The sequence below is a fragment of the Chiloscyllium punctatum genome, chromosome 20 (assembly GCF_047496795.1).
Source record: "Chiloscyllium punctatum isolate Juve2018m chromosome 20, sChiPun1.3, whole genome shotgun sequence".
Taxonomy (NCBI): Eukaryota; Metazoa; Chordata; class Chondrichthyes; order Orectolobiformes; family Hemiscylliidae; genus Chiloscyllium; species Chiloscyllium punctatum.
The window spans coordinates 31,173,056-32,199,147 of record NC_092758.1 but is presented as its reverse complement, the minus strand read 5'-3'; the positions used below and the strand labels follow the sequence as shown (position 1 = coordinate 32,199,147).

Sequence of the window (1,026,092 nt, the reverse complement as noted above, 5' to 3'; positions counted from 1 at the left end):
ATAGTGAAGTAGAGTTGAATCAAGTAAAATTCTAAAGAGAAATAAATCCATGAGGTTTTTAATAAGTACTAAACAATAGTGTATGCTTTGTCCTCATGTGGCTTTCGATGTACAGCACTAATGAATGTAATGGGTTTATAGTTTCAGTACCTTGTTTAAATGTCAATAGATGTAACTGGTTTCATCTAGCTAGCTTCAGGTTTAATTACCTCAGTTTTTGCAATTGATCCCTGTGCATCTACTGGGAGATGAAAGATGCAAGTTTCAAAATAAGCTTTTGCCTCCATTGAATACAGATTCACACTGACTGAAATAGTTTCTTCAGCAAAGCACTGATCTCAGGGCTTGAAACAAGATTTGAGAACAAGCAAGCTCATCAAGTGAAAACATGATGGTGTTAGGAGAACAGAACAATGATTCCATCATTACATCCTTTCATGACACTGAGCATTCTCTAGACACGCATTGCACAGGCTGTAGCAGCACAAAATTCACTGAATTTATGGAACTGATAGCGTATGCTTTTATAACTTCACTTATCAGTTTACCTCCGATCAATGGAGTGTATAAGAGCACATTTTATGGTACAGGATTTCTTGGGGGGGTCCATAATTCCAACATGCTGTAACATGTTATGCTTAACTGCCTGGTGGTCAGCTTTGATCTCTTTTCCAAGACCCATAACAGGCTCCTTTGCATAAAGGTATTTGGGGACAAGACCATTTGTACAGAAGCAGGAATTTCTAACTGGTAACTTGACATCCAATTGAGAGAGACAGATAGATTGGTCTGGCTAAAAATAGTACAAAAAAAAAGAAAAGAATTGAGGAATTTTGAACCTGCCATTAGGAAACTGACTAGTAAGGTGCCACAGGGGTCAGTGGTGGAACCTCAACTATTTATAATCTATATTTACTGACTTAGATGAAGGGACTAAGTCTATTGTAGCCAGATTTGAGGACAACACGAAGATAAGAGGGAAATGAGTTGTGAGGAGAAATACAAAGTGCTGGGTTTTACAGTGTATTGCCTACCTTATCAGCTAAGAGATCAATAGGGAGGCCACAGGACAGCTACACTACTGTCAGTTAATATCAATTGGCCATTAATTAGTTGTAGGTGGGATAGCTATTTCTCAGGGGCAGAAAGCTCCGCCTCTGAAAACTACTGACCAATCAGATACTCAGCAGTTAGGTAGCCCCAACTGCACCAGGTGGGAGCAGTGGCAACTGCTTTAACTGCAAGCAATCCAAGCAAGCACACCAAGCTGCAGTGGGGAAGACTTTACTTGGATGTGGTACCAGGGTTGAGATGCCAAGGGTGGATAATGGGAAATATTGGTTATGGTGACATGCCTCTGATGAGCACAAGAAATCCACAAGAGAGGTTCCCCATATTTTCCCTACACCACCCCATGCAGCAAAAACTGCCAGGCTATCATTTATTGTGACCTTCCCTTATCATGGGTAAACTAATGACAGGGTGAGATTATGTCCTTAAATAATTAGCCACTTAAAGACATCAGTAGGCCACCTGATGCTTCCACCATCCCATAAAGTTTCATACTGGCCAGGTGAGCTGGGAGAAAAGTCACACAGCAAACACAGGAGCTTTAGAGATTACCACACCAACCTCCTCCATCCCAACCCTTATCTAAAAACCAACTGGTAATACACAGAAAATGAGGCCTAACGAGTCTGCAAAATACACATATGAGTGAAGTTTGGGGGAGATTGCCAAATAAGGCATAATCACAATCAAAATAATATTTTCAAGGGCTATTCTTGAAATTTTCTCAGGAGTTACTTATTTCAGGGATGGCTTTTACATTATTACAACCAACTTTATTAGATGACGGAGATACGTTGTATTTAGGTTGTTGTTTTTTTAGAATGTCCTTCTTGTACTAAGGTAAGTTAGCACAAGTAATTTTTATAAACATGATGTGGAGGTGCTGGTTCTGGACTGGTCAGTGGGGTCGCGTCACAAGTCACAAACAGCAGGTTACAGTTCAAAAGGTTTATTTAATATCACAAGGATTCAGAGAACTGCGCCTTCATCAGGCGAAGTGAAGTGCACAGGCACAGAGAAGGAGAGATAATGGCAAGATAAGGGAGAACTAGCCATTTGGATACAGAACTGGCTTGAATGTAGAAGACAGAGGGTGGTGGTGAAGGGTTGCTTCTCAGACTGGAGGCCGATGACCAGCGGTGTGCCACAGGGATCAGTGCTGGGTCCACTACTTCTTGTCATTTATATAAATTATTTGAAAGTGAACAAAGGAGGTATGGTTAGCACGTTTGCAGATGACACCAAAATTGGAGATGTAGTGGACAATGAAAAAAGTTACCTCTGAGTAAACAGTACCTTGATCAGTTGGTCCAATGAGCTTACAAGTGGTAGATGGAGTTTAATTTAGATAAATGTGAGGTGCTCCATTTTAGAAAGGGCAGGACTTGTACACTTCATGGAAAGGGCCTGTGGAATGTTGCTGAACAAAGAGACCTTAGAGTGTAGGTTCATAGTTCCTTGAAAGTGGAGTTTCAGGTAGATAGGACAGTTAAGAAGGCATTTGGGGAATCCAAGATGGCGGCATCCTGTTAGGATAGCGTTTGTTGAGCTCCACACCACAACACTGACCCGACAGAGTTTGAATACATCCCATTCATTTTACCTGTGAGTAAAAACACAGTAAAGAAGCAAGAAACCTGAAAAAACAGCTTATGTTTATTCTTGCAGCTGGAGAATGCCAAAAAAAAGATGAAGCTCACCCAGGGCCGGGTCTATGGTCCAACACACTGAAGTAGTGGGCTTGCTTACTCACCAGACCTTGGTTGAGGAGTTGGCCAAATCTCGTGAAGTTCTGGAAAAGCAGATTGAAGAAAAAGTCAAAAAAAAGCTGGCTCCTTTATCTGCTATGCTGCAGGACCTGGGAAGAAGGACCAATGAGCCTGAGCGCCGGGATGCAGGGTTAGAGGCAGCAACTGACTCTCCCAAGAGCCCTGGAAACACAGGTCGTCTGTTGGATCTGGTAGATGATCTTGAAAACAATGGAAGAAGAAAGAACCTGCACATTGTTAGTTTACCAGAGGGGACAGAGGTGAGTGGCCGGTGGAGTTTTTCGACAAGTGGTTCCTAGAATTCCTTGGTTTGAAGGCTGAGAAGTGAAGGATAACAATTGAGAGAGCCCACCAGATCGTGGCACAAAGGCCAGGTGCAGATCAGCATCCATGCCCTGTCCTGGTTAGACTCCATCATTATAATGTCAATCAGAGGGTCATGGAATCCTCTAGAGCCCAGGGAGGGATCCCAGGGCATTAGTATGTGGTGACTCCAGGGTCATGTTCTTTCAAGACTTCTCGGCGACAGTGGTCAGGAAAAGGAAGTCCTACAATGGTGACAGGAGGAGATTGAGAGAGTTTGAGATCCAATATTCTCTTGGTGTTTGTTTTTCTCTGCCAGCTTGTCGATGTATGTGATGTGACCCTAGCTGGTAGGAGTTGAGAGGGCATTGGGATGGTTAGTACATTGTGTAGGTACCCCCTTCATATTGGTGGTAAATTTCTCCAATCAGTGCCTTTAGCAATTTTTCTTTTCTCTGTTTTTGCTGTGTATAGTTTTTGTAAATTTTGTAGATTCGTTGGCCTGTAGTTATTTTAGTCTATGTAGTTTTTGGGTTTTTTGGATTCTTTTGCATTTAAGCTCAGCAATCTGTAATTCGGGTTCTTCCTCTCTGGAATCTAAGTGCTACTATGGAAGGTTACAGCTAAGGATATGTTGAAGTGGTGCACCTGGAATATTAAGGGGAGTCATTCGCTAGTCAATAGGAAGAAGGTAAAAGGGAGAGGGTGGATGTTGCCTTATTACAAGAAACACACATGGACGATGCAGAGCATTTGAAACTGTAACAAAATGAGCCTGACCAGGTTTATTTTTCATCTTTCAATATGAGGAGTAGAGGGGTGGCCATTATAATTAGAAAGAATCTCCCATTTAAGTTATCAGTGTGTATTAAAGATGCACATGGGAGATTTGTAATCCTTTAAGCTTTTTAAGAATTTGGACCTTCCAGGAGTGACCCCTGAACAAGAGTCTCTCCTTGATGACCCATTGTCAGAGCAAAAGGTGCAGGAGGCTATCAAGCAGCTCCAGAATGGAAAGGAGCCAGGTCCTGATGGAATCACCAGTGAGTTCTATAGGTTTCTTATCAGGGCCGATGCTTAGTACATTTCATGACTCACATAGTCATGGCCTCCTCCACCATCTTTAAGAGAGGCGAACATCTCTCTCATTCTTAAAAAAGGGAAGGCCCCAGAGGACTGTGCTTCCTATAGGCCCATTTCACTCCTGAATTTCAACTTCAATTTCCTATCTAAGACTCTGGCATTAAGCTAGAACCTGTACTGCCCTCCATCATTAAGGAGGACTAGACGGGGTTCATAAAAGGTCGCAGATCGACAGATAATGTCAGGAAGTTACTTAACCTGATCCAAGTATTTCAACAGCAATCGGTACAGGCCATTGGCGATCTCCTTAGATGCAAAAAAGGCATTTGACCAGGTCGAGTGGTCATATCTTTTTCATACTTTCAAGCAGTTTGGCTTGAATGAGACATTCATCAGGTGGTGGAGGTTTTGCACAATGAGCTTCACAGTCCTCACCAATTTTAAGCAATTTTTTAAGCAATTTTAATATTTGTAGGATCAGTCAACAGAGCTGTCCCTTAACACATTGCTTTTCACATTGGTGATCGAACCGCTGGAGGAGGCAATACGTAGGGATCCCAATATAACTGCTCCAGAAGTGGGGACGAAGTCACTTAAGATCGCACTGTATGCGGGTGACATCCTTGTCTTCTTCTCAAACCCAACAGTCTCAGTGCCACACCTGATACAATGCATCAATCTATTTGGTGGCTTCTCAGGTTATAAGTTCAATTTTGCAAAATCAGAGGCCATGCCCATGGGTGGTCTTCCTGATCCTGAAGGCACCTGTTATATCCTATGCGAATGCTTCCTCTGCTTTTCACTAAGCAAATATTTAGAAGAGTGAACGACTGGTTCAGTTCTTTTACCCTTATCTCAAGTGACCCCTAATTAAATTGACTAAATTAAAGTTACCTTACGGACTGGAAGGAGTGAGCCTCCCAGGACGGTATGGTGGCTCAATGGTTAGCACTGCTGCCTCACAGCACTAGAGACCCAGATTCAATTCCCACCTTTGCGGACTGTGTGGAGTTTGCACATTCTCCCCGTGTCTATGTGGGTCCCCTCTTGGTGCTCCGGCCTCTTCCCACAATCCAAAAGATGTACAGGTCAAGTGAATTGGCAATGCTAAATTGCCTGTAGTGTTAGGTGCAATAGCCGGGGGTAAATATAGGAATAGGGGAATGGGTCTGGGTGGGTTACTCCTCAGAACGTCAGTTTGGACTTGTTGGGTCAAAGGGCCTGTTTCCATATTGTAGGGAATCTAATCAAATATCAAAAACTATCAACTAAGTTCATTGCTATCTTACATGAATGATTGGGCCCGGAGGTCTCTCATTCACTTTGGTTGGACATCGAAGCATCTCAGTTAAGATGCCCCATTACTAGCCTGCTGTTCTTGGACAAAATGAGAACAGTTAAGGAATATTGCCATAGCCCAATAGTCATCAATACTGTCAAGGCGTGGAGGGCAATGCATCAAGGTCAGGGCAATATTGCCAAAACATTATTTTTGACACCCATAGTTGGTATCTGGGTTTTCAGCCAGGGATGATGGACGCGGGGTTTAAACTATGGGCAGTTCGTTGCATGTCTTGCCCGGGTGATTTATTCGAAGGAGACATATTGATGTTCTTTATCTAGTTGGCTCAGAAATATGAATTCCCCAGTAGGGACTTCTTTTGTTTTTTTCAAATTAGGAATTTCATAGAAAAAGAGACCACACTTCCGATTCTTATAGATCCGAGATGGAGAAGAGGGTGTTGAGTGCTGATGGTACATTATCTGTCAGCAATGCTTATCATCTATTAGGGGGAGGGTCCCTCGAGTGAGACCAAATGGCTCTGTAAGGTATGGGAGAAGGAGCTGGATGTTGAAATCTCTTCTGAAATATAGGAGGATGCCTGGGAAAATGCAAGAAGGATCTCAATTTACAACAGGACCCACACCTTGCAATTGAAGAGTCTCCACAGGGTCTATTTGGCCCCATACCGCCTCACAAAATTTAAAGTGGGAGCATCTCCAATATGTCCTAAATGTAAAGTGAGTATGGGCATGCTTACTCATTGTCTTTGGTTCTGCCACAGACTGTGGGCATACTGGAACACTGTGATAGATGATATAGAGAAGGCCTTGGGGACAGAGGTGGAGATGGACCTGGTATCTCTTCTTCTTGGCTTTGTTCATTTTCTTTCATTAGATACACACAAGAAAAGGCTTTTCAGTATCCTCACTTTTTGTGCAAGAAAGAACATTCTATTAGGGTGGGTATCGGTAAATCCCCCACAGCTGTTGGGCTGGTGTCAGGCTGGTGTAAGCTAGTTATGGAACACACCCCCTTGGAATTACTTAACAAGTTTGGTGCATGATGAAACTGAAGATTTCTATAAGATGTGGCAGCCCTTTTTGGACTACCTGGGTACAGATTTGTCCGCCATGCTAATAAGAGCCTTTATATAACCGTGGCAATTCTTTTTAATGAACCTGGTATCCAGACAGGAGGAACTACAACCAAATGAATATGTATAAATTTAAGTGCTCAATGATTGAGGGTTTTTGCTTTGTTATTTTGAGCTGTGTTATTTGTTATTATTATTACTACTGTTAAGATTTTCGTTTTTTAAACTTAGTTATTAGTTATTATTTATTTATGTAATTAGTGGGTTTGTTTGAAACAGTGGTTTCAACTGGTTGATGTTGTGTTTGTTGTAATAATTAAAAAATAATTTTTTTCTCAATAAAAGTATTTAAAAAAGAAGACATTTGGCATGCTTGCATTTATTGGTCAGCACATTTATAATGGGTGTTGGGAGGTCGTATTGCAGCTATACAGGACATTGGTTCGGCCACTTTTGGAATAGTGCATGTTATTCTGGTCTCCCTGCTATTGGAAGGATGTTGTGAAACTTGAAAGGGCTCAGAAAAGATGTCCAAGGATGTTACCAGGTTTGGAGGGTTTGAGCTATATGGAGGGTCTGAACAGGCTAGGGCCTGTTGCAGTGTTGGAGGTTGAGGGATGCCCTTATGAGGGGCATGGATAGGGGGAATACCCAAGTCTTTTCCCGAGGGTGGGGGAGTCCAGAACTAGAAGGCATAGATTTAAAGTGAGGGGGGAAAGATTTGAAAGAGACCTAAGGGGCATTTTTTCACATAAAGGGTAGTGCGTGTATAGAATGAGCTGCCAGAGGAAATGGTGGAGACAGGTACAATTGTAAAATTTGCAACACATCTGGATGGGTATATGAATAGGAAGGGTTTAGAGGGATATGGGCCAAGTGCTGGTACATGAAATTAGATTAATTTAGGATACCAGGCCGGCATGGACGAGTTGGACCAAAGGGTCTGCTTCCGTGCTGTACAGCTCTATGACTCTATGACTCTATAATTCAAAGTAATTAAGAATGTCAATAGATAAGTACAAATACTGTGAGTGAAGTGTCGACAGGCTGAATAACAAGTGAATGGATGAGCTATGAACCGATTATTTAAGGCAGAGAGATAATTACAAAACATCAAAAATAAGATGGTGCTGGAGACAAACCAAATGGCTGGAATTATATGAAAGGTATCAGACTCATAAGACGAAGGTGTAACCAAAATAACAAGTAATCCAAAACAGTACAAACTAATTAAGGTAGAGAGATAATAATAAGTCATCAAGATAATGGTGTCAAAACACAACAGTAAGGAGTTTTTACAAACACAGAACAGTATGATAGGGTGAAATGAACCCAAGATCACAATTGAGGCCATCTTCATGAATAGAGAACATGGCTATCGGTTTCTGCTCAGTGATTCTACATGGTCATGTATCTCAATGGCCTCCTTAGAGGATGCTTTCCCAAAGTTTGGAAGCTGAATGTCCTTGTCTGCTGAGGTATTCCCCAACTGCCTGGTGATTGTTGCACGGTGTCTGTTCATCCGTTGTCGTAGGGTCTGTATGGTGTCACTGATATAACATGCACCAGGGTCTCCCTGCCTGCAGCATATGAGGTAGACAATATTGACTGAGTCACATGAGTATCTGCGGTGTACATGGTGAGTAGTGTTCCCGTGTATGATGGTAGTAGCCATGTCGATGATCCGACATGTCTTGTAGCGGTTGCTGTGGCAGGGCTGTGTAATGTTGTGGTCGCTGTTCTCCTGAAGGCTGGATAGTTTGCTGTGAACAATGGTCTGTTTGAGGTCAGATGGCTGGTTATCCATGGGCTTGTATTAGAGTAAATTACTGAGGTGTCCATCAAGGAGAAGCATGGGTCCAAGAATGAAACAGATACTAAAGAGTAGTCCATGGTAAGTCAGATGATGGGATGAAACTTTTGATATCATTGTGTAATTGTTTCAGTGATTCTTCGCATTAGTCCAAAGGTAGAAAATGTTGCTGATGTATCTGATATACAGTGTTGGTTGGAGGTCCCATATAACAAAGAAGTCTTGTTGAAACTTGCTCATGAGAATGTGGGTGCATTGAGTGAAAATTTAATGCCCATGGCTGTTCTGTGTATCTGGATGAAGAGCTAGTTGTCGAATATGAAGATGTTTTGGTCAAGGATGAAGTGGATGAGTTGTAGGGTGGCATCTGGGAATTGGCAGCTATTGGTGTTGAGTACTGAGGCTGTTGTAGTGATGTCATCATCATGGGGGATGCTGGGGTAGAGTGCTGAAACATCCATTGTGACGAGGAATGTTCTTTGTTCAACTGGTCCTTGGGTGCTGAATTTCTGTAAGAAGTCTATAGTGTCGCAACAGACCTGTGGGGTTCTTTATACAATGGGTTTCAAGATGCCCTCAACATAGCCAGAGAGAGTTTCTGACACAGGGTACCATTGCCTGATTTCTTGAGAAGTCCGGGTGTGTCGGCTTTGTGTATATCTTCTGAAGGCAGTCGGAGCCTCCTATGGGAGAAGTATGCGGGATGAGAGCACATAGGATATTCTGAACGTATGGATCAAAGGTCTTGATCAGTCTGTTCCATTGATGGGTGTTTTCTTTGGTCAGATCAGGAGGTAGTTGTCAGTAGTGTTCCTAGTAGTGCAGTTGTCAGGTTGCTTCTTTGCAGTATCCATTCTATTCTGGATAACAATGGCTCCTCTCTTGTCTGCTGGTTTGATGATAATGTTGCGATTGGTCTTGAGAGCATGGACAGCACTGTGTTGTGCTTGAGTGATGTTCTGTGCTGTCTTGTGAGCACAGCTGATGAATTTAACATTGACGCATTTCCTGAGAGATTGAGCATACATATCAAGCCAAGGGTAGCGGCCCTGTGCAGGTGTTCAATTTGACTTTTTCTTCTTTGGTTGCTGCACCATGGATCTCTCTGTCTACTGTTCTGGTTTGTTGGTTGTCTCATTGGACTCGCTGCTGACATCTTGGGGTTTGTGGAAAAGCTACCTGAATTCCTCTGTGAATACTGCAAGACGATAGGGGTCCATTTGGTAGTGGAACAGAAATTGAGCTCTCAGCTGAGAACTTCATTTTTGTCCGGTTGAAGAGTGTGGTCAGACAAGTTGATAATGGACTTCTCTTGGTTGGACTTGTTTCAACCGTGGTACCAAAGGAGGCTTAATTACTGCGGGTGGGGATGCCAAGTTTCTTGCTTTTGATGCACGTGTAGGTGGCATACTTCTGTTGCCTCATCTGTTTGGGAGTGTCTCATAGCTGGTCTACTGTGTCCTGAGTGCAAGGTGAAAATATGGATTCTATTGTGATTTCAACGTTGCAACATCTGTTATAGTGCTGGTCTACAAGATGGTTGAGGAGTGTGTGAGAGGTGCAATGGCAGAGTCTCTCAGCGTAGTCTATATTGTAGGTCGACTTGAGTGGGTTCATGATCTTAAGTCCCTCCAGGATCTTGTCTGCATCTCTGCAAAAACTTGATGTCTATGTCGATATGCACAACCTTCTTAGACATCCTCTCCACTTTGAGCCAAAGGTTTGACGTGGCGATGGCAGCCGTGATGTGCAGGTATCAGCGTTGGACCTGGGTGGACAAAGTCAGAAGTCACACAATGCCAGATGTGAATGAAGTGTTGGCAGGCTGAATAACGAGTGAAGGGATAATTTATGAACCAATTAATTAAGGCAGAGAGCTAATTACAGAAAAATCAAAAATAAGATGGTGCTGGAGACAAAATAAATGGCTAGATTGGTATAATAGGAATCTGAGTCGCATGACAAGGGTCTAAGCCAAAGTAACAAGTAATCCAAAACTGTACAAACTAATTAAGGTAGAGAGATAATACTCACCTTATTTATACTTACATGTTGACACTCTTAATTACCTGGAATTATCTTGCCATTATCCACCTATATATTCTGTACCTGTGCACTTCCCTTGACTTCACCTGATGAAAGAGCAGTGTTTCAAACACTTATGATTTCAAATAAACCTGTTGAACTATAACCTAGTGTCATGTGACTTCTGACATTATATATGCAATTTTAAACATTTTAATTTTGAATTAAGAAGTTTTTTGTAATTTATACTAAATAAATCTTTCCTATGCCCAAAAGAAAATTCCTAACTACATTTCCAAAGTAACAGAGTGGAAATCTGTCTCATATCTGCAGCACCTTTTGAAAAATGAGTTGCAAGAAATCAGCATACTCCAACATTCTTTGTTTTTTCTTCTGTCAATTTGTCATTTCTTTACACACAATACTTTATTTAAAATGGTTGCTGACAAATCTCCAAAGGAAAAACATGATTTAAGAATGTCACAAATTAAAGGTGCAGCACCAAGCTAACCATCAGGTAACAATGTTTTAATTCCTACGTACTTCACATTTCAGTGATTTTTTTAAAAAAATATTTAATGAGATATTCTTTGGAACTCCTTAGCAGAGAAATATTGTAGTTACATTAAAGACACAGCTTTTTATAAAGGTAGGTAACTCAGGAATAAAATGCCTGAACACCATACTTTTTGCAATGAACATTGTAAGTTTGTACACAAGTTTAGAAACACACAGAAGTAAGCTGGATGTCTGAAGCCATAGGAATCATAGAACTTTAAGGCACAGAAAGTGACAATTTGATCCATTGTGTTGTGCCTTTTCTTTGAGAGAGAGCTGTCAAATTGGTCCCCAATTTTACCTGTTCATTCCTTTTATCTCTGCACGTTTTGTGTGCAGAATTGTGTGCAAGTTTGGTCTCCTGATCTAAAGAATGATATTCTGGCCATGCAGGGAGTGTAACATAGGTTTACTGGTCTCATTCCTGGGATGGCAGTAATGAAAAGAGACTGGATCAGTTATGACCATATTCACCAGAGTTTACAATAATGATGGGGCATCTCACAGAAACCTGTACAACTCTAACAGGACTAGACAGGGTAAGTGCAGCTAGGATATTCCTGATGACCAGGATATCCTGTATCAGTCTAAAGACAAGAAGTAGGTCATTTAGGACTGAGATGAAAAAAACTTTCTTCAACCAGCAAGTGATGAGCCCGTGGAATTCTCTGCCACAGAAAACAATTGAAGCCAAAACATTGAATGTTTTCAAAAAGTAGTGAGGTACATTTCTTGGAGCTAAAGGGATCAAAGGAAGAAAGCAGAAACAGGGTACTAATGATCAGCATAGTCATATTAAATAATGAAGTAATATCAAAGGCCAGAATGGTTGACCCCTGCTCTTATTTTTTATGTTTCTAAGTTTTACAATCAATTTATGTGAGACATAACCAAAATGGGAAGGAAATAAAATTTTCAGTTGAAAGTTCACTAGCACCAAACAGGGCCAATAGAGATTCTTTGAGATTATCTGTCATTGAACCACTCATCACTGCAGTCTTTGATGCAAAAACCTTCCAAACACCTGCATTTATGAAGGAGGTTGTGGTCCTGCTACACACTGCACTGAAAGTCAAAACCAACAGTTTTCTTGAGAGTGTCTCTGCAGATTAATGTGTCAGTGTCTGTCAAGAATTTAAGAATCAAACAGTTGAACCCATTTAGGTGAAGGCCCCACAGTTTCTCCATCTACTCAGAATGTATCTGCCCCTCCTGTTGCTGTTTCGCTCCCCCAATAACATCCTTGATCCTGGTCCATTCATCCCCCCAACCTGACCCAGGTCCCTACTCCAACCTGGGTACACAACCTCTTGGAGGACAGTTACTGAGTAACACCTGCCATTGCTTGTTACTGTACTGCTCTCACTCACCTGGGTTCAGACTCAGTCATGGTAGCAGAAGGACTAATCAGGTGCACCAATCACAGCTGCCCTCTTTCCTCCCCATTCTGTTCCTCCGATCATAGAACCTGTCCCCTGAGGCAGGAGAGAGGAACTGTAATTGAAAGAGTTGGGGCAGTGAGCACGGAAGAGGCAAACTCTTTGAATAGTGGAACTATTCTTTAGAGATTCTGTCTCACCCACATGTAGTCATTGACATTTCACAGACTTTTGGGGCATTTTGAGGCCATGTATTTTGAACCAGGTAGCCACATCAGCCAATTACTTTATCAGTCGACAAAACCCACTTGCCACTTTGGTCCCAGGTCTAGCTTTGCCTGTTTGTATTGACCTTTTCTTTTTCCTGTATCCTTCAGTATTGTATTTATCACTCCATTCTCACTCAATTGCATTGCATCTTTCAGTTCTTTACCGTAGAAGCATGGATGAGGAGTAAGAAATTGAGTCCATTGTGCCTACCCCACCATTCAATACTATTAATGTTAATCATCCGTTTCAATGTCTTTTCCCAATACCATCCTATAATCTCAAATATTACTGATATTTAGAAATTTGGCAATATCTCTTTTAAATGTACTGAAAGACTGAATTCCCCACACCTTTGAACCATAAAATCCCAAAGGTCTGCAACATTCTGAGTAAAAACAAACTCCTCAGCTCGGTCTTAAATGGCTTTCCCTTTATTTTGAAGTTGTGCCCCTTGGTTTGAGGTGCACACACAGGGGAAATGTCTCACCTATCCTGTCTATCCCTTAAAGTATTTGTAGATTTTAATGAGAGCACTTGTCTTTCTGGTGTTAATCTAAAAAAAAACCAGCATTTCCACACTTCTTAGAACAGTCCTGCCAACCCAGGAACAAGACGATGAATATTCATTGCACTCCCTCTAAGCCATTAATATCTTTACAAAAGTTAGGGGATCAATTGCACACAGTACTCAAGGTGCAGTCTAATTAAGCTCCCATACAACCAAAGCTAGACTTCACTACTCCTGTACTTAACTCCTCTTGTAATAAAGACTAATATTCCATTAGCCTTCCTACTGCACTGACACATTAACCTTCAGTGACTTATTGATGAGGGCATTCGGGTCCCTTTGTATATCTACACTCTAACTTTTGCCAATGAAGAAATACGCGGCACTTCGGTTTCTCCTACCACAATGAACAAGCTGACATTTTTCTACTTTATATTCCACCTACCCTGTCCTAGCCCATTCACTGCATCTGTCTCAATTGTCTGGAACCTTCTTTGCATCTTTCTCACAGCACATATTCCCACCAAGCCTTGTGCCATCCAAAAATTGAAAATATTACATTTGACCCTCCATCTGAATCATTGATATTTATTGAAAACAGTAGGGTCCCAATTATTGATCCTTACGCTACCCCATTAGTCACAAACTGCCTACATGAGAATGACTTACTTATTCCCACTAAGTTTTTTTTAACCTGTGCTTTAATTTTGCTAGGAGAAAGTGAGGACTGCAGATGCTGGAGAGTCAGAGATAAAAAGAGTAGCACTGGAAAAGCACAGCAGGTCAGGAGCATCTGAGGAGCAGGAGAGTCGATGTTTCAGGCATAAACCTTCATTCTTTAATTTTGCAAACCAACCTTCACGGGGGAGCTTTCTTTTCTGAAAAGATAGGGCAACTCAGTGGCTTAGTGGTTAGCACTTCTGCCTCACAGCACCAGAGAGCTGTGTTTGATTCTGTCCTCAGGCAACTGTGCGGAGTTTGATCATTCCCTTTCTTTTAGCGTGGATTTACTCTGGCTGTTCTGCTCCCCTCCCACAGTCCAACGAATGTGCAGCCGTGGTGGATTGGCCATGCTAAATTGCCCATAGTGTCCAGGGATGTGCAGGTTAAGTGGATTAGCCATGGGAAATGTGGGGACACAGGGATAGGGTGGGGTATGGGTAGAATGGTCTTTGGTGGGTTGATGTAGACTTGATGGTCCAAATGATCTGTTTCCACACTGTAAGGATTCTATTAACTTCCGATTGTCAATTCTGTGAATAACATCCTTAACAATCTCCAACAGATTAAGCAACATGATTTCCCATTCACAAATCCAAACTGACTATGTCCAATCAGATTATTATCCAAATATCTAATTATCACATTTTCTATAATACATTCAAACATTTTCACCACTATTAATGTAAGGCTAACAAACCTGTAGTCCTTTGTTTTCTATCTTCCTCTCTCTGAAAAAGTGAGGTGACATTGCAATCTTAATATCTCCAGTACCTATTCCTGGAACAAAGTATTTTAGGAGATGATTACCAATGCATTATCTCCATAGCTATCTCTTTAATCATGCTAACATGAAAAATTTCAGATCACAAAGATTATCAACCTTCAGTCCATTAGTTTCTCCGATACAAACTTCTTGCTAATTTCCTTTAATTCATCATTATCCCTCATCCCTCAGACCTCTTATTATGGGAAAATGTATTGTAAATTCTGAAGTGAAAACAGACACAATGTAATCAAGAAAGAAATTCTATCAGCATCCAGGAGAAAGCAGTCCATTTGATTGGCACTCCATCCACAATCACTTCTTCAACCACTGCTTACAGTTGCAGCAGTGTCACCATCTACAAGATGCACTGCAGAAATTCACTAGGGTTCCTGAGAGAGTACCTTCCAAACCAACAACTATTACCATTGAGAAGAACAAGGACACCCAAATACATGGGAAAACCTTCAGCTACAAGTTCTCCTTGAAGCCACTCAACATCCTGAGTTGTAAATAAACTGCACCAGATTAGAGTCCAACAGGTTGTAATCACCTGGCAAAGGAGCAGTGCTCAGAAAGCTTGTGATTTCAAACCTGTTGTGCTATAACCTGGTGTCGTATGACTTCCGACTTTGTCCACCCCAGTCCAACACCAGGATGTCCACATTACATAAATATACTGCCATTCCTTCAATGTCACTGGGCAAAATCCTGGAACTCCTGCCCTATTGCATTGTGGTGTACCAACAAGTGGACTGCACAGTCTGAGAAAACAGCTCACCACACCTCCTGAAAGGTAATTAGGGATGGATAATAAATGCTGATCCAGTCAGTGACCTCACATGAGCAAATTTTTTAAAAATAGCTTCTCCGTTATTCCTCTGTTCCCCATGATAAATTCTCCTGACCCTACCTGTGATGGACTTTCGCCAAAAATTTAATTTTTACATCCATGTAGACATTTCCACAATCCATATGTTATGGTTTTGCTACTTTAAATTCATATTCTTTTTTCCATTATTTTATAAGTTTCTTTGAATTCAATAGGGCTTCAACATTCTCACATTCTCTCCAATTCCCACACCACATTTGATCATTTCACTTAAATTATTAGCTTTTAGTCGTTACCTTTAATTGTTTCTGCCAAAACAGTGAAACAGTTATTAATGTCTCTGTAACAGTTGTGCTACTTACATATTTCTGGTATATTGTGAAACTCATCTCCCAGCAGATGGACTTCATCAGCTTTTCCATGCAAATTGAGCATTTATTCAGCTACATCTTTCGGAATGTAAATGATTTCATACAATAAATGTATTACTGCGCTATTGCCAGCTCCATTAAAGGGTTCTCCAAGAGAAGACTAGTCATCCTGCATTTGCTGATAATCACTAGTAAGAACTAAGCAGTAAAGAGTGTCTTTAATAGAGATATTATGAATACATTTGACAACTGAGGGCATCCAATGTGACACTTCATCCATTTCAAAAACTCCAGATGTATAACAACACTTTGCTACCCCAGGCAAGAAATTTAAAGTAATTACCAGCTATGTAATCTTAATTGTGTGCCAGAGCTGATGGAAAATAATACAAATTTAGGAAGTACAGAACACTGATTCAATCAGTAAAGGCATGCCAATCCACAACCTGCTTCCAAATTTTTACACATATTTAATACATTGGCATCTCCCGCACATTAAATACCCATCTTGGAATATTTTGTGAAAGCACTGCACTCCTCCAGCCCCAAATGAGTGGAGGTGTCAGCTGTCACAACTTCTGTTATAAATGTACTGAAGTTACCCTTTCCTGCTATCTATTAATAATGACTTCAATCTTCTATCATTGAAAATCCAAATTCATTTCAGAAATAAGCAGCTTATGTTCCTCTGTGTCATCTCTTCTCGAGTATTTGTTTCTCTACCTCTTTCCTAGCTCTGACATTCTCTAAACACCATGTCATCAACTAAAATGAGAGACTGACTGCTCCCTGGTAGACATCAATATTGCTATTTGATTAAAGTTGAGAGGTACAAATAGAGAAGCTTAGCTGTCTCAAAGGCTCTTTCTCACCTTGCCTAGTTTCTGCTCTATGTGATTGCTCCAAACATAGTTGTGTTGTTTTTGTTTTGTATGTGCTCTGACTGACTGCTCCCATTGTTTCATTGTTACAAACCATCCTTCAATAAAAGAAAACATATTGAAAAGCTTTACATTTCCAGTCTCAAACTGTAGGAAGCCGACTGAGATGATGGTTTTATTATTGAAAGAAAACGAAAGATATAGAATACATAAATACGTATTTTTTTTTACAGGTAATGCAGTTGATTAGTGTTCACTGGTTCACACCTCAGCCACTGCTGACACCCATCCTCAGTCTTGCCACAGATGAATTAGCAATTAGTTATAATCACAAATGACTTTACCATTTCAGCCATTTTTAACTGTTTTGACAATACATCTGTCAAAAGTATATAGTATTCAATTCCAAAGGACAATGGGCAAAAGATAGCTAAGGAAAGAGTTCTATGATTTCTAACTAGAATTCTGATTATACACAACAACGTGCAAATATGTACCAGCATCTTTTATTCATACAAGCATTTGCTTCCAAACAACATTTGGAATAGATCTTGCTGAAGCAATTTGTGATTTCTGAGTATGACACCTACTTTCCTGCCTAGTTGTTAAATAGCTTCTTAAAATTAAAAAAAAGATATTTATATGATGCTGTATATGTGCCTCTGCATTTTCGCTTTGTAACAAAAGTGAAATGGGTTTCAAACTCATAAAAAGCTCCCCTCACAACCACTTTCCCGAGAAACATTCAGACTTCTATACCTCAAAAACCCACCATTTTTTAATTAGGTGAAAACTTACGTTAAATAAGGTGAGAGACAATCATACTGGGAAATGAAACACTTCTGTATTTTAGACACATAGTAAAGAATTTTATTGTGGGTGGGTTTGGTGGAGTGGAAGTGGGGAAGAAAGTCACAATATCTCAATCAAACATGGACCTCATGTGGGCTGTGTGCCCGCATTGGCAATTTTTCCAGAGGCAGCCTCCTAATTAGCCAGCACTAGGCCCACTGTCCAATTAAAGGCTACAAGTGAGCTCTCCATGTTGCCAACCAAATGACAGGATCAACTACAAGCTCTGAATCCTCAGCAGCGCTTCCAGGCAAGTTAGAACTGGTTGAGGAATAGAGGGGAACTCAGCTCTACAACAAGAAGAAATTTTATCAAAAAATAAGGGATAAGTCTTTGGGGAAATCATTGAGATTGCATGGAATGCATTCCCTTCTCACAGTTCATCTTTGCCAAGCCCTCAGAAACCATCATGCTCACAAGGTGAAAACTGGATTCCCACTATTTGCAAAATGCCATTGGCACAGGAAAATGACCCTAAATTTTAAAAAGTTAATCTTGCTGCCTGTCCCTACTTGGCTGGCTGCTGTTCAGGACTTGGCCAGTGTGATTTTGTCAGACTAGATTAAAGTGGTGCTGGAAAAGCACAGCAGATCAGGCAGCATCCGAGGAGCAGGAAAATTGGTGTTTCGGGAAAATGCCCTTCAGCCTCTGGGTTGGAGAGATAAATAGGAGGGGGTGGGACTGGGGAGAAGGTAGCCAAGCGTACAATAGGTGGATGGAGGTGGGGATGAAGGTGATAGGTCAGAGAGGAGGGTGGAGCAGATTGGTGGGAAGGAAGATTGGCAGGTAGGACAGGTCATGACGATGGTGCTGAGCTGGAAGGTTGGAACTGGGGTAAGGTGGGGGGAGGGGAAATGAGGAAACTGATGAAGTCCACATTGATGCCCTGGGGTTGAAGTGTTCCGAGGCGAAAGATGAGGTGTTCTTCCTCCATGCATCGGGTGGTGAGGGAATGGCGATGGAGGAGGCCCAGGAACTGCTTATCCTCGACAGATTGGAAGGGGGAGTTGAAATATTGGACCATGGGGCAGTGGGGTTGATTGGTGTGGGTGTCTTGGAGATGTTCCCTAAAGCGCTCTGCGAGAAGGCATCCAAACTGACATGGCCTGTCAGTATTCTGGATTTCTCAACCAGAAAATAACTTTTGATTTGAATAGGTATTCTCTTCTTTGCAGTATTCTGGATGTTTAGACAAGGTGTTTTTTTTTCTTTTTTATGGCCAGGTCCTGAGTCTGAGCAATGATCTGGCTTTCCTGGGGCTGTAAGCAGCTCGTTTCCATTTTGTTTCCTTTCAATCTACTGACACTTCTGAGTTAAAATGTATAAGTTCATTAATTCAGCTTATTGATTAAGTTGGACATCTTTATTTGTCCTCTGTGGGTGGACTTTTGGTGAACTAGGTATTTTCACATCCTCGGTTGTGTTACTAAAGGTTTGCTGCTTATTCAGCAACATCTTTGGCACTGGCCCTGACGATTCTGCTGTCAGAGGTAACAGGTTGAAATGTTTTTTCAGTGGGGACAGAAATGGAAATCATTTCTACCAGTCCTGCAAAACCCCTAACTTTCTTCTGCTGACCCCACAATACAATTCTCTATGTCAATCTAAATAAAATCGTTTTTCTGTTGGGTTCTGCCATGAGAATAGGAAGCTCAAAGAAATCTTTTATGAGTTGCCCCTTTGGTTTATTGACTAACAACAGCTTGCTTCTGAACCAGTTGTTTTTGGGGAGCAAATCAGAAACAGCTTCTGCAATCTTCAAGATGTCAAGGTCAAGATGTGTGTAGGCTCAAACGTATTGATTATGAATTATGAAAACATTTTACTTTTTTCATCTCTCTTACACTCTTTGTGCTGCAGTTTTACTTTGAGCATACCACTGCTCTTGAAACTGCTCCACCTTGTAGTCTCATCTGTGTAAGCTTTAACTTCTTTGGGCTGATACAATATAAGCTTAACGTTAACAAAATGTCACTAAATGGCTACAGGGCATTTTGAAGGGGGAGTGTGAATAGTCAGAGATCGTGGCGCACATTGGGACCAGAAACATAGGTAGAAACAGCATTTAGGAAGCCAGGTAGTAGGTTAAAAGCCGGAGCTCAACGATTGTGAGCTTTGGGTTACTCCTGGTGCCACATGCTCGTGAATATAGGAATGGGTGGATAAAACAAATGAATATGTGGCTGAAGAGCTGAATCAGGAGGGAGGAGCATCGATTACTGGATCACTGGGTTCATTTTTGGGGAATCTGGGATCTGCAAAAGTCCAATGGGTTGAACCGATATAAGACCAATGTCACTACAGAGGGTTTGCTAGTGTGGCTGGTGTGGGTTTAAACTAATTTAGCAGGGGGTTGGAATACAGAGCACAGACACAATAGGGAGTGAGGTATAGGAGAAGAACCAAGTTGCTCTGGAAGATAGCGCTTACATAGTCAGGTTAAGGCACAAGGGGGCACAGCATTCTGCATGGTATTTATTTCAATACAAGGAGACCTGCAAGTAAGACAAATGATCTGAGGGGTTGATCAACACTTGAGGATGTGATATCATTACTATCATGGATATACGGTTTGGGGGGAGCAGGACTCGCAGCTCAATATTCCAGCTAGACCTTGGTGGGATGAGAGAGACATGTAAAACAGGAGGTGGTGTTCTAACGTTGATCAGGGAGTTATTTACTGCAGCGGGGAGGGTTAATATGTCTGAAGGTTCCTCAAGTGTGGCCATAATGGTAGAAACTAAAAAAAAACAAAATGACAATCACTTTGCAAGAGGTGTACTATAAATTCCCAGACAGGCAGAGAGAGATAGAAACGCAGATGGAAAGACAAATCTCAGAGGAGTATAAAAATATAGAGGAATATCGTAGGGGATTTTAAACATCCCCCATATTAAATGGATAGACAGAGTGTGAACGGTCTTGATGGGGAAGACCTCTTAATATGTTTCTTTTTATAAGCCAGCATGGAGTAAGTCCTACAAGAAAGGGGGTAATGCTGCACCTAATTTTAAGGAACAAAACCAAGCAAATGGTAGATGTGCCAGTTGGGGAGTAGTTCAGTGATTGCAACCACAATTCAGTAAGATTTAAGCCATTAATGGACAGGACAAGAGGGACCAAGGTTCAAAACAGCACATACCATGGAGGAGCTCTATAAAACTTTGGTTAGACCACACTTGGAATACTGTGTCCAGTTCTGGTTGCCCTATTATAGGAAAGATGTGGATGCTTTGGAGAGGGTTCAGAGGAGGCTTACCAGGATGCTGCCTAGAATGGAGGGCTTATCTTACGAAGAGGGGTTGACTGAGCTTGGACATTTTTCATTGGAAAAAAGAAGGAAGAGAGGGGACCTAATTGAGGTGTACAAGATAATGAGAGGCATAGATAGAGTTGATAGCCAGAAACTTTTTCCCAGAGCAGAAATTGTTGACATGAGGGGTCATAGTTTTAAGCTGTTTGGCGGAAAGTATAGAGGGGATGTCAGAGATGGGTTCTTTACACAGAGAGTTGTGAGAGCATGGAATGCGTTGCCAGCAGCAGTTGTGGAAGCGAGGTCATTGGGGATATTTAAGAGACTGCTGGACATGCATATGGTCACAGAAATTTGAGGGTTCATACATTAGGTTTACCTCACATGAGGATCAATGGTCAGCACAACATCGTGGGCTGAAGGGCCTGTTCTGAGCTATACTGTTCTATGTTCTATGAGTATAGAAACTGCAGGGCCTTGCTTAAAAAAAAATCTTGAGAGCAAAGAGGGGAGTTGGGAAAATACTGATGAGTAACATTGAGGAAAATCCAAAGGCAGTCTATAAGGGTTAGGGATAGAGAATACCAGAGAAAGAGCAGGACCCATTAGGGACCAATGTAGCAATCTGCATTGGAGCTGAAGATATAGCTAAGGATTTAAATTAGTGCTTTGCATCTGTATTCACTGTAGAGATGGATGAAAAAAGTGTGGAAATCTGAAAGAAGACTGTGAAATACTTGAATAAATTAGCATTGAGAGTTGGGAGGTATTTGAGGTTTTAGCTGGCTTGATTGTGTATAAATCCCCAGATCCAATGTTTCAGGCTGCTATGGGAGGAAGGGGGGAGATTGCAGAGGCTCTGGCCTCAGAAGGTGTGCCAGAGGATTAGAGGACAGCTAATGTGGAACCATTATTCAAGAATGATAGTGGGGATAAATCAGGAAACTACAGACCAGTGAATCTAACATCTCATGTATAGAATTAATCTCAAATTGGAGAGACAAGGATTAATCTCAATTACTCAGCATGATTTTTCAAGGTCATGTCTCACAAATTCAATTTCATTTTTCAAGGAGGTGACGAGGTGTGTAGATGAGAGTAGTGTCGTTGATAGTAGTCTATGTGGACTTCAGTTAGGCTTTTGACAAAGTCTCTTATGGCAAACTCTATAAAATATTACGATCCCATAGGATCCAGGGTATTTTAGCAAACTGTATCCAAAACTGGTTTAGTGACAAAGCAGAGGGTAATAGTTCAGGACTTTTTTTTTGTGACTAGAAAGAACAAAGAACAAAGAACATTACAGCTCAGGAACAGACCCTTTGGCCCAACAAGCCTGCACCAATCCACATTCTCTACCTTAATCTGCTGTCTATTTTCTTTGGATCTGTATCCCTTTGATCCCTTCCCATTCATGGATCTGTCTAGATAAATCTTAAATGATGCTATCATTCCTGCCCCACTGGCAATGCATTCCAGCCAACTACCACCCTCTGCATAAAGACCTTTCTACATACATCTCCCCTAAACATTTCCCCCCTCTCTCTTTGAATTTGTGACCCCCAGTAATTGAGTCCTCCATTCTGCAAAAAGGTTTCTTGCTATTCACCCTCATGATTCTGTGGCCTCAATCAGATCCCCTCAACCACCTTCTTTCCAATAAAAATAATCCTAATCTACTCAACCTTTCCTCACAGCTTGCTCACACTGTATCCGACAATATTCTGGTGACCCTCCTCTGCATCCTCTCCAAAGCATCCACATCCTTTTGGTAATGTGGTGACACTGTATGCAGTATTTGAAATGTGGCCTCACTAAAGTCTTATACAATTGCAACATAACCTGCCAATTCTTGTACCCCATCCAACGAAGGAAAGCATGACGGTATGCCTTCTTGATCACTCTATTGACCTGCGTTGCCATCTTCAGGGAACAATGCAAATAAACATTCAGATTTCTCTGTACATCAATTTTCCTCAGGACTTTTCCATTTACTGTATAGTTTGCTTTGGAATTGCACCTTCCAAAATGCATTACCTCGCATTTGTCCGGATTGAGCTCCATCTGCCATTTCTCCACCTAACTCTCCAATCTATCTATATTCTGCTGTATTCTCTGACATTCTCCTTCACTATCTGCTACACTACTAATCTTAGTGTCAACTGCAAACTTGCTAATCAGACCACCGACACCTTCTTTCAAATCATTTATGTATATCACAAACAAAGTGGTTCCATCACAAATCCCTGTGGGACACCCACTGGTCACAGATCTCCATTGTGGGAAACTCCCATCCACTACTACTCTCTGTCTCCTGTTGCCCACCAGTTCTCTATCCACCTAGCTAGAACACCCAGGACCCCATGCGACTTCACTTTCTTATCAAATGTCTTACTAAAGTCCATGCATATGACATCTACATCCCTTCCCTCATCAATCAACATAACCTCCCCTTCACAAAACCATGCCTATCACTGATAAGTCCATTTTCTTCCAAATGGGTATATTTCCTATCCCTTCGTATCTTCTCCAATAGTTTCCCTACCTTTGACGTCAGGCACACAGGTCTGTAATTACCTGGATTATCCCTGCTACCCTTTTTAAACAAGGGGACAAGATTAGCAATTCTCCAGTCGTCCAGGACCTCACCTCGGTTCCAGGATACTGCAAAGGTATCTGTTAAGGCCCCAGTTATTTCCTCTCTAGCTTCCCTCAGTAACCTGGGATAGATCCATCCAGTCCTGGGGACTTGTCCACCTCAATGCCTTTTAGAATACACAACACTTCTTCCCTCCTTATACCAACTTGACCTAGAGTATCCAAAGACCTATCCCTAATTTCAATATTTGCCATGACCCTCTCCTCGGTGAATACCGATGCAAAGTCCTCATTAAGAATCTCACTCATTTTCTCTGACTCTACGCATATCTTTCCTCTTTTGTCCTTGAGTGGGCCAACCCTTTCCCTCATTACCCTCTTGATCCTTATATACGAATAAAAGGCTTTGGGGTTTTCCTTAACCTTGCTCACTAAGGATATATCATGACCTCTTTTAGCCCTCTTAATTCCTCATTTCAGATTGGTCCTACATTCCTGATATTCTTCCAAAGCTTCACCTGACTTCAGTCGTTGAAACCTTATGTATGCGTCCTTTTTCCTCTTAGCTAGTCTCACAATTTCACTTATCATCCATGGTTCCCTAATCTTGTCATTTCTATCTCTCATTTTCACAGGAACATATCTCTCCTGAACTCTAATCGAACTCTCTTTAAAAGCCTCCCACATATCAAGTGCGGATTTCCCTTCAAACAGCTGCTCCAAATCTATATCATCCAGCTCCTGCTGAATTTTGGAATAGTTGGCCTTCCTCCAAGTTAGCACTCTTCCTTACGACCACTCTCATCTTTGTCCACGAGTATCCTAAAACTTATGGAATTGTGATCACTATTCTCAAAGTAATCCCACACTGAAACTTCAACAACCTGGCTGGACTCCTTTCCTAACACCATCTCCAGTATGGCCCCTTCACGTTCGCTATTGGAGGCCTGTAGTACAGCCCCAACATTGTTACTGTATCCTTCCTATTTCTGAGTTCTGCCCATATTACCTCACTGCTCAAGTCGTCCATAGTGCTCTCCTTCAGCACAATTGTGATATCCTTTCTGACCAAAATTGAAACTCCTTCACCCCTTTTACCTCCCTGTCTATCCTGCCTGAAGCATCGCAGTCCTGGGACATTTCGTTGCCAATCATGTCCTTCCCTAAACCGAGTCTCTGTAACAGCAATAACATCATAGTCCCAGGTACTAATCCTGTAGCAGTTTCAGGACTGAAAGAAAATGGCCTTTTGTGAAAAATTAGTCAACCTGGCATCTATGCAGGCAGGATTTCCCAGCAGGCCTGCCAGAATAAGGACAAACCTTCTTCTAGGGACAGAGATCCTCAGAGGTATGAGACTGTACCCATCAGACATCATAGCAAGGGCCAGGCATAGAAGTGGCAATGGGTAAAAACAAGGACTGCAGTTGCTGAAAACCAGTGTCTAGATTAAAGTGGTGCTGGAAAAGCACAGCAGGTCAGGCAGCATCCGAAGAGCAGGAAAATCGATGTTTTGGGCAAAAGCCCTTCATCAGGAATATGCTAATCTTGACCATAGAAATGGCCCCAAAACTGTGAACAATGGAGCCTATCTAGTTAATGGGATAACGATTTACTCTAACCTGAAAACAGTTTGGGACACTCCGTGAAGTCATCAAAATTTCAGTTAAGTACATTTGGGACAGTATCGACCCTTTTGTTTCTAAGAATGATGAGATTTAACTGGCCCCAGCAATCTCTGGAGATGCTTTGTGAAATAGCATGACCTGAGGGGGGCGGAGCCAGTCGGCCCTTTGGAATCGCCAGGATAAAGGGGGCAGCAGGGCCAGCTGTCAGGACTCTTTTCCTTTTCACTGTCCCCACTCTGAACTCACTGCGTCTCTGGACACCAATCCTTTTGGGCTGAAAACATCATCCCTTCCGTGACCTCGGTCTTCAGAAATCTGCATCAGCACCTGAGGCAGAGAGGAAGCCCCACCGGACAAGCAACAAGTCCCTCTGAGACCGTAAAAACCTTTTAAAGGCCTGGGACACTCATACTCTAGAGTAATTGGTGAGGCATGGGGGAAGGGTGGTTGTGTAATTCTTAAAGTATAAGTACCTTGTAAATTGGGAAAGGTTAAATATTTACACTGTGTCTGCTCCAGTTTTCTTATATTTTATGCCATAGTATGGAGGATAAGTTTCATCAAAGTATCGTACAGATTGGGCAAGTTGAATTTTTTCTGTAATAAAGTTCACTGGTAATTTTGAACTCATATTTGAATCTGTCTGTGCTCCTTTTGGGTACCCCATTTTCTGGCTGAGTTCATCCGGACTTTAATTCCAGTGTCAAGGACCGAAGGGTGATCCGGGTGATTCAAACCAGTGGTTGATGGTATTTGAGGATTTTCTTTCATCTAGAGGTTTGTTCATATTTGCAGCTCACTGGTTGAAAGGCGGTAGAGGCAGGAACCATCAAAAAATTTTAAAACTAGTTAGATGAACACTTAAAACATACAGCATATAAGGCTACAGACTGGAAAATATAATTATTATAGATTGATATTTGATGACCGTGCAGACATAATAGGAAAAGGAGCCTGTCTTCTTGCTGGAAAAAGTCTATGACTTTAAAATCCAGTGACATAAACAATTCTTTCAAACTTAGTTGGATCTCCAACTTCCCTCAGAATGCCTCAGCTATATTTTCTGAAGGAGAAAGTCCAACTGCCTCAATCTCGTTCTACGAGTAAGCATTTGACTTTTGGCTTATCTGAAACTGTGTCCTACTTCCACACATTCTCTGGAAGTGATCTACAATTTTACAGCTGTGGCATTCTTTTGTCATAACTGGGTATTTCCTGTGCCTGTTAGACTTTATTGTGTCACATGACTGATACTGACTTTCAGTGTCTGCTGTCTGGCGAGCTGAATAAAGTAGGGTATGAACTTGTTCAGCATCACACTTAGTGTTTAGGTTTGATGTAATTCTGTATTTCAAGATTTATTTTCTCCAAGATATCTAATCCTGTGTTATCTTTGACCCATTTCTGGCATTAACTCCTTTTGGGAGTATTGTTTTCCTTCTATTTTCTTTTAATGTGTCCATTTATTCTTATTCCTTTAAAATTGTTTTAAACCATTAGCCTCTCAATGCTGCTTATATATTAATCTGTTATATTCAAGCTTGTATAATTGCACTAAATCAATGCTGTTTTAAATTCTCTTGTTAAAGTAGGAGTACTTTTGTAATGTAACAATGTTGCAGTATTTTCTTTGGGTGCAAGCTTTTAAATTCCATACTGTGGCAATATTGTATGGAATTCTTTCAACTTCAATTAACTAGAATAAACTGCACGTTCGTACTACTTTCAAACTTTAAATTATGCTATATAGCATTACTGTATCCCTGTACAGCTTACTGCTGTTTTTTCACATATGTACTCAAGTGAAAGTAAATCTGATGTAAAAGTCAACCCCCTATTTTTAGCCAGAAAATCTGGAATTTTCCATGTATCTCGTGTAAATGTCAACCCTAGTTCTTCACAGATAGCAGATCAATATTTGTGAGGCAAGGTATTATCCTGTTCATAAATGTTACAATGAGGAAATGATTTATTTTCATGCTATTATGTGATTTGAAGTATTGGGACCAATTTAGATCACATCTAGTGAAGAATGTTGATAACACCCAAATACATAAGTCTGACGTAGCTGTAATTCCCAGCCAATGTACAAGTGCTTTGCCACCAATAGATGCCCGCACCAATCAGCCATTTAGGGCTATGATGAGAATGAAATTAAATAACTGGATGCGTGATGGAGAAAAAACATACACAAAAAGAGGCAGTATGCAGGCTGTCTCGCTATCACTGATCTGTGAATGGATTGTTGATTCATGGAAGGAAATAAAAACTGACACCATTTTTAAATCATTCAAGAAATGGGGAGTTTTGAACACATTAGGCAGTATAGAGGACGATTATCTAAGGGATGACACAGATGAAGAAGTGGATGATATGCTACCTCTAACTACAGACAGCGAAGGTGAAGAGGATCCATACGATAATATAATTTATCCTGATGTTTATGAAGTTTTATTTGGCGCTGAAGATGTTAAACAATGTGATTTTGCAGGATTTTAATGAACTTTTGTATTTGAAATGTCTGATTTAAGATGTGCCATGTAATCATGATTTAATGCCATATTATAGTTCTATTTCACTTTTTGTATGTATAAATAAAAGCTTCCTAATTCATTTTTGCTTCTATTGTTCGTTAACTACCAGTTCCTTTTCTTTTTCTTTATTCGTTTAGAGATCTGCTAATGATATGGTATTTTGAACTGTGCCATGAATTTCTGCCCCTCAAAAGTAGTATCCATGTAGTAGTCAACCCCATAAATTTAACTTAAAAAAGTAGGGGCAGCACAGTGGCTCAGTGGTTAGCACTGCTGCCTCACAGCACCAGGGACCTGGGTTTGATTCCCGCCTGTCCGTGTGGAGTTTGCACAATCTCCCCGTGTCTGCGTGGGTTTCCTCCTGGTGCTCCGGTTTCCTCCCACAGTCCAAAGATGTGCAGGCCAGGTGAATTGGCCATGCTAAATTGCCCACAGTGTTAGGTGCATTAGTCAGGGGTAAAAGGAGGGTAGGGGAATGGGTCTGGGTGGGTTTCTCTTCAGAGGGGTGGTGTGGACTTGTTGGGTTGAAGGGCCTCTTTCCACACTGTACAGAATCTAACCTAATAATTCAACTTTTACATAAATACATACTGTTCTTTCTGGAGGTGTCTTCTTCACCCCAGGTAAAGTTGTTCCTCTTCACTGGGAGCAAAACTTACGTGGCTATAATCTTAAGAAACCTTACCTTTAAAATTACAGGTGATTACATGTCACAATCTTCTAAAACTGATAAGCCTCTTTGAACTTTCTTATTCCACTAGACAACATCCATAAATCTTTCAAATTTTCCCTCCTTAAAGAAACCCAATGTCTACTGATACTGAGGCTTTAATATAAATTAATATTCTGGCCTTAGCTCCCTCTGCAATAGCCATACCTCAGGGAGCCTACTTATGTTGGCAGCAATACTAATTTTGAATGGAAAGCACTCCCTTTCCCTTCTATCCATGTTTTTTGCAACATTATTACGACATTTTTCTCTTCCTCAGGGATCTCAAAATTTACTCCCAAATAGCCTTCTTCCAGAAATGCTTACTTCTTCCCAGTGTCTCAAACTTTAGTTCACTCCCTAATCCACATTGCTTTTTCTGTGTTTCTTATCAGGGCTGACGTGAAGATTACCTTCTGAAACATTGCTTTCACCATGTTGCTGCACCCATATATACATTTTTTTAAAGCAAACTAGATGTAGAATGATGCACCTCTGAAATAGGTGGGACTTGAACCCAGGCCTTCTAGTTCAGAGGCAGGGACACTACCACTGTGGCACAAGTGCTGCTGACTGCTTTTTGTTTATGAAATTCAGCTGCTAAGGTGGTAATGTTCTTAAAGTGAGTTTTTTCTTCAAAAAAGCATTTCACCTCTTGCTAGGCTACGGGAGTTTTCACTCAAAGACTTTGTGACATCAGATTGAGTGAAGCTTAGTACAACTTAGCAATAATTCTGTCAAAATCATTATTTTACATAATACCCACCTCCCAGCTTGTTATTCTGAGGTTGCTGAAGTCCTAGCCAGAGAAGAAGCATTAGATCTTGGAAAGTATCATTAGATGCAATGTGTAATTACTTCTATTTTCCTAACAACAGAAGACTAATATCTAGCTTACAAGTGTGATGGTTTTAAAGGCCTAAACAAATCTTATTCATTGGTTTTAAAAGTGAGAACATTAAATAAAATCCAGACATGACACGTTGATGGAGTAAAGAATTGCCAATTTTACAATGTTAAATGTTGAACTTCACCTCATTTCACTAATTTTAACCAAAATGTCACCCCAGCAGGGAAGATCCCTCAAACATAATTCTGCTTGTATATTTCTGACATGAATGTTGAACAAGTATTATATAAAGCAGCAACAATTTTGCAAATTGGAGTAAGGTTGCGCACTTCAAACTTTCAACAAGGAGCAACATACTCTAGCAAGCTGAACAATCACCAATTTATTTTTATTTAAGGAAATGTCATTACCATGATGCATTGCTAAGCTTATTTGTAGTCTGTGTCTTGCAGTCTCATAAGAAGCAATGGAATCAGCTTTTTTTGTGGTGAGAACAGAGATGTACACACAAAAGTTGTACAAGAATAATTACTGATGTTGAGTCTCTAATTATAGAGTGCAGCATTTGGAATTTAATTACAGTATATTTTGTGCAATGTTTTTCATAATAACAGTTTCATACCGAACATTTCTTCTCCTAGACAGTTTTGTCATGAAATTTCAATACCCCCATTGTCCTTTCCTTAGTAAGTTTCTTTAGTGGATAACGATAGAGAATCCATAGCAGAGGTGGTGGGGGAGGGAGGCTGCTGGATCCTCTTCTTTGCTTTGACAAACCACCCAGCCAAAAGGCAACAAAACAATATTTTATTAGTGAAGTTAGTGAATCCATTCATATACCTAATATGAATAAATGCACTGAATGGTAAATATGACATGTACTTTTAAAAGAGTATTGATGGCTCTTTACTGAAAAAGGCACAACATTAAATAACTAAACTGTGTAAGAGATAGATATCTTCAATATTGGGAACAACCTAGCAAGCTAGAATAAATAAATTGCATTATTATATGGTTTTAATATAAGTAAAGGCAAAAATTGCTGCTGAATGAGAAGATTGTACTAGGAGAGTTGTCTAAAATCTTAAAAGAACACTATATTATGGAGCAGGCCAGAACATTTCAAAAAAGTAGCCCGGGCCCTAATGTTGTTAATTATTTTAAGCAGGTATACAGTGGATATTCCAGGAATTATGCAGCTGGCCCAACCACTTAGTTTCAAACAAAGCAAAATATATTTGCAATATTATTGAATTAAACACAAACCAAAGAAAACAGAATATAGAATAACTTAAACTATCTGAAAACCTGAGAACAGACTATCCCAACTCAATGACACTATTCCAAATTCCTGCAACAATCCCCATAAACACCCCTTCACAAAAAAGGTAAATCAAACATTGGGTCTTACAGGAGGGAATGAGATGGCAGAGAGATTCAGCATGGAACACCTTCTTTCATGTAGCTGCTTCTTGGATCAGCAGTCTCAAAACTGATTGCCTACTCTCAGTGAACAACTAGACTGCTAAAAACCAAACCAAACCAAAGAAATGCTGAGCTGGGAGAACTGGCAACTTCCCTTTCATTGTACATTTTTTTTAAAATTTGGAAGTCTTTTTCCTGAGGCAGTATCTGTTAGTTATAATCAAATTGGCCCTAAAACCTTTCAAACCTAGACTTTTTGGAATTGTTGCTTTTACATGCTCTCTGAGAAAAAGAAGCCAAGGACAGCACAACTTTGTTAAAGGAGCAGCATCATCACAATAGGAACAGGAGAAGGTCATTTAGCCTCTCAAGTCAAAACTTTTATTTAATGAGGTCATGGTTAATATGTAACCTCAAGATCTTTACATTTTCCCAAAATCCCTATTTATCTTTGATTAACAAAGATCTATCATTTGAAGTATTAAAATGACCAAATACCTTTGCATCAAAATCTGCTTACAAAAGAAAGTTCCAAACTTCTACCATCCTTTGTATGGAGATGTTTCCTAACGTTTGAAAGTTCTGGCTCTAAGTTTTATCTTATGTAGCCTATTCCTGGACTTCATTACCGGTGATGCCAGATTCTTAACATCTATCCTATCAGTTCACCTTAATGTAATGTATACATTAAATCAACCCTTAATATTGTAAATTTCAAGGAACGCTGTACTAGTCTGCTCAGTCTGTTCCTTTAATCAATCCTTGGAGTCAAGTATCATTCTGATAAATCTACAGTACACATTCTCTGAGGTCAATTCACCTTCTGAAACTATGTTGCTGACAAATGAACAAAAAACCCCTGGAGTCATTTAAGTAGGACTCTGAATGATTGCAGCACAGCTTGTATTCTAGTCTTCTAGTAGTAAAGCTCTGCAATCATGAACATCCTTTATTTAACCAGTTCATAACATTCCATGAATATTAACAACCAAATCTCTTTGGTCCTCCATTGTTTCTTGCCAGTCACTATATGGAAATAATTCTGATCTATCTCTTTTTAGATCCAAAGTAGATAACCTCACATTGCCACTATTAGCGCATTAAATTTATTAATATTTAGCTAACAATCTTGTACAAGAAACTTTATGAATGTCTTCTGAGGGTTTATATAACTAATATCTGGAGACATTCCCCTGTCCACCATTTGAGCCACCTCTTCAAACATTTCAAAAACATTCTATCCTTTCTGGTATTTACTAGCCAGACAAAAAGTTTCAAAACAATTACTTTCTCAATCTTTAATTATAGTCCAGTAAATTCCATCATCGGATGCAAGTTATTGGATATCTTTCTTTTTTCATAAATAGCGAAATAACTGCTATTTTCCAATCAAAAGAAATTTGGAAGATTATAATTAGACTAATGTTATCAACAATTTCCTTTAAAACCTTAGCATAGAGATAATCTGGTCCTGGTGGTTAGTCACCTGTTCACGACTGTCATTAGCACTTAAAGTTGACAAGGTAGCTGAACTGAATGAGAGAAGTGAAAATAGAAATTGCAGAGATACTTGCATTAATTTTAATCTTTCTTAGACCCAGGTGCCAGAGGACTGGAGAATTGCTAACATTACATCGATCAAACACAAGATGTATGATAAGTCAAATAACCACGGATGAGTCAGTTTAACTTCAGTGGTTGAGATACTTCTAGAATTAGTAACACAGAGCTAATTAATAGTCAAATGGACAAATACAGATTAATTGAGGAGAACCAGCCAGCATGAATCTTTTAAGAGAAGATCATTTTTAATTACACTAGGTGATTTTGATGTGATAACAAGAAAGGTTGATCAGGGCAATGCAGAGATGTGATGTGCATATAAACTCAAAAGAAATTTGGACCATCGCCATAAAATCGTTTTGTGAACAAAATTCGAACTCATGGAATAAGATGGACATTAGTAACGTGGGTAGAAAATTGGTTGAGTGGCAGGAAACAGACAGTAATAATTAATGGATGATTTTTGGAATGGAGGAAAGCTTGAAGGGGAGCTCTGTGGCAGCCAGCGTTATAATATTTGCTTTTTCTAATGTATATTAGAACTTGATGTACATAGGGCACAGAGTCAAGAATGTAATGCTGGAAAAGCACAGCAGGTCAGGCAGCATCCGAGGAGCAGGCGAGTCGATGTTTCGGGCATAAGCACTTCATCAGGAATGAGGCTTGTGGGTCAGCATTGGGCGGGGGGGGGGGGGGGGGGGGGGGTGGGGTGGGGGGAGGGGTTCGGGGAAGGTAGCTGGGAAAGTGATAGGTGGATGAAGGTGAGCGAGAAAGAGATAGGTTGAGGGGGAGTGATGGACGGGTCTGAAGGGCGGTGCCGAGTTGGAGGCTTGGGATTGGGATAATGTGGGGGGAGGGGAAATGAGGAAGCTGTTGAAATCCACATTGATCCAGTGTGGTTGCAGGGTCCCAAGGTGGAATATGAGGCATTCCTCCTCAGGCATTGGGTGGTAATGGTTTGCCAGTGGAGGAAGCCCAAGACCTGCGTGCCCTTGATGGAGTTGGTGGGGGGGAGTTGAAGTGTTCAGCCACGGGGCGGTGGGGGAGTCCCAGAGGTGTCCTGTCTCCCTGAGGTAGAGGATCTCTGGGATTCTTGAGGATTGTTTCAGACAACATCTCTGGATTCTTGCAGATCATTTCAGAGAAAATCTCTGGAACACTTGCACCCACCACCCCATGGCTGAACACGTCAACTCCTCCTCCCACTCTGTCAAGGACATGCAGGTCTTGGGCCTCCTCCAATGCCAAACCACTATCACCCAATGCCTGGAGGTGGAATGCCTCATATTCTGCCTTGGGACCCTGCGACCACATGGGAGAAAAGTGGATTTCAACAGCTTCCTCATTTCCCCTCCCTCCACATTATCCCAGCCTCCCAACTCGGCACCACCCTCCGGACCCATTCACCACTCCCCCCTCTGATCTATCTCCTTCTCCTTCATCTTCACAACCTATCACTTTCTGAGCTACCTCCCTCCAATCCAACCCCATCCCATTTATCTCTTAGCCCTGACCCACAAGCCTCATTCCTGATGAAGGGCGTATGCCCAAAACGTTGACTCGCCTGCTCCTCGGATGCTGCCTGGCCAGCTGTGCTTTTCCAGCACCACACTCTTGACTCTGATCTCTAGCATCTGCAGTCCTCACTTTCTCCTAGTATACAGGGCATGCTTTCAAAATTTGCATACTTGTCTCTATTATAGGGTTCTTATGTCATGGTGGTAGTGTCTCCATCTCTGACCCAGGAAGCCTTGGTTCAAGTCCCATCTGCACCTGAGGTATGTATTTACATCTCTGAATAGTTTGATTATAAAATATCTACAAACCTTGTAAGCACGGTAAACTGTGATTTAGATAATGCAGAACTCCAAACTGATATAGAAAAAATGACAGAGGGGATGGTATATGACAGAAAAGATTCAATGTGGAGAAGTGTGAAGTTTCATATTTTGTTGGGAAGAATATGGAGAGACAATATAAAACACAGGACAGTGCAAAAACAGAGAGACCTGGGCTTATGGGCACATAAATCAATAAAAATGGCAGTTCAAGTTGAGAGAATAGTCATTAAACTATACATTATCCAAGGCTTTATTAATAGTTTTATAAAATCATGAGGGGCATGGACAGGATAAATAGATAAGGTCTTTTCCCTAGGGTGGGGGAGTCCAGAACTCAAGGGCATAGGTTTAGGGTGAGAGGGGAAAGATTTAAAAGGGATCTAATGGGAACCTTTTTCACGCAGAAGGTGGTGGTGTTTGGAATGAGCTGCCAGAGGAAGTGGTGGATGCTGGTACAAGTACAACATTTTAAAGGCATCCGGATGGATACATGAATAGGAAGAGTTCAGAGCGATATGGGCCAAGTGCTGGCAAATGGGACTAAACTAGGTTAGGATATCTGGACGCGTTGGACCGATGGGTCTGTTTCCGTGCTATACATCTCTATGACTCTATGACTCTAATAGGGGTGGAGAGTACAAAAAAAGGGAGGCCATGTTTAACTTGTGTAAAAATGTAGTTGAGCATTAACTGGAGTATTGTATCCCAATTTCAAGAATCACACTTTAGGAAGGATACAAAAGTGTTAGAGAGATGCAGAAGCGATTCATGAGAATTTCAGTCATGAAGATGGAACCAAGAAGGTGGGACTATTCCTCTGGGTAAAGTGAAGGCTGAGAGGAAATGTATTTAAAGTGACCAAACACATGAGAAATCTGTACGGAATAAATAAGGAGACAATGTTCCTGCACAAGAAAAGATCAAGAATGAGATGGCACAGATTTGAAATAATTAGTAAAATAATCAAAAGAGATATGAGGACAAACTTTGTCATGCTGCAATTGGCTAGGGTCTGGAATGCACTGTATGAATATTTAGAGAAAGATTCAGTTGAGGCATTCAAGATGAGAAATTAATCTGATTGCAATTGAAAATATTAGAATCAAAAGGTCAGGTGAGATGGCAAGGTCATGAGGTAATGTGCATAATATAGTTGCATATTATGCCAATTGAGTGATGACAAAATGATGTAATAACCATGTCCTTAAGCTGGCTAGGCTTTCCTCTGGCTTTTCCTCGTACCACCTGTTCGATTAAAGAAAATCGTGATGAAGGAGAGATTAAATTCTGTGTATATGACAGCGTATATATGATGTTGGAGACTGCAGTGAACAAGATGGGTCAGTTCCTGGTGAACTATCTGATCAGACATTGAAGGTTTGAGCTGGGTTTTTCGAAGCCTGACCATCAAACTGGCTCCTCAATGCAATGCCACAAGATTCTGGTGAGCATCAGTTCAAAAGTGGTCACCTGGATAAGTGTATATTTTCAATAAATGACCAAACTAGTTTTAGGTTACACTATGACAGATAGCCATAATAAAGTGTTTAATGAGTCATGGTGAATTGGAAAATGAGACAACGTGGTTGCAATATATATCAGATACACAGGATTATGTGGGCCATTGCCATTTCTGCTTTTTCTGTCAGTCATTGTCATTTCTAGGTTCATGTCATGTGGTCCATTCAGGTTGAGTCCAATATAAAATGTTGTCATGTTTAGATACAGCTGAGAGGCTTGCTGGGCTATTTCAGGGGGTATTTCAAATTCATGACTGGATCTGAAGTCAGACCAGGCAATGATGGCACATTTTGTTTCCCTAAAGGCAGGATGTTAATGAACCATTTGGGCTTTTAGAATTATCACCAATGACTTCATGGTCACCATTACTATAGCTTTTTGTTCTAGATTTATTCATTGTTTCAAATTTCATCAGACACCTTAGTGAGATTTAAACTCATGTCTCCAGACATTAGCCTGTGTCTCTGCATTATTTGTCTATTGACAATACCACTAAATTGCTGACTACCCCTGCCAGTGATACAGAATATTTGCAGGAATGGTGGGAGATCTACATTCAGTGTTGAACCCCTAAACAAGAGCACAGCTCTGTTGAAAGCTACTGTGGTGAACCATAAAGAACAAAGAATAGTACAGTGCAGGAACAGGCCCTTCAGACCTTTCTAAATGAAAAATCTTTCACCTCTATGCAGTCTGAATCCCTCTACTCCCTGCCTATTCATTTATCTGTCAAGATGCCTCTTAAACATTACTATTGTATCTGCCTCCTCTGACAGCACATTCCAGGCACTTACTACCCTCTGTGAAATAAGTTGCCTCTTGTATCTCCTTTAAACTTACCTCCTTTTACCTTAAATCCATGTTCCCTAGTAATTGCCATTTTTACCCTGGGAAAAAGACTCTGACTATCCATTCTATCCATGCCTCTCATAATTTTGTAAACTTCTATTGGGTTTCAACATTCAAGTGAAAACAAATTGAGTTTGTCCAATCTCTTCTCATAACCAATAGCCTCCAATCCAGACAACATCCTGGTAAATCATCTCTGTGTCCTCTCCAAAGTGTCCACATCCTTCTGGTAGCAGGATGATCAGATATCTTAGCAACATTTGGAAAAATAGAATGCAATGTTAAAGACAAGGTATGTCCCTCAAGTCATCCATAATGGCAGCAAGTTGTTAACAACCAGTCACATGGACTGCAGCAGTTTAAGAAGGCAGTTTACCACCACCTTCTCAAAGGCAATGAAGACAGACACAAATATTGGCCTAAACAGTGTAGCCCACACCCCACAAGTGAATAAAAAATTCACATCAGAGGACAAACACTGACTTAGTAAGCTGAAGTGATAATCGACCAAACAGGAAATGATTACCATAAACCACTAACTACCTCCCAAGTTAGTGGGAGTTATTAAAAGGACACAATAATCAAAATGTGAGTTGAAAAAGAGCACGTATGGCTTTGTGCATTTAGGCTGGTGTACTTTGCTTTGAACATTAATGAAAAGAGGCTAGAGCCAGTGAAAAGATATAGCTACAGGCAATGCCCAAAAACCAAAGGATATGACTGAGCTTAGTTCATTTCTCAGCACGGCCTAATACTATGGTTGGCCTGAAATTGCAATGATGTCAGTTCCAGTACATGAGCTGTTGAAGAAAAATATGGAATGGAAATATTTTAAAGCGTGATTGGAAATTTGTGAAGTAGGAGGGACAATCTTGACCAGTGCCACACTCCTTGTTCAGTATGACACAAATCATGACCTGAAGCTAACATGCAATGCTTCAAACTATGGAGCTGGAGCAGTGATCAGTGATGTCATGGATGAGTCAAGAGAAATCATTAGAATTTGCGGCGCACACATTATCAAGAGCAAACACAACTATCTACACTTAGAAAAGCAAGCTCTAAAAATTATCTCCTAAATCATTAATTTTAATGCAGTTTTTGTAGAGTAGGAACAGATCATAAACCTCTCATTGCTATTCTGGGACCAACATCTGCAATACTGGAAATAGCAGCATCAAGGAAGCAGTTTTTTTTTCTCTTTCAGTATGACTACAATATTGAAAATTGCACTTCAAAAGAGATCACTATCACTGACACACCATTATGGCAGTCACAAGGGGACTTGGGTGTTTGGCAGTGAAGGTGCAATCTTCACAATCACAATAGCAGGGAAGGGTTTTTTAATAACTGCAACTGGAATTGCAGTGAAACTGTGTAAAAGAGTCTGTGAACAGTGACTGGTAAATAGAGCTTAACCAATGTTACGAATGAGGAGATGAAACCATGCCATAGGCATCACATTAGTTGTCATGAGAACACAGCTGCATCAAGGCAGTCAGAAGTTGTTAGTACCTAGCTTTCTGCGAGATAGGATTCTGGCAGGAGTCTTTACTGAACTCTCAAAATAATCAGTATGCAATCCATAACCAGAGAGTTAATCTATTGTCCTGGTCTAGACAATGGCTTAGGACTGTATTTTACACATCGATGGAGGCAGAATGGTCCACAGGAAGTTGTATAAAATTGCATAGATGCAAGATTGTTGCCTGGCCATCCCCGAATGCCAGTCCTTTTTTGAACTAATGCCCTCCATGTGATTTTTTAACATTTTGTTACAACAATGGATAAATTGAGGGACTTTCCTTGTATTGAACATTGCACTCTACTTTTCTACATGTTTCATCTATGGTTGGGGAGGCATTGGGTGACTTATCTGCCAAAGGGCCAACTGCCCAATGCCAAATATCCAGACCTACAAGTAAAGCCTTGCAGTGCCATGGCTGCGATAGGAAGATGACTGTTGGTTAGGCACCCTTTATCCACCTGATGCTCCTCCTAAGGATTCCACCTCATGTTTCCCTTTCCATCTCACCATGTCAATCTCAGAACTCCCATCTCCACCCCTTACTCCCTCAAGGGGCTTACTATCAAAGTCTTGGACTTAACCAAAACTGTGAGTACATCATGTCTCCGCTTTGAAACTAATTGCAGTTCCAGCATTGACCACCGCCCCAGGTGGCACTACTGGAGCAAGAGAGCCATCAGTTCTCAGATTATCTAGCAGGTCTTAGAGATGGAATTATCTCTCAGATGGGAATAGATGGACTGCCTCAAGCTAAATAACCACTGTAAATGGCTGCAGAATGAGCTGACAAAGTCTAAACTATAGACGGGCGGCATGGTGGCACAGTGGTTAGCACTGCTGCCTTACAGCGCCAGAGACCCGGGTTCAATTCCCGCCTCGGGCAACTGACTACGTGGAGTTTGTATGTTCTCCCTGTGTCTGCGTGGGTTTCCTCCGGGTGCTCCGGTTTCCTCCCATAGTCCAAAGATGTGCAGGTCAGGTGAATTGGCCATGCTAAATTGCCCATAGTGTTAGGTAAGGGGTAAATGTAGGGGTTTGGGTGGGTTACGCTTCGGCGGGTCAGTGTGGACTTGTTGGGCTGAAGGGCCTGTTTCCACACTGTAATGTAATCTAATCTATACCCCTGGAGACAGAATATCACCTCACCCTCGTGTAGCATTCAATGCATTTGCTAGGTTGTGATTCTAAAGTCTATCTTGTAGCAGCAAGGCACCTAAAACTTCTTTGTAATCGATATGGCCTACTCAATCATTTCAAAGATTTCATGTAAGATTTTGCGAAAAGGAAAATGACAATTCCTTGTGGTCTAAATGGATCGAAGTAAAGCAGATGGGTCAGAACACCAATATTGAACAAACAGTGGATGAATTATGGTCTATTTTTGTCATTTTATTGATAACCTGAGGAGCTTGCCTCAGTGAACAGCCCTCAATTTCATTCTGAACTATTCCAAACTTTCATCCTGCACCAGAGGATAGCTGAAAGTTCCAATAGGATAATTAAAGGAGCACTCAAGAAACTAGTGTTACAAGTTGGTTCAAATTTCAGTACAAAAAAAGTTGCCAGTAAATTCTCTGCTGAAGTACAGAGCAACTCCAAACTCCACCATATATACTATTGTTTATTTGATGAATAAATAGTTAATGAATTGTTTAAGTCTGGTCCTACCGAATTTAGTTGTTAAACACCAACAGCTCAGTCAAAAACATCAGTACATCTCAAGTAAAAGAGACAAAAAGAACTGTAGATGCTATAAATCAGAAACAAAAATATCAGCACGTCTGGCAACATCTGTGAAAAGAAATCAAAGTTTGGGTCCAGTGACCCTTCCTCAGAGGAACATTAACTCTGATTTCTCTTCACAGATGCTGCCAGACCTGCTGAGCTTTTCCAGCAACTGCTGTTTTTGTTTCAAGTGAAAAAGAACAGTTTCCGGCGATATAAATTAATTCGTGTTTTAAGCCACAGTCACAATTGGGTCATGGGAAATCTTGAAATCAGTGCAGCAAAAGAGATATTTGGTTGAAGTTAATACAGAAGTGAGGATGTTCACTTAGATTGTGTTATCCCAACAAAGATACCAACCAAAATATAAGCAGAGTCTATTTGATCACAAGTTCAAATCTAAAGTTGAACCAGTTCAGATTTCTGCATCTGAAATGGCAGAAGAGTAGAGGGTAGAGAAGCAGGATTCAGATAGGGATTTATGGTGGCAAGATTGGGAGAAATGAAAGGTGACATGAATGAATGACTGGAAAGGAAAGAGACAGGATAGAAGATCCAAGAGGGGTTAAGTGTAAGAACCAGAAGTAACAGACTTAAGTACGAAGCAGGAACCAAGATGTACATTGATTAGATGAACAGAACCTTCAGGTGACATTGAAATATTATAGAATCATAGATTCCCTACAGTGCAGAAAGAGGCCATTCAGCCCACTGAATCTGCACTGACCCTCCAAAGAGCATTCCACTCAGACACCCACTCTATCCCAATAATACCCTTATTTAGCACGACTAATCTACCTGGCCTGCACATCCTTGGACACTACAGGGCAATTTAACATGGGCAATCCACCTAGCCTGCACATCTGAGGACTGTGGGAGGAAACCGGAGCACCTGGCAAAATCCCACTCAGACATGAGGAGACACAGTCACCCAAGCCTGGAATCGAACCAAAGTCCCTGGCATTGTAAAGGCATAGTGCTAACCACCGAGCCACTGTGCTGCTCCTGGATGCACTGATTAATTAGAGGTTAAGAAATATGGCTTGTTTCAAAACCTAGTTATGTAAATTTGCAACAGAGCACATGAGATGTATTTAGGTATATAATGATTGCCATATATGGTTAAGGATAGTTAACAAGCTAAAGAAAAGCTTTGGAAAGGAGTTTATTACACAGCAAAGTCCTATTATTACTGTTTTCTTTCTTAATGGTTGTTTCTATTTTATTTTCAAAATGTAATTTCAATTAAATCTCCACCTCGGTCCATCTGTTTCTTCAATCAAAGTCAGTCACATAATCCAGTCCACATGAAAGCTTATTGATTGGATTAGAAGGGAAAGCAACAAGACAAAGCTGCAGCTGTGGTTAAGTCAGTACTGAAGAAGGGGTTAAGATTCACATCAGTGGAGGAGGAATTGGTCAGATAGAAAGGAAATATCTCTGCTTCATTGAACCAAAGCACAACACAATACCATCTAACTTGAAGCATGTCCTGAGTGACACAGTGCTCACCATTACAACAAATCTCATCATTTGATGCCACCTCAATTTTGTATAGAGAATAGCAACTTTCATGTTAGATCTGTAAAATTATTTGCATTATATCAGGCTAATTTGGATTCAAAGACAGGTTCCAAAAATAAAACCGTTCATATCATTTGGAATTAACTGGGAGTTGCTTGAAGCAAAAATATTCTTCCAATGACTTATATTTATATAGCACCCTTAGATTAGTAAGCATTCCGAGGTACAGCACATGAAAATCATGACATAAAATTTGACTCTGACTCACATAAAATGATATTAGGACAGATGATCAAAAAAAAATCACCAAAGTAAGCATTAAGGAACAGCTCGTCAGAGGAAAGGGAAGAAATAGAAAGGATAAGCGATAAAATTCCAAATCCTAGGGCCGAGGCAGCTGAAAGCACAGTCCCCAGTAATTGTGTGATAAAGACAGGAACACATGAGAAAGATGGAGGTGAGGAGGAGGCAGGTCTTGGAAGGATTGGAAAACAAGGGCGAGATTTTAAAAATTGAACCACTGCTGGAATAGGAGAGAGATTGTAACCATGAGATATTAGGTGCTTGGAACCTGGTGCAAGGTAAAATATGGACAGCAGACGATGGGTCAGTTCAAATTTACAAGGATTGACAATGGGAGACCTTACAATAGAGCAATGGAGTAGTCAATTGGAGTCATAGAGTGTATCCAGCACTCTCAAAGTAATACTACCATGGGTGAGGTTTCTTCAACAAATGAGCTGAAGCAGGGTGAGTTCAGGTAATGCTGTAACAACTGGAAGAAAGTGGATTTTGTAACGTGTAGATGTGAGGGCTAATGATTATCTTAAGGTTATTGTTATGTTAAGTGACACTAGGGTTTAAAATAGTTTGGTTCATCCTCACCAGTTGCCAGGGAGACAAACATTGTTAGTATTTGGACCCGAAGATCAGGCTTCACAATATTCATTTGGAGAACATTTCTGCTGATACTGTCTGGATGTTAGGCAGGCAGTTGGATAAGCAGTCTGATAATTCATAGAACATCTCGATGTCAAGAGAGATGGCTTTGATAACCACCTCTCTAATTTTCATTTAAATTCCTCTATTTATCAATAAACAAAAGAAATCAACTCATTATGTGACTCAATCCCTTAACACACAGCCCCTCCTGACAATATTAGTGATTCTTTTCCCCAATTTATTTGCTGTTTAGTTTACCACTTGAACATTAAAAAACAAGAGTCATTCTTCTTCAACCAAAATTATAACAAACATCATTCTCCCATAGAGGTGTCTGGACATTTTTTTCCTGATGATATACATCAGTGCAACACAAAATAAATCATGTATATCTTAGTTCCATCTTTCTATTGAAAAAAATGTTTGGTTGATGACTTGTTGAGTATTGTTAAGTCTTGTATTTTTTAACAGCAAAACAATTGAAAGGTAAAAATAAGTATTGTGAATTAACTTGGAGTTAATGGTGTTTTTAAACAAGTGAGTTGCTCTCTGTGCAGTTATACAAATTAATTTAAATGTTACAAATCCATTATGCCAGATGTCATAGATGGACATGCATCTTTATTACAATAGCTCCAAATAGTGCATATATTTTAGATTAAAATAACACTACAGGCTTTAAATTGTTTCTTTTAGACCCCATGGAATAGATACAAATGCATAATATGGAGCTGCAAGGCCATGTCACAAACATCTGTTTAAGGTAGACATAATGTAATAGTTTAAATCGGATGGAATTAACTTAAAGACTATATTATGATTTCATGAGTGGATTTCCTATCTATCATGGGCCATCATAAACCAGAAGTGCTTCCTTAAATTAAAATTGCAATTCCTTCCAGATGATTTCACTTCTGAAGTGGTGAAAGAGCAAGATGAAGAATGGACTCTTTCCAGCTAACACCACGGGGTACAGATCCATTGAAAGATTGTTGAGATTTTCAGTTCCAGGAGCCAGAATTCAGTCAGGAAAAGCTTCAATCACTGTTCAAGAGCCAGGTAGGTGAATACAGTTCCTAATTTCTCCACTGGTCTCAACCATCACATGGTGAAAGTATCTCCTCTCAACAATTTCCATTCCCTCTATCACATTCCTCACTAACCAGCAGAGGAACACAGTATATTATTTCACAGTATACTCTCTTTACAAAAATCATCTTTTCCTAGTTCCCTTCACAAGAATCATTAGTACAAATCCTTTCAAGATTAGTAGCCATTGCACTATCCCCATTTTGCTCAAGAATCCTTCTGCAGTACATGCTTGCTATTAACTCAGCATCTCCTCATCTTCTTGTTTCTTGCTCTCTGTATTTGAACATCAAGAAGTCCCAATCTTCGTTCTCGGAGATATACTGCAGAAAAATTTTACTTGACAAATTCCCAGAGTGTACAAAAAGGCACAAAGAACCCACAATTTGTGATGAACTGTGGAGGGGAGCATTAATCAGGGTATGGAATGTTGATTGGTTCATGTGAAAGGAGGGAGTAGGTAGTTGTTTGGGATGGAAGGGCATTTATTCACGAGAGGGAGGTGAGGTGATGAGTGGATTGCTGGTGGTGGGATAGTGGGGCCTTTGTGTAGGGTAGGGATAATGGCATGGAGGATGATTGGAGATCACAATGAGGTGGTGAGGTTTGCAGGCCTGAGAGTGAGTCTCAGGCTGAGGAGGTATGTGGGAGATTACCAGAGGCAGGGGCGGGGGTGGTGTAATAGAGGCTTGAAAGAGTATCAGAAGCTGGCAGGGTTACAAATCACAGATCCAAGATCTACATGGATGATATCTTCTTCCTGGGCCTAGTTCTTAATCTGAGAAACAGCAAAAGATTCCATGACTCTTGACTTTGTTTACCAGTATTGAACTTCAGTGCAGAATAAGCTAAAGGTGTATTGGTATATCTATGAAGCCTTAAGGCTCTTCATCTATTATAGTTAGGTTGGAGAGAGATAAGCAGTTGCAGCTTAAGCTCAGCACCTTTGTCTGCTGAATATCTCCTTTGAGATTAGCAGACAGGTGGTAATGAATTCATTCATTTCATAGGGAGTTGTGTTGCTTACCATGGTATTTAGAATGAAATTTCTTTGTGCTTATTATCTGTTTTTTGCAGGTTAAAACTTATGTTCATCATTTATCTGACTTCCAAGCTCTGAGTTACACAGCTGGAGTGAAGGCAAGGGAAGCTGGTCTCTCCGGGCTTAAGGTGACTCCTGGTGATCAAGATTTTGTGCCAGTGCAACTCTGTGGTTGACTCAATGATTCATTAAATACTTAACATTGTGCAGCACATAATTTATATGAGAACACTATTAATGTGTGACGCTCATGTTTGGCTCAATTGTAGAATGAGAATTCTAAGTCTCTCACTGGTCTCTGATTTCTCCCACTTGGTTCCTGCAAACCAAACTTTGATCAGTAGGATGAGTCTGGCCAGAAAAGTGACAGGTTGTTTGTAGGAATGCTGCTGTAAGTTGGCCAAGTTCTAGCAAGACCCCAATGTGCTCTTCTGGGCCCCTAAACCTTTTCTTCTACTAATTTACAGATTAATGTTCTGATATCGATGAGAAGGAATGAGTTTTACGGGGAGTATGTGTACCACATGAGACAAACAGAAACCAGCACTGTGTAGGTGGCACAGTAATTTAAAGATGGGCATATGATGAGTTTTCTTATATGTCAGGTATATGTCCGAACACAAACAAAATGGTAGAGCACAGAACAGCCAGGCTGCGATATATTGAGTGATGGAGAGCTACTTGCCTTCATTTAGAACTCCCATGTGTTAAAAATAGTCTCCCATTGCATTTTATTTTCAATGTTTCCATGATGCAGCAGTTACATTCACCCACCACCCAGCAGAGAGTGACTTCAGCCTTCCCTGTAGGAAGGAAGCAACATTGACTCCTAATCAAAATGGCTGGAGCATAAAAGTGAGAACAATGTTTAAGAGAGTGAATCAGTCAGCTTGACTAAGGAGACAATCCTAGCTACCATCAGTTCTGAGGAAGGGTCATCAAACCCGAAACGTTAACGCTGATTTCTCTCCACAGATGCCGCCAGACCTGCTGAGCTTTTCAGGCAATTTCTGTTTTCACTTCTGATTCACGGGAACCTTAAGGTTTGGGTCATGACTTTAGCGCAAAGCTGACACTTCAATGCGGGACCACTACTTTATTTGGAGTTGTTGCCTTTCAATTAAACATTATGTTAAGATATGTCTGCCTATAGACGATCCTGATGTAGTTTCTCAACAAGTTGTGGAGAGTTTTTCGTGCTTCTGGAAATGCTCACTCTTCATTCGGAAGAAAATTAACCAGTCTTCCCACTTTGCAAAATTTACATGTGAAAATTGACAGCTGCACTTGCCTACACTTGAAGATAAATGACGGTAAGTCACTGTGGGAGATCCCAAGGACAGGCAAGGTTCTATATAAATATTACTTTTTATTTATTTTAATCATAAAAATTAAAACACTTATCAAAAATATTTGACATCTGCAGAAAAAGAAATGAGTAGTATTTCAGAAACTATAACACAAAGAAACAAAAGGACAATTTCATATGTCACATTGAATGGTTAATATACTAAAGAACTGCATTAGTGTTTCATCAAACTGCCTTCCTGCAGCGTACATGTCATTCTTGTTGAAAATAATTGGAGACTTAATCACATTCAAAAATGCTTCTTCTAAAAGTAATCATCATTACTCACATTGATTCCACTCTTCTTCCTGTCACCCCCTCTTCTATTTCTCTATCTGTCTCTGTCCTTTTATCATTAAACACTCCTTTGCATTAACATTCAGGTATTTGTCACAAAAATGTAATCAGGTTAAACCATCTTCAGACAGCTGAGGACCAATCCAGCAATTTTTTGTGCTCTTTGTCAGCAAAATAAGAAAACAGAAATTGAAAAAGCTATTTGTTATGGATTTACTCCTGTACTGCAGGTTCTGAATTGACTGGATTAATGGACCTTATTTGATACAAGCCTGCAACTGAATTGTAAATATCTTGTGTAATGGCACCCTCTGTTGGCATCAAAGATTGATAAATCAGTAATTCACAATGGGCTTGATAGGCATTGTGATAATTGGTATATTGGCGATTTTAAAAATAGGCATATTGCAAGTTGATTAGAAATCTGTATGCATTGGTCCCATTTTGAGTATCAAATGTCATGAAGCTTACCAATTTGTTACTGCAATGGCCTCAACTTCTAAATTCATGAAGCACATTTTTTACAGTGCCCATGCAGAAGCTTGAAACAGACATTCAGATCCTCGAACACGTAACTTGGCAATCTAACATTTGACGAAGGGTCATTTGAAAATTTGGGTCTACTCGACTAAGAATTCTTAACCAACTCCTGACAGGTAAATTAAATAATGAACAGGATTTTTTCAATATTTGGAACTGATGTTTTATATTATGTGGAATTATATTTAACATGATGTATTGTTTTGTGTAAAAAGAATGTACCCCACTGTGCTGGACCAAAAACTCCGCATGTATTAACAAAATAAAATGCAGCTCTCCCTTGATTCTTGTACCTGCCAAAGTGACTGTGTTGAATATCTCATTATGATTTCTAATATTAGGAGGATGTTCCTCAGCTTTAATGCCACGTGTTGTTTTATAATGCTCCTTTGAAATGCCTTGGGATGTTTATTCTATTAACTATGCCATATAAATATGATTTTGTTTTAATTTGTGTTAATTCAAGTGTTAAAGTAGATTAATATAGCAGAGATTAGACTGTCATGTGATCACATTATGGATTGCTTTGGTAATATCGTAACTAGTTAGGCACAGGGTCAACATGAGTCAGTCTAGTTAAAAAAAAACACATTGCTGTAGAACCTCAGCACATTTTATGTCAATATAATTTGTGTTTGCGTGATTGCCAGCATGTGCTTTTGTAGCCTTATGTTGCAAAAACAAAGTATTATACAGTAGGTACTCATTTACATAATACCATGACACTTCTTGCAAAAGCTAAGAAAGTTTAGTCAATATACAGACCGAAGAATGTTGGCAAATTAAAACTAAAAGGATGCTTACAGTCGGTATAACTCAAAGCGTCCTCGAAGACATCCCATTTACAGGAATGGAGTGAAAGACAAAGTGTCCCAGTTCAAGTAGGCAGCTTCTAGAAGGCAGGTTGTGATGTCATGTTTCTTTATGTCTCATTTCGGTTGAAGTTTCCAAGATGCCTCTTCCCATTGGTACCTTGTGGCATGGGCTACCATTACTAGTATTTGTTACTAGTAAGGGTTATTTGAGGTAGTTCACTGCCTAATCTGCCATTATTTTTATTTTATCTTTGATCTGTTCAGCTATTGTCAATAGAGGATATCCCATTTTGGAGTATCTCCACAAGAGATACTGATCCTAGATAAAAAGATTTATCGCATGATGGATGGTGTCAAGGTTCTTAAGTGTTGTTGGTGCTGCATTCATCCAAGCTAGTAGAGAGTATTACATCACACTCCTGACTCATACCTTGTAGATAGTGGACAGACTTTGGGAAGTTAAGCAGTGAGTAACTCACTGCAGGATTCTTAGTCTTGGACCAGCTCTTGTGGCCACTGTATTTACATGACTAGTCCAGTTCAGTTTCTGTTTAATGGCAACCCACAGATTGTTGTTGATGGGGTATTCAGTGATGGTAATGCTATTGAATATCATGGGGCCGTGGTTATGTTGCCTCTTAGTGGAGATGGTCATAGCCTGGCAATTTGTAAGGCCCGAGTGTTATATGCCACTTTTCAGCTCAAATTTGAATGACACCCAGATGTGGTTATATTTGGACATAGACTGCTTCAGTTCTGAGGAGTCATTAATGGTTCTAAACATTGTGCAATTGCAAATATCTGTTCTTCTCACCTTATGATGGAGGGAACATCATTGATGAAGCAGGTGAGGATGGTTGAGCTGAGGACAAAACCCTGAGGAACTCTTACTGAGATGATTGATGTCCAACAACTACAGTCAATTTCTTACATGCCATGGATTACTCCAACCAGTGGAGAGTTTCCCCCTTGATTCCCATTGATTTCAGTTTAGCCTAAGCTCTTTGATGCCACACTGTGTCAAATGCAGCCTTGATGTTAAGGGCTGTCGCTCTCACCTCATTTCCGAAACTCAGCTCTTTTTTCCAATTTTGAACCAAGGATGTAACGAAGTCGGGAGAGGAGTTGCCCAGGCAAAAACCAAAGTGGGTGTCAGTTAACAGATTAGTGCAAAACAAGTGCTGCTTGATGGTACTGTTGTTGACACCTTCCATCACTTGACTGATGATTGAGAGTAAAGTGTTAAGGTGACCAGGTTAGCATTTATTGCCCATCCCCAGTTGCCCAGAGAGCAGTTACGAGTCAACCATTTGCTGTAGGTCTGGAATAATGTGAAGGCCAGACCAGATAAGAATGGCAGATTTCTTTTCCTGAAGAGCTTTAGTGAAGCAAATGAAAATTTTAGGCCACTTTTGGAATGCCAAGTACAATTCTGGTCACCCTTCTTTAGTAAGGGTGTTCTTAAACTTGAGAGGGTGCAGAAAATATATACAGAGATATTGGCAGGTCTGGAGGGTTTGAGCTATAGGGAGAGGCCAAATAGGCTGGGGCTATTCTCGCAGAGCATCGAGACTGTGGGGTCAAAACAGTGCTATTTATAGAAAGATACAAAACACAGTACAGTTGGCTGTCACCTGCAAGACCAAAAAGTGTGTTCAATAGGTTTTGTTTGTCTTAGATTAGATTACTTACAGTAGTGGAAACAGGCCCTTCGGCCCAACAAGTCCACACCGCCCCGCCGAAGCGCAACCCACCCATACCCCTACATCTACCCCTTACCTACACTACGGGCAATTTAGCATGGCCAATTCACCTGACCTGCACATCTTTGGACTGTGGGAGGAAACCGGAGCACCCGGAGGAAACCCACGCAGACACGGGGAGAACGTGCAAACTCCACACAGTCAGTCGCCTGAGGCAGGAATTGAACCCGGGTCTCTGGTGCTGTGAGGCAGCAGTGCTAATCACTGTGCCACCGTGCCACCCCTTTATAAAAAAGTTCTTCTTTCCTCCTACATCTACAGGTAGCCCCTGGGTGCAGGCAAATTTATAAAATCGTGAGCAGCATGGATAGGGTGAATAGCCAAGGTCATTTTGCTAGGGTGGGGGGCATAGGTTTATGATGAGAGGGAAAAGATTTAAAAAGGATCTGAGGGGTAACATTTTCACACAGAGGATGGTGTGTGAATGGAATGAGAGTAAGTGGTGGAGGCAGGTACCATTATAACATTAAAAAGGCATCCAGATGGATATATGAATAAGAAGGGTTCCAAGGAAATGGACCAAATGCTCTCAAATGGGACTAGGTCAGATTGGGATGTCAGGGCCATGTGGACAAATTGGACTGGTGAGTCTGTTTCCATGCAGAATGATTCTATGACCAACAGTTGTTACATTGTCACTACTGAACTAGCTTATTATTGAATTTAAATTTCACCATCTACTGTGGTAGGGTTTGAATCTTTGTCCCAAGAACATTAACCTCTGGTTCTGAGATTACAACTCTGCTCCTGTCTTCCACAGCCCTTGTTGCTCTTTCTTCCACATACTTCAACACAGACACAAATCTATAATGCATCCTGTGTGACCATGAAGTTACGTATCATGTTAGTACAGTTATATTCAGAATAAGAGTAGGCTATTCAGCCCTTTGAGCCTGTTCCAGCATTCAATATGATCAAGGTTGACCATCCGACTGATACCCTTTTCCTGTTTCCTCTCCATATCCTTTCCAAGAACAATATCTAACTCCTTCGAAAACCTTCAATGTTTAGCCTTTACCCACTTTCTGTGGCTGAGATTTCCACATGCTTACCATTCTCTAGGTAAAGAAATTTCTCTTCATCTCAGTCCTAGGTAGACTCTGCCATATCCTTCAACTGTGACTTGTGGTTCTGGACTCCTTGGTCATTGAGAGCATCCTTCCTACATTTACCCCGTCTTGTCCTATTGTGATTTATCGGTTTCCATGAGATACTCCCTCATTCATCTAAACTCCACTGCATATAGCCCTAACCAGTCAATCTGGCTTCATACATCAGTACTACCATCCCAGGGATCAGTCTGGTAACCTCCATAGCCAGATTAGGAAATGAAAACTGCACACATATACTCCAGATATAGTCTCAACAATGTCCAGTACAGTTGCAGCAAGAAACTGCTGTTTGTGTATTCAAATCCTCCTGCTATAAAGGCCAATATACTAATTGTTTTCTTCACCAATTCATGTTTACTTTCAGATAACACAATATAGAGTCAAAACAGTACAAAATACTAGACAGGGACTGCCACCTGTGAGACCAAAGTATGTTCAATAAGTTTTGTTTTTCTTCTTTCTCCTACATCTACGTGTAGGCCCTGGGTGCAGGGAATCTGCTCAGCAGTGGACTCCCTTGATTTTGGAAATTTGGTCGGTTGACCTCCAGAACAGGGACTTATATATCAATTATTTTCTGAGGGATAGAGAATCTCTGATTAAAACGTTTATTTTTCAAGGACAGGTTTTTTTTTGTTCATACTTATCAATTGCTATGAAAAGTCTATTTTTAAAAAAATCATGAAGGTTAGGACCTTAAAATTTAATGCGACTTGTATAGAGACCAAATGTGTGGTGAACCCCAATATCACACCATTATATAGCACTTCGTACTGAAACTATTAGTGAAGATTGTTACACTGCAGCCTTTGTCGGAATAGGTATCCTTGACAGCAACTTCAAAATTTTTGAGATAAAAACTTTCAATCAATTTATTCTGCTTCAATAATGTCACCTATATTACTGATGCAAAATACAGGCTGTTTGAAAATAATAAGACTTTCGAGAAAAATGATTAACTGAAAGCATAGATATCTGTAAATCAAGAGAGCCCAGTTGCTCTGCCATGCACATTTTGTTTTTGTATGATTAGACAGAAAGCAATGTCAGAGACAGATTCGTACCTAATCCTGACTTTGATGTTTACTGTAAAACCATAACAGCTACAACAGCTGAACCTTCATATATATCCAAGTGATCTGCACATACTATCATTGGTGGCATTTCACAGGAGTCTTCTGTTGGCCTAGAACACTTTCAAACAAAGCCTTTTCCGTTATTTCTGTCCCTTGCCCTGCATTTGAAGTTCTATGTGCTGGCAATTACTTGCTGAACCAGGATTATATCAATATGCAATAGACTGTTGAAAATCTTTTTTTGGTATCTCAAGTCATTCTACACTCCTAGCAACCACCAAGTCAGATACAGGAGTCTTGCCTGCTTGCTCCAGTTACCTCTGCGTGCTTATATCTCTGTAAACAAATTTTAAAAAGGAAGCCTCTGAGTGGTCCTGCTCTCTAGTACTGGCATGTCCTGTGTATTGTTCTGTTAAAAACGTTTACCTAATATGTTCCCTTCAGACTCTCCAGTTGTATACTTTCAATTCACCAGAGTTTTACCGTTTAATGATGCCCTCCATTTGAACACAAGTAAGAGTGCATCATAACAACAGTTTCTGATGTGAAGCTGTGAAATGCAGAGAGCTTAATGTATATGGTAGATATTGTGTAATGATTGTGGCCCACATAGTAAACATTATATGGATGATCGAATGCACAATGTATGGAGCCTACTACATATACAGGGAAAAGAGTACATGGTACAGAACATACAGTAAAAAATTAAAGAATAACTGCATGATTTTATCACAGTTATATGCATTGTACAATGTGTCCAAGAGTGCATTGTAAATGCTCCTCTGTCTCTCCTACCTGTAATGAATGCTAATAGCCACAATTTATCTAAGCACTGTGTTATAAAGAAAGGTGTGAGTCAGAGCATATTGCAGCATCAAATAAAACCACTGTTACCTGATTGTGGCAATCTGTCTTCCTAACTTATATTTTATTTTTTATAATTTGACATTACAGATGCTAAATCTGCTAGTCCCTGCAAATGGACACAAGCATCGTGATGTGGGATTAAGCCAAGCACACTGAATGAGGTGTCGGGGCAACACACCAGCCTTATGCTCCTTATAAGTAACTCTCTGATTATAGCATGAAGCTGGTACCAATAAGGCCATGTATACACTTGGTGAAATCAGAAAGGTTTTGTTTTCTTTCCAACCCTGCACATCCTAACCGGCACAATTATTGCACTTTGTTCCTTTCAGATATCCCAGAACTGCAATTTGATCAGATAGTAATGAAACAGCAACAAGTGGAAGGTGTAAAAATACATTGTTATGTATTGGAAGTCACCATCTCAGATACTGACATTTATTTAGAAGATAGCTTATACCTGGGATATGACTTCATTTAGGGGCAGAGAAATTAGAAACGTAGGAATACAGGAACAGGAGTAAAGATTTGATTTTGAGCATATTCTCCCATTAGCATCCATGATGAATGGTGTATGCATAAAACATCGACTCTCCTGCTCCTCAGATGCTGCCTGACCTGCTGTGCTTTTCCAGAGCCACACTTTTCAATTCTGACTCTCCAGCATCTGCAGTCCTCACTTTCTCTCACTCTTGTAGATCTAGCCAGGATACAACATCTACTGACTGATGCTTTGTCTTCCAATTCTCACACCCACTGAAGGACTCCCTTTCTCAACCTTTCCACTCACCCGAGGTAAGGTGACCTTCAGGTTAAACCGCCACCAGTTCTCTCTCTGTAATGAGTGAGCAGTGCTGTGGTCAGGTAGGACTAGGATAGCTTTTTCTGTATTCCATTGGAGCATAAGGATATGCCATCCAATATTTGGGCGTTCCATTGAAAGTCAAGACTTGTCATACAAAAGAAACTTAGGCTGAGATTTCCCACTTTTCCTCAAATGTTTGGGTAGTAGGCATCACTAAGGGCAAACTACCCCATCACCATTACACCAGTAAGAAAGATGAGCAGATTAAATACCAACGTGCTGACCTGGTGGATCCTTCACACAATTGGGTGCTGCCATGACAAAGCTGGTTTTGCTTGAAGCTGTTGGCCTGTTTGTGACCAGCAGCCATTAGATGCTGCAGAAACTTGGCAATAAATAGATTAAGGCTAAATGAGAAGTAATGGAATATTTTTGTCACTGGTTAGAGAACCTAGCCCTTCTATAATGTTTTTGCAACAATCCAGTGACAAATAATCCGTGTATCTTGCATATAATACATGCTGCTTTCACAGTGGACTGGTGAGGGGAGGCTGATAGGGTGCCAATCAAGCAAGTTATTTAGACTTCTGTTGTTTCAAAAAGTAATTGTGTTGTTACCAATAGAATTTCCACTCTCTGACCACAGTATTTGTGTAACTGGTCTAATGCAGTTTCTTTTGGCAATGACAACTGAGGACCGATAGGTTTGATAGACTGGGTATATATTTGTATTAACCAGTGCTCAGCAGATTGCAGGGTGATCTATCCGGCTTTTTTTTGTGTAGTTTAATACACCAGGTAGGAGAAAGTGAGGACTGCAGATGCTGGAAATCAGAGTCAAAAGGTGTAGTGCTGGAAAAGCACAGCCAGTCAGGCAGCATCCGAGGAGCAGGAGAATCGACGTTTTGAGCATAAGCTCTTCATCAGCGCCACATTCCCGATAAAGAGCTGATGCTCAAAAGATCAACTCTTCTCCTCCTTGGATGCTTCCTGACCGGCTGTGCTTTTCCAGAGCCACACTTTTTGACTCTAATACACCAACTGGCTTGCTAGCCCATTTGAGAGGGTGGTTAAGAATTAGACATTGGCCAAACCCAATAGATTACCTTTTACTAAAATGGGCAGCATGGTGGCTCAGTGGTTAGCACCGCTGCCTCACAGCACCAGGGACCCAGGTTCAATTCCCACCTTGGCAACTGTCTGTGTGGAGTTTGCATATTCTGCCTGGGTTTCCTCCAGGTGCTCCGGTTTCCTCCCACAATCCAAAGGTGTGCAGGTCAGGTGAATTGACCATATTGTTAGGTGCATTAGTCAGTGGTAAATGTAGGGGAATAGGTCTGGGTGGGTTGCTCTTCAGAGGGTTGGTGTGGACTTCTTGGACCATACTATAGGAAACCTAATCTAAAGATTGCTAGTGAAGCCAATACAAGTTTATGATAATTATGGTCACATTTTTTCATACTAGTGAATAGGACTCTCTTCTCCCTAGAAATGGTGAAGATGGTAATGGCAAGGCCTAATATCGAGGCAGGTTGTTACCAGGGAGATACCCATCCCTTCATGTCCCCTCAGCAATTAGCTCTGAGTGAGAAAGTCCATTGTTGATCTTGACAACACACAATTCAGGCGTATGGCAGTCTCGTGAATCAATGCTAAAGAATGACACTGCGGTTTGGATTTTGATTGTATATGAGTGTAAATTGGGTAACAGTGAGAATATTCAATGGAATTTTTTGGCAATCTATAGAGAGTAAAGATTGAAGATAATTACCATAGGAAGCAATGGAAACATGAGCAAAATGACTTTCCCGTGCGACAAGTGGTTAGGATCTAAAATACACTGTCTGGGAGTAAAATGGGGAGGAGGTTTCAATCAAAGCATTGCAGAGGAATTAGGTTATTATCTGAGAAGGAGGAACTGCAGGGGAGAAGGCAGGACCATGACTCATCATGAATTGCTCATTTGGAGAGTTAACATAGATACAATGGGCCAAATGGACTCTTTCTGTGCTATAACCATTATATTATTCAGTGATTCATTTCTTGCCAATTCCAGTCAGGAAGCCTCATCTGCAAATGACCCTAAAACTGAGCAGTGTTTCTGAATAAAATTAATCCATTAATGGTTACTTAGATTAGATTAGATTAGATTACTTAGATTAGATTACTTACAGTGTGGAAACAGTCCCTTCGGACCAACAAGTCCACACCGCCCCGCCGAAGCGCAACCCACCCATACCCCTACATTTACCCCTTACCTAACACTACGGGCAATTTATCATGGCCAATTCACCTGACCTGCACATCTTTGGACTGTGGGAGGAAACCGGAGCACCCGGAGGAAACCCACGCAGACACGGGGAGAATGTGCAAACTCCACACAGTTAGTCGCCTGAGGCGGGAATTGAACCCGGGTCTCTGGCGCTGTGAGGCGCTTCTTGGCCAATTAAGAAAATTGAGAACACCTACTTTAACAAACACACTTCCTTGGCACTCTCCTGGCTCTGATCTTACTTCTCACTCTGATTTTCCTTCTCTCAAATATCACATGACAAAACAGGCACAAGAAATCTATCCTTCCGGCTGGTATTTAAAATCCCGATCAGAGCTTGCTGATACCATTTAAGACTGAACTGCTCACATAAAGAAAGACATTCCAAGTTTCCACAAAATGCAATTCCCATCCCCACAAAAGAGCAGGCTAAAACGCAGAAGGGAGCAGGACCTCAGCTGATAAATCGTTTTAATAATTTCGACTGCATTCCCAGTATCAAGTAGGTGGGCAAGTTTCTTCTTGGCTTTCATATTATATCACTTTATATGACTGTTACTTAAAATCTATAACTTCATGTAAATTTATTTGTTTTCTTTTACAAACACTATTGCAAATTCTGAACATTATAAGATGGCTATGTTTAAAACTGTCATCTTTAATTCAAGGTAAAATTAAAGAATTGCGAGAGGGAGATGTGACCTTATTCTAAATCTGTCCAGAAACAAATCTCTGTGGCTTGGTTGTTCTAGAGAATGAAATTTAAACTGAATCTTATTGGAAGTGAGATGTAAGTTTAAAGACCTTAACTCACAGGAAGATGCAGCTGGTCAGCTTTCCTGTGTACAGAGTTACAGACAATCAGAACCAGTCAGGCAGAGAGATTTAGAGAAGACCCATAGCAGTCCCAAGGGAAAAAATAGTTAAAAGAAAACCACTTATTTTCTGAATATAAATTGTAACAATATCATAGTGCCTGATATAAATGAGACCAAAGTGATGCACATGGAAATATAGGAGTTAGGAGCAAAGTACGCTGTTCAGAGCTACAAAGATGTTCCATCATTCAGCGAGATCATGACTGACCTGGTTGTGGTCTCAACCCCATTTACCTGTCTCAGCTTTGAATAAACTTAATGATTCAACTTCCACTGTTTTCTGGGGAAGAGAATTTCACATACTAACAATCCACTGACAGAAAATGCCTCCTCCACACTGATGCAAAAACCTCTTATTTTTCACTATATCCATCAGCTCTAGACTCCCTACAGCAGGAAACATCCTTTTTTTTTTAAATTCACTCATGGGATGTTAGTGTCACTGGCTGACTAACATTTATTGCCTGTACTGATTGTCCTTGAGACGGTTGTGATGAGATGCCTCTTTGAACCATTGCAGTCCATGCGCTGTGGGTTGACCCACAATGCCCTTAGGGAGGGAATTCCAGAATTTTGAGCCAGCAACAGTAAAGGAATGGCAATATTTCCAACTCAAATGGTGAATGTCTTGAAGGGGAACTTGCATATTGTGGTGGTCCCATATATCTGCTGCCTTTGTCCTTCGAGATGGAAGTGGTTGTGTTTTGAAAGGTGCTGACTAAAGACCATGATGAATTTCTGTAGTGTATCTTGTCAATAGCTCACCTAGGAGCTACTGAGCATCAGTGATGGAGGGAATGGATGCTTGTGGATGTGGTGCCAATCAAGTGGCTGCTTTGTCCTGGATAGTGTCAAGCTTTCTGAGTGTTGTTGGAGCTGCACCCATCCAGGCAAGTGGGGAGCATTCCATCACATTCCTGACTTGGGCCTTGAAGATGATGGACAGGCTTTGAGGAGTCAGGAGGTGAGATACTCACATCAATATTCCTAGCCTCTGACCTATGTTTATGTAGTGAGTCCAGTTAAGCTTCTGGTAAATGGTAACCCCCAGGATGTTGACACTGGGGATTCTGCAATTGTAACACCATTATATGTCAAGGGCGATGGTTAGATTGTTTCTTATTGCTGATGGACATAGCCTCACATGGGTGTGGCGTGAATGTTACTTGCCACTCGTCAGCCCAAGCCTGGATATTGTCCAGATCTTGTTGCATTTGAACATGGCCTGCTTCAGTATCTGTGGAGTCACAAATGGTGCTGAACATTGTGCAATAATTGGTGAACATCTGCACTCCTGACCTTATTGTGGAGGGAAGATCATTGATGAAGCAGCTGAAGATAATTGGGTCTAGGACACTATCATGAAGAACTTCTGCAGAGGTGTTCAGGAACTGAGATAATCAACCTCCAACAACCATAACCAATTTCCCATGTGCTCATTATTACTCTAACCTGCAGAGAGTTTTGCTAGCTCCAGTTTTGCTAGGGTTCCTTGATTCTACACTCATTCAAATGCAGCCTTGATGTCAAGGGCTCTCCGTCTCACCTCACCTCCAGAATTCAGCTGTTTTGTCCATGTTTGAACCAAGGCTTATAATGAGGTCAAGAGCTGAGTGGCGCTGGTGGAACCCAAACTGGGCATCACTGAGCAGGCTACTGCAGAGCAGGTGCTGTTTGATAGCACCTTTCATGGCATCTTCTATCATGTCACTGATAATCAAGAGTAGACTGATGGAACATGAATTGGCAGGGTCATATCTGTCTTACTTTTTGTATAAAGTACATATTTAGGCAATTTTCCACATTGTTGGGTAGATACAAGTTTTGCAGCTGAACTGGAGGAGCTTGGCTATGGCAGTGGCAAGTTCTGGAGCACAAGTCTTCAGGATGATTGCCAGAATGTTGTCAGAGTCCATAGTCATTGGCTGTCCAGAGTTTCCAACCATTTCTTGATATAATGGAGAGTGAATCAAACTGGTTGAGGATGAGCAGTTGTGATACTGAGGACTACCGGAGGAGCTTGAGATGGCTGAGCACTTCTGGCTGAAGATTGCTGAGAATGCTTGAACATTATCTTTTGCACTGAGTGCTGGGTTCTTCCATCATTCAGGATGCGGTTAGCTGTGAAGCCTCCTCCTCCAATGAGTTGTTTAATTGTTCTTCATCATTCACAACTGAATGTGGCAGAACTGCTGAGCTTAGATCTGAGTCACTGGCTGGGCTTAGCACAGACTACCACCTGCTTTTTATGCTCTTTAGCATGCAAGCAATCCTGTTTTGTAGCTTCACCAGGTTGACACCTCAATTCCATTATGCCTGGTGCTGCTCCTGGCATGCCCTCCTGCACTCTCCATTGAACCAGGCTTGATCCCCTGGCTTAAAGGCAATGGTTGAGTGAAGGATATGCCAGACCTTTAGGTTACAGATTGTGCTGGAGTATTATTCTGCTGTTGATGGCCCATAGCAGCTCATGGGTGCCTAGTCTCAAGTTGCTAGATCAGTTTGAAGTCTTTAGCACCATTTAGCATGGCAAATAGTGCCATGCAACATGATGGAGGCTATTCTTAATGTGAAGGCAGGAGTTCATCTCCACAGGTTTACAGTGTTCAGCTTACCCATACTGTCATGGACAGATGCATTCACAACCAGCTAATTGGTAAGGATGAGACCACTTGTGTTTTTCCCCCTTGTTTGTGCCCTCACTACTTGCCGCAGACCCAGCCCAGCAGCTATGTCCAGCTCAACCAGTAGTGTTATTGCTGAGCCACTTTGGTGGTGGACATTCACATCCCCTCCCAGAGTACATTTTACGTCTCCTGATATCCATCCTATGAACGTATCCTTTAACTTTTTCAGGAAGAATGATAAAAACCATTTTATCTAAATGGTAACAGCTCGCAGAGCTTTGAGATGTAGAGAGATCAAGGTTTCATTGTTGAATGAATCACAAGAGGTTAATATGCAGGTACTGTAAGTAATCAGGAATACATATAGAATGTATTTTATTGCGAAGGGAATTGAATATAAAAGTAAGGAGATGTTATTTCAGTTATACAGGCCATTGGTGAGATCACATCTGGAGTACCGTGTATAGTATTGTTTGTCTAAAGAAGGATATAAACACATCAGAGGCAATTTGAAGGTTTAATATACTAATACTTAGAATGTGGGGAGTTTGTCTAATGGGGAAAGGTTGAAAAGACTGAGCTTATATGTGCTAGAGTTTAGAAGAATAAGGCCTGACCTGATTAAAACTAAAAGAATCCTGAGGGGCCTTGACAAGATAGATGTGGAAAGGATGCTTCCTACCAAGGGAGAATCTGGAACTAGAGGTCAAATGTTTAAAAATCAGGGATTTAGGACTAAAATGAAACAATTATTTTTGTCTCCGATGTTTGAGTGTCTTTGGAGCTCTCTTCTGAAAAAGGTGATGAAAGCAGACTCACTGAACATTTTTAATGCAGAAATAATTAGATTTTTGTTCAGCAAGAGGGTGACAAGTTCTCTGGAAATAGGCAGGGACGTGGTTTTGAGGTTATAATTTGTTCAAAGTCAGAGTAAGCTCAACTTGAAGGCTTGAATGGTCTAGTCCTGTACCACATTAGTATGTTCTTCCAAACCCCATTGGAATGGGAAAAAATGTTCAATTTTGCTTCCTAAGATAAGCCCTTCATCCCAGGTATAAGTCATGTGAACCTTCTCTGACTTGCTTCTAACACGATGATACTCTTTATCAAATGAAGAGACCAAAATTGTGCACAAAACTTCAGACGTGGTTTCAACAAGACATGGTACAGCTGCAGCAAAACTTTCTTATTCACATTCCATTCCCCATGCAATAAACATGAACATGACATAAGTTTTCCTAATTATTTAATGTACCTTTACACTAACCTTTTGTGGTTCATGTATAAGGACACCCAGGTCCCTCTGTACTTCCAGATTATGCAATGTCTCTCTATTTAAATAGCATGGTGTACTTTTTTTTAATCTTCCTGGCAAATTGGACAAGTTCATATTTTCCCACGTAATAGCCCATGTGCCAATTGCTCGATGCCTCACTTAACCGATTTGTAACCTATCTAAATTCCTTTGTAGACTTTGGACATCCTTTAGGCAAATTGCATTCTCACCTATCAAATATGCCAATGACACAATCATATATTCAGACTTTACATCAAAGACATTGATATAAATTGCAAAAGGTTGAAGCTTTTGCACAGACCCCAATGGACTCCATTAGTTTCAGCTTGCCAACCCACACAGAAAAGATTTTCCTACTTGCGTAAACTTGTCCTTTATCCATCCTCAAATGTTAACCTTTCCACCAGTTAATCACTCAAGAAATCACTATGGGCGGCACGGTGGCACAGTGGTTAGCACTGCTGCCTCACTGCGCCGGAGACCCAGGTTCAATTCCCGCCTCAGGCGACTGACTGTGTGGAGTTTGCACGTTCTCCCCATGTCTGCGTGGGTTTCCTCCGGGTGCTCCGGTTTCCTCCCACACTCCAAAGATGTGCAGGTCAGGTGAATCGGCCATGCTAAATTGCCCATAGTGTTAGGTAAGGGGTAAATGTAGATGTAGGGGTATGGGTGGGTTACGCTTCGGCGGGGCGGTGTGGACTTGTTGGGCCGAAGGGCCTGTTTCCACACTGTAAGTAATCTAATCTAATCTAATCTATAAGCACTTTGAGTAGTAACCTTGGATATGGCACAATCATTAAGTTTTGTCAGAAATGTTTTCATCGGGGAATGTAAATTTACAAGGGACCTACCTCTAACACATTGCCACATGACTAATGCTCATCATAAGAAAAAGCTCACAGCGTGAACAAGAAAATATCAAAGACAATGGAAATGGAATTAATGCAATTTCTCCTTGTGTTATAAGGCAAACGGCATTAAAGTTGAACTTTATTTCTTAATAACAATAATCATTCTTGAAATTAATTGTTTACTTTAATAATGAACTTTGAGAGTTCTGGTCTGATGCTACCATATAATATTTAAGTATTATGTACGGCCTACACCCATTTTAAAATAACATTATCTTAGAATAACCTACTAAATAATATGAAATTTCTCCTGATTAAGCCAGAGTTATTCTGCTTATATAAAAATAACAATAAGCATGTAAATTACTGTATATTTATCAAAGTTGCATAAAGTTAATGATAAATAAGCTTCAGATTTTATATGATTTGTGAATGGTTTACATGACTTCATGCAAGTAATGGCCATGAAGATTAATATGCTCTTTGTCTTAAAATCTACATTCAGTAATAGAAAATGTACGACTTATTAATCTTTGATATTCATCACTAGATTGAATAGATTGTGATTGCTTGAGCGATTAACTGCTGGAAAGGTTAAAGGCGTATGGAGTTAAAATTGTGAAAGATGGATAATGCAGTTTGTATCTAGGTATTTAAAATGAGACAGTTGATTATACCGCATTATGAGCTGATGGGTCTAGATACAGTGAAATTCTGTGATAAATGGAGACAGAGAATATCATGCATCTGCATTTACATGGCGCACTGATATTTAACAGCAACAGGCAAATTAATTAGCAAAAGATATGCAAGAAAAATAATTTGTTTGCTTTTGTATTTGCATTGTGATGCAGTCCAGGTATCATTTTAAAGAATTCTCTCTTCTCCTATTAACCTAAAACTAGCACATTGACCATAGCATGGGAGGGTGCTGATGCCTGTCCGTGCTTATCTTTCCCTGAGTTTCCAATCTCAGCCAAGTCAAACTGCAACTCCAGTAAGGCATGAGCTGAGCCATTCACACACAGTTAGCAGCAAAGAAAATACAAGCTCAATCAAATAACAATAATAAATTCTGGAAAATTTTGTTAACACAAACATAAAGTCGAGAAAAAACAAATCAACATTTAATATTCAGTTCTGAAGAAGAGTCATATCGAATTTAAAACATTAACTCTGCTTCTTTCTCCACAGATGCTGCCCAACCTGATGGATTTCTCACATAAAAATGGAAATTGCTGGAGAAAATCAGCAGGCCTGGCAGCTTCTGTGTGAAGAATGCAGAGTTAACATTTCAAAATCCAACGGCTCTTCATCAGAAAACAGAATGAAAGGGAAATGCTGAGAAAATGTTTCCCCTCATGGGAGGGTCTAGGGCAGAGTCTCAGAATAAAGGGACAGCAATTGAAGACTGAGATGCGGAGGAACTTCTTTTCTCACAGAATTGTTAGCCTTCAGAATTCCTTGCCACAGAGGACTGTGGAGGCAGAATCTTCATGCATATTTAAGGCTGAGATAGATTGTTGAACGGTTGAGTTATAGGGAAAGGGTAAGAAAGTGGACGTGAGGAATGTTGGATGAGCCATAATCCTATTGAATGGTGGACTAGGCTTGAGGAGCCAAATGACATATTCCTATTCCTATTTCTTATGATCTTATTGATCAATTTAAACCCATCTCCTACGAGGAATTGTTGAAAGAATCTTCGTCGGTGAAAACAATTCCGCATTAAAAGTCAAAGGGGCATCAGACTGAATTTCAATCTCAATGAAGGTGAGGTTTAGCGAGTGGGCGGCTGGGTGATTAAAACTGACTGCACACTGGGGAATTACTGCCAACCCAAAACTAGAATTCACTCAAATGCATTGGTCCAATTCGCTGAAGAAAGGCATGTCATCAATTAATGCCTTAATTGGAGCAACATTACAACACAAACTTTAATAATGAAAATATGAAGCATGGAGAATTTGCTTTGAAATAACTGAATTTCAGAGGTCAGGTGACCAAAATATTTGGAGATACACGAAGATGGATATAAACATATTTGTCTGGTCAGGACTTTAAAACATAAACAACCTTTTTGGAGATTGTATTGAAAGGCATTCAAGTGGTTAAATCCTTGTGGATTTAATAGCTGCCATTGTCTAAAGTAATGCTGAAGCCTGGTTCACAATGGCAGATTTCTCAGCTTCGGAATGAAATTCCACAGAATTAGTGTGAGGAAAAATTCCTTCTATCACAAGGAGATATAAATGGATTAATCGCATTGTGTGTCTATGCTCAAATAGTCAGGGACCATTTCCACAGACAGTGGAGAAACAGATACAGGTACTATGTCACCAAACTGGGGTAAAATTTACTTATTAACATACATTTGAAGATCGGCCTCAATGGGATAGTCTGGGCAGAAAAAACTAGCAAAAGAAGGACCGCTGCCCAAACTCGAATAGAAAACTGGGGCTAACTTTCATTAACTAATTTGAAGAATGCTTCAATTGCTCCAACTGCTAGAAGTAATGGGGGGAGGGCTGGACTTGTGTGTCTGACATAGAATGCAGGAAATGCAGAAAAATTATGTTTGTCAGTAACTCTTTAACTGTCACCTTTATATTATGGGTCCAATCAGTGGCAATAGAAATGATGTGGAAACATATAAGATCAAACGATATAGGAGCATACAGAGGTAGCTCCAACACTCAATGAGATCATGGCTGATCTGATAATCCTCAATTTCACATTCTTGTTTTATCCCATAACTTGTGATTCCCTTATTAGATTAGAAATCTGTTTACCTCAGTCTTGAACATGCCAGAATCCCAGCCTTGACAGCAGTTTGCAGTAAGAACTTCTATAGATTCACCACCCTTTCTGAGAGATAGATTTGGAGAGCAATAACGTCTTTAATGCGTGAGCCCAACTGTGAGATTATGTCCTCTGGTCCTAGATGATCCCACAAAGGGAAACCATCTCTCGCATCTACCCAAAGAATTTTATGTTTTAATAAGATCTCCATTTATTCTTAACATGGTCTCAACCCCGGTGTTTAAAGCGATGCTCCATGCATTTCAACGTGTTTTAGCAAGAAAAAGCAACTAAGTGTCAGAATGGAGTCCGGATTGGCCAATAGTGTGTCCTATTTCACGGACACCTCCCTGAATTTGTCACTGGAGTCAATGAGGAAGATAATCTTCCCTACAAAGACAATGGTGAAGTCTGCATTAACACCAAGACAACATGGTGTCACATTACATTTGTGGGAAATAGTTTTTAATGATCTAACCAGATTGGGAAAGCGGAGTGCAGTGAGACCTTTAACTACATTCTGTTAGTTGCATAATTCCACCTTTGACTCTTCCTTTTCAAATCTATGTCATAATTTGTCACACATTGGATGGCTCATTTACAATGCAGAGTGATGTCAACCACATGGGTTCAATTCCCACACCGTCTGAGATTATCATGAACAATTCTCCTTCCCAACCTCAGCCCTCTATAGATTCAGGATCAGTTCCTGCAGATTGGAGGATGGCTAATGTTGTCCCACTTTTTAAGAAACGAGGGAAAGAGAAAACAGAGAATTATAGACCAGTTAGTCTGACCTCAGTGGTGGGAAAAATGCTGGAGTCAATTATAAAGGACAAAATTACGACACATCTGGATAGCAGTAACAGGATAGATCCGAGTCAGCATGGATTTATGAAGGGGAATCATGCTTGACTCATCTTCTGGAATTTTTTGAGGATGTCACTCTGAAGATGGACAAGGGAGATCCAGTAGATGTAGTGTACCTGGACTTTCAGAAAGCCTTTGATAAAGTCCCACATAGGAGGTTAGTGAGCAAGATTAGGGCACATGGTATAAGGGGCAAAATACTGACATGGATTGAAAATTGGTTGGCTGACAGGAAACAAAGAGTAGTGATAAACAGCTCCCTTTCGGAATGGCAGGTGGTGACCAGTGGTGTGCCGCAGGGATCAGTGCTGGGACCTCAGCTTTTTACAATGTACATTAATGATATAGATGAAGTTATTAAAAGTAATATTAGCAAATTTGCTGATGACACAAAGCAGGGTGAAATGTGAGGAGGATGTTAGGAGAATACAGGGTGACCTGGACAGGCTCGGTGAGTGGACGGATGCATGGCAGATGCAGTTTAATGTAGATAAATGTGTGGTTATCCACTTTGGTGGCAAGAACAGGAAGGCAGATTACTACCTAAATGGAGTCAAGTTAGGTAAAGGGGCACTACAATGAGATCTAGGTGTTCTTGTACATCAGTCAATGAAAGCAAGCATGCAGGTACAGCAGGTCGTGAAGAAGGCTAATAGCATGCTGGCCTTCATAACAAGAGGAATTGAGTATAGAAGCAAAGAGGTCCTTCTGCAACTGTGCAGGGCCCTGGTGAGACCACACCTGGAATATTGTGCACAGTTTTGGTCTCCAAATTTGAGGAAAGACATTTTGGTTATTGAGGGAGTGCAGCATAGGTTCATGAGGTCAACTCCCGGAATGGCAGGACTATCTTACACTGAAAGATTGGAGCGACTGGGCTTGGATACGCTTGAGTTTAGATGGCTGAGAGGGGATCTAATTGAGACGTATAAGATTATTAAAGGCATGGTTAGGAACATGGGACTGGGATATCATAGCGGTTACAGAAACATGGCTCAGGGATGGGCAGGACTGGCAGCTTAATGTTTCAGGATACAAATGCTACAGGAAGGATAGAAAGGGAGGCAAGAGAGAAGGGGGAGTGGCATTTTTGATAAGGGATAGCATTCCAGCTGTGCTGAGGGAGGATATTCCCAGAAATACATCCAGGGAAGTTATTTGGGTGGAACTGAGAAATAAGAAAGGGATGATAACCTTTTTGGGATTGTATTATAGACCCCCCCCAATAGTCAGAGGGAAATTGAGAAACAAACTTGTAAGGCGATCTCAGCTATCTGTAAGAATAATAGGGTAGTTATGGTTGGGGATTTTAATTTTCTAAACATCGACTGGGACTGCCATAGTGTTAAAGGTTTAGATGGAGAGGAATTTCTTAAGTGTGTACAAGACAATTTTCTGATTCAGTATGTGGATGTACCTACTAGAGAAGGTGCAAAACTTGACCTACTCTTGGGAAATAAGGCAGGGCAGGTGACTGAGGTGTCAGTGGGGGAGCACTTTGGGGCCAGTGACCATAATTCTATTTGTTTTAAAATAGTGATGGAAAAGGATAGACCAGATCTAAAAGTTGAAGTTCTAAATTGGAGAAAGGTCAATTTTGATGGTATTAGGCAAGAATTTTCAAAAGCTGATTGGAGGCAGATATTCACGGGTAAAGGGACGGCTGGAAAATGGGAAGCCTTCAGAAATGAGATAATGAGAATCCAGAGAAAGTATATTCCTGTCAGGGTGAAAGGGAAGGCTGGTAGGTATAGGGAATGCTGGATGACGAAAGAAATCGAGGGTTTGGTTAAGAAAAAGAAGGAAGCATATGTCAGGTATAGACAGGATAGATCGAGTGAATCCTTAGAAGAGGATAAAGAAAGTAGGAGTATATTTAAGAGGGAAATCAGGAGGGCAAAACGGGGACATGAGATAGTGTTGGCAAATAGAATTAAGGAGAATCCAAAGGGGTTTTACAAATATATTAAGGACAAAAGGGTAACTAGGGAGAGAATAGGGCCCCTCAAAGATCAGCAAGGCGGCCTTTGTGTGGAGCCACAGAAAATGGGGGAGATACTAAATGAATATTTTGCATCAGTATTTACTGTGGAAAAAGATATGGAAGATATAGACTGTAGGGAAATAGATGGTGACATCTTGCAAAATGTCCCAAATTACAGAGGAGGAAGTGTTGGATGTCTTGAAATGGTTAAAAGTGGATAAATCCCCAGGACCTGATCAGGTTTTTTTTAGATTACTTACAGTGTGGAAACAGGCCCTTTGGTCCAACAAGTCCTCACCGACCCTTCGAAGAGCAACCCACCCAGACCCATTCCCCTACACCTAACACTACGGACAATGTTAGCATGGCCAATTCACCTAACCTGCATATCTTTGGACTGTGGGAAGAAAACGGAGCACCCAAAGGAAACCCACGCAGACACGGGGAGAATGTGCAATTCCACACAGACAGTTGCCCGAGGTGGGAATCGAACCTGGGTCTCTGGCGCTGTGAGGCAGCACTGCTAACCCACCCGAGAACTCTGTGGGAAGCTAGAGAAGTGATTGCTGGGCCTCTTGCTGAGATATTTGTATCATTGATAGTCACAGGTGAGGTGCCAGAAGACTGGAGGTTGGAAAATGTGGTGCCACTGTTTAAGAACGGCAGTAAAGACAAGCCAGGGAACTATAGATCGGTGAGCCTGACCTCGGTGGTGGGCAAGTTGTTGGAGGGAATCCTGAGGGACAGAATGTGCATATATTTGGAAAGGCAAGGACTGATTTGGGATAGTCAACATGGCTTTGTGTGTGGGAAATCATGTCTCACAAACTTGATTAAGTTTTTTGAAAAAGTAACAAAGAGGATTGATGAGGGCAGAGCAGTAGATGTGATCTATATGGACTTCAGTAAGGCGTTTGACAAGGTTCCCCATGGGAGACTGGTTAGCAAGGTTAGATCTCATGGAATACAGGGAGAACTAGCCATTTGGATACAGGACTGGCTCAAAGATAGAAGACAGAGGGTGGTGGTGGAGGGTTGTTTTTCAGACTGGAGGCCTGTGACCAGTGAAGTGCTACAAGGATCAGTGCTGGGCCCTCTACTTTTTTGTCATTTACACAAATGATTTGGATGCGAGCATAAGAGGTACAGTTAGTAAGTTTGCAGATGACACCAAAATTGGAGGTGCAGTAGACAGCGAAGAGGGTTACTTCAGAATACAACAGGATCTGGACCAGATGGGCCAATGTGCTGAGAAGTGGCAGATGGAGTTGAATTCAGAAAAATGCGAGGTGCTGCATTTTGGGAAAGCAAAACTTAGCAGGACTTATACACTTAATGGTAAGGTTCTAGGGAGCGTTGCTGAACAAAGAGACCTTGGAGTGTAGGTTCATAGCTCCTTGAAAGTGGAGTCGCAGGTAGATAGGATAGTGAAGAAGGCGTTTGGTATGCTTTCTTTTATTGATCAGAGTATTGAGTACAGGAGCTGGGAGGTCATGTTGCGGCTGTACAGGACATTGGTTAGGCCACTGTTGGAATATTGTGTGCAATTCCTGACTCCTTCCTATCGGAAAGATGTTGTGAAACTTGAAAGGGTTCAGAAAAGATTACAAGGATGTTGCCAGGGTTGGAGGATTTGAGCTATAGGGAGAGGCTGACCAGGCTGGGGCTGTTTTCCCTGGAGCGTCGGAGGTTGAGGGGTAACCTTATAGAGGTTTACAAAATCATGAGGGGCATGGATAGGATAAATAGACAAAGTCTTTTCCCTGGGGTCGGAGAGCCCAGAACTAGAGGGCATAGGTTTAGGGTGAGAGGGGAAAAGATATAAAAACAGACCTAAGGGGCAACATTTTCACACAGAGGCTGGTAGTGTATGGAATGAGCTGCCAGAGGATGTGGTGGAGGCTGGTATAATTGCAACATTTAAGAGGACTTTGGATGGGTATATGAATAGGAAGGGTTTGGAGGGATATGGGCCGGATGCTGGCAGGTGGGACTAGATTGGGTTGGGATATCTGGTTGGCATCGACGGGTTGGAACGGAGGGTCTGTTTCCATGCTGTACATCTCTATAACCCTATGATTAGACACTCTGGAGGCAGGAAGCATGTTTCCACTGGTGGCTGAATCCCGAACCAGAGGACACGGTTTAAAAATAAGGGGTAGGCCACTTAGAACAGAGTTGAGGAGAAACTTCTTCACCCAGAGAGTGGTGGGTGTGTGGAATGCTCTGCCCCAGAAGGCTGTGGAGGCCAAGTCTCTGGATACTTTCAAGAAAGAGTTGGATAGAGCTCTTCAGGATAGAGGAATCAAGGGTTACGGGGATAAGGCAGGAACAGGATACTGATTGAGGATGTTCAGCCATGATGATAATGAATGGTGGTGCTGCCTCGAAGGGCAGAATGGCCTACTCCTGCACCTATTGTCTATTGTCTCATCTGTTGACCCTCAGGTTAAACCACCATGAGAGCACAGCCCTATGTTCCACTAGAATTATGAGGACTTTACCTCTACCCTTAGATATCTTGGATGTGTATCCACCTTTCTTTTTCCACTGCCCTTCTGTGCACGAATTCATCCTCGAAACCATTCCAATCTATTCTCTCTATACCTTCTCAAAGGTCTTGACATCCGTCCTGAAGTGTGGATTGTCTACAATTCCCCAGCTGAGAATGAATCAGTGTTTTAAAAACACTTCACATTACAACTATATTGAATGCTTCTGTTTATAAAACCAAGTTCTTGGAGAAAAGGTTCAGTAAAACATAAATAACTTGATCAATGGGGCATCAGTTTATTCCTGTTGTACTAATCCAAGAAATCTCCAGCCTTCTGAATGCTGAGGTGCCTCAAGCTGATTTCTACTCACCTTCTCCAATGTGCTCTACATCAGCCTCTGGAAATTTTTAGTAACCTGTTGTTTCTGTGGAATAATCTTTCATGAAAATCAATGGCGTTCACTGCTGGAGTAAAACACTATGAATGCCAATTGTGTAATAAAATCTTCAAATAGGTTTTCGCCACTCAACAAAATACTCATACTTCTCAAAATCTCTTAATTCCTATTATCCTTTCCTGTAATTAACCCCAACCCCATGTTTTTCTTCAATGTTACATTGTCTATCATTGTCACTGTGTCCCCACTTTATGCTTGTGATGAAATGTATTGCTCTACCTATATAGTGATGTTCAGCACAATGCTACAACTCTGATCTAATAAGATCTTTGCGTAAATACAGAAATTAATACTTTACTCTTGGACTTTGTTAACAACATCTTGAGTTACCATTTTTATGTGGCTTAGAACTAAAGTATTTTTGAGGGGTATTCTTGAGGCTCCCTTTCTTCATTAGTTATGTTGAACTCACAGAGTAGGTCACTGGAAATCATGTCCTACCATTCTTGCAATTGTCACACAAGTTAAAGATTTTAATATGCGGAATCCTCAAATTACTTCTCTTTTATACCCAGGTTATGAGAAAGCATGGGTTAGGTTCCTGTACTTAGTAAGAATGACTATTTATTACACCAGATGGACAATTATGAATCATCAACGTGGAACTCTACTGGTTAAAGCTCTTAACCACTTAATAAACCTCTTCCAACAGACACAGAAGAAACAAACGTCAATGTGATTGGTGGAGGGGAAGACTGGTAAGACAGTCAATGGTCCCTGTTCACAGGGTTCACTGAGGTGGCCCTTTTGGCTTGTCAGGATACCCTACTCCTTAATTCTTCTTCTCAAGGTATTTTCAATTGCTTGCAGCAAAGTACATGGTGACTGGTTTTGAATAGATTAGATTAGGTTCCCTACAGTGTGGAAACTGGCCCTTTGGCCCAACAAGTTCACAATGACTCTCTGAAGAGTGACCCACCCAGAGCCATTTCCCTCTAACTAATGCACCTAACACTATGGGCATTAGCATTAGCATTTAGCGTGGCCAATTCACCTGACCAATTCATCTTTAGACTGTGGGAAGAAACCAGAGCATCCAGAGGAAACCCACGCAGACACGGGGAGAACGTGCAAACTCCACACAGATAGTCGCCCAAAGCAGGATTTGAATTCTTATAAAGTCTGTGGCTCACTGGTGAACAGCCATTGCTTACCACAACTGTTGAGGGAAATGACTTTCTTCAGACTTAAGGCTGTCATCACAGAGCTCCTGTTCTTGTGGTGGTCACATGGATTCTCCCAAACATTCACACCACCGAGATGTTCAGATACCTGAGGTCTAATCACACAGAAAAGGCTTTGTTGTAAATAACTGGTCACTAGTTCACAGACCGATCAGTTACATACTGCCGGCTAAATCTCCATTCCTACACAGCTCTTTGACCTCTGCTTATCTGTAACCAGATTTCCACTATTTCTTGAACAATTAGCTCCATAAACAACACTTACAATCAAAGTCGAGTTACTTGAGTTTAAAGTGCAATAATTCCTTCAAATATCCTTGTTTTTCTCCCCCTATTTTTGTCCAAAATCAAAAATACAGAAAAATAAAAAGCTATGGATTTTTTATATTTAGTTACAATACATTCAAGTCACAACACACAAGAAAAACATAATTTCCCAGATACTAACGTATTTAAACTGGTATGAGCCAATAAGTTAACAACAAAAGTATTTTTGTCAAAATATCTGACACACACTTTTAAATACAAAAAGCCATTGCACTGAACACCACTTCCACAAACTGGCTTCCGTCCTACATGCAGCAATCTTGAAAAGTTTAACCAAGCAGATACTATACTTTTCATTGCATTTCCGATCTCAGTCTTAGATTAAAATGAAAAGTTGACAAAGTGCTCGTTACAACAGTATTCACTACATTTCCCCCCAGATTGTAGTTATTAAACTGGTGTAGCTTAACCTAAGGTTTCTACATTAATTACTGCAGTAATTGGAAGTTTCATTGGTTACCAGACAGCTTATAAGGTTAAAACCAATTGGTCTCTTTTGTAACTTCCTTAGCACCAACAGCTGCAACCACTTTTTCCCCTGGCCTCAGGAGATGTAATTTCTGACTAACAGCACCCTGGTCCTGATAAATGAGCTTTTCATCCTGAAATAACTGCACAGAGGCTGATATTCCATCACATCATCACCCTTAAGCTGCCAGACGAAGTAGTGGTAGCTGGTACAATTGCAACATTTAAAAAGTCTAGATGGGTTGGGATATCTGGTCAGCATGGACAAGTTGGACCGAAGGGTTGGTTTCCGTGCTGTACATCTCTACGACTCTATGACTATTTATTTACATGTGCGCATTACATGGGCTCTGACCATCCAGCTCAGAGCCAGTCCCTGAATGAGGAGACTCTCTGGATGCACTGACAGGAAACTGCTCAGATTTCAGAAGCTGGAATAAAATCAGACACTGGAAAGCTAAATGTTGATGAGCCGAATGACCTTTTTCTCATTTTTGACTTTTCTTATGCTTTTACCCTGAATGTGTGTATTTTGGATACAACTGAAAGCGGTGTACACTGTACCCAAAACAATTCAGAAAAGACTTTGAGAAAAATCCAAATATTCAAAATACAGAAGGATGAGTGAATGGTGTAATGAAAAGAAAGCCTTCAATTTGGCAAAAAATTAATTTCTTCTGACCTTTGCATAATATGCATTGCTGCTAAATTATTTCATTTGCATGACATTTCCATTTTCATATTTTATATTAATATCACAATTTTCTATCTGCTCATTCCAATTAGTTCCGGCTCATCTCAGCTTCTGTCTTTTGACCAACAGGGTATTTTTCATCTTTTTGTGTAATTATCATCATTCAGTTCAAGACAAACTGCAAGTATTTTGGCTTAGGGCTAGAGTAAATAATACAACTTGGAAAAATCAAAGGAACCGAGAGAACAGCAAACAGTGCAAAATAGAAATACATCCTAATACTGAAAACAGGTGGAAATTGAGGTCATACTTACCAACTGCATCAGAGCCAAATATTTCCATGCAGGTCAGCTGGTGCGAATGAGGTCACAGAGATTACTTACTACGAACATACAATCAAGGAACATGAGTCAGTCTCTCAGCCCTTCAAACCTGCTTCACCGTTCAATAAGGTCACGGCTGACCTAATTTAAACCAACTCTACATTATTATTGCATACCACCTGCATAATCTTTCATCCACTTAGCAATCAAAAATCCATTTACCTCTGTCTTAAACTGCCTCATGTTTTATCCCTCACCCTAGCACTAATGTCCTTATTGATAATGTTCAGATCAGGATTAGTGGTGCTGGAAGAGCACAGCAGTTCAGGCAGCATCCAAATAGCTTCGAAATTGACGTTTCAGGCAAAAGCCCTTCATCAGGAATAAAGGCAGTGAGCCTGAAGCGTGGAGAGATAAGCTAGAGGAGGGTGGGGGTGGGGAGAAAGCAGCATAGAGTACAATGGGTGAGTGGGGGAGGAGATGAAGGTGATAGGTCAAGGAGGAGAGGGTGGAGTGGATAGGTGGAAAAGGAGATAGGCAGGTCGGACAAGTCTGGACAAGTCAAGGGGACAGTTACTGAGCTGGAAGTTTAGAACTAGGGTGAGGTGGGGGAAGGGGAAATGAGGAAACTGTTGAAGTCCACATTGATGCCCTGGGGTTGAAGTGTTCCGAGGCGGAAGATGAGGCGTTCTTCCTCCAGGCGTCTGGTGGTGAGAGAGCGGCGGTGAAGGAGGCCCAGGACCTCCATGTCCTCGGCAGAGTGGGAGGGGGAGTTGAAATGTTGGGCCACGGGGCGGTTTGGTTGATTGGTGCGGGTGTCCCGGAGATGTTCCCTGAAGCGCTCTGCTAGGAGGCGCCCAGTCTCCCCAATGTAGAGGAGATCGCATCGGGAGCAACGGATACAATAAATGATATTAGTGGCCCCGTGGCCCAACATTTCGGCTCCCCCTCCCACTCCGCCGAGGACATGGAGGTCGTGGGCCTCCTTCACCGCCGCTCCCTCACCACCAGACGCCTGGAGGAAGAACACCTCATCTTCCGCCTCGGAACACTTCAACCCCAGGGCATCAATGTGGATTTCAACAGTTTCCTCATTTCCCCTTCCCCCACCTCACCCTAGTTCTAAACTTCCAGCTCAGTTACTGTCCCCTTGACTTGTCCGGACTTGTCCTACCTGCCTATCTCCTTTTCCACCTATCCACGCCACCCTCTCCTCCTTGACCTATCACCTTCATCCCCTCCCCCACTCACCCATTGTACTCTATGCTGCTTTCTCCCCACCCCCACCCTCCTCTAGCTTATCGCTCCATGCTTCAGGCTCACTGCCTTTATTCCTGATGAAGGGCTTTTGCCTGAAACGTCGATTTCGAAGCTATTTGGATGCTGCCTGAACTGCTGTGCTCTTCCAGCACCACTAATCCAGAATCTGGTTTCCAGCATCTGCAGTCATTGTTTTTACCCCAATGTTCAGATCAGGCCTAGTCTGAGAAAGTTGCAAATTACAAGTCTCTCATTTTATTAGGAAACTTTGTAGCTCCTTTGCTTGCCACATGAGGGTGCCACAAGCAAGCAAATCATTGTGCAACGACACAAAACCTGCAGCAATGGAAGAAATGGTCAGGAATGGGAGCATTATTGCTAATTATCTACATTTATTGGATTGCAAGAAACTGTATTAATGGAAAATCACACAGTATGAGTAAATTTTAATTTTGTATGTATCAAGATTGTTATAACCAGACTCCAGCCATGGTTTCCCCCCCTTGTTTCATTTCCAGTTGGAATTCCCCAAACTGTTAAACTTCAGTGTGAAGAGGGGTGAACTGGCCCGTCTTTTTTTATTCAAGGTTGGTCGCAGAAAGATTAATTTTACAATGTTGCTTCCCTTATGGATACTTTTCTTCAGATTTTCAAATTAAAAAAAAATCATTTTCTGAATTATTCCTGAAGAGACAATAGTTGAACATTGCAACCATTGTAGTGGAGATTACCAGTAGTGTTAATGTTGGTAAGGTAAACAGCCCATTTTACAATGCTTAGTTTTGCAATTAGTTGGATTTTGTAGTTCTGGTTCCTTTTGATTATGGTTGAATTTCAGGATGAAGGAGAGTCCTTTCATTGATCAGTTACCTTTCGTCTAGCTGCGAGCTTAGCTGACTTTTCTGACTCAGAGAGACAAATTGTTACCTGCAACACAGGAGTGACTAAGGGATAGTTGTTTGATTGAGATCTGCACAACGTGCTAACACTTGAACCCACAATGGTGAATATGAAACCATTCAGGCCCGTTAGCACATTCCAGGAGAACTGAAACTAGCTTTTTAACGTTTGTCCTCATGTATTCTTCAAAGGTGAAAACAAAAATTGTTTCCTGAAATTTTTTTTAAAATTCTCTCTCAGGTTTGGAATATAATCTGAAGGAGTTGAGATGCTGTTGAGTAGGGGGTCATCAGTCCCTCGTTATCTTTGTAGTCACAACATATCACTTTCCAATCTGTTTAAAGTTTCTTTGACACTTTTCGGCATTACATTTCATTGGTCAGAGAGTGAAGCTTTGCCAGCAATTTACACCTGTAGTTATTTTTTCTCAATAGCAGTTCTCTTAAAAAGAAAAATGGTTTTTGGAATCAAGGACTAAAAGCAGCTATAGTAATTTAAGGTTCATGCACATTATTGTAACGATATATATATTATCGTTGCTGGACTGTTAATTCAGAGACTCAGATAATGTTCTGGGGACCCAGTTCAAATTCTGTCATGGCAGATAGTGGAATTTGTAATGAATAAAAATCTGTACTTAAGAGTCTAATGATGACCATAAATCCAGTGTTGATTGTCAGAAAAACCCATTTGGTTCACTAATAACTTAACTTTGTAGGGAAGGAAACTGCCATCCTTACCTGGGCTGGCCTACATGGGGCTTCAGATCCACAGCAATATGTCATACAGTCACACAGCATGGACCCTTCAGTCCAGCCAAGCAGAATCCCAAACTAAACTAGTCCCAGCTGGCTACACTTTGCCCATACCCTTCCAAACATTTCTTATTCATGTACCTATCCAAATGTCTTTTAAACATTGTAACTGTACCCACATCCAACACTTCTTCAAGTCATTCCACACACAAACCAACCGTGTAAAAAAATGCTCAAGTCTTTTTCTAAATATTTTTCCTTTCACCTTAAAAATATACCCCTAGTCTTGAAATTCCCCCACCCAGGGAAAAGACATCAGCCATTCACCTTATCTACCCCCTCATGATTTTATAAATCTCTATAAGGTCACCTCTCAACCTGCCATGATCCAGTGAAAAAGTCCCAGCCTATGCAACTGCTCCTTATATCTCAAATCCCGGCCACATCCTGGTAAATCTTTTTTGAACCTTCTCCAGCTGAATAATATCCTTCCTATAACAGGGCAACCAGAACGAGTACTCCAGTTGAAGTCTGACCAAAGTCCTGTACAACCTCAACAATGATATCCCAAGTCCTATACTCAAAGGTCTGAGCAATGAAGACAAGTGTGCTAAATGCCTTTTAACCACTGCTGTTTGGGCAATTAGGGATTAGCAATAAATTCTGTGAATGAATAAATAAATAAAAAGGAGTCAGGACCCATGATCAGAATTATACATAGACACTAAGGGCTGCATTTATCAGGCTTCTGAGAATGGACTGAGAGACAAAATAGTGACAGAAGGTAGTATGATGGCAGACTCATCACCTTCCCAATGCCATACAGTATTATCAGTGGCAAGGAAGGTAGAGACAGCCTTCTCTCCCAGAAGATAATTGAGACTCTCAAGTGCCCAATTAAAGGAAATTTAAGGGCCTCTCCTCTGCTGGCATTTTATGGCAGTTAATGGGTCCCTTGCCACTTGCCGAAACTGGCCAGGAAAATCTGGCAGATACTTCGTAGACTACAAGTGGGTGGAGGAGCTCTCCTGAAGATGATGGAGGGTGATATATTAAATCCAAAAGGTGATAGGTTGGAAGGCAAGGAAAGGGGACCCCTATTATGGTTGTGGAAGGGAAGGAATAAGGTTAACAGCAGAAGTTCAAGAAGTGGGACAGACATTGTCAGGGCCCTGTCAAAGGCTTTTGTGGGGATTAACCTGGGATGGGATTTTTTAATTAAGAAAGAAAGAAGACGCATTGAAAACACTGACATGGAAGGTTGCATCATCAGCAAAGATGTGAGGGAGCTGGAGAAACCAAAATCAAGTTCTAATAGAAAGTTGGATGTGAGGAAATGTAGCCAAGGGAGTAATTGTTTACTGCCTACATGTAAAATTGTCAGAAAGTAATCAAGGAAGGAAAGGGAAAAACTACAGATGAACAACATGAAGGTGAAGTTTGGGTAGAAGTTGAGAACAAAATTAATGAAATTTTCCAGCTTCCAACTATCATAATCATCAATGCACTGAAAAAGGGGAGAAGTTAACAGTTTGATTATAGCTGGAACAAGACATGTTCCACTGTATTATTAGGTGGCAAGACCATATAAAATCCTTCTAATAGCTGAGAGTCTGAAAGTCATAAATCAACCTCACCTTTAGTAGCAGATTAAGGCTCTTAGTGCAGTCATCTTAAATCAATAAATTGTCTGTCAGAGCAGAATGCTTGTTTAAATTCACTTTATGGAGTGAGCTTTTCTCCTTACAGTACCATGAAACATAGTAGTAGTAGGAAAAGCAGGCAGCAAACCATTGCAAAATGGAATAATTAGGAAGGTCCTAGTTCCAACCCCTTTCAATGTTTTTCTACACAACAATGGAATCAGAATGAATAAATGGAAACATTTTCTTTACTAGAATAGATTACCTCTTCCCCCCCCCCCCCCACCCCACCCCGCACCCCCCCCCCCCTTCCCTCATCCCCACCCCCCAACCTCCAAGTCCCTCATCTTTTAAATTACAAGATGAAATCCAGTTTCTCAATGTCATGGAAAAGTTTCTCTCTAGCCATGAGCACAGCAAGTTTTGTTTAAAGGGCCGATTATTTTAATTCCTTGTAAAAAAGCATTTATTTCAGTTGAACCACATTTTTGAGCTTCAACTGAAGGGTATTTGAAAGAAAACATTTCTTCCAAGAGAGAACTTTTATAATTATTGAAATAGGTGTTGGAAATGAAAGTTCTTTCCCTGAAGCATCACCAGTTTGGGAAGACCAAATATTCAGTTAAATAAAGGGATTTAGGCCAAGAATAATGTTGACACATGACAGTTTAGCACTAACTTCAGAACACACACTACTGCACCAGTACAAAATTTTTTTCCCTAAGTTTTCACACCAATTGACCTTTGGCCTGAGTGTGATGACCACTTTACTAAGGACCTTCAGAACCTTTAATGAACATCAATTTCCAGTTCACCTAAAGTAGGTGGAAAACATTCATACCAATTGAACTATACAAAATAATCTTGGATATAGCTGGTACAAAAGATGATTGTTATGGTTACTGGAAATCAGTCATCTCAGTTCCAAAACCTGATCTATAGGAATTCCTTACAATAGATATTTTCTAATCAACCTGTTCAGGGATGTTCCAATACAGATGGGACTTGAACTTGGCCCTTCCGACTAGGAGAATGGGACATTACCACTATGTCACAAAAGCACTTCAGTTGCTCAGGGTAGGGGTCTTGGCTTAACCAGTTTCAGCTGCTTCATTAATGACCTTGCCTCCATTATAAAATCAGACGTGGGGATATTTCATGACGATTGCAAAATGTTCAGTACCTTTTGCAACTCCTCAGATACTGAAGAGGTCATGTCCATTTGCAGGGTTGAAAAGTGGCAAGTTACATTCCTACCACACAAATACCAGGCAACTAAAGAGAATGAAACCACCATCCATTGACATTCAATGGTGTTACCATTATAGAATTCCTCCACTATCAATACCCTGGAGTTCATCATTGACCAGAAATTGAACTGGACTAGGTATATAAATACAGTGTGTACTATCAACAAAATGCATTGCAGAAATTCATCCAGGCACCTTAGACAGCACCTTCCAAACCCATGACCACTTCCATCTTGAAAGGTAAGGGCTGCAGGTGCACAAGAACACCCCTACCATCAACAAAATCTCCCCCAAGCCACTCACATCCTGACATGGAAATATATCTTCAGTGTTAATGGATCAAAATTCAGGAATTCCTTCCCTAACAGCATTATGGGTTACCCATACACATGGACTACAGCAGTTCAAGAAAGCAGCTCACCACCACCTTCTCAATGGTAAATAGGGTGGGCAGTAAATGCTGACTCAGCCAGCAACTTCCACATCCCATGAGTGAATGACAAAACTTCACATTTGTCATGAAAGTTAAATCAGCTTCACTTAAACTTGTGCTGTTACCACCAAAACAGTCAATTCCATACAGTCAAGTTTTCTAATGTAGGGAAATATGTAACTTGACATATAATTATGCAGTTCAGCAGAAAATCCACATAACACAACTTTTCTTCAGCATGGTTAGCAAAGAGTGGCTAATTGGAATAATCATAAGGAAAATTGCTAACTATGTGTTGAGTAAACAACTGGTCTATTCAATTAAAAAACTGCTGAATACATTGAATAAGTCAGTGAATTAACTCACTGACAACATCAACAGAATGTTTGTTAATTGTGAAATACTGTTCACATTAAATATCTCATTAAAACTATATATTTTTAATGCCAGTTAATGGGTGTCATGGTGGCTCAGTGGTTAGCACTGCCACCTCTCAGCACCAGGGATCTAGATTCGATCCCAGCTTTGGGCGACTGTGCAAAGTTTGCACATTCTCCCTGCAGTTGCGTGGATTTACGCTGGATGCTCTGGTTTCCTCCCACGATCAAAAGATGTGCAGGTTAGGTGGATTGGCCATGGTAAATTGCCCATAGCTTGCAGGCTGTGTAGATTGTCAGGATAGAGTGAGGGACTGAGTCAAGGTAGAATGCCCTTTGAAGGGTTGGTGTAGACTAGATGAGTCAAATGTCCCCTTTCCACACTATAGGGATTCTATGATTCATTTTTGCAGCACAGAAGTATAATCAAATGCATGCTTATTATTCCAGGCCATTTTGTATGAATACTATTGATAGTAACATGTTTTCAGCCTCTTGGTCTGAGCTAACGGAGACAGAAGAATCTTTGCAGGGTTGAAGATTAGGCCAAGGTCCTGTTTCCTGAATTCCCATTAGCTCTCCTGGGTTTCCCATTTCCACCAAGGCCTTTTAAGAGTGGAGTCTGGTTGGATATGAACGCACAGCCTGCACTCTCAACCACTGCAAGGATAGCCATGTCCTCACTCTCTTAGTTTTCATGGAGATGGGCCAGTTTGTCATAGTATGGATGAGGTACCTTTTGATAGTTAAGTTGAAAAGGTAATTGCTTATACCCACTACGCTAAATTATACCCCCCTACCCATGCCAAGACAGTGGCAAGTCCAGACCCATTCATTTGCCTGTGACCAATGTGGCCTATGGTGATAATATGACAATTTTAATAATATTGATAACATTCTTTCTTAAAAAAAACACCTTTTTAATCAAGACCAGTAGAAATGACAAATCATCAAACTCCAAAGTTTCCACAGCAGAAATTATAAGCACTCAAAATGTCTATTGTGTATAAATAAATTGTGCGACTTTCAGAAGAGTGGCTCAGTTGTTTTGATTGTCTCATGGTTATCTAAGCTCTCAGCCATGCATCATTACATATTCTTGGCTGATACGGTTTCCTTTTCATCCATTCTTCTCACATTATCAAAAAAAATTTATCAAACCACATTTACTTTGCCCAATTGAATTATGTATTTCTAAATTTCCTAAATACTACCTACTTAAAATAAATCCTGTCATTTCCAAAATTATACACGTCGAGCTAACTAGCCTATAGTGTACAAGCTAGGTGGGTTATGTGTGGATCACTTTCTGTCTCCTTTCATGCTTGAATGAGGACCTGGTCTTTGAGATTTTTGAGTCGGTTGGAATCTTTCCATAATGTAGAGAATTTTAAAAGATTAAAACAAATGCAGCCACTATTTCTGTTGAGGCATTAGAAGAGGTCTGGAAGCAAAAGGCTCAACAAAATCTTTTGATTCAAACTAGTGTGTGATCTTAATGAAGAATCATTGTGAAAAATGTATAATAAAAGTATTTAAATAATCTTTGTACACTGAGTTGCTTAATCATGCTCTCAAAAGCAGTATTTCAGAGAAAAATTATATTGTTTATGCAAAAGAATTGTCAATATCAACTCAAGAAAATTCATTTAATAGGATTATTTAAAAAGTAGCTTTGGAGAAAAGAGTAAACGAGTAACTATGCCAAGCACTTAAGAGCCAACAACAAAGTAGTTAAATATCTAGCCATACAGGCAGCTGGCTATTCCCAGAATGTTTACTTTCTTTAGGAACGCAAAGTTGATAATATAGGAGCTTGATGTAACATAGATACATATCAGATATATCATCATTTCTCAAAGTATTCTTTAAAAGTCATCAGGTTTGATGCTGAGTCTTACGTATGACAGGGAGAGCATGTAACAATTTTTAAAATGCTTATTGAAAGTCAGATTTTGTTGTGCTGACACTTCTCACTGATCAGAAATTGAACAATGTTTTCAGTGAGGGTGAGTGTGCATGTGATCTGGAGCCCTCTACCTGAAAGGATAGTAGAGATGGAGTCCCTCTGAACATTTAATAAAAATACTTTATGCATTTAAAGTGCCACAACTACAAATCAAATGCTGTAAAATGTGATTAGGTGGGACAGCTTTTTCCAAATGGCACAGGCAATATGATGAGATCGCCTCCCTCACCGTAAATTGTGTTTCAAATACCAACAATAAATATCCTATATAGCTTTTATTTGTTGTCAATTAAATAGATAATTAATACTGTGTATATTTTTGGTTCCGTCTTCACTTTGGGTCTTTTGAGTAGCATTACAACTGGACCTCATTATTTCTCCAATTGTCTTAAAATGAATTGTGGGTTATGTGATTAGATTTAAAACAGGGAATGAAAAAAAACACAAAGGATCAGCACGGAGAGGAACATTGATCTTCTGGCATATTTTCAGGAGTCGAATATGGATTTGGAACATTTTAACCTAATCCCAATTGAGAACAAGGCCATCATTCAAGACTGTCATAATTTTGCAATCTCATTTATAGACAAAGTTTCATTTACTGAGCCTTTCATAACCTAAGGATGTCCCAAATGTTTCACAGTCAAATATCCTGCATTATAGCCTTTCAAAAGCAAGACTGAGAGAGGCCATTGGAATAGGATATGGATGTGTCACGGACTGTAGAAAGCTGTTCTAAAAATGGAGTGAAGGCAAATTGATGTGCTAAAGTAGAAAGGTATTTCCTGTTAGCTGTGACTTGGGAGTACTTGATGGTTATGATCAGCAATTGAAATAGGAAATTGTTCCACTTGCTTTTAGCATTAACCTGATTTTCATATTTGCATTAAGTGAAGATTTTATAAAATTTTCTTTCACAATATTGCTAATGGAGTGAAACATGGGGAATCATGAAACTGAGGTTCCAACATACACTCATTGACTTTTTTTAAAAAAAGTGCTATTAAAAAAGACAATGGTCATACATGACTGTCATTTATTGGTTTACAACTTCATTTCAATGGAATCTGAAGAAATAAGCATTACATTTTATAACATTTGTTCAACAAAAATATAACAAATATGTACAATCACTGATAAAAGTACGAAAAAAGCATACAGACAACCAACTGTCTTTCTAAAAGACATAAGTTACAAGTAGTATCAAAAGTATGAGAAAAAAAATTTGTTGATTACATACTTTACAATGTCTCATTTTGTGAATGGGCATGTGCAGAATATTTCTCTAATACCTGTATGCTTATAATGATTGTGCAGCTTATTCAATACGCCTAACGCCTGATTGGATAATACATAGTCCATGAAGTGCACTCCAGTTTTTTTTTAATATTTATATATATATATATATATGTATATCAAAAATAAAGCCCAAAATACCATTAACAAATGACTTTTTGAAAAAAGCAAACAATCACCTAAGCTTGAAGAGTTTTAAATTAGACTTAAATAAAGTACAGCAAAGATTTGCTACTATGAATACTACACAATCTTGTTGAACAAACTGATCAATATGATCAGCTAAATTTCCAAACAGTCACAGATTAGGACAAGCAGACGTTGGCCACACTGTAATCTGAATATAAAGAAAACTAATCAGGATATAGTTTTATCTTTTTATATCTCCATCTATTTACAATTCAGAGGCAGGAACTCTATTAGTCCTTTAAGGAGGAAGTTTCTGGCAATCATAATACTGTACTTGCTTTAATTTACTACTTGGTTTCAAAAACCTTGCTGCCCCTACTTTTAAATAAAGGCACAAGGTACTGTTCCCAAAAATCCTGACCATAACTGATGGCCAAACACAGTCTGGGAGACAAATTAATTCTGGCAAAAATAATTAAGTATAATAACTTGAACTTGCTCACCTTGTAAACTTTTCTCACCAAATAAGGTGTGAAGTCAATGCCACAGTGAAATGATTTTGTTTAGAAACAGCAAATGATCTCATTACACTACTAGTCATGAGCCAATGTAAGAGATTTCTTGTGATGAAAATAAACTTTTTCCAGTTACATATATGATCATATACAAATAACTAGACCATTTAACAAGTAATTAAAGCTAGTTTTTGTATGCCTGATAGCTGTGATGCTAGGACAATTTTTTCTCTATTCACTTAGTGCAAAGAATGAATTTGCGGGGTTAAAAATTAATGAGTTAAATGTACACTCAGCAATTGAAAGAATTTCCTGAAAGACTAAGCAAATACTGATATATTTTAAAGAGCTTGTTAAGCAAATGTACAACACAAACATTTTCAACAATTGGCAAATCTAAAGCATAACTCGTGATAGTGAACTGAGGTACCACTGATTTGATGCATTTCCTCACAAGCCACTTCTGTAGTATAAGTTGGCCATCTTCATCTGTCCTTGGTTTAATGAAAAACATGTGCTTGATCCAGAAAGACCCCTGTCATGTGAGTATGCACAGCATCTGAGAAGCATATGCATGAATTTATGCCACTTGATGTTGTTTTCTGCTCCTCTACTGCACAGGCACTTGGAGCAATAAGAATAATTAACAAATGGGGCTGGTTTATACATTGAGGGTGGACTCCTTGCATCTTGCCAAAAAAATGTTGTATGTGACTCCATCTCTAGCTGGCCAAGCCATCTCACTTTAAATTTTCTACCAGGTGCTGTGGCCACTGCCAGTACTGCATCTTAACGCAGGGAAAGGCGTTCAGTGTTCATTGATGGACTTGGACTTTCAGGTAAGTCGTAACTTCATGTTGGCTGGCCTCGGAGCAGTACAGCAGGAAGTACTGGAAGCATGTTGGATAGGATAGGGTGGGGCAATGGTAGATAAAATGATGAAAAATTTGTGGGGGCCTCCAATTTGCCATTGGTGACCTTGAAAGAGAGGCACAGCCTCCTTTCACTGGCCAGCAGCCCACAGAGACAAAGGTACACATTTGGGCAGGCCTCTCTTGTCAGCCATCAAATCAGAGGAGAATTGTTCATAAAATCATTGAAAGGTGAAATGATTGGTCTACATCACACGCTTGCATGTGCCCCTTAAAATCCAGGCCAATACAGTATTAAAACAGAGGGGTCAATGAAGCTTTCATTTAAATTGAATAGGGACTAACAATCTGAATCACATTCAGGAGAAATGTTATATACTATTTGTGGTGCAATTCATAATTCAAAACAATATATGATCTGCAGCTGTCAACCCAAAACAGTCTAGTCATTTGTATAGTATGTTTACATTCCAATTATGCATAAGCAATAAAGTACAATACAATTCATTAATTAAAACAATCTTGCAGCCTAACATCTAATACTTCCAAGATTAAAAACAATTTGGCAAGTTTAAATTGACCAAGTATTATTCTTCAGATAGAGTGCTGCTTTACAAGCCTGGAAAACTGAAGAACATTTGGTTTAAAAACTACTCAAAGACAAAATGGTCAGATTCTCCTGGTCTTGCCACATGCAGCACATCACACATTGAAGATGTACTTTAAGGCAGAAAGAATGAAAAATAAGCAGCTGCCTGCATTCTGAAAAAGAAAAAGTATACAGTCTTTAGCAGTCCTGTGTTCCATGTCATGGTTCCAAGAGTCAAACTGCAGAAACTTGCTCATCTCCTGTAAAATGAAAGAAATGTTATTAGTTCACATTCATGATAAAATTGTATTATTAATTTCAATCTCTTTTACCAAGACTAAATAAAAAATGTGAATGATTTCTAGTTAAAGAAACAGGATAATAAGCACAAAATAATTTTAAAGGGACAATTTTACACATACAGATAAACATTACCACATTCAGTAATAAAACAGCCATTTGAATTGTTTTGAATGATGAAAATCAAATCAGTAAAGTCTCTAAGCTTAATTTTTTTTGATCAATTTAAGTTCGAGACAACTGCAAGAGAGGAGGTGGAGGATAAATTAAGGCAAACAGTGACATCACAGCAAAGTCAAAGGTTCATTGGTTTGTGAGTAACTGCCATTAGGAACTGTGCGCATGGATATTAAAAAAAAAGCCATCATGGACTTGTGATGCAGTGGTAGTGTCCCTACTTCTGAGCTGGAAGATCCAAGCTCAAGTTCCATCTGTTCCAGAGGTGTGTCATTATATTACTGAATGGAGATATTTGTTTGTTAAGCTCTTAACTACCTACAATTATTATTAATTGTATTTCCTTAATTAATATTTGTAAAAATTGCTGGCAGTACTAAACTGACTGGGAGTTCTATTAATTAAAATTTTTAATGAATAATAAAGACGGGGAGCAAGAATAGCAGGGAAAGAATAGTCAATACTGTGAGCTCTCTAACAGTAACTCCAATGTAGCACAAAGTAAACAAGAATAAATATTGGGAACTTGTGACAAAAGGACAGCAATAATCATAGGTGATCTTAATCTACATATAAACTGGAAAAATCAGATTGGCAATAGGATAAGCAGCATGTTTTGAAGCCACCTAGAAAGCAGGTTATATCAGACTTGTTATAGTGCAATGTGGCAGGACCTAGTTAAATGACTGTACTGGAAGGCACTTAAGTATCTAAAGTAATAAAGTAAAGCAATCAAACTTAAGGGAAAAGCATATCATTGCACATGATATCATGGCAGGTCCGATGATTGGACTGAATATCAAGTATGGCAGAAAATGCCAAAAAAAGTTCCTTGAAAAAATAATTCAGATTATGAGGAAAAATAAAATAGTGTTGCCACATATCTTAAAAGGAAAGGAGTACATAAAGTGAGCAGTGGTCATCCAGAGTGTGAGGATACAGAGTTACTAGTAGACAAAAAGGAAATGGCAGATGAAATGAACAAACATTTTACTTCTGTATTCACAATAGAGCATACAAAATAACAAAATAAAACTCAATATTAACTGCAAATCAAAGGTTCAAAGAAGGGAAGCACTTGGTAAAACACTGTGCAAACTGATGGAGGTACTGTAAGAAAGATCCTTATGGATTTCATTCTAGCATCTTAAGGAGGTAGAAAAGGAAGCGTAGATGTATTGATGTTAATTTTCCAAAATTCTCTAAATTCTGGTAAAAAGTTTAATCAAACTGGAAAATAGCTAATACAACCTCTCTGTTCAAGAGCAGCTAAAGGCAGAAAAGCAGGAACTACAGAATATTTAGCTTGACATCTATTTTGGAAAAGGCGTAACAATCAGTCATTATGAAGGTTGCAGCTGGATACTTTTGGAAAATGAAATCATGTTTAACCAAGTTATGTGAGCTCTTTGATGAGAAGGATTCCATTGACGTACTGAACGTGGATTTCTATCAGACATTTGACCAACTTCCACAAAGGTTATTGTGCAATTTGGAAAAATGTAAACCAGATAGATTTTAGATTATTAGACTTTTGTTCCAGACTTGTGCTGCATTGAAATATCATCAATCTGTAACAGTGGAATTCTCCACTGCTTCTCCATATAAAGGGATCAAAGGGTTTAAAAGACCAAATGATAATTGTGATATAATTCTTGTAGAATAAATAAAGTGAATAATTTGTAGTTGATTAGCAGAAAACTGTTGATCCAATTTATAAAAATGAATAATTATTCCTTGGATTGCAAAATAAGGGTAGAGAACTTTGCACTTCAGGCCACTGAATTACTACATATTACTGAAAATTACAGAAAAACAAATCACCACAGAGTATGAACATTGTAACAATGAAAGAGTAATTAGGTTTTGAATGTGAAAGAGATGTTTAAAGAAGTTAAAATGGAAAATGTGCATTAGATAGAAAACTGAAAAATATTACTGATAGGCCTAAAACTACTTCAATTTAGTTTGGGCTGGGCTTCCATTGTGAGGAGTTACATAATCTATGAAATGAGATAGGTCCTCTAGGTAATTATGCTCATAGCTCTCACATCCAACATTAACAGAAGATCAGCTATTTTGTAAATTATTAGTGACTGAAAGGCCATAAATTGTGCTGGTAGCAGGATTAATAGAAGTTTCAACAACATAATTGATAATATACTCTATATTCACAATTTTAAAAAAGTGATTAGTTATATTTGTTTTTTGATAAAACCATAGACATAAATAAAATACTGTATAGAACAATATATTGAGGATCAATGCCTCAGAGTGACAAGGCACAGGCATGATCTGACAGTGCGCTGATTCCTTGATCTTAGTTGCTTTGTTACAGGAAGAAGTCGAGCCTAGCTAGACATTTCTACACAAAGTAAAAAAAAATTCCACAGGAGCTCGGTCGTTTGGGATCTTGCTGAAATCCTTCAGGCAACTTGATTATGTTGGATTTGATAGAACGCTTTAAATAGATCAGTCAAAAACAATCACTGCATTCATACTCAATAGATGTGACATTGAGTAGACAAAAGAAAAAAAGAAAAAAGTTGGCATTTATCCCAAAAGTACAGACAAGCATCTACTACAAAGCCAGTTTAAAGGATTTTGCTCATTATAGCTAAATTTCATATGCTTATTCTACATTGTAACACATGGTGTTCTACAAAAGTGATTCCAGCTATGACACAGAATAACTGATGAATACCAATTACAAATTTAACTAATTGCTCGAGGTTACTTATTTTGCTCCTAAGGATTCTAAAGATGGACAACCTACCATCATCTTCGTTATCTTGAAGATCCTGATGGTTAAGCTGTACTAGTCGGTTGGGGTCAGAGATTTTGTGCCAGTGAGGTAGGCCCAGAGCTTTCGACTGGTTGCTTGATGTTGGTTGGTTAGCAATGGGAACCGAGAGCAGTCTAGTTGGATCACATGTCTGTGTTATCATTCGTGACCTCTGCAATGCCACATTATAGTCCGGAGGTTTTAAGCGTGGATAATGATGTCCTCCTTCCTTAACATCTGCTATTGGAATTCCCACGTATCCCGGAGGAGTGGGTGGTGGCTCTCTATACCTACCATCCCTTTGTGCTGCAGTAACACAATACACTAGCATAAGAGATAATCATTGTTACATTAATGAGATTCACGAAAGAAAAAATGTCAATGAGTTTAAAAATTTTGAAGATATGAAATGTTAGGATGTCAAAATATACAAAATAATTTCTCAACTGAAACAAAGTAACATCAGCAGCAGTGAAATCTATTCGAAAGTGCTGGCATTATCAGAGTCACAAAATGTGATAAAACTATCATATCCTTATGCAAAAATACTACAGCTACTGGACATCTGAATTAAAAACAATAAAATCGAAAATACTAAGCAGGTGTGACACCATCTGTGGAGAGAGAAAAAGACAATATTTCAGATGGACAATCTTTCTGATGAAAAGTCAACTGTTTCTCTCTCCAAGATGCTGCCAGACCCACTAATGGTTTCCAGTTTATTCTGCTTTTATACAGCATATCTCGATATTTTGTTTACAATACTTCCAATTTTACAGCTTAGGAGGCTGTCATTTGGTTCACTATATATGTATTAACTTTTTGAAGAAACTTTACAATCTAAATTTCTCCAAACTTTTCCTTTCCAAAGATCCAAATTTCTTTTCAAAGTTGTTACTGAATCTGTTATTGTAACCATTCAGGTAATGCACGTATCACAACTTGCTGCAAAAACATTTCATCTCATTTATCTTCTTTCAATTTTGCCAATTAATTTTAATCCCTATCCTCTGGTTATTGATCCATATTCAGTGAAAATAATTTACCTTCATCTACTCAATCAAAATCCCTCAATTTTTGTACCTGTGTTAATTCTCCCCTTTGTGTACTCGGCTCTGAATAGAGCAACCCTACTTCATTAATCTCTCTACATAATTGAGGAACTCCATCTTTGATATAATTCTGGAATGTCACCTCTGCACCCTTGCCTTGACCTTGATGACCTTCAAAAAGGTGTGGTGCTTTGTACCAGATAAATTGCATTAGGTGAGGCCTAACCAGTGACTTGCATAAGGTTAGCATAATTTCCTTGTTGCATTCTGTGCCTTTGCTTATAAAACTAAGATCCCATATAATTATCTGACTATTTTATTAATTAGTCCTCCATCTTCAACAGATATTCATAAAGCCTCAGAAAAACAAGCTTTAGTTTGTAATGCCTCTCCATGATAATAATGTAATCAGTAATACCTCAGCATAGTTATAAATGAGATCAAAGTGAAACCAAGACTGTTGCTACATTGAATACACAACGCCATCAATGTCCAGTCTTACAAACACCTTCAGTGTTTATCTCTAATACAAAACCTCCACTGTATTCCAGACATTCTTTAGGTTCCTTTGCCCTAATGGACTTTATACAGCACTTCAATGGTTGGGTTGACAAAAAATGTCTTCACAGAGTATCTTGAATACATTTTAGCTCATTACTACCACATACCACTGACCCGTGCACCCCAAAACTTCAATATTTTATTAGATTTTTTCAGTAATTTAATAATTTCAAGTCAAATAAAACCTTTAGTATAGTAATCACCTAATAACTGGGCTGCACGGCGGCTCAGTGGTTAGCACTGTTGCCTCACAGTGCCAGGGATCCGGGTTTGATTCCCTGCCTTGGGCGACTATCTGTGTGCAGTTTATACATTCTCCCATGTCTGCATGGGTTTCTTTCGGGTACTCCGGTTTCCTCCCACAATCCAAATATGTGCAGGTTATAGTTATGCAGGAATTGGTCATGCTAAATTGGTCATCCTATAATGTTGAGGAATGTGTAGGTTAGGCCCATTAATCTGGGGTAAATGTAGAGCAGTAGGGAAATGGGTCTTGGTGGGTTATTCTTTTGGGTGGGGGGGGGGGGGGGGGGGGGCGGGGGGAAGTGGTCAGTGTGGACTTTTTGGGCTAGTGGGCCCATTTCCACACAGTTGGGATTGTGTGATTCTATGAATTAAGAATATACAAAATATCTCACAATCTATCTCACTAGGATAACATTAAATTCTGTACCTGTTAGAGTAATTTCTTAAATGAATTATGTTAAAATACATTATAAACATGAAATAATTGCATGCAGTTTCTCTTACCAATAAGACCCTTTTCTGTGCTTGAAGTAACAGCTTTGTAAGAGGGGTCAGTGTTTGACTTAGAGTTTGAAACATTTGCATTGCGCCCAGATGCTTCAACTGTAGTCTCGTGCAAGTCTATTCGTTTTGCAGTCCCACAATCCATTTCAAACTTGTCCAAATGAGAATTTGTTGAAGGTGTCCAGCTTTCCCTGGAATGAACACATTCAATGGTGTCTTTAGACTGAATCGGACAAGTATTTTTAGTCAGGTCTCCAGAGTTTAAGTGACAGCCTGTGGTCCAAGATTGTGTCAATTCAATTTCTGCAATTGGTCCATCTAAAGTATGAGTATATTTAGATGCATTTAGTAGGTCCCAACTTTTCTGATTTTGGATTGTCTGGAAGCTGTCATGGGAGATGCTGGAGCAGGAAGTCCAGCTTCCACGGCCACTGTCCGCTGCATCAATTGAGATGTGATCATTGTGTTCGCGGGCCAACTCTTCATTACTTGAAGATGTAACTGCTGAATCCATAACCAGGCACCCTCGCTTTTCAGTACTTAAAATTACAGAAGAACTGAAGGGGAAAACAAATGTGTCACTATTATTTAGCCTATGGTTAACCATCCGTTAGCTGTGTTGGTGATTAACTTGCTATAGTTAAAACCCAAGTGTTCTCTGAAACCTTTCAGAATAAGTAGCTTTTCTCTTGTTTAATCAATATTTTAAGGTGGGGGGGGGGGGAAGAGGGGAACAGAAATTAGCTTTGATGTCAGTGAAATGGTTTACGATAAGTATTTTGCAAATGATCATTGATGAACGCATTGATGTAAAATTACACTGATGGATTCATCAAGATTATTTTATGTGCTTGATACATTAAATGCTGGTCAGATATTGCAGACAATGCTGGATATGTGAATTTATTTACACGTATAAATGAATGATAATGCAAGAGTATCAAGTAGATCCATCTTTTACTTGACTTGATTCAGAAGGGACTGTGCCGAATCCATTATCTGGTCTCTTCCTTACACTAAAGATACTCATTCTAAGCCTAATCTCAACGCCACTTTTATAGCATTGTAACATTTTGTTACTTGGAAGTCTGTTATATTTTAAATCCATTTTGAACTTTAATAAGTACCGAAGAGCGAGTTCTAAGAGGTGCACTCTAAAATCAGTGTAATTTATACATGTGTTAAAGAGTAAGGATGAAATAATCACAATTTGATCTTCCAGAAAATCCGCATAGATGTCAATTGTGATCTTGAATGTCCATGACTTAAGATTATTACATAAGACCTTTTCCAAAAGTGTATTCAAATATGGGTGAATGAGACTAATGATTCGATATCCAAACCATTTTTAACACTAATGTAGACAATGCAAATGATAAGCAAAATAAACTTCATGATACCAACCCAAAATATAAGTTGTTTATCATGTGCACAGCTATAGTGTAATATAATTCCGTAACAGCTTTATATCTATGCAAAATCCAGTTTTTTCTTAAAGTTTTTTTTTAAAAAAATGAACAACTGTGGAGTGAGAGAATGGTAATTTCATGTGTTTTGAAATAAGCAATTATGAAAACAAAACAACATTTTAAAAAGTTCTTATTCTGAATGTAGGATACAGATTGGGAATGGATGAATTTGAAAAAAAACTCTTGAGCCAACTCTTTAAATACAGCTCAACGGAGACACCAAAACCACAATTAAAGTATTCTGTATACAAAATATCAATAGGACAGAAATGCATTACACAAGCAGAAAACTGAAGATTCTGATTACGTCGTAAAACACAAAAATGAAATATGGGCAGCTACCATTTTCTCCAGGCTCTAAACCCTAAACTGGTCTAGCCACATTTGTTGGCATTTGGCACCTATCCCTCTAAACCTTTCCTATTTATGTACCCATCAGATGCTTTTTAAGTAACTTAACCCAACTCCACCGCTCCTCTGTGTGAGAAAAAGTTGACCCTCAGGTCCTTTTTAAAAGGGCTCTCCTCTCACCTTAAACACAAGCAGAAAACTGAAGATTCTGATTACGTCGTAAAACACAAAAATGAAATATGGGCAGCTACCATTTTCTCCAGGCTCAAAGAAACAATTATGGATAGCAAGTCTCAGCTATTTTGTGTAATGCCTTTTACACTTGGATCACTCACTGCACATGAATTAGCTACAGGAATAAGCCATTTGACTCCTCTGAAGTGTCATTCTGGACTCAAAAATGTTAACAGTTTCTCTGTCCATAGATGCTGCCAGACCGCTGAGTGTCTCCAGCATTCTCGGTCTACCTCCTCAAGCCTGCTCTATCATTAGGTAACATCCTTTTAAGCTTCTATACCCTTTGATTCCCTGGTCACAATCATAGAGCTGTACAGCATGGAAACAAACCCTTCAGTCCAACTCGCCAATGCCGACCATATACCCTAAACTGGTCTAGCCACATTTGTTGGCATTTGGCACCTATCCCTCTAAACCTTTCCTATTTATGTACCCATCAGATGCTTTTTAAGTAACTTAACCCAACTCCACCGCTCCTCTGTGTGAGAAAAAGTTGACCCTCAGGTCCTTTTTAAAAGGGCTCTCCTCTCACCTTAAACACAAGCAGAAAACTGAAGATTCTGATTACGTCGTAAAACACAAAAATGAAATATGGGCAGCTACCATTTTCTCCAGGCTCAAAGAAACAATTATGGATAGCAAGTCTCAGCTATTTTGTGTAATGCCTTTTACACTTGGATCACTCACTGCACATGAATTAGCTACAGGAATAAGCCATTTGACTCCTCTGAAGTGTCATTCTGGACTCAAAAATGTTAACAGTTTCTCTGTCCATAGATGCTGCCAGACCGCTGAGTGTCTCCAGCATTCTCGGTCTACCTCCTCAAGCCTGCTCTATCATTAGGTAACATCCTTTTAAGCTTCTATACCCTTTGATTCCCTGGTCACAATCATAGAGCTGTACAGCATGGAAACAAACCCTTCAGTCCAACTCGCCAATGCCGACCATATACCCTAAACTGGTCTAGCCACATTTGTTGGCATTTGGCACCTATCCCTCTAAACCTTTCCTATTTATGTACCCATCAGATGCTTTTTAAGTAACTTAACCCAACTCCACCGCTCCTCTGTGTGAGAAAAAGTTGACCCTCAGGTCCTTTTTAAAGGGTTCTCCTCTCACCTTAAACCTATGCCCTCTAGTTTTGAACTCCTCTACTTTGGGAAAAAGAACTTGATTATTTATCCCATCTGTGGCCTTCATGAGTTTATCAACCTCCATATGTTCATTCCTCAGTCTCTGACGCTCACAGGAAAAAAGCCTCACCCTAATCAGCATCTCCCTATAGTTCAAACCTTCCAATCCTGGCAACATCCTTCTAAATCTTTTCTGAACCTTTCAAGTTTAACAACAAGTTCTGATATTAGGGAGACCAGAAATGAATGCAGTAATCCAGAAGTGGCCTCACCAATATCCTGGACAGCCACAACATGACATCTCAACTCTTAGACTCAATGTACTGACCAATGATGCCAAGCGTTCCAACCATCTTCTTCATTACCCTGTCTACCGGTGACTCCACTTTCAAGGAACTATTCACCTGTATCTCTAGGTGCTTTTGTTCCGCAACACTCCTCAGGGCTCAGCCATTAACTGTATAAGTCCTGCCCTGATTTGCCTTAACAAAATGCAATGCCTCACATTTACCTAAATCTGCTATTCCTCAGCCCATTGTCCCATCTGATCAAGGTCCCGTTGTACTCTGAAATAACCTTCTTTGCCCACAACACCTCCAATTTTGGTGTCATCTGCAAACTTACTAGTCATCCCTCCTACATTCACATCCAAATCATTGATATAAATGACGAAAAGCAGTGGACCCAGGACCCCTCCTTGTGGCAGACCTGGTCACAGGTCTGCGACCCGAAAAATGATCCTTCACCACCATCCTCTGTCTTCTACCTTCCAGCCAATTTTGTATTGAACTGGCTAGTTCCCTCTGGATTCCACATGATCTAACTTTGCCAACCAGCGAACCATGCAGAACCTTGTTGAACGCCTTGCTGATGTTACATACACGTCTAGCACTCTGCCTTCATCAATCTTCTTTGTCACTCCTTCAAAAAAAACTTGATCAAGCTAGTGGGACACTAGTTCACATACACAAAGCCACATTGACTATCCCTCATCAGTCCTGACCTTTCCAAATGCATGAAATCCTGTCCCTCAGCATCACCTCCAACAACTTATCCAACACTAATGTAAGGCTCACTGGTCTATAGTTCCCTGGCTTTTCTTTACCACCTTTCTTAAATAACAATCAAGAATCTATCCAACTTGGTCTTTAAAAAAATTCAATGACCTACTCTCTACTACTTTCTGGACAAGAGAATTCCCATATACACAAAACCTTCACAGAGAGAAAAAAAAAAGATTCTTCTAATCTCTTTCTTTAAATTGTACCACCTAGGTCTAGTCTCTCCCTCATGGGGAAATATCCTTTTGCCATCTAACCTGGTTAAATCCCCTCAGAATCTTATGTACTTCAATACATCTCATCATTCAAGATGCCAAGGAATACAGGCCCAACCTGTCCATCCTTTCCTCAAAACAACTCAGGAATCAATCGAGTGAACTGTCTCCAAATTGTTTTTAAATGTAGTTTTTTTTCCCCAAGGCAGTAGACAATTCATTACAGTAGGAATGACCTCTACCTGAATTTCCTACATTGTCGTAACTTTCAACTTATAGCATTTATTGTCACAGTGCATTGTGTAATGGCACAAAGTAAGATGGAATTTTGCAAAATGCTAGCAATCCTATCTGGGATATTACCAAGTAGATAATGTAAATAAATTCCCATAAGTTTCAAAAAATATAACATGTTATAAAAATACAAGTAGGAGAACAGGAGGTAGAAATTACAAAACAAACCAGATTAAAACCCAACATAAAATGTTTTGAAAGGATCTACATTATTACAAATAATCCAGTTATAGTTTCTTACAATAGCGGCAAAAACGGAAAAAGTGAAAACAAGCAATTGCAAACCAAGTTTAAGATTTAAGTATTTAGTTTAGTATTATGGTTGCAAGATGGAATGGCTATTAACTTTTGCTAACACAAGTAGTAGAAACTACTTTCTCAAGTAACAAGAGTTACTGAGGCATTTTTCTTCTTAAATATTTGAACAAATAGCGCAGTCCTACATTATGAAAGCTTGTTTTCTGTCCACATCTGGTCCACTGAAAGCTTTGGTTTACTATTTGGCACTATTTCCATTAAAATTGAATAAGTAATGTGCAGAATATTAAGTAAATCTCTCACTTCACAAAGCATATAGTAAATTGGGTCTTTCTGTTCAATGAGCACCATCTTACCTTGTATTAGGTTGTACAGATCTGGCCGCTGGATGCACATTTCTCCCCCCAGTTGCTTCCACGGTATCTGGGACACTGAGAGATGGTGGCAAACATCTCTCATCCTGTATAGCTGCACACATGGAGTCACCAGAACAATTGCTGACAATGCTGGATCGCGATGAAATTTCACTGTGACTCGAGTCCGAGAAATTGTCAATTCTTGTAATAGGAGCCAGAGCAAAAGCTGAACATAAAATACAAGTTTAGTCTCATGCAGTAGCACTGCAGGTTTGTTTTGAAATTATGACAATTTTTGAAGAGTGCAAATGTATATTGTAGCATTTACACTCAGGAAAGACGAGGCTATTATAGATATATGTGAAATTATTCGCACAGTTCTCATCACCTGCCTGCAATAACTGGTGAAATTCAGACAAACTTTCATATTGATAGGGCAGGCTTTCCAAGATAATGGGTAGATTGTTGGAATTTTAGGCAGGAAACCTAGAAAGTCCACCATTCCCTGCATGCTATGGAATTTTGAATCCAAATAGTGCACCTATACAATAGAATCCCTACCTAAAAATTGGTTATTTTGATGTGTTTGGTTTTCAGTTAGGTGAGAATGCTGTGAAGAGGCTATGGGTGGAGGTAGTGTTATTGCTAGTTAGTGAATGTGGGTGGGAGAAAGTGATTTGATTGATCCTTGACTGGGTTGGGAAAATGGGTGGGGAGGGTCCATGGATATTTAGATTAGATTAGATTCCCTACAGTGTGGAAACAAGCCCTTCAGCCCAATATGTCCACACCGAACCTCCGAAGAGTAATCCACCCAGACCCATTTCCCTCTGACTAATGCACCTAACATTATGGGCAATTTAGCATGGCCAATTCACCTGACCTGCATATCTTTGGACTGTGGGAGGAAACCGGAGCACCCGGAGAAAACCCACGTAGACACAGGGAGAATGTGCAAACTCCACACAAACAGACAGTCACCCGAGGCTGGAACTGAACCTGGGAGGCTGGTACTGTGAGGCAGCAGTACTGCCCCCAATTTGCATTTGGCCAATGCAAAAAGACAGCAAACTCTGTGGGACAGGGGAGACATTTCTGCTCCTCCTGCCTTGGAGTCAATGCCACTGACATTTCCCCAAAGTAATATTCATCTCCTTGAGATGTTGGGTATTGAGAAGACTAGGGAGCTTTGCCAGTCAAGGCTAGGCCCATGGTGAGGCGGGGGGGGGGGGGGGGGGGGGGGGGGAGGAGAAGAGAGCGAGCAGAGGTGCGCCTCATACGAAAGACAATACTATGGAAACTGCAAATCTGAAAAAACAAACAGAAAATGTTGGAAATATTCAAGTCAGGCAACATCTGTAGGGACAGAAATGAAGTAAACATTTCAGGTCAATGAGTTTTCATTATTTCCATATTTTTTTCTGAAGAAAGATTATTGACCCAAAACATTAACTCCATTTCACTCTGAACAGTTATAGACTGATTTGTTGAGTATTTCCAAAATTTCCCATTTTTATTTCAGATATTCAGCCCTCTGTGGTTTACTGTCTTTGAATGTATAAAAGCTGAACTAAATTTCAGTCAGCATCTCTTATCATTTAAGTATAAACAGATGTTGTCTAATGTCAGTTAACGACATTAACATGTGAATTATAGATGAGAAAGTGGCAGCAAAAATAAAACTAGTATCACCAGAATAGAACAAACATGTAATATCTCATTTTGCATAACTTTCACTGGGAAAACAGTTAAAATCCACTCTTAAATGAGCTGAAGCTAACACACAAAACTAACTGGAGAACTGGTCAGTTTTAAGTACAAAATATAGCACTTGTGATATTTCTTTTACAACGAAAATATGCATTTAGTCACTTGTTCCCAGCAAATATGTTTTAGAAATGTGAAAGTATCACATATGTACTGCAAACCAACATGGATTTAACATTCAAGAATGGAACTTTGGTATTTAGTCTACTTAGTATACATTCTGAACCGGAAATGTAGATTTTAATTTGCATTTTAAATGTGTACAAGAGGAAAAATGTTTTTCGAAATTAAATATGGTTTGGAAAAATGATTTACATTTTTACTGTACATTGCATTAATAACCAGTAACAAAATAAATCTTTACAAAAAGTCTGTCAGTTGGAAAACATTTCTCTAGTTTAACGTATCTTTCATTAGAATTTGTCAGGAAAAAAGTGCATCAGCTATTGTATTCTCCCAAATATGTGGAACAACAATTTATTAAGAATCATTGTTTTATGCATCTTTGATACTTGCAATGGAAACTATTATCAGTACAAGTTTTTAACCAATCTAACTGCTACATCCATATTATCAACTTCGGCAATTGACAATTGGCAACTGGCAACAAATAAATATTCTTAATTGTGAACAGTATCTTAACAGGGATGGTGGAATATTCAATAGCTAGCACAGTGCCTTTGCGTTTCCAACTGGAATAATATTAGCTTCTAAAAGTCTATTATCCATTCTAATTACTTGGTACCAGCACTGGCCACCACAACTCCTCACAAGCTGCTCACTTATAATTATCTCGAAATAACCTTTTTGGACATGTTGTGCCACACTGTGTTGGCACTTGAACTAGGTTCCTCCAGTCTGGAGATAGGCACATTCCTACTGTGCCACAAGACCCCTTCCAATTTCAACCTCTTCCTATTTGCGTTCTTGATCATGGACAAGACAATCCAAAAGACAGGGCAATACGGATCACAGCTGATAAGACTGTTGCAATCTCTGTACTTCCTTGTTAAGGAAAGGAATCTTGAAATTAAGTATGTCCAAGTCAGAAAGATAATCCATTTAAAACATTATAAAGTTGGACCTGTCCATCTCTTTCAATTCAGCATCAATGATATGTGTGTTCTTCACACATCCATTAACTGATATTTTCTGTGAACCTACACTCTACAAGAACTTGCACAAGGTTCTTCTAAAATCATTCAGGGGACAGTGGGGTCAGGGCTGGGGGCTGGTCTTTCAACTAGCAAAGATAACATTCCTTACATTTGTCCTGCCTGAGTTACTAACATCCAAAATTAAAGGTGAAAAAAATGGTAACTTAGAAATTTCAGCTGGTGACTATTTTTAGTATAGATATTTTTCTTCTGTTTGAAAATGTCAGATTCAAGAAGGAGTATTAAGCAGCACATTCAGGTTTATACATTCCTTTCATATCACTGTATAATACTAAATATTAAAATTTACAATAGAACAATTTTAATAGATATTGTAATTAAGACAGACCTATTGGCTGATGTCTAAAAAGAATATTCAGTAACCAATGACTGAGATATTGAATTAGTCCCAATTTATGCCCTAGGCTAGAGTACAACAGAACAGTAGTGGTCATGTGAAGAACATAGCAATCAGATGTCATCCCGAATGTAGACAATACGTTTCTGAGAGTCTAGAATTCTCTTAAAATGAAACCTTCAGGTTTTTCAGTTAGACAACATATTTGAATGTGTTGGGCAAATGCTTGTCAATGAAACATTAGCTTAAAAACATAACCAAACTCAACTATCAGGGAGAGTAATAAATTAAAACACAATAATTCTATTATTATTAAACTAAACACCGCTACATGTGGGCAACTAACAAATAAATGTGGCTGACACAAAATATCGATGTGTTGGTGTGAAACAGGAATAAAAGAACAAGAAGAATTTCAATTTCTGGTTGTTAACCAGTGATTTTGCTGAAAAGTCCAAAAGGAACCGTGTAAGAACACCAGGCATTAAAAGGGATGTGCAGTGTTGGAACACTACAAATTATTCCACTAATGCTTATTGTTTATGCTTAAACACAGAAATGACGATTGAATGAAGCACCTAAAGGTTGCTGGCAATGCATTTTAAAAGTGAGAAGAAAGGAAAGAAAGGTAAGTGGAAGAAGGAAAAATTGCTGTTTTCTGGATAGTCCTGAATTCCATGAAATGACTCCTGTTGAATTTTCACTATCCTCCAAGCAGCTGTCTGTTTTTATTAGGATGCAGTTTCACTGGCACTTATTTCATCTAAGTAAGCTTCTAATGAACTAATAGCTACGTAACTCAACAGACAAGTTTAGGAAAACAAGTTACCAAATCAAAAGCTCACACAAAGACAATGTACATGTGAAAATCTATTTCCTGAACCATCAGAGTTCTAAAGTTGCTGTATAGCAAAATCTCACTGGTTTATAAGTTTAGTAAACAAAACACCAATTTATGTTTGGAACAGTTAAAATCTGTTGTATTAGAGTAGCATTGATAACTGCAAAATAATGGCAAAATATGGGTTTGCACCCATGATCCCTTAAAGCAGTGCAGTTTCAATTTCAACCACTGCCATCTTAAAGTGTCAAATTGAAAAAAGGACCTTTTCCACAGGGATGGAAAATATGGAGAAATAATTACCCCAGGTCCTTTCAGGCATGCTTCCAAGCCTCCAGCTTAAGATCAGTGGAGACCTGGAAATAGGTCACTTGCTCTTCCTGTAGGCTGGAATGATGCATGAAAACAGGATAGCAGTGACTTCTCAGTACAGCTAACACAATGAGTTGTATTTCACTGTCTTCATATTCTAAATCTTGCTCCAGCTTTGAATCAGTTTTATGGAAGTCAATTTCATCTGATGCTATGCGTAAAGTATCTCGCTTAGGCAATCACTTTCTTTTAGATTTATTATCTGACAAACTATTGTAATAAAGAAGTTTGAGAAACAATCATATAGTTTTTCTTCTCTTGTTTCTCATCATTTTAGGGTATAACCATTCAAAAGGTCGGTTGCTGGAGGTGACGCTTGTGTTGGTGCTGCCACGTTGATCTGTTCCTACAGCTGGCACACCACTTCCACCTGAAACACCTGCCATATTTCCTGCAGTTCCTTCTGTCTCCTTTCTGTCCGCTGAAACCTGTCTGTCTCTGGAAGAACTTCTTTCTCGGAACCTTCTGAAGGGTGACCTCATTCGCTTTCTACTTTTTGGCTCCTTTTCTCTTTCATCTCTAGGGCCTATGACCTCGTCCATGCCTGCGCGGCCTGTCAAGCCTGTGATTTGGCGTATTTTCTTTTGCAAATAGACACCACCTATGCCATATGTCTGTGCTGCATTGCTCTTGTGCCTGACCTCACTAGTAAGGGAAGAAGAGCAGCTGGATACATTTGATGGACTTGAATCCTGTGACCACAACGGCCCACTGCCTGATAGAAACAACGAGGAAAGAACAGAATTAATCCAGCAAGAAAATTACCTGACATTTTGGGATCATTTTCCTTTCTTTTGGCACACACTGACAAACTGAAAGTGAGGTGTCCCTTGATCAAGAATAAACTTCTTGTCCACACTTGGACATCCAAATGTAACTATGTAAAGCTTGTTAATGTTGCTTTGCTATCCTTTGTCAACTCTATTGAATCGGAGTTCAAATGAGGTAGATTTAGGCATCAAGTAAAAGGTCCTTATTTTTGGTCTCACCGATTTTCTACTACTCTTTTAGAAGTATTACCATGTTGCTAGTTTATAGCTTCTTAGCCATCAGCACAATTGGTACAATAAACTTTAGCTTTTATTCATAAATGAACCTTGGTATTGAGTATTAAAAGGTCAACTGCAGCAAGGAATATCATACGTAAACAAAATAGCCCTGTACATTAATTTCCAATTGGAATAATAGAATTCTCAGACCAAATGGAGTAACCCTGCTATACTTCTAGTTGGTATCAGCTAATTTTGGAAAGACGTGGAGCATTATTGAGAAAAGATATTTTGTCGAGGCCTTTTGTCGTGCACCCATCAGGCCAATTTTCAAGAATATGAATTCAAGGGGGAAAAGCAACATTTATATTGCATGAGAGAAGAGTGCTCATTGGTTGGCAAGTGCACTCTGAAGCACCAATTGTCAGGGCATTGTTCTCAAATGAACCAGCAAATGGCTGACTCCAATTTTGTTTAATTGAAACAGGTGTAGTGCACGTACATGTTCTTTCTTTTTGCAAGGGATAGGGACCTACATATTTACATATGTAGCTTTCCGTATGTACTGGAATGCCACACTGCAGGCCCGAATGTCAGTCACAGATCGTTGTCAACGGAATACACTGCATGCCCAGAATTATCCTGGATAATCCTGAGTGTGAAAAGAATTATGGTGATGACCAATTTAAGATCAGCAGTCAGGGTCCAAGTGTTGTGTATTTGCATGTACTGCTACATATTAACACAAAGGGCAGACAGAAAGAACATGTATACATATTGCACCTGTTTCAATATAAGAAAATAGGAGATAACCACTCATTGGTCCATTTCTCAGGGCACTGCCCTGACAGTCAACCTGCCTGGTTTAAATTTTAAGCAAGGTGTGGCAGTTATTTGTCAATCATCATTAGCTGATTCATTTTCACAATGCTTCTGCCAATCTGAGTTAGCTTTCCAACTGTCACTACTTCCGCTCATGTCGTATAAATGTGGGTTTCCTCTTAAATCGATGTTCTTGCATTTTGACCTTACAAATTCAAGTTGATAACCTTGACAAAATGATTTTTTTTTAAACCAAATGATGATGCCTAAAGATCAAACTTTGAGTCTAAAGACATGCTGACCTGTACAGTTCCACTACACTCTAGATAAATCTGCTGAGTAAGCTAGGTTAAAACTCTTGGGTTTTTCAAAACACAAACTTGGGGTTCAGACTTTGATGATTACTGCACAATTTTTTTCATTCACTGAAGCCACAAAAAGGAAAATGGGATCCCAGTTTTCACAGAATAAAACTAGCTATTCAAAAATTAGCTTTAGTTACTCAGAAATCCCTTGAACAAATCCTTTTTTTGAATTAAAATCATTAACCTATCAAAGTAATTTTATTGCACATTATATAGAGGAAACCATCAACTTATTGTTGTGCAAGCTAAACTTGCTCAAAAAGTCACCTATATCCTCATTCTTCTATTTTAAGTAGAAAATGTTATTATTACTGTTACTGAATAAAAGAATAGCCATCAGATTTGAAATTAAACTTCATATAGAGTATGTATGAAGGAACATTGCCCATCATACGTTTAGTAAGCCAGGTCTTACTGTAAAAGTAACATGCTCATTGAAGTCCAATTTGCAAATTGGCAGAAATGTTTGGTTAACTTAAGCTACCCTGTCATTCACTTTGCATATGTGGTATCGCCTTGTTAGCAAACCATCCTTCTAAAAAAACTTACAGGTCAAATGTACAGTTAAAGTGCAAATCCTAACTTTATGAATTTGAGAAAATAACAGTCCCAAATTTTTAACTATATGATAATTGTTAATACAATGCCAATTAAATTTTTGGCCAGAAGTGAGTTGTTAAAACTCCTTCCTTCTGGTGATTCAGCGTTTTAGGTGATTTTAAAGTTGACATTTTGTTTCTCTTCTGAGCTAATATTTATTTTCCTTTTGCAACTATTTGCACCTGATTTGACTTTAATTCATCCTGCCTTTTAGTCATTCCTGTATGTTTCCCAATCCTTGAATCTAATTTGGGTTTGAAATACAGAGAGCTTGTCCCACTTGATAGTGACACTGCAGAAGCCCCATCATGTTGTCAGCTCCCACTTCAAGCTTGAGATGACTTGAGATGCCTTTCCCCAGTAAACTTCTCCTGAATAGGATGTTTAAACTAATGCCTTGGCAGATCTCTCTGGCACTGTCATGCATTAAAACACTTATGGTATTAGCAATGGAACTGAAATATTTATTGTAGAATAAATACGGGACTTGTCTTTCTAATGTCTGCATCGTTGTAAGAAAGAAAGAAAGAATCATTAATAAAAATTTGCCATATACTTTTACCTTAAGATTTGTTTCTGCAGGAATTAAGCACAATGTTTCAATATTAATACTGTGTTTTGATTATTTTCTTTAAGAATAGGATTGAGAGTAAGTGTTCATTTGTAAAATTTGCAGTTCAAATGATGTTTCATGGTTAAAGATTACCTTTGCGGGGAGAGCTCTGAGGAGATACAGGAGGAGAAGAAAGTTGAGATGATGTTGTTGATACTGTATCTTCAGTGTTCTTCTTGCTTCTGTCTGCTTGCACTTCCTCAGACACAACTAGAGACTTCTTTGAGGACTGAGGAGAATTAGTGCCTGTGGAAACATAAATTAGCTTGCTTTTCTAATTTCAGATATCAAAATTCCCTTTCCTGCTGATAGTAATTCATCCAGGGATACAAGCTTAATGATAATGGAATCTAATAACTCATCTAAATATTATCAGACCCTAAGACACAGGGGCAGAAGTAGTCCATTTGGCCTTTCGAGTCTGCTAATCCTCAACACCACTTTACTATTGTATTCCCTTACCTTTGGATTGAAATTAAAAATCACTTCTATCTCATCCTTGGATATACTCATTAATCCAGACACAATAGTCTTCCTGGTTAAGGATGCAACACATTCGGTATATTCGGAGAGAAAAAATTTCCTCATCTCTGCCTTAAATGGGCAACCCATTCCTCTGAGATTATACTCTGTAACCTAAAGTCTCCCACAAGGGGAAACAATCTCACCACATTTATCCTGTAAATTCTCCTATGAATCTTGAATGTTTTCAATAAGATCACCTCTCATTCTTCTAAATTCCAACAAGCAAAGGCCCAATTTACTCAATCTCTCCTTATAAGACAACCCCTTCATACCTGGGATCAACTTACTGAACCTTTTCTGAACTGCCTCCAATGCCAGTATATTTTTCCTATGAGAAGAGGATCAAAACTGTTCACAGTACTTTACATATGGTTTAACTCAAAACTTTCTCAGTCTTAGCAAGACTTTCCACCATTATAGAACAAAGAACAAAGAAAATTTACAGCCCAGGAACAGGCCCTTTGGCCCTCCAATCCTGAGCCGATCCTGTCGGTCAATTGCTAAGCATTTGTATCCTTCTGCTCCCCTCCTGCATCTTAAATGAATCTACTGTGTCTGCCCCTACCACCTGTTGGCAGCGCGTTCCAAATGTCCACCACCCCCTGTGTGAAGTACTTGTCATGTGTATCCTCCTTAAAACTTTCCACCTCTCACCTTGAGAGCATGACCTCTCGTTATTGAATCCTTCACCCTGGGAAAAAGCTTGTCTCTATCCGCCCTGTCTATACCCTTCATAATTTTATAAACCTCAATCAGGTCCCCCCTCAATCTCCTTTTTCCTAGTGAAAATAAACCTAACCTACTCAACCTCTCTTCATAGCTAGCACCTTCCATACCAGGCAACATCCTTGTAAACCTTCTTTGCACCCTCTCCAAAGCGTCCACGTCCTTTTGGTAATGTGGCGACCAGAACTGTACACAGTATTCTAAATGCGGCCGAACCAATGACTTGTACAATTTTAACATGACTTGCCAGCTCTTATACTCAATACTCCGTCCAATGAAGGCAAGCATACTATATGCCTTCTTGACCACTCTATCCACCTGTGCAGCAACCTTAGGGTACAATGGACCTGCACTCCCAGATCTCACTGCCCTTCAACTTTTCCCGAAGCTCTTCCATTCATTGTATAATTCGCTCTAGAATTAGCCTTGCCTAAATGCATCACCTCACATTTGTCTGGATTGAAAGCCATCTGCCACTTTTCCGCCCAACTCTCCAGTCTATCTATATCCTCCAGTATTCTCTGACAGTCCCTTATGCTTTCTGCTACTCCACCAATCTTTGTGACATCTGCAAACTTGCTGATCATACCAACGGTGCCCTCATTCTAGATATTACAAACAACAGTAGCCCCAATACTGATCCCTGTGGAACACCACTGGTCACCTTTCTCCATTTCCAGAAACTCCCTTCAACTCTGTCTCCTGTTGCTCAACCAGATCTTTATCCACCTAGCTAGAACACCCTGCACAACATTTGACTTCACTTTCTCCATTAGTCTACAATGGGGAACCTTATCAAACGCCTTACTAAAGTCCATGTATATGACATCAACAGCCCTTCCTTCATCTAACAACATGGTCACTTCCTCGATGAACTCTAAGTTGTTAAGGCACAATTTCCCCCGCACAAAACCATGTTGCCTATCACTGATAATCTCATTCTTTGCTAAATATAAATAGACTCTATCTCTACCCTCTCCAGCAACTTCCCCACCACCAATATCAGGCTCACTGGTCTGTAGTTACGCGGAATATCCCTACTACCCTTCTTGTACAGGGGGACAACAAGAGCAACCTTCCAGTCCTCCGGCACCTCACCTGTATTTAAGGATGCCACAAGGATATCTGTCAGGACCCCAGCTATTTCCTCTCTCGCCTCCCTCAGCAACCTGGGATAGATCCCATCTGGTCCTGGGGATTTGTCCACCTTAATAACCTCTAGCATACCCAACACATCTTCCCTACTTATGCCAACGTGATCCAGACTAATCAAACTTCTACCTCTAATCTCAAGATTCATCATGTTCCTCTCCTCAATGAACACTGATGCAAAGTAATCATTCAGAATCTCACCCATTCTCTCAGATTCGGCACACAGGCTTCCTTTATCATCTTTTAGTGGACCAATCCTTTCTCTAGTTACCCCCTTGCATCTTATATAAGAATAAAAATGCTTTAGGACTTTCCTTAATTCTGCTTGTTAAAGCTATTTCATGACCCCTTTTAGCCCGCTTGATTCCTTGTTTAAGACTTGTCCTACTCTTCCAATATTCCTCCAGGGCCTATTCTGTTCTTAGCTGCTTAGACCTTATATACCCTTCCCTTTTCCTCTTGGCTAGTCGTATAATTTCTCCTGTTCACGAATCTTGCCCTTCCTATCCTTTGCCTTCAACGGGACATGCCTATCCTGCACTATCTTTGAAAGCCTCCCACATCTCAAAATGTGGACTTCCCTTCAAATAGCTGTGTCCAACCCACATTTCCCAACTCCTGCCTAATTTTGATATAATTGGCCTTGGCCCAGTTTAGTACTCTTCCCTTCAGACCACTCTCTTTATCTACGAGTATTCTAAAACTTACAGAATTGTGATCACTGTTCCCAAAGACATCCTCCACCGCAACTTCTACCACCTGTCCTGGCTCGTTCCCCGGTACCAGGTCCAATATGGCCCCTTCCCTCATCAGACTACTGACATGATCCCTGGTACAGACGATTTGGCTTATGAGCAAAGGGTAAACAGGGTTTGACTCTACTCATTGGAGTTTAGAATAATGACAAGTGATCTCATTGAGACATACAAGATTCTTAAGAAGCTTGACAGGGTAAATGCTGAGAGGAAGTTTCCCGTCTTGGGAGAATCTAGGACTGGAGGGCATAGCTTCAAACTAAAGGGGCACCAGTTTGAGACTGAGGTGAGAAGGAATTTCTTTTCTCAGAGAAGTGGGTCTGAGGGATTCTTTGTGACAGAAGGCTGGGGGAGCAGAGTACTTAAGTCTGAGATTGGTGACGGAATCAAGGCTTATGGGGAAAGGGCAGTTAAAGGGAACGTGAAGAATGTCAGATCAGCCATGACTCAGTACAATGCCGGAGCAGGCTCAAGGGGTGGAACAGCCTACACCTGTTTTTATTTCTTATGGTCTTAAGACAACATAATGTTTAGAGTGCTGGATTTGGTCCGAGAGGCTGCTTAACTAAGTAGAGAAAATATCAGCTGGAGATCCCACTGCTATAATGTAGCATGACTCACTGGCATGGACATATGAACTGTTGTTAAAATTAAACTAGGATTCCGTGTGTCATTTGCCCATCTATTCAAATTATTGACTGGAATTTTCTGTCCAGTGTGATACACAACATCTAAGAAGAAAATTGAAACGATACAAGGAGATTACTACAAGACATCAGTTGGCAGTATTGAAAGGAAGCAACAAGTTAAAAGGAAAGTATTGAGAAAATATTAAATTTAATTTTAACAGCCTTGGATAAACTTTGCACTCAGTTGGGAAGTCAACTTCATGAATCTTAAAACTATGTACTATAATAAACAAGTAAAGAAATACTGCATATTTAAAATTACAAGCAAAATTTAATTCTTGTTTTAAAAACTTCAAAATTGACAGGATGAGTTGAAAGATTAATAAACAATGCTGTTTGAACCTCTTCATTGTGGCATCTAATTTGCTTGATTTATTTCACTGCCTCTCATTTATAAAGCTGAACTCAAGTTCTATCACAATGATATTGGAGATATTACAAACAACTGCAGAAAGTAACTTAATAATTTAAAACTGCAAATGTGCAGAAGTTTCTTTCTGTTAGATAATTAGCACAACTTTAATTATTTTAGGAGAATGGTAATGTGTAAATTTTTTTCTTTATAATTAAGGGATATTCAAAAACATACATTCAGCTACAAATCAGTAACTACATTTAACAGTAACATGTAATATTGATTAACACAGGAATATGCAAAGTATGTACCAAATGATGCAGCTGATACTTTCTTCCGCGATGGATACAAAGATGGTACTTGCAAGGCTTGGCTCATTCGCTGTTGTGATTGGTGTTTTCCTGGTTGACCACATGACCTCATTGTCATTGGTGACATATCTGAGCTTTTATATGACCGCCTTTCACCAAAAGTCTTGCTTACTGTTATAAAAAAATCAAATATCAGCAATCTTGACTGTGGAATGACTCATTTTTAGCTGAAGGCAAATAAAAACATGAGACTGAACTATGTTGCATAAGGAGTTGAGGCAACATAAAATTTCATTTGAATTCTCAAGTTCATTATTTCATTGAGATAGAGTACAGTATGTTATTATTGTGAAGAAAGATTGATAACACAGGGTATAAATATCACAAATTAAATAGAAAATAGGCAAATTTGGCATATTGGGTTTAGTAAATGGATAGTCATTTAAAAGAGAAGGTTTTTTAAGCTAAAAGTCCTATCTCTGATACCTCTGAAATTTATGACATCTCTGGAATGCAGAGATTATAAAGGGCACAGAATTTAATTCTAGGTAACAGGCAAAGAAAAGCATTGCACATATATGCTATTTACTAAATTGATTAAAGTATGTGGGGGACAGGTTAGCATCTATAGTCTTTAGAAGGATCTTATGCAGCGAAAAAAGCTGGTAGCATATAAAACATGATAGAACACATTATAGATATACATAGTACTACAGAATCATTATTAATTCAGGAATGAACAATAAATCATAAAATGGAACATCAACTGTGAGAAGCAGATGTTACTTTACCTTCAGAATGCAATAGACAAAAATGATCATTACAATGAGGGGGTCCTTTGAGGAATAAAAACATAAAAGACATTCCAAATAATTTGAACAGATAAAAGCTCACAACGTTTTAAAAAGATTTTTAGCAATTAACTGATTAGGAATAATATGAAGATGATGTAACCTTTATGGAAAGAGGATAATCCTATAGAGAGGAAACAGCCATATTTGCAAAGCAGGAGATAATTTGATTTAAAGAAGCATATATTTGGGATACTAGAAGCTTAAGCTTTGGACGTATTTTTCTTTCTGAAGCAACACATCTCGTAAGGTGTCTCCCAACTGAGAAAAGATTTGTTACTCACTATTTAAGGAATTTAAGCTAATGTTTAATTTTGAAGTATGATGGATATTCTGAGATAATTAGTTGTAACAGTAACGTTTTGGATTCTGAATTAGAGGACAGATTCTGGTTTCCATCCTCTAATAGTTTTTGGTATAGTAGATCAACATACATCACATACATGTGATCACATACTTCAAATGTACAGCGTGTTGATTTCTGTTAATAACACTTTAAAACTTTAGTTGTGTTATCTAGTCTTCCATATACAACTAAATGAATCTTCTTTCTAAACATTCCTCAAACAGGCATTATATTCTGAAGAGAGTTTCCCAGACCCTTATAATATCTGGGATACTTATGGCTGAGCTGATACTTATTAAAGAAAATCAAATTATCTGGAAGATGATACTAGCAATCAAGCAGCATTGCTTAGCAATAACCTGCTCACTGATGTCCAGTTTGAGTTCTACTACGATCACTCAGGCTCATGACTTCCTTATAGCCTTGGTTCAAATGTGGACAAAAGAGCTGAATTCAAAATGTGAGGTGAGAATGACTGCCAGTGATATCAAGATACATCGGGTAGCAAGGTGCATTTGATGCAGTGTGGTATCAAAGAGTCCTAGCAAAACTGGAATCAATGGGAACGGGGTGGGGGGGGGGGGGGGGGGGGGGGGAAGGAATTTGTTAAGGTCATTCATGACACAAAGGAAGAGGTTGTAGCTGTTGCAAGCTAGTCATCTCAGCTACAGGACATTTCTTGTGAAGTTCCTCAGGGGAGCATCCTTCGCCCAAGAATCCTCAAGACTTTAATCGCCTTCCCTCTATCATAAGATTAGACGTGATGTTCATTAATGATTGCACAATGTTTAACACCATCTGCAACTTTTCAGATACTGAAGCAGTTCATGTCCAAATATAGCAAGATCTGAGCAATATCCAGGTTTGAGCTGACAAGTGACAAGCAACATTTGTGCCACACATATGCCAGGCAATGACAATCTCCAACAGCAGAGAATCTAACCATCATCCCATGACATTTAATGGCATAACCAGCTTGAAAGTTACCATTGACCAGAAACTGAACTGTAGTAGACATATAAATACAGTCACTACAGAGCAGGTAAGGCATCCTGCAATAAGTAACTCACTTTCTGACTCCTCAAACTCTGTCTGCCATCTACAAGGCACAAGTTAGGATTGTCGAAGAGCGTGGTGCTGGAAAAGCACAGCTGGTCAGGCATCATCCAAGCAGCAGGATAATCAACGTTTTGGGCATAAGCCCTTCATCAGGAATCAGTGTGATGGAATATTCTCCATTTGCCTGAATGAATGCAGCACCAACAATACTCAAAAAGTTTGATACCATAAAGTATAAAGTGGACCACTTTATTGGCAGCACATCCACAAGCAATCTCATTCTTCACTATTGATACTCAGTGGCAGCAAAGTGTACAAATTACAAGATACATTGCAGCATTTCACTAAGGCTTCTTAGGCAGCACATTCCAAGCCCTTAACCAGTACCATCTAGAAGGATAAGAATATTAAATATATGGGAACACCACCAAGTTTCCCACCTTGTCACTCGTCATACCGACTTGGAAATATTCCTACAATATGTCAGAGTCAAAATCCTAGGACACTTTCCCGAAATGTCAATGCACGTGAGGTATATCAAATGGATTGCAGCAGATCAAGATGCGCAATCAATGCTGACTCAGCAAGCGTTGCCCATTCCCATGAATGAATTAAAAAAAAACTTCATGTGCAACATATGGAAGGAATGGTTTCTCTTTGTCTACTACCAAATCTGTCTGAAAAAAAGGGGTAATATAAACGAAATACATCATTGACTAACCAGTAAAACTGCAATTCACAATTTGGTGAGATTATAGAAATGTGGGAATAGGGAAGTCATTCAACCAACACTGCTTTCTCAACTCCTCAGTTGACTCAAGATCCAAAATGGCCAATATTATTCTTGCTCATAATTCAAAATGTAATTATAATATTTGATTAAAAATTGTTCTAATTTTATTCATATGCTTTTGGTTATATTCTTTGTCTCTCCTATCCTGGTTTAACATAAAATACAGATCAGTAAACACACAAGACAACAGTGTCACTTCCCTTTGATAAAAGCATTATGCTTGATTTCCCAATGAGAATGGATTTAACACTCTCATAGATCTTCATTTGCTCAATGTCTTAAGGCTTAGGCTCCTCTCTCGCGCCTTTCTTTGAATTCCTTCTAATATCTCCATGCTTTTTCTCATCACAATGTTATCAGAATTTATTTTGCTTATTTGCTGCAAAGGAATGCTAACCAGTCTATGAATTGCAACTTAAAAACCAGGCAATAAAACAAATGCCAAGAAGTTTGTCTTTTGTTATACCGGTTTAATCACCTAATGCAATACGTTCTTATTGCCATTGAATTACTTATGGTTAGTTTATTAGCTCAGCTAGAGAATTGGCTCACCAACAGAAAGCAGACAGTCGGGATAGATGGGTCTTTTTCTCACTGGCAAGTCATAACCAGTTGCGTGTGTAGGGTTTGGTCTTTGGACCCCAACCATTTACAATTTATATTAATATCTTTAATGCAGGGAAAATAAGTATTATAGCCAAATTTCCAGATTTGGGAAAGTAAGCAGCAATGAAGAAATAAGAAATTTACAAATGGGCCAAAATTTGGCAAATGAAGTATAATGTGGCTCAGTGAGAGATTATCCATTTTGATGACAGGAACAGGAAGACAACTGATTATCTAAATGGAGAGAAACTTCAGAATGTGAGTATCCTCATGCATATGTTGCAGAAAACTATCATGCAGATACTGCAGATAATAGGAAGGCAACTTGAATGTTGACTTTTATTGCAAAAGGAATAGAGTATAAAAGTGTTACTGCAACTGTACGAAACATTAGTGAGACTGTACCTGAAGTACTGTGTACAATTTTGACACCCTTATTTGAGGAGGAATGTAGTTGCATTGGAGGCCATTCAGAGAAGGTTCAGTAAATTTATTCCAGAAATGAGGGGTTTATCTTTTGACGAAAGATTGAACAGCTTAAACCTATAGAGTTAGAGGAATGAGAGGAGATCGACTTGAGGTATATAAGATGCTGAAGGGGATTAACAAAGTACATGTAAAAAAGATATTTCTTCATGTGGGGCAATCTCAAACAAGAGGTCAGTTTTTTAGGATAAGGGGGATCAGATTTAAAACAGAGATGAGGAGAAATTATTTTTCTCAGAGTTGTGGGAGACAGACAGATTTTTAACTTGTAATGGGTTATGGAAAGTGGGCAGGAAAGTATAGTTGAGGCCAAGATAAGATCAACTATGATCATATCACATGGCAAATCAGGCTTATGGGGCAGAGTTGCCTACTGCTGCTCCTAGTCCTTATGAATTGTAATTTTAACTGTGCTGTTTAAGACAAGTGTTTTTTTTACCTTTTCTTCTTCCTCTATCCACTATGAAAGAGCAAATCACTAAGTGAGAGGTTAGCTGCTCTAATAGCCATGTTCTAATATATGATCCGGGATGTAAAACTGATTTTAGTAATTATTCTGATGTTTTCTGCTAACTTTTCTTTCCAAAACCATCAATCCACTATAGGTGGAACAGCTGTCCCACAGATTAGTCAAGCAACAGCCTTAGTAAGTCAAATTCACAGCCAAAGTCCCAGACACCAGTGTCACCTTCACTGGGTATTCCTATCCCACCATGAGGTATACAGTTTGGAGGAAGTTGCCTTGAAGTACTCACATTGTCTCTAGACCCCATGAAATCTCATGACATCACGTCCAACGCAGACAAGGAAATCTCCTATACATCACCATCTACTGTCCTTCTGCTTCTTCACCATCTACCTGCCCCATCTGACCTCCCAACTATGACTGATGTTTTGAGAAGCTTTGTCGTTCAGGTTGAGGTTCTGGATGTAGGTTGCTCGCTGAGCTGGAAGGTTTGTTTTCAGACATTTTATCACCATACTAAGTAACATCATCAGTGAGCCTCAGGGTGAAGCACTGGTGGCATGGCCCCTTTCTATTTATGTGTTTACGTTTCCTTGGGTTGGTGATGTAATTTCCTGCAATGACACCATTTCCTGCCGGAAACCTCTTGACATCATGGTAGCCCACAAACCCAGCAACACGCTAAAACAGTAGCTAATGAACTTGAAAGGCCACATATAGACAATAAGCAAAACTAATGTCATTTACATATTACCTTGCAAGAACGGGAACAAACACTACATTGAACAAACAGGCAGAAAACTAGCCACCAGGATCCATGAACATCAACTAGCCACAAAAAGACACTCTCCCTAGTATCCTTACATTTGGATGAGGAAGTGAGAAAGTCTATAGCCTTAAAACCGGTCTCTAAACATTTAGACTCAAATATAATGATGAATTATAGAACACATTTGCTGCACTAGAAAATAGATAGGCAGGAAGGCTCAGAAAAAGGGGGGAACTCAAGGAATGCAGAGGATAGGGACATCTGTGCTCACCAAGTGATAACAGGATGCTCCAAGGCAATTAAGAACATTTGACTTAGCGTTGGTGAATCTGTGTGAACAGGATACCACGTGATAACATTCATGGCCACTTGCTTGTGAAATTAATGACAGTGTTTAATTCTGACCCTGAAACAAAACTCTGTACGATCAAAAGCCCTAAATTGACGGTCAGATCCTGTCAATTATAATGGATTCTTATTACCCTTTGCAAGCGGGGCACACAGAGAGAGAAAAACATCTTTGCTGTTATTAGACCCTGACTTGAGAGTTCAAAAGGACACTAGAGAGAGAAACCATTTTAGTGCTGAGGCTGCTGAAGCCAGTAGAAAATGAACTCTTAATGCTTACCTGCTATGGATTGAATTTAATTGCATTTTGGGACTTTATGATGATATTGAGTAGCCATTACCAATTATTAAATACAAACTCTGTAAAAGGTAATATTGATGAAGCTTTAACTTGCTGTTCTTGCAGACCACTCTACAGGTTTTACAGACTGCCCCATTGTCAATTCTAACTAATCAGATCTTATTTGAGTTTGAATCACAACCCTGAAAAGAGAGCATGTTTAATTCAAAGACTAATGAATCAGTTTAAATGCAATCTTACAGTAACATCGCAGCCTCAGGTACAGAATGATTCAGTGCTTAAAAAAACAGGACTCTGCTCCTAGCTAAGAAATTATTCTAGGTCTAACATTGAAGAGATTCTGGCACAATGTGTCAGGATGCCATTTTGTGGGCAAAAGTTTGCCCTCCTTGCTAAGAAGTCCTTTTTAAAATAACTGTATGTGACATTTGAGCTGTGCAAGGTTGCCTTATGAACTCTCCGATTAGCTCAGACTGGTACCTCTTTATGATAGGAGTTTATCTTGCTAGCAGGCATCCAACTCAGCTGGGTATGTTTTTCCCACCTGATCAATGGCTTAGGGCCTGTAGGAGTGATTAGTCAAGCGTACAAAGACCTGTCAATTAACGTTTCTTCCTTACGAATTATTGTCTTTCACTGTTATCTGTCTAATTAAGAACACGTAATGTTCTTGTAAACTTTTGTATAAAGGAAGCCACTTTGTATCAGAACAGCCGAGTAGCCTGCTGAGCACCTGAAGAGCTGGTTCGCTACTCTCTTAGGTTATTAGAACCTATTTAGTTTAACTTATAGATATCAGTGTTATGTTGTAACAGTGATGCTACTGGTAAATAAAAGAGATGACTAAAATTAAACTAATCTGTCTCTCAGAGATTTTTTTATTCCAGACTTGCAAAGAGTACAATCTCCAGGACGAACCAAGAGAGAGGTTTATAGGTCTGAGACCATAAGGGATTCCCTGGGCTGTCTCAAATCTGCAGTTTAACAAAAGGAGATCACTTTGACTGGGACAACACATCCATCCTAGGACAAAGCAAACACAGAAGTGCACGAGAATTCCTAGAAGCATGGCATTCCAACTGGAACTTTATCAACAAAAACTTTGACTTGAATCTCGTTTACCATCCCGAGGAAAAAAAAACAGGAAATGACATCACCAACCTAAGGAAACTTGGAACAAATAAATAGTGAGCAGACCGTACGACCAGTGCTTCATCTGGAGGCTCACTGATGATGTTACCCAATATGGTGACGAAACGTCTGAAAATGAACGTTCTAGTCAGCGAGCAAACCTATATCCTGATGACCTAATGCTCCTCAAGGTGAAGTACAACTTAGAGAGGTTGCACTTAGGATAGAAAGGGCACAGAATGTTCTCTAGATAGGGGATTGCAATGTCTATCAACAAACAGAAGTAGCATGCATTAGACAGTGCCGTCTTTCCCACAACCAAAGGATCATATCTCTGCTTTATAGTCCTGTCACATTCAATTGTAACACTTTTGGACAAATAAATAACTAACAGAAGGAAAAAGCTTCACAAATATCTCCGTCCTCAATGATGGGTGAGCCTAAAAAAATCAGAGCAAGAAACAAGATTGATGCACTTATATTACAGTCTCTCCCAGATATCCCCAACATCACAGATTCCAGTCTTCAGTCAATTCAATTCACTCTATGTGATATCAAAAAAACAGATGAACGCACTAGATCTTGCAAAGACTATGGGACTTGAAAATGTTCTGGGAATAGTATTGAAGACATCCTCCAGTACTAGCCATGGCACTGACCAAGGAGTCCCAGCAAAACTGAAATCAATGGGAATCAAGAGGGACATGTCAGCTGGTTCATCTCTGCACTACTAATTCTGTGATCCTGATAACACTACTGCAGTCTCTCAGGGTAGTGTCCTAATCACAAACATCTTCAACTGCTTCATCAATAATCTTCATTCTGTCCTAAGTTCAGAATGTGGATGTTTGCTGATGACTGCACAACATTCAATGTCATTTGCAACTTCTCTACCACAGCAGTCCATGTCCAAATGCAGCAAGACCTGGAAAACATCCAGACAAGTGCCAGGCACCTCCAACATGAAAGAATCTAACCATTGCTTCCTTGCATTTCAATGACATCACCATTGTTGATTCTATCACGAACAACATGTCGGGATTTCCATTGCCCAGAAAATTAAATGTAACAGACAATACACAAGAACCTCAATGCCATTCTGGGCAAAGCTTGGTTAGCTTGGAAGTGAATACGCTGATTACATTGGGCATCACAATTTTGTTAGATCTTAGAGTCAATGTTGGCCTGGCTGGAATATCTTCCACTCTTCATTGGTCAATAATCTTTCTGTATGTACTACTGGATAAAACTGCAATATGTTGAAGTGAAATAAATAAGACTTCCGTATTTTCCAACAAATTCATTTTCACTTTACAGCTTTAAGCAAGTTCCACCAGTTCCACATTGTGCCAACCATAAAAGCAGTCAACATGTCTACCTTGTGGAAAGTACCAAATGTTATGACAGTTCAACATCATTGACTCTGGAAATATCCACTTCTCTCAAGTGGGTTTCAGCAGCCAGATTAGGAGAAATCAAGGCAGATTCCTCCAACCCAACCAGCAGGCAGCCCTCTATAGCCATCAGAAAGGCTTTCTTACCTGCTTGAAATAAAGTTGATTGGGTAGCTGGCAGCGCCATCTTAAGGGCTTTAATTTGAAGCAGGTAGAGAAGATCAAGTATGGACCTTCTGACTGAGGCTTAATTTCTACGGTGGTGGGAATTAGGGATCTCTCCCTTATGCTAATTTGCCTGATTATTTGCTCTTCTTAGGGTTGGTAAATGTCCAGCATAAGGCTTAGCTTTTTTACAGCAAGATAAACAGAACAAGCAATTATGTGTCTTCTCAGCCAATCATGTCGAAGGACTATGAAACTAACAGCCCACAAATACTGAAAAGGGAGTTAATTTTGAATTGGTGAATTCAATGCCTCATTGGGTATATAGGGAGAAATGTTAAGGGGAAAGAAAGATTAGATTAAGGTATAGCAAAAGCTTTTTTCCAAAAACATTTTAAAATCTCTAAGTATTGAAGTTGGTCAGAACAACATTCTACACTGATAACAATTCATTTTCAGTGCCAGAGATTGGTGAAATAATTACACCTCTACTTTGTTAAAAGGCACTTAAAGCTGGAATGACAAGACTGAAAATTTGCGGCCAGTTTTCACACCTGCCACATAAACACAGCAACTTCACTGTGCTTAATCATTTCAGTGGTAAGGCAAACAGCAAGATATGAATTTTATAGAGTTTACAGCAGAGCGGAGGAACATGGGCAGAAAATGTCTTGTTTCCTTGATTTAACTTTCCAGCTGTGGTTACTTGATGTTGCTGTGTCATTTGTGCATAAACAACAGCAAGCATCATTAGTTCACAATTATTTTCAGTTAAAATCTGACTCATTCATTCTTTAAATAAAAGTCTGCAAGGGAAATAAATTCTTAGATGCTTCTTAAAATGCACCAGAATAAAATCTCTGTAGTTCACTCACATGTGCTGTAGGCAGGCTCACACTGAAGTGACATGATTTGGATTTTCTCTTCATCAATCTCAACATGTAAGTTTGAGAGATACTGCTTCACCTTCCGAGCCATCTGGGCATCCTCGTACAGCTTCTTGGCATTGAGCAGAGAGCTCCGGCGCACTCGCTTCTTGTGGCCCCCACCTTGCACTGAGTCTAGCATGTTGGAATTTGTGCTGCCTTGACTTAATGACCTGCCCCCAGGGGAGAAAGACAAATCAAAGTACAGCCAAATGCAGGCACGGATTTAAAGAAATAGTACATGCAGTGAATGAGTGGAGAAAGGGTGTTAGTTAATGGCAGCTGTTGTCACTTTATCAATATTTCATGCCCTCATTAATAATGGAGAAAGGAAAAATACAATAGGAATGTTGAGAATGAGATCAAAATCTTGATGGTCTTAAGACTTCAACTAGAGCAAAATTCTGCCTAGTCGCAAGAAACAAGATTTACAAAGCTAGAACACTGAATGCTAATTAACAGGAGGCAAGCTTTCGTTTAGTTGCTAAACCAATTAGTACACAAACTGTGGTTAAATCAAGAATAATAATACATCCCCAAGGAAACTGACTGCCCTATCATGCATATTGGTTCACACTAAGCTATAGATTTGAGCACGTAATCTAAATTGATACTTGAGAAGTTTTAACAATGTCATATTGTGAGCTCCCAGATTTTGTATTAGAAACGACAGAAGTTATATTAAAAACTTTTTTTTTTAAAAGGATGAATTCAACTTTCCTCCGCTTACACAATAAAAACAGAAATTATTCATTCATTAATTTGCTGAAGTAGCCAAATTACAGATTCATTTGCTAAAGACCGAGTTCTAAATGTATTTAGCATGGAAGGAGATCATTCTGTTCATCATGCCTATGTCAACAAAGAATTAGCCATTCAGCCAAATTTCACTTTCCAGCTCTTGGTTCATAAGCTTAGATGTTACAACACAGCAAAGTACTTTGCTGAACGTCTGCTACTCATATCTTAACTTCCTCCAATTTTTACTGATCCATCACCTCTGTTCTTGCTGAACTCGACTGGTTCCAAATTCCAAGGTTCAATATTAGAATTCTCATTTGTGTTCTCAACTTTTTCAGCAACCTCAGTCCTTTCCATCTCTGTACCTCCACCAACTTGCCAATTCACCATTTTCTGTGTCCATCCAAATGTGTCCTCCTGCATATTCATTTTAATTGTTCCACCATTGGGAGGTGATACTTTAGCTATTTATGCTCAAAGTTCCAGCATTCCCTCCCTCAACTGTCTTTGTGTTACTTTAAAGAGGTTTCTGAAAAATATCTCAGATCAAGCTTTAGATTACCTGTGCTCTTTTCCTACTTTATAGTTTAGCTTTTAAATATGTGATGTTTGGAATTGGTAGGGCAGTGATGAGCTAACATAGGTCATTATTTATTGATATCATTTTGTTAAGCATCTTACTTACACTATATAAAGGTAAGGTAGTATTTTGGACCTTGTTATGTGTGAATTCTGTGTTAGGTTTAGATGCACACTAATTGAAATTCAACTTCAAGAGTAAACCATTGTTCGTATTGCACTTTAGAATATCCTGGAAAAATCATAAATAAGCGTCCTTTTTTCTAGTACCAGTATTTAATCACAATCAAACTGACTCTTCTCTCAGAGAAGAAAATAAAGCATATATTGTAACCAAAGTGTGGAAGTATTCTTTTGTATCCCTTCCCCAATTTTAGTTAAAAAAAATTTAAGTTAAATGCCTCTCTTCAATGTAAATTTGAAGGGTACAACACTTCAAATGCACATTCATACACCTTTTAAATACAGAGGGATTCTTCCTCCTCTACTCTTTCAGGCATTGAGGTTCACATCCCCAGCATTATGAGCAGAAAACAAACCTTTCAAAACTCCTCTAAAACTCCTAACTCTACCCCTAAATTGAGTCCCTCTGGTTATAGACTCATCAGGCAAGGTAAAAAGTGTCTTTGGGTTCACTTTATTGACAACTGTCTCCTCAGTTTCCAAGAGACCAACAATATAGTTTATCCAACCTTTCCTCAAAACTAAAGTTCTCCAGTGCAGGCAACATCATTACATATTTGTGTATTCTCGAGTGTAACCTTTCCTATAGCAGGTTGACCAGAACCCCGCATATTACTTCAACTGTGGCTGAACTAGTGTTTTATACAATTCCAGCATAACTTATCTGTGGTACATGTTTTCACATTTAGTTCTCCTTCTGAGTTCTGGCTCAGTGTCCAGTTCCTCCCAATGACTGTCTACTGCCCCTGCAGCATCACACAGCTCTGTCCCTTGTCTGAGAGTCTCATTAAAGCCTTGTCACCTTTAGATATAATAACTCAATGCACTCAAATGGCCCTTCAACACCACCCTCATAAACATCAGCCAATCCACAAATCCTCTATTTTTATTTGAAATTACATCATGTTTCATCACTTTAACTTCTCACCTGCTGTTCCTCCTGCATACCTTCTATTTAAATGCTTAGCTTGCATGGTTAAATCTCTCTATGCCCTAGTCATACCCCAATCTCCTACAACCAATCATTCCAAATACAGTGCAAAATCATCCCCTCTCATTTCATCTGTAAACTCAAAGCCATATATAAATGCAAGCTCTCATTTATGTTGTTCAACTGTTTATAAACATTTTCAGCATATGACCTTGTCAATATGCTCCTTTAATTTAACATTAACTGGCTTTAAATAGCAATTTCAGATTGAAATCCAAGGCAGGGTAGCTAAGGTAAGAGGTGATATTAAAATAATTGGCTGGTGGTATGTAGCAAAAGTTTTACTTTTACTTAATTGTGCTGGACCTAATCTGAAAATGCCAGATGCAAAGAGTGCCTGGAACTTGTAGGGCTCTAATTGTTCATCATGAATATTATTGAGAATAAAACACTTCCAAGACATCTACAACAAAACTCAGAGCAGCTTTAGAATTTTACAAATTTACTGTAAATAGCTTGTAAAGAAATGCATGCAATTTTCTGATGTATAACAACTTAACTTTTGCAAGGTTGAGAAATACATTCTGCAAACAGCAATACTGGACTAAGGGGACAGTGGATATTAGGTTACGTGAAGCATGCTGTTTTTAAGGTGCAGGCAGTTGTGAGGAGATACAGAGCTGTTATGTGCCAAGACCTCAGCACCTGTGCACAAATTACTTACCCCAAACTCCTCCATCTCTTCTTCCTGTAAGTGAGAGCCATGAACATTGAAGCATGTATTCAGAAAGAAAGGTGGAAAAGACAATGCAGTTCAGAAGATCATGAGGATAAGGGGGTAGAATGTCATATAAAGTAACAGGGAGGGATATGAAAGTAGCATCACAAGTCACATTATCAAACCAAAAGGATCTGAAATTTGCATTAATTGTGTGGTCTTGTTTTTAAATAAAAAACACCAAAAACTTACTGTCGATATGACGTGGCATGTATTTGTGAGAAGTCATAACCCTGTTTTGTTCAAGATAAAAAGCTGTGTTTTACGATTGTTTATTGGGAGATGATTAAAAAGAAAATCCCATATTGAGCCCTGAATGTTAAGCATAGCTTCACAAAAATCTTATGAACCGTCTATTTTCATAGCTTCTGAAAGAACACTGAAAGAAATAACACAGGATTAAGAAGGGATTGTAGACCACTTCAGATTCTGCTAATGCATTTTCTAGCCCCAAAATTGACTTTTATTTTTAGAATAATTTTCTAGCCCTCACGTTTAAAGCTACTTCATTAAAGTGGAAGTACATTTCATTCATAAACACAAAATCTAAATATAATCAAAGAAGGGAGTAAATGTCCCATTTATGGTGCCTCTCATTTAGGTGCTTGCATAGTTTATAGGATTCCCGACTCACTACACAGGGAGAAAAACATTCAGAAAGACTAGCCGATGCCTGTAGATAGTGCAGGAGTCCTCTGTGGCCATCCCCATCTCAAATAGATGGATCATGTTGGATAATGCTGGAGTGGTGTGATGACCTCTTGGAGAAAGCATCAAGAACCAAGTTTGTGACACCATGGTTGGGTCTGTTGCACACCAGTGGAGGAAAAAGACTGGGAGAGCTTTAGTGATAGGGGACTAGATTGTAAGGGGAACTAATGGGCGATTCTTTGGCAGCAAACAAGACTATCATTGCCTCCTTGATGCCAGGGTCAGGGTGTCTGAAGGGAGAGAGTAAACAGCCAGCAGTCATGGTATATTTCAGTACCAGTGACATGGCAAAGAAATGAGGTTCTTCAACAGCAATTTAGATAGTAGACACCAAAATTGTTGGTGTAGTGGACAGTGAAGGAGGTTAGAGCTGAAAATGTGTTGCTGGAAAAGCGCAGCAGGTCAGTCAGCATCCAAGGAACAGGAGAATCGACGTTTCGGGCATAAACCCTTCTTCAGGAATTGTAGAGGGGGGAAGAGAGCTTCTTAAAGGAAGGCAACCTTCTCAGAGGATTCGCAGTAGGTTAAAATCTTCAAGGAGAAAGTGAGGACTGCAGTTGCTGGAGATCAGAGCTGAAAATGTGTTGCTGGAAAAGCGCAGCAGGTCAGGCAGCATCCAAGGAACAGGAGAATCGACGTTTCGGGCATAAGCCCGAAGAAGGGCTTATGCCCGAAACGTCGATTCTCCTGTTCCTTGGATGCTGCCTGACCTGCTGCGCTTTTCCAGCAACACATCTTCAGCTCTGATCTCCAGCAACTGCAGTCCTCACTTTCTCCAGTGAAGGAGGTTACCTCAGAATACAATGGGACCTTGATCAGATGGGCCAATGAGCCAAGGAGTTGCACATGGACCTTAACCTAGATAAATGTGAGGTGCTACATTTTGGTACAGTAAATCAGGGCAGGACTTATACATTTAATGGAAAGTTCCTGGGGAGTGTTGCTGAACAAAGAGACCTTGGAGTGCAGGTTTATAGTTCCTTGAAAGTGGAGTCTCAGATTGACAGGATAGTGAAGGCGGCGTTTGGTGCATTGAATATAGGAGGTGGGAGGTCATGTAGCGGCTGTACAGGACAATGGTTAGGCCACTTTTGGAATACTGTGTCCAATTTGGTCTCCCTGCTATCGGAGAGACATTGTTGAACTTGAAAGGGTTCAGAAAAGATTTACAAGGATGTTGCTAGGGTTGGAGGTCTTAAGCTATTGGGAGAGGCTGGGGGTATTTTCCCTGGAGTGTTGAAGGCTGAAGGGGTAACCTAATAAAAGTTTATAAAATCACGAAGAGCATGGATAGAGTGAATAGTTAAGGTCTTTTCCCCAGGATAGGGAAGTCCAAAACTAGAGGGCATAGGTTTAAAGTGAGAGGGAAAGACTTAAAAGGGGCCTTACAGGCAACTTTTTCATGCAAGGGGTGGTGCACATATGGAATGAGCTGCCAGAGGAAGTGGTGGAGGCTGGTACAATTACAACATTTAAAAGGCATCTGGATGGGTGTATGAATAGGAAGCTTTTAGAGGGCTATGTTCCAAATGTTGGCAAATGGGACGAGATTAGATTAGGATCTCTGGTCAATAAGGATGAGTTGGGCTGAAGGGTCTTTTTCTGTGCTGTACACCTCCATGACTCTATTAAAGAGGAAGATTATGGTTGCAATATCCAAATTACTTCCAATGCCATGTACTACTGAGTACAGGAATAGAAAGATTGGCCAGATGAACGCGTGACTAAAGGGATAGTGTAGGATGGAGTGCTTTAGATGTTTGGATCAGTGTGACAGCTTCTGGGGTAGGTAGGATTTGTAGAAGCTGGACGCGTTGCCCAGAACCAGAATAGGTCCAGTAACCTTGTGGGAGGTTTGTTGTGTTGTTTGAGAGGATTTAGTATTAATAATTTGGCAGGAGAATGAGGCACAGAAGAGATGCAAAGTCAGGAGCAAACTCCCATCAGATGTAGATGAAATGTTAGGACAGTCCAGTAGGCAGAGAAGACATGGGCAGGACAAGACATATGAAGGTCCATAAAACTAAACTGTATCTATTCCAATGCAAATAATTTGATTGGTAAGGCAGAAGTAGTTACAGCATTGATCAGCACATGGAAATATGATATTGATCTAATCACTAAGATATGGTCAAAGGAAGGACAGGACTGACAGCTTAACATTCTAAAGTATAATAGTTTCAGCTGTAATAGTGAAAGTGGGGCACGGGGTGGGATTAAGGAAGGTTGGGGGCATTGCATTTTTGATAAAGAAAACCATCACTGTAGTAATTAGGGAGGATGTCATAGGAGTGTCTTCAAATGAAGCCATGAGGATAGAGCTTAGAAATAAAAAAAGGGACAGTTACTTTGCTGTGATTAAACTACAGGCCTACCAACAGTCATACAGAGATAGAGCAGCACATATGTAGGCAAATCACAAGAAGGTGCAAGAGAAACAGGGTTACAGTTGTAGGGATTTCAACTTTGCTAACATTAACTGGGATTGCCCTAGTGTGAATGGATCAGACAGATGGAATGTTAAAGTATATCCAGGAGAGCTTGTTGCGCAAGTACACAGTCTTACTGGAGATGGGGCAGTGGGGGACCTAATCTGAAGGACCATAGCCAGAACAGTGGCTGAAGTTTCAGTGGAGGAGCATTTTAGGAATAGTGACAAAAAACACTGGAAAATTCAAAGCCATTATGGAAAGGGATAAGGATATGCATGAGCTAAGTGTCTAACTTAGGGGAAGACCAATTTCAAGAATTGGAAGTGGGATTTTATATTTTAAATAAGTAGCATTGCGAGAAGAGTTAGTGTGTTTCTATAAGAATGAAGGGTAAGGGCAGCAAGTTCAGGGAATTCTGGATGACAAGGGATGCCAAGGGTTTGATAAAAAGAGAAGCATATACCAGGTACACATCATTAAAAACAAGGGAGCCCCTTCAAAGTATAGAGAATGTATAGGTTAACTTAAAAAAAGAAATAAGGAGGGCGAAGAGGGGCTGCAAATGTCTTTGGCAGACAGGATCAAGGAAAACCCAAAAGTCTTTTATAAGTATATTAAGACTAAGGGGATTACTAAGGAAAGAGGGAGACCTATTAGAGACCTAAAGGGTATTCTGTGCATGGAGCAAGTCTTAAAAATGAATGCTTCTCATCTGTATTAACAGAGGAGACTGTAGCCAGGAATTTCAGTTGTGATACTAAGATTAAGGAAGAAGTATTCGATGTTTTAGCAGGCACAAAGGTCCCCAGCACCTGATGAAACGTATTCCAAACTGCTATGCGAGGAGATTACTGGAGCTCGGCCAGAGAAATTTAATAGTTTACTGACCATACATGAAGTGCCAGATACCTGGAAGATAGCTAATGTGGTTCCTTTGTTCAAAAAAGGACAGCAGGAAAATTACAGATGGACAGGATTAATCAACACTTCGAAAGATAGGGATGGATCAGGGATAATCAGCACAGTTTTGTTAAAGAGAGATCCTGTATGACTAATTTGAGTTTTTGAAAAGGTGATTAAATATATTGACGAGGGGAGTGCAAACTGAGGGTAAGGTCTTTGACAAGGTTCCACATAGAAGGCTGGTCCAAATGATAGCAGCCCATGGGATCCAAGGCAAGTTGGTAAACATGATCCAAAACGAGCTTACAAATAGGAAGCAAAGGGTATTGCTGGAGGGACTTTTTTTATTGGAAGCAGCAAACAACAGGAAATGGTGCTAGGACTCTTGCTTACTCTTGCGTACATTAATGATTTGGATGTGAATGTAGGAAGTATAATTACTAAGTTTGCAGATGAAAATAGATCTGCAAGGAAAACGTTGATAGCAAGGAAAATAGTCCCGGACTGAAGTCTGATATTGATCTGCTGGTAAATAGGGCACAGCAATGGCAGATGGAATTTAATCCTGATAAATGCTAGGTGATGCATTTTGAAAGCTCTAATAAGGAAAGGAGAGACAAAATGAATGGTAGATCACTAGGGAGAACTGAGGAACAAAGGGCCCTTGGTTTGTCAGCTCACAGATCCCTGAAGGTGTCAGGGCAGGCAGATAGGATGCTGGTCTTCATTAGCGGGGGCGTAGAATATAGGAGCAAGGAAGTTGCTGCAGCTTTATAAAACAATGGTTGGGCCATAAATAGAAGACTTTGTGAAGTTCTGGGCATCACACTTTTGGAAGGATGCGATTGCACTAGAGAGTGTGCAGAGGGAATACACCAGAATTTTGCCTGGGATAGGAACTCTCAATTACGAGGAGAGATCGAATAGGCTCGGGTTGTTTTCCTTCAAGCAGAGGAGGCTGAGGGGCAACCTGAGCGAGGCATACAAATTATGACAGGCATAGATAGAATAGATCATGGCAATCTTTTCCTCTGTGGCACACATGTCGAAAAGTCAAGAGTGTGGTGCTGGAAAAGCACAGCAGGTCAGGCAGCATCTGGGGAGCAGGAAAATCGACATCTCGGGCAGGAGCCCTTCATCAGGAAGGGCTTATGCCAGAAATGCCGATTTTCCTGCTCCTCAGATGCTGCCTGACCTGCTGTGCTTTTCCAGCACCATGCTCTCCATTCTGATCTCCAGCATCTGCAGTCCTCACTTTCTGTACACATATCTAAGACCAGAGGGCATAAATTTAAGGTGAGGAGTAAGTGGTTAGGAGGAGATCTGAGAAACTTTTTTTTTCTATCCAGAAGGTCGTAGAAATATGGAAATATGGTACGGCTTGAGAGGGTGATGAAGACAGGTACTCTGGTAACATTTAAGAACCATCTGGATGAGCACTTATGGACCAAGTGCAGGTAAATGGGATTAGTGTATAGAGGAGCTTCGATTATCCAAAATTCGATTTTCCAAATTTTGGATTATCCAGTAAGATTGCAAAGTCTCGATGCTTAGCTAAACTATGTCATCTGGTATTCGATTAACCTAACGAAATACTTCCCGCCTGTGTCCTTTGGATAATCTAGGTTCCTCTGTACTTTACGTATGTTGGTCAGCATAGACGTGGTGGACTGAAGAGCCTGTTTCTATGATGTATGATTCTATGACCCTTCTCTTCTTATATTATAAATTGGGATAACAGATTTTGAATACTGAATGGCCACCTATAGTACGAAATGAGAAAGAACCTTGAAATGTCACCTGGGTGGGATGATAGTAGCCCCAAATATCGAGAGTTCTCCCAGATTCTTGCTGAAACTCTAAAGGCAGACCAACAGAACCCTGCCAATAACTGAGGAACACTGGTTCCTCAGACAGCATCCCAAGGCTTTTAAAGCAAAATATATACTTTCAAATGCTTTTAATCAGTACTTTTGAAATATAAATTTTTTAAAAACTCAAAAATAGAAGCACATCCCCTTTCAAATTGTAAATGAGAAATGTGGTACGTTAAATGTTTTTGAAGTTGAACCATTTTTCAAACAGTTGGTTCAGGAAAAAAATCCATCTTTGCTCGATGAGATTGCAAAGGAAGGGAGAGTCAGCTTTCAGTTGTGACAAGAAAGTAAGATTACAAGAGTGCCAAATCTTCTGCTTATTAGATTATGTGCAGATGTTGTGCTAAATAAGCTTGCCTACTTCAACTTGAGTCAGGAAGGACAGGTGTTGAAGATCATATAAAGTTTGCATCATCTCTCTGACAGTTCACACATTTCACATGCTAATTTTCAATGTATGTGTTTTAAGAAAGTGGGTACTTTGCATGCAGTGGGCAGGGGGAAGCACTTTTACACAAAATTAAGAGAATCTGATGGATGTCCCATACCCAGTTTGTTCCCCATGTTGATGCTGCCTGACCTACTTAAAATGTTTCTAGCATTTCCTGCTCTTGTCTCAGAACTTCATGGCCTCTGTTTTGTATTATTAGTGGAATGGGACAACGTTTAATTGATTTTAGGATTTTTCCCAGATTCATTTTGGGATATAGCAATTTTTTTTTCTTTCACAGCATGTGATGACATTATAATGAGGCATCAGTGGAGACCACTGACTTAATTACTCTCTACACTGATTAAATCTCTATTGCAGTCAAACCAATTCTCCTCACCAGCATCCTGTATTAACAAGAACTCTACTAGCACTCGACTAATTCATCATTTACTCAAAATGTCAGAGAGGAAATAGAGTTTGGAAAGATTCTATACCTTCAGTCAAGGAAGGAAGGAATATTGATAAGAAAACAAACACAAGTACACACAAAGAATGAAAATGGCAATGTTCATCTTGTTCCATACTTCAGTCATGGTTGGGGATATAGGAGAAGCCCCTTTATAAGTGGATTTGGAAACAGCATCTCAAACTGATAAAAATACCTTGCCTCCACTGCCAGAGTAATTCCATCAACAGGATGGGGAAAAAAATAGCAAAATCAATAAAAGAGCAAGGAGGTCACAACCAACCACATTGTCTTTCTCTAAAGACTTCATACTTGCATAAGTGTTCTAGCTTCACTAAAAATTATTGTCAGAAACGGATATGTAAAATTGCATTGTTCTACTTAAATTGGATAAACCATAATGCAAAAATGGAGGATACAGTTGTTCTGAATTGAGAAAATTTGTTTTGCTACTTTTCTGTAAAGCACCAGAACAGAGGTTCTCCTACTGTGACTTGCTTCATAATGCACAGTATTACTAGATTGTTTTACCTATTTTTTTCATAGATTTCTATTATTTAATTGACCTAAAATTGCTTAGTTCAGAGTACTTGATCAGTAAATATGAAACAAAGCATAGCAGGATAGAAAGACGTTACTGCTCATTTTCTTTTTTTCTGTCAGGCTTTGCTGATTAGCAAGCTCTTTAGAGCACCACTCACTGCAGCGAATATTGTTAGACCGGATTCCTGTTTATTTTCTCTGATCTTATGTGATGCCTTGCCCTTGAACAAATTTGCCATTAATTAAAAGTAATTTTTTAAAATTCTCATTAATTGCTAAGACCACCTGACATTTAAAATCTGAATGAATCAGCCCAAATACTTGAGTTATCAAATTCAAAGTAGTAACAGCAGGTTGCCTCTGTGGGATTAAACAACATAATTCATGCTCTGTGAATTTACTGTCTAACCAAGTAAACAATCCACAAACTTTTCCATTGTTAACAATGGAATTTCACCTAATTTACATACTGGGAGGTTCTACCAGTTTCTATTCGAATCTCCTTAAATCAAGGCTCTTGCTGGGTTCTGGCTCGGAAAATTAGCTAAACTGCCATAGTTTAGGGAGGATGCCATTTTTCTGGGTTGCGTTCAGATAATTAGTGTATGCCACATGGGCTATCAGTCAAGCCCAATCCTGTTCTGAATTGCATCCAGAAGCTTCCATGAGCAGTGCGCAGTTCATTGTAACTAGAGCTGGATACTGCACACTCAGTAACACATACTCTTCTTACCAGCAGTTTGATTTCAAATGTAAGCATGTTGTAAACATGGAATTAATAATTTGTTGGCATTATTTGAGCAAAAAAGGGGAAAATCTGTGCATCAAACTGACATTGAAATGACAAATAAAAAGTCTACTGGCAAAGCATATTGTAACCAGCACAAAAATAAATAATTCTTAAATACAAAAGCTAACTTTTATAGGTCCTAACACTGTTTTTACTTGGTCTGGTCTATAAGTGTCTCCAGACCCAAGGAAATGTGGTTGACTTTTAACTCCCCTCTGAAATAGTCTCAAAAACCACTCAATTCAAGGGCAATTAGGATGGGTAACAAATGGGTACTAAACAGAAACAGATCGCTTCAATGCATTTAAAAGATTTTGCACCAGCTAGAGGAATATGCAAATAAAACATGATATTAACATAAAAATGCAACAGGAATCATCTTCCACATTTCAGCAGAATACAATTCTCATGACAAAGACAGTTATGCATTAATGATGCCACATTTCTTGACGATTACTAACCTATTTCTGAACATTACAGCAGGATCCATGTTTACAGAAGTCATACGGACAACATGTCGAATCTCCTTGGCAATCATCCGTAGTTTTTCAAAGTTTGCTAAACCTTCAACTTTGGAATCATTTCCTTATAATGTAACAGAGTGAAAAATTATGTTGTATTCAAAGGTAGAGTTTTTAATTTTACTCAGAATACATAAAATACAGCAGTTGTCAAAAGTAAGTGCTGTCATTGTTGAATGTGACAATAATTCAAATACATTACATTGCACTACTGTATTAAGGAGACATAACATGTCAGCTTTGGTCGCTGCTGCTATATTTCCATGGTGACATTTTCTATCAGGTTTCAGGTAAAAATGTAGCCAATAAATCAAACAGCAGTTTCTAAAAACCATGGAAATGTGGTCAGCATCTGTCACCAGAACAAGGCAATCAAAAAATTTATATCATTGGCTGCAACTAACAGTCAGAAAAACATACATTTGCCATTAACTCCAGTTTTAATGCACAAGTATATTTTTTACGGTACAGGGTCAACACTATTAAAAGAGTTGGTAATTCTCATGGTTACATATGTGAATGTCTTAAGAGATGATATTGTTGGAATCCAGTATCATGAATATTAAGGAACAGTTTTATGAATGTTAAAGAAAGCAGTAATTCTCATAGCCAGTGCTATGAATGTGCAATTGCTAAAATTTGCAGATTAATCACATTAGCTACATTGGAAAGAGATTCACACTAAGAGGTGGTGTTAACTGGCTCTATTGTCACGCTCCTCATTTTGTTAAATTGTGGGTACACAAAATTATGTACAAAATTTTAATCAATTATCTTAAAATTATGAGCAATAAGGTGGGCCATCAGCCAAAGCACACCCTGCTCTTGAATAAAAGCAAAGTACTGTGGATGCTGAAAATCTGAAACAAAGAGAATGCTGGAAAAACTCAGCAGGTCGGGCAATACCTTTGATAAAAGAAACAGAATTAAACGTTTCAAACCTGGTGAAACGCTTCTTCAGAAGTGATTTTGAAGGACAAAACCTATTCTGATGAACAAAATCTATTTTGAATCCAAAGTTCCAAAGGTTTTTGAGTCAACCATAGTCTGTTTGGGTCTGTCAGACCCCAAGGAAAACAAATTCACAGACGCAAATATGAAGTTTCTTTTCAACGGAATAGACTTGTGGACACCAAGTTTGGCCCTTTGGGGAAAACAAACTTCACATTTAGGTCTAGGCAGGTCTGTTCGCATCAAACAAAGTATTTTTCTAAAGGACCTGTATACAGTGTCACAATAGATCTGTTTGGGTTCGCTGCTGACAAGACCTAAATTTGTTTTTACGTCTTTTCGGTTTTCAGAGTTAACGGATAGACAATATTGTGATTAGTTTAAACTTTACCCTATTTTTAAAGTCAAAGTCTGTACAGCTAACACAAATAAAAGCTTGCCAAGGGTCACTTACTAAGACAAACAACTGCTCAGTTTGCTTAAAAATGGAATCTATTTTGATGCATTTAACTATCAAAAGGCTGTTCAACACATTTAAATATGCCTGCCCACTCTGTTATTTTTGCCAACTGTTCTGTCAATTGTAATTGAACTTATGTCTTGTAATCTAGTGTTTTCTTCACCATACAAAGCAATACAGCGGCAAGATAAGTACTTGTTACCTGAAGAATAATGGGAACTCCAAACAATGATCACCAAGATACAACTGCAAGAGTTGAACACTTAAACAGTGACTGTGCTCTCTGAATTATCTGCATGAGCAGCTTCTACTTTAATAATTGAATACCTTCGTGCAGGAAAGTGAGATCTTTTTTGACCACTGGGAACAGTGGAATGATGGGTGGCTGCAGACTCTGGCTACTGAGAACGTTTCTATATTTTGCCATGTTCCTTGAAGGGTCAAAGAGATCTTGAAGGTCCCGAAGTAACTTCTCATATTTGCTTGGCAGTTTTTCCCAAGTGCTTCTCAGACGTGCAACTGGTGCAAGATTTAGCCCACTGAAACACAGAAAGCTTTCAATGTAATATTTGAATTGCTTATATCGAACAATAATCACATTTTGTGAATACTGTAAATTTCAATAAGGGTACATTTAATGTTAATTATATTGCTGAAAGGTTTTGACTTACTTTTATTACACAGCATTTGCAACATAGATAAGAGACCTTTAGCTCACAATGTTTCCTTGCACATAAGCCCGTCTTCATCTAATTCCATCAATTTAGTCTTCTGCACCATTCTTCCTCATGTAGTTGTCTAGCTTTCTTATAAATGCATCCTGCTAATCACTTCAACTATGCCTAGTGATAGAGGATTCCACATTCTAATCAATCTCTGAAAAAAAGACACTTCTCCTGAAATCCAATGGATCTTTTAGTAATGGTCATACATGTTTATCTTCTAGTCTCTCAGAGTCAGAGAGTTGTACAGCATGGAAACAGACCTTTTGGTCCAATCCGTGCATGCTGACCAGATATCCCAACCCAATCTAGTCCCACCTGCCAGCACCTGACCCATATCCCTCCAAACCCTTCCTATTCATATACCCATCCAAATGCCTTTTAAATGTTGCAATTGTACCAGCCTCCACCATTTCCTCTGGTAGTTAATTCCATACACGTACCACTCTCTGCTTGAAAACATTGCCCCTTAAGTCTCTTTTATATATTTCCCCTCTCACCCTAAACCTATGCCCTCTAGTTCTGGACTCCCCCAACCCCAGGGAAAAGACATTGTCTGTCTATTTAACATATCCATGTCCCTCACAATTTTGTAAACCTATATAAGGTCACTCCTCAGCCTCCAACGCTCCAGGGTAAACAGTCCCAGCCTGTTCAGCCTCTCCCGGTAGCTCAAATCCTCCAACCCTGGCAACATCCTTGTAAACCTTTTCTGAACCCTTTCAAGTTTCCAATAGGAAGGAGACCAGAATTGCGCACAATGTTCCAACAGTGGCCTAACCAATGTCTTGTACAGCTGCAACATGACCTCCCAACTCAATACTCTGACCAATAAAGGAAAGCATACCAAACGCCTTCTTCACTATCCTATCTACCTGCAACTCCACTTTCAAGGAGCTATGAACCTGTACTCCAAGGTCTCTTTGTTCAGCAAACTCCCTCGGACCTTACCATTAAGTATATAAGTCCTGCTAAGATTTGCTTTCCCAAAATGCAGCACAGCGCATTTATCGGAATTAAACTCTATTTGCCACTTCTCAGCCCATTGGCCCATCTGATCAAGATCCTGATGTAATCTGAGGTAACCTTCTTCGCTGTCCACTACATCTCCAATTTTGGTGTCATCTGCAAACTTACTAACTGTACCTCTAATGCTCGCATCCAAATCATTTATGTAAATGACAAAAAGTAGAGGACCCAGCACCAATCCTTGTGGCACTCCACTGGTCACAGGTCTCCAGTCTGAAAAGCAACCCACCACCACCACCGTCTGTGTTCTGCATCCAAATGGCTAGTTCCCCCTGTATTCTGTGATATCTAACCTTGCTAACTAGTCTCCCATGGGGAACCTTGTCGAACGCCTTACTGAAGTAAATATAGATCACATCTACCGTTCTGCCCTCATCAATCCTCTTTGTTACTTTTTCAAAAAACTCAATCAAATGTGTGAGACACGATTTCCCATGCACAAAGACATGTTGACTATCCCTAATCAGTCCTTGCCTTTCCAAATACACATACATCCTGTCCATCAGGATTCCCTCCAACAACTTGCCAACCACCGACGTCAGGCTCACTGGTCTATAGTTCCCTGGCTTGTCCTTACCACCCTTCTTAAACAGTGGTACCACGTTAGCCAACCTCCAGTCTTCCGGCACCTCACCTGTGACTATCGATGGTACAAATATCTCAGCAAGAGGCCCTGCAATCACTTCTCTAGCTTCCCACAGAGTTCTAGTGTATACCCGATCAGGCCCTGAGGATTTATCCACTTTTATGCGTTTCAAGACATCCAGCACTTCCTCCTCTGTAATATGAACAGTTTGCAAGATGTCACCATCTATTTCCCTACATTCTATATCTTCCATATCCTTTTCCATAGTAAATATTGATGCGAAATACTCATTTAGTATCTCACCCATTTTCTGCAGCTCCACACAAAGGCCACCTTGCTGATCTTTGAGGGGCCTATTCTCTCCCTAGTTACCATTTTGTCCTTAATGTATTTGTAAAAACCATTTGGATTCTCCTTAATTCTATTTGCCAAAGCTGTCTCATGTCCCCTTTTTGCCCTCCTCATTTCCCTCTTCAGTAGACTCCTACTGCCTTTATACTCTAAGGATTTACTCGATCTATCTTGTCTACCTGACATACGCTTCCTTCTTTTTCTTAACCAAACCCTCAATCTCTTTAGTCATCCAGCATTCCCTGTATCTACCAGCCTTTCTTTTCACCCTAACAGGAATATACTTTCTCTGGATTCTCGTTATTTCATTTCTGAAGGCTTCCCATTTTCTAGCTGTCCCTTTACCTGCGAACATCTGCCCCCAATCAGCTTTTGACAGTTCTTGCCTAATACCATCAAAATTGACCTTTCTCCAATTTAGAACTTTTAGATCTGGTCTATTCTTTTCCATCACTATTTTAAATCTAATAGAATTATGGTCGCTGGCCCCAAAGTGCTCCCCCACTGACACCTCAGTCACCTACCCTGCCTTATTTCCCAAGAGTAGGTCAGGTTTTGCACCTTCTCTAGTAGGTACACCCACATTCTGAATCAGAAAATCTTCTTGCACACATTTAACAAATTCCTCTCCATCTAAACCCTTAACACTATGGCAGTCCCAGTCTATGTTTGGAAAGTTAAAACCCCCGACCATAACTACCCCATTATCCTTACAGATAGCTGAGATCTCCTTACAAGTTTGTTTCTTAATTTCCCTTTGACTACATTCCCAATAACTCTTGTAGGACCTTCAGGGCTCACCAGCAAACAAAAACATCTACACTGTTTATACTAATAAATCCTTCCATAGTTTTAAAAGTCTCAATAAGACATCCCAAATTATTTTTCTCTTGTGCCTCTATACTATGCTATGGAGCCCAATATTTAGGTATAAAAAAGTTTGGTTAGACTACAAGCTTAAGTTAACCTCTTAGCTTTTCAATTTATTCCAATCGAAATAAACCACAGTACCTTGTTATATTTTATTGGCCTTATTAACATAATCTTAATGACTTGTGAATATGTACCCCACATCCTTCTGCTCCCCCACCATAATGAGACATTTATTTTCAAAGCAGTAACTTTCCTACCAAGGTGCCCATCTCATACTTAGGTATTCTAAATTTTACTTGCCCCTTTTGCAAGTTTAGTATCATTCTTAATTTTATTGCAATTTTTCTTCATATTAGTTGCACCCCTCCAATCTAGGAGTGTCCACATTTATTAAATCTATACCTCAAATTCCAGAGTTCAAATTGAAATCATTTACATAAATAAAAAACAGTGGCCCTAACACCAAACTTTGTGGAACAGAACTTCCTACCTTTTGTCAGTATGCCTAACAATAAATATTATGTTACTCTTAACTAGCCTCAACCTAGATATTTGTCAATCAACGACTGTTGAATTTGAGCACCTATTACTGACCACTAGTTGTCCTGATTTGTCTGATTTGCTGGGCCTTGACAAAAGGAAGAAAGGAGTTATGGGAGGCAATGGCTTAGTAGAATTATCACTGGACTGTTAATCCAGAGACCCAGATAGTGTTCGGGTGACCTGGGTTCGAATCCCACCACGGCAGATGGTGGAATTTGATCTTTAAAAAAAAGAAACGTGGAAGAGTCTAATGATGACCATGAATCCATATTCTCCTTTAGGGAAGGAAATATTCCATCCTTCCCGGGCCTGGTCCACATGTGACTTTAGACCCACAGCAATGTGGTTGACCCTTAACTGCCCTCTGGGAAATTAGGGATGGGCAATGATGCCTTCATCCCGTGACTGAATTTTACAAAATTAACAGGTGTTATTAGAATGCCCTGGCCATTAGATAGGGTAAGAAGGTAGGTATCCTTCCCTAAAGGCAAAGTGGTTACTAAAGAATATTGGTGAACCAGTTGAGTTTTTACTTCTATCTCCAGGCCTTCGCTATTTCTGGACTCAACAAAACTTTCTGCATCCTTCATAAACTTGAGCTCTTAGGAATCTCTGCTGCCTGTGTCCTCACTCACAAAACGACACGTTCACCAATTGCATTAGCCTACAGTGACTCAATTTTAAAATTCTCATAATTATTGTTGAATCACTCCACAGTTGCCAGAAGTGCCTTCAGCTGCCTAGACACTTAACTCTAAAAATTTGTTCCTGAACGTCCACACCTCAGTTTCTCTCTTTTCTCTTTTAAAATGCTCCTCAAAATCTGCACAAGGTCAAACCTCATGTTTTAATATCCACTTATGTAAGCCAGTGTTAATTTCTATTTAATGACTCGGCTTAAAGATAAGTTAAAGATAACTCGTTAAAGATAAAAACCGAAAGAACTGCAGATACTGTAAAACAGGGACAAAAAGAGCAGTTGCTGGAAAAACTCTACTGGTCTGACAGACTTGTGCAAAATTATCAGAGTTAACAGTTCAGGTCTGGTAACCAAACCTGAAACTTTATAACTGATTTTTCTCCATCGATACTGCCAGGCCTGTTGAGCTTTTCTAGCAACTTCTCTTTTTGAATGTTAAAGATAAGATGCAAATTCAATAAAAGCAAAATACTGTGAAGCTGGAAATCTGAAACAAATGCAAAGAATGCTGGAGAAGCTGAGTAGTTCTGGCAAGATCTGTGGAGCGGGAATCATAGTTAACTTTTTGAGACTGGTATGATTCTTCTTCCAAACTTCTCTCTCCAAGATAGTGCCAGATGCAAGTTCAAATTGTTTGGTAGCAATTAAATATCATGGTCACTTATCGTCAAACAAAGAGTGGATTTTTCTTGAGATTTCAGTTCAAGCTATTGAGTTCAAGCTTTCATTAGGGGATTTAAACTCATGTTCTTTGGACAATTAGCTCAGTGGCATAAATACAGCACTACAGTACTGAACCAATGATCCGTTCTAAAGCTTTGCTTCAACAACAAAGTTAAACAGAATCGGAAACAAATACTTCTTAAAATGACTGCCAATCTCGGTATGCGTAACAAAAAGACAACCTATTTTTAAATGCAAGTAAGAGTTTACTATTGGTATAGCAGAAGAGGAACAGACACCACTCATAAGTATGTATAAACCTCAATCCTAATAAAGTAACAAAAAATTACCGTTAAGAGTTCATTATTTATTAATTGTACCAAGCCTAACAGAGAGCATCAATGTTGCTTACACATTTTATTTCTCCATTAAAACGGACATAATTGGCAGCTGGTAAGCCAGTTATAAACATCAATACCTTTATTTTTTGCAACAAAATCTTTTTAAAGCCAGCTCAGAAATTGAAATTTATAAAAAATACTTTTTAAAAATGATGACATCACCGTTAAGTTCAGTCATGCTTTTACTCGTACTTTCACATTAGTCCAGATAATGCAGTTGTTAAACTGCACACAGTACTCCAAATGTGGTCTGAACAGAGTCTTATAGAGCCTCAGAAGTACAGCCCTGTTTTTATATTCAAGTCCTCTCAAAATAAATGCCAACATTGCATTTACCTTCTTAACTACTGACTCAACCTGCAAATTTACCTTGAGAGAATCCTGGACGAGAACTCCCAAATCTCTTTGCACTTCAGACTTCTGAATTTTGTCCCAGTTTAGAAATTAGTCCTTGTTTATACTCTTCTTACCAAAGTGCATAATCTCACTTTGCCACTCCATCTGCCACTTCTTTACCGCTCTCTTAACCTTTCCATATTCTTCTTTAGCCTCCCTGCCTCCTCAATACTACCTGTCCTTCTACCTATCTTTGCATCGTCTGCAAACCTATCCAGAATGTCTTCAGTTTCTTCATCTAGATCATTAATGTTTAAAGTGAAGAGTTGTGGTCCCAACACTGACCCTTGCAGAACATCACTTGTCACCGGTGTCATCTTGAGAAAGACCCTTTTATCCCGACTCTCTGCCAGACAGCCAATCTTCTATACATGCTAGCTCCTTGCCTCTTAACACCATGGACCCTTATCTTATTCAGTAGCCTCTTGTGCAGCACCTTGCCAAAGACCTCCTGAAATCCAGGTACATAACATTCATTGGCTCTCCTTGGTCCAGCCTACTCATTACTTCCTCAAAGGACTCCAGCAGATTTGTCAGGCATGACCTCTCCTTGATGAGACCATACTGACTTTGCTCAATTTTACCCTACACTTCCAAGTATTCAGACATTTCATTCTTCACAGCAGACTCCAAAATCTTACCCACAATCAAGGTTAGGCTAATTGCCTGTAATTTTCTGGTTTTTTTGCCTTACTCCCTTTTTAGGAGAAACTGAGGACTGCAGATGCTGGAGATCAGAGCTGAAAATGTGTTGCTGGAAAAGCGCAGCAGGTCAGCATCCAAGGAACAGGAGAATCGATATTTCAGGCATATGCCCTTCTTCAGGAATGAGGAAAGTGTGTCCAGCAGGCTAAGATAAAAGGTAGGGAGGACGGACTTTGGGGAGGGGAGTTGGAAATGTGATAGGTGGAAGAAGGTCAAGGTGAGGGTGATAGGCCGGAGAGGGGTGGGGGCGGAGAGGTCAGGAAGAAGATTGCAGGTTAGGAAGGTGGTGCTGAGTTCAAGGGATTTGACTGAGACAAGGTGGGGGGAGGGGAAATGAGGAAACTGGAGAAATCGGAGTTCATCCCTTGTGGTTGGAGGGTTCCTAGGCGGAAGATGAGGCGCTCTTCCTCCAACCGTCGTGTTGCTATGGTCTGGCGATGGAGTCATCCAAGGACCTGTCTGTCCTTGGTGGAGTGGGAGGGGGAGTTGAAATGTTGAGCCACGGGGTGGTTGGGTTGGTTGCTCAGGGTGTCCCAGAGGTGTTCTCTGAAACGTTCCACAAGTAGGCGGCCTGTCTCCCCAATACAGAGGAGGCCACATCGGGTGCAGCAGATGCAATAGATGATGTGTGTGGAGGTGCAGGTGAATTTGTGGTGGATATGGAAGTGTCCCTTGGGGCCTTGGAGGGAAGTAAGCGGGGAGGTGTGGGCGCAAGTTTTGCATTTCTTGCGGTTGCAGGGGAAGGTGCCGGGAGTGGAGGTTGGGTTGGTGGGGGGTGTGGACCTGACGAGGGAGTCACGGAGGGAGTGGTCTTTTCGGAACACTGATAGGGGAGGGAAAGGAAATATATCCCTGGTGGTGGGGTCCGTTTGGAGGTGGTGGAAATGACGGCGGATGATACGCAGTACATGGAGGTTGGTGGGGTGGTGGGTGAGGACCAGTGGGGTTCTGTTCTGGTGGCGGTTGGAGGGACGGGGCTCAAGGGCGGAGGAGCAGGAAGTGGAAGAGATGCAGTGGAGGGCATCATCGACCACGTCTGGGGGGGAAGTTGCAGTCCTTGAAGAAGGAGGCCATCTGGGTTGTACGGTTTTGGAACTGGTCCTCCTGGGACCAGATGCGGTGGAGACGAAGGAATTGGGAATATGGGATGGCGTTTTAACAGGGGGCAGGGTGGGAGGACGTGTAGTCGAGGTAGCTGTGGGAGTCGGTCGGTTTGTAGTAAATGTCCGTGTTGAATCGGTCGCCCAAGATAGAAATAGAAAGTTCTAGGAAGGGGAGAGAGGAGTCTGAGATGGTCCAGGTGAATTTGAGGTCGGGGTGGAAAGTGTTGGTAAAGTGGATGAACTGTTCGACCTCCTTGTGGGAGCGCGAGGCAGCGCCGATACAGTCATCGATGTAGCGGAGGTGGTGCCAGTGTAGCTGCGGAAGATGGACTGTTCCACATATCCTACGAAGAGGCAGGCATAGCTGGGGCCCATGCGGGTGCCCATGGCTACTCCTTTGGTTTGGAGGAAGTGGGAGGATTGGAAAGAGAAGTTGTTCAGGGTGAGGATCAGTTAAATCAGTCGAAGGAGGGAGTCAGTGCATACCTCGACACGGTCCTGTCCCCCTTAGTCCAAGAACTCCCCACCTACGTTCGGGACACCACCCACGCCCTCCACGATTTTCGCTTCCCCGATCCCCAACGCCTTATCTTCACCATGGACATCCAGTCCCTGTACACCTCCATCCCCCATCACGAAGGACTCAAAGCCCTCCGCTTCTTCCTTTCCCGCCGTACCAACCAGTACCCTTCCACTGACACCGCCACAAATTCACCTGCACCTCCACACACATCATCTATTGCATCTGCTGCACCCAATGTGGCCTCCTCTATATTGGGGAGAAAGGCCGCCTACTTGTGGAACGTTTCAGAGAACACCACTGGGACACCCGGACCAACCAACCCAACCACCCCGTAGCTCAACACTTCAACTCCCCCTCCCACTCCAAGGACATGCAGACCATAGCAACACGACGGTTGGAGGAAGAGCCTCGGAACCCTCCAACCACAAGGGATGAACTCAGATTTCTCCAGTTTCCTCATTTCCCTTCCCCCACCTTGTCTCAGTCAAATCCCTCGAACTCAGCACCGCCTTCCTAACCTGCAATCTTCTTCCTGACCTCTCCACCCCCACCCCACTCTGGCCTATCACCCTCACCTTGACCTCCTTCCACCTATCGCATTACCAACTCCCCTCCCCTAAGTCCGTCCTCCCTACCTTTTATCTTAGCCTGCTGGACACACTTTCCTCATTCTTGAAGGGCATATGACCGAAACATCGATTGTCCTGTTCCTTGGATGCTGCCTGACCTGCTGCGCTTTTCCAGCAACACATTTTCAGCTCTTACTCCCTTTTTAAACAGGGGTGTCACGTTAGCAATTTTCCAATCCTCTGGAACCCTCCCTGACTCCAGCAATTCTTGAAAGATCACCACTAACGCAGCTGTTCACCGCCATTCATAATTAGCTGCAGTAGGACTGCAGAACTTAGATCTGATCCAATGGTTGCTGAATTGCTTAGCTCTGCTTGTCGGTAGCTTTAACCAGGATGACACCGTATGTTTGATGCTGCTCCTGCATGCCCTCTTGCAATCTTAACTAAATCAAGATTGATTCCCCTTGATGGCAAAGGTAGAATGGAAGATATGACAGGTTGAGAGGTTGCAGGCTATGTTGGAGTACAATTCAGCCACTGCTAATGGCCCACAGCACCTTAAAGATGTCCAGCCTTGAACTGCTGTCTCTCTATTCAAACACTGTCTCATTCAGTCAGGGTGGGCGGGGGGTAGGGGAAGGGGTGTCTGTGTCTGTGCCTGTGTGTGTTTTTGAGATGGCAGTGGTGGTAGCGGTGATGCACATTGTAATCAGGTGGTTCCTTGCCCACAATATGTCACTGTGTCCGGGTTGATGTATCGGACTCTCACAACAACGTCTTCCCACGTTATACTATTGTGGGGCCATCTCTATTGGTTCTGGCCTGCTGGTGTAACAGGACATAACCAGGGATGGTGACAGTGATGCCTAGAACATTGCCTGTCAGGTATCATTCCATGTCATTCTGTTTCAAGCATTTTCTTAGAACAATATTTTTGACCTGGCAGTATTCAAAGAGATATGGTCATTTAAAAATATCATAGTAAAAGTTCCTCTTGCTAAGAATGGTCATAACATGGTAGAATTTCAAATATAGTTTGGGGATGAGGAATGGAAGGCTGTAACTGGAGTCTTACCCTTCTAATTATTGTGATTTAAGGTGATTAAAACAGACTTGGGTGAAGTAGATGAGAAAATCAGACTTAAAAACTAAGACTGTGGAGAAGTAATGGACTTTTAAAAGAGGTATTTCATTACTCTCAACAAAGAACACTGAGAAAGAAAGTCTATCCATGGCTAACTGAGGAAGTCAATGGTTAAAAGAAAAGCTGTGGTAGACTGGAAGAATCAAAAACTCCTGGAAACTAAAGGAGAAATTGGTGACATATGAAGGGAAAAACAACCAGCAAGTATAAAGACATTAAAACCTTCTACAAGTTTACAAAAAGAAAATAAAAGCTAAAATGAGCATTAATTTCAAAGGCGATCAGACTGGGGAGTTAATAATGGGAAGTGGCAGGTACCTTGACAAAAGTATTCTGCATCTACCTTCACAGCAGAAAACACAAAAAGCACTCCAAGAATAGTAAAAGAAAATTGTGGGACAAGGCTGGGGGTTGAGAAACTGACAGAATCAGTAGAGAAGAAATAAAAGGGAAACAAATGAAACAATTGGCTGACAAGACCACTGGTCCTGAATCCTAGGGTTTTAAAAACAAATGTCTGCAGAAATAGTGGATGCATTGTTCAAAATCTCCCAAAATTTCCTAGATTTAAGGAAAGTCCCAGTGGATTGCAAAACTGTAAATGTGCCACCTGTTCAAGAAAGGAGCAAGACCAAAAACAGGAAACCATAGGCCAGTTAGCCTATCAGCACGTCGTTTTTTTCTTAATAAATCAATCATGATTTCTCTTTCATAAAATCATGCTGACTTTGCCCAATTGCATAGGATTTCCATCATCCTCCTTTGTAAAGGATTCTAGCAATTTTATATGATAGATGTTAGGGTAACTGGCCTGTGTTTTCCGGTCTCTTTCCTTTCTTGAATAAAAGTGTTATTAAAAAAAAAACACTAAGAAAAGGTATTATTAAATCATTAGCTATTTTTCAATCTGCTGTGACATTTAGAATCTAATGAATTTTGGAAGAATATATCCAATCCAGCTCAGACCTTTTTCTAGGATTCAATGATAAGTCCATGTGCACTTGGAAACTTGCCAGCATTTGGGTCTAATACTTTTTCTTGCATCTTTTCCCTGGTTATTGATAATTTCATTTAAGTTCCTTCCTTTGATTTCACCTCTTGATTTACAAGGATCTTTGTAAAGTTTTCTAAGTTCTCTACAGTGAAGACAGACATTAAATTTCTGTTCAGTACATTTGCCATTTCCTTTCGAATTTCACCCCCAAGTAACAACTTAATTAAACCCTTCCAGTATCAATTTCCCAGATTCACTCTCTAACCGACCAACAATAGTTTTAATTACTCTTTTCCTGTTAAATACTTGTTGAATGTTTTATTAGCTCCTTTCATATTACTAGCCAGCTGTCTCACTTTTTTATGAGTCATTCTTTGCTGCTTATCAAAAACTGATCCATTTTCTGACCTACCCTGTAATCCTTGGATATGTACATCTTTTCTTTCAGTTTGATATTATTGTCAATTTCTTTAGCCATGGATGAAGCATCCTTCTTAAACAGCCTTTCTTTCTTTCCTGTTGCTGCAGTTTAAAGAGCCCAAATGTCTTTACCCTGAAGTGCAACCCGACTAAAGGTATGGATGAAGCCCCTGCTGCTGGTCGTCCCTGCCCCGAAGCAAAATAAAAGTATAATCCCACTTGGTAGTTGCTATGAATGCATGTCACAACATCAAACTACTCACAATTCAACAAAATAATTGTACTAAATTGACAACTGAAAAGGTTGCAGGTGGGCAGTGTGGTGATCAAGTGTTACAGCATTTAAGGAGGTGGTGGTTTAAGAAGACTACTGTTAAGATTTGTTGCTAAGGGGAAGTTGAGAGCTTTAGTCAATCAAAAGCACAGAGATTTGGAATCTAATGTTTCTTGCTGACTAATAACATCGTCATATTAAAATATAAAATAGGCAACAAAGTTATTCCTTTGTGAACCATGTAATTTAAAATGGAAATGTTCTTTTCAGATTAATCACATTAGTTCCAATGAAAGCTAAATAGGAAAAAAGAAAGTAAAAAAAAACCTTTTGCTTTACTGAATTTACTAAAAGGCTACATTGAGACACAAAATGGCTCATCCTGTGCAACACCTCATTTTGGCTAATACAGTTAACATTTCACATAATAGGTTATTTTAGGTTGACACGTGATAGTGCCAAATAAAATCAGATTAGTCATCAAACCAACATGCGCACTCAGTTCATACCTGATAATTGCAAACATAGAATTGAAGTTCTTGCATTCTCTGCAGTGTAGGGCAATTTTGATGAAATGTTTAATTATCTTTACCCTTTTCCACTGAACAGTTTCCTTCAAAATCTCAGTTGCGACCCAGAATGTCTCCTGATTGATAATATCCTCAAACTGCTTAAGATGTATATTTCCTGTTTTCGACTCTCTTTTGAACAGGTCATCTATATATTCAGTGGGTTCAATGTTACGGAATAATTCAAAGTCACGCATTGAAAGCTGAGTTGCTACTTCAATGGTGCTGAGTTGCAGCAGAGATATTTGGCTTTCCCTTAATAATTCCTGGGCATCTTCATCTGAGCAAAGAGTTTCTGTTTCCATATTATTCTTCAGATAGTACCTGACCAATGAGATAAATATAAGTTATATTGCATTGAAACACCGTCATTTTATAGCACTTGTTCAACATAATCCATAACTGCTCTCATTTAGCTTTCAAATCAGAATCTGTTTCCAAATGTGCATATCACCTTCTTTCCTCCATCTCCATCATCCCTTAAATTCTAGGTGTTCTTTGCTGACTGAATTTTGAAACTTTCCACAGGCAATAGTCAACTACCTGGAAATGTTGATTCTTAATTATACTTTTAGTGATGTAATTTTTTAAATTGAAAAAAATGGGACTGTTCCACAAATGTAACATAGTGCTTGAAGCATAGTAAAGTGGACTATAACATCCCAGAAGTGATCAAAACACTTGGAAAATTATAGTCTAAGTTCTAAACATCATAAAATAAAACTTGCAAAAATACAAAATAATGCTGGGATTCGAGTACATTCCACAGTAGAGATCAAAACACTTGGAAAATTATCAGTCTTGGACAAGATGTACAAATCTTGCAACATGTTATGGAAATAATTAGATTTAAAAACTCTCTGCATGTAACAGTCTATGGTTTTCTCACCTGCCGTTCAGCTGGATTCGGTCAGCAAGTTTGGATAATTGATCAGGTAATCTCCTTTGCTTGATGACACCTTCAGGGCTTATAGAAACCTCACAGAGTGAATAAGTTTCAGGTGGCGCAGTCAGTCCAAATTCATGAACAGAGTGGGCAACAACTTCTTTTGCAGTTGTATCTTTGCTGATGATGATGTAACAACTTTGTTGGTCTGCTTTAAAGACTCGAATGACTTGATCTGGTATGTCTGTTTATGAAAAAGTCAATTATAAATATATATCCACAATCTGCATTGCCTTGCCAATATCTTAAGTCAAACATTTGCCTTATACTGAATACATCCTCCCCAAACACACAAATACATCCGAGATCTCACTTATTGAATGACAAAACAATGGGAGAGATCTGGCTTTTCCAGCAAAATATTCACTCTGTTGTTCTGCATAGTTACTTAAACAGAACAGTTAACAACACTACTTTTTGGAACACAGGTGACAGAAGTAACATGGATTAATTTGTTGGTGGGTCAGCATTTGAAACTCACTCAGGGAACAATCAAGTCTGTTTCAAAATGTCTCCAGAGTCAAAATAAGAGAAACCATGTATTAGAAAGCTATCACAAGCCGCATAACAGTTTTACATAATAAAGAGAAAATGCTGGAGAAACTCGGCATGTCTGGCAGCATCTCTGAAGACAGCAATAGTTGATGTTTTGAGTCTCATACGACTGCTTCAGAACTCCAACGTTCAAAAGAAAAATTGAACTTGAAATGTTGATTCTGTTTCTCTCTCCACAAAGAATGCTACGCCTGCTGAGTTTCCCTCACATTTTCTCTTTTCTTTATTTCAGGTTTCTAGCATCTGTATTTTTTGCTTTCATTTAACAATTTTACACTGTTTTTGACATTTAAAATATACATTTCAAGAATTATCAATACAAAGAACAGCCAATGATGATTTTGTAGAAGGTCCAGTGAATCAAACTAATCTGTAGTATATGGCGAGTCATCTCATTTTAGCTGGCAATCAGGGTCGGGGTGGATGAGTGGGAAAAGCTGGAAGGAAGCTAGGGAAGAAAAACTGTCCAGAATTTCTATTGGCAACGATAACTAGCGAACCCTGCTAGAACCACAATGGATGAGGAGAGAGTTTGGCTTCATAATCAGATACCTGTTGGTGTCCATCAATCACGTGAATACATGAAACAAGTTAATTTGAATGAGATAGTACACAGCTATCACCAACCATAAAATCATTCACTAGCTTTACTTGCTACATACAGGAGTGCAACAGTATTAAAAAAGGCAAAATTAGAAGAAAGCACAAATCAGAACTTTGTTCAGAATGCTGATGTTTTTACCTATCTGCTCGCTGTAATATATGTATTAAATGATCTATGATGGTGCTGATACTTGTCCACTCTGAACGGTATAAGATGGTTTAATACAAGAGGAATCTATCCAATGACTTACATGAGTAAATGATAACGACTTACATGGTAAATGGTACCAATCTAAGCTACTGTCAGACTTCACTGGGGTAGTGCAGGGAGTCAAGTCCCATTAGTCCCAGAGTCGTGAAATAGAAAGATTTTATAAAAGTATGCAAAGTTGCCTAATTTACCTATTTTTTTTACATCTGGTTGACAAAGCAGGGACCAGGTTCAGTACTTCACAAGAATTACTATTTATTACAAATAATACATTTTAACTACAGGTAAACACTTAAGAACCCTTAAACATATAACTTTACTAGTCCCCTCAAACAACAGCAAAGAGGTTAAAAACAGCAAGGTAAAGCTAATATTGTTAGTGACATATAGACTCCCAAATAGTAGCCACACTGTAGGAAAGGGGTATAAATCAACAAATAATAGCTTGTAAAATTAATACAGTAACAATTATGGGTGACTTTAATCTTTAAATTGATTGGATTAGACAAATTGGAAAAGACAGCTATGATGCCAAATTCAGAGAGTGAATGAGAAATAATTTCCAAGAACAATATGTTATGAAGCCAATTGGGCGGCACAGTGGCACAGTGGTTAGCACTGCTGCCTCACAGCGCCAGAGACCCGGGTTCAATTCCCGCCTCAGGCGACTCTCTGTGTGGAGTTTGCACATTCTCCCCGTGTCTGCGTGGGTTTCCTCCGGGTGCTCCGGTTTCCTCCCACAGTCCAAAGATGTGCAGGTCAGGTGAATTGGCTATCCTAAATTGCCCGTAGTGTAGGTAAGGGGTAGATGTAGGGGTATGGGTGGGTTGCGCTTCGGCGGGGCGGTGTGGACTTGTTGGGCCGAAGGGCCTGTTTCCACACTGTAAGTAATCTAATCTAATCTAAACCACAGAACAGGCTGTATTGGATGGGAACGGGAAATATGTGCACTGGTTTCCTCCCAAAGATGTGCAGGTTAGGTGAATTGGCCATGGCTAAATTGCCAATAGTGTTCAGGGATGTGTGGGTTAGGCGCATTAGTCAAGGGTAAGTGTTGAGGGCAGGAGTAGGGGAATGGGTCTGAGTTACTCTTCAGAAGGTTGGTGTGGACTTGTTGGACCAAATGGCCCGTTTCCACACTGTAGAGATTCCATGATACTAGAGGATTGAAAAACTGCAAATGTGACGACGCTATTCAAAAAGGGAAGGAGACGATAAGCTGGTAACTATAGACCAATTAACCTACTGTTGGAATCAATGGTAAAGAAGTAAAAGCAGCACATTTGGAAAATCATAAACTAATAAACAGAGTCAGCATGTTTTTATCAAAGGGAAATAGTGTCTGATTAATTTGAGTGTTTTTCAAGGAAGCCACAATCAAAGTGGACAAAGTTCACAAAGTCCCTCATAAAAGGTTAAGCCACAAGATAAGAGCCCACAGTGTTGGAGGCAGTATATTAACAGAGTCACAGATGTACAACACAGAAACAGACCCTTCGGTCCAACTTGTCCATACCAATCAGATATCCCAACCCAATCTAGTCCTACCTGCCAGTACTCGGTCCATATCCCTCCAAACCCTTCCTATTCATATACCAATCCAGATGCCTTTTAAATGTTGGATAGGAAAACGAGATAATAGGCAGTAAACAACAAGTAGGGATAAGTGGTTCTTTTTCAAGTTGGAGACCTACAACCAGTGGGGTTCCACAATGACCAGTGCTAGGACCGCAACAATTTATTAATATCTTGGAGGAAGCAAGTGAATCATAGAATCCCTACAGTGTGGAAACACACCATTTGGCCCAACAAGTCCATACCTACTCTCCAAAGGCTAACCGTCCCAGACTCATTCCCCTACCCTATTACTCTACATTTACCCCTGACTAATACATCTAACCAACACATCCCTGAATACTATGAGCAATTCAGCATTCCCAATTCACCTAACCTGCGCGTCTTTGGATTGTGAAAGGAAACAAAGCATCTGGAGTAAACCCAAGCAGACACAGGGAGAATGTGCAAACTTCAGATCAACAGTTGCCAGAGGCTGGAATTGAACTTGGGTTCCTGGCACTGTGAGGCAGCAGTGCTAACCACTGAGCCACCTAGCATCTGACACAAACACAGGTGGAAAGGCAAATTGCAAGAGGGATACAAACAGTTTACAGAGAGATACTGATAGGTTCAGTAAGTGGGCAAGAAGTTGATAAACAGAGCGGAATGGGAGTAAATGTGAAGTTGTTCATTCTGGAAAGGGGAGTAAAAGAATAGTATTATTTAAATGGAGTATGTTTAAAGCTGAGATAGATAGATTCTTGATCAGTAGCAGAAATCAACAGATATGGGGAAAGGGCAGGTGGGTAGATGGGAAGAATGTTAGATTAGCTGTGATCCTATTGAAAGGCAGAGCAGACTCAAGGACCTGAACAGCCTTTTCCTATTTCTTATGGGCTTAAAGTCCCCCTACACGCATTTAGACAGACAAAACAAAATGGTGTTACGGGTAGAGGGAGAAAACTGAGAAGGCAGTTCAATGATCCCTGCTGTACTAACATTTCAAAGAGACTGATGAAGATGGTAAAGGAACATGGGAATCACTGTAACATGGCAGTTGGATCAAAAATTGGCTCAGAGATTGACAGAGAGAAGTAGCAGAAGACAGTTTGTGCAACTGGAGACCAGTGTTCAGTGATTTACAACAGGAATCAGTACTGGGCCTGTTATTGTTCATCATATTATATATAAACAATTAACAAGAGAATGTGAGTGTGGATGATAAGCAAGTTCGCAAATGACACCAAGGTTGGCCAGGTGGTTGACAGTGAGGAAGGTGGTCTTAGGTTACTGGAGAATATAGACAGTTTGTGCAGATTAGCGGCAGATGGAACTTGATTTTGATAAGTGTGAGGTGATGTACTTCAGGAAAAGAACCAAAAAAAAAGCGAGTACAACATGAATGGCAGCTAACAAGGAAATTCAGAGGTACACAGGTGCTGGTCCTGAGGTACAGGACAGGTTAATTGGGTAGTTCAGACAGCATACAGGATACTTGCCTTTATCAGTTGTGGCATAGTTTGTAAGAACAGGAGGTAATGTTGGCGTTCCACAGTTAGGCTACAACTGGAACACTGCATGGACTTACTGCACTAAAGGAAGAATGTGATTGCACCAGAAGGTGTGTAGAGGGATTCACCGGGATGTTATCTAGGATGGAGTAGATTAGCTACGAAGAAAGGCTAGATAGGCTCAGGTTGTTTTCTCTGGAGCACAGAATGCAGAGATGGGACTCAATTGATCTGTATAAGATAAAGAGGTACATGGATATGGTGGATAGAAAGCAGCTGTTCCCCCTAGTTCAATGATCAATAATGAATGAGCATTATTTTAGAGTGAAGAGCAGGTAGTTTAGAGGACCTTTGAGAAAACATTTTTTCATCCACAGGACTGCAAGGGTCACTGAAGTAGGCAATTGAAATGTCATAACGTTCAAGCTATTCAAAGTGGGACTAATGTAAATTTAGGATTTTTTTTTGTCAGTGCAGACTTGATTGGTTGAAGGGCCCTTATGTACTGTATGATTCTGAGAGATGATTTTTTTGGCTTCTCATGACTTGCATTTTGGTTAACTGTCTCTTCCCTAATCCTTCAGTTTGTAACTTAAGCTCTCTGACTTCTTGGTTAAAAGTAACAACCTACAGCAACAGCCTGCAGTAAGAGAAAATAAACTGACTTTCTGCAGACTGTAATATAGAGAAAAGGGCACTACCTCCCCTTTCAGAGGTCCAAAGGCTCTATCGTTCACACATCATCATTACATCTTAGACACACCTCCTACTGGTTGAACAATGTTTGATGTAACAATGTAAACAGCACTTATAATAAGTACTAATAGCTTTTTTCAAAACATGCCATGATGTGGAGGCACAGGTGTTGGACTGGAATGGACAAGCTCAGAAGTCCCATGACATCAGGTTATAGTCCAACAGGGGCTTATTTGAAATCACAAGCTTTCAGAGCACTGTTCCTTTGTCAGGTGAAGTCATGAAGAAGCAGCACGCTGACAGCTTGTGATTTCAAATAAACCTGTTGGACTATAACCCGGTGTCTCATGACTCCTGACCTTTAAAACGCGTAGAGATCCCTTCTCAGTCCTTGGTTTGTCAAAGCAGACTTTTCCCATTTCAGTCAGTGATGGAAGGTACAGAAGAATAACAAACAGATATAGTCTTTACACTATACATAAGGAGATTGGAGGCAGATTACAGGTTGAGTGAGTGAACAAAATTCTTATTGATGGGAGTATAATGTGGGGAAAAAACAATGCTTGTTCAATTTGGCAGAAAGAATGAAAAGCAGAATATTAAATGGAAAATGATTGTGGAATTTCAAGGTGCGAGGATTTAGGTGTTCTAGTGCATAAATCACAAGAAATTAGTATATAGATACAACATGTAACCAAAACGTTAATGGTACGTTATTCTTTGTTACAAGAAGAATGGAGAAGAATTTCCATTATACAGGGTAGTGATAAGACATGAGGTAATGATATCAAATGCGGTGTGCAGTTTGATCTCCTTATTTAAGGATGGATGTAAGTGCATTGAAAGTGGTTCAGAGGTGGCTTATTAGACTAATATCTGGATTGCATGTGCTTTTTTTAAAAAAAAGAGAATAGGTTGGACAGGCTGTTTTCAATGGAGTTTAGATGCCTGAAGGGTGACTCAATTGAAGTAGGTAAGATCCTGTACATTTTTGACAAGATGTACATGTAAAAGATGTTTCTTCTTCTGGAGAAGTCCAGGAGAAGGGGGCATAGTTTTAAAATTAGGAGTGACCAATTTAGCACAGAGATGAGGAGAACTTTTTTTCCCCCGGAGAGTTCTGCAACTTTGGAATTCTTCCTCAGAAGACAGTGGGAAGTGGAATCATAAACATTTTTAAGGCAGAGCAGTTTAGATTTTCGTTAGCCAAGAGAGTCGAAGGTTATTGGGTTAAAGGGGAATGTAGAATACAAAACATAAAGTGATCAGTCAAGATTTTATTGAATGTGGGAGCAGATGTAAGGAGTTAGGTGGTCTACTTTTGCTCCTATTTCACATAATCCGTATGTTCGTCCAACAGTTAATCTGTGGTTTGATTCTCATCCAGCTGATCTCACGCAGGCACCAGTTCAGGGCGCAATGAACATTGTGATATTTAAGACTAGAGATGAATAAAAGGAAATGAAACAGGCAGCTAAGAAATGTGTAAATTGAGAGGATACTGGTTGAGGAAAGATTTGGATTCAGCTGTACTATTCTCCATGGTTGAACGGTTTGTAGATATTCATGCTGGAGTTGGGGGGGAGGTGGGGTGAACAGGGGATTTCCAAACCTAAACGAGTCTTTGAGAGGCAGGAAAGAAACATTAATAATGTATATCACAATGAATCAACTACTTTGTTGTTCCATAAGCATAACTTACGATGATACCCACAATAAGCTATATTAAACTGAACTCTAGTAAAATAATAATCGCTAAGTGGCCTATGGTCTTCACAGCACAGAGCAAGCTTTAGAAAATTTAAGGCTGATTGACTTGTAACCTCAAGGCAACAGTAAATTCCAATCTTCAAATAATTTATTTCTTGTCTTTGACAGGGATGAAAATACTACGAAGCACCAGTTTTGTATGAATGCCAATTATTTTGATGGAGAAGCAGTATAGTTCTGCCTGAATGCTGAAGATAGCTGGTTGACTACTGAAATTGTGATGTTCTGATTACTGATACCAACCGTATGTAATTCAGAATGCAGAATTGTTGTCTTGCATTGCAATACTGTTATATTCAAGCAGTCACTCGACTAAAATATGATTTTGATATCTGAATACATTCATCTATTTTATATCAAATGCCAACTATTCACAAAGTAGTACATAATTACATGGGCTGCACTACTCAATCCCCAAGAAAATACTTCAAGGATACAAGTGACTAATTTTCAAGTTAGAATTTCTTATTTCATATTTTTAATATTGTCATCCTTAATCCTCACAGAGAACAGTAACAGTTTTAATCATGTGCATATTTTATGTTTTTTTTGACAAAATAATCAAGGATTGAATATTGTAAATAAAACAAATAAGTGCAAATGTTGGAAATCTGAAACAAGTATAGAAATTGCTGGAGAAGCTCAACAGGTCTGGCAGTATCTATGGGAAGAAAACAAAGCTAATTTTTCAAGCCCTCTGACCCTGCTTAAGAACTTGAATCAGCCAGGAAAATGTGGCATGGGGATGGGAATAAGCGAGCAGATGAGAGGGGAAGGAGCCCAGTAAAGGAGGGAGGGGAGAACGTGAGAGAGAGTGACTGTGAGAGAGCAAGAACGAGAGAGAGAAAGGATAGACAGACAAAGGGATTGCTGATAGCAAGCCAGTTCTGAGAAGCTACATAGGTGAAAATGGAAACTATGAACAGCTGAAAACGGGTTGGCTGTCGGGAAAGCAACCCATTTTGTAACAGGTCCTGGTGTTGGAGGTACATAATAGACAAGGAACAGCGTGTTCACGATCTGAAATTGTTATATTTGATGTTGTGTCCTGAAGGCTGTAAGGCGCCGAAGTGGAAGCCTTGGTGCAGGGAGTGACATTAAGTCTCTGGGCTAGGCTGCTGCAACACAATGGATGAGTGAGCAGAGCTGGGACAGAAACTGTTGGCAGGGCTGAGGTGGTGAATGGAGGTAGAAGTTAGAGCAGGTTTTGGGGAAAATGAGCCTCCTTCATCAACAAGGACCACATTCTGTAACACTTAATTCAAGATGGTGAAGCAGATTTCCAGACTGAGCATGTGAGACAGGACGCAAGTGCGAGCGAATGAGAGAGAGAGAGAGAGAGAGAGAGAGAGAGAACGAAGGTAAACTGGCCAATAATATAAAGGAGGATAGTAAAAGATTTTTTTAGGTATGTGAAAGGCAAAAAAATGGTTAAGACTAAAATTGGGCCCTTGAAGACAGAAACAGGGGAATATATTACGGGGAACAAAGAAATGGCAGAGGAATTGAATTGGTACTTCAGATCTGTGTTCACTGGGGAAGACACAAGCAACCTCCCTGCGGTAACAGTGGCTAAAGGACCTGAACTGAAGGGAATTTATATTTGCCAGGAATTGGTGTTGGAGAGACTGTTAGGTCTGAAGGTTGATAAGTCCCTGGGGCCTGATGGTCTACATCCCAGGGTACTGAAGGAGGTGGCTCGAGAAATCGTGGATGTGTTGGTGATTATTTTCCAGAATTCGATAGATTCGGGATCAGTTCCTGCGGATTGGAGGGTGACTAATGTTGTACCACTTTTTATGAAAGGTGGGAGAGAGAAAGCAGGAAATTATAGACCAGTTAGTCTGACCTCAGGGATTGAAACGATGCTGGAGTCTATTATAAAGAATGAAATTATGACACATCTAGATAGTAGTGACAGGATAGGTCAGAGACAGCTTGGATTTATGAAGGGGAAATCATGCTTGACTCATCTTCTGGAATTTTTTGAGGATGTAACTCTGAAGATGGACAAGGGAGATCCAGTAGATGTAGTGTACCTGGACTTTCAGAAAGCTTTTGATAAAGTCCCACATAGGAAGTTAGTCAGCAAAATTAGGGCGCATGGTACTGGGGGCAAAGTACTAACTTGAATTGAAAGTTGGTTGGCTGATAGGAAACAAAGAGTAGTGATAAACGGCTCAATTTCGGAATGGCAGGCAGTGACCAGTGGGGTACCGCAGGGATCAGTGCTGGGACCGCAGCTTTTTACAATATATGTTAATGATATAGAAGATGGTATTAGTAATAACATTAGCAAATTTGCTGATGATGCTAAGCTGGGTGGCAGGGTGAAATGTGAGGAGGATGTTAGGAGATTACAGGGTGACCTGGACAAGTTAGGTGAGTGGTCAGATGCATGGCAGATGCAGTTAAATGTGGATAAATGTATGGTTATCCACTTTGGTGGCAAGAAGAGGAAGGCAGATTACTACCTAAATGGAATCAATTTAGGTAAAGGGGCAGTACACAGAGATCTGAGTGTTCTTGTACACCAGTCAATGAAATAAGCATGCAGGTACAGCAGGTAGTGAAGAAGGTAAAAACAATGACTGCAGATGCTGGAAACTAGATTCTGGATTAGTGGTGCTGGAAGAGCACAGCAGTGCAGGCAGCAACCGAGGAGCAGTAAAATTGACATTTCGGGCAAAAGCCCTTCATTAGGAATAAAGGCAGAGAGCCTGAAGCGTGGAGAGATCAGCGAGAGGAGGTGGGGGTGGGGAGAAAGTAGCATAGAGTACAATAGGTGAGTGGGGGAGAGGATGAAGGTGATAGGTCGAGGGTGGGGGGAGGGTGGAGTGGATAGGTGGAAAAGAAGATAGGCAGGTAGGACAAGTCATGGGGACAGTGCTGAGCTGGAAGTTTGGAACTGGGGTGAGGTGGGGGAAGGGGAAATGAGGAAACTGTTGAAGTCCACATTGATGCCCTGGGGTTGAAGTGTTCCGAGGCGGAAGAGGAGGTGTTCTTCCTCCATGCATCTGGTGGTGAGGGAGTGACGGTGAAGGAGACCCAGGACCTCCATGTCCTCGGCAAAGGGGGAGGGGGAGTTGAAATATCAGGCCACAGGGTGGTGTGGTTGATTGGTGCGGGTGTCCCGGAGATGTTCCCTAAAGCGCTCTGCTAGGAGGCGTCCCACATGGTTAAAGATGCCCTCCAACGCATCTTTTCCACATCCCGCACCTCTGCCCTCAGACCCCACCCCTCCAACCATAACTAGGACACAATGCCCCTGGTGCTCACCTTCCACCCTACCAACCTTCGCATAAACCAAATCATCCGCTGACATTTCTGCCATCTCCAAAAAGACCCCACCACCAGGGATATATTTCCCTCCCCACCCCTTTCCACCTTCCGCAAAGACCGTTCCCTCTGTGACTACCTGGTCAGGTCCACGCCCCCCTACAACCCACCCTCCCATCCTGGCACCTTCCCCTGCCTCCGCAGGAACTGCAAAACCTGCACACACCCCTCCTCCCTCACCTCCATCCAAGGCCCTAAAGGAGCCTCCCACATCCATCAAAGTTTTACCTGCACATCCACTAATATCATTTATTGTATCCGTTGCTCCCAATGCGGTCTCCTCTACATTGGGGAGACTGGACGTCTCCTAGCAGAATGCTTTAGGGAACATCTCCAGGACACTTGCACCAATCAACCTCACCGTCCCATGGCCCAACATTTCAACTCCCCCTTCCCCTCCCCTTCCCCTTCTGCCGAGGACATGAAGGTCCTGGGCCTCCTTCACCGCCACTCCCTCACCACCAGACGCCTAAAAGAAGAACGCCTCCACCCTCGCCCCGCCCCTGACCTATCACCTTCATCCCCTCCCCCACTCACCTATTGTACTCTATGCTACTTTCTCCCCACCCCCACCCTCCTATAGCTTATCTCTCCACACTTCAGGCTCTCTGCCTTTATTCCTGATGAAGGGCTTTTGCCCGAAACGTCAATTTTACTGCTCCTTGGATGCTGCCAGCACCACTAATCCAGGTAGTGAAGAAGGCTAATAGCATGCTGGCCTTCATAACAAGAGAGATTGAGTATAGAAGCAAAAAGGTTCTTCTGCAGCTGTACAGGGCCCTGGTGAGACCACACCTGGGGTACTATGTGCAGTTCTGGTCTCCAAATTTGAGGAATGACATTCTGGCTATTGAGGGAGTGTAGCGTAGGTTCACGAGGTCAATTCCTGGAATGGTGGGATTACCTTACACTGAAAGACTGAAGTGACCGGGCTTGTATACCCTTGAGTTTAGAAGACTGAGAGGGTATCTGATTGAGACATAGAAGATCATTAAAGGATTGGACACCCCAGAGGCAGGAAACAAGTTTCCGCTGATGGGTGAGTGCCGAACCAGAGGACACAGCTTAAAAATACCGGGTAGACCATTTGGGGCAGAGATGAGGAGAAACTTCTTCACCCAGAGAGTGGTGGCTGTGTGGAATGCTCTGCCCCAGAGGGCAGTGGAGGCCCAGTCTCTGGATTCATTTAAGAAAAAAAAGAGTTGGATAGAGCTCTCAAGGATTGTGGAATCAAGGGTTATGGAGAAAAGGCAGGAACAGGATACTGATAAAGGATGATCAACCGTGATCATATTGAATGGTGGTGCAGGCTTGAAAGGCAGAATGGCCTACTCCTGCACCTATTGTCTATTGAGACAAACAGAGTCAGTGACAGAGTGAGAGACAGACTAACAAAGACAGAGTGTGAGACTGACAGAAAGCGAGACAGAGAGAGACGGACACACAGGGACAGAAAGCGCAACAGGGAGGGGGGCACGACAGGAGACAGGGAGTCAGAGAGCGACAGAGACGGGGGGGGGGGGGGGGGGGGAGGAGAGAGAGAGAGAGAGAGAGAGAGAGAGAGAGAGAGAGAGAGAGAGAGACAGACACAGACAGACAAACAGTCAGAGACAGAGACAGAAAAACACCTTGCCCCATGAATGCAAAGACTTGGGGTTGAGCAGTCTGTTTAGTTTCATGATGACGCACTGCAGAAACCAATGACCCTGAGGAGGCATTATCCTTGAACTGAGCCACAGCAAACTTTGTAAGCCAGGACTTCAAAATGTGCCACTACAAAAGCTTTGTCAGATTTTAAGGATGTCTGAGAGGAGAGTGTAGTTTGTGCAGCTGAAGAAATGATCATGAAAAATGCAGCAAAGAAAATTTTGGAAAACAAGAAGAGAACTGCCAATTCTCAAAATCAAACAAAAATAGAAATTGTTGGAAAATGTTAGCAGGTTTGGCAGCATTTGTGAAAATAAATCAGGGTTAATGTTTCATGTCCGGTGACCCTTCTTCAGAACTGGAAAAAGAAACATGCAAGAGGCCTGAAAAAGAGGAAAAGGTTGATATCCCAGAGTGTAATGGGCACTGCTCCCTCTAATTTAAAAGGTTAGAGGAACAGACCAGAGATTCTGTGGTCGTGAACGAGACTCCCAAATGGTATGTTGCCTCCCCGGTGCCAGAGTCAGGGATGTCTCATATCAAGGATTCTTAAGGGTAAGCAGCCAGAAGTTGTGGTACGCATCAGTACCAATGACATAGCTACGAAAAGAGAGGAGGACCTGAAAAGTGAATATAGGGAACTAGGTTGAAAGTTAAAAGGCAGGACAAGCAGTGTAGTAATCTCAGGATTGCTACCAGCGCGACGCTCTCCTATAACACATTCCTTAAAATCTGACAAAGCTTTTGTAGTGGCACATTTTGAAGTCCTGGTTTACAAAGTCTGCTCTGGCTCAATTCAAGGATGATGCCTCCTCAGGGTCAAGGGTTTCTACAATGGGTCATCACGTAACTCAACAGACTGATCAATCCACAAGTCTTTGCATTCATGTGGCAGGGTGTAAGGGGATACAGGCTATGAACAGAGTGAGTGCAGCTGAATGTGTGGCTGCAGAGCTGGTGTAGGAGGGTGATGGCTTCAGATATGTGGATCATTAGGATACCTTCTGGGGAAAGTGGGACCTGTACAAGGAAGATGGGTTGCACCTGAACTGGAGGGGCACCAATATCCTGGGCAGGAGATTTACTAAAGCTCTTCAGGAGGGTTTAAACTAGTTTGGCAGGGGGATAGGAAATGGAGCTATGGATCAGAGGATGGGGTAGCTGGTGAACAGGCAGATAGTGTGCAGAGTCTGCAGGGAAGGAAAGACAGTTGATAGGGCAAAGTTACAGTTTGTGATGGGTGGAAGTATGTCTAGTTTAACAAAGGAATGTATGTCAGGAATAAGGGGGATGAACTTAGAGCATGGATCCGGTACTTGGAGCTACGTTGTGGTGGCCATTACAGAGACTTGAATATCACAGAGACAGGAATGGTCGTTGTATGTTCCTGGATTTAAATGTTTCAAAAGGAATAGGGAGGGAGGTAAAAGAGGTGGGGGAGTGGCATTGCTAATCAGGGATAATATCACAGCTGCAGAAAGAGAGGTTGTCAAGGAAGGTTCTGACCAGTGAGTTAGGATGGGTGGAGGTCAGAAACAGAAAAGGAGCAGTCACTTTATTGGGAGTTTTCTAGAGACACCACCCCCCTCCCAATAGCAGCAGAGGCATGGAGGAGCAGATTAGCAGGCAGATGTTGGAAAGGTGCAGAAGTAACAGGGTTGTTTTCATGGGCGACTTCAACTTCCCTAATACTGATTGGAACCTCCTTAGTGCAAAAAGTTTGGATGGAGCAGATTTTGTCAGGTGTGTCCAGGAAGTATTCCTGACTTAATATGTAGATAAGCCAACCAGAGGAGAGGCCATATTGGATTTGGTGCTTGGCAACAAACCAGGTCAAGTGTCAGATCTCTCAGTGGGAGAGCATTTCAGTGATAATAACTCCTTTACAATAGTTTTGGAGAAGGATAGGAACAGACAGAATGGGAAAGTATTTAATTGGGAGAGGGGGAATTACAGTGCTATTAAGGCAGGAATTGTGGACCACAAATTGGGAACAGATATTCTCAGGGAAATGCAAAACAGAAATGTGGAGGTTGTTTCGGGAGCACATGCTGCAAGTCCTAGATGGGTTTGTCCATTAAGGCAAGGAAGGGATGGTAGGATGAAAGCACCTTGGATGACAAGAGATGGGGATCAACTCGTCAAGAGGAAGAAGAAAGCTTACTTAAGATTGAAGAAGCAAGGATCAGACAAGGTTCATGAGGATTACAAAGTAACCAGGAAGGAAAAAGCCTTGGTGGGTGGGATTAAGAAAAACTGAAGACGTTCTACACTTATTTGAGGAACACTAGGATGGCCAGAGTGAAGGTAGGGTCGAACAGGGATAGTGAAGGGAACTTGTGCCTGGAGTCTGAGGATGTAGGGGAGGTTCTTAATGAATACTTTGCTTCAACATTACTAGTGAGAGGGACTTGTCATTTCTGGAGGACAGCGTGAAACAGATGGATATGCTTGAATGCGTTGATGTTATGATGATGTGGTGCTGGAAACTTTGAAAAACATGATAAGTCCCTTGGGCCTGATGGGATATACCCAAGGTTACTACAGGGAGCGAGGGAAGATTGCTGCGCCTTTGGCGATGATCTTTGTGTTCTCACTGCACACTGGAGTAGTACCCGATGATTGAAGGGTGGCAAATGTTATTCCCTTGTTCAAGGAAAGAAATCGGGACAACCCTGGGAATTACAGACCAGTCAGTCTTACCTTGGTGATGGGCAAATTATTTGAGAGGATTCTGACAAACAGGATTTATGATTATTTGGAAGAGCAAAGTTTGATTAGAGGCAGTCAGCATGGCTTTGTGAAGGGCAGGTCATACCTTACAAACCTTACTGAATTCTTTGAGGATGTGACAAAACACGTTGATGAAGGTAGAGCAGTAGATGTCGTATATATGGATTTTAGCATGGCAATTGATAAAGGTTCCCTTCGTAGGCTCATTCAGAAAGTGAGGAAGCATGGGATACAGGGAAATGTGGCTGTCTGGATACAGAATTGGCTGGCCCACAGAAGACAGGTAGTAGTAGATGTAAAGTATTCAGCCTGAAGCTTGCTAACCAGTAGTGTTCCACAGGGATTCTGGGACTTCTGGTCTTTATGATTTTTATAAATGATTTGGACAAGGAAGTAGAAGGGTAGATTAGTAAGTTTGCTGATGACACGAATATTGAAGGAGTTGTGGATAGTGTGGAGGGCTGTTGTAGGTTGCAACAGGACATTGACAGGATGCAGAACTAGACTGAGAAGTGGCAGATGGAGTTCAAACCAAAAAGTGTGAAAGTTATTTTGGAAGGTCAATTTGAATGTAGAATATAGTGTTAAAGGCAGGATTCTTGACAGTGTGGAAGAACAGAGGGGTCCACGTCCATAGATCCCTCAAAGTTGCCACCCAAGTTGATAAGCTTATTAAGTAGGCATACAGTGTGTTGGCTTTCATTAGCAGGGGGGTTGAGTTTAAGTGCTGCAAGCTTATGCTGCTCGAGAAACCCCTGATTAGACCACACTTGGAATATTGTGTTCAGTTCTGGTCACCTTATTATGGGAAGGATGTGGCAGCTTTAGAGAGGGTGCAGAGAAGATTTACCAGGATGCTGCCTGGATTGGAGAGCATATCTTATGAAGAAAGGCTGAGGGAGCTAGGACATTTCTCACTGCAGCAAAGAAGGATGAGAGGTGACTTGATAGAGGTGTACAAGATAATGTGAGGCATAGATAGAGCGGATAAGCCAGAGACTTTTTCCCCAGGGCAGAAATAGCTATCACGAAGGGCATAAGTTTAAGGTGATTGGAGGAAGGTTGAGGGGAGATGGAAGAGTGTGGTGAGTGTGTGGAATGCACTGCCAGCAGTGGTAGTAGAGTCAGGTACATTTGAGAGACTTAAGTGACTCTTGGATAGGTATATGGATGATAGTAAAATGAAGGATATGTAGGTTAATTTGTTCTTAGAGTAAGATAAAAGGTCGGCACAACGTTGAGGGACAAAGGGCCTGTACTGTTCTATGTTCTTAATTTTTCTTACCACTATGTGGACCTCAGAAGTCTGCACATGGTAACAACTTCTGCAAGCACAAGCTATGTGCCTGAATGCCAAGTGGTACATATGGAGCTTCCCAGATGCTACATGGCCTCACAACTTAGACAATATGTTGTTATAGGGCTAAAGGTTACAAAGATAGGGAGAGGTAAAACCGTGGAAGGAAGTGAAAATAGGATTCGACTTTTTTTTAAAAAAAGTACCAAACTGTGGGACAGGGGTGAAGGATGAACAGAACTTGATGTGAATTTTGATATGCATCAGAGTTTTGCAACGGGTTACATAGGATTTCAACCTCAGTTACAGAGACCACAATGTTGACTATCACAGCTACCTCAGCTAGCTGGACAATAATTATCTAGGCTTGTTCTGGGTCTTTTTTTAAAAGTGGATATGTCATTGGCCACAGAATTCAGGCATACATTCACACAAGAGTCTCTGGAAAAGAAAATCAGCTTTCCTGTAACAGGCAGCTGATTCACATTTAGAGAGATGGACACGGACCAATTTCACCCTGGGGGTCTTTTTGGCTGCTAACCTCTGTGAATATCAGGAATAGATTTTAATGTTATCAAGAGTTCAGCCAGCAACACTAGACCAGTATAAAAGGGTCTTATCCTCTCCTTAACCTATATTCCAATTAGGATGTGCTGGATCAGAATGTATTAACACAGTGTGACATGAGAGAAACTATTCTATTCCCATATTTAACACCTTGAGGCAAATAAAGTGAAAATTTGCAATTTAGGACAAAAATGTGTCTCTGCAATATCTCAAGTTTTTACATGGGTTAAAATGTTATTTGTAAAGTTAAATCTTGAAAAAAAAAACGGGAAAGCGCCATGCCTACTCATGATGAAAATATCAGTTGTTACAGCACAAATATAATGAGAGATTTGAATAACAGCTGCAACGAGGATATGTTATTGAAAACAAATCTCAATGGAAACAAAAGTGGACCATTTTGAAATGAATTTATAAAATTCCTCTATCTTCTTTTTGGAGTTCCTTGCATTGCCATACCACATACTTCCAATGGCAGGGATGCAAGGTTGATAACTTGCTTCAAGGCTCTATATTTCAGCTAGTTCCCAAGGAACGCATGGAACAGATTGAGAACAATCCTCAATTTGATTTTCATTTTCCCTTTTGGGAAATTACCAGCCACAAAAGCAATTACTTTAACTCTTGATACGGTTAACTGACTGAGGTCAGCAACTTGATACATGGTGAGGAAGTGAAATATGGTAAGCAAGACAGACAAATTCCTGTTCAAGGTGTTGCACATAGATTGTATGAAGTGTCATGCCATCAAATGGATGTTGAGGTAATGGGCAATTGCATCCAGTTTCATGAAGAGCTTGAGTGTTCTAGCAAGTTCTCTCACGTAATGCTCTGCCCTTTACCTCATTATATATGCACCACGCCTCACGGCATGCTCTGACTTGACCTAGCACTTGTCAGCAGCAGCGTACTCACTGCTATAGGATTTGCTGGGATTTCCACTGTTGGTGCCATACTTAAGGCCCAGCTATGCACCAGGTTAATCGCTGTCAGCCACTAACAGCACTTCACAGTACACATCAGAGATGGCGAATGAGGAAGAAAATCTTCTGAGCATATGTGGGTGGCACAGAAGACACTTCATTACAAATAGAAAGCCAGATTTCTAAATGTATTGCCACTTGGCATCACCATCTGTCTGACTGACTGTCGGAGTAAGTGCAGTGACAACAATCAAACTACACATGCATCACACCATGTTTGAATCCTCTCTAAGAGAGTAATGTTCTTTCCCCATGGCCAGCATAGCAAAACATAACATCGAGTCACTAGTCAGGACTGACTGTGGTCCACCCCATCCCCCCTAGAAGACACCCTTGACTGATGAGTGACCAGGCCCGTGATTGATTTTTATGGAGCTCCTGACTAATTTAGCACGAATTCCCTGTTTGATTGCAGTGGACTTGCAGGTGATTGTAGCACACTCTCTGGATGCAGTGTTAAAGAACCCTTGACACTGACCACCCAAAGCATCTGACTGATTTGTGTCCAAGCTATTGGACTGATAGCAGATGATGTCCTCATCTTATTGTGCAAATTCTCCCTAGAATGACTGAAGTCCCCCTTCACATGACTGAGGATTCCTTCCCCCACTTAGACTTTCAAACATAATCAATTATTTGAAGCACAGTCAGTGTTTTCCTTTTAAACAGCTCACACATGCTGCAGGTATGACACAGATGTAGCACAATACTGTAAAGCAACATGTATGCACTCTTAACTGTTCAATGCTTGCAAACATGATAAGCTACCTTATGTCAGTGTTAAGCGGCAAGACAAAAGTATAGTGATCATCTAAGTTCTGAATGACATGATAATGGTTAAAAGGCAAGGCAGGGATAATCTGAGCATCCAGGTGGGCATGAAGTCAGCATGCCCGAACAGTGCAAGCTAATATCTGGATTAGTGGTGCTGGAAGAGGACAGCAGTTCAGGCAGCATCCAACAAGCAGCGAAATCGACGTTTCGGTCAAAAGCCCTAATAGCCAAGATGCACCCTGTTCCAATCCACAAGTTGTGCTCCTATCCCTGCAAAGCAGCAGCATTTCAATGCAAGATGTCAATGTGCTCCAAAGGAGAGATTACAGCTATCAATTTCAATAATATGAGAGTTGAAGATCTGTCATGATGATCTGGTGATGTTGGTACATGACTAATACTAACCTCTTGAGACAGGGAGGTTGGAGGGTGCAGGTGGTCAGTGCCCATGCAGTGTGCCCTGGTGAGTTGGGAACTGCTGGTTGAAAGAGATCAGGAACAACAAGTGGTAAGATGGAGCTGCCAGGTACCCATTTTGAATTTCATGTTGGGTAAATTGTCACATGCTACATGAGAGAGTAGGTAACAATGAGGACTAAGTGCACACAAAAATAGCTCTTTCCATTAAGTGACATTCTCATCTTGCTGCTCAAACCGGAGGTGCAAAATTGGATTTTATTTTCTCAATGCCATGTATCTGATTTTTCTGATCTTGTCATATTTTTCCAAACTGACTCTCTGTTGCTCATGTCATTCAGAGGCTGACAAAAATTCAGCCCATAGGGATTTTTAAACAATCAGTCTCCACAAAGCCAAATGAAAGCAATAACACAAAGTAAACATTTGTTACCTGTAATTAGGTTTATGAAGGAGCTACATAAAGTGAGCTTACAGTACAAGGAAATAAGCATGCAATACAAGAACACAGACACCGAAGAACAGATGAATACTCACTATAAAAACCTGCAACTGTGATGCCGAATGTTTAGGAACAGAACAGACAAAAGGAAATTCAGTATCAATTATTGAAAATACATTCAAAATATTTACAGTAACCCAACTGTACGAATTTCAATCATGTGAAACCATAACACCCTAAGAAATATATAATCATACATTTTAAGCTTAAAATTCATGGATCTTAAATAATCAACAAGATGAGTTATTTAGCTTTTGTTGAGAAATTCATTTCAAAATCTCAAAAATAAAAACAATTCTATTAGAACTATTGTTTAAACTCCCTTGCTCTATTGGGAACTTCTGTTTTTAGAAAATGACATCCATAAAAAAGAACAAGGCAAACCGAATGTTACATGTAATGGCTGATTTTTTGGGGGATGAATAAGAGGATAGAATGTTAAGTTGTTATATTTACCAAAGTTGAAGTATCAAATTTCTTGAATCAGTATTTTAAGTTTCACAAATGTAAAGACTCATATTTGCATGCTGGTTTATCACAAGCATTGGACATTTCAATTTAACTTACATCCAATGAGTACTTACAAGTATAATCACGACTGTAATATAGGAAACAAAGCAGCCAATTTGTGCAAAGCTACTTAGCACAATCAGCTAAGACCAGAGAATGATAATGACCAGAGAATCTGTTTTTGCTATACCAACATTTAGGTCTATCTATCTCTTGGAACTAACATATGCTGCAACTGCTCCAAGGGTCCTTGCACAGTGATTAGCAATTTGGCAGCACTGACGTTGGGTATCAGAATTCATATAAAGTAGGTGCAGGAGTAGGCCATTTGGCCCTTTTTGAGTTTGCACCAATGTGGTCATGGCTGATCATACAATTTCTGTATCCCACTCCAGCTTTCCCTCCATACCCCTTGATCCTTTTAGCCACAAGGGCCATATCCAGCTCCCTCTTGAAAATATCTAATGAACTGGCTTAAACAGCTTTCTGTGGTAGACAATTCCACAGGTTCACAACTCTGAGTGAAGAAATTCTTCCTCATCTGAGTCCTGAACAGCTTACTCCTTATTCTTAGACTGTGACCCCTAGTTCTGGACGTCCCCAACATCGGGCAAATGTTTCCTGGATCTAACCTGTCTAGTCCCATCAGGATTTTATACATTTTAATGAGATTTCCCCCCTGTTGGAAGTCACTGGCAAGCATGGTTCTGAGAGATCTGGAACGAATTGAAATAAAAAAAAAGTGAATATTATTTTTTATAGTCTTATTGAAAATATTAATACAAGTTGTGAATGTTCCCTTTCCAAAATAGCCCCTAGCATTCAAAAATTAATTCTATGTCGAAAAGTAAAAAGCGCATAAAACTAATACTTCCAGTATCCATCTGTATAACTTCGCAGATCATCTCTTTAAAAGAATATCAATAATGCCTTAAGTTCAGGACTTTTTAAGAAGTGAGAAAAGATTTCCGATTCTCCAAATGTATGAATTTAATCAAAAATTCATTTCTGAATGTCAGAGTCATAAAGCATGGAATAAGACCCTTTGGTCCAACTCAAATGTGTCAACCAGACATCCCAACCTGACCTAGTGCCGTTTGCCAGCATTTGTGCCATATCCCTCTAAACCCTTCCTATTCATATATCCATCCAGGTGCCTTGTAAATGTTGTAATTTTACCTACCTCCACCACTTCCTCTGGCAACTCATTCCATACATGCACCAGCCTCTGCATGGAAAAGTTACCCCTCAGGTCCTTTTTAAATCTTTCCTTGGTCCTCTTAAATCTATGCCCTCTAGTTCTGGAATCCCATGATTTTATAAACTTCCAAAAGGTTGTCCATCAACTTCCGATACCCCAGTCAAGCCAGCCTCTTGCTGTAAGTCCAGTCCTTGTAAATCTTTTCTGCACCCTCTCAGGTTTAATGACATCCTTCCTATAGAAGGACGACTAGACTTGCAAGTAGTGCCCTCACTAAAAGTGCCCTCACCAGTGTACTGTACATCTGCAACATGATATCCTAACTCCTTTACTCAATGTTCTGACCAATGAAGGAATGCATGCTAAATGCCTTCTTCACTACCCATCAACCTGAGACCATGTGAAATATTCTTTTTGTAAGCTTTGGGTCAGTTTTTAAAACATTTAATGGGAACATCTTCAAGTTTGATAGTAATAAAAAGTGATATAATCTTGACCTAGAAGCAACACAATGAGGAACACTAATACTTTCTTTAACATGCCTGCAGAATTTCTAACTGTTTTTAAGAATGTTTGAGACGAACATTAAGGCTTTGCATGAGTTGTAAAAGTATGATAATTTTCTTGGTAATAAGTAGCACTGGTGTATGAAATCTAGCAACCTTGGCCTGGAAGCAGTACAAATAGGAAGGAGGCAGTGATACAGGTCATGTGATCAGACCCTTAAAAGTTGCAAAAATGAACTGAAGGTAGAATATGAATAGCATACAGATTTAGACACAAACAGAAAGGAGAGAGAGTCAGAAAGAGGATTACACAGCATTCTTGTGAGAAGTAATAGTAAATCTCCCTCAGGAAGAGGTCTTTTTTTTCCTATTTGCATGAAAGGAAAAACAGGATCTTTGAGGCAAGCTGGATTAAAACAAAAACTCCGAATTCTTGAAAACTGTGTAAATATCTTGGAGTCATTAAACAGCTGTGCATTTAACTGGAAGCTGTCAAACCAACTGGTGATTTGTTGAAAGGGAATTCTAGAAAACTACTCCATCAAGGCTACCATGTTGTGAGGAAGACAGGATTCATAGAAGAGTGCCTTGTTGATAGGAATTGTATTGGTGTACTCCTGAGGATAAAAAGTATTGTCATAGAGGACTCCTGAACAACCATTGAGAATAGGAACAGCATAATATAGAACTATGGAACTATGAAGTTGCACAGGTTGTGGGTGCGAGTGATGTTTCTGGCTATGCAAGATAATTCTTTGTTGCATTCTATATTTTAAGTGAAATTTAACATTTTATTCCAAGTATCATCTGCCTATCAATTCATGTTTGATTTGTGTTGACTTTAATTTGTGTTAAAATAAAAGTTACAAAAATTTTAATTTTTCTCAGAAAATCCTACTTTGGGATCATTCAGTAAGTATTACATTTTTGTTTAAAGAAAGGTATCTCCATTGGAATTCTAAAAAAGTATTCTATAAATATAGTACATTATCACATGCAGAGTTAGCCCTACAAAAACCCTTGGATGTTTAGTACTTTGTTTTCCATGACCACATAGCAATAGCACATACACTTAATTTTTACTGAAGTGCTGTGGTCTGTTCTGACCTTTTATTTTCCTTCTTTCCATATGAAAATTGTTGAAGGAAGTCTCAAGGTCAACTACTATTTTCATTATACTGAGCTCTGAAGGACATGCAAATCTAAAAAATTATTTTGAATTTCATCTGTAGCTAAAGAAATATTTCCAGGCTTTGTTTTTACCTGTAGGATTCGTGAAATCAAGCAAACTAGTAGCAGGTTGCAACAGGTCAGGACTACTCGAGGAAAGCGTTCCAGTGAAAGGCATTACAGCAACACTGTGCCTAAACTGCCTTGTTCCAACGATGCTGTCATCCTGCGACTGGCTCACACCAGCATCACTATGGATAATTAAAGTAAAAAATAAAGCAATTCAGCAATTAAGGTAAATAACTTGAAGTTGTACTCAAGCAATAACAATGTTAGCATACTCAGTTGGGGTAAGGCACAAGGGTTCACGATCCTAACTTCAAACTATGAAAAAATATCTATAAAATTTGTCTCACGATTCAACAATTCATTATGTTTTGAATTCATAGTTTGCAATAAAGAATACTTGATAGCCACAGCCTCTGCTATACCCAAGACGTTGTGAGAAAATAACCGAGTTACTTTGAATTGTTCTTGGGTAAATTCTAGTTACTGGTTACAGACTGACACTATCAGAGGCCCAGAGAACAGATAAACCTGCCTGCCTCTCTTTTGGCTCCTGGAGAATGAAGAATGTTATCGGAAGTCTTGTTAAAGATGGTAAAATAAATCTCAAAAGGTTAAAAGCATAAATGTAGAATGTGTTTTTAAGCAGCATATAATATCAACAGTGTATTTAAAACTGTAACTAAGTTGTATAAGTCATTAGTTGAACATAGTGTTAAAGATGTATAAATTTGCATCATGTATGGCTAATGTAGAAGAACATCTCAAAGCAGGGTCCAAAATTATATGAAGTCAGTTGAATGGGGCTACTAAATTCTACACATCAAAATTGCATTTGGTTATCTATTTTTAACAGAGTTCCATATGGTGAATGAATGCCAGATAGCAGTTATTAAATGGGTTCTAAATTATACCATGGCACAGGCTGCAAAAGCTCTGCTACTGGGATACTCAAAATAGAAAATCCAACCAAAACTTTAGAAAAAAAAAATTCTAACCCTGCATGGAAATGGGAAAAAATGCAATTAGAAGCAATTAGTCCATTTAGTGATTTGTATGTAAAGCTTTAAATAAATTAAATATCTTACCAAAATAGTCCCCTGTATGGGTTATGCAATCACAGAAAGAAGACAACATTTAACATGAGATGGATTATATTAGAATATACAACAGGCAAGGATAAACAGCTATTTGCACAATTGATTACATAAGCCAACAAACTTGACAGCACTGCAAAATTCTTGATATAATAGAATCAATAACTGGAGGAGCAACATAAATGGGTTGAGATCAAAGGAATAGGGTTAAAAATTAAATATTCAGTTAGCAGTACAGAACTTAATTATGGCTGAAAAAGACAATTTGTCAAAGCTTTTTGTCTATCACTCAAAGGATAATTCATAAGAACACAAGTTTGAGGAGAAAACCAACATACATGCAAATGAGAGGAGTGCGCTGCTTAGTTGACAAGTGTATTCTGATTAGTAGAGGCATTACCATGAAGCATGTGCTAGTTAATGATGATTGATAGTTAATTTCCAGGTTTTGTTTAAGGCTGTTTGGTTAAGACAATATTCAGAGAAGTGAACTGGCTGTCGCCTTTTTTAGTGCATTATGCCTATTTTCAATTCAATATGTATTCGTTCTGTCTGAAAGAACAAGCAAGGTACTGACTGTATCAAACCAGAACTATTTACAAATGTCACAACTATATCCAACATTAGATGAGATTCCACAACTGGATGACATTTAGTGAATATTTGAGTGTGAGAATTACACTGATAAATGATTTAAATGAGGTGGGCTGACAGCGTGATGCATCTGCCTGTACTGGAAGCTACAGATATTAATAACACAAAATCCTTTCTTTGTTTTTACTTGCTTGGAAAGGGATCTATAAAATGCTAATTGCGATAGGCTTAATGCTTAGGACATCAGACCCATCATGAAACATGTCAAAGTAATTTTAGTGTTTTAGGATAATAACTATGCAAACTGACAGTTACTAGATGAAAACACATTTGTGATGTTGGTAATACAGGATAATATAATTGAAGTACTCGGAGAAATTTATTAGGTAAGGTGATTGGTCACAGTCCACAAAACATGTCTCTCCATTACTTAATGATAATTGGCTTGATGGGAACCAATTCTCAAGCATGAGGCAAGGTGAAGAGGAAAACCTCTATGACCTACCATAGCCAGTACATTAATTAAACCCATAACACTGGCATAACCATGCATCACATTCTAGCCCATTCAGCCAACTAAGCTAATCCCAAAAGTTATTAAATAGCAAGTAATGAGTGAAAGAAATAATCACAATGAACAACTGGATTATAGGTTCAAGCTCTTAATATGGATGCTTGCAGCCTCCCTTATATTGAATTGGTTGGAGAAAGAAGTCATCCCAGGTCCATTCGGATAGATAGCAGCATCAACTGCTATCACCTCATTCACCTGCCTTCTAAAGAACAGGTGGCCTGGGAAGTTTAAGAACAAAATACGTAGCAGGATTTAACACAAAAAAAAAGCAGTTTTTTTTCTGCCATAATGGAGTGGTAACAGAAGTTAAACTACAGGATTAACTGAACTGACGCAGGGAAAATTAAGAGAAATCCCAGGGAATCCTAATGCAAAATGATACAAATGAAACAAACAGTTTAGTGGCTTATATAAATGAGCACCTGTGCAAGTCTTCTACTCCCAGGTTTGTAGATTTAAAGTATTTTAATATTGTTTTTGCCATCTCATACACTTGAATGATGTGCCTTGCATTCATATAATGTGCTCATTCTAAGTACTTGAAGTACATTGGTCACATTTCAAGAACTTGTCTTTGTTACATCAGCAACACTATAATTGAAACAGCATAGCCATTTTGCTTCCTGAGAATTTAAAATATTTTCTAATGAAGTTAATTTCCATAAAGTTATTAGTTTCCCTCAAAATCAACAATTCTATCATGAAGGTGGACATATGCCAGAACTTGAAGAGAACCCAGAACATCTAAATGAACCCCCCACCCATTTTAATTTTGTCAAATGTTCGAACTAGGATTATAAATTTATGATGCAAGGACATCTCATTTACTTAGACAGCACAGAAGTACAGTATGAAATTAGTGCACCAATATGTTGGTTCATAAGACGACATTTGTTTATTTAGAAAGCAAAGCGACAATGACACAATGATTAGCTAGTTTTAAGGTTTCTTTTTTATTAGTTCATGGGGTATAGGCTTTGCTGGTGAGGATTGCATTCGCTGCCTATTCTTAATTCCTCAAGGAGATGATAATGAGCTGCCCGCCTGAACTGAAGTCCTTGGGGTTTGGGTACACCCACAGTGCTGTTAGCAGGGGAGATTTATGATTTTGACCAGTGCAGAAACAGCAATATAGTTTCAAGCTGCGGGTTGTGATATTTCTATGCATCTGATGTCCTTGTCTTTCTGAATGACAGATGTTGCAGGTATGGAAGGAGCTGTTGAAAGAGCCTTGTTGATGCGGTACATCTTGTAGATGGTACATACTGCTACCACTATTTGTTTATTGATCAAATATCTCTTCAAGCAAACAAACCTAAAAGTACCACGGACCTCTCTTATAAAGAGCAGGCCAAATATCAAAATAAGCACAACCAACCAACAAAGCAAGAAAAATGTTATTCCTGCCAACAAAACGAAACAAATCCAACTAATCTTATTAGTTAAGATTGTTAAAACTCCCTGAAGCAACACTCCCTTCCTGGGGCTATAATATTTTGCACACTGAAAAGTTGACCTGTGAATCATGCAGGCATAATAATGAAGGGAGCAAACTTGGCAAGGATGGGGCATCCATTAGGAAATGGTTCAATTTTGGCAATGAATATGGAGGAAAACAGAGACCTTAGTAGATCTAAAAGTATGTTTGAGTGCAGTATCCTACCGGGAGAAAGTGAGGACTGCAGATGCTGGAGATCAGAGCTGAAAAATGTGTTGCTGGAAAAGTGCAGCAGGTCAGGCAGCATCCAAGGAACAGGAGAATCGATGTTTCGGGCATAAGCCCTTCTTCAGGAATGAGGAGGGTGTGCCAAGCAGGCTAAAATAAAAGGTAGGAGGAGGGACTTAGGTGGAAGGAGGTTAAAGTGAGGGTGATAGGCCGGAGAGGGGGTGGGGGCGGGGGCGGAGGCGGAGAGGTCGGGAAGATGATTGCAGGTCAAGAAGGCGGGGCTAAGTCCGAGGGTTGGGATTGAGATAAAGTGAGGGGAGGGGAAATGAGGAAGCTGGAGAAATCTGTATTCATCCCTTGTGGTTGGAGGGTTCCTAGGCGGAAGATGAGGCGCTCTTCCTCCAGGCGTCGTGTTGCCATGGTCTGGCGATGGCGACGCATGTCCTTGGCAGTGTGGGAGGGGGAGTTAAAGTGTTCAGCCACGGGGTGGTTGGGTTGGTTGGTGCCGGTGTCCCAGAGGTGCTCTCTGAAACATTCCGCAAGTAGGCGACCTGTCTCCCCAGTGTAGAGGAGGCCACATCGGGTGCAGCGAATGCAGTAAATGATGTGTGTGGAGGTGCAGGTGAATTTGTGACGGATATGGAAGGATCCCTTGGGGCCTTGGAGGGAAGTGAGGCGGGAGGTGGGGGCGCAAATTTTGCATTTGCAAATGGTATCCTACCATTTGGTAACCTGCAGAGCACGTAGGTACAGGATAGTCCAAATAATTTTTCAACCGTGTATCTCGTCTCCAAGACACAAAAAGACCTTTCTGACAGGCATTATTTCAATGGTAGCCATTCTTGCACTGAACAAATCTCTTCTTGCCTTGACTGTTTTCCCCTTTCGTTTATCAGACAGATTTGAGATTTCAGATTCTTTGCTATCAAATATTTTCTTTTTTTGGTGGTGGAAGTCTGGAACTCGCTACCTGAGTCAGAAATTCTTGAAACATTTCTTTGCATTGCCATTGCCTCTGGGCTGTGGGCCAAGAGCTGGAAAATTAGATTAGTGCAGTCAGATCTTTGTTGACTGGCATAGACACAATGGGACGAATGGTCTGTTTACATAAAGTTCTTTTCATGTAAGAGTAAAGTCAAATTGGTGAAACTGCCGTGAAACCTTTAAAGGGGATGTTTAATAAATTATCTGCAATTTAACATCTCAAAAGACAACACATTAAGTGCGATACAAATTCCAATATTTAAATTATGAATTGTGGAGCTCCAATGAAAAATGCAGCTTCTCCATGCTGCATTCAAGAAAAAAAAGCTAAACATACAATATTATCAATGATCATGCCATTTTGAAGCTGTTCCACAGCTCTCCCACCAACAATACCATACACAACCATTCTTTCAGTTTCCCTTTTCTGTATATACTTGGTAAAACATTTTCTCACTTTAGACAGAAATCCATCAGGAAGTTATTAAACGCTTGTATATCAAGAAACTAGCAGACTGGGCTGTGCTCAAAAATTTCCACTATGATTAATACAAGGTTAAAATTATGTGAACATAAAAATACAATCATTGGAATGAGCAGGGGTTTATTTTTATCACAGTGGAACCAGGGTTTTTTGGCAAAATAGTTGGTACCACTCAAGATGCAAAAGGTTAAGAACCGCTAATCTTTTGAACATGGTTATTCTTTCCATGTAAATGGACAGAAAGTGAAGTCAAAAACTTAATCACTGTCTGTTTCCTATAATTGGTCATGTTTTGCCAGCCATTTTGCACATGATGCTTTATACTGTATCATACAGAAACTTGTATCTATTTCTAGAGAGACAGGTTTTGCCTAAAACCAATTTCTACAACATCATCATTAGATATAAAGGTTTCCATCAATTCCCAAAGGGTCGTTTCTCTAAAATTTGAGAACAGCTGAGTTTGCTTCTTGAAAACCATCCAACATGTTTTCCTACCTTTGGACACCAGTAACATTACGAGAATTAGGCTGTAAATTTTATACCCAAATAAAAAGCAGTAGGCCACCCAGCATCTCCACCTTGCTTTAAAATTTAGCTGATCTGCTTGCTCTATGTTCATGCGTGCTGCTGACAACCTTTAATTTTCTTACTTATCAAGAATTTAACTCTGCATTGAAAATATTCAAGGGGAGGGGTTGGACCGAAGGGTCGGTTTCCATGCTGTACATCTCTATGACTCTCATTCCTCCACCTTTTCAGAAAGCAAGTTCCAAAACTCATGACCCTCAAAGAAGATATTCTCTCACCTGTGTCTTAAATGGGTGACCCCATTTTTGAAACAGTGGTGCCTAGTTTTACAGTCTCCCACAACCCAAAACATCCTTTCCATATCTAGCCTGTCAAGACCATCTGGATCTTGCATATTTCACTCAAGTCGCCTCTTGTTGTTCTAAACATTAGCCTATCCTGTCCAACCTTTCCTCATCAGTAATCTACCAATTCCAGCCAATAGCTGAGAAAATCTTCTCTGAATTACTTCCAATACATTCATGCTCTTCCTTTAAGACCACCAATAATGTACAGTAGTCCTAATGTCAATTCATCAATACCCTGTATAACTGAAGCTAACTGACCTATTTTTCTAATCAATTCCCCTTGCAATTAATATTAACATTTAATTAGCTTTTCTAATTATTTGCTGTACCTACATACTGAATTTTTGCAGTTTAAACATTAGAACACCCTTGTATCTCTGCACCTCAGAACTCAGTAATTTCTCATCATTTAAATATGACTCTTTTTATTCTTCCTGTGCAAAATGGACAATTTCATGTTTGACCATAAAATACACCATTTTTCAGATCTTTGCCCACTCCTTTAACCAATTTATATCCCTTTGTTCTCCTCACAACTTACATTCTTACCTATTGCAAATTTAGCAACAATACATGCAGTATTTTCATCCAAGTAATTTATATAAAAAGGTGAGGTCAGAGCACAGATCGATGATGGCACACCATTGTTACATGTTGCCAAACAGAAAAAGGCTCATTTTTGGCAACTTTATGTCTCCTGGTAGCTGACCAACCTTCTATTCATACCAACAGGTTATCCTCTACATAATAGGTTTTGATTTTCTGTAATAACATTTTATGTGACACTTTATCAAATGTTGACTGAAAATCTAAGTACAGTATATCCAACAGTTCTCCTTTAAATAAGTTGGTTAAAAATAATTGCCCTTTCACAAAACTACTTTGACTTTGCTCAATTACCTTGAACATTAAATGTCTTGCTTGAATGTCATTCATAATATCTTTTTACAAGTTCTTAAGACATATATTCAACTAATTAGCCAGTAGTTTCCTGTTTTTTGTATCTCTATCTTTTTGAGAAATGTAGCTACAATTGCTATTTTGCAATCTAATGGGATCGATCCTGAAACTGGGGAGTTTTAGAAAATTAAAACTAATGCATAAACTTTCTCACTAGCCATTTATTTTAAGACCATAATATGAAGTCGATTCAGGACCCAAGGACATGCTGGCTTAGTGTCAACAATTTGCACAGTACCTTACCTCTTTCCCACTGATTTACTTTGTTAAATTAATTCATTCATGGGATGTGGGTGTCAGTGGTTTGTCAGCATTTATGGCGTAACCCTACTTGCCCTTCAGAAGGTGATGGTGAGCTGCCTTCTTGAACAGCTGCAGTCCATTTACCGTAGGTTGATTCACAATGCCATTAGGGAGGTAGTTATAGGATTTTGACCAGCGACACAGAAGGAACAGCAACATATTTCAAAGTCAGCATGGTGAGTTGCTCGAAGTAGAACTTGCAGCTGGTGGTATTCCCATGTAACTGCTGCCCTTGTCCTTCTAGATGGAAGTTTTATGGGCTTGGAAAGCTGTCTAAGGAGCCTTGATGAATTTCTGCAGTGTATCTTGTAGATTGAGTGAATGGCAGTGGTGGAGGAAGTGAATGTTTGTCAAAGGGGAGCGAATGGAGAGAATTCCATCACATCCTCGACTTGTGATTGTAGATGACAGATAGACTTTGAAGAGGCAGGTGGTGAGTTACTCACTAACCTAGCCTTTGTAGCCATGGTACTGAAATGGCTAACTCAGTTCAGTTTCTGGTCAATGATAAAATTAAACGTCTAGATGTGAAAAAAATATATATTTTGAACTTAATGTCTCAAGTAATAACATGTATAAAAAAATCTCCTGGAAGCAAAGTTTAAACTTAACAAAAATCTTAAATGGCTGCTTGGGTAATGCTCTGGCACATTTATTTAAATGTGACATTTGCTGAATAATATATTAATCATAAATTGTTTCATGCAATCATCTCACAGGTACCCCAAATATCAGGCAACGAAGACATCAGCTCCAAGTTATACCCTTCAACTTTGAACACTAGGATAAGCCCTGGGGGGTAGGAGGGGGTGTGTGTGTGTATTAAAGAAACATGAAAAGAATAAAAGAATGTTGTTATATCTACATAACTTAGTGCAAAGCACAATTTATTCTAAAGGGGCTTTGTTCATCATTCTTGGCCTCTTCACGTTATATACCAGAAGGTGGGAAAAGAATTGAGATAACAACCTGATCCCACTGTACTTACATTATGAAGCTAATACACAAGTATTAGTATTCAGCTTGACTTTTGTGCTGTATTGCATCTCCCTCTTTTACAAGGAAATCCCTTGGTATATACTTGGCACCTTCCCTTCAAATATTTACTGAGCATCATGAAAATAAGAAAAGACAATGCTTTTACAGATAACTTTCATGATATTCTTTCAACCAAAAAGCCAAGTTTGGAATTTCCAGAAGGCATTGAATCAGATTCCACATCGAGTCATAGAGATGTACAGCATGGAAACAGGTCCTTCGGTCCAACCTGTCCATGCCAACCAGATATCACAACCTAATCTAGTCCCACCTGCCAGCATACGGCCCATATCAGGAGCGCATATTGTATGGAGTAATATAGCAGCCTAGATAGGAGGTTGTTTTTTGCCAGCCAACCAACGTACACCTAAAATCGGTCTTTTTTTTCAGATTAGCAGAGTGATGCCAAAGGGTCTGTGCTAGGTTCTCAATATTTTAATTTTTTTACCAATGACTTGGATGGGATTTAATGCATGGTGGCTAAATCTGGAGACAATATTAGGATTGATAGAAACTTGTATTACGAAGGTGACATAACAAGGATAACAGATCAATATAGACAGGTTAAGTGAGTGGGTAAGCTCAGCCAACCTCTCTTCGTAAGTTAAGCCCTCCATTGCAGGCAACATCCTGGTAAATCTCCTCTGAACCCTCTCCAAAACATTTGCATCTTTCCTATAATAGGGCGATCAGAACTGAACAGAGCATTCCAAGTGCGGTCTAATCAAAGTTTTATAGAGCTGCAACAAGATCTCACGGCTCTTAAACTCAATCCCCCTGTTAATGAAAGCCAAAACACCATATGGTTTCTTAACAACCTTGTCTACCTGGGTGGCAATTTTAAGGGATCTATGTACCTGCACACCAAGATCCCGCTGTTCCTCCACAATGCCAAGAATCCTGTCTTTAATCCTGTACTCAACTTTCAAGTTCGACCTTCCAAAATGCATCACCTTGCATTTATCCAGGTTGAACTCCATCTGCCACCTCTGCATCCTGTCAATGTCACGCTGCAGCCTACAACAGTCCTCTATACTATCAATGACACCTCCAACCTTTGCGTCATCTGCAATCTTGCTAATCCATCTTTCAATCTCCTCATCCAAGTCATTAATAAAAATTACAAAGAGTAGAGGCCAAAGAACAGAGCCCTGTGGAACACCACTAACCACTGACTTCCAGGCAGAATATTTTCCTTCTACTACCACTCGCTGTCTTCTTTCAACCAGACAGCTAAATTTTCCTGTATCCCATTCCTCCTGGCCTTCTGAACGAGCCTACCATGGGGAACCTTATTTTTTTTTTAGATTAGATTACTTTACAGTGTGGAAACAGGCCCTTCAGCCCAACAAGTCCACATCGCACCCGCCAAAGCGCAACCCCTACATCTACCCCTTACCTAACACTACGGGCAATTTAGCATGACCAATTCACCTGACCTGCACATTTTTGGAGTGTGGGAGGAAACCGGAGCACCCAGAGGAAACCCGCGCAGACATGGGGAGAATGTGCAAACTCCACACAGAGAGTCGCCTGAGGCGGGAATTGAACCCGGATCTCTGGCGCTGTGAGGCAGCAGTGCTAACCACTGTACCACTGCGCCACCGTGCCGCCCACAAATGCCTTACTGAAGTCCATATACACAACCACCACTTGACCCTCATCAACTTATCTAGTAACATCCTCAAAGAATTCAATAAGATTTGTGAGGCATGACCTGCCCCTCAAAGCCATGCTGACTGCATTTAATCAAGCCATGCTCTTCCAGATGGTCATAAATCCTATCCCTCAGAATCCTTTCTAACACCTTCCAGACGATAGACGGGAGACCGACTGGTCTGTAATTGCCGGGGATTTCCCTATTTCCTTTCTTGAAGGGAGGAATTACATTTGCCTCCCTCCAGTCCTCTGACACGACTCCGGTGGAGAGCGAGGATGCAAAGATCTTCGCAAGCGGTGAAGCAATCACATTTCTCGCTTCCCAAAGCAGCCGAGGACAAATCTGGTCTGGCCCTGGCGACTCGTCAATGTTTGTCAAAATTTTCAACACATCAGCTTCCTCAATCTCTATTTGTTCCAGCATGCTTACCTGCTCCTCAATGGTTTCATTCACTACAAGGTCCTTTTCTTTCGTAAAGACAGAAGCAAAAAACCCAGTTAGAGCTTCCCCTCCCTCCTCAGACCCTATACACAAGTTCCCTATGCTATCCCTGATCGGCCCTATTCTTTCTTTGATCATTCTCTTATTCCTCACATATGTGTAAAATGCTTTTGGATTCTCCCTAATCCTTCCTGCCAACCCTTTTTTGTGTCCCCTCCTGGCTCTCCTCAGACCATTTTTGAGCTCCTTCCTCGGCTACCTGTAATCCTCTACAGCTGAGCAAGACCCTTGCTTCCTCCACCTTACGTAAGCTGCCTTCTTTCTTTTGACGAGAAGCTCCTCCACTCTCGTCATCCACGGTTCCTTTATCTTACCCCTTCTTGCCTGTCTCAGAGGAAAAACATTTGTGCATCACTCGCAACAACTGTTCCTTAAACAGTCTTCATACGTCTATAGTGCCCTTTCCATGGAACAATTGCTCCCAGTCCATGCTTCCCAACGCACTTCTGATAGTATTATAGTTTCCTTTTCCCCAATTAAATATCCTCCCATTGTGCCTGCTTCTCTCCTTCTCCATAGCTATATAGAATGTGAGGCAGTTGTGGTCACTATCCCCAAAATGCTCTCCCACCGCAAGATCTGACACCTGCCCCGGCTCATTGCCGAGCACCAAATCCAAAATGGCCTCTCCCCTCGTCAGCCTGTCAAAGTACTGAGTTAGGAAACCCTCCTGAACACACCTTACAAAAACAGCTCCTTCCAAACCATCTGCTCGAAGGAGGTTCCAATCAATATTGGGAAAGTTAAAGTCACCCATTACAACTACCCTACCACATTCACACTTTCCCAAAATCTGCCAACCTATGCTTTCTTCAATCTCTCTGCTGCTACTGGGGGGCCTGTAGTAAACCCCTAATGAGGTGACTACTCCCTTACTGTTCCTAATTTCCACCCATACTGACTCAATAGGCAGACCCTCCTCAACAATGGTAACTTCTGTAGCTGTGATTCACTCTCTGATTAGCAGTCCTACACCCTCTCCTTTTTTTCCTCCCTCACTATTCTTTTTAAATGTTCTAAACCCTGGAACATCCACCAACCATTCCTGCCCCTGAGAAACCCACGTTTCTGTTATGGCCACAACATCATAGCACCAGGTACTGATCCAAGTTCTAAGCTCATCACTTTCATTCCTGATACTCCCTGCATTAAAGCAAACACACTTTAACCGATCCCTTGGTTCTTTCCCAGGAAGTTCCTTCCCACTGGCTGCGCTACCTCTTGCTATTGCCTCATCTCCATCAACACTCACCTCCAGTATATAGCTCAGGTTCCCATCCCCCTGCCATACTAGTTTAAACCCTCTTGAATAACTCGAGCAAACTTTCCACCCAGGTCATTGCAATGATTTTCTAGTTTGATACCCGGAATGAATGGCTTGGCCAATAAGGAAAGATTATGCTAGGCTTAGAAGCTTTAGAAAGGCTAAGCTTATTGTCACAGGAGTTTAAAAGAGCAAGGGAGGATTTGACTGAAATGTAAAAAAATCCTGATTGGTCTTGATAAGGTAAATGTGAAAAAACATTTCCTCTTGTGGTTCAGTCCACAACCAGATGCAACTGTTTTCGAAATTGAGGGCAGCCTTTTTTTTTAAACAGAGATGAAAGGAATTTTGTTTTTAATCTGGTGGGTAGTATGATTTTGGAATTACTGGCCTCAGAAGGTGGTGGAGGCATAGTCATTGAATATTTTTAAGAATGTAGGAAAAGAGATTCATGTTAGACAAGGAAATCAAAGGTTAACTGGGAATCTAGGTAGGTTGGAATATGGAATGTGGCACACAAACACATCAGCCAGGATCTTATTGAATGATGAAGCAGATTTGAAGAGCTCAATGGTCATAATTCAGATCTTCATATATTTGTATGATTAGCATTCAAAGTATTCAATAATCATCAAACACTTAATTTTTTTGGTTGGACATTGTCTTTCAATGATTCTCATGCTGATACTTGCTCAGCATCAGCTTCATAATATAAGTACAGTGGGATCAATTAGATAGTCTTGATTCCATTATTTGTCCTGTATGTATTTCAAATCATGGAGATTAACAATTAGAATTGGTTGTAACTGGGTATTTTCAGAAAGATAGTCAGCCATTAATGAAAAATTCATTACAAATTCATCTGACTCAAACATTCGACCTACCTGAATGGTTTTGGTGGCAAGATGCTGAAACGTGTCTTGTCAAGTATTTTCCGAATTTTGTTGCGACCACCTGATACTGTGTTGGCTTTCATCTTCTTGTTACTTTTCTCAGAAGGAAATATTTGCTCCACATCTCTGTGCAAATCTGGATGCGAGTAACGATTCCCCTTTTTTTCTGCAATTTTAGGAATGTGAGGAGCCCCGTTTTTTTTCTCCTGAATTAGTCTATTTAGCAACTCCTTAAAAACTGCAGAGAGGAGAACAATCAATAATTGCTAACAGCAGAAATAAATTTCCACAGTCAAATAATTCGACTTGAAATTGCCCAGTTCAAAACCCTTCTTCCTAAATATCAATTTTTGGTGACTCCTATCTTCAGTTACTACCTGTTTGTTGATCCTCACCCACCATACACCCATTTTTGGCATAATATAACTCAAGTGTAGATGAAAGATTAAACAAGCTACAATATTCACTGTTCCTGATCAAGTCACAATTTTCATTAAACTTTTGAGTCTATATGAAGTCATCCCTTTGTCAAGAGTTCAACTGCTTCTCCTCAGCGGATCAGAGATTAGGAAAAAGAACACCGTCAACAAGCACTCAATGCTATGTGACATGACACATTTGTACATAAAGTTGCTCCCTCATAAAATTAAGATGAATGTTTGAAATGCTATCGCTGAGTCCAAAAGCTTTTTGTTCAAACAAATTTCTTAAAGAAGGAGGTAAATTCCCAAATTTCCATTGAATGTAATAATTTGGCAGTATTTGATTCTAACATAATCAATCCAGATTGTAAAGGACCTCATTATTTTTTCCTTCTGGCCTATAAATTGGAAAATGGAAGTTGGACAGTGCTATATAGCAAGTAGGAACCTACTTTGGAGTATAATGGGATTGGGTGGTGTATATTTAGCTGCACAAGGGGTTATGTTACTTTTCAAGGTAGTGGGTGGATACTTAAGGAAATAGAGTGGTACCAGGAGTCTTTGAGTTAAGTGAAAATTGCTTAATGACACCCCTAGGACCAGTTCAGTTTCAGTTTCTTACAGACCTGTCAGGGTATGACACTTTCAGAGGGCAGTCAATCTGTGGAATTCTTTACCACAGTGGCCTGTCGAGGCTGGGTCATTAAGTATAGTCAGAGCTGAAATGGACAGATTTTTAATCAGTAACTGATCCAAGAGTTATTGGGAAAGTGCAAAAACAGAAATCGAAGATTATCGGATCAGCTATAATCTCACTGAATGGCAGAGATGATTCAATTGGCAGAATAACTTCTGCTCTTAAATTTTATGGCCTTATATAACTCCTTAGAACTGTAAAGCTGACAAAGAACTCCCAGCAAGTGCTGATCCTGTCAATCAGCATCAACACACTAATACAGAACTTTAAGTGCTAGAAGTTGATGTTTTCTCCTGTGCACTTAATTTCTAGTAGATATTAGATGGCATGAATGAGTAGGATAGAGTGGGGGAAGAGGAGTGGAACTAAATAGGCATTGGGGTATTGAAAGGATATGGGGATGGATGGTGAATATTTGATAGCCTGCATGGGGCATGATGAGTGAAAGGGTTTGGGGCTGGAAGCATTTTAAAAATTTTAATTGTTAGATAAGTCACTACCGTTCAAAGCAAGCTTTTCACTCAGCATGCCTCTGCTCTTCTTGAGTCACTTGGCCCACCTTCCAATTCGGCTCCTCACCCCACTAACTCTGAAAATAGTGAGCACGGGAGGACAACTTTAAAGTGAGGTTTGCAGAGCCATAGATTTTCCCACCTTTGTACATCTGACATGGGAACAAAGATCAACATTCAAACACTTTGTGGGGAGGTATCAAGGTCTTTGAAGTTACTAAGTAGAATGGCTTCTAACAAATTACATAGGCTTTAGATCCATTCTTAATGCAGTTCAGGAGTGCAACATACGGCTGAGCACTCAGCAGATGATTTTTCTCATCAAAAATTTACCTGTAATTTGAAAACAAAGGAAGGGACTAATAGGAATTAACGAATTGGAAACAGGAAAGATAGAGATAATTTGTTCGGTAGTAGTTTGATCAGGTTCTGGTCGTTAATTTCCCTTATCCTTACTGAGGTAATGGTGATGAAAACTTTGCTTAAACATTGGTCTTATTGTCACTACAAAATCTCTGAACATGACACAATTTTCTAGAATAAACGAAGAAGAAAAAAACTTTGCTTCATCTTACATGTTTCAGATCCTTCGGTCATTCCAACACCCTTCACAGCAAAAAGTACCTGTGAAGTGTTTTTTACTGTTGGGTCAGTAAATAGAATGCCCCATTAGCACAAAGTTCCTCAAAAAGAAATTAAATAAACAATTTGCATGTTTGTTGGAGAAAAGGAAAATATTGACCATAGCATCAAAGAAACTTTGAATAGTACCTACCTACCCATTTTTTTTTCTATTCACCTTGATTGTGTAGACTGGGTCTCAGTTTATCATTCAAAAGACACTAACATTCACTCATTACTAAACTCAAGCACCTTTTGGGATTTCACACTCAAGTCTTTATCATGTAGCTTGAGAACTCAACCTTCTGAATTGAAGGTGTTAATAGTGCTCAGAACAAAACCTTGCAAAGTGAGCATACTGCCAAAGTAGTACATGTGAAATGTAACCCTTTGGGACATCCTCAGGACATAATAAGATACCATATTCAATAAGATTTGTAGTCATATGCATGAAGAAAAACACTAACTCAATAACTCTCAAGTTACATATCATATCACTAATGGTATTAATTAATTTGATTATATTTAAAGTTCATATGCACTCACCAAAAATGTTGGTCTTCACAGTGATAGACAAATGTGTATTATTTCTCAAAATATCTTGAGCTTTTGTGAACTGGATATTCTCAAAATTCTGTCCATTTACTTCCATAATCTGAAATAGATTTGTCACTTGTTTTAAAACTTTTATTGATATTAAGAAAGACAGAATCAACACATACTTCCCCCTTTGCTTGCATTTTGTTAGCTGCATCATCAATAGGCAATCATGCCAATGACCAATTACCTATCATAGGAGTTAAGTATTTCTTCTTTTGTGTATTAAGCAAACAGCTGAATATTTAACATTGCCTTAATGTAGCAGAACCTCAATCTCTCTCACCACAGGCATCCCCTCATTACTCCCTCCTCCAAACTGTATTTTCAACAGAATTTTCCACATAGAAACCTGAAGAATGCTGCAGATTTTATATCTTGCTAGACCTAGTTAATTGGGGTTAATTATAGAATTAATACAACTCATCTTGTCCAAGATCAGCTCGTTCTGCATGGGTGATTCATCTTTTGATCCTTGTGGTTTCCAGTTCATATGACTCAGCTAAAATCTAGATAGATTTGCTCCAAGTAGAGGTGAAGTGTCTTATCTAAGGTAGGACTTAGGTATTGTCATAATAATGTATAGTAAGGTGCCATGTCTAAACTGACTATTCAAACAGAATACAAAAGGTTGTTAGGGTGTAAATTCAAGGTTACAGTTAAATTTTCTGTATTACCTTCCCTTGTTTCATACTTATTGTCACATTGTCCACAGAAGTATTTGCAGTTAAATTTTAAGGGAATATGAAATACACATAATTCTCATTCTTGAAACTGAACAAAGGGAAGATTTAAACACAAGTGACCATGCCCAGTATAAATAAAGTTGCATATGTATGGTTAGATAGTCTAGTTAAAAAACAATTTGGATTTACATAGTGTTTTCTGGATGTCTCCAAGTGCTTTGCGACTAAAGAACTTGTTAGAATTAAAAAATTTTTTAAAAAAATTAAAAAAATAAATCTATTTTGCCCATAGCAAATTTCCACGACAGAAATGCAATAATGACCAGAAAATGTGCTTTTGATGTGGTGTTGACTGAAGGACCAATGTCTAGATTAGAGTGTTGCTGGAAAAGCACAGCAGGTCAGGCAGCATCCGGGGAGCAGGAAAATCCAAAAGCCCTTGATCAGGAAGAAAGGATCCCTAGGACACCAGGGATAATCTCCTGGTTCTTCCTCCAAATGGTACCCTGAGACCTTTTACATCTACCTGAGAAGACAGATGGGACTCTGCTTTAATGTCTCATTCAAAAGAGAACATCTCCTACAGACCTCCCTGAATCTCATTTTAAGACTTGAGCGGGACTTGAATCCGGAACCTTGTTACTCAGAGGTGAGAGCAATGTCAACTTCATAACTGCTTACACACTCAAAATTTCATACAATATCTGTTCATTCTTAATACAATTGACAAAAATACACATTTAATTTTAATGAATTTACAAAAATTAAAACAAATAAATTTTTAAAAGCCCAAGCTTCAAAGATTTCAATTGTTTCAAATGATTGTACTTTCAAATTCAGTAGTTTTTACCTGGTCGCCTCGCTTAATACCAGCCTCAGCAGCTTTACTGCCTGCCTCCACACTTTCCACAAAAATACCAAATCCTCTCTCACTGCCACCAAGCAAAGTGAAGTACAATGGGGACTCTCTTGAAGGCTTTAGCAAAGTTATCTGCCTCCATTTGGCTTTAGCAGCACATGCAATATTCAACAACCTGAGATGTCCTTTCATTTTCTGTAGATTAAAAAGAATATGTATTGAATAGTAACTTTACATACAGTTTACAGTAAAGGTAGAAAACAATGAGTAATTGACAGTTATTGTAGGCTGCTACTCTAATCGAAGTATTCAAATGGAATACTTATGACAGAACAAATTATTTATAATCCATCCAAAACTCAAAATTGAAGTATTTAAAAATCAACCAGTTATGTAACTAGCTTTAATTTATTTCATTATATTTCACTTTTAACTGTTGTTAATCCTGTTAGCGACTATTACAAAGGCATTACTTGTTCAAAACTAGCTGCACAAGTCTATTAAAACAAGAATAATCTTTATTCAGGCAATAATATATGATTAAGCAATATATGAGGCACTTGATGCATCAGTGTAGTATATGTTCTGGCATGAGGCAGCGATAGGCACAAAAGCATTGATTAATCTAACTTTGCAATCTATTGTTGCTATTAGATCTCATTCATTTAAACAAAAAAGTCAACAAGTGTACTCAAGTGTACTTGATATTTAATACTATTAACCAGACCAATAGAACAAAAGAATAGACTTTGGTGAAAATTAACAAAGTAAATAGAATGGTGTTTGGGGAAACAGTTAGTGGGCAGGGATGGGATTGGTAATGAAGTCTTACATTATGTCATTGATTTGATCAGAACTATATTAACAGCATTCTATGACAAGTACTTAGAAAAAACAATTGTCTTCTAAGAACAATTACTACTGAGGTTCAATGACATGATAAATTACAAAAGTGATGCTTGAGCCATTTATTTCTCACTGATGTCACATGAATAGCATAATTAAAGTACCAACAAGATAGGGAATGACGACAATTGGGAAAAAAAAATCTTATTGTTTGTAGGCAATGAATGTGTTTGTTTGGAACTTTGAATTGGTTCTATAACCACAGGTTTTTTCAAAATGATGCAAGTTTATATGTTTTACTATAAACTCTAATATGTTACTATAATCCCTCCCCAATACTATATTCAGGTGTGTTCATGTTCTACCAATGAATGCATTTTCTATTTTCCTCTTCCTCATACTAGTGATGCATTTAACTTGCTGTGCTTAACTTGATGTGATATTTGCTATTTTTAATCATCCTAGAACTTACTTCTGTACTTTGTTTTCATCATGCCAAAATGTTTACTGATGTGCCAGTAGTACTCTTGTATTAGTTCAATTTATATACTTACTGCAGTTTCCAACTTATTTTCAAATTCCTCTAGAAAATTGGTCATAGCAGGATCCCCTTCAAAATCATTGAAGTGATTGTTCACCCACAACAGCACAACTCGCGTGACCTTAAACATAATTATTTGGAATTCAGAAGACATATACACACACACACACATAAAATAAACAAGTCATAAAGCATGCTCAGGAGTTTGAAATAAAGTTAATTACATATTTTCATTACTACAGATAGCTGCTGTATGTTATTGTTACGACATACGGTCACACGAAATGGCAGTTCATCCAAATACACAAAAAAGTCTTCAAAATCCATTTTTATACTTTCACTTTATTCACTAGAAACTAATTTAATCTTGGCACTAACCTTGTCCCGAAGGCTATCAATCTTAAACCACTCCAGTAATTTCTCTCCAACCTCCATGGGGCTTGACAGAAATGTTCTACATGTTAATAAGAAATCCTCTATGTATGTGGGATCCACAATGGAATGTTCTTCAACTAGATGTCTAATGAGTCTGTCTGGTGTTCCCTGGAAAAGTAAAGGAATGTTATTGAAGTCAGGTCAGTTATCTTGCTTTTGGATTAGTGGTGCTAGAAGAGCACAGCAGTTCAGGCAGCATCTGAGGAGCAGCAAAATCGACATTTCGGGCAAAAGCCCTTCATCAGGAATAAAGGCAGAGAGCCTGAAGTGTGGAGAGATAAGCTAGAGGAGGGTGGGGGTGGGGAGAAAGTAGCATGGAGTACAATAGGTGAGTGGGGGAGGGGATGAAGGTGTTAGGTCAGGGAGGAGGGTGGAGTGGATAGGTGGAAAAGAAGATAGGCAGGTAGGACAAGTCATGGGGACAGTGCTGAGCTGGAAGTTTGGAACTGGGGTGAGGTGGGGGAAGGGGAAATGAAGAAACTGTTGAAGTCCACATTGATGCCTTGGGGCTGAAGTGTTCCGAGGCGGAAGATGAGGCGTTCTTCCTCCAGACGTCTGGTGGTGAGGGAGTGGCAGTGAAGGAGGCCCAGGACCTCCATGTCCTTGGCAGAGTGGGAGGGGAAGTTGAAATGTTGGGCCACAGGATGGTATGGTTGATTGGTGCGGGTGTCCCGGAGATGTTCCCTAAAGCTCTCTGCTAGGAGGCGTCCAGTCTCCCCAATGTAGAGGAGACCACATCGGGTGCAACGGATGCAATAAATGATATTAGTGGATGTGCAGGTAAAACTTTGGATGTGGAAGGCTCCTTTAGGGCCTTGGATGGAAATGAGGGAGGAGGTGTGGGTGCAGGTTTTGCAGTTCCTGCGGTGGCAGGGGAAGGTGCCAGGATGGGAGGGTGGGTTATAGGGGGACGTGGACCTGACCAGGTAGTCACGGAGGGAATGGTCTTTGCGGAAGGTGGAAAGGGGTGGGGAGGGAAATATATCCCTGGTGGTGCGGTCTTTTTGGAGGTGGCGGAAATGTTGGCGGATGATTTGGTTTATGCGAAGGTTTGTAGGGTGGAAGGTGAGCACCAGGGGTGTTCTGTCCTTGTTATGGTTGGAGGGGTGGGGTCTGAGAGCAGAGGTGCGGGGTGTGGACGAGATGCGTCGGAGGGTATCTTTAACCACGTGGGAAGGAACCTCCGCGAGGAGGTTGAGCAATTCATCAACTTCACCAACACATTCCACCCAGACCTTAAATTTACCTGGACCATTTCTGACACCTCCCTCCCCTCCCTGGACCTCTCCATCTCCATTAATGATGACCGACTTGACACTGACATTTTTTACACACCCGACTCCCACAGCTACCTGGATTACACCTCTTCCCACCCTACCTCCTGCAAAAATGCCATCCCGTATTCCCAATTCCTCCGCCTCTGCCGTATTTGTTCCCAGGAGGACCAGTTCCACCACAGAACACACCAGATGGCTTCCTCCTTTAGAGACCACAAATTCCCTTCCCACGTGGTTAAAGATACCTTCCAACGCATCTCGTCTACACCCCACACCTCCGCCCTCAGACCCCATCCCTCCAACAGTAACAAGGACAGAATGCCCCTGGCGCTCACCTTCAACCCTACCAACCTTCGCATAAACCAAATCATCCGCCGACATTTCCGCCACCTCCAAAAAGACCGCACCACCAGGGATATATTTCCCTCCCCACCCCTTTCTGCAAAGACCATTCCCCTCTGTGACTACTTGGTCAGGTTCATGCCCCCCTACAACCCACCCTCCCATCCTGGCACCTTCCCCTGCCACCGCAGGAACTGCAAAACCTGCACCCACACCGCATCCCTCACTTCCATCCAAGGCCCTAAAGGAGCCTTCCACATTCAAAGTTTTACCTGCACATCCACTAATATCTTTTATTGCATCCGTTGCTTCCGATGCAGTCTCCTCTACATTGGGGAGACTGGACGCCTCCTAGCAGAGCGCTTTAGGGAACATCTCCGGGACACCCGCACCAATCAACCACACCGTCCTGTGGCCCAACATTTCAACTCCCTCTCCCACTCTGCCGAGGACATGGAGGTCCTGGGCCTCCTTCACCGCCGCTCCCTCACCACCAGATGCCTGGAGGAAGAATGCCTCATCTTCCGCCTCGGAAGACTTCAACCCCAGGGCATCAATGTGGACTTCAACAGTTTCCTCATTTCCCCTTCCCCCACCTCACTCTAGTTCCAAACTTCCAGCTCAGCACTGTCCCCATGACTTGTCCTACCTGCCTATCTTCTTTTCCACCTATCCACTCCACCCTCCTCCCTGACCTATCACCTTCATCCCCTCCCCCACTCACCTATTGTACTCCATGCTACTTTCTCCCCATGCCCACCCTCCTCTAGCTTATCTCTCCACGCTTCAGGCTCTCTGCCTTTATTCCTGATGAAGGGTTTTTGCCCGAAACGTCGATTTTGCTGCTCCTCGGATGCTGCCTGAACTGCTGTGCTCATCCAGCACCACTAATCCAAAATCTGGTTTCCAGCATCTGCAGTCATTGTTTTTACCTCAGTTATCTTGCTGACCTTTCTGATTTTCTCCTTCTCTGCAATTCTCAGGGAAGTGGGGATGGCACTTCGCTCAACAAAGAAAATAGATCAATCAATACATTCTACCTACAGACTGTTACAATTAAATATGTGGCCCAAAGTGTGGATGCATCACATCAAGTATGTAAGGAAGATGTCAAGTTTTAGGATTACAAACGAACATGACTGTTGCTTAATTTTTAAACTAATGAAGCACTGGACAAGCATCAGCATGTTGTTTTATGTAAATGCTGAAAACCAAATTTTTTCACAAAATTGTACATTTGTATGCATCTCAGTGTATGTTAAGAAGCTGATAGGTTTCAGTATTATGAATTAGCATGACTAAATATCAACTTCTAACTAATGGAGCACTGTATAGGTATCATGCAAATTAAATCTTTTTTACATAAAACCAAGTCTACTAATGTTTTGTCTTTCTCTCAGTGAGTGCATTCTTATCAAAGGTGAAAGGTCAGATTCAAACCCAAGTCCAGATGTCTCAACAGACAATACAAGATGATACTTCAGTATAGTACAGAGGGACTGCTTTATTGTTACAGGTGTCATCTTTTAGCAGAGGCAATAAAGTAACTACTCAAGATGCACAGAAAAGATCCTTGGTACAATATGAATTTGTAGAGCTGATAGGTTCCCTTGGTGTTCTCAGCCATCTGTACTATTCACTGCATCTAGCTACATGCTGATAAGCTGACACGTTGTCTATTGCAATCATGATTATATTTCAAATGCACTTAATTGACCGTGGAGTTCCTTATAAGAACTTGAGTGTTGAAAGGGCACTTTACTAGCTCAAGATCTCCCTTCTTTGAGAAGAGAACAAACAGCTGAGCTGGAAGGTAATGCAATGCAAGGTGCATACCAACGTTTGATTAGATTAAATTAGATTAGATTACTTACAGTGTGGAAACAGGCCCTTCGGCCCAACAAGTCCACACCGCCCCGCCGAAGCGTAACCCACCCATACCCCTTACCTAACACTACGGGCAATTTAGCATGGCCAATTCACCTGACCTGCACATCTTTGGACTGTGGGAGGAAACCGGAGCACCCGGAGGAAATCCACGCAGACACGGGGAGAATGTGCAAACTCCACACAGTCAGTCGCCTGAGGCGGGAATTGAACCCGGGTCTCCGGCGCTGTGAGGCAGCAGTGCTAACCACTGTGCCACCATTGAATACGCACTAAAAGCAAAGTAAGTATTGCAGGACAGCACACTGATGCAGCTTTTTACAATCACAATCTGTTGATAATCTGTTACATGATTCGCAAAAATAAATATGTTGTGAAATGAAAAGCAAGAAAAGAAGTGACAGAAGAAAAATATCTGAGGGAGTTTAAGTCATTCTTAGGCCAGTTTTAAGTTAATTCGCCTAACTTGCATGAAATTATGTTAATTTAGGTAGAAACAACATTTTAGATTCAGTCCATGACCAGAGGACATCTTGGAATGAATCTTTGTATTTCTGTGGATCAGCATAATCTTCATATTTTAGCTAGTTCTAGAAACAATACAGAGATGTATGTGCCTGTAACCAGATTATCTACCTTTTATTTCAGTAAATTAAGTTGCCATACTCTTACCAGAAAGAGGGAGTGCTCTCTTATGAGAGAGAGATAGCTTAAGCAGAGGGCTACCATACCTCAGGTGAGGTGAGAGACTGAGAAGGACAATCCTTCATGGTAACCATAGCCAGTGTGGGAATTGAACCCGCACTGTTGGCATCATTATGCATCACAAATGAGCCATCCAGCCAACTCAGCTAAGCTGACCCTCTATAGAGTATGCTGATGAAAACAGATACATTGAAAGCAATATACCTATGTGGTAAGCTGAAGAATTAACACTACTGCTGACACTGAAACTTCAAGACTTCAGCATTAAAGGCAGCTGAATTAATACATTTTAAAAATAACAATTATTGCAGTGAAAGGCAAATAGCTTATTTGTGATACATGGCCATAGTAACAAGAAATAGGGACTACTGAGAGAGACTTGGATCCATCAGCTTATATAAACAATTGGATGCCCACCAGAATGTCTGACATATGTAAACATAATACAATATATATGAAGGATTAACAATAATAAGAACACAAGCAAACAACAAGCAAATTTTTGCAGATACTAGAATCTGTACTGAAAACATAAAATGCTGGAAGTCACAGAGAGTCAGATAACATCCATGACGAAAGAGCAAGTTAACATTTGCCTTTCAACGAGATCATGGCTGATCTGTCCCACTCCTCATGTCCTCTTTTGTGTTGGCTTGAGTCAGAGTCATACAGCACAGGGCTGAAAATGTGTTGCTGGAAAAGCGCAGTTCAGGCAGCATCCAAGGAACAGGAGAATCGACGTTTCGGGCATATGCCCTTCTTCATTCCTGAAGAAGGCTTATGCCCGAAACGTCGATTCTCCTGTTCCTTGGATGCTGCCTGAACTGCTGCGCTTTTCCAGCAACACATTTTCAGCTCTGATCTCCAATATTTGCAGTCCTCACTTTCTCCTCATACAGCACAGGAACAGACCCTTCAGTCCAACTAGTCCATGCTGACCATGTTCCCAAACTAAACTAGTCCCACATGCCTGGATTTGGCCTATATGCCTCCAAATTCTTCCTGTTCATGTACTTATCCAAATGTCTTCTAAATGTTTAATTATATCTGCATCCATCGGTACTTCATTCCACACATGGGCCACTGTCTGTGTGAAAAAGATTGCTCATCATGTCCTTTTTAAAATTTTCTCCTCCCACCTTAAAAATATATCCCAATCTTTTGAATTGTCCCACCTAATGGAAAAGACCCTTGCTATTCACCTATGCCTCTCATGATTTTAGAAACCTCTATAAGATCACCCCTCACCTACTACGCCCCAATGAAAAATGTCCCAGTCTGTTTCTATAACTTAAACCCTCGATTCCCAGCAACATCCTGATAAATCTTTTCTGAACCCTATTTTATCAACCTTCTCTTTAAATGTCTGGAGCAAACTATGCTCCACAACTCTCTGGGGACAGAGTTCCACACTGTTAACTGTGAAGTCTGTTATCCTGTGGAGACTGTTTTGTCAAAACATATATGCACATGGGTATTAGTCAGATTATAACATTAATGAGGGTTACCTTAGTTCAGAGTACTAGTTGCCGACTAGGCAATGTTTAATGGATATTGTTTTTAGTTTGCTTGTTGCAGTAAATGTGTCAAAACTTAAAGGAATCAAATGAGAAGATATCAAGTTGGTCACTGGGAATCAGTATCTACAGGAATCGTAATAGTTTATTTTCATGGTATATCAAGATTGTAGTTCTAAGTAATTTACTTCACATCCGGCAGAGTCAATTCTAGTAAAGTCACTGGGACAAAAAAGCATAGTTCTATCTGAAAACATTTTACCCAAATTTACCTTTATAACAATGTGTCCTTTCCTTGTTCCACTACGGTCCAGCTCTCTGTGTTCTTTCACCATTACTATCTCCCCTTCCTCCTCAACTTTGTGAGTGTTCCTCTCTACTTGATTCAGAATGCGGCAGTAGTCCTGCTGAGCTATGCTTACGAACTATCGTAAGGTAGACAAAGAGAAAAAATGATCACGTTAAACACCTTTTAGAAATAAAAGTCAGATATGCAAGACTTAGGGACACAGCATATCTAAGTTTTGCATAGATATAATGACTAATACTAATTAGTTTACAAGATAATCCTGCACCAGATAATCATATTTAACTAAATTTGCTACTTAAAGACCATAAAACAGCATGCATTTTCTTAATTGGTGGCACATTAAAGTATAAAGGAAAGCAACCATAACAAGACAAGCCATCCCTAAATTTAAATCTGATTATTGTCAGAGCATGTAAAAGATAGTATAAATGGACAAGGTTACCAGTAGCTAAGTCAGTTTTCCTGCAACCTATTGTATGGTCATTACCACACAATATCACCAGGAAATTCCACCAATCACTAGGCTATGATGATGATGATCAATAAACATGAAGATCTAAAAAGATCGAGAAGTCACACTTCTATCATGCTTGGTGCGCGAAACTACAAAGACATCAGTATATTTACTGCTAAGCAAGGCTTACAGAATATAAAATGAGTACAATAAACCTAACTGTATGAACAGAATTCTGCCCTGCAGATACTCATAATTGCGACTAGCTACAAAGCATTACATTGATCATATCAAAATAAAATGCCGTGTTAGTATACTGTTACTCCAGAGTTTAAGAACGACAGCATCTTGCAACTACAAAAATTAAATTAGGTACAAAATTTAAAAGACATAATGCTGATCATTAAAGATAGTGATCTCAGTGTGCTCAATGACATAAATATACATAGAACGTAACACTCTTCCCCGGTCTGGTTAAAATGCATCTGAATCAAAACCTACCAAGAAACTGACTTAACCTGCAATAAAGGAATTATGAGCTGTCATTCAGATCATAGCTTATAGCACTGGAATGTAGCAAGTTCAGATTTGTCATTTCAGATTTACTACTTATTGAGAATAGTTACAGTAATAAACCTGCAAACAAATCTTAGAAACTGTAGGATGAGAAGGACTGTTTAGATTTATTTTCTCAACATCAATTATCCTAAAATTTTATGCAGTACACTGTGATTGTAACATTTGAATACACCTAAGCTACCCCATTAAACAGCAACAATTCGAGAAGGATCAGTGATAAATGTTGATCTTGCATGACGTGCCCACATCCCTAATCCAAAAATGGATAAACAATTATTCTTCACTCTCAACAGGTTAGTTTGTCTACCTTTCAGAAAACTCCATTCAAACTGCTGAAATTTTCTTACTTTGAGGGAGGGAGTTGGGGAAAGAAGGTATCAGACAGAAACACCAGTCTTGACTAGCATTCGAATTCTCAGCTTAGTCATGTACCTGGCACCAACTATAGCTATTCACTGCCAACATGCTCACATTACCAGTGTCAAGAGCCCAGCTGCTTTCAAAGAGATGATCTAATTATTTCATTTTGTTTCACAGTTGCCCAGGAAATAGTCATCATTGCATACTCTCAATGTGGCCAAATTAGAAACTGTCTTGTTAAACTGAAATAGCCAAAAGTGCTCTTGAAGCACATCCTTACCTGACAATCATCTGCTTTCGTCCTAACAGTTCCTTTCATATATTGTTTCTCCAAAGAGGGAGAGATACCGAAACTATTTCCCATACAAAGTATTTCACTTCTTCCATGAAAATCGGTGATTTCCACTGAGCCATTTAGAATAACATACCACGACTCTAGCTACAAGTTAAATAAAATAAAATGGGGAAAAATTGATTGAAATTGTACAAATCAGTTAAAATAATCAGAATCAAATTGAAAAGTCTGAAATATTCCAGGGCATTTTTTTTCTCAGCCACAATGTCATGACAAACAAGGGAGATTTCTGCTCTCTGCTATTAATAGCAATGCCGTAAACAAACATTTTGGTTTTCTGCATATCTATGAATCGGCTAGAGTTCCTTCCCAGAACAATTTGAGAAGAATGTGTGAAAAATAGTGTGTCATAAATTGGTGGCTTTTAACTGTATTGACTGCCCTACCAAATAAACAAAGTCAGAAGTCACATGAAATCAGGTTATAGTCCAACAAATTTATTTGAAGTCACAAGCTTTCAGACTCCACCTGACGAAGGAACAGAGCTCCGAAAGCTTTGATTTCAAATAAACCTGTTGGATTATAACTGGTGTTGTGCGACTTTTGACCTTGTCCACCCGAGTCTAAACCCAGCACCTCCACATCATGCCTACCAAATTAGCATACAGCTTAAAACAATTACTGTTACTAGACTAAAATATGGTCCAGTCAAGCATGGATAAAGCTTGACAATGAAAACATTATTCTCATTTGCCAAAAGAGGGAGTCTCAATATCAACATCTTTGTTAAAAATAAGATAGTCAAGGAATTTATAATAGACAGTATTTATAAGGTATTTATGAATTGCTGCCATATGCTTCTCAGTGGTCAATTTAAAAATAATCCTGTTGCACTATCTGGAGTTGGCTGCATGCCTGGTACTCAGTGGCTAAGAAAATTGATAAAGATAAATAAGAAAGGTTTGCCTGTCTAGGTCAAAAGAACAATAGAAACATGAGAAAGGAGCTTTCAGTTGCATCATTGACTTATCTGTGACAAAGCGGAGTTAACATGCATTGAAATAAAATCCATGAAACATTATTGACTAGGAACCTCTTCAGCTGCCTCAGAATGTGATCCTGTCATTACTCAGTAATTTTTCCTCAGGCAGTTCAATATCTGATTTATAAATAAAATTTTCATACAAAACAAAATCAAGTGCAAATAAAACAATAAATAACAGTTATGCTCAAGTTATTTAGATAGGGTTCTGAAAGAAAATCTGAAGCACCTACAACAGTGAAAACATAGGAGAATTTTGCAATTTTTCAAATTAATTCACAAGATATGAGTGTCATTAGCTAGCCCAGACTTTATTGCTCATCCATAACTGCCCAGAGAACAGTTAAGAGTCAACCGCATTACTGAGAGTCTGGAGTCACATGTAAATTAGACCAGGCAGGAACAGCAGCTCCTTTCCATTTAGTGAACCAGATAGGTTTTTCTGACAATTGACATTAGATTCTTAATTCCAGATTTCTATTGAATTCAAATACCACTGTGGGATTCAAAACCAGGTCCCCAGAACATGACCTGGGTACCTGGATTAATAGTCTAGGGATAATACAAATAGCTGAAAATGTGTTGCTGGAAAAGCACAGCAGGTTAGGCAGCATCCAAGGAGCAGGAGAATCGACGTTTCGGGCATGAGCCCTTCTTCAGGCTCATGCCCGAAACGTCGATTCTCCTGCTCCTTGGATGCTGCCTGTCCTGCTGCACTTTACCAGCAACACATTTTCAGCTCTGATCTCCAGCATCTGCAGTCCTCACTTTCTCCCTGGATAATACAAATAGTCTATTACATCCCCCTAATAATTTAAGCCTCAGGTTTTGTCTGACACCAGGGTCAGCCTTTAATGGTCACTTGATTCAAGGGCTGAATTTATTCCACTGTCAACATGGCTAAAAATGTGAGACAGGGTTTCTAAAGGTCAGAGGATGAGCAGTAGAAGTGTACAGCATTATCCAGAGGGAGCCCCAGGTCCAACTCAAATGAAAGCATAAATCTATCTAACTTATCATTGAACATATTCAATTATACAGCCTCCACTACTGACTAGAAAAAAAGATTTCCTAAGACTGGAGATGCTCAAAAAGAAATTTCTCTTCATCTTTATTTTAAATGGCAGGCTCCTTATTTTGGAGCAGTGGATTTCTGAAAGTGGAGACATCCTTGCAGCAATAACCTTGTCATAGAGTCATAGAGATGTACAGCACGGAAACAGACCATTTGGTCCACCTTGTCCATGCCGACCATATATCCCAACCCAATCTAGTCCCACCAGCCAGCACCTGGCCCATATCCCTCCAAATCCTTCCTATACATATACCCATCCAGATGCCTTTTAAATGTTGCAATTATACTAGCCTCTACCACTTCTCTGGCAGCTCATTCCATACACGTACCACCCTCTGCGTGAAATAGTTGCCCCTTAGGTCTCTTTTATATCTTTCCCCTCTCACCCTGAACCTATGCCCTCTAGTTCTGGACTCCCCCCACCCCAGGGAAAAGACCTTGTCTATTTACCCTATCCATGCCCCTCACGATTTTATAAACATCTATAAGGTCACCCCTCACCCTCCGACACTCCAGGGAAAACAGTCCCAGCCTGTTCAACCTATGCCAATAGCTCAAATTTTCCAACCTTCGTAACATCCTTTTAAATCTTTTCCAAACCCTTTCAAGTTTCACAACATCTTTCCGATAGAAAGGAGACATGAATTGCACGCAATATTCCAAAAAGTGGCCTAACCAATGTCCTATACAGCCGCAACATGATCTCCCAACTCCAGCACTCAATACTCTGACCAATAAAGGAAAGCATACCAAACGCTGTGTTCACTATCCTATCTACCTGCAACTCCACTTTCAAGGAGCTATGAACCTGCACTACAAGGTATCTTTGTTCAGCAACACTCCCTAGGACCTTACCATTAAGTGTATAAGTCCTGCTAAGATTTGCTTTTCCAAAATGCAGCACCTCGCATTTATCTGAATTAAATTCCATCTGCCACTTCTCAGCCCATTGGCCCATCTGGTCCAGATCCTGTTGTAATTTGAGGTAACCTTCTTCACTGTCCACTACACCTCCAATTTTCGTGTCATCTGCTAATTTACTAACTGTGCCTTTTATGCTCACATCCAAATCATTTATATAAATGAATGAAAAGTACCGGACCCAGCACCAATCCTTGTGGCACTCCACTAGTCACAGGCTCCAGTCTGAAAAACAACCCTCCACCACTATGCTCTGTCTTCTATCTTTGAGCCAGTTCTGTATCCAACTGGCTAGTTCTCCCTGTAATCCATAAGAGCTAACCTTGCTAACCAGTCTCCCATGGGGAACCTGGTCGAACGCCTTACTGAAGTCCGTATAGATCACGTCTACTGCTCTGCCCTCATCAATCCTCTTTGTTACTTCTTCAAAAAACTCAGTTACATTTGTGAGATGATTTCGCGCACACAAAGCCATGTTGACTATCCCTAATCAGTCCTTGCCTTTCCAAATACATGTACATCCTGACCCTCAGGATTCCCTCCAACAACTTGCCCACCATTGACGTCAGGCTCACCAGTCCATAGTTCCCTGGCTTGTACTTACCACCTTTCTCAAACAGTGGCACCACATTAGCCAACCTCCAGTCTTCCGGCATCTCACCTGTGACTATCGATGATACAAATCTCTCAGTAAGAGGCCCAGCAGTCACTTTCCTAGCTTCCCACAGAGTTCTAGGATACACCTGATCAGATCCAGCCAGCTCAGAACCTTATATGTGACAGTAAACTCATTTTTCATTTTTCTAAGCTGAGTAAAGAACCCAATCTGTTCGACCTTTCATCATATCACAACCCCATCATCCCAAGGACAAAACATGTCCATTATTTATTCAAGATTAGAGAGTGAAATACTCATGTACACATGATCACTAGTTTATAAACAACAAAGTGCTTAAATAACATTCATTTTAGTAGTTTGATAATTATTTTCAACAGTTTTTCCATCAATAAACAACAGTGTAGATCACAGGGCCCAAGTCTGATATTTTCATTTCACAAAGCTCCTAATCCAACCTCCACTGCTGAGAAGAATTATTGACCAATTATATCTGAGAGAGTTAGGGAGAAAATTGATAAAAGAATCATAAGTCAACTAATCTCAGGCAGCTAGGAGAAAGTGAGGACTACAGATGCTGGAGATCAGAGTTGAGAGTGGGGTGCTGCAAAAGCACAGCAGGTCAGGCAGCATCCGAGGAGAAGGAGAATCGATGTTTGACCTGCTGTGCTTTTCCAGCACCCCACTCTCAACTCTGATCTCAGGCAGCATCCATTTGGTTCAGCTGTATTATCAGTAGCTTGAGAAATGATCACCTTGGTTGCTGTCAGTCTATGGCCACAGAAGCAAATAAGCAGAGATATGCTAACTGAAAAGGGAAACAATGCAGGAGTAGGGCAAAGTAGCAATTTTGGCAATAATAACCAGATTGTGGAAGGAAGAGACACAGTACGTACGTGACTGTGCACCAGCAGATAACAACAATGTTTGTAAAAATGATTTGAAGGTAGAGTTAAAGATTCTATACCTGAACACATTCAGCATTCGTAACACCATGGATGACTTGTCAAATCAGATACAAACAAGTGTTACCTTATAACCATTACAGAGACATGATCTCATAATGGTGAATGGACTATAGTAGCTCTGTTAATTAAGGACATCATTGATATGGTAGTGAGATGACTTTAGTTCGAAGAAACAAGATGTAGAATCAAATTAAACAAAAAACTGTGAATGCTGCAGATGTGAAACAAAAACATAAATGGACTTGCTGGGTCAAATGGCCTGCTTCAACACTGTAGGGATTCTATGATGATTTCAGATATTCCCCTCTCAAAGGGTTGCTGGTTATGTGTAAATCTCTTCTCCAAAAATCATTGGAAGTTGGGTCATTGTATTTATTCAAGGCAGAGTTAGATAGACAACATAGCCATAGAATCCCTACAGTGAAGACAGAACATTCAGCCCATTGAGTCAACATCCAGCCTCTGAACAGCATCCCACCACACCCACGCTAACCCCATAACCCCACATTTACCAAGGCTAATCTACCTAGCTTTCACAATTCTGGACACTTTTATCAAAAAGACTGAAGATGCTGTAAATAAGAGATAAAAACAGAAATTGCTGGAAAAGCTCAGCAGATCTGGCAGCATCTGTAAAGATAAATCAGAGTTAACATTTTGGGTCAGTTCTGAGGAAGGGTCACTCGACCTGAAACGTTCACTCTAATTTCTCTCCACAGATGCTGCCAGATCTGCTGAGCTTTTCTAGCAATTTCTATTTTTGCCATGGAACAATTTACCATTGCCAAACCACCTAAACAGCACATATTTGAACTGAGAGAGGAAAGCAGAACACCTGGCAGAAACCCAAGGAGACACAGGGAGCGTGTGCAAACTCCCCACAGACTGTCACTCAAGGCTGGGATCAAATTCAGGTCCCTGGTGCTATGGAGCAGCAATGCAAACCACCATGCCCCCCTGCTGATTTTCCAATCAGGGGAGCAATGGAGAAATAGGAAAGCTTAGTTGAGATCACAACTACATCAATGTTATCAATGAATGGTGAAGCAGCAAGTTCAAAATCAATTGACTTGCACTTGCTCCTAAGTCCTATGTTCCCAGAAGTAGTCAAGGACAAGGGAGAAAACACAGAGATCATAAACTTTCTAACTAAAGTAAATCAATTATTTCAATTCTAATGAAAAGAGTTTAGTTTAGTGAAGCTCTAAAAATTGCAAATACAAGAAAAAAAAACACAGCTGATTGTAGTGGTTACCTCTTTTCCATCATCAGTTATTATTGCTCCTGCATGTTCTACTACTTCAAAGATCATGACTGAGCACAGTTCACGTCTGACAAACATAGTCATGTTCGCAAAGGCAGGGAGCTGATGCATAAACTCCAGCAATTGTTCTGCAAAAGAACATACACACATTTAGCCTAAGCTACAATGACATACATTTCCAAGGAAACACTTCTAGGTGCAATATATATAGTCAACTCATGAATTCTCTGAGTGGAATCTACTACATTTACAGTCAGTATTGAAAAAACTCAGGTACATTTACACTGCAGTTTTCCTTGCTGGAGAAGCACAATGGGCCACTCTTCACTCTATTTTTCAACTCCGAAATATAGAATATAGGTTATACAGTTAGAGATGAAAATGTGTTGCTGGAAAAGCACAGCAGGTCAGGCAGTATCCAAGGAACAGGAGAATCGACATTTTGGGCATCAGCCCTTCCTATAGAGTTAGGGAGTCATACAGCATGGAAATAGACCCTTTGGTCCAACTCATCCGTGCCGACCAGAATTTGTTTTAATTTCATAAATATACTTCATTCACAAAATACTTCTTGTTCACATACATTGTCACGAATGCAGTTCAGTTCTGTACAGTTGCATATCACATAAATAAACAAAATCATTGGACTTTGACTCTACTCAAAATACCAAAGACTTTTCTTACACATACAAAACTAATATTTACAGTATGGTCGAGACACGAGGAGGATCTGATAACTGAGCCGACCCCAGTTTACCTTCAACAGGAAGGCATCAGACCTCTTTCCCCGGCAACTTTGCAGCAGCTGCCTGAAGCTTTGGTGCAGCCCACAGCATATAGCCCAGGACAATAGACAATAGGTGCAGGAGTAGGCCATTCTGCCCTTCGAGCCAGCACCACCATTCATTATGATCATGGCTGATCATCCTCAATCAGTATCTTGTTCCTGCCTTACCCCCATAACCCTTGATTCCTCTATCCTTAAGAGCTCTATCCAACTCTTTCTTAAAAGTATCCAGAGACTTGGCCTCCACAGCCTCTGGGGCAGAGCATTCCATATACCCACCACTTTCTGGGTGAAGAAGTTTCTCCTCAACTCTGTTCTAAGTGGCCTACCCCTTATTTTTAAACTGTGTCCTCTGGTTCGGGACTCACCCATCAGCAGAAACATGCTTCCTGCCTCCAGAGTGTCCAATCCTTTAATAATCTTATACGTCTCAATTAGATCCCCTCTCAGCCATCTAAACTCAAGCGTATCCAAGCCCAGTCACTCCAATCTTTCAGCGTAAGATAGTCCTGCCATTCCGGGAGTTGACCTCGTGAACCTACGATGCACTCCCTCAATAGCCAAAATGTCTTTCCACAAAATTTGGAGACCAAAACTGTGCACAATATTCCAGGTGTGGTCTCACCAGGGCCCTGTACAGCTGCAGAAGGACCTCTTTGCTTCTATACTCAATTCCTCTTGTTATGAAGGCCAGCATGCTATTAGCTTTCTTCACTGCCAGCTGTACCTGCATGCTTGCTTTCATTGACTGATGTACAAGAACACCTAGATCTCGTTGTAGTGCCCCTTTACCTAACTTGACTCCATTTAGGTAGTAATCTACCTTCCTGTTCTTGCCACCAAAGTGGATAACCATACATTTATCCACATTAAACTGCATCTGCCATGCATCTGTCCCCTCACCTAACCTGTCCAGGTCACCCTGTAATCTCCTAACATCTTCCTCACATTTCACCCTTCCACCCAGCTTTGTATCATCAGCAAATTTGCTGAAGTTACTATTAATACCATCTTCTATATCATTAATATATATTGTAAAAAGCTGTAGTCCCAGCATTGATCCCTGCAGTACCCCACTGGTCAACGCCTGCCATTCTGAAAGGGAGCCGTTTATCACTACTCTTTGTTTCCTGTCAGCCAATGAATTTTCAGTCCAAGTCAGTACTTTGCCCCCAATACCATGCACCCTAATTTTGCTCACTAACTTCCTATGTGGGACTTTGTTAAAGGCTTTCTGAAAGTCCAGGTATACTACATCCACTGGATCTCCCTTGTCCATCTTGAGTTACATCCTCAAAAAGTTCCAGAAGATTAGTCAAGCATGATTTCCCCTTCATAAATCCATGCTGACTCTGATCTATCCTGTAACTGCTATCCAGATGTGTTGTAATTCCACCCTTTATAACTGACTCCAGCATTTTTCCCACCACTGAGGTCAGACTAACTGGTCTATAATTCTCTGTTTTCTCTTTCCCTCCTTTCTTAAAAAGTGGGACAACATTAGCCACCCTCCAATCCGCAGGAACTGATCCTGAATCTATAGAACATTGGAAAATGATCACCAATGCATCCACGATTTCTCGAGCCACCTCCTTCAGTACCCTGGGATGTAGACCATCAGGCCCCAGGGACTTATCAACCTTCAGACCTAACAGTCTCTCCAACACCAATTCCTGGCAAATATAAATTCCCTTCAGTCACGTCCTTCAGCCACTATTACATCTGGGAGATTGCTCGTGTCTTCCCCAGTGAAGACAGATCTGAAGTACCAATTCAACTCTTCTGCCATTTCTTTGTTCCCTGTAATAAATTCACCCGTTTCTGTCTTCAAGGGCCCAATTTTAGTCTTAAGCATTTTTTTTTTCTTTTCACATACCTAAAAAAGCCTTTACTATCCTCCTTTATATTTTTGGCCAGTTTACCTTTGTACCTTATTTTTTCCTTTGTGTATTTCCTTTTTAGTTATCCTCTGTTGTTCTTTAAAAGCTTCCCAATCCTTCAATTTCCCACTCACCTTTACTATGTTATACTTTTTCCCTTTTGTCTTTATATGGTCCTTAACTTCCCTCGTCAGCCACGGCCACCCCTGCCTCCCCTTAGGATCTTTCTTCCTTTTTGGAATGAACTGATCCTGCATCTTCTGCATTATACCCAGAAATACCTGCCTTTTTTTAGGACCTTGGAATGTGCCAGTCTGCAACACTCAGTCGGGGTCAACTCCTTGCTTTGAAAGCCAACAAATTTCGGCAAGACCAAAGAGCATCTTCCATTAAGTTGATGGCTCTCCAGACGCAGTTGATGTTTGTCTCAGTCTGCCTCACTGGGAACAGGCCATACAGCACATAGTCCTGCATCTTGGAGCTGCTCAGGACAAACCTCAACACAAACCACTGCATCTTCCTCCAGACTTTCTTTGCAAAGGCACAGTCCAGATGGAGATGAGCAACAGTCTCAACCTCCTCAGCAACCATTTCATGGGGAATGGGTGGTGGCGCAGTCCAACCAAGCATACATAAAGGATCTTATAGGAAGCGTCCTTCTCACCAGCCAAGAGGCGTCTTCGTGCTTGTTAGAAAGTTCTGGTGAGAAGGTATTCTGCCAAATGACTTTGATAGTTTGCTCACGGAACCACACAACAGAACCACACTCTCCTTTTCCCTCAGGGTCTGAGGATGCTGTGTGCTGACTGGTGGTCAAAGATATTTTTCTTTGGAAATTTCTTGAAAGACAGTGACATGGAATGGTCCAACTACTTCCACGGCAGCAAGGCTCGTCCCATTCTTAGCAAAACAGGGGACAGGTAGAACCTCAGTACATAGTGACGCCGACCAGACATCCCAATCGGACACAGTCCTGTTTGCAAGCATTTGGACCCCTTTCCCTCTAAACCTTCTATAAGTGTACCCGTCCACATTTAAATGTTGTAACTGTACCCATCTTCACCACTTCCTCTGGCAGATGGTTCCAAATACCATCTTCTGCATGAAAAATTTAGCCCTCAGATCCTTTTTAAATCTACCATGTAACTAGCTCAATTAACTAGCAATATTTTAATAGGTAAATTTCTTAGGGTCACAATATCGTTAATTTGATGAACCTTGAAATTACTGTGCTTTTGTAGTACAGTCAACAGATGGAAATTTGCTCACAGGTGGTTGCAATGCTGGATACAAATATTTTCAAATTTTAATTCAATCCACTAATGATTTAGAAAGTTTCCAACAACTTGCAACTTAAATATGCCAAACCATTTCATTTCAGTATAAAAACTATAAATACCTAATAGAAGGATTCTTGAACTACTTTTCCATAAACATGTCATATGAATGAAGGCAATTGACTTCAAACAGGCAATATAAGATGGAAAGTGTGAATGTTACCTTGAAGTTTAACTCAGTTTAATGGAAAGGGAGAAAGGAAGAATTTTAGCAGTTGATTAATATTATACATTTTCTGGATATTATAAACAATCCTTGGTATGAGGGACCTAGACCAGCAAAATAGCCAGCTCTTTGTTTACCTATTTCCTTTTGAAAGAGCAATTTAAAAAGTAAAGGTAAATGAAAGCTGTATTACTGTAGCTATTATATTAATAATGACTTGCACAGGAGCAATGCAATCTGAATTCTAACACTAAACATCACGCTCTTGAACACTGCTGTTTCATAGACAATGGATGTGCAGTGACTGCTTTTTTGAAAATGATGTCTTCTGGATTAGGCAACACTGGCAAGATATTACGGAGTTGTGCTAAGGTGGTAGTTACGGGCCTCCTCCGTGAGCTCATGGTAATAATACTCTGAAAACAATGAGGCACAGCCCAATGACAGAATGATGTAGAGCTTGAGTGATGTTACAGTGTTGGCGAATATTCCAACTTACTTTTGGCTTCAGTCTTGTAGACAGCAAGGGGCCAACAAGAGTTGGGGGATTAGTCTTTACAGTTGACTATAATAGAAGCCTGATTTTCCCTATTATATACAAGGTTACACATTTGATTTCATCAGCATGAAAGTGATACATGGAATGGGCATTATTTGTCTCAGGCAACATGCAGTTTATTCAACAGTAAACGAAGCTCTGACTTTGAAAATATGAAATATAGCTAATATTTACTTTTCGTATTTGCAGGTGCTGGAACATCCATACCTTAATTCACAATCATATTTTCTGAATTCCAAACTAACTATTTCTTGTAAAGGAAAATTAACAAACTGGCTGGAAAAGGAAATGAACACGTATTATTTCAAAATCTTACTTATCAAATTCAGCCAAGTTGCTGGGATGAATATTTACACTGCATTAGCTGTATAGAATGAGCATGCCTCAGATTTAACCTCGAGCTGAATGTTTTATGCACCTTGAAGAATATGATGCTAACATTGGGCATCAGTGATAACTCCAATAACCTTCTTGTTAAACATTGAAATTGATCTCAAAAACGGAAAATTATAGGTATTTGTGAACGGGTAGAAAATTCTCACTGCAACCAAAAGCAGCAGCATCCCCAGTAGTTTAAACTGTCAAATTTGAAGACAATTAAAATGAAAGAATCATACTCCAGAGTATCAACAAAAGGTAGAAACTTGTTCACTTCCATGCACAGTGCAAGCTGTCGGAAATGAAAACTGTCTGCAGCACTCAGAATTTAAGTCAGTCCTTCAACATTTACAGCAGTGTATTGTCTTGTGCAGACAAGACCAAATCCCTAAAAGCTATATTTTCTCCTTTAGTAAACATTGTGCATTAGTTATGTGTGAAAAATTAATTCCACTATGCAGCAAATTGTAGGAGGACATTAACATAATAACCTTGTAAAATGAGAAAACAATTGGCAAGTCAAGTTCAACGAAAAGTAAATGTGAAGCAGTATCTTCTGGCATAAGAACAGGCAGTTCACCTTTGCAATACAAGTCTAAGTACGGTCGAGAATCAAGGCATTTCAGAGCACAAATACACAAATTACTAAAATTGTCACCGGATTAGCAAAGCCATTAAAAAGTGAAAACATAGCACTAACTAAGCTTTAATTATCAAGGAGAAAAATTCAAAAGTTGGTAGATTTGGCTAAACCTGCACTGAACCATTTTTAGGTCACACCGACTACTGCACATAGTTCTGATCGCTCTATTACACAGATAACTGATTTCTGTGCTACAAATCCTCTGCAATAGGAATTTCAGTAGGTCTTCTTGCTAATAATTCAGCCTTAGAGTCCAATTCTATCCATTGACCAGGCAAGAACCAACTGGCACAGTAGAAAGCAATAATCCATTAGACGACATGCACGTTGTGGCAATGATTTTGAATAACAAGTGTGGCGTAAGATCTACTCACTTCTTAAACCAAGGGGTGCTGATGTCAGCTATACTGTCCCACATGGCATGAGGTAGAGGTGTCAGTATTAGAAAAGTGTGGACAGAAGTCACATGACACCAAGTTATAGTCCAACCGGCTTGTTTGAAATCACAAGCTTTCGGACAACTGCTCCTTCGTTAAGCGGTGCTTCACTGATGAACTGCCTGTTCTTATGCCAGAAGATACTGCTTCACATTTATCTTCGTTGAACTTGACTTGCCAATTATTTTATTGTCTGTGTCTATTATTCAAAGTTAGTGAATGGAACACATCCTGTTTTTATAATGTCATTTACTACTTGAGGAAAAAATTGAGGAATTTTTGTGCACCAAAGGCATCAATTTGTTTTTAAGAATTGTAAATTTCCACTTTTTGTTTGAAAAGATGAAACGTTGAGTAATTTTGGATTAAAATGCTTTTTACAGAATTTAAGCTCAAGTTAAAAGTAGAGGGATTGAAAGTAGTGTTGGAGTTGTTCAATATTTCAAATTGGACCTTTTCTGGTCAGTTTTACTTAGAAATGTACCCACACTACAGCCAGCTTATAAATCATTTTGGAAATTATAATCGAATGAAATATTCCAGGTACTGTAGAGTATATCTATTGATCAGTTTCAGCTTTATACATTCACAAATAATCATCAAAAGGTTTGGGGAGTGTCGAATGAGAGATAGGAGAGCACAAGATGAGGATACAGGGGAAGGAGAATGCAGCCAAAAAATTATCACCTAAAATGCCACTGATCACTCAGTGAGAGAAAAACTGCATTCTAGATAAGAAAATAACAGCTAAAAACAAAATTGTGATCCTCAGTAGGATCTGACACTATGCTTATAAAAAGTTACTTGTGGGTAAAAGTGCAAACATAGTACTACACTTGATGAATATTTTAGATTAGGATTCCAAGATGTGGCAAAAATGGCGACAGAATCCATATCTTTGCCTCTTTGGCTGAGTTTTAACATATTTTGAAAGCCACAGATAAGTGGGCAGTCAGCAAAGATTTTCTCTTTCTACTTCAATTTGCATTTAATTAGTGATTCCAGCAAGTCCGAAAGTACTTTAGTCAATTAAGTACTTTGAAGTGTAATCATTGCGATAAAGTAAGTAAACAAAACAGCCAATTTACTCAACAGTCCCAGAAAACCCACAAAGAGAAATAAGATAAATGGCGAAATATTTTGTTTCAGTCGTATTGGCTGTGAACAAAATTTGGTCATGTTATCATATATTGACGTAAACAACACCTTATAACACAATTAAATGTCCTCCTGAGCCACTTCTCAGGAGTATTATAAGTATGCATGACACTAGACACAAAAATTGGGTCAGATGAGTTAAAAGCAAGTCCAAGAACCAGATTTTTAAAAAGTATATTCAACAAAAACGTAGGGAAGCACAGAGGTATAGGGAAGGAATTCAAGAAAAATCTCACAACCGCAAAACCAATGGTGGAGCAATTGAAAAACTGGAATTGTATAACAGACCAGAATTCGAGTGCAAGTATCATGGGAATGCAGGAAAGGAGTTGGTCATTTTAATAAAAAGGAGAACTGTGGATGCTGGAAATCAGAAACAAAAAACAGAAATTGGTGAAGGGACACTCCACCTTAAATGTTAACTTTGTTTTCACCCCAGAGATGCTGCCAGACCTGCTGAGGTTTTCGACCAATTTCTGTTTTAGTCGGTCATTTTATTGCCTTTTACCCAGCCCAGCTCATAATTTTGAGTGTCGCTGATAATCTGAAACCGATCAATCCCTAACTTAAATATACTCAAACACTAAGTTCCCATAAACTTTAGGGAAGAGAAATCCAAAGATTCATAACACTATGAGTGAAAAACACCGAGTCTCAGACCCAAGCAGCATCATCGTTATCTTTGTTCCCTGGCTTCTATGCTTCCGAACTGGAGGCAACATCTTATCGGCATCTAGCTCGTTTATCCCATTCAGTATTTTGATCATTTTTCATTCTTGTAAACTCTAAACTAGTTTGCCTAATCTCACTTCATAGATGTCCTGAACCTTCATTGCACTCTCTCTATGGCAAAAACGTCTTCCCAAAATCAGACTAAAATTACAGTGTGCAGTATAACAAAGCTCCTGTACTCAATTCCTCTTGCAATAAAGGCCAACATTCCATTAGCTCTCTTGATAGCTTACTACACCTGCACAAGAGCTTTATGTGACTCAAGGAAACTTGGGTCCCTGAAGATTAGACTTAAAGATCTGGACTTTTCCATTTTCTTTTGGCAGTTTCTTTCATTTCTTTGTTTTTAAAAAGAACTTCTGGGTTTATATTTTAAGATGGCACTATAGAATAGCGACTTCGTACACTTTTCACTGTACTCCTGAATTCCTGTACTTGAGTCTATGTGACAAATAAAATTTAATTCTAATGAAAATCTAATTCTAATAAAAAATAACTTTCTATTCTCATAACATTTAAGAAATACATTGCACACATGTTTGTCCTATCAAAGTGGATAACGTCACATTCTTCCCATATTATATTCCATCTGCCACATTCTTGCCAAGTAACCAAGCCAGTCTAAATTCTCTTGAAACCACTTTACATCTTCTCCATGCACACATTCCCATTTAGTTTCATATCATCTGCAAATCTTGTTCCAACTTCAAAACTGCTGATTTATATTGTGAACAACTGGGACCTCAAGTCCTGTTCCTTCCGGTACCCCACTAGTCGCAGTCTGCTGATGCAAGATTGGCCCATTTATTCTTACATTCTGTTTTCTGTCTATTAGCCAATCACTAATCTATACAAGTGTATTACCTCCTAGCCCATGTAATTTAATTTTGTTAACAGCATCTTGTGGAGAACATCATTAAAAGATTTCTGAAATCTAGATATATATTGTAACTCTGGTCTCCTCTAGCAATTTTGTTAACAACATCTTCAAAAGGCCTGCATAGATAATTATGATCTATTATCTGTTTATCATGTCTTTTATAAAAGATTCTAGCATTTCCCCTAAGATTACTGATGTAAGGCGAACCAGTTCTGTTTGTTCCTACTTTCCTCTCCCATTCCATTCTTTGATAATGGGGTGATATGTTGCCTTCTAATCTGCAGGAATCAGAACACAATCAAATGTATTGACGACTTCTATAGCTACCTCCTCCAACATTCTGGGGTGTAGATTATTAGGTCCTGGGGATTTATCAACTCCGTTAATTTCTCCAGTACAATCTTCTGTTTAATACTAATTTCCTTCAACTTCTCATTTTCCCTAGCCACTTGGCTCTCCAGTATTGGGAGATTTCTGGTATCTTCCTCAGTGAAAACAGACACAAAAGTAATTGTTTAGCTTTGTTCCATTTTCCTCTATTCCCCATTATAAAATCTTCCCCCCTCCCCATTCTGCCTGTAACAGACTCATATTGGTTTTAATCAAATGTTTGTTTTTTTAATGCATCTATAGAAGTTTTAAAGTCTGTTTTATTCTTTTGTTAGATTAACTTATAAATTCTATCCTCTTTCCAGATCAGTTTCTTTACCCTCCATTGCTATATTCTAAAACCGTCCCAGTTCCCAGTCTATTCTTCAGCAATTCTATAGGGCTTTACTTTTAATCTGACACAATCCTGAGCTTCTTTTGTCAGTCATAGTTAACTGACCTTATTTCGAGATTTTGCATTTTGATAAAATGTCTAGTAGCTGTAATTAATAGTTCTTTAAAAATTAATCATTGCCTATGTACAGTCATGTCTTTTATTCTATTTTCCTAATCCACCTCATCCAAGTTGTGCCTTGTGCCTTCATAATTTCCCTTATTCAGATTGAACTACTCAATGCAAGATAATGTAAAAGTCGACAAAGTGTATAATAAGGTTGTGGGGCTGCAGGAAGTGACAGAGATAGGGAGGGCAGGATTGTGGAAACATCTGGTAAAAAGATAAAATATTTCAGTCAAAACATTGCTTGACAGGGAGCCACTGTAGGTCAGCAAATGCAGGAATGATAGGGAAATAGGACTTCCTGTGGATTAAGATAGGAAAAAAAGAGTTTTGGATAACCTCAAGTTTACAAATGATAAAACATAAGAGATCAGCTACTGAGCACTGGAACAGTCAAATATGAAATTAAGAGTAGTATGAAGAATGGGAACAAAATTCAAGTGAATGTAAAATGTCCAGCATTGCTATTCGTAGATGAGTAAACTCATGTAGAAAGACATAATCTCTGAACAAAGAACTCCCTCAGTGGTACACTGACATATTAGCCTACGTTGTGCTTACATCTCTGGTGTGGGAATTGAATTGAAGGCATTTAAGTCAGAGACAAGAATGCAACAAACTGAGTCAAATACAGAACGATCTCAATTATCCAAATTTCAGATTATCCAAACAAGATCTCAAGATCCCGTTAAAAACGCTATCCGTTATCCAAACTCTCAGTTATCCAAACAAAATACAGGAAGAAGATCCTTTAATCGGAACATCCAAAAACTGGAAAAATCCAAAATCTGAAGGTTTTTTTTGTCAAGTTCTTTTCCTCATTTTTCTTCTTTTCCTCATCAAAGGTTGTTTGGCGAGTGAACAATCAACACAAGTCGACACCCACTTGATGTCTGTTATTCAGATGCAACATGGGGGTGTGTGGTCAAGCACCAACAGGCCCGGGGTTTCTCTATGAATGCCCCCAAGGCAACACATTCTTAGTTAGAAGTCTGCTTCTCTGGTAAGATGTTTAAGAATTTCACCATTAAACTGTCACATGCTGAAAACCAAAAAATTTCAAATTCCGAAAACAGCTGGTCCGAGCATTTCGGATAAAGGATCTTCTACCTGTATTCCGTGCCTATCTCGTTTGGATAATCGAGGTTGTTCTGTATATGGTTTGTTGATGTTTCACATTAAGGGCCATTAAGCACTACAAGAATGGAATACTGCAGATAAAATCTTTTTAAGTATAGATAAAAATAAAATTTGAAATACACAAGTCAGACAATATTCATAAATAGTTGATGATAGATGTATGTTTCTGGTGTGCATCTTCAATCTGAAGTGATAACTTAAGCACATTTGTAAAATGGGAGAATGTGGAGAACATAGTTAATGGGCTGATTAACTTATTTAATATATGAAAGCTAAGTGATAAAAACAAATTTTGCTGATATGGAAATATTGAAAGAACAACAAAATATCTAATTTGGAAGAGAGCACAAAAGGACCAGAAATGGTAAAAGAGCAAAGAGAACAAAACAAAAATGGGAGGAGGGTACAAAATAACTTCACAAAATCCGGTATCTCATCATCAAGTCACCCTTTATTTGCGTTTGCATAGCACATGACACTAATGGAGCCAGCTCTGAGCCGGCTCCAAGAGTGAGCAGAACCCTTGACACTTCTGTTAATTTTTTCTTTTTTTACCCCCACACTACCACCTCACTGTGATAGTGCTTATTTCTTCCCCAGCACCCGTCATGTGTGCGCAGGTGTGAGACACAGTGAAAGACACAAAGTGTACAAAACATTTGTGTTTATATCTGTCAACCAGGACTCACTGACTGGACCAGGTTAACAGCCCAAATTAGGAAACTGATATCCACCAGGCTGACCTCATTCCAATCACTAAAGAGTGAACATCTGAAATGAGTCTGAACAAAACTGTTGGAATGATTTTCACTTGGGAAGAAAAATCAGTTGGGGCAGTAAGGGTCTAAAAATAGGACCTCGAGCTCACCTCCTAGCCCCCAGAGTCAAGACATTCATCTTGCTGTAAAGTTTGCAGGGATCTACTGTTGTTGGTTGTCTTAATATATGCCTGCAAAACATCTGAAGGTGTACTGATATTACCATAACCCCACTGCAACTGTTCGGAAGTCGGGTGCAGCTTGTGACAGAAACATTGCAAATAATGTTTTTAAATATTCCAATCAGGAAACAGCAGAAAATGTAACACTGTTGTGCTTTATTTGAGTTATAAAGGTGCAGATTGCATTCCTCCTTGTTACATGGAAATATTTTGTGTTGTTGCTTTCCTGGACTCAGTATCACCTTCCCCTACCCCACCGAACAATTGGAGCTAACTGCAGGTCTCTGCTGGCATCACAGTGGCCAATATTCTTTCAGCCCAAGTGCAGTGAGTTGCACCATAACCTCAATTTGGTCATCTGATCGAACAAACAACCAGCCAACATGTTGCACTACCTCAAATGCCAAAAATGGATCATAGAGCATCCACTGTCCTCAGTAAGGGAAGAAATAAGGGTGTAGGGGCCTATGTACCCTTACCAGCACTAGGCCTGATAATGGATCAAGATCTAAAATAATTCCCTTTCTCGGACATCTTTGGATACTGATCTATCCATCTACATGACCAGCAACATTACGAAACATAAAATGAGACATGAAGCTGAAACCTCAGGTTACTAAAATCAACATTCAGATATAGCAGACAAGTGTCCAAAAAAAAACCTAGCTCTTATTGTTTGTATTGACTTGGATAAGATAGGATGTCAATGATAATAAGGTCATCCTGAAATGTTCAAAGCACAAAGTTTAATGCTGGCTACAATACATGAATAAACAGCAACTAGAAAATGACAAAAGCAATACTACTTGGGTGGGGTCAGTAAAAGTTATATGTATTCAAGGATTTTTATCAACAGGTTAGCCAACTGTAAATTAAAGTTCAGCACATTCCTAATGTAACGAAAGAATCAGACTGACAAATTGCATAAAAATGGAGATGAGAATGAGGTTGGTAGAAGGGGATGATAAAAAAAGATAATTTCTGAAATCATACCAATATCGTCGTCAGTTCTGTCTGCTGGATCCTTTTCCAGACACTCCCTAACAACATCCCTACCCATCAGTGGATCAGATGCTCGATCAATATCTTCTTCATCTTCTTCCTCTTCTTCAGAATCTACAGCTGTTTCAGGAAGACCCGAAAGATCTACATCCCCCATTTCGCTCTCCGTAGCCTGCAGCAAGAAATAATTTGTGAATGATTTCTGCCATGAAATATAGCATTCCTCTGAAAAACTGAGCTATTCACTGTTGCTTTGATTTTAGCTACTTTTAATCATTCAAATCAAAATATTAACTTTATAAATTACTGCTGCTAGCATTTGTTATAAAAATAATCTTTTACTCAAAGCAAATGTCTCTCAGAAATATTCTTATGCTCAGAGAACAAGAAATGAAAACTGAATTGCAAAGATGTCACAAATAAGCAGTATGGCTGGACTTGTGAATTACAGTTTTCAACTTCGTGAACATTATAGTTGTATTTATCCAAAAATGAAATTTTTTAGATCTGAGTTTATAATTTTAAATATTTATTCACTATTATATTTTCAAAACAAGTTTCTTTCCAGTAGACTGCAATAATTAATATTCTAAAAATGTTAATAGCAGAACTAATTTAATAATTGAAATTACCACATTGACTGTTGAGCAAAGTAAACTTAAATTGTGGGATGGAATGCCTTACCATAAAGTTTCTATAGAATTCTTCAGTTTCCAGACTGTACAACAATTTCAATTGGTGCAATTATTGGTTCTAATTGCAACAGATTCCTTTTCAATCCCAGTATCACTGAACATTAATTTGTAGAATAGTGTTGTTTTCATTTCTCTTATCCATTTTAAGACATTCGATTTACTGCATTTTCACAATTCCGAACAAAAATACTTCCAATATGCTTATAAACAATGAAGAACAAAGTCATCTGTCAGGGCTCACCATTAGTGAACAAAATTGGGATATTACATAATGTTGGGAAAGGTTTATAATAAAAATATCCTAATACCGTTGCAGGAGATAAAATTCAATATTTCCTCAGTATCAATACAAAAATCAGTATTAATTATATTCTTTGAAGCTAATATTTAGCACAATTTGCATCAATTACATTCTTTGCACTAATATCAAATGCTACTTAGGGCTGGCTACATGTTTTAAACATTTTTTTTAAACATTCAGCATGGCAATGGAAGTTTTATCCGGTTATCAAATTAAAAATTAACAATTTAATTGAAATCAGAATCCACTTCTATTTTAATAGTTTTTCTTACTGGTCTTAATTAATTTCATCACTTCTGAAGCTGAAGGGAAGGTTTGTGATGCTTAATTCAAATTTGTTAAATTGCAGCTTTAAAAAGACAATGTTAAAAGTTGCACAATCCAAATCACTCTTCTTTAAAATTACCCTACCTATCCACCTGCCTTGCTCAATTATGGAGTTTATCTGAAGGCCTAAAACATACAGGCTTCAGTGAAAAAAGGAAAAAAAATTCTGATGGTAGGATATCATTCACAGTATAATTCAGGGATTTGCAACTCTTGCCATTTATTATTTTCTAATATAGTATTAGATAGCTAAAATTAACACGTTTGTTTATCACTACTACACACTTGCTCTTTCACTGTTTATTAATTTTGTTGGCAGTTGAAGATCAAGATCCAACATATTCTGCTCTTGTGCTTTCTATGCAGGCAAATTGGACGACAACATGTGTTAAAGTCAATAGCTGTTCAATTGCTGAGTATGCTGCAAATGTTTCTAGATATTAAGCATTAAATTCTTTATGCCAGACGTAAGCTTGAAAATTAAGGTGAAACAAAGAAGCTGAACAACATAATAATATTCAATACCAGCTAATATCATTATTTTTAAACAATTCACCTGCAAAGCTCTTCTCAATCTCCACTTTAATCAATGATAGCTTTTACTATCTGACAATACAGAACCTGATTTGCCAATTTCTTTGTGGAAATTATTCCCTTGCACGCAGATTCAGCCCTCTGCTCTTTTTGTATTTATTAACTTGGTCTTGTTAAATTTTTAATGATCACATAAAGGAATTTAAAAGGATCAAATCAGCTGTTGGACATGAGATTTATTTTGATATTAATCTGCAGCTGATAAAACTGTTTTTCAAGCTGCTTGGAAAGCTGTGAGAGGCACAATGTCAAATGCAAAATCACTAAACAAATCACAGAAAAAAACACGATGGCAGAGTACATCAAAATCCTGCATCAGACCATGCAGTACAAGGATTGATTATATACGGTGGTTCACTGGTTAGCAAAGCTGCCTCACTGTGCCAGGAATCAGAGTTCGATTCCAATCTTGTGCGATTGACTGTATGTAGTTTGCACATTCTTCCCCCTTGGCTGTGTGGGTTTCCATTGGGTGCTCTGGTTTTTTCCGATATTCAAAGATTAGGTGGATTGCCATGCTAAATTTCCCAGTAGTAACCAGGGTTGTTCAGGCTAGGTGGATTAACCATGGGAAATGTAGGGCTCGGCGACAGGATAGTGGGCTGGAACGCTCTTTGGAGGGTCAGTGTAGATTTGATGGGTCAAGTGGTCACTTTCTGCACTGCAGGGATTCTATTAAAAAATGCCTTAACAAATAATCTCTCCTATCCATAATCTGGGTATACCCCTTCCACTTTTACCATTTTCCATGGTGTCTTTGCATACATTGTCTTCATCACAGACAAAACCACATCTCCAATCATTTTACTGCACTCCTCATTGTTCACAGCTCCCAGACTACTTCCATTGCTATGTCTTCATATAGACAATAGGTGCAGGAGTAGGCCATTCAGCCCTTCTAGCCTGCACCACCATTCAATATGATCATGGCTGATCATTCCTAATCAGTATCCTCTTCTCTAACTCGATAAAAGTCTTCCACTCAAGCCTCATTCACAAGCGTACTTTAAAAGGTACAAACTACCAGTCCTTAGGCCTCACATTCTCAATTACTTTCCTGCAATTAATTTGCTTAAACCCTTGATAACCTCTACCTTTTGATGTTTTTGTTCATGGTACAAGTCCTAGCCTGCTATGGTTCCATGGTCACTCCTTCAATTCGAAGGGGCACAAAACTGACCATCCCTGACATACAATTGATGGAAATATAAATTGCCCAATGTGTGGAACTACATTGAAAATAATTAGGCCTGTTCACATTCACCAAAACAAGTATCCCAGGTTCATACTAGAAGCCAACGTATACCCAAGTTCCTCTTTTCCACCAACACACTTCATTTTAGATCCTGTCCCTCCATCTGCAATTCCAATAAGTGGAACGATATTTTAAGTCACTATGTATCACAAGACCAAACCAAATGTTGAACTGTTTTTACCATTACAATCCAGCCAACCATCCAGTCCCTTGGTTATTAAATTTTACTCAGTGCTCCCTCAATTATAATGCTGAACTTGTCCTGGTTTCTAATTTCTCACCCAGCTACCTCAACTCTTGGGTGCATATGGACATAAGTCAATAGATGTGGCAGGACTGGAAGAGAAATGGGTAATATAGTATAATGTATTCTAAGCTTTATTAACAGGGACATACAGTACAACAGCAGGAAAGTTATGATTAGCTTGTATAAGGCACCAGTTAGACTGGAGGTGGAGTGTTATGTACAGTTCTCTGTGCCATATTTGAGGAATGATGTGAATACATTGAAGAGAGTGCAGAAGAGGTTGATGAAAATGGTTTTTTTAAGATGATGCTCTTCAGTCAGACGGAAATATCTAAGTTGGCACTGCTTTCCTTGGATAGGAAAAGGCTAAATTTGATAGAAGTTTCAAAGACATGATGGGTCTAGACAGAGTAGGTAGGTAGATAGAAACTGTTTCCACTTTTAATTAATCGAGAACCAGAAGGCAAAGTCTTACAGAGCTTTGCAAAAGATGCAAATGGAGGGGAAAATGATGTTTTCCTAAAAGCAATTAGGACATAGGATGCACTGTCTGAAAGTGTGGTGAAGGCAGATTCAATTGAGGCACTGAAGAGTATTTTGTTTGCACTTAAATAATCATCCAATGTTCAGGGTTACAGAGAAAAAGGCAGGAGATTAGCACCAAATTAGAACAGTGGGCCATTGCTGACAGTCATAGATGAGTCATAGTCATAGAGATAAACATCCCGGAAACAGACCTTTTTGGTTCAACTCATCCATGCCGACCAGATATCATAATCCAATCTAGTCCCCCTGCCACCACCTGGCCCATATCCCTCCAAACCCTTCCTACTCATATTCCCATCCAGATGCCTTTTAAATGTTGCAATTGTACCAGCCTCCACCACTTCCTCTGGCAGCTCATTCCATACACGTATCACCCTCTGCGAAAAAAAGTTGCTGCTTAGGTCTCTTTTATATCTTTATCCTCTCATCCTAAACCTATGTCCTCTAGTTCTGGATCCCTCACCCCAGGGAAAAGACTTTGTCTATTTATCCTATCCAAGCCCCTCATGATTTTATAAACCTCTATAAGGTCATACCTCAGCTTCCGACACTCCAGGAAAAACATCCCCAGCCTAATCAACCACTCCCTATAGTTCAAATCCGCCAACTCTGGCAACATCCTTGTAAATCTTTTCTGAACCCTTTCAAGTTTCACAACATCTTTCCGATAGGAAGGAGACCAGAATTGCATGAAATATTCCAACAGTTGCCTAACCAATGTCCTGTACAGTTGCAACATGGCCTTTCAACTCCTGTACGCAATACTCTGACCTATAAAGGAAAGCATACCGAATGTTGTCTTCACTATCCTGTCTACCTGCAACTCCACTTTAAAGGCACTATGAAGCTGCACTCCAAGGTCTCTTAGCTCAGCAACACTCCCTAGGACCTTACCATTAAGTGTATAAGTCCTGCTAAGATTTGCTTTCCCAAAATGCAGCACCTCACATTCTAAATTAAACTCCATCTGCCATTTCTCAGCCCATTGGCCCATCTGATCAAGATCCTGTTGTAATCTGAGATAACCTTCTTAGCTGTCTACACCTCCAATTTTAGTGTCATCTGCAAACTTACTAACTGTACCTCTTATGCTCCCATCCAAATCATTTATATAAATGACGAAAAGTAGTGGACAAGCACCGATCCTTGTGGCACTCCACTGGTCACAGGCCTCCAATCTCAAAAAAAACCCTCCACCTCCATCTTCTAGCTTTGAGACAATTCTGTATCCAAATGGCTAGTTCTCCCTGTATTCCGTGAAATCTAACCTTGCTAACCAGTCTCCCATGGGCAACCTTGTTGAACGCCTTGTTGAAGCCCATATAGATCACACCGACCATGCTACCCTCATCAGTCCTCTTTGTTCCTTCTTCAAAAAACTCAAATCAAGTTTGTGAGACATGATTTCCCACGCACAAAGCCATGCTGACTATCCCTAATCAGTCCTTGTCCCTCCAAATGCACGTACATCCTATCCCTCAGGAATTCCTCCAACAACTTGCCCACCACTGACGTTTGGTTCACTAGTCTATAGTTCCCTGCTTGTCCTTACCACTGTTCTTAAACAGCTGCACCACGTTAGCCAGTCTTCCGGCACCTAACCTGTGACTATCAATGATACAAATATCTCAGCAAGAGGCCCAGCAATCACTTCTTTAGCTTCCCATAGAGTTCTAGGGTACATCTGCTCAGGTCATTTATCCTGATTTATCCACTTTTACACATTTCCCGAATGGGAGAAAATGAGGACTGCTGATGCTGGAAAAGCACAGCAGGTCAGGCCGCATCCTAGGAGTAGGAGAATGGACATTTCGGGCATAAGCCCTTCATCAGGAATGAGGCTTGTGGGCTGTGGGGTGGGGGGAGCTCAGAGATAAATTGGGGTGGGGGGGGGGGGGGGGGGGAAAGGGTGAGGGAAAGGTAGCTGAGAATGCAATAGGTAGATGAAGATGGGGGAGAAGGTGATAGGTTGGAGAGGAGTGTGGAGTGGAGTGGATAGATGGGAAAGGTGATGGACAGGTCAGGAGGACAATGCTGAGTTGCAGGCTTGGGACTGGGATTATGTGGTGGGCAGAGAAATGAGGAAACTGGTGTAATTCCTTTCCAAGCTTATATTGTTCAGTACACTTGTCATCTGCTGTCTAGACCCTACTCAGACTAAATGCTGATCTTTGAATGTGCCTTTCTAGCCCTCATGCTAGCCGACAAGCTAACATAGCTCTTTATTGAAGACAATCAGCTCTACTTCAGCATCACCAGTGTCAAATGTTTGGCTGCTTAAATAAAAGTGAAAACTTTGGATGCTGAAGTTATGAAGCAAAAATAGAAATTAGATTAAATTCCTTAGAGTGTGGAAACAGGCCCTTCAGCCCAACAAGTCAACACTGACCCTCCGAAGAGTAACCCACCCAGACCCATTTCCCTCTGACTAATGCACCTAACACTATGGGCAATTTAGCATGACCAATTCACCTGACCTGCACATCTTTGGACTGTGGGAGGAAACCAGAGCACCCGGAGGAAACCCATGCAGACACAGGGAGAATGCGCAAACTCCACACACAGAGTCACCCAAGGCTGGAATCGAACCTAGGACCCTGGTTTCAAATTTCTCCATGGTCTTTCTCTTCCCAATCTCTCTAATGTTCACCAGTGACACAATTCTCCAAGATCTCTATACTCTTCCAAACTCTGACTCCTTCAAAACCCAACTTTTAAGGCTTCTGCAATGCTTGCAGTACTTTCAGTTGCCAGCGTTGCCAATGTTGTGAAATTTCAACCCAAGCTTCTCTGCCTTTTTACCTCTCTCCTCCTTTAAGGCACTCCTTAAAAACTCCTGTGTCCAAGCTTTATGCATTTGTTCCAAAAATTGCCTTATGTAGTTTAATGTCAAACCGTGTTTGATAATGCTTCTCTGAAGTGCCATGAAATGTTTTGTTACTTTAACAGCAATATATAAATTTAAATTGTTGTTATTTGATGTGTTGAATTACTTCTAAATATGCTTAGTGCAACACCATGAGATGTTTTCCTAACCTGAAGAGGCTATTTAAATGCATGTTACTGATGCTGAACATAACTAAGGTTCCCTAAGCTGTAACTCTTATGCTGCATCTGAAATCTCTGGACAAGAAATTGCTTACAGTGTGGATATCATACTGAGCAATGAGAATCTAACTGCAAATTTTTGAATTGCTTGATTAGGAGTCCTTAAAGTACGAACTTGATTTTCTTGTATGTTAGACATGCGATTGGACAAAATAATCTAATCTGTGGATATCTAGAAACTGTAATAAATCATTTTATAGGTATAGGTTCAAATAAAGTAACAAATGAAAAATAAGCATTCATTCTGTACATAAATGCCAGCTGAATGCTTTGCAGACATAACCAAATCAACCCTCTCTAATCCTGTCATATGTGAATGGGCCTGTTGATAATTAAGAGTCGATCAATACTAAAAGCAGTCTCAAATCCAGGCTTTGTTACATACACAACTTTAAGAGGGAGTTGGATAACCCTTTACAATTACAGGAAGTTACACTGTACTGGAGGACAATTACTGACATTCTTAAGCAAAGAAACAACACTATACACTGGATATGCAGGCTGGCAGTGTGAGCTATATTGACCCTGCTAGAATTTTCTATGTCTATTGCAAACCTTATTAACTAAGAAATTATTTCCACTGTTCTGCATGAACACATTTCATTCATTTTTATTTACTTTTTAAAATCTTGCATCTATCTATGCATCCTACAATTGGTTTCTGCTTATCCCTTTCTCAATAGGCAAGAGAATGTTCTTTTCCTGCTTAACCTTCACGAAAAGGTATACAACTGGGATAAGAAGAAGCTGATCTCATTGCTCCCATCCAAAGCAACAGGAAGTCATTCCCAAGTTATCCATAATTAGAATCCTCAGGAAGAGCAGTGCTGACCTTAACATCAACAACACTGGAATTTTTTTCACAATTAAATATGTAACATCTACGAAAGGTGCAATGAGTTTTGGAGAAAACAGAAGGAATTGGTTAGCTTTCATTAAAAAACAGAATTAATTTGTAATCATGACACATCATCAAAATTACACTTACGAAAAAACTGGCTGGTGAAATTTGCATTTTTGCCATCATTTTTCAGGTGGGTGGGAAGAGGGAGAAGAAAGACAGAAAAAGAAAGGGGGGGGGGTAGAATTAGCCTTTGAAAAGTGTTAATCCTACTAATTTTGAAGAACACAAGTGTGATGGATTTAGGACTACGTGGTGACCCAATGTTAGTCAGTAAATTTTTAAAAAAACAGGACTAATACAAATTGACAGCTTTGACTTTTTTTGGCAATGGCCATTGCTTTTTTTGAAGTGAATACAGATGTTATTGCTTAAAGTTGCTGACACTAATGATATACAAAACTGAATTAATGGTATTTGATGTTCTTTTTAGTTAATTATGGTGTCAATTAAGGGTCACTCAGCTCTTCAAAAACTGTCCAAATCAACGGCCCCTCTAAGCCAATACAATCCAAAGATCACACCCAGCATCACTGACTCAAAGATAATATGCACAATTCCAAAAGAAACAGCAAGAAAAATCACAGTCAGATCGTGATACAAACAGATGGAACATGGAAAACAACTGCAGTGCCATGTACGTAACTATTGTTGCAAGACAGTCAGAGGTTTTACAGCACAGAAAGGGGTTCTTTGGTATCTTTGGTCATCAAGCATCCATCTATTCTAGTCTTTGCTTTTAATTTATCACCATCAGTGACAACATTTTTATCAAATAAGAACATGCTGATATATGTTGGCATGATATTTACATTATTGAAGTCTCTAATTAGGGCCAACATTCCAGTTTACCTGTTTGTGAATCACAAATTCTTCTATCCTTGCCATACAGCTAGATGTTATAAAACTATCATTATTCACCCACGTCTCATCCAACAAGTACATCTATGGAAAACATATGATTTTCAAACACAGGGAAAGGGAGGGTACAAAGCTGACCACAGGAAAATATTAACAATTCAATCCCAAAATCTGATCCAAATATGTTGTGAATTTTAACAAAATGAACAGCAGAAAAAAAAAAGGGTTTTCTACAAGCCACTGACAATACCAACTCCCCCCACCCCTCGAAAAACATCACTTAGTGAAGAGGCAATGGACACAAGAACAACTAAAATAAATAATCTATATATAGTTATTCTAAACAGAAATAACTGTCAGTCAGAGGTTGGTATCTCTTATAAAATCCTAAATCCTAATTATGTACCTGACCTTCATCTTACACTACTCTAGGAAATCCAGCATATCATTGCAGACTTCTGTATTTTCACAATTGGCTCACTCAGTTCATCACAAAACAAAAATGTGGTTGTTAAATATATTTTTACATATTTGCTCCGAGAGGTTGAGAAATCTCATCAATGTGTTGCAAATTTCCCTTCACTGAAAAATATTAAACACTTTTTTTGAAATGTTAAGTGCTACCTTAATGGAGAGACTCTCATCTTTTTTTTCTTCCTAAGGAAATTGATGTAGTTTTGTGGGCAGTGATCCTTTGATACTTTGTCCAAATGCCATCCTCAGCAGTCCAGTTGACAACAGTGGGCACCAAACATCCAAACTCAAACTTGTCACCAGTCCCAAGTACTTTCCAACAGAGTCTAACGCAGAAATCTGACTGATGCTGCTTTGTCATAGATTAGGGAAGCTACAGACAACTGTAGTTCTTCACTGTCACACAGCGGAGATCAACTAATTCAGCACAGACCAAGAAATAAAAGTAATAAATCTCAATAGGTTCAGTAGCTCATCATACTGCACTTCAGCAATTCTGCTGTCTAGGGAGACCTTCAAACAATTAGTTTGAAGTAAATTAGCCTAATTTTAGGATGGATTTCCCCTGAAGCAACTAGATTTTCTCATTACATTGGCCACTGCTAATTAAAAACATGATTTGCATCTCGTGTTTGTGTTTAAACAAACTTTTATAACAAGATGGTTCAACAGTTTAGAACATAATGGGTAATATGCCACACTGGCACATCTACTGCATACTTTCTCTGTTCTGAACTTTTAGTAAGTAAAATATTACATACTGTGGATGCAACATATCACCAACATGAATCAAGATCATATGGGTAGAAAATATACTCCACAGTCCTTTCACGACTGTGATTTAATTTTGGATACAGCACCAGAGAGATGATGTAATGTGCCTATTCCAACAGGAATGTCTTGTGTAATGTGGGTTTAAGTCATGCAAGAATTTAGCAATAAAAATGTCCACACTTGCATCAACAACTGACATCTCATTTAGAGAAGTGATAAATCGAACATCTGCGAAAATAAAATGTCACAGTAGCAAAATAGGTGGAAATTGATGTTTGGTACAATAAAAAGAACACTAACTTACATAAATTCTATCTCGTTAATGAACTTAGTTATTTAATCCATACAAATTGACAGACATTGGGTCAACAACTAAAATCCACTCAGAAAAAATGTCATGCAAACATTAGCATGACAGTTCCTGGCTTTAACCCAGTGCAATTCTTTTTCTGAACTCTATTGCATCTTTTCACTGACTCAACATTACAAAATGGAATTTTCACAATTATTTTTCAATCAATTCAATTTAACCAGATGCTTAATAATCATCCAATGAAGAGGTCAAAACAAAGCCATGAGTTTACATATCCTTTCGTATCATGCAATTAAACATGATTAGAAGAGTTCATTGGTTTGGATTAGAAGGGATTATCATTCAGGGCTAAACCTTCTAAAATGGAAATTTACACAACTAAAAATGAGTCATCATCCACGTAGAAGTTGATGATCGATATTGCCGGAACATTCTTAGGATGGAACTGAAAAGTGAGAGGGGTTGGAATAAAGTGGAGTACTGGAAGCAGAAGGTGTTGAAGAAACAGTGGGAGAGACCAGGGTGTGAATTCATGAGTCACACCGCCACAGATTTGAGAAAGCAGGTGCTAAAAAAACCAGCAAGGTTTTTTTTCGGGGGGGGGGGGGGGGGGGGGGGGGGTGGGGTGGGAGGGGAGGCGGGGGTGCACAGTCTGGAACATTGGTTTTAATCAAAGTTTCTTTCAGGGAATGCAAAACAGAGTGATAATGCAACTGTTCACAATAGGGTGTAGCCTGACATAGCATTAGCTCACGAGTGAATGTTTTGGAGCACAACCATTACTAGTAACAGGCAGAGTTCTTGATAACTGGCAGTGTTACTGAGAGTGGGACAAGGAATAATCAGTACGACAGTATACATGCTGGAAAGGAAAGCTGGGGTCAGAGAAAGATGGTACAGTTAAGGGTGCTGTTCACAAGAAGCTCCTCTAAGTGAGGTACTGTGGATCTATACAGATGCGATTCAAGCCTGAAATGGCAACAGGAAAATAGGAAGGTAGAGTAGTACTGATGTGCTGCATTAAATCTGGTCGAATGTTCGGATAGGGAATGTTTATGATTGGAAATGAAAGATGGCAGGTGTTATGTGAACAGAAGAAGCAGACAAGGAGGACAGGCAAGGTCCAAGACAGAAAAACTGGAGACAAATTACAGCTGCAGCCAAACTGAATAGATACAAGGCAGAGAAGAAATTTAAATGACACAAAGATTAGAAGGAATAAATCCCAGATATTAGCAGAGGATGGGATTACATAACATAAGAGAATTGAGAGTTGAAGATTAGATTACATTATCTTTGGCCCAACCAGTCCACACTGACCCTCCGAAGAGTAACCCATCCACACACATTTCCCTCTGACTAATGCTCCTAACACTATGGGCACTTTAGCATCGTCAATTCACCTGACCTGCAGATCTTTGGACTGTGGGAGGAAACTAGAGCACCCGGAGGAAACCCATGCAGACACAGGGAGAATGCGCAAACTCCACACACAGAGTCACCCAAGGCTGGAATCGAACCTAGGACCCTGGTGTAATGAGGCAGCAGTGCTAACCACTGAGCCACCGTGCCACCCCATGGCACAGAGTTGGAGATGCACTGATCTAATGAAGCTGAATAGCAGACAGGGTAAGATCAGGTGAAGAATCAATAAACCAATGTTGGAGGCTACCATCAAAATGAACATGAATCCAGGAACTGTCTGGGAAGTGTAGTAACAGTAGGTGCACTGCAGTATATTGAAAATGAAGTAGAGTGTGGAATCAACCATGAATCAACAGATGTCAATTCAAGGATCTAGTGTAGGGCTTCAGGTAATGGCAACAACCATCAGCAAAACTGGTAGACAAACTAAAGAGCAACAGCAATTTGAGCAAAACTCAAGGATTAAAAATCAGTAAATATCAAGGGAGCCAGCCAGGTTTAAAAACCAAAGCATTTGCAGATGAAGGAGTTGGACTGATGAACTGCTGCAAAGATGTAAGGAGTGCTGAAAACAAAATTATATGTTGAAGCTAATGAGACTGATCCAAATTAGATCAGCTAACGTGGTGTTGGAGCAATTCTGCATCATGAGATGATTGAGCAACTCGAGCCATTTACGTCATAAGCAGTGATAAGTAGTCCCAATACCACTGAGACTCAGGGCTCTGGAAAATCAAAAGTGCACAAAGATCTAGCCAGTGAAAATAACACAGTACAAATACAGAGTATGTTGCATCCGGGAATGGGCAAGAAGTCATCACCAGCACTTACAAATCTATGACCTAGAAGGCAGCAGACTTATGGGAACACACCTGCCAGTTCTCTTCCAAGTCACATTCCACCCTGACTTACTACTCCTTATAAAGTCCAGCCCTTGCACTTATCATGGATGAGAACTTATTTATTCAAAAGAAAGCTGGGAACTACCAAGATTACCAAGATATGGCATTTAAATTGAGTCACAAAATATTCAATTGAAAGAAGTCCTATTGTAGGTTCTTATTGATACAGAGTGTAGTTTCACCCAACATGGATTAGGACCCAGGATACCACAAACTATTATGACAACGCATATGACTCCTCAATAGATATAATTTCTCTCAATCAGTACCATGTATACAGTTCTATCCATAGTACAAAATTACTTGGTTCCCTAGAATTATTCACAGGAACATTAGACTGAAATATAAATTTGTGCAAAGAAAGAAAAGTAAGTTGCAGGTGACAATACTCAGAGTAAAGCTACTAATATCTAATATATGTAAAGAATATCATATTATTTGAATAGTTACAAGCTCAGAGTCAATTAGTTAACTCGGTTCATCAAAGATCATAAAAACTGCCTAAATCTGATACTACAGCTAATGTCAGGGCATAATTCTAAAAGGTTACAATGGCATTTTAGATTATTTAAGGCAGCAACATATTATTTCAACAAATATTGATTCGACATTTTAAGTAAAATAGATTTAAACATTGAACAGAACGTCATTACTTCAGATGGAATGTCAAAAAAAAACTTTCTTCAGCAGTGAAAGACTTTCCCTTCCCAAAATAACTCATTACTTTAACCCAATACTCCATCAAACATTCTCAGTCATCCATTGCATACTGATATCCTACCTTCCAAACTTCTATTTTAAATCCTAACTCTCTATTTTCCAAATCTGTCTTTCCTTTACAAACTTTCTCTCTATAACTTACACAAGACCTATATCAATCCAGTATTCTATATCTAGAGGTCTTGTGAATCAATCTTCATACGCTCATGCCTCAATGTAACAGAGGTCTTCAGCCTGTTTCCTGTTCCTGAACTGTTGTGCCTATCCATGCCTCTCCCTCTTTTCCTTAAAAAAAAGTATCTCCTTGATCAAAATATTAGTCAACCATCAATCTCAGTCTGCCTCAACCTCCATATTTTACTTTGGGACTTTATGTTAAAGGTGTTCTAAAAGTGCAACTTTTACTTTGTAGGGTGCATCTGTGCAAATAATTACTAAAAGTTTAATACTATAATTACAATGTTTCTCCTCATTGTGACTTTACCTGATAGATATCCGACAGGCTGCTGCTCCCAGAGTCACTGGCAATACTGCACCCGGACTGGCTGGAAGGGACATGCGTCACCTGTGGATGTGGATTGTCTGTGAGGTGCATCTTGGAAAGATCTGCAGGAAGCTGTAAAAATTATGAGGAGGAAGGGGAGAAAAGAAATTCATTAATTTTATAAATGAACCAAAAACATAAATTAAAGACTTTTAGACATGCTTGCTAAACTCTTTAATAGTATTTTAAATGAACTAGGGCATTGCAAAGAGGGCACTGAATTTTGGAAGAATTAAGTTATACTTTGGCATCAGTGTGTGAATTTCTTTGGTATGATTGTAATGGATAGTATGATAAAGACCTCAGAGTATAAGGTTTCACTGATTCAAAGTCAGATTTGCATTCCAGAATATTTTGGTTCATAGAACAAGGAAGAACTTAATTTGGAAGCATGCAGTTTCCAATTTATTCATCATTGAAAAAGCATGTTGCTTCACTTAAGCTCAAAGACAAGAACACTAGCCTAGCTATAAAGAAATGGCCCAATCTGAGTTGTCCAAACAAGAGCCATGATTACATCCAGCTTGGAAATTCATAACTTTTGTTGACTTAATTCTGTTGTTTTGCTACTGGTTTCAGCCTTAGTTCTGGCAAAGTAGAAAAGGCAGTTCTTTCATTCATGGATTTAGAATCCAAATCATTAATGAAGAATAAGCCTCTTTCCATGAATGAAGGAGAGGAGGTATCTAATCTTCCAAGACTGGAAAATTTGAAACACAAAGATAACGGAGCCAGAAACATCAAAGAAAATAATGTGGAGTGGGCAACAGGAGGTGGACAAGAGATAGCAGATGATACAGAGCTGTAAATGAAGCTGTGAAACTAAGCTGGGAATATAAACATGAGTGGGGCGCAAACAACCAAGGAATTTCTGTGTGCCTAAAAATCTTCATACAGCATACTGATGGGAACCAATGAATACAGATTTTCATCACTAATGATTTACTTAATCACTGAGCTTCACTACTTGGCTGACACAAAACTTGAGTCCTTAAATTTCCATGAATCATATGCATTTAAAAAAAGGCCCACAATCACAGGAACTTTCTATTCATACTGTTCAGCTGGAATGGTTAAATTAAAAAAGCCACATCTAAGTATTGTCTTATTCAAATGGCTCACTAACTTTATACTTCTACAATAACGAATTTGCATAGTTCCATAAACATCGCTGGCTGTGATACATAGAACTGTGACCCTGCACCAAAAGTCAGCTATCAGCTTTCCTTTGACAACAGATCTCTAAATAAGACAGCCTTAAACTGTTTAACTGGAAATATATATGAACATTTAGATACCTAATTGAATGAAACATTTCCATAACCAAAGATAAAATAATTTACAATTCTGAACAGATATATTGAACCCATAAAGGATCTATTGTGACACATTTAACAGCACCACAAAAAAAGTACAACCACCTTCAAAGTATAATCAAGCCAGTGCTTCAATCTACCCATAGATCTCCAATTTTGATGAGTACACATGTAAACAGAAAAACTTGGCATTGTGATTTATTTATTTTTGTGTTCTTTTTACATATTCTTGCTGAATTGTGACTTACTGCATAACGTGAATAAAACAGACACATAGAAGAAAATATACAGAGAAAATGAAGAGATGTGAAGGGGACTGAAGTAGATGATTTGCATCTATCAGAGGGTGAGAAAATAACTCTGGGCTTGGGGAAGGGGAAATGAAGGGAATGGATGGAATGGAGGAAGGAGAGAGGCATGAAGAGGAGGAGAAGGTTGGAGGGAGGATAACTATAACCACTGCGGGTTTTAGGGTTTACATTAAGATGAAAGCCCAAAAAATTAAAATAAACAAGTTATTCTAAAGAAATGGAGGGACAGAGAGATCCAAAGAGTAAGGTTCACGGAAGTGATGTAATTTTGTCAGCAGCAACATAATGGCCCAGATTTTGCTGCTGCACTGATAGGGAAAACATCAGCACCTGCCTTCAATATAACTCAATTCTGTAGCCAGGAAAGCTGACAACAACTTACGGAATTTGCATATGCGCAGTTCAGTGTCAGTAATTCATTATTCTCCACAGGGTTGACTGTTGAAATTCCTGCAGATGGGAATTTTCTGAAACCTACGTTTAAGAACTTGCATTTTGATGCTATAAGTTACAATATGTTGAATGAGAGGCAACTGAACTTTTAGTAAGGTACGAATCATATAATTTCTGCCAAAATCTCGGCCTCAAACTTAATTTTATATTTATAGCATGGCAATTTCTCACAGTGAGAAAACAAACTCTACAGTTTTGGTTTTTTAAAGAACTTACAATACTGTGTTTTACCTTAACTACATGTTATCACCCCAATCTTTAAATTATTGCCTGCGAAATTATTAAAAAGTGAAGGGTAATCAGGGCTTTTTGCTTCTTAATTTATTATGGGAATTCCTCAATATGATTGGTTGCTTAGCCTTTCTGAATAATCATTGTTTATGGATTGAAGCCAGCATGACTATCTGGATTGGGGGTTCCCTTGAACTGGCCACAAAATGAAAGCAAATCAGAAAAGGTGAGATCCACGACAAAGGAAATGTTCATTTTGTTTTGCAGGAAATTTGCTTCAAGGTCAGTGCCTAATACCATCCTTTCGTTGCTGACTGAGAATACCTTACAATATCAGAATGCAGTGCTCTGCTGTAAAGTGAATGTTTTGTGCTTTAGATACTCCACAGTAGCTCAGCACAAGTGTCCAGATGACGTGTGGAGGCCATAGGAATCCAAAACTACATTTATTGAATTCAGCTAGCAGTGAAGATGCTCAACCTCAAGGACAATGAAAGGATAATCAACTACTCCTATTCAACTACAGGTCTACTTCCGATCTAAGTATCTACGTTTAAAACCATAAATTAACAGTGCGGAAATCAACCAAGAACTGAATTTAGTGCAACCGGGATATGTATGACTTCTTTATGGGATGAAGGTGGTCTGATTGTTTTTCAAATTACAGCAGTCTGTGTTCATTTTAACAAAGAACCTTATATTTACAGACTCTTACACTTGTGCTGTCCACTAAGTCCCCATCTGCCACCAAAGTCTTAGTTCTCACTCTTTATTGTTACCCCTTTTCTTTTCAAAATTAAACTTTACAGGGCTTCCCTCTTAGAAGTTTTATAATTCATTGTCACCTCAGACTCGCTTCTTGAAGCTTGTGACCTGCGACACTCCCTCTTCTCTCAACTTGAGCATGCATTTATTGCACATTTGTAGAGCTTTTGGTGTGTCTCTGCTGTTCTTCAAAGTAAGATAGTATGCCCATGTTTGCATTGACATTCTTTTCAAGCAAGGCTTTCAGATTTCTCTATATATCATGTAATCTTTCAACCAAGCTTGTCTTGGATGTTCTGCTTTCTAAACAACAATTCCTTCCTGTTGTTGGCCTTGGCTGTATACTCCATTCCCCCAGGTGAAGAATTGGCATCTTCCTTCCTTAGCAGTGACTGAAGTTGCTTGATTTTCTTTGGACCACTTAGTGTTTTCCCACTCCCTCATTGTCTTCTTTGGTAATGTTATGTTTTACTTTCTAGTCAATCATGAAAGCTACATCATAGTCTTCACCTATCTACAAATCTGGAGATAATTAATTTTCACTGATGATGACATTTACTCAATAAGACAAAATCTTTAGAAGCCCTTTAAAATCCTGCTGGTCTTTTACTTCAAATGATTGCAATTTTAGAACAAGGAAGATTACAAGGGGGTCATAAAATTTCAATGATAGGTCACTTGGATATTAGAAAAACAAAAGGATAGAATATTATAACGTTTTTATTGGCCAGGATTACATGAAGATGTAGTCAGATTTTGCCAGACATGTGTTACAAGTGGGAAAACGTCAAAGACTTAATTAAACTTGTGCCTTTTCAATTCTAGCTTTTGAAAGACTGTTTACAGGATCTTAATAGAACATGTAGGTCCTACCTCAAACCAGGAAGGGAACCAGTACCTTTTAATGATTATGGATGCTTCCACAAGATTTCAGAAAAACTTACTCCAGAAGCAGTCGCAGAGAAGTCCATTCAATTTATTTTTAAACAAGGCATATATTATCCAAAGAAACTACAATGATTAATCATTCCCAGTGAATTGAAGATCATGCTTTTTAACTCCTTCCATGAATTCACCAGTTCTATAACTCGAGTGAGATGTCTACAGTCACACCATCTTGTCCTCTAAAGCAGAATTAAATCATAGAGCTCAGTCCATCAGTCCTTGTTTACTCAACCTCATTCTGCAGCTAATGGTTACTGTCACTGGATATGCCAGTTCTATTCGACAAAATACATTAACAGTACATGGCACACATCTATGTTTACATCTCTCTCTCTGGTCAACTAAACTCTGGGAAAATAGGTTCATAGTCACTAAAAGGACATGTAGTTCTCCCTGGATATATTGTCAGTGGCATGTCAATGAGTTTTCTTTTATTCACTCTTGAGAGGCAAGTGTACTGACTGGCCAGCATTTATTGCCCATCCCCAGCTCCCCTTGAGATGGCGGTGATGAACTTCCTTCTTGAACTGCTGCAATCCATATGCTGCAGTTAGACCCACAATGCCCTTCGAGAGAATTTTAGGATTATGCTAGTTTCTTAAAAAATGCTTAAAAGATACTTTAAGTTGTAAAATTTAAAACAAAGCCAGCCTTCACCACACAAATGCAAAATACTGTAGAGATTTTAGTTATATTACGTCTTATGATTTTTAAAATGAAAATTATAGGTCCAAAAGATTAAATTAATACCAATTGGAGAACCTGACACTTAAGGCCACTTCATTGGATTTTGCTAAATATATAGCAAAGAAAGGGGTCATTCAATCAAACCATTTCTTCCAGTTTAAATACTCCACTTGAACTTTCTCCCGCTTTCATTTGTTTAAATTTACCACAGTAACCATCTGGTCACTCCCCTCTCAAATGCACAATTGGCTTCCCTTTAAATGCATCTATGCTATTTGCTTGAAACATCCCTACTCCATTGGAAGTCAATTACAAGGCACCTGTTGAAAAATCTAGAAAAAATAAACAGACTGCATTATCAATGTTACCTCAAAAATTGAATACCTTTGGTCAAGTAAGACTTGTCCTTTTGAAATTCATGTTATTATACCTTATGCTATTTCCCACTTCTCAATACCAACTTTATAGCAACACTGCAGCAGAACTCTACCTTTAAATTAGCTACATGATATATTGGAAGTATTGGAAGCAAAGTGGAAAAAAATAAAACAACCACCTGATGAAGAAGCAGCACTCCGAAAGCTAATGCTGCCAAATACACTTGTTGGACTATAACCTGGTGTTGTGTGATTTTTGACTTTGTACACCCCAGTCCATCACTAGCATCTCCGAAACTAAAAATTCTAAACTATTCAGTATAAATGTTTCATTGCTGGATATAATCAGACCATTTCTAAATACAAACATCTATTGCATAACTGAGTCATTGAATGAGTCAAAAGATCTCAGACTAGATGGTGACTTTCCTATTCCTAGCTTAAGTTCTCCAAATGAGTTTACTCAATAGTGCTAGAGATGTATTAGAGATGCATGTACATATATAGTCTGCTGCAAGATGAATTAAGAATGACATCCAAACCTCTAAGAGACAGAGAAAAGACAGAAATTTGAAGATATGCTTTAATATTTTACTTCGATGACAAATGTCAGTTTATTGTCATTTAAATAAGGAAAGAAAAAGCAATTTTGAAGACTGTTGAACTTGATGCATTACATGCCAAATAATACTGTCTGCCCAAATTGCTGTGCCACAAATATGACAGAATGCAGATTTAAACCCATATTTCTTCCTTTTTTTTCCTCTCACCATGTCAGGTATTCACTTTCAGCCATTAATGCTGCTTTGAAATTTAATAAGTGATGATCCACGAAGGAACACTTGCAATTCTCTCCAGTGATTTTACGAAAGCACTTATCGTCCCTTCACGGTCGCAATGGTTAAGACGGGAAACTTGGCATTGATAAGTGTGAATGTACATTCATTGGTAAATCATTAACTGGTAGTGCATAGAGTTCAACACAACACATTTTTGCTCCTTTTCAGAGGGTCAATTTAGATACAAAACTCCATTGGAAATGGAACCTATTCAAAAATCATACTCCTTTCTGTGTTTATTTCATTAGATATAGGATGCAAGCAAAACAGAATGCACAGTCAAAAAGCAGGAAATTGCAAATGATGGAAATCTTGAATAAAAATAGAAAATATTAGAAATACTCAGCTAGGTCAGGAAGCAGCTATGGAGAGAGCAATAAGATACAACGTTTCAAGTCAATACCCTTTCATCAATCATCCTACTTATGGAAATACTGTGTAACAGCAGGAAAATAACAATATACATAACAAAGATCCTTTGACTGGAATAAACTGGAGTTTGTTTTTAGAACTGGATTGGTAATTTTAAATTTATAAAGATATTAGGCAATACAGTTATTTAGGATTACAAGCCTAAATACTGTTGAATAGCGCTGTATTATGTCTACAAGTTTAACATGCTGGGCTACTTGTGAATAATGTCATGGCATAATATTTACTTAATTCATTGTCCAGAGCTGATTTGCATCAAAGAATGGTTACAGCACAACAGGTCATTCAACCCATCCTGTCAACTTTGGTCTTCTGGAAGAGGTACTCATCTCGTCAAGCCCCACAGCCTGCAAAGATTTGCATTTCAAAGAGAATTGAATGTTTATCTGAAGCTCTTAATTGTATCTGCATTCATCAGACTATCAGATACAGCATTTCAGATTCTAGCCATGCACTGCAAAAAAGGCTTTTCATGTTCCTGAATGGAATTGAATTTATTGTCACGTGTACCAAGACACAGTGAAAAGCTTTGTCTTGTGAGCAATACAGTCAGGTCACAGAATTAAGTAGCATAGATAAGTAAATAATGGGTAAACAGCAGTAAAAACAAAAATACAGGTACAGGCGAATGTTAAGAGTTTGTGAGTCAATTCAGTATTCTAATAACAGTAGGGTAGAACTGTTTCAAAACTGGCTGGTGTGTATGTTCAGGCTTCTGTACCTTCTCCCCGAAGGTGGAGGTTGTAGAAAAAACATTGCCGGGTGGGATGAATCTTTGAGAATGCTGGCACATTCCCTTGACAGAGGGCCTGCTAGATGGATTCTAAAGATCCTTTGTGATCGTCCAAGCAGAGTTCCCCACCTCCGATCTTGAATTCTACAGTAGCCGTATCAGGTAGTGATATATCCAGACAGAATGCCCTCGATGGAGTACCTACAAAAGTTGGCAAGGGTATTCACCATCCTGCCAAATGTCCACAGCTGCCTGAGGAAGAAGAGACGTTGTTGGGCCTTTCTAACGAGTGCATCCACATGAAGAGTTGAAGAAAGTTCGTTGTGGGTGACCACTTCCAGGAGCTTGACTCTCTCTATTCATTCCATCTCTGTGCTGTTAATGTGTAGGGGGCTATGAGTAACACCCTGCCGAAAAAGTCAATAATGGGTCCCTTGGCCTATCTACATCTTTTGCTGAACATCTTAAATTGGTGTCCTCTAGTTCTCAACCCTTCCAGTAAAAGGGACTATTTCTCTTTATCTACTGTGTTCAGACCCTTCATTATTTTCAACAGCTCTATCAAATCTCCCACTTAATCTTCCATTCCCTAGCAGCCCAGCTCTGATCTCCCACAGAATGCCCACCCAAAACATTTTGTGTAGTACCATGTACACCATATTAAATGCATGACCCTAATCAAATCTCACTGCTACCTGAACAAAAAAAACTCAAAGTTAAGTCAGCCAAACACGATCTGTCCTCAACACATTTGTGCTGGTTTTTCTTAACTAACCTGTGTTTGGCCAAGAGACTACGAATCTTGTCCTGCAATTTTCAAAACCATTTTCACCATGAGGTTTAACTGACCTGACTTCTTGTTAATGAACTTATTCATGCAACCTTTTGTGAGTGGCATGATATTTGAAATACTCCAGTCCTCTACCACCACCCTAGATCAATGGAGGATTGACACATTATTGCAAGTTCCTCCACAATTTCTACCCTTACTTCTCTCAGCACCCCAGTTGCATCTCTCATGGCCCTGCTGACTTATTAACCTTGAGCACAGCCAGCCTATCTAGTACACCCAGCACTTAATAAATTTTTAACACATTAAAAAATTCAATTACCTCCTCTTTCACTCACTTGGGCACTCTTCCTCAGCAAAGACTGGTGGAAAAGATTAATCAGTATCTCAGCCTTGCCTCCACGCAAAAATCCTGGGCTATGATTTTTCATTAGTTACACCTCCCTTTTTACTGTGTAGAAGACTTTTGACTTCCCTTTTATGTTAGCTTCTAGTTTTTCTCTCAGATTCTCGTTGCTGCTTTTATTTCTTTTCACACATCCCTCATGAGCTTCATAGCTTGGATGCTGGATAGACAATGCAACTGTCATCTATACATCTTTTGTTTTGAAAAGACACTAACTGGAAGTTTCTTGTTTTAACTTCACCTCTTGGATATATTTACTGAGGTCACAGGCAAATTTATGGCTGTCAGAAGTTACGGCTTCGTGATACTTTATGGCCTGCAACTAATGTGCAGTCTGCTGAATGAAGTCATCAAACTTATTTTATTCGTTTTGAAAATCTTCTGAAAACCCAGTCTGAGGGCTAAAAAAATCTGAAGCTGCCATTCTCCTGGGAAGCTACTCGAAGACTTCATCCCAACATCTATTGAATGAACAGTTACCAACATTCCCAGCGATAACCAAATGCGTCTCGTGACATCTGTCTACATGTGCAAGGATGCCAAACAGAACATTTCATACTTTATCCTTTTTTAGCTTCACAAATTAATAATTGATTGGTGAAAGTATTTTGTTTCGAAACAGTTGATCTCTGTAGAGACAGTATTTTTAACTGGTCTGTATTAGGTTATTTGGAATAGTATATATTAATACTGTTATAATTCAAACTGTACGCTAATAAGCTTTGCATTTTTGAGTACATCTTGTTTCATAATTAAACAACACTATTTTTGTTTAGTAAAACAATTTGATTGGCAGATCTGTATTCTGAAATTGATAAACTAGCACACCATTAATAACTGGGTAAAACATTAGTTTAAAACAAATGTGGTGATTGGTGCAAAGGATCATGCACTCTTTACACTTCAATCATAACACCATTCTCCACTCCCAAGATTTCTACAATTTTCATATAGTGGATCAAATGAGCATTCAAAGGTTGCTCTGGCAATTATAATGAGGAAACGTTTGGCCAGACAATCAGGCAGGTTTCCCAAGTCTTCAGAGAATCCCTGCTCTATTCCTGATGAAGGGCTTTTGCCCGAAACGTCGATTTTCCTGCTTCTCGGATGCTGCATTAACTGCTGCGCTTTTCCAGCACCACTCTAATCTAGAATCTGGTTTCCAGGATTTGCAGTCCTTGTTTTTATCGAGAGAATCCCTGCAGTAATTTCACTAAGTTTGGGTAGGGGGTTATGGATGCCGTTATACTAACAAATTTCAATTTGGGCTCTTATGACGATTATCAATGTATGTCTGTGTGCACAATGCTTGAAAATACTTTTGACACTGAAAATTTTAATTGCCACAAAAAACTAGAATACAGAAGTGCTTCGAAGGAAAAACAAACAAGTAACCATGATAGATTGTTTGGATACAGCTTTTATGTTCTGTATCCAGTATAAAGATTCACCACCAATTAAGAACCTGCAATATTTGGCAAGTCTAGAAGATGGAGGAGCAGAAGTATGCCATTCAGCCCATCAATGAGATAATCATCAACTCCAACTTCCTGCCTTTCAACCGCAGAGCCCTTGACTCCCTTAATGATTTAACCAATCCTTAATGCATAAATGTGCTGTTTTACAATGTGTTAAGCCTTAATTTGCTTTCCGCTGGTAGTACAAGACATGCCTTGGCACTTACTATTAGGAACTTCACTGCGACTGTGATTATTTTGGTAAAGCTACGTGCAGTAAATTAATAGTAACATGGCTTGTCCCTAATTACCACAATCAAATCATGTGATTGCATAACTAAGAAAATATTCCAAGAGACCATATTACAGGGGAGGAAGTGCTAAATGTCATGAAACACATAAAAGGTGGACAAATCCCCAGGACCTGATAAGGTGTACCTGAGAATTATGGGGGAAGCTAGGTAAGTGATTGCTGGGCCTCTTGCTGAAATATTTTTGTCATCAATAATCACAGGTGAGGTGCCAGAAGACTGGAGGTTGGCTAACGTGGTGCCACTTTTTAAGAAAGGTGGTAAGGACAAGCCAGGGAACTCTAGAACAGTGAGCCTGACCTCGGGGGTGGGCAAGTTGTTGGAGGGAATCCTGAAGGACAGGATGTACATGAATTTGGAAAGGCAAGGACTGATTAGGGATAGTCAACATGGCTTTGTGCGTGGGAAATCACGCCTCTCAAACTTGATTGAGTTTTGTGAAGAGGTAATAGAGAGGATTGGTGAGGGCAGAATGGGAGATGTGATCTATATGGACTTCAGTAAGGCATTCGATAAGGTTCCCATTGGGAGACAGATTAGCAAGGTGAGATCTCATGGAATACAGGGAGAACTAGCTATTTGGATGCAGAACTGGCTCAAACGGTAGAAGACGGAGGGTGTGGTGGAGGGTTGTTTTTCAGACTGGAGGCCTGTGACCAGTGAAGTGCCACAAGGATCGGTGCTGGGTCCTCTACTTTTCATAGTTTATATAAATGATATGGATGCGAGCATAAGAGGTATAAGTTAGTGAGTTTGCAGATGACACCAAAATTGGTGGTGTAGTGGACAGTGAAGAAGTTTACCTCAGACTACAACAGGATCTTGATCAGATGGGCCAATGGGCAGAGAAGTGGCAGATGGAGTTTAATTCAGATAAATGCACGGTGCTGCTTTCTGGGAAAGCAAATCTTAGCAGGACTTACACATTTAATGGTAAGGTCCTAGAGAGTGTTGCTGAACAAAGAGACCTTGGAGTGCAGGTTCATAGCTCCTTGAAAGTGGAATTGCAGGTAGATAGGATAGTGAAGAAGGCATTGGTATGCTTTCCTTTATTGGTCAGAGTATTGAGTACAGGAGTTGGGAGATCATGTTGCGGATGTACAGGACATTGGTTAGGCCAACTTTTGGAATATTGCGTGCAATTCAAGTCTCTTTCCTATCAGAAAGATGTTGTGAAACTTGAAAGGGTTCAGAAAAGATTTACAAGAATGTTGTCAGGGTTGGAGGATTTGAACTATAGGAAGGGGTTGAATAGGCTGGGGCTGTTTTCCCTGGACCATGGGAGGCTGAGGGGTGACCAAACAGATGTTTATAAAATCATGAGGGGCATGGATAGGATAAATAGACAAAGTCTTTCCTCTGGGATGGGGGAGTCCGGCTAGAGGGCATAGGCTTAAGGTGAGAGGGGAAAGATGTAAAAGAGACCTAGGGGGCATATGTGTATGTGTTTGGAATGAGCAGCCAGAGGATGTACTGGAGGCTAGTACAATTGCCACATCTTAAAGGCATCTGGGTGGGCATATGAATAGCAAGGGTTTGGACAGATATGGGCCGGCAGCTGGCAGTTGGGACTAGAGTGGGTTGGGATATCTGGTCGGCATGGATGAGTTGGACCGAAGGGTCTGTTTGTGCTGTACGTCTCTCTGATTCTGACTCTAATTGAAAGTGCACGAACAGCTGCAAAGTAAGTTCCTTGAAGGGAACAGTTGCACTTTACAACAAACCTTCAAAATTTCTAAGTCAAGTAGAAGAGATAAAGAAGTGTACAGTCTCATTTTAACCAATTATCAAATTCCCTTAAACTAGAAAAATCATCTGGTCTTCCTGCACTGTAAGAAGAAACTGTTCAGACATGCCATCATTTAAAGTCTAGCAACACACGTATTATACTGGGTAAGCAAAACACCAATTACACTCCTGTTTCCTCAATTCTTCAAATTTATTTCATGCTGCTCTTCAAAATAATAACCAAGACAACAAGTTGCATTGATCATTAAAGATGACAGGAGCTGGTGATAAGTATGAAAATAGGAAGGTAATTCAATTGATGAAATCTGAATATTAATACCAAACGTGGCAGTTAATGAATTATTAACATTTACACTGTGCAAATAAAAACCATAAAACCAGTATGTTACACATATCTGGTTTTTTAAAAAATTACTGGATTATGTAGTAACACCTTCGTCAGTGCTATGTTAGCAATCAATATCTTTCTCAACCCACCCACTTCAGTACACAGAATCTGGAAAAACAAGTGTGGCTACGTGCATCTTTCAGCAAATGCAGTGACATCAGTTCGCATATTGGCAGGAGAACTACAAAGCAGTGAAATTGATCAAAACTGCTAAAAAAAAAGTTAGCAATGCCTTGTGCCATTTCAACACAATGTAAAATTGTTTACTGTAATAATGAATCGCAGTAAAATTCCCTGCTGTAACACACAGCTTTATAGTAACGTGCTGGTTCCTTGAGAAAACAAATAAAGCTTTTCAAATTATCTAATTTAATATTTAGTACTTTATAGATTCTCTCAGGAAATTCTCTTAATAGTTTTGAGTTGTATTTTAAAAATGGTGAATTTTACTGACACACATACCCATGTTCTCATTTGAAGGTGTCATCAAGTGGGCGGCACGGTGGCACAGTGGTTAGCACTGCTGCCTCGCAGCGCCGGAGACCCGGGTTCAATTCCCGCCTCAGGCGACTGACTGTGTGGAGTTTGCACATTCTCCCTGTGTCTGCGTGGGTTTCCTCCGGGTGCTCCGGTTTCCTCCCACAGTCCAAAGATGTGCAGGTCAGGTGAATTGGCCATGCTAAATTGCCCGTAGTGTTAGGTAAGGGGTAGATGTAGATGTAGGGGTATGGTTGGGTTACGCTTCGGCGGGGCGGTGTGGACTTGTTGGGCCGAAGGGCCTGTTTCCACGCTGTAAGTAATCTAATCTAATCTAAGGTCCTTGGAGTTCTAGCTTCCTTCAAAAGAGGAGTGGAAAAAGAAAAAAAACACACCTACAGGCCATTAGCTACAGAGCCCATCGCATTTGAGTTAAGAATTGCTACACGTTACATAAGCATAATTTATTAATGACTGTATCATCATAACATTTTTAAATGTCTCTTGTGACTGCTTAATGGGAAATTTTTGTTGTCTGCATGAAGGACAAAAGACACAAATTGCCTGAGTTGGGCACTCAAGTAAGAAAGGGAGATGGATTTTAGTGGGATGGGGGAGTAGTTGTAGGTCAATTTGCTTTTGTATATTTTTATTTTTAAATAGCCTCTCATCATGTTCCAATTATTGCTCAGGTTTGTGATGTTAACAAACAAAGATATGCCATTGCTATCTTTAATTTAAAGTCTAGCAACACACATATTATATTGGGTAAGCAAAACACCAATTCCACTCCTGTTTCCTCAATTCTTCAAATTTATTTCATTAAATTAAATTAAAAGCACAGATAAGCTTTCAAACAGATGGGCTTTTGCCATTGCATTAACACAGGAAGTCAGTCTGCTGTGTTATTGAGATGTGCCTGAAACAGGAAGTCAAAATCATGAGTCGTCTGGACAGAGTAGGTTAGAGAGAAGTTATTCTTACTCATAAAGGATCAAGAACAAGAGCGCTCATTTATAAATGACTTGTAACGTAGAAAATGTTTGGTGGGAAATTATCTTTTCACACAATGAGTTGTTAGTGCCTGGAACACACTACATAGAAGTCTGATGGAAACAGAGTAATTGATGTATTCAAAAGGGAATTGGATGATTATTTAAATAGAAACAATGTGCAGGATTACAAAGGAAAAGACAGGAGACTGGCATGAAGTTAAAATGCTGAGTCAGTCCAGTCACAATGGGCTGACTGGCCATCTTCACTCAAACAATTGGATGGTTCTTGCCCTATTTACTTTCACATTGCATTGCTAGAGAGATCTTTGAAGCATCAATGATTGTGTATTTCTCAGGCACAGTTTCAAGAATTCTCATAAAAGCACTCTGAACACCTTGATACAATTGGTTATATTTATCTCAGAAAATCTATGGCAAGAATACTTTGTTATCTAATTAACAGAATAAACTTCTATATGAACCCACTTTATAAAATATGAAGCTGCAGTTATTAAGATTAGCTACAAAGTCTGGAAACGATGTATTTCATCAGTTTGAATAGATTATTATTTTGGCATAGTTTCATAGAGATGTACAGCGTGGAAACAGACCCTTTGGTTCACTCATCCATGACCAAATATTGTAAAATAGTCTAGACCCATTTGCCAGCATTTGGCCTATATCCCTCTAAACCCTTCTTCTTCAGATAGGTCAGTTATACTAACCAGATGCCTTTTAATTCCTATAATAGCACCAGCTTGCACCACTTCCTCCTGCAGCTCATTCCATACATGTACCAGTGTCCACGTGAAAAAGTTCTCCCTTTTATATCTTTCCTCTCTCACTGTAAACCTATGCAGTCTAGTTTTGGACTCCCCTACGCTGGGGAAGAGGCCTTAGCTATTCATCCTATTCATGCCCTAAGATTGTCTAAAATTCAAAAAAGGGTCACCCCTCAGCACCCTGTGCTCCAGGGAAAATAGCCACAGTCTTTCAGCCTTTTCCTGTAGCTCAAACCCTCCAACCTGGCAAGACCCTTACAAATCTTTTCTGAACCCTTTTTAAGTTTCACAACATCTTACCTATCGCAGGGAGAACAGAATTGAATGCAGTTGCTCCAAAAGTGGCCTCACCCATGTCCTGTACAACCGCAAAATGTCCTCCTAACTCATATTGGTCTTATAATTTCTAATAAAGAGTGCTGTACCAGAAATATTCCGTGATTACCCAGCTTCTTTACAACTAATTTTGCAGAAGTATTGGAAAGAAGCTAGGATTTTCCCATTTGGGTAACTGTAATGAAATGTTAAATCTACCCTCACCAGTTAGAATTCACTTGGGTATCACATTATCCAAATTTGGATTTTAAAAAAAGCAAAGCTACGATAAACAAAGCAAAAGCAAATTAAACCAAAGTACAGATAATTCAAATTATATTTCTTGAATGTAAATAAGTAATGAGAGGTTCACAATGCTAGTGACTTCAACTTCATAGTCGAAGTTTGTTTTTAAATTTTATGTATGCATTACTACAAATTAATCATTATCCCTTTACAATTCATATCGATGTACTCATTATCATATGTGTAAGTAAGGTTTCATATAATTATTGGTCATATTGAACAGTAGAACAGTTAAATATGTCTATCCCCCCTCTTCAACATTCCCAACTGAAGCACACCTGCTGGACTTGTCCTTTATCAAGTCATTTAGTAATGGCCCAGAAAGGGTTCAGAAATATTTTCCAAACAACATGGGAAATTCTAGGAGAAAAATTTCTGATAGCTCTGTCGAGGTTTCCCTAAAGAAAAAAAAATCCTACTCAAAGAGGAAAAAAAAATTAAGTATGGGTTACAGCATGCAGTTTCAACGAGGGACTCCCAGAAATTACCAAGACGTATTTACATCATACCATTAAAATATCCCCATTATTACTTGATTTCCTTTAATCTTCCCAGTTATACAGCAAATGGATGCACTGATTTTCTCAAAAATAACACTGCATATTTCTAAAGCAAGAATAAAACTTGTTAATTCACTTCAGCCAAAATACACACCATTACACTACACTTTAAAAAAAATCTGACACTTTGAAACTGATTCATAGATAGAAATTATTTAATCCATATACTTCCAGGATAAAGACACTTCTGGCGAACAAGAAAATATATAAGCAAATGAGGATTTCAATCTTTTCAGATGTAGGTTGAAATATATTAATTGGCTTCCATGGATTATGTATTGAACCTTGGCAATACCCATGCTGACCATGTAAATCTAAGTACATAATTTAAACAAAAAAGGATTTCCTCCCCTCAAAAGCATTAATTACTTCTTTCTAGTCAAAATATTTGTTTTCTCTAACTTTCTCTGCTGCGGGTAGAGTATAGTGTATCGAGAGAGCAGAGGTCACAATGTTTATCTGAAAGACTATTTTCCAATTTTGAATCCAAGTAGCAATTAATGGCATGGTGTTTGATTTAGGAGGCAAGATCCAAGCCGGATTCTGTCCTTAAATTCCACAGAGGCACATTTTCAATAATTAGAAAATAAGAATAAGCTAAATCTGATTGATCTTTCTCCCCTAACTAAGAAAACACTAAGCAACAAATTTTCCATTTGCAATCCCAAGGGCAAAACTGGCACTGAGGATCTGCCATCTGTTTTTTATTCCTATGGATTCAACTGAAAATTTCAATTGTTTCAATAAAGGCCAGTTCACAACATTGGGGTGACAAATTCACGAGTTCCAAGAGACAAACTACTGGTCTACTTTATAGTTTGCTTGTTAATAATGACAAGATCATCTACAGCACCAAAGACTAAAGACTAAATCTGCTGAACACTTTAGCATCACTCCACGACAAACATCCGAACAGATATTGTGAAAGCTTGTTTTTGTTTTGGAGGCAAACTATACTTCGTTCTTGACTGGATTCAGTTGAGTGTTTCATTTCTCTAATCAACTCTTGAACAGATGGTAAATGTCACAGAGAAAGTGGTTTTTAAATGACATGCACTACAGCTAAAATGCTCGAGGGTTTGGTAGAAAAAAAACATGATTAATATTGACACTAAATTATCCCCCAACTTAATTTTTGTTAAAACAGCAGTCAAGGTAATATCAGATATAAATTTAGAGTTATGGTCAGCAATTTCAAGGAAGAGGGCACTTATAAAAATGGTGCCCAAAACAAATGCACAATGAATCTTAGAAACTAAGATATAATTTACAATTCATGAAACAAATATTGCTTCAGTCACTCAATCTACTAGCATTGAGGAAAATATGGATCAGCATTCTGAAATAAACCACTGCAGTGGAAGTTGGACAGTAATTCATGATAACCAATTATCAGTACTTCAAAATCAGGATGGTGGTTTCTAAAACATGAATACTGGCCTGTGAATATTAGCAGATTTCTATGATGAATCAATCATGCACATCAGAATTCTAAAAGGTGAAGGTCACTTCCATCCAAACTATTCCCGTTTTCATGATAAATATATGTAATCATTTCATTTTATTAGAACTGTTTTGAAAAGAAAGTGTATTCTCTAAATCTTTAATGAGACATGAACAAACAATTGAACTATACAATATCCCATTTTAAAAAATGCTAGGTTGGAGGTAGGCTTTAGTGTTGACTTGGTGCAGATTTCATAAGCTTTGGCGCAATGCAAATTAGTTAATTTTCATAAATGCCTCAAGATCACAAGCCTGTTTAATGCATGAATATATGACTAAAGACGAGATGTACGATTTTCGTGTTCATTTTAATAACATGACTTGCAACCATAAGTGAACTCATAAGCAGCTTTTCCTATAGGTGGATAAAGATTCTATGGCTTAAACTCATTCAAAGGTCTCTGAAAACCTGAAGTGTAGGACTTTGACAAAGACATTTATACATCAAGATAAGTTACATATAGCCCTACACATAGAGTCATAAGTCCCTGGATTCAAGCATCACACAAGGGATTGAGCAAATAAATTATACCAAAAGCAGAGTGGTACTCAGGAACTGCTGTAGCTTCGGAAGTGCTACTACCTTCTGGATAAGATGTTAAATTAAGTTCCACCTACCATCAATCAGATGTAAAAGCTCCCACTACACTCCTTGCGGTCCGGTATTTCCCTCTACTTCTAACATACAAAATATAAAAGGAAAAGTCTGATTTGTCCAACTATCAGCCTGATTAGTGATTCAGGTATTGAAAGTTTTGGCAGGCTTTAGAGTGAACAGGTCCCCAGCTCAGGATTAGTTGTATCCCAGGTGCTGAGTGAGTTGAGGGAAGAAATTGCAGGGGCTTTGATCCAAACATTTATTTCCTGTCTGGGTGCAAGAGAGGTACAGAGGAGTGAGGATAGTTAATTTATTTCTATTTCCAAGTGTAGTAGGAATAAAGTAGAAAATTACAGACCAGTGAATCTCACATCAGTGGCAGGGAAACTATTGTGGAGGAGAGAATTAATCTGCAGCTGGAAAGGTAAGGATAATCAGCATGGTATTCTCAGAGGTAGTTCACGCTGAACATATTTAATTCAATTTTCTGAGGTAGGGACCAGGTGCGTAGATGAGGGTAGTGCAGCTGATGTTGTTTATACGGATTTTAGCAAAGCGTTTGACAAGGGCCCACATGGGAGACTAATAAAAATACATTGGATCCAGGGCAACATGAATCCAAAACTGGCTTAGTGACTGGAATTAAAAGTTAGAGAAGATTGTCGCGTGACTGGAGGCTGGCATCCAATGGCATACGACAGAGAACAGTGCCGGGTTGCTTATTGTCCATGATATGTATAAAGTATCGAGAAGAGGGTGGCTGAGGGAAAGACAGCACATGCGAGGGGGGTGATGGGGTTGGGGTGTGTGTGTGTGTATAAAGAAGGCAAGGGGGGGTGGGGACAGAGAGTGTGGGGGGAGAGCACAAAGGCTTGGGGAGAAGAGCATGCAAGGGGGGATGGGGAGAGAGCGCACAAAGCGGCGGGGGGGGAGGGGGAGGGGAGACAGGGAGAGCGCATGCAGAGTGTGCGGGGGAGGAAGAGTGGGGGAGGGGGAAGAGAGTGCGCGGGGGAGGGGGAGAGTGCGCGGGGGAGGGGGAGAGTGCGCGGGGGAGGGGGAGAGTGCGCGGGGGAGGGGTGGAGAAGAGAGTGTAGGGTGGGGGAGGGGGGGAGAGAGTGCGGGGGAAGAGTGCAGAGGGAGGGGGGCAAAGCGAGAGTGCGGGGTGAGGGGGGCAAAGCGAGAGCGGGGTGAGGGGGGCAAAGCGAGAGCGGGGTGAGGGGGGCAAAGCGAGTGCGGGGTGAGGGGGGCAAAGCGAGTGCGGGGTGAGGGGGGCAAAGCGAGTGCGGGGTGAGGGGGGCAAAGCGAGTGCGGGGTGAGGGGGGCAAAGCGAGTGCGGGGTGAGGGGGGCAAAGCGAGTGCGGGGTGAGGGGGGCAAAGCGAGTGCGGGGTGAGGGGGGCAAAGCGAGTGCGGGGTGAGGGGGGCAAAGCGAGTGCGGGGTGAGGGGGGGAAAGAGAGTGCGGGGTGAGGGGGGGAAAGAGAGTGCGGGGGAGGAGGGAAAGAGAGTGCGGGGGAGGAGGGAAAGAGAGTGCGGGGGAGGAGGGAAAGAGTGTGCGGGGGAGGAGGGAAAGAGAGTGCGGGGGGGGAGGGAAAGAGAGTGCGGGGGGGGAGGGAAAGAGAGTGCGGGGGGGGAGGGAAAGAGAGTGCGGGGGGGGAGGGAAAGAGAGTGCGGGGGGGGAGGGAAAGAGAGTGCGGGGGGGGAGGGAAAGAGAGTGCGGGGGGGGAGGGAAAGAGAGTGCGGGGGGGGAGGGAAAGAGAGTGCGGGGGGGGAGGGAAAGAGAGTGCGGGGGGGGAGGGAAAGAGAGTGGGGGGGGGAGGGAAAGAGAGTGCGGGGGGGGGAGGGAAAGAGAGTGCGGGGGGGGGAGGGAAAGAGAGTGCGGGGGGGGAGGGAAAGAGAGTGCGGGGGGGGAGGGAAAGAGAGTGCGGGGGGGGAGGGAAAGAGAGTGCGGGGGGGGGGAGGGAAAGAGAGTGCGGGGGGGGAGGGAAAGAGAGTGCGGGGGGGGAGGGAAAGAGAGTGCGGGGGGGGAGGGAAAGAGAGTGCGGGGGGGGAGGGAAAGAGTGTGCGGGGGGGGGGGAAAGAGAGTGCGGGGGGGGGAAAGAGAGTGCGGGGGGGGGGGGGAGGGAAAGAAAGAGAGTGCGGGTGAGGAGGGAAAGAAAGAGAGTGCGGGGAGGGGGGGGGAGGGAAAGAGAGTGCGGGGAGGGGGGAGGGAAAGAGAGTGCGGGGAGGGGGGAGGGAAAGAGAGTGCGGGGAGGGGGGAGGGAAAGAGAGTGCGGGGAGGGGGGAGGGAAAGAGAGTGCGGGGAGGGGGGAGGGAAAGAGAGTGCGGGGAGGGGGGAGGGAAAGAGAGTGCGGGGAGGAGGGAGGGAAAGAAAGAGAGTGCGGGGAGGGGGGAGGGAAAGAGAGTGCGGGGAGGGGGGTGGGGGGAGGGAAAGAGAGTGCGGGGAGGGGGGAGGGAAAGAGAGTGCGGGGAGGGGGGAGGGAAAGAGTGTGCGGGGGAAGGGGGAAAGAGTGCGGAGGGAGGGGGGGAGATAGAGTGGGGGAAAGAGCGCATGAGGTGGGGAAAAAGTGCAAGGCGGGTAGAGAACCCAGATTGATAAGTGATTGTGGGGGATACAAAAACAGGTCAGGTGCCCAACAGTGAGGAAGTATGTCTTAGGTTACAGAAGATAGGCTATAAATGGATTTTTCAGCTGGACAGACCAGTGGCAGATGTAACTTTACCCTGAAAAGTGAGAGGTGATGCACTTTGGAAAAAGCAAAAAGACAACAGGAATGATCAGATACGAAAAAGCTTGGAAGAACAGAGGGATTTTGATCCATAAAAGGTTGCAGGACCACACCTTTCCACCACCAGGAATATGTTTCCCTCCCCACCCCTTTCTACCACCAGGGATATATTTCCCTCCCCACCCCTTTCTACCACCAGGGATATATTTCCCTCCCCACCCCTTTCCGCCTTCCGCAAAGACCGTTCTCTCCGTGACTACCTGGTCAGGTCCACGCCCCCCTACAACCCACCCTCCCATCCTGGCACTTTCCCCTTCCACCGCAGGAACTGTAAAACCTGCGCCCACACCTCCTCCCTCACCTCTATCCAAGGCCCGAAAGGAGCCTTCCACATCCAAAGTTTTACTTGCACATCCACTAATATCATTTATTGTATCCGTTGCTCCCAATGTGGTCACCTCTTTATTATATGATTCAATGTCCTGAATAACTGTTAAGGCTTGTGCACCGTTATACATACATCTACCAATCTACGTGGAACACGTACTAGAAAAATCAACAACCTTCAAACAGTAGCATACATTTTCAAATAATTATCTGATTTTCCCTTCAAACTGTCTTCCTCATCTATCCCTGTTATGAAATAATCTCTGTTCCTATAACTGCCTGTACTAAAAATGTATCTGAACTTTTCTGTACCTCTTGGAGACAATGTTAAATTCATTACCACAAGTGTCTGACCTGCTATTTCCTCTAGCAACATTCATTGTAATTTGTCAAACCTCCAATAAAACTCCTCCTGGACTTCTTTGAAAGAGTGGAAAGTGTCCCAGTAATTCAATTCTCTCTTCATAACAACAGCCTCCCATCACTTTCATCAACCTGGTGAAATTTACATTATATGTTATAACATTAGTGTCCTTTCTGTGACAAAATTGCACACCATACACTAATTAATGCCGAAGCAATGGCATAAAATTGTGATGGTTACAAATTTACCATCAAGTCTTCACTCCTGTACTCGATGCTTACTTTAAAGAAGTCTGCAAAAGTGTATTGTCATTTTGTATTATTGTGGGTAAAAACAATGACTGCAGATGATGGAAACCAGATTGCTGGAAACCAGACTGCAGATGCTGTCCCCATGACTTGTCCTACCTGCCAATCTCCTTTTCCACCTATCCACTCCACCCTCCCCCCGCCCCTGACCTATCACCTTCATCTCCTCCCCCACTCACCTATTGTACTCCAAGCTACTTTCTCCCCACCCTCACCCTCCTCTAGCTTATCTCTCCACGCTTCAGGCTCTCTGCCTTTATTCCTGATGAAGGGCTTTTGCCTGAAACGTTGATTTTGCTGCTCCTTGGATGCTGCCTGAACTGCTGTGCTCTTCCAGCACCACTAATTCAAAATTTTGTATTATTGTATCTACCCCTATTTACATGGAATTATCTAGTTAAGTGCTTAGGTCTCTTTGCTGATCCATATCATTCAGTATTTTTCCACTGATTGTTTGTCACAACATTTTTAACTTTTACTTATCTGCCCTCACTCATGTTTTCATGTTAAGTACACATTTTATAATTTCAAATGCTGAAAACAGTGGTTTAGTTCTAACCCCAGTCTTGGGTTTTGGGAAGATGATAAGAGACACAATTAGAAGTTATGCTCCAAGTCATGTCGCAGCAGTTTCAAAAAGACACTGGCTGAAGCCCAGAAACAAATGAGAAATAACAAATTGCAGGGGAAAAAAAAGAGATAAGCTTGCTCTTTTAAATAACAAAGATCTGATTATTTTTACAACAAATAGTTTTTTTTTGCAAGTGATTATTATATTTGGTTTCCAATTACAATCTGCCTATATTCATTTCTTGGTCAGATTAGAATCAATCTAAACATCATGGCATAGACAGAGAACACAGCGGGCCTTCAACATATTGTCTAGCTATCACCATTACATAGAACATAGAAAAATACAGCGCAGTACAGGCCCTTTGGCCCTCAATGTTGCGCCGATCCAAGCCCACCTAACCTACACTAGCCCACTATCCTCCATATGCCTATCCAAGGCCCATTTAAATGCCCATAAAGAGGGAGACTCCATCACTGCGACTGGCAGGGCATTCCATGAACTCACGACTCGCTGAGTAAAGAATCTATCCCTAACATCTGTCCTATACCTACCACCCCTTAATTTAAAGCTATAAAGCTATTATTAACAGCTAACCCGAGAAAGCAACTTTAAAAAAAAGTTTTGTGATTTACACATGAAAGAAGTGAAACTATCACTGTATTCTAACAGATGAAAGGCTTAACAGACAATCAATTTTTCAATGTATAATTTCAGTTACACCACAGTGTAAATCTTTGCTATAAATTCTGTGTTACGATCAATCCCTCCACTATCACCTGATGAAGGAGCGTCGCTCCAAAAGCTAGTGTGCTTCCCAATTAAACCTGTTGGACTATAACCTGGTGTTGTGTGATTTTTAACTATATTCATTTCAATTGTGACTGTTTTTATTATGACCGCATTTTGTTTCGACTGCGTCACTTTCAATACAGTACACAATTTGTCTGTTCAGCATGTCCATGGCTTCATGATCATAGCTTGCAGATGCTGAGTGGAAGCAGAAGGCTCACTGTGGAGACAATTTTAAATGACCTTTTGTTGATTTCTAATGATTACTTTTGATTTTCCTTCTTTGCTTTTCATGTTTTGTAAGTCTAATTCCAAGTTAAAGATGTATACTTGCTTAAAGGCATCTGCTGAGTGGGTACACCTCAAAAAACAAATCATACTGTATGTCATGAGACTCGCAGGTGAGCACTTCCTCCATCATCAACATCAAAATTGATCATAATTTTACATCTTTCCAATGACAAAAGCATGCTTTCCATGCATGTGTAACACACTGCAAAGAAAAAAAATCAGAAATTTCAGAAGAAGTGACAATATCAGTGGAAAGACATTCAGAGGAAAAGTCATCAACCCGAAGGAGACTGAAGAAGCAAAGTGTGAATATTTTTATTAGGAGCTGGGAAGAGATTACCAAATTATGAAGTCAGGATGGAAGACAGGAAGCATCACAAAACTGCAGATGTCAGGAGGGGAGGCAGACACATTTTTACCACGATGGGAAGTTATCAACTGCAGTAACAGTAGCAGTGCAGTTGTCCATCAACCAGGGGCAGGCTGCCAATTAAAAATATTAATTGGTCAATTCATGACTCTCTCGAACCAGGACTTCATCTTGGGTTGAGTCTACCAAGTAAAGTGCGAGGGTCCCCCAGCGGTTTCCAGCTCAAGGAGGTACCTTGCTTAATGACTGGCTCATAGCCCAAGGAGAATCTGTCACAATGACAAAGGCCACTATGATGGCTCTGACACCACTAATGAGGGGCTCACAGAAAATAATAAAGCTTATCTAGCATTTTAAGGCTGCTTGGACCTGGGAGCAGCGTCTTGTGTTCTTGTTGTCTTCGCAGCACCACTTACTAGGCCAGCAGCTTTGGAAAGTAAACCACCATTCTCAGTTAGATTGTAACCTTGTCATGGCCACTGCTGATTATACTGCATCGGAGGTCCAACACAAGGATAACTTAAGATTTGAGAAAATTCAGCCCTTACACTCCAGTTCTTGCGTAATGTCAGAATTTATCTTGATATCATGGCATTCAAGCAGTGTGTGGGCATTTGTTGAAGCCACGAAATCATACATTCAGTAAGTTAACTAGAGTACCTGCCATCCTGTGGTCTACCATAAATCTGCTTCAGAGAAGTTGCAGTGCAAAGAAAAGCAACATATCAGAAAAAAAATGCAAGTCAGTCAATACGTTTTTGAGCCAATCCAGAGATTAACGTTTCTATTTAAAATTAATGTTTGCATTATTTTATTCTCCTTGCTCCACCTACTGTTAAATTCTAATTTCTTTGCCCTTTATTTCCTGCCCAAATTCCTTAATTGCTATTCAGAACAACAATTCATATTTCCAAAACACATTTAACATAAAAAAAATCCAAGGTGCTTGACAGGAGCATTATAAAAAACCCAGAGTGACAAAAGCTTGGTCAAAGAGATAGCTTTTAAGATCACAATAAACAGGAACAGGAGTAGGCCATTCAACCCCTTGAGACTGTTCCGCCATTCAAGGGGATCATGGCTGATTCAGCATTCATGTTTACTTTCCTGTCTTTTCCCTGATTCTTCTATTATCTTGAATCAACCTATTTCAGCCTAAAATATACACAAGGATTCTGCCTCACAACTCTCTATAGCAGGGAATTCCAAAGGCACTCAACCCTCAGAGAGGAAGTTCCTCCTCATCTCAGTATTAAATTGATGCCCTAATTCTAAGACTATGCCCTCTGGTCCCAGACTCTCTCATTAGGAAAACATCCTCTCAGCATTTACCCTGTAAAGCTCCTAAAAAGATTCTGTATGTCTCAAAGAAATCTAAACTTCAGTGAGAAGCATTCAGCATGTTTAGCCTCTGCTCATAAAACAATGCCAAACTAGGGATCGTCATAGTGAACTTTCTCCAATAAAATGCCATCTTCCCTTAAATAAGACAACCAAAACTGCTCACATTACTCTATGTGGCCTCACCAGCACTTTGTACTCTCATACTCCAACCCCTTCAAATAAGAGATAATAACTCATTCGTCTTCCTGATTACTTGCTTCACATGTGTGCTAGCTTTTTGTATTTCATACTCAAGTAACCCCAAGTGCTCTTGTGTTGCAGCTTTCTGCAATTACACTCCAGTTAAACAATATTCTGCTCTTTTGTTCTCTCTTCCAAAGTAAACCAACTTGGTATTTTCCCACATTATATCCCATTGGCCAACTTTTTTCACCACGGACTTAATCTATCAATATCTCTTTGTAAATTGTTTCAAAGGAAGAAAGTAATGTGAAAGGAGGGTATGCAGAGATTTGTGCATGGGGAACTTAAGATTTGCTCATCAATAGTGCAGTGATTAAAATTGGGGATGGTCAAGTTGTCAGAATTAGTGTGCAGATATCTCAAAGGTTGTAGAACTGCAAGGGATTGCAGAATTAGGGAGTAGCAAAGCTATGGTGGGATTTATAAACAAGAATGATAATTTAAAATTAATACATTGCTAGATTAGGAGCCATTGTAGGGCAGCAAGCAAAGGTGTATAAGCTAATAAGATTTTGTGCCAGTTAAGGCATAGACTGCAGTTTTGAACAATCAGTGTACAGATGGGCAAATTTGGGAAGCTATCCAAGATTATGTTGGAATATTCATTTCTAGAGGAAACAAGCACACTGATTGGTGTTTAAGCACATTAGCTGAGTTGGCAAAGACAGGTGATGTTAAACAATCAAATTTATGAAATCAGAAGCTCACCTTGGATAAGAATGTGACACCAAAAACATGAAGAGTGAGAGTTAATCTCAATCTGTTGCCAAGGAGTGGGATGGAGTCAATAGCAAGTAAAGGCATCATTTGCTGGGGAAGGAAATTTAAAAAAACATGGACTTGAAAAGGCACAGCAGCTCAGGTAACACCCGAGCAAGTGTGTCAACATTTCAGGCAGGACCATTCTTCAGGATTGGTGGTGGTGGGGGGGGGGGGGTCTCTTGCTCCTCAGATGCTGCCTGACCTGCTGTGTCTTTTTACAGCATCATGCTTTATCAACTCTGATTTCTCCAGAATCTGCAATCACCATTGACTCCGAGGAAGTTTAAAAGATAAGTTTTAATCAGAAACAATGGCTTCAGCCTTCCCAATATTTAAATGCACGCAATTTCTGCTCATCCATTGCCAATTACAAGATAAGAGTTTAGCAACACTGGATGAATAAGGTGAAGGGATAGTGAGGCACAACTAAGTTTCAAGGGAATGAGAAGGAGGAGTTCAGAGGAGGACTTTGTGGGGACAGGCTCCAAGTGAGATTGGTGTGGTGGGGGAAGGGAGCTGGGGAGGACGGAGGTGAGAAAGGCATTGAACAGTGGATGTGATAGGAGAAAGAGAGAGCAGAGTGGAAGGGGAGGACAGGTAGACTGAAATGGCAAGAGGTCTGGAATAAGAAACAAAAAGGGAGACTGCAAATCAGAAATGTTGGAGGGGATGCATGAAACATCGGTGGCAAAAGAGACAGAACAGTTTTAAACCTATCAAATAATACTCAGCTAATGAGGAGCCAGGAAAACTCAAATCACTGAAGTAATAAATCTCTCACAAATCAATGTGGAATCTCTCATTAAGGCTAACATTAGTTAAACTTTCTTTATTTAAGATAGATTATTATAGCTCAGTTTCTATTAGTCCAAACACTTTTGCAATGTGACATATAGAGTCAAAGTCATACAGCACAGAAGCAGGCCATTTGGTCCAACTTCTCCATATAGACCAAGTTTCCCAAACTAGTCTCACTTTGCCTATGTTTAGCCCACATCCCTCTAAACCTTTCCTATTAATGTATCTGTCCAAATGTCTTTTAAATGTTGTAACGGTACCTGCATCTACCACTTCCTCTGGCAGTTCATTCCACATACCAACCACCTGCTGCATGAAAAAGTTACCCCTCAGGTCCCTTATAAATCTTTCTCCTCTCATCTTAAAAATATGTCCTCTAGTTTTGAACTCACCCATCCTAGGTATACACCTTTGCTATTCACCTTATCTATGCTCCTCAAGATTTTATAAACCTTAATGGTCACCCTCTCAACTTCCTACCTTCCAGTAAAAAGAGTCCCAGTCTATTTAGCCTCTTTTTATAACTCAAATCCTTCAGTCCTGGCAACATCCTGGTAAATCCTTTCTGAGCCCTCTCCAATTTAATAATCTTCTTCCTGTAGCAGGGTAGCCAGAACTGTACACAATACTCCGAAAGTGACCTAACCAATACTCCCTAAGTTAACTCTTGTACTCAATTGTCTCAGCAATGAAGTCAAATATTCTTAACCATCCTGTTTACCAGTGTCACAACTTTCAAAGAAATCTACATTAGAAAAGGCACTCTGCAAGTAGAAATGGTCATTGGAGATTCGAACATTTTGTTTTGGTCCTGATCATAAGTCAGATTAGTTTACTCAACAGATATATTTGTATTCCATGGCTATATATTGTATAGCTTCACTATACTTGTCAACAGAAAGTTTTTGAAATGCTGACTGTAGTTCTAGGACATAACTACAATAATCAAGAAGTGCTCCTGCCTGTTTAGAAACAAAATAGCAATAAATACACTAATAGAAGCTTAATTTCCAGTAAACCCAGTGATTTTCACTTCCATTACATAGTTAACATTTACAATACTGTGACCTTTAAAGATTTAAGTATAAAGGGCAACTGGGTTTACATGCTTTATCTCTGCCCTAAAATGAATGGCAACAAACACTTCCTTGAAGATTCCTGAGAAGAGGCAAATCTTGCTGAAGCTTTTCTTTCCCTGTCAGGATAAATAGAAGAACACCAAATGTCAAACAATCAGAATAATTTATATTGTGAGAGAAAAGGTCATTGATTTGTTGGGCGAATTGACTTGGATTATTCAAAGCTTTATCATGGGTAAACAACAAGGAACCACAGGCTTCCTTGTAATTCAAAGAAGTGCACGGCTGAACAGATTACTCATTCACTGCAAATAAAAGTATGTTACTTCTTGCAAGCATATTAAACCATTTTACGACCTAAACTATCTTTAAATAGTTGTGAGTGCCGCTCTATATCGAATTTAGGATTTTCCAATTGCAGTATCACGTCTGACAGAGATATTTTCTTTTAGATTTTGCAAATGCAGACTGATCGAATCTATTATAATTAACTAGAGAGGTACTCATACATGTATACATAAGCAAAAGTTGTATTTTTATTATGCTAAACAAGCATTTTGAACAAAATGAATACCAGTGCTTTCAGTTTTTTGAGGGATTTTCAACTTTAGGTCTCTCACATAACACCAACACATAGCTTACCAGATGCCACGAGCCAGAACCCCATGTAAGTGGCAAGTAATAATGCCTCACAGCACACTCGTTCTTCTGATCTAACTGCTAGTAGTTTACTGTGCCATAACAAAGTCTTAACCATTATACATTAATTGTGTATGACACAAAGACTAAGGAACAAAGTTTGGGAGAAGATTTGTAGCTCAGGTGCTCGTTGTTGTGGTTCTGTTCACCGAGCTGGGAATTTGTCTTGCAAACGTTTTGTCCCCTGTCTAGGTGACATCCTCAGTGTTTGGGAGCCTCCTGTGAAGCGCTTCTGTGCTGTTTCCTCCGGCATTTATAGTGGCCTGTCTCTGCCGCTTCTGGTTGTCAGTTCCAGCTGTCCGCTGTAGTGGCCGGTATATTGGGTCCAGGTCGATGTGTTTGTTGTTAGAGTCTGTGGATGAGTGCCATGCCTCTAGGAATTCCCTGGCTGTCCTCTGTTTGGCTTGCCCTATAATGGTAGTGTTGTCCCAGTCAAATTCATGTTGCTTGTCATCTGTGTGTGTGGCTACTAAGGATAGCTGGTCGTGTCGTTTCGTGGCTAGTTGGTGTTCATGGATACGGATCATTAGCTGTCTTCCTGTTTGTCCTATGTAGTGTTTTGTGCAGTCCTTGCATGGGATTTTGTACACTATATTGGTTTTGCTCATGTTGGGTATCGGGTCCTTCGTTCTGGTGAGTTGTTGTCTGAGAGCGGCTGTTGGTTTGTGTGCTCTTATGAGTCCTAATGGTCGGAGTAGTCTGGCTGTCAGTTCGGAAATGCTCTTGTTGTATGGTAGTGTGGCAAGTCCTTTGGGTTGTGGCATGTCCTCGTTCCGTTGTCTTTCCCTTAGGCATCTGTTGATGAAATTGTGAGGGTATCCATTTTTGGCGAATACCTTGTATAGGTGTTCCTCTTACTCTTTTTGCAGTTCTGGTGTGCTGCAGTGTGCTGTGGCCCTTTTGAATAAACCACAAAGGTTTACAGGAAAGCCACACACACAGACCAAGTCCTAAACTATGAAAGCAACAACCCCAACACACACAAACGAAGTTGCATCAAGACACTATTCAAAAGGGCCACAACACACTGCAGCACACCAGAACTGCAAAAAGAGGAAGAGGAACACGTATACAAGGTATTCGCCAAAAATGGATACCCTCGCAATTTCATCAACAGATGCCTAAGGGAAAGACAACGGAACAAGGACATGCCGCAACCCAAAGGACTAGCCACACTACCATACAACAAGAGCATTTCCGAATTGACAGCCAGACTACTGCGACCACTAGGACTCATAAGAGCACACAAACCAACAGCCACTCTCAGACAACAACTCACCAGAACGAAGGACCCGATACCCAACATGAGCAAAACCAATATAGTGTACAAAATCCCATGCAAGGACTGCACAAAACACTACATAGGACAAACAGGAAGACAGCTAATGATCCGTATCCATGAACACCAACTAGCCACGAAACGACACGACCAGCTATCCTTAGTAGCCACACACACAGATGACAAGCAACATGAATTTGACTGGGACAACACTACCATTATAGGGCAAGCCAAACAGAGAACAGCCAGGGAATTCCTAGAGGCATGGCACTCATCCACAGACTCTATCAACAAACACATCGACCTGGACCCAATATACCGGCCACTACAGCGGACAGCTGGAACTGACAACCGGAAGCGGCAGAGACAGGCCACTATAAATGCCGGAGGTAACAGCACAGAAGCGCTTCACAGGAGGCTCCCAAGCACTGAGGATGTCACCTAGACAGGGGACGAAACGCTTGCAAGACAAATTCCCAGCTCAGCGAACAGAACCACAACAACTAAGGAACAAATCAGGGAGTGAAGGAGTACACAGTATGGGAAGTACATGCAAGAATGAAAAGGAAATTAGCAAATCAAATATTTTTGTATCATAGCTCTGAGGTTATGAAAATACTGTCATATTTGTAGAAGTCAGGTTTTAAATTGAGAAGGGAAACCCTGTTGTTAATTATAATTGCGGAAGCATTTCTTTTAAAAGTCAGGAACTCAGACCACAGAATATACTAAATCAAAGTTTATGCCATAAGTTTTAAAAACAAAAAAAAATGGTATTAATGTTTTTATTAAACCAAAGAGATAATTGATCCCAACAAGTTCAAGGCTGCATTCAAATCTCTGGACTGAGTGATGATGAACCACTTAAACTGCACTTAGCAGTCTCTGATGTCACATGAGCCCCTATTAGATTACAGCACTGTAATTGATTCCAAGGCTCCTATCTTTTTCTGCTTCAATGAAGAGAAGTTATTTATTGGTTTTGATTTCTATGTGCTGCAATTATAGCATTTGATCTGATGTGAATTTCTAGTTTTTGGAATTAAACACTGTTTCAAGTTAAGTATATTTTGCTTACTATTTAGTTATGATGACATATAATAAACACTACACATGTAAAACCCTAGAGTATTAATACCATTGTGCTAGTTGCTGAGGTATGACCTTAAAGCAGGTGACAAGTCTCTTAATTGTTAAACTGGCACATGTTGTGAGCTATCCTTTCTGTAATGGAAAAGAATATTCACAACACAAACCACTAAGGATTCAGCAGGTCACTTTGTCTTCTGCACAAATTTCATGATATGCCAATCTGAAATACAATTTGCATGCTTTGGTAGGAAACGATTTCAGTAGATACAAATGAATATAAGATTTGCTCCTTAGGTAACGAATAAAGGTATGATGATCCTCTTACATATTAAGAATTACAAGTTAACACATGCTCAGCTTGATCTGCTGACACAATAAGTGGTATACACATAAACAGTTACTACATATTTCCAAAAGAATTTTAACTGATATTCAAACTTCCACGCAAATGCAAAATATGTGTAAACAAAGGGATCACCATGTACTCTGGGGGTGAAAACAAATGTCCAGACAAGGTAGAGATTTTGTTTGATGTCAGAGATTAACAATGTTGTTACTTTACATTAACCAAAACCTGATTTTTTTAAAAAGAAATGAGAAGTAGGCACCAATTCCTTTCTCTTGTAAACGTTTTGAGTGGATATCTCAAATGTTTGCATGACATACATATATCTCACAGTATAATGCACTTCATCCTGGCCAACATGCATGGGTACAGATTATGCTCTCACATAATCAGATAAAAATAAAAAGGGTGAATCAAAACGCCCTGATTTAAAAGTAAAACCTATCTAGTAAAATATTGTTACATACACCATCAGATTCAAGGTTCAAGACCTGGTGTGTGCTGAATCAGCTCATCTCAGCCAAGTATAATTGTTATCAGCGTGCGGAACGAGCCAGGAATTCTGTTCACAATCATTTTTAAATAATTCGCTGCTCAAAAGTGAGCATGTGGGTTTGACCATGATCTATTCCCTGCTGGAACACAGATTGCCAGCACTTAGTGACTAGGCTCATATATGAATAAACAGCCTATAAAATAAATCCCTGTAATAATCAGCACCTCTGGAGACTACAGAAAGAAAGCAATTCTGACCACATGCATTGCAGGAGATGGCAGGTGTTTACTGTTAAGAGTGCTCATCCAGGTTTGAACAGAATAGACAACATAATTCAGAACTTATTAATCAATGGAATGTGGGTGCCATTGGCTCTCCCAGTACTTTTTGCCCATCACTAAACACCTTAGAAATAGCAATGAGCTGTCTTCTTGATATGCTGCTGTCCTTGGTGTGCAGGTACAAGTGTAGAGGGTGCTCCACTATTTTGATTAGGCAACAGTGAAGAAAGGTGGTATACTTCCAAGTGTAGGTGGGGCATGGCTTGAAGTGGAAACTTCAGGCAGAGATTTTCCCACATATCTGCTGCCCAATGTGGCAGAGGTAGACAGTTTGAAGACTAATGGAACCCGAAAAGTTGATTCTATTTTATGCAAGTTGCTTCAGTGCATCTGGTCAATTGTGCACATTGCTGCCATTGTTCTTGGATGGTGTAGACACTGGATTGATACCAATCAAGTGTCTGCCTTGTCCTGGTGGTGTTCAGTTTCAAGTGCTGTTGGAGTTGCTGTTATGGAGAATATTCCATCACATTTCATTTTTGTGCTTTACAGGTGGGCAGGCTTTGGCGAAACGGGAGAGTAACTCATCACAAATTCCTACCCTCTGACCTGCTTTTGGTAGCTACAGTATTTATATAGCTGGTCCACTTCAGTTTCTGGTCAATAGTAATCCTATGATGTTGATAGTGGAGGATTCAGCAATGGCAAAGCCAGTGAACATTAAAGGAAGATGGTTAGATTCTCTTGTTATAGCGAGTCATTGCCTTGCAGTTATCTGACATGCATGTGACCTGCCATTTACCAGTCCAAACCTGGAAGCTGTCCAGATCTTGCTGCAAATGGAAACAAGCTGCTTAAATATCAAAGGTGTTGAATGGTAGCAAATGGTGTTGATCATTGCTTAATCATCAATTAAACCATCACTTCTGATCTCATGATGGATAGAAGGTTACCAATGAAGCAGATGAAGAGGGTTGTGGTTATTGGTGTGCAATTATTTCAGTTTCAGAACATCACTGTAGGACTTCCTCAGGGTAATGTCCTAGATCAAACATCTCCCCTTGCATTAGGTATAACTCCAACTCCTGGAGAGTTTTCAGATTCCCATTGAAGGTCCTGAACGCAATACGCAGTCAAATATTTTTTAATGTCAAAATCAGTCTCTCTCACTGTTGGAATTCAGTTCTTTGTCAACATTTAGATCAAGGTTATAATGAGCTTAGTTGTCCAGCAGTCCTGGCAGAATCCAAATTTAGCATTATTCATACAGTTTAGTGAACAATTCACTGCTGAGAAAGTATCATTTGATCGCACTGTTGATGACATCTTCCATCATGGTACCACTGATTAAAAAGTTGACTAATACAGCAATAGTAGTAAGGTTGGACACGTTCTGCTTTTTGTGGACATGACATCACTGGGTAATGTGTAACAAAATAACCTCAGTTGTGTTACAGAAGGTAGATATTTAAGGAATTAAAGGCTGGAGTGATCACCTAGACTAATTTTATTAGCCAATGGTAGTCTGAGAGGAATTTTCAAGATTATTTTCCTCCAAATTGGGATTTTTTTTTAACCGCACTTCTCTTCAAGAGATCACGTTGTTTTCGGTAAGGTGAAAAGTGTATACATTATGATACACGAAGCATCACAAACTAATAGGACCAGCTGGATGGACCAGAAGTCTTTTCAGTGGTTTTTATTCAATATTTGTTAGCTGCTGTATGTGCCACTGCTCAAACCAATTCCAACAAACTTTTACTTATTACACTACATTCATTGGTTAATTATTTCAGTTCTGAAAGCACACAAATGAACATGATCATAGTGCAGGTGAACAATTTCTATGGAGCATTCTGCTAGTGATCATTCAGGACTCCTTCAAACTAGCTGGAAAAGACACGAATTTAGGATGCTGGACATCCATATCCTAATTCTAAAGAGTGAACGCTTGTTTTACTGGTTGCAAGCTTTCAAGCTTGGGTTGAGATTCAGCAAGATGTTCGTGGTTTCAGTATGCCCTATTTTCTATCTCCACAGTTTAGGTGCTGTCATGGCCCATAAAACATGCATGTCTTAAATAATTTGCAAATTGATCGGCTGGTATAAAAATGATTGCAAACAGTAAGACTGTTAATCAGCCCATATTTCCTCCTACTAGTTTACACTATTCTCCAAGGGAAGAGTGTAAAAGGTACAAAAACAAAAACATTTCACAGTTAGTGAATGCAATCATTCCCTTCCAAATGGAAATTTTTACGTTACAGAAACACAAATTGAGAATGATTGGGCATATATCGAACAATGATAATAATTACAGCATTGAAATGATAAAGCAATGCACTTCAATGATGCACACATTTTTATCCTTCAAAAGTGGCACAAGGTTATTTCCAGCTAAGAGTGAAAAGTGCACGTGTGAGCTGCTTTATGATGGTGCATTACTAAAATACAAAAGGATGGTCCAGTACCAAATCACTCACTGCATGGCATGGCTAAATGTTGCCCCCCTCCGAGCAACTCATTAGCTTTTCTTTACCTCAGACAATTATTTGTATTGGGTCTAACTGATGGACATCAGGAAGACAGACCATTGAGTAACTAGCAAAATTGCGTCACTGCCATTTTAAAAGGGATACAGAATGCTTAAACATTTGCCTGCTGTTAGGAGCTGCAAAACCAAGATTTTTCAAATTTGGTGTTTTCACCGAACACTTCCCAACCTGAAGATACTTACTAACAGCACACTGGCTGAAGTGCATGCACTCATTGATTAGTTTCCATGGAAATGGTCATAGGATTTACTGCTTGATTCTAACAGTTTTCTTTAAATGAACAAGTGAAAGCCATTTCCCTCTACATTCTGCAACTCAAAAATAAACTATTTTGAAATGGAATTTGCCATTTTCTATCAAATTGCTGACTGAAAAGCACAAGATGGCTTTTTGTATCAAAAACAGCTGTTCCAGGGTCTTGCATTGCACATTCTTGATCCAAGCATGAAGGAAGGTTAGAAAATACACTTAATATGCAGCAAAACAAAAACACAATGCAATGACAAAGCTATTCAAATGGAGACAAATCAGAGCTAATTTGAGGAAACACTAATAAACATATTGAAGGAGTTTGCCATAAGGAGCTAATTGCAGTTAGAGGATTGATAAGGTCCTTATTATGGGCTTCATTAACCTTGGCTTGGAAGAAATGAGACCACAAGAGGTAGGAGTAAATGTCAGCCACTCTGCTGATGGAGTCTGCTCTGCCATTCAATAATGTCATGGCTCATCTGACCATCCTCAACTCCAGTATCCTGCCTTTTCCCATGATCTTTGATTCATCTATCAATCAAGAATCTACCTATTTCAACCCACAGGGATGGGAGGGGAAAAAGAGAGGTGATGTTGGTGAATGGCCTGCTTCCACACTGACAAAATTCTGTGAAAATGCTTAGCCACTCCTACAGCCTTTTGCAGGAAAGAATTTCAGAGTTCCCTGCATTCAAAGAAGAAATTCCTCATCATCTGTGTCATAAATAGGTGATCCCCTTGAAGCAAGATTATACCTGCTGGTCCTAGACTCTCCCACAGGGGTAACAACCTTTTCAATCAACTTTGTCAAACATAGGAAAGGCAAACCATTTCCTGTGATCTTTTTGCTGGAAGCATCATTTGGAGATGTTTAGGGTGGGAAAATTGAATTAAGCATTTACCCTGTATTCAACTAGCCTGTTAACGCTTCCTGGCAAAGCTCAGATGAAAAGAATCCCCACAAGTCAACACTGGTACTGTGCATGCATTGAATAAGACATTGACAGAATGAGTGAGGGAACATCGCAAACTTTAATAGGAATATCAGATCCAAGTAGCTACTATCATGCTAAACTAACTGGTATCAATAGAGTGATCAGTGCAGAATAATTACAGAAATAAAATGCATTGGCAGAGCATTTCTTTCCCCGATGGATTGGTAGATAAGGTCATGTTTCTCTGTAGAATTCTTTTTCTTTGGCTGTTGAAAGACTAAGATCAGAAACTACTTCAAATTTTCCTTAAATTGTTTTTAAAAAGTGTTTTGCATAAAGTTATTTGAGTTAAACAAGTCAATGAAGGAAAAATATCCAATGCGCATTAATTTACAACATAACCAATAAATTATCCTTGTTAAGGATACTAATTGAGAAACTAGAGTGAAAGTGCACAGTTTGCAAATGCACAAAACAATATCTGTTTGAAAAGAGTAAGATATGTGAGAAAAAGCAGAAAAAAAACTGATGCGTCACATCATAAAGGACTTTGAAATTTGAAAATTGTAGGAACAAGTGTCACTTCATTTCAAAAAGAGCAATTTGCACTTTTATAGCGCCACACATCCTAACCTAGGAAATCATCTCAAGGCACTTTCTCACACAACAGCCATAGTTTACAGTGCCCCCGCAAATAGAGGTTAGGCAACTAACTTTGTTAAGCTGTTGACAAGTATTCATCAGTGGTCTCCAAAAACTAAATGGCCAAAGACTGAACAATTTCCTGAGAGGGGAATGCAATATCATTCCACACCATTTCACTCATGAATTTAATTCCATAATATTAACATAACAGTAGTAGTAAAGGAAAGGAAATGAATTTTGTTCACCTCTTTGGATAGGAGACTACTTGTAAAATAGTTAAGAGCTTGAGAGAGGAAGAAAACAATTTTTAAAAGCACGGGAGTTCTTTGAATCACAAGTTGAAAAAAAGGAGTTGTGGCTTGACAACTTCAAAGAAAAGAGGTGCCTCTGATGAACCTAAAACCTAAAACAACGCAGCCTGAAAAGGGGACACAACTTTAGGATCATTAGGAAAACAGTTTGGACAGACAAGAGGAAGTATTTCTTTATGTAAAAACAGTTTACATGGACAATGACCAACAAATTGAGCAGATTATTAAGGAACACATTTGTACAGAATATAAGAGTTATTTAAGCAAAACCAGTTGCTGTCTCAGAAGTGGCAGCAGTATTATTATTTTGGAAGATTAAAATCAAACAGATTGAAAAACCTTATTTTCAACTCTCTCTGATGGGGTTTTTATACACAAACATGTAAAACCGTTCTGCATTTCCACCATATGTTTTCAAACTGATTAGAGTTACTGTTTATCAGATCTCCATGAAATTCCTTGCATGATTTCTTAAAATGATAACTCAATATTTTAAACACATGAAGTTAATAACTGCATTCATTATAACAATGAATACATTCTAATGGCAAATATATTAACCCCAGTTCTCTAACAGAAAAACAAAATCAAAATGGTTCAGAGTTCTACATGGAACACATGCTAAAATGTAAAAGTGCCTTCTGAGGGAAGGAGAATCACTGCTTGCAAACTATACCTCAAATTACCAATTTTTCAAGGCTCAATGTTACTTAATTCAATAAACATAAGAATACAAAAGCACTGTCAAAGACTAAACAGTCATTGCAATTAAAACTGTTCAAAGAACATATGTGCTGACTTATTTCAAGAGGTTAATGCACAATGTAACCACAAAAATATGCCATTTTGTGAGATGCTATGAAATAAATAAATATGCCATACTCTTGTACACGTCAAATTCCCAATCTCAATACTTTACTAGGAAGTTTCAACAAGCAGAGTCCAGGTGTTTCCTGGGAAAAGAAAACAAAAATGGGTGCAACATCTTAGAATGCATGCAGCTTAGGGACTAGTCATGATCAACAAAAATACAGATTCATCTTTCTTCTGGTTTATTTTAGATTTGGGATGAATGTAGTGATGAAGAGTATTAAATAGTGGAAAATAATTAATTAAAGGCAAACAAAAATCCGTGGATCTATAGTTAGCCTTAGTACCCACATTAGGGGATTGAAAGAAACTGACCATGTTTAATAAGAACAATAATCCAGTTCAGTGATAATGGATTCATATGGTCAAACAAAAGATGAATATGCAGAGTCAAGTCTCACACAAAGACTGGACATTGGAGTAAAATACCAAAAGTTTACTAATGTATCTGGATGCCAGTAACGTGCACCGTTTAGAGGAGGAAACTGAGAAAGAGCAGATAGTGGAAGTAATGGAAAATAATTCTGAACAGTTGTCCTGCATTTGACACTTTCATCTCAGATAGTATAATTTAATCACCTAAAGACATAATCTCCCTGTGCTTTACCTAGATTCATGCACTGTTTAAAAAATGTTTTCAGTATTCATTCCTGTTATCAGGAACATTGATGCAATTTTGTTTTTCTACAGACATGTGGAAATTAATAAAAACACTTCTTAAAGAATTAATCACGTTGAATGGGCAATATACTATTCCTCCATGCGCACTTGAATTGAACATTGCTGTCTTCCTAGTGATGCTCACATTCTACGAACACATTATAAAACTTATATGTTTAGGGCACAATCTTATAGGGATCTGAACAACATGGGCTTTGGCAAGATGTATGGAAGAATTGGCTAACAACCGTAGCGATGCCCATTTGACATCTGGTACAACTCTCACCACCATTTGTGATTTTCACATGCAGTATGGTAAGATTCAGATACTAATTAATGGGGATTAACACTTGCTAAATGCCTTGGAAAGGGTACAAAGTGTTTCATTAATATTCAATTCCCATCTCACCAAACTTGCCAAAAAAGCTAGACACTGGGAAACATCACAATAAAACTAGAGCAAGGACTTGGCAGATTCAATCATTATTCGTTCAAAATGATTTCAACATTGAACATCGGGCACTACTCTACTGGCTACACTTCCAAGTCCACAGACATACATATATGAGATATATCAGCCTCCAAGAACCCTCATGTCACATTTCTAATCCACTACAGGATGCTTTTTGAACTACACTGCTGTGTCTGGTCAGCACTGACAATTATTAATGTAATGCCTCCGCAAGAACACACCCAGTTCATGGTTTGGGCCAGGCTTCATGTCTGACTCTTCTCTTGCTGTCATAGCACCTGAGTGTCTACCTGGATACTTACAAGATTGCTATCTCGCACAGCGTCATATTACAACTATCTTCCTGGTCACTTTAGAGCTTAGACACAAAGCCAATAAGCTTGACCTAGCTGCCAGTAAGCATCAGTCAAGTCACAACGGAATAGCCTTCATTCAGAGGATCCCGACATAGTAAGTTAAGGGCAGTCTGATACCAGTCCAGTCCTTCCTCACAAGGGGGAATTGGTCAAATGACAGGCCTCACTCCACCAGTTGTGATGCTTTCTGCCCAATTGTGGGCTCCTCTCCTTCTTGAATATAAGAGGGGTGGGTATTGTGGAGGACAAAAATGGGTCTCACAGCTTTTACTAATGGTGCAGGTGGTTAAGTATCTTCAGAGAGTTAAGCAGTACAGAAGGTATGCAGGGTTAGTGGCATTGCAGGTGGGGGTCAATGAGGGAGAGTGGGAATGATGTTGTAGGCAATCGTAAGAGTGGGAGACCATGGCCCTTGATGAGAGGTGGGTGCAGTAGCAAAGGGGTGCCACTTACACTGAAAGAATAGAGGACATGGACCTTCTTCCTATACTGAAGGATGTCCTCCAGACGACTGAAACTGATTTAACTGGGATTGCAGCCTTGAAGCTGGCTGGAATGATCTGACGTCGGGGTCTCCAATACCGGATCTGGGGAAAGGGGAAGTCTGACCTGTGCACCACCCCGTCCAGCAGGATCTTTAGGACACTTAACAAAACAGGGTGCTGATCTTCTCCTGCCTGCAATGTCAGGAGAAAATTCCAGCAATGTTGGAGGGTAGCTCCAAACACTTCGTGCTTATCAGTGTGTACAATGAACTTTTAAAGATGGCACGTGTCAAAGGATTACCAGTGAATTCTGGGATATCTGCTCAGTGGCATGTTCCTCCTGGAATAGCACATGGTAAATGGGGCTGAAATTGAATGTGAAGAATGCTATAGGGTTGGGGTAGGTAATGAATGAGAGAAGTTCGGTAAGAAACATTGTCGAAACCTGTAAGGCCTCAGAGTGAGAAACCTCCACAAGCTTTCCACTACTCAGACGTAGGCAAAACAAAATTCAAAGCTTTATTATACTTCAGTAACAAATCATTGTGCAAAACACTTTTAAGATATTTCAACATGATAAAGCCCTACATCAAGGTAAGCGTTACTTCAAAACAAAATTCATGGGTCCATCAAAAGCATTCAATGAAGTAAAACATCTTTTTGCTGACCAAATTTGAGAACTGAGAAATATTTCAAAGCATTTAACAGAATTTTTTTTTTAACATTTGATGCAAAAATTACTTAGTGAGTAACACATTCTATGGTCATCTACATGTTGTGAAGGAAAGTGTTTATAACTTTGCAAATGTCCTCACAACATTTGACTTCCAAGTTTTTTTTAAAAAATCCTTCCTTTTAAAAAAAAATTCAGTTATTAAGCAACAGCAAAATAATGCAGATTTAGGCTTTTGGGGAAAGGACATCAACCTGAAATAATCTGTTTTTCACTTCACAGATGCTGAGTATTTTCCATTTTTGTTGATTTCCTTAAGTGTTTACTCTTACAGGTTGACTCAATGTACAGTTTTATGTTTTGGCTTTTCCCCTTTATTTAGATGGTAACTTGCAAAAAGTTAAAGAGAGACAGAGATTCTAACAAAGGTTATCATTTTTGTATTCAAGTAAAATACTCAATTCTACCGAGGGCAACTTTACAAAATCAGGCAAATGTATGGCTAACAGAATGTATGATAATTGCTGTTTAAAAAGACTTAATTGTAAATGATCATGATGAATTTTGGGGGAAAAGGACTGTGACAAATTCCATGATATTGACTTTACACAAGTTGGGTGTGGCATAATAAGCTTTGTACATAAATGTTTATATAAATCTGTCTAGTGTGTAAATTGGAAGGAAAGGAGCAACATGACTATCAGATTCAGCAAGTCTACCTTTGCAAAGGTTGTTTTCTTTTATTTTATTGTAGTTTTTAGTTAAAATGCCAGGGAGACATCTTTTGGACAGTGTGAATTACACCCTTTTGTGAATCACAGAACATGGCAAACAACCGACTAAAAGAAATATGAATGCTTTCACTTCTTGCATTACCCAGATAACTCCAGGTTTCCCATCCTGTTCAAAGATAAATGGGTGTTTGAGCCTCATGTTAAATAAATGGTCAGAAAAAGAAAAACAAACTGAACCAAGGAAGGTTGGTCAGAGGTGACAGGTGGAAGGAGTTTGCTGGACCATGTTACAGATTATATTTTCATGACATGTACTGCTGTCAAAAAATTAGTGTTGTATTTTGTCTGAAGATCAGATTTTCACTGCCACCTTGCACAATAGCTTGTGTTGCGTCCTTTGTGGCTGACTTGATAAACTTCCAAGAATAAATCTAGCTGTTTCAATCAGATCCACAATTGAGTTTAAGAATTCTGCAAATGATAATGCTATTAATCTTTTGAATAGTTTGAAGAGAAATGAAATGCAAAAGGGTGACAATGACAGGATTGAGGGATTTGAATCCTGAGTTCTATATAGGTGCAGAAAACCAGAGGACTACAGTTTAGAATTCAAAAGGGATACGGAGGGGTGAGTTAATTTACAGAATATACAGTGAGAACACTGCTTAAAAAGAAGTAGATTAAGGTTCCATAAATGATCTCATTGATGGCGGCACAGGCACCTGTCCCATCAACAATTCAGTGATCATTTATCATAAACAAATCAGACAGAATGCGCAAGCATTCAGGTGCAACTAACTGCCTGCCCGGGCCAGCAAGAAAGTTCACTACGTCAAACACTAATCCCCAGATCAAAAACTGATCAGTTACCTTTATGCCACCAGCAAGCTCACTGCTAAAGTCTAAGCCATCCAAGAGTGCTGACCGATCAGAAATTGGTAGTTTCAAGGAGAACATCGCTGGAGGTTCAGTTTGCATAACCATGATGCCTTGCACTGGTGAGCAGTAAGCCTTTTTTGTGGGTAAATCACAGGTGAGGTCAGAGACAAGGTCAGAGAATCATACAGCACAGAAACAGACCCTTCAGTACAACTCATCCACACCAACCAGACTTTCCAACCTGACCTGTCCCATTTATTAAAATTTGGCCCATATCTCTCTAAACCCTTCCTATTCATTCACCCATTCAGGTGCCTTTTAAATGCTGTCATTGTACCCACCTCCACTTCTTCTGGGAACTCCTTCCATACATGCACCATCTTCTGTGTGAAAAAGTTACCCCTTGGATCCCTTTTAAATTTTTCCCCTCTCACCTAAAATGTATCCCTTTTATGTTTGGACTCCTCCACTCTAGAAAAAAAAAGAGCTGATTACTCACCCTGTTCAGGTCCCTCATGATTTCATAAACCTCTATAAGGTCACCCCTCAGCCTCTGACGTTCCAGCGAAAATAAAAGCCCCAGCCTATTCAGCTTTTCCCTATAACTCAAACCCTCCAATCCTGCAACATTCTTCTGAATATTTTCTGCACTCTTACACGTTTCGCACTATCCTTCCTACAAAAGGGCAACCAGAATCATACGCAGTATTCTAAAAGTGGCCTAACCAATGTCCTGTACAGTCACAACACGACACCTCCTTTACTTAATATTCTGACCAAACTCTCCCTGTCTACCTGTGATTCCACTTTCAAGGAACTATGCACATGCACTCCGAGAACTCTCTGCCTGGCACCACTTCTCAGGGTCAAACCATTAACTGCCCTGCCCTCGTTTGGCTTACCAAAATGCAACATCCCATATTTTTCTAATTTAAACCCCATCTGAATGGCTTTCAGCAGTTATCCCATCATCCAATGGTGTTCAATCAAAAAATGTCCATATTAATTTGTGTTTGTGCAGGTGTCCATGGACATTGTGGAGGAATTTTAATTTGTTTAAAATGGGTTACTATTAAACTAAAACCATTTAAAGTCTTCATTTCCAACTCAGAGCTGTTTTTTTTTATTCTAATGATGGGGTAATTGCCCATCAGAAGTTTCAACTCCCCAGGCTATAGTCATAGAGTCCCCTGCATTGGGACTTCAGTATGTTTCTGTTCACCTTTCTCCAACAACCATTTTCCTCTCAGCAGATCTGGGACTATAGCTTATTTTCCAAACAATCATCCTAATTCTGCCTAAGTTTCCATTTCTAAGAATGGGTATCCTGAGCATGACAGTTTTCTGAGTGTTAGAAGGAGAATTATTATTTCACAATTTTTTTTTTTAAAATGCCAAAAATAGCTCTGCCAAAGCATTCTGCAACATGCAGAAGTCTACAGCGTAATCCCCTTAGTTGTTGAACCTAAGAACCTCTCGTTAGCATATGGCATGTTGATGAGATGCCTTTGTACATATCAACTGCCAGTTATACTATGCAGCTGATTGTTTTTACCGTACTGACAAAAACAATGACTGCAGATGCGGGAAACCAGATTCTGGATTAGTGGTGCTGGAAGAGCACAGCAGTTCAGGCAGCATCCAAGGAGCTTTGAAATCGACGTTTCGGGCAAAAGCCCTTCATCAGGAATAAAGGCAGTGAGCCTGAAGCGTGGAGAGATAAGCTAGAGGAGGGTGGGGGTGGGGAGAAAGTAGCATAAATTACAATGGGTGAGTGGGGGAGGGGATGAAGGTGATAGGTCAAGGAGGAGAGAGTGGAGTGGCGCAATTTCCCTTCCCACGTGGTTAAAGATGCCCTCCAACGCATCTCGTCTACATCCTGCACCGCCGCCCTCAGACCCCACCCCTCCAATCGTAACAAGGACAGAACGCCCCTGGTGCTCACCACCCACCCTACAAACCTTCGCATAAACCAAATCATCCGCTGACATTTCCGCCACCTCCAAACAGACCCCACTACCAGGGATATATTTCCCTCCCCACCCCTTTCCGCAAAGACCGTTCCCTCCGCGACTACCTGGTCAGGTCCACGTCCCCAAACAACCCACCCTCCAATCCTGGCACTTTCCCCTGCCACCGCAGGAACTGTAAAACCTGCGCCCACACCTCCTCCCTCACCTCTATCCAAGGCCCTAAAGGATCCTTCCACATTCATCAAAGTTTTACTTGCACATTCACTAATATCATTTATTGTATCCGTTACTCCCGATGCGGTCTCCTCTACATTGGGGAGACTGGGCGCCTCCTAGCAGAGAGCTTTAGGGAACATCTCCGGGACACCTGCACCAATCAATCACAGTGCCCTGTGGCCCAACATTTCAACTCTCCCTCCCACTCAGCCGAGGACATGGAGGTCCTGGGCCTCCTTCACCGCCACTCCCTCACCACCAGACGCCTGGAGGAAGAACGCCTCATCTTCCGCCTCGGAACACTTCAACCCCAAGGCATTAATGTTGACTTCAACAGTTTCCTCATTTCCCCTTCCCCCACCTCACCCTAGTTCTAAACTTCCAACTCAGTAACTGTCCCCATGACTTGTCCGGACTTGTCCTACCTGCCTATCTCCTTTTCCACCTATCCACTCCACCCTCTCCTCCCTGACCTATCACCTTCATCCCCTCCCCAACTCACCCATTGTACTCTATGCTACTTTCTCCCCACCCCCACCCTCCTCTAGCTTATCGCTCCACGCTTCAGGCTCACTGCCTTTATTCCTGATGAAGGGCTTTTGCCTGAAATGTCAATTTCGAAGCTACTTGGATGCTGCCTGAACTGCTGTGCTCTTCCAGCACCACTAATCCAGGTTCTTGTCAGTAGTCAACATTCAGAAATCAATGTGGACATAAGCATATTCTTTTTCTTGAATAGCTATTTGTTATCTGTTTTTAGTTGTTCAATTTCCCCTTAATGGATCATTTCAGAGGTTTGATGTTTTTCTTCAAGTGTTTTCTATTTCTATGTTTCGAGAAGATTTTAGGAGATTGAGGGATGATCTTTTCGAGCTTTACAAAATCATGTGGGGCATAGATAAGGTGAATAGCAAAGGTCTTTTCTCAAGGGTTGGGAACTTCAAAGCTAGTGGGAATCATTTTAGATGGGACCTGAGGGGCAACTTTTGCACAGAGAGGATAGTTCATATGTGGAATTAATTGCCAGAAGAAGTAGTGACAGATGCAGGCACAGTAACACCACTTAAAAGATATTTGGGCAGGTACAGAAATAGGAATGTTTAGAGGGATATGGACCAAACGCAGGAAAATAGGAGACAAGAATAGAAGTTGCTGGAAAAGCTCAGCAGTTCTGGCAGCATCTGTGCAGACAAACCAGAGTTAATGTTTGGGTCGAGTGACCCTTTCTCAGAACGAATGGGACCAAGTTTAGCTTCGGAAATTTGTTTGGCATGGAGAGCTGGACTGAAGGATCTGTTTCAGTGCTGCATGACTCTACGTTAAGCTGAAGTGACGCTTTCTCTGCACGAGTGTAAAGATGTGTGACATATGTATGGCTGCTGTCAATGCAAGTGGGGCATCATCTATCTCTCCTGAAGCTGCAATGTCATAGAGTCAGAGATGTACAGCATGGAAACAGACCCTTCGGTCCAACTCGTCCATACCGACCAGATATCCCAACCCAATCTGGTCCCATGTCCATGAATTTGAAATGGAGCTCAGATACATCTTTTCTGAATGATTGAAAATCCCTTTTTAACTCGTTAATTTGAAGCATCTAGATGCAGTAGAAACTTTGCATGCCGCAGAAATGTTTGAAGCTGCATTTATTTTCATTAGTGTCTTTTTTAGGATGAGGTCCTGCCTTTTACACAGGGAACAATTTATTTATCTCTCAGTAGTTGCAGTGTCCTGCACTTCCTTGCCGATTGCTGAAACATGTAGCCAACCTGACCACCACCTCTTTTCTTCTTTATGAAGTTTCTTTAAAAAAAGATCAAAATCACAGATCTTGAATTTTCAGAGCCATGTTTCTTCGCCATTCCTGCAGGTTTTGCCAATTAACATTAATGTTTTAGTCACAGCGGTCAATAATATTATTGTGTTACTTACTATATATTCTGCTTTGTGCTTACCACAACTTCTTTTTTCAGTTGTGCTGCTTTTCCTCTTCACAGATTGGTGTACAGGTGGGCCTTCATGTCTTTGTTCAGTGTTTACAATCACCTCTGAGCTTGTTTTTAAGATTTCCCCACTTCTGCAGTCAGATTGCTGGCCTTGTATGGGTTTCACCCATGATACCATTTCTATTACTGGGCCCCTCTCCGGGCAATTTATGCCATTTCCCTCCGGTTGTGGGGGTCTGGCACTATTGCTACCATGTAGCAATTCAACATTTACAGTCTTATTAGGGAACATCAACAGGTATTATTAAACAGAACTATTCACAAGTCACCGTAAGAGTGGACATTCTGTTGGAACTTTACTGACCTTGCTTCCAGTACTATTATGATCTAACATCCTTTCGCATAGACTTATGAGCTATTCCGAGCTTAAAAGGGTGAATTAACTTATTTCACTACAGAGATGAAAGAATTTCTTCACTCAGAGGCTCATTATTGTTCGAAATTTTCTTCCATAAGGAGGAATGGAGACTGATTATTGAATAGATTCAAGGCCGAGTTAGGCAAATTTTTGTTTGACAAGGGAGATGAGAGTTATTTGGATAGGTAGGAAAGTGAAGTTAAGGCCAAAATCAGATCTGCCTCAACCTTACTCAATGGTGGAGCAGGTCCAAGGAGCCAAATGGCTCCTATTTCTTATGTTAAGTGACCAATAGTTCTTATTACTAGGTTTTAACTGCACCTTGGAAGCATCACCTGAATAAAAGCAGGAGAGGAAAAATGGTGACAGTAACATACATGGGAAAAGGATTTCCCAATTCTTTGAATTTTCTTAAAAAACACTGCTACATATATACTGCCAATGGCATGTTGGACAAATATCATGAGAAGGTGAGGGCTGCAGATGCTGGAGATCAGAGCTGAAAATGTGTTGCTGGAAAAGCGCAGCAGGTCAGGCAGCATCCAAGGAACAGGAGAATCGACGTTTCGGGCATAAGCCCTTCTTCCTGAAGAAGGGCTTATGCTTGAAACGTCGATTCTCCTGTTCCTTGGATGCTGCCTGACCTGCTGTGGTTTTCCAGCAACACATTTTCAGCAAATATCATGAGAAGCTTGATTCTTACAACTGGCTGCACACCAGCATGCGGAACACATGCAATGGAATCCAATATTCCAACTAATTTAATCACTGGGTTTCCCAGTCAATTAAAGCAGCAATCATAAAGTCAATGGGTACTGTCCAACATATGAACAAATGTTGCGATCATTTAATGCTATGGGTTTCACTTAAATCAGTAACTAAGTCAAAGCCAGGTGAATCTGGTTAACTATTTAATTAAATAATCGTCAACAGAAGGGCTCTTTTGGCCCAGTGGTAACTGCCCTCTTCTTGGACCAAGGGACCTGGATTCAAGTCCCACCTGATGTAATAACATCTCCGACCAGGTTCATTAAAAAAAAAACAGATTAATGTTTAAAATAAAACCCTCATCAGAGGGGGCCCTCTTGTGGGGCAGTTGCAGTACCTGTACCCCAGGGCTGAGGGACCCTGCTTCAAGTTCCACATGCTCCAGAAGTGTTAACGTCTCTGAACAGGTCGATTAGGCAAAAAAGAAAACTCAGCAAATGCGGTCATTTGAAAAAGCAACAGAAATTGGCTCAATCATTTGGTGTAATGGAATATCTAATTTTTAAAAAGGCCTGGGTACTAGCTGGCCACTGAAATCAATGGCTGTTAGCAACTAACATTTAACTTATGTCAAATTGCTTCCTTAAGAAATGCAGACAAACTTTCTTCAACCCTCAATAACATAAAAGTACAAAATATCATCAGAATGGTTTGTGAATGGCTTTCACAAGTAGTTTGCAGTTTCTGTTTTGACATTGTAAATTGAGAACTTTTTAAATGCAGAAACTCTCAGCAATAACACAGCACTAAATCCATACAACCGGTAAACACATCCCGCTAATTTCTATCTCCACTATAATGTAATACAAGAGTAATTTGGCACTATTAAAGTAAAAAAGGGATTAATCATTTGTCTGACAGCAGTAAACCAAAGCTGAATCAGAATCAGATAATCTCATTACTGTAATGACTGCCTATTTTGGCCCTTAATTATCACCATTTCTTCAGTCAGCCAAGACAAATGATTGAATAATACTTGGCTTCCCTTGCATCTCTTACAATTAATGGACCAACCCAGAGAGATTTTGGACAGTATTATCAGAGTGCTACAAAGCTAAAGCTTTTCACTGTGCCTCGGTACACATGACAATAAATTCAATTCAATAGTTAATAAATAGTTTTGCCAAGTTCTCAGTGAGGCAAGATTATTGACATGGATAATTATCTATCAATTTGAAAATGGCAAATATGATTACAATTTACATTTTATAATATTTCCTGCAAAAAAATCCAATCCCCAATCAAGAGAGGAAAATAGTTTCAAAGGCTATGTTTGTAATTAAGATGTTCAAATCCAAAACAGAAAGCTAGGCCCCTTGTGGTGTAGTGGTAGTGTCCCAAACCCTGAACTGGGAAGCCCAGGTTCAAATCTCACCTGCTCCAGTGGTGTGTAATAATATCTCTGATCAGACGGATTATAAAAATAGATTACATTTTCAAAAATAACAGAAAGCTTCATAATGACCCAGGACAACATCCTGGATGAGCATAATTCAAATTACTGCAGCCATTTCTATTCAGAGATGTAGACAAGAAAATATTCTGAGAAGAATCACTGGATGATTATCTTATTTAAATACCCTTTGTGACATGGTAGGTTCAAGCTTCATCTATTATTTTTAGACTGTCATACAGACTTCAGGGAAACTCAATTAAAATACTTTCACTGATGAAAAGATTAAATCTTATTTGAATGAAGGATTCTTTGAATAAAAAATACTTCACATCACAATTAAACAATTAAACTAAGACCTGACTAATTTCGTGGGTAGGCAAAATGGTCACAGAACAAGAAACTCAGGTGAACAGCATTTGGTGCACAACTTTAGATGTAAGTGTAAAAAAGACACAAAAAAAGGCAATCAACACTTCAGAATGAAAATTCAGAATTAAGAATATCTCAGGAGAATCCAAGCCAAGATATGAATTAATACACATTTACACAGACAAATCCCATATTAATTTATGGGCAAAGTAAATAATAGAGGAAACGATTACAAACATGTGCTGATCAAAGATTTCTGTTGTAATATATGTCAACATGGCAAAGCATGGTTCAAATATATTATATCTTTCAATAAACAAGATTTTATTTTTGATGTATCAATCCAATCCCTCAATCTACTGGAGATTTAAAATATGCCACACCCTAAGTTTCATCCTCCATGTCACACAAGACTACATCTCTTCAATACGTGAAAAACCCAAAATGCAGACAAACATGATTACACAGACCCCTCAATAAAAGTGACATAACAGTCTGGACATGATTATGTATACAGTATCCTCCGGTGCAATTCTCTAGTGTTGACAACAAAAAATACCATTAAAAAATGTAACTGACTTCCAATTTAAGACAATAAATTTAAATGAAAGAGCATCCATCCTTTCCGTAAAACAAGGCATCATGAGCCTTTAATATATAAAATATTTTCATGTTTTCTGAATTTATTACCAGGTGAACACATTCTGACAATTAACGAAGATAAATGTCTGATTTTCCACAGCAGATTGTTCAATGTTCAAACTGAATACCATATTTCAGATCAAAGTGGAAAACAAGTCTAACTTTTTTTTATGAATTAATATAAATTGTTAAACATAAGCACAACTAAAATGAATTTAACCAAACATCACATGCAAAGTTGTCTTTTTTTGGAAATTTCCTCCTGAACTTGCCCAATCTCCACAAGAACATTGACTGTTTATGTTCCATCAAGGAATTGAATAAAGCAACAAAGACAGGAAGGGGAAAAAAAATCAATATGAAATGCATTAGATATCAAATTATTCACATTTAAACAATTTTTTGCACATTACAGCTGACTACAGGAGCCCACTGACAGGAAGATCGAATATTCTTCTACATCATCTATCGCAGTCAGCATTTATTCAGCCCAAATAATATTAATTCTCTGATAATATCACTTTTGTAAATTTCACAGGGAAACATAGCACATCAAAATAATTTTTACCCCCCAATCCTTAAATGCTTTGTTCAGTCCCTTGATGAAACATAATTAAAGGAAAATGTCCCTAATACTGTGATGAGAGATTCATCCAGCAATTCATATTCCCAGTGCTCCCCTCACCAAAAGAAAAACCCAGAAGGTCATATACATTGGTTATTAATTAGACAATGGGATTTCAGTTATCCATTTATGTCAATTAACAATAAGGCAGCAGTTAATCAAAAATGTTATTCTATTTTACATTGCAGATCTCCTCAGTACAGCAGAATGTAATAGTTGATGACAGTGAGTACACAAATAACCTGCTCTCAAAGCCATTATTCAACTAGCATGTGTGTGCGAGATTAGAGAGAGCAAGAGAGCAAGCAGAGAGAGAGAGCGCAGAGAAAGAGAGAGAGCGGAGTGAATGGATAGAGTAGACAGAGCCGAGGGCACGCGAGAGCGCAGAGGGCACGCCAGAGATGGCGCAGAGGTGGAGACAGCAAAGAGAGAGAGAGCGCGCGAGAGCAGAGAGAGAGGGTTAAAGCAGAGAGAAAGGGATAGAGCAGAGAGAGAGCAGAGAGAGAGAGACAGCAGAGAGTGGGCGCGTGAGAGCAGAGGGCATGCAAGAGAGAGAGCGCGGGAGAGGAGCGCAGAGGAGCGCGGGAGAGGAGCGCAGAGGAGCGCGGGAGAGGAGCGCGGGAGAGGAGCGCAGAGGAGCGCGGGAGAGGAGCGCAGAGGAGCGCGGGAGAGGAGCGCGGGAGAGGAGCGCAGAGGAGCGCGGGAGAGGAGCGCAGAGGAGCGCGGGAGAGGAGCGCAGAGGAGCGCGGGAGAGGAGCGCAGAGGAGCGCGGGAGAGGAGCGCAGAGGAGCGCGGGAGAGGAGCGCAGAGGAGCGCGGGAGAGGAGCGCAGAGGAGCGCGGGAGAGGAGCGCAGAGGAGCGCGGGAGAGGAGCGCAGAGGAGCGCGGGAGAGGAGCGCAGAGGAGCGCGGGAGAGGAGCGCAGAGGAGCGCGGGAGAGGAGCGCAGAGGAGCGCGGGAGAGGAGCGCAGAGGAGCGCGGGAGAGGAGCGCAGAGGAGCGCGGGAGAGGAGCGCAGAGGAGCGCGGGAGAGGAGCGCAGAGGAGCGCGGGAGAGGAGCGCAGAGGAGCGCGGGAGAGGAGCGCAGAGAGCGCGGGAGAGGAGCGCAGAGAGCGCGGGAGAGGAGCGCAGAGAGGGCGGGAGCGGGCAGAGAGAGTGCAGAGAGTTAGCAGAGAACAGAGGGACAGCGTGCACGAGCGAGAGAGAGCGCGCAGAGAGTTAGCAGAGAGAGAGGGAGCGCGCAGAGAGAAGAGAGCGCAGAGAGCGAGCAGAGAATAGAGAGAGAGAGCGCGCGCACAGAGAGAGAGAGCGCGTCGAGAGAGAGCACGCCGGGAGAGAGAGCGCCGAGAGAGAGAGAGCCGAGAGAGAGAGAGAGAGAGAGAGAGAGAGCGCGCCGAGAGAGAGAGAGAGAGAGAGAGAGGAAGAGAGAGAGAGCGTGCGCGCTGAGAGAGAGAGAGCACGCAGAGAGAGAGAGAGCGACCGCAGAGAGCACGGGAGGAGAGGGAAGAATTTTTCCAATCTGCCATGTTTATATGTACTTCCAACTGAGATCACATGCCATCCCACTTCTTATTATAATATGAAAGGCCGATGGTTTGAGTTTTAATTTAAAAACGAAAAACCATGCAATGTGATGTGATTGGCAAAACACTAACCAAAAAAACCTTAAAATCTCTTAATTAAAAATAAAATTTGCTGTTGTATCACCAAATGATTTCGTGGCTGTTGTTACAAAGAGTGTTGCTAGGCTGTGGTTCCAAAAATACATGAAAGTGTGGTTTATTGCCTCTAATAAAAACTGATTCTGTCCCATGTAGTCACTGCAAATCAATAGCCTGATCAATGTGCAGCATCAGCAGTTAGACTTGTACTGAACTTTTGTTCAGTAGTCACACCATTAATGCTATAATTGTAATGTTTTGAAAGCTCAGTCCCTTACCAAGAATAAAAAGCACTGCTTTTTAACCGGACGAGGGATGGGGAAATTCAGAAGTTGTCAGCAGAATGCACAGTTCCGTATATTTACAGGACGAGGTTAAAGAGATATGGGAGAGAAGGCCATGCAGGGATTTAAACACAAAAATAACAAGGTGGAGACAATGGATTTTTAAGAGCCACGCAGTTTGTACACTTGGGGTCTATGGCAAAGCAAAGAAGTTCAAAATAGCATAGAGGTACCAGAGTTTTGAAAGAGCTAAAAATTAGAGCACAGAATGAGAATTCAGCCAGGATATCATTGGAATACGAGAATTTAAACTGATAAATACACAAATTATAGATTTAACCGGAGGCTTGAGTGAAGGTAAACAAAAAAGCGCCAAAAGGGCAGAAGACAGTCCTTGCAAAAGATAACAATAGCAGTGAGAAGCTCAATTCATAGTAGTGCTGTCTGGTTTATCCTGAGACAGGACTGGCGAAGGTGGAATGAAATCAATAGCAACAACACATAACAAGAACTGAAGACATTAGCTTTGAATTCTCCAACAGCTAACCAGAGGGAAGTGTAGCTCACCCAGAATGGATAGTATACGAGTAGAAGTTAACAGTAATGGCACATGAAGAGAAGCCATGTTTTAGTAATGCTTCAACAATAGTTGGATTGTTTGGAGCAGCATAACAAACATTTATACAAGTGCGCAAGTTACAAAGCTGGAGGACAATAAACAGTAAAGATGCACAATACGTAGCTGAGTATAATTTTGATGCTCTTTAGTCTATTTAAGAGGTAAAAATACTGTTTGGAGAGCTTAAAAGGTGTTGGGCACAAGATGGGCATGAATTTGGATGGCAAATTGGCTGAATCTCCCAAACTCCAGAATGATGTGGACAATCAAGTCAATTAAGAAAATATGAGGAGATTGGGAACATTAGGGAGATTTTGCCACCTAAGGTTTGAACAAGGAGAGAGAATCTTGTTGGTAATTGGTAAGAAGTCTATTTGCATCTCACTATTAATCAAATGTCGTCTCTTTTATTTGTAATGTCTTATTGTCCCACATAGCGGAGAGAAATTGGACGATGACAATTCCTGACATGAAAGTCAGAGTGGGTACCTGACAACCCTCAAAATTTCAGAGGGTGCTCCATGAACAATGACTGTACCTTCCCTCCACAGGGGTTGGCAGTGGACGCACAACAGTCAAACCACACCAACATAGCACAATTTGGATTTACCTGGAAAACATTCAACACTTCAATGCCATGTTTGGCATTCACAAGCACCTTACATTGCAATGCTAATGTCAAACCTTTTGCATGCAGGGATAGCCAGCTGTCTCATACAATGGACTGGGTGCAACTCAGGGCTATTTGCTTGTCATCTTAATGCTTACTCGCTCTACAACCACTTAGATGCTTTGGATGTGGGTTTGTTTGCTGAGCTGGAAGGTTCATTTTCTTGCAGGAAACCCTCAAGACCATCAATAATACCCTTCCTGGCATAAAATTCACTGATGAGGAGGAAAACGACAACAAAATGCCATACCTAGATGTCACAGTAGAGCAAACAGCCAATGGGGAACTTCAAACCAGCGTCTACAGGAAAACAACACATACTGATCAAATACTGAACTACAAAAGCAATCATCCCAACATCCACAAATTTTAGTGAAGCTGCATTAGAACATGATTTCAACGAGCCACCACACACTGCAGCACAGAGGAACTATGCAAAGCAGAGGAAAATCACCTGTACAGTGTATTCAAAAAGAACAGGTACCCAATGAGCACAGTCTGCTGATTTCTCAGTGACAAACCCAAACAAGCAGACAAAATGTGTCCAGAAACCCTAGCCACTCTCCCCTACATCAAAGACATCGCAGAAATGAGTGCCAGATTACTCAGACCTCTTGGCATCTTGGTAGCTCACAAACCCACCAACATACTAAAACAGCAGCTAATGAACTTGAAAGACCCTATAAATTAATGTCATTTACAAAATACCTTGCAAGATGTTGTGGTTCTGTTCGCCGAGCTGGGAATTTGTCTTGCAAACGTTTCGTCCCCTGTCTAGGTGACATCGTCAGTGCTTGGGAGCCTCCTGTGAAGCGCTTCTGTGCTGTTATCTCCGGTATTTATAGTGGCCTGTCTCTGCCGCTTCCGGTTGTCAGTTCGAGCTGTCCACTGCAGTGGCCGGTATATTGGGTCCAGGTCGATGTGTTTGTTGATAGAGTCTGTGGATGAGTGCCATGGCAACCGACAACCGGAGAAAAAAAGCACAGAAGCGCTTCACAGGAGGCTCCCAAGCACGGACGATGTCACCTAGACAGGGGACGAAACGTTTGCAAGACAAATTCCCAGCTCGGCGAACAGAACCACAACAACGAGCACTCGAGCTACAAATCTTCTACCAAACTTTGAATACCTTGCAAGAACTGTAACAAACACTATATTGGACAAACAGTCAGAAAACTAGCCACAAGGATACATGAACATAAACTAGCCACAAAAAGATATGACCCACTCTCACTAGTATCTTTACATATAGATGAGGAAGGACACCACTTTGACTGGGACAACACATCCATTCCAGGACAAGCCAAACAGAGACATGTGCCACAATTCCTAGAAGCATGGCATTCCAACTGGAATTCTGATCAACAAACACTTTGACTTGGATCCCATTTACCACACCCTGAGAAAAAGAACAGGAAATGACCTCACTGACCCAAGGAAACCTAAACACAACTCCACATTTCAATTGTTCCCATCCCCTACAATTTACTTCCCCATCGAATGCATTCTAAATCCTGCTTAGTTGCCTTTCCTCCAGCTATAATTCCTGACCTGCGGTATATCTCTATCCCTTTCCATCACTAAAGTAAACATAACCGAATTGTTGTCATTATCACCAAAGTGTCCTCCAAAACTAACACCTGGCCAGGTTCATTACAGTACCAAATCTAGTGTGGCCTCACCCCTTGTTGGCCTGTCTACATACCTCCTGCACATACTGGACAAAAACTGACCCATCTAAAGCATTTGAACTATAGTATTCCCAGTCAATATTTGGAAAATTAAAGTGCCCATAACAACTACCCTGTCATTCTCGCTCCTATCGAGGAACATCTTTGCTATCCTATCCGCTACATCTTGGAACTATTTAGAGGCCGATAGAAAACCCCCAACAAGGTAACCTCTCCTTTCCGGTTTCTAATCTCAGCCCATACAACCTCAGTAGATGAATCCTCAAACATCCTTTCTGCAACTGTAATACTGACCTTGACGAACAAAGTCACACTCCCACAGTGTTGTGTGATTTTTAACTTGATCCTTGTTATGAAATGGTTGGTGTGGTCCAAAGATAATACTTGTGAATGATGTTTGCACACCTAGCTAGAACCCTGAAAATACAACGTGTGGCGGCTCGGTGGTTAGTACTGCTGCCTTGCAGAGCCAAGGGCCCAGGTTTGATTTCAGCCTCAGGCTGTGTGGAGTTTGCATATTAGAATCCCTACAGCGTAGAACCCCTGCAGCGTAACCCACCCAGACCCAGTATCCAAAGTTGAGATGCTATGAGACAGCAGTGCTAACCACTGAGCCACCGTGCCACCCCGTGTAGTCCAGGGGTGTGGGGGTCGGGGTGGATTGGCCATGCTGGATTGCCCAGTGATGTCCAGGTTAGGGTGCGATTGGCCATTGGAAATGCAGGGTTACAGGGATAGAGTACTTGGTTGGGCTGATTTTCACAAGGTCGGTGTAGATTCAATGGGCTGAGTGACCTGCTTCCACACTGTAGGGACTGTGTGTGTTTAGGAGTTTGGAAGGCAGTATTGGTGTTAGAGAGACAGTAAGAGGTTTTCTGCTAGCAGTCATGCCTCGAAGGGGGTCAGGAGAGCCCTTTCTTCATTCCTCTTAGCTGCCTCAGAAGATTCGATTTGATCAGTTTAAATTTAAGATTGAGGTTTTTTTCTTTATTTTATTAGGCAAGGGCATTCAGAGTCAGGATACAGACCAGTCACCACTTCATTGATAAACAGTAGGAGTCTAATACCCTTCTCCTGTTCTGATTGCTAATGTGGTGCTGAGGGGTGAGCTTACAGAAGTTTATAAAATCATGAGGGGCATGGATAGGATAAATAGACAAAGTCATTTTCCTGGGATGGGGGAGCCCAGAACTAGAGGGTATAAGTTTTAGGGTGAGAGGGGAAAGATATAAAAATGACCTAAAGGGCAACACTTTCACACAGAGGGTGATACATCAGTGGAATGAGCTGCCAGAGGAAGTGTTGAAGGCTAGTACAATTGTAACATTTAAAAGGCACCTGGATGGGTATATGGAGAGGAAGGGTTTGGAGAGATATGGGCAGGGTGCTGGCATGTGGGACTAGATTAGGTTGGGATATCTGGTTGGCATGGACGAGTTGGACCAAAGGGTCTGTTTCCATGCTGTACACCCTTATGACTCTAAATAAAAAGCAGGCCATACCACTGGTGCTTCATCCTGAGACTCACTGATAGTACCAAGTATGGTGACGAAACATCTGAAAACAAACCTTCTATCTCAGCAAGCAAACCTACATCCAGAACCTCAACCTGCACTAGAAATCTTCTCAAAACTTGCTACTACTTTGATGCTTTTTAATACATTGCTGCATTATACAGATATCATGCTCAGACACAAAGCTTTTCATGTTACCAGCAGTCAGTCAAGTCAAGGAGACAGTATTTTCAGGCACCAAGCTACATCAATCTCACACCTGCAGCAGTTGCCAGCAGCTTACATAACAAAGACTCTGAATATGCTTCAAACAAACAGCTGCCTCAACATCTGAAGGAGTGGCTCTGAGTCAAGCCAAGGGGAACTGTTGTCAATCAGGTGCAATGGCACAATTAATCAAGGGCATTGTCCAAAATTAGTCTAGAGACATATTTGGATGCTAAAGGCAGTCAATGTTGAAGGGTGCTTTATCATTACAATTCAGGCGGGAGGCCACGATCGGTCCTTCAGGTTCAGTACAGCCAAACAGGGGATTGTCTGTCAGTCTGGTCAGTCAGTCTGGTCAGTCAGTCTGGTCAGTCAGTCTGGTCAGTCAGTCTGGTCAGTCAGTCTGGTCAGTCAGTCTGGTCAGTCAGTCTGGTCAGTCAGTCTGGTCAGTCAGTCTGGTCAGTCAGTCTGGTCAGTCAGTCTGGTCAGTCAGTCAGTCAAGAGCTGAACAAGATGGTCATTCATCAGTCATGAACAATAAGATGATGCTATGTTATGCTGGAAATTAGAGAAAGATGTCGGTCTCTTAAACAGGGTTCAAACATGGTAGGGACTAAAAACGATGGCCTGTGTAGCTTGATTCTTGAAACTGTAGTTACAATGTCAATCAATAGGACAGTTGATGTGAAGGGGGAATACATTAACGCCTTTTATTTCTTAACAACTTAATAAATTGTGCAGGTTAATTTAAAACCTTTGTATTTTACCATTTTAACTTTTGCTCATATAAAGGAAAATACAAAAATAAAAATCTGAGTTACTTTTATTATGGTGAAAAGCAATTGAAGTAGGCAACGGACAGGTGAGGATGCGAAGAAGTAATACATTTACAAATGTGAGCTTTATTTATAACAATGTTATCACCTATGCATCTTCAGAAGTTTCTTTTCTCATTTTATCCTGTGAAAGGGTTATGTACCCTTTCCATTTCTCAACTTCACTGTCTATCTGTCACTAAGTTGCAAGTTGTAGTTTCCTAGTCCACTCTAATTTTGAGTAAATGGAAGCTTGAAACCAAAAGTTTGAAAAGCTACAGCAAATTTTGCCATAGCAACATGATGCTCTAGTTTGATTTTTGTATGAGATTTTCAGTGTGGTGAAACAAATACATAAATCTTAAATTATAAAGGCTTAGATGGCTTCCTTTTGTTTATTCCTGTAAATATAAATAATTTAAGCATGACCAATTGTGCTTTGATCTTACTTTGACAAGAAAAAAATGGTACATTTCCAAATAAAGCTCATTTCTCCAGTGAAAACAGGGTCTTTCCACAGAATGCATTAACAGATGAGAATTACCATTGAGTGTTATGGGTGCTTCATATACAAAGGAAAGAATGATATTGAGTTTTAGACTTGTACCTGGGAGTATTTAAACTATTTACAGCTATATACACTCATTTCATACTGTGAAGCAAACTTGAGTTGGGGCCCAACATAACAAGGTGGTCGTGAACTGGAAAAGTAGCCTTTCCCTGCTTCATTCTAGAATTTGGGTTCCAAATTTGGATTTAGAATATATATTACATAATAATTGTTTAATGTATGCCACATTATTGAGTGTGAAAGGTTTCTTGTTTAGAAAGTACTTTCACTTCAAATTTTGATCAAACATACTCCACATCTGAAAACATTAATTATGTTATTTCTATTTGCCTTTGTAACTTGATTATTGAATTCCATATTCCAAGTAGAATTGTTGTTGTTGGATTAACTTCTGAAATATTACATTTTTTTTAAAGTTTAAAATCTGTGGTTGGGAAATATGTAGAGTTTTTGAAGATTTCAGAAAGAAAGATCAGACTCAACTAACCTGCAACATGTTATTTTTATGGAGGTGACAGTTATGCATGAAATTCAGGTGATGTATACAAACTTGCAGAAAACCTTTGAACCATTAACCCTACTTTCCTCGCTCCTCAGTTGTTGTTTGATCTGTTGAGTGCTTACAATATTTTCTAGCCAGATGGCAAGACATAAAGTAGTAATTAAGGATAGTTGTCAGTACAGATTAGAACAGAGTAGCAATTCAGTTTCACTCTGTTCTCAAACTGTTGCTGTTCATTGAGGACAACAATTTGAGTGAAAGCTTAGAGGCAGCACAACACAACTACTTAAGTGATACTAAAATATAAAACATTGTAAAGAAATAATTCTGAGGACAAATGTCTAATGAGGCTAATGAGAAGATAGATGAACAAGCAAAACGGCAGGTGGAATGGAATACAATTATGACAGATCCATTGTGAAAGCAAAATAACAATCATACTTAAATCATAGAATTTGGGATACAGGTTTCCAAGACATTAAAATAAGTACGTAAAATGGATAACCTATAACCGTAGAAGTCGAGGATAAATAAAAGACATCAGACAGGTAACAACAGTAAACACTGGGAACATCTAGACAATAGTGATCATAATACAGCAAGCTTTATGATGATAAAGAAAAAGCTAAGTACAATGACAGCCAAGCTAATACACTGGTGAAAACAAAAGCCGATTGTGGATCTAAAAATGGAACATGGGAGAATAAATGGTGCAACAGATTGCCAAACAACAATGCAGAATAATGATTGGAAACATTTAAAAGAGTGTTCAACAGAGCATGGGAAACACATTCCATTAAAAGAAGTTAATCAATTAAACACAAGTGAAATTCTATGGATGAATTAAGACAATCAGGAACAACTGAGGATTTGGAAAAAGGTATTCATGAAGTACATAGCAGAAGTTTGCATGATTAGGCACCATGACAGAAATTAAAGAAAACAATTATGAAGGCATAGAAAAATTATAAAATTAACTCACCATGGAACATAAAAGAAAATAGCAAGATTTTAAAGGCAATTCAAGGAAAAAAGGTGATAGGAATAGGAAATAACAATTGAGAAATGGCAGGAACATTCAACATTTATTCTGCTTCAGTGTTTACCAGGAAGACATGTAATGATAAGCAGGGGAAACAGAATATTGGCATTAATATATAAAGGGATACATGGAATAAACTAAATTAAACGCAGAGGTTCAAATGGAGTGCATTTGCAGCATTTAAATGATAGGAAAAGCATCTCTCCACCACCGGCATTCAGTAGCAGAAGTGTGCACCATCTACAAGATGCGCTGCAGAAATTCACCAAACCTCTTTAGACAGCACCTCCCAAACCCATGATAACTTCCATTTAGAAGGACAAGGTCAACAGATATATGGGAACCCCACCTGCAAGTTCCCCTCCCAGCCACTCACCATCCTGACTTGGAAATATATCATCATTTCTTCACTGTCGCTGGGTCAAAATCCTGGAATTCCCTCCTGAAGAGTATTGTGGGTCAATCTATAGCATGTGGATGACAACAGTTCAAGAACGCAGCTCACCATCACCTTCTCAAGGCCCAACAGGTATGAGCAATAAATACTGTCCCATGAATGAATACAAAAGAAGGTATTTAATAATATGCATCAAACAATTGCATTTTGGAATCAAAATCCCTGAATTTGCAGGTAACATCAAATTGGAGGTGATTGTCACTATTGAGGAGTGCAACAAATTACAGAAGGGAATTTGGAAACTCTTCAAGAAATTCAGCAAGCTCCCTCAGACAGCACCTTCCATTTCCATGATTGCTTTTATCTCGAAGGACGAGGGCAGTAAATACTTGGGAAAATCAACTACAACTTCCACTTCAAGCATTTCACTATCCTGACTTGGAAATATATTTTTGCTCCTTCAGTTTTATTGGATCAAAATCCCAGAATTCCTTCCTTTATGTACAGATTATGGGCTGTTGCAGTTGAAGATGGTAAATCACCATCTTGTTCTCAAGGGGAGCTTGGGTTGGGCAATAAACATCTGCATCCCATGAATGAATAGGCAAGTAATTGGCAAAGTGTGTTTAAAAAAATTAGATTAGATTAGATTACTTACAGTGTGGAAACAGGTCCACACCGCCCCGCCGAAGCGTACCCACCCATACCCCTACATCTACATCTACATCTACCCCTTACCTAACACTACGGGCAATTTAACATGGCCAATTCACCTGACCTGCACATCTTTTGGACTGTGGGAGGAAACCGGAGCACCCGGAGGAAACCCACGCAGACACGGGGAGAACGTGCAAACTCCACACAGTCAGTCGCCTGAGGCGGGAATTGAACCCGGGTCTCCGGCGCTGTGAGGCAGCAGTGCTAACCACTGTGCCACCGTGCCGCCCATTAGATAGTACATCTAAAAAAAAAGACCACTTATTACTTACAAAGTGCAAGTCTAGATAAAGTAAAGGGACAAAGGGCTGTATCACAGGTTATTAAAACAAAAGAGAAGAAAATATTAGATTTTATTTCTAGAGGAATAGAATTGAAAAGAAAATATACAATGCTAAACCGGTGTCAAATCTTGGTTAGATTGCACTTGGGAGTACTGCGTGTGATTCTAGTCACCATCTTGTAAAGAGGAAAGGCGATGGTCTAGTGGTATTATCTTTGCACCTTTAATCCAAAGACCAAGTTTTGGTAACGTCAGTTCGAATTCTGCCACGGCAGAAAGTGAAATTTGAAATCAATAAAAATCTGATATTAAGTGTCTAAAATGACCACAAATATACAGTCAATTGTTGTTAAAAACCCATCTGGTTCACTAATGTCCTTGAGGGAAAATGACTCCAGAGTCAGTTGATTATTAACTGTCCTCTGGGCAACTAGGGATGGCCAATACGTGTTGACAGAGCCAGCAGTGCCCTCATTCTGTGAATGAATTTATTTTACAAAAGTAAGGCACTGAAGAGGGCTTGGAAGAGGATACCAGAAATGTGCAAGTATATATGTATGAATATTAGGAAAAGAACAGCATACTAGTCTAGATGGTTTTGATATGGTAGATATCAGAGAATAATTTCTTTCGTGGGGAAGAGCATAATGAGTGACCATAAAGAAAATATAATCAGTACTAGAGAATTTAGAAGAATCTTTTGCATTGAAGAGTATGAAGAAGTTAACAGGTAAACAGTATCAGATTAAAGGGGAGCGGGACAATTACTTGAAGGGAACTCTGCAGGTCTGACAAAATCTGCCATCAGAGAAACAGAGTTGGTTTCAAGTCTGGCATAACTTCTTCAGAACTGAAAGGCTTGGAGCTTTTTTTGTGTATACTTTTGACAAAGGCAGAGGAGCAAGACAGCAGAGGCCAGTGCAAAAGATTTAGGGGTTATTAATCATGGTGTAACAGAAGTGGAGATGTAAAACGTGTGTAAATTAAGGTGTGAAAGGGGGAGAATGGGTCCTCTCTACTAAGAGTGAAGTAAACAAGACAAGGCTAGAAGGAGTGACAGTAAACTGGGGAGGGCAGAGAATCTAAAAAATGGAGAATAGGTATAATGCTGTCAGTTTTTGAAGTTAGATAATTCACCATTGTCAGACATTGACGTCAAAGCAGTCACTCAATCCATCGGGACGCCAACAATTTTTGACTGTGGTTCTGTGAAAAGGAGCAAAGCTTTTTGGTTCTTGTTTGAGTACGTTTTAAGCATCAGTGGTACTGGATGAGTGACCCTACCGTTGCAATGCACTGAGTGTGGAGCCTGAAACAGTTATACGGCCTGGAAAGAGGAACCCACGGCAGAGAGGGGCTGGACACGTGTTTGTGTGCAGCTGAAGGTTCGGCCATGGAGAGACCCAAGGAATCCTGCCCTGTTGCGAAACCGTGGAAGTGTGGCGACTGCGGGAAGGGCTTCTGTGCCCCATCTGTCCTGGAGACACATCGGCGCAGTCACACCAGGGAGCGGCCATTCCACTGCCCAGAGTGTGGGAAGGGCTTTTACCAGGCCTCTGCCCTGCTGACCCACCGGCAGATCCACACAGGAGAAAGGCCCTTCAGAAGCCCCGGATGCGGGAAGGGATTTACCCAGGCCTCCAACCGACTGACCCACCAGCGGGTCCAACAGGGGAGAGGCCGTTCACCTGCGCCGAGTGTGGGAAGGGCTTTACCCAGGCCTCCAACCTGCTGACCTACCAGCACAGGGGTGAGGCCCTTCAGCTGCCCAGCGTGTAGGAAGGCCTTTAGTGTTTCCTCCTCCCCGCTGATGCATCAGCGGGTCCATACAGAGTAGAGGCCGTTCACCTGCTCAGAATGTAGGGAGGGGTTCAGTCAAGTGAGCCACCTGCGAAGACACAAGCAGCTCCACTCTGGCGAGGGGCAGGGGGCCTTCAGGTGTCCCGAGTGCGGGAAGGGGTTCATTTGCTCGGTTAAGCAGCTGAGCCACCAGTGGGTCCACACGCAGGAGTGGTCATTCACCAGCTTTCAGTTTGAGAAAGGCTTCACATGCTGCTTCCACTTGTAGAGGCTCCAGTTCACATAGGGTCAAGTGTTGTGCAGGTTAGGGTGGATTGGCCATGCTAAATTACCCATAGTGCATAGGAATATGCAGGTTAGGTGTATTAGTCAGGGGTAAATGTAGAAATGTAGAGGGGTAGGGGAATGGGTGTGGGTGGGTTACCCTTCGGAAGGTCAGTGTGGACTTGTTAGGCCGAATGGCATTGCTTCACACTGTGGGGATTCTTTGAAGGTAAAGAATTTTTGGAAACTGTACAGGGCAGTGCGGGCCAGTGGCCGCTGGCCACACGGAGAGAGCGCAGTCCAGCAGCATATTTTGGGTCTTGCTCCACTGATAGCGTCACAATGCGGAAGTGTCCCTGTCAAGTTTAAGTGAAACTGCCTCCCTCTGGGCAACTCCATCCTGGGAGGGAGAGGGATGAGGGGAGGAAGCAAATTCAATTTTTATTTAAGGTGGGTGGGTGGGTGGGGTGACTCCAAAACTAGACGGCATATGTTTTGGGTGAGGGGAAAAAGATATACCAAGACCCTCAGGGACAACCTTTTCACACAATGAAGGAAAAGCTCTGCATTTAAATTACATTCTTGAGATTTGATATTTAAAAGGAGTTCTGGGATTAACATACCAAAGAACAGAAACCCATTCTAAAAGATGAAAGATTTAATCTAAAATTGTTCAAGGTATGACATCTCCGAGTCCCTGGAAACCCCGTGACACTCTTTTACAACACAACCAGGGCCCTATCATTAACTGTACAAGTCCTGCCCTTCCTTGCTTTAGCAAAATGCAATCCTTCAATTTTATCCATACCTCTCTCATACACATGCGCTCTCTCTCAGGCACACACACTTACGCACACTCTCTCATGCACGCGCGCACACACAGGTCTATGGGGTGAATTTGTATTGGCAGAATATTTGCAGATACATTCGATTTTGTTCAAAAAAACTCACAATCTGCTGGCAGTCAATCCATGTAATACTTTATAAATTCCTACATTGGAAATAGAATCAGTTTGATTCATTATGGGTGACTGTAACTTCCCCAACATTGACTAAAAATGCTCTAACTCTAGTACGTTGTATGGATCGGTTTTTGTCCAATATGTGCAGTAGGGTTTTCTGACACTATGTCGAAGAGCCGACAAGAGCGGAGGCCACACTGGATCTGGTGCTTGGTAATGAACCAGGCCAGGTGTTTGATTTAGTGGTAGGGGAGCATTTTGGAGAGTGACCATAATTCAGTTACGTTTAGTTTATCGATGGAAAGGGATAGGAACATGCCACAGGACAAGAATTGTCGATGGGGCAAGGGCAATTATAATGTGATTAGGCAAGACTTAGAATGTATAGAATGGGGTAGCAAAATGCAGGGGATGGGGACAATTGCAATGTGGAGCTGGTCTAAGGAACAGATATTGCATGTCCTTGATTGAATGTCATGGTCAGGCAGGGAGGAAGTGATAAGATAAGGGAATTGTGGTTTACTACAGAAATTGCATCTCTTGTTAAGCAGGAGGAGAAGACTTATATGACAATGAGACGAGATGGTTCGGATAAGGTGATGGAGAGTTACAGATTAGCTAGGAAGGATTTAAAGAGAGAGTTAAGAGGAGCAAAGAGAGGACATGAACAGTCTTTAGAAGATAGAATAAAGGAGAATACGAAAGCTTTCTATAGGTATGTGAGGAATAAAAGGATGACTAAGGTAGGAATAGGGCCAAAGACAGAATTGGGAAATTGTGTGTGGACCCTGTGGAGATCAGAGAGGTGTTAACGAATATTTCTCATCGGTCTTCACTCAGGAAAAGGACAATATTGCACAGGAGAAGAATGAGATACGAAATATTAGACTAGAAATGATCGGGTTAGTAAGGAGGAGGTGCTATCGATTCTAGAAGGAGTGAAAGTAGACAAGTCCCATGGGCTGGATAGGATTTATTTGAGGATTCTCTGGGAAGCAAGGGAGGAGATTACAGCGGCTTTGGTCTTGAGTCATCACTGTCTACAGGTTTAGTACCAGAGGAGTGGAGGCGTGCAGATGTTATACCCTTGTTCAAGAAGGGCAGTAGAGATGACTCAGGTAATTATAGACCAGTGAGCCTTATGTCTGTTGTAGGGAAACTTTTGGAAAGGATTATAAGAAATAGGATTTATAATCAGCTAGCAAGCAACAATTTGATTTCAGATAGTCAAAATGGTTTTGTCAAAGGCAGGTCATGTCTCACCAACCTTACTGAGTTTTTTGAGAAGGTGACCAAGCTTGTGGATGAGGTTATGGCAGTTAACGTGGTGTACACGTACATCAGTAAAGCCTTTGATAAGGTTCCATGTCGTAGCCTGTTGGAGAAAATGCAGAGGCATGGGATTGGGGGTGATTTAGCTGTTTGGATTAGAAACTGGCTTTCTGAAAGAAGGCAGTGAGTGGTGCTTGATAGAAAATATTCAGCCTGGAGTCTGGTTACTAGTGGTGTGCCACAGAGATCTGTTTTGTGACCAACGCTGATTGTCATTTTTATAAATGACTTAGACGTGGACATAGGTGGATGGGTTAGTAAGTTTGCAGTTGACACTAAAGTTGGTGGAGTAGTGAACAGTGTGGAAGAATGTTACAGGTTGCAGGGGGACTTGGATAAACTGCAGAATTGGGCTGAGAAGTGGCAAATGGAGTTGAATGTAGCTAAATGTGAGGTGATTCACTTTGGGAAGAATAACAGGAAGACAGAATACTGGGTCAACGGAAAGATTCTTGATAGTGTGAATCTTGGAGTCCATGTACATAGATCCCTGAAGGTTGCCACCCAGGTGGATAGTGCTGTTAAGACGACATATGGTGTGCTAGGTTTTATTGGTAGAGGGATTGAGCTTCAGAGCCGTAATATCATGCTGCAACTATACGAAACGCTAGTATGGCCGCACTTGGAATATTGTGTACAGTTCTGGGCATCCCATTACAAGATACAGAAGCATTGGAAAAGGTGCAGAGGAGATTTATCAGGATGTTGACTGGACTGGAGCGAAGGTCTTAAGACTGAGAGACTTGGATCTGTTCTCTGGAAAGAAGGCAGCTAAGAGGGGATTTGATAGAGACAAACAAGATAATCAGATGATTAGATAGCGTGGACAAGTGAAAGTCTTTTTCCTAGGATGATGACGTCAGCTTCTACGAGGGGCATAACTACAAATTGAGGGGTGATAGATGTAAGACAGATGTCAGAGGCAATTTCTTTACGAAGAGTGGTAAGGGCATGGAATGCCTTGCCTGCCAAATTACTTAATTCAGCCACATTATGGAGATTTACACAATCCTTGGATAAGCACATGGATGATGGAATAATGTAGGGGGATGAGTTTAGATTAGTTCAAGGTCAGCGCAACATCGAGAGGTGAAGGCCTGTTCTACGCTGTATTGTTCTATGTGCTATGCTGAGATATTTGTATCATCAATAGTCACAGGTGAGGTGCCAGAAGACTGGAGGTTGGAAAACGTGGTGCCACTGTTTAAGGAGGGCAGTAAAGACATGCCAGAGAACTATAGACCGGTGAGCCTGACCTCAGTGGTGGGCAAGTTGTTGGAGGGAATCCTGAGGGACAGGATGCACATGTATTTGGAAAGGCAAGGACTGATTAGGGATAGTCAACATGGCTTTGAGCGTGGGAAATCATGTCTCACAAACTTGATTGAGTTTTTTTGAAGAGGTAGCAAAGAAGATTGATGAGGGCAGAGCAGTAGATGTGATCTATATTAAGGCATTTACAAGGCATTTAACAAGGCTCCCCATGGGAGACTGATTAGCAAGGTTAGATCTCACGGAATATAGGGAGAACTAGCCATTTGGGTACAGAACTGGCTCAAAGGTAGAAGACAGAGTGGTGGTGGAAGGTTGTTTTTCAGACTGGAAATCTGTGACCAGTGGAGTGCCAAAAGGATCGGTGCTGGGTCCTCTACTTGTTAAATTTACATAAATGATTTGGATGTGAGCATAAGAGGTACAGTTAGTAAGTTTGAAGATGACACCAAAATTGGAGGTGTTGTGGACAGCGAAAAGGGTTACCTCAGATTACAACAAGATCTTGACCAGATGGGCCAATGGGCTGAGAAGTGGCAGATGGAGTTTAATTCAGATAAATGTGAGGTGCTGCATTTTGGGAAAGCAAATCTTAGCAGGACTTATACATTTAATGGTAGGGTCCTAGGGAGTGTTGATGAACAAAAGAGACCTTGGAGTGCAGGTTCATAGCTCCTTGAAAGTGGAGTTGCAGGTAGATAGGATAGTGAAGGTATTTGGTACGCTTTCCTTTCTGGTCAGAGTATTGAGTACAGAAGTTGGGAGGTCATGTTGCGGCTGTACAGGACATTGGTTAGGCCACTGTTGGAATACTGCGTGCAATTCTGGTCTCCTTCCTATTGGAAAGATGTTGTGAAACTTGAAAGGGGTCAGAAAAGATTTACAAGGATGTTGCCAGGGTTGGAGGATTTGAGCTACAGGGAGAGGGGCTGTTTTCCCTGGAGCATCAGAGGCTGAAGGGTGACCTTATAGAGGTTTACAAAATTATGAGGGGCATGGATAGAATAAATAGACAAAGTCTTTTCCCTGGGGTCGGGGAGTCCAGAACTAGAGGGCATAGGTTTGGGGTGAGAGGGAAAAGATATAAAAGAGACCTAAGGGGCAACTTTTTCATGCAGAGGGTGGTACGTGTATGGAATGAGCTGCCAGAGGAAGTGGTGGAGGCTGGTACAATTGCAACATTTAAGAGGCATTTGGATGGGTATATGAATAGGAAGGATTTGGAGGGACAAGGACCAGCTGCTGGCAGGTGGGACTAGGTTGGGTTGGGATATCTGGTCGGCATGGACAGATTGGACCAAAGGGTCTATTTCCATGCTGTACATCTCTATGACTCTATGAGACCTTGAAGATGTAAAGAGTCTAAGCAGAAAATGAAGTGTTGCTTGAGCTTGCATTGTGCTTTAATGGAACATTGTAGAAAGCAGAGTACAGAAACATTAGATTAGATTAGATTAGATTACTTACAGTGTGGAAACAGGCCCTTCAGCCCAACAAGTCCACACCGACTCTCCGAAGAGCAATCCACCCAGACCCATTCCCCTACATTTACCCCTTCACCTAACACTACGGGCAATTTAGCATGGCAAATTCACCTAATCTGCACACATCATTGGACTGTGGGAGGAAACCAGAGACCTGGAGGAAACCACGCAGACACGGGGAGAATGTGCAAACTCCACACAGACAGTTGCCCGTGGCGGGAATTGAACCCGGGTCTCTGGCATTGAGAGGCAGCAGTGTTAGCCACTGGGCCACTGTACAAGAGTAAGTTAGGGTTTTGACAAGGCAAGCAACTACGTCAAGGTCATTCCTACAGATTGGAGGTGTTCTGCAAAGTGATCATTCAGTCTGCATTTCGGTGCGCCAATGAACAGGAGACTTCATCATGTGCACCAAATAGAACAAACTAGCACAAGTGAAATGCTACTTAATCCAGAAGGTGTGGTTAGAGATAGCAAGGAGGGAAATATTGAATGGGCAAGTATTACACTTTCTGTGATTGCACAGGAAGGTGCAATAGACATTAAGAAAGTGTTAGGAGTGATAGAGGATTAGACTGGGACGTCACACAGGAAACAGTCCATCTAGAATTCTGACAGCGGAAGGAAGCAGATGTTGTGTTTAGTGGATACATTCTAGTGGAGATAGCAGAAATGATCGAGTGCAAAAATTCGTGGGATGGCAAGTAAGGACATGGAAAATTCTATGGTTGTTTTGAAAAGGAGGACAGAAGTACAGGAGATAGCCAGAAGACCTAGTCAACCATACTGGGGCAAGTAGGAGATCTTCAGTTGAGGAAAAAGTAGGTCATGTCGAAGACAGCTCGGTGCAAGGTGGTATCATCAGAACAGATGCAAGGGAAACTGAGAAACTAGGAGAACAATTGCCAAGAAATGGTGTGTGAGGCCGTGTATTCAAGGTAACCAAGGCTTATAATGGACGATGGTGGACAGTAACTCCTCAGAAATAGAAATGAAGAAGTCAAGGAAGAGAAGGGAAGAGTCAGAAATGGGCCAGCTGGAAGTGAGAGAAGGATAGAAATTGGATGTGAAACTTATTAATTTTTCTAATTCCACACAAGAAACACATTAGGAAACAGCACTGAAGCCATTGTTGATGATTCAGAAAAAGGGTTGTTGGTGGGGACTTGGGTAGGACTGGAAAAAGGCAAATTCCACATATCCAACAAAGGCATAGAATGGACCTATGTGGATACCCATGGTCACACCTTTGACTTAGAGAAAATGAGAAGAGTTAATGGAGAAGTTGTTCAAAATGAGAAAATCCCCAGTGAAGCAAAGGAGGTTGGAAGTGGATTTGGACTGCGTAGGCCTCTTTTCAAGGAAAAATGCATAAACTCTTCAGGCCATCCTGATGGAGGAACAGACGTAGAGAATGATTGCACATTCACAGAGGCAGCGGCAGCTAGGTCCAGAAAACTGGAAATTGTGGAACTTGAGGTATTGGAGTGAAATAGTTACAAAGATAGATTTGGATAAGGAAAGATGGAAAGGTTCAGGAAAAGTAGAAATACTGGTACAGACTGGTTAGGTAGAATGATCCACAGTTGGTTCTGACATAACAAAATAGTTCCGGTTTCATCCGATCTTGTTATAACAAAACTGTGCAATAGCCGCACCATTTAAACTAATGGAGCCAGAATTGCGTTATAGACAATATAGGTAAGGAAAGTTCATGTTTGACAAATAACTGTCTAAATTCTTCAATCGTGTTAAAGCCAATTCGCTTTGAAGAAACACATGTTATTGCAGAATTGACTATCTCTGTGCTCTGTACCCTATGATATGTTACCACTGCCTCAGATTCACGCACCATCTGACTTGCAAATTCCAATTTATTGACATTGAGAGAATGCCTTCACCAGGCAAACCATTTCTATTAGGGCAAACAACAAATACAATTAGCATCAATATAGTTGACGGCATAGGCAGGCTTGTGCTCCATGGTACAGATGAGGCAAAATAATGCAATGTAGATTTTCCAGGCTGTAGCTTGAGACGAGAGAACATAAATGTGAGTTGAGATTTGAAAATTTGAGATGCTTTTGTTGTAGCAGAGGAAATAATGTGAGCTATTTGATTGACCTGTTTAACTTCATGATCAAAGACATGGATACAATACAGAATCAAGGAGATAATGACAGAGTGATAATATCACTCAACTACTGATTCAGAACCCCAGGCAAATTCTCGATCAACCTGTGTTCAAATCTCACCACAATAGCTGGTGTAATTTAAGTTTAATTTATGAAATCTGGAGTTCAAAATTAATCGCAGTAATCATGACAACGAACCTGTCAGTTTGTAAAAACAAAACCCATTCGGTTCACTCATATCATTTTGGAAAAATAATCTGCTATTCTTAATTGGTCAAATCTACATGTTATTCAAAACCCAAAGTAATGTGGTTGATTCATACTACACTCCATGGAAGAAAATAAAGTATTCTGAGTGCACTATGTATAAAAGCCTAAATTTTAAAGACATTTAAAACAGAACAGGGCAAGTTGTATACAAACAGTTGAGGCTCTAAATTGAGCTAACAGAGCTAGTGATTTTAGCATAGACAAGGTCAATAGTTAGGACAATATCAACTGGTGGTTACAGAAAAGGGAGATAGAGGGATACGCAAACAAGATGGATGCACAGATATAAAACTGCTGCTTACGTACAAAATAGATGAATCTTACAATTTAATTTGGGATTGTAATTTCTGTTGTGCACCCAAATTCCAATGGAATTTTTTATCACATCACATCACATCACATGTTTCAAAACATGTAAGCTACTTTTACACATCAGCAGTGCTTCTTCGATCTTTTTTCAAGCTACAAATCTCAAAAGTAATGCAGCTTTGCATCACTTGTAGACAGCCCCTGAGTCACTAGCACTAAAGGTAATATCAATCATTAAATATAAAACTTAGTGTATTGGCAATGGCAATAAGTTAAACTAGTAAATAAGAATAAAGTATCTACAATCCCACACAAGCAACAACAAAAATTATGTGGGGTAGATAGAAGGAAACAAAGTACATGAGTGCAACCCAAGAAAATAATTTTCTCATCTTCTATATCTTAACAACTGTGTATAACAATTTTCACTACTGGTGCACTCTTAACACATTTGGAATTATAGCATACCTAACCAAAAGAATACACAAACTTTAACTACTGGGAATACATTCACACTACTGGCCACCTTTACAGATTCACTCGATTCAGCTTTTTGAAATACTTAATGAGTTTGCCCAGTAGATATTAAACAAGTTATAAGAGGATTAACTGAAGTAGACACGAGCAATCTCTTCCTCATCTAATGTCTTCCTTAATGAGGGCTGGATGTCTTAACAAATCTCTAAATACACTTTGACACTAATTTTCAATGAGTACACTCAGGGAGTTTGTCTTTCATTTGCAGTCCTTGTTGTATTGTACATAGCCTGGCATGCCTTAGGAAGAATGATTTCTAACTCTGCATGTTCTCTAGATACAGTGCAAAAGAAAAAGCACAAAAGTGCATAGAAGCATTGTCAGCAAACCACAAAAGCAATTCAGCCACTTGTGGATAGCACAGACATATCATTAACTTCAAAACATGGCATTCCCAATCAATAATTAAAATTTAAAAACGCATGTTATTTAGGTTTCTAATGTGCTGAGCCAATAGATAGAACAGCAAAACACGCATGGCCCAATATAGGTAACAAACTGATTTGGTGGGAAAGAAGGGAATGTTAAAGGAATAAGGATTAAGGAGCTCCCAAAAGACGAAGTAGTACAGAATGCACTTTAATACCATAAATGTAATGACAAATTAACAAAAGAATTTCATTTCTCCATGGTATTTACTATATTCTTGATGTATTACAATCATATTAAACAAATCCTAATGTTTTCTTAACAAAATAAAATCAATAGCTAAGTTTAGCACACTCCACTTCAATTTTGTGTTATGAGACAAATCAAGATGCAAAGCAAAGATCCACATAAGTGATCAGTAACTAACTGACTTGAAACCATCAAGGGCAAAGTCTGATCCAAAATCAAGGCAATCAACAATGAAACTCAGGAACTTGTATGAAGTTAAACTATAGTAATTCTCTCTGCAGCATTTGAAATTAACTAAATATCTAATTTACTGAGGCAACAGAGGTGGAGGTTCAGGAAATAAGAAGGCGAACAAAAAATGGTAATCACAGTTACAAGGGTCTGTACAGCAACTTCTTCAGCAGGATTCTCATTCTTCTTATGGAATTAGCTTTAAAAAAATGAAAAACCAAAAAGGATATATACAGACATGGACATATGTCTGGCCTAAGGCTATTCGCAACTGGTAGGATCACCACGACTGGCCTCCTTTCAGCTTTGTTAACTGCATTTCAGTAATTACTCTAATTCTAATCCAACTGTAACATTCAAATCGGATTACAGCTCTCGCAGATAATCGGACATTTCACAGGCATAGTATAAGACATTAAATTCAAAAAGTAACTTGTCTGCAAATGCAGCATTCAGAATGGTAAACAAACAATTGTGCTTACTTTAGAGGACCAAGGCTGCAAACAGTTGGCATAGCAACGCACAAGGAAAGCCATTTCCTGGTTTAAGAAAGAAAGTTTCCTTCTGTGAACGGAAGGGAGAGAGGACAGAACAGAAACAGCTTTTGAAACCGGGTAGGCTCGAAGTCACTTCAGGAAATGTATGCCCATTGCAGTTGAGGTAGCTGAAAACCCCACGCTGACTTAATAAACCTGCCAGTCCAGGGATACTGCAGAACACCACTGGAGGATGCGCAAGCTACTACGGTGTTTCTCAGTATCCTAGTGCAGCAGCAAAATGTCACAATTAATCCAACCCCAGTTTTCCAACGAGAACTTCTATATTCCGTATTGCAAACTGAATGCTGAGAAGCTGCAGCTAGGATTAAATGACATGATACAGAACCATTTCCTACTGACTGTCTTTGCTTGTTTCCTCAGCTGGTCCCTCAGGAAAAGTAGCTATTGATTGGATGCTCCACAGCGAGATGAAATATCTAATAACAGAAGAGAAAGAAAAGGGTGGGAGGAGAATCCAGCTACAGCAATGACATCATTTCCAAGAGACCTCATTGGAAACTGCAGCAGATCAATCAGCTCAGCTATCTGAAGCTGCAGAAACAATGGTTATCGAATCAATTCTGAGGATATAAGCTACAAAAAACATATACAGTGCATTAGCCTCCAAAAAAAAAGCCACCACCAAAAATATCCCCATACCTCAAATGAAATTAGCAGCCTGCAAATAAATGAACAGGAAATAAATTGTTTTAATATAAAAAATTTGGAAGAATGTATTGAAAACAGTACTGAAGACAGAGGAGGGTTTACAGCAGCCATTAAATACTGCCATGCAAAATTATCCTTCCATTTAAAGTTTTGATTATTACTTAACACTAGAGAAGCAGTTAACAAACATTTAGTATTGTGCTACGTAAAAATAAACCTAAAATCTGGATCCTAGATTGCAAAGCTTGTAGCTGTTATGCACATAAATGCATGTGTTTAGACTTAAAAGTTATTTGTAAAAAATACAAAAAAAATCAAGCTTAATTAGTATCATGCAAACTATTAATACACTAGCCAGATAGTACAGCACTGCTCGTAGAGAGAACCAGTCACATTCTTCCTTTAAATTCAAGCATCTAAACACAGTATTGTATAATTAATTAGGTTAACATTTTTACAGAATATGAACATTTCCCTGGAATCGTTTTCTGGTAAATTTGCCAAGTAGCTTGTCCTTCCTTTATCCTGGTTTCGCACTGTGTTAATAACTAGATAAAAATGCTGCAACCAAATGTTTGCCAATATATAATTCTTTGTGGTGAGACCCATTCAGCTTTACAATTAGCTAATTATACTTTACATATATATCAGGGAGGAAAATATCTATCAGAAGACTGGCTCCATCTCTGGAAATGGCATCGAAATTCTGTCATACTAGCCTAAGTAAACAAATTAAAAACATGATATACATCATTGTGAATTTTATGTAAATCTGTCCATCAATTTTTTTTTGTGCGATTGGTTTCAGATCTCATTATTAAGCCTGTGTAAATATGGTAACTAAATTTTATTTCCTGTCAGTTGCCCTCAAGTGGAATGACATCATCCCTTTCCTTTATTCACCAATCAAACTTCAGCAAATGCAGCCCTCTGGAGTATTTACCTATGAGATTATGTATGCTGTACTGCTTCCAAAGTCTACTACGGTATCATCAAAAAGGAGAGCTGAACATTGGACTAATATTTCACATCTTTTCAACTCTGACCTTTATTCTTAAACAGATGCATTTTTATTCAAGTAAAATATAAATACACGTAGAATTGAGATTGATTCCATTTTCAGTTTAAAATCCCCACACCAAAAGTTCTATCTAACTTTCATACAGTACCATTCATACAAGAGACAATATGCTTCTACTTAATATAGATTGGAGAATTTATCAGCAAAGAAAAGAATGCCTGGGTGAACGCTAACCAATGGGCAGAAAAAGGTGGTTTCCTAGTCACAAGCACAATTATAGAAAATTCTGAAAATATCAATAATTATAGCAATGATCCCTCACTATATCTATTCTGAATCCATGGATTACAAAGTAGCTTTCAAATTCCTCATTACAAAGAAACAGAATTTTCTTAGTTAAGTATTACAGATCACAGCAAATGCTCAGAGTAATTCAGTAATTATATTTCATATGCTATGACACAAGGAAAGGCAATTGTTTTGTATAATAACACACATTAGCTGTGGCTCAATTAGAATGTTGGAGGGGTTTGAATTAAATTCCAAAGATTCACAAAAATCGAGACTAATTCGTCAAAGAAATACTGAGTGAATGTTGTGGTGCAAGGGTTGCTGTCTTTCAAATGAAACGTTAAGCTGAGGGTCTGTGTGCCCTTTGAACATAAAAGATCTCATGGTGTGATTGTGAAAAAACAGCAGGAGAATTTTCTCAGTATGCTAGCCGATATTTATCAATTAGCCAACAGCACTATCACAATGATAGGACCTTGCTATGTACAATTAGCTCCCACATTTCGAAGTGTGGCCACAATTCAAGTGCCTTCAAAATATTCAGCAACATCCAAACATGATGAAAATTCACTACAAGAGCAAGGTTCAGATTTTTATCACAGCAAAGGATCTCCATCATAGCAAAATCCCTGAGGAATGACGTTCTGCCTCAAAATGTGTCATTTTCAATTTTCTGGGGTAAGTTTGGGGACTGCCTGATCTTCACACATGTCGAAACATACATTTGTCTTCATCAGCGATCAGCTGATGGAATTTCAATGTATTGCTTTCTTTTAAAATCAATGGATTTTAAAAAAATTGTAGCATCATCAATAGATACATTTCTTTATGTCAATGGGTGGCTAAAATTTCCCCACAGAGATGGTAGGCAGGTTGGCATGATGAGAAGCACAGAGAATGGTAGGTGGGGAGACATTGGTTTGCATGAATTGACACAGGGACAATGAAGGGTCAGAGTATCAGGTGCTAGGGCACAGATTAGTACCGAGGTGAAGAAGAGCCAGAGTGGTAGTTAGAGATAAATAGTACTGGAGTATGAGGTAGCATGGGGATTGGTAGAGGCACAAAGGGCATATAAGAACATGAGAACTGGAGCAGCCCATTCAGCTCCTTCAGCCTATTTCACCATCTATGGATGGTCTGTGGCCTTAGGACCATATTCCGTAAGACCTTTGTTTTTTAAGCAATCTCAGATTTAAAACTAAAAGCCGATCCAGCATGCTTTCCTGTTGACAGAAGAGATGTGCCATTAAGCATTGGTAGCAGGTTCTAGGACAGAATGCATGTATGGTGTCATATGGGAAGTGAGACAGAGCTGGGATGAGGTGCGGCAGAGGTTTTTTTTGGTTTCCGTTTCCTTGCATCTGTACTATTTGCTCTTGCTCCAGAGTTACTGGGTTTGCTTTCCCTCAATATTTGTTAACTGGCCCTGGATTAAGATTTTTGAAATTTATAAGTGAAATTTATGTAAAGCTTTCCAAGCACCTGGCTCATCTTGCTGATCCAAAGCAAACTATAATTAATGATAATGGTACCAATGTACTTAAAGCTATCACATTCTTCAGCTTTATATCATCAGTGCAGACTTCTGGTGAAAGTGCTAAAATTTGGTGACGGCTGGTATAGAACCTCATTCTTTCTGAGAATGAAGATCAAACTAAACAGCTTTGAAGCCTCTGAAAATCTGTCAACCGTGAACTGAAAATCTGACTTTGAGCACCTTAGGACACAACGATTGGCAAAACACGCTTCCTGGACGTAATGTGCAGACGTCATTGGTCGTAGCGCAAGACATCAAGATGATATCAGAGATATGCTCCCTCTTCAAAACCCTGACAGCATGGCTAAGGACACAGGTTAAAGACTAGTGCCTGAATGCAAACCTTCTCACTCTGCTCAAGATCTCAAAGACAGCTGATGATTTGCCATTTAAAAGAGCTGGCTTGCCATTCCATCCTAGATCAGCTGTATGACCTTGACAGATTTGTTTTGGAAGTCACATCATTCCAGGACTATCCAGATGGCCAACCCACTACTGTGTCAAAGGCAGTTGCAAGGTCAAAGAATTGAAGTGACATGTTCTCAAGGAAGTTTTCCTGAACTTGTCTCACTGAGAATATCAATTCTAAATTGCTGTGCCTTGGACACAAATAGACTTAGAGCAAATTTCTAGGGTTTGAAATGCATAACAGACACTGTATATTCACTGTCACTACAAACTATTTTGTGTTGAAAGTTTCTCAAATTTGTTTCAGAACATGCACCCCCTCCAGTCTTTGTAGTCTCTCTCCAATGTTGTCTCTTTAATAAAGCATGTGGCCTACATTTGGTACCTCTGGTACAGAGCATTGGTGATGTACCTCATATGATGCACTGCAGCAATGTCCTTTGTCATTGCTGCACTACACTAGTAATCCAATACTCTACACACCAAGTCGCTTTAACTCATGTTACTGCTAACCAATTTTGGTGGTTTAAATGACAATCGATCACACATTCCCTGAACCCATCATCTTTCTTGCCTTGTCAAAACAGCAAATAGTCTGCCATATGTACAGAAAATATAATTTCCTTATTAACACCGTCTGAATATTTCAAAAAACTTCTAATATGGAATTATTTAAACAGTAAACACAATATTATTAGCTTGTGAACACTTCTGATAGCTGATCTTAACAAAAAAGTTAAAACCAAGGACAGTAGCAATTGCTTTTAAGAATCAACCCAGTTGTCAACAAAACAGGAAATAAATGTGTTCAAATATGCTGTAATATTGCTTCCCATTTTAGATTAGATTAGATTACTTACAGTGTGGAAACAGGCCCTTCGGCCCAACAAGTCCACACCAACCCACCGAAGCACAACCCACCGAGATCCATTCCCCTACATTTACCCTTTCACCTAACACTACGGGCAATTTAGCCAGGCCAATTCATCTAATCTGCACAGTTTTAGATTGTGGGAGGAAACCGGAGCACCCGGAGGAAACCCACACAGACACGGGGAGAACATGCAAACTCCACACAGAGTCGCCTGAGGTAGGAATTGAATTAGGGTCTCTGGCGCTGTGAGGCAGCAGTGCTAACCACTGTCACCGTACCACCCTGAAATTACCACATTTAACCGATTTCTTCAAAAGATCAGTATTGAGGTGCAAGAACAAGACATTTGTGAGATATTTTGTAATTTTGGGCAAAGTAAAAAAAAACATTTTTAAAATGGTTTCTCTTTAACAAATTTTGAAAGTAGGGGTCATTAAATCTGAAGCATGTAAATGATCATAAAATCACATCTTCTATCCACAAGGCCAAAAAGATATAAGCCTCTCTTGTCAGGAAGAGTAAGGATCAAGCATATGAAAGTTAAATCATACAAGCTATGTAGAAGGATGCAGATATCAAATTACAGGGGGGTTTCATCTGCTCACAGGGAATGCCTTTTTACATAGAAAGCAATGAACTCCAAGATATTCAAAAGAACAGATTCTATAGGATGGTTTAAGTGGAATCAAAGAGATGCCAGATAATCTTTTGAAATCAAAAACTAAATTGCAGATTTAAAACTCTCTGTTCCAATACTCAAGTATCTATCGTTTTACCATTATTACTTGGTGACGTAAACCAGCACTACCTCGGTTTCTAAAGCACCATCAATACATTTCAGGGTGCACAACTGAGTATTCACCCTCCTATTCCTTCCAGAAAATGTACTCAACTAATAACAAATTATTTGTTCTTTCCATCTCCAAACTATCAATAAACCTAACAAAATAATTCCACAGTGACTGAGGTAGGTGTAATTCTGGATAGTGTCAATATTGTGCACTTGGAATAAGGATTAATTGATTGCATGAATTGATACTTTTATATTATAATATGAAACAAAAGAAGACCTACAAGTTGTTAAGACATGGATTTTGTTTCTTTTGGCTGAATCATATTGACAAAACAAATTAACACAAAATGAACACCAATACAGGGGCAGAAATCTTATCCTCATCCACTTTCTACTGCTGCAAGTGGATGTCCCTGCTTGTTAGTCTATTTGCCTGTAAATAATACATCTCAAAAAGTTTTCAACAAAGTTTGGTGCACAGATAAGATATGGCCAACGAATATCTGATTTAGTTTTGTCGTCAGTCAGCATTAACGGATGTATTCTACATGACAATACGTTTATTGATTAGAGTTCATTTGCCGCAATCAATCAAAAGTGGTCTTAATGTCAAGGGCTGTCATTCTCACCTCACCTTTGGAATTCAGTCTTTTGTCCATGTTGAATCAAGGCTTTAAAGAAGTCAGGAGCTGAGTGGCCTTGGCAGAACCTAAAATGGACATCACTGAGCAGGTTATTGCTGAGTAAGTGCTGCTTGATAACACTGTTGCTAACACTTTCCATCACCTGAATGAGTAGACTGATGGAGCAGTAATTGGCTGGGTTGGGTCTGTCCTGCTTTTTCTGCACAGAACATACCTGGGCAACTTTCCACATTATCTGGTAGATGCCAGTGCTGTAGCTGTAGTGGAACAGCTTGGTTGAGTGTGTGACAAGTCCTGCAGCACAAGTCTTTAGCTGTCAGGGCCTATAGCCTTCGCAGTATCCAATGCCTCCAACTGTTTGTTGATGTTGAACTGGCTGAAGATTGGCATCGGAGATACTAGGAACTTCTGAAGGAGATAGAGATGGATCATCCACTTGGCACTTCTGGTTGAAGATTATTGCAAATGTTTCAGCCTTATCTTGAACTATTAAAAATGAACAAAATGTAAATCCCGCCATTAGCTGAATTCTTAAACATAGAGCTTAGTGTAGTTTTATGCCATACATTGATGGCCTGAGATAATCATATCAGCTTGATTTCCTTGTCCAATAGCAAATTCACTGACCTCAACTCAACAACAGTTGACAGTTACAATTAAATACAATTCTTCAAAAGCTGGGAGATGGAAAATAAAAATCAGCTGGCATGCCTCCTCCTAAATTAATATCCAGTGTAAGGTGCTGGAAAAATGAATTAGCAGCTTCGCTGGGATACTGACACTTTTCTTTTTAAAAAAAGAAAAGGTCATATTCATCATTTGAACTTGTGCACAAAAAATAGCCACTCAGGTTACTGCAGTGGGAGGCTCTCACAATAAAGGGAAATACTTCTGCTGTTTTTAAGATGGCCCAGAAAGCTGCTATTACAGAAGAAAAGAAAAACAATTTTGATGACCATCTACCCAATTCTCACATACCAGAAAAGCTCTGGGTAAACAAATGAACCAATCCTTTCTGCCTGTAACTTACAAATGGACTCATTAATACAATTCTCACATCTATAACAGTGCAACAAGATTATCACAAGGTCTCCTGTCATTTATAACAGACCCTCCACTGAAATACCATTCTTCCAGCTACATAAAACAAAAGACAATACGTGGGTGCCGTGGTGGCTCAGTGGTTACCACTACTGCCTCACAACACCAGGGACCCAGGCTCGATTCCCATCTTGGGCGACTGTATGTGTGGAGACTGCACGTTCTCGCAGTGTCTGTATGGGTTTCCTCCGGGTGCTCCGGTTTCCTCCCACAATCCAAAGATGTGCAGGTTTGGTGAATTAGCCATACTAAATTGCCCATATTGTTAGGTGCATTTGTCAGGGTTAAAAATAGGGTAGGGGAATGGGTCTGGATGGGTTACTGTGGACTTGTTGGGCCTGGTTCCATATTGTAGGGAATCTAATCTAATCGAAGATGGAATTTACCAGAAACGCTGCACTGTTTAGAGAGGTTTAGAGGTTATACAAAACACTTTGACACAACGGCTGAAGAACAGTGAAATAACAATAAAGAAGATGCAATGATTTTTCACAATATTCCATATTTGTCATTGAAGATGTACAATAAACAGAACTTTACAAATATGCTGAACTTTGCAAACACCTGCTAGGATGGGGTGGAACATTACTCTGCATACCTTAAGGATATAAGGATAAAAAAAGGATGCAAAAATAATTATCACAGAAAACAGAGTCGATGATATTATAATTTCAGTAGATCAGAAATAATACTTTTCTTGGCCTTATTTAAGATGCACTCCAAAATAACTATGATATAAATAATTAACTCCTGTAAAAGGGTGCTTGTAAAAACACGCCGATATCATTCGCTGAAGCAAACTGCTAAAATGGACACTGGAAAAGCAGATGCAATTACATCCCTCAAAACTGACTGAACCGATTTCCAAATTTTTGTTCCCGGGGGTATTCATTGCTGACTGTAATTTTTTGGCAACACATACCACCAATATGTAAAAATTCCTGTTTATCACTTTTTATTATGTAAAATCACAGCAAGCTAGGTTCTCATGTTTGTAAAATTCAGGAAGTCTTGTCTGAAAGTATACTCCACCCATTCCCTGGTTCCTGCTGCAAAGAAGAGTGGGAACTTTCACAGAGCTCCAGCCTCTTTCCCAAATGGCAAAATATTATTTAGCCTTCAGGTCCAGTGGTTGCAGTTTTGAAGTATTCTCCATCACCAAGTGCTCACTAATACATAATGAAGTAGTCCAATAATAAGCTTCAGCAAGATTTACTGCAGCGGGTATAATGAGATATGATATTTCCCAAAAGAGGGAATAGAGTTGTCATCACAACAGAGATGATGCAATCTCCCAAAATAGAATTAGTAAATCAGGAACAACAAAGAGATGACAAAACTGAAAACCATAGCTATTTCCAAAGCAAATCATGCTAGTGATTTCCTTTCAATTTTAAAAGGGAGAAGTTAGATTTCAATGTTTACTGAAGAGAGGGTGACAGTGTTAAAAAAGCAAACACTAAGTTACCTTTAAAACATAGTCTTCAACTTTTACCATAAACTCTATATCCTCACCACTGATTTACCACCTCACCCAAATCAATGACGCAGGTTGAAGTTGACTACTTGCGACCAGAGTGCCCTATTTGACTCTGGCTGAAGTTACCATCTAGTATTAGTCCATTTGTGACTGTGTGTGTGTCTGTGTGTGTGTCTGTGTGTGTGTCTGTGTGTGTGTCTGTGTGTGTGTCTGTGTGTGTGTCTGTGTGTGTGTCTGTGTGTGTGTCTGTGTCTGTGTCTGTGTCTGTGTCTGTGTCTGTGTCTGTGTCTGTGTCTGTGTGTGTGTCTGTGTGTGTGTCTGTGTGTGTGTCTGTGTGTGTGTCTGTGTGTGTGTCTGTGTCTGTGTCTGTGTCTGTGTGTGTAAGGAAAAGTTTTGCTTTGTGAACAGTACAGGCAGATCATAGGGAATTTAGACAGAGTGAGGCGTAAAGGTTACAGCTGCATAGGAGGTTCACAAAGTAAGATCAATATTATTTGAAGTCAGAGAGGTCCATTCATTAATCTAATAATAGCAGGGAAGAAGCTGTTCTTGAATCAGTTAGTGCCTGTGTTCAAACTTCTGTATATTTGAGGAGGTTTAATGCTCAAGTTGGCAGTATTTCTGAAGCCAAGACTTCTTTTCAAGCACATCTGAGAGAAGGAATTCCTTGGATGATAATGGGAATTTGTTTACATTGTAAGAGTTTGACAAGTGGACAGAGTAAACATTGAGCAGCAATAGGTTGCTTTCTGTTTCAGCGAAAAATTTACAGCTTAGAAAACTTTACTTCACATTGCAAGAGTCCTGTTTAAGTTAGATGTAAGAAACAGCTCTTGGTGGAGAAAAGAATTAACTCAAAAGTTAGGAAATAGGTTCTCTTGGAATAAAGGTTTTTGTTGAAACTTTCAAGTCAAAAACATTTGGTTAGAATTCAAAAGGATTTATTCAAAGCTGAGAACAAAGTTCACTTGTCTAGCTAATCAGGAAAAAGGCTAGCAATCTCTCAAACTGGGAATTGAAACAAATAAAGAGGTTAAACTAATAGATGCGATAGAGAAACAAATTCGCTCTGCTGTTTGAGTACTGTAATGTGATGGTGTTAGGATAAATGGGATGGCATTTTACTGTGTGTTTAGAAAACCTTCTGATCATGTTATATGTAAATAGCTAGATTTATTCTATTTCAACTTTTCTTTTGCATAAAAAAAATCCAGACTTGCAGCATTGTGTGTCTGTGTTTCAGTGAAAGACTAATGTTGTGAAACAAAGAAAAATATTATACATCAAGCTAGATTTCAGTCCATAATCTGACTTAGAGTCAGAGATATACAGCATGGAAATAGGCCCAATGGTCTGACCCGCCCATGCCAACCAGCTATCCCAACCCAATCTAGTCCCACCTGCCAGCACCCGGCCCATATCCCTCCAAACCCTTTCTATTCATATACCCATCCAAATGCCTTTTAAATGTTGCAATTGTACCAGCCTCCACCACTTCCTCTGGCAGCTCATTCCATACATGGACTACCCTCTGCATGAAAAGGTTGCCCCTTAGGTCTCTTTTATATCTTTCCCTCCTTACCCTAAACCTATGCCTTCTAGTTCTGGACTCCCCGACCCCAGGGAAAAGACTTTGTCTATTTATCCTATCCATGCCTCTCATAATTTTGTAAACCTCTATAAGGTCACCCCTCAGCCTCCGACGCTCTAGTGAAAATAGCCCCAGCTATTTTCCTCCCTGTAGCTCAAATCCTCCAACCCTGGCAACATCCTTGTAAATCTTTTCTGAACCCTTTCAAGTTTCACAACATCTTTCCGATAGGAAGGAGACCAGAATTGCATGCAATATTCCAACTGGGATCATAACTTTTATGAAGCAGATCAAAGCCCTCAAAATATATTAAGAAAATAGCCTAGACCCTCAAGTTTTCTTATTTTAAAGGCAAGTGCCAGGTGTTGAGATCTGGATGCAATTCAATTGGTCAAACTACCAGTCTTGAAACATTATAGGTAAAATACAACAAAAGAAAGAAATTAGAATAACTTAATTCTACTGGAAAACTTAAAAGAATAACAGATTATTTAACTACTAAACTATAGTAACATCCCATAAACACCCCATTAACAATGACAATTCGGAAAAATAGATTGTCTCACAGGCAATTCTCCAGACCAGGAAAAAGAAACATCAAGAGAAAACTCAGAGTAGCAGGCAGAGATGTACTGCAGCTTCCAGACTCTCGTCTCCATCACTGTCTCAACCAGTTAAAATCCTGAAACAAACTCACTCTTTGAATGATCCATGGCTGGCGCATCCACCTATTGCATTTTCTATTACCTTCTATAACGTGTGCACATTGGTTAATTGGTTAACCTGTCAAAATCTTGCTTTTATTTTATCAGTTTGCCTGCATTTAGAAAACTTTGTTGATTGGACACTGCTGTATTTTTCAGTTTTCCATCTTAGACTCAGGCTTTCTTAAACTCACTTTTTAAGTGTTTTTGTTCATTCTTTCATGCAATGCTGACACGACTGAAAGGTCAGAATTTGTTGCTCATTGATAACTATCCTCTGAAATGACCTATAAAACCCCAAAGTTCAAGGGCAGTTAAGAGTTAATGATATTGCATTGGATCTGGAGGCACAGTTAGGCCAGACAGGGTATGGATATTCCATTTCCTATCCTAAAGGATAGGAATGAACCAGATGGGGTTTTGGCATCAATTAATTGGAATTTCATGACATCAGTACAGACACTGGTTTTTCATTCCAAATTTATTAATTGAATTTAAATTCCACCAACTGCTGTAGTGGAACCTGTGTTCCCACAGCATTAGTGTGCTCTCTAGTCCAGCGCCATTACCATCACATTTGCTTATTTAACTTCACTGGAAAAACTAATGTTATTTTTAAACCATAGTTTTATATCAAAATGATTTTTGGAATATATTGGCTGAACATTCCTGTTTGAAATATTTTAAAAATTGTGGTCACATCCCAACAACTTGAAATCAAAGTCTCAAAAATTCCAAACATTTGCATAACTGTACCTCCTACATTCCAATATCAATCAAAATGAAGGCAATATGCCTGCAAAGCCTCACTAGGAACATTATCCTCAAAGAAGCACTAATGGGAGGGCCATCCTGTACCCCATTAACAAAGCACCCGGACATTCACTTAGATACTCAAATAGGTGGGGACAACCATTGGGTGTAATCATTTGAATCATGGAGCTCTATCTAAGAAAAGAAATCAAAGGTAAATCAAATAATTTAAGCCAAACATCAGAAATCCACCAGCTATGGCCATATTTGGATCATTGGGCAACTAGTAAGGGTCAGTTGACAAACCAACTAATCAATTATGTTGTTCCACAACTGTCTTTTACTTTCTACAGTCCAGAGTGGAAACAAAGAAATGTTAAAAGAAACCAAGACCCTCTCTCTTCATCCAGCTTTCAAGTTTTGAGCTCTGTTTGACTAACCATATGCCACAGACAGAAAGCTTCAAGAACAGAACTCAGCAATTGCTATCTCTAGAAGGGCAAATATACTATCTGTCTATATTTTAAAACTTTCTCAATGAAACAAGAAAGGCATTAGAGTTTATCAAAGATCAACTCTAGACATCAACTTTAAGAAATATAAAACTTAACATTATGAATTTGTATTGCATGTACGTGTGCACATGCGCATATATAGGTAGGATCATTTTTATTTCTACTTAGTGTTAAACACTATAAATGCGGCTTTTTGACTAAAAAGGTCTGTTCCTTTCACATACACAGCACAAACTTAAAACCTCTCAGAACTGGTAAACACACAGTTTTTTTTTTAAATGAACTACTGTGATTCAATGAATAGTGGGGAGAGAGCAGTTTAATCCTAAAAAAATGTACATATACTGCTTTTAATATGAAATATACAATTGTGTTAATTCATAGAGACAAATGTAAAAAGGAAGTGCATCATTTATGGCCGACAACCACAGCCAGAAAGTTAGATTTCAGATATGTTTCATATACGATGATGCAAAATGAGTTTGACTTTAACGTAACACATAAGCACAAACAAAGCAATTAAAACTCCAGTCAAAATAAACTAGGATCCCGGTGTCCAGTAATATTACTTAAAAAGTAGCTTTTAATGTACTAGTATTGCAACAACTCTTTTTTGAAAGCAAAGTTTGATCATCAGACAGTACTGGAAACTTCACACCTCAGACACGTCACCGTCATAAGCTATACAGCAGAACACCACAAATACAAAAAAAAATCCAATGGTGACATGTGTCTGAGAAAGATAAAGACATGTGCAAGACCTATTTTTGTTTCCGGTATCTTCATTGCTCTAGTTACACGATTACCCACAAAAATAAAAGGAAACTGAACAAGCTAAGACTGGAGACCTAGCAATCATTTTAAATACAGTAAATGTTGTTCACAAAGTAATAAAGAAGTTATTCCTTTCTTTCTTGATTGGGGATATGACAGGAAAGAGAGTCCTTTGGCTTCAAATGAAAATCAATTTTATAATTATTAATTCCTACTTTTACCGAGAGCATACATTTAGCACTAAAAACTTAAGCCTATATTGTGTGGTTACCATTAGAATGAATTACTTAAAACTGAAATTATGGAAATGCCTCAATCACCTTTGTGCTAAACCAATGGACTAAAAAGTATTTTTGTTTGTATTTCTGCCAAGAACACTGACATCATTGGAAACGCTAACATTTATGACTAATCTCTTACCATTTAGATAGTTGTGGTGAGTTGGTAGATACTAACCCCAGGCTGTTCAGCGTGGAGGTTTTATAAGGCCAGAAGACACGAGAGCAGAAGTAGGCCATTCAGCCCATCAGGCCTGTTTCATCATTTAATGAAATCATGGCTGACCTAATAACCCTTAATTGCATTTGCCCACCTTTTCTCCATAACTGCTAATTCCCTAACTGATTGAACAACTGTCTTTCACAGGCTTGAATACACTTAGTGACCCAGCCTCAACAGCCTGCTATGGTAAAGTATTTCACTGGATCACAACCCTGTGAGCGAAGAAATTCCTTCTCATTTGTCTGAAATACCTTATTCTGAAACTATGCTCTCTGGTCCCAGATGCTCCCACAAGTGGAAACAACCTTTCCATATCTACCTTTTTGAGCCTTCTAAGAATCTTGTATAGTTCCATAAAGTTGCCTGTAATTCTTCTAAATTTCAAGGAATACATGCCCAATCTAATCAACTTCTCCTCATAAGGCTATCTTCCATATTTGATAAGAGACGAGTGAACCTTGTCTGGACCGCTTCCAAGCCCAGTGGATCTTTCCTTAGATAAGGGACCAAAAACTGTTCACCGTATTCCAACTTAGTCTGACCAGAGCCTTGTATAAATTTAGCAAAGCTTCCCTACTTTTATACACCATTCTCTTTGAAATAAAAGGCCAATATTTCATATGTCTTTCCTATCACCAACTAAACTTGGATGCCAGTGGAGGTTTTTGGACGTGGACATCCATATCTCTCTATTTTATTGCTTTCTGCAATCTTTCTCCATTTAAATAATACTCAGCTCCTCCAATCATCCTGCCAAAGTGTAAAGCCTCATATTTCCCTGCTAACATTTCATCAGCCAAGTTTTTGACCACTCACTCAACCTCTCTAAGTCATTCTGCAGACTCATCACTTAGCTTTCCAACTGTTTTTGTGACATTTTTAAATTTGGCTGAAGTACATTCATTTTCCTCTATGAAGTAATTAATGTTTTTGGCAATAATAAAGTTATATATTGAGATGATTCAGCCTTTTATTGCAACTTATGATACAAATGTTATTTATCAGCACAGACTACTATAGTATAACTACTGATCCAGAAATGGATGGAAAACTAATGCAGAACTACCAATGTTCAGCATTACCAGAACAGAATGCAGGAATTTGTGCTGAAGTAGAAATACATTGGGATATATGATTCCCCAAATATTATTGAACAATTTAAGCTATTATCTTCAACTAAACACATCTACACCTTTGAGTGAAAGAGGTGGTTGAAGTAGTAATGGAGGCATTGGTAATCATCTTTTAATCTTCGATAGATTCTGCAGTTGGGATTGAAAATTGGAAGGTTGAAAATGAAAATGCAACATTTCTATTTAATAGAGTAGAGAGATAGAAAGGGAATCTACAGAACTGCAAGCCAAATGTTTGGTGTCGGGAAAGTAATTGAATCTGTTTTAAAGAATATGACAACTGGATATTCAGAAGTTAAATTGTCTGATTGGGCAGAGGCAATATAACATGGATTTAAGATGGAAAAAAATCCTATTTGACAAACAATTTGAAATCTTTTGAAGAGGTTACTCGGCTGTAACCAGTAGGGTACCATAAGGATCAGTGCTTAGGCTCCAGCAGTTGACGATATATCAATTATGCAGTCCAAATAGATATTTCCAAGCTGGTAAATGACAAAGCTAGATGGAAATATGTGTTGTGAGCAAAATGCAGAGAGACTTCAAGAGGGCTTGGACTGGCTAATTAAGTGGACAAGAACATGGCAAATAAAATATAAATATGGATAAGTGGGAGGTGATCATTTTTTGTAGGAGGAATGGAGTAGAAAGGTACTTCTTAAATGGTTCAAGACTGAGAAACATTGATATTCAACAAAAGGACCAGAATACTCTTATACATAAGTCCTGGAAATCTAACAAGGTAAAAACAATGACTGCAGATGCTGGAAACCAGATTCTGGATTAATGGTGCTGGAAGAGCACAGCAGTTCAGGCAGCATCCAACGAGCAGCGAAATCGACGTTTCGGGCAAAAGCCCTTCATCAGGAATAAAGGCAGTGAGCCTGAAGCGTGGAGAGATAAGCTAGAGGAGGGTGGGGGTGGGGAGAAAGTAGCATAGGGTACAATGGGTGAGTGGGGGAGGAGATGAAGGTGATAGGTCAAGGAGGAGAGGATGGAGTGGATAGGTGGAAAAGGAGATAGGCAGGTAGGACAAATCCGGAAATCTAACAGGCAGGTGCAGTTAGTAATCAGGAACACAAATGATGTTGGTCATTAAACCAAGAGGATTTAAGTGCAGGATTAAAGGAGTATTGTTTTAACTGCACAGAATCTAAGTGAGAGCGTGAATGGCGTATCATGCTTTTTTTTAATAGTCTCCTTAACTAAGGAATTATATACAGCCCACAGAGGAAGTGCAGTGGAGATCCAACAGTCTAATTTGAGAGTTTGAAGAGACTGCCTGTATTTTATGGAGTTCAAAGAATGATAGGTGATTTAATCAAAAGTTACACCATTATTTCAGGGCTAGAATGGTGGATGCAAAAACAATGTTCTCTCGGCTGGGGGTAGAGGGATTTGAGAATTATGAGACAATTTCAAGATTACGATGCAAGTGATTTAGGACTGAGATGACGACAAACTTCTTGACTCAGATGGTGGTAAACCTTTGGAACTCTTTGCCTCAAAACAGCTATGGAAGCTCAGTGACTACATACGTTGAAGTCAGATAGATCGATTTCTAAATGCAATATCAAGGGATTTAGGTTAATATGGGAAAAAGACATTGAGGTAGGTGACGAGCTGTCATAGAATGACGGAGCAGGTTTGAGGGGCTGAATGTCTTATTTATGCAGATAATGCAGATTAACTGTTCCTGTAGTCAGTTAGGACTGGCAATTCATACTATTAAGGCCGTGGTAATGGCATGATTTATCATCCTGACATGATATCCAATCTTGGAAGCATAAGGGGGAAACAATGAAGCTTTAGGATCTCACTTCAGCACAATGAATAGCTCCTACAGTTTTTAAACCTTTTCATCTCTATGATAATGCTTTCTGCCAATCTTACCATTAGCACTACTATTCAAATCTGACATTGTTGTCACTAAACCACGCAGTTCACATTTGGCTATATTTTCAATGAAAGGAAGCAAAATTAACAACAATTCACATTGCTCAAGATTTGCAATTTCAGTTGGCCTAATGCCTAATAGCAATCATGTCCTGGGGATAAGACGATCACTTCAACTAATCAGTGATTGGTTAATCCTAGTTTTGACTGAATCTGATGTCAAGTATTGTTTGTGCTAAAACAGTGGAACTGATCGATGATTAATTCACAATGATAGTACTTTTATTCAATACTAAACTGATCTCAAAAGGACAGGTGTGTGACAAGGATGGGGTGATATACCACATCCTATAGCATTATCTTCAGAAGCAGAAGATTTAATTGTCTTGTTCCACACTCCTGTATGAAAACCCACACTGAAATTATCAATAGAATTTGTCTACAACTTGGTTATTATTTTAAAAGGCACAGAAAAAAAATGCAGCCACTCATTTGTCATTTCTTCACAGATACAATATGAACTGCATCAAAATATGTCATCAATAATATTAGTTAATAGATCTTCTTGCTTTTCTCCCCATCTTAAAAACTAAGCCTAAGAAATGTTTACTGTAGATGCTGCTGTTTTAAGTCCACTTTTAGAAGTTTCGGGAAATGCATCCAAAAACAGAGGTTCACTTCCACACTCAGTATAAATTTACACAGTAAATGACCAAACTGAAATGCTGGCATTGGTGGTTGTTATTTTGAAACGTCACATTTTTCCAATGCAAAAAAAAAAGGCATGCCTTAATCTTCCATACCTTCAATAAACAGCTATGTCATTTGGTTAATCCTTTACACCCAGTTTTACTAGTAAGTAAAACACATATTTGTAGTGAGAAAAATTAAGGCTGACTGCTGATACATGTCATCATGATCCCAGCTGGAGTTAATACTGAACAAAGTCAGACTACAGTAAACCTATTTTGAAGGACCCAAACTTTGTCTTTTTTAAAAATGTGTGGAAGTCAATTCTTCATCACTTTCTCAGGAGTCTGCCAGTGCACATTTAACACAAAAAAATGCTTATTAAATAAGAATAACAAACTATTTTAAACAATGCAAAAAGGTTGAAAAGATTCATATATTCATTAGAAAAGGATTCAAACGCACACGATTCCTTTTACCTCAGCAATATCATTATAAACACCAAAACTCCTGTTCAGGAGTTACCACTACTTCCACACTGACATTTCAGACTCAGGCTGGCACAACCACAACTGCTTCCTTATTGGCAAATTCCTACACATGCACAAGGTGGTTTTTCCTTGAGCTGGTATCAATCCTTGTCACACACAAAGAAAACTACCAACTAAAAATCACTATTGAATTTCTCTAACAATAGTGTAAGTCCCTTAAACTGAGGTTCCAGCAGTGTCTGCCAGGTACACCCACACATACTTACTGACCAGTGTCTAGATTTTTCTGATTTGGTGTATCCCTGTCACAAGGCAACAACTCAATTTATTTTAATCATAAGTTCTTTAATGCACTGAACTTGTAACCATTTCTTTACTGCAATAGTTTTAAAAACACATGTAAATAAACAAACCTCAGACTCCCTGATACCAAGCCCACAAAATCAACTCTTAAAATGACAAGAGAAACATTTCACACAAAATATACATTAAAATTACAGTTATACAGGAAAGGGAAATGTTTAATGCCATCATATCAATCCAAATTCCTGTTTTTTTGTTGAAGTACACAGACACAATTTAGATATGCCTCACTGGCAATCTAACTGAACAAATACCAAAGTCACAAATAGAGATGTTTGTACGATAGGAATAATGGATTCTGAGGATCACAATGAAGCGGAAAGAGAAAGATTATCCGAAATTACCAATCTCAAAGGAAAGGTAGTCAATAAAATGTTTACAGTCAAAAAACGTGTACGTATTTTCATATAAAAGCAACACTTTATATCACACAAATTATTCTGGAGTAAATCCATTTCAAACCCAAAATAAAGTCATGATGAAAAAAAGAAAAGAGGGAGCCTAATTTTGAGGTTACTTGGCTTCAATATGGTGACTAAAAGTGATAGGGCAGTAACTGCTGAATAACTAGCTATACTGCTGTTTGATAACCTAATAAATGCATCAGTCTGAATTAGTTTAATCACACTCGGGTAGCAGAAGAAGCATATGCAATATATCAGAATATAAAAGCTACTAGTTTTTGTATAGCTCAAAATTTGCCCAAAATTATGACTAAAAGAAAGGATCATGTTAATGGTTGGTTAATTGTGTTGTTATAGAAAAAAGGACATCGAAAATTATTTTTAATCAAGCTGTTCAGACAAGTCATGCCACACACCTGGGCTTAGAGGGACTTTCCAGCCCACAGGCAAGGACACAACCACTTTTTCACAGTCTTTGTTAAAATTATTTTTAATCAACCTGTTTTGATATATTGACACACACCTCCAGAACAGACTTTCTAGCTGAGAACAAGGCACATGATCATTGGGTCGCAAAATAGCCTGAAAATACAAGGTATTGTAGGCTTTTCAAAACAGCATAAAGATAGAGAAGTGAAATATACTGTTGGTCATTTCTGAGGGGCAGAGATATGCCATTAAGCATCCCATTAAGCAACTAAACTACTACATTTTGCTTCAGATTTCATGTTTTGGCTTGGATCAGTTAACAGCATAAAATGAGAGGCTGTCAGTTAGCTAAAACTGACCAAAAACACTGGGAATTAATTTAATACTAAAATTAGATGTAAATGTCTCCAGGAACACCTTGACAACATGGCCAGTTAATACTGTCAATTAAGAGATCTATATTAAAACTGTTTGATCATTCTTCTTTGCATCTGCAAAATATACTTCAGTTTCCTGCTGTGTTCACAATAATTGCAGGATCAAATGTAATCTAGAAGCTTAATGCATGAGTGCACTGATTCATTCTGTTTGCAAAAGCAGAAATTATCGATGCAGAGCTGTCAGCAGTTCAAATTCGGCACACTACTAATCTGGATGGCACAACGTCACACTTCAAGGTACATTTGAGACTGTGCTTGGAGGACCAGAAAGGAAGAAATCTAGAAATAGATTTTTGTAAAAATGCTGATTTTCACAGCATGACCGGTTTTAATTTTGAGCTTTCTATAAACTGCTGTAACCTGTGCACACAGGTTACTCTTACACAATACATGTTTGATTTATCCCACCAACAGAACTGCTGTAGCACTAGCAGTTTTAGACCATATGACATAGGAACAGACATTAGGCCATTGAGCTCATCAAGACTGCTCCACCATTCAATAATGGCTAATATGTTTCTTATCCCCATTCTAGAACATAGAACATAGAACATAGAACAATACAGCACAGAACAGGCCCTTCGGCCCACGATGTTGTGCCGAACTTCTATCCTAGATTAAGCACCCATCCATGTACCTATCCAAATGCCGCTTAAAGGTCGCCAATGAATCTGACTCTACCACTCCCACGGGCAGCGCATTCCATGCCCCCACCACTCTCTGGGTGAAGAACCCACCCCTGACATCTCCCCTATACCATCCACCCTTCACCTTAAATTTATGTCCCCTTGTAACACTCTGTTGTACCCGGGGAAAAAGTTTCTGACTGTCTACTCTATCTATTCCTCTGATCATCTTATAAACCTCTATCAAGTCACCCCTCATCCTTCGCCGTTCCAACGAGAAAAGGCCGAGAACTCTCAACCTATCCTCGTATGACCTACTCTCCATTCCAGGCAACATCCTGGTAAATCTTCTCTGCACCCTCTCCAAAGCTTCCACATCTTTCCTAAAGTGAGGCGACCAGAACTGCACACAGTACTCCAAATGTGGCCTAACCAAAGTCCTGTACAGCTGCAACATCACCTCACGACTCTTGAATTCAATCCCTCTGCTAATGAACGATAATACTCCATAGGCCTTCTTACAAACTCTATCCACCTGAGTGGCAACCTTCAAAGATCTATGTACATAGACCCCAAGATCCCTCTGTTCCTCCACCTGACCAAGAACCCTACCATTAACCCTGTATTCCGCATTCTTATTTGTTCTTCCAAAATGGACAACTTCACACTTGGCAGGGTTGAACTCCATCTGCCACTCCTCAGCCCAGCTCTGCATCATATCTAAGTCCTTCTGCAGCCGACAACAGCCCTCCTCACTGTCCACAACTCCACCTATCTTTGTATCATCTGCAAATTTACTGACCCACCCTTCGACTCCCTCATCTAAGTCATTAATAAAAATTACAAACAGCAGAGGACCCAGAACTGATCCCTGCGGAACTCCACTTGTAACTGGACTCCATGCTGAATATTTACCATCTACCACCACTCTCTGACTTCGACCGGTTAGCCAGTCTAGCTTTCTCTAGCTTTCTCTCCATAAGCCTTGATACTCAAGAACCTACCTATCTCAGTCTTAAATATACTCAATGACCTGGCCTCCACAATATTCTGTGGCAATTAATTCCATGGATTCACCACACTGTCTGAAAAGGTTTCTCCTGGTCTACGTTCCCTTTACTCTTAGGCTATGCCCTCAAGTCCTCGTCTCTCCTACCAATGGAAGCATCTTTCCAACATCTACACTGTCCAGGCCATTCTGTACGTTTCAATGAGATCCCCCTCATCCTTCTAAACTCCACTGAGTACGAACCCACAGTCCTCAAACATCCCTCATTTGTTAAGCTTTTCATTCCTGGAACCATTCTAGTGGGACCTCCTCTGAACATGCACCAGGGGCACTACATCCTTCCCGAGATTATGGGGCACAAAACTGTGCACAATACTCCAAAATGTTTTGTTTATGTAAGTAGCTGCTTGTTCTATTTAAAATACCTCGCTTGGAATTTTGAAATTTTTGAAATAAAGGTTTAGATAGGACCAATGGTTTCCTAAGAAAAAAATCCTGTAGCAGGCATTTTTTTTCTTGAATATTTGTTTATTTTTAGGAGTAGCTTGTTAATTCAGTGGTTGATTTCTTCCAGAGTTTTCAATCTAGGACATGGATGAAAAACTGCTTGATAAAATCCACTCAACTTGACCCTCATTCTTTTCTCGCTAACTGGGCATTTTATTGTTCATTATGACATGCAAGACAAAAATAGCAATATGAAGTTCAATTATTCAGCAAGACTGAAGTTTAAATTCTTAATTCACAGCACACATCATCTGGTGTTTTGATACCACTCCCTTAACCAGAATCTGTTACAGTTTATAATCAAATTTATGTTTGGGCATCACCTTGGTTTAGTTATACTGCTTGCACCTTAGAATTAAGAGGTCATAGGTAAAGTGTCATACCAATGAAGCTAACGAATAAGTCTGTCAGATCATTTACTATACTGGGGTACTACAGAGTCAAAAGTTGTCATTTATCAGATAAAATGTTAATCAAGATCCAATCTGCATTCTTGGGTGATGTACAAGATAGTATAGCATTGTTTAAAGACCACTAAAACAGTCCTCCCAGTTGTTGAAGGAAGGACGAATGTCCAAGATAAACACCAAATCAACTGATGTATTGAATTATTTATTGCTTGTTCTATTGACCTGCAATTGATTGTTGGGTCACATACATGACAGTTCCAAACTAGTTCACTCACTGTAAAGTCACCATATAGTCAAGGGAAAAGATATGTAAATACAAATTTCTTCTAATATAGTTAAACATAACAGCTAATTTACACTAATGAAAACATCTAATGAAAACATTTTTAAAATTCCTTTGCATTTTACAAAGAATAAGTGACTGCTCCAGGTGTCCTGACTATTATTTGTCATTTGTGGGAACATGCAGAGTGTAAATTGGCTGTTATGTTTAACTACATAAATGAACAAATGTACTTCAAAAGAACATCTTCAGCTGTGAATACTTTTACATTGATACAGTATCTTCGAAACATTTTTTGAATGAAAGGGGTTTAAAAGTCTCTCAGGTATATTATCCTGTAATAAACTGCATATAATGCTTGATTTAAAAATTCCAGATCTCTGCCATTTATGCTAGTGCTTTCAAGATCCAATGTTGCCCAGGAAATCATTCCTCTCTGGAGGCAGTGAATGAAGCGGAGACATATCCTGATTGTAAAAACTAAGAACTCAGCAGACCAGAGAAATTCAATGTGCATCCTCTCAGTCTCCAGTGCTGTGCATCAACTCACTTCTTGCCTCCTCCCTCTCACCTAACAACACTGCTAGTTTTCCACAAAGAACCTATCATCCATTTTACCAAATCTTTTAACATACTCAATATGTTTTTCTAACTTGGAGAAAGATCAGAATAACTGAAAGATAGACATACATTTATGTGCATGCATTAAGGAAATGTTTATTAAAGGTGGAAAAACCCATCAAAACTATCAAGTGATATGCAAAAGGCACCACTATACAGTCGGTTCTGCTATAACACATGTTTCTTCAACGCCCATTGGCTATAAAGCGACTGAAGAATTTAGACCATTATTTGTCAAACACAAACTTTCTTCACCTACATTGGCTATAACACAATTTTGGTCCCATTAGTTTAAATGGTGCTACTCAATTTAAACTCAATTTTTCTATAACGGGGGATTGCATGGGAAAGGAACTATTGTGTTATATCAGAACAGACTGTACACTTTTCACTGTATTTGTAACAAATACATGCAACAATAAAATCATTCAATCAATCAAAACTTAGGCCTACTGCTGAACCATCATCTTGACTGACTAAATGTTAATCAAAATATGCAGAGCACCAGCTACCAATGATAACATTTTTGAAGTGTTTGGCAGTAGTTACCGTTGGAAGTTTAGCTGCAGTTCCAGTGTAAACATACTTTGTTTGAACCGGAAGATAATTTCCCCAATTTATTTCAACTCAGTTGCAAAATTCAGTTTAAAGTTGTAAAATGATAATAATCTTAATTTTTAAACTTATCCGAGGGTTAATAAACAGTCAGTAGCAAGAAATGACTTTACCATGTGATAAGTGTTAGTCTGAGGAGGTCGGTCAGGATGGTAGGAATCCACATTGTCTGTGATTGTTTGCCGCTCTCCTTTCAAGTTGATCTTCCTGAAGCGCCGACGAGACTGCCTGTTGGTGACTTCCCTCTGTAGATTTTTCTCCTCATTCTCACTGACATTTTCAACCTGAAATACATGTTCAGGATCCTGATTGAACATCCAGTTCTTCCATATCACAGAAAGTCTATGTAACCTTAAGAGACTCATGAGAAACACGTAAAAAACATTTGAGAGAGACAAGGGACCACTTATGGAATATAAACCACACACAGGCACAACTGCATGCTAACTGAGAAAAATTATGTTTCAATAAGCAAGAGGCCACAACTTCCTTCCTTCCAGGAAACTCTAAATAACGGTTTACCAGTGCAAAAATCACTTCTTGTTTTGCATGTGAGCAACGTACTGAGTATGTTCTCTTTTTTTCCTCTTGCATATTTTGTCAAATGTGATGCATTCTTATGTTACTTTGTCATACATTATTCCATTTTTTTCATATCTGCACCAGCATAACCTCAGCTTAACACTTATTCAATGAGCATTTATTCAGTAAGCATTTTGTTTCGTGTTTGGACATATGCCAGGTTGTTTTCCTCTGAAAAACCAAATGTCTCAAAGTAGCAGAGACTGCAGTTTTTTGTCATTTTGCCTATTGTTTTCATTTAACCCCCTCCTTACATTCAATAAGGATGTCCAGACCAAACATGATCCTTGTATGAAAGGCAGATAAAAGATCCGCCCTGTTGTTACTGATTACGTCATTCCATAATAAACTACATTGAAGTGTACAAAAGTGAGTTTGATGCAATTCTCACGAAGCTTGCTTCTCTTCCCTTTCATCCGCAGGCAACTGCAATAGTTCAGCTTCTAACTGTAATTGTACATTTGTATTTTCAAAACTCCAATGAATCACATCATCAATGGAAGTGTTATGAACTCTGGCATTCAATTTATTGTATAAATACTTATATGACAGTTTATGTGACATAATTAAGTATACAACAACAACTTGCATCCTATGGTAATAATACATGATATTTGATAACACCAGAAAACATTAATTGCGAAATTTATTTGTGTTGCACAAAACTCACTTTTTTTAAAAAAAGCATAATCTGTAATGTGATATTCAGTTTAAGAAAAAGTCATTTATTCACCTAAAAGGCCAGGAAGCACAATGTATTTTCTTGGAATTATGATCAAATAAAGTCAGGCATGCTCAGATCAGGTCCCATTGTCACTGCTGCTCAAGCACTTTAAACATCAGGAAACTTAAACTATCAGCAACTTATACCTTCTGTTTGTAGGGTATAGTAATCATTAGCAAACACACTTCAATGAAACCTCTCTCCTGAAAATCACCACAGTTGTGATGGTGCAGCTTTCCAGACTCTTTTCAATGAACCAATTGCAGTCTCACTCATTGTTGGCCACTTCTGAGTAAATGCACAGCTTGTAGGTTTTAGAGCTTTCTTTAGCTATTTCACATCACATCTCGCAGACATCCTATATTCTTTTCTACCCGAATGAATGTCTGACCTCTACCCAATAATTACTCCCATCATAAGAATGCATTTTTTCTCTTATTTTTGTGTCTGCATTCTCTTTGCGGCTGTGCCCACACCCTGATCAGGTAAAGAATCACAGAGGCAAAATGACCTATATTTCTCACTAAGAAAATAACAATCAGCTAGTTTACTATTGATGCAAACTCTTAAAAGCACATTTCAAACAGTCTTAGAAACAATTTCAGATTCCACCATACTGCTTAATTATACAGCTTCCAGGTCAAAAGTTGTTACTACACCTTCAGCAATCCCATTGCATTATAGCTTCATTAATTTTTATTTCCTTTCCCTGATAATGAATCATCAAGAACGCAATCAAATATATGCACTTTAGATACCCAAAATGTGTTTGTCCAATGTCGTGTTTGTTACAGTTCTTGCATGGTTTTTTGTAAATGACATTAGTTTTGCTAACACCGTGCAAGAACTGTAACAAACACTACATTGGACAAACAGGCAGTAAACTAGCTACCAGGATACATGAACACCAACTAGGCACAAAACGATATGACGCTCCCTCACTAGTTTCCTTACATACAGATAAGGAAAGACACCACTTCGACTGGGACAACACATCTATCTTAGGACAAGCCAAACAGAGACACGCATGAGAATTCCTAGAAACATGGCATTCCAACTGGAACTCTATCAACAAACATATTGACTTGGAGGCCATTTTCCACCCCCTGAGAAAAAGAACAGGAAATGACATCACCATAGGAAATGAAATTAGCAACCCAAAGAAACCCAAACATATAAATAGAAAGCAGGAATTATCAGCAGTGCTTCATCCAGAGGCTCACTGAAGATGTTACCCAGTATGGTGACGAACCGTCTGAAAATGAACCTTTGATTTCTATTTCATTCAATTTCTTATGAGGAATATCAAACTTTTAACATGGTTTAACTTTACTCAGGGTAACAATGCTTTTACACCATCAATTAACATGCAATTCATCAGGAATTTCAGTATTTTCCCACCAGGGTAGCATGTCACTTTAATTCTTGACTCCACAAGAGTTAGCTGTACATAAAAAGAAAACATTTATTTGATAAAGCTCCAAACTGGTGAACATGATCACACATTTTTATGGTCTGAATTACTTCTAATTCTACTTCTAAAATGCCCTTTCTTTTATAAAAGAATTCTGAAATTCTTTTACAGCAACAGGATGCTCTAAAACAATCAGAATTTGAAAAAATATTAGATTATTTTGCAATACTTATAGCAAAAGATAGGTCTAACTCTCCCAGCTGAGAAAGTTAAAATATCAAATGGGTACAAAATTAGCAAAGGAGTAGTAAAAACAAAAGTGAGGTTGATTAATGACTAAAATGGGGATTTACTCATGGAGACAGATGGCATGGCAAAAATATAAATGTGTTTTTTGAATTTGTCTGTGCAAAGGAAGTCGTTCTAGAGGAAAGAGATAAATGGAGACACTAGATGAATTAAAAATTGACAATAGAAGTTATCAGAAAGGCTGGCTGTACTTAAGCTACGGAGGAAATTATGGAAGCGCTACCTAAAATCTTTCAATACGACATAGATATGGGAGTGGTACCAGAGGACTGTAGAATTGCAAATTTTAGATCCTTGTTCAAAAAATTAGGCAAAGATAACACCAGCAATGAAAGGCCATATTAACCTCAGTGGCAGAAAAGCTTTTGGAAATAATAATCTAAGACAAAATTACCAAGCAATTGGACATGGGTGGATTAATTATGCAAAGACAGCATTGAAATGTTGAAGATAAATCCTGTTTAATATTCAGGGTTGATGAGGGTTATCCAGTTGATATGGTACAGATGGATGTCAAAAGAAGTTGGTATGGTCTTAAAGTGCAACATTATAAGCTTGTTAAAGGAATTACAAGCACAGGGCATGAAAGTGGTAATTGTGATGAAACAGTGAGATTTGTAAAGGTGTTAATACTGTTTACTGCAAATTTGAATTCTTGGGATTCAAACTTAAACATTTTAGCTTGATGGAGCATTTGGAATTTTAACAAGTTTTTTTAAAACTGCAATACCCACAATTCCAAACAATCTAAGCTATCTAGAGGTTCTCTGGAAGGCTTTTGATAAGATTTTTTGTATGTAGTTAGCAGGCAAAGTTAAATCATGTGATTAGGTGGCAATATATTAGCATGGATTTAGAATTGGTTGATAGACAGGAAACAGAGAATGAGAATAAATGACTAGTGGGGTACAGTAAGGTTCAGTGCTTGGGCATCCAAGTATTCAGAAAATATATAAAGACCTGGATGAAGGAACCAAATGTAATATTTCCATGTTTACTGATTACACAAAACTAGGTGAGATTATGGGAGTGAGGAAACAGCAAAGGGGCTTCAAGGTGATTTAGACAAGTTAGTGAGGAGGTAAACACATGGCAGATGCAGTACAACATGGCTAAGTATGATGTACAGTACAACATCGATTATCCGGACATCAATTATCTAAATTTGGATGATCCAAACAAGATCTCAAGGTCCCATAAAAATGGCATTAGGCAATTCAGCACTCAGTTATTAGTTAAACGGCATCATGGCATGCATTACCGGATAACCAGCACTTAAATTACCACTTCTTTACCATCAGATCGATTATCCAAGCGATCAATTATCCGAGCAAAATACTCCCCATCTGTCTCATTTGGATAGTTGAGGTTCTACTGTAATACACTTCAGTGAGAAAAACAAAGGATGTTTTAGGACATGTGAATAGAAAGGAATCTGGGTGTCCTTGTATACCAATGAAAGTACACTGGCAAGTGCAGCAAGCAATTAGGGAGTTAAATAGTATATTGGCCTTCTATGAAGGAAATTTGTAATCAGAAGTAGGATGCCTAACTGCAATTATACAAGGATTTGGCGAAACCATACCTGAAAGACTGTGCATTTTAAGTACCCTACCAGTGAAAGGCACTTTCTAAACCAACCCGTTGGAAGCTGTTATTACACCCCTCTATAGCAGATCAGACTTGAACCTGGCTCAGAGGGGACTATGACTTGCCACAGTATCCTATGAAAAGGATGAATTTACCATGGATGGAGTGTCCAATGCTGCCTTCAGTGTCCTATCTACACTTCTGAGCATTCATTCCACCTATGTTGAAATGGTGGAAGCTGGTATAGGGCATTGATTAGGCCACAATTGGAATACTATGTGCAGTCCTGGATGGGTACATGAATAGGAAGGGTTTAGAAGGGTATGGGTCAAATGCTGGCTAATGGGACTAGATTAATTTAGGATGCTAATTTCACCAGTCTATCATTCCCTAGCTTTGCCTTACCACCTTTCTTCAATAGTGGCACAATGTTAGCCAACTTCCAGTCTTCTGGCGACTTACCTGAGACTATCGATAATACAAATATCTAGCAAGGGGCCCAGTAATCACTTCCCTAGCTTCCCACAGAGTTCTAGGGTACACCTGATTAGGTCCCAGGAATTTATCCACCATAATGCATTTAAGTTGCCCTTCACCATGTCCTCTATAATATGGACATTTTTCAGAATGTTGCTATTTATTTCTCCACATTCTCTATCTTCCAAATCCTTCTTCGCAGTAAAAGTAAACATTGATGCAAAATACTAGTTTATTAACTCCCCCATCTCCTGCGGTTCCACACATAGGCCACCTTGCTGATCTTTAAGGGGCCCTATTCTTTCCCTTGTTACCCTTTTGTCCTTAATGTATTTGTAGAACCCCTCTGGGTTCTGTTTAACCCAACTTGCCAAAGCTATCTCATGTCCCCTTTTTGCCCTTTTGATTTCTCTCTGAAGTATATTTCTACTGCCTTTATACTCTAAGAATTCGCTTCTTCTCTGCTCTCAATACCTGACATAGCTTCTATCTTATTATCGATCAAAGCCTTAATTTCTCTGGTCATCCAGCATTCCCTACACCTACCAGCCTTGCCGTTCACCCTAACGGAAACATAGTTATCTAATTTTTGAAGGCTTCTCATTTTTCAGCTGTTCCTTTTACCCACTTACATCCATCCCCAATTAACTTTTGAACATTCTTGTCGAATACTGTCAAAATCGGCCTTCCTCCAATTTAGAACTTCAACTTTTAGATCGAATCTATCCTTTTGTCACTATTTTAAAATGAATAGAATTATGGTCATTGGCCCCAAAGTGCTCCCTCACTGACACCTCAGTCACCTGCCCTGTCTTATTTCCCAAGAGTAGGTCAAGCTTTGCACCTTCTTGGGTAGCTGAAAATGTGTTGCTGGAAAAGCGCAGCAGGTCAGGCAGCATCCAAGGAGCAGGAGAATTGACGTTTCGGGCATGAGCCTTTCTTCAGGAATGAGAAAAGTGTGTCCAGCAGGCTAAGATAAAAGGTAGGGAGGAGGGGCGTTGGAAATGCGATAGGTGGGAGGAGGTTAAGGTGAGGGTGATAGGCCGGAGAGGGGGTGGGGCGGAGAGGTCAGGAAGAAGATTGCAGGTTAGGAAGGCGGTGCTGAGTTCGAGGGTTGGGACTGAGACAAGGTGGGGGGGGGGAAAATGAGGAAACTGGAGAAATCTGAGTTCATCTCTTGTGGTTCGAGGGTTCCTAAGCAGAAGATGAGGCGCTCTTCCTCCAGCCGTCATGCTGCAATGGTCTGGCGATGGAGGAGTCCAAGGACCTGCATGTCCTTGGTGGAGTGGGAGGGGGAGTTGAAGTGTTGAGCCACAGGGTGGTTGGGTTGGTTGGTCCGGATGTCCCAGAAGTATTCTCTGAAACGCTCCACAAGTAGACGGCCTGTCTCCCCAATATAGAGGAGGCCACATCGGATGCAGCTGATGCAGTAAATGATGTGTGTGGAGGTGCACGTGAATTTGTGGTGGATATGGAAGGATCCCTTGGGGTCTTGAAGGGAAGTAAAGGGGGAGGGGGGTGGGGAAAGAGTGTGGGCGCAAGTTTTGCATTTCTTGCGGTTGCAGGGGAAGGTGCCGGGAGTGGAGGTTGGGTTGGTGGGGGGTGTGGACCTGACGAGGGAGTCACTGAGGGAGTGGTCTTTTCAGAACGCTGATAGGGGAGGGGAGGGAAATATATTCCTGGTGGTGGGGTCCGTTTGGAGGTGGCGGAAATGACGAAGGCGATTGGAGGGGCGGAGATCAAGCCTACAGAACCGACTGACCCCGCACGGACTCCGGACCGCATCTCCTCCACTTCCCACTCCTCCGCCCTTGAGCCCCGCCCCTCCAATCACCACCAGGACAGAACCCCACTGGTCCTCACCTACCACCTCACCAACCTCCATATACATTGTATCATCCGTCATCACTTCCGCCACCTCCAAACGGACCCCACCACCAGGGATATATTTCCCTCCCCTCCCCTCCCCTATCAGGGTTTCGAAAAGACTACTCCCTCCGTGACTCCCACATCAGGTCCACACATGCCACCAACCCAACCTCCACTCCCAGCACCTTCCCCTGCAACCGCAAGAAATGCAAAACTTGCACCCACACCTCCCCCCCATACTTCCCTCCAAGGCCCCAAGGGATCCTGCCATATCCGCTACAAATTCACCTGCACCTCCACACACATCATTTCCTGCACTGATGTGGTCTCCTCTATATTGGGGAGACAGGCCGCCTACTTGCGGAACGTTTCAGAGAACACCTCTGGGACACCCGGACCAACCAACCCCAACCACCCCGTGGCTCAACACTTCAACTCCCCCTTCCACTCCACCAAGGACATGCAGGTCCTTGGACTCCTCCATCGCCAGACCATTGCAACACGACGGTTGGAGGAAGAGCACCTCATCTTCCGCCTAGGAACCCTCCAACCACAAGGGATGAACTCAGATTTCTCCAGTTTCCTCATTTCCCCTCCCACCACCTTGTCTCAGTCCCAATCCTCGAACTCTGCACCACCTTCCTAACCTGCAATCTTCTTCCTGACCTCTCCGCTCCCACCCCCACTCCGGCCTATCACCCTCACCTTAACCTCCTTCCACCTATCACATTTCCAATGCCCCTCCCCCAAGTCCGTCCTCCCTACCTTTTATCTTAGCCTGCTGGATACACTTTCTTCATTCCTGAAGAAGGGTTCATGCTTGAAATGTCGATTCTCCTGCTCCTTGGATGCTGCCTGACCTGCTGCGCTTTTCCAGCAACACATTTTCAGCTCTGATCTCCAGCATCTGCAGTCCTCACTTTCACCTTCTTGGGTAGGCCCATCCACATACTGAAATCAGAAGATTTTCTTGTAGACAAATTGAGAAGATTGAAATGAGATGCAAAAGGGGCGTTGAAATCATTGGAAGCCTAGCAAAATTAAATCAGGAGAAACGGATTTAAATTATGGAGTACTGTGAGCAGTTTGGTTCCCTCATTAAAGGGAAAAACATCATTTCATTTGAGGCAATTCAGAGAAGGCTTATTAGAATAACCCCAGTATGGAGAGATTTCTTATAAACAAAGGCTAAACAGGTTGGGACTCCACAAGAATGAAAGGTGATTTAATTCAAAATAGGATTCTTAAAAGGTTTGACAGGGTAAATGGTGAGAAGATGTTTCTCCTCACATGAGTGTCTCGGACCAGATCGCATAATTGTAGAAGTTAAGATGGAGAGGATGACGAATTTCTTCTCTCCAAGAGAAGAGTATCTTTGGAGCGCCTTGCGACAGCGAGTTGTGGGAGAAGAGTCATTGGCTGTATTTAAGGCTGTGGTAGTTAGATGTGCAATTACCAGGGGAATCAAGGGTTACAGGGCAAGGACTGGGAAGTGGATTGAGCAATGTCAAATCAGCCATCATCCAATTGAACAGGCTCAAAGGGTCGAATAACTTTCTCATGTTCTTATTTCTTGTAACATAACTGGAGAATATCAAGAACGAGAGCCACTAATTTCACACAACTGGCAAAGGAAACAACTGCAACTTGAGGAGAAATGTTATGCAGTGATTAGGTGCCTAGTGGTGGCAGATACAGTTTTCAGAAGGAAATCAGACAATTATCAGAAGAGAAAAAAATTGCAAGTTTGCAGGAAAAAGGCAGGAACTGGGACTAGCTGAGAGCTCACTGGTGTAAAAGGCTAAAGGACTTTCTTCTGTCCTATAACCACTCTTATGTTAAGATTTTTACGCTTTTTACTCACAGGTTTGCTTCTGGAGAAGGTGGGATAAGAAACTATTAAATTCCCTGGATGGCTTTCCCACCCACTCCCACTCATTCCTGACGTGCCCTCAATTTTACATGAGGTGAGTGAAGTGTAGGATGGACATCCTATCTTTGTCCCAGTGAACTGCTATCCGAGGGATGATCCCCATCTGGTCTAAATTTTGAGAGTGCTGGGAGGAATTCAAGGTATGAGAGGGGCCTATCAAGTGGACCTGCTCTGCTGCTAGGCAGGAAAGACAGGGAAAGCACATCCCTCAGGGATCCCTTCTCCATAATCATACCTGTCACTTTTCTATATCATACACAGCCTAACCTGCAAATCTGTCTGTTCCTTTTTCTTCTCTTAACCTCAGCCTCTCCATCAAGACCTCCACAATTCTTATCACACTACTGCACTCCAACAAAACTCTGACAGATGTCTCCCAACTCCAGCTCCATGCCATTATTTCTCCAAACTTATGAAATCTCTTATTACGTATTAGGTCATTAACTCCAAGGACACAGGACTTAGAAACTGATAGATCTATTACTGTCACTGACACTGCCAGGGGTACAGAGCTTCTGCTTTGTTGAGTGGAAGTTCTCTTCTGCCTTAGTGAAGAGACTCACTTACCTATGATCCTGCTTCCATCACCATAGTCTAAGAGATAATGCATAAAATCTGCCTCTTCAACCAACATTTTGCTCATGGGTCACAACAACTCTTTACAAGACTCATTGTTACAATCCTGTGATGTATCTTGTTATGTTTTAATGTATTAAAGGCAAAAAATAAGCAAGTGCTATTGTAATTGCCACCCTATTGAGGTTGTTGGATATATTATGTTAAGCACAACTTTTCTTTGTTCAAGTTACTACCGCAAATTTTAAGCGGGAAGAAAGATACTTATCTTTCAAACATCAAACTATATTAAAAAAAACATGACGACATCTTTGAACAAAATAGCTGGAGCTTTACTCAAAACCTAGCATCAACATGTTTTTATCTTTAGGAGTCCTGATGCAGAGGTAGGGATGGGTGGTTGACTTGAATAAAGTTTTCATTGTGCTAAAGTCAAAACCTGGCAGGGCAGATACATACAAATCCCTTGCAAAATGGGTGCACATAGTATTTAAGTGAGACATAAAACATTTGATGCTCATTATAACTTATTATAAAAAAGTGAAAGACAGAATGTGAGCACATATAATTATTAAAGAATCAAAGGAAGAGATGTGAAGTTTGCAAATGTAGCTGTGCTGAAACAAAGAAATATAGAAGATCTCACTTGAGCTGGTCTGATAAAGGGTCACTACAGCAGTGAGCAACACTAGTTCTACTAAGGACAAAAAAAATAACAGTACAGTTCAATGTTAACAATAGCACTAAAGAAAATATCAAAGCCAAAATTCACGGCCCAAGCATGCTTGCCTCTTCAGTCATTTTTCTCTTCCAAAGACATTTTGTCTATCATTCTCACATCTTTATGATTTTCATCACATTAAAGGATTAATGTGTACACTTGTGGGCAAATGGACAAAGATGTTACAGCACAACATCCATTTTTTCTTCCTCGCTATACATACAAAAACAATTTCTGCAGGGACACAGTCGTCAGGAGGTGAAGGTAAAGTATTTTTTCTTCCCTATCACAGGAACAATATGGTAAATATTGCTACCTGATTGGAGGGGTAGCAATCCTCCTGTACTTCCACTTTCAAAATATGCAGGCTCAGTGAATCTAAAACCTTGTTCTCAGTCAGAAAAAAATCTGATCCAGTTTAAAGAAAGGGATATTCCTTCCTGTCACTTTTGTCTCAATACTCAGCCAGAAGTTAATGTTTTTGAAATTTACAAAAACCAGAACTCAGTGCAATCATTCTCAAGACATGCATGTTAAAAACTGAAAACAAAAAATGTCTGCAGTAATTTGCTCCTACATGTTAAAAACTTAATTGCAACAGATTAAATTTTAAGAAGGCATTAAAGTATAATGATCAACTTTACAAATATAACTAATCAATTTTATATTTTCAAAGGGAAGCAATCACTTTGAAATTATTCAATAGGAAAGGGTTAATTTTAACCATAGGTTTCTACCATAACTACATAAAAACAAAGTCTTAGGTGTGGATAACTACATTAATACATGAAAAGTTTCAGTTTGGATGATTGATTTTTTTTTGTCTCTATAGAATTTCCTCTTCAAAAACGATACTCTATTATACACGTTTTAATTGTAAAACAAGCAAAAGTTGTTGGCTACATAAAAATCATTTATATTTTATCACTTTATGAACTGAACAAGTTGTTTCCATCCGTGATCCCATGAAGAAAAGGCCAATGCATCACACAATGTCTGAACTTACTGGTTAAACATTTGTAAACTAAAGATACTTCTTACCACAATCATTTCTGAAGTCTCTAAAACGATACATTCACAGCCTCGTCTTAAGCTTCCTGCAGTCTGCTTGCCAAAACTGGAACAGGATAAAGAAAAGGAAAATTCTTATATTAAATTAATTAAACCATGATACAAGTTATGCACAGCTACATTTGGCTTGAACAGATTCACAGTCATAGTCAGAGTCAACAAGTAGTAACAGGGATGTCTTGCAAAGGAGCTAGTGAATGTGGTTTATTTGGACTTTCAGAAGGCTTTTGATAAGGTCCCAGGTATGATATTAGCACACAAAATTGAAACTCATGGGAATGGAGATAGTATACTGACATGGTGCTTTCATAGCTTCACGATTCCCCTTATTTATGATGGTTCCTGGTACCTAGGAATGACTTTGTATGAGGTTATTAATTAATTAATTAGGTCTTGATGTAAAATGCCCTGCTCCCTGATCTGTTACAACAGTGTGTTCTGGAGTCAACTGTCCTGAAAACATTCTATATTCACCTTATTTAGGGCTACCTTTGGCCATCTGATTTCATCTAGATTCTGGAAAATTCCCAAGGATTGGCAAACTGCCAATGCAACAGTTTTATTTAAAAAGAGAAAGGATGCAAAAGGGAGAAGGTTATTGGGAAAAGGTTACTCCATTATGAAGGATGTCATAGCAGAGTGTTTAGAAATACATGGTATGATCAAGCAGAGTCAACATGGCTTCATGGAGGAGAAGGTAAGAAGCCAGATAGATAAAAGGGGAAGCAGTGAATGTAATATATGTGGATTTTCAAAAGGCATTTGACTCATTGGGCTACTTCATTTTTGTTGTTGGCAATCACGGTCGTTAGTCACCATGAAGTTGCAGAATTTCTTTAAAAACAGAAGTATGTTACACAAGATTAAAAAAAACAGTAAGTAAAATGTGCACATGCTACAATTAGAAAGAATTTAATACAAAACTCAAAACAAAATATCATTTATCAAATCAGGATTCATACGGAGATCAGATTTGTTTAGTGCTACCTTTAGCTGTGATTAAAGCTTCAGTTTCCAAATACTGTCTCTCCTTTTGGAGATACTCAACTTCAGAGAAAACGTCATTCCCATCTCAGTACTTTACATTTTTACTTGAACAATTCATCTCAGTTTCTTCTTCTTGAAATGTTCCGACAGGTTTATGGTTCCCGTCTCAGTCCACTAGAATGAACCTTTTACAATATTAAGGGCCTTTTTTTTTTTCAGTCCAAGCAGCTTAAATATTTCTATCTAAACTCTCCTGATTTGAAGCTCCACAATCAATACATTTTGGCAAGGGTAACTAGATCCGTAAACACACAGCTTCATTCTCCTCCTAGCACAAACCATTCTCCCTTTTGAATTGAACTCCAGATTTTTCTGAACTGAGCTCAAAAAGTAAACTAATAAAGTAAACTGTAAGCATACCAGAATAAACATCCTATGTTTTAATTCTACAGAGTCCTGCTAGTCACTTGACTGCACTCAAGTTCACTTAGAGTTGATGAACCAGGTCACCATTACAAAACATTCTGACATGTTTAAAAACATCACCCTCACAGAATTGCACCACATCTGACTGTATTTTAAAATCCAAATGATAATTGTATTTATTGTTATATAGTATAATATTTAGATTACACCCCCCATCCCTAACCGTGCTTGAACCCCATTTCAGAGGGTGGCGAAGAGTCAACTATACTGTTGTGGCTCTGTAGTCACATGTAAGCCAGATCAGCTAAGGATGGCAAACTTTCTTCCCTAAAGGACATTAGTGAGCCATATGGGTTTTTAAACAACAATTGATAGTGGATTTGTGGTTGTCATTACACTAGCTTTTTAAATAAAATCCAAAGATTTTATTAATTGACTTTAAAAGCCCATTATAGCACTCATTAAGGGCATTTAAATGGTCATTGGATAAACATATGGATGAAAACGAAATAGTGTACATTAGATGGGCTTCAGATTGGTTTCACAGTTCGGCACAACATTGAAGGGCAAAGTGCCTGTACTGCACTGTAATGTTCTATGCCACTGAAATAAGAGCCTGGGTTTCTGCATTATCAGTCCCTTGACATTACCGCTAGGCCACTGTCTCCCACAAGAAATTTTAACCTACTACATTCACAGACTTTCAAACAAACATGTCCTTTTCTACTACTACACCTCTTTAATAATTAAGTTTAAAGCTGGATGTAGGTTCGCTCGCTGAGCTGAAAAGGTTCATTTTCAAATGTTTCGTCACAATACTAGATAACCTCTTCAGTAAGCCTCTGAAGGAAATACTGCTGGTGTTTCCTGCTTTCTATTTATATGTTTGGGTTTCCTTGGGTTGGTGATGTCGTTTCCCACGGTGATGTCATTTCCTGTTCTTTTTCTCAGGGGGTGGAAGATGGGATCCAAGTCAGTGCGTTTGTTGATAGAGTTCACCAAAAATATCAAGAGAAAGCAGGAAACACCAGCAGTGCTTCGTTCGGAGCCTCACTGAAGATGTTACCTAGTATGTTGACAAAACATCTGAAAATGAACCTTCCAGCTCAGTGAGCAAACCTTCATCCAGAACTTCAGCCTGAGCTACAAATCTTCTCAAAATGCGCTAACTTTCAAAGCTATCTTGAAGGCATCAGGAAGACAAGCTAAGAAAATGGACAATAAAGCATCATAACTGCAGTCACACGACAGATGCTTTAGCGACTTCACGCTTTGAATGGGTGGACATCGGATTACTGATATTCAAGCAGCAAATACTGGGAGAGAAAAGCACAAAGTCAGATGACAGTGATATTACACAAAAAAAAAGTGCAATAGAAGATAAACCTCGATACCAATGAAAACTATTAGCACACAAAAGGTCACTGAAAATAGCTTTGCTAAGCAGGTGGAATCAGAAAGGCAGAATGTCACAAGCATTACAAACTGGAAGAGAGCACCAGCATGTGGAAACTCAAGAAATTACCAACACTTAGACAACGTTAATCATGAGCACTGGGACACTTACAATCCAACAGGGAGTACTGGTACACAAACAACACATGGTAAATCTCTAGGGAAAATAACAACTGAGATTCCACATCTTTATCATTTCAATTTCTAAATGTATATTTCTAGCCTACAGCACGAGGTCAGTCAAAAAACATTCAGGTTTTCATTGTCAAATCTAATTGTGTTGTATATGCACAAAACACCGGAATATATTTCATCATACTACTACTACTACTACTACTACTACTACTACTACTACTACTACAACATGTATTTAATAAATGGCTTGATCCGCAGTCTATTTTGCATATTTGTGTGCAACAGAAAAGTTCAGATGAGAAGAGCTCAAACGGAAGGTTTAAAGAGATACTTTTTTGTTAAGGCAGAAAACAACAGCTTCTATAAATTGTGTTCTTAGCTTCCCACAAGGATTCTACTTCAATATTATATTCAAATTCTTTTCCCATACCAATTACCTTTTATCACCATCAAACCTTTAAATTGTGTGTTAAATATCTGTGACAGAGTTCAAAGTAAGAGACCTTAAATATCAGATAGCCATGAATATGTCTAATAAAGAATTCATGAGAAATGTCTTGCCCCAAAAACTGCTGAGAATGTGGAACTTGCTCCTACATGGAGTTAAAGTGAATAGAATAGCTGCACTTAAAGTAAAGGTAGATTAGTTTTAAGAGAAATTAGAAAAGGAGGATATATTGACAGGTTGGATGGAACAAGTTGGGAAGTGATTCGGATGTATCATAAATATCAGCAAGACAAGTTGATTCAAATAGCGTACTTCTGTGTGCTGTACATTTATGGAATATTCATATGTTTATATGAGTGTTTTCTTTCCTGTAAACTTGTGTATATTTTAAGCTACACCCGACCTCATTACATTGCCCTCAGTTCCAGAATCATCTGTTCTTAATTTACAAAACAATCAGTTCTGCTATAATATGTATTATTCTATTTCACAAAAATTCATACATTAGAAGGAAAATGTTTAGCTCCCAAACATTGCTATATAGGAAGGGTGGTGTTTCTCAAATACAGAAATACAAGGACATCACTTCCAAATTTTATTACCATAGTTTGGATTTAAGACATCAGAGAAGATTAACAAATTATACTTGCCATGATTTTATGCAAGAAACTAATTCAAATACAGCATGCTCCTTCTGTTTGTTAGCAGGAAGAAAATGTTGATGTAGTATAGACACTGACATCCAAGATACTTTAAACAAAATGACAAGTATTCATCGAACACCTCATGACTGTGAGAAGCATTTTACAGCCAATGAAGTATGTTTTGTGAGTTATAGTCAGTGTTGCAGTGTAGGAAAGGTGATAGCTAATTTCCAGACTTGTTGGATGTTAAATTGGGGATAGGTATTAGCCTGGAATGTGGGAAATACCCCTGCTGTTTACTAAAATTGTGCCATGGGACTTTTTCCATCCACTCACATGGGCAGATGGAAACCAGTTTAAACAGTTCATTTGGAATTCAGCACCTCTGACGGTCCATTACAGCTTAATTTTTGTTTTAACTCATTCCCCAGTCTGAAGTTGACCCCTGAGCCTTGTAATGTACTACCAACCGAGCCAACGTTGACTTCAGTAATCACACAACCCAATGTTAATTCAATTTATCATCAGGCTGGGTTTCTCCTGAAGCCACTTTGCCAAGATAAAAAGTTGATGAATTTTTTTTTTTAAAAAATCAACAGAACAGTAGAAGGCAGAAAAACAAAATGATCACATTTCATGGTAAACAACCTCTTCTTTCACAGAATCTGAACTGACTTGCAGCTTTGTCCATCCCTAACCCTATCACAATTTTAAGCTAGGATGCTGACATGTACAATCTTCCAGTGGTGTTGGTGTTCAATCGAGCTTAAGCATCCTAGTATTATAATTAGCAAGGAACAAACACTGGTTTTACAAACAGGCATTGTTAAATGATATTTTCTAACTGCTTAAAACTTGACAATCCTTCACTGCATTACTAGTCCACAGTGGAGTCTTGCTATCATTTATCTCAATTCAATCAAACCTTGTACACAAGCATTATTAGTCAAAACAGTATTTTAAATGCACCCTATTTAAGGTATTATAACTTCCAGTTTAACTTGGTTTCCTTGCTATCATTTCACAGATTGGCAGCAAAGAGTAGAAGCTCACACTTGATACAAAATTGACGACAATGCAGATAAGCTATTTAAACATGACAAGGCATAAGGGGAAAAAAAAAGGATAGATTAGCGAAAATAAGGTTGCTTAGAAAAAGGATATCAGGCTCAAATTGATAATCTGTTTAGTAGGTTTTATAGTATTTCATCTGTCATACTCTACTGCTGCCTTCCACCACTGTTGCAGCTTATCTATGCACTATCACTATAGCAACACAGAGTCTATTCAATAGTGACAGGGGAAAAAGAAATGAGCTGTGGGCTCTTCCCCGACATTAATTTTCTTGACATACTGAAAAATAGGGACCCTGGCTGGTCAAATTATTCCTTTATGGCTCCAACTGGAGAATCAAAGACTTACCTCTGACACTTGTACCATTAAGCAGAACATTACAAAGCACCTTAAAAACTCCCACAATTTCCTAAACATATTCTAAAAAGGTACAAATTCTGGTATGAAAATTCCATAAAGCCAACAGCATGCAACATGACAGTGGATATATTTACTGTAATGGTGAATTTTCAGTTTTATTGTTTGAAATTAGTCGTCCAAGGCATAAATCTTTAGTGAAAATTTAGTATATTATTGGGGATGAATGAACACTCCCAACAGAATTACTCCAACAAAACTGCATATTCCTTTCTTTCCTTTTCTAGAAGTGAAGCTTAAATGATTACGGTGAACTTCTTTTCTAGAAGAATTGTAACTTCAATTCCAAATAATCTAGAACAAAATCATAAAAGTTTGTAACTATGGTATCTTACTATATTTGTTCCATTCCAAAACAATAACACTGCAAGAGAAATACAGGAAGCCCTCAAAGTCACGGTTGCAGTCCTGAAAATTGCACCTTTTGGTGAAATACTGTCAAATGATAACATTGGTTCCTGTGGGAACCAGAGTAAAACTCAAGTTGCATAGGATCTTCCTTAGCAGAAAAAAGTATCAACAAATTGTACTTGTATCTTCCAAAATGAAATTCCTGTGCACAAAATGACTGAATTCCAACAGTAACTGAAATAAGTGAAAATAAATCTAAAAATTTAAAACGTACAACATGCAACATTCTCTATACAGAATCCGTTACAGAATACAGAGACATTCTGAGAGTGCAACCTCAGATGCGACTGCCCTGCGCATGCACCAATGGAGCCTTTGTTCAAACTTTGGTCCATCTTCTGAGAGGCATTACCTGTTTCTAGCTTCCGAGCTACATTGTGGCAGCTGCCTGATGGTGTTGTTTGCTTTTGGCAGCATGTTAGTGGCAATGGGTAGGTCAGTTAGGGAATAGAGTGTGCAGCTGCTGCACTCAATTGTGCTTGGCCCCCTCCCAGACAATTGATTGTGGTGGTGGTGTTGGGGAGGGGAACGGGACAGCATGCACAAAGGGCACTCCTGAAGCAAGAAGAGTGGCTCCGTTAGGTCTACACCGATGCTGAAGGTGGTAGCAACTAGTAGGAATGCTCACAGCCTACGAGGAGGATGCCGCTGTGTGAACACAAGTCCAGGGCCTGGTCAGGGCAATATTGAATGCAGACATCCTGTAAGACTATATGACATCAGAACAAAAGTAAATCATTCAGTCCACAGAGTCTGCTTCACCATTCATGGCTGATGTGACAATCTTCAATTCCACTTTCCTGCCCTTTTCCACATAATCCTTGATCCCCCTGCCAATTAAAAAGGTGTCTAAACTTGAATATACATAACAACCCATCTTTTACAGCTATCTGTGGCAAAATATTGCACAGATTCACTGACCTCAGGAAAAAAAAGTCCTTATTTTGGTCTTAAATGGGCAACACCTTAATCTGAGATTCTGTCCTCTGATTCTATATTATGCTAGAAGGGGAAGCAACCTCTCTGTATTTACTTTGTTAAGCCAGTAAGTATAAGTTCAACCTACTCAACTTCCATTCACTAGAAAATCTCTCTATATCCAAATTAACCTTGTGAATTTTCTCTGTACTGCCACTGATGTCAGTATATCTTTTCTTAGATAAGGGAACCAAAATGGTTCACAATATTCCAGCTGTGGTCTGACTAGTGCTTTGTATAGTGTAAGCAAAACCTTCCAACTTTCTTACTCCATTCCCCTTGAAATAGAAGGGCAACAGTCCATCTGTCTTCCCCATCATTTGTTGAACTTTGTTGCTAACGTTGATTCACACAAGGATCCCCAAAGTCCTGTGTGCTCCAGCTTTCTGCAGTCTTTCCTCATTTAAATAATGAGCTCTTGTATTGTTCCTGCCAAAGAACATAATCTCACATGATATCTCGACAGTGTTAATAGTAGTTGTCTTTTCCCTAGTATTCAAGACTCGGGGCACATGTTTAAGGTGAGAGGAGAAAGATTTTTTTTTAAATTTGAGGGGCAAACGTTTAAAGGATGGTTTGTGTGTAGAATGAACTTCTAGAAGTGGTGGATGTGGGTATAGTTGTAACATTTAAAAATCATTTGGATACGACGTGAATTATAAAGGTTTGGAGGGATATGGCCAAGAGCAGGCAGGTGACTTGTTTAGTATGGGCTTCTGCTCGGCATGGTTGGGTTGGACCCAAGAGTCTGTTTCCATGCTGTATGACTGTATGGCTCTAAGTCCCAGTATTATATTCCATCTGCCATGCAAGACATCCTGTGTAATTCAGTGTCATAAATGACTTGACAAAATTGTTCATGTATTAATGCAGTGTAAGAGTATGTCTGACAGGGCTATGATGGAGCATGTAATCATCTTCTATGCCGTAGCTTTCTAATGACATCTCCACTCGAATGACAGCAACATCTGGTTCAGTAAGTAATTTGTATCATTTCAGAATTATGTAAATCATAACAGAGAATTTTCATTGTGCATAATGCTTCAAAATACCTAAACCATCTTAATGCTAAATCTTTTCAGCAAATGTTTAAAATAGACAAAAAGGTTTGTGTAAGTAACAACACAGGTACAAAAACTGAATTGTACAATTCAGAACTCACCACCCAAACTGATCAAAGCTAGTTGCATGAGATGGGATAACAGGAGCCCACATTACACTATACTTGATTTTGAGTATCGTTGGAAATAAGATATTTTGTTGAAGCTTTCCATCGTGCATTCATCTGGACATTTTGTAAGAAAGCCAATTCAAGAGGACAAACAATATTTATACTGCATAAGAGTACTGATTAGTTTTTAAATTACCCCGATTGGTAAAAGGTGTTATATAAAAGAACGTTCCCATTAATGCTGATAACCTGGCTGTTAACTGTCATTGTTAAAGTTGTGAACCAGGTAGGGTTACCAGCGAACAACTGTGATTTAATTTTGTTGAGTTAAAACAGGTGCTTTGTGTGCACACAATTTCTTTTTCTGTCTACAAAGTACAGTGCCCTATGTATTAATAGGCATGGCAACCGCTAGCCTGACCAATTGTAAATTTGAGAATGCTAAATAACCAGATTAAGTGTCTCAATATTTTTAGGGATATGCACAGACACATATGCATATTTATGTGTATACACATATATGTTGCATCTTTAAGTGAACATAAACATGCACGTGGCATACAGTCAGTTCTGCTGTAATGCGATTGTTCCATCCTCGTGCAATCCTGCGTTATAAGAAACTTGTGTAATAGCAGTACCATTTCAAAGAATAGAATCCCGACAGTGTGGAAACAGGTCCTTCGGCCCAACAAGTCCACATTGACCCTCCGAAGTGTAACCCACCCAGACTTATTCACCTACATTCAACCCCTGACTAATGCTCCTAACCTACACATCCCTGAACACTGCGGACAATTTAGACAGAGGTGGGTACTGCAGATGCTGGAGATTAGAGTCAAGATTGGAGTGTTGCCGGAAAAGCATGGCAGGTCAGACAGCATCTGAGGAGCTGGAAAATCAACATTTTGGGCAGAAGCCCTTCATCAGGAAGGAGCACTATGGACAATTTAGCAGGCCAATTTGCCTAACCTGCATATCTTTGGATTGTGGGAGGTAACCGGAGCACCTGAAGGAATCCTGCGTGGACATGGGGAGAACATACAAACTCTACACAGACAGTCACCAAAGGCTGGAATCGAACCCGGATCCCTGGCGCTGAGGCAGCAGTGCGAACCACTGAACCACAATGCCACCCAGCTGGAGTCATGTTATAACAAACACAAGCTTTAAAATTTTATGCTTTAAAAAGTGTTCCAAGTCATCAATCGTGTTATTGCAAATGCATGTTAACAAAATGCGCATTATAGCAGAACAACCTGTATTTGTAGATTCACATACATGCATGTATAATTGTAGGTAAACATATGTGTTATTTTTTTTAAGAAATAGAAAGTATATACAACACAGTATTGTCATGTCTATAACTCTGATCATTGTTCACTTTCATTCAACTGCAATATCTGCCAATAAACAGAAAACACAGAATTATAAAGCTGTCTTCATTGATATGATGCAATAGTTACCCAGGTAAAAACAAAACAATACTAAAAGACCAGGAGAACACAAGATATAGGAGTAGAATTAGCCCATTCAGTCCATCAAGTCTGTCCCGCCATTCTATCATGGATGGTACATTTCTCAACCCCAATCTCCTACCTTCCTTCTCCCCATAAACTTTGATCCCTTTACTAACCAAGAACCTATCTCCATTTTAAATACACTCAATGATTTGGGCCTCCACAACTTCTGTGGCAATGAGTTCCACAGATTAACCACCCTCTGGCTGAAGAAATTCCTCATCTCTGTTCGAAAGGGTTGTCCCTTCACTGAAAAGGTTGTGCCCCTTAGATCCTAGTCTCTCCTACCAGTGGAAACATCATCTCTACTTCCCGAAGAATGGTCATAGGAAATTTAGCATATTCACTACAGCAATTTTTCTTACTAAAATTTGCTTATTCATGTCATCAACACATAATATGCAAGGATAATACATAATGTATTTTCAAATGTTAAATACATTTCTAGATGTGCCTTGAAGGTTTTGATGTACTGTACTGTTATCATCATCAGATATGAATTGCTAACGAGTATGCTTGGTTACATAGCAAATTCTGTGACACTAGTCACGGGTTCTGTGGGTCTTTATAAGGCTGATGAATGCAACTGCCCAGCCATATCTCTGATCACAATTCTGCAGGTGTTTCTGAGGGGTGGAATTGGGCCTTGGTCTTGAGATCATTACATTCTTTTCTTCAGCTCCTTTTCCATACTTCATCCTGCCAATGGGTGTTCTCAAAGATTTGTGTCCCTTCATGCAAGAGTGTCATCCTCGTCAATTTCTTCTGAATGAGGGTCTCCAAGTGTTGACATCTATGTTGCATTTTTTGAGGGAAGATTTCAGAGAGTCTTTGAAACATTTCCTTTGTCCTCCTCTGAGTGTCTTTCTTGAACTAAGCAAAGATGATGTTCTTTGGCAGTTGGAACTTAAGCATCCTGAGCACGTGGCCAGCTCAGTGGAGTTGGTTTCAGATGATTGGGCCTCGACGCTGGTTCAATTGGCTGTTTCAAAGACACTGACGTTAGTACGCCTGCTGCCAAATATACATTAAGACTTGGGATCAGCCCATTGCTTACTTCTATGCATATTTTAAACCCCTTTCTTACTCTTTGCTGTTTTTAATCCTGGTCATTTATAATTTTAATGCTTTGCAGTAGGGAATTTATACCACCAAATTCTACTTGCCTCTTGACAATCTGATGTGTAGGGGATGGAAAAAAAGGGTTTTTAAAAGAAAGGAAGGTAACAATTAATGAAGACATATACAATGGACAACCTTAGTTTTAGCTGGTCAAGGATTAAAAGAGGCAAATTTTCAAAACAGCAAATGTGCAAGAAGTATTATTCCTAAATAAGCCTAACAAGAGAAAAACTGGTACTATTTATCTTTGATGCGGCATTGGATATTAAATGTGGGAGTTGTTCATTCTAGTCGAAGATTGAACTTCTTTGAATCGCGCAAAAGCTGGCTCAAGGTGGGACAACATATGCAGGATCAAAGGCTAATACATCTGCTCGACAACCACCCCAGATGTTGGGTGATTGGATAAATATATTACCTGACATCTTGAAGAGGTGAGTACGTCACAAGTACTACGTAATAAAAATCAACAGCTGGTAAAAGGTCAGTATGATTGTTAAGAAGGACTAGTCTAGTCAACCACTGATCAACTATACAAGAATGGATTCTACTGTCTGGGAAGACCAAGTACTTATGAATAAATTTCATTTCACCATAGTCCCAGACGATGATAGAGGTGTGATCTCATTAGAGAGATATGACTGATGGTGGTTTATCCAGAGGGTCACCACACAAGATGTGGAGAGACAAGCAGAAGATGGGACTTTCATAGTGACTTCAGCCGGTACGGAATTGGGCCCAAACTGTTGGCACCACTCAGCTGGGTGGACAGGTAGTCTTGAGAATACACCAGTGTATATTCAACAAAGAAGGTTGATCATGTTGTATGATGACCCTCGGTATATAACAGTATGGAACTAGTCTAAAAAGAGAATAGTGTAGCTCAGACTCAGGAACGGGCTCCACAAAACATCTACAGGTATGTGCAAATCCAGAAAGTTTTCATTAAAACTAAGTATCACTGAAGTTATCAAATGCCATACTATCACCAAGAAGCTGCAATGAACTACACAGCACCACCTACTGACCAGATGAAATATCATTCTATAGTGCAGCAGTTGCATGTATTTTCGAAGTGAAAAAAGTTTAACTTTGTCCACTCCATCCAACACAAGCTCCTCCACTTCGTTTTCCAAAGCAGTATTATGACAAAACGTGAGCATAAATTGAGAATAAAGTCCAGCAACACATTACTTAATAAATAGAATTTTTCAAACGCATACCTTTACAACAAATACTGAAGATTTGAATATTTTGGTCAGTGAGGAAAGCTTCGTTAACTTTGCATAGTTAAATAAAGATGTTGCACAAAAATTTTCAAATACATTTCCAGACATGTCAGCATTACTGGCCTATTTTCACCTACATGCTCTCATTATAACATGCATGTACAAGGTCAAGGAACCAATTTCATAGAAATGAAAAAATGCTTTCAGAATTATTATAGATTTTTTTATCATCCCAGAAACATAAATGCTGAAGAGTCGTCATATCGGTCACAAAACATTAAGGGTTTCTCTTGCCACAGATGCTTCCAGACCTACTCATGTTTTTGAGTATTTTGTTTTTATTATAAAACTCCAGAATCTGATACATATTACTTCTGTGGTTCTTTTGTGTTTTATCAACTTCCATTTCACCCACCTCTGGGTCTAATGCTATTTCTTCAATTTATAATGCAAATATGCAAGGTGAAGAATAAATTTAACTCTTTGTCAAGCAATCAGAACAAACAAATGCTATAATACAGATTTATCCTTTACTGAAAATATGTTTGCATTCCTTCAGCTGGTCAAAGACTCAGGTCAAATTCAAGTAATAAAATAGAATTTTACACTTTTCCCATGGAAGACTATCAAGTTATCACAGTCTATTTAACTGTAAGTCAACAGGTGGGGAATTACATCTGCAAAGCTCTTTTTGATTTACATAGTATATCTGTATTGTCTCTAATCCATAACTGAGGGTCATTTACCTCAGTCGGCTAGATGACTGATATGCAAAGTAGACTAATACCAAAAGCATGGATTCAATTCCTGCGCTGGCTAAGGTTACCATGAAGAACTCTCCTTCTCAATCTCTTCCCTTGTCTGTGTTGTAGGTGACCCTCATGTTAAATCACTAGCACTCGCTCTCTCTGTCTCACTCAGAGAGCAGCTTCAACTTGATTTAATCTTTAATTCTAGCCCCCATTCACACAAAAGACAAAGAAACAGACATAGTTAAGGAATAAACAAAAATAGAGATGTAACTGGTCAGTTCACTTAAGCTATTTTCATGTTGCACTGAGTATTGCAGTAGTTAGGTTTCAATGAGATTCTTCTCATCCTTCTACACTTCATACAGTACAGATCTAGAGACCTCAACCACTGCTCATACGACAAGTCCTTCATCGCCAGAATCCTTCTTGTGAATCTCCTCGAGGTCCCTTCCAAAGCCTGCTCACCCTTCCTTAAAAACCAGGCCTAAGACTGCTCACAGTATTTCAAATGACCAGAGCCTTACAAAGCCTCAGCAATTCATCTCTGCTCTTGTATTCTAGCCATCTTAAAATAAATGTTAACATTGCATTTGCCTTCCTAACTGCCAAATGAACCTGTATACGTTCTTAAACTTAAGAGAATCATGAACTAAGGCTCACAAGTCTCTTTATGCTCCAGATTTCCAAAGTCTTTCTCCATTTAGAAAATAGTTTATGCCTCTAGTCTTCCGACCAAAAATGTGTAACCTCACACTTTTCTACATTGTATTCCATCTGCCACTTCTTTGCCCACTCTACTAATCCTAGGGATTTGTTACATTTCAATCCCATTGATTTACTCATTACGGAAGTTTTACTTAATTTTATTCAATCCCTGTTCCCGATCCATTATTAATTTCCCCAAGTCTTCCAGCAAGCCATCTTCCTTTTCGATTGTAAATACTGAGACAACGAAATTATTCAACATGCCTGCCATTTTTGCGTAATCATTGACAAAACCCCCACTTCCAGTCTCCGATCAGTCAACACTGCATCCAACATCTCTTCTTTTGATTTGAATATCTACGGCAAGTTCCTTTCATAATCCCATTTAGTTCCTCTGATAAGCTTCTGTGGTCCTGTGCTGGTCTTTGTCTCTTTCCCATTCAACAGGATCTGTGCAGTTTTTGCATTTTTATAAGCCCTCTCTCAACTTAATACTGTCCCTAATCTTCTTTAGACGTCCATGGCTTTTATTTTCCTGTGAAGTGGTGCTTTTCCCTCTCAGGTATGTAAATTGGTTTTGGTTTTGTTAAGTCAAGTCTTTCTTTAATCATTCTCTAGTATTCTTCACAAACAAAACCAGAAGTTGATGGAAAAGCTCAGCAGGTCTGGCAGCATCTGCGAAGACATCAAACTTACCGTTTTGAGTCCAGTGACCCTCAGTGTTTCTTCACCGGAACTGAAAACTTAACTTTGATTTCTCCTCACAGATGCTGCCAGACCAGTTGAGGTTTTCCAGCAACTTGGAGTCAGATGTACAGCACAGAAATCGACCCTTCAGTCCAACTCATCCATGTCAACCAGACATCCTAACCTAATCTAGTTCCATTTGCCAGCATCTGGTCCATATCCCTCCAAACCCCTCCTTATTCATATACCCATTCAGATGCCTTTTAAATGCTGTAATTGTATCAGCCTCCACCATTTCCTTTGACAGCTCATTCCATACACGCACCACCCTCTGCGTGGAAAAGTTGCCCCTAAGGTCACTTTTATATCTTTCCCCTCTCAACCTAAACCTGTGCCCTCTAGTTCTGGACTCCCCACCCCAGGGAAAAGACCTTGACTATTTATCCTATCCTATCCTATAGAGATTTTATAAGCCTCTAAGGTCACTCTTTAGCCTCTGGTGTTCCAGGGAAAATATCCCCAACCTATTCAGCCTCTCCTTTTAGCTCAAATTCTCCAACCCTGGCAATATCCTTGTAAATCTTTCCTGAACCTTTTCAAGTTTCACAACATCCTTCTGATAGGAAGGAGACCAGAATTGCACGTAATATTCAGCAACACGGCCCAGGACCTTTCCATCAAGTACACACGTCCTGCTCTGATATGCTTTTACACCTGATCAGGTCCTGGGGATTTAGTCACGTTTATGCATTTCAAGACATCCAGCACCTCCAAACTTCTGTTTTTGTTTCTGATTTACAGCATCTGCAGCTCTTTCTGTTTTTATCCACTATTCTTCTGCTGTTTTACCCATTAGTAGATTTTCCCAGTTTACTGGTGGACTGTCTGATTCATCTGGTTAAAGCCAGCCTTACTTCAATCTAAAACTCGAAGTCTATTCATGTTTATCCACTATCGAACGCTCCAGTGTACTCAATCATGTCGTGATTATTAATAAATATTCAGCCACAATTAGGTTACTAATTAAATACTTCTCAATTTTAAATCTAATATTGCTGTCCCCTTCTTGCATCCAAGATGTCATGTTGCAGTAAACAATTCTGGACAAATTTCAGAATTTCACTTTCTTTCTGACAGATATTTGTCTCGGTGAAAGTGAGAACTGCAGATGTGGGAGATTAGAGGCAAGATTAGAGTGGCAATGCACAGCAGGTCAGGCAGCATCCGAGGAGCAGGAAAATCGACGTTTCGGGCAGGACCCCTTCATCAGGAATGAGGCTGGAAGTCTTGAGGGTAGAGAGATAAATAGGAGGGGGTGCGGCTGGGAAGAAGGTAGCTGGGATTGCAATAGGTGGATGGAGGAAGGGGTAAAAAAGTGATAGGTCAGAGAGGAGGGTGGAGCAGATAGGTGGGGAGGAAGATTGACAGGTGAGATAGGTCATGAGGATGGTGCTGAGCAGGAAGGTTGGAACTGGGTTAAGGTGGGGGAGGGGAAAATCAGGAAACTGGTGAAGTCCAAGTTGATGCCCTGGGGTTCAAGTGTTCTGAGGCAGAAGATGAGGCATTTTTCCCCCAGGCATCAGGTGGTGAGGGAGTGACAGTGGAGGAAGCCCAGAACAAGAACCTCAGCTGAGCATGACTCAGATCAGATAAGAACTTAGTTAACAATGCGGTTACTGTTGATACTCGTTGTAAGAGTCACCCAATTAATATGTATATTGCGTTATCTGGATGCCCCGCCCTGTAAAATGACTATACAGTTCATTGAAAAACTGCTGTTCCAGAGAAGACCGTTAACTCATATTTCTGTGTACCTGGGTGATCGTTCTCTCTCCCTCCAGGGCCCAGAATAAAGATGAAGGAGGTAAACTTATACTATGTCACTGAGCGTTTTGCTTTGACTAAGGGGGAAGAGGGGAAACAGGATGACATCTGGATCGTGGAAATCACAGAGCTCCAGCTCACCAACACCTTTCCAGGGCAATTACAGTTGACTAACAAACACTGACCTAGTTCAAAATACCCATATCTTATAAATGAATAAAAGCATATGAAAATTGTAAGAATCAAAATTGTTCTTCACGACCATCGATGGCTGGAATGGGTCAGCATGTTCAACCTTACTGAGAACTAATACAGAATTGCTCTCAACAATGCTCCAAAATTCAACCACATGATGGTGCTCTAAACTGCACTGTATTTTCAAGTCACATTTTTTTGTCCGTTTACTGCACAAAGTGATTATCATTCACTTCCTTTACGCAGTTTAAAACGCTTTCACACAGATACATGAAATATTCTAATGATTCCAGAAACTTATGAGCATTGATTGTCTGGGCAAAGTGGGCAACCCATTTGCATTAACCACCTTGTTTCACAGGGTAAACCTCTGGATAGGAGTTGTAAATTGGGAATCCAACTCCAAGATAATTATTGTGAAAAATGTAAAAGCCACAATGGTGGATCCAAAACTGGCTTAAAGGATATTGTTGGAAAATAATAGTATGTTATGTGACTGAACCATCTTGTTTGCAGTCCAAGAAAATTGCAATTTCATCCTTCACCTTAGAAAAGACCATAAAAATCTTTTTAAAAATACATGCTTTTCAGCGAACATATCGGAAAATGGCCCTCTCATCTTTGTGGTACCAGGGCTTAAAACGATAAAAACATTCTAAGTAACAAGATTATTTACAAAAGAGAACACATGGAATTAGACATAATCTTCTGATATGGATTAGTAATTGGTTAAGTGTTAAATGCAGTCCATGTCCAAATGCACCAAGACCTGGTCAGGTGTCCAGGCTGACAAACGGAAAGTAACATTATCTTGCCATTAACTTGTACTTGCATTGTAGCAATCTCCAATAAGAGAGGATCTAACCATCGTCCCTCGTCATTCAGTGTCATTACAATCTCTGAACTCCACACTAACATCAACCTAACAATTACCATTGATAAGAAACTTAACTACAAGACTAGAGTCATAGAGATGTACAGCACGGACATAGACATGTACAGTCCAACTCATCCATGCCGACCAGATATCACAACTTAATCCAGTCCCATTTGCCAACACTTGGCCCAAATCTCTCTCAACCCCTCCAATTCAGATACCTATCCAGATATCTTTTAAATGTTGTAATTGTACCAGCCTTCACCACTTCATCTGGCAGCTCATTCCATACATGCACCACCCTTTGCGTGAAAAAGTTGCCCCTTAGGTCATTTTTATATCTTTCCCCTCTCACCCTAAACCTATGCTCTCCAGTTCTGGACTCCCCCAGCTCAGGGAAAAGACTTTGCCTATTTACCCTATCCATGCCCTTCATGATTTTATAAACTTCTATAAAGGTCGCTCCTCAGCCTCCAATACTCCAGGGAAAACAGCCCTAACCTTTTCAGCCTCTCCCTACAGTTCAAACCCTCCAACCCTGGCAACAGCTTTGTGAAATTTGAAAGGGTTCAGGAAAGATTTACAACATCCTTCCTATAGGAGGGAGACCAGAATTGCACACAATATTCCAAAAGTGGCCTAATAAATATCCTGTAGGTCAGAGGTTAGGAAGGAACTCATCTCCTGACTCACCAAAGCCTATTCACCATCTCCATGGCACAAGGTAAGAATGTGGTGGACTATATCTCACTTGCCTAGATAGGTGCAGTTCCAACAACACACAAGCAGCTTGACATCGTTCATAATACTTTTTTGACTCCACATCCACTGTGAATGCTCAGTACCAGCAGTGTGTACCATCTATTGATACACAGCAGAAATTCACCAAGGCCCCTTTGACACCTTCCAACACCAAAACCATTATCATCGAGAAGGACAAAGGCAACAAGTGGATGGGAAGACTACCACCTGCAACTTCCCAAGGTATTCACCATCCTGAGTTGGAAAAGTATTGTAGTATTTCATTGTCACTGGATTAAAATCTTGGGATACATTCGCTAATGGCATTATGGGTCTATCTAAACCACATGGACTGCAACAGTTCAAGGAATCAGCTCATCAACCACCTTCTCCAATACACTTAGGAGTGGGAAATCAATGGTGGCCCAACCAGTGAAGCTCAAATTAATTTTTTAAAAGGGCCATTACTGCACCGAATTTAGTGCCATCTGCAAATTTACTAATCCATCCACCTATGCCTGTGCCTAAGTCATTTATAAAAATGACAAACAGAAATGGTCTCAAAACAGATCTTTGTGGCACACCACTAGTAACTGGACTATAGGCTGAACATTTGCCATCAACCACCACTCACTGCCTTCTTACAGAAAGCCACTTTCTAAGCCAAACTCCTAAGTCACCCTCAATCGCATGTCTCTGCATTTTCTCCAACAGCCCATCATGGTGGAACCTTATCAAAGGCTTTACTGAAGTCCATGTATACTACGTCAACGGCCCTACCCTCATCCACATGCCTGGTCATCTTTTTAAAAATCTCAATGAGGTTTGTGAGACATGACTTGCCCTTGACAAAACCATGTTGACTATCTGCAATCAAATTGTTGCTTGCTAGATGATTATAAATCTTATCTATTACAATCCTTACCAAAACTTTTCTTACAACAGAAGGAAGGCTCACTGGTCTATAATTAGCTGGGTCACCTCTACTGCCCTTCTTGAAGAAAGGTACAACGTTTGCAATCCTCCAATCCTATGGTACTAAATCTGTAGACAATGATGACTCAACGATCAAGGCCAAAGGCTCCAATACCACCTCCCTAGCTTCCCAGAGAATCCTCTGATAAATCCCATCCGACCCAGGGGGACTTGTCTATTTTCACTCCTTTTAGAATTGATAACAACTCTTCCTTACTAACCTCCATCCTTTCTAGTCTAACATCTCATATCTCAACCTTCTCCACTACAATGTTCTCCTTTTCCGGAGTGAAAACCGATGACAAATATTTGTTCAGCACCTCCAAGATCTCCACAGGGTCCACATATAACTTCCCACTTCTGTCTTTGGCCCTATTCCTACCCTAGTCATCCTTTTATTTCTCATACACCTAAAGAAAGCTTTAGGGTTCTCCTTTATTCTACCTGCTAAAGATTCCTCATGTCCTCTCCTTGCTCCTTTTAATTCTCTCTTTAAATCCTTCATAGCTAATCTAACTCTCCATCACCTCATCTGAACCATCTTGTCTCATAGTTACATAAGCCTTCTTCGTCCGCTTAACAAGAGAAGCAATTTCTGTAGTAAACCACAGTTCGTTCATCTTGTTACTTCCTCCCTACCTGACAGGGACATACCTATCAAGGACAGGAAATATCTGTTCCTTAAACCAGCTCCACATTTCGATTGTCCCCATTCCCTGCATTTTGCTATCCCATTCTATGCATCGTATTATAATTGCCCTTCCACTATCGATAACTCTTGCTCTGTGACATGTACCAACCCCCTTCCATCGCTTCACAAAACATAACCTAATTATGGTCACTCTCTCCAAAGTGCCACTAAATCAAACACCTGACCTGGCTCATTACCAAGCACCAGATCCAGTGTGGCCTCCCCTCTTATCGGCCCTTCAACATACTGTGTCAGGAAACCCTGTTGCACACATTGCACAAAAACTGATCCATCCGACGTATGAGAGTTACATCATTGCCAGTCAATGTTGGGGAAGTTAAAGTCTCCCATAATGACCACCCTTTTCCTTTCACTCCTACCCAGAATCGTTTTGCCAATGGTCTCCTCCACATCCCTGCAGTGTGACCTCTTCTCTCCTGTTTCTAACCGCAGACCATACTACCTCAGTAGACGAGTCCTCATCAAAAGTTCTTTCAGCCACTGTTATACCATCCTTGACTAGCAAGGCCATAATCCACCACCTCACCACCCCTCCTCCTTTATACTGCTTTCCATGTTATTAATGAAAAATCTAAACCCTGGAACCTGGAACATCCATTCCTAACACTGCTCTATCCATGTCTCGAAATGGCCACAACATCGAAGTCCTAAGTACCTACCCATGCTGCAAGCTCACCTACCTTGTTTTGGATACTTCTGGTGTTGAAGTAGACACACTTCAAACCAGCTTGCTGCCCCTAGTACATTCATTTGACCGTGAAATCCTGTCCATGCCCTCCCTACTCCATTCCTCCTATGCACTGGAACTACACCTCAGGTTCCCATCCCCCTGCTGTGCACATTTAAACCCACCCTAATAGCACCAGCAAATTTCCCACCCAGAATCTTAGTACCCCTCTGGTTCAAAGTAAAGACTGTCCTGTTTGTAGAGATCCCACCTTCCCCAGAATGAGCCCCATTAATTCATGTCTGCAGCCACGTTTTCAGCTGATATCTCTCCCTATTCCTTGCCTCGCTATCACATGACACGGGCAACAAACCAGAGGTAACAGCACTGTTTGTTCTCGCTCTCAGCTTCCACCCTCGCTCCCTTAAATCCTGCCTTATATCCCTATCCCTCCTGCTACCTATGTTGTTGGTACCTATGTGGACCACGACTGGGGCTGGTCACCTGCTCCCTTCAGGACCACAAAGACACTATCTGAGACATCACAGATCCTTGAGAAGGTAGTAACAAGTTGTCCAATTTTTAAATAATCCAACAGCAAAGCTTTACTCTTAAACAGGAGGTTACTTAATTATCTAACTAGCTTGCTGCAGTGTTTTGTAAAGTAGCAAAACTACAAAATACATGCAAGGATTAAATGACATTAAGTCCTTTAAGATATTACTACTGACCTATTGCTTGCAGCTGAAGTGTTGGTTGTCTGAAGTGAAACATACGTGAGGAATAAGTGAATGATCAGGGAGAAGGTAGGGCTGGTCAGGGATAGCATAGGGGACTTGTGAGTGGAGTCGGAGCAGACAGGGGAAGCCCTGAATGAATGAAGTTTTCATTAAGGAAAGGGACCTTGTTGTGAATGAGAACTCTAAGGAGCAGGGAAACAGGTTTGAACAGATAGAGATTGAGGAAGTTGATGTGCTGGAAATTTTGGCAAACATTAAGATTGATAAAGTCCCCAGGGCCAGACCAGATTTACTTTTGCTTCCTCACTCTCCGCAGTGTAGAGGAACAGCAGGATCTTGGTGTTCAAGTGCATAGATCCCTCAAAGTTGCCACCAAGTGGACAGGGTTGTGAAGAAAGCATATGGTGTTTTGGTTTTCATTAACAGGAGGATCCAGTTTAAGAGCCACGAGGTTTTGCTGCAGCTCGACACGACCCTGGTGAGACCACACTTGGAATGGGTCTCCAGTTCTGGTCACCCTATTATAGGAAATTTGCAGAGACTTTGGAGAGGGTGCAAAGAAGGTTTACCAGGATGCTGCCTGGACTGGAGGGCTTGTCTTACGAATAGAGGTTGACTAAGCTTGGACTTTTCTCTCTGGAGAGAAGGAAGAAAGGTGACTTGATCAAGGTGTACAAGGTAATGACAGGCATGGACAGAGTTGATAGCCAGAGACTTTTTCCCAGGGCAGGATTGACTGCCACGAGGGGACATAGTTTTAAGATGTAAGGAGGAAGGTATAGAGGAGACATCAGAGGTAGGTTCTTTATGCAGAGAGTTGTGAATGCATGGAATGTGTTGCCAGCGGTGGTGGTGGAAGCAGAGTCATTAGGGACATTTAAGCGACTGCTGGACAGCAGTGAATTGAGGGGTGCATAGGTTAGGTTATTTTTAGATTAGGATTAATCCTCAGCACAACATCGTGGGCTGAAGGGCCTGTTATGAGATGTACTTTTCTGTGTTCTATGTTCTAATAGATGGATAGTGCAGGAGCACTCAGAGATCCTACACACTAACCAGTTTGCTGTTCTAAATATTGGTGAGGGCGATGGATTGGTGGAGTGCAGCAAGAACCAAGCCTGTGCTTCACAGTTGGGAAGGAAGAGTTGAAGGGCTGAAATGATAGAGGATTCATTAGTTAGGAGGACAGATAGGCATTGCTGCAGCCATCAACATGACTCCAAGATGGTTTATTGCTTCCCTGGATCAGCCAAGATCCTATTGAATGACAAAACAAGCTCAAGGGGCTGAATAGCCTACTCTTGTTCCTATTTCTTATGGTTTAAGGATCAAGAATATCACAGAATGGCTCCAGGACATTCTTTTGGGAGTACTAAATTGCCAGAATTCAAGGTCCATATTAGTACGAACAACACAGATAGGAAATGTGATGTGGTGCTGCAAACTAAATTTAGCAAGCTAGCTGTAAAATTTCCTTGTGAGAAATTTTGCTAGTGTTCTCAGGGTAACTTTAAACTAACTCACAAGGAGTTTGTGAAACAGGAGCACAGATAATGGGGTGCCGTAGATAACTTACTTTTCTCTATTTTAAAGCTAAGAGATGGATTCGGAGCAAGGCAGAAAGCAGTGAAATTAGGTTTTGCTGGTCACAGAAGGTACTCAGAAAAGATAGGAAAAGTAAAAAAAAACAGGAGATTTGGCATTCTTGGTTAAGGACTGGATTGCATTGCCAGAGGAACAAGAAATCTTAGAGGGTTCAAGGACAGAATCAATTTGGGATAAGGAGGATACAATCATCTTTGTGGAACCTACAAACCAAAAATAAGTATATGGAGGAACAAATCTAAGGAAATTACAGGTCAGTTAAACATCAAGCAGTTAAAATGGAGGTGGCAAATTGTTAATCTAGAGACAAGAGAGTGTAGTGCTGGAAAAGCACAGCAGGTCAGGTAGCATCTGAGGAGCAGAAGAAGCTGTGCTTTTCCAGCACCACAATCTCAACTCTCATCTTGAGCATGTGCAGTCCTCACTTTTGCCTGCTCTTCCAGAGACCCAGGTAATGTTCTGGGGTCCCAAGTTCAAATCCTGCCATGGCAGATGGTGGAATTTGAAGTCAATAAAAAACAAAATTTGGAAGGAAGATTTTAATGATGTGTATGAATCTATTGGTGATTGCTGGAGAAATTAATGCCCTTTAGGGAAGGAAACTTCCCTTTAGTGGTGGCATGGTGGCTCAGTGGTTAGCACTACTGCCTTACAGCACCAGAGACCTGGGTTCAATTCCCGCCTTGGCTGACTATCCGTGTGGACTTTGCACATTCTCCCTGCGTCTGCGTGGGGTTCCTCTAAGTGCTCTGGTTTCCTCCCACAATCCAAAGATGTGCAGGTCAGGTGAACTGACCACAGTGTTAGATGCTTTAGTCAGGGGCAAATGTAGGGAGGTGGGTTTGATTTCAGAGGGTCTGTGTAGACTTGTTGGGCTAAATGGCCTGTTTCCACACTGTAGGGAATCTAACCTAAACTGCTATCCTTACCTGGTCTGGCCGACTCCAAACCTATAACAATATGGTTGATTCTTTACTGCCGTCTGGACAATTAGGGATAGGCAATAAATACAGGCCTAGCTACATTCTCATGAATGACTTTTTAAAAACTGGAGTATTTCAATTACCTGTGTTTGGAATGCGATTGTGAGAATGTAAAGGAGCTGCAAGAGAAATCATTCCTGGATTATGTTCAAGAGATTCCTCCTACAGGAGTACAGTGCAACCTTTGTTATCTGAACATCAATTATTTGAATTTCGGATTATCCAAACAAGATTTCAAGGTTCCATAAAAATTTTATTAAAATTTAAATAAAAGCACAGTGAGAGCAGGCAACCTGGGCTGGCAACAGGAACAGGGTCATCATGGGGTTGCCGCCACTATCGGGACCCTGTCCCCGCTATGGCTACTGCCACACTAAACCTGTTCGGGCACACTAGTTGCTCACTGACCAGACCGAATCCGGCGTTGCTAGCCAGCCTGGAGGTCACCCAGGCGGTGTGAAATTCGGGATTTACTGCCTTGCAAAAATTGAGCTCTTCCCACCATGGAAAATCGATCAGTCACAACTCAGCCTGCATCCTGCCTATGATCGAGCACGATCTGCAACCCTCCCAACCTCAAATGGCTTCCCGCTACTTCAAACCCCTGACACTGACCCATTACAGATATGTGGCAGAAAGATTGGGAGAGGAGGTCTGCGAGGAATTGGGTGACAGGGGGCGAACTGGCCTAAGCGTCGACCGCTTGGCCTACCCACGGCTATGGTGGGTTAGGACCTCAGGAACAGTTTGTCCCTCCTGCTCTTCCTCGCAACGCAGCTTGCCCGCAGCCACCGACCAAGGCCAGGCGCCTCGACCAACAGCCTGATCCCTCGTTAACCCTCTGGACAGTTTCTTCAGACACCTCCTGCATAGAAGTCGAGAACTGACAGGCAGCAATACATGAGTCCTTAAACCGCTGCTGACAGCCTGCAAACGTACAGAGGTCGTGGCGGGAATGTGACAGTGATGTGCTGAAGGGAGTAGGTACCCTATAGTGGAGGCCAAAGGGAGTGTGATCAGTTATCCAAACAATCAATTAATTATCCGAATAAAATACTCCCCACCCGTAACATTCAGATAATCAAGGTTGTTCTGTATATGCCCATTCAAAAAGAAAGGAGGCACTGCTCGATCTCGTTCTTGGTAATGAGGTGGACCAATTGAATCTTTTGACAATAGGGAGGTAGTTATGGGACAGCGATTATTGTATTAAAAGGTTTAGGATAGCAGAGGAAAATTAGTTGGCCAGTGCAGAATACAAGTAATCGGAGAGCTAACATCAATTGGGCAAGAACAGAGTTATGATTTGGAGATGCTGGTATTGGACTGGGGTGTAGAAAGTTAAAAATCACACTACATCAGGTTATAGATCAACAGGTTTAATTTGAAAATACTAGCTTTCGGAGCGTTGCTCTTTCATCAGGTGGTTGTGGAGTATAAGATTGTACGATATAGAATGTATAATAAAAGGTCTACGGTGTGATGTAACTGAAATTATATATTGAAAAAGACCTGAATTGTTTGTTAAGTCTCTCGTCTTTTAGAATGAACATATTGGTTTCAGTTCATTCATATGTAAATTGCTGAACATTTAAAAGTTACATTGTCAAGTGAACTTTATTAATTGGTGTCATGTCGGCCCAGATAATGCATTTAAGGTGTGAGCGCCCTGTGTGAGACTGTCTGTCCCACAATGGTCAGACTGATTCTAATCTAAAAAAATCAATTTATAGAATCTTACATGGATGCATGCAGCTTTTGAGCAAAGTAAAATCTAATTCTGCAAGTACAAATTCACCCCACAAACTTGTGTATGTGTGCATGCAGGTTGGGGGGGGGGGGGGGGGAGAGAGAAGAGGTGGGGGTGCCTTATGAGTGCCTGTGAGAGAGAGCACACACGAGTGAGTGAGTGAGTGTAAAGGGGTATAAGTCTGTGAGATTGTGCAGGAGAGTGTGGGAGTGTGTGTGAGCGTATGTGCTTCCAAATAAACCTGTTGGACAAGAACAAAGTTGGGCTACAAAGTTAAAAATCACAACACCAGGTTATAGTCCAACAGGTTTAATTGGAAGCACACTAGCTTTCGGAGCACCGCTCCTTCGTCAGGTGGTTGTGGAGGACACAATTGTAAGGTACAGAATTTATAGCAAAATTGCCTTACAATTGTGTCCTCCACAACCACCTGATGAAGGAGCATCACTCCGAAAGCTAGTGTGCTTCCAATTAAATCTGTTGGATGAGAATCTGGTGGTGTGTGATTTTTAACTTTGTACACCCCAGTCCAACACTGGCATCTCCAAAAGTTGGGCTAGATAGATTGGACAAACTACAGCTAAAAACACAGTAGTTCAACACCTTCAAAGAGGAAATGGTTCAGGAGTCAAGGTGTATTACCTCAAAAGCAAGGCAAACCAATTCAGAGCTTTCAGACTGACAAAGAAACCAAGTAAAAAGAAAAAAAAACATACATATGATTCCTAAATAAAACTGAAAATGAACCTGAAAACACAAGATTCAGAAAGAAGGTGAAAAAGCAAATATGAGAGCAAAGACCTAAAATAAAGGAAAATCCCCAAGTTCTCTATTAGCACTGCAATAGGAGAAGGTTGGTAAAAAGAGAAGACTGACTGGGGACCATAAAGGGATTTATGCAGAGAGGCACAACACAGCTGAAGTACGAAGTGAATACTCTGCATTTACCTTTACCTACCAGGCATATTTTGCCCAGGCCCACAATGACAGAGGAAGAAACTCAGTCCACTGGTAGAGTTTAAAATTAATAAGGGAGTGGTATTGAATAAGGTCTCGGGACTCAAAGTTGATAACGGCTTGAATACAAGACCAGAGGACATGGTCTCAGAATTAAGGCACACCATTTTAAGTCTGAGATGAAGAGGAATTTCTTCTCAGTGTCTTTGGAACTCCTTACCACAGAGATCTGTGGAGACAGAGTCCTTATGTATAGTTAAGGCTTAATCTGTAGGGGATTCGAGGGTTATAACGAAAGGGCAGGAAAGTGAACATGAGGAATGTCAGATCAGCCATGATCCTATTGAATAGTGGAGCAAGCTTGAGAGGCTGAATGGCCTACTCTTATTCCTATTCCTATTTTGTATGGTTTTAAGGCAAAATTAATCCACTCATTTCAATTGGCACACAAGATTTACACAATCTGACCACACTGCAGTTAATAATTTTAAAAGTTCTGATCTACTGATATGTCCATTGAAACAATGCTTATGTTGTATGAACTTTTACCAAAATCAGAAAACCACCTTTAAATTCTAACACCAGCAATCACAAGTTTATCCTTTTATTATTTCCTCTGAGCATCCCACACAAACACCACAACATAACATGCTTATCATGCTAATATGCAAATTAAAGCAGCAGTTCTGAGTCAAGTCTAGGCCCTTATTGGTTACTAAAAATGCCACTACTTAGTTTTATTGCAATGTTCAAAATCATGATCTACATGTCCTTTTGAAATAATATTCGTTCCTTTTCTTCATGAATATATATTTCAAACCAGTTCAGGTATGAAGTTAAAGATATTTAGGTGAACTTGATCCATCCCAGTATTAAACGGGCTCAAAGAAAATCCAAAGTGAATCTTTCACTGCCCACTCTTCCTAGTAAAATTCCAATGAAACTCATGGATCAATTTCTTACTGTCTCACTCTCACTTAGTTAAAATTCTTGATGCTACCTCCCAAATCAATGAAAATAATAAATGGATTTGCTACAAACCCATTTCAAGTTGCTGGCAGAGACCAGTTTCACCTCAATTCTCTCACTAGTTCATTAGTTAAATAAAGTTAGTGAAAGAATGCCATGGATAAAATTGAATATCAAGCTTGATAAAGAGACTGATTTACTGAAAGCTGCTCTGTGCGATATTTGAACTTTAATGAATCATGAATCCATAAACAAACTTTAAATAACAGCATTATTTCTTTTAGTGAAATTTCTTTACTACAAACAACTTCCTGCTTCAGGAAGAAATACTACAAAAATGAAGAAGTCAAACCACTTATTAAAATCGCTACACAATGATTTACAATCTCACTACAGTGCAGTTAATAATTCAAAAGAATTCTTAATCTACCAATAAGTCCATTTAAACAATGTGCCTACTATTTGTGTTTTTAGCAAATTCAGAAAACCTTCTTTGAATGCCACCACCAGCAATTACAACAAGCTTTTGTTTACTGAAGAAATCACAAATATAATCTACAAACAAGTCAATTCTTAACAGTAAAAGAAAACACAAAACATACCAGTATCTGCATAACTTAAGCTGTATTTCTAGTTTACATCAACCTTAGTCTGCAAGCTGAACTACCATCTCCTTAAAAACAAGTTCCTGTAATGTAGCATAGACTAAGCACATTAGCAATTCCGTGCCGAGGCTGTGTTGTACTGAAAGCGTCAGTTCAGAGACACTTCTGTTAAACTGCTACTCCATCCAATCCTTTTCATTCTCAGGAGTTTGATAAAAAACCTTCCAAAAAATTCATGTATTATTGAAAGCAAAGCTCCACTTCAAAATCAATGTAAATTGTTTTACATGAAGTAACCAGAAACATGGTTTGTCTTCAACATTTCTTTTAGCAAACTCAAATTTCTTTTTAAATAGGTTTTTCCCTTTCATTCTCCAAAATGTGAAAGGCAGCATTGAAATTGGCTGTCTGCTCACCAGGAGCAAGGCATGTGCGTTTCCTGCTGAAAATGACTTCACAGCCTCAACTGTCTTAAAAAATATATATAATTAAATTTCTCTGAAATTAACAACTCTGTCTGCATATCAGTTTAAGCTTCCAACTTTTATCTAGGAGTTGCAGGTTATCAATATAGTATAAAAGACAAATATACTGTAACTATAATTTAAATGTTCCAGAGCAGGTTGCCAGACGCTCTCACCACGCACCTTTCTCTTCCATTCATGCATAGCAAAAGGTTAAGCGTAATTTTTCAGCCAAAATATTAAAAACTTTAAAAAAACTCCAAGACAGTTGTACATTTTCTCAGTCACAACAGATGTCTTACCCTTTCCTGTTTCAACAAAGGATAATGGCAATTAACACAAATAACAAAAGGTCCAATCTCAGCAGATCACAGACACAGTAGGCAAGAGTAGTTAAATAAATACAGATGTAAATTAAAATTTGAGGCACCACAGGTCAATCAATGACATCTGAGCTAATTCAGTTGCTTAAAAACAGTCTTGAGCACAAACACATCCAGACGAGAGTACAGTTTGAAGACAAGTTTTTAGAATTAGATTACCTACTGTATGGAAACAGGCCCTTCGGCTCAACAAGTCCATACCGACCCTCCGAAGAATAACCCACCCAGATCCATTCCCCTGTCCTATGTTTACCCCTGACTAATGCACCTAACACTACGGACAATTTAGCATGTCCAATTTACCTGACCTGCACATCTTTGGATTGTGGGAGGAAACCGGAGCACCTGGAGGAAACCCACACAGACACAGGGAGAATGTGTAAACTCCACACAGGGTCGCCTGTTGGAATCAAACCTGGGGCCTTGGCGCTGTGAGGCAGCAGTACTAAGCACTGACATATATTTAATTGTTCCGTTTAACTTTGAAAATTAAATCTGTGTATTTAACTAGCAAGATTTCTAATAGGCATACTTTTGTATTCACTACAATTTTGAATCCAGATATTAAAACTTTATTATTTAGTAATGGAGGAAAATAATGCACAATGTCTCTTGGCAAAACTTTTCAACAGGTGTGAGCAGATTTTAATATTAATTTAATTATTGCGAACATTTAGTCATTTTGTGTGTCAAATTATTCCCAAATGTTGTTAATCAAATAAAAATTAATCATTTAGTACATAGCTTTTCATGTTCATTCTTCATGTTACTAATCCACGAATGCATAAAATTAAAAAATATACCATCAAAATAATTGCTCAAGTATGACATTCCAGCCTGTGGAAATAGTTTCGCTGATCTGAAATTGCTGTATTGCTAATAAATGTTAAAAGACATTTTCCAAAATAAATCACCTTTCAAGTCATAACACACTTAGGGGTTGTCAAATCAACAAGTACTAGCTGGAGCCAACTAGTCTCACTTCTGAATGATTTGGTAAATTTGTTTAGCAATGCAGTAGGCAAACAATTCAGAGAAAATTCTGATATGATTACAGTACTGTTGATAATTTCTACAGTTGATTCTTCCAATGTCACATTCCTGAGTAAGACAAACTGTATTATCGTACCATGCGAACATTTTAAATAACACTTTTCAAGTTGTACAGAACAAGACATTTCTACAAAGATGGTTCTCTCCTTCCCAAACAACAAATCATCCACTGCATTAATAATCGAGAAGGATTGTTCAGAACAAGTCCCACCATGGCTACTTAAGAATTTTAAACCAGTTAAAACAAAATTTGGATGCATTGTAAAAGCATACATCGGCAAAAGAGACATTAAATCAATTGAACCGTTGTATAAAACCACTGGTTAGCAAATCTTCTGCATGAAAGTAAACCCGTGGTCCTTGCTCAGTCTAGCCTATACTTCTCTTCAGCAACTGAAGAGGCACATAGAACTTTAAACAAATTCCTTTATTTTAATGAGCAAACAACTGACATTCACTCAAACCACCTGCCTGTATAACAAACAGAGTCAACCAATTCAAAACCATGAAGAGACAAAACCTCTATTTATCCTTTATATTCATAGTGTCAAGTCTCTATGTCTCAATTATGACTAAAATATTCATATATTTACTTAAAAACAAACCTCTCTGGCTGTTTATTTTGAATTTTATTAAACCTAAACCAGACAGAAAAAAGTTAAGAATAAATAAATTGGATTGCAATCCTAAGGAAAAATTGTATTCCTAGTAGATTTTTTCAATGCAATTGGAGGTAAGGTTGAGGTCAAAATGTTGCAGAGACGAGCTGAGTATTGACAGCATACTTGTACAACCTGATCCCACATCTATGGATGATAATCACTGAGGTAGATGAATCCTTGGATAACTCCAGAAATAATGACATGGAAGTAGAAAGGCAAGTACAGTAATTTCTTCGATCATGTGATAGTTCCGTTCCTGTGCTACCCCGCACTACACAAAAATCATGCAATACAAATAACAGTATTGGCGATCTTACTGCATTATAGCCAACACATGTTTTACAAGTTCACATTCTAGAAACAGCGTTGTCAATTCACCAATCACTTTACAACCAATTCGCGTTAACGAAAGATGCTTTATAACAGAGCTGACTGTAGCTTATTAACAGCAGAATCACGGGAAATATAGGTGGATCTAGTGAACATAATGCATTCAGAAGGGAAAGGAGATGAGAGATTTGGTTGAAGATTTGATGAGAGAGAAAGGGGATCACAAATAAAACATTTAATTCTCAGGAGGTTTCAGGTCCAACAAATATCTTAAAAGATAAATCATAGAATCCCCACAGTGTAGAAACAGGTCCTCCAAAAAGCATTCCAACCAACACACTCCCTATCCTATCCCTGCAATTCCAATGGCTAATCCACTCAGCCAGCATACCACTGGACACAATGGACACTTTCGCATGGCCAATCCACCTAACCTGAACATCTTTGGGCTGTGGGATGAAACTGAAGCACCTGAACCCAGAAGAAACCAATTTACATAGAGAGAATGTCTATGTGGAGCTTGCAGAGTCGCCTGAGGAATTGAACCTGGGCCCATGATGCGGTGAGGCAGCAGTGCTAACCACTGAACCACCATGTCACCTGGGTTTTACCAGCAATTTCTGATTTAATCCTTAGCCACTCCAGGTTCTTCAACTTTTAAGTACAGACACCCCAGTCAATACCCCATTTTAGTCACTTCAATCAATCACAGAATCCCTGCAAAGGAGATGGAGGCCATTTGACCCATTGAGTCTGCAGTGACCCTCCGAAGAGCATCCCACCCAGAACAACTCCCACAGCCTACCTCATAACGCTGCTTTTACCACGTTTAATCCACTAGTCTGTACATCCCTGGACACTACGGGACAACTGAGAATGGCCAATCCACCTAACCTGCACATCGTTGGACTATGAGGGGAAATCAGGGCATCCGGAGGAAACCCACGCAGACATGAGTAGAACATGCAAGTTCCACACAGATAGTTACCCAAGTCTTTTTTCAAACTTAAATACTTTGCCACCATTACAATGAATAAGATGCTGCCCAGGACAAGACAGATACAAAGTACTCATTTATATCTCAGCCATCATCCCTGCTTCAGGTCTCTAATCAGCTCCACTCCTCTCTTCACCATTTTACTATTTATATGCCCATGTAAGGCTTCAGGAATCTCATTATTAGCTGCAAGTATCTTTTCATATTGTCTCTTAACTTCTCTTATTTGCTTTTTTAATTCCCCTCTGAACCAACATTTAGCCTGATTCTTGGTTGCATGTTCTGCCTGAGATTTCTCATAAGCACACTTGTTCTGCTTCACACCAATCTATATCTTTATCATATGCCATGGACCTCAGCATTTGTTGATCCTGCCTTTCTCCTTCACGCAACTATATGGTGATTATATTCTTTAAACACAAACAAAATGTTCAGTTACAGTTTTGTCTGATCAATGATTGAGATTTATCGGTCAGATCCATTCTTACCACAATTAAGTTGATTGTTCCCCAATTAATTATCCTTTCCCTGGATTGCTTGTTGTTCTTTTTATTAACCAATCTAATCTTTATGAGATACCAGTTGCTTCTCAGCTCTGAAAACCCGAGCTCAAAGAGCCGCACCTGTTCAAATTTGCTGTGCATACACTCCAAGAAATGTCCTGGAGTTCCCACATGGAACAAGATACGTGCTCCAGGTAGAGAGGTTTGTGGCCATTCCTCTCGGATAATAACATTCTCCAATTTTAAAGAAAGACTTACCAGTGACTTATTTTTCTTCTAGGGAGGTTAACTAAGGTGCTTTATTTAATAATATTCTTGTAAAAAATGAAATACTTAAATTCCCATCTCTGTAAACGTACTTCCAAACTTTGGAGAAAGTGAAACAAATCTACAATACTCACCAGAGTCGATTCTGAGTCTTACCTTGTTACAGTTTGATTATTTACCCCTTCCCACAATTTAAGAATCCCAACCTGTTGGTCTGCTCCCGTGATCCTGACCCAATTCACGTTTCTCTCAGTTTTATACTTATTATACTTTCAAGCCTCACTGTAGGTATTCTAGAACTAATGTCTAATATCTATTTTCTAAATAACAGTATGTTTTTAAAAAATTGCCAATCATTTTTGTTCCACTACCTTCACTGAAGTTCCACCACGAAATTTTATTCTCCCCTTACTTAATATTTTCTGTCCTCTTACAGAAATCCAACATACCATGGGATCACCATCTTTTTGCTTCGATATACACAGATATATAACACTGAAACCATCCCTGGCTGTTCCATAGGAGTTGTAAAAAAGAAAACTGACTCCAAACATAAGAATAAGGATGGCCAAGGTATGTTGCAGCCAGCAGGCTGGAGGTCTGGAGCGATGCAAGGATGGCCAGCGACTTGGGGCCCAAGCAGAGTGGGGACAGCCAGTGGGCTGGAAGCTTAAGCGGAGCAGGGAGATTTGTTGAACTGGGGACTGGTGCAGATGGTTAGCGGCTTGCGAGCCTGGTCAGACCACGTGAAAGTCACCTACACATGTGACTGCAGGCCCTTTATAGAAAGGCTGTATTGCTTACCTTTTTAACATTTCTCATTTTTTCTAACTTATACTATGTACAACTGTTCATAATGTAACATTTTTCCTTTCTCTTTCCCTTAATTTCTCTATTTTGTAACTAAGATCTGTACCTAGTTACTTAAGATGCCACCATGTGGGGTGGCATTGTAAACTTTTCGCTGTAATCCTATACTTCCATACTTGAGTACATGTGACAATAACGGATTTTCTAAAGGAGAAAGAAATTAAAGCAGAACACTTTTATGAAGAAATTTCAGTGTATAGCATCAAGACAGCTGAAGACACAAAAGCCAATGTTGTGGTGAAGTTGCGAGAAATGCACAAGCAGCTGTTATTTTGGTTCCACTGTGTGACTGGCTTGAACTTTGTACTGGAGATTTGGAAAATGGCTTTTAGCTCTCTGACAAGAAGAAGTTAGATGTTTACCAAAGCAACACGAAACAAAACACTCCAAAACAAAAAATTCAAACAGATAAAACAAAAAGTCATCAAGAGCGACATTGCAGAAGTAAAATGGATATTTTGCATCCTGCTTTTCGGAGACTTCCATTTAATGCTAACTTGACAATAGATTAGTTTATAGTAAGAAGCAGACAAGTTTCCACTTTCTCAAAAATCCATTTTAAAATGTGTAAACTTGCAGAAAGAAAATGGAATTTGAAATAGAAAGATCACACATGGAAGACTTTTAATTCAAGTTTCTCATACCAAACATCCTCTTTTGCTTGAGATTTGAAACAAAAACAGAAACTGTTGGAGAAATTCAGCAGATCTAGCAGCTTCTGTGGAAAGAAAGCAGAATTAAAGTTTTGAGTCTGGTGATTATTCATCAGAACAAATTCTAGAACTAATAGCCCAAAACCTCCTTTGCAAATAAATTTATTTTTAAATTTAAAATGCCAATTTCCTTTGTTTTTCTTCCTCCACTAAAGTTCCACCATGAAATTTTATTATCCTCTTACTTAAAATCTTTCATTCTTACATAATGCCATTTTTTTTAAAAAAAACAGGAAACTGACATACCACAGGGTCACCATCTTTTCACCTAATAAATTATACAGACATATAACACAGAAAACATTTCTGGATATTTCATAAGAGTCAAGAGAAAGAAAATGGATCCCAAACATAACAGGATGGAGATGAACAGTCACCAGACTAGAAATGTTAACTCTTCTTTCTTCCCAAAGATGTTGCCAGGCCTACAGAGCAATTTCTGTTTATATCACATTTTTTTGCTTCATTGAATTTCAGAATGCTTCTTCTTTCCTCACTCCATCACATGTGACACTATCCAGACGAAAGGAGGAGGATTAGTAACCTCCTGTTTTTCTCAAATATAAATGGGTGACCAGCTATCTGAAACTATTGGAAAGATGCTCATGTCTTCAATAATTTCACTGTCCTTTTGGGATAGCACACAGTCTCTATTCAGCCTGTTTCGGATTTCAGACAATAGCTTAGTCAATATCAGGCACACATCTGGTACAGCTAACTCGTATTACTTCTAATATTTAAAAGGACATCTTGAAAGAAATGACATTTCCTCTAAACACTCCATTATTTCAAAAGGCATAGCTTCCCACTCACGCATTGCTTTGGCAGGACAGTTTCACAGAGAATATTTCAAGTCATTGTGATACTGTAATTTCCTTCTGTAGCCCAATATAGAGAAGTAGATAGAACACCTTTTTACACACAAGCTTCTGTGGAACAGCTATATTTCTCAGTCAATAACTTATTATTAAAATCCAGTTGGTAAATTTCTGTATGGCCTGGTAATTGCTGTGCAAACCAGAAAAATCTCAACTAATCCTGTTCCGTCCAGACTCTGTTCGCCGAAAGTCAGTCATTAAAACATCAAGAACAAGTGAAGGCAATAATTAAAAAATGAATACAATAACATTTTGTTTTAAATCTAGAATAAGAAATCATATTTCAGTTAACAAAGCATTGATTAGACAATACTCAAAGTACTATGAGCAGTTCTAGGGTTATGAGATAGGAAAGAGGTCTACAGGGAGTATGGTGTTCATTTACCAGAATGAAAGACAGACTCCAAGGTTTAAACTATGAAAACAGTTTACACAAACCAGAGTTGTGTGCGCTGGAATTTAGGAAGTGATTTGATCAAAGTTTTCAAGATATCAGGAGGAACTTACAGTGTGGATAAAAATCATTTCTTCTGGTCAGATGTACAAGTCTAGGGGTCACTGCCTAAAACTTACAGCCACATGTTTCAAAAGCGAGATTAGGAAATACTTAAACATGAAAATAGTAATTAATGCTGGATTAATTGTTCATTTCAAATTTGAGACAAATTGATATTTGGCAACTACAAGGTATTAAGGGATAAGCGGCAAAGGTGGAGATAGCACACAGGCTCTATTCAGCCTGTTTCGGATTTCAGACAATAGCTTAGTCAATATAAAGAACACATCTGGTACAGCTAACTAGTATTATTTCACAGATCAGTCATGATCTTATTGAATGACAGAAGAGGTTGGAGGGTGAATATGGCCAGGCTTATTCCAAGATAAGAATCATGCATAGATACTACAACCAACATAAGCATTCCTGGGTTTGAAAGAGGAAATGAAACGGAGAGGAGAGGAGAAAGTAACAAATCCAAATTTGACAAATAATGCATAAAAGAATGGAATAATACACAGAAACAATTGATCTAATGCTAGACTTGCAGACAGCAAGTTCCTTAATCTATAGGAAACAGAATTAAATGCATAGTGAAATAAAAATATCTGTGTAGCATGCTGCATACTTATCTTCCCCAAAAAAATCCTGATCAATGCTGCATTGGCTACAGCTAAAGTCAGCAAAGTGTTAGATTGTTTACAGATGACAAATCACTAAAATACAGCAGCTTCTCTTTGCACAGGGTTCGAGTCTGGCCTCCTTTAATGTTTGCTGCTAGTTTTGGTACCTTCACAGAGGGACTCCCTGTGACTTTGAAAACGAAGAGGAACACAATTTATACCTGGTTTAAAATTCTTAGCTACCCTGACTGAAGGAGCTGTGCCTGTGTACTTCAAGGAAGTTTAGATACAGGACATACTGACTGAAATTTATAGACTAGATTGTGTTCACTTAGACAAATTACTTCCACTGGATAATACAAGGACAGATGAAGATTGCTTACAGTTTATTGATGACCAAAATTAGACTATATGTTAGGCAGTTCCTCTTTCCCACAGAGATCACAATATTTAGGAATTGATTTCTGGCACCTCTGAGAAAGAACTGAACCAGTTTCCGGGCTGTTCAATTCATACAAATTATTAAATTTGCACACGAATACTTTAAACACTGACTATTTCTATTTTGGGAAAGGTCAATCACAACCTTTTTTATTCATGTGTTTTCTCTTATCTAAAAAGAAAAGTCACAAACTTTCATGGAGAAGAGGAGAACATTTTCAATTAATACATCTTCACTGTTCCAACATCAGAAAACTGTCCTTTCTCAGCCATTCCTTAATCACTTGCCCATAAGATTATACACCAAAGATGATCAGGCTATTTATCATGATTACCCTCCCCCATGAGTGACTGTGTTGTGACTTTCAACCATTTCCCTTTTCCTTTAAGAAAATTGACCACTTCCCTATCTTGGGAACCCTGCATTGAGTAGTTGATTCTATATGATCCGTACATTTTTATGTATTTGTTTAACTTTAACGGATGGAAACTCAAAAGATTCAGACCCATGATTTCCAAAAACTACAAATGAGTCTAACTCCACACTAGGAACATTCAGTATCATTACTGTTCTTGAATTGTCTCCAAGTAACAGTGATGCTTGTGACAATGAGCAAGAATGAAAGCCACGATAATGAAAACATCAATACTCCATAACAACATTGTTATTTTGTAACACAATTCAACTTATTGCAGATATTTTACAGCATTGGGACATTTTCTTAAATCCATGGGCCTCAGAGATTCTTTGTAACTGTAAACTTTTCATTCTGTTAGAAGAAAATATATCCAGAGGTAAGTGACATGCTGAGGAGCATGTTAAATAAGATTAAGTGATAATGGTACATATTCATTTTTGTTGTCCTTTCCTCCAAAACTATATAGGCATTTGTTTTAAAATCCATATTGCAGAACAGCATTCTAAACTGTAAATGGAATTGCACAATGCTGTTTTGATTATTTCTGCTTCTCCTTCTACTTACTTCAAAAATATGGTTCAGATGACCTCCAAATGTAACAGCAAAGCTTAATTCTGCCAACAATGTTATAATATTATCTAAACCTTGAGCGAAAAGAAATGAGTTCCAAATGATTGCAGTTAGGAGTCTAACCACAGTGCCACCATTCGGCTACATCACTGCACAATCATGGATTTTAATATCACTGAATTTTGCAAAGAAATTGCCTTACATTGTAAAACACTCTCTTTTGGCTGACCCATACAGTTTGGTTTCTTAAATGCTTCCTTCTTTCAGTTTAATTTTGCACTCAACATTAGTCAGTAACCCCTGCATTTACTCAATGCCAAGAATTGAATGATAATCTGTTTGCATTATCGGAATCATCAAGGCTAAAATTATGAATTATGAAGCAGATGCTTCAATTAAAAGAGCAAATCATTTGTTGGCTGCATAAAGCACAACGTAACCCTGAGAAAGAACTGAAATATCTGAAAGGGCGCTACAAATTTCTGTTCAGGTATTTGGATAAATGTGACAATTAAGGAATGGTAATATATTTCCAACTCAAGAAGGTGAGAGACTCAGAGGAGCTTGCAGGTTCAGTCACTGGTTAATATTGGTATGCTCAGTGGTAGAGATTGCAGTTTCAGGAACATTATTCAATAAAATTTGTTCAGTTGTACAATGCAGTGTGGAAATGACACATACTGCAGCTACAGTAGTGGTCAAGGACAGAATGAATGTTTATGATGGTAGGTGGGGTTCCAATCAAGTGTTTGTTTTTTTTCATGGATGTGTCTTTCATGAGTTTAATTTGAGGTTAATTCATCCTGTAAATAGAGAATACTCCACCACAATTCTGCCTTATGTCTCGTAGAGGCAGAGAGGCTTTTCTTCGTGTGGAAGTGAGATATTATTGCAAAATTCCCGCACCTTTAAACAACTCTTGAATTCATGTAAATGTTCTCAAAAATTTGATGATGATGGTAAATGATGAATTCCAGGACATGACATCAGGATACATTTTCAAAATTTTGAGAGTTGCAAACTACTTCGAGAAAAGTGAGGGCTAGGAAGAGCATGCATCAACATTGGGTAATCGGAGTTAAGGTCTACGTGTTCTGAAGATATAGGGTATACCTTTAAGAGAGAGTTAAAAGCAACAGAACTACCTGACACAGCACCAAGTGTTCTCAATAAGGCAACAATATAACACTGGGTCGAAAAACTCGTCTAGTTCGCTGCCTGGAGACAAAACAAATTCAAATTCAGCCAATAAGTTTAAATTATACCCTGAAAAAAATACCAATTTTCAATAAGTTTGAATTGAGTATATTCACAATGACACAATCTGATGCTCTGGGGTCTAAGACTGGGAGAAAATTTACCAGTTGAAAGGAGAACTGCCAAGTCCTAGTATGGAACAGATTGCTTGAAAATCATCTCTCTCAAAAATATCTTTTCGATCAGTAACCTGTGACACAGAAATTCCTAACAAGGAGAAAAGATGACAAGAATCTACAGCTGCCTGGTATTGAGATAACAAATGTTGTTTTGGAAATCTTAATTGCGAATTTTATCAGACTAGTATTGTAGAAGAGGAAGGTAAAAGATAGGTTCAAGAAAGAAATTGCAAATTGTTGTTAGTTATTTATTCTCTGTTATACTTTAAAGAAATAAATTTGTTAGTTTTTACTTTACATCGTTCTTGGCTACTCGAAATTTCACAGATTACTGCACGGGATAAATCTTTTCGGTGTTCCTGGTTTTAAATTAAGCAGGAGAGTTTACCCAGTGTCGTAACATTAGGTCAGTCATTTATCTAATTCAATTGTAGAATTAGCTTGACAGGCTAAATCGCCTATATTGTTCAATTAAATATCAAAGCACTGGAAGAGGGAAGAACTTAGTAATAACATGGTTTTTCCAGTAGGACACGCAACTTCAGTCTAACAACTAATTACAATCAGAGGACTCAACTGAATAGATGGAGGGGGAGAGGATTTAAAAACAGCAATGGAAGTTGGACCAAACTCAGGAAGGAGAAATGTAAAATGAAGCACTGTAAAATAGCTGATGGGAATGCAATCCATAACACCTTTACTCTCCAGGAAATTTCTTTTTTATAAATTGCTTTTGTAGAGGTGACTGAGACTTCTAAAATCCTATGTACAGAATTATTCTCCATTTCAGTCAATTCACACAAGATCTTCACAGTACGTACTATTCACATGCAAAAAAATGACATTAATTACCTGCAACGTGGCAGAAACATTGATTCTTTGATAAATACCGATCCTGAAAGTAGGATATACCAGCAAGTTGCAACACTGTCAGGGCTAAAACAAAATGAGAGGGAATTATTTTAAAGTGAATGTACACAATTAAGCAAAGTATTTAAAAACAACACAGAAATCAATAAAATCACAATGTTAATTTACTTAAAGGGCAAAAATGTGGATTTGGAATGCAATCTAAAGGACTCAATTATAACCTGAAATTCCACAGTCACATCAAAGAAGAATTGGGATGCTTCATGACAGTGCTAGACTGTATGTAGAGGAATGCAATCGGAATCTTACTGTCATGTGCAGTCTAAGAAATACCAATTACTCTAAACGCTTAATCAACCAACATTCTCAAACTATAGGCTTTTTGTTAGTTAAAATGTTCCACAATTTGCTCTTGTAGTTAATGCTACATTTTGAAAATGGGTTAGTCTTTGATACATCTAACGCTTTGCACTATGGAATAGCCATCGATAACCATAAAACTCAAATTCTCCACAGGTCTTGAAATACAGGTCATTCTGCTATAACACGCATTTTGTTAAAGCGGATTTGTTGTAACGCTATTGACAAATTGGAGAGACTGCTTCCCTTTTAAAATGTGTGTTGGCTGTAATGCCAATACTTAACTGGTGCTTCTAAAGCATGGTATTTCTATAATGAGGAGTTGCACAACCATCACACTGCAGGAGAACTACCCATAAATGTATTTTTTCGCAACCCTCCAAGACTCAAGTCCTCAAAACTAAATACAAAGCCTTAACACCAACTTGCACATTACAATATTTTTGTTTGGCATTGAAGAGTATTCAGTAGTTCGGTTTTGACTAAAGCAGAACTTACACACACGCTTTAAGAGGTCATGGTAGATATTGGTACTTTTGTAAACAGATATTCCTCCAAAACCACTTTGAGCTTGAACTCACTCCTGGGAAAACCCATGACTGAGATTTATGGCTATCTTGTTTTAATGTTTTGCTTGTAAATTGGTTGGTTTTCAGCTGTCAAAAAAGTCTCCAAACACATCTTTCTTCTGGTACTGAAACATCTGTGTTGCATATTTAGTGTGAAACCCATTGGTCCCCATGAAGAACAGCTGGAAGATTTCCTGAGTAATACCCATCTGCCATGACCTAAGAGATAACTGAGTGTCTAGTGACCAGTAGTGAAAAGATAGCCAACCATCTCAACATTCCAAATCTCAATCACTTTACTCCTCTTCAAGAACAAACCAAATGCAGGTTAAAAATATTTGATTCCACCCATCCACCTTCAATTCCCAAAGTGAATTTCGACAGAGAAAAGTCAATTTAATTTCCTTCGTCTGGTGTGCATGTACCCTTTTGTGTTTGTGGCTTCAGTTATTTAGAGAGCTAAATATTTATATTTTTATGTCACAAACTGTGCACTAATCAGTTTTGCAGCTTCACTTATTAATAAATGCATAATTATTGTTACTAAGAAAACATAACTGATGTATCTTTTTATTCCAAGTCTAATATAGAGAAAGCCAACTACAGAGGAACCTTGATTATCCGAATATCAACTATCCAAATTTCAGATTATCCAAAGAAGATCTCAAGGTCCTGATAGAAACATTACATCAAAGAGGTGTTTCCAACACTGATCACACCTTTTGTTTACAATGATTAAAAACGAACTAGGCTTACTGGAATGCTGCCGAAAACAGTCCTGGACATCGACAGGAGCCCAGGCAACGTCTCCAAATGACTGACCTCCTGCCCTCCCTCCCTCTCCCTACACGTTCCCTGGAGTTCTACCTAGGTGTGTACTCTGAACCCCCCTTCCCCAGATAATCTCTCCAACATTGCCATGTACAGGGCAAAGGTGGAACTTGACAAAAAGTTGCAGTAAAATGTTGTGTGTGTGTGCGTGTGCTATTTGGAGACAGCTCCCCCCTCCCCGCAGCAAAGGCAGCAGCAGTCTTGCTGTTGGTGTCCAGTCCAGCTGCCCCAGAGTGGGGGGGCAGGCAGAATGTGGGTGGAGGCAGATGAGGGGTGGGGTTGAGGGTGCAGAATATGGGTGGGGACAGATGGGGCTGGGGATGGAGTCTGACATTGAGCAGGGTGAACAGAGTTCGGAGGTGGCCCGGGAGGGTGGGATTGGGGGCACATGAGGGTGGAGGTGGTTGGACAGGGTTGGGGAGCAGACGGAGGGGGTGGGGGGTGCGGGAATTCGAGTGTGGTGTGCTGCTGCTCGTCTCCTGAATGGGAAGCGCACTGAACAAGTGACTCATGGGGGTGGGGCACAGCAGCACTTCAGCAATGCTGCAGGTCCCTTACAGGCAAGTGTGCCTCTGCTCAGAAACAAACCTGGACAGAGAGGGAGCAAGGCAGGCAGAGCGAGGAAAAAGGAAACTAGAAAACTCCGAGCCCCAGAGGGGAGGCAGTGAATCAATTAACCGAACAATCAAATTATCTGAACCAAATAGTGCCCGCCCATCTCGTTCAGAAGATCAAAGATCCTCTGTATGAGCCACATTAGAAACTAGGTAAAGGATTTATGCTGTGACCCACAGAGTAATGAAACTAGAGAAAGGCAGCTGAATGCACCTATTTTGGCTGCAACAACAAAATAAACCTAGATAAATCTTTGCCAATCTCCCATTGTAAAAATCTTGTAGGAATATCAGCAAAGGAATCTTGCAGCAATTTCAAAGCTGTTCATAGAATCGAAATTGAAAAATCAAATTATTATATAGAAATATTAAATTTTGAATACTTACTAAAATAAGACCTCATTGGCATCATGCTTTTCATAACGTACCATTGTGCACATCAATCTGAAAGACAGGTATTCACATGGTAAAGCTTTGAAAAAAGATAGCATTATAATTACTTGTTCACTTTTTAACCTCCACGTATTATTTTCAGGAAAACTAAACTTTAACAAGAGAGTGTTCCCTTGTTAACTCAGTTCAAATTGAATTAATCATCAATAAAAAACACTCCAGAAGATTAGTGAATAAGATTCAATTTATTTTCCTTATTGCAACTCACTTTTACACTTTACAATTAGTAACCAGAGGAGAAAGGCAAATAGTGAGAACGAGAATTTTCAGCTTTTAAACAGAAGCAAATAACAAATTACAAAAAATTCATTCAACAATTCTGTGACTTGTTCCTTTGTTCAGAAGAAAATCAATAAATTCCTAGCGCCACAATCTCTTCACATTATGGGCAGCACGGTGGCACAGTGGTTAGCACTGCTGCCTCACAGCGCCGGAGACCCAGGTTCAATTCCCGCCTCAGGTGACTAACTATGTGGAGTTTGCACATCCTCCCAGTGTTTGCGTGGGTTTGCTCCGGTTTCCTCCCACAGTCCAAAGATGTGCAGGTCAGGTGAATTGGCCATGCTAAAATTGCCCGCAGTGTTAGGTAAGGGGTAAATGTAGGGGTATGGGTGGGTTGCGCTTCGGCGGGGCGGTGTGGACTTGTTGGGCCGAAGGGCCTGTTTCCACACTGTAAGCAATCTAATCTAATCTAATTACCCCCTAAAAATAATGATTGGACAGCAATGCTGAAATCCCCTGAATGGGGATTTTTAAATAAATACCCTTTGAGCTGTTACACAATAGGGCTTTACAACTGTAGATCCACTTAAAAAAACTGGATACCAACTATTTCTGTAAAATAAATTACACTCCTCCAGAGTTTCTTGAGTCTTAAGCTTAAAGAGGTGAAATAACAAAATGGAAACAGATAACCCACTAACCCAGGAGACCAGTGCATATTTCAGAGAGACAAGCCTTATTGCTATATTTTTGTAGTCGGTAAATTTTCAGTAGAGCAGGACGAAGGAAAGAAACTAGCTGAAAAAGAAAGGAAATGCTATTCAGTCTCCCAGTGCAGCCACTCGTGAATGCTTGAAGTAGATTCTAGGAACTAGACCCAGACTTCCACAATTTAGAGTGGGAATGGCGAAAAGCAAAACCATCAAATGAGAGCAGTCACAGGTACATTAAATTGGTTAGCATAATACATTGGAATTGGTTAACAAGCAAAGCAACAAACCTCCTGAATTTGATACTTTGATGTTACATTTATAAGTGACTGTAAATAAAAGCCAAGGCAAATGACCAAACAGCTTGTTAGAGGATTCAGGCTGCCAGTCAGTTATAATCTCTAATCCTTTTAGAACGATCAACAAGGCCTGGGCCTTTTCTTCCCTATTTACCAAAGCCCTGGATTAACTCAACTAACAACTGTGCATGGAGCTCAACTGTCAATCAAAAGAGAATGCTGACCATCAAGAAGTGCAAGCACTTTGAGCTGTGAGGAGACAGGAGGAAGGGCCAAGTTATCCAGTTCTAAGCGTTAGTCTGTGTGTTCTTTGGAGTACAAATTCTCAATAAAATTAACTAAGTTTAAAAAGAACAACTGCATAACAATGCACACTTACACCTTTCTTCAAGCCAATGCAATGGTATCTCTTATCCACACCTCTATCATACTCAGAATCAAACCATATTAACACTCTCCTTGCCTCAATGACAATGTTGTTGTAAAATAACAACCTATTCAAATCATTTACCCAAATCAACCTTTTTATTGAAGAAATTCAGCAGGTCTGGCATCTGTGGAGAGAAAGCAGAGATAACCTTCTTCATGATGTGGAGGTACCAGTGTCAGACTGGTGTGGACAAAGTTAAAAATCACATAACACCAGGCTATAGTCCCAACAGGTTTACTTGGAAGTACAAGCTTTCAGAGATCAGCTCCTCCTGATAAAGGAGTTAGGCTCTGAAAGCTTGTACTTCAAAATAAACCCGTTGGACTATAATCTGATGTTGTGATTTTTAACCTTCTTCATGAAGGATAGGCACTGGACTCGAAACATTAACTCAGTTTTCTCTCCACAGATGTTGCCAGACCAACTAAGTTTCATTAGCAATTTCAGTTTTGTTTCAAATGTCCAGAATTATGGTTAGTAAGATTGCAGATGACACCATCATTGGAGGTGTGGTGGACAGCAAAAACGATTACCTCAGATTACAACGGGATCGTGATCAGATGGGCCAGTGAGCTGAGAAGTGACTGATTGAGTTTAATTCAGATAAATGTGAGGTGTTGCATTTTGGAAAGCAAATTTTAGCAGGACTTATACACTTAATGGTAAGGTCCTAGGCAGTGTTGCAGAACAAAGAGACCTTGGAGTGCAGGTTCATAGCTCCTTGAAAGTGGAGTCGCAGGTAGATAGGATAGTGAAGGCGGCGTTTGGTCGGCTTTCCTTTATTGGTCAGAGTATGGAGTACAGGAGTTGGGAGGTCATGTTGCGGCTGTACAAGACATTGGTTAGGCCACTGTTAGAACATTGTGTGCAATTCTGGTCTCTCCCTCTCTAACCTGCAACATCCTTCAACACTATTCTAAACTCGACCAACCTTCGTGTCATCTGCAAATTTACTAACTACGCCCTCATCCAGGTCATATATAAAAATGACCAACACCAGTGAATCCAAAACAGATCCTTGCAGCAGTAACTGAACTGCAGGATGAACATTTCCCATTAACCACCACTGACTTCTTTCAGCTAACTAATTTTTGATTCAAACCACTAAATCACCCTTAATCCCATGCCTAAATATTTTGTGCAACAGCCTACCATAGGAAACCTTATCAAATGCCTTACTGAAATCCATATGCACCACATCGACCACTTTACCCTCATCCACCTGTTTAGACACCTTCTCAAAGAACTCAATAAGGTTTGTGAGGCACGACCTATCCTTCACAAAACTACGTTGACTTTTCATAATCAAATTATTCCTTTCTAGATGATTATAAATCCTACCTCTCATAGCCTTTTCCAACACTTTACCCACAACTGAAGGAAGGCTCGCTGGTCTACAATTACCAGGATTGTTTCTACTCCCCTTGAACAAGGGGATAATATTTGCTTTCCTCCAGTTTTCTGGCACTATTCCTGTAGACAAATGACAACATAGAGATCAAAGCCACAGGCTCTACAATCTCCTCCCTGGCTTCCCAGAGAATCAGAGGATAAGTCCTATCCGGCCCATGGGACTTAGCTATTTTCACAGTTTCAGAATGTTAACACCTCTCCTTGTGAACCTTAATCGTGTTTAGGAGGAAGTGAGGTCTGCAGATGCTGGAGATCAGAGTCGAGAGTGTGATGCTGGTAAAGCATAACAGGTCAGGCAGCATCCGAGGAGCAGAGAATCAATGTTTCGGGCCGGAGCCCTCCATCAGGTATGAGGCGGAGAGCCTCGGGGTGGAGAGATAAATGGGAGAGGGGTGGGGCTGGGGAGAAGGTAGCTAAGAGTGCAATAGGTGGATGGAAGTGGGGGTAAAGGTGATAGGTCAGAGAGGAGGGTGGAGCGGATAGGTGGGAAGGAAGATTGACAGGGATGGACAGGTCATGAGGATGATGCTGAGCTGGAAGGTTGGAACTAGAGTAAGGTTGGGGGAGGGCAAATGAGGAAATTGGTGAAGTGCACATTGTTACCCTGGGTCTGAAGGGTCCAGAGGCGAAAGATAATGCCATTCTTCCTCAAGGCGTCAGGTGATGGAGGCGGCCCGTGACCTGTATGTCCTCGGCAGAGTGGAAGGAGGAAATTGAAATGTTCGACTAAAGGGCAGTCCTGGACCACCTCCGACATCAGTGTCCACACAACCACCTCCGTGACTGCAGAAAAGACTACCGCCACAGGATACACCAGTTCCACTGGATTCACGATCACAGACGTGATACCTACCTTGAACGTCACTTCCACACCCGTAGTTGCTTCCGTGGCAGACACTTCCACCCCATTGGTAGGGCCCATCGGTGACATCACTTCTGCCACCACTGATGTCAGCAGCCAAGTACCTAACAGTAATGTTGCCCTGCCGGCAATTGATGTCACCTCTGCCCCCATTAAAAGGTAAAAACAATGACTGCAGATGCTGAAAACCAAATACTGAATTAGTGGTGCTGGAAGAGCGCAGCTGTGCTCTTCCAGCACCACGAATCCAGTATTTGGTTTTCAGAATCTGCAGTCATTGTTTTTACCTTGTTGATTTTAACCCTACTGCGAATCCTCTTGCAAGGATGCCTGCCTTGAAGAAGTTTTCCTCCTCTCTCTACAAGAATCTCAGGGAGTCCCTCTCCCACTGCAACTCCCAGGTCATTTCCTCTGCTCTGAAGCTCTTCAACCATGTTGTGAAACAAACCCGGTACCACAGCCACATTTGCTTCCTCAGTGCCTGCCTCCGTAACCAACTCATCCCACACGGACTCCAGACCACCTTTAAACCAGCAGAGTTCGGACCGAACAGGACAAACAGTACAGACTACAAATTCAAAAACACCAGCAACAGTTCTCCTTCAAGATCCTCCGCTCCACGCTTGCAGCAATGCGCCGGCACCTAACCTCTCTCCAGTCAGCCCTGCCTCAGCTGAGGGCCACACTCTCTCAGAATTGCAAAGGACCCACTCTGTAATACATCCTCAGGAGAATTCATACTCTCAACAAACAGTATTTCAACTCCATCTCAAACATCAAAAACTGGAAGTACAACAAACTTTTATCCACCCACCTCCATAACCAGCGCTCCTCAAACTTCCAGAGGATTCCCCTGGCCTCGGAAACGCCATTAGCCATGCGGCTGACGCAGCTATCACCCCCACGCTGAGTGATGATGTCACTTCCGCCCCCATCATGGCCACTCCCACAGCCACTTCCAGCCCTCACATCATTGCTGATGCCACACGCTCAGTGACTTCCGCCACCCCTACTGCCATGATCACCACCACTTCCGTCTCCACCAGCGCCACTCACCTGAATTCTGCTGACACGCCCCCCCACACACCCCACTGTCACTATCCCCACCCCCCAAAACCCCGAGGGGAACATCACCCCAGCTCATGCCTCCACCCCCATTCCCCCCACCATCACACCCACTCCAGGTACTGGCTCCGACCCCACTCCCAGCTCCACACCCACACCAGATCCCAGCTCCCGGCCCTGCCGAGTTTTCACCATCCCTCCAGACCTCCCACTCACTGAGGACGAACGATCAGTCCTCAGCAAAGGACTCACCTTCATCCCCCTCCGTCCACGCATCAATGAATTTTATACACGACGTGACATTGAACAATTCTTCCGTCGCATCCGCCTCCGAGCTTACTTTCACAATCAGGACTCCCGCCCACCTTCCGAGGAACCCTTCACCCACCTCCAACACACTGCATCCGCCTGGACACCCCGCGCTGGCCTATTACCTGCCCTCGACCTCTTCATTTCCAACTGCCGCCGGGACATTAACCGCCTCAACCTGTCGACCCCCCTCCCCCACTCCAACCTCTCACCCTCACAACGCGCAGCCCTCTAATCTCTCTGCTCGAATCCCAACCTCACCATTAAGCCAGCGGATAAAGGGGGCGCAGTGGTAGTCTGGCGCACTGACCTCTACACTGCTGAAGCCAAAACGCCAACTCGAGGACACCTCTTCCTACTGCTCCCTCGACCATGACCCCACCCCCCATCACCAAACCATCATCTGCCAGACCATACAGAACTTCATCACCTCAGGAGATCTCCCACCCACAGCTTCCAACCTCATAGTCCGGGAACCCCGCACTGCCCGGTTCTACCTCCTTCCCAAGATCCACAAGCCTGACCACCCTGGCCGACCCATTGTCTCAGCATGCTCCTGCCCCACTGAACTCATCTCTATCTACCTCGACACTGTCCTATCCCCCCAGTCCAGGAACTCCCCACATACGTTCGAGACACCACCCACGCCCTCCACCTCCTCCAAGACTTCAGTTTCCCCGGCCCCCGACGCCTCATCTTCACCATGGATATCCAATCCCTCTACACCTCCATCCGCCATGACCAGGGCCTCCAAGCCCTCCGTTTTCTCCTCTCCAGACATCCCCAACAGTACGCTTCCACTGACACTCTCATTCGTTTGGCCGAACTGGTCCTCACTTTAACAATTTCTCCTTTGAATCCTCCCACTTCCTCCAGACCAAAGGAGTAGCCATGGGCACACGTATGGGCCCCAGCTATGCCTGTCTCTTTGTTGGCTATGTAGAACAGTTGATCTTCCGTAATTACACCGGCACCACTCCCCACCTCTTCCTCCGCTACATTGATGACGGCATTGGCGCCACCTCGTGCTCCCGCGAGGAGGTTGAGCAATTCATCAACTTCACCAACACATTCCACCCTGACCTTAAATTTACCTGGACCATCTCTGACACCTCGCTCCCCTTCCTGGGCCTCTCCATCTCCATTAGTCTGCCCCCATTAACTCTACCATCACCTCTCGCCCTCAACGCGCAACGCTCCACTCCAATCCCAACCTCACCATCAAACCAGTAGATAAAGGGTGCAGTGGTAGTTTGGCACACTGACCTCTACACCGCTGAAGCCAGGCACCAACTCGAAGACACCTCCTCCTACCACCCCCTCAACCATGAACTCACCCGCCACCACCAAACCATCATCTCCCAGACCGTACACAACCTCATTACTTCAGGGAATCTCCCACTCACAGCTTCCAACCTCAAGTTTGGGAACTCCGCACCACCCGGTTCTACCTCCTACCCAAGATCCACAAGCCTGACTATCCTGGCCGACCCACTGTCTCATGCTGCTCCTGCCCCACCGACCTCATCTTCACCTACCTCGATACTGTCCTATGTTCAGGACACCACCCAAACCCTTCAGCTTTCCCGGCCCCCAACACCTCATCTTCACCATGGACATCCAGTCCCTCTACACCTCCATCTGCCATGACCAGGGCCTCCAAGCCCTCAGTTTCTTCCTCTCCCAACGTCCCCACCAGTACCCTTCCACTTACACTCTCTTTCCTTTGGCTGAACTGGTCCCCATCCTCAACAATTTCTCCTTCCAACCCTCCCACTTACTCCAGATGAAAGGGGTAGCCATGGGCACCCACATGGGCCTCAGCTATGCCTACCTCTTTGTCGGTTATGTAGAACAGTCCATCTTCCATGGTTACACCAGCACCACACTCCACCTCTTCCTCCGCTACATTGGTGACTGCATCGGCACCACCTCGTGCTCCCATGAGGAGGTCGAACAGTTTATCAATTTCACAAACACATTTCACCCCATCCTAAAATTCACTTGGACCATCTCTGACACCTTCCTCCTCTTCCTGGACATCTCCATGAGGACCGACTCAACACTGACTTTTTTTTAAACAAACCCACCGACTCCCACAGCTACCTGGATTACACCTCCTCCCACCCTACCTCCTGTAAAAATATGATCTTATATTCCCAATTCCTCTGCCTCTGCCGTATCTGCTCCCAGGGGGACCAGTTCCACCACAGAACACACCAGATGGCCTCGTTCTTTAAAGACCAAAATTTCCCCTCTCACGTGGTGGACGATGGCCTCCAACGCATCTCATCCATGTCCCACAACTCCACCCTCAAACCCCAACCCTCCAACTGCGACAAAGACAGAACCCCACCCCGGTCCTCACCTTCCACCCCACCAACTTCCACATAAATCACATCATCCGTCAACATTTCCGCCATCTACAAATGGAGCCAACCACCAGGGGTTTATTTCCCTCCCCACCCCTATAGCTTTCCGCAAAGATCATTTCCTCCGCGACTACCTGGTCAGGTCCACGCCCCCAACAACCCACTGTCCCCTCCTGGCACCTTCCCCTATCACCGCAGGAATTGCAAAACTTGCGCTCACACCTCCCCTCTCACCACCATCCAAGGCTCCAAAGGAGCCATCCATATCCATCAAAGTTTCATCTGCACTTCCACATATCTCATTTATTGTATCCATTGCTCCAAGTGCACTCTCCTCTACATTGGGGAGACTGGACGCCTTCTCGCAAAGCGCTTTGGAGAACATCTCCAGGACACCCGCACCAATCAACCCCACCACCTTTTGGCCGAATATTTCAATGCCCCTCCCACTCTGCCAAGGACATGAAGGTCTTGGGCCTCCTCCATCGCCATTCCCTCATCACCCAACGCCTGGAGGAAGAACGCCTTATCTTCCATCTCGAGATCCTTCAATCCCAGAGCATCAATGTGGACTTCACCAGTTTCCTCATTTCCCCTTCCCCCACCTTACTCCAGTTCCAACTTTCCAGCTCAGCACTGTTCTCATGACCTGTCGCACCTGTCAATCTTCCTTCCCACCTATCTGCTCCACCCTATCACCTTTATCCCCACCCTCATCCACCTATTGCACTCTTAGCTACCTTCCCATCAGCCCCAACCCCCTCCCATTTTTCTCTCCACCTCTCTTCCCCACCCCTCCCCACCCAAGGCTCCAAGCCTCATTCGTGATTAAAGGCTCCGGCCCAAAACATCAATTCTTCTGCTCCTCAGATGCTGCCTGACCTGCTTTGCTTTTCCAGCAACACACTCTCGACTCTTAATCCCATGTAGTCTAGTAGCTTGTATCTCAGTATTCTCCTCGACAACATCATCTTTTTCCAGGATGAATACCAACAAAAAAAATTCATTTAGCATTTCCCCTATCTCCTTGGACTTCATTCAACTTCCCACTACTGTCCTTGATTGGCTCTGACATATCTATAGAAAGCTTCAGGTGTTTCCTCGATCCTATCTAACAATGACTTCTCATGTCCACTCCTGTCTCTTCGTTCTCTTTAGATCTTTCCTGACCAGCTTGTAACTCTCAAGCGCCCTCACTGAACCTTCATGTCTCATCCTAACATAAGCCTTCTATTTCCTCTCCACGCATCTGAAACCCTCCAGACCACGCAACATCCTGGTTAACCTTCGGCCGTATCCTCTCCAAAGCATCCACATCCTTCTGGTAGTGTCACCCACACTACTTACCTTCCCACATATATATTTTCATCAATCACAAACATGACTGATGTGTGATCACTTGCTTCGAACAAGGCTTTAACACATGTTGCAAGTAATTTTGGCCCCAGCACTGATCACTGTGTTACTCTACTATTTACAGGTTGCCACTTCAAAAAGGCACCCCCACCCCAACATTATTTCAACTCTCTCTTCTGTCTTGAGGAGTTATTACTGATGTGAAACATTACCTCGGTTTCTCTCTCCAAAGATGCCACCAGACTAGCTGAGTGGCTTCGAACCTCTGTTAATCAATCTTTTATCTATACTAATATACTACCTCCACAACATAAGCTCTTAACATAAGATGTGGTACCATATACACTAGCTCTGACCTCAAATATTTCATTCCAAGTGAGAGGTTAATACAAAACCAATACAATAAACCATGGAGTAGAGCAAAAATACAATAGTGCTGTATAAAAGGGCGTTTTTTTATTTCCTTGCATAATGTTCATGCACACATACCTGAGCTGATGTTCCCTCAAATTAGACAGCACATCCATGCCATGGAGGTGAGAATATATAATTTCTAAATCCTGTTCAAGACAGAAAAGGCATTTTCAGTTCCAGTACAAATCATGTAACAACCTTATTACAAAACATTATTGCATCTTTCAGGAGTTCAGTCCCAACTGCAATAAATGTGCAAAAGACATATTCAAGTACAAAACAGAATAGTTGCTTGGTGGTGCAAAACTGCAGTACTGCTGAAAAGGGACATGCTGCCAATTCTTTACACCTTGCACTCATCAGGGCAGATGTGAGAATGCTACAATTTCAAAGGAGGCAAGAAACATTCTTTTAAACTGCAAGGGAAAAGAACACTGACTGAATGCAAAGTCAGCTTGGACTGGTTGAGATTTTGTCTGAGGAATGCACTACGCACTTCTTTATCGGGCATACGCTTAATTCAGAAGACACAATACCTGAACAAATCTTTATCTACTACAGAGCATATGAAAATATCTGGCAAGCATAAGGGAGCCTGAGTGGTAATCTCACTTTGGTCATTGGCACCATTCTAAATATACTTGGGAATGCTTAGTGAGTGCCATCTACTTATAGAATTGCACCAAACACTCAAGATTATGTTCAGAGTTTGCAAGCACAATCTGGTGAAGTCTGGTCAGTACTCTGTCCATTCTGCAGAGCTGAAGAGACATGCAGTTTGATAAATGTCAGTCATTAGGATGTACGGTCTAAGCAAAATGGCCATAGGTGAAGCTATCCATTTCAAATCATCAAGCAGAAGCAACACAAGTAGTATACACTACGTTATGCTCACCAAATTTTTATTATAGCCTGTTATAGCCAAGTCCAGAGGGGCGAATACATTTCTCTTTTCACTCCTGAGATTGGGATAGGAGGGGATTGAATTTTGAAAAATGTGTGTTGTTTTCAAGTTAACATGTACTTAACCACATGTAACGCTAGGAACAAACCAGACAGATCAAAACTTAATTAAAATTAAAATTAAAGAGTTGGATTTATTGTAAACTTACTCAAATATGAAAAATTAAAATAAAAGAACCATCCTAAATTCCATGAGATAGGCAAATTAACATACGAGCAAACAGCAAGTTACAAGGTAGAGAGAAGTGGAATCAGAAAGGCAATGAAGTTTGTAAGTGAAGGAATTTTTCTTCCAATGTTGATCTTGGCATTTCCATGGAGTTTGCAGCCAAGCTGATAGTTCTCCTAAAAAATATATTTTTTTAAACCGTAACAATCTCTTTCTCAGACTGGTTATTCCACAAGACGTTTTGTTCATCTATAAAGTCTCTATCTCCATAGGTATTCTAATTTGTAAACAGAGTCAGTGCCCAAACCAAATCCAGAATTAGCTGATGCCACATTTCATACCTCCTTCTTGATGTTGTTGTGGTAACTACAAGCTCTGTTACAGTCTTAAAAACCTGCCTTTTCTATACTTATCAGAAAATTGGCTGCTGTCATGTGACTAGCTACAAAATTGCAGCCATTGTCCTATGAGGCAGCTGAGTTCTCTCAAATGGAAAGGCAAATCAGGACAGGACTTATCCACTTAATTGTTGCTGAACAGAGATCTTGGGAGTGTAGGTTCATAGTCCCTTGAAAGTGGAGTCACAGGTGGATAGGATAGTGAAGGCATTTAGTATAAGAGCATTGAGTATAAAAGTTGGAAAGTCATGTTCTGACTGTAGAGGACATTGGTTAGGGCACTTTTGGAATATTGTGCGCAATTGTGGTCTCCCTCGTATAGGAAGGATGTTGTGAAACTTGAAAGGGTTCTGAAAAGATTTACAAGGATGTTGCCAGGGTTGGAGGTTTTGTGCTACATGGAGAGGCTGAACAGGCTGGGGCTGTTTTCCCTGGAGCGTCGGAAGCTGAGGGGTGACCTTATAAAAGGTTTTATAAAATTATGAGAGGCATTGATAGGTTAAGTAGACAAGGTCTTTTACTGGGTTGTCCAGGACTGGACAGCATAGGTTTAGGGTGAGGGGGGAAAAGATTTAAAAGGGACCTAAGGGGCAATTTTTTCACGCAAAGGGTGGTGCTTGTATGGAATGAGCTGCCAGAGGAAATGGTGAAGGCTGGTACAATGATAACATTTAAAAGGTATCTGGATGGGTACATGAATAGGAAGAGTTTAAAAGGATATGGGCCAAATGTTAGCAAGTAGGACTAGATTAATTTAGGATATCTGGTCAGCATGGACGAGTTGGACCAAAAGGACTGTTTCCGTGCTGTACATCTCTATAACTCTACATTGTTAGAAGCTTTCTGGATTAATTCTTTATATCTTGTGTCATGTTATCATGATAGTCAAAGGTGACGGAATGCCTTGAGAAATGCAATTGTATGTATTTCCTTTTGCTTTGGACACAATATTACACATTTCCCAGGCTAGTATGGCTTGAATCCAGACTTCTAGTCCAGAAGCCAGAACATTACCATTGTGCGACAAGCATTCTCTTGGTGCATTAATCAGCTTGCCTAAAACACGCAACTGCTACCCCTGTTGTAAAATAGAATGTTAGAACATAGAACAATACAGGATAGGAACGTTGTGCGCAGTCTGTGGCAGCTATTAAATACACATTACTTGGAACTTGGTGCCAGGGTGGAGCAGCTGATTGGCAGAGCTGTAAAAGAGATAGCTGCCAAAAGAAAAACAACAGCCTTATAACTTCGAATTACAGGGGGAAGTCAACATGGCTGTCCATTTTGTCTTATTGCTGCTGTAAAATGGAAAGGAAATATGACACATACTGGATTCCACCCCCAGTGGCAAAACTATGAAACAGTTACAAAACAAAATAAAAAGACTGAACAAATTAGAGTAGCAACTCTGTTATCAATTCGAGGGTAAGTTCATTACAAACTGTACTGCAGTTTAGACCTCAATGAGACAGAGAAAAACTGGCCTGCAGAAATATCAAAATCTTGAAGGTGCACTATGAGCCAAATATTAATGTTACATATGAATGGTATTTGTTCAACAAAACTCAAAGGAAGCAGAAATCTATTGATCAATGTGTGACTGCACCAACACATTTACCTGAATCCTGAGAGTTTAAAACAACAAAAAGAGGAGGTAGAATTATCTTAGACAATAAGAGATTCCACTATGAAAGCTTATCTGTTGAGAGGGGAAAGTAAGAGGACACAGACATTTTACTAAAGCTCCATATACAGTGTATTAACTGGAGACCAGACAGAGGCTTGTATTATGCCAAGACATATTCCAGGACAAATGAGAACAACATACCTTGAAAAGGAAAGATATATTTGCAGAAAAGCATGCAGAACGATCAAAGTCAAAAGGATATCTTGCACATACTGTGGAGTGCATCAAACAAAAGAAACAGAAACAAGTATAGCTTGAGGAAAGGCGCTCTCACTGCAAGAAGCTGGATTACTTTGCTTGCTAATTCTAATCAATCACTTTACACCATGCTACAGGTTGCCAATGGCAAGTCTGAAAAGGTGATAAACTGTTTGTGACTATTAGAATAATAACTGCAGAAAGACAGCATTAACTGAACTTTAAGTATCAGATGGACACAAGTAGTTCACGCGACATCATGAGTTTTGTAGAAAACAGAAAGAACCACGGATGCTGGAAATTAGATACAAAAATATAAATTGCTGGATAAACTCAGCAGGTCTGGCAACATCTGTGAACAGAAGTTTTGCAGATGTGTGCATTGTCGATGAAAACAGTAATCCAAAATTGAAGACCTTGAAGGAGCGCTGAGGTGATATGATCAAACGATACTCATACCAACAGGATAAACAAAGCTGAGAGCCTGATGTCATGGAAAAAATAAAGAAATGGAGTTCCACAGTCGACATTAAATAAAATCCATTCACCTCCGCTGTAACGACTCTGAAGCTTAGGCTAATTCCCGCCTCAGGCAACTGTGTGTGGGGTTTGCACATTCTCCCCGTGTCTGTGTGGGTTTCCTCCGGGTGCTCTGGTTTCCTCCCACAGTCCAAAAATGCGCAGGTTACGTGAATGGACCATGCTAAATTGCCCGTAGTGTTAGGTTAAATGTAGTGTTGGTTAAATGTAGGGGGAATGGGTCTGGGCAGGTTGCGCTTTGGTGGATTGGTGTGGATTTGTTAGGCCGAAGGGCCTGTTTCCACACTGTAATCTAATCTAAAAAAAACTCTGAAGTTGTCAGAGGAGATCTGCAGTGTTTTGCAGGTCTCTAAGCCGTTAATATCTGAACAGATCCTGAAAGTCAACAAAAATGTTTTCATAAGTTTTTGATATCCCCCTGGTGAATATCATCTTGAAGTCGATTAAAGAATCAGACCAGCTCATCATATGCTGAGGAAAGACAAGAGAGAAGAGCTGCAACGGGGAGTAGACCCAGGAAGTTACAAACTCTACAGACTAGTTTACAGCATGATAGCAGTGACACAAAATCTGGAAAACGGAGATATGCATTGATACAAAGTATCTGAATAAAGCTTTGAAGAGATTTCACTACCTCATGCCAACAATTTAAGAAATGTTGCCATAACCTGCCGAGACAAAGGTCTTCGCTGTCCTCAGTACATAGATAGTACCCGGTAAGTGTTGCTAGATGAAAGCAATAGATTTCAAGTCACATTCCGAACTTTATTTGGGAGATTCAATTGGACACAAAGTTGACTCGAAAGTGAAGTCACAGTGAGAGAGGGTGGTGAAGAAGATACTTGTACACTTGCCTTCATTGGTTAGTACATTGAGTACAGGAGTTGAGGGGTCATGTTGCAGTTGAACAGGACTTTGGTTAGGTAACTTTAAGAATACTGCATACAATTCTGTGACACAGTGCAGAAACAATTTACAGGGATGTTGTCAAGATTGGAAGGTTTGAGCTACAGGGAAAGGCTGAATAGGCTAGGACTTTTTTCCCTGGAGCATCAGAGGCTGAGAGGGGTGACCTTCTAAAAAGTTTATAAAATTATGAGGGGCATGAATAGGGTGAATAGCCAAGGTCTTTGTCCTAGGCTGAGAGAGTCCAAAACTGGAGGGCATAGGTTTAAGGTGAGATGGAAAATTTTTAAAATGACCCAAGGGGTAACTTCTTCCACAGAGGATGGTGCGTGTATGAAAAGAGCTGTCAGAGGAAGTGGTGGAGGTGGATACAATTACATTTAAAAGGTATCTGGATGGATAAATGAATAGGAAAGATTTACAGAGATATGATCCACATGCTGGCAAATGGGACTTGATCTGGTCGGTGTGGACGATTTGGACCAAAGGATCTGTTTTCAAACTGTATGACTCTGACTCTAATTTGATAGTTACACAGCCATGTATTTGCAGCAGATGTCAACAGCAGAACAAAAGACCAATCAGACATCACTCAAAGTTCAAATTGCTAACCTTACTGATCATATGTCAAAAGCTAAGTGAAAGCAAAATGTCAAAACAAAAATACTGCATCATCAAAACATTTATTTAAGTGCTTCTGGTAAGAAACCAGTAATTTAGTGAGACTTTGACGACCGAAGAATGATATTCGTGGTGGTCATGGAGCTATGATTATGCTGGCGTTATTCAGTTTGGAGATGTTAATGGGATGACATCATCATATTTACAGCATGCTTTACTCTGTCTCCTAGCAGATTTTCCTGGATGGGTGAAAGACCAAGGAGATGGATAAAATGATGTCATGGCCACTGCAAGCATTATGCAGTGATCACAAAGTAATTTTGTACTGACATAAATGGAAGTCCATCCTAGTCAAGTTAAATTCTTTTCACAACTTCTGATACTCTGATGTCAAAAAAAAAAGACAGTTGTTTATTTTGTCTTGCAACAAGGGAAGTACCAGAACACACACATTCAGGCACTAGAGTATGGGTAATAATTAATAATGCAGTGATTTTTATAGGATAGAAAGCATATTCATGGCTTTCTGTGTTCTAACAACAAGTTGATGTTTCTAAATGGTGACTCCTAGGTCAAGTATACAACAGATCCATCTAAAATAAGCTGCGTTACAGTCTGCCAGCTGAAGTGCAGCATCCTGACAGCACACTATTCAAGATATCCAAGAAATTGGCTGTGTGGGCTGCATCAGCCCTGCTACAACCAACACACTGTACCCAGCAGGATGCTAATCCTGGGGAAGAGTGGAATTTTCTACTGTCCTCAGTGTCACTGGTAAAAAAGTTGAGAAAATATGGCAAGAATTTAAAAAAACCCTATTCCTTGTGTCAAGAAAGAGAAAAAGTTCAGTTTAAGCGAGATTCGAACCTGCTGTTAATGAACTGCAAATCATTATTTTAATGTATTCGCATCTCATTAATCTCAAACTCTGAATTCTCTCCTCTTTTCCAGAAAAAACTAGCCAGTGCAGATTCTCAACACAGTTACCTAATGGCAGCAGCTAGTCACTTGCTTCTACCAGACTTCAAACTCAAACTACCAATCTCTATTCGTTCGATGGACATCCTGCATTCCACCCTTTGCTCACATGAGCAGAATCACCAAACCAGTAGACTTACAACACTTTCATGGCTGATTTCAAACCAACTAATACAACCTTTCAGCCCTTCAGGATTTCACATTGGAGCACAGGGATATTTATGCCTTGCATGCTTACATCAGATCACTTTGGCCATTGGGACATACATGACACTGCAAAGGTTATGCGCTGTGAATATTCCAGCTACAGTACTGAAGACCACGAGATGCATCACTGCAGCTGTTTCCTGATACCAGGTGGACTGAATCCAATTGTCTTAAGACCGGCTACCGTCATTTTGGGGACCTCAGGAGAAGATGGAGATGGTTCATCCACTCAGTACTTCTGGCTAAAGCTGATTGTAAATGTTTCAGTCTTCTCTTCTCCGATTATATGCTGGGCTCCCCATCATATCCTCATCTTTGGCTCACTGCTCATTTTGTGGACAAAATAACTTTGGATATTTTCCTTGAAGTTGCTATATAAGTGTTGTTTGCCTTTCAACATACAAATACTTGGAGGGGAACAGAAATTTATATAACCTGACACAATCAACTTATTCCTTTCTAACTAAAGTTACATGCTGCTAACTCTTGCTCTGGAACTAAATTGAGAGAGAAAAAATATTGGATTCCACTGCCTGCAGTTGCTCTCACCCTGAAAATAGGTTAATACAGGTTAGCACAAAATACAGATTATCACAGTCTCTTTCTAGGCAACTTTTCCAGAAATAAAAAAGTGGTATGTCAAAAAAGGAGTATTTAATGATCCAGCCAATGACATTCATCAAAAGCAAAAAAAGGGATGCTTGCAAATCATTCATTCATAGTGTATTCTGGAACTGGTGTTAAACACTAAGCCTTTGCCACTATTTAGTATTGAATATTCAACCTGCTACTCCACGATCAGTTCCAAACTAAAGTACTATGCAAAAGTTAACATTCAATTAGCTTCTAAGTGTATACTATGGCAAACAAACAACAGGAAACTCTCAAACATTTAACATGCTTACTTAGACACGCATGCCCAAGACACCAAATGATTAGTGACTCTCAAATACTTTTGGACAGCTGTATCCAAACAATATTCTATTCATTCAGAAATATATTTCTAGAAGTAAAATACAGTGTAGCTCAGGAACAAAATGCCAAATGCACTTAGTATGTGATGTATTCACATAACAAGTCGGTTTCCTGGTCATACTGTAACAAATATTGATGCAGTGTCAGATTATTGGACCATGACACTCCAGGTTCCCTTCTTTACAAAACTCAATTCAACTACCTCACTTACTAACATCAGGCAAACCTCAAAAGACACTGTATGACTGATTATGCACAGAGGAAACTGTACATGAGAGATCCTGTCCTGGCACAATAAATATCACCAAACACAAGGCTGACCATCTACCTAATGGAGATTTTAGGTTAATAAGTAGAGATTTTTTAAAAATTTAATCACATCTATTCGGAAGTTGAGACTTCATTTATAAAAGAGCTGTGAATGAATAAAATGTCATTAAAACAACTTCAATAAAATCAGTTGGAAGAACTTTATAATAGATTTCCAGCGAAATGTTGTTTACTTGTTTGCTTCCGTTCGTAATTTCTCACTGAAGTGTTAAGAAAGAAAACTGCAAACCTTACCATCATCAATAACTGAGCTGATAAATTGCATGAATACTTTCACTTCAAACATTTTTGTCAGAAGAACCCTTGATACACTCTGATGTAATAACCAAACAGAACAAAAGTATCCAACTGAAATGACAGCAGATGTAAAATTGACGGAAACAATATTTCTCCAACAACTGGAGTCCTAAGACTGACATCTATTTGCTTCACATTGTATAAACAGTAATGTTGTTGTATAAAGCGCAACAGGGGATGGACGGATAGACAGACAGACGGATAGACAGACAGACAGACAGACGGATAGACAGACAGACAGACGGATAGACAGACAGACAGACGGATAGACAGACAGACGGGAGGTGGTAAGGGGTGGAGGGAGGAAGGGCAGGGAGGGGCTAGAGAGAGGGGGTAGGGAGAGGGGGAAGAAAACAGAAGAGTCATGGAATTATTTCAGTTATTGGATACCACAATGGAAAGATGTATCAGATCATTCTGAATGATGAATAACTCTGGGCAGAGTCTCTTCCTCAGGCACAATTACAGATACATCTTCAAATTTCTTTTAAAAAAAACACAAAATACAAGTATAGTAACATGTTAGGTTCAACAGATTTTGAGATACCAACTCCTTCATCAACTCCACTGCACAATATACCAGATCCTCAACTGCACAGGTTAATGCGAATAGTGTGTAGTTAAAGCCAAATGCTTTTCAGAACTTACAAACCTAGAATTGATAATAATCTGGGAGCACGTTTTGCCCTTTTAGTAGAAAAGACAGAATTATTTGCATGAAACAAAAAAATTCAAAACGTTTAAGCCACATCTTGCATTATTGTGCAAGTCCAGTACAAGGCTGTGTTAAGTATTTATATTAAGCAAAAATGAAGTATAACCAGGAGAAACACTGAAGTTGGATAAATATTTGAAAACTGTTGTACAGTCATACAGCATGGAAACAGATCCTTCGGTCTAACCAATCCATGCTGAACGTAATCCCAAGCTAAACTAGTTCCACTTGCCTGCTCTTGGTCTGTATCCCTCCAAATCTTTCCTATTCATGTATCTATCCAACTGTCTTTTATTCATAATAATTGTACCCATATCCACCACTTCCTCAGAATGTTCATTCCACATACAAATCACCCTGTGTAAAATAATTACCCCTCATGTCTTTAAATCTTTCTCCTCTCATTTTAAAAATGAACCCTCTAGTCTTGAAGTCGATAAAGTGTGACAGTTCCCATGCAATCCTGTGTTATAAGAAACTTGCATAATAGCAGCACCATTTAAACTAATGGGTCTAGGAATAGGACTATAGCCAATTCATGTTGAAGAAACTTGCATTTTAACAGGACAGACTGTACTATTAACACTATCTACACCCCTCATTATTTTATAAACTTCTATCAGGTCACCTCTCAACCTCCTAACTCCTATTCTATCCAGCCTTTTATAACTCAAACCTTCCATTCCCAGCAACATCCTGGTAAATCTCTTCTGAGCCCTTTTCAGTTTAATATCCTTCCTACAACTGGGCAATCAGAGTTGGACACAGCATTCCAGAAGAGGCCTCACTAATGTCCTGCACAACCTCAACATGACTTCCCAACCCCTATATTCAAAGGACTGAACAATGAAGGCAAGCATGCCAAATGTTTATTTAACCACAAACTTTAAAGAATTATGTACCTGCACCCTTAGGTTCCTCTGTTCTACAACACTATCCAAGACTCTCCCATTAATTGTTTAAGCCCTACCCTGGTTTGTTGTACCAAAATGCAATAATTCAGAGTTATCCAGATTGAACTCCATCTACCATTTTTCAGTCCACAGACCCATTTGATCAAGATCCCTTTGTAATCTTAGAAAACCTCTTCACTGTCTACGCTAGCAATGTTGGTGTCGTCCACAAATCATGCCTTTTATATTCTCATCCAAATCTTTTATGTCAATAACAAACAAAAGAGGGGAAGGGAGGACTGCAGATACTGGAGATTAGAGTTGTGAGTGTGGTGCTGGAAAAGCACAGCAGGTGACAGAGTATACAAGGAGCAGACGAATCGACATTTTGGGCATAAACCCTTCATCAGGAATGAGGCTCGTGGGCCAGGAGGCTGAGAAATAGCAACATTTTATTCGTCAATGTCTTAATCAACATTATTTTCTCTTTTAAGTTGACAGGGTTACTGAAGACTTATTTGCCACAAGATTACATATCCTCAAGTACCCTTAACTAATGTACTTCAAGGGAATACAAGCAGGAGCACCTGCAGTCTGTGATACTGCTACTAGTTGTTCTTTTGCACACTTCGATGTTCACCAATGTTTCTCGACACTCTGCACAAAGAGCAAATGGACTCTTAAAACTTAAAATGTAGTGCTATAATATTTTGACCAAGATGCATTTAAGTCATTATGGATTTCAAAATTTATTAATTAAAATGTTTGAGGTCAGTTATTCTTTACTAAATACACCAAATGTTCACCTACATAACATTTACCATAAGATTTACCAACCTCACTGCCTCCCAATAAGGAGGAAACTAGTGGCTAAGTAAAGCTTTAATGACACTACAAAAAGCATATTTCTTGGGAATCTGATGGTGTGGCACTTCGTACATAACATGAAGCAAATGCTGACTAGAATGCTTTGCTCTATTTATTCAAACAACTATTTAGAGTAGGACCTTTAATGTTATTAAATGTTGCAAGGCACTTCACAAGAGCATTATAAAGCAAAATTACATAACACATCACAAATGGTGATATTAGGGTTGATGGACAAATTCTGGTAGGAGCTAGGTTTTAAAGACAGTCATGAAGGAAGAAAGAGAGATGAAGAGGTAGAAAAGTTGAAGGAGGTAATTCCAGAGATTAAAGCCTTGACAGTTGAAGGTCCACCTGTCAATCTTGCAGCAACTAAAATCAAGATTGCCCAAGAGGCCAAAATTACAGCATAACTCACAGAGCATTACGCAGCTGTAGAAGATTATGGAAAAAGGGAGGGGTAAGACCATAAAAGGGATTTGAAAACCTCGATGATAATTTGTAAATCAAAATGTAGTTTAACTGGGAACCAATGCAACACAGCAATGCAGGGTGATAAGTAAATAGAACTTGGTGAGAGTTAGGACACTGACAGTAGAGTTTTGGGTAATTCTAGTTTACAGAGAGACAAGTGTGGGATACCTACCAAGAGTCCATTGAAATAATCTAGGAGGTAACAAAGTCATGAATGACAGTTTCAGCTGCAGATGAGGGGAGGCAAGGGTGGAGTTACCAAAGTGAAAATAAGCAGTCTCAAATGATGGCACATGTGTAGGTGGAACCTCATGACCCCATTTTAATTTCAGAGATGAAAATTAGAACTCTTTAATTTTTAATTTAAGAGAATAGTCAGTAGCTAAACCGAACTATTACAAAGCTATTTTTTTTTAAATCAGATGAATAAGTTAAAATGATAAAACGTTTGAAGACATGACAAATTTGTGAGCGGCACAGTGGCACAGTGGTTAGCACTGCTGCCTTACAGACCCGGGTTCAATTCCCACCTCGGGCGACTGACTGTGCGGAGTTTGCACATTCTCCCAGTGTCTGCGTGGGTTTCCTCCGGGTTCTCCGGTTTCCTCCCATAGTCCAAAAACATGCAGGTTAGGCGAATTGGCCATGCTAAATTGCCCGTAGTGTTAGGGGTAGGGGTAAATGTAGGGGAATGGGTCTGGGTGGGTTGCGCTTCGGCGGGTCAGTGTGGACTTGTTGGGCCAAAGGTCCTGTTTCCACACTAAGTAATCTAATTTTTAAAAATTTGACGCTATTTCTTAAGAAACTGACAAACTGCATAGACTGGGGTAGCAAAATGCAGGGGATGCAGACAATGGAAATATGGAACTGGTTTAAGGAACAGATATTGAGTGTTCTTGATAGGCAAGTCCCTGCCAGGCAGAGAGGAAAGGATAAGGTAAGGGAACCGTGGTTTACTACAGAAATTGCATCTCTTGTTACAAAGAAGGAGGAGGCTTGTGTGTTAATGAGGCAAGATGGTTCAGATGAGGTGATGGAGAGCTACAGATGAGTTAGGAAGGATTTAAAGAGAGAGTTAAGAAGAGCAAAGAAGAGGACACGAGCAGTCTTTAGCAAATAGAATAAAGGAGAACCCTAAATCTTTCTATACGTATGTGAGGAATAAAAGGATGATTAGGGTAGGAATAGAGCCAAAGACAGAAGTGGGAAGTTGAGTGTGGACCCTGTGGAGATCGGAGAGGTCCTAAACGAACATTTCTAATCAGTTTTCACTCAGGAAAAGGAGAATATTGTTGAGGAGAAGAATGATGTACGAGATATTAGACTAGAAAGGATCAAGGTTAGTTACGAACAGGTGGTATCAATTCTAGAAGGACTGAAAGTAGACAAGTCCCCTGGGCCGAATGTGATTTATCAGAGGATTCTCTGGGAAGCTTGGGAGGAGATAGCAGAGCCTTTGGCTTTGATAGGAGTTGTCATTGTCTACAGGTTTGGTACCAAAGGATTGGAGGATTGCAAATGTTGTACCTTTCTTCAAGAAGGGCAGTAGAGATGACCCAGATAATTACAGACCAGTTAGCCTTACTTCTGTTGTAGCAAAGGTGTTGGAAAGGATTGTAAGAGATAAGATTTATAATCATCTAGCAAGCAACAATTTGATATCAGATAGTCAACATGGATTCGGCAAGGGCAGGTCGTGTCTCACAAACCTCATTGAGGTTTTTTGAGAGGGTAACCAAGCATGTAGATGAGGGTAGGGCAGTTGACACGGTAAGCATGGACTTCAGTAAAGCCTTTGATAAGGTTCCGCATGATAGGCTGTTGGAGAAAATGCAGAGGCATGGGATTAAGGGCGATTTAGCTGTTTGAATTAAAAAGTGGCTTTCTGAAAGAAGGCAGGGAGTGGTGGTTGATGGAAAATATTCAGCCTGGAGTCCGGTTACTAGTGGCATGCCACAAGGATCTGTTTTGGGACCACTGCTGTTTGTCATTTTCATAAATGACTTAGATGCAGGCATAGGTGGATGGTTTAATAAACTTGCAGACGACACTAAAGTTGGTGGAGTAGTGAACAGTGTGGAAGAATGTTACAGGTTGCAGGGGGACTTGGGTAAACTGAAGAATTGGGCTGAGAGGCGTCAAATGGAGTTCAATGCAGCTAAATGTGAGGTGATGCACTTTGGGAAAAATAACAGGAAGGCAGAATACTGGGTCAATGGAAAGATTCTTGGCAGTGTGGATGTGCAGAGGGATCTTGGAATCCACATACATAAATCCTTAAAAATTGCCACCCAGGTGGATAGTGCTGTTAAGACAGCATACGGTGTGTTAGGTTTCATTCATAGAGGGATTGAGTCCTGGAGCCGCAATATCATGCTGCAACTATACAAATCGCTGGTGCAGCCACACTTGGAATATTGTGTACAGTTCTGGTCCCCATATTTCGGGAAGGATGTGGAAGCATTGGAAAAGGTGCAGAGGAGATTTACCAGGACGTTGCATGGTCTGGAGGGAAGGTCTTATGAGGAAAGGCTGAGAGACTTGAACATGTTCTCATTGGTAAGAAGGCAGCGAAGAGGGGATTTGATAGAGACATATAAAATGAGCATAGGATTAGATAGGAGAGACAGTGAAAGTCTTTTTCCTAGGATGATGATGTCAGCATGTACGAGGGGGCATAACTACAAATTGAGGGGTGATAGATTTAAGATGTCAGAGGCAAGTTCTTTACAGAGAGAGTGGTAACGGCATGGAATGGCCTACTTGCTAATGTAGTCAACTCAGCTACATTAGGGAGATTTAAAGAATCCTTATATAAGCACATGGATGATTTTGGGATAGTGTAGGGGGAGAGCTGAGAATAGTTCACAGGTCGGCGTAATATCGAGAGCCGAAGGGCCTGTTCTGCGCTGTATTGTTCTATGTTCTAACTGTTTAGGTGACTTTTCTTAACGGAAAGGGTTTCCTTTTGAAAAAGAATTAGAAAACAAACAATGAATTAATGAGATTTCATTAAAATTGAACAATGAGCCACATCATAAAATCATATTAATAACGCCAACCAGCAACAATAACATGAAGGGAGACAGAAAGAAATTACCTAATGGTACATTAGAAAATAAAAAGATCTTTAAAATACTGAAATAACTTAATATCCATAACACTCATAAGAACCGTTCCCTTGAAAACAGGAACTATTGCTTGTCTAAAGAAAATGCATCAACTGTCAGATGTCATCCTGAACTAGAAAAATATTTACCCAAATAAAACAGGTAGCTTTCTTTTTCTGCTCTAGGTTTGCGTTTGTAGAATATCAAATATTGGAATCATTGATGTCAATTTGTTACACTTGAGCCATATAGGAAATAAACCGATTAAACATAAATGGCTTGGATTAATGTTAAACATTAGACATCAACAAAATGTAGTCGACCCAAGCAAAAGCAAATCACTAACCATTGAACAACAGAAAAAGAGAACAGAGAAAACAGGATGAGGTTTAGCATGACTTCTACTTAATGAAAACACATTTTTCAAGATCATGGAATGTGAACTTTAAATCCTTTCTTCTACTTTAGATTTTCACTTCTGCTCTCCCAAAAATCAGGTGCACTTCCATAAATGCAGTTCATCTCAGGTTGTCATATTCAAGTTTGAATGAGTCTACAGGCAATTAAAGCTTGGGGATCAAAAGATCATGCCCAAATGTGTCCTCATCGAATGTCTATAAATTTATTTTGCACCACCGGTCACTACATTTTTATCAGAGTTCTATTTCCTTTCCTCAAGGCCAACATAAACTAGACAGCAGAAGTACTGCTAGTGATGTTTAATTTAACAGATCAGAACTGAACTTGAGACTGTCATGGTGTTTTGTTCTGAGTAGGTAAACATGTAGAACATAGAACATAACAGCACAGTATAGGCCCTTCAGCCCTCAATGTTGCACCGACCTGTGAAACCAATCAAAAGCCAAGCTAACCTACACAATTCTATTTTCATTCATATGAGTATCCAATGATCATTTAAATGACCTTAAAAGTTAGCGAATCTACTACTGCTGTAGGCAGTGCATTTTACACCCCTACTGCTTACTGGGTAAAGAAACTACCTCTGCTATCTGTCCTGTACCTATCACCCTTTGATTTAAACCTATATATCCCCTCATGCTCGCCATCACCATCCGAGAAAAAAGGCTCTCACTGTCCTACCTATCTAACCCACTGATGGTCTTGTATGCCTCTAAGTCACCTCGCAACCTTCTTTTCTCTATTGAAAAACAGCCTCAAGTCCCTCAGCCTTTCCTCACAAGACCTTCCCTCTACACCAGGTAACATCCTAGTAAATCCCCTCTGAACCCTTTCAAAAGCTTCCACATACTTCCTATAGTGCGGTGACCAGAACTGTCTGCAATTTTCCAAACGTGGCCGCACTAGTTTTGTACAGCCGCAGCATGAGCTCATGGTTCCAAAACTCAATCCATCTACCAATAAATGCTAACATACCGTAAGCCTTCTTAACATCCCTATCAAACTGGGTGGCAACTTGTATGGATCTATGTACGTGGACACAGAGATCTCTCTGCTCATCTATACTAACAAGAATCTTACCATTAACCCAGTACTCTGCATTCCTGTTACTCCTTCAAAGTGAATCACCTCACACTTTTCCGCATTAAGCTCCATTTGCCACCTCTCAGCCCAGCTCTGCATTTTATGTCCCTGTGTAACCTACAACATCCTCTCTACACTATCCACAACCCTACTGACCTTCGTATCATCCACAAATTTACTCACCCATCCTTCTATATTTTCATCTAGGGTCATTTATAAAAATTACAAATAGCAGTGGACCCAAAACAGATCCCTGCTATATACCACAAATAACTGAACTCCAGGATGAACATTTCCCATCAACTACCAACCTCTGTCTTCTTTCAGCTAGCCAATTTCTGATCCAAACCGCTAAATCACCCTCAATCCCATGCCAGCACATTTTGTGTAATAGCCTACCGTGGGGAACCTTATCAAACACCTTACTGAAATCTGTATACACCACATCAACCACTTTACCCTCATCCACCTGTTGTTTGGTCAACTTCTCAAAGAACTCAATAAGGCTTGTGAGGTATGACCTACCCTTCACAAAAGTCATTCTCTGTTCCCTATCATGCACTGGACACAGTTTCTATGAATGACCGAGACAATGGGATCCTCTGTGGACATAAGGGCTGGGAAGTGGGTTGGAAAGGATCGGTGAGTGAGTAAGACACAGTCTGTGCAATATCACACACAAAAATGGGAGGCTCTGTTCCTTCATTTTAATCTTGAAATGGTTTCAGAGTTTTAAACATTGATTCTAATCCTGGACCCAAAAACAGCAAGAAGCCTTTCTCTCTTTCTATCCCAGCAGTTTCTATGATTGTCTCAAAAACTTTCATTTTCTCCAATCCTTCTAATACCAAAGGAGGCAACTCTGGGTTTGGATCAGTTCTCTCCCTCCCCAGTGACCCCTTGTTGTCCAGCTATCATTCTGGTGAATCTGTACTGTACTCAGATACACACAGACTGCTTAAATTCCCACTCTTTCTTGCCTCTCCCTATGAAAACGTCAAATGTCAGTGCTGGGCTAACATGAAATTGCGGCCGTGAATATGCCTAAGAAGACGCCTTCAGAATCCTTCATCCTGACTTTGCAGATTAAAAACACCCCCTCACAGTTTGTACATGATCATCTCTCAGCCTCCATTCTAGCTGGTCCCATGACAAGTCAGAGAAAAGACTATTATTCTATGCAGGTTTAAATGATTGGATTTGATGTAATGAAAGGCTTTTTCGTGAATAATGGTATGGGTGTCTCACAGCACTAAGTAAAATCTAAACCATGAAAATTAATCCTCCTCAATTGGGCAAATGCTCAAGAGACCAGCTGACTACTACTTAGTGGAGGAAGGCATGGAGCACATCCAACAGTAGCAACGCAGCTTCAAAGTTTACACAGTCATATGCCATAACATTACACAGGTAGTTCTTCTATAACATGTTGGTTGTGTTCTTGTGCAACCCTGCATTATAGAACAATCGCATTTTAGCAACAGTGCTTAAAGTGTTGACGATGTAATTGGATTACAGCCAACATATATTTTAAAAGTTCATGCTTTAGAAACAGTGTCCGCAATTCACCAATTGCGCTTCAACGAATTCACGTGAACGAAAGACACATTTTAGCAGAACAACCTGTGGTACTTTTCATATTTAAAATATATCCAAAAAACAGGCCTGAAACACCACCTTCATAGACAGTGAAAAGCAGACAATAAACAAGGAAATGCCAAATCTTTAAAACATTGCTTTGACATCAATGAAAATGTTGTGTCTAGTTCTGAGCAGCACACTTTATGAGAGATACCAAGATTAGTGGAAGAGCGCCTCAGGATAAGACAGAGAATAAAATCAGACCTTTGATTTTGGTCCGAAGTTAAATAAAATTGGCTAAGTTTCGTACCTCAAAAGTTCACAGCAAAAACACATGCTGCAATTTGGTATTAAATTGCACATCCCATTCAGGGAATATATGGATATCTTATCTTTTGGCAACATGGTCTCTCAGATGAAAGTCCTTAGAATTCTTCTCATCACTGTTCCAACCTCTCACATTACATGACATGCTGTTTCCTGCCCCGGGTTTGCCCTTTCTCAGACACCGATGGGGGAGTCTTTGGTCAGTACCTCACAGATTTGAAAATCCATTCATTGTCAACTAATAGCATCTTAGCAGGTAGAGGAGGGTTATAATCAGCTGTCTCCCCCCATGTTCAAACCACAAAGGTTATACCATCTATAAACCAAAGGAAGGGGAAGACTAAAAAACTTTTATTAGTTACATAAATGTATGAATATGGGTGTCTGATCAACAGATACATTGGGAAGTTTCTATTCTTTAGTGGAGTTACTGAGACGTAACTTTGCACTGTTTTCCCAGTTAGCCCATTCTTGATTACTACACCTTTGAGTAAGTTCTTTGTTGATGTACAGCAGGATATAAATTATTCAGGGACAAATGGGAAAATCCAAGAGTTATTTGGCTGTCGGTTGGATTGTTTTTGTGTCAGTCATATGATGTATTGGGAGAGGCTATTAATAAAAGACATTTGAGCTCATGCAGCACTGCCCTAATCTGCCTGGTTTCCAGGCCATCACATTACAAGGAAGAAGATGTCACATCATAATATAGAATACATTTTTGGGGATGCTGGCAGGAATGAAAAACTTCATCCATGATAACATTTCAGATAGGCTTGGCTTGCTTTCTTCTCAGGGGAGATGATGGCTGAGTGGGGTTATCGCTAGACTTATAATCAGAGACCAAGGTTCAAATCCCATCGTGGCAGATGATGTTTAAATTCAATGTAATCCAGAAGAATCCAAATCATGAACATGAAACTGTTGCCAATTGCTGGAAGAAACTGGTTCATTAAATGTCCTTGCGGGGCAGAATCTGCCATCCTTACTTGGTCTGGTCTACATGTGATTCCACATCCACAGCAATGCGGATGACTCTTAACAGCCAACTAGACAAAAAATGCTGGCTTAACCAGCAATGCCGACACCACATGAATGAACAAGAAAAAAAGCGTGAGAATAGATTTTAATCAAAGCATAAAAATTAGGCAGAGTCTACAAACATTGATATGAACAGGTCAATGACAAGGGAAAAGGGTTTAAAATATCATAAAATAACCCCCTACAGTGCTGGAAGAGACCATTCTGCCCATCAAGCCTGCAGTGACCCTCTAAAGAGCATCCCACCTAGAGCCACCTCATCCTGGTAACCTATATGGGGTTTTTGCCATAGCTAATCCACCTCACTGTATACCCCTGGATTGTACAGGGCAGTTTCAGCATGGCCATGCTATCTAAACTACACATCTTTGGACTGTGGAAGGAAACCGGAGCACCTGGAGGAAACCCAGACAAACCAGGAGAACGTGCAAACTCTACACAAACAGTCGTCCAAGGCTGGAATTGAACCTGGGTCCCAAGCACTGTGAGGCAGTGCTGTCACCTAAAAGTCCAAGGACTGGAAAGTGTGAAAGCATCAAATTATTATTTTTTCAGTTGGCACAAACATGATGGGCCGAACTGCCTCCTCCTGTCTCTTTCAATGCTTTCTACTCTTATGTGGTCTAAGAGGCATAGCTTGTTACTGGAGGGAACACAGCTGGAAACAAACAGTCAAGGTATTATACTTGATGAAGAAGCAGTAGAGCCATTATCAGGAGAGCTGATGATACTTCTGAGCTAGTAAACCATGCTTGCTACATAGTGTAAGTACAAAGATTTATGACCTGAACAAAACCCATATATGGTGATGATGATGATGGTGGTGACGATGATGATGATGGTGGTGACGATGATAAGTGTTAACATTGCAGGTAGTTAAAGCAATTAACCTCAAACATTAGCTTATTATTTGACTGGGTCAAGGGGGATCTTGTGGCGCAGAGGTAGTATCTTATTCCTGAACCAGAAGGGCCTGGTTCAAGTCCCACCTACTTCAGAAATGTATATTGATATCTCTGAACAAGTCAATTAGAATTTTGGGTTGAGGGTTTTTGTGGCACAATGGGTAGTGTCCCTACTTTTGAGCAAGGATGCCTGGGTTCAAGTCTCATCTGCTCCAGAGGTGTGGAATGACATCTTTGAATGGGTCAATTTAAAATATGCTTAACTATATTGACAAAGAGGGTAACAATTAAAACTGGTGTGTGGAAGATGATGTAATAGTTAATAAGCTATCCACAAAAAAAATGTGCCTTAATTTCTATTGCAGTGACTAACTTAGATCCAATTTGACAAGTGTTCTAATCAGCAAGGAAAACAAGTACAAAATTAACACAGAAAATATAACATTTTATAACACAATTGGGACAATAATATTCAGCAGCATAAATAATGAGAATGTGACTCTGAAAAGAAAGTCAAATGATCATCCGTGCAATTCAATTGTACTGAAAACAGAATTCAGCAAGGTACTAATCACATAATTGAATTCTTTATTTTTGGAGCCAAAACACGATTAAAATAAGTCAGACAACAATGGAATTTCCTCCTCACATCATTTAACATATGGCTGCAAATAGTTATTTGTGTTTACAGGAGGGAAAATATTTCCTTTCAGAGGTCTTTAAGTAGTCCCAAGTTAATGGCTTCCTTTTTAAAACAAACTTTCAGCTGAAAGCAATACATTATACACAAAATACAAAGCACCCATAGCTTTTTCTGCATACTTCTTTTGTGTATTGTTGGTACTTTCAATGCTCACATGGACAAAATTCTAGTATCTCACCCATGTCACTGTTATTCTATTCTAAGTCTAGAAAGCAATTTTACTATAAAAGACTTCAACTGTATGCATTCATTTGAAGGAACTCTTCAATACCAGTTGACCATACAGTTACATCACAGCTGTTCCGCACCTCAACACCAAATACTGGGTCGAAACCTTGACAAAATCACTTCCTGCCATTTTATATATTTCATTAATGGGAAGTGGGCATTACTGGCTGGACCAACATTTCTTCATCATAGAGATGTACAACATGGAAACAGACCCTTTGGTCCATGCTGACTAGATATCCTAAATTATTCTAGTCCCATTAGCCAGCACCCAGCCCATATCCCTCTAAACCCGTCCTATTCATATACTCATCCAAATGCTTTTTAAAATGTTCTAGTTGTACCAGCCTCCACCACTCCCACTGGCAGCTCATTCCATACACACACCACCCTCTGCATGAAAGATTGCCCCTTAGGATCCTTATATATCATTCCCCTCTCACCCTAAACCTTCTAGTTATCAAACTCCCCCAAACCAGGGAAAAGACCTGGGTTGATTTTATCAACATGGAAAGGTCACCACTCAACTTCCGACACTCCAAGGAAAACAGTCTGAATCTACACAGCCTCTCCCTATAGTTCAAAGTCTAACCCTGACAACATACTTATAAATCTTTATTGAACCCTTTCAAGTTTCACAACATACTTCCTATAGAAGGGAGACTGGAATCGCACACAAAATTCCAAAGGTGGCCGAACCAATGTCCAGTACAGCCGCAACACTTCCTAACTCCTGTACTTAATGCACCAATCAATAAAAGGATCCGATCTGGCTCCACGTTTAGGGAACTATGAACCTGCACTCCAGGGTCTCTGTTCAGCAATACTCCCCAGGACCTTTCCAGGAAGTGTATTAAGTCCTGCCCTGATTTCCCTTTCCAAAATGCAGCACCTCACATTTATCTAAATTCAACTCAAGCTGATTCTCCTCAACCCATTGGTCCATCTGATCAAGATCCCATTGTACTGAAGAAACCTTCTTAATTGCCACTACACCTCCAATTTTGGTGTCATCTGCAAACTTACTAACTATACCTCCATGCTCGCACCCAAATCATTTATATAAAACAGCAAAAAGCAGTGGTCCCACCAATGATCCTTGTGGCACACTGCTGGTCACAGGCTTCCAGTCTGAAAAGCAACCCTCCATTACCACCCTTCGTCTTCTACCTTTGCGCCAGTTCTATATCCAAATGACTAGTTCTCCCTGTATTCCATGTGAGCTAGCCAGTCCACCATGAGGAACCTTGTTGAATGCCTTACTGAAATCCATATAGATCATATCCACCACATCACATCACCACATCCTCAATCCTCTTTGTTCCTTCTTCAAAAAACTCAATCAAGTTTGTGAGACTTGATTTCCCATGCACAAAGCAATGTTGACTATCCCTAATCAGTCCTTGTCTTTCCAAATACACACACATCCTGTCCCTCAGGAATCCCTCCACCAACTTGCCCACTAGCGACATCAGACTCACTGGTCTATAGATCCCTGGCTTGTCCTTACCACCTTATTACATAGTGGCACCAGATTAGCCAACCTCCAGTCTTCTGGCACCTGTGATTATCGATAATACTAATAACTCATCAAGGAGCCCAGCAATTACTTCCCTAGCTTCCCAGAGTTCTAGGGTACACCTAATTCACCCACCTCTATGCATTTCATGAAATCCAGCACCTCCTCTGTGATATAGACATTTTTCAAGATGTCACGATCTATTTCCCACATTCTATATCTTTCATGTCCTTCTCCACTGTAAACAGTGATGCAACATACTTATTTAGTATCTCCCCCACTCTCCTGCGGTTCTGCGCTTAGGCTGCCTTGCTGATCTTTGAGGGGCCCTTTTCTCTCCCTAGTTACCCTTTTGTCCTGGATGTATTTGTATAACCCCTTTGGATTCTGTTTAACCCTATTTTGCAAAGCTCTCTCACGTCCCTTTTTTGCCTTCCCGATTTCCCTAAAGGATATTCCTACTGCCTTTACACTCTCTCTCTGCTGTCTATACCTGACATGCTTCCTTCTTTTTCTTAACCAAAAGATCAATTTCTCTAGTCATCCAGCATTCCCTACACTTATCAGCACTGCCTTTCACCCTAACAGGAAAATACAGTCTCTGTACTCTAGTTATCTTATTTTTGAAGACTTCCCATTTTCCAGCCATTACTTTACCTGTGAATGTCTGTCCCCAATTAACTTTTAGTAGTTCTTGCATAATACAGTCAAAATTAGCCTTCCTCATATTCAGAACTTTAACTTTTAGATCCAGTCTATCCTTTTCCATCACTTATTTAAAACTAATTGAATCATGGTCGCTGGCTCCAAAGTGCTCCCCCACTGACACCTAAGTTACTTGACCTACTTTTGGGAAATAAGGCAGGACAAGTTTTGCATCTTCTCTTATGTATCCACATACTGAATCAGAAACTTTTCTTGTACATACTTAAATAACTCTCCATCCAAACCCCTAACTCTATGGCAGTCGCAGTCTATGGTTGGAAGTTCAAAATCCCCGGTCATAACCACGCTATTATTCTCACAGATAACTGAGATCTCCTTACAAATTTGTTTCTCAATTTCCTGATAAGATGATCATCCCTTTTCATTTCTCAGTTCCACCCAAATAACTTCGGTGGATGTTTTCCCAGGAATATCCTAAGTACAATTGTAATGTTATCCCCTATCAAAAATGCCCCTCTCTCTCCTCTCTTGCCTCCTTCCTATAGCATTTGTGTCCTGGAACATTAAGCTGCCAGTCCTGTCTATCCCTGAACCACGTTTGTGTAATTGCTATGATATCCCATGTTCCAAAACATGACTGGAGTTCATCTGCCTTCCCTATTCGGCCTCTTGCACTGAAATAAATGCAGTTTAATTCATTAGTCCTACCTTGCTATCCGGTTTGTTCCTGACTGCCCTGATTGTTTGACATACTCCTTTTCCCAGATGTACCAGTCTCAGGCTGATGTCTTTCCTCCTTAATTGCCCAGAGGTGAGTTAAATGTGTCAGTGCGAAGTCAGATGTAGGCCAGACTAGATAAACATTCCATAAAGACATTAGTGAGGTAGATGGGATTTCTTCTAAAACCATGGGATTAATGATTGAGGTCACCATTAAACTCTTATTTACAGATTATTATTGAATTCAAGTTCTACTATCTGTCATAGCAGAGATTCGGACCCAGGCCCCCCGATATTACCCAGGTCTCTGGATTAATAGTCTTGCAATAATACTACTAGGGCATCGCCGATCCCAATATACTTTCTTTATATGCTTATCATTTATTCAACATTGCATTAAATATGAAATAGGTTGCAAATATAGTTGTTTTTTAAAAATCCTTAAAAGTCAATTCACAACCAATCACCCCTACAGAGGGAACTGACAAATCAGAATCAAAAAAATCCCTGCAAAGGCAGTGGAGAATCTGCTCAAGTACCAGAAATCACTGTATGCTGAACGATCATCTTGGCACTTCCATACTACGTGAAGCTGAAACAGTGTCCTGTCTTTTGTTTTTTTTGGGCAAACACATGCTTTCCCCAGTTACCATCCTCAAATATGAGCGTAACATAGGGTTGACTACCTTTCATGTGTGTGCACGTGTGCGTGCATGTATATATACAGAAATGATAGACACAAGCTTTTCTTATACTTTTATTCATACAATCATACAGCACTCCATTTTCACCTACTTGGTCTTTCTTCTGCTCAAACCTTGCTACCAAATTCAATTCTATATAAACTATTCCTCTCATATGCAATCATAGTGAGACACTGAACAGTGAAAAGGGTTTGTCTTTCCAACCACATGAAAATTTACTGTATTATGTCACCTTTATCTTGCATTAGTAATTGCATGGCAGAGGGGTGGAGAGAGGGAAGTGGTAAAGGGTAAAAGGAGAGAAAGGGAGGGAGGCAGAAAGCAGTAGAAATGGCAAACAGGAGGTTGCACTCAGCCAACTAGTAGACAGAGAATCGTGAAATCACTCGAGGTTAAAAAAAAAACCCACTTCTGTTGCATTTGATCAGGAACTACTTTATGGGGGTTGATTATAGTGCAAGTTATTGTAAGTAACACTTAACTATTAAAATTTAAATATCATGTTGATATCAGGAGATACAGAATGAAGGCCATCAAACACCTACTTAAAGTATTCCGTTAAAAATCACACAATACCAGATTATAGTCCAACAGGTTTAATTGGAAGCACACTAGCTTTACTAGAGATACATTGCACTTTGCTCAAAAACTGCATACATTCATGTAGAACTGAGCTCAAAAACTGCATGAATTTATGTAAAACTCTTATCTCACTTTTTAGATTAGAATCAATCTAAGCATCAGGTCATAGACAGAGAACACAAAGGGCTAACACCTTCAACATATTGTCTAGCTATCACCATTGTTAACAGCTAATCCAAGAATGCAACTTTTAAAAAAAGGGTTTTGTGATTTACACATGAAAGAAGTGAAACTATCACTGTATTCTAACAGATGAAAGGCTTGACAGACAATCAATTTTTCAATGTATAATTTCAGTTACATCAACTGAAAATTTTTGCTATAAATTCTGTGTTACAATCGAGCCCTCCACAATCAGAGTTAGGGAACTGGAACTGGAGTTGGATGAACTGAGGATTATTCGAAAGGCTGAGAGGGTGATTGATAGAAGCTACAGGGACATAGTTACGCCAGAGAACAGAGGTAGCTGGGTAACAGTTAGAGGTGGGAAGGGGAAGAAGCAGGCAGTGCAGGGTTCCCCTGTGGTCGTTCCGCAAGTATTCCCTGTCAGTGCTACCTTCTCCACAGGCTCCCTACAGTCTTGGGGTGGGGGGGACAGCCTTGCAGGTGTAAGCTGCAGTGAAGGGGTCTGTGGCGTGAGGTCTGGCTCTGAGACTCAGAAGGGAAAGGGGGAGAGGAGGAGAGCGCTAGTTATAGGAGACTCTCTAGTTAGAGGGACGGACAGGCGGTTCTATGGACATGGGCAAGACTCTCAGATGGTTTGTTACCTCCCAGGTGCCAGGGTCCGAGACGTCTCGGACCGTGTCTTCAGAATCCTTAAGGGGGAGGGTGTGCAGCCAGAAGTCATGGTACACATTGGCACCAACAACATAGGTAGGAAAAGGGGTGGGGAGGTCATTCAAGAGCTCAAGGAGTTAGGCTGGAAGCTAAAAGCTAGGACAGACAGAGTCGTCATCTCTGGGTTGTTGCCGGTGCCACGTGACAGTGAGGCAAGGAATAGGGAGAGAGTGCAGTTGAACACATGGCTGCAAGGATGGTGTAGGAGGGAGGGCTTCAGGTATTTGGACAATTGGACTGCATTCTGGGGAAGGTGGGACCTGTACAAACAGGACGGGTTGCACCTGAACCAGAAGGGCAGAATATCCTGGGGGGTAGGTTTGCTAGCACTCTTCGGGGGGGTTTAAACTAATTTGGCAGGGGGATGGGATCCGGACTTGTAGTCCAGCAAGTAAACCAGCTGTGTGTCAGCTGGTCCAAGACTGTAGGGAGGCTGTGGAGAAGGTAGCACTGACAGGGAATACTTGCGGACACAGAGATGGGCTCAAGTGCGTATACTTCAACGCAAGGAGTATCAGAAATAAGGTGGGTGAACTTAAGACGTGGATCGGTACCTGGGACTACGATGTTGTGGCCATCACGGAAACGTGGATAGATGAGGGACAGGAATGGCTGTTGGAGGTTCCTGGTTACAGATGTTTCAGTAAGATTAGATTAGATTAGATTACTTACAGTGTGGAAACAGGCCCTTCGGCCCAACAAGTCCACACCGATCCGCCGAAGCGCAACCCACCCATACCCCTACATTTACCCCTTAGCTAACACTACGGGCAATTTAGCATGGCCAATTCACCTGACCTGCACATTTTTGGACTGTGGGAGGAAACCGGAGCACCCGGAGGAAACCCACGCAGACACGGGGAGAATGTGCAAACTCCACACAGTCAGTCACCTGAGGCGGGAATTGAACCCGGGTCTCTGGCGCTGTGAGGCAGCAGTGCTAACCACTGTGCCGGTGGTAAAAAAGGAGGGGGGGGGGGGGGGGTGACATTGCTAATTAGAAATGGTATAACGGCTGCAGAAAGGATGTTCGAGGGGGATCTGCCTTTGGAGGTAGTATGGGCTGAAGTCAGAAATAGGAAAGGTGCAGTCACCTTGTTGGGTGTTTACTATAGGCCCCCCAATAGCAGCAGAGATGTGGAGAAACAGATTGGGAAACAGATTTTGGAAAGGTGCAGAAGCCACAGGGTCATAGTCATGGGCGACTTCAACTTCCCAAATATTGATTGGAAGCTCTTTAGATCAAGTAGATTGGATGGAGCGGTGTTTGTGCAGTGTGTCCAGGAAGCTTTTCTAACTCAGTATGTAGATTGTCCAACCAGAGGGGAGGCCATATTGGATTTGGTACTCGGTAATGAACCGGGACAAGTGATGGGCTTGTTAGTGGGTGAACATTTTGGTGATGGTGACCACAATTCTGTGACTTTCACCTTGGTTATGGAGAGAGATAGGTGCGCACAACAAGGTAGATTTTACAATTGGGGGAAGGGAAATTATGATGCTGTAAGACAGGATTTGAGGAGCATACGTTGGGAGCATTGGCTGTCAGGGAAGGATGTGGTGGAAATGTGGAACTTTTTCAAGGAGCAGATACGACGTGTCCTTGATATGTATGTACCTATCAGGCAGGAAAGAAATGGTCGTGTGAGGGAGCCTTGGTTGACGAGGGAGGTTGAATGTCTAGTAAAGAGGAAGAAGGAGGCTTACATAAGGTTGAGGAAACAGGGTTCTGACAGAGCTGAGGAGGGATACAGGATAGCCAGAAGGGACCTGAAGAAAGGGATGAGGAGAGCTAAGAGAGGGCATGAAAAATCCTTGGCGGATAGGATCAAGGATAACCCCAAGGCATTTTATGCGTATGTGAGAAACCTGAGAATGACAAGAACGAGGGTAGGTCCGATCAAGGACAGTAGTGGGAGATTGTGTATTGAGTCGGAAGAGATAGGAGAAGTCTTGAACAAGTACTTCTCTTCAGTATTTACGAACGAGAGGGACCGTATTGTTGAAGAGGAGAGTGTGAAACGGACTGGTAAGCTAGAAGAGATACTTGTTAGGAAGGAAGATGTGTTGGACATTTTGAACAACTTGAGGATAGACAAGTCCCCCGGGCCTGACGGGATATATCCTAGGATTATGTGGGAAGCAAGAGAGGAAATTGCAGTACCGTTGGCAATGATCTTCTCGTCTTCACTGTCAACGGGGGTCGTACCAGGGGACTGGAGAGTAGCGAATGTTGTGCCCCTGATCAAAAAAGGGAATAGGGATAACCCCGGGAATTACAGGCCAGTTAGTCTTACTTCTGTGGTAGGCAAAGTAATGGAAAGGGTACTGAGGGATAGGATTTATGAGTATCTGGAAAGACACTGCTTGATTAGGGACAGCCAGCACGGATTTGTGAAGGGTAGGTCTTGCCTTACAAGTCTTATTGAATTCTTCGAGGAGGTGACTAAGTATGTGGATGAGGGTAGAGCAGTGGATGTAGTGTACATGGACTTTAGTGAGGCATTTGATAAGGTTCCCCATGGTAGGCTTATGCGGAAAGTCAGGAGGCATGGGATAGAGGGAAATTTGGCCAATTGGATAGAAAACTGGCTAACCGGTCGAAGTCAGAGAGTGGTGGTAGATGGTAAATATTCAGCCTGGAGCCCAGTTACAAGTGGAATTCCGCAGGGATCAGTTCTGGGTCCTCTTCTGTTTGTAATTTTTATTAATGACTTGGATGAGGGAGTCAAAGGGTGGGTCAGTAAATTTGCAGATGATATGAAGATAGGTGGAGTTGTGGACAGTGAGGAGGGCATTTGTCATTTGCAAAGGGACTTAGATAAGATGCAGAGCTGGTCTGAGGAGTGGCAGATGGAGTTCAACCCTGCCAAGTGTGAGGTTGTCCATTTTGGAAGAACAAATAAAAAGGCGGAATACAGGGTTAATGGTAGGGTTCTTAGTCAGGTGGAGGAACAGAGGGATCTTGGGGTCTATGTACATAGATCTTTGAAAGTTGCCACTCAGGTGGATAGAGTTTGTAAGAAGGCCTATGGAGTATTATCGTTCATTAGCAGAGGGTTTGAATTCAAGAGTCGTGAAGTGATGCTGCAGCTGTACAGGACTTTGGTTAGGCCACATTTGGAGTACTGTGTGCAGTTCTGGTCGCCTCACTTTAGGAAAGATGTGGAAGCTTTGGAGAGGGTGCAGAGAAGATTTACCAGGGTGTTGCCTGGAATAGAGAATAGGTCATACGAAGATAGGTTGAGAGTTCTCGGTCTTTTCTCGTTGGAACGGCGAAGGATGAGGGGTGACTTGATAGAGGTTTATAAGACGATCAGAGGAATAGATAGAGTAGACAGTCAGAAACTTTTTCCCCGGGTACAACAGTGTGTTACAAGGGGACATAAATTTAAGGTGAAGGGTGGAAGGTATAGGGGAGATGTCAGGGGTGGGTTCTTTACCCAGAGAGTGGTGGGGGCATGGAATGCGCTGCCCGTGGAGTGGCAGAGTCAGAATCATTGGCGACCTTTAAGCGGCATTTGGATAGGTACATGGATGGGTGCTTAATCTAGGATAGAAGTTCGGCACAACATCGTGGGCCAAAGGGCCTGTTCTGTGCTGTATTGTTCTATGTTCTATAATCACCTGATGAAGGCGCATCGCTCCGAATGCTACTGCGCTTCCACTTAAACCTGTTGGACTATAACCTGGTGTTGAGAGATTTTTAACTTTGTACACCCCAGTCCAACACCGGCATCTCCAAATCATTAAAGTATTCCAGTTGTGTGCTTATGTAATAAAAACATATCAGGTGTCATCTCACCAGACTGCAGGTGGTGCTCAGGGTGATGGTTTTGTGTGCGTAGAAGTGTCTATGTATTATGTTGGAAACAAAACTTGTTGGTAACTTGTGCCTGTCACATCAATTTACAAACTAGATTATCTGGGAAATTAACACTTCAGCGGTGTGACTTGAAATTTAGGTTATGCATAGTTCAAGTGCCACCTCTCGGTGGTGCAAAGAGCACGTATCACAAAAAGGAAGCAAAGTAACTTAGAAGGGACACAAATGTCTTTGTGATGACTGCACAAAGCAAAAGCGTTTCAAATGAACTGGAAACTGAAGTTTTATTGCCCGTTCGATATTGTGCCAAATTATTTGGGATTAATTTCTGAAAACATTACAAGGATCAACAAGCCCAAAGTTTAATACAAATGCAAGAGCAAAGAATATTCACTGAGACTATACAATTACATAACTAATTTAAGTATTCAGCAAGGATGGAAAACAAGCAAAATGGTAACAAAACAGATAGCCCAATGGATGAGCCGGTACTGATGCCTGCACCTACGTCTCTTCCCAGACTGAAATGGTACAGATAGGTCATACAGTCAGAGATGTACAGCACAGAAGCCGACCCTTCGGTCTAACTCGTCCATGCCAACCAGGTATCCCAACCTAATTTGGTGTCGTTTGCCAGCGCTTGGCCCATCTCCCTCCAAATCCTCCATTCATATACCCATCCAGATGCCTTTCAAATGCTTTAATTCTACCAGCCTCCACCACTTCCTCTGGCAGCTCATTCCATACACGTACCACCCTCTGCATGAAGAAGTTGCCCCTTAGGTCCCTTTTATATCTTTCCCCTCTCATCCCAAATCTATGCCCTCTGGTTCTAAACTCTCCCACCCCAGGGAAAGAATCTTGTCTGTTTATCCTATCCATGACCCTCACCATTTTATAAAACTCTATAAAAGGTCACCACTCAGCCTGCAGGGAAAACAGCCCCAGCCTGTTCAACCTCTCCCTATAGCTCAAGTCCTCCAACCCTGGCAACATCCTTGTAAACCTTTTCTGAACCCTTTCAAGTTTCACAATAGGAAGGAGATGAGAATTGCACACAATATTCCAAAAGTGGCCAAACCAATGTCCTGTATAGTTGCAACATGACCTCCCAACTCCTGTACTCAATACTGACCAATAAAGGAAAACATATCAAATGCTTTCTTTACTATCCTGTCTACCTGTGATTCTACTTTCAAAGAATGCTGCATTTTGGGAAAGCAAATCTTAGCAGGACTTATATATTTAATGGTCAGGTCCTAGGGAGTGTTGCTGAACAAAGAGACCTTGGAGTGCAGGTTCATAGCTCCTTGAAAGTGGAGTCGCAGGTAGATAGGATAGTGAAGGCGGCATTTGGTATGCTTTCCTTTATTGGTCAGAGTATTGAGTACAGGAGTTGGGAGGTCATGTTGTGGCTGTACAGGACATTGGTTAGGCCACTGTTGGAATATTGCATGCATTTCTGGTCTCCTTCCTATTGGAAAGATGTTGTGAAACTTGAAAGGGTTCAGAAAAGATTTACAAGAATGTTGCCAGAGTTGGAGGATTTGAGCCAAAGAGAGAGGTTGAACAGACTGGGGCTTTTTTTTCCCTGGAGCATTGGAGGGGTGACCTTATAGATAGGTTTATAAAATTATGAGAGGCATGGATAGGATAAATAGACAAAGTCTTTTCCCTGGGGTCGGGGAGTCCAGAACTAGAGGGCATAGGTTTAGGGTGAGAGGGGAAAGAGATAAGAGAGACCTAAGGGGTAGCTTTTTCACGTAGAGGGTGAATGGAATGAGCTGCCCGAGGAAGTAGTGGAGGCTGATACAATTGCAACATTTAAAAGGCATTTGGATGAGTACATGAATAGGAAGGGGTTGGAGGGATATGGACTGGGTGCCGGTAGTTGGGACTAAATTGAGTTGGGATATCTGGTCGACATGGACGGGTTGGACCAAAGGCCCTGTTTCCATGCTGTACATCTCTAATGATTCTATAACTATGAACCTGCACTCCAAGGTCTCTTTGTTCAGCAACACTCCCCACGACCTACTATTAAGTGTAGAAGTCCTGCTAAGATTTGCTTTCCCAAAACGCAGCACCTCGCATTTATCTAAATTAAACTCCATCTGCCAAGTCTTAGCTCGTTGACCCATCTGATCAAGATTCCCGTTGTAATCTGAGGTATCCTTCTTCCCTGTCCACTACACCTCCAATTTTGGTGTCATCTGCAAACTTACTAACTATACCTCTTATGCTTAACATCCAAATCATTTATGTAAATGATGAAAAGTAGTGGACCCAGCACCGATCCTTCTGGCTTGTCACAGGCCTCCAGTCTGAAAAACAACCCTCCACCGCCACGCTCTATCTTCTACCTATGAGCTAGTTCTGCATCGAAATGGCTAGTTCTCATGCATTCCATGACATTTAAACCTTGCTAACTCGTCTCCCACAGGGAAACTTGTCAAACATCTTACTGAAGTCCATATAGATCACGTCCACCGCTCTGACCTCATCAAGCCTCTTTGTTACTTCTTCAAAAAACTCAATCAAGTCCCCAAGACGTGATTTCCCACACACAAAGCCATATTGATTATCGCTAATCAGACCTTGCCTTTCCAAACACATGCAAATCCTGTGTCTCAGGATTCCCTCCAACAACGTGCCCTCCACCGACATCTGGCTCACCAGTCTGTAGTTCCCTGGCTTGTCCTGACCACCTTTCTTAAATAGTGGCACCATGTTAGCCAACCTCCAGTCTTCCGGCACCTCACTTGTGACTATTGATGATACAAAAATCTCAGCAAGGGCCCCAGCAATCACTTCCCTAGCTTCCTACAGAGTTCTAGGGTACACCTGATCAGGTCCTCGGGATTTACCCACCTTTATGCATTTCAAGACATACAGCACTTCTTCCTCTATAATATGGACATTTTGCAAGATGTCACCATCTATTTCCTTCCAGTCTATATCTTCCATATCCTTCTCCACAGTAAACATTGATGCAAAATACTCATTTCGTATCTCCCCCATCTCCTGCGGCTCCACGCGTAGGCTGCCTTGCTGATTTTTGAGAAGTCCTATTCTCTCCCTCGTTACCCTTAATATATTACCCTTTGGATTCTCCTTTACCCTATCTGCCAAAGCTATCTCATGTCCCCTTTTAGCCCTCTTGATTTCCCTCGGTGGGAGGGAATGGAGGAGGCAATAGCCAAGGTATAACAGGGGATTGGTTGTCACTTTTAAAAACTAATTCAGATGAAATACATGTGGGGCACTCCATATGCACTGGCATGGATATCACTGTATACAGAATGTGGTGGCATTCATAGTGCATGCATCCTAGTCACTCTACTTGCAGACCATGAACAACTTTGCACATGGAAGGCTTGATCTCAAAGAATGGTTTTCCTATAATACTATGAATCTGCACTGCAGTATGATCCAACTGTTTTCCAATTTGTTGTCAGAAAATCCTGCCAATCTTTGTGAGTTGGGATTTTAGCTTATTATGAGCATTATCCTATTGTTATTCTTCTGGCTGACAACTTCAATATAGTTTTGCCAATCAGAATTTTGGGTTTTCTGTATTCAATATTTCTCAACTTCACTGTATACTTCATAAAAAGGTGGTTAAAAATAATCGTGGCACTAAAGCTCAAACAGATGTCTCCCTCAAGAATTACCCCTTCTGCGCCAGAAATGGAAAGGATTGTACAGATATTCATATGGGTTTGAAAATATTCAAATAAAACAGCTACTAACAAAAATACAAAATGAACATATTGTCAGACCATCACCACCTCCATCTCTCAAATCCAGTCAAATGACAACTTGACTTGGGCAAGTATACAGTCCAGAAGGCTTTTAGCAGTTCAAAACAACCCAGCAGCACCATCTAAGAACAACTGAAGATGAACAATAAATTCTGTGTTAGTTGTATAATACTCTTTTAAAAAGAAACCAGAAAACATGAAGCAAAATTCTTTCTCGAGCTCCCACTGGTCATCAAAGCTCACATTCACTTTCAGTCTGTTGGGTCCGGAACAAAATGACAAAAGTGCGTGTAAAGTTGCATACACTACTACAAAAGTGGCTCAAACTGAAGTGGATTTGGTAATGTTTATAGCACTACCTACTGGCAATAACCAGAGTTCCAGCATGTGCAACATATGGGAAAATATAGGTAGACATTTGGCCATTTGAGGATGCTCTACTATTTTATCAAAATCAAAAGAACTGCAGATACTATAAATCAGACAAAAACAGAAACTGCTGGAAAAGCTCAGCAGGTCTGGCAGCATCTGCAGACAGAAACCAGAGCTAACATTTCTGGTCAAGTGACCCCCCTTCTGAACGGAGGAAGACTCACTCGACCCAAAACATCAACTCTGCTTTCTCTCCAGAGATGCTACCAGACTTGTTGAGCTTTTCCATTTTTAATTTTATTTTTGTCACCATTTGATAAAAGCTGTTGCCTCAGCTCCACTTTCCTGTGTGCACCCAATAACCCTAAACTCTCTGGTCTTCCAATAATAAACAACAAGAATTTGAACTAATTTATTCCACCAAGACAAAGGCCACCCAGCCACAGCCTCTCTGATACACAATTAGATATCAACAGATATGTAACTTTAGTTCACTTAATAATCTTGGGAAGTGTACCTTGAAACTATCCCAGCAGGCAGCCTTTTAGGACAGACTTCCAATTTTCCGATACTAAAAGTTCTTCTTGATCTTGATGCTAAAATAATACTGTTCCAGTCAGATTTTCAGCAAGTGGGAGAGGCAAAAGTTCACATTGTTTGAAGGTGGAAGTGGCACATACATATACAAGTGAATAGCTCAGGTTGAGGTTCTGGATACAAGTTTGCTCACCGAGCTGGAAGGTTCATTTTCAGACGTTTTGTCACCCTACTAGGTAACATAATCAGTGAGCCTCCAGCCGAAGCTTTGTAAGGAGACTCATTGAAGATGTTACCTAGTAGGGTGACGAAACATCTGAAAATGAACCTTCCAGCTCAGCGAGCAAACCTACATCCATACATGTGGATATTCAAAGAGGCAGCATGGTGAGAAGAGGGAGGAGTGGAAATAGGCATTAAGTTTGCATACAGCATCGCAGCAAATTTTTTGTACAGCCTGCCGTGGCATTGGCAGCCATTCCAGTACTTCCACGGTCACTTCTCCCCAAATTAGAATCCAGCCTGCACTACAACTGTCACCAAATCCAAATCCCCATCCCATAGAATCCTTGCAGCTTGGCACATCCAATCCAGGAACAAAAAATAAATCAGGACCTATGTCCCATTGGTGAACACCTGAATCATGGGAAATAGCTTCTTCATCCCTCTCCTATTAAACCAGTTTCTGATTTTAAAATATTTTGATTAGATCACCCCTCAACCTTAATAGCCCAAAGTACACAGGTTAAGTTCACACAAAAGCAAATCATCATGGATACTGGAAATCTGAAAAAAAAAATGCAGAAAATGCTGGACATAGTCAGAAAGTCTAGCAGCATATAAGAAAGCTAAAATTAACTTTACAGGTTGTGACCGACAGTCCAACTTCAGGCAAACTGCACTCATAATTGAGAATTTGAAAGTCTGGTATAATTCTAGAGGATCTGAGCTGCATCACACCCCAAAATTAAATTTAATCGAAGATTACATTTTGCAATTATGTACTCACTGTTAGTAATCCATGTATATGGACAGCCAAATGATTTTGCTCCTCCACAACTCAAATATTTCAAGTGTCTTTCTCATGTCCTCTCAAAGAACTCCAACTATCACAGGCATACCCTGGAGCAGACAAAATTATATCACAGATTTCCTACCTCCATCCACACAATTCATTGTTTCTCCTAAATTAGTCTGATTTACAGGCAGTATTTTAATCATTAATCACATGATGAAAAAGTGTTATCAACAGAAAACATGTGGGAATGACTACATATCACAATCAGAATAGATTATCCAAATACTTAAATTCTTCCTTACCTAAAGATTATGACCGACCTATATCCCAAGATTCTCTGATTTCTTGTTGTTTGACTGGAGTTAACAATCTCTCATTAAGAATCTTAAAAAACAAATACCTTTTGGGGTATATACTGACATCATACACTTAACCACCTTAACCACCATGCCAGTGGCTTCAGTAAAACATTCAACAAGATTAGTCAAACATTGCATATCCTTCACAAACACATGCTGACTTTCTCAGATTGGTTCATACGTGTCAAATGCTTAACATTCGTCTCTAATGACTGATTTCAGTAACTATCCTGCAACTGCTGTCAAACTAATCGTCTATAATAATATATTGTCTTGTCCTTCTTGTTCATGGATCCTTCTCTCCTATCAGTCATTTATTTTACTCCTATCAGTCAGGGCTTCAAGCTTTGATCAAATCAGTTGCATTTGGGATTGTTTAACAGTGAAAATAAAGCATTCTTGCTTCTGTTGTTTAGGATTCTTAGAGCTCTGTTTGGTGGCATGTGGCACCTTTTCAAGTACATCAGATTTTACCCCTAGTACATATTATTCATTGTACCAAGAATGATTTGCATGCTTGACATTAACTGTAGAGTAAGTGATATGTTGAACTATGCCACAGCACCTCAGGGCACCAGATTTTGAGCTGCTAGATTTATTCTGAACTTATCCCACATGGCACAATGGTTTTGTGACACAACCTGAAGTTGAGAGTGTGGTTCTGGAAAAGCACAGCAAGTCAGGCAGCATCAGAGGAGCAGAAAAATCAACGTTTCGGGCCAGAGCCCTTCATCAGGAATAAAAGATGATGAAAGCTTTTATCAATATGATTGCAGGACTTCATCCCCGAAAGGAATGTGCATTGGTCATTTCTACCTATACTGTCAAAGATATTTGCGATTTGGAGATGCTGGTGTTGGACTGGGGTATACAAAGTTAAAAATCACACAACACCAGGTTATAGTCCAACAGGTTTAATTGGAAGCACACTAGCTTTCCGAGCGATGCTCCTTCATCAGGTGATATCAGGAGCGTCGCTCCGAAAGCTTGTGTGCTTACAATTAAACCTGTTGGACTATAACCTGGTGTTGTGTGATTTTTAACTAAGGATACTTGCATATGCAACAAGTAGATTAGTGAGATCATGGAAGTAAAGATGAGCAATGGTTACTGCAACTGCAATTTCTTCACCAAGTACTTTTGATACAATAGATCAAAGCATTAAGTCATGGAGATTTTTCACTCAAAATATTTATCTGAATTCTTAAGAGTTAACTTTAACATCCATGTTGTCTTTTTCTATCTCAATACTTAACTTGAATCTCTTGTTGTGCTTTAAACAACTCTTCAATCTATTGGATTTTTATTTTCTTTGCTTTAATGCAAACTTTTCCCTTACCCCAGAAGCTTAATATTGAGCATATTAGTACATTCCTGAGCCCTAACTTTAACTGGGATACATTACTGCCTGTGTGGTATGCCTAAACAATCACTTGAATATATTCCACTATGTGGCTGCAGGTTTACCACTAACAGTTCAAAAACAAAAATAGATTGAGGCACTCCCTTCTCCCATTCACATCCAATACAACACATTCATATTTTGGTGTCTATATTTTTGCCAATGTTACTATAAGCTCAATCTGGTTTGTTCAGATCCTTATATCAGATATGACCACTTCTTTTGTCAGCTTTAAAAAGTTCACAACATTTCATTCAATGAGACAGCACTGTTGATTCAATTACAGAACTTACATATTATCAATAATGTTGATCTGATTAAGCAAGCGAGGAATTAAATTATATTCTGTTTAATTATGGTTAGTTGTTAAACACTGAAGAATAAACACTTGGGCTAGGTCAAAAGTAGGTTATAGGGTCATAGTTTTAAATCAAGACTAATGTGATCTTAAGCTAAAAATGTGAAAAATGTTTTAATGTAAAAGTCTTTCAATCAAAGGCACGGTTTTATTATAACACAATTAAAGAACTGCTAATTGATGCGTAGATGCAACAGCAAAGAAGGCACAACATTGCCTCTTCTTCCTCAGATGGTTCAGGAAATTTCGAAATATCCATAAGAACCCTCACCGACACTTACAAATGTACCATAGAAAGCATATTGTCCAGGCGCATGACAGGCTGGTGCAACACTACTGTGCCCAGAACCATAAGAAACTACAGAAGGTGGTGTGCACAGCCCAGACCATCACGGAAGCCAACTTCCCATCCATGTACACTATTTACATATCTCATAGTTGTGGAAAAGCTGCCAAAATCATTGAAGACCCATCCCACCCTGGTAATGCTCTCTTCCAAATGCTCCCATCAGGCAGAAGATACAGCAACTTGAACACATGCACCAGCAGATTCAAGAACAGCTTCTTCCCTGCTATTTTTAGACTAATGACTTTCATCTCTAACTTTAAATAATGCTGATCTTGTTAATGGTAATTTTGCCTCGCTTATGTCCTGTGCAGCACAACCTGTATGCCTTACTCTGTCCAAGTTTTTCTCACCCCATGATCTGCCTGTACTACTTGCAAACAAAACTTTTCACTGTATTTAGGCACATGCAACAACAAATCAAAATGTCTTCAATTGGCAGAGTTTTGTAACTTAAAGAATGTATCAGGTCTATTTAAATTAATCTCATATGGTTATTCTAAGCTTCCAGGCATCAACTTTTATTGTGGAGTCGTAGTCAGTTGTTGTAGCTCAAGGAGAGCGATAGCCTTTAGAACTTCCACAATACTTAGTTACATGAATTGAGATATTTGGGATGATTGTCAATCAATAGGGGGTGACATTACGTACTCTTATACCAGTGCTACATTATCTCAGTAAAGATCTTATAAAGTTAGTAAGCCAAGGGCAAGTTGTCAGAAAACTGGTGTAATTGATATTTCAAGGAACAAATCAGGAGAGAGTAGGAAGAGATATTACGAAGATGGTCATCACTTTCAAAATCAATCAAGCACTGGTATACACAACTAAGTAAATCAGATTGGTCATGTGCTGATCAGGATGTAGGATACCTCTGTTCATGTACATGCAATGGCTAACAAAGGTTAATAAGTGCTAAAGTGTACTGATGTGCACATAATTGGCTAAAAATAGAAGAACAGCTTCATTCAACAAAGGAGAGCAAGAAATACATGCCCAAGTTAGCCAAAGGTCACGAGCTGGAGTCTCAAAATGAATTAGCTGAAAGCTACTACTTTTAAGTATCATTCCTTTGTATTTGTTTTGATAAGTATAATAAACTGTGAAACTTGTGAAAACACACTTGTACCTGGAATAGTCTATAAATAACAGCTAGTTCTGAAGCATGAGTCATCAGTATTAATGCCTCAATGTTGTCATTGCTCATTACTTTTGAAGTCGTATTAGACAAATTAAAGGGGTTCAAGGCAGATAAGTCCCCTGGCCCTGATGGCTCGCATCCAAGGATCCTAAATGATGTAGCTATAGGGATACTGGATGCATTGGTGTAATCTTGCAAAATTATTGGATTCTGGACAAATACCAAAGATTGGAAAACTGCAAACGTGATATCCATAGCTAAAAATGAAGGGAGAGAGTCAAAAAGCAGGTAACTATAGGCCAATTATCTGAATATTATTGGAAAAGCATCAGAATTCATTATTAAGTAATATTAAAACACATGGAAAATCTAATCAAGTTGATTCATCATGTCTTCATGAGAGGGAAATAGTGTCTGACTAATTTATTAGGGTTTTCAAGGAAGTCTCAACCAGAGTGAATAAAGGGGGGAACCAGTAGATATATTGCATTTAATCTTCTAGCAGTTGTTTGACAATTTACCCTACAAAGGTTAAGTCATAAAATAAGAACCCACAGTGTTGGAATTAGTATATTGGCATGGATAGAGACTTGGGTCATGGGCAGGAAATAGCAAGTAACCTTCTTCTCTATGATGTCTCTTTGACAACAACAAAGATCTTGAAATCAATTGTGTTTAGATCTTTAAATCAAGCCTCTTGTATACATGCAGGATATACTACTTAAAAATTACTTCTGATCTGCAGTTATTAAACCAAAAATATCTCTGGAGTTCAATGGCAAGTCAGCTAAATGGTGAAGTAGTGACTTATATAAACCAGGAAGGTAGCTAACTCAACTCTAATGTATGAATATAGAACATTTTTGATGAAGGGCTTATGCTTGACATTGAATTGCCTGCTCCTTTGGGATGCTGCCTGACCGGCATGCTTTTCCAGCGCCATACATCTACATTCATACAAAGTCAAAAGTTGAATCAGATGTAAGTAGACTCCAGCTTAGTTGAGGTTATCCATGCTGATTGACTTGACTGAGTTATCAGGGGACTGATGCCAAGGAACTCAGTGCAACCCATAACATTTAAAAGAAAGAATTAAAAAGTGGAAGAAAAAGCTGTTTTACCCTGTATAAAAGGAAAAACCTCTGGTCTGTTCTGCAACAACTGCTAGCAATTAGTTCAGCAAGTTGTTGGCAGAATACTCACACAGTAAGATAATAATCTCAATCATTTGTTGGCCTAAGCAGATTGTAACACACTTTTCACAATAATTTCTCTGAATATTTCTGTAATACAGCAACATTTGCTTACTTTGCATAATTCTTCTGTTATGAAAAAGTGAGGTGAAAGTTGCCTGAATCCCAGAGAGCTATAGGCTACTTTTGCATTAGAGACACACACTGGTGAGGAGTTTAACCCGGGAGTTACCATGCCTAAGTGAAGACTGAGGTGAACAAGACAAGGCGTTCGTGCTTACCTCTGCAAGTCTGAGAATTGAACACAAACTTTTGGTGTCACTCTGCATTGCAAACCAGACAGCTAATCACCTGTGCTAACCAACCCAAACTTGAAATGGCATCAAAATATTTAGCATGCAAATTCTACCTTCAATATCTCCCCCTCTTCCTGGGGTGGGGCTATAGTACAGCATGTTTCAACATGGACATTCAGCTCCAGTTATTTGCGATTCTATCCCTTCCTTACAAGCATAAACCTGCAGCCATTCACAGTAAAAAGGTGCTAAAAACTCAGTCTGAAAAAGGCTGTGCTACCATGTTCTATATTTATTTTATGGCTTGTTGTATACTTCAAGCATCCCTTCCTGGAGTGCTTGGTGTAAAGATAACAATTTCTACCTCAACATCAGCAAAATGAAGGCGCTGGTCATTGACTTCAGAAAGCAAGGTGGAGGTTATGCCCCTTCTACATCAATGGTGCTGAGGTGGAGATGGTCAAGAGTGTCAAGTTCCCTAGGGGTGATGATCACCAACAATCTGTCCTGGTCCACTCACGTTGATGCTACAGTCAAGAAAGCACAAAAATGCCTGTACTTCCTCAGGAGGCTAAGGAAATTCAGCATTTCCTTAACGACCCCTACCAATTTATAGACGAACCATAGAAAGCATTCTATCCAGTTGCATCATCGTTTGGTACAGCAACTGCTCTGCCTAGGACTGTAAGAAACTACAGAAAGTTGTGAACACATCCCAGTCCATCAAATAAGCCAAATTTCTATTTGTTGACTCTATCTACACTTCTTGCAGCCGTGGGAAGGCAACCAACATAACCAAGACCCTGCTAACCCAGTTATAATCTCTTCCAATGGGCAGAAGATACAAAAGCTTAAACACATGTACCAATATAGAGTCATAGAGATGTATAGCGTGAAAACAGACCCTTTGATCTAACTCGCCCATGCCGATCAGATATCCTAACCTAATCTAGTGCCATTTGCCAGCATATCTCTCTAAACCTTTCCTATTCATATACCCATCCAGATGCCATTTCTATGCTGTAATTGTACCAGCCCCCACCACTTTCTCTGGCAGATCATTCCATAAATGCATCACTCTGAAAAAAGGTTGCCCTTTGGGTCCTCTTTAATTTTTCCCCTCTAAACCTATGTTCTCTAGTTCTCCCTGGACTCCCCCAACCCAGGCAAGAGACCTTGTCTACTTACCCTTTCCATGCCTCTCATGATTTTACAAACCTCTATAAAAGGTCATCCCTCAGCCTCTGATACTATAGGAAATCAGCCTCAGCCTATTCAGCCTCTCCCGATATCTCAAACCCTCCAACCCTGGCAACATCCTTGGTAAATATTTTCTGAACCCTTTCAAGTTTCACAACATTCTTCCTATAGGAGGAAGACCAGAACTGCACATAATATTCCAAAAGTGGCCTATATTTAACACTCTGACTAATGTCAAGAGTCAAAATAACCTCTTCTCCACTGTTATTAGACTTTCCAACAGACCTGTCAAATTTTAAATTCAATGTCGAACTTCACTTTGTGGACCTTCTGTACAGCCATAACATCATATTCTTCACACTGTTCAATTACCCTAATGCACTTTGAATGGTATGATCTGGCTGTACTGCACACAAAACATTTCACTGTATCTAGGTTCATGTGACAATAATAAAATCAAAATCAAATCAGTATTGGGCTGAATTTCATCCAGGAGTCAGAACTCAGCAACACATCTCCAAGTCAGCGAGATTCCTGAGTGGCAGGAAGGGGCCAGCTAGTCAATTAGGAAAAATGATTTGCGCTTTCTGTTCAGATGGATGCTAAGGATTACTCTTTTGCTAACCTTATTGATAAAGCTCACGTCTGCTACTACTTCTTTCAGCTGCTCCATTCTGAAGTCTGACATCACAATATTAATTTAAAAGTCTATGATTGCCAAATTAATTGGTCATAGATCAGACAGCATGATTCTTGGTCAACATCAGGATGCCATAAATCACTCGCAATAAAATAGAATGCAGACACAGAAACAAACCATTTGGCCCAATTCATACATGCTGATTTTTAGCTCCATGACCTATCCTCCCTTCTTCTCTAACTCCACAATAAATACAACGAGATAAGACAAAATAGTTTATTACTAATCAAGCAAACACCTTTCATCTAGTGCCATAAATAGAGAAGTGAAGATAAATACTACAACATTAGCCAAACACAGTCACAAGAGACATACAAAATGACTAAAATTCAATGACCAAACTAGTTTCCCTTCCCAAATTTTGCGATTATTTTTAGATGTCAGCTGTAACACATTGTCAATTGCTATAAATCCCACTTTCAACCTGACTCTGGTTTTTACAGAACTGAGCATCTCCTAGTTTGCTTTCCCTCAGTATATTCACAATAAATAAAAGTTCTTTAATAAGCTTGACTACTGCCAGCACATATGTAAGCTCATTTGACTTCCTATAATCCATAAGTGAAGTTCACTTGTTCTTACTCAAAACTTCAAGTTTATCCAATTCCCACTGTTGTATTAAAAATACTTTCTCTCTTTCAAACCTCAGGTTAATTCTTTTTCAGTTAAACATTAGAAAGAATGAAGCTATCACCTTTAGCCATCAACAAAACTTCCATATCTTCTTCACTAATTCCATCCTCTGCCTGGACAAAGTCAGATTCTTTAAAATCCTCCACCCATTTTAAGATTTCAGTTCAATCAATTACAACTGTCCATATCATGCACCAAATTAATCACAGATAATCCTAGTCTCTTCCAACTGCGCTTCCAGTATGTCCAATATAACATGTGTCTGCTTTTGTTTAAATCCCTTCATGGTCTTGCATCTAACCCAAAAAGAATGTTTTCTCTCAGGTATCCTGTATTGCCTGCTCCATACTCCTGATTACATATGCTGTTCTTGCTCCACCTGCCAGCAATCGGTTCTTAAAATTCTGTGAATCATTATCTTGCTCTCCACATTTCAGACCTTTAATAAATCCTACCTCTAAATAACTTGATGACTGTACTGATATGCTTTTGATTTATTGTCCATTTTTTGTTTATGTTTCCACATTGCCTAGAGGCAATCTTTCGATGTTTGAATTTTCTTGTTGGAAGAAAAATGTCATCATCCTTCTATTAAGTAGCAGAAAGGAACTAAAAATCTTAAAAAGGATCCAGATACAAAGAACAGGTCTTGTACAACTGTTACAGACAATAAAAAGACGAGCTTTGCAGAGCTAACTCTATATTCCACAGATGAAAAAGCTCAACTACTCTCAAAAGTCTTCAACTCTTTAACAGCCATAAAGAAAAATTACTCAAAAATATAAAGAACTGAAGTAGGCCATCTGCTTTGAGACCTTTCTCCTAGCCAATTTGAATATACGCAATGACTGATCTACAGATTTCCAAAGTTAAATGAAAAAGCCAAAACCTATAACATTAAGCAATGAAACTTGTCATCCTCAGTCCCAAATGGCCAAACTCTGATTCTGATGCAGAGAGCCCAGAATCTAGATTTCCCAGACATCTATGCTGTGAAGTATTTTCTATGTCTTCTGCTTCCAAAGTATGTTTTACATCTTTGCCATTTCTTTTTATAGTTTCTGCTGTCTTTGCCTCAAAGGGACCCATGTTTATTTGTTCTAATTTCTTCCTTTACATACCTATGGATCATTTTCATTTTTTTTTGCATCTAGTCAATTTACTGTCATATTCTCTTTTCTCAGGCATCCTTACCAAACCTTTGAATTTTCACTGTCTCAGGATTAAACCTTCTGGAAACATCATCAGCCTCTTCCTTCCCTACAATCTTAAACTTCTCTTTTCGGTGAAACAGGTGTGCCATATTTTCCCCTTGTGGATTTTTATTCGTTCAGGGAAAGTACATTTGACAAGGATTATTTAAATACTTGTAATTACTTTTCGACCATTTTGTTTTCCAGTTCACTTTTACAATCTTCTTTCATCAACATCTTCACATCTTCATTGTTTTTGTTCGGCCTTGATAATTATTTTTATATTTTTTCATAGAAATACCATCATGATGAAGGACCAATGTCGAAATGTTGATTTTCCTGCTCCTTGGATGCAGCCTGACCTGCTGTGCTTTTCCAGCACCACACTCTCGACTATCACATAATGTTGGAGATCATCAGATAATACAATAATAATATGGTGTTGCATTTCATTCAAGATTACATCATACTATGTGGTCCCAACCAATTCAGGTGAGCTTGGCCAAACTCAACTGCCACATTCACAGCACAACAATTAAAAGCACAAAGCATGGTCATTATCAAGGATATGACACAATAACACAGCAATATTGCAGATGCAGGTTTTGTGCATTTTATCCAACAACTGAAAGAAGCTACTATAATGTCCAATTCTGCCTGTAGGCCATGTAAAATGGAGATTTAGGCACTCACAACCCATGTTACTTCATGATTTGGAGATGCCAGCGTTGGACTGGGGTGTCCAAAGTTAAAAATCGCATACCAAGTTATAGTCCAACAGGTTTAATTAGAAGCACTAGCTTTCGAAGCGCTGGTCCTTCATCAGGTAGTTAGTTGTCAACAACCTGATGAAGGAGCAGCACTTCGAAAGCTAATGCTTCCAATTAAACCTGTTGGACTATAACCTGGTGTTGTGAGATTTTTAACATGTTACTTCAAGTCTACATAATGCATTTACCAACTGATCCACTGTCCAACCAATCGCAAGACCATTAAAATAAGTAACAGTGCACTCTGGCATCTACATTTGCAAAAAACCTTTGCAGCTCCAGTTTAACTTTTTATTTTTAACTCCAACCATTTTTACTTATCTGCCGAATTAATGCTGATTAAGTTACAGCAAGCAACTAAAATATAGATGAAAGCAAGTTAATTTAACCTCCACACAAACTACAGAAAGAGGAAACAGATACAAGCTTAACAATCTAGTTTAAAGAGCATTTTCTTCCTCCCCAGGGAGGTAAATATATGGAACAGAATCCTAGTAATTGTGGATTAGTTAACAAAAAACAATGGACCTGTTGTTTAAAATGCCAACAGGACTCCAAGCATCATTTCAGATGAAATGAATTAAATTTTGTAAAAATACCCATTTTAAACAGGAACATGCTGAGCAGAACATCTGTGGATACAACTGATGAATCAACCATTTCAATTAATGGCCAATACTGAGCAGCATCAAAGTAGAAATCACTGACATTGTGCAAGAGATTGGTGAGGCCAGAGATTGCAAATATTGCTTCTATACAGCAATTTCAGCATGATAAAACATCCCAAGAAGTGGTTCACCAGATTATTGACATCAGGAAATACGTAGCCTCGGGCTCTTGCCAGGATTTGTTGATGCCTCTTAAATTCAGTGTTTCTTCTAAAGATCTTGTTTTGTTTTAAACTCAAAAGAAGCTGCGAAAATAGATGGGCAAGCAATGCTGTTCTGCCACAACCCTGAGCTTAGTTAGTAAATCAATAATTCAGTCAAAACTAAGCAATATAGATCTGGATGATGCCAGGTTCAAGCCTACATCTATATTTAGTAAGCCAAACCTGGCAATACAACAGCATATCACTGAATCACAGTAAGAGGTCAATCAGTCCCTCACCCTGAGGGAGCTCTTTGAAATAGCCATCCAATTAGCCTCACTCTGCTGCTCTTTCCCAATTGTCTTGCAAATTTCTCTTAACTGTCTTATAAATTTTAGTAAGCTGGGTTCAAAGGAAATATTAAAGACAAACTAATCTTCTTTACTGTTACTCAAGAAAATAGTCACTGATCTGCAACCAAACTTTACACATGAATTAAGGCTGAACACAATGGGCAACCACAGCACCCAACATCTATTTTATGTTCAGGTGAAACTTTTTTTAAAAAAGAATAAAGGTCAAAACACAAGTACTAAAAGGCAAGACTTTTACAAGGTAAGGAAAAATCATGAAGGTACAGGAAAATAAACAAAGGCAAAAAGAACACATCAATTCTTTGGTAACTCTTTTAAATTGTATAGAAAGGCCCTCTTGTGGTGCAGTTTTAGTGTCATACCTGTGGATCAGAAGGCCCCAATTCCAGTCCCACCTATTCCAGAGATGTGTAATAACATCTCTGAACAGGTTGATTATAAAATAGGTTAAAAAATGGGCATTAAGGTGGCTTTGGAAGAGACCAATGTTAGTCCATTTGAGAAAAATAAAAAGGAGCATCTACACTATCAAAAAATGTAGGACAAGTCACTTTAGTAACAAGTAATATTTTATCAAATGTTTAGTCAATGAAAAATAAATTGAGATACAAACAATAACGCAAACATTTAATATTCTCAGATGGATTATTTGCCTGCACTTTAGTCAAGAAAATCTGCACTGCCATCCAGAAAGTGCCTACTCCTTCCAAACAAGGCCGTTTCACATCTGCCCAGCATGTTATTATAATTAGCCCAAATGATATTTTTCACACAGGAACCATGCAGTAAGCAGGCTATTCTGTGCAAACTAAGTTATCCTATCCTCGTGCAAAGTTCATGTATGAATGTTCTAAAATGTTCACTGCATAGTGAGTGTGACAATGAATCTGAATTAATCCAAATCCTTCACCCAACGAAGGACATCTTCTGACATCTTTGATTTCTAGTCCAATTGAAATTGCCTCTGTTTGTCACAGGACAACCAAAGTGGCAATGTCACAGACTAGTAGTCCAGAGTTCCAGACTAATGTTCTGGTACATGGATTTAAATTTGCTATATTTTTTAAAGATTAGATTACCTACAGTATGGAAACAGACCCTTCGGCCCAACAAGTCCATATCAATTCTCCGAAGAGTAACCCATCCAGACCCATTCTCCATATGTACCCCTGACTAACATACCAAACACTGGGCAATTTAGCAATGCCAATTCACCTGACCTGCACATCATTGGATTGTGGGAGGAAGCTGGAGCACCCTGAGGAAACCCACGGAGACACGGGGAGAACGTGTAAACTCTACACAGACAGTTGCTGAGGCTGGAATTGAACCCGGGTCCCTGGCGCTGTGAGGCAGCAGGTGCTAACCACTGAGCCATCGTGCCAGATGAAATTTGAATGTGTTAAAAATCTGGTATTGAAAGCTAGTCTAATTGTGACTGTGTAACCATTGTCAATTTCATAAATATCCATCTGCTGCATGAATGTCCTCTAGTGAGGAAAACGTACATTCCTCACCTGGTCTGCCTTACATGTGTCCAAACTTAAATTGTTCTTGGTTATCATCTCAAATGTCCAAGCAAACCATGAGAAATAATAAATGCTAGCACAGCCATCAATACCCACATCTCATAAAATAACTTAAAGAAACTAAGTGATAAACCTTTTGTTTTGAATAATGCAACGACCTTTGCCAACTGAGAAAAGCATCACAAATAAACTCAACGTAATGACTTTTCAAACATAAATACAGCAGCCATGATATTGCAAATAACATTGTCAAGAATTTCAAAACCCTTATCAATTAATAAAGGCAAAGTAGCCAGAACATCTGTATAATATCCACAACTTGCACTTTGTATATGATACAGATTTTTTTTTAAAAACAACTAAAATCAAACCTATTGCACATGCATAAACTGGACTGAAGCCTGAACACAGGGATACCTCGAGGTGTTGACATATCTCTTCCCCCTCTATATGCACAATTGCAGGCTTAGATCAGACTCTCCATCCATCACTTAACACTGAAATTCCCAGATATTTCTGTATGCAATTACCTGTATTGGACTTTATTTGTTCCAGCTTTCAACATGTTCCTCCCTAAAAGGTAGTGCCTTTGATGAGACAGTTATGTTCTTGCTATACTCAAATAAACAATACTTCACAGATTAACTTCTGAACTAACAATCTTTTTTTTTCCTCCCCAACAGGTGTCCATTTCTAACTTTTATTAAATTATGCCAGTTTAGAGGGAAAAAAAAGTTAACAGGAGATTGATCTTATTGAGATCTAAATTAGAGATTTAGATCTTGTTAAACCAGGGCTTACATTTGGGCTTTAATGCTAACTTTGGACACATTAAAAACCTAATGAAAATGTTTTTAAAAATTGAATGGCCTAGGAGAAACATGTAACAGTACTAAATTCTGTGCAAAGATTTGGAAAATCTGTATCTAAAATATGTCAAGAGCTCAACAGATGGAATGGATATCCAGAAAGGCTGCATGTTATTAACAGCATCAGTGAACCCCTGCCGATGCATACAGATTTCTGACAAATCATAGCACTACATGAATGGCTTACCATACAGTTGCGACTTCTACTAATATCCAAAAGCTAAATTTTTATATAGAAAAGATTGGCACTTATTAAGAAGCTTTGGTCAATTTGACTTATAGGCCCTTGCTAAATTTTTAAGTTGAAATGTCATGCATTTAAGGCACATTTTGACCTGTAGTTTTGGAAAGCTCCATGGCTGTTGTGCAGTTGAAATCAGACTGAAATAAGTAATATGTTTTATAAGTTTATGATGCTTTTTAGCAAAGATTTCATTTTCTAAGTTATGTATAGATTTTTCTCAGAGTAGAAAAAGTCTCTTTCAATGCTGTGAAGAGGTGAACAGGAATAGTAGCACTTATGTACTGATAACTACCACCTTTAGAACTGTTTCAAAAGCAGAAATATGGTTTAAGGTTTACTCGTATGAACATTCAGACATTTACAGCTGCCCCTTGTTTATTACTGCTAATGCAGTCGTTAAAACAGTATGTTAAACAAAAATCATGCAGAAAGAATAATTTTCCCATAGAAATGCTTCAAGAGTACATAAAATTCCTAACTGTAATTTTTATATTAAAAACATATTTGCTGTCTAAATCTAAATGGTCCAAAATCCTCTTACTAAATGGATTGTCACTCACCACTTCTCCTTTTAGACCGTCCTGTTCTCTGCTTTTCCTTCCCACTTTGCTTTCATGACCCTTATGTTTGCTCAATACCAACTTCGTAAACCTCTAGCTCGTCACCCCTTTCACTCACTACATTTCTCACCACATTGAGCACGTCTTTGTTCACTTTATTTCTCTCACCATCGCAGGCACTCCCTCAGCTTGGCAGAAAACAAGAAACAGGGGGTGATCAGGAGAGCAAAGTGGGAAGGTCAGGTTAGAAAGTGGTGAGTAGGAGGATCGACAGAGAAAAACAATAGGCATGTGAAAGTGAGGTGGCTGGGAAGGGGAAATAACAACATGCTTAAAAAGAAATGGAGCACACACAGTTAAAACACAGGAACAAAACTGAAGGAGAGAATTTCCTAATCTACAAACTAAGTTAAAATGGCAGTGCACTATTGATGCATTTTAAATTGGAGATACCTGTACTATTTGTGGGATTGAGAGGTGTTTCAATCAGCAATAAATGTTCTAGACTTGAACATTTCCAAATGGGCAAGAAAGATACAGATTTAGATAGGACTTTTTCTGTTGTCTCGATGGACATATGGTATATAAGACAAACAAGTCTACTTTCTCCACCTTGGCATATTTTTAATGGGAACATAGTCCAGAGGGCAACCATCACTATGTTATTACACAATGGAGCAAAGTAGCAATAAATGCTACAAAGCCAGAGCACCACATGATTAAATATGATCTAAATTAGACAAACACTTTCCAGATAAGGAAACAAACAAATCCAAAAATCTTACTATACTGGACAGCCAAGAGTCTCAGGACAAAGAGGGAAGTAACCAAGACAAAGTCAGGGTCACGATTATTTGACACAGGAAAGAAAGATCATCTGGGTGCCATTTTAATCTTAAGAACAACAAGAAAAAAACCTTAAGTATGATAAACAAGCTAATTCTCATCACTGTCAACCTGGGCTTATTTTGCTTTATGTAGTACTACTGAACAAGAAAGCAAACCAGAATTTGGTATCTCTAGTATCCAACCTTTTAAAATTTTAAGTTGTGGCTTCTTCTTACTTCTGGCAACAGATGCGTGCCATTTCCAGTCAAAATCCTGTTCCAGATGTGAAGGAAAGCCATGCTATTCACTTACTACACTGCCTCCAGGCTAAATAAAAAGGCCTGCCTCAGCCTTGAAGCTGATTATTTCCATATGGCCACAAAAACATTACCTCATTTGATCCAAGCCTTAAAATTAGGTAAAGCTTTCTGCCAAAAGAAAAAAACACATTGAAGATTTCCTACAAAGTAAAACGAGTTGGAGTATTCCATTCAACAAGATACTTGTAATGGAAAGGAAAGTAACTTTCTTGCACTGGCAAGACTGAAAAAAAAAACAAAAGCAACTCCGTGGCCTGAAAATAGGCAGAACCCACATTACTGCCACACAAATTCTACATGGGCTCCACAATCTTTTCCCTGTCCATTAAATTAATTTTATTTTGTTTCAAAAACAAACTTTTCAGTTTGGTTACTCACACACCGACAACGCTCCCCCCTCACCCATGCACACCTGCTCCACTATAATCTCTATTCAGCCCACTTGAGGGAAGCTTCTGCAATTTATCAAACTGTCTTCTCCTCCTCCTCGACACCACCAAACTTCCTCTCCATCCGTCTCAACATCAAACAAGTTACGTTCCACATGCTATCTAACCTTACAACATACACATCCCAAGCTTGATCAGCCGCCTTGACCTACTTCTATAGTTACAGCAGCTCAAAATGACACTTTTCACACTGCATTTACATTTCTCCATTGATTGAGTGATCTCAGCATTTCTATCAGGTCTCTTTAATAAATTATTTGAAAGCTTTCACCAATACAGCAAGGTCAGAAGTCACACAATCAGAGGGTATAATCCAATAGTTTTAATTGAAATCACAAGCTTTTGGTGCATAGCTCCTCCATCAGGTTCAACCCAATCCAAAACCAGCACATCACCGATACAGCAGACACTGCATTAATGAGTGCACAGTTTCAGTAGCCTGGGATGGAAAAGGTTCTCTAACTAGTCTTAAGACTTGCAAGTGTTCTCTATTTACACTCTCACTGTCTAAATTAGACTTTATTGGAATAACATTGTCCACACGTCTTTTTTTAATGCATGAAGTTTAAGCAAAGTGTAAACTGTTTGGTGGATACAAAGTTAGATTTAGCAATATTTTAAATTAAACAACATTCACCAGAGTGAGAAACATTTACAACAATTTCTCAGACAAACAGGATATGGACATATACAGTATAAAAATTAAACATTTTATACCAACCACATTTTCTAATAAGTGAAAATTCATTGCCATATCAACACTGAATTGATATGGCGAGATTTCTTATTATTTGAGGTTAACACCCTCCACAGCCTTGTAAGTAGCTTAACAGTAACATAGAAACAGGAAAGTGACAGGACATCAGAAGGTTAATGACTTCAAGCATTCTAGCATTTGGCACTAATGGCAGGCTTGCCAGAAGTCTGAACAGACTAACAAGTTGTACTTTTCCTGGCTGAGAATACATCATATAAACAGATAAAAAAATGATATTAATTTAGATTGAAATGATTTTGCAAACATATTACTGAAAACAGCCACACCATGTTAATACTAGAGGAAGTGTGAAATGATTAAATATGATAGCTCATGTTCCATTCCATTCTTGGATTTATGTAAAATAAATCAAATTTATAAATCTGCATCCACTTTGCATTCCTTCACATACAAGTTATTAAGTATTTTTCATCTCATGTTCATTAAAATCCAAATTATTCCTCTTTACAGCAAGATCATCAAAATCATGGAAGATCAACACGTACAAAGTTTCACACCAACAAATTTGCACTTAAGTTTGGCTTGTGCAAGGATCCCACTGGAGAATAATCTTTGCATAAATTAAAAAGGAAGGAAAATTCAAGGATGTTGTGAAACTTGAAAGGGTTTAGAAAAGATTTACAACGATGTTGCCAGTGTTGGAGGGTTTGAGCTAGAGGGAAAGGCTGAGTAGGCTGGGGCTGTTTTCCTTGGAACATTGGGGGCTGAGGGGAGACCTTATAGAGGTTTATAAGATCATAAAGAGCATGGATAGGGTAAATAGACAAGGTATTTTCCCTGGAGTGGGAAAGTACAAAACTAGAGGGCATAAGTTTAAGGCGAGAGGGTAAAGATTTTAAAAAGGGACCTGAGGGGCAAATTTTTCACGCAAAGGGTGGTGCACATATGGAATGAACTGCCACAGAAAGTGGCGAAGGCTGGTACAATTACAACATTTAAAAGTCACTTGGATGGCTACATGAATTGCAAGAGTTGAGGGGAATATGGGCCAAAAGGCTGAAAAATGGGACGAGATTAATTTAGGATATCTGGTCGGCATGGACAAATTGGACCAAAGGATCTGTTTCTGTGCTATACATCTCTAGGACTCTACAACAAGATTTGACTAAGCATTTCTGCACAATTTCATGTACAGCAACCTGGCAACAGATTTTTCTTAGCTCATCACGCATTTTATCAGCAAGTTCCTGGTAAAGGTCTAGCAACTAAACAAGCACAACAGGAATTCAAAATTTCCTTGTGTGTTTCCCATCTCAGTAGGATTACACAGGATGTAGGAACAAGGATCAACGCAGTTCTTGGAGGAGTTGGAGTAGTGAAAAATAATGTTGTAATTTTGCCTATATCCTAAAAAGGTTTAATAACCAAGTCAAGCATAAAGAATCAAGTTCAGATCGAGTGAACAACAAAAAAAGAGATCTGACTGAATGGAGTACCCATAGTCAAATGTGACCCTGTCCTCCGTGAGAATCAGCGAGCAAATCAATCAGCAATTGCAGCAGGAATCGAGGCAACATTTTCTCCCTCAACTGAAGTAACCAAATCAGAATACGAACAAATTTTCTTCTAAAAATGCTTCCTTTGAGCGCCAGACCTTTTAAATCCACATAGGCACTATTTTAGAGGCAAGTAGAAACTCAAAAGCTGATTAAGTTATTTTTCAGAGTAACCAGTAAAACTGCTACACCTATAATCAGCAGAAAATATTGATTCACAGCTGGCTGTGAATGTGCTATGGGAAAAATAGAAGAAGAAACATTACCACTAGATCAATAACTGTATTCTTCTTTAACTTTCTTCTGGTGTTTTCACCCTAGAAAAGCAAGCTGCAGAGTATGCATGCATCACCTTCTGACAGCTTGTTATCATTTTAAAACCTTACTTGCAACAATTTTACATGATATGCCTGAGGCCCTAACGAAGATTGGGTGTGATTCATAAAGGCTCCAAAACACAACTATCCAATTTGCATAGTGACAACCTGGTTCCCAACTTCCTGTACGAGTGCAAACTTGTCACATGTTTCTTTGTCTTCTGATACAAACAACATTTCCCTAGCAGGTTCGTTTCCTGAGAGGTTGCTTCACTTAAAATGCCAAGAAGCAGCTCTTAAAGAACAAATTGGGGCCTGATGGTCTACATCTCAGGGTACTGAAGGAGGTGGCTCGGGAAATCGTGGATGAGTTGGTGATTATTTTCCAGAGTTCAATAGATTCAGGGTAGGTTCCTGAGGATTGGAGGGTGGCTAATGTTATACCACTTTTTAAGAAAGGTGGAGAGAGAAAGCAGGAAATTATAGACCAGTTAGTCTGACCTCAGTGGTGGGAAAGATGCTGGAGTCTATCATAAAGGATGAAATTACTGCACATCTGGATAGTAGTAACAGGATAGGACAGAGTCAGCATGGATTTATGAAGGGGAAATCATGCTTGACTAATCTTCTGGAATTTTTTGAGGAGGACGTAACTCAAGATGGATGAGGGAGATCCAGTAGATGTAGTGTACCTGGACTTTCAGAAAGCTTTTGATAAAGTCCCACACAGGAAGTTAGTGAGTAAAATTATGGCACATGGTATTGGGGGCAAAGTACTAGATTGGATTGAAAATTGGATGGCTGATAGAAAACAAAGGGTAGTGATAAATGTCTCCATTTCGGAATGGCAGGCAGTGACCAGTGGGGTATCACAGGGATCCGTGCTGGGACTACAGCTTTTTACAATATATGTTGATGATATGGAAGATGGTATCAGCAATAACATTAGCAAATTTGCTGATGATACAAAGCTGGGTGACAGGGTGAAATGTGATGAGGATGTTAGGAGATTGAGGTAAAAACAATAACTGCAGATGCTGGAAACCAAATACTGGATTAGTGGTGCTGGAAGAGCATAGTAGTTCAGGCAGCATCCAACGAGCAGCAAAATCAACGTTTCGGGCAAAAGCCCTTCATTTTACAGGGTGACCTGGACAGGTTAGGTGAGTGGGCAGATGCATGGCAGATGCAGTTTAATGTGGATAAATGTATGGTTATCCACTTTTGGTGGCAAGAAAAGGAAGGCAGATTACTACCTCAATGGAATCAATTTAAGTAAAGGGGCAGTACAGAGAGATCTGGGTGTTCTTGTACACCAGTCAATGAAGGCAAGCATGCAGGTACAGTGAAGAAGGCTAATAGCCTGCTGGCCTTCATAACAAGAGGAATTGAGTATAGAAGGAAAGAGGTGCTTCTGCAGCTAGACAGGGCCCTGGTGAGACCACACCTGGAGTACTCTGTGCAGTTCTGGTCTCCAAATTTGAGGAAAGACATTCTGGCTATTGAGGGAGTGCAGCGTAGGTTCACGAGGTCAATTCCTGGAATGGCGGGATTACCTTACACTGAAAGACTGAAGCGACTGGGCTTGAATACCCTTGAGTTTAGAAGACTGAGAGGGGATCTGATTGAGACATAGAAGATTATGAAAGGATTGGACACTCTGGCAGCAGGAAACGTGTTTCCGCTGATGGGCGAGTGCCGAACCAGAGGACACAGCTTAAAAATACGGGGTAGACCATTTAGGACAGAGATGAGGAGAAACTTCTTCACCCAGAGAGTGGTGGCTGTGTGGAATGCTCTGCCCCAGAGGGCAGTGGAGGCCCAGTCTCTGTATTCATTTAAGAAAGAGTTGGAAAGAGCTCTCAAGGGTTATGGAGATAAGGCAGGAAGAGGATACTGATTAGGAATGATCAACCATGATCATATTGAATGGCGGTGCAGGCTTAAAGGGCTGAATAGCCTACTCCTGCACCTATTGTCTATTAAATCTAAAATGAATAATGTGTTAGAATTGGGATGGAAGAAATGTTCCCCTCTCTCTTTCCTCCCTCCCCATGGGTCAACTATTTCACAGGTCACAACATTAAATTTAAATAGTCACTTGGTCATGCAGAACTTGAGTACTGAATACAAAAAAAGTCCCATTTGTTGGATATTTTGGTCTTGCACTTATCAGGATGATTCACACAAGAACCAACTTGAGGGAAAACTAACATTTATAGTGCATGAAATGAGAGTGCTTATTGGTTGATAAGTAGACTGGTTAAAGAGTTGTTGTGGGGAATGCACCAATTAATGATAATGGAGAGTTAAATGACAGATTTAACTAAATTTTAAACCAAGCACCTTAACTCTGATTAGGGCACTGTGTGTTCTGGGCCTTAAACACTAATGTAAATTGCTTCCTACATGCACAAGCTTCCCACATTGCAAGCCTCATTGATAATCCTAACTTCTATGATAGTATAGTTCTTCGCAAGATAAAGCAACAGTTTGACCTCAACTGAAATACTGTACACAGTTCAGTGGACAATTGTCTAAAAATGATTTGAGAAAATACAAAAGGAAATTTAGGCTCTAGTGATGAGCAACTTTCAATTTAGGAAAAAAAGCTAGGAGTGTTTTCTTTAGACCAGAGAAGGGCAAGGGCTGACCCAATATACAGTGTTTGGATGGAATAATTAAGGAAAAATTGTTTCCATTTACAGCTATTCGTCACCGAAAGACAGAGTGAAGGAAATTGACAAGAAAAGAACCAAGAAATAAATATTTGTTGAGAAAAAAAGTAATTTTTATTGCATCTGTTCGCACTGCCTAAAAAAAGGTGGTCAAAGCAAATTCAACAAATTTCAAATGGAATTGGATAGGAAATGTTTAAAAAGGAAAAATTAAGGAGATGCAACTTTAATAGAACTGGTATACACACAATGGGCTAAAGGTTTACACAACATATCAATGGAATGTCATTAGGAGTAGCCTAATTACTCAATTAATAAATGTATCTAATTGAGCCATGGAGTGAACCACAATTAGAGTCAGTGCTGCAGTCCTTGATTATCTCACCTGTAGTCATTGATGCAAACATTTAGAGTCATAGAGACGTACAGCATGGAAACAGACCCTTTGGTCCAACCCGTCCATGCCGACCAGATATCCCAACCCAATCTAGTCCCACCTGCCAGCACCCAGCCCATATCCCTCCAAACCCTTCCTATTCATATACCCAGCCAAATGCCTCTTAAATGTTGTAATTGTACCAGCCTCCACCACTTCCTCTGGCAGCTCATTCCATACACGGACCACCCTCTGCGTGAAAACGTTGTCCCTTAGGTCTATTTTATATCTTTCCCCGCTCACCCTAAACCTATGCCCGAAACCTGCAATTTCCTTCCTAACTTCCCACAATGTTCTGAGATGCACTAGGTCAGATCCTGGAGATTCATTCACCTTTATTTTCTAAGACATCCAGCAGACCCTTTTCTGTAAAGTGAACTGGTTTCAAAACATCAATATTTATTTCCGAATTCTCCAGACTGAGATTTTACTGTGGAGAAAAAATTGAACGCAAAATATTCATTTACGATTTCTCCCATCTCATTGGGGTTCAACACAAAGATGACCTTTAAGGGGCCCTACTCTCTCTCTCTCATTGCTGTCTTACTCTTGATGTAGTTGTAGAATGTCTTTGGGTTATCCTTAACCTTACCTGCTAAGGCTATCTAATCCCCTGTTTGCCTACCTGATTTCCCTCTTAAGAATGCCCCTGCACTCTTTGTACTGTTCAAGAGATTCAATGAACCCAGTTGACTATATCTATTATAATTTTTTTAATATTCTTGACTAGAACCTCAATATCTTTGTTCATCCATTGTTCCCTAATCCTACTAGCCTTACCTTTCATTCTAACATCAATGTAATGACTCTGAAATCTCGTTATCACACTTTTGATAGCCTCCCACTTGTCAGATGTCCCTTTACCTGCAAATAGTCTATTCCAATCAACTTTTGAAAGCTTTTGGTCTCATACGATTAAAATTTGCCTAACTCCAATAACAAACTTTTAACTTTTACTGAATGTTTATCCTTTTCCATGAATATTTTAAAATTGATAGAATTATGAGCACTAGACCCAAAGTATTTACGATTTAAACTTTTAACACTATGGTAGCCCTAATGTTTGGAAAATTAACAGCCTTATTGTTCTGACATGTATCAGAGAACTCTACATTTTTTTTCCTTAATTTCCCTTTGACTATTAGGGACTATAATACACAAACCCATCAACGTGATCATTCCTTTCTTATTTCTAATTTCAACCCATATAGTTTCACTGGACAATTTTTCAGAAATATCTTCTCTAATATAGCTATGTTTTCCTTTATCAAAAAGGTGACTTCAATCCTCTCTTGCCTCCCATTCTATCCTTCCCATAACACCTGGAACATTGAGCTGCCTGTCCTGTCTATCCCTGAAAATAAAATTAATCAGATATAAATGATGGCACAGTTGTTTTTTTTTGACTTATGCAGCCCTTAAATTGAAGCTAACAACAACTTTAAAGAATGTAGCTTATTTTCAGTGCTGCCAACAAGAAGTTACAGTAATTCAGCACAGATCAATTAGATGTTTTCGACTCAATCTGTTCAGAAGTTGTAGCTGTACAGGACATTGATTAGGCCACTGTTGGAATATTGTGTGCAATTCTGGTCTCCTTCCTATTGGAAAGATGTTGTGAAACTTGAAAGGGTTCAGAAAAGATTTACAAGGATGTTGCCAGGGTTGGAGGATTTGAGCTATAGGGAGAGGTTGAATAGGCTGGGGCTGTTTTCCCTGGAGCATCGGAGACTGAGGGATGACATTATAGATGTTTACAAAATTATGAGGGGAATGGTTAGGATAAACAGATAAAGTCTTTTCCCTGGGGTCGGGGTGTCCAGAACTAGAGGGCATAGGTTTAGGGTGAGAGGGGAAAAAGATAAAAGAGACCTAAGGAGCAACTTTTTCACATGGAAGGTGGTGCATGTATGGAATGAGCTGCCAGAGTACAATTTCAACATTTAAAAGGCATTTGGATGGGGATATGAATCGTAAGGGTTTAGAAGGATATGGGCCAGGTGCTGACAGGTGGGACTAGATTGGGTTAGGACATCTGGTCAGCATGAATTTGAAGGATCGATTTCAGTGCTGTACATCTCTATGACTCTAAATATTTGTTTCAATAACTACGGGTGAGGTAATCGATAACTGCAGCGCAGCTAACGTGCCTTTGTTTAAAAATGGGTGTAAGGAGAAGCCTGGGAACTAGTGACCTGCAAATCTGACTTTGTTCGTGGGCAAGTTGTTGAAGTGATTCTCAAAGATAGAACGTACATGCATTTGGAAAGGTAAGGAATGATTAGGTATAGTCAGCATGGTTTTGTGCGAGGGAAATCATGTCTCACAAACTTAATTGAGTTTTTTGAGAAAGTAATCAAAAATATTCGTGAGGACAGAGCTGTGGATATTGCTTAATTCGACTTTCGTAAAGCCTTTGAAAGGTTCCACATGGTAGACTCATTAGAAAAGTTTGATAACATATGATTTGGGGTAAGCTTGCCAATTGGCTACAAAATTGGCTTAAGGCCAGAAAGTGTGTTGACGGAAGGTTATTTTATGAATTGGAGGCCTATTCCCAGCGATGTTCCACAGAGATCGTTGTTGGTTCCATTTTTGTTTGTCATTTATGGAAATAATGTAGATGAGAATTTAGAAGGCGTGGTTAGCGAGTTTGCAGATAACACCAAAATTGGTGGCATAGTGGATAGTGAAGGTTATCTAAGGTTACAAAGATTTTGATTGATTAAGTCAACGGGCTGAGGAGTGGCAGTTGGAGTTTAATTTGGATAAATACCAGATATTGCACTTTGGGAAAAGAAACAAGGCCAGGACTTATTCGATTAAAAGTAGGACCTTGGATAGTGTTGTAGAACAGAGACACGTTTGGGTTCAGGTTCATAATTCTTTGAAGTTTGCATCATATGGAGACAGAGTCGTTAAAGGCATTTAACACACTTAGCTTCATTACTCACACCTTTGAGTACAGGAGTTAGGAAGTCATGTTGAAGTTTTACAGGACTTTGGTGAGGTGTCTTCTGGAATACTGTATTCAGTTCTGGTCATCCTGTTACAGGAAGGATGTTGTCAAGCCAAAGAGAGTTCAAGAAAAAAATTACCAGAATGTTGCCAGGAATGGAAGGTTTGAGTTGTAGGGAGGGGCTGGATAGGCTGTGGCTTTCTTCAGTGGAGCATAGGAGGTTGATGGGTGACCTTATAGACATTTTTAAAATCATGAGGGGTATAGATTAGATAAATGGCAGGTGTCTTTTTCCCTGTGGTGAGGGATTTCAAGACTATGGGGCATTATTTTAAAGTTGAGAGGAGAAAGATTTAAAAAGGCACAAGGGGAAATTTTTTATCATGTGTGGAATGAACTTCCAGAGGAAGTGGTAATTGCTGGTACAGTTACAACATTTAAAGGATATTTGGAAAAGTACACAAAAAAGAAAGGTTTGGAGGGATATGGGCCAAATGCAAGCAGGTGGGACTAATTAGTTTGGGATTATGGTCAGCACGGGTTGGTTGGACCCAAGAATCTGTTTCCATGCTGTATGACTCTATAACATTGCAGAGAATATAACACACAATGCCAGACCAAACTTTCTAAAGTAAAATAGCAAATGTCACTGACTAATTCTTCTAGTCTGGTCATGCCTGTTAGTATCAAAATATGATGTGATTCCAGAAAACTGAGTTGGGATAAATGAGTCTACTTCTGACTGACAAGATGTTAGCAGTGGTGAGTCACAGGGTTCAGGATATTTAGAAGATGATAGACAGTGTGGGAACAGGCCATTTGGCCCATCAAACCCACACGGACCCATTCCCCATGACTAATGCAACTAATCTACACACCCCTGAACAATTTAGTATGGCCAATTCACCTAACCTGCACATCCTTGGACTTATAGTTAAAATCTGTATTTGTGACTTGGAGGTGGGTTTAGAATATACTGCAGTGAAATTTACAGATGACAAAAATAGATAAGAAAGGAAGTTGCAATGAAAAAATAAGAAATTTACATTTTAATATGGATAGACTAGGTATTTGGGCCATAACCTGGCAGATGAAATTTAACGTGGTTAACACAGTGATAGCTAGATAATATGTTGATAGCTAAACATTTTGTCTAGCTATCACCATTGTTAACAGCTAACCCGAGAATGCAACTCTTTTTAAAAAAAGGTTTTGTGATTTACACATGAAAGAAGTGAAACTATCACGGTATTCTAACAGATGAAAGGCTTAACAGACAATCAATCAATGTATAATTTCAGTTACACCACACTGAAAATTTTTGCTATAAATTCTGTGTTAGGACTGAGCCCTCCATTACCACCTGATGAAGGAGCGACGCTCTGAAAGCTAGTGTGCTTCCATTAAACCTGTTGGACTATAACCTGGTGTTGTGTGATTTTTAACTTAGAGATGAGGAAGTTATCCTATAAAGAGAGATTGACAGTTTAGACCTATACTTTTGGGAGCTTAGAAGAATGAGAGGAGATCTACTTAGGGTACATAACAAACTAAAGGGGATTGACAAAGTTAATGTAGGAAGGTCGTCTCTTCATATGGGGCAATCGAAGACAAGAGGTGTTAATTTTAGGCTAAACGATAGCAGACTCAAAACAAAGATGAAGATAAATTATTCCTTGCAAAGGGTCGTCAATTTGTGGAATTCACTGTCCCAGCATCCAAACTCTAGGGTATTGAGTACATTCGAGAAAGACAATTTTTTTTTAAATGAGTAATGAGTTGAAGGGGTATGGAGAGCATTCCACTCAGGCCAACCCCCACTACACTATCCCTGTAACCCTGCATTTCCCGCAGCTAATCCACCTCGCATGCACATCGCTGGACGTTGTGGACAGTTTAGCATGGGCCAGTCCATATAGTCCACACATCTTTATGACTGCAGAAGGAAACTGGAGCACCTCGAGGAATTCCACGCGGACATGGGGAGAATGTCATTGTGGAGTTTGCACAGTCATCAGAGGCTGGAATCGAACCTGGGGCCCTAGTGCTAGGGGACAGCAGTGCTAACCACTGAGCCACAGTGTTGCCCCAGAAGAACTTAGGTGATAATTCTGCAGGAAGAAATCAAAATCACAAGCCCTGCCCACAAACCCAGCACTTAATGTTTAGGAGGGGTAGCCCGTAGTTCACACATGCAGAGTTTCCCGAGAAAGTTAGCTATTAAAACGATCAACTGCCTCCGACTTTGTCAGATTTTGGAGCCCCCGACATGTGATGTGCAGAGTGTAGCCATTGAGCCAGGTAAAAACAGATCTATTTTCAGTATATTTAATTTGCATAGCTAGGGTGCCCTTTTGGAGAGGTGAGGGCACCCTTTGGATCTGATCTCAGGGCACCTTTCATGGAAGAAATCCTTCCACTAAAAGGCAGATTATGAGAAGTATGGATGCCATATGTAAAAACTTCATTTAAAGATATTAATTCGTTGGGAGTAGATCTCACTAATTGGGCATAAACGGTCTCAAAAAGGTGCTGGTGAACTGCTTTCTTGAATTGTTGCAATCCTTGAGTTGTGGGTACACCCAAATGGCTGTTAGGAAGAGAGTTACAAGATTTTAATTCAGTGACAGGGATGAAATAGCAATTTGCTATGACTTGGAGGGGAACATGTACTTGACAGTTTTCCCCTGCATCTGCTACTGTTGTGCTCAAGGAGGCAAGCTGGCGTCTTAAGAATCTCTTTGAATTTGTCTATCAGCTACAAGATGCACTATGTCACCACTGGGTGTCAATGCTGATGGAAATGAACTCTGAAGGGGTTGGATGCAGTGCCAAATCATCAAATTGACCAAATAACAATTAACAAACAGTAACAAAACTAAAAATGGTGAGGAGCACAAGGAAAGGAAATAAATGAAAATTGTGGAGGGGAAGATAAAGCCTTGAGGATACTGGTGGACACCACACGCTCCTTCTCTAAGGGCACCCAGGTACGAATGTAACAATAGAATGGGGCAGACAAATAGGAGACACAATCATTTCTATGTCAAGAACGAGTTCTTTTTTTAAACTATACCAGTTGTTCAGACATATCATGACATGACTGGGACAGGTGGGATTTGAACCCAGACTGCCTACCCCAAAGGCAGGGACGGTACCACTGTGCCACAAGATCCCATATTACCCAGCTCTTTTTCTGTATCACACACCACCAAATAAAATACCAATTAACAAGCACAACACATGGAAGACCTCAGCTCTTTCTTTTCTTCATTAAACAGCAACCAAAGCAACCCTGTCGCTAATTAAATTAACAATTTACAAGCACTGTCCAGAGGAAATGCAACAAAAAAGGTAGGGGAGAGAGGGAGGGGGAATACAAAGTCCAACTACCCAATTTCACAGCTGTTCTGGTCAATCCTTATAGAGGGCTCTTGTGGCACTGTAGTGACGATCCTATCTCGGAGCCAGGAGACTCAGGGTCAAGTCCCACCTGCACCAGAGGTCTGTAATAACATCTCTGAACAGGTTAATTAGAAAAGATCTTCTGATTGACCCATAAAGGAACCTGCATTTCTAATAATGACATTATATATAGTGGGCAGAAACTGGGGAGACACGAGATGAATTACCACAGGATTCCGAACCTCTGATATATTCTTGTAGCATTTACATATTATAGTTCAATGGTCATGGTCCTGTTTAGTTATGGGCCAGCAATTACAGCACCATGACCATCACCCTCACCCACACCCCTCTCCCTCCTGCTCCCATGGATCCAGTGAACCCGAGGACCCCCCTCTAAGGAAGGGTCACCAGATCTGGTGCATTAATTCTGATTTCTCTCCACAGATACCGCCAGATGTGTTGACCTTTCTCAACAATATCTGTGCGTGCGAAAATTATAGTTTAGGAAATTAAGTGCTGATCAAGTAATCATGCGATAAAATATTCAAATGACTATCGAAATGGTTGTATTGACAAATTAAATGGTTCTTTTATTTTATTTGTATAAAGGATTGGTTGAAGGAGCGTCATTGTGTTGAATGTTCTGTATCAGTGTGGATTTAAAAAAATACATCCTACGAACATGCACAACTTTATTTCCGATCAGTATGCCTCCTGAAGTCTGTCCATGTGGATACTTGATGAATTAACATGGAGAGGGAAAGGTAAAGAGGTGGCGAGTAGCTGGCATTGGGAGTTGGCATTGGGGCTATGAAATGTCAAGAGAATGGTTGGAGCCATAGGAGATACAATGGACCATGGAACAGCTTAAGAAAATAAGGTGGTCTGCATTGATATGGATGATGCATGGAGTGTGAGAGGAATGAAAGGATGAGGTCAGGAGGATGTTTTAAGTTGACAAATCTTTGGTCCCAAAGATAGAGATGCAAGGCAGACTTTCTCCCCAGCCTGCCTCAAAAATCAGCAAACCTGCCACCTCCTCCACTTTTCTGAAGCAACATGTTCACAGAGCTGGGATTTCTCTCCGTTCTGCACACGAAACCCAGGAATAAACGTTTGGGCTACAGTCCCTCATCCAAAAGATACTGAGTGAGAAAATGAGGTTAAATTTCTCCTCAGAAAATTAAGATTAATTTGTTAATTCTCAAGCCTTAGCATAATTACTATAAACAGTTAAAAATTTAAGAGATCTTCTCATCAACTTTAAAATAAATTGGTTTCTATTGTTGAATATAAATTTGTTCATCCAGCACTCAAATGAAATGCTGTAAATTATTGCACATTTTGAAGGAACACAAGGCTTTAGTTCTTATTTTGAAAACCACTACATTTTTCAAATCACATTAAATTTCCTCATAGAAAAATCTCAGTCTTTTTACCAACTGATGTTCACGAATGCCATGTTGAAACTCATGCCTGACTAGTGTATAATTATAACAGTTTTGACAAGCTTTTCAATCCCTTTCTTTGGCATTCTCCATATGAACTTCACATCCTGTCTTCATACAGTCACGTGAAACAATGAGTAAGAAAGCTCACAAAGCTTGATTACAAGCTTCTTGAAGGCTGTTGCATTTTCTTCCCCCTTGTGTAGCCTCCTAAATGAACTTTGTACTCAAAACGTTACTGATTGCATAGACAACTAAAGGTGACATGTTTATACTGTTCTACATTTTATTGTTGAACCTAAATATAGACTGGTAGAAGTGGAACTGCGCAAGTTATTGCCAAACAATAAATCGAAGAGTCTCTACAAGTTCCCCACCCTGCAGATCAGGAAAAGCTCAGCATCTGGAAAATAAATCCAGATATCATGCTGCCATTTATACTCTAGGTCATGGCAAGCAACAAACCCACTACTACCCCACCTGATGGTTAACGTGTTTACCAGCTTTAATAAGTCATTGTAAAACTAATTGACACTAATGATCTTTTCTCATCAACCTGTTATGACACCTCTCTGAAATAGGTGGGAGTGGAGTCTCTCAGTTTCAGTAGAGATATTATCACTGCACCACAAGAGATCCACTTGACACTGATGAATGCAGAGGCCACAATTAACATCGGGTGTGCTTGGTTAGGATATCAGAATCACCTTTAGTGTGCTATGGATTTCTTTGATGGGGGAGTAAATCAGCAAGGTTCCTGTGTTGCTTGCAAAGTGATCCCAACAGATAGCACCGCGTATTTACTGTACAGTCTATCACTTACGACACGCCCTGCTATATATTTAGCCCTTCGTCTGACTTTGGAACTCAAGCAATCAGCAGTTCACAACTTAATATTAAAAACTAATGTTTATTTAAAACGTTTTAAGGTTATTTTGGCCATAAATAAAAAATGCAAAATAACACCCTACTGACATTAACTTCAGGATTAGTCCTGGCAAATCTAGCAACCAGACGAATAGCACAATGAGCTCATATCCCTAGCTCTGAGCAAAGCCTGGGCTCATGCCCCACCTGCTCCAGAGGCATGTAACAACATCTCTATACAGATTGATTAGAAAATATCTTCAAGTAGCACAATAGCACAAGCAGTATATCCACAAGACTGAACATGTTTCAGGGCAGCATGATCCCTGCTTCAGTCAAATACAACCAACTTTATTTTAACCAGCATTTGATGAACCAGCATACTTCATAAACTAGCAAAAAAACATCTGAAATACTAGACGTTTGCTGTAATTATCACAATCTACACAATGTCCAAGTTGAGGGTGCAAGTGAGAGGGCTCTCTGCCACAAAGTTTTATTTAACAGATCTCCTTGCTATAAGAAAGATGTTGTTAAATTTGAAAGGGTTCAGAAAAGATTGGAAGGTTTGAGCTGTAGGGAGGGGCTGAAAAGGCTGGGGCTACTTTTGCCTGGAGCGTCTGAAGCTAAGGGGTCACCTGATAGAGGTTTATGAAATCATGAAAGGCAAGGATAGGGTGAATAGTTAGGGTATTTTCCTCAAGATTGGGAAGTCCAAAACCAGCAGGCATAGGTTTACAGTGAGCGGGGAAAAGATTTAAAAGAGATCTAAGGGGGCAGCGTTTTCACGCAGAGGGTGGTGTGAATGGAATGAACTGCCAGAGGAAGTGGTGGAGGCTGGTACAATTACAACATTTAAAAGGCATCTGGATGGGTATATGAATAGGAAGGATATGGGCCAAATGAAACTAGATTAATTTAGGACATCTGGTCATCATGGACAAGATGGACCAGAGGGTCTATCTCTGTGCTGTACAACTGTATAACTCTAAGTTATTATTTAAGCCATTTGTGTCGTAAATAAAGTATAACAGTGATGTGTCTATTCATATATTACATTTCTATTACTTAGTGTCTGTCTCTACATTGATTACATAGACATCTTGATAAACTGGAATATTTGATTAACCAGTACACTCCTGGTCCCATAGGTGCCAGTTAATACAAAGTTTACTGTACAGTGTCATCTGCTACACTGGTCAAAACTGTAATATTCAACTTTCTCCTCTCACCACCCCCTGGAAGGTTTGCCCAAATCCTCTTTCACTCCTCTATCCAGAACAGGTCTGTCTTTGTTCACTACCTCAACGTATTCAAATCAATTACAGTCTAATCAATGGCACAGTAGTGGTAAAAATGAAACCCTTGGTTGTGACAACCACAACTGGGAGATGTTCATGGATGATAAATCAAAGAAGATATATGAGAATGAAAATAAGGATCAACTAACATGGATAAATATAATTTTGAAATTTTGGTTAGTGTGCAGGCAGGGCTCATTGCATTGGCCACCTGGGCAGAGACATCCAAAGAAGCACCAAATTGAGAATGACCATGATAGCCCAACACGATGATAATTCTTCTTTCTTTAGAAAGGCACAGGGAATAATCCAAGCAACGACCAGGCAGCATTTGATGTGTTCATTTGTAGCCTGAAATATTATAAACTGCATATTATAAGATGGGCTGAATGGCCTTCTGTGCTGTAAATTCTGTGTAGTTCTATACTGTTGGGATAACTGTGCTTTATATTTAAGGATACTAATATTTCTGATTTTGACAGTTGTACTTGTGATTGTCACCTAAATTGATTCAAAAAGTGAAGATATATATTTCAAACTTTATACACTGTTTTATTGATGCAGTTGCTAACTGAGATCACAGAATCCCTAGTGTGGAAGCAGGCTGTTCGGCCCATCAAGTCCACAGTGATCCTCTTAGAAGCATCCCACCCATATTCACACCCCTACCCTGTCTCTATAATCCTGCACTTCCCATGGCTAATCTACCTAGCCTGCCACATCCCTGGATATAACAGGCAATTCAGTTTGGCCAATCCACCTAATCTGCACTTCTTGTGGACATCTTTGAGATCGTGTAAGTTTTGACATCAGTTAGACAAAGATATTTTTTTCAGCATTCTATGCTTAGCACCCATTATGTGAATGTTAAAAACCAGAAACAGATAACAGTGAAGTGTCAGTATAATGTACTGGAGCAATTAAGAGTTGTGAATAAAGGCTAAAATTGGATATTTTGCTTAATGGTATAGAGAAGGTTAAGGGTGAATGTAAAAGATTTTCAAAATTATGAACTGTGTTGAGGAAGTATAAAATGAGTAATTGATTTCATCAGTAACAATGGATTTAAGACTTATACTAAAGAAAGGCCGGAAGTTAAAAATTCTAACTAATTACAGGAAAATGAATGAGCTTAATATCATGTATTGCATGCAATTCTGGTCTCCCTCCTTAGGAAGGATGGTTGTAAACCTTGTAAGGGTTCAGAAAGGATTTACAAGAACGTTGCCAGGGTTGGAATGTTTGAGCTACAGGGAACAGGCTGAATAGACTCGGACTGCTTTTCCTGGAACATCGGGGGCTGAGGGGTGACATTATCGATTTATAAAATCATGAGGGGCATAGATAGGGTAACTAGATAAGGTATTTTCCCCGGGATAGGGGAGTCCACAACCAGAAGTCGTAGGTTTAAGGGGAGAGGAGAAGTTATAAGAGAGACCTATGGGGCAACTTTGTCATGCAGAGAGTCCTGCGTGTGTGGAATGAGCTGCCAGAGGAAGTGGTGAAGGCTGATAAGAGTTACAACATTTAAAAGACGCATGGATTGGTATATGAATAGGAAGGGTTTAGAAGGACATGAGCCAAGTGCTGGAAAATGGGAATGGATTAATTTAGGATATCTAGTTGACATGGACAAGTTGGACCATAGGGTCTGTTTCTGTGCTCTATATCTGCTCCTCAGATGTGCCTGACCTGCTGTGCTTTTCCAGCACCACTCTCATCGAAACTCTGGTTTCCAGCATTTGCAGTCCTTACTTTTGCTTATCTCTATGACTATGTTCATTTTTGTGCACCTCCAACCCCTAAGCTGAATCAAGTATAATCTATCAAACCAAAGATCCTGGTTAGAGATTACCACGTATACCGGAGTAATAATGAATCTCATTTTGAAATTGACTCTTGTTTTTGTCCAAAAAGTCTAAACGCATTCTAACTTTGTCTGCCCTTTTTTGAAGTCGGTGCAAACCTATACATTGTATCTGTGCAGTCATAAAAGTACTTCTATTCCACTCATTTTGGGAGCATGTTTGGCAAGAATATTCTCCATCCTAGCAAGTAAGTTAGGAAGCCGATGAGAAAGGGTGGATGTCAACTCTGTGACAATATTAAAATTGACCCTCTAATTTGTGACTAAACATTTGTTCCCAAAATTGGCTTTTCCACATGCGTATGAAATATGTATGGACAGGAGAAATCTGTTGCAGCAGATAAACTTAAAAATATAAATTTCATTCCTTACAAATTATTAGTCAATTTAAAGCCAATTGGTTAAATTATTGCATCTAGACTCTTCAATCAATTTTATTCAGTACATGGGATTGAATAGTCCAGGATTAACCAGCAGAAAGTATTTTAAAAGCCTTCTTCAACTATGAGGCTTGTACCTTCCTTAAAGGAAGCATTTTAGTAATAAATGTTTTGCTGCTTTCTTTGCCACACACCATCACAACTGAAAAATAGACAAAGGTGTGTTGTTCCCCACTCTTTGCCAAAGCCAAGCTGAAAGACAGCAAGTTTCTATAAGAAAGGACTGAATGGCACAGTAGAGATTCAGGCTAAATGCACTTCAGCTTTATTTAGAGGCAAGCATTGTTTATCAAATTTATATAAAATGAAAAATACATTTAAGGATCTATCCACATTTTCTGCAGCTCGACAGGGTTGAGGGCATCATAACATGTTGCAGTTACCTCAGCTTCCATAAAAAAAACTAACCACAGAATTTTTAAAAAGTGAACCAAGAGCTGAACACTCCAAAACAAACTTCTGCACATATGATTCCAGATCATCTGAACACATTCCATTCAAATACCACTTCTTCATGTGTGACTCTCAGCTGAGTAAGGTATGAAGGGAGGGGCAGATCACTGCCAATCCCAATGCTATCCTGACCCGTATATATCAAACCTCACAGGAGGACTTAAAAGAATAGTCATTAGAAGTAGTGGGAAACTAATTTTTTTTCTTTCTAGAATCTCAGAATGGCAAGACCTCTCTGCATAAATACCTTTTACTTGCAACACTATAAATTAATAATATGTAATTATCTATTGATAGGTTAATAATTTGACCATAATCTCTCCAATTAAGTTGTGGCCCAACACTTATGAAATACCACAGTACAAAAAAAAATAAATCAACGTTAAGTCTGCAATCAAATCTTGTACAGCAGTTATCAGCACAACATTTTTTTTAAAACTGAAAAGCTACAATCTAACTCAGTTCATGACTTTTTAAAACACATGATTAACATTAAAACACAATCCCAACAATATATATTCTTGCTTTGTTAATGTGGGAGACAAAAATCAAACCATGCAGAATAACACATCAAATGTTGGATTAAAAAAAAGCAAATGCTGAAAACACTCAAGTCAGGTAGCATTCGTGATCATAAATCAAGTTAACACTTCAGGTTAGATAATCCTTCATCACAACTGTAAAATAGTTAGAGATGTAACAGATTTTAAGCAAGAGGCTGGGAGAGCAAAGAGGGAATGTCTGAGGGGTTGGAAAACAGGAGAGATTAAATAATGAAAGGGTGATGATGGAGTATTGGACATGGAAGGAAAGTAAACAGGTTTTCAACATTGTACAAAATGTTCAGAATTGAATCATCAACAGCTGTTGTCAGAAAACAAACAGGCGCAGTTGTTACAGCAGAGTCATACAGTACGGAATAAGGCCATTTGGCTCACAGTCCATGCTGGCTTTCTGCACAGCAATCCAATTAGTCCTGGTCCCCTGCTGTATCCTCATATCCCTGCAAATTTGTTTCCCTCAAGTACCTATCAATTTTCTTTTTAAACTGTAACCTCAGCTGCTTCCACAACATTCATGAGCAGAGTTTCAGCCTATACCAATCACTGCATCAAAAATGTTCATCCTCACTTCTCCCCTGCACCTCTAGCCCAAAACTTGTCCCATCAGCAGAGGGAACAGCTTTTTAAAATGTCTACTTTGGGTAACCAAAAAAAAAGTCAGGATAAATGGACCTATTTCTGGTTGATAAGATGTAACTAATGGGATGAGACAAGGTCAATCCTCAAGCCCCAACTATTTACAATCTACACAGATGGAATGTAGGATAGGAAGTACTATAGTCAAATTTGCAGATGACACCAAAATTGCTGTAAGAGCAAACTGCAATTAAGAAATAAGAAATTTGCACATGGAATTTTTGGATAGGTTAGGTAAATGGGCCAAAATTTGGCAGATGACAGTTAATGTGGATAAGTGAAAGAATACCTAAATGTAGAGAAGTTTCAAAAGATTGTTTTGGTGCAGTAAGACCTGGATGTCCTCGTGGATGAATCACAAAAAACTAGCATGAAGTTACAGCTGTTTGTGAGGAAGGCAAATGGAAGTTGGGCATTTATTGCTAAAGGAAGAGCATAAAAAAGGACGTATTGCTGCAATTATACAAGGCATTAATGAGACCACAACGGGAGTACTGCTACAATTTGGTCTCCTTACTTGAGGGATGTAGTTGCATTGGAAACAGTTCATAGAGGTTCGGTAAATTGATTCAGAGATTAGGGTGTTATCTTATTAAGAGAGAATGACAGGAGATCTAATTGACTCATATAAAATGCAAAAGAAGATTGACAAATAGGCCGAGAGAGGATGTTTCCTCCCATGAGGTCATCTAGTATTCTTAAAGGTCATAGTTTTAGGATAAAGGGTATTTGATTTAGAACTGAGTTGAGGAGAAGTTACTTCTCTCAAAGGCACATGAATCTGTGGAATTCACCACCTCAGAGTGTTTTGTGGATGCTGGGACATTGAGTAAAAGTTAAGGAGCAAATAGACAGATTTTTGATTAGTAATGGATTGCAGCATTATGGAGAACAGGCAGGAGAGCTGAGGCCAAGATGAGATCAATCATGATTGTATTAAATGGCACAGCAGACTCAAGGGGCCAAATTGCCTACTCCTGCTCCTTGTTTTAAAAGGCAATCAAATCCTGCCTCAACCTTTGTTCAAGGAGAAATATACCACCTTCTCCAACCTATTATTAAAATCCCTCACTCCTAGAAACTTTTTTATGAATCACTTCTGCATTGTCTCAAGGACTCTCACATCCTTCTAAAAATGTCTTTTATACATAATTATATTACTTATGAAGCCCAATATCCTGTATTCTTTATTAACCATTCTCTCAATTATGTTCTGCTACCACTAAGAATCTGTGTACTTATCACAAATTTTAATTCTTTATTCATCATAGAAATCAAACTTAACAATCACTCCAAAAAGCAAAGTACACATTTATTTGACTCCGTGTTGTTTATGAAACTGTCCTTTGCAGACATCATCAAACACACTTCAGTGACTATGCTTCAGAAGCATTTCATTCACTGTCAGGTATTTATTATTCTGAAGTCTTCAACGACTTTATATAAAAATGCAAAATTGTACTTCTTCACAATGAACAGAAGCTGATTTGATGAGAAAAAGTACAAACATTAGACACCCTGAGTGATACCTGTATACAGTAATGTGTTCCCAAAATCAATGAGCTAAAAAAACCTGCCATTTAAAAGTATGAGAAGGTTGACTCACAAAACCTCTCCTAAAGTTCCATCTACTGCGTACATCTTTGCAAGTGCGCTGGACACAGCGAACACTACCTGAAAGGCATCCAAATTAACAGTATAAACAAAATTGGTAGAAATCGACCTTACAAAAGGTTAAGAACATTCAGGAGTGAACCACAAAAGGATTCAGCCAACAATGGTGGGCAGACATTCTGTATCAGGAGAGCTCGAGTTGGTAAACTCAGCTTACATCTGGCTGCTGCAGGGCTTCCACCAGGACACCAATTTGGACTCAAGCAGCTTCCCCATGTATCTACACCAACTCCCAGTCGCTTCATGCTGTCACTATTAACATCTATTTCAACCACTCAAGCAGTCTATGCCACTCCAAGAGCATGGTTATGTATCAGGGTGAAGTCTTATTGTAGGAAAGTTGCAGATACTTATGTAGCTGAGAGGGGTCAGTGGGAGACCTGTGCCCAGGTGGAGGACCAAATGCATATAAAGGCAAAGGCTGGCTGACTCAGCTACTCGAGGATGGGGATATCATCAATTTGAGAGACCACCTGCTCTTTCACACGATACAATATTTTACAAAGATTTGGGTAGTTATCAAATCTAAAAGCATTGGAAGTAAAAATAAAATTTGGCACACTTCTTCACACAGTTATTGGAGAGATCTAAATTAACCTCTGATGTAAGCTGTGACGAAAGAGTGACCTCAATCACCTGCTGGTACTCTGCTAAGAGGTTGGATCCTGTACAGCACAGAGCATGGTGCTCTTTTAGCCTTATCATTATGCACAGAGTCTATAAATAAACTTTGCTTAGAGGTATCCTAAAAGCATGGCCTAAATTATTGTTATCAAGTTCCAAACAACTCCATTACAACTGCACAAAATCAAAAATGTAGGATGTAACTAGCAGGGCCATTCACAAGAGTTATCAATTTGTAAATTAATCCAAAATTAAAACATTTTGCGAGAACATGTTTTAAAAGGGGAATAAATATATTCAAAATAAACAATGGTATGATTGGGCAGGAAATTCTGCACCATCAAATCACCCTACCTAGTTGGACTCCTACAATTCATCTTTATTGGGATTTAGCATGGGTATAAATACTCATTCTGACAGTCAATTATGTTCAGAAATAAAATAAAAACTGTACAGAGGTCTCTTCTTTCAGTTACTTAATAGAGCAGTAACTAAAAGTGAAACTTAGAGTAAGTAAGCTGAAACAACCCAAAATTGTGGCCAGAACAAAAAGCATACATACAATACTAGTTATCTTCACTATATTTTTTTCCACCTGCATGTAGGTAGTCAACCTACAAAACACCATAAAGCAAGTGCCTGCACAGAAAGAACAATTTTCTACATGTCATTAGTCTGCAGAACATGTTGCTTAGCTAGACATGAATTACAAATATCCATGCAATGTTTGATCCCGGTGGCTTTCAAGCAAAGATGGATCTAAAGGGAATGCGTATAAATTAAAATGCCAATTAAAAATTAATATTTTCTAATGGTAAAAGAATGAAATGCAACTTCAAAGTATTGCCATTTTAAAAGATTCAGCATTCATACTGTAGAATGTATTGATATTCAATATCTTGGTTTCAAAACTTCTAGTTCATTTGGAGTTATTAGTGCTATTCTTAGTTGGATGCACTCCAACGCCTCCATTGTCTCTTTCTATACACAAGCATTCAAAGGGACACATGGGGAGAAGTTACATTAAATTTGTCAGTATTATCACCTCTAACTCCCAAGTTGCTTAAGCTTTAGTTCCACTGCAGGACTGGAGTACATTGTTTAAGCAGACTTCACAAGGCCCTTTCTACCAGAAAAGGACAAATTTCTATGTGAGCATCACCAGCAAGGCTAGCATTTGTTGCCCATCCCCAATTGTCCTTGAGAAGGCAACGGTGAACTGTCTTAATGAATTACAACACCCAGAGTTGGCAGGAATGGAGAGGAGCAGAGGAGGAACAGCAATATATTTCCAAGTCAGAATGGTGTCTGACTTTGATAGAAGCTACAGATCGAAATGTTCCATTTATCTCTGTCCTAGTCTAATTCTAAATCTCTCTCTCTCAGTGGTGGAAGTAGAAACCATGAAAGCCACAAAAGCATAAACCAGCAAAAATTATATTCATGAAATAACACAATCATAATCTCCACAATGTCAAAGTAGTCAGTTGAGTGCGCAAGTGAGAAGGCTCTCTGCTAAGTTTTATTTGAGGCAAAAATCGCTTTATTATTTAAGTGATTTTGCTTTAATAAAGTATAACAGTGATGTGTATACCGCTTGCATTATGTTTCTATAACTTAATGTGTTTTTTTAATATTGATTATGTGGATTTCATCAACTGGAATACTGTTCAAGCAGCACACTCCTGGTCCCATAGGTGCTGGGTAATTAAGCGTTTGCTGTACTTACATCTATCACCTGCTGCTTATGCTGTTCAACATTAAAGCACTCCTATGTTATAGTTTTACCAGGTTGAGCTATTTAATGTAAGCTCCTTTTTAGATGGTGCTCTGACATGCCCTCCTGTATTCTTAAGTAAACCAGGATTGATTCCCTAACTTGATGGTAATGGTAGCAAATTTTGATTGAGTACACTTATGGTACTGCAGTTAGCTTACAGCATCTCATAGGTATCAGTCATGAGTTGCTAGGTCTGTTTGAAATCTACCCCACTAAGCAAGGTGGAAGTGCTGCAGCGCATGATGAAGGATATCCCCAATGTGAAAATGGGACTTTGCCTCACAAGGATTGTGTAGTGGTCACTCCTGCCAATAGTATCAAGGGCAGATACATCTGCACCAGGCAAACCAGTGACAAGCAAATCAAGAATGCTTCCCCCCCCCCACCTTGTTGGTTCACTCATCACCTGCCACAGGCCCAGTCTAGGAATTATGTCCTTTAAGACTTGACTCCACTTATTAGTGGAGTTTCCAAGTCACTCTAGATGGAGAATTTCAATGTATATTGTGCACTTGTACAAAGAATGCTAGAGAAACTCAGCAGGTCTGGCAGCATCTGTGCAGAGACAGAGTTAAATGTTTCACGTCTAGTATGACTCTTCTTCAGAAAAGTACATGTTGTGCTCGTTACCATCAGTTTTCCTCCAACATGCCAAAATGTGTACTTCTAATCTTTTGATTAAATATATAGATAAGATCGTCTCAGTGGACTTCATAAAATCAGCTCATAAGACATACAATAAAGCAGAGCAACAGGGCCTTCAGCCCACCATATCTGTACCAACTATGATGCTATTCTAAACTACTCCCATCTGCCTGCACATGGTCCATATCCCCTTTTATTGCCTGTCTGTTAATCTCTCTCTCTAAATGGCAGTTAAACTTTGCTAACTTAACTGCTTCTTCAACCTCGCCTGGCAATACATTCCAAGCACCTATCATTTGCTGTGTAAACAATTTCCTCATATCTCCTATAAAAAAAATTCCCCTCGCACTTTAAACCAATGACCCTAGCATTTGACATTTCTACCTTGGGAATAAGACTCTGGACTATCCACATCATACATTTTATATACTTCAATCAGAAATTGCAATAATCTGGCATTTTTAATGGGGAGCTAAGGAAGGTTGCCCAAGGAATGAACCATTGATGGTAGTTTCAATAGCCTACAGGAAGGGATGCATTAGAGAAGCACAGTTTAATCCAGGGCTCGTTCAGTACAAACACAAGCAATTGTTGATCTATTCAATAGTCTCTCACATTCCTAAATCACGAGTGTACAATAAAGCTGCTGTAAAAGTGTCAAGGTTGCCCACAGTTTGACACCCCTGCGCATACCTTAAGTGTGATACGCTCCAAACATAGTGGAGTAATTGTGGTGATGGAAACACCCAAATTTCCTACAAACCCACTAAAGTATCCAAGTTTAAGCTCCATGGCATATTTGAAAATAGTTGTGTCATAAATCGCTGTTGATTAGATGCCACTGAAGCAAAAGATTACTTTGTTTTTTTAAAATGCTTCACAATCATTTTGAAAAGATTTTCTCTTCCAGGGAAAAAAGGTCCATGTGTTAGATGCAAATTTGCTCAGAAATACCATGATAGCAGCTCAGATTCAACACTAACTTGCAGAAGGCCACCCTGCTAGCTTAGAAACGGTGGGGATTCAAATTTGATTAGTTTCCTTTGGAATTTCAATTTTCATTATGGTGTCCCTTGGGGGCTTTTTACATTAATTTTGTTTGGTTAGATTGTTTTAAAATAGCAAAATGGGATAGAAAATGTGGAAGTGTTGGACAGACTGGCCTTGCAATTCTATTTCTTTTTTCTCCATATGGATCCTTGGTTATATGTAGGACGTGGTATAGAAGTAAGTAAGTGTAAGATAGTTAAATCCTAAAGTTGAAGCCATGATGATTCAACCGTGCCAAATCCTCCCTCTTTTCAGAGAAATGAAGAGATGGCTGGCAGAGGCGACAAGAATGTTGCCAAAGGTGGGAAAGGGTTTGACTGTGTGTCAGAGTTTGTAGGATCACCTCATACCCAAGCACAAAGAAACAGAATCAAAATCACTTCATGAAACAATTGCAGATTTGGACACCTTGTTAATTTTAAGACAGTATATCCTTACCCTCACTAATCTGTTCAAACATCAACAGCTTTGCTGCAGTACACCAAATGCATCTTTCACTAAAATACAGGAAGCATCATGAATTTTGTTGTTACTGAGCCTCTTCCCAAGAGTTTTCAATAAGATCATTAGCCATGGATTGTAAAGACCCACATATATGTTTGGAAGTTTGAAAATGAAAGTTGAATACTACCATACCAGGACAAGTTTTCTCGTGCAACTTGAAGGTCAAATGCGACTGTGTGATATATAATTCAATGACGCAATATTATGTTAATTTTCAGATCAATGGGATGGATGCTTTAGGAGACAGGTTGGCACCAGGAGTACTAAAGGAAAAAAAGTAGTCTAGCAACAACCTTTTGAAATTTTATTTTTAGCATTTTTGCACTACCAAAGTCTCAGCATTCTCTCAAAATCCTGGCCTCAATCATCCTCTTTGGTCCCATCTTTTCATTAAGACTACATAACTTAATAGTTCAAGTTAGCTGAAAAAAACTTTCCAACTTTCCTGCTGCACGAGTACCATAACTGTAGTTATGCATTACTTAAAATCCTGTGTTTGGAGTTTTTTCTAAATTCTCTGGTGTAATTAAATGAGCAGTATATTTATGTTGCAAAAACATACAATTAAAATACTATTTTGTGAGAAAAAGGATTAAGAAAAAGAGGAACAAAGAGACAGAGCGAAAGACAGACAGAAATAATTGAAGAGTGGGAGACAAGTGATGGATTCAGTTCTGAGGAGAGAGTTTTTCTAAATTTGTCCAAGGAGGAATGCCATATGGGATCAAATAACATTGTGCTATGCTACTGAACAGTAATGACAATATAATAGTTATAATATTTCAGCCTAAACTTTATCATCCATCAGCAGCCTCATGTGTATAAAGCCATGAGTCATTCCACAAAAAATCAAGTTTTTTTAATTTCCAAGTTTCTTCTAGCACTCTCAATAATTTTGGTCAGTACAACATTTGAATATAAAATTCTAAAAAAATTCCTGAAAATGCCAAACAAATTGCCACATTTGAGCAATAAGTACAATCCGTAATTCCCTTTCTTTGACTGTAATGTTTGAGATTAGGCATTCTAATTCCATATTTACCAGATAACATCAATGGACTTACCAGTTAAGTATTTGCTCCTAACATGCATTCCTGTGATTAAGCTTCACCACCTTCTCAAGACAAACTCGGGATGGACAATAAATGTTAATCGAGCCAGTAATGCCCACATCCTATGACTAATTTTCTTTTAAAATGCTTGAAATAATTTAAAACAAAACCTCATTTGTTACGAGATGACTGCAAGACAAGTCACTTGGCAACTGACTAGAACAAAGCCAAAGGCTTTTGCATTCTGAACTAGAAACATACCAGAGAGGAGGAGAATCAGACTATTTGGTCTCAGACTGAGATGTTGGCACACTAGAAGCCATTTAACCCAACAGGTCTACACCAGTTAAAGATCTGACTACACTACTCTTATTTTACAGCACTTGGTTCAAGGCAACTCAAGTGAATATCTAAATACTGCTTAAAATTAGGACAATCTGACAACTACTCTTTCAGGTAGTGAACTTCAGACTCCCATCACCCTCCAGGATTAAACAGCTCTCCTCAACTCTGCTCTTCGCTCTCTACTTTTTCTTTTAAATCTATGCCTCCTGACTACTGCTCCTCTACTAGGAAACATGCCTTCCTATCCACGACCCTCAGACCTATCGGATCCCATCTTAACCTTTGCTGCTCCAAAGAATACAAGTCCAGTCTTTCAAAATCTTTTCTCACAGTTCAGATGTTCCAGCCCAAGGAGATGCTGCTAAATATCCTTTGCGCATCCTTCCTATAACATGGTAACAAGAACTGCACATGTACTCTGTTGTGGCCTAACCAGCATTTTATACAGTTAATAGCATGACCACCTTGTTCTTGTATTCAAGGCCTCAACTAATAAAGGGAACTGACCCATGTGACTTCTTAGTTATTTTATCTACCTGCCCTGCTACCTTCAGATATCTGTGGATAGGCACAACATATAACTGAATTAGGAAATACAGTAACCAGCATGGAGAGGTTTATCATACAATCACAGGTACTCCCAGCAGTTGTCCACTATCAAGTTCAATTAATTCATTAACACCACCAAGCCAGTTTTCTCCCAGATCTGTGGACTTAGTATGAACAAATTGTTTTGCTTTAATAAAAAGGAGTGTCAATAGGAAGACCCTTCTCCAAAACTAAATTACACCATGCTTTCTAATGTGATGAAACATACTTGTAACTATTTCCAAAAGTATTTCTCAAAGCAATTGAATTATGGACACCAGACGAAAACAACAAGTTAACTAATGATATGGATCACAGTGGATTCAAGATCCACATTTGGGAGTGACAGGGCATGCTGAATGTTAGATTATGTCCAAGATACAGCCAATTTCTACCCAAAGAAAAAATGCATTTGTGCATTTTCGCAGAAAATGTATTTTACTGACTTTACTCAGCTGTCCAAACACATCAAAATAGTTGCAAGTTAAATCCACTCTTCAAACAAGAGGAATGCATTAAAATATAGAACAGTATATATAATGTGTGCAGGGATAGAGATGGAAAAAGGATTTTAAAAAGGCAATAAATGTAACAGTGTTTTTAACCTGAATTACCATTATAGCAATTCAATTAACATTTCTAACAAGTCCACAGAAAAGGCTGCTATTTATGGTAGGAAATATGAATTATAAACAGAGTTACACATTGCAGTGTCTTAAGATGTCACATTCAAAATGCGACAATTCAATAGTAAAATAACGAACAACAATTAATGGAATGGGGTTAGCACACGCAGACAACAAATCTGTCCACCTCATATTATTACCTTGACAAATCAGGGAGAGGGCGAGGGCGAGGGCGAGGGGACAAGGCAGGGTGACAAACAGGCTGGCACAGAGCAAGTACGAGAGAATGGAGGAGAGAAAGAGAGAGAGAGAGTGCATGAAAAAAAAAGAGAGACAAGGCAAAAGAGGAAAGGAGAGACAGACAAAGCAAGCAAATGAATGCTAAGCTTCATCAGTAGGATTTGAAAACAAATTCCAATGACACTGGAATCCTACATGGCACAAGTCTGGGTAGGCCCTGAAAACAACATGACTGAAGTTTCACTAAATTTTGAATGACTGCCTTTTTAACAAGGTGCTTAGAAGAAATTCAGTGAGGGAATCCAAATTCCATTCATCTCGGAAATATAATTTAAATGGGAAATAGCCTGTCTTTCATAAACACAATATTATAGTCTTGAAATCACTTCACAGGTGGGCGGCACGGTGGCACAGTGGTTAGCACTGCTGCCTCACAGCGCCTGAGACCCGGGTTCAATTCCCACCTCAGGCGACTGACTGTGTGGAGTTTGCACGTTCTCCCCGTGTCTGCGTGGGTTTCCTCCGGGTGCTCCGGTTTCCTCCCACAGTCCAAAGATGTGCAGGCCAGGTGAATTGGCCATGCTAAATTGCCCATAGTGTTAGGTAAGGGGTAAACGTAGATGGAGGAGTATGGGTGGGTTACGCTTCGGCGGGGCGGTGTGGACTTGTTGGGCCGAAGGGCCTGTTTCCACACTGTAAGTAATCTAATCTAATCTAATCAATATGTTTCTTTACAGTTAACCCTGAGAAACAGATTTTGTTCAGTTATTTGTAACTATGTCAATTGCATCTGACAGAGTAAATCTCTGAATCACAGATTCTTGACATGAAAGACAGTATAAATTAGACAATTGACAGCATAGTGTCAGTTAGATTTGCACCAAATAAGTGCAAACAGTTATCAGAAGCTCATTATAATTTTCAAAAAACAGTAAAAAAAAATGTAGAATGATTCAGCAGTGTAAATACAGTTTAAATTGTCTTTATCTAAGTCCACACATACAAAATAATGAGTGTGAGGTGGTGCACCCACAGAAGTGACTGCCTAGTCTGATTCGTTGGGTGGAAGGAACACAAGAGATAAAAGAGCAGCAGAATACTTTATCTGGGCCTTCAGAAAACAATATTTGATAAATGCTGTAAATGTTACAGAAGAGCTCAGTAACATTTTTTATGTTCTTAACATTATGATCTAAAGTGTTCTATTTTAAAATCTATTTAGATTTGGAGGAAGACAAATATTTGAAGCAAAAGCATTCATAAGGCTGATTCTGCAATCATCATATGATTAAACTATCACTAATTCAAGTTCCAGCCCATCACTTAAGTGCTGGCCTATCACTCATCTAACAAACCAGAGGATCCAACATCAATCCTATGCCAATGTTCTCTATTCTCCAAAAGTATATAAATTATTCTAATATTTTAAAAAAGTCACGTTTAACCACCAGGATACCCAGTAAAAACTTCACAGGGATAAAGGTCTAACTACTTTTAGTCAACAAGGGCACATGTATACATTGTATGAAATAAAGCAAAGAAAAAAAATGTCATTCAAGCAACATGATCATAGGGAAAAAGTAAGTCAGTACATTAATTTACTGCCAGTGAAATAGATTGAAATATTATGAAACAAATATTTTGAAACACATCAGCACCTCTGTTTTACAGTAGCTGAACCTAAAGCAGTCAGATTAAATGCCTGTTTAAAAAAAACATTTACTTAAAATGTTAGCAATGTTGTCATTGCATCAACTGCAAAGTTATGAAAGTGTCAATCATGAAAAGATGTGTGACAAAGAAATGTTCTCCTTCCATCAATATTCAATTTGGACTGCTGTAAAAAGTGCTGCTTTTTAATGACAGCTTTTTAAAAAATCAACTGCAAACCTTGTCCATCAATACTGACAATGTATGAAAGGATGAGTTAAGGATTCAGATTGTTAGTTGTTCTTCCACTCAATAAAGATATTGCAAACCAACACTGAAAACAGATGATTTGACATGTAATTAGTTGTTAAAATAAACACTTGCTTAACCATTGCTGAAAATGTGTTGCTGGAAAAGCTCAGCAGGTCAGGCAGCATCCAAGGAGCAGAATAGACGTTTCGGGCATGAGCCCTTCTTCTGGAATGAGGAAAGTGTGCCAAGCGGGCTAAGATAAAAGGTAAGGAGGAGGGACTTGGGGGGGGGAGGGGTGTTGGAAATGTGATAGGTTGCTTAACCACTTGCTTAACTATGGTTTGACAATGGCAACTGAAAGATATTATAAATTAATACTTTCAGATCAGTAATCAGAATTTCCACAATTGAAATTTTCCAAACCAGCAACACAAGTTTTCAATATTGCATCAATGAGTTCTCATCAGATTAACCAGATTGTCCATATCTCCCTCAGTTTCATCTACAGCTGAAAAGGTAAATGTGATCATTGCAAGAACTGCACTGGTAAAATCACAATCCTTACTGAAGTGAAATCCAAGTGTGATATCAGAGGACAGCAGTTAAATAATCAACTAATGAGTATTTTCTGCATCAATTTCAAATCAGGATAATTATAAAAAGTATGACGTAGCTAAGAAGTAACAAGGAGACTGGTTAGCAAGGTGAGATCTCACGGAATACAGGGAGAACTAGCCATTTGGATACAGAACTGGCTCAAAGGTAGAAGACAGAGATGGTGGTGGAAGGCTGTTTTTCAGACTGGAGGCCTGTGACCAGTGAAATGCCACAATGATCGGTGCTGGGTCCTCTACTTGTTGTCATTTACATAAATGATTTGGATGCGAGCATAAGAGGTACCATTAGTTTGCAGATGACACCAAACTTAGAGGTGTAGTGGACAGCAAAGGAGGTTACCTCAGATTCCAACTGGATCTTGACCAGATGGGCCAATGGGCTGAGAAATGGCAAATGGAGTTTAATTCAGGGAAATGTGAGGTGCTGCATTTTAAGAAAGCAAATCTTAGCAGGACTTATACACTCAATGGTAAGGTCCTAAGGAGTGTTGTTGAACAAAGAGACCTTGGAGTGCAGGTTCATAGCCCCTTGATAGTGGAGTCGCAGGTAGCTAGGATACTGAAGGCGGCGTTTGGTATGCTTTCGTTTATTGGTCAGGGTATTGTGTACAGAAGTTGGGAGGCCATGTTGCAGCTGTACAGGATATTGATTAGGCCACTGTTGGAATATTGTGTGCAATTCTGGTCTCCTTCCTATCGGAAAGATTTTGTGAAACGTGAAAGGGTTCAGAAAAGATTTACAAGGATGTTGCCAGGGTTCGAGGATTTGAGCTATAGGGAGAGGCTGACCAGGCTGGGGCTGTTTTCCCTGGAGCGTCGGAGGTTGAGGGGTAACCTTATAGAGGTTTACAAAATCATGAGGGGCATGGATTGGATAAATAGACAAAGTCTTTTCCCTGGGGTCGGAGAGCCCAGAACTAGAGGGCATAGGTTTAGAGTAAGAGGGGAAAAGATATAAAAAGAGACCTAAGGGGCAACTTTTTCACACAGAGGCTGGTAGTGTATGGAATGAGCTGCCAGAGGAAGTGGTGGAGGCTTGTACAATTGCAACATTTAAAAGGCATTTGGATGGGTATATGAATAGGAAGGGTTTGGAGGGATATGGGCTGGGTGCTGGCAGGTGGGAATAGATTGGGTTGGGATATCTGGCCAGCATGGATGGGTTGGACCGAAGGGTCTGTTTCCATGCTGTACATCTCTATGACTGGAAAGCACTCTCATCGTTTTATTTATAATATCAAGAAAAATCCTACTCGACCAGTAAAATATTTTAAGTATTAGTGCATGGATTGTGTTGAAATTTTACAATGCTTAAATATCTTATCACCTGAGTAGGATGTTGATTCAAGTGTTTCAGGTCAATTCATTTCCTAAGGTTAGGACAAGACTGGAACTGATGATAAGGTAAACATCAAAAAGTGAAAAATCAATAATTGGATAACTTAATTAAGTAGCTAATGAAACACTTTCAAGATGGCAGCGCAGGTAATGTATTACAATTACAGAACATGCGATCTCCCAGGTATCAGTGCAGGTTTCAATTCAAGAGTTTATGAGTTGGAGATTGAGTTACAAACACTAAGACATGAGGAGAATTTCTTACAAACTTCATTTTTGGAAGTCACACCACTTATGATTGAGTATTTTGATTTTCTCAGTGGTCAAGAAATAGAGGGTCTGACTGCAAATGAGATAGGTAAGGGAACCCAAAGGGCAGGAGTAAAGAAACTTCAGCAACAGGTTTGAGGTTCTTTCAGCATGTTTGGATAGGAGTGGGATCTGTAGCAATTCATTATGGCACCATAATAGGGAAAGCAATTGAAGTCAAGTGGTCAAAAGAAATTAGTGGTAGTAGGGAACAGTACTATTAATACTAATTATCCACAGGAATTTGGGCCTAGATCTCCTGCAGATAACATAAAAGCATGGACTGGGCTACATTGGAAACCATATCAACGCCAACTGACCCAGCTGTATCGTCCAGATCAGTGTGTGGGGGGGGGAAAAATTGCAGCTGGAACCAACTCGTGGTTTTGTGAATCAACTTTCATTTTGCAGGAAGAATAAAAATCATCTAAATACGGAGGGATCTAGGTGCCTTTGTGTATGAGTCACACAATTTTAGAGTGCAGCTTCAGCAGTGGTCAGGGCTTTGAGTATACGAGTTGGGATGTCATGTCATGGCTATACAGGACATTGGTTAAGCCACTTTTGGAACACTGCATTCAATTCTGATCTCCCTGCTATAGGAAAAAGATATTGTTAAATTTGAAAGGATGCAGAAAACATTTACAAGGATGGGGTTGGAGGGTTTGAGCTATCGGGAGAGGCTGAACAGGCTGGGGTTATCTTCTTGAAGTATCGGAGGCTGAGGGGTGACTTTATAGAGGTTTATAAATGCATGAGAAGCCTGAATACAGTGAATAGCCAAACTTTTTTTTCCCCAGGATAGGGGAGTCCAAAATTAAGCGGCATAGGTTTAAGATGAGAGGGAAAAGATTTATAAGGCACCTAAAGGTTGTCTCTTGAGGAAAGAACGGATGGGCTTGGCCTGTATTTGCAAGAGTTTCGAAGAGCAAAAGGTGACCTGATTGAAACATACAAGATCTTAAGGTTAAAAATCACAACACCAGGTTATAGTCCAACAGGTTTAATTGGAAGCACTAGCTTTTCAATGCGCCACTCCTTCATCAGGTGGTTGTGGAGTACACAATTGTAAGGCACAGAATTTACAGCATAAGTTTACAGTGTGCTATAAATTCTGTGCCTTACAACTGTGTACTCCACAACCACCTGATGAAGGAGCAGTGCTCCAAAAGCTAGTGCTTCCAATTAAAACTGTTGGACTATAACCTGGTGTTGTGTGATTTTTAACTTTGTACACCCCAGTCCAACACCGGGATCTCCAAATCAAGATCTTAAGGGGTCATGACAGAGAATCTAAACTTTAGCGATAAGCTTCAGAATGACGTTCTTCAAATTCAGACTACACTACCGGTCTCTCTGTGAAAAATGCATTTCAGGTAATGATGAGACCTGCTACACACCCGACAATTGTTACATGCAACCTAAACAAATTGAAGGCAAGGTGCTGCCACACCTACTTTGCTTAATCAGCATCAACTTGTAATTCATAATTACATAAATAAACAAACCTGAAGGAGGCATACATGTCAGAGGAAGCATAGGAACAGATCAGGTCTGGTGTCTATATAATTGACTAGCCTGTACATGTTGAAATACAACCGAGCACAAACTATCACCTTGAGGACTGAAAGAGAAAATGTTGTCTTTTATTTAAAATTGAAATAAAATTAAATTATTTTAGTTAAATAAGAAAAAATGCAGCACATTTTAATCAGCAAGAATTTCTGAACATATGATCTTGGTGTGTACAATTGCACAGTAAATAAATCCTGTTCATATAACATTGTGCATTTTTAGGTTGCACACCATAAAACCATAACATTCTTTTAGCCTGTATAATACACTTCCAAATTGATCTAAGATCAGGAAGCCTCTGCAACAAAAGCACTGCATTTCAGTTGTGTATTTCCAGCTCAAGGATCAGTTTCACATATTTCCCACCTGATTGGGAGGTAACTGGTTACCATCAGCACATCCCAAACTATTATAAGTGTCTTGAAGAACTCAAAGTTAGAGGTTAGAAAGCTTTGGACATCTAAGCAGGGTACTTTTGAATAACTCACCTGTCAAATCAAATATTTAACTTTCCCACAAGAGTTGAGGAATGGTAAGGTTGGACCACGATTTTAACAAGAGCATCAAGTTTACAACAAACAAATAGTCACATTGCAAAGATACTATGTCGACCAGTATTTATTGTAAAAACTGAAAATAGTCAAGAACAGTACCAGAATCATTTAAAATGAATGTCAACTAATTTTATCAGATTGTAGATACTGCACATTTTATTTCAGACTGTCCTCACTAATACCTGCTCAGCAGTTTTCCAGAAATTAACTAGTATAGTATTGTTATTTAATTTGATGTCATCATGTTAGAAATAAAAATGAAAAAATGTAGCTTGTGTATCCTTAATATGTCCACTTAAAATCATTTTTAAAAATTCTAACAGTCACCCTTTTGGAGGAGCAAAGTTTAATTTTATTGCCAGGTGTTGTGTAAATAGACAAATTTGAACATGTCAGTGTAATTTTAGTGACCAGTAGAATGTTCATAATGTACATCACCTTTACTCTCAAACCTTTGTACCTCTGTATCAGCATATTGCGACAGAGTACCATATTTTAGAATGATACCGCACAGAAGGACGCCATTAAGTTTATTTTGCCAGATAGACGTTTACTTAAGACATGAACATCTTTGCAGTTTATAACGAAATGCCGTTTATTTGCACTGCAGACTCTATCTTCGGAAAAAAACACAAGAATCTACTGATGTATTATAACAATGGGTCTTAGTGATTTCATTCCAGATTATCCAAGAATTACAATACTTCTGGGGGAAAAAATTAACTATACCCACCAAACCATCGGTTACAGAAAAAGGAGAGTAAAAACAAATCATCCACCTCCCATCTACATGAGGCAATTTATTTTCTTGCAAGTAATGCTCACGAAGTCATAAAATCAGTAACGTGGGAAGTGTGTAGCACATACATTGATAATAACTTCCACTCGGGAAGAAGAAACTCCTCACACCTAGCCACCCATTTACCCCACAACATTCCCAGTGCTTCCAGTGTCTAAGAAGTTCTTTGTAACCTTCTGGTTTTTAACAGCAAAGCTCCTGAATCCTGCAGGTTTGTAAATTATTGGATCGTGCAAGAAACAGATGACACTTCCTTGAAAATTTCCACTGCCTGGCTAGATTTTTTTTCCCCTGTCTGGATGGTGACTGTACATTATAAAATTCCGTGCAGTTTTTTTTTGATGGGGGATGGGGGATGGGGGGTGGGGGGGTGGGGGGGTGGGGGGATGGGGGGTGGGTGGGTGGGGGGGTGGGGGGGGGAGAACGGGACATTACGTGCAATCGACGTGAGCAGATTTCGGGACTGCATTCGAGAATTTTCATGTTCTGATGACTAAATCTTTTCCCGTCTCAACTCGGGGGGCGGGGGGGATACTGTCGGCACATTTTAAAAAGGCGGAGGCACGCTGACTTTAAAACAGGCGGCGTGTGTTGTCCAAAAGGGGAGCTCCTTCCAGGAGCAAAGAAAAATTGGCTCAGCCAAAAGGAAGAGGGGGGTTACCCTGACAAACACGGAACAACATAAATTACCTGCGGGCTTCTTTCCGAAGGCTTCTTCATCAAGACCTGTTTGAAAAGCTGGTCCACGTAGGAAGTCATTATTCCTCAGGAGTTGAAGAAAGTCTCAGCCGAAGCAACAAATCTCCCAATGGAAATCCGGGAATCCAGCCGCTTCAAGGTAAAACGGTTATTAAATATCCTCGAGGTAGTCGCTCAAACGCTGAGGGAAAGCTGCACACTTCGGCCCCTGGACGTCTCCACACCGACTCCCTCCATCACCCAAGATAAAATAAAAATGCACCTTTTTTAAGTTTTAAAACCCACCCCCCTCTTCAAGTGTCCTGAGAACAAATCCCCGCGTTACGGGGAGGTCCAAGTAATTGTGCAAGATAACTTTTACCCCCTTCCACACAAAAAAAACTTTCCCCTCTCCTCACACGTACAGAAAGGCGCTGAGCCCCATAGTCTGGTAGGAGTCACAGTGTGGGGTTTGGATTCAGGGCTGTTTCAGTTACTCTTCCTCCATGATTTCTCCGTCAAACACCAACTGCCAACTTTGACAAAAAGAGGCGACTGGCCGCGCGCGCGCTCCGGCCTCCAGCGCCGCTGTCAATCAACCTGCAAGAGGCGGTGCCATCGGCAACATTCCTGCAAACTTCACCCAGCTCACTGCACAGAGGCTGCCTCTGCACCCAATGTAGGCTGGGCTACAAATTTCCAGCTGTGCTTCCTTTGTTTTTGTTCACCTCCTCCCCCCCTACCCAAAGCTGACTTCAGCTAGCCAAAAAAAGGGCAACGCCTCTCGCGAGAATCCTTGCAACTGCTTGGGACAACACTAAAGTCAAAACGTGCTTTTTTGCAATTCATTAATTAATATCCTACAACACCAGTGTTTTATTTACACCTCCCTCCCTCCCCCCCCCCAAAAAAAACTTGTGCTCTCACAGCACTCTTTCAGACAGGCCGAATCTTGCGCTTGCAAACTCTCACGAATGGGCTCGTTCTGACATTTAAAACTTTCAGATGCAACACCTTTTTGGCTCATTTCAGAAAGTGGCTACCACATCGATGCGGCGGTGCTGCAAAATTAAACATCAGCGTGTGGTCCAGAAAGTGGTAAGCTATAAATTCATACAAACAGTCCGTGAACTGAAGATCGCATCAATGTGGCATGCATGGTTATTATTTAAACTGAAGCGTGTGCATTTTGGTTTGAAAGCCTGACCTATTTTGATTTGCACCGATGGGGAAAACTGGCAAAGAATTTCTTCCCCCCCCCCCCCCAAAAAAAAACCCGGGGAACATATAGACTTAATGGCTACTCAGTGTGAATAATTACTGCCCAAGAAAACAGATTTGTCATATATCTCACACATAAAACACTGCACACAAAGTATTTTTTTTTTCGTTGGAGCAAATTGAGAATTACAGAAGTGATTTATGAGTGCTGATGGTGTCAGCTTTTCGTATTCATTACATTATTTTTAGGATCTTTGGGATCAAGGATTTCTTCCACTCTGTTGTTATGGGTCCTGAGGTAAATTGAGTCCAATACTAAAATATGGGGCAAGCATTGTTTGCTGAAATGATCAAATGGGATGCTCAGGTTTACACAAGTTCCATTTGGATCTGTCGAACGTGCTCCAAACAGTTGGCACCTGCAAATATTTCTTCTCCATTTTGAGTGACCTTGAGCTAGAGATTCTCAGAAATCTGTGGGAATTCTGTATTGTTCTTCAGGGCAGTTTCCAAGCTGCCCTTGAAGCATTTTCTTTGAACTGGTAACCACTTCCATTACACAGCTCAGAGAGGACAGCTCATTTTGGAAGATTTGTGTCAGGCGTGTGGACAATGTGGTCCCTCAACACAGCTGATTGACTAGTGTCTCTGTACAGTACTGAGAATATTGACCTGAGAGAAGACACTGATATTCTACCAGTGGGTTTGCAGGTTTTTGCAAACACAATGCTGGTGATACTTCTCACTACGTTTAAGGTACCTGCTATACCTTGTCCATGTTTCTGCATGCATGCCAGCTGGTAACTCAGCAGCCTGTAGACATGAACTTGGTGTCACCAAACACTCTGTTCCTCAAATGACTGAACATTGCCTTCAGTGTGCCAGAATAATGTTGTATTTCATCATCAATGTTTGTACTCCAAGAGAAGGTTCCCAAGTGGAAATTGATCCACAAGCCCAGTGCCTTATTGCTGATTTTTGGTAGCTAGGGTTCAATGTAGGAGCAGGTTGGTGTCGGACCTTTGACTTTTGGAAGTTTAGCCTGATGATTCAACAATAGTTTGGAGTTCAACCCCTGAGTGTGCATGCATGTAGGCCTTGTCTACACACTGCACCTTTAAGAATTGAGGTTAGATGGTCATGGATCTGGATTCATGGTGAAACAGACTGAACAGTTTCCCAGTCATCCTGTAGATTAGATCCATGACAGTTGGAAGTTTTGTAGATTAGAGTGATGCAGCAGGGATATATGTTGGTGCAATGACACAGCCTTACTTGACACCAGTTTGCACTCATATTGAGTCTGTAATCAGTCAGTGAGGATTATGATTTTGTCATAGAATGAACAGAGGATAGTGATTCATTTTTGGAGGCAACTGCATTTGGAAAAGAGGCTTTGTAGTCCCTCCTAGTTAACAGTCGAAGGCTTTCGAGAGATCAAAGAACACCAGTATGCTGTTTCCAACACATAAGTGGAGCTGCAGGGCAAAAATCTTAAAAATCAGTGTAATAATCAATGATAAAATGACTTTGCACTAAAAGTCACTGTTTGCTAACTCAACCTGCAATAGCTGCTGCATATTGTGCTTCTTGATGGATCCATAATGTGATTCCAGCAAGAGCTTTTCAGTGACTGTGAGAGGTGATTGAGGAGAATGTTTACAATGACCATCCCTGTGATGGACAGGGAGAAACTTATGTAGTTAACATGATCCGTCTTATCTCCTTCCCTCAAAGGTGGTCACAATTACAGCATCTTGAAGATCGGCTAGCATGCTTCTCCCTTCCCAAATAAGGGAGCTGAGTTCACATATTTCAACCAGGAGTGCTTCTGCACCATATTTAGTTGCAGCATGATATTGCGGCTCCGGAACTCAATCCCTCTACGAATGAAACCTAACACACCGTATGCCTTCTTAGTAGCAATCCACCTGGGTGGCAACTGTCAGGGATTTATGTACATGGACTCCAAGATCCCTCTGCACATCCACACTGCCAAGAATCTTTCCATTGACCTAGTACTCTGCCTTCCTGTTATTCGTCCCTAAGTGCACCACCTCACGTTTAGCTGCATTGAACTCCATTTGCCACCTCTCAGCCCAATTTTGCAGTTTATCCAAGTCCCCCTGCAACCTGTAACATTCTTCCAAACTGTCCACTACTCCACCGACTTTAGTGTCATCTGCAAGTTTACTAATCCATCCACCTATGCCTGCGTCTAAGTCATTTATAAAAATGACACAGCAGTGGACCCAAAACAGATCCTTGTGGCACACCACTCGTAACTGGACTATAGGCTGAATATTTTCGATCACCCTCCACTCACTGCCTTCTTTCTAATCTAAACAGCTAAATCACCGTCAATTCCATGCCTCTGCAATTTCTCCAAAGGCCTACCATGTGGAACCTTATCAAAGGCTTTACCGAAGTCCATGCTTACCACGTCAACTGCCCTACCTCATCTATATGCTTAGTCAACTTCTCAAAAAACTCAGTGAGGTTTGTGAGACATGACCTGCCCTTGACAAAACCATGTTGACTATTTGAAATCAAATTGTTGCTTGCTAGATGATTATAAATCTTCTGTCTTATAATCTTTTCCAACACCTTTCCTACAACAGAAGTATGCTCATTGGTCTATAATTACCTGGGTCATCTCTACTGCCCTTCTTGAACAAGGGCACAACATTTGCAATCCTCCAGTCCTCTAGTACTATTCCTGTAGACAATGACTACTCAGGTTAGATTAGATTACTTACAGTGTGGAAACAGGCCCTTTGGCCCAACAAGTCCACACCAACTCGCCAAAGCGTAACCCACCCAGACCCATTCCCCCGCATTTACCCCTTCACCTAACACTATGGACAATTTAGCATGGCCAATTCATCTAACTTGCACATCTTTGGACTGTGGGAGAAAACCCACGCAGACACTGGGTGAATGTGCAAACTCACGCAGAGAGTTGCCTGAGGTGGGAATTGAACCGGGGTCTCTGGCGCTGTGAGGCAGTAATGCTAACCACTGTGCCACCATGCTGCCCAAAGGCTCTGCTATCTCTTCCCTAGCTTCCCAGAGAATCCTCTGATAAATCGCATCCAGCCCAGGGGACTTGTCTACTTTCACTCTTTCTAGAATTGATAACACGTGATCATAACCAATCTCGATCCTTTCTAGTCTAATATCTCATACGTCATTCTTCTCCTTTACAATATTCTCCTTTTCCTGAGTGAAAACTGATGAGAAATGTTCATTTAGCACCTTTCCGATCTCCACGGGGTCCACATTCAACTGCCCACTTCTGTCTTTGACTGGCCCTATTCCTACCTGAGTCATCCTTTTATTCCTCACATACCTATAGAAAACTTTAGGGTTCTCCTTTATTCTATTTGCTAAAGACTGTTCGTGTCCTTTCTTTACTCTTCTTAACTCTCTCTTTAAATCCTTCCTAGCTGATCTGTAACTCCCCATCGCCTCATCTGAACCATCTTGCCTCATCAACACATAAGCCTCCTTCTTCTTCTTCTTCTTAACAAGAGATGTAATTTCTGTAGTAAACCACGGTTCCCTTATCTTATCACTTTCTCCCTGTCTGACAGGGACAGACCTATCAAGGACACGCAACATCTGTTCTTTTAACCAATAATAAAACTAATAGAAATATGATGACTAGTCCCAAAGTGTTGCCCTACTATCACTTCAGTCGCTTGCTCTGCCTTATTTCCCAAGATAAGGTCAAGTTTTGCTCTTTCTCTAGTAGGAGCATTTACATATTGATAAAGAAGCTCATCTTGAATACATTTAACAAATTCCTCACCATCCAAACCTTTAACACTATTGCTGTCCCAGTCAATGTCTGGAAAGATAAAATCCCCTTTTACAACCCTACTTTTCCTACATATATCTGAGATTTCTCTACGCATTTGCTCCTGAATTTCGCACTCATTACTGGGGGGGCCTTTAGTACAATGTCATCAAAGTGATCATCCCTTTCTTATTTCTAACTTCAATGCATATATTATCACTGAACGGTCCCTCAGAAATATACTCTCTAATTAGAGTAGAAATGTTTTCCTTAATCAAAAACACCACTCCCCTTCCACTCTTGCCTCACTTTCTATCCTTCCTGTATCATCTCAAACCCAGAACATTAGCTGCCCGTCCTATCCTTCCCTCAGCCAAGTTTCTGTAATAGCTATGACATCCCAGTCCTGCGTTCCAGTACATGCCCTGGGTTCATCAGTCTTACTTGTAAGACCCTTTGGATTGACATAGTTGCAGTTTAATTCTTCAGAGTTGCCTCATTCTCTGACTTGCTCTTGCCTGTCTTTTGTAGTCAAGTTGCTCTTTTGAGTCAGAACCATCCTCATCTGTCTTTCTACTTATTGCTACTTAGGATATATGTCCTAACTATGCCCTGCCTACTCATGTGTACAACAACTTCCAGCTTCTCATTCTTCCCTTTGAAACATCCTTAGCCCTGGCACTAGAAAAGCATCATTCTATCCGAGATTCACACTCACTGCTGCGGACTCTCCTGTCTGTGCCCCTGAGAAGGAGAGTTGCCTACAATTGTTCTTTTAAGTCATGACAAACCCTGTTTAACATAATATTCATTCTTACTGTCCAAAATCTGACTGCGACTTATATTGTCCTCTAAGAGACCATCCCTTTCAACAGTATCCAAAATGGAATACCTATTTGAGAGAGGAATAGTCATTGGAGACTTCTGAACTATATCTAGACCTGAAACGTTATTGTGCTCTCTCTCCATGGATGCTGACTGATCTGCTGTGGTCTCAAGCATTGAGCATATGAACACAAGAACTCTGAGCAGGAGTAGGCCATCAGGCCCTTCGAGCTTAAAAATGTGTTGCTGGAAAAGCGCAGCAGGTCAGGCAGCATCAAAGGAGAAGGAGAATCGACGTTTCGGGAATAAGCCCTTCATCAGGAATGAGGAGGGTGTGCCAAGCAGGCTAAGATAAACGGTCGGGAGGAGGGACTTGGGGGAGGGGCGTTGGGAATGCGATAGGTGGAAGGAGGTTAAGGTGAGGGTGGTAGGCCGGAGAGGGAATGGGGGCGGAGAGGTCGGGAAGATGATTGCAGGTCAAGAAGGCGGTGCTGAGTCTGAGGTTTGGGACTGAGAAGGTGGGGGGAGGGGAAATGAGGAAGCTGAAGAAATCTGTATTCATCCCTTGTGGTTGGAGGGTTCTTAGGCAGAAGATGAGTCGCTCTTCCTCCAGGCGTCGTGTTGCCATGGTCTGGCGATGGAGGAGGCCAAGGACCTGCATGTCCTTGGTGGAGTGGGAGGGGGAGTTAAAGTGTTCAGTCATGGGACGGTTGGGTTTGGTTGGTCCGGGTGTCCCAGAGGTGTTCTCTGAAACGTTCCGCAAGTAGGCGGCCTGTCTCCCCAATGTATAGGAGGCCACATCGGGTGCAGCGGATGCAGTAAATGATGTGTGTGGAGGTGCAGGTGAATTTCTGATGGATATTGAAGGATCCCTTGGAGCCTTGGAGGGAAGTGAGGGGGGAGGTGTGGGCGCAAATTTTGCATTTTTTGCAGTTGCAGGGAAAGGTGCCGGGAGTGGAGGTTGGGTTGGTGGGGGGTGTGGATCTGAGAAGGGAGTCACTGAGGGAGTGGCCTTTCCGGAATGCTGATAGGGGTGGGGAGGGAAATCTATCCTTGGTGGTGGGGTCCGTTTGGAGGTGGCGGAAATGACGAAGGATGATACGATGTATCTGGAGGTTGGTGGGGTGGTAGGTGAAGACTAGTGGGGTTCTGTCCTGGTGGCGATTGGAGGGGCGAGGTTCAAGGGCGGAGGAGCGGGAAGTGGAGGAGATGTGGTGGAGAGCATCGTCAACCACGTCTGAGGGGAAATTGCGGTCTTTGAAGAAGGAGGCCATCTGGGTTATTCGGTATTGGAATTGGTCCTCTTGGGAGCAGATGCAGCAAAGGCGAAGGAATTGGGAATATGGGATGGCGTTTTTACAGGGGGCAGGGTGGGAAGAGGTGTAATCTAGATAGCTGTGGGAGTCAGTCGGTTTATAATATACATCCGTCTCCTCCACTTCCCGCTCCTCCGCCCTTGAACCCGGCCCCTGCGCATTTCATCAGGAGGATTTCATGGTGTTGTTTATCTTCCCTAATCAAGCCAACTGTTTTGAATCTGCTTTTTCCCCTTGAGACATGGGACAATAGATGACCAAGGCTGGAGTAGAATTCCTCTTTAATGCACTAATGACAGATGAGATGAGTCAAGAGGCCCAAATTCCCATAGTGGGGTACTTTGAGATAGTCAACTAGTTAATTTTTTTTCTTTGAATCCTACCGCACTATGTCAACATTCTTCCTCAGGTGTAACTTTCCAAAGAATTTGTTTTCAATAGCTTTTTCTTTAAGCTGACAGTCTCCTGCCTGCTGTGTCTCACTCAGGGTTACAATGACAGTGTCATAGCACTGAAATTCTTGGGCTGTGTAGCAATGCAGTGTTCAGATCTGTCATTGTTGGGGTGGTCCACAAGTATCCAGAGTTCCCTCTGATTTTATGTGGAATTCCAAGATGCATATGCGGCATCGACTTCCATAACTGAAAGTCAATGTGATGATCAAAAATGGAAGATGTCTACGCAGGGGATCTTTTAACAGGGTTAATGGTACCTGTCCCTTCCCTCAGATGGGGGACTTCAAGATTAGGGAGCATATTTTTAAGGTGAGAGGAGAGAGATTTTAAAAAAACACTTTCATACAGAAGGTGGCTCACATGTAGTTTACAACTTCTTGAGGAAATGGTGAATGTGGGTACAGTTACACATTTAAAAAAATACTTGAGAAGTGAAGGTTTGGAGGAATATGGGCCAACTGCAGGCAGGTGGGACCAGTTTATTTTGGGATTATATTCTGTACGGACTGATTGGACCAATAGGTCTGTTTCTGTGTTCTGACTCTGTAAAGCGGCTGTTGTACGTTGACTACCACACAGTCCAGTTGGAACATGGTCTTTGTCCAGTGGCAGGGATAATCAAGATAATTGGAGACCAGACAACACTACACGGACAGAGCCTAGTACCACCACCCATTTTAATAGCCCACCTATCCTAGGAGCCTGCATTCCTGCTTGCATGTGGATTGGTGTTGAAGCTCCAGACATGATAGCAAAGACTGATTGCTGCATCCATCACAGTCTAGGCCTGGGCTCTGGTACTCCCAGAGCGTATTTGTACAGAAAGAAACAAAGTTAATCTTTCGTTTCTGTTTCCACTGACACTGTCTAACCTCAGTATTTCCAGAATTTTCTGTTTTTTTTCAGATTTCCAGCATCTCCAGTATTTTGCTGTTATGCTATTCTTCATCCATGGCTTTGAGAAGTTATTGTATCAATTGAAGTTAATTATTTACAATTGGAATACGTTGATTCAATGATTACTTGAGCACATATCAGAAGAATTTAAATAAATCTTGGGCCCTTCTTGCACAGTCCCTACCTCGGAGTTAGGGTGCCTTCGTTCAAGTCCCACCTTTCCAGAAGGTCTCTGAACAGGTTGATTTTAGAAAATGCCTATAAATATATCCCCATGTTCACGCACAACACTTGAGGCAGCAGGCTAAAAGCATGGGAAATCTAGACCACAGGCAGCCTTCTGTTGCCTCAGAGCTAGCTAAGCATGCTGTCTCCAAAGCGATAAAGATTACCAAATACATCTGCTGCAAATAAAATTTCACACCGGATGATCTTTTCAAAACATATAAAGATCAGCTCCTCAGGCTGTAGTCTGGGACTCTTGGGAAAATCGCCTGCTATTGGCTGCAGTGGATCAGGGGGAAGCCTCAGAGGCGTTTGCACTCAAAGATGGCATAAACAAAAATGTTGATGACACTCATGGAAGAAAAGATCTTAGTATCTGTGTGGAGTTGCTCAAACACCTTTTTGCAACTTACTGACAAAGGAGTATGTGAAGTCTTTAATGTTTCATTGTGAATTCAACTATTCTAAGCATAGACTATCTCTGGTTGTTTCCTTCACAAACTCTATCAAAAGTAACATAGAGGTGTTAATCAACCATGTAACAAAAAAACATGAATTCGTGGCATATGTGTGAGATTTAGGACAAAGTTAGATCAACTAATGCCAAAAAGGGAAGTTGTTTCATCTAGGGTGAATAGGCAAGTTAGAGTACTTAGGATGAGAGTCTCACAAAACTTTTGTAAGATTTTATTTTGATCATGTTAATTGCACTTTATCTCTCTTAAATCTGAAATAAAAAGTGGTTAAGACAGGATTTGGAAATTAAACAAAGTACTTAATAAATTGGTGGTACACTTCTTTCTATTTTAGCCCCACTAAAGTTGAATTTTTATCAAGGATGCCAATCATACCACGAACTACAGTTTGCAAAGGGTAAGTCTTTAAAGTATAAGCAGTACATACATCTTGAACACAGACCTAACATAACTATTCTTTCACGATGACATCTGTAACCAGAACTTAAAATAGTACACTTCTATTGTATAAATAGAACATGTGTTTCCAGCCATGGTTTAAGTAAGTTATATGTTATAACTAACATCATTTAATCATGCTTGCATCACTGTTCATGGTCAGTGACCATTTCTAGTGTATGAAATCATCAAATGTTGATTTTTCATTGATATGATGAAGGGATTTTCATAATTCTTGATCCAGAAATTGCTATGAATGAATTGCAACTTATTGTTAGAGTTTCAAATCAGGATAAAATGTTTCAAAGTAGACTATTTACTACATGTCATGGATGTATTTTATTTGGATTTCCTTGTTTTTTATTTTTATTGGTGTGTGGAGGAATGAGTAATAATCATCAAGGGCTAAGCTAATTGAAATACACCAAAATGCTCATGCAAACAGTTAATTTGTGACAATCTACCTCTTGACTTATATGAGGGAGAGAATAAGTTTCTCGCAGAGTTGTGTTCTTTTTATGTAATATGAATTTACATAACGGTGCTCTCAATGTTTTGTTATAACTTTACCAGAAGAGCTGTGGAAACCATGGAAAATTGTGCAAATGTCCACTTTTCAGAATTTCCAGTAAATATAACACTCCTAATCAAAAAAGGAGAGAGTTAACTAAAATAGGGAACTATGAATCCTAACAGTTATAACTAACAGCTTGGCATCAGTACTTTGGAAAATTTTATTGAAATTATTTGTTTTAAATTATTTTGAAAAACCCTTGACAAACTTTGTGTGATCACAGAAAATCAACCTAGTTTTATGAAGGGGAAATCATGTTTGACAATTGTTTCTAATAGGGTAGATGAAGCAGAACTGATAGGTGCAGTATAATGTAATTTCCAAAAGGCATTCACAAAAAGTTAATATGCTCAATAAAGGATCCTGGATTTGGGGGTAATATATTAATATGCATACAGGATTGAAATACTTGAATAAGGAAGGATAAATGGTACATTGTCAAGTTGGTTGGCTGTTAGTAGGGGGTATCAGAAAGGTCAGCGCTGGATCCTCGGCTTAGACAAAAGAATTGAGAATAATGTGCCCACGTTTCCTAACCAAAGTTAGGTGAGTAAATGGTGTGGAACCAGATAGAAACAGTCTAAGTAGTGGGCAATAAGGCAGAAGCTGGAGTATAATGTGGTGAAGTGTACTTTCTTTTCTGGTAAGAATAGAAAAGCAGAGTACATTTTAAATGGCATGAATTTTGTAAATACTGCAAAAGCGAACTACTTTGGCATACTGAAAATGAAGTAAAAAGGAACTTTGCCTTTTCACCTAGAGTACCAACATTCAACTGGGCCCAAATGCCAATGTAATAATTCATGAACCATTCAGTCCCCCAAAGTACATTACCCTTTCCATCAAAGCAGAAATTTTGTGGCTCCTTTCAATTGACTTATTGAGTAAATCACCTCATTATTATTGAGCCACACAGCTCCAAAAGATCCAAGCTCAGAGCCTGATGTATGCAATTTGCTAACCTCAGCTGAAAAAGCAGTTGGAAGGGCTAAGGGAATAGATAGACAGGTTTTGCCTCAGTGATCACTATTTAGTACCATCTCTTGGAACATCCATACCTGTAGGGTCAGGTGAAGGATATAGTTTGACTGCAATGCCCATGAATTTGAACAACCTTTCCCAAGTGACTGCCAGAGATTAGTGGGTACTGCAAGGATCAGTGTTGGGCCCCAGCTGTTCACAGTATTCATTAATGAATTAGATAAGGGGAACTAAAGTTAATATCTCTACAACTGCATAGAGTCATAGAGATGTACAGCATGGAAACAGACCCTTTGGTCGAACCCGTCCATGTCTACCAGATATCCCAACCCAATCTAGTCCCACCTGCCAGCACCCGGCCCATATCCCTCCAAACCCTTCCTATTCATATACCAATCCAAATGCCTTTTAAAAGTTGCAGTTGTACCAGCCTTCACCACTTCCTCTGGCAGCTCATTCCATACACTTACCACCCTCTGTGTGGAAAAAGTTGCCCCTTAGGTCTCTTTTATATCTTTCCCCTCACAGCACAAAGCTGGGTGAAAGGGTGAGCTGTGAAGAGGATGCAGAGTTCCTTCAATGTAATTTGGACAAGTTGAGTGAGTGGACAAATGAATAGGGTACTGAGTTGGATTGTCGGCCATTATCTTCTTAAATGGCAGAGCAGGCTTGAAGGGCAGAATAGCCTACACTTGCTCTTATTTTCTATGTTTCTCATTTTCTATGTAACCTCCACATTTGTTCAACATCCTCTCAAGCAATTATGGTTAGGCTGTAAATGCTTCCAGGCCAGCAACATTTATCCCATGAATGGTAACTGGAAGAGTTATGACATGGGGTAAAATCTCCTGCTTACTTTAAAACCAGCAACACAGCAATCTGTAAAAATTCAAGTAGCCAAGAACTATTTAAAGTAAAAATTAACAACTTTATTTCTTAAAGTATAACAACAGAGAATAATTAACTAACAACTATTTACAATTCCTTCCTCTATCCTATCTTTTACCTTGCCTTCTATAATACTAGTCTGATAAAACTCACAATTAAGATTTACAGAAAAATTGAAATTTAAAAAAAAAACCAGCCAGCGTTGAATCACCTCTTTATCTTCGTTGATAGATTTGCTCTCCAGGTCAGTGTTGAAGGTTTTTTTGTAGCAAACGCTTTCTCTTAACAGGTACCTCTCAGAGAGTTCTGACAAGCAGTCTACAGCAGTTGGTGTAGTGGCAGTTCTCCTCCCAAATGTTCAATTTTCCCTGGCCTTATACCCTAAAGCATCAAATTGTGTCATTGGCTTTCAAGATTGTCAATATACTCAACTCAAACTTGATTGGCCTAATTTGAATCTGTTTTGCCATTTCCAGGCAACCAGCTACCCCAGTAGCTAGAGCCGATGTCACGTTGTGTCTTATTAAGAATACTTGGTGCTGTCACTGCTTTTACTCTCTTAAAGGGATATTACACCCATATCTTCATAACAGAAGAAAGTATCAGAAGGGGTTCTGAAGAGAACAAAGGGAAACCAAAGCAGGATTGTTACAGTATATGGAAAAGCAGTAGTAATATTATGAGTACTGTTTATTGGTTCATATTGACCATGGCTGACTATAGCAAGTGGTTCTTAATGTACATGAGTTGAGGGTAATTCAGATAGAAACAATGAACACTGAACAAATGTATAACTTATTTTTGATTGGTGAACTGTAGGATCCTGAAAATATAAATCCCATAAAAATGCACATTAGGTGCCCTTTGCCCAATTGGCATGCCATTGAATAATAGAATAGTTACAACATAGAAAGAGGTCCTTGTGTCTTTCACTGTGTCTCACACCTGCACACACACAACATGGGTGCTGGGGGGAAATATAAATACTACTGCGGTTAGGCGATAGTGTGGGGATAACAGAAAAAGAAGAAAAAATAAAACAGGGGGTGCTGGGGAAAAAATAAGCACTACCGCAGTTAGGTGGTAGTGTGGGGGTAAAAAAAATAGAAAAAGGTCCTTCACCTCTAAGCTGCTGTCCGCAAGAGCAAACCAGCTTGACCTACTCTATGTCCGTTTCCCTGTCTTGGTAGTTTGTTTACCATCAGATCACTATCTAATTCCCTCATGAAAGCTCCACCACATTCTGAAGCAGTGCAGATTGCCTGGAACATGATGGAGACAGATTCAATGCATTTCAGATCCTAACCACTCTTTGTTTAACAATATTTTTTTTCTCACTAACTTTTTGGTTGTTTTATCATTCATCTTCAGTCAGTGTCCTCATGGTTGCATCCTCAGCTTCCACCTCTTTGTCTTTCCATGCAATGTTCACATTGTGCTCCTGTTTCATTGTTTTCAGTGTTTGAAATTGTTTCATGATACTTGATGTAGATATTAACCCTTTCCGGTACCTTTAAACATTTCATGTCCTTTTCCCGGTGCAGATACACTTAATCACCTTGAATTTCCTGTACCCATTTGCTTATGACATGGTCCACTTACTGTTATTTTATTCCAGTGTTGTTCTCCCCAAAGATATGATTCTCAACTTCCTTGCTGTTCTTCCAGTAACCTATTTCCTTTTCTGTCCTACAACCTCACCATTCTTTTTGTACTTAATCTTCCTGAACTGCATGTTCTTCAGCCTTTGTCACCATTCCCTGTTACACTGTGCAGCAAATGCCTGAGGGCAGCCTCCTCTGAAGAATGGATCAAGAGAAAGAACAATCTTCTCACATTGCCTATTTTCCATTGCTTCCATTCCCTAGGTCTTCCTAGCACTCTGCAGCTATAGCCAGTCCATGGACTAGAAATCAGGAACTGGAGATGCTGGAAATCTGAAACAAAAACAGAAATTACTGGAGTAACTCAGCAGGATACTAAATGAGTATTTTGCATCCATATTTACTGTGGAAAAGGATATGGAAGATATAGACTGTTGGGAAATAGATGGTGACATCTTGCAAAATGTCCATATTACAGAGGAAGAAGTGCTGGATGTCTTGAAACGCATGAAGGTGGATAAATCCCCAGGACCTGATCAGGTGTACCGTAGAACTCTGTGGGAAGCCAGAGAAGTGATTGCTGGGCCTTTTGCTGAGATATCATCGATAGTCACAGGTGAGGTGCCAACCCCCACCCCCACTCCAGCCTATCAACCTCACCTTAACCTCCTTCCACCTATCGCATTTCCAACTCCCGTCCCCCAAGTCCCTCCTCCCTAACGTTTTATCTTCGCCTGCTTGGCACACTTTCCTCATTCCTGAAGAAGGGCTCATGCCTGAAACGTCGATTCTCCTGTTCCTTGGATGCTGCCTGACCTGCTGCGCTTTTCCAGCAACACACTTTCAGCTCTGATCTCCAGCATCTGCAGTCCTCACTTTCTCCTGGTAAGGACAAGCCAGGGAACTATAAACTGGTGAGCCTGACATCGGTGATGGGCAAGTCATTGGAGGGAATCCTGAGGGGCAGGATGTACATGTTTTTGGAAAGGCAAGGACTGATTCGGGATAGTCAACATGGCTTTGTGTGTAGGAAATCATGTCTCACAAACTTGATTGAGTTTTTTTGAAGAAGTAATAGAGGTTTGATGAGGGCAGAGTGGTAGATCTGATCTATATGGACTTCAGTAAGGACTTTGACAAGGTTCCCCATGGGAGACTGATTAGCAAGGTTAGATCTCACGGAATACAGGGAAAACTAGCCATTTGGATACAGAACTGGCTCAAAGGTAGAAGACAGAGGGTGGTGGTGGAGGATTGTTTTTCAGACTGGACGCCTGTGACTAATGGAGTGCCACAAGATTTGGTGCTAGGTCCTCTGCTTGTCATTTACATAAATGATTTGGATGCGAGCATAAAAGGTACAGTTAGTAAGTTGGAGGTGTAGTGGACGGCAAAGAAGGTTACCTCCGATTCCAACTGGATCTTGATCAGATGGGCCAATGGGCCGAGAAATGGCAGATGGAGTTTAATTCAGATAAGTGCGAGGTGCTGCATTTTGGGAAAGCAAATCTTAGCAGGACTTGTACATTTAGTTGTAAGGTCCAAGGGAATGTTGCTGAACGCAGAGACCTTGGAGTGCAGGTTCATAGCTCTTTGAAAGTGAAGTTGCAGGGAGATAGGATAGTGAAGAAGGCGTTTGGTATGCTTTCCTTTATTGGTCAGAGTATGGAGTACAGGAGTTGGGAGGTCATGTTGCAGCTGTTCAGGACATTGGTTAGACCAGTGGTTAGCACTGCTGCCTCACAGCGCCAGAGACCTGGGTTCAATTCCTGCCTCAGGCGACTGACTGTGTGGAGTTTGCACATTCTCCCCGTGTCTGCGTGGGTTTCCTCCGGGTGCTCCGGTTTCCTCCCACAGTCCAAAGATGTGCAGGTTAGGTGAATTGGCCATGCTAAATTGCCCGTAGTGTTAGGTAAGGGGTAGATGTAGGGGTATGGGTGGGTTGCGCTTCGGCGGGGCGGTGTGGACTTGTTGGGCCGAAGGGCCTGTTTCCACACTGTAAGTAATCTAATCTAATCTAACCACTGTTGGAATATTGCGTGCAATTCTGGTCTCCTTCCTATCGGAAAGATGTTGTGAAACTTTGAAAGCGTTCAGAAAAGATTTCCAAGGATGTTGCCAGGGTTGGAGGATTTGAGCTATAGGGAGAGGCTGAACTGGCTAGGGCTGTTTTCCCTGGAGCATTGGAGGCTGAGGGAGTGACCTTTATAGAGGTTTACAAAATTATGAGGGGCATGGATAGGATAAATAGACAAAGTCTTTTTCCTAGGGTCGGGGAGTTCAGAACTAGAGGGCATAGGTTTAGGGTGAGAGGAGAAAGATATAAAAGAGACCTAAGGGGCAACTTTTTCACACAGAGGGTGGGAAGTGTATGGAATAGGCTGCCAGAGGATGTGGTGGAGGTTGGTACAATTGCAACATTTAAGTGACGTTTGATTGGGCATATGAATAGGAATGGTTTGGAGGGATATGTGCCGAGTGCTGGCAGGTGGGAGTAGATTGGGTTGGGATATCTGGTCGGCATGGATGGGTTAGACATCTGTACATTACATCTCTATTACTCTGAGGTCTGGCAGCATCTGTGGAAAGAAAAATTAGAGTGGTGCTGGAAAAGCACAGCAGGTCTCTCAAGTTCAGCCAGTGACACTTCGTCCACATAAACTCATCTCGGTCACAAGAAGTGTCCCTGACTACCAACACTCTACAGGTCAATCATTCTGCTTGGTTGAACTGCCCTGCCAAATCCTAACTTATAGTCAGTAAAATAATTTAGAAGTATAACTTTAATTACTTAAACTTACTTTAACCTTACTGTTGTACTACTACCTAAAAACTGAGGATTAATAAAAATTCCTTGTCCTTGCTGGCAAACCAGTTCCTCCTCCTGTGATAATTTTGAAAAATGTAAATTTCCAGACTATTGGAATTAAAACACAATCCCTAACAGCAGCTGCTTGATAATAACTCATGACTTTCCTGTGATATCACATTTAGACTTTTTCTGCTCATGCTGGAACTGTCACGGGGCCCTGCTCTCTCTTGCACATTTGGGAAAGAAAATTTTTTAAAATCTTTTCATAATCGAATTGTTAAAGTCTTATATTTTAATGATTATAGAGATGAACTGAAAATGAAATAAAATGGTTTTTATATATTATAAAGTTTGTGTTGACATGCAGTTTCTGCTGATAAACCTGGCTTTCTAGATCACAACTGATTTGATTTTCTTGTTAACATTTAACATTATAATCATTTCCAAAAGCAGATTATAAAGAAAATGAGTATGTAATCAGCTGCCTGTCATTGTGATACTGTGGCTGACTTACTCTTCATGTTTTTCAGTTTATTTTTTGCTTACAAATTTTGGTGGGTAAATTGAGACCGTTTGATATTAAAATATTAATATGTTTACATTTCTTCCTGCATTTACCATTTATGGCCCTTACAGGGCCTTTGTTTTAAACTGCACTAGTACTTTTGAGTCTAGCTGGCCTAACATTACTTGCACTTTTTTTCCCCCATGCAGCCATTTGTTTGTTTTCTATCCTCAGGCCAATCTCATTCCTGTGTTCTCCACTGAGCTGGGAAAAGCCCTTTTTTATAAAACCGGACTTTGAGAAGTTAAAAGTCAGTTTCCCGACTGAGGAAGCCCATTGATATGTAATAATCAGAACTAGAAAGAGACAAATTCTGTACCCGGGGGGGGGGGGGGGGGGGGTAAAGGTGTTGGCAGGGGCAAATGACAGATTAAGAAACAGAGACATATTTTGAGAGGAGGGTGGAGCGGATAGATGGGAAGGAAGATTGACAGGTAGGACAGCTCATGAGGATGGTGCTGAGCTAGAGGGTTGGAACTGGGGTAAGGTGGGGGGAGGGGAATAAGGAAACTGGTGAAGTCCATATTGATGCCCTGGGGTTAAAGTGTTCTGAGGCAGAAGATGAGGCCCTCTTCCTCCAGGTGTCAGATGGTGAGGGAGCGGCAATGCAGGACGCCCAGGACCTGCAAGTTCTTGGCAGAGTGGGAGGAGGAGTTGAAATGTTGCACCATGGGACAGTGGGGTTGATTGGTGCGGGTGTCCCGGACATGTTCCCTAAAGCGCTCTGCTAGGAGGCATCCAGTCTCCCCAATGTAGAGGAGACCACATCAGGAGCAACGGATACAATAAATGACATTGGTGGATGTGCAGGTGAAACTTTGATGAATGTGGAAGGCTCCTTTGGGGCCTTGGATGGAGGTGAGGGGGGAGACTTTACAATTCCTGCAGTGGCAGGGGAAAGTGCCAGGAGGGGAGGGTGGGTTGTTGGAGAGCGTGGACCTCACCAGGTAGTCACAGAGGGGATAGTCTTTGCAGAAAGTGGATAGGGGTGGGGAGGAAATCTATCCCTGCTGGTGGGGTCTGTCTGTAGGTGGCAGAAGTGTCTACGGATGATGCAGTTTATGCGGAGGTTGGTAGGGTGGATGGTGAAGACCAGGGGTGTTAGGGTTAGGGTTCCTCTGAGCTTACTTTCCCACCCACCTTCTGCAGACCCCTTCACCCGCCTCCAACACACTCTATCCACCTGGATACCCCGTGCTGGCCTATTACCCATCCTTGATCTCTTCATTTCCAACTGCAGCCGAGACATTAACCGCCTCAACCCCCCTCCCCCACTCCAACCTCTCACCCTCACAACGTGCAGTCCTCCATTCCCTCTGCTCCAATCCCAACCTCACCATCAAACTAGCGGATAAAGGGGGTGCAGTGGTAGTTTGGCACACTGACCTCTACACTGCTGAAGCCAGGCACCAACTCTAAGACACCTCCTACTGCCCCCTTGACCATGACCTCATCACCCCCCCCCCCCCCCCCCCCACTGACATTCTCATTCATTTGGCTGAACTGATCCTCACCCTTAACAATTTCTCCTTCAAATCCTCCCACTTCCTCTAGACAAAAAGGGTAGCCATGGGCCCCAGCTGTGCCTGTCTTTTTGTTGACTACATAGAACAGTCCATCTTCCATCGTCACACTGGCACCAGTCCCCACCTTTTCCTCCGCGACATTGATGACTGCATCAGCGCCACCTTGTGCTCCCACGAGGAGGTTGAGCAGTTCATCAACTTCACCAACACATTCCACCCTGACCTTACATTCACCTGGACCATTTCTGACACCTCCCTCCCCTTCCTGGACCTCTCCATCTCCATCAACGACAACCAACTCAACACTGATATTTTTTACAAACCCGCTAACTCCAACAGCTACCTGGATTACACCTCCTCCCACCCTACCTCCTGCAAAAATGTTATCCCATATTCCCAATTCTTCCACCTCGGCTGTATCTGCTCCCCAGAGGACCAGTTCCACCACAAAACATTAGATGGGCTCCTTTCTTCAAGACTGTGTAATTTCCCCTCCCACGTGGTAGAAGATGCCCTCCAACGCATCTCATCCATGTCCCGCACCTCCGCCCTCAAACCCCACCCCACCCCTCCAACCACAACAAGGACAAAACCCCCTGGTCCTCACTGTCCACACCACCAACCTCCGTATAAACCACGTCATCTGCTGACATTTCTGCCACCTACAAACAGACCCCACCACCAGGAATATATTTCCTCCCCACCCCTATCCGCTTTCCACAAAGACCGTTCCTTCAGTGACTATCTGGTCAGGTCCATGCCCTCCAACAACCCACTCTCCCCTCCTGGCACCTTCCCTGCCTTGGCAGGAATTGCAAAACCTGCACCCACACTTCCCCTCTCACCTCCATCCAAGGCATCAAAGGAGCCTTCCACATCCAGCAAAAGTTTCACCTGCACTTCCACTAATGTCATTTATTGTATCCGTCACTCCCAATTCGGTCTCCTTTACATTGGGGAGGGTGGACGCCTTCTGGCAGAGACTTTAGGGAACATCTCCGGCTTCAGAGCTTGAGTTCTCTATGAAGCAGAAAACTATGAATAGCACATTCAGAAAGATGGTCACATTGCAAGTTAAGTGCAAGCAGGCAAATAAAGGAATGGGTGATGGACAGACAAATCAAAAGAAACAGGCAGATAGTGCAGAGGTCCCTGGAGGTCCTACTAACTAATTGGTTTTCTGTTCTGGACATTGGTGAGGAGGATTGGTCCTTTAGAGGAGTGCAGTAAGAGCTAATTCCACTTTGCCATAGGTAGCCCAGGTATATGAGTAGTGGGGAGCGGGGTACAGCAGGCAAGAAATGCAGTACTGATCAGGCATTCTTTAGTTAGGGGAACGCATAGGATGTTTCCATGACTGTCAGCTCGATTCCAGGGTGGGATGCTGGGGTCAAGGAACCCTGGCAAATGCAAGGTGATGCACTTTGGAACAAGGAACAAGATGAGGGAGTACTCAATGAAAGGCAAGACACTAGTAAATTTACAGGAACAGAGGGATCTTGGTCTGCTTGACCAGAGATCCTTGACGGTGACAGGGCAGGTTAGTTGGATAGTTAGGAATATATGCAGGAAACCTGCCTTTATCAGTTGAAGCATAGATTATAAGAGCAGGGAGTTCATATTGGAGCTGTACAGAATTTTGTTTAGGCCACAACTCGAGTACTGTGTGTAGTTCTGGGCTCCACACAAAAGGAAGAATATGATTGCAGTGGAGGAGGTGCAAAGGAGATTCACCAGAAGGTTGCATGAGATGGAGCATTTCAGCTATGAAGAGAGCCTGGATAATGTTTGGGAGAAGATTTGTAGCTCGGGTGCTCGTTGTTGTGGTTCTATTCGCCGAGCTGGGAATTTGTCTTGCAAACGTTTCATCCCCTGTCTAGGTGACATCCTCAGTGCTTGGGAGCTTCCTGTGAAGCGCTTCTGTGCTGTTTCCTCCGGCATTTATAGTGGTTTGTCTCTGCCGCTTCCGGTTGTCAGTTCCAGCTGTCCGCTGTAGTGGCCGGTATATTGGGTCCAGGTCGATGTGTTTGTTGTTAGAGTCTGTGGATGAGTGCCATGCCTCTAGGAATTCCCTGGCTGTCCTCTGTTTGGCTTGCCCTATAATGGTAGTGTTGTCCCAGTCGAATTCATGTTGCTTGTCATCTGTGTGTGTGGCTAGCCAAACAGAGAACAGCCAGGGAATTCCTAGAGGCATGGCACTCATCCACAGACTCTAACAACAAACACATCAACCTGGACCCAATATACCGGCCACTACAGCAGACATCTGGAACTGACAACCGGAAGCGGCAGAGACAGGCCACTTTAAATGCCGGAGGAAACAGCACAGAAGCGCTTCACAGGAGGCTCCCAAGCACTGAGGATGTCGCCTAGACAGGGGACGAAACGTTTGCAAGACAAATTCCCAGCTCAGCGAACAGAACCACAACAGAGCCTGGATAAGTTCAAACTCCAGAGACTGGAAACTTTTAAAAAGAAATTCAAATTTCCAGTTGATAGCTAGAAGCAAGATGAAACAAGGTTTCATGTGTTAACACCGTTCTGATAGCAAGATAAAAATCACTCCAGCAAAATATAATCTTTGTATGCAACTTATAGTTGAAATCATGCAGTGGAATATCCCCTTTTTATATTTGACACACCAAGAAAACACACTTCACAGATATGTGCGACACTGTCCTTAGATTGGGTTGGGATATCTGGTCGGTGTGAACAGGTTGGACCAAAGGGTCTGTTTCCATGCTGATCATCTCTGTGACTCTATGACTCTATAAGCTTGGGTTGCTTTCTTTGGAGCAGAGTAGGTTGAGGACGAACCTGGTAGAGGTTTATAAGATTTTGAGGGACATGAATAGGGTGATTAGAAGGCAATTGTTCCTCTTCATTGAAGGGTCAATAACAAGATGACATCAGTTTAAAGTTAAAGGAGGTTGAGTGATCTTTTGAGGAAAACTATTTTCATCTGGAGGGTGGTAAGGGCATGGAATACTTTCAAAGAGGGTAGTTGAGGCAAAAAATCTTGCAACCTTTTGAAAAGTACAAGGATGAGCAATTGAAATGTCATAATATTCAAGTTCTAGCCTTGTGCTGGAAAGTGAGATAAGTGGAGGTCGGAGTGGTATATTTTTGGCAGTACAGAACTAATAGGCCGAAGTAGCTGTGAGTTACAGCAGACCTTAGTGGGCAAACAGCCAGAGATCATGATCCATATTGGCACTAACAATATAAGGAGGAAACAGGATGTGGTCATGCAATCAGAATTTAAGGAGCTAGATAGAAAATTAGGAAGCAGGATCTCTAAAGTAATTTCCGCTTTACTCTCAACGACATGTGCATCCATGTACAGAAATAGCAAGGTCACTCAGATAAATATTTGGCAGGAGAGATGGTGCAGGAAAGGATCTTTTAGATTTCTGGGACACAAGGATTGGCACTGGGGAAGATGACACATGTACAAGCCGCATGGGTTGCATCTGAACAGGACTGGTTTCCTTGCAGGGTATTTTGTTAGTGCTGTTTGGGAGGTTTGAGCTAACTCAGTCGGGGTGTGTGAACTAGGAGAGAATATTAGAAAGTAATACCCAGGTGCGCACACGCTTGGAGAGGCAGAAAGCACCACAACAGAGAATAATACAGTAACAGGTGGTATCATAGTACATGAAAGTGTACTGAAGTTTACGTCAGGGTCAACGTGCATTAATGTGAATGCGCAGAGTACAGCAAGTAAAATTGGGGAGTTAAAGGTTGAAATTGCTGTGTGGGAGTATGATGTTGTGGTGCAAATAGAGGTCAAATTCAAGGAAGGGAATTGTGAATGTTAAAATATTTCTGCTTATAAGGTGCTGTGAAAAGCTGGCAAAGGAGAATAAGGAGAAAGTGAGGACTGCAGATGCTGGAGATCAGAGCTGAAAATGTGTTGCTGGAAAAGCGCAGCAGGTCAGGCAGCATCCAAGGAGCAGGAGAATAAGGAGTAGAGGTAGTGTTTGTGGGTAAGGAGGGCATTGCAATGATGAAGAGAAAAACCATTTTGAGAGGGTTCAAGCACAGATGTAAGAAATACTAAATCAACAGTTACATTGCAGGTATAAGCCATACACCACCAATTAGAGGGAAGCTTATGTCGGAAAAAATCTGCAAGGAAATAACAGAGCTGTATAAACACCATAGGGTAGTTATAATAGGGGATTTTAACTGCCTGTGCATAGACTAAGATAACAGTTGTATTCAGGAGAATTTCCTCCAACAGTAATTGACCAGTCCAAACCAAAAGGAGGCACTGCTTGGCCTAGTTCTTTGGAATTAGAATGGGCAAGTAGATGAAATGATAATGAGGGAGCATTTGGAAAACAATGATCATTGTATTACAAAGTTAATGACAATGGTGAAAAATGACCTTGTTCAATTCAGAGTCAACTGGTGACAAAGCAACTGCAAGAACTGAGCTGGATTAGGCAGACTGGAACTAAAGTTGAGAGAGTGTGTTGCTTCATCAGGGCTTATGCCCAAAATATCAATTCTCCTGCTCCTCGGATGCTACCAGTTCTGCTGCGCTTTTCCAGCAATACATTCTCGACTCTAATCTCCAGCATCTGCAGTCCTCACTTTAGCTGGAACTAAAGTTTGACAGGAATAAACAGTAGTTGAACAATGGGCCTCCTCAAAAAGAAAATTGTTTGGGTTCAATCCAAGTTAATTCCCTCAAAAGGGAAAGGTAGAATAAACAAATCCAAAGCTCCCTGGATGAGAAAGGAGATAGAAATTAAGTTGAAGAAGGAAACATTTGCTTATGCAGGCATTTGATAGTAAATACAATTGAGAACCAAGCTGACTACAGAAGACTTAAAAAGACAGTAAAGAAGAGCGATTATATGAAAAGACTGGAAGCTGACGAGGGGAAATCCCAAAATATTCTACAATAAAGTTGGTTGCTTGGAGGCAGATATTGCCATCTAGGATTATGATATTGTGACAAGAAGGGAGGCTGACTCAAAGATGGGCATGTTTGTATTGTAAAAGCATATCGATTGTAGAAGGGTTATAAAAGATGGATTAGGAACCAAGAGATTTTACGCATGAAGCAAGAGACATAGTTGAGGTTTTAAAAGAATACTTTGCATTTGTCATTACCTCCAAGGAAGATGTTACTGAGGCCATGGTGACTGAGGAGGAAACTCAGTCAGGAGAGGGGTTTAAAACAAGGAGCTATTGGACAATCAGGCAGTTCTTAAATTTTTGTAAGACACTGGGATCCGATGAGATACATTCAAGGATATTGAAGGAAGTGAGGTTGGAACCTGCAGAGGCACTAGCAACAATCTTTCTTAGATATAGAGCTGGTGCTGGAGATTCGCAAACAATCATGCCCTTGTTCAAAAAGGATTGTAAAGTTAGACCCAGCAATAACAGTCTAGTCTGTGTTTAACTTTGGCGATGGGAAAGTTTCTAGAAACAGCTGTTTGGAATAGAATTCCGTTACATGGGAAAATGAAGGCTAACCCATCATGTCCAACTAATCTTGCTGGAGTTTTTTTTTAAGTAACTGAGGGGCTGAATGAGGTGATTGATGCTGTTTATGAAGTTCATCAACTTCCAGAGGCCTTCATTTTAGTGCCATACAACAGTCTTGTGAGGATAGATCGTTAAATAAAAGGGACAAGTAGCAATGTAGGTACAAAATTGAGTGAATCATAGGAAGCAAGGGGGAATGCTCAATACATGTTTTTTGAGTTGGAGGAAAGTTTGTAGTGAAGTTCCTCACTGGTGCTGTTGGGACTGTTGCTTTTCCTGATGTGAAGATTGAAACTGACCATTCCACAGCACAAAGCTTAGGGATCACATAAAACTTGGAAGAATTATAAATTGAGAACGGGCATTGAAAAGTTTGTGGATTGGGCAGATAGGTGGCAGATGAAGCTCAGTGGCAGAAAAGGGTGAGGTGATACACTTTTGTACAAAGAGCAGAGGAGAGACTGTACGAAATAAAGAGTACTATTCTTAATAGCATACGGGAGTAGAGAGACATGAGTGTATGCATTTGTACATTATTAAAGATGGTAGGACAGGTTAGAAAGAATGTTTAATAAAGCATATGATATTCTAAGCTTCATTAGCAGAGATCAAGAACAGCGTTATGTTGAAGCGTTATGTTCAGTTGTGGATACCACATTTCAGGAAGAATCTAAATGCACTGGAGGAAGTGCCAAAAAGGTTTATAGGGATGGTTCCGGGGATGAGAAACTTCAGTTATGAGACTAGATTAGAGAAGCTGGAATTGTTTTTCTCAGAGAAAAAAAAAGCTAAGATTTCATAGAAGTTTTCATACCCATCAGAGGTCTGAACAGAGTCAGTAGGGAGCAACCATTTCTGCTTGTGAATGAATTGAAAATCAGAGGGCATAAGAAGCAAATGTGAGGTGAGAAACAAAACGTTTTCAACAGCAAGTGTTGGACTGCACTGTCTGGAAGTGAGGTGGTAGCAGCGTCAATTCAGTCAGTCAATATGGTATTGGATGATTGGATGATTCTTAAAATAGACACAAGAGCTTGCAGGGTTATGAGGAAAAGCAGAAATGGTACTAAGTCTCTCAAATCCAGTGCATAAGTGATAGGTCAAATACCTTCTGCTGCGTCATTTCAATTCTGTGATTCTATGATGCAGATTGCTTTGTCCTGGATGCTATGAAACTTCTTGAGTGTTGTTATCAAGGTGTGTTCATCCAGTTAATTGAAGAATATTCTATTACGTGCTCCTGACTTGAGCCTTGATGGTGGATAAACTTTGGGAAGTAAGAAGGTATGTTACTCACTTCAGAATTCCCAGATTCTGTTTGGTTTTTGCTGTCTTAGTATTTAAATGGTTGAAGAAGTTAAATTTCTGAGATGTTGATAGTATGAAATTCAGGAATAAAACGTTCATGGGACATGGTTACTGCCGATTGCTTGTGTGGTGCAAATGTTTGTTGCTATTTATCAGCCCAAGCCTGGACATGTATAGGATATTGATAGATAATGCTTCAGCATGGAAGGAAGATGAATGGGCCAGGACATTGTTCTGAACATATTAGAAGGAAGTAGGTCACAGTTGCTTCCCACAATTGCTTTGAGCATGGATATTCCTGAAAGGCTCAATGTTGATCATTTTTCTTTGGCAAAAGTGAGGACTGCAGATGCTGGAAACCAGATTTTAGATTAGAGTGGTGCTGGAAAAGCGCAGCAGATCAGGCAGCATCAGAGGAGCAGGAAAAATTGACGTTTTGGGCAAAAGCCCTTCATTAGGAATGGAGAGGAGGGAATGGGGCTATTTTTCTATGGCCCCATCCCCCTCTCCTTGTAAACTCTTTTCAGGTATAGTTACAGCAATAGTAAGAAACACTTCCTTCAGTGGGCAGCAATGAAGGTTAAGATATTGTAGTAAAATGCTGAAACTACTCAGCATGTCAGGACAGAAACAAGAGTTAATGTTTCAGTTGACAAGATTCATTCAGTATTTTTGCTTTTGTAAAAGAGGTGATGTTCCAAATCTGAAAATTATTGTTTCATGTATTGTACATACCACACTGTATGGTCTCTGAAGTAAACATCGAACCTCCTGCTCCTCAGATGCTGCCTGACTGGCTGTGCTTTTCCAGCACCACACTTTTTGACTGTGATCTCCAGCATCGGCAGTCCTCATTTTCTCCATGGTCTTAGAAGTGTCAATGATCCCAGTGTCCAGGTGTAAGAGAAAAGAAATAATTTTCTTGTGCTTGATGACCCATCTAACTATAGCCTAAAATTTAATGGCAATGGTAACTTTAGCTCAATTTGCTTAACATTGATCCTTGGCAGTGTGGAGGAACAGAGAGATCTGGGTGTGCAAATACACAGACCCCTCAAAGTTGCCACCCAAGTGGATAGGGTTGTTAAGAAAGCATATGGTGTTTTGGCTTTCATTAACAGGGATATTGAGTTTAAGAGCCGCGAGGTTTTGCTGCAGCTCTACAAGTCCCTGGTGAGACCACACTTGGAATATTGTGTCCAGTTCTGGTCATCCTACCATAGGAAAGATAGAGGCTTTGGAGAGGGTGCAAAGAAGGATTACCAGGATGCTGCCTGGACTGGAGGGCTTGCCCTATGAAGAAAGGTTGAATAAGCTCAAATTTTTCTCTCTGGAGAGGAGGAGGAAGAGAGGAGACCTGATCAAGGTGTACAAAATAATGAGAGGAATAGATAAGAGTCAATAGCCAGAGACTTTTCCCCAGGGCAGGATTGACTGGCACAAGAAATCAGAGTTTGAAGATATTAGGAGGAAGGTATAAAGGAGACATCAGAGGTAGGTTATTTACGCAGAGAGTTGTGAATGCATGGAATATGTTGCCAGCTGTGGTGGTGGAAGCAGAGTCATTAGGGACATTTAAGCGATTGCTGGACATGCGCATGAATAGCAGTGAGTTGAGGGGTGCATAGGTTAAGTTACTATATTTTACATTAGGATTAAGTCTCAGCACAACATCGTGGGCCTAAGGGCCTGTTCTGTGCTGTACTTTTCTATGTTCTATGATTATTGGAAAAGTGTGGGAATCAATTATTAAGGAAGTAATAGCAATACATTTAGAAAATTATAATCTAATCAAGCATGGCTTCTTGAAAGGGAACTTGTGTCTGGCTAGTTTTAGAGTTTTTTGAGGAAGTCTCAACCAGAGAGGAACCAGTAGATGTGTTAGATTTGAACTTCAAGAAAGCATTTGATGACCTTCCAAAAGGTTAAGTCATAAGAGCCCACAATGCTGGAAGTAATACATTGGCACAGCGAGAGAATTGGCTCATGGGCATGAAACAGTGAATGGCAAATGTGGGTTTTTTTCAGGTTGGCTACCCATAATCAGTACAGTTCCACAGGGATCAATGCTGGGACCACAATTGTTTGATATGTATATTAATGATTTGCAGGAAGGAAATGTACTGTAATCAAGTTTGCAAATGATACAAAGATAGGTGAAAAGGCAGTTTGCAAAAGGGATACGAAGAGTTAACAGATCTTGAAAAGTTGATTGGACAATAAGTTGGCAAATGGAGGAGAGTGTAAAAATGAAATTTCTCATTTAGGAATGGACAAAAGAACAATATTATTTAAATAGAGAAAACCTGCAGAAAGTCACAATACAGAGGGACTTGGGGGTATTTGTGCATGAAACGCAGTAAGCTAGCACAAGTACAGCAGATAATCAGGAATACTAATAGAACACTAGCCCTTATTTTAAAGATGTTGGAGTCTAAGAGAAATCTTACTGCAACTGGACAAGCTGTTGGTGAGACCACATCTGCACTACTGAGTGTAGTTTTGGTCCCCTTATTTAAGGAAAGATTTCATTTCATTAAAGACAGTTCAGAGAAGGTTCACTAGGGTAATCCTTGGTATGGAGGAATTGTCTCATGATGAAGGGCTAAACGGGTTGGGACTCTGCTCACTGGAATTTAGAAAAACGAGGGGTGATCTCATTGAAATATGCAAGATTCTTAAGGGTTTGAGAGGGCAAATGCGGAGAGGATGTTTCCCCTCATGAGAGTAAGTCGCGGTCCAGAGGGCAGAATCTTAGAAGGGGCACCAATTTAAAACTGAGATGAGGAATAATTTCTTCTGAGTTTGAGTCTTTAGAACTCCTAGCTATAGAGAGCTGTGAGGGCAGACTCCAGGTGTATATTTAAGGGTGAGATAGCTGAAGTCTTGATTTGTCAGGGAACCCAGGTTTACAAGGAAATGCAGAAAAGTAGGTATGAAGTATGTCAGATTAGCCTTGATCTATTGAATGGCAGAGCAAGCTCAAATGACCTACTCCTGCTTCTGTTTCTTACGGTCTTACTCGAGAGTAAGAACAGTGTGCATGTAATACTAGGGGGTCACAGATAACACCAAAATAGAGAATAGTACGTTAACAGTTGGAGTCAGAGCATGGGGGAAATATAATGATACGTGCAATGTATACATGCAGTATTATGTAAATAAGATTGCTAAGTTACATTCATAAATTATGAGGCATTAATAACAGAGGCCTGGATGAAGGACGGGCAAAACTCTGTGGTGGTATCAGTTAAGGAGAGCATTGTAACATTAGACAAAGAGGATGCATGAAGGGTTCAAGGACAGAATTATTTGGCTGGAACGAAGAAGGATGCAACTACATTACTCAGCATTGACTACAGACAGACAACTTGTGGGGAGGATGTACAGGAACAAATCTAGAAGAAAAATAGTGCTGTAAACATTATAAAGTTGTTATAACTGGGGACCTTATTTAGCAGAAGTATTATATGAATATTTTGCATCCATCTTTACCAAGGGAGCAGTTCATGTTGAAAGAGAAGGACACTAAGGCATTGGAAGTTTTCAAATTTGATTTGGAGGTGATATTGAAAGGTTTAGAGGGATATGGGCCAAATGCAGGCAGATGGGACTAGTTCAGTTTAGGAAACCTGGGTGGTATGGATATGTTGGACCCAACAGTCTATTTCCATGTTGTATGACTCTGAATAAGCTATTGATACTCAAGCAGTAACCAGCAATCCGATTTAGGGATATGGAAAGTTGAGTTGGAAGGAAACTTAAAACAAAGAGGATAGAATTAATAGTCTTGTTTAATGGATTACTGGAGTTCTTTTAAGAGGGTTGATGATGGTAATTCTGTTGATGTGATCTGCATGGACAGCCAAAAGATTATTTGATAGAGTGTTATACACCAGACTTGTGGGTGGCATGGTGGTTCAATGGTTAGCATTGCCGCTCAGCACCAGGGACGCAGGTTCAATTCCACCCTAGGGGTGGAGTTTTCACATTCTCTAGTGTCTGCATGGGTCCCCTCTGGTTGCTTTGGTTTCCTCCCACAGTCCAAAGATGTGTAGGTTAGGTAGATTGGTCACACTTATGATAAATATTCTTAAATCTTAAACAAAAACCTTCATATATCTAGATACAATAAGTATCAGAAGTTAACATGTGTGATCAAAAAGAAAATGTTGACTTGATATTGACCAAAAATCAGTGTGGGGGACAGATGGAATGCCACTTTAGCCTCTAAGATGAGGCAACTTCACTCAGGCTAGCCTATATTTACAATGGCATGCACTTTTCCGTAAAGCATAAGAACGCATGAGGCTTCAATAACACACAAAGGGTTTCTAAAATATATGAAAAATCGTGTCTTATTCAAATCATGTTCCTGATTTCAGGGAATTTGCAGAAAAACAAAATGCTGAAAAATGCTATTAAATTGGAGTGGTCAACATTGGTATTAAGTGAGAATTTTCTTTTCCACAAGTTAGGTAACTCACTCAATAGAAAGTTCAACATCCACCTTCCCCTCCCTTCAATAACCAATATTTTTTGGAAAATTATATTTATGATTAATTATATTTATGATTAATTAAACACTCACTGATATTAACAACTCTACATTCTTTTAGACATTTATTGCAGAAAAATTTTCCAAAAAGTAACAAATGGGAAATATGCACACATAGGGGAAGTATTTACAGAATGTACTGGAGGTCTTGTACAATTTAGCCAATAACTTCCATCTCAATAAAATAAATTAAAAAATACTGTAAAAGACATTACAATTAACATATTAAATACAATGATCTCTTTCCGTGTACAATGCTGTTAAGCTCAGCGCTTGTGTTGCAATTATTTAGAAATTACGTTGTAATAACGTTATCTTGAAAAGTTACACAAAATCTCCCTTAAGACTTTAAAAACGATGTTTGAAAGAAAAAGGTGCAAGAGAAGTTTTGTGTTTTTGGAAATGAGTACTGTTTCTGACTACAGTAAATGACAAATCAACAGTATCACTCCCAAAATATCCAAATATCCCTTATTAAAGCAAATGCTCAGTTCTAAGTTTTTTTTTAAAAAACTCTACCTTGCACCTTGCTTAGCACTATCTCAACCAAAATAAGTTCAAATCAGATTTTAAATGTTAGCCAATGCCTCTCATCTTACCTTTCATTTGATTATGACTGTGATTGAAGTAACAAGCAAAAACTTAATACATACTGTAGCTGGTTCAGATAAGTGATAATCCCAGCTAGTATATTAAAAGATAATTACTACTGTACTTCAATGACATTGAAACTGTGAAACCAAGCCACCCTGCATTTTTAATTTGCCCTGCCTCGCTTTCCCCCATTCCACACCTTAGTTCTTGACTAAGGCAGCAAAGGGACTACTGAAAACCAGACTCCAGACTATGCTGTGAGAAGCATGGAGCTCTCACTTGTCTCCAACTGGCTGCAGCTGAGATACTGAACTTAGTGTGGACGTTTGCAAGGAAATGAAGTAAAGACAAAACTAATCCACACCACCAGACTGGGATGCATTGTGCTACTCGCAGAGTCAGATAAAAGATTCCTCATCAAAACATTATTCATAAATTTATAACAGATTCCAATTACCTGAAATGGATTATTTCACCACATTAGATTTAATTTGGTTCTTTGCCCTAATTTCCCCCTCTTCACCCAGCATTTCTCCCTTTTGTTTCTGGAAGAGATTTAACTTGTCACAATGAAGCCATTGCAGACTCCCAAATCATATCCAAAACATCCCACCCAACCTGAACGAGGTAAGCTTCACTTTGTGAAGTCAGTTCTATCAAAATGGGGACATTAAACTAAATCTCCTGAGACTACCATACTGCAGAAAAAAACTGTGTAAATATTATGTAATAAATGAGGACGAGAGAATAAATTTTCAGATTGTCTCATTACAATATGTGAGGCACATATTCAGCAATCCATACCCTGAACATGTATTAAGATCAGTGTCTTCTTCTGGCCATATAAGCAATAACCCCCAAAAGGTTCCTATGTCATTAGTTCAACTCATTGTGTCGCTCCAGTACCTGAGCATGCTATTACATTTTGCACCTTCAGCAGAATACCATGCATAAAATTACCAAATGGCAAAAAACAAAACTAAGCTAAATTGAAATTTAGGAAACAGAACTGGAAAAGAGAAGTGGGAACAGAAGAAAGCCCTCGGTCCAGGATTAACTGAGGTAGGATATAAATTGAATCAATTTCCCTTCCCCATTTAGAAATAAATTTTTTTGAATGATAGCTTGATGTCAGATCGTTGGCTGAAGAACTGTTACTGATAGAAACAAATGAACACATTACTTTCCTATTTGATTTTATCAGCTATAACCCCCACATATTTACAGTTTCAATGCATAAATGATAACAACTGTAATCACAGGCAATGATTTCACTAATTAAAAGGCAATGAGTAGCATTATTGAACTCTGTCAGTTACATCATATTTTCTAAAACATTAAAACATACATTTTTGAAGTTTATTCTGAACGGGGCTTTTGTAAAAGTAAACATATAAAACATTTTTTTTCAAATACTCTGTCTATAAGAGTACAAAAAAAAATAAAAACACGTAAATATATGTTTAGGTTCAGTAAGAACAGGAGAGGTTAGTCTGACTTCTTTGAAGTCAAAAAGTTTCCAAAACATGCAAGGTCATGGTTCTAGATTAATCAGAAGACAAACAGCAATTTCATGCTCTTGCTTTCAAATTGTGGTTCTTCAGGTACACAACTCGTACTCTGAAAAAGAACATTTCACTTTCCCTTTTGGTCTCCTTTTCTAAAATTCTCCATTGTTCGTTTTGACTGTGGACAGATTCAAAGTGTTGAGAAACGTGACAGTTTTCCTGCAAAATGCAACCTGTATTCCCTTGCGATTGTGATTTTGTTCTGTGGCATTTTCATGCAGTTAAAAATCACAGAAGTGTTGCTGCTTAAGACAGAAATGACAAAACCTGGAGAATGTAAATAATTTGGTGCTGTCTTCTAGTCTGTGCAGTCATATCCCTTGCAATTGTTTTACATGGCTTGGCAATTGAGAAATTCAAAGCAGTATCTGGGCCACGTAGGGTGAATGAGTACTTGCTACAGCTGCCAGCAGGGGCAGGTCACTGGATTCGATCCTAAGAAAGGGGGAAACAGAAACAGCATTTACAAATTAGTTCTATAAAGTCAAAACAGACAATGCATACACCTTCATTTTCTTAAATCTTAGTTAGATGGTGTGTCAAAAAATAACTTCTTTGCTGTTGGTTGTTACATGTGTCAAAACATGTTTATATTCATTGGATAGATCCATCTTACTGATCTATTAATGTTTCAGAGATCAGTTTTCAATGGCTCCCTGCTCTATACTCTACTCAGTATATACATGCACCAGTCAGGAGCCAGTCACTTTCCAGTACATGCAAATTTCAATGAGAATGAATGGGATATTCCAATACCTTTCGTTTGAAAAGAGGGGGATTGAAAGACAGCCAGATATTCTGTACACTGTCAGCAAATCTGACAATTGACACTAGAAAATTACTATAAATTTGCTGGGCTGTTACACAAATGAATGGGGGATATGCCAAGCCAGGAGGCTACAGACTGTTGAAGTATAATTCAGCTCCTACTGATGGCCCACAGCACCTCATAGATGCCTAGTCTTGAGCTTCTAAATCTGATCGAAGCCTATCCCATTTAGTACAATGATAGTGCCACTCAACATGATGCAGGATATTCTCAATGAGAAGACATGGCAAATCTTACTGATACAGTCATGGTCAGATGCATCGTCAGCAGGCAGATGATGTTTTTCCCTCACCACATGCCACAGACTCAGTCTAGCAGTTTGAACAGTAGTGACACTGCGGAGTCATTCTTAGTAGTGAACAATGAAGATCCTGAAGCAGCGTACATTCTGCACCTTTACCACTCTCACCCTTGTGCAACATGAAGGAGGATTACTGATTATCAGTTGAGAAGGAACGGAATATGGTAATCAGGGATTCCATGATTTATGTTTGACTTGATAATCTAAGGCTTCATGGTGTCTGGGGTCGTCATTGAAGATTCCTAGGGCAGTTCCTTCCTCGCTCTGTACTACTGTGCTGTTTCCTCTGCTGGGTCTGTCCTGCCGGTGGATCAGGACATACCCAGAGATGGTGTTGTCTGGGATATGGTGTATATGGTACGATTCCATGATTACGACTATGTCAGGCTGTTGTTTGGCTCGTCTGGGAGGTAGCTTTCCCAAGTTTGGCACTAGTCCCCAGATATATTAAGAGGACTTTGCAGGGTTGACAGGGTTTTGTTTGTTATTGCCGTTTCTAGTGCCTTAGTCAATGCTAAGTGGTCTGACCAGTTTTATTCCTTTGCCTTTAGGATAAAAGCAGAAGAAAAGCAGCAGAGGAAAATGTAAATTAGATACGTTCAAATTCTTCCATCATTATCCCTCTACATGCATCTTTGAACAGTGTTACAAGGGCCAGCTACACCGCCAAACCTCACCAAATCACACATCTTACATAAGCCTTGTTTCCAATATTGGAAGGTTATTCAATTGGAGGAGGCATCGAAAGGACATCCACATATATGCTTGTACATCCAGATGAGAATACTGAATAGTAATCCAAACATCAGAACTCCTTACCCTAATACCATGCCCAATTCCTTGACATGTACTCTCATTTGGCCCTTAAGGTACTCTGACAACATTTTGCTTTTGAAATACAGCTCCTGCAGCCGATCTTCAAGATGCATTATACACTAAATGAAAAAAAATTAGAAAATAAAATCAGTTCAATACCTTATGTACAAGAAATCATACAATCATTTCATCATCTGAACCAGTATTTATGAAGTTAATTTGGCATCCCATCTCCTGCTATACTGAAATACTTAATGATTTTCAAAACAGTGGAGAAATCCTCTAGATTCAAATCAGATTAATGAATCCAAGTTATTTTCTATCAACTGAGCCTTAATGTGATGGAGAATGAGCTTTATCATTTTCAACTCAGTTTAATTTGCTAGAAAACAGTATTTAAAGTTTATCTTACTTGGGGACCAGAAAAAGCATGCGTATCATCTTGTAAAATGCCTCCTCCCTTGCAAACAGGGCCTTCCACAACTAGAACTTCATTCTGATGCGAGTACATGAACATTTCAACTCTAATATGGCTCAAAATCAGCAACTGTTTTCTACTCCCAATAGATAATCAAGCTGACTTGTTGCACCCAGGTATAATCCAAATATTCCTGTTGCAATGTACCATAGATCTTGTCTAGGCATCAGTCATTTTTGTAAGTTCTTTTGGTCTTTAAATAATTCACTCACTTCAAAACCATTCCACTTAATACTCCCATTGTTAACCACAAACGTTTTACACCTTCAATCTCCTTTAATAAAAATTTTCAATCTTTCCATTCAGATACTGCTCACCCTTGGTCTTTTTAATCTCACCCTCCTTCATTGACATGTCACAAGTCCTGATCATAGAACATAGAAAAATACAGCGCAGTACAGGCCCTTCGGCCCTCGATGTTGCGCCGACCGAAGCCTACCTAACCTACACTAGCCCAATAACCTCCATATGCTTGTCCAATGCCCGCTTAAATGACCATAAAGAGGGAGAGCCCACCACTGCTACTGGCAGGGCATTCCATGAACTCACAACCCGCTGAGTAAAATATGTACCCCTAACATCTGTCCTATACCTACCACCCCTTAATTTAAAGCTGTGTCCCCTAGTAACAGCTGACTTCATTAGCGGAAAAAGGTTCTCACTGTCAACCCTATCTAAACCCCTAATCATCTTGTACATCTCTATCAAATCTCCCCTAAACCTTCTTCTCTCCAATGAGAAAAGCCCCAAGTGCCTCAGCCTTTCCTCATACGATCGTCCTACCATACCAGGCAACATCCTGGTAAACCTCCTCTGCACTCGTTCCAATGCCTCCACATCCTTCCTATAATATGGCGACCAAAACTGCACACAATACTCCAGATGAGGCCGCACCAGAGTCTTATACAACTGCAACATGACCTCAGGACTCCAGAACTCAATTCCTCTACCAATAAAGCCCAGTACACCATATGCCTTCTTCACAGCACTATTTACCTGGGTGGTAACTTTCAAAGATCTGTGTACATGGACACCAAGATCCCTCTGCTCATCCACACTACCAAGTAGTCTACCATTAGCCCAGTAATCCATCTTCTTGTTACTCCTACCAAAGTGAATGACTTCACACTTAGCTACATTGAATTCCATTTGCCACCTTACTGCCCAGCTCTGCAACTTATCGATATCCCGCTGTAACCTGCCACATCCTTCTTCACTGTCCACAACTCCACCGACTTTCGTGTCATCCGCAAACTTGCTCACCCAGCCTTCAAGCCCCTCCTCCAGGTCATTTATAAAAATGACAAACAGCAATGGTCCCAAAACAGATCCTTGTGGAACACCGCTAGTAACTGCGCTCCAAGATGAACCTATACCATCAACTACTACCCTCTGTCTCCTTCCAGCCAGCCAATTCCTAATCCAAACCTCTAACGCACCCTCAATGCCATACCTCCGTAGTTTTTGCAATAGCCTGCCATGGGGTACCTTATCGAACGCCTTACTAAAATCCATATACACCACATCTACTGCTTACCCTCGTCCACTTCCTTGGTCACCTTCTCAAAGAATTCAATAAGGTTTGTGAGGCACAACCTGCCCTTCACAAAACCATGCTGACTATCCTTGATCACATTATTCCTATCCAGATGTTCATAAATCCTATCCCTTACAATTCTCTCCAAGACTTTGCCCACAACAGAAGTGAGACTCACTGGCCTATAGTTACTCGGACTATCCCTGCTCCCCTTCTTGAACAAGGGGACCATATTCGCTATCCTCCAGTCCTCTGGCACTATTCCCGTAGACAACGACGACATAAAAATCAAGGCCAATGGCTCCGCTATCTCCTCCCCAGCTTCCCAGAGGATCCTAGGATAAATGCCATCAGGGCCAGGGGACTTATCTATTTTCATCCTTTCCAGAATTTCCAACACCTCTTCCCTACATACCTCAAAGCTGTCCAATCTAAGTAATTGTCTCTCAGTATTCACATCGGCAACAATGTCCTGTTCCTGAGTGAATACTGATGAAAAGTATTGATTTAGTGTCTCACCGATCTCCTCCGCCTCCACACACAACTTCCCACTACTATCCTTGACTGGACCGATACCTACCCTAGTCATCCTTTTCTTCCTGACATACCTATAGAAAGCCTTTGGGTTTTCCCTAATCCTACCAACTAAGGACTTTTCATGTCCCCTTCTCGCTGCTCTTAGCTCTCTCTTTAGATCCTTCCTGGCTACCTTATAACTCTCAATCGCCCCAACTGAACCTTCACGCCTCATCTTTTCATAGGCTGCCCTCTTCCCTTTCACAAGGGATTCCAATTCCTTATTAAACCACGGCTCCCTCACAAGACCCTTTACTCCCTGCCTGACTGGTACATACTTATCAAGGACACCCATTAGCTGTTCCTTGAACAATCTTCACATATCATTTGTGTTCTTCCCTTGAAGCCTATTTTTCCAATCCACACATCCTAAGTCATGCCTCACCGCATCATAATTTCCCTGTCCCCAGCTATAACTGTTGCCCTGCAGTGCACACTTATCCCTCTCCATCACTAGAGTAAAAGTCACCGAGTTGTGGTCACTGCCCCCGAAGTGCTCACCTACCTCCAAGTCTAACACCTGGCCTGGTTCATTACCTAGAACTAAATCCAGTATAGCCTCACCTCTTGTTGGCCTGTCTACATATTGTGTCAGGAAACCCTCCTGCACACATTGGACAAACACCGACCCATCTAACGAACTCGAGCCATAGCTTTCCCAGTCAATATCTGGGAAGTTAAAGTCCCCCATAACAACCACCCTGCTACTTTCACTCTTCTCCTGAATCATCCTCGCAATACTTTCCTCTACTTCTCTCAGACTATTAGGAGGCCTGTAGAAAACTCCTAACAGGGTGACCTCACCTTTCCTATTTCTAACCTCCGCCCAAACTACCTCAGATGGCAAGTCTTCCTCCATCACCCTTTCTACTGCTGTAATACTATCCTTGACAAGCAATGCCACACCTCCCCCTCTTTTACCCCCATCTCTGACCCTACTAAAACATTTAAACCCTGGAACCTGCAACAGCCATTCCCTGTTCTACCCATGTCTCTGTAATGGCCACAACATCGAAGTCCCAGGTACCAACCCATGCTGCAAGCTCACCTACCTTATTTCTTATACTTCTGGAATTGAAGTATACACACTTCAAGCCACCTTCCTGTTTACAGGCACCCTCCTTCGAGATCGATGCCATGTTCCTAACCTCCCTACACTCAAGGTCCTGTACCCTAAAGCTACACTCCAGGTTCCCATGCCCCTGCAGAATTAGTTTAAACCCTCCCAAAGAGCACTTGCAAACCTCCCCCCAAGGACACGAGTGCCCCTCAGGTTCAGGTGCAGACCATCCTGTTTATAGAGGTCCCACCTTCCCAGAACGAATCCCAGTTATCCAAATACTGGAATCCCTCCCTCCTGCACCACCCCTGTAGCCACGCATTTAACTCTTCTCTCTCCCTATTCCTCGACTCTCTATCACGTGGCACGGGTAACAAACCAGAGACAACAACTCTGTTCGTTCTCGTTCGAGGGATATTTATAAACATAAACCACCAGAATTTACAGCACCAAAGGGGACCATCTAACACAACTCTTCACTGGAGAATCTTAAAAATAAGCTAACTATGTTACTTTCTGTAATTCTGAAACACTGTTTTAAAATACATACTTATACTTTCTTTAAAAATGCATTAGCTCAGTCTCAACTGTTCCTTGTAAGCATTTCTGTCTGAAATTTCTACCATATCTCTTAAACTCCTTCTGTACTTGTAGCAACAATTTTAAAATTGATACCACCTCATTCATGATTCCCAAATCAACAGGAATAATCTTCTTCTATTCATACCATACATAAGTGCAAAACATAGAGACCTTTGGCCTTTTTGGTTAGGGGAAAAAGAGTGACAATAATTAAGATCTTTCATCAAATGACTATAATTCTGATTAATTCTCACTGATACTCAACAATAAGACAGTCAAAACTGATCAAACTGTTCTGGCTATGCTCAGTCATGCTTGTGAACAAACTTAAAATCATTATTTTTGTTTTTGTGCTTTATGACTCCACTTGTTAAATCTAAGACATCCAAATGTGTGCACCTTAATTTCTCCGATTACTTCATTGTTGAATTTAAGCTCCCATTCCTATTTTTTTCCTCCAGCATACATGATTTTATACCTTTCTTCACCATTTCATTTTTACCTTTTATCTGCTCATTTGTTAGCCTCTCGAGGTTTTTCTCACCTGTGTAGTAAAACTTTGATAAAAGCCTAGACCCATTTTTTAAAAAAAAATTTATAAAACTGAATTAAGCACTAAATTTCTGAGCAGACATATTCAACAACCATGCTATATATACATGCCATAAATCCTTTCGCATCACAAAACAAACCTCTTTTAAACACCTTCTGAATATCTGTACGTGCCATATATAATTTGGTTATATATGGGGTTTCCTCATCCTTTTCTCCTTCTCCTCTACAACAACCTCTTTTTAAACTTAGGTCACCCTCTTACACTATACAATTTAGTTCATGCTCTGTTCCTCAACGTCCTTTCGACTCAGCTTCCAATCTGCAGGCCTTTTTCTGCTCATATTGATTACAGGGTCACGAATCTCCATTCTCTGGTACCTTCTTTCTAAAGCACATACACTGCCTTCTTATTAAGCACCTCTTAACCTTCTTTTCTATAAGTAAAGTCCTGTAATACATCCTGTGTCTAAGTGATTAAAAATAAAATCTTGCTACATACTTAAAAAGTGAGAATGCAGCATACAAAGGAGGAAGAGTGTGAGGATCTTCCTGTTTTTCAGGATGATCCTGCCACAACTAGAGTATTTGATTGTCAGGAAACAGTACCCCTTCAGATGGTCAAGATTTCGGATTTTGGTGGTACACTGTCAGGCAAAGTTGAATGACAGGTAGTTTCTAATTTATAAATCACTCATTTCAGTAAGGATCATCATGGAGGCAAATAACGATCCAGAATTTGTTAAGTCAAAGGGTGGAGCAATGCAGATGTGAACCAGATCAATAGCATCATCGGTAAGTGGTGCAAAAGGCTTTAGAAGGCGGAATTAAGATGGATTTGAAATGTTAGTAGAAAAGTGAACATGCAGCATTTGAATATGACAATGGGATGCCAAAATTAAACATTTTGAAAACGCTATCTCATTTATAGACCATGGAAATTGATGGCAAGTAGAGCTATTACCCACTGTATAAGAATTTACATTTTATTCAAAGGAATTATCAGTAACATTCTGAGAAATTTTAACTGATATAACATCAATCTTAATGGTCTTATACTCACAAAGTTTGGTGAAAGATTTAGTTTGTAGAGCTGCAGCGTGGAATGAAGCAAGTTAGATACTAAGCTGGAGACAAGTACTTCTTTGCCAAGTCTATTGCTGTCTGTGGTTCGCCTTTGACTACTTGCAACCTGCACTGTCCACTTATCCAAGTCAGCGATAATGCAAACAGCTTCTGATATAGGTTCATCCAACACTGGATGCTGAATGGAAAGAATATGACAGGAGTTGATATACTTAGCAAATATTTTTCCAAAATAAATACATATGGTTTTAGTTAATCTGTAATGGATGAGACCTGAAACAGGACATCTACTCTCAGTCATAAATGGTTAGCATGAAAAGGAAAAGTTTTTTTAAAGTCTTAAAATATAGCATTATTTTATTTCCCAACATTTTTTTCTTCAGGCCTCTTGTCAATAACCTGCCTGTGTCAAGGTATTTGACAAATATACCGTAAAAGATAACCATAACACTTTTAAAATGTGTTTGGATTTTAATCATCTAGAATAATAAAGGATTAAGAAAATAATTCTAACTCTCAATAAATCTTCAATACGTCATGAAGATTTATTATTCTAAATTATATCGAGTGTTGGTATTGCCTTGGTGACCAAATGCCTACAAAAGAATTGAAACAAACTGAAAAAATAAAATTAGTGACCTACTTGTACAGCATGTGTTAAATCTGATACCAAACACTGCTTCAGCTTTTCATCACTGCCTGTTCCATGCAGAACAAAATCGGATACATAATATGGGCAATAGCCACCAAAAAGAGACCTTCCAAAATTCGCTATACTGGGTTTGCTGTGGCAGATTTCAACTACACTTGACCTAAGGAAGGAGGAAGAAAAAAAAAGTTATATTTTAACATACTTAAAACTAAAAATATTTTTTTTTCCAAATCTTTCACTTGTCTGATTTTATTGATCGGTTGAGACTGATGTTGCAAGATTCAGACACTCATTAGCTAGAAAGTATCATTGTAGAAGTTTTATTGCCTTTGAACAAGGAACAAAAGCACAAATATCAATCAGGAATGTACAAAATTGAAGCCAGGTCAACTCTATGATTTAGTATCAGCTGTTATCTTCTGTAATTAATAAATCAATGAGTGACACAGCTAATCCCATCTCAAGATAGATTTGTAACACACCAGTGGTTTACAGCTTTAGTTATTGCCAGTTCCAATAAGCATCCATATATACCATTCAGGCATCCCTGTATAACTACAATAATAGAATCCGATCAATGGGAATAAGTCACAGTTTAATCAAGAAGTTTGAATAAGCTACTAAGGGACAATGAACAGAAATATGCATAGGAATTCAGAATGCATGCCACACCACAAAATAGATAATTAAGTTTCATTCACTTTTTGTTTGTTGCAACACTTGGAATCTCCCCATTATTGATGCAAGATAACTTCCAACTGACTAAAAAAGAGCAGCACAGCCACCACAAGGTCAGGGTGAAATTTCCAGAGATCACCAATAGAAATTAAAACTAGTTTACTGTCAGTCACGTTCCTCTTTTTGTGCAATCTCCCTGTTCAGCACATAATCAGATTCAAAGAAATTGTGCAATCATTATTAGCAATCTAACACACTGTCCCCACCCATTGGTATTTAAACACATCACAATACTAAACTGATGAGCCCAGTGAGAAATGTTGTGCAAATACAAAAGGTCCACTTGGAGTTTTCAGCAATGAGACAGCTAAAGCTCAATTTTTTTCACAAAGTAAATTGGGTTCTGTACTTACTGTTTATTATAACCATTATACTTTAGACAGGGCATATTGCTGTTCAGAATCACACAGGAACACATACAGAATAAACTTTTCTCCATTAAAATGCAGTAAAATAAATTCCAGAACCAGAAATTTTACATGGTGTCAATAACATTGTAAAAATCTGAGCTAATCACAGGAGTGAGCATGATACATATAATGACAAAAATTGAAGTGGGAAACCATAAACAGAAAATATTAAATTTATGCAGAAAATGCCAGGACTTTGAAATGCTGAAATAACTTCAGAGTTTAACTCTTCTAATCTGCACAACAGGCTTGTGAATTCACTTCTACTTTGAGACAATAGTTCTTTGAGTATAAGCTGATCTTCTAAAACAGTGTGTTTCAGACCTGTAAGCTTCCATCAAAACTAAGTCAGTCACATCTAAAATATTGATGCTGTTTCTCATTCCACAAATACTATCGGGTCTACTGAAAATCTCTCTTGGACTTCCCATTTTAGCTGTAAAATTTCAAATATCTACAGTACTTTGTTGTTTGCTACTTTGCACAAATGACAATGATGATTTTGTTTGCACCATCCTCAACTAATGTAGGACTTTCCATAATTACATGAATTAACCTATTTCCTGCTGAAATAAAAGCCACAAATTAAGTTTTGAGATTCATTCACTGTAGCCTCCCATAATTTTCCATTATAATGCTGTCCATTGAAACATTCATTTGCTGAATGTGGAGCACAAAACATGGCAGATGGAGTTTAGATAAATGCGAGGTGCTGTATTTCGGAAAAGCAAATCAGAACAGGGCTTACATATTTAATGGTAAGGTCCTGGGGAGTGATGCTGAACAAAGAGACCTTGGAGTGCAGATTCATAATTCTTTGAAAGTGGAGTTGAAGGTAGATAGCATAGCGAAGACAACATTTGGTATGCTTTCCTTTATTGGTCAGAGCATTGAGTATAGGAGTTGGGAGGTCATGTTGCGGCTGTACAGGGCATTGGTTAGGCCACTTTTGGAATATTGTGTGCAATTCTAGTCTCCCCCCTATCGGAAGGATGCTGTGAAACTTCAAAGGGTTCAGAAAACATTTAAAAGGATGTTGACAGAGTTGGAAGACTTGAGCTATAGGGAGAGGCTGAATCGGCTGGAACTATTTTCCCTGGAGTGTTGGAGGCTGAGGGGTGACCTTATAGAGATTTATAAAATTATGAGGGGCATGGATAGGGTAAATAGACAAAGTCTTTTCCCTGGTGTGGGGGAGTCTAGAATTAGAGGACATAGGTTTAAGGTGAGAGAGGAAAGATTTAAAAGGAACCTAGGGGGCAACTTTTTCATGCAGAGGGCACTGCGTGTATGGAATGAGCTGCTCGAGGAAATGGAGGAGGCTGGAATAATTACAATATTTAAAAGGCATCTAGATAGGTGTATAAATTGAAAGGATTTGGAGGGATATGGGCCAAGTACTGGCAAATGGGACTAGATTAATTTCAGATATCTGGTAGGCATGGATGAGTTGGATTGAAGGGTCTTTTTTTCTGTGCTGTACATCTCAATGACTCTACAAATGATTTCAATCTTTCATTCAATAAGGAAAGCTTTTGCCTGCACATCGTCACTTGCTTTGTCACAATTCTTTGCCAACTATTTCCTATAAGTAGTTTTTAGGTTCACATATTTATGGCTGATAATTGTTTCAGCAATAAACTTAATTTCCTTCTCCATTAGCACAGTTTCATTCAGAATTTCTCATCCATTCTAGCTAAGCAAATGTTTTTATTCTATGTATGTGACTTAAACAGAGTCAAGAAATAGGTGTTTACAATTTGAATTAATCAGGACACATTTATGGAATTGCCAAGAGCAAACGTTCTGACTTAAAACAGAGACCCCCTTCCTAAATAGTGGGGCTGGGTCAAACATTAAAGGCCTCAGCAAGTAAATGGGAAACTAGCCCACAGTACTTAAAAGATTCTGGACTCAGAGAAAAATGCTCCAACATTAAACATGAAGCATTCAATGAATCATTAATTTTCCGTCAGTAATGCATCCTCTTCATTTTGGTAGAAGCCAGTAGCGATTAAAAACAGGATTTCAAAATAGAAATATATTTATACTACAATTTAACTTACATTCATATTTCAAGATTTTAACCCATTTTTGCTTTTAATGTCTAATTTCATCTCTCTACTTCCTCTTCAGAACGCAGCAAAACATTCCAGGTCATGGGTAAACAATTACCATTGATAAAAGGCAGAAAATGTATCATTTTCATTAAGAACAGTGTGTGTTAGCACTGGCAGACTATAGTCTGCAGGTGGCACTGCAAGTTCAAACAATTCTTTCTGAACAAATTAAAGGGGCACTTCATTCTTATAACGTTCTTATTTTTCAATGTTGTCTAACTTGTCCTTATCCAATGGGCACCTTCTATTTAGAGGGAAGCAATGGTCTAGTGGTATCTTGTGCAGACTATTAACCTGGAGACCCTGCTAATGTTCTAGGGACCTAGGTTCAAATCCTGCCACGGTAGATGCTGGAATTTGAATTCAATTTTTACAAAAATCTGGAATCTGGGCAGCACTGTGCCTCAGCAGTTAGCACTGCTGCCTCACAGCGCCAGGGTCCCAGGTTCGATTCCAGCCTTGGGCGACTGTCTGTGTGGAGTTTGCACATTCTCCCTGTGTCTGCGTGGGTTTCCTCCGGATACCCCAGTTTCCTCCCACATTCCAAAGATGTGCAAATCAGGTGAATTGGCCATGCTAAATTGTCCATAGTTGTTAGGTGCATTTGTCAGAAAGGGGTGGGTTACTCTTCAGAGGGTTGGTGTGGACTTGTTGGGCCGAAGGGTCTGTTTCCACGCTGTAGGGAATCTAATCTAATCTAGGAGTCTAAATGAGATCATGGAAAACCACTGTCAATTGTCAGAGAAAACCCTATCTGGTTCACTAATGCCCTTTAAAGAAGCAAACTGCTGTCCTTACCTGGTCTGATCTAGTCTATATGTGACTCCAGACCAATGGCAACATGGCTGACACTTAACTGCCCTCTGGGCACTTAGACACTAAATGCTGGACTGGTTAATGAGGCCCACATCTAGGTGAATTAAAAAAAGGTTGTTAGCTATCCCTGACAAACTAAGCTGAAGTCAATTATCAAAGAAATTTCATTTGCCTATATGGCTAAACATTGCTTACATGCCATTAAACAAATTAGTTTGGTGCAAGATTTCCTTGTTCAATGTAACATACGTATTCTGTCCTTACCCTGGGAAAGGTAGCTCCATCTGTTCCAGCCAGTCATCCTGCTCTGTACTGTAGCGACAATGTTTGGATGACTCATGAGCTGCATCCTCATTTTCACTGTCACCCAAGGCACTGTCTGAGCTCTCATTTCGGGGGATGTCCCATTCAACTCCAAAAGGTGCTTTTTTCTGGTCTTGTTCCCCACAGGGGTCATCAGAGACTTTGTCTCCACAGTCCTGCTCAGCAGAACTAAGAATATGAGAATCTAAGTCCATTCCATATATCTTACAAGTGCACAAGCAACTGTTCCCACTCAAGTCACGTTGCTGTTCATTGTTCTGAATATAAAGTCCCATTTTTGAAACCTCTTGTTGTTCAACTTTCTGCTGATCCTCTTTGGGAAGATCATCGATGGTCTTTGTTTCTATTAAATTATCTTCAGTAAAATACTCATCAAAGATGCTCATACTTCCTTCATGTGTAGAATCCCATTTATAATTGTATGAATTGGATGATGTGTCCTTTGTCCTATTAATTTTGTTTTGGTCCAGTGTTACAGGCAATACCTCTTGTCCCTGTGTTCTTTTCCTAAGCTCCTCAATGTCTTTCCGTAGTGCCTCATCAGCTTCATTTCTCTTGCCTTCTGTATCAGAGTCTGGTGACAGAGAATAGCCAATCTGAAAGGTAACTTTTTGCATTGAATTGGGACTGCCCTGAAGATGGTCTGAACTACAGGGTACTGAAGTAGACAACTGCTTATCAGGAGGCAGTTTTTCAACAATAGGCTCTATGATAAGGCTTTGGCCTGCAACACCAGATTTGACAGACAGTACTGTTTCAGTCTTGGCTTCCTGAAGGTAGTTTGTGCTTTCCTTATATTGCTTGATGGTATCTTCTCTGCCAAGAACTGTCAGATTTGTAGTACAACTATTTGGACTGCAGTTGGTTTTCCATACGTTCCTGTGACATCTTGCAAATGCATCACTTGATTCTTCCTGCCTGGTAACATCATGCTGTTCTTTAGTAGCATGAAGGGGACACTTCTCATCCCGATACAAACTGACAGCACTGTCCCGTGAAAGAGTATTTTGGTTTTGCAATATGGTTGGGAAAAGTGAACTTTTATTCCTGTGAAGTGTAACCACAACATATTCTGACTCTTCCACCTCTCCTTTCTCCAGAGATGTGGTCATTACCGACTCACTCATTTCCGCATCACTATCCCCCTCGACCACCAGCTGGGTTTCTTGCAGCTCAGAGCAACGAATGAAATATGTCAGGAAGTGAAGCAACCGCTGAACCAATTCCTGTCGTTTACCAATCACCACAGTTCGGGCTAATCTTACCGGAGATCCTATTGCACCATGTAGATCAACTGTCAGAAAAATAAATAATTAAAATTAGAAGAACCCTTCTCATGTCAAACTTTCTTTGGGGCGGGGCAAAGGCAAAAGAAATGTTTGGGATGAAGTAAACAGATTTCTATACCTGCAAACTGAGCTTTCTTATGCTTTCAGCACAGGACCTGATCCCACCTTGAGGAGTTAGCTCTATGGAACACTGTCACTGCAAAGTAAAGCTTGCGTTGTTTTTCTTTACTCTGCCAGCCTGTCACTGAAGACCCCTACCCCACTTGTTACAGTCTCCAATCCAGTACAACATCAACACATTGGATAACATGGTACCAAATTTTGGACAGCTCTGCTTTACAGATGCAAATCTCCTAAGCACCGGATTGTGCACACCTAATTTACATGGACTTATTACAGTCAGAGATTTCATCACAGTTGGACCAATTTGAATCTAAGTCTCAGAAGTGGAAAGAATTGTCCCTTTTTCACTCTGGTAAAATATCTTTTAAAGGTTCATTTGGGCACACAATTTTGTAGAAATGTTGGTGCACTAATTAACAAAAGTAAATATTTACTCAAAAGAAAAAAGTTTAATTTATTTTCAGGGCATCATGCATGCCGAGTATAGTATGTTATATAACAATGAAATCAAATCAGACCCAAGACTAATAGCATTAGATTAATTTGTGTACATATGGATAAAGGTCAATGATCAAAACTTGAATTATAGAAAATGATGAGCCAATTAGAAAGCTAATACTCCATGAAATAAAATGAGAATCCTCTTTCAATGGTGAGAGTTTCACAGTTAAGTAGGAAGTATTGCAGTCATAAATTTTAGTAATGCAGTGGCACATTAAATATTATTTACTGGCTCATAATCTACCTCCAAGTCTCAGTAAATTATACAACAAATGTGTTTTTATGATCAGTGACTTGATTATGGCTAAGGCTGAAGAGAAAAATTGACATCCTTCATCAAGAGGAAAAATAAACAGTACAGCCAGAGGTTTTCAAAACTGAGAAACCGCCACATGGGGTTTAATAACTCCCACTTCTGGTTGGATATTTGACTTTTCATTCTTTTAAAAAGGGATAGAATTTCTGCTTTAGATGTAATCTGAAAAAAGTGAATTTAAAACATGCTTGGAATTGGACAGGTTGGAGAAAATATTAAGTTTCTGCTAAAATATATTTGCAGTATTATAACTATAAAGGCTTCCACAAACCAATATAATCAGGTAACAAAGTATATTTGCTGTCATTTTGAACAGCAATAAACTGGTGTAGTTTTAGAAATAAGCCTGTGAATTAATTTTCAGCAAATATAGGCATTGCTAATAAAGCTATCCAGTCCTCTGTGATGAATTGGATTTTTAACAAAAAAAATCACTGAACATACATTAAAATATGCTGAATCATTTGATTATTTCAATATAAGTTTCTTAGTAAAATAAATGTTTCGCTGATATGGAAAAACTTTCATATTTGCTTAGTGATGTCAATGTATCTTAAGAAAATAAATACAGTTTGAAGAACTATCCTGAACCAGATTAAATTTTAAAAAAAAGTTCAATTTCTATGATTTGTCAGGGGCCTGATTTGGGTTAACTAAGTTCCATTCAGAAAGACCTTGGCTGATTTTTAACCTTAATTTCTTTTTCCTACCTTATTTCCATTAGTGTCCAATCTATCGATTTTGTTGTTGAAATACCTAACAACTGAACATTTATAAACCTCTCAGCTAGAGAACTTCAAAGATACACAAACCACAGTGAAGAAAAATATCATCCTAACTTTAACTGACTAACTCTAACTGATTAGTTCAAGTGGATAGGCCAGTTACATCTTTTTGAGTGGCAACCTAAAGGGGTTGATCTGTTTACACCTTGTGTGGAAACTGTCCAGTTGCTACATGGCTGAGAGATTTGGAGGGTGCACTATCCCTTGAATTAACTAAATTCTCCAGCCAAAGGGAAGAGCCTCTCAGTATCTACACTGAAAAGCAGTCTAAGAATTTATTGTCTTTCAATAAAATTGCTCCTCATTCTTCCACGTTCCAGGCAGCACAAGCCCATTCCATCTGATCTCCTCACATGACAACCCAGTCTCAGTGAAGCTTGACTGCGCCATCTCAAAGCAACTGGAGGTGTGCCTTCATTAGGGTAAGATCAAAATTAGTTGGGGTCTTCCCAAAACACAATATAAATACAGTTCTGCTTGATCACCGCTATATTCCAACATCGCTTTGCACGTGCCTTCTTCCTGCGTATGCGTGTTTACATTTCTATTATCTACATACTGGGAAACCCAAATGTCTCCATATATTTTGTATAATAGTAGTATTTAAAATATATTCTGCTGTTATATTATGAGTGTGGACAATTTCACACTTCCTCACATCTACTTGTGCAATCAGTTAACTTGTCTATACCTATTTGCAGATTGAAAAGCAAGCTCTGAGGAGCGCACAATTTTGTATCGTTAACACTGTTGAATGTGTTACATTTGGCCATCTCATTTAAGTCACTGACAATGTAAATAGCCAAGAGGAAAGCTCTAAACCATGCAGCACCTAACATTGAGAAGTTACGGAGAAAATATTGTAGTAAACAGAGCAGAAGTGGTTTTGAATGTTAACTCTCTGACATAGAATTCCCTAACCTTTTATGTGGACTTGGGAAATTTCACCCAGGGCGCATCACATTACAGCATTTGCTTTCCAACCTACAATATATTACTTACATTATAATAGTTATTGTACTTCAATAAATTGACTGTTCTACTTCAAAACATTCTGCTTTTAGGGAAGGTCCTGTATCAATGTATGGCTTTTTCAATCATACAAAATGAACTGGGGGAAATGAGCATAAACTCAGCCCCAACGGATATACATCCCTCAATAATGCAATCATTTATTAACATATTTTTCAGAACAGGACTTACCAAGTTGGGCCCAAAGGGGGTTGTACGGATTTGACTTTGATAACATATCCACACTTCGAGAGGAATGTTTTTCCAAGAAAATCTTTATAGGTGGTTGACCATTTGGCATTACTGTTGGGACCCAGGCAAGATGATTTGTGAGCACAGCAGTAATCAGGGCTGGTAGAAACCTGATTAAAAACAAGATAAACATTTGAACAATTCAAGCAGGACGCATTTTATCAGCTACATTTTCACGTTAGAGGAATGGTGTGCCCAAGCAACAAATGATGGCCATCACAGTCGTGATGAAGGCTCATACCCCAAATCTGCCAAATACCTCATTTCACTGTAGTATAATTTTGAGAAATCCTATAGTACTCACACACTGCTAAAGACTGAGCAAGCCAATCTGTTCAAAATGCTGCAAGAAAGCTATGATAAATTTGAATGGACTGCTTAGCATCAACCAAGGCAGTGGGTTTGTCCAGTCTGGCCAATAACGTCAATAGACTTGTGCCAAATTGGGAGAACTGCCCACAAATTGGTCAACTCTTACACAGTCATACTCTCAATCATAGTTGTCAGCCAAAGTTCCAGAAACCACCAGCCCTGTGTATGTCCTGTTTCACTGGCAAGACAGACCCATGAGTTGGCAGCCGGGGGGAGCAGCTCAGAGGTGTTAATCATAACTCTGAGATCCATGGAATATGATCAAAACATGAACAGGGAAAACTCATCCTCACTAATGCACCTAGCCATGAAAGTACTGGAGAGCGACACTGTCTAGTCATTGTGGAAACAAGATTACACCACCACCATATTAAATGGGAGAGATTCAGAACAGATCAGATGATCAAGATTGGACACCAGTAAGCCATCAGTAGAAGGACCACAAGTACAACCTGTAACTTCATAGCCTGACACATTCCTCACTCAACCACTACCAGCGAGCCAGAAGATCAACTCTGGCTTAATAAGGACTATAGTAGCAAAAGGAAGCATACCTAAAAAGGAACTGCAAACCTATGAACTACAACATGGGTCATGTATGCCAAAAATGAGAGCTGGCGTTGTCATTAGTTTTTAGTAAACCTGTTATGGCACACCTCTGGATTTAAACCTTAACTTTGTGATCTACAACCATCAGATGAGATCAAACATTCTGCTGTCCTTTCACAACCAGTCATGAACAGTGATAGATAATTAAACAAACAGGAGGCAGCAGCTCTGTGATAGTAAAATCCAGTACTCAATTACAAAAACTTCAGCTCTGACTTTGCAACCTTTTTCAGCCAGAATTGTTAAATGGATGAACCATAATTGGCACCATGGAGGTCTGCAACATCATAAAGGCCAGAGTGATTTATATAGGTTCATGCAGTTATTTAAGATACAGGAGGCTATTTGATTCATTGAACCCAAGCAATTTGATTTACTGTCCGTGATCTCAAGAATTATTGAAGGCACTAGTAATTGGCACTGACAATATCCTAGTAGTGGTATTCTAAGCGCTTTTCTCAGAATAGGATAATTGCCTCTAGCCAAGGTGTTCCAGCACAGGTACAACACTGGAATCCGTCTGACAATGTGGAAGACTGCACTGGCACATTCTGTTCACAGGACAGAACAAATCCTATTTGGCTAATTACTACCCCATCAGTCACCAACTAAATGAATAAGAATTATGGCTTTACCATGAAGCAGCACTTAACTCATCAACATTCAGCTTAGTTTCCACAGGACCAAATCAGCTATAAACCTAATAATAAACTTGGTTCAAACATGGCTAAGAGAGATCAATTCCAAGGTGACTGCTCTTGACATCAAAGCAGCATTTGAGCATGGCTTCAAAGTGTCAAACCGAAACCAACGAGAATTCAAGGAAACTCTCCAAAAGCTGGAGTTGTACTTCGCACTTAAAAGATGGTTGAGGGTGTTTGCAGCCAATCCCATTAAGTCCCAGTCAGTGTTGCAGTTTTAATAAAACTGATCAGAGATGTTCTTTCATGCCTCTAGTGCAGGTGGTACTTAATGTTGTGTCCCTAGCCCAACCATTTTCAGCTGCTTTATCACGGACATTCTCTCCAACATATCAGAATGGGAACATTTGCTCATGATTGCAGTGTTTAGTTCCACTCTCAGCTTCTTAGAAGTTAAAGCAGTCCATGCTCACATGCTACAGTATGTGGACTCAAATTCGGACTTATAAAATTTAAGTGTCATACAGAATTAACGTCATCAATACTGTGGATCGAAGAATGGTCAAATGTTCTGTTGTGAGGAACTTTCCTCCCAACTGCTTAAACTTTTCCACCTATTCAGAATGCACAAATCTGGAATGTGATGGGTTTTTTTCTCCATTGATGAATGCAGCTCCAAAACTAATCAAGAAAATAAGCATCAGCTGCTTGTTTGATTGTGTGAATGCATCTTGCCACTCACCCCCACAACCAATATTCTATGAATGAATAAGATAACTTCCTGTCAAAGGTTCTGAAAGACAGAATCACTATTCAAATTAAATTGTCACATGAAAAAAACCTTAATTCTTGCAAAGCAACAGTCAGTCACTAAAAAGAAATGTAATTTAGTCTCAGTTTGCAATGTAGGTGTTCGCCTGGATTAACAAGAATCCAGTGACTTTGAGGATTACCTAGGATCTCATCATGCACTCTGCTTTGAAAAATAATGCTCAAAAGGAGTTCTAGAGTCACTTCCACATGAAGTCATGTGCTCACCCACAAGGTAGTGAGAGGTCTCCTTGGCTTTCTAGATAGTTCCTCACTGATTTCCTGCTAACTTAGGTGGATGTCTATTTTCAAATTTTTCCTCCCTTTCACACAAAAATGTGGCAATGGAGCAGGATGGATAGAAAGATATGAAGATATTAATTGTGGTCACAATTAAGATAGCAAATATTAATTGTTATCCAGCACGAAAATGCAAAGGGAATAAGTATTCATCCATGCATGCTATAGAGTTGTATTTCTGGGTATTTCAGTATATTTCGATTCATACAGTATGGAAACAGATCCTTCAGTCCAACTAGTCCATGCTGACCATGTTAATCATTATGTTTCCCTTACGCTGAATCCCCAAGTTCACTTGCTGTGAAGCACTTTTACTGCAAGAAGTGATCAAGTATTTTGTGTGTGCCCCTTATGGTTAGGACAAGAGGAGCCAGTACAAGTCAGAAGGGTGATTCTAACTCCTGTGTCAGCGCACAGTATATAAACAGCAAAACAGACATGGGAAGTGGGTTAAATGCAAAATGTTATTTACTTTTGAACACAAAAACATTTGAGATTTTCACTTTCTTTCATGAATATTTCAGCTTCTTCCTTTGGTTGAAAAGAGGCAAGTGATCAAGTTTAAGCTCCCAGGCCTTTATAAATGCAATTCTGTATTTCTCCACTGAGTGGTGCACAAGAGGCATTAGGCTGCATCAGTGACCCCATTGCACCTTCTGAGAATTACTTATCCTCCACAACGAGAGCCTCCAGTTCGCTTCAGTGACTGTCATTTAGGACTAACTGCAGTGGGGCCGCTGCCTATCATTGTATTACACATAAAAAAGAAAAAAACTGTTTAAAAAATAAAATCTAAGCCTCCTGTAAGCAACCAAAGATTGAAACGAAGTAAATGTCATAAAATGATCATTTGTGGAGTCACGCCAACCATCACTATTACACGTAGAGTCCCTCAAATCCACAAAGCTATAGGCAGAAGGTGCTAACCTCATGACAAATTCTTCTCCTCCCCAGATAATATCAACATGGCTTTGTGCGTGGGAAATCACATCTCACAAACTTGATTGAGTTTTTTGAGGAAGTAACAAAGAGGATTGATGAGGGCAGAGTGGTAGATGTGATCCATATGGATTTCAGTAAGGACTTCGACAAGGTTCACCATGGGTGTGAGATTAGCAAGGTTAGATCTCACTGAATACAGGGAGAACTAGCCATTTGGATACAGAACTGGCTCAGAGGTGGAAGACAGAGGGTGGTGATGGTGGGTTGTTTTTCAGACTGGAGGCCTGTGACCAGTGGAGTGCCATAAGGATCGGTGATAGGCCCTCTACTTTTTGTCATTTACATAAATGATTTGGATGCGAGCATAAGAGGTGCAGTTAGTAAGTTTGCAGATGACACCAAAATTGGAGATGTAGTGGACAGAGAAGAGGGTTACCTCAGATTACAATAGGATCTTGACGAGATGGGCCAATAGGCTGAGAAGTGGCAGATGGAGTTTAATTCAGATAAATGAGGTGCTGCATTTTGGGAAAGCAAATCTTAGGCAGGACTTGTACACTTAACAGTAAGGTCCTAGGTAGTTTGCTGAACAAAGATACCTTGGAGTACAGGTTCATAGCTCCTTAAAAGTGGAGTCGCAGGTAGATAGGATAGTGAAGGTGGCATTTGGTATGCTTTCCTTTATTGGTCAGAGTATTGAGTATAGGAGTTGGGAGGTCATGTTGCGGCTGTACAATACATTGGTTATTGGATTAGTGGTGCTGGAAGAGCACAGCAGTTCAGGCAGCATCCGAGGAGCAGTAAAATCAATGTTTCGGGCAAAAGCCCTTATCAGGAATAAAGGCAGAGAGCCTGAAGCGTGGAGAGATAAGCTAAAGGAGGGTGGGGGTGGGGGTGGGGAGAAACTAGCATAGAGTACAGTAGATGAGTGGGGGAGGGGTGAGGTGATAGGTCAGGGAGGAGGGTGGAGGATTTGAGCTATAGGGAGAGGCTGAACAGGCTGGGGCTGTTTTCCCTGGAGCGTCGGAGGCTGAAGGGTGACCTTATAGAGGTTTACAAAATTATGATGGACACGGATGGGTAAATAGGCAAAGTATTTTCCCTGGGGTCAGGGAGTCCAGAATTAGATGGCATAGGTTTAGGGTGAGAGGGGAAAGATATAAAAGAGACCTACGGGGCAATATTTTCACGCAGAGGGTGGTACGTGTATGGAATGAGCTGCCAGAGGAAGTGGTGGAGGCTGGTACAATTGCAACATTTAAAAGGCATTTGGATGATATATGAATGGGAAGGAGATGGAGGGATTTGGGCCAGGTGCTGGCAGGTGGAACTAGATTGGGTTGGGATATCTGGTCGGCATGGACGGGTTGGACTGAAGGGTCTGTTTCCATGCTGTACATCTCTATGACTCTATGGAAGGAAATCAAATAAAATACTGCAGATGCTGGAAATCTGAAACAAAAACAGGAATTGCTAGAAAAACTCAGCAGGCCTAGCAACATCTGTAGAGAGAAAGCAGAGTCAATATTTCGAGTCCAGTGACCCTTCTGAAATGTTAACTGTTTTCATGGCACAGATGCTGAATTTAGAATGAAATCCTAGTGTGGAAACAGGGCAATCGGCCCAGCAAGTCTACACCAACTCTCCAAACAGCATCCTACCTAGAGTCATCCACCTACCCTATCCCTGTAATCCTGTGTTTCCCATGGCTAATTCACCAAACCTACACATCCCTGGACACTATGGGCAATTTAGCATGGCCAACCCACCTAACCTGCACATCATTTGGATCATGGAAGGAAACCAGAGCAGCCAGAGGAAAGTCACGCAGACAGGGAAAATATGCAAACTGCAGCAATTTCTGTTTTTGCTTCAAGAAAATAAACAGTCACTCTTGAGCATCTTTAATCAGCTTTACTTCTTCAGCAGTGGTTTGGAACACCACACTGGTGGCTCATCACCAAAGCAGTGGACACACAAGAAAACCTAAAGAAAGTTAGGACCACAAATGCCAAGAGACAGAGGCAATCTGACCATAAGAGTATTTAAGTAGCATTTGGAATCAATAATCCATCAAGTGCTTTGTATTTTTCCAACAGGCACTACACATCACTGAAATAAAAATACTAGAAATAGTCAGCAAGTCAGCCAGCATTAGTGCCGGAAGTACGAAAGTTAATGTTTTAAGTCAATGACCTTTCACATAACTGCCCTTCTTCATTCCAAATATGAAAAATCTTCTCAATACTCAACTGATTCTTTGATGTTTGTTCCATCAGTAAAGCAAACTCCTTCATAAACTGTTGGCAAAGCAGGTTTTTTTCAGGTGTTCCAGACATCATGGTTAACCATACAGGGTCTGTAATCCTTGGCATTGTATAAAGATTACATATCGCTGTCCTAATTTTGAAAAGGGGAGGTGGGCAGAGAAAGATAAAAACGATCAAGTTATTTTTGGATCGGAACATATTAGTTTTTCTTAAATGTGAATTATGTAAATGGAACAATACATATTATTCCTTACATTAGCTACGAAACTGAAAACAAAGACAAAAAGCAAAATGTGCCTCTTCAGAACCCAGGAGTCACTTGATATGAGCTGTTCCTGCACAATACCTTCTAATATTACTGAAGTATACAATGTATTAGAACTATTTGTTGTCCTTAGAAAACCGATTATATTTCATAGCAAGCAACATACAACCTGCTATTCTCAACAGTTCCTGGCATCAACTATGACTGATATATGTTCCCCTGACAGCTCTCAAATTCCACTGGCAGTTGGCCAGTAGACATGTGACTGGTAAAGTGGAAAGCTGGATCTCAAACATTTTAAGTCTTTCATCCAAAAAGAAACTCAATGGAAAAAAAACAGTACAGCTGCTGCAATTCACTTAAGCGGTTTCAAAATGAAAAACATGTAATAAAGTTTTCCCATTGACAAACATAATAACATAACAGCATTACAGGAAGTGAAAGGATCTTCCACTTAACTAAGTGTCTTTGCTGCAGTAGTGTGTCCAGATGCTACAACTCAGTATCTGAACTAAGAATCAGATAGTAATCTTTTAGTGCAGCTCATTGAGAAGTCACAGGAATCCTTCTCGTTCGAAAGCTTGCTGGCAGTTGTAAAGAACTGCAATAATTCATTACTGGCAATGCTATTTATACACAAGGTAATAACAGACATGTGGGACCTCAGAAGTTTGAGACAGTTGTAAGGTAACCTCTGATTGAAGGACAAAACCCTGAAACAAGCTCTCAGCCATAGTTCTTGTCCCTAGTTAATCAGAGTATTCCATCCACTACTGTTTGAAGGTGCATGGCAGATCCTTTGAAGAATCATTCAGAAGCCACCACTGATTATGGGATGAGCACTTTTCTTGGGATAAAAAGAAAATTTAGCAGCTCCAAGTGATAATTATGGTCTGAAGAACCATGCCCGTTGATGATCTGTGGCTACTAATCAAATTTGATTTAGGTTTTATGCAAAATATTTGAACAAAACCATGCTGTTTATGATTGCATTTACTCTGATTGAATCCATCAGTAACAGTATCACAATGCATGATAAAATTAGCTGTTCTCAATTGAATAAGAATATATACAGTACTATATATGTATTTATTGTATACATTAGTACAAAAAGACACATTTCATTCCCACATTATGCTAACATACTTAAGAGCTGGTTGTTATGGACCAGGCCAGACACCCTCAAAACATTTCAAGAAAGTAGTCCAGAACCAAACTTTGCTTGTTGTTTTAAGCAGGTGTAACATCGGTGTTCCAGGAGGGATGCAATTGGTCACACCACATAGTTTTAATAAAAACAATTTATTTCCAAGTTCACCGAATGAAACACAAACAAAAGAAAATAAAATACTGAATAAGCAAACCTATCCAAATACACAACACATCATCCCAAATTAATGATGTTTCAGATATTTGCAACAATCCTCATAAACAACCCTTGGCTCAAAAGGTAACATCAAATACAGGGTCTTACAGGAGAGAATGTCAGAGATTTGAGTTCAGCAGGTTCAGAACTGCCTGACTTCATTCAGTGAACAGCCAGACTGGTAAATATTAAATCAACCCAGAGAAAAGTTGAGCTGGTAGTGTTTTAAAAAAAAGACTTTTACTCCCTTTTCATTGCACAAGTTTTTTTTTTAAACTTGAAAGCCTTTTGCTTGAGGCAGTATCTGTTAGTATAATCAAATTGATTCTAAAACCCTTCAACTTGGACTTTTCAGAGTTGCGTCTTTTACAACCTCTCAAAAAAATCAAGGACAACATAACCTTGTAAAGAAGCAGCATCGTCACATAGTAAATAACATGTTTTAAAAATTCCTGGTTACAGCTCGGTGGCAAATTGCATGCAACCCAGAGAATTGTTAGAAGGGACAGGGAACATAAACATTAAGAGGAAACATTAACTCAAAATAAACAAAACTGAGCTGCTTTATAGCTTAGAAAAATATTTAAGGGAAAAGCAACATTATATTTAAGCAACATTGTTATCTGATTCAGTTTGTCAACATCCATGAGAGCCAAACATCAGGATGCATCATTATGGCTTTCACAATCTACAATCTGGATCTTATCCATATGCCAACTTGCTTGGTTCATTACTTTTGATTAGATAAACAAGATACTAAATAAAGACTTTTAAGAATGCTTCTAGTGAGATATTTTATTGCCATTGCAATTGCTTTGGTCACATGCTAAAATAAATCACTGAATAACCAGGATGTATCACCCCAGTACATTTCCATTAGATAATTGCAATTTTTCTTTAAATGACTATGATAGAAAGTGGTAATCAAGATTCAAAATTATTTTTTTCAGTACAACCAGACAGCCAACAGTTACTAGGTGGTCTTCACAACCAGTAAAGGTTTTAAAAATAAAGTAACGTTTAAAATAAACTATATTTCCAGAGTATATAAATGTAGCATCAAAATATTCACCTGAATTCATTCAAAGCATCCACAATCCTACTGTAACCCAGAATACGCTGGTTTGCCTCAGAAATTCTATTTCGCATTTTCATAGCCTAAAAAGAACAAGAAAACAAATGATCGTCAGTAGGTGCGCCCATATCTGCTAAACCCTGCTGAAAACGTGCAGATAAGTTGTGGTATTATAAGCTATTGCAAAACATTTAGAGGTTCCAGAAAAGCCTTTGTGGATGGTTTTAATCAGTTTTTTATAGACAAGTGTTTAATGCAGTCTTGAAGATGCCTAGAGGACAAGGGAATACAGTCCCTTTTTAAACAAGGCTTTTAAACAAAATGACATCTCTGAAAGAGTAAGAATGATGTAACAACAATGACTGTGTTTCATTCATTATTGCTGAAGCAGAGTTGAATGCTTTGAGACAAGTAAAGCACTTGTATACAATTCCACTTTAAACTGAGGCACACCCAGCATTCCTTGTTCAAAACTTCTAGCAATGAATTGGAATGTATAATAAGGATGATCTGGAAATGTGTTCCAGCCATTTCTAATAGTAAATGTGATATGAATTTTGGAGGCAAGTCCATTCGAAATACAATATCAACAAGGCATCAAGTTCACGATTTAAGCCTCAAGAGAGTCCTTCACGACCATTTCAAGGGGATATTTTGGTCTTGCTCATCTTTCTCCATTGTAAGATAACGTGGAATTGTATACAAATCCAAATAGTCCTATTCCACCATTCAGAACTGTTAAGTATGAAATGCAAAAGTTCCTCTGGTTTATACAAAAGGTCCAAGATGAAGATGTGAAATAAATTTGCAGCCAAAGGGGTAATGAAATAGCCGAGAAGAAAAAGATTTGTATCAAGCTTTCAAGAACCATGTGGAAAGTGTAGCAGGTGCAGATCTTAGTCAAGGCACTTGCATCTGGACAGTTGCAAAAAAATGTTACCTAGAAGCATGTAAGAGGTAACACTAATCTCAGCACCTACAGTGACTGCATCATTTCAGGGAATAGGACTTCACAACTCCAAATGGTGTCACATTTATTCAACGGGATATGACATGTAGCCACATTGAAGCCACAGACAGAAGTATAGTGCATTTAATTCTTACAAGGGAGTCAATTAATTTGTTCCTAATCTCACTCAAGCAGTCTTGAATTCTTATTTTATCTTAGAAAAGGTTCAAATCCACACCTGGGAGTTTTCTAATGAGTAACTAATCCTGAAAAGTATGACAGAAAGTTTGGGTCTTTTGGGAATTGACATCCCTACTGATGGCAGTCAGAAAGCTACTAGAGAACAACTCATTTAGTGAGCCCAAGGAGACATTCTTATTTGACTAGGGTTCATGGACAGCCCTCTTGTGGAAAGTGGTAGTGCCCCTATCTCTGGACCAGAAGGCTTGGGTTCAAGTCCTACTTGCACCAGAGCTGTGTAATAGCATTTTTGTACAGGTTGATTAGAAAATATCTAGGACAAAGATTCATCCCAGTTAATCCCCAAGTCAGTGCTGTATTTGGTAGGACAATCCTGTCAAGTGGCAGGAAGCTTCTCAGTGTTCTGTTCTAATAGTAAGGACAATTTAAACTGATTCAATTCCTGTCTCAATTATGTACACTCTTGGGAGTCTTCAATGTTTAGCTCTGCCAAAACAAACCTAAGCTTCCTGGAGATGGATAAATAGTATCCCAGCTCGGAACACAATTGTTGACATGGGGATCAAAGGAAACGCTCTTTACAGATTTACTTGTAACTGACAATAGTGATAAACCACATGCATGGTAACAGTTTATTTAAATCCAAGCAAGAGAAAATAATTAAATTAGCAAAGCTCATTTTGGTCTGGGATAGGCAAGCACATACCTGAGATTCATTATACAGTGAGTTGAATTCAACTATTTTAAGCAATTTTAATCGCTTCGCATTTCACCTGAACTGGTCAACAGCAATTCCAGAACAACTGAGTAAGGCATTCGAATTAATTACACTATGATTTACAGTTACGCCTTTCCACCCATACCATCTTCATCTCACTAAACAGTTTTTTAAAAAATTCCTGATAGAAGCTTATAAGATTCACTACTTCCACAAGGGCAAATTAGGGCAGGATTTATACACTTAATGCTAAGGTCCTGGACAGTGTTGCTGAACAAAGAGACAATGGAGTGCACATTCATAGCTCCTTAAAGGCGAAGTTGCAGGTGGACAGGATAGTGAAGGTGTCATTTGGTATGCTTTATTGCTTAGAGTATTGAGCACAGGAATTGAGAGACCATGTTGGAGCTGTACAGGACATTGGTTAGGCCACTTTTGAAATATTGTGTGCAGTTCTGGTCTCCTTCCTATCGGAAGAATGTTATGAAACGTGAAAGGGTTCAGAAAAGCTTGACAAGGATGTTGCCAGAGCTGAAGGGTTTGAGGTATAGGGAGGGGCTGAATTGACTGGGATTATTTTCCGTGAAGCTTTGAAGGCTGAGGGGTGACCTCATAAAAGGTTTATAAAACTATTAGGGGCATGGATAGGGTGAACAGACAAGCTCTTTCCCCAGGGTAGGGAAGTTCAAAACTAGAGGGCATAGATTTAAGGTGAGGGGGGAAAGATTTCAACGGGATCTAAGGGGCAGCTTTTTCACGCAGCGGGTGGTATGTGTATGGAATGAACTGCCAGAGAAAGTGGCAGAAGCTAGTGCAATAACAACATTTAAAAGGCATCTGGATGGGTATGCGAATGGGACGGGTTTAGAGCGATATTGGCCAACCGCTGCGAAATGGGACTAGAGTAATTTAGAATATCTGGTCAGCATGAATGAGTTGGACTGAAAGATCTGTTTCCATACTATACATCTGAGACTCCAAGACTTCAACAAACTTCAAATACTACATACATTTTAAACTGGAAATATTTTCTAATAATAACAACATGCAGTTGCTTTCCTGGTCACAGTTGTACATGCTGAAAAAATAATCTGTACACATTAGCAATGATGCAAACATATCTATCAAGTGGCACTTCGTCAGTAAATGACTCAGACAAAACCATGTGGCATCACTTCCCAATTACCAGAAGGAGGAAGTGTGAGTACCTGCTCAATAGCAAACTTCAGTCTGTTCACATGACTCTCAAATAGAGGAAAATGAGCAAAGAAGAACTCATGAAACTTGTTATTTTCTTCCTCATCTTGTGACAGTGAAAATATAACCCCAATAGCAATCTTCTTTTTTCGAACAATGGAGGGATTGGAACTACAGCTTTCATCGGACATGTTAAAGCTCTCTTCTACTGACCTGAAAGACCAGAAAAACTGTCAACACAACAGCAAATAGATGCATGTCAAATATTATATACAAAAAAGTTCTATGAATAATAACAACTGAAGGCATGGTCACACAGAAGAATTGAGTGATATCTCTAGCAGCAAGTAGGCAGTGAAAGTGCTTTGAGACAGCAGCCAGTACTGCCTTAAATCAGTAGTGCTATTCAAGTTAAAGTTTTAGCTTTTCAGTCATGGGGAAATCACAAGAGGAGATCTCCCTTTAGCTGGTTTGCAGGATGGCAAAAGAAAATGCAAGCGAAGCCTGAGGAGAGCACTTAACAGCTGGCTTCAAAACAGCAAGGCAGTAGCTGTATAGGTGGTCGAATGCCTTAGTCAGGGAGTGTGTAAAATGTGGCTCACAACAAATGGGAGTGGGTGGGGAAAGTGTAAAAAAAAATTGAAAAAGGGAGATTTACTTGAAATAACTCCTGCTCCCCACAAACAGCAAAGTAAGCTTCTGGGGACATACAGTACCTGTCCACAATACAATCCAGGTATTAAAAACCAACATATCCAGGTAAGGTGTATGGCCTGGTTGGGGTATCTACCACTGGGGGGAGGGGAAAGTTAAAAACACTCATCACCAGATTATATGCCAACAGGTTTATTTGAAAAAGTACAAGCTTTCGGAGTGCTGCTCCTTTGTCAGTAAGGCAGGATCGGAGAACACAGAATTTATAGTAAAAAGATCATGTAACTGATGCAATGTATTAAACAAACTTAGATTGCTGTTAAGTCTTTTTAAACTTTGTCCACCCCAGTCCAACACCCAGCACCTCAACATAATTACAACTAGGGGCACAGTTTAAAGAAGGATGCCATTTAGCACCAAGATGAAGAGAAACTGTTTACTCAGATGGTTGCGAATCTTTGGAGTTCTTTACCATAGAGGGCTATGTCTTTCAGTATGTTTAAAGGCCAGGATTGATAGAGTGGTGTACAAAATCTATGACAGAGGGGCAAAAATTTAAGGTTACTTTGCAGTAACATCACTATTGTTCCTCTGACAACTGCAAGAACAGGGATTCTTTGCATGTCAGGATATCACAAGACTTATTAGTAGCCATTTTACAATCTCTAAGTCTGTGGAGGATTCAAAATGGCTGAATCACATGTCAGTTATACTTCCCAACTTTTCCCCACAGGTCCTCCCAAAAAGAACTAAAGGCAAAATAAGAGCTCATCAGGAGGGCAACAACAGAAGCTCTTCAGAGAGTATCTAATGTAGCATAGGGTGAAGAAGTCCTGATTAACTGGAGATGATCAACCTGTGTGGCATGGTGGGAGGTTTTGAGTTCATGTGTTGGGTGGCAGAGTGGTAAAGATGTACAATTTTGTGAAATGTCACTCAATACTTGCACACATTCTGGAATGCAATATTTGCTCCAAATACCCCTTTTCTGATTAATTTTAGACTTACCATCTGGGGAAAACTCCATTTTCAAGACTAGTATTCTGACTACGGCGCCAGCGACGATAGTAGCTGCTCGCACAACTATTTGGAAGTGAGGAGCTTGGTGAAGGGAACGGAGTGATAAGCAGGCTGCTTAAGGAAGCTGTCAAATGTGATTAGAAACAGATTTTTGACTTGGCTGAGAATAGCTTATCTCACTTAATTAAACAGACAACTTTGGGTTTGTTTTCCAGTAAATTCCTATACAGCATGCAAATATCATTAAAATAAAACAAAGAGCTGCAGAGACTGGAAATCTTAAAAACAGACAGCGCTCAAGACACAGCAGGGTCAGGAACTCAAATGAAGGGTCACTAGACTTGAACAGTTAACCCAGTTTCTCTCTCTCTCCATAAATGCTGCCAGACCTGAGTTTCTGCAGCACTTTGCTTTTGATGCAAATGTCATTGTTGACTTTCACAGTTAATCCAAAAAGAGTTTTCTATTACCAACTTAAAATTCAAGGTAACCAAAGCTTGTTTCAAAATAAGAGAAAGTATACCTTTGTCAAATTATTCAGTAATTAGTATTTTGTTTGAAAAAAGTCGCAGTTTTACGATGGTCACATTGAAGTTTGGCCTGAAATGTAAATATTTAATTCTGCACAGCAATTCTGAGTTGTTGAGGATTTTTCTGAACAGTTACTGAATGGCATTTGGCATTTGTCCTCAGATAGCCAGGCCATTGTGACATCAACTTACTTTACCTTGTTGAAGATGGTTATGCCCCAGGAAATGAAAGGAACTATTTTGAAATATTAAACTACACAAAAAATCTATAATGTAATGAGAATATAGTTGTATAATGGACACCATCCAAAGCAATTTAAAAAAGTGGGCAAGGATTTGTTTTTAGAAAAGCAATTATTGGTAACATTCGAGTCTAATACTTCGGAACACTCAGCTTTCTGATATTTATTAAAAAGCCATTTAAATTCATTAGAGCTAGATAAAGACTTTTGGCTAAACCGGGTGCACAGCTTTCCCGTGTCAGAGATCGTAGGTCTGTAAGCATACTCAACAACCTGAATTTATGCGCGGTAAGTTTCCAAAATCAACATCATGTTCAAAAGAATTTTTATTGGAATTTTGTTTTTCCAATATATCAATTGTGAAACTCAATTGTTCCAAGTGTTTTAGGATATTACAGTGCAATGAGGAGTGCTACAAATGCAATTATGGAAAACATTTAAGGAATATTTAAGTTAAAATCATGTAAGTGACAACCATAAGGACTCAACACCAAATGTGATTGCAGTAGGTAGTAACACTTTCAATTCTCACCAGATCGTGTTATTCCACTGTCTCTGTCTTCATTGATCCCTCTACTGGGCATGTCCATTGGAGTGCTGTGAACTGTGAACATTGAGAGAGAGAGAGAGAGAGAGAGAGAGGATTTATTTCTTTAACATTTTAATATCATGATGCGTTTAACATTTTTTATAAAAGGACAAGTGATTAACAATATCACAACGTGCAGGGCAGCATACATGCAAGAATCACTATGGAGGATCACGTGTGAAAGCATGCAATTTAATCAGCCAAAACGAAACAAATTTCCAATTTTACTAAACACCACCACAATCACAATAATGAACTAAATCAAGATCAATTACATTGTTGATTTGAGATGACAGAGTTCATGATTTAAACTGGACTCCAATGAGATTTGGCAAATTAAGACACTAATTTTGCTTTAGATTACAAGTATTTTATAAAGTCGCATTGTAAAAGATAATTCAGTCATGACATTGTGTTAACTCCAAGCCTTCTCCTCAGCTGGATTCCCTACTTTAATTAGGAAATGAAGTCTCCCATGGCAGAAGAGAGTTCTGAATGATTAGTCTTCTGACAAATAATTGCAAAAAAAAACTAACTTGCATTTTCTGCTTATTTTTTGAAGCCAATAAACTCTTTGCTGTCCTTCCACTATAGGTGAACTAATGCGTGCCTCGGAATGGAAATGCCATCACAGAAACAGATATGACGATCATTTCACATACAGCACTTGAATAATCTACCTCGCATACACTGGCCACTTTAGCCACCAGCAAAAGAATGTGGTACAAAGCTATCCCCATCTCCAAACAAATTGAATTGCATCAAATCCATCATCTAGTGCAAATGGAAAGATGCCACTGACCTATAGTTACACAACATACTGAACAGCTACTGGTGGGAAGCTCTTAGGAAATATTCATTTTCAGCACACTGTGATAAACTTAACTTGTCAGATGTATGTATGTATGTATGTATGTATATGTTTGAAAGAGCCACCGGATACACTAAGAGATGGAGAATCCTTCAAATCTGCTTTTAGCATCCAAATTGTGTACATGCGAGCATCAAAAAAAAACCCAAGAATTTTCTTTGTGACTTCAGGTACATTTGCTTCGAGTATAGATTGAAACATAATTTACATCAAACTTTGGACATGTCACCAAAGGAAGGTGTTGACTGGAAATGAAATATTTGCCAATGGGACTGGGGAGGGACTGCAACTCCCAAGAATGAGTTCCCTGAATATCGTTAAGGGAATTCCAAAAAGGCGTGAGTAAATCACGTGGACACACTGCTTGTATGACATCAACAACAGTTCAAAGTATGTCATCCAAAGGATAAAGCAAAGCTTTAGAAATATTTAGATTGTATATCAATTTGAAGTTGAACTCTGGTTATTCAGGTTACAAAATCTTGTGTCTAAAGCAGTTCTTTCTTTTATTTGCCTTTCATTATTCCAACAGAATAGTGTCCAAGATTTCTTACTATACTGCTTGAAACCAGCCACAGAACGGGTATCCTTAATACTTGCTAATTATCCTGAAAATTCCATACTAAATAGCACAACTTATTATTCTGGGCATCAAAGTAGTTCTTTCGCTGGAGACAACACTGTGCACTCCAGTACTAACATCCATGGTAATGAAGTAGAAAATTCTTTGGCATTAAAAATAGAGCTGCAAATTTTATCAGAAACACTCAATTAGCAGCAACTGAAGCGCCCTGTTCATGAAGTAGGTGCTCTCTTTTTCTAGCAGCTGTAGAGAATGATGCACTTGAGCTTGGAAAAAGGAGGGAGCCATACACAAGTGCAAAATCTTCTGCCCAGTATCTTTTCTATTACTGTTATTTTTTTGCCCTACTTTCTTCTCTTGCATTCCTAATAGTGTATGATTCCATGGGAAGCTTCTTCCTTCTTCAAAGGACAGGACTGTTCCATCATAAAGAACAAAAACTCAATTATTTTCTACTGCTGTTTAAAGTGACTCCTATCAGGAGACTGTTATCATGGCATGCACACTAGTCAGTTTTGTACAATCCTCAGATCCTCTGTAGCTCATCTACAATATCTATCATTTGACTATGCCTAGGCCAACTCTTCTTTCTGTTGCCTTTGAGAGGAGGAGATCTCTGTGATACATCAACTTTGACCAATGGGCCCTAAATACTAATATTTTCATTTATGGATCCAAGTTAAAAATCACATAACACCAGGTTATAGTCCATCAGGTTTAATTGGAAGCACTAGATTTGGAGCGCTGCTCCTTCATCAGGAGGTTGTGGAGTATTCCACAACCACCTGATGAAGGAGCAGTGGTTCAAAAGCTAGTGCTCCCAATTAAACCTGTTGGACGATAACCCGTGTTATGTGATTCTTAATTTTATAGACCCCAGTCCAACACCGGCATCCCCAAATCATAAGTTTTAATATATTCTTTTTGCTCTTAGAATTTCAAGCACCTCTTCATTTGTCTTACGACTGTAGAAGGATTTTTAGCATACATCTTAGCACCCACATTGCAAAGCCCTCTGAAGATCTATGGAAGTAAATACTTCCATATTGGATAGAGAGAACATAGCACTGAGCTGTTTTTTGATATAAACTTCAGTTTCTGTGTTGTTAGCACATACTTCATCTTCACAGTATGTTTTTAAACCAGAAAAATTCCACAAGCCCACTCACTATGGTGTCTCCTTATGTTCTTTTCTACTACAACAGACTAGAATCCTGCTCCCAACAGATGGCTGGAACTGATCAATAGATTACAACTTCTGCCACTTCCCTGGATACCTTAACCTGAAAAAGGCCCAAGTCAAAATGCTTTGGGATGAGGCTTAGTTTTCAGGATGCCACTTGTCAGTCTGCCATTCTTTAAAATTTACTAGGTAAAAACAATGACTGCAGATGCTAGAAACCAGATTCTGGATTAGAGTGGTGCTGGAAAAGCACAGCAGTTCAGGCAGCATCCGAGGAGCAGGAAAATCGACGTTTCGGGCAAAAGCCCTTCATCAGGATACTACCTGAACTGCTGTGCTTTTCCAGCAGTACTCTAATCCAGAATCTGGTTTCCAGCATTTGCAGTCATTGTTTTTACCTAGTTGATTTTAACCCTACTGCGAATGCCTGCCTTGAAGAAGTTTTCCTCCTCTCTCTACAAGAATCTCAGGGAGTCCCTCTCCCACTGCAACTCCCAGGTCATTTCCTCTGCCAATTCTTTAAAATTTCTCAAGAGGAAGAGCAACCTCAAGAACAAAACTCATTGAACTTGGGTATTAGCAGACAATGCAATATTCCAAAAATTACACCAGTCGACTTGAAGATATCTTGTAAGTGATTTGAAACTTGAGATGGAGTAAATGGAAGATTATTAAAATAGTTTAATTTTTAAATAATATTTACATTGAAGTCTATATCATTTTCTAAATACTTGAATTTTAACAAGAATAAAGCCAGTACATGCATGATTTTCTGTTGGTATCTTAAAATTATTTATATAACCTATTCCAGGTCTGTGGAAATGAGGCTTACATGAAGCCCACCAAATCACAAAACTAATCGAGGAGGGTTTCTGCAGTCTCTGATGGTGCCACATTAGACTTCCAAACACCAGAACATCACAAACCTGAAATCTCAGTCTCATGTTAATAAGTAACCAGTTCTCAGCTGCTTTATACAACAGTGAGTACTTAGTCAGCAACTGTAGGAGTAAGGAATGGTGTTTAGTTATGATGCAGAATCAAAACATTGAAATGTACTTTTGTATTCTGGTTAACTTCTGTTGGTGGGCGTTAGCTTTGAAACACGGCCAAATACAGGCAAATGGGACTGGATTAGTTTCAGAAACCTGATTTCTATGCTGTGAGACTCTATACAATTCCTTTCCACACATCACTTGTGACTGTACCACTACACATGCAAGCTCATTTTATCTTCCACTTATTTTATATAGATTGTTTTGACAATTTCTCAGTGTAAATTTTCCAGTATTTTGAAATTGCTTTGTTTAAAATTATAAATACTTTACTAAAATCTGTTTTTAGAATGAAGTGGCCATGCCAAATACAGCAGCCACAGTCAGACATATCAGAAGACGACCTCCAAAAATCACATTTAAAAGTAACTGTTGTACCCAGCAGCACTTTAAGGTACAGTAAGATGTATTAGGAATTCACACGAACAAGTAAAACCTTGAGTCAACCATGCTTCCCACCCTGAAACAACAGATGTCAAGAGGTGACCATGCACCGTCTGTTCCTCACCTCGCCAATCCGAATCTCATCGCACACTGCCCAGACCAGAGTTTAGGGATCCTGGTGGCCAAGCTGTGGTTGCGATTCGAAAAGGATTAACAGGGCTACCACTCAGTGGTAGTGCAGAAAGCAGAAATGAGGGAGAAGAATTCTGAAAGGGATAGCACCTCAACAACCAAGGATTGGTATTTCATCGAATCAGCCGAGACTGCTGTTTTGTTCAGTGTCACTTCTGCTGTTAACCTGATAACCTAACACACTCATGAATCTCATCTAAACACACTCAGACCCAGAGATTTTGTATTTGGTCTTCCAATTCTTGTTAAATTGGATTTCAGAATTCTATACAATTGCACTGAAAGGAAAGAGAAGGAGCAAAAGTATGAGGCCTCCCACCACCATACGACATTTCAGGATATACAATTCAGTGATATCAACTGCATACATAACAACATTGAAGAAGAATGCAGTATGATACAACAGGATGTTGTACAACAGTTGGAAAACTTGCAGACTGGGAGAGTTTAGTGGCAAATAAAGCTTAACATAGATAAATGAGAGGTCATATTTTTATTTTAAAAGTAGAAATATTATTAATATCTTCAAAAATTAGAAATTGAATGGACTAAAAGAGTCAGGAATATAGGCCATCAAATCATTAAAAGCAGGATGACAGGTTAACAAAATTAAAATAAAAGAGCTGCGATTTAACTTTATGAGTATGAAATTTAAAAGCAGTGAAGATATATCAAAATAATATCGGAACTGGCCAGCCATAGTTCTAGTATCCAAATAAAGATTAGTGCCAGAAGAGATTTAGAGCTATTGGGATAGATTTAACATTTTGGAGAGATTTTTCTGTAAAAAGAAAATACTTTGAGGAGATCTGAAAGAGGTTTTTAGAATTACAGACAGGTTAGATAGAGAGATGTGAGGAAAAGGTTCTGATTCTCCAAAGGACCATAAAATAGTTATTAATGAATCCAGCAGGGAAAGAAAAGCAACATTTCTTTACTCTGTGCTGATGAGACATGGATATGTAGGAAAGTAAGTGATGGAGAGGACATAAACAGGCTTCAAAAAAATAGATAGGTTAAGTGAGTGAGCAAAGATGTGACAAATGGAGTATAATGTGGGAAATGTGAAATTGCCATTTAGGCAGGGAGACAAGAAGTATATTTAAATAGTGAGAGTTTGCAGAGCTCTAAGATGCAGAGTGATCTAGTGGCCTGCTGCATGAAACACAAAATGTCAGTATGTATATACAACAACAAAAAAAAATTAGGAAAGCTAATACGATGTTATCTTCTATTGCAAGGGGAATTAGATACAAATGTCGGGAGATTATGTTTCACCTATAAACAGCATTGGTGAGACCATATATCAAATAGCATGTACAGTATTGGTCTCATTGTTTAGAGGAGGACATAAATGCATTGAAAGCAGTTCAGAGAATGTTTACTTGATCAATACATATAGAATGGGCAGGTTAACTTATGAGGAAAGGACTGGTGTTTAGAAGGCTAAGAGAAAACTTGATTTAAACATGAAATTCCTGATGAGTATTGACAGAGCAGATGTAGAAAAGTACTTTCCTCTTGTGAAAGAATCTGGAACGGGGAACACTGGTTACAAATAATGCGTCACCCATTTATGACAGAGATGAGGAGAATACTTCTGTGTCAGAGGGAGGTCAGAAGTCTATGGAACAGTCTTCCTCACAAAGTGGTAAAAGCAGGATGCATGAATACTTACAAGGCAGAGCTACGTAGAATCTTGACTACCAAAGGGATAAAAGATTGATCAGCAAAAATGCAGGAATGTAGAGCTGAGGTTAAATTTGAATCAGCCATGATCTTATTGAGTGGAGGACCTGGCATGAAGGGCCAAGTGGCCTCCTGTTTGTATATGAAGGGTATGCAATACAAAGTGAAAAGGGGAGACAGAGGAGGCTCAGAGATGTAAAAGGGAGTGAGAGAGAGAGACACACACACACACAAACTAAACTACTTTTCTTGTGAGTAATGAATGTAGCACCATGGTGTCTAATAAATGATTAACATACGATTTACTAACATCTACTTTTAGGAACAATGGATCAAATGCGTTTTTTTTATTTTTAGATTGGTCAATTTACAGAAAGTAAGAATCTCATTTCCACAGCTGTAAATAGAGCGCATGCCCAGCTAATGCAGACCAACTCACAGTCCAGAACCCACAGGCACTATGCAAACCTGCAAAGAAAGAAGCGCTCCGGATTAGACGGAGCGGTGCTGGCTCAGAAACACCTGGTGCCCGCCTAGGGCTGCAAAGCTGCGAAAAACCTACGGAGCAAAATTGTAACAAAAATAGAAAACAAAACAGAAGAATGGGATTAGTAAAGCCATCAAAGCAAAAAAGTTAGAACACCACATGGACTGCCATTTCAAACTAAAAACAAAAACACAGTTAAAAAATACACCAGAATAGAATCATTTCTCAGTCAAAGTTGACTTTTATACACATTCTTCCCCCTCCCTTGCCCTTCCAAGTCCTGGTTTGGAGACAAAACAAAGGCTAACACAAATGAAATTACTTTTACATCTAAATAGGGCATTTGTGACAAAGAAAAAAGAAATAAACTTACAGTTCAAATAAAAACAAATATACCTTGTGAAGGCTCTTTAAATACACTGATTAAAACCAAATAATGACAAAAAAACACAAGTATTTCATGATGAAAACTGAAGCAAAGAATTAAAGGAAAGTCTGTGAAGTTTGAGGATTATATTCATCAAAGTTTTAAAAAAAAACCCCTCCTGCATCTCCGGCCTCGTGGTTTCAACTTAAGTTGTCATGTTTAACAAACTACATTCTCCTTCCTACTCCCCATCTGCTTGGGGATAAAACACAACCACAAAAGATCAGGTGGATTAAACTAGAAATCAATGCAGTTAATTAAATGTTGTGCATGAAACCGAAGTTGTTTCTCCCAAAGTTCTGCATTATTCACAAATTAAAATGTTCAATCTCCTAACATTATTTACACTCTACCAGCAAATAAGCTGTAACAAAATGTGGAAGGAAAAGATAGAAACAGGACAGCAGGCAAAAGTAATATTTTAGTTACAGCTACGTGCATACTTGTATGTGGATACTGTACTTTTACTTTCTCCTCCTTCTGCTACCACTATAGTCAAAATGAGAAAGTGCACTACTGACCATATTTATCAATTCATGTCCGTCTGCTTCTTCTAATGTTTGATTAAAATTGCACATTATTGCAAACTATCACTGACGTGTTCATGTCTGCAATTTTACATATAAAAACTGATTCTTAACTGTAACCATGGCAACATAAGACAGAGAAGCTAGGCAGGCCATCCAAGATTCAGAAAGATCATGGCTAAACTGATTGTAGTCTCAGCCCTCCTTTTCTGTCTGCAATCCCAATAACTTTCAGTTTCCTGATCTAGCAAACATATATTTAAGCCTGTCTTGAATAAAAATGCAATGACCTAGTCTCCAGTCCTTCCAGGGGAAGAGAACTGTACAGACTAATGACCCTCTGAAAAATAATTTGATCTTAAAAAGGGAGACCTCTTATTCTAGATCCAGTCTCCCCACAAAAGGAACCATCTTTCTGAGATCCATGCTATTAAGCCCTCTCAGGATCTTGTATTTTCTATTAAGATTATCTTTACTTCTTCTAAATTTCAATGGGTATAGTCACAATCTATTCGATCTATATTCAGAAAATAATTAGCTCAACCTCGGATGGATTGAGAGAATTTTCTCTGAACTGCTTACAACATAATTGTTTGCCATTTTCAAATAAGGAGACTAAAACAATACACAGTACAGGGGCATGATCTCACCAGGGTCGCGCACAGCTGCAGTAGAACTTCCCAACTTGTATATTCCATTCTGCTTGTGCTAACATTCGATTTGCCACCTTAATCACTTGCTGCACCCTCTGATATGTGATTCACATACCAGGACACCAGGTCCCTTTGTGCCAGTGTTCTACAATTGTTCACTGTTTAAATAGAGCACTGTTTTCATGTTCTTCCTGTCAAAAGTGGACAAGTTCACATTTTCCCACATTGTACTCAACCTGTTAACTTTTCAACCACTTACTTAAGCTTTCTACATCCCTCTGCACACACTTTACCTCCTCTTGACAACTTACTTTCCTACTTTTTTTGGAGTCACTGCTGCCATTTTAACATGGAATGAAAGATTAAAGAGACATTCATCCTTAGGCTGTTGACATTCAAGCACCAAGGGTAGGCTCAGATTGACACACAAACAACTGCAGAATGTAACGTATCCACCATACTAACCACTACAATGATAGAAAAGAATTAGCCCTTTTAAATTTGAAGGATAAAATTTAGATGACCAGATATTGTACACAGGATGACTAAAATTTCCAGCACACAGATATGCCATTCAATTCATCTTGTTTATTGCGATTCAACCAGCCAAGGTTAAGGTACTTTAAGATTTAACCAGTTAAAGCTGTGAAGTTTGTCAGAGTAAAGCACAGATCAGCTAGGATTACTTTACAAGAGAAGTAGCAAGATCCCTACCAATAGGACACTGGCCTCTCTGTTTATCTGCAACCATCAGTGACAGGCTGACTTCACAAAATCGTATCAACAAGTCAGACTGACCAGCCAATCATCACTCCCATTGGAACAATAAGGACCTAATGTGCCTGGTTCAGGTATCAGGCTAAACTGGTACCATACCATTACTAGGAGGGTCATTTTAGACCAAATTACCCCAAAACTCCTACACTCTAAAAGGAAACTGTAATAATTACCAGCAATATAACAACAGAAAAATTTCAGGATTCATCATTTATAAAGGCAGACGACAATCATTAGGCACTTTCGAGAGCAGATTAATGAACAGAATCTTAAAGCGCATCACAGATAACCCACTAAATAGTCGTTCCATCAGATGTAAGGGCAGAACTTTGGCAACAGCTGACAATTAATCTGAAAATGATGATAGGAGCCCTTGCAATTATACCAAAGTAAAGGCAGCATCCAACAGCAGTCTTGGTCAGCTTCAGAATTTTCTCAGATTTGTGACGTACGTCAAGACACCGTGTTGGCCTGTGTAAATCCAATGTGTCAAACAATCTACAGCATCAGATATTAAATCCAGTGTTGTACAGTCTTACTGGCTGCTAACTGCCTAGTTTAAATCCTCAAAGCAGATTATTTGTCTGACTCCTTTGAGAGGGAGTCATTCTAGGGAGTCAGAATTTAAGTATCTCAAAACAAAGTCATAATGGCACTTACCTATAAGGCTGTTCATCAGAATATTTTGATCTGGGTAAGGTTTTGACGTAGTAGTGTCCTGATTAATACATTCAAGACTGTCTTGTAACCTTAAAGTACAATTAAAAATGCACACATAAATCTTCAAAATCAAGACATATCTCATCAACAGTCACACGATAAAGCACCAAATAAGCAGAGTTGATAAAGTTGCTCATTCTCCTGTTTCATTTCTTCACCTAAAATGACTATTAAGGGAAACACCAAGAAACTTAAATTGCTCTGTATTGCTCCTATTTTTCTCCATTTATGCTTCATTGGAGGAAGCAGTCAGGGTGTAACTCTCCCTGTTCTAACATCATGCAACATATGAAATTAAAGGTTTTGACACACTTGCACTTCAAAACTGCTCAAACTGAGATTATTAACAAGCATCTTTGCAAGTTATTAATCAGGCCTCTGCATCATTATCTCCTTCACCATTTTTGAAGTCGAAAGTCACACAATACCATGTTATCGTCTAACAGGTTTATCTGAAATCACAAGCTTTCTGAGCGCTGCTCCTTCATCAGGTGGAGTGACTTTACCTGATGAGGTAGCAGTGCTCTGAAAGCTTGAGATTTCAAATGAACTTGTTGGACTATAACCTGGTGTTGTGTGGCTTCCAATTTTTCCCACACCAGTCCAACACTGGCGCCCCCACATCATGACCATTTTTGAAGGCCGAAGACTCTTGGAGAAGAGTGTGTGGGTTAGCACCCTGATGACTTTCTGTCTCTAGCTTCTGTGTCAAGGGGCAAGCTGCATGTCCAGGTGACACCCAGCCCAGCAGTGGCAGGAAGCTAATTACAACCATGGCATTACAGATTAACCAGCATTTTCCCACCAAGGCTCTGCCTTTTCCCACCAAGGCTCATCTCCTCACAGGAATTAACAACACTGCAGCATATCAGAATGACTGTGATCAAGCAGCTTGATCTTAAAAGGAGCATAAAAGAGATGTTCTTCACCACATCTATTGACGTGAAAGGTGCCTCCCTGCAGATCGATCCACCTGATATTTTTGGGTGCTGTGATTTGCCTGGTGGTTCCAGCATTTATATTGTTTCTCCATCTTGTGACACCATCCCTGAGCAACACTCACTATTCTTAGGCAACTCTGACTGGTGTGTCCACTTGCCAGTTCGAATTGCACTCCCAGAGGTTCTTTCACGGACTGGAAAGAAGTCATGAGAGATTTGATGGAGATTTCCAAAATCCTGAGCAGTTTGGGTTGAGTAGATAGAGAAGCTGGCCCCATTCATATAAAGGAACAAAAACAAGGGGGCATAAATCTAAAGTGTTTTTTAAAAAAAACCTTTACACAGGAGTCAGGATGTGGAATACATTGCCTGAAAATGTGGAGGCTGCATGGCATTCAGTTGAGATATTCAAGAGGGCACTGGATGATCATATGGATTAAAATAGTGCTCAGTAGTAGGGGAAAAAAAATGTGCGTGTATAATGTTGCTGTATTGAAGAGCTTGTGCAGTCACAATGGGCCTAATGACCACCTTCTGAATTAGCCACCTCTGGGAATATTAGAACAAAAGGTAAGCCCCCTGATAGAGTGAGCTCAAGATCTGGAAATTATCAAAAATTCTGTCGAGAAGATTCTGGTCACCATTTCTCCAGTAAAAGAGAAAAATAAATGTCAGGAAATGGAGAATGGTTTAATATTACCAACACTATAATCGGCATTGCAAAATATGGAGAAACCAAGCCAAAACTTTAACATAACTTATAAGGATTTACTTGAAAACAGTAATGTACTGAACTGCACAGTAGCATAATATGAAAAAACTCAGAGTAGCAAAAGTAATGAGAAAAATAATTACAGCTTAGTCAGCATCCAAACATTGAAAGGCAGTCCCCAGTCTTCTGCTAAAGTTTAAGGAATGCTTGAAATACTTTGCAATGGTGCAACTGTTTCTAATTTAAGGTAATAACTGGATTCTAGCTACTACATTTCAAAGTTAATCCAAGCATTAGCTACTTAAATTAAAATCATCTCCTTTCCCAGAATTTCCATCAAGTGGTGTTATGACAGGATGCAGAGGATACCATAGCATTTTCTTATGTTCAAAGTAAAATAGTTAAATATTTCGAAGTATTTAAGCATCAACAATTAAATAATTTTCTTGTGACGGTGATCATAAGAGCAAAACTCTACAATAAACAAGAGGTTACAGGTTCAATTTTTCATTACGAGATACCTGGTTTCTTTGTCTATCATTGTTAGGAGTTAGAAAGCAAAAGTATGAACTCCTGCTGAAAAGTGTAAGAGCAAAAATGCTGGACAGTAACATCTATGATGAGTCTTTGTCTTCCATTGAGTCATAATATGGAAGTGTCTGTGCAAATGGCAATTTTTGTTTTGTTTGGAAGTGAAGGTCTTCTTTGGACAAAGATGTGACTTGCCAGTGTCCATGAAATAAGACTGCTTAAAGTTGCAAGTGAATCTTGCATCAAAACTCATTCAAAATGCTCACCTGCTTTAGATTCAGGTATGAAAGATTCACAGCAATTATTTCCCCTCCAACTACCTGTTTTACTATAAATCTTAAACAGTGATATTTTTTTCTTTGCCCCATTTTTTGGGTGGCTTTTATTAGATAAAAACAGAAGTCCATTCACAAAACATTGTATCATTTGAATGCATAAAAGTTACTGAAAAACTCGTTTATCTAACAGAAATGGTACCCACGTATTGAGACTTCCAGTGACACTACCTCCGGTACGAGCTGTGAAAACTTTGCTAAGCATTAGTTGAGGTGGAGATCTGAAGAGAAAATTGAGCAAGATTATTTAGAAAATAACTCAGAAATCAAAGATAGCTTTTAACTAAACAAAGATGAAAATTTCTTTGAACTGTAGAAATGGTAACACCATTTTTTTTAAACCACGATTACAAATTGCAGTCTCAATGAACGCTCCTGAATACATCAACTGTTTATTCATTTGGATCACTGAATTTGATAAAGACACCTGAATACACGAAACACTTAATTGCAAAATGAAAATCTATTAAAGTTGAAGAACTAAAAGGCAGTGTGAATTACTCTGAAAATTCTGGTATGCAAGGATGTGTACAATTTTAAGAACAGTTAAGTATTTGTAAGAAAAGTACATTCCACTACTGCCTCAATTCCTAACTCTGATGGGCGGAGAGTAAGACAAAAACGGAATCAAAATTTCTGGGAAGTTGCAGGAAAGCAGAGCGAACTTCCCCAACCCTCCCTCCTCAACCAAGGGGAAAAGGGGAGGGGGGGGGGGGGGGAAATCAGACATTCCAAATTAAACCTGCTAAGTTTCTGTTCAATTTGCAGTTCCCTCTAAATTCCAGGGATAGACTTTAAATCCATGCTGTGTCAAGAGCAGTGGTCATGTTTGGGTGAGCTCACAGGCAAATGTAGGAAACTCCAATCATACATCCCATCCTTGCCAGTTGAAAACCATCAAGTGTTTGCAAGCTTTTAGTAGGGTAACGCAGACCTATTCCAAAAGACTATCAATTATTTTCCTAAAGCCACCACTTTGTTCAATCGAGAATATGACCGAAGGAAAAAAATCTTTTTTGGGCCTTAACAGGGTTGCCCCTCACTGTCAGAGTGAATGGCATCACTCCAATACACCAACAGATCTCCTGAAGAAAGCCCCTTTCAAACATACTTGGTGCAACGTGCCCAGCTCAGCTAAACATCAACACTGCCCTTGCAATCTGGAACGGGTTTGGGTTGGCACATGGACAGACAGAGGCTTTACTCTACTTCTGATAATTAAGTGGCATACAGAATTCCAGGGCTGGACAATTCTATTGTCTGGAGCCTTACCCCTAAATGATATGGGGATATGTGAAGTGATAGGTGATGCTGCAGACCAATTTATGTTGGTGTCACACGAAAGGTGTGCTATAGGGACCGGTCAAGGTTAAAGAAAGTTCAACAGCACAATGTAGATGTTTTAAATCAACCTGTTAGACACATCACGACACACAACTGGAGCAGATGGTATGTGAATTTAGGCCTTCTGACCCAAAGATAGAGTCACTACCACTTCACCACAGGAACCCCTGTGTGCATAGAATATGTATAACTAGTGATCTCCAATCTACAAATCTGAAACATGGTAACAAAAATTAACTGAGAAACACTGGCTGGAATGTACATATCTTCAATAGTATGAATTATGTGGCAAAATGAAGTACATCTATTTCCTTTATAAAGCCAACTAAATAATCCTATTGTTATAAAATTGACTCAGCTGTGTAAACTTTGACTGAGCCACTTTTTTTTTTAAAACCTGGTAAACCAGCTAAAATTTAACTTTCCTCTTTGAACATAAAAAAGCTTTAGAAGCTGATAATACAAATTGGTTAAATAACAAAAGATTGCAACTTGCTAGAATGCAAAGTCTTCTAACCGTATCTGGTGGATTTTTAAGGTGGAACCTTTGTAGCTCATTGCCACAGACCCAAACATCATTTCACCTAGCATGTTGGCATCAGAGGATGGCCGAGAATTCTGGAAAGGAAAGTTAACAACGATGAATACCTTGTTATCGATTTGAAGATGCCTTAAAAACAGAGACTACTGGTGAGTTAATATTTTAGGGCTACATGATGAGGTCATATAAAAGCATCATGTAAATAAAAATAATGTGCAATTTTATAAATCTTATTCTAGGAAACAGGAAAATATATTTTAAGGGAATTATTTAATTTACAAGTAACATTTTGACCATTTCTACCTTTAAAAATCTGTGAAAAACACATCACAGGACACAGCAAAAAGAATTCAACCATTAATATATCACAGCTGAACGTGATAAGTACCGCACTGTTGTATTATAATTGTGGACTGTTATCGGGCATGGGTATGAGTGTGCAAGTCATGGACAGACATCGAGACAGGAGGAAAAGACAGTGAGCGAGAGAGCAAGAGAATGACACAGACAGAGGTGTTCAGCCCTTCCCATGCTCAGTCTTTGTATTCTGTAGTCAAGAGTCACTGTAAACCTGAAGAGAACCAGTTTATTCCTCCTGCAACAGTTACAAGATGGGACATCTTAAAAATAATAAGTCAGAGAATTTTTTTAAAAATTAGGGATCCAGCCATGTTGCATTTCTTAGCAACCAGAAAAAGACAACTGGCCAGTACAAGGCTTTAGAAGAGTCATGAAGATCATCTCAATGTCAGCACCCAGGAACAAGGACCACCGAACTGTCTTTCCAGTCTAATTATTTGCGATAAACAGTAATTCTTATTAAGTGCAAGAACCTAGTCCATGCTTTCAAATCGACCTGTCTGAAAATCAAGTAAACTGGGAAATTTTGCACACTTTTTAAAAATCTTTAATTTTCGTGACAACTTCAGGAATAGCAGGCCTTTATTTCCAGTGCAGCACCCCAGTGAGTCATAAAACATCAGTGTGCAATATGCTCTAAATATCACTGAAATATCACATGCTGGCAATTTGTTGACTCACACATTGTTTAAAAAAAACTAGCCCTTCCTCCCAAAACAAGTCAATATTTTTGGCAGTCAAGCATAAGGAATACTAAGTCACGTAGACTGCTACGGAAGGAAAAGTGGACTCAATGCACACTTGACAGACATACGTCACAATGTGGATCACAGGGATTAGCTATATTTGTGGGGATTAAAAGAGGAAAAAAAAAATCAGTAAATAGGACCTAAAAGCTAATAATCCTGGTGCTTAACCAAAATGCTGAGAGTAGGTATAAGCTTTTGTCTCCCTATCCAAAAGGGAAATTTTGTATTTGTTTATGAAATTTATTTAAATAGATATACTCATACACTTTTGCCTCAAAAATTCTACAGCACTGATCCACATACTACAACACATGTCATTCCTGTTGCATTTTTGCTGTTTTTGAATGAGCAGAACAATCTGTATCAACTTTGGTTGGAAGCAGCTTCATTGGAGTGCAGTAATTAGTTGATCTTGATATGCATAGACTGCCAGTGTGTACTAGTTGTCTAGATGATGTGTTTATAGTTTATAATTTTCTAATGCCTGTTACAGCAGGGTTTAATGCAGAGGCTTGTTTCTCTGCCACTGGCAGCAGAGCATGGAAGACCACTAGATTGGTTAAAAATAGGATGCTAAATTCCCATTCCTACTAAAATTTAAACTTCAGAACAGATGTACAAAGAGAACCCCAAATGTTCATTTTATGGTGCCAGATAGCCTGAGAATGGTCAGTTTACAATACAGCCCTAATTACATGCCTCACCACAAACCAAGGAAAATTTCACATATGATGTGGTCAATATTAGTATTGCTTGAATTGTGCTTTAAAACTTTATAATATTTCTGTAATGTTAAAATCAATAGTTTCTAGTTTCATGTTAGAAGAAATGAATGCAACTCGATATCATTTTAATTTGAAGTATCAGCTACCTTGAGATATGCCAATGAAAGTGCTTAGTTACCCAAATTTCCTGCACTTAGAATGCTAACAAGTTAACATGACCAGTCATTGACAAGTATCAAAAGGTTATTAGCAAGGACTGTTTTTATTCGATAATGATGTCTGGTGAGCAAACCATGAGAGAGATTGCTTTTTCTAGTTCCCATTGGCCCATTCACTAACAGAAAATAATTACCAATATTATAATCTGGAGTAATACAGCTCAAATAATTATCATCCCAGACACAAATAATAGGAGATAGCTGATGTTGTATTGAAAGATATTTTTCACAATTCAATCAGGCAAAATTTTAAAAGCTTCAAGTACCCAGTTTCAGTTGACATATCCATTAGGTCAGTCAACTTAAAAGCAATATAAACTGTCTGAGAACAATTTTTCACCAGCCTCCAAAAGGACATCTTAAAACAATTAATAAATGAAAACTCTTCGAACAGATGTTTCAGGTTACAATCCTCAAAAGAATTAGTTTAGGGGAGACTAAAATAACAGGGTTATAGTTTGTATGTTCAGGCCTTACCTGGCATTTCGAAGACTGATCTTTAGCATTAGGAGCTGATGAAGATGAGGAAGAGAGGCTATCTGAAGAGGTGGTACATGTACTGCATTTTGTATGACAGCATTTCTCGAGAATCTTCACTTGGATATCGCTGCATACTTTCTGCAAGTAGAAGGATTGTAAAAGGTTGGCAGTTTTCTCAGAGATCATGTAAAAACAGCAAACAGTGGAAAAGGAATAAAAATATCAAGTACTATGCCAAAGGGCACAGATTTAAAGTGACTGGAGAAAGAACCAGAAGTGACAGAGGAATGGTTTTACACATCTTCGAGAAAACTATGTGGAAATAAGAGCAGAGAATTGGAACTAACTGCATGTTTAAAAATGGCAAAACCAATAGACCAAATGATCTCCTTCTGTGTTGTAGAAACAAAATTCTCAATTTTTTAATTAACCTGTTCAGAAATGTTGAGACTCCTCTGGAGCAGATGGGACTTGAACCTGGGTCTACTGGCTCAAATTGAGGTACACTACCACAGTGCCACCAGACTCTACGATTATCTATCGTGCATCGTTGGAAATGGTGCACTACCTGCAATTTATATTTTAAAAAGTAACATTTAATTAACATAATATCAGAAGATAATATTGCCAACAATGTGTGCTCTGCCATTCAATAGCATTAATTTCAATCATAGCTGTCAACTCTACTTTACTTTCCATTCCCCATGTTCCTCGGTTCCCTGAGAAACCAGAACAATATGCCAATCTCTGCATTAAATATAGTGAATGATGGCACATCCACAACTCTCTAGGGGTAAAGAATTCCAAACATTCATAACACTGAGTAAAGCAATCTCCACCATGGCTGACAAGGTAAGTCAGGGACGGCTTAAAGGCAAAAGAAAGAGCACAGAAGGTGAAGACTGATGAGAAACCAGAGTATTGGGAAGCCTTTAAAAACCAGAAGTTAATTGAAAAAAAATCAGTAAGGAGATGATGAATACAAGGTTAGGCTAGCTAGTAATATAAAAGAGGTAAAAACAATGACTGCAGATGCTGGAAACCAAATCCTGGATTAGTGGTGCTGGAAGAATCAGTCATTGGCAAGATTTGGGAGTCCATTATGAAAAGGATGAGATTGCATAGTACTAGGAAGTGCATGGTAAAACAGGGCCGAGTCAACACAGCTTTGGACAAAGGAAGCCAGTGGACATGATCCATTTAGATTTCCAGAGGTCTTTAACAAGGTGCAACACAAGACACTGCAAAATAAGAACACAGACTTTGGTGTTGTGGCAAGGTATTGGCATGCATAGAGGATTGGCTGATTAGGAGAAGGCAGAAAGTGGGGATAAAAGGGTATTTTTCATGATGGCTGCCAATGGTGAGTGGAATTCCACAGAGTCCGCATTCAGACTACAACTACTCTCTTTCCATATTAATGATCCGGACAAAAAGAACTAAAGACAATGTTGCTAAGTTTGCAGATGGCACAAAGATAGGTGCAGGGACAGGTGGCATTGAGGAAGTGGGGAGGCTGCAGAAAGACTTGGACAGGCTAGGAGAGTAGGCAAAGAGTGGCAGATGGAATATAAATGTGAGATAGTGCAAGGTTAAGAAAAGAAGTATACACTATATTCTAAATGAGGAAAGGCTTCAGAAAACTGAAGCTCAAAAGGGACTTGGGAGTCCTAGTTTAGATTCTTTTAATGTTAACATACACGTTCAGATGGCTGTTAGGAATGCAAACACAATGACAGCATTCATTTCAAGCGAGCTAGAATACAGAATAAAAGTGTATTGCTGAGTCTGTATAAGACTCTTGTCTGACCACATCTGGAATATTGTGAACAGATTTGAGCCCTGTATGTAAGGATGGATGTGCTGGCATTGGAGGAAGCTCCCAGATGGTTTACAAGAATGATCCTGGGGATGAAGGGCTTGTCATATGTTGAATAGTTGAGGTCGCTGGGTCTGTACTCGATGGAGTTTAGAAGGATGAGGAGGACATCTCATGAAGATTGAGGGGTGACCTTATAGAGGTTTTATAAAATCATAGGCATAGATAAGATGAATCGCGAAGTCTTTTCCTTAAGGTTGGGGAGTTCAAAACTAGGGAGCAATTTTTTTAGAAAGGACATGAGGGGCAACTTTCTTTTTAAACAGAGAGTGGTTCGTATATCAAATTAGCCACTAGAGGAAGTGCTGAATGCAGGTACAGTTACAACATTTACAAAATATTTGGATAAGTACATGAATAATAAAGGTTGGGAGAGAAATGGATTAAACGCAGGTGGGACTAGTTAGGTTTGGGAGCATGATCAGTTTGGACTAGTTGGACCAAAGGGTCTGTTTCCATGCTGTACGACTCTATAATACTAAGAGGTCTGGATTCGGTGGATAGAGAGAAGATGTTTCCACTTGTAGGAGAGACTAGAACCCAAAGGCACAGCTTCAGAGGGAACGGACTAGCCTTCAGAACTGAGAAGAGAAGTATTTCTTCAGCCAGATGGTGAATCAATGGAAGTCAATGCCACAGAAGACTGTGGAAGCCAAATCATTGCGTGTACCCAAAACAGAGATACTTAGGTTCTTGATTAGTCAGGGGATGAAGAGTTTCAAGGAGAAGGGAAGAGAATAGGGGTTAAGAAACACATCGGCCATGATCAAATTGCAGAGGAGACTTGGAGGTTGAATGGCCTAATTCTGCTCCTATACCTTCTGCTTTGTGGTCTACCTTCAGTCCAACATGATCACACACTCTCTCCGCCCCGCACCTTATCCTGAAACTTTGCTCCCTTGTTTTAGATTCTCTAGAAATGGAAACAAACTTTTCGTGTCCACCCTGTCAAGCCCCTTTAAATTCTTGAATATTTCATTGAGATCACATCTCATTCTAAATTCCAGAGAATATGGACCCAATTACTCAGCCCTCATCATAGAAAAATTCTGCCGTTCAAGCACCAGCCAACTGAACCTTCACTGTACAACCTTGAATGCAAAGACAAGCCTCCTTAAATACGGAGACCAAAATTGCACAGTATTTCAGACAATAGCCTCCAAAAGTACAAGTGCAACAAGACCTTCCTTATTTGTGTCTTCCATCCCTCTTACAACAATGATCAAAATGTTATTTGCTTTTTGTTGCGCTTGCATTACCTTTCATGTTCCTGATAGGCATACACTAAAAATCCACTGAACGTCAACAGTTACAAGTTTAATACTTTGCAAAGAAAAGAATCCTGCTTTTCCTATTTTTACAACCAAACTCAGCAAGCTCACACTTCACCATCTGCTATCTTGTAACCCACTCAATTTACTGTCTATATATCTTTTCAGGCTCTATTTTTCTCACAGCTTACATTCCACCTAGTATCTTCAGCATATCTGGATGCGATGTCTTTGCACAAATCAGGGAAAAGCCAACTGTTTTGCATGGTGGAGCCAGTTTTCAATTTTTCCTCATTCTTGCTGGGGCCAATGAACAAATTTCAAAAAAGGTAAGTGTTGCCACAACAGTAAACACAAATTTTATCAACAAATAATTCAAAAGCAAAAAATGTATTAAATGAGTCAACCAATAAAAAGCACCAAGAAGAAATCTTAATGATAATGCTAATTGGCACCTCTTACCAGAGCTACAGAGAAAAAGAATCAGCCCCAATTTATGGTCACTGGGGAATTGGTGGCACGAGGCAGAGCTAAGGAGCTGGGTTTAATAAACACTGAGTTTGGGTTACCTCTGACGGGGGTAGATGCTGAGCTGGCCTCAACAGAATTCACCCAAAAATAGCCATTGGAAGAGAGGTAACTTTCAGCCTGTGGTCTCATCCTTTCACGGTCTGCTATTTCACTTTCCCTCTCTCTCAATCTCATCCCTTCCCCTCCCCTCTTTCTCTCTCAACCTCTTAATGCCAGTCTTACTCTGTCCCCTTTGATTTCAAGAAAATAATCCATGGACTTTGTGGTCCGAAAAAAATTTCCACTGACACTATTACCCCATCAGCAAACATCATGTGTTGAAATGAAAGTGGCCCAAATTTTCCTCATCTCCCAGAGAGATTTGAATGCAGTTTAGTAAAAATAAAAATAAAAATAAAATAAAAAAGAAACAGTGAAAGTGACCCAGCAGTTTTATCATCACCCCTATCCCCTTCAGGGTCACCAGAAAAGCTGCAGCAGCACACATGGGAGAGAGAGAGGGCCTTTGATTGGAGGGGAAGCTCTTCACAAACCATCCAATTCAACACTTAACTGCATTTGAAATTTCGGCTCCAAAAAAAGTAATTTTTTAAAAAACTTCGCATGCAACAACTTTACATTGTTTTTCTCCTAGTCTATGATCCCTCTCATGCAAGGTTATGGTCATTAGTGTGGGAAGCTGATGAGTGAGCTGTAAATTCTTTTACCAATAAAGTCAGAGTGCATGATATACACTGGTGGGATATACGTCACCCATGGGCTGTACACTGGGCACCGCTGAGCACACATCATTAATATAGATCCTAAGTAGTTAAAGGTACTGATCCTCATGGCCACCATTCCTTCTGTCCGCAACTGGGATCCATGCGAATCAGGACCTTCCAGAATCAAAAGTCAACAATGCAAATGAGAAGTGCATGGATCATCAGGGTGGCCACATGCACACACAGGTTAGAGGGAACATTGCTTATGGCTCTCCACTAGACACAACCTACCAACATGAAAATGCCTCAATTATATCCCTATTCTTTGCTTTCTATCCATTAACCAATCTCTTATTCATTCCAATATGTCATAAGTGATAAGCAATGCCCTTCTCATTAAAGACATTCTCACCAATGTCCCTTCAAACTTGCTCCGCCATTCAATAAGATCATCGCTGATCTGTACATGGACTCAGATCCACTTACCCGGCCTCTCACCATATCCCCTAATTCTTAACTTTAAAAACATTTACTGAAGTCGCATCAACTACTTCACTGGACAAGGAATTCCACAGATTCACAACTCTCTGGGTGAATCTGCTTCCTCTAATCTTGAGGCTATGCCTCACCAGCACCCTATATAGCTGCAACATGATTTCCCTGATTTTAAACTCAATCCCTTTAGCAATGAAGGACAAAATTCCATTTGCTTCCCTAATTACTTGTTGTACCTGCAGACCAACCTTCTGTAATTCATGCACAAGGTCACCCAGTTCCCTCTGCATAGCAGCATGCTGCAACTTTTTACCATTACTCCTACCAAAATGGATGACTTCACATTTATTAACATTGTATTCCATCTGCCAGATCTTTGCCCACTCACTTAAAGTATCTATGTTCCTTTGCAAAGTTTCACAGTCCTCTGCATACTTTGCTCTGCCACTCAACTTCATGTCATCTGCAAACTTTGACATTCTACACTCGTTTTATACATAACTCCCAATTATCTATAAAAGTTGTGAATAATTGCAGTCCCAACACTGTTCGGAGGCATACCGCTATTTACTGACCACCAACCAGAATAACACTCATTTATCCCCACTCTTGGCTTCCTGTTAGTCAGCGAATTCTCTATCCATGCTAATACTTTACCTGTAACCCCATGCATTTGTACAGGATCTGCAGTTCATCTTCTTCTCTTCTTTCCTAACACAAGTTTTAGATTTCCTAACTTCCAGTTTTCTGGGATTGTTCAAAAATCTAGGGAAGTTTTGAAAATTATAGCCAGTGCATCCAAACACTCTCCAGCTTTCTCATTACAAACCCAAAAAGGTGCATATCTCAGGTCCGAGGTACAATTAACATCTCAAGTTTGCCTCATACTTTTTTTGCTGCTGGTATTAATGTGTTTTAATTTCCTCACTCATAGTAACCTTTAGGTCATACTCTCATTTCTGGAGTGTAATTTGTATTCTACTGTGATGATAGCTGCAAACCATTAGTTCGATTTCTCCACCTTTCAAACCCATGAGCACGACAATCCAGGAAGACAAGGGGAGCAAATACATGGGAACATTACCAAGGTCTCCTCAAAGCCACTCATCATTCGGACATGGAAATGTCATCAATACTTCAGTGTCACTGGGTCAAAAACCACAAACTCCCTCCCTAACTGCACCATGTGTATGACTATGCCTTTAGTTTATGGGTGGCACAGTGGTTAGCACTGCTGCCTCACAGCACCAGAGACCTGGGTTCAATTCCCACCTCAGGCGACTGTGTGTGGAGCTTTTACATTCTCCCAGTGTCTGCGTGAGTTTCCTCCAGGTGTTCCGGTTTCCTTCCATAATCCAAAAATGTGCAGGTCAGGTGAATTGGCCATGCTAAATTGCCTGTAGTGTTAGGTGTAGGGGAATGGGTCTGGGTGGGTTGCGCTTCGGCAGGTCGGTGTGGACTTGTTGGGCTGAAGAGCCTGTTTCCACACTATAAGTAATCTAACCTAATCTAGTTTAAGAAGACAGCACACCAACTTCTCAAGGGCAATAAAGGGTGCTGCCTAGACCCAAATGAGTGAATGTAAAGACTTTCTCACTGCCCAGGAGGATTTGTCCTATCACTACCTCTGAAGGACAAATGTTTACTTTAGTTACTCTCCATCTTTTTATCATAGTTGAAAGAGCTTTTACACAGGTTGTTCTGCTATAATGCGACAGCTGTGGTCTTCTGCAACATTTGCTATAGAAAAAGAAATCACACTGTAGGAGGTTATTAATAGAAAACCGCTATACCTGTTCAACAGAAAGTTCGCATTACCCAAACAACGTCCACAATTCATCAATCGTATTGTTATCAATTCGCGCTGACAAAACACGCTTTATAGCGAATGAGAAGTTCTGCAATTCGTTGCAGAAGAGGATTGATGAGGGTAAAGTGGTGGACGTGATCCATATGAACTTCAGTAAGGAATTGACAAGGTGCCTCATGGGAGACTGGTTAGCAAGGTTAGATCTCATGGAATACAACGAGAACTAGCCATTTGGATACAGAACTGGCTTGAAGGTAAAAGACAGCGGGTGGTGTGGAGGGTTGCTTTTCAAATTGGAGGTCTGTGACCAGTAGTATGCCACAAGGATCGGCACTGGGTCCACTGCTTTTCACGGAGGGTGCTATGTTTGTGGAATGAACTGCCAGAGGAAGTGGTGGACCCTGGTACAATTACAACATTGTAAGTCTTTTGTGAACCCTTTCAAGTTTCACAACATCCTTCTGATAGTTTAATTTAGATAAATGTTGGAAAGGTAAAAACAATGTCTGCAGATGCTGGAAACCAGATTCTGGATTAGAGTGGTGCCGGAAAAGCACAGCAGTTCAGGCAGCATCCGAGGAGCACGAAAAAGGCAAATCAGGGCAGGATTTATATACTTAATGGAAAGGTCCTGGGGAATGTTGCTGAACAAAGAGATCTTGGAGTGCAGGTTCATAGTTCCTTGAAAGTGGACTTGCAGGTAGATAGGATAGTGAAGGTGGCTTTTGGTATGCTTTCATTTATTGGTCAGAGTATTGAGTACAGGAGTTGGGAGACCATGTTGCAGCCGTACAGGACATTGGTTAGGCCACTTTTGGAATATGGTGTTCAGTTCTGGTCTCCCTCCTATCAGAAGGATGTTATGAAACTTGAAAGGGTTCAGAAAAGATTTACAAGGATGTTGCTGGGGTTGGAGGGTTTGAGCTATAGGGAAAGGCTGAACAGGCTCGGGCTGTTTTCCCTGAAGCATCGGAGGCTGAGGGGTGACCTTATAAAAGTTTATAAAATCATGAGGGGCATGGATAGGATAAATAGACAAGGTCTTTCCCTGGAATGGTGGAGTTCAGAAATAGAGGGCATAGGTTCAAGGTGAAAAGGGAAAGATTTCAAAATGACCTAAAGGCCAACACTTTTTTTTACGGAGGGTGCTGTGTTTGTGGAATGAGCTGCCAGAGGAAGTGGTGGACCCTGATACAATTACAGTATTTAAAAGGAATCTGGATAGGTATATGAATAGGAAGGGTTTAGAGGGATATGGATCAAATGCTGGCAAGTGGGACAAGATTAATTTAGGATATCTAGTTGGTATTTTCTAGTTGACAGAAGTTTGGTTAACTACCAGGAAGCAATGCATGAGGATAAATGAGTGCTAATTTGGCTGGCAATCAGCAACTAGCGGTGTGCCTCAGGGATCAGTATTGGGACTGCAATTATTCACAAATTACATTGATGATTTGGAGTTGGGGACAATGTGTAGGGCGTCAAAGCTTGCAGATGACACTAAGATGAGTGGCAGAGCAAAGTGTACAGAGGACTGTGAAACTTTGCAGAGGAACATAGATATTTTGAGTGAGTGGGCAACGGTCTGGGAGATGGAATACAATGTTAATAAATGTGAAGTCATCCATTTAGCAGTAAAAAGGACTATTACTTGAATGGTAAAATGTTGCTGTGCAGATCAACCTGGGTTTCCTTGTGCATGAATCACAGAGGGTTGGTCTGCAGGTATAACAAGTAATTAGGAAGACAAATGGAATTTTCTACTTCATGCTACAGGGATTGAGTTGAAAAGCAGGAGGTTATGTTGCAACTGTATAGGGTGCTGGTGAGACCACACCTGGCATACTGCATGTAGTTTTGGTCTCCTTACTTGAGAGGAGATGTATTAGCACTGGAAGGAGGTTCACTCAGGTGGAGTTGAGGGGGTTGGCATTTGAGGAGAGACTGAGGAGACTAGGGTTATATTTGTTGGAATACAGAAGAATGAGGGGGGATCTTATAGAAACATAAAATTATGAAGGGGATAGATAAGATAGACGTGGAGAGGATGCTTCCACTGGTCGACGAAACTCAGATGAGAGGGCACAGACTCAAAAATTATGGGGAGCAGATTTAGGATTGAATTGAGAAGGAACTTCTTCACCCAGAGGGTTGTGAATCTATGGAATTCCCTGCCCAGTGAAGTAGCTGACGCTACTTCAGTAAATGTTTTTAAAGATAAAAATAATGTTTTGAACAATAAAGGAATTGAGGGATATGGAGAGAGGGCGGGTAAGTGGAGCTGAGTCCACAAAAAGCTCAACTATGATCTTATTGAATGGCAGAGCAGGCTCGAAGGGTCAGATAGCCTACTCTTGCTCCTAGTTCTTATGTTCTTATGGCATAGACGAGTTGGACCAAAGGGTCTTTTGTGTGTTTTACAAGTCTATGACTCCATGACCTGTGATTTGCTTTTATACTCCTGGCTCCAAAAAACTCAATTGAGAAGCATGTTCTTTTAATCTAATGTTATCCTTAATCTCCTTGGTAAGCCATGAATAGATTTTCCTCACTAGGAATTTTATTTTTCATTGGAATATATTTTTGTTGGGCAAATTTTTTTACCCCCACAATTTACTTACCAGCGTAGTGTCTAGTTTTTAAGTAATCAACCTTAGCCAGCCATTCCAACCCACAACTAACTAACTGTTTTAATTAAATAATCTCAATTGTTTAGACATCATTAATAAACACAAGGTGGAATTTGATTCTATTACCTTCACGATTATCAAATGGATCTTTTACAGTGACATTTACTTCAATGCAAAGGGCCTAACAGGGAAGGCAGATGAACTCAGGGCATGGTTAGGAACATGGGACTGGGGTTTCACAGCAATTACAGAAACATGGATCAAGCAGCTTAATGTTCCAGGATACAAATGCTACAGGAAGGATAGAAAGGGAGGCAAGAGGGGGTGGCATGTATGATAAGCGATAGCATTACAGCTGTACTGAGGGAGGATATTCCCAGAAATACATCCAGGGAAGTTATTTGGGTGGAACTGAGAAATAAAGGAATGATCACCTTATTGGGATTGTATTATAGACCTCCTAATAGTTAGAGGAAAATTGAGAAACAAACTTGTAAGGAGATCCCAGCTATCTGTAAGAATAATAGGGTGGTTAGGGTAGGGGATGTTAACTTTCCAAACATAGACTTGGACTGCCATAGTGTTAAGGGTTTAGATGGAGAGGAATTTGTTAAGTGAGTACAAGACAATTTTCTGATTCAGTATGTGAATGTATACTAGAGAAGGTGCAAAACTTGACCTACTCTTGGGAAATAAGGCAGGGCAGGTGACTGAGGTGTCAGTGACAGAGCAGTTTGGGGCCAATGACCATAAAATTTAAAATACTGTTGGAAGAGGATAGACCAGATCTAAAAGTTGAAGTTCTAAATTGGAGAAAGGCCAATTTTGATGGTACTAGGCAAGAACTTTTAAAAGCTGATTGGGGGCAGATGTTCGCAGGTAAAAGGACGGCTGGAAAATGGGAAGCCTTCAGAAATGAGATAACAAGAATCCAGAGAAAATATATTCCTGTTAGGGTGAAAGGGAAGGCTGGTAGGTATAGGGAATGCTGGATGACAAAAGAAATTGAGGGTTTGGTTAAGAAAAAGAAGGAAGCATATGTAAGGTATAGACAGGATAGATCGAGTGAATCCTTAGAAGAGTATAAAGGCAGTAGGAGTCTACTTAAGAGGGAAATGAGGAGGGCAAAAAGGAGACATGAGACAGCTTTGGCAAATAGAATTAATGAGAATCCAAAGGGTTTTAACAAATACATTAAGGACAAAAAGGTAACTAGGGAGAGAATAGGGCCCCTCAAAAGATCAGCAGGGCGGTCTTTGTGTGGAGCTGCAGAAAATGGGGGAAGATACTAAATGAGTATTTTGCATCAGTATTTACTGTGGAAAAGGATATGGAAGATATAGAATGTAGGGAAATAGATGGTGACTTCTTGCAAAATGTCCATATTACAGAGGAGGATGAAGTACTGGATGTCTTGAAATGCACAAAAGTGGTTAAATCCCCAGGACCTGATCAGGTGTACCCTAGAACTCTGTGGGAAGCTACAGAAGTGATCGCTGAGCCTCTTGCTGAGAGATTTGTATCATCAATAGTCACAGGTGAGGTGCCGGAAGACTGGTGGTTGGCTAACGTGGTGCCACTGTTTAAGTAGGGTGGTAAGGACTAGCCAGGGCACTATAGACCGGTGAGCCTGACGTCGGTGGTGGGCAAGTTGTTGGAGGGAATCCTGAGGGACAGGATGTACATGTATTTGGAAGGGAAAGGACTGATTAGGGATAGTCAACATGGTTTTGTGCGTGGGAAATCATGTCTCACAAACTTGATTGAGTTTTTTGAGGAAGTAACAATGAGGATTGATGAGAACAGAGCAGTAGATGTGATCTATATGGACTTCAGTAAGGCGTTCGACAAGGTTCCCCATGGGAGACTGATTAGCAAGGTTAGATCTCACGGAATATAGGGAGAAGTAGCCATTTGGATACAGAACTGGCTCAAAGGCAGAAGAGAGAGGGTGGTGGTGGTGGGTTTTTTTTCAGACTGGAGGCCTGTGACCAGTGGAGTGCCACAAGGATTGGTGCTGGGTCCTCTACTTTTTGGCATTTATATAAACTATTTGGATGTGGGCATAAGAGGTACAGTTAGTAAGTTTGCAGATGACACCAAAATTGGAGGTGTACTGGACAGCGAAGAGGGTTGACTCAGATTACAACAGGATCTTGACCAGTTGGGCCAATGGGCTAAGAAATGGCAGATGGAGTTTAATTCAAATAAATGCAAGGTGCTGCATTTTGGGAAAACAAATTTTAGCAGGACTTATACACTTAATGGTAAGGTCCTGGGGAGTGTTGCTGAACAAAGAGACTTTGGAGTGCAGGTTCATAGCTCCTTGAAAGTGGAGTTGCAAGTAGATAGGATAGTGAACACGGCGTTTGGTATGCTTTCCTTTATTGGTCAGAGTATTGAGTACAGGAGTTGGGAGGTCATGTTGAGGCTGTACAGGATATTGGTTAGGCCACTATTGGAATATTGCGTGCAATTCTGGTCTCCTTCCTATCGGAAAGATGTTATGAAACTTGAAAGGGGAAAGAAAAGATTTCCAAGGATGTCGCCAGGGTTGGAGGATTTGAGCAATATGGAGAGGCTTAACAGGTTGGGGCTGTTTTCCCTGGAGCGTTGGAGGCTGAGGGGTGACCTTTTAGAGGTTTACAAAATTATGAGGGGCATGGATAGGGTAAATAAGCAAAGTCTTTTCCCTGGGGTCGGGGAGTCCAGAACTAGAGAGCATAGGTTTAGGGTGAGAGGGGAAAGATATAAAAGAGACCTACAGGGCAACTTTTTCATGCAGAGGGTGGTACGGGTATGGAATGAGCTGCCAGAGGAAGTGGAGGAGGCTGGTACAATTGCAACATTTAAGAGGCATTTGCATGGGTATATGAATAGGAAGGGTTTGGAGGGATATGGACCAGGTGCTGACAAGTGGGACTAGATTGGGTTGGGATATCTCGTCGGCATGAACGGGTTGGACCAAATGCTCTGTTTCCATGCTATACATCTCTATGACTCTATTACTAACTGACCCTGTCTCATTCACAATACTAGATCTGAATAAACATTATCCATAGTTAGTTCCACATTATATTGTTTCAAGAAACTTTGAAAACTATACTGAACAGATATACATCTGTTGTCCCTGCATTATTTAAAAAAAATGGTCTTCATCATTCTCATTTCACACTTAGCCTTCTCAAAGATGGTATCCAGTGACCGTGAGCAGTAGTGGTGATACAAAAATAAAACAGAGCAGAAAGCAGCATACCATTTCCCCAACCTCACCTCCCACCTCTCCAACACACAAAAGGACGTGGTGTTTTCTTTCGAACAAGGCTGTTAATCAGGGAGTGTGCGCTCTTTTGGATAGAAGTTTTAAAACTGTACACTGGAGCTTCCATAATTGGGCCATTAATCATTCCTCAACCAGAATTAATTCCATAGACTAGCTCATGAATGAATATGGAATCTTCTGGACAAGTTGGAACACAGGATCAGGTGTGAATCATTCAACTCCATGAGCTCATTCCTCAATTTAATAACCAAATAGTGCTAGCATTTCCATTTTATATGGTAATACCCTTTGTCCACCTTGGTTCCATATCCCTCATCATCCTTGCTATTAAAAACGTATCATTCTTTGATTTAAAACTTTTAATTGAGCTATTTTTACGGGAATGAGTTTGACACATTTCACAAATATGTTTTATAATTTATTTCCTGAAGAGCCTATGAAGTTTATGTCCCCTAGTCTTAGTCTCTATAATCAGCGGACTAGATTTTGGGGATTTTTGACAAGCCCTTTCAAAATCTTTAAAATTTCAACAAAATCATTCTTTATACGCAATATTACAGACACAATCCTAGAATATATGTAATCCAACTCTCAGAAGTGATGCTGCACTGCAGTCTTTCCAATGTCAATATATACTTAAGGTGTGGTGCCCATAACTATACACAGTACCCCAGGTGTGGTCAGACCAGCTCGCTCTTTACCTGTGATAAAACTGTCACCCCATTATATTTTAGCTTTGCAGATTACACTGTATTTGATGGAGTTTTTGATTTTGTTTGTGCTGACCACTAGTTTTAATTTGTGCAACAAACTTCTAAATTTCTTTGCGCCCCTGCAATTCCCCATTTTTCAACATTTAAACTTACAGTTCTGCTCTTTGTCCAAAATAATTTAAGTGAACCCATCAAACTTTTCACACTTGCTTTGTCAACATCTCTTCTGACACTCATTCACACTACTTACCACGTCAATAATCATTGCAAACTCAATAACCTTGAATATATTGCTCTCTATTGTACCGTGTAAGTGATTAATACTGTAAGCACTTGAGGCCCCGTATCATTCAATATGGGACACGATTAGTTACTTCCTACCAATTTGAGTACATACCAATTATTCCCATTTTGTTATCCAAGATAAAATCTATTTCCTAACCTGGTCAATAATTTGCCTTCAGAGTAATTTTGGGTAATTGTTTCTTATATAAAGCCTTATTGAATGCCTTCTGGCACACCTACTACATGTACCTCTATGGTTACTTCCTTTAAAAAAAGGGTTTTTTAAAAGGGTTTTCTTTTAAAAACTCAATTGTCACTGGCTCATTGTAATATCTCAACCATTTATTGCATGATCATTTGGCCTTATGTTTTACGCTTCACAGACTTGCCTGTAACAATTATAAGATATATCATTTCCTAAATTGTCTCACACCTTTCTTAAATAGTGGGTAACAATTTTTAGATCTAAAATTGGGAACAGTACAGAACATTATGGCTGAATATCGATAATTTCCTCACCTAGCATCACATTTTTGGAATTTGGCATTCTTTAGAGCCATGATCTTTTTGAAAACTATTTTCCTTCTTATGTTAATTTCAGGTTTTCATTAACCAGTAGATTCCCTGGAATTTCAGGAATAATGCCTGCCATGAAGGCTGACATGACTGAAAAAGTCATTATTCTACAAATACATAGTTAACATTGCAAATGAGACTTTTTTTTTAAAAAAGGGTTCACATCTTCATGAGAGCACCTATTTCTCTCTGAATAACTGTTCAATCGAATGCTAGTTTTGATAGATTTCATTTTACTTTGTGGTTCTTTACAGCACACTAACATCTTTGCTTTCATTGCAGAGAGCAAAGGAGTCAGAGTCATTAACTACTTTTAAAGGCAGAATTAGTCAGATTCTTGACTAACAAGCAAGTCAATGTTACCAGAGGTCGGTGGGAACATGGAGTTGAGGCTATGTCAGATCAGCAATGATTTTGCTGAATGGTGATAGAAACTAGAAAGGCCAAATGGCTGAACCCTGTTCCTAATTCACATGTTTGTACACGTTTTCTAAACTGCATCAGCAACCACAATTCAAAAAAAATGAAGTGACTCATTAACTGTGATATGCTTTGGGAAGTCCACGTAATGTTCTCACATGCAAATTCACTTTTTTCCACTCTCATTTCGACCACTCACAGAACATTATTTCAACTTCTTCCCAATAAATTATCATTATCAATACAGAACAACCTCGATAATCTGAACGAGACAGGCAGGGTGTATTTTGTTCGGATAACAGATAACGTTTTTACAGGATCTTGACATTCGGATAACCGAGGTTGTTCTGAATTGGTACACTGAGAAACAGATTGTACCAATTCCACCTCTTTACCCAAAGCATCGCAATACCACCTTACACACTATTACAAAAACAAACTGAATGTAACATTGCTATTGCCATCCTTACTTTAAAAGTAAAGCCACTCTATTCCAACAAATCCTTGGTTAAGATGATGGAAATGGAACACATTTTTCAGAGGCAAATTGCAAAGACAGTGGCATAGTGGTAATGTCACTGAACTCGTATTCCAAACTCCAGGTTATTGTTCTGGGGACATGTTCAATCCCAATGGTAAGTGCTTAACTTTGAAGTTAGTAATCAGTAAAAACCTGGAATGGCGACCATGTAACCACTACTAATTGTTGTAAAGAATAAATGATTTGGCTCACTCATGTCCCTCAAGGAAGGAAATCTGTCATCCTTTAACTGGTCCAGCTTCCATGTGACTCCAGACCCACAGCAATGTGGCTGACTTTTAACTGTCTTCTGGGAATTAGGGGTGGGCAATAAATGTTGGTTCAGACACCCATATCTCAAGTATGACTAAAAGCAAAAGACCAACTCCACCCTCAAAACCACATCAAATAACTGACTTTCTGACAACCAATCCCTCATCCTACTCAACCTGACTACTCCCATTTTTACCCCTACCTTGACCCTGTTAAGAATTGGGTTACCTATTCCGTTGTGCTGATTGCAACCTCCTTTCCTTTCTGCTCTTCTCATTTCTCCCCATTCCATGACACTCCTTCCAATGCAATTTCAGATATCCTATTACTTTCTATTCTATTTGACTTGAATTAACCGTTTTATAACTCCCCATAAGCAAAACAGGAAAGTCAACTGCACTTCTTGCCACTGATCATGAAGAGTGAATTGTACTTTTTTCACTGTCCTCCCTACTATCCATAACAGAAGTTTTCTTTTCTTTATTATTTCCCCTTTTAGAAGAAATAGGCAGTAATGTATTTGCCAGAACACCTTGTCAAGTCCAATTTTAAAATTACTCTCAGTAAATTATTTTGGGTACAATCAAAATAGGGTTTGTTAGCGCATTTAAAACCAGAGGGATTGTTTTGTGCCACACTCTCTCACACATGCATCCAAGAAAGATAGAAAAAAGCAAAGTTTGAAACTACTTAAAATAAAAAAAACAGCAGAATTGGAGGCCACATTAATGCTTATTTGAGGTTCTTTTAATTGGCTGTGCACCGAACTGTCTTATGTAGAAGTTTAGCCCAATTTGAATTGCTCTGAATGCAATGCTATAGATTGGGAGTTGGCTCACTAGGCAGATGAAACCCAGGATGCTCTGAGATCAGAATTTGGTGTACAGCAAGGCGGGAGCTCCTTACTTTTCAGGTGTTATAAGCAGATTGATAAACATACAAAGCTGTATGGTTTGAGTCAGATAGATCTACAGCACTGAAAAAGGCTTTGTAGCCCATCATGTCTACAGTCGAAAACACCAAAATATTCTAATATAATTTTCAGCAATTGGCCCATTGCTTTGCTTCTAAATGTTGAGTTTCTGCCTTTACAGCCCTTAAAAGGTGGTGAATTCCAGAAAAGTTTTACTCCACATCTCCTCTAAACCTTCTACCTCTTACCTTAATTCTATGCCCCAATCTCTCCATCAAAGGGAAAAAGTGTTCTCTTGTCTGTCCTATCTACCCCCCTTCTAATTGTATATATGTTTATCAATCACATCCCCTCTCCATAACAGAGACACCCCAGTCAGTCAAATCTTCTCTTCAGGCAACATACTGGAGAACCTCCACTGCACACTCCAGTTTATCCACATTCATCCTACAATGTGGAGTCCAGAACTGCACACAATACTCCAGCTTTAGCCTAACTAACATTTTATACAGTTCCAGCACAAGCTCCCAGCTCTAAAACCCCATGCTTCAATGAGCAAAGGCAAGTATACTAAACCACTTTATCCACATATCCTGATATCTTAAAGGTGATTCAAACAAACCAACATTGTCAATCAGTCATGTAACTGGGGCTTCTGATTGAGACACTATGCTAACAAGACAGATTTTAATGATCTCTACAGAAAACCTTTTTTTGCCATAGATAATTGCGAAGTCATTCACAGAGTAATAATGAGTTTTGATTGTCCCAACTGTTGCGATCTGGCTGAGATATGTAGGCATGGCTGCAAAGTTAATGTAACATCAGCTAAGTTGGATCCCAGGAGGTGATCAGTTCATTTTGTTTTCTGGTATTTGCTATATATTTCTGGAAGTCAGTCAGTCAATTTGTCCATTCAGTGTTTAATAGCAGCCATTTAAAAATCCAGAAAGAGTCCATTTTAAAAGAAATTCAACTGTTTTTAAAGAAACAATAAAGGATCTTGCTTTTTCTTTGTTCTGGCTTTTAGACTTATTCATTTTAAAATTTAATGCAGTGAAGAGGTCTTTTGACTCTGGGATTTTATTCCCCACTTTCAATTATTTCATCCGTATTACAACATACTCACCACATCTTAATATCCTTCTTTTATAAAGATAGTGGCAATTTAAAAATAAAGCAATTTTCTACTCCGGCAAACTCCTGCAAATACTGAAATCATATTTTAGAACAGACATTTGTCTTTCATCTATACTTCTGCATAGAATGCCAGAACATCTTCAAAACCTCACTATTTATACAAGTAGGGCAGTTGGATGATAATCACATGTTTTAAGAACTCATGCCATGTGATGAAATCACACATACGAGAGAGAGAGAGAGAGAGAGAGAGATTTGGAAACTTAAAACTTCCGATCAGCTCTAAGACTCCCATTAGGGTGCTTCTATGCTAAAGAATAAGATGATAAATTTTCCAGATATACTGTACCTAAACTAGCGTGTATTTATGCCTTTCACGACTGTAGAATACTCAAACCATCTAACAAAGAGTCACTGACCTAAAATATTATTTGCCGAACATGTTGAGGTTTTCCATCATAATTTGATTTCATTTCAATACTTCTAATATCAACATTTTGTTAACACACACAGAATGGTTTCTGATACATCAGAAAGAATGTATTATACTGAAATCCCAAATCACAGGCATAAGAGGCCACAATTCTCAAATGATCTTCCCATGCTGGTATCACGTCATGATGTATGTTTCTTCCCAATTTATGCATCACTGTCCTTGCAAAAAGCTGATCCCATAAAGGGCATAAATACCTGAACCAGTGACCACAACTATAGTCGATTCTCCTCCAAGGCTGACCAAACACAAACATCAACAATTCATAAATTTGGCATATCTCGCAATGTTTCCCACATTCAAGTTCAACTAAATGCCTGACTTAACCCTCTTTTTTTTAAGTGGCTCGATCTGGAGCATATAACATTTCTAATCGGAGACAAAAGTAAAAAAACTCTGGATTGCTTTCTGTTGCCCGGAATAGAATTTTCTTTTTAAAAATGCAGTACCGCATGTTATAGATAGATGGTACACCTCTTTCACCTTCTCCCACCCACTGAACCAATAAACCTGAAAATAGGTCAATACAAATGAAGAGATAAAATTTCACACGTACAGATCAGACTTGCTAATTCACTTACTAAGGCTGTAGTTTCCTCAGTCTTCTTTGTTGCTTTAGAGTCAAACAGAACATTTCTTCCTCGCCGTTCACAATCTTGGTAGACAATAAGTCTTATCTGGCTGGGATTGAACTCTGGAGCTGGCCAGCTTGAAACAAAAATAGTGACACAGTGAATAATAATTCCAAGCAAAACAAAAATGTCCATCCACAAGCTATTAATTTGGGCAATAATCCAGCCTGTGTTGAAGAGGATAACATTCTAGATCTCTTAATTTGGATTCAAGCTTTTGAGGCTGTAAATGAAGAGGAGGAAGGAATGAATGACAAGAGAAAAAAAAGATAGTAAATTCACAGGATAGGGAAGAGGGAGTGGTTGGGAGAAAGTACGGAAGGGGTTGATAGGAGTTGGGGGTAGAGAGATTGATTGCATGGAAATGCGTTTTACGAAACTTGAAACACAAATTCAGCACAATAATGGCGATTTTCTTATAAGAACTCGCTTTCCCAGCGATTCACCTCTAGGACATTTTTACTACTTCCTATTATTATGCTGGAGGGGGAATCTGCCGATTTCAGAGGATTGTACATGTGGCAATCTCAGGATGCTAAACAAGGGAGTGAAGCCCTCAGAAATGTGAAAGGGAGGTCATATTAGAAGAGGTTCTATTTCCCAAAACTAGCTTTGAGAAATAATTTCTAAAAAAAAACTAAGTTATGAAAGCCCTATGACTATATTGATAAAACCATTTTTATGACATTTGTCTATTAATTTTACTCATTTGTCACATTCATGGATGTTAGATTCAAACTATCATTCAAGCCTTTTGCTTTTTAAATATATTGATAATACATACAAAAGGAATTCTAGATCAGGATGCTCAACAGTATGCTTTTCACTTTCCTAAGCTGTAGAACATGACTGAAAGGAAGAGGCTTGTTGGTCAAATAAATCTGTCCATCAAGTACATGCAAACAAAAATATTAGTCGGCAGAATATTGTTTCCATAAATTGCACATTCAGTTGAACTTTCCATAAAGCTGCATGTTGGGTTCAACCAACACAGCTTGCCAATAATATATACTTTAATTCAAACAAACACCTTTCCTAACAAGCTATACTTTGTAAAGGCAACTGCAGCTATGAATCTGCTATTTTAGTCTTTCCTTTAAAAGATAAAGGCTTGCCTTCAGAAAGTGTTTATTAAGAGCAGTGGATGACTGAAAGCACTTTACATCCAGTGATGCTCAACTGAAGAGCCACTGCTAAAATGCAAGCAACATAGAATCCAGTTCGACAAGGTCTCACAAAGCAACATGTTAACAATCAAATCACGCAGTTATTTTGTGCTGTTGTTTAAAAGAAATATTACTCAGAACGGAGGATTTCACTCTTGCTCTTCTCGGAATAGTGCTACGGGATCTTTCATATCCACTGGGAAAGGGCAGATGCATCTCTGGAAGGACATCGATTTCCAAGTACTGGGCTGGAGTGCAAGTTGATTTTTATACTCAAGCCCTGAAGGAGGACTTAAACTTGCAACATTCGGATTCAGAGGACAGCATGCTACCAAATGGGCGTTGGCTGAAACATCCATAACTTTTCAACAAGTTGCTTTCTCAGCACAATCACTGCCTTTCATGTGTGCATATGATCTTCATTACCATTATTTAAAACAAATACTGTTGCTTGATTAATCACTTCAAATTTCCTATGTTTCTTTAGTAGTAAAAAGAAAGATGGATAAAATCACCTTTGCTTGACAGCATTCTTCTTCAGAAAATGAAAAGCTCATGGTCACTATGTCAGAGTTAGTTCTGGTGCACTGCTTCCTGCCTTCTGTTCATTATAGAAGATTTTTATGCCTACGCCTTCCTGACTTTCTTTTGTCACCAAGATCAACCTCAAAAACTGAACCAAAACATTAAACTTGGTTCCATTTACATTACCTCTACCACAAAACTGCATAGCACATTCTCAAACATGCTCAGAGGACAAGTCACCATCATACTGTAACATTCCCACAGCTATAAAGGGAAAGTATTTCTCATTAAAACACCAGTTTGAGCAAATAGGAACGGTCAAAACAAGTACAACTTTGCAAACTCAACACTTTTTCACTCAAACATATTTTGAAAAAAAAAGTGATATGACATAAGAACCAAACACAAGTTGGGTTTTAGATATTACTTTTAAGCAACTTCAATAACTACTTAGCTATATCTCGTAAGTTTAACAAGCCATTAAAGAAACCTTAATGAGAAAAATTAGACACAGTGATATATTTCGTCAGATGACCAAAGTATTTATTCAAAGAGGGGAAAGTGAGGACTGCAGATGCTGGAGATCAGAGCTGAAAATGTGTTGCTGGAAAAGCGCAGCAGGTCAGGCAGCATTCAAGGAGCAGGAGAATCGACCTTTCGGGCATGAGCCCTTCTTCAGGAATGAGGAAAGTGTGTCCAGCAGGCTAAGATAAAAGGTAGGGAGAAAGGACTTGGGGGAGGGGCGTTGGAAATGCGATAGGTGGAGGGTGATAGGCCGGAGTGGGGGCGGGGGCGGAGAGGTCAGGAAGAAGATTGCAGGTTAGGAAGGCGGTGCTGAGTTCGAGGATTGGGACTGAGACAAGGTGGGGGGAGGGGAAATGAGGAAACTGGAGAAATCTGAGTTCATCCCTTGTGGTTGGAGGGTTCCTACACGGAAGATGAGGTGCTCTTCCTCCAGCCATCATGTTGCTATGGTCTGGCGATGGAGGTGTCCAAGGACCTGCAGGTCCTTGGTGGAGTGGGAGGGGGAGTTGAAGTGTTGAGCCACGGGGTGGTTGGGTTGGTTAGTCCAGGTGTCCCAGAGGTGTTCTCTGAAATGTTCCGCAATTAGGTGGCCTGTCTCCCCAATATAGAGGAGGCCACATTGGTGCAGCGGATGCAGTAAATGATGTGTGTGGAGGTGCAGGTGAATTTGTGGCGGATATGGAAGGATCCCTTGGGGCCTTGGAGGGAAGTAAGGGGGGGGGGGGGGGGGGGGGAGGTGTGGGCACAAGTTTTGCATTTCTTGCGGTTGCAGGGGAAGGTGCTGGGAGTGGAGGTTGGGTTGGTGGGGGGTGTGGACCTGATGAGGGAGTCACGGAGGGAGTGGTCTTTTCAAAACACTGATAGGGGAGGGGAGGGAAATATATCCCTGGTGGTGGGGCCCGTTCCGAGCTTGCGGAAGTGACGACAAATGAGACGCTGGACATGGAGGTTGGTGGGGTGGTAGGTGAGGACCAGTGGGGTTCTGTCCTAGTGGCGATTGGAGGGGCGGGGCTCAAGGGCGGAGGAGTGGGAAGTGGAGGAGATACGGTCCGGAGTCCGTGCGGGGTCAGTCGTTTCCGTACAACCCAGATGGCCTCCTTCTTCAAAGACCGCAATTTCCCCTCAGACGTGATCGATGATGCCCTCCACTGCATCCCCTCCCCTATCAGCGTTCCGAAAAGACCACTCCCTCCGCGACTCCCTTGTCAGGTCCACACCCCCCACCAACCCAACCTCCACTCCTGGCACCTTCCCCTGCAACCGCAAGAAATGCGAAACTTGCGCCCACACTACCCGCCCTTACTTCCCTCCAAGGTCCCAAGGGATCCTTCCATATCCGCCACAAATTCACCTGCACCCCCACACACATCCTTTACTGCATCCGCTGCACCCGATGTGGCCTCCTCTATATTGGGGAGACAGGCTGCCTACTTGTGGAACGTTTTAGAGAAGACTCCGTGGCTCAACACTTCAACTCCCCCTCCCATTCCACCAAGGACATGCAGGTCCTTGGACTCCTCCATCGCCAGACCATAGCAACACGATGGTTGGAGGAAGAGGCCTCATCTTCCGCCTAGGAACTCTCCAACCACAAGGGATAAACTCCGATTTCTCCAGTTTCCTCATTTCCTCTCCTCCCACCTTGTCTCAGTCAAATCCCTCGAACTCCGCACTGCCTTCCTAACCTTCCATCTTATTCCTGACCTCTCTGCCCCCACCCCGGCCTATCACCCTCACCTTGACCTCCTTCCACCTATCGCATTTCCAACGCCCCTCCCCCAAGTCCCTCCTCCCTACCTTTTATCTTAGCCTGCTGGACACACTTTCCTCATTCCTGAAGAAGGGCTCATGCCCGAAACATCGATTCTCCTGCTCCTTGAATGCTGCCTGACCTGCTGCGCTTTTCCAACAACACATTTTCAGCTATTTATTCAAAGAGGTTGGTTTTAAGGTGTGTCTGAAAAAGGAGCAAAGAGAGGCAGCATAGTGGAGATTGAGAATTCCAGGGCTTGTCATCTAGGTCACTGAAGATAAGGCAAGGGACAATTAAAATTGGGAATCCTCAAGAGGCCAGAATTACACATATTTTGGAGGGCTATAGGACTGGAGGAGATTAGCTGAGTTCAGGGAGGGATTTGAAAAAAAAAAGCTTAAATTTCAAAATCTGTGTATTTCTTGACCAGGAGTGAATATAGGGTTTGTAAGGACAGGAATAGAAGATGACTACATTGAGTACAAGTATGGCAGTGGCTCTCAACCTGCATTACAGTCCAAATTGGAATCACGGAAACAGCGATTAGGGTTGAGAGAAATAAAACCACATTGATCTCCTGTCACCTTATGCTGTCCATGCAGCAAATTCTCTCCCAAGCAGCTCAGCTATGTGACTATTTTCAAAGCTGCGATTACCATCTCCTCGCAGATTTTCCATGACTTCCTACAGCTGAAGGCTTTACAGGGAAATTTGCAGGTTGCTGTCAATCTGAAGGAGGTACTTCCCATAGATCTAACCTGGTATGATTTTACTATTCCCATGCATCATTCCCAAACTCTATATTCTCTATTTTAGCCAATGCAAAAGTAAACTTTAAATAAAAGCAGGGAAGGAAGATCATTAGATCAGTGCGCCTGATCTATTTGAACCCAAATTGATAAGGACAGAAGTTGACTAGTGTACAAATGGCCTTCGATACAGCCAGCTTACTGGATTGCAGCTCGAGTTTCTTGACCAAGTAGTGATTAATAGGAGAGCTTGCAGAGTCTGTATTAATAGCTCATCAACTGTGGGAGAAAAGTAACACCTAATCCCTTCAAATAACTGGAATCAAAAGAATTTCAATTTAGTAAAAAGGAACTTTCTGCATACAAATTACCATTTATTTTAAAAGAACCGCTGAAACCAAGAACCCTTATGAAACTGAATTCTCTTAGACTCAAAACACTTTCTACAGTGAAGGCTTGGGATTTTCATAGATGTATGATGATATAAAATCTTGATCAACAGCAGGCCTGTCCAACTTTTTGACATTGGGCACCATAGTTTTATTTCACTCACTCAAGGGCTTGATGAGCGAATGAGAAAGACAAAGTTTTAATGTTGGGTTGAACTCTAAGTTCAAAATAAATATTGGTGTATGAAGAAAACAAATAAATCACCAATAAATGACAAAATAATAACTTGATCATTTTTTTAAAAAGTGGTTACTAAAGATGACCATTAAACAGTGCCAAGTAGCAGAGTTAATTAATTTTATATTTCCTCAACAAGTGCAGACAGAAAGTTTGGGAGGAGCGGGGAGGGAAAGAGACAGACAGATCAGAACATGAAAAAAAATTCTCTCTCTAAATAACCCAAAGCATGCACACAGAGTAGGTAGACAAAATTTTCTTCAGTCCTGACTCACTTTGGAACAATACACTTCTGGCCACTTTTGAAGGAATAAAAATGTGAAGGCTTATAATGTTCATATAGCTGTTGATCAAGGATTCTAGCACATGCAGACAACTCATGAGACACATGCAGCAGTCTCTCTGGTTTTAGCAGATACAGCTTATTTAGGAAACAGCATGCACTAGTCTTCCATGCATCTTCAAAGAGGACAATTAAGTTTCACACTGGATTCTCAACAAGGGTGCCTCAGAAAGGCAGAGAGGAGTTGGGGCAATGCTTCTCCAATTACAAACTAAGCAAATAAACTCTAAGGAAAACTAGATCTCTCAGTCACAAACTCGGTCATAGATTTTCCCACAAGTCCCAAGTAATTAGATGAAACCAAGTGACTTCCAAGAAATATCTTATTAAAATAATGTTCCAGTATCCAAAGAAACCTTTAAATGATTTATTTTCTAAAAATAAAATCCAGATAATCATAGAACTGGAAACCAATCCATGTTTGCCACAGACTTTCAAACTGAAAACTAAAAATAAATGTGAAGCCTTCATACACACACTGACTCAGACCATCAGATGCTCACATTGGAGAGTGAGAGTCTATTCTTTCCCCAACCAAATCAGTCAACCACCTCCCCTACAAATAGGCTACTTCTCCCTTAATGTAGGATCCCAGTCGTATGCAAGGCCATCATTGCTCGTGTCTACATCTTAGACTGAATGTAGCTACGGGCAGTCCCTCGGTCCTGTTCTTGAGCAGGTTTGTATGTTGATTTATAAGTAAGTCAGAACACAATGCATGACAATATATTGTTTAAAATCACACAACACTAGGTTATAGTCCAATGGATTTAATTGGAAACACACTAACTTTCAGAGCAGTGCACCTTCATCAGGTGGTTAGCAGATACAGTTTACTTAGGAAAGTAAGCGTCGCTCCGAAAGCTAGTGCTTCCAATTAAACCTGTTGGAGTATAACCTGGTGTTGTGTGATTTTTAACTTTGTACACCCTAGTCCAACACCAGCATCTCCAAATCATGACAATATATTGACATTTGTAAGTACGAGGAAATGTTCACAGGGCAGAACTTTAATATTAATAACACCCCATATATGATCTCGTCCATAAGTCAGACATTCATTAATCAGAGGCCGCCTGCATTCATTTTGGCATTACTCCTAAAGTCGCAATGTTGCTCACTCATATGCGATCGTGATGGGCTCAGTAGTGTAACTAGCAGTCACAACATGAGACAGAAACTGCTTTTGATTGTGCAGGAACTGCTTCGCCAATCTTTCACTTTCACTTCCTTGTATCTTGAAGACTGGGTTCAAGAGCTGAACTGAGGTTCAGGTAGGCCTGACATTCATCTGTGGGCTGTATTTTGGACAATCCAGAGAGAAGGTACAAAAATTTAAACTTAACTGAATGTCATTACACCGCTTTATCATAGCCTTCTTTTTGTTCGCACCCAAGATTGCATTAAGTGTCAAATGTCGAAATGGAGCGATGCAGCAAAAAAAATACTCAGGCAGCACTGGAGCAAGGACAAGGCAGCAGGTTTTTGGCTGACCTCAAGTTTAGAGGTTAGAATGTGGAGGCTGGCCAGGATTGTGTGGAAGTCAAATCTAGTGGTAACAAAACAACAGGGGATCAGCCAATGAAAGGGGAAAAGGTCAAGTGACTTCACAGAGATAGAAATTGGGGAGGGGGTGGTGGTGGTGGTCATAGTTTAGCTCAGATACAAAATTGGAAGCTTGGTCTCGGGTCAAATATGATGTCTGTTCTACAAACTGTTTGGCTCTGGCTCAGGAGCAAAGTCAGTAGGTAGGGATTGGAGCTTGCGTTTAAACTAAACACGATGGCTTCAGTTCCCCAGTGTTTAATCAGAGGAAATTTCTGCTCAGCTTGCAGTGTATATCAAACAAGCACTCTAATAATTTAGCAACAACACAAAAGTTGAGAACAGTGCATAACTGGAGTTGATGTCTTCAACATGTAGGTGAAAACTACTTAGTTAATAATGAGACACAACAGGCAAAACAGATTAAGAAATTAAATTCAGAAAAAAATTTTATTTTGTGCACAAAAGAATTGAAGAATGCTTGGCAACAAATTTTCTGCTCTATTGATTGCAGTTTATGCCCCAATCAGAACAAAGCTCACATTAAACTTTTGAAAAAAACCTGTGAACCTGAGGGGCAAGGAGAAAGAAAACGTCAGTGGGAAAAATATCAATGAAGTTAATGGTTAATTTCCAACCCCCAAATCAGATGATATGCAAACTACGATCAGAGATTCTCCTTTAGCTTTTAAATATTAAATCAAGTTAAACATGTACATTTTCAGCAGAAGCACTTCATGTATTTACAGACTAGGTTTTAACAGGATACAATACAGGCTGAAAAATATGTTGCTGGAAAAGCACAGCAGGTCAGGCAGCATCCAAGGAGCAGGAGAATTGATGTTTCAGGCATAAGCCCTTGTTCAGAAATGAGGAGGGTGTGCCAAGCAGGCTAAGATAAAAGGTAGGGAGGAGGGACTTGGGGGAGGGGCGTTGGGAATGCGATAAGTGGAAGGAGGTTAAGGCGAGGGTGATAGGCCGGAGAGAGGGTGGGGGCGGAGAGGTCGGGAAGAAGATTGTAGGTCAAGAAGGTGGTGCTGAGTCCGAGGGTTGGGACTGAGATAAGGTGGGGGGGGGGGGGGTGGAGAAATCTGCATTCATCCCTTGTGGTTGGAGAGTTCCTAGGCGGAAGATGAGGCGCTCTTCCTCCAGGCGTCATGTTGCCATGATCTGGCGATGGAGGAGGCAAGGACCTGCATGTCCTTGGCGGAGTGGGAGGGGGAGTTAAAAAGTGTTCAGCCACGGGGTGGTTGGGTTGTTTGGTGCGGGTGTCCCAAAGGTGCTCTCTGAAACGTTCCGCAAGTCGGCAGCCTGTCTCCCCAATGTAGAGGAGGCCACATCAGGTGCAGCGGATGCAGTAAATGGTGTGTGGGGAGGTGCAGGTGAATTTGTGACGGATATGGAAGTATCCCTTGGGGCTTTGGAGGGACGTAAAGGGGGGAGGTGTGGGCGCAAGTTTTGCATTTCTTGCGGTTGCAGGGGAAGGTGCCAGGAGTGGAGGTTGGGTTGGTGGGGGGTATGGACCTGACGAGGGAGTTGCAGAGGGAGTGGTCTTTCCGGAACGCTGATAGGGGAGAGGAGGGAAATATATCCTTGGTAGTGGGGTCTGTTTGGAGGTGGCGGAAATGACAAAGGATGATACGATGTATCTGGAGGTTGGTGGCGTGGTAGGTGAGGACTAGTGGGGTTCTGTCCTGGTGGCGATTGGAGGGGCGGGGTTCAAGGGCAGAGGAGCGGGAAGTGGAGGAGATGCGGTGGAGAGCATCGTCAACCACGGAGGGGAAATTGCGGTCTTTGAAGGAGGAAGCCATCTGGGTCGTTCAGTATTGGAATTGGTCCTCCTGGGACCAGATGTGGTGGAGGCGAAGGAATTGGGAATATGGGATGGCGTTTTTACAGGGGCAGGGTAGGAGGAGGTGTAATCTAGGTAGCTGTGGGAGTCAGGCTGCATTGATATCCTAATGTACTTAGTTAACTCTATGCTTCCCAATGCACTTGCTGGAAATGGTTTGGGGATTGGGGTGTGGTTGTTAAACGATTTTTAGCTGTGGCTTGGTGGTTTCAGCAAATATCTTGGTCCAAGTTATTCTTCCTTTTAATGATTTTGTTTAAGATGAGAGGGGAATGATTCAAACTGGACCTACAGGGCAACATTTTCACCCAGATGGTTGTGCGTGTATGGAATGAGTGCCAGAGGAAGTGGTAATGGTTGGTACAATTACAACATTTAAAAGACATCTGGAAGGGTATATGAATAGGAAGGGTTTAGAGGGATATGGGCCAAATGCTGACAAATGGGACGAGAATATTTTGTGCAGAGAAAGATTATTCTGAAATGAAATTGAGAGTATTTCTAGGTTCTTTATGTGGTACAGAATTTGGTTTTAGGGTGGTTTGGTATACAGTAGAACTATGCTAGATTGTACAGGCAGACATACTTGACCTAATCCTTAACAATCTGCCTCATGCTGATACATCAGTCCATGTTTGTTTGCTGATCACTCTTACTGATGCTGTCCTTGTGGAGACAAAATACCGTCCTCACGTTGAGAATACCTTCCATCATGACGTATGGCACTATCACCACGCTAAATGGAACAGGCTTCAAAACAGATCGGGCAAAACAGGACAGGACATCCATGAGGTGCTTTGGGCCACCAAGAATAGCAGAATTGTACTTCAGCACAATCTACATCCTCATGAGCCTGCATAGTCACAAGTCCTCTGCCGCAATCTGCCTTCAGCAGCCTATTGGACATCCATCTCACTCAAAATGACGGAGCAGATCACCCTTAATGCCAACCTAAAAGGGCACAGTGATTGGCTGACACAAATCACCATGACCCTGCAGTTTACTGACATGATTCCGTCTGTGACTCGACACTAAAACTACCAGGTGAAAGCTAACTAGTGATGAGATCAGCTAGATGTCCTGCAGCATTCCCTCAGTGGCCACTCTCACTTAATTAGTGATGTAGCCATTTCTTCTGATAGTCAGTTTGCCCTTCCTGGCTCCTGGGATAGAACTCTGTGAATTTGAGATTTGACAACAGGGCTGACGACCAAACAATTTATGGGTAACGGCAAGGACGTACTGAGTGTTACCTTTTCAATCGTTATCATCAATCCAGGGGATCAACCCTGGTTCAATGGATACTGCTGGAGGGCATCCCAGAAGCAGCACCAGGCATACCTAAAAATGAGGCGTCAACCTGGTGAAGCTACCAAACAGGACTACTTTTATGCCAAACAGTATCAGCAACAAGTCCTGTACCCCACACAAAGCAACCCCAAAACCAACGGGACAGATCTAAGCTTTGCAGTCCTGCCACATCCATTCATGAATAGTGGTGAACAATTAAACAATTTACTGGAGGAGAAGCCTCCACAAATATCCCCATCCTCAAATGATCGAAGAGCCCAGCACATCAATACAAAGTGTAAGGCTGAAGCATTTGCAGCAATCTTAAGTCTGAAGTGTCAAGTGGAAGATCCATGTTGGCCTCCTCCAGTGGTCCCCAGCATTACAGATACCAGACTTCAGCCAATTTGACTCACTCCACGTGATATCAAGAAATGGTTGAAGACACTGCATTGTCAAAGACGATGGACCCTGACAACATTTTGGCAATCGAACTGAAAACATGTGCTCCAGAAGTTGATGCTCCACTAGCCAAGCTCTTCCATACAGTTACAACATTGGCATCTACCCTAGAATGTGGAAAATTATCCAAGTGTGTTCTGTAAATAAAGTGCAGGCCAATTCCAACCCAGCCAATTACCACCTCATTAGTTTACTCTCCATCGTCAGTAAAATGATGGAAAATGTCAGCAACTGTGCTATTAAGCAGTACTTGCTCAGCAATCACCTGCTCAGTTTGGGTTCCGCCAGGTTGATTCAGCTCCCAACCTCGCTACAGCTTTGGCCCAAACGTGGACAAAAGAGCTGAATTCCAGAGGTGAAGTAAGAGTGACAGCCCTTGACATCAAGGCTGCATTTGACTGAGCGTGTAATCAAGGAGCCCTCGCAAAACTGAAATCAATGAGAATCCAGGGGCAAATGCTCCGTTTCTTGGAGTCATACCTAGCACATTGGAGGATGGCTGTGTTTGTTGGAGGTCAATAATCTCAGCTCCAGGACATCTCTGCAGGAGTTCCTCAGGGTGGTGACCTCAGCCAAATCATCTTCAGCTGCTTTATGAATGACCTACCCTCCAAGTCAGAAGTGCAGATGTTCACCAATGATTGCACAATGTTCAGCACCGTTCGCAATTCCTCAGGCTGACAAGTGGTAGGTAACATTCATACCATTCATATAAATACCAGGCTACGACCATCACCAATAAATACAATTTAACCACCACCCCTTGACATGCAATGGTGTTACCATCACCGAATTCCTCCATTATCAAAATCATTGACCAGAAACTCAACTGGACTCATCACATAAAAACACAGTGGCTACAAGAGCAGATCAGAGGCTCGAAATACTGTGGCGAGTAACTCACCTCCTGACTCTCCAAAACCTGTCCAATCATCAACAAGGCACAAGTCAGAAGTGTGTTGGATCACTCCCCATTTGCCTGGATGAATGCAGTTCCAACAACTTTGAAGAAGCTTGACACCATCCAGGACAAAACTGTCCACTTGATTGGCACGACATCCACAAGCATCCAGTCCTTCCACCATTAACGCTTCGTTCACGTTGTTGTGATTATCTGCAAGATGCACTGCAGCAATTCACAATGATCCTCAGAAAGCACCTTTCAAACTCACCACCACCTCCATCTAGAAGAACAAACGCAGCAGCTAAATGTGAACACCACTACATCCAAGTCCTTCCACAAGCCACTCACCATCTTGACTTGGACATTTGCCACCATTCTTTCTGTGCTGCTGGGCAGAAATCCTGGAATTCCCTCCATGCAGCCACTTCTGCCCGAAAAGACACTACTCACCTCGACACGGAAGCCTCGATTGTCAACATCACTTCCGCCACCAGCGACGTCACCCGTTGTGAATCAAACTGAAAGGCCAGCTGCGTTGGTCATGACGTCACTTCTGCCCCTGTGGACACAGCTATAAGCCCTACTTCTACCCCCTTTCTGAACACCACTTCCGTTGGTGATGTCACTCCTGACCCTATAATCACGCCCACTCAAGTAACTGTCTCTGCCCCCACCTCCAGCTCCATTCCAGGTCCTAGCTCCCAGTCCTGTCATGTATTCACCATCCCCCCAGACCTCCCCCTTACCGAGGATGAACGTTTAGTCCTCAGTAAAGGCCTCACCTTTATCAATTTTAAGCTTCCAGATTAAAGGGTTCAACACACACTGCGACCTTGAACGTTTCTTCCATCGCGTCCCGGCCCACTTTTTCAAACAAGACACGCGTCCACTCACGGAGGACCCCTTTGTCTGCCTCCAACACACCCCATCCACCTGGACACCCTGTGCCAGCCTGTTACCTACTCTGGACCTCTTCATCTCAAACTGTCACCATGATATCGACCACTTCAACCTGTCCACCCCCCTCACCCACTCCAACCTCCTGTCCTCAATGCATAGCCTTCCACCCCAACCCCAACCCCAACCTCATCAAACTCAAAGACAAGGGGGAGATGGGGTTGTAGTGTGGCTCACTGGCCTCTACACCACTGAAGCCAGGCACCAACTTTCAGATACCTCCGCCTACTGCCCCCTTGATCACGACCCCACTTCCCATCACCAAACAGTCATCTCCCAGACCATCCATAACCTTATCACCTCTGGGAATCTCCCATCCACAGCCCAACCTAATTGTCCATGAACCCGGCACTGCATTCCTACCGAAGATTCAGAAACCTGACTGCCCCAGTCAACCAATTGTCTCAGCCTGTGCCCAACCCACCGAATTCATCTCTTCCTACCTAGACACTGTCCTGTCCCCCTTCGTCCAGGAACTCCCCACCTATGTTCGTGACATGACACACGCCCTTCACCTCCTCCAAGATGTTCATTTCCCCGGCCCCCAACGCCCCATCTTCACCATGGATAGCCAATCCCTGTACACATCAATCCGCCATGACGAAAGGTCTCCAAGCCCTTAATTTCTTACGCTCACATTGTCCCAACCAGTACCCTTCCACCGACACCCTCAACTTCTCCTTCCAATCCTCCCACTTCGTCCAAACCAAAACCAAAGGGATAGCCATGGGCACCCAAATGAGACCCAGTTATGCCTGCCTGTTTGTCAGATATGTGGAACAGTCCATCTTCCGCAGTTACATCAGCAACACTCCCCCAACCTGTTCCTCCGCTACATTGCTAACTGTATCAGCACCACCTCGTGCTCCCAACACCTTCGCCAACACCTTCCACCCCGATCTCAAATTCACCTGGACTATCTCGGACATCTCCCTCCCCTTCCTGGAGCTCTCCATCACCATCTCCGGTGGCCAACTAACCACGGATATTTACTCCAAGCCCACCAACTCCCACAGCTATCTAGATTACACCTCCTCCCACCTTATCTCTAGTAAAAACACCATCCCTTATTCCCAATTCCTCCGCCTCTGCCACATCTGTTCCCAGGATGACGAATTCCACCCCAAAGTCCTAGATGACCTCCTCCTTTCATGATTGCAACTTCCCTTCCCACGTGGTTGATGATGCCCTCCAGTACATCTCCTCCACTTCAAGTACCACCACCCTTGAACCCTACCCCTCCCAAGACAAGGAACCTTCCACCCCATCAAATACCGCATACATTGCATCATCCTCTGCCACTTCCAAATGGACCCCAAAGATACATTTACCTCCCTACCCCTATCAGCGTTCCAGAGAGACCATTCCCTAAATGACTCCCTCATCAGGTCCACAGCCCCCACCAGCCCACATTCCACTCCTGACATCTTTCTCTGCCACCGCAGGAAGTGCAAAACCTGCGCCCACACTACCTCCTAAACTCCATCCAAGGCTCTAAAGAATCCTTCCACATCCATCAGAAATTTACTGTACCTCTATCAATGTCATTTATTGTATCCGTTGCACCCGGTGTGGTCTCCTCTACATCAGGAAGAGGGGATGCCTTCTCGCGGATGATTTCAGAAAACATCTCTGGGATACCTGCAGCCACCAACCCCACCGCCCCATGGCTGAACACTTCAACTCCCCCACCCAATCCGTCATGGACATGCAAGTCCTGGGCCTTCTCCATCGCCAAACCGTTACCACCCAATGTTTGGAGGAAGAACACCTCATATTCCACCTTGCAAACACACGGGATAAATGTGGATTTCGACAGCTTCCTCATTTCCCCTCCCCCGACGTTATCCCAGTCCCAAGCCTCCAACTCGGCACCGTCCTCATGACCTGTCCATCACTTCCCCCCCTCTGACCTATCACCTTCTCAACTACCCAACCCATCCCTGCTCCATTTATCTCTCAGGCCTAGCCCACAAGCTTCATTCCTGATGAAGGGCTTATGTCCAAAATGTCAATTTTCCTGCCCCTCGGATGCTGTCTGACCTGCTGTGCTTTCCCAGCAACAAACTCTCAACTCTGAACTCCAACAACTGCAGCTCTCACTTTCTCCTCCTGGAATTCCCTCCCTCATGGTATTGTGGACTGCAGCAGTTCAAGAAGGCAGCTCACCACCACCTTCTCAAGGACAATCAGGACAGGGAGTAAATGCTGGCATGGGCTTCAATGCCCACATCCCACAAGATGACTCATATTACAATGCCCATTCCAATGACAAGTTGTCCACTTCTGAAATGTCTTCTTGCTCCCAAGAGAGGAAGGTGACATCTTCAAAACCTTTTCATAATCAGGGTGTTCTGACCTCGGTGGGACATGCAGTCAGGAAGAGAACCAGAGTAAAATTACTGCAAAGTTTGCTTTGACTAGCACTTAATGAACCTGTATCATTGATAAACTTGCAAAAATTATATACCTTTCCCAAAGTTTACTGTCTTATTATGATCTCCACAATGTCCATATGGTTGATTGACTGTGCAACTGAGAAATTTCTTTGTTATTAAGTTTTACTCAAGTTATTATTTAAGTGCTTGATGCTATAAATGAAGTATATCGGTGATGTGTATGCCCCCTGCATACTATTGCCTAATGTGTTTCTAAATTGATTATGTGGACCTCTTGATCAACTGGAATGTTTGATCATCCAGTACGTCCCAAATGTGCCAGTTAATAAAAAGTTATTGTACTTTTTTAAAAAACTAATTTTACGCTCGGTCATTGTACTTTCGAATGAAAATATTTTCTCAAACTGACCCCAAGATTTTGAAATGAACAAGATTACAGCTGTCTTTTAGAACTATTTTTAATAAAATCACAAGACACCTGCTTATTTGCATTGGCTGGTTCACCATTCTGACTACTCCACCAGCACATAAACTAATGCATTGAGAAGCTGTACTTCAACTAAATCAACATTCAAACGGTATAAGCATGAGAAGGCAAGGAATAAAAAAAAACTTTTAACATCGTGAATTTGGAGAATGGGACCTTGAGCAAGTTTGCAATACAGTTCCTGGAAATAAAATAATCAGAAAAAATAATTATGTGAAGTATGTTTCAACATTTCAGAAATGTTATAAAGTATCTGATTGATTAAATTATACATTATTGCACTGTTTGTTAAAGTGTGCCTTTTTAGCAGAAACAAACAAATGCTAATTTTAGCAATATAAATATGCCTTGGCTTTCAACAGATGCAGTTGGTTACATGCTAAGAAAAGTAGAACAGAATAAACAAGTATATTGTACTAAATGAATTCAGCAGATGCTGGCATAGCACAAAGCTCGAGATTCAAGTAGCACACAGAGCATTACTTTCATCGTTAACATTTATAGCTTTCCTGCCCCCTCATCTGCTTTATCCCTTCCAGTGCTGCCTGCATTTATCCTTTCAGAAGACCAAACTTAATGGTAGACAGAGGTCAGAATTTGGATTAGTGGTGCTGGAAGAGCACAGCAGTTCAGGCAGCATCCAAGGAGCAGCGAAATCGACGTTTCGGGCAAAAGCCCTTCAGAATTTGTTACTCTTCTTTTTAGCCCCACTATTCCAGAGTCTGAGTTGATAATCATGAGTGCTAGGGAGCTGTCCTATCGAGCTACAACACTGGATTCTACCCAACAATGTGGAAAATTGTCCAGATATGTCCCATCAACAACAAGCAAGACAAATCCACCGGAGACAACTAGTGTCCAACCAATCTACTCTGAAATGACCAAAGCCATGAAAGGCGTTGTCAAGCAGCACTTGCAAAGAAAAACCCTTTTGTTGACATTCAATTCAGACAAAGTCTTTAAGATAACAACAGAGAAAGAAAGAGTAGATATAGATAAACTATTTCTACTAGTTGAGGATTCCAGAGTCAGAGAGCAGAGTTTAAAAATTACAGTCAGACTGTTCAAGAGACACTGTTAGGAAGCACTTCCACGCACAAAGAGGGGTAAATGTTCGGAACAGTCTTCCAGACATGACAGTGGATCATTTACTAGTTTTAAACCTGACACAAATGTTGTTTTGTGAAGCAAGCATATTAAAGGATATGGGCTAACAGCAGGTATATAGAGTTAGGCCACAGACCAGCCATGATATAATTGAAAGGTGGAACAGGCTCAAGGGGCTGAATGGCCTACTGCTGCTCTTACGGTTCCACAAGGAACACTGAGCTCCTGAAGTTATTACTGCCTTCGCGTTAAGATGGATAAAAAGGTTGAACTCCAAATGGGAGGGTGATAGTGACTGCCCTTGGCATCTATGCAACATTTGACAGAGTGCAGCATCAACAAACCCCAGTAAAACTGAATTCATTGGGAATCAGGGCAAAGCTGTTCACCATTTGGGAGTCTTACCGAGCTCAGAAAGGATGATAATGATGTATGTGGTCATTGAACTTTAATCATCTCAGTCCTAGGACATCTCTGCAGGAATTCCTCAGTGTTGTACATGAAGCCGAACCATCTTCAACACTGACCTTCCCTTCATCATAAAGGTCAGCGGTGGGGATGTTCACTGATGATTGCACAATGTTCCACACTATTCCTGACTGCTCAGTTATTGAAGCGACCATATTCGTATGCAGTTAACCCTTTACATCTAGGTTTGGGCTGATAAGTGGCAAGTAATATTTATACCAGAATGCTTCAAGTAACAGCTATTACCAGCACGGAACTAACCATGGCCACTTGAACTTCAATGGCACGACCATCACTGAATCATCAAGAACTAATATCCTGGGTGTTACCACTGACCAGAATCTGAAATGAACTACCTAGATTCATTAAAAAAAACAAATAATTGTGGATGCTAGAGGCTAGGAGGGAAAACAAAAAGAAAGTATTAATGGTGAACAACAAGACAGATTTAAATGGAAATCCTGTTGCAGAGAAGGACAGAACTTCAAGATGGGCATAGCTGTAAGAGATGTGGCAGTGAATTAAACACTGAAATAAACCACTAATGTAAAATAAAAACAAAAACACTAAATATTCTGAAGAAGGGTCACCGGAGTCGAAACATTAACCGCTTTCTTTCCACAGATCCTGCCAGACCTGCTATGTTTCCTAGCAATTTTTGTTATTCTTTCAGACAAATACATACTGTAGCTACAAGAATCATATTCAGAGACAATGAATCCCGTAGTAACTCATCTCCTGACTCATCAGTGCCTGTTCACCATTTGCAAAGCGCAGTCACGAGTGAAATGGAATACTCCCCACTTGCCTGGATGGGTGTAGCTCCAGCAACACTCAAGAAGCTTGACAGCATCCAGGACAAAGCCAACGTGATTGGCACCTCAATCATCTGAGTGCATTAATACAATTCAGCACAAACTATTAGGAAGGAAGAAAGTGTCAGATTCAGAGATACTGTTCTTTGACTCGGGTACATTGGAGGAAGGGAGTTTTAAATTGCTTTCATGTTACACCACAGGCCATCCCCAGATTACAAACTGCTTCCTTTCTTCAGTACATTCATAAGTTGATGCAAGTCATTACACCACACAGTACAGTATAAAATAGCTGAAGACTCATGCAAATATTTGCATGGCGGGATCTTTAAAATGAATACATCCCTTTATGGGAATTTTTCATAGTTCAAGCATTCATAAGTCAGATGTTTGTAAATCAGAAATCACCAGTACTGGCTACAGACTTATCTTGCAATAAATGTGTCAGATTGTGGGTGGTTTCAATCATTAACATAGACATCGTGCGCCTCAGCGAGCAGTGGTCAAAAACTCACCTGCTCAAATAGCCAAAATGTCAGAAGGTCAAATACCTCATTTAGTTTGTACTAGCAAGACTCAGGTAGTATGAAATTTTATTGTGTTAACAATTTTAGGGCTTGCAATGACAAAGCAAAAACACTATTTATCAGTCTTTTACTGTATGATAGATGGCAATCACAGAAGCGGTGTTGAAAAGTGGAAAAAGATGACTCTCATCAACAGGAGGGATATCAATGCCAAGTATAAAGACACATAATTAAGGTACATCAGCTCCAGTATGATCAGATTAGATCTGCCCAATTCAGTTCTATCAGAACACTATACAGTGTGGAAACCTCAGGTAACCGACCTGAAACCTACAAGCAAATTCAAAATCCTGGGAAAGGTCCCATGACAATTACCAGATGATGAACTCCGAAAAGCAATGTTTGCAATGCACAACTCCCAGTACCATTAAGCCTCTTAGGAATCTTTTCCAAAAAAAACGTTTAAATTGGTCAACCAGCATGAGATATTTATTTTTCCTTCTTTTTTTAAAAGATTAAATTCCCTACAGTGCGGAAACAGGCCCTTTGGCCCAATCAGTCCACACCAACCCTCTGAAGAGTAACCCACCCTGACCCATTTCCCTTTGACAAATGCACCTAGCACTATGGGCGATTTAGCGTGGCCAATTCACCTAACCTGCACATCTTTGGACTGTGGGAGGAAACCCACGCGGACACAGGGAGAATTTGCAAACTCCACCCGAGGCTGGAAATGGACCTGGGACCCTGGTGCTGTGGGGCCGCAGTGCTAACCACAGCCACCATACCGCTCCGGAGATACTAACTTCTCCCCAAATATCTGCATATCCTATCCAAGCCAATCAACAACTCTCCATAAGATTTCTCAATTACTTAGATCAAACAGATCAAATACAACTTCAGTAAACAGAACATAAAATGCAACATCTTTTACCATGGGTTAAACAACTTAAAGTTTAACACTATATTCCCTGCCAGTCAAACATTTCCAAAGAATATTTCAAATGTGTAAATTCAATACAACAGAAACTTTTGTAAACAATTTTAGGTGCTATCGCAATAAATTTTTAAAGATTACACAAGCTCCAGTATAACATGATAACATTTAAAATTTCTTCATTCATACTTTTATTTGAAAAAAAATTACCTGGGTAACATTGTCCTGCTGCTAAGTCCGGCTATGTAATCCACAAAAAGGTTTCTTTGCTCGCTATCCCTTCCTAATAATAGCTCTGTATTAGGTTCATCCTGAAGCACAAGGCTGTCAGGTGACACATACAGAGATATGAACAGCACTCTGTCAAAGGTAATTCCATGCTCAAACACGCACTGCACAAAGTATACAGTTGCACAGATTCTGAGACTTTGTTGCAGCAAATATTGTTTAGCTTAATTTCTTTGTGAACTAGAGTGCATTGTTTACAGATTAGAACTCATGCTGTTGCTTACAGCAGCAGTAGAATCTAACCAACAAATGGTCAAGCTGTCCAAATTATAAGCAGCAGTAAAAAGCACTTCCTCCTGCTCTCTCCTCTTATCCACCACAACCCAGCACATTCCTTGATGCATCAGGATGCCTTCAATCTTGCAGCAGTGACAGGCATCTTCTGCTGACTGAAAAAACGGGCACGAGAAGCAATCATGTGACATGACTGTGTACCACCTGGGTCTACACTGAAGCCTGCCAACCAATCCCTGCATTAGCAAGCTCCCCAGAGCCTGCACTCTTCCAATCGAACCCTCTACTTTCCATCATTTCACTCAGTAACAAAAACCCTGTACATTCATCCAGCTGAACACAACAGCACTTGTTCAATGTCCTTTGTCTAGCACAATACAATAAATAAGACGCAGATTATGAAACAATCCTATGCAATACTGGCTGGTACTGATTTTTTTTTCTCTTTCAAAACAAACCATAAAAACAAACTATACTTCAATTTTTGACTGATACTTTCCTTTTTGTCAATTTAACTATTAATTGCACATTGTTGCCAAATCTTACCAGTCGACCAGTAAAGGATAAAGTTTGTGATTCGCATTTGAGTGGGTAAGACACAGAAGTTTCTTTTCCAGAGTTAAAACTTCCCTTGTTCCTTCAATACCTCCAATAAATAGCGCAGTTGTTCTCCAGGGCAAAAAAAAAGGTGTATGAGACAATTAAGAAAAATACGCGGTTTGCTATAAAGCACAGCACTTCTGAAAAAGACACAAGAGAAATACATCAGATCGATAGGGGAACAAAATAGGTCATCCAGCATTTTTTTGCAACACAGTTCTTCAATTAGGTTATGTAGGCTAAAGCAGTAATATTGCTACAATGGAGTGTTACACCGGCAGGCTCAGATGTAATGCCTGGTCTCCGATAACATTAGAGCAGATGCACTCCCAGTCATATGAAAATCTCACTATGGCAATGAAAATAAGTTGTCGGGCTCAAAACACGTAGTTGATAGCATGGAAGCCTTGACATGCAGTCAAAGTTGTCAAATATAATTGTAAGGCACTGATTTGGATCAAGAGCGGTGTTGCAAGAATTTTCCATGCTGGATTCCATAATCACTACAGTTTCAAATATATGGTCAACGTCAAGGCGCTTTGATCATTTGCGTAAGAAGGGCCATGGTGTATCTGATCTTTCAAACAACAAAAGCTTGTAATTTCAGTAATAAAACTTAGAAAATATTTTATAGGGGCATAACAAAATTTGACAGTGCCATGTAAGGAAATATTAAGACAGATGACTAAACAAATTGTCAAATAGGTGCAATGGAGTGTCTTTTAAAAGGAGGAGAGAAAGATCACGGGACCAAAAATAGTTTAAATCTGTTCTGACTACATCAAAAACAGATTCCGTAATTTGGGTCACTTAAATTAATTTGCAGATTTTGTTATCAGGACTCTCAGACTGTGCCAGAATTCTGAATTGGCTGTGAAATGGACGGTAAAAAAATAAACTCAGATCAAATGAGCAAATCTCAACTGTTCAATTTAGTCTTTTTTTGGGGGGTGGTGGTAAATCAGATGGTATATTTATATTACTGACATATAAAAGTTGTAGCATGCCTCAAAAAAAACTGCTTTTGAAGAAATTCTGAAGGGTCCCACTTCCCAATGCAGTATTACTGGATGGATTCTCGACTAACAAGGAAGTCAAAAGATTATCAACAGTAGGCAGGAAGGTGAGATTGAGGCCTCAATCAGATCAGCCGAGAGAGACTGGTGAGCAGGTTCGAGGCACCAAATGGCCGACTCATGTTCCTAATTCATACAGATAATGTAAAGTTCATTAGCGGCTTAAAAATAAATGAAAATCACACGCTTTACCATTATCATAAGTTTAACACACCTCAAACCTCTCTCAGGTCAGCTACAAAGCCATGTTCTTTAGTGTGCTCTGACAGTTTATTTCGCAACCCCACCAATTAATGCGTGACCCCAATTTCCAAAGCGTGTGTGTTTTATGGTTATTAATTGTTAATATTGTGCTTATTTCTGGTCAATTCTCTATTGACTGTATCAGGCTGGAACAAGAGACTATCCCTTTATCTTCAACAGGGACTGCCAAGCTGGTAGGCTGAGGAACATTTTCCACATAATTTATGTAAAAAAGGAAGCAAAAGGGCGACAAGATAAACATCCATTTGCTAACAAAGATGCACTAAAATGGTAAGATAATACATATGCTAATTTTTGGTCTAACTGCATATCTTTTAAAGATCTCCAATAAAGTTTCCACACTTTATAAAATGCGCCCTATTGCACTGTTGATTAAATATATCAAAGTTTTCATCCTGTCAAGCCAGTTTCTATAAGTCAGCGGTAAAGCAAGATGACAAAACAACCTGACTACAGAATTCTTCCTTTAATTTCAACTTACACAGGCAAGACACTCAAATGAAACAGGTTCACCAACATCAGCCTTCCCTTATTCCTCTCAAGGCAAATTTGCTTTATCCCAAAATTTCTGAATGACGACTAGTGAAAGGAGTAAAACATAGGAAGTTAAGTGACACAGTGAGAGGACTTTCAAAATATAGGTGGTTATTAAAAGAAGTCACTTATGAATGCCAAAAGTGCAGTCATGTACATTACAAGTAAGACATGATCTGTTTTAAAAGCCAATTTCTTTTTCAGATTATAACTCCAGAAAGTTAGACTATGCTAACATTGCTTTAACGAGTCATTAAAAACTAAAATCTACCTGAAAGATTTCGCAATATGTTTTCACAAATCTGTATTTGTTATACAGTTATATTGCAATAAGACACTTGCCAAACAGAAAGCTATTGTAAAAATGCATTCCAAACAGCATTGTAATTAAGGTGTGTTGTGTCTATCCACCTCATGTGACTCAACTCATGTGATGTGACTCAATGTCACAAGATAGAGACCAGCTGTGGAAAAAAAAACAAGGATTCAAGTTTGAACTTTTGATTATGATCGGAAATATAATGCTTATAGCCCAAGTAATGAAGTCTTCCTTCGTCTTTTGACATGATTCAAAAATGCAATAGTTTAAAAATATTCTAAAACAAGTCTGGCAAGTAAAATACCTTTTACAAAATGTTTTACACGAAGACACATTCATCTTTAACTGAAAAGGTAATGAGATCTCACCTTAGGGAGTTGAATGGTCATCATGAACTAGTGTACGCAAATTATATAATGCACTGCACACAATAGCCATTCGTAATCCCCCTTAATCTGACCATCTCCTATTTAACAGGTTACTGTGGGGCAGGGAGACAAGGGCGAAGGAGAGTTGGAGACTTAACACTGGAAATGTTCACCTGTGGGTGTTGCAAAGGCTGTGATCTACTTAGCAGATTGGCGAACTGCCATTGAATGATAAATATATTTTTTAAAAATTACACACCCACGCACAGTAATCATAGTCGTCTAAGATGTTTTGCATAATTTCCTATCTTTGTTTTACAGTGCCTGGAATCTGCCTCAAGGCAAAAAAAGATCTTGGTTGAAACATTGGCCTGAACATTTGTGTATTTTTTAGATCCCAGTTTCAAAGCGATACTAAGCTGCCTTGTCAACTGGGAGTGCTGTACAGCATCAAATAAGATGATAAGAGAGGACTTCTCGTCTAACTTTTTTTTAAAAATAAAAACAAAACAATGAATGTAGTCGCTGAAAAGTGGCTTATGTGAATTTACATTTGCTGATGAGGGCAAGTACACTGTGCTCCATTCAAGATTCAGATGCTTCCTGTATCCGAAAGTCACAATTCTACACCATATTCAGCCACTGCTCAGTCACTGTTGGTCAGAAGGAAACATGTGAATGTCACTTGTGGAAACCACACATTCTTACTGCCATTTTATTTCTCTTTAGCTAACTGGCCTCAACTGAGGTTAAAAGCCCATAGTTAATGGCTCCACAACTCTTAGATGTGATAGTTGCACAGAATATATGACCAAACATACTTGCTACACTAAAATCTAGAATTTGAAAGCACTTTTTAAATTACTGCCGTTTAATAAAATAAAGAGTTAAAAAGTCTCATAACTGACAAAAGCACAATAGTATTTCTCACATGCATACTAAACCAAACAGGGTCATTTTTCAGTAAATTAATGGGCACAAGCAACTATGATAAAATCCTGCATTGTGCCCCCTACTGTCCAAAAAGTCAAAAATAAAATCTGCACAATATTTGTATCCAACTCTCATGGTGGATTTTGAAAGGAAAAAAAAGTTAAAAAAATTAAATTACTCAAGTACAGCGAGGATCATGTACATCCTAATGGGCGACATTATTTTATTTCCTACACCCAGTTTATGCTACAAAAGTTACAGGCTGCTCTGAATTCATCTTCATAGGACAAACCCTTCCTGAACCCGAAAATTGAGCAACCGCTGTAACTGGATCCAAATTTGAAAACGCATCATCTATCTGCAATTTCACTGCCAAATTCTGGGACAATCTACAAGTGCTGATAACAAAACATACAGATTAATGTAAGTGATCCAAATTACAGAATCTGCTTTTGATAGTCAGAATACATACGAAATACTTTGGTCTCATGAGCTCGTAGAAACATGATGCAGCTGCAATGACTCCCACAGAGGTGGAACTAAGGAAGTGGTTGAGCAAACCAACAACCCCACAAGTATTGTGGTGAGTGAAGTGTCCCATGTTTTTTTTTGTTTCCCTTCAAATATAGGTTCAAATCACTTGTTTCTGTAACTTTGTGGAAGTGAATCATTGAACATCCTACTTCGAAAAAAGTCAATGACTTGTATTTTGCACCAATATATGGAGCCTCATCACGTCCAAACAATGTGAAGCAAGTACACAAGAGTACTGCAGTATTCAACATGTGGCTCTGTTTCAGATACATTTTTATTCCTGGGAGGCTATGGGTAAAAATGGATACTTTCAACTTGGCAGATTTTGGGTGATATGTATTTAATCAAGACAGAGGTGGTCCTGATATAGTCAGGGAGGGGGAGGAAAGGAGACCAGTCTGTCATCTCACAGCCCTGCCACCAGCCAAGCTCACTTAATGTCCTCACCCTGATGCCTCTAGTATCCAATCACCAGCAGGCAGGGGGACTCGCCATGCTGCACGTTTAACAAATAAATCCTTCCAGGGTTGGCTGTGGGCTCCCAGAGGGCTAGGGGGCAGATGGTGATGGGAAGCACTTGCTCAAAAGGTCTGATCAAAAAGGACCTGAACTGGGAAAATGGAGCACAAAAGAGACACCCCACTTGCCCATCCCATCCCTCACAAAAAAACCCTCCTGGTATCACCATGGGTCTACACTATGGTAATCACATGTGGGTGTTCTACAGGCAGCCTCCTGCCTGGTGCAAAAGAGGGCTATGAGTTTCCGATTGTCTGGTAGCTCATAGCGAGTGAGACCTTCACTCCCAGGATACTTGATCCCAGAAATTGCTCACTGCTGCCCAATTAAATGCCTGACTGGCATGCAATTCAGCAGGCTTTCCTGACAAGGGGCAATATAGAATTCTCACCAGAATCCAACCAGTAAGTGTTTCCTTTCTTAAACCTTGCTGAAATGCTCAATTGCTTTCAGGTCAAGTACTGGGAACAGTTTTGGTCCACTAGCCACATCACTTGCCAGTTTCAAGTACTTCATTCTCCACAATACACCCTGGATAAATCCGTAGAAGCACTGAGAAAATTATGCACATATTGATACAAATAAACACTAATGGATAAGCGTGCTCTCAGCTACTATTTACAAAGAAAATCTTTTTACTCCAAATAGGTTAAGACATCTAAAATATTGGATAAGGTATTTTCACATGAATATGGTAAACATGCCGTAGGATGATTCTGCATCAAGATCAGAGTGGTGCTGGAAAAGCACAGCAGGTCAGGCAGCATCCGGAGAGCAGGAAAATCGACGTTTCGGGCAAAAGCCCTTCATCAGGAATTTGAATTTTGAATTAATTGTAGAGTACACTAATCTAAAACAGCTTTGGGAAAGGGTGGAAGATGTGTAACCAATGCCAACTAATTATTGCACATTTGAATTTTTGTGTGCGTTTGAAATAAGAGGCAGAGATCACAGTAGTGGAGGTGGAGTTACATCCATAATCTCATTCACAGCCAAACACTTGGAATTCCTTACCAAATAGCATTGTAGGAGTATCATTCCCATAGACTGTAACAGTTTAAGACAATGGCATCTTCTGCAAGAAACTTACAGACGATAGATGCATGTCAGGTTTTCTAGCAACCCCCACATCTCAAAGAAAGTCAAAAATAAGATTCATGTGAAGCATTGCTTAAGTGTAAGAAAACTGTACTAAATTTCAACAACTTACTTCTGTAGTTTATGAAATCAACAAATAATTCATACATTTGTGTTGATACACAAGGAATGAAATACAAGTAAACTAAGCACCACTCAAGAATAATAGATTACTAATAACTTGCAACAATGGTGGGAACTTCCTTGTAAATAATTATAAGTTGCTTGGTAAATTTGCCAGTTAATTAACTTGCATTAATAGGATCACGTAGCACAAAATAAAATGGAATCAATTGTCAACAAAACACTTCTGTCAAATTAGAACCATAAATATTACAACACTCTGGATCAATAATCAAAACTCTAATCTGGAGTTTATGGTGGGAACACAGACTAGTTTCATGGTTGTGTTTTATGGTGCCATGTGGAAACCCTCAAGAGGTTACAGTCCAGGTGTACATAATGCTCCTGTCATCAGAGAACATGCAAAATTGAGATAATCTTAATAAACCAGAATAGTGAGGTGTATTTAGAACATTGACAAAAATGAGGAATGTTCGTGAAAGTCCAAAATTCTGTTATACAATTAATATTAATTACAGCACTGTTTAAATTGCTCTGTGAAATAGAATTGATGCCCTTTTCATTCATCTGCAACGGGAACATAGTCACTGACAGGAATTCAGTGTCCAGGAAACCAACTCAAGAATAAAGCTTAATATTTCAACTTAAGCAGAAAAATTTCCCCAGTGTTGATACCATGGCAATTGGAAACTTGAACAATGTCAGAATAAAATATATTTGGACTGACTCACCATTTGATAAAATTTGCATGATAGACATAACTGAAAAAACATTTTGCACACAGAAGCTTCATCAAAAATGTACACAAATATGTGACATTTAAAAAATGAACTCAATGCAATTAAGATGATTCATTAAAAAGCAATTAAAACAAAACAATTTGGTAGGAAAACAGTGTAGCCCCCATAACACTGAAAAAAAGAATTTGGATGTGTTTCAAAGGACTGGCAAGACAACAGAAACAAAACCAGAGTTATGGTTGTCGTGGGTTTTGTTCCACAGTGCAACAGCTGTCATCAGGATCAGCTAGAAATGAAAGTTTATTTCCACGGTTCTCCTTTACTTTCTTTACAAAATTAAACGTCTGGTCATCTTTAAAACAGCATTTCCATTCAGACGGTCACAGTGGGATGTGATTAAAGTTCAGTTCTTTTTTTTGCAGGATATCCTGACCATCTCAAAAATGTTCTTGTTGCATAAATCTAACACTTTTAACTCTCATTCTGAGCTCAGTTTATGGGAATTTCTTTTAAACGGCAAGTCTGGCGCTGTTCACTCTCAGACTACCCGACTCGGCATCTACTGACACCACCCTGTCTTATGAGGAAAAGGGCACCTGGAGGGAGATCAAAGTTTCACATCTCCCATCACCTGGGCGTTGTTACGGAGTAGTGATGGTTAGAGCAATGGAGTGCAATTTTATATATATATAGCAGACACAATAGGCATGTTTAGACAGTATATTTATAGTGGCGGTAATGGGAGAACAGTAATGGACAATGATTAGATTAGATTACCTACACAGAGTGGAAGCAGGCCCTTCAGCCCCGCACCAATCCTCCAAACAGTAACCCATCCAGACCCATTTCCCTCTAGCTAATGCACCTAATGATATGGGCAATTTAGCATGGCCAATTCACTTGACCTGCACATCTCTGCACTGGAGGAGGAAACCGGAGCACCTGGAGGAAACCCACGCAGACACAGGGTGAACATGCAAACTCCACACAGATATGCGCCAGAGGCTGGAATCGAACCTGGGTCCGTGGCGCTGTGAGGCAGCAGTGCTAACCACTGAGCCACCGTGCCACCCCGGGATTCTTCCCAGGGAATGGAGATTTCAGCACTGTTACATGAACAGTTACTGTCCTCACCTCATCCCTGTTGAGGCAATAATTGTCAGGCACCTGACCACCTGTCTTGATTCTTTCTGCCCTATTGTGGGTATTTCCTCCTGGAAAATGCTAAAAGGTGGGAGTGAGTCAGCTAGGAGTGGATGGCACAACTGTTAACATTAGTGCAGACATGGGAAATGTGCAGTGTTCTCCACAGAGAGGGAGTAGGCAGCACAGAGGCGATGCAGGGTTGGTAGTGTGGGTTGCTGCAGTGGTTGAGAGAGTAAGAAAGATGTTGCATGCAACAGTAAGAATGGTGGACCAGTAACTTGGTGGGAATTAGTGCTGTTGCACAACAAGTGAGGGGTAACAGAGAGATAATGATGGCAGAAAGAAATTATTGACGCTTACTTCACAGAATGGAGAGAGTACTGACCTTTTTGCAGCACTGCTGCATGTTCCTCCACACTATTGCAATCACACTGGCCCAGTGGCAACTTCAAATCAGACTGGCAAGGTAAGGTGGTGCGGCCTCCTCCGATGTCATAGGTAAAGAACATAACCTTCTCTAAACTACACCAGCAACCAGGACTTTGGATTTCTGTCAGCAAAAATCAGTGTGCCAAGTTGCATATACCTGCTACGTACCTTCACACAAAGGAACTGTGCAGGATGGCACTGAACTGATAGGGTTTGAGGTGGTACCCATTTGTGTTTTAAGTATGACACCAGCTTTGAGAATTCTGTGGACGCACATACAGTGGAGAGTACCTCCATCACCAGCAACAGGGAAGACAGGACAAGTGGGGTGCCACAGAGATGTGGTGCACAGCTATTGAGAAGTGTTTTGCAAAAAAGCATGAGAAATCTCCCTGGGACACACAGAGACAATGCTGCACGAGACTCAACAAAATTGCTGATTCTGATAAAACACTATTTTGACACTTTACATCTTGCCTTCATTTGGACATGTTACAAGAAATATGTTACAAGAGTCAGGATGTCATGTTGCGGGGGAAAAAAAACCATTCCATTAAATGAGAAGATTGCTGATTGGTTGGCAAGTGGACTCTGATTAGAGGCATTGCCATGAAGGCAGCACCAGTTACTGATGACTGTTAAGCTTTGTTTAAACTTTAACATGTGCTGGTTGACTCTGATTGAACAAAACATTATCTGGAGAAATGAGATCCTAAATGAGCACTTTGCATTAATATTCACCCAGAAGGAGGATATGGAGAGTGAGAAGTGTGGAGCATGCTAATATGCTACAACATTTTGAGATCAAGAAAGAAGTGGCCTTGGGTCTCTTGAAGGACATTAAGGTTGATAGGTCCCTAGGGCCTGATGGATCTACCCCAAGTTATTGAAAGAGGCCAGAGAGGAGGTTGCTGGGGCCTTGACCAAGATCTTTGTATCCACATTGCCACTGGACACAACCCAGAAGACTGGCGTATAGTTAATGTTGTTCATCTGTTTAAGAAGGAAAACAGGGATAACCCAGGAAATTAGACTGGTGAGTCTCAGTGATTGGGAAGTTCCTGGAGAGAATTCTTAGGGATAAGATTTATGCACACTTGGAAAAGCATGGCCTAATTAGGGACAGTCAGCATGGCTTTCTGTAGGGCAGGTCATGTCTTACTAACTTGAGTGAATTTTTTGAGGAGATAACAAAGTTGATCAATGAGGTTGGAGGAGTGTCTGTTGTCCACATGGATTTTTATAAGGCTTTGGACAGGGTCCCTCATGGTAGGCTCATCCAGAAGATTAAGATGCATGGAATCCACTATGGCTTGGTCGGGCAGATTCAGAATTGACTTGTACATCGGAGGCAGAGGGTAGTGGTGAAGGGCAATTTTCAGGCTAAAGGTCCATGACTACAGTTGTTCCGCAGGGATCCATACTGAGAGCTCTATTGTTTGTGATATATATATATATATGTAATATATAAATAAATGACTTGAGTGAAAATGTAGGTGGTTGGGTCAGTAAATGTGCAGACCATACTAAAATCAGTGGAGTTGCAGGTAGTGTAGAAGGTTGTCAAAGGATTGTAGCAGATATAAGTGGATAATTGACAGATGGAATTTAATCCACATAAGTGTGAGGTGCTGCACTTTGGGAGATCAAATATGCAACGAAAAGAATACAATTAATGGCAGGACCCTGAACAGCATTGATGAACAGTGGGATCTTAGGGTTTGAGTCCATAGCTACCTGAAAGTGGCCACGCCAGTAGATAGCGTAATAAAGAAGGCATATGGCATGCTTGCCTTTGTTGGTCAGGAAGTTGAGTACAAGAGTCAGGATGTCATGTTGCAGCTTTAAAAGACTTTGGATAGGCTGCACTTAGCATTGTGTTCAATTCTGGTTACACATTACAGGAAGGATTGGAGGCTTTGGAGAGGATTTGCAGAAGAGATTTACCAGGATTAGGAGGGTATGAGCTATAAGGAGAGGCAAGAAAAATTTGGTTGTTTTCTCTGAAACAGCAGAGGTTGAAGGGAGACTTGATAGATAGGGTCGACAGTGAGATCTTTTTTGAAATGGAGTAGGTGGGGGGGGAAGCTCCACGGAGATGTGAGGGGCAAGTTTTTTTTAAACACACAGAGTGGTAGGAGTCTGGAAGGTGCTGTCAAGAATGGTGGTGGAGGCAGATACGATAGGGGCACTTAAGGGACTTTTAGATAAGCACATGAATATACAAGGAATGAAGGGATATGGACCAAGGGCAAGCAGAAGGGATTAGTTTAATCTGGTGTCATGTTTGGCACAACATCAAGGGCCGAAGGGCCTGTTCCTGTGCTATATTGTTCCATGTTCTAATGATCACTAGCTATTTTATAGATGGAATAGATGCAACGTGTGGACATTTTCTTTCTGATGTCAGCAATAAAACAAGTGACAACCATTCAGTCTCATTTCTCTGAGCAATGCCTGGTTTAGTATTCAAACAAAGCTTGGCAGTTAACTACCTGTCATCATTACTCGATGCATTCTTCATGGCAATGATTCTACCAATCAAAACTTGCTCTGAGTATGAATGTAATTTCTCTTATTTGGATAGTTCTTGTGAACTGCCCTGATGAATTCAATATGAAAAGCTTTGATAAAATGTATTTTTTCACTATACTCAATGTATATGCTAACAAGTGACTATTTCTCAGAACATCTGAAGTTTCAAAAACCTTTTCCGTGCAGAAGAAACCAAGTCTTACTAAGGTATAGCTACACAAATAGTGTTGACTCTTTGTTTCTTCACTAAGTGACTATTTTTCATGCAAGTCCTTGCAGCTGACCTTGATCCTGTCCTAATGAGACATCCACACATTGCAATATGCATCAGGAGCGAGTACTGGGATTCTCTTTTCACTTCCTAAACCAGGGTATAGATCCCAATTCTAGCACTCCTTCCAACTATGCCAAAACATAACTTGTTGTGGGATCTCAAGTTCAGAGCCAAATGCAAAACAACATATCTTGCTTTTATGAGCTTCTTGACTGTGAGTGGGAACACATCTACCGAAATTGTTATATATTAATTTAAACAATGAAATCAAAGAACAGATGCACAGAATTTTTTTAAAAACCCATGATAGGCTAGGAAATGTGTGAGCTCCTGCTTTGCATATTTAAGGCCAACATTAATTAGCAATAATGTTTATATTAGTGTTAGTTTCAAAACCCTACAATGAACAGATCATTAACAGCATGCTTTGCCAGTTCATTGGAAACTGATAAGTGCTGAAGGAGGTGTGTCATGTGACAGGACTAGTATTGCAAAAATAAAAATGATTCTCCTTTATTTTCAACAAAACCCCCATGTACAGAGCCATCTGCAGATGGAGCAAAATGTTTCACTCAAATATTAACAGAAATGGCTGTTCATGAATTGCAAGCACTGTTTTCGAATCTCACAATACAGAAGAAACCCTTTAGCCCATGCTTTGTATTTGTTAAGAAAGCAACAAGTCTTAATCTTTGTCATTTCTATTATCCTCTCCCTTTTAAAAAAAAATCTATGCTGGCATTTGCTTCCACAGGGCTAGGAGTACTGGGTACCTTGAATCCATTCAACATTTCCATGAGGAACAAGACATTCATACCGGAGCATTTCATCTGAGGGGCACGTGTTCATGCACACTTGGTTTTGTCAATGATTGTCTCTGATTGCAGTGCCTCTATCATTCTAATATTTAGATACTGAAACACTTAACTGCCAAGCAATGACAATCTTCAAACAAGAGAGAAGTGAACTCAACCTTAAGACATATAATGGAATTACCATGGCTAACCCACCTCTCTCCCCATGTGTTGACATTCAAAACTTAAACAAATACTGCAATTACAGAACAGGTAATTCACCTTCTGTAACTCACCTTCTGACCTCCCAAAGCCGGATCACTATCTACAAGGCAGAAGTCAGGAATACTATTTGTCTAGTATAAGTGCAGCTCCAATAACTCAAGAAACTTAATCCCATCCCAGTCAAAAGCAGCCTGGTGGATTGACCACACAGCCACCAGCTTGAAAAAATGAATTGCCTGTACCACCAGCGCATAGTGGCAGCAGCATTAACCATCTACAAGATACACTGCAGAAACTCACCAAAGTTCCTCCGACAGCATCTTCGAAATATGCAATCTCTACCTCAAAGGACAAGGGCAGCAGAGGTAGTACACAGCCACTAAGTGAGTTTTAGTTCACAACAGACATCACTCTAACTTGGGCTCATTCTGCCGTCTTAGGAACTGTTGCTGGAACTTCTCTCAGGTCAGAACCCGAAACAGCCCTGATTGTAGCAGTGCAAAAAGGTGGATCACCACAACTGATACTAAAACAATTAGTGACGGGCAACAAATGCTGGCCTTGTTAACATTGCTTACGTTCAATTAAATAAAATTGACTGTAAAGAAACAAAAAAAAGATTGGAACCAGTGGCTTTCCCCTCGAGTCTAATTACTCAGATCAACAGCCTCAACCCATTTGAAACATCAAACCTAGTGTGTGGTTTGTGAAATGGGGACACAGAAATGATATAGAAAAAAACATTTCCTTCCCCTTCATTGCATTATGAAACGGAGTATCCCTTCAATCTGAAGACCTAATCAGTTACAACGCTTTGTTCTCAGAAATGATTAACTGAAATACCATGTCCAATTTTTTTTCAGCTACTCTTTTCAAAGAAAAAGGTTTCCAAGGAATCCAGATTTTCCATCCTTCACTTTGCATCCATGAGATGAGCACATGGTCTGATTTTAGGTCATCACTCTCAGTACTAACACCCAGCCCTCCACACTGGCAATGTAGTCTCTTCACCAGACAATATTTTAGGAGGGCAAGTAAAAGTTATTTCATTATTTAGCCTACAGACAATTTCTGATGATCCTGAAGAGGGATACAATACAGAAGGGATAGTTTCAGTCTGAAACAATAGATGACAAAAACAATAACATGGCTGTGTTTTCAACTTTGGGTAAGGTGATTTATCAAGTTGTTGTGTTAAGATAAAACATAAAATTCACTCTTTTCATTACTTTAGGATAGGGTAGAGTATTAGGCCTGCTAAAATGAGTAAACTCCAGAACTCAAGAAACTACAATGGATTACTATTGTCGGTGAGCCTCTGTACAAATAGCCATTTCTGCATAACACTTCAAATGCTTATTAGATATGGATATATGAAATTCATGAGCAGAAAAAGACCAGTTGCATCAAAGTTCATTCACAGAAAGATCACCAGAATTTCATGTGACTCTGGTGTGTTGGTTTAAATAAAAAATGAAACTTCAATTTAAAAAGGGCCATATTAAGCAACACGATAGAATGTCCTTCAATCTCTTTAAAAAATGCCTTGTTTGCAAACCCAAGCTTCAAACTGGCCAATTTTCCACTCTAGTGTTTATGAACAACACACTTACGGTGGTTTTTTTACGCTCTGAGGGGAACTGTTGGCAGTGCAATTTTAAAAAGCTGGGTGAATTTCTTTGGATACACCATATCATTTTGTAAACCATCCATTATGCATCAGGTAAAGTGGATTTTAAAAACTCCTGCTTTGTCCAAAGCTCCAAGTGACTATTGTCAGACAATGACAGGCTGCAGCATCCATATTTATATCTGGCTATATTTAGAAAGCACCAATCCAAATGCATTAGTAGGTTCATGAAACGTGTGACACGATATTAAGTAACACAGGTCAGAATAGAGCCAGTGTGTGTTCTGCTGAGCTCAGCTACCTAAATCCCATATTGAAATGGACCAATGTCACAAATGGCCTTGGCAATGGCCAGGCCAGGAATGAGAAAAACGATGCTTTGAAGCAGAGTACTGCAGATGCTTGAAATCTGAAATCGGAAAATTTTACAAGAAACTCAGTAGATTGGACAACTTCTATAGCGGGGTGGGGGGGGGGGGGGCGGGTTAGAGAGAGAGAGTGAGACAGGAGGTGAGAGATCATGTTTCAGGTTTTGACATTTCATCAAAACTGGGAAAAGATAGAGAAGCAATAAGTTCTGCAAATGAGGTAGGGGGTATAAGAACAAAAGAAAGATCTGTACTAGAATTAAAGACAGAACAGATTGAATGACAAAAGCATGAGCCCTCCAGGACTAAAGGGAGTGGAGATGGGCAGAATGAGAAACAAAGAAACAATGACATGCCCAAAACAGGTGTCCTGAAAATACCACAACAAACAAAGGAAAAAGAAGGTAACAAAAAGGGGCAAGAGTTTCCTGTCTGAAAATGACCAAACTCAATCCTAAGCCCAAAAGACTGTGTCAAGTACTGAGCTGCAAGCCGAGGTGTCGTTCCTGGGGCTGTGTTCAGCCATACTGGAACAACACAGTCAGTTGTGGACAGTGATGTCACCATGACAGCAAGGTGGGGTTAAAAGGACAGGCCATAGAAAACCTAGAGCCATAGACATGTGCTATGTAAAGCAGTCATCCAATCAGTGTTTGCTCTCCACAATACTGAGACCGCCATATTGTGAGCAGAGGTTTTTTTTGAGAAGTACTACTAAATTGCTGCTTTACCTGAAGACAGCATCTGGAGCTTTGGACAACGAGGAAAGAAGGTCAAAGAAAAGATGTTACGCTTCTTATGTTTGCACAGAGTGGTGTATTGAGAAAGGGTATGAGGGTTTGGATACAGAGGTATGGTCCAGGCTATCACAGAGAGAACAGTCCTTTCAGAATGCTGAAAAGGGGAAGATGTAGTTGGTGATGACATCTTGCCAGAGCCAGCAGAAAAAAGTGGGGTGGAAGAGAAGACAAGGGAAACCTCTATTATGGCTCTGGGAGGGAGGAAATGGAGTGAGGGCAAAAGTGCAGCAGACATGGGCATGGGCTCCATGTACCATGACTTAGAAGTGGGTAAGTTATCTGGAAGCCCTTGGTTAAGGGAAAAGAAGAGATCTATTGTGGAAAGTTGCTTTATTAGAGTAGATATGACAGAGACAGAGGAAATGGAGAATGGCACAGAAGTCCTTACAAGATGTAGGGAGTGTAGTTGAGGTTATGCAAGGCCAATGGTATATTGCTAGAAATGCAAATAGAAAATGAGTAAGCGGACTTACAAATGCAAACAGAAAATGCAAGTAAACAGACAAAAAGGGTGGATATTGTTTTATGCCAAGTTTCACACTCCTGATCTCTACCGAGTACTTTTGTTGCTAGTTAATACATTAAGGTAAACTGGTTTGAATTTTGCTGTCAAGGTTAGTCTTGCAATTTCAATAAAGAGCAACGTTGGGGCACTGTAGCCCGCACATTTATCTACTGCTATGTCCAATCAGAAGGAAAGTTACTTTTGTTTAAATACAGTGACTTGTTGAATGCAGAAGTTTCATTTTAAATTTAGCAGCATGGAAAAAGTTCATCTCCACGAGCAAAAAATTGATCTTTTAGCTTATATAATGCTGCACAGGACAAGATTAACTGCCTGAGTTGGAATGTTTACCACTGTTCAAGCTTGCACACAGCTGGTGGACTTTATTAAAGCAAACAATGAATTACAACTATGATTGTAATGTCACTAATAGTCAGCCACAAACCAAATTTACGCATGAAAAATAGTTTCTTAAGGAATGTACCAGAGAGCTGCCAGCAGTCGTGGAATTGTAATCTATGAGTCACACTTTCGGGAAAGGAGACAAAGGAGCCAAAATAAGAGGTAACTCCCAAATTTTGAAGAGCCTTCCTCATAAATTACCTATAGTTAACTACTGATACAGATTCCTCATTTGCAGTAGGCTAAGGGGTGTGTCTCAACACTGTCTTAGTCATGCATCTCTGAACTTGTGACAATGCATGTGACACTAGGAGGAAGACAGTTAAACCAGAACTTACAGCAATATTTGATTTTGAAATTAAAAGCAGGAAAGCAATCTATTCTCGTGATGCAAAGAGGAAAAGGCAGGTTGCTTCATCAGTTCTTCAACTTTGCTGTAAAGCTGATCCAGTATAACAAGCAACATTTTTGCATGCCAGAATTGACAGAAAGGAAACAAATTTTTTAAAATACTTTCAAACATCTGAAGTTTAACTGCAAGCATCGAGCATTTCAGTTAGAAACCAACTAATTAGGCAGAGATTGCTAAATGTCACCAACTGTTCCAAAATGGAAGCAATTGACAAATGTAACAAATTTTGACATTGATTTAGGAAAAAAATTGAAGTTTCATTTTTATCAAACTAATTGTCTGCAAGCATGAGCAAGAGAAAATGAGAAGAAATATCAAACCTTACAGTGGAAAACCTGAAAAATGACTAAAGATCAAAACAAATAAAAAGGCAATGGATATCAATGTTACAATTCGTACAAGAATCTACTACACTTGCACAGAATTAAAAGAACCATTTTCAAGATCAGAGTAAGAAAAAGGCTGTAAGGCTATCATTTATTTGGCAGATGCTACCTGCACTTTCATACTTACCTGCAGTTTGACCCAGATCCTCTGCCAAACATGAGGGCAAAGTGTCGATTCAATCTATATGAGCTATTATAAATTAGTGAGAAAATCTGTACCTCTAATTTCACAATTCATTCAAATAAAGTCAGTCTTGCTATTCATTCCTAGTTAAAGAATGTACCAATATGTCATATTGGTATGGAAATCTGTCTTAATTCTGTGACTTTACAGCAAATTGCTGACTCAACTCAAGACACCTGGTATCTCCAATTAGCAAATGCAAAGTGAATCACTATGGGTGAAATCATTCAATTAATTCTTTCCCATCCTTTAGCACATTTTATCAAACTGAGGCCTGTGACACAGGGCAACAATGTGTGACACTGTGATCCAAGAATAAACAGATGAATGGTGGCTAGAGCCACGTTTGCTCTATGTTCCTTCAGCATCTTTTCTAGACTTTTTCTCTCACCTCGGATGCTTCTCTATTGCTCCTGCTGCTTCCTCCGCACTTTAAATATTTTGTTCTCTCTGGGCGACTATGAGGGTTGGCCAGACTTTGCAGTGAGAAACATTTACACCCAATACAGCTATGCCTGCAAAACTAGTTACTGTCTTCACTTATCTTGTCCACAAGATCCACCTTTTATGCCCTCCATCTTATTTCCCCCTAAACTACCAATCACTCAATTCTGACCCCATACCTGTCCATATTGTTAACAGTTCCTTCTCCTCAGGTACTGTTCCAGTCTTCATCAAATCTGCCATCATCTGCCTTGGCTCATATAAAACAAATTCCAACCCCTCCATCTTTGAAAATTATTGCCCCATTTCTTCCCTCCATACTCCATTTCTTTCCAAAGTTCTTGGATGTGTTATTGCCTTTCAAATCAGTGCCCAGCTTGGCCTGAACTCCTTGATTGACACTACCAAATCAGGTTTTTGATCCTACGCAGTACTGAAATTCCTCGGAAATAAACATCCTGTGGTGAGAGAGATACAAAATATCCCTCCTCATTCTTCTCCAACTGTCTTCTGATTCTGACATTGTGGACCATTCCTCTCCATCACTGTCCAGCTCAGTGGGACTGCACTCAGTTCCATGCTTACTTATTGAGGTATAACCAGAGAATCCTGCAATGCCTTCTCTTCCAGCTTCTGCAGAGTTAGCTGTGGTATCAAAAAGACCAGAAAAAAAAGTAGGAAATACATAAATGGAAAGCTTTAAAAAAGTGGAACTGCAAAACATTTAGGTTATTATAGGTAGAAGAAATAGAAGCCTGTATCAACCTTTACTATAATTCAGTTTAGTAGAGAAGTTTCATTACGTCCAAAACCTCAGGCATGGAACTTTAACATTATTTTAACTCAACTTCTGTAGTTTCTACAGCTACCAGCATTTGGTTTAAGGGTTATAGGAAATTAGAGATAGGAAGAGGTAATGGCATGGAAGGATTCAAAAACAAGGATGAGAATGTTTACCCATATAGAATCACTGAAGATTTATGTATTTTTCCCTATGAGATAGCCAAAACTGCAAATAATACTCTGTAATCTCAATGTTTTAAGCAAATGTATCCATTAATTTTTCTTGTACTCATCGACCCTACTTATAATAAAAGGTTGTTAACCTTTGACTTTAATTTATACTCATTTTCAAGGAAGTCTACATTTGAACTGTTATAATGTATAGTTCCTGTCTATCCACATCTGTGATCCACATCTGTTTATCCTTTCATTACATGTGAACTCCCATTCCTTGCTTCCCTCAGAAAAACGTACAGCATCACACATCAACATTAAATTGCTTCTTTCTTTTATTCTTCTATATCACTAACTTGTCCATGCTTTCTTCAAGGTTTTTCAAAACAGCCCTCCCCTTCCAACTCTCACTTTTAAGAGAACCGAGCAAGTGTTTACACTTTCCCAATTGTAAAATGATCTACAGATACTGTGAACCAGTGGAAGCAGCATTACACAGGGAATTACCATTCCTTATCCAATCCAGTAACATCTACTTGCCTTAACTGCTCCTTTCCTTGTTCATCAATAACTGTCTACCAATGCTGATAAAACTCCTCCTAAATCTTACCCACTCTTTAAATAAAGCTCATATAATCTTAACGTGGCCTCCGATAATTCCTATTCTCATTTTTAAAAGTACTTCCAACTATTTCAAAACGCTTAGGATGTCTGAGCTTTCAACTTCTTTGTTAACTTTCTGTTTAAGAGTTCCTGTGTAGATAGCCTATAAACTAATTCAAAATATTTTCCAGCTAATATAACATCCTAAAATCATTAAAAGAAAAATCGATTTATTGCCTATTTATTGCTTCTGATTTTTTATAGGTAATGAATATTTCAGGAGAGCTAAGATCACTACCATCAGCTGCTTTAGCTAGTCTAGCATTTTAATCAATTTCCATTCATCTCGAGCTCTCATTGATATCTTCTGTAAACTTGAAATATATTTGTTCTTTTTCTGTCTGAGTTCTTTAATGTTTATTAAAATTTCAAACAATGAAAACAAACCTATTAAAACTTATTTCATGCCCAATTGAAAATGTAAACTGCAACTTGGTTAAATAATCAGTCTTGCAAAAACATTGTTTTACCAGGCATCATGATTTTGCAGACATAGCTTCCTCTCCAGGTTTCCTTTCCAGAACAGTTTAAAAAAACAATGTACACCACATGAACACAACTCTGGCTACAGACCTATGGTGCTATGCAACCGAAAGGACAGATTAGTTGTGCCGAATGGCCCGTTTCTGTGAAAGACATTCTCTGCAATGGAGGTACAGGGATACCCTAGGAGTCTGCCCGCAAGTCAATTTATATGCAAGTTGGAACACAATTCAGGACAATGTAAAGAAGCCATTCGTAAGTACAGAAAATGTTCATATGTCAGGTCTTCAAAATTACATCCCTGTTTGGGATCGCTTCCTAAGTATGAACATTCCTAAGTTGGATGTTTGTAAATTGGGGTCCTTACTGTACTGGCTTCCTCTTAAACTTGGTTCTCTGCAAGGAAAACACATTGTAACAAATGTAGAAGAACGTTCGCATGAACATTGCTTTGCTGCTAAGAATTCATGGTCAAGAACAATAGTCTAGTCATTGCAAGACAAGGTTATCCTGTTCTCAGTTTGAACACATTGTGCTCTGTGGTCTATTACTGGAGCAGCTGAATATTGAGCACTTGCTTCTACAAAAACTGAACTTGAAACTGCCCAACTGAAAATTCAGACCTATTCTGTAGACCATGAACTATTAGATGGAATGATCCATCCTCTTCCCTACTCAAATATGATTTTGGAAACAGTGTTCATCTTTTTAAAGCAAAGTCCATTTTTAGATTGGATTACATTCCCTACAGTATGGAAACAGGCCATTTGGCCCAACAAGACCGCACCAACCCTCCAAAAAGTAACCCACCTAGACCCAAAGAGTAACGGTGAGCATGGAAGAAAGTATACAATTATGTCCACCAGGGGTCAGCAACTGGACCACTTCTTAACAAATTATCTACAATTGGGCAAATAGATCTGAATTTTAAACATCACGTATGGCACAATGCTTGAAAATGTAGCAAATAGTAAAAGGGGAAGAGCAAGAGATTCCAACAGATATCAGGCTCCCATACTCCCCGACACTATATTTACCCCTGACTCATGCACCTAACACAATGGACAATTTAGTATGGCCAATTCACCTGATGTGCATATCTTTGGATTGTGGGAAGAAACTGGAGCACCTGGAGGAAACCCATGCAGACATGGGAAGAATGTGCAAACTCCATACAGGAAGGAGGGAAGGTCGTGATCAAAAAGTAATTTATATCAGGCATGAAATGCCAATTAGATGCAGTATCGATCCCATTTCCATTGATGACGACCATTCAGATTAAGAACCTTTTCCAATTCCCACCCAAGATGTGCCTGCTCCACGTACCCATTTAATTCAGCCAGTAGGAAATAATCCTAGGACTCTATAGTTCTTAGTCTTATCTGGCAAGCTGTTACAAATTGAAGGTTATTAGTCCTCTGATTTTTGATCCATCATCAGATAGACTTTCTGGCTTGTAAGTGATATGTTGAGATAATGAATTGGGTATGTAGAAACTGAGCACAAGGAGAAAACCATACTAGTCCCGTGCACCGGAGTTGCATCATCTCTTTCACATCTACAAAATTTACCCAAGAGCAATGAAACAATCAAAACGGGTGTCAGCCATTCCAGTCAAGTTTGCTTGGTCATTCAATTAGCTGTCAGAGCACAATCCAACATTCCTGAACTGTTCTTATATTCCTAGACTTGCCCAGTATCCAAAAATTCATCACTCTCTATTTTAAATATACCCGAATAGAGAAGCCTCAGCCTTCAAAGCAGAGAGGATGAAAAATTCTTGTCCTTTGATAGGACTGAATTGAAAAATTTCTCCAAAATGGCTGATTCCTTCTGACTTCCAAACAGGAGAAATATTCTTCAAGCATCTATTTATCGAAAGAGTGTTATATTATGCTTCAATTAGATCACCTCTCACTCATCTAAACTCTACATAGGGATAGCGGACTCTGTCTCTTCTCAGTAAATTCTTTGATCTCAGGAACCAGTATAAGTTACTGTAAATTCTGTTATCAGATGGTCATTTCTGCATTGGGTCAGAAAGAGGCCTACCTCCCTAAACCTTTATCACTGGTCTAGGATCCAGCAAAAAGATAACCCTTCACAACACTCTCCAATCATCTGTATGGTCTCAGTCTGTTCATAGAGATGTTGGTGTCGTGTTAACGTCATTAGGTTAGAAATTCAGAACTGGATTAGTGGTGCTGGAAGAGCACAGCAGTTCAGGCAGCATCCAACGAGCAGCGAAATCAACGTTTCGGGCAAAAGCCATTCGATTCCTGATGAAGGGCTTTTGCCCGAAACGTTGATTTCGCGGCTCATTGGATGCTGCCTGAACTGCTGTGCTCTTCCAGCACCACTAATCCAGTATTTGATTTTCAGCATCTGCAGTCATTGTTTTTACCTTAGAAATTCAGAACCACAGGCTAATGTTCTAAGGACATGGATTCACATCCGATCTTGGTAGATGGTGAACCTTGATTTCAATAAAAATCTGGAAAGAAAGAAAAGCTCGCCAAATGGTGACCACTGTTGATCATCATAAAAAAAAACATCTCATTCATTAATGTATTTTAGGGAAAGAATTCAGTCATCCTTACATGGTATGGCCTATAAATGACTCCAGACCGACAGTAGTTTGGTTGGCTCTTAACCACCCTCTGGGCAATTAGCAACACATTAAGTGCAAAGCTTGCCAGCAAAACCCAAATCCCATGGATGAATGAAAAAGTGGAGTGAACTTTCATTGTACTCCCTCTAGTGTAGGATTGAATTTTTTTCAATGATCAATAATTTTGTCATGGGTAAGTGAGATTTTAATTTACATTCTATTTAACTGAAAATAATTTACCTGATTACTTGAAAAATATTTTCTGTATAGAAGAATAGCCATATTGCTCAGGTTAAAAAAGGTAAGGTCTTGGGTTTATGAATGCTTTTATGATCCAGATGAAATAATGTTTACCCAAGAATACAGCTAAAGTTTTAAAACAGCTTTAGTTTTGTCACTATTAGACATATTTTGAGATGGATGTATTCAGCTGTGTCTTGCAAATGTTACTTAGACTGAGTGAAGTTTTAACATAACAGTTGTTGTGGAGTCACACGTGTTTCTTGCAGTTAAAAGATACAGATAGTTTTTGAAATAAAACTAAGATATTAGTTGGGACACCGGGGGGGGGGGGGGGGGGGGGTGACACTATAGATTCTAAGTAGATGTTATACTCCACTATAGCAGTTACTGCACTACTGCCACATAATTTTGGTATAAATTTAGTAAGTAAAGAGGGACAAGAGATCATAAAAGCAACTGACTGATGAAGGACAAAATAGAAGACAGTCAACAGAAATGTTAAACAATATGACAATCATTTTTAAAGACATCAATTTGGAACTGAGTGCACACTAATCAATGTTTTACTATGGACACTTCATACATTGGCAAGCCAATTCAAGTTCTGGATGTCCCTAATCATACACAGGGAGTAGAGGATTGCAAGGGTTAAAGTGTGCGATTCTTATTGGTTTAGGGCATAGAAAATACCTCAGATAGAAGACCAAAAAGTATTTGCTCAGTCAAAAAGAAATGAGCGCTGGCATTCCAAATTGGATCAACTAAAAACCACTGCTTTTAAGTATAATTCTTTTATACTGGTTTTGATTTACTTAAAACAACAAACAAACTTATGAAAATATATTTGTATCTGGAATGGTCTTATAAATGATCGGGACTATTAAATTTTTCGATTGGTCCTCTTAACTCTCAGTAATTGTAACTGACTTGAGTCTTACACTACATTTAGGGAAGGAGATCTAAAACAACTCACAATATTCTAGATGTGGTTTCACTAACACACCATATAAAAACTGAAGAAAGGTTTCTTTATTCTTAAAACTCCAATCCCATTGTAATAAAGGCTAATATACTATTTGCTTTCCTAACTACTTTTTGTACCAGACTGTTAAATTTCTGTGATGTGCACAACATAGACATGCGAGTATAAACAATTTCCAGTCAGAACAATCAAGAAACAGCCAGGAGATCTATTTCTAATTATTTCAAAATCTATGTTTCCAAATAGGCTTAAAACAAAAACCAAACTAAAACAAATCTAGCTATTATAACAAAATAATTGTTAATAATTTAGTTTCAAAATTAAAGGTTAATGCCTATTTCAGCTTAAAACCCTCCAATTAAATTTGCATTTCTTGTGCAACACGAGTCATGCCTCCCAAGTTACCAGCACTCTTTTGGTTCAGTCTACACAGCAACTGTGATTAAAGCAACTTTTAGACAACAAATTGGACATCACTTATTTCGAAGATAAGACACCTACAAATATTTTTTTTTAAATGACAGAAATGCGTTATCCTTCGGGGTTCAAGGCATAGCAGTGCAGAAATTTTCATACTTTCCTAGAAAATGTACGTTGTAAGAATGACACACAGTGGATGTTTTGAGCAGTATTCTTTGTCCCACAACCCAGAGTTTCCACTCACTCACAGAGTTTGACTATGATGGTAGTCAAACCTGCCCACGAACTGCATAATCAGATGCAATAGCAAAATTTTTATTTAATGTAATTTATTAAATGCAATTGGAATATTTAAGAAGGGCAATTTGGTAAAGTCTAAGCAATATACCTAAAAACACATTTTTCAATAAGATAAGCATTTTAAATCGTTATCAATTCATCAGCTAAGAGTAACCCACTTTTAAATGGTTGAAAAGATCAAAAACACAAACCTACTTTCTAGTTAGATTGAGGTACAATGGTCAATTTAACAAATTTACAAGAATAATCACTCAAAAATCTTGTAAAACATATTACAGTTCTTGTGCTCAAGTGCTCCGACTTAAATTTTATGGAACTTCCTCAAAAGCTTTCAAATGAGCACAATTACTTTGGAAAAAAAGAATACAAGCATGGACTACTTTCTAAACGGTGAGAAAATTCATAAAGTCAAAGTACAGAGGGATCTGGGAGTGCTAGTTGAGGATTCTCTAAAGGTAAACATGCAGGTTGAGTCTGTGATTAAGAAAGCAAATGCAATGTTGTCAATTATCTCAAGAGGGTTAGAATATAAAAGCACCGTTGTGCTACTGAGACATTATAAAGCTCTGGTTAGGCCCCATTTGGAGTACTGTGTCCAGTTTTGGTCCCCACACCTCAGGAAGGACATACTGGCACTGGAGCGTGTCCTGCAGAGATTCACACGGATGATCCCTGGAATGGTAGGTCTAACATATAAGGAACGGCTGAGGATCCTGGGATTGTATTCATTGGAGTTTAGAAGATTAAGGGGAGATCTAATAGAAACTTACAAGATAATACATGGCTTGGAGAGGGTGGACGCTAGGAAATTGTTTCCGTTAGGCGAGGAGACTAGGACCCATGGACACAGCCTTAGAATTAGAGGGGGTAAATTCAAAACAGAAATGCGGTGACATTTCTTCAGCCAGAGAGTGGTGGGCCTGTGGAATTCACTGCCGCAGAGTGCAGTGGAGGCTGGGATGCTAAATGTCTTCAAGGCAGAAATTGATAAATTCTTGATGTCACAAGGAATTAAGGACTACGGGGAGAATGCAAGTAAGTGGAGTTGAAATGCCCATCAGCCATGATCGAATGGCGGAGTGGACTCGATGGGCCGAATGGCCTTACTTCTGCTCCTATGTCTTATGGTCTTAATTATCTGATACTCCCAACGTTGATTAATTTACCTTCGGGGCATGTCTAGTTTGTGGGCAGAACCCACTCCGAGCACAAGATCTCTGAAACTTGATTTGTGCTGTGCTGAATGCAATTTGCACTTTAAAATTCCATGATCTTGTGTGTTTGATCAACCAATATTGGGGGAGATATGGCATTGTGAAAACTCCAATCTATGATGCTAATGCTTAGCGATGAAAATCAACTAATGACAAAACAAAATAATTGTTTCTACTGATGATTAATGTAGATTTATTAGATCACCATCTTGTAATAAAAAAGGTATAATCATTGCTCATTTGAGAACAGTTAACCAGGTTATCATTTTCAAAATGAACAGATAACATAAGCCGTAAGAGCGGAAGAACAGGTGCTTTGTGGATGTCAAGTGTGCTGAGATTTTCTTAGAAGTTATTTATCTCCATAACAAAGTGAAGAATCTTCACAGCTGAACAGGAAAATATAATGGGCATTCCAAAGGCGACATTAAGGTGTAAAAAAAATCTTTATTTTTCTGTATTTTTGATTGTGGATCAAAATGGGAAAAAGACGATTTTGAAATTGTGGACAGGATTTGTGCACTGTTTAAAAGTTATCAACCGATTGTAAAAGTGCTTTTCTCCACTCTTGCTTGTTCATCCGGTGGAGAAAGGTTAGTTGCACATGAACTGGCTGCAGGGATTGGCTACGAAGTGAGATTCAACCTGCATCAAGTAGCTGATTGGTGTATGCAGTGACAAACAGCTGTCAACGAAAAAGGCCTTTTGCCTGCCAACAACTGTGATTGGCTTCCAGGTAGTTTAACAGTATATAGGTGTGATCCAATTAATTTTCCAACATCAGTTGCTTAAACTATGGATTTTAACCAATAAGTCAGAGACTTTATAATTTGTGAATCACTCATTCAGTGCCTCCTGCAAGAAATGAAAAACACCTAATAAAGAGAGATCAATACACAGCAAATCCTGGCAAACCAAAGTGATCATCTCAAGGAACATTGTTGTCAAGGATGAATGAATTGCCTTCCCAGTTTTTCCCTTCACTCATACAACCATTTTATTCCACCTATCAGTGTGTCTGCAAGTGGAGTTAAGGGGGTTAGACTTATATGCCAACAGTTTATAATTGTTTACCTTGAGCTCAAACCTATTTGTTATAAATTCTTGTTAAGCACAGAAACCTAGTCCATATTTTCTGTTAACCTAGGTTAAAACACAGGTAAATTGGGGAATTTTGCATATTTTTAAAGACAACACGATGGTTCAGTGGTTAGCATTGCTGCCTCACAGCACCAGGGACCGAGGTTTGATTCCAGCCTCAGACAACTGTATGCGGTGTTTGCACATTCTCCCCAAGTCTGCATGACTTCCTCTGGGTGCTCCCATTTCCTCCCACAGTCCAAAGATGTGATAAACTGCTCATAGTATCCAGGAATGTGCAGACTAATTACATGAGCCATAGGAAATGCAGGGTTATGGAGATAGGGGAGGTGTGGGTGAGGTGCTCTTTGGAGGTTCCGTGTCATCTCAACGGGCTGAATGGCCTGCTTCCACACTGTAGCGATTCCATGATTCTTCTGAATAGCAGGTCTTAATTTCCACCAAATTACCCCAGAGAGATATGACAAAGGACACATACTGACAAACATACTAGCACCTAATATATAGCAGAACAACTCAAGAATTCTCTTGTATCCAAACTTTAATTTTGGCCATAAAGAAACAATGAAGACAGTCTATATGGATGCTGATAAGTCTGATACAAAAATTCAAAAAATAATTGGGGGCGGCACGGTGGCACAGTGGTTAGCACTGTTGCCTCACAGCGCCAGAGACCCAGGTTCAATTCCCACCTCAGGCGACTGACTGTGCGGAGTTTGCACGTTCTCCCTGTGTCTGCGTGGATTTGCTCCGGTTTCCTCCCACAGTCCAAAGATGTGCAGGTCAGGTGAATTGGCCATGCTAAATTGCCCATAGTGTTAGGTAAGGGGTAAATGTAGGGGTATGGGTGGGTTGTGCTTCGGCAGGTCGGTGTGGACTGTTTCCACACTGTAATGTAATTTAATCTAATACACAGCCAATGCTGTAAGTTTATCATTTAGCCTGAATCAAATGAAAATCAAACATATTCCCACTTTCACATAGTGAAAACTACCATGATATGGATCGCACTAGATGCTTTCTGGTTTTTAAAGGATGTGCTTTCAAATGTATGTACATTGTTTACTAATTATGTCCCGTACTGCTCAACATAAAATTTTCCATAATGTGGAGGTGCTGGTGTTAGACTGGAGTGGACAAAGTTAGAAGTCACATGACACCAGGTTATAGTCCAATAGGTTTATTTGAAATCACAAATTTTTGGAGTGCTGGCCCATCATCAGATGAAGTGCTCCAATAACACCAATGTGAAGTATATTGCTGAGCAAAAACATATCAGCTTGGTCAGTGCTACTGAACCCCATTTGGCAATGGGCACTGAAGTCATCCACCCACAATACATTCTGCACCATCAGGGCTTCCAACAGGTATTCAATATGAAGGAGCACTGATTCATCAGCACCCAAGGTAACTCCCCCCTGACTGTATAAGTGTACCACCGCTTAGACATACAAGGGTAGTGTTAATATCCAGGAGAAAGTGAGGACTGCAGATGCTAGAGATCAGAGCTGAAAAATGTGTTGCTGGAAAAGCGCAGCAGGTCAGGCAGCATCCAAGGAGCAGGAGAATCGACGTTTCGGGCATATGCCCTTCTTCAGGAATCCTTACATTGTCATTTCTGGTGACAAAGTTAGTGTCAAGTGATTTGTCAATTACATTCCTTCCTTTAAAAAAAAGACTTCCTAACAGTGTGATTCAACCATGTGGCTTGCCAGGTTATTTCAGAGGGCATTTATGAGTCAATCCCACTGTTGGGTCTGCAATCCCATTTAGGCATGATGGCAGGCTTTCACTACTTCTGTTTTAAAAAGAAAATCATGAAACTGAAATATTAACTCTTTTTTTACCCACCAAAACTGATAGAAATGCTTAAAAAGTCAAGCAGTACCTATGGTTAATTTCAAATTTCTAGAATCCACATTATATTGCTTTTGTTTTAAGGACTCGTGTTCCTTTTCACTAGGCAAAGATGCGAACCTTTTTCTTTAAGGTAAAATGGATCTAAATGACAGTACAATAATAAGCACTGTTACATAATGTAAAAGGAAACAAAAACTTCATTTTATTATAAAGGAACAGACAAGAAATAATGTGAAAATGTCCAGGAAGAATTGGAAAAGTACATCCTCCAAATGGCGAGAGGTTGCAGAACTCAGATGCAGAGCAATCTGAATGTTCTAGTGTGTGAATCACAAAAGGCTAATATGTAAAGGTAGCATATATAGAGGTTGATAAAATCATGAGGAGCAAAGATAGGGTAAATAGACAGGGTCTTTTCCCTGGGGTGGGGGAGTTCAGAACTACAGGCATAGGTTAGAGTGAGAGGGGAAAGATTTAAAAAGGACTGAAGTGGCAACCTTTTCACACTGAGTGGTGCATTTATGGAATAAGCTGCCAAAGAAAGTGCTGGATGCTGGGACAATCACATCTAAAAGGCATCTGGATGGTTATTTAAATAGGAAGGGTTTATAGGGATGTGGGCCATGTGCTGGCAAATGGGACTAGATTAATTTAGGATATCTAGTCAAATTGGACTGAAGGGTCTGTTTCTGTGCTGTACATCTCTCTGCTGACTTTCTTGATTAGAGTCAAAGTTATTGCTTATTGGTCAGCTAGCACAGTTAGATGGCTGGTTTGTGGCGCAGAGCGATGCCAACAGCATGGGTTCAATTCCCACATCAGCTGAGATAACCAAGAAGGACTCTCCTTCTCAACCGCTCTCCTTGCCTAGAGCATCATGACCATCAGGTTAAATTACCGGTCATCTCTGAGAGCAGTCCTATAACTGTTAGCACTATGGTAACTTTACCTTGTGTCAAAGAATATGGCAGCCTTGTGTGAATGTGTTCAGTGACTAATCATCATGGTAATTAATTACAAAAATAAAAGTTTGGATACAACTTGCCAGGTTTCACTTTTGAGACCTGACTTGTTCAGTAATAACATCTACTGGGATCTCAATCTAGTCATCTGCTAGTTATAGGTTTCTTGAAATTAACAGTGAACACAAATCCATGACTCTATGTACACTACTAGAAGATATTCATGAGTGGGTAAAGATCCACTGCACTGTTAAAGATATGAAGACTAACTGTGATGTTTATCAATAGGAGAAACCTACTAAATGAGTACGGGCTGAAGATTTAATCCTTGTCTGCATAACAGTAACATGGTTTTAAAAACGTGTTTTGGCAAATATTTAGCAGTTACATTAATTCCCACGCCTTTATTCTTTACTGCTCATTTTGCAAAAAAAGTGCCCCCTTTGTTGATTGGAGCCTGAAAGTGAGGTACAAAATGTTTCCAGACGTAATATCCAGAAGAATTGTGTCATATATAGACATTTCTGTTAAACTCCACCTTAATTAATTTCTCAAAAATCGCTAACAACTAATTTCCATTTCACTACAATGTAAAACAAACATCATGTTTATGATATATTGTATTTATCAGTATTCTAAGTAGTTCCTATTAGATTGTTTATACTACAATGTAGTCCATGCAATTCCATTAATTATCTACTTTCAGTATGATGCAGCTTTAAAAGAGGAAATAAACAGCAAGATATCACGATCCATCTGCTCATGTGTGCCAAAAATCAATCAATCATTGGGGGGAATTTTTTTTAAAAAAGCATTTTAAAAATGCATTTTTTTCAAAAAAAACAAACGATCGTCTAACATCCGAAACCCAATCGACCCATGGAGAAAGCAGAATAATTATTTTAATGTAAAGATTGGGTTAAAAAAAACATCAAACCGACGTCAGTATTCTTCACATTTATTTCTATCCAAGCTTCAAGACGTTTTTTTTCTTCACTTTTTGACTTTCAGCCCAGTCTTTATCTCAATAATTGTCACAAGAGGAGAACACACGTGTAGGTCCACCCAACCACTGGGAACTACACGTCCATAGGCGTTCTCCTCAAAAAGGTAAAGAATAACAAACGCCCAGTAAAGCAAGTCTCACAATAAACACGATTCACAAACGAAACTCAAAACGACGGAAGAAACACAAAGAATATGTACCAATTCAGCGCTAAAACACACTTCCGTAATCTGGCCACAATGTATCAAGCATCATCGCGTACAATCACTGTATCATTTTAACTACTGATACTCTTTGATGTAATTCTTCCCTAAGAGGAAGCATTCAAAACACATCCAATCATGGCTCTTACCTGAAGGAACTGTCTTCCTTCAAACCTTTGGTAGGGGAAAGTAAGCCATTCCGTTTATTAAACAGTTTCTGAAATAAAGTCGGTGGCATTTTTCCCGTAGATGTGAGAATCGGAGTGTAACTCACTACCCCATCGAGCTTCACTGTCATATGACTGAGGCTGGCTTGGTGCCGCCGCTTCAGGAAAACTCCAAACGATTTCTTTCATTGGCCCTCTGTCGACAGACCTGCTCTGTACCGAATGTAATTATTGGCTGCTTTGCGTCGTGTAACCACATGTTTAGTGAGATTTTTTTCAATGTTTTGGTTTTTTCTTAGGGGAGTGTTCAGTGCGTGCAAGGAACTGGTGTCTTTCTTGATCTCGACCAGCAGTAAATACTTCAACTTCTTCATACCATTAAGGGTTCGCTGGTTTATATACGCATTACGAAACTACAGTTTTCTTCAGTCTACCATTTACGAACTGCAACACATATGCAAGTAATTTCAAATACAATTTTTAACACGTTTATTCCACACATCGGAGAGGATGGTGTTACAGTTATGTCCCGCTTTGTGCGCTGGCCAATAATTTTAATCACCAAATAAGGCAGGCATGGGAGAAAAAAATTAACCTCAGAAATTTATAACACAAACAGCCGAGCTGCAGTAACCTTCACCGTGTCGACTGAGTCGGCTTTCCATTTAGTTACCTCAGTCCCCTTCTGTATAAAAAAGCTAACATATTCTGCGTAAACTATTGTTTTCATGACTTATACAAGTCCTACCTGTTCACTGCATTACAAAAAAAAACTTCTTTGATTGTCTTAACATTTACTGGCAGGGTGTATGAGCCAGTAAAACAAAATCCCTTTTCCTGAAAACCCTTAACTCGTACCATTTAACTTTTTATTTTATACTAAATACAAGAAAACAAGCATCCAATGGCCAGATTTTAAATTCAGTCCATAAAACCGATGTCGCAGATTGTCATCCGTTGGACAACTTTTACTTCCAACATAAAGTAGTTTGGTCGGCCAAAGCATGACATCAGCTTCGCATCAGAAGGGACAGTGGACCCGAAGCGTTAACTGCTTTCTCTCTATATATAGTTTCAGATCTGCTGAGTTTCTCCAGCAATTTCTGTGGGGTTTTTAAGCTCCAATTGTAATGCATGATGCGTCTAAAAACTTTTTAGGTTTCTCGTAATCTGCTTTATAGTAGTTGCTATAGTTGAAACTGGTGAGAAAGTGAAACTAAGTATGTGCGCTGCATTATCATTCCTGGTTTGAAATTGACCTAAGTGCGTAAGAACTCTCTCGGCAATAACTATCCTTCCTAAAATGAGAGCTCGGAATGTGCCAGCAGGTGTACCTGCACCCATAGGAGAACACTAGCTCCAAAATGCAATTTCATTCAAGCCCAACAGAGGGTAATTCCCAGCAACTGAGAGGTACGGTGTAAGTGGTTTGAAGATCGTTTTGAACAATGTTAGAAAAGTAAACAGATCCACTATTATTTTTAAATTGGAAACAAGCAAAAAGATTTTTAAATTGCGAATTATTTGCAATTAGGATGGAAGAGAAAGGTGCACATTCACCCAACAGCATTGATATTTCAGGGACACGAAGAACATATCGATCTGAATAGTAGGGCCTAAAACAGACAAGATTCCCGCTGATACATGAGCAGATTAATTATGTGGTTGTTCGGCAGTAATTTGGCTGCAGAAGGCAGAAACCAGAGATCGCTGGGAAATGATTCATTATAGTCAAATATGGATAATTTGCTTGTGTTATGTAAGTGTAGGAAGTGATCAGATCAGGTTTGGGGAGGTTAGAGGACTACTCGAAGGACTTAGGGAGACCTCTGCTGCTATTCTAGCTCCAGAAGAACATGCCTCAATTTCATGTGGCCTAATTTTTATTAATCATCCTTTCTTGTCACATTTCTTCTGGTGGACAAACTCCCCTACCTTGCCATTAACATTACATTATATGCAGCAGAATTATTACATCATGATGTTTCTAATGCTTAGAGGCTGCTGCATGTTTTGTCCACTTATGCCAGTTGTTTATTCTGATCTCTCCCTCCACCCTTTCCTTGCAGCTGTAACAGTATATTCTGCTCTCTTTCCTGGTACCCTGATGCACTTTGTTTGGTGCAATCTGCCTGTATAACACACACAACACTTTTTACTGTACATGTGACAACAATAAATCAGTCATATACTACTTGGCAATGCAGGGGAGGCAGGGCTTAGTGGTATTAGCGCTGGACTATTAATCCAGAGACCCAGCTAATATTCTGAGGTACGATCCCGCCATGAGAGATGGTGGAATTTTAATTCACTAGAAATCTAGAAATGAAAACTCCAGTGATGACCGTAATTCCTTTAAGTCCACGAATGTCCATGCGGGAAGGTAACTGCCATCTTTACCTGGTCTGGCCTGCATGTGATTGCAGACCCACAGCAATGTGGTTGCCACTTAACTGCCCTCTAGGCAGTTAGAAATGGGCAATAAGTGCTGGCCTAGTCAGCGGTGCCCTCGTCCCATGTGTGAATTGAAAAAAAAGAGGAAGAATTTTGATTTTCAAAATTTTAACCTCTCTCTTGACTGGAGATCAGGACCTATAATTTTTCAAGTTTACAATTAACAGAGTTAGGATGCTCAGATAAAATACTTGGACTTTTAAAAACCTATACAAATATACCAAAGCCTAAAAGGCACAAAATGGCACTTAAGTAAAAGAAATCAAGAATTCTGGGTGACTTAAGCGAGACAACTTTCTGGATACTGTACGCAGAACAGAAGTTGAAGGAAGATTCCCCAGTGTTTTTTTTTGCTCAAATAGTGGATTTATTTCTAGGACAAAGGCTTTTGATAAATTTTCATCAAATAACATGAAACACAAAATGGAAGATCCCAGTAGTATTGTGCCATTCTTCCACTTTTAGACTTAGCAAGATGTTACAATCCTAGTAGAGTAAAAGTTTTTTTTTAAAGTTTTTTTTTGCAGCAAGTATGTACAATTAAGTGCCTTGTTAGACCAATTAAGAGGTCAGTTAAATGATAACCATATTATTGTGGGCCTGGAGTCACATATAGACCAAAGTGGGTGGTAATAACAGCAGATGTCCTTCTCTAAATAACTTTTATGAACCAGATAGTATTTTATGGCAATCCAGTAAGATACATGATATCCATGAAATTATTTCCAAATTAATTATTTCAAATAATAGGATTTAAATTCCGTGGTGGGATGGGCAGTATGTTCTTGGAACTTTGGTCTGGTTCTCCAGCTCTCTAGTTCTGTGTTTATGAGAGAAACAGTTAACTTTGATTCAAATAGGATTCTTCTTTGGAACATAATAGGCAGTTTTTGCACACTTTAGTACACAGTTATCAATTGGCAGTGACAAAGACAGCATGCAGGCATTGTGTTAATGCTATAATGAGCCAAGGTCTTGTATGTAAACCATATGCTCAACTGCCATGTTCATGAAGCATAGTTATGTGAAACTGAAAAGTTGTGGTCTGAACTGTCATTAAACTTCTTTGAGCTTTAAGTAAATTGAATACATACTACCCCATCTATTTTACTTCAGAATAATAAAAGAAAATACGATATGGTGTGCAGCACTAGGAATAAGCTTGAAAACTATAGGAGAAAGCCTCGGACAAGACTTGTAGCAGCTCAGAAATCACATTTATATTAGTACTGCAGTAAAAAAAAAATCACATGAACAGTTAACACTTGAGTTGTAGCAAGGTAAACAAAATAGGACAGAACTTTTTTTTAAAAAGTAACCACTAGACATTGTTAACATTTGCAAAAGATAGGTAGCATAAGAATAAATCATCTACCAAAATCCCTGACATGATTTGGAAGGCCAAAAGGTACCCTATTCAAATTTAAGCCTTTTAAGCAAAGGATAGATTTATGCTTTTTAGATTAGCTGTTGCAGAATCAGATAAGCAGTGAAAATAAAGATAGCAACTGGAAATTAAGTGCTGTGAAGAGCCAATACCTCAGTCATGTCTGAAGAGGATGAGAGACAACGTGCCACTTCCCCATGCGAAATGCAGAAAAATTAGCTTCATGTAAAAGTAAACTTCAGGATTTACTGTCAAGAACTGATATATTTCAAGCAACAGCCAAAAGAATCAATTGATCAATTTGTCAGTCATGTTGTCAATTTATGTAACAACTTTGGACTATTATATAATGATGATGTCAGACTGATAGTATCAGCAGCCATTCTGGAGAGAAACAGCTCACTCTAGTTTGCTGTATCACGGCACAAACACCTCCTTAGTAAAAGCACTTGCTGTTTTAAACACCATGGATTCTAGACCTTGAAACATAAGTAAGTAGTGCCATGACAAGGCCAAGGACTGATTTTCAGAGGCTAAGCTGTCCGAATTGCATTATAATTTGAACAGCTAACAAAGCTTCTCAAAAATACTTCTTGGATAAAGAGATCATGGCATTGACATTTTTGTTAAAGACAGCAGAAAATATGAAGTTACTGCAGTCAGCATGTAATAATTACAAGCAGTTAATGCAGTTGCCAGTATAAAGGCACACTAGCCAGGATGCAGAAAGCAACCATTGTGAAGCTTTCCTGCATTCCAAGATCTTTACAAGTCAGGCAATGCAAGAGGACAATGGGTTCACCTATGCAAGAAATGGTATGCAAAAGGTATAATCAAATCACATAAATAGAAAAAAGCAAACAATAGGAAATGTGCCAGGGACCCGCATGAACATAACCTAATGCAAGAGTAAAGATTCAGAGTTGAAGAATCTTTGACCAGAAGGGTACACAATGTGTCATGTTCAATGTAAAACAAATAGAAGCTTTTCCTCTATTATCATAATATGTTGAAAGAAAATTGGTAAATACACACTCCTGACCAAATTTGATATGGGATCTAGTGCAAACACCAAACCAGTCAGAATCTTAAAATATATAGAGCTGAAACACTGGAAACTGATGACAACAAGAATAGCAAAATTAACCAGACACAGTGGACTCCCTCATTGCTTATATTGGTACATTCACAATGAAATACAACTATGGTAATTCTTCACCGATACCATAAATATTCTACATTGACACAAATGGACCAGCAATAGCAGGCTTACTGGTATGCATGGATCACAATATTGTGATCCCTCACTGAGATACCAATTGCAGAAGAGACCAAGAATGCTCACCATTGAGTCAGTCCAGGACATAAACAATTATACCCAGCCAAACTTCAAAGGTGATGCTGCATTGCACCTCACATCTAGCTCTCCCAGATTATGCAATGATCACATACAAGAGAAAGTTAAGAATTCTGAAGGGTCACTGGACTCAATGTTAACAAATGCTCGATGAATGAAGGCCAAGTCATGATTTTTGGCTGAATCTATTGATGTTGTGGGATCCACCTTGACCCAGACAAAGATGCAGGTGGAGGACATCTCAGATTTTTGAACTTCCTAATACCTTATCAATTTTTTTGACACAACATAGTCATTCAGAGATCTTAATGAAAAATTTACCATATGTATGGCAGAAAGACCATCAACACTCAAGCAAGTGTTGTCAGCAAAAACATACATCCTACAGTTCTACAACCCAAGGAAGATGACAATCCTGGAAGCTGATGCATCTCAGGAAGGGCTGGGAATGTATCATATTAAAACAATTGAATTTGGATCCCAAAAATCTATTACAAGTGGAATTCCATTATTTCAACATACAGCATGCAATACTTGCCCCTATCTGGAAAGCAATAACAAACTATTCAAAATTGTTCCCTGCATTATATTGGTAGACTACAACATCTTATAAGAGAAATGCAGGGATCTGACTTCGACATAGAGCCCGAGAGATGTACAGCACAGAAACAGACCCTTCGGTCCAACTCGTCCATGCCAACTAGATATCCCAAATTCTTCTAATTCCATTTGCCAGCATAGGCCTCTGGACATGGGCTAACTGACACCAACATAGATGTTTGGAAGGCTAGTTAGGAGAACTATGTCAAACCATCACCTAATAGTGCGCAAACTTTTCAATAGCAAGGAAGAATTAAGATGGTGCAGGTTTGACATGTAGATGTGGAACACAGGCAACAATGTTACGCGTTAAGAGGCATACCTGCAGAGGTATCCAAAATGACCAGGGACCCTGATTTTACAAAATCACAACACCAATTATGGAAACATTGGAGAGAAACAGAAGCTACATTAGGGAACCGTACAATGCTCCAGTTGTGCACAACACACAAAAATAAGCTTGGATAATGAAGGTGTGGATGATCATCAGGCCAAAACATCAACATGTTATCTTGCAAGAGTCCAACAAACCTACAAATCTAAAACATCCAAGCAAGAAGTCTAAATTTCTGGAAGGATATGTCACAACAAGATCCAAAAGGATTATCAAACCACCTGCAACTTACACAGAGACTTTTAGACAACTAAAATTTTTTATTTATTGTATAAATAGTTTTGCTACTACGTTGAAGTCCACAGACAGTCACAGTATGTTATTTTATCTTGGGAATAGGGAATGTATTATTGCTTGAAAAACATTTTTAAAGAGCTTGATATGCTACTGAATCAATTGTCAGGACATAAACCACATGACCGACTGCCATATATAGTTTAGCAATGCAAATGCGAGGTTGCATATATGGTTATCTGTAATTGAAAAGTTAGTAGTCTAAACCTTTTAAAAATCTGTTTCACGCTTTCAGGTGAATTGAATCTGCAATACTCAATCTGTTACTTACAATTAGCCGAAGAGAACACGTCAGGGAACATGGAGTTTTTGACGTAGATATCAAATGTAGATATCATAGAGCAAGTATTCTGGACAGAGCATCATTCCTACCAATCTTACTACTATTACTTTATAATTAGAGCATAATCATAAGATAAGCTCTGTGCATTAGGCTATAATAGATTGTTCTGAGGAACAGCAAACAAGTTGTTTTTATAAGTTGTACACCAACAATCATATCAAGAAATGGTTGGAAGCACTGGATATTGCAACGGTCCTGACAGCATTCATTCTGGCAATAGTACTGAAGACTTGTGCTCCAGAACTTGCCGCACCCAAAGCTAAGCTGTACCAGTGTAACTACAACTTTGACATATATCTAGACAAAATCCAGTCTACAGCTGAAAAGTGGCATTAACACCACACAAATGCTAGTCAATGATCATCTCCAACAAGAGAGAATCTAACCACTGACATTTAATGGCCCTGCTGTCACTGAATCCTCCACTTTCAACATCTTGGCAAGTACTGTTGACTAGAAATTGAACTAAACGAGCCACATAAATGCAGTGGCTACAAGAATAAGTCAAAGACTAGTAATCATGTAGCAAGTAACTCATCTCCAGACTCCCTGAAGCCTATCCACAATCTACATGGCACAACTCAAGAATGTGTGCTCGAATACTCCACTTGCCTAGATAAATGCAGATCCAAGAGTCATGAAGGTTGACACCATTGAGGAAAAGTAGTTTGCTTGATTGCCACCGCATACTCCCTCTACTACCTCAGTTGCAGCAATAGATACAAGATGCACTCCAGCTATTCACCAAGGCTTTTGGCCAACACCTTCCAAAGCTAAAACCAGTTCCAACTAAGACAAGTGCAGATGATGCATGGGAACACCACCAACTGTAAATTCCCTCCAAGTCATTCACCATCCTGACTTGGAAATATACCACCATTCCTTCAGTGCCTTTGGGTCAAAATCCTGAAATTCCCTCCCTAATGGCATTGTGGGTCGACCCACAACACAGATTGTAGCAGTCGGAGGAGCAAGTTCACCACTATTTTCAAGGGCAACTAGAGAGGGCTCCTGCCAGTGAAGTCCACATCCCCCAAGTGTGTTTTTTTTTAAATCTGATCATTCCTGACCTCATTTCTGTTTTAGATTTCATGGGACAACCTTCTGCACAAGATATCTGTAATTTAGATGAATATCAATAAAGAAGATTTGAGGCAATGAATCTACCCAAGGCATTACAGGAGGTTCAAGTGGACATTATTCACCACAAAATCACATGTTATTGCACAGGAGGCAGCCATTTGGCCTGTGTCTGCATTGACTCTTTGAATGAATTTGAGATGAACTGCAAATTTCTAGCCTTCTCTCTGTATCCCTGCATATTATTCCTGCTCTGAAAAATCATATACTGCTCTCATAAATGCTTTGATTTTACCTGCTTCCATCACACTTACAGGCAATGCGTTCCAGGCTGATACAAATCAAAAATATTCTTGCAAGTGTTCCTTTTACAAATTACTTTAAAGCTGTGCTTTTTCATTCTCAATCCTTTTACAAGCAGGAGCAGTATCCCCCCGTCTACTCTATCCAAACTCAAAGAAGACAGAGGGTAGTAGTTGATGGTAAAGGTTCATCTTGGAGTGCAGTTACTAGCGGTGTTCCACAAGGATCTGTTTTGGGATCATTGCGGTTTGTCATTTTTATAAATGACCTGGAGGAGGGGCTAGAAGGTTGGGTGAGCAAGTTTGCGGATGATACTAAAGTCGGTGGAGTTGTCGACAGTGAGGAAGGATGTGGCAGGTTACAGCGGGATATAGATAAGCTGCAGAGCTGGGCAGAAAGGTGGCAAATGGAGTAAACAAAAAGATGGAGTTCTGGGCTAATGGTCGGATACTTGGTAGTGTGGATGAGCAGAGGGAGCTTGGTGTCCATGTACACAGATCTCTGAAAGTTGCCACCCAGGTAAATAGTGCAGTGAAGGAGGCATATGGTGTACTGGCTTTTATTGGTAGACGAATTGAGTTCCGGAGTCCTGAGGTCATGTTGCAGTTGTATAAGACTCTGGTGCGGCCGCATCTGGAGTATTGTGCGCAGTTTTGGTCGCCATATAATAGGAAGGATGTGAAGGCACTGGAACGGGTGCAGAGGTGGTTTACCAGGATGTTGCCTGGTATGGTAGGAAGATCGTATGAGGAAAGGCTGAGGCACTTGGGGCTGTTTTCATTGGAGAAAAGAAGGTTTAGGGGTGACCTGATAGAGGTGTACAAGATGATTAGGGGTTTTGATAGGGTTGACCATGAGAACCTTTTTCCACGTATGGAGTTAACTATTACGAGGGGGCATAGCTTTAAATTAAGGGGAGGTAGGTATAGGACAGATGTTAGAGGTAGATTCTTTACTCAGCGAGTCGTGAGTTCATGGAATGCCCTGCCAGTAGCAGTGGTGGACTCTCCCTCTTTATGGGCATTTAAACGGGCAATGGATAGGCATATGGAGGATAGTGGGCTAGTGTAGGTTAGGTGGGCTTGGATCGGTGCAACATCGAGGGCCAAAGGGCCTGTACTGCGCGGTTTTTTTCTATGTTCTATGTTAACTCAGGTCCTGTGAAAGATGTATCCTGAGAAGCTGCAACCAGATTAAATGCCATAAAGTCTAATCTTATGTGAAGTGCAAGTCGGTGGCAAGAGGGGTCTCTTATGGCAGTCATCTCAAGCGATGGCAAGAGTGGGTACAGGCAACCCGGAGCAGTGGTAGGGGTGAGGTCAAGCCTTTGTGAGGAGTGTGAGCCCAGCATTAGGTCAGGTGTTACAGACTGTGATGTTGAACTATTAACTGTTTCTTTGTTTTTCTACATTTTAGTAAGAACTGTAATGTTTAACTACTTAACTTGCTCTCCATTTTTCTGCTTTGTACCAAAATTCTGTGCCTAGGTACCTAAGATGGTACCATTAGTGGCAGCTGTTAAACTTTTCACTTACCCGTGCGAGTGAGTACACATAACAATAAAAACTAATTCAATTCAATGATTTTGAAAACCTTTACCAAAATCTCCTCTGAGCTTTCTCCTCTCTTCCTAACTGAAGTTTCCCATCCCTGGAACCATTCTTGTAAATCTCTTCTGCACACCCTCAATCATTCATATCTTTCCTATAATAGCGCACCCAGAACAGTACATAATACCCCAGCCGAGATATAACTAATGATGTATAGAAGTTTAGCATATTCTCCTTCATTTATTCTATGATCATTTAACAAAGCCCAAGGTATGTGTTTCATTGACTGTGCTCCCCATCTGTCCTGCCACCTTTAATGACTATATATATCCAGGTCCCTCTACTCCTGCACTCATTATTTTTTTATTGTATGTTCTTCCGACTAAAACTCCTAATACCTGCCACTCCACAAAGTTATCAATATCCCTTTAAGTTCTATACTGTCATATTCAATTTACAATATTTCCATGTTTTCTGCAAACTTTGAAATTGTACCCTGCATATCACGATCTAGATCGGTTACATATATCAGAAAAAGCAAGATGAAAGCAAATTACTGTGGATGCTGGAATCTGAAACCAAAAGAGAAAATGCCGGAAAATCTCAACAGGTCTGGCAGCATCTGTAAAGAGAGAAAAGAGCTGACGTTTCGAGTCTAACTGACCCTTTGTCAAAGCTCAGAAAAAGCAAGAGTGCAGACTCCTGGGCACCTCCACTACAAACTTTCCTTCAAATTGAAAACTATCCATTAACCTGACCCTGTTTCCTACTCAGATAATACTGTATCCACATTGCTACTGCACCTTGCATTACAAGCTATACTGTATAGCTATATGATCAAAAGTCTATTATATGGTATTGTATCAAATGCTTCAACCATCAGTGTTACATCATCAAGAATTCTAGCAAGTTAGTTGAGCGTGACTTAGAATAGGGATTCCATGCTAGTTCTTGCAGTTGAACCTACATCAATGTGACTATTTATTCTGTTCCAAATTATTGTTTCGAGAAGCTTCTCCACAACCATAGTTAAACTAACTGACCTGTAATTGCTGGGCTTATCCTTATGGCTTTATTTGATCAAGGGTGTGATGTTTGCAATTCTCCAGTCTTCTGGCACATCAAATGTCAGGCAGACTGAAAGACTATGGCAGTGCATCCATAATTTCGATTCTCACTTTCTCCAGTATCCTTGGATGCATTTTATCCAGTCCTGATACCTTGTTACCATTTAATACTTAAAGTTTGTCCAATACCTCACCGTGAACCCTTCTGGTGACAGAGTTTCCTCATCCTTCACCATGGTTACGGTAGCATCTGTGCCCTTGGTAAAGGTAGAAGCAAAAAGCATTCATTTAATACCTCCGCTGTGCTCGCTACTCTCATATGCAAATACCTTTTTCAATCCATAATCAATACTACTTCCTTTTGCCAATCTTTTAATATTTATGTGCCAGTAGAAACCTTTAGGATTCCCTACATGTGAATTGCCAGTCTTTTCTCATAATTCCTCTTTGCTACTTACAGTTTTTATTGCAAAAATATTCAGAAAGTCTTTACGTCTTTACATTGTGTACAGTCTTTACATATGGAAAACAAAGACATTAGGGTTTGACCTCTGAAGTTACAACAAAGACATTTCTTAATAAAGCAAGATATTACTTCCATGTATTTCAGGCACCAAAAGGGTATGATAACTTCACAGACTCCCTCATTGTACTTTGGCAGAAAGCTCTCAGACAGTGGTCTTTTGTCAATATGCCTTGGCAGCAGCTGCCCCAGCTTTAGTGCATTCCTCAGCAAACAATCCTGACACTGAAATGTGCCAGTTAGCAACACTCAGTCGAGGTCAACTCCTTGTTCTGGAAGACTAACAGGTTTCGGACAGACCAAAGAGCATTTTGCACTGAGCTGATGGTCCTCCAGATGCAATCAATGTTTGTCTTGGTATATGTCCTGGGCAATAGCCTGGAGAGCACATTCCTGTATAATGGAGCTGCTTGGGATGAACCTCAACAAAATCCACTGCATCTCTCGCCAGACTTCCTTTGCATAGACACATTTCACAAGATGTATGACAGTCTCTTACCCACCCCCTCCTGCCGCAGCCTGCTTTTACTGGATTGTTTGCTCTACCTTTCTCTTTTGAGGGAATATATGTCGACTATGCCTGAACTAGTTCTGTTTTGAAGGTACTTTATTGCTCAGCTATAGTTTACAAACCAAGCTTTGGTCCTAGTCTAACAGAGCTTTTCTTTTGGCTGGACACAGTGCTTTAGGAAATTTTCCTGAATAAATCTTGGAACGCTTTCCCCTTTCTGCCTTTTACAATACCACAGTCTGGCGACATTCAACTCACCTATCATATATGCTCAAAAACGCTTATATACTAACAGCAGTATTGATTTTGCCATATATACCAGATGGCACATATTAAATCTGTTTAATCATTTTGCAAAATGAAAGGTTTTTCTTCTAAACTGTTCCTTTTTCTGAACTTGTAACAATTTCCCACCAATGCCATATTGAGGAAATTACTTTTGTGCCTGCTCTAAGTAATTATGGCAAGGCACAGACATACAGGGATCAGCAGCAGGCTTCCTGTACCTTGTTCAACAGCCAAGTTCAATTTGGTCCCCACCCACATCAAAGAAAGATCAAGAACAGATAAGTTGGCTCCATCTCAGTCCTATTGTGAAAACCAGGGACACACTAGAACATAAAACAGTACAGCATAGGAACAGGCCTTCAGCACACCAGGCCTGAGCTAACCATAATGCTACCCTAGACACATCCCATCTGTCTACAAATGGCCCATTTCCCTCTATTCTCTACCTGTTCATGTGTCTGTTTAAATGTCTCTTAAGCTTTGCTATTGTATACACTTCAACCACCTCCCCTGCCAGTGTTCCAGACTTTTTCACGTGCCAACATTTATACTGAATGCCCTGATCAATGAAAGCAAACATGCCATATGCCTTCTTTACCACCAGATACATTTGTTTTGCCACTTTCAGGAAACTATGGACTTAAATTCCAAGAGCTCTCTGTATATCAATGCTCCCAAGGGTATAGCCAGTCACAGTATACTTCCCTCTTGAACCTGACCTCCATAACTGCATTTCCTCACACCTGTTTGGATAAACACTATTTTTTATTTCTCCACCCAACTTTCCAGATGATCGATGTCCTGCTGCATCCTTTGATATCCTTCCTCACTATCCACAATTCCACCAACTTACTAATCAGACCAATGACATTTTCATCCATATAATTTGTATATATTCAAGAGTGTAGTGCTGGAAAAGAACAGCAGGTCAGACAGCATCCAAGGAGCAGGAGAATCATCATTTCGGGCATAAGTCCTTCATTAGGAATCCTTCCCTTCCAATTTGTATATATTTGCAAACAACAGAGGTCACAGCACTGATTACAGACTTCCAGTCAGAAAAACACCAGTCCACAATGACCCTGTCTTCTATAGCCAAGCCAATTTTGTATCCAACTCACCATGGATTACATGCAATTTGATCTTCTGGCCCAGTCTACCATGACAAGATGCACTGCCTTAACATCAATCATCTTTGTCACTTGCTCAAAAAAAACTCAATAGGTTTGCGAGACAAGACTTCCCCTGCATAAAGCTATAGTGACTCTCCATGATAAGTCCATTCTTCTCCAAATGCAAGTAAAATCCTGACCCTCAGAATCTTCTCCAATAATTTCCCTACCAGAGGCATAAGGCTTACTGGCATGTAATTTCCTGGATTATTTATTTTGCATTTCTTGAATAAAGGATCAAATTTGGCTATTCTCCAGTCTTCTGGGACATTGCCTGTGGCTAAAGAGAATACACCCATCTCTGTTAAGGCCCCAATAACTTCCTTCCTTGCTTCCTTCAGTGTACTGGGATAGATCCCATCCGGCCCTGGGGACTAATCTACCTTAATGTTTTCAAGACATCCCATACCACCTCCTTCTTAATATCGACATGTTTCAGAATATCAATATACCCATCTCTGAATTTAGCATTACCCATGTCTTTCTCCTTGGTGCACATTGATACAAAGTACTTTAAAAAGGACCTCAACTAATCTCTCTGGTTCCACACACATTCCCTTTTTTTTTATTTGAGTGGATTTACCCTTTCCCTCGTTACCCTTTTACTCCAAAGATTCTCCTTAATCCTGCCTGCCAAACATTTCATGGCCCCTTAGAATCCTTTATAATTTTTTTCCTGCCTCCTTAATACTCAAACGCCTTGGTTGTTTTCAGTTTCCTGCTTCCTTTCTTTTTTTTAAAAACTGAACTTCAATCTCCCATCATCCAAAATTCCCAGATCATGCCATCCTGATCTTTCATCTTTATAGAAATATGCTGGTCCTGAATGCCAGTTAACTGACTTTTAAAAGACCCCCACATGTCAGAACTGGATTGATCTTCAGGCAACTGCCCCCAGTCCAATTATTCCAGGTCCTGCCAAATACTGTTGTAATTAGCCTTCCCTCACTTTAACACTTTCACCCAAGGACCAGGCATTCTTTTCTATAACTGTCTTAAAACCTACAGAATTATGATCACTGTTCCCAAAGATTCCCCCATAAAACTTGGTCACTTGGCTAGGCTTATTAGGTCTAATATGACCCCTTACGTTACGTCTAATATATACCATGTCAAGAATCCCTTCTGTATGCACTAAACAAATTCTGCCCCATCTAAGCCTCTGGCACTGAGGGAGTCCCAATGGATATTGGTGAGAACAAAATCACTCACTATCACAACCCTATTGTTTTTATAACTTTCCATGATCTGCTTACATATCTAATCCTCTAATTCCCACTGGCTATTGGAAGGCCTATAGTATAACCTTATCCCTGGTGACTGCAATTTTCTTATTCACAAGTTCTACCCAAAATGCCTCATTGGATGAACCCTTAAAAGGTGTCCTCTCTTAGTACAGCTGTGATATTCTCCTTAATTAGTAATGCAATTCCTCCACCTGTTCTACATTGCTACCATGCCTGATTATACTGAGTCCATCCACCTTAAACCTGAAGCTAAGACTCAAAATGCTTTAGTGCAAATTTACAAAGGCTGAAATTATTCATACACTTGTATCTATTTTCTCCTGTAATCAAAGGGATTGATTTGACTTCGATTATCATCCTGGTTTTCAAGTTTGACACACAGACTTGAAATAAAAACTTGTGGAGTAGATAAAGAAATAAATGCTTCCAAACAGCTACCATCCATCCAAACGGAGGGCAAAAGATTTCAATTCCATTAAAGCGGTGTAATTTGATTATAAGTTACACACCACACGTGTTTCATTTCACATTCAATTTCTTAGCAATGAAGGAATAGGTGGATTATTTACCTTTAGGTGCAGCCTTCACTCTTTAAATAAAACACACATTTATGATGTTTCAGTCATATAAAATGAAAGACAAACATTGCTTTCAGTATTGGTTTTTTAAAGTCATACTGTATAATAAAGTGTACTTCAAGCAGTTTCTATACACTTACTACATATCTACTTATCTTATGATATATTTTTGGATCATTGCTTTTTAACGCCCCTTAGATCATCTTTATAGGCACATCGCAAATCTTTGCGCCTTCAGGAATATCTTTACGAACCTTCACATCCCAAACTCAGTAACATTTTATTAATATTTTGGATGTTGAAGTTTTTAAGTATCCATAAGTATATATAAATAAATTCTTAGAAGTTCTGCTTGAGGGGAAAACAACTCAATCTTATAAAATTGCCATTGCCCCAACAGACCATAGAGCTGCTCTCTCAATGTAGAAAGTCAACTGATGGGCAGTTTAAACTGGGGGTCATGTCTTAGGAAAGGGGCAAGGTCGAGAAGGTGGAATCTTCATGGTGACCTCAGCCAGTGTGGGAATTGAATCCATGCTATTGGCGTCACACTGAATCAAATAGCTGTCTAGCCAACTGAACTAGCTAACATGCTCTAAATCTAAACATCAAGCAGCTCTCACAAAAATGAGTGTATAAATATTATTTATGGATTTCTTAAAATGTGCATTTGTGTTAGATTGAAATACAGCTTCAAGAAAATATAACTCAGATCTTAATATTTCCCAGGATTTCCTGAGAGATTACCTGTTCTAACCATGAGAAAATAATTATACATCATATGCCAATAGAATAAATCATAACATTTTCAAAACTAGAAGTCATAGGTTTAAGTGAGAGGAAAACGTTTTGAGAGAGAGAGACCTGAGGGGCAATTTTTTTCATGCAGAGTGTCATGAGTGTATGGAATGAGCTGCTAAAGGAAGTGGTGGAGGCAGGTACAATTACAAAATTCGAAAAGCATTTGGATGAATACATGAATAGGAAAGGTTGAGGGGGATATGGGCCAAATGATGACAAATGGAACTAGGTTAGTATAGAATATCTGGTCGGTACAGATGAGTTGAACCAAAGGGTCTGTTTCCACGTTGTACAACTCTTATCACTCTATAACAAAAGTTCCTCTACCAGTTTATACAGGCTCATTCTAACTACCAATTTAGTAAACCTCCCTTTAACCACTTCCTATTCATTTACATCGTTCCTTAAATAAGGAAACAGGATAGCAGTTTATACAAGATGGAAATTGCATATTTATATTTATTTAAATATTTAATTAAGAACAACTACATTTCTACGCTAAGCAAGTTTTGAGAAGATTTGTCGCTCAGGTTGAGGTTTTGGATGTATGTTTGCTCATTGAGCTGCAAGGTTCATTTCCAGATGTTTCATTACCTTACTAGGTAACATCTTCAGTGGGCCTCAGACAAAGCAATATTGAAAATCCCTGCTTTCTATTTGTGTTTGGGTTGGTGATATCATTCCCTGCAGTGAAGTCACTTCCTGTTCCTAGCCCCCAGGATACATGAACAGCAACTAGCCACAAAAAGACATGACCCTCTCTCACTCATTTCCTCACATACGGATGAAGGACACCAATTCGACTGGGACAACACATCCATCCTAGGACAAGCCAAACAAAGACACGCACGAGAATTCCTAGAAGGATGGCATTCCAACCAGAATTCTAACAAACACATTGAGTTAGACCCCATCTACCACCCCCTGAGAAAAGGAGCAGGAAGTGACTTCACAGGAAATAACATCACCACAGAAAATGACATCACCAACCCAAAATTTTTGTGATTCATGCACTAGAAAATCTAGATCCCTCTACTCGTGGCATTTTGCAACCATTCCTCATTTACGCATTACTCTATCTTTTTATTCTCACAAAAAGTGAACAGTTTCACATTTTGCCAAATTATATTCCAACTGCCAGATGCTTGCCTACTCAGTCACCATAATTACATCCTGCAACAATCCATTTGTCCTCATCACAACATAGCTTTATGTCAGCTCTACGTTTAGCTACTTTGCCTTCACTCTCATCTAAACCTATCCAAATGGTAAAAGGCTGAGGCCCCAATAGATTCTTACAGGATGCTACTCATCATAAGCTGATAATCAGAAAACGATCCATTTGTGCACACACCGTTTTCTGCCAGCCAATCTCCTATCCATGCTAGTACTTTACCCCCTACACCATGAGCTTCTAATCTGCACAATAACCTACCTGGCATCTTGTCAAATGCCCTCTGGAAATCCAAATGTAGTGAATCCACTGACCCCTGCTTTGATCCACAGCACATGACACCTTTAATATAAATCCAATAAATTGCTTAAACAAGACTTCCTTTTCATGAAAGTGTTATGAAGATGTGGGTGTACTGTACCTTTAAGTTAAAAGCTAGTAGAACTACCTGACAGCACCAAATATCCTCAACAAGATACAATATAGAATGTGGTTCAGCAGTTAGAGCGACTGACTGCCTGGAGACAAAAACAGATTCGAATTAGACCAATCAGTTTAAATTATACCCCCAAAAAATACCAATCTCCAATCCAATTTAAATTTAGTATACTGACAATCTTAAAAGCCAATGAAACAATCTGATGCTTTGGGGTTTAAGAATAGGGAAAATTGAATAGTCTGGTGGAGAACTGCCAAGACACCAGCATGTAAAGACTGCCCAAAAAATAGCTCTCTTAAAAATACCTTCATCAATCAGTAACCTGTGAAGCAGAATCCCAAAGACGACAGGAATACAGAGAAGAACCAAAAGCTGCCTTGTTTTAAGATATGAAGTTTTGTTTAATAAACCTTAATCGGTGTTTTTATCAGACCAATATTGTAGAGGGGAAAGTAAAAGTTAGGTTAGAGGAAAGAGTTGTAAACAGTGGTTAGCTCATTTTTCTTGGTTATACTTTAAGAAATAAAGTTGGCCCCTCAAATTTTCACAGATTACTGCAGGAGATAAATCTTTTCTGTGTTGCTGGTTTAAATTAAGCAGGAGGGTTTACTCTGTGTCATAAAAGCTTCCGGATCACTTTGCATTTTTAAGTGCCCAACTATAACTTTCTTAATGATAGGTTCTAACATCTTTCTCACATGATATGTTAAGCTAAATGGTATATAATTTCCTGCCTCTTTCCGTTCTCGAAGAGGAGTTACACTGCTACTTTTCAAAGAAACTTTGAAAATGAAACAAAATGCTTTCCAAATAAATTAATCAGGAGAGCGTATTGCCTTAATTTTTCTTTGCAATAGTTAATTAGGCAAGAGCCATTAGTAATGCAAGGATCAGTACATACCATAACAATATACATAATACCACATTTGTTACTTACAAGACTCATCCAGAATGGTGTGATATTGGTTTATATAAGTGATCTATTTTTCCCAGTAATATCAATCTGAACTATGGTGTGTATGCAATTCAACAAACTGAACAGCTGCTTTTGCCGGAGATCTAAAAGTTTTGTAGGATGGGACAGTCACCCTTATTCTCATGTTAGTACCTTGTTGAGTAGCAATACAATAAAGTACAGATTATCAGACACTTCAGTGGTTAAAAGAAGGAAACATTAAGACCAATTAACTGTTGGATGGTCATATCTTTTGTTCTCAAAAACAGCACTGAATACAGCATCACATGACCTATTGCCATTTGCCTAAACTTCTTCAGCCTAGGCCACCTTCAGAAAAAATAAATCTTTACAATACTTTATTTGAAGATACCGGTTTCAAACACTGACAAAGAATTACACTTTTTCAATACAAAAATTGAAGATTTAATGAATATTTTAATTACATAAGTAAACATTTACTAGATAATCTTTATACCACACAACTAAGCAGATAGTTGCATTTTTTTAAAATTCTATAGTTAAATTAAATACTTAATTATTTTAATTGCTAGACAATTCATTTGAAAGCAATTCCAGAATTCAGCAGATACAAAAGATTTTTCCAACATCTTGAGCAGGTACACTTACTTAGATAGATCAATAATGATGTCTGCAACAGAAAGAAACAAAATTAGACTGAGAAAAGTTCCAAGATATTTTAACTAAATCAACATAGCATCTGGAAATACTCAGCAGATCACGCTGGAGAAACAAAAATTGAGTTAAATTCCAAGTCCATGACCACCTGAAACATCAACTCTGGATGGAACTTTATAGTTTGGCCAGTCCTTTAGTTGGTGGATTTATAGCAACCCTGGTGTGGCCATTTCCAAAGGCTTTATTATTGTTTAATCCTAATCAAGCAATCGGTTTGGTTTTGATGGGCTTCTGGGTTGCACGAAGGGCAATTTCCTTTCACACTCCTGATGCAGGGCAGATGTCCTGCTTCTGGCCAGAGGTCACCAGGTTTCTCATTTGCCAACAGCCCTTTGATCAATCCCACCATTGACTTAATTCCAGAGGCAGCAGGGTGAGAGGTGTTGCGGGGAAAGCGTGAGCTGGGAAAGTGGCAGGATACCATCAGTCTACTTCTGATGCCAAAGTAATGAAATGGTCAGTGCTTTCAAGCAACATTTACACTGTAATAATCTGCTCACCGATACTCAATTCTGCTGTGCCTCAAATTTCCTGACCACCTCACAGCCTTGGTCAAATCACAGACAAAACAGTTGAACTCCACAGGGGAGGCCATCCCAAACAATATAACATCTTTTAGCCAAGGGTGGCATTAAAGAGAAACTGTTCCATGGTGTTAATATAATTAGTTATCCAGAGACCCATGCTAACATCTCATGAACTTAGGTTCAAATCTCACAAGTGAGTAAAATTTGAATTCAGTTAAAAAAAATTCTGAAATTAAAAAGTTAACCTAATGCCAACCATGTAACCATTGTCTGTTGTTGTAAAAATTCATCTGGATCATTAATGCCCTTCAGTGTTTACCTGGTATGGCCTATATGTAATTCCAGATCCACAGCAATGCAACTGACTGCCCGTTGAAATGGCCTAGTGAACCAATGACTTTAAGATTAATTAGGGATGAGCAAAACATTTCAGTCTTGCTGGCTTCACCACACCCCATACATGAATAAATATAAAGGATCCTTGGCAAAATTGAAATTACGGAAATAGAGAGAAACTCTGCACTGGTTGCAGTCACGCCTAATACAAAAGGATGATGGCTGCAGACGTTGAGAGATCATCTCAGTCCCAGATGATCACTGCAAGATGTTGTTAGGGTTGTGTCCTTGGCCCACCATCTTCAGCTCCACTCCAAAGTCAAGAACTTGAAAGACTAACAACCCTCAGATGAAAACCCTACTCACCACCATCTCAAAATGAGAGACTTGTAAATTTTAAAGTGTATGCATTAGTTCTAGTTTCCCCAAATCAAGCTCTCTCAAAACCTTACATTACAATAAGATAATTTCTCATTCTTCTAAACTACTATGTGAGTCCAATTTGTACTACTTCTCTCAGATGGCAACCCCTCCATCTCAGGAAATAGAGGGAAGCCTTTCTGAACTGCCTTAATGCAAGTAAACCGCTCCTTCTTTAAAAAAGGCCAATATACAGCACTTGAGCTACTGTCTCACAATACCTAGCAAAGTTACAGTAAGACTTTACTTTTATAGTGCATTCTTGCAATAAAGCCCAACATTTTATTTGCCTTCCTAATTATATTTGATACTTATATTTGTATCACACAACAGTTTAGCTACTTGGTCCCTTAATCTAATTCACTGACATAAATTTGAAATAGTTGATATCCCAGTAGCACCCCATTAGTCAGTTTGCCAACCTGAAAATGATCAATCTCCTCTATTTCATGCTAGTTAGCCAATTCTCTAGTGATGCTACTATTTTACTCCCGCATATGCCCATATAAAATTACAATAAAATAGCTGGAAAAGCTCAGGTTATTTTTTTCAATTTCCAGTGTGTTATATTTTTCTTTACGATATGCTATTATCTTGTGTAATATTCTTTTGTGGTACCCAACCACATGCCTTTTGGCAATTAAAAGGATAGCCACAAATGCAATTTATCTGTCCTCAAGGAACTTGAATCAATTTGTCAAAAACTATTCCATTTCACATGCTGACTGCTAGATCGTACAAATGATTTTCTGTATGTCTTGCTACTCCTTCCTTAACAACGGATTCTGATGTTTTCCAGTGATAGATGTTAGACCAACTTGCCTACAGATGTTTTTGCTTTCTGTCTCACTTTCTTTAATAAGGGTACTACTTACTTTGGCTTTCTAATCTAATGGGACATTTCCAGAATCTAGGAAATCTTGGAAAATTACCACCAATGCATCCTCTATCTTTGCTGTCATTTCTTTTAAAATTCAATCATTGAAGACGGATACAAAATATTGTTCAAAAGTTGTCAAGTCTCAACTCTGACCTTCCACCTGCACCCCCTCCACAACCAGGTTTAATGGTTATACCATTGTGCAAACTCAAGACTCAAGGAAAGAGCAATTATGGATGTAGGTTTGCTCACTGAGCTGGAAGGTTCATTTCCAGACATTTCATCATCCTTCTAGGTAACATCTTCAGTGGGCCTCCAGGTGAAGCTTTCTATTAAATGTTTGGGTTCCATTGGGTTGGTGATGTCATTTTCTGATCTTTTTCTCGGGGGTGGTAGATGGGGTCTAATTCGATGTTTAACTAGTGAGAGAGGGTCATGTTGTTTTGTGACTAGTTGATGTTCATGGATCCTGGTGGCTAGTTTCCTGCCCGTTTGTCCAATGTAGTGTTTTAGTGTCCTTACATACAGATAAGGAAGGACACCACTTCGACTGGGTCAACACATCCATCCTAGGCCAAGCCAAATGGAGACACGCACGAGAATTCCTAGAAGCATGGCATTTCAACTGGAATTCTATCAATAAACACATTAAGTTAGACCCCATCTACTACCCCCTGTGAAAAAGAACAGGAAATGGCATCACCAACAAAAGAAACCCAAAACATAAAAAGAGAAAGCAGGAATTGCCTGGAGGCCCACTGAAAATGTTATCTAGTAGGGTGATGAAACATCTGGAAATGAACCTTCCAGCTCAGCCAGCAAACCTATGTCCAGAAACTCAACCTGAGCTACAAATCTTCTCAAAACTTTCAAAGAGCAATTATAAATGTTGTAACAAAGGTAGCAATAACATTCATAAATAAGATTAACACAGAGGAGAAAGAATTCTTGGGTTGAGGGTTGCAGCCAAGAGATCAATCCTGCCCTAACCGAACCCCTCAATCTTGCAAAAATTATTGCTGAACAACATACACCCTCAAATCGACAAACTATCCACACTCGTTTATCAGTCTGGCATATTGGCTTTTTCCTGTCCTTCCTATCCAACATCATGAGGGGAAATTATAGCCGTTGGATCCAGTAGATAGGAACTGCTTTCTCCTTAGTTCAGGAGGCAGGCTTCTAATTCGATTTTTAAAATTCTATGCACAGACAAATCAAGGTCAGGCTCTTAATAAATTCTGTGTTTTATGCCTTGGTCTGTTTTTACAGATGAACAGGTTTCCAAAGTGAAAAGTTTTGATTCACTAAAACAAAACTGTTGCTAAATACTAACTAGAAACAGTATTCAAAGCACAGTTTAATGAAATAAACTAATTTGACTACAAAGGTTTGCTGGCCTCTGGTAGTATATTGTTTATGATTGTTCAAAGTTTAGATCTCATTTAGTATAAGGAAGCATGTAAAGTTACGCCATTTTGTTTTCAGCCATTGCTGTAAAATCTTCTACAGATAATTCCACTACCTAAAAGCAATTGCTAATGAGGGTTTGCTATTTGTTTTAGAAATTACCTTATACTTGCTGAAATGGTTTACAGTTATGGGCAAATGCGACTAGATTAATTTAGGATAGCTGTCAACACAGGCAGGTTAGACTGAAGGATGAGTTTCCATGCTTATGTGTCTATGACTCTACATTTTAAAAAACTCTGTGCAGGAGTTGGACCCCATACAAGAGTAATTCAAGTTACAAATGTCAAAATAATCTCAGGCAAGATAACATTAAAATAATTAAAAAGGTTTATCAAATATCAACATGTTACTGCATTTAGAATTCAGTACCAAAATCACAGGTTAACTCATCTGAATTATGTGTTCAATGTATGCTATCAGATTGCCATGGCATTAACTGTGGAGTTACTACCAGTTAATTTTATTTTTCAACCGGAGACCCAAATGGAAAGGCTTACGCCATTATGGCATATGATGCGCATGCACCTAAAACATTTGAAAAAGTGTTAGAATTGAAATAATTGACTTTAACCATTATGAATTCCATTAGATTGATTTATAGTAGGTATACCAATAACCTTGGATAAACAGGCAGAGCAAAACTAGACATTTCAGTCACTTACCTATAGGCGCATTTTCCAACGAAGTCCAATGTCTCACTTGTTCACACTGTAAAGCATCAGATGGTCGGTCGCACACTGGAGCCAGGATGATGCTACAAATCGGTACTTCATCTTGTTGTTTTAGTTTCTAACAAGAATAAAAAGAACGAAAAAGATTTTCCAAGTCACTTTCAAATGTCCAAAAGCAATTTACCCAAAGTAATAATGTTGCTGATCAAAGTATTGTCATTTGTTACAAGAACTTTAGTTTTGTATGAAATAGGCTAACTGTGGTACTGTGCAATACACTGCATCAACTAAAAATCTCTTGCTTTAATTGATATTAACTTGTATTTTTTTCATTTTCTGCTTTCAATGGACTTGTATCTTTAATGATATGTACAACAAAAAAAGTATGCTGAATAAATAGGAAGTGTCTCAAAATAAGCTAGTGTCTAATGCAATATTTTTTCTCCCCCTTCTTTCCATGCAATCATGCATAACTCATGGGATGGATTTTTTTAATATAAAGGAACTTTATAGAACTCCAATGTCCAATTTGAGGCCTGTATAGAACTTTTTTCCCCCTCAAATGCAGATGTTTGGAGCACGAGAGTTAAATTACACAAATAGGAAGGAAGGATTTATACAATTAAGAACATCACTAATGTTGGAAGGGGGAGGTTACTTAGCATTGAAAAATAATATTCCATTGTTAAACTATGTAGCAGGACCTATATCCAAAATGTTATTTTCTCTGAACCACTGACTTACCTTTTGCATATTTTCAGTCATTTCTACATTTCAAAAGTGTTTACTACAAATACAATCTACAAACTGTTTATTAAAAACAAATCAATTATTCCCTTTGCATAAAGGTTTCAATTAGTTTAAAATTTTGCAGTGATTTTCAAACTGTACAGAAAGGCAAGGAGTAATTTGATTCAAGTAATGTAAAGAGATAAAATGCCTCCTCAAAGTATGTTCACCTACAATTATCCTTGCAAACAATTTCCTCAATTGTCCTGGAACCGCCTTTACCCAGTCCCAATCCCATCTAAAAAGTTAAAGCCAAAGGATCATCTGCAATGACTTCTGCCACTTACACAATGTTACCATTAGAATTATCCAAGATTCTATATCCTCAGATGCATATTCTCTCTCATCTATGTGTTTCCAGATTATATTGCCAAACAGTCACATCAAACATCATCTGTACAACAAAAAGGGGTAAAATACAAGAAATGTTCAGACGTTGAGAGAACTGGTTAAGACCAGTATGTTATCACTGTCTAGCCAGCACACAGGAGTTGAGGGGTACTGCAAGAATGTAGTGATGTGATTTATAAGAAACTAATGAAGAAATGTATGTAACTGGATTGTGGTAGCATTGTTTTAAAACAGTGTGCAATAATAAAACTGGGTAACAGATATGCATGATTGGTTGACTGCAACAAACAACTGTAATTGTATAACTGTTACCATGTGTAATCAGTTAGTGGAATTTGTAACAAAAATTGCTGGAGAAACTCAGCAGCAACTATGGAGAGCAAGCAGAGTTAACATTTCAGATCCAGTGAACGTGATTTAGCATTTTATTGGGAATTCATATTCATTGTGGGAATGCATTTTGAGGTATGTGCGATTCTCCCTGCATATGTTTAAACCAGTGAACAAAGAAACTTTAGTCTCATCACATTTCTGCAGATCAGGAAGGTGATTGAGCACCAACTGTAAGTGGAATAGCCAGCAAGATTCTTAATTATGTGTTTACAGTTAAATTATTTCAGCACATCTAGGTTAGTTGCAGTTATCCAATTGCATGCAGTTATGAGTACCTAATATTCAATTAAATGATATCCCACACTCAGGGTTGTGAAGCTATTCTATCATGATCCAGTTTACATAAGCTATTCATTAATTTTTTTAAAAACAATGTTTAAATTAAATTCATTAAATTGAAAGGGACAAGGATAGACCTGGAATTAGAAGTTCTCAACTGAGGGAAAGCTGATTTTAATAAGACCAGATAGGATTTGGCTCTGAGTAGACTGAGAATAGATACTTTCAGGTAAATCTGTCTCAGAGCAGTGAGATATATTCAAGGAGGAAATATGGAGAGCATAGAGCCAATGTGTTTCAATAAAGACAAAGGGTGGGACTATCAATGCCGTAAACTTTGGATAGCAAGGGATAAACAACATTGGATGAAACATAAAAGCCAGGCTGACAGCAGATACCAAGAGCTCAAAGCAGCAGAAGCCTTGGAGGAGTCAAGAATGTGCAAGAGAGAACTTAAAAGGGCAGGTAGAAATACTAAAATGGAATCTGAAAAGATACTGGCTGGTAAAACAAAGGAAAATCCTAAGTTGTTTGATAGATACAATACAGGTTAATAGGATAATGGGGGAGAGAAAAAAAAAGAGCAGGACCTATTAAGAACCACAAGGATAATTTCTGCATGGAGTCAGAGGATGTAGGTAGGGTTCTACATGAATACTTTGGGTCAATGTTCACTAGTGAGAGAGATGGTATGGGTATAGAAATCAGAAAATAGGACTCTGATATACTTAAAGAAATTAGAATAAAAGGGGAGAGGTTCTGAGTAATCTAGCAGGCTAAAATGTAGATATATTTTATTTGGCCTTGGAAATTTATCACAGGTTCTTGAGTGTGGCAAGGGAAGAAATAGCAGGGATACTTTCAAAAATTTTCAGTTCCTCTCTGGCCACACATAGGGTGCCAGAAGACTGGAGGATAATCTGCAGCATAGTATCTTTATTCAAGGAGGGAGCAAGGCATAAACCAGGAAACTCTAGGCTGGTCAGTGAAACCTTTGTGGTGGGGAAACTATTGGAAGCAATTCCAGGGACTGAATGAATCTGCATTTGAAGAAGCAGAGCTTAATCAAGAACAGTAAACATGGTTTTGTTAAAGGGAGGTCATACGTGACCAACATGATCGCATTTTTTTGAAGAGGTGATCAAGTGTGTTGAGGAGAGTGCATTCAATATAGTGTACTTGGACTTTGATAAGGTCCCACATGGGAGATTGATAGCAAAGGTCAGAGACAATGAGATCCAAGGAAATTTGGCAAATTGAATCTAGAATTGGCTGAATGGCAGAAGCAGAGGGTAATGGTCATGAACTGTATGTGTGACTGGAAGCCGACGTCCATGGGAACTCTGCAGGGATTCATGTTGGTGCCTTGCTGTTTTCGGGTTACATTAATGATTTCGACTTAAATGAGGGAGGGTTGATCAGTAAGGTGGGTGGTAAATAGTGAGGATAACCTTAGACTACAAGAGGATATAGACTGGCTGGTCAGATGGGTGTGCATGTACACCAGTCCATTAAGGTATCAGGACAGTTGGAAAAAGTGGTAAAAGTAGTATATGCAGTGCTTACCTTTACTAGTTGAGGAATGGAGTTTAAAATCAGGGAGTTATGCTAGAACTGTTGTTTAAAATATTGGTAAGGTCACAACTAGAGTATCATGTGCAGTTCTGGATTCCACATTACATGAGGAATGTGATAGCAATGGAGAGGTTGCAGAGAAAATTCCAGGACATTGAATAACTGAAATGCTTAGCCCAGGCAAAGAGACTGGACAGACTGGGGTTATTTCCCTTAGAGCAGGGGAGATTGAGAGGGTCATGCCTGAGATGCATAAAACTATGAAGGGCATAGATAGCGCAGACTGGAAGAAACGATTCCCCTTGATGGTGGGACTTGGCGGCATGAATTTCAGGTAATGTGCAGAAGGTTGAGAGGAGATGTTAGGTAAAACATTTTCTTCTGGAAGGTGGTCGGATCTGGAACTCACTGCCTGTAAGGCTGGTAGAGGCAGAAACCCTCATAACATTTAAGTATTTAGATGTGCACTTCCAAAGCCAAGGCATACAAAGGCTGTGGAATAAGTGCTGGAAATTGGGATTAGGGTAGTTAAGTGATTGTGTCTGTAATAATCAAAAAACAATGGGCCCTATAGAGCCTCTTTCTGTACTATGTTTCTATAACTCTAAAATGACTATTTGGACCAGACACAATATGCTTTAGAAATTCAGGTCTGCTGAACTTAAGTTCTGTAAAAAAATTAATGGAGGATTCAAAGTAAACTATTTCTCTCTCCACTGATACTGCCAGCGTTGCTAAGTTTCTCCAGCACTTTGTTTTTAATTTCAGATTTACAGCAGTCACAGTACTTTACTTTTATTGAAATATTAGGCTTATATTTTAGATTTTTGAACAAATTGCATACGGTAGTGTAAATAATACAGAACTGTAAACTTACTGTTGGTTGTTTAAATGTCTCTACTGGTGTGCTTGTCTGTTTTGGCTTAAACGTTTTCTTTGTTTTTACAGCCTGTTGTGGAAGAAAAACACTGGCTATTGTATAGGGATTTGTCCATATTCTTATGAGTTCAGTGATACAAACTGAATCTTTTCATGATCCATCACAAGTATGATAATATTCCATGCAAACCTAATTATTTTTAAAATAGACAGTAAATATTTTGTGACACTCAGCAACAATACATTCCAATGGAAAAAGAGGCATCTAGAAACACAGGATACATCCTGTGTGACTAAAAATGATAAAGATAATTTTCTTTTAAAAATCAATTCTGCAAACAGTAGCGTAAGTCAGAAGACTGAACAGTTTTAAAAATAGCAATAGCGAACAAAGATATTAAAGTATGAAAGACAGCAATAAATATAAAAGCAGATAGTTTCAAGAGTCAATATACATTTTAGTTTTAAAAAGGGTAACTAGCAATGAATCTTGGCCCTCTACAAAGCAGGATTTGTGGATTTAATGATGGACAAATAAGGAAATGACAGATGCATTCTACAGATATTTTGTTTGTCTTCAACAAAGTAAACACACTAATAATACTTTGTATATTGAAAAGGTAAATGGAATTATGGAAAACTACAATTACAAGAGGGAGTTTACAGGAAAGCATTTAGTAGAAGCAATAGTGTAGGTATATTGTTGCTGGACAAATAATCCAGACACACAGTAATGTTCCAGGTTTTAATTCCACCATAGCAATTGACAATTTGAATACATTAAAATATAGATTTTGAAATCTAATGATTACTATAAAAGTACTGTCAATATTCATAAATATCCATCTAGTGGACTCCTATCCTTTGGGAAAGGAAACTATCATTTCTGCCCCTTCCCCCTCCCACCCCGACCGCTTTATATGGTCTGACCTACATGTGACTCAAGATCCGTAGCTATGTGACTCACTCTTAACTGCTGTCTGAAATGGCCAAGCAAGTCATCCAGTTGTGTCAAACTGCTAAGGTGTCTCAATAAAAGGAATAAAACTGGATGCACCACCTGTCATCAACCTAGGTAACAGAAACAACAATGGCTAACAATGACACTGCAATATCCTACTTAAAAACTTTAAATATAATCTTGGGACTCGTGACAAAATTGGGAGACCCACCTCACAGACCAGTCAAGCAACAACTAGATATAGTTATACTCGTGGAATCAGATCTTAATGTCTCAGACTACCCCTAGTTCCAGCAAGTCAGACCCAGCAGAGATGGCAGCAGAGTTAGGAAGGAGTTGTCCTGGACACTCATGACAGCTCATTTTGTACAGGCTAAAATATTATCATGCATACAGGATTGATTGGCTGCAGGGTGCAGAGTAGAGGGAAATGGGTCTCCCGGAGGTTGGAGAACTGTAAATCAGTGGTGGAATGCCACAAGGACTTCAATTATTTATAATCAATTTCAATGATTTGGATGAAGGAACCTGATCTATGCTAACAAAGATATATAACAGAATAAACTGTGAAGAGGATAAGTAATTTGTAAAGTGGTAAAGATATATTAAGTGATCAGCAAAAGTTTTACAGAATATTAACATGTCCAAATTTGCAGGTAGAATGGAAAGGCATCTTTTTTATTTAAATGGAGAATGCAAAATTGTGCTTTCAGAGCAATCTGGATGTCCTGAACATGAATCACAAATTGCAGATACAGCAAATGACTGCTAAGACAAATTGAATGCTGTCCTTTATTAAAATACAATAGAACACAAATGTAAAGATATTTTGCTACAGTTGTTCAGGGCATTGTTGAGACCATACCCAGAATACTAAGTGAGTTTACTGTAACATTAAGATCTTAAGTGCCCCATGCAGGATGGGCTACAATAAAACTATAGGATACGGTTTAAGAGCAATTAAAGACAGAGGAATATTTTCTTCCTTCGAAGGTCATTACAATGTGAAATTCTCTTCCCAAGAATGGAATGCATGTTGAGACTTTGGATTTGCAGTTGATTTAGATAGATGCTCGATCTAAGGAAATCAAGAATGATAGATTAGACAGGAATGTGGAGCTGAGGCAACAAATCAGATCAGCCATGATCTCAAACAGCTCTTTGAGCTACTCCACTATTTGGCCTCATCCTGCTCCTATTCTCAATTTGTATGTCTTTACATACTGTAATGCTAGCTGTCTCAGTTTTCTGTGGGGAGCTTTGGCACAAAGACAATGATGGAATAGTGATATTCTTTCAAGTCAGAATGTTATGCAATTTGAAAAGGAACAGACAGATCTGCCATTCTCATTCTTGCAGCTGGTCATCTTGGAGGTAAAGACCAATGGTTTGAAAAATGCTTTATCAAAGCGGTCTTAAATTGTACAGCATCCTGAAGATTCCGGAGGATTCCTGAAGAAGGACTTATGCCCGAAACAAGATTCTCCTGCTCCTTGGATGCTGCCTGACCTGCTGCGCTTTTCCAGCAACACATTTTTCAGCTCTGATCTCCAGCATCTGCAGTCCTCACTTTCTCCTCCTGGTGAAAATAACCAGCAGGAATTTTGTATCTCTAAGTTAGGGAGCTGAAGCAGCATCTAATTAGAACCCAACTGCTCCACTTCCTTGTTTTAGGCAATTTTTTTCTTCCTATTTTCCCCCTCAGAACAATTAAAGCAGATCAATGATCAACCACTTTCCAGTTTTCCATAAATCTGACAGCATCCAAAATGCTGGTGCCTATAACCTAACTTGCATGTTGACTGATCACCCACCTTGTACTTGCTCACTTACATTGAAGCACTGCTCATCCAGTAGCCAGTCTCAAAAGTTCTCAGCCTGGCTTGCAAACTGTTCCATAGCCTCACTACTCTACATCTCTAAGCTTCTTCAGTCAGACAACTCTAAGGCATCTTCATCCTTCCATTTCTGACCTTTTATTGCTCTCAAATTTTAAATTAGTCCATGAGCAGCCTTGATTTCAACTGCCAAGGGCCTGAAAAGCAAGGCATTCCCTCCCTGAACCTTCCTACTGAGGATCAGAGATGTATCACACAGAAACAGACCTTTCAGTCCAACTTTCTTCCTTTGAGATGCTCCTCCAAACATAGATTTCTGACCAAGTGTTTAGTCATCTGCCATATTAAGCAATGCAACTCTGTCAAGTTTTGGTTGATAAAACACTAATGAAACATCCAGAAATAATCCACTGTGCTAATTAAGCTGCACATGTTAGACAACAGCACCTAACTAATTATTTGAACAGTTATAAAAACATTACTAGTGAATAGTGCATCAGTTGAGAAACATGAGAAGAATTCAGTTTTTCAAATTTTCAAAAGGGCTTATTAGTGTCTGTTGTCAACTGAACAAAGTAACCTTTTGTAACCAATATTTCTACTGAAGATTAAAGATGGTATCTTCGCATTTCTGTTTTTTTGATATTGGACTGAAATGGGAAATTGACTGTATGAAATCAAGAATTGTAGATATATTGCTGCACTTTTATAATGTCACTGAAACATACTAAGTCACGTTTACACTGCTTTGTTCAAGAAGGGGGGGGGGGGGGGGGGGGGTGAAGTCATTTGTAGATGGGCCAGTACCAGGCAGAGAGTGTAGAAAGTGAGATTTAGCCAGTTACAGGTTGTGGATTGGTTCATTGTGTTGTGACCAGTTGTGGATGTCAAAAGGTTATCAACCTAACAACTAAGTGATTGGCTCCTGAAAGTTGAAAAGCTTGGGATAGTGAATGTTGCAGCAGTCCAGATGTTTATGTTAATAAGGACAGATAGCTATGTGTTTTTCTCCAGTAAATTATGTAAAGCCTGAGGAAAACAGATTACTTCCCCTCACCAGTTGTAAGATGAGTGTATTAATTAGGAACCAAGAGACTTTGCCTGTGCAGCCTGCAAAGAAGGGAAAAGAATCTGGAAAAGATAGATGGAATAGAAAACCATGGCAAGCAAAAGAATCATCCATTGAACTGCTTCTCCAGTGATTTATTTTCTCCTGAAGCCATAACACCAATGCTTTTGCCTGTTTGTGTGTGTTGGGGGAAGATTTAATTAATAGAATTATGTCAATGGATCATAGTTATTTACTTTTGGTTTGAATCTGTTTATTGTAATAAATAGTAGTTTTTGTTGGTACAGAAATCTCATCCAGGTGTTATGTTTGTCAGGGTTTCTCAGACAGATAAGCTGGGGATTTTTGTGTACATCACTAGAATTTTTAAACTTCTTTGACAACCTTGGGAATTTGAGGATTTGATTGCAGCATTCGAAGCCCCAATGAGGTGTGACAAAGAAAACAGACCTGGCAGCTTGTTTTTTTTTTTACACAAACATGGAAGTGTTTTCAAATTTGCTCAGTTCTTATGCTTCTGTATATACTTTGTGTGTGATGGAATTAATTTAACCTGTAATACAATGACCCATTGTGAAAGCAGAAGAAATGCTTTCTCTCTCAAAATAATACAAACACATTCTGAACATAGAAACATATTCTTCATTCAGTTTCATGGACAATAGTGTATAATGTGCAAACGTGTATTTTCCTAGTTGAAAAAGAAAGTTTAGCAAATCACATAACTGTTACAGTGCAGATGATAGCCATTTAGCTCATTGTATCTACACTAGCAAGAATTTTAAATGATCAGAGAACCAAACCACTGCATTTTCCCATTTAAAAAGAATTATTCAATTCTCCCTTCAATTCAAATGAACCTGCCTCCACACTTCCAGGCAGTTTATTACATAAAACTATTTGCTGTGAGAAAAAGCACTCTCATACTGTGTATTTACTTATCTTACAAAACACTTTAAAATTCTGTGATTCGCAAGTGAAAATTTTTTCAATCCAGATCCCTGTACCAAATCAAAGAAATTTTTCATAAACTCATTTATAATTTTGTTATATCTAGTGGACATTTTAACTATTGCAGGAAGTACACAGCAACTAGTTCACCATGTATAAAGTCTGATTTATTGTTAAAGCAACAGCCTACATCAACTGGTAAGGGTTAAATAACATGGCTTTTTTCAGGCATTAAGTGTTTTGTTATTATTGCCAAGGCAAAGACAACATCTTCCTTTTCAGAGGTCTCAAAAGGTTCTGGCTGCCACATTCACATCCCCCAAGCTGTTCAGCTACCTGGGAGCCAATTGCACAGCTGGTAGCAAGTAGAAGGTCTTTGTTATTGGCAACTGATCATATTCCACAAACTAATCAGCTACTTGTGGTCAGCCTTACAATGTGTGCTAGTAGCTTACTTTTTAGGAAAAAAAGAGAAATCTCTTCCATAATCTTTGGCATTTAATAATCCTATTCCTATTGCAATCCATATAAGTACAGGAAAATAAAAATAAATAGAGTCTTTACACCCCCATATTTCATTGGTGCATTTCTAATAAACAGAATCCTATTTGATGACTGTGTCTACTTAATTCATAATCCATTAAGCTCTTATTTCATAACTTGCTTAAATAATTGTTCCAATTACATATCACATACTGCACAGGAATCAAGTTCCTATGGTATATTTTAATTTGTGCTTAAATTCTTCACACAGCGAAAAAAAACCTTGAATCCACCGTATTTCAACCTTTTATAACTTTACATACAATCAGATTTCCTTTTGGCCTTTCTTTGAAAAAACGTCTCTAGATCTTTTCTGTCATCTACTTAACAACTAGAATCAACCACACAGTCCATCAATAAACATGTTTTAATCACCAAATCTTAAAAAGATAAAACTTGCATTTTTAAAACATTTTCACAAGCCAATGTCTCAAAGGACTTTACAGCCAAAGAACCACAAGCAGTCCTGTTGCAAAGAAAGAATTAGTCTTCAATGAAATAACTGCAGAGTTACACATTTGGTGTCAATAGGGCCAAATAAAATTTAAAACTGTTTCTCTGGATTTAAATGTTCACTTTTTTTGGTAAATATATTTATTAGCGATTTTTAAAAACTTTACAAACATATAAAATTATTGAAAAATACAATCAACAACAAATATCAATATAATGAAAAAGGAAAAAAACCCCACAAATTACAATACAACTACTGTCAACTAACTATTACCTTCCCTATAATACAAAACAACAACAAACAAAAGAAAAGAAAAAAACCACAAAATACAGAACAGCTATGCTCGGCGCAAACCTCCCAAACAAAGGAACGGGAGCATTGTATATATACCTGTATTAACTCAGGAGACCACCTCCAGGGCCCAGGGCTTGACAAATCTAACCATCTTGGTTAAACAAACACCATAGTTAAGATAACTGACAAATCTATATTCAAATAACTCAAGTAGGGCTGCCATGACTTATAAAAATGGTCTGTTATGTGGTGCACCATGTTTGTAAAAATGTCCAAGGGAATGTGCTCCATAATTAATTTCTGCCATCCAAGCAAGCCTGGCAGGTTCTCAGACACCCAATTCATCAGAATATTCTTCCGTGCACAGTATGCAAAAATATTAAATAGTTTTTTCCCATGCCCATCTAAAGATGGTAAATCCGGTAGACCGAAGAGGAGAGATATCGGGTCTACTTTGACATCAGTCCTCAATACCCTCCCTATCTCTCCTGCCACAGCCCTCCAATAAACACGGAGCCTATGGCATGTCCAGAAGCAATAGGTAAGAGTATCTACACTTATTTTACATTTGGGGCACAGTGAAGATACCCCTTTTTTAAACTTTGCCAGACGAGCTCTGTGCAGAACTTTTAACTGCGTAGCGCATGTCCTATTACAGATTAAGATTTTTCGAGTATTCTCCCATATTTCAGAAGAGATCTCCACTCCTAGCTCTTGCTCACAGATCTCACATAACCAGTCAATATCCTGCCAGGCCTTGCCACCCAGCAGGCAATAGAGGGAACTAACCGAAAGGGTGCTTGTGGAACGTAGCAACAACCTCTCTGTATCGGGCTTAGATAGAAGCATAGTCTTCTTCTGGATGAAATCTCTAACCTGAAAAAAAATGGAAAAGATCTCTGCTGGGTAACCCGAATTTGCGGCTCAGTTGCTCAAAAGACATCATAACCTCCCCCTCAAACAAGTCTCCCAAACTCGAAACTCCTCTCACTGCCCATAGTTTGAATCCGGAGTCCATCATCCCTGGTTGGAACCCTAGCATGCCAACTTTAGGTGTAAGTGGCAAAGTCTGGGATAAACAACCCTCACTCTGATACATCAGCCTCCATGCCTTCACTGTACTAATGACAATAGGGTTCCGGCAGTGGCCCATACGGTCCTCATCTTATCCATGAACAACAGGTTAATAAGAGGGCACTTTGCTTGGGAGGCCTCCATGTCCAGCTAGATTGAGTTTTGGATCATTACCTACCCAATCGCAGACAAAGGACAGCAGGGAACTCAACGATACCTCCTGATATCTGTGAAATCAACTCCTCCCCCTCCTTGAGGCAACTGCAATTGAGTAAGTTTGATGAGGGGCCGCCCATGATGCCAGACAAAGGAACCAAACCACCCCATAAGCTTCCGCAGCGTTGACCTGGGAAACATTATAGGGAGCATACGCATGGGATAAAGCAAACTAGAAAGAACATTCATCTTAATGAGAGATATTTGGCCCAGCCATGAAATTGGAAGAACGTACCATCTCTGGAGATCTCACCTAATATTGTCAAACAAGTGAGCAAAGTTAGTCCAAAATAACAGATCAAACTTGGGGGTAATAAAAATGCTTAGGTATTGGAACCCTACCAGTGACCACTGAAAAGGGAACTTAAGGTCACCTTCAACTTCTGGCACATCCTTAAGGTTCCCCAAAGGCATAGCCTCAGATTTTGCAAAGTTAATCTTATATCCTTAAATAGCCCCAAATGAATTGATACATTGTATCAAATGGGGTACTGAGGTCATCGAGTTCGATAAAAACAGAAGGACATCATCCGCATACAGTATAATCTTGTGTGCCCTCTATCCCACATCCGGAGCACTTATGTGGACGTTCTGACGAATGTTCTCTGCCAGCGGCTCTATCACTAACGTAAACAACAACGGTGAGAGGGAGTAGCCTTGCCGACTACCCCTATCAATCCTTAAATTCCCAGACTTCACCCCATTGGTGATGATCGTGGCCAGGGGGTGGCGAAAAAAAACATCCATCCACCTAGCAAAGACTCCACCCAACCCAAACTGTTCTAAGACATAAAAAAAGATACGGCCATTCCAAGCAGTCAAATGCTTTCTCTGCATCTAAGGAAATCACCAACCCCTGAATCGATTGCTGATGACAAACTTGAACCATATTCAGCAACCTTCTAATATTATTAGAGGACCTACGGACCTTTATAAAGCCTGTCTGGTCCTCTTTAATAATAGGGGGCAACACTCTTTCCAATCTCAGTGCCAGGATCTTGGACAGAATCCTGAAATCTGAATTTAATAGAGAGATAGGCCTGTCTGAGGCACAATCCTCAGGAACCTTCCCCTGCTTAAGAATTAAGGAAACATGTTTCCGCTGATGGGTGAGTGCCAAACCAGAGGACACAGCTTAAAAATACCGGGTAGACCATTTAGGACAGAGATGAGGAGAAACTTCTTCACCCAGAGAGGGTTGGCTGTGTGGAATGCTCTGCCCCAGAGGGCAGTGGAGGCCCAGTCTCTGGATTCATTTAAGAAAGAGTTGGATAGAGCTCTCAATGATAGTGGAATCAAGGGTTATGGAGATAAGGCAGGAACAGGATACTGATTAAGGATGATCAGCCATGATCATATTGAATGGTGGTGCAGGCTCGAAGGGCAGAATGGCCTACTCCTGCATCTATTGTCTATTATTATCTATATTAGCTTCTCTCAAAGATGGTGGTAGGCATTCATGTATACAGGAGTGATTGTACATCTCCAATATCAGCCCTCACAGAATCCCTATAAACCTCACCTGGGAGACCATCAGGGCCAGGCGCTTTCGCACTCTGAAGTTGCCTAGCTGCCTTCTGTACTATCAAGAGGGCATTAAGGAGAGAAGCCTGTTCCAAGGTTACCCCTGGGAGATCCAAGTTCTTAAAAAAGGTCTCCATTTTAGCCTCCTGTCCTCGCAACCTTCAGACCAATACAATTCAGAGTAAAAGTTCCGAAAAGCCTCATTAATTTTTTAGCATCGTATGTAAGAACCCCGGCGCCGTCTCTGATTGCAGTAATGGTTTGGGGAACATGCTTTTTCCGGTACGTTAAATACTTCCCTGGCCTATCCCCATATTTGAACAGCCTTTGTCCAGCAAAAGCAAGTTCTTTCTTTGCGTTTTGTGTCAGTATTGAATTCAAGGCAGCCCGGAGGGCCATGATCTGCTGTAGCTTTGTCGTGCAAAATGTGCTGCCTCGGAGGCTTTCAACCACGTCTCAAGTAGACGCTGCTGTTCCTCCTGTAGTTTCCGGCTAGCCGAATAGGAAATAACTAATCCCCTAGCAAAGGCCTTAGCAGTTTCCTATAGCATAGACTGACTACTAGCCATGCCTGAATTGATAGTCAAGAATTCCTGAAACTCCTTCAAAAAGTATTCCACAAATTTGGAATCCTTAAATTTGGGTCCAAATGCCAGTGCTGCAAACCTAGCCCTTCACTCTTGGCCTTAACCTCCAAAGATAACTATATTCCCAGTTTTACAACCCATAATTGAATCTGGAAGGGCTGAGGGAACCAGAAAAGGTCAATCCTCGTGTGACATTTATGTGGGTTTGAAAAAAAGGCAAAGTCCCTGCTGGTAGGGTGAAGACATGACCAAATATCCACCAACCCCAACTCCTCGCATAAGTCAACCACCTGCTTGGCCTGTGAAGAAATAGTCAGGGGCCCACAATATTAGGGGCACACAATAGTCGGATCCAAAAGACAATTAAAATCACCCCCTATAATAATGTGCCGTGTTCCAAAAGCACTGAACTTAGAGAAAGCACTGATCAAAAATTTGAGAGGATGTGCCAGAGAACAGTAGACATTTAAAATGCCACATTCCTCCCCATGTATCAGGGCTTTAAGTATCAGAAACAGTCCCTGCTCATCTTTCACCTGCTCTAATGTGAATGGAAAATTTTTCTGGATAAGCACTGCCATTCCCCTACTTTTAGCAGTAAAGGATGAAAAGAATACCCGGTCATAAACCCCCTGTTGTAATTTCAGGTGTTCCCCATCATCAAGATGGGTTTCCTGCAACAAAGTGATATCAACCTTTCCCTCTTAAGGCCAGAAAGCACTGTTTTTCCCTTTTAACAAGCGAATGACCTCCCTTAATGTTCCAGGTGCACCATTTAATAAGACACTTCGCTAGATCCCCTTTCAGAGATCCTTGAACCCCTCACAGGGAGAACCCTGCTTAAAAAGCACCAAGTAAATAAAGACTCTGAATCGAAAAACTATATATACAAAAACTACTCTATCATAACTATAAACAACTATTACTACCAAAAAACTACAAATAAAACCAACCATAAAACCTTAAATGGAAGACTCTTCCCCCTGCCCATCGGAGGCACTCACCCTACCCATCTCCTCCTCCACAGCTCCTTCAAACCCAGACTGTGCCCCAGCCTTAGATCAGAAAAAAAACCAAGGAGATGATCCTTAAATCAACAGAAAAAATAAAGTCAGTCTGAGCACTCCACCCATCCCTGGCTTCATGTCACCACTACTTGTGACTAAAAGTGAAACAGAATAAACAAAATAAAAAAAGGGGGAGAGACAACAAAGAACATCCACAAAATTTCCCATCAGAAAATCCAGTTATTAAAAAAAACGGAACCTATTCCAAGGTCTTTTCCCCCTTTCCAAAAAGGAAATTATTAGGGAGAAAGAAAGGAATAAAAAAGGAAGAGAAAACATGGGGAAAGATAGAAAAGTGAACAAAACATTAACCGTATTCTTCAGGCCAATCAGTCTATTTTAAAGTGTCCACAAAGTTTTTAGCTTTATCCGCTGAGTCAAAAGTATAACCTAAGTCCTCGTGTCTGAAACGAAGTATTGCAGGGTATCTCATGGAGCGGTGGATGACGAGGGTCCTCAGCCTCATTTTAACTTCATCGAAAGACTTCCTCTTTCGAATTACAGCTGCAGAGAAATCCTGGAAAAACACAATTTTCGACCCCTTGTACGGCAGTGCCTGCGGATCTTTTCCCAGGGATCTGGAAGCTTCTATGATTTTTTGCTTGTCCTTACATGAGTGGAAGTGCACTAGGACCAAGCGGGGACACTGCACTGGCCCTGACCTGTGCACTGTAACCTGACAAGCCCTTTCGATCTGCAGCCTGCTGGACTCCATATGAAGGCCCAAAATCTTCGGCAGCCAGCTTTCAAAGAAGCTGACTGGCTGCTTACCTTCCTCAACTTCAGGGAGCCCGACAATTCGGAGGTTTATCCTCCAGACTCTATCTTAGGAGGTTGTTGATATGGTTTCGCAAGGCCCACACATCTGGCTCCAGCACTTGGATTCGAATGGATGAAGACTCCATCGCAGCTTCCGAGGTATGATAGGTGCTGGAGGAGAGTGTCTTCCTTGCTGCTGTTTGCTTGCTCCTTTTCCCCTTGGCATCCTTTCCACCTCCAAATATTAACAAATATGTGTTCTGTAAAGGTTTTAAACTAATAATTCCACCACATAAGTTGCCCAGGGACGGCAAAAACACCAGCATGCCTTGGCTGTTAGGCAGAGCTGTCCACAGCAGTTCTACAGAATCACCGCCATCATGCAGAGTCCCTAAATGTTCACTTTATACTTGCACATTGTGAGACACCCTAATAATTGGTGTTTCTTTCAGACAAACATCACCCTCACCAATTGTCTGAATAAGGACTTTAAAACAATCTGAACTCATATCATCAACTTTTACATCTACAATTACTCCTGTGGTAAGAAATCCATGGCTGCCAAGAATGCATGGAGCTTTAAGCAGCCATTCTTCAATTTTAAATCATCCGGCTCTTCAGAAAGTCACTATCCAATTTTTAAGTTTATAAAAAAACAAAATTAGGCCAAGGAGTGGTAGGTGGAATTTAATTTATATAAATGTGAAGTGCTGCATTTTGGACAAGCAATTCAGGGCAGAACTTATACACTTAATGGCAAGGTCCTGGGGAGTGTTGCTGAACAGAGATACCTTGGTGTACAGGTTCATAGTTCCACGCACAAAAGTCCATGGCGTCTATTTGCCTTTGCAGATACATTCTATTTTTGTTCAAAAAGCACACAACCTGCAGGTAGTCAGTGCAGGCAGTCAATCCATATAACATTTTATAAATTCTTCCTTTGGTCTGACTCAAGATTGGGATACAGACAGACTCTAACCTCACATCTTCAATACATTGTCTGAGCGGTGATGTCACTTTTTTTAAAAAATCCGTAAATTATCTTGAGAACGTGACTTAATAGTAGTTCTGGGGTTTACATATTAATGAACTGAAACCTGCAACCCATTCTAAAATAAGAAAGACTTAACAGCAATCTAGGTTTGTTCAATATATTATTTAATTGCATGACACTTATCTTTTGTTCTAAATTCTGTGTCTTATGATCCTGTCCCACTAGTTACCTGAAGAAGAAGCAGTGCTCCAAAAGCTAGTACCCTGTACTTCCAGATAAATCTGTTGTGCTATAACCTGGTGTGGTGTGATTTTCAATTTTGCCCACCCCAGTCCAACACCAGCACCTCCCATTATGTCTATAAATAGAGGCAACCTGTCCATCAATGTGAATTCATAGACTAGGATCAATTTAATTTCAAATTAAGAAGTTGTTAGTATATTTGCTACAATTTGGCCATTATACACTTAGACCCTAAGACACAGGAGAAGAATTTGAATATGGATGATATGTTTACAACTCCATTCTCTTGCCTTTTTGCCATAACCTTTGATCCAGAACTGATCTCCACTTTAAATACAGTAGCGCCTCGACATATGAACGATCCAGTTCACGAACAAATCGGTTTCTGAACAGGATTGTACATAAAATTTTGCTTCGACGTACGTACGAAATTCAAGGTGCGAACGCAAAAAGCCCGTGTGTGACCATGTGGTTTCACTGTTCTGCTTTGCTACGCGCTTGTTGAACGCAAAAGCTCTCGGGCCCCGTGTGATCTCATTCAGTTCGTCTTTGGCGCGTGCACTGTGAACAGCGTTCGTTGCTACGTCCAAGCATTCTTAAGCTATCTGAACAATGGGAAAAATCGATTCAGTTAGTGAACTTTTCGGTTCACGAACCGGGTCCTGGAACAGATTAAGTTCGTAAGTCGAGGCGCTACTGTAATTCATTGACTTGGCTTCCACAGCCTTCTGCAGTCTGAGGCTAAAGAAATTTCTCACCTCTGTTCTAAAGAGTTCTTCACTTTGAAGTTGTGCCCTCTGGCCCTAATCTCTCCTACGAGTGGAGACATTGTCACCACGCTGATTTTATCCAGGTTTCTCACTATGCTGTAAGTTTCAATGAGATAACACTCATCCTGATAAACTCCTTTGAGTACAGACTTAGAGTCCTTATCCACTCCTCATATGACAAAGCCCTTCATCTCAGGGCTCATTCTTGTACATCACCTCCGAACCCCCTGCAAGGTCAGCACATACATCCTTAGATTAAGTGCCCTAAACTGTTCACAATAGTTCTGTTACGCAAACGGCAGAAATGTGTTCTGACCAGCACCTTATAGAGCCTCAGCAATACATCATTGTTCTTATATTCTAGCCCTCTTTTTTTTGAAATTAATACTAACATTAAATTTGCCCTTCTAACTCCCAACTGAAGCTGCACATTAACCTTAAGAGAATCCTGAACTAGGACTCCCAAATCCCTTCATGTTTCAGATTTCCAAAACCTTTCCCCATTTCAAAACTAATATATGCTTTTATTCTTCCTACAAAAATGCTGAACCTCACACTTTCCCACTTCATATTTCAAAATCTTATCCAACTTCTTTTTAAGTGGCGTTAGTGTCAACCTTAAGCTTCAGAAAGCGATCATAGAAAAAGTATTTTAAAATCAGATTTGAATAAAAGATATTAACATAGCATTGGTTATATCCTATTTTGAAAATTACTATATGGAGACAGATGTCCCCAACACCATATGGCTGTGCAGATTTTGCACTGTGTCAGGGAAACTGGGTGGATGTTGCTGAACCAATAAGCAGCTCAGTCTGATAAACTCCAACAGTCAGATTATGCCTCTGGGATGAAGAATTATTATTTACAATCACAAAAATAAGCAACTAGTGGTAAATACTATATTGTTAGGTCTAAAACAGTGGGTCTGAGAATTAACTGGCTTACAAATACAATCCCATACACAGGTACAAATTTTAAAGATCCGATATGTGAATGTTTCATGTACTTACAGATGGCTGTCTTATAAATGTCCTCCATTTGTATTCTGAGTTGCAAACACACTTCAGAACAGAACCTCTTCATAACCCAGTACTGCCATATATTGTAATACATGAATAAGCGTCTACTTGTGTACTGCCCGATTCCTGGGCATTTATTGTTTGTCACAAGTCACTGGGGCAATGCACTAAAGATCAAGCTCCACTATTTATCTGAAATGATGACAAATGCAAAGATGTGATTAAGCCACCCAATTATCTAAGTGAGTTTAAAAGAACACCCACATCTTTTGTCCCCATTGATATAACTGAAATGTTTGTAACTGTTATGGAAGGAAAGAAAGAATGAAAGGACGGAAGGACGGACGGAGACCAACAGCATGATCTCAGGCTGCTTATATTATTCCAATTTTAAAAAACCCAAGGCCTCACAAATTGTTTATCTTCTCATAGCCTGTTCAGCACCTGTTTCTTAATCTCTCTCTAAAAGAAACCTGAGAGGTGATCCAAGATGGTGGTGATCTAGACAGATCACTGTTAGGCTCTGCACCACAACACAGGCAAGGCAGAGCTGGAACTCACCCCACTTAAGTCTCTGAGACAGATTAGGATTCGGGAATAATCACAGGATTCTAGAATCTCTCTTACCTCTTTTATCATTGCATGGAAATGCCAGAATAAAGGAGCAAGCTCACCCGAGGCCAGGGTTGCGGCCCAACAGACCTAATTATTTACCAGACCTTGGTCGCAGAGCTCACAAAGTCTCGAGAGATGCTGGGAATGCAGACCGAGGAAAAGCTGGCCCCAATCTCTGCTATGCTTCAGAAGCGGAGACACCTTGGGAAAAGATCAAACAAGGTCGAATGCTGAATCACAATGATGGAAGCTGAGATCGACTCATCTAAGGACCGAATACAAGCCCTGAAAATGCAGGTCTGTAGTTTACTTGATCAGGTTGATGATCTTGAGAACAGGGACAAGAGGAAAAATGTTCATATCGTCAGTCTGCCAGAGGGGAAGGAAGGAATGCAACCAGTGGAATTTTTCAAGAAATGGCTGCTGGAATTCCTTAACTTGGAGGCTGAAAAAGGATGACGATTGAAAGAGCTCACCGGTATTCAACTAACCTGGTTGCCATATTGGCAAAAGGACAGGAAATAAGGTTTTGGGGTGTGTCGGTGCCACCTTTAGGCAGGAGATAAGTTCCCCTATTCGATGCCACTGGTGTTTTAGATGTGGTTTTGTTTTTGTTGTATATTGTTTTTAAAAAAGTTTTATAGGTTTGTTAGTTGTAGCTGTTTTAGTTGTGTAGTTTTAAATTCTGTGGATTTTCTTTCACTGATGCCCAGTAATTTGTAATTCAAGTTCTGCCTCTCTGGAGTCAAAATGTTACCTTGGAATGTTATGGCTAATGATGTGCTTAAATGGTGTACCTGGAACATTAAGGAGAGCCACTCTCCAATCAAGAGGAAAAAGGTGCTTTCCAGTCTTAAAAAGGAAAGGGCAGATATTGCCTGGACGATAGAGAACATTTGAAACTGCAGTAGAATGGGGTTGATTGGGTTTATTTTTCATCTTTTAATACTAGGAGTAGAGGAGTGGCCATACTTGTTAGGAGGAATCTCCCAATTAAGTGACTAAGGTGTTAAAGTCACACACAGGAGGTTCATAATCCTTAAAGCCTTGATAAATGGAGAAGAATCCAGTATTTTACATGTTTACTGTTCCCCGGCCTACCCCCTTAAATTCCTGGTAGATGCATTCTCTAAACCGATTAATCTTGTATCTTGGCATATTATCAGAGGGAGATTTTAATTGTCTTATGGTAGACAGATTATAAAGAAAGTATCAGGGGCCCTTGGACAATCTAAGCAATTAGTGGATTTGTGTATTGAACTAGGGTTGGAGGACTTCTGGAGGCAGGATTTTACATTTTTCTCCAATCCGCACCAGGATTGATCTCTTTTTGACTCCCGCAGCATACTTTGACTTGATGGCATCCTGCACAATTGGGAATATTACCATGTCTGATCATGCTCCAGTGTACTTATTGGTTAAGAGTAAGGACACTATAGCAGGTCCAGGACACTGGCGAATGGATCCCTTTATCCTTAAGGATAGTAAGCTTGCTGAGTACATCTCCAATGATTTCAAGGCTTTCCGAGACATTAATTCAAACTCTGCCAGTAATCCATCCATTCACTGGAAAACTGAGAAAGCTTATGCTAGGGAGTTAGTTATTTCATACCCTGCTAGTAAGAAGCGGCAGAAGGGTGAGCAGCAACGTCTACTCGAAACATGGTTGAAGACAGCCAAGAAGGCCCTCGTTGGCTAAGCGACAGAGAATCACAGCAGTTTGGTTCACACTGAGATCCATGCTCTCACAGACAGCGAAGGAGCTCACCTTTGCAAAGCAAATGTTGTTTGAGCATGGCGATAAAGCGGGCAAGTATTTAGCGTATCTTGACAGGAAAAAAAATGTCCCTCAAGCCATCATCTCGATCAGGGAAGGTGTTGGAAAGCTAACCTGTGATTTTGAAAGGATTAACGCGGCATTTCGGAGATATAATTCAGAGTAAATGCCAAAATATCAGTCTGAAAGTTGAGAGATGGGCAGGTTTGGAGCCTTTTTCAAGAATCTGGATCTCCTAGATGTAACTCCCGTACAAGAGTCTTTCCTTAATGCCAAATTAAGAGTGCAAGAGTTGCAGGAGGCCGTGAAATAGCTTCAGAGTGGAAAGATACCTGATCCTGACTGACTTGCCAATGAATTTTATGAAGAATTTATAAACATACCATCAGCACTGATACTCAGCATGTTCAACGATTCATACAGTCATGACTGTCCCCTGCTATCCTTAAGACAGGCCAATATCTCTCTTATTCTTAAAAAAGGGAACGCCCCGGGAGGACTGTACTTCCTATAGGCCCAGCTCATGTTTGAATGTTGATTTCAAAATCCTATCTAAGGCTCTTGCACTAAGACTAAAAACTCTGTTGCCTTCCATTATTAAAGAGGACCCAACAGCCTTTATAAAGGGCTGCAGATCTTCCAATAATTTTAATGTGATCCAAACAGGTCAACAACAATTTGTACAAGAATTCGTAATCTCTCTAGATGCAGAGAAAGCATTTGATTGGGTTGAGTAGCCATACCTTTTTTATACTCTACAGCAGTTTGGCTTGGGTGAAGCCTTTATCAGTTGGGTCAAGGTTCTTTATAGTGATCCTCTTGCCACGGTTCTCACCAATGGCATGCGATAAAACAATTTTTATATACTCGGGGTAGTTGACAGGGCTGTCCTCTCACCCTTGCTTTTTACATTAGTGATTGAGCCACTGGTGGTGGCCATTTGAAGGGACCCCAACATATCTGCTCCAGAAGTGGGGTCAAAGTCACACAAGACCACATTGCATGCAGATGATGTCCATATCTTTTTGTCAAACCCAGCAGTTTCAGTACCTGGTCTGATACAATGTATCAATTCGTTTGGCGCCTTTTTGGGTTACAAGATCAACTTTACAAAATTGGAGACCATGCCGATGGGTGATCTCCTGAAAATACCTGGTTTTGAGGGAAAATCTTGATTTCTCTAAGTGGTCACAGGAGGGTTTTCTTTATTTAGGTATGTTCATTACTCGCATTTTTGATCAGCTGTTTAAAGCTAATTTTAACTATTTATTTGACAAAATCAAACAAGACCTTCGAAGATGGGAGGCGCGTCTGATTTCCTGGTTAGGTCGGATAGCCTTCATTAAAATAAATATTCTCCCCCGCCTATTGTACTTTATGCTTCCTTTGATCTTCATTAGACAAACATTCAGGAAACTGAATGGTTAGTTCAGTTCTTTCATCTGATATTGAAAACTGCCCCTTGTTAAACTAACTAAATTGCATCTGTCCCACAGTCTGGAGGAGTGGACGTCCCAGATATGAAAAACCGTCAACTAAGCTTACTTTTACCTTATGAGTGTGACTGGGCCTGTGGGGACCCTCTTCCAACATGGTTAGATATTGAAACCTCTCCAGCAAGGTGCCCCCTTATTAGTTTGCTATTCCTGCGCAAAATGAGGACAGCTAAGGAATATTGCCATTTCCCAATTGTTATCAGTATGGTTAAAGCATGGAGGGCAATGTGGCAGAGTGAAGACAATATTGCCAAAACATCATTTCTTGCATGTATAATTGGCATGTTGGGTTTTCAACCGGGGATGATAGACTCTGGGTTTAAACTTTGTGCAGCTAAGGGTGTGTCTTGCCTGGGTGACTTATTTGAGGGGACACAATGATGTCTTTTGACCAATTAGCTTGGAAGTATGAGCTACCTAGCAGGGACCGCTTCCATTTTTTCCAAATCAAGGATTTCATTCAAAGAAGAACTGCACTTCTAACAGATTCCTATAGATCCGACATAGAGAAGATAGTGCTTAGTACTAAGAGTATACTTTCTGTCAACACGATTATCTGTTCGGGGGTGGTTCCTCAGACGAGACCAAGTGGCTTTGTAAAGTGAGAGAGAGAGAGCTGGTGCTGAGATCTCCTCTGAGACATGGGAGGATATTTGAGAAAACATAAGAAAGATGTCAATTTGCAATAGGACCTATACCCTGCAGTTGAAGATACTCCACAGGGTGCACTTGGCTCCAAATCATCTCAAAATTTAAAGTGGGAGCATCTTCAACATGTCCCAAGTGCAAAACGAGTACAGGGACTCTCACTCATTATCTTTGGTTCTGCCACAGACTGTGGACATACTAGAGCATTGTGGCAGGTGCAATAGAGAGGATCTTTGGGACAGAAACTGAAACGGACCCATTCTCTCTTTTTCTTGGCCTAGCTTGTGGACTTCCTTTAGATGTGCACACAAAATAAATTTAATATTCTTATTTTTTACGCAGGAAAAAATATTCTGCTCGTTTGGGTGTCCAAAAATCCCCCGGGTTTGTCAGACTGGTGTAAGCTAATCATGGAGCATGTCCCTTTGGATTTTCTTACAAGTATGGTGCACCACAAAACTGAGAATTTGTACAAAATGTGGCAGCCCTTTTTAGATTACCTGGATACAGATTTGCCTGCCTCACCACTAAGGGCTTGTACATAGCCATAACGATTGTGTTTTTGAATCTAATACTCAGACAGGAAGAATTACGAATTTATGAATATGTATAAATTAATGGTCTCAATGGTAGATAGCGATTGTTTTGTCTCGCTGAGCCTTTTTATTTATGTGATTAGGTTTTTTTTCTTTTATATATCTATGTATTTGCACAAGTGTAGTTTTGTTGTTTTTCTTTGTACTGTTTTGAATTGTATGGCTTTAGTTTTATTGTAATATTAAAAAATCTTTTTCAATAAGAATATATATATAAAAAACACGGACAAAACACACCTTTTAAAGCCATATCATCACAAATGGCAAAAATGTAAAGTGGTTGAATTGCTGATCTTTGACTGCATAACTTAAACTTTAGCCCTTTCATAAACTCCCATTCGCACAGAGACAAAAACTTACTAGACCTGAATAATGTAGAAGGACAACAAACGCAGCAGGGAAAGATTTTAAAAGCACTACTCTGGACCATAGAAATCAATGAGATTTATTTTAGTTCATTATGATTTCTTCTAGCTCTTTGCTGATAATATGAAATTGTGGGTTCACTAATTCACAGACTTTCATTTACAAGTTGAGAACTTGCTTCTTCAGAACATGTGAAGGCGGTTTTACTTTTTGCTTTCAACAAGGCACTTGCAAAGAGTGTTGTTCATACCAGAAAGGCAAGCAAAAAGTAGCTAGCTAACCAGGGAACTCTCTTTTACTTCTCCATACAGGATGGGATGGCAGCATGGAAAGAGAAGAAATACTGATACTTTCTCTTCACAGGTTGGAGGTTTCTGATGCATTGTCCACACACAAGGCTATAGCCACCTGCCCAGGAATAAAATCAAGACTTGTTTCTGCTCTTAGCAGGTCTGCATGCACATGTTATGCCAACTGAAAACCCAAAAGAATTTCTCATCAGAATTTCACAATCCTTGCAAGAATTTCTTTATATGCACACCAATGTACACCATCCCTTCACTGTTCCAATAAAGCATAATTTTATGTACAGTCCACAATGTGCTCCAGTAACTTATGTTAAAATAGCAAACACCACATTTTCCTTAAAGCGGTTTCTTCTCCCATTTTAGTCCAGTCAAAAAAAAACAAGCAGCCTTTACATTAATCATAAAGCCTTCTGCATCTCTTAGAATATCCATAAGTAGTTAAGGATATTATTGTTTCTCTTTAATTCCTAAAGAAGTTATGATTAAAGTGTACAGGGTGTCCAAACAACTCTAGCTATTTCAGAACTCCTAAAATCGAGAAGGAAAATGGTTCAGACGATGTGCAAAATCTAGGACCCAAACCACTGGAAAGATTGAGAGAGAGAAAAAGAGGTGTAGATTAATAAGTTCAAGAACCATAGGACAAACCAGGAATATCACAAGGAACAGACACCAAAACGATCAAAATGACTCAGTCGCCATGAACAAACTAGAAGTTCACACAATAAGATCTACAAAGCTGGACAGATTTTGGGTGTACACAGTGGTGCCAGATTAGGGACAACAAGCCCTTAACTCATGTAGATTTGCACTAAACAGGAGTCCCTAAGCAAAGCTAGCAGCACAAAGTTTTGAAGAAAAACTAGGGATCTGGGGCTTTCTACAATAATTGCTTTGGAGTGTAGATCAATTGTTATTAAAGCTGAAATTCTGCACAAAGATAAGCTCAAGATAAAAATGTTTATTCATCCTCCAAAAACAAAAAACGCAAGTGCAGGGAGGACCTTCTGAAAAGTAAATAAATATGTATATGGCTGAAAAGGATATCTCTATAGTTTGCAACTCCTCAGCAAGATCTGTCTTATTAAAATTGAATTATTTTCAGTTAAAAATAGGCAGTCATGTTTTATTGGCATCAGAAAGATAGCTTTCAGACATCTTTATGGTGTATCTAGATGGCTTTATGTGGGAGGACATTGTTTGATAACATTGTCCGAAATAGGCTTAAAACAGAATTCAAAATTTGAAGTCAGACTTCAAGGACTTTTAAGTACATTGGATTAAAAATCTGGCCAAATGGATCAAGTGTGACATTATGTCAGCAATCCTACTTAGAAAAGTTAGCCCCATTGACGTTAATCAAAGTATGCTTAAGTAAAAAATGGAGCAGCTTCCAAAACAGAGAGAAATTGCAAACTCTTATTTGACAGCTGAATTATATGGGTATCCAAACAAGACCAGTTGCCAGTTCTGAAGTATTAGAATGGAGTCCATCTATGAAAATACCAAGATGGAATTTATTTGGCCAAACAAAACACTAAAAACTTCAGTATCATGTTTTAAAATTTTCATCAATGGGAAATGCAAGGAACTTGAAATTTCTTGGTTTAGCGATGCTTATGTAAATCTGATGGGTTTTTAAGTACATGGTGGCTTATTGTTTCTTTTAGGAAAGGGAAGCAAATGCTGCCCTTTAGCTTGGGATGGTATAAAGATCAGAAAAATAGCAAAACGCACCTTAGCTGTGGAGTCCCAAACTTTTGTGGAAACAGTTATATACTTTACTTCACAAAAATATTGGAAGAAAACTCTAAAAAGGAATTCAGCAACAAAACTGCTGCACTGAATGCGGCATCAATACATGAAATACGCAAACTGAAAACAAGACAGAGGATCAATATTGGAGTTTCAAAACAGATCAAGAATGGATAGATCTCAAAGTTGAAATGGGTGGACAACAAGAGTCAGAAATCTGTCTTTCACAAAAGCAGCAAGCTCTAAGAAACTGTGACATACTGGAAAATCAGCACGTGGAACTTTAATGTGCAATGAAATATATATAACTCGTTGCCATTTTTGAAAAACAAACTATTGATTGATTTATCTCAAAAGAACATGTCCGAACTGGTTGATTAAAAATTATGTGGGCTCACAACTTTCTATGATTATTTGTGCACCTATTTATTTACACAACAGCATGCTGAATTTTAAGATGAGCAGGTTTGCACTGGCCAACCTTTTACAATTAAATTTCACATGGTTTTCCTTCCTATGATCAAAGCTAACCAAAAACAGAAAGTAATGGTAACATTTCAAGGCATAAAAGGTTGCAATTTATGCTGTTAAGCTAGTTGTCTCTTACTGATTTCTTCTGCTCATCTCGGAGGGAAACTGCATGTAACTTTTCCTTGCTTGCTTGTAATTTAGAAACTGTTTTACCTAATTAAAAATTATAGTTAAAAATAACATAAAATTCAATTAATTCATCACAACACAATTTACAATTATTGTCAATATATCTAAAGTGCAAGGATGATAACCATTTCAAGAAGTATATTTCATTTTTGTCAAGTTTAAAAACTTAGTCAAAAAATTGCTCACAAACATCCTAAGTTTGGAGTCATTTTTATCAAATATGTCATGTACTTCACATTAATTCTTTCAGAAAAAACTGGTTGCAACATTGAAATGGTAATCAATTAAATGTGCATCCAAATTTTACAGTAGCTTGCTAAGGTTTAGGTACAATGGATTGGATTTTGTGGTCAGTGGCATGCAAGTCCACTGGCAATATGAAGGACAACATATTAATACAATTTGATGTGTTGTAATAAGATTGTTAAGGGATTGGGCTGCATTAAACACCATTGCTCCCTTTATATTTAAGGATTTTGAAAGTAGAGTTTCTAGCATTGAATCGGACATTCACATTGAAGGATTTGTCTCGTTGAATGCATCTGCTCAGTTTATTAGACAGATTATGTTTATTGTTGAAGGTGTGTAATATTCCTAGATTGTAGATAGTTTGAAATCTCTGATGTGACCAAAGGAATTATTATTTCAGTATCTTCATTGAAGTACAAACACCCAAAGTGTACAGAGCACAAAACTGGAAATATGAAAAGAAGAAAAATTTTCTACAGGTGCAGACCACACGAAGGATTTTCTAAGAGCAGAAACCAGTCGGGACCCTAAGTGGTAATATATAGTAGCAGGATCTTACATTAGGCTAAAAACCTCAGAACTTCATAGAACCTTCCCTTTTTCCTTGAACGGGATTTATCTTGCCCTCTTTACTATCAAGACACCTTAATTAGTATGTATTCTAAAATTGCTGTTATACAGAGTTTGGCAAAATTTATGGTGCATTTAGAGTTGAAAAACAACATGGACAAAGTAAAGAATCATTGCACTTCTATGATGCAGGTCAAAATACGTTGACACACTAGAATCTACACTATTACCATGTATTTTGAAGAAGTTTATCATCAACCACTTGCATTTATAGAATGCATTTAAACACAAGAAAAATACCAAATACGATGCAAGAAGGAAAAAAAAATGTTAAGCCAGAGGTAGGATTACAAAAGTTTGGTGGAAGAGGTGGGTTTTAAAGAGGGTCATTATAAAGGTTGGGTTAGTTGTGGTAGTTCAGGAGGAAAAGAGGGGAATTCTCCAGCAAGTAACAGAATGGAGGAGTGGGGAAGTGGTGAGATCCACAAAAGAGTAGAAACAGCAACTTGAGGAAAGATAGGTTACAGAATTAGGGAGTTGAAGCCACAAATGGATCAAAATTTCAAATTCAGTGCAAGCAGTGGAAAGCAATGTAGGTTAGTAAAGATAGAGATTATGGGTGAACAACAACTTGCAGTGTTTACAATTACTTTGTTAAAAACACAGGACTTCACAAGATGGTTACGTTTTAAACAGTCGCCTTTAACTCAAGGTAAAGTGGAATTGTGATGACAATTGTGACCCACAACGCTGACGATAAGCCCATTAGATTTGGTTGTGGTGGGACAGGGCCTAAGTGACGTCCTTGCTCCTTGCAGAGACACAGACTCCCAAAACAATGAAACAGTTTTGAGATCACCCAAAACAGGTGCTGTAATGCCAGGTAGAAGAAAGGGACTGATTTTGGGTTGACTGTTAAATGGAGAGCTTATAAAGGACAGAATCTACATACAATGAAGAAGAAAAATCAAAGACCACAGAATCAGAGTGTACCTAAAACAGGAAGCTCAAATCAATTATGCTAGAGGGTTGAATGAAAGGAACTGAAGAACATGGAAAGATTCACCTTGGTAAAGCATAGAAAGAGGTTCTATTGAAACAGGAAGCATTTTGGACTTTTAAAAATCATAAAACCACATCATTGGTGAGACTGCAGTGTAACGTGCAAATACGGCAGGGGGCTTTCAGTTGTTACGTTACTAGAGAATACTTTCTCTATATTTTATTTTGTTCGTGCCTAGTAAGAATCAGACAATAGGAGGAGATGGCCCTTTCACCCTGCTCTGCCATGAATGATGAAATTGCTGATCATCCAACTCTAAAGCCTATTACTACTTTATCCCCACACCTTTTTAGCTCTTTAACACTAAGTGCTTAGCCAATTCCTAGTTAAAATCATATAATGTTTTGGCCACAACTGCTTTCTGTAGTAGTGAATTCCACAGGCTCACTCTCTGGGTGAATAAATTTATCCTCATTTCAGTCCTAAATGATTTACTCCTTATCCTTCAACTATGTCCTGGTTCTGGACACCCCTACCATCAGGGACATCCTTTCTGCATCCTTGTGTTATGGACTAGACAAAACCCCTCAAAATATATTGAGAGGATAGTCTAGACCCTAACTTTTACATATTTCAAAGTGAGTGTAAGGCATTGTATTCCAGATGCAATTCAGTGGTCAAACTACTCAACTTTAAGTAGAACCCACTTTATTTTCACACCAGTTAAAATACAGCCGAAAAGAAAAAATAATTAGCTTAACTTCCTGTAACTCTGTTGAAATGCTTAACAAAATAATGTATAATATATATATGTTTATATATATATATATAAACTACAATTTACTGTTCCAATATAGGAGCATTCAATAAACACATTCCTGGCAAAGGAAAATGTAGTAAAATAGATTATCTCACATGTATTTTTAGAAGCAGGAAGAGAACCCCAGCTTTTAGCTGTAACATAAAATGGGAATAAGAATTTCCACATTCAGCTTCAAGACCCCAGCAACTGAAAACTAAAAAATCCTGGTTGTGGGAGCTTGGCATTTCCAAATTTTAAAAATCCCAAGGCTTCACAAGTTTATTGACTTTGAGCAGACCACTTGTCACCTCTGTCTCAACCTTTCTTCATGAAAAAAAAACCCAGACAAAATACACCTCTTAAAGCCATAATATATCCTCACACCTGTCTAGTTTTGTTATAATTTTATAGGTTTCTTTAAGATCCCACCACTCCATTCTTCTGAAGTCCAGCAAATATAATCCTAACCAATCAATTTCTCTTTATACATTAGTCCTGCCAACCCAGGAATCAGTCTGGTAGACTTTTGTTATGCTCCCCCTATGTCAAGAAATTCCATTCTCAGAGGAGGAAACCAAAACTGCACAAAATACTTGAATGTGGTACCACCAAGACTCTACATAACTGCTGCAAGATATCCCTGCTCCTGTACTAGATGCCTCTTGTTATGAAGGCCAACATACCATTTGCCTTCTTTACTCTCTTCTGCACCAGCATGCTTACCTTCAGTGACTATTGTACTAGGACACCGGGTCTCATTGCACATTGCCCCCCCTCAAATTATACCAATTCAGATAATAATCTGCCCCCTGATTTTGAAACTAAAGTTGATAACCTCTCAGTTATCCACAATAAACTTCATATGCCATGCATTTGCCTACTCACTCTACTTGTCCAAATCATACTGAAGCACCTCTGCATCTGCCTTCCACTTATTTTTTGTGTCATCTGCAAATTTCAAGGTATTAGTCAATTAGTTCCCTCATCAAAATCATTCACATAAATTGTGAATAGCAGAGGTCCCAGCACTGATCCCTGTGGTACCCTATTAGATACTGCCTGACATTGAGAAAAAAGTTCCCAATATGCCTATTCTTGGTTTCTGGTCTGTCAAACCAGTTTTCTATCCATCACAATAATAGACCTTGTTAATTTTAATTTGTTATATAAAGGATTAAAATGTAAATTAGACAATCAATCAATAGGCATTTTTTAAAAAAAAAGTCATCAGTCTTTTTTAAATGGAGATCATTAAAAAGTTGAAGTTTATGCATGACAAAAAGGGGAAGGAGGCTGGCTAGGACAGCCATGCAACAATTTAAACAGGAGTCAGCAAGGCAGAAGTGGGCAATAGCACAAAAGTCATTAAAATAAAACTTTAACAGATAAAATAATGGGTCAGATCTATGCTCAAGTTCAACAGATCCCCAAGGTTGGAAAAAAAAATGACACTTAATGGGATCAGAACCTTTAAATGTCACTTTAGGTCAATTGTATTAGGTCACCAGAAATAGCCTCTACCTGCAACTGTAAATGAAGTCACTTGAGAATTCCCATGCTCCTCAACTTCATCCAATGCATGGTATCTACAAACAAAAACAGAACAAATAATAAAATTAAAAAGGAACAGTGCTACTATTGAATTGTAATGGTGCACATTTATTTTTGCCCTATGTGACTACAGATGACACTTTCCCTGAAGTTATGTCATTTCAATAATAAGCTTCAAAATACTGAACATTTTGATCCAAACAAAAATCAAGACTAAAAATGCTAGCCATCTAAAAATCAACTGGAAAACATTGAAGGTTAAGAATTGGTGATCTCAAGTGTTCTACTTGGATTGCATGTCTTCCTGCTTTGCTACCAGAGTCTATTCACTTCCTTCCCAACTATGACATTGCAATGGTAATTCTAAATTCCACAGAAAAGCTTCTGAAATATGCTTCCTTTTCTTCAGCCCCATGGATTACTTAAGATCTTTTTGAAGATCCCATCCAACTTCCCATATTTCTAGCTTCATCTTTCCCCTCTACCCGTAAATATAGTAAAATTTATTCTCATTTCCTATCCCTCAGCCTTCATACGAAATAGATCATTTTTAACAACCTGTAATCCACTCCTTCCCTCTTCAGTGCTCCATTATCCTCAATCCTGTTCTCATATACCTGGAACTTCATCATACTTTAAGAGATAAAATACATCCATTCACTATTGCCCAAAGGTATAAAAACATCTTCCAATCTTGCATATTGCATTCAATAAATCAAAACTTGGAAAATATGCTTTTCTGAACAGTTAATTCTATTTGCAAATATGAATTGGAATTCCTCAGTCACTTCCCATTTCAATTTGCCACAGGCCAACCTTCTGTTATAGTTTCTCAATCTTTAGCTGAAATATTTGCATCCACATTCAGCCAGAGGTGCTGAATGGATAATAAATTTTGGCTTCCCACAGAAGCTCCCAGCAGAGACACCAGTCTTGAACTCATTTGATTCATTCCATGTGATATCAAAAAAATGGTTGAAAGCACTGGATATTGCAAAGGCTGTGGGTTCTGACAATATTCCAGCAATTGGACTGAACACTTGTGCTCCAGAACTTGTCATGCAGCTAATTAAGCTGTTTCAATACTGTTACAACATTGGCAATGTATAAAATTGCACAGATATGCCCTCAGCTCATAATACAGAGCAAATTCAAACCAGCCAATTAGCACCTCAATCAGTGAAGCAATCTTCAGCCAGAAGTGCACAACCTCCTCCAGGAGTCCCAATCACCACCGATGGCAGTCTTCAGCCAATTTAATTCACTCCAAATGATATCAAGAAATGGTTGGTGGCACTGGATACTGCAAAAACTATGGGTCCTGACACATTCCTTCAATAGTACTAAAACTTTGTACTCCAGAACTTGCCAGTTTCCCAGCCATGCCCTTCCAGTAGTTACAACACTGGCATCTACTTGACAATGTGAATAATTGCCAGGTATGTCTTGCACACAAAAAGCAGGACAAATCCAACCCAGCCAATTACCACTCAACTCTCAATCATCAGTAAAGTGATGGAAGATGTTATCAACAGTGCTCTCAAGCAGTACCTGCTCAGCGACATTCAGTTTGGGTTTGAGCAGGCCATTCACCTCATTGCAGCTTTAGCTCAAACATGGACAAAAGAGCCAAATTCCAGCGTGAGGTGAAACTGGTGGCCCAAGGTCACATTCAACCAAGCATCAAGGAATCTAAACATAAGTGGAATCAAATCGATATCAGGAACAAACTCCCTGCTGGCTAGAATCATTGCTGGCACACAGGAAAATGGTTGGTGTTTTTGGAGGTCAGTTACTTAGCGCCAAGACATCTTTGCACGAGTTCCTCAGAATTGTTTCCTAGAACCAACCATCTTCAACTGCTTTGATGACTTTCCTTCCATAAAGTCAGAAGTGGGGATGTTTACCAATGATCACACAATGTTCAGCACAATTTGTAACTCAGATACTGAAGCAGTTAATGTTCAAATGCAACAAGATTTGGACAATATCCAGGCTTGGGCTGACAAGTGGAAGTAACATTCATGCTACACAAATACAGACAACGATCATCTCCAAAAGGAGACAATCTAACCAACCACAACTTGACATTCAATGGTATTATCAACACTGAATCCCCCACTATCAATATCCTTAGGGTTACCATTAGCCAAAACTCAACTAGATTTGCCATATAAACAGTGGCTACAAGAGCAGGTCTGAGACCAGGAATACTGCAGCAAGAAACTCACTTCCTGACTCCCCAAAGCTTGTCCACCAACTACAAGGCACAGTCAGTAATGCTTCCCAGTTGTCTGGATGGGTGAAGCTCCAAAATCACCAACCAGAACAAAAGGAGCCTACTTGATAGGTACCACATTCACAAGTATCCATTCCCTCCACCATCGATGCTCAGTACACACTGCTGCCACTACCTACAAGATGCATTGCAGAAATTCAAAGATCCTTAGATAGCACATTCCACATCCATGACCACTTCCATCTTGAAAGACAAGGTTAGGAGATACATGGGAACACCACCACCACATGCAAATTGCCCTCCAAGGCACTCACCATCCATTGAAAATATATCATTTCTTCACTGTTGCTGGATTAAAATCCTGCAATTCCTTCCCTAAAAGCATTGTTGACCAACCTACAGCACATGGACAGCAGCAGTTCAAGAAGGCAGCTCACCATCACTTCTGAAGGGCAACTAGGGATGGGTAATAAATGCTGGCCAGTCAGTGGTGCCCATGTCCCACAAGTGAATTTTAAAAAAAGAGAAGCAATAGAAAGGTAATCAACAATTCAATCAAGCAATACTTGCTCAGCAAAAACCTGTTGTTCGAACCTACTCAGTTTTTGTGTCGTCGGTCCACTCATCTCTTGACCTCAATACAGCTTTGGTTCAAACATGGACAAAAAACAGCTGATTTCCAATGTTTAGGTGAGTGAGTGACTGCCTTTAACATCAAGGCCACCTTTGACAGAGTATGATATCAAGAAGCCCTAGCAAAACTGGAGACAGTGGGGATCAACGGGAAAACACTGTATTGGTTGAAGTCATAACTAGCACCAAAGATGATGGTTGTGATTGTTAGAAGTCAATCATCTTGATTCCAGTATATTGTTGCATGAATTCCTCAGGCTAGTTAGTGCCCTTGACCCATCAGCTTTCAGCTGCTTTATCATTTTGCCTCATCATAGGTCTAATGTGAGGACATTTGCTGATAGCAGTGTTAAGCATCATTTCCAACTTCTCAAATACTGAAATAGTTCAGTTCCGTATGCTCCTGAAACTGGGCATCATTCAGGCTTTCATAATGACCTGAATGAGGAAAGTAAATATATTATATCTAAATTTGTGGATGACAAAAAAAACAGATTGGAAAGACAAGTGACAAGAACATTGCAGAATCTGCAGAGAGGTACAGGTAGGTTCAGCATGTAGGCAGAAATTTGGCAGATAGAATATATGGAGAGATGTGAAGCTACACATTTTGGCATGAAGAATAGTGAAGCTAATTATTATTTAACAATATAAAAACTGCTGAAAGCTGCAGAGGGGTTTGGGAGTCCTCACCCATGAATCACAAAGCTAGCATGCAAGATCAAAAGGTAATAGGAAAGGCAAATGGAATGTTGGCCATTATTTCAAACAGAACGGAGTATAAAAGTAGGATGTTTTGCTAAAACTGTACAAGGAACACATCAGATCTTAGCTAGAATGCTGCGAACAGTCTTGGGCCCTTTACCTAAGGAATGCTAGCATTGGAGACAGTCCAGAGAAGGTTAACTAGGCTGAATGGAACTGAATGGAGTTAACACACATTTGTTAATAAATCATAATTTACAGATGAAAAATGTGTTGCTGGAAAAGCACAGCAGGTCAGGCAGCATCTAAGGAGTAAGGGAATCGATGTTTCGAGCAGAAGTCCTTGTTCAGGAATGAGGAAGGTGTGCCAAGCAGGCTAAGATAAAAGGTAGGGAGGGGGGACTTGGGGGAGGGGCATTGGGAGTGGGATAGGTGGAAGGAGGTTAGGGTGAGGGCGGAGGTCAAGAAGATGATTGCAGGTCAAGGAGGCAGTGCTGAGTCCGAGGGTTGGGACTGAGGTAAAGTGTGTGTGTGTGTGTGTGTGTGTGTGTGTGTGTGTGTGTGTGTGTGTGTGTGTGTGTGTGTGTGTGGGGGGGGGGGGGGGGAGAATGAGGAAGCTGGAGAGTTCCTAGGCAGAAGATGAGTCGCTCTTCCTCCAGCGTTGGTCTGGCGATGGAGGCGGCCAAGGGCCTGCATGTCCTTGGCAGAGTGGGAGGGTGAGTTAAAGTGTTCAGCCACAGGGCGGTTGGGTTGGTTGGTGCAGATGTCCTAGAGGAATGCTTCTCTGAAACATTCCACAAGTCGGTGGCCTGTCTCCCCAGTATAGAGGAGGCCACATTGGGTGCAGCAGATGCAGTAAATGGTGTGTGGGGAGGTGCAGGTAAATTTGTGACGGATATGGAAGGATCCCTTGGGGCCTTGGAGGGAAGTGAGGGGGGAGGTGTGGGCGCAAGTTTTGCATTTCTTGCGGTTGCAGGGGAGGGTGCCGGGAGTGGAGGTTGGGTTGGTGGGGGAAAATGGCAACACCTCACCCTTTGAAGTTTCCTTCTCTTGTGAGATTTCCACTCTGTTCTAAAGATACAGAAAAAAAAAGTACACAATGCAATATACTGAGGGAATACTGTAAGAAAAATTTAGAAATTTTAAGATTTTAAAATGAAGTGGTCATAAAAGTGATCACCTAGAATTTCAGAGAGATTTGAAGGCTAACCAATCACATCAATGTTTGCTGCTTTACTACTGTCCAGAAGAGTAGAATTTTTACAACAGAACCAATAAATATCTTCTGGATTCATAACAGCTCCCCCCAACTTGTCTCAGTCCCAACCCTCTGACTCAGCACCGCCTTCTTGACCTGCAATCTTCTTCCCGAACTCTCCGCCCCCACCCCCTCTCCAGCCGATCACCCTCACCTTAACCTCCTTCCACCTATCGCATTCCCAACGCCCCTCCCCGAAGTCCCTTCTCCCTACCTTTTATCTTAGCCTTCTTGGCACACCCTCCTCGGCACACCCTCCTCATTCCTGAAGGGCTTATGCCTGAAACGCCGATTCTTTTGGTCCTTGGATGCTGCCTGACCTGCTGCGCTTTTCCAGCAACATATTTTTAGCTGTGATCTCCAGTCCTCACTTTCTCCTAATCATAATTTACAACCATGTATATTGGGTAAATTACTAATTAACAACTGAAAAATAGAGTTTTTGTTTTTACAAACAAAGGGGGATTTTTGGACAAATGCAATTGTAAGCTTAGAGTATGGGTGGTTTGTTAACATCTTGTGACTTCTACCTCTGTTGTGTGCATCTTGGTGTAACAACTTTTGTAGTAGCCAGTTAAGTTGCTGAACTTGAAGCAAGAATGCCTGAATATCCAAATTCTGATAACAGTGGAAGTCCATCGTTGATGAGAAATTCAGACTTCAAACTTCACTCGAGATCTTTGCCCAAAGTATCAGACTCTAGGTGCTTAAATATTTTCAAGAAATTTATCAAAACCTTTCCCAACAATGACTATAGAATTCTTTCTCCATCTCTTTTGTGTGAAGCATCTTGCATTAAAAAAATTGAAGAAATTTTTTAAAAAACATTTACATATTCTTGGCAGTTCAGAAATATGCTTAAATAGAATACACATTGACAACTAGTTAAGGATGAAATCAGGAATTTCAACCATGTAATTAAATCAACAAACTTTTGTTAGTTTTAAGCTTACTCCAGCTCTAGCACAGGTACATATATACTTGCTATATGTATATAAAAAAAACTTAAGACAGCATCAGCTAGCACCTCCTGATTCCATAGCAACAGAGTTCAGCACAATCATTCTGAAGCCTCCCAATCTCGCTAGAAATCAAGGTACAAAGATAGATTCATTAAAAATCTTGGGCAAGTATAAATTTATTTATTTTACTACAACCTCACAGATTTCATACAGCTTTTAATAAAAGGCAATATTAGTTATAATAGTGACAGTACACATTCTTATAAGAATACCAAAGTCTTATGATCATTTATACTGATTCAAATAACAACACCTCACCCTTTGAAGTTTCCTTCTCTTGTGAGATTTCCAGTCTGCTCTAAGATACAGAAAAAAAAAGTATACAATGCAATATACTGAGGGAATACTGTAAGAAAAAATTAGAAATTAAGATTTTAAAATGAAGTGGTCATAAAAGTGATTACCTAGAATTTCAGAGAGATTTGAAGGCTGACCAATCACATCAATGTTTGCTGCTTTACTACTGTCCAGAAGAGTAGAATTTTTACAATCGAGCCAATAAATATCTTCTGGATTCATAACAGATGCATGCTCTGAAAAAACAGTAACACAATGATAGTACCAGAAATCAGAGGCTAAATTCCCAAGGAACCAGAAGATTTTCATTTGAAAAATAAACCAACAAATATCATTAGCTTTGATAAGCTTAATGTTGGATACTAATATTCAACTTTTCACAGAAAAAATGCACAACTTTCATTTTGTCAAGCATTGATTGCATGTCATGAAAGGAAAACAAAGGACTTAATCTTGCACAAAATTGTTATAACTGTCACTGATGCAAAAGCAGATGTTAAAACTTTTATATTCAATAAAAAGTCTTCAGTTATTCCAGAATGCCTTTACATTTTCAATTTTATCTGCTGCAGAGTTTTAAAACATTTTAAATGTGTTAAATTTACTTAAGCAGTTTCCATTATAAAAACAGATATGGGAATTTCTAACAGAAATATAAAGTTAAGTGGAGCATGTTTAGCTCCAAAAGCATTACTCAAATGTATGTGACCACCTTATTGGCTGCTTCACCTCAGGACACTAGGTTAGGATTTGTGTTATACACCACAGGAGGTGGATACTAAACATTTTACATTTTTGGCCACATCCTTTCAGCACCACACAACTTCCTGCTAACCACTTTTGTCAACTTTATTAAGTATATGCAAAAAGCCAAAGAACTGCTGATGCTGGAAATCAAATTGCTGAAAAAAACTCAGCAGGTCTGCCTGCATCTGTGGACAGAAATCAGAATTAATGCTTTGGATCCAGTGACCCTTGTTCAGAACTGATTTTAGCTAGAAATAAGGTTGGTATATAATGTTAGAAAAGGGGTGGGGAGAGTGTGGGGGGCAGGAGGAAGGAGTAAACAATCGGTGAAAATGGACCCCAGAGAAAAAGAAAAACAGTTGGGCAGATAAAGGAATGGGCAACGGTCAGCCTGGGAGAATCAACAGCTGCTAATGGGGACCATCATTTACTTCTTTCCCCTCCTCAACCTCTTTTCTACATATACACTAATCTTTTCCTAGTACAATCGGTTTTGAAAGAGGGTCACTGGACCAGAAACATGAACTCTGCTATCTTTCCACTAATGCTGCTAGACCGGCTGAGTGTTTCCAGCAACTTCTGATTTTGTTATTAAATATTATGTCCATATTTACAATGTAAAGCAGTTTTCACTTCAGAATTGAGTAACTTGGTCTTTGAGTTCAAACAAATATCTGAAATTTGTTTCAAAAACATGGCTTGTAGTTAGACAAAAAAAACATTAGTTCTAGTGTACAAAATATTGGTCCAAACAGAGTTAAATGAGTAGAAACTTGATCTGTCTATAATGGTTAAATATATCTATTGACATTGTGTTTTGTTGTGCTCCTTCAAGTTTACAATTTCCTTGCCTCCCCTAAAAGCATAGAGGCTTTGTGTCAATATTATTGCAACTGCAAACTGAAGTGGTATCACAAACTCAGCATATATACTGGAAAAAATTTTTTTATTTTAGCTTCACTGTTCAAATTATGGGATGGGATACAGAAAAATTAGAATGTCTTACTTACATAAAATGCATTTTAACATTGAAGAAAATTTGACAGGAAGTATTATTACAAAAGTTACTTTAAAAACAAAATAGGACATTTCATGTTCTTGACTGAGCACGTGGTGACATAGGCACGAGCACGGCTGATAACGACAGACATGGAGCGAACAAGAGCATGCACAACAAAGAGGAAGCACTAGCAAGAATGATGGGCGACAGGGAGACAGACTCTTTTTCCATTTATTATTTCACAAGTTAAAGCAACATTCATGTGGTTGCAAACAACAGTGATTTCTTTGTGCAATATGAAGTCTTCCTCTTGCTATTACTTATACAATCCAGGATACAGCTAAAGGCATGTAAAGAACTGGTTTGTTAAAAAATAATTTGATTGCAGGCTGAAATGGAAAAAGGGCTGTTTTAAAAACCAAAGGATTGTGGAAGTGATTGCTAAACATTTTAAAAGCAAGTTATCAGCCCTTACTGTAAATGTTGTTTACATTTGCTTGTTTAACTAGCAGGACATATTAAGATAGAGAGATTTGGCCAGCAACAAATAGCTGATACCTGTCTTAAGAAAGGTCAAAATGTTAAATGTTTTCTCCTCCATAGATGCTACTAGACCAGGTGAGTTTCTCCAGAAGTTTCAGTTTATGTTTGTTTCAAGTGTCCAGCATACCCAGTTCTTTGGTCTGTGCAGTGGTGACCAGTGTTGAAAAGGGGCTTCTGGCTGCCAACACCTGTGAATCACTCCCAAATAGCTGAATGGCTTGTGAGCATGAACAATTAACATTTTTGCTCCTTCAAAAGGTGGGTATAAATTGCCTTTACAAATAAAAGGCCAGTTTATTTTCTCTCACCAGTTGCTGTATCATTTTTAACTAACAAGTCAAAGACTAAGTTGTGAACCTGTTGATCTGTGCCTCCTGCGGTCAAAACTACCTGAAAAAGAAAACCCAAAGAGCAGCAAACGCTGGTAAACCAAGAGGATCATCTAGGTTCACCCTTGGGAGAGGGACCATTAAACTGTCTTCCCAGTTTTTCCCACAATCAATATTCATTGAATCTTTCTACATTTATCTGTATATGTGAAGGGGGCTTTTCATAAAGGGATTAAAATTTTAACTAGTAATTACATGTCAACATTTCATAAATGCTTCGCTGTTACTACAATCATTTTTTTGAAAAAACAAGAATTACTATGTGTGCGCAAAGTTCAGAAACTTGGTCCACTCTTTCTGCTAACTTGTCAGATAAATTATGGAATTTTGTATACTTTGATAAAATATTAACTTTTGTGATGACTCCAAGAATAGTAGAGGTTGATTTCACTGCTGCCCTGAAGAGATGCAATGGAGTCTTAGTTTGCTGCAAATGCCCTCTCTGCTCTGGAACCGGAGAGCTCCACCTGTACTTAAGTGATGGCAGAAGATAGCACAAGGGAGATGGACAGCAATGAAATGGAACAGCCTGGACTTGCCTTCCCAGCTTCATTTGCCTATTCTCCTCTCATCTGTACTTCCCAGCTTGCAGAGATCTCAATAGCATTTTATTGTTCATCAGTATGGCTTTCAGCCACCAAGATAATGCCATGTTTGATCTTTGAGTCTGCAGCCATTGAGTTTCTCATTAGCACAGGTTGCCATGCACTCTGGCCTGGCATCTGATGCTCCATGACATTGCTCATACTTTCATTGTAGGTAAAATTGCTCAAGACGTCACAACACTAGTTTTCAAGATAGACTATGTTTTAAGTTTAAGAGTACTTCTAAAACACAGCAGGCCAGGCAGCATCACAGGAGCAGGAGAATCGACGTTTCAGGCATAAGCCCTTCTCCTCATGAATGTTGGTCATCCTCAAAAGTCTTCTATGTTATAATCTCTGTCAGGACTCACAATGAACTCCAGAGACATGAAAGGCGAGTTGGAACCAAGAGTCAATGAAATAAGTTTTCAAGTCAGTATTGTGCAGATCATTACATTTAACTTATTGGTGACATCGATTGAATATCAGCAAGTGCCTATCAAATGTCTGTACTTCACCAAATACATTTTTAAGTTCTCATGGCTATCCTCATTTGTCCATTGCCAAAGAATGGTCTGAGTAACACTCTGCTAATCTCAGTGCCTCCTACTTCATTGATTTAAGGAATACCTGTTTATTTGTGTTTTTCTGTTTTGCAATGGGAAAAGGCAGACTGTAACAAATCATAGAAGGAAATTAATCATTAAGAATAAGAGGCTGGTAATGGAGAAAGGGACTGAGAAACATTGGTGTGAATTAGCAACAAAATAATTATTTTACATGCCAACTATTGCAGTGGCAATGAGAAGGAGGCTAAAGACAATGTAAAGTGTGATATTACGGTGCATCAGTTACAAGAGAGCCAGGGCTAAATTATTCCCAGTAACTTTTCTAAGTGTGGGGTGAGGATATTGGATGGCAACAAACATGCAGATGCCACCAGTGAAATAATACCAGGTCGGCTGCTAATCAGCAGAGTAAGGTCTCACAAGCAAGAAAGGACATGTATTGCTTCCTTTCACAGGCCTAGGCACTGAAGGCATGGTAATCTCAACAACGTAGAAGTCTACACCTCAGGGGATCTAGTGGTGAGAAGGCAAGTCTTATTTTGCTTCATGTTACAAGGTGGTTTACAGTGGCCATGCTTTTCCTGTCATCCATGCCTCTGAGTGGCCTACGATTGTGAAAGCTGAGGTACGTGGTCATCCTGAAACTCTTTGAATTGGGAAGCTAGCTACCTTTCTCGACTACATTGGAAATAAGCGATCACAGAAGGAGCATGTTAAAGCCCTTAACCGGCCACTAATGGACCACTTAAGGGCCTTAATTGCTGGTAAAGAAAGAAAAATCATTCATGGACATTCTTGCCCAGCACATAACCACACAGATAGTGCAAGGGGGAAGTTGCTGTCCAAGGTAAGTTCACCAATTATTTCTCCTGCCCACCCACCTCCAGAAGGAAAATTCCATGCTAGGTTGATAAAATTTCACTTAAAATGGAATTAAACAACAAAATCAATCTGTAACATCTTGCAAGATCAAATAGTATTATTACACTTGTATTCCTAAATTCAAACTTATAATACAGTCTAACTACACCCTTCCCTAGCTACAACCCCTCTACGAGAAAAGGAGCACAGAATGCATTCCTTTAATCTGAAATTAAACTCGAAATTATATCATCACTCAGTTACAATTACTCCCTGCCTTTTAACTCTTCCCACGAAACCAATTCTTGACAGCTCATGTGGAATAAGGACTTGCTCCAAAAAAAAACTAAATCATGACTACAATTAATCATGCACAAATTAGTAAAATTTCCAACTACAGGATGCTGGGTATCTGCTTAAAATTCTAGCTATCAGATAGATTGCTACACCTGGACCCAACTAACTTTATACAGGGGAGATGCCTTTTATTAATCTTCATGGATATGGACTAAAGGTAACATAAATTATAGAATAATAAATACCTCAATGATGAAAACAAACAAAATAAACAAGCTGCACTGTAGAAAGAAGTTTAAAATGCTATTTGTAGCTGCATTTGTTGTTATCTTCTCTCTTACCTTCTGGCTCTCTGAATAATTCCACTGAAGAACAATTTTCTGTTCCAGTGGAGGAAGTGTCATCCACAAGCAACTCTGAATCCAAAGATGGCAAGACGTAAGCCAAAGTTTCAGTTGTTAGACAAAGTTCTATGGAGGAGAAAACGTTGAAATTATTATTTTGGCATGTTATCTTAATTCAATTTTAAGGATACAAATTGAAAATGCTAAATATATGCAAGTTGAGTAAAATTTCCAATGGTGCTTCAAAAACTAATCAAACCAAATTAACACCAACCCAAAAGAAATGACGTTGGGACTAATAACAAAAACATGATCAAAGAGTTAAGTTGCATGTAGCATCCTCAGGACAAATGCAGAGAATAACAGATGAAATAGGAACAGCAAGCCATAGAGCACCTCATACCTGCTTTACCACTTAATAATCATGGCAAATCTTCTACTTTAATTCCACTTTCCTGCCAGCTCCCCACATCCTTCACTTGCCAGAGCAATCAGAAGTCTATCTTAAATTACTCAATAGCAGAGCATCCATAAATCTCTGCGAAAGGGCAGTCCAAAAGATTCACAAGAATGTTAAAGTTGAGAAGTAGAGACTTTGAGGGCTGGCATGAGAGAAGAGTTGAAGCTCAAAGGCGATCAGCCATGATTTTATTGAATAGGAGAGGTTTGATAGGCTGATTGTTCTATTCTTGCTCCTGTTTCTTATGCTCTTATTTGAGTGAAGAAATTTCTCTTCATCTCAATCCTAAGTGATCAATTCAATATCCTGCATCCTCTGGTGTTAGGTTCCCCCAGTCAGCACCTCTGTACTTATTCCATCAACTCTCTTCAGAATCTTGTATGTTTCAATGAGATCACTTTTATTAATGAAACTGGTATAAACCCAATACACTCAGCACCTCATCATAGGGCAATCATCTCAACCTTCACAGTTAACCTTCACTGTACTGTCTGTAAGGCAAGTAGATCATTCCTTCCATTGAAAACTAAAACTATCGTAACGTTGATGTCTCAAAGTCCCATACAATAGATGAAGCCTCTTATTCTTTGTACTCTAATCCCCTTAAGATTAACATGCCATTTCTGTTCCCAAAGTTTTGGTATATCTGTACATTGACTGTGTATTCATTGTATGAGCATAAAAATATTGATGCTCTGATATGGGTAAGTTTCACATCTCTTAGAAGGAGTTTTGCTTTTCTGTTCTTACTACCAGTGAAAAGCCTCACCTTATACTCCAATTTTCACCTTGCTGCCCATTAACTTCACCTGCCTATATTTCTTTGCAGCTACTGTGCACACCCCTCCGTTTACAACCACATCTAGCTTTACATCAACCAATTAAGATAAATTATCTTTGTCTAAGTCACTAGCGTAAGTTGCAAATAGCTAAAGCCCCAGCACTGATTTTCAGGGCGTCCCATCTGTTAAAGCCTCCAAACATGAAAATGCCTCCCTTATCCCTACTTCATTTCCTGTCTATTAATTCTAGCCACACTAATGCAATATCTGTCAATATCATACACCCTTGTTGCATGTTAGCTTTTCAGTGGCACCTAGGATCAAAAGTAGACCATTAAGCCTTGCCAAATCAATATCTAGCTGATGTTTGCATTTCCAATTCCATGTTCCCATCTATATCCAATAGCTCTTGTCTGACAAGAATCTACCTCTATTTTAACAACATTCAAAAACGCTCTTCTGACGCAGAGAATTCCAAAGTTGCACAACTCTTAAAGAAAAAAAAGAATTCTTCTCATCTACCCTAAAAAGAATCATCTCTAACTTTAAAATAGTGCCCCACTCTGGATTCACCCACAAGAGGAAACATCCTTTCCACGCACCTCGTCAAGACCATTCAGGATCTCAAATCAAGCCACCCTCACTCTTCTAAACACAAGAAAACAAGCCCAGCCTGTCCAACATATCCTCAAAATATCACATTCACTCCAGGTATTAATGTAGTCAAGTTCTTCTGAATCACCTTCAATGTGCTTACACTCTTCCCTAAATAAATAATGAAACTGCATGCAGTATTCAAGATGTGATCTCACCAATGCCCTATATGACTGAAGCATAACATCCATAGTTTCAGGCACAATCCCTTGCATAATAAAGGATAGCATCTTCTTGAATACGTCATATCTGTACACGAACTTTGACTCACGCACTAGAACATCTAAATTCTTGGGTACTTCCAGAATCCTGAATCGTTCTTTCAAGTAATAATCTATTTTTTCATTTTTGACCAAAATAAAACTTGTTAAAAACAAAATCAGATCATAACAGGTTATATTTACTTCCTTCAATGTGCACTATCAATTCTTTTACTTTTATGAATATAATGCACATTCACATACAGCCTTTAGTTTTGTCTTTCTGATATCTAAGTAAGATGTCTTGAATCTTGGTATATTCCAAGGCCTTTTCTCTGTCTTTTGCTGCCTTTCTGAACCTGTTCTCCATCTTACATGTTCTCTATTAATATATCATACCTTTCTACATTTGATCTTGCCACCACTAGTTCATTCAAAACGCTTTCTACTTCCCAGTTAGAGTATGCAAGAACAGTGGCCCAATCATTGGTGTAGACCATCTCAGCACTGCAGCTTCACCTTTCCCCGTGCTGATGCAAGTGATTCACAAACCAGAGTCCACTTCTCTCGTACCAGTCTTTAAACCCTGTATTCATCTCTAATTTTCTACACCCTATGCCAATTTGCACATGGTCAAGCCATAATTCAGAGATCATAATCTGAGGTTCTACTTTTTAATTCAGATCTTCGAGCTTCAGACACTCAATGCAACACTCCTCTTTCCTAATTCTACCCATGTTGTCATTTACACTGAATCCTTCCCCTCCCACTGCAAGTTCCTCAAACCCTGGCACCAAGCAATCATAGCTGTCTAGGTTCTTTTACTCCTTGCTGCAGGTGATGATGTCAATCCCCTGCGTTCTAATATTTCTAGATTCCTTGTTGCTGTCCCCACTTGAACTTACTGTACCACAGTGTCACATTCAGCTCAGCTAAGCTGCAGTCTCTAACCTCATCCAAATAGATTTGGGCGGTGCTGGGATTAGAGAATTGAGCTCAATGATCAACCATGATCATATTAAATTGCAGAGTAGCCCTGAAAGGTCGAATGCTCTATTGCTGCTCCTATGTTTCTACAAGGAGACCAAAAATGCACGCAATACTCCAGGTGTAGACTCACGGAGGGCTGGTACAATTGTAACAAGTGATCAGTGTTGCTGTACTCAAATCCTCTATGAAGGCCACCATACCATTTTCTTTCTTTCAATCCCTTTTTGAATGTTCTGATTACATTTGCTTTCCTGGGAGTACAATCAGATAGTAGCAATGTGCAATGTTGAATGAACAAAATGAATAACTTTTCTGATTCTTTTGCAAGGCATCATAGATCTGAGTCCTCACTTTTCTAATTCTCCTGCTTGTAGGAACACTTTCTCCTTGCTTCAACTGTACTCTTTCACCTGGTGTCTGCAGAGCAACAGAGAAAGTTGACCTATCCAAAACTGCTGAATTAGAGCTGCCTTGTTATTCATGGTGGACAATGTTTGAAATGTCTTAGCTCACTTCCATTTCAAAGACAAAGTACAGTTATGGTATTTATTCAATACTGACAGATGCCTTTCTTCAAGCTGTCCAATTGTTAATGCACATTACTCTGTTTTCTACTCAAGTCTGTGGTGTAGTTTCTGCTTGCATATTCAGCCTTGGGCTAACAGAACCATATACTGGATTGGTGGTACTGGAAGAGCACAGCAGTTCAGGCAGCATCCAATGAGCAGCGAAATCGACGTTTCGGGCAAAAGCCCTTCATCAGGAATCTATCGACGTTTCGGGCCTAACAGAACCATAGTTAATATTGCTGACATGGCATGGATTTCTGGCAGCTGAAGGTACATTCAGCAACGACAGGCAAAGATGTGGAGAAATGTCTCAATTGGAAGAACAGAGAGTTTGGTCAGGCTATGAACTGTTGGTGGAACACTGAACAAGAGGACTAGGAAAATAAACATTTAATGTGAAGTGTCACTGAGCCAGGGGCATTAGCCAGCATTGGAGTGATGGCCAGTGGGACACATTGCAGTTTTTGACCGAAATAACTAATGCTAGTAAGCAATGAGCCTCTGCTCTCTATTCATTTTAGACTAATCTCCTCATTCATGTTACTGTCACATTGACATGTGACTATTGCAACAAATTCCTGGAGATCTTCCATTCTGACAATAATTTGGATGAGGGAATTAAATATAATATTTCCAAGTATGTTGATGCCATAAAAGGAGACAAACATAAATGGAAAGGCAAGTGGTGAAGAAGACTCAGAATCTGCACAGGGACATAGACAGGTTAAGTGAGTGAGCAAAAATTGGCAGATGGGATATAATGTGGGAAAATAAGGTTATTCACTTTGGAAGAATAGAGTAGCTGAATATCAGATAACAGAAAAAGACTGTACAAAGCTATAGCACAGAATTGGGAGTGCTTGTGTATGAATCAGAAAAAGCTTGCATCCAAAAGTTCAGAGAAGACAAATAGATCATTTGCCCTTTAATTCAAAGGGAATGGTGTATCAAAATAGAAGGTCTAGCTAAGACTATCTGAGGCACTTGTCAGACAAGAACCAGAATATTGTGATGAGTTGCGGTCTCTTGGCTAAGCAAAGATATACTGGCATTGGAGGAGAGAAGGTACACTAATCTTGGGACTTGTCTTGAGGAGAGATTGAGCAGGTTGGGCAAGTGCTTATTGGAGTTTAAAGAATGAGACGCGATCTTCTTGAGATCTACACGATTCTTAGAGGGTCTGACAGAGTGGATGTGCAGAGACTGTTTCCCCTGTAATCATGGGCAGCATGGTAGCTCAGTGGTTATCACTGCTGCCTCATAGCGCCAGGGACCTCGATTTGATTCCAGCCTCCAACAACTCAGTGTGTGGAGTTTGCACATTCTCCATGTCAGTGTGGGTTTCCCCCCTCAGTCCAAAGATGTGCAAGTTAGGGGGATTGGCCATGCTAAATTGTCCATAGTTTCAGGGATGTGCAGGCTACATGGATTATCCATGGGAAATGCAGGGTTACAGGGAGAGGGAAAGGGGATGGTATGGATGGGATGCTCTGGATGGTGCGGACTCAATAGGTTTCCACACTGCAGGGATTCTATTCTCTTGACCTATTAAATAATTGCAGAGGCTTTCCTCTTGTTCTATGAAATCCAAATTCTGAAAGTAATATTAAAACCAGTGGCATGTGGGTGTTGGTTACTTGAAGAGTTTAAAATGTCAGAGTCCTTTTCAGAACTGGATGTAATCTAGTATGCATTACACACAGGTGGCTACAAGCCCTCTTGGAGTAGGAACAAGAAAAAGCGTTTAGTTGTAGTATGGAATTTACGACAGGATGAATGATTGAAAGTGAGCTTGCTTTTGGTTCAGAATAATCAAAAAACCCACAGATTGAAAGCTTATTAGATCAGTTCAAGACGACCTGACTGAGGTCAGAAACACATGTAACTTCTCTCCTGGAAAGGAGTACAGATCAGTTCAGAGAAAGCATAATTATCTTGAGCTAAATGGTTAACTTATGAAACATCCAGACCAGAAATCTGTTTATTAAAAGATAAGTCTAAACCTGCAATTGTTTTTGAGTATTCCAGTAAAACAATTTCACAGTTCACAATGTTAGAGAACTGGGAGAAACAGTTATATCAAACTTTTAAAAAAATTTGTAGAAGGATAAATTATTTGGATTTGACTCATTGTAAAAGGAACATGTTGGGGAATGCATGAGACTTTATTTTGATGTTTTAAGATAATTCAAACGGTGTACAACATTTAGACAGTTTGGCTTTTGTCCTCCATTCCTTCTCTAATTGAATACCTTTGGAATCAGAGTACACTACATCCTACTGGTTCTGTCTTCTCTAATCGGAGAGGTTCAAATGCCCATAGAGATAGTGAATTCGTTGTTTGTTATCTTTCAAAATTCTGCGGAGTCTGAAAGGTTCTTATACAATGAAAAGCAAATGTAACCCCACTGTTTAAAGACAGAAAGAGAAACAGTGCATAACCACAGATCTATTAGTGACCGAGGGAAATATTAGAATCTATTATAACGGATGAGAAAACTTGATACTTTGAAAATAAGAGTGAAAATTAGACAGTCAATTGTGATTTCTATTTTGTAACTCCATGTTAACAGATCTGATAGAGTTTTCTAATGATGTTACTTGTAGCATTAATAGGGAGAACTAGTAGCTGTGCAGAATCAGTTGATATGGATTTTCATAAGACTTATGATGTCTCACAAAAGAACGATAGTAAACAAAATTAGAACACAAAATTGACAGAATGGTGAAAGATTAGTTAACAGATAGAAAATGGTAGGAAATAAAACAGACTATTCAATCTTCAATATTTCTCTAACAAATGTTCACAATGAAACTTTTTAAAAAAACGTCCCAGGTTTTCTTTTTAGGTTTAGCGTGAAAGATATAAAAGAGACTGAAGGGGCAACATTTTAACTCAGAGGGTGATACATGTATGGAATGAGCTGCCAGAGAAAGTGGTGGAGGCTAATACAATTGCAACATTTAAAGGGCATCTGGATGGGTATATGAATAGGAAGGGTTTGGAGGGATATGGGCCAGGTGCTGGCAGGTGGGACTAGATTGGGTTGGGATATCTGGTTGACATGGACAAGTTGAACCGAAGGGTCTGTTTCCGTGCTGTACATCTGTATAACTCTATGACTATTCTCAGAATAGTAGACTGTTACTCGTGGAGTACCACAAGGATCAGCTTCAGGCCAAAACTTCATACCTTCCTACAAGTTCATAAAACAATGTGGATTTTGTCTAATCACGTTATGATTTTCTTTTAAAAATTCATTATTTTGCTGACAATTGACAAAAGGTATGCAAGATTTCCATTTTTTCTCCTTCCTTTATTGAAGAGTTGTTTCATTTGTGACCACAAGGAATGCTCTGGAGTCCAAATAATTTTTGAAAATGATGATAATTATTGCATGTACCATATCTGTAGGTTCCTCTTTTACAGCCCTCCAGATAGGTAAAGTGCATTGACAAAGGAAAAGAATTAGTTCAAAAAATATGTTGAATGTATTGTAGAGTAACAACAGGATACAGTCTGATTAATGGAGCTAAAAGTATAATCAAATAAGCATCTACATAAATGGTGTCTACTTCATGACTTAAGCAACACTACTTTAAACAGAAAACGGTTTAAAAGTTTTAGCCATTTCTTCGATATATAATCTACTATAACCAGTTTATTCACAAAAAGGAAAGATTCAAATTACATCGAATTAGATTAGATTACTTACGGTATGAAAACAGGCCCTCCGGCCCAACAAATCTACACCAATCCTCCGAAGAGTAACCCACCCAGACCCATTTCCCCCCTGACTAATGCATCTAATACGATGGGCAATTTAGCATGGCCAATTCACCTGACATACACATCTTTAGATTTTGGGAGGAAACCGGAGCACCCAGAGGAAACCCACGCAGACGTGGGAAGATAGTAGAATCCACAAATCGAAAAGAATCAGCATTATTTTAAGAGCCTTATCCAAGCCCTTGCAAAGAGTTATAATTTAGCAGAAATTCGCAAAGGTGAGCGATTCAATCTATGGAAGCCTATTTCATTAAAACATCATCTAAATCAGCACAATCAATCACTAAAATTGAAATCCGCATTCATGGTTACAATACATAGTTTGCCTACAAGATAAAATGCAGAACAATCTCGTGACAACTCTGTGTATAATTTTCCAGCTACTATGATATAGATCTATTTGAAACTGTAAACATGATCTCTCCAACCACAAACATTACATTACAATTTATTTGTTATTGATAGGGGAAAACTGCAGATTGCTAAATGCTCCAAACAAAATAAACTGACAAATACCTAGAGTATAGAGAGCAATAGGCCACCTTATACATGCCAGTGCTGGATTCTCATTCCCCTGAATATACGATTTGTAAACAGCAACAATTCTGGAAGTGTTTGACAACAGTTGGAACACAGTTGGTGTTACTACCTGTAGTTAATGTTCAATGTTTGGACGTTGCTGAAGTCACACCGGACTTGAATCTTAACCATTTTTCTCTCTCTATGGACAGTGCCAGACCTGCAGAGGTTCTCCAGCATTGCATTTATTGAACAAATTGGATTGGTAAAAATAAAGTGACTAAAAGGCATACAGGTAGTTATCCTATAACACTGTAGTCGCATTCCAGCGAAACCACGCTTAATAGAAAATCCTTTAAAAGAAATAATGGGGCCTATGGGAAAAGTGGGGTTAGGGGCATGCCAGCAAAAAATATCACTCACGATTGCTCAAAAACCACCAAAACAGTCTTACGCAAAGTATAGCATAGCCTGTTTGAAGGTTGAAATCATATTCATTAACAAAACAAAAGTAAATTTAAACATAGCACATTTAAAAATGTAAGAAAGCTGCTCTCTGTACGGTACCTCTCACAGAAAGTGCTCTGTCAGCAGCTGGCATCGGTGCATGTACAGTGTGGCACAAAGGCCAGCACTGACATCACACATGCGCAGAACAGCATGGAGACTTCGGTGTGGACATCAGCGCATGCACAGAATGGCACAAAGACCGGACACCTGCACATACGCACAACAAACTCCGCAATCTGATCCCCGCTGGAATCATGCTCGTGCAAATGAAAGTAAGTGTTCTCGAAAATACCGTTCCCTAATTCTTCACCAACATTACAGCCAATCGTACTGCCGAAACATGCGTTATTCCAGAACTACCTGTGTCTACTTCTTGGAAATGCAAAATGAACCTTTAAAGGGCATGGTCGATGCTTAGAAAAAAAATTATACTTTCCTTGATTATTGCTAAAATACTTAAAATTATTCGAAAAAAACTTTCTTACCTGAAGTAGTTTCATTGTACACAGAACAGTCTGCATTTTTGGAATTACTCTGGGTAAATTCCTGAAACAAATTTGCCATTAAGAAACTGTAATTATCTAGATTCTCTTTCAAGTTTCAACTCAAATAAAAAGGTTTTGTCCAGTTACAAAATTAGATACCAGATCTAAAATTCATGTGAAACTGTATAGAATTTTCAGAATCAAGGCACAGATTTAAGCCAATATAATAATTATATTTTAACGATTGACAAAATAAATATGGAAATATGCTAGACAAGATTTGAAACTTTCAGCATTTCATTGTTTCTCAGATAAGCAGCATTATAGTTTGAGCTTTCTCCCAACAGTTCTATCCATAGTCAAAATCTAGAAATTAAAGTGTACAAACTTTTGCACTCTGAGTGAGATAGCATGTTATGAGATTAACAATTACCCTCCTCGTCAGTCATGATATACAACAAAAGACAGTAAGTTATTGAAAACATATTTTAAAAAAACAATATGGATTCCAACACAAGAAATGAAAGTATCCTAAACTTTTTCTGTGTTTTGTTAAGCAACAAAAATGAGGGTATAGGTAGGATTAACAGTAGTTGCCTTTTCCCTAAGCTGGAAGTTTAAAAAGACTTAGGGGCACATTTTTAAAGGTGAGAGGAGAAACTATAAAAAAGGCAAGGGGCAATTTTTTTTTTAAAACATGGGGTAGTTCACGTGTGGAATGAACTTCCTGAGGTGGTGGTGGATGCAAACACAATTACAATGTTTAAAAGACATTTGGATAAGTACATGAATAGGAAAGGTTTGGAGGGATATGGGCCAGGAGCAGGCAGGTGGGACTAGCTTAGTTTGGGATTATGTTCGGCATGGACTGATTGGATTGAAGGGTCTGTTTCCGTGCTGAATGGCTCCACAACTCTACTTAAAAAGCAAAACAATGTAAATGCTGGAAACGTGAAATAGAAATTGCTGGGAATACTTAGCAAGTCAGGCTGCATTTGAAAAGACAGAAATTGAGTTTACAGGTCAATGCACTTTCAAATAAGTGGGGTATCTTTCAGGTGACAATGTTTTGCAATCCTTATAGCTGGAAACAATGCAACATTTAGACCATTGACTCAAACTGCCACTGCAGCATCCAATTGTTTTCTGCAATCATTGTTGCTTTTGTTCTGCATTACTTCCTACCAAGATCAGAAGGCATCAAACACGAGGAGGGGGAGAGGGCAGAGGAGCATGAGGCACTGGGGTGGGAGAGAAAAGGGAGCACTAGAGAGGAGTGGGGAAGAGAGGGGAGCATGAGAGGATGGGAATGGGTGAGAGAAGCACAGGATAGCGCGAGAGGGGGAAAACAGGAGAACAAGCAGGAATGAGAGTGAGCCCACAGATACCAGATCTACTGGTCATTGTTCAATTGTTATACAACATAGAAGGGGGTTTTCCAGCTCACAATGTCAATGCTGAACAAAAACTCCAAACTATATTAATTCCATTTACCTGAGCTTGGTCTACAGCCTATGTCCTAGCATTTTAAGTGCTCATCCATATGTTTGTTAAATGTTGCCATTGTACCTATCCACACCACCTTCTCAAGCATTTCTAAAAAGTCTACCACCCTGTGGATGAAAAAAAATCTCTCTAAGATCTCCTTTAAACCACTCATTCCTCCCCTTAAACCCTCTGGTCTTAAATACATTTGCCATGGGGGAAAATTTCTCATGATCTACCATGTCTATGTCACTCAATTTTGTGTATCTCATTTAGATCCTCCCCTCAGCTTCTTCTGCTCCAAGGAAAACAAACTCAGTCTATCAAGTCTTTTCACATGACAGACATTTCATTCCAGGCAACATCGTGATGAATCTCCTCTGCACCCTTGACAGTGCAATCACGTCCTTCTGATCACATGGTGACCAGACTGCACACGATATTCAGCCTGTGGTCAGGCTAATGTTTTATAAAGTTGTAACAAGGCTTATTTGCTGCTATATTGTGCCCCAGCTACCTGTACAGACACCTTCAAGGACCTACAGACATGTACACCAAGATCACTTTCTTCCTCAGTACTCCCTGGTGACCTATCATTGTGTAACTCCTTCCCTCATTGAAGCTCCCAAAATACATCACCAATATTGTTCTGAAAGTAAACCTCAAGCAATTTAATACATCTTTTGTTAAATCTTGCTTTTTCCCTTTGCTTACTATTCTACTCACAAACATTTTGGGTGCTTAAAATTTCCTCATAACTCAGCTGCAAATGCAACAGTTACACAAGGCTAAGCAATCTCAGTGACTCTTCACTAATTAATTAACTGGTTAACACTAAATTGTCAATCATGTGCAAATATGCATCAGCTAATATTTTAGTGGCTTTTTTTTGCAAAGGGTAGATTGTGCTGACAAATCTGACAATTTTCTTTTCAAAGAGGTGGTTCAAGTAGTGGACAATTTCAGCATTAGGATTTCATACCAACTTCCAGAAGACATTTGATAAAGTCCCACAGATGAGACTGTTTAGTTAAGTGTGAAGTTCATGGTATTGAAGGTAAATTATTGATCTGGTCAGGAAACTGGCTGAATGGAAGGAGAAAAGGGTAGGGATAATGGACAGCTACTGTAACTGTCAACTATTGTTGCAATTGCAGCTGAGTTTTGATAAGTTTTATGTACCCGAAACTTTAGTGAGTAGAAAGTGATGAGTGGCTTTTCATAAGGATCACTGTTGAGACCTCAATTTTTCATATATTTATTAACTTAGATGAGGGCAGAGAAAGCTACCTATCCAAATTCACTGATGGTACAAAAATGGTACTATAAAGCAATATAGATGATAGTACAATACAGTATTGCAAGAGGATATTGCTTAATTAATCATATGAGAAAACTGTGGCAAATAAACTCTACAACCAAGCAAGATAAAACAGGGTGCATTTTCTCAACAGTGAACAATTAGAAATAATGGCAGAGTAAAGGGTGCTTGGGATCCAGATAGACATGACTGAAATATCAGATGTACTGACAGCAGCACAAAGTAAGTAAAACAGCAGATTCAGAAATCAGAAAAATGGTGATAGCCACTTGGGATATTGGACAACAGGCTGTAATTTAACATCTGATATTTCAGTCATGTGTGTCTCGAACCCAAGCACCCTTTACTCTGCCATTATTTTTAGTTGTTTACAATTGAGAAAGTGCACCCTGTTTTATCTTGCTTGACTGTAGAGAGTGAGAGCCTTCTGTTCCCTTGAAATCTATTTGCCATAGTTTGCCAATATGATTAATTAAGCAATATCCTTTGGTAGTACTGTATTGTTTTATCATCTATACTGCTTATAATCTTTTGTACCAGATGGCGGCCATATTCCTTGAGAAATATTCGCATTCAGCCACCAATAGCTGGCTAAATTACCTTAAATTGTTTCCCCGTGTCCATTGGACACCCGAGTGACCATGGGCCTGATCAAAAGCTTGGATATGGCCTACCTCCCATAGTTTCCCCACCCTTTTGTAGGCCAAATTTTAGTCTCAGAAAAATGTCAATTTATTTCAATTGTATAAATACATACTGCCTAGAATGGAGGGGCAGGTGTGAATTAATAATGGACTAAGATTGTAGGAATTATTTTCCAAAAGTAAAAAGGAGAAGGTGGTGAAAACAACCTGCATCCTTTGAAATATTCTTGGAATTATGATTTCATCATCTTCAAGCTACAAAAAGAGACAACCCAAAAGGAGGCTGAGTAGAAGTTGGTTGTTTGGCATACTGATTTAAAGCAGATGCTTTACCCAAAATAAACACTTCACAGTTACATTTAAGCTGCATTCCAACCATTTCCTTGGGAAGCTAGGGCTCTATATTTAAATGTGAGATCACTATGTAAAATTAGTTTACAAATGGAGGAAAACGACTGAGCAAATCTGAATTTCTTCAGTCACCAGTGCAACAAGAAATAACTAGCAAGTTATGGCTTCCAACAGTAAACACACCTTCCATTGCTGAAGACTAGGACTTCTGTTTTGAAAAGGCAAAGTTTCTTTTTTGGTCTTCAAAATGTTTCTTCGTACAGTCCTTTTCATTCGGGACTGATGTGTGCTCCTGAAGAACAAGGACATTACTTCTTTAAGCATTAAAAAAATACAAGCCAGCATTTTCCCCTTACCTCACCTGGCAGCTGTACCTTCAGACATTTTTGTTCTAGTATTCACTTCCTAAAACCCCCAATCTCTCTCTTCTCCTTTAAAGGACTTGGTTAATTTGGTCTCTTTTGATAACCAGTGCACAGCCTTGAAATTTTTTTCTACACAAGTTATTTTTCTTTATGGCACATGAAATAATTTTAAACTATTAAAAATTCCATTTTAATACTTTTAGAAATAAAATGCTGTTTCAGTGAGAATATTTCATTTTTGAAACGTCAAAGATAAAAGTATGACGAAAGATAAAAAGCCAAAACAATTTAGAGATCTAATTCTTCAATGTGTGAACTCTGGATTCTTTCCTGAAGCCAACACTACTGGGAGGTCACAGATCCATATGATTTGTACATCCATATATAAAGGGCCAGAAATGTTGTGTACAGCATCTTCGTCAACAGATTCATTCATCTGAAGGTAATTCTCCAGCAGACTAAACCCCGATTGTCTTGTTCATTAGTGTTTGCAAACCATTTGAAACATTAGTAAATAGTGCCCAACTTGTAGAGTGAGAAAGTTCCACCTGAGCAGCACTTCCTTTCCCCACTGGAATTACTAACTGGCCACCCCTCCCTAGGTCCCTCCAAAAAGGTTCTCCCAGGTCCACTGGTTGCCCACTGATCCTGACTGGCCTAATAATTGATTGCTAACTTTTTAAAAAAATAAAGTATTTCAAGGGATGCAGATGATACTGTCAAGGCCAGAATCTGTTGCCATTTCCGAATTGCCTTTCAAGTGGTGGTGGTCAACTACTTTCTTGAACCACAGCAATCTAAGTTCTGTTGCAGTCTGACATAATCAAGAAACTTGCAAGATCATCTTAGACAACATGCTTTGACCCTGAGGTACACGTCGTTAAGACCAAGGAAGTATGGCGGATTTTATTCAAAACATTACATAATAAATATTTCTTTATCAACTACTTCAGAGATATTACATACTTCTGGAGCACATGAAATGTGAACCAGGGTCTCCCAGCTCAGAGATGGAGACACTATGATAGCACCAGAAGAACCCTCAAACATGACATTATAACCCATCTGTTTCAATATAACAATTAATGGTTGTTCAATAGTGTAATTACCAATATTAGCTTTCAATTCCACATTTTAAAGAAATAATTGAACTTTAAATTCCACCAGCCAAAGTGATGATATCTGAACCCCTGTCTCCAGAGCATATACTGGGCCTCTGAAATATTACTGAGCTGAAAAATGTATTGCTGGAAAAGCGCAGCAGGTCAGGCAGCATTCAAGGAGCAGGAGAATCGACGTTTCAGGCATAAACCCTTCTTCAGGGATCCTTCCTGCTGTGCTTTTCCAGCTACACATTTTTCAGCTCTGATCTCCAGCATCTGAATTCCTCACTTTCTCCTCTGGATTATTAACCCAGCAATTTTATCACTACCACCATCTGCCCCTAAATGTTTCTCCCTTACAATGTAAATTTGCATTTTTTTAAACTTTGTGCATTCGCTCGTAACTCTCATCTCATCACATCTAGTATGGCACAACACTAACCTATGGACACGAGAAGTCACTTTATTAGTTGAATATAATTCTGAATCTGCTTCCTCATAAATGAGTGATAGTTTCTTCAGTTTGCAACTTGGCTTCACATCTGCAGTGACTGCTTTAAAAAAAGTACAACTGGTCCCATTAAAGAAAGGAATAACAATATATGCTCGCAATACATTTGAAAAAGATTTAAAACAAGATATTGAAGAGGAAGTCAACTTCTGCAAGGAGTACAATATTGGCAGAAAACCAGTTGCTTTTTGTACATCCCCAAAATTTTCCTTTATATGACTGAAAAATGTGCTCAGAATTTGGCTACAACTCTTTTGGCAAAGTGTGCCAAATGTGCCAAAGTTGAATTTAATCCCTCATAACTACACTGTTGTCATGATAGATTTATTAATACCCAAATATGTTGCACTGCAATGCATGATATTGAGGAGTCTATTGACATTCTTGTGCTAGATCAGTCAAGGAAACTGACAATCAGGATGATGATGGGTGTGCCTTTTTTTCCTATAAATCCACACAATATCAACATTTTTAATAGAAACAATTTTTATTGGATGAATGGGTGATAAAGAAAGACCTGAGAGAACCAACATGTACTGCTGTTCCAGCTTATCAATGACAGCAGTTCCTCCAAGCTCTAGGAACAGAGGAATCAGAGCAGGATTCCTTTCTGAATTGCATTTATGGGTGGAACTACGAGGGCATCAATGTTGTTTGGTAAAGTGTTTGTTCAGCACATATTGTTAAGGCTCATTTGAATATCCACTAAACTACATCTCACAATCAGGTGACATCTTTGAAGAATAAATACAAGAGTAAGAATTAAGATAATCTATAAATACAGCCAATAATTACATAATATCAGTTATATACTTCTCTTTCCATAAAAACGAGCAAGGGAAGAACATTGGTTTATCTGTGTATTTGCATACATTTGTTTCTGGTTCGATTTGCCTTTCATATTAGCCATTAAGTCCCCTGCAATAACAAGAATAAAATTAGTGTTCACAGACTTCCAAGAATCATGAATAACATTTACCAATATAATTATTTTCTTTGTCCACCTCTGCACAAATGACGACTGATGTTGGAGTAAAGATTAACAGAAACTTAGACTTCTTCAATACCTCATGTGATTGGCAATTTTTCATGTATGAACTTTAGATAATAAGTGGAAGCTGTACTTTGCTACTCCTTTCTTAAAAGGGCATAATTGAGATTGATGACTTACATCAATGTAAACCTTTCAGGAAAAAAAACATTCCAAGCAATAAAGTCTTTGCATCTGCAGCAAGCAAAAAGGTCATATCTGCAGAATTACCAAAAAAAACTTAGTCATGGGCATTACTGAATTTATTAAAAGGTGGACCAACTTAGGAATTATTTTCTAAAGCATAGACCTTGTGATTACTCACAAGTGGCCTGATAGATAGAGCAATGGAATAGTTTGAACAGTGTTGATAATCTTGTTGGAAAGGTTTTTATGACAGTTTGAAAAAACAAAAAGGGATTTAAACAGAGGTATTAGGTTGATAGCACCATACAGATCAGCACAGATGTATAAGTGGACAAATAAGATAATGGACAAAATCTTGTGGAAGGGATAATAGTTAAGAATTAATTACTTTGAATCTTATTCTTTGACCATTAACGCATGTATGCCATTCACTGTTCTGACAGAAGTCCAGATCAACTGTCAAGGTGCAAAATCTGAATATTCACAAGTTTTGAATAAGTTTTCATAAAAATCCTTACATCTTTCAGTATTCCAATTATCTGATGTAACCTTAGATATTAGGAACATCAGGAAATATATTTCCAAAATACAGGTCCATGGCAAAAGGCTGTAGTGTTGAATTCCATTTCTGGAAATTATGTTGCTTCCTATATCGCTTTTGATCTTCCCTTAAAGCACAAAAATCTTGAAATCTTAACATTATTACACGAAAAATCTTATTTAATCCCATGTTTATTTTTATTGTTGTAATTTTGTTACTCTTTTAGGAATTGAGAATTACGTCCACATTTGAAATGGAGACGACATGCATAAACTTGTCACATGAAAATACACCTCCCCCACCCCAGTGATGCTGCTGCAAGATATCCATGGGGCATACTAAATACAGCATAGGCACACACTTCCTAATATTAACAAAAAAAAGAATAGCTGAATAGTGTCTAAACACGTCACTAAGCTAATCTTTCTTGATGTTTCATACAGCAAATATATGTTCTTTCTAACACATCTCAATTTTGTCTCTTCTTTTGCTTTCAGGTCTGCTTCTCTTTGTCCTCTTTCTATTCAGGTAGAAGACGGTGAGAAGGGAATCACTGATCACGGCAGGCTTTATGCAGGATGAATGCTACTGGAAAATTTCTATGACTTCTTTTCCTGAATTTTCTTCTCTCTATCACATCTCATATCCCAAAGTAGTAATGTTTCCCATATACTTTCACACAAATGCTCCTCCATCAATCTCCCTAACTCGTCCCTTTCAAACCACCTGCTCAAGTCCTTTATCCTTGTTTTGGTTTACTATACTTCACCTTAAATGTCACATCCATCACCGCTATAAACAGACAAACTCTTCAGTGCAGAGTAGGTTTTATCCAACCCTACTGCACCCTAAATTCCACTCAAAGCTGCGCTGAGTTTTGCCAGTGTTCTAACCACAGCTGATGGTCATATTGGACAAGGCAGATGCCAAAGTGAAACTTGATAGGAAGAATAAAACTGATAGTCTATTTAATTGAAAGATGCAGATGCTGGAAATCAATAAACAAATTAGAAAATGCAAGAGAAACTCAGCAGGTCTGGCAGCATCTGCAGAAAGAAACAGAGTTAATGTTTTGAGTCTGATACGAAGATATTGTGAAAAAGTATTTTATGTTTTTTTCATGGGACGTGGGTGTCACTGGCAAGGTCAGCGTTTGAGTATGTCAAATTGTCCTGGAGAAAGTGGTGATAAGCCACCTGCTTGAACCACAACAGACCTTGGGAATGTAGGGACATCCGCCATTCTGAAGTGTAGTTATATTGACCTTGAACTCTAAAATGTTAACTGTTTCTTCTCTCTTTCTGCGAGTTTTTATAACATTTTCTGTTTTATCTCATGGTCTATTTGTTTGCTATGGTGGTCAATCACCAAACACATTCATAGGTTGCCAATATATTTTTAACAAAACTACAAATTTTATTCCACACAAAGGAAGCAAAATAACTCATTTTACACTATACAATTATCTGCAGGAATCTTATTTTATTTGGAATGAAGATTCAACCTCTTTATCCTCAGCAAGCATATAGATATTCAAACTTGTGAAGGGTCACCTCATTTCCACTTTAAAGTTCCTTCTTCAGTTGGCACAAATGTAATTGGATTCTTTAGTAAATTCCTGCATTCAAAGCTATTTCTTTAATTAATGTTTCTTCAGAAGACCCTTAAACTGTTGACACAGCTCACATTTCTTAACATGGCTCCTTAAAGACCTCTTCTGCAGCCTTCTGCTTTTGGAACTCTTTCATAATTACATAAAGCCACTAAGGACTCATTTTCTTCTGCCTTGACTGTTTTGGAGATTGCTAAACTGCACTACTGTTGTAATAGGAGTTTTTCCCCTCTGAATGACCTGCTTCTTTCTGAAGGAAACCTACACCTAATTTATTATTACAAATGAATTATTTTCTATGACTGTCACAAGACAGCTTGCTGATGGGCATCAGCTCAATTCTTAAAAATATCTGTTCAGTCTTTGTTGCTAATGCACCAATCAAGAGTTGAAAGACCAAATTTAAAATGCATATCAACAAAACGTCAAACATCCCAGCACTCTGCAGAACTTAAAAATGAAACAAAAAATGGTTTCCCCTCTTAACACACATCAACACGGTGGGAGCGTTAACATCTAAAACATACACTGTAGCACTCACCAAGACTCCTTAGACAGCTTCTGAATCCCTACCTCTACATCTAAAAAGGACAAAGGTAGCAGGTGCATAGCAATATTACCAGCTATAAGTTCCCCTCCAGGTCACACACCACTCTGACTTTGAACTACAGTTGGTTCTGATAAAACACAATACTTCCATTCTCATGCAATCTCGCATTATAAGAAAATCGTGCAGTAGCCATACCATTTAAACTAATAGGCCCAAAATTACATTATAGCCAATGCAGTAAGGAAAGTTCACATTGAAAAATTTAGACCATCATTTGTGCAATCACGTTAAAACCAATTCACATTGAAGAAACACAAGTGAAAGCAGAACCGACTATATATCACCATTGTCGCTGGGTCAAAATCCTGGAACTTCATTTTTAACAGTAATGTAGGTACCCATAAATTCCAAAGAATGCAGGGATTTAAAGAAACAGCTCATCACCATCTTCTCCAGGACAATTAGGGTTAGACAATAAATGTTGACTTGTTAGTGGCACCCATATCACATGAAATGAATAATAAAAAAAATTTGAACTTAAAGCAATAATGATTCTGTCCACTTTAGAATGTAAAGTTCCAGATAACAACAAAGATTAATTTATCATCACAGATCACTTACTGTCAAAAGAAATCCAAGTATCATTTACTTCAAAATATGCTTAAGTCCACAAAAATGATTGAATCAAGAAAATGCAAGTGCTAAACTCACTCTAGTAGGTTACTTCCGTTTTAAGAATTCCAATCCATTTAACCAATTCATGCACTTTAGGTGTATTTTCATTATCCTGTAATTGGGTTTGTGGTGGTACTATGGCTTTCACACCTGCATTTTGTACTTTTTTTTAAATGAAGAGAGGTGAAACAGAGCCGCTGTGTGGTCAGTTCCAAGCCAATAAAGTAAACAGCTTGTGAGGCCTTTTTTTTTTAAAAAAAGCTGGAACAAAAGAAGCAGTATTAAAAGGTGAGAGTCAAGCTCCCATTGAACCAGGATTTTTAGTTTTAGCTTTCAGTGCCTGCAGGGGTCTTCAAGCTTTTATTCCTCTCTGTGTACAGCTAAAAGCTGGAGTTGTCTCTGCTGAGAGAATTTCATGAGACTCAATCTATTTTCCTGAATTTGCCTTTGCCAAAGTTGTGTTTATGAGATGTTACAATATTGGAACAGTTGCTGTTTTGTAATTAAATGATCTAATATCCTGTTAAATTTTCCAATAGAGTTAAGATATTCCGATTCTTCTTTCTTTTGTTTGTATTTTAACTATAGTGTAAAATAAAAGGTGTGTTTTGCTTTAAGCCTGGTAATTTGACCAATCAAATCTAATATCTTTTTGCTATGGTACTCCATTGCAGGAGTACAGTGAAAAGCTTTTATAATGTCTGCCTTCTTGTGAGGACATCTTAGGTACAAGTACCTAGGTACAAATCTTGGATACAGCAGAGAAATAAAAGTAGCTGCATTTCTTAGAGTTAAAAAATAAGTTGAAAATAGGACATTAAAAGGTTGACATTTGCTAAGGAGACAGAAGAATAAAGCAAAGAGAGAAAAAAAAGGAAGAAAAAGTTACAGAACAGGCAGAGCAGAGGAGCTCCAGCAGGAGCATCCTACTCTGCCGCCATCTTGCTTCACCGATTGCATTGGAACACAATGACTTAGAAATGACTTCTAAAAATAAGAAAAAGTTCAGGTCGAGGGTATCTTCTTAATATATTTTGAAGGGGTTTGATCCAGCCCATAACAAGTTACACTTTCATTTTTAAGATTAATTTACATGTTATTAAAAAAAATGCATTAAATAAATAGAATACACAGATATCAGTAAGGATAAACTAAAGACATTTTAAAATTTTGTCAAAGAATAGCAAAGTAATTCCTTCGACCTGTCTGAAAACGTTACTATATTAGGAAATGCTCAAAAATCACGTTAGCATGTACTGACGTTTGAGGGCTGAGTTTGATTCACAATAATTTATATTTATAAATGAATGATGATAATAACAGATCAAAAAGTCTGATCATACAGTCATTACTTGACAAGTCTAACCTTTTAAGTTACTTGGCATCACCAGCACATTTGGCAGCCATACTTCCAATGCTTTTGTAATTTATATAAATTGTAAACAGTTGAGTTCCCAACTAGATCCTTGTAGCACACCACTTGTTACATCTTATCAACCTGAAAAATGCCCATTCATATCTACTCTTGCCAACGTTACCTTTTACACCATGAGCTTTTATTTTCCACAATGACCTTTGATGTAGCAGCTTATCAAATACAGTATATCCTCCATTTCTCTTTTAACAACACCATGTGTTATCTCAAAGAACTCCAAGAGATTAGTCAAGCATGATTTCCCTTTCATAAAGCTATATTGGCCTAATTATCTTGAACTTATTCAAGTGTTCTTCTAAAACTTCCTCTGTAATAGTGAAATTGTTAGAAGCTATCAGAGATGTGAAACTAACTTGCCTGTTGTTTCCTGCTTTTTGTCTCTTTTTGAATAAGGGAATGGCATTTGTTATCTTCCAATCTAATGAACTGTCACTCAACCAAGGTAGTTTAAAAAAATTAAAATTAATGCTTCAACTAACAAACAGGTCACTTATTTTAAGACTCTAGATGAAGTCCATTAGAACCTAGACGCTTCTCAGCTCACAGCTTCAACAATTTGCTTTTACCGTTCCTGTGCTCATTGTGATTTTCCCCAAGTTTTTTCTTCCTTTCTGTTTTCTGATTTGTCATTGTTGCATAAAAGGAAGAAATAATGGTAGCTTGTCAGAAAGGTAGATAGTCATGGGGGATTTTCATCCACACAGGCTGGAAAAATGAGATGGGCAAAGATAACCTAAATGAGGAGTTCAGAATATTTTCTGGATTGTTTCTTACGACAGCACATTCTGAAGCCAACCAGATAGCAAGATTTACTAGACGTGGTCGTGTGCAACAGATAGGATTAATAACCTCACTGCCACCTAGGGGTACCTTCACTATCATAATATGGCGACATTTTACATTCATTTGAGTGAGAAAAGAACGGATCCAGAACTGGTATTTGAAAAATGTAATTAATTACATGAGGGTATAAAAGGATAGCTAAATAAAGTAAATTGGCAATTTACATTAAGGGATAGGTTAACAGAAATGCAACGGAACATGTTTGAGGGATATATGCCAGAACACAAAAGAGTTACATTCCAATGAGAATGGAAAATTGGAGGACCATCCACCATTAATGTAAAACAAAATTAAGGACAGTGTCAAAGAGAAAGCATAAAAACAACACAATCAATAACTACCCTGGAGGGAAAAGTATTACAACCAGTCACTTCCCAAGGGAAAAAATACTATAATCAATCACCACTAGGAAAGAGTTCTACAGATCATCAACAATTTGGGAAAAAGAATACCAAGTAAACTATTGGGATTGAAGACAGACAAGTGCCCCAAGGCCTGACGGCCTACATTCTATGGTCTATAATTCCCTGGATGCAGGAAGGCTTCTGGTGGAATGGAAACATGTCAATATAACCAATGCTAAATGCAAACATTTCTTGATTAATAAGGGGTCGAAGGTTATGCAGAGAAGGCAGGAGATTGTGTTGAGAAATATATCAGCTATTATAAAATGGAAGAGAAGACTTGATAGGCTGAATGGTCTAATTCTGCTCTTATATCCTCTCCTCTTATTCAAAAAAGGAGAAAGACAGAAAGTAGGAAATTACAGACAAGTTTAACATATGACACTGGGAAATTGTTAGAATTCATTAAGGACATTTAAGAGTCAAAATAAAATCTGCCAGAATTCAAGTCCTATAAAGAGTAAATCATGCTTGACTAATTTTTCAGTTTTTCAAGATATAACGATCAATATATAGAACAGGGATCCTATAACTGTCTTATATCTGGACTTGCAGAAGGAACTTGATAACATGAAAGGTTAATACATAAGGTCAGATCACATAGGCTTAGCGGTAATTTATTAGCTGGGATAGCAGATTAGTTAACCAACAGAAAGCAGAGCATTGGGATAAATGGGTCTTTTCTGGTTGGCAAGATACAACTAATAGGGTGCCACAGGGTTTGATCCTTAAGCCACAAATATTTACAATCTATATTAATGATTTGAATTTGAGACAAGAAAGTACTATAGCCAAACTTGCAGATGACACTGAAGCAGTTGGAGTGCGAAGTTGCAATGAAAAATTAGATATTTACTCATGAATAGGGACAGGTGACGTGATTGGCCAAAATTTGGTAGATGTAGCTTAACACAGACAAGTGTAAGATTATCCATTTTGATTGGAAGAATAGAAAAGGCAAATTATTTGAATGGAGAGAAACTAACTTCAGAATTCTTTGGTACTGAGATTCTCAGACAATGTCCTCATGCACAAATGGCAGAAAACTCGCATGCAGGTTCAGCAGGAAGAAAGAAGGGCAAATGGAATTTTTAACATTTTTGCTAAAGGATTAGAGTATAAAAGGAAGGAAGTGTTGCTGCAATCATACAAAGCATTTGTGAGACTACACCAGGAGTACTGCCTGTGGATTTGGTCCCTTGAGGAGGGATGTAGCTGCATTGGAGGCAGTGCAAGGTAGATTCACCGGATTGACTCTAGAGATGAAAGGTTTGCCATATGAAGAGATGTCGAGCAGTTTAAGCCTATGCTCTCAGGAGTTAAGAATGAAAGGAGATCTAATTAAGGTATACAAGATGCCAAAAGGGACTGAAAAAAAGTGACATAATGAGGAAAGGATCTAGAATGAGGGGTCATACCTTTAGGATAAGGAAGGTAGCACATTTAAAATAGGGATGAGGATAAATTACTTTTCTCAAAAGATTGTAAATCTGTGGAATTCACCACCTCTATATGCTAGGACATTAAGTAAATTTAAAAAGATAGACAGAATTTTAATTAATGGGCTTAAGGGCTATGGAGAACATGCAGGAAACTAGAGTTGAGGCAGAGATGCAATCAAATGACAGAGCAGGCTCGAGGAATTGAATTGCTTACTCTTGCTCCTAGTTCTTATACTCAAAAATGGGCAGTATTAAAGTGCAGATTTGAGACGGCCCAGGGAATCCCTTGTGGACTCAGACCTGTAAAGCTCCTCTCTTGGTTTGTTCTGGAGATCGTACTCTTTGGAAGTCTAGAATAAAAGCCTCTTACAGACAGTTTAGTATAATTTTAGTCATCCCCTTCATTTACAAACAGCATCACTGTTACAACATAACACTGATACCTAATAAGCTAAACTAACTCAGTTCTAATAATCCAGGAGAGTAGGGTACCAGCTCTTCAAGTGCCCCAGCAGGCTACTCCAACGTGCTGATACAAAGTGGCTGCCTTTATACAAAAGTTTACAAAAACATGCATGTTCTTAATTAGACAGATAACAGTGAAAGAAAGTTAATTGATAGGTCTGTGTGCACTTGACTGATCATTCCTCCAGACCTCGAGTTATCCATCAGGTGGGAAAAACATACCCAGCTTGTTAGCGAGACAAACTCTTCTCCTAGAGGTCTAGTCTGAGCTAACTGGAGAGTTCATGCACAGCTCGCATGTCTGATAAAATTGTTGTACGAAATGGCTTTTTAGCAAGAAGGGCAAACTTTAGACATATTTAATTAGTGAGAAACTTTTCTGAAATAAAAACAATAAACGATTTTAAAAAACTCAACAGGTCTGTCGAGACTGAAGCAAAATTAACATTTCGAGCTTGGTGTGACGGAAACGAAACACTTTCTCCTCCAACGACCTAAATAAACATGGACTTCAACGGGTCTATCCATTTACAAGACTGACTTTTTGAGCTGTCAGCCTTATCCAGTCTCCTCTGATGAGCACCACTTAATTCTAAGCAAGGAAAATGACGAGCCAAATGCACCTCTTTCTTCACAGTACTACTGAAAGCCCAAAGAATCGAGCTGACGCGTGAACCAAAAAAACCTTTACATCCACGTCTAAAGCATTGCACTCAAACGAACAAATCTCAGTCAAGTCATCTCCCATCAAGTAACGTTTTCAACAAAGAAAGAAAGCAGAAACCCGCACATCTAATCCTCTTCCCAAGTGGGAGGCGACAGTAAGATGGCTCCTCAGTCCGCGCACACCTCCCACCCCGTGCTCTCCCGGTGACGTCGCCAAGAGCACCCTCCAGCGCGAGGCTTCCCTTGCAATGACCGTTTGGCGCGCGCCCCCAACTTCATTCGAACTTGCTCGAGCCATGCGGACTGGGCGTGGCGTGGCGGGAGATGACCGCCAGAGTTCCCAATAAGTTATGTGATGGGTCAGAAATTCACCGGTCTCATGCCGCAAGTCGGAAGTCAAGTTATATGACGATGGATTCGGGGATTGTGGCCGGAGTCCGGACTGGTGCGAAAACAGAAATTGTTGGAGAAACTCAGCAGGTCTGGCAGCTTCTATAGAGAGACAGCAGAGTTAATGTTTCGGGGTGAGTGACCCTTCCTCACGAGTGGTTCCTTGGTCAAGTTCTTACTGAACTTCTATAAATACCCAATTAAAGGACACCAAAAATAAATTTGAAAGATGAGGATGATCTGTCTACGTAAGCAAATCAGTACAATACTTTAAAACAGTTGGACATAGCCGTATGAAAAAACGTGTCCAAAATTCAAGGTAAAAGCATTCTGCCTGGATCCTCTCAGGAACTAACTGAAAACCTGTCGCTGCCTTTCTTGATGACAAGGACAAAAGTGAGGACTGCCTATGCTGGAGATCAGTGTGGTGCTGGAAAAGCACAGCAGGTCAGGCCTAGCAGAGCGCTTTAAGGAACATCTCTGGAACACCCGCACCAATCAACCACACCACCCTGTAGCCCAACATTTCAACTTCCCCCTCCACTCAGCCGAGGACATGCAGGTCCTGGGCCTCCTTCACCGCCGATCCCTTATCACCCGACGCCTGGAGGAAGAATGCCTCATCTTCTGCCTTGGAACACTTCAATCCCATGGCATCAATGTGGATTTTACCAGTTTCCTCATTTCCCCTTCTTCCAGCTCAGCACCGCCCTCATGACCTGTCCTACCTGCCTATCTTCCTTTCCACCTATCCACTCCACCCTCCTCTCTGACCTATCACCTTCATCCTTGATGACAAACATCTCTTCAAATCTCTTTTCGAGGATCTTTGTCAACTTCAAGACCAATCGCAACAAGCTCATGAATTTCTTGCCGAAGTTTGAGACAGTTTCCTCTGCTGCCACATTTTTCTTTTGCTTCATCTTACTCATCCTATTGTTCCTACCAGTAATTACATTCTTACTTTGCAGCTCCTCGTCATCTACTTCATACTATTTCCCAGGTTATCTTCTGCCCTTTAAAAATTCTGTCTCTAATCAATTGTTGGCCATGTGGTTCAATCTGAGATGTTGTCTGGGAAGGGTGTTGAAACTGGTGGTAAGGATACAAAGTTCACCATGAACAAAGACATTATATTCAATTATTTTACATGCAACAGAGGAAGTTTTGATTCAGCCAAGACCATATGCTAGACAAGAAATCTGAAAACTGAAGTAATTTGTGGAGAGTTTCCCAAGTGATGGATTGGTAGAGCTGGGTCATTAGTTTACGGTGTAGAAGGTTAAGAATATCGAGGGAGATGCCAAGTAACAGTGTGGTATGGGAACATAAGCAAGAAAAAAAATTGTAAACATTTTCTTTTAAGTACAACAGAAACCATCTTTAGAAATGCTGTGGTTATGATTTAGTAGATGGCAGTTGAAAGAATTGAAGACTATCCTACTGAGCTGGACAAAAGAGGAGAAACTTTGCAGAAATATAACATGTTCACCCTTTGAAATACCATAGATTGGATAACAAGATATCATGGTTACAGTATGGAAGACTTAATTTATTACTTTGGTTGGAACATTTTTTGGGGGGCTAGGTGTATAGATTATTGGAGAGATTCAAGCATGGTATGGCTGGATAGACAGAATTTTGTGAGTTAATTGTAGATACAAATTTCCATCCTGTATCCCACCATTCCTAACAAAACTCATCCTGTCCACCTGGAACTCCTTTGATTACAATTTGTCCAAATGACTGACCATCCAAATTTCATCCCTGGCCCCCATTTTGGCTGATATTGTAAATGTCATTAATTGTTCATATGTCTCCTTCAGATCTGATAATCATCCCTCTCCTCAAAAGCCTCACTTTTGATCACTCTGTTCTTGTATTCATAACTTCATCTCCAACGTCCTTGAATGTGGTTCAGTTTCTGGAATCCATGACAATCTTTCCTACAAATTGATATTTGATTTTTTTCATCTAATTCTTCGGGGGAGAGGGCATCCCCATCCACCAGGACCTTAAGGTCTACAAAGCATGGCCATTTTCCCCCTATCTGCCATAACCAGGCATGTGTCAGGAACTGTTTAGGGTAGCTTTGTATTGACAGTGCTTGTCTGGGTGCACAACTTTATAAAGATGTTATTGGTGTCAGATACTGGTAAGTTCTGAGATATTCTGGCAATGGCATGCTGTTCTGATAGGGTCAGGATGAAGTGGACAAAATGGAAGGTCAATTGAGAGAGTTGGGATAGCATAGGATGACAAAGCTAAATTTGGGGCATTTTGGATAATCATTAAGGTGATTTTGTGATCAATGCATAAGAAAACTTGTTAGGCTCCACCACGAGAAATTGTTCATGAAACTAACAAAAGATTCACCTAATGTCCTTCCAAAGGAGCTTATAAAGGAAAAAAAAGAGGCATGGCTACAAATTAGTCAAATTTATTCAGCTGGATTAAAGAGTTACTTAGTCTGTGAAGGAGTTATAATTGGAGTAGTGCAACAAATCCCAAAAAAGGAATTTAATTTACTTTGCCATGGGGAATGACCAGCATTCCCTCTAATTTTCTTTCAGGCTATGCAGGTCTGCGAGCCTGTATGTAGCAGTAACTTCCAAATGCATAAGTCAATGCTGCAGTCATCGTGCTGATGCTGATCGCTGTGCAAGGAACATTGGAGCAGCCATGCAGCTTAGAAGGAATGTTCGGAATGACGTAAATGGTTTAAAAAAAAGTTTGGGTATCTTTTGTTCACATATTCATAAACTAGAAGGACCTAAAAACAGGATGTCTTTTGAAAGCATACTTGAATGGTTCTGAATGGATCAAATTCAAATGGATCTGAACAGATCTGAACAAACCTAACAGTAAATGTATCCAAAAAAACAATTTTTCAGATAAAGGATTCCTGACCTGTGCAAGTGTTGGAACATTCAGTGGAAGTAAAAGAAACTAAAATACGACAGAATGAACATTGTGGATGATTTCCTGATTGTGTATGACTAGATGTAAGGGTCATAGAATCAGACAGGAAATTAGTGTCTTTTAAAAGCGCGATGATGTGGAAATTCAGTTATCTGATACTTTGTGAAAACTTAAGTAAAATAAAATCATAAAATCGTACAGTACAGAAGAGGCCCTTCAAGTCTGTACCCCCCAAGAAATTGCTTCCTATATTACTTACACTTTCCTGCACTAGGCCCATATTCTTGAATGTTATGACACTTGATCAAGATCCCATTGTAATCTGAGGTAACTTCTTCGCTATCCACTAGACCTCCAAGATTGGTGTGGGAAAGGAATTGGAAGGTATAGAATGTAGGGAAATAGGTGGTGACATCTTGAAAAATCTCCATATTTCAGAGGAGGAAGTGCTGGATGTCTTGAAATGCATAAAAATGGATAAATCCCCAGGACCTGATCAAGTTTACCCTAGAACTCTGTGGGAAGCTCAGAACGTGATTGCTAGGCCGCGCGCTGAGATATTTGTATCATCGATAGTCACAGGTGAGGTGCCGGAAGACTGGAGGTTGGCTAACATGGTGCCACTGTTTAAGAAAGGTGGTAAGGACAAGCCAGGAACTATAAACCAGTGAGCCTGACGTTGATGGTGGACAAGTTGTTGAAGGGAATCCTGAGGGACAGGATGAACACTTATTTGGAAAGGCAAGGACTGATTAGGGACAGTCAACATGGCTTTGTGCATGGGAAATCATGTCTCACAAACTTGATTGAGTTTTTTGAAGAAGTAAAAAAGAGGATTGATGAGGGCAGAACAGCGGACTTGATCAAAATGGACTTCAGTAAAGCGTTCGACGAGGTTCCCCATGGGAGACTGGTTAGCAAGGTTAGATCTCATGGAATAAAGGGAGAACTAGCCATTTGGATACAGAACTGGCCCCAAGGTAGGAGACACAGGGTGGTGGTGGAGCATTGTTTTTCAGACTGGAGGGCTGTGACCAGTAGAGTGCCACAAGTATCAGTGTGAGGTCCATTACTTTTCGTCATTTATATAAGTGATTTGGATGTGAGCATAAGAGGTATAGTTAGCAAGTTTGCAGATGATTCCAACATTTCTTGAATCATTGGAGTCCATCTGGTGTAGATACATCTATAATGTCATTATGGACGTAGTTCCAGGACTTTGATTCAGCAACATTGAAAGAATGGCAGTATATGTCTAGTCAGGATGTTGTATAGCTTGGAAGGGAACTTGCAGGTGGTGTTGCTGTGTACCTGCCTCCACTGTCCTTCTAGATGATAGTGGTTGTGGATTTATAAGGTGCTGCCTAGGGAGCTGAGATGAACCTTTGCGGTGCATCTTGTAGATGGTATACACTGCCACTACTATGCATCAGTTGTGGCAGAAGTGACTCCTAGTGGATGTGGTACAAATTAAGCAGGCTGTTTTGTGCTGGATCATGTCAAGCTTCTTGAAAGCTGTTGGAACTGCACTCGTCCAGGCAAGTGTGGAGCATTTCATCATATGCCTTTTGCCTTGTCAGGAACTGAGTTACACCGAAAGATATTTAGGCCTCTAACCTGCACTTTTAGCTGTACAATCTATATGGTTTATCTTGTTCAGTCTTTGTCAATGGTAACCATTAGGATCAAAAAGGGTGGCGCTGGAAAAGCACAGCAGGTCAGGTAGCATCCAAGGATCAGAAGAGTTGTCGTTTCAGGCATAGGCCCTTCATGAGGAACTGGATTAGAGTGGTGCTGGAAAAGCACAGCAGTTCAGGCAGCATCCAAGGAGCAGTAAAATCGACGTTTTGGGCAAAAGCCCGAATATAGGCAGAGTGCCTGAAGGGAGGAGACATAAATGAGAGGAGGGTGGGGGTAGGGAGAAAGTAGCATAGAGTACAGTAGGTGAGTGGGGGAGGGGATGAAGGTGATAGGTCAGGGAGGAGGGTGGAGTGGATAGGTGGAAAAGAAGATAGGCAGGTAGGACAAGTCATGGGGACAGTGCTGAGCTGGAAGTTTGGAACTGGGGTGAGGTGGGGGAAGGGGAAATGAGGAAACTGTTGAAGTCCACATTGATACCCTGGGGTTGAAGTATTCCGAGGTGGAAGATGAGGTGTTCTTCCTCCAGGCGTCGGGTGGTGAGGAAATGGTGATGAAGGAGGCCCAGGACCTCCATGTCCTCAGCAGAGTGGGAGAGGGAGTTGAAATGTTGGGCCACCCTACCTTCTGCAAAAATGCCATCCCATATTCCCAATTTCTTTGCCTCCGCCGTATCTGCTCCCAGGAGGACCAGTTCCACTACAGAACGCACCAGATGGCCTCCTTCTTTAGAGACCGCAATTTCCCTTCCCAAGTGGTTAAAGATGCCCTCTAACGCATCTCGTCCACATCCCGTACCTCCGCCCACAGACCCCACCCCTCCAACCGTAACAACGACAGAACCCCCCCTGGTGCTCACCTTCCACCCTACCAATCTTTGCATAAACCAAATCACCCACTGACATTTCTGCCACCTCCAAACGGACCACACCACCAGTAATATATTTCCCTCCCCACCCCTTTCCGCCTTCCGCAGAGACCGTTCCCTCCATGACTACCTGGTCAGGTCCACGTCCCCTGCCAACCCACCCTCTCATCCTGGCACCTTCCCCTGCCACAGCAGGAATTGCAAAACCTGTGCCCACGTCTCCTCCCTCACCTCCATCCAAGGCCCTAAAGGAGCCTTCCACATCCATCAAGGTTTTGCCTGCACATCCACCAATATCATTTATTGTATCCGTTGCTCCCGATGCGGTCTCCTCTATGATAGGGAGACTGGGCACCTCCTAGCAAAGCACTTTAGGGAACATCTCTGGGACACCCACACTAATCAAACACACCGCCCTGTGACCCAACTTTTCAACCGCCCCCCCCCCAACTCAGCCGAGGACAGAGAGGTCCTGGGCCTCCTTCACCGTCGCTCCCTCACCACCCAATGCCTGGAGGAAGAAGGCCTCATCTTCCGCCTTGGAACACTTCAACCCCAGGGCATCAATGTGGACTTCAACAGTTTCCTCATTTCCCCACCCCCATCTCACCCCAGTTCCATACTTCCAGCTCAGCACTGTCCCCATGACTTGTCCTACCTGCCTATCTCCTTTTCCACCTATCCACTCCACTCTCCTCCCTGACCTATCACCTTCATCCCTACCCCACTCACCTATTGTACTCCATGCTAGTTTCTCCCCATCCCCACCCTCCTCCCATTTTTCTCTCCACCCTTCAGGCACTCTGCCTGTATTCCTGCTGAAGGGCTTTTGCCCAAAACGTTGATTTTACTGCTCCTCGGATGCTGCCTGAATTGCTGTGCTTTTCCAGCACCACTCTAATCCAGAATCTGGTTTCCAGCATCTGCAGTCCTTGTTTTTACCTTCATCAGGAATGTGGAGGGGGAAGGGTGATGACAGAGAAATGGGGATGGAGCTGGGAGAAGATAGATGGGAAGGCGATAGTTGGATGCAGGTGGGGGGTAATTGTGATAGGTCAGTGGGGAGGACAGAGTAGATAGGTGGGAAGGAAGATGAACAGTAGAACAAACCATTAGGATGTTGATAATGGGAGATTCAGTGATGATTATGTCGCTAAACGTCAAGGGGATTCTCTTCTTGGCAATGGTCATTTCCTCGCACTTTTGTGTAAAAAATGGTGCATGTCAGCACCGTTTGAATATTGTCCAGGCCTTGCTGCACTGGTACATGGGCTGCTTCAGTATCTGAGGAGTCATGAATGGTACTGAACATTGGGCAGTCTGTGAATGTCCCCACTTCAGATGTTATTTTGGAAGGAAAGGCATTGATCAAGCAGCTGGTGGGACATAGAACACTACCCTGAGAGCTCCTAGATATCCTGGAGCTTAGATAATTGACCTCCAACAAGCACAACCATCTTCCTTTTTGCTAGGCATGACACTAATGAGCAGAGTTTTCCTTCTATTTTGCATTGGCTCTAATTTTGCTAGGACCTCTTGATGTTACATTTGGTTAAGTACTGTGGATGCAAGGACAGGTCAAGGGCAAAGAAATTCATAGCAAGTAATTCACCTGACACCAAAAACCTGTCCACAATCTTCAAGGTACAAATTAGGAGTGCAGTGGGATACTCACCACTTGAGTGCAGCTTCTCCAAATACTCAACAAGCTTGGCACAATCAAGAACAAAGTGGTCCCCTTGATTGTTTCTGGATTGTTCACTCCCTTCACCACTAATGCTCAGTAGCAGCATGGTGAGTCATGTACACAATGCAGTGCAGAAAATAACTTGGAACAAAGCTTTACTGATGTCATATGTAATCATGAGTGACATTATATGTAGATTAAACAACCCAGCAATGGTATTGTGGAGGATGACTTCTTGAAGTGTATGCGTAATGATGTTTTAGATCAATACCAAACAAAATCACCAGGATCTGATAATCTACATCTCAACATACTAAAGGAAGTGGCTCTGGAAATATTAGATGCATTGGTGGTCATTTTCCAGAAATCTATCAACTCTGGAGCAGTTCCTACAGAATAGGGGATGACAAATATATGAACTATCTAAAAAGGAGGGGACAGGGAAAAAAAAGCATAATAGAACAGCTTAACATCAATAATGGTGAAAATGCTAGAATTTATTTTATAACTGAAATTTGGGCAGCATTAATGAGATTGAACAAGAAAGCAAGGGTTTATGAAAGGCAAATTATGCTTAACAAAAACACGAGGTTTTTTTGAGGATATAACTAAAATAGCTAATAAAAAAACCATTGCATGTGATGTATTTGGATTTTCAGATGGTTTTTGCTGAAGTCCCAAAAAAAAGATTGTTGAGCAAAATTAAAAGCACTTGGAACTGGGGTAACTTATTGCATGAATCAAGACTTGGTTGACTGAAAGGAAACGGGTGGGAATCTCCCGCCGGGTGGCAGGCAGTGATTAAAAGGTTCAGTGACTGAGGCCCAGCTATTTACAATATCTATATATAAATGACCTGGATGAGGGACCCAAGTGCAACGTTTCCATGTTTGCTGATTCCGCAAAACTGGGTAGGACTGTGAATTTTGAGGAAGATGCAAATAAGCTTCAAGGTGATTTAGATGAATTGAGTGAGTTGTCAAACACATGGCACATGTAGTGCAATCCTATAGAAAAGATAGGCAGGTGGGCAGAAGTGGTGGGGTTGCCTTATTAGTAAGAAATGAAATTAAATCAAAAGTAAGAAACAAAGTAGGGTCAGATGAGTGGGTAGAATCTAGGAACCACAAACATATAAAAACCATAGTTGGAGTTATGTATAGACCTCCAAACAGTAGTCAGGAGACAGGGAACATGGCACAACAGAAGATAGAAAAGATGTGCAGGAAAGGCATGTTACAGTGATCATGGAGGATTTCAATATGCAGATGGACAAGGAAAATCAGGTTAGTAGCAGATTGCAAGAAAAGGAATTTCTATGAGAATGCTTTTTGGAGCAGCTTGTGGTGGAGCCCACCAGAGAACAGGCAATACTGGATTTAGTGTTGTGTAATGAGACAGACTTGATAAGGGAGGTTAAAATGAAGGAACCCTTTGTTGGCAGTGATCATATGTGAATGGATTTACTCTGCAATTTGAGAGAGAGAAGATAGAATCAAAGGTAACGGTGTTACAGCTGAATAAAGGCAACTACAGAGGTATGAGGGAGAAGCTGGGTAGAATTGACTTGGAGATGAGCCTAGCAGGAAAGACAGTGGAACAGCAATGGCAGGGGTTTCTGGGAGTAATTCAGGAGACAGAGCAGAGATTCATCTCAGAAAAAGAAGCATGGTACAGGTAGGATGAGGCAACCATGGCTGACTAGGGAAGTCAGGATAACATAAAAGCAAAAGAGAAAGTATATAATGTGGCGAAGGGCAATGGGAAACCAGAGGATTGGGAAGCTGACAAAGACCAGAGGACAACAAAAAAAGAAATAAGAGGGAGAAGTATGAGGGTAAGCTAGCCAGTAATATGAAGGAAGACTAAGAGTTTCTTTAGATATATAAAGGGTGAAAGACAGGCAAAAGTAAACACTGGGTCACTGGAAAATGATGCTGGAGAGATAGTAATGGGGAACAGCTGAGGAACTGAATAATTACTTCACATCAATCTTCACCATGGCGGAACAAGTAATATCCCAAACATTCAAGAGAGTGAGGGGACAGAGCTGAGTATGGTGGCCATCAACAAGGAGAAGGTGCTAGAAAAACTGAATAACCTGAAGGTGGATAAATCACCTGGACCCAATCGATTACACCCCAGCATTCTAAGGGAGGTAACTGATGAGATAGTGGAGGAGTCAGTGGTAATCTTCCAGGAATCACTCGACGCAGGGATGGTCCCAGAGGACTGGAAAATCGCTGTCATGACACCCCCATTTAAAAAAGGAGTAAGGCAAAAGACTGAAAATTACAGACCAATTAGCCTAACCATGGTCGTAGGCGAGATCCTGAAAGCCATTATGAAGGATGGGATTTCTAAATACAGAACAACCTTGATCATTTGAACAAGGTGGGCGAGGAGTACTTTGTTCGGATAACTGATTTGATCATAAACAAAAGGAAGTCATACTGAACATAATTATGTTAAAAAGCAAGTTTACAGAGTTTTTATTTCATTCAGTCGATAAAATATGTACAAACACTGGATATCGCTTAAAAATTCATGATATTTTACAAATGAAATCACATTTTGGCTTGAGTTTGACTTAAGTCTGTGCAATGTGTCGCTGACATTTTCCTCGGTTTTATCCCAGCCCTCGACAGCAGCCAGCATCTTTTTTGTTCGGTGATGTCCCACCATCCAGCCTAACCAAGTGTTGTCCCTCCCTCCTCAGTGAAAGCCAAGCCCTTAGAGAGGGAGGCACAAAATACAGGGGGAATATGAGAGGGAGGGAAAATGTTTTCGCTAACTTCACTTTCTGTCCACTCGTCAATTTTCTTTTAACAGGGTAAAGTTCTCTCATGTTTCCTCCTGTTCATGTAATAACTCACTACGATTTGCTCTCCCCCATCAGAAAAAAGTTAGATTAAATTTTGTTGTCAGCTGAAAGATATCGAACTACATTCTGTTTGGGAAAAAAACCATCATGGGATAATGGGAGGAAAAAGCAACGGAAACCAGAGGTGCGAGTGCATTTTTTGACATAACTCTCCAGAGAATGAGCGGAGGAAAAAGTTGTGAGGTTTGCAAAAGGAACGTGTCAAAGTTGAGAGGGAAAATTGCTGTTAGAACGCAGCTCATGCTTGCACATATGATTTGGACTAGGGTGCACAAAGTTAAAATCATACAACACTAGGTTATAGTCCAACAGGTATATTTGGAAGCACTAGCTTTCTGAGCGCTGCTCCTTTATCAGGTGGTTGTAGAGTACAAGATTGTAAGACACAGAATTTTTAGCAAATGTTATCAGTGTGATGTAACTGAAATTGTATATTGAAAAAGACCAGGATTGTTTCTTAAGTCTCTCATCTTTTAGAATGAACATGTTGGTTTCAGTTCTTCATATGTAAATCGCAGAACATTTAAAAGTTACATTCTCAAGTGAACTTTTACAATTGTTAAAGTTTGTTAAATTGAACTTTAACATGTCAGCCCAGATAATGCATTTAAGGTGTGAGCTGCCCTGTGTAAGACTGTCTATGCCACAATGGTCAGACTGATTCTAATCTAAAAAATGGATTTACAGAGTCTTACAGTGGATTCATGCAGTTTTTGAGCAAAATAAAATGTAATTCTGTAAGTACAAATTCACCCCACAAACTTACATGTGTATCTGTGCATGTGAGTGTCTGTGTGGGCAGGGTGGTTATGACTGTCTGTCATAGGGTGTGTATGTTTATGAGTGTAAAGGGGTAGAGGTCTGTGAGAAGATGCATGTGTGAGTGTGAGTGTGTGTGTGTAGGCATATGAGAGAGGGTCTGTGCGAGTCTGTGGTCAGTAGGAGTGTGTGTGTGTGTGTGTGTGTAGTGCAATAGGGTCACCAATAGTATGACATGAACCCATGGTCCCGGTTGAGGCTATTCCAATGAGGATGAGCACCTCGCTAAGACCTTCTCCACACCTCCATTTCTCACCTTTAAACAACCACCAAACCTCAAACAGATCATTGTTCGTAGTAAACTGCCCAGATAACACCATACAACCTTGTCACGGTGGACACTAAGATGTGTCAGGGTGTCAATACTGATATCATCACCACGCATGGGGACACCTCCCACCATGTACGTGGCAGGTACTCCTATTACTCAGCCAACATTGTCTATCTCATATGCTGCAGGCAAAGATGCCCTGAAGCATGGTACATTGGCAAGACCAAGCAGAGGCTATGGCAACAGATGAATAGACACGGCACAACAATCAACAAACAGGAGTGTTCCCTCCCAGTCAGGGAACACTTCAGCAGTCCAGGACATTCAATCTCGGACCTTTGGGTGACCAGCCTCCAAGGTGGATTTCGGGACAGGCAACAACGAAAAGTAGCCACGCAGAGTCTGATAGCCACATTCGGTACCCACGTACTGGACAACGAAGGGTACCCTGTTGGTTGCAGCTCGTGTGTGTCTCCTGAGGAGGTCATTATGGTTTCTCGCTGTGGTACGTCTAAACTGGCAGTCAATTAGTTGAGCATCGTATCTCGTTCTTACGAGGGCAGTCTTGAGTACTTTTCAGTGCCCGTCACATTCCTCCTTATCTGAGCAGATCCTGTGTATGTGTAGGGCTTGTCCATAGCAGTTGGCTGTTTTAATATGTTTCAGGTAGAACTGGAGAAGTGTAGCATCGTGAGGCTGTCCGTGGGTGTGCGGTAGAGTGAGGTGCTGAGGTGCCTATCCTTGATGGAGATATGTGTGTCCAAGAATGAGACAGATAATAGAGAATAGTCCATGGTGAGTTTGATGGTGGAATGAAACTCGTTGATATCACTGTGTAGTTGTTTCAATGACTCATTGCCATGGGTCCAGAGGAAGAAAATGTCTTCAATGTATCTGGTGTATAGTGTTGGCTGGAGGTCCTGCATAGAGAAGAAGTGCATGAAAATGTTGGCATATTGAGGTGCAAATTTGGTCCCCATAGCTGTAGTTTGTGTCTAGATGAATAGCTGGTTGTCAAAGGTGAAAATGTGATCGAGGATAAAGCGGATGAGTTGTAGGATGGTGTTCGGAGATTGGCAGTTGTTGGTGTTGAGTACTGAGGCTGTTGCTGGGATGCCATCATTGTGGGGGATGCTGGTGGAGAGTGCTGAAACATCCATTGTGATGAGGAATGTTTCCAGTTCAACTCGTCCATGGGTGCTGAGTTTCTGTACAAAATCTTTAGTGCCGCGACAGAAGCTGGGGGTCCCCCTACAATGGGTTTCAAGATGCTTTCAATGTAGCCAGAGAGGTTCTCACACAGGGTCCCATTGCCAGATCTGATGGGACATCCTGGTGTGTTGGCTTTGTGCGTCTTCAGAAGGCAGTAGAAGTCACCTACGTGAGAACTACGTTTGAATGAGGGCGCTTAGGGAACTCTGAAGGACTGGATCCAAAGTCTGATCAATGTCTTTAGTTCACGGGTGTGTTCTTTGGTCAGATTAGCTGGTAGTTGCCTGTAATATTCCTGGTTGTTCGGTTGTCAGGAACACTTCCTTGCAGTAATCTGTTCTATTCTGAATGAAGATGGCTCCTCCTTTATCTGCTGGTTTGACGACAATGTTGTGGTTGGTTTTGAGAGCATGGATGGCGTTACGTTGTGATCAGGTGATGTTCTGCTCTACTTTGTGGGTGTGGCTGATGAATCTGGCATTTATATATTTCCTGAGGGCTTGAGCATACATGTCAAACCCAGGGCAGCAGCCCTCCAGTGGGGTCCAAGTTGGCTCCTTCTTTGGTTGCTCCTCTACAGATCCCTGTAATGATTGTTCTGGTTCCTCGGTGGGCTCACTGGGATCAATACTGGCATAGTCATAGAAATGTCATCATTGTGGGGGATGCTGGTGGAGAGTGCTGAAATATCCATTGTGATGAGGAATGTTCCCAGTTCAACTGGTCCATGGGTGCTGAGTTTCTGTACAAAATCTTCAGTTCTCACACAGGGTCCCATTGCCGGATCTGATGGGACGTCCTGGTGTGTTGGCTTTGTGCGTCTTCAGAATTGTGAGAATTGTGAGAATATGGAAACAGACCCTTTGGTCCAAACCGTCTATGCCAACCAGATATCCCAACCCAACCTAGTCCCACCTGCCAGCACCCAGCCCATATCCCTCCAAACCCTTCCTATTCATATACCCATCCAAATGCCTCTTAAATGTTGCAATTGTACCAGTCTCCACCACATCCTCTGGCAGCTCATTCCATACACGTACCACCCTGTGTATGAAAAAGTTGTCCCTTTAGGTCTCTTTTATATCTTTCCCCCTCGCCCTTAACCTACGCCCTCTACTTCTGGACTCACCGACCCCAGGGAAAAGAATTTGCCTATTTACCCTATCCATGCCCCTCATAATTTTGTAAACTTCTATAACATCACCCCTCAGCCTCCGACGCTCCAGGGAAAACAGTCCCAAGCCTGTTCAGCCTCTCCCTATAGCTCAATTCCTCCAACCCTGGTAACATCCTTGGAAATCTTTTCTGAACCCTTTCGAGTTTCACAACATCTTTCCGAAAGGAAGGAGACCAGAACTGCACGCAGTATTCCAACAGCGGCCTAACCAATGTCCTGTACAGCCGCAACATGACTTCCCAACTCCTGTACTCAATACTCTGACCAATAAAGGAAAGCATATCAAACGCCACCTTCGCTATCCTATCTACCTGCAATTCCACTTTCAAGGAGCTATGAACCTGCACTCCAAGGTCTCTTTGTTCAGCAACACTCCTTAGGACCTTACCATTAAGTGTATAAGTCCTGCTAAGATTTTCTTTCCCAAAAAGAATTCCCGGAGTCTCGTTCATCTGATGAATTCCTCAGTGTCTGTTGCAAGAATCATGGTGTCAATTTGGTGATGGGGCAACCGACAGGGTACCCTTCATGTTTCACTACTTCCCAAGAGCAGACAACCAACAAACCTCAAACAGATCATTGTTCATAGCAAACCGCCAGGGTTTCAGGACAACACCATACAACCTTATCACAGTGGACGCTGCAAGACTTGTCAAGAGTGTCGACACGAATACCACCATTATGCATGGAGGCACTTCTCACCATGTACGTGGCAGATGCTCATGCAACTCAGCTAACATTGTCTATCTCATATGGTGCATGAAAGGATGCCCTGAGGCATGGTACGTTGGCAAGACCAAGCAGAGGCTACAGCAACAGATGAATGGACACTGCACAACAATCAGCATGGAGGAGTGTTCCCTCCCAGTCGGAAAGCACTTCAGTGATCCAGGACACTCTACCTCGGACCTTCAGGTGACCGTCCTCCAAGGTGGAGTTTGGGACAAGCAACAAAGAAAAGTGGCCCAGACGAGGCTGATAGCCACGTTCGGTACCCATGGGGATGGCCTCAACCGGGACCTTGGGTTCATGTCACACTACAGGTGACCCCATTCCACAAAGACACACACACAGACGTGCACACACACAGTCACATAGACACTCCTACAGACCCGTACACTCATGCAGACCCTCTCTCATACACTCACACTCACATATGGACCCTATCACAGACTTATACCACTTTACACTCAAACGCATACACATATTCTCTCACACACAGTCATAACCCCTCACCACCCCACCACACACACACACATGTATAAGTTTGTGGGGTGAATCTGTACTTGCAGAATTACATTTTACTTTGCTCAAAAACTGCATGAGTCCATGTAAGATTCTGTAAATCCAATTTTTGGATTAGAATCAGTCTGACCATTGTGGCAGTCTCACACAGGGCAGCTCACTCCTTCAATGCATTTATCTGGCCGACATGACACCAATTGTTAAAGTTCACTTGAGAATGTAACTTTTAAATGTTCTGAGATTTACATGTGAAAGAACTGAAACCAACACGTTCATTCTAAAAGAGGAGAGACTTAAACAATCCAGGTATTTTTTGATATATAATTTCAGTTACATAACATTGCAAACTTTTGCTATAAATTCTGTGTTTTATGATCTTTTACTCCACAACCTGTTGAAGAGCAGTGCTCCAAAAGCTGGTGCTTCCAAATAAACCTGTTGGACTATAACCTGGTGTTGTGAGATTTTTAAGCTTGCACATTTGTTGCTCTTGTATGTTCACAGTCACAAACCTTTGTCCTCGGGGAGAAGTAGTATCAGACAGACTTTTTTATAAAAAGTGTAAAACTTAACTCTATTGTCACGTCTCAAGTATATATTTGAAGTTAATTATTTATTAAAGCATACTTGCATCTATATTTCTGTTCAAATTTACAAAATGATGCATTAAATGGACGAGGAATAGAAACTTCCTACTTCAATCGGATAACTTATATTTGGATAACGGAGGTTGTTCTGTACTTGGAAACATATGGTAAAATAGGGCAAAGTCAGCGTGATTTTATCAAGGGGAGGTCATGCCTGACAAATCTGCTAGAATTCTTTGAGGAAGTATCAAGCAGGTGAGCCAATGGATGTTATCTACCTAGACTTCAAGAAGGCCTTTGACAAGGTGCCACATAGGACGATACTGAGTAATATTAGGGCCCATCATGTTAGAGGCAAGGTGCTAGCATGGTTAGAAGCTTGGCTGTCTGGCAGAAAGAGTGGGGCAAAAAGGGTCCTTCTCAGGTTGGCAGCCAGTGACAAGTGGTGTTCTACAAGACTCTGTGTTGGGACTTTTCACTTTATACATTAACAATCTAAATGAAGGAACTGAGGGCATTCTGACTAATATGATACAAAGATAGGGAGAGGGACAGGTAGCATTCAGGAGGTGGGGAGGCTGCATAAGGATTTGGACAGGTTAGGAAAGTGGGCAAAGTAGTGGCAGTTGAAGTATGTGAGAAAGTGTGAGGTCATGCACTTTGGTAGGAAGAATAGAGGCATAGACTATTTTCTAAATGAGGAAAAAAATTCAGAAGTCTGAAGTGCAAACAGACTTGGGAGTTCTCGTCCAGAATTCTCTCAAGGTAAACTTGCAGGTTGAGACAGTAATAAGGATGGCAAATGCAATGATGGCATTTATTTTGAGAGGACTTGAATATAAAAGCATGAGACTCTATAAGCTCTGTTCAGATCACATTTGGAGTATTGTGCATCGTATTGGACCCCATATCTCAGGAAAGATGTACTGGTTCTGGAGAATGTTCAGAGGATATTGACGAGAATGGTCCCAGGAATGAAAAGCTCAACAAATGAGGAACATTTTAGGACTCAGTCTATTATTGATGGAGCTTAGAAGGAGGAGGGGTGATCTAATTGAAACAGAATACTGAATGGCCTGGACACAGTATATGTTGGGAAGATGTTTCCATTGAAAGGAGAGACTAGGACCTGATGGCATAGCCTTAAAGAGAATGGAGATAAGAAGAAACTTCTTCAGCTAGAGAGTGGTGAATCCATGGAATTCATTGCCACAGAAGGCTGTGGAGGTCAGGTCATTGAATATATTTAAGGCTGAGATAGATAGATTCTTGAGTATCAGGGGAATCAAGGGTTATGAGGAGAATGGAGTTGAGAAACATATCAGCCATGATTGAGTAATGGAGCAAATTTGATGGGCTGTATGGCCTAATTTCTGCACCTATACCTTTTGTGAAGTTACATTCTTTGGAGTGAAAACCAGAAAGGAAGAGTATTGTTTAAATCGTTATATATTGGGAATTGTGAATGCATAAAAGGAGTCCGGTTGTCTTTGTACACAGTCACTGAAAATGGCCCGGCAAGTACAGCAAGCAATGAGCAATGAATAAGGCAAATGGTATACTGGCATTCATTGCACAAGGATATGACTTCAGAAAAAGGGATATTTTACTGTAGTTACACAGGATCTCGGTGAGTGTACATCTGGAGTGTTGTGTGCAGTTTTGTTCTTCCCATATACAAGGATATACCTGCCATACAGCGAGTGCAGCAGACTCTCTCTAGGCTGACACCAGGGATGACAGGACTATACTATGACAAGAGATGAATTCGATTGAGACTGTAATCACCAGAGTTTAGAAGAAAGCGAAGGGATTTAATTTCAATTTCTAACAGGGCTGGATAGACTAGATGCGAGGAGGAGTTTAGTTGGGGAACTTAGGACCAGGGGATATGGTCTCAGGATATAGGGTAGAAGGCATATGGTCTCAGCATATAGAGTAGACCATTTAGCACTGAGATGAAGAAAGATTTTTTTTACTTGATGAGTAGTAAACCTGTAGAATTCTTTACCGCAGAAGGATGTAGAGGCCAATTCACGAAATATATTCGAGGGATAGATGATTGTTACATTTGAAAACCATTAAGGAATATGGGAAGCAAACAGGAATATTGCATTGACATAGATGATCAGTCACAATCATACTGAATGGCAAAGCAGGCTTAAAGGGCCAAATGGCCTACTCCTGCTTCTAGTTTCTATATTGTTATTAATCTTTTGGTTTGTCAACTCTATTTCAGGAACAACTCCATCACCAGAATCCCATTTTTCTTCCTGGATAGCACAGTGGCTAGTACTGCTACCTGACTGCACCAGGTTTCCTGGTCCGCTTCCACCTTTGGGTAACTCTATGCAGTTTGCCCGTTATCTGCGTGAGTTTTCTCTGGGTGGTCTGGTTTCTTCCCACAGTCCAAAGGTGTTAGGTGCACTGGCTATGCTAAATAGCCTTGCAGTGCCCAAAGATGTACAGGTTAGGTGGATTAGCCAAGGTAAATGTGGGGTTATGAGAATAGGGTAGGGTTCTGGGTGGGATGTTCTTCAGAGGGTTGGTGCAAACTTGATGGACCGAATGGTCTCTTTCTTCTCTGCAACGATTTTAGGAAATTTCATTTAAAAGGCATCTGGATTGGTATATGATTAGGAAGGGTTTGGAGGGATATGGGCTAGATGCTGGCAGGTGGGACTAGATTGGGTTGGGATATCTGGTCGGCATGGACGAGTTGGACTGAAGGGTCTGTTTCCATGCTTAAATCTCTATGATTCTATGACAGGTTGTCAGTTATCATCACTCCAAGGCTCTCCATCCACTCAACCTCAGTTCCATTGATGTAGATGGGGTTGTTTTCTCCTCTTTTCTTTCTGAAGTCAATAATCAGTTCTTTAGTTTTGCCAATGTTTGAGAGACAGGTTATTCTCATTGCACCATCACCAAGCCCTCTATCTCTATTCTGTATTTTGAATAATCATTGTTAGATATCTGTCCTACTATGGTGGTGTCATCAGCACACTTGAAGCTGGCATTCATTTGGAATTTTGTAACACAGTTATGAGTCTGAGGACACATCGTCAGGTGCTCTAGTGTTGAATGTTATTGTGGAGGCGGTGCAGTTACCTGTCTTCACTGATTGCGATCTGTGGGTCAGAAAGTTGAGGATCCAGTTGCAGAGGGCGGAGCCGAGACCAAGGTCATGGAGTTTTGAGATCAGGCTGGAGGAAATAATGGTCTCGAAGGCGGAGCTGTAGTCAATGACCAGGAGTCTGATGTAGGGGCCTTTTTGTCCAGATGTTTCAGGGATCACTGCAGGGCTATGGCATCCACTATGGACCCGTTACATCGATAGATAAATTGTAGAGGATCAAGGCAGGCTGGATACTGGAGTTAATGTGGGCCATAACCAGCGTCTCTAAGCACTTCATGGTTATTAAGGTCATCATGAAGGCACTTTGCATGTGCTTTCTTCGGTACAGGTTTGATGGTGGTCTTGTAACAAGTGGGAACTTCAGCTTGTAGGAGGTAACACAGGGGAGGTTGCAGGTGAGATTTACAAGAGTATTGCCAAGAGAGTTCGAGTTATGAAGAGAGATTGGATGGACTGGCATTGTTTTCCTTGGAGCAAATGAGATGGGGTGGGGAGGGGGTGGACATAATTGAGATGTATAAAATTGAAGGGCATAGACAGGGCAGATATGATGAAACCTTTTCCCTTGGTGGAGCAACCAATGGCCAGGATGCATTGATTTAAGATAAGGGGCATAAGGTTCAGAAGGGATGTGAGGAAAATATTTTTCACCCAGAGATGGTGCGAATCTGGAACTCACTGCCTGCAAGGGTGGTAGGTGCGGAAATCCTTATAGCATTTAAGTACTTACATGTAAATTTAAAATGTCAAGACATATGTGACTGTAGGCTAAATGCTGAAAAATGGGATTAGAATTGTTGGGTGGTTGTTTTGCTCTGCCTTTTTCAGCACTGTAAACCTTTATGACCAAGTCATTTCTATTCTCTGTTTCCTGTTTGCCAAACAGTTCTCTATCCATGATAATCTGTTACCCTAACGCTACAAAACCGTACTAAATGTTACTCTGTATAACACTTACCAAATGCCTTTGGACATCCATATAAGCCAGATCCACAATTTCCTCTTTATCCATGTTTCTTGTTACATCAAAGAAGTCAGAAATTAATCAAACATGATTTCTCTTTCACAAAAGCAAACTTATTCTGCTTGATGACACAGCTTCCTTTAATAGGAAAAACTTCAAACGTTATGACAGCTATTAGGCTAACAGACTTCTAATTTCATGCTCTCCATCTCCTTTTTTTCTTGAATAGAGGAGTTAATAAACCAGATTAACAACTTGCTGTGAGCCAGAGGTCACAGAGTTACATAGCTTTGAAACAGGCCCTTTGGTCCACCACTGTCAACTAACAAACTCCAATATACTAATCCTATTTAGCTAGAGAGTCATACAGCATAACTTCCCTCCCCCAGTTCTGTTCTTGCCTTCTACAATCACAAGAGGTTTGCACATTACTCTGTACTGGAAAAGATAGATTGCACACTTCACATATTCCTGCCCTGATGCATTCCACTAAATCTAGTCCTAGTACTTGATGCTCCTCGAAGGAGTATTCATAATGCTGTTCAACAAATCTATTTTTAGCTTGTAAATCCTCCCAAACTCCATATTGTTCTCCAAAAGGAGCAAAGAAAGTGGCAATATCCAAAAATAAATTTGATTTATACATTTAGACACAAAGAAACAAAATCAGCTTTGACTGTCATAGTGCAAGTACCTAGGAGCACAATAAACATTTCAAGACACCACAGAAAAAAAAAATCACCTTGTAATCCCAGACCCACTTGCAAAATTATATCAAACTCTAACCATTCTACTTTGTATAATATCAACAAGTCATAAATCAAGAATCTTTTAAATCTTACAAAAAGATAAAAGGTAACAGCAATTCCCTGTTTTTTTAAGCCTTTAAATATCCTAGGCAGCTAGTAAAAATTACTAGGAGTGAAACAGATGTCATTTAGATAACTTGCCTGAAATGATAATTTGGCTTGGGCCTTTTTCCAGATAATTACTCCATAAGGATTACTTAAAGAGTAATCTTATGGGAACATGATGTCGAGATACTGGCGTTGGATTGGAGTGGACAAACCAGAAGTCACACAATGCCAGGTTATAGTCCAACAAGTTTATTTGAGATCACAAGCTTTTGGAGCACTGATGCTTCGTTCTTCACCTGCTGAAGGAGCAGTTCTCAAAAAGCTTGTGATTTCAAATAAACTGGTTGGACTATAACTTGGTGTTCTGTGACTTGTGATTTTATGGGGACGTGCTGATTAGCTACCAAATGTTGCAAGTGTTCCACAAACCAGATTCCTCCTGAACAAAACCACTGAAGGTCACCTGCTAAAAACAAACATACAAATCCATTCACTAAATCAAACTGTAAAACTTGAAGCCTTAAACGAATGCAAGTTATGAATATATTTCCCTTTCATACTGTTAAAACTTAAAAATATGAAATATTGTCAAAGATCAACAAACGCATTTTATAGTTGCCAGTTTTATGTATCTTCATCCAGGCCATAAAATTTATTCTCATAGATTACTGTCCACATTTTTAACCAAATAAGGATTAAGAATTTTTGAGTTCTTGTATTTTTGCATTTTACACTCAAATGATATACATCCACATAAATTCATCTCTGTAATTATAATATTTGGTAATATTTATAGTTTATTTACACAAATTTCTATGTTTATTGCCTTCACTATTTACAGGCCAATTAATGCAAAATAGTTTTAAATAGTTAAACAGTGAAGTAAATATTTTAATCTATTAACTGTATTTTTGAAATATTCTTTGCAATATAACTAAATTACAGAAATATACAGAATGTAAATAAGTTGGTTACATTGCTGTCATGCCAAAATGCTTTCCTTTCATTCTCTGCAGTCAGAAGAATCAATACAATAGTCTGTACAATATTACTTGTGCTTTGTCTGATCTCTTTTAAAGCTGCAATATATTTGAAAATAAAAGCAGTGCTGTTCTAATTTCAGACATTAACCAAAATACTTAAGAATTACAAATCTCACCCTTAGCTAAAGGAACATAACCCTTATGAAAGGTTGGGAGAAAAGTCACGCTGTTTTTCATTGTGGTGTCATCATACACAGGGGGTACATCTCAAAATTTTGTTATCACATTGCAAGATCAAAAATATCTACAAAATAGCCATTAACAAAGAGTGTTCTCCTGAAAAAAATAATAATGTCCATGAAAATACTTTTAAATGTTGTAACTTTATTTGGGATGCATTGTAGATCTTGGAGGATCAGAGCTATAAAATGTTTTGTATTTTGTTCAGTTTGCATTTAATTTGAAATCTTGAAGCAATGTAACCCAATCGCAGAATTCAGAATATATTCAACTGGATTGTTCTAAATGAAGAGTTTATGCATATCATTAATTTTTTTCAAATCAAATCTCTTCTTCACCACAGGAACAGATATTTATAAATAAAAAAGACAAAACTTTTGTTCATTACTGTCACTAAGAATAATAAAAATAAAATGTTTGTGCTCCAAATTGATTTTATACAGGATTGTTATATCGGAACATTAGATGGAATCATTCATCCCTTTGATCCAACTCGAGTTATAGAGACGAAAATGCAATATACTCAATCAACTGTACTGCCCAAAATCCACCCCAAGATATTGTTTCAAGCAGCACTTTGCTTTTGGTAAATTGTGTTGTCATCAAGGGGGTAAATCAGTGTTGACAAATTGAATATCTTTTTTCTATAACTGACTCAGAGTGGTTTTACTAAACTAATAAATATATCCCTCGGTTTTGAGAAGTACTGAAGTTTCACATTTTAATTCACCCTCATGGTTAAAACAATAAATTCAGGCTGTGGCTTTCCTAGGAATTCTATGAATGTGCTGTGAATATGGCAGCCATTGTTGAATTTGCACAGATGGAAGAGTCATCAATTTTGCATGCTTACTAAACATCATCTGTACAGCATCTTCTGTTTGGTCTCTGTGACACGAGTCCAAAAAAACTTCTGAATATGTTGGTTAACGGCAACTTTATTCAAGACAAAAGTCTATCCCAGTTTGGGCAGAGCGCTAGAATATTGCATAATTATGGGCTGACTCATACAGGTAGGAAAACAGGTAGATATCCTCTTAAATTAGAGCATATGCGACTGTAACCATACGAAACATACAAAAGATCTGTCTGCTGCCACTGCAACTTTAACAGCGATGGTGGAGACATCAAACATTGCTCACCTACCGTGATAACTTAATTGAGATGTTTAAGTATGCAATTAATCTCCAATTAAGAGTTTCATCATTGCTCTTAATTAACAGGCTGTTGGCCAATTAAAAGAAGTGCCACTTTCTTGACCAATGTGCCAACAGCAGACCCCACCTGAGATTTATTTCCTTCCATCCACTCTAACTGAAAGCACTATGCAACATTTAAACTCCTCCAATCCCTCTCTGCCTGACCCCAGTAAGATCGCAGAACTGCCTACATGTCTGGATCGGTCACTGAATGTCACTTCCATGGCTTGCCTGCAGTATCGGCACTGACACTGCCAGTGGGCTGAGCCGGTCTTCACTTGGATGCCAGCTCTATAAGCAGGACTTTGAACTGGAGATGAACAAAGCATTTCCACAATAAATAACGTGGGGCAAGTCAGCTAAATAGAGGTGGACTCACTCCCAACATTCATACTGAAGTGCCAGTAGCTCACCTTCAATGTATTATCCAGCCCCATGTTTAACCTCCATGTTGGCACAGATATACACTCACATATGAGGCAATTACTCCAGTTGACATCTGCAGATGTCTATTTGAAATATTGGTAATTATTAATTAAAATGGTCAAAGTCAGAATTTAGTTTCTGAATGAACTGAGCTCACCTTAGAACTGAAATCTCCTCATTGCATAGGCATGATTGTTAAGTATGACTGTATGTGTTTTTGTGAGCTCAGTTAATTACATCTTATGATCAACAATACAAATATATATTTTTAAGTGTGTGACCAATGTACAGAGACTCATGTTGACTTGCATTATGTTAGTTTGTAGTAGGGTTAATCAAGTAAAGAGTTATTCCCATTCTTTATATGGCTGCAAGAAATGGATCTGCATACAAATACTTGATGGAAAATAAATGTTAAAATACACATTCTGTGAAAAAGAAATTGAGAAAAAGAGAAGAATATCCAGATATTCAATCAATAGGTTATGGTAACTGAACAATGCCATGGCATACTATTCAAAACTGCACAAGTATGAAATGTTCCTTTGGTGTGTTACCAATAATGCAATGTAATGACACAGATACAAATATTGTATATCTTTGTAGGTTAAGTAGATACAAGAACATTTTTACCACTTCCATATTTTTCTGTGTTGCGATTTGTTGGAAGGGAAAAAATGTGGCTGAAATGGAAAGAGCTTTCTGGAAACAGCTGACTCTTTCATCCACTCAGCCAGAAGTGATATTGATATATCAGAAAAGAGAGCAAATTAGAGGGTAAAAGATGCGACCAAAAACATTCAAAAAATTTGGGTGGACTTCAAAAGGTATATAAAATGAATTTTTTATATAATTATCTAAACCTTGATCAGCTGTCTTACAAGTCCCTTTAATATTTTCAACAGTTTATAAATGTTTATATTTTGTAAGATCTTTGATTACCTCGTTCCCTAAGAAACTGTCAATCCCATTTCTAACCTGAAATCCATAATTTTATTGTTTTTGAGTCATATAGCACGGAAAGATCCTTCGGTCCAACTCGTCTTTGCCGATCAGACATCCCAATATGACTTAGTTCCATTTGCCAGCAATTGGCCCATATCCCTCTAAGCCTTCCTATTCATATACCTATGCAGATGTTTTTTAAATGTTGAAATTGTACCCACCACCACCACTTCCTCTGGCAGCTCATTCCATACATGCTCAGCCCTCTGCGTTAAAAAGTTATCCTTCAGGTCCTTTCAAATCTTTCCCCTTTCAACTTAAATCTACGCCCTCTAATTTTGGACTCACCCACCATGCCCCTCATGTTTTGATAGAGATAATCCACAATTGACTAATTATTTTAGCTTAATATTATATTTATTCTTCAATTTAAAATGAAACTAGGGTGAGATTTTTCCATTTCAACCCTAAAAATGTGCAAGATGACTAGTGATTTAGAATAGTTTCAAGTATCACAGTTTTGTATTTTCAACAAACAAGTCTAGCAACAAAACAAACTGTAATGTGTAATGTTTAACTTAAATCAGTGATAGCACTCACCTCAGAGTCAAGATTGTTGCTTCAACTCTTACTCCAGTATTTGAAGTAAAATCAAGACTGACACCCTATCTTCCAGCAAATAAAGGTGACAGAAAGGCTCCCAAGGCAATCTCCATTTCTCTCAAATCAATGCTACCAAACAGATCAATGGCTATTTATCAAATTAGTTGCTGAGTATCTCCAGTGACAAAAACAGTGTCAATACTGCAAAAATAGTTACCTGGCTATAAAACGCTTTGGGATAGTCTGAGGCATGAAAGATTAATGCAAGAGTTTTTTAAACATCTCATCTTTTCACTAATTTCATATTTATTTGTCCATAATTTTCTCAGTCATCTTCAAATATATTGATGTGAAAGTTGACAGCCTGATGGTACATGAAATATAAGCCCAGTTCTTGCTTTCAATTTATACCTCCTTCGGCACTATAGACAACAGAAAACATTCCCATTTTCCCCATAAAATAATATTGATCATGACAGGCAGGTGAAGATGATGATAGAAATAGGTTCCTGGCTACAATAATAAACTAAGTTCCAATGACAAATCCTCGAGCCAAATTATGTGAATTTCCCTTATGTTGCATTCAATCGTCATAAACATTTAATTACCTCCAAAGTTTCTGAAGACTTCTATTGCTTAATTCTCAAATACATGGTTTTCACAAAATTTATTCTATCATATTCAGTAAATTAAGATACTTTTGGTTTTGATGCAAAATGCTAATGCAGATCTGAGAAGTTAATGCTTGTCATTAGGAAAAATAAGTTTACAAAAATCTGCTTCATAAGTCAATGAATGCTTCCAGGTTATTGAATGAATTGTTCAGATAACATATTAACAGATTTATGTACATATTTATATCTACAAAATATTAAAGGATGACATTTAGAAGTGCTTAACCCTTAACCTAACTACTTTATTTTTCATTATTACAAAATATGTACATTTCAATTTTAAGCTATTAGTCATCCTCCTATAAACAAAGCAAATAATACTGAACATATAAAATTCTCTCTAGCATACTGCAGCTTTAAAAAAGGGCAAATCTTTATTATACAGAGATCTTAAAGTTAGGCAAGGCATCTTCCAATTGACAGAAAAAAAAAATTAGTAAGTTTCTGAATATAGTCAAGAAATATATTTTATATTTATATGTCATGATTACTTCAAACAGCCAGTACATGAACAGGGGTGTTCTTCACAAACCATCTTGCAAATATTTTCATATAGAAGTATTAGAATAAAGCTCTTCAATTTGTTTCCGGAAGTAATTCCGCATTTCTGACCTCTTAGCTTTAAGTGTTGGAGTCAGCAGACCATTTTGGACAGAGAACATTTCATAGTGGAGATGGATGGCTTTTACCTATAAAATCAAGAAATCACAATGTTCATACAGATATTTATTCAGGTGGTTACTCCTTACTTTTCAAGTTTCCTTTTACCCCCTTGAAGGCACCCAAATTTGCTCCGAGCTTGAGGGGTTTGGAAGACCTGCTATAGAATCTCCACCTAGCTATTGCAACTCCATTTATTTTTCCTTTCTGGCTATCTGACTCTCTATTTTTTTCTTCTCACCCAGGATAAGAAATACATTTCCACCACTGTCAACATAGCTAGGAGAATACACGTTTCAGGATGGGAAGAACGAACTTCAGGAAATCACAACTTCTGATCCAGACATTGTGTCCTCTAAAATTTCATATACAGCACAGAACTAGACCATTTGACCCTTCCAATTAATACTACATTCATGCTCAGTGTACATCGTGTTACGTTCCCCCCCACCTAACTCTATCACAATAACTAGCTAATCTCTTCATCTTCATTTGCTAATATTTCCAATGAAGGAGGACATCCTTTCTGGACTATACAAAAAGCCTTCAGAGGAACATTCCAGACATTGAAACTTCATCTTAAGGAGGCCTATATTATGTTCCTATGACCCTGGTTGACACGTTGGTGGCATTGTAGCTTTGCATTTGTCTAAAGGATTAAATAATGGTGTCTCAGCCATGTTTGGAGGGCGTAGCTCTTTTCTTATAGCAGTCATTCCAGGGCCTGAGGACCTTGGAAAAAGGGAGAAGTACTTGTATTCTTTGTTACGCATGAGTCATGACAGCTCCCTAGATATCTGACATGGACCTGCAAAGTTTAGCATGAACAGTTACATATAAGTTGAAAACTGACAGATTGTTTTTTTTTCTATTGATAAACTCTGTAGGCTGTTGATGGGGTGGTCTCAAAGAAACATGGGTAAAATAAATAGTCCTCTGCATTTAGGGGAAACTATAATGGTGGCGAATCTCACTGCCCAAGCTGATTGACTCTCCATGTCACAGCTACAGACTGCAAGTCCACAGGAGTGAGACACCTGGAGGCTTCCCAAGGAAGTCACATGCTAGGAATGTCAGCCTCCTGGTTCTTGGTGGGCAAGAGGATTGTAGTACAGTTGACTTTTGATCTGAAATGGCAAGGTTCCAACTGTATTTCAGTCCAAGTGACTTGCAGGTTCCTTGTGATGTATGTATCTCCTTCCATTCTGTACTTGCAACAGAGAAACAGTGAATACTTAAGGTGTTAGATCAGTGCCAATCAAATGGGCTACTTTGTCCTGAATGGTGTCTAGATTCTTGAGTGATGTTAACACTGCATCCAATCCAGGAAAATCAAGATTATTCCATCACACTCCTGATCTGTACCTTATAGATGGTGGTCAATCTGAGGTGTTAGGAAGTGAAGTACTGTACATGTAACAGAATTCCAAGCCTCTATCCTGCTCTTGTAGCCGCAGTATTTAATAAGCTGTGCCAGTTCAGATTTTATCTCCCTACCCTGGAAGTTGGTGGGGTTTCAGCAATAGTAAGTGTCAGTGGAAAATTGTTGAATTTTCTTGGAGACATTTATTGCTTAGCACCTGTGTGATGCAAATGTTACTTCTCACTACCAGCTCAATCCTGAATACTGTCCAGGTTTTTCCACATTTGGACATGTATTGCTTTAGTTTCTGACTAGTTGCAAATGTTGTTGTGCAATGTTCAATCAGCAAACAACCTCATTTCTCTTCTTATGAAGAGAAAATTATTGATAAAGCAGCTAAGACAGCTGGGCTGAGGACACTGCCCAAGGAAATCTTGAAAGTGTCATGTGGGTAAGATGGTCCAACACCACAGCCATCATCCTTTTGTGCTTGATATGTCTCCAAGCAATGGAGATTTCACATTATCACCAACTCTAGTTTTGCAAGCGCTCCTTAATGTCATACTTGATCAAATACTGCCTTGATGTCAACGGTAATCACCCTTAATTATCTGGAAGTTCAACATTCCTGTTCATGTTTGGACCAAGACTGTAATGAGGCCAGGAGCTGAGTAGGTTTGGCAGATCCCACATTGAACTTCAGTGGGCAGGTTATTCCTTTGCAAGTGTCCTTTGATAGAATTGTAGACAACACTTTCCATCACCTTACAATGATAACAAGTGGACTGACGGGATGATAGTTGTTTGTGTGGCTTTTAACGTGCTTTTCGTGGACAGGACTTCTCTGGGCAATTATTTTCCACACTGCTGCCTAGATGCCAAAATTACAACATTTAGACTAGGGGCACAACTAAGTCTGCAGCACAAGTCTTTAGTACTATTGCCAGAATGCAGCCAAGGCCCACAACTGTCAATATCCAGTACCTTCAATCATTTCTCTGCATCATGACGCACGAATCAAATTGGCTGAAGTTGGCATCAATGATACTGGAGATCTCAGCAAGAGGCTCAAATAGATTATCCACTTAACCCTCTGGCTTTATTGCATTCAATAGCTATTTTTAAAAAGTGAAAGTTCTGTAGCTGACTCAAATTAATTTGTCTCTATTTACAGAGCGCTGCATTCTTGTTAGATAGTTATAGAAGAAACTTGGCAGACTTTTAGATTACTTAATGTTTGAACCGTGCTTGTAAAAACTTGCTTGTTAAACAGATAAAGACTTTACAAAACAGATAAAGGCTTTATAAAACAGTTACAACATTAACATTTAAATAATTTTTGTTAAAATAATGAAGCAACTTAACTCTTGCAGTGCATCTAACTGACAATGACCAATCAAAAGCCTAGCATAGCAACATAAACCTTAAAGATGTTTTCTCTTATTTCTTAATGTTGAACTCACATATGGACTACTGTCCCTATGACGTGTGCTAAAAAGATTATGCCTTGACATTCACTTATAATTATCTATTTATCTCATGTGTTGAGACCGGAATTGTTATGCACAAATGTTAGGACCTAAATTTCAAGGACAGTAGAATTATGGAAGCATTTACTGTTATTTAGATTTTTAACCAATCTCATAAAATTATACAAATTCATATGATAGAAACAGTTTTTAAAAATAGATTAATGAACTTTAACTTAAGCAGTCAAACAGTCTCTAACTTTGCTGTCACTTTTCTTGACTTTTTGTTTTAGTTGTCATTTCCTTGTATCGAGACTAGAGGGTTGAGTAGCTCAGTTGGCTTGAGAGCTGATTTGTGATGTGGAGTGATGTCAACAGTTGAGTTTAATTTCTACATTAGCCAAGGTTACCATGACGGATTCTTCTCAACTCCTCCTCTTGCCTGAGGCACTGACTCAATCTTCTACCTCCAAACAGTGCACTGAGATTAGTGTTCTACTTACTGTAACACAATCTATTTTAAGTTAAAATAAATTCTAGTAGAAATTTACATGAATCAACAAAATATTATGATGTCAAAATTACTTGTGCATTTAGTTGTTCTGATAATTCTGCTCCTTTAACAAGATTATGGTGTCCTTGGTTTTTGTCTCAGGAAGTCGTAAAAGACACAGACTCTGGAAAATCTGGGTTTGAAAGGTTATAGGGCCAATTTGATTATAGCTAACAGATACTGCCCTTGGAAAAAGGCTTTCAAGTTAAAAAAATACACTTGTACAATGAAAGGGGAATGGTCAGTTCTCCCAGCTCAGCTTTTCTCTGGTTTGACTTGGTTTTTTGGCAGTCTGGCTATTCACTGAAAGCAGTCAGGCAGTTGTAAAAACTGCTGGACCCAAAGAAGCAAGTCCAGGCTGATCCTCTCTCTCTCTCTCTCTCTCTCTCTGACATCTCTCCTGTAAGACTCTGTGTTTTGTGCCAAGTGGTGTTTAAGGGGATTGTTACAAGTATTTAGAACAGGATCATTAAGTTGGGGTGATCTGTTGGGTTTTAAGACAGGTTAAGTTATTCAGTATTTTGTTCTCTTTTGTTTGTGTTTCATTCAGTAATCTTGTAAATAAATTGTTTTGTTTAAAACTACGTGGTTTAACCAACTGCATCCCCCATAGAATATCTGTTTTAAGCAGGTGTAATACAATTAGGAAAGGTAGGGTCTGGGCTAATTTCTTTAAAATGTTTTGAAGGGGTTCAGCCTGGTCCATAACCAATTCGGAGTTCATCTGGGATTTGTTCTATAGTTCTGGATTGGGATTTACGTTGTTGGACTCGAAGACAGTGAATGATAGGTGTTAGTGTCTCTTGTTCTGGGTGTTGAATTTGGTTGGTTTCAATAGCTCTTGGAATAGCAATGGCTCTTTCAGTCACCAAGGATTTCCTGGGGATAGAAGAAGTGACTTCAGGAATTTTGCAAAAGGTGGTTAAGGCAAGCTGCTGGAATTAGAAGACAAGCTGGGGTTGGAGCTGCCTCCTTCCATGAGGAAAGCAGAGATAATTACAGCAATAGCTCAACAATTAATTCTGCTAGAAATGCCAACAGAATTTGTAGAGGTGACTAAAGTTCAATTGAAAATGAAGCAGTTTGAGTTCAAGGCCAAAGACAAGGAATTACAATTAAAAGCAGAGTAAAAGATAAAACAATTGTTTTAGTAGAACAAAAAGAAAAAGAGGAAGAAGACAGAAAAGAGAGAAAGAGAGGGAATTTGAACTTCAGAAATTGGCACTTAAGACAACAAAGTCAGCTTAAAAGGATGAAGATCAAGGCTGAAGGTAAGTTAACTGAGGAAGAGAGTAAGGATGAGCAAACCTAGATAGCCAAAGGCCTGGTGAGAAACTGTTTATATATATTCAAGCATTGTCTAAATTTGATGGGAAGGATGTGGAAGCTCTTTTCATCTCATTTGAAAAGGTGGTGGCCAGTGACCATGTGGGCTTTGTTGATCCAAGCAAAACTTGTGGATAGAGCTAGTGAGGTATTTGCACCACTATCAGAGGAGGTATCTGGGGCATAAGAGGTGAAGAAAGCCTTCTTAAATGCATATGAGATTGTACCAGAAGCCTACAGACAACGTTTCAAGAATCTAAGAAGAGACCCTGGTCAAAACTACATTGGGTTTGAAAGGATCAAAGTAATTTTGATAGGTGGATAAGGGCTTTAAAAATAGAGCACACCAATGACGCTCTGAGAGACAATTATTTTGGAGGAGTTCGAAAATTCACTTATTCAAGTAGTGAGAACTCATGTGCAAGATCAGAGAGTTAAAATGGCAAGATTAGCAGCTGAAATCGCTGGTGATTATAAGTTGGTCCATAAATCAAAGTCTGGCTTCCAAACTCGATTTCAATCCATGAGGAATAAAAATTGGGGTAAAGAGAAATCCTCATGTGGAAAGGGAAAGGTAGCTCTCAGTGAAGATCATGAGGATAACTTACCACAAGGTAAAAAAGGAAACCCTTGAAGGAGTCAAAGAAGTTTAAAAAGCTCCAGTATTTTCACTGCAATAATGTAGGCCATATGAGATCACAGTGCTGGTGGGTTAGGAAAAGCACTGGGAAGCCAGATGTAGGAAAATAGGATAAGCCAGTGAATTTTGTTGGAGTGGTAACAGAAAGCACAATGGAGGCTAGAAAGCTGCACCACAATGTACAACTTGGTCAGAGGTTGGATAAGGAGGAAGTGCCAGATCATCTTAAACTATACACATGTGAAGATAAAGTTTACTCTTATAGGCCAGGAGCAGCAAGTAAAGAGGTTACAATTTTAAGAGGTACATGATCCTCTCAATCTGTGATGCTGAAAGATGAGGAGATATGTATCTCTGAAGGACTATTGCCAGAAAAGGTACGAGTAGTGGAAATTCGCAGTGGGACAAGAATCACTCAATTATGTAATGTGAAGTTAGAGTGTCAGTGAAGAGTGGAGAAGTCGTGGTAGGAGTACTGGATAAACACTCAGCTCCAGGAATACTTTTTGTCCTTGCTAATGATATAACTGGTTTAGAGGAAGCAGTGCTGCCTAATGTGGTTGAAAGGTTAGTGGAAACTCAGGCAACTGAACTAATGCAGGACACATATCCTGGAAGATTTCCTGATTGTGTGGTAATGAGATTACAAAGTCACCACCTGAAACAAGAGAAATCAAAGAGTACCGATAAGAAAGTTGAAGAAGAATTAGTTTGATCAGATGATTGATACAAACCAGGAGCAGATAGAGGACACAGCAGACATCTTCAGCTCTGATAAATTAACTGAATAACAACAAAGCTGAAAATTCAAAGCGATTGTATCAAAAGACATACACGGGAAAAGAATTCAAGTGTATCCCCAAATGTTATTATCTTAAAAATGATGTCTTATTGAGGAAATGGAGACCATCACATATTCAGGCAGATAAGAAATGGGCGCAAGTTCATCAGATCGTATTGCCTGTGGGTTATAGAAAGGAGGTGTTGTGGGTCGCGCACGAGCTACCTCTAGGAGGTCATTTAAGAGTGAAAAAAACTCAAGCTAAAATACAAAAACATTTTTACTGGCCTGAACTGCACAAGGATGTAGTTGAATTTTGCCACACGTCATAGGAAAACCACAGGCAGTAATAAAAACCATATCTTTAATACCTATTTCTGTATTCGAGGAAATCTTAATTGATTGCTTCCTAAGATAAAAGGTGGGAATCAATATTTGTTAACAATAATGGGTGTGTCTACTAGATTTCCAGAGGCCTTTCCATTATGCAATATCATAGCAAAAAGGATTGTCGAGGCACTACTCAAATTTGTCGTAGAGTCATTGAGTCATAGCGTCATAGAGAAGGACAGCACAGAATCAAACCCTTCAGTCTAACTCATCCATGCCAACCAGATACCCTAACCTAATCTAGTCCCACTTGTCAGCATTTGGCCCATATCCCTCTAAACCCTTCCTATTCATATACCCATCCAGATGCCTTTTAAATGCTGCAATTCTATGAGCCTCCACCATTTCCTCTGGCAGCTCATTTCATACACGCACCATCCTCGACATGAAAGAATTGCTCCTTAGGTCCCTTTTATATCTTTCCCCTCTCATTCTAAAACTACTCCCACTAGGTTTCCCCACCCCAGGGAAAAGACCTTGTCTATGCCCCTCTTGATTTTATAAACCTTTATAAAGGTCACCCCCGAGGCTCTGATGCTCCAGTAAAAACAGCCCCAGCCTATTCAGCCTCTCCCTATAGCTCAAATCCTCCAACCCTGGCAACATCTTTATAAATCTTTTCTGAACCCTTTCAAGTTTCTCAACATCTTTCCGTTAAGGAGACCAGAATTACACACATTATTCCAAAAGTGGCCTAATCAATGTCCTGTACAGCCGCAACATGACTTTCCAACTCCTATACTCAATGCTCTGACCAATAAAGGAAAGCATACCAGGTGTCTTCTTCACTATCCTATCTACCTGTGACTCTACTGTCAAAGAACTATGAACCTGCACTCTAAGGTCTCTTTGTTCAGCAACATTCCCTAGGGCCTTACCATTAAGTGTCTAAGCCTTGCTATGATTTGATTTTCCAAAATGCAGCACCTCACATTTATCTAAATTAAACTCCATTTGCCACTCCTCAGCCCATTGGCCCATTTGATTAAGATCCTGTTGTATACGGAGGTTACCTTCTTCACTGTCCACTACACCTCCAATTTTGGTGTCATCTGCAAACTAACTATACCTCATGCCCACATCCATATATTTATCATCGATCCTTGTGGCACTCCACTGGTCACAGGCCACCAGACTGAAAAGCAACCGTCCACCACCACCCTCTGTCTTCGACCTTTAAGTCCGTTCTGTATCCAAATGGATAGTTCTCCCTGTATCCAATGAGATCTAACATTGCCAACCAGTCTTTCATGGGGAACCTTGTCGAACGCCTTTACTGAAGTCCATATAGATCACATCCACCGCTCTGCCCTCATCAATCCTCTTTGTTACTTCTTCAAAACATTCAATTAAGTTCCTGAAACATAGAGTTCCCATGCATAAAGCCATGCTGTCTATCCCTAATCAGTCCTTGCCTTTCCAAATACATGTACTTTCTGTCTCTCAGGATTCCCTCCAACAACTTGCCCACCACCGATGTCAGATTCATCGGTCTATCATTCCCGAGCTTTTCCTTACCACCGCTCTTAAATAGTGGCTCCACGTTAGCCAACCTCCAGTCTTCTGGCACCTCATCTGTGACTATCCATGATACCAAATATCTCAGCAAGGAGCCCAGCAATCATCTCCCTAGCTTCCCACAGAGTTCTAGGCTACACCTGATCAGCTCCTGGGGATTTATCCATGTTTATGTGTTTCAAGACATCCAGCACCTACTCCTCTGTAATATGGACTACCCACAGAGATAAAATCAATCAGATCAAAGGTCAAACCTTGCATCAAAATTATTTAAGGGAGTTATGGACAGCTTAGGAACAAAACAATTCAAATCTGCTGTGTATCATCCAGAGTCACAGGGAACGCTAGAAAGGTGGCATCAGATATTAAAGACCATTTTGAGGTTTATGTTCAAGTTAATTGGGATAAGGGAATTCTATTTGTACTTTTTGCCATCATAGAACAATACAGCGCAGAACAGGCCCTTCGGCCCTCAATGTTGCGCCGACCTGTGAACTATTCTCAGCTTGTCCCCCTACACTACCCCATCATCCTTGCGCTTGTCCAAGGATTGTTTAAATCTCCCTAATATGGCTGAGTTGACTACATTGGCAGGTAGGGCATTCCATGCCCTTACCACGCTCTGAGTTAAGAGCCTGCTTCTGATATCTGTCTTAAATCTAATCACCCCTCAATTTGTACATTATCCCTTTTTTTGAAAAAAATGGAGGGGCACAGTGATAAGAATGTTAGCAAGAAGCGTCCTGGTGATAAAAGTCTGGGTGGTGAATGCGAAAGAAAGGCTAAAATACTGAAAGAGAAGCTAGATATTATAAAATGTATTGAACATAAAGAGAGAATATGTGATATAGCTCACTTAACAGGAATGAGGAAGTCTATCTTACGCACCATGATGACCATCTGTCCCTGCATTAACAATATTTTTTAAATGTACTGTGTTAAATTTACCTTTGTTTCATTGATAAATATGTGATTTAAATCTTCATTCAGGCTGTGTTATACTTTGTGTTACACCTCTGGGTAATTTTTGAGCGATCGTAAGTGATATTTTTTGATAGTCTGCTCCTAATCCCACTTTTGCCACAGACCCCATTATTTATATTAAACAATTTTCTATTAAGTGATGTTTCACTGGATTTCAACTATGGTGTTATAGGCGAACTAGCTGTATGAGAAATGTTAGGAACACAGGGTTTAAGTGAGAGCTGAAAAATGTGTTGTTGGAAAAGCGCAGCAGGTCAGGCAGCAGGAGAATCGACGTTTCGGGCATAAGCCCTTCAGGAAAGGGCTAATGCCCGAAATGTAGATTCTCCTGCTCCTTGGATGCTGCCTGACCTGCTGCGCTTTTCCAGCAACACATTTTTCAGCTCTGATCTCGAGCATCTGCAGTCCTCACTTTCTCCTAGTTTAAGTGAGAGCAAGGTACTGAAAGAAATTAGTTTTAGTGGGAAAGGATGTTGGGGAAACTAATAGGATTGAAGGCCAATAAATGTTAAACCACATTCCAGAGTATTTAAGGAAGTGGCTCTGAAGATAGTCAATGCATTGTTGGTCATCTTCCAAGATTCTATAGACTCTAGAACAGTTGTTACACATTTGAGGGTAGCTAATATAACCCATCTATTTAAGAAAGGAGACAGAGAGAAAACTGGAAATTATAGACTAGTCAGTGTGACATCATTAGAGAAAAATGCTACCATCCACTATAAAAGATTTAATAGCAGAATCTTTGGAAATCAGTGGCAGAAAGACACGGTCAGCATGAATTTAAAAAAGGGAAATCATACTTGACAAATTTACTGGAGTTTTTCAAAAATGTAATTGGTAGAGTTGACGGGGGTAGCCAGTGGTTGTGATTTATTTGGACTTCCAGAAAGCTTTTGATACCGTCTCAAAGAAGAGAGAAATAAACTGCATGGAATGGGATGGACAAAAGATTGGCTGGCAGACAGGAAAAGAGTGGGAATAAACAAATCTTTCCCAAATGTCAGATGATGATTAGTTGGGTACTGCAGGGATCATAGAGTCATTAGAATGTACAGCAAGGAAACAGATGCTTCAGTCCAACAAGTTTGTGCCAACCAAATATCCCAACCCAATCTAGTCCCACCTGCCAGTACCCGACCCATATCCCTTCAAACCCTTCCTATTCATATACCCATCCAAATGCCTCTTAAATGTTGCAATTGTACCAGCCTCCAACACTTCCTCTGGCAGCTTTTTCTATAGACGTACCACTCTGTGTGAAAAGGTTGCCCCTGAGGTCTCTTTTACATCTTTCCCCTCTCACCCTAAACCTATGCTCTCTAGTTCTGGATCCCCCCACCCCAGGGAAAAGATTTTGCCTATTTACCCTATCCATGCCCCTCAATTTTGTAAACCTCTATAAGGTCACCCCTCAGCCTCCAACACTCCAGGGAAAACAGCCCCAACCTGTTCAGCCTCACCCTGTAGCTCAAATCCTCCAACCCTGGCAAATCTTTGGAAATCTTTTCTGAACCCTTTCAAGTTTTGCAACATCTTTCCGATAGGAACGAGACCAGAAGTGCATGCAGTATTCCAACAGTGGTCTAACCAATGTCCTGTACAGTCACAACATGACTTTCCATCTCCTGTACTCAATACTCTGACCAATAAAGGAAAGCATACCAAACGCCGCCTTCACTATACTATCTACCTGCAACTCCACTTTCAAGGAGCTACGAATCTGCACTCCAAGGTCTCTTTGTTCAAGAACACCCCCTAGGACCTTACCATTAAATGTATAAGTCCTGCTAAGATTTGCTTTCCCAAAATTCAGCATGTCGCATTTATCTGAATTAAACTCCATCTGCCACTTCTCAGCCCATTGGCCCATCTGGTCAAGATCCTGTTGTAAATAAGGTAAACCTCTTCGCTGTCTACTACACCTCCAATTTTGGTGCAAACTTACTAACTGTACCTCTTATGCTCACATCCAAATCATTTATATAAATGATGAAAAGTAGTGGACCCAGCACCGATCCTTGTGGCACTCCACTGGTCACAGGCCTCCAATCTGAAAAACAATCCTCCACCACCACCCTGTGTCTTCTACCTTTGAGCCAGTTCTGTATCCAAATGGCTAGCTCTCCCTGTATTCCGTGAGCTCTAACCTTGCTAATCAGTCTCCCATTGGGAACCTTGTCGAACACCTTACTGAAGATCATATAGATCACATCTACCACTCTACCCTCATCAATCCTCTGTTACTTCCTCAAAAAGTTTGAGAGACATGATTTCCCACACAAAGCCCTGTTTACTATCCCTAATCAGTCCTGAGGGACAGGATGTACATGTATTTGAAAAGGCAAGGACTGACCAGCCACGATCATATCTCAGCAAGAGGCCTGGTGATCACTTCTCTTGCTTCCCACAGAGTTCTAGGGTACACCTGATCAGGTCCTGAGGATTTATCCACCTTTATGTTTCAAGACATCCAGTACTTCATCCTCTGTAATCTGGACATTTTGCAAGATGTCACCATCTATTTCCCGACTGTCTCCATCTTCCATATCCTTTTCCACACTAAATACTGATGCAAAATACTCATTTAGTATCTCCCCCATTTTCTGTGGCTCCACACAAAGGCCACCTTGCTGATCTTTGAGGGGCCCTATTCTCTCCCTAGTTACCCTTTTGTCCTTAACATATTTGTGAAAACCCTTTGGATTCTCCTTAATTCAATTTGCCAAAGCTATCTCACGTTCCCTTTTTGCTCTCCTCATTTCCCTCTTAAGTATACTCCTACTGCCTTTATACTCGTCTATGGATTCACTCGATCTATCCTGTCTATACCTTACATATGCTTCCTTCTGTTTCTTAACCAAACCCTCAATTTCTTTAGTCATCCAGCATTCCCGATACCTATCAGCCTTTCCTTTCACACTAACAGGAATATACTTTCTCTGGATCCTCATTATCTCATTTCTGAAGGCACAGCTATTAATAATATATATTAATGATTTGGGTGAAGGAATTAAATGTAATACTGCAAAATTTGCAAATGCCACAACAGTGGGAGTGGTGGGGTGTGCAGGGGGTGGGGTTGGCAGCTGTGAGGAGGATGCAGAATGCTTCAGTGTGGTTTGAACAAGCTGGTTGAGTGGGCAAATGCATGGCAGATGCAGAGTGATTCGGATAAACGTGAGGTATTCCACTTGAGAGGGGAATGTATAATGAGACCTGGATGCCCTTAACACCAGTCACTGAAGGTAACCATACAAGTGCAGCAGGCAGTGAAAGTGGCAAATGGTATGCTGGGCTTTGTTGTGAAAGGATTAGAGCACAGGAGCAAGGACATAGTAGTGCAATTATATAGAGCCCTGCTGAGACCACACCTGGAATGTCATGTGCAGTTTTGGTCTCCTTATCTGAGGAAGGTTGTTTTTGTAGCCAAGGGAGTGCAGCAAAGGCTTACCAGACCGGTTCCTGGGATGGCAGGACTGACGTATGAGCAGGAGATTAAATCGATTCAGATTACATTCACTGGGTGGGGGGGGTTTCAGCAGAATGAGGGGGTTCTTATCGAAACCTCTAAAATTCTAACAGGTCAAGACAGGGTAGATACAGGATGTTCTTGATGATGGGGGACCCAAAGGTCACAGCCAAAAGATACAGAGTAAACCATCTAAGATTTGGTTGAGCAGGAATTGCTTTACCCACAGAGAGTGGCAAGTCTGTGGAATTCACTTTCACAGAAAGCAGGCAAGAGCAAAACATTGTACGATTTTAGGAAGGAGTTGGATACAAAACTTGGAGCTAAAGGGATCAAAGAATACAGGGAAAAAGCAGGAAAAGGCAATTGAGCTGGATAATCATTGAGCCTGGTTTGCCATTCACTTAGAGCTAAATGGCTACTTCTGATGTCTGTGTTTCAGGGAAAACATAATGGGACTTGATTAGATCAGGAATGAATTCTTAGCAGATACTTACAGGGCAAGAGTAGCGGTTTTGTATTGCTAAATGTGACAATAGATAATAGGTGCAGGAGTAGGCCATTCAGCCCTTCTAGCCTGCACCGCCATTCAATATGATCATGGCTGATCATTCCTAATCAGTATCCTCTTCCTGCCTTATCTCCATAACCCTTGATTCCACTATCTTTGAGAGCTCTATCCAACTCTTTCTTAAATGAATACAGAGACTGGGCCTCCATTGCCCTCTGGGGCAGAGCATTCCACACAGCCACCACTCTCTGGGTGAAGAGGTTTCTCCTCATCTCTGTACTAAATGGTCTACCCCATATTTTTAAGCTGTGTCCTCTGGTTCAGCACTCACCCATCAGCGGAAACATGTTTCCTGCTGCCAGAGTGTCCAATCCTTTCATAATCTTATATGTCTCAATCAGATCCCCTTTCAGTCTTCTAAACTCAAGGGTATACAAGCCCAGTCGCTTCAGTCTTTCAGTGTAAGGTAATCCCGCCATTCCAGGAATTGACCTCGTGAACCTACGCTGCACTCCCTCAATAGCCAGAATGTCTTTCCTCAAATTTGGAGACTAGAACTGCACACAGTACTCCAGGTGTGGTCTCACCAGGGCCCTGTACAGCTGCAGAAGCACCTCTTTGCTTCTATACTCAATTCCTCTTGTTATGAAGGCCAGCATGCTATTAGCCTTCTTCACTACCTGCTGTACCTGCATGCTTGCCTTCATTGACTGGTGTACAAGAACACCCAGATCTCTCTGTACTGCCCCTTTACCTAAATTGATTCCATTGAGGTAGTAATCTGCCTTCCTGTTCTTGCCACCAAAAGTGGATAACCATACATTTATCCACATTAAACAGCATCTGCCATGCATCTGCCCACTCACCTAACTTGTCCAGGTCACCCTGTAATCTCCTAACATCCTCATCACATTTCACCCTGCCACCTAACTTTGTATCATCAGCAAATTTGCTTATTATATTGCTGATACCATCTTCTATATCATTAACATATATTGTAAAAAGCTGCGGTCCCAGCACGGATCCCTGCGGTACCCCACTGGTCACTGCCTGCCATTCTGAAATGGAGCCGTTTATCACTACTCTTTGTTTCCTATCAGCCAACCAATTTTCAATCCAATCTAGTACTTTGTCCCCAATACCATGCACCCTAATTTTACTCACTAACCTCCTATGTGGGACTTGATCAAAAGCTTTCTGAAAGTCCAGGTACACTACATCTACTGGATCTCCCTCGTTCATCTTCAGAGTTACATCCTCAAAAAATTCAAGATTAGTCAAGCATGATTTCCCCTTCATAAATCCATGCTGACTCTGTCCTATCCTGTAACTACTATCTAGATGTGCCGTAATTTCATCCTTTATAATAGACTCCAGCATTTATCCCACCACTGAGGTCAGACTAACTGGTCTATAATTTACTGCTTTCTCTCTCCCACCTTTTTAAAAAAGTGGTATAACATTAGCCACCCTCCAATCCTCAAGAACCGACCCTGAATCTATCGAACTCTGGAAAATGATCACCAACACATCCACGATTTCCCTGGGATGTCGACCATCAGGCCCCGGGGACTTATCAAACTTCAGACCTAACAGTCTCTCCAACACCAAATCCTGGCAAATATAAATTCCCTTCAGTTCAGGTCCTTCAGCCACTGTTACCTCAGGGAGATTGCTTGTGTCTTCCCCAGTGAACACAGATCTAAAGTACCCATTTAATTCTTCTGCCATTTCTTTGTTCCCCATAATATATTCCCCTGTTTCTGTCCTCAAGGGCCCAATTTTAGTCCTAACCATTTTTTTGCCTTGCACATACCTAAAAAAGCTTTTACTATCCTTCTTTATATTATTGGCCAGTTTACCTTTGTACCTCATTTTTCCTCTGCGTATTTCCTTCTTAGTAATCCTCTGTTGCTCTTTAAAAGCTTCCCAGTCCTCAGTTTTCCCACTTATCTTTGCTATGTTATACTTTTTCTCTTTTAACTTTATATGTTTCTTAACTTCCCTCGTCAGCCACGGCCGCCCATGCCTCCTCCTGGGATCTTTCTTCCTTTTAGGAATGAGCTGATCCTGCAACTTCTGCATTATACTCAGAAATATCTGCCATTGTTCTTCCACGGTCCTCCCTGCTAAGGTATTGCACCATTGAACTTTGGCCAGCTCCTCCCTCATAGCTCCATAGTTCCCTTTATTCAACAGAAGTACTGTCACTTCCGACTGTACCCTCTCCCTCTCAAATTGCAGATTGAAGCTTAATGTATTATGGTCACTACTTCCCAATGGCTCCTTCACTTCGAGGTCTCTGACCAATTCTGGTTCGTTACACAATACCAGATCCAGAATTGCCTTCTCCCTGGTTGGCTCCAGCACCAGCTGCTCTAAGAATGTGGAACTGATTATAGAGGGAACGCGTGACCTTTAAAATGATTGAAGTACTTAGGTGAACAGCAAGGGGTATTCGCAACATTAGTTTCACATGATGTGAAGTACTTGGCTGTGTAGTCACTGTTAACCGCAGAGATCAGTTTCAAGTGCCATTGCTATAGAAATTAACAAATACAGTTACACCCAAACCATATAAACACAAGGATGTGAGAATGTGAGCCGTGATGGGACAAGAGCAGTTGCGTTATAACAGTTGCTGTCAAGTCTTTGAGGTTGTAATATCCATGTAATTGCCAAACTTCTGCAATAAACATTTAAAGAAGACATTGTGCAGTTCCCATGCCTGGTTATTCCTATTATTAGAAATACACCAAATGAATCAACTAAATTCAGTCCATTTGAATTAGTTTTAAGGGCATGAAGTAAGAGGACCGCCAAAATTGATTAAGGAGAAATTAGTCAATCAGAATTTAGAGACCACATATTTTGACTGTGTCAAATTTTTAGGAACAATTAAATAGAGCGGGTAAGTTGGCTAGACAGCATTTGTATCACAGCAATGAAACAGGAAGCAGACAAGAAAACAATAACTCAATTTTACCAGCATAGATAAGGTGTTAGCGTTACTTCCAGTAGTGAGTGAACCTTTAAAAGCAAGGCTTAGTGGACTTTATCAAGTCAAAAGGTAGTTGAATGAGGTGAACTCCTGATGAAGGGCTTTGCCCGAAACGTCGATTTCGAAGCTACTTGGATGCTGCTGTGCTCCTCCAGCACCACTAATCCAGAATCTGGTTTCCAGCATCTGCAGTCATTGTTTTAACCTACTTGATAAGGACTCCAGACAGAAGAAATCTGTGTGTCATGTGAGTATGCTCAAAAGGTATATGACAGGGAAGAAAAGCAAGTTATTGGTTACAACACAGAGGAAAGATCCAAATAAAATTCAGAGGATTCTGAATTGGACATTCCTCAAATTAAATTGGACAATGAGGAATTTGTCAAAAATTGGGACAAATTATTGAGTTACCTTTTGGAGGAAAATCAAAATGACCCGTAAGAGTTGTTACTCTCACATGGGGAGATATGTGGAAATAAGCTGGGAAGTATTAACTTAATTATACATGACGTAGATATAGGAGATGCTGTTCCTATTAAAGCAACATTGTTAAAGGCATAATCCTATAAAGTTGGCACAGGTTCAAAAGGAGATGAATGCATGCTTCAAGATGGCATAATTGAAGTGAGTTACCGTGACTGGAGCTCACCCATAGTAATGGTGCCAAAACCAGACGGTAGCCAGCAGTTGTGTGTGGATTATCGCAAGGTCAATGCAGTTGCAAAGATGAATGCATATTCGATTCCTGAAAGACTGTGTTGAGAAGGTGGGACAAGCAACTTAGAAATATAAGTTGGACTTGCTCAGAGGATATTGGCAGGTACCTTTGTCAGAAACAGCGAAGACAGTTTCGGCTTTTGTAATGCCAAATGGACTGTATCAGTTTAAAGCCTTGCCATTTGGTATGAAAAATGCGCCAGCCACATTTCACAGACTAACCAATAAGGTCATTGCCAGATTATCCAATTGTGCCGTGTATATAGACGAGCTGGTGATTTTTAGCCACACATGGAAGTAACATTTGCAACACTTATCAGACTTGCTTGATCAAATTTGGAAGATAGGCTTGGTGATAGACCTGACTAAAAGTGAATTTGCCAAAGCCCAAGTCACCTTCCTGGGCCATGTTATTGGACACGCACAAATGGCCCCACAGGATGCACAAACAAAAGTAATTGGGGAGTTTCCCATACCATCAACAAAAAGAGCACTGCTATAATCCCTGGGATTGAGTGGATTTTATCAAAAATTCATACCAAATTTTAATAGTGTGGCTGCTCCACTCACTGAATTGCTAAGGAAAGGCAAGAAGCTTCTGTGAACAGCGGACAGTCAGAAAGCATTTGACAGCCTGCAAGCTGTGTTAACCACTGGCCCAGTATGAGCCACACCTAATTACGCAAAGCCATTCAAGGTGGCTATCGATGCAAGTGATGTGGGTGTCAGTGCTGTGCTCTTGCAGGAAACCAGTGAGAAGATAGATAGATAGACCCATCAAGCATTTCTCCAGGAAACTGAACATAGAGCAGTCGAAATATTCAACAGCTGAGAAGACTTTGAACTTCGTGTTGGCATTATAACATTTCAATGTTTATGTTACCAGCAACGTATCGGAGACAAATCATATACACTGATCATAACCCACTGATGTTTGCGGAGAAATTTAAGGACAAAAATGCCAGACTATTTAGATAGAGCTGTTACAGCTATTCAATTTGAAAATTGTGCATGTGGCAGGACAAAAAAACATGAATGCTGACACATTTTCAAGATTTGAATGACAAACAGGAGGTGTTGGGTCGCAGGAGTAAAAAAAGACAAACAGAATGTACTAGTGCATGTTTACAGTCAATGTGATATATGTGTGTGTTATAAAGTTCTGACAGTTTAGGACTAAAGGGTTTTAAAATGAAGTCATTTTTGGATATTGATATTTTAAGGGGGGGGTGGTGAGGATAGTTGTGATGATGCTGCTCCTTTAAACAAGGTTACGATGTCCTTGGTTTTTCAGAAGTTTGTAAAAGACATAGACTCTGAAAAGATTGGGTTTGAAAGGTTTTTGAGCCAATTTGATTATAGCTAACAGATACTTCCACAGAAAATGGCTTTCAAGTTTAAAAAAAATGCTTGTACAATGAAAGTTATTATGAAGGTGTAGGTGTGTATTGTACCCTTAAGAGAGAGGTAGCTGGCAAGGACTGACTGAAAGCATAGAGTGTGTTGAACAATTTAAAATTGTAATATTTGTTGAAACAAATAGCTGGGGTTGCATTGCCATCGATGCTAATGACATAGGAGTTGGAGCTGTACTGCTACAGGAAGATGATGATGGGATTGAACTGCCAGTTGACTCTCTGAAAGGTAACTGTCCATAAGAAAAGTTGTGCACCAGAAGACCAAGAAATGACGATCCAGGAAAATACAAAGGAAAATCTACAAAGGAGACTCGACAAAGCTGGCTGGTTTTGAAACATGATTTTTTGTAAATCTTAAATCGGGTTTTTCTCAAAATTGAAATAACATTGTAGAGTGGGAGGGAAAAAATAGGTTTAAGAGAAAGGAGTTGTTGTTTTAATGTTCTCTTTTGGACTTCATGAATAAAATTGTTAATTTTTACATTAAATACTGAGATCTGGAATGCTTCTTTGCCTCAAAATTTAACAGATTACGGTGAGAGGTGAGCTTCTCTGTGTGTTGGGTTTAAATTAGCAGAGGGGTTTACCCCATGTCATAACAGAGGAGTGGCCAGTTCTCTCAGCTCAGATTTTCTCTGGTTTGATTTGGTTTTTGGCAGTCTGGCTGTTCACTGAAACCAGTCAGGCAATAGTAAAAACTGCTCAACCCAAAGAAGCAGGTACAGGCTGATCCTTCTCTCTCACTCTGACATCTCTCCTGTAACACCCAGTGTTTGATTTTACCTTTTGTGCCAAGGGGTATTTAAGGGGATTGTTGCAAGTATTTAGAATAGCATCATTAAGTTGGAATGATCTGTTCGGTTTTCAGATAGATTAACTTATTCAGTATTCTATTCTCTTTTGTTTGTTTCATCCGGTAATGTTGTAAATAAATCATTTTGTTTAAAACCATGGTTTGACCAACTGCATTCTCCTGGAATGCCTGCATTACACCTGCTTAAAACAAGCAAAGTTCGGGTCTGGGCTACTTTCTTGAAATGTTTTGAGGGGGTCTGGCCTGGCCCATAACATTGTACAGCTGAAATTTCTCCCTCTTGTCAGTAATGGTGGAGAAATTCAATGAATATTATCTTACCTGTTCAAATGAATAAAGGCCAGCTTGTTGTCCCAGTTTCACCATGTCTTCCATAAGAGCTTTTTTAAAAGCCTAAATCAAAGCAAACTGTTAAGTAATATTCAACTTGAACCATGCATAGAAACTAAAACATCTTCTCCATTTTTTTATTGTTAGAGCAGTTACAGGAAATATAAAACTTTTCATTTTTATTTAAACAATACTTGTGCAGATATTACTGGAATATCTGCTTTTCATGGGTACAACTTACCTTTTATTTGTAGTGTGTGATCTATTTTGTTTAGTTCAAACTATATTAAAAATATAATGCGGTAAATTTGTTGATATAGTAACTCCAGTCACCAATTTCTTGGCAGGATTAGGGTAAGCAGGGACAAGACTGCTGAGGAGAAAAACACTGATCCTATCTCCATACATTTCTCCACTATTTTCAACAGCCGGACTGTCTGCAATCATCCAGGGTAAGCAAAAGCTGAAACTGAAAACGTATCCCAGATGCGAACATGGAATATGTAGGATATTGGATGGAATCTTCTGGGTTAGTGGATGTCTTGCATGTTGCATTGGAACAGTCATTCTTACTCTCCGACGGATGAGCCACTATAGTGACACAGTGGCTAGCACTGCTGCGTCACAACGCCAGGGATCCATGTTCGATTCCAGCCTTGGGTAACTGTGTAAACTCCACACAGACATTCTCCCTGTGGTTCCTCTGGATGCTCTGGCTTCCTCCCTCATTTAACCATGATGCATGGGAGGTTGTAGGCGCTGGGTCTGCATAGGATGCTCCTCAGAGGGTTGGTGCAGACTTGAATGGTCTCTTTCTACACTGTAGGGATTTTATGATTTACCCCATCAGGCAATGAAATAAACAATATCTGACCTTTCTGTTGACCAAGAATTCTGGGATAGGATACTGCACCCATCGAGAGCTGCCAGCTAACCATAGGGTGGCAGCTCAAGAACTCTACAGTGTCACAAAGGAAGGAGGCCATGGCTGCTGCCGCCGAGCCAGAGTCCCAGGATTGAGAATCAACCCAAGGACAACTGTGGGCATTATTGGGGAGGGTCAGAGGTCAGAGAAAGCGGTCAGTGACTTCTTCCCTGCCCCATGTCCATGGATTATGCAAAACATTATTGCAGGTTCAGCCCAGCCCATCGATCCAGCCACCAATTTACATGCAGCCCACACAGTTTTATTGTCAGATCGGTTGCCTGTCATTTCTCTTATCTGCTGCTGAAAAAACAGCAGACTGAAAATGCTCTTCTAGTGGTTGCTACTTGACTATTCTACAGGGTCTTTAATGGAGTGGGAAGATGACCCATGGGCCTTTTTACCTTGGGAGGAAGCTGAAAGGCATTGGGTATTAGTCCTGACCACTGAACATTTCAGGTCTCCTGCCTCCAGGAGGCCAGGAACATTCTGCCCATTGATTGAGAATGTTGAAATCATGCAGTACTGCTTTTTGGCCAGTAGGGATCACCCAATTAACACTATATAATAGCAGTATAGAAATAAAGTCCTGCATAACAAGGTTCAAACGTGCAGTGTGGTCTACATATACGATTTTAAAACATACCTCTGATTTAGCTAGTTCTGCATAAGAATGTTCAAATCCCTTTTTCCTTGCCCAGGCTTCTGTGACTTCAGGATCAGGTACAACAATACCCACCAAGAAGGACTGTACCAAAACAGGGAAAGCATTAAACAGAATTTAAAAAGTGCAATCGAGTTAAGTTCAAATATCAACCAACTTTCCCTTGCTTACATGAGAAGGAACTTACAGCAAAATTCAATATTGAACATTGAAACCATATGCAAAGTTAATGTAACATCAGAAACCCTGATATTATGTAATTATCTTTTGGGCTAATATGTTCTTTTGCATGTTCTAACTTCTACTGTGTATAAGACTTTTGTAACTTGTTTTCAAGTTACTCATTTTCCTCTTATCTCCCTTCACCTATTGAAGATCACTGCCTTCATTAGCAGCCTGTCACAGTACAATGCTAGCTCTTTATGATCAATATTGTTATATTTAATGTCTCACAACACTTATGTTGTAAATATAAAACTACACAAAAAGAAAATCAGAAGCACAGAAAGAGAAAATTCAAGAAATTAATCAAGGTTAAATATGTTTTAAAATTAAGTAATATTAAACAGATTACATATCTGATGAATGAGGAGGTACAAATTGTTATTGTTTATTTTATTCTTGAAATATTAATAATCCATAGTTACCTGCAAACTATCTCCATGGACATACACTTGGGCTACAGGCTCACTCCGTACATAGATATTCTCAATTTTCTCTGGTGCAATGTACTCTCCCTGAGCAAGTTTGAATATGTGTTTCTTTCGGTCTATGATTTTTAAAGTGCCATTCTGTATATAATGAAACAAAACAATAATCCACAATAATTAAATCATTACCTCCAATATAAAATCACAATATTACTCCTGAATAAGGAAGATGGATGTACCAGAATTACAAACTCAGCTCCCAAACTAGATATGGACATGGCTGAGCACATAACATTCACAAAATCTCAGAAACTGCACTGCCTTAGATGAAAGTGCTGCCTGAATCAGAAAATTGTCTTGTACACACTTAAGAAATTCCTCTCCATCTAAACCTTTAACACTATGGCAGTCCCAGTCAATGTTTGGAAAGTTAAAATCCCCTACCATAACTACCCTATTATTCTTACAGATATCGGAGACATCCTTACAAGTTTGTTTCTGAATTTCCCTCTGACTATTAGAGAGTCTATAATACAATTCCAATAGAGTGATCATCCATTTATTATTTCTCAGTTCCACCCAAAGAACTTCCTTGGATGTATTTCCAGGAATATCCTCCCTCAGCACAGCTGTAATGCTATCCCTTATCTAATATGCTACTCCCCCTCCTTTCTTGCCTCCCTTTCTATCCTTCCTGTAGCATTTGTATCCTGGAACATTAAGCTGCCAGTCCTGCCCATCCTTGAGCCATGTTTCTGTAATTGCTATGATATCCCAGTCCCATGTTCCTAACCATGCCTGGAGTTCATCTGCCTTCCCTGTTAGGCCCCGTGCATTGAAATAAATGCAGTTTAATTTATGAGTCGTACTTTGTCCCTGCCTGCCCTGACTGTTTGTCTCACTTCTGTTCTCAACTGTATCAGTCTCAGATTGACCTCTTTCCTCATTATCTCCCTGGGTCCCACCCCCCCATCTTACTAGTTTAAATCTTCCCAAGCAGCTCCAGCAAATTCCCCTGCCAGTATATTAGTCCCCTTCCAATTTAGGTGCAATCCGTCCTTCTTGTACAGGTCACTTCTACCCCGATAAAGATTCCAATGATTCAAAAATGTGAATCCTTCTTCCATACACCAGTTCCGCAGTCATGCATTCATCTGCTCTATCCTCCTATTCCTGCTCTCACTAACTCTTAGGAGTAATCCAGATATTACTACTCTCAAAGACCTCCTTTTTAAATTCCTACCTAACTCTCTGTAATCTCCCTTCAGGAAGGGAAAAGGTTGAGATTCTATGTTGTTGGTTCCAATGTGGACAATGGCCTCTTGCTGGCCCCTCCCCCCCGTGAAAACATTCTGCACCCTCTCCGAGACATCCTTGATCCTGGCACCATTCTGATTTTTCACTGCTGACCACAGAAACATCTGTCTGTACCTCAGACTAGAGAGTCTCCTAACACAATTGATCTCTAGGAATTCGACATATCCCTCGTTGCATTAGATCCAGTCTGCTACCAGAAACTTGACTGTTCGTGCTATGTTCCCCTGAGAGTCCATCACCCACTATATTTTCCAATACAGCATATTTGTTTGAAATGGGTATAGCCACCAAAGACTCCTGCACTAGCTGCCTACCTCTCTTACCTTTCCTGGAGTTAACCCATCTATGTGACTGTATCTGAGACATTCCCCCCTTCCTAAAACTGCCATCCATCACATACTGTTGTTGCAAATTCCTCATTGCTTCTAACTGTCTCCCCAACCGATCTGATAAGATCGCAACCAACAGCATTTATGGCAGATGTAATCCTTAAATTCTCTTTAAACTCCCACATCTGACAAGAAGCACATATCACTCTATTAAAGGCCATTTTCACAATCTGCAGACCCTGAAAACAACACAGTCTTATTCCTTTACAAACACTGCCTCAGGTTAAATGACTAGTTATGGCTTATATTTTAAGTTTAATCAAGAGACACATCTCCAAAAACATATAATCAAGAAAGAACCCACTCTACACACTACTGCAGACTTTCTGTAGGTCACACTTCAAACAAAAATACACTTATCTGCTTCTGTGCTATGAACTTCACCCAACAGTTCCTCTAAGATCAGTTGTGAATTTCACTGTTTGTTAATTTTCCCAGATGCACTCTGATGTCCAGCGATACATGAATTCAAACAGCAAAGGCAGTGTCAGTTTCTTTCTTTCTCTCTCTCATTGATATCCTTCCATCGTTTTTTTTCTGATAAAGGGCTATACCCGAAACATTGACTCTCTTGCTCCTCAGATGCTGCCTGACCTGCTGTGCTTTTTCCAATGCCACACTTTATCAACTCTGACTTCTCGAGCAGTCCTCACTATCTCAGTTTTTCCTTCCTGTTCTGCAGAATTCCAAAAACCAAGTAACTTCTCATTTACCTCTCTTAAAATCAGAATGAACTATATTAATCCACACTCAGGAATAGAATTTCAGTGGACCCAATATCCTCTCATTCATATTTACTGTGTAAAATAGAAAAGCCATAAACAGACATCTCCAGATAAAATTTTGATGTCCCAAAAATGTGGTAACCATCTATTTATCTAACATTCAGTAAACAACTATTTATACTCATGTTTTGAAATGAATTCATCATAATTGCACTTAGGCTATCTAAGTGTTTTGTGTTTCAGAAGGAAAACATTATAAAATATATTATTTCTAAAATCAACTATTAAAAAATACATTTCTCAGTTTTACTAAATAATGATATTTATATAGTACATACTCACAGGTAACCATTTACCAATATCCCCAGTATGCAACCAATTGTCTTTGTCCAGTGCTTCATCTGTTTTCTCAGTGTCTTTGAGGTAGCCTTTGAACACATTTGGTCCTTTCACACAGATCTACAATGTAATGAACATTCACAATGATCAGTGAAAAAATATTCTATTTCAACTATTTTTCATACTTCTTCCAAATTCAAGTTGCTTTCATGTTAGGCCCACATGCTGTAGCATTTGCTTTTCTAGAACTGTTGCAAGTAAAGTTTAGGTTAACCTGTCTGGTAGAAGGTGGAGTGAGGTTGCAACAGTATGAACAAGATAAATAATTTGCTTTTAAGATGACTTGAGGATAAACTGAAATGAGAAGAGGAGGCAGATTATTCAGTTCCAGGGAAAGCAGAAAAAAAATGAAACTTGAACTGTTCTGAAGAGTCACAACAGACAAAATGTTGACTGTTTCTCTCTCCATAACTGTTGCCAGACTTGCTGAGTTTCTCCAGCATTGTCTGCTTTTGTTTCAGAGTTCCAGCATCCACAGTATTTTGCTTTCAAGTTCTTTGCAAATGGAAAAATAAAGCATCGTTGAAGATATTCTGAAACATAGGTTTTCCCTAATGCCACAAATACTAATACTCAATCCCACCATAGACCACCTAGGTTTAACTTGCAGTCTTTAAAAAAAAAGGGACTACTGTGGGCCACTCTTTGAGAACAGAGATACTGGAATACCCTGGAACAGCATGGAAGAGGACAGCTGCAATGAGGCACTAGTGACCATCATTCTCAACCCTAATCACTACCTTGACACTCTCTTATCTCCATCATCACCACTAACACTATCAAATGATTGCCATTACTTTTCCCAGTCATAATCCTCCAAGTTCGCACCCTGGTAATGGCAAATTCTCCCTCCCGGAGAAAGGTGTTGAACTTTTCCTTGTCTGTGTTATGGATTGTTTGAAGTCTACTCTTGACAATCCTATAGCCCCAGCTTCAAGGGCTCATTTCTGGTAAACTAGCTGGCTATCCACATGGCTCACTATTAATAATGCACTGGGCCTATTCAACCAGATCCTGGTATTGTTCCCTGTTCCTTCTGTTTAGTCAATTATTAGAACAGAAATTACAGCAACTGAAAATCCAGCACTTTTCAAACCCCCTTCCAATCCAAAGCATCATATAGTACAGAAGAGAACCTTTGACCTATTCAGTCTGTGATCTGCTTACACTGATCCCACTTTCTAGCACTTGGCCCATAGCCTTAATGTTATGATATTTCAGGGTTTCATGTGCTCATTCATGCATGTTTTAAAAGGTTCTGAGACTTACTTCCTCTACTACCCTCTCAGGTAGTATTCCAGATTCCCACCATCCTCTGGGTGAAAATCCTTTTCCTCAAATCACCTGTAAACCTGTTGCCCTTCACCTTAAAATTATGCCACCTCATTACTGACCAAGGGAAAAGCTGCTTCCCTACCCACCCTGTCGATGCCTCTCAATCTTATACACCTCAATCTGATCCCCACTCAGCATTCTCTGCTGTAAAGAAACAACTGCAAACCTATCCAACCTCTTTTATAGCCAAAATACTCCATCCCAGGTGACATTCTGGGGATTCTCCTCTGCGTCCCTTCTGTGGGAGCTTTTCAAAGGCTTTGCTGAAAATCAATATAAACTATATCAGTTCACTACCTCATCTACACACCTGATCATATTTCAATCAAATTTGTTAGGCACGATCTCCCACTGACAAAGCCATGCTGACTACCTCTGATCAAACCTTGTCTCTCCAAGTGCAGATTGATATTCTCCAATAGTTTCGCTACTGCTGATGTTAGACTAATTGGTCTGTAAATCCCTGATTTGTTCATCTCACTTTCTTGAAAAGTGGGACCACAATAGCTGTTCTCCAGTCTTCCAACACCTCTCCTCTGGCCATATAGAAATAAAACATTTAGGTCAGAGCCCCTGTAATTTCCTCTCCCACCACACAGCAGCCAGGTATGCAACTCATCTTGATCAGAGGGTTGTTCACTTTTAAGCCTGTAAAAACCTCTTCACACCCTATGTCCATCTGCTTAAAACCCTTATTGTGCTCTTCCCCAAATTCTGTACCATAATCTTCCTTTTCCAGAGCAAAGATAGGTTTGAAGTATTTGTTTACCATCCTAACAATATCCTTTGGCCCCATGCACAGATTACCCCTTCTAAAATCTTTACTCTATGACTATCCTAATTAATGTTGAGGAAGTTAAAATCTGATATAGTTACCCTATCATTATTACACATCTCAGTGAATTGTTTACATATCTTTTCCTCTATTGTCAACTGATTGCATGGTAGCCTATAAAATACCATCCTGAATAATGCAACACCATCCCCTCTTTACACCCTCTCGTATTCAACTAAAGATCCTATACCCTGGAATGTTGAGTTGCCAGTCTTGCCCCCCCATCAACCATATCTATGCTGGTGACATCGCAATTTCACGTGCCAATCTACACTCATCTTACCTATAATACTCCTAGCATTAAAGTACAGGCTATTCAGCTTTGCCTTGCTCTCCTAAATTGTAACATGGCTGAACTCTCTATCTTGGTTCCTTTACTCTATTGTGTCACTATTGTACTCATGTTGCACCCCGCCACCTGCTGAACTAGTTTAAATCCTTTCCAAGAACACTAGCAAACCTACCTGGAAGGATGTTGGTTTATGTGAAGACTGTACCACTTGTACAAGTCCCCAGAAATGATCCCAGTGATCCAGAAGGCTAAAATCTAAAATGCACATCATATTATACTCAAAATATCAACAGCTTAGTTTCTCCAGCATAGTGTTTACATTAGTTCTATGCCCCGTTCATTTTAAAAGATAGAATCTCTTTGCTGTCTGCCCCTTTCATTGAGAGTGAAATGGGAATACCTATAAATGGGGAAGAATATTTGAAATGTAAGCATTTACCTACCTCTCCCTCTCCTTTCGCAGAAAAATACTTCATTTCATCTACGTTGATAAGTTTGAGATAATTACAAGGCAATGGAGCTCCAACATGTCCTGCAGAATGAAAATTAAGCAATATTAATAATCAAGTAACATTTGAATCTTGTATCCTGATAGAAAGGAGAAATTGTAATTTAGTTCATGGTTAAATGATGATGAGGTTTACAGATTATGTTGACATAACTAAAACTTTTACTGGAGAAACAGGGAGCTCTTGGTGTCCAGATATGGAGGTCATTAAATGAGGCAATTTAAATATCTCTTTATAAAAAAAAATATAAAAAGAACCCCATTTCCCCAAAATATTTTGATTTCTTTCTATCTTGAATTTAAAAACAAAAAAAAATTAGTCTTAAACCAGAAAGACTACAGGTTGAATACTGAAGTTTAACCTCATGTATGAGATGGGGAGAACGGTGAAGAGAGTGAGGAGTTAGACGGCTACAAGATAGGAAAAAGATTCTCCCCTGAGTTTTTAAAACAGAAAACAAAACAAAATGTAGTAAATCTAATAGTGACCAATCAACCATCAGACACCAACATGACTGACAGAACAGCCAAGAGATCGACAAATTAGAGTTGAGCTATTAACTTAAATTTCCTCTCTTGGTCATCTCCTAGATTTTCCCCATCACCACCTAATCTCTCTTTCTCTTCTCTTTCGTTGTCTCCCTCTCCCACCTTCCTCCTCCTCCTTTTCTCTCCCGTCATCTTATGTCCTCCCACAAATGATATAACCAAGTAATGCTTATAGCACAGAAAACCTACTTGTCTATGTCAGCTCTCCCATTCTCCTACTTCTTCCAGGAAGCCTGCTAATTTCTTTCTCTTTCAGTAGTTATCCAATTGTCTTCTGAAGGACTCAAGTAAATGATTCTCCACCAGTGCAGTGCAGTCCAGATGCTAAGCTTTTTGAATTAAAAAGCTTCTTTATTCATGTTTCCATTGCTTCTTTTGCCAATCACCTTAAATTGATGTTCTTTGGTTCTGGACCCTTCCACCAACAGAAACAGGTTCTCCCAATCTTCCTCTATCAAATCCAGTCTTAACTTTCTCTTCACCAAGGAACATTGCCTGAGTGTCTCCAACGTATTTACACAGGTGAAGTGCTTCATCCTTCATATCACTCTTTCACATTTTCCCTAAGGTGTGATGTCCAGAACTTGATACCAAACTCCAACTGAGGCTGAAACAATGTTTTAGATGGATTTATCATTACTTCTTTATTTTGTATTCCATAGCCCTATTTATAAAGCCTAGGATGTATTAATCACTTTCTCGCCACTTGTTGCCTTCAACTACTTAACACATATACTGCCAGCTGCCTAAATTCTTGCAACCCTTCAAATTGAATTTTTTATTTTATATTGTCTCTCCACATTCTTCCTACCAAAACTAATATCCTCACACATCACATTAAATATCACCTTCCACTTGTTGACTCATTCCACTGCTGCCTGACCTGCTGCGCTTTTCCAGCAACACATTTTCAGCTCATTCCACTAACCAGCCTATTTCTTGAAGTCCGACACTATCTTCCCAAAGGTTCACAGTACTTCCAAGAGCATAATCATCTTCAAATTTTGAAACTGTTCGCCAATGTCTAGGTCATTATCACACATCAGGAAGGGCAGGGAGCTAACACAAATTCCTGGGGAATTCCATCAATCCAAAAAAACAACTATTCACCACTACTTTTTGTTTTCTGCCACTCTGTCAATTCCATACCCCTGCTGCAATTTTCCCTCTTGTTCCATATGTTCTAAATTTGTTGGTAAGCCTGTTCTTTGACATTCTGGATTAGTGGTGCTGGAAGAGCACAGCAGTTCAGGCAGCATCCGAGGAGCAGTAAAATCGACGTTTTGGGCAAAAGCCCTTCATGGAATACAGGCAGAGAGCTGTTCTTTGACATGTCAACTGCCTTTTGAAAGTCCATGTGAACCACATCAATGGCACGACCTATATCCAGCTTCTATGTTACATCAAATTATCAAACGAGTTTGTTCACTACATTTTTTTTCTGAACAGATCTATGCTTACTCTCCTTAAACAGAGCCAGGTCTGACCAGGTGACTGGAAACACTCATGTTTCTTTTCCTCACTTTCCCGACTCCAGTACCTCTCTCATTCTCTTCACCACACCTCCCTCTCCTTTTCATACTCCATTTGTCTCTCCTTATTTTACTTTATCATTTACTGTCACTGGTCATCTTTTCCATCTCTCCAACTTGCTTTGGCAACAGTTTTATGCTACCTTCCTCTCCTTTCACGGTTTTCATATTACTCTCCCTCACTCTTCACTGCACTCCCTCTTTTCTTGTTTATTTACTGTGCTCCCCTCACTTCCTCTCTTCTTTCCATCTCTAAATCTTATCCCCTTCTTTTTCTGTCCTCGCTTTCCATCTTGGCTTTTCCTTCTTTCCATCAAACCTCATCCTACTTGATTTCTCTACCTTGAAACTCTTTCTCCTCCTTATACTGCCCTTTCATCCCATCCTCTTTATCAGCCTTTAGTCCACCAAATTTTTTTCTATTTTCTCCATCTATAACTTATTTTCCTCCAGCTCCGCTCTTCTGCCTTCCCCTCGGGTCTTCCCTTCTCATCACTGTCCTTTGCTTCTTTTTCCCAGCTTTCTTCCTTTTAGTTAATGTATTCCCTTTTTCGTCCATATCCAACTTCTATCAGCATTCCTGCTCCTCCTTATTTGCCTCATTTCCTACAATTCCTACAATCCATTGTCCTTGGATTCTCATATCTCTTTCCTTTTCTTCTTCCAACTATTTTCCCCTTTTCATTTCTTCCTCTTACCTATGTTCCAATAATCTTCTCATCATTTTACCATTTCCCTTCCAATTTTTAAGCCATTCTTCCGTATGACTGCTACTGCCTTTCCTTTTCTCCCTGCCTCTATACTTTCTCAACTCTATAATCAAAATTCACTGACATCTCTACTCCCTCACCTGCTTTCACTGCACACTCTCCTCCCCTCCCCATCTGCCCTCCTTCTCCATCTTTCCTCTCTTCCCATTTTGTTATCTCCATTCTTTCCCTTTCCACTTTGCCTTTCTCCTTTTCTTCCCCATTGCCTTCTCCCCACTATATTCTCATCCCAATTCCACTATCCTCATCCATGCTCTGCTGTTCTCTTCTGTTTCTTCCTCTCTCCTCTCCTGAATTATTATTTCCACTTCTCTCACCTTCCCGGTCTCCAATTCATCTCTCTCCATCCTCATCTACCTTACCCTCTCAGATACTACCTCCCTATCACTTGCCTTGATATTTCTGATTTTGATCTTAGCTTGATCTGAAATGTATTGTTGGTTGAGAGCGGGGTACTTTTGACATTGGCCAATAGTGTAAAATGTATACTAGCAATTTGTCTAGCCAGTAAATACCTCTTCCAATGTTCATTTCCATTGGGTAGCCACACTACATTTTAGAATATCCATGGTCAAAATTGTCTACCCACATGTGCATCTCCAAAAGGAGATTTTTTAAAATGATTTAATTAGGAAGAAGATTGGCTTTTATGTTTACAAGTAATTTTTCATGCGTTCGCCTTCCTTTGGTCTCTCAATGTGATAACATATAATGACCGAGATAGAGGATAAGTGAGCAAGCTATTCTCAAGCCTCCACTAATTCTGCTCTGAAGCCAAATAGAGAAGCTCTTCCCTGAACATCATCTCGCTGATGCTTTTTCAAAGGGCTGCAGCCAGTATTCACGACATTTTCCTATTACTCCTGAATACACTGGTTCTATTTTAGCAGAAACTAGAGATATTTTAGGAAGCTTGTTTCAACATCTTTGATATGTAGTGCATACATATATTTGAAATAGCAATAAAAAGGTATCAATTTATACCTGATGTCCAGTCTCCAGGTGTGGTAAAGGTACATCCAGCTGTACATTCAGTCTGTCCATAACCTTCATAGACCTAACCAAATCACAGTGGTTATACATATGTGGAAAGTTAAACATATGGCAAGGTTAATATTTTCATTCTCATAATTTCCTAAAATTCCTATGTTTGGTTTCATATAATAGACTAAGCAGAAAAGGACAATTACTGTGCAATTACTGACATCTTTCAATATCACTTGTTATTAGCTAAAAACATCTGAGATAATCCTTTGTAATATTTTGAGAGTTTTTAAACAGAAAAATAGAGTGTACAGAATAGAGACTGACAAAAGGAGAGTACAATATTCTGAGTGACAGTTCAGCCATTAATGATAGCGACCTTATTATAATTGACAAAGTACTGCTTAGAATTCAAATCCGATGTTCATGAAGTGGAGCATTAATCAGCTGAGTTGACTGATTACTACTCTGAGCATCAAATGAGTCTTCAAGCCTTTCATTCTTCTGAGATGCATTATGGCCAGGTGAGGATGGGTGAATCAACTCCTTCTGTTCATCATAGCAAAGATTATTAATTATTTTTAGTATGTAGCTATATCAAATTTCAATTAAAACACAGTTCACTATTTTAAAAATGAAGGAGGCAATTACAAGGTTTACTTGAGAAAGAGGAAATGTTATTGCCTCCTACTTATAGACTATTCTGACCAGTGTACTCTTCCTCTTGTAATTTCTGACTTTCACTAATACCGATTCTACATCTTCTGATAAAAGATAGTTCCTGTAATACCACTTATTCCATCCATACTAAACAATCATACCCAACGTCTTTTCTTCCCTCTGTCTTTTCAAAAGACACATGATCCTCAATGTTTAAATCCCAGCTTTGATCTCCTTGAAAATCTTGATCAGGTTGTTCCTAGATCTACACTTCTCTATAATCTACAGTTCCAGTGAGGAATCAGGACATAGCAGAGGAGCTGAATAAGTACTTTGCATCAGTGTTAACTGGCGAAGGTATTAATGACATTTTTAAATTACTTATTAATCAAGGGGCAAAGGAGGAGAAAAATTAAATACAATAACTATCATTAGAGAAGAAGTGCTAGGGAAATCGATAGAGCTAAGGAACTAAACGTCACCTGGACCTGATGGGATGCATACTAGCATATTAAAAGAAGTAGCTACAGAGATTCTCAGAGCTTTAGATTCTGGACAATTCAGAGGATTGGAAAACTGTTGACTTGACACCTTTATGTAAAAAGGGAAGGAGACAAAAAACAGGTAACTACAGGCCAGTTAGCTTCATATTTGTTATTGCAAAAATGTTCGAGTCTACTTTAAAGGATGCAAGAGCTGAGCATTTAGAAATACATAATATGATGAAGCTGAGTCAGCATGGCTTCTCCAAGAGGAAATTTCTTAGAATTGTTTAAGAAAGTAAGAAGCAGCATAAAGGGAAAGCCGTGATCTAATATGCCTTCTGAAAATCCAAAAATAAGACCAGGTGCTATATATTAGGCTACCTAAGAGCCCATGGCTTGCAGGTGGTATATTAGCTTTAATAGAGGATCTGCTAACAAATAAAAGTAGGGAATTTGGGGAAGGATGAGCATTTTCAGGATGGCAACCTGTAATCAATGCAGTACTAGAGGGATCAGTTCTGGGGCCACAATTATTTACAGTACATATGAAGTGACTTTTTAGATGAAACAACAATAGGTGGGAAGGCAAATAGTGACGATGACACAAAGAGTCTACAGAGCGATATAGACCGGTTGAGTGGATAAAAACTTGACAGAATATAAAGTGAGAAAATATTATTATTTAATTGGGGAAAGACTGTTGAACACTACAGGCACAGGAATTTGGGAGTCCTCATGTAGATATCTCAAAAATCATGTAAGTTCAGCAAATGGAATGGGCCTTTATCTCAAAAGGACAGGAGTATTAAAAAAAAAGGGAAGGCTAACCATAATTATACAAGATACTAATCAGACTACAGCAGAATATTGTGAACAGTTGTGAGCCCCTTATCTAACAAAAGTTTTACTGCTTTGGAAACGGAACAAAGAAGGATTGATCTTATGAGGAGAGGTTTGAGTAGGTTGGGCCTGTATTCAGAGTTTAGAAGAATGAGATTTAACTTTACTGAAATATGAAAGATTCAGGATTTGACAGGATAGATGAGGCAAGGTGGTTTTCTATTGTGAGAGAATCTAGGGCCAGAAGGCATAATCTCAGAATAAGTGGTCATCTTTTTAGGGCAGGGCAGAGGAATAATTTCTGTCAGACGTTTGTGAATTTGTGGAATTTTGTACCAAAGAAAGGGCTGTAGAGGCTGGGTCATAAGTTTCCAGAGTTTTCTCTCATAATAGCAACTGTGTTTGTTTCCTCCTCCCTTTTAGCCCCTTGATCACTAAGTATAGGATAACTTAATTCTAAATAGCTGAAAGCCCACTCCATACATTTTGTTTCAAATACAGAAATATATTAGTTTGTATAGTTAAGGACAGTGTGACTGAATGCTGAAAAATTTCAGCTCAGAGACAATTGATAAATGGTGGATTACCAACCTCAATTAATTTTTCTTTGAAGAAATGACTAAAAAAAAGTGGTCAGGAGGACATCATGAATGTTATTCAAATGCATGTCGAGAGGCATAGACTCATGAGGATGGACGTCTGAAGAGATTTCTAAGTAAAGTTAGCTAAAATGGAATTGAAGGCAAATTCTTGTCCCAGTTTGGAAATTAGCTTTTGTAAGAGACAGAATTCGAAATAGTTGGCAGGCACTCTAATTGACAGGACAAACGTGAATAATAGTGTCTTGCAAGGGTCTCTACTGGTGTTCTCAATGTATAGAATGTTTGGTAACTATGCTTTTGAATATTTAGGTAATGTTCTAACATAAGAAAATAATTAATAAAAGAGTTCAGAAGAATGAAGTAGAACACCAAAAAATAAAGATATTTTGAACTCTACAGCTAGATGTCATCAAATGTCAGTGAGGTGAGTCAGTGTTAAGATATGGAAAACAAGGAGAAAGTGAGGTGAAGGAGAGGAGTGAGTGAAGATAAAAAAGGAAAAGGCACAAGCAGAGAGATTCAGACAGAAATGGGATACTGAAATCAGATGAGTAAGAGAGGAGGATTGGAGAGGCGGAGAATCCAGACAGTAGGAAGAGAAAGGGAGGAGAGGATTTGAGGTTTCATGGTATTACATTTTTCCTCAATGTACGAATGAGCCTTTTTAGAAATTGTGTCTTGATGATGAGTGAACAAATAAGGCATTACATTTTTGCTTTAATGACAGAAGGTAGAAAAGAGATCCATTTTCTGTCTGAATAATTTTCACCAAATTTTACTTACACAGCATCCTTAAATTAAAAAAAGTTCCAAATTGTTTCACAGCAATGTTACAAAACACAGTCAAGTAAGGAAATAGGAGGACAAATGTAAAGCTTGGTCAGAATTATATTTTTAAAAATGCTCTTAAAAAGGAAGAAAGGGGGTTGGAGAGTTTTAGCAAGACAATTCCAGATTTGAAAGTCTTGGGAGCTTAAGTTCTAGAGTTTCAGGAAACACTCAAATGTGGGTGGGTGTAGCAACACATTGAAGAACTTTGGAGAGTAAAGGGAGATTGAGATTTGGCTGTAGTTTGCAAAGTAGAATTTTTTTTTTAAATGGGAGAGGCATACTTTAGGGAGAGGTGACAAAGCTTAGCAAGACAGAACAATTAATAACAACAGGCATGGGAGCCATAAGTGGATATTGGATGTCCCATTTAGTGGAGAGAATCTCAGGAGAATGAGGTGGGTTTTTACGAACAAAGAGCTTCTAGAGGGCATGCAAGACAGAAATTAAAGGAAAGTGAGTATTTAAGGCTGGATTTAGTTAAAGCTTGTGTTATGAAGATGTGGGTGTGTTAGAACCTTTAAGAGAGTTAAAAGCTAGCAGAACTACCTGACAGCACCAAGTGTTCTGAATAAAATACAATGTTACATGTGGTCTAGCTACTAGGGTAGCTGGTTGCCTGAAGACAAAAACAGATTCGAATTAAGCCAATCAGTTTAAAATATACCCCAACAAAGTGCCAAATTCCAATCAAATTTGAATTTATTATACTGACAATCTTTAAAGCATATGACCCAATCCAATAGTCTCGGGGGGGCTGGAGTATAAGATAGGGGAAAATTGAACAGTTGGGAGGAGAACTGCCACGCCACCAGCAAGTAGAGATTGCCCGAAAAATAGCTCTTTTAAAAGGTAACTTTATCAATCTTTGCAGCATCATCCCCAAGAAAAGACAACACAGGAAGATCCATATAGAAGATTCGACAACTGGCTGGTTTTGAAACTTGAATTTTTGGTAAACCTTAATTGGGGTTTTTAATCTGACTAGTGTTGTAGAAAGGGAAGGTAAAAGATAGGATAGAGGAAGGAATTGTAAATAGTTGTTAATTAATTATTCTCTGTTATACTTTAAGAAATAAAGTTGTTAATTTTTACTTTAAATAGTTCTTGGCCTTTCAAATTTTCACAGATTACTGCACAGGATAAATCTTTTCGGTGTTGCTGGTGTAAATTAAGCAGGAGGGTTTATCCCATATTGTAACAGTTGGCCTTAAAAAAAATACTTCAAATGATGTAAGAAGCAGACATAAAAGGATATTGTTTTCCGACATAGGAGCAATCTAGTCCATTATGTCTTTGACCTTTGATGGTGGACAAGGGGAGAAGGAAGTGGCAGAGAGATCATTCAACCAGCTGTCTATCTTCATGACAAAGAGTTTCCTGAGCTCATGCTTTTTAAAAGCGATGGGGAAGATGATATGAGAAGGAACAATTTTGGGAGTCAATGTCTATCTCTGTAGGTGATATAGTGCTGTATGTAAACAAATTCTGTTTCCTCTACTCCAGGGACTGGGACTGACCAGTTTTAACTTAAATCTGTGTGTAACTTTCTGCTAACCAAACTAACTTTTTTTGTTTTAGAATATAACTTCTTTCACCTATCAATTACACATTGTTGGGTTGTGATCCTCATAAGTAGTACCTCTTTGTGGGGTTAGTGATTTGTATTCATTTTGGATTGATACCTCTAACACTTTATGGAAGCTGTTCTCATTTATTACACTATTTTTTAAAATCATGACTCTGTGTTTAAGATGCCATCTTCTATTGTGCTTTGTTCTTGATCAGCCAAGATTTCTACTCATTTTAAGAGCCATTTTTTAAAATTCCAATATATTTACTATTGGGACATGACAATTTTTTTTAAAAAAGAATTGCTTGACTAATGCGAAATGTTTTGTTTTCACCACAGGTGGTCTGGAGGGCTCAGGAAACATGGGAGAGATGTAGACTTGCTTTAATGCCCGTGCCTAACCCATTAGTAACTGAAGCATGCAAATCAGGATTACACAACTGGGTTATTGGATCCTGATATGAATATTAAAGCAGCAATACCATTGGCCGGCTGGGGGCATAAGCCCATTACCTATCCAAACCTGCTGTTGAAATGCTTCAATGTATCATAGGACAATTACCTCCCAGACCATTTCTATTCAACCTTGCCCCATTTCCCTCAAAAAGCCTGGGGTGCAATTATCTCCTACCTGACGTGGTGGTGAGAAGTGGAAATGACAGAGAGTTAGCCCTGGAGAAACAAGGGCAATCCTCCCGCTGGGCTAAGGGATGAAATTCTATTTGCCCCAAAATAATGGGAATAGGAGGCATGGATGGGGACAAAGGGTAGCTTCTGAAAGCCATCCCTCTGTTTTTGGCTTCAAGACCCAAATTTCTCCATGATCCCTACCACCAAATAAGCAAAAGAAAAATTATCATCTTGCCATGAACTTGAATGAGTTTTCTAAAGTAACAATTAAGACAGAGTGGTAGATGTTGTCTATACAGACTTCAACAAGACCTTCGACAAGGTTCTGCATGGAAGACCAGTTAGCAAAGTTAGATCATGTGGATTCAAGGGAGAGCTAGCCATTTGGATACAAAGTTGGCTTGAAGGTAGGAGACAGAGGTTGATGGTGGAGGGTTGTTTTTGGACTGTAGACCTGTGACTAGTGTTGTGCTGCAAGGATTGGAGCTGGGTCTACTGTTTTGTTTTCACTTCTATGAAAGACTTGGATGTTAAATTAGGAGGAATGGTTAGTAAGTTTACAGGTGATACCAGAATTAGTGGTATGGTGGACAGCAGGGAGGTTATCTCGGTGTACAGCGGGATCTTGATTAGATGGGCCAATGGGTCCAAGAGTGACAGATGGAAATTAATTTAGATAAATGTGAGGTGTTGCATTTTGGCAAGGCAAATCAAGGCAGGACTTATACAGTCAATAGTAGGGTCCTGGGATGTATTGCCAAATGAAGAACCCTTGGGGTGCAGGTTAATAGTTCCTGTGAAGGTGGAGTCACAGGTAGAGAGGGTATAAAAAAGGTGTTTGGTACACTTCCTTTATTAGTCAGTGCATAGAGTACAGGATTTAGGGTATCATGTTGCAGCTGTACATGACATAGCACATATATCGTGCTATAGGAGCAATGTTGTTAAACCTGAAAGAGTGCAGAAAGGACTTAAAAGAAGTTACTGGGATTGTAAGGTTTGAGCAAGAGGGAGAGGCTGAAGAGGCTGGGGCTGTTTTCCCTGGAATATTGGAAGTGGAGTGGTAACCTTATGAATGTTTAGAAAATCATGAGGGTGAATAGCCAAGGTCTTTTTTCACCAGGGTAGAGGAGCAAAAGTAGAGGACATAGGTTTAAGGTGACGGGAAAAAGATATAAAAAGGAACCTAAGGGGCATTTTTTTTTCCAAACAGGTGGTGTGTACGTGTAATGAGCTGCCAGAGGAAGTGGTGGAAGCTGGTAAAATTGCAACATTTAAAAGGCATCTGGATGGGTATATGAATAGGAAGGGTTGAGAGGGATATGGGCCAAGTGCTGGCAAATGGGACTAGATTAATTTAGGATATCTGGTCAGCTTGGACGAGGTAGACTGAAGGGTCTGTTTCCGTGCTGTACAACTCTGGTGATTCAATGACACTAGATCACTGGGGATTGGCCTCAACAAGTGATCTTTAGGACACAGAAGCTCTTCACCTTTGACTTGCAGGATGGGATACCACTGACAAGGCCTGCAAATGGTCAGGATAGTTGCTGAAGATTACCAGTTGGCTTTTAACTAGGTGATTGGCACTCAATATGGTGAACTTTGTCTGTGATAGGAGCGACAAATTAATTAACACCTAAAACTCCAGCTCTCCAATTAACCTGACAAGTTTGTACTTTGGGCCTCTCTTCAATACGTCCCCAAAGCTGATCAGGCACAAATCAAGAACTCACCAAAAAAAAAGAGAGAACTAAACATGCAATCATTCATTGTTGTGGTACTTGTGGAGACATTTTTTTGAGAAAACAGTTCAGAAGTATACTTTTTTCCCCCCCCAAAAAAAATTGGATTAATTAAAAAAAAAATTTTATGAAAACTGAAAGAATTGTAATGAAGGAATAAATAAAATTCTGCTTTTCATACCTGACAACCGAGTGCTGCTCTTAGGAAGCCAAGTACAGCAGGTGAGGCAGGGGCAGCACCCGTGACAATCATTCTCACCTTTCCTCCAAGGCTATCCTGTGTAGTAATACAGTGGTCAAAATGCAAAGCAATACATAAATTTCACCAATTTTTAAAACTATACATATACTGCTTGGCCGATCCAAAATATTTAAACTAGTTTTATTGTGTAATTTTAAAATGCTCTCTTACAAGTGATACTTCAGTTAATTTTTGATTCTGACATTGCAGTTTCAAAATAAATTGAAAAGACAAATGGATTTACATCTCATTCATTACTGAAGTGGCTGTGCCACAAAAACCAATAGTGCTATATTTTTAGCTGGTGCAAATTTTTCTTGTCTCAGATCTCTCCCACGTGACCTAAACACCAATTTCTATGGCTCCCTGTGGAGCACTGTGCTAATAATCCCATTGTTAATGTCAGCAAACTGTTCCCTGTGCAGTACTGGAGCTCCATAATAAGTAGAAATTAAAATATCTTAAATTATACTAAAAGTAGTCACTGACATGTGACATGAGATGCATTCTTATGTAGTTTTCTTGTCCTTTTCACTGCCAGAATTGAAGATAATTGGAGATAACTGTAGCTAGACTTTATTTTATTGCGGTGAGCCTGGTATAGACTAAAGGCTTCCTACATCCACTAAATGCTGATTCTCAATGTTTTTTTTAAATCACATATATGATGTTGTGCTTTTTGTTACCACAGAAAAAATAAAATAGATGTTTGCTGCTCTGCAGGAGAGTGGGCTACTTCCATGTGGTGCTTAAAATCACATTGTTACATACAGCCAAAGATAAACGAATCGACTTTACAATTTTTTCCTAATAATACACTGACCTACATTTTATCTGACAAACCATTTTCAAATCAAGCTGTAATGAATTAATTCTTAGCACATCAGTTTAGGTCACAAAATACAATCCTAAAGCACTTCCCAGGAGACAATTCGACAGACAGACAGACAGACAGAAGTATTGCCTCTAATTATCTCAAAGTGAGTTTGTAAAATGAATAATTATTTACCTGTATTTTTTTGAAAAAGAGTTTATCCCACAGACTGTTGTTCCGTATGATGCCATTTCGCACTTCAGTTGCCTTTCTTCTGGCTGCAAATTCAAGTAGCCAGCGTTTTACTGGTGTGCCTGCCTGGCTAAATATCTAAATATAATTGAAAAGAAATTTGTACTTTAGTGTTGCTATACCAGGAAAGTATACTGTTCAGTCAGCGCAGTGTTGGAATTGCCCACTGAAATTCTGCCATTTTCCAAAAGATTCCTTTTATTAATGTGCTTTTTTGAGCACCAGAAACCATTGGGGTTTGACAGTTAACTTATCAGAGACTTGTGTAGGGAAGCCATTGCATAGTCATTTCCAGTCCAATTTGTAGCAGATTTAACAACTTGCCTTACCCAATTGAAGTTGTTTTTAGATTAGATTCCCTACAGTGTGGAAACAGGCCCTTCGGCCCAACCAGTCCACACCAACCCTCCGAAGAGTAACCCACCCAGGGCCATTTCCATTAGATTTTTAGATTAAGCTTTGTTTGACTGCAAAGTTAACTAGTGTGTAAACCTTAGGTGAAATGTTTCATCTTTCAACGGTCTGATAAGTACTTGAAAGTGTGGAAAGCCATTATGAATGGCTATAAACGTAAACAACTGATAATAGGCATATTGCAGTGATGGGGGTAAATTTGTGCACATGTGTAAGCTGGTATTACTGTGTGACAGTACTATTGAAGGCTAACTTGTAATATATTTTCACTAGCTTTTAAGTAAAAGGAACTTGTTCAAAAAAATCCTAAAAGATCTCAGATTCTTTCTTCCCATGTCCAAACTCAGCAAACTGACAAAGATAAAGTCTCACTCTCTCTCCCATTTACAGAGGAACCTTGATTATCCAAATAACAACTATCTGAATTAGATCTCCAGGTGCTGATAGAAACATTACATCAGGTGTCTTTCCAACACTGATCATGTCTTTGGTTTACAGTAATTAAAAGTGAACTTGGCTTACTGAAATGCTGCTGAGAACAGTCCTGGATATCGATGGGAGCCCAGGCACAATCTCCAAATTACTGACCTTCTGCTCCCTCTCTCCCTCCCTCCCTCTCTTCCCAGACTTTCCCTGGAGTTCTACACAGGAGTGTACCCTAAAATCCTCCCTTCCCCAAATAATCTCTCCAACATTGTCCTGTACAAAGCAAAGGTGGAACCTGTCAAAAAGTTACAGTAAAAGGTTTTGTGTGTGCGCGCGCTATTTGGAGACTCACCCCCCAAAGGCAGCAGCAGTCTTACTGTTAGTGTCCGGTCCAGCTGCCCCGGGGCGGATGGGGGGGGAAAACAGGGATGGGGGTGGACGGTGGGGGCCGTTTTTGGACTGGGTTGTGGGGGCGGGGGGGGCTCGCGCGCTGTGTGCTGCTGCCTCATCTCCTGAACAGGGAGTGGATTTAACAGAGAACTGAGCCCCAGAGGGCAGGCATTGAATCAATTAACCGAATAATCAATTATCTGAACGAAATAGTGCCCGCCCATCTCATTCAGATAATGGAGGTTCCCCTGTATTTATCCATGTCATCCCTCGTGAAAGCTTGCTGTTTTCATATTATGGTTCCCACTTGTTTCAGATGAGATAAGATACCTTGGCTGATCAAAATGGGTGAGATATTAGCAACTAAGCGTCTTTATTGCTGCAGCCAGGATAATTTACCAGTCGCCTCAGCCCCCACTTGCACAACTGCCATTTTAATTTTTAACTCAGATTTAACTTCAAAGGCCTAACAACATCAGGCCACAGGACTTACTGAGCAGTAGAAAATCTGGGGGCCTTTCCTTCCTAAACTCTATCACGCTCTGAGTACTGTGTACAGTTCTGGTCACCATCCTATAGGAAGGATGTTATTAAACTGGAGAAGATGCTGAAAAGATTTAGGAGCATGTCACCGGGACTGGAGTTATGAGGAGAGGCTTGATCGGCTGGAATATAGGAGGTTGAGGGATAATCTTATAGAGATTTATAAAATCACGAGGGGCATATGTGAATAGCAAGGGTCTTTTTCCCTAGGGTAAGGGAGTTTAAAATTATAGGGCATAATTTTAAGGCGAGAGGAGAAAGATTTAAAAGGGACCCGAGGGGCAACTTCTTCATACAGCAGGTGGGTCATATATGGAATGAACTGCCTGAGGAAATGGTAGTTGCAGGTACAGTTACAATATTTAAAAGATACTTTGACAGACGACATGAAAGGATTAGAGGGATATAGGCGAAACACAGGAAAATGGGACTAATTAGTTTGAGAAACTTTGTCAGAGTGGACAAGCTAGATCAAAGGGTCTGTATGTGTGTTGTAGGACTCGATGATGAAGGCTGAGGAATTTATCCTTAGGTAAGGGTTAGGAATTGTAGTCCATGGACAAAGACTTAGCTATACCTCTGACTTTCCTCTATCTGTATACCAATTTAATCTTAATTCAGCTATAAATTTATCCATAATAAATTACAGAACCTTATTTTCACTTGTCCATGCTGTTCCTCATCATCGAATGTATTTAACATATCTTCAAATTTTTATCTTCAAATCCATCCAGCATCTATTCCTATTTTACCTCTTGAGGAAGTGGTAACATAGTGGTAATATCACTAGATCTGTAATCCAGACTCCCAAGCTAATGTTCTGGGAAATAGGTTCTATTTGATCAATGGCAGATGATGAAATATGACTTCATTAAAAATATGGAATTAAAAAGCTAGCCTAAATGGCAACTACGTAACCATTGCCAATGGTCATGAAAAAGTATCCTGATTCCCTAATGTGCAAAACAGACACCCTTGTCTGGTCTGGCGTACATGTGACTTTAGACTCACAGCAATGTGGGAGACTTCAACTGCCTTCTGCGTAATTAAGGATGGGCAATAAATCATGGCCTAACCAGTGTCAGCCACATCACATGAATGAATATAAAGTCTCATCTAGTCTTATGGACTCCCCAAATCCGTCAAGTACTCCCATTCTAGACTTCTGTACACCCAAGCCACTAATGGTCAATAAAACAATTTGTGTTTAAACCTGACCTGTCACTCATCATAATATGTCCCTGCCTCTCTGCTCACTTAATATTCAAATTTTTTTTAAACGAAAAACTTTTGGTTACCTCTCTTAACTTGCACAAACTTAGCATTCCTTGATTCATTTTTAAAACCTATTTTATTTTTATTCACCCCTATATAAAAGACATTTAGGTATTCCTCTTCTTTAAATACTCTGTATAAATGCAAGTTGTTGTCTTGCAAATGTAAGTTGTTCACACATTCTGCAACACGTACCAAACTGTGAATAATTACAGAGAGCTTACCTTATCATACATTCGATTTAGCAGTCTTGGAACAACAGGAAAAATAGTTGGATGAAGTGCCTTCATATCATCAGACAGCAGTCTGATATCACCTTGGAAGAAACCTATCCGGCCTCCATGACATATTACGACAGACTGGAAGAAAATGAAATCGTATTTACTTAAAATAATGTAATATATTTTTATCCCATTGTTCAAAGAATTTCAAGTTAGCCGTGAGCAAATAGGATATTTGTAAGATGACCAAGAGGCTGTGGGATGCATTGGGTTAAGAGAGTGATTATTGTATCATAAGATTTAGATTAGTAATGGAGAAGAGCAAGGAATAGTCCAAAATTGAACTTCTAAATCTGAAGAGATTAATTTCAGTGGGATCTGGCTAGGATAAAATTAAAGCAAAGATTTACAGGAAAATCTGCAAGGGAACAATGGCTCATCTTTAAAGGAGATGATGTTAGTGATGAAATGTGTAATTAATGTCAGTGCAGATTCGATGGGCCAAAGTGCCTTTTCTGCAGCATGAATCCATGTTTCAAGGAAGCAAGGCACATTCCAACAAGTGGGAGGAAGGTACAGCAATCAAAGCCAGAGTTCCTTGACTGACCAGGAGCTTGCTGCTTAGTGTGTGGTGGAATCACAGATGATCAATAATTTCAAAAGGAAATTTTGATGGACACTTGTTGGAAATGGATGTGCCAAACTATAGAGATAAGCAGTGAAACACTGGCTTACAGAGTTGTTCCAGATTTATTTTTTCATGGAATGTTGATGTCACTAACAAGACCAGCATTTAATTTGAATTGTTTTGATTGATTAGTCATGTGTACAGAGTTACAGTGAAAAGTGTTGTCTTAGGTGCTTGACAGGCAGATGGTACTGTACAAGTATGTCAGGGCAACTGAACCGAGTGCAGTATAGTGTTACAGCTGTCAAGAAGGTGCAGATAGAAATCAACATTAAGATTTAAGAGTTCCATTCAGAAGTCTAATAATTGGTCAGAGAAAAGTGGGTCTGTGTGGGTTGCTCTTTGGAGAGTCAGTATGGACTGGTTAGGCCGAATAGCCTGTTTCCACACTGTAGGGAATCTAATCTAACAGTGTTATCTGAATCTGTTTAAAAGTGTATTAAAACACTGATATTTTCTGCCCAACAGAACAAGGTGGAAGAGATGATCTGGAAGTGGGAGGGGTCCTTGATTATGTTGATTGCTTTTTTGATGCAGCAGAAAGTATAGATAGAGTCAATGAATGGAAGGCTGGTTTGCGTGATGGACTGGGCTGCATTCACAACTCTGCTGTTTCTTGCGGTCTTGGGGTCAGCAGTTGCCATACCATGCTATGGTGCATCCAGAGAGAAGGCTTTCTATGGTGATTCTACAAATATTCATAAGAGTCTTTATGGACATACTGAATTTTTTTAGCCGCCTGAGGAAAACAAAAAGAGGTGATGTTGTGCCTTCTTGACTGTAGTGCGTCAATGTGGGTGTGATCTTCACCCCCAAGAACTTTATGCTCTCGACCATCTCCACCCTCAGCATCATTAATGCAAACAGAGATGTTCCCTCCACTCTGCATCAATTTGTTGACCATTCCTTACTGCCTGTCAACAGAGTAGCTTGCTAAGCGTTCACAGAGAAAATGCTTCAGAATCAACCTCATTGATTAGATTAGATTACTTAAGCGTGGAAACAGACCCTTTGGCCCAACAAGTCCACACCGGCCCTCTGGAGGAGCAACCCACCCAGACCCATTCCCCTACATTTATCCCTTCACCTAACACTACAGGCAATTTAGCATGGCCAATTCACCTAACCTGCACATTTGTGGAGTGTGGGAGGAAACTGGAGCACCCGGAGGAAACCCATGCAGGCATGGGGAGAATGTGCAAACTCCACACAGACAGTTGCCTGAGGCGGGAATTGAACCCTGGTCTCTGGCGCTGTGAGGCAGCAGTGCTAACCCTGTGCCACCGTGCTGCCCATTGCTTTGGGTTGGGAGCATATGCAAGTCAGACCAAATAAGGACAGCAGCTTTTCTTCACAATTATGCTAATTGATGATTGTTTCATGGCACCATTACTGTGACTATTTTCATTTTCTAGAGATTTATCAATTGAAGTATTTAAATTCCATTCCCCAGAGCTCAGCCTCTGGATTACTCATCCAGTGACATGAACACAATGTTATCTCCTCCTCAAAAGTTGGTGGGCTAAATGATCTTCCTTCTCCACCATTATAACCTCTTATGGCTACAGGGTATGAAAGAAATCCCAAAAAAACTCATATCAAATATGCATTTTATGCATGTTAAAACTGCATCACCAAATTCTTCTGCTGAGGTTGCGTGTGTGTATTTTCATATGTGCATGTCAGAGTTATACAGCATGGAAACCTTTTGGTCCAATTTGCCCATGCTGACCAGATATCCTAAATTAATCCAGTCCCATTTGCCAGCATTTGTCTGAAATCCCTCTAAACCCTTCCTATTCATGTACCCATCCAAATGCCTTTTAAAATGTTGTAACTGTACCAGCCACCACCACTTCCTCTAGCAGCATATTCCATACACAAAACACCCTCTGTGTTAAAAAGTTGCCCCCTTTTCAAATTGTTCCCGTCTCAGCTTAAAACTATGCCCTCTAATTGTGGACACCCCTACCCTGGGAAAAAGATCTTGGCCATTCACCTTATTATGCCCCTCATGATTTATAAGGAGCCTCAGCCTCCCACACTTCAGGGAAAACAGCCCCAGCCTATTCAGCCTCTCACTATAGCTCAAACCCTCCAACCCTGGCAACAAAATGGCAGTCAATTTTAATAATAAATGTTCTGTATTTGCATTTTTCCTACCTTTTTAAACCCTTCAAACTCCCTGCCTTTTCCAAAGATGGGCCTGTGATATCAGTTTTAGCCACTGACTGAGCTGATGCAACAGCTTCACACCATTGATCAATTAACTTACCAGAAATGCCTCCTCCCACTCTACCAAAGGCTTATCTGGGAGCTAATGACATTTCTTCTAGATGTTTTATGAAGAATGATTCTCCTTTTGAATTTCCCTCTACAGCTGTGGAAAGCAAACTAGAGCGTGGGGCATGGGAATAGTTTAGGAACATTTGGATACTGTTACTGGAAAATTAAAACATCCGATATTCTGGACAGGTAATTACAAAAATGGAGTGAAAAACCAGCTTCATTCAAAACTGTTGTGTGAGCGCATTAAATTGCTGATAATTAAGGAAAAAGATGCATCAAGCCACACAAGTTTGAAATGACTTTGAACTTAGTACTCAACTACATACAACAACATTGATCAAGAAGACTGCATCACAGGATCTCAAGCAATGTTTTTAAATTGCACTCAGTGAGAGAGATGGAAATCAAAGAAATTTAAAAGCATTAAAACAGTCAGCAAATATATTATCAGTGGCCACAATGTGATATGGTTATAATCATTAAATTCAGAAATGTTGTGTTAATGGAAATCTATACTGATCTTTACCAGTGCTTTATTGAAAGCATAAAGACAGGGAGAACAGCAAATAAGTGCATACATTTTAGATGTGAAGTAAAGTGGCAGATGTTTCTTTGCTGCCTGCACCATTCTTACCTGTACCATTCTTTCAAACATGTGTGCTAATGGCAAGTAGGAAATATGTACATCAGCAGATGTAGGCAACCATTGGCTCTGTAAAACATAATAAGTGGCATAAGATGGTGAGGTAGACTCTTACCTGGATAACTCTCTCAAACATGTGAGCCAGAGGCAAGAAGGAAATAAGGACATCATCCTGTCTTGGAAAGATCACTTTCTGCAGAGGGTATGAAGGAATATGAGACAGAGAGGAGAATATACTAACAGAGAGAGACAAAGAGAAAGTTATAACAGAAGAGAAAATGGTGTGAAACAGACATGAATTAAAGAGGCTTGTTATCTCACAGGTATGTGGAGAACACATAAAAAGGTAGTTATGCTGTCATTTCAACAGATTCATCACAACAAACTCTACAGCTGCAAATTGGACAATTCAGCTCAGATAAAAAAAAAGGTCAACATGAAAAAATTACTGCTGTTTCTTTACACAGATTATGCCTAATCTGCTGAATGACTCCAACATTCTCGGTTTTTAATATTAGATTCAAGTATCTTTGACACTGCGGTTTTTGTAAAACAAAATACTTTTAAAATTTAAATTGTTGGCTTTTTTTTAAATGCCCAACTTCTTCATAACATGTGTTGTTACTTGGATTCCTGGCCCACAAGCTGTGTCAAGCATCTGTTAATGTTCTTCGCAACTGATTGAGGTAAAATTGACTTGTCAATCTATTTTGCAAAGTTTTTTCTGTCAAACTCATGACCCACCACAAAGTGAATTGCATGAAGAGCTATGTCACTTCATATAGTGCAATTTCCATCAACAGTTTTAATTTTCTTGACTCTTTAATTTCTGCGGCCACCTGTAATATTGTATTTTCAAACTGACTTCTAAGCTGTGAATTTGTAGTGAATTGACAGCACAACACAGTTAAATATTGGGAACACTTTGTGACATTGTTCCTTTAAGAGTAATCATTGCAACATTATATTAAAGAAATAATATGTGCAAAATTAGTGCACGTTATGAGCATCATTATATCAGCATCAGCTTTTTAAAAAAAATTCAATTAGTACATTGACGAGAGAAAACAATTCCAAAATAATATTTGAAAAACACGTTTTTATTTTATTTGCCTTCTTTCTCATTAGGTTGCACCTGTCTCATATTTAATTTCTTTCAGTGAAATAAAAGACAAGTAACCTATTCCCAAGCTCTGCCAAAGCCTACTGGTCAGCCAGTGACTAGAAAATGTGTAAGAGAACCTTACCCCTGTTCTTGATTTTTTAAAAAAAACAACAAATAATCCATGTTTTGTACATCTCATGTTCACATTGTAACAAATTGCAGCTGGGAACAGTTATAGGTAAAGCAATGTGTCTCAAAACTGATGACTGACAGGAGCACAAATTACCTACAGCATGTTCCAGCACCACTCTCATCTAGACTCAGGTTGTACCAATCATCAAGTCTCAGATCACCTTTGCTGAATTCACTGGGACATTATTAACCATAGACAAAGCACAGTTTCTCCTTCTCTTGATGTGGAGAAAAGTGTCTGATGTCTGCTTAATTCCTCCATCAGATCCTTTTCAACTGTGGAAAAAGTGAGAAGGTTACAGCCCACACCTCATCATCCTATGTTGCAATACGTACTGCTGGATACAGAACAACTCTACTTGGATTGCATGTAGCTAAAAAGTATGCTTTTAAAATTGCTAAATTCTGGTAATAAATTAAATGCAAAATGAGTAATACATTCTATTTTCTGCAACCACTTTCTCCAAAACTCTGAGCTAAATTGTGAGATAAACTGCTTCAGTTCTCCTCAGGTACAAAAGCATTATCAAATATTCACATTTTAAATGGCAAACTTTCAGCAGAGTGAGAGTGTAAGAGCAGAACTTTTACAACTTCACACTTAATGTGACCCCGGAGTCAAAATTGGAGTGTTACCAAGGAGGGATGTGATTTGGGGGATTAAGCTGCAGGGGTAGAAATATTAAACAAACTAAATCAGATGTATACCATTTTGCATTTTGTTGCTCTCAGCTACAACAGCTCACAGTTCATGATATTTGGCCACACCTAATATCCCAGTCTCCACTTTACTGTCATCACTGCTATTTTAGGAGTTCACAACTCCAATTACTAGCTGATAGTGAGCTACAGTTTGGGGATCCCTGCATCAGATACTGCTTAATTTGCAACACCACATCACTCATTGACCAACATGCTCTATCAACCAGGACTTATGTCACATTTCTGGGCTCCACCCTCAAACTCACACTCTCAGCTTGCACACCCTGCCAGCTATTTAACCATGGCAATCACATAACTCATGCAGATTCCATCACACGTATTGACACTCGTCCCTCTCTTTTGCAGAGCAAAGTGGCACACAAAAAGATAAGTGAGTCTACATGTCTTGGTTCCCATGGAAGGGAGGATACAATGCTAGCCATTATTAAGATTGGCATTGTTTGGGCCATAGCTAATGGACTGGCTAAAACTATTGAAAGTGACAGTATCCTCCTACTGAATCCTCCTATTCGCACCCCACTTTCCCCTCATGACATTATCTTCTGATTTACAAATGGTGCTAACCATGCACCACTTACCCTCTATCCACCATCGACCCCTACCCAAACCTTGCCCCTACAAACGTACCATTGTGTCTTCCTGTTTTGAGATACCCAAGAGGTGAAATCTGACCAGGCAGTGGAGGAACAATAAAAAGCCAGTAATGATGCAGGCACAATCTCATTTGATTTCCCATTTACAGCCATCAGTTCAGGAACTGACACTAATTTAGAGGAGAATGTCAAGGTGGGATTTGCATGTGGCAAAACACTGCATGGAATTGGTTTCAGGTCAGTATAAGGGACAGTGTGTTTTCACTGCAGAGGAATCACATGAGCATTTTCATGGGACATCCAAAAAAATCTGCAAAAGCAAACTGCTTATTACTTTCAGCACCCACCTAGAAAGCCTAGAGTTAACGTTAAAGGAGCATGAAGGCGACCAAGCACCAACTTGATGCAAGACTTTGAGAAGACAATTCTTTCCAGCATAGAAATGGCAACCAATGTATTTGAACCAATGATATGGCATCTAAATGGCTAGCGTCACAGCTTCCATTGCAGACAACAAGCAGCCATCTGAATGCTGCAGTGAAATTTTAAACTGCTACCATTATCACAGCTTGCAAAGTGACATGCAGTACAGCAATCTGTTCTGCACTGGATTACCAGGATTTGAGGGCCATCACAATGTGGATTCTGTAGTACCTACATTGAGTGTGAATCTTTGATCCTCTCTGCATGAAATGGTAGATAAGGGGACACTGGCACCCTGCTTTGCAGACAGAGCCCTGGATATCCTGGTGGAAAACTGGTTCTGTGGAGGGCCATCTTCTTCTCCCGAGATTGGTAGAGAAGGCCACAATATCAGACCCGGCCAGCCTGCTCAGAGGTTGTCACTTGGTCAATGTGGTCTCAAATGGTACAGAGAAACACCCAGCAGTGAATGACTTTCTCTGCTTCATCATGCTAAATGCCACCATCTTCTCTCTGGTACCTGTCTGCCATTGTACTGACCAGCTACCAAAGGTCATGATCTTACCACTGCATGCAACATCTCCCCTCATTCACTCTTAGTCACCTCCATATCCTAGACGACTAACCCTGCGTAGCCTCGGAGTTGCATACTCAGTCACTTGGGAAACCTCACCATCTCTCCCCACTTGCACCACTACTAACAGCTGTGCCACTTCTTTAAGCTCTCAATCCATCACTTTCTCTCATTCCAGGAGGAAAATAGCCCATAATAGGGCTGAAAGAGTCAAAGATGCGTGGTGGGGCTTCTGACATTTGGTTCCTCTCCCTCTTTGAAGAAAAGCTCTTGGCACTCACTGGCAAGGGCTAGGACCAGTACTATGGTGATGCCAAAACACGGTCCTAGTAGCCAAGAAGGAAGCATTGTCCATTACTGTGCTACTCTCCCATAACTACTTTCCCTCCCCCCCACCCCCTCTTCAGGCCACAAAGTATACCTATTGTTTATGGTGCACTTTCTCTCTCTGTCTCCTGCAAGCACAATTCTTCATGATCAAGTGGAAGGTCCACAAGACCTGCTCCACCTCTGAGAAAGAGGACACAGATGCCACAGAGGATTCACTGGCAAGGCTAGATTTGCGTCAGTAGCATCTGCTGGTCATCACATCACCGCTCCGTCTCTGCAGAAGAAACGTCCAGGTCAGCAGCAGTCCAAGAACTGTGGGCGACTAGTTATCTGCTCAGCCCCAGGGAGGAGCCAACCCACGCGGTCAGCAGTTCATGACCTCATCCAAATGCACATGCAGACACAGCAGCAGGCAGGTTTGTCAGGGACACTGGGCAAATGCACACAAAGTTCGTGGTCACTACCATAGAGTGCCAAATCTAGCACCTTTAAGTCTGTTGGGCTTGCTCACATATCCGCACTCCATCACTCTAATGGCAAGGAAACAGGGGGAACAAGGAGGGGACAGGGTGGTGACCGTCTGCAGCTAGCCAGAAGAAGAAACAAACACACACCTCCAGAAGCATCATCTGCGTGTACTTCAGAGGTGACCAGGGTTTCCATCTTTTCCCTGCTGTGCCAACCTCAGCTGGAGAGATCGAGCTGAAAAGGGTGCCCCCGGGCAGCCCACACTCAGCATTTCTGCGTTCTCAAAAGCCCCTGGGGTTGCCAGGCACCTCCCTGGCACACCACTCCAAACCAGAACCCCTCCTCCCTTGTCCCAATAATGAGAGCCTCCCCAAAAGTTCTTCTAGCAACTTGGGGGGAGTGCAGCAGAATACTGTTTCAGTCTTGGCAATGGCATCCTGCAACTCGACATCACCTTCTCAGGGAATGACTCACCAATGCAAACGAGGCAGAGAAGATAAAATTTTCCTGGTACCACGTTGCTAAGAAGCAACGATATACTAGCCGCCTTGGCTTATTTCTGAATACCTGCCATGTTGAGCTAAAATAAAAGGAATTGTCATTCAATGTCAAGGGAGAATCTAGAATGACAAGGACAGCAGCTACATGGGAACACCAACCACCTGCAAGTTCCCCTCCAAGCCACTGACCATCCAGACTTGGAAATATGTTGTTGCTCCATCACTATCACTAGGTCAAGGTCCTGGAGTTCCCTTCCTAATGGCATTGTAGGTCAACCCACAGCAGGTGGACTGCAGTGGTTCAAGAGGGCAGCTCACCACTACCTTCTCAAGGGCAACTAGGGATGGGCAATAAATGCTGGTCCAGCCTTCGATGCCCACATCCCACAAATGATTTTTAAAATGTACAGCGGATTGCGGGTACTTTATGAATCGCTGGTCAGTACCATCAAGACAGAAGGGGTGGTAAATTGGGAAAACGGACAACTGGTGGGTCCAAAAACCAAAGTTGCTGGAAAAGCTCAGCAGGTCTAGCAGCATCTGTGAACAGAAATCAGAATGAATGTTGAGTCTAGTAACCCTTCCTCTGAACCAGACCCGAAACATTAATTCTGATTCCTTTTCACAAACACTGCCAAACTTGCTGACTTTTCCAGCAATTTCCCTTGTTGTTTCTGATTTACAGCATCCGTAGTTATTTCAGATTTTACTTAACTGGTAGGTCCATACTGATCATTATTAATGCTGTGACAAATAACACCACATATATTTTTGTTTTAAATAACATTAGTACATTTTTGGAAGCAATATCAGAAAAAATGAAATACATTTTTCTTTGAAATATTACTCATTGCTTATTATGCACAATCACACTTTACTTGGCATTGGTGCTGAAATGTTATTACTGTCAGGTAGGGCAGTGTTGCTGTTCTAACAATAGATTTATACTGTGTTATTCAGTGCTTCCTTGAACTGATGATTCTATCAGACACACAAAATGTTACAATAATGGTCTTCTCTTATATCGATCACTGGAAAACAATTAACTGTGTATTAATAAGGTAGGGAAGTGATTTCAAAGGCACTAATCTTACCCAAGTTCAAACATTTCTCTTCTGCTTTTGATTATATTGTGGTCCTCTGAATTATCTGGTCAGCTTGCTGTTTAGGGATCACTCTTTACTATCCATTGTACCCTCTTTCTTCAGGGTTTTTGGGCCCAGTATCACTCCTTGCTGAGAAGGCCATGGAGATGATTACTTTCTGGACTAAGCAAAGTTTTTATAGAGTAAGACACTATGAACCCTGATTTAATGAGGATTGTAAGGGAGTTTGCTGGCATACCTAAAAATGAAAACAACAACCTGATGAATCTATAATACGTGTATACTAAATAGTGGAAGTAGCACACAGAAATAAATAATTTTTCAACCAATGGATCGTCAAAAGATTAAGTTGCCGTAGTCTTATCAGATCATAGGGCTGTTCTCTCATTAGAGGGAGGTGACTGGTGGTGGTTTAACTAGAGGGTCACCACGCCTCAGGTGAGGGGAGAGTTTGAGAAGGAGTGTTGTCGTGTTAACCTCAGTCAATGCAGGAACTGAACCTGTGCTGTCGGCAGCACTCTGAATCACAAATCACAACTGAGCAACAACTAACATGAGATGAGGGCTCAAAATAATGATGCGGTCCAGCTCGAGTATAAAAACAAAGGTGGAAGAATCTGTAATGATTTAAATCAGAAGATCTAAACGGATGATTTATCATAGGTCTGCAGCACCAAAGATGCCAGCCTTCTTCCAATTCATTCCATGTGATGTAACAAAATGGTGAAAAGGTGCTGGATACAACAAAGACTCTGACAACATCCCAGCAATAGTCTTGAAGATTTGTGCTACAGAATTAGCCATGCCATTGGACAGGCTGATCCACTGCAGCTACCACACTGGCAAGTGCCCAGTGTGGAAATTTGCCAAGAATTGCCTTGTCCACAAAAAGGAAAAATCCATTCTTTCAACTGCCATCCCATCAGCCTCCTCTTGATCATCAGACAAGTGGAAGGTACCATTGACAGGGCTGGCAAGCAGCATTAACTCAGCCATGAATTGCTCACGGATGCTCAGTTTGGTTTCTGCAGGGGCATTTGGCTCTTGACCTCATTACAGGCTTGATTCAAAAAATCACCAAATAAAAAAAAATTATTGCGTTTCAGAAGCAAGGTGAAAGTGACTGTCCTTGATATGAAGACAGCATTTGACTGAGTATGGTACCAATGACCCCAAGTCAATTATCTCAATTCCACAACATTGATGTAGGGATCCTTCATTTTTTTTTGTTTAATTAACCGGTTGAGAGAGGTTATAAACAGCTCTTCTGGAGCAGGAGGGACTCGAACCTGGGCCACCTGGCTGTTAAGCTTTTCAGGGTAGTATCCAGTGAAATGTTGGTGGTATGTCCTGCTTCTCTATTTACAGGTCTTGGTTTCTTAAGGTGGGTGATGTCGTTTCTGGTTCTTTTTTTCAAGGGAAGGTAGATAGGGTCTAAATCGATAGCTTGTTAATTTCAATGCTTTAGTAAATTATTCCCTCAAATAAAACAGGATTAGAAGGAGGAATAGAAGTCATATGGCTTTAAGAAAGGGAGGAATTTGGAAGAGGAAGAGGAGAAGTACTCTAAGCAGCAAATCATATCCACTCCAGGCATTCAGGAAGTAATTCTCTTAACTGGACATCAGCAAAGGACAAATGTGAAATACTTGCATTTTAATCCTCACTGACATTTCTGTTGTAACTTTAACATTACCAGATGATGATGGAGTTGACCATAACGCGCAGGCTGGAGTGGGAAAGTTTAGTGATAGCTTGCAGTATGCAGATCACTCCATGATAGGGCCAGTCACCAAGGTTCTCCACTTAATGAGAGTTAATTGTTTTTTTCTTATCCTTGGATTTGCAGGCTTTGCCATGGTGCAGGATGCCACTGAATGTGCACACATGTTTGATGGTGCTACATGTCAACTCTACCCTATTCTTGGATTCCATGCCCTCGAAATCTAGCTGGTGGGTGACCATTTGTGTCAAAACATGCTCAATATCCAGTCATTGTGTATCAGTTCACTATGCCTCTAAATTTCTGTTACATACTTCACAACTTTGCCATGATGAACTGATAGTTTTTCCCATCAGCTATATATAGCTGGGGAGCAGAAGCATGAGAAGGAAGAGGAGGACAGGGAGAGGCAAAAGGGTGTTGATAATCCGCACTGAACGTCTGATGACAGAAATATCAAGCCTTGCACCAGGCTCAAGGTCTACAGGTCAGCAGTGTTATCCATCTTTCTGTATGTAGAGACATGGACAACATATGGCAGACAATTCAATTCCTGGGGAAACATCGCCAGTAAAATCCAATGGCAGGATTGATGCTCCAGTAGCTGTGTCCTCTCTCAGCTCTCTCCAGGTTGACACCCCCAGTATCAAGGCACTGATTAATGTTAAGCAGCTTCACTGAGTGGGCCACACCACCTGATAAAACACAACCTCCTACTTTGAGCTTTGAAACAGCAAGCACATAACCGGAGGGCAAAGGAAATTCTTCAAGAACATTCTCAAAGCCCCCCTTAAAAAAAAAGCTATATTCCTACCAACTCATGGCTGCCGCTGCCCAATCTAGAGAAGCAGCATCTGTGAAGAGGCCAATTGTCTCTGAAATGCCCAGGTAGAGGTCAAATACAACCAATGGAAGGAGCGTGTGAAAACTCAAGCATCCATCCCCAATCTGCCTCTTCAAACACCACCTTTCCAATCAGTGGCTGGGTTTGCAGATCTGACACTGGACTGTTTAGTTACCTTAAGACCCACAAGCCTCAAATGGAAAAAGATCACCTTCAGTCCTGAGGGACTGCTTAAGAAGATGATCTGCTTGGCCATAATGCTGAAATAAAAGACATCAAAAATAAATGTTCAAAACCATATTTATAAACAGATCATTTCATTTTCCTAAAGAAGTCTACTATTCACCCTCCTGTATTCCATAAGTGTTTACCTTTAATGTACTTTTGTCTGTCCTCGTACTACTATGCAATGCCACCCCACTGGCTGCAAGGGACATGCTGGACAACACTGACATCTAGTGGAGAAAACTGCAGTCAGCCTTTGAGCTTGCCCACAAATAGAAGGCCCAGATTTAGACTGTGTCACAGACGTTAGCTTGGCTGGGCTGAGGGGCAACTGCAAAGGCTCTGAAGAGTGATAGTGGGGTGAGGACAATGGTTATCATTAGGAGAGAGGACACAGAAGGTTTAGGTAATTTGGAGCCATAGTCATTTTCCTCAACAATCCAAGTAATATGTTAAATAAAACACTACTGATCTGTTGACACACTGCATATGCATTTGCAAACTCAAATTCACAACTAGGTCTATGCCATTTTGTTCTACAAATGACAGGGCAGAAAAGTAAGTGTGGAGTACCAAAACTGTCTGAGTGTAGTTACAGTCACAGTTGAATGGCACAAGATATCAAATGTGCATAAGATTTGCAGCAGTCCAAAATATGTGCATGTGTCCTGGAGCATATGGAAGTGGCCCCCTGGGGGAACACGACATCTTTGATAAACCTACCAGCCCACTCTCTCATTTTTGTTGCATTTTTCCAACATGAGTCAAGGCCAATTTCCTCCAGACAACCTGCTCCAATCATCACATACCTCCCCTCTAAGACAAGTAATACATTCCAGGAAACAGCACTATTGGGCCAATGCTGATGCCTTGTAGCCTTGAACCACACACAAGTTGACACTGGCTGCAACCAATCATCCAAATAAGCGCACAGCATAAAATAGTAGGCCAGTGGCATTATAATAAAACGTGTGTAGATCAATTACATACTATGATCTTCAAACTTGATTTCAGGGATTATCTGATGCAGACAGCATAGAGACTCAGTGGTTAGCATTGCTGTCACAGTGCCAGGACCCAGGTTCAATTCCAGTCTTGGGTAACTGTATGTGTGGAGTTTGCATGTTCTCCCGGTGTCTGCGTGGATTTCCATCAGGTGTTCAGATTTCCTTCCACGGTCCAAAAACGTGCAGGTTAGACAAATCGGCAATGGAAAGTGCCAGGTTACAGGAAAAGGGTGGGATCTTGGTCTGGGTGAGATGCTCTTCAGCGGGTTGGTCCAGACTTGATGGGGTTAATGGCCTCTTTCTACATTGTAGGGATTCTACGATTTCTACTTTGAAGCCAATGGAATACTTAAAGCTAGCTTTTTCCAAAATGACAGATCACACATTGTTCGAAAAATGAAAGTCAATATTGTATTTCTCTGACTAACTAAATTCACTAATTACACTAACTTTACTGCTGTTTTTATCAAATGTATCTCAATAACATGCCTGACAACAATGGAAACAATAAAGTGGAGATCATCAGATGCTATCAAGAAAGAGACTTAATTAGTCATAGGCATTACTGCAACAGCTACAGTGATTCACAATTTCCTTATTCAGGATTTTACATAAATGCACACAGAAATCACTGGTGATATAACAGCATTTCTTGAATCATACATAGTCCAAACCTTCACAACCCTGAATATTTAATAACATGTTAGCACACTGTATTTAACAGCCAAAAACTGAAGTTGCACTACTGTTTCTACAAAGGTCCAAAGTTGAATCATACTGCCAGATGATGGCTCAAAGAGGCTTGATTAACCCCATGTAGATCAGGAGCTGGATGGGCATACTTCACCTATATACCCTCATGGTTGAAAGCAAAGAGCAAGAAATCTTGGGAAAATCTCTTTCAACAAAAAAGATATTAAACCTTTCAAGAGGGATTTTCCTCCATTAATATCAAGCGAAGGGAATTAACATTTTCCAAGGGTAGCACGGACTTTTAAACTTTGGGTTATTTTTATTTCAAACCAGTTGCTGTCATAATATTTTGATGGTCTGAATTATTGACGCCATCACCAGAAAATAAATCATCAGGATAAATAAAATCAATATGTGGTGAATTTTAATTCTCTCTCAAGATGGATTCCCTAATTGCAGTGTTTGTCATTTAATAAAAACAATTTGACATATTCACAATACAAAAGAAAAGGAGGTTCCAAAATCAATTAAAATTATTTGTCAAATTAAAGTTTGAATTAATAAGATAAACAAGTTGTGTAACTTCAATTTTATACAATGATAGCAGAGTAATAGCGCCTGAAAATAATACTTCTGACAGGATTAGTTGTGTGTCATTTTACTTATAGTCTAATAGTCATGTGCACATATTCACCTCTGTAACTTTCAAAAAGCCTGAAAAATCAGCTACCACATTTCCGTGTGTGAGCATGGCACCCTTAGGATTTCCTGAAAGGAAAAATTATATTGTGAGCAGTTATTATTTTAACCAAGTAGAAAATATATTTTAAAAACTGACAAATGTAAAATAAGAGAGGAGATTGAGACTTTAAACAAACACATATCTAGGATCGGAATGCGTCCACCTCAGGGTATTAAAATAAGTAGATAAGAAAGTTATACGCGCTTTAGTAATGATCTTCCAAAATTCTCTGCCTTCAGGAATTATTCCCTCAGATTGGAAAACTGCCAACATCATTCCATTGATTGAGGTGGTCAGGGAAGTGACTAAAATCTATTAAGGATTTGAACAAATCTGAATTGATCAGATAGCCAACATAGATTTATATAAAGCAAGTCATATCTAATTAACAGAGTTGAATGTTTTGGAAAAGTTACTAATGTGGTACTTGAGGCTGTTTATTCAACATTAATTGAAATGAAGCTCCAAACAAGGAAAAATAGAAGTGCATAGATTTTGAGGCATACTTTTCACCGAGAGACACAATGCAGAGAATAAGGATAACAGTTACATATTCAATTGCAGGATATGATTACAGGTATTCCCTGAGATATCAAGTTTTCTATATATTTTAGGTTGATGTAGTTAAAAGGAACAGAGAGCCTCATAACCAGAATGTTATAATGAGATGTTCAACAATTTAATATGTTAGATAAACTAATTTTTCTGATCACACAAACCAGAAATAAAAAGGGCCACAAAACATAAAACTGGAGCTCACCCATTTGGGATGATTTCAGGAAGCACTTCTTTACAAAAAGGTTATTGGAAATCTGGAACTCTTTCCCACAAAAAGCTGAAGTTAGGTCAATTGGAAAGGTGAGAACAGACTGACAGATTTTTGTAAGGCGTCTTCAAATCTAGAATGAGAGGCCATAGGTTTTAGGATAAGGGGTAGTAAAATTAAAACAGAGAGGAGGAGAAATTACTTCTCTTGACTGGTCATGAATCTGTGGAATTCACTATCCCAGAGTGTGATGTACACCTGAACATCAAGTTAGTTTGAGGAGATAGACAGATTTTTAATTAATAATAGTTTGAATGGTTATGGAGAGCAGGCAGGGAAGTGGAATTGAGGCAAAGATGAGATCACCATGATTGCATTAAATAGCGGAGCAGGCTCAAGGAACTGAATTGTCTACTCCTGTTCCTAGTTCTAAATCTAATCAGTCTCAACCACTCTGAAAAAGCATATGGAAAAAGCACAAGATGGAAGGAAAAGATTCACACCCAATATACCTTTGCATAACACCCCATTTTCAAGTACTAATTCAGTATTAAACCCAGGACAATGTTGCTTGTGAACGTGACATTAAATTATGATCAGGTTATATTGTAATCCATACTCATTGGGAATTGGAGATTTTTAAAAACTCAAGAGCAAAATAAGAATATTATTTTATAAATTGTGGCAGGACTAATCTTAGGTTGTAAGGGATGAAAGAATGTTCCAGCCATACAATAGAAACATGATTGTACGAAATAATTAATAGGGTTAGATAAGGTAATGGTTCCAAAAGAGTGAAATGTTGAAGTTGGATTTGTTCCACTCAGTTTGACAATGTAACAGTCTCTGGGTGGAGAATCAGGCAGACTTGCACAAGGTCAGACTGGGGACATGTGTCATCCCTGGCTCCTAATACTTGTAATTATGCCTAACTAGCAAACTTTAATTGTGCCTTTAAACTTTTTTAATCAATCACACTTCATTGTGGAAGACAAGTGTTGCTTCTTCTTGTATCTCTCTAGTGGGGGTATCCGCTATCAGTGATAATTAGACAGGTCCTTAGACTCAGCATTAAAAAGGAATACGTGGGGCAGAAAACTAGCCTAAGCACAGCCCACTTGAGGTTGGTACCAAGAGCCCGATATAACTTGGTGGGCACCACTGCTAAAATATATCAAGGTCATAAAAATGGAAAGAATCCATTTGATCCAGGAAAATAAAAATCAGAGAGAAAGAGCATATATCAATTTAAGAACATTACTACTTTAATAAAAATAGACAGTTCATCAGTAGCTAAAACGCAAAAAAAAAGCAACAGTCAGCAGCACCTCTGGCAGCAGCAACAGAACAAAAGCAACACTCCAGAAGACTGTCTTCATCTCAGAGCTGACAAGAAGCTCAAGGAAAACAGTGTGGGCTAGAAAAAAAAAAAGAGTAAATGCTCGTCTCTGAAGACAGAGAGCAAATGGGTACTCCCAGTATAAAGGTTAAAGATTCCAGAGTGCAAGGGAAAAAAGTACTTTGCAAAAAAGGAGCAAAAGACTATGCTGGAAATGTAAGAATTGAAAACTTCAAAACAAGTACCGTCACAATGGGGAGTAGGCCCTACAAGACACCGCTACAGTAGGCATAGCATGGGCTAGAGAATTAACTTATGTTCAATCTAATGTATCAGAAAAGCAGGGGAAATTACTTAAGGGGGCATAAAGGAAAATTTAAAAGATTTGAAATGTCGGACAGAAGACATGACATGAATTTGAAGGCTTATACACTATTTAAGTAGCAATTTTGATGTTAAGATTTAGCAAAGCTGCAGCCAGGAGTTCATTTTAAAAATTGTGCAAGGAGATATTCTCTGGGTTTTGGGCTGTGAAAGGTGGGGGGTCATCTGTAAAATAAAAATGGGAAACCTCGAGCTTGGTGACAAAAGGGAGAAACATATTCCAGAAGGCAGAAAAACCACCATTTAGATAATTAAAAATGTAGGAAAACTTCAGTTATCAGTACAAAGATACAATATTACAGCTTAATAGCTTTAAAGCTTTATTGAAAGAATATTCAACTGTTTTACTATAAAATAGAATTCAAAAGCTTGCAGAAAAAAACATACTCTGCAATATAGTGGAGTTGAAATGTCTGAAGAAATATTAAGATCATTTAAGCATCATCGATTAATGGAAGAATACACGCTTTAAGACGGCAGATTAAAAACATTATCAAGATGTTATTGATTTCAAATAATTTTAAAAGGAATAAATCAATAAATAAAGGCAATGAGAAGAAATGGAAAGAGAAACAACTCTACCAAAAATATTTAATGTTGAGAATGCATCGAACAAAACATAAGATTGACGATCTTGGAGAAAATGATTCTTGCAGATGTAAAATTGTTTCAAAATTAAACATTAAACATCATGCTAATTGAATCCATCATTGTATCCAGTTTGTCCGGATTGGATAATGTTATAAATTACCAAAATTTGAGAAACCACAGAAACATGTGATATTTTAAAAGGCATTAACAATTACCTCAGCCTAAGAACAATGAAAATTCTTGAACAAGCAATATTTAAGAGTTAAGTTTCCATGGGAAAGCGAGAGATAATTTAGAAAAGGTACCCACATTAGACAATATTCCACCATTAGACAGAGCATTCCGAGAGACCACTGGTAATGTATTCAAACAGACTTTCATAAAGCTTGATTATGTCAATGGACATTATGTTAATTCTAAGCTTCATAAGGGATGATTGTCACTATCCTGTCGGGTCAGGCATCATGGCTGAAGAAACAGAAGTTCCAGTCCTGAAAATGAAACCAAGTCTTCCACATAGAATAACCCTAAAGATTAAAAGGTATTCTACAAGTAACTCTGCAACACAAACAGCATAAATGCAAAATAAGGAGGATGCTGGAACTCTGAAATAAAAACAGAGAAGGTACTAGAGAATCTCATCAGCATCTGGCAGAATTTGTAGAGGGAGAAATACAGTTAACATTTCAAAGTTAGATAGAAACCTTAACTGTTTCTCTGTTCATATATGCTACTAGACCTAGCTGAGTTTGTCCAGCACTTTTTTTTTAGAAATTTATAAAATAGTTTAAAATGCTCATGATTCATATCAACACTCCTCGCTAATAAGCCCGCATTCATTTCTTGACCTCAACATCCTTACGGTACAAGGAGGAGTTTGACTGGTTCCCTGAGAACAACTGGTTCAGATGCAAACCGTTGCCAACCGACTCGTCAAAGAGCAGCTGATAGGTGATTTGACTGGGCTATGTAGGCTCATGCTGGATCTCAGAAAGAAGAACCTATTGAGATTACCTACGTTCACATGTGAGAGTTATCTCATACTACCTGCACAGGTCAGTCATAGATTTACACAACTGTTGGAAACATTTTCCATTTCTATCATCACAGAATAATATGTCAATCTATTGTCAAAGGAGAATAGTCAGTGACAGCGACAGGAATTCTGCTGAGCGGACAGCAATCTCCCAGTAAAACAACTGAGTATGCTTCAGCATCGAGTTCACCAGAAAGACAAGAGAGGCCAAACAAAGTCACCCAATCTAATTCAAATAGGATGGTACATACTTCAATTCAGATGTATTCACAGATTGGTGAGTCAAGATTTACTTGAACAAAATGGAGATGTATCTTCATGGAAGCTATACTAAATCAGGGCAGGACTAATACACTTAATGGTAAGATCCTGGGGAGTGTTGCTGAACAAACATCCTGGAGGGCAGGTTCATTGTTTCTTGAAAGTGGAGTCACAGGTAAATAAGACAGTGAAGGCAGCTTGCCTTTATGGGTCAATGCATTGACTATAGGAGTCGAGATGCCATGTTGAGACTGTACAGGACATTGTTTAGGCCACTTTTGCAATACTTCATGCAATTCTGCTCTTCCTGCTTTAGGAAAGATGCTGCAAAACTTGAAAGGGTTTAGAAAATATTCACAAGGATATTGCCAGGGTTAGAGCATTTGAGCTGTAGGGAAGAGGCTGAATAGGCTGAGCTTGCTATCCCTGGAACATCGGAGGCTGAGGGGTCGACCTTATAGAGGTTTACAAATCATGAGGAGCATGAATAGGGTGAATAGACAAGGTCCTTTCCTGGGGTGGGGTGGGGTGTGGGGAGACTCAGCCTGAAAAGGAGGACCAGTGGCAGTGAACTATCCAACCAAAACCTACCAGCAATTAGTTCCAAGAGCTTAAAACAACTAACACAATGGATTCTATCAAGGCTTAAGTTCTTTAATCTTGGCTGCTGTTTTGGGGGAGAAACAAAATCAATGGGGACTGTCTCGACATATTGTATTGCTTTTTAAATACAGAAAATGGTTAATTATCAATATATACTACAACATACTTGTAGCAGTGTGTCAGCCCTCTGCTACACGTGCAAAATAATTACACTGAGGATTACAATAATTATTTATACCCTATTATGCTATGTTTGACTCTTCAACCTTTTTGTGTTTTCAGTTTCTGGTTCTTAGCCAATGCCAAATATATCCCTGGAACAGGCATAGAAATCTGATCTCTCAGCCCTGCAGCATTTGTAATAATTGCTTGCTTGCAGCTCTCTAGTTAATTTCCGAAAGGAATAGCCAGAAATCTCAGCAGTCTTTTTCCTTTCTTTTCAGCTTGGAAACTGAGTATCTTCTTGGCACTGTGAAACTGAATGTCTGCATTTTTGTGCATAATAATAGAGGTTGTATGTTTTCAAAATCAAGACACAAATGAAGATAGGATATTTCAGAAGAAAACTTTTTAGGTGGTTTAAATAATCAATAATCAGACTTTCAGATGTGTATGACTGTAGAACATGGAGACTTTCTGGAATTGTTGAAACATATATTGATATAATAGGCTACAGTGAACATCAGGGCTCTAGCAAATGGCTTGCTTGCCATTCAATTCTATTGGGATGGGGAATTTAAAACTGTTTTGCAATGCTACCCAAATGAGTTTATTCACTGAAGGCTTTAAAAAAAAATTAACTGTGAATATTTGGCGATGACATAAGCATTGTGCACATATTAAAAATTCATGATTCTAGACTGCACAAGAGACTCTTTTAACCATGTTAAAGTATTGATCTTGAGAGTAGATGTGTCAGCAAGATTCTTTACACATCATTGCAGGAAGACCCGATTACTGCAGTGGTAGAGAACAGATCCTACTTTGCTCAGCAAATACTATGAGAAAGTGGAGGACTACAGATGCTTGAGCCTCAGTCAAAAAAAGTGTGGCATTGGAAAAAAACACATCAGGTCAGGCAGCATCCGGAGAGCAGGAGAATCGACATTCCTGATGAAGAGCTTATGCCGAAATCGTCGATTCTCCTGATCCTCGGATACTGCCTGACCTGCTGTGCTCTTCCACTGCCACACGTTTCAACTCAGCAAATACTATAGAAAGTAGCAAAGTGAAAATTAACTTTGAAATAAAAGCCATTTTATTTAAAAAAAAGGGGAAGATTTCTTCATTTGCAACTATACATTCATCTATGTATTTAAGAAACTGATGTAAGAGTATGGAGTCCTAAATCAAGACGAAATAGGAACGCTAGTGAATATAGGTGGTCTTAGACCAATGAAGAAGTGCGATCTGTGTTACTGATTGAAAAGAATCATGGATTCAAAATGAAAGAGATGCAAACCCCAGACAATAACTAAAGTGATCCACAGCCTGCTGAGAAACACAGACTATCCCCAAACCAACATCACTCAAACTTCACTAAAATCTCATTAATGTTTGAAAGAACCTACTGTGCACTAATTGATTGCCATATTTCCTTACACACACAGTGGCAATGATTCATTGGTTACACAGTACTGTGTGGCATCCTGATACACACACACACACACAAATAATTTCTTCTGATCAGTAATTGTGAACAGGGTTCCTTGTAAGGTACACATGGAGATGGAGATGGGGATACCAAACCTATCATGGTGTTTAATGTTATTAATTAATGCAACTACAAGCATTTCTTGGGGCACGTTACCTGTTGTTCCACTAGTGAAACAGACAATTGATAGGTCCTCAGGGCGTGGAGGCTGAAGGTAGAAAATAAACAAAAATGAAGAATCAAAGACCACAACAACCTTCACAGGTAACAAATTTGTGTTGAAAACTAGAGAATATATGCATTATTACTGGCTGCAATTGGTGTACATTTTCAAATTATTCTTTCTCTAAACATGAATGACATCTCGCTGAAAGAGTGAGAAAGTCAGATATTACTTCACTCACCACTGGAGCTCGCCTGTTCATTTGTCCGAGGTTCTGTAAACAAGGGAAGAAAATAAGCGCAGTAAAAAGGCTTTACATATTTATGGTATAATTTATGTCTTAATTTACACTTGTTTATCAACATGTCTCTGCAAAAATGCTATTCACTTAGTAATCAATTATCAAAAAACACTTTGCACCATTTCAGCCAGTATTCTGGACCTTGCACTGAACACTGCAGATAGGATGCTGCATATTAAATACGAATGGTAAATTATTGATGACACAGAATTCCATGTATATCTTTTTCTAATCAAGTTTTATTGCAGCTGATGAACCACCAGCTCCAACACCACAGATTACTTGTTCCCTTCATATAACTCCGTCAAAAGCTCACTCCATTATCTTCCACAAACATAACAAAAGAAAAATCAAAAATAGGGGCAGGGGTAGACCATTTGATCATCTCACATAATATACTCTTCCTACTCTCTCGCCATATCCTTTGACCTCTTCAGCCCTAAGAACCATATCCATCTCTTTCTTGAAACAGTCAATGTTTTGGCTTCAATTGCTTTCTGTGGTAGAGAAGCGAACAGGCTCACCATCCTGGCTAAAACATTTCTCCTCATCTCAGTCCTACCCAGTATCTTTAGATTGTGAGCCTTTATTCAGGACTCCTGGTCATCAGGAACATCTTTCTGGTGTCTACCATGCTGAGTCCTGTTAGAATTTTATGGATTGCTCAAGGTCCCAATTCATTCTTCTAAACTCCAGTCAATAGAATCCTAACAAATCCAGTCTCTCTTCATCCATCAGTCCTGCCACTCTAGGAATCAGTCTAATAATCCTTTTTGCATTGTCTCCATAGCCAGAATATCCTTCCTCAGATAAGGAGACCAAAACAGTGCATCAAACCATGACGTGTTCCCTGGTTCCACTTGGAGTCCAGTATCTTTGCTCAACCCTCTTAGATAATGACACAGCATAATGTCAGCTATTCTTTAAAAAGCTGATTCGGCGTCATGGAATTAATTGTGAAAGATTTGTAATGGTACAGGTATTTCTATAATCTGTTTAAAGCAAACAAAAATCTACTTTTTATAATACTATTCAGTGTTAGGGGTATTGGCTGGATTCTCTCTTGTTCTAGATGGTTATTGTCTGGTTCTTCTTTGGCATTAAGATGTTACTTATCACTTATCAGCCCCAAGATTGTGTGTTTGCAAATCTTGCTGCATATAAGCTTGGGCTGCTTTAGTATCGGAGGAGTTGCAAATGGTGATGAATGCTGAAATCTATGAACATCCCCAATTCTGACCTTCTAAAGAAGGGAAGGTCAATGATGAAACAGCTGAAGATAGCTGACTCTTAGATACTATCCAAGAAACACCTGTAATAATGCCTTGGGTTGAGACAATTGACCTCCTAAAAGAACTAAGATCATCCTTTTTTTGTGCCAAATATGAATCCAATCAGAGAGAGCCTCCCACCTCTGATTCTCATTGAAATCAATTTTCGTAAAGATTCTTGATGCCATATTTGGTCAAATACTGATTGATGTTAATGGCAGCCACTCTCACCTCACCTCTGGAGTTCAATTTCTTGTCCATGCTTGGACAAAAACTGTAATGGGGTCAAGAATGTAACAGCTCTGGCAGAATCCAAATGGAGCATCAGTGAGCAGCTAATCACTTGACAGAACTTTCAATGGCACCTTCCATCATGTTGCTGATGACTGCGATGACAAGTGAAACTGCCAACACTGTTGAAGAACAGCTAAAGTGGTCAAGAATCTTTCTCAAGGAAGTGGGGATTTAACAAAAAGCAATGCCAGGCATTTCAGCATTCCTGTTGACATTAGCCATTGTAGAATTGGAGTTGAATCACTGATTTCTCAAATTATCCCTCATACATTTGGGTGCCTATCAAGTGAGCATCTTGATGGACAGCTCTAATTATTTATTTGAAGAACTATTTCCATTCTACAAAAAGATTAAGAAGTTCAGTGAAATGCTTGTTTGTACAATGACTATTTGGCAGTGAGTTGGAATAGAATACATAATAGGACTATAAATGGACCATGGGCAAGACTGAAGGCATAAAATTGAGCCATGAGAAAATGTTAGACAGCCATGGAGTGGCATTGAAGTATGAGAGGCCACGGCTGTAGTTACAGGGAATTCAGCTGCATGGGTTGGAATGGAAGGTGATGGAGACTGTGGGGAGAGAGTCGGTGAGAGCAGAAAAAATGTTTAAACATAGTACCAGAATCCACAGGCAGACTTTCCATTCAGTGTGCCCTGGGAACCAGCAGCTTCCTCCACTATTTCCAGGTCATCTGCATTGACTCGAATCCATCCCACCCTCCAGACCAAAAATGGGTAGTGCAAGCAGCCATTTTTAAAAGGTCAGGATTGCCGAGCCAGGATTTCTCCCACTTGCTAAATAAAAGTCCGGGCCTAGACTTCACGGTTGTAATCCCAATGTTAGAAAGCAATTTTCCACAAGTCTTCTATGTGACCTCCCAAAGAGAAATTGACAAGTTAGTCACAATTGCTGTCAATAAATGGCATTGTGAAACTCAAAACTCTGCATCATTTTTAAATATATTCAATATAGACAGAATTTTTAACTAGTAAAGGGAAAGAAGGGTTATCAGGAAAAGGTGGGAAAGTGGAGTTTAGCGTTATCAGATCAGCCATGATCTCAATGAGTGTTAGAACAGAGTCTGATGGGCTGAATGGCCTATTTACGCCCCTACTTCCAATGGTCTTAGTTTTTATTTTCAGCATGCCTTTTGCATCTGATCAGCACTGTAAGGAAGTTTGTATTGATTTCACTTATTTGCCCCTTGCATTTCATTCAATTTTAATTAATTTTGTCTTAATCACTTAAAAAAAATGATCACCCAGTTCCTTTCATTTCCTTGGCAGAACCTTTTTAAGTGGAGCTACTTGAACATACCCTCCTGACCTACTTACAAAGGAACTTGAATTAAAAATAGAAAATACTGGAAATAGTCAGCAATGTTCAGTCATGGATCTGAAACTCTTGTTTCCTTCTTTGCAGATGCTGTCAGACCACAGAGTAGATTTAGCTGTCGCTGGTTTCATTTCAGATTTCCAGGATCTGCAATATTTTAAAGTGGGAGCTCTTCATTGTTCAAGCTCATCTTCCGTCTTCTGTTCTATTAGGAGTAATGTCAACACATGAAAAAAGGCAATGTAACTCCAAAATAGAAACAGAAATTGCTGGAGAAACTCAGCAGGCCTGGCAGGATCTGTGGAGAGAAAGCCGAGTCAACATTTTGGACCCAGAGACCCTTCATCAGAACACCATCCAACTCCAACACACCTATATCCATGGTTAACAGAAATGACTTGAGGACAGACGACTAATTTGCCAGAGAAAATTCCTACTTTTCTCCCTATTCGACCATCTCCACTTCCCTCCATAGTAAACATACTTCAGAGACAAGCTCATGATTAATACTTCAATAATCTTTTACCAGACAAAAAAAAAAATTCAAACCTACTTTATAGCCTACTGTCACCTTTTAGATTTAACAGAAGTGGACACTTCAAGTGACCAACTCATTTTCAGGTGAAGATAACCTCATTTAAATACTAAATAAAGAGATATTTTTAAGTTGTTATCTCTGTTTCAGCTTTAACACTGGCCAGCCTGGTTTCTTGGCGATCAGCCAATCCAGCAGCTAAAGGGAAGTGAGAAATGCTGAATGTAAGAGCCAAGTTCCTTTCTATCACTCTGTGGCCCAGGAAGAGCAAGGTCCCTTGTTGGCATCTGGACCTGAAATACCACACAATCTAATACTCTTTTGAAGGCTATGCCGTAACTGTCCCATGATCTTCTCTTTGTATCTTGACTTCCTGATCCCAACCACCCATGACGTTTTGCTTGCAACTATTTTCAGTTTTTTCTTTGGCCTATTATCGCTCTAGGCTCTCCCACAGATGTCCTCTTAAAAACCCCCATTGATCTCCCTCATGAGCCCTCCAACTGAGATAAGATTCAGCTTGATGCCTCAGATCCATGTGCCTGACAGCCAGCTGGCAACTGCAACCTGGAAATCAATTCTAGACTTGGTCATCAAATCCTTCCATTAAATTTGGCATAATCTGAGGGAGACCTGTCCTCCCAGATTCCCCAGTCACTGAACCTGCGACCACCAATCCAGCCCCGGCACTTGCCTGGATTTTCCTGCTCCTCGGCTGCTGCCTGACCTGCATGTTTTTCCAGCACCACTTTAATCTTGACTCTGATCTCCAGCATCTGCAGTACTCACTTTTGCTTGAAATTATTAGCTCTCTATCTCAGTTTGTTCCTCGCAGAATGGGGAATGCAGACTTGAGCCTCCACTTTTCCTTCTACCCAGTTTTAAATCACTAGCCTTTGTTTGGAAACTAGATTAAAATCTAGATTTACAGTCACCAGTGTGATTTAAAGAACCGTGTAATATAGCATACTAGTGTTCAATTGCATCGTAACACCCAACTGGGTCACTGACAATTTTCACATACCTCCACTTCCTTGAGTGCCAGTATTTGCACTCCACAGTCATTTCCCATCTGAACCAAGTCCATGTCAAATGGATCCATAAGGATGACTATCTCCAAGTCTGGAGTCTCCTTCATCTCCACATTCTTCAAAAGAACTTTTGCTTTTTCTACCTTATCACAGATAACTGTGGAAATCTCAGCTTAAAAAGGAGAGATGCATGCATTAGTGACACCTGCATAATGCTGTACCACGACTTTATCAATTGTAAAAATGTACTTTTTTTATAAATAGATTTATTAGCAATTTTTTTAACTTTACAAACATATAAAATTATTGAAAAGTACAATCAATAACAAATATCAGTATAATAAAGAGATCAAAAAACACAAATTACAATACAAGTGCTGTCTACTAAGTACTAACCTACCCTATAATACAAAACAAACCCTAGCACTATGCAAAGCAACACCAATAAATAAGCAAATAACTAAAAGAGCAAAAAAAAAGAAAGAAAATCAAAAGAAGAAAACACAAAAAAACCCACAAAATACGAGACAGCTATGCTTGGCGCAAAGCTCCCAAACAAAGGAACGGGAGCATTGTATAAGTACCCGTATTATCTCAGGAGGCCCCCCTCCAGGGCTCAGGGCTCAACAAATCTAATCATCCTGGTTAAACAAACGCCCAAGGGAATGTGCTCCATAATTAATTTCCGCTATCCCAGCGGATTCTCAGACACCCAGTTCATCAGAATATTCTTCTGTGCACAGTATCCAATAATATTAAATAGTTTCCCCCATGCCTGTCTAAAGATGGTAAATTCAATAGGCCAAAGAGGAGAGATATCGGGTCCACTTTGACTTCAGTCCTCAATACCCTCCCTATCTCTCCTGCCACAGCCCTCCAATAAACATGGAGCCTATGGCATGTCCAGAAGCAATAGGTAAGAGTACCTACACTTATTTTACATTTGGGGCACAGTGAAGATACCCCTTTTTTAAACTTCTCCAGATGGTCCGGTGCCAGATGAGCCCTGTGCAGAACTTTTAACTGCATAGCATGTCCTATTCCAGGATGAGATCTTTCGAGCATTCTCCCACATGTTCTCCCATGTTTCAGAAGATATCTCCAGTCCTAGCCTTTGCTCCCAGACCTCACATAAAAAATGTACTGTTTTAAATAACATGTTTTTGGGACTTGGCAAATCAAAAAAAAATCTAATGTTTCATGGATAAAGAAACCATAGCATGAGGCCTGAATCTGTGCAGAATCTCTGGCAACACAGGAATAAGAGAGGGGTTATTTTAATCTATGATATTCTGAATAATAAAGATTAAGTGCTGCCAAAATTCTATGTAAAAACATGCATATCTAGATTTTAAGTCTGGTCGTTAATATAGTTTCACTCTTACTTATTACAGCCTTGTTTAAAACAAACATTATTTGCATTACGTGTTAAATTTCATGAAAAACATTGGTTGGGAAACAATTTTCAAGGAATCAGAATGCGTCATTTTATCACAGTGATGATTTCCTTCATGGTGTTGTGTTTGAGGAAGAATTGTTTGCTAAAAAAAAAAACAATTTGAGTCAAAAAAGGTGAAATTAATTAATTTTCTTAGAAAGGGGTGAATTATATTTGCAGTATTTAAAAATAATCTTCCTGTTAAAATTCATTCAGCTCACTTCCGTGAAAACAGACCATCAAAACTAACAGATGTAACAAACTAACTGGTGTTTTATAAAGCAGATTGTACTTTCAAAGAATAGTAACTGATAGAGATTAACAACCTTTAACATTAGAAGGCGTGCAACATGTTTTTTTTTGCTATTCTTTCATAGCAGGTGGGTGTCTCTGGCTTGGCCAGCATGTATTACCTAACCCTGATTTCAGACAGGGTAGTTAGGAGTCACTCACATTGCTGTGGGTCTGGACTCTCACGTAATCCAGACCAAGCAAGGATGGCAGTTTCCATCTCTCAATGACTTTAGCCAACCTGATTTTTTTTAAACTACAAGAGTTTCATTAGACTCTTAATTCCAGATTTTTACTGAATCCAAATTCCACCATGGCAGGATTTGAACCCACATCCTAGTACATTTCCTGGGTCTATGAATTGCCGGAAAAACTCAACAGGTCTGGCAGCATCTGTGGACAGAAATCAGAATTAACATTTTAGTAAGAGTCACTAGACCTGAAAAGTTAACTCTGACTTCTTTCCCCAGAGACCTGCTGAGTTTTTCCAGCAATTTCTGCTTTTGTTTCTGATTTCCAGTATCTACAGTTGTTTCAGTAACTTTTTCTCTGGATTAAGAGTCTAGTGATAATACTATTAGGACATTGCCTCCCCAAGATGTTGCATATGTTGTGTCTGTAAAGCTGGAGATATGATTTTTTGATCAGAGGGGAAATGGTACATGATCAACTGAAAAGTGATGAAGGACATCCTTAAGCAAGAGTATTTTTTTGAATATCTGCATTTGTAGAATGTATGAAACATTTCCAGACCAACTGACAAAGCAGGGAAACCACCATTCTAGGAAGCGAATTTTAATCATCTGAAAAATCAAATAATACTTTCAGCAATATATTAGTCTCCAGTCACATGACAATATTTGGTGGTCCAAAAAATGTTAAGGAAGTTATCCGTGAAGGCATTTATATTTCAGTCAGGGTAACAGTTCCATCATATTCTTCACCAAACGTTAGTAGAAATGTGGCATTGACAAAGATGTGAGCTTTATCCAGATTGAGATCAAATTGTAAACATCAGGCCAAAGCAGGGTAAATCAGAGCTGTTTCAAGCATGACAACATATTTCAAGTGAATGTGTAAAACAAAACTGTGTAATATCACTAATGTAATCAATTAGTACACAAAAGAAACATGCAGAAAATCTGATTTACTTTCAGCATAAAAATTGAAGGCAAGAACATAACAAGGCTTGGTACATTGATGAAGCATGACTTGCAGAACCAGAAGAAGCTCTACAATATATCATGGATCAAGTAAAATCTATAAGTTTAAAATAGGGAATATTTATGAACAAAAAGTCAAAACAATGGATTTTAGAAGGAATATATTAGAATAAACTAGAATGAAGACTGAAATGAGTGATATCATACTGAACAAATAAATAGGTTTGTTATTCAGGACAAATTATAACAGGACATGATAGATGTTATGTAGAAGTTAGTAGGATAGATAGTCAGCAGGAATGTTGGAGATAACAGATATGTTAATAACAAGATATGTCAGGCTTGTAACAATGGAAACACCAATAAACTGTTACATTCTATCTATCTACTGTATGCCTTAGAAACCTGGACCATAAGTAAAAATCTATGGAGTAAATTGGAGGGCATTGAAATGTCGATGCTAAGATATAAGCTAAAAATCCCATAAACAAATGATAAGATAAAATTAAGTATCTGAAATTTCAAGAGCAAAAAGAAATCTAAATAATGAGCCCAGTTTACAAAAAAAAAGTCAGTATTTTGACCATTTAATCAGAGTGGAAAAGCCACATAGATCTTTTCCAAAGAGTAGAGTGGAGGACAACAGGAAGAGAGGTCAGCATGGTCATAATTTAACAAAGGGATTCTCAGATGCTTTCCTGTGGGTATGTGAGGATGGCACAATTCAGACAAGAGTAGCATGCAAGGACAGCAGATCTCCTGACAGGAGTAGCCACATGTAGCAGCAGGAATCTTAAATTTATTTTAGATTTCATATACTTTCTAATGCAAATCTCTAATCAGAAAACCGCAAAGTAAAAAGTTAGACAATTTCTTACACAATTCTGATTAATTTATGATGGACACTTCTTTGAGATGTTTTATGAAAATAAGTCAATTAGATTTTCTTTGAGTCTAAATATACAACAGAATAGTTTCTGCTAGTCTTTTTTAGAAGAGGATATTTCAATCAATCAGAGAGAATCTTTACTTTTAACACCCCAGCAATTTAAGGATCTTTTGATTTCCTCTTTTGACATTTAATTTTAAAAAGTGGTATGTAATTTTCAAAAGCACGTTGTTCCTTTTACCTGTGTTAATTATGTAGCGGATGGCTTCAGGTCCAAGTGTGTCATAAAGTGGCACTATCACCATGGAGTAGGTGTAGCATGCCAGTTCAGCAATAATCCACTGGATGGAAAGTTGCATTTATAAAATAAAGGAAAATAACAAGATAAAAATACTTCATATATTCATATAAACATCACAGAAAATTTCTTTTTTTGTAAGGATATTTATAAATAGTTGTTGTAACCAATTCTTACCTCAGGTCTGTTCTGTGCAAAAACACCAATGAACTGGTCTGGAGAGGACCTGCAGTTTTTTTGGAGCAGTCCAGATCCCAAGTTCTCAGCTCGGTTTGCAACCTGTGACAAAAAAAAAGTATTTGTGGTAATATCCCATTTGTTTTCAGGTCTCAACCAACGAACCTGAACCAAATGGAGCTCTGCTGTAACTAAAGTCCCATTAAGTTGTGCACCTGTGGCTCAGTCTGTAGTACTCTTGCTCTGAACTACAGGAACCCAGCTTCAAGTTCCCTTCCAGCAACTACATATTCCTAAATGGTGCAAAATCTGCCATGGCTAACAAATATTGTTCAAGGCTGTTTGAAGTAAAAGACCAATTAAGTTGTTAGAAACAGCTGTAATTTTGAGGTTTTGGAGCACAAAGTAGGAACAAGAAAAGAAAAAAAAAGGGAGAAGAAAGCATGACTGCAACCTAACAAACAATGAATAGCAGACTATAAAAGCTGCTATATATAGCAAGGAAATGTCTAGCAAAGACCCGCTGAAAGCAGAAGAATTTATAATGGAATATATAAAAATGGCAGAGAAGCCAAATGATCAGTTTGGGGTCTGTTTAACTGAGTAAAATACCAGAATTCTCCCAGAACTAAAGAGATCCAAGTGGCTAGAAAAAATGAGGAGTTGAAAGAAATCAGCAGCAGTGTAAGATTGTAGCAGAGAAGTTATTGGTGCTGCAAGTTAATAATTTGATGGATCTGACGGACTTCATCCCAAAAGTGTTGAAGGAGGTGGCTTTTAAGGTGGTTGGTTCATTGGTGATCATCATCCAAAAGTCTATGGATTCTGGAATTATTCCTGTGGATTGGAAGGTAGCAAAAATCACCCCACTATTTTAGGAGTGAAGATAAGAAACTACAAACCTGTTAGCCTTTCGTCAGTAGAAAGCAAAATGGGATCAGCTATTATAAAAGATAGAATAAATAGATAATAATGGCTAATAATGGTTCGAATTGTACATTCACAAATCTATGTTGACAATGGGAAAAGTAGCTGAAGGCAAAATCAGACAAGGCTGAAGGAATCTGTGGATCAGGGAAGGCTTGTCAGAAGGGGCAGTTTGAGGTTGGGAGTGAAAGAGGGGTGTCAGCATGAGCAATTTAGAGATAGGCTTTGTAAATACGAAAGGGGTCACATGGGTTCCTTCTGTCTAACATTCCCGAGGTAACCATTTCGCAAAGTACAGCAGAACTATCCAATGTCTGCAAACATTGCTCAGAACTGAAGACATTCATGCCTATAGAAAGTTACGCTCTCCGGGCAATTCCTACAGAGGTCAGTATATCAGGACATCTGCAAGGTCACAGTGCACATCTTGTGTCACATATCTAGACATCTGGTTTCTAACAATTCGGAGACCAGAAGAGATTGGCCGATTACTTCCCTCACCACAGAGACATGGCTGCAGTCTGAACCACTTCAAGATGTACCACAGATATGTTAATAGGCCCTTCCAAACCCACTGCCTCCATTACCCAAGAGAGGAAGGGCAGCCAAAATAAGGGACACTGTAACATCTAATTTCTTCCCCTGCATTCATACATTATCCTGAAACAGAAATGTGTTGCCGTCCCTTCTGTTTAACTGAGTCAAAATCCTGAAACTCAATTTCTAACCTACATCACATGGACAACAGTGGTACAAAAGTGGCTCACGACCACTTCCAATAGGGATGGGTATTAAAAGATTAGTCTAGCTAGTGTCAGCTATGTCACAGCCTCCTGGTCAGACATAACCCCAACAACTTATTCACGAAACAAAAGGACACAGAAAGGCACCGGGTCCTGCTACACAGAGAAACTGACAGTAGTATGCCATCTAAATGATTGACTCTTGGTTCAAACCATTAAGTGTATCTCGCTAATTGTCCAGAACTATAGAAGGTTCCAGAAACCATAAAAATGTATAAAAACAGTGTTCATCTGCAGACCTCGCACTTGGAAGCTCTGTTGGAATCTTCTGAGGCCTTCTGAGGAGATCAGCATGGCAAGAGTCAGAGACCATCTGACCATCCAGAAACAGACAGAGAAAGAAGGCCCAAAGACACAGCCAGAGAGAGCGCAACTGCATAAACCCAAAAGAGACTCAGGAAGTATGGTAACCATGAGAGATAGTATGCTTAGAACTAAAGATTATCATAACTTAACTCCTCATAAGGTCGATGCCATATTGGAATTGGTACTGGGGAATGAACCCGGCCAGGTGTTAAATTTGGAGATAGGTGTGCATTTTGGCGATAGTGACCATAATTCGGTTACGTTTACAATAGCAATGGGAAGGGATAGGTATATACCTCAGGGGAAGACGTATAACTGGAGGAAAGGCAATTGTGGTGCGATTAGGTAAGACGTAGGGTGCATATGATGGGGAAGGAAACTGGAGGGGATTGACACACGTTTATTCTTGAAACACATAAAAGTGGATAAATTTCCAGGATCTGATCAGGTGTAACCTAGAACTCAGCAGGAATCTAGGGAAGTGATTGCTGGGTCATCTGCTGAGATATTTGTATAATCGATAGTCACAGGTGAGGTGCTGGAAGACTGGAGGTTGGCTAATGTGGTGCCACTGTTTAAGAAGGGTGGTAAGGACAAGCCAGGGAACTATAGAGCAGTGAGCCTGACGTCAGTGGTGGGCAAGTTGTTGGAGGGAATCCTAAGGGACAGGATGTACTTGTATTTGGAAAGGCAAGGACTGATTAGGGATAGTTAACATGGTTTTGTGCGTGGGAAATCATGCCTCACAAACTTGATTGAGTTTTTTGAAGAAGTATCAAAGAGGATTGATGAGGGCAGAGCAATAGATGTGATCTATATGGACTTCAATAAGGTGTTCGACAAGGCTCCCCATGGGACACTGATTAGCAAGATTAGATCTCATGAAATACAGGAGAACTAGCTATTTGGATACAGAACTGGCTCAAAGGTAAAAGACAGAGGGTGGTGGTGGAGGGTTGTTTTTCAGATTAGAGGCCTGTGGCCAATGGAGTGCGATAAGGATCAGTGCTGGGTCCACCATTTGGATGTGAGCATAAAAGAGGTACAGTGAGTAAGTTTGCAGATGACACCAAAATTGGACGTGTACTGGACAGCGAAGAAGGTTACCTCAGATTACAATTGGATCTTGATCAGATGGGCCATTGGGCTGAGAAGTGGCAAATGGAGTTTAATTTAGATAAATGTGTGCTTTGGGAAAGTTTTGGGAAAGCAAATCTTAGTAGGACTTATACACTTAATGGTAAGGTCCTAGGAAGTGTCGCTGAACAGAGAGACTTTGGAGTGCAGTTTCATAATTCCTTGAAAGTGGAGTTGCAGGTAGATAGGATAGTGAAGAAAGCATTTGGTATGCTTTCCTTTATTGGTCAAAGTATCGAGTACAGGAGTTGGGAGGTCATGTTGCGGCTCTACAGGACATTGGTTAGGCCACTTTTGAAATATTGCGTTCAATTCTGGTCTCCTTCTTATCGGAAAGATGTTGTGAAACTTTGAAAGCGTTCAGAAAAGATTTACAAGGATGCTGCCAGGATTGGAGGATTTAAGCTATAGGGAGAGGCTGAACAGGCTGGGGCTGTTTTCACTGGAGAGTCGGAGGCTGAGGGGTGACCCTACAGAGGTTTATAAAATCGTGAGGGGCATGGATAGGATAAATAGACAAAGTTTTTTTTCCCTGGGGTCGGGGAGTCCAGAACTAGATGGCATAGATTTAGAGTGGGAGGGGAAAGATATAAAAGAGACCTAAGGGGCAACTTCTTTGCGCAGAGGATGGTATGTGTATGGAGGAGGAAGTGGTGGAGGCTAGCACAATTGCAACATTTAAAAGGCATCTGGATGGGTCTCTGAATAGGAAGGGTTTGGAAGACGTAGTGGAAAGGTTTGTGTGGAATCTGAGGATATGGGGAAGATTTGTCAGTATTCACACTGGAAAAGGGCAATGTTAGTGAGAATACGAAGATATAAGTGATAAGATTAGATGGGATTGAGTTTGAGAAAGAGGAGGTTTTAACAATTTTGGAAGATCTGAAAATAGATAAGACACCTGGGCCGGATGGGATTTATCCTCAGATTCTCTGGGAAGCCAGGGAGGAGATTGTAGAGCCTTTGGCTTTGATCTTAATGCCATCGTTGTCAACAGGAACAGTGCCGGAAGACTGAAGGATAGAAAATGTTGTTCCCTTGTTCAAAAAGGGGAGTCGGGACAACCCTGGCAATTATAGGCCAGTGAGCCTCACTTCGGTTGTGGGTAAGCTGTTGGAAAAAGTTATAAGAGATAGGATTGATAATCATCTGGAAAGGAATAATTTGATTTGGGATAGTCAACACGGTTTTGTGAAGGGTATGTTGTGCCTCACTGACCTTAGAGTTCTTCGAGAGAGTGACAAAACAGGTGGATGAAGGTAAAGCAGTTGATGTGATGTATATGGACTTCAGTAAGGTGTTTGATAAGGTTCGACATGGTAGGCTATTGCACAAAATACGGTGTTTCGGGATTGAAGGTGATTTAGCGGTTTGGATCAGAAATGGCTAACTGAAATAAGACACAGGGTGATGGTTGATGGGAAATGTTCATCCTAGAGCTCAGTTACCAGTTGTGTGCTGCAAGGACCTGTTTTGGGGCCACTGCTGTTTGTCATTTTTAGAAATGATCTGGATGTGGTCGTATAAGGATGGGTTAGTAAATTTGTGGATAACACTAAGGTAGGCAGAGTTGTGGATAGTGCCGAAGGATGTTGTGGGTTACAGAAGGACATAGATAAGGTGCTGAGCTGGACTCAAATGGCGTTTAATGCAGAAAAGCGTGAGGAAGTTCACTTCAGTAGTAGTAACAGGAATGCAGAGTACTGGGCTAATTATAAAATTCTTGGCAGTGTAGATAAACAGAGAGATCTCGGTGTACAGGTGCATAACCGCCTGAAAGTTGCCATCCAGGTTGATTGGGTTGTTAAGAAGGCAGAGGGTGTGTTGGCGTTTATTGGTAGAGTTTGAGTTTCAGATCCTTGAGGTCATGCTTCAGCTGTACAAGGCACTGGTAAGGCTGCACCTGGGATATTGCATGTAGTTCTGGTCACTACATTGTAGGAAGGATGTGAAAGCTTTGGAAAGGGTTCAGAGGAGATCTACTAGGATGTTGTCTGGTATGGAAGGAAGGTCTTATGAGGAAAGGCTGAGGGATTTGAGGGTCTTTTCATTAAAGAGAAGAAGGTTGAGAGGTGACTTAACTGAGATGTAAAAGATAATCAGAGGGTTAGATAGGTTGGACAGTGAAAGCCTTTTTCCTCAGATGGTGAAGGCTAACACAAGAGGACATCGCTTTAAATTGTGGGGTGATAGACTTGGGACAGATATTGGGGTAGTTTCTTTACTCAGTAGTAGGGTCGTGGAACGGCCTGCCTGCAACAGTAGGAGACTCGCCAACGTTAAGGGCATTTAAATGAGCATTGGACACACATGCAGATAAAAATGGAACGGTGCAAGTTAGATGGGCATCAGATCGATTTCACAGGTCGGTGCAATATTGAGGACTGAAGGGCCTGTTTTGCGCTGTAACGTTCTATATCCTATAATGTGGAGATTGTTTTGCATTGGCACAGACTTGTGTTCACAGTGATTTGACCACTTCAGCATTGAGGACACCTGGGCAAATTCATTCATAACATCCTGGTCGCAGTTGTCTAACTTGTTTAAGAAGGAACTAGACAACAGCTATATCTCTTAAGTAAGTAAAGAAAACCAAGAAATGAAACAATATTATGATGATAAATAAGTATGTAATGTCTGATGGTTCTTAAATTTGTTCTCACCTCTTTATATGAGAGCCACTGATAGGGGTGTTTGGGTTTTCGGAATCCTAAGCAAGGGCCATCCCCTAAACAAAGAAGCAACATAATCATTTCATTTATTTACTCCCTCACAATACTAAATGCTCTCCTATAACATTCTTCATTGTTCTTAATGAGATTAAACCACTGTAAAAGGAAAGGTCTGGGTAGTGGCAAGAAAGGTGTTGGCAAGACATTTACCAGTAATCCCGCCGTTAACAATTACAAGTGTCTTTTTGCCTGGTTGTTGAAAAATAAATATCAATACATACCCATTGAAGGTAGATCTCAAATAAATGTGGTTTACCGATGTATTCAGATTACAGATATTCTAAATTAATTGCAAAATTGAAGGGTCCAAAACTTTGGTAACTAAATTTGATGACTACACGAAGATAGGTAGTGAAGTAAGTTGTGAAGATGAATTTAAAAGAAGCCACAAAGGGTTATAGACAGATTAAGTGAATGGACAAAGATTTAGTAAAGAGTCTAATTTGGGAAAATACCAAATTTTCCATTTGTCAGGAATTTAAAAAAGCATGCCATCTGAATGCTGAGATAAAGGGATATGCACATCCAAATCCATGAATCACAAAAGATTAGCACAGCAAACAAGGAGGAAAGCTGATATAATGTTGCTATTGTGAAGGAAATTGTATCCAAAAGTAGTAAATTTATGCCTCTTTTGTACAGGGCTTTGATGAGACCACATCTAAAGTATTGCAAAACGTCTATCTCCTTATTTAAGGAAGGATGCAAATGTATTGGAAGAGTTCAAACAGTGTTTACTAGACCAATACATAAAACAGGTTGGTTATTTTAGGGGGCTATATTAATCTTGTATTTGCAGGAACTCAGAAAAGCAAGAAGTGCTGTTATTGAAATATACAAGATCCGGAGGGGTTTTGACAGTGTGGATATGGAAAGGATGTTTCCTGTTGTATGAGAATCTAGAACTAGAGGTCTTGCTTTCAAAATTAGGGGGCTACCCATTCAAGACATAGATAGGGAGAAATCTTCTCAGATGGTACTGAGTATTTGAAACTCTCTTCTTCAACAATGCCTTCTCTCAGAAGGTTGAATGTCTTTAGACTTCCTTGCCACAGAGAGCTGTGGGTACAGGATCTTGCATATAATTAAGACAGAGAAACAGACTCTTGATCAATAGGGGAATGAGGGAATGAGGGGTTATTGGGAAAGGGCAGGATGTTGAGTGTAAGAAATGCTGGATCAGCCATGATCCTATTGAAAGGTGGGAGAGGCTCAAGAGACCAAAAGGCCCACTCCTGTTCCTATTTCTTATGGCCTTACACTGTAACAATGTGATTGAAACAGAGTCCTTGGCTATTTTTAAGGCAACGATAGGCAGATTCTTGATAAGCAAAGTTGGGGGTGAAAGGTTATTAAGGATAGACAGGAATGTGGAACTATCGGATCAGCCATGATCTTAGAGAAGGGCAAGGCATGTTTGAGGCACCAAGGCACCAAGTGGCCTAATCCTGCTCCTAATTTGTAGGTGCACACGTAATAAGAAAGTGATTTTAAAAAAAAACTAATTTGTAACTATACTCTGTTACCAATAAAGCTCTTCTTCAATTAAAACTCAGTGCTAACAAAAATGTTTTAGTTACAGAACTTATATTCACAATCCAACTCTCCAAAACTGAATCAGAAATATTTTCAAAAGTTCATACCCATGATTGTTTCTTTGACTATTAATTCATATAATTGTACAGATTTTGAGATTCTATTACAGAATGGAACAACCTTTCCGACAATGTTCACTTTTCATTCAGCACGGTCAATGACTTTGAAGGACATTAGGTTGTGTACAAGTATTAACTTTCTGATTCTGGATGAATTTTTCTTTGGGGATGGGCTTGCCAAATACCTTTGGAAGGCACAGTAGATAAGCCTTTCTACCACCATGCCATAGTGCCAATATTGTGAAAGCTGACAACTCAGATGACTACCAGGAGGCCAATTTAACCATTTCAGTGGCCAATTAATGGCTACTTTCATGCCTAAGTACATACATTTCCTACACCAGGAAGACCCACTAATACAAGGGTCCTGGGTGAGTGCCTTCCTTTTATGGGCATTCCATGACACATGGAGGAGTCCCCAATTGGCAAGAGCACTGCCAGCGCAAAGAGAAAGCATAACTATATCTCAAGCACTGGGGCCTACCTGCCTAGCCAGATGTACTCCAACTTAACTGCTGTGTCTTCAAGGACACCTTGCCATGAAGGAGACTTCTCTCTAAAGCTGCAGCCTGAGCACTGATGAGGCTGTCAGCTGAGGTGGTCCCGGCAGCTGACTCTTGGCCATCCCTGGCAATAATCTGGTCTGAGTCCCATCACCATCCAAAGTGACCGCTTTTGATCTTGACAATAGGACACCACAACATTACCAGCAATATTCAGCCTTCTTGTTTGAACAGAAAGCCTCCCCATTCAGAAACATTGAGAAATTTCAATGTTTTATCTTTGCATACACATTTTATCCTGGTCTATAATGAATATCTTAAACATATTTAAAATAATGGAGACATTGTGCAATTTGATTAGTTTGCTGTAATTACATGTTCAAGTTAGTTTCATACATACTAATGAAACTTTCCCAAAACTGATTTCCAGGCATGAAATAAAAGTGACTGTCATTAATAGCAATGCAGCAATTGATAGAAATGATTTCAATAAGTTCAAGAAAAATTGGAGTCAATAGGGGTCTAGGAAAAAAGCAGATTGCTCAATCTGCGCCCCTGTTCATCAACTTAAACATTCACTGCCTCTGTCACCAATAAACCATAGACTGTGTACAATATGCAAGATGCTGGTGTCACCAAGTCACTTCTGACAGCACATTTCAAACACATGAACTTTACCATCTTGAGCAACAATGGTGTCAGATGCCTGGAACACCAGCACTGCAAGTTGCCTACCAAGCCAATCAATCATTGCTCTGACTTGAAACTGTGACAGACTGTTCTTTCATTCCTGTTCAGTCAAAATCCTGGAATTCCCTTCCTATTAATACTGTAGTCATACATACACTCCACAGAATCCAGTAGTTCAATGAGGTAGCTCACCAGCATTTTCTTAGGGGCAGTTAGGGCATGGAAAAAAATGCTGGCCTGGCCAATGATACCCACATCCCATGAAAGAATAAAAAAAAAGCAAGATTATTTCTGTTGGTTGGAATGATGATAGGAAGCCAAGGTAACCAGCTTGAAAGAGAAGAGAATGGAGGGTGATGTTTACATGCATGTTTACAATGTGGAATTTTAAGTCATGAGCTCATTGTTGAGGTACAGTTCATGAATTATTTTGAAAGGGTATCTAATGGTTCTTGTTAAAGACATATCTTGAAGGAAATCAGAAGAACCAAGTAGTAGAATGTAATTAGATTAAAATATAGTTTAATTCTAGAAAAGTAGTGGTATTGTTATGATAGACTAAATAACCTGCTTCCACACTTGATCATTTATGATTCCACAATGTTATGAGGCAGATACGTCTCATGTGCCCACTGCTCTATTATGGATCAGACTAACCCCCCTCAAAACATATTAGTAAGTAGCCTAGACACTAACTTTTTCTTATTTTAAAAGGTACGTTTAGGGTGTTGCTTTCCAAATACAATTCAACTGGTGAAACTATTGACTTTACGCAAAACACATTTTATTTTTACACTACAGTGAAAATACAGAAGAGAGAGAATTGGCTTAACTGTAACTCTATTGAAATGCTTAACTAACTATATATAAATAAATAAATAAATAAAAAAACAAACAACTAATAATTAACTGTTACCATATAGTAACATCCCATAAACACACCCTTGGCAAAAACAAATTCAGTACAACAGATGATCTCACATGCAAATCTAGAAGCAGGATGAGAACTTTGAGCTGTAATAGAGAAATAAGAGCTTCCACATTCAGCCCAAGGCCTCAGCAACTGCAAAGAGGTAAAACTGAAGCTTGACCCCACTTATTCAGGCTGCTTCTACTGTTCCAACTTTTGAAAAAAGGTCCCAAGGCCTCAGAAGCTGTTTACTCTATTGGCTTTGAGCAGACTAATTGTCACCTGTCTCAAACTTTCTTCACAAAAACAAAAGGACAAAATACATCTCGTAAAGCCATATTATCCTCACAACTGAAATTGGACCAAGCCTTGAAATGGCACTCTGCTAGCCATCACCAATATCTCCCCATACTCCCCAAGGAGATAAATGCTATCCCTTTGTAAATTCACAGTTCTTCATGGCATTATGCATACTAAATTGTAGAATGCTTTGTTTTATAGTGAAAGACCACTATAACATGTAAACTTCATTTTAACCAATGGCATTAGTCCTGGAACTCTGTTGCTCTCAATTGCCCAAAGTCAACTCAACCTAGTTGGCTTACAGTATCAACTGCTTATCCAGTTTGTTTGTGCTTTTGTAAATTACTTGTAATATAATCTGAACACTAATTTTACAACTGTATCAGAGAGCTGACACTTTCCAATTATCTTATGGTAACTAGCTGGAGAAAATATTGGCAGCGTAGGTTCATGATTAAAATGGGGATTGCCATGGTCTCTGCCTTGTATATGTCTCTCACATTATTTATAGCTTCCTCTTTATCTGTATGTCTTTCTTTCATTACATGTTCATTTGAAAGAGAGCAAGAGGGCAAACTTATGTTGTAATGGCACTGTGAATGCTTATATCAATTCAATGGAGGCAGCTAGCACGGTGGGCTACTTCCTGAACGTTCTGCAGAACTTTCACCAATATTCTTACTGAGAAATGGATTTTGGGCCAGGCTTTTGATGAGGGAGATTGAAAGTGAAATTAAGTACCAATGGGATCCAAGGAAATGTGGCTAATTGAACCCAAAATTATCTGTGTAGCAGATGCAGAGGATGATGGGCAAGGGACTGGAAGCCTGTGTCCAGGGAGATTCCATAGGGATCAGTGTATGGGGTCCTTGCTGTTTGTGGTATATATAAACAATTTAGACTTCACTGTAGAAGGATTCAGCAGTAAGTTCACAGATTATGCAGAAACTGGTCCTCACCTTACAAAGAAATTTCAATTAATACTGTTTGAGGACAACAGCTTTGACTGCACATGGGCATCCATGCCATTTTCATTCGCTGTATGAACTGACAGGTGATCAATTGGATAGCTAAATCATTAATGGGAAATAATTCTACACACAAATAATACAATTTAAAAAAAACCTTGAATGGTCTGATTATTATACGCAGAAGAACTTTATTACACTCAAGTTACTGCATTTTCTTTTTACATCACAGCAGTGACGAGACTTCCGTTCTTATTCAGTCATAAAACATGTTGCAGCATCCTGAAATCTGAAGGCATTATATTAATGGATGTTCTTGCTTTCTTTGATTTATAGTCCATTCTTCTTTTTACAGCTATGAACACTCCCATTCACCTTCTACAGACCAGCCAGACACTGGGCTTAATAGGTCTTGTGGAATCTACCTCGAGCAATTTATATAAACTATACACGACAGGAAAACCTTGATAGGAAAGTATAGTAGTAGTGTTTGCTTTCCATAAGATTTTCAACATATTACAGATAGATACCATGTTTAGTAATTATTGGTGTTCACAATCTAAAAGTGATCTATTGGTACCAAAACATCACAATATTTGGGCTGCCATGCCATCTGTGTAATGTACAATTTCTTTCAAACCTGGGTAACATTCAAATAATCATAAGATACCTGACCTAATTATAATGTCTAATTGGAAACAACTCCAATCTTTCACTTTTAATTTTAGATGCCTATCCCTTGGCCTGACCTTTTCAGCCCAGCTCCTTTTGTAAGACCAAATGGCTTCTCATTTTAAAAAAAAAATTGGAATTGCTCTGAACATAGTCCAAAGATGTGCAGGTCAGGTGAATTGGCCGTGTTAACTTGTCTATAGTGTTAGGTGCATTCGTCAGAGGGAAATGGGTCTGGGTGGGTTGCTCTTTGGAAGGTCGGTGTTGACTAGTTGGGCCAAAGGGCCTGTTTCTGCACTGTAGGGAATCTAATCTAGTCTAATCTTAAAAAAAACCCATCAGAAATGTTTTGTTGACAAGGAATGAAAGAGGCAATGCACCTGGGTTTCCCACTATGTGGTGCTCTGCCACAATCTCTTTGCTTCCCTGCTCTAGTGCCATGCATTCCTGCTTTAAGTAGACCATGACTGCAGAGAGCAGTAGTATGGGGTCAACCCATTGCACTCCCATTTAGACAGCCTGTGCCATAAAACTCAAAAGAAGAATGGCCTGGGCTTGGATTAAGTTTCTCTTCCAAATGAAGTCACTTTAGTTTCTTAGAAGAAAATGTTTATTTGGAGAGTGTAAGCTGTTTTGAAGTTTGTAATTCATTAGTAGAAGTAGTAGATTTTCAAATAAAACACCATTAGTATTTCTTCTGGTTGGATTCCCATCAACAGATCATCTGTTCTGGCTTTGTTTATTAATGTTCACCTCAGGTTTGCTCTGCAATGCTAGAAGCTGGTTGGAGTCAGAGCTGCTCATCTCAGGACATTCTCAAAACGTCATTAAAAAAAGAATGAGAGTTTTGAAAATGAAATTGTCAGTATTATTGTTCATCACCACCACCAGTTCTCCATCACACCAACTACCTAAACATCCCAATATGATACAAAAAGCCAGAAAACAGAGAGGACCTTCGACCCACAGTTATGCCAGGAAACTCAGCATTTTCTTCCCACCAATGCACAGAAGACATGGATGCCTGGATGATTGCACAAACCAGAGAGAAAGCCAAACAGCAAGAAAGGAAAAGCAGAAGGGAGGGAGAGAAGGAGTAAAATGAAAATGGAGGTGGGGAAAGGGGAGGCAGGGACAACAAACTAAATGAAGTAAGAGAGGGACAGAAAGGAGGTGAGAAGCATCCACCTACAGAGAATGAACTGCTATTGATGCTATCCAATGAATGATGCTATCCAATCAGTGCAAAACTGATTAAAAATTGGAAGTGATGTTTAATCATGATTCTGCCAGATATAAAACAAGTGAGAAACAACAAACTGTAACTGCTCCAAAATGTTGAACATTTTGTGCTATTTGAAAATTCAATGGATAACTTCAGTAGCAATCTTCCAGTGTTTATAAAGAACCTTTCAATTGCCAAAGGGAAATTATTCTGGGATCCAGAAACTTGCCTGTTATGTGTAATCCTCGTTGGTATACTTCATACATTGTCCTTGCATCATCGTGATAGTGTGTCATAAGCTGAAGGCTGTCACCTAATACAGAGCCACGAGTTTGGTCAGTGCCCTAATGAAACAAAACAATTTGTGTGAAAGAACTTTATACAGGTGGATAATGATAAACACATCTAGATTGTCAGCACTATTTTGTCTTGAATTAGAATGATGTTTAAAATCAGTGTTTTGATAAACAGAATTTGGAGATGCCAGTGTTGGACTGGACTTGATAAACAGGAGAATCTTGCTCACGACTGTAATGAGGCAGCCGTAAATGGAAACAAAGTATTAAAGAGGACAAAACAAAGTGGGAAGGGGTGCAAGCTATGAATGTGGGAGTTACTCAGTATTACAGATGTGAGGAACTGGAGATGATCACTAAGGTGGGATGATGCAATATAACTTAAGGAATCCAAAAGAAAGGATTAAAAAAATACATTCAGCAGCTTACTTTAACATCTGAATTCTTTGAGGATAAAAAGTAAATTTATAACTAATATGCAGAATTTGACAGCTCATTTAAAAAGCTCTGCCTTATGTTCTCATGAAACAGACAGTGAAAGAAAGTAGTATCTGGTTCAAAAGGTAGGATAACGAACTAACCAGTCTAACTCCGATTCTGCAGTGCCTCCACACTTAACTCTTCTCTATACTGGGTTAATGGCACCTTGCCTACAGCAAATAATGGCCCATATGGTGTCGATCCAATCATGGATCAGGTTATTTTGGACCAGGTTTAAAAAATAATCTTAGAGTAAAAGATACCCGAGGAAAGTGATCAAAACATGGTAGAATGTGGAATTCAGTTTTGTTTTTAAATGAAATTGCAACAAAGGTAGCGAATGCATTGTCGATAATCTTCCAACAAACCATACGTTTTGGAAAAGTTCCAGATGATTGGAAAATTGCCAAGGTAGTATCCTTATTTAAAAATGTACAATAAACGTGACCCAGGTAACTATAGGCTCGTTAGCTTAACAGCTATCAGTGGAAAAATGTAAGCGTCTATTATAACAGTGTAGGAACAGAGCATTTAGAAAAGGATAATATGATCAAGCAGATTAATGCTTCATGAAGGGGAATATCATGCTTGACAATTTATCAGAATTCTTTGAGGAGATAACAAAGTAGGATAGATAGAGGGGAACAAGTAATTGTAATATAATTTGGATTTCCAAATAGCACTCAAGAAAAGGTACTACACATGAGGGCACTTAATATGGTCCCATAGTGTTAGGGCTAGTATATAAGTACAATTAGAAGATTGACTAACTAATAGAAGAGAGTGTGTGTGTGTTGGGATAAGGGGGACATTTTCAAGATGTTAACCTGCAATTAGTGGAGTGCCACAGGGATCGATTAATGACTGAAGGATGAGGGATGAGGGCAGGACTACAAAAGGACACAGATAGATTAAGTGAGTGGGCAAAAAGCTGTGCAGATGAAATGATAAGTAAGGTTATGTTCTTTGATCGCAAAGGTTAACTAGGTTGATTGAATTGAAAAGAAATGAATTTATTGTCTCGTGTACCGAGGCACATTGAAAAGCATGGACACCAAGCATGAAAGAGTTTTCTTATGAGGAAAGGTGGAGTAGGTTTGACCTAAACTCACTGGATTTCAGAAGAATGAGAGGCAAACTTATTGAAGTCTATAACATTCTAAAGTTTGTTTCCCTTTGTGGGACCGTCTGGGGCCAGATGGTTTGATTGGCCAAATGGCCTACTTCAGCTCCTGTGTGTTATTCTTAAACCCCTAACTTAAACTTCTCTGGTTTTCTGTTTGTAAGAATCTAAGCTACCAACACTCTATTCAGTGTTGCTGCAAAGATAAAAAGGAATTAGACAATTTTCAAAATGCTTGCTCTTACATGATATATATAAAACTTGTTTATCTCAAGGTATCTTGACTCATTCTGACAACTTTAACGTAACTAGAAAATTACAAAAGCATTAGCAATGAAGAGGTTGAGAAAATTGGTAGAGTGGAAAAGTACCAGCAAGTGCATGTTGTATCATAATGTGGGGTCAGCTCTGAGGAGTTTGAGTCCAGTGACAGGGTTCGGTCAGGGTCTGGACAGTACAAGTGATCTGGGTGAGGTACAATTGGAGTATGTGAGGTAAGCATGAAATCTATTCAATAGTTACCCAGGAGTCAGACTATGTATTTAACAGCCTAAACTTTCCTGGCTCTACAGGCAGCTTTATGGATGAGGGAGAGGAATGAGCCAGGAGTCAATCTTTGGAGGACTTCCAGTCTGAGTGTAGTGATCAGGAGAAAACGTATTAGATTACATGTTCAGATATAAATGTATAACTAAGCAAGCTAGAAAACACTGTTGTATTAACAGGTTTTTGATTGCATTGGTCCAACCTGTCCATGCCAACCAGATATCCCTACCCAATCTAGTCCCACCTGCCAGCACCTGGCCCAGATCCCTCCAAATCCTTCCTATTCATATATCCATCCAAATTCCTCTTAAAATGTTGCAATTGTACCAGCCTCCACCACATCCTCTGGCAGCTCATTCCATACACGCAGCACCGTCTGCATGAAAAAGCTACCCCTTAGGTGTCTTTTATATCTTTCCCCTTTCACCCTAAACCTATGCCCTCTAGTGCTGGACTCCCCGACCCCAGGGAAAAGACTTTGTCTATTTATCCTATCCATTCCCCTCAATTTTGTAAACCTCGATAAGGTCACCCTCATGCTGTACATCCCTATGACCCTATATGACTTGGAGAGGACTTACCTCAATTTCCACTGACTGCATTGAAAGGTCACAGGGTGGCTTTAAGGCTTTGGGTCTGGTGGTTAGCCAGTATGCTATAATAGCTGCAAATGAAGCAATGCCCAACAGTGTTGGTGGAGGAATTGTGCGAAAAAACTGGCTGATTTCATCCAATTCCAGTAGCTGCAGATTCCTCAAGATTTCCTTTGCTTGCATCTTCTCAACGAGAGTGCTAAATAATTCTGTCAAAGAAAACAAAAGCAATAATCAGGAAGGTTACTTTCCAAAAAATTGATTGGGAGGAGGAGGTGGTCAAGGTATGAATTAGAACATCTAAAGTATCCAACAAGACCTTCAAGCACTGTTTAATACCATAATATAACATTCGGTTTCAAAATTGCACTGAGAAATGTTTGTCCTATTAGTATGTTACTGTGCTATAACAGCTCTTGTCGTTTAGCAGCCAACAACATTGGCATTAGAAAATTGAGAAACATTTGACTAAACATTGGGTATTTACTTTAAAAAAAATAAACATTGTACAAACATTGTGCTTCACCCATTTCATGAGATGGTTGATTGGGGTAAAAAGCTGCAGCACGGTGAATGTTAAAGACTCAGCAATTCTAGTCTACTCTAACACCGATGAAAACTCTGGGGGAAATCATTTTCGAAAATGAAAATGACTGACATTTTCAGATTTATTATTTTATAACACGACTGAGAAATTATCCTCAAAATTTAGTCTTAAGTTATGGTTTCATTCCCCATGCATTTTGATAACAGTTTTCTGATGGAACTGTGAAATTGAGTTTTATGAAGTACCTCAGGACCAATATAAAAAACAAAGATGATTCGGCCTGAATTACTTTCTGACAGAGCTTTCAAAGCAAAACAGGAGTACGTTGTGTTGTAGCTGGAGTTTACAATTAGAGTTGGCACACAGAGTGACAGTGCTTAACAATTTAAGGGATTTGATTTATTATTGTCACATGTACTGAGATATAGTGAAAAGTATTGTATTGCATGCTAATCAGACAAATCATACCTTACGTAAGTACATCAAGGTAATAGAACAGTATTGAGAATATAGTGTTACAGCTAAAGTGCAGGGAAAGATCAACTCTCATATTTGAGAGGTCCATTCAGAAGTCTGATAACAATGGGGAAGAAACTGTTCTTAAATCTGTTGCTACACGTTTTCAAACTTTTGTATCTTCTGCCTGATGGAAGGAAGAGGAAGTATAACCAGGGAAAAGTCAGTAAGGTGGACGACTTGAGTAAGAATGCGCCAATTTTGTCAGCAGGCATGTTTTTAGTCTTTCCAAATAAACAAACATCAGTGGCAAGGAGAGTTTCTGTTGCTCATCCTTAAATGCCCTTCAAAAGGTGGCCATGAGCTTTCTGCTTGAATCCCAACAGTCAGTGTGCTGTACTTAGAAAGGGAGTCCCAGCAATTCAACTCAGCAAAGAAAATAAAAGTGTTGTTTTTCCAAATAGATTGGCGTCTGAACTGGAGGCAAACATGTGGACATGGTGTCTCTGTTTCTGCATCCTTTTGCTTCCACATGATTAAGGTTGCAAGTTTGGAAGATGCTCCCTAAAGAAGCCTTAGCAGTTGTTGCAGTACATCGTGTAGATGGCATGCCACGGTGTATTGGTGTCAAAGTGAGTCAATGTTTAAATTGGTGCCGATCATGTAGGGGTACTTAATCTTGGATGGCGTTGAGCTTCTTAAATATTGAACAAGCTGCATTTATCAAAGCAAGTGGAGATCATTTCATCAAAGTCCTTATTTGTGCATCATAGATGGAGGACAAGCTTTAGGGATACTTGTTGCCGACCTCCAAAACCTCTGAGTGGATCTTATGTCACAGTATTTGTATGGCTGGAACAAGGGGAGGACTGGAGATCAGAGTCAAAGAGCGTGGTGCTGGAAAAGCACAGCCAGTCAGGCAGCATCCGAGGAGCATGAGAATCTGATCTCCAGCATCTGTGGTCCTCACTTTCTCCTTAGTGCAAAGCCTTTTCAGAGGATGCCTACCTTGAAGTAGTTTGCTTCCTCCCACCACAAGAGTCTTAGTGAGTCTCTCTCACTCCAACCCCATGTCATCTCCTCTGCGCTGGGATTCTCCTGCTCCTCAGATGCTACTTGACTGGCTGTGCTATACATATGGCTGGCCCAGTGAAGTTTCCAGTGAATGGTAATAAGGCATTTTGGAAAGGTGCACCAAGCAAAGGCATGTTGTTACAGAAAATGTCACAGGTTGGTGGGACTCTTGCTCTTGGCTTGAAGAGGTTTATAATGTTAGCTATGAAGTAAGAGAAAAATAGGAGGACAATCAGGTCAAATCATCCCTCATGGGTCTTGAGGCACTTCACAAAATTCAATTTCATAGTCATGTCAGCAAATGTCAGATATGGTCACCAAAATGCATGAGGAATGAAACCATAAAAAGGAAGGAGTATAGTTAAGGCATTCCAGTCCCAATGTCCCAGTCCAAAAGGCCATGGATGAATCCAACTCCAGTCCAATATATTAACATTTTGTTAAATCAGTTGAAGGTGAAATTTGCACCCTCAACTGGGCAGAGTGTCTCGCCTCAGAGATCCTGGCCATTCAAACGGTCTGCAGCTCTCCAGTCCCAGCACTATCACCGGGACTATGGTCAGATTGTCTCCATTACTTAGCCACAAGGAGCTGGAACGAAATGCAAGTAGTTACAGCGTGAATCACTGCCTCTTGCTCCAGGGAAGGTTTGACAGGACTGGAGGAATCCAGACAGACTTTGGTGAGGGTGGGGGCGGGGAGGAGGGAACAGCAACTCCCACCATAAGAGAAAAGGATGCCAGACTGGATGATTGGCATGGGACACTCCATGATGGCTGCTTAAAGTGACAGAAGGATGAGGGCCTTAAGTGCACAATAAAGTGGTCACGGAATGTCATAACTAGCTCATAGGCAGATGGACAGCCCCTGCCTTTCCCAGCCACTGGTATATTTGCAGTTGGGTCAGGCAAATAGGCAGTAAGAATGCTTCTTTTAATATTTTCCATTCTCCAAACCTCCTTTGCACACCCCCTTCCACCTCACTGCTAAGGGACTGTAAAATCCAGCCCATTCACTTAAAACATTCTGACATATCTGCATTCACGATAGAATGGTCATTTTAATTTTAGAACACTCATTTCCTCCGCTGTTTTCTTGAGCCCAGGCACATTTATCTTAATAGCTCACCACAAGCTTCCTATTGCATTTGAAACAATGCATTACCTCATTATAACACACTGGAAATTTCAAATCATTTTTCTACCTGTTATTGTATGTATATATCCAGGAAAGATTGCAGGTTTTACATAACAATTAGCAAATTCACAGCAAATCTTACCCTTCCCTTTTCTTTGATAAAATGAATATCTATCCAATTATATCAAACTCACTGAAATGTCAAAGAACCAAATTATCTCCAGAGGCCTCCTTACTCATCACAAATGGGATATTGTCAAAATGAAGAACATTAAAAGATATTGGAAATGATTTCATGTGTAAAGGTGGATGGAAACTGGTTTGACTTGTCTAAGTCCTTAGTTGAAGGGTCCTCATGTGTTCAGCTGCCATGATGTGCGGGACTCAGGGTTCTGTCCTGCACTACTGAGAGACTGTTCCTTAGAATGCACTGCTTCTATTGTTAGTAGCCATGATGTGGAGGTGCTGGTGTTGGACTGGGGTGGACAAAGTTAAAAATCACACAGCACCAGGTTCTGGTCCCACAGGTTTATTTGGAAATACTGCTTTCAGAGCGCTGCTCCTTCATCAGACAGTATGGAAGATATGGAAGTTAATGTGGCAGTTATGTAGTTACCTTAGTGGTGTAATGTATGTACAGGATCATGTTACAGAGCTCCAGTAACAGATAATAGTAGCACACTATGATAAGCTAGTTAAATCATTGATTGAGGAGCTAATGCGAAAGACTATGGTCGTGTAATGTGATAGGTTAAGTGTAAAGTAGTGGACCAGCGTGGCAGAAGATGACTAGTTTAGAAATACAAAGCAAGGTAGTATGATTGGTTATACTAATACTCTCGGATAAGTATAAACTACAGGGGAACCAAGAGGGAGTGGGCAGTCAGGAAGCCATTTTCTGATTGTCACAGCTTTTTTTTTGAAAATTAATGTTTAACTTCATGCATGATTTTCTGAGTCTCCTGGTAATTATCACAGAGTATCAGGTGATCTTTCCACAACAGCAGCTGCTAGATGAAGGAGCAGCACTCCAAAAGCTTGTACTTCCAAATAGACCTGTTGGACTATAACCTGGTGTGTAATTTTTAACTCTATTCTTAGAGTGCTACATCTACTTCGCTACCTTACCTAAAGGGTGAGAAGTGTTCGTCTCTTGGGGGGTTCAAACAAACTGTAGCAACCTCCTAGCTGCTACAACACAGATAGATTGCTAATTTGGCGGACAGCAAAGGATGTAGGGTACATTGGCCAAATTAAACTCTGGAATCATAAAACCTACACAGTGCAAACACAACAGCCAAAATCTAATGACATTAGCATAATGTAAAAAGCAACAGCTTGTCTGCACTGACACCCCCCACCCCCCAACAACTTATCACTAAACATAGGACAGCCCACACAGGAAGACACTGGGTCCTGCTACACAGAAATTGACAGGAGCATGCCATCTAAATAGTTTGAAACAAGAGTCAATAATTAAGTGTATTTCCCTAATTGACAAGAATTACAGAAAGTTCCAGAAAACCATCTAAAAAGGATATAAAACAGAGTTCACCTGCAGACTTCACTCTTGGAACCGCACTCAAAATCTCTGGAATTGTCTCAGGCCCTCTGAGCATGGCAGAGACAGAGAGAGAGAGAAGCAAGCAGCTCTGCAGACCCAGAGATATAGCCAGAGACAGGAACTGTGTAAATCTGCAGAAGACTCTGGAATTATTTCAACCTTAGGGCGCCACTAAAGATTACTTTCATATTAAAGACTATGGTACTTGGCTCCTAATAAAGTGGGACTGTTCTGTATTGGGACTGGTTTGTGCTTCTATCGCCTTGAACACTTTGGGTCTTGTAGGACACAAGGGCAAATTTATTCATAACATTCTGGTCAGCGTTGTCTGTAACTTGGAATCAGACAAGGAAAAGGAATCAGACATCAAAACTCTAAATTGACTCCACTATCATGCATAATACTGATCTCTGTAAGACTCAGTACTCCAGTACAGTCTTTAGTCCCAATAACATGCAACAGCCATTAGTCACATTATCATACCATTAACATCTAATTCTGGAATACATTACAGTAAACCTGACAGATTACCTGTGGGATGGCTGTCAAAATAATACAGGTCAGAACCTAACAACAATTGAACAACTCAGCTGTACTTATATTGAGTAAAGATGGGCAGAGTATTCCCTGGCGTTGGGGTGTCACAAGCCAGAGTGTGAAAAAAAAAAATCAGGAAGTCAGATCTGAAAAAAGGCTTTGTTATTTTCTACTTAACCTTTAAATGACACCTTCAGAATCTCATGATTGAGTAGAGATTACCAACTTTCCATGCGTTTTCATTTCATTAATACCCTAATTCATTTCATTTATACAACATGCTCTGCATTAATTCCTGTTTATGTCCAATGTAAAGAAGTACTCATTTTTAAAAGATCACCCCTCAATTCAAGGATTTTTGATCTCGCAAAAGATCTTCCTCTTGGTCATGATCCCAACTAGTAGCAATACTGGACAAATCAGAACAGAGTAAAACCTAGCTCAATAAACAAATAGAATTAGTTTTTTTTGTCTATGTTAGCGGTGAGTTACTGAACAGTTTTTTTTAAATACAGAAGTAAAACAATTATCATACACTAATGGAAGGGAAATTAAAAATATCTCAGTACAACTGCCAGGAAAGTAAGATTCATCCCTTTTAATCACCAAATTACACTTAAGAAAAAGTACTCAAACCTCAGGATTGAATCTTCATTATCTTGATAAAAGAAGTTTCTTGCTCAGCTGGCAGAACAGCAGTTTCCTTTCAGTAGATTTCTCCATACTCATTCAGTGCTGTTATCTTTAGTTAATGCCCCTCAAGACCCTTTAAAACAAGCTGCTAACTCAGCTCAATTATTAATAAACATGGGTTCCCTAAACCCACAGCTTTAACTGCCTTGTAGGATGCCTTCCTCTGATACCTCCATAGCCTCTGCTTCTGAAACTTTCTCCTCAAGACCTATCCCTGCCATGATTGCTTGGAGTCTGCTAACATCTGCATTTCTGCTTTTGTCCCTTTTTCCTTGCAGGAATCGAATTCTCTCCTTACCTATATATCTCTCAGTCATTAGACCCAAGTCAACAAACAACTTATCAATTGTTTCTCCACCTGGCTTGCTAGCCATTTAGCTTAAATCACGTCTTCTTGAAAATACTATTTTTAAACTCACTCTTCAAAATGAGTCACCTGTCAAACCAAAACACAACCTGTAGAGAACAGAAAACTAAAATCAACTTTTCCTCCGCTTTAGAACACATATTCTCAAATAATACTAAAAATATTATAAACCTTCATAACAATAGGTACCTAATTTGGGCAGGACAGAATTAACTAGGAATCATGAAAATTGGCGGGTTCAATGTAATTTTAGTGAGCTCAGGATCAGAGAACCATACACAAGCTCAAGGCGCTGGAGATTTGATCACCATAAAATTGCCAATTCCTACTAAAAGAAGATATTCATTTTACTGTATTTATTCTTGGAGTGAAGTTTATATTTAAAAAATGACTGCTTGAAGAGTCTGAAGTAAATAAATGTTACACTGATATTGTCCCACAACAATATCAGTGGCTTATGAAATTTTGACATTTTGTCTTTATTTAATTTCTACTTGAAATAAACTTATCCAAATTAAAATCTCTTCATTACAGCATATCATACATGGACAGCCTTTGGGTACAAATTAATTTCCAAAGCTTCTAACCATAGCTTCAACTGAGGAGGAAAAAGAAAAGAACTTTACCCACTGATTTTATAACCTTAAACTGAAGCATACTGTCCAGAATTCCTGATTACTGCCCTTTGGAAAACCTGGGTATGAACTGCTCACTGCCCGAGTCCAAACGTTGATGAACTGCCACCAAACCAAAATGCTATTTTTATCAAAATTAGGTGGAGGAAAAGGACAGAGCTGATTGGTGTCAATTCCTTGGTCAGACTTATGTTTGTGATCCTTTCATTATACTTATGGAAGATGGCAAGAGTGGAAAACATTTCTGATCAGCTATGCTTCATGTAGGGTATTGCCTCTCAGCCTAAAACTTTGATCCAGGAGAGAAACTACATATGGAAAGAGACACAATTACCTAACTTGTCTGATGTGGTAATTGTTTATGACAGATCATTGTTTGAAAATTTGGATTTTTGAGGACATAAAATAGATTTCGGTTTCAGTTGTGTGTAGATAACTGGCTTTAGATGTCAGAAAGTCAGTCATTCGGAGCGGTGAACTAAAGACACAGATTCCAAAAAAGCTTGGGAATGTAGTTAAAAGCTCAATCAGATATCTGGAGACTTACTTGAATGTTTAAAATGCTAACTTGTACGATCTACACAGAAAAGAGATGGTCGGGGTGAGTAGTAGACTGAGTTCAGAAGAACAGAAAGCTGGTGCATCTGTAGAAATCTCAACATACAGCTTTTAGCTAGTAGAAATTTCCAAGCTGTGTAGTGAAATGTAGTCCAGGATGTCAGGACTGAAAGGAAGTCTCAACAAATCAGAGCTGGAATGAATTGAGTTAGGGGGTTGGATTAATGATCTTTTCTGCTTACGATCTTTCCAAAATTGTCATATATATAGCTTTGCTTTTCCCCCCTTCTGTGCAATAAACTTGTAGTCTTTTTTTGAAGAACATGGGCAACCTTGTGTGAACACAGTTAGTGACTGACCACGATGATAACAAAACTGTGTAAATAAAATGTAGGACTCATCAAGCCAGGTTTCACTCTGGGATGTGACTCATCTGATATCACCATCAGCTGGGATCAAAACAGAGTCATTAAACATGTGAAAAGAAAGATCATGAATATGTTAAGAGCTGTTTAATGATTTTTAACAGAAAGGGTTAGTGTGTTAGATTCTCCCACTGTTGCAGCCCCAGCCAACATCCACCCTGCTCAGCTGGAATGATAGACAAGAAGAAATAAATTCTGGGTAGTAAATGTTGTGGGATTGTTACATGCTGTCAAAGGAGCCTTGCTGATGTACTGCAGTGAGATGGTGGACACTGCTACCACTATGCACTGACAGTGAACAGCATGAATTTGAAGGCAGTGGACGGAGTGCCAATTAAGCAGCCCACTTTGGCTGGATGGTGCTGAGCTTAGAGAGAGTGTTGTTGGAGCCACAACCTTCCAGGCAACTGGAGAAGTTAGATCACAGTCCTGAATTATTTGCTGGTTAGATGTTGGACAGACATTGAAGTGTCAGGAAGTGAAGAATTCACCTCAGAATCCCCAGCCTCTACCCAGAGCAGAGTTACTGACTGCACAAATCCAAGCCTGGGACCTTCATAGTGATGTTGAGAAAGGAACATCAGGATGTGCTCCAGCAGCAGTGTACGAGCAGCAAAAGTATTGGTGTGCGACTTCGAGGGGAACTTGCAGGTAGTCTTCTCATATATCTGTCCTTTTTCCTTCGAGATTTTGGAGATCATCGTTTTGTAAGGAGCTAGGAGAAAGTGAGGACTGCAGATGCTGGAGATCAGACCTGAAAAATGTGTTTCTGGAAAAGCGCAGTAGGCCAGGCAGCATCCACGGAGCAGGAGAATCGACCGAAGAAGGGCTTATGCCTGAAACACCGATTCTGCTGCTCCGTGGATACTGCCTGACCTGCTGCGCTTTTCCAGCAACATATTTTTCAGCTTTGTAAGGAGCTGTTGGAGGAGCCTTAGTGGGCTATGGCAGTGTATTTTGTTGCTGGTACACACTGCTTCCACTTTGGGTCAGTGTTGCAGATGACATGAAAGTGGATGGGCAGATGGGGGCCAAGAGAGTTGCTTTGTTCTGAACGACGTCAAGTTGTTGAGTGTTGTTGGAATAGCACACATCCAGGCCAGTGATGAGTATTCCATCACACTCCTGACTTGTGCTTTTAAAGCTGTAGATAGGAAATGTGGAGACAGGAGGCAAGTTACTCACTTCAGAATTCTTAGCCTTTTACTTATTTTGTTGTGACAGTATTTATATGGGTAGTCCATTTCAGTTTATGTTCAAATGTCATAGTCATAGTCATAGTCATAGAGTCCTACAGCACGGAGACAGGCCCTTTGGCCCAAACTGGTCAATACCGATCAAAATATTACATTTTGCTCTGCCTTCAATGTGCCCAAGAATATTCACAATTCTAAAATACCATATAAAGCCATCCACAAAATTCAGGACTGACTCTCTTTGGATTTGAAATAACAACACCTTGCTTAGGAAATATGTTTCATTGAAAGGTTGGAAGGAGATGATCTGTCAGCCAAAAAGATTATTTCAGCATTTGTTTTGTGGAATGGTTGACATGAGATTTCAGACATCACAGAACAAATATGAGAATGGTTTTACAATGCCCAATGCTCATTTCTCCCAACATGATTATCATGTGAAAATTATATAGAAAGTAATGGCTGGAATTCATTACCCGTTTGATCAAGAGAAATTAAAGATCTGGGTGCAAATTAAATATGTGGTATTTTGGGCACACCAATTATGTGCAACATAAAGTATGTTCAAATTCCCGGAACCTTTAATAATTGTCAATTAATCAGTCTTGCCAAAGCATTTGCATGATAATAGCCTTTATTTCAATTTACTCAATCTTGTACTCAAGTGTGCAGCAGTAATGTTTGCTCACACACTGTATTCAAATTACAACCAGACTTTTAAGTACAATAAAGAAACAAAATATATTCTAGAGTCATATTTATTGGTTTTCTTTATTAAAAAATATTTTAAAAATCCTCAAAGGCCTTCTCTGTATTTTAGAGCATAATTGTAAGACATGCTAAAAGAAAAGGCCTCTATTTGGAAGTTTTTGGATATTCTACACCAAACGTGAAAGAGTTTTGGGTAAATGAGTTGAAATGTTGTTATATTTAAAAGGAATTGATTCTATGAACTCTGTATTTTCCTAAATTATTCATTATATGGACTATTTTCACAAATGTTGGATGAGATCAGACTTTATTGAAGAGGGTCATAGAGATGTACAGCACAAAAACAGACCCTTTGGTTCAACTCGGCCATGCCGACCACATATCCCAACCTAATATAGTCCCATTTGCCAGCACCCAGCCCATATAGCTCTAAATCCTTCTGATTCACATACCAATCCGGATGCCTTTCAAATGTTGCAATTGTACCAGCCTCCTCCACTTCCTCTGGCAGCTCATTCCATACATGCACCACCCTCTGCGTGAAAAAGTTGCCCCTTAGGTCTCTTTTATATCTTTCCCCTCTCACCCTAAACCTATGCCCTCTAGTTCTGGACTCCCCACCCAAGGGAAAGATTTTGTCTATTTATCCTATCCATGCCCCCCATGATTTATAAACCTCTATAAAGGTCACCCCCTCAGCCTCCAATGTTCCAGGGAAAACAGCCCCAGCCTGTTCAGCCTCTTCCTATAGCTCAAATCCTCCAAACCTGACAACATCCTTGTAAATCTTTCCTGAACCCTTTCAAGTTTCACAACATCTTTCCGATTGGAAGGAGACCAGAATTGCACACAATATTCCAAAAGTGGCCTAACCAATGTCCTGTCCAGCTGCAAAATGACCTCCCAACTCCTGTACTCAATACCCTGACCAATAAAGAAAAGCATACCAAACGTCTTCTTCACTATCCAATCTACCTACAACTCTACTTTCAAGGAGCTATGAACCTGCACTCCAAGGTTTCTTTGTTCAGCAACATTCCCTAGGACCTTACAATTAAGAGTATTAGTCCTGCTAAGATTCGCTTTCCCAAAATGAAGCACTTTGCATTTATCTAAATTAAACTCCATCTGCCACTCCTCAGCCCATTGGTCCATCTGATCAAGTTCCCGTTGTAATCTGAGATAAGCCTCTTCGTTGTCCACTACATCTCTAATTTTGGTGTCATCTGCAAACTTAGCAACTATACCTCCTATGTTCATATCCAAATTATTTATCGATCAGAAAAGGTCAATTGATGATTAAATTCTTAACTTCGGGAAGCATGTTTCAGCAGAAGACTAGCAGAGACTGGGATCTTTATAGTAGACATTATTTGGGGTTGTGCATCAAATGAGAAATTTAAGTTACAAATGGTTTATATTAGCTTGAAATATTGGCAAGGAAGAAGGGCACAGACACAAGGCAATGGCTTTGACCTTCCCAGTTTCCCAAAGTTCAGAAGGAGGGAGGTACCTGGTGCTGGAAAGGGGAATATTGCTGATCCAGGACTTGATGGAGGACAAGCAAGCAGTCTGGCAGCACCTTTGTAAAGGAAGTGCTGAGACAGTAGTGATATCTACACGTAATATATCTGGAACTTTGTTTCCATATCACCACTCACCATGCCAGCACATTAGGCAAGAAACAGGGAGAGGATTGTTGGAAACTTCAGACATTAAACTTGAAATGAGCAGAACAGTTACAGAATTTAATGCATTTTAGGATAGGTTGTAGTTGGGAAAATTTCCAGGTCAATTTTTTTTCAATGCTACTTCCCAATATCCATTCATTAGCTTACATGCAAGTTCTTTTTTTCAGACAAAGTTGCATTGTCAATAACAAAAATGAATGGCATCCTTTTTTACAAATATAAAATCCAGATATTTTATAGTTTTAATTTATAATGAAGTAACAGTACTCATGTGATAAACAAATGTTACTACTCAGTTTAATACTAGGTGATTCATCTTATTTTTTCCAGAAAGCCACTGTATCACACTGAAATACATGAGAGAGAAAAACATAGCTAACTTTATATAAGATTACAGCAACAAGACAATGCTAATCACAGATTTTTGTGGTCCAATGCGTTACACCTCTGCTCTTACATATGCATCCAGATATAACTTCCCCCACATATGAGATCCAAAAATTACCATCATATGCAGGAGTTAATGGTTTCTGAGACAATGCACCAAGCATACTTTGTGTTCCTGATCAAAACTCTGGCAAAACAGTTTGCAGTATCCTTAATATCAAACCATTCCAATTAGCTTTAAACAGGGAGGGTGACAGGGGAAGTGCAGGGGGAGAGAAGAAGATGAACAAAATAAAAAAGGCAGGACATGAAGATGACTAAAAACAAAACATGTAAGTTGGAGCTCAAACTACATTCAAATTGACACAACAATAAACACACAATCTAGAGACCGGAGCGTCACGATGGATAGGAACCACGCATGCATTTTTTTTTCTGACTAGTGGGAAGGAGGGTCACTTTGTGCAGCAAAATTCTCTTGTCAACATACAATAAGACCCCTGGGGGAAATGGATCCAATTAGAATTCACTTGTAGTAATGTGAAGCAGCCACTTTAACTGATGAAGGTGACCTATTTGACTCATAAAAATACAATCAAGGACAAATTACTTTTTCTCCTTCTCTACCTTTCATGATTCATACATAGTAAAATGATATTGCACAATGAATTTCTTTTTGCACATTTGGTTAAGACAGCAACAGTATACACAAGCTGCTTTCACACCAAAGCATTCTTATGAATGAGGCTGAACTGCTTCCTGCTGTCTCCTGTAGAGTAACATTATGAATGGACATTACAAAATCCATCATCTGTTTGGTATTCTGAATATTAATAGTAACTTTATTCTTTTGGTTTATACACACACTTCAATCAGATTTTATTCCTGAACTGTTAACATATTTTAATGTTGGATACATGAAAACAATTTTACTAGTCAGTAGTGCAGAGATACAGCCTGCTAAAGAATCAATCTGCTGTGCCACAGGATAGTGAAGCATAGCTTAATCCACAATTCTACACACGTTAAGTTGCTGCACCCAGTACTTCTTGTGAAGCAGTCACTGTCAACAAAATATGGAGTACTTTATCAAACAGAGAAAAGGAGAATGTGAAAGGCAGCAACCACAAGCTGCTCTTGGTTGGTTTCACAGCAACACTGGTTTCAGAGAACAGGCTGTCCACCTTCCCCACAGCCAGAATGTCTCGTGTTGCAGAGCAAGGCATAGGATAGATGAATTAACCCTTAAAGAAAAAAGGTTTTATCCAAACAAGATGAGTTAGTCTTTCCTCCTTTCCAAAGAATAGGTTTTCGTATTGCAAAGCATACAATGAAAGAAAATACATTGAATTTCTTTTTCTGTGCTAATGACTTTTTAAACATTTAAAACTTTTTTCCACCGATTCCATAGTTAGTAGCTTTTAAAAAAATACAAAATATTCTAAACGAAACAAGAACAAAACAGCATCTATAAATAACATGCAAATATCTTTATTAACCAAGTATTAGTTGCTTTCAAAATTATACCTCAAACATTCAGCATCCTTGGTGAAGCAACAACTTTGAGCACTTTCCATTTGAAACACGTTGCTGTGGACCTGAAAATCTCTTTTATACTAATGGAACGAACGAAGTTACAATATTCGAATCAACTGCGTGCTTCTTTTCGGGGAAAAAAACTGGCTTGGTGCCAAAACGCTGCTTTGTGAATCCCAAGAACACACAGTCCACTACCTCACACTACTGAATTCATCCAGTTACGAGCCAGCGGAACCTCCCACTCAGAGATAGTCAGCCTTTTGCCCGAGAGTAAACTTTGCATTCGATTAGAAGTAGGCTGCTTACTGGAGCAGCTGACTAAGGCAGCCCTGCCCCTCTAGCGCTGTTCGAGTGTCAAAGAGTGTGACAGAGTGCCTCTATTAAAGCATTGTGTATTTTAAGATATTAGGAACTGGTGGGGAACCTTAATGTTTCACTGGATGATTTATGTCTTGCTGTTTAGATTTGAAAGCACATAACAGCTACTTTGTTCCTTTTTCACACCAGAAGATAAAACATTTTCCAGCGTGCTAGAGAAGCATGGATGTGATAACAGAACACTTGAAAACTACCAGTGGGATTACACAAAGTCAACATGGATTAATGTAAGGGAAATTGTGTTGGGCAAACTACTGTTGTTCGAGGATCCAACTATTAAAACAGATGAGCAATGAGTAAATGTGGTGGGTTTAGATTTTCAGAAAGTTTTTGATATGTTCCCACCTAGAGGTTATTATGTAAGATTTAAAATTCATAGGATTGATCACAATATACAGGCATGCACTGGGAAGTGTTCAGCATACAGGAATAAATGATTCATTTTCAGGGTGGAAGGCAGTTGCTCTTGGGGTGCTGCAGGGATCAGCACTGGAACCCAGCTACTTACAATATATGCTGAAAATATGTTGCTGGAAAAGCGCAGCAGGTCAGGCAGCATCCAAGGAGCAGGAGAATCGACGTTTCGGGCATGAGCCCTTCTTCAGGAATGAGGAAAGTGATGCCCGACACATCAATTCTCCTGCTCCTTGGATGCTGCCTGACCTGCTGCGCTTTTCCAGCAACACATTTTCAGCTCTGATCTCCAGCATCTGCAGTCCTCATTTTCTCCTATTTACAATATATATCAACCTTTGGATGACAGCATAAAATATAATATTTGCAAGTTTGCTACCAACACAAAACTAGGAGGAAGTGAGAGTGATGAGGAGGATGTAAAGGGTTTTAAGGTGATTTAGACAAATTGATTAAGTGGGCAAATACATGAGAGACGCTGTGTACCATGGAGAAATATGAAGTTGCTTTGGTAAGAGAAACAGAATGGTAGACTGTTACTCAAGTGGTTATGGATTAGGAAAAGTAGATTCTGTAAAGAGTGTCCTTGTGCACCAGTCACAAGGCAAGCACTGAGGAAGGTGAATGATATGTTGGCCTTCAGTGCAATAGGGTTAGAACACAAGAACAGAAAAGTCTTGCCGCAGCTGTACAGGACAATATCGAGGTTAGAGTGGTGCTAGAAAAGCACTGCAGCATCCGAGGAGCAGTAAAATCGACATTTCGGGCAAAAGCCCTTCATCAGGAATACAGGCAGAGTGCCTGAAGGGTGGAGAGATAAATGAGAGGAGGGTGGGGGTGGGGAGAAAGTAGCATAGAGTACAATAGGTGAGTGGGGGAGGGGATGAAGGTGATAGGTCAGGGACCCCTATTCCCCGCCACCACCGCACCCACTCCAGTTACAGGCTCCGCCCCCACACCCAGCTCCACACCCACACTGGGTCCCAGCTCCCGGCCCTGCCGAGTTTTCACCATTCCTGACCTTCCCCTCACTGACGACGAACGATCAGTCCTCAGCAAAGGACTCACCTTCATCCCCCTCCATCCACGCATCAATGAATTTAATACACGCCGTGATGTTGAACACTTCTTCCGCTGCCTCCACCTCCGAGCTTACTTTTACAATCAGGACTCCTGCCCACCTTCCGAGGACCCCTTTGCCCACCTCCAACATACTCCATCCACCTGGACACCCCGTGCTGGCCTATTACCCATCCTCGACCTCTTCATTTCCAACTGCTGCCAGGACATTAACTGTCTCAACCTGTCTACCCCCTCCACCACTCCAACCTCTCACCCTCAACACTCAACCCTCCAATCCCTCTACTCCAATCCCGACCACACCATCAAGCCAGCAGGTAAAGGGGGCACAGTGGTAGTCTGGCACACTGACCTCTATACCACTGAAGCCAAACGCCAACTCGAGGACACCTCTTCCTACCGCCCCCTCGACCATGACCCCACCCCCCATCACCAAATCATCATCTCCCAGACCATACAGAACCTCATCACCTCAGGAGGTCTCCCACCCACAGCTTCCAACCTCAGTCTGGGAACCCCGCACTGCCCGGTTCTACCTCCTTCCCAAGATCCACAAGCCTGACCACTCTGGCCGACCCATTGTCTCAGCATGGTCCTGCCCCACTGAACTCATTTCTACCCACCTTGACACTGTCCTATCCCCCCCCTAGTCCAGGAACTCCCCACATACGTTCGAGACACTACTCACGCCCTCCACCTCCTTCAAGACTTCCGTTTCCCCGGCCCCCAATGCCTCATCTTCACCATGGACATCCAGTCCCTCTACACCTCCATCTGCCATGACCAGGGCCTCCAAGCCCTCCACTTCTTCCTCTCCCGACATCCCCAACAGTACCCTTCCACCGACACTCTCATTCATTTGGCCTCACCCTTAACAATTTCTCTTTCGAGTCCTCCCACTTCCTCCAGACCAAATGGGTAGCCATGGGCACATGTATGGGCTCCAGCTATGCCTGTCACTTCATTGGCTATGTAGAACAGTCCATCTTCTGTAATTACACCGGCACCAGTCCCCACCTCTTCCTCCGCTACATTGATGACTGCATTGGTGCCACCTCGTGCTCCCGTGAGGAGATTGAGGAATTCATCAATTTCACCAACGCATTCCACCCTGACCTTAAATTTATCTGAAACATGTGTGAAACCTCCCTCCCCATCCTGGACCTCTCCATCTCCATTAATGACGCCATAATTGACACCAACATTTTTTACAAACCCGCCGACTCCCACAGCTACCTGGATTACACCTCTTCCCACCCTACCTCCTGCAAAAATGCCATCCCGTATTCCCAATTCCTCCACCTCCGCCATATCTGTTCCCAGGAGGACCAGTTCCACCACAGAACACACCAGATGGCCTCCTTCTTTAGAGACCGTATTTTCCCTTCCCACGTGGTTAAAGATGCATCTTGTCCACATCCCGCAGCTCCGGCCTCAGACCCCACCCCTCCAACCGTAACAAGGACAGAACCCCCCCTGGTGCTCACCTTCCACCCTACCAACCTTCGCATAAACCAAAACTTCTGCTGACATTTCCGCCACCTCCAGACAGGCCCCACCACCAGGGATATATTTCCCTCCCCACCCCTTTCCACCTTCTGCAAAGACTGTTCCCTCCTTGACTACCTGCTCAGGTCCACGCCCCCCTCCAACCCACCCTCCCATCCTGGCACCTTCCCCTTCCACTGCAGGAATAGCAAAACCTGTGCCCGCACCTCCACCCTCACCTCCATCCAAGGCCCTAAAGGAGCCTACAACATCCAAAGTTTTACCTGCACAATCACCAATATCATTTATTGTATCCGTTGCTCCCGATGCGGTCTCCTCTACATTGGGGAGACTGGACGCCTTCTAGCAGAGCGCTTTAGGGAACATCTCTGGGACACCCACACCAATCAACCACACCGCCCCGTGGCCCAACATTTCAACTCCCCCTCTCACTCTGCCGAGGACATGGAGGTCCTGGGCCTCCTTCACCGCCGCTCCCTCACCACCAGACACCTGGAGGAAGAACGCCTCATCTTCCGCCTCAGAACACTTCAACCCCAGGGCATCAATGTGGACTTCAACAGTTTCCTCATTTCCCCTTTCCCCACCTCACCCCAGTTCCAAACTTCCAGCTCAGCACTGTCCCTATGACTTGTCCTACCTGCCTATCTTCTTTTCCACCTATCCACTCCACCCTCCCCCCCGACCTATCACCTTCATCCCTTCCCCCACTCACCTATTGTACTCTGTGCTACTTTCTCCCCACCCCCACGCTCCTCTCATTTATCTCTCCACCCTTCAGGCACTCTGCCTGTATTCCTGAAGCGCTTTTGCCTGAAACGTCGATTTTCCTGCTCCTCGGATGCTGCCTGAACTGCTGTGCTTTTCCAGCACCACTCTAATCTAGACTCCGGTTTCCAGCATCTGCAGTCATTGTTTTTACCTAGGACAATGTTGAGACCACACCTAGAGTACTGTGTGCAGCTTTACCTCCTTACCCAAGAAAATAAATATTTGCCACAGATGGAGCATAGTGCAGTTCACCAGACCAATTCTTGGAACAGAAGGTTTGCTGAATGGATGACAGATTGAGTCGACTGGGCCTATTCACTAAGTTTCAAAGAAAAAGAGGATCTCCTTGAAAAGTATATAATTTGGGCAGGGCTGGACTTATTGGATGCAGGGATGATGTTTCCCCTGGCTGGGGAAGTTGAGAAAGACAGGTCATGGTCTGAGGATTTGTGGTTCATTATTGCAGACTGAGGTGAAGAAATTTCTTCACCCAGAGGCTGATGAACTTGTGGAATTTGCTATCACAGAAGGCTATGCAGGCAATGTCATCTTTCTGGAAGGTGAAAAGTGTCAATGCGTATGGGGAAATAAAGAATCAAGATCATGGCAATCTGGGCTGAATGGGCTGAATGGCATACTCCTGCTCTTAGTTTCTATGCTTCTTAACAGGTCTTTGACATATAGTAATTAGCATATTGTGGCTTTTATTTTAGCCCATTTCTACTCAAGTTGTTCTCATGCATCTGAGTTATATTCAGCAGTCTTCCTCCAAAACAACTTGTGATAAGATCATAGCTTTATTGGTGAGTTTTGCAATTGGGTGGCACGTCTCACTTAAAATTAATATTCTTATTTAATTTTCCTCTTTCTAATGAATCCGTTGAAATGGAAGCCTATTACAAAAGTCGTTTCTTTACAGAACACAAAATAATTCCACTTTTGAAAATGATGTTAGGTGATGCACACTATTACTTTTCCTGAAATCCTGAGGAAACTGGCTTCATGTACAAAGTTTTCCATTCTGGTCTATGTTCAATTTAGTTGGAGTTAATGTTTATACCACTAAAGTTATAATGTAACTTCAGTTTTGAATGTTTATACTTGAGAGCATCCTTTACAAACTACATATTATTTATCTGATGTGTGACAATACTGCTCCTTTAACAAAGTTATGTTGTCCTTGGCATTTTTTTTCAGAGAGGTTGTAAAAGACACAGATTCTGAAAAGTCTGGGGTTGAAGGGTTTTAGGGACATTTTGATAATAGTTAACAGATATTGCCTCAGGCAGAAGGATTTCAGGTTTTAGAAAAAACACTTGCACAATGAAAGGATAGTGGCCAGTTCTCCCAGCTCAGCTTTTCTCTGGTTTGGTTTGAGTTTTAAGAGTTGTGTGGAAAAAAAAGCTGCTGGACCCAAAGAAGTCCTGACTGGTTCTCTCTCTCAGACATCTCTCCTGTAAGACCCTTTGTTTGATTTTAACTTTTGTGCCAAAGGGTGTTTGTGGGGATTGTTGCAAGTGTGGGGAACAGCATCATTAAGTTGGTATAATCTGTTGGGTTTTTGGATAGGTTAAGCTATTCTGTATTCTTTTTTCTTTTGTTGTGTTTGATTCGGCAATATTGTAAATAAATTCTGTTTTGTTTAAAACTAAGTGGTTTGACCAGTTGCATCACTCCTAGAATATCCACTTTACACCTGCTTAAAACAACGAGCAAAGTTAGGGTCCGGGCTATCTTCTTGAAGTGTTTTCAGGGGTCTGACCTGGCCTATAACAACTGGAGTGTAAAAGTTTCACTTATAAAACACGGGTCTAGATATTATGGGTGCAGATACAGGACAGGTCTAATTGCCTTATAAAATCAGTGATGTAGAGGCCTGAGCCCGTGACTATCTCCAAGTAGGTTAGTTTAATCCTGTAGCCCAACATCCACCAGGCCGAGCAGATTGCAAAATCAGTAAAATAAAAACAAAATGTCATATTGGAAAATAATGTACTGGCCAAAGTGGATTTCCATTTTGAGGTAAACCAAACTAGTCAGACCAGGATGTGTCATTTGCAAGTTTTACTGGTTTTGGTTCTGGGTGTAAATTGGCTTCATCTAATAGGAGGTCCCACCTCTGTGAGCAACCAGCCAACTGTATGGCCAGCAGCTTGGGTTCCAATGGGACCACAGACAGCAGTGGTGAATGTGACAAGGAGACGGGGGCTATAGAAATATCAGAATGAAATAACTTAAGGGGATCCTCCAGCAGGCAGATGATCGATAAAGAACATTCCCCACCCCTGAATGGCCATCAGCAGAGCAGTGAAAGCTGTTAGATGTGCATTTGGTGTGGATTAAACCTTAGTGGCGACAAGAGGCAGGCATTAAGAGTCTGTATGTACATGCTTAAGGGCCTCAATTGTCTTTAAGATGGGCGGGCCTTTAGTGCTAACAATGTCACTGGTAAAACAGCAGCAGAGCAAAAGGGTTGGAGCTGGGAATGGAGCCCAAAGCATAACATTAAATTGTATGACCCCTACCTCTATGACTGCTAGCCTATGGCATGCAATAAAATCCATTCGATAACATAATGCTGTTACATCATACGTAGGATTATTATTTAAAATAAACTGCTTTCTTAATAGAGTTAACTACCAAAGCAGGCACTTTTTGTTGTAAAATTCTGCAAAGTTAAAAACTTTGCCATTTGTGTAAACCAATTAATAATTGTCTTACTTTCTATAATATGTCTATTAGAAATCAGAAATGATCTGGTCATTGTTCATTAAACTTAATATCCAAACTACACATATTTGGCTACTTTTTTGCCTCTTCCTCCATTTCAGTTGTATGCTAAAGTGGGAAACTGCAATGTTGACCTTTCTTCCACTTTCTACAATCTGCTTTATGTACGGAATGATGACGCTTACCAAAATAGACACACACAATTAGAATACACTTCAATGACACAAAGCAGCTTTTCATTCACCTTCAATAAGAAACATTCTTAAATAACAAATGTTTAGTGGAGCTGTGTACACTTATTTGCAACTTTACAGATGCCACAATGTAAACATTGCTGAAATCAAAGGCCACATTTGAAGGGTTGTTAAAATACATCATCGCGGTAACTGAATGTGTTGTTATTCTGGCAAAAATGCTTCGGCCTGGTCTTTTGTACCAAGATGCTGGGTACCACCTTAATGGAGGATCAGGATACTTGTGATTCCTCTTCCTGCTCCAGTGAGTTGTTTAATTGTCCATCACCATTCATGATTGGATGTAGCTGGACTGCAATGCTTAGATCTAATCCGTTTATTGTGGGATCGCTTTGCTCTATTAGTTGCTATTTTGTAGCTTCACTAGGTTGGCACCTCTTTTATAGTGCTACTTGTGGCATGTGTTCTGCGAATTCTTTGAAACAGGATTGATCCCTTGGCTTGATGGTAATAGCTGTGCAGGTGTTATGCTGGGCTATAAGGTTACAGAGTGTAGTTGAGTACAATTCTTCTACTGCTGATGACCCACAGCACCTCATAGATGTCCAGTCTTGCTAGATCAGTTCAAAGTCTGTCCCATTTAGCACGGTGTTAGTGCCACACAGCAAGATGGAGGATAATCTCAATGTGAAGGCAGCACTGTGTCTCTGCAAGGACTGTGCAGTGGTAGCTCATATTAATCCTGCTGTGGATAGCTGTGTTTCTAGCAGACAGATTTGTTTTTTCCCTCTTGCTGGTTTGCTCACAACTGCCGCAGACCCAGTCTCGCAGGTATGTCCTGGGCAACCCAACCAGCTCAGTCAGGAGTGGTGCTGTCAAACCATTCTGGGTGAAAATTAGGGTCTCCAATCTAGAGTACCTTCTGTCTACTGGTCACCCTCACTACTTTCTCCAAGTGTTATTCAAAATGGAGGAGAACTGATTCATCAGTGGAGAAGACTCTGAAAGGGTTTGGGTTGAGAGATACATTAATTACCACCCAATATGATGATGTCATGTGGACCTGTGGGGGAGGGGGGAAAATGGTTCAGGAACTTGAAGAGATCAGACCTTAGGTCCACACCCCCTCATGCCTCAGCATCGACGCTGATCATGCGATCATCGCCATTTTCTTCAAGACAAGAGCCGCATTTTATTTGGCTATCACATGGTTCACTGGGCTAGTTCAGGCCTGTCGATACCCTCCTAAAAAAGGAGGGGGGGGGGGGACTTTCACATCTCCTTGGATATATTAAGATGTGGCCTCTCAGAAAGCAATTTGCTCCAGTTACAAAAACAGAAATTGCAGGAAAAGCTCAGCATGTCTGGCAACATTTGTAGGGGGAAATCAATGTTAATGTTTCGGGTCGACTGAACTTTCTTCACAATTCTGGTCTCCCCCCTATCGGAAGGATGTTGTGAAACTTGAAAGGGTTCAGAAAAGATTTACAAGGATGTTGCCAGGTTTGGAGGTTTAAGCTAAAGGGAGAGGGTGAATAAGCTGTGGCTGTTCTCCCTGGAGCTTCAAAGGCTGAATGGTGAGCTTATAGAGGTTTGTAAAATCAGGAGGGGCACGGATAGGGTAAATAGACAGTCTTTTCCCTGGAGTGGAGGAGTCTAGAACTTGAAGGCATACGTTTATAGTGAGAGGGGAAAGATTTAAAAGGGACCTAAGGGATAACTGCTTCACCCAGAGGGTGGTGCAGGTATGGAATGAGTTGCCAGAGGAAGTGGTGGAGGGTTGGTACAATGCCAGCATTTAAAAGGCCTCTGCATGGGTATATGAATAGGAAGATTTGAGAGGGATATGGGCCAAGTGCTAGCAAATGGGACTAGATTAATTTAGGATATCCGGTCGGCATGGACGGGTTGGACCGAAGGGTCTGTTTCTGTGCTGTACATCTCTATGACTCTATGTGCTTCATGTGGGTAAGTCAGCAGGAATGTTCGTTCTCCATGTTTGATTTGATGCTAAGACCTCGTGGGGTCTACATCAATGTTCCCTTGAAGCTGCACACTTGTGAATAGTGTAGGACATAGCCTGGGATGAGCGACAGGCTTTTGTTTGAAAACAAAACAGAGCAATGTGCTAAAAAAGTCAGAAGAGGTGATCCTAGTTATGCATAACATTGATTTGATGCTGGGAGTAGCATTAATTGCTTTAGGGCAACACTGCAACCTCTAAATTGTAGACAGATGTTCCAGCACTTAGAGAGACACTGATATTGGAATTTAAGGGAATAGAGCATTTGTTTTAAATTTATTAATGGAGGATTTATAAATAAACCAGCATTTAATCCCTAACTGTCCTGGAGAAGTTGCTGAGTTGCTTTCTTCCACCACATCGTCCTTCGGGTGGAGTTATAACTTCAGTGCTGTTAGAAAGGGTGTTGTCTCAGCATTAGTAAAGTAGTAGCTTACAATTCCTTAGAAGAGAATATACAAATGTTACATTCCCATGTATCTGCCACCCTCTAGGGTGGACCAGTGGAGGGAATGGATATTGAAGGTGTTAGATGTGGTGCCAAAAGGGCTGCCTTATCCCAGAGGATAGTAAGCTTGAGTGTAATTGGAGTTTTAGTAATCAAAGAAATGGAGAGCATTTTATTATATCCTGGTTTATGTCTTGTAGCTGGTGTCCAGGTATCAAAGAGACTGGAGGCAAAATCCTCATCACAGAATTCCCAAACTCTGACCTGATCTTGTAATCATAGTCATAGAGACGTACAGCATGGAAACAGACCAGTCAGTCCAACCTGACAACCAGATATCCTAAATTAATCTATTCCCATTTGCTAGCACTTGGCCCATTTCCCTCTAAACCCTTCCCATTCATATACCCATCCAGATGCCTTTCAAAACGTTGGAATTGTATCAGCCTCCACCACTTCCTCTGGCTGCTCATTCCATACATACACCACCCTTTGCGTGAATAGGTTAACCCTAACGTCCCTTTTATATCTTTCCCCTCTCACCCTAAACCTATGCCATCTAGCTCTGGACTCCACCACCCCAGAGAAACATATTTAAATGGCTCATCCAGATCAGTTTCTGGTCAATGGTAACCCAACGGTTGACTGTCAGGGATTCAGCTCTGGCAATGTCATTGAATGTCAAAAAACACTCAGTATTTGGTTTACTTTTCTGAATCCACACACGTGCTGAATCAAGAGGAAATATTCAAGAGTAAAAAGACTTACGCAAATCAAACACAGATATAGCAAACACTATGATGATTTTTGTCAGCATTTGAACAAGCCAGAGATGTGTTAGTGTTTAAGCAAGGAAAAGTGGGAAGAAGAGTTAGCTTGGAAAGAACAAAACAAATAGCTGTGAAGGGGGTTAAAAAAGGTCAGAAACAGGGATGAAGGTGTAATGTAAAGAGAGTGTTAAAAAGTTTCTGGTATCTGAAGTTACTTCTTGGAAAAACTACTCTATTTTCGCTGGCTTCTCTGGCTGCCTCACATCTATTCTGATGTTGCTGCCTCCAACACCATTCCTTGCTTCTGTCTCCCTTTCTCCTCAGTCTCTTCAGTGTTCATCTCATCTTTTGTATATCTGTCCTTACTCGGTTTCCTCTGTTATTCCAGAACCACACCTCTTTCTTCCTCACCCTCAGTTTCCTCTGCACCAACTTCCAAATCAGGTAATTCATCTACTGTCGATTCAGCCAGTTCCACTGTGTTGTCACACCAAACCTACCTTCTCACCCACTTTCAGAATCTAAAAAGAACTGTAACCTCTGTGATATCCTGACTCCTACTTCAGTCAATGTCAACATGCATTCACCCTCGAAAGAATAGGAGATGCAATATCTTTCCATTATTCAGGGTTCTAAGTATTTCTTGGAGATTGTGAGGACTGCAGGTGCTGGAAAGTCAGAGTCAATAAAGTGTGGAGCTGGAAAAAGCACAGCAGGTAAAGCAGCATTCCCTTCTCCCTCCCCAGTCTTGATGAAATCCCTTCTCCCTCCCCAGCCCTGATGATATCCCTTCCCCCTTCTCTTTTCAGCCTCTGGCCTGTTTCAGTAAAGGTCAGTAAGTTCAAGGAACAGCATTCCACCTTTTAATAAGTTAATTGCCTTCTGGACTCAACGATTCAGGTCATACTGTTAATGGCTCTGTCATTGCTATTGACAGTTTTTCTAGACCCATCCATGGCTTTGTCATTTATCCCATTATCAATATCTTCTATCATTTAAAAACACTTCTGCAATCCAATCCATCACAGATCTTCATTTTTGTTCCTTCCTCTGTCATGCCTCCCACACTCATTTTTCCTTGGTTCTGTATTTACTTTCCCAACTTCTTTCATTTCTCAGTTGGCTTGCAATTGTGTTACTCCTGGATTTTAAGATTTACATCCTTGTCTTCAAATCTCTCAAGGGCATTTATCCTACATCTCTAATCTCCACCAGCCCCACAGCTCTCAGATACTGCTTCTCTAATTCAGGTGTCTTATGTAATTCCCCAAAATAACTTCCATCTTTAGGAGCTATGTCTTCATTTGTTTAGACCCTGAACTCTGGAATTCCTGAACTCTGGAATTCCCTCTCACACTTGTATATCTGTCACTTTCGTTCTCTTTGATACTTCTTAAAAAAAAAAATTTTTGACTAAGCTTTTCATTATCTGACTTACTATCCTCCTAAGTAGATCAGACTTCATTTTTTTGTTTTCTAAGTAGTATTCTGTGAAAGGCCTTCAGATCTTTCATTATGTCAAAGATGCTATATAAGTATTATGTGATTAGATTTAATTTGTTATCACCACATGTACCTAGATACAGTAAAAAGTTTTGTTTTGCTTAGTACTGACAGATCATACCATACAAGGTGCCTGACAGTTATAGAACACAGCAAAGACTATAACGTTACAACTGCAGAAAAGGTACACCGACAGCAAGATCAACATTAAAATTTAAAATTTTAAATGTCTATTCAAAAGTCTAATAACAGTAGGGAAGAAGCTGTTCTTAAATCTATTTGCTGTTTATAAACTTGAATACCTTCTGCCTGAGAGTGAAAGAAAGTGGATGGAATAAAGGATAACGGGGCTGGGAGGAGTCTTTGATTATATTGGTTGCTTTCCAAGACAGTGGGAAGTACAGATGGAGTCAATGGATGGAAGGCTGGCTTGCATGATAAACTGTGCTATGTTCATGACTCTTGTTAGTTTTTTTGTGCTAATAGATATTTATAATTTGAAACAACAAATTTCCTTTTCCTATAGATGCTGCCAGACCTGCTGAATGTTTAACATTTTTTGCTTTTATATCCCATTTCCAGCATCCAGTGTTTTTCTCATACATCAGATTATGATCTCAGCTGATGCTAAAACTGGACAAGTGTGCTCTCAGAAGGAAACCTGGCTTGATAGACTATAAGTCCTATTTTCACAGATTGACCATCAGTAAATGAACATATTCACTTGAGGCTGCCAATGCACTTTTAGCAAATGAACACACATTTCTTACACAAAGCACAGCTATAAGACAATTTAGAAAGATTTACCAAAGGGTGGCATGGTGGCTCAGTAGGTAGCACTGCTACCTACTGGGTCACACCCTTAGTGACCCAGGTTCGATTCCAGCCTCAGGCAACTTGTCGTGTGTGAAGTTTGCACATTCTCCCAATGCCTGCGTGGTTTCCTCTGGTTTCGTCCTACAGTCCAAACATGTGCAGGTGAGGTGGATTGGCCATGCTAAGTTGCCCATAGTGTTCAGGGATGTGTAGGTTAGGTGCATTAGTCAGAGGGAAATGTCGAGTAATTGGGGAATGGTCTGAGTGGGTTACTCTTCAGAGAGTCAGTATGGATTTGCTGGGCTGAAGAGCCTATTTCCACACTGTAGGAGTTCAAATTCTAAAAAGAAAAAAAGTTCCTAACAATATCTTTTTTGTTGGAGGGCCATATATTTATATACTTTTGGACTTTAAACTAGAAAATGAAAGTTTGACACTGCTGTATAAATAAAAATAACTTGAAGGTCATATGGGATTGTATGGTGTACACTTTAGAATTTGGGCTGAAGGTTTGTATTGAGTGTTTCAGAGGGTTTGTTGCTGCTAACACCATTCTGTCTCTCATACCTCACAGTCACTAACCTCTGCTACTGTACCCTCCTCCCACCAAGACTCATGCTCGACCACTCTCACTATTGTCTGCAACATCTACCTCACTTGCTGTCACCCACCCAACCCCTGACAGCACTAACCACCATACACTGCCTACTCACTCACTTGGAACACCTTGCCATCTCCACAACAGTAACAACTATGGCACTCACTTTCATTGACCTTAATACCTCCCGTGCTCTCAATCCTGATTAAGGCCTTAGGCTCGAAACGTTGATTCTCCTGTTCCTCAAATGCTGTCTGACCAGCTGTACTTTTCCAGTACCAACCTCTTGACATCAAAACAAGAAAAACAGAAATATCATGAATGTGGTACCTCTGTTGGGGAGGAGAAAAGTGCAAAAAAGCATCGCAAGACAAGAATACTGTGAACATCCACGTGGGCCTCAAAATGGGCGAGTGCCATGTCAGTGAGCAAAGTGTCGGAGGTGCAGCCTAGTGCAGTTCTTGAGCTGTACGTGTGTGTGTCTGAGCACGTTATCCTTGTTGCAGCATTACATGACAGTTGCTGGTGCAGCATTGAATCATAAAAGTTTGTGGTAAGTAGGTTAAAGATGTGTTATAACCGTTCTTAGAGGCTGACACATATTGGATGCCAATGGATGTAGGATGTGTGTGGCCGATGTCTATGGAATGTGGCCTGAGATGTCAGTCCCTGGTGTCTAATGCAGATGTCCTACAGAGCAAGCGGTGAGCTGAAGTCATTAGGTCATCGAGTTTGTATCAAGTTTTCTCAATGTCTAGCTTGTACAGAGGGTTTAGCAAACTGGGAGGTTGGATATTAGCAAACTGAATTGGGTTATCAACAATTGGGTTATAACAAGCAATAATCTCCCTTAATTGGCAAGTCATCACTGCTGAGTCAGAAACTCGCCACGCAGCTTGAAGAAGCATAAAAGATGGAGCGAGGCGCTCTCAATAAAGATAGGCTTTGCCTGACTTCTTATCCAATTTGGTCACACCTTTCACCATATCCCTCATGTGTCAGACCTGCATGAGATGCTGCCCAGTGGTACTCTAAGATCAATGGGGTGAACACTTGGAGAACAAAGTGGCACCAGGAGTCTTTGACACAAGCCATCAAAAAATCTAAGGCAGCTTTTGGTGTGATTACAGACCTGAATACAGTATTCTCAGATATCTAGATTCCTATAACAAAAGGTATCTCTTCTCAATTCTCCATGTGTGAAAAGGCAAAATTCCTCAGGACTCTAAAGAAAAAATTTAAGAAACAAGTCTAGGTCCACTTGATCAGCTATTTAAGATCAACCATCGCTCTGCAGATAACATTTCGTCATCATTAATTAAAAATAAAAAAAACTGCAAGATATAACTACCAACTTGTCATCTGAAATCTTAGTACTGAGTGGGATTTTCCTCGTCTATAATTTTTATAACCAATTTTGTGTCAAACCATCTATTCCTGTCTCTGTTATTTGTGAAAGCATTGTTTGTGTATTTGGGGTTTTAACTAAGCATAGCTTAAATGCTTAGTCATAAATTGGTAATGCATCATTGCCATCATCTAAAGGCAAGTTTGTTTGCAATAAATACTTGTTTTCCCTGTTTATCCAAAAACCTGATGTGATTTTTTTTTTCCTGAATAGTCAGGCAAATTGATCATCTCAGTGGTTTAATTGCATGATTACACTGATGTTGTCTTACAGAATAGTACAGCCAGATTCTTGATGCACTCTCCACAATTGAGACATAACACTTTGCAGACAGACACTCAGCTCCAGTGAAGTATCATTTCTATCTCAAGTTTAAATTTCTTATTTGTGAATCTACAAGCATTTCCTTTGGTGACTTTCTATGTATCCACCAGATGTGATTCTCTCCCATATTTTAGATACAATTATGTTTCCAGTTATTAACACAACTCAGGTTTCAGAAGGAACCAATATTTCTTATGGGTGAGCTGGTTAACATTATTTAGATACATTTCTGCAGCATTGTTAAGGCACCACGCCGCATTAAACTTTTATAACTATGTGGCCACTCATAAGCACTCCAAACCCCATCAGAAAATATTTGTAATAAATTTTCAATTGCACTATTCTTTGAACAGCATGAAGCAGATCACAATGGCTTAAAAGTAGCACAAAGGTCCCCTAGCTATATGCTTGTAAATAACTATCCTTTTAGTGCTATCAACTGAAGGACACTTGCTCTTTGATTAGTATCAACTCTGCATTATGCAAAGCATTGGTCAGAACTTTCAAGGACTCTATGAATATCAGACTGATTTGTTCTTGGCAGTCCTCAGCATCACGCCACTTTCAGGCAAGGCTGTCAATGGAGACATTTTATTTCAAATGCGGGCTGAACTTTTTTCCCCAGCTAAGAATGCTGTACAGCCAATGATCTGGCAACCATACTTAAAAAAAAATGTAAAAGCAAATGGGATAGTTACTATAAAAAGACTGAGAAAAAAAAATAAGTAATGCAGTTGTAATAATAAGCCTTTAAATTTATTCTGATTTTAAGCAAAACACTTATCACATTTCACAGAGTGAAAAATTGACAACTAAAATTTAAATTTAGGCTGGTTATGCTCCAGCGATAACTTTTATCTTCAACCGCCTCAAATTATGTGCCTTCCTGGCCATCCAAAACTTCAAATCATATATTATCTACATTAGAATGCATAGGATGGCCTTAAGCAAATGGCCTTTTGCTGGTTAACAGGAAACAAATAAGTAGTATTTGATGTCGGCCCATCCTATTTTTTAAAGTGCTTTCACAGCTGCACTATCCTTATCTAGCAGCCTTCTGCAACCTGATTATATTTGATATAATTTGTAGACCTCCAAATCTGGTCTCTCAAAGATCTTCAATTTTAATGACTGCACTTTGGTTGAAGGTGCAGGAAATGCCTAGGTTTTAAGCTCTCGAGTTCCCTCCCAAAACTTCTTCACCTCTTCTCTCCTATAACTCACTCCTTAAAACCTACCTTTTTGACCATGATTTTGCTTGCAACTCTAGTTTCTCTTTATCAGTGAATTCTTGTTCAGTAATGCTTCTTGTGACATTTTGACATACATAAAGGTGCAGTAAATACTTTTCAACATAATTTTAGTTTATGGTTTGACAGAATCTACAGTTTCAAAAGTTAAGACAGACCCCAATCCTAAAAACAAAACTAACAAAGTAAATCAACTTTGCTACTTTTCTACAGACCCCAAACTGGTTGAAGCCATATTAAAAACAAAACACAGAGCCATCCAACCAGAGTCAACAGATAGTCCAGTGAAGCATGACAAGCAAGCTGAAGACAATAGCTTCTCAGCTCTGAATCTGGTATCTATATGTCACTGTATTTGTTCCTCGAAGATACTTGCAGTTACTTAATTTTGAAGATAATGATAGAATCCAGACCAAGCTGAGAAGGTGCTGGAAACATGGACTGTCTTCAGTGAACAATATACATCTGGAATTCAGATTGGTTGTGTACATGCAGTACTTTGCTTATGAGTGTGGAATTCAGTCAGCTGTGCATTGCTGTCATAGAAAGTCAGAGTAGTACAGCACGGAAACAGACCCTTCAGTCCAACTCGTCTATGCTAACCAGATATTCTAAATTAATCTAATCCCATCTGCCAGCATCTGGCCCATATCCCTCCAATCTTTTCCTATTCATGTTCCCATCCAGACGCCTGTTAAATGCTGCAATTGTATCAACCTCTACCACTTCCTCTGGTAGTTCATTCCATAGATATAACACCCGCTGCATGAAAAAAAATGTCCCTTAAGTCCCTTTGATATGTTTCCCCTTAAACTTAGCTCTTCTAGTTTCAGACTCCCCTACCCTGGGAAAAAGACCTTGCCTAATCACCCTATCCATGCCACTCATGATTTAATACACTTCTGTGAGATACTGTATTCTAGGTCCCTTCACTTACTCACTCACACACATTTTATATTTCCCACTCAGAAGTGCTTTATGGTTATTCATTTATAACTCCTTTACTGACCCACTCAGAAGCAAACACTGTGTTCCAGTTTCATTCATTCATAACTCGCTACTATAACGCAGTTTCATTTATTCATTCATAAACCACGGTTCTGTAGTATCATAAGATAGACCAAATTTAAAACAATCCTTTCAAACCCATTACTGAATTTTCACACCTTATCAGCCCTTGCTACCTCTGAATAATGTGGAAGTGCCAGTGTTGGACTGGGGTGGACAAAGTTAAAAATTAGCCAGTTCTCCTGCTCTTCGGATGCTGCCTGACCTGCTGTGCTTTTCCAGTACCACACTGTTGACAAAGTTAAAAATCACACAACACCAGGTTATAGTCCAACAGGTTTATTTGGAAGTACTCGCTTTCAGAAAACTGTTCCTTCATCAGGTAACTGGTGAGACAAGATCATAAGACACAGAATTTATTGCAAAAGATTACAGTGTCATGCAATTAAAACAATTTATTGGACAAACCTAGATTGTTGTTAAGTCTTTCGTCTTTTAGAATTGGGTGCAGGTTTTGATTCATTAATATGTAAATCCCAGAACTTCTTTTATGTCACATTCTCAGGATATTTTAAGGTTTTATTAAAAAAGCGTGACATCTCAGCTCAAACAATGTCTTAAAGGTATGAGGTTCTAACCTAATCTTGAGTCAAACTGGTTCTATTTCCAAAGTAGGAATTTATTAAATGTTATGTGGATTGCCTGCCTGCAGGCTATCTGGTTTTTGAGCAAAAATATAATGTACCTGCAAATACAGTTCTGAAAATGTAAATTCATCCCATAGACATATATTACTTGTGTGTGCACGCGCATGTGAGGGAGAGAGAGAGAGTTTGTGTGCAAATGAATTTGAATCCTTGTGAGAGTGTGTGTTTGCATGTGTGCGTGCTTGGTAGAGTATGTCGGTGAGTGGGATGGAGTGTAAGCCTGTGAGAAGATGTGTATGTGGGTGTGAGTGTTGGGGGTGTACGTGTATGTGTGTCTGGCAGATAGCATGTGCATGAGAGAAGGTCTGTATGAATGTTTAAGCATTAAAGAGCATGTGTGTATGTGTGTGTGTGTGTGCGTAGGTGTGCGCTTACGTGAGAGAGTATTTAATGTAGTGGGGTCACCTGTAGTGTGACATGAACCCAAGATCCCAGTTGAGGCCATCCTCATGGGTACCGAACTTGGCTATCAGCCTCTGCTTGGCCACTCTGCGTTGTTGCACATCCCAAATTCCACCTTGGACAATGGTAACCTGAAGATTCAAGGCCAAACGTCCCTGACTGCTGAAGAGTTTCCTGACTGGGAGGGAATTCCCCTGTCTGGTGATTGTTGCGCGGTGTCCATTCATCTGTTGTCATAACATCTCATTGTTCTAGCCAATGTACCATGGCTCGGGCATCCTTGTCTGCAGCTCATGAGATAGACAACGTTGGCTGAGTCACATGAGTACCTGCCGTGTACATGGTGGGTGTTGGCCCCATATGAATTGTGAGCTAGCACTGGAAAGGTTGCCATTGCAGAGAACTGACACACAAAACTGGCTACCAAACATCTCCATCAGATGCCTCATGTGCAAGTGATATCTGTCACTTCACTTCAGCTATCAGTGTAGCACTATTTGCACCACAGTGGCACTGTCTTTAATGCGTCTGACAGGGTTCACACTTAAAAGTGTAAAAGGAGCTGCAACACTTAGCAATTCACACACTGACAGCTCACTGACATTTTCTTTTATCCATGAATTATGGGACTCATTGGCTGGACCAGTATTTAATGCCCATCCTCAAGGAGGTGCTGATGGACTCGGCAAGATGGCGGTGATTCTGTAGAACTGCTGTGGACAGCTCTGCCTAACAGCCAAGGCATATTGGTGTGTTTTGTCATCCCTGGTCAACTTATGTGGTGGAATTATTAGTTTAAAACCTGACAGAACACATACTTGTTCATATTTGGGAGTGGGAAGGATGTCAAAGGGAAAAGGAGCGAGCAAACAGCAGCAGGGAGGACACTCCCCTGCAGCACCTACCACACCAGCGACTGCAGCAGCAGCAACCTCTCCTGAACCCCCTGGGGACCTGACAGACTCACAGGAATTGGCTATGGCGATGGAGAAACTTACCTTGAAAGTTGGGACTGCGATTGAGGAGATCCGTGGGGAGATTCGTGCCCAGGTCCAACCTATCACATCCATGCTGCAGAAGCATGAGCAGGAGATCCTGCTCAATATTTCAGCTGAATAAAGGAAACTATGGAGCTATGAGGGAGGAGCTGGCCAAAGTTCAATGGTGCAATACCTTAGCAGGGATGACAGTGGAGGAACAATGGCAGATATTTCTGTGTATAATGCAGAAGATGCAGGATCAGTTCATTCCAAAAAGGAAGATAGATCCTAGGAGGAGGTATGGGTGGTCCTGGCTGATGAGGGAAGTTAAGAAACATATAAAGTTAAAAGAGAAAAACTATAACATAGCAAAGATAAATGGGAAAACAGAGGACTGGGAAGCTTGTAAAGAACAACAGCAGGAAATACGCAGAGAAAAAAAATTAGGTAAAAGTTAAACTGGCCAAAAATATAAAGGAGGATAGTAAAAGCTTTATTAGGTATGTGCAAGGCAAAAAAATGGTTAAGACTAAAATTGGGCCCTTGAAGACAGAAACAGGGGAATATATTATGGGGAGCAAAGAAATGGCAGAAGAGTTGAATTGGTACTTCAGATCTGTGTTCACTGGGGAAGACACAAGCAATCTCCCTGAGGTAACAGTGGCTGAAGGACCTGAACTTCAGGGAATTTATATTTGCCAGGAATTGGTGTTGGAGAGACTGTTAGGTCTGAAGGTTGATAAGTCCCTGGGGCCTGATGGTCTACATACCAGGGTACTGAAGGAGGTGGCTCGAGAAATCGTGGATGCGTTGGTGATCATTTTCCAGAATTCGATAGATTCGGGATCAGTTCCTGCGGATTGGAGGGTGGCTAATGTTGTACCACTTTTTAAGAAAGGTGGGAGGGAGAAAGCAGGAGATTATAGACCAGTTAGTCTGACCTCAGTGGTGGGATAAATGCTGGAATCTATTATAAAGGATGAAATTACAACACATCTGGATAGTAGTAACAGGATAGGTCAGAGTCAGCATGGATTTATGAAGGAGAAATCATGCTTGACTAATCTTCTGGAAGTTTTTGAGGATGTAACTCTGAAGATGGACGAGGGAGATCCAGTAGACGTAGTGTACCTGGACTTTCAGAAAGCTTTTGATAAAGTCCCACATAGGAGGTTAGTGAGCAAAATTAGGGCGCATGGTATTGGGGGCAAAGTACTAACTTGGATTGAAAGTTGGTTGGCTGACAAGAAACAAAGTAGTGATAAACGGCTCCATTTCGGAATGGCAGGCAGTGACCAGTGGGGTACCGCAGGGATCAGTGCTGGGACCGCAGCTTTTTACAATATATATTAATGATATAGAAGATGGTATTAGTAATAACATTAGCAAATTTGCTGATGATACTAAGCTGGGTGGCAGGGTGAAATGTGAGGAGGATGTTAGGAGACTGCAGGATGACCTGGACAGATTAGGTGAGTGGTCAGATGCATGGCAGATGCAGTTTAATGTGGATAAATGTATGGTTATCCACTTTGGTGGCAAGAACAGGAAGGCAGATTACCACCTAATTGGAATCAATTTAGGTAAAGGGGCAGGACAAAGAGATCTGGGTGTTCTTGTACACCAGTCAATGAAGGTAAGCATGCAGGTACAGCAGGTAGTGAAGAAGGCTAATAGCATGCTGGCCTTCATAACAAGAGGTATGGAGTATAGAAGCAAAGAGGTTCTTCTGTAGCTGTACAGGACCCTGGTGAGACACACCTGGAGTAATGTGTGCAGTCCTGGTCTCCAAATTTGAGGAAAAACATTCTGGCTATTGAGGGAGTGCAGCGTAGGTTCACGAGGTCAATTCCTGGAATGGCGGGACTATCTTACACTGAAAGACTGGAGCGACCGGGCTTATATACCCTTGAGTTTAGAAGACTGAGAGGGGATCTGATTGAGACATAGAAGATTATTAAAGGATTGGACACTCTGGCAGCAGGAAACATGTTTCCGCTGATGGATGAGTGCCGAACTAGAGGACACAGCTTAAAAATACCGGGTAGACCATTTAGGACAGAGATGAGGAGAAACTTCTTCACCCAGAGAGAGTGGTGGCTGTGTGGAATGCTCTGCCCCAGAGGGCAGTGGAGGCCCAGTCTCTGGATTCATTTAAGAAAGAGTTGGATAGAGCTCTCAAGGATAGTGGAATCAAGGGTTATGGAGATAAGGCAGGAACAGGATACTGATTGAGGATGATCAGCCATGATCATATTGAATGGTGGTGCAGGCTCAAGGGGCAGAATGGCCTACTCCTGCACCTACTGTCTATTATCCAGGGCTCGGGGAGAGGCTGGAGGAGGTGGAGGATAGAACTAAGGCCTTGGAAGCTGCAATGCAGTCCGCATCCAGTCGAATCCAGGTACTGGAGCGAGAGGTGTAGACCTTACGAGACCATATCGACGAGCTCGAAAATAGAGGTCGGAGAATAAATCTCCGAATTGTTGGGCTCCCTGAAGGTGAGGAAGGTGAGCAGCCAGATGGATTGGCCTGAAGAATAAGGTCAATGCTTGTCTTTTCTATCTTTGCCCATGTTTTGCCTTCTTTTTTTAAATTCCTTTCTTTATCCTGAAAAATTTCCTTTAGGAAAGGGGGGGAAAAAATCTTGAAATAGGTTGTTCCTATGTTTTTTAATAACTAGATTTTCTGATGGGAAATTTTGTGGATGTTCTTTAGAGTAGATGATTAAATTAGATTACTTACAGTGTGGAAACAGGCCCTTCGGCCAAAGAAGTCCACACCGACTTTCCGAAGAGCAACCCACCCAGACCCACTCCCTTACATTTACCCCTTCACCTAACACTACGGGCAACTCTGTGGCCAATTCACCTAACCTGCACATCTTTGCACTGTGGGAGGAAACCGGAGCACCCAGAGGAAACCCACACAGACATGGGGAGAATTGTGCAAACTCCACCTTTGTTGCCTCTCCCCTTTTTTTTGTTTGTTCAGTTTCTCTGTTAGTCACAAGTAGGGGTGACATGAAGCCAGGGATGGATGGAGTGTTCATCCTCACTTTGTCTTTTCTCTGTTGATTTAATGATCATCTCCTTGTTTTATTTCTGGCCTAAGGCTGGTGCACAGTCCAGGTTTGAAGGAGCTGTGAAGGAGGGGATGGGTAGGGTGAGTGCCCCCTCTGGGCAGGAAGAAGAGTCTTTCAGTTAAGGCTTTATAGTTGGTTTTCTTTGTAGTTTTTTGGTAGTAATAGTTGTTTATAGTTATGATAGAGTAGTTTTTGTATATATAGTTTTCGATTCAGAGTCTTTATTTACTTATGCTCGGCACTTTGTAAGCAGGGTTCTACCTCTGAGGGGTTCAAGGGTCTCTGAAAGGGGATATGGCTGAGTGTCTTATTAAATGGTGCACCTGGAATATTAAGGGATGTCATTCGCCTGTTAAGGAAAAAAAGTGTGTTCTAGCCTTAAGAGGGAAAGGGTTGATATCACTTTGTTGCAAGAAATCCATCTTGATGATGGAAAACACCTGAAATTACAACAGGGTATTCTTTTCATCCTTTACTACCAGAAGTAGGGGAGTGGTGGTACTCATCTTCCATTCACATTATTAGAGCAGATGAAAGATGAGCAGAGACAGCGATACTTAAAGCCCTGATACATGGGGAGGAATATGGCATTTTTAATGTTTACTGTCCTCCAGCGCATCCCCTCAAATATTTTATAAGTTCTTTCTCTTAGTTGAGTGCTTTTGGAACAAGGCACATTATTACAGGGGGGGATTTTAATTGTCTTTGGATCAGACAGTGGACAGGATGCCTTGTGGGCCCCCAACTATTTCTTCACAGGCCAAGCAGGTGGTTTACTTATGCGAGGAGTTGGGGCTGGTGGATATTTGGAGATGTCTTCACCCTACTGGCAGGGACTTCACCTTTTTTTTTTAAACCCACATAAATGTCACAGGGGATTGACCTCTTTCTGGTTCCCTCGGCCCTTCTGGGTTTGATTATGGGTTGTAAAATTGGGAATATAGCTATCTCTGATCACTTGGCAGTATTCGGCTAGCCGGAAACGACAGAAGGAGGAACAGATAGAGCCGCTGGCAGAGGCCATTCGTCAGAACATCCACATAACCTCTCCAGAAGTGGGATCCAGGGCACACAAGATTACGATGATGTCCTTCTGTTTTATCGAACCCAATGACATCTGTACCTCAACTGATACAATTCATTTGGGGCTATTTCAGGATATAAGATTAACTTTGCAAAATCGGAGGCTATGCTTTGGGGAACCTTAAGGATGTGCCAGAAGTTGAAGGTGGCCCTAAGTTCCCTTTTCAGTGGTCACGGGCAGGGTTCTGATACCTAGGCATTTTTATTAACCCCCAAGTTTAATCTGTTATCTCGGACTAACTTTGCTCACTTGCTTGACAATATTAGGGTGGCACAGTGGCTCAGTGGTTAGCACTGCTGCCTCACAGCGCCAGAGACCTGGATTCAATTCCTGTCTCAGGCAACTGTCTGTGTGGAGTTTGCACATTCTCCCTGTGTCTGTGTGGGTTTCCTCTGGGTGCTCCAGTTTCCTCCCACAGTCCAAAAATATGATTAGGTGAATTGGCCATGCTAAATTGCCCGTAATGTTAGGTGTAGGGGAATGGGTCTGAGTGGGTTGCTCTTTGGAGGGTCGGTGTGGACTTGTTGGGCTGAAGGGCCTGTTTCCACACTAAGTAATCTAATTAGGTGAGATCTCCAGAGATGGGAGGCTCTTCCAATTTCATGGCTGGGCCGAATAGCTCTCATTATCTCTTCCTTGTTTGCTTTATCCCATGTTTATGCTCCCTATAATGAAGTATCAATTGAGTTCACTGTTGTTCTTTGTCTGCGATTGGGTAGGTAACAATCCAAAACTCAATACTGAGGCATCCCAAGCAAAGTGCTCTCTTATTAACCTGTTGTTCATGGATAAGAGGAGGACAGTTATGGACCACTGCCGGAACCCCATTGTCATTAGTACAGTCAAGGCGTGGAGGGAAATGCGTCAAAGTGAGGGTCGTTTATCTAAGACTTCGCCACTTACACCTATAGTTGGCATGCCAGGGTTCCGACCAGGGATGATGGACTCAGGGTTCAAACTATGGGCAGCGGGAGGAGTTTCTAGTTTGGGAAACTTGTTTGAGGAGGTGGTTATGATGTCTTTTGAGCAAGAGTCGCAAATACGGGTTACCCAGCAGAGATCTTTTCCATTTTTTTCAGGTTAGGGATTTCATCCAGAAGACGACTACGCTTCTCACTAAGCCCTATAAGCCCAATATAGAGAGGTTGTTGCTACGTTCCACAAGCACCCTTTCAGTTAGTGCCCTCTATTGCCTGCTGGGTGGCAGGGCCTGGCAGGCTATTAACTGGTTGCGTGAGGTCTAGGAACAAGAGCTAGGAGTAGAAATCTCTTCTGAAACATGGGAGAACAAATGGGAGAATACTCCAAAGTTCTGCACAGGGCTCACCTGGCACCAGACTGTCTGGCGAAGTTTAAAAAAGGGGCATCTTCAGTGTGCCCCAAATGTAAAGTGTAGATACTCTTACCCATTACGTCTGGACATGCCATAGGCTCCATGTTTATTGGAGCGCTATGGTGAGAGAGATATGGAGGGTATTGAGGACTGAAGTCAAAGTGGACCCGATATCTCTCCTCTTAGTTTCTTCCAATGCCCGTCTAAAGATGGTAAATTCAGTAGACCTATTTAATACTCTTGCATACAGTGCACGGAAGAATATTCTGATGAACTGGGTGTCTCACAACCTGCCAGGCTTGCTTGGATGACAGAAATTAATTATGAAGCACATTCCCTTGGACATTTTTACAAACATGGTGCACCACATTACAGAGCATTTTTATAAGACATGGCAGCCCTACTCGAGTTATTTGGATATAGATTTGTCCATTTTAACTAGGGCATTTGTTTAACCAGGGTGGTTAGATTTGTCAAGCTCTGGGCCCTGGAGGGGGTCTCCTGAGTTAATACGGGTATATATACACACACAAACAAACAATGCTCCCGTTCCTTTGTTTGGGAGCTTTGTGCCAAGCATAGCTGTTCTGTATTTTGTGTTTTTTTTTTGTTTTTCTTTTTTTTTGGTGTTGCTTTGCAGAGTATTAGGGCTTGTTTGTATTATAGGGTAGGTTAGTAGTTAGTAGACAGTAGTTGTATTCTAACTTGTTTTTTTTCCATTATACTGATATTTGTTGACTATACTTTTCAATAATTTTGTATGTTTCTAAATTTTAAAAACATTGCTAATAAATATATTTACAAAAAAAAAAGGTGCTGATGAGCTGCCTTTTTCAACTATTACAGATCATTGCATCACAATCAGGGGAACGCGTACATCTGATAGCATCTCTCCAAATTCTGCTCAGGACTAGGACATTGCTACAAAATAGGATTTCAAGTTGAACACTCACAGGTATCTCAGGCACAGACATCATCTGATGCTTTATCTATATACATCAATTCCAGCTCTTTAACAGATCTTTCAATCAGAACCCAATAACTCCTCATTTCCATATGTCACATTGGTGGGAAAGTAGTGTCATATAGGGAGGTGGAGATGTAGGGGAATTGTCACTGAACAAATTATCCAGACACCTAGGCTTGTGCCTTGTGCCTTGGATCTGAATGCTATCATGGCAGATGGAAAGCAAATCCCAGTACAACACGGGCATCTCTGCATCAAGGCTCCTATATTCATATCCTAAATAACAATGGACGCACTATCTGTTGGGGTTGAAATGTTTTGTAAGGAACGGAGTTTTGTAGGAATTTGTGGCTGAGTTGGATGAGGTAAATTCCATATGGACTGCTGAATCCATTTAAGATTTTTCTTAGTTGTACCTGTCATTAAATGTGTACTTTAAACTTTTAATAGACCACAATATGCCTGATAGTTCATCCTTTACCTATGGTGATTCTGGGCTGTAGCTTAATGGTGATTAACTAGCATTGTATTTAGTCTTAATTTATTTGACTCATGCACAGGAAAATTCCTGTTTGTGAACTGCTGAATCCCGTCTTGCGATATTTTTAGTAAATAATTGGAACTTTGAATTTCTACTTTAAAAGAAAAGCATCCACTCTCTACATAGATCATAATGCTATAATGTTTGAAGAAGTGCTAGAATAGAAAAGAAAATCCAGATATATCAATCATTCTATTCAAGCAGAATATTTGACATATGACCACTGTTTCAACCACTGGTTTCAAAATACTCACAGTTAAAATGTGAGACAAAGAATTGTTCTACTTTCTCGCTGATATATTGCACTGATATATTGCAAGTGTACAGGCACCCAGCTCATGGATTGGACCAGGCTGTTTCTCTTAGTGCTTGTTCAGTTAGCACCTACCTATACCTTTGTAACATTCGTGCCTGGATATGTATTGGTTCATGTGCCGTCCACTTAGCCTTTGACTCTGGCTAAAGTTTACTACGAGATCAGTGCTGCCATAATGACATGCTCTTTTGCACAGACACACAGACAGGCTGCTTGACATACTCATCAGTAGGCATCTGGCTGGGATGGGAAACATATCAATCTAATGTTTGCAGTATGCTCCGCAGTAAATTTACTGCATGCACATTCGACCAAACAGCCATGTCAGACACTTAGTCAGGCCAGTCACAGGTTAGGGGCCACAATTGGTCAAGGTGTCTCAACACCATACCATCAACCACAGAGTGATTCTGCAGAGACTGAGCCATGGTCCATCATCAGTTTGGGATGCTCACAGTCAAGGGATGTGCCCAGCTACAGGCCAAGGAGTGGGCAATGGGAAGTCCTGTTGAGCCAGCACAAGCAGTCACTGGAATCAGGTATCATCAGTTGGGGAGCTGCAGTTGGGATCTGTTCAGTCATGGTCAGCGCAATGTAAAGTTGGTCAGAGATCAGGGTCCTTCGTGACCATCCACCGATTGTTAAAGTGGATGCAGCTTGGAGTCCTCTGGGGATCTAGATAGAGTTCGCCGCACCATCCTGGTGCACTGTGCTCTGCACAATTGGAGCAGGAGACGAGATTATGTGACAAGTGACGAGGAGCCAGGGAAATAAGAACAAATGTCACTGACAGACTGAATCCCTTGACTGGCACGTCTGTGCAGCTGGACAAGCATTAGTAATCTGGCATTATGCCTTAACTGGCAGCTTAAATGGTACAAAAAAAATCACAAATCCATACTGCTCATGGCACAAAGCTGGCATGGCTGATACTCCCTCATACACAACCCCACTCTCTCATCCTAGTTGGTTTTCAAGAAGCCAGTCCATTCGGATTATCCGTCCTTTGATTATATCCTATCTTAATACCCTTGCTGAGTCATTTTCCCCAATACATACTCAATGGTCACTTACGTCTTGTCATTGTCTATAAGGGGAGTATCACATATAGATAAGCGATTTGAAAATTCTAAATAATAACTTCGATTGTCAACCAGCAAAGAGAACACACAGGAAACAGAGGCTGCTGTTCACCTCTACAATGCAATACAAATGCTGATGCCTTGATCTTAATAGTCCATAATGGTTTTCTGCACCCAGTTCCTATCTACTGTCACTCAATGTAAATCAATCAGGTCCCATCAGCAGTCTGATGCAGCTGAGCTTGGTCATCCACAAGAAGAGCCATCCTCCTCAGCATTGCCAATGCTTGACTGGATGCAGAGTGGTCTCTCAAGGAATGACAGTCTTTCGGCTATATTTGCTGGGTGGTAAGCTTTCTAGGGATGGCATGTGGTGAGAAGGTGAAAGCTCTTAGTCAGACCTTGTGAAATTGACACATTCGTTTATTTCACTCTATAGTAGGAAGACGTCAATGACCCCTCAGCACAGAATGATTGCTCTGCACTGATGAGTCATAACCTCTCCAATCACATGCAGGTGTATGCAGTTTATAAAGGATTACAAGAGCTTGAAAGTTGATTGGAAGCGAATACAGTTCTGATTAGAGTTGATAGCAACAATGCTGCTAGTCTGGCAGTATCAGTCAGTTAACAATGGCAACAGGAGGTCAGTTAGTCTACAGAAATAGATGTTAATATTCAGCATCCTGCTATATATGCCATAATTTCATAGGGCAGTGAGCATTCATCTCAAGTATCGTTGTGTCATTTAGTTTGCATGAGCATTGTGGTGACTGGGTTCCTGGGGATACAGGGAGCACCCTTGGTGCTTCAGGAGTTGCGATGCCATTGTGAGGCAGTGAATCTCATTAGCAGGTCATCTAGATAACATGTTCCTTCAGTCAGCAAGGGCTTAGGTAATGGCTCTTTTACTGCCTGTTCCTGAGTGTAGCCAAGTTGAGATAGCAGTGGTGTTATGGGTAGGCCCTCTTTGGCTAAAGACAACCATAAAGACTGTAAGCGAGTAGTCTATAGGCAAAGTGATTTTTTTCCTTCTCCCGCGGGGATAGAATTGATGCAATTTTAAAATTATTCCATATTGCCTGCACGTGTCTCATATCCCACTATCCCCTGCGAGTTCATGTGTCTGTCTGAATGTCTCAAACATTGCTGACATATCTGCTTCTACCACTTCTCCTGGCAGCGTGTTCCAGGCACCTATCACCCTCTGTCTAAAAAAGAAACTTGCTTCATATCTCTCCTTGAAAAAAAAACCTTTCCCCGTCTCACCGATGCCCCCTCACATTTGACAGTTCCATCTGGGGAACTAGACACTGACTGTCTACCCTATCCATGTCTCACATTTTTATATGTTTCTATCAGGTCACACCTCAGCTCGAGTGAAAACAATGCAAGTTTGTCCAAGCTGTCCTTATAGTTAATACACTCCAATCTAGAAAACATCCTGGGAAACATCTTCCATACCTTCTCCAAAACGTCCATATTCTCCCTGTAGTGTCGCAACCAGAACTACACACAATACTTTCCAAGTGTGGCTAGACAGCTACAGTTTTATACAGCTACAACATGACTTGCCAACTTTTACACTCAATGCCTGAATTGCCTGAAACAGACTGCATACCTTGAAGATACAAAGTTAGAAATGTAACACAATGTTTAAAATTCCACTTGAACTTAATCACTAACCAAGTCATGTCTCCATATTTATATTGCTGCCTTTCAGTGTAGATCAGGGCCTGGGGATTTATCAGTTTTCAATCTCAATTTCCTGAACACCATTTCCCCATTAATATTGGTTTCATTCAGCTCCTCCCTCTCACTAATTTCTGTGTTTCCCAAATTTCTAGTATGTTATTTGTGTCCTCTTTGGTGAATACCAAACTAAAGGATGTATTTAGTTGGTCAACCATTTATTTGTTCCGCATTATAAGTCTCCCTGTTTCTGACTGTAAGAGAACTACATTTGCTTTTAATCCTTTTTCTCTTTGCATACCTGTAGAACTATTAAATCAGTTAACGTTACCTCAAGCTTACTCTCATTTGCTGGTTTTCCCCTCTCCTGATTAATCCCTTTGGCCTCCTTGTCCCAGACAAGAACTTGTCCCAATTCTGAGGAAGGGTCACTCGACTAGAAACATTAACTCTGATTTCTCTCCACAGGTGATGCCAGACTCACTGAGCTTTTCCAGCAATTTCTGTTTTTTGTTTCCTTTGTCCTCCTTTGCTGGATTCAAAACTGCTCCCACTCCTTAGGTCTGTTGTTTTATTTGGCTAATATGTAATACTATCCCGAATTTCCTTTGCAAACCATGGTTTGGCCACCTTTCCCACTTTGTGTCAGACAGGCATGAACAATTGTTGCAGTTCACCCATGGGCTCTTTGAACATTTGTCCTGGTCTTTCCACCATCACCCTTTAAGTAACATCACCCAAACTATAATGACCAATTTGTGCTTCATTCCACTGTTGTTTCCTCTATTTAGATTCAGGATGCTAGTTGCAGAATTACTATGTCACTCTCCATCTTGATGAAGAATTCTATCCCCAAGGGACCTCACAGAACTAGACCACCAATTATCCCTTTCTTATTACACAATACCCGGTCTAGGATGGCCTGTTCTCTTGCTGATCCCTCAAATGTATTGGTCCAGAAAACCATTCCATATACATTCCAGGAATTCCTGCTCATCACTAATTTGATTTACCCAATCTAATTTATTATGCAATTTAATATGAACTCCAACATCACCTTGACAGTTTGGAGGTCTACGTGAAACATCCCCCTAACATTGTTTGACTCTGGTATTTCTAGCTCTACCCGTACAGATTTTACTTCTGAGCCAAAATCCTTCTTCACGGTTGCATTAATTTCCTCTTTAATCAGCATTGCAACTCCACTGCCTTTTTACTTTTTGTCTGTCCTTCTCAAAATGAAATACCCAGAGACATTCAGTTTCCATCCGTGGTCAGCCTGCAGCTACATCTTGATAGCTCTGCCTGTTGTTCACCCAAACATTTCCTGCCTCTGGAATCTTAGCCTACAGTGTGACCATCTCTCTAACTGTGCCATTCACAATGTTCTCCGCCTCGTAGATGTTCCAGTGTCCCAAGCCCTTGCTTCAGCTCTGAAACTGAGGCTACGCAGGAGCAAAAGATGGAGATACTTCCCACACACATGCTGACCTTGTGCAGTGGAAAGGTCCTCGGCTTTCCCATGGAGCAAAAAGAGCTCACCACAGCTTTAAACTCTCCTGCCATGACTCACCTCTTTAAATTATGTCCTTTGGAAGGTGCTGAATATCAAATAATATCAATTACTCTTGGGATCTTATTCCCTGGTCCTCAGTACTATTAAATATATAAAACTTACAAACTATAAACCACGAGAAAAAAAATGTGAAATACAAAAAAGCACCTCTTCCCCTCATGTTCCCACTATGCTCCAAATTCCCAGAAACACAGACATACACTCTGGCTATATCTCACTCAATGTGTTCATTCCAAACTTCTTTTGCGAAGTTTATTGATCCTCAATTGATCTTCAATTGCACCTGTTTTAGAAATATTGAGTTTAAGCAAAAATTCACTTTGTAAATTAAAAATAACTGGAGTAAAAATATTTTGCTTGTCCATAGGACAACACTTTGTTAATCCTGTCATCAATACAGTTTTCTGAGGCTGATCTGACCATTTACTAAATATTATAATAAAAATACATTAATTTCAATGCAAAGTCCAGTACCACTGTTTTTTGCTATTGCAATGCAAATTCTCTTTCATTATAAATTAAGGCAATTATTGGTGTGTTGCAGATCATTCAAGGAGTTCAAAACTAGAGGGCATTGGTTTAAGGCAAGAGGGAAAAGATCTAAAAGGGACCCAAGGGACAGCTTTTTCATGCAGATGATGAGCCGATGGAATGAGCTGCCAGGGGAAGCGGTGGACCCTGGTCCAATTGCAACACTTAAAAGGCATCTAGATGGGTGTATGAATAAGAAGGGTTTGACATGAATATGGGCCAAATGCTGGAACATGGGACTAGATTAATTTAGAATATCTGGTCAGCATGGACAAGTTGGACCGAATGGTCTGTTTCTGTACTGTACATCTCTATGAGTCTGGGTTACTTTTGATATCTGCACATTTCCATGAAAGTTAGAATCTGGAAATATGTAGAGTTATGGCAGAGCTTCCAGCTTTCTTAATCTTTCACAAGTCTCATGAGCATTCTGCAACATTAAGAATGCATCTTCCACTCAGTGCATGGGGTATTTGAGATGGTGGGGCAGGGTTGGGGGAAGGGTGGAGGGAGGTGATGAAGGAGGTGGTACTGAGTGATCTCAAGCCTGGAGATTCTGACTCAGAGGTAAGGGACAGCACTCACTGCAGCATAAGAACCCCTCACAAAAGGAGGAGCATTATTCGACTTTAAAAAAAAAACTCATTAAAAGTGCCTGGAGCTGACTAACCTTTTGATACATGAATGCTATGCCATGCCATCACACCACACCAATCTGAGCTGATTAGATCCTGAGTGAGAAATCAGCAGAATGTATCCTTTTTTTTCAGCAATGTCTGAACATTTCTGCATTAGTGAATTTTATATGCTGAGAAGTACAATTTCTAAGTTTTCTGTTAGTAAACTATCCAAGTATCACATTTGTAATTTCCACGTTATGCAAGTGTCCTCAGTCAGTGGATCCTGCACACTTCACAAATTTTTCATTTTTTTTCTTCTCACTGATGGGTCTTGTGTGGGATGGAAAAACCATAGATGCACTGGAGTTTTCCAGCTAGTAACAGTGAACGGGAACCATGTTAAAATTGGTTCTTTTAAATCGTTCTTCTCCGAAAGAGTGATTTTTAGATGTTCCTCAGGGAGCAATCTGTGCCAGATAATGAGCTAATCCCTATTAAATACAAGTTTGCTTCTAATCCTATACAGCATAAAAGCCAAGCTCATTTCAAAGTAATTTCTGCTCTGTGGAGCAGTCACTGGGTTTCTTTTTCCACAGACTCTGCTGGACCCTCCCTTCCTCCAGCATGATCTGTTAGTTTCAAATTTCCAGTATCCACTGCATTTTGCTTTCATTCAAAATCATTTCGTGGGTTATGTTTGAGGGGGTTTCTGAATGTCATTCAGTGGAATATTTATGCTCTGAAAATATTCAAGCAAAAATAAAATCTGAACAATATAACCTGCCACTTGAGACGCCTTTGCTTCACCAATACTATTCGGAGATCACTGACCATAGTTGGTTATAGCCAGTGATGTCTCAGTAACTAGAAACTAAACAGAAGTTGCTGGAAAAGCACAGCAGATCTGGCAGTATCTGTGAAGAGAAATTAGAGTTAACGTTTTGAGTCCAGTGACCCTTCCTCAGAAAGCTGTGCCTTTTCAGATCTACTTTTTGTAAACTGTGTTCTTGCCTTTATTTTAAATATAGTTGTTTTATGCTATCCTTGGATCATGGATGCTCACACTTCTATTTAGATCCATTTGTAGAAGTGGTTAGAATATATAAAATCCAGTCAGCTTTAATTTGGGTAACCGGTCTTAGCTGGCATTTATTTTCCGTGTTACACCTTGCTAGCGGGTTTTGTCATCCAGTTGAATATTACCAGATGTATTTTGAGATAATCTACTTTCCTTAATGTCTGCATTTTAAATATGAATAAGTAATAAATGACAGAGTCAGCATTTTGGTTTACCAATAAATATTGAGTTAGATTCTACTTTAAACAAACATACAGGGATTATATATCAGGATCAATCTATAGATCAAAGTACTAAGTTTGAATTGTATGTATTCCCAGATAACAATAGGTCTTACTTATACAGACAAAACAAGCAAGGAAGCAGTGATCCAAGCCATTTCAATATTCTTGATATAAACCTCTATGGCTAGTATACAAATAACCTCCAAATGACTGTTCCAAAGGCTGCTTGCCATAACTACATGAGTGTCAGATTTTCTGGCTCCATGCTTCTGTTGCCTTTCTTATTCTGGCAAGGTTTACAGGTTTTTTTAATTTGATTTTATTTATTCTTGTCACATGTACGTTGGTACAGTAAAAAAAACCCGAAAGAAATGCGGATGCTGCAAGTCAGTTCTGAGGAGGGGTCACTCGACCCGAAACATTAACTTTGATTTCTCTCCACAAATGCTGCCAGACCTGCTGAGCTTTTCCAGCAGTTGCTATTTGACAGTGAAAAGTTTTGTTTTGTACTAAGTACAGGCAGGTCATACCATACAAAGTACATCAGAGTTATACAACAGAGCGAAGAATGCATTGCTATGGCTGCAGAGACAGTGCACAAAGAATGAGATCAACATTAAATTTAAAATTTGAGACCCATTCAGAAGTCTAATAACAGCAGGTTTGGAAACTACTGTCAAATTTGGAAGTTATTGCCCTGCAGTTGGTACAAATGGTACATGCTGCTGCATTGGATGAATGAATAGTGTATTGATCAAGCAGCCTCTTTGTCTTGGATGGTCTTAAGCTTCCTGCATGTTGTTGAAACTACTCATCTAGAGAAATGGAGAACACTCCTGATATATTAGATTAGATTACATTACAGCGTGGAAACAGGCCCTTCAGCCCAAGTCCACACCGACCCACCGAAGCACAACCCACCCATGCCCCTACATTTACCCCTTACCTAACAATACGGGCAATTTAGCATGGCCAATTCACCTGACCTGCACATCTTTGGACTGTGGGAGGAAACCAGAGCACCCGGAGGAAACCCACGCAGACACGGGGAGAATGTGCAAACTCCACACAGACAGTCGCCTGAGACAGGAATTGAACCCGGGTCTCAGGCGCTGTGAGACAGCAGTGCTAACCACTGTGCCACCGTGCCGCCCATTGTTATGGACCAGGCCAGACCACTCAAAATATTCTTAAACAAGCAGCCCAGACCATAACTTCACAATTATTTTCAGTAACTGTACAGTGCAAATTACCCAGATTAAGTTAGCGAGGTTGACTATCAGGTTTAAAAACAGTCAAAATATTTATTCACAAAGTTGCACAATGAAACACGAAGAACAGAATAGATAAGCCCTACATAACTCAGTCTACCCAAACCAGACTTAAGCATGCTGTTCCGAATATACAGAACAGTCCCAATAGGCAAACCCCTCTAAAACACCAGTACAAATGGAACACATGCTTACAGGTTGAAGTTGGAACAGAGAGATAGAGTTTCTACACAGCTCACTGTTGAACTCCCAACCAGTACTGAACTAAACTGATCAGCTCAGCTAGAGAGCTGACCACTCCCCTTTCTTTATACAGGTCACTTCTAAAACGTGACCACTTTAGCCTGAAATCTCATCTGTTTACATACAAACAAAAAGGCCTCTCAATGCCCTTTAATCTCTGTAGCAAACCAGATTAAGTCGGAACCGAGAGTGGCTTAATACCCCTCTGAAAAAAACCAAGAACATAGTATCCTTTAGAAAAGGGAATACCTTTTAGAAAAAAAGAAACCAGCTTTGTGACAATATGCATTGCACATGGTGGACAGAAATTGGGGAGTATCTTTCTACAGAATTCCTTGCCTCAGACCAAGCCTTGCAGCCACTCTATTTATTGGAATGATCCAGTTTCTGGTCAACAACACCCAGCTGATTGACACCTAATAATGTCACTTGTTTTAATAGAGTATGTGTGTATCATATGGATGGTTTTCCATTAATTTGAAGCCGCATGGAAGATATATCTGATAAGACTAAATTAGCCTGTCCTTGGGACCAAAATGTCCTTTTTGTATTAATTATTCCTATGAAAATGCTATGAAGTAAGAACTGTAAGTTCGTACAACTGGTTTTGGACAATGTGAAACAAATTCAACCCTCAATGCGGAGCACATTCCATTCACATTTGGTCTGAAACAGCAGTGTTTGATAGATTAACCACTGCCTGAATGGGATCACTTGTGAATCTAGATATATATTAATCGGAAAGTCAGTCTTTATAGCTTGTGAGCTTTGTATGCATATAAAGTGTTAGATTTATATGTAGATTAGCATTTTTGTGCATTTGTTGGTAAAATACAAAGATGAACAGCAGAATGAGTGAGTGTTATCTGATTATCCTTCAGTTGGTGGGTCATTATCATGGAACAGCTTTCCTAAGAGCACTAAGGGTGGCCATGTAGTCTGGGAACTACAGAAGTTCAAGGTGGCAGCTCACCATCACCTTCTCTAGTGCAATTAGGGATGGGCCATAAATACTGGACGAGCCAGCAATGCCTAAATTCCATATTTAATAAAAACAAGTGCTTTACTTTGGATTTTGAACAATGAAGATATTTATTTTAGAAAGTACATTTATTGTGTGCACGTGCAAGGCATTTTCCACTAAAATTAGTCCGGGTGTGACTAAATCAGTGTTGTCATAGCCAGATGTGCGGCTGGTTCACTAAGGCTCCCTTTACAGCATCTTCCAAACTCATGACCACTACCACTCCAGAAAAACAATGGCAGCAGATATATGGAAACAGCACCTACTCTAAGGTTCCCTCTAAGCTATCACCATCCTGACTTGGAAACATAATCACCATTTCTGCAGTACTGTTAGATCAAACCCCTGGAATTCCCAACCACCCTCCATGGCAGTATGTGCGTACCTACACCTACAACAAGGCAACTCATCACTGTCTTCTCAAGAACAACTAGGAACAGGCAATAAATGCAGGTCCAGCCAGCATTGCTCATAGTCCCCGAATTAATTTTTAAAACATTAGCAATGTCTACTGGGTAGTACTGGTTTAAATCACTTATTATAATTACTGATTGATAGTAATCAGTCTTTGTTCTGATGACGATGTCCCTGACGGCATGACAGAAGTAGGCTGATCTGATAACCTTCAACTCCACTTTCCTGCCATTTCCCTACAAACTTAAATCCTGCATATTACCTCAAACCGATTCTAATAAATATGTCAGGTGTGATTTCCCCTTCAGGAATCCATATTAACTCTACTTGATAATCTTATGGATTTCTAAAATTCTGATATGACATCCTTCATAAAAACTAACATTTTCCCAGTCATAAGCATTAAGCTAACTTGCCTGCAGTTACCTGTCATTTGTCTCTTTCTCTATTCAAATAGCGAGTTACATCGGCAGCTTTCCAATCCCTTAGGACAATTTATCCACTGTCACAACTTTTCTTACGATTCGAGGAGATCAGGTCCAGGTGACTCAACCTTCTTTAGTCCCATTAGTTTCCCTAGTACTTTTTCTCCAGTGATAGTTATTGTATTTTTTTTCCACTCTTCCTTTTACCCTTTGAATATTTAGTAACTTTGGAATGTGATTAGGATCTTCTATGGAGAAGACTGATACAAGGTATTTATTCAATTCCTCCTCCATTTCCTGGTTTCTCAGTATTATTTCCCTACCTCAGGCTCCAAGAGCCTATGCTCACTTTTGTATCTCTCTTCCTTTTTGTACATTTAAAAGAAGCTCTTGCAGTCTGTCTTGCAAGTTTACCCCCAAAGTTTATTTACTCCCTCTTTATTTATGGCTTGCCTCAAATTACAGGGCCAAAGTTCTATGAGCTTTAACCTGGGTCCTCACCTGCAGTCATATGCTCCTGTCCCAGATCCAGACAGATCAGGTTGAGTTACCTAACTGAAGGGGTATGATCACTCTCTGGAGCAATGTGTCCAGTTAATTTTCTCCTTCTTTGATGTAGCACAACGCCTCCAGCTCCTTAACTCAGATCCAACCTTCTTCTCTGCAGAGATGTTTGCTCTGTATCTTGCTGGTGTACAGATAGCCATAGGTGGTAATCCAAGATATGGTCTCCTGCAATTTTTGAAAAATACTCATTGATGGATTGTGGATGTAATATATAGTCACTGTTCGTAAGTGAGCAAGTGATCTTTAAAACTGCATAACTGTAAGGAATCGCACAAGTACGAGCATTCATAAATGAGATGTTCATAAGTTGGGGACCTGCTGTACATCTGAAATGTAGCCACAGCCATAATGTTGGTAAACTCAGTCAATTTGTGCCCAGCAAGACTCCACAACAATAAATGCATTAATGATCAGATAATCTGTCCTTGGCAACATTGCTAAGGGCTAAGGGCTATACACTGATCAGAAGAATTGAGGACCCTCCCCACCTGCTCTTCTTCAAAGTATTGAGTCATCGACACAGAGGCAGAGGCACTGTCAGTCTAACAATAGCTAAATGCTCGATGCAATAGTGTTGTTACCCAACTGGGAAGAATGTACCAAGAATTGAGCCCCACTATTCCAGAGTTTTGAAGAGGAGAGCAAGGAGAACCCCATCTCATTGTTCTGGGAGGGCAAGGAATGGGTATAAGCAAATATAGAAAAGGCATGGCCAAGGGCTCAGATAACCATGGTGAAAGAAAATCTTGAGTGGTGTGAAAGGAAAGACCTCTCAGGAATTTATGATCTAGCATTTCATCAGATAAATAATATTTCAAAAACTGCTCACTTCTGTAGTATAGGGACCAAGTCTGACTGTGATACATCAAATGACGCCACAGTAATGTATTGTCACTGTTAGGTGTGTTCTCGAAAATTTAATTAATTTTCCTTACTTCAGCAGTTTCTAATATTCTTTCAGAGTACACGGAGACAAAGACAAAAAGAATATTACAGCCTTTAGTAATCCACAATTTCTGCCTTCTGCTCTGTTAAACCACTCCCAAAGTCAAATACATGGGGGAGTGGGTGGGGGTTGCATTTTAACCTGGGGAGTACATGGATTTGTTTCAGGGAGTGGCATATTAAAGTTTAGCAGAAGTACAAGCATGTTGGGAAGCTAGATCCAGCCCTTGACTGTCATGCTTAACTCCATGTGCATTAATCTATTGCACAAAACTTCCCTGGACAGGTTATGTAACATAGAACTGTAAATGTATGGTAATTACTCAATGAGAGCAATATTTATGTTTAGTGTCACATCCCCAACTTCCTGAAATGCCATTGAAAGCAAGGCAAAAACATAATGGCATTTAAATGAGTGATTACAGCTTATTTTGAACAGCTACTCTTTTATATTCTCATAGAAAATAATATGCTCACAGTACCTTCGTTAAGAGTTCACCGTCTACAATTTGAGGTCTCCTGAATCATATCTCGATGGTTAATGCTTTGGCTGCCTTTGGATTAAAACTCAACCAAGGAACAAAGAGACGGCACGAGCCCCATCTGGTTGCTGTTGAGATAGCAGCAACTGACAGTAGGAAGTCGAGCAGCTCACCATTCAGGTTGCAGTCTTCCCAAAGCCCAGGGTGTCATGAACATATGGTAATCCATGCAACTCCAAATCAATGGAGGAGAACTACGACATGAAAATATGATTTGGAACCTTGGGTTCCAACAGGGACAAAACCTTTTACCTTAATGTGCAGCTGGTGTCCAAAAAACAGCAATATGTTTTTGCAAGAGAGTGCAAGTTTCCTGGGAAGTTGCCACAATGTTTTCAATCTGGCATGAATCTAAACATCGATTTCTTGGCAGGCACAGACACCTCTAAAGGGTCTAGATGTAGGTTTGGTCACTGAGGTGGAAGGTTCATTCCCAGACTTTTTGTTACCCTACTAAGTAACATCTTCAGTGGGCCTCCAGGCGAAGCAGAGCTACTAATCTTCTCAAAACTCGCTAAGACCTCTTCAGGGTTCTTAAAAGAAGTTAAAAGCTTCCAACTGGCTAGTGATCCTGTCAAAAAGCTGACCCATGAAGCCCAGGCAAGTTGGAATGAAATCTTTCTAGCCACCAAAATGAGTGGTCACATGAGTAATGACAAATTATTGGAGAAGTACACCAGTTGTTCATTCCACTACTCTCCCAGTCACATCACAAAATTTAATAGCTTTACTCAATTACCAATTTGGTTAATTATATACTTTATCTACATTAGGACTAGATAAAAGGATCCATCAACCAGATTAATTTAATAAACAAACAAACATATTAAAAACTTACTCAATGAAGATGTCAAACTGGTTAAACAGTTCATTATGCAAGTATAAATAGAATCGCCTCTCAGTAACACAACACAACTCACACATAAATCTCAAGAAAACAGATTCCTCTGCAGACATTCACTTCAGAAAATAAGTTATGGTCAACTACTGGTATTTCCTGAAGGCCAAAGAGGATAAGACATGGGATATTCAGATGGCTAGTCGATCCTGGACAGGTCACTAACCAAACAGTTATCTCTGGGTCTTTGTAGATGGTTGCTCAGAAGGTACTGAGGCCAACTCTCAAGGGAGTTTCTTAAGAGCAGCCAGGTCATATTTTTCTAGGAAACAAGAAGTGGTGCTGGGAAACTTCCTCCCTTCCGCAGGCTGGGCACCAACTCTCTGTTCAAACAGAAACTAGGTCTTCAGCAATCATAAAATGTTTGCTGGATTTCAGCTGCATCTCTGTTCAGCAGTTAGCTGAAACCACGTGGTTTCCAATAAGTACCTTGTTAAAAAATGTTCCACTGTGCAAAAAAAAAACAATTCATGTCTCCACAGAGTGTGAAGCAAGCTCTTTTTATATATAAAAATGCAAGCCTTTCAATACTTCAATCCTCAAAAAAAATTAAAGATATTTAATATTGGTCACTGATCTCTGTTAGAGAATATAATTTAGGACACCTAAATAAACTGTGAAGAACCTATCTCATACTCCTCTTTTCCAAGTAAAGTGATCATATCCAATCTTTTATCATAGCTGAAGTTCTCCATTCCTGGCAGCATCCTCATAAATCTCCTCTGTACCCTCTTTATAATGGAACCATATCCTTCCTGTAATATGATGACCAGAATGGTATGCAAGTGAGGATAATACAGGCTGTTTCCATTGCTTCCGGAGATACTTTTATTAATGCCATCTACCCAATTACCACGAGATGGATAGAAAAAGTTGTACATATGACCTTGCATCTTCCGATTGACAACAAGACAAATTGACAGGGACCATTAACAAGCTTTTAAAAAAACATCCCATACAGTAGTTATGGGAATGGGTAGATATGAAAATGGTGTGAAAATAATACCATCCATAGAACTCTACTGAAGAGCAGTAATTCAACACACTCATGTTCATACCTGTAAGAATAAAAAAAGACTTGAGTTTTTCTCTTCCCATTATTTGCTGCTCTGACTGCTCTGTCTGTTGAGATGCTCCTGGTCAACAACGTATGGATTCGAGCTCGAAACGTGGCTATTCTAAAGTGCCAAAAGAATGCTCCACCTACGTCTGATAAGAGACAAACTTTCAGGGCAGGAAGCAGTATGCCAGGTAGCACCTGAGGGAGGAGACAATTTCCAGTGGCAGGGTGGGGAGAGGTGTAGCTGCAGTGAGAAAGAAGAGTGAATTAGAGGGACTTTGAAAGAAATCTTCACTTTCATGTGACCTTTAAAACACCCTCTACTACTCATAGACCACCACAATTCACTGTGCTGTGGAATGGCTTAGTAGTATGGATCTACATAACTGAAGTAACATTCTATTGGAGGGATTTACATCCCCAAATATAGTTTTAATGGGCAATTGCAGGGAAAGTGAAGCAGCCTGTACCAGTCACTGACCGCTTGGGCTGGCTCCAGCCACCCAGGCTTTGGAGCAGCAACAGGCTTGTTCTCCTTCTGCTGAAGTGCAGGTCTCTCCAGTTCCTCAAACCCCAGTGGTGCATCAATGGTGAAGTGTGCACATTCTTTGACCATCCTGAATTCATGCTCAAGATGTATCTTCTCACTCTTAAAACTCCCAACTCCTTTAAATTGGTCCTTATAAATACTGAAGTTGGGATTGTGGGATTTAGTCAGGTGCAGCACACTTTACTTGCTACTGCAGTATTAATAATAGAAGTAAAATGCTAGTGGTATTAGAATTCCTCCTTTACTCTTCATTCCCCTCAAGCCGCCTCAGTGTGATTATGAATAAGTTATTGTGATTTCTCATGACTGATTGTGGAAACTCCCACCCCTTCAATAGAACTGAAAGTCTGTGACTATTCCAGGACTATCTTTTCCCCTAATCACTTTGTGGACTCTTTGCTTACGCCCCCACCCCAAAATTAAAATTCCTATTTAGCAAATACTTTTAATAAGTCAGCCTTGCCAATCAGAGAATTTTTTATTTCAAAAATATTCCTTATTCATAAATATGTTTATATTTATATACAGACACACGTGAGTGTGAGAGAGAGAGAGAGAGAGAGAGAGAGAGAGAGAGAGAGAGAGAGAGAGAGAGAGAGAGAGAGAGAGAGAGAGAGAGAGAGAGAGAGCGAGAGCGAGAGACACATGGAGCTTGGCTCTATCTAATAAACAAACTAAAGGCATTTCTTACTTGTACATGACTATATTTACATATTTGAGGCAAGAGGACAGCGTCCGATAACTGAACAGATCTCCATTTAACTTTGGCAGAAAAGACTTTAGAGAGTGGTCCTTCCCCCTACACCTTGGCAGCAGATGCCCCAAGCTTTTTTTGCATCCTCCAGCACATAGTCCTGGAAATTGGAATGTGCCAGTCTGCAACACTCAGTTAGGTTAGCTCCTTTCTCTGGAAGAGCAACGAGTTTCAGGCAGACCAAAGAGCTTCTTTCATGAAGCTGATGGTCCTCCAGGTGCAGTTGATGTTTGTCTTGGTGGGTGTCTCAGGGAACAGACCATACAGCACAGAGTCCCACGTCTCAGAGTTACTGGGAATTAACCTCGACAAGGCCCACTGCATCTTCCCCCAGACCTCCTTTGCAAAGGCACATTCCAGAAGGAGATTAGTGATGGTCTTTAACCCCTTCCCCCAATCTCACCCCCCCCCCCCCAACTACTTTGGAGGTCGAGATGCAGTGGCACAGAGTCCCAGCATACACAATGGACCTCACAGAAAGCACTCTTCTCACCACCAGCCAAGCAATGTCTTGGTACTTGTTAGAAAGTTCTGGTGAGGAGATATTCTGCCAGATGATTGACTGTTTGCACAGTGTACAATGTGACTGGATCCACCATCTCCTTTTCCCACAAGATCAAGGATGCTGTGTGTTGACCATTTCCTGATGGACGGTGGTCAAAAGGTATTTTGCTTTGCAAATATTTCTGCGCAATGCAGTGATACAGAACAGTCTAACTCCTTGGAGGGTACTGAGTCAATGAGGCCGGTCCCATCCTTCACAACACTGGGGACAGATCGTATCTCAGTACATAGTGACACTTGGTGCTCACGTACGAAAGGTCTACGCATTAAATGCAGCCACACACAATAGGTGGGTATGTTCTTCACCCTCTTATCCCGGCTTTCGTACATGTTGTTCCTGACGACAGTGTATCTTGGACTCCAGATGAAGTGGGAAAATGACACGGGTGACTGCAATGGTGCAGCTTCTGGGAATGGGCCAGAACTGCACCATGTACATCAGAGAGAATACTTCACTAATTTGATTTGTTGTCATCACATGTACCTAAAAGTACACTGAAATGTTTTGTTTTGTGAGCAATACAGGCATATTATAACAAATAAAAAAGGACAGACTGATCACAGAATCAGAACCATAGAGTGTTTCAGAGGTTATCATCATGGAATCCCTACACTATGGAAACATTAGGTCCAACAAGTCCACACTGACCCTCTGAACAGTAGCTCACCCAGACCCATTCCCCTATCACATTACTTTGTATTTCCTCAGACAAATGCACCTAACCTATATATCCCTGAACTGTATAAGCAATTTAGCATGGCCAACATACCTAACCTGCACATCTTTGGAGTGTGAAAGGAAATCAGAGCACCTGGAGGAAACCCACACAGACAAGGGGAAAATGTTCAAACTCTGCACGGACAGTCACCCAAGGCTGGAATCAAACCCAGGTCCCTGGCTAACCACTGAGCCACCATATGATTGCACAGGAGGTACACAAAAGCAAGATCAACATTAGATTTGAAATTAGAGAAGTGCACAGAATAATAATAGTAGGGACAAAACTATTCTTCAACCCGCTGGTGCGTGTTTAAGCTTCTGTATCTTCTGCCTGATGGAAGACAGTATAACTAGGGTGGGAGGGGTCTTTGATGATGTTGGCTGCCTTTCTGCAGCAATGAGAGGTGTAGATGGAGTCCACAGATGGAAGTTTGGCTTTTGTGATAGACAAGGCTGTGCACACCATCTTCTGTAGTTTCTTAAGGTCCTGGGCAGAGCAACAGCTGCATCAAACCATTATGCACCCCCACAGTATGCTTTCCATGGTGCATCTGTAAGATTGGGGAGGTCTCTTATGGACACATCAAATTTCAATCAGCCTCCTGAGGAAGAAGAGGCATTGTTCTGCTTTCTTGACCATCACATCTATGTGAGAGATCCTGAACAGGTTGTCAATTATTGTCACTCCTAGGAACTTGACGCTCTCAACCATCTCCATCTCAGCTCCACTGAGGTAGATAGGGGCACATCCTTCTCCACCTCCTTTCTTCCTGATCAGTTCTTTTGTTTTGCAGAGGCAGAGGCAGAAGGAGGAGGAGAGAAAGAAAGAAAGAGAGAGAGAAAGAGAGAAAGGACACCCCAGCATTGGATCTCCTTTCTGTATTCTGAGTCATCGTCTGACCTTGTGGTGTCACCAGCGAACGTGTAGGTAGTGTTTGTAAGAAATTTGGCCACACAGTCAGCTGAATATTTATCCTTGCAAGGCACCAGCATTGGGGATTATCAAGGAGGTGGTGGTGCTCTTGGCTGATTATGGTTTGTGTGTCAGGAATGTGAGGATTCATTTGCAGAGGGAGGAGCTGAGACCCATGTCTCAGAGTTTTGAGATTGGTTTGGTCAGGATTATGGTGTTGAGGGTATAGCTGTAGTCAATAAGTATGAGCCTGACATAAATATTTTATTATCCAGATGTTCCAGGGATAAAGTGCATGGTTAGGGAAAAGGCATTCACTGTGGACCTGTTTTGCAGGTTTGCAAATTGTAGGGGATCGAGTGAGGCTGGGAGGATGGAGGTGATGTAGGCCATGACCAGCCTCTCAAAGTACTTCATGATTATGGAGGTCAGAGCCACCAGGTGGTAGTCGTTGAAGCACACTGCATGCATTTTCTTTGGTATTGGGATGATGGTGGTCTCCTTGAAGCAGGTGGGGACTTCAGATTGAAGCAAGAAGAGGTTGAAGATGTCAGCGAATACCTGCACTAGCTCGTCTGCACAGGATCTAAGTGCATGGTCGGGGACTCCATTTGGGCCCGTTGCTTACCTTGGGTTGACTCTCAGGAAGACCGATCTGATGTCTGCAGCAGTGACAGAGGGGAACTCGTGCATCTGGGGCTGTTGGAGCAGGTGACACCGCCCCACTGCCATTCTGCTCAAACTGAGCACAGGAAGCATTGAGTGCATCAGGGAGGGATGTGCTTTTATCCACTATCTTGCTCTGCTTCATTTTGTAACCCATTATGTCATGTAGGCCTTGTCACAGGCGGATATCCGTGTGGTTAGTTTGGGCCTCTACCACAAGATACTTCCTCTAGGCATCTCTAAAGGCCTTGCAGAGATCATATCTGGATTTCCTATAAAAGTCTGAGTCATCTGACTTGACCAGGTTTTTGTCTGCAATGGAGGGGGAAAACAGTGCTCCCAAAAGCCCCGGTTTCTGCCTCACCTTAGCAATATGCCCCACCCAAGCTTTTGCACATACTCCAGCCAGTCCAAACCATATTCCCAGAACCTTCAGATTATCGGTCCTGATGTCGAAGAAGACAAAGGATCACTCAGCCCAATTCCGAAAGAACACTGCCTCACTCTTGCCTTGATTTACCTTGACTCCTGAGGCCAGTTTGAATGGCTTGCAGATGCTCATGAGTCTGAGCACTGAGAGTGGCTCCAAGCAGAAAAACAACAACGTCATCCATGCACAGGGAGGCTTTGGCCTGCAGGCCTCCACTGCCTGAGATAGTCAGCCCTCTCGGGCTCATATCCTTCCTGATGGACTCAACAAAAGGCTCTATATAAAACACAAACAAGGCAGCAAAGGGAAGGCAGCCCTGCCTGACTTCAGATCTGATCAGGGAGCTTTGATTCCCAACCATTGATTGAGACTGCGTAGAGCAATCAGATCAAATTGTGGATTCCCTCCCCATAGCTCATTTTGGAGACCATGTCCCACATGTAGGTGTGCACTATCCTATTAAAGGCCTTCTCCTGGTCCAGACTGATGAGGCAGACATCCAACACCCCCTGTCTTGCACATAAGCGACTAAATCCCTGAGGAGCGCAAGGCTAAGAGATCGTCCTGTCCAGAAAGAACATAGGTTTGGTCAGGTGAATTACTGATCCCAGAGCAGACCTGACCTGGTTGGCGATGACCTTAAACAGGATTTTGTAAACTACATTTAGCAGTGAAACTGGTCATCAATTTTTAATGTCCTCCCTCTCGCGGCTCAGTTTGTAGATGAGGGTGATTATTTCCATGCAGCAGGTGGGATTTGAACCTGGGTCTCCTGGCTGAGAGGTAGGGGTACCATCACTGCACCAGAAGAGCCCTAAGCTAACTTGCATTTTTGTCTTTCTAGATCCAGAACTGCTCTTACACACAACTGAAATGTTCTTTTTCCCTCATCACCAAGTCACCGGAGGTATTTGTTCACTCATTAAGCATCAGCTGTAAGTCAATTGGAGAACACAAGTGACTAACTCCAACGTAAAGCCCGGTGATTATCAATGCAAACCATCAAACAAAGTGTGGGGGAGTTGGGAGAAGAGGAGGGGCCCCACAGCAAAATGGAATTATAAAGGGAGATCAAGCATTCTATCCACTGCTGTGCCCATCCCTCTCTCAAAACATCGAGAGTATTGGTGGACACCGCGTGTCTCTTCTCCAGGGACGGCCGAGCACAAATGTAAACTCTCAAAAATGAGCAGGCAGTCAGCTACTATGACCCTAAAAGGAATGACGACAGTGAGAGTTTTCCTGTTGGTGTTTAGCAAGAGCAAATAATTATCCATCATATGTATTATCTAAGCATCCTATTCAGAGATGCCACAGCACATCTCTGGGACTTCGACCCAGGGACACCAACACTGCACCACAAGAGCCTTACGCCGACTTACATTTTTATCTTTTCATATCCAGAAATGCCCTTACACACAACGGAACTTCCCTACCATCACCAAATCATCCAGGTTTTTTTGTTCCCCATCTATTAACCACTACCAGTAAATCAGCAGTGTTTCCCAATTGAGTAATTTACATGCAAAGCCTGTTCAAAGGGCAATGCAGACCAAAAAAGGAGAGGGGCAGGAAGGGAGAGGGGGGAAATGGGGTTAAATCAAAATGGAGTTGCAAGAGGCTGACTTAACTGTTTTTCAATATTCAGAAGTGCTCTTACATGAAACCAAACATTTTATCCTTTCTGTCACTGAATCAATCAATCAATCAATCAATCACTCAGTTGACATTTTATGTATAAAACTGGTTAACATTAATCAGCTGACACACTATAGGGGTACTGAGGGGATAACAAAACTAAGAGTTCATTAACCATCTGTGTGTGTATTGGGTGGGACTAGCACTGCTAAAGGCCTGGAACCCTGCAAGTATAAGTTTATATAGTCCTCTGACTTTTCAGTCTGCATGCTGCATACAGAAGACACCCTTATTTCAAAACAAACATTCTATTATATTAGAATAGTCAGAAAAACATGTTGCAAAATATGTCAAGGATGAACATGTCAAGGGCATCAAACTGGCAAGCTTTAGTAGAGTCCCTAGGACAGGCTGATCTCTGCAGTTTCAGGAAACAACATTGCCTAGAACATTTCTAATGAGTCAGCACCATCCCTAGAATTGATTACAAAAAAGGTTATTTTTAGTTTCAGGATTCCACATACAAAATTCAGCCAGTGTCAGACTTGCACATTTTCCACCTTTCCCTAACAAGCAGTGCAAATAAGAAATAAAGAAGGATTAATTTTGCCAGACCTGAGGGAGAGGAGGAGGATGTGGAGATGGAAGAGTGAACGGATTAGAAGGCAAGACCAGGGAAGAGTTGTCAAATGGCATATGGAGAAAGTGAGGACTGCAGATGCTGGAGATCAGAGCTGAAAAAAAATGTGCTGCTGGAAAAGCACAGCAGGTCAGGCAGCATCCAAGGAGCAGGAGAATCGACGTTTCGGGCATAAGCCCTTCTTCAGGAATTTGGAGCCAGCCACCTCAGATATCAAGTGATCATGTGGGAAACAAGGTCAATGCAGCAGAAACTACCACCGAGCAGAGAGTGGCCAATTAGGTACTTTAATAGTAGAGATTAATGAGGGCTGCCACATTGGGATCTTCCAAATGGCAGAGAGCCTGCTGAAAGCTGGAGGCCATGAGTTAACTGAAGCTAGCCTACAGGGACCAATGAGCCATTAGCCTTTTATCTTACTCATCACAGCATGGACCCTCTACATGATTGGTCATGAGTAATTTTTATTTTTCTTCAAGGTTGTAGACAGTACCTCAATGTGGAGATGCCTTCATAGCTTCCTGCCTCCCTCTGCAGTGCCCAACGTGGCCGTTGGCTCTTCAATCTGGCCTCCCATTTCCTTGGCTCAGCCATTGTCCTTAAAAATGGACTGGGCTGCTGAAGGCAGCTTCTTAAATTATTCACCTTCTGAGAGATCATGGTAGACGATTTATTCTAGCCACAACTGGCCCAGATTTGAGGTAATCCTTGGGATCACGACACACCTGGGCAATTTGAACATAAAGAGAGTGTGCAAGTGAACACAGGATTAAAAAACAAATAAACTAACATTCTTTGACGGGCTGTATCTTTCGCTCTTCAAAATCAATTGAATGGTCCACCCTGGTCTTGCCAACCACCCCCTACTCTCCAACAAAGATACAAATGAAATGTACCCTCGATGATATAAAATGGGACTGATCTTGGCTACTTGAACCAAAGTGCTGGGTGTCTGTCTTTTCAACAAAATTTTTTGAGGCATACATGTCTTGCTTAAGTTAGAAAAACATCCTGCTCATGAAGAAGAAATGGTGCAGAAGTTGCTGTCTACTGATCATAAAGCTCAGCCATTTGCAAATATGGCTGCCAGAAGTGATGTGAACAAATTGCTTTCTTAATTCAAGACCCCCTGGGTGGTGCCATGTACTGTGGTTCCTTTTGAAGCAGAATGCCACCAATCTAGAAAGTTTGAGATGCAAAACTACATGGAGAAAGAAGGCAAAGAGAGGGCTTGTAGCATCCAAAGTCACAGAAGAGAATGAAGGGGAGGGTTTTCAGTATCTAGAGAACATAAGAAATCAGAGTAAGAGTAGGCCATTCAGCTCTTTAAGCACATTCCACTATTCAATAAGAATATGGCTAGTCTTCTAATTCAATGCCACTATATGTTCAAGAAGCAAATCACGTTGGGGAAGCAATTAAATTAAAACCATAAGTGCTTGGTCAGGACACTGCTATCCTGTCTCCTCATTGAGCTCAACATGACTAATAGCCAATTACCTAGCAACAGTATTTTTTTTCCAACTAGCAAGAGTAAGTCAGATTGCAAACAATTCCACCTGCTCCTAACTGCTGGAAAAGCTAACTGGCATCAAACACCTCCACTGGTCCTAATAATTTGTTTGCAACCATTTTAACCTGTTAAATTGCTTTTGGAGTACCATTTTCCAGTACTATACTTGTATTGCTTAATGCTTTTAATGATAAAAGATATCCAAATTTCAACACTGTTGTAGCTACAGTTGCATCACTGGCATCTACCCGACAATGTGGGAAATTGCCCAGGTATGCCCGGTATACAAAAATCAGGACAAATCCAATCCGGCCAATTACCGCCCAATCCGCCTATTCTCCATCATCGGTAAAGTGATGGAAGGGGTCATCAACAGTGCTTTCAAGCAGCGCCTGCTCAGCGATGTCCAGTTTTGGTTTCGCCAGGATTACTAAGCTCCTGATCTCATTATAGCTTAGGTTCAAACATGGGCAAAAGAGCTGAATTCCAGAGGTGCGGTGAGGTGTGAGTGACAGCCCTTGACATCAAGGCTGCATTTGACCAAGTATGGCATCAAAGAGCCCTGGCAAAACTGGAATCAATGGGTATCAGGGGGCAAACACTCCACTGGTTAGAGTCATACCTGGCACAAAGGAAGATGGTTGTGGAGGATCAGTCACCTCAGCTCCAGGACGTCTCCACAGAAATCCCTCAGGGTATTGTCCTAACCCCAACAATCTTCAGTTGTGACCTTCCCTCTGTCATAAGGTCAGAAATAGGGATGTTCAATGATTGCACAATATTCAGCACCATTCACAACTCCTCAGATATTGAAGTAGTCTGCGCTCAAATGCAACAATATTCAGGCTTGGGCCAACAAGTGGCAAGTAACATTTACGCCACACAAATGACAGACAATGACCATCACCTTTAAGAGACACTCTAACCACCGCCCCTTGTCATTCAACAATATTGCCATCACCGAAGCCCCCACGGTCAACACCCTTGGGATTACCATTGACCAGAAACTCAACTAGGCTCCCCACATAAACACAGTGGCTACAAGTACAGGTCAAAGACTTGGGAGACTGCAGCCAAAGTCAATCCACCATCTACAAGGCACAAGTCAGGAGTGTGATGGAATATACCCCACTTGCCCGGATAGATGCAGCTCCAACAACACTCAAGAAGCTTGACACTATCCAAGACAAAGCAACCCACTTGATTGACACCACATCTACAACATTCAATCCCTCCATCACTGGCGTTCAGTCACAGCAGTGTGTACTATCTACAAGTTGCACTGCAGAAATTCACCAAAGATGCTTAGAAAGCAGCTTCCAGACCCACTTCCATCTAGAAGCAGCAGGTACTTGGGAACACCACCACCTGCAAGTACACCTCCAAGCCACTGACCACCCTAATTTGGAAATATACTGCCGTTCCTTCAAAGTCGTAGAGTCAAAAATGCTGAAATTCCCTCCCTTCCAGCACTGTGGGTCAACCTACAGCAAATGGACTGCAGTGATTCAAGGTGACAGCTCACCACCACCTTCTCAAGGGCAAATAGGAATGAGCTATCAATGCTAGCCAACCAGCGATACCCAAGTTCCACAAATGAATTTTAAAAATTAACCCTTGTCAGATGATTTTTTTTCTCTTGAAGTGTTTGTTCTATGACATGAGGGAAAGAGCACATGGGGAACAATAATGACCTATTTTCCAGTTTCCTGTTGAACAGCTGCCCTGGGTTTAGTTATATCTTAAATACAGTAGCTCAATGGTAGTTGATAAATGAAAAAAAATACCATGGGGAATTTGGTGATGGGAAAGAAAAAATTGTGCAACAGCATTTGAAAAGGGAGTAACAGACAGAGCAAGACACAGAAACACAGAGACACAGAATGAATGCGAAGAACACACACACACATCAACAATTCAGTCCCTTGAGCTTGCTCCAGCATTAATGAACACGGCTGATCTCATCGCAGCCTTTATATTTCCGCCCACTTGCCATAATCCTTTAACCCAATACTAATTAAAAATTGAGAGATTCAATTCCTTAGCTGCTTTGAATCTACCGCTTCTTAACCCAAAACTATCACCTCTCATTCTTGATTGCCCCATAAAGGGGAAAACATCCACTCAAATTCTGTTCTGTCAATCCCCTTCAGTATCTGATATATCTCAATTAAATCTCCTCTCATCTTCTAAATTCCAGACAGTATAGGCCTAAACTGCTCCATTATCTTCATAAGACAAACCCCTCATCTCTGGAGCCAGTCCAGTGAACATTATCTGAACTGTTTCCAGTGGAACGGCATCCTCCAAGTAAGGGGACCAAAATGTACGCAATTCTTTGGATACAGTCTTAGTGCCTTGATAGAAGTAAAAGTTGCCATAGTCCTACCAGACATGTAGTGTTGCACTCTCAGTAGATAAGAGACAACCTTGCAGTTTAACCTGAGGGTCACCACATCTCAGGTAAGGGGAGAGATTGAGGACAGTCCTACATGGTAACCTCAGCCGATGTGGGAATTGAACTCACTTTTGGTATTACTCTGCAATTCAAGCTAGCCATCCAGCCAGCTGAGCTAACCAATCCTAAAATATGAATAAGTGGAGGGAGAGAGAGTAAAGGCAAAAAAAAGCTTGGGTATCATAAAAGAGAAATAAAAGAGAAGCAAAAAGAAAAAAAAAAGGTTTTAAAAACACAAATAAGAAAAATGAGATAGTTAAAAAACAAACACAGCATCTGATTAGTAAGTAAAAAGGTCTTCTTGTGAAGATGGATACATGGCTGAGGTATTGAATGAGCATATTTAATCTTTAGAAAGCAACTTAACAAATGAGGATTCTGTCAAGAGGATTATGTAGCTGTAAGGCAGGGGGCAGCAGCAACATTGAATGGAATAAAAACTGGTAAAATGATCATCTAATTGGAAAGGTTAGCAGTGCTCAACATAGACAGTACATTCACTCGAAATACTTCCCTCAGTTACTGAGGCAAGGGTAAAAATTGTGGCAAATCTGGCCATAATCTTCCTTGGCTATAGTTCTGGAAGACTGCATACGTTACACCATGTTTCAAGAAAGGAAGAGGAAGAAAGTGGGGCAATTGTAGACCACTTGGCCTAGTATGGGTGTTAGAGAAACCTTTAGGAGGTAATTATCTAGAACAAAATCAATTGCCATTCAGAAAAATATGGGTTAATAAATGGAAGTCAGCACAGATGTGTTCAGGGCAAATCTCGTTGACTAACGTGATAGAGTTCTTTGATGAAGTAACTGGTGGGTATTATGTGGTCAATGTCATTCATACAGAATTTCCCCAAAATATTCAAGCAAAGCACCAAACAGGTTAAAAAGTTGCAACAGTGGATATGACAACAGCTAAGGGACAGAAAACAGAATTGTAGCAAATAGTTAGTTCTTAGGAGAGAAGCAAGTATGTACTGTTGTCCCCTGGGGTCAGTATAATAGGATCCCTGCTTTTTGGATATGTATTCATGACCTACGACCACGTATATAGGGCATAATTCCAAAGTTTTCAGATTACAAAACTCAGGAGTGCTGCAAACAATGACAATAAAAACGGACTTCAGGAGGTAGTAGACAGAGATGATTTGGCAGACATATGGTTGCTGAAATAGGATGCAAAAAAAATAGTAAATATTCAATTTTCAATTAGACATCCTGGAAGCCTGAAACAAATGGAGTTGCCAGAAATGCTCAGTGGGTCAGGCAGTTTACGTGAAAACAACAATAATTTATTGTTAGGTCAATGGCTTTTCATTTGTTAATTTCAATGTGGAGTTTGAAAACCTCTGAACTGACTGAGAAGCTAGGTGCGTCCCCTGAGTGTATGGGGGGTTTAAATGGAATAGCATGGGAAGCCAAGGATAGAGAGGCCAGAGTAGGGGTGCTGTTAGAGAACTGAACTGACAGGTGGCAGGAAGCTTAAGTCATGCTTGAGGACTGAACAGATGTGTTCTCAATGGTTGCCCATTCAGTGAATCATTTCCCAGCATAAGTCATTTGATGAGCAACAAATAATGTGCACAAAATTGAAAGAAATATGTAAATCATTCTCTCACTTGGAAGTTACAAATTGTGCCACTATAAGAAGGGAGAGCAGGAAAGAGGGTAGGTGCTGCGCTCTGCTTGCACAGAAAGATGCCTCAGGAAATGGACGGTGTGTTGGGTTTATCACAACTAAGAGTCCCTTCAGAATGCTCAAGGCAGCAGGCAGCACATGATGAATTGATTGAGATATGATCAAGCTGAAAGGATAATCTATTGGTCAGAGTATTGAGCATAGGAGTTGGGAGGTCATGTTGCGGTTGTACAGGAAGTTGGTTAGGCCACTGTCGGAATATTGCATGCAATTCTGGTCTCCTTCCGATCAGAAGGATGTTGTGAAACTTGAAAGGGTTCAGAAAAGATTTACAAACATGTTGCCAGGGATTTGATCTATAGAGAGAGGCTGAATAGGCTGGGGCTGTTTCCCCTGGAACATTGGAGGCTGAGGGGTGACTTTACAGACATTTTAAAAATCATGAGGGGCTTGGATAGGATAAATAGACAAAGTCTTTTCCCTGGGGTGGGGAGTCCAGAACTAGAGGGCATAGGTTTAGGGTGAGAGGGGAAAGATATGAAAGAGACCTAAGGGGCAACTTTTCACAGAGGGTGGTGCATGGATGGAATGAGCTGCTAGAGGAAGTGGTGGAGGCTGGTACAATTGCAATATTTAAAAGGCATCGGGGTGGGTATATGAATAGGAAGGGTTTAAGAGGGATATGGGCTAAGTGCTTGCAAATGGGACTAGATTAGGTTGGGATATCTGGCTGGCACAGATGAGTTGGATCGACGGGTCTGTTTGTGTGCTGTAGATCTCGAATGACTCTATTGAATGCAGGAATGGATGAAGTGGAAGTGGGAGTGATGAGGAGTGTATGAAAATGACTCTGGGATGATGGGAGACAGGTGAGAGCTGAAATATGGGGAAATAGAACAAAGAAGGGGAATCTTCAGTTGAGGAAACAGGAAAATGTATTCAAAACACTGGTTTAGTGGATGGCATTGCCAGAATATATGCATCAAAAGGTGGATAAATGGAGAATGGATGGAATAGAATCTTTACAGAAGTCAAAGTGGAAGGAAATGTGGTCAAAGTAGCTGTGTGAATCAGTCAGCTTACTGGAAAGCTTGATCAATAGTCCTCCTGAGAATTGGGAACAGAATTTTGACAGGGCAAAGGAAGAGTCAGAGAGAGACTCTGAAAGAAATGTGGGGATGGTGGAAATTGAAAGCATTGTTAAAGAAGTTTTCCAGTTCAAAGAAAAAGCAGGAAATGACACCAATAGAGTCATCCATGGACCAGAAGTGAAGTAAAAGTGCATGAGACCAAATCAGATTTGATAATGAATGCTCCACATATTACCTAAAAAATGGAGGCAGAGATAGGGTCCATATGGGTTTCCACAGTACTACTTTATATTTGGAAGGAGTGAGTAGAATTGAGGAATAATTGTTTAGTGAAAAATTAGGTATGACCAGGCAGATGAAGATAATAGTGCATGTGTCATGACCACAGGTCAGACCCCTGAGGTTCCATGGGGAATTTTGACTCTAAACATGTGTTTAAAAAGGCATGCTGATACACCCTTATATAAGTTAAAGTAGCTATCTAGAGAGAGATAAAGAAGAATCATAGAATGTCATACCTACAGATATGAAGGGAACGTCAACAAACAACGGCCCTTCAGAAAAGAAAGAGAGAAAAACATCATGTAAGGGGTTGCTGCAGGAAGGATATGACTGACAGGACTTCCTCTGTGGGCCAGACAATGTCTGATTGGGACAGTCCCTTCAAGCCTGCCACAAGGTTGCCTCACTGTACACCAGCTGCTCTCTCCATGTAGTGGAGAGTCTACTGTCACCAGTAAAATGCCAACAGCAGTGATTAAAAATTAGCTCTTAAAGTTGACCACATAAAAGTGACACATTTGATCCCAAAGCAGGAAAATGTTCCTGCAGCTTCCTTGCCACTGGAAAACTCATTTAGGAGGGTGGCAGGTTCTCTAGCCAGGCCTTCCCTCAGTATTTTAGCAAACCCCTTTGCTTCCCAGTTGAACTCCATGGCATTGACAATAATCCAAACTCGAGGAGTTAGAAGGGGTAACTTTACAATCATTCCTTCCAATGGGAACAGATACCTACCATTATAGATCTTGGAAAATCATGTGATTTCCAAACTGCAGTAAGAACTGAAGCAAACTAAAAAACTAACCATTAAACGCCATTTTGCCTTCCTTGGTGTAGATTTTCAAGGCTCTGTTCAAAGTCTCATCCTTACCTGCATTCACAAAGATGAAAGGTCATCACTTGGAGAATTATTATTTCAAGCTTCTCAAGTATTGATGGGTCAATATGTAAGATCACAAATGATAGGATGTGAAGTTGCAATTGACTTTCTGTTGATAATCTGATCTCAGCTGTGCTGAACAGTTGTCTAGTAGAGGAGAGGCAAAATCAATATAAATTTCAAGACAAACTTTAAAAATCCACTACACTGCTGACTGAAATTGTTTGTTACAATCTTCTCAGAGCCATTAATAATTTTAAAAATTTGAAAATCCAATTTTTAGCTGAGGCCTGAAAAAGATGACTCAAGATTTCATGTTTTAAAAGAATATTGCACATACAAAACACAATTAACGTTTTGTAGGCTTTAAAACTACCAAACAGCCTGCCACTTTCCACCTTTAATAACTAAAACAACAGCTCAATTATGTTATGTTATTCAGTTTTTCCAAGTAGATGCACAATCTCTTAGAACCATTTCAAAGTGCTTTGCAGATCCCAAGTATTTCAGCCTTTTCCTTTCCCAACACTATCTTCTACTGTAAGCATATTCCCTGGGAATCATCCAGTCTTCAGTTGGCAAACCCTTCAGCTATATTCTACATCCTCAAACTGGGCTTGCAAACCAGCTGAAGCCTCAACCTGCATTCTGCATGATGCATGATAAGATTCGGCACTTTCTCTGCTTAAGGTACAGGACTGGCCATCACCCATCTCGTTTCCCCTACTCCTGGTTAACAGTAGCTCACTGAAGACCAAAGCTGCAACAGCTCCTCTGCCTGTGACATCTCATAGGGAACCCTGTAATCTCTAAAATGGCTTCTTCCACTTATGGGAACAGGAAACATACAAGGCCTACATCAGAGTAAGAATATTGGCTAGCACTCATTGTTTAAGATAAATAGTTGTGGCACAACTATTCATGACTTGAACAGAATTTTCTGGGTATTAGAAGAACCTGGGCTCAACTCATTGTGGACTTAGAAACACTTGCTACTTTCTATAGATAAAAACATTTGGCATCAAAAAGTTCACTTACAAAAGATGTTGGCTGGCCATCATTTATTGCTTGTCCTAATTGTCCTTGAGAAGGTGGTGCAAAGCTGCCTTCTTCAATCACTGCTCTCCACGCCTTGTAGGTAAATCCACACTCTCAACAGGAGGGGGGAAATTCCGGGATTTTGACCCACAATAGTAAAGGAACAGCGATATACTTCCTAGTCAGGATGGTGAGTTGATTGGCGGAGAACTTGAAGGTGGTGGCATTCCCACCTATCTGCTGTCCTTGTCCTTCTAGAAGGAAGTGGTCGTGGGTTTAGAAGGGCTGTCTAAGGAGGCTTGGTGAATTGATGCAGTGCATCATGTAGATGGCACACCCTGCGCTATTGAGTGTTAGTTGTGCAGGGACTGGATGCAATGGGTTGCTTTGCTGGATCATGTCAAGTTTCTGGAGTGTTGTTGGAGTTGCACACATCCATGCAAGAGGGCAGTATTCCATCACACTACTGACTGATGCCTTTTAGATTGTGGACAGACTTTGGGGAGTCAGGATGTGAGTTGCTTGCAACACATTCCTACCTTCTAACTGTTCTTATTGCTACTTTACTAATGTTGCCAGTACAGTACATTTTAGTTTCTAGATTTTGGTAGTGAGACATTCAGTTATAAAAAATGCCATTGAACATCTCTTAAATGGAGACAGTCATTACCTGTAATTTGCTTGGCAGGAAATGTTACTTACCACTCGTCAACCTAAACCTGGATATTGTTCCACTGCAGCAAGACTTGACTGTTGAGCATCAAAGTAATCGCAAATGGTGCGGTCATCATCGAACAACTCCCCTTCTGACCTTATGATGGAGGGAAGATTTTGACAAAGCAGCTGAAGATGGTTGAGCCCAGGACAGTACTCTGAGATACTCCTGCAAAGATATCCTTGAGCAGAAATGACTGACCTCCTAACAATAACAATGATCTCCCTATGTGCTAGATTACACTCCAACCCATGGAGAGAATTTTCTTCCAGTTTCCATTAGCTCCAGTTTTACGAGGGGTCCTTCCAAGACCACCATTTTACTCTTTTGATCTGACAATTAAAACACCAGTTAGATCCTAACATAAGTAACTCTAGGTTATTGCCCCTTTCCTTTAAGAATATGCTTGAAGATTGGTGAATTTGCAGCTTTCAGGTTGAACTTGGTGGCCCCTCTGGATTCAGTAATAATATTGACGTGTGTGTGTGTGTGTCATGCATTGAGAAAAATAAACAGGACTCAAAACTTCTAATTTGGATGGGCAGTGAGAGGACCCACTCAGGGTTATGTTTCTTCAGCATCTCATTTATTTGTCCTCATCTACAGATAAAATAGTTGTTATAACAAAGTTGGTCAGCAGCTCATCACATGACCTTCTCCCACCAACTGCCTAGATTTCCCCCAAATATAGTCAGGGATGGAGGATTGCAGTTGTCTGGTATACATTGTTGTGATGTCTGGGTACGTTCCTTTCATATCCTGAGCCTAAGTGATTACACTTATGTTTTTGCCACCTAGCTGCACATCCAGGTGACTGTCAGGATGCTTTGCTAATGGGGTAAGAGATGGTCCCCCTTCATACACCTTCAAAGTAATTGTTACTGGTGATGCTTTGCAAAGTTGCTCTCCACTTCAATGGCTTTCAAATGTTGATGGTACAATGAGCAAATGTTCAGCCAACGTTTGTTTGAGTCTGTGATTTCAAATTACAAGAACGTGGCTTCACTGGTTTGTAAACCAGTAAATTTATAATGTCATTCTTCATAAAGTATGGCTTCATAACAAGGTAAAGATAAAAGCTAACAATATACTGAATATACATTGACCACAGGAACAGTTGTTCAAGGAGTGAGTTCACCACCAACTGCTCTCGAGCAATGACAGAGAGGCCACTGCTGCTGGGATTACCTGAAACACTTGCTTCTCAGAACCAACTTGTTATAATCTCATGGAAATAATAGGAAGCAAGCAAACAGGATTGAAAACTGTGGAATTGAAAGGAGAGATGACAAATGGAAACAGTCTAAATGGGTGGTGGAGTATTGAAAATTTCAATTCTGGAGTTCTCATGCAGATTTTTTTAACTTTCACACTATTTCCCTATAATAGTAATAAACAACATTTACTACACCACCACAGTATGCAAACATGTGATTTGTACGTGACCTAGAGAAATGATTTCCTAGTCTTTCCTTGTTCCATGCAATTTCACACTCCCGTAAAGTGACTTGGATGTATCGATAAGGGAATTTACATTTAATCTATTAAATAATAAATATTTTCATGCAGAGAGTTGTCACTCTCTGGATTTCTCTTCCCCAGAGATGTGTGGAAGCAGATTAATTGTTTTTTTTTTAAAAGCACACAGTTGGATAGATTCGTGACTAACAAAGAAATCAAAAGTGTGTATGTGGAGTACAGGCCACAATCTGATCAACTATAAACTTATTGAATGATGGAACAGGTTTTAGGAGCCAAATGGTCAACTTCTGCTCCAACTTCGTATGTCCATATGTACTGCTCAACCTCCATTTTAGTTATACTCATGAGTATTAGCAGGACTTAGTGCTTTGGCAGATATCATCATGAAGTCAGTGGAATAGATTTTGTAACTACTTATTTGTCTCCATGTTGACCCTGGGGTATTTGGAGGTCAGTGTGACTTCAGCAATTCAGGGATAGGTGGCTGGGTGGACATGATCTGCATCAGGAGGAGGAACATTCTTGTTCCGGCCTCAAATGCCTGCAGCATTGGTTATTTCCAAGAGCAGTGAGGGACGTTTTTATTTTAAGATTAAAATTTTCCAGATAGCATTAGATAATCAATTACCTTGTAATCAATTACAATCTCAAGGGGTTGGAAATCAAAATAACTTCTTGGCTAAACCACAGCAGGGCCATATGTCAAAATAGATCACCATTGTTATGACATTAATGACAGGGATAGGACATTATCCTGATATTAACATGTCATTTGAAAATGTCCACTTTTGTTATTCAACATCACCCATTATCTCAGGTAATCTTAAATCGTGTAGGCGTCTGTTGGGTGTTGGCAGGTTTGGAGAGGCGAAGAGTGTTTGTTGTGCGTGTGTTTTAGGGGGGGGGGGGGGGGGGAAGGGGGGTGGCGGCAGATGAGGGGAGGAGTCTGAAAGCAAAAGAATCACAGTTGTTAGTGGAAAAAGAGCCTCTGCACAATTTTCAACCTGTGTTAGTCTAGGTAAAATAAAATCTGCACTATTCTCAAACAAACAGAGGCAATTACAAGATTCAAAATGGAGCACAAAACAGAACAGATGTAAAGTAAGGGGGGGGGGGAAGCTCAAGTCTTTTTGTCAGAAAGATCTCATAGGCTATTCATTTTAATGGTTTGACTAAATACAAGAATCTTGTATTATTAATGGTGATTTTCTTTGCTGCTGTTTCACAAGTATAAACAACTCATGCAGCAATTACATAAGTTGTGACAAATAATAGTCTTTTCAATGAGTGAATGAATCTTTGTGATGTGTTACAAATTGCATGGGATTCTGTTTATTAAAAGGTGATAGGTGAGGTAGAAAACCAATACAGGATAACATTTACAGGATTAGAGGTGGAATGGTGGCTCAGAGGTTAGCACTGCTGTCTCACTGCACCAGGGACACGAGTTTGGTCACAGCCTTGGGCAATTGTCTTCTATGTGGAGTTTGTGCATTCTCCCGGTGTCTGCATGGGCTTCCTCCAGGTGCTCTGGTTTCCTCCCACAGTCCAAAGATGTGCAAGTTAGGTGAATTGGCCATAGTGCAAGGTGCATTAGTCAGAGAGAGATGTGTCAGAGTGGGTGACTCTTTGGAGGGTCAGTGTGGACTTGTTGGGTCAAATGGCCTGTTTCCACACTGTAGGGAATCTAATCACTTTCAATGACAAGTAAAGATAGCCTTCCTATACATATTAGCCAAATCCCATACATTTTAATATCACAGTTAAATGGAGATATGAAGGGTAAGGGGGCGGTAGGAAAGAATAGTAAAGACTTACTTTACAAGGTCAATTCATTCTTGTATCAAACTGCTTTAGAAAGTCTACATGTATTCCAAGTGCCCCCACTCTACTGCACAAAACATGGACATTCTGGCATGGACCAAATAGCAACTTTCTATGCCAACATGAATCTAGATTAAAGATATCAATAACTACATCTTCACAGCAATGAGAGGAAACTGTCTATGTTATACTGAACACATTATTAATGTACTTAGTTTTTGAACATCATGCATGTACTTCTGATCATTGGTCTTCCACAGTCACTTAAATGTCAGATGCCAGAACAGAGTTGGTGAGGTAGACAGTTTTTAAAATAAAAATGTACAATTAGAGAGGTTGGAAAGTTCACCTAAGCTTACTCCATCTTCCATTTTACCAACATGTAATATCGCTTCCTTTTCAAAGGCCTTGATTTTTTTTCCTGGATTCTGGCATATACCCTCTGCTATATTCCCCACCAGACCCAACTACAGTAGCTTCCACTTTATACCACACCTATGCACAATTCCAGCACAAGTTACTGTTTAATGATTAGCATCAATGATTGGCTAGATTCTTCACTCAGCTAAAGGAGTTTAGAGATTAATTTTAAAGATCAAAGACCTCCCTTACCAAGATCAATGAGTGCCACACAAAATCAGGAATCAAATCTGAAAATATCTTGGACTTATATAGCTCATTGTTGAAAACCAGGTACAATTTAAGACAATTGGTGACTTCCTTTCAAAAGGTTAAGCTTATTATTTTCAATAAGTCAACTCTCAATGCAGCATACATACAGCTAATAATGCTTGAACAAAGACACAACATACAATACTTAAATATAGCACCATTTTAATAAAATCCATACTGAAAAATTATTAATTCTCCATCTCAGACCAACATTTGCACAGTATTCTTTCAAAAGCTAAAATAATTCTTAAACATACTGAAGGCAGTACGTAGAAGCATTGGAACATATGGATATATAGAAACACATTTAGCAGTCAAAAGTAAAAGCAAGCAAAATACACTATTGCTCATTTATAGTTAAATTCATTAAACTAATATAGATGCATGGTAAAGTAGAAATGATTGCAGTATCAAGCCAGAAGAAACTCTTAATATTCAGAGCAGAATGGTCATGCTGCTTTAAGATCAAATTTGGAATCACAACCACTTATATTTAGCACTTTAACTGTATATGATTTTGCTAATTTAAATGCCTATTACGCAAAAAAAAGTCTTCATTGCAATTCGTAGACTCATTTGATAATATGTGCTCAATGTGAACATAATGTTCATTCAGAATAAAATAGCAGTTTCCAGATCGTAATTTTTAGCTCACCACAGTGACACCTGCCTAGGATGAGTAATTAAAAAAACTACTCCATAAATAAACACAGGGATATAAAATGAAAGAATCATACTCACTGAGCAGTAACCAGATACAACCACAGACAAACAGAACGGTATCCATCTTTCAAAGAGTTGGTTACTGCATGCAATTCAATGCACAGTACTGCAGCACACACTGCAGCATGCTGCTGGATTTATGGGAATGAGTCATCGTCATCATCCTGTTGAGTTAATGAACTCCCCATGGTTAAAGCAGCACGTCTCATTGTCAAAGACACAATCCACGTTAGAACGATACATTCTTGCCATCCTCAAACAACAATTCATTCTCATTCCAAAATACAACGTTTCAAAATGAATTAAACAGCTTTAGTGAAAGCCTGAAGGTTTGTGTATAACTCTCCTCTCCTGAGGGGAAATGTACGCGGCGGTACAGTTTAAAATACACTGGGGGTGGGGAGGGGAATACTGTACAGTATTCAATCCTTCCTCGCTCTAGTGTTTGACCAGATTGTTAAATTAGAGGCAACGAGGGAATCCTTGAATAAGGGAGCAGCGGCAACTTCATAGATAGGCAAAAAGAGGTCCAGAAAGTTTATTTTTATTCTTAAAGTTTCCTTGTGAGTCAGCGAGAAAAGCGGAACTGCTTCACTGGGTCCAAACAGTCAAAGTAAAGGAGGTTCTCGGTCAGCACCTATTAATGCCCAAATCGCATAGCAACTTCAAACGATGGCAAATGCGATCAATCAGAGGAATCTGGAAGGTTATATCAGACGCATCTCGCTCTCCTATTATTGACGGTCCCTTTTGAAGGATGTAAAGTTACTCAAAGGACTGATCATTGCCAAATAACCTACCTGGCGCTGAAAACTGGTATTTCCATGAGTAAAGCTTCATTGGTTCAATTTTTAATTGTTTTGTAGATTTTTTAAAAAGTAATTTTTGCTGGCTTTTTCAGTCAATTTCTTATCCCTAAAACCGTCCTTTCATCCCCTCTAGTTTAATCTCCATGCCACGTTTGATATTAAGTTCACTTAGTACTGAATAGTTGCATCAGACAATATAGTGGTTTCACACATTTTCAATTTGATTAAGGATTGTTGCTTATCCGCCCAGGGACCTATTTGCAGCAATCTCCAGTATAGTCACTGCCTCCTTAACAGTGCAATACCAGATAATGTTTGCACTTAAATAATATATTGCACTTATTTGATTAAAACATTATCTTGATTACCCGAGTTAGCTTCCTTAAAATTGTGATGACTTTAAGAATATGCTTGTTTTAAATCTGGTGATAACAACACAATGAAGCCACTAAAGAGAGTTGTAATTTCATCGAAAATAGTTGCAATAGGCCATTTATGGGAATTAATTCTGTTCTCCCTCCTATTAGAAGGATGTTGTGAAACTTGAAAGGGTTCAGGAAAAACCGGCAAGGATGTTGTCAGGGTTGGAGGGTTTGAACTATAGGGAGCGGCTGAAAAGGCTGGGGTTGTTTTAGCAATCCTTGTTCTAGGAACCACATCTTTGGTGACTTTATCTTAGACATTTATATAAGTTGTAAAACATTGAGGCCACCAATACTGATCCCTGTGCCACACTACTTGTTACAACTTTTCAACCAGCATTTGACCAATTTATGCCAGCTGTTTCCTGTTAGGTAGCTCACATTCTATCAACACCAGTACACTCCACCCGACACCATGAACTTTTATTTTCTGCAATTGGCTTTGATGTGGCATCTTATCGCATACGTTCTGAGGACTTAAGAACAGTACATTCACCAGCTCCCCATTATCGACAACTTAGTATTCATCAAAAAACTCCAATAAATAATTTAAATGTAAAAATTATTTCACTTTCCTAAAAACATGTTGACGCCACTTAAGATACTTTATTACCAAGTGTCCTGTTATAATATCTTGAATAAGAGCTTTAAAGATGTTCTCTGAAGCTGCTGTTAAGCTCACTGGTCTGTGGTTTCCCTTTTTCATCTCCCTCTGTCACAGTTGCTATTTTCTAATGTAAAAGATCCTTTCCTGTATCTAGGGAATTCTGGAATATTTTCCCATAAACAACCTAAAGGGAAAAGCAGTATATAAAAAAGCAATAATTGGAACTGAATGCACTGGTCATACTGGAGCTCCATTTTGAGGTATAAAGAGTCAGATCAATATATTTCACCCACTTATTTTTTATTGGTTTTTCATTGTGGAAACATTCTGACTATCCCACTAGATACTTCTTTTAAAACTCTATAATGATGTCGACTAATGTTGCCAGCCTGCAGCTTCAACAATTTCCTGAGTACCCATTTCTCTTTTGATTGTGATTTTCTCTAGTTTCTTCATCCATTTCATTTCCTTATTTACAGCTATTTCTGGATGTTACCTGCATGCTGCATCGTGACAAAAATATATACCTGTTCAATTCAACTGCAATCTCCTTAGTTTTCAATATTAATTACAGGACCAATGTTCGCTTTATTAATTTCTTTCCTTTTTAAATACATGGCCCTTATAAAGTTTAAAATAGCAGCCTTAGACCCACTCTTCTCTCCTTCAAACTGAATGTAAAAATCAGCAATGTTAGGATGGCTGCTACTTAGGGGAACCTTTACAATAAGGTCATTCATCTTGTCTCACATTATACCAGGTTTAGAATAACTGTTCTCTGGTTGGCTCTGGGACATTCTGTTCAAAGAACCTCTCATCTCATTTAGGATGCTTTTTCACATCTGTTTTTTTTTCAGTTTATATGTAGATTAAAACCCCCCATAACTATCACTCCATCTTTCTGGCAAGCTCCCATTATGTCTCCTTTCCACTCCATTCTATTGTATAATTAATATTAGCATGTCTATACAGAATGCCCATAAGTGTACTTCTTTTGCGACAACTCTACCCAAACTGCTTCTAAATCCTAGTTTCCTGAACTTCCCTCTCTATTGTGCTGATACCATCATTAGTTAACAGAGCCAATCAACTTTTTCTAGCATCTGTCCTCTCTAAATGTCATACATTCTTCAATATTCAGATCCCAATCTGTGCCCAGCTTCAGCCATGTCTCTGCAATAGCTATAAGATTTTACTTAACAGTTTTTCTTACATAAACTTATTTAAATATTTTTATATCTATTTTAAATGAGCACAGAACAGTAGAAAACTGAATAATTCATCATTAACTGCTCTTACAATGGACAAGATGGTCAGTCTGCTCAGTAAAAAAAATGCTGGGTGCCTACTTCTGTGCTATTCTTAACCATCATTACTAAAGTGAAAATTTCTGAATAACCACATATATGGATTTTTAAAAATATTGATATTTCAGCAATTCACTAATATTACAGTTTTGCTATTGTAATGCAGTTTTTTTTGCATTTAGCTTATCAGGATAGCAAAAAGATTAAGGTTGATTGCATATTGGCTCAATAAAATTTATTCTTAAATGTATTTCTACTCCCTATCAACCTAAGTGCAGATCAATTTAAAAATGTTCACAAATGCCCTTATGGTGATCAATAAATTTTGAAGTAGAATTGAGCCCATTGATCAGGTAACCTGGAACTAAAGAAGAGAGCCTAGAAATGCACTCGTTGCCAAAAGTGAACCTCCTTCACATGTTCACAAGATGTAAAAATATTTGAGATAAAATGCTTCTGACAGAATTTTTAAAATTAGATTCACTACAGTGTGGAACCAGGCCCTTCAGCTCAACAAGTCCATACTGACCCTCCAAAGAGCAACCCACCCAGACCCAATCCCCTACATTCACCCCTGACTAATGCACCTAACACTGGTCAATTTAGCTTGGCTAATTCACCGAATCTACACATCTTTGGACTGTGTGAGGAAACCAGAACACCCATACAGACACAGGGAGAATGTGCAAACTCCACACAGACAGTTGCCCAAGGCAGAAATTGAACCTGGGTCCCTGGTGCTGTGAGGCAGCAGTGCTAACCACTGAGCCACCTTAACAGTGCAGGAGACAATTCTCTTCAGGAGTTGAAGTGCAGAAAAAGATCACATCCCTTAAAATGCAAGATACAGCCAAATTGCTACTATTTTATGGAGTCTACTTTTAAAATAAAAAACACATCAAACAGAGGTGGCAGCAAGGGAATGCAACTCATTAAGGATGAGCTGCCATAGAAAGCCTGGAATGTGAGGTTGTTGATGATTTCCCACACAGTGAATTCTCAGTGGTGCATTCTGCAGCTGCAGTATTGGACTTGGCAAAAGGCCAGGAGCTTTTCTGCAGGACAAAGAGACAAAATAAAGAGGTTAAAATACTCCAGGACTCCCCACCCCATGTGAAAAACTGCATGGCCACTGGCTGAGTGTCTAATTGTCAAGTTTGCATTCGCAGCTGAAGAATTGTATGTGGCACCAGAAGAGCTTTAATACAGGAGAAATGAAGTGTTGCATTCGAGAAGAAATATCTAATGGTCTTAAATATTAGATCAGTTCCTCAGTAAAAGCATTTCCGACACTGTTAGTTAACTTCTCAGAAATAATGTATCACTGTTGGGTTTGGAAAAGGAATCATTGTTAAAGGAATTAAAACCTAATTCTGAGCCCTTGTCAGTATCTGTCGATCAAATGTCCCCACTGGGGAAAAGGGACAGAAATACATATGAATGGCGCTGTTAACAACTCCATCTAGAGAAACTCATCAGATCTGGCAGCAATTGTAGACAGGGTTGAAAAGTATGGCACTAGAAAAGCACAGCATGTCAGGCAGCATCTGAGGAGCAGGAGAATCGACATTTCAGGCATAAGCCTTTCATCAGGAATGTGTTGGGGGGGAGGGGTGGAAGGGGGCTGAGAGATAAATAGAAGGGTGGGGATGGGTCTGGGCAGAAGGTAGCTGGAAAGGTGATAGGTAGATCCAGGTGGGGGTTGATGGTGATAGGTCGGAGTGGAAGCTGGAGCAGATAGGTGGAAAGGAAGCTGGACAGGTAGGTCAGTTCAAGAGGGTGGTGCAGAGTTAGAGGGTTCAATTTAGGATGAGGTGGGGGGAGGGAAGATGAGGAAACTAGTAAAATCGATATTGATGCCATGTAATTGAAGGGTCCCAAGGCAGAACATAAGCCGTTCTTCCCCCAAGCATCAGGTGACTAGGATTTGACTTGCATGTCCTTGGCGGTATGGAGGGGGAGTTAAAGTGGTCGGCCACATGGCAGTGTGGGGTTGTTTGGTGTGTGTGTCCCAGAGATGTTGCCTGAAACATTCCATGAGTTGGCATCCTGTCTCCCCAACGTAGAGGAGATCACATTGAGAGCAATGGACACAGTAGAAGAGGTGTTTGGATGTGCAGGAAAATCTCTGCCAGATGTGGAAGAGTCCTTTGGGAACTTGGATGGAGGTGAGGGGGGATGTGTGGGCAGATGTTTTACACCTCTTGCGGCAGCAAGGGAAGCTGCCAGGAGTGGAGGGTGGGTCGTTTGGTGGGGTGGGGGGGGGTTAGCGTGGACATAATGAGGGAGTGATGGAGGGAATGGTCTCTGCAGAACACAAATAGGGGTGGGGAGGGAAAGAATAAACCACTGATGGTGGGGTCTGATTGTAGGTGGTGGAAATGGCAGATGATAATGTGCTCCATCTGGAGGTTGCCCAAAACGTCAAATGTCCTGCTCCTCGGATGTCCTGACCTTCTGTGCTTTTCCAGGACCACGCTTTTTGACGCTGATCTCCAGCCTCTGCAGTCCTCACTTTTTCATCGCAACTGTAGACAAAAAAATCAGAGTTAACATTTTGAGTCCAGTGACCCTACAGCAGAACTGATGAAGGACCATTAGACTTGAAACATTAAATTGATTTCTCTCTCCACAGAAGTATCAGACCTATAAGGGTCTGGTTCCATGTTGTACCTATTAAGTTCCTCCAACACTTTGTGTTCTCATTTCAGATTTTCAGCATTAGCAGTCCTTTTTTTTAATATAACAGCTCCCTCTGTTTTGCATTGCCCTTCTCTCCTTCAGAACCTACAATTAATAACCCTGACCTCAAAAAATTCCACCCTTTTCATAGAACATTACAGCGCAGTACAGGCGTTTTGGCCCTCAATGTTGCGCCGCCCTGTGAAACCAATCTGAAGCCCATCTAGCCTATACCATTCCATTCTCATCCATATGCCTATCCAATGACCATTTAAATGCCCTTAAAGTTGATGAGTCTACAACTATTGCAGGCAGTGCATTCCACGCCCTTACGACTCTCTAAGTATAGAAATTACCTCTGAGATCTGTCCTATATCTATCACCCCACAATTTGAAGCTATGCACCCTTGTGCTATCCATCACCATCCTTGGAAAAAGGTTCTCACTATTCACCCTATCCAACCCTCTGATTATCTTATATGTCTCAATTAAGTCACCTCTTAAATTTCTCTTCACGAAAACAGCCTCACGTCCCTCAAACTTTCCTTGTAAGACCTTCCCTCCATACCAGGCATCATCCTAGTAAATCTCCAAAGCTTCCGCATCCTTCCTATAATGTGGTGACCAGAACTGCACACATACTCCAAGTGCAGCCGCACCAGAGTTTTGTACAGCTGCAACATGACCTCATGGTTCCAAAGCTCAATCCCTCTACTAATAAAAGCTAACACACTGTATGCCTTCTTAACAGCCCTGTCAACGTGGGTAGCAACTTTGAGGGATTCATCTTTGAGGGTGTCTATGGACACAGAGATCCCTCTGCTCATCCACACTACTAAGAATCTTACCATTCAGCCACTACTCTGCATTCCTGTTACTCCTTCCAAAGTGAATCACCTTACACTTTTCTGCATTAAACTCCATTTTCCAGCTCTGCAGCTTATCTATGTCCCTCTGTTACCTACAACATCCTTTGGCACTATCCACAATTGTACCGATCTTGGTGTTGTCTGCAAATTTATTAACCCATCCTTCTACGCCCTCATCCAGGTTCTTTATAAAAATGACAAACAGCAGTGGACCCAAAACAGATCCTTGCGGTACACCCCTAATAACGGAACTCCAGGATGAACATTTCCAATCAACCAGCATATTCTGTCTTCTTTTAGCTAGGCAATTTCTGATCCAAACCGCGAGATCACCCTCAATCCCATGCCTTCATATTTTGTGCAGTAGCCTACCATGGGAAACCTTATCAAACACTTTACTGAAATCCACAGACACCACATCAGTGGCTTTACCCTCATCCATCTGTTTGGTCACCTTCTTAAAGAACTCAATAAGGTTTGTGAGGTATGACCTACCTGTCACAAAATCATGTTGCCAACACTAATCAACTTATTCCTATTGAGATGATTATAAATCCTATCTCTTATAAACTTTTCCAACACTTTACCCACAACCAAAGTAAGGTTCACTGGTCTATAATTACCAGGGCTGTCTCTACTCCCCTTCTTGAACAAGGGAACAACATTCGCTTTCCTCCAGTCTTCTGGCACTATTCCTGTAGACAATGATGACATAAAGATCAAAGCCAAAGGCTCGGCAATCTCCTCTTAGGCTTCCCAGAGAATCCTAGGATAAATCCCATCCAACCCAGGGGACTTATCTATTTTTACACTTTCCTTGTGCCCTTGGTTCTCTTCTCCTTATCCTTGAACATGTCACTCCATACTCAATATATATCTTCTTTTCCAAAATTCTGTCTTAGTTGCTTCCACTCAAAATACTCCTCATCTAGGCTACTTTTTTACATCTGATTTTTCCAGTCTATACATAGATTAAAAGTCTCCAAGATTATCACTCCACCTTTCTGCCAAGCTGCATTATGTCTTGCTTCAAATTGCATGGCTAGTGTAAGGGCCTTTACAGGCCTTGCATAAATTTCCACTCTGGACAGCATATCAATGTTAAACACCGCAGGTTAAATGTCAGTTAGACAGAGTCCAGCATTTGCTTTTCTGTTCGGAGTTTTATTCCAAAACCTACACCACCAACTCCACAGGTTAGGTAAAGTTCTCATAGCCTCAGAAGACCATAGGGCATCTCTCTGATTAGAGAGAGAGAGGACTGGTGATGGTTTAACCTGAGGCTCACCATGCCTTTGGCAAGGGATGAGGTTGAGAAGGTTGGACTTTTCTGGTGACCATTGATTACTGGTTCTTCAAATGTACGCTTCTAGCCAAGTTCTCACCCAATTCTTTTCAGTCAATTTGTTGCATTTCTTTGCTTTTAGTCAACCTATTATGACACATTTTGATCTGCTGCGGGCAGGAGTTGAGCCTAGGTCTCCTGGCTCAGAGGTACTGACACTACCCCTTCACCACAACAGCCTCAGTTCTGACCCAATTCTCAATTAACGTACTACTATCATCTGATGGCTAGTTCCAGACGGCCTCAGGCATCGCTGCCAGATCCTACTGGATAATAATAACTAACAACAAGGTGTCAGACATTGGTTAAGCACACATCTTACCATTTCTTTGCAGTAAGGCTGCCCTTACGGGGTTACACTCCCATCTACCCCAACACAGTGAACCAACTTTCAGCAATGACTTCTCCAGCACCCACAAAGTCATCCTTGTAGTTCCTCAAGGTTCTGTCTTACTCACCAACATGTTTCTCATCACTATCAGGATGTAGGCATCTGGTTAACTCCCACACATATGCTGATAATATTCAGCTGTAACTATCAACTACCTTTTTTAATCACTTATGATGCTAATCTCACAGTGAGTAAAGGCCAAAACATCATACAAATGAATTAGTTTTGGCATCCAGCAAAGAAGAAATCTGCACTCTCAATGCTAAAGAATTGTATGGCCAGCATATTAATTATGTTTAAGTGCAATATTTTTCCCTTCTCATATTAACTGGTGTTCCTGCAAAGGATTTTAGAGTAATGCATCCATGTATAAGTAACTTTACTACATAATGATCCGAAAAACTAAACTGGAGATGCAACACAAAATATAAGTTGATGCAACCAGTACCTTTACGTTTTAATGATCAACTGTTCAATCTTAGCATCACAGTCTCAACGTTTACATGAAATGGTTTCAAATTCCACAGAATGGATATGTGAATCTAATCATTAGAAGGCTTTGATCCAGCCTGTGACAGGAAGGAAGACAAAGAGGGTGAGAAGCAAATGGAAGAGAAATACAACCATGGCTAAAATCATTTCTACTAAGGTGTCAAGAATTGAATTTTGACCCAAGATGACCTTCCTGCTGTAAACAAAAATCTAAAGTACTGGAAATGAATTAGAGTATTTTCTTTTTAATCTTGATGCAATGAATTTGGGTTGGGAAGGAGGACCATGCTGAAATTGAGTATAGCTTTTTGAACAAAGTTGAAAAAGCCATTCTGCTTAGTTGTATTGGATCAGATATACTCTGTCCATCATGGAAGTTCCTGCAAAGACAATTTTTTTTTCAAACATGGGTACAGAAATTGAGCATTGTTTTGGAATTGAATGATTATAACAATAAAGTTCAATTTCAGGAATCAAAGCCTTGAAACCCCAACATGCCTAAACAAAAAGGTTGCCAGAGAATTATGCTTTGCTGAGCATTACTAGCTGCTGATAAATACAGGTGTTCTTCTCAAGGTAGAATTTTTGATTATTTTAATGGCCACTAAAGAGCCACAGCCTCTGCTCATAATAACACCACATTTCATTATGGAGCAGGGTATGGAGGCAGGCACCAAGTATCCCAGCTAAAACAAGGATCAAACTCTGCATTGATCACGGTATTCTAAACCATTTGCTGCTGTCTAGTCGACTGAGCGTACCAATCCCCAAATGTAGGTGCTTTTCTGTAAATGATGAAGGCCATTCATTCTCAGAGGTTTGAAGTCAGCCGTTTTTGAGAGAATAAAAAAAGATCACTCTCAATGCTGCTTTGGTGTTTCCCAGTGTAAAGTGGGAATTTAATGAAGCAATAAAAGAAAGGCTATGCCCTTTTCTTTGTTACCCTTTCAGCCTTCAATAATTGGCTTTTATTTTGGCCCCTGGGAAGAAGCTGGTTAGTGAGCAATCAATAATCTTCCTGTAATAAACAATTTTTAAAGTCATGGTATGGCAGGTCAGCTCGATCATCCTTGGGATATAGGAATTCATGGATTTATCACCTGTCCTAGACAAATGCATCTGCAGACAGCGTCACTAGCTGCACAAGCTTGAGATCCAAACTTGGGAAATTAAGCTGCGGCTAGAAGTTTGTTGTGCATCTCTAAGACAGAGAACTGAGTAGACAACATGGTTAGGGAGGTGGTCACACCACAAGTTATGGGTGTACAGGCAGAGGGGGGGAATGGGTAGTTGTCAGGTAGCAAAAAGAACCAGGCAGACTAAGCAGTGTCTTGAGTCCAACTTCTATGAATGAATGAATGAATGATTTTATTGCCATATGTATTTTATAGTGAGTAAACAGTAAAATTCAGGGGAAAACTTCTCCACTTTCGCCATGATTCAACACTATTTTGAATAGCTTTAAGACTAAGAAAAAAAGGAAACATATAGCTGAGAGATAGACCATCAGTCCTGAACTAGCTCATCGTCAACAACTCCTGCATTACCATCTCTCTTCCACTGCCTTTTCACCTTCCACACTGAACCCAACCAACATCTAATCGCCATTCTTCTGGGGCCATCTTTGGCTGCTGGGCTGATTATCCCCGCTACTGCATCGCCACCACCTGCGCCAGACCCACCAACATCAGAGTCGCATCTCTCACCATGGGGCCCATATAGTCAATGTCCCTGAGATGCGCTTCTGCCACCATTTTGCCACAGCCAGCGCCAGACCCAACCAACAGTAAAATCACCGATCCTCAGACACTACCTTTCGCCGCTGGGCATACCTCTCCAATGTCACCTCCGCTGCTGTAGCTGCTGCTAATTCCAATGCCAGGAGCCATCTTGTAATGGGTCTTCCATATATTGTACTGGTGAGGGAAATCTTTCCTCACGGGAGTGTAACAAGACACATCAGATAATTCAGCAGGAGAGAAGAAGAGGAAGAAGCACAGAAAAGCATTAGTTTCAATAACATTGGTAGGAAGATGAATGAAGTCCTTGAACAGATTTTAGCAAGTTAGGAAGGAAATTAAAAAGCAGATCCTCAAGAGCAGTAAGCAAAGGATTACATCCAGAACCATATTCCAGGGAGCACAGGATTGAAAGATTGGTTGAAAATGTTACAGGGCTGCAGAGTTGGTTTTGAGGCAGGTAGGACCTGTGTAAGCTGGATTTGGAAATGGAAAATTGTGTTCGATGAACCTGTTGGAGTGTTTTTATTTTAGGATATTTTATGATAAAAGGGAATTTGGTTGGGGTCAGGTTGGGGTCAGATTTTCAGAATGCTGCTTTGATAGCCCCCGTCCCCACCAGGAATTTGGTAAGCAAGATTAAAACATATGGGAAAGGAGATAATGTGTTAGCATAGAGTAAGGTTTGGCTGACAGGCAGAAAAGAGATAATAAAAATAGGCAGGTTATTCTTGCATTGGCAGATACTTACTAGTGGAAAACTGTAAGAATCACCACTTGGGTTTCACCGGCTATCAATATTTTAACGTGATTTCAGATGTGGTGATAAAATGTAAGAATTCTAAGTTTGCAGAAGACATCTAGTTAGTACTTGGGCCATGAGAAAGATGCAAAGAGACTTCAAAAGGGTTTGGTCAGACTTAATGTGTGGGTGAGAATATTGGAGCCGAATATAATGTGGAAGGGTATGAGGTTATTCGCTTTGGCAGGGAAGAACAGATGTACAGAGGATTTCTTAAATAGTATAATGTCAGAAAGTGGAGATGTTCAAAGGGACCTGGATATTCTTGTTAACAAATCATTGAAAGGTAATATGTGGATGCAGCATGCAACTAGAATGCTATTGGTATATGAACCTTTATTGCAAGAGAATTTGAATCAATTGTATAGAACCTTGGTGGGTCTACACTTGGAGTACTTGTGACGTTCTGAGCCCCATAGCTGTGAAGGTTATGATTGTTGTAGAGAAAGTGCAACAAAGGTTCACCAGACTTCTTCCTGCGATAGTAGGAATGTCCTATGAAGATAGATTGTGGAAACTGTATTGTCTACAGTTTTGAAGAAAAAGAGGTGATCTGTCTGAAAACAACAAATGCTTGTTAGATGGGTTAGTTGCAGTTAAGATGCTTCCCTTGGTTGAGGAGTCCAGAACCAGGGGATGTAATCTGAAAATAAGGAGGAAGCCACTTAGGATCAAGGTGAGGGCTATAAATCTTTAGAATTGTCTACCACAAAGAAGTTTAGTTTTTAAAGTAGAAATTGACAGCTTTCTAAATATCAATTTCACATAAAAGGACTTGGGAATAGTTTGAGAAAAATATATTGACGTCGATGATCAGTTGTGATACAATTGAATAGGGGGAGAGTGCTTAATGTGGAGAATGACCTCTTCCTATTCCTATGTCTTGTGTTCTCTTTTGTAATTTTTTTATTGATGTAGTTAATGAGATTTGTCTTCTTTTCATTCAAGGAAATCACAAAATTGGCTCCTTTGTTACGATCTGGTTTGATGTAAAATGTGATAGTGCATGGAAAAGAAGAACAATAATACTTGTTACTAAATGAGGGGTGGTTAAAAAAGAAAGGAGCTGGTCACCCCTCTACACCTAGCTCAGTCCTGAATGGGGGAAACAATTTGTTCCTTCAAAAGCTGTTTTATTTGCAAAAGGAGAAACTGCACAAAGGATTTTGTGTATCTCTTAAGATTTAATTTACTAAGATGCCCACATTTGGTGTCAATGCTTTCATTGAGTGGAATGAAATAACTCATGATCAAATATAAGCCTTGGAAGAATTAAAAGGGAGAGATAGTCAGTAAGAGGTAGTGACATCTTCTGATCTCAAAGTCAGAAAAAAATCTCAGCATCACTTGAATAAAAATACACATTCTACAAAAACTTTTCAGCTTGCACTCATCAGCATAATTTGCAAGAAATACATGTAACAGTAAAAAACTTTTCTCATATCCTTTTGAGAAAAAATAACAACTGATCAGTTCGGAAACAGACTCTGGTTGTGGAATTGCTGTAGTGAATGCAACAGTTAGATGATAACTGACAAACATCAGCTAAGTTTTTAAAAACTTTAGATAGGCCATGTTATGTTATCTTCAATTATTCAAGATACTGTCCTGAGACTGAACCAGAGAATGGCTATCACCTGTTTTATTGATTTGAAATAGGTGCAATGTGTGTCTATGTTTTTTCCATCTACAAAATAGAGGCCCTGTGTGTGAATCTATGCAGCTCCCAGTATGTACTACTGCACCACACTGCAAGCCCAAATGACAATCTTGAATTGGTTCTCAGCATAACTCTGAACACAATCTTGATTATTTAGAAAATATCATGCAATTGCAGAATCACATCTAAAGTTAGACATTGTATTTTGAATTTTGCAAGCATATATTTGTTGAAATAGAAATTGCAAAACATTTTAGTGAGTTACTGAAATGTCTTCATATAAGGTTGACAGTGTTTTTTAACAAGAAAACATGAGTTTATTATACTAAAGGAAAGAAGAAAGCAAATTACAGTACAAATTTCAACAAAGTTTCAAGCTGGTTCCTAACATTATCTATCACAGATTGGGAAATATTACTCCATGCTTTCTTGAATTGATGTACTTTGTCGCTGTTCCAAATGCCTTTCTGGGCAGCTTATTTTTTTAAAACTTCATACAATTGACCAAACTCTATCTACCTTTATTTGAAATCCAAATTGAAAAATAGTTATCCCCAAAGAGTAAATAAAAAGGTAAGCTTAAAAGGACATGAGGATAAAACTTGATGAACACATGCAATGTTTTCTGGTTAAAGGGTAAACAACATGAAGCTTTAATTTCTTTCCCTCAGAATTGCCTCACTTGGAGATTTTTCAGCCACTTTGTTGCCCTTTTTCAGGTTTCTAGCATCTGCAGTATTTTGCTTAAGAATTATATAACTGAGCCCACTGTCAGATCTGGTAGCAGATTTGATCAGCAAGTGAAATGATCATAAGTGAACAGGACTTGCTGGGAGAAAATGTAGATCACTGTAATAGTCAAGTCCAGCATTAACAAAGGAATAAATAATGACCCTGAGCTATATCTTTACCTAAAATATAGTTGGGTGAATTTGAAATGGATCGTAATGCAAGTGCATTCTGGGATGCCTACATTGGTTCTGAAACCTTTCGAGACAGATCCTATCTTTTCAGTTCTTTTTAGGTCAATGACAGCGCAAAACGTCCCTCCAATTAAGAACATTTACTCCAGGCTCACTGGCATCAATCGCTCTTTTCTCCTTGGATCCTATTATCGTTGTGTTGTCCCAGTCGAATTTGTGGTCCTTGTCATCTGTGTATGGCTACTAGGCTACTGGTTGTGGCGTTTAGTGGCTGGTTGGCGTTTGTGGATGAAGATTTGTTAGTTGCCTGCCTGTTTGTCCTATATAGTGTTTCATGCAGTCTTTGCACGGAATCTTGTAAATTACATTAGTCTTGAACATGATGGGTATTGGGCCTTTTGTTGTCATGAGTTGTTGACTGAGCGTGGCTGTCAGTTTATGGGCTGTCATGAATCCAAGTGGTCGGAGAAATCTGGCTGTCAGTTCTGAGACATTTTTTATATAAGGTAGTGTGGCTAGTGTGTTGGGTCTAGTTTGTCTGCTAGGCATCTGCGGATGAAGTTGCGGGGGTATCAGTTCTTGGTGATGACTCTGTAGAGGTGTTCTTCCTCTCTCCTTTCTGTGCAGGACTCATAATTTACAAGATTTGATGCAAAGACTGCTCAAAACACTATACAGGACAAACAGACAGACAACTAGCAATCCACATCCATGAACACCAACTAGCCACTAAACGCCATGACTAGCTATCCCAAGTAATCTCACACACAGATGATAAGGACCACAAATGTGACTGGGATAATACAACGATTATAGGACAAGCTAAACAGAGGACAGCCAGAGAATTTCTAGAAGCATGGCACTCATCCACAGACTCCGTCAACAAGCACATTGACCTAGACCCGATATACCTGCCACAATAATGAACTACCGGAACCAGCAACCGGAAGCAGCAGGAACAGAACCAAATAAATTCCAGAAGATACAGTACAGCAGCAATTCACAGGAGGCTCCAAAGCACTGAAGTTGTCACCTAGACAGCGGACAAAATGTCTGGCAATCAACTTCCCAGCTCGGCGAACATACCCACAACCACGGCAACTGGCACCCGAGCTACAAATCTTTATGCAAACCTTGAACATACAATGTAAATGTCCCGCTAATCTGGCATGTTGAGTTCCTGAATCGTGCTTAATTCAGGTGTTAAGTGACACTCACTGGCCAATTCAGGCAACTGCGCTTGTATTTTATAAATCATGGTATGTTTTCAATGCAGGGGATTGGATGTCACGGGTTTAAAATGGCCTCCATCATCCATCTGTGCACGTACCACTGTACCCTGCATTTTTAACACTCAGTATTAGTAAATAGCCACTACAGCTGATGCAAAACAGAACAAGCCACAACATGACAATCAATATATTTGACTGAAAATATTTGGATTGAAAATGTTAAGGCTTACCAGGTTGCTGTCTACTCAGGAATGACTTGTATTCCACCGCAGACTGTCGCTTCTTCTGTTAATGAGTTTGTTTCTGATCTATATAAGGATATTTTCTTTGTTAACCTATTCAGTAATGAACAATTACTCATGTCACAAAAACAGAAATTGCTGAAGAAACCTTTCTAAATGTTAACTATATTGAAATGTTAACTGTATTTTCTCTCCACAGATGATGCCAGGTTTGTTGAAGTTCACCAGCACTTGCTGTTTTTATTTCAGATTTCCAGCATCTACAGTTCTTTGTTTTATTTTATTTATTCATGTTCAATAAGCCCCCTCCAATGGTGGAAAGTATTGCAGTTACTTGCAAATAATAACTATGTTAGCATGGATTGAGGATTGGCTGTCTGACAGAAGGCAGAGAGTTGGGGTAAAAGGTTCTTTTTTGGAATGGCAGCTCGTGACAAGTGGTGTCCCGCAGGGTTCAGTGCTGAAACCGCAGCTGTTCACTTTATATATTAATGATCTGGATGAAGGGATTGGGGGCATTCTGGCAAAGTTCGCTGATGATACGATGTTAGGTGGACAGGCAGGTAGTTCTGAGAAGGTGGGCAGGCTGCAGAAAGATTTAGGCAGTTTAGGAGAGTGGTCCAAAAAAATGGCTGACGAAATTCAATCTGAGCAAATGTGAGGTCTTGCACTTTGGAATAAAGAATATAGGCATGGACTATTTCTTCAATGGTGAGAAAATTCGTAAATCCAAAGTACAAAGGGATCTGGGAGTGCTAGTCCAGGATTCTCTAACGGTTAACTTGCAGGTTGGGTCCATGGATAAGAAAGCAAATGTAACGTTGTCATTTATCTCAAGAGGGTTGAATGTAAAAGCAGTGATGTGCTACTGAGACTTTATAAAGCTCTGGTTAGACCCCATTTAGAATACTGTGTCCAATTTTGGGCCCCACACCTCAGGAAGGGCATACTGGCACTGGAGTGTGTCCAGCGGAGATTCACATGGATGATCCCTGGAATGGTAGGCCTAACATATGACGAACGACTGAGGATCCTGGGATTGTATTCATGAGAGTTTAAAAGGTTGAGGGAGATCGAATAGAAACTTATAAGATAATGCATGGCTTAGAAAGGGTGGACCCTGGGAAGTTGTTTCCATTAGGTGGGGAGACTAGGACCCGTGGGCACAGCCTTAGATTTAGAAGGGGTCAAGTTAGAATGGAAATGAAGAGACATTTCTTCAGCCAGAGAGTGGTGGGCCTGTGGAATTCATTGCCACGGAGCACAGTGGAGGCCAGGACGTTAAATGTCTTCAAGGCAGAGATTGATAACTTATTAATCTCGCAAAGAATTAAGGGATACAGGGAGAGTGCAGGTAAGTGGCATTGATATGCCTATCAGCTATGATTGAATGTCGGAGTGTACTCAATGGGCCAAATGGCCTTACTTCCACTTCTATGTCTTATGGTCTTAGAATGATGGGGTTTACTTGAAGCTGGATTTTAAAAAATCAGCCCAAATTTTGGCATGTGTGCATGTGTGTACTTGTGTTGGCTACAAAATTTGCTTTTATAAACAGGGTCAGAGGCACTGATAAGGACGGTCCTGGATTTTGTCAGTGAGGTTGAAGGGTTTTGTATCACTTGTTCCATTGTAAAATTGGGGAGTCTGGGTTTTTGGGGGGGAGTGGTGGAAATCCTAGGCTCTGTTTTTGGTCTGACATAGGGAGAGCTTAATTGTGGGGTAGGGGTAATTGTGGGTTGGTGCATTGTCACCAATCAAGGGGAAGGGTCCAATTTCCAATTTTAGTGATGTGACTGGAGGAGGTAGGGTAGTAAGGAGTCTCTGAGCCTGGCATCTTCGAGCATACTGTAGGTCTTGAAATCGAGTTGGGAGAGCACAGTGTTTTACTGTTATAAGGGAGCAATCCTGCTCTTCCCTAGCCCATGTGCAGTGTCGTAAAGGCACTGAACCTTTTCATCATGCAGTTCTCGACTCCCTTTAAATGTCAGGTTTCTCCATGCCTGAGAATCACACAGGGTGGGGGTAAACCTGGAAGATAGTTTTAAGTGTTTAGACATGTTAAATCAATATATTATTTAAGTAGCTAAAATTCCTTCCGAAAGAGTTTGTTGCTCACCTCTGTAGTTTGGGTTGGATTTCAATTTTTCAAACATTTTAAGGCTATTCTTTCATGTAGATGTAAAATAAACCATAAATATTTCTACATAGACGAACAGAGTTGTCCACAGTGCCCTAACAAATAATTAACCCTCAACCAACATCAATCACTTTGCTAAATAAAACGTAACTGCTGTATTTCCTACAACAGTACTATGTTTCACAAGTATTCTATTCATTGTAAAACTCTGTGGTTGATAAAAGGCACCATACAAATGCCAGACCTTTTTGTCTTAAGGGGATATTAATTTTTCATAAGGTAATGAACAGGATATCGTTAAAGTTAGAGTAAATGAATACAGGAAGAACATACAGCATAGATTCACTATGAATTTGGGAAGAAAGAATATTGCTCATGAGGATCGATTTGAGATGCTGAGACTGGAGTAAAAAAGAATAAGGGAGTTCTTAATGAGTTTCTTATTTAATTATTGAAAGAACATGAAATAAGATGAAGTAAAAGGAGGGTTTATATGACAGCAGATTGAAAGTATTGTTCTCATTTTCAGAACTGGAGGACGCAGATTCACAAAATATCCAGAACCAGCATGAGGAAATCTTAGTGATGCAGCAAATGGTTAGAAACTGGAAAACACTTGCTTTCAAGTGTGTTTGAGCCAGATCTAACATTCAAAGGTAATTAAATAAAAACATGAGGTGAATTAAATTTCTGTACTACAGTGAAAGGGCAGGAGGCAATGGGACTAACTGGATTCTTGTGCAAAGCTTGATAGGTTGCATTTTCTCCTTCTAAGTTTTATCCAATATGATGATGGGTCTTCATAGTCTGAAAATGTAAAAGCAGGGGGTTTTTTTGTTGTCAATCCAGTGACAAGGGAATATCATTTAAACTTCTTTCTGATAGATTGAGGCAAGATATAAATAGCCAGTGTGTCTTTTTGATCATGCTGATTGAAAAATAATTGTGGGCTGGGAACACTTGATGTTTACAACATCAGCAGATGTGATATGGTTTCCAAAGAAAAATACCTTTTGACTAAGTAGGGCACACTGTTTTTCATTTCCAGGACTGATAATTGATATAACTCCACAGAGGCCGGTATCCCATGACCAATTCAACCCTTATTTAAAAAAGAAAGTTTTTGACACTGATGCAGCTCCCTAAGAGGCAGCTCTCAGAGTGAACAGAATCTCTGACACACTTGTTTATATCTGTCAGGCAGGGCTTCCTGATTGGACCAGATTAACAGCCCCAATCAGGGAACTCATATTCAACACTGTTAACCTGGCTAACCTTGTTACAATCACGACAGAAACCATTCACTAAAACTTTGAAGCCAACTGTTTTTTTTGTTCAATGTTTATTTAATTTCACATCTTACAACTGGGAACACACAAATGGTGAGTTAAAGATTAGCCAGCAGCGAGCATGTCAATAGAACAGAATTACTTAATTGTTAATGAGAATGAGACTATTTGACCCAATGTGTCTATATAAGCTCTCTGAGCATTCTTACTTAATGCCTATCCCATAATTTGTTTTTGCCCATAATTTTGCACATTGTTCCCATTTTAAAAATCAACTAATTCCATGTTAAATGCCTCAACTGAACCTGCCTTTACCACACTTGTATTGAGTTGAAACAAACAAACTCTGTACTAAATCTAATCTTGAAGCACTTTTGGTGTAACATGCTCATTCCTCAGATAAAATACAAATTGTGACAAACAGTTTTAAAAGTTGCACACTATGGCAAACAGCATCATTTAAAAGGAATACTTTATTGGAAAATTGTTATTGATTTAATTTCATAATTACATTTTAGAGACTGAAACTTTTTTTGGTTCTTCTTTATATATTAATTAGTACAAGCATGTGCAAGATTTTGCCAAAGAGCTTTCTGTTCAGCATTTTTATGCACTTGGACATAATGTTGACTTCCCGTTTTGTTCAGCTTTAGTGCTTAAAACTGTTCAAGACCAGAGAATGGTGAGTTTTGAACAAATAAGTGAGCGGAATTTATCAACCATGCAAGTCTTATGAGATTTACAGATTAAGTTTGCAGCTTTGAACTATTCAATCATTATAGTAGTGCAGAGTTAGACAAGGAAATGGTCAAGAAGGAGGCAAATGCAGTTTAAACAATGATATCAGAACAATGCGAGCACCAGGAGAGTTGATGATGATCATATTGGCAGTGAAATGGATGATGCCGAGAAATAAAGAACAAAAGAAGAAGTGAGGTTTGGGAAGTAGCCCGATTCTTGTACTGGTGTTTTGAAGTTTATATGCATTGGAGAGATGAGAGTTGTTGTATTTTTGTGTATGCTTTATACATTTTGAGATTCTCAATGTTTGTAAGAGCCTTGCATTTTGCCTGACTCTATAGCATTTAATTGTAAATAACCCATTACTCACCTTGGCAAACTAATCTGGTTTGCAAGCTTCAAAGGATTAGGCACTGTGCAGGAAAATATTGCATTAATTTTAAAGAAGCCATCAACGTACAGAAAGAAATTAAAAGTTGATCAAGCTGGCCATGTACTATAGAGGGATAATTGATTCATTCAGCAACAATGGTTTCAATACATAAAAATTATATAATATTAGTTTTAATTTATTTTAATGTGTATTTACTTGTACGATTCTACTTATAAACACACACACTACAAAACCAAGGTTTTAGAAAATCATTATAGTCACATGAGCTTACAGTGCTGTAAGTTCAATTTTGGTATTTTGCTGAAAGATTCTAAAGTTTTAAAAAAATGAATGGGGGTAACTTTATTCCACTTTCAGATAGGACACTGGTTATGTTTTTAAAATTGCAGGACTGCATTTATCACTCATTTTCTCCTGATACGTCTTTAATTATGTGCTTGACATAACTGGCCCATATGTTTCCCTTTTTCAGTTTGACTTACAACCAAAATACTGTAGATGTCTGAAATAAAAATTAAACTCTGTAAGTAATCATGTCTGGCAGCATTTGTTTAGAGAGAAACAGAATTTATATTTAAGCTTCTCACTGTTCATTAGAGCTGATTAATTGTAGGGCATGCATGATATTTTAAGCAAATCCTATTGGTTCCAACTGTGGAGAAGCCTAACCAATTTGATTTTTTTTTAATTTTAAAAGAGGAAGCATTGAGGGTGGGTCTAGAAACAGCCAAGTCATTGTTTATTCCTCAGATTTTCTGGAGACCCAGTAGATGCATGAAACTTAAGGAACAAACAGAATACTGGAGAATTCAGGTCTGGCAGTATCTGTGGAGAAAGAAATAGAGATAATGGTTGGAGTCATACAGGGCTCAAAATATTAACGCTGTTTCACTCATCCACAGATCCTGCCAGACCTGCTTAGTTTCTCCACCACCATGTTTGTTTCAGTTTTCCAGCATCTGTAGCATTTGTTTTTATTCACCTAATGTGTATGGACCCTGCCAGTCCATACACATTAATGTTTTTTAATGTTGAGATTACAGTTTGGTTTCTTAAAGGGGTTGCCAGGCATCTTTCCCCTTCTGCATGAAGAGTGAATCACCTGTAGGTCATGATGCAGTGCTGGTCAGCCAAGAGAGCCCAGCTCACCCAAAGTGTTCAAGTCTCTCTCCCAAGGACTATACCCAAGGTACTGTAAGAAAGGAGCACATACCTGGCATCAATAGGTTTTTGAAATCTGTCTGGATGAGAAAACACAAGTTGGTTTGTACTATTCTGAACATTTTCTAATTAATCTTTCCAAATGTGTTCTGTCACATTCTGGCACAAATGGGACTTGAACCTGGAACTTCTGGCTCAGAGGTAGGGCCACTACCATTTCACCACGAGAACCCACTTTGTACTATTGAGTAGGATTCAGCTTCAGAACACTCATCTATTCTTTCTGATGTGTTTTTAACCACCTCAGTGCACTTTAATTCATGTAAATAACCACTAGATGGCTACAAAGGTCACGTAGAAGCAGCAAAAAGAAATATTGGACTGGAAATTTCGATGCCCTTAATACTCTATGCTTATTTTAAACACCTCCTTCTACTCTTGAGAGTGGTTGATCATGTTGAGCCAATGCCTCCATTAAAATAGCTAAGTTAAAAAATGATGCAAATGAGTAAGCATATAGTACTAATTTCTAGCCTTTATTACAATCTTAATAGATACAGTTTATTTTAAGTTATTGTTTCAGACCTTCTTAGATGTTTAGGAGAGTTTGCAGGTGGACATCCGTGCAGATGAATAGGAAAAGATACTTACATGTGAGGGTGTATTGTGTAGCAAGCCTGAGGGGGCCGTAAATATAACCCAGAGCCACATGCAGACGTTTATGACTCCTGATGCTCATGTCATGTCCCTCCATCATTATACATATCCAAATTTGCCAAGCACACAACAAACATAGGCAGCATTGTAAACCATCATAATGATGGTGTAATATTACAAAGAAATTTTGATAGGTTAATTAAATTGACAAAGTTGTGGCAAATGGATTTCAATGTAGGTAAATATGAGGTTATCAACTTTGCACCTGAAAAGGACACAAGAGGGCACTTGCTAACTCGGATGAAGCAAGAAACAGTGGAGGTCCAAAAATGCTTCGTGTGAGGAATGCTGTACGTTGCGGCAAGGACATCTTCAATAAAGTGTTATGAACAGGTAGGGTAGAAATCAAACAACCTAACAGAACACCATTTATTATTTCCAAATAAATAATATATACTCTAATACCTAGCGGTAAAAGTCATCCTTTAGCTATACAAAGACCCAGTTAGGTACATTAGATACCCTACAGTTTGGAAACAGGCCCTTCAGCCCAACAAGTCCACACCGACCTCCAAAGAGTAACCCATCCAGATCCATTTCCCTCTGACTAACACTACAGGCAATTTAGCACGGCCAATTCACCTGACCTGCACATCTTTGGACTGTGGGAGGAAACTGGAACACCCAGAGGAAACCCACACAGACACAGGGAGAATGTGCAAACTCCACACAGACAGTTGCCCGAGGCTGGAATTGAACCTGGGGTCCCTGGTGCTGTGAGGCAGCAGTGCTACCCACTGAGCTACCATGCTGTCCTGGGTGGTTATGGTCATGGATTTTAACTTTTCAAACACAGACTGAGACTGCCAAAGTGTTAAGTGTTAAGGGTTTAGATGGAGAGGATTTGTTAAGTGTGTAAAAGAAAATTTTCTGATTCAGTATGTGGAGGCACCAACTAGAAAAGGTGTAAAACTTGACCTACTGACAGTTGCCCAAGGCTGGAATTGAACCTGGGACCCTGGTGCTGAAAGGCAGTAGTGCTAACCACTGAGCCACCATATGTGCCATCATATGTGCTGATCTGTCCTGCCAGTGTGACAGGGTGTACCCAGGGATGGTGAGCAGTTCTGGGCTCCAAACCTTCTGGATATATAAGGGAGGAATGGAGAACAGTGGCAATGGCATAATTGTATTGGGGTGCAGTGGTGATAGCTTAGTGGTATTGTCATTGGACTAGTAACCAAAGACCCAGGTGTTGTTCTGGAGCTGCAGACTTAATCCCACCTTGATGTGATGGAACTTGACTTCAATAAAAATCTTGAATTAAAAATCTAAGAATGACAATGTAACCATGTTGATTGCCATAAAAACTCATCTGGTTCACTTTTGACCTTTTAGGAGGAAAACTCTCTGCTTTGTGACTCTTACAGTATGTATTGATTCTTAAATGCTTTCTGAAAGGGTCTAGCATGCTATTCAGTAACATCAGCCAGTCAAAAGTCTTCAACACAAGAAAAAAGTAATCAAACTGGAAACCGTAATGGCAAAGTCCAGTTTACCAACTTTTGAGGGCGTGTGTCAAAATTAGGAGAGCTGTTTCACAGACTGGTTTAAAAACAGCCTGACATAGTTATGTTCACTGAATCATGCCTTACACTATCAGACAATACTATCACCATCCCTGGGTGTGCCCTATCACACTGGCAGGACAGGTCAGCAGATATGGAGGCATAGCAGTATAAAGTCAGGAGGGAGTTGTCCTGAGAATCTTCAACATTGACTGCAGTCCCCATGAAGTCTCAGGTCAAACATGGGAAAGGAAATCTCTTGAATGATTAACATGTACCATATTGCTTTGGCCATTGAATCTATGCTCCTCCAAGTTGAACCAGTTGAGTTCTAAAGGGAAGCTGCTAGACAGGGTCTGTAGCAGGTGGTGAGGGAACTGACAGTGGTGAATAATACTTGACCTTACTCTCACCAATTTGCCTATTGCAAACACATCTGTCCACAACAATATTAGTAAGATTGACCATCACACATGCCTTGTGAAGATGGAGTCCCATCTTCATGAGAATACCTCTATTTTGTTGTGAGGGACTATCGCTGCACAAAATTGGGTCGATCTCAAACAGATTTATCTCCTCAATGCTGGACATCAATGAAGCTGTGCACCATGAGCACCAGCAGAGCTGTCACTGAAGTGATTTCTTTTAAAAGATACTATCAAATATAATCTGCAACCTCATGGCCTGGCCTATCTATCACTCTCCAAGACAGGGGTTAACTCTGATTCAATAAGGAGTGCAGAAAGGTACTATAGGGACAGTACTAGAGATGCCTAAAATTAAAATGTCAAGCTGGTGAAGCTATTAAACAGGACTACTTGTGTGCTAAAAAGCATAAGCAGCAAATGATAGACAGACAGGGTTAAGTGATTTCAGAACAAATGGATCATACCTAAACTCTGAAAAGAATCCAGTTCCATCACATCCAATCAAGATTGGCGATGAAATATTAAGCACCTAACTGGAGAAGGAAGTTCCACAAACATCCCCATCTCAATGATAGTGGAGTCCAGCATATCATTGCAAAAGATAAGACATTTGCCAGAAGTGCTGAGTGGATGATCCAAATCAGCCTTCTCCAGAGGTCTCTGGCATCACAGATACTAGGCTTCAGCCAATTCAATTCACTCTATGTGATGTCAAAAAGATGAAGGCAATGGATATTGCAAAGATTCTGGGCCTTGACAATATTCTGGGAACATTACTGAAGACATGCTTCAGGACTTGTTGTGCCCTTAACAAAGCTGGTCCAGGAAAGCTAAAACATTGGCATGAACTGATAATATAGAAATTTAACTGGGTATATCCCACAGACACAAAGCACGACAAATCCAATCTGTTCCATTGCCAGCCCATTAATCTACTCTTGGTCATCAGTAACATGATGGAAGGGATCATGAACAGTGCTATCATGCAGCATTTGCTGAGCAATATCCTGTTCACTGATGCTCAATTTGGATTTAATTAGATTAGATTACTCACAGTGTGGAAACAGGCACTTCGGCCCAACAAGTCCACACTGACCCACCGAAGCGCAACCCACCCATTTCCCTACATTTACCCCTTTTACCTAACACTACGGGCAATTTAGCATGGCCAATTCACCTGAATTTTTGGACTGTGGAAGTCCAGTGGAAGGAAACCGGAGCACCCAGAGGAAACCCACGCAGACACGGGGAGAATGTGCAAACTCTACACCTGAGTCGGGAATTGAACCCGGGTCTCTGGCACTGTGAGGCAGCAGTGCTAACCACTATGCCACCATGCCACCCTAGTCCTCTTAGTTCCTGACCTCATTACAGCCTTGATTCAAATGAGGACAATGAAGCTGAATTCCAGAGGTAAGTGACTGGCCTTAATGTCAAGGCTGAATTTGACTAAGTATTGCATAGACAGCATGGCTTTGTGTGGGGGAAGTTGTGTCTCACAAATTTGATTGTGTTTGCAAGGCAGTGACAAAAATAATTGATGAAGGCAGGGTGCTGGTGGTGGTTGTCTATATGGACTTTAGCAACACCTTTGACAAAGTCCCTCATGGCAGGCTGATACGAAAGGTGAAGTCACATGGGATCCATATTGAGCTGGTAAGATGGATACAGAACTGCTTGGTCAGCAGAGGCAGAGTAGTGGTGGAAAGGTGTTTTTCTAATTGGAGATCTGTTACAGTGGTGTTACACCGAAATCAATGTTGGGACCCCTATTGTTTGTTATAGATAAATGATTTGAAAGTTAATGTAGGTGGTCTTATTTGTAAGTTTGCAATTGAGACAAAGACTGAGGGAGCTGCCGATAGTGAGGAGGACTGCCAGAGGGTACAACTGGTTACAGATAGCCTGAAGACTTGGGCTGAGAATTGGCAAGTATGTCAATGCAGACTTGGTGGGCCAAAGGGTCTCTTCCTGTGCATACTTTTCTTTGTTCTTTCTTCTTTGAAGGAGCCATAGCAAACTGGTGTCAATGGGAATCTGGTTGGTCAGGGTATCATTGCTGAAGCTCCTCAGGGTAGTGTCCTTGGCTCAACCATCTTCACCTCCTTCATCGATAACCTTCTCTCTGTCACAGGGTCAGAAATGAAGATGTTCACTGATGATTGCGCAATATTCAGCACCATTAGTGACTCCTCAAACACTCAAGCCATGCCCAAATGCAACAAGATATAGTCAAAATCGAGGCTTGGGCTGACAAGAGATGAATAAATTTGCACCTCACAAGTGCCATATAATGACAATTCCCAACAAGACAGAATCTAACTATTGTCCCTTTATATTCAATGGCATTATCATCAGTGAATATCCCACCATCAATGTCCAGGGGGAAAGGTTAACATTGACCAGAATCTGAACCGGACTAGCCACGTAATATAGTGGCTACAGAACAGGTCAGAAACAAGGAATCCTGCAGTGAAGAATATTCTCTGAATTCCCCAAAGTCCATCTACAGGGTTCAAGTCAAGAGTGTGATGGAATATTCCCTGCTTGTTAGGATGAATGAAACTTCAACAACACTCAAGGGGCTTGACATCATCTAGAGCAGAGCAGCCCACTTGATTGGCACCATGTCCACAAATATTCACTTCCTTCCTTCAGCATCAATGCTTAATGGCAGTAATGTGTACTATCTACAAAATGTACTGGAGATGACGTTCTTCAGACAACTGCTTCCAATCCCACAATCCCCATGACCTATAAGGACATGGACAACAGATACATGGGAACACTGACACTCACTCACCATCGTCTTTTGGAAATACATCACCATTCCTTCAGTGTGGCTGGTCAAAATCCTGGAACTCCCTTCCAAACAGCTTTGTGCATCTGCGCACACTAAATGGACTGCAGTAGTTCAAGAAGACAGCTCACCACCACCTTCTCAAGAACAACCAGGGATAGGCAATAAACGCTGATCCAGCCAGCAGTGGCACCACTAGCAGAGGCCGTTAATGAGGCTGCATCCACAGGAAGAGAGTGCCTCAAATCTAAGGTGCCCTTGAAGAGAGGTGAGTTTTCTACAGGGGCAGTTGGTACCACAGAAGCAGGCCCTTTTAGAATGGAAGGTTTAGGCAGCACAGCCTTGGCTGCAGGCATTGTCATTGCCAGTGGAAGATTGCTCGATAGGCCATAGAGTAGCTATTAAGGAGGGATCATCTAAGAACCCTTTGAAAACCCAGCCATTTGGCATAACCTAGTGACCAAACATAACATGTTCCTGCACAAGGGCAAGATTTTATGGGGCTCTTGTGTCACAGTGGTAATGTCCCTATTTCTGAGCCAGGAGCCCTGTATTCAAGTCCCACCTGAGGTATGGAATAGCAGCTCTGAGCAAATTAATGAGAAAATACCCCTAAATTCACATACAGAAGGAAAAAGAGTAGCCAATCTGTTAGCTTACTCCATAAACTTGTGATGCCTTTTGCATTACATCGTTACACTCCAGACAATAAGGTACAATCTTCTGGGAGAGGGAAAATATAATCAAAATTCCAAAGCTAATCAGAAAAATGTGGAAATCTCTTCTTTCTTCCTGGCATCAAAAGTAATCCAAGAGACTAAATTGACCGTGACTTACGTTATTTAGTATCTACCACAAACATGATGCAATCCTAGTCCTAACTGGGTAATAGATTGGCTCTATCTTGAAGATATACAGCAAATTAACTTTCACTCTATAATCAGGCAACACAGTCCTTTTAACATCTGCTCAGTAGGAAAAGAAAAACTGACTCGGGGCCAATTATTGTCCTCCCTTATAAAATATATACCCCACACTTGGCCTTTCCCCTTAACTGCTCCAGTTAAAAGAATTTGTAGTTAGATTACAGATTCAATCATGATGTCTCAGTGTGTACTCTCTGAAGTATACAGATCTGGGTCTTTCTGCCTATCTGGCTGATTAAGTTGTTTTCCAGAGGATCATTCACATGGTTCATACACAGCAAATCCTGAACCTTTTCCAAAGCCTCAGTATTTCACCCAGCACATGACCAAAACTGAACACGGCATTTTATATTAGGCTGAAAAACACTCTTGTGCAAAAACAAAAATGGCATGTTTTGCTTCATAATTATAGTCCTGTGAATGCTCCCTGATGCCTTATTCACATTGGCTAATTTCACATGATTGGTTGCTGCAATGGTTTCCATGATGCGGTGATTGAAACTATCAAGTTGACATTTACTTGGAAGCTGATTTGCTAGTTAAAAGAATAAGATGCATCAATATAAGGGAACTCATGATTGGAAGAAGGCTGAATCTGTTAAATAACAAGTGTTCTAAAAGTAATGTTATTCTCAGCTTTCCATTGCATTGATTCCGGTTTCCTGATCTTCTGTACTTGTTTCCTTCCCTTGATTTTATCAAGGAAAAGATGGAAATGCTGGGATGGTTTGATCTATAACTATTATTTAAAACTTTTGCCTGTTTTCTTATTTCATACTTTTTGCCTTTCTTGGTTTCTCTATCAGATGAATCAGTCTGCATTTTTTGAATGTCACTTAACAAATTGATTTGAAGTAGTCTTAATGATTGGAGGATGTTGAGTTAAAATAGTTATTGATACAACTCATTTATGATTTAAATTCCGCAATCCTTTGTGCTATTTTAGTTGCTTCAATCTAGATTCCACTGATTCAGGCAGAAATTCTAGGAGCTAACACCTTCTAGGCTTACCAATGAGCCAGCATGACCCAGCTAAGTATATTGTGTTCAATTCAGGACACCACACTTTAGGAGAGCAGTGTAGGCTTTGTAAAGAGTACAGAAGAGATTTTCAAGAACGGTTCCAGGGCTTAATGATTATGAATTGAAGAAGCTGAGACTTTTTCTTTATAATGGAGGACTCGAAGAGGGAAATTAGGGCACATGTTTGAAATCCTGAAGAGTTTACGTGGAGTAAATATGGACAAACTATTTGTAATAGCTAAAGGGTTGGTAAACAGAATGCACAGGTTTAAGATGATTCACAACAGAAACATGAGGAAAGCTTGTTTAGAATTCAGAACATACTGATAGGATGATCGATCCCTTCAAAGGGGAACAGATAACTATTTCAAGGAGAATAAAAATACAGGAATCCAGAGAATTACAATGGAATAGGACAAACTGAATTGTTCTGTGAAACAGCAGGCAGATTTGATAGGTCAAATGTCATCATTTTGTGCTGTCCTATTCCACCATTTAGTGACTTGAAACTTCTGAAAGACTGACTGCAAAATGTAGTCTTTGATGGACAATGCAGATTTTTGAACTAAAGCCCCAGTTAATCTTTTTCTCACAATAAGGAGCACAGAACTGTACAAACTATGAAGCAGGATCATGGACTGCTGCCTTGGCAATCTATTGCATCATAATTATGGAATCAAATTCTTGACTTTGAGACATACATGTTTTAAAAATGACTCATTATACTTGAAGCTTCCTCCTTAAACTGGCTTTAAATTGTATGATATCTTTACGACTTAGGCATTTTGCACAAGTATTTTCACAAAATTTTAAACTTTTCAATGTGAAAATGATTCCTTTAGACTGCCAGTATTAAAATAATGCGACTGATGAAAGATTCAGAAAGAATTATATTAAAAAACATATCAGACCATGGGCTGAACCTTATCAGAAAATGGCAAAGTGTCATTTTCAGTGAGTTTCATGGGGGGTTTCACTCCATGATGTCTAGCAAGATTTTTTGCTCTATTGTCCCAAACTTGCTTCATTAACTAGACATCACAACCCTTCAGCAACCCACTCACTAGTACTAGCCCGGCTCCACCTCTTGTCCCAGGTGGAAGTACTTCTGATTTCTGGGATATCTTGGGATCCCTGGCACAGCCATTGTATTCAACAGACTGTCATGCACCCAGTCAAATGCAGTCAGACTGGAGCTACCCTGCACAGTTTGAGACATTTTCTCTAAACAGAGCAAACAAAGGAAATTGGTACTGCGCTTTGCAGGGACCTGGAGATACTTGTGTATGGGGGGTGTCACTTTCCTTTCCTCTCAGGATGGCAGAGAAGGTCACGACATGAAACCTTTCCAGCCTGTTCCAAGATTTCCACCTGGATCCGTGTGGTCCCAGTCATCCGGAGAAAATCCAGCAAAATTACATGAAGGTCAATGACCTGCGCTTGGTCAAGATAAGTGCCACCATCTTACCTCTGTTATCTCACACTCACTTCATCTCTGCTCCTGTAACCAGCTACCCCAAAGACTCATGCTCTACTACTCCCACTATCCACATGACATCACAAAAAAGTTGGAGGCATTGGCTACCGCAAAGGCAAAAGACCTTGACAACATTCCAGCAATAAACTTATGACTTGTGCTGCAGAACTTGCCGCTCCCCTCAACAAGCTCTTCCAGTACAAAACTGGCATCTACCCGGCAATATGGAAAATTATCCAGGTATGTCCTGTACATAAAAAGCAAGACAAATCCAACCCAGCCAATTACCATCCCATCATTCTATTCTTGATCAGCAGTAAAGTGATGGAGGGTGTCATCAACAGTGCTATCAAACAGCACCTGCTCAGCAACAACCTGCTCAGTGACACCCAATTTGGATTTCCTCAGGGTAGTGTCTTAGCATCTTCAGCTGCTTCATCAACCTTATGATCGAGGGAAGGTCGTTGATGAAGCAGCTGAAGATGCTAAGACACTACCCTGAGAAACTCCTGTGAGATGTAAGATTAGGGAGGATGGTAAAATTCAGTAAGATTAGGGAGGGTGGTAAAAAAGGAGGGGGGGTGGCATTGCTAATTAGAAATGGTATAACGGCTGCAGAAAGGAAGTTTGAGGGGGATCTGCCTCTGGAGGTAGTATGGGCTGAAGTCAGAAATAGGAAAGGTGCAGTCACCTTGTTGGGTGTTTATTATAGGCCCCCCAATAGCAGCAGAGATGTGGAGAAACAGATTGGGAAACAGATTTTGGAAAGGTGCAGAAGCCACAGGGTCGTAGTCATGGGCGACTTCAACTTCCCAAATATTGATTGGAAGCTCTTTCGATCAAGTAGATTGGATGGGGCGGTGTTTGTGCAGTGTGTCCAGGAAGCTTTTCTAACGCAGTATGTAGATTGTCCAACCAGAGGGGAGGCCATATTGGATTTGGTACTCGGTAACGAACCGGGACAAGTGGTGGGCTTGTTGGTGGGTGAACATTTTGGTGATGGTGACCACAATTCTGTGACTTTCACCTTGGTTATGGAGAGAGATAGGTGCGCACAACAAGGTAGATTTTACAATTGGGGGAAGGGAAATTACGATGCTGTAAGACAGGATTTGAGGAGCATACGTTGGGAGCATAGGCTGTTAGGGAAGGATGTGGTGGAAATGTGGGACTTTTTCAAGGAGCAGATACGACGTGTCCTTGATATGTATGTACCGATCAGACAGGAAAGAAATGGTCGTGTGAGGGAGCCTTGGTTGACGAGGGAGGTTGAATGTCTAGTAAAGAGGAAGAAGGAGGCTTACATAAGGTTGAGGAAACAAGGTTCAGACAGAGCAGTGGAGGGATACAGGATAGCCAGAAGGGACCTGAAGAAAGGGATTGGGAGAGCTAAGAGAGGGCATGAAAAATCCCTGGCGGATAGGATCAAGGATAACCCCAAGGCATTTTATGCGTATGTGAGAAACCTGAGAATGACGAGAACGAGGGTAGGTCCGATCAAGGACAGTGGTGGGAGACTGTGTATTGAGTCGGAAGAGATAGGAGAGGTCTTGAACAAGTACTTCTCTTCAGTATTTACGAACGAGAGGGACCGTATTGTTGAAGAGGAGAGTGTGAAACGGACTGATAAGCTAGAAGAGATACCTGTTAGGAAGGAAGATGTGTTGGACATTTTGAACAACTTGAGGATAGACAAGTCCCCCGGGCCTGACGGGATATATCCTAGGATTATGTGGGAAGCAAGAGAGGAAATTGCAGTACCGTTGGCAATGATCTTCTCGTCTTCACTGGCAACTGGGGTGGTACCAGGGGACTGGAGAGTAGTGAATGTTGTGCCCCTGTTCAAAAAAGGGAATAGGGATAACCCCGGGAATTACAGGCCAGTTAGTCTTACTTCTGTGGCAGGCAAAGTAATGGAAAGGGTACTGAGGGATAGGATTTACGAGTATCTGGAAAGACACTGCTTGATTAGGGACAGCCAGCACGGATTTGTGAAGGGTAGGTCTTGCCTTACAAGTCTTATTGAATTCTTCGAGGAGGTGACCAAGCATGTGGATGAGGGTAGAGCAGTGGATGTAGTGTACATGGATTTTAGTAAGGCATTTGATAAGGTTCCCCATGGTAGGCTTATGCGGAAAGTCAGGAGGCATGGGATAGAGGGAAATTTGGCCAATTGGATAGAAAACTGGCTAACCGGTAGAAGTCAGAGAGTGGTGGTAGATGGTAAATATTCAGCATGGAGTCCAGTTACAAGTGGAGTTCCGCAGGGATCAGTTCTGGGTCCTCTGCTGTTTGTAATTTTTATTAATGACTTAGAGGAGGGAGTCGAAGGGTGGGTCAGTAAATTTGCAGATGATACAAAGATAGGTGGAGTTGTGGACAGTGAGGAGGGCTGTTGTCGGCTGCAGAGGGACTTAGATAGGATGCAGAGCTGGGCTGAGGAGTGGCAGATGGAGTTCAACCCTGCCAAGTGTGAGGTTGTCCATTTTGGAAGAACAAATAAGAATGCGGAATACAGGGTTAATGGTAGGGTTCTTGGTCAGGTGGAGGAACAGAGGGATCTTGGGGTCTATGTACATAGATCTTTGAAGGTTGCCACTCAGGTGGATAGAGTTTGTAAGAAGGCCTATGGAGTATTATCGTTCATTAGCAGAGGGATTGAATTCAAGAGTCGTGAGGTGATGTTGCAGCTGTACAGGACTTTGGTTAGGCCACATTTGGAGTACTGTGTGCAGTTCTGGTCGCCTCACTTTAGGAAAGATGTGGAAGCTTTGGAGAGGGTGCAGAGAAGATTTACCAGGATGTTGCCTGGAATGGAGAGTAGGTCGTACGAGGATAGGTTGAGAGTTCTCGGCCTTTTCTCGTTGGAACGGCGAAGGATGAGGGGTGACTTGATAGAGGTTTATAAGATGATCAGCGGAATAGATAGAGTAGACAGTCAGAAACTTTTTCCCCGGGTACAACAGAGTGTTACAAGGGGACATAAATTTAAGGTGAAGGGTGGAAGGTATAGGGGAGATGTCAGGGGTGGGTTCTTTACCCAGAGAGTGGTGGGGGCATGGAATGCGCTGCCCGTGGGAGTGGTAGAGTCAGATTCATTGGCGACCTTTAAGCGGCATTTGGATAGGTACATGGATGGGTGCTTAATCTAGGATAGAAGTTCGGCACAACATCGTGGGCCGAAGGGCCTGTTCTGTGCTGTATTGTTCTATGTTCTATGTTCTATGTTCTATGTCCTGTTCATCTTTAATCAAGTTGCAGACAACTCTGACCAGAATGTTAGAAATGAATTTGCCCAGGAGTCCCACACTACCAAAGCTGTCAAATCAATATGAACACAAAATGGTATCAAAGCAAAACATTTGCACTTTATTAGGAATAAAATTACAATAATCTTTACTACTAAACATACTATCCTTAAACCTATTTGGCCCCTTAAAGTTACAATACTTCCTGAGTCTCTTGTAAATTTACATTGTGGCTCTTGCTGTGGCTCTGTCTCTGGGTCTGTGAAGCTGCTTTCTCTCTCTCTTTGGATTTTTAGGTGATCTCTGCCTCTTGCCATGTTGATGTTCTCGGAAGGCCTTGAGTCAAAGAGCAGTTCTGAGAGAGATTTGCAGATGAATTCTTGTTTATCATACCTTCTAGATGGTTTTCTGGAACTTTCTATAGTTCTGGCCAATCAAGGCCACTTAAGAATTTGAAAGACAGAGTCAATCCTTTAGATAGCACGCTACTGTCAGTTTATTTGTGTAGCATGATCCGGGGCCTTTCTGTCTGAGCTTTCCATCATTGAGTTAATAAGTTGTTGGGGGCATCTGTCCAGGATAACTGTTGCCTTTTATATTATGCTAATGTAATTAGCACCAGGCTGTTGTGTTTGCACTGTGTCTGCTGTGTGGATTTTATGATTTCAGAGTTTCACTTGGCCAATGTACCCAGCATCCCTTGCTATTTGGCCAAGTGAGCAATGTATTTGTGTTTTAGTAGCCAGGTGTTTACACCATCACCAATAAGAAACAATCTAGGACTCGGCAAGCTGACGGCGATTCTGTAGAACTGCTGTGGACACCTCTGCCTAACAGCCAAGGCATACTGGAATGTTTTGCCATCCCTGACCAACTTATATGGTGGAATTATTAGTTTACAACCTTACAGAACACATATTTGTTAATATTTGGGAGTGGGAAGGATGCCAAAGGGAAAAGGAGTGAGCAAACAGCAGCAGGGAGGACACTCCCCTGCAGCACCTACCACACCAGAGACTGCAGCAGCAGCAACCTCTCCTGAATCCCCCGGGGACCTGACAGTCTCACAGGAATTGGCTGTGGCGATGGAGAAACTTACCTTGAAAGTTGGGGCTGCGATTGAGGAGATCCGTGGGGAGATTCGTGCCCAGGTCCAACCTATCGCATCCATGCTGCAGAAGCATGAGCAGGAGATCCAAGGCCTCGGGGAGAAACTGGGGGAGGTGGAGGGTCGAACTAAGGCCTCGGAAGTTACGATGGAGTCCTCATCCAGTCAGATCCAGGTGCTGGAGTGAGAGGTGTGGGCCTTACGAAACCATATCGACGACCTCGAAAATCAAGGTCAGAGGATAAATCTCCAAACTGTCGGGCTCCCTGAAGGTGAGGAAGGTGAGCAGCCAGTCAGCTTCTTTGAAAGCTGGCTACCAAAGATTTTGGGCCTTCACATGGAATCCAGCAGGCTGCAGGTTGAAAGGGCTTATCCAGTTACAGTGCACAGGTCAGGGCCAGTGCAGTTCCCCCGCTCGGTCCTAGTGCACTTCCATTCATATAAGGACAAGCAAAAAGTCATAGCAACTTCCAGATCCCTGGGAAAAGATCCGCAGGCACTGCTGTCAAAAATTATGTTTTTCTAGGATTTCTCTGCAGCTGTAATTCGAAAGAGGAAGTCCTTCGATGAAGTTAAAAAGAGGCTGAGGAACCTGGGCATCCAGTACGCCATGAGATACCTCGCAGTACTTTGCTTCAGCCATGAGGACTCCGTTTATACATCTGACTCAGCTAAAAACTTTGCGGACATTTTAAAATAGACAGATTGGCCTGAAGAATACGGTTAATGTTATGTTCTCTTTTCTATCTTTCCCTCCCTTTTTTAAAATTCCTTTCTTTCTCCCTTATAATTTCCTTTTTGGAAAGGGGGAAAAGACCTTGGAATAAGTTGTTGCTTTTTTTTAATAACTGGATTTTCTGATGGGAAATTTTGTGGATGTTCTTTGTTGTCTCTCCCCTTTTTTTTGTTTGTTCAGTTTCTCTATTAGTCATAAGTAGGGTGACATGAAGCCAGGGATGGGTGGAGTGCTCATCCTGACTTTGTCTTTTTTCTGTTGATTTTTTTCTTGCCTAAGGCTGGGGCACAGTCTGGGTTTGAAGGAGCTGTGAAGGAGGGCATGGGTAGGGTGAGTGGCCCCTATTGGCAGGGGGAAGAGTCTTCCATTAAAGTTTTTATAGTTGGTTTTCTTTGTAGTTTTTTGGTAGTAATAGTTGTTTATAGTTATGATGGAGTAGTTTTTGTACATATAGTTTTTCGATTCTATGAGTCTTTATTTACTTATGCTCAGTACATTGTAAGCAGGGTTCTACTACCAAGGGATTCAAGGGTCTCTGAAAGGGGATATGGCTAAGTGTCTTATTAAATGGTGCACCTGGAACATTAAGGGAAGTCATTCGCCTGTAAAAAGGAAAAAAAAGTGCTTTCTAGCCTTAAGAGGGAAAGGGTTGACATTGTTTTGTTGCAGGAAACCCATCTTGATGATGGTGAATACCTGAAATTACAACAGGGGGTTATGACTGGGTATTCTTTTCATCCTTTAGTGCTAAAAGTAGGGGAGTGGTGGTGGTACTTATCCAGAAAAATCTTCCGTTCGCATTATTAGAGCAGGTGAAAGATGAGCAGGGAAGGTTTATGATAATTAAAGCCCTGATACATGGGGAGGAATACAGCATTTTAAATATCTACTGCCCTCTATTGCATCCCTTCAAACTTTTGATTAGTGCTCTCTCTAAGTTGAGTGCTTTTGGAACACGGCACATTATTATAGGGGGGATTTTAATTGTCTTTTGGATCCGACAGTGGACAGGATGCCTTGTGGGCCCCCAACTATTTCTTCACAGGCCAAGCAGGTTGCTGACTTGTGTAAGGAGATGGGGGCTGGTGAATATTTGGAGATGTCTTCACCCTAACAGCAGGGACTTCACCTTTTTTTTCAAACCCACATAAATGCCACACGAGGATTGACCTCTTTCTGGCTCCCTCAGCCCTTCTGGATTTGATTACGGTTTGTAAAATTGGGAATATAGCTATCTCTGATCACGTGGCAATATATTTGAAGGCCAAGATTGAAGGGCTAGGTTTGCGGCACTGGCATTTGGACCCTTTTCTCCTTAAGGATTCCAAATTAGTAGAACACTTTTTGAAGGAGTTTCAGGAATTCTTGACTATCAACTCAGGCATGGCTAGTAGTCCGCCTATGCTATGGGAGACTGCTAAGGCCTTTGCTACAACCATTTATAAATTTGGTACTAATATCAAAATATTCCACTTTTGTACCAAATTATGAAGAGAGTGTGGCCTAAAAGATCTGTGAGGAATACTCCAATTTCAAATTGATGGTTGTCAAAAATGTCAAGATGAGTTCCATTCAGACATTCAGTGATTTGGTGGGGAATTTGCTAGGGAATTAGCTATTTCCTATTCGACTAGCCGGAAACAATAGAAGGAGGAACAGCAGTGTCTATTTGAGACATGGCTGAAAGCTGCCAAGGCGGCACATTTTGCGCGGCCTTCAGTGACTAAGCTACAGCGGATCGCGGTCCTCCGGGCTGTCTTGAATTCAATACTGACACAAAACGCAAACAAAGAACTTGCTTTTGCTAGACAAAGGCTGTTCGAATATGGGGATAGGCCAGCGAAGTATTTAGCGTACCTGACTAGGAAAAAGTGTGCTCCCCAATCCATTACTGCAATCAGAGACAGCGCCGGGGTCCTTACATACGTTGCTAAAAAGATTAATGAGGCTCTTCGGAGCTTTTACTCTGAATTGTATCGGTCGAAGGTTGCGAGGATAAGAGGGCTAAAATGGAGACCTTTTTTAAGAATCTTGACCTCCCAGTGGTAACCTTGAAACAGGCCTTTCTCCTTAATGCTCCCTCGACCTTTCAGGGAATACAGGAGGCAGCTAGGCAACTTCAGAGTGGGAGAGCACCTGGCCCTGATGGTCTTCCGGGTGAGTTTGATGAGGAGTTTACAGGGATTCTGTGAGGTCCAATATTGGAGATGTACAATCACTACTATATGCATGAATGCCTAGCACCATCTTTGAGAGAAGCTAATATTTCCTTAATTCTTAAGAAGAGGAAGGTTCCTGAAGTTTGTGCCTCATACAGGCCTACCTCTCTACTAAATTCAGATTTCAAGATTCTGTCCAAGATCCTGGCACTGAGATTGGAAAGAGTGTTGCCCCCTATTATTAAAGAGGACCAGACAGGCTTTATAAGGGGCCATAGGTCCTCTAATAATATTAGAGGTTCAAGTTTGTCAGCAACGATCGATTCAGGGGTTGGTGATTTCCTTAGATGCAGAGAAAGCATTTGACCGGGTGGAATGGCCGTATCTTTTTTATGTCTTAAAACAGTTTGGGTTGGGTGGAATCTTAGCTAGGTGGCTGGAGGTTTTCTATCACCACCCTCTAGCCACTGTCATCACCAACGGGGTGAAGTCTGGGAATTTAAGGATTGATCGGGGTAGTCGGCAAGGCTGCTCCCTCTCACCGTTGTTGTTTACGTTAGTGATAGAGCCGCTGGGAGAGGCCATTCGTCAGAACATCCACATAACCGCTCCGGAAGTGGGATCCAGGGCACATAAGCTTACACTGTATGCGGATGATGTCCTTCTCTTTTTCTCGAACCTGATGACCTCCATACCCCATTTGATACAATGTATCAATTCATTTGGGGCTATTTAAGGATATAAGATTAACTTTGCAAAATCGGAGGCTATGCCTTTGGGGAACCTTAAGGATGTGCCAGAAGTTGAAGGTGACCCTAAGTTCCCTTTTCAGTGGTCACTGGTAGGGTTCTGATACCTAAGCATTTTTATTACCCCCAAGCTTGATCTGTTATTTCAGTCTAACTTTGCTCACTCGCTCGACAATATTAGGCGAGATCTCCAGAGATGGGAGCCTCTTCCAATTTCATGGCTGGGGCGAATATCTCTCATTGAGATGCATGTTCTTCCTCGTTTGCTTTATCCCATGCGTATGCTCTCCAAAAGTCTTTCCCAGGTCAACGCTGCAGAAGCTTATGGGGTGGTTTGGTTCCTTTACCTGCAATTAGGTAGGTAACAATCCAAACTCAATATGTCTGGATATTGAGGCCTCCCAAGCAAAGTGCCCTCTTATTAACCTGTTGTTCATGGATAAGATGAGGACAATTATGGACCACTGCCAGAACCCATTGTCATTAGTATAGTCAAGGCATGGAGAGCAGTGCGTCAGATTGAGGGTTGTTTATCCAGGATAAAAGCAAATTACTGCGGATGCTGGAATCTGAAACCAAAAGAGAAAATGCTGGAAAATCTCAGCTGATGTTTCGAGTCTAACTGTCCCTTTGTCAAAGCTTTGACAAAGGGTCAGTTAGACTCGAAACGTCAGCTCTTTTCTCTCCTTACAGATGCTGCCAGACCTGCTGAGATTTTCCAGCATTTTCTCTTTTTGTTTACCAAGACTTCGCCACTTACACCTATAGTTGGCATGCCAGGGTTCTGACCAGGGATGATGGACTCAGGGTTCAAACTATGGACAGTGAGAGGAGTTTCTAGTTTAGGAGACTTGTTTGAGGGGGAGGTTATGATGTCTTTTGAGCAACTGAGCTGCAAATACGGGTTACCCAGCAGAGATCTTTTCCATTTTTTTCAGGTTAGGGATTTCATCCAGAAGACGACTATGCTTCTCACTAAGCCCGATACAGAGAGGTTGTTGCTACATTCTACAAGCACCCTTTCGGTTAGTGCCCTCTATTGCCTGCTGGGTGGCAGGGCCTGGCAGGATATTAACTGGTTATGTGAGATCTGTGAGCAAGAGCTAGGAGTGGAGATCTCTTCTGAAACATGGGAGAACATATGGGAGAATACTCGAAAGATCTCAATCTGTAATAGGACATGCGCTACGCAGTTAAAAGTGCTACACAGGGCTCATCTGGCACCAGACCATCTGGCGAAGTTTAAAAAAGGGGCATCTTCACTGTGCCCCAAATGTAAAATAAGTGTAGGTGCTCTTACCTATTGCTTCTGGACATGCCATAGGCTCTGTATTTATTGGAGCGCTGTGGCAGGAGAGATAGGGAGGGTATTGAGGACTGAAGTCAAAGTGGACCCGATATCTCTCCTCTTAGGCCTATTGAATTTACCATCTTCAGACAGGCATGGGGGAAACTATTTAATATTCTTGCAAACTGTGCATGGAAGAATATTCTGATGAATTGGGTGTCTGAGAACCTGCCGGGCTTGCTGGGATGGCAGAAATTAATGATGGAGCACATTCCCTTGCACCACACAACAGACCATTTTTATAAGACATGACAGCCCTACTTGAGTTATTTGGATATAGATTTGTCTGCTATCTTAACTAGGACATTTGTTTGACCAGGATGGTTAGATTTGTCAAGTCCTGGGCCCTGGAGGGGGTCTCCTGAGTTAATACGGGTATATATACACAATGCTCCCATTCCTTTGTTTGGGAGCTTTGCGCCGAGCATAGTTGTTTTGTATTTTGTGGGGTTTTTTTGGTTTTTTTTTTGCTTTTCTTTTTTTTTGGTGTTGCTTTGCACAGTGTTAGGGTTTGTTTTGTATTATAGATTAGGCTAATAGTTAGTAGACAGTAGTTGTATTGTAATTTGTGTTTTTTTCTTTTTATTATATTGATATTTGTTATTGATTGTATTTTTTCAATAATTTTATATGTTTGTAAAGTTAAAAAAATTTGCTAATAAATATATTTACAAAAAAAAACAATCTGACCACCATCTCTTGACATTCAACGGCGTTATCATCATTGAATTCCCAACTATCAACATCCTGGGAGTTACCATTGACCAGAAGCTCAATTGGACTAGCCATATAAACACAGTGCCTACAAGACTAGGTCAGAGACCAGAAATACTACAGTAAGTGCTTCACCTCCTGACTCCTCAAAGCTTGTCCACCATTTACAAAGCACAGGGGAGCACGGTGGCTCAGTGGTTAGCACTGCTGCCTCACAGAACCAGGGACTTGGGGTCAATTCCAGCCTCGGTCGACTGTCTGTGTGGAGTTTGTACATTTTCCCCGTGTCTGCATAGGTTTCCTCCAGGTGCTCCGGTTTCCTCCCACAATCCAAAGATGTGCAGGTTAGGTGAATTGGCCATGCTAAATTGACCATAGTGTTCAGGATATGTAGGTTAGGTGCATTAATCAGGGGTAAATGTAGAGTAATGAGGTATGGGTTTGGGTGGGATACTCTTTGGAGGGTCAATGTGGACTTGTTGGGCTGAAGGGCCTGTTTCCAAATTGTAGGGACTCTAATTCTAAGAAAAGTCAAGAGTGTGATGGAATACTCCCTACTTGCCTAAATGGAAGCAGCTCCAACAACACTCAAAAAGCTTGACACCATCCAAGACAAATTTGCCCACTTGACCAGAACCACATCCACTCCCCCCTTACTGACACTCAGTAGCAGCACTGTGTACTATCTACAAGATGCATTATCTTTCCAGGGCATTTTTCCACGCAAGTGCAAGAGATAAAACACCTTTTCTTTTCTAATACTGAAGGATCCAACTGCCACTTCCAAGTGAAATAGTGATTTACATGCATGTCAATAATTAATTGTACTTGGTCCTCACAATGTAGTCTACTGTGTGTTGGGAAAGTGAACACGGATTGGGTGATTACTGATCACAACATAATCCTAAATATCCAGTTGCTAGTCCTTTAAATTCTCTTCTTTGTTACACTCCAACACTTCTATCCTCTGTCTCCTGCAGCATTCCAAGAAATTTCAATTTAAACCTTGGGAATGGCACATTGACATTCAAATAGGCACTTTACAGCTTTCTGGATTCAATATTGAGTTCAATAATATTAGAACACAACGTGTGCTCCAATATTGATTCCCTATTGTTTAAACTCTCAATTTTCTCTTTTTTTAGGCTTTTGGGTGGCAGGTGTTCATCATTCTGTTATTCACAACTCCTATGGACACATTATTCCCTTCTTCACTGGTCCATTACCACTCCCTTGAAACTGCTCTTTTGTCATTTAATCTTCCATCCTTTCACTAATCTGTCCCTACCTTCTTTTTGCCCATTCTCCCCACTTAAGGACCATTGAAATGCTTCTACTCATTGCAGCTGGGTTTAAACCAGGCGCCAAAAAAATGCCAAATCAAAACTTCTGGAGAAACTCAGAATGTCGGACAGTCCTGTAGAGAGAAAGGCAAGTTAACGTTTTGAGTCAGAAACATTTGTCAGAATCTGAACTGCTTATTTGTGGAGTGGGTGGTGGGCAGGGAGGAGGATGTCTCAATTTAAAGATAATCATTGCGTGACCAAAGGCATAGATATATAGTGGAGGCATGCCCACTGATAGACAACCCCCTGCCATTGTCTCTGCCCCCATCAGTTGCACACCTCGTGGCCCCCACCTACCCCATTACATGTCACTGACCTTGCTTCTGGATCCCTAGATACCAGGATTACTCCTCTGCTGGCAGCCATAAGCTCCAGGACACTACTAAGTGCAAGAGCTGCTCTGATGGACTAGCAGTGACTGGTGGGCAGAATATTCATTCCAGTGATCTAAATACAGAGCAGGGCCCGTTGATATTTGTGGAACTGTCCGACTGGCAGAAGGTACAAAGGCTCTTCCTCAGAAGATGCAGGATCCACAATTCAATGGCGTGCCAATCTATTGACAAGACCCATACCATCAACAAAAAATTCCACCCTCCAACTCTTTCTCCATAGATGCTGCCTGACCTGTTGAGTATTTATGACATTTTCTGTTAGATTTCCTTTGGATTTCCAATTTGCTTTTCAAAACTTTGCTTGTTTTACCCTGAGTTTAGAAGACTGCAGGGTGATTTAATTGATGTGTTAAAGATGTTGAAAGCATTGGCCAGAACAGATATTGAGAAGGGAAACTATTTGCTCTGGTGGGAAATCTAGAGCATGTGTACACCTGGACACAACCTTAAATCTGGAGCAAGTCCATTACGCAGGGGAAATGAAGAAGAACACTTGCAGTACGCAAACTGGATGGCAAAAATGTGAAAATCTCCCTCAAAAAGCTGTGAATGCTTGCTCAATCCACATTTTTAAGATTGATATCAACAGAACATTGATTGGCAAAGATATCAAAACAGGTAAACGGAGTCGAAGAACTCACTGAATGTCTTTATTCCTATACCCAAGAAAAGACATTATCACTTTTGCTCCACACTTCCACCCCTGTCTTTAATAAACAAAATGCAAAGGGATTCTCACCATTGTAAACAATTATGTCATGACTCAGGGGGCAGATTTGGCCGTGCCGGTCACATGTCTTCCAGCAGGTAGTTAAACTAATTCTGGTTACCCAGCATTAGAGAAAACCGAATTTGCAGCTTTGGCTGTAACTAATAAGAGCGACACGCTGAGAATCTGCACGGGTCACAAACAATGTGCAGCCAGCCTGACATGATCCTTTCCGGGACAGTTTTTGGCGACCTGACCGAGTCTGGTCTCCTGTCCTTCGCAACACGGGACACGGGGCACGTTCACAGGGCAACTCGAATATTTGCCTATTCGTCCCACGTGAACTTTGAGTTGTTCAGCCCAGCCTGAGAGTGTGGCAACAAGCAGCGGCATAAAACATGGGCAGGGCAGTCGATTCGCCGCTCAGCCACTTTCAGGAAGTGTGTTCACATGAGAAATAAACAGCGTTCTTTCCAAAATGCTGAGTGCATCAGCGTCTACTGCAAGCAGTTCGTGAAATAACGACAGCTGTCACTTAACGATATCGAACAGCCTTTCACAGAACTTCTTCAACGAGCATGAACCTATCCACCCCATGACTTATTGATTTGTTTAGACAGAACTCACCATGACCCCTGTGCGCGTGTTTTTTTTGAAATTTGACATGCCTGATTTCATCTCCTTTCATCATGTGACCGGGATTCCCCATTCTTGCACTATGTATCCAACCTGCATAATTTTTTTGGGATTCCCAGGCGCCAGCCGACCACCCGCAATTAATTGCTGGATTTTCCACGAAGTAATGCCGTTAATGTCAAAAATATTACATTAAAATCTAAAAATAAAAGCTGAGAATGTTCGAAATGAAAAAAAAGTCACGAAACTATTGTTCTACAAAGCTCAGGCAACATCTGACGAAGGATCCATTTTAAACCACTTGTGCAGCCGGAAGCCCACCATCAGGCGGACGACTGCCTTTACAGGGTAAACACAATAACTGCAGATGCTGGAAACCAGATTTTGAATTAGTGGTGCTGGAAGAGCACAGCAGTTCAGGCAGCATCCGAGGAGCAGCAAAATCGACGTTTCGGGCAAAAGCCCTTCATCAGGAAGGCTTTACACCCCGCCTCATGTTGCCCAATGATTCATATCAATGAAGGGACAAATCAGGCACCATGTAAAGTCAGCATTGCTTCCTGTCCTTTTGGATAGGGAAGGCTGAAATTAGTGCCAGTGGGGTGAATGTAGAATCAAGAGTTCCCCCGGTCCCATGGGCCTGAATGATAGGATAAATAGGCAAAGTCTCTTCCCTGGGGTCGGGAGTCCAGAACTAGAGGGCATAGGTTTAGGGTGAGAGGGGAAAGATATAAAAGAGACCGAAGAGGCAACATTTTCACACAGAGGGTGGTGCATGTATGGAATGAGCTGCCAGAGGAAGTGGTAGAAGCTAGCAACAATTAAAAGGTATCTGGATGGGTATATGAATAGGAAGGCCAGGTGCGGGCAGGTAGCACTAGACTGGGTTGGGATATTTGATCTGCATGGACATGTTGAACCGAAGGGTCTGTTTCCATGCCTGTACATCTCTCTGACTCTATGACTCTATATAAAGCATATTGGTTTTGGTAGGAGTACAACATTTTCAATAAGTACTGTCAGGGAAAACGGGCAGGCATAAACCTGAAGGTATAGTTAAATGTTGAAAATAATATTGCTATCAGGTGTAACAAGACAAGTTTAAAAACAAACGTTGGGGAGAAAAGACGGGTAAATGGTTACAAACAAAACTATAAAAACAGAGGGAAGGACAGGATATTAGGCAAATAGTTAAAAGCTCCCAAAGCCTGAGAATATGTTGCAAAACTGTGATTGAAACACAGGAATATGGGCCACTGTCAAGCCCTGTACAGAGGTGAAAAATATTTTGTTGATCTTGTATAGTACTGCAGTATAATATTGATAATAATACAACACTAGGTTATAGTCCAACAGGTTTATTTGGAAGTACTAGTTTTTGGAGCACTACTCCTTTGTCAGGTAGCAAGTGGGGCAGGATCATAAAACACAGAATTTATAGTACATGATCATAGTGCCACGCAATTGATACGATATATTGAACAAACTTGGATTGCTGTCAAGTGTTTCATCTTTTAGAATGGGTTATAGGTTTTGAATCATTAATAAGTAAATCCGAGAACTTCTTTCAAGTCACATTCCTGAGATAACTTAAGATTTTATTTTAAAAAGGTGACAGCTCAGACAAAACATTAGAGTTGTGAGGTTAGAGTCTATCTGTATTCCAATCTTGAGTCAGATTGGTTCCAAAATAGGAATTTATAAAATGTCACATGGATTGACTACCTGCAGATTGTGTGCACAATCCGACTCAAGACTGGAATACAGACAGACTCTAACGTCACAACTTTAATGCTTTGTCTGAGCTGAGATGTCACCTTTTTAATAAAACCTTAAGTTATCTCAGGAATGTGACTTGAAAGATGTTCTGGGATTTACATATTAATGAATCAAAACCCACAACATTCTAAAAGAAGGAAAATTTAACAGCAATCCAAGATTGTTCAATATATAAATGATTTGAATGTGAGCTTCAGAGGTATAGTTAGTATGTTTGCAGATTACACCAAAATTGGAGGAGTAGTAGACAGAAAAGAAGCTTATCTTAGATTACATTGAGATCTTGATCAGATGAGCCAATGGGCTAAGGAGTGGCAGATGGAGTTTAATTTAGGTAAATGCAAGGTGTTTCATTTTGGGAAAGCAAATCTTAGTAGGACTTATACACTTAATGGTAAGGTCCTAGGGAGCATTGCTGCACAAAGAGACCTTGGATTGCACGTTCATAGCTCCTTGAAAGTAGAGTCACAGGTAGATAGGATATCTGGGTATCTGTTGTTACTTCATATCAATGTAAGGGACTACTCCCTGGATGAGACCAACTGCAGAAAGAGGCTTGAGGGTGGGGAGTTATGGAGATGCCAGGAAGGGGTGTAACCAACATTAGGAGAAGGGATCTACCCTGAAGGCCACTGGTGAGACACCAAAGGAGATAGGCACATGAACCTCCTGCATATCATTAGCTCATGTTAGGAATATCTGGTGAACTGGTCACCTTCCTCTGCCTTTCTCAGCTTTAGATATGGGAGCAGAGGCAGAAAGATTTTCTTGTGGCCATTAATTGGCCAGTTTAGGATCTCAGTTGGCCCAAGGGCAGGCTGGTTAACTGATGCCCGTAATGTGGGGGCAGGCCATGGACAAGCAGGAAGACAGTGCGCTGGCCACCCACTTTATTTCCTATGTCCCCAAACCAAAATCAAATGTGTGAGAACTGTCAGAAAATGTTTCATGATGATGATTCGCACTGTTGCTTGATGGAGTCAGTCTGTGTTGGAAAACAATGGCCTCTATGTTGTTTGCAAAGTTTTCACACAATTGGAATTGTGGAATTGAACTGTACTCTGTGGTATTCTGCTGGTGGACTGCCCAGAGCATATGGCATTTCGACATACACAGCAGCTTCTTATTTATCTGTTTATGGGAAGTAGGCATCATGGCTAGGTTAGCATTTAGTGGCAATTCCGAACTGCTCTTGAGAAACCTTGGTCCTAAGTTTCAGCAGATTCTGTAGTCTTCTGCAAGCACAGGGAATATAATATTTTGCTTTCTAGTGAGTTGACAGTCCTGCTCCTTAGATGCTGCCTGACCTGCTGTGTTTTTGCAGTTCCACACTTTTTGACACTGCATTGCATTGTCACCTTAACCAAATTACTACATGCTTGATGCAATATGCTTCGCATGTGATAGCGCATTGTCTAATCCAACCTCAGACTGAAGCACCAGTGGCTTAGTTGCTGTTTACAAGAGTAAGTTCATGTCCCGCAACATCTTTAGAAAGACTGATTTCGTCTTCCTCCACTGGCAGAGTGGTAAAAATAATGACTGCAGATGCTGGAAACCAGAGTCTAGATTAGAGTGGTGCTGGAAAAGCACAACAGTTCAGGCAGCATCCGAGGAGCAATAAAATCGACGATTCGGGCAAAAGCCCCACTGGCAGAGGGTTGTCCGTATTTTTGCAGCTGTAGTGAAATAGAATGGCAAGGATGGGCTTTTGGTGCCAGGAGAGCAGAGAGAGAAGTGATTGCTAAAGGTATTTAGAGTGTGTCATGCAGGGACAGACAGGAATAAGAGGGTAAGGTGAGATGATGCTCTGAGCAACTTGTCCGCTAGTGTTGCCAGTGACCACAGATGGTCCGTCTCACCTAGTTTAACATGGTTTTTCTTAGTGGGGTTGCGGGCAGGCTTGGTCCCTTCTGGCTTTCTAATTCAAGAGATGGGTAACTTTCTCCTGCCAGGAAGAAGCCAGCGACAGTCTTGTCAGATGTTCAGAGAATGTCTACAAGCCAAGAACATTTTTCCACCATACTTCACTATTCCTGCTGTTAGTTGATCTGCACTGTTCTGTTTGTTCTCCACTGTCAGGTGGCCCTTTTGGCCTCATGGTTCGTTAGGGTTATATTGAGATGATGATGGGTAGCATTCTATGGGATGAGCTCAAGAATACTATAGTCAGTCTCTGGGAGAATCCTGGGTACTTACTGCCTCTCTGTGGTTGATGAGTGCCAGTCTATTTGTAGCTCACAATGGAGCAGTTTAGTGGATCTTGGCCTTCATTGTTCTGTCCTTTATGTCTCTTAGGTGTTGGTTGGGTTTCAGGAACACTTGCATTTGCAATTTAGTAGCTCCTGCATCTCCTGGCCAATTCTATATAACAAGCCTTGATGTTTTCTGGTAGAGAAACATAGGACAGAGGAGATACTGTGCATATTTTGTGGCTACTATTCATTGAATAGTTCCAGGCACTGACTTAGCACATTTTTCTTCATGGAGACCTTGAGTCCATCGACATTGAATTTCCTGTAGCTGCCCTTTTGCAGCTGCTGCTATTTTTTGGCCAGGCAAATGGAGATAGTCGTCGAGAGTGGGTTGCTAGAAAAGCACAGCAGGTCAGGCAGCATCCAAGGAGCAGATGTTTTGGGCAAGAGCCCTTCATCAGGTGAAATGTTGATTCTCTTGCTCTTTGGAGGTCCCTTCACTCTCAACTCAGATCTCCAGCATCTGCAGTCCTCACCTTCTCCGAATGGAGATAGTAGACAAGGTTAGGCAATGGTCAGTCCAGCAGTTGTCAGCTATTGTCATGGTGAGGGTGATGCAGTCACCCTTGCTCAGTCGATAACATAGGCAAGCAGCTGGCAATATCTGGAGTGGGGTGTCACTATGAGATCTGAAGCAATTAGATTGATTGATGAAAGAGACATGGAAATGACCAAGGAAAATCAGCCAACCTTCCTTTGGGCCACAAAACAATAATTTATCAAGGCTGAAGTAGAAATCCTCTTTGACTCCATCTACTGCTTCGAGGGTAGGGGTATATACACTGATGAATGTGATGTATTGTATCCTTGGTTAGGGTGAGCCAAAGAGTCATGAGGTGATTGTTTATCCAAAAAAAGGGTTAAGACAGTCAAATAGTTTTTTTAAATGGTGAAATCAATCCCTTTGAAGTTGGCAGTCTTTTTCTGGCTAATCTTTCTAAAAGGAGGTTTACTCATCACCTTCTTCGATTAGCTATTGGTTTTGTCCATAAGGGTGCTGATATACCATGAACCAAATGTCATTTTGGATGATGCCTGCGGAAGGGTTCTTTTCACATGGATGGTCAGTATACACCTACTCCCACAGAGTTCTGGTGGAGCAAGATCTTGGTCCAAAGGCAAGAGTTGCTGAGATAATGGAGGGGAGGCTCTACTGCAAAGAAGAGGACTAACACATGTGTTGTTGCTCCTATCCTTGGATCATATAGTGGACTTTGTCTCTTTCATCTCCAAGGAGGACAGCATGTCATGGGACCTCCAAGATGCCATAACTGTCACCATTTTCAAGAAGGGAGATGAGATCAATTGCACCATCCATAGTGGATATCCCTGCTGTGTGCCACGGAGAAGAGCCTTACAAAGCGTCTCCTCTATCATGATCTCCTAGTGGCTTAACAACATCTTACAGAATCACAATCCAGATTTAATTCATCAAGATGCACAGTGGACATGATTGTCACAAATACAGAGGGTAGAAGCATGGCCTTTTTGACGTCATAAAGGCCTTCAACTCTGTAAACATGGAAGGACTATGGAGCCTACTCTTCAAAAGTAGTTGCTCACAGAAGTTTGCCACCTTCCTCCATCTGTATCATGACACTATACAAAATGCGATCCTTGCAAACAGATCATCCACAGACTCAATGTATGTGCAAACTAAGGTCAAGCAAGGCTGCACCATTGACTTCTGACATCTTGTACTCCTCAGAGGTGTACAACCAATGAATAATATGCTTTCCAGTGGCTACATGCCTGCAGTCATGATAACACTCTTCTCTATCTTTTTTGCTCCAATATTTCACCTGACATCTGTCATTCTTCCCACCAGTGCGGAAGTAATCTACACAAGTGGGAATTTGTTCATTTTATGTCCCTTCTAGTCCAGAATTAAGACCATCACAACTTCTGTTGCCAAGATGCAAAATACAATGATGCTTGCTTCACAGGCTAAGCTCAAATCCATTTTGATGCATTTAAAGAGACAAATGGCAGAATGGACCTTAGGCCAAATATTCTCTAGCAACCTGCTCCTGTTACTCAACACTGTCCCAAACTATCAAGATCCTCGCTGGATTCCTAGAAAATGTTGATCAATTCCCAAGCTTTGGGAGCCTCCTCTCAGCAAGGCATCAATATTGAACTGCAGCATCCCTTCCAGCGCACCAACACAGCCTCAGTCTTCAGAGCCTGTTGGATGATGAAGGCCTTAAATCCAACACCAAGCTCATGATATACAGGGTAGTAGTATTACATGTTCTCCTGCATGCGTCAATGGCATTGAAAATATAAAGCAGACATGTCAAATCGTTTGCAAAACAAAAACAGCAATACCTCTTCAAACTCTTGATATATCCACTGGTCGGACAGACATTCCAATATCAGTATCCTCTGTGAGGTCAACATTCCCACCATTCATGCATTGGTCACAGTCATCTAAATACATTGCACAAACCACATGGTTGTATACCCAGCATAAGACTCTCAAAGCAAACTCTCTATTCTCAGATATAACACAGTGATCAGTTATCAGGAAATCCTAAGAACTTCTCAAAAGGTATCCTTAAGAGAATCTTTAGCCCAAGTCAGCTCAAACTGAGGAAGAAACATCCACAAAGGTGGAAATCATTTTGAGCATTTCCAGTTCGGTCCTGGTGGTGGCTAAGCAAGCAGCAGAAGGTGCAGGCCAATCCCCAAGCATCCCAACTTCCTGCTTCGGCAAGTACCATTTAGCCTCCCTATGGCTGGGTTTGCAGATTCAACACTGGACTGTTTTTTCATGTCAGAAAATCATCCTCGACCTAGAGAGACTGCCAAAGAAGAATTTAGGGAACAAACTTATAAAATGTGCAAGAATTGACATGCAGTGCATAAGATGGAAGCTGTGGGAAACTGAGGATTGCATTTGTTGCAAATGCATCAGAACGACAAGTGGGAGGTGTGGTGATGTGTGGTTCAATGCTTGAGAGAGCAAAAAGAAATAGTAGTTGAAGCAATGTGAGCAGTAAGGTTGTAGGTACTGCAGCCACAGTGCAATTTAAGCAATGCCAGCTTATAAACTGGCTTCCCAGAATTCTGATATCTTGATTTCTTAAGAGCAATATAGCCAATGAATAATATACATTCCAGTGGTTACATGCCTGAAGTCATGACAATTAGCATACAGCACAAATATTACATGCAGTTATGGACAACACTGACATGTGGTGCTTGCCGCACCCAATCATATCTTCTGCCTAAATGTTCAGTAAATAGAGCCTTAGATTAGTCTGTAATTATTTGTTCACTAAACCTTAGAAATTAAAATGCCCTGTCAGTTTAGGTTACAGTTCAGGAATACATACTATTTTAAAATTGTTTCTCATTTATATTGAAATATGTTGCTATCCTCTTGTTAGGGACTATTAACATCTAAATCAAAAATCCAAACACACAATAATTAACTGTCAGAACTCACGTCTTTAAACAAAACAAGTATTATTATTTGTATACAGAAATTAAACAAAGTTAGCACCACTAATTCAACACTTTAATTTATAAATACTTATGAACTTCATTCTCCTTTAACCAGAAACATTTAACTTATAAAATCTTGATTTATTTTTCCTGGGATCAATCCAAACATATTCCACAGCCCTCCAGAATTCACTTTATTCTGTTTGGTGTTCAATCTGTCCTGAATTTTTTGTGTTGGTCATCAACAAATCTTTTTCTGCAATTTCCTCTTTTACAGATTTCACAACATAGATACATCAGCTTCTTGCTGAGGTTGCCAGCAGATATCCAAACACCTTCCCACAGCTTTCTAAGCTAACTCTGCACTTTTCTGCCATGAGATTATGTGAGGACCACTGTAGGTTTCTACCACTAGCTGATTGTCCAAGACAAATACTGCTGCCTGATACTCAGCTCCTCATTCCATCTAAGGAGAAATCCTAACCACTGACTGCCCCAAGTGGCTGACTGACTGTGCCCAAGCTATAGGATGAATGTCAGCTCTTGACTCACTGTGCAGGGACGTTCTCACTGAAAGCTGTCTCCCTTAACTTGACTAAGGAGTACCGACAAACGCGACATGCATCCTGCCTTTATGCTTTCACTCAAAGGTGAGGTAAGATCATAGTAATGTGAGCCTGGTCACTCTGGCTGAGGGGGGCAAAGGGGTAAAAGGCAAGGCATGACAGGGAGGCTATGAAAATCCAAGTCATATCAAGGTGAGTGATCACTAAAAGTTCAGAAAGTGAATCAGAAAGGTACTGCAAGAGTCTTGAGAGGCTGGTAAGTGTCAGCTGCTGGTGTCTGTGGATCTGGCATGTGGGTGGCTGTGCCCTGGAGTTTGCCCTGAGTTGTTGTTGCCAGGTGTCCAGGCTTGGTGCAGCAAGTGTGGAGTTGATGTCACAAGGTATCCATTCTGTCTTTTATATTAATGTCTAGTTTCCATCTAGTTGCAGCGGCAGGATAGGAAACTGCATTCTTACCAGGTGAGATTTGCAGTTAGTGTGACTGACAGAAAGTGAGGACTGCAGATGCTGGAGATCAGACTCAAGAGTGTGGTGCTGGAAAGACACAGCAGGTCAGGCAGCATCCGAGGAGTAGGAGAATCGATATTTCAGGCATTTGTCCTTCATCAGGAATGAGGCTTGTTGGCCAAGGGTGGAGCAGAGGGAAGAAATAAATGGGAGGGGGGTGGGGTTGGGAGGAGATAGCTAAGAATGCATTAGGTAGGTGGGGGAGAAGGTGAAAGGTCGGAGAGGAGGGTATGGTAGATAGATGGGAAAGGTGATAGACAGGTCAAGAGGGCGGTGCCGAGGAAGCATGGGATTGGGATAAGGTGGGGGGGGGGGAGGGGAAATGAGGAAACTGGTGACCACAATCAATAATCCCCATTAATATGCACCTTGGTGCTGTTTGGTGAGAATCTCATTGAAATGCCTAGAACTCAGTTCAAAAATACTGATGTGCTCCAATAACTGCAGGAGAAACGTTTGGCTGGACTTTGCATACAATTCTCTCAGGCTTCTCACTGTAGCCTGTGTAGCATCATCAGCAAATTTAGCAATCCTATATTTGGTTCCTTCTTTCAAGACATTAATTCTAGTGAAAAATGGCAGACGTTGAAGAACTGAAACAGACAAAAATTACTGCTGAAACTGAGAAGGTCTGGCATGCATCTGTGGAGAGAAAACAGAGTTAACGTTTCAAGTCCAGTGACCAATTTTCAGATTATCTCAGCTGGTTTGCGATGCAGAGTGATGCCAAATAATGTGGGTTCAATTCCTGCATTAGCTGAGGTCACCATGAAACACTCTCCTTCTCAACCCCTCCCTTTGCCTGAGGTGTGATGACCATCAGGTTAAACCACAACCAGTCATATCTCTCTTATGAGACAGCATCCCCTATGGTCTGGTGGGACTATGGCAACTTTTAATTTATACTGTGAATAGTTGATACCTATTGCAACTCACTTGACACACTTCGACAACACTTTAATCTCAAAGTTAAATAATATATTCTAAAATGTTTGGATTATGCACTATATATTTACTTAAAGTATATGGACAGTGTGATCTCTTGGCATGTGACATTTGCCACAGGAGTTCTGGTAAAATTACAACGCTATATTTGTATATTCAGATGTAACCTTTGAACAGACTTACAGATCTATACTGCTTTCTCCACAGTACCTCAAGTGATATCCTGTTTTTATAAGGACATTTCACACCATGCAATGCACATAACCTCATTCTCCTGTAGTCCAACCGTGTTACATTAGCTCACAACATATATTTTTATGTCAAATGTGATTTGCAATGGGGACGTTACAAATTGTTATTTTTGTGGTGTCTCATTTGCTTCCTTTTTACAAATTGTATGCAGTCTGTAACAAAACACGTATGAATAAAGAAAAGGACTTTTTAGGACAGTAAATAATAACACAATATGAATGAGTAATCAGGCGCAACAAGATGGGTTTTGAACGACTAAAACCTCTTGCAAGGAATGCAGGTAACGTAACATACCACAGGCATTAAATAGGAGTGCTCTATTGCATTCACTTGGACCCTCTGCGTGTTCTCTGGCATAAAAACCTCTAAATTATAAATTTACCTGATCTTTAAAAAAAAAGATACTATTTTTCTAGTTAAGCGATGCATTTGAAGTTTAAAACTCGAGAACTGTGTAATAATTTGCAAAATTATTTTTTGTGATGTTTTAATGAATGTGTGTACTTTTGTGCAAAACCTGTTGAGATCTGAGATTAAACTGCATTAACAGATAGACACATTAACACTGCACGAATAAAAATGATAGAATATCACAAAATGACACTCTTTTGCTGTAATATTGCGAATTGTTACAATATTTCAGCCCTTGTTTATCAATCCTTTCCCTGCGTGGTGGCGTACTTCCCCCAGTCAGCGCAAAGCAATATAAACAGCATGATTTCCCCGAAATGATGACTGCTGAGCCTTACCAATGGTGTCGCCCTTAAGTAATTTAGGACAGTTGCCAGGAGCTCTCATTGGTCCGCCGTATCTATCATGGGTGATGTTGGGAATTCCCGCGTCCTGTTTTGATTTTAATATAGCGATCAAGCCCTACAGAACCACAGATCAACAGAAGAAATCTTGTTGAACGGATCACCAAGAGCTGAGCTCTCCAGAGCTTTGACACCGGTTTTACCCGTAGGTAGTTGTTTAACTGTATGTTGTGCATTCATGTAAGGATTGTTATTCCTTTGCGTCAGATGTATTTTAGATGCAACTTTGCAACAACTTGGAAGGTTAAAAATATTTTCTTTGCAATTTAATGAGAAGCCAAGGAATAATAATTGTTAAACAGTAAATATAGAAAAAATCTCGGAATAATAATTTGTTTGGATTGGGCTGCAGTCTATTTAAAAATTAAAATATTCAGGTCACTATATTACAGTAATATTGCAGTTTTAAACAAGGCGAGCTTTCAAACAATAATTATTGTATTGACTTTTACACACGGTATACTGCACACGGAAGTAGTGAAGAAATGGGAGCTCAGAAACCGAGCACTGTACTTGCAAACTTTTTGATCACACAATAGTTCACTTTAAAAATGATATTTATTAATAATTAAAAATTCACTTGACAGTAAACATTTAAATTACAGTGTAATATAGGATTGCGGTTCCGTTTAAGCTAAACGTTGCTATTGACTAAAACAGATAATTTGCAAAATGCAAGAGGTATTCATGCAGGTAAAGCATGTACGAATGTGTTTTGTGCTGAGTGCACGCAGCTTCACACAATTGAGACCGGATGAACTTTTTTTCACATTGACCCCAGCAAATTCATAAATTTCACAGGTTGACGATCTGGCCGTTCTTGTTCTCAGTGTCTATCTGCCGAGATGCGGTATGAGGAAGCGGGAGGTTTTTTTTAATCACTCACCGGATTACTTTGCGGGATGCGATTTTCACAGATCAGGAAGCACTGCCCTTTCCGTACCCTATCGCCTGATAGGCCGCCTAGTGGCTTACTTCGCCTGAATGTGATGGAGTAACACGTACACCCTTACTGCCTGCACAATGTTAAACCTAATTTATCTACTTCTTGATAGATATTTGATATCGATTTTAATCAGTCAGTTCAGAGACCACGAGAGTCGGTAGGACTTGAACCTTCTGGATCAAAGGACACTATCCTTATGTCATAAGGGCCTAAATCAATTTTAATTATTTCCTTTCCAAACACACTAACCAGTTGTACAAAGTTAAAAATCACACAACATCAGATTATAGTCCCAACAGGTTTATTTAGAAGCACAAGCTTTCGGAGCCTTGCTCCTTCGTCAACCTGATGAAGGAGCTGCGCTCCAAAAGCTTGTATTTCCAAGTCAACCTGTCGGACTATAACCTGGTGTTGTGTGATTTTTAACTTTGTCCATCCCACTCCATCACTGGCACCTCCACATCAGTTATTCAATGCCACTGTCGTGACTTGTGCTCAATTAACTCAGCATAAACCAGCGATACTTCGGATTTTCTTGGTAATCCTATGTTTCAGATTTGAAGATCTTGTTTTTTTCTACAGCAGACCTCTCGAAATATGCCTTTGACAAGAATGCGTATGAGACCCTGGCTGGAATTACAGATAAATTCCAATGCAATTCCTGGGTTAATTTGGATAAACAAGGCAAGTACATATTGTTTCACTCAATACAATGTGCAGGTGCACAGCTCTGAAAAAATTCTTCCATTTTAATATTTTAATCAAAAATGAGTATTTTCACTTCCTACACAACAAAGTGTACAAACCATTGTTTGCAGTTCATTGCTTGGAAAGTGGTAAAAATGGTTTGTTTCTATCAAAGCCTCTCCCCCAGCCTTTGCCAATGTAACATGTCACCAGGTGTATGCTTTAAACAGTTTGGGTGACCAAAGCACTTTATAGACCTGGGACATATAGCATATAGGAACAGACACTAAATATATTTTCACCTTCCATTATGTGATTTATGCAAACCATGTTTGATCTGAAGTTTCTAGTCTGCTGAATCATGGATTCATTTACTACATGAGCACTGGGATAACTTGGCTGTGAAACTATTGCAATTATTAGATAGTTGACTTTAATTTATATGATACTGTTATTAAGTGATTAAACCTACTTATTCCACTGAAAATGCAGGAAAGAAAGATGTTCCAAATTCCGTGGAAGCATGCTGCCAGACATGGATGGAACATGGACACAGATGCAAGCCTTTTCAGAAACTGGGCTATACATACAGGTAGATAATTTGATTCTTGTCTTTGCAATAGCGCAGAGTGAAGCTGGATGTGTATAAATATTGCTTATTAAATATGTCTAACAGAATTTATGAATTATTGAAGTGTTGTATTAGAATTAACTTGGCAATGTTGCCTTCCCTGTAAGTCAGTTAGAGTCATAGAGTCATAGAGATGTACAGCATGGAAACAGACCCTTCTGTCCAACCCGTCCACGCCGACCAGATATCCCAACCCAATGTAGTCCCACCTGCCAGCACCCGGCCCATATCCATCCAAACCCTTCTATTCATATACCCATCCAAACGCCTCTTAAATGTTGCAATTGTACCACATCCTCTGGCAGCTCATTCCATACATGTACCACCCTCTGCATGAAAAAGTTGCCCCTTTTAGATCTGGTCTATCCTTATCCATCACTATTTTAAAACAAATAGCATTATGGTCGCTGGCCCCAAAGTGCTCCCTCACTGACACTTCAGTCACCTGACCTGCCTTATTTCCCAAGACTAGGTCAAGTTTTGCATCTTCTCTGTTAGGTACATCCACATAGTTCTGTAAAGAACATTGATAAATGTCACAAAGTCTTGGCCATAACAAAACATAAATAAAACAAATGATCATTCCTGGCATTGATCGAAGCTTGCCTTAAAACGGAAGAATCTAAATATATTTTATTTAATCTGATTTTGGGATGATCCTTTTGCAAAACCTACTTTCTCATCATATCACCTGAATGTCTTGTTTTAGCTTTGAAACTCCTTTAAGACAGGCTCGATAATGTGCTGTTATAATCATGAGGTCTCAAAATGTTTTGCATTTCCTATTGCTACTTTTTGTAGGTACATCATAGACTTTCCATTTCCTCAAATTAAAATCACACTATATTTTGTTTAGCAAAAGCAAGAAATTGATTAAAGATTGAAATACGAGCTCAGAAGTTAAAATTTCAAGTGGAAGTTTTTAAGCAGTTTTCCTTCAATTGATGATCCTGCTTGCACCTCCTTGTAAAATTACCACATTTGGATGTTTAACCTGCATGTCTATTCTTCCATTTTCTTTGTAGGAAGGTTTAGACAAGGAATAGATTCACCAGAGCCTAAAACATGGAAAGCCAATTTCCGATGTGCCATGAACTCACTGCCTGATATAGAGGAAGTGAAGGATAAGAGTGTTAATAAAGGCTCCAGTGCTATTCGAGTGTACAGAATGCTACCACCTGTTGACAGGTCAAAGCAAAAAGGTACTGTAACCCCCTTGTTTTTGTTACATTCTTTATTTAAATAGAAATATAAAGTACTCAGATCCTCCTTTTTTTTAATAGAAAAGAAATCCAGGTCATCCAAAGATTCTAAAAGCAAGAGTAAAAAAAAGGTATGTCTGTGGGTTGCTCAGTATAATTTCAATTTGAATATTTTCAGCCAAGCACAGTATTGTATCACAAAAATAATTTGCTTATGTCTTTGCAGGAGTTCAAGTCAAAGGTCAAGTTAGAAGTGACAGAGCCTGTTACGCCTAAACTACCAGTTGATCACACCACATATACTGCACCAGAGCAAAGTACTTCACAGGAAATGGTGGTTGACAGCACAGTGAATATAGGAGGTGAGAGAGCTGAAAATCTCTTTGTCTAGACATCTTTGCAAAACCACTCATAATCTAGCATGGTTATTACAGCTAACGAGCCTTTAAGAGAATGTTTGATATTTTGCAATGCAAAGTTGAGAGTGTGGTGCTGGAAAGACACAGTAGGGTAGGCAGCATCCAAGGAGCAGGATAATCGACATTTCGGGCATAAGCCCTTCATCAGGAAATGCTGAATTTGGGGTGGCATGGTGGCTCAGTGGTTAGGACTGTTGCCTCACGGTGCCAGGGACCTGGGTTCAATTCCAGCCTTGGGAGACTGTGTGGAGTTTGCACATTCTCCCCGTGTCTGCGTGGGTTTCCTCCAGATGCTCCGGCTTCCTCCCACAATCCAAAAGATGTGCAGGTCAGGTGAACTGGCCATGCTAAATTGCCCATAGTGCTAGTTGTGTTGGTCAGAGGGAAATGGGTCTGGGTGGGTTGCTCTTTGGAGGGTCAGTGTGGACTTTTTGGGCCGAAGGGCCTGTTCCCACACTGTAGGTAAGCTAATCTAGCAATTACTGCTGTGTAAACATAGCAAGTAAGGAATGGCAGATCACCATATATGGTAATTAGAGGAATCAAACGACTGTCCTGTCTTCAGTTGATCTTCCTGAATGTGACCTGCCTTGCAGGAGACATTGTAAAGGGATCAAAACAGGACTCGTTATATTTTTTTTCCCTCGCTCAGGATTTTGTGGCCAACTGTTGTACAAAGCATTGAATTTCCATTTACATTGATATGAAATTCTTTAGAAAATTTGTCACCCATCACTTCAAATAACACTGTAACTAAATACTTAAAAAAACGTTACATTAACAAAGATTTGTCAAGTAGTCTGATGAATTTTCAATTCTCAAAGTGCATGCAGTATGAATGTCAATTGGTAGCGTGATTTTGAATATGTTAAGCACTTGCATTGTGTTGAGCTTATTTTGTTTGCACCTGTTTGTTACAGACTTTTCTCCATCAGAAACATGCCCTGTTGTTGATTGGCCTATCAATGAAATAGTCGGAGAATCTGAAGATCAGGTAGTCAGCACATGTGACCTGTATCCATTTCAGATCTCTCCCATGCCCTCTCCTACAGGTTCGTACAAGATGCTCAAATGCAGTTAGTTTCTGAGTTTGCAAATACATCTGTATCTTGAATGAAACACAAGAGCCATTTGGCAATGAACTGCTTTCTTTGGTATTGTTCTGTAGATTTCATAATGTCAGAACCAGAGTAGGAGTCAGCTACTTGGTCTCTGAGCTTTTCACTGCTATTCAATACAATCTTGGCTGTATTTCTACCTCAACTAAACCTTCCTTCAGCATCTCCTCATCACTCCTACCATCAAAACATTCATCAATCTGTGACCCAAAATGCTCAACAACTGAGCATTCCAGCTTCCCACTCCTAGGAAGTGCCAAAGCTCCACAACATCCCAAGTGTCCAAACTTCTCCCATCCTTATCCCTTATGGTGAAGAGCACGCACCACAACCATTCTGAAACTTTAATGCACTGCTGTGAGGGAAACATTCTTCAAGCATCAACCCCAGTGCTTTCCAATCCGTTTCCGACTGTGACTCCAGTTTGAGGCTTGAAAATGATTACAACTCCTCAGTGAATTGTGAGGACTGGGGAGGGAAGGGGTTGGGTGCATTGCTTTGAGGGAGGCAGGGTACCATCTGTAAGGGTGAGACAGCAGCTCTTCTAACCTGGTCAGAACTCTACGGCAGCCATTGCTACCTCATAGTATCCAGTCTCAAACTTTCATCTCACTATTCCACTTGGGGTCTCACACTCGCTAGTCTTTCCTACACCCCCCTACTTATGAAACTTCCACATCTCAGTAACGTTACTTGTTTACTGTGGATTTGCTCTGCTTACTCCAAGACAAGTATGTCGCTGTACCAATTGTAGCAAAGCATCCCCATTGAGACTTTCAGATGTCTGCACTTTAAGAAATTGCAGTGGCCACATAAGTTGCATTGTAAAGCCTTCCTCAGACCTTCAGTGTCTAATATATAAAATTCACATAGCTGACTACAACCTGAAGGTTAATGAGCCAAATTAGTAAGGTTATTTGCCAAATTTTCCCAGCATTGGGCTTCTGAATCCCAGTAGATTCACTTATAAGGCAGTGAACATTCAGGCTTTGTACCATAAAATCAGATTTATTTATCCATATAGATTAGTAGGCAGGACTATCAGTGTTGCGTAACAAACTTCCTTGAAATTTTATGTGAATTTGTTGAAGTTCTACATTGTTTGTACAAAATGATGTCCTGATGTCATACTGCACAGGTGATTACTCAGTGTTACTGTTGTTGGGGATCTTTGCTTTGGAAGATGGGCTACAAGGCTGTCGGCCAGGTGCTGGAAAGTAGAATTAGAATGGGAGGCTAGTTTTTCTGTCTGCACAGACACTTTAGGTTGACTGGCCTTATACCTGTACTGTAACATTTCTGTCGTTTTCTGTGGTTCTAAAAAGTGCTTTAAGTGGCTGTCCTCTAATCATGGAGTATCTCCCTATCAAACAAAGTACATCTTTTTATTTTTTCTTCCTTTCTGGTTTTACATGCCACTGCAATCTAAAATGTAAGCAGACAGTTGGGTCTTCTATAAGGCGACTGATGTCAGCAATTCAGCGGGCCAGGGAGAGATAGTCTGGAGACCCAAAACTTTATGAAACATTGTATTATTTCCTTACTACAAATACAACTCTCTGAATAAATAGGCTTTTTTGTTTGCTGTCCACAGAATGTAAGAAAGAAAGAAAGGGTTTGTGTTGCACCCAGGAACATACTAAAATACTTTATAATCATTGAGGTATTTTTCAATGTAGTTACTGGAGTAATGTGGAGTAATACAACAGCTAATCTGCATGCAAGATGCCACAATCATAATGATATAACCAGAGAATGTGTTTTAGTCCTATTGGTTGGGGAAGAGTACTGATCAGGGCACCTCCCTCACTCTATTTAAATAATGCTGGCAATACTTTGCATCTGACTGAGAAAGCAGACCAGTCCTTGATTTCTGGAAAGCTGGGACATTTGGCAGTGCAGCAGCCTGTCAACACTATAACTGGAATGCACTATAGCTTGGATTAATTGCTCAAGTATCTGGTGTGGTGCTTGAATTTACAATCTTCTGACTCATTGATGGGAGTATTTCTGGTTCAGTCAAGCTAACTTAACACTTGCAAAGCAGAAGAAACCATGTTTAATGATATATAAAGAGAAAGCAATATATTAATGTAGCCATTTATCTCAACATTGAAGGTTAGTTGTGCAACAAAATGATGCAAAATGCAATCTAAAATCCACTTTTAAAACTTGTGTTTACTTTGGCATCAGCATTCATAGATCCCAGCATTCTCAGCATATCTCTGCCAACAGGCTCAGGTTGATAACAGGCACTATTTATGACTATAAGATGTAGATGAGAAAAATCAATAAGATATCTATATCAGATTTAGTTTTATATAGTTTTGCAAAATGCAAAATTTGTCAGTAGTATTTGCATAGGTAAATGAGGAATCTGATAAATAAAGCTAAGCCTTTTCTAATGGAAAATTCTCATGTAGCAGTGCTGTAGTACGTAGACCTCACCAGTAATGCAGTCCCACTGTCACCTTAAAAAATAATCCCTCATTCACTACTCTCACTGTGCAGTTTTTTTAAAAAATCACTCCTTATAGAATCATAATTTTATAATAATTTACTCCATTTAGGAATTATTTAACATTCTGATTAATTTGAGAAGATAAATGGTGGTGCAAGGATTTACTTTACCTACATTTTACACTTCAAAATTAGTTTCTGTTTGGAAAATTCTCTATACTCTTATGGAAGAGTGACATTTAAAGACACCCTTTAATGCAAGGTCAGTGTTTCAGAGCTACAATGAACTAAATTCCACAAAACCAAGTAATGTTTTTGTTACATTTGATTTGACTTGGTTTTTTTGCTCTGAACTGATCCAGTAACAGAGAGGTTAACATTCAAAATTAGTGCAATCTGAACTTTAAAAGTGGGTTTAAAAACCACTGTTAGGGTGAATACGATGAGGCATTTGTATGTGAGGAGTCTGCTTGACTTGGCAAGGGAGAAGAGGAGAATTTTGTCTATTGCAGTATGGTTAAGGTGTCTGGCAAATCCACTGATTTGTGCTGAATTTGCTTTCTCTGGTTCTTTACAGCAACCAGTGCAGCTGACAGCTTTCTGACATCGGATGAAGCTTCTGAAGTAAGTTGAGTGTACTGAGAAAATTATATAATGTATGTACATGGGAAGCTCCATATGATTTCATTTTAAAATCTGTTTTGTGGCCATTAAATTTAAAACAAAATTATAAGTTAAAAGTCACCTTTTGTCTGGAGAAGTCAGCAATGCCGAGTGAGTCACTTTGTTTTCTCAGATACTTCTAATTTCTTTTCCTCCAGCCTTTTTTTTGGGATTACCCATACTGTGGCTGAGGGATGAGAGGGCAGACATTTGACAGCACTTTACTGCTTGTGGTGAATGTTCTTGATTCTAGAGTCCTGAATATCTATGATAGTTGTGTGTTTCGTGATTGGTCACAACACACCACCATGCTTCCAGAAAACATTTTGGCAAAATGTCCTGCTAGTTAGTGATGGCACTTATCTACTTTGTTACCTGGTATAAGAATGGATCAGTTGTAAAACCTATTCATTTGAAGTTGTTGTGGCATGGAATTATTTTCAATCCGGGTACTTTACTTCTTGGGATTAAATAATGCTTGTGAAATGGTTTTTAAAAATATTTTTATTGAGAAATCTTTCTTTACAAAATTAGAAAGTTACAGAAACATGAAAATATAGCATCATAACATCAAAAACAGCGATAAACAATAAACCTAGCATTATACTACTCGACAAAAGAAATCAAAGCTACACTTATTATAAATCAATCAATAAATAAATAATGCTGCTCAATGCAATATGACCATCAATTAGTGAAATGGTTTTTGTTAAATTTGCTTTAGAAATGCTTGTAGTAACGATCAATTATAAAAATTAAAATTAATTCATATTGTCCATTCTTAATGATGGTATCTTTCCATAATACTTTGATAGGAATACATCTGTACCACCCACATTGTGAGTTGTAGAAGTAGGTAGCCTTAATATTGTTCTGTCAATGACAGCAGTCCTGACTAATTTTAATAATGGTCAGCACATTATTCTCACTGCATCAAACATAATGTCTGCACCAAAACATTGGGGTTAAAACAACTTACATAATGCTATAAATCTGATGAAGTAAAAAAGGTGATCCCTCCCATTGCTGACTAATTTCTAAAGTAAACATGTTGCAGATTCTGAGCATGTGTAAGTGGCCACAAAGCCTTTTAAATTTTCTAAGAAATTCCTTCTGACTCAGTTTGCTTCAAAGGTATGACACTGTGAACCATAGGGAATTGCAGCTGACTGCAACTTTAAAACTAAAGCTGGAGAGAATTTTACAGTTCAGTTCATAGCGGATCCCATGATTGAATAAAAAGAAAATGTTAGTGATACTGGATTAGGATTGAAGATAAGATAATGCGATGAAAGTCTTGATCATGTTTTACTTGAATGTTGTTTTATTTTGTAGATCACACAAGAACCCAGTCAGTGGGAGCACAGTAGCATTGAAGGGAAAGGATACCTCAGTAATATAATAGGAACAATGCCACTAACTCCCTTTGAGAATAACCTTAACACGAATGAACAAGAAACAATCTCCCATTTGACATTCCATGATGGCAGTTGGTCAGATTCAACAGGTATCATTTTTTCACATTTTTAGACTTCTATTCTTATTCAGCATGTTGGTTTGTTGTATGAAATGTTTGAGGTAACTACTAACAAACTTATTGGTGTCAGGATTTTCATTGAATTGGGAAGGGGAAGAAGAAAAAGGAGCAACTTTGGGGACAGAAATCCAGGAATCACAGGAATACGGGTGCCATAGGAAATTTAACAATTGTTCCTGATTATAACGTTTTTTACAATGTTTCCTGCCAAGTTAGCGAGTTTTGAGAAGATTTGTAGCTCAAGTTGAGGTTCTGGATATAGGTTTGCCTGCTGTGCTGCAAGGTTCATTTTCAGATGTTTCGTCTCCATACTAAGTAACATAATCAGTGAGCCTTGGATGAAGCACTGGTAGTATGGCCTACTTTCTATTTATGTGTTTAGGTTTCCTTGCGTAAGGAAGGTTCCAAGGAAACCTAAACACATAAATAGAAAGTGGGCTATACTATCAGTGCTTCATCTGGAGGCTCACTGATGATGTTACCAAGTATGGTGATGAAGTGTCTGAAAACGAACCTTCCAGCTCAGCAAGCAAATGTACATCCATTTCTTGCCAAGTAGCTGGCCAGATTGATAGTGGGTGGGAGTTGAAAGAGAGTAAGAAATTGGAAGCAATTGTGAGGCAGAAGTTAGTTGGTGCAATTTGGTAGCTCAGCAGGGAAAGATGAGAGCAGTCTTGTGATCATAAGATTAGGTATGTAGTGGTTTGTCAGTTGTTATAGAAGACTACCTTGCAAGTCTCAAGTGGCTTTTCTGCCCTGCTAGTCAAAGGACAGAATCGTAAAAGAAACTCTTGCCTGCTTCTGTTTCATTTTGATTTGCCTCTAAGGTTTTCTGACACTGGGAAAACCAGGCTGAGCCACTGTAGGGCCAGATTTAAATGTTACAGTCAAATGTTGCACCTTTTGAAATTGGGACACAAGTGTCTCGCAATCCACTGCTGTAAAAATAGTACCATGTAGGTCAATGGCTGGTTGGGCTTCAATTATATTATGGTGGAATGGGACATGGTGTTGGTCATTACAAATGCCCCCACCATTGTTAGAAAAGTATTTCCAAATGCCAAAGCTGTTTTTAATAATAGAGATTCTTTATAAATCATTAACATAGTTGGAAGCTTTCGCAATTGGCAACATCAGGAAACAGACACTTCCAAAGCAATGTCTCCCACAATAAAGACAGAGAATGCTGGAAATGCTCAGCAGAATTGGAAGCATCTGTGGAGAGAGAAACAAAAAGATTGAGGACGTTTCATCAGACGTTTTTTCTGAATGAAAGTAGCCACACCTGCTCTTGTGGTTAGGTTTGCATATTGGTCACTGAGGAAATGTTCCTCATGTGGTGGTCGCTCTACCATTGTGACATGCATCTCCTCAGTGACTTTCTAAAATTGCTTTTTCAAAATTAATTACAATTGGAATGAAATATCCTTGTTCCTCTTATTATAAACTGAGAAAGTGCCAGTCCAGAGCACTATACTGGCAATGCCCTGTTAAAGTTGTTCTGTCATTATTAAAATTGCTATGAGTTCATTACATGATATGACCTTACAAACATGAATAAAAGAAAAAAAAGAGAGGCAGGAGCCTGGCTAGTGTTTGATACAGCTCTCTCGTCTTTTTTATTCAGGGAATAGCCTGACATGGTCATACTCATAGAATCATACTTTACAGACCATGTCCCAGACACCACCATCGCTATCCCTGCATTTGTCTTATCCTAGTGGCAGGACAGACCCCACCAGAAGTGGCAGCACAGTGATATACAGTTTGGAATGAATTGAACTGAGAGTCATCAATGTTGACACTGGACATTACGAACTGTCAAGGAATAGCATCAACCATGGGCAAGGAGAACTCTTACTGATTACTACATACTGCCCATCCTTGGCTGATGAATGCCACGTGGAGGAAGCATTAAGGATTGCAAAGTTGCAGAGTGTACTTTAGGTGGGAGACTTTAATGTCCATCCCTATGAGTGACTTGGCAGTGCCGTTATTGCTGATCTGCACAATACTGGAAGGACACAACTGCTAGACTGGCTGGTGAGGGATCCAACAAGAAGGAAACACATACTTGACCTCATCCTCACCAATCCACCTGTAGTAGATGCAATCTCCAAGACAGAATTGGTAGGACAGGCTACCCGCACAGTCCTTTTGAATATAAAATCCTGTCTTCAAGTTGAGAATCTGTCCATCATGCTGGGATACACTGCCACCATGCTTTGTGCTCAAACATCTTCAATCTCATGACCTAGCAGTGAGTGTGGCATCAAGGGGCTGTAGCAGAACTAGAGTGAATGGTAGTTTGGTGGTTAGAACACAAAGGAAGGTGATTATGGCTGTTGGAGTTCAGTCACCATAACTCCAGGACATCTCTGTGGGAATTCGTCAGTGGCCCAGCCAACTTTAGCTGCTTCATTAATGACCTTCCTGCTATCATAAACCCAGAAGTACAGATATTTGCTGATGACTGCATTGATGTTCAACACCATTCATGACTGCTCAGATACTTAAGTAGTCCCTGTCGAAATGTAACAAGACCTGAACCTTATCAAGGCCTGGGCTGACAATTGGCAAGTAATGTACACATAGCACAAGTGCCAGACAATGACCATCTCCAACAAGACAGATTCTCATCATCACTCCTTGACATCCAATGGCATCACTACAGCTGAAAATCACATTGTCAATATCTTGGGGGTTACCATTGACCAGAACCTGAACTAGACAAGTCATATCAATATGGTGGCCACAACAGCAGGTCAAAGGCTAAAAATCCTTCAGCATGTAACTCACCTCCTGACTGTCCAAAGTCTATCCACCATCTACAAGGCACAGGTCAGGAGTGTCATGGAATACTCCTCAGTTGCCTGGATGGGTGTATCTCCAACAACACTCAAGAAGCTTGGCTCCATCCAAAGGAATGCAGCTCGTTTGAGTGGCACTACATCCACAAGCATTCACTCCTCTACTACTAAAACTCAGTGCAGCAGTGTGTACCAGCTACAAGTTGCACTGCAGAAATTCACCGAGGCTCCTAGACAGCTGCTTCTAAATGCATGACAATCTGAAAGGTCCAGGGCAGCAGATACATGGAAACACCACCAGCTGCAAGTTCCCCTCGAAGTGATTCCCATTCTCACTTGGAAATATATCGCTGTTCCTTCAGTACTGCTGGGTAAAAATCTTGAAACTCTCCCTAAAGACATTGTGAATGTATGGACCCCAAATCAACTGCTGTGATTTAGAGCAACCTCAGTTGGCCATAAATGTTGACCGAGCCAGCAAAATCCCCAATCTATGAATTACTGAATTAACTGATAGAGTAGCAATCTTCCTTCAAAAAGCAGCAGATCTACTTGCAATGAAAAGCAATATTGTTTCTGTGCTGTGTATAGAAGATGCCTGTGGTTGAATACTTGTATATCTATGTTCAGGTTCCATTCCATTCACCCACGTACTCTTGTTCTCACTACACCTACAGATTTTTAAAAATATCCTTTCTTGTGAAATGCAATCTGACTGATAAACAAAGAAATCAAAAAGCAATTCAATGTGGTCTATAGATGAAATGTTTAATCCAGAGCAATAAAAGATTATTCAAAAGCCATGTTTCTTTTATTCATTAGTTCACAGAATGGGGGCATTGCTGGCTAGACTAGCATTTATTACTATCTCTAATTGCCCAGAGTCAACCACATTGCTGTGGGTCTGGAGTAAGAAAGTCAGTTATCTTCAATGAAGTGAATTTGTGAATCACATGGGTTTTCCAGACCATTGAGAATGTATTTACGGCTATCATTAGACTCTTTAATTCCAGATTATCATTGAATTTAAATTACACCATCTAGCATGGCAGGATTCAATCCTAGGTCCCTAGAACATTACCTGGGTCTCGATTAACAGTCCAGCAATATTACCACTAGGTCAATGCCTCCCCATCTTTTAAATCTATTAGTTGTTGATAGCCTGGGAAGAGATGACGTTTTCCTTGTCACTATGTCCATTTGCACCAAATATGATGTGACTAGAATATAACTTCAGATGTCACTACATGTTGAATGTTAAATAAAATGTTTGCTCTTACTTTGAGCCAACCATAGAACTCAGAAAGAAAAGGAGAATTGAAAAAATGCCAGTAAGAGTAGAGATAGAAATTATGTGTGAATGACTTGTCTTATACTAAGAAATTGGATATCACAAGTAATATTGTTAATTCTTCTTTGTAGGTGGGTTAGAATTCAAGTTTCCTACAGACAGAGGAATGGACCTTCTGAACTGGATCGAATCAGTAAACTGGCCAAATGGAGCACTCATCAGTTGCACTTGAAGTTAAGGCTGTGAGCAATATGTACTTGTAAATAAGTTTTGTTTTCACTCTTGTGCATTTTCTTAACAACGAGACTGCTATCACCTCAGCCATTTCAGTAAGATTCCATCACCACTGCGAGACATGTGAACAGAATTTTGAAGACATGCTTGTGGTACCGTTTTAAAAGTTAACCTGTTTGAGTCATCCTTGAAGAATGCAAATAGCGTCTACCACAAGGAAACCAATTTCAGTGAGGCCAAGAATGCTGTTGTGTGATGACTGTCATTTAACATGTTTGCTGCTATGTGAAATCAAGTATTTTTAATTATTCATTCAGTTTTTTCTTCATCAATTGTCTTAACCAACAGGACATTTTTAACACACATATACAAAAATTGAAGGTGAGAGTAGCAAGCTAAAGGTATTTCAGATACAAATTAGATATTGTCAGCAAGTATTAGACTTGTCTGCAATTTTGACGTTTACATGGCAAAAAGGAAATATATTACTCATTTTTTTGTTTAACTGTATATATGTATTAAAATATGAAAATCTTCTAATCTTGGAAATGCTTGCTTCTCTGATATCATGAGAGGAAATCATCCACAAAAAACACTGAATATAGAGAACAGCATTACTTAGTATCTATGAATTGCCATCAAAACCATTGACACAATGTAAAAATTATGTATATATTATAATGTTGAAAAAGCTTTAGCTAACATTGGAATTGATTTGCTTTTGAAGTTCTGCTGTAGTCTTTGATTTGTGCAGATGAAGCAAAATGTAATTTGAGTGTTTTTCTTTATTTTTTGTTTCTTCAGAAACATTTTTTCTTGAAGTTTATAAATAACATAGTATTGTTGACAATGTTAAAAACTCCTAGTTGTGAATATTTTGGAAATTGTATATTTCTAGATAATTGCTGTTGTTCATTTGAGACTTAAAATTTACTTTTGATACATAATAAAAAAAGACAGATCATGTAAGTGTTGACATAAATTAGACTTTGATTCCTTGAAACATATATGGCTTAAGGTTTTTAGGATTTTTAAAAGAATTGATAGAAACTTTTTCTGTTGTTAGAGCAAGCTACTATAAAGGGGACATAATCTTAAAACCAGATAGGTCATGGAGGAAGAAATTTAGGAAACATCTTGATACAAAATCTGGTAAAAATGTTGGACTATCTCCTGCAAAAGCAATAGATGATGGCTCAATTAATTATTTCAAATCTAGGTTTATGCTAGCTAATGGTGTCAATGCAGGTGGAACTAAGATATGTGGATGGAGTTAGGACACAGATCAGACATGATTGTATTGAATAATGGAAATGGCTCAAGGGGCTGATCGTCACATGTTCCATGTCTTGGTTAAATAATTGTGAACCATTAAGTTTTATAATAGGACTTAATATTTTGCATTTATTTATCACCTAAAAGGGATCATGCAAGGCTTGCCTCCAAATTAGGAATTTCTGGTGAACAGCTCATGGACAAATGAATAATACCTGTTTCTTTTTTCATAATTAACAACCTTCTAATCACAAGAGAGCAAGGTGTTATCTTTAAGAATGCAATTTTTTTGGAAAAGATTTGTTTTTAATTATGTAGAAAAATAGAAACTGTTGTGTTTCTTATTTCCTCTTTTAACAACTTGCCAGATCTCTCTGCCAAAGCTGATGAAAACATTGATCTGTGTATGCCGGAGCTATTTATTCTTCAGGGCATGTAACCAGTTTGAATTCAGTGCTTCCCCCAGGTCTGTGTCTTTACTTTGGGAACATTTGGTGTGAAGAAATAACTGTGATCATATTTCTAATGACTGGGTAGGTTTTGACAACCTTCCTTCGGCCTCCCCTATGTAATCTGAGATATTATTTTAACGAGCATTAGAAGCTCTTCTAACCCTTCCCCATATCCATTTCCCAAAATCCGAATAAGGTATGCATCTTTTTCAGAATGAAGCTTTTGAAAAACTTATACAATCTAACCTTCTCAGTTGCACAGCACGCAAATTTCCTGGCCAAAAGGACAAACTCAGATAATATCTCATCTTTAACTGCTGCTATAGACAAAGTTAATTTGTCCACCCGAGTCCAACACCAGCTCCTCCACACCCTGTCTCATATTGATTATCATTTGGTCACTCTTAATATTGCTAAGTGCAAGATTTGGTTGACTTTTAAGCAAAAACCGGCTAACTTGTCAATTTTGGGGTGTTTCATGGAAGGTTTGGGTCTGTGAGGTTTCTCATGAAATTCACTGCAGCTCACCTCATTATGTATACACCATGCGTCTATGATACCACTCCCATTGTATCTTGTACCTACCAGCTGTTAGTATATTGTGGAATTTCTACCACCACAGTTGAACCAGAACTGTGCAGCAAGTCAATTACGCAAGCCATGAAATACCATTAATAATTGCAGTGTGTTGCCCTCCCCATCAACCCTTCCAGCTTTGGTCTTCCTCGTTTTCCACCTATTTTTTAAATTTTAACTGCTCTTCTTCCTGGTTTACCCCCTAGGCCTCAGGCATACTATTTAACTATGCCCCACATAGTTATGATCTGCCTCTTATTGAGGTCAGGATCAGTGGCCCTCTCACACATTATCCCTTGCCTTCCCATGTTCTGCCATTGCACACTCTTATATGTTGAGTTTTCCCTGTACATTCTGGCATGCTACCTCTAAACCCCACAATTAACCTCAGTGTCTCCACCATATCTCTGGCCGCCCCTGATAAATCCTATTGACTTTCAATGCACAGACACTCTGGACTGAACGTGGCTGACCTCCCTGAGTGACTTGGAAACAATGCCCCAATTGGTAAGTGAGCAACCCCTGACATTACTATGGAGCTTTCCCACTGATTTACCACAAATCACTGGAATAGTTGTACTAGACGTGTAGGACTGACTGTGGTCCATTCCCTGGACTGTAGTGATACAGGCATCCCAATTCTGATTGCCTCCAACTCAGACAATAACTGTGTCCGAGCACTTCGGACTATTGCTGGATGTTGCCTTTGACATACTAACCTCTGACTGAAGACAATTTCCATTGACTTGATTAAGAACCACACTGCTTAGACTTTGAGACACAGTCATTTGTGTGAAGCATATGCAGTGCCTTTGCCATGAATACAGCTGGCACATGGTGTAGGTATGAGTTTGATGTAGCATGATGCCATACAGAAACATGTTCAATCCTTTGTTGGATCATTGCTGACAATCATGAAGCTACCTGGCTTTGTGTCTGCGATAAAGATAGCGCAGGCTAGGAATGCTGTGAGCCCAAAAGTTCTGAGTGGGACAGCAAAGTGGCAACAGGTCAGGTAAGGGAATACAAGGTAGAGATGCTGTGAGCATCAAAGTTGACATGAAGTAAGTGAGCCCTGAGATGCACCCTGCTGCATTACATCCATGCTGGTGTTCACAGGGGCCTGGCAGCAGCATTACAGTGCAAAGTGTTGCGCTTCAAAATGTATTCTAAGTGGTTCAGAGAAGTGCCATCCTCTGTGGATGAAGTACATTGCTGCCAGTGGAATGTGTTTGAAATATTAGGAATTGCTGGCCAAGGTGGAGGATTGGAGGTGAAAGTGGCAAGCTGGTGCCACCTGATACCCACTCTGACTTGCTCGTTGGGAATTGTTGGCATCTAGATTAGATGCCCTACAGTGTGGAAACAGGCCCTTCGGCCCAACCAGTCCACACCGAACCTCTGAAGAGTAACCCACCCAGACTCATTTCCCTCTGACTAATGCACCTAACACCGTGGGCAATTTACCATGGCCAATTCACCTGACCTGCACATCTTTGGACTGAGGGATGAAACCCATGCAGACACGTGGAGAATGTACAAACTCCACACAGACAGTTGCCTGAGACTGGAATCAAACCTGGGACACTGGTGCTGTAAGGCAGCAGTGCTAACCACTGAGCCACCATAGTTCCTCTTCACTGCAAACAACTGAGTTAAAAATAATTCACAAAGTTATATTAATATATGCAGATCGGCTCTTCACTGCTCACAAGTCAGATTCTCATCCTGCCAATGAAAGTTCGGCTAGAAAATCGGACTTTTTTCCTCAAGGTTGAAAACTGCATTTTTCAGATATTGTCATTTTTTTTTCCCAATGCCTCACCAGTGCCCATATTGTTCAGGAGTCAGGAAACTTCCATGTTATGATTTTGCGATTAGAAGTTCAAACACCTCATATGAAAGACTGATTCCAGACTAAGTTATCAGCTTGCAAGTATGCTTACGATGTAAACATATTAAATTCTTCAATGTTTATTTAAAAAGTACTGAATCTGCAGTAGTACTTTTAATATTGGATTTATTGACATCTATGTTGTTTAAAATATGCAAGGAGCTGCCAATAGTCTTGATCAGCAATTGTCTGACAACATTTTCAATGAATGCTGAAATACAAGAAGCGCTTTGATGCCATTAACCGAGATAGTCAAATGGCAAGATAGTCACTGTGGTAGCATAAACTGGAATCTGTCGTGACCCAATTGGGAAAGTGGACTGGCAGTCAAAACCCACCACTCCTGGAGTCATCACAAAAGTTAAAAGATTTAATCAAATTACTCAAACTCCCCAATTTACCCGTCTGACAAACTTAGGGCAAGAGAATTAAACAACCAGGTTTCTGAACTTGACAAGAAATTGCTCTTTATTACAAATAAATTAATTCTAACCACATGCAAACCAAATACAACTCGTCAACATATAGCTCTACTGTTTAAACTCAATCCCTTCTTGAACCCCTACATACATGCGGTCAAAGAAATAAACCATAGCTGTTGTCAGTGGAAGGGACAAGATTAGCACATAGAACAGTACAGCACAGGAACAGGTCCTTTGGTTCATCATGCCTTTGCTCACCATGATGCCATTCTAAACTAATCCCATATGCCTGCATGTGGTCCATATCCCTCTACTCCCTGTCTGTTCATGTGACTGTCTAAATGTCACTTAAACTTTGCTATCTTACCTGTTTCTACTACTTCCCCCTTGGTGTGTTCAGGCAGTATCCAAGGACCAGGAAAATCGATGTTTCAGGCATAAGCCCTTCATCAGGAATGTGACTTGTAGGCTGGGGGAATCTGAGATAAATGGGAGGGTTTGGGGTTGGGGGGAAGGTGCATGAGAATGCAATAGGTAGATGAAGGTGCGGGTGAAGGTGATAGGTTAGGGAGGAGGTTGGAACGGATAGATGGGAAAGGTGATGGGCAGGAGGGCAGTGCCAAGTTGGAGGCTTGGGACAGGGATAATGTGGGTGGAGGGGAAATGAGGGAACTGGTGAAATCCACATTGATCTTGCGTGGTTGCATGATCCCAAGTGGAATATGTTGCATTCTTCCTCCAGGTGTTGGATGGTAAGGGTTTGGCGTTGGAGGAGGCCCAGGACCTGCCTGTCCTTGGCGGAGTGAGAGGGGGAGTTGCTATGTTTATCCAGCACCACACTCTCAACTTTGACCTACAACATCTGCAGTCCTCACTTTCTTCTAACGTGTTCCACGCACCTACCACCCTCTGTATATAAAAAAAGCTTTCCTCATGCATATTCATCAAACTGTTCTGCTCTCTTATACCTATGTCCCCAAGTATTTGATGTTTCCATCCTGGGAAAAAGACTCTGATTATCCACTTATCCATGCCTGTCATAATTTTATGTACTTCTATCAGGTCACTCCTCGAATGCTCTAGTGAAAACAATTTAAGTTTGTCTCACCTCTCTTTAAAACTCATATACTCCAGTCCAGGCTACATCCTAGTAAACCTCTTTTGCATCCTCTCCAAAGTCTTCAGTTCCTTCTGATAGTGTGGTGACCAGAATTGCACACAATACAGAGGAATCTCGATTATCCGAATTACATGGACGGGGAGTATTTTGTTGAATGTTTGGATAATTGAATGCCAGATAACAGTTTAGCCAAGCATCAGCACCTTGCAATCTTGTCGGATAATCTGAAACTCAGATAATCGAATGCTGGATAATTGAGGTTCCTCTGTACTCCAAATGTGGCCAAATTAATGTTTTACACAGATGTTTTGTCAACTTTTATACTCAGTGCCTTACTGAAGGCAAGCTTCTCCAGTTGTGTTACCACTTTCAGGGAACAATGGTCTTGCACCTCAAGGTGCCTCTGTGTATTAATGCTCCTAAGAATCTTACCAGTTACTGTATACATTCCTCTTGTATTTAACATCCCAAACTATATCACCCCACACTTGTCCAGACTAAACTCCATCTGCCATTTCTCCGCCCAACTTTCCTACTGGCCCCATATCCTGCTATATCCTTTGATAACTTTTCTCACTATCCACAACTCCAACAATTAGAGAAATGTGATTCAATAACACCAGTCTACAAGATTAAGCAGGATGTCCTTTTGTCTTTTTCAAGTCAAGATTGCAAATCTCCTTTTCAAGTTATTTCCACTCTTTACTGAAGACACAGGGCGGATGGCACACAAATTATTCAGTTGTTCAGTGACTGGCTGGAGGCAGCAGCTTATGGCAAACAGTGAATGGAATTAGCTAGCTATCTTTCAATTCTTTATTACTTCTCTAAAAGGAAAGGGAGGATGTTATTAGAGTCTGGAGGCTTTTTAACTGCTGCATACACACACAGCCTGACCACCTACCCAGGAGCCAATAAAGAAGTTGTTGTCATACTGAGCAGTCTTAATTTATACAACTGGTCCCGATTGAAAAACCAGTCACCAGGCTTTCGCTGAGCAAAACTGCCCTGAAACACATCAACCACGCTAATGAGTCCAACAAGCCTTCTGCGTTGTCTGGAAAAAGCAACTGTGTAAATACAACTCACAATGAGCTCCATTAACTTGTTTTAACACGGCAACATCTGCTTCCACTTTTTCCTTATTTTAAAGCAAGATGGTGGCAGCAGGTTGGAAAGTGTTCAGGCTCCTGGCCTATCTGCTTCTGATCACTCGGCCCGCTGCATCCTTTTCCTTTTGTTATTTTCTCACATCAAAGTTCATCTTACCTTCTTTTGGCAGCTTCGGGGGAGAAAGAAGTTTTCAAGAGACTGCTGTGGTGTGGATCCAGCTGTTCCTCATGGTCATTGCATCACAATATGGTGGACTGCTTCGATGATGGGTTCGGGGATGAGGTCGAGATCCAGGAATCCAATGGCTTGGGTTTGCTTATGGTGGCTCTGGTGCCGGTTTCCTCAACTTTAGGAGTCTGGAGCCATGAAATTAACTAAAGTGGACCTGTCTTAATTTTTTGTATATATAACTTGTTATTAAAATGGCACCAGAGTACGGTAACCTAAAACAGCTTGCGTAAAAAAATACAAATGACAACAAATTACTCTCCTATTCCATTCTATTCTCAGCCATTTGTGTTCCCATTTTGGTCCATAAACCAAAAATAAATAAAAATATGTGGTATTTACAAATGTCCAGTGTAGCTGATTCCGTGGAAATTCCCTGTGAAATTGAAGATTCTAATTGGCAATTCCCATATGTTTGGAACCCACTGCTAATGTCCTTTCCACTCGGAGAACTGAGAGGGTTTCATCTCATTTAGGCTTAATTGTAACACAGGAAATTTTTGTGAATTAAAACCATGCACCAATTCTGGGGAATTATTAAACTGGATTCTTAACTAACCACTGGCCCACTGACTCACAAAATCTGCACTCAATCCTTGACAGCCCTTTTTGAGACCCCCCCCCACTAACTGCTCCAGTCCACTCAGCCTGACATTTCTGGACCTGATCTCCTCCTCCTCAGCCTAATATTATTTGAATCCGCTGTATCAGACTTTATACATACCCCAACCTGACTGTGCCAGACCCAAAACCCACATTCCCCCACCCCAGCATTTGTTGCCTGTCAATTAATTGCCCTTATGAAAGTGGTAATGGGTTGCCATCTTAAACTGCTGCCATTCCTTTTTTTTTGTGCAGATACACCCACAGAGCTGTCAGGGAGTGAGATCTAAAGTTTTACCCAGTGAAGTAAAGGAACTGGTGATGCATTTCCAAATCACAATGCTGAGTGACTTGGAGAGGAATTGCAGGTGATGGCATCTCATATACTTGCTGATCTTATTCTTCTGGATGGTGTTGGATGTGGGTTTGTATTATGCTGTAAAGTATTCCATCACACTCCTGGTTTGTACCTTGCAGATGGTGGACAGACTTTCGGTAGTCAAGAGATGAATTACCTGCTGTAGGATTCCCAGCATGCTCTTGTAGCTATAGCATTTATATGGGTTAGTCTAGTTCAGTTTCTGGAAGGTTCAGCAAGTTTTAAAGTATAAGTTTTCAATGCCATTGTGAAATATTATCAGGGTCCATAACCCTCGCAGTACTGGAACTTTCAGCTATTGCTTGATAGCACAAAGACTGTATCAAATTGACTGAAGATCGGTATGTGTGATTCTAGAAACCTCTAAAGGACAGCAAGGTGAAGCAGTCACTCAGCACTTCTGTCTCAGAACTCTTGCTTTAGCCTTAACTTTTGCAATCTTTTATGGTGGAGTGATTTCTGGCTTTGTTTTAGGTTCACTCTAATCTGTGGCATTTTTATTTTGTTCAGAAGATTTTGGAATTGTCTACCATCTACCCCGGCTAAAGTGGAGTCTTTTTATCATTATGTTTTGGAGCTACACCAAAAAAAACCACACTAAAATGACCACGTTTTACATGCATTATTTCATAGAATCCCATTCAACCATCGAGTTCACACCAACTCTCTGAAAAGCATCCCATCCAGACCCATCCCATCTCTGTAACCCTGTATTTCCTGTGGCCAATCCATCTTTGGGCTAAGGGAGGAAACCAGAGCACCTGGAGGAAACCCATGCAGACACGGGGAGAATGTGTAAATTCTACACCTGAGGGTAGAATCAACCTGGGGCTCATGGTTCTGTCAGACCCACAGCTAACCACTGAGCCACCATATCACCCTATCTGGGAAGCAGCATACAGTTTGTGTCTTGTTAGCAAATTACATAAAACAAATACAAGAAAATATAAATAAAAAGCTAAATATAAAACAAAAGAACAACTCTGAACATCTGTGATAAAACAAAGGCTGGAACCACAAGTAAGTCTATTACAAACTAGATCAAAGCAATCTGCCTTCTAAATCTTAATCTCCATCTATCTGAAATGAATGGATATAGCAGTATTGTGGCGGAAAGTTAAAATTAAGCAAAGAAAAATTTTTCTTATTGGAAATAGGGGTTGGGAAAGATTACCTATTAACAATTTTTTTGTAACATTTCTTACAGTTTGCAAAATTATTTTAAACCCAAATATAAGATCAACCTTTATGCTTCCTCTACTTTCTTTCATCAGTTTTTCAAATGATACTCACCTACCATACCCAATATTGAATGCAACCCTGTGTGTAATTTCCACTATTGTACAATAGGGATTCCTCATTACTCATTTGAGTTTACATGGAATAATATTAATGGAGATAAGGATTGACCTAGCATTAGCAGTGGCACAAGGCTATGCATAGATCCACTGCTCAAAAACACTGATTCATATTCATAATGAGTCAGTCACAAATGCCTTCAATTTATTTTTTATTCACTTGTGGGATAGGGAGTTGCTGCCTGCGCCAACACTTATTGCTTGCCTCTAGTTGCCCTTGAGAAGGTAGTGTTGAGCTGCCATCTTGAACCACTGCATATTCCTTAAGCATGTGTTATTATTGAGTTATCCCCTCCTCAATGTATGCCTATAATGTGATTCTCACCTATAACTTTCGCATTTTTAAATTCAGTTAATGTTTATTCAGCAAGATTTATCGAAAATTGGGACTGTACCAAGGGAATTTAAGAACTAGCTCTGGCTATGAAGTATAAAAGCAAGACACTATGGATGCTAGAAAACTAAAGAAGAGTATTTGGCCTTGAGATATTAACTATGTTTCTCTGTCCGCAGATGTTGCCAGACCTGCTGAGTTTATCTAGCGCTTAATTCAGGTTATGAAATATGATACTTTAAATTTTAGTGCATAACTTATAAAACAAACTAAGTTCGCTTTGAATATCTGGGTAAATATATAATGGCTGGCTGGACGTAGCCATATTTGAAGAACCGAAGAAGTGAGGATGATGGAAAATTGAAACAAAAAGAGAAATTGATGGAGAAACTCCGTAGGTCTGGCAACATCTGTGGAGAGAAAGCATTAATACCTTCTTTGGAAGACCAAGATGGTGGCCATGCCCTGGTTAACTTCTGCCCCTAAGATGGTCAAACACTGGTGGAAACTATTCAACCTGTCAAATCCCTGCCAGCTCTCTGCAAGGACAGCTCATCTACTCTGTGGTGTTTCTATGGCCTTCAGAGGTATATTTTGTCCTATTTTTTAAATTAAAAGAGGTTGAGACAAAGGTGCAGAGTGTCTGTTCCGAGCCAATACGATAAACAGATTGTGAGGCCTTGGGGTCTTTTTTTAAAGTTGGAATAATAGAAGCACCATGAAGGGGTGGGGTTTAGTTCCTGTAGAACCAGGATTTTAGTGTAACTTCCAGTAGCTACTGGGTTTGTTTTTTGAGCTGCTATACACCTCTTCCTGCTAGAGCAAAATGTTTGAGTTCTCTCTCAGTGTTTTCTCTTGATGTTCTTTCTTCTGGACTGGAGAAACATTGCAATGTGAGATAATCTATTTTACTGATTTGCCTTTGCCAAGGGTGCATTTATGGGATGTTACTATCTTCGAACTGATTTTAACTAATCAGTGTTAGTTAAAATATATATTATTTTGTTACATATTTTGACAGCATTACAGTTAAGTTAATTTTTTAAAACCCTTATTCTGTCTGTATTTTAATTGGAGTGCAGAAATAAAGTGTGTTTTGCTGCAAGCTTAGTAGTTTGACCAATTAAATTGCATCCAGAACAGAATGCCTTACAAATGACTTCTAAAAATAAGAAAAGTTGGGGTCCAGTCTATGGTTTTAATATGTTTTGAGAGGGTTTGGTGTGATCCATAACAAACTGGTGACTATTGCAGTGCTGCCTTTATGAAGCCGAGGATTTTGTATGATCAGATTTTTGTTATTCACTCGTGGCACATGGACATCACTTTTTGGGCTAATTTTTGTTGCCATCCCTTGAGAAGGTGATGCTGAGCTGCCTTCTTCAAGCGCAGCAGTCTAGGAGTTCTAGGTCTACCCACATTACAGTTAGGGAGGGAATTCAAGGATTTTGACCCAACAACACTGAAAGAATGGTGATATATTTCCAAATCAGGATGGTGAGTGGCATGAAGGGAAACTTGCAAGAGATAGTGTTCTCATGTATCTGCTGCCCTTATCCTTCTAGAAGGTAGCAGTCATTTGTTTGGAACGTGCTTTCAAGGGAGCCTTGGTGAATTTCTATAGTGCATCTTATAGATTGCACACACTGCTACTAAGCATTGATGGTTTAAGGAGTGAATATTGATGGATATGGTGCCAGTGAAGTGGGCTACTTTGTCCTGGATGGTGTCAAGATTCATGAGTCTTATTGGAGCTGCACTCATCCAGCCAAGTGTGGAGTATTCCATCACACTCCTGACTTGCGCCTTGTGGAGGGTGGACAGGCTTTGGGGAGTCAAGAGGTGACTTACTTGACTCAGTATTCCTAGCTTTTGACTTGCTCTTGTAGTCACTATATTTATATGGCAAGTCCAGTTGAATTTCTAGTTAATGGTAACCTCGAAGATGTAGATGATGGAGGATTCAATGATGGTAACACCATTGAATGTTAAGGGATTTTGGTTAGGTTTTTAATTTTTGGAGAAGGTCATTGGCTGGCATTTCTGTGGCATGAGTGTTACTTGCTATTTGTTGGCCTACGCCTGGATATTGTCCAGTCTTGTTGCATTTGGTCATGGACTGTTTCAGTATCTCAGGAGTTGTGAATGGTATTGACCATTGTGCAATCATTGGTGAACATTCCCACTACTGACCTTATGATGGAGGAAAGCTCATTGATGAGACAGCTAAAGATGGTTGGTTTGAGGATGTAGGTTTGCTCACTGAGCTAGAAGGTTCATTTTCAGACATTTTGTCACCATTCTAGGTATCATCCTCAGTGAGCCTCCGGTGAAGCGCTGGTGTTATGTCTCAATTTCTATTTACATACTTAGGTTGGGTTGAGGATGCTATGCTGATGAACTCCTGTAGAGATACGGAGTTTTCAGTTTGGCTATAACCTTTAGCCACCTACCTCTGGGTTTCCCAGATGTTGCAGCCTCTTTAGAAATTGTAATTATGTTTTAATTAACCTGTTTAGATATAATATCACACATTCACAGGGAAGGAGGCACTTGAATCTGGGCCTCCTAGCACCATATCACCAACACTATCACCATATCAAAAGACTCCATCCCTTAGAATTATATCTATTATTTTACGGCTTCTACTCCTAAAATATATGCCTTCACGCTACATAACATTAGAAAAGAGGGAGGAGATAGACTACAAGATAGCCACTGAACGAGTGCAAAAGGATGTGTCACACGATGCCTCTATGTGTTATAAAGACATTAGATTACATGGAACTGAAGCTTAGATCAGTAAGGCTCCAGAAACATGTCCCCTCTTACTTTGCCTTGTAGATAGTTGTGTTAATAAAACATGTTAAAGTTCAGTTAGATGAGTGTGGACCTCACATTTCTACAGGCGATAACTAAATTCATAGAAATGGAATGGCAAGTGTCCAAAGTGAAACCCAGCAACAGCACAGTGAGACAGGGAAACTATAAGGCTATCCGAGTGATCTGAACTCAGCAGTGCGTGAAATTCCTGAAGAAAAGCTCAGCAGCTGGAGAGACTGGCATATAATGGCCTACTTGAGCATTGAATCATGCTGAGGTAAAGTCTGCAAAAAACTTGAAAAGGTATCACCAAAGGCTGACATAGAAGGCTGTAACAGAGACCACATCAAGTGTAAACGCCTAAAAATGAAAAAAGTCAATTGGCCACAGCAAGTTGTATATTTCCATTGACTGAAAGCACTCACAGTAAGGCATTACCATATCAGGAAGTGGACCCACCCAAGAAATGGCTGTGAGGGGAATCCCACACAAAAGCTGAAAAAAGCTGAAATGGGAAACAAAGGGAGCTTTTTGATAATCATAATCCATGTAGTAAATTCTCCAAAGTTGAAAATCAAAAACAGTACTATTTGGCAGATACTCAAAGCAAAACAAATTTTGTATCAGAAATATCAGAGAATTATCCTGGGGTCAGTCCGCTGAAATGCTGAAATTGTTAAACTAAGTATGAAGAGAAATGGGCCAAAGACAGGCCATAGATCCGCCATGATCTCACTGAAAGGTGGAACAGGCCTGAGGCTGAATGATACCCTCTGTACCTATGTTTCTCGAATCTGATTTGACTCGCTGTTTATCTGAGGCCTATTAATGAGTCAAGAAGACAGCAGCTGCAACTCTGGATGATATTTCTTGTCTGTGTTGTTATGGGAAAACTCCACATTAGCATTAACCATGCCCAGTCAACAATACTGAATGCCAGGCATGTCATAAAGTGGGCCATTTTTTATAGGCTTATTGAAACAGCAATATTGGATTTCAACCTACAGCAAGGAAGTTTTGAAACAGACCACCTGACTCTGCCACTGCCCAAGATGTAGCTGCTGCAAAGGATGAAGCAATTGTTCAACAATGGCAAGTACCTCAGGCAAGTTATTTAGAGTAAAGGATATGATTGAATCTGGATTAGATCATGTTAATGTTCAAAGTTCAACAAGTGTCACCCTCCAAGAAAGCCAACAGCTTCCTGTAGCTCAATCCATCAGTAATCTGGCGAAACATCCGAATCTTCTCTCAACAATGGGAAAGAGCATCAAACTACAGAGTCTCTTGATGCACAGAGGCCTCGAAGAAGTTTAAGATTCAACATGAATGCCAATTTGAATGGAAAATTGTAGCAGACTTAACTACCTTAAAGAAAATACTAACCTTAAAGCCTTTGTGTAGTCTTCACCTTTCTATACCCTTCAAATTAGTTTGTATATTTTCAAATACTTTTCACTTGCAAAGTTGAAACTGTGCCCTGGTCACTCAACTCTGGATTTTGTTGGTAGGAATGCAGTTCAAATTTCCCACATTTTTCCACTGATTTAAGTTAGCTGATTTTGATATTGCATCAGCTGCTGTCTAGCTCTCTGATGGAATCCTCATTAATATTGTGACTGCAGTGTCACAATGGTAAAAACAATGACTGCAGATGCTGGAAACCAGATTCTGGATTAGTGGTGCTGGAAGAGCACAGCAGTTCAGGCAGCACCCAAGGAGCAGCGAAATCGACGTTTCGGGCAAAAGCCTTTCATCAGGAATAATGGTGTTTTACTCTACTCTTGAGCAGCAGGTTTGAAATTGGAAGTCAGGGCAAATTTTGAAAGGAAGTGAGAAAAACATTCCTTAATAGAGCCAGCAAGGGGGTCCTTAGAGTGCAAATGTGCTGCCATTGGTGCCACTTACCCTTCTCCACCTCACTGCAAGGACCATAAAATATCCCTTCCCATGACTGACCTCTCCATCAGTTGCACTTTCACAGGGAAACTGCTCACTGAAAGCACTTAGTTGATGTCAGGTGGTTAAAGTAATTTGAGCCTCCCACGGAATGTAATATGAGGGGATGTTGTGCACTCCTGTTGGTTTTCTGTTTGATATAAAATTCAATAAGTTGGTGGAAATACTGCATTCTTCAGCTGAAATCAGTGAACCTTTAAGGAATGTGCATGCAAATTTCAAAAGCGATATAAATATAAAAGCAAATGGAGCAGGATCTCAAAAATATAGTCAAATTAGACAGCCCTTTAGGGCAAAAGGGAGAAACAGTGTTGGAGGAAACACACAGGAAAGAATTCTGATCAGGTATTTCATTCTTGAATATGAACATTGATATGGAGTTACCTAATAAATAAAGTGTATATCTATAAATGCCAAAAAAACTCTACTTTTCTCCAATAGGTAACGATACAAGTACAATATTTATAGAACTGCAAACAACTTGTAGAGAGTTATGTTTGCAGTTCTAGCAATATCTGTTTCTTCTAATTGCCAAATGATTGGTTATCAGTTCATCTGACATGGTGTCCATGCCAACATAATGCTGTCTTGAAGCTAAGGGGTTAAAAGGGACATAATTGATTCTGAATGTCTGCTGTTGATCATTGTGTGGTATGTGTGGATTCCAACACATAGGAATATCACCATGCTGTAAGCAACATTACACCGTCGTGCCCATACACCATTACATGAACAAAACATGTTTTCATGACTGTAATATGCTGCTCCACTGATTGACAATTGTCTAAGCAGTTCCATCTTTATGAAAAAGTGTTGGCATATTCATTGCTTTTGTAAAAAGAGAAAGCCAGAAGAACCACATGCCAATTTCTTCACCGTGACTGCACATATTTATTTTAATTTAATCACATATTTAGAAATCAAAGCATGGTCAACAATTTTTCAGTGAAGGCAATAACTCTTTAAAAATTCCCCGAGAAAGAGAATAAGGCAGTAACATATCAGAGCAGAAAATCTTCATTTGGAGGTCTAGTCAATATGAAAATATCAGATTACACGGATCAAATTCTTCATTTTAATTATTGATCAATCCTCTGCTGTCATTTTTTGCAAGCAGAGTATTTCATAGTGATTGACATATTTGTTGAATTAACCGGTATGGTATATAGCTGGATGTTATATTGTATTAAAAACACAAATTTGGTAATCAGTGAAATCGCAGATGTAGCTTAACCTGTGACACAGACAATGGGAGAAAAATATACAACAGGAAAATACATGGATAGGGAAAAATAAAACATACATTTTTCATTTGCAGTTCAATTTTCAGTGCCCAGTAGTAAGATGTTATGTTCAAATATTTACGTTGTAAATATCCATTACAATTTCCATTTTCCATTAAATTGTCCCCATTCCGTGAAACTACAAGTAACTTTGAAATTCAGGCTCTGTAAGGTTTGTAGTTTTTCCATTGGGATTTCATCTCCAGAGTTATATACCTGTTACAGTGATGACACCAGATCACTTTCAGTAAGAGACAGTGTCAAATGTAATGGAATTCCACATACAGTCACCCCTTAGTAGGTTAGCTTGCTGACACTTGATATTGAAAGTCACACTTTTAGCGGTAGTGCATTATGTTAGTTAGTTTTGAGGTAGAACATAGGGCAGTAAATTAACAAAAAATAATACAATGAAATATGAAATTAATACTTGCAGTGATGGAAGGCACGATTACAGTGTAACTTATAAAGTAGTGTAAAGAACTCAAATAACACTGAAATCATGTTTTGAACGACAAGAAGCTTTATGTTCGACTTATGAAAACTCATGCTCATGAATATGATCCAAAACATGGTTGCAATTTTAAAGACTCAACATGAGAACACTTCCCATACCTATCACTGACCTGTATTGTGTTCCAAGCTGTGCACAAAATGACTTGCAAATGGACTCCAGAGCAGCACCCATTTGCAACCCAAGGTTTGCTTGTGCATTAGCATCATATTTAGATAAAGAGTATAACAGACTGAAAAGAGGGCATCATAAACCTGAATAATTGTGACTTTCCATTAATATTAATAATTTTTGTGAACTTGAATTTGAAGCATTATGGATACCTGAAGAGGCCAATGAAAGGACAGTTAAACCTTTTATTGAACAAAGCTTTTCCTGAAAGTCCCATGTTTTGTGATAACTATTTGTTTACTGCAGACCTCCTACCTGGATTTACCACTGACATGTTAAAACTCCTGGTTTGAGGACCTTTTGAACTTATCACTTGGTTGCTAACCTCGTGAAGAAAAAGAACATTCCAGTCCAGCTCTTCTGTCTCTGAAATTCTTCTTGTTTGTGTGTTACCTGGAGCCCTGGTCCAGTCTAAACTTGGATTGTCTGAGCCAGCAAATGGATGGAAGAATCCTCAATGTAATGCTTCCTGAGCAAGCTGTGTTTGCAAAGATCCTGGTGACATCTGTTTGTGATTGGTAGCATCTATTGTTGTCTCTGTCAGGCCAACATTTGAATATTTCACACCTTATTCTATTTTCTAGCGTACAGAACAAAGACTTATTGATCACACATTTTTTTTATTACCAAAGCAAATCTTTGCAGAAAGGAATACAGTTATTTTCTCCTTTACCCAATGTGTGTATTTTTGGTTGTTTGGAAGAATAAAAATTTATATTTCCATTCTACAAACAAAGTTTGTGAACCAATTTTGCACCTTCATTGAAAAGGTTTGTTTATAGAATACTGATTAATAGTTAGTAAAGAAACCTGGCAGATGGATCTTTTCATTTTTACTTTAATATAGAGGAAGCATCCTGTTGGTCACATCAGTAACCTGCTCTGGGTTTAAGCCCCATGTTTCCAATGGAAGATACAATTTTAGTGCAGTCTAACAGGTTAATGATCAGGCTGTTAATCCTTCCAATATGCCTGTGTATATCTGTGACTTGAGGATAATAATGGGAAGCCATCATTCTCTGTTGAAGTAACATCCTTTCAAATCTCCACAGTCTTTTGCCAAACAGCAATAAAAGATTTCAGCAGGAAATTCTTCATTAGAGACATAGAGTCATAGAGATGTACAGCATGGAAACAAACCCTTCCATCCAATCCGTCCATGCCGACCAGCTATCCCAACCCAATCTAGTCCCACCTGCCAGCACCCGGCCCATATCCCTCCAAACCCTTCCTATTCATATACCCAACCAAATGCCTCTTAAATGTTGCAATTGTACCAGCCTCCACCACTTCCTCTGGCAGCTCATTCCATACACGTTCCACCCTCTGTGTGAAAAAGTTGACCCTTAGGTCACTTTTATATCTTTCCCCCTCACCCCAAATCGATGCCCTCTAGTTTTAGACTCTCCCACCCCAGGGAAGTGACTTTGTCTATTTATCCTACCCATGCCCCTCATAATTTTGTAAACCTCTATAAAGTCACCCCTCAGCCTCTGACGCTCCAGGGAAAACAGCCCCAGCCTGTTCAACCTCTCCCTATAGCTCAAAACCTCCAAATCTGGCAACATCCTTGTAAATCTTTTCTGAACCCTTTCAAGTTTCACAACACCGTTCCGATAGGAAGGAGACCAGAATTGCATGCAATATTCCAACAGTGGCCTAACCAATGTCCTGTACAACCGCAACATGACCTCCCAACTCCTGTACTCAATACTCTGACCAATAAAGGAAAGCATACCAAACGCCTTCTTCACTATCCTATCTACCTGTGACTCCACTTTCAAGGAGCTATGAACCTGCACTCCAAGGTCTCTTTGTTCAGCCATACTCCCTAGGACTTTACCATTAAGTGTATAAGTCCTGTTAAGATTTGCTTTCCCAAAATGCAGCACCTCACATTTATCTGAGTTAAACTCCATCTGCCACTTCTCAGCCCATTGGCCCATCTGGTCCAGTTCCTGTTGTAATCTGAGGTGACCCTCTTTGCTGTCCACTACACCTCCAATTTTGGTGTCTTCTGCAAACTTACTAACTGTACCTCTTATGCTCTCATCCAAATCATTTATGTCTATGACAAAAAGTAGAGGGCCCAGCACCGATCCTTGTGGCACTCCACTGGTCACAGGCCTCCAGTCTGAAAAACAACCCTTCACCACCACCCTCTGTCTTCTACCTTTGAGCCAGTTCTGTATCCAAATGGCTAGTTCTCCCTGTATTCCATGAGATCTAAACATGCTAACCAGTCTCCCATGTGGAACCTTGTTGAATGCCTTACTAGACTCCATATAGATCACATCTACTGCCCTGCCCTCATCAATCCTCTTTGTTACTTCTTCAAAAAACTCAATCAAGTTTGTGAGACATGATTTCCCATGCACAAAGCCATGTTGACTATCCCTAATCAGTCCTTGCCTTTCCAAATACATGTACATCCTGTCCCTCAGGATTCCCTCCAACCCTTGCCCACCACCGACATCAGGCTCACTGGTCTGTAGTTCCCTGGCTTGTCCTTACTACCCTTCTTAAAGAGTGGCACTACGTTAGCCAATGTCCAGTCTTCCGGCACCTGACCTGTGACTATCGATGATACAAATATCTCAGCAAGAGGCCCAGCAATCACTTCTCTAGCTTCCCACAGAATTCTCGGGTACACCTGATCAGGTCCTGGGGATTTATCCACCTTTATGCGTTTCAAGACATCCAGCACTTCCTCCTCTGTAATCGGGCCCAGCACCGATCCTTGTGGCACTCCACTGGTCACAGGCCTCCAGTCTGAAAAACAACCCTTCACCACCACCCTCTGTCTTCTACCTTTGAGCCAGTTCTGTATCCAAATGGCTAGTTCTCCCTGTATTCCATGAGATCTAAACATGCTAACCAGTCTCCCATGTGGAACCTTGTTGAATGCCTTACTAGACTCCATATAGATCACATCTACTGCCCTGCCCTCATCAATCCTCTTTGTTACTTCTTCAAAAAACTCAATCAAGTTTGTGAGACATGATTTCCCATGCACAAAGCCATGTTGACTATCCCTAATCAGTCCTTGCCTTTCCAAATACATGTACATCCTGTCCCTCAGGATTCCCTCCAACCCTTGCCCACCACCGACATCAGGCTCACTGGTCTGTAGTTCCCTGGCTTGTCCTTACTACCCTTCTTAAAGAGTGGCACTACGTTAGCCAATGTCCAGTCTTCCGGCACCTCACCTGTGACTATCGATGATACAAATATCTCAGCAAGAGGCCCAGCAATCACTTCTCTAGCTTCCCACAGAATTCTCGGGTACACCTGATCAGGTCCTGGGGATTTATCCACCTTTATGCGTTTCAAGACATCCAGCACTTCCTCCTCTGTAATACAGACATTTTGCAAGGTGTCACCATCTATTTCGCTACTTTCTATACCTTCCATATCCTTTTCCACAGTAAATTCTGATGCAAAATACTTGTTTAATATCTCTCCCATTTTCTGTGGCCCCACACACAGGCTGCCTTGCTGATCTTTGAGGGGCCCTATTCTCTCCCTAGTTATCCTTTTGTCCTTAATGTATTTGTAAAAACTCTTTGGATTCTACTTAACTTTATTTGCCAATGCTATTTCATGTCCCCTTTTTGCCCTCCTGATTGCCCTCTTAAGTATACTCCTACTGTCTTTATACTCTTACAAGGATTCACTCGATCTATCCTGTCTATACCTTACATATGCTTCCTCCTTTTTCTTAACCAAACCCTCAACATCTTTAGTCATCCAGCATTCCCTACCAGCCTTTCCTTTCACCCTAACAGGAACATACTTTCTCTGGATTCTCGTTATTTCATTTCTGAAGGCTTCCCATTTTCTAGCCGTCCCTTTACCTGTGAACATCTGTCCCCAATCAGCTTTTGAAAGTTCTTGCCTAATACCAAAATTGGCCTTTCTCCAATTTAGAACTTCAACTTTTAGATCTAGTCTATCCTTTTCCATCACTATTTTAAATCTAATAGAATTATGGTTGGTGGCCCCAAAGTGCTCCCCCATTGACACCTCAGTCACCTGCCCTGTCTTATTTCCCAAGAGTCAGTCAGGTTTTGCACCTTCTCTAGTGGGGACATCCACATACTGAATCAGAAAATTTTCTTGTACACACTTAACAAATTCCTCTCCATTTAAACTCTTTACACTATGGCAGTCCCAGTCTATGTTTGGAAAGTTAAAATTCCCTACCATAACTACCCTATTATTCTTTCAGATATCTGAGACCTCCTTACAAGTTTGTTTCTCAGTTTCCCTCTGACTATTAGAGAGTCTATAATACAATTCCAATAGAGTGATCATCCATTTCTTATTTCTCAGTTCCACCCAAAGAACTTCCCTGGATGTATTTCCAGGAATATCCTCCCTCAGCACAGCTGTAATACTATCCCTTATCAAATATGCCACTCCCTCTCCTTTCTTGCCTCCCTTTCTATCCTTCCTGTAGCATTTGTATCCTGGAACATTAAGCTGCCAGTCCTGCCCATCCTTGAGCCATGTTTCTGTAATTGCTATGACATCCCAGTCCCATGTTCCTAACCATGCCCTGAGTTCATCTGCCTTCCCTGTTAGGCCCCTTGCATTGAAATAAATGCAGTTCAATTTATTAGTCCTACCTTGTCCCTGCCTGCCCTGACTGTTTGACTCGTTTCTGTTGTCAACTGTACCATTCGCAAATTGATCTCTTTCCTCACTATCTTCCTGAGCAGCTCTCGCAAATCTCCCTGCCAGTATATTACTCCCCTTCCAATTTAGGTGCAAACCGTATAGGTCACTTCTACCCCAAAAGAGATTCCAATGGTCCAAAAATGTGAATCCTTCTCCCATACACCAGATCCTCAGCCATGCATTCATCTGCTCTATCCTCCTATTTCTTCCCTCACTAGCTTGTAGCACCGGGAGTAATCCAGATATTACTACTCTCAAGGACCTCTTTGTAAATTCCTGCCTAACACTGTAATCTCCCATCAGAATCTCAACCTTTTCCCTTCCTACGTCATTGGTTCTAATGTTGACAATGACAGCTTGCTGACCCCTTTCCCCCTTGAGAGCATTCTGGTCCCTCTCTGAGACATCCCTGGCACCAGGGAAGCAACACACTATTTCTGATTTTTCGCTGCTGGCCACAGAAATGTCTGTCTGTACCTTGGACTAGAGAGTTTCCTACCAGAATTGATCTTTTGGAACCTGACATACCTCTCATTGCATTAGAGCCAGTCTCCATACCAGAAACTTGGCTGTTTGTGCTACGTTCCCATGAGAATCCATCACCCCCTACATTTTCCAAAACAGCATGTTTTGAAATGGTTATAGCTACAGAAGGCTCCTGCACCAGCTGCCTAACTCTCTCACCTTTCCTGGAGTTAATCCATCTATGTGACTGTATCTGAGACATCCCCCCCTCCTTCCTATAACTGCCATCCATCGCATACTGTTGCTGTTGCAAATTCCTCATCGCTTCTAACTCTCTCCAACCAATCCATTTGATCTGATAAGATTGGCAAACACCAGCATTTATTGCAGATATAATCTGCAGTAACCCTTAAACCCTCTTTAAACTCCCACATCTGACAAAATGTGCATATCACTCTACTAAAGGCCATTTTTGCTCCTTCACAATCTAAAGACCCAGAAAATAACACAGCTTATTACTCTACAAAAAACTGCCCCAGGTTAAATTAATAGCTATGGCTTATATTTTAAGTTTAATCAAGAGACATAACTCAAAAAGCACATAATCAAGAAAGAACGCACTCTGCTCACGACTGCAGAGTTTCTGCAGGTCCCAATTAAAAACAATACACTTATCTGTTTCTGAGCTGTGAACTTCGCCCAAACAGTTCCTCCAAGATCAGTTGTGAATTTCACTGTTTGTTAATTTTCCCAGATGCACTCCGATGCCCAGCGATACATGAATTCAAACAGCAAAGGCAGTAACTGTGCAGGTTTACTGCTGTGTCAGTTTCTTTCTCTCTCTCCTGCACTGACCTCACCATGTGCTTCCTGTTGGTAGACTGGCAACATAATCTGATGGCTCAAAACTCTCACTAATTTTAACATGGGCCATGAATTTGGCAGGTGGGAAACAAAGTGAGTGACAATATGCTCTTATCTGGCAGTATGAAGCCTGGACAATTTCAATTCATAGTCCCTCACCAGAAACTGGCAGGTAGGAACAGAATGTGGTATTACAGGAGGGTGTTGGGGATTGAATGATTTGCAGTGTAGGGGCTAGTTTGGGAGGACGTTGTGATCAGGAGTGGGGTTGTGTTATGGGGAGAGTTTGGGAGGACACTGTGATCAGGAGTGAGGTTGTGTTATGGGGAGAGTTTGGGAGGGCACTGTGATCAGGAGTGAGGTTGTGTTGGGGGAGAGTTTGGGAGGACACTGTGATCAGGAGTGGGGTTGTGTTATGGGGAGAGTTTGGGAGGACACTGTGATCAGGGGTGGGGTTGTGTTATGGGGAGAGTTTGGGAGGACACTGTGATCAGGGGTGGGGTTGTGTTATGGGGAGAGTTTGGGAGGACACTGTGATCAGGAGTGGGGTTGTGTTATGTGGAGAGTTTGGGAGGACACTGTGATCAGGATTGAGGTTGTGTTATGGGGTGAGTTTGGGAAGATGGTGTGATCAGGAGTGAGGTTGTGTTATGTGGAGAGTTTAGGAAGATGCTGTGATCAGGAGTGGGGTTGTGTTAGGGGGAGCGTTTGGGAAGATGCTGTGATCAGGAGTGGGGTTGTGTTAGGGGGAGAGTTTGGGAGGACACTGTGATCAGGAGTGGGGTTGTGTTATGGGGAGAGTTTGGGAGGACACTGTGATCAGGAGTGGGGTTGTGTTATGGGGAGAGTTTGGGAGGACACTGTGATCAGGAGTGGGGTTGTGTTATGGGGAGAGTTTGGGAGGACACTGTGATCAGGAGTGGGGTTGTGTTAGGGGGAGAGTTTGGGAAGATGGTGTGATCAGGAGTGAGGTTGTGTTATGGGGAGAGTTTGGGAGGACACTGTGATCAGGAGTGGGGTTGTGTTAGGGGGAGAGTTTGGGAAGATGGTGTGATCAGGAGTGAGGTTGTGTTATGCGGAGATTTTGGGAAGATGCTGTGATCAGGAGTGGGGTTGTGTTAGGGGGAGAGTTTGGGAGGACAATGTGATCAGGAGTGGGGTTGTGTTATGCGGAGAGTTTGGGAAGATGCTGTGATCAGGAGTGGGGTTGTGTTAAGTGGAGAGTTTGGGAAGATGCTGTGATCAGGAGTGGGGTTGTGTTGCGGGAGAGTTTGGGAGGACAATGTGATCAGGAGTGAGGTTGTGTTATGGGGAGAGTTTGGGAAGATGCTGTGATCAGGAGTGAGGTTGTGTTGCGGGAGAGTTTGGGAGGACAATGTGATCAGGAGTGAGGTTGTGTTATGGGGAGAGTTTGGGAAGATGCTGTGATCAGGAGTGGGGTTGTGTTGCGGGAGAGTTTGGGAGGACAATGTGATCAGGAGTGAGGTTGTGTTATGGGGAGAGTTTGGGAAGATGCTGTGATCAGGAGTGAGGTTGTGTTAGGGGGAGAGTTTGGGAAGATGCTGTGATCAGGAGTGGGGTTGTGTTAGGGGGAGAGTTTAGGAGGACACTGTGATCAGGAGTGGGGTTGTGTTATGGGGAGAGTTTGGGAGGACACTGTGATCAGGAGTGGGGTTGTGTTATTGGGAGAGTTTGGGAGGACACTGTGATCAGGAGTGGGGTTGTGTTAGGGGGAGAGTTTGGGAAGATGCTGTCATCAGGAGTGAGGTTGTGTTATGTGGAGAGTTTGGGAAGATGCTGTCATCAGGAGTAAGGTTGTGTTATGTGGAGAGTTTGGGAAGATGCTGTCATCAGGAGTGAGGTTGTGTTATGTGGAGAGTTTGGGAAGATGCTGTGATCAGGAGTGAGGTAGTGTTGGGGGGTGGTGTTTGGGAGGACACTGTGATCAGGAGTGAAGTTGTGTTAGGGGGAGAGTTTGGGAGGATGCTGTCATCAGGAGTGAGGTTGTGTTATGGGGAGATTTTGGGAAGATGCTGTGATCAGGAGTGGGGTTGTGTTCGGGGGAGAGTTTGGGAGGACACTGTGATCAGGAGTGGGGTTGTGTTAGGGGGAGAGTTTGGGAAGACACTGTGATCAGGAGTGGGGTTGTGTTATGGGGAGAGTTTGGGAAGACACTGTGATCAGGAGTGGGGTTGTGTTATGGGGAGAGTTTGGGAGGACACTGTGATCAGGAGTGGGGTTGTGTTAGGGGGAGAGTTTGGGAGGACACTGTGATCAGGAGTGGGGTTGTGTTAGGGGGAGAGTTTGGGAGGACACTGTGATCAGGAGTGGGGTTGTGTTAGGGGGTGAGTTTGGGAAGATGCTGTGATCAGGAGTGAGGTTGTGTAGGGGGAGAGTTTGGGAGGACACTGTGATCAGGAGTGGGGTTGTGTTAGGGGGAGAGTTTGGGAAGACACTGTGATCAGGAGTGGGGTTGTGTTATGTGGAGAGTTTGGGAAGACACTGTGATCAGGAGTGGGGTTGTGTTATGGGGAGAGTTTGGGAGGACGCTGTGATCAGGAGTGGGGTTGTGTTATGGGGTGAGTTTGGGAAGATGCTGTGATCAGGAGTGGGGTTGTGTAGCGGGAGAGTTTGGGAGGACACTGTGATCAGGAGTGGGGTTGTGTTATGGGGAGAGTTTGGGAGGACACTGTGATCAGGAGTGGGGTTGTGTTAGGGGGAGAGTTTGGGAAGACACTGTGATCAGGAGTGGGGTTGTGTTATGTGGAGAGTTTGGGAAGACACTGTGATCAGGAGTGGGGTTGTGTTATGGGGAGAGTTTGGGAGGACGCTGTGATCAGGAGTGGGGTTGTGTTATGGGGTGAGTTTGGGAAGATGCTGTGATCAGGAGTGGGGTTGTGTAGCGGGAGAGTTTGGGAGGACACTGTGATCAGGAGTGGGGTTGTGTTGTGCAGTCAATGTGTGGAGGGTGGGATAGGTGATAGGTAGAGTCATGCAGAGACAAACAAAGCCAGAACATTTCCTTGGGGTCCAGAGAAGCATTTCTGGATTCCAACAAAGAAAAGTACAAAAGCTTTAAAATTCAGCTGCTTTGCCTCCTTCTACCAATTACCTGTACTCCTACTAGCTTCATCTGGTAGGAAAACTACAATGTTTTATGGGCTTGCATCTTCAGTTAAAAAACAATTGAACCCCAATTACATCGCTGGAAATGCAGTTTAAAGTGGTGCCTGGCTTGTTTCTTGTGGGAGCCTTTTCTGATTCCTTAAATTGGTTAGTTAAAATTGAAGCCAGCGGAAAGGGAGGAGAACATCTTTGGTCAATTGCCTCAGTGACTTTAACACTCTGTCTGGTTCGCAAGACTAAAATTCTCCATACTGACAGTCTGCCATATTTGTAAAAGTTTACTTTTGACCTACATGACAAATTCAACAGTTCAATTCGATTAGTTTCAATATAAAGCATGTTGCAGTGAAAAATCAAAAGAACTGTAGATGTTGGAAATCAGAAACAAACACAATAATTGCTGGAAAAACATTTGTGGACAGAAATCAGAGTTAACGTTTCGGATCCAGTGACCCTTCCTCAGAACTGATGGCAGGTAACAATTTTATTTTTATGAATAAATAGGGTAGGGGGAGGTGGTAAGGAGTAAATGTTAGGTGGGGATAGACTCCAAAGAGAGAGAACTGTTGGACAGACAAAGGAGTGGACAGCAATCAGGCTAGGAGAGTGAAGAGCTGTTAATGGAGACTGTTAATGACTAATAATGGGTTGTGTGTAATAGCAGACCATGTGAGAACAAGGCCTGGTGTGTGTGGGTTGTGGTAAGGAAGTGGGAGAGCTCAAGCCTGAGAATTATTGAACTCGATATTAAGTCCTGGAGGCTGTCGAGTTGTCAAGTGGAAGGTGAGATGCCGAACTTCCAGCTTGTGCTGAGCTTCACTGGAGCACTGCAGCAGCCTGAGGCTGAGATGTTGGCCAGGGAACAAGGTGGTGTGTTGAAGCGGAGGCAAATGGAAGCTCAGGGTCATTTTGCAGATAGAACATAGATGTTCTGTGAAGCAGTCACTAGTCTACACTGTGACTGAGGACACCACATTGTGAGCAGTGAATACAGTAGGCTAGATTGAGTGATGTGCAGGTAAAGCACTGCTTCACCTGGAAAGAGTGTTTGGGCCCTTGGATAGTAAGAGGGAAATAAATGGATAGGAGTTGCACTTTCTGCGGTTGCAGGGGAATGTCCCGTGCGTCTGTGGGATGGTGTTGTGATGAAGGAGGGGTGGACCAGGGTGTTCCGGAGAGAATGGTCCTGGCAGAAAGCTGACAGGGAAGGGAAGGGGAATATGTGTCAGGTGATGGCATCTCGCTGGAGGTGGCAGAAATGGTAGCTAATGATATGAAACTTGGTAGAGTGGTAGGTAAGGACAAGGGGGATCTGATCACTGTTGTGGGAGGGAAGAGAGGGGGTGAGGGCTAAAGTGCAGCAGATGGGTCCAACCCAGTTGGGGGCATTGTCGACTGTGGTGCTGTGGAATCTTCAGTTGAGGAAGAAGGTGGGCATTTTGGAGGCCTCTTGTCCAAGTTGACATTACAGAACAGATGTGACAGAGATGGAGGAATTGGAAGAATGGAATGGAGTCTTTACAGGAAGCAGGGTGTGAGGACATCAAGTTTTTAAGTTTGCATTTCTTTTAAGTTGTATTTATCAATTTTTTTCCTGAGGAAGATAAATAGGTGCATCTTTTTTCTTAAGTATGTAATACATGAAAGAAAACATTACAAACATTTAACACTTCTAAATACTCCGCATACAAAGAGAGGATATGGAGCTAACAAATTGTGAAGAAACTATCTTTGTGATTTACCTCAAAAATAAAGCTCTAATGGGATTATAATATTTAATTCACATTCAGTTTTCATCATTTAACAGTTGGTAGATAGATATGAATTTTGTATCACAAAGTTATTTTGAAATTTTTAAAAAATGTTGCATTTAGTATTCTTTCTTAAGGAACTATTGGAATAGAGTAGGGTTACACAGTTGTTATATGAGACTGCAACACATAGACTAGTCGTGAGGATAACACAAAGAGACTTCAGAGGGATATGGAATGGTTAAGCAAGCTGGTGAAAACTTGACAGATGGAACATTATGTAGGGAAATGTGAGGTTATGCATTTTGGCAGGAAGAATAAAGGAGCTGAATATTATTTAATTGAAGAGGATGGCAGAAATCTACAGCACAAAGGGATTTGGAAGTCTTCATGCAAAAATCATAAAAAAACTAGCATACAAATCAGCAGGTTACTGGGAAGGCATTGAAATGTCGGTTCTTATTTCAAAGGCAATACAGTACAAAAATAGAGCTGTCTTGCTAAAACTACACAATGCACTAATTAGGCCAATGTCGGAATACCATGGACAGTTTCAGTCCCCTTATCTAAGGAAACATGTAACAGCACTGGAGGCAGTCCAGAAGAAATTAACTAGGCTGCTACCAGGTATGGAGGGTTTATCTCATGATAGATTGGGCCAAACTCAGTGGAGTTTAGAAGAATTAGAGAGATCTAAATATGCAATACTCTATGGGTACTCGACAGGGTGGATGCAGAAAGCTTGTTTTCTTTTGACCAGGAACAGAATAATCTTATAATGTGGGCTACCCATTTAAGACAGAGAGTACTGAATTTGTAGAACTCTTTACTACAGAAGGCTGCAGAGTCTGGGTCATTAAGTATAGTCAAGGCTGAGATAGACAGATTTTGAATCAGTAAGGAAATCCAAGGTTATCAAGTGAAAAGGCAGAAAAGTGGTGTTGGGGATTATTGGATCAGCCATGATCACTTTAAATAATGGAACAGACTCGATAGGCTGAATGCCCTACTTTTTCTCCTTCATCTTAAAGTCTTACAGGACAATTGTGACATGAGACTATCTTTGATATGCTTTCAGCCAATAGTTTGGGTTGGATAGGGTAAGTTTATTGTTAGATAAAATTCCCTTTATGATAGCCAGTCTAAAGCATAAACAGAAATTATTTTAAATTGAATCTAAATTAACACCATTTGAAGCTTGTAATTCATTTGTTCAAGTGTAGACTTTCCTCTACATTTGAAGTCACTGGTCTTGCATGGACCAAGTGAACATTCCATGCCTACAAACTTCATCAAGACATTCTACAATTACTAAGCAGCTGGCTGCTTACTATTTTCCTATAGGTTTTGTTCACACTTTGCAAAGGCCCAAATTGTAACCTTTCAGAATTTCTGGGACTATCATGTCTAGTAGATACAAAACATCCTGTGACTTAGTTAGAAAATAGGAAGTTCTTCCCATTTCTAAACCAACACTCATCGTCAACCCAAGATTCCACCCGCCCCCCCAAACAATTATTCTATTTGTTGTGCTTATTTGTTGTTTACAGAATGTTTCTGTTTCTAAAGCTGGTTATCATTTTGCCTGGTAAAACTGCAATTCAATTGACTCTCCAACACATTGGAATGTCTGGAAGATATGAAAGGTAAATGTAATTTTCCTTCAATGTAGTTCAATAAAGTATTTCCCCCTGAATTAAGCCAGCAACCAACTGCTGCAAGGACAGATAACTGAATAATTATTAATCCATTTCCTTGTAAATGAACTGCAATAAAATATGTATTTATTAAGTATTCTTATAAATTAACAAAGACTATTTGCATTTTTGTTTTTGCAAAATATATTAAAAGTAATAAGAATAAATGTTCATCATTGTTTAAGATACAAAGGTCAAATCATGAGGTCAGCTTGTACATCAACAGCAACTTCTTTCTACTAAACCTGCTTAATTTATTCATGCCACAAAGCAGATTTTTCTATCTGTGAGCTTGTGTACTTTAATTGACCATGTTATCTTTCTTCTATTGGATAGCAGCCCCACCCACGTTCAATTCATGAAAAATAACTCCGTGACACTGATAAAATCTGTACGAAAAATCTAGACATTGGAAAGAATCCTCAAAGAGCAAAAGGTCTTTCAGCATGACAAATTCTGAGCAAATTATGTTAATCGTGTGACTAATTTTACTTTAGAAATATGACTGAGTAAAAAGTTGGATGCTGTATTTTTGAGCAAGGCATTCTCAATTTGAGACTTGCCTGAGCCCGGTGGGAAGCATACCTCAGGAGCATGATTTTCTCAAGGGTGGAGCCTGCTACTGCTTGCTACCTCTGCACCCAGTAGGGCAGCAATCCCTGAATGATTCCCATTGCCTCACGCTAGTGAATATAGAGATGAGGACAGAGAAGGTGAATTTGTTGCTGAAGAGATAAAGCAGGAGGAAGGTCTTTAAAATGCTGGGGCATTGGAAACAACTAATGGGTAGTGCTTTGCTGGCTTTGCTGATGTGCAATGTTTGTAAGGAGTGGTTTGCTTTTGTTGTTGAGGGCAACCTAAACTACTATGGCAGGGATAGGGGAACCAGGATGCAACATTATCAAGAACATACTTACTGGGGAGGGAATCTGTAATTGGATCAGACTGCTCTACACCAACATTGTCAGTGCAGTCTCAATCAATGGGTGACAATCAGATAGCTTCCCAGTCAGATCTGGAGTCAGGCAGGGCTGCCCTTTCTCTCCTGCCTTGTTTGTGTGCTGCATAGAGCCATTTGCCGAGTCCAACAGGAAGGATGCGAGCCTGAGAGGGGTGACTATTCCTGGCAGTGGGGCCCTACAGGTTAAGGCCTCCCTGTACATGGATGAAGTCGCCGTTTTCTGCTCGGATCTGCTGTCCGTGCACAGACTCATGTGCATCTGTGACCAGTTCAAGCGGGCCTCGGGAGCCAAGGTAAACCAAGGCAAGAGCGAGGCCATGCTCTTCGGGAACTGGGCCAACCAATCCTCTATCCCCTTCACCGTCAAGGATTGACCACCTGAAGGTGCTGGGTATTTGGTTCGGTGGGGCTGGGGCGTGTACCAAGACTTGGGAGGAGCAAATCAGAAAAGCGAGGCAGAAACTAGGCAGTTGGGAGCAACGGTTGCTTTCCATCGTGGGTAAAAACCTGGTCATCAGGTGTGAGGTTCTGTCAGCACTGTTATATGTGGCACAGGTATGGCCTATCCCCAGAACTTGTGCTGCCGCTGTCACCTGGGCCATCTTCCACTTCATGTGGAGATCAAAGATGGACCGGGTCTGAAGGGACACAATGTACAAAGACCTGAGCAATGGGGGAGAAAACATGTCCAATGCCACCCTCACCCTAATGGCCACCTTTGTGTGTGGCTGCATCAAGCTGTGTGTGGATCCCCAGTACGCAAACACCATGTGTCACTACGTACCGAGGTTCTACCTGTTTCCAGTGTTGCAAAGGATGGGCCTGGCCTCGCTGCCGTGGAATGCTCCAAGTAGTTGGACCATTCCATATCGCCTGTCCTTTGTGGAGAAATTTATGAAGAAAAACACCTATGACCACAAGTCCATCAGGAAGTGGTCAGCATGTAGTGTCCTTGAGACCTTTCAGGAGAAGGAAAGGGCGGATCCTATCTAGTGGTTCCCTGAGCAGACTTTCAAAGTCATTTGGCAGAATGCCTCATCACCAGAACTTTCCACCAAGTGCCAAGACATGGCTTGGCTGGTGGTGAGAAGGGCTCTGCCTGTGAGATCCTTTCTGCACACCCGGACTCTCTGCTGCACTGCACGCTGCCCTCGAAGCGGCTGCGGGGGGGACGAGACTGTCACACACCTCCTTCTGGAATGTGCCTACGCAGAAGAAGTCTGGAGAGGAATGCAGTGGTGTTTGTCGAGGTTCGTCCCGAGCAGCGCCATGACGCGGGACTCCGTGCTCTATGGCCTGTTCCCCGGGACGCACACCGAGACGAACATCAACTGTGCCTGGAGGATCATCAACTCAGTGAAGGGCGCTCTCTGGGCGGTCCAAAACCTGTTGATCTTCCAGGTGAAGGAGTTGACCCCGACTGAGTGTTGCAGACTGGCACATTCCAAGGTCCAGGACTATGTGTTGAGGGACGCGCTGAAGTTTGGGGCAGCTGCCGTCAAGGCGGGGTGGGGAAAGACCACCGTGTAATGTCTGCCTGCCTAGAAAGAACAGGGGGCCGAGTAATTGGCTCCGCTGACACCTCAGCAGAATTGCTGGATAGTCAATGTACAGACTTGTATATATGAAAAAATTAGTTTTGATATCTGTATGTAAAGCAATGTAATGTGTGCATAAGAGTGGCATAACCAATTGTATAGAGATCCAAATAATTTTATGAATAAAGTATATTTTTGAAATTAAAAAAAAACTTACCCAAGATGGTGGCAGTGGAGTAGGCAGTGGCTGGGCTCCTCTGCCCAGCTTTGTCCTCTTTGTCTACTTTTTCTAGTTTTTTTCCTTTCTTCCCCTTTCTTCTTTTCTCATGTTGTTATTTTAGCTTTCGCTCAAACTTACCTGATAAAGCGCATCCTTCAGTAGAGAGGTGGCTTCGATGGGCTCAGGAGCAGTAGCATCTTCAGAGGCAGCGTGGCTACAGAGTCAGCTGGCCTGTGAAACCTGGAGTGGGATTCTCACTTCCGCATGGAGTGGGCTTGCAGAGCCCAGACCGGGAATGTAGCAGTGGAGAAGGAATCATTAAATCTCTTTATATTATCTTTCTTTCGATTTTATTTTAAGTTAATGAAAATGGCGTCTATGCATGGCGATGGTGTACACTTTTCACTGTATTTTATATCAAGTACACATGGCAATAAGTTATTCAATTCAAATAATTCAATTCAATTCAACATGGTGTCCAGGATTTTTCTGATGGTTGAGTTTTCTGTCCTACCACCTAAAGAGCCGAAAGGGAATATTTCTTCCTGATGGTGGCTACCCTGCTTAATGTTTGGCTGGATGCTAGTTGACTTAAGGGCAAGATTTGTGCCCTCAGCCTTGGACAACAGAGACAGCCAATCTGCAATATTAATCCGGATGAGATTTTAAAATATCCTCTTACTTGGATCCATTTAAAAGCTTCCATTTCTTATTCTAGTGTTATCTATTTTTCCTAAATCATTGTCCATCTTGTTTACCCTTGATAACATTATATCCTGCTTCTCATACCCCTGCAAGGGTAGTTTAAGTTGCCCTCAATAATACTAGCAAACCATTCCTTACAAACATTGCACGTCAGCAAAGCCAGGACTAATTTATTTTGCTTGTACTAGTCAGGCCTACCAAAGAATTGTTTCCAACGTCCCAGCATTTTAAAGACCTTCCCTCTGCATCATCCCTTCAGCAACAAATTCATCTTCTCTGTTCTCATCTCTATATTCACTAGTGTGACGCAATGGGAATCATTCAGGATTATTACTATCTTTGAGGCCTTTCTTGTTAGTACCTTTTCTAGCAATCCATACTGTGTCTGAAGGATCTCCACTGTTTCTACCAATATGGACCACGATTCTTGGAGACTTACCTCTTCTGTCCCCTCCCCCTACAATCCCTCACCCAATAATGCTCAGTTTGATCCTGGAACAGGGAGCCAAAACACCAAGCTGAATTTATGTTTATGAACACAGAAGTGTCTGTCTGTTCCCCTAATCATAGAACCCTCTCGCACTATTGCTTTCTCAATCTTCCCTTACCTCCTATAATGCTAAGCCACCTCAGATCTTGTCTCCCAGAGGAGCTATCGCTGTCACATATATTCAGAATTGAATTCTAGTTGGTGAGCAATTTTCACACAGGGAACTCTTGCACTCTATGCTTAGGCCTAGTGGAATTTTTTTTGATTACCAATTCGCTGTCACCTGCACATCCTTAAAATGTGGGCGACTACCTCCAGGAAAGTGCTTTCAATGCAGCTCCTAGCCTTGTGGGTGTAATGCAGCTCAAGCACTGAAATCCAAACCCTCTGACTGATGTTGCTTTAGAGAAAGTTCATTTTCAGGACATAAGTAGCATACTTGAGCTCCCATGTGGAACAGGATGTGCTTTCAACAGTAGTGAGACACTCTATTCTGTCTCTCACTGCTTGATTTAATCTCACCAGTAATATATTTGAATATGTTCACACAAAAAATATCCCAAATGGGCTGATTGTCTTTTCTGTATTGATGACTGTGCATATAGAATTTGATAATAATCCATGACACATTTCCACTGTCTACCTATAATCCACTCTGAATTTTTTAAGAGAATCCCTAGAGTGTGGAAAGACGCCCTTTGGCCCAACAAGTCCACACCGCCCCTCCGAACAGTAACTCACCCAGAGCCACTCCCCTACTCTATTATCCTATATTTACCCCTGACTAATGCACCTAATCTACACACCCCTGAACACAATGGACAATTTAGCATGGCCAATTCACCTAACTTGCACATCTTTGGATTTTGAGAGGAAACCCACACAGACACGGGGAGAACATGCAGACTCCACACAGACAGTCACTACATATGATACATAGGCATATGTATATTATGCTGAAACACACACCAGCCTGTTCAATATAAAACACTTTATCGCCTGTATGTTATCATTTAGGTGTCCTGTTCCATTCTTCCCCTGTGTAAAATATCTTTCCAGTTGTGTATTACATATGGTCAAGGAGTGTCATATGCAATATTTGCGGACTCAACAAAATAGCCTCTATAAACTGTCAACAGAGACAAGCAGCAAGTTTCCTGAAGAAAATAGATTGATTTATTTATATAAATATCAGTCTGAAGTAATATGGAACAGTTAAAGAAGCAATTAATGCAACATAACATTTGTCAAATACACTAGCAGCACCACCATATCTTTAAAAAACTGTGGATGCTGTAACTCAGAAACAAAACAGAATTTGCTGGAAAAACTCATCAAGGCCTAGCAGCATTTGTGAAGAGAAATCAAAGTTCATGTTTCAGGTCCAGTGACCCTTCCTCAAAACTGATGGTAGCTAGAAAAATGTCCATTTATTTGCAGATGAGGGTGAGGGAGGGGGTAAGGAGTAAATGTTAGGTAGTGATAGAGCCCAAAGAGAGAGAAGAACTGTTGGACAGACAAAGGATTCAATAACAATCTGGCTGTGAGGGTGAATAGTTGTTAATGGAGACTGTTACTGACAAACAATAGGTAGTGTGCAATGGCACTCTGTGACAACAAGGCCTAGTGTGTGTTAGGGGTTTAGGACATGGGGGAGTTTGGGCACTGAAATTATTGAACTCCATCTTGAGTTCAGAGGGCTGCAGGGTCTCCAAGTGGAAAATGAGGTATTGTTTTTCCACCTTGTGCTGAGCTTCACTGGAGCACTGCAGCAATCTTGGGACAGAGATGTTGGCCTGGGAACAGGGTGGTGTGTTGGAATGGCAGGCAACTGGAAGCTCAGGGTCTTTTTGCAGCAGAATGTAGACGCTTTGAGAAGTGTTCACCCAGTCTACCCTTCATTTCCCCCAATGTAGAGGAGACCACTTTGTGAGCAATGAATGCCATAGACTAGGTTGTGAGAAGTGCAGATAAAGTGCTGCATCATCTGGAAGGTATGTTTGGCCCTTGGATACTGAGGAAGGAGGAGGAAAATATGCAGGTATTACATCATTGCTGCAGGAGGAAGTGGACAGCCCTGAGACCATCCTGGTGGAGGCTGGATGTGTAAAGGGATTGCACATCCAAGGTAAAAAGGCAGCTGGAGTCTGCAAACTGGAAACTCCAAAACTGACCTATAGGAACTACGAACGTACGTGAGCAGGGACTGGACCAGGGGAGAAAAGACTGATCCAAGATAGGAAGAAATGAGTTCTGTGGGGCAGGAGCAGGTTAAAGCAATGGGCCTGCCGGGCAGTCCTGTTTGTGGATTTTCAGAAGGAGGTAGAAGTGAGATGTGCAGGGCTGGGGGATTATCAGCTTGGAGTCAATGGAGGGGAGATCATCAGATGAAGTGAGGTCAGTGACTGTTGGTGATACAATAACCTGATTCCAGGTGAAGCAGCGCTTTACCTGCACTTCTCACAATCTAGTCTACAGCTTTCGCTGAACACAGTGCAGTTTTTGAATTGAATTTGAATTTATTGTCACGTGTACTGAGGCACAGTGAGAAGCTTTGTCTTGCGAGCAATACAGGCAGGTCACAGAGTTAAGTAGCATAGATAAGTAAATATTAGGCAAACAGCGGCAAAAACAAAAACACAAGTACAGGCGTATGTTAAGAGTTTGTGAGTCCATTCAGTATTTTAACAACAGTAGGGTAGAAACTGTTTCGATACTGGCTGGTGCGTGTGTTCAGGCTTCTGTCCCTTCTCCCTGATGGTAGAGATTGTAGAAAAACATTGCCAGGGTGGGATGGATCTTCGAGAATACTGGCGGCCTTTCCTTGACAGTGGGCCTGGTAGATGTATTCTACCAGGGAGGTTGGCCTTTGTGATTGTCCAGGCCAAGTTCACCACTTGTTGAAATGACCACTCCCAGGAGCTTGACACTCTCCACTCGTTCCACTCTGTGCTGTTAATGAGTAGGGGGCCATGAGTAACATCCCACTGAAAGTCAATAATAAGTTCCTTTGTCTTGCCTGCATTGAGAGCTAGGTTGCACCATTTTTCCAGGTCTTCCACCTCCCGTCTGTAGTCTGTTTCATTGCCATCTGAGATTTGATCGACTACGGTGATGTCATCAGTGAACTTGTGAATGGCATTAGTCTGGTATTTGGCAATGCAGTCATGGGTATACAGTGAGTACAATAGGGGGCTGAGTACACACACCTGGGGGGTTCCAGTGTTGGGTGTTAGTGAGGATGAAAAGTTGTCCCCAATCTTCATTGATTGTGGCCTGTGGGTCAGGAAACTGAGGATCTGGATTAGTGGTGCTGGAAAAGCACAGCAGTTCAGGCAGCATCCGAAGAGCAGTAAAATCAACATTTTGGGCAAAAACCCTTCATCAGGAATACAGGCAGAGTCCCTGAAGGGTGGAGAGATAAATGAGAGGAGGGTGGGAGTGGGGAGAAATTAGCTTAGAGTACAATAGGTGAATGGGGGAGGGGATGGAGGTGATAGCGGAAAATGTGTTGTTGGAAAAGCGCAGCAGGTCAGGCAGCATCCTAAGAGCAGGAGAATCGACATTTCAGGCATGAGCCCTTCTTCAGGAATGAGGAAAATGTGCCAAGCAGGCTAAGATAAAAGGTAGGGAGGAGGGACTTGGGGGAGGGGCGTTGGAAATGCGATAGGTGGATAGAGGTTAAGGTGAGGGTGATAAGGTGTAGGTGATAGACCGGAGTGGAGGTGGGGGCGGAGAGGTCAGGAAGAAGATTGCAGGTTGGGAAAGTAGTGCTAAGTTCGAGGGTTGGGACTGAGATAAGGTAGGGGGAGGAGAAATGAGGAAACTGGAGAAATTTGAGTTCATCCCTTGTGGTTGGAGGGTTCCTAGGCAGAAGATGAGGTGCTCTTCCTCCAGCCGTCATGTTGCTATGGTCTGGCGATGGAGGAGTCCAAGGACCTGCATGTCCTTGGTGGAGTGGGAGGGGGAGTTGAAGTGTTGAGCCACGGGGTGGTTGGGTTGGTTGGTCCGGGTGTCCCAGAGGTGTTCTCTGAAACGTTCCGCAAGTAGGCAGCCTGTCTCCCCAATATAGAGGAGGCCACATCGGGTGCAGCAGATGGAGTAAATGATGTGTGTGGAGGTGCAGGTGAATTTGTGGCGAATATGGAAGGATCTCTTGGGGCCTTGGAGGGAAGTAAGGGGGGAGGTGTCGGCGCAAGTTTTGTATTTCTTGCGGTTGCAGGGGAAGGTGCTGGGAGTGGAGGTTGGGTTGGTGGGCGGTGTGGACCTGACGAGGGAGTCACGGAGGGTGTGGTCTTTTCGGAATGCTGATAGGGGAGGGGAGGGAAATATATCCCTGGTGGTGGGGCCCGTTTGGAGGTGGTGGAAATAACGACGGATGTTACGATGTACATGGAGGTTGGTGGGGTGGTGGGTGAGGACCAGTGGGGTTCTGTCCTGGTGGCGGTTGGAGGGACGGGGCTCAAAGGTGGAGGAGCGGGAAGTGGAGGAGATGCTCACACCCACACCCTCTACCTCCTCCATGATTTTCGCTTCCCCTGTCTCCAACGCCTTATCTTCACCATGGATATTCGGTCCCTATACACCTCCATGCTCCATCACGAAGGACTCAAAGCCCTCCTCCACCCTCACCTTAACCTCCTCCCACCTATCACATTTCCAATGCCCCTCCCCCAAGTCCCTCCTCCCTACCTTTTATCTTAGCCTGCTGGACACACTTTCCTCATTCCTGAAGAAGGGCTCATGCCCGAAACGTCAATTCTCCTGCTCCTTGAATGCTGTCTGACCTGCTGCGCTTTTCCAGCAACACATTTTCAGTTCTGATCTCCAGCACCTGCAGTCCTCACTTTCTCCATGGAGGTGATAGGTCAGAAGGAGGGTGGGGGAAGGTAGCAAAGAGTACAATGGGTGGATGGGGTGGGATGAAGGTGATAGGTCAGAGAGGAGGGTGGAGTAGATATGTGGAAAAGAAGATAGGCAGGTAGGACAAGTCATGGGGACAGTGCTGAGCTGGAAGCTTGGAACTGGGGTGAGGTGGGGGAAGGGGAAATGAGGAAACTGTTGAAAGTCCACATAGATGCCCTGGGGTTGAAGTGTTCCAAGGAGGAAGATGAGGCGTTCTTCCCCCAGGCGTCTGGTGGTGACGGAGCAGCGGTGAAGGAGGCCCAGGACCTCCATGTCCTCGGCAGAGTGAGAGGGGAGTTGAAATGTTGGGCCACAGGGCGGTGTGGTTGATTGGTGCGGGTGTCCCAGAGATGTTCCCTAAAGCACTCTCATAGGAGGCGCCCAGTCTCACCAATGTAGAGCAGAAAATGATATTGGTGGATGTGCTTTAGGGAACATCTCTGGGACACCCACGCCAATCAACCACACCGCCCTGTGGCCCAACATTTCAACTCCCCCTCCCATTCTGCCGAGGACATGGAGGTCTTGGGTCTCCTTCACCGCCCAATGTGGACTTCAACAGTTTCCTCATTTCCCCTTCCCCTATCTCACCCCGGCTCCAAACTTCCAGCTCAGCACTGTCCCCATGACTTGTCCTACCTGCCTATCTTCTTTTCCACCTATCCATTCCCCCCTCCTCTCTGACCTATCACCTTCATCCCACCCCCAACCACCCATTGTATTCTTTGCTACCATCCCCCACCCTCCTCCCTGACCTATCACCTCCATCTCCACCCCCATTCACCTATTGTACTCTGTGCTACTTTTTCCTCACCCCCACCCTCCTCTCATTTATCTCTCCACCCTTCAGGGACTCCGCCTGTATTCCTGATGAAGGGCTTTTCCCCGAAACGTCGATTTTCCTGCTCCTCAGATGCTGCCTGAACTACTGTGCTTTTTCCAGCACCACTCTAATCCAGAATCTGGTTTCCAGCATCTGCAGTCATTGTTTTTACCCAGGAAACTGAGGATCCAATTGCAGAGAGTGGGGCTTAGTCCAAGATCACTAAGTTTAGTAATCAGTCTCGAGGGGATAATAGTGTTGAAAGCTGAACTGTTGCCAATGATTAGGATTCTTACGTAGCTGTTCTTGGTGTCAGGATGTTCTCACAAGGAGTGAAGGGCAAGTGATATGGCATCTGACATGGATCGGTTGGTCCGAATGGCAAATTGGAGTGGATCAAGAGTAGGGGGGAGGCTGGGTTGATTAATGCCATGACTAGCCTTTCAAAGCACTTCATGGCCACTGAAGGTAGGGCCACTGGGCGGTCGTCATTGGGACATGCTGCATGAGCCTTCTTAGGCACAGGGATGATGTTGGCCCCTTGAAACATGCAGGGACAATGGCATGCTGCAGAGAGAGGATGAAGGTGTCTGAGAAGATCTCTGCCAGTTGATCTGCACATGCTCTGAGTGCATGGCCTGGTACTCCGCCTTCCTTGGATTCACATGGAGGAAAACTGATCTGACCTCTGATGCAGTGACTGTTGGGATAGGTTCATCAGGACTTGTTGGAATTAGTGTTACCTCTCCATCGAAATTCTGCTCAAAGCGAGCATAGAAGGCGTAGACGATCTGGGAGGGATATGTTATCGTCTGCTATCTTGCACTGTCTCTTTTGAGAATCTGTGATGTCATTTGGTCCTTGCCATAGTTGCCGGGTGTCAGTCTGGATCTGTAGTTTGGTTGTCTCCTCTACATCAGGGAAACGAAGCGTAGACTCAGTGACTGCTTCACAGAACATTTACATTCTGCTCGCAAAAAAGACCCTGAGTTTTTAGTTACCCACCACTTTAACATACCGCCATGTTCCCTGGACAACATCTTGGCTGGGGCTTGCTGCAGTGCTCCAGTGAAGCTCAGTGCAAGCTGGAAGAACAGCATCTCATTTTCCACTTGGGAACCCTGCAACCTTCTGGACTCAATATCGAATTCAATAATTTTAGGTCCTAATCTCCCCAATGTCTTAACCCCCTGACAGACACCAGTCCTTTTTTGTCACCTAGTCTGCTATTACACACTACCTATTGTTATGATTTGGAGGTGCTGGTGTTGGACTGGGGTGTACAAAGTTAAAAATCACACAACTTTGTTAACCACCTGGTGAAGGAGCAGTGCTCCAAAAGCTAGTGCTTCCAATAAACCTGTTGGACTATAACCTGGTGTTGTGTCACTAACAATCTCCATTAACAGCTATTCACCCTCCCAGCCAGATCGTTATCGAATCCTTTGTCTGCCCAACAGTTCTTCTCTCTCTTTGGGCTCTATCGCTACCTGTTGTTTACTCCTTACTCTCTCTCCCTACCCTATCTTCTGCAAATAAATGGATAATTTCCTAGCTATCATCAATTCTGGGGAAGGGTCACCAGGCCCGAAACATTAACTCTGATTCCTCTTCACAGATGCTGTTAGGACTCGCTGAGCTTTTCCAGCAACTTCTGTTTTTGTACTATTATTTCTTTGTTTGATTAGTAATAAAACAGTTGGTTCAAGGATCCAAAGTTTACAGGTGAAAGAAAGTTAAATTGCCTTTACTGTAAGAGAAGCAATTTAGATAGCTGCCTTCCAAGTATGATTATGACAAATAATAAATTTTAAAAATTACTGTGCAGTAATATAAAACCAGACTTTGACATTTTAACTGTTACATATACTTCAAACATACCAAAACCTGAGTAAGAGAACTACTTTACAATAATTTGCACTAAATCCTGTTCCCGTGTTATCTTAAATATTTTCTTGATTTTCAAATTCACATCCTTGTTTTCTATTTGCTAATTGGTATCACCCCACAACATTGCTGTAATTTCCTCCAACCCCACAAATCTCTGTGGTAGCTTTGTTCCTCTAATTCTGGCGTTGTGCAAACCTGATGTTCCAGCATTGGCGGCCAACTTTCAGTTGTTTAAATCCTAAACTCTGAAATTACCAACCTACAGCGTTTTGAACCTCACTTCCCCTCATTAAGAGGACTCTCAAAACCTATCTGCCTGACTAAGCCTTTGGCATATGTCTTCTCATGCAGCTCAGAGTCATATTTTGTTTCTTTTATTCCTCCTGTGAAGCACATTGGGACATGTTATCATATCAGAGGGACGATAGAATATATTGCTAATTATGTTTTAATTAGTCTGTGTAGAAAATATTGCTTAAAACATTGCACTGTGAAACAAAAGAGATTTCATTTTGGGTGAGAGTTGCTCAGTTTATTTGAAAGGGCAAAAAAAGTCCTAATTGTGGATTATTTTCTTACTCTTTGCCAAGTACCTTGCTACTAAAAGCACCAAATGATCTGAGGAAATCAGTAATCGATTCCAGGCCTTTATGTGCAGCAACAACACCTGGAACAACTTCAAGAATGCCAATGGAATTGCCTTCTGTGTCACCTTTAATCCCTTGTGGCTGAACAGGCTTATGTGGGAAACAGCCCTGGGTTAGCAGGTTTGTGATTACTGAACAATTCCCAAGTGTGGCAGAGATTCTGATGTAAGGATTATTACAAATATGGAGTTTGTAAGATTGTTATGATTTGGGATATCTCTTTAATTTATGCTAAAGCATCATTTGATCTGTTCTGAATTCTGATCAATAATAAGAACATAGAACATAGAACAATACAGCACAGAACAGGCCCTTCGGCCCACGATGTTGTGCCGAACTTCTATCCTAGATTAAGCACCCATCCATGTACCTATCCAAATGCCGCTTAAAGGTCGCCAATGAATCTGACTCTACCACTCCCACGGGCAGCGCATTCCATGCCCCCACCACTCTCTGGGTAAAGAACCCACCCCTGACATCTCCCCTATACCTTCCACCCTTCACCTTAAATTTATGTCCCCTTGTAACACTCTGTTGTACCCGGGGAAAAAGTTTCTGACTGTCTACTCTATCTATTCCTCTGATCATCTTATAAACCTCTATCAAGTCACCCCTCATCCTTCGCCGTTCCAACGAGAAAAGGCCGAGAACTCTCAACCTATCCTCATACGACCTACTCTCCATTCCAGGCAACATCCTGGTAAATCTTCTCTGCACCCTCTCCAAAGCTTCCACATCTTTCCTAAAGTGAGGCGACCAGAACTGCACACAGTACTCCAAATGTGGCCTAACCAAAGTCCTGTACAGCTGCAACATCACCTCACGACTCTTGAATTCAATCCCTCTGCTAATGAACGATAATACTCCATAGGCCTTCTTACAAACTCTATCCACCTGAGTGGCAACCTTCAAAGATCTATGTACATAGACCCCAAGATCCCTCTGTTCCTCCACCTGACCAAGAACCCTACCATTAACCCTGTATTCCGCATTCTTATTTGTTCTTCCAAAATGGACAACCTCACACTTGGCAGGGTTGAACTCCATCTGCCACTCCTCAGCCCAGCTCTGCATCATATCTAAGTCCCTCTGCAGCCGACAACAGCCCTCCTCACTGTCCACAACTCCACCTATCTTTGTATCATCTGCAAATTTACTGACCCACCCTTCGACTCCCTCCTCTAAGTCATTAATAAAAATTACAAACAGCAGAGGACCCAGAACTGATCCCTGCGGAACTCCACTTGTAACTGGACTCCATGCTGAATATTTACCATCTACCACCACTCTCTGACTTCGACCGGTTAGCCAGTTTTCTATCCAATTGGCCAAATTTCCCTCTATCCCATGCCTCCTGACTTTCCGCATAAGCCTACCATGGGGAACCTTATCAAATGCCTTACTAAAATCCATGTACACTACATCCACTGCTCTACCCTCATCCACATGCTTGGTCACCTCCTCGAAGAATTCAATAAGACTTGTAAGGCAAGACCTACCCTTCACAAATCCGTGCTGGCTGTCCCTAATCAAGCAGTGTCTTTCCAGATACTCGTAAATCCTATCCCTCAGTACCCTTTCCATTACTTTGCCTACCACAGAAGTAAGACTAACTGGCCTGTAATTCCCGGGGTTATCCCTATTCCCTTTTTTGAACAGGGGCACAACATTCGCTACTCTCCAATCCCCTGGTACCACCCCAGTTGCCAATTAAGACGAGAAGATCATTGCCAACGGTACTGCAATTTCCTCTCTTGCTTCCTACATAATCCTAGGATATATCCCGTCAGGCCCGGGGGACTTGTCTATCCTCAAGTTGTTCAAAATGTCCAACACATCTTCCTTCCTAACAGGTATCTCTTCTAGCTTATCAGTCCGTTTCACACTCTCCTCTTCAACAATACGGTCCCTCTCGTTCGTAAATACTGAAGAGAAGTACTTGTTCAAGACCTCTCCTATCTCTTCTGACTCAATACACAGTCTCCCACCACTGTCCTTGATCGGACCTACCCTCGTTCTCGTCATTCTCAGGTTTCTCACATACGCATAGAATGCCTTGGGGTTATCCTTGATCCTATCCGCCAGGGATTTTTCATGCCCTCTCTTAGCTCTCCTAATCCCTTTCTTCAGGTCCCTTCTGGCTATCCTGTATCCCTCCACTGCTCTGTCTGAACCTTGTTTCCTCAACCTTATGTAAGCCTCCTTCTTCCTCTTTACTAGACATTCAACCTCCCTCGTCAACCAAGGCTCCCTCACACGACCATTTCTTTCCTGCCTGATCGGTACATACATATCAAGGACACGTCATATCTGCTCCTTGAAAAAGTTCCACATTTCCACCACATCCTTCCCTGACAGCCTATGCTCCCAACGTATGCTCCTCAAATCCTGTCTTACAGCATCGTAATTTCCCTTCCCCCAATTGTAAAAACTTCCTTGTTGTGCACACCTATCTCTCTCCATAACCAAGGTGAAAGTCACAGAATTGTGGTCGCCATCACCAAAATGTTCACCCACTAACAAGCCCACCACTTGTCCCGGTTCATTACCGAGTACCAAATCCAATATGGCCTCCCCTCTGGTTGGACAATCTACATACTGCGTTAGAAAAGCTTCCTGGACACACTGCACAAACACCGCCCCATCCAATCTACTTGATCTAAAGAGCTTCCAATCAATATTTGGGAAGTTGAAGTCGCCCATGACTACGACCCTGTGGCTTCTGCACCTTTCCAAAATCTGTTTCCCAATCTGTTTCTCCACATCTCTGCTGCTATTGGGGGGCCTATAATAAACACCCAACAAGGTGACTGCATCTTTCCTATTTCTGACTTCAGCCCATACTACCTCCAGAGGCAGATCCCCCTCAAACTTCCTTTCTGCAGCCGTTATACCATTTCTAATTAGCAATGCCACCCCCCCTCCTTTTTTACCATCCTCCCTAATCTTACTGAAACATCTGTAACCAGGAACCTCCAACAGCCATTCCTGTCCCTCATCTATCCATGTTTCCGTAATGGCCACAACATCGTAGTCCCAGGTACCGATCCATGCCTTAAGTTCACCCACCTTATTTCTGATACTCCTTGCATTGAAGTATACGCACTTGAGCCCATCTCTGTGTCCGCAAGTAGTCCCTGTCAGTGCTACCTTCTCCACAGCCTCCCTACAGTCTTGGACATCCTGACACACAGCTAGCTTACTTGCTGGACTACAAGTCCGGATCCCATCCCCCTGCCAAATTAGTTTAAACCCCCCCCGAAGAGTGCTAGCAAACCTACCCCCCAGGATATTGGTGCCCTTCTGGTTCAGGTGCAACCCGTCCTGTTTATACAGGTCCCACCTTCCCCAGAATGCAGTCCAATTGTCCAAATATCTGAAGCCCTCCCTCCTACACCATCCTTGCAGCCACGTGTTCAACTGCACTCTCTCCCTATTCTTTGCCTCTCTGTCACGTGGCACCGGCAACAACCCAGAGATGACGACTCTGTCTGTCCTAGCTTTTAGCTTCCAGCCTAACTCCTTGAGCTCTTGAATGACCTCCCCACCCCTCTTCCTACCTATGTCGTTGGTGCCAATGTGTACCACGACTTCTGGCTGCACACCCTCCCCCTTAAGGATTCTGAAGACACGGTCCGAGATGTCTCGGACCCTAGCACCCGGGAGGCAACAAACCATCCGAGAGTCTCGCCCATGTCCACAGAACCGCCTGTCCGTCCCTCTAACTAGAGAGTCCCCTATAACTAGCGCTCTCCTCTTCTCCCCCTTTCCCTTCTGAATCTCAGAGCCACAGACCCCTTCACTGCAGCTTACACCTGCAAGGCTGTCCCCCCCAACAGTTTCCAAAGCTGCATACTTATTTTTTAGGGGAACGACCACAGGGGAACCCTGCACTGCCTGTTTCTTCCCCTTCCCACCGCTAACTGTTACCCAGCTACCTCTGTTCTCCGGCGTAACTATGTCCCTGTAGCTTCTATCGATCACCCTCTCAGCCTCTCGAATAATCCTCAGCTCATCCAGCTCCAGTTCCAGTTCCCTAACTCGTTCGGTGAGGATCAGGATCTGACTGCATTTCCTGCACACGAAGTCGGCAGGAGTATCGGTGGTCACCCCTACCTCAAACATCCTGCAGGAGGAACATTCCACCGCCTGCGCTGCCATGACTGTACACTGTCTCCAAAAACAAGAACACTGAGTCAATAACCTGTGGACTTTAAAGTTAGGTTAGAGGAGGGGGGTGGGAGGGAGGCCCTACGGAAGTAGGACCTGGGGTCTAGAACACACCCACTCAAATACTAATCACTTGCCTTCCCGCCCAGCTATGCGCTCCAACCTCACTTCCGCTGCCCGCTACAGGTAAGTAATTTTGAAACAAACTGTCTTACCTTAGCTGTAGTCTCCCGGGTTCGTTTTTCCTCGGCCGCTGCTCCCACTCAAATGACCGTTGGTGATTAAAGGGTGAGTATTTATACTCACCGTTCTCCTTCCCGGCTGCCCCTCTGTTTACCGTCACTTCCTCTGCTGCTCCCGCTCTTTTTGTGAAGAGAGAAAAAAAACCGCTGCCCGCTACAGGTAAGTAATTTTGAAACAAACTGTCTTACCTTAGCTGTAGTCTCCCGGGTTCGTTTTTCCTCAGCCGCTGCTCCCACTCAAAAAAAAAAGCTTGGATCCCTTGGCTGCTAACTATTGATAGGGCGTCTCAATGGGAAGAAGACGTGAGATATTCACACTTGAAAATTATAATATAGGGGTAGCTATGCTGACAGTGGATAGACTGCTTGTCTCCACATCAAAGGGAGGAGTTAGTAATGTCAAGTTTTGTAAACAGTTATACTTTCTCAAACTAGTTTCACAATAGAGGTTGGGATGGGGTGTACTAGCTGGGTAGCTAAATAATATTTCTTGCAGGGATTTATTGCATTTCACTTTACAATGGACATCAACTTTGCAAGGGAAAGAGACCAAAGCAAACTATTTTAGTATTGGTTTACAGCACTTTTCTCAAGATACCCCTGAACCTTACAGACAGATGAATCTGCATGAATACAACAAGGAGGGGGAGAAATAGAAATGGTGAAGGCAAGAAGATTATGGCAGGTAGTCTTGTTTAAGAAAATGTTGGCTTTATCAGTCATATATGAAATGTGGGTAGATGCTTTCCACTCATCCCATGAAGATTTGAGGCTGGAAGATTCACCTAGCTTTCATTAGAAAGGAAAATCTTCAGTGTAACTAGTACTGTGAAAATCAATTCAGGGATTAGGTAATTTCTACATGGACAGAGCATAAACCATATTGGAAGCTGAGATAGTTTTGGGCTTGTTCTTGGAGAATAAGTGTCTTCTCAAGGGACAAGAGTAAAGCACAACTTTGGAGGGGGATTTTCAGACATTTTTAAAGTTTAATGGGGGACCTTTCCTGCTATTACAAGTTGCCTGCTGAATAGTGTTTAAATAATGACGATTTTAGTTTGTTTATTACTGGAAAATCTTAGAACTTGACATTTTGTGTAATCTGTTATTGAAAATCTTAATGTTATCTACTTGAACTGGAACAGAATTCATTATTGTACACGTCCATTTTTGTTCCTTGAGTATTGTTAAATCAAAATCCTCAAAGTCCCTCCTATTAGGATTGTAATATTTTTAAATTTACTGATTACATATGGGCATTGCAGGCTAGAACAAAGCATTTTTTGAACATGTCTCATTGCCCTTGAGAGGTGATGGTGACCTGCCAATTTGAACTGCACCAGTCATTGATGTATGAGGAACGGAGCTCCAGGATTTTGACTCTTGTGACAAGGAGGGTTCAATGACATAGTACCAAGTCAGAATGGTGTGTAACCTGGAGGAGAACTTGCAGCAGTTCAAAAAGTGTCTTACAACTATCTTTTCGATAGCAGTTAGGGATGGGGAAGATATGGTGGCCTAGCGAGCATGCATCACATATATTAACATTAAAAAATACTTCATTAGATTTAGTATGACACAGTTATACCAGATATATATTAACTTCATTTGGAAAGAAGCCACCTTTATTGCTTTGCTTACCGTAAGAACAATTTATTCTTCCAGATCTGTAAACTTTGGATTCATGAGTTATTTATTACATCACTCTACAAATAAAGACGAACAATATGCTGTATAAAACACATTTTACTATTTCCTTTATAGTTGTTGAAGATCCCGCCCAATTTAGCTCCAAAGACATTCCATGGATACTAGAAAATAAGTTTTATGGACAAAGTTCAGCTGTAAATCTGCTTCATGGGCTCCAGCCATCTGGCACGATGACAGAAAGAAATGTGAGAATTAAGTACAGAAATATTAACTGATTATTTTGAAGTAAACTCAGGAAGTTTTGTGTTCAAAATCTCTGAATACTAGTAGAATAATAGATTCCTGAGAGTGATTAAAACATGTAATTTCATCATTGAACTTAAATCAAAATTTGAGAACAAAGATTTTTTGTTTTCTGATAAACACCTGGTGTCTGACAGTAGACTATCTTGGTAATTCTAATGTAAATGATTCCCTGTTTGCTTTTGATTATTACTAACTCCATTTACACTTCTCTTCTGAACACAGCAAGTCATATACTTGCATGGATTCACAGCTAGTAGCAGTGAATATCATATGAGAAACATATGGGAAAGTGTTAGAAATCTTTGATATTTTTACACATGGTAACTAGCAATTATAGTAGAGCGGCCATAGCAATTTATTGCTCATGAGTTTTGTAATGCAAGATAAGTCACTTCTGTCAATGATCAGAATGCAATCATGCCCTTGGATTATGCACCAAGGTTTATTTTGTACAAACTGTCTCTCACCACATCATCCTCCTAATACCATTGCCTCTCCTTTAAACTAAAATCTGAAGAAGTATTTTGCGGTTAATGGAAAATTTGGAATATATTTTTATCAGAACAATCCTTCAGCCATTTTCCTTTAACACACAATGAGAAAATGTGTAAAACACTTTGGAATACTTAGCAAGTCAATCTCCAACCAACAACACAGTTAATGAGCCGAATCTTCCAAGGAATGGCAATCATCAAGCCCACACTTATTCTTTTTAACCAATGATGGATCTCCATGATTCTGTTTGGAACATTTATGCTCTTGTACTATGCACCAAGGTTTATTTCACCCAAACTGTCTCTCAAAATTTTGGAGGTTCATTAGGGGGAGAGATCAGATGGCTATGGGGAGGGTCCGCGGGTGTGTTGTAGTGTCAGAGTGGAGTTCAGGAGGTCAAGAGTTGGGTAGAGAGTAATAGAAGTTCATGTTGCATTACTTCTTTTATCTTTCTCAATTTCCAATAGTCTCTGACACAGACAATCGTACCACCTTCCTCTGATGGCTTCTTTTGTTGGCCTGATCAGTGGACCTGCCAATACACGGTTCCACTTTTGATAATTTGATTGTACACAGGGAATTTCCAGTAATGATTTCTCTTCCTAGTTCTTCATCATCACCATGGGAGATTCCTTCTTTGCTCTCCCGTTCCTCATTAATATGCTGCTTTTTGGCAAAACACTGGTATCAAATCATACATATACACTAATACCATCCAGCATTAATTCTGCCATACATCCATATACCTCCATAGCCTCTGGGTAATACTGATTTTCTGTCATTAGTTCATTGATGAACTGTAAACTTCTCCAGTTAAAAACTGCAGAGACCAATCGTTATTAATTTCTGGTGTGAACTCCATTTGGTTGCTTGTCCACTATCTCGGGTTTCACAACTTCAGCACCCTTGACCTTTCTGAACTTTCAATCCTATATTATACTTGTGATAAAATATTCAGTGAGTGAACATTTGGGGATAGTGGCCACAACTCTGTACGTTTCAAGGTCATTATGGAAAGGGGTAAGGATGGTGCAGAAGTTAAGTGGCTAAATTGGGGAAGGTCAATTTTAACATCATTAGATAGGATCTGACAAACACAAACTGGGAGCAGCTACTTGCAGGTAAGTCGACATTTGGAAAGTGGGAATCCATTAAAAGTAGTATACAGAGGAACCTCAATTATCCGGTATTTGATTATCTGAATATGGGATTATCTAACAAGATTGCAAGGTCCAGATGCTTGGCTAACTATGCCATCCGGCATTTGATTATCCAGCATTCACTTAACCGAATGAAATATCGTGTGCAATTTTGGTTCTTCTCCTATTGGGAGGGAGTTGTGACACTTGAAAGGGTTCAGAAAAGATTTACAAGGATGTTGCTAATGTTGGAGGATTTGAGCTACAGGGAGAGGCTGAATAGGCTGGGGCTATTTTCCCTGGAGCATCAGAGGCTGAGGGGTGACCTTATAGAGGTTTGTAAAATCATGAGGGGCATGGATAGAGTAAATATACAAGATCTTTTCCTTGGATGGGGGAGTCCAGAACTAAAGGGCATAGGTTTAAAGTGAGAAGGGAAAGATTTAAAATGGACTTAAGGGGCAATGTTTTCATGCAGAGGGTGGTGCAGTATGGAATGAGCTGCCAGAGGAAGTGGTGGAGGCTGGTACAATTACAACATTTAAAAGGCATCTAGATGGGTTTATGAATAGGAAGGGTTTGGAGGGATATGGGCCAAATGCTGGCAAATGGGACTACATTAGGTGAGGATATCTGGTTGGCATGAACAAATTGGACCGAAGGGTCTGTTTCCATCTCTATGACTCTATGTATCCCAGGCTGCTACGGGACGCAAGGCAGGAGATTGCTAGGAACCTGGCAGAGATATTTAACACTTCGCTGGCCACATTTAAATGCCATGTGACTAGAGGATAACTAATGTGATTTCTTTGTTTAAAAAGGACAGCAGGGATAGGCCAGGTAATTACAGACCAGTTAGTCTGCTCTTAATTGCAGGGAAATTATTGGAAAAACCTCTGAGGGACAAGATAAATCAACACTTGTAAAGGTAGGAATTGATCAGGATAGTGATCACAGATTTGCTAAGGTGGGATACTATTTGACAGATTTATTTGAGTTTGTTAAAAGGTGGCTAAATATATTGAGGGTAGTGTAGTGATTTACATGGACTTCGGTAAGGCCTTTGACAAGGTCCCAGACGGAAGACTGCTCCAGATCCCCACGGGGTCCAAGGCAAGTTTCCAAACTGGATCCAAGATTGGCTTGCAAATAGGAGGCAAAAGGGTGGAGTGATATTTTTGTGATTGGAAGTCTGTGACCAGCAGTTTACCATAGAGATTGATGCTGAGACCCTTGCTGTTTGTTATGTCCATTAACAACCTGGATGTGCAAGTATAATTATTGAGTTTGCAGTTGTTACAAAAACTGGTGGTGTTTTTGATAATGAAAAGGATAGTGTTGGGCAGCAGTCTGATATTGATCAGCTGATAAAGTGGGCAAAGCAATGGCTAGTGGAATTTAATCCAGATAAGTTTCAGGGAATGCATTTTGGGAGATCCAATAAGGAAAGTATATATACAATGATTGGTAGGCCCTAGGGAGTACTAAGGAATAAAGGGTCCTTGAAGTACAAATCCATAGATCCCTGAAAATGTCAGCACAAGTATACAAGATGGTGAAGAAGGCATATGGGAGCAGAATATAGGAGCAAGGAAGTCATAAAGCATTCATTAGGCTACAGATGGAATACTGAGTGAATCTTGTCACCACATGATTTCTAGGACATAACTGCACTGGAGAGGGTGCAGAGGAGATTCACCTGCATGTTGCCTGGAATGAAAAGTCTCAGTTATAAGGAAAGATTGGTTTTATTTTACTTGGAGCAGAGGATAGATCTAATTGAGGTATACAAGATTTCATAGAATAAAATCCTTACAGTGTGGATTTAGGCCATTTGGCCCAACAAGTCCACACTGACTCTCTGACGAGCAACCCACCCAGACGCACCCCTCTACCCTATCCCTGTAACCCTGCATTTCCTGTGGTTAATCCACCTAACTTACACATCCCAAGATACTATCAACAATTTAGCATGGCCACTCCACCTAACTTGCACATCTTTGGATTGTGGGAGGAAACTGGTACACCCAGAGGAAACCCATGCAGACAAGGACAGAATGTGCAAACTCCATACAAACAGTTGCCCAACGCTAGAATTGCGCCTGGGTCCCTGGCACTGTGAGATAGTAGTGCTAACCACTAAGCCACCGTGCCACCCCATGAAAAGCATGGACAGAGGAAGTCATGAGAATCTTTTCCCCAATGCAGATGTCTCTAATATCAGAGAGCTTAAGTTTAGGGTGAGGAGTAAATGGTTTAGAGGGAATCTTAGGAAAATGTTTTCACCCAGAGGATGGTAGATACATGAAATGTGCTGTCTGAGAGGGTGGTGGAGACAGGTACTCTCACAACATTCAAGAAGCACCTGGACGAGCACTTAAAATGCCAGAGCGTAGCAGGCTATGGACCAAGTGTGGGGAAATGGAATTAGTGTAGTTTGGTGTTTGTTGGTCACCATAGATATGGTGGATGGAAAGGTCTGTTTCCCTTTCAAAATATACCCACCTTCACCACCACCTTTGCCCTTAGGTCATTGAGTTCCTCATTCATGCCTTTGTCACCTCCAAGGTTGATTACTCCAATGTTTTCCTGATGGACCTTATGTTCACCACCCTCTCTAAACTTTAGCTGATCCAAACTCTACATTAACTGAAATCACACCCAACTTCCCCTTTATTTCACTGCCTTACATTGGATCCTGGCCATCCAAAGACTTAGGTAAAATCCTCAACCATATACCCCTCTCCCAATGACTTGAACATCTCTCACTCAGTTGATTTATCATTCATGGCCATGCTTTTAGTCACTATAGATATCACATTAAAATGTCTCTTCGGTGTCCTATTCTTTTTTATAATCTTCTTAAAAGTTACCGATTGTCCACTCTATATTCCTTACATCTCAATGAAACACCATGAAACCTGTTTGTAAATTAAGGTTTGACATAACATGGGCTTATGTAGCGTCCTAAATTTGGTTTTATTAGTTTAAGCTCATGGCTCCTTCTCTTTCAGCATCAAAGACGTTTTACTTGCATTTAGCAGCAGATTCTGACAACCAAATGCTGAAAGTTGAAACTTGATCTGTTCTATGCAGGGCAGGATATGAGGCGATAAGAGGCACTCACAAATGAAGATTGGCTCAAGCTAAAAATTTGGCTGAACAAGTATATTTTCTAATAGCTTCACATGAAATTCATACTTAGCTTCAAATGAATGGACTTAAATGCTGGTGACCCTCAACCGTACAAAAATGCTGGCTCTTTGTTGAGGAGGATCATATTTTATTTTCCTTGCCAAAACATGTTTTCAGTCTTTCAAATCTCTTGACTTGGACTTCAGCCAGAAGAAGGGAAGGTTCAAAGTGAATGAAAGATGCTGCTGGTACAAACCAGGAGCTGATCATGTCAAAGGAAAAAGTTACACTAGAGTATAAGCAACTGGTATAACTGCAAGATATTGAAACAATGAGTGCTTGGAGAAAGTG

General features: G+C 40.3%; 5 protein-coding genes and 1 long non-coding RNA gene across 37 annotated transcripts; 2 read left to right on the top strand and 4 right to left on the bottom strand.

Moving 5' to 3' along the window:
• Window positions 1–81,961: 81,961 nt before the first annotated feature.
• On the bottom strand, window positions 81,962–473,606 carry LOC140492006 (rap guanine nucleotide exchange factor 6-like). Of its 16 annotated transcripts, none has more exons than XM_072590612.1 (31): window positions 473,457–473,606; window positions 386,174–386,244; window positions 376,581–376,637; window positions 373,802–373,885; window positions 334,117–334,192; window positions 322,994–323,164; window positions 226,386–226,517; window positions 212,450–212,630; window positions 199,522–199,658; window positions 193,630–193,788; window positions 191,919–192,071; window positions 185,862–186,026; window positions 185,497–185,604; window positions 184,088–184,291; window positions 182,501–182,609; window positions 179,694–179,940; window positions 166,834–166,991; window positions 163,389–163,403; window positions 144,135–144,375; window positions 143,186–143,569; window positions 131,005–131,216; window positions 129,207–129,330; window positions 120,537–120,560; window positions 117,328–117,551; window positions 107,738–107,908; window positions 103,318–103,470; window positions 100,437–100,550; window positions 95,341–95,566; window positions 89,966–90,522; window positions 87,594–87,926; window positions 81,962–84,600 (listed from the first exon to the last, which is right to left on the bottom strand). In XM_072590612.1, the coding sequence occupies exons 1-31, from the start codon at window positions 473,523–473,525 to the stop codon at window positions 84,575–84,577; spliced, it is 5,085 nt and encodes a 1,694-aa protein (XP_072446713.1). In that variant the 5' UTR covers window positions 473,526–473,606; the 3' UTR covers window positions 81,962–84,574. The 16 variants fall into 16 exon arrangements, with proteins under 16 accessions (XP_072446713.1, XP_072446703.1, XP_072446697.1 ...); XM_072590602.1 differs by lacking the exon at window positions 100,437–100,550 and adding an exon at window positions 372,719–372,791 and having other exon boundaries at window positions 473,457–473,536; XM_072590596.1 differs by lacking the exon at window positions 100,437–100,550.
• Window positions 473,495–540,395, top strand: LOC140492011 (uncharacterized). Of its 7 annotated transcripts, none has more exons than XR_011963468.1 (7): window positions 473,495–473,604; window positions 474,450–474,542; window positions 482,996–483,058; window positions 487,411–487,762; window positions 521,797–521,898; window positions 536,111–536,261; window positions 538,084–540,395. It is a non-coding gene; the product is annotated as an uncharacterized lncRNA (long non-coding RNA). The 7 variants fall into 7 exon arrangements; XR_011963470.1 differs by having other exon boundaries at window positions 473,512–473,604; window positions 474,477–474,542; XR_011963465.1 differs by lacking the exon at window positions 473,495–473,604 and having other exon boundaries at window positions 474,016–474,542; window positions 538,084–540,394.
• On the bottom strand, window positions 503,476–623,461 carry fnip1 (folliculin interacting protein 1). 3 transcript variants are annotated; one of them, XM_072590613.1, is made up of 18 exons: window positions 623,298–623,461; window positions 572,491–572,617; window positions 553,971–554,111; window positions 551,418–551,518; window positions 549,703–549,777; window positions 546,978–547,066; window positions 543,915–544,004; window positions 537,433–537,504; window positions 536,117–536,252; window positions 534,466–534,667; window positions 531,387–531,472; window positions 528,667–528,813; window positions 522,680–522,849; window positions 518,403–519,756; window positions 514,046–514,214; window positions 513,380–513,580; window positions 507,535–507,650; window positions 503,476–506,020 (listed from the first exon to the last, which is right to left on the bottom strand). In XM_072590613.1, exons 1-18 carry the CDS (start codon window positions 623,444–623,446, stop codon window positions 505,942–505,944), a joined length of 3,504 nt encoding a protein of 1,167 aa, XP_072446714.1. In that variant the 5' UTR covers window positions 623,447–623,461; the 3' UTR covers window positions 503,476–505,941. The 3 variants fall into 3 exon arrangements, with proteins under 3 accessions (XP_072446714.1, XP_072446716.1, XP_072446715.1); XM_072590615.1 differs by lacking the exon at window positions 623,298–623,461 and adding an exon at window positions 592,190–592,587; XM_072590614.1 differs by lacking the exon at window positions 543,915–544,004.
• Window positions 623,462–646,660: 23,199 nt separating this feature from the next.
• Window positions 646,661–715,216, bottom strand: LOC140492316 (uncharacterized). Its single transcript, XM_072591262.1, has 13 exons — window positions 715,075–715,216; window positions 704,907–705,011; window positions 704,025–704,136; window positions 702,298–702,406; window positions 698,314–698,374; window positions 689,352–689,480; window positions 684,128–684,256; window positions 683,982–684,021; window positions 677,837–677,901; window positions 673,639–673,715; window positions 651,103–651,174; window positions 646,830–646,956; window positions 646,661–646,692 (listed from the first exon to the last, which is right to left on the bottom strand). The coding sequence occupies exons 1-13, from the start codon at window positions 715,214–715,216 to the stop codon at window positions 646,661–646,663; spliced, it is 1,200 nt and encodes a 399-aa protein (XP_072447363.1).
• Window positions 715,217–735,187: 19,971 nt separating this feature from the next.
• LOC140492005 (long-chain-fatty-acid--CoA ligase 6-like) lies at window positions 735,188–905,750 on the bottom strand. 6 transcript variants are annotated; one of them, XM_072590592.1, is made up of 23 exons: window positions 893,314–893,362; window positions 891,672–891,903; window positions 880,792–881,022; window positions 829,943–830,163; window positions 827,146–827,260; window positions 819,922–819,986; window positions 814,086–814,187; window positions 813,852–813,951; window positions 809,823–810,001; window positions 805,300–805,332; window positions 805,052–805,103; window positions 798,214–798,287; window positions 787,005–787,082; window positions 783,397–783,531; window positions 780,068–780,202; window positions 778,999–779,094; window positions 771,455–771,527; window positions 767,555–767,643; window positions 764,593–764,709; window positions 761,817–761,960; window positions 761,152–761,253; window positions 759,572–759,643; window positions 735,188–740,322 (listed from the first exon to the last, which is right to left on the bottom strand). In XM_072590592.1, the coding sequence occupies exons 3-23, from the start codon at window positions 880,799–880,801 to the stop codon at window positions 740,182–740,184; spliced, it is 2,133 nt and encodes a 710-aa protein (XP_072446693.1). In that variant the 5' UTR covers window positions 880,802–881,022; window positions 891,672–891,903; window positions 893,314–893,362; the 3' UTR covers window positions 735,188–740,181. The 6 variants fall into 6 exon arrangements, with proteins under 6 accessions (XP_072446693.1, XP_072446696.1, XP_072446694.1 ...); XM_072590595.1 differs by lacking the exon at window positions 880,792–881,022; XM_072590593.1 differs by lacking the exons at window positions 891,672–891,903; window positions 893,314–893,362 and adding an exon at window positions 884,301–884,350.
• Window positions 905,751–949,098: 43,348 nt separating this feature from the next.
• LOC140492004 (interferon regulatory factor 1-like) lies at window positions 949,099–974,287 on the top strand. Of its 4 annotated transcripts, none has more exons than XM_072590588.1 (10): window positions 949,099–949,113; window positions 960,866–960,967; window positions 961,463–961,562; window positions 962,627–962,803; window positions 962,885–962,934; window positions 963,030–963,165; window positions 964,143–964,274; window positions 967,378–967,424; window positions 968,799–968,970; window positions 973,233–974,287. In XM_072590588.1, the coding sequence occupies exons 2-10, from the start codon at window positions 960,881–960,883 to the stop codon at window positions 973,331–973,333; spliced, it is 1,002 nt and encodes a 333-aa protein (XP_072446689.1). In that variant the 5' UTR covers window positions 949,099–949,113; window positions 960,866–960,880; the 3' UTR covers window positions 973,334–974,287. The 4 variants fall into 4 exon arrangements, with proteins under 4 accessions (XP_072446689.1, XP_072446686.1, XP_072446690.1 ...); XM_072590585.1 differs by lacking the exon at window positions 949,099–949,113 and adding an exon at window positions 959,399–959,482; XM_072590589.1 differs by lacking the exons at window positions 949,099–949,113; window positions 973,233–974,287 and adding exons at window positions 959,399–959,482; window positions 970,628–972,212.
• The last annotated feature ends 51,805 nt before the right edge of the window (window positions 974,288–1,026,092 follow it).

What these genes read in the sequence shown, in the direction of transcription:
- LOC140492005 (XM_072590591.1), bottom strand. Translation starts at nt 905,555, where the DNA reads ATGGATACCGTTCTGTTTGTCTGTGGTTGTATCTGGTTACTGCTCA. An exon ending in TGCAGTCAGTGGAAATTGAG is followed by an intron (nt 827,261 to 829,942) that starts GTAAGTCCTCTC and finishes TTGTTTCATTAG; the next exon opens with GGCACTGACCAAACTCGTGG. An exon ending in CTGCGAAAGGAGAGGGAGAG is followed by an intron (nt 764,710 to 767,554) that starts GTAGGTAAATGC and finishes ATTACATTGTAG; the next exon opens with ATCTGTGTGAAAGGACCAAA.
- LOC140492006 (XM_072590612.1), bottom strand. Translation starts at nt 473,525, where the DNA reads ATGACTTCCTACGTGGACCAGCTTTTCAAACAGGTCTTGATGAAGAAG. An exon ending in GCCTGTCGGATATCTATCAG is followed by an intron (nt 212,631 to 226,385) that starts GTAAAGTCACAA and finishes TTCTTGCTGCAG; the next exon opens with GCTACGGAGAGCGAAATGGG. An exon ending in TTGCCACCAAAACCATTCAG is followed by an intron (nt 166,992 to 179,693) that starts GTAGGTCGAATG and finishes AATTATCCATAG; the next exon opens with TGATGCTGGTGTGAGCCAGT.
- LOC140492316 (XM_072591262.1), bottom strand. Translation starts at nt 715,216, where the DNA reads ATGAAGCAAAAGAAAAATGTGGCAGCAGAGGAAACTGTCTCAAACTTC. An exon ending in TCGTTTTTATGGAAAGAGAA is followed by an intron (nt 704,137 to 704,906) that starts GTATATAACTGA and finishes CTTTTTTTAAAG; the next exon opens with CAGTCACTGCAGATGTGAAG. An exon ending in GTGACTTCTCGTGTCCATAG is followed by an intron (nt 702,407 to 704,024) that starts GTTAGTGTTGTG and finishes CTTGTTCTTCAG; the next exon opens with GAGCACACATCAGTCCCGAA.
- fnip1 (XM_072590613.1), bottom strand. Translation starts at nt 623,446, where the DNA reads ATGACAGTGAAGCTCGATGGGGTAGTGAGTTACACTCCGATTCTCACA. An exon ending in GTCACTGGAAGTCTCAATAC is followed by an intron (nt 547,067 to 549,702) that starts GTGGGTACCATT and finishes TTGTACTTTAAG; the next exon opens with GTTACAAGACAGTCTTGAAT. An exon ending in GATGCTTTGAATGAATTCAG is followed by an intron (nt 528,814 to 531,386) that starts GTGAATATTTTG and finishes TTTCAAAATTAG; the next exon opens with GACAGCGATATGTAATCTTT.
- LOC140492004 (XM_072590588.1), top strand. Translation starts at nt 960,881, where the DNA reads ATGCCTTTGACAAGAATGCGTATGAGACCCTGGCTGGAATTACAGATA. An exon ending in TGACAGGTCAAAGCAAAAAG is followed by an intron (nt 962,804 to 962,884) that starts GTACTGTAACCC and finishes TTTTTTTAATAG; the next exon opens with AAAAGAAATCCAGGTCATCC. An exon ending in AAAGCAAGAGTAAAAAAAAG is followed by an intron (nt 962,935 to 963,029) that starts GTATGTCTGTGG and finishes ATGTCTTTGCAG; the next exon opens with GAGTTCAAGTCAAAGGTCAA.